Source organism: Lissotriton vulgaris, chromosome 9 (assembly GCF_964263255.1).
Source record: "Lissotriton vulgaris chromosome 9, aLisVul1.2, whole genome shotgun sequence".
Classification (NCBI taxonomy): domain Eukaryota; kingdom Metazoa; phylum Chordata; class Amphibia; order Caudata; family Salamandridae; genus Lissotriton; species Lissotriton vulgaris.
In genome coordinates, this window is record NC_141697.1 from 680,465,585 (window position 1) to 681,612,849 (window position 1,147,265).

The 1,147,265-nt window shown below is 45.8% G+C and overlaps 1 protein-coding gene across 2 annotated transcripts; it reads left to right on the top strand.

Moving 5' to 3' along the window:
- Positions 1 to 157,652: 157,652 nt before the first annotated feature.
- On the top strand, positions 157,653 to 644,490 carry PRKD2 (protein kinase D2). Of its 2 annotated transcripts, none has more exons than XM_086938402.1 (18): positions 157,653 to 158,317; positions 462,752 to 462,890; positions 482,635 to 482,766; positions 484,759 to 484,913; positions 497,764 to 497,998; positions 499,043 to 499,120; positions 500,125 to 500,269; positions 543,670 to 543,787; positions 545,545 to 545,622; positions 546,607 to 546,874; positions 549,837 to 549,889; positions 552,725 to 552,797; positions 555,227 to 555,333; positions 557,870 to 558,031; positions 563,272 to 563,370; positions 564,866 to 565,133; positions 565,232 to 565,317; positions 643,490 to 644,490. In XM_086938402.1, the coding sequence occupies exons 1-18, from the start codon at positions 158,093 to 158,095 to the stop codon at positions 643,706 to 643,708; spliced, it is 2,640 nt and encodes an 879-aa protein (XP_086794528.1). In that variant the 5' UTR covers positions 157,653 to 158,092; the 3' UTR covers positions 643,709 to 644,490. The 2 variants fall into 2 exon arrangements, with proteins under 2 accessions (XP_086794528.1, XP_086794529.1); XM_086938403.1 differs by lacking the exon at positions 157,653 to 158,317 and adding an exon at positions 393,049 to 393,145.
- Positions 644,491 to 1,147,265: the final 502,775 nt, after the last annotated feature.

The window sequence follows — 1,147,265 nt, forward strand, 5'->3', positions numbered from 1 at the left end:
TGGCATCCTGCTAATCAGGACCCCAATCTATCTGCTGTCTCCTTGAAATATTATGCCATGTACTTTGGTACACACCAGATTGGGTACTAGAGTACCCTTATAAGTCCCTAGTATATGGTACACATGTAGCCAGCGCATAGGTATCCCAAAGGCCTCCCATAGGCTTAAGCATGTATTATGCCACCCATGAGTGGCCATGCAAAATGGAACTACAGGTCTGTCAAAACAGCCTGTGTAAGATGGAGCTTGCACCTCTTACTTTAGATGTAGGTTCACAATCTCTATAGGTCACTACACTTAAAACTTATAAGTCACCCCTATAGCAGGCCTTAACAATCCTGAAGTGGTTCTTAGGCCATTATTTTAGTATATGGTGTGGTCTCCCCCTGGACCCCACTGTGTATTGTGCTACTTACAACTGTTTCTTTGCTAAGTATTGTGTGCTTTGTGTAGTAACCTCATGTAGAGGATACTAGAGAGTGTTATATAAATAAATACATATTTCTATAACTACTGTGTGGTTCTCCTTTCATTTAGTTAATACTAAAGGGGATATTATAAGGGTCGTTTGGACTGGTGCGAGGTGCCCACTTTAATTAGTGGAAAGCACATACCAGGTCAACTTCTCACAGAAGTCTCCTGCAACTTTGATATTATCGGTCTCTTCTCCCTGAATGATTCTTAGCAGCTCGTTGATTAGTTGTTTAACCCCTTAGATTTATGCCTGGGTAAGGATGTAGGTAAAGGTTTCCATTATGATCGGGCGATTGATAATAGTTAGTATAAGTCACCCCTATAGCAGGCCTTAACAATCCTGAAGTGGTTCTGAGACCCTTATTTTAGTATATGGTGTGGTCTCCCCCTGGACCCCACTGTGTATAGTGCTACTTACAACTGTTTCTTTCTATTGTGTGCTTTGTGTAGTAACCTCATGTAGAGGATACTAGAGAGTGTTCTATAAATAAATACATATTTCTATAACTACTGTGTGGTTCTCCTTTCATTTAGTTAATACTAAAGGGGATATTATAAGGGTCGCTTGGACTGGTGCGAGGTGCCCACTTTAATTAGTGGAAAGCACATACCAGGTCAACTTCTCACAGAAGTCTCCTGCAACTTTGATACTATCGGTCTCTTCTTCCTCAATGATTCTTAGCAGCTCGTTGATTAGTTGTTTAACCCCTCAGATTTATGCCTGGGTAAGGATGTAGGTAAATGTTTACAATTATGATCGGGCGATTGATAATAGTTAGTTGGGCGTTGGTAGAGTAGCCTTCAGGTGTTTGACTGGCCCTAATGTTGTGATTGATGTATAGGTAGACAAGCCTTCTTTCACGTGGCCAAAGCTGGCTTCTTTCTGGGCCAGGATGTGTTGGGAGTTGTGCCCCTGCAGATGTGTTGGTTGAAGTTGGGCTTTTTGTTCTGAGGTTCTGGTGCAGTACGGCAAACATGTTTATTTTGTGCTGTCTTGCTGTCCCAGGATTGAAATATGCAGGTGCATTTATTATTTGCTAGTCAGTATATATTGGAATGCTCGCCAGAAGGTAGGCTTTTTGGCAATCCCACCTTTTATCGTTATTACCTGATTTTGTTCTTCTTTCATTGTTATTAGTGGAGCATGTAAGCCGCTGTGAGTTGTTTCTTCAGTTTGCGTCGATGTTGCCTGAGTTGTTCTCTTTTCCATTGCTTTTAGTTTAGCAGATTGGTGAAAGAGTGGTTATTGTTGGTCAATCATGAGATAATCTGTTGATGGACTTATGGTTGCATGCCCGACAGGTAGACCGAATGTCTTGTTTTTCTTATTTCTGCCTTTCCTTCTTTGTTTAAGGTAGATTTTGTATTATTTGCGCTTGAATTACCGGTATCTCCTGTAGGTGGGGAGACTGAAGCTGCTATTGCCTCTGTGGTAAGTAATTCTTGTTAGCTAGATGCCCATGAAGAGGGGCAGCTTTTTGGGTGAGACCTTTTTGTTGGTTTGTTCTGCTTGGATGCGTCTACCATTGGTTGCTCTGTCTGAAGCTGGGTGACAACAGAGTTTCTTGCGCCAAGGTTTTGTTTTAAGTCCTTTATTAGGCCGTCTTGCATGATCAGGAAAGTGGCTATCTTATACAGTATTGGTGCACAGGTGCAGTCTGTTTGTGCAGACGCAGCTGCTTGGGCAGCAGCCTGGCCACGTTGTAGCCCATTTACGTCTGCCAGCTTGTTATTGATTCTAGATACGGAATTTGCTAAGGAATAGAGTACTATCAACTGCAGATCCATTTGGTCTGACTGGTATTGTAAGGCAGTCACTGAGTGCTGCATAGTGCTGAAAAGAGCTTCCCAGGAAGAGACTGATGTGATGTCGGACTCACGAGAAAGCCTGGAGAAAAAACCCAACCTGACAACCTGGCCACCTTCAAGAACGCCACCCGCAAACACCACCAACTGATCCGATCCACCAAGAAATCAGCATTCAACGACCAACTTGACAACAATGCCCATAACAGCAAGGAACTATTCAACATCGTCAAAGAATTTACCAAACCCACCCCTGGCACCAACGACATCACTCCCTCCCAAGAACTCTGCGACTCTCTATCCTCATTCTTCTACAACAAAATCGCCGATATACATAACAGCTTTGAAAACCAATCCGAAGACCAGTCCACCCCACCTACCTCCGAACCAAAACCGCACTCTAACAACCTGTGCGCCTGGAACCCAATCACCACCGAAGACACCATCCGCCTTATGAACTCCATCCACTCAGGATCGCCAACCGACCCATGCCCCCACCACATTTTCAACAAAGCAGACTCCATCATCGCACCCCATCTCCGCGATGTCATCAACTGTTCCTTCAACTCCGCTACCTTCCCGGAAAGCTGGAAACATGCCGAACTCAGCGCCCTTCTGAAGAAACCCACAGCAGATCCCACTGAACTTCAAGTCAAGTCAAGTCAGTGAATTTATATAGCGCGCTACATACCCTGAGGGTTTCAAGGCGCTTGAAGAAGGAAGGGGAGTTACTTGTCAAATAACCACGTTTTAAGTTGCTTTCTGAATGCAAGGTGGTTCTGAGTCAGGCGAAGGTGAGTGGGAAGTGCGTTCCAGGTTTTAGCTGCAAGGTTGGAGAAGGATCTACCTCCCATGGTGGTTTTGTTGATGCGAGGTACAGTGGCAAGGGCTTGGTTGGAGGATCGTATCTGGCGAGGGGGGGAGTAGAAGGACAGTCGTGAGTTGAGGCATTCAGGTCCGATTTCGTAGAGTGCTTTGTGTGCGTGGGTAAGGAGCCGGAAGGTAATTCTCTTATTGACGGGGAGCCAGTGGAGGTTTCTCAGGTGACCAGAGATGTGTTCTCTACGCGGGATGTCTAATACGAGCCTGGCTGAGGCGTTCTGGATGCATTGGAGTTTTTTCTGGAGTTTTGCAGTGGTACCGGCGTAGAGGGTGTTTCCGTAGTCCAGTCGGCTCGTGACCAGTGCGTGGGTGACCGTTTTTCTAGTTTCGGTGGGGATCCAGCGAAATGTTTTTTTGAGCATGCGAAGAATGTTGAAGCAAGATGAAGAAACGGCGTTGACTTGTCTGTTCATCGAGAGTGAGGAATCCAGGATGACGCCCAGGTTCCGTGCGTGGTCCGTCGGGATGGGTGCTTTTCCCAGGGCCTCTGGCCACCAAGAGTCATCCCAGGCGGAGGTGCCTAGGATGAGGACTTCTGTTTTGTCCGAGTTCAGTTTCAGACGGCTGTGCTTCATCCATTCTGCTACTTCTTTCATTCCCTCATGTAAGTTGGCTTTGGCAGTGTTAGGGTCTCTGGTGAGTGATAGGATCAGTTGAGTATCGTCGGCGTAGGAGATGATGTTGAGGCTGTGCTGGCGTGCGATGGCCGCGAGGGGGCTCATGTATACGTTGAAGAGGGTGGGGCTGAGTGAAGATCCTTGTGGGACGCCGCAGATGACTTCAGTGGCCTCTGACTTGAATGGTGGAAGGCGGACTCTTTGGGTTCTTCCGGTGAGGAACGAGGTGATCCATTCCAGTGCTTTTCCTTGGATTCCGATGTTTTTGAGGCGTTGTAAAAGAGTGCTATGGCAGACCGTGTCGAAGGCAGCGGAGAGGTCGAGGAGGATGAGGGCGACAGTGTCTCCATTGTCCAATAGAGTTCGAATGTCGTCTGTTGCTGCGATGAGTGCGGTATCAGTGCTAAATTTGGCTCGGAAGCCGGATTGTGAGGAGTCGAGGGATTTGTTGGTTTCGAGGAATGCGGCGAGCTGGTTGTTGACCGCTTTCTCGATGACTTTGGCCGGGAAAGGAAGGAGTGAGATAGGGCGGTAGTTTTTGAGTTCGGTGGGGTCAGCTGTGGGTTTTTTCAGGAGGGCGCTGAGTTCGGCATGTTTCCAGCTTTCCGGGAAGGTTGCGGAGTTGAGGGAGCAGTTGATGACGTCTCGGAGGTGCGGTGCTATGATGGAGTCTGCTTTGTTAAAGATGTGGTGAGGGCATGGGTCTGTGGGGGATCCTGAGTGGATGGAGTTCATCAGACGGATGGTGTCCTCAGTGGAGATTGTCTTCCAGTCATTGAGGATGTTCAGGGGGGGAGGGGGTCCTGCGGGGGGTTGGGTGGGTTGGTCTTCGGGTCGGTTGTCGAAGCTGTTGTGGATGTCTGCAATTTTGCTGTGGAAGAATGAGGCTAGGGAGTCGCAGAGGGCTTGAGAGGGGGTGATGTCGTTGGAGTTGGCTGAGGGGTTGGTAAATTCCTTGACGATGTTGAATAATTCCTTGCTGTTGTGGGCGTTGTTATCTAGTCGGTCCTTGAAAGCGGTTTTCTTGGCATTCCGGATCAGTTGGTGGTGTATGCGGGTGGCGTTTTTGAAGGCGTCCTTGGTGCTGGTGGTTGGGTCTTTTTTCCAGGTCTTCTCAAGGGAGCGGCAGAGTTTCTTGGATTTCTTAGGATCATCGTTGAACCAGGAGGTCTTCTTGCTGCCTAGTTTGATTTGTCGTTTTTTCAGTTTTTCCATCTCGCTCCTCCCATTCCTTGCCAAAGTCATTGAGAAAGCCGTCAACAGTCAACTCGCCGCCTTCCTCGAATCCAACAAATCCCTCGACCCTTCACAGTCCGGCTTCTGAGCCAAACACAGCACCGAAACCGCCCGCATCGCAGCAACAGACGACATTCGAACACTACTGGACAACGGAGAAACAGTTGCCCTCATCCTACTCGACCTCTCCGCAGCCTTCGACACAGTCTGTCATAGCACCCTCATACAACGCCTCAGCAACAATGGAATACAAGGGAAAGGATTGGACTGGATCATCTCGTTCCTCTCCGGAAGAACCCAGAGAGTCCGCCTCCCCCCTTTTAGATCAGAGGCCACCGAAGTCATCTGCGGCGTACCACAAGGATCATCACTCAGTCCCACCCTCTTCAACGTATAGATGAGTCCCCTCGCATCCATTGCACGCCAACACAACCTCAACATTATCTCCTACTCAGACAACACTCAGCTGATCCTATCCCTCACCAAAGACCCAAACACCGTCAAAACCAACCTACACGAAGGGATGAAAGACGTAGCCGAGTGGATGAAGAACAGCCGCCTAAAACTGAACTCGGACAAAACGGAATTCCTCATCTTAGGATCATCGCCCTCTGCCTGGGACGACTCTTGGTGGCCACCAGCCCTGGGAACCGCACCCAGACCTATGGATCACGCACGTAACCGTGGCTTCATCTTGGACTCCTCCCTCTCGATGACCAGACAAGCCAACGCCGTCTCATCATCTTGCTTCAACATCCTCCGCCTGCTCAAAAAATCTTCCGTTGGATCCCCACCGAAACAAGAAAGACGGTCACCCACGCACTGGTCACCAGCCGACTGGATTACGGAAACACCCTCTACGCCGGAACCACAGCCAAACTACAGAAAAAACTCCAACGAATCCAAAACGCCTCAGCCAGACTCATATTGGACATTCCTCGGCAAGCTCACATTTCTGACCACCTCAAAGACCTCCATTGGCTCCCCGTCAACAAGAGAATAACGTTCCGCCTCCTCACCCACGCACACAAAGCCCTCTACGACCAAGGACCCGATTGCCTCAACATGCGACTGTCCTTCTACTCCCCCTCCCGCCAACTACAATCGTCCAATCAAGCCCTCGCCGCTATTCCGCACATCCATAAATCCACCATGGGGGGAACATCCTTCTCCTACTTAGCGGCCAAAACCTGGAATTCTCTCCCCACCCACCTCCGCCTTACACAGAACCACCTCGCCTTCAGAAAGCAATAAAAACGTGGATATTCGACAAGTAAAGCACCCCCCCCCTCCCTCAAGCGCCTTGAGACCCTCTGGGTGAGTAGTGCGCTATGCAAATCTCCGAACTTGAACTTGAACTATAGAGTTGGCGATTGTCCCTCTGTCCTTGGAGCTTGGGTAAGTCAGGTTGGCTGCAGTGCCTGCACTGTTTTTTTATGTGTAGGAGGCTACCAGCTCTTCCCACTCCCTAGTTGCTAAATATGACATGCCACATTCGCTAAATTGTGTTTCTTCCTTGCGCTGTTGGGGTTTTTCCTCTGTCTGATAAATGAGAAATTTGTCTGCAGCCTGCATTGGCTACTCCAGGCTAGGCACTACTGTATCCCTTGCGGGTGAGCTGTGTAATGTAAGAGGGGTGGCTGTTGAATGGGACTGATTTCTAAGCAGTATTTGACCAGTTTGTGCTGTCCATGTTGTCCATGCGCTGGTCCGAGTGTCGGTGTGCTGTCTTCACCTTGCTTTGTGCTATCGGTGTCTTCGCCTGAGCCTTCCTCTGTGCTTAGTCCCATTGGCAAGCCTAGATGTTTCTCATTATCTTCCTTCTGGTGTTCCTCATACCTCAAAGGGGGGCCCCCCACTAGTAGGCGATTGCTGCAAAGATTTGCTCATTGGGCTTCTTCTCATCTCCATGGTCCCGCATGCTGTGCCTTCAGCTCTGTTATTTTCTTCTGGTGCTCGTTTGTCCCACTGCTGAGGTTTTAATATTTGCATTGGTCATTTGCGTGCATGTTCAGAGCGTCAGGGCAGGGGGTTGAGGTTACGGGCTGGGAGGGGGATTGCAGACCCATCGCTTCATATTGGTGGAATCGAGTACAGTACCGGGGTCTTTCAAAAATGCCAATTTGGTATAGATTTTTAGCTGGTAGGCACAGGGTCCAGGCATCTGTGCCTCTCCGTCAATGTGGATGGGTTCCTCCGTGCCTTTGATTATTGGGTGCATACCTTGTTTTGCAGCCTGCTTTGTGTTGATGTTGCTTTTGTTAGCTGTTGCAGTTGCTGGTACAGTTTTTGCTTTTATCGCTTTTGTCAATTTTGTCAATTCTCTCCTCAATAGGAGCCTTTCCCTTCTGGCTGTTATTTTTTCCCCTTGTGATAGGGCCTTTCACTTTGCCTGATATCATGGTTGTGGCTGCTTTTTTTCCCAAAGGTTTCCAATTTCCAGCTTCTGGTTTTTTGATCCTTGACAATCTTTATCCTTTATCTTCTAAGCTATGTGCTAATTGTTGTATGTGTCCTGTGTGTATCCTGTAGCCCACTCACTTGTTGCCTCTAAGGCTTCCAGCGTTTTGCGGCTCTTGCGTACAATGTACGTGTACCTGTTTGCTTCCTGCTGCTTGCTGCCTTGGCTCAGCTTCAGGACAATCGCGACCCCACTGTTCCCCCTCTGCTTCTGAGCCAGGACCCTGCAGGAAGGCCTGCTTTTTTTGTGCTACACACTCTATGGTACTTCTACTCCTACTGTGCGCCCTTCTTGTTGCAGGTGAGCAAGATGACCCCCCAAGCCAGCTAGATCCCCCAGGCACCTTTATTCTCACGGTCCCAGGTCCCAAAGGCAATGTGGGCTCAGTGCTTCACCCCCCCCCCCACTCTGACTCTAATGCTTAGCGAGTTCTGCTAGTGAAGTAGGCCCAGGATGTCCAGGATTTGCTCAGATTTTAGGTGCAAATAGGAATGTGGTCAGGCTGCAAGGAGGCAAGATGAGACAAGAGGCAGAGGTGCAGGTATAAAACTAAGAACAATGGGTGACGGCAGCTGTCAGGTCTGTAACCTGGGGCCTTGAGGCATGCGGGGAGGTGGAACAGAGACCCGAGCAGGAGCACTCAAGATCGCCACATGCCGCACCCAGCCAAGCTGGGCCGCTTCTGCAGGAGATCTGGGCTCGCCGTCTGCAGTGGTAAATATGCCGCTGCGCTCGAGACCCTTACCTTGCCTCGCTCCAATTTGGTCCTTGCTCCCAGGTGCGTGTGCAACTGGTCCGCATCTTTCTCCTTTCTCCTCCCAGCCAGCCTCAATCCTGCACTCCGATAGTTCCGCTGGCTCTGCGCTCCATGCATGGTAGAGCTCGGCAGCTTCAATTCTGCTTCCGGTTCTGCTTCTGTTATTGAGGATGGTGCTGCAGCAGGGAGCTATTTAGAAAAGGGGGTGGTGATGGACAGAGTATCTGAATTAAACAGAACACTCATACCCAGTCAACAGATCAGGGCTTGATCCATCACCGTTTTTTAGCTCACTGCACCATCCCAGCTCAGAACCTGGCTACATGCAAATTAGTCTGTCCCTGGCCCAATGCATCATGGGAACAGGGCAGACCAAACTACCAAGCCAATTCTTTTACTGGGAAGGAAACAAGCTTCCGGGGACCGGTTTCTGGCATTACAGCCGTCTTCGGCCCGGCTTGCTTGAATCCTGATGGTGCAATGAGCAAGGGACTCACATCTGAGTATACCCTTCCACGTTTATGGTGGACAAAACGATTCAGAAAAGGGGGTGGTGATGGACAGAGTATCTGAATTAAACAGAACACAGCAGAGAGCTGGCTCTTTGGTGCGTGTCAGCAGCCGGAATCAGGACAGCGTGGTGCACAAACTAAAGGCAGCAGCTGTGCAGGCGGGTGAACAGAAGCCGATACAGGCAGTGGCTTGCTCGTGCACTCAATGGACTGAAGATTAAGCTTCATATAGATGAAACAATACTGCTGGTAGTTCCAGGACACAAAAGTGTGCCATTCCATCGCTAGTTGAAAACAAACTGGAACAGTTGGAGCGCTTAGGCATGATCGAAAAAGTAACAGTTCAAACTCCATGGGTGTCACTCATCGTGATAGCCCAAACAACCCTGGGCTATAAGATTGCGTAGACATGAGGCTGCCCAACAAAACCATTCGCTACAAGCAGCACATCTCCTCAATGGTTGATGACATCGTAGCAGACCTGAATGGGCCTGCGGGTTTTCTAAGATTGCTCTGAATGCCGAATACCACCAGCCCCTGCTCGACAATGAGAGCCGATATGTCACAGCCTTCTTGAGCCATGTGGGTCTGCGCCAGTATTGGCACCTCAATTTCAAAATGTCTTTGGTTACAAAGTCTTTCAGGTTATCATTTTGGAGTCTCTTTTGGGGCTGTTGGGATTGATCAACATGAGTGATAATATCCTCATCTTCTCTAACACCTTGGAAGAGCATCATGTAGGGATAAGAACCACCCTCAATTGCCTGGCAGACTGTGGACTAACATTACATGGCCAAACGTGTTCCTTTTATACCAACGCTGTGGAATTCTTTGGTTATCATATCGCAAGTGAGGGTCTACAAGTTGACCTCAGGAAAGAAGAGGCCATCAGATAGGCAGACATCTCACAGAATGCATTTGAAGTGCGCAGCTTCCTGGGAATGGCCAACTACTGCTGATGCTTTAGCCCCAACCTGGCTACCCTGTCGGAGCCGCTGCAGGCTCTGACCAAGCATGACTGCCCATGGGAGTGAGACACCAGGGCAGTGCAGGTGTTAAGGGAGGTGAAGAGTGGGCTCTTGCATGATGTCACAATGACGTATTTCATCCCCAAGCATGGAACAGAACTGGTGATGGACGCAAGTCCAGTGGGCCTAGGTGCAGTCCTGCTCCAGGAGAAATGCAAGGGGTCTTAGTTCCCTATTGTGCAAATTAAGGGCTCACCGACGTAGAGTCCCTATATGCCCAGATTGAGCGCAAAGCCCTAGCGATCCAGTGGCCTTGCAGGCATTTCCACCTCTATCTCTGCGGGCAAAAGTTCTGCTTGGTGACCGACCACAAGCCGCTGGCCCCTTGTTTGCCAGCACTGACAGGAATGGGCCACCGCAGGTCGAGTGATGGATGGTCCAACTTCAACAGTACTCGTTCAAAGTGGTGTATCGACTTGTGGTGAACAACCTTGCAGATTACCTCGTCCGACACCCCCTCACACCTGATCAGATTTGGAGCACTGAAGTGGATGAAGGAAAGAAGGCTTTGTGAAGCTGATTGTTGAGGATGCCTGTCCACGAGCAATATCCTTAGCTGAAAGGATATTGGAAGCGATAGCAGCTGACAGGTGCATATCAAAAGCCAAAGTGGCGCTCCAGATATGACAGTGGCATAACTTCTTGGGTGTGCCTAAGAACAAGTGGCTGTAAGCCAGACCTAATGAATGTGCGACAAGCTCAGCATAAGTAAAGAAGGGCTGCTGCTGCGAGCTGCCAAATTGTGATCCTCTAAATCTATGGGCCTGACTTGTCAAACTGGCCCACTAGGGGCACCAGGGCATCACCATAACCAAAGTCCTCATTGGAGACTTTGCCTTTTTCTGTGGCCGAAACTGGAGCTGCTGTCTAGCTCATTCAAGGGGTAATAACCTTACCATTTCCTTTGCTTAAATTTAGCTCCTGCATGAAGCATTACCCCTTAGGCCGCTTTGAACCCCCGGGCAGTGCTTTCCTTCATGAGGTGTGGTCGTCCATGAGATAAATATCATCAAAGTACGAACGCATCTATAATCACTCCCCAACCTTATCCCCTATGAATTCAACATCCCACCCCTAAAAAACATTTTTACATTCTTTAATATTATATATATATATTTTTTTTTAACACTTCCCACCCTTACTCTCTATAAACCCAACATCCTGCTTCTAAGAAAAATTGGTACATTTCTTTATTATTACTTAAATAAAAAAATAAAAAATTCAAACACTCCCTACCCTTATCCCCTCCAAACCCAACATCCCGCTCCTAAAAAACATTTTTTAATTTCTTTATTAATACTTACATGTTTTATTTTAATTAAAAAAAAAAATTAAAACACTCCCCACCCTTATTCCCTATAACTCCAATGGGATGTTGGACAATTAAAGATTTCTTTAATATTACTCCCAAAAAAATGTATTTTAAAAAAGTTTTTTTAAACACTCCCCACCCTTAACCCCTATAAACTTAGCATCCCGCTCCTAAAACAATTTTTCAATAAAACATATCCAATTTATTAACAACTATTATTAAATTTACAAATATATACTATAAAAAATACACTACATCTACAAAGTCAATATTTGTTTATAACGGCATTTTCAAAATCGATATTTTTAACAACAAAATTTAATAGAGCACACTAAATCGATATTCTTGACACCGATATAGGAAGCCACAATAATTTTGACTATCAACATTAAAAACTCAATATTATGATACAATCATATTTTAAACTCAATATTATGTCTACTTACCCTGCACGATGTAGTGTCTGCGGCTTCAGTGCACACAATGGCATTGGAGTCAATGATGATGTTGTCAACAGCCGGAGGCTGCAGTGTTGTCGAGGGCGGCGAAACGGTGACCACAGCAGCAGTGTAAGCAGTGGAGTCAGTGACGGCGCTTAGGGGGCAGCGTCGGAGAGACCAACATAGCAGTGTGGACGAAGTTGGTGCGACAAGGCTGTGCAGGTAGCAGCGTCGATGTCAGCAAGAAGCACCATTATGGGTGAGACCAGGGCTTCAGTGTCATTGAGGTCGGTGCTACGCTCACTCAGCAAGCTTTGACCATGCCATCGATGCAGGCAGCAGCATTGGTGACGGCGTCTGCAATGCTTTTTTGAAGTTACAGCTCAGCAAACACCTCCATTGGCCCAGAACTGGAATTGGCACCACGTGGCAGGCTCAGGACTCCCAGCAATGGAGTTCAGGTGCTGCAGATGAAGTCTTTGATGACCTTGAGACTTCCAACAGTAGCCAAGCACACACAATCCCTTGGAGAAGCTTCACAAGCAGGATACACAGCAAAGTCCAGCAAAGTCCAGTCCTTTTCCTATCCAAAGCAGAAGCAGCAACTGCAGGCCAACCCAACAAAGCAACACACAGCAAAAGGGCAGTACTCCTACTTACAACTCTTCAGCTCTTCTCCTCAGCAGAGTCTCCTATTGATCCAAAAATGTTCTAAAAGTTTGGGGTTTTAGGTCCAATAATTATACTTATACCCCTTTTGGTCTTTGAAGTAGGCATTCTTCAAAGGATAGTCTTTGTAGTGCACAAGTTCTTGCCTTACCCTGTCTTGGCTCCAGGTACACTCTAGGGGGTTGAGACAGCATTGAGAGGCCAGACACAGCCTTAATCAGGTGTCAGTGACAACTCCTCCCAACAATCTACATCAGGAAGGCCCATTAGCCTGGTAATGGACCATCCAGATATGCAGGGCACACCTTAACTGCCTTTGTGTGACTGTTTAGAGTGAATGCACAAACAGGCCCATGTCAGTCTAAACCAGACATTGGTTCCACAGGGAGGAAGAGACACAAGATAGTAAAGCAAGAAAATGCCCACTTTCTAAAAGTAAATCGAATGGGGCACTTCTCTCCTGTGCCCGTCTGTTGCACTGCGGTTTGGGAAATCATTCCTTAGTGAAACTTGTCTTAAATAGTCACATCTTTATAACTTGGTTATGAACATTAATCCAAAATCTTAACTCATGTATCCTCCTTAATCACATCACTGCGGAGACATCATGTTTGTGCATGGAATTATTTATTCCTCATTTTCAAGTACCACACGTTGCCATTCTAGGCTTTTACGAGGGCATGTGAACATAAACATTTTTCAACAGCGTAAAAATGACATCAAAGTGCTCCCAATGCATTTCGAATTATTAAATTCTTCGTCAGGGGTTTAACTGAAAGTGAAATAAAGAAACAGTTAAGCTGACTACTCATCATTATTCATAACTAAAACTATTAACTTAAACTGCCCCTCTACCGTGCTAAACTGAAACCATTAACTGTTTGTGTTTCCCATTCCTTTCCCTCAGTGTTCAAAACCTGCTCTCTCCCAAAAATGTTTATCGGCATATGGCTCAATTTGTATAATACAATACAACTCACTCCCTGCTCGACAGTTCTCATTAAAAACCAAACCACCCTTCTCTCGAGTTTTTACCTTTTCAACGCTGCAACCGGCAGCAAGACCTCACTTCACTTCGTGCGTGGCAAAAATACTAGAAGTTTTTCCTTCAGACTCATGTCATTATTTAAAGAGAAAAGTCACACACCTGTGAGCGATCTAGCTACAAACCACCACCCCCACTCGTAGTTTGAACATGCCCTATATTGATGAACATCATCTCCCATAGTGCCCTTCTTCAATCAGAAAAATTTGCTGACATCAAATAATATAGAGTAAAATGAAATAAAACATCCCTTTTAAATCAACCAAAAACCGGAAAAAAACATATTACTGAAATGTATAATCATCAGAATTCCCCGTATGACCAGTGCCCCTCATTTGGGAAACGTTCACACCAAAATGAACTGTTCGAGTAGCAAAGTTCCATTGTCCCCTCTTTCAATTGTCAGTATAGTTCATAATTGCATTTGAATCATTCCACTTGAGGTTGTGTTGTTTTATTGTCTCCGCGATGACGTTTCCTTTATAGAGGTTTATACTTAAATCCTTGGGGTGCAAGCTCTGAGGCGATAGTTGCGAAGCAATTTTGTGTGAATTGAGCGGCTGCACTCCTTCCCTTAGACAGTTACTCTTGTGTTCCATTTTTTCAAAAAGTGGCATTTTCAAACACACAATTTAAAAACCACCTTTCCTAAAAGATGTGTTTTTAAATTCTGAAATCAGAGAGCCCACACTCCAAATCTCTAGCTATTCCCAATTGAAATTACACTTGTAAAATGTTACTAGGCAACTCCAATGATAGCCCACATGGGGAGCTAGTCCTTGCAACAGTGAAAACAGCCTACATTGGCAGTATTTCACTATCAGAACATGAAAAATACAGTATATGTCCTACCTTTCACATACACTTCACCCTGCCCATGGGGCTACCTTGGGCCTACCTCAGGGGTGCCTTACATGTAGAAAAAGGGAAGGTTTCGGTCTGGCAAGTTTTAAACTGCCATGTCGACCTGGCAAGTGCACCACAGCAGCTCAACGGGCTAAAGTCAACCCTTTTTTGCTGTACCTCCCTGTAAGCAAATAGAAGGCAGGGCAAGAGGAGGTCCCACTTATTTCTAATGGAGTTTGACAGACCCACAATCACGCCCTTCAGAGTTTGGTTGAACCTCTCAACCAACCCATTACCTTGGGGTTGGTAAGGTGTGGTGAATTTGTAATTCACTCCACACATTTACCACATGGCAGTCATGTACTTGGACATGCATTTGGTATCCTGATCAGATACCATTTCCTTGGGGAACCCAATGTGGGGAAAAATCTACATCAGTGCCCAGCTGTTGCAGTCCTCAGAGGGATATCCTCTATGTACCCGGTGGCATGGTCCACCAAGACCAGGATGAACCTGTTGCCCATGGCTGTCTTGGGGTCCTGAGGACTCTATCTGGGGCTACCTGCATACCTGACTCGCAGGGTACAAATATTTAAGAATTCCACTACAAGACTGATTCGGCGGTTATCCCTCCGGCACCATATCTTCCCTCATCCACTGGCTCCCGGTAACCAGGAGGATAGAGTTTGGGACACTTGGCATCCCCCCTCATGTGACCCTTCTGACCACATGCATAACACTAGTGGGGACTGTGAGAAGTTGGCCTGATATGTGATGTCCACTATTCTAGTGGGCAACCTGTATCAGTCCAAACAGCCCTTATGGTGATGGTTGTAAAGTCAAGCTTATAGACCAGCTATCCTAGTGGTAGCATGGACAAAGCAGTCTTAGGCTAACACTTCAGAGAGCATGTGAAGCCAGCTGTTTTACCAATACAATCCCTTGAATACCAAATGAAAGGACACTACACAAGATATATATCAAATATAGATGTATTTATTCTAAACAAATACCCTCTGAATTCTTTATGAGGTCAGAGGTCTAAGCACAATACAAGTTACTTAAATAGCATACGTTAAGTTGCACAAATACAGTTTTGGCCTGGGGGGCAAGCAAACCATATACTAAGAAAGTGGTATAAGTACCACAACAGAACTACAGACAAGGCCTAAGACCTAGGGAATTGCTGGGGCTACACTAAACAACCAGTAGTTAGGAAGTAGGAGGCCCACGGGAGGCGTGTGCAGTGTCTAAACACACACGCGGGTTCTCATAGACTTTGAATGGGAACGTAGAAGTTACGAAGTAGTAGATTTAGGACACTTCCGGTTCAGCTAGGAGAAAACCCCGTTAAAACTAGGACACTAGGATAGTCAATACCCACGGGAGCACCAGAGTATTCGAATTACCTCACCCAGGGAAGCCGGGTGCATAGGTGTCAAATCGTGTCGGGTTTCCTCGCTGTTTCCTATGGAGAGCTGCAAAGAAGTGCTGCAGGCAACCAGGAGAGAAGTGTCCGGATGGATCCAAGGGTGGATCGGAGCTGTGAAGAACCTAAAAGCAGAGGGGACAGAGTCTGGGTCACTAGCCAGTGACCAGGATGGAACCAGGACGGAACCAGGCGATGTTGGGTGCTTCAGGTGAAGAAGGTGAAGTTTGTCTCCGCAGCCACGTGGTCCAGGAGGCGTCGATGATGACCAGGAGCCGGACTCACGCTGTCCCACAAAGGAGTTGGATGTCTGCGGCGTCGGTATGTGGATTGGACCCAACAAGCCTTGGCAACCACAACCCATGCAGGAAGTGAAGATTCGCTTCAGGACAGACCAGCAAGGTCTGTGGCGCTTCTCCTTTTCAAGGAAGCTGGAGCAAGACTGGAGCAACCAGGCAAGCAAAGGAGTTTCAGGATTTCGTCTACAGAGGGCTCACTAGCCAGCCAGCTAGCAACCGGGAAGACTCATTGAGCAGGAAAATGCAGAAGGGCCCCACGCAGAAATTGTGGAGTATGGAGGGCTGGTCTTCGGTGCAGATGGTGCTCGGGTCTGGGGTGTCTCAGTCCCCAATGCATAACTTCGAGGAGGCCTCAGGAGCTGCTCTGTTAGCAAAGAGCAAGATGGCCAGGGCGTCTGGTCCCACATCTCTCGTGTCCACTACTGGTCTCAGCTTTGCTGCAGATGTGGGTCAAGATCAGAGAAGTCTGGAGTCCAGTTCCTGTTAAGCAGAGTTGTCGTGATCCTTCAGGAGCGGCAGCAAAGTAAACCGGCAATTCGCTAGTTGGTGCCTGTTTGCACAGGGAGATCACTCCTTGACCACAAGGGAGATTTCTTCAGTCGTCTATCGTGTAGAACATCGAAGGTCCAAGAGTACAGCAACAGAGTTTCTTCAAGGGTAATCTAAAGTCTCTAGACTCAGCTCCTACCTTTATACTGATTTAGGGGGCTGGATTACCTACTAGGTCCCTCCTGTGGGTAGGACCAGGAAAGGGGGTGGTTACACCCCTTTCCCTTTGTCCAGTTTCATGCCAAAGCTGGGGCTGGATTGCCCCAGCAACTGATTTGAAGCGGGCTATGCTTGGAGCACCTTGTGTGCCCTAGGCAGTGTCTCATTCTTTTCAACCCACCCTGCCCCAATACACTAAAGTCTGCCTAGGGGAGGTGCTAGCACCTCCCAAGGCAGGAAACCTATTCTCCAGGCCTCCCTCGCTGGAAGGGCTCCCAGCTGCAGGAGGTCAGACTTGTGTCTGTGGCAGCAGCATCCATTTTGTGATGCTGAGGCTTTGACTTACTTTAACCGGGTAAAGCTAAAAGTACATGTCTTCTCCTTCTAGAAGGGTGGAATACTACCCCCCACCAGGACTGGCGGGGGAGGTAGTATTCCAAAGCGTATGACACCTTACACGACACGTTTCGATAAAGCCAAACCAAAGTTAGCAATAACTGCGAGGATTATAATGCACTTAAGAGCTTATGGTATGGCTATATCATAGAACAGCTATAAGGACAGGGTTCCGAAAGCTGCAGATATGCTCAGCTCATGCTAGAGCACCACCTCACATAATACCAAGCACTCTGCCTTCAGGATTGTCATGGCCTGCCATAGGAGTGACTTATAGGTATATATTTGTCTATATATATGGTAGGTATAGGGATACTATAACTAAGCAAAGGGTGATTACAGGACCTTTCCCCAGCTGAGTGATCAGCCAGTTGTGTCAATGTGGATGGTCAGCCAGGGGTGGCATAATACATGCTGCAGCCCCTGGTAGGCCTTGGGTGCACCTATTCCCTGGGTAACTAGGGTACACTATACAGGGGCTCATAAGGTGACCTAATATCCAATTGGAGATGTACCTAAAGTACATGGAATCCATTTTACAGTGAAAGCAGAAAGCCTGGGGCCCTGATTAGCAAGATACCAGGCCAACTAAGTTGAAAACCAGCTAAACACTAGGCAAAAAGTTGGGGGTAACCATAGTCAGGTATCCACCTTCTTACACAACCCCCCCCCCCCCCAAACGAAAGGAGATAAGGCTATCCTTGACCAGTTGACCAGGTAAGCCTTTATTGCCTAAGTGGCCATATAAGGAAGTACCTGCACTAGCATGGTTACCCTGTCTCATGGTCCACTAAGCAATCCCTTACCCTAAGGGTATCATAGCGTCTCCACCATGTGTACCTGTGGTATGTTTTGGCAAAGTAAAAGGCTGGTGTTGAGATGGAGTACTGAAGTGAGGCTCCTCTAATGTAGGGCTCAGCTTCCTCCAATCACTTTCCACCATGTAGGCCTTTCTTTCCTTGACTGAGTTGCACTGTGCTCTCAGGGTCAACCTCTGGCTACCTACAGCTGGAGGCTGTGTCCCTTTTGTTGGCTCACTGGAGGGACAGGTCAGGTTTGGGGCCCTTAGGTCCCACGTTTGGCTGTGCTCACCAGAGTCCATCTGGGGGAGGTTCCTAACTAAGTGTAAGGAAGATCTCTCATGAGTTTTGGGAATTTTCACCTTGCTAGGGCTGCTCGCTTTGGTGCCCCTAATCTGCTGTTGGGGGTGTTCCTGTGGACAGGGGGCCCTTTGGGGTCCACTCGCCTCCCTGACCTCTGTCACCAGGTAGGTCGCCCCCCTAGCCACCGCGTGGTCCTCCCCGTGCTGTGTGCTGCGCTCTGACCGCTGTTGTATTTCTTTCGTTTTCCTTTGCCTTTGTAAACTTGTGCCTTTTATTTCGTCATTTTACCCCTCGTTCCCCTTTTGCCTTCTGTAATTGTTTATTATTCGTTTTTTACCGCTCGATCCCCTTTTGCCTTCTGTAATTGTTTTTATTCGTTTTTTACCCCTCGTTCCCCCTTTGCCTTCTGTGCCCTCCCGCTTCCCGCCTCGCCCTCTGCTTCCCGCCGCTGCTTCCTGCGGCCCGCCCCCCGCCGTTCCCATTCGCCACCCCGCTCCTGCCTCCCAGCTGCTCCTCCCTCCCTCAGCCCCTCATATGCAGGCCGCACGGCGAACGCACAGCCGACGCGCGCAGCAGGCGCGCCAATTGTGCGCCGAAGGTGCGCCAAAGGCAAGCCCATCTGCGCCCGTCCGCGCCTGGACCGCGCCCAGCACCATAACCCCTGGTCCTCGACGATGCCAGCCCACCCGACGGACCTACAACGCCGCCACCCTCCACGCACTCAACGCCGGCCGAAACCCAGCCTGCTACCGAGCCAACCCGAAAAGCACTCACGGACCCTCCACCTGCCAAGCCTGCCAATTCACCTGCCTCTGAACATGCACCACACCCGCCAAGCCGAGCTCCAGCAACAACCACCTCAAGTGCATCCTGCTCAACACCCGCTCCGTCCACAGGCACGCCGTCGAACTTTGGAACCTCCTCGACACAACATCACCAGACGTCGCCTTCCTCACCGAAACCTGGATGAACGCCTCCTCAGCCCCCGATATCGCCATAGCCATCCTGGAGGGCTACAAGATCAGCCGGAGGGACCGCATCAACCAAACCGGAGGAGGCATCACCATCGTCCACAGAAACAACATCCGCATCACGACCAACTCCAACAACACCCTCACCGCCGCTGAGCACCTTCACTTTCAGATACACACGACCTCAAGACCACCCTCAGAGGCACCCTCATCTACAGACCCCCGGGACCACTCACACAATTCAGCGAAGCCATCGCAGACTTCATCAGTCCGCACGCCCTCACTTCCACAGACTACATCCTCCTAGGGGACCTCAACTTCCACCTGGAGAACAACAAGGACTGCAACACCACCGCCCTGCTGGATAACCTCGCCAACCTCGGACTCAAGCAACTGGTCTACATCCCCACCCACTACGCCGGCCACACGCTCGACCCCATCTTCTCCTCCAGCAAGCACATCTCCTTCAGCCACTCAACCGGACTACACTGGACAGACCACAGCTGCGTCCACTTCAACTTCAGGAGAACCACGACCCACCACCACCCGCAACAGGTTCCCCGCAGAAGCTAGAGCAAGATCACCGCCAACCAGCTCACCACCACCCTCAGCCAGAACCCCCCCACCAACACGACGGACCCCAACGAAGCAGCCCGCAACCTCACACAGTGGCTCGCCAACTGCGCCGACGAACTCGCACCATTGAAGAATCCTCCCAGCCGACCCGACAGCAGGAAAGCCTCGTGGTTCACCAACGACCTCAAGAACTTCAAGAAAACCTGCCGCACCCTCGAGAAAGCCTGGCGCCACGACCAGAAAGCAGAACACATGACCACCCTCAAGAACGCTACCCGCAAACACCACCAGCTGATCCGCACCGCCAAGAAGACAACATTCAAAGAACGACTGGACAACAACACCCACAACAGCAAGGAACTCTTCAGCATCGTCAAAGAGCTCTCCAACCCCAGCGCCTGCAACAACGACATCACACCCTCGCAAGACCTCTGCGACTCACTCGCCTCGTTCTTCCACCGCAAGATCGCCGACATACACAACAGCTTCGGCGCGCTGACCGCGGACCCAACACCCCCCACCACCACCCTCTGCACCGGGACCCCGGTCAGCACCGAAGACACCACCCGCCTGATGAACACCATCCACTCCGGCTCCCCTACCGACCTTTGCCCACACCACATCTTCAACCAAGCCGACTCCATCATCGCACCACAACTCCGGAACATCATCAACAGCTCCTTCGCATCTGCCACCTTCCCGGAGAGTTGGAAACATGCCGAGCTGAGCGACCTCCTGAAGAAACCCACCGCGGATCCCATGGACCTCAAGAACTTCCGCCCCATCTCGCTCCTCCCCTTTCCAGCCAAAGTCATTGAGAAGACCGTCAACAGACAACTCTCCACCTTCCTCGAGACCAACGGATCCCTCAAACCCTCACAGTCCGGGTTCTGAGCAAATCACAGCACCGAGACCGCCCTCATCGCAGCCACCGACAACATCAGGTCCCTGCTCGACAACGGAGAAACTGCTGCCCTCATCCCCCTGGACCTCTCAGCAGTCTTCGACACCGTATGCCACTGCACCCTGATACAGTGCCTCAGCAACACCGGAATCCAAGGAGCGGCCCTGAAGTGGACCATCTCGTTCCTCGACAGAAGAACCCAGAGAGTCCGCCTCCCCCCGTTCCGATCCTCGGCCACCGAAGTCATCTGCGGCGTTCCGCAAGGATCCTCGCTCAGCCCCACCCTCTTCAACGTCTACATGAGCCCTCTCGCAGCCATCACATGCCAAAACAACCTCAACATCATCTCCTACACCGACGACACCCAGCTGATCCTCTCCCTCACCAACGACCTCGCCACCACCAAAGCCAACCTCCAGGAAGGAATGAAAGACGTTGCGGAATGGATGAAGATCAGCCTTCTGAAACTGAACTCAGACAAGACCGAAGTCCTCATCCTCGGACCATCTCCCTCCACCTGGGATGACTCCTGGTGGCCCCCTGCCCTGGGCACCGCACCCAGGCCAACGGACCATGCACGCAACCTGAGCTTCATCCTGGACTCCTCCCTCACGATGACCAAGCAAGTCAACGCCGTCTCGTCATCCTGCTTCAACACCCTGCGCATGCTCCGAAAGATCTTTCGATGGATCCCCACCGAAACCAGGAAGACGGTCACCCAGGCCCTCGTCACCAGTCGTCTGGACTACGGGAACACCCTCTACGCTGGAACCACAGCCAAACTCCAGAAAAGACTCCAGCGCATTCAGAACGCCTCAGCATGACTCATCCTGGGCATCCCTCACCACAGCCACATCTCTGCCCACCTGAAAGACCTGCACTGGCTCCCGTCAACAAGAGGATCACGTTCAGACTCCTCATCCACACACACAAGGCTCTCCACGACACGGGCCTGAAGTACCTCAACAGCCGACTCACATTCTACACACCCACCTGCCAGCTCCGTTCCTCCAGCCTCGCCCTCGCCTCCGTCCCACGAATTCGCAAATCCACCGTCGGAGGAAGATCCTTCTCCTACCTGGCAACCAAGACATGGAACTCCCTCCCCACTCACCTACGGCTGACCCTGGACCATCTCTCCTTCAGGAAACAACTCAAGACCTGGCTGTTCGAGCAGGTGCGACCCCCCCCCCCCTCAGCGCCTTGAGACCCTAACGGGTGAGTAGCGCGCTATACAAATTCTGTTGATTGATTGATTGATACAGCCCTGGGCTGACTGAGGCAGAGTAGAGAGGGGCAGGATACCTGCTCCAGACTGGGTCCCACCTTGGAAGGGCCCACTGACATCAGAGGCTCTGCCAGGCTTGGCCTGACTACCTCTGGGGCAGTTCCTTCACAAGGGGTAGGGTCAGTTCCCTGAGGAGGCTGACTCTCACCTAATGTCTGGGGGGAGGGAGACTTTTCTTCCTCCCCAATACTCTCTGTCTGAGTGGAGTGATCCATAGTTTCAGGCTTCACAACACTAAAATGTGTTTGAGTTTGGGTTGTGACCATCACAGCCCTACCAGCCTTTTCAGGAAGGAGCTCGGTTTATGTGTGGGCTGTGACCATCACAGCCTTGCCAACCTTTTCAGGGAAGTCTGCTTGAGCTTGGGCTGTGACCATCACAGCCCTTCCAACCTTTTCTGGAAGGCCTACCATTTTGGAATGGGTTTCTTGTTCTACCCCAGCCCAGGCTGAGATCTCTAGATCATTTCCCAGAAGACAATCTACAGGCAAGTTTGTAGATACTGTCACTCTCTTTGGGCCAGTGACACCTCTCCAGCTGAGATTTACTACTCCCATGGGATTATCTGTCTGCACTCCATCAATGTTGATCACCTGATAGGTGACCCCAGGTAAAAGTTGTCCTGAGGGGACTAGACTGTTAGTCACCATAGTGATGCTAGCTCCTGTGTCTCTGTAGGCTTCAGCTTTCTGGCCATTGATGAGGGGCTCCTGTCTGTACTTGACCAAAGGGTTGGGACAAGCAGTGAAGTTGGCAAACCCCATGCCATTTCACAGACAAGAGTAGCTATGGTAGGGGGCCTGATTAGGCCTTAGTCCACCTGAGTTCCCCAAGTAAATCCAGCCAAATTTTGGGGGCACTCCCACCACCTGGGGGATTACTACTGGTAGTAACAGGAGGTGTGGGAGTAGGTCTTGGAGGAACATTTTCCTTATTGCTGGCCCTGGGGCAACTGCTGTCAGTTTTCCAATGGCCTGGCTGTTTACAGACATGGCAATAAGGTTTCTTAACTGCAGATGACAGATTTTGGGACCCACTCCCCTCAGAGGATTTTAGGGGCCCTATAGTGGATTTGTCTTTAGATGTATCCCCACCTTTCTCTTGAGGCTTGGTAGAATATTTCTTCTGGTCACCACCCTGATTTTTAGGCCCAATCCTGGTTCTGCCCCATTTGTCTGCTCTCTTACCCAATTCTTGTGGAGGGGTCAGATCAGAGTCCACCAGGTGCTGGTGTAGAAGCTGGTTTTGACAATTTCTAAGGATCTGCTCCCTCATAATCAAATTATACAATCCTGTATAGAGTATGTACTTTGCTGCCCAGTAACTAGCCCTCCAGAGCCTTAGTAGCACAATCTACAAAATCAGTCCAGTCCTGAGTCTGTGTCCTCTGGGTATCCCTGAAGAACAACCTATATTGCTCAGTGGTTAAGCCAAACCCATCAATCAGAGCATCCTCATCACTAACTGTGAGGAGCTTATCTCTACCTTTTCTGAAAAAGGAGAGCCATAAGATTGCTGCCCACTGACTTTGGGGTACCTGCTGTACTTTGCAAGCCCTCTCCAAAGCAGTTATCCATTTGTGGATATCATCCCCATCTTTGTAGGGAGGGACACTCTTACTTAGGTTTCTATTCTCATATGACCTATCTGTATCCTTAGGGATATTGCTGCCACCAGTGGGTTCTAGCCCACTTAACTTCTGCTCTCTAGCAAAAGCAAGTCTCTTTTTGACGAGGGCAAGTTCTTGCCTCTCAATCCTCAGATTGACTTCTCTCAGTCTGGCCTGATGTTCTCTTTGCTCAGGGGAAGTCATTCTGCTGAGAGCATCTCACCCTATTGAGACTCTAGAGTGTTGAGAGTCCCTGGACAATGACCTCCTCCTCCTGTTGTCAGTGTTAAGCCTGCTTGGGGGTCTGTATGGGGCTAGGCCCACTCTAGCCCCATGTAGGCTTAGGTTGGCCTGGCTAAGTACTCCCACTTGGACCAGGTCATGATTGACATCACCATCATCAAACTCATCATCATCTTCCTCCCTCTGATTTTCCTCAGGGGTATCTTCTGTTGAGGGCTGACCCTCATCTGCATTAACTGACAAACCTGCATTAGAGGATTTCTGAGCATCATATTCTTCCATGAGCTCAATCGGGTGCTTGAGGGTAGGGTTTGAACCCTGTTTTAACCTCCTAGATGTGCACAAGTGCCTCAAATCATGGAAGGTTAGGGTATCATATCTGGAAGGTATCCTTAAAGGATCTGCATCCACTGGGAGAGAACTACCTGGTTCTGCTCTCAGAGACATGATCTAGTGAGGTGTGGTGTGCGCACCTACCTACACTAAGTGTATCTACTAAACCTCTCTAGGAGTTGTAGTCAGGGTGTGCTAGGCCCTTTAATCTACAACAGCTAGGTTCAGTAGAACTTAAGTATTTTTAAGACTTGTTTTATATGTACATTTGAGTACCTTAATGTGATCTTTCAAATGATATCTTAAGATGTATAATGGTAAAACAACAGCAAGCTCTTATCCCAACCGCTGCACACCAATGTGAGAAGTTGGCCTGATATGTGATGTCCACTATTCTAGTGGGAACCCTGTATCAGTCCAAACAACCCTTATGGTGATGGTTGTAAAGTCAACCTTATAGACCAGCTATCCTAGTGGTAGCATGGACAAAGCAGTCTTAGGCTAACACTTCAGAGAGCATGTGAAGCCAGCTGTTTTACCAATACAATCCCTTGAATACCAAATGAAAGGACACCACACAAGATATATATCAAATGTAGATGTATTTATTCTAAACACATACCCTCTGAACTCTTTATGAGGTCAGAGGTCTAAGCACAATACAAATTACCTAAATAGCATACGTTAAGTTGCACAAATACAGTTTTGGCCTAGGGGCCAAGCAAACCATATACTAAGAAAGTGGTATAAATACCACAACAGAAATACAGACATGGCCTAAGGCATAGGGAATCGCTGGGGCTACTCTAAACAACCAGTAGTTAGGAAGTAGGAGGCCCACGGGAGGCATGTGCAGTGTCTAAACACACACGCGGGTTCTCATATGCTTTGAATGGGAACGTAGAAGTTACGAAGTAGTAGATTTAGGACACTTCCGGTTCAGCAAGGAGAAAATCCTGTTAATCTAGGACACTAGGATAGTCAATACCCACGGGAGCACCGGAGTACTCGAGTTACCTCACCCAGGGAAGCCGGGTGCACAGGTGTCAAATCGTGTAGGGTTTCCTCGCTGTTTCCTATTGAGAGCTGCAAAGAAGTGCTGCAGGCAACCAGGATAGAAGTGTCCGGATGGATCCAAGGGTGGATTGGAGCTGTGAAGAACCTGAAAGCAGTGGGTACAGAGTCTGGTTCACTAGCCAGTGACCAGGATGGAACCAGGACAGAACCAGGCGATGTCGGATGCTTCAGCTGAGGAAGGTGAAGTTTGTCTCCGCAGCCACGTGGTCCAGGAGGTGTCGACGACAACCAGGAGCCGGACTCGAGCTGTCCCACAAAGGAGTTGGATGTCTGCGGCATCGGTATCCGTATTGGACCCAACAAGTCTTGGCAACCGCAACCCACGCAGGAAGTGAAGATTCGCTTCAGGACAGACCAGCAAGGTCTGTGGCGCTTCTCCTTTTCAGGGAAGCTGGAGCAAGACTGGAGCAACCAGGCAAGCTGAGGAGTTTTAGGATTTTGTCTTCAGAGGGCTCACTAGCCAGCGGGCTAGCAACCGGGAAGACGCGTCGAGCAGGAAAATGCAGAAGGGCCCCACGCAGAACTCGTGGAGTGTGGAGGGCTGGTCTTCGGTGCAGATGGTGCTCGGGTCTGGGGTGTCTCAGTCCCCAATGCACAACTTCGAGGAGGCCTCAGGAGCTGCGCTGTTAGCAAAGATCAAGAGGGCCAGGGCGTCCGGTCCCACGTCTCCCGTGTCCATCACGGGTCTCAGCTTTGCTGCAGATGTGGGTCAAGGTCAGAGAAGTCAGGGAGTCCAGTTCCTGTTAAACAGAGTTGTCGTGATCCTTCAGGAGCGGCGGCAAAGCAAACTGGCAATTCGCTAATTGGTGCCTGTTTGCACAGGGTGGCCACTCCTTGACCACAAGGGAGATTTCTTCAGTATTCTATCGTGTAGAACGTCGAAGATCCAAGAGTACAGCAACAGAGTTTCTTCAAGGGTAATCTAAAGTCTCTAGACTCAGCTCCTACCTTTATACTGATTTAGGGGGCTGGATTACCTACTAGGTCCCTCCTGTTGGTGGTACCAGGGAAGGGGGTGGTTAACCCCTTTCCCTTTGTCCAGTTTTGCGCCAGAGCTGGGGCTGGAGTGCCCCAGCAACTGGTTTGAACCGGGCTATGCATGGAGCACCTGTGTGCCCCAGGCAGTGTCTCATTCTTTTCAACCCACCCTGCCCCACTACACTAAAGCCTGTCTGGGGAGGTGCTAGCAAGGCAGGAAACCTATTGTCCAGGCCTCCCTCGCTGGAAGGGCTCCCAGCTGCAGTAGGTCAGACTTGTGTCTGTGGCAGCAGCCTCCATTTTGTGATGCTGAGGCTTTGACTTACTTTAACCGGGTAAAGCTAAAAGTGCATGTCTTCTCCCTCTAGAAGGGTGGAATACTACCCCTGCCGCCAGGACTGGCAAGGGGGTAGTATTCCAAAAGCGTATGACACCTTACACAACATGTTTCGATAAAGCCAAACCAAAGTTAGCAATAACCGCGAGGATTATAATGCACTTAAGAGTATATGGTATGGCTATATCATAAAACTGCTATAAGGACAGGGTTCCGAAAGCTGCAGATAGGCTCAGCTCATGCTAGAGCACCACCTCACGTAATACCAAGTACTCTGCCTTCAGGATTGTCAAGGCCTGCCATAGGAGTGACTTATAGGTATATATGTGTGTATATATAATGGTAGGTATAGTGATACTATATCTAAGCAAGGGGTGATTACACTACCTTGCCCCAGCTGAGGGATCAGCCAGTTGTGGCAATGTGGATGGCCAGCCAGGGGTGGCATAATACATGCTGCAGCCCCTGGTAGGCCTTGGGTGCACCTTTTCCCTGGGTACCTAGGGTACACTATATAGGGGCTCATAAGGTGACGCAATATCCAATTGGAGATGTACCTAAAGTACATGGAGTCCATTTTACAGTGAGAGCAGATAGCCTGTGGCCCTGATTAGTAGGATCCCAGGCCAACTAAGTCGAAAACAAGCTAAACACTAGGCAAAAAGTTGGGGGTAGCCATAGTCAGGTATCCACCTTCTTACAGGGACCCATCCCTGCAGGCTTCCCTGTAGCAAACCAGGGCTTTTTGTCACCTGGGGGACGGGAATCCTTACTCTGGGAACTAGATTGGGCCTTTCAGAGAACTCCCTCAATTTACCCTTGTCTCATCCACTCTTCTGCTGGGGTCCCTGTCCACCCTTGGCGGAGTCTTCCACATACAACCTCTTTTGGACCCAGGTGCTGACCAGTGGTCCGCCTCCACAGCAAGCTTCCTGGGGTCAGAAAGATTACTGTCAATCAAGTGGTAGCACAGCTCTGGAAATCGACTATTTGACAAGTGCTCCCATGCAATCAAATCATAAAGTCCTTGATAACCAGTTACCTCGCTGCCCTTCACCCACCCACCGAATGCTCTGAAGAAGGAAGCAACATAATCAACCCATTTTTGTGACTCATGCTTCTTAAAGGCCCTGAACCTTTGACTGTACATCTCTGGGGTTGACCCATACCTTCTGACTAGGACCTCTTTCATGAGGGGACACCTAATCTGATCCTCTCTGGGTGCACTTGCCAGGTCGACACAGCAGTTTCAAACTGCACTTGCAGGCACTACAGTAGCAGGCCTGAGACGTGTTTGCAGGGCTACTCATATGGGTGGCACAATCAGTACCGCAGGTCCCCTAGTAGCAATGTATTTACAGGCCCTTGGCACACTTAGTGCATTTTACTAGGGACTTACTAGTAAATCAAATATGCCTATCATGGCTAACTAATCTTAATCACAATTTACACTGGGAGCACTTGCACTGTAGCACTGATCAGAAGTGCTAAAGTGGCCAGAGTACACTAGCCAGCAACAACGAAGTCCAGCATACAATACAAAAAAACAGGGGATAAAGGCAAAAAGACCGGGGAATGCCAAGGATGCCAGGTCTAACAGCAACAACTTGCCAGTTATCAGGAGAGGAGGCGGATAGTAGGAGGAGTGCATTGGGGGCACATGTATTCACTACTATGTAACTTCAGAAGAGTTATGGAGCTGAACCTGACTTTCCTGGTATATTGAAGCAATGATGTCAAGTAGAAGCCTGGGCCTAATATAAGTACGGAACTCATCATGGACAACAAAACAGTTTTTTTCAGTTTTTATTTAGTTGAAACTTGACAGGAATTTATTCTTTCTGTTATCTGTGCTTCATTCGTGCCAACATTGAACTCTGGAACTTATATTCTTCAATAGATGGCGCTGCTCCACAATGCATGCATTTACTAAGTTAACTGCAAAATGGATTATTAATGGGAGTGATACAATTCGCTGATTGATGTGGTATGCAATAAGGCCTTTCCTGGTCCCGCCATGCTCTTAAACGAGAACCAACTCTTATGCTAATATGACACAGGATGTAGATGGGAGTAATTCTCCTTCCCTCTTACAACAATTTGAGCTCAGGAGGTAAAAACACACGTTTTCGCCAATGTATGTTCCATCTATAGCGAATGAATAGCGTGGCAGTGAGGCTTACTTCCCTTTATTTTCCTGAGGGGAGATACTGGATCAAAGGGGAGAGGAGTTGACCTAAAGGCTAGGGCGCTCGACATCAAATCTGGAGAACCGGGTTCGAGTTCAGCAGGGACACACAACATCCTGTGATTGTGGGCAAATCACTTAATCTCCCTGTGCCTAACAAAAACAAGCATTTGCAATGCAATAGGTCTCGCATTAGGAAATTTTGAGCTATTTGTATTGTAAATGACAATTTTTTTATTTCTGTGTTGGTTTTGAAAATTGCTAAATTAATAGCTTTGTCATTTACCATGCCAATAGTTATAACTTTCGTAAATGTGACACCTATGGCATTTGTAATGCAATATGTGTTGTATTTACGTGACTTAGATGTATTGCTATTACAAATAACAATGGCTTTTAATTTTTTTAAATAATTAATACTTAAATAAAAGTTATTGCAATTTATAATAGCAATAGCTTAAACTTTTGTAAATAACTTTTGTGAAGATTGTGTTAAGTGTATTTTATTGTGACGAAAATCCAAGAACAGAAGTGAAATATTAACATCTTTTTGTGACATTTGTAATAAAGTTTGAGACATTGAGAGAACATATTTGAACCAGTTGTTGTTGAATGGTTGCACAGATTGATGCTGTGGTGCCCCTGAGTGATGCTGTGGTGGTGCTGAGTGATGCTGTGGTGATGCGATGGAGTGAGTGCGATAGATAGAGTGAGTGCGATAGAGAGAGTGAGTGCGATAGATAGAGTGAGTGCGATAGATAGAGTGAGGGCGATAGATAGAGTGAGGGCGATAGATAGAGTGAGGGCGATAGATAGATAGAGTGAGGGCGATAGACAGAGTGAGGGCGATAGATAGATAGAGTGAGGATGATAGATAGGTAGAGTGAGGGCGATAGATAGAGTGAGGGCGATAGATAGATAGAGGGCGATAGATAGAGGGAGTGCGATAGATAGAGGGAGTGCGATAGATAGAGGAAGTGCGATAGATAGAGTGAGGGAGATAGATAGATAGATAGATAGATAGATAGATAGATAGATAGATAGATAGATAGATAGATAGATAGATAGATAGATAGATAGATAGATAGATAGATAGATAGATAGATTGATGGCAATAGAGTGAGTCCAATAGAGTGAGTTTGATAGATAGACAGAGTGAGGGCGATAGATAGACAGATAGGTAGAGAGAGGGTGATAGATAGAGTGAGGGCGATAGATAAATAGAGTGAGGGTGATAGAGTGAGGGCGATAGATAGATAGAGTGAGGGCGATAGATAGAGTGAGGGTGATAGATAGATAGACTGAGGGCGATAGATAGATAGATAGAGTGAAGGCGATAGATATATAGAGAGATAGAGTAAGTGCAATAAATAGATAGATTGTTGTGTGTGGGGTTGTGTGTGTGGTTGTGGGTTGTGTTTGGGGTTGTGTGTGTGGTTGTGGGGTTGAGTGTGGCTGAGTGTGGTTGAGTGTGGCTGAGTGTGGTTGTGTGCTTGTTGTTGTGTGTGTGTGTAGTTGTGTGTGTGGGTGTTCTGTGTGTGTGGGGTTGTATGTGTGTGGGGTTGTATGTGGGGGTGTTGTGTGTGGGGGGCTGTGTGTGGGGGGGTTGTGTGTGTTTGGAGTTCTGTGTGTGTGTGAGGGATTGTGTGTGGGGTTGTGTGTGTGGGGGGGGTTCTGTGTGTGGGTGCATGTGGGGTTGCGTGTGTGGAGTTGTGTGTGGGTGGGGTGTGTGTGTGGGGGTGAGTGTGTGTGTGGGTGTGTCTGTGGGGGTGGGTGTGTGTGAGGGGGTGTGGGGGGTTGTGGGGGTGTGTGTGGGGGGGGCGGTGTGTGGGAGTGTCTGGGTGTGTGGGGGGTGGGGTGGGGGGTGGGGTTGTGTGTGTGGGGTTGTGTGTGTGTGGGGTTGTGTGTGTGGGGGGGGTTGTGTGTGTGGGGTTGTGTGTGTGTGGGGTTGTGTGTGTGTGTGGGGGGTTGTGTGTGTGAGGGGTTGTGTGTGAGGGGTTGTGTATGGGGGGTTGTGTGTGTGTGGGGGGGGTTGTGTGTGTGTGGGGGTTGTGTGTGTGGGGGGGGTTGTGTGTGTGTGTGTGTGTGTGTGGGGTGGTGTGTGTGTATGGGGTTGTGTGTGTGGGGGTGGGGGTTTGGGGGTGAGTGTAGGGTGTGTGTGTGTGGGTGTGTATGTGTGGAGTTGTGTGTGGAGTGGTGTGTGTGGCTCAGCGAGACCTAAAAAAACTGTAATCTCAAGAGTTCAAGACATGCGGGAGACTAAAACAGTCAAAATTAGTCTCCATTCCGATATCATTACGGATTCTAAATGGTTATATATTAAAATGTACTGTGCAATTTTGCACCAAAACCAAATTAGAATGATAAAAGGAAGAGGCACGAATCTCATGCACAGCTTTGTATAAATCTATTGTGTCTGTTTTGCTCTTACTGGCATCTATAAATATTTGTATACGTCAGAAAGTGCTATACACTTCCAAGACCGGAATTTGCTGCTCAAAATCTGACAAAAAGCTACTGAGGTTTTTTGAGAAAAATATCCTGTAGGCTCGTCAAACGTGGACATCTTAGCGATCGGTTAAAGCTTTGCCTGCATTATGAAGCTTGAGAACCAAGTACAGAGGACTGTGTTATTGCGAGCATTCGTGCATAAAATGCAGGCACCGAACACGTTCAATTATGTACCTCTGCTGCAAGACGAGCCCTGTACTTCAAGTTTGGACCCCTCAAAAGGCGGATGAGAACCGGTTTGCGTGCTCTGTGCTGTGGAGGGGGAGGGCCATTAAAGGAAAGGGGCGGAGAGGAGCCTGTGAGAACTCGCTGCAGAGATCAAAGGAAGGGTGGGAGAGACACTGGTGAGCAAGCATATGGGGGGTCAGGGGGTGTGCAGACTGGTGAGCTGAATGCATATGTTAGTAGAGGCTGGGCGCGCACGAAGTGTCCGGTGTCAAATGAAAGCTGTGCACAATGCGCATGGTTGCAAAAGGCCCCTATAAAAAATGTTGAAAGCTTGCCCTCATTTGAAGTTGAGACAAGTCCCCAAACTAAGTTACGAACATTGTTCAACTCTACAGGCAGAATTTGAATTCTGCACAGACCTACTCTGTATAATGATTGTCCTTTCCTATTCTGTGACATCAGCTTTTCAGACTAGTTTTCTCTCCCTTTGATTTCAGTCCTCTTTTCACATGTGTATTAGTTTTTTGTTTAAACCCAAGCCCCAACTAAACAAGACATCAGCATAGATTGTACAATAAGTCCATTAACTCTTTAAAAACAAGTTCCTGTTGAACAGAGCAAATCCTAGCCACATTTATATTTGGGTCTACCCATCTGCCTGTACAATGATGTAGAAATATTGATGGCAAGTCCTCTGTGCAGCCTGTATGGGATAGCGCCAAGAGGTGGTAGCATTCTATGAATCCTCTAGAATTACTGAGAACGATAAAGCGTTAGAACATACAAGAACCCTACAATATGTGATCAAATTTAAGATTACGTGTGATTATAGCGAACAAATGTATCAGCCAGTCCTGAAGAAAGATAGAACATTTGGGAAATTTGAGGGCAGACGAAGGTGGGAGGGGAAGAGGGTCTAGAAGGAGGGCTAACACGAGAAGAGGGTCCGGGGAAAAGCCGCCGACTGTTGGGCGAGTAGGGACCGTCTGAGGGCAGGACTGGAGAGGGAGCGAGCAGCTGCTCCGGAAAGAGTGAAGTGGGGGACCCTGGGGCAAAGAAGCTGAAAGTGTCTGAACGGGGCTGCAAGATGGGGCTGAGAGGGAGGGGGTGTCTGAGGCCAGGACTGCAGGGAGGGGTGAGCCGCTTGGGACAGGCGGAAGGGGCCCCGGGACAAGGAGAGGGGCACTGACCAGAGCAAGGAGACATGCTAGAGAGGGGAGGAGAGGGAGAGACTGCAGTCAAAAGAATAACAACTGGTAGGCGATCAAAGGACAGCACGGACACCATAATGGATTAAAACAAGTGAAAACTAAATGCCAGTGGTAGCCACAGGGTGACAGTGTTTAATAAGAAAGACTGTCTCTGAGAGCGATTTTACGCTCTATGGTTTGGGAAGCGGCAAACCCAGGCAGTGTTTAATAAGAAAGACTGTCTCTGAGAGCGATTTCACGCTCTATGGTGTGGGAAGCGGCAAACCCATTCGCCCTTAAAAGTAATCCCAAACAAAACGAATATCCTACCTGAAAAAGCCTAGCTGCTGGTGGACATCGAGCGGAAGCCACGGTGGGGAGGCAGTAGTAAACAAGTCGGATGGGGGTGGGGGGTGGGGGAGCAGGGGAGTGAGCGAGTGGGAGGGAAGCGCTGGCGAAGCGGCGTGCTTCAAGACCCTGGTGGGGGGCTGTCAGCGAGTGAGTGGGAGAGAACGAGCGGCGGGGGAGCAGCTTGGGAGCGCATTACAATGAAGTCTGGTGCGAGGCGTGGGGGGTGGGGGAGGGGTAGCTGGCATATGGGGTGTGAGTGAGGCCAAGTGCGCACCTGGGGAAGCTTCACCCTTCATTAGACAACATGCATTGTGAGAAATCCGCTTGGTCAAAGAGTTGTTTCTAACCCAATAGGTTCAGAGCAATAAATTGCTCGACCTAAAAATGAAGGTGTCTTCATGTACCGCAACTGGTTCTAGTATAAAGCGCTCGATACCCAGATACCCATTACCTTTGGGTCAAGTTCGCGCTATATAAAACTCCGTAAAAATAAAAAAAACTGGACCCCTGACCCTGGGCTCTGCAGGTCTCCATGACTTTCTTTAATTAGTTACTGCTTGCCTGTCCCACTGTACCTTTCTGAGTTGTTCTCACAAAACCGCTCAAGGGTCAGAGCTATAATGACCTGCACAGATTTTTACTATTAGTAAGTGCCTATTTGGCAAGTAGTTCCTTGTGCGACACGGTCGAGGATATGACCCATATACACCCCCTGAAAGTGACTAAAAGACACTGAAACATATATCACAGAAAGTTGACCCGCACCAAGGTTTGTACACAAGTATTTGATTTATCAAATTGCTATGTTTCACAGTGATAATAGATATGCAGACAGAAACTTCCCACAAGTAAGAATTTCAAAAAGAGTTGATTGAAGATTTTTCAATTTCATTTATTCAAGTTCTCAGTTAAAATTCACAGAATTGCTTGTTGCCAACGCGTTTTGTCACATCTGTGACTTCTTCAGGGCTCAAAAGTTAATATTCGGACAGAATTTCTAGTTAGCGTCAGCCACCATATAATCTCTACGTATTTCTGGTCTGATATATTCACATTGATATGTCCGGCGTGTACCCCTCTAACCATTCAGTGCAACACAGGGAAGGTAGCTCCTGTTCTTTTTGTCGGACCTTAAACAATTAGTGTCTTGTGGCCAGCGCTCATGTGTGTATTGGTAGTTCCCCAAGCGTCCTGGACAGTGTAGCAGGGGAGTGAGTGAGTGGGAGGGAAGCGCTGGCGAAGCGGCGTACTTCAAGAGCCTGTTGGGGGACCGGCAGCGAGCGAGTGGGAGAGAACGAGCGGCGGGGAGCAGCTTGGGAGCGCATTCCAATGAAGTCTGGTGCGAGGCGTGGGGGGCGGGGGAGGGGGAGCAGGCATATGGGGTGTGAGTGAGGCCAAGTGCGCGCCTGGGGAAGCTTCACCCTTCATTAGACAACATGCATTGTGAGAAATCCGCTTGGTCAAAGAGTTGTTTCTAACCCAATAGGTTCAGAGCAATAAATTGCTCGACCTAAAAATGAAGGTGTCTTCATGTACCGCAACTGGTTCTAGTATAAAGCGCTCGATACCCAGATACCCATTACCTTTGGGTCAAGTTCGCGCTATATAAAACTCCGTAAAAATAAAAAAAACTGGACCCCCTGACCATGGGCTCTGCAGGTCTCCATGACTTTTTTTAATTAGTTACTGCTTGCCTGTCCCACTGTACCTTTCTGAGTTGTTACAGCATTCCCGAAGTCCTGTGACAAATGTTCATTCAAATACGCAGAAGAAGTGTCTTGGTGAAGGCCTAAATGATGTACAGTTTCCATTACTGTCTCCAGTGAAATGTTCGCTGATTGGTTCCATTATAAACACGTGCTTGGATGAACATGTTGAACGCAATTTAATGTCTAAATTAAGAATGTGTAGGGCATTTTTTTGCAAGTAACCAACGAGTATTGCTGAAGAGGAAGAAGCAAGGGCGTTTTTCTGGTGGGTGAGAAAGTGATACAAAAAAAGAAAAGGAATCCCTACAAAGCAGTAATGTGCATGTGTGGATGTGAATGTGTGAAAGGGAGCATCGAGCCACTTGTATGACACCCCTTAATTCAGCTACACTTGCTCTCAAGACTGTCTCATGCTGCTTCTCGTCCTTTATGACACCGCCCATGAAGATATATATCTCGGTAGAATGTGCAGATAGCACCCTCGCTTCCTGCTTCGAAGGGCGAGAGGAGCTACCAGAGGCAGCAGGAGAGGACAAGCCACTAGGCAGTGGCTGATGCCTGCTGCCGCCCTTTTAAACTAATAGTAAAAAGCACTTGTTTTAAAGTGTATGCGCTCACAGTGCCTTCCCTAAATCAGTTTTAAAACTCAATGACATCTAAACGTGGTGTGATGCACTGACATTGTCAGAAACGACCGCACCACAAAAGCAACACCTGGATCTTTTCAAAGACACATGTATGTGTGCAGGTTTATGAAAATAGTGTCAATAGTGGACTACGGGGACAACAAGCAGACACAAAACAAATAGGTTAACTAAAGAAAATTCAGCACGACAGCAGGCAACACCCAGGACCAAGGATGGCACTTACATTGCCAATCATGGTAGGCACCGAGGGCCTCATTTATGAGGCTGTACGTCACTCTTACGCCGCCGGTGCGTCACTTTTTGTGACGCACCAGTGGCGTAAAAAAATGTGCCTTGTTGCGCCATATTTACAAAGTGATGCATCTAGGTAGATGCGTCACTTTGTAAACCCCTGCGCCACATTATACCTGCGCCAGGTATAATGTATGCAAGGGGGGCGTATTGACGCAAGGAAGGGTCGTAGAAGTGACGCAGTGAAATCTATGAGATTTCATTGCGTCACTTTTAGGACGCCGTTGCATCAAAATCTTGCGCCTGCCTCACAGCAGGCGTAAGACTGACGCAGGCCCTTTCACATGGGGCTTGCCCCATGTGAAAGGACGCATTGCTGGAGTTGCGTCACTTTTGTGACACACTCCAGTAATGCGTCACTTTTGCGCTTACAGATACGTCAGAAATACTGGCGTATCTGTAACTCCTTGCAACATGATGCGTCATACATTAAATATGACGCATCAGGAATGTCGCAAGGAGTGTGCACTGAGAAGTGACGCATCGCTGCTTTCACGCAGCGATGCGTCATTTCTCATAAATGAGGCCCGAGTATCTTGGTGGAAAATGGCTAGGATGGATTGTACAATGTCAGGCTAGCAGTAAGTGGGTACTGCCAGAGTTAGAGTACTCTTAGTATGAAGGGAGTTTGCTTGTCAGCTTCTGGCCTAAGTCTATTTTGAGTAGCCGAAAGGCTCAAACAGGCAACAGGACTGTGAAAAGCAATTGCTAGCAAAATGTACACAAGCAAACGTTTTGAACCCATATCTTATTGTTCTTTTATCAGTGCACACTTATGCGTGTCGTTAAATCTTGGTGAAAACACTACAGGCTGGGATGTTGCTCTTTGCCTTACATTGAAGCTGAAAGAATTCAATGATCGACTGTATGCTGTAAAATCCACCATTTGAATCAATTAAAGAAAAACACATTCTTATTCAGGGAGAATTTCTTAAACCCTCCTTATTAAGTTCTCATTCAAGTGTAAAGTTTCTGCCTCACCACTTTTCAAATCCACCATCCGCCACCGGGGCAGCATGCAGCCTCCCCTCCACCACTAAGCCGAGCTCCCTCTGACGCTGAACGACTCGATAATGTTTAACAGCTCGAGCCGTGACCTTGTAGCCTCCGGGTCCGATCCTGCAATTTCCCAGCAGTTACAGCCTGCGAAAACCTTTTCCACATTCCAGACGCACACGGACCGGCGCCTCTGTGCTGGATGTGCGACAGGTAAGGGAAAGTGCGAGTCATGAGAGCTTCTGACCGGGCAACGCCGCCACTTCTTCCCACCTGCCAGTTTTACGCGGCAATCTGTATTCAGGAGAGAATCGCTTGAGTGTTTTTTGACCGAAAGGTTGAGCGGTTGCATGTGTTTGCCCTGCCAGTGTTGGAATTTGCATAATTTTCCGGTAAGCGATTGGGCAACCAATATTTTGCTCTTCCTCTTCCAAAATCTCCAGCCTAATTCCACCAATATTTCTTCCAAAATATGATCGGAGACTGCAATACAGCTTTTCACCTTTTGCTAGCCTCAGGGTCAAACAATACCTTCTACACATCCCACAGCGAACCCTCATTCAGCCTTGTTTTTGTGAATATTGGCCAGTTTCCAGGTCAGAACATTTCCATGGAACCTTCAAATTGGACCAGCATTTTATTGTTGCTGTCAGACCTTGAGAGCTACAGTGCATTTTTCGTTTTGCTGCGAGGGGACCCTTGGTAGTAATCTAACCTACCTACTCTGCCAGATTCTAAACCAGGGCTAATCCAATATCAAATTCCTCAGCCGGGCTGTAAACCAGGCAGAGCAGAGCTGGACTGGGAACCAAAAGCAGCCCTTGTAGATTTTGTCAGACCATTTCTGCATGCAACAAGCATGACCACTGCAAGGGGGCTACGGGAGGCGAGTCTTCTGCCTCCAAGAATATTTCGGGGGCAAAAATTGCAACTGGTGAATTTTACAACACATTTTTTATTATTGAACCTTGTCCAATCATTGAATAGATGGAGACTGGACACAGGGTTGCATAGATCAATGAATGAATAGTTGGATAGCAAGGAGTGGGTGGTCAAATCATTCAAGAATACATGACAATAAAGACGTTTAGCTATGTGGTGCAAATGTCCCAAGTCAAGGACTAAGGGGTAGGTGCCCTGGTTTTCATTTTAGCTTCTGAATTAAAGCATCACACTCCCATCAACACTACCACCACCAAAACCTATGAAACATGTATAGCTTGGATGTATTTAACACAGTGCACTTATTTGGAGCCTCAAAGAATGAAACACAGATCATTAAGCTTTGATCAAAAATGGAAGAGAGAATGAGAAACCATCTAGTGGCTGAATTCCAAAATACCTAGCATCAATCCCAGCATCCACTGGCTGCACTCTGTGATCCTATGCAATTACATTTTCACAGTGCTTCCTTTTCCTTCATCATCACCACACAAGAGCAGCTTGAACTACATCAGTTCGGGGTATCCGCTGCACAAAAACATAAGACTGTAATGTTACTCTAGCTGTAGAAACAACCTAGGCCACGTATAGGGGACAGTCGCAGCGTTTCCTCTTGGTTCACTAACAGCATCATGGTTATGTTTGTGGGGACATGAATTTTGCTAAGTCCATGGATAAAATTTGTCATATCTAAAAATCTCTCACTTCTAACAAACTGCCAATGAATGCAATGGTTACGTTGCGAAACTGAAATGCTTTGCAAAGATGATATTATAAAGACATACATACTAACTTCAGTTATGAAGAGTCTTCATCATATATGTATTGGAATTTCTAAGCCTACCCATCTCCTCCCTTGAATCCCTAAAGATCCGCACTGCTCGTGGGACACTGAACATGCTTCGAAACCATTCGCTTTGCATTGTTTATTTTTAAAACTCCAAAGCGCTTTAAGTAGGAAACATGCCCGATCACTACAACCGCCCCCCACCCTGCCTGCCCACAAGGAAAATGAAAGGGGGTGCCAGTTCAGACCTGAAGCCAGCTGTGTAACACCCCACATTCCTTAGCCTTGATCCCAGCCCTTTCATCTATGAAGTCAATATCCCACGGTTTGTGTCAGAGCCCTTAACCCAGTGCCCAATGTGGAAAAACACATGCTACAGCTGTTTGCTAGGGCTGGTTTCGTCCGATTTTGTTAGGGGGGGGGGGGGGGGGTGTTGCTGGCCCTGGTAACAAAAAGCCCCCCCAGGGGCCCAAAACCGGCCCCCACCCTGGCAGTTCACCAGGGATATGCCTGGTGCCCGCTACAGCCAGCCCGGCACTACCTAAGTGCACCCCCCCCCCCCCCATATGCCCTTTCTACCCAGTCTTTGCGCAGAGCAGAAACTGTCATGCTCTAAGTCAGGCCTGTTTTCCCCCTCCCTCTGTCAGTTTCCGAGCAAGAGCTGTAATTCCCCACTTTTCTGCATCTGGCAGGCTCTGAGCAGGGATTGTACTCCACCTCCACCCACATCACTCTGCCAGCCTCTGATCAGGGGCCATCACTTCGCCAAGCCAACTAAAATGCTGTGCGCCAGGGCAGTAACTTCACCACCCTCCTCTCCCACTGCCATCTATAATTTTGTAAAATATGCATTTATCCATTAGTTAATGAATTTATCAAAATGAACACATGCTCCTTCCTTGTGGTGGAGTCATCTACAGGCTCACTGTTCCACCATCTTCAGTCAGATTTGAAATTTGACACAGCCTTGCCTAAATATTAAGAAACCTATATTCACAACCACTTCCTGTGCACCACTTCTGTGGACAAAACTTTCCTTGTAGCCGGTGTGGCTTTGAGCACTCTGTTGACTTCATTTAGCAATGCATTGGAGAAATAAACAGACAGATCACATGCCAAGGTGGCAACCTCTTGACCCAAGCTAAACTCGACTTGTGTAGGAAGACTGTGATCAGGCCATAACATGGCCAGCACACAGTAAATAGCTGCCATTCAACAACGCTGGATGCAGTTTGCGAGGGCACATTTCACCCTTGCAACCAATGTAGTGGCCTCGAGGTGAAAGGGGATGTGAAGCAATGCTTTACACTGCAAAAAAATAATGATTCATGTCTGTTGTAGTTAAATAAGTGTATGGAAACTGATCCTTGCTAACAGTTTGATCCTTCATGAAACAGAGCTCCACCCACTTCGAAAAGTAATCGCTGAGTATCACAATTACGGGAGTAAAAATTCAAAATGGCTTACAAAAATCCCCAACGAACTTGTATTAGAGTCCTTGAGATGTGGTTGAAAAGATGAAGTAGATAAGGAAGTTCAACGGCTTGCCAGACAAAAGACATAGGGGCAAATTTACAAGCCCCTATCGCCATCACAACGTCACTCTTCACGACGTTGTGGGGGCAAAAGGGGCTTTGCCTTATTTACAAGGCAGCGTTAAGCCATTTAATGTGGCTTAACGCTGTCGTGTAAATAAGACACCCTTTTACGCTATACTTAGCGTGAAAGGGAAGGGCAGTTAGTGTTGCAGTGGCCATTCCACCGCAACACACATTGATTTACAAGAGTGGCATAAATATGGGGCAGCACCAAAATTAAGACCAGGGAAAACTTGTCTTACCCTGGCACAACAAATAGAAATGTTTAATTTCTCCTTGTTTTTGCAGTTTCCATGTGTGCTGCGTTGTGCAGCACACATGAAAACAGCAAAACACCATTGATTGTTTATGTGCAGGAAGGTGTGTCTTCCTGCACATAAACAATCTTTAAAAAAAGGGACTTTTTGCAACTTCTATGTGTGCTGCATAGAAGTTATGAAACACAATTTAAAGATTATTTATGTGCGGGAAGGGACACTTTCCTGAACATAAACAATCGTCCTCTGCAACACAGGCACCCTTGCACTATGGCGCAAGGGTGCCGGCATTGGCGCTAGGCAGGTAACTATAGCGCCAGCACAGGGGGAAATGCAGTGCTGCATCATATTGGTGTAAATATGGTGCTGCCCTGAGTTTCAGAAGTGGCGGGGAGCAGCGTTGAGCCAAGAAGGCTAACCCTATGCTCCTTAATTTCTGTTGTAAATATGCCCCATAGTGTACACAACATAACTGTCAACTACACATCCTTGTACGTGTCAGACCATCAATTCTCTTCCTAGTAACGGTCATTCTTAGATGTCCATCATGTGGTACTTGAACTAAAGCATCCCTAACATTGAAGGAAGTGACTCGATTAGGGTCACCCGCGTCAGTCACTTCCACCTCTTAGTCTTCCGAACGAATGAAAAGTTGGTCAGACAGTAGAGAATACAAACTAAGGGGCTCATTATGATGGCGGACAGACATCAGTCCGCCCGCCATTATACAGGCGGGCGCATCCTGGCCTTTTACCATTGCGGACGGTGTTGCTGGCTGCAGCACAGTCCACAATGGCGAAAAAGCATGCACAGCATTTCCCTGCACCAAGTAGCAGGCACAATGCGGTGCCTGCTACTTGGTGCAGGGAAGTGCCTAGGGGGGTACTATGGGTACCCCCAAGTGCACCACCCCCCGAGGGTGCCCGCAACGGGTCCCCAAAGCCAACCCCGACAGCCTTTCCATGGCGGTATGTTGTGTTTATGTACAAAAATATATATATTTTTGCCTTAGTTTTGTCATATTTATGTGGTTGTCATTTGATATATGTTCTTTTTTGGATGAACCATTCTTCCTTTTCCATGTACAAGCAGAATGTATACTCTGTTAAATTCTTCTGTTTCTTTATATTTGTCTGTATCTTGCTTACTTTCATCCCTGATGAAGTTCTCTCTGAGAACGAAACGCGTTGGCTGAATTGCGTTTTTCTTTGAACCATTTATGAAATTTGATCAATAAAGAACTCTTTTGAATAACTTCAGAGCAAATTCCTGGACATTTTTTGCATTTTCTGCACACACCATTCAAGCATTGCCTCAGGATCTGGAATACAGTGACACCACAGGACGGTTGATGTCTGGGTATGTGGCGTGGGACCATTACAAAATATGAAACTGGTATAGAGGTGCAGGAAGAGTAGTCCACCGTCTTTTGTCTTGCAACTCTAGCCCCATGCGGAAGAGGGGAATGGGTAAAAAAATACTGCTTCTGATTCAAGCATATCCTAGAAAATTCACTTCATGCACATGAAATCTCGCAACATGCTGAACACTGGAAAATGTGAGACAGACAGTTCACCCAAAAATAAGATTTATAGGCAGTAACACGTGCATGGTGACAATAGATTGATCTTTCTAAACACTGACCTTGCTCAAGATATGTTATAGCGTAAAGTCAATGAAGTTTGGCATGTTCCTCTGTGAGGCACTGGGAGTCAGGCATTACAGTAGAATTGTAAACAGCATTTCACTGTCTTTCTAAACAAGCATTTGGAACACAATAGGTCTCGCATTTGCGAAATATTAAGCTATTACAATGCCTTCTATTTATATGTTTTCAAAACCAACACTTAGATAAAGGTTTGTTATTTGCAATGCCAGTAGCTCAATGTCTTGCAAATGAAAGAACTATTGCATTGGAAATGCTTGTTCTGCATGTGTTTTCGGGCTGTGTGATGTTAGACGCCTGAGTCACTAAAAGCTTGAGCCTGGTCGGACTCAGGTTGAGGGTCTCATGGAACCTCAGGCCCAAAACAAGCCGAAAATGTATGGAGGAGATGTGGCCCAGTGGCTAGAGCTGCGATGTTTGAACATGGAGAATCTCTTGGAATCCCGGCATTGACTCAGCACTCTCTGAAACTGGGTAAATATTTCAAACTTCATGTGTCTAAAAAAAGATTTCATGTAGTCTGGCTGTGCTGTGAGGTTCATAATGTCCTTGGACAGGTTTGTGCTAAGAAAACTGCAAAACGAGACATCTGGCTAGAACCTCCACCCCATCTAAACTCATACATCAATAATTGAATACAAAGCATTACCATTTGATATGAAAAAGATATACAGCTAGTGAAGCTACAAACCTGGTCTCAATCCCACTTCCCTGCTTGACCAAACTGTATGGGCCCGATTCACAGAATGAACTTAAGATTCAATCCTAAACTTACTACTATTTTGGTATTCACAGAATGCACTTACTCATTTCGGTATTCACAGAATGCATTTACTCATTTCGGTATTCACAGAAAGCACTTACTCATTTCGGTATTCACAGAAGTTAGTAGTCCTAACTTTAGGACTCCTAAATGCCTTCTGTGAATACCAAAAGTCTTAAAATTAGGATTTTTCTCAGTTTAGTAGTAGTAAAGTTAGGAATCCTAACTTTAGGACTCCTAAATGCCTTCTGTGAATACTGAAAGTCTTAAAATTAGTATTTTTCTCAGTTTAGTAGTAGTAAAGTTAGGACTCCTAACTTTAGGACTCCTAAATGCCTTCTGTGAATACCGAAAGTCTTAAAATTAGGATTTTTCTCAATTTAGTAATAGTGACGTTAGGACTCCTAACTTTAGGACTCCAAAACTGAGAAAAATCCTAATTTTAAGACTTTCGGTATTCACAGAAGGCATTTAGGAGTCCTAAAGTTAGGAGTTCTAACTTTACTACTACTAAACTGAGAAAAATCCTAATTTAAAGACTTTAGGTATTTACAGAAGACATTTAGGAGTCCTAAAGTTAGGAGTCCTAACTTTACTACTACTAAACTGAGAAAAATCCTAATTTTAAGACTTTCGGTATTCACAAAAGGCATTTAGGAGTCCTAAAGTTAGGACTACTAACTTCTGTGAATACCGAAATGAGTAAGTGCCTTCTGTGAATACCGAAATGAGTAAGTGCATTCTGTGAATACCAAAATAGTAGTAAGTTTAGGATTGAGTCTTAAGTTCATTCTGTGAATCGGGCCCTGAGATCCTAAACAGGTATATTATTTCACCACGCCTCCTTTTTCTTCATCAGCACACATACGAGCACCTTCAAATACCCAAATTCAGGATGTGTACCCTAATAAACAAAACATGTTAAATAAGCTATAATGGTGCTCAGACTATAATAAAAATCTAAGTCACATATAGAGTGTAAAAGACAACTGACTTGCCTCTTAGCTCACTGGTGGTATGGTTTTAGGGGCAGAGGGGGGTGGGTTTGGATGGAAATTAATAACTCTTTAATGCATTGACATAATCTAATGTACCAGGGTGCGTTATAGAAATGCAAATTTTTGACTTTCCAAGACATTTCAACACATGATATTAGTTGCATAATTTGCACGCCAAAAGCTTTCAGGACTGCTTGTGCAGGGGCTCTTCGAGCCCAGCTCGACCCTTGGCTCAGCTCTCTTTGTTCATTTGCTGGCTGGCGCAACTCTAATCTATAGTACCCAGACCCAAGGGGTGAGGCTCTGATTGCCACTTGAAGGTGAACACCTTGCATCCCTGTTCTGGTAAGGTGACCACATGGCTGCTTGTCACTAGCACACCACTTTCCCATTCCTGATTTCCATTCATTTCATGTCACAGTGCATTCTGGGATCTGTAGTCATGATTCTTTTAAATTGATACATTTGAACCATCACACCTGTTAATTATATGTAAAAGCAAAGAGCTGGATTGCCAAAAAGGTGTCCTGGTGATCAGGAGCCCTCTGGTTATCGCCGGACAGGCTCCAGCCTGCCACCTTCATAAGGAAAATACAGCCAGGCCCTGGGGTTAGTAGGAATCTGTGAGAATTCTACAGTGTGAGCGTGACAACCAGGTCTCCTTTTTCAGCTTCACCCGGAATTTATGGACAGATGTGTGTCATTCTTTCTATACGTCACATCCTGTTTTAAGGTTTTGTTTCATCCTACAAGGCAGCTGGTTGAGTTAAATGTTCACCTCTGACATGCAAGTTGAACCACAAATTATAAATCTGAATCCCAACCAAACCCAAACCCCTCCCCCATATGCCACCCAAGATGCGACTGTGGAATACGAGTGTGGCCCACTGCTTGAGATCAGAGGTGAGGCCTGGATGATAAGGTGCAGCAGAGGAAACACCTCGGGTGAGGTGAAAGCTGTCAAGTACACCGTGCGGCTGAAATTTTGAGGCCCCGCTTTTGAGAATAGTGGATGGAGCCCAGAAATTGTGTGGCCTGACCCGGTTTGGCTGGCTCGCTGAAGACAGATTGTGTGGAGTTGCCAGGGGCGTGGACTGCCACCTGATGCAGGAGTTGTAAGCCGGGCATCATGGGAGAGCCGCGACCTCCACCATCGTCGCTGCTGGCCAGAGACTGGGGTCGTAGACTGTAGGCCACAGAAGTAACAGAGCTGCCCCCGGCTGGTGGCCACCTTGTGGTCGCACACCAATACATCCCTGCCCTGTAATTGAGCTGGGGAGGCTGGATTGACTGCTGCTGAGAGGTGCCCCAAACTGGGAGCCCCCCACACTGAAGACAGGAGGGGGCAGCGCACAGGCTACTTTAAAGTTCTGGACAGAGCCCGGGCCTTGAACACTGCCTTCAAGGGACGCGCCCTGTTGCGGATGCCGGGATCTTTTAAAGTGGCGCCTCGAGCATGTATATAGATCTGGGCCCTTCACGGTGCTACCGCTGCTAGCGACGTAAAACAGCATAATCTACTGCAGCGTGGCACCCTTTCTATTGGCTGCACTTCATGCAAGCGCCTCACTCCGAGCATCAGGGCTAATCAAGAGATTTCTCTCAAACGTGAAGCAACCTGCTTGCAGCCGCTATATGAACGGAGGCAGTGGATAGGGCAGAGCCGACGGGGGAAGAGAAACCGCGAAAGTGAAAGCGCCTCATGCTCACGCCAGTCTCCAGGGACAGGAGGTGTGCACCCGTACGCGTGCACATCTGTCCGCGCATGCCATCTCCTGTCTCCCTTCGACACAGAAAGCGGGAACAACAGAGACTCGCAAGGCAAAGCAGCGCATGCGCTGCATTCGCTACTGAGACCTAACAAGGCGAAGCAGCGCATGCACTGCCTTCACTAGTGAGACCTAAAAAGGCAGCCTTTATATTGAGTAGGCATGCTATCTGGGTGCATGTGTTAATATTTACTGACACATATGTTCATCATATTGCTTGTAGTGTTCTTTGTGCAATAAGGACTGAGCAGGACTGTGAGTGGGATTAACTCAGGACATTTGTGATAATCTTGTTACCAAACAAAAATGTTTATGTACCCAGAATTTGAACATATGATTTATAATTGTTTATCCTTATACTTTTATTTTGCAAACTGTCTAACCTATTTAGAAAATCTCGTTCATAGGTTTCAGGCCAGGTGGTATAGCATTGTGGTATGTATTCTGTCCCTACTCCTAATAAGTGGTAGAGATATTTGCATACATGTGTCATTGTAAAATAACCATTCATGTCTATGTTTATCAAGGTTTGCCACTTCCAGAGTTTCTGTCGGTACCTGTGTCCGCCCCCCTTACTGAGATTGTTAGTGCAGCCAGGGAAGAGGGATTACAAAGGTACCATACATCACTAGGTATCTAGGGAGGGGAACATCATCTGTACATAAAGGACTAATCAGAATACCGTTTGCCTCATATGATGTAGCAGCAGAACAAAAATCACTGGACAGAATGCTAGGTGGAAACCCGAAGCCTAGAATCAGAAGCAGTTTTTTTTTTACCCATTCCCCTCTTTCGTATGGGGCTAGGGTTGTCTTGACTGTGCAAGGTGGTGGAGCGGGGATTTAGCTTCACACTCCAGCTCACTCCTACAGGAATTTCAAGCTTGTATTTAACATCCTGCCCGTGTGAGATGGAGTCGCTTGACATTACATTGGCGGATTTAGTCAATATGATTGGAAATCTTCAGAAAGAAACACCAAAGCTTATCGGAACAGGAGAGTCGGAAACTGACACACAAATTCTTAAGGCAGGGCTAAAGTGACAAGCATTTGAGAGAGGACGAGCATTACTTAAAAAGTAGATCGGTTATGTCCCACTCAATCTGGCAGCTGCACATCGCGAGATCGCAACATGCACGCGATGTAGGGGTGTATGCGGAAGTCTCCCAATCATTGTTTCCTACCCTGGAGGGATGCTGGAGAAGCTTCAATGAACCTCAGGTAAGAGGTATAAGAAGTATAGCCAACAGAAATGTCCAAACTCTATTCCTGTATCAACTACAGAGGTCTAAATAAAGTGACCATAAAAGATCGGTACCCTTTACCTTTAATTTCAGATATACAGGAAGCAGTACATAGGGCTAAAATTATTTGTCAAGTTATGCTTGAGGGGCGTATCTCAGTTGATCAGGATATGTGCTGGTGACAAATGGAAAACTGCCATCAGATTCCCATTCAGACATTTTGAATATTCTGTGATGCCCTTTGGTCTATGCAATGCTTCCACTATATTCCAATGTTTCTTGAATTCCATTTTCTTTGACCTCATTCAGCAGACGATGGTGGTGTATTTGGACAATATTCTAATTCTCTCTAAAAACCCAACCAAGCATGCTGACCATGTGAATCAAGTATTACAGAGAATGAGAGAAAATAAATTGCTAGCCAAACACTAGAAATTTCTTTTCACTAAGACTTAGTTGAGTATTTAGTTTATGTTTTATCATCCAATGGCCTTGCAATGGTTAATAAAAAGGTGCAATCTATAATTGATTGACCTATTCCAACATCCTTGAAAGAAATATAGAGTTTTTAGGGAAAAGCAGATGCTTACCAATAATTAATAAAATATTTTTCTCAGCTAGTTTTACCCATCACTGATGTCCTAAAGAGGAACCAAACTTTTCACAGGTCACCAGAAGCCTTGACTGCTTTAAAAAAGTTAAAATCTGAGTTTATAAAAGCCCAATTCTGTGACAACCAGATACTACTCAACCCTTTATATTGAAAACTGATCACTTAAAACAGGTCATGGGAGCTGTCCTAATTCAACCCAATCATGTTGCCACAGAACCTCCTGTGGCATTCTTTTTCAGAAAAAATCTCTAGCGGGAAGAAATTACTCAGTGCTGGAAAAAGAACTCCTTGCCATCAAAGGAGTTCTTTTTAGAATGGAGACATGTTTTTGTACTTGGGGACCAAAGTTAAAGCTTTTACCTACTTAGGAGTGGTGTTCGACGAGAAAGGGACATGGGCACCACAAATCCAGAACAAGACCGCTGCAGTAAAAAGATCATCTGCTGCTATACTAGGGTTCGCAAAACGCCTTGGCGGTAAACCACCAGAGGCTATTTTATCCATCTACAAAGCCAAAACCCTGGCAATAGCCAGGTATGGAGCCTCTATTTGGGGTTATAAGAACACAACCCAAATTCAAAGAGCGGAGAATATGTTCCTGCGATCCGTTATGGGTCTACCTAAATCTACACCTGCTTTCTCAATCCATATGGAACTGGGGGTGGGTTATATTGAAGACATGTTGTCCCTGGCGCCATTAAGGGCATGGATTAAAACTTGGCTTAATCCAAACTTAACACTTAATCACAAGATTATTAGAGATTGTATGGGGCGGGATCGAGTGGCAGAGATTGAGTGGCTTTCATACATTAAAAAAATAGCAGGATATCTGGGCCGCCCCGACCTATATACTAACCCAGAAGGTTTAAAAAAAGAAGACATTAGTTGGGTAAAGTCTGAATATACAAAGAAAAGGGAAGCTGAAAGAGAGTCATGCGAAATTACGAAGCCAACCGTAAGGGCACATTTTTTGACTATTACATCTCTAGCTATCGAACCATATCTGGCGATAGTAAATAAACCTTTCCACCGGTGGCTTCTCACTAAATTTCGCTTCAATCAGGCTCACTTTCTGCTGGGTGAATATAGTAAGTGGTGTAAGCCCCAGGAGAACGCCCCCTGCAAGTGTGATGATTTCTCAGATCAGGATTCTTTGCATTTTCTCTTTTTTTGTCCCTTTTTTAGAAATGCTAGAGAGAAATATATCAAGCCTATACTGAAAGATCAAAGGTTTACTCAAGTCAAACCGGCTTTTCTGTTTCTACAGCTAATGGAAACACCTTTAACAATGTATGGGGTAGCAAATTTTCTTATAACGTCTATTCGGTCCAGGCGAAAAAGACTTCAATCACCGACTATTTGATTTAGCTTCCTGTAAAAGTCTGTATGCCCTGTCAGGGAAGTGCTATAAAATGATTGTATTATAGATCTGTAAATATAATTGTAAATAGATCATTTAGCAAACTCATTAGTACAATCTGTGTAAATGAACTGAAAACTTGAAGGTATCTATAGTCAGTGTAAATACGATGTAGCCGTATAAATTTCTGTACATATATCTTGATTACTATTGAAAATTTGTACATAATGTCTCTTGTTTTAACGTTTTTATATTTAAAAAAATTCTATATTCCTGTGATCAATATTGAATGTATAGCATACTTTTATGATTTTAACTTAATCGAATAAAGTGTTTTTGACTCTGACTCTGACTCTACTTGGGGACCAACACAGAGTGATTGTCCGCACTGAACTTAGAAACCACCAAGTGCTTCAACAAGCTGGGTGTCAGAACAGTCATCCAGCCCGTTGGGCCTTTTTTCCCAACAGTATGACTTCTTACTCACGTGTATTCCTGTACCTGAAAATATAGTAGCCGGCGCATGGACGTCAATTGACCACCCCCAGTTACATCACAGGAAGTGACACCATGTGAACTTTCACCTAATGTCATCCTAGGAAGTGAAGTAACATGATATTTTACTTTGATGATACCGTGAGAAGGAACATCACTGCAGTTACAAATCATGCAATACATGCAAGGTTGATAAAGGCGTTGGGTACTGCCTTTATGATCTCCCTCTTACCTACTTCTCTTTCTCATCCAGTTGTTTCTTTCTCATGTATCTGCCTCTCCATTAAAGCACCCATATCTTCCCCTCAGCTCCCTCTCAACTTGTTCCATTTCTGTTTCTGCTCTCTCCTCTTTTGCAGATGTCTGTCATCTACATATCACCTGCCAATCCTCCCTACCTCTCTCAGCAATTTGAATCTAAGATTATTATTATTATTATTATAATTGCATTTGTTGAGCGCACAGCTACCCGGAGGTTTCCCGGCGCTAGAGCAAATGGAGGATGAACCAGTGAAGAAGGCCATAGGCAAAGCAGTTACATGTTAAAAAGCCAGGTCTTAATACCTTTGCGGAATGTCATATAGCATAATTCCGAGCGCAGAAATTGGGGCATGGAGTTCCATAAAGAAGGAGCCAAAAAGGCGAACGAGCGTCCACCCATTTTGGCTCGCTTGACACGTGGGATTTGAAACTTGTTTTGGGTAGAAGATCTTAAAGTGCGGGGTGGGGCATACTGCTGGACCAAGGAAGATAGGTATTTCGGGGCTTTGTCCATTTTAATACGGTGCATAATGCAGAGGGCTTTGAACTTGATACGGCTCTCAATTCGTAGCCAGTGCAATTTGTGCAGATGGGTAGTGGCCGAAGACCTAGCAGGTAAGTTACAAATCAGGCGCACAGCCATATTCTGAACCACCTGAAGTTTCTTTAATACCTCCTTACAGGCGCCAAGCAGTAGTACGTTGCCGTAGTCCATCCGTGAGATGACAAGGGCTTGGACCACGGTTCTCAGGGTATCCACTGGAAGCATCCATGTGATTTTTCTAAGCCACCTGACGATGGTGGTGCAGGTGGCAGAGACATGTTGCTTCAGTGACAACTGGTTGTCAAGCAGAACCCCGAGATTACGGGCTGAATCTGAGGGGGTAGGTACCGGGCCCATCTGCGGAGGCCAATGTTGCGGGCCCCACAGAGATGTGTTGGGACCAAATAGGAGCAGCTCCGTTTTGTCCCCATTGAGCTTTAATTTATGTCTCTGCATCCAGTTGGCGATCTGTTCCAAACCAGACTGCAAGGAAGACGTAGGCGAATGATTCTTGGTGGAGAGTGAGTAGACGATTTGAGTGTCGTCAGCATAAGAATATATTGTGAGACCCGCCTGCTCTACCAAGAAAGCAAGCGGTCTCACATAGAGATTAAAAAAGAGGTGCTATCTCTTTATCAGCCCTCACTCTCTCTAAGGTATTGCATCACTTTCTTTGTTCTCATTCACCTATCTCGTACTATCTCTCTTAAAAAAGTCTTTCCCACCTCTCTCTCCCATTTAACCCCTTCTCTGAATTGTCATATTCATCTCTCTCCCACCTGACTCATTACTTTTACCACCTTTCTCACACCTCTCACCCCTCTGTTTCCCTTTCTGGCCTCTCTCGTTATATCATCTCCCTTGCACCAGTCACTTTACCCTACCTATTACTCATCTGCCTGCAACCTCTCTATCAACTATCTAGATTATTTCCCACCTCTCTCAGCAGTCTCTTTATATATTATTTCTCACCTGTCCATTCCCTCTCCACTCCGTTGTTTCCATTCCCTCTCCCGCACCATCTCTTTCTCTCTGAGCTCTCTCACACCAGTCTTTCTATATCGACTTTCTTACACCTGCCTCCTACTCTCCGTCTCTTTAAACTGCCTCCTACTCGCCAATCTCTTAGATGCATGCCTCTTTTTCATCATGTTCGATCTCTGCAGATTTTTTTCTGGTCCGTCTCTTTTTTAGCCGTTTTCTGACATCTGTCTCCACGCTATATCCTAATTGCACTTTTCTCATTTATGTGCCTGTCAAATCTGTCTTTCTCACTGGCTGTCAGCTTTCTCTTTTTCGCCACTCTGTCGTAAACTTCTCTCTTGTCTCTCTTTCTCCCACATCTGTCTTTCTCTATCTCTCCAACATATATCACTTTGTCTTTATTGTATATTTTTCATCTGTCTGTCACACCTCTGTCTTTCACTCTGTCAACTCTCTCTTTTTTGCCTGTCTTAAACTTCTCTCATGTCTCTTTCTCTCCCACACCTATCCGTCTCTATCTCTCCAACAAACATCTCTTCATCTTTTCATCGCTCTCAGTTGTTTCTTTATTTTTCTTTCTCTCTAGCACATGCTTCTGGATCTCACCTATCCGGGGTGACTTCTTCCTCTCTTCCGGTCCTTCTGCTGCTCCCTCGTTCCTCTCTTAGGACTTATTTTCTATCTGCTGTATTTCCCCTCTCCCCTAACATTTCCAGAGAACAGCAAGCGACATCGAGGGGTCTTTTGACGGGTCTTCTCAATCAGCAAAAATAAATGATGTTGCATTCTCCTAAATGACAAATTTGAAGAGAAAGAGGAAGTCAGCGATTTCACTATTGTGGGTGAGTGTCAAAGTACATACGGCCCTTTACGTGTATCTATATACCTGGATGATTCCCCTCTTCCTATTGTCAGTAGAAAAAGGAAATTGCAGCTAATGATGCTTTGTATATCTAAATAAAGCGATTACGTACATGTAATCAAGCATCATTAGCTGCTCCTAAGTAGGTCTAGGGTTTTCTTTTCCCCTGGATGTCCAGTGAATATTTGCGGGTGGCACCACTCTAATGCTTGTTTTTGCAAAGGGTCCATGGGAATAAACAAACCCCAATGGACATATCTAATCATCGGCTTTTTGTCCATTATGTGTGCGAGCAGTAGCTTCTGCGACTTTGCATTGCGTGGCTGTAACACTGCGTGAGTGAACTGTTCTTCTGAGTAAAAAGCCCCTAAAATCTGATCACCTGGGATTAAGAGCAGATGTTTGTTTGGTTTTTGAAGTATTTCATACACCAAATGTGAAAGAGCATCAGCTTTCCCCTGTTATCGACCGGATAGGAACTGGATATCAAAATCGTTAAAGATCTGTGTCCAATGTAACTGTCTCATAGACAAGGCAAGTGCAGACTTCAAGAACTTCAATTTTTTGTGATTAGTTTAGATGGCAACAGAATGGAGAGCAACTAACAATGTAATGATGGCACTCATCAAAGGCCTTTTTAGGTCTCATCTACAGCATTGCTTTAGCAATGCTTGTTTGGCGAGATTATAGTAAGGCTTTCAAAAGTCTACCCAAACTGCGGATTAGGTACAGTTCATGTGAGCCGGGCGCGTGCACATCGCCAGCCACATCGCATACCATTTTTCTGAGCCTCAGCATCAGACTTCAAAGGAATGCGCTCACCCGCACCAGACTTCAAAGGAATGCGTTCCCCCGCCCCCGCCCCAACAATGCTGAGAGTTTGTCTTCCACATACTGTAGCTGAGAGGGTTGAAATGTGAGCTCTGCTCTGCAGATCGCTCTCCCCTGTCTGCCCAAAATGAGCACCGGCATTATCCAACATCGCAGAATCTCTCTAGAGTTTAAAATTCACCCTGGTTCTGGTTTCATTCTTGTTTTCCTCCCCATCAACATCAAATTACTACACTTAAACAAAGGTGCCGGTACGTTCGTTGTCAGCAGTTTGTCGGCTTCAAACACTTCCCCCGTTCTCCCTGCGTGACTGCGCTGGCCTGTTGTGTTGCTAAGGGCGGGGATCCCTACTACAGCGCCTGCAGAGCAGGCACGACAGACTGCTGCAGGTTTGTTTACATCGGGTAGATGGCCCTTCTCCTTTCATCTTCATCTGAAGATAATCTGGGTCACTTGAAGGGCAGTGGGAATTAATGGGCAGGGGTTGCTCGGCTTGTATTAGCACTTTGCAGATCTAGAGCGAACCAGACCGGAAAGTATGGGAGGGTTTTACGAGAGCAGCACTTCTATCCCAGTGGCTGCTTATGGCGCTTTGCTCCTCGATTTACTTGCAGAAAAAAATGACTTCAACAAACGGCTCTCACCCTCTTTTTCCTCGATTTGTTCCCCTGTGAAATGGATCCAAAAATACTTTGGCTTAAAATGTATTCAGACATTTTTATATTCAAACATGCAGCCGTGGATTTCGAAATGAGTTGGGGGGAGGGGTGGCGCATATCTTTTTCTCTTCCAATTGCTTGTTTTTAATGTCCATGTAACTGTTACTGCATTTGTCACAACTCACTGTGAGGAGCTGAAAGTGCACTAGTGGTGGAGAAAAACGGTACATCTTGGGGCAATGCTTGGCTGCGGTGCCCTACTCGCAGTGAGGCCTCCTACTTGCAATAAGGATTACGTGGTAAGCATTTTACTGTCGTGTGTTAATTACCAGAGTGGCACTCTTATCCTTTCCAGGTGCTCATCAGTGTGAGGGAGAAAGAAAAGTAACTCAGCTGTTGTATTTCTATCTAGGGCCCTAATTCGATATTCCCGATTCATGCCCTTATTTGGTTATAACAAATAGTATCCTTATAAAGGCATAAGAATCATATCCATATTTAGTAATAGCCCATGCAGTTCAAAACACAGCAAGGCTACTCCCATAGACTCCTAGAAAGTACAACGCGTTCTTTAAACAAACCAAGCCTCCAGCAGCCCGGGAATTCCCCCTGATTTTGTTTTGATTTGCACAAGAACTCCTGGAGTCCAGAAAGAACTGTTAGTTCTTGGTGACGTCTTATGTCCAACCTTACGTAAAACCTGGCACCTTTCAGGTATAAATATACCAACGTTGCCTTAAGCAAACACATAGTGGTGTGGACCAGAGCGGCTATCTACTTATCCGAAGCCCAGCTGATGCGAGAGCCGAAGGAAGCCGCCCCTCCCTTTTGACGCGCTGGAGCAGCTGCCTTTTCTCACGCAGAGAAATCCAGCTCCGGTGTTCCCAAGTCACCCTCGCGGGTTGCTGGAAGATCGAGTCCTGAGAAGCGAGATACAAGACCTCCTTCATTCTATAACCAAGGTACGGAGCTGATTAAAACCTTAGAGAGAATTCTTGATTCCGATACTTGTCAAAAACCTAACTTAACTTAAAACTGCAACTTACTTTCTCCTTCCCACGTATTAGGCTTAGGTCAGGTACACCGGGGTAGGCGTATCTTAGAAGCACCAGTTGAGTTCGTTAGTCAATGTTTTTATGTATGTATATATTTTATCCATTTTAAAGTATCATATGGCTAAGAAACCATATCAATGCTTTTACCGTATTATTTCATAATACTACTTTTACTGTACGCACTTTACTTTATGATAAGTATTGCAATTGTGGCAATTCATTTCTCTTGCACGAGAAAGAAGACTGCTCAATAAAATAACACCTTTTATTGAAAATGCCTGTCTCTCTATTTCTCTGCACTCTGGTGAAATTAAGCATGCACGATTGACTGAGTGAAATAGCTGTCTATTGTTTTCACACGACTCTAGAGATACACTCTTTATTCTGAGGGAGCAAAGTTGTCATGTTTATGCAGTTGTCAGAAACTAACCCCTTCTTGTCTAAATCAGGACAGTTAACCCTTTCCTGAACATTCGAGAAAGTTTCTAGTGACCTCTGAGCTAGCTGGCAAAAACTAATGAAGTCTAACATAGTCAGTAGAGACCTAGATGACCTCAGTCCTACGTCTACACTGCTGTTTATGTTATTCCAATGCGCAGAGTCTATTGGGAATATAGGATCTACACTACATGGCACCCAACGTTTGGTAAGGCGATAATCTAACGCAAGACACTAGAGCAGAGGTCTTCAAACTTTTGGATGCCGAGACCCCCCTGTCAAAATTTTCCAGTGTAAGGTCCCCCTTCTGATTCGCACATTCAACAGATACTTAAATGATCACCGAAAATCATTTTGATAGCAAACCTCATAGATCACCTCTCAGCTATCTTCTCTCACCCTTCAACAGTAGCCCTCCTCTCTGCCCTCACCACTCCAAATTGCGTTTCTGCACTTCCTTCGCCACTTCACAATTCTCCTCATCCCTGACCCCTTAAATCGAATTCTCACCCTCCATTGCTGCCCTCGTCACCTCTCTTGGCTGTCTCCTCTCACCCTCTCACTCTTTCACGTCTCTCACCTTGCGTCTGCTCACTTCACTCACGTCATCCACCCCTTCTCTCCCATCCCCTCTCATACCAACATCCTGCCTCTCACTCCACACCTCTCTCCTTGCCTTCCAGTCGGCCTCGCATTGACCATCCGCATTCATAACATATTATGGTACGTGTTGTGCACCCAATATTTCTTCTGTATGTATAGGCACAGTATGTTTGGTTTTATATTTTAGCTGTTTATTCCTATTTCTTCGTTATACATCATCTTCAAAGTATTTGCCCTTATTTTTTTCTTGCTCCTTATGCAAAGTTTGAGGGGCACTTTGCAAGTTTGGGGTAAAGTAACCCTTTAATCCAGAATTGTCCTTGAGCTTTTTTGTTGCTGTGGTTCATAGGACACAATATATGCAAAAAAGCAGAATTGAAATAACAAAGTCTGGCTCCATGTTTGCCTCTGTGTGTATCCTCACGCAGCACTTTGACACTCTTCTGAGCCTTAACTGCGCTTCAAAAACTATGCAAAATAATATGAGAGGCCTTAAAATTTTGCAACCAAAATAGGCCCGAGGCTAATATACACATGCCTTATTAAAACAGCCCTTTTTACCAGGCCTACGGAATAATCTACCTTATTTTAAAAAAATGAGAGAATCTACAAGGAGGAAGAAATTATTGTGGGAAACAGTTTCAGGCAGGAAATTCTTATAGATAAGAATGTGTGTGCGGTGAAAAGTCAGGGCATGGTGGACGAGGCAGCTTACTTACAAGTTCTATAAAGCTTTGGTTGCTTTGGCAACATGGAAACAGCTTAGAGAGGCAAAGGCAGCCACGAGGAAGAAGCACGAAAAGGAAACCAGCTGAAAAAAACAGCAGCAGCAACGAGATAGACCGGGAAAGGCAACAGGACGGAGTGCAAGGAAGCGGGACAAAATAATATCGAAGCACTCCTGGGCATTCCAGTGCTGCATATTTATGGCCTCAGTTCCCGGCCCGCATTTCCTGATGTTCATCCTGCAGTCTCTCTGATTGGAGGACAGTCGTTGATGTGATGTATTCTTTTACGATGTCCTCCAATCAGAGAGCACATTGAGACACACCATTCTGAATCCAAAACGAAGAGCAAACGTTTTGGATTCTGGATCCAGGCAGTTCCATGCAGAAGTGCAACCGGGAATGCGCGACCCCCTTTTTATGTCTCCACGTCCCCCCCTGGGGGTCGCGCCCCACAGATTGAAGACCCCTGCACTAGAGTAACTCAGTCGTGCTTTTCACACAGACCCCTTTCTCCCGTAAAAACTCCAATAGACGTCTGGAGTGGGTGAAAGGTTAATATCCGCCGGAACTTAGTAGGATAAGAATCCTATGTATTAGTTTTTGGTTTAGTCAACGTTGAAGGATACAGTGTTCCAAAAAAGTGTGCACCTAATCTTTGTTTCCTTGAAACTTGCTCTGCAACAAAAACATTTTTAGTCAATAAAATGACGGAAAGTGAAGAAGAAAGAGAAAAAGAAGCATTAGCTCTGAGGTTCCGTGACGATTTGAACCCGTGTTTTCAAGTTTGTCGGAAATACATAATATTGGTATCAGCGAACCGCAAATGATCCATTTAGTATATCCTGGTGTTTACGCTACGCTACGAGCAAGAGCACTCCTTTTATAAACACATTTCTGATCTACCCACGGCATCCATCTTAGATCATGGCCGCCATTTTGTGTTTCTTGCCCTCACATATGCAATAGCCTCTGATCACTTCATTTCGATTAAGGACACGTAACCTTAGCCGGAGATTCACCTCTTTCTTGAACACGTGCACCTTAAACCAGATCACGCTGTAGCTGCATGACTCGACAAAGGCTACCTCCTCTGCCCGAGGCCAGTCCTGCCAAACTGGTCTTCGTGTCCATTGTCCTGATCATGATTAGGCGGCCGAAGCCGGTAGCCTTGCCCATTTACAACCCACAAACATCCCTTATCCCACTTTTCTATCTTCCACACCTGGCTCTGTTTCTTTCTTTCTGAATCTTTATTAGGGGGAGGTAACGAACTTTACGATGAGGCGGTCCGGGTCCTGAATGCAATATTGACAGGGAATTGTGACAAACTAGTGGGAACCCCTCTCTTCGCAATGTTTGGCCTCAGATATTATCGACGGTTCCTGTGTAACACCAAATATTTATTGTTTTAGACACAAAGGTTTTGGGAATGTATTACATGTAAAGAATTCGCCCCCAGCTTAAAATTTAGTATATAAGGAGCAACCCGCTTTGTACAAATTGAACAGGCTCCTGGTTACTGCCCGTGTGTAGTATCTGTGACTTCTGTGTCCCTGCAGTAATAAACCTTTGGTCTTTGACGCCACCATCGAGAAGCCCGTGTTTCTGTTCATTTGTGCACCAAGGCAGGTGGAACTCCGGGGTCTTTGGGTGTTGTTCCCTGACACCTCTGGACGGAACCAAAAAGTCCAGAACTCCAATTGGCGCCCAACGTGGGGCTACGTCATTCGGTACCGGTCCAAAAGCCTGAAGAGTTCGAGAAGCTTCGTGTGAAGATTCCTGAGGGAGGCGCCCCACTTCATCGATCCCGGCATATCGCAAAAGTGGCCCGAAGTTCTCTTCCACGAGGGTTTCCCGTTCAGGACGGCTGCAGTGGGCCGTTGCCTTGACCGTCGCCCTGTCTTGGACCCGAGGTGCAGTCCTTAGTACAGCGAAACGTGACGGGTTTCTCCTTGGTGACGTCTTCAGTGACTCAGTTAAGTATTTAGTGATAGCTAGCTGGTTACTTTGTGAGGATTGTTAAAATCCTTGATCGGTTCTTGGTTTGGTTTGGTTTTGTCAGGTTATCGCTGGTTGTTCTAGTTACGATAATCTATTTGGTTTAGTTTGGGTATCGATACATCAGTTCGTTTTGGTAGGCCTAAGTTCTTGGTTCAAGTGCACATATTTGTTTCGTGTTCGTTTGTTTTGTGTTCCGGACTGAAAATGGTAAGTCGGAAAATGTTGTCTTGTTTTGGTTGCAACCGTGACTCACGATTGGAGGACTCTTGTCTGGTTCCTCCGATTGGGACTCCCCTATATGATTTATATTGTAAACATGGCGTGGGTCCTATATCTTATAATGAGGTATGGGTCCGTTATTGTAAGAAGGATGGTGTCCTTAGTTGGCCACTGCATGGTAGTTTTGAACCAGAGATTCTCGACAACTTAGAAGCGAAATTGTTCAGGAAGAAAGCCCGGCCGGCAATGTTTGATTCTTTCCGTTACTGGCGAAAAGAATCCAAACAGAGAGAAATGAAAAGGTTGAAGAAAGAACAGAAAGAACAAGAAGAGTTAACTCTAGAGCAAGCGGCTAAACAGTTGCAGGCTAACGAGTGCGAGAAGGCCATAGATGTAGCCATTAGAGAGCATAATCTAGCGATTGACAAGTGCTATCCTGCCTTGCCATCGAAAATGGCTAAAATACTGGAGGATTCTGAAAACGATCCTCTGCTATCTTATCTGTTAAGGTCACCTCCACCGTATGCACAAGGTGCTACGGCTCCGCTTGTCCCGAATGTTCAATTGCCGGTTGCTGGACAACCTGGTGTTCCTGCTCCTGTCCCCCAGAATCAAGTTCCCGTACCTCCTGTGATGAATGTGAATGTTCCTACAGCTCCTCCTCTTCCTGCACTGCCAGCTTCCATACCTACCTCTGTACCTACTGCTCCAGAAACTATTTTCCTCGATACTCCTACTGTTCCGTTATCTATTCCTACCTCTACTGCGTTCTCTACGTCTGCGAGTGTGCTAACTCCACTTTCTGTTCGTCGAAGAATCACTGATTCTGTTACTAATATGCTGTCTCCTTTATATAAAACTCTAATTAAGAGTCCTACTCCTGACTCTGTTCAGAGACGTAGTCAGCTTCCAAGTACTGAGGAACGAGGAATTTTAGATTCCACGGCTCTCAGATGGATTTCGAAGAGTAGAAGATATAGTACAAGAGATGTGTTAGACACATTTATGCAATGGAAGGAACCGACGCAACGGTACGTCTTTGATGAGATGTGCTCGTTGTTACGTGAAGAAATAGAAGAAGATGATGTCGAATCAGATTTGGAAGATTTAATTAGAATTCAGAAAGAGTTCGCTGCTGGAATGATAGTGGGTGAGAATATAAAGGAAGCGATGGAACTTATTTTAAGTTTTAGGAATGATCCATCTCTTCGTTCGCCGAGAGACTTAGAAAAAGGTAAAATGAAACTAAGTTGCCAATATCCTATGAGGGAGGTTCCTCCAATCTGGCGCGAAGCAATACAACGTGATGATAATGCAGGAATTGCAGCTGCTCCAGCACAGTTTCAACGTGTGTGGATACACATTCCATGGAAGCGAGCTGAAGTGTTAGCGGTGAAACAGGCCTTGCCAGATCCACGTAAGAATCCAGCTGGATATTACAAGGAATTAACACAGACAGTTGAGGCTTGTATAATGAACCTAGCCGACATCGATATGTTGTTTGGTAACGTAGTTCCGCAACCAGTGTGGGCTAAAATTCGTAGAGAGGATCATCAAGCTGCTTTAGGTGGTGATTGCATTTATACACAACTACCACTATACATTGTTTACATTATTTACAAATTGAAAAGCACACCAATCAAATGAGCACAATTGTGAAAGACACACCAAGAAAAACAATAACATTAATCAAATAACCAAACATAGATTGTGTTTATATACAGTGAAAAAGTTCCTACAAACAAAAATACAACCAGTCCATAAGGGTATGAAACCAAGGGGCAGGCGGGAAGAGATGGAATAGTACGCCTGCCTGCCTGACAACCCTGTGGTAGCGATTTAGATTGGGTTACACAGCTAGGGTTCCAGATGGTTTTTTATTTTCACTTCCTAGGTGCACCCTTTTTGAATGGCCACAAGGTAGGTTATGTCGACGCGTTTCGAACCGGATTTGTTGACGGTTCTCTTCAGGACGGGGACTGGGAACAAAACATCTGCACGAGGCAGTGAGTATGCCTTGGTGACGGTAATTCGCCGGTGTAGAAATAATTTCTGTAATTAGCCGGTGTGGTTCTTACAAGTCTAGTTGTCCGCCAAGCGGTGCACACACGGGGTTGGGAATATTCACATAGTAGCAGTGTTTCAATTCAGGCTGAAGGGGTGACTTCTGTAGCGCGTAGCTATCAATCTCAACAATCACTTCAGAACCGATGAAGGGTACGCCTGTATCTTGACGGGAGGATTCAATCACTCGAGGTCTCTCTGGCAAGAACCACACCGGCTAATTACAGAAATTATTTCTACACCGGCGAATTACCGTCACCAAGGCATACTCACTGCCTCGTGCAGATGTTTTGTTCCCAGTCCCCGGCCTGAAGAGAACCGTCAACAAATCCGGTTCGAAACGCGTCGACATAACCTACCTTGTGGCCATTCAAAAAGGGTGCACCTAGGAAGTGAAAATAAAAAACCATCTGGAACCCTAGCTGTGTAACCCAATCTAAATCGCTACCACAGGGTTGTCAGGCAGGCAGGCGTACTATTCCATCTCTTCCCGCCTGCCCCTTGGTTTCATACCCTTATGGACTGGTTGTATTTTTGTTTGTAGGAACTTTTTCACTGTATATAAACACAATCTATGTTTGGTTATTTGATTAATGTTATTGTTTTTCTTGGTGTGTCTTTCACAATTGTGCTCATTTGATTGGTGTGCTTTTCAATTTGTAAATAATGTAAACAATGTATAGTGGTAGTTGTGTATAAATGTAAATACTGTATTCATGCACTCACTGTCGTGACAGTCTTTTGGTTCGCCCATATGTTTTGATGAATTTAAAAAACCAAAAATTAAATAAATTTGCTTTTGGTACAAAAGGCCTTGGTTACGTAGTACATTTTGACTACGTCACTGTCATTAATGAAAATAATTTTGCCTATCCAGCCATCCTTGTTCTGTTGATTATATTGTTGAGATCCGGGCTGGGTAGACGTAGGATCCACAGCCTTCGTTGTTCTACAGTTAGGTGGTGATTGGGCAGCTATCACTGCAGCAGATGGTCAACAAATAGGTGGTGCAAAACCCGAACCTCTAATTGCTAATCTTCCAGGTAGAATAATTGATCTAATGAAGACTCTGATGCCAGCATTGCGTGTAAATTGGGACAAGCTGTCAGCATGCAGGCAGAAGAAAGACGAAAGTGTCTCCGACTTCTTCACGAGGTTCGAAGAAACTTTTGTAGATCATAGTGGTCAGGACATGAGTACAGAAGGAGGGCAAAGACTGTTTGTAGATAAATTTGTGCATAATTTGTTACCTGAATTATGCAATAAATTAAAGGATTCAGAAAGTGCGTGGGCTGTATCTACGACAGCGCAAATACTTGCGACTGCACAGTACTACGAAAATAGGGATAAAGAGGAAAAGGAAAAATAAGAGAAGAAAACGAAAGATTTAAAAACTAAAGTTCTTTTGCAGCAGGCGTATCCGCCTCGCACGAATCAGACTAATACGCAGCAAGGTTCGTACCAAAGGACAGATTATGGTTCATCAAGACCTCAATATCAGTGGAATCAGTGTGCGTACTGTAAGAAAGAGGGTCACTATAAAAATGAATGTCCGATCTTAGCGCAAAATAATGCAGCAGCAGCTCAGAGAGGTCGTGGTGGTTTTGTGCAGAATTCTAGAGGACGAGGACGAGATGCTATGCCTCCACAAACGAATGATCGTCCCTCCAATCACTTTGATCAACGAAATGGACAATCTGCTCAGCAAAATAGATCTCAACAGTATCTTGTTGAGGACTATAATGAAGTAGATGAGGGTTTTCAGCAAAATGGGTACTAGGACAGCCATGGACAGAGAGAGGGAGTAGTATCGTTTCCAGTGGATCAGAGTGGGCCTTATGTCGCAGTAGCAACATCAGGTGTAGTCGAACCGTTTCTGTTGGATACTGGTGCCGCAAAAAGTTCTATCATTCATGCGAAACTCCCTGGCGCACCTTTGTCCGGCTCAACAAATGTTTCCGTAGGTTTTTCAGGCGCCCCTGTTTACAACCCGATATCTGGTCCTTTGTCTATTTCTGTTGGACCGTGCCAATTGAAAGCACCCCTGATTTTGACGACAGGTTGTAATGAAAATCTGCTTGGTTTAGATTTGTTAAAACGACTATATGCGACATTGTACTGTTCTCCGGAAGGAGTACAGCTTACATTGGGTAAAAATATCACCTCTCCGATGTACTTGTCAATGGACGCACTCCCGCCAGAGCTACATTCACTCCCTGATTCTCTTTGGGCGACTGGTCCTAATGATGTAGGTCTCCTAGAAATTCCACCGTATGTGGTAACTTTGAAAGCGAATGTAAAATTTCCAAGAATTCCCCAATATAAAATATCGAGTGAAGGTGAGCGTGCACTTTTATTGATTGTGCAAGATTTGATTAAGAAAGGTGTGGTTGAAGAAACTAGAGGAAATGTCTGTAACAGTCCTGTATTGCCGATTCTAAAACGAACTGATCCTACAAAACCTCCAGTGTACAGGTTTGTCATAGACCTTAGAGAAGTTAATAAGATTGTAGTCCCGCAGTTTCCTGTAGTGCCAGACATTACTGCCTTGTTAACATTGATTCCTGCCACAGCTACATGGTTCTCAGTTATTGACTTAAAAAATGCCTTTTTCAGCATTCCAATAGCCGAAGAAAGTAGGGATATTTTCGGCTTCTGTCTAGGAGGTCGCAGTTTCAGATTTAAACGCGCACCACAAGGCTATTGTGAAAGTCCATCCATTTACAGTCAAGCATTAAAAAGCCAGTTAGATTCTTTTGTCCTTCCTTCAGGTTCTGCCCTAGTACAGTACGTAGACGATCTTTTAGTGGCTGCCGATGACAAGGAAACTTGCAAAGCAGCTACAATTTCCTTATTGCATCATTTGTCTAATTTGAATCACAAGGTGTCTCCTTCCAAAATGCAATATTGTTGCCAAGAAGTGACCTACCTAGGTCATCTCTTGTCAAAGGAGGGAAGGAAGTTGACCCCAGAGAGAATAAAAGCAATTACACAGATGAGTGTTCCACGCACACAGAGAGAAGTACGTGCCTTCCTAGGTATTACCTCTTACTGTAGGCAGTGGATTCCAAATTTTTCTCTTTTAGCGAAACCATTGGTAGCTTTGACTGGGAAAAATGTTCCGAGTCCGGTGCCATGGTCTGATGAATGTCAAGAGAGTTTTACTGAATTACGAAAAGCATTGTGTTCAGCTCCTGTATTGGGTACACCTGACTACAGTAAACCATTCACGCTCTACGTTCACGAAAGAGAAGGTTGCGCGTTGAGTGTTCTGACACAGAAGTTTGGTGATAAACAACGCCCTTGTGCGTATTTTTCATCAACATTAGATCCGGTAGCCAGAGCGTTGCCTAGTTGTTTGAGAGCTACAGCGGCAGCTGCAGCTTCCATTCGACAATCTGCTGGTTTGGTGATGAACAATATGCTAGTGGTCATGGTTCCTCATGCTGTGGATACACTCATGAACCGAACGAAGACACAACACCTTACTAGTGCGAGATTATCTGGTTACGAGCTGACATTGTTAGCGAGCCATATTCAGATCAAAAGATGCAATGTATTGAATCCAGCAACACTGTTGCCGACTGATCAAGAGTCGAGTGATTCCGAGCCACATGATTGCTATTTCAAAACGGAGGAAGAGACAAAAGGACGCATTGATTTAAAAGATACTCCGCTATCAGATCCGGATGGTACGCTGTATGTGGACGGGTCATGTTTTAAATTGGAGAATGGTGATGTGACTGCTGCTTACGCAGTAACGACTTTGAAGACGATTGTGGAGACTGCAAGAGTGAGTCAGAATTCTGCCCAAGCTGCAGAATTAATAGCTCTAACGAGAGCGTGTGTTTTAGCTGAGGGAAAGAGAGTGAATGTGTTTACAGATAGTCAGTACGCATTTGGCGTGGCCCATAGTTTTGGCCGGTTGTGGAGAGAAAGAGGTTTCATTACGTCCCATGGGACTAAGATCCAACATGGTCAGCTAGTTAACGACTTGTTGGAATCTCTAACCTTGCCGACTGAAGTTGCGATTGTGAAGTGCAGTGCTCATAAAGCAATCACGGATGATGTTGGTCGTGGGAATGCTTTTGCTGACGAAATTGCTAAACAGACAGCTAGAGACACGATGAGCAGAATGTATGTTGCTACGTCTGCAAGATGGATTGCTGAGTCTGGAATGTGTGAGGATACTATGGAAAGTGTGAAAGAGATTCAGAAAGAAGCAACTGAGGAAGAGAAACGTGTATGGAGAGAAAGTACGGGCAAGTTGGACTCGAATGGATGTTGGATTGATTTGACAGAACAGCAGCGTTGGATGTTGCCCGATGCGTATGTGCTTGCAGTAGTGACGATGGCGCATGGAGTAGCGCATATAAGTTCTAAAGGGATATGTAAGATGTTAGCTCCAGTCTGGAAGAATGAGGGAATCAGTAAGTGTGCAGAGAGAGTGGTGAAAAATTGTATGGTGTGTTTGATGCATAATCCTGGCAAGGGAACTCCAACTCCAGCTGGTCATTTCGCTCCTCCTTCCTGCCCCTTTGAAGTGATTCAGTTAGACTTCATTCACATGGAGCGCTGCAATAATTTGAAGTATGTCCTGGTGGTAGTTTGTGCTTTTTCCAGGTGGATAGAAGCATACCCATTAAAGGACAACACTGCCCTATCTACTGCCAAAATTCTTCTCAAAGAATTTTTCCCTAGATATGGAATGCCACGGATTGTATGGTCAGATAACGGAAGTGAGTTTATAGGGAAAGTTATGCAGAGTGTGTGTGCCGGCCTAGGATTGAAACAGAAATTTCACAGTGCAAACCATCCCCAGTCTGCTGGTTTAGTCGAGGGTTACAATGGCACCCTCAAGCTGAAAATAGCCAAAATACAAGCATCCACAGGTTTAGCCTGGCCAGACGCACTTCCTTTGGCCTTGTTATCAACGAGAGCAACAGTACATTCTAGAATAGGGCTTAGTCCTTACGAGATAGTCTTTGGTCGCCCGGCAAATATCTGGGGTGTACCAAGGCCTAAAGAATTTTGCTCCATAGAATATCCTATGTTGATAGACTACCTTTACGACTTGACTGCTAAATTGAGTCTTATTCATCAACAGGTTTTCGATGCTTTGCCAAAACCTCCGGAGAGTCCAGGGCATCAGCTGAAACCAGGAGATCTGGTTGTCATCAAGAACTTCGCGAGGACGAAGAACCTTCAGCCGAGATTTGTGGGGCCTTTTCAGATCTTACTGACAACGAGGACAGCAGTTCGTGTAGCTGGCCGTAAGCACTGGATACACGCCTCTCATGTTAAGCGTGTTCCTTTGCCGCTCCCTTACGACGACTGGGTGAAAAAGGGAATTGGTGCCTCCGAATCTGAAATCACACCGAAGTTCATCTCTTTCAGCGATGCCGAATTGATTACTGACACTTCAAAACCTGACTCTCCTCCTGAAAAGACTCCTTTGAACATTGAACATTTGTCTCCAGCATCGGAAGAAACTTTGCTATCTGCGAACTTAAACTCTGCAACAGCTGCTAGTGATACACTATTTTCCGATCAGACAGTACCAGCGAAGCAGAGATACAACCTAAGAAGCCGTAAAATGGACAAATAAAGCAGGCAACTGCATATTGTGATTTTGATATATTGAACTTTTGCCTTCAGCCAGGAAGTTTACTATTGTTTATTGTTTTTAAAATTGCCTTGCCGTCTGGGTAGCCGTAGGGTCGTGGCTGTGTGCCTAGTTTGAATTTGCAGGGGTCTGACACAAGGTCGATCTTTCTGTTGGTTCTGGGAACTCCCAGGGCTGATAGAGGCATTTTCATCTACGTACACATCATCAGTGGTCGCGAGCGGATTGTAGAAGATGGAGCTTCCTGCGCTGCAACGAGAAAATGTGATTTATGTTCGCAGAAACAGACTTAATAGAATTCTTCATAGCAAATGCTTTTTGATGCAATGTGCCATTACATTTTTGATTGTTTTAGCAACATTGGTGGGTGGAATCATCTTTAGTATAAATTTGATTTTTGTGCCAGTTACTACAGTACCTCCCCTTGATCCTGCTATTTCTACTGTTTCTTCTATACACTCTTTTCACTCATTTCCGGAACATGAGCAAGCCAGACGCTCAGAGTTCACCAACAACACATTTGTACAGCTCTTACACCAACACCAACTGGTAGTTAACACTACAGACTGCTGGGTGTGTGGTTTGATACCCCACACTATGGATAAAGGTATTCCCTATCTGGTTTTGCCTTACAGCTATAATGGATCATTTCAGGCCTTCCAAACCATCTTTGCTTATGCCCTTGAAACCTATCCTCCACGTCCACCGCGTTCCACTAAATATAACTCTGCCAATAAAGCCTTAGTCCAGGGAATTATTGACATGGTCAAGGACGTCAATAATACTCCATCTTACCCTAGAGACGAATTGCGAGTATATTTAAGTTTGAATACTTCAGAGTATCGCCTTAGTTTAGGAGAAAGCAAGCGTAAAAGCTCAACTCCAATCTGGGTCGTACCTCACCGAGGTCAGGTCTGTTTGCAAGGTAACGGGAGAAATCCGAGAGCTCAGCTAGGGAGGAGTGAGTGCGTAGAGACTTACGTGTTTCCGGCTAACTCTTCCCCTGCCTTTCTTACTGCTAGGGGTACCTACTTCATTTGTCGAGACAGAGCTTATACATGGTTGCCTGCCGACTTTTCAGGATCATGTTACATTGCTCGATTGTTGCCTCCGACATACACTGCTTCATCTGATTACCACAGAACCAGAGTAGCGAGAGGTGTCTTCAGCAAGGAAGATACCGCTGGTCAGGAAGCTGGAGACTTCTTCAAAGGCTTCCTTCCGTTCTGGGGACCTATGGCTAATAGTAGAAACATACGTCAGCTAACACGGGTAGTTGAATCTACTATCACCGAAACTGCTGGTGCCCTTAGCAATCTGACAGCTGAGCTTCAGGCGGATAGGCTCATGACGTTGCAGAACCGTATGGTTCTAGACGTTATACTTGCAGATCGAGGTGGGGTATGTAGAATGATCCAATCGAGCTGCTGTGTCTTTATTCCTAATAATGCTCCAACAGTCTATGAGGCGATCTCTAAGTTGCACAAGATTTCAGACTCCATACATGTAGACAAGGGAAACTGGTCCTTCATGGAGTGGTTTTGGACTCTGATCTCAGCATGGGGATGGAAGGTTCTGATGGTCATTGGTGTCATCTTAGTATTCCTATTCTCATGTTGTCTGATTATCCAGTGTGGTCCTGCTCTGTGTAGTCTTTGTGCTGCAACTTGTCTCAGAAAACCACCTGCGTTTGGAGAAAAGACACGAGAAAGGATGATGATACAACAGCATGTCACTGACCTGATGAGCATAGAACTAGATTCTGACATAGACTGAGTAATTGCCTATGTAAGGGCAAAAGGAGGGTCTGAGGTTCCGTGACGATTTGAACCCGTGTTTTCAAGTTTGTCGGAAATACATAATATTGGTATCAGCGAACCGCAAATGATCCATTTAGTATATCCTGGTGTTTACGCTACGCTACGAGCAAGAGCACTCCTTTTATAAACACATTTCTGATCTACCCACGGCATCCATCTTAGATCATGGCCGCCATTTTGTGTTTCTTGCCCTCACATATGCAATAGCCTCTGATTACTTCATTTCGATTAAGGACACGTAACCTTAGCCGGAGATTCACCTCTTTCTTGAACACGTGCACCTTAAACCAGATCACGCTGTAGCTGCATGACTCGACAAAGGCTACCTCCTCTGCCCGAGGCCAGTCCTGCCAAACTGGTCTTCGTGTCCATTGTCCTGATCATGATTAGGTGGCCGAAGCCGGTAGCCTTGCCCATTTACAACCCACAAACATCCCTTATCCCACTTTTCTATCTTCCACACCTGGCTCTGTTTCTTTCTTTCTGAATCTTTATTAGGGGGAGGTAACGAACTTTACGATGAGGCGGTCCGGGTCCTGAATGCAATATTGACAGGGAATTGTGACAAACTAGTGGGAACCCCTCTCTTCGCAATGTTTGGCCTCAGATATTATCGACGGTTCCTGTGTAACACCAAATATTTATTGTTTTAGACACAAAGGTTTTGGGAATGTATTACATGTAAAGAATTCGCCCCCAGCTTAAAATTTAGTATATAAGGAGCAACCCGCTTTGTACAAATTGAACAGGCTCCTGGTTACTGCCCGTGTGTAGTATCTGTGACTTCTGTGTCCCTGCAGTAATAAACCTTTGGTCTTTGACGCCACCATCGAGAAGCCCGTGTTTCTGTTCATTTGTGCACCAAGGCAGGTGGAACTCCGGGGTCTTTGGGTGTTGTTCCCTGACACCTCTGGACGGAACCAAAAAGTCCAGAACTCCAAGCTCAACTCTTAGCGGATGACACAACCATCCGAGAAAATGACCCAGGTGCTATAATCATTCCGGTCAATACAAGAAGAACTACATATCTCTTAAACTCATAGAGAATGGACTATCATCAAGAGGTGGTACGGTCATATTCGTGATAGAGGCACATGAGTATCGGCAGACAGAGTTATTCTATTCATGGATACATTTTCCAGCAGCACACGCTGTGACAAAAGATTTCCACTATTACAAAATAGAGGAACCTCCCGATGTATACACTCCTTTCGAGGACGTTGAAATCCCACTAACTTACCAAGAGCACTTGCTCTGGTTTAAAGGCGCCCTAAAACATCAAAATCACATCACCAGGCACGGTCCACTAGGTAGACCAGGAGCCACGTGGCCGGTTCTAGCTAGCTACACACCGCACCCAGACATTGATAAAATGTCGGACCGGGAACTTTTAGCTCAGCTAAAACTTTTAATTAAAATACATAGACAATTGGTCCAATATGTCATGCGGACTTCAATAGTCCAACCAGCAATTAACATCCCACAACTGACCACTCATCAGGGGAATACAAACAAAATTACACCACAGAACATACAATCATGTCTTGGTAAAACACCCATAAAACCGTAACAAATTCCATTCTGGTTAGCTCAAAAAATAACTCAAATAGAGGCAGTATTTCCTAATACTACACCTCATGAAAAACACAGAATTCTGACTATCTGCCTCCCAATGGGGGTCGCACCACATGTGGAGGTCTGTGACACTTGGGGCACGGACTTTGCTTCCATCTACACAAAAACACATGGTGTTCCGTCTATGGCGGTAATACCAGATGTACTAAGACAAATTCAGAACAAATACAGTCCAGAACCCGCTTTAACTCTGGGTATGAAATTACTAAAAGACTTTAAGCAGGTCTCGGCTATATTATTAGCTAACATAAAAGGAGAAGCAGCATGTGTGGCAATCCGCCAGAAATTGAAGGAGACAGATATAACAGACCAACCCTTTGAACTTGCCAGATTCATAGAAAAATCCTATGAAGAGCTAGGAAGAGATAGTTTGGGTGGGAAACCAATACACCCCCAATTAACTGAAAATCCTAAAAAACATTTATTAAAAATAATCTAAACACTCCAAAAAAGAGCTGGGATGGAAATAAACAATCCACTCCCAAAGAAAAAAGATTCCAGTCCAGAGGAAGGTCTCCTCGGCGGAGAGAAAGATCTCCGGACCAAGGACATAAGTCTCCCCAGAGGGAGCCCTCTTAAAAAAGATACAACCTTAGAAATAGGGATAATTTGAAAAAGCCTGATAGATATCAAGATATTGATACACGTCCCTCTCGCTCTTTTCAGACTTCCTCACAGAAATCGGAAAGAAGAGGACGGTCAGAACACAAGGAAGAGCACGTCAAGTCCAAAGACAAAGAACCTGCTCATCAAAGTAAAAAATCACAATTTCCCAGAAAGAAGGTAGCAAGTATTAAAATTAAACATGCCGAGTATTCTGAGGACACAACTGAAAAAAGGAGAGTGGGCCCAGACAATGCTAGACAGCGCAGCAGAAGTGACCACAGCTCGCAAGATCCTGATGAATCTTCTGGAGACAGTGGACACGAACAAATACATTCAGGTGGAAACTGCAGACACGTGAGTTAGCGTGCCCCATAAACTATATGAAATAACATTACGTATATAGGGAGATAAAGCTAGGAAAATAAAAGGTCTCGTTTGGGAGAATCTTTCTAAAGGCTATGACATCTTGTTAGCTGAAAAAGACTGGCCACCAGAGTTTGTCAGGGAGTGCCCTCATGGCGAAGAACTGATTAGGCCTGCCTTCTCAAATCATATTCCAATTCATAAAAAATACACATTCGCAAGAAAATGGGCAGTGGCCCAAGCCCCTGCATTATACAAAAATCATGTAGGATGGGATGAGACTCTCCTCACCACAAAATCCAGTTAAAAAATCAACCCACTGCACAAAGGCAGTACCCAGTTAAACAAGAAGCTAAAACGCAAGTCAGGGAGATCTTAGATCAACTTGACTATCAAGGGGTGATTGAAACATGCACCTCATAAAATGAACAATCCTTTGTTTCCTGTCTCCAAGCCAGACGATTCATATCGTCTAGTTTTGGACTACAGACATTTAAACTACTGTGTTGTGCTCCTGCCCAACCCACACACTGCAGGAACGAGGATATGTCCAATCCGCTTCCCCGACTCACCAGCCACTCTCTGACAGGCACAGATGAGAAAGCTGCTGACTCAGAAAAGGGGGTGGAAAATTATAAGGCAACCACACCTTCCACCCATGTAACTAGGCACCAAAAGGAACACCCGCCTCCTTCTTCTGCTCCTGCATAAAGGGAAACAACAAATACACCCAACAGTTATGTTTTAGTCCCCAGTCTTACCTCTAAGGCATATATCCATGTCCAGTAAATATCATCACACACACTTACCATAAGCGTGAGCAGGATTTGCTTCAAGGAGTTGTCGAAGGAATTAGAACCTATATCCCAAGACAATGTCTCTTGGAGGAATTAGGCACTGGTCTTTAAGATTTATAAGGGTGTTTTGGCGTGGACGAGTAATTGGCCTACAGGGTAAAAAACACACCGATAGCAGCGGTATGTGCAAAAAACCCCTGTTAGCGTGGTCTGGGGATTTAGAAACAAAACTAATCCAAGGATGTGAGCCTCTTCCGCTTTATTGTGAGAGCGAAAGTAAAGAGAAATCCCAGCCGGGTTCCTCTCGCGGAACGACCCAAAACGTCACGTCCACCTAAAACGAGGTGGACGGGAAGCGCAAATGCTGCAAGGGATCGCGCTGCGGCGCGAGTGTCACTGGTTCGATCCTCGCGTCTCCGTGACAGGAGAGCGGAGTGCACCGGCGCTCTGCAAACAGGAGCCCCTGAATGCAGGTACGGATCCCAAATGCGCTTCGTCAAAAAATAAAACAATAACGAGGGCGGGACTAAAAATAAACAAGACACTGACTACCTTCTGGCTACAGGGGACCCAAACGGGGAATAGGGGGAGTACCAAAAATAAGGGATAAACCCAAAAACGAAGCACCAGGACAAGGAAATATCACAGGATACGGGACAAAAAGGCAAAAATAAGGGGAATAGGGAATTCTCTTCTTCTTTCCACGAGCCCGTGAAAAGACAGCAACCAACAACAGGAAACTCCGGAGCCAGGATGCAGGAACCCACAGGTTAGCAATAACAAGCATAGACATAAGGGTAGGACTCCTTTTTATGCTGCTGGTGTGTCATGTGATGTTACTAGACATGGTCAACGAGAGAGGACTGGGGACCTAATCCTAACATACTGCTGCAAAACTTTTGCAGTACAAAATTCACATAGTGCAGCACTAATGAACAACATCGTGCTCAAAAAATATAAAACGACATTGGATATCTCTAATGGATTCTTCTGTCAAAAAATTGCACCTGAAAGCAGGTATTTGACTGCTTTCTCAATAATGGGGTCGCAAAAACAATTTTGCTGACTCCCACAGGGATTCAAGAATAGCCCAGGATTATTCTCAGCAAGGGTAACAGAATTACTACAAATATATGATGATGATGCATTATCATATGTCGATGACATCTATCTTACAGACGATGACCTGGAGACTCACTTAAAAAGAGTACACACCATAATTCTTGGGTTCACATTTAGAGGGTTACAAATTGAACTTTAAAAAGTCAAGAATTGCCCATCTAACAGTCCTATTTTTAGGATATGAATTATCAAGTGAAGGCAAAAGCCTGGCAGACAACTTCTTAGAGAAGTGTGCAGTACACCAAGCACCAAAAACGCTGAAAAATTTACAATCAATACTAGGCTTCCTGAATTTCGGTAGAACATACATTCTAAATTATGCAGAGAGGGTTAAACCTCTCTATGAATTAATAAAACCTGATTTCAAAACAATACATTGGACTCAAAAACACACAGAAATTTTGAGATCATTACAGACAGACATGTTAACTAAAACAAAACGGCAAACACGCGAAAACGTACGCAACCTTGTAATCCGAGTCATCCCAGGAAGATGCGGATTCACATACCTGACCTCAAATGAGGGAGAAACGGTACCTATAGCTTACAAATCGCATTTGTACACTCAAGCTGAAATGAAATTTAGCTCTACAGAAAAAATTCTGACAGCGGTTCAAACTGCTGTAGCAAGAGAAAGAGCCCTAGCCCAAGGCAAGAGAATAACTGTTTATACAGCATAATCAGCCCTTGAGGCATTAACAAGTCCACGCAATCTGAATGCAGTGGCATTAGATCCAAAATGGATACAATGGTAAAATTCTCTTGCTACAGAAGACGTGAAATACTATTTTGACCCGAAAATGAAAAAACTAGATGATCTAGAATACGAACATGAATATCCTCTGCCAATCGAAATTCTGCCTCTCGAACAATATACCTGTATAATCTATATGGACAGATTTGCACATCATTACGATGTAGATAAAAAATCCTACAATGCAGCGTGCGCGATTGTTAAAGGTCGCTGGCGCTCTGGTAAATTCAAACCGATGATTACTAAAACTGAATCACTCAGAAACTGTTCAGCTCAGCGAGCTGAAATAAGATCTTTAAAGATGGCACTTGAAAATGCAGATCGCGAATTCCCCACACTAATAGTGTGCGATTCGCATTACTGCGTCAAGTCATACAACAGTGACATGCAGACATGGAGCAAGAACGGTTACAAAGATGACACAGGTGCCACAATAAAGCATAAAACGCTTTGGGAACAAGTAATTCTTTTGCAGAAAAAACTACAAAAGACTCACATGATACATACACTGAGTCATCAATGTGATGGCGTTCACGTTGCAGGGAATTCATTGGCTAACAGAGCCACAGCGGCAGTGGTTCAACCGGCTTCCGTAGCCACAAAAAAGCGTTAAAAAAACACATAGATGGGGAAACCATGCTGGCGGTAAAAGCATCGTTAAAAGGCAATTATGCAGCATTACCTCTCAACTATCTACTCAGTAATACATACATAATTGATGCAAACTCCGTTCCTTTTGCTCAAATCCCTGGAGTGGGGGATAGAGTAATTCCAAACACGAACCGGAGAGTTTTCCTGATTGAAGATGCACGCATGTGATTGGGTCTAAGGGGGGCGTGGCTAGGACGCCGATGGTGGAGGCGGCATGAGCGCTTAGCTCCGGCCGGATCCCGCCACTTATCCTGCAAAATCGGCCTGTGGTGCAGCCGTTTTCACATCTACGGGTGTCTGAACACTCGGTGATCCCACTGTCCGACGGTGGTACCTACTGAGGGACGAGAAGTGCAGCTACGGCGATTATTGCTGCGGCTACTTTCGGTAGCGGAGCGGCAAGATGGCGGCGGTGCTCGGCGACTGAGGCCGAGACGGAAGGCCCCGGGGAGTGTTGAGTTTTTGTATGCTTGCAGCGGGCCTAGAGGTGCAGACCACGGTGGGCTCGGTGACTGCGGAGCCCACGGCGGTGAGAAACCCATGTTGACTGGCTGCTGCGCACTTCGAACTTCTCATCTGAACGAGGCCTCCGAGCCCAAAATCCAATATGGCGCTGAGTTGATGGACGGCCTGAAACGAAGGGAAAGATAGTGCAAACAAGCGTGGATACAGAGAGTGCGGAGCTGATACCCGACTGGGTGATTCGCCGGATGGGCACAACGGAAAGGGCCCGGTCGGCTGCGGTTTCTATCACACGGCGGTGAAGCGGCGAGCGGCCATCTTGTGCTGTCGAGCGGAGTGAATACTTGCGTAGCGGCGGCCTAGGGTGTGGTTGGCACACCGGAGGAGTCCCTGTATTTGCTGAGAAGCAGTCGGTACGCAGAATACCGCCGAATGGTGGAGTACTGGACCCACCGCAAATTCGTGGAAGGTGCGGATCGCAGACCGCGGAAGTTGAACCTGGGTCTGAAACTCCTGCCGGCTGCTGACCTGCTCTCCCTTCTCCCCCTCTGGAGAGCGAAACAGTTGACGACTAGCTGGTAGTGGCCGATGGCCTGTTTATACCCTGGTGATAAGCTTCGCTGATATGAAGCCCAAAGGCAAAACGGAGGAGGCGGCGGCGACGGATGGTGCCAGGAGCGGTGATGCAGACGCGGAGGCCACGCCGGCGGAAAAAAGGCTGGCTGACCGTTTGGATAAAATCCTGGAAGCCATTGAAGCGACGAAAGACTCCCTACATCAGGATATATCGCAAGTAGCCACCGGACTAGGGCTCCTGAAAACGGACCATGCCAAGCTGGTGGACAGGGTCAAGGATGCTGAATCCACCATACTGGAGCTGAAACCGGCTGTGGTAACGGTGGAACGTAAGCTGGAAGATGCACTGCAAAGTTTGACGATCCTGGAAAGGAGAGCGGAGGATTCCGAAAGTCGTAATCGACGAAATAATGTAAGGGTAGTGGGTCTGCCCGAGAAAATTGAAGGAACAGACATGGTGGCGTACCTAGAGGAGTGGTTCAAGTCACGAGTAGCACCAGAGGGCCTATCATCCTTCTTTACCCTGGAAACAGCGCACAGAGTGCCGGGCAAGCCGCCCCTGCCGGGCCGCTCCCCTCGTCCTGTGGTGGCCAGGGTGCTTCATTACAAAGACCGGGACTTACTAATCCAGAATGCACGGTCGAACGGGCCCTTTAAAGTAGAGAACTGCTCGGTAACAATATTTCCGGACTATACTCAAGACATTCAGAGATGTAGAGCTTCCTACCTAGTGGTTAAAAAAGAACTCAGAGAGGAAGGAATTCAGTACTCGCTGTTATTTCCGGCAAAGTTAAGAGTCATGGTGGATGGGGTGACGCAGTTTTTCCTAACGCCGTATAAAGCTTGGTCGTGGCTCAAGACATATAGAGCGGGAACGGATCGCAGGACTCAGGGGCCCAGTGCACAATATAAACAACCGAGAATGCGTCAGTCGCAGAGGATCCGCAACAGAGGAAACGCTAAAAAAGTGTCCCAAGCCACGCAGTTAGCGGCGGACAAACAGGACGCGCTGCTGGCCGCCGCTGCAATTACTGGATCGCAGACGGAGAACTAGAATAGAGGCACGGACTCTGAAGAGGACAAGCGTCATTCGGGGCCTGAGTTTTCGGACACGGATAGTATTAAGGGCCCGGACATAACACCCAGGCTGGCTGATGACTTGTGACTCTCGCCAATACTGCAAGGGTAAATACTGTCGTCCTAGAGGAGCGCCTGCAGGGTCAGTGGGAGATCTTCATGAATATTTGGCTGCACCATAACATGTGGGGAGTGCGGGCTGGGGGTTGGGGTGCGACCCGCCTCATATCAGGCCTATGCCACCTCCCTGTAGCCCTTAAGGCGAGCTGTGGTGGTGACTACAGGGTAGTAGTGTGTGGTTGTTGTGGAGGTTTGGATGGGGACTGATAATGTGTTATTGGGTCCTGTTCTGGGGGGGAGGGGGATGGGTGTTGAGTTACAAAGTTTGGGGTTAAGGTTTATAGCTCTTGGTGTGGGCTGGCAACAATGGAGAGGGGAGAGTTCGACGTGCCTTATCAATGGGGACATTACCTGAACTGAAATGTATTACCTGGAACGTACGTGGATTGCATACTATGTCCAGACGCCATAATGCGCATGCTTATTTGGTGAGGCGGGGGATCCATATAACGTTGCTTCAAGAGACCCACCTAACTAAGCAAGAATGTACGGCATTACAGAGGAGATGGAGGGGACAAGTGTTTGGTACCACATATTCAGCGTTTTCAAGGGGGGTTCTGGTGTGGGTGAGAGCGGGGACCCCTTTCTAGGTGACAAACACTGTTGTAGATCAGGAGGGCAGGTATGTGGTGGTGAAGGGGAGATTATGGGGAAGAGAAGTGGTGCTCTGTAGTGTTTATGCCCCGAATACAGAACAGCCCCGTTTCTGGATAAATTATCTGGCTCACTGGCACATGCTCTGGCGGGTACGGTGATAATGAGAGGGGATTTCAACTCTATAACTGACGTACTGCTAGACAGATCACACCCACTACTGGTTGATTCCCTGGTCCGTAGAACAGCAAGACTAAGGGCGGACTGGCAGGAGAAATGGGGGCTACTGGATATTTGGAGAGGGCACCACCCGGACGATAGGGACTATTCCTTCTTCTCTGCACTACACGAGTTACACGTTAGGATTGACACGATCCTCTGTAGTCAGGAGTTGACTCCCTTGGCGATCCGCTCAGAGTATTTGACCAGGACGTTGTCGGATCATAACCCTCAGGTGGTGGCGTTTCAGTGGCAGCAGGAGAGAACAGCGATACCCACTTGGCGGTTGCGAACGGACACCCTGGAGGATCTGATTTTTAGCACCAGGGTACAGGAAGGGATTGATAACTATTTTGCGATGAATGAGGGTATAGCAACGTCCAGGGGGGTGGAATGGGATGCCTTCAAAGTAGTAATGAGAGGGCTCTGTATTAGCAATCATACGGGGAAGCGGAAGGTGGTGCTGGCTGATGTAGCGAAAGCAGAAGAGGGCCTGAGGGAACTGGAAGTACAAAGACCAGAGCAGCCAGGGCTGCAGGAACGATTGATGGAGGCCAAGGAGCGTGTGGCAGCGGAAACTGAGAGGTTACGCTGTTTTGATTATAGGCAGTACATGGTGAAAGTCCACGCGGAAGGGGACAAGGTGGGAACACTTCTAGCAAAATTGGCGACGCCAGTATCAGGGGGGTGTTCGGTTTTAAATATTAGAACAGACACAGGGGAAGTGTTATACTCCCAATCGGAGATCATTTCCTATTTTTTGGACTACTACACGACACTATATTGTAGTCATCTGGAGGCTGGGGAAGTAGAGATAGTGGAGTACCTGCAGGGGACCCCGCTGCCGCAGCTGGAGAAAGAAGACGCAGAGGGGTTAGGAGAGAAAATACGATTGGAGGAAGTGCGAGTGGCAATTAAGCATATGGCTAGGAACAAGACAGCAGGGGTGGATGGGCTCCCGATAGAATTTTACGCAAGATATGTGGAGGTCCTAGCTCCATGATTAGTGGAGGTCTATAATGAAGCTGCAGAGAGGGGCCACTTACCACAATCTATGAGAGAAGCACTAGTGATCCCCCTATTAAAAACTGGGAGGGAGGGTAGTGACGTAACCTCATATAGGCCATTGTCAATGTTGACAGTTGACTATAAAATATTGAGCAAAATATTGGCCACGAGACTGTTACCCCATATGACTACCTTGTTACACGTTGATCAGGCAGGGTTTATTCCAACACGGTTACCTCGATTAATGTACGTCGACTGATACAAGTGCTGGAATGTGGATTGGAGGAGGACATGTTCCCGGCTGTATTGTCAGTGGACATAGAGAAGGCATTTGACAGCTTGGAGTGGATCTACCTGGATAAAGTGTTGGAGAAGTTTGGACTTGGGGAACGATTCAGGAGATGGACGGCCATTTTATATTCATTAGCGACGGCTAGGGTGCGACTGGGGCCTGTTATCTCAGCGCAATATCCGGTGCAAAGGGGCACGAGACAGGGCTGTTCGCTCTCGCCTCTACTATTCGCACTGGCAATCGAACCTCTAGCGGCCCGTGCCAGAACAGGGGAGCCCTATGGCGGCATACTATGTAGTGGGGGACCACATCATATCTCACTATATATGGATGATCTGCTCCTATTCCTGGGAGACACGACTGTGGCACTGCAAGGATCGGTGACCTGCTGACAGACTTTGGGACACTTTCTGGCCTCAGGGTTAACTGGGGTAAGACATGTCTATTCCCTCTGAAAGCTGACATGCAGCAACCACCGCTGCCCACTGGACTGATATGGGAGAGATCATGTTTCACCTACCTGGGGGTCCAGATCTATCATGACACGGAAACCATGCTGGAAGGGAATGTTGGCCGCTGTATCAGGGCTTTGAGGGGCTGTATAGCGTTCTGGGCTACGTTGCCTCTTTCGGTGATGGGGAGAGTAGCACTGCTGAAGATGGTGGCTCTACCTCGCCTCTTATATTATTTCCGTACCCTCCCACTCTGGATACCCCCAAGGTTCTTCCGTGACCTGAGGACGCTACAATAGATTTTATATGGGGGCATGGGAGGAGACGGGTAGCGCTTGATACACTACTGAGACCAAAATTGGACGGGGGACTGGCTGTCCCCAATTTCGAACTATACTACTTAGCAGTGCAGCTACAGATCCTCACGCAGAACGTTGCGAGGGAGTTCAGGGGACCAGAGGAAGTCCGTGGGATGGGCACACAGAGGCATGTACTTTCTTACATTTTTATGCAGCAAAAGCTAGAATTAAAGGAGTTGACATCGGAAGAAAGAACTCTAAGGTTGTGTTGGAACAGGAGTCAGCGGAGGGCAGGGGTGCTCCATCCATATGCGCCTGAAATCCCCTTGGGCATGTTGACGGCGCTACCACATGGGGGGGACTGGTCGAGATTAATGGAATGGGAGGAATTGGGGCTTCAAGTGGTAGGAGACCTGTATGCTGAAGGGGAGTTGTTGTCCTTCCCGGCACTACAGGACCAATTTGGACTTCCGGATGGAAGTTTCTTGTTGCACATGGCTGTGGTATCGCCATGAAGAAATACTGGAAATCAGGGCAGTTGGAACCCAAGACCACGCTGGCCTGCCAATATGTGGTGATGGCGGCGGGAACGTTCAAGGCGGTTACCTGTCTGCAGTCGCGCTTGCTGCAGGAGGGTCTGACACCATTGGAGGCACTTAAGCAGAAGTGGGAAGAGAGTGTGGGAAAACCCATACCGGATGTGACTTGGGCCCAAATACTAAAAAGGACGTGGAAAGGGAGCAGAAATGCGCATTTCCAACAGGTGCACTTTTTTGTGTTGCACAGGGCATACCTCACTCCGGGGAAAATTAAGAAATATTTCCAAGTACAAGATGCAGCTTGCCCCCGATGTTTGGTGCCCAAGGTGGAGTTGGAGCATATGTTGTGGGACTGTCCCAAATTGGGGCGCTACTGGGCGGAGATAGGGGAACTGCTGAATGAAGCTACGGACAGACAGGTGGAGTACGACATGGCGACTTGCCTACTGCTTTGGTTCCCCATACGAGGAAGACCAAGATATCCAGTAAATTTATTGCCCTGGGACTTATGCTAGCGCAAAGGGAAATAACCTGGCACTGGAAGTCAAAGGAGGGCCCCTCTAGTAGGAGATGGGCGAGTGAGATGTGCAAATGGGCCAGTAGTGAAGGAGTGCTTAGACGTCGGCAGGTAACCCGCACAGCTAATGAAAAGTGCTTAGAGATGGCGAGAGCGTGGGAAGACTTGATACAGACATTTAAAAACAGCTTAGAAACTGAGGACGAATGAGTTTGTAGGGTTCTGCATTGCACTTCCGGGAAATACACTATATATGGAATAAGGACAAGATGATCTCAGCATTGGATCAGACCTTAAGTGGGGGGATGGGATAGGGGGTGTAGGGACGATACGCGGCTGTGAGAGGTGTTGATATGAGGGGGCGATGTGAGCAGTCACCAGGCACGGGAGAAGGGATGTCGACGTGCTGAACTGGGTCCTCCTGGGGGATCTCGGTACACCAACACATCTGGGAGATAGTTGGGAGGTTGAAGACGGAGGGAGATGTTTAGAGTTGGTGTGTGCTACGACCTGCAAGGTGACCTACAGCGTGGATTGTCCACAGTTTGGGAGTTGGGGGGGGAGGGAGATAATATTCAAAAAGCAGATATCAGATACTTGACCGAATGAAGATCCTGCTATCCCCTGTGCTGTTGCCAGGGGTGAGTGTTACCGGTCCATGCGCTGCCCAGCCTCCGGGATGTGGGCATTAAGGCTGTGTAATAATTGTTGATGGGAAGTATATGGCTGGGAGGACGGGCAGTCACATCGGTATGTACAGCTGTATCTTTTCTACTTTCTGTCTGCAATAAAAATTATTTTTAAAAAAAATGGGATTGGGTCTAAGGCACCAAGAGATATTGAAATCTCTGATAGAATTACAATCACAATACTGGTGGCCGGGAATGAGCGTAGAAATGTACAATTTTGCAATGAACCGTGAAGACTACAATAGAGATCACAGTTGTGAACCGGATCAGACACCAGCCCAGACACCACTATTAGACAGCATCAGGCTATCTATGTGCAGACGTCCGACCGGACAAATGCGGTCCCATAATTATTCGATAAACCTGCAGTAAATAAAAAAGGACTATGCAACAAAGCCATGGAACTGGTGCCTCTTGGAACCCAAATTGCAACAATTCCTGATGATACACCAATCTACAACGATGTAGCCTCAGACTGTACAAATGTAACAAAAGAGAATGCAAAGATCAATGGAAATCCGGAAGCAATCCCACCAATTGACAGAACTGCATCTGGCTATTTTATCAACTTTGATGACTTTTCCGATGATCCAAGTGAACATGGAGACAAGCCAGCAACAAAAACTTTCAAAGAAAAAATAACCGAGTTTTTTCATCAACTAAAAGAAACATATATGATTTCACCATGAACTGAATTTTGGACTGTGTTAGGTGTACTTTTCCTCCTGCTTTTGCTCATCATGGTTTTATACTTGGGTAAATTTATTGATGGAAAATATAGTACAATGGACACAGCAAGTCAGAACATCAACTTGGTCCTAAAGTCTCACAGATCCTCTCACATCGAGAAAAGAGAACTATCATCAGTGAACATCACAGCCAATCCAATACCTGGGGGTATAGCATGGGACAGAACTGAATATGAAATGTATGGCCCGATTGAGCTCTTGAAGTATCCACACCAGTTTAAGGTTTCCTTAAGTGATTTTGTGATACCAAGTTCTTTTTCTGATGATTGGGATTTTGAAAATATTAACAATATGATGTAAATGTACAAAATGTACAGGAATTTATATAGCGCAAATCACCGAGCGGTTTCTAAGCGCTTGCTTAGGGAACCCGTCCTGGTATTCCCCTGTGAGATAACCCTGGCAGGGTATCCACAAGGTGAAAGCCAGGCATCCTGCCGCGAGGGGCTGTTGTAGAGATTAAAGCAAGCATTTGCCCAGAGTCGCAGAGTGTGAACCCGTGAATCGAGTAGGCACCGGAGCGAGAATTGTCGAGTCCATGGACATTTTTTAGGACTCAAGACCCCGCCGAGCCGGGAATTGAACCCTGGTCCCGGGCTGACCTCTGCTTCCAGGTCTGCCTCCTCTAACCAGTGAGCCACACTTCTCCACCATTTAGTAATGTCAGCTAAATTGACGGAACATGATTATTTACAGGGTTCATCAAATTATGAAGAATTATACTGTTACAATTACTATGATCATCACTATTTGCATAAATCTGCACAACCTAGAAATGTGTTTAGTTATAATCAATGGGAACATTGTCCATCTCCACCAAAAGGAAAGTCGAAGACATTTTATGAGAAATTTCCATACTTCTCAGGATTTAACAATAGTGATCCAGAAACGTTTTATTTTAAAATTTTAAATAAGACAGGAATGAAAACAATGTGGACAAATACTAAACTGATTTATTCTGAAAAATTTTATGACAAAATGTCTACATTTGGTTTTGAATTTTGGAAAAATAACATTGAAACAAAAACCATCTGGGGAACAAAAAACTGGCAGGTACAAGGTCTAGAATAATTATTTAGAGCCTGCATGATCCCAGAACAAATAATATTCCTGAATGATACCATTCAACAAACTACTTGTCTTGGTTTAGCTAAGATAAAAGACTTAAATAAACCATCTATTCCGAAGCCCATACCTGATAGTAATAGTACTACGGATGTGGAAATAGACGTATCCCATATTTTTCACCAAACCAGAACAAATCCTGATTGGAAAAAATGGTTGATCTGGCCCACAGATACAAATAACTGTCAAGATAGATTCCTGAACAAAACACAGGGGTTCAAACTGACCAGGCCAGACCCAAGATATTCCCAGAGACAACATCCAGGGATAGTTACAACATACAGTGTAGGGAAATTATGCCTTGAGTGGCTACAGAAATCCACACTGACTGACATTAAGCAACACTTGACTTTACTTAAAGAAGGTGCTGACTTGCGAGATTTCATACTGGGCCCTCGCAAACAGCGTCAAAAACGTTTCATAGCGGCCGGTATATACGCTGCATACGACGAAGCTTGGAAAGTAATGCGAATTGAAACAGCAGAAAAAATACGAGAAATTGATCGTATAAATTTGGAAAAATCACATTCTGTAGTGGACAATGGGTTAACGACTCTGTCTTCCAGAATATATTCACTGGACAGTATTGTATCATCTACCTTTGATATAATAGAGCAAGACTTGCTAATGTTACAACATAGTCAGTCCCAATTGCGTTCTATTGTACAGCTAGGCTGGACGTTGCAAAACCTACGTTCAGGCTACGTACCATGGCGGCTAATTAACATAACGTCATTATTTTCTAACTTTAACCTTACTGATAAACATATCAGTTTGGCACAAAAAGGAGCAGACTATACGATTCTGAGCATTGAAAAACTTGAGAGATTACCATTGACAATGTCAGAGAGACCTGTCATTGACTGGATAATACACGGAACAATTACAATTCCGATAACAACTTTCCAGTTTAAATATTGCCAAGAATATATACCAGCAGGCCAGTATGAAAGGTTGGGTAAAGGATACATCAAATCAACCTGGGATTTACCTTACACACACAAATGTTATAGTGAAGGGAAAAAGGAGGTATTCCTTTGTGGCAATAATTGTAAAAAATCACTAAGCGGTACACTTCTGTGTCAAGGTATTAACTTGCATGGAGCCTGCGAAGGGTCTTCAAATAACCTTTCATCTCACCTGCAAGGCACTCCTGCAACACAGATAGAACCATTCTTCAGACAACTTTCCAACGGTAGCTACGTTTTAATAAATGACCACAGCTGTTGTGGAATGGTGCCAGGAGAATGCTATCTCGTAACTGTTACTTCCAGGGTCGTTTCCTGTATGCAAGTATTGTATCCAAACAGCAATCCAGACATGGAGGTGGCAATATGGCCTTATGTGAATATCTCTTCTATTCGAATTGATACTTTAAGCAGAATGAAATCTATTCTTTTACAGACAACTGTGCCACTGACCTCGTCCAAAGAAACGTATGATCTACAAGTTGCAAGGACAATGTCAGAGATACATACCCTTTTATCGACAAATTGCCCCGTGCACTTCGTAGAAATGTTAAGTCAAATTTTAAACATGTCTGATACCAGTGGCATCGCACATGTATTTAAGACAATTTTTTCGGGACTGTTAACACCATTTGAAACAGTTCTGGGCATCTTCCCGAATCTTGTCCATTCTGTCTTTGGCGCCCTACCTTTAATTTTGGGACTCGTAGCAGGAATTTTATTTTTATTCCTTCTGCTCCGATATGGCAAGCCAATCCACAAACAAGACTCCAGCAACAATGGAAGAGACGATCCTAGCAATACGCTACCGAGACTGTATCACTAAGGTCCTCGGATTAGCCCGGCTAAGAGATCTGAGTACAACTTGGTTTCTTTCATTCAGAACAATCTGGCAGGATTGCATCTTACCTGTGCTTCGATGTCTGCTTTGCGGAGAAGAATGCGCGTTGGACGTCTGTCTTACACTACCATCAGCAGTACCAATGGATATCGATACTTTGCTTTGTCCAGTAACGACTCATGCAACGTGTTGTCCCCAGCGGCTACCTATTCTGATGACAGCATTCGTTGAGACTTCACTACTACGAGTAGGTGGTGGTGAGGTACGAGAGGAAAGCAGCACCAAACAGGTAAAACCTTCTGTGAGCATTGCTGATCCAAACATCGATGATAGCAATCACGCGCAGAACTGCACAGTCACAGTATTTTCAAACTTGGTCGAACTTTCACTTGATGTTGTAGACCAATTTTTTGCAAGCCTGTCTGACATGATGTTCTCCCCTGAACAACGAGAATAACTTTTAAAAAACAACAAGCACACAGCGTTCCCTGAACTCTGAATTTGGCCTTCAGTTCTGTTAAACAAAGCAACTGAAAACATTTGGAACTATTTTTTCCTCTGAAAGCAAAATTATTTTTCTTTTAAATCAAAAATACTTACAATTTTTTCCGGCACATGGTACTTTGCTTAAAGTAGAACTATTCTTAGAGAACAGAGCTTCTATTTCTGGAGACATTAGAGACAATATTTTACCTCAGCCTCTAGCACTTGTACAGTATCGTATAAATATGTGATGGAATGGTCTTGACCTTCTTTTCTGTATACAGAGCCATTTCATGTGTATTTTTCGCAATTCATTCAGCTGATATATATATGCATTTAACTGAATGATAACCCTGCTTGAAAAACTTACAGTACAAATACTCATTTTCGTGTATAAACCATACACCATTTCAAATGCAATTATGTATTTTGGGGTGGGTTGGAAAACACACATGCATCGTATGTTTAATATTGTTATTTTTTAGTAATGATGTAGTAATGATGGACATTAATATGTGGAGTGGGTGTTGTATTTCTATCTAGGACCCTAATTTGATATTCCCGATTCATGCCCTTATTTGGTTATATAACAAATAGTATCCTTATAAAGGCATAAGAATCATATCCATATTTAGTAATAGCCCATGCAGTTCGTAACATGGCAAGGCTACTCCCATAGACTCCTAGAAAGCACAACGCGTTCTTTAAACAAACCAAGCCTCCAGCAGCCCGGGAATTCCCCCTGCTTTTGTTTTGATTTACACAAGAACTCCTGGAGTTCAGAAAGAACTTTAGTTCTTAGCGACGTCTTATGTCCAACCTTACGTCAAACTCGGCACCTTTCAGGTATAAATATACCAACGTTGCCTTAAGCAAACACGTGGTGGTGTGGAGCAGAGCGGCTATCTACTTATCCGAAGCCCAGCTGATGCGAGAGCCGAAGGAAGCCGCCCACCCTTTTGACGCGCTGGAGAAGCTGCCTTTTCTCACACCGAGAAATCCTGCTCCGGTGTTCCCAAGTCACCCTCGCGGGTTGCTGGGAGATCGAGTCCTGAGAAGCGAGATACAAGACCTCCTTCATTCTATAACCAAGGTACAGAGCTGATTAAAACCTTAGAGAGAAATCTTGATTCTGATACTTGGCAAAAACCTAACTTAACTTAAAACTGCAACTTACTTACTCCTTCCCACGTATTAGGCTTAGGTCAGGTACACCGGGGTAGGCGTATCTTAGAAGCACCAGTTGAGTTCGTTAGTCAATGTTTTTATGTATGTATATATTTTATCCATTTTAAAGTATCATATGGCTAAGAAACCATATCAATGCTTTTACAGTATTATTTCATAATACTACTTTTACTATACGCACTTTACTTTATGATAAGTATTGCAATTGTAGCAATTCATTTCTCTTGCATGAGAAAGAAGACTGCTCAATAAAATAACACCTTTTATTGAAAACGCCTGTCTTTCTATTTCTCTTTACTCTGGTGAAATTAAGCATGCACGATTGACTGAGTGAAATAGCTGTCTATTGTTTTCACACGACTCTAGAGATACACTCTTTATTCTGAGGGAGCAAAGTTGTCATGTTTATGCGGTTGTCAGAAACTAATCCCTTCTTGTCTAAATCAGGGCGGTTAACCCTTTCCTGAACATTCGAGAAAGTTTCTAGTGACCTCTGAGCTAGCTGGCAAAAACTAATTAAGTCTAACATAGTCAGTAGAGACCTAGATGACCTCAGTCCTACGTCTACACTGCTGTTTATGTTATTCCAATGCGCAGAGCCTATTGGGAATATAGGAACTACACTACACAGCCAGGCCTGGTGTACAAACGGAACTGCAAGTACCAGAATGCTCAGCAAGAACTCTAACAGTATACAAGCTAAAGGTGTGGGATCGGAGACTTCGCTCTTCTCATACCCCGCTGTTCTGAGTCACCACTGGGCACTTGTTTATTAGGACGCTGGATGCCAAACTAAATGTGCGAGTGAAATTGCTTTGAGAGAGGTTTGTGCCTAATCTATGCAGAGTAGTAGCAATGGTAATAATTCCCAAAGTCTGATGTACAGTGAAACAGTGCTCTCGGGACCGCAGAGACTACCTTTTGGATAAAGACCCTGACAACTGCATGATCCCAAATGAGAAGTTTTGCCTTGATGAAGCCCTTGCCCTGCCGGCCGTACGGGCGAAACATATGTCGGCTGTTCTTTTTCTAGCTGCACTTTTGGAATAACAATAAAAACATCATCCTTTAAAAAAGTACATCGGACTTTGGCCATTATTACCCATGTTACTAGTAGCGGGATAGATTACACAGACCTCTCTCAAAGCCCAATGTGGGTTTTGAAAGCTGTGCTACTCTCCCATTACAACAACTCGAAGCCATTTTCCCCCTCGTGCCCTGTGCGCGCACCAAAACTGTGGAGGCAATCATCACTTGTCGCACTGCATTGCCCATGACCACAGAGCTTAACGGTACCGTACTTTGATAGGGACAGAGTGCTGGGATTTTGAAATGATACATAAAATGTTAAACAAGCACTGGTAAAGCAAATTGGTCTGGCCTTGTTTCATCTATTGTGAGATGTGACAGGCTTTCTGCTTTGGTTTCCTGGTCGCCTCGAGGACCTATGTCAGTTCCTGACTAAAGTGAAGCTGGTTTGCAAAATTACTGTGTGGTGCACAAGACCATTTTTTGAGCACTCAGAATAGAGATCGCAGGTAAATCATAAATACAAAAGGGGATGATGGACGGAGCTTTTGAGCAAATCAAACACTCACCCCCAGTCAACTGATCTGGGTTTAATCCATCACCATTCTTTGGCTCACTCAGCCACCCCAGTTCAGACATGGCCATATGCAAATCTGTCTGACCTTGTGCCTCATGGGAACAGTCCAGCCCGAACTGCCAAGCCATGTCTTCCCTGGACCGGAAACAAGCATCCTGGGACTGGTTTCGGATTCATAATCCTCATCAGCCAGGCTATCTTGAATCCAGTGGCCAAGTGAGCAAGGGACTCACGTCTATGCACACCCTGCCAACTTAGGGTGAACAAAGCAATACAAAAAGGGGATGATGGACGGAGCGTTTGAGCAAATCAAACACTGACCCCCAGTCAACTGATCTGGGTTTAATCCATAACCATTCTTTAGCTCACTCCGCCACCCCAGTTCAAACATGGCCATATGCAAATCAGTCTGACCTTGTGCCTCATGGGAACAGTCCAGGCCGAACTGCCAAGCCATATCTTCCCTGGACCAGAAACAAGCATCCTGGGACCAGTTTCGGATTCATAGTCCTCATCAGCCAGGCTATCTTAAATCCAGTGGCAAAGTGAGCAAGGGACTCACGTCTGAGCATACCCTGCCAACTTAGGGCGAACAAATCGATACAAAAGGGGATGATGAACGGAGCGTTTGAGCAAATCAAACACTGACCCCCAGTCAACTGATCTGGGTTTAATCCATCACCATTCTTTAGCTCACTCCGCCACCCCAGTTCAAACATGGCCATATGCAAATCAGTCTGACCCTGTGCCTCATGGGAACAGTCCAGCCCGAACTGCCAAGCCATATCTTCCCTGGACTGGAAACAAGCATCCTGGGATCGGTTTCGGATTCATAATCCTCATCAGCCAGGCTATCTTGAATCCAGTGTCAAAGTGAGCAAGGGACTCACGTCTGAGCATACCCTGCCAACTTATGGCGAACAAAGCGATACAAAAAGGGGATGATGGACGAAGCGTTTGAGCAAATCAAACACTCACTCCCAGTCAACTGATCAGGGTTTAATCCATAACCATTCTTTAGCTCACTCCGCCACCCCAGTTAAAACATGGCCATATGCAAATCAGTCTGACCCTGTGCCTAATGGGAACAGTCCAGCCCGAACTGCCAAGTCATTCCTTCCCTGGACCGGAAACAAGCATCCTGGGACCGGTTTCGGATTCATAATTAGGGGTGGGCGGCCAGCTACGCTCCGTGCACGGAGTGTGCGTAGTGCCGCCTACTCCGCATTTTGCGGAGCGGGCGTAGCCAGGCGGCACTACGCACGCTCCGCAGACGGAGCGTAGCTGGCCGCCACCCGCCTCCCTCCCACCCTCCCTAAATACTTTCAACGAAGCGAGTAACATAATTAAAACGCACTTACCTTGCCCGCCGCTGCCCACCGCCTCCCCGGGGCTCGCTATCTGCATTCTTCCGTCTTGTTTAGTAATGCGCATGCGCGGGCGGCCGCGCATGCGCATTTTCTCGTGAGAAATGCCCATGCGCGGCCGCCCGCGCATGCGCATTACTAAACAAGACGGAAGACTGCAGATAGCGAGCCCCGGGGACGCGGCGGGCAAGGTAAGTGCGTTTTTAATTATTTCACTCGTTTCAATGAAAGTATTCAGGGAGGCGGGTGGCGGGGCTGGCAGCCAGTGGTGTTTGCGTAGTGGGGCTACGCGGAGTGCGAGGTGGGCGTAGTTTCCCGCCCACTTCGCGTAGCTCCGCGAAGCCCCACTCCGCCCAGGGTTATTCATAATCCTCATCAGCCAGGCTATTTTGAATCCAGCGGCAAAGTGAGCAAGGGACTCACGTCTGAGCATCCCCTGCAATTTATGACGAACAAAGCGATACAAAAAGGGGATGATGGACGGAGCGTTTGAGAAAATCAAACACTCACCCCCAGTCAAACGATCAACTGACATGGTTTGGTAGTTCTGTCTGGACTGTTCCCATGAGGCACAGGGTCAAGACTGATTTGCATTTGGCCATGTCTGTACTGGTGTGGCTTGGTGAGCAAAATAACGATGGATTAAACCTAGATCTGTGACTGCGGGTGAGTGTTTTGCCATTATGCAACATTCCGTCCATCATCTTGTGTAGTTTGCTGTTCACCCTATGTGGGAAGGGTATGCCCAGATGTGTGTCCTGTGCTCACTATGCCACTGGAGTCAAGCTATCCTGGCTGAAGACGGCTGATAGCCAGAAACCGGTCCTAGGATGCTTGATTCCAGTCCAGGGAAGACATGGTTTGACAGTTCGGTCTGGACTGTTCCCATGAGGCACAGGGTCAAGACTGATTTGCATATGGCCATGTCTGACTCTGAACTGGGGTGGCTTGGTGAGCAAAATAACGATGGATTAAACCCAGATCTGTGACTGGGGGTGAGTGTTTTGCGATTGTGCAACATTCCGTCCATCATCTTGCGTGTTTTGACAACTCGAGAGTCCCCATGACACTTTCATGGGTGTACCAATACAGAAATAAAAAGGTTGATGGTGGTCCACAGCCTAGGTGCAGCTCCCTACAGGGACCCAACAGGTGGCATTGGCGATTTCAAATACTGGGCAGCAGGATCGTCGAATATACTGCTATTCAGCCACTATGTAAAAGGAGGAGCACACTGTGCTCACTGACCAAGCGGAATATAACTTTCCTTCACGGCACCTGGGAGGTGTGATATTACATTTGTTTTTTATAGGAAAGTTGGTAACTTGCTGGTGGGGAATACAAAGGATCATGGATGGTACAGCTGCAAATCGAAGATCTAGAATATCATGTTTATAGTGATAATCAACTAGGCCATTTTCCAGGGATACCCTTTTCACTAACTCTGGGTGCTCGTGATCGCCACTTGCTTAAAACATAAAAAAGTAAAACTGTTTTCCTTCTCATTTACTCAACTATTACTGCACCTTCAATGAACCCATAAATGTGAAAAGAGTTTTACGCAGTATTATAACAGCAGTTGCATGTTAATGTTGATCAATATGACCTCCAGCATCTCAATTAATGACAACCACACACAACCACAGCCACACACACAATCACACACACAACCACTCACGCAACCACAACCACACAACCACACACACAGCCACAACCACACATACAACCACACACACAACCACACACACAACCACACACACACACACAACCATAAACACACACACACACACAACCACACACACAACCACATACAACCACACACACAACCACACACACACACAACCACAAGCACACACACAACCATACGCACAACCACACCACACACACAACCACACACACAACCACAAACACACAAACACACTCAACCACAACCACACACACAACCACACACAACCACACATACAACCACACACACAACCACACACACACAACCACATACAACCGCACACACACAACCACACACACACAAAACCAACAACCACACACACAACCACAACCACATATACAACCACACCGTCAGTGCACTTTTTCAACAGGCATAGACACCATCAGTCGTCAGTGCACGCTTTCATCCGGCACAAACACCACCAGCCGTCAGTGCACGCTTCCACTGGGCACACACCACCAGACGTCAGTGCACGCTTTCACCAGGCACACACACACCACCAGCTGTCAGTGCACGCTTTCACCAGGCACACACTCACCACCAGCCATCAGTGCACGCTTTCACCAGGCATACACACCACTAGCCATCAGTGCACGCTTCCATCAGGCACACACCACCAGCCGGCAGTGCATTCTTCCACCAGGCACATACACCACCAGCCACCAGTGCACAATTTCTACAGGTACACACACCACCAGCCATCAGTGCACACATCAATTGTTTTTTGTTGTTGTTTTTTTTTGATAATCAACTTTAACGCATCAATTGTTAACGCATCCACAATTAACTATTGTAGCAACCGCAGTATGGCGCACTTTACTTTTAAACATATTCATCTAAAGACAGCATGCCATCATTGCTACAAAAATAAATACAAATTTGTTTTGACCTACAATTTATAGACTTTTGTTGCAATTGGTGTTGCAATATTTAGCAATGCCAATAGCTCAAACTTAATTAATGCGGGACCTATTGCATTGCAAATGCTTGTTTTATAAAGAAAAAAATTCCTTATCCCCAACTGAGTAATTTGTTTCTGCAGGACTCAATTAATGGGATAAGAATGCAAAGCTTGTAGATTACCAGACTTGTAATCTCTTTGTGGGAACACTCCCCCCCCACTGCTACCTGAGATGCATCTGCTCCTAAAATGAAAGGTTGAGTGGGGTCTAGATGTTGTAGGATTGTAGTGCTAGTAAAGGCTGCCTTAAGATGTCAAAAACAAAAAGAACAATTGATGGACAGAATGCAGAACAATGTCATACATTCACCGCAGTACAGAGATCTGGGCTATGTGGGATAGGTATGCCCAGGCGTGGGTCCCTTGCTCACTGTGCCACTGGATTCAAGCTAGCCTGGCTAAAGAAGGGTGACTGTGAGACTGTGGGCTGGGCGGACCGGAATAACAAGCGGGGAGGCCGGATGTAGTGCGCTATGGTCAAGGATTTATTGATGGAAAGTAAACACAAAGTCCGGAATAAAGAGTTCGTAGGGAAGAATAATCCGCCAGGAAGCTCCCAGCCGGGAGGGGAATCTGGATGGTAGGTAGAAATCCTGGCTGTGGTCCGCTGCTGGGCTGTTGTCGTCAGGTTACGGCCGGTCGATGGGTCTCCTCGGAGATAAGTAAGAGAGAGTATAGGGGTTAGTCCCGTCCAGTAAGGACTACTGAGTACCACCACCGTCACCGGTAAGTGAATGGCCAGGTAATGAACGTGGGGGAAGGAGGGAAGGGTAGGTAGGGATAAGACCACTCGGCAAGCAGGAGGGGTTTGTGATGGGGGTGTTCGGGATAAGTGTGGGGACTATGAATACAGTGCTCGTGATAATACTCCTAAGTACTAAGGCTGGTGCACAGTGCTCGTGGGGGCTCTATATACAATATCTTACAGTTAGGTACAATATTTACACTAGGGAAACACGGATAAGGATAGAGTGTACTCACGTGCCCCGCCGTAACTCTCATCCGAGTTACGGCCGCTCTCCCGCCACCTCCGGAGGTCGCCACCAATCCTCCGTCCACAGGTCTTCTTCCTCGTTCTCTTCTCCGGTCTCCGCCTCCTCTCCGCTCTCCTCCTTCCTTCCGCTCTCCGTCGGGGGTTCCGCGCCGTTCGCTGTCTCCTGCCACGAGTCCGCTGGGCTGAACACTGTCTCCTCGCTCCTGCCGTCTTTTCTAGCGTCTCGGCTGACTGCAGTGGATGTACTTCCGGTTCCGGTCAGTTTGGTTTCCGGGTCGCCGGCGGGAGTTCTGCTTCCGGTATCCTGTTCTGGTTCCGGGTCTTCGGGGGTTTGCGGATCCTGTGGGCGAAGAGAGGAAGCCCGATGACAAAGGGACGACGTTCCTCCCGGGGTGGGGGTGTGGCTTCCCCGCCTACTCTGCGCTTCCGACGAGGTAGGGATCCCGGATCTTTCACATCCCCTTTCCCTAGCTGTCCTACTAGTAGGGGTGTAAGTAGTTGGAAAGCGTGAGAGGTAATCTGCATTGCCCTGGTCTAGTCCCTTTCGGTGTAGTGTCCTGAACCGAAAGGGTTGTAGGGAAAGGAACCACCTGAGTACCCGGTCGTTGTGGCCCCGGTTCCGGGCCATCCATTCCAGCGGGGCATGATCTGTATACAAGAGGAACTCCCGGCCCTCCAGATAGTATCGGAGACTGTCCACAGCCCACTTAATCGCTAGAGCCTCTTTTTCTACAACCGCATAATTTTTTTCCCGTGGGAAGAGTTTTCGGCTGAGGTACAGTATCGGTTTTTCGACCCCTCTTTCATCTTGTTGGGACAGGACAGCCCCCAAACCCTGATCGGAGGCGTCTGTTTGCAGGATAAAGGGACGGGAATAGTCAGGACTGACTAACACGGGTTCGGACAACAGGGACTGTTTAAGGAGGTCGAAGGCTTTCAGCAGTTGGGGAGAGGGTTGCTGTAACTTCTCTTCGGTTCTGGAGGTTTTTCTCAATAGGTCGGTCAAGGGGGCGGCCATGTGGGAAAAATTGGGAATAAACCTCCGGTAATACCCCAGCAACCCGAGGAAGGCTCGGAGTTCTTTCTTGGTATGAGGGAAGGGTATGGAGTGAATAGCCTGAATTTTATTGTTTTGAGGGCGAATGACCCCCTCCCCTAATAGATACCCCAGATACTTCACACTTTGTGCCGCCAAGGTGGTTTTGGCAGGGTTAATGGTAAAGCCGTGTTTACCAAGGGATTGTACTACGGCCTGCAAATGTTGTAGGTGTTGTTCCCAGCTGTCACTATGAATGACTATGTCATCTAGGTAGGCCCCGGCATAGCTGGTATGGGGTCGTAAGACCAGGTTCATGGCCCTTTGGAACGTGGCCGGGGCCCCATGGAGCCCGAAGGGCATTACTCTGAACTGGAACAAACCCTCAGGGGTTGAGAAGGCCGTTTTCGGTCTGTCCTCAGCTTTTAAAGGGATCTGCCAGTACCCTTTGCACAAGTCTAGGGTACTGATGTACTTGGCTTTGCCGATACGCTCTACCATCTCGTCTACTCGAGGAAGGGGGTATGAATCAAAGGCAGAGATCTTATTCACCTCCCTGAAATCTATACAAAAACGAGTAGAACCATCGGGTTTGGGGACGAGGACGATTGGGGAATTCCAACTGCTGCAGGACGGTTCGATTATACCCATCCTTAACATCTGGGTCGTTTCGTCCTTTATGACCACCCTTCGCGCTTCAGGGATCCGATAGGGTCTCTGTCGCACTGTTTTTCCTGCTTCAGTGTGAATGGCGTGTTCCACAATGGTGGAGTGCCCGGGCATGGAGGAAAATACTGTTTGTACAGAGGACAAGACCTGTCTAAGGTTCTGTTTGTTCTTTTCTGGGAGTTCTGGATCGATACAGCTCTCAAAGGGTAGAGAGGGATTGGTTGTCAATACAGGGAGGGGTCCCACCCATTTCTTTAATAGATTAACATGGTATATTTGGGTGACCCCTCTGGTGGCATCAATATCGAGCTCGTAGGTAACAGGAGTCACCTGTCTTACAATAGGAAAGGGGCCCTGCCATTGTCCCAACAGTTTATGGTCGGAGGAGGGTAGAAGCAACAATACCAGGTCTCCAGGGTTAAATGTACGGGCCTTGGTTCCCTTGTTGTACTGTTGTGTCTGTGAGACCTGAGCGGCTACCATATTTTGTCCCACTATTTCTCGGATTTGTGTTAAATGGGTTCGAAGATTATCCACATATTCCGGGAGGGGCCGGGTTCGGTCGGGTTCAGCTTCCCAGGCCTCGCGGGCCATGTCCAGTAGTGTCCTGGGGGCTCGGCCATACAATAATTCATAGGGGGAATACCCGGTGCTACTTTGCACCTTACAACGGATCGCAAAAAGAGCCAGAGGAAGCATCTCCTCCCACTTTTTGCTCTCAAGGCCTAATAGTTTTTTTAGCGTGGTCTTTAGGGTGGCGTTATAGCGCTCTACCAACCCATCTGTCTGGGGGTGATACGCCGAGGTTCGTATCTGTTTAATACCCAGATGGGCACAGACTTGACGCATGAGGGAGGACACAAAAGGCGTACCTTGATCTGTTAAAATCTCCCTAGGAAACCCTACTCTACTAAAGATGGAGATAAGAGCCTTGGCGATGTTTTGGGTAGTGGGCTGTTTCAACGGGACGGCCTCCGGGAACCGGGTGGCATAATCTACCAATACCAGGGCGTATCTACACCCCGTCCTAGAGGGCAACAGGGGTCCTATCAGGTCCATCCCAACTCGGGAAAAAGGCACATCAATAAGGGGAAGGGGCTGGAGCGGGACTCGAGGGGGCCGATACCGGCTGTTTTTCTGGCAGACCGGGCACTCCCTACAGTATTGCTTTATTTGACCGTGTACGCCCGGCCAGTAGAATTTTTCCAAAATAGTTTGGCCAGTCTTTTCGTCACTGAAGTGCCCACCTAGCAAGTGACTGTGGGCCAGATATAGGACTTTGTCCCGAAACAATCCTGGGATAACCAACTGGGCTGGTAGCTGTGGGCCACCTTTTCTGTATAGGAGACCATTTTTTCGAAAAAAGTAAGGACCTACGTGTAGTGGATCCTCATTATCCAGGGCGCGATTCCAGGCTTCCTGCAATACGGGGTCTTCTTGCTGGGTGGCTCGGAATTCGCGGTCCGTTTCCCAGGGATGAGCCTCGACCTGAGCCGGATAAGCGCCAGTAAAGGTCCTTTTCTCCCTCTTCTTTTGCTTCTTGGACTTCCCCGGTTTTGAGGGTGATTCGGCTGCAGGGGAATCCTGGGGAAACGGGGCCTCAGCCCACCACCTCTTTAGGGAGTCCGTAGTGTCTTTCAGGAGGTGGGGAAGACCACTGTAGTCGCTTCCTAGTATGACTTGTTCAGGAAGGTTAGGAACCAAACCGACGGTCAACATTCTACCCCCATCTGCCTGTTGTTGTACCCGCACTTGAGCTGTCGGGTAACTCCGAGTGTCTCCATGGACGCACTTGATCGCTACTGTTCCTGTTAGTGGCCCAATGGGATGGGGTAGTTCCTGGGGTCGGAGGACGCTATGTCTACATCCCGTGTCGGCCAATGCCATCATCCGGTGTCCCTCGATTCTCACGGGACATCGGAACGGCGGAGGGGTAACTTCGTTGGTAAGACATACATAATTTCGGACCATTCCAATGTCCATTGGTTCCTCTTTTTGGGGACACACCCGAGCTATGTGGCCATACCCTCCGCAGTGATAGCACTGAGGACCTGGTGGGGTAGGTCGCGGCATGACTGGGTAGGGTATCAAGGGAGTAGGATCTGGTCTTCTGGCCGCCGGTGGGGGTCTTTGGGGACGAGCGTGGCTTCCATGAGGAATCCGTGGATGTGGTTCCTCTCGGACCCGTTGTGACTCTTGGGCTCTGCTATAAGCACTGGCTATCTCCACTGCACTGTCCAAAGTCAGGCGGGCGTGTTGTCTCACCCATTTTTGGGTGGCCGGGTGTAGAGAGGCCAGATACTGTTCCAGATATATTTTTGAGAGAATCTGGTCTTTGGTGGCTGTGGTGGGTTTCAACCACCAGTTTGCCAGGTCCTGTATTCGGAATGCGAGAGCCCGTGGCGTTTCTTGGGGTCCCTCTTTGGCCTGCCTCAGACGTACCCTGTATGTTTCGTCGTCTATTCCCAGCCTCTCGAGAATACATGTTTTTATGTCCTGGTAGGGAGTCTGACCCTGGATATTGGCCTGCTGATATGCTGCCTGCAGTTCACCAGTCAAGAGGGGACCTAGATAGTGGCCCCAGCGATCTTCAGGCCATGCTGCTGCTTGAGCCAGGCGCTCGAAATTGGTAAAGAAATAATCGGGGTCTTCACCGAGACATATTTTTGGAGAACTACTGAGGGCAAGGAGGTTGTGGGTCTTGGTTGCCCCATGACTGTAGTCAGTTTTTCAAGGGCTTGATCCTGAGCGGTCCCCTGTCCCTTAAGGACGTCATGGAGTTGACCACGATCATCTTTGGCAGTTTTCAGGAAGCGTTCCATCATCTTGCCAAGCTGCTCTTGGCTCTCTGCTAGCTGTTTGACGGCGGCCTCCATGCTTCCGGCTGATCCCACTTCTGACACCACCTGTGAGACTGTGGGCTGGGCGGACCGGAATAACAAGCAGGGAGGCCGGATGTAGTGCGCTATGGTCAAGGATTTATTGATGGAAAGTAAACACAAAGTCCGGAATAAAGAGTTCGTAGGGAAGAATAATCCGCCAGGAAGCTCCCAGCCGGGAGGGGAATCTGGATGGTAGGTAGAAATCCTGGCTGTGGTCCGCTGCTGGGCTGTTGTCGTCAGGTTACGGCCGGTCGATGGGTCTCCTCGGAGATAAGTAAGAGAGAGTATAGGGGTTAGTCCCGTCCAGTAAGGACTACTGAGTACCACCACCGTCACCGGTAAGTGAATGGCCAGGTAATGAACGTGGGGGAAGGAGGGAAGGGTAGGTAGGGATAAGACCACTCGGCAAGCAGGAGGGGTTTGTGATGGGGGTGTTCGGGATAAGTGTGGGGACTATGAATACAGTGCTCGTGATAATACTCCTAAGTACTAAGGCTGGTGCAGAGTGCTCGTGGGGGCTCTATATACAATATCTTACAGTTAGGTACAATATTTACACTAGGGAAACACGGATAAGGATAGAGTGTACTCACGTGCCCCGCCGTAACTCTCATCCGAGTTACGGCCGCTCTCCCGCCACCTCCGGAGGTCGCCACCAATCCTCCGTCCACAGGTCTTCTTCCTCGTTCTCTTCTCCGGTCTCCGCCTCCTCTCCGCTCTCCTCCTTCCTTCCGCTCTCCGTCGGGGGTTCCGCGCCGTTCGCTGTCTCCTGCCACGAGTCCGCTGGGCTGAACACTGTCTCCTCGCTCCTGCCGTCTTTTCTAGCGTCTCGGCTGACTGCAGTGGATGTACTTCCGGTTCCGGTCAGTTTGGTTTCCGGGTCGCCGGCGGGAGTTCTGCTTCCGGTATCCTGTTCTGGTTCCGGGTCTTCGGGGGTTTGCGGATCCTGTGGGCGAAGAGAGGAAGCCCGATGACAAAGGGACGACGTTCCTCCCGGGGTGGGGGTGTGGCTTCCCCGCCTACTCTGCGCTTCCGACGAGGTAGGGATCCCGGATCTTTCACAGTGACATACTCTGAAACCGGTCCTAGGATGCTTGTTTCCGGTTCAGGGAGCACCTGGTTTGGCAGTTCGGTCTGGACTGTTCCCATGAGGCACAGGGTCAAGACTGATTTGCATATGGCTGAGTCTAAACTGGGGTGGCATGGTGAGCAAAAGAACAATGGATTTAACCCAGATCTCTTGACTGGGGGTGAATATATAATTCATTCAGCATTCCATCCATCATTTGTTTGCGTAGCACTTGAGCTGTCAAAAAGCCTTTTCTGCTTCCTCAGTCCACTGGAACTTCATACCCTTACATAGCAAGCAAGTAATGGGAGAAGCTAAAGTAGAAACATATTCAACGAAGCTAAGAATAAAAGTTAGCAAATCACAGAAAGATCTATATTTCCTACACTGACTGGGGAGATTTAAACTGGGCAACAGCCACAACTTTTTGTGGGTCTAGGCTAATGTCCTGAGCTGATAACACATACTCCAAGAAGGAATAGCAGGGACATGGAAATCATACTTTTCTAACTTTACAAACAACGTATTTTCCTTCAGTCTTTCCAAAATAGCTATAACATGTTTTTCGTGTTCAATAACAGACGAGGAGTAGATCAAGATTTCATCGATATAAGCAATGTCACACATGTCCAGATATTCCCTCAAAAACCTAATTTATAAAGAACTGAATGGTAGCTGGGGTATTACTGAGGCCGAAGGGCATAACCATGTATTCATATAGCACAAATTTGGTACGAAAATAGGGTTTCCACTTGGTATGTCCTATTAAGTCAAATTTGGTGAAAATGTTGGCACTTTTAACTAGGCAGAGCAGTGAATGTATCTGAGGCAGGGGGGTAACAATTTTTTATTCTAACATTGTTGAGGACTCTAAAGTCAATGCAAGGACCAAGACCACCCTCCTTCTTGGGTACGAAAAACAAAGGCAAAGAGGCTGGAGAACGTGAAGTTCTAATAAACCTTATGCAGAGCAATCCGTCAAGATATTCATGGAGATACACATTTTCTTTCTCCATCAAAGCATATATCCTGCTGCAAGGAATTTGAGCCCCAGGCACCATGTCGATCCGACAATCATAGGGTCGGTGAGGAGGAAGGGCAGTAACTTATGTTCTATCGAATACTTCTGCAAGTTTGTGATAACATGAGGGTAACTTTGGAGTTGTAATTTCCACTGTAGCCATAACGTCCTTTTGAGCCTCATTCTTCTGCCTATAATGTTTAGCACAGAGATCAGATTGGAAGGTAATGGCTTGTTTAACCAAATCAATATCTGGTTTGTGTTTTGGGAGCCAAGGAATGCCTAGTATTGCCTGGAACAGAGAAGCTTGAATTAAATCAAATTGCACCATTCCCTTGTGGGAATCTTGAATGGTTAAACAAAGATCCATTGTAGAATGGGTGACATGACCTGACTAATTGGTACTTCCATCAATATTTTTTACTTTATCTATGATATCTTTAGGCAAGGTGGAAATACCCAAGTGTTTGGCAATGATAAACCCATAAAGGCAATGATAAACCCATAAAGTTTGCGGTAGCACCGGAATAAATCATGCGGTGAACAGTAGAATGTTCCTCCTATGATATGTGAGTGTTATTAAAAAAATGCTGAGGAGTATGTAAAGAAGTGTTTTGTGCCAAGGTTTTCAAGACTATGAGACCAGAAATACCCAAACCACTTGTTTTAACAGGCTTTGAGGATGTTACTTTCCCGACTCACTTCTTTTCATTGCACAGTCAGGTAGGAAATTACCCTTTTTCCTCAATAAAACGAAGTTTCATATCACAACGTCTTTGACGTTCTTCTTCACTTAAGGGTCTACGTACACTACCTATTTGCATATGCTTTGGTTCGTCTGGAGTCTTCTCTTTTTCTGGTTTTCTTTCCTTGGATATGTATACCCTAGCATAAGAGTGCCCTCTATCGCTACACCTTTCATTGAATCTATGATCCAGTTTCACTACTAGGTAATTTAAGTCACTGCAGAATTCAGGAGGATCTAATACTTGGGTCAAAAGGTCCTTCAGCTCATCTCTTTGTCCCTTATAAAACAGAACTGCCTTTGGTATCTGGCCATCCTGCTTCTGCGACTAGTCGCTTGAAGTTACAAATATATGTCATAAGATCTTTGCCACCTTGCCGTGAATTTAGTAACTCTGAATCTACTGATTGCATAAAAGAATGACGATCAAATAATATTTTTAGCTCAGATTGAAAGAGTTGCAATTATACAGCAAAGGAACGTTAAGTTCCCCAAAGGGAATGGACCAGGTGGTTGAAGGTGTCCCCTAAATTGAATAACACAAAAGCTACCTTTGACTGATCTGTAAGAAAGCATGCATATGAAATGCAGTTAACATTGGTTTATGAACGTAGCAAATTCACATGATCCCCAGTGAACCTTTCGGTGTTGCCAATGGAATCAAAGGAGGAGTAGTAACATGTATAGCAGGATCCCCCACACTTGTCCCTGCTCCTGGAGTAGTAGATGTGGACAACTTTCCACTCCATGCCCCCAAACTGGTTCCTGGTACTGGATTAGTGGTTCCCATGCTTTGTAATATGTCTCCTTTTCTAAGTTGCAAATCATGTGTGCAAAATCTTTTAAGGTGATACTTTGTGCTTCCATATCGCTCAGGCAGACATTCGACGTGGGCTTGGCGTTCTGTGAGAATCTCACCTTATTTTCCATAGGAGCAATAGGAAACCACAATGCTAGCTCCCAACTTCTCCCTTGACTTAGGCAGCGCAGCTATAGTCAAAGCCAACACTGATCAACAGGGAAGAGGAAAGGGAAGAGAAAGAACAAGTGTCCCACGAAGATTGTGCTGAGATGCAAGTGTCTACCCTGGGCTATTCAAGACTCCTCCTAAAAGATAAAATAGAAGAGCGATAGGTGTGATTAGAACATGTACTCTCTATAGAAGGTCATACCTCAGATATTACTGTTCTGGTCATAGGAAGGCTCATACTATTGACTAGAAATTAAGACAAAAAAGAAAGGAAGAAAAGGAAAATCAATACATTTCTACATGTTTTTTCTTTTCTAGTCAGAAAGCAACAGTCAAAATTATCAAAAATATTGAGTCTTAAAAATATTGTACAGAAAACAATGTTGAACTTATTTCTATCCTTTAGAAAAAAGCAAACCCATTAATTATGCTTTTTGTCCATAGCTTTAGTCATCAGAAGCTAGAATTCATAATATGGAATAACCTTGACAAGATGGAACTTAAGATAAGTACTGTTCAAAATCACTTTAAAATAAGAGATCTCACAAGCACGTTACCCCCAGCTGTTTTTTACTGAGCGTTGATGCTTTAATGGTGGTGCCCTCCTTTTGTATTACAGGAGTTCCATAAATGCAGGAGCAGGGGCAGCCGTAGAAGTATCAGACGAAAAATGGATGAGAGGATTCTCTACACAAGACGCAGCCGGGGATGCCGAAGCAAGCAGGAGGCTGCAGGCTAGATCAACTAGAACGCCAAGCAGCTTCCTGTCCGCTGGCATCCGAATTTATTAGGTGTGCTCCGCTCCTGTCAATCGTGGAAGGGAAAACAGTGTCTGAGGTTCTGATATTATGTATTTGTTTATAAAACGCTTGCTGACTAATTTGAGGCATCTGTTTCAATTCACCTGTTCCCTGCTGGAGACTGTCTTCCGATTGGCAGGCAGCATTCTACACATATATATGACGGACTATAAATACATTGTTTAAAGTGCGGCTTTTTACTTGGCTTCATCAGTCCATCTAAAGAGAGCTGTGTCGCGCAGCAGTACTGCCAGTGCATCCTGAGCTCCACCACCTGTGACAAGAGTAACTTGGGCACTGTTGTCTAGGGGCTTGCAATCTCTCTTGGATCCTGTTAATTTGAAATGAGTTTCTATAATCTGGAACCCTGAAACCTGGTAGTTCAGCTGGCACTGCTACCCCTCCTTCGCCTTGACTACGACATCTTTCTCTCAGTGCCGCTCAAAGAGCCATCTACTTTGACTCATTATATGAACCTCAGGTTAGTGCATTAACCATCAACCTCTCATTTTTGTTGTTTCCTTTACTTAAGATCACCCTTACAGTTAGAATTTAAAAGAGGGGGTTTTAGCAGAAGAAAGAGAAAAAAGACTTCCAAGTGGACTCGAATTTCTTTCAGTTGTTCTTGTCTGATATTTTCTCAAGGACTCACAACCAAAAACATCTCCAAATTAACTTTTCTTGATAAAGAGCAATTATTCACCTAAGTCCAGTCTTACCTTATGGGAAGTAGAAGGGTAAACTCTACGGTGTTCTCTGCAAGTGGCGTTAGGGATTGGGGAGGTAAGGCACAAATAACTGAAGAGGGGTGGGTAGTGGCAAGAAAAGCCTCCTCAAGCTGATTGTAAAGAGTTAATGTATGGTTTCCTAAAGTAACTGTATTTTTTGTCACATATTATGTTTTCTGGCAGAAGGAATGGACCTTACCACTAGAGCATGAAGGTTCATGCTCAAAATGATTAACACACACTTGTAATTCTTTTGCCAGGAGCTCCAGGTACACCACAAGCATCTCTCTCTTTCTCTCTCTCCCTGCCTTTCGCCTTCCCCCGGGGTCAGTCCTTTGTGGTCAGTCAGCTCTTCCGATACTAAGGATTAACCTCAGGAGGAAATGGTGGATGATATTTCCTTCCACAGAAGTCCTGGGAATTCAGGTGAGTATGAAGACTTATATTAGACATACTGTTATTAATTGGGTGAATTTGAAAGAGGTTGGAATTTGAAACCATGAGCTTGGAAGTAAGACTGTGGGTGTTTATCCTGCAATACTAAGAAAGAATCTGAAGGAGGCAAGAGGCAAGAGGGAGCTTCAGATTAAAGTTCATTAGAGCAAGAGAGAAAAACATAACTTTGGATAAGACCGCCTCCATATCATCCCCTCCTCCTGTAGCGCCAACACACCAGGAGCCAGTGACGGGAAGACCAAGAGAGGGTGTATCTGAGAGTTGTGGTGTACCACTGTACCAAGGGCACCAGAAGTAGAAGTACTTCCTGTTTTATCAGGTTCATCTAATAATGCAACCATATCTCCTACTGTTTGTTATGGCTCGAAAGGGGAGCCCGCATGGTAACTTGTTGAACGCTGCCATGATCAAAGAAACCGATCGTTCAGGCCACATGCAGGACATCTGTGTTGAACCCACAACCTACCTGCATGCTTATGAAAGACACTGCTGGTGGTGGGAGTCCCGGGATGTTACAGTGAGTGAAGTGCCGATTCCCCAATGGTATCCGCGTGTGGAAACAAAACGCAACGTCATCAAGTCATGAATCGGGAATGATTAAAAGATATTTCTGGGTTCACCTCCATTGAGATTTTTCCTTCAGTTTCAAAGATACAGAGTTTTGAGGAGTTGCGGAGCGGTGATTCAGAAGTGGTGCAGTGCGGTGAGGTAGTAGCCGTTCTGTTTCTGCTTGCCCCTTTGTTGGAGTTTACCTTCATTTTTGACCAGTATCTTTAATAAGAACTCCCTGGTGTTTTGGGTGCCTTGTTGTTTTTCTTTTCCTCCTGGCTGGATTTTTATGGGGATGTGAACTAAGCAGTAGCTATCTGGAACATTCCATTACCAGGCATGAATTATTCTTGGAGGGAGTACTTGGAAGACTATGGTATACTCTACTTAGAATAACATGCTCATCTGTATTTTCTTTAGCAACCTTTTGCCAGACTCATTGAAATAGTGTTTTGTCACAGGAGTGACAAGTATCTTTGTCACTTTATGTGTTCGTTTTACTCTGGATGTGACTGAATCCACATTGGTACAGAAAGGCAAATTGATTTCTGTACAGAACAATGCTATTGACTCAATACACTCCTTTCTATGTTGCTCACACCTCATAAGTATTCTTTCTCGTTTGCCATATTTAACAGGGGTGTTCTGAGGTATATCTAGTGGAATCTCCCCCTGTGAAGTGTGGCAGTCCTTTTGTTTTGGTGAGTACATAACTTATAGAAGGACGCAATTTAAGGCATAGTATGTGTATAGGATCCACTGGAAAATACTCTTCTTTCTTTGCAGTGCTTCTATGACAGCGCAACAGTATTCAGGACGGAATAATCCATTCCTTGTGTTCCATATTGGTACAGACCATTCTTATTTTGCTTTACATGTAAAGGTTAAGCAAAATCATTAATATAAAACAAACCTTGTATAGGTATCCTCTTAAGGTGTTTTGCTTTGATTTTCCAGGTCTCCTTCTCTGCTGTCTCCATCCTTTCCTTCCGACGCTTGGTCACCTAAAGCTTCTGCGCTATTATAGCATTTCAGAATTCAGGCTATCAAGGGGTGGACCCACTTGAGCCACAAATTGACCCTAGGATTCAGAAGGTCGCTCTCTGATACAGTTATCCCTGTTACAGTCGTAGAATCGCAATCTCTCCAGAGAGAAACAGTGCCCAAAGAAATGAACATATTGTAATTAAAGACAGAATTCAAGCAGAAGCTGAGGGGTATGAATGGCATAGAGAAACTGAATAAATATAATGAGGCTTATTTGGGATATTTAAGCAAAGAATTTACTAAGCAGGCCTGCAAAGCGCATGCGTAATTAGAAAGCCTGGCTGAAGAGTATGAGATTGAATTAAATATTTATAAAAAATTGCAAAAGAACTCAAGAATGTTAATGAGTGATGAACAGATAAAAGAAACAAGTTCACCATGTTTGAGAGTACACGTAAAGAAATCAGTAAATTGAAAAACGAATTGAGATAACTAAAGAAGTTCAAGAATTGATAAGGAAGGAAAGAAGGGGTTGAGGTGAAAAGAAAAAGTCAACAGTTGAAGCTTAGAAGGAAACTATTGGAAGTATGTCAGGGACTAGAGTGATTACCAAACTTTCTTTGAAAAAAGTGCAAAGGGGAACATATGTGCAATATGCCTTGGAGCTGATCTGATGATCTTTCATTTACAAAACATTGAAAGCTTCAAAGCTTAGATAAGAGCCTGATAAGTAGTAAACAGAAGTAGAAAGTGTCATAACAGTTTCAAAGGTGCTGCAGGAAGATTTGACTACATTGTTAGATTTTGTGCTTCCCAAAGACCTGTGGATGGAAGGGGAAATGGTTGTGAATTAGCCAAAAGGAGAATTGGCAAGGGTCGTCCCAAATAACAGTACATGCTCTGAAAGTTAAGGACAAATACAGAGCAGTAATTGAGCATTTGAAATTCACAGTTCCAAGAAGAGAGGTGAAGAGGTGAATTGCTCTTAAATTATACGAACCCAAGAGCAAAGGGATCAGTGCATGCCTATTATGAGAGGCTAATGTAAATCTATAGAAAGTACAGGAGAGTTGAAGATCCAGCTTATATAAACTTTAGCAGATTAATTTCTGTGTTTGTGCTTAGATTACACCAGGGACTTAGTTCTCAGATACAGCAGAATGCGATGTGTTGGCAGACAAAGTCCCTCAACGAGATATTGAAGTATGCACAGTACTGCTGTGACAACATATGATGCAAAGCAAAGAAAGATCAAGGAGACATACATGTTGGCACAAACAAAATTGCCTCAGAGGAGTGGGCTGAGAGGTCTTTTTTTTATTCAGGTTTTGATTATATTTCCAGTTCTGGTGCAAATATGGGTATGCAAGTAGATGGTGTTCACGGTGATATTTTCTATGCACAAACAGGAAATTTTGTTTTTCAAGGAGGTAAAGGGTTTTTTTGATAATTCTTATGTTAATTTAAGCATTAGCGGTCTGATAAGGAACACACCGAGCCAATATTGGTCATTCAAACCAAGGGCATAATCTGATAGAGTACTGAACAATGCTTAGATCAATTCTCAGTTTGAAAACATGAATGGGATGTCTCAGAATGGGGTGTAACAGTAAACAGCCCCAGCACAACTGACCCCTGTGCCATACACGAAGACTAAGAGGCCCCATAATGCAAAAGTGCCCCAAGCCCCAGTGATCAAGCAAAGCATTCAAAAGAAGGGATTTATTTTTCAGTCAAACCTTAGATTTCAACAGAAAGATTATTTGCACAATTTTCTGCACACCAGATTGAGTGGCAATTCAGACTCAAGACATTAAATTAAAATCACCAAGAATAACATGACTGTTTCTTCCCTGTTTTTTTAAGTTTGAAAAGCTTTATTAAGTAGAACAAAACAATGTAAAACATCAGTACAACAGCACAAAGTAATAAGAAGCAGGAGTTCAAATAATTATGAAGAATATTGTGCCAACATAACAAGAAAAGCCCCAAAAGGGGAAATCACTATACAAATGAAAAAGTGTTTTTATAACTTTTCATTTTGTAGGGGGAAGAAAGAGAGAAAGGAGGAAAGAGAAAAGGGAGAAGGGGAAAAGAGGGGGAGCAGCAATAAATAAGAAATGGTAAACAGAGTAGAGAAGTGAAAAACAATAAAAGTACATTATAATAATAATAACAGTAATATTAATAATAACAACAACAAGTGATCATGAGGCACTTTTAGATAAAAATTCTGTTAAAGGGGGCCAAAGTAAATCATATTTAATCAACATGGGAATAGAAGAAGCGCATGCACGATCTAATCTGTGATGATGGCAGAGTAAATTCCACCAAGCATTATATACCACATTTTTGGTATCTTTCCAGTTAGTTGTTATGATTTGAAAGGCAATAGCAATGCAAAGGTTAATGAATTTTCGAGTTTGAAGTGGGACATCCCAAACTGGGGCCAAACCACCCAGAAATACAGAAGAAATAACAAAGGGAACATTAGTGGATAAAATCTTATTAAGTGTAGACCAAATGTGGGACCACATAAGTTGAACTTTAGGGAAAAGAAAGAACATGTGAAACAAATCACCAGAAATGCATGAACAAGACCAACACTTCATAGTATCTAACAATTTAAATTTGAACAGGTCACAGGGAGTATAAAATAATCTATTATAGAAAAAGTAGAGGGTTTGTGTGGTACTAGCGGACCGAGAGGTAGAATGAAGTTTGGACCAAATAGAATCCCAGGTAAGTGAAGGAAAAGTTTGATTGAGGTCCGATTCCCAGGTAAGTTCGAGGTTAGTTTTAGGCCTATCAGTAGGTGAGGGAGAAAATAATCTATAAATAGCAGAGGCCTTAAGGGGAGTATGAAATGTTGGTGGAGAGGCAAGGAGGGGAGGTGAAGAGGGGGAAGGGATGTTCTGCAGGATAGTAATGGCTAGATTGGGGAGAAGTTCGTGAAAATGTGCACAGTATTTGTTAGAGATACCAAAAGAGTCACGGAGTGCTGGAAAGGTTAATAAGAAATTATTAGAAATGAGTTGCCTATAAGTGAAAATTCCTTTGTCGATCCATTCCTTCCAAAAGAGCGTGCCATTGCGTAGTTTAAGAGATTTATTATACCAAAGTGGGGTATCCACATGAAGAGTAGAGGGTAAAGAGAATGAGCGGAAAAGGGCAAGTGTTAAAGCTTTGGAGTGCTTAAAGATAGGTGAAAGCAGCTTTGGGGGTGGTTGAGTGAGATTGGAGGCAATAAGAAAGGAGAAGGGGTGAAGTTGAGCCAATTCCAGAGAGCTCCAAGCCGTAATAGGAGGAGAAGAGGATTCGAGAAGAAATGGCCAAATTTGCTTGAGGGAAAAAGCAGAGTGAAAGCGTGAGATGTTGGGGAAGTTAACACCACCAAGATGTTTAGGTTGTTGAAGACGGAGGAGAGAGACTCTAGCCTAACGTTTATTCCACAGGAATTTGGAAAAAAGACTATTTAATTTAATTTAATTTAGGTTTTTGTAGAGCACATAGTCACCCTCGAGTATCCCAGCGCTGAACCTCGTATTCCTACAGGGGGGGGCAAGGGAAACTTCAAGTAGATCAAGGAAAAAGGAGGGTTTTGAGGGACTTCCTAAATTTTAGGAGGTTAGGTTCTGCTTTTGATAGACTTAAAGAAGAAATGGGGGAGAGAGATAGGAAGCATGGAAAGACAGAAGTTCACAATAGGGAGGAGCATCATTTTGATAGTGGAAAGACGACCCCACCAAGAGAGGAAAAGAGGGGACCAGCGTTCTATAAGGGAAGAGAGATTTTTAAGTATATCAGAGTGATTAATTCTGATAGTTTCTCTAATGGTATTATCATATAAAACACCAAGACATTTATTAGAACCAGAATTCCATTGGAAACCGGAGCCCTGAAACATGTGAGGAGGACTTCTGTTTTGTCAATATTTAATTTGTAACCAGAAATTGAGGAATAATCATGTAGTAAAGAAAAGAAAGCAGGAAGGGCAACAGCAGGGTTGGAAATGTAAAGCAGAATATCGTCTGCATAAGCAGTAAACTTAATTTCCACATCTTTGTAAATAAAGCCAGAATAAGAAGGGGATTGTCGAATTTTCTCAAGGAAAGGTTCGAGTTTCTTCCCTGTTTTGACAAAGGAATACATACCTCCTCAATTTAAAATGTACAGTAAGGGTTAAAGTTTGTGATTTTATAGGAATAGACATCAAACTGATAAAAGATGCTGAGCCAGTGAAAATAAAGTTAAAACTAGATGCAGTTTATCCCTGAAGCCCCAATATAATTTTACTCCGGAGGCAGTGTTAGGAATGAGGCCAGTGATTGAACACATGATAGACCGGGCCATTTTAAAGGGATCATTGCACTTAAAAATAAATTGCGAATAATACAGGACCTTCAACCAAATTATAATCCCATGTTGTCTTGTGGTACCAAATCTTTCTGTAATTATTTTACAAATTCCATAAGATGTGCAATGGTTCACAGTCAGCCTTGAACGAATCCTTTCTTACCACTTCACTAAATCAGTACAGTAAGTTTTTTGTGGGTGATTTACATTTTTTAACAGAATTTTGGTTATACAGAGAGCCCTTTGAATTTTAATCTGATATTGAAGAAAAATTGCTTTGATTTTCCAGGTCTCCTTCTCTGCTGTCTCCATCCTTTCCTTCCCACGCTTGATCACCTAAAGCTTCTGCGCTATTATAGCATTTCAGAATTGAGGCTATCAAGGGGTGGACCCACTTGAGCCACAAACTGACCCTAGGATTCAGAAGGCCGCTCTCTGATACAGTTATCCCTGTTACAGTCGTAGAATCGCAGTCTCTCCAGAGAGAAACAGTGCCCAAAGAAATGAACATATTGTCATTAAATACAGAATTCAAGCAGAAGCTGAAGGGTATGAATGACATAGAGAAACTGAATAAATATAATGAGGCTAATTTGGGATATTTGAGCAAAGAATTTACTAAGCAGGCCTGCAAAGCGCATGCGTAATTAGAAAGCCTGGCTGAAGAGTATGAGATTGAATTAAATATATATAAAAAATTGCAAAAGAACTCAAGAATGTTAATGAGTGTTGAACAGATAAAAGAAACAAGTTCACCATGTTTGAAAGTGCACGTAAAGGAATCAGTAAATTGAACAAACGAATAGAGATAACTAAAGAAGTTCAAGAATTGATAAAGAAGGAAAGAAGGGGTTGAGGTGAAAAGAAAAAGTCAGCAGTTGAAGCTCAGAAGAAAACTAGTGGAAGTATGTCAGGGACTAGAGTGATTACCAAACTCTCTCTGAAAAAAGTGCAAAGGGGAACATATGTGCAATATGCCTTGGAGTTGATCTGATGATCTTTCATTTACAAAACATTGAAAGCTTTAAAGCTTAGATAAGAGCCCGATATAAGACCTCGTATCCCAAAAGCACTACCGGGACCATGATGCATCAGTAAGGGGGTTGGAAAGTGTGCTGTCCCATACTTCCTGGTGATTGGTCAACTGATAGGAAGGAGGTTCTTAAGCCTCCTGAGAGGAAATGGCGACGCTTGGCTTTCCTTTCCCTACCTTGGTTTGTGCAGTTCTGGATTCCGTGTTTCCCTGTTTGCGAGCGCTGTAACTCTCTGCTGCCGCCTAGTCAAGCTTTGTCCTTTACAGCCGAGGCTACCCCGTTGGTGTCTGATTCTTGTGAGCTCCTGTTATACGTGAGTAGCAACCTGCTGCCTTCCCGTGTGAAGTTCCCCAACACTTCCTCTGTGTGCCGGGAATCCCTGTGCCCTGTGATTTCCCTATCTTGGGCCTGATTACAGTGCATCGCGCCGCCATTCCTTTACAAGCCGCGTAGCACTTTATCCTCATTTAATCAAATGAACCTCGCATTCCCGTGGAGTAACGGGTGTACACGTTTCCTTTTTTTATTTCAAGTTTGGTGAAAACTTATTTGCCAGCAAGCTCTTCTCGTCTTTTTAGCGAGACCAGTACGCTGCCACAACTGGAGACACCAAAAGCTCAAAGCGCAGGTGGGACAGTTTACAACGCGCTGCTGCATTTCGCTGCCACGCCTGGTATGTGGGACAGTTTTAAAACACAGAGCTTCTGCAAACCTATTTAAGGAATAAACAACACGAACATTTGCGTCTATTAAGAAGAAGCACATTTGGAAATCTTGAAGATATAGGAAGGATTTCTCAAAGCCTTTGCTCTCTCGAACTTTTCAGAGTTATTTCCTTTATGGATTAAATTTTGGAAGGACTGGACCTTCCCTGCTGTTGGGGAAAAGTATCTCGAAGCATTTTTGTTACGAGACCAAGGCATTCAGTTTCCAGTCTTTTTATGACTCTGGTAAGTGTGGGATAGCACACTGTAAGGGGTGGATTACAAAGAAAGTAGTATACATATACAACTCCTTGCTAAATAACCTCCGTGTCTGTGTTCTGTTCTATCCCCATTCCAGTTATTGAACGCCTCTCCTGCCTGAGTCTAGCCACCCTTCCTGCCTGAGACTCTCCCGCTGTGGACATATGGACCTTGGTCTCTTCATTTTCTGGAGTTGTTATTTCCTCACTGTTGTGTTCTTTGTAACACAGAGAGGGAAACACCTTTGGGAAACTAGAGGCATTGGCTTCGCTCCTGGGGTTATTGGATTACTGCCTGGACACTCTAAACGCCCGACAGAAAGCCAAGCCCACGTTTAAACGTACCCCTCGAGCGAAGTAGAACTATGGATGTGACCCTAACAGACGATTCCACTGACAGCACCATGAGAGAATTAGCGGCCGCTGTAGTTAATTTACATTTACAACAAGGGGTGGTGAGGGACAGAGTCTCTGAATTAAGCAGAAAGCTCTCACCCAGTCAAGAGATCAGGGCTAGATCCAACACCGTTTTTTAGCTCACTGCACCATCCCAGTTTCAGAACCTGGCTGTATGCAAATTAGTCTGTTCCTGTCCCAGTGCATGATGGGAACAGGGCAAACCAAACTACAAAAGCCAATTCTTACACTGGGAAGGAAGCAAGCTCCCGGGGACCGGTTTCTGGCATTACAGCCGTCTTCGGCCCGGTTTGCTTGAATCCTGATGGTGCAATGAGCAAGGGTCTCACATCTGAGAATACCCTTCCACGCTTAGGGTGGACAAAAATATTTACAATAAGGGGTGGTGAGGGACAGAGTCTCTGAATTAAGCAGAAAGCTCTCACCCAGTCAAGAGATCAGGGCTAGATCCAACACCGTTTTTTAGCTCACTGCACCATCCCAGTTTCAGAACCTGGCTGTATGCAAATTAGTCTGTTCCTGTCCCAGTGCATGATGGGAACAGGGCAAACCAAACTACAAAAGCCAATTCTTACACTGGGAAGGAAACAAGCTCCCGGGGACCGGTTTCTGGCATTACAGCCGTCTTCGGCCCGGTTTGCTTGAATCCTGATGGTGCAATGAGCAAGGGTCTCACATCTGAGAATACCCTTCCACGCTTAGGGTGGACAAAAATATTTACAACAAGGGGTGGTGAGGGACAGAGTCTCTGAATTAAGCAGAAATCGTTTTTGGCCACTATAGGTGTGGCAGGGTATACTCAGACATGAGTCCCTTTCTCACTGCACCATCAGGATTCAAGCAAACCGGGCCGAAGAAGGCTGAAATGCCAGAAACCGGTCCCCGGTAGCTTGTCTCCTTTCTGGTGAAGAATTGGCTTGGTAGTTTAGTCTGCCCTGTTCCGATGATGCACTGGGCCAGGGACAGACTGATTTACATATAGCCAGGTTCTGAGCTGGGATGGTGCAGTGAGATAAATAACGGTGATGGATCAAGCCCTGATCTTTGGACTGGGTAAGAGTGGTCTGCTTAATTCAGACACTCTGTTCATCACCACCCCCTTTTCTGAATCGTTTTTGGCCACTATAGGTGTGGCAGGGTATACTCAGACATGAGTCCCTTTCTCACTGCACCATCAGGATTCAAGCAAGCCGGGCCGAAGAAGGCTGAAATGCCAGAAACCGGTCCCCGGTAGCTTGTCTCCTTTCTGGTGAAGAATTGGCTTGGTAGTTTAGTCTGCCCTGTTCCCATGATGCACTGGGCCAGGGATAGACTGATTTACATATAGCCAGGTTCTGAGCTGGGATGGTGCAGTGAGATAAATAACGGTGATGGATCAAGCCCTGATCTTTGGACTGGGTAAGAGTGGTCTGCTTAATTCAGACACTCTGTTCATCACCATCCCCTTTTCTGAATCGTAGTTAATTTACAGACAGAGTTAAAACTAGTCAAGGTAGAAAGTCAACGCCTAATCTCAGAGATATCAGTTCTTAGAACACAGAGACCTATAGAGGGTAAAGAAACAGAAACAACCCCTAGATTTAAACGTACGTACATACAACTTGCTCACTTTCAGGTCCCTTCGGCGAACACTTCATCTGCTTCTACTGAAGCGGTTTCTTCTCCAGTCAATGTCACTGTAGTCACTCCATCTCAGACTCCGCTAGCTATGCCAGAACGTTTCAATGGTGATAGTCATAAATACGCAGTATTTATGAATCAATGCCACTTACAATTTCTGTGTAGGGCTGCTTCATTTCCAGACGACGCAGCCAAAGTGGCCTTCATCATCTTCATCTCCTACCTCAGTGGTAACGCCGTGTTGTGGGCCGTAACCCTAGTCGAAAATGACGACCCCATTTTGTATAACTTGACGTTATTCAAAGAAAAGATGTGAAGTTTATTTGTTAGGCATTCATATATGCAAGCTAGCGACAACAAATTATTGAGTCTTAAACAGGGATCCAAAGATCTCTTGTCTTATATTACAACCTTTAACAGGCTGGTTACAGAAACAAAATGGCCTGAGGAAAAAAGGACGTCCCTGTTCTATAGGGGCCTAAAGGATGATCTCAAAGACATTTTGTCCCAGATTGTGGACCCCCCAGAAGAGTGTTCTGCTTTTATGGATATGGTGATTAAACTAGATCACCGGCTAAACGAGAGAAAAGGAGAAAAGACCAAAGGTGAATACACCAGACTTTTCGTAAATAGAAGCGAAAAGAAAGAGCCCCGAGATAATAGTGAGCCTATGCAAATTGGTGAGATTAGAGGTCCCTTGACTACTGAAGAAAAGGAGAAACGGAGGAGGCTGAACTTATGTTTATACTGTGGTAAAGGGGGACACTTTGCTAAAGAATGTCCTGTAAAACCTAAGCCCTCTTCACCGGATACCATCAGTAAAGTTAGTCGAGTTCTACCTTCGGAAAACTAATGGATTTAGGGAGCAAGGAGGTCGCCCCTCCAAGTCAGGTTGCCATAATGACCTCTCAACATTTGGCTAATACCTGGGCCCCCGTACCCAAGCCATTCTCTATCAACACAGTCTTCCTGTTGCCATCACAACTATGACATACCATGACAGTTCTATTAGACTCAGGTGCCACAGGAAATTCCCTGGACATAAAAGTAGCCAAATCTTTGGGACTAGAATTTATTCCTAAGAAACATCCAGAGAAGGTTCGAGCTGTGAATGGATCTGAATTATCCTCTGGACTGATATTATACCACACCCCTGATATCATCCTTTTGTGTGACAACGGACATGCAGAAACCATATCATTTGATCTCATTGATACCCCTGCCTGCTTTTGGGGCTATATTGCGGGTCCCATGGCTCCAAAGACATAATCCACTTATTGATTGGGTGACCAGAACTGTTACGTTAAGGTCTCCATATTGCCTAACCCATTGTTATCGAGATATCACACACTGGCATACACCTGTGTATTGCGCTCTGTCTACAATTGATGGTGCTCCCCTTCCAGAGGAGTATCAACAATATGCGAACGTGTTTGATGAGGTGAAAGCTGTGGCTTTACCACCCCACAGATCCTACGACTGTAGGATAGATTTGATACCTGGGGCAGCTGGAAGGAGGCCTTGGAGCCTGCCTTGACTATCGCTCCCTAAATAAAGGGACAATCAAGAAGAAGTACCCTCTTCCGCTCATCTCTAACCTTTTGGATCAAGTGAGTAAAGCCACCATATTTACGAAACTTGACTTGAGAGGGGCTTACCACTTGATCCGAATCAGGCAAGGAGATGAATGGAAGACGGCCTTCCGTACCAAATTTGGTCTATATGAATATTGCGTAATGCCTGTCGGCTTGTGCAACGGGCCTGCCGCCTTTCAATTCTTCATCAATGAAATCCTAAGAGAATATCTGGATGTCTTTGTGATTGTCTACATCGATGATATTTTAATCTACTCCCAGAACATGGCAGAACACGTAAAGCATGTTAGTTTGATATTGAAGAGATTGCAAGACAATCACTGTTTTGCTAAATTGGATAAGAGCATCTTTCATACCCAGAGGGTAGCATTCCTTGGGTTCATAATATCTCCTGAGGGTATCCATATGGATCCAGCCAAGGTATCAGCCATTACTCAGTAGAGTAGTCCCACCTCTGTGAAAGAAGTGCAATCTTTCTTAGGATTCACTAACTTTTACAGGAGGTTTATCAACCATTTCTCTGATCTTATCACCCCTATCACTAGACTCTTTAAAAAGGGAGTAGACTTCAATTGGGAACCGGAAGCTGAGAAAGCTTTCCAAACATTGAAAGACAGATTCACCTCGGCCCCCATAGTCAAGCATGTGGATGAAACACAACCATATTACGTGGAGGCTGATGCCTCCCAATATGCAGTTGGTGGAATCTTATCCCAGCTAGAACCTAACAGTGGCATTTTACACCCAGTGGCTTATTTCTCCAAGACCTTGTCCCAGGCGGAACGAAATTACACCATAGGAGAAAGAGAGCTACTTGCCATAAAACTCGCCTTTCAGGAATGGCGCCATTATTTGTTAGGCTCCCCACACACCATCACAATTTATTCAGATCACCGCAACTTACAGTATTTCAGAACCGCCAAAGCCTTAACCCCTAGGCAAATGCGATGGGTCTCATTCTTTGGAGAGTACGATTTCCAAATACATTTTCGTCCTGGGGTCAGGCAAGGTAAAGCAGATGCCTTGTCCCGTCTTGGCAAAGAACACAAATGGTCCTTAGAAACACCTACTGGCATTATCCCTGCAGAGCGTATCATTGCGGTAGGGGATCAATCTATAGATCCGAAAACATTTCTCACTCATTTGGAACAGGTATACTCTACCTTAGATCAAGAAGATTGGTTGAAAGACCCTTCCAATACAATCGTTGATGACCTCTTTTTCATAATAATAAATTGTGCCTTCCTACACAGGAAGCACAGAACATAATTACCGAATGGTGTCATGCCCTACCTTTAGCAGGTCACCCTGGAGAAGAAAATACAGGATTGACATGCCAGAGATGGTTCTGGTGGAAAGGCATGACAAAAGACATTGCAGTATATGTACACGCTTTCCCTACCTGTGCCAGACAGAAGTCTTTACATTGCGTTCCTGCTGGTCTTCTCCACCCATTACCATTACCGAATAGTTCTTGGTCTTCCATTAGTATGGATTTTATCACTGATATTCCGTTGACCCGAGGGTACACCACTGTATTAATAGTAGTGGATTTATTATCCAAGATGGCTCACTTCATCCCTCTAAAAAAGATTCCTACCGCTTTAGAACTCACAGAAGCCTTCATTCAGAACATTGTGCGACTACATGGATTGCCTTTTGTTATCATATCCGACAGAGGCCCCCAATTTATCTCTAAATTCTGGCAGAATCTATGTAAAGCCCTCCACATGGACCATCGTTTATCATCATCATATCACCCCCAAACAGACGGGCAGACAGAAAGGACCAATCAGACATTAGAACAATTCTTGAGATGTCTGATTACTACTGTGACAGGAGATTGGGTTCAGTCCTTACCCTTGGCAGAGTTCGCCTATAATAATGCTACCCACTCTTCATCCAAGATTTCCCCCTTCTATTTTACCTCTGGATACCATCCAAAATGTCTACCCTTAGAAATTCCTCATTCCTTATCACACACACCTGCTGTAGCTGAACACAATGCACATCTTGTAAAGATTTGGGAGCAAGCACGTCAAAACTTGATAGAGGCCAAAGAAAACATGAAAACACTGGCCGACAGACATAGACGGCCTGCCCCTGTTTACGCTATCGGTGACCTTGTTTGGTTAGCCTCTAACAATCTCAAGTTGGAAGGGCCACGTAAATTACAACCCAGATACTTAGGTCCTTTCCCAGTGTCCAAGATTGTCAATCCTGTCACCATCAAATTAGACTTGCCTCCAGAAATGCAAATTCATCCTGTCTTTCACACTTCCTTGCTAAAACCATATCAAACTCCCTCTTGTCAAGAACCCCCACCTCCCCACATTACTGTAGATGGTAATCTAGAATATGAAGTTAGACGTATCCTAGATTCTAGAAGAGTGAGAGGTAGATTACAGTATCTCATAGATTGGGTTAGCTATCCCCCAGAGGATAGGTCATGGGAGCCTGCAGAACAGGTATTTATTGATCAGGAGGTTCCGCGCATTACACCCCTCTAAACCACGACCTGTGAGGAGAACTTTAGGGGGGGGGAACTGTTAGACCTTGTATCCCAAAAGCACTACCAGGACCATGATGCATCAGTAAGGGGGTTGGAAAGTGTGTTGCCCCATACTTCTTGGCGATTGGTCAACTGATAGGAAGGAGGTTCTTAAGCCTCCTGAGAGGAAATGGCGACGCGTGGCTTTCCTTTCCCTACCAAAAGCACTACCAGGACCATGATGCATCAGTAAGGGGGTTGGAAAGTGTGTTGCCCCATACTTCCTGGCGATTGGTCAACTGATAGGAAGGAGGTTCTTAAGCCTCCTGAGAGGAAATGGCGACGCTTGGCTTTCCTTTCCCTACCTTGGTTTGTGCAGTTCTGGATTCCGTTTTTCCCTGTTTGCGAGCGCTGTAACTCTCTGCTGCCGCCTAGTCAGCTTTGCCCTTTACAGCCGAGGCTACCCCGTTGGTGTCTGATTCTTGTGAGCTCCTGTTATACGTGAGTAGCAGCCTGCTGCCTTCCCGTGTGAAGTTCCCCAACACTTCCTCTGTGTGCCGGGAATCCCTGTGCCCTGTGATTTCCCTATCTTGGACCTGATTACAGTGCATTGCGCCGCCATTCCTTTACAAGCCGCGTAGCACTTTATCCTCATTTATTCAAATGAACCTCGCGTTCCTGTGGAATAACGGGTGTACGCGTTTCCTTTTTTTTATTTCAAGTTTGGTGAAAACTTTATTGCCAGCAAGCTCTTCTCGTCTTTTTAGCGAGACCATTACGCTGCCACGACTGGAGACACCAAAAGCTCAAAGCGCAGGTGGGACAGTTTACAAGGCATTCAGTTTTCAGTCTTTTTATGACTCTGGTAAGTGTGGGATAGCACACTGTAAGGGGTGGATTACAAAGAAAGTAGTATGCATATACAACTCCTTGCTAAATAACCTCCATGTCTGTGTTCTGTTCTATCCCCATTGCAGTTATTGAACGCCTCTCCGGCCTGAGTCTAACCACCCATCCTGCCTGAGACTCTCCCGTGGCGGACATTGGTCCTTGGTCTCTTAATTTTCTGGAGTTGTTATTTCCTCACTGTTGTGTTCTTTGTAACACAGAGAGGGAAACACCTTTGGGAAACGCTGAGGCATTGGCTTCGCTCCTGGGGTTATTGGATTACTGCCTGGACACTCTAAGCGCCCGACACCCGATAAGTAGTAAACAGAAGTAAAAAGAGTCATAACAGTTTCAAAGGTGCTGCGGGAAGATTTGACTATATTGTTAGATTTTGTGCTTCCCAAAGACCTGTTGATGGAAGGGAAAATGGTTGTGAATTAGCCAAAAGGAGAATTGGCAAGGGTTGTCCCAAATAACAGTACATGCTCTGAAAGTTAAGGACAAATACAGAGCAGCAATTGAGCATTTGAAATTCACGGTTCCAAGGAGAGAGGTGAAGAGGTGAATTGATCCTAAATTATACGGACAACCCAAGAGCCAAAGGGTTCAGTGCATACCTATCATGAGAGGCTAATGCAAATCTATAGAAAGTACAGCAGAGTTGAAGAGCCAGCTTATATAAACTTTAGCAGATTAATTTCTGTGTTTGTGCTTAGTTTACACCAGGGACTTAGTTCTCAAATACAGCAGAATGTGATGTGTTGGCAGACAAACTGCCTCAACAAGATATTGAAGTATGTTCAGTACTGCTGTGACAACATATGATGATACTCCGGCTCCCCTACTGACCCCTGCCCACACCACATCTTCAACAAAGCTGACACCTCATCGCACCCCAACTCCGGACCATCATCAACAGCTCCTTTGCATCCGCCACCTTCCCGGAGAGCTGGAAACATGCCGCGCTGAGCGCCCTCCTCAAGAAACCCACCGCGGACCCCACGGACCTCAAGAACTTCCGCCCCATCTCGCTCCTCCCCTTTCCAGCCAAAGTCATCGAGAAGACCGTCAACAGACAACTCTCCACCTTCCTCGAGACCAACGGATCCCTCCACCCCTCACAGTCCGGCTTCCGAGCAAACCACAGCACCGAGACCGCCCTCATCGCAGCCACCGACGACATCAGGTCCCTGCTCGACAACGGGGAAACGGCTGCCCTCATCCTCCTGGACCTCTCAGCAGCTTTCAACACCGTCTGCTACCGCACCCATGTACAGTGCCTCAGCAACACCGGAATCCAAGGAGCGGCCCTGGAGTGGATCATCTCATTCCTCGCCGGAAGAACCCAGAGTCCGCCTCCCCCGTTACGCTCCGCTCCGCGGCCACCGAAGTCATCTGCTGCGTCCCGCAAGGATCCTCACTCAGCCCCACCCTCTTCAACATCTACATGAGCCCTCTCGCAGCCATCGCCCGACAACACAACCTCAACATAATCTCCTACGCCGACGAAACCCAGCTGATCCTCTCCCTCACCAACGACCCTGCCACCGCCAAAGCCAACCTCCAGGAAGGAATGAGAGACATCGCAGAATGGATAAAGATCAGCCGTCTGAAACTGAACTCAGACAAGACGGAAGTCCTCATCCTCGCACCATCTCCCTCCACCTGGGACGACTCCTGGTGGCCCCCTGCCCTGGGCAGCGCACCTAAACCAACGGACCACGCACGCAACCTGGGCTTCATCCTGGACTCTTCCCTCACGATGACCAAGCAAGTGAACGCCGTCTCATCATTCTGCTTCAACACCCTGCGCATGCTCCGAAAGATCTTCCGATGGATCCCCACTGAAACCAGGAAGATGGGCACCCAGGCCCTGGTCATCAGCCGTCTGGACTACGGGAACGCCATCTATGCTGGAACCACAGCCAAACTCCAGAAAAGACTCCAGTGCATTCAGAACGCCTCAGCATGACTCATCCTGGACATCCCTCACAGCAGCCACATCTCCGGCCTCCTGAAAGACCTGCACTGGCTCCCCGTCAACAAGAGGATCACGTTCAGACTCCTCACCCACGCACACAAGGCTCTCCACAACACGGGCCCGAAGTACCTCAACAGCTGCCTCACATTCTACACACCCACCTGCCAGCTCCGATCCGCCAGGCTCGCCCTCGCCACCGTCCCACGATTTCAGAAATCCACTGTTGGAGGAAGATCCTTCTCCTACCTGTCAGCCAAGACATGGAACTCCCTCCCCTCTCACCTACGGCTGACCCTGGATTATCTCTCCTTCAGGAAACATCTCAAGACCTGGCTGTTCGAGCAGTAGCCACCCCCCCCCCCCCCCCCCCCCCCTCAGCGCCTTGAGACCCTTACGGGTGAGTAGCGCGCTTTACAAATCCTGTGATTGATTGATTGAAAGCAAAGAAAGATCAAGGAGACATACATGTTGACACAAACAAAATTGCCTCAGAGGAGTGGGCTGAGAGGTCTTTTTTTTATTCAGGTTTTGATTATCTTTCCAGTCTGGTGCAAATATTGGTTTGCAAGTAGATGGTGTTCACAGTGGTATTTTCTATGCACAAACAGGAAATGTTGTTTTTCAAGGAGGTAAAGGGTTTTTTGAGAATTCTTATGTTAATTTAAGCATTAGCGCTCTAATAAGGAACACACTGAGCCATTATTGGTCATTCAAACCAAGGGCATAATCTGATAGAGTACTGAACAATGCTTAGATCAATTCTCAGTTTGAAAACATGAATGGGATGTCTCAGAATGGGGTGTAACAGTAAATAGCCCCAGCACAACTGACCCCTGTGCCATACACGAATAATAGGAGGCCCCATAATACAAAAGTGCCCCAAGCCCCAGTGATCCAGCAAAGCATGCAAAAGAAGGGATTTATTTTTCAGTCAAACCTTAGATTTCATCAGAAAGATTATTTGCACAATTTTCTGCACACCAGATTGAGTGGCAATTCAGACTCAAGACATTAAATTAAAATCACCAAGAATCAAATGACTGTTTCTCCCCTGTTTTTGCAAAGGAATGCATACCTCCTGAATTTAAAATGTACAGTAAGGGTTAAAGTTTGTGATTTTATAGGAATAGACATTGAACTGATAAAAGATGCTGAGCCAGTGAAAATAAAGGTAAAACTAGATGCAGTTTATCCCTGAAGCCCCAATATAATGTTACTCCGGAGGCAGTGTTAGGAATGAGGCCAATAGTTGAACACATGATAGACCATGCCATTTTAAAGGGATCATTGCACTTTAAAATAAATTGCGAATAATACAGGACCTTTAACCAACTTATAATCCCATATTGTCTTGTGGTACCAGATCCTTCTATACTTATTTTCCAAATTCCATAAGATGTGGAATGGTTCACAGTCAGCCTTGAACAAATCCTTTCTTACCACTTCCCTAAATCAGGACAGTACATTTTTGGGGGGTGATTTACATTTTTTAACAGAATTTTGGTTTTGTGCAGGGTTCCTTAAGGGTATTTTGAAAGCTCTTTGAATTTTAATCTGATATTGAAGAAAAATCTGGAGAACTTACATCTGGCCAGTAAATCAATGTTGGCAGAATAAATTGAAGACCTACTGGTGGCATCCAAAACAAAAGAGAGCTGAACTTAGACACAATTGCTTTATTAAATCATCTCACAGAGAATGGACACAAGGTGTCTTCAAATAATCTACAGTACTGTCAGAAAGAAGTCATCTATTTGGGACACCACATTGGATAGGGAGTGAGAAAGATTTGTAATGAGAGCATCTCTACAATCCTTAGAATGCAGTCACCCACTACACACAGGGCAACAAGGATTTTCCTGGGAATCGTTGGCTACTATCAACAGTGGACTCCTAACTTTGTCCTAGTGGAAAAGCCTTTATCGAGGCTTACTCACAATGATGTGAGTGTTCTGGTTTCCTGGTATGACAAATGCATGAGTGGCTTACTAGAACTCAGAGACACACTTGGAGTGTATCAACATTAGGAATGCCAGACTATGAAAATGATTTCTTCTTCTTCTGTCACAAATGTGATGGGTGTGCATTGTTTGTCTATTTTGGCCCAGACCCATGGAGTAGGGAAACTGCACGTGGCCTACTTTTCAGCTACACTGGATCCAGTGACTGCAACACTTCCCGGTTGCAGAATTAACTCACAATTGTCTGTGTGGGGATCCAGCAGAGTGAAGGGATTGTGACTGGTTACACTGTTACTGTGGTGGCTCCATACTGGGTTGAGATTTCCTGACTCATAGTCAAACTCTCCATTTAGCAAACAGCCGTTTGTCAAAATATGAACAAATTATTTTTGTTGCAGAAAACATTTCCACTAGAAGATGTAATGTTCTGAATCCCGCAACAATTTTGCCAATTCCAGGTCATGATAATGAGGAAGAGAATTTTCGTTTTAAAAAACTTTTTATTTATTTTCTAGCCAAACAGTAGCTGTGCACTGAGCGTGGCACACATACGCAACAGCACCATAATACAATATAGGGAAATCAGTTTGTGGAACTATCCACATTCAGAAGTCACCTTAACCACATACAGTATTATAGCTAGGCATCCCCCTATCATTCATGATCACACAGTAAAAATGGACACAACATGAAATCTCAAATTCCTGTCATTCTCACTAGGCCTGTCAATACATGGCTCCAGTTGGACTCCCTGCACTCAACTCATTCCCTGCAGACTTTTAAATGTTTCTGATGGCAGTCGGATGGTCAAGCCCCAAGGAAGAGAATTTTGATCATGATTTTGTGGAAGTCACAGATTTATGCACAAGCTAAGAGCAGATATACTGGATGTACAACTTGAAATGGCCAATATGATGTCGTTTGTAGATGGCTCTTGTCTGGGACATTTATACGGAACTCTGAAAGCAGCATATGCAGTTTGCACCACTTCTGGTATTGTGGAAGCATCCTACTTGAGCAATGTAAACTCAGCATAACTAGCCAAATTGATTGCATTAACAAGAACATGCACTGTGGCTGATGATTTGAGTGTGACAATCCACATTGACAGCCAGTACGGTTTGGGCATGATTAATGATTTTGGCCAGTTATGGTGACAAAGATGTTTTAGGACTACCTTTGGTTCTCTTATACGCAATGAGGAGTGCATTCTAAATCTTCTTGAAACACTACTGTTAGCTAAAGAAATTTCTGGTGTGAAATGCGCTGCACACAAGAGTGGCGATGACAGGGTGTGCAATCGATATGCTGATCAGGGCGGCAAAATATTGTGTCTGAGTATTGCTCAATCAATCTAGGTGAAACATAAAAAATTGACAGTGACAATGTAACCAGTATGTTGTTGACAACAGTCCAAACATTCAGTAAGCTCAGAGAACTCCAACACAAAGTATCCATGAATAAGAAAGAGAAGTGGGTAAGAGCGGTCTGCATCAAAGGCCCTGGGACACATTTTAAGAATAATATCATGGCGTTACTCTGTGTAAATGAATTATAGCTATAACCTGCACACCTTCTATTCAATAACACACTAATCTTATAATGCACAAATTTAACACGTGTAATCAATGTGTCCTACCTTGTAATCCTGATGATAAAGGAAATGGGCAACCCAAACTACCCTTGAGGGCCCGGGTAAAATATGAGGAATGGATAAATGTGCCTTCAAGGGATTTATTTAGTTAAATAGTTAGATTATCTTATGGTAGTATTTGTAAGCAAGATTAGCTATATGCTTGCTGGTTAATTTCTTTCAGGAAACTTAGGGGTCCATTAGGATGGCGGGTGGTGGCACCACCAAGGTGCTGGCGGGGCGGAAAAACGCCTTTTTCCGCCCGTGAGCTGCGGAACTCACGTCCGCCATATTAGTATAGCAAAACATAGGTCATTTCCCGTCTACCGCGGAACGACACACACTGCCATCAAAGTGCGCCCGCCACCGCGGCGGTGGGAGCCAATGGAGACTGGCCGCCGTGCTGAATGACGTCCGTCCCGCTCCACAAATTAGGATGGCCCAAACAGGCAGACGCACCGCAGCGGAGACACCGCCCAACCAGAGACGGCGGAAACTCGATAGCGGAGCGCCATAGCACAGAGCCAGTGGTCACCACCCGGTCATGAACGCCATGGACCCAGCCCTATATATGCATCCGGTCATGTACCTGCTCCTGCACTACCATCAACTGGCCCGCCACGGACGACGCCGCAGGTACGCAAATACACACATACAACACACAACTCACGGGCTGACACAGGGTCCAAGTCCACCATAGACACCCTGCTGGGGGTCACAACACATCCACAAGGGCACCCCTACATCACCCACCTGCCAACAAGTCCCCCCTCTGCATCCGGGACACACATCGACCGCAAACTAGCAGCAACATCCCGCTCCCGGTCAGGTCACCGCAGCGGTCAACACATGCGCATAATGCAGAAGGCAGGGCCACTACAAGACATGGGCAGGGCACAGAGACCACAGGGACACACCACCCCCAACCACACATCAACTCACACCAGCAAGTCACAGGCCAGGTGCCCATCCTGTGCACCCCAATGCACACCAACAAGCACAGCAACAAGCAAGCACAATACACAACCGGCACCACACAACAGACAACCAGGGATACAGCCACTGCATGAGTGGCTGACGAGGAACACACAGCACCAGTGCCACACACACTCAAGGCTGACAATACTTCCCAGCACATACACACACCCTGGGTGTATCCACAAACAGAAAACAAACACAGGGTAGCCTGAACAGAAGCCTGACCAAAACTACACACAAAAACCACAAGACCCCCCCTCCCAACAGAAGCAGACATACCCTGCCAGCCAAACTGTGGAAAGGCAATGTGAGTACAAACACAACATGAGTGCACAACATCATCACTCACGACCTAAACACACACACAACATAACACAAATCACACAAAATTGCACCTGCACAGAACTACACTGCCACATCAAAGAACCCACAGATGCACATGAAAGCACAAATCAACAAACAGCACAGGACATCAGGGGAGGCACATCAGGCAATGCCAAGCCCACATACCCACAGCACTGTATGTACAACAAGCAGTGTGTCAAGCACAACAGCTACACACAGACATGACTGACACAACCTCAACACACACACCACAAATCAGCACAGCCAACACACAGACATGCAATACTACAACAACAGGGCGCACCACTCTGGGATACAAGGGCACAACCAGCTACACCAGAGCACTGGGCAGCACACACAGCTCAAGTGCACAAGGGCAATCCACACTGATGAATAGCACAAGAAGATCACACGTAAACCAATGTAGGCATGTCCAGTGTGGAACAGCACTCTTGGCCCAAAAACTGCACCACAAGGCACAGTATCACAAATGAAGGGATGGGGAGGCACATACATATGTAAACAAAGGGGACAGCTGACATCAAAATCAACTGACTTGCATGTCAGCAGTAGACATGTGAGGTGTGTACCATACACAAATAGAGGGAATGCAGACCCACAATGGCTAGGCACAAGTGGCACACATAGGGGATGGCATCACACCCCACACCATGCCATACAGGAGGAGAAAAGGCGCCATGTACCCGCAGTGCAAGAGAAAGTCACACACAATGCCAATGGGAAGCAGCAGGACCACACAGTCCACACAAACACACACAACACACATTGATGATCAAACAAACACAACACTGATGTGCAAGTCACACACTTTGTACACTCATAAGTGACCAAAACAATAAGGAGGAGTCACACAGAACGGCATGGACACACCATCACACAGCACAGTGCACAACAGACAACTCACACAAGTGCATACAATCATTTACACAGGGCAGGACAATCCCAACAACAGGCACACAACTCCTGGCTGACATGTGCGGCTATCACAATCCAGGGGCACACACACATCCACACCCACTACAAAGTCACACCCTTCACACTGCACACATCCACACCACCCAAGAGCACACATCTCATGTAGGCCAGGGGACCAGGACTAAGGGCCAACACAGGATGACCATACACGTACACAGCTGGGCACATATACAGGAATAACACACATACATCATGACAGTACCCAGCCTGCATGCAAACCTGTGCACAGCATCACACCCTGTGCTGGCAGTCTACCCCAACCTGACATGGCAACAACGCAGCCAACTATAGGAAACCACTACAAGTAGAACTGCATGACAGGTAAAAGAGCCAACACAGAAAACACAAGTATCAGTGTCTGAAAGGACTGAAGACCCTGTCACCCCTGTTTAAAAATGTGATGCGGCCAAAAAGCTTGGCAAAGTTGAAGTGACACATAGAGCATGGGGCACAGGCAACCAAATGCACACACAAAAAGAACTTTAATCAGCAATTACACTGACAAAACACACAACAGTAGTAACTGTCTTTATTCACATATTGCACAGATGTGACAGTAGAACAACTGTACACAAGAGCAATGTACAAAATGCTGATCAAATGCAAGATATCCTGCACAGCAAACTACAAACAGGAAGGCCAGTGTCCATGGCATAGGAGAGACTCCAACACAGCAGAGCAACAGGGCCAGCGGGCATGGCACAGGGGAGACTCCAACACAGCAGAGCAGCAGGGCCAGTGGGTTTGGCACAGTTGAGAGTACATCACAGCAGAGCAACAGGGCCAGTGTCCATGGCACAGTTGAGAGTACAACACAGCAGAGCAACAAGGCCAGTGTCCATGGCACAGGGGAGATTCCAACACAGGACATGAGAAGCTGCACAGGCAAGGGGAGAGCAGCAGTGAACGACAAGGCCAGAGGCCTGGGAGAAGTACAGAGTCAGGACCTGAGAAGCTGCACAGGCAAGGGGAGAGCAGCAGTGAACGACAAGGCCAGTGACCAGGCAGAAGTGCAGAGTCAGGACATGAGAAGCTGCACAGAGAGTGTGTTTGACTGTAACCTTCCATGGCCAGTATCACACCCAGGTAGCAAACAATTGTAAGGACTAGCACAGCTGTATGAGAGACAGGTGTGTGAGGGGGACTGCCACTCACATTTGGCTGTCAGGTGGACTTGGAGCTGGCTGTGTGTCAGGGTCAGCATGAACACTTGACTGGGGGGGACAGAGAAGCCGGTGATGTAGGGCTATCAGTCGTTTGGCAAGCGGGAGGGTGCTGTTTGGACCAGGTGGTATAGTGGCACGTGGAGGTGGAGTCATGCAGACCTCTGACACTGTGTGGGTGGGAGAGGTTGGAGGGGCGCCCTTCCACTTTTTGGGAATACAAAATGGTTTCCCTGTCTTGGGGTTAATGGGAACTGGTGATGACACAACAGGTGCACACACCAACTGTCCCGCATCAGGTTCAGACACTGGTACTCCCTCTGGTGATGTGCTGGATCCAGCAGAACGCTTTGTCTGGCTACGCCTCTGGACCACCTTCCCCTACTTGCCAGGTGTCCCACCTACAGTGCCCTCTTTGCCAGGGGTGGCCCCTACAGTGCCCTCCTTAGCCTCTTTGCCAGGTATCCATCCTACAGTGCCCTCCTTTGCCACTTTGCCTGGGGTGGCCCCTACAGTGCCCTCCTCCACCTACTTCACTGGGCTTGGAATTGGAGTTGATGTGGTGGGTGGATGTGGGTCTGTGCCCTTCCTAGGTGTACCCTTGTTATACAACACCTCCTCAGTGGGCACAGACACTGTATGCCTAGCTCTGCATGAAGTTCAAGGGACAGAAGAGTCCTTTGCTGGTGATGCCACAGAGGTTTGTGAGGCTGATGTCAGCCTCATTGCTTTTTCGGCCTTGCTCTTCCCTGACGGGCTCTTGTCTTTGCATTCTGGGCTGGCTCTGCTCTTCTATGGGAATGGGGTCTGTGGGCTGGACTGCTTGGGTTGTGTCTGCTTTGTGCTCCTTGTGCTGTATCCTGTCTATGACGCATGCAAAGCGTGGTCACTGTCCTCTGATGTGGCCACTGACTGAGGGGTGAACAAAGGCACCTGAGCAGGAATGGGAGCATGTGCTTGTTGAAGGGCAGACGTTACTGCGGATGACAAAGCTTGGACTGTACGGTGGAGCCCACCCACGTCAGAGTGTATGCCCTCCATGTAGGCAACCGCCTGCCCTAATTTCTTGTCATGGTCGCGGAAGGCATTGAGCAGGGCGGTCTGGCCCACACAAAGCTGGTGCAGGAGCTCTACACACTCTGCACTGAGGGCTGCAGGGGGGACAGGTGCAGGGTCAGAGGTGCCAGGTGTGAATGTAACTCGTCCCCTCTTACTGACACGGACACAGCCAGCACCAGAGGAAGTGGATGGGAGGCTGGGCACTGGCCGTTGAGTGGTAGATGATGTAGCAGACTCCTCATCCCCTGTGCCTGACAACATGGATGCATCACCACTCGCATCAGATGATGTAGTACTCTGTGTCTCAGCCACAGATTCATCCTGCATACTCCTGTCCCTTTCAGATGTGCTGGTGAGCTCTGTGTCACTGGCCTCCGGTGCAGCTGTAGTGCTACTCTCGCCACCACTGGTTTCAGGCTTCCGTTCCTCCATGCGCACGGCGGTTCTGCATGAGAGAGAGATGCAGGGTTGTATAAAGGATATCATCAGGACAAAGTAAAACAAACAATGCATACAGGGGATGCCCAAATCAACATGCTGACCACCACACCCTGCATAAACATTGCAGCAACACACTACATACAGCACAACAGTGCCTGCCAAACTGAATAGCTGCCATGACAGAGCCTTGTTGAGGCCACACAGCACTACACCTTGCCCGTGGATGAAGTGTACCACACACAACTTGCCATGCCCACACCTATCATGTCCCAACACTCATTGGCACTGACAGGCCTTCAGGGAGCCTGAGGGGAAGAACACACACACCTATTAGGAAATGACAGTCCACAATTCCAAGTAGGCCATACCAAGCACCATGTGGTACTCTGGGGCACCTTGTTGTCAGACGTGTGACCCTCAACAATCATGGTGCATGCGAAGTAGGAATACATGAACTCACACTCAGATAGTGGACCCTTCTGTTCACCCCCTAATAGATTTCCCCCACTATCCCAATGCAGAATGACCATGTGTATTCAAACATGCCTGGCTATGATAAAGCACAGCAGGGATGATCCGCCTTGTAACGGCTGTTTGGCACAATGCCTGACACTAGCACACTTCCCTGCAGCCACTCACATGACACATCACAGCACCACCCCACGAACATCACATGGTTCACCGCTGCCACAGGCTCTGTACACATGAATCCGCTCCCAGGCAAAGTCACCCTCCCCAAATACTCACCTCTGCCTTGCTGGCCATGCTCCTTCAGACGTGCATCCAACTCCAGATTAGTCACTGCCAATATGTGGACCATCAGTGGTGTTAAGTTACGCCGTGCCAGACGCCCAGTGTGCGGTTGCAGCCCCAAGGTAATCTCAGGCACGTTCTTTGCCAGCCGGCTGATGTCGTCCCACATCTTGTGGCAGTGGGTGCGTCATCTGTTGGATACCCCCAGAGCTCGTACCTTTGCAGCAATGGCCCTCCACACGGCCTTACGCTGGTGTACCTTGAGCTGCAGGTATGGGAGAAAAGTAGGGTAAATGACCAGTTACACAGTGTCATGTACCAACATCTATCAAAACAGTAGCAATACACAGACTCAGGACCAATTGTAATCCCCCTAATTCCCAAACTGGGGGACACCTCCCAAGGGCACTCTGCATGGCCAGATTGATATCATAGCATGCATACATGAGGGCGTAGAGGTCACATGCTAATCACAAACACATGCAGGATGACTGCACTGAACCCCCTCAGTGTGTCGCACACATCACCACTCCCATGCATGTGTGACACCCCCCCTCCCCTACAGCAGCCTCAATGTTAACTTACCACTACATTAGGGCCACCATACAGCCTTGGGTACTGCGCCATCACCTCGTCCACTAGCACCTCCAGCTCCTCACTTGTGAATGGACTTCTCAGATCTTGCCATCCCTGTGGACATGTAACACCTGTGGTTGAAGTGAGTGGTGAGGAGTCCCAGGCAGCAGGCACTTCAGGCAGCAGCAGGAGAGGGTCCCAGGCAGCAGGCTCTGTGAGCAGTGGAAATGTGGGGATCACTCCCACAGATTTATAGCCCCCTGGGCACGTTTGTGAGGAGCAAAGCTGCAGTAATTGGTTGTGCAGGACTGCCTCATTCGAAAGCATCCAATGACCGGCTCTCAGTGGCGGAGCACGCCTTCCGCGATTTTCAAACCTGCATCATGCCACCGCAAACATCGCTCCCATTGGCTGTAGGCAATGCTCCATGGCGGTGATGCACCGCAGGGGCCTGGGGTGAGCTACCGTGATGGTGCATCGATCAAAAGCATCCACCTCCAGCAATCATGTCTCCTTCAGCCACACTACGGATCTCCCCTGGACTGACCACAGCTGCGTTCACTTCACCTACAACAAGCCAAAACCCACCAACCACCTCCAACCAACTCTGCAAAGAAACTGGAACAAAATCACCACGGACCAGATCTCCGCATCGCTCCTTCTTAACACCCCAGCCCACTCTTCTAACGTAAACGAAGCCGCCACCAACCTGACCCTATGGTTATCCAACACCGCCGACACCTTAGCACCACTGAAGAAACGTCAAAGCAAACCTGGCAGCAAAAAGGCCTCATGGTTCAACGATGATCTTAAGAAGTCCAAGAAACTCTGCCGCTCCCTTGAAAAGGCCTGGAAAAAAGACCCAACCACTAGCACCAAGGACGCCTTCAAAAACGCCACCCGCACTCACCACCAACTAATCCGAAAGGCCAAGAAAACAGCATTCAAGGATCGACTTGACAACAACGCCCACAACAGCAAGGAACTTTTCAACATCGTCAAGGAATTTTCCAATCCCTCAGCCAACTCCAACGACATCACCCCCTCTCAAGCCCTCTGCGACTCCCTAGCCTCATTCTTCCACAACAAGATTGCAGACATCCACAACAGCTTCGACAACCAACCCGGAAACCAACCCACCCTACCATTTGCTGAAAATTCTCCCCCCGTGAACATCCTTAACGACTGGAACCCAATCTCAATTGAGGACACAATCCGCCTGATGAATTCCATCCACTCAGGATCCCCCACAGACCCATGTCCTCACCACATCTTCAACAAAGCAGACTCCGTCATAGCACCGCACCTCCGAGACGTCATCAACTGCTCCTTCAACTCCGCCACCTTCCCAGAAGACTGGAAGCACGCTGAACTCACCGCCCTCCTGAAAAAACCCACAGCGGATCCCACCGAACTCAAGAATTACCGCCCCATCTCGCTCCTTCCATTCCCGGCCAAAGTCATCGAGAAAGCTGTCAACAACCAACTCGCCGCCTTCCTCGAAGCCAACAAATCCCTCGACCCCTCACAATCTGGCTTCCGAGCAAAACACAGCACTGAGACCGCCCTCATCGCAGCAACAGACGACATTCGAACTCTATTGGACAATGGAGACACAGTCGCCCTCATCCTCCTCGACCTCTCTGCAGCTTTCGACACAGTCTGCCACAGCACCCTTTTACAACGCCTCAATAACATCGGAATCCAAGGAAAAGCACTTGATTGGATCACCTCGTTCCTCACCGGAAGAACCCAGAGAGTCCGCCTCCCACCATTCAAGTCCGAGGCCACTGAAGTCATTTGTGGCGTACCACAAGGATCCTCACTCAGCCCCACCCTCTTCAACGTATACATGAGCCTCCTCGCGGCCATCGCACGCCAACACAACCTCAACATCATCTCTTACGCAGATGACACTCAACTAATCCTTTCCCTCACCAATGACCCCAGCACCGCCAAAACTAACCTACACGAAGGAATGAAAGAAGTTGCCGAATGGATGAAACAAAGCCGTCTGAAACTGAACTCAGACAAAACAGAAGTCCTCATCTTAGGTACATCCCCCTCTGCATGGGACGACTCTTGGTGGCCGGAAGCCCTCGGAAAAGCACCCATCCCGACAGACCACGCACGGAACCTAGGCGTCATCCTTGATTCTTCACTCTCAATGAACAAACAAGTCAGCGCCGTATCCTCTTCCTGCTTCAACATTCTTCGCATGCTCAGAAAAACATTTCGCTGGATCCCCACCGAAACAAGGAAAACTGTCACCCATGCTCTGGTCACGAGCCGCCTGGACTACGGAAACACCCTCTACGCAGGCACTACCGCTAAACTCCAGAAGAAACTCCAACGAATCCAAAACGCCTCAGCCAGGATCATATTAGACATCCCACGCAACGAACACATCTCTGGTCACCTTAAAGACCTCCACTGGCTACCCGTCAATAAGAGGATCTCTTTCCGACTGCTAACCCACGTACACAAATCACTCTACAACATCGGTCCAGAATGCCTCAACTCACGACTATCATTCTACACCCCCTCCCGCCAACTACGTTCTTCCAGCCAAGCCCTCGCCACTGTACCTCGCATCAACAAGACCACCATGGGAGGCAGATCCTTCTCATACCTGGCTGCTAAAACATGGAACTCACTCCCCGCTTACCTTTGCCTTACCCAGAATCACCTAGCATTCAGAAAGCAACTTAAAACGTGGATATTTGACAAATAATCCCCCTCCCCTTTCTAAGCGCCTTGAGACCCTCTGGGTATGTAGTGCGCTATATAAATTCTCTGACTTGACTTGACTTGACAATGACCGGCTCCACGGTGGCGGAGCATGCCTTCCACGATTTTCAAACCTGCATCATGCCACCGCAAACATCGCTCCCATTGGCTGTAGGCAATGCTCCATGGCGGTGATGCACCGCAGGGGCCCGGGATGCGATACTGCGATGGTGCATCGTTCAAAAGCATCCAATGACCGGCTCCGCGGTGGCAGAGCAACCCTTCCGCGATTTTCAAACCTGCATCATGCCACCGCAAACATCGCTCCCATTGGCTGTAGGCAATGCTCCATGGCGGTGTCGCACCGCAGGGGCCAGGCGGTAGCAACCGCCATTTGTGTTTCGCAGCATGCCCACCACCGGCAACCCATGCTTCCATGCCAATGTATACTGCACTTGTGTAGGGGGGGTGCTTGTGTCACACCGCTGTGGACAGGCGGTAGCTACCGCCATTTGTGTGGCGGAGCATGCCCACCGCCGGCAACCCATGCCTCCATGCCAATGTCTACCGCGATTGTGCAGGGGGTGGTGCTTGTGTCACACCACTGTGGACAGGCGGTAGCTACTGCAAATTTGGTCACATGCAACGCCAAATTCCATCGTGAAATCTGCATCAGTATACAGCAGCAACATGTTTAATGGCACATCATTGTGCACACAATGCCATTCATTGATTTAATGCACAGGTGGTCGCACGATATGTGTGACGCACATTGGTCTGTTGTCCCTGCAATGTCACTGATGCATTTGATGGTTGATGATGCCTGACAGTATTAAGGTGTTGTCAATGATGTGTGACAAATCGATGTGTCGTGGGTCAGTGCTGACCTTGGCAAGGCTTGTCTCACTGTATGGTGTTGTTTCATACTTGTGCTACCATATCAGCCGATTCACACAAGTGTACCATCTACTGTGATCATTGGGCTCTTGATGTGTGCCAGCTTCACATGATGCATTGAGGGGTGACAAGTACAGCAGATGTGTGTGAGGCATTCATGGTCATCTTACACACTTTTCTTGATGGTACGGTATGAGGCATGCACATGTGGAATGTGGTGTTCAGAAACTGTGCATTTACATTTACATTCTGTTTTGTTTGCGGCACCTGTGTATTGTAAATGGATTGGTGTGTTCTCTGTGTGTCTCAAATTTAAACATATTTGACCTTGTGTGCCACGCATCTCTCATGGAATTTTAAGGATTTGCGTGACATGCTTAATGGTATGTGCTGAGTCCACCTCATGATGGTTGTCATTGACATGTGTCCATGTACATCTCAACTAGGAGGAGGCCAAATCTCATACGTCACCTGACAGTGCTGGGGTACATGGAGGATATAGCGATCATCCAAAAATTCCGCCTCGACAGAGCGACCATGAAGACCCTTAGTGATCTGTTGGAGCCCTACCTACAACCTCGTCGCCACTACCCAACAGCCTTCACACCCACATAAAAAGTTATGGCAGCCCTCCATTTTTTTGCAACTGGTTCCTTTCAGGATACCGTTGCCGGCGCTGCAGGGATGTCGCAACCCATGTTCAGCATGGTGCTGAGGAATGTTCTTGCAGCCATGATGAGATATAAGGATCAATACATACATTTCCCCAGGGGAGCAGAATTGCCCAGTGTGAAGGGTGACTTCTATGCCCTTGGGCACATCCCCCATGTTGTTGGTGCCATCGATTGCATCCATGTCGGTCTGGTCCCACCACAGGCCATAAGCACATTTTTAGGAATCGCAATCATTATCACTAACTAAATAAACAGGTGGTGTGCCTTGCGGACATGACCATTTCACATGTGTGTGCAAGATTCCCCGGCTCAGCCCATGATACATACGTCATGAGGAACAGCATGGTGCCCCGGATGATGACGAACCTGCATCCCGATCGTGCTTGGATTGTGGGTGAGTATACCTAGTGATATGGCGTGATGTGTGTTTGTGACCTGCTGCCCTCTGCCTTTGCAACATTGCAATGTGTGTTTGTCATTCCTAGATGACTCTGCATATCCCAGTCGTCCATGGCTGCTGAGCCCACTAAGGAATCCCAGGACCCCGGCAGACGTCAGGTACAATGAGGCCCATGGCAGAACCCAACGTGTAATTGAGCGGACTTTTGGCCTACTCAAGTCAAGATTCCGCTGCCTTGACAGGACTGGAGGTGCACTGGCATACTCGCCTGGGAAGGTGTGCAAGATCGTTGTGGCATGCTGTATGCTGCACAACATGTCCATTCACAAGGGGATTCCCCTGCTCCTGGATGACGGAGAGGAACCAAGGCCCCCGCCTGTTCAAGGACCTGAGTCCAGTGATGAGTACAGTGGAGAGGAGGAAGGAGTTGACATATGTCAACAGATCATCAACCGCTACTTCACTTGAAGGTGTGTGAAGATGTACGACTTGTACATTGTCTGTTGTGGTTGTTGTGAAGGGCTATGGGCGGATGGAACAGACAGGCACATGTTGAGTCACCTGTGTGTAGGAAAGGTGACATTGACATTGCATATCTGGACGTTTGCAGGACTCTATTGGTTGACACCTGCTGCACATTGTCTTGTATGCCTGTAGATTCATGTGTATGTTTTGTGTAGTGTTATGTCTGTGATGCCACAATGTCACCAGTGACTGTTGTTCTGTTGTGTCTCCCTAGGTGCTTCACAATAATCCAGCCCTACATACTGTACATCATTTGGACACATCATCGACATTTTCTAAACTGTAAATATTGCCCTAAAACAATACAGCACAAAATCTGGTGCATCAGGTATTTTATTTGCAAAGTGGACATGTGAGGGGTACGGGAATATTTACATGAAGGTGGTGAAGGAGCAGTGAGATGACAGTCATGGTAGATGAGATGCAAGAGTAGACACCACATGGAAGTGGTGACCCAGTCCAACAGATAAGTGCCATTGCCAAGGCAGTGTGGGGATGGACAGTCCAAACATTCAATGCAGTGGAGAAGAGGGTTGCCATCAGGGCTGGCTCCGTGACTGGCGTGTGGCTGGCGCTTTGCCTCCGGAGACTCCCAGGCTCTTCTTTGGACGCCTCCTTGATCTTTTTGGCGGGGGAGGGCCTGCTGAATGGCCAGCGGCGTCTGAGGACTCACCCCTCTCTGTTGGCGCAGGGGAGGATGGTGCACTGTCATCCTGCAGCACAACAGAAGGGGGCGGAGGTGTTGGTTGTGACGCAGGCCTGTCCCTCAGCAACGCCACTTGCTGGGGTATGAGGTCCACCATTTGACCAATTCGTGTGTCAATGGACTTCATCAGCAGGATGAGCTCACGTAATAGTTAGTCTGACCGGCCACTTTGTCCCTGGACCTGTTCATATGCACCGATGACTCTGGTGAAGTGGTCCAGGGATGGTGTGCCAACCTCCTGAGGTCTGGGAGGGGACCCTGGGCCTGCCACCTGCCCTGCTGCCACAGACCTGTTGCCTCACCACGGTGGGTCCTCAGACACTCTTCCTGCCCTCCACAGTTGGTGGTGTGTCCTGGTCGTCCCCTGGGACAGGGATGGTGCTGGTGGTGGTGGCCGAGGTGGCAGCGGTGGCGGCACAGGTCGTGACTGCAGGGGTCTGCTGTGCTGTTGTTGCTGCAGCAGACGTGGTGGTGGGGAGGATAGGGGCCTGGGACCGGTTGGGCCTTGGCACACCAGATGGGCTGGCCTGGAGCTCATCGTCCAAACTGTCCTGGGAGTCAACATCCGAGTGTCCATGTACCGGGGGTGGAGACTGGGACTGCTGGTCGTTGTTGTCCTCAGCAGCAAGATCTTCATTACCTGTGGATTAGATGGGGAATGGTCAGTGTTGAGCAATGTGCAAGTATTCTGTTAGTTGCATGTCATCTGCTGTCTGTACACTACACAATTGAGACAACTTTAGTATTATTGTTAAATGCAATATTGGCTGTTATTACATGGTACAGGGAAACATCAAATAATCATACATGTCCTGTATCGATGCATTGCATGCAATTGGTGCTGTGTGTAGTGTTGCAGGTCTCAAAACCACAATCAGCCAGACCTGTGACGACGGCTACCTACCTGTTAGGTGAGGGTGAACAGTGCAATGACTGACACATGTTCCTGGGTGGGGGAGGCCTCCATGCTGCTGGAGTGTGGGACAGGGGGCATGGTGGGAGTCGTGATAAAGGCCTCCCACACCCAAACAGTCCTCCCAGTGAAGATGGCTGCCTACCTGTTAGGTGAGGTTGAACAGTGCAATGGTGGACACATGCTCCTGGGTGGGGGAGGCCTCCATCCTGCTCAGGTGTGGGACAAGGTGCTTGGTGGGAGTGATAGTGAAGTACCGAAAAAAATATTTACCACCTCTAAATTAGAGTTATATTCACAACCAATCCCATTCCCATTACCAATAATCAGTCGGTTGGCAGTGCAGAAGGTTAAATCGTTTATTAGAACAAACAAACTCTGCCAGTTGAGCTCCTTGCGACCTAACCCCACGAGGTCCGCCAAGAAGACTGCTGGCACATTATCAGAACATCACATATATACAGTTACATTCTCGAAACCGTTACCCAAGATGGAAAAATACAAGTTGGTACAGGTTGGTGCAGGGGGAAAGACCATATATGGGAGTCAAAGCGCTCTTGGTTTAGCTCATCCTAGATTAGCAAAGTCGTACGGGTGACTCCCTTCTGCTAACTCCGAGACAGTCCGCCCCGCACCCTTCCCGGAATGTGCCTATCGGGCCTCCTCCTGCTACCTATAACCTTGACAGGCCTAACGTGCTGAGGCAGCAGTATTGCAACAGTTGGGCTATTTCACAGGAGAACGACTTCGGTGAAGGAAATGAATGGAGTCTGCTAATGCAGGGCTTCGAGTGAGGCCACAAAATGGCGTCGGTCAAGTCAAGCAAGTGTAAAATGTGCAAAGCAGTGTATGTTAGAACTCTAGATTACTGCAATTCGGGTTTATGCTAGTGTTTGCGTACTTGCGGTAAGTAATTTAGATACATCATGCTAATTCTAAAACATCGATTATATGCTTCGCATAACCGGAAATCAATTCTGGTTCCTCAAACCCTCCTTTTAGCGTGATGTAGCTAAAGAAAAAGGCGGGTATTAATCTCTGAAAACCTCCTCATCAATGGCCATAAATTCATGAATCTCTTGTAGCATCTGAATCTTAGCGGGAACTGGGGCAGGGACGCACAGGGCCGTCACTCTGGACGCACAATAGGAGCAACAAGCTGGACCACATTGTATCAGGACGCAACAGGTGAAAATGACACCGGCTGCTCCACCCAAAATGAACAACAATTTCCATCCCCAGGTGGACAGGAGCCCCCAGAACCAGCCGGACAGCGACCAGGACCCATTGTCGGTATGCATTTCGGCCGCTATGCGATGCAGCTTTTGAATGGCCAAATGAACAGTGGGGGCGGAGTCTAGAATATATACACAGCAGGAGCTGCCAATCACTCGGCATGCTCTGCCTCGATCGGCCAAGATAACGTCTAAAACCATACGGTTTTGGAGCGCAACGAGCCTGGTCGCCTGAAGCTCAACCGTAATATTGGCCAAGATATCAGTAGTGATGTTAATGACATTTTCTACTATTCTGGACAACCTTCTTATTTCTCTGCTATTAAATATAGGTCCCCAGAATGGGACCAGGCCTTTGCTAAAATCCGTGAACTGCTGCAAGGAGGTGTCGGTTTGATCGACTTCTGTTGCAATGAGCTGTCTGCGTTGCCTAATGGGTACTGCTCTCGTTGAGTGTAGTTGGTGTGTTTTATGGTAGTCAGACGGTGCTATGTACACAGGCGCGTACAGGAAAGACAGATAGCAGTACCCAGCCCAACCACGGGGTAACCAGGTGTATGCATTTTCCCCGCACACGAAATACACATTGGGTGGCGTCAACAATGGTGGACTGCTAGGTATCTTCATACGATATGTATAATTGCAAATACTGTCACCAACCTGTACATGCCCCATCCCCTGTACACAGAAATCGGAGGAAGTATTTAAATTGGGAATGGGTACAATGCGTTCGCTTGTAACATTTTGATCAACAAAAAGCTGGAAATATTGGGAAGCATTAAAATAGTTAAAATCATAGAGTTCATCCTGCAACCAGGTACTGTTCCTAACCTCCATGTACCTATTCATACACGCCTGGGGGTCTAACGATCCCCGTCCCCCATTACCTTGTGGATCAAATCCCTGATGCTTCTCGATATATGCTAAAATCATATCATAATCTTTCGCGGTGTAATGTTTGTGATTTTCTATATAATGATTGTACATGGCGGAAAACATTTTGAACCATGCTTCACAACTTCCCAAATAGGACAGTGGTAGTGAGAGGAACAGATCATGATTGTGCACAACAGAAGGCAGAAGCCCCCAAACCCAGCAGTCGGTGGTGTTGGTAGTACTGTGCGTCTGATGAAGCATTTCTACAAATACATTTTTCGCATAGGTCTGGCGATGTCGTTCTTTGTGGGGTGCTAAGGTATACATCAAATGCTCAGGCGGTGCAACAGTAGAGGGTAAAATTGTTTGCAAAGGGTATTTATGCTCTAGATATACGAATAAGCCCATGAAAATAGCTATTATAACAGTTATAACCAATACAAAGGCTACCTTGACCCTCGTGGTCCAGGTTGAGAACATTGGTTCATAGAATGGTACGTATCGAGGTGCAATGGGAAATTCTTCTTCAAGTACAATACGACCAAAAGAGTACATTCCTAGCTAAAAGTCCAAAAAATAACCTCGGGCCTAGCAGTCCGTCCTGCCAGAGGGTTTGTCTCCCTGTGTCCGTCAGAGTCTCACAGGAAGACTCCTATCGTTCATCTCAAGAAAACAAAGAATTGTGGTCTGAATGATCCCGTTGTACAACCTGGCCGTTCACAGGAATTAGTCCTTCTTTCTGAACAGAGCACAGTGATCAAAGTTCCAGCTCTCAACGGGTTCAGTCCAGTGTCTCGCTCAGTACCTCAGACCTGCAAGCTAGCAAACCCTGTCTATTCAATGAGTCTTTCCTTATCTCCTAGTGGTGGGGTCTGAGGCACCGTGATGGCTTCCCGGCCGCAGGTTGTATCGCACATGACCCGGAACTTCCTGATCAGAAAATAGCACTGCAGGTATCTCTTTCTCATTAGAGCTTTCGCTTGCTGAGGTACTCAAAACAGGATTTAAAGCAATTGCAGATTCAGCAGAGACTGGTTCACCCGATCTCGTCACTCCCTCCTCTTGCCTTTGTTCGGTCTCGCAGGCGTCGGAGAAGGGTAAGAATGCAGCAGCTCTCTCAGTTTCCTGTGTCAGAATTCCCCCTGGACGTCGCTGATCATATGGAAGTGGAAGCGGCAGCTTCTTCAGATGGGAGACATGTATCCAATGCTTTCTCCCATCCACTTTGACAGCCGTTCGGGTGGCGAGTAAGATCTGTTGTGGCTCAGACCACCTCGGAGCCAGGCTGGTGTCTCGTTCAAACTTCTTCACCAAAACCCACTGGCCGGGTTGTAGTCGATGTCCGGGGCCCTCTGGCAGAGGCTGCAGTACAGATGCTACCTGCTGGTGAATAGAACGGAGATCTTTAGTCAGGGTATACAGGTAATCATTCAACATAGGATATTCTATATCAGAAAAGGATCGTGGTCTGGGTACCCCCCATATATTAACGGACCGGCCGAATGTGATCTCATAAGGAGAAAGGCCAGAGCGAGAATGTGGGGTAACCCGTAGTGACATGAGGGCCAAGGGCAAGGTGTCAGGCCATTTTAACCCTGTGCTTTCCTGAATCTTGGCCATCTTGAGCTTTAGAATCCCATTGTATTTTTCCACGAGCCCCGCTGATTGTGGGTGTCGGGCTGCGTGGAATTTCTGTTTTATTTGTAAACCATCACTAATATGCTTAACAAGGGCCCCATGGAAATGTCCCCCATTGTCTGACCAGATCAAGCGGGGCAAACCGAATCGTGGCACAAATTCCTTGAGAAGGGCCTTTGCTGTGGCCAGAGCAGTATTCTCCTTGGTAGGGTAGGCCTCAACACATTTGCTAAAAGCACAAACTACCACCAAAACGTATTTCAAATTATTAACACGCTCCATGTGGATGTAATCCATCTGCAGCACTTCAAAAGGTAACGTTGGAGGTGCAAAGTTCCCACTCAGGACATTTTCTCCCTTCCCCGGATTGTGTTGCAAACAGACCATGCAGTATTGGACCAACCGGACAGCCGTCCTTTGTATATTAGGGTTATTCCATACTGGGTCGAGGAGTCCACAAATACTTTTTGCTCCTACGTGGGCAGGGCCGTGAGCCATAGTTACAACGGCCTGTACTAATGCATTGGGTAGTAACCACCTCTGTTTTTCTGTCAGATCAACCCAACAATTGTTCTCGTCCAGTCTCCCTACTTCCTTTTCCCATTTCTCTAATTCTGCAGGGGTGGCTTCCTTCTGTAATTCTCTCACACTCTTCATAGTATTACCAAACAATTCAGATTCCTCCACCCATCTTGCGGAGGACGTCACAAACATAGCTGACATTGGGGATTGAGCTGTCTGTTTGGCCACCTGATCTGCGAAAGCATTCCCTTCCCCCACTTCGTCCACTATTGCCTTGTGTGCACTACATTTGATGATGGCTAATTTCTTGGGCAGAGTGAGGGCATCTAACAACCGTAATACCAGGGGGCCGTTCTGTATTTTCTGACCATGGGAAGTAAGGAAACCCAACTCCCTCCACAGCCGCCCAAAACTATGGGCCACGCCGAAGGCGTATTGGCTGTCTGTATAGATGTTAACTTCGAGTCCTTCACTCAATTCACAGGCTCGTAGTAAAGCCATTAGTTCAGCGGCTTGGGCTGACCGGTGGGGTACTCGAAATGTTTCAACTACTGTCTTCAAAGTCGTAATTGCATATGCAGCTGTTGTTGTTCCATCTGCTAATTTAAAACAGGACCCATCCACATATAACTCCTCCTGAGGGTCAGATAGAGGAATGTCGGTAAGGTCAATTCTTCCTTTTGTTTCTTCCTCGGTACGGTAAATGCAATCATGTGTATCATTGGTAGTTTCACTCGGAGGGAGTGGTAGCAGTGTAGCTGGATTTAGTGTTGCACATCGTGTGATCGTGATGTGTGGTGCAAACAATGTCAATTCATACCCAGTGAGGCGTGCACTTGTGAGATGCTGTGTTTTTGTTTTATTTAGCAATTTGTCCACAGCATGCAGCACCATCACTGTCAGATTGGAATTTAGAACGAGTCCTTCCGACTGCCGGATGGCCGCCGCAACAGCTGCTGTCGCCCTCAGACAGCTAGGAAGAGCTCTGGCGACATTATCCAATGTGGCTGACAAATAAGCGCAAGGTCTTTGCTTACCACCAAATTCCTGCGTTAACACTGAGAGTGAGCAACCGTCGTCCTCATGCATGTATAGTACAAAAGGTTTACGGTAGTCAGGAGTGCCCAAGACAGGAGCAGAACATAAAGCAGTTTTTAAAGAGTCGAAAGAGTGCTGACATTCATCCGTCCAGGGAAGGGGTTCATGCACGTCCTTAGTAGTCAGATGCATCAGAGGTTTAGCGAGCAGTGAAAAGTTAGGTATCCATTGGCGACAGTAAGAAGTGATGCCAAGAAAAGCACGAACTTCGCGCTGCGTGCAAGGAACAGATATATTAGAGATGGTAGTAATACGCTCAGGGGTTAGTCGCCTACCCTCCTTCGACAGTAGATGACCTAGGTAGGTTACCTCCTGTCGACAGTATTGGAACTTAGACAAGGACACCTTATTTCCCTTTTCTGCCAAATGGTGTAACAATTTAACAGTGGCAGCCTTGCAGCCTTCCTCTGTGTCCGAAGCAATTAACAGGTCATCCAGATATTGCAACAGTACGTTGCCTTCTGGCAAGGCCAGGTCATCCAACAGAGCCTTAAGGGCTTGGCTATATATGCTCGGACTTTCAGTATAGCCTTGAGGTGCACGACAGAAGCAGAAACTTCGGCCAGATAACGAGAATCCGAAGATCTGCCTGCTATCGGGATGGATAGGGATACTGAAGAAAGCATTCTTCAGATCTATGACCGAAAAATACTGGGCAGTTGGTGGAATCATCGTGAGGATCGTGGTGATGTCCGTCACCACAGGATACTGTGGCACAGCAATATTATTAACGGCTCTAAGATCAATCACAAAACGGTAAGCATTACCATGTCCCTTTGTACCAGAATCAGAATTCTTTTTCAAAATCGGGAGAATCGGGCTATTACAATCATTAGCAGCAGTTTCTTCCACCACCCCTTTGTCAATGAGATCTTGAATAATGGACAGCAGAGCCCGTTCACCAGCTGGTGCAATTTTATACTGCGGGATGCGTGGTAATTTTGCGCCAGTTTTCAATGTAATATGAACCGGGGGAATATCCAACTTACCCACGTCCGCATCCCTGGTTGCTCATAAGGTCGCAGGAATGCCATCAAACTCAGGGGGAAGAGGTTTGTTTTTAGCAAAACATTGTTTCATGCAGTCAACGTAGGGTTGTATCGTTAAATAAACCCCATCAGCGGAGCAATGTATTGTGGCATTCAATTTTTTCAGCATATCCATACCCAGCAAATTCTCCCCACAATGTGAAGTTAGCAGAAAAGGTGTGTCAACAGTGGCAGGACCAATTGTGAAGAGGAGAGGTTTTGAGATGGGACTGACAACCGGGACTCCCGATAATCCCACGGAAACATTATTTTGCCCGGACAGAGCCGCCCCTGGAACCAATGATCGAGCAACTGAACTATTCATTGCTCCCGTGTCAATTAGGAAATTCTCAGAAGTCCCCATCAATTCCCCTTTTACATAAGGTCCCTGTTGATTGACCAGAATCGACACTTGGCCCCTACTCTGTCCCTGGCTGTCCTATGCGTGGACATACGAATCCTGATCCTCAAACGCGTAATCCTCATGATAATATTGCTTGCCTTGGTGACCATCGAAATGATTTCGTTCAGACTTGCCTGATCCTTCCTCTCTGCGCATATCACTCCGATCGGGGCCGCCTCGTCCTCGTCCCCACCCTCGGACTGCACCGTTCTGGGCAAGCAACAACGGACACTGCGCTTTCCAATGTCCTTCCTCTCTACAATATGACATTGGTTTAACCCTACCGTTGGAGCCCTGCCCATGCCTCGGCCTGCGCCCGCCCCTCTGGACATGGGCCCTCTGGCCCCTCTCCTCCCTCCTTGTCCTCGGACAACTTGCTGAAGCAGCACCCGAGTTTTGAGGTATTTGGCCTTTTTCTCTACCTTATCCTTACTTTCATTTTCTCTATGTTCGTAATACTGAGCCATACTCAGAATCACGGAAGGGGTGGAGGTAGTCCAGGTACTTTCTGCAGCCTGTAACCGCGCAGAAATTTCTGGGGCTAAATTCGTAACAAACATGTTCACGAACAACCTAGTTCCACCCTCCGTGGCCAAATCTTGCCCACTAAAGTCAATGAAGACTCCTTGGAATCTGGTAAAGAAGTCAGATACACTTTCATCCTTTTTCTGCCTACACGCTGTCAGTTTATCCCAGTCAACCTTTCGTGGAGGTATTAAGGTGTGCATATATGTTATTATTTTTGCCGGCAGAGACGTTATTTAATTTCTAGGCTTATCTCCTGGTTTACAATCTCGGTCCCAACCTCTCAAGTCTTCCCAGGTCCCCCCTAGTTCAGCATGATCAGCGTCGTGTACCTGCCGCCATATATCAACGGGAACTAGTAACCCGAAGAATAACTCGACATCTGCCAGGGACATTACGGCCGAGGCCGCAACCTCGGTCAGTTCCTTAAAGTAGGCAGTGGGATTCTTACGGGGGTCAGGTATTTGGGATTTTAGAGCAAGAACTTCGCTTCTTTTCCACGGAGTGTATACCCATTGCTCTTGAAACCGGGCATCCACCCAAGCCCGTATTACCTGCTGGGCATTGTCGCGTTCTTCGGGAATTTCGGGATGGTAAATAGGGTGTACCTCTCGCATGGGATGTTGAGAAGTCCACATGGGACTCTTTATAAACATCCTGCCTCGATATTTAACCAATGTGTCTACGTTCTTATATACCTCCTGTGGATCCATGTTGAATTTATGGGTCCAATCTCGGATGTTATATAGTATCTGAGGGGCACTTCCGTTGTCGAAGCTGACTTCCCAAGCTCCTATAAGGGATTCGGACATTTGGAACAACACGTGTTGCTGCATCACCGGCTGTAGATCCTTAAGAGTGCTCCATATGTCGGCTACAGTATATATATTGTTCCACATCCATTTGGCGGCCTGATCTGCTAATGCTTCCTTTTCGCCATACTCCACAGATGACCTAGTAAATAGTCTTTTACCGTCCAAATCTCCCGGTCCCCCTTTTGGTGTCTGTCCCGATTCTCCGGGTGTTGTGCTGGCTGATTGGGAGGTCCATACGGGGCTCGGGACACTTAACAGTGCATGAGGTGGTTCCAGGGTACGCCTTGGATCAGGGATGAGGGTGGCCAGGTCTCTCACTGAGGTAGATGGGGCACTGACATTCCCCTGAAGGGTGAGAGACCCGCGTTCCTCCGGTGCGGAGGCTTGGGGCGCAGCCACCACTTGAACGGGTACCGCAGGGTATATTCGCTGTGGAGCATACGGTGGGGGAGGTCTTTTATCTAACAGATCCTCTATCTCATCTTCGGTCTCATTGCGTGTTACATAACTCTTATCCACTTACAACCTAAGCTGGGTATCCGCGTACTCAATATTTTTCTCTGTCTTATTTTTGTCATGTGCAATGGCTTTTTGAGTTACAGTTTGCCCTTGCTGTATTTTTAGGAGTTTCTCTGACCGAATGCGTCTCCTCTTTGCTTCTTTCTGCCATTTGTTAAGGGTGTCAAACATAGCCTGTCTACTGCGCTTACCAAAGAGACGCTCTTGTAAAGACTGAATCTTTTTCTCGTCAAAAGACCCAGTTTTCGGCCATTGTAGTTCCACATTATCTTAGGTGTACTTATTTTATTTATTTATTTTTATTTTTAGAGTTTTCTATAGCGCGAACTTGAACCGATTAGGTTATCAGAGCGCTTTACATAGTACCAGTTCCGTTACATGTTATCACAGCACTTTACATAGAATCCGTTACGTTACACGTTTCAGGAACTTGAACCGATTAGGTTATCAAAGTGCTTTACATAGCACCAGTTCCGTTACATGTTATCAAGGCACTTTACATAGAATCAGTTACGTTACACATTTCAGGAACACATTTCTTTTTGTTCTAGTGAATAGGGTTATCTCTTCACTCGGGGGAAGGGATACACCTGGCTATATTCCAACAGTCACACAGGCGATTCGTCGTTAAAGCTATAATTCTAAACACAGGGAGGGGATACACATGGATACAATCTAAAAATCACATAGGATACTAGTCGTTAGAGTTATCTTCTATCTACACATGAGGGATGTGACTGGAAACACTCTAAGGGTCACATAGGGGTGGTAGAGAGTACAAAGGTCCACTGCACACACTAGTGATAAGAGTCCACTACATACACATAGGAAGGGATATGACTGGTTAAACTCTAAGAGACGCATAGGGTGGTATAGTGGTGCGTTCGTGTCCCTGGAGCCTGTGTCCGCCGGTCATAGGAAGCGTGTCCCCAAGGGCGCCATCTTGGAGTCAGGCACCGTTGGCGCGAAACAGCGTGGTCAGCAAGGGGGGGGGGGCACATCTCTGCCCTCGGGCCCAGGCCCGTCTGTGGCGGAGAAAGGATGTATGGCCCCCGGAGCAGGTAAGTGGGATGGTTTCAAGGCGGCGCCGTCGTCAGCAGGAGGCGCCGCCGTCAATCACCGGCCCTTTACTGGTGTGCCCCTGGAATGACCGCAGAGTCTCGGCGGGTGGCAGCGGGTGGCAGCGGGGGACGCGGTAGGAGCCCTACATACCGCTCGGGTGATCAGCGCCTGTCAGACTCGCCCCCGGTCTCCGCTCCTCGACCTTGTTGTTTAGCCTGGGCTGGTAACGGGCGGCCGCCATGTTGGGTCCCAGGCAGGGATCGGGAGCAGTCAACCAACGCCGCTCCACAGGCACCAGCAGCGATCGGGGTAGCCCTGCAGGTGTCCCACACCTTCCGCTTCAGTTAGGAGGCGTGTGCATCCTAAGGACGCTGGGCTGCAGGGTGGACACGGAGCTTCAGTTCCAGGCGCATTTGAGAGCACATTGTGGCCGCCATGTTAGAGTCAGGCATTTAAGGATGTACAGCGCCTCAGACTCAACCGCCTCTAAGGACCCTGAGCGCGCTTCGCAGGGCTCACCTCATGGATCCTCAAGGTTAAGGAGTGTCAGTAGCAGCGATGTTACTCAGAGGGGTCGGGCTGTCTCTTCACGGGCGGGCTCCGGCCGCCATCTTGTCCCTCGCTGGATTGTTGAGGTCAGGCAATGAGAAAGCACAGCGCCGCAGAGACCACTGCCACCAGAAACCCCGAGCACGCTTTGCGGGGCTCACCGCTGCGTTCCTCAAGGTGCCGGTGTGTTCCAAGCATCTGTGGAGGCCACGCTGATCAGAGGGGTCAAGCCGTCTCTCGTCGAAGGGTGGACTCCGGCCGCCATCTTAGCCCTCGCTGGATTTTCTTCCCGGACTTCGCATCAGAGTAAGGCCAGTGCAGACGCTCCGAGAGAGCAAAATACATCCCACCGGAGCCTCACAACATCCGACGCCGGTAGGTTCTTTTACCGACGATTCTGCCTCCAGGGGGCCGCCGAAAATTGCCCTGATAAAGCGCGTGGACCGGGAGCCGAGATGAATCCCGACTCCCGGCCACGCCTCCTATTAAAAAGAAGGGGATCCATCCCGTGCTTGCAATACATATCATGGCTGGGTGTTCCCTCTGGAGGGGCGGGCTGGCTTTCGTCCAACCTCGTGCTCCCTCGGTGAACGCAGCCAAAGCATAATTTACTAAAGCACAGCATTGCCCTTTTCTACCTAATTTGAGCTGAAAAGAAATCAAGGATTATTGTTTATCGATGATCATTAATCATATCACTCTCATACACATGGCCACGTTTTCATTCAAAGTCACTCTTTCATTGCAAAACAAACCTTCAATTTGACATGAAAACGAAAACACAGATATTTTTAAACGTAAAAACAAAAACACAGATATTTGCAAACAAGAGGTTGAGCCCGTCGACTCCCACGTGTGGAGAACCCTTTTTTCAAATATTCAAAGCTGCAAAACGTCTTCTTACAACAGTCTTGTCCTTAGACTGCCTAGAGATAGCTACACAGGTTTCAAAACCACAGACCGACCTACAGGCCATCCGACAGCATTCATGGTTCACCTCCCGAACTATGCTGGCTAAGCCCGCTTTTTCAAGCGCCGCTCCAGATCTGTCCGGGTGCTACCCAATCTCAACTGCCGGCGTTCCTGAGAGCAGTCCGACCGAGTGAGAACCGCAATTCCCACAAAGGCGTCTAGTCTCTATCTCCAGTTATCCCTTACAAACCAAACCAGAGGCATCTGCACGTGCAATTTCAATGTTGCCCCGTCAGACCCCTATTTCCAAAGTTCTCCGTGACCACAGGTCACCAAATGCCAAGTACCAAGTCCAAAATTGCAAAAACGTTATCCAATACAAAACGAGACAAGACACTCACCTGGTGCACGCAGGTCAGATTGTACGTTCTTCACTGCCAACTCCTGCTAAGGCCAACGTGGCTGGTTCTCGGGTTACACCCGAAGGACTCCGGCGTGGGGCCACTAGCAGCTGGGGTTCTTGGGATTGGGAGAGCGGAGCAAACCCCGAATTCTCTTTGGTCTATTCTTCAACCCCCCGATCAAGATCACCCCTTTCAATGTCCCGCTTCTCATCTGATTACAGAGGGACGACCCCAACGCGGAGTCCCGGCGGAGTCGCCAACTGAAGTACCGAAAAAATATTTACCACCTCCCAATTAGAGTTATATTCACAACCAATCCCATTCTCATTACCAATAATCAGTTGGTTGGCAGTGCAGAAGGTCCAATCATTTATTAGAACAAATAAACTCTGCCAGAGGAGCTCCTTGCAACCTAACCCCACGAGGTCCGCCAAGAAGACTGCTGGCACATTATCAGAACATCACATATATGCATTTACATTCTCGAAACCGTTACCCAAGATGGAAAAATACAAGTTGGTACAGGTTGGTGCAGGGGGAAAGACCATATATGGGAGACAAAGCGCTCTTGGTTTAGCTCATCCTAGATTAGCAAGGTCGTACGGGTGACTCCCTTCTGCTAACTCCGAGACAGTCTGCCCGCACCCCTCCCGGAATGTGCCTATCGGGCCTCCTCCTGCTACCTATAACCTTGACAGGCCTAACGAGCTGAGGCAGCAGTATTGCAACAGTTGGGCTATTTCACAGGAGAACGACTTCGGTGAAGGAAATGAATGGAGTCTGCTAATGCATGGCTTCGAGTGAGGCCACAAAATGGCGTCGATCAAGTCAAGCAAGTGTAAAATGTGCAAAGCAGTGTATGTTAGAACTCTAGATTACTGCAATTCGGGTTTATGCTAGTGTTTGCGTACTTGCGGTCAGTAATTTAGATACATCATGCTAATTCTAAAACATCGATTATATGCTTTGCATAACCCGAAATCAATTCCGGTTCCTCAAAAGTGCATGCCTCCCTCCCCCAAACAGGACTCCCAGTGAAGATGGGTAGCTACTTGTTAGGTGAGGGTGAACAGTGCAATGGCTGACACATTCCTGGGTGGGGGAGGCCTCCATCCTGCTCAGGTGTGGGACAAGGTGCATGGTGGGAGTGATAGTGCAGGCCTCTCTCCCCCAAACAGGTGTTCCAGTGAAGATGGCAGGTAGGTGAGAGTGAACAGTGCAATGGCTGACACATGCTCCTGGGTGGGGGAGGTCTCCATGCTGCTGGAGTGTGGGACAAGGGACATGGTGGGAGTGATAGTGCAGGTCTCCCTCCCCTAAACAGGCCTCCCAGTGAAGACGGCTAGCTACTTGTTAGGTGAGGGTGAACAGTGCAATGGCTGACACATGCTCCTGGGTGGGGGAGGCCTCCATGCTGCTCAGGTGTGGGACAGGGGGCATGGTGGGAATGATAGTGCAGGCCTCCCACTCCAAAACAAGCCTCCCAGTGAAGATGGCTGCCTACCTGTTAGGTGAGGGTGAACAGTGCAATGGTGTTTGAGTTGTGTAAGGAAGTACTTATCAGTGTGTTGGTTGCCATTGGTTTGTACTTACCAGCCTCCGTTCCCCCGGCTACTCCTGTGAGACTCTCAGGATGCAGTATGGCAAGCACCTTCTCCTCCCATGGTGTGAATGTTTTCTGTTTGATGGGAGGGCCACTGCCAGTCTGGTTCGACAGCTCCCAGTTCTTGCTCCTCTTCTCCTTGACATCCCTCTTGAGATCATGCCCCCGTTTCATGATCTTCTTCTTGGATCGCGGGGTGGTCCCTACTGCATTGACCCTTTGGACTATCCTTTCCAACATTTGTGTCCTTGTGGCTAATGGTGTCTGTTGGACCAGGCTACCAAACAGTTGTGGTTCCACTCTCACTATCTCATTGACCATGACTGTCAACTCACCCTCTGTGAATTTTGGCATTTTCTGTGCTGCCATGGTGGTTGGTGTTTGCAGTGTTTGTGGGTGCAGGGGTGTGTGTGGTGGGTGTGGTGTTGAGGTGTGAGGTGTGTTGTGTGCTGGGGGATTGTTGGTGCTGGTGTGATGGTGGTGTTGGTGGTGTGTGTGTTGTGTTGTTTTGCCTCTCCTGTCAGATGTGGTGTTTGCCCTTCTCTTCTGGAGTGTTGCATAGGATTGTGGTCAGTAAAGGGGCTGTTTTTATACTCAGCTGTGTGGGTGTGTCCAAATGGGCTTTTGCTGTGAGGTGTATTGTGGGTGTTTTCCTAGGAATTTTATTTTATTTTTTTGCATTTCTTTTATCATTGGTATGTATTTTGTGTATTTGTGGGGCAAGGCTACTTTGATTTGTGTACAGTTAGGCATCGTTGCAGTGTTTTGGCTTCGTCCGCCATGTTTTTCATGTACCGTCCACTGCGGTGGCTATGCTGCAGCTCTTCCGCTGGCTCTCCCATTCACTGCAGTGTGCGACCGCGGCGGTCGGAAACAGCGGTCGTACCGCGGGACCAACGGGGAAATTCTAATTTCCTGTGCGGTGTCTCCGCTTTGCTTGCGGCGGGGTGTATCTTTTCCACTGCGTTTCCGACTGCAGCGGTCGGTTTTTGGACGTCACCGCCCGCGTCGGGCGGTTTTTGTTAGCCCGCTACCGCCGCAGTCGGTCTTTTTTGGCAGTTGATCCTAATTTGACCGCCGGTTTATCCGCGGTCCGGGCGTACGGTTGTTTTCCGCCTCCATGGCGGTCGGGGTGATTTTCCGCCCGCTATCCTAATGGGGCCCTTAGTTCTTAATGCAATTTCTTCAAACGGGTAAAACACTGTTTAAGACGAAACAATCATACAGGATATATATGAAAAAGGTGTACAAAGCAAACAGAAACGGGTGTATATATGAAAATATTCTCTTTTTATATTGAAACATTTTTTGACTTTTTTTGTTGAGTTTTTTAAAGGGTACTTATGTACAATACATGCAACGAGGCAAGAAGGTTATTATTCAGCACTTGTAGGCCTTCACTGTGACAATTTCTAACAATATTTTTGCGAAATAAACCACAAATAAATATCAAGGAAAAAAGTGCGTAGGTTGACGTTTAGGTCTCTAGTTTTGCATTAATGAGACCATATTCAGGACTGAATAGTATAAAAGTTGTATACCCCTAAAATCAGTCGGACCAGCTTGTCTTTATGTCTTTGAAATTGTGAAGCTGTAAATGAGCTAATCTTAGTAGCGCCAGAGACAGTGTGTTGACGTTTTATGGCGTATCGATAAAAACTGTCTCAAACTGGAGGAAGATCTCACGCTTGAGAGTCGTGACAATCCAAGTTGTCTTATTTAAGCCATACGGTGTTTATCGGAAGACATCAGCATAAAGCAAATCAAGGTGGCACTACAAGTTGTTATTATAGTGGGGTGCCGTACATAAGGACTAGATCAGTTCTGGTTATTCTTCGGTATCGCGAGTGGTAGCCGGAGATATCGTAGCGCAGAGAGATTCCGATACAAAATGTTGATGTGTACAGATCCTGGCACATGTGATGAGGTGCAGTACTCAAGCCCTTATGGTGCTCTACAATACAATAAATCTGTATTCATTATAAACAAAATTAGTGTAATTAATTTCCTTTTTCACATCAAAAATCAATAATATGTTGCTACCAAAGTCATTCAAATGGTAGATCAAAACAGAGAGTGAATATATAGTACAAAAAAAACAGTATTACATAAGCAAATAGAGTTTAGTCAATCCAGCATTGATTATACATATCATTTATTCCACAAAGTGTGGTCAGTGTCGCTGTTCCCAATGCTTTTTGGGCAACAGTTCTTCAGGGGAACGCTATACATATAAATAAAGTAACGTTTAGAGTCATAAAAGAATGTCAAATACATCTGAGAGCTTTTTGAGACAAAGACCCAATTCCAAAGCAAAAGTTGTATTCAAGCTGTTGCCTGAAAGCCGATAATATCATCAATGTATCGAAGATATAAAAGCAGGTTCTCTGTCCAGAGTTTGTTCTTGTAGATAAAGGTATCTTCATATTTAGCCATAAAAATATTTGCGTAAGCAGGCGCCCCGGTAAAACTCAACGAAGTCCCCGTGCGTTGTAAAATGTACCGGTCTTTCCAAGAGAAGTAGCTATAGTACAAATTGAACTGCAAGAGTTCCAGTAAAAAGATGTTGTGGGATTGTTCATAGTCACTTTGAGGTAGCATTCATTCAACTGCCTCTACTCCTTCAGAGTGGGGAATAGACGTGTACAGTGCCACAAAGTCGATGGTGCATAGCCACGTGTTCTCATCAATCGTTTTTTGTAATTCAATCAATTTATTAAGACAATCAGTAGAATCCTGAACATATGATGTCCTGGGAACACGTAAAGTAGTTTTGAAATAAAGGTATTGTTCAATTTAAGTAGATGCCGAATCAATTCTTTGTCTTTATTTTTCTCAAAAATGTAGTAAGTCTCAAAATTATTTTGAGATATACTACATTGTGTTCATATTACCCTTTGTATCTTTCCCCGCCCTTAGGAAGTCGCTGGATTATTTCCATTGGCGACGAAACATGTGTTGGCTGGTTTTCTCTTGCTCACTTTTGAGAAAAATAAAGACAAAGAATTGATTTACCTGAGATGAACATTAACATTCCTATTGGCATCTACTAGAATTGAACTATACTTTTATTTCAATACTACTTTACGTATGCACACCCTACCCATGTCTCGACACCACCTTGACCACCCTCAAAGCTATCCCACCCTTTTCCATGCTCATGGCCGTCCTGACTTAAAAAATATCCATGGGACACAAACCAATTGCCTACTACAGTGGGCTGCTGAATCTTGTCATGAAAGTTCACTACCCATGTGAGCAAGCACCAGCTACAGGAGCATTTGGGGTCCAGAAATGCATCACAATTGTCACTGTATGTAGAGCATGCAGTATTTGCTATTTTTTAAAGAGGCAAGAGCACCCTCACAACTCCGAAGGCATCAGGGTACGAAGTAATACTTTCAGTACCATAATTGCAAGTGGTTCGCTGTCACACAGTTAATCCAGCAACATTCTATGCACATCCAGTTACTGACGAAGAACAAGTACATAACTGTGATAATTACATACCAGATGAAGAAAGTAAGGTGGGAGAGGACCCTATCCCAGGGAGCATGTTGCTCTTTGCTGATGGGTCCCCTTTCATAAATCAGGAAACTTGGATTAGAAATTGAGGGAAACAGTTGTAAGAATTTAACAGCAGGGAACATATGATACATTACAAATCATTAGTCAGATGCCACAACCTTCTCGTTTTCAGCAAAGGTGGCAGAATTAGTGGCTATGGGATTAGAGAACCATTTATTCAGGTTCAGCATGCGTCACCACCACTGTACATTGTAGCATACACACATGGGAATGAAGCCATTTCTTAAGTCCGATGGATCCCCTGTGCTGCATAAAAATTATTGGCACAGGTAATGCAAGCTCTAACTCTTCCATCTAAAGTAGCAGAGATGAAGTGTGCAGTGCACACCAATCGGCAAGACGTTACCTCTAGGGATACTGCTCTGGCAGATGGGCAGCAAAAGAGGCAGCTAAAGCATCCCCAAATCCATATGATGGAAACACACATGGTATGATGACATACAGACAACAGGATGCAAAGGAATTACCGCCCCTATACAAAGAGACAACAAATGTACATTTTCATGAATTTCAAGAACAAGCACTACCTCATGAAAGGCAGCTGTAGGAACAGAGAGGCTGCAATCGGTCACCAACAGATTTCATTTACAGGCAAGAGAGCACGGGCAAGCCAGTAATGCCACAAGCTCTGTTGCCACAGCTCTAGAGAAATGACATCTCCCAGCACCCACTGTAAAAGAGTATCTGCTTGCTACATTACAGGCAAATTGGTTTATTCCACAACTATCTGAAATGATCCCTATGTACATTACAGAATGCACAGTATGTCAACAGTATAGCCCCAAGCCGACCTTAAAAGTGACCACCTCACCAATACCACATCCAGTAGATCCATTTAAAAGTCTACACTTAGATTGTGACGACATTATAAAAATATGTAACAATTATAGTTATCTCATAGTAATTGTTTGTCATTTTTAAGAAGGATTGAGGCAGGACCCTGTGTACATAATGATGCTAAAGAGGCAGCCATTTCTCTGATGAGAGGCGATACCTAGGTGGGGCACGGCAGAACCAATCCGCTCCGATAATGGGCCCCACTTTGACAACGCAGTATTTAAACACATTTGCACTGCCCTGGGAATAAAACCCAAACTGTCATTTGTTTATCACCCCCAAAGTAATAGTACTGAGGAGCTCCTGACTAGCCTTCTCAAGAATAAAATGAGCAAACCATGTGCTACCCTGCAAGAGAAATGGGTGCACCACGTATCACTGTCTTTGTACTCCCTCAGAAATCAGACAGGAAGTTATCACCATTTAATGCCACATCAAATAGTGACAGGGCGTCCAATGCCCACCACTTTAATGATAGTCTGGCAAAAGACAGATGTCCATAACACAGCTGAGTTTTAGGGGATGAAATGAGTTGGTACTTGTCTGAGTTAATGAAGTCTGCCAAGTTCATCTCTCAACAGGTATTGCGTAAGGAGACGACCACTTCAGTCAAGCAGACTAGTTCGATAGCCTTTGGTCAAAAGGTTTAGGTTTGGAACTTTGTGCGCAAATGCCACAACAAAATGTATGACGGCCCCTTCTAAGTGACAATGAGTAACCCCCATGCAGTGAAAGGGGATGGCAGGAAACCATGGATCCACATGACAAATGTGCGACTGAACACTCAGAAACTTCCACAGACAGAAGGGGAACAAGAAAGGGGAAGAGAGACACATATGTAACAATGTCTCCCCTCAAATCGTGAGTGAAGTATTTAGTCGACTTTAGTAGCAGACAGTTATATATTGCCTTTATTTTCTTTGTATGTCTTCTTATGCTGGTAGCTACTTTGAAGTGTTATTTTACATCATGTATGGGAGTATGTCAAAATATCACATGCTTGCAGAGAGCAGTACCCGAGCAGAAAAATGTATTCATGCTGGCTTATTAGATAATATGTGGTATTGGCATATGACACAAATAGGTAAGCAGACTTCTACCACCTCTTGCTTTGTTTTTTAATTGATTCCACATGCCACCGACTCAGATAGTTTACACTAGTCCAAAGAGGTGCCTCTGAATATTACCATGCGTCTGTTACACCTTTTCCTTTGTAGAATACTAGCGCAGATGCAACCACTGGAGGTCAAACAGGGAACATTCCTAGTAAACACCATGCAATATGAGAAAGAGTTAGCAGATGTAATGAACATTCTAACAGACTGCAAACAGCTACTAGTAAAGTTAGATGCAATGGCCAAGACAGGGATTATTGGGTACAAGGATGAAATTTGGACAGCTGTAATATTGCTGCACCGATTTTTAGGGGTATCCAGACCTACACTTTTCAGCAAGAATTACTATGCCACACACCGGCCCCAATATTGTCAAGAAAGGCCTTATTTCCGAGTAAAAGGATCGGTGTACGTTCATGGTCATTGGCACCACGGTGCTACATTTGGGTGTAAGGAGCTTTCTCTATGGAAGAGAAACCAGACTGACAATAGCACATGAAAGAACTGTCAGGCAGTGTGGGATAAGAACATATTTAGATTAACTATGGTGGAAACACCTCCGACTCTTCGAGCAGGGTGACAATCGGCTAACGAAGTGCTCAGAAACACTACGTATCAAAGCGTCCTCAGACCGTACCAAAGACAATTCAAAATCGGTCCTCAGACCGTACCATGGACAAACCAAAATGGTACCATACCCACAAAGAACCAACGCAAACTCACCTGGTGCACACAGGTCAAACAAATGTATTCTCCACTGTCCGACTCTTTGGACCAAACGGTCAGATCCAAGGGTTTCTCTGTTCAGGACCCCAGTCAGGATGATCGCTGGACGAGGCACTGATCGGTCAGACAGACGGGGCAGCTGCGAGTTCAAGACTCTCTCTCCTGCAGGGATCCCTGGTCCGCCCGTCTGACCCGACGTGGCCCCGACCTCCTCACCGGTCCGCGGGCGAGGTTGGGTCACCCGATGGAGTACCTGGTCGGGTGCCACCTGAATGAAGTGACCAGATTTGGGTCACCCGGGTCACTCGCGACCACCTCTCAGCCTTCCATACAAATGAAGAGTCGGTTAGACAGTAGAGAATACAAACCAAAGATATTTAATTCAGGTACAGTCGAGTGGAGTCTGGTCTGACCAGCCTCCTTGGATTGCTGCAGAGGGACTGACTTTAGCAAGCATGGCTATACATAATGTACAATTCAAAACCAATAAAGAATCGCCCAGACTGGAAATCTCCAGTTGGTAGCTGGTGAACAAAGGAGATAAAGAAGGATGGGTTTAGGTCCTGAGTCCAGGTACATGCTATCTCAGCGCCAAGGTCACTCTGCCTGTGCCTGCCGCTCTAAGGGTGGGAGCAGGCCTATCTACCGGGAAAGGTATGTACTGGCAAAACCAGTGTATTCTTTAGCACAGTGAAGCTCAACCTTGGAGAAACAAAAAAATCTATTGCAGCTGCTTTAGGCTGGGACAGGCAGACAGAGAGTGAGACAGAAGAAAGTTTCGTACATGGCTCAAAATGGCGGCGGAATATGAAATGGTACCGCAAATGCTAACTTAAGACATACAATAAATGGGAACTTCAGCTAAAACATTTCTATTCCAACACAGCTATTGCATCCGATGATCGGGTGATTGGGTTTCCATCCTGTGTCTCTTTTCCTTGTTTCCTCTACCACTCTTTTCAGCTGTCTTCTCCCATCCCCCCCCCCCCCTCCTGGGATGTAACTAAAAGAAGGGAGGTATGTAGAGAGCCACCCCTACTTTGTATCCTCGCACCACCCCTTGTGACCGGGCTCGGTCCGAAGGTACAAATTAGCGGGCCACGGTTGCACATGACCACTGGCTGAAATAGCAAGCAGAGTGTGGTGTCCCCCTATCCAGCAGCACGCTTGCGAAGGTCTTCTGTGCAACAGGCCCTGCGCGCCACACTTCCATGACACTTTATTCCACTCTATGCTCCTCAAATCTATGCCCCTCCCCTTCACTCCTCCACACTTCGCCATTCCACTCTACAACATTATCCTCTAGGCGCTAACTTTTAGTCATGCTGAACAGCAGCCACGCTTGTGTACAACATGGCTAAAACACAATGGCAAGGCCAATAGCTCTTGCATAGGCGAGACCTATTGGCTTTGCCAATGCTTGTCCCAGGTTGGCTTACCTTCAATCTGGCCATTTATACTCACGAACCCAGTGGGCAGCGGAGCGCCATGAAGATAGGCAGGGAGTCATACATTTGCTATACAATGAAGCTGGACGAGCGGCTATGTCTGCATATTTCACATAGCTCTCCGTCACCGCGGCATGCACATTAACACACGTAGCAGGACAACCGGCTGGCAAACAGGCTTGCTAGCGTCCTGATGATCATATATATCGTCTCCAACAACCGGGTGTGTTCAGAGCCATGAGAGTTAGAACTACGCGTCGATCTTGCGGGAATTTCTTACTCTTTGAGCTACATCATCGGTCTCACAGCGGTTTGTATGGAAACGATCACAGGGGATACTTTTCCAACTTTCCTTACTTTCTCTGAACTTCTCCACCCTGAAATTCAAGGGAGGGCGGGGCCATCAGAGCCCTTGGCCTGCATTGGTCGGCAAAGCTGCCAGTCAACACACTTCCTGCTCTCTGGCAGACCTGTCGCTCTGGTGGAGAGCTGTGAGGAAGAGGGTAGTGGGGAGAAACTCTGTAGCACTTAGGCTTCCAATACTGGCAGACAGAGCTTCCTGTAGGACCCTGTGTGTTTCTGGTCTACAGTGAGCTCCTTCCACGTCTCCACATTTAAGACCTGGCTCAGGGACGGAACAGGAAACACCAACAAGACGGATTCGGAACTTTTACCTATTTATTTGGAACTTTGCTGGAGCCACACCCAGGACTGGGCTCTAGGGGGGTGTGTTTGCCTCCCCACCCCATGTGAGGTGCCACTCGCCGTGGCCCGCTAGAGGGCCTATGTGAGGAACGGAGCCCTCTGCCTGGACGGCCTGCGGGGGCGATGAATTCGCTGCCCTCCTCCCCCGCCAGCCCCAGCCTCCCGGCGCCCGGCCTGGCGATGCCCGCTCCCGGCCTGGAACCCGGGCCTTCGCCGCTGCCCCTGCTACCCTACCCGGGCGTCTCCTTCACCATCCAAATCGGCCTGACCCGGGAGTTTGTCCTGCTGCCACCCTCCTCCGACCTGGCGCACGTCAAGCAGCTGGCCTGCTCCATCGTGGACCAGAAGGTAAGGGGCCGGCGGCCTCACTTCCTGTTTACTGTCTGCTCAGCCCTGGGAGCCGGGGGCCCCCAGAGTGACCGCTACCGCACCCCTGAAGGCGGCGGGCTTATTGCACCCACCAGTGCTTCTTGGTGGAGTTTACTGGGCCAAGTGTTTACTTTTGCCGAGACTCGGGGGAGGCGGGGAGGTCTTTTATCTGCAAGCAGGGAGGACTTTTTCTATACCCTGTGCGGCGCTGGGGTAGAAAAGTTTTGCACACAGACCTGCTTTAAAACATTCTTTTTTTAAAGCAGAACCAATCTCCGGGGAAGGAAAAAGGGCTACTGCTGAAGCCTACAGGATTTCCACTTTTTTCGCCAAGAAAATTACCCGCCATTTGTTCAAGTTTTGGGATTCTGGAATGACCTGGAGCTAGTTTTTGAATTGGCTTTTATGTGGAATTCTCTCTTTTTTTATCACAGCGTTATTCCAATAATTGTATAATCTAATAATAATTTTGACGTGGTAGTTGTTTAGCTCCTACAATATATTTCAGGATTTTTTTAAATTCTGGGTACGTTTACATTTAGACATATTTGATTTTGATGTCTTTTCCTAGTGTTTTTACCAGTAATAACCTAAAGATACCTGCCATTTTGGTAAAATACTTGCCAGTTAGTAATCGCTTCCTGCCAGGCTGCTGAAACTTACATCGCTCAGATGTGAGTGGTCCATGTAAGGCCGGGATGCAGGTCTGTACTGCAAACCTGAAATTGTGTTCTACCTAGCGTTTGTTTACCAATGCTGGCCTACACATCTTAACATGCTGTTTATATTACATGACAGAGCCACATAGCAGAAACATTACTGCGCTCTGAGCAGCAGTGTTTACACGTGTTTTTGCTGCAGACATGTATCTAACCTCAGGAGCCTGCTGAGTAGGCTCTATGGCACTTAATGCAACCGGACTTTCTCTCAACGGGAGAGGGCTGGCTGAGCTTCGCACCAGGCCACGTGAAAAACACCTATATTTCGACTGCTGGCACTCCCCTTGCCCTCAGGCTGAAAGGACCCTACCGCCAGCCAAACACACCCAGAAATAGAGGTTAAGCGGTGGATTGTTTTTCTGAATGGGATAAAAAGCGAATTCCAAAATTGTGCGCCCGCGCAGAACGTGCGCTGTTGCTTTCTGTTGCGCGTGTGAGCCGAGGCTTCAGGCGATGTTGTTAAGTACATCCTGCCTCAGTTTGGACATTTTGAGTGTGTTGGGAATAGAAAAGAGGGGGACCGGGGATAGAAAGGACGAGGGCCCAGGTGCCTTCGGATCCTGATATAGCAGTAGTGTTCGGGATTTACATACAGCCGTGAGGGGCTTGCAGTACAACAAATCAGAGTTGCTTTAGACAGATGGGGAGATGCACACTGAGCTGAAGGTCACGCTTTCCTACTAGCGCATGTCTGGGAAGGTTGCAACTGGTTTTACTACGTGCTTTACATAGAGGCTGTATGAAACTGGCATGGCAATAGTGCCTCAGATCCAGGGGGTAGGAACATAGCGTGACAGCGGTTTTATACTTGTAGCGTAACTGGTAAATTGGCACAGGAATTATGCTTCACTTAGTGTTTGTTTCAATTGATACCACAGCTGTGCTGTAGTTCCTTTGTGTGTGAACTGGCACGAAATTGGTACTTTTTTAGCTGGGGACCAGCACAGGACCTAGTAAGGCAATGTGTGCTGTCTGTTTTAGGGCAATGTGTACATAAGCATCCTGACAGCAGTGTGTATCCTGCTGTGCTGTCTGAGGCTGGAAGATCATCAGCCAGTCATCTGAGGGCGAGAATTATCAGTACTGGACATCGATCCCTGAGCAACAGCCATAGCAACGCGAAAAACGAGCTATATTATTACAGCTATAATAGATGTGGTAGGTCACACACTGTAACATTTGAGTACCACTCAAGTATACGCTGAAAGTACCCTGGTCTGATAATTGTATTCTTGCCTATATATTCAGCTGTGATAGTATTTTAGTTTCAAACACACGCATTTTGATTTGCTAATAACAGGCACATGGACGATGATTAGTATTATGTCCTCCACAGAATTTTAAAGTGGTATTTTCTGGCCTAGGATTTTCCTTGTATTTTTTGTCCAATGGGACACTGTGACAATCACTTATTTTGCTCTGGAGCAGATATTTGCCTGCTGAGCATCCGTTTTTTTGTACCAGGCTTTCAACTTCTTTTGTTATCATATGCATTATTTTCAGCTGCTAAGCAATTTATCAGGACTTTTGTGGTCTACTTGTAAATATGGCTATTTCTAAATAGTGCCCTTGACCTACCTGTAAAAGCTATAATTTCTTGCGAGTTTATTGGAAAAATCGTGCCTTAAAATGCATAATTTTCATACTTTTTCCCTTCGATTTCTGTTGGTAGGTAATATCAGCTGCTCTGCTTCAACTGTAATTTCCATGCGGTGTTTTTCACTTGTGAAGCAAAATGCTGCAGGACTGATCTGATTTTTGGCACAGCTGCGTATGATTCCCAGTTTACCCCCAAAAGTCGTGCCAGCCTTTACTGCCCCCAGAGGCAGGTGACTGTTACCTCACAATGAGAGTTGGCAAGAGACTTTAACTGCAGCCAGTACTAATTCAGTGTAAGATGTAGAAATCACCAGGGTGTTGCATGTGCATATAGAGCACCCAAATCTGACATTTGGTTTGTTGCTGCACCCAAGGAACATTTACAACACCCAGAGATGTATCCAAGATATTTAAATATTGGAATGTGGAGTTCGTAGTAAGGGCATAGAGTGGGAAAGGACCAATAGGGACTTCTGGCTACTCTATGCCTGTTATTCACCATTCCAATGTTTGTCCTGTAGTTGTTTTTTTGCTAATTTAGAACATTCCACCCTCTGAGTGGCCTGGTCTGATAGCACTATAGCCCACCTGGCTGGAGATATGTTTGTTGTTCGATGCCCTGTCCCGTAGTAGACCTTTGCCTACGGCTTGAGCCTATAACTTGGAGAGGGTATTTAACAACCAGTATACACACAATACCAAGAGAATTGTGGCGTGTTTTTAGCTGGGTGGCTTATAACCTGTCCCAACATAACACAGAACATATTCAAATTACAGTATCCAATCAGTCCATAATCTGTATGCTGGTAACCCTCATGTCCTATATAATAGAATTGCCAACAGTGACCACCTATTGGTCACACTTGCTGTTTTAGTCCGTAGAGAGGTTCATCATGTTTACATGACACCAAACCCGGTCATAGCTCTTAGTTCTTTAAAATATGAAACATTGAGAATATTTTGACTCCTTGTATTGATGAGTGGTTCCTTTTAGTGTTGCCTGCTGTAACTGTACCAATAATGCCGACAGAAACAAAAAATAGTCCTTGGCGTCCTTTTCTGAAACCCATCATAAAGTAATGAGATATTATGATTTAGAGCAACACCAACCACTGAAGACGTTTTTAAGAAGTATAAAACAATATTCCTCTAACAAATGTGAGTCCACATTTAATTTTGCGAAGATGACAGAGCTTGTCCGGGTTTTCTACACCGGTGTCGCCCATGACTGAAAAGCCACAGCTATTCATTGTGAGCTTGAAAATATTGATGATAAACTGTTAAGGCTGGCTACTTTTGTTATTAGGAAGAATCAACAGTCCAATAGGCCACACGAGAGATAACCTAGAAGAGACCCACACTCTGGCCCCTATATCATTTCACTTAATCAATTATTGTTTGAGGAATAAGAAATACAGTTTTTAGTCACACGCCTTGAAAAATTCCCATTGGGTACTAAACACATGTCTGTTGATGATCATGTACGTGTTTGGAGGCGTGTAAATATAATAAAGACGATTAAAACATATCACATGACCTTAGGCTTATGGACTGACTTTTCTGTTTATTTGTCTTAAGTGTTATTTAAAACAGTTGTTGGGAGTGCTTCCATATATTGTGTTCTTATTTAGTGGTTTGTTATGCTTTGGATTAACACCATCATTGGTAGCACCAGTCTTTGAACAAGTATTCTTTCAGTAGAATTTCAACCCTGACTATTTGAGTACTGTGCAACATATTTAGTTATTGTCTCAGCTACCTATCTGTATTTAGCATATATGATTTAAGAAGTACTTCATCTCAGTAGGGTCAAAGGCAGGACAGGTGGTAAACATACCTGATCTGCCTTCAGTAAACTGTGTCTGGGACAAGATGAGCCCATGTCCCTGCCCATTTAAATGGGATGTTTTAGCATACTGTGTGCCAATTAACAACAGTGGAGGGGAGCGTAGAGGCTGGCACTGTCTTGGTTGATGTTTACACCAGACTTTTGGGACTTCACTGATCCCTGGCATTACCCGTGTAGCTTCACAGGGTGTGTCTCCTGAATACTGACTACATAATATCATGGGACACTAAAATTGTGGAAAATATATTGAAAGGTAAGTATGTATGGATTTTCTATACCTAACTCCACACACGTGCCTAGATGGTATATATCATTAAGGTACATTGAGGTGGAGGTAAGAATTGTAAATATCCGCAGTCAGTCAAAAAATACTTTATTTCGGCTGTACAGCCATAACAGCACAGTACGTATTGCAATCCATAAAATAAATAAAACATTACACATATAGGGTAATCGAAAATGAGTGTTCAAGACAGCAATACATGAATAAAAGAAGTATATTACAACTTTACTATAGTATTAAATGTCACTACATAACTACCCAAACCTCGAAAAGTTGGCATAAAGTACAATCAATGAAGATCTGGTCTCCTACTTTAGAATTGTAAAACTTTGAAGACCAATATCAATACATTTTACATGTTGTATTACACTATGTTTTTTTTCCATTTAAAAAAAAAAATAGAAAATAACTTAAACCAAAAAACAATAAAATCGCAATGCCTAGACAGACAAAAAAAAAGGAAACCAAAGATATCATCACTATTCTCTAGGTAAAAGCAAGGGATAGTAGTAAGATTAATTAGAGGGCGCCAGCAGACCATGCCTAACTCTTTCCTGTTAAGGATTCCTCTACGTATACACCACATTGCAAACAGAAATTTCGAGGCAGCGACTGCAAATAACGGAAGTGTTTCATATTTGAGTAGCCTTAAAACCTCAATATATTTTCTAAGCCCCAGATTTCTACATAGTTGTAGAGCCCACTTAGATCTAGACGTGTGATATGCAGGACAGAAAAGCATTACATGGAGTTCTGTTTCTTCAGAGGCGGAGCAGCCAGGACAAGCTGCTTTGGCTGCGCTCTTCCATTTATTCGTAAAAGCACGAGCGGAAGCGAACCGTGCCTAAATTGTCGAAACTGTTTTTTTGCCATGAACTGTTGAATACTGTCCAATGTCAGTTCTAATTTATACTGCTGCTTGGCACCAAGAAACCGTGAGGTCAAGCAGCATATGTTCGTTCTCCTGGTCAGTAGGGGTAATTTATATGCTTTAAAAGCAAGGACAAGGGACTTTTTAGAAATACTAGAACAGGTCTCTTCCGGTGTTGTCCACATACTTGCCCATCCCATAGAAAGGCAGACCCTCCCAACATAAGACAGCCATGGAAGGTTGGTGGCCCCCAATATGGACATAACATCCCTCAGTTCCTCCCTGTAATTAACCAACTTAGGCGTACTCCAAATAAGACACCAGGAGAGGAGGGGACGTGAGGCAATTAAGTAAACAATAGAACCGTTACCTAAATCCATCCTAAGTGGGGTTAGGGGGTGTGCTTTTTGGAAGGCACAACAACTGCCTGATGAATATATTCTCAGTCACCATTAGGATCTGAGATGGACAGTGACCCCAAAGTTCAGCTCCATATAACGAGGCTCCCCTCGCTTGGGTGGTTATAAATTTCAGCCGGGGGACCAAACACCTTTTGGGAGCAGTTTCTATAAACTTTCAAAATACCTCCCATTGACTGTGTGAGTTTCAAGTTGGCCTTCGTTATTTGGGTCGCCCAGTCCATCTTATCATTCAATGCGATGCCCAGATAATCGAAAATGGGCACTCTATCTAGGGACCTACCGTCCATTTGGGGATGTGGACAATTAGTGGTTTTAGCATGGATGATCATGTATTTAGTTTTTCGGACATTTATCACCAAATTCCTATTCCTGCAGAATAAACTAAACCATCCAATACACCCTGCATACCCATTGATGATTTTGACAGGAGCAGCGTGTCGTCAGCTAACATTAAGGCTGGTATTTTCCTATTTGCCAACCTTGGTGAATCTATATCCTACACAGCTAATAAGGTTTCTATTAAGCCATTTAAAAAGAGGGAAAAGAGAGTTGGCGCTAACACACATCCCTGTCTCACTCCTTTCTCCACAGGAAAGGGGGCAGTCAACTCTCCTTTCTTGCCATATCTTACCCTTGCGTAAGTACCTTCACGTAAACCCTTCAAAAGCTGACAAAGGTAGACTGGCACCCCCGTATCGTGAAGGAGTCCCCATATCTGATCACGATGGACCATATCAAAGGCGGACTTAAGGTCCACAAAGGTTAGATAAAGGCTACCCTCATCCAAAGTTACTGTTTTCCAGTAGATTAATTGCAATCTAAAAATGTGATCTATGGTCGAGGTTTAGACCTAAATCCTGCTTGTAGAGGATATGTACTTCCTTTTGTGCACTTACCTGTCGATATTTTGTTCTTAATATTAGTATGACACGATTTTCTTGACTCTGTGTTTAAGAGGACAATCGTTCATGGGAGTGTTCGGTGCTGGGTTCTACTTGGGCTGAGGCATAAGTGCCTCAAGCTCTGCTTCAGTGGTCGCAGTGCCTCTTCCTGCGCCCTGCAAGGCTGTTGGTACTTCATTGCACCCATAATGGCGATTTCAAGATTTGTCAGGGCCCTTGTAATTTGTATTTTAAATGGGCACTTGCGCATAGACGCAGTCCCAGGTAGGCCTCGCCCACTTGACCAATTTCTCTTGCATATTCAGTGCCACCTGGCTCATAATTACAGGAAGGCACGCTTATTGTTTAAGGCAGCCCGGAACACACAATAAAGGTTTGTCAACCATTGGGAAACTGTTGTTGAAGAATTGGCCCAGGTGGCAAGTCATGTGCAGAGAGGGCACCGTGTCTCCTTCATGCTTCAGCGGTCCGGTGTAGCATGAAGTCTAATGAGCTTTATTTGCATTTCAAAATGTTTCTGATTCTCAGAATAGCAGCGCATAGTTCAGGCACAGCAGATTTTTTTTTATTTTTTAAATAGTTTGAGTTCTGCAGCCGGTAGTACTGTGGGCCACCAGAGGTTGCTATATAAAGATGCTATTGTGCCAAAACTGACTGGTGCAGCCATAGTCAACGTTCAGGACAACACTGCTTTTATAAACCCAACTTTTCAGCAGCTTGTTAATGTCTTGCTGCACATTTCAGGACACGCCCATGTTTCCAAGTGAGACGTGGAGGGGGGGTTCCTGGACTCTTCATCATCGAAGCGGATGCTAGGGCGTTAAAGTTGTTAGCTTTCCATTTTATGCTTGAGCCTACAAGTCTTAACATGCAAAGGTCTCCTGGTTGAAGGTCCCTCGCATTGTAATGTATTGTAAGTACACAGCGCTTACTACCCCTGTTAAGACGAGGCACCACTCTGTTTATTCAAGCGGTAATTATTAATATGACATGATAATATCATATTGTTGGTTAGTGTGGTGCTCTCAGACACCATTTCATGCATTTGGTCCTGTTTTTTGTAGTGGAGTACATTAATAGGAGTTGGGTGGAGTCATTTGTGGTGGCTAAGTGAGTTCACACAAATGGTTGAGACTAGAGGTGATTAGGTATTGTTTGGTTGCAGGGATATGGTTTCAAGGAATGCGAGGTTGTGCTCCGTGAAATTTGTGGTCAGTTCTGCAACTGAGTTGCATGGGATGGAGCCACTGGCTGCTACTAGGGTTTGCCTTTAGGATATTACTTGAGGATTGTGAAACTAAGAGACAAACTACAGCTAATAACCCCCCACAGCCTCCCAACGGATCCTGCATCTACTACTAGTAATGTAGGATTGTTTGTTAACTAAAGTGGTTTTCTAGAGGCTATTGATCTGCTCTCTCATGGTTGTTTTATATAGCGCTTGTGCAACATAACGCAGCTTTTGGTGCTGCTGCTGAAGAGTACCACATTGGTTTCTTGATGAGCTTTTTAGGTTTTGACTAGCCAATGCGTACGAAGTACACATGTGCTAGAAAAAACCTAATGAGAATAGTATATGGGGCTTGGAATCCGCCCGTCTTCTATTGGCTAGCTCCCTAAATGGAGGCTAGCCATTGGAAGACAGGCCTGTCCGTCAATGCCGGACCAGATTCGGGGGGGTTCCCGAGATTTTTTGGCTTTTGGCTACGTCAGCCGAAAGCCTGTCCTCGGGAACGCCCCCGAATCTGGTTCTCCCTTGAACCCATGGCTAGTGGCTTCATAAGGCGTGACGTGATGCAAGCAGCCTCAGGGCGCCGTCTGGTGCCGATAAGAGGGTGGAGGGAATGGGAAGCGCTTCAGGCTTGAAGGCTGAACATCGTGGCGCTACTCGCCTCTACCTGTCAAATTCCCCTCTTCCCTCTCTTCATCTTACCTGCGCCCTTCCCCCCTCCACTGTTGTGCAGCTCGTCTTTGCCAGCTTTAGTTACACAAGTACCACACATGCTCACGGCCTATGTGTGCCAGAACAACTGAAAGCGCCGGGAAGCTGTGCCAGTGTCAGAGTGTGCGCTACAGAAACGCCAGCTGGCAATAGCAGTGTGAGGCCTTCCAAGGGTGGCTGCGCCTTACCACGAGGAGACCCGTGTGTGCTGGGAACACGTCCGGATCCGTGACTAACTCTGTCCCAGCCCTACTGGCTTTGTCACAGGCACTGTCGCCTGTCCAGAAGTGTGGCAGGCCAGTCAAGTCACTAGAGAGGATGTCGTGTAAAGAAAGCTCGCTAGAAGCTCGAATTTGGGGACTTGTGGTTTTATTTAACCAGTGTAAAACCAGGACTACAAATACCAGAATTCTAAGAGAACCCCCGGGAGAGGACTCACTGGAACTGGAAGCTTTGCAGCTGTGTCTAGGGTGTTGCAGCTCATGATGAGGCAGTTATTGATGGCCCCACTGGAATGTCCGGGGGGAGGGGGGCGAGTCGGTGACCCCGCCCCCGGGCCCCCAGCAGCGGTGACTCGGTGGGAACGGAGCGGCCAAGGTTGGCCCGGCCCAGGGGACCCCTCGTGGAATCCGGACCGAAAACATAGCCCGGATTCCTGGGAATCCGCCGGGCTGAGAGGGGCAGAGCAGGCGGGCCTCCCCGGGGAGCAGAGGGAAGGGCTGGGGCCGGCACAGCTTGGGCGAGTGAGGGGTGACTGACTGCCCGAGTGAGTGAGGTTACATGAGGTAGGCTGTGCAGGGCACCTCTTGCCACCCCTCACCCACCATGACCCACTGGCCCCAGGCATTGCTTGCACCCGGGGTGGGCGAGTCAGAGCACTCCTGGGCGAGCCAGCCTGAGCCGAGCCCGGGCACCGGTCTGGCTCTAGAAGCCGAAGGCCGAGCCGAGCCGCAAAACAGCAGCAAAGGCAGCAGCGGTTACTTTTGTAACAGGTGCGCAAATAAGACACGTTCCTTAACACGTAGAAAATTAATGTTTATTTAATGACCACTTGTGTTTCACCGACAGTTGCCCTAGTATAAGTTTCAGGCAGGGTGTCTGTCCCACCCTCAAACACACGCTTCATGTACGTGTTAACAATAATACACATTAAAGTCACACAGCGCACCTTTCCGCTCGCCCCTGATGCAGTGTTACCACTTTGTTTCTGCACAGCCTCTGTAGCCGTAGCGAGCCCATTTTCACCAGTTTATCTGCTTTGTTTTATTAGTGTTCCCATGGTGGTGGTATGGAGTGTGTGTTTCTGTAGTATTCCCTCGCGTCAGCAATTTTTTCTCTTCGTTGCAGCAGAGTTCTTACTGTGTTTTGGGCACTGTTCCTTCCTTGTTTCATCAGTGTTCTCACTGGGTTTTGGCACTGTTCCTTCCTTGTTTCAGCTGTGTTCTTACTGGGTTTTGGCACTGTTCCTTCCTTGTTTCAGCAGTGTATAATATGGATTTGCATTTTCCTTGTTTTCGATTTGTTGGAACAAAGAGACATAAAGGGAGGGAGGGAAAAGAGGGGAAAATATATTTTTCATTATATTTTTTTTCTCTCTTTTTTCTCTTTCAATCTACCTCCATTTTTGCTCTAATCTTATTTGCTGGATAAGTAATTTATTTTGTCCCCTCGCTTTTGGCTTGTGATGTTAGGTAAGTGGCCCTGTAGGGAGCTGGAAGAAGGCAAAGATCCGAAGCGAGAGATGAGGGTCCTACAGGGGGGAACCAGCAGGACAAATAAGAGGTCTGTTCGGGACTGGGAGGGGCAGATGAAAGGCCCGTCAGGGATTGGGAGGGACAGATGAGAGACCTTCAGCAAATGGGAGGCTAGAAATCGACCCAAAGGAGTAGATGAGAAACCAATAAGAATCAATAGAGCAGCGAGCATTTTAACAGCAAAGCTAACAAAGTTTAGATTGACATGTATGAGCCCTAACTAATTCTCAGCGTTTGAAGTCATCAAGGCTGCATTTTGCTGAATTCTTAGCTTCCAAATTCTGCTTGGTAGTTAAGTTAAGGAAATATTATAAACCAAATAGATGGCATGTGTTCCCTTCAGTTAGTGCTGCCTTTTTAGCCAACAGCCCATTCTTGCAATGTATAAGCATTAAACTACAAATCTCAGAATGCAGTTGTTGGATAAAAAAGCTGTAATGGTTTAAGGATCCAGGACGGCTCTGCTAGAAAAGAGGAAAAAGGCATGCATGCCCCAATTCCCAATTCAAACTGGAGACTCATATTTTTTTGCCAGAAACAGGCTTCATTTTAGCATGCAATTGCTTAGAATTCCCACCATCCCATTCTTAACGGAAATTCATTTGAACCAATTTTTTTCCAAATCTCCTTCATAGCCACTCCCAGCCTAGCCACTCCCAGCCTGCCCTCTCCCAGCCTGCCCTCTCCCAGCCTGCCCTCTCCCAGCCTGCCCTCTCCCAGCCTGCCCTCTCCCAGCCTGCCCTCTCGCGGCCTGCCCACTCCCAGCCTGTTCGTTCCCAGCCTGTTCGTTCCCAGCCTGTTCGTTCCCAGCCTGTTCGTTCCCAGCCTGTTCTCTCCCAGCCTGTTCTCTCCCAGCCTGTTCTCTCCCAGCCTGCCTTCTCCCAGCCTGTCCCCTCCCTGCCCTTTCCCAGCCTGTCCTCTCCCAGCCTGTCCTCTCCCAGCCTGTCCTCTCCCAGCCTGTCCACTTCCAGCCTGCCCTTTCACAGCCTGTCCACTTCCAGCCTGCCCTCTCCCAACCTGCCCTCTCACAGCCTGTCCTCTCCCTGCCCTCTCACAGCCTGTCCTCTCCCTGCCTGTTGTCGTGTCCCGGCGGCAGCAAGCAGGAGCGTGCACTGCGTCCCCGAAGTAACAGCTCTAAAGCAAGCAAGAAGTACGCCCCCCTCCCACCAATCCCTGTTAGGTAGTGGAAACTGTCCAAATTGGGGTGCAGACAGCCCCTCTCACCTTTCGGCCTGGTACCACTGCACCAGCTGCACTACTTCCCTACTGACCGTTCTCCACTTCAGCCCAGTCTAAATTACAATTCATGCTTGTGACCCTTTTGCCTGCTTGTGCCTCCGTGTGCCCCTGTTGCCTGCTTGTGCCTCCGTGTGCCCCTGTTGCCTGCTTGTGCCTCCGTGTGCCCCTGTTGCCTGCTTGTGCCTCCGTGTGCCCCTGTTGCCTGCTTGTGCCTCCGTGTGCCCCTGTTGCCTGCTTGTGCCTCCGTGTGCCCCTGTTGCCTGCTTGTGCCTCCGTGTGCCCCTGTTGCCTGCTTGTGCCTCAGTTTTCGTGCCCCTGTTGCCTGCTTGTGCATCCGTTTTCATGCCCCTGTTGCCTGCTTGTGCCTCTGTGTGCCCCTGTTGCCTGCTTGTGCCTCTGTGTGCCCCTGTTGCCTGCTTGTGCCTCCGTGTGCCCCTGTTGCCCACTTGTGCTGTGTGGGTGTGTGTGTGGAGGGCTCTGTGTAGCTGTGTGTGTGGGAAGCTTTGTGTGGCTGTGTGTGTGGGGGGCTGTGTGGGTGTGTGTGTGGGGGGGCTCTGTGTGGGTGTGTGTGTGGGGGGCTCTGTGTGTGTTTGTGTGTGTCATTTGCAAGAGATAAAGCTAGTGGCATTGTAAATGGCAATACCATTTATTTATGTTAAAAAACATAAATAAAAATAATGTCAAGAGCAATGCCAATAGCTCTAACTTTAACAAAGGCAAAGCCATTGCATTGTAAATGCTTGTTCTCCGTTGTTCGTAGCTCACCTGGACTCTTGTCATAAGGGAATTGTTTAGCCAGTGTGCTTTTTTTGCTGTGGACTGACAGAAATTCACTAGCTACTGCAAAATCGTACTTGTTCATAGTGGCGGAGTTTTAGGATAAGAGGAGAGGTGGCTTTTCGAGAACGTACATTGAGTGGTCCACAGCGGCTCTGTTGTCCAGATGCACAGAAACACATTTTTGTTGGTTTTAGTGCATAATATTTACATATTTTCACGAGGATAGATGAACTCGGTCCGTGAAAGGGAGTTTGTGTGATGCGCTAGGAACCAGCTTGTACTGCAAAGGGCTGGTGAAACTTGGCCTCAGCATCCTGGGTGGGCAACAAATCTTCTTCTAGGGTAGCAGGTCTTAACCTTTTCTCTTCTGTGGACCTCACTGAATCATTAATGGAAGCCGGGGTTCCCCCACCTAAGTAATCATTTTAATTCGAACTTCAAAATAGTACAAAAGAACACAGAAACAAATAAAAGCAAACCATTATTTAAATTACAATTTCGTTTCTTTAAATCTGAAGAAAAAAATATTGGGTCTTTTCAATATTTGGTTATGTTTGCAAAAGATAAATTGACATGGTAGACTATAGGATATCAGTTTGTTCCCCCTCCTAATGCGGTGCACCCAGCACTTCATTTGAGGCCCCCAGTAGTCCATATTAGATTGTGTTTGCTGGACTTGGGCTGCTCCCACAAATCAACCTGAAGAAACTAAGTTAATGTTTAGCCTCAAATGCCTTATTCCTTCATATTTACTGTTTGTAAAAAATAATAATTTTTACATTTTTAACTTTTTATAGTTACATACATTATTAAACTGCTAAAATTATGTAATATTTTAAAAAAGATTCGGACACCCAGGGTACCGTGGACCAGAGTTTAAGAATTTCTGCTCTGTAGTCTCTGCAGAGAATAATGTTTTTGTGGTATTAAATGTTTTTATTAGGTTTCGCCTGGCGTCGGAGCTCCTAGCTCCGCCCAGGAGAAATCTTATGTCCCTACAGTGTAGGGTTTAGCCCCGCCCTCTGTTCCATTGGCTAGCTCCATAAATGGAGGCTAGCCATTGGAACAGAGATCTGTCCGTCATGGCCGGACCAGATTTGTGGGCGTTCCTGCATTTTTTTCCCTCTCCACCCTTTTCGCATCATCATCTAGGCAGTGAGCGGGGTTTATTATTTTTTTTGTCCATTTCGTTTGGTCATTCTGCGGCCGACCTCCACTAGAGGAAGTGCAGGTCCAGGTGAGTGCTGGCCGTTCCGCCCCCCCCCCCCTCCCGCTGTCCGTGTGCCTCCCCGCCCCCCTCCCGCTGTCCCTGTGCCTTCCCGCCCCCCCCTCCCGCTGTCCATGTCTTTCCCGCCCCCCCTCCCGCTGTCCGTGCCTTTCCTGGTTGGTTTTGATAATCTGGTCACCCTAACAATGGGCCCTCTTCACTTATATTTTTTTAAACAAATTAAGCACTGCATTTTATTATTTTAATGTTAAGGGGTATTGATGCAGCACGAACAGTAAGTAGTGTGGACCACACAGTAGAACTGAACTGCACTAATGCTCTCCTGTCCGTAGCGCTCTCTGTATTCGCCTACTAATGCTCTCTATTGACCGTAGAAAGCGCTCTGTCTATTCGCCTGCTCGGGCGATCGCGTGCAGTCCTTCCTCTGTGTTCAGTGTTTCTCTCGCCGCTCTGTTGTTATGACAATACAGTCGTAAATCCGCCATTTTGCGCTTCATTGCGACAGGCGAAGAGGCATGAGCGGAGCTGAGAGCGGGCTTACGGCAGCTGCAGGAACCGACCCCTGTTTGCGGTGCGGAGGGTGAGAGTGCCCCGCGCACGCCGTGTTACTAAGGCTCCGGTTAGATGAGGGGATGGGAAATGGTGGAAAACCGGGCCTTGGAGTAGAAATGTTTTGGTGTACAGTGGCCAGCAGGATGTGTGTCTTGTGGAAGTGGGTGGAGCAGGGCTGCCCTCTTAAAGTAACAGCTGTGAAGTTTACCGGGGAACCGGAGAAGCCCTTCAATCCAGCTTTATCCTTAATTTCTACTAGTAGTTTGCTTCTCGTATAATGACTTTCACACTGCAATTAAAATAAAATCAGATTGGGCGAGCCGCTCCCAGACTGACAAATATGTGCCCCGTCCTCTCTCTGTCCCTCCTTCAATCACAGGCCAAATCATGGATTTGGTTTAGGAAGATAATTGTTTCCACAAGACTGACCCTGCTGAACCGCCCCATCTAAGAGAATTTTTGGCATCAATAATGACTGATACCCGTATCTCCTTCTTTGTATAATTTCATTACCATCTGCTCAGTCTGTTTTCAACAAAGTTACTCAACCATAACCCTTGCAGATGGGATGATCTCGGCACTTGCACGCGATCAGTCTGAAATATTGTTATTGGGTATCCATTCTTTTGAAGTGCAGAGGGAAAAAGTATAGCATTCCTTGGTCTAAACAGTATCGATCCGTTGAAACGATGTAAAGAAGTGTGGTTATTGATTCGGCATGTTGAATGAATTCCGGAGCCACAATGAGTTAATGTTGTTTCTGAAGTAGATACCAGTTAGTTTATGCATTGCAGTTTTTACGTTCTTTCTATAAGTGCTTGTTCCTGAAGTGCTGTCATTGCTAACCTCTCACGCTGCCCTCTCTCTGAAGTTGGTGGTTCTCTTACATTGTATTTTACCTATGGTACTTGACCGTTTTCCTATGCCACTTCTAGTTTAGTGGGACAGATCAGGCTTATCAGGCATTGTGTAGTGTTGCTAGGGCTATTCCGTGATTACGATCTTCAAAGGTTTTTTAAACACCAATTAAATTGCAATGCAATTGGTCTCACATTTGCGAAAGTTAGAGCTTTTGGGGTTGTAAATGGCAATGTGTGGTTTTTTTTTGCAATGGACTGAACATTTAGAAAATCGCTATGAAAAAAGGAACCTTCTGAAAAAAAGAGGTTGCATAGGTTTCTAACTAATGGTAGCCCTTTGGGCGTGGGGAGGCTATTAAAAGCTGCAATTTGCAACCAGTTTTTTCTGCTTAACAGAAATAGTAGAATATATTTATGGACGGAAAGGTGGTAAGCATAGGGTGGCATGCTAATGTTCAGCACCACAGAGAGGAGCACTGGCATATAATAACAAGCATTTACAATGCAACGGTTTCGCCTTTGGAAAAGTTTGAGCTATTGGCATTGTGAATGACAAACTTTTTATTTATGTGTTGGTTTTGAAAACAGATAAATAAATGGCATTGTCATTTACAATGGCAATAGCTCTAACTTTTCCAAAGGCGAAACCATTGCATTGTAAATGCTTGTTTTATTTTATGGGAGTTGCGAATGGTAATGGATGACATGTTTGTCAAAACAGAAAAGTTTATCTAAAGAGCCTCTTTACCAATGCATCTTGGGTGGCTGTTTCCTGTAGATAGTGTACGGTGAGTCCCTCTCGCACTTCCTCTGTGCTTTTCACAGCAGATCACATCTTGCCCATCTACAGAGCCCTTTTTAGGTCTCTCCTACGCAGCGCGGTTGCGCTGCATACGCAAAAATACCTTTTGCGATCGCTTTGGCTTTTCAGCCAAACACGTGCACGCGTTCCATTGCCTTCAATGGCAACGCGTGGCGATTTACTTGCGGGGGCACGCGGCGCCATATGGGAGCAATTATCGCTCCTGGCGCTGCACGCTCCCGCATGTAAAACGCTTTCACTCGCCCCCTCCTATCGCCCCTCCCCCTGCTGCCTCCTTTCTGCGCGATGAACGCGCTTGTTAATTAATGCCGATTCTGAGTCACGGAAGGACGAGGCACGCTTAAAGCTCTGCTCACAATAGTTATTATGTTATTCTTCCTGACTCCTTCCAACATTGCTTCCCGACACATCACCTAAACAAAACAAGCGTTCAGCGTGGAACACTTCTAGCTTCTGCCTCCCTGAAGTCAGTCTCACCACGCTCCTCCTTCAAAGGCATGAGTTGTCCTTGCACCCAATCAGAATGCTAGGTACCCAGACATGTGGCAACCTCGCGCCTGGGCGCCTGCACCAAGGCCACATGGCTATGTTAACATGGCTGATGCAGCACCGGTGGCACGCCTCTGACCTGTGCTTGCAGAAGTGGCTGTGAGCATACCTGTGATGAGGGACTCGGTGAGGCACAGCACCAAGATTTTGCTTGCTTCATGCCTGGCACTACGGCTGTGTTGAGCTCGGCGCGCGCCCATGCATGGCCATGTGCGTTCAGGGCTAAAGCAGGTAGCCTTGCGGGTGCCGCATGCTCTGGACCATGCCTCCACTATGAGCGCCGCCGTTCCAGCCCACACCCACTCTGAGCTCCAGACACCTGGGGTTCCAGCCGCCCCGCCCCAAGGTGCTCCTTGTTTCCCTGTGTGCACTGCTTCACTCTCTCTGTCAGCTCGATGGGTCCCCTTATAAGTGCACTGGCTGCAGCAGTCCCCGTCCCCCAACCTGGAGCAGCTCTGGTCACCAGGATGACAACCATGGCCGGCGCCACTCAGCAACCCAAGGTCACCAATTCCCCCAGGATGCCTGCACCGCAGACCTTGTCAACCAAAGTTCCACCTACGTTCCAGCCAACTTTCAGATCCCACCAGGTGAGTCCAGCGCCTACGTTTTAACTTTGCATGTCGCATCTGTCATTCAGAGACTCTATTATGAAGTTTGCTTAATTGCGGAAGTAGTTGATACCTAGAGATGGTTTTGAAGTTATTGCATTCCCACTGTAGCATTCCCTGTTAGACAGAAAATTCCCAGCACTTCTTGTACTTTTCGTGCCTCTCCGCGAAGTCGACTTGTAACCTGGGTCTTCTGATGGTGACTGCTATTTAATTTGATTTTCTTTATTCTTTGGAGATGCAAGAAGTGTTTCATTGGCCTCCAGTGTATTAACTTGTTAACATATCATGCGCTTATCTCCGATTACTGCCCACCTGAGTTACCTCTCTATATCAGTTTTTAAAAAGCTTTTCAGTGTTATAAATGATGCTCATCTCACAACATGTAGTATGTTTACTTGGGGCCTTTCAGTGTAGTGGTGAAAGTCTTTCATTGAAATCTAGGGTTTCTGGTAATTCCTTGTTTATACTCTTAGATCAGTCATACCAACAAAGTGGTGAGGAAAGTGCGATATCTTCTAAATCTACGGTGCTTCTTTGTTGATCGTTGTTACATTAGAATTTTGAACTTACCTGTACCGTATTTTTCGGTACTTAAAATTAAATCTTCAAATTCGAAGGTTCTCCAGGTAAGCCCAACGCAGAATAACAAATGATGTGGCTAATTGGCAGCCACTACTCAATCTTCTACTCTTTTTGAAAAAATATCCTTTAATGTTATTACACATCCTATTGGTACTACAAATAAAAGTGCATATAGGTTCTTCTGTTACTCGGACAGTTGCTCCCCAATATCCTTCCATCGAATTATAAAACATGCTGTCACTACCTCCTGGACTTTGACATCTCCACGGCATTATCATCTTTGCCACCAAGTTCACATACCTTCCCCAACATCCTCATTAATGAAACTGATGTTTGCATCCTCAAACTGTCTTCAGTTATAACATTCTGACGAAGTTAGCTCTTTACAACTTTGTCCAAATCCACATCACAGAATAGACACACTATCTTGAAGAAGAAGCTTTAATGAGATTCTAAATGTATTAGAGAGCTGTTTTATCTGAGACCTACAGAAGAGAACCAGTGATGGCTTGAAAGCCCAGTCCAAGCAAAGCAGTTGCATGTTGAGGGTGCAAAGCACCAGTTACGTGATTGATTCTTGGTTTTGGTTAAGCTGTATGGTTGCAGTAGTGTATTGCACAGCTTACTGCAGGAGCCACTTTAGTGTTCTGAATCAGTTATTGTACTAGAATGTGTTACGTGTAGTGGAAAACAACAACTATGCTCACAATTAACAAAGTTTCCCAAGAAATTATTCAAAATAGGAATGTGGCAAAGGGGTGGTTATGAAAGAAAAGCTTTAGTTGTGGCTACACTGCAGTTAGCTTCAGCGCCATACCGTTATTACCTGCTCAGCACCAACCTTATCATTTGTATCTGTTACATAATCACTCATGCTTACAATTGTATACCACCAAAACTAAAAAACTTGTTTTAACATTATTGCCATGACAAACAAAAAATGGGTAAAGAGGCTGACATCACTGCCAGTCGCCCTAGACATTATCTTAATTTACAGCTTACTCAAAATTGTAATGCTGCATTGCAACACCAGCATTATATTTACTACCACCTTTGACTTGGACATAGATGTTTTATTTTCATAGTATTGCCTTCCTTTCTACTTTACAGACAATGCACTGTTTTGAGATTTTCTTTGACATTACCAATTAATATAAAAGTTAGGCAGGTGTTAGCACCTCACTCATCATTTTACATTGATATCGCCAATGCATTCTAATTGACACCACCATAATCCATTAAATTGACTAACGCTGCTGTTCCTTTGACATCTATATGGTTGTTATTGATGTTTGATTGTGCAGCATGTGTTATGGAGTTAATGTCCCTGTTTGCTCAGTCATGGAAAATAGCCCTGTCATCTATTATGGATTTCAAAGTTTTGGGAAGCTTTAGCAAGAATGCAATGCTCGCTAAAGTTTCGTCTTGGCTGGTTGTTGGCTTTCCTTTGAAGTTATGCTGAGCACAGAATTTAAATACAATTATATGTCAGGCATCTGATTTTTTTGTTGTTGGCCTCCTGATAGAGATTTAAACCAAAATGGGCAGTGGAGTTTTCAGGATTTTGAATAGTTTCTTGTTTGAAGATATTACTCTCTCCTGCGCACCCCACTCCTGTACTAAGGTTACGAGTGACTTGGCATTCGCCTTTCAGAGGTTCTTGCATCCACCCAAGCCTGGCTGGGCACTGGTGCGTCCCAGCCTGGCACACACCGGGTGATGATCTCTGCACTTCCTTCTATACCCCAGCTCACTACTGTTTGCAGTCTGTCACTCACCTCCCTGGCACTCGCCTGCACCCCTCAGGCCTGGCAGTCACTCCTCACACCTGGCACTCACCCATCTCCCTCTCTGGCACTCCGCATTGACTCTCCGTGACACTCAACTGTCACCTCCCTCACACTCACCTTCGACCCTCCTGGTACTCATCCTCCCCTCCCTGGCACATAAGCTTCACCTCCCTGACACTCACCCATGTTCCTCCTGGCATTCACTACTCGCCCCCTTGGCACTCACCCTTCCCCTCCCTGGCACTCATCTTTGATTGACCCTCCTGACTCTTACATCTCACCTCCATGGCACTCAACCTTCATCTCACTGGCACTCACCCTTCATCCCCCTGACCTGGCACTCAACCTTCACCTCCGTGGCACTAGCCCTTCGCCCCCTTGCCTGGCAGCAACCCCTCACCCCATGCCCTCATACTTTCCCTTCTCGGCACTCCCCTTTCCCCTCCCTGACACTCACCCTTGACGTTCCTGACTCTTAAACGTCTCATCTCCCTGTCACTCACTCCTCACCTCTCTGGCACTCGCCCTTCACCTCCATGGCCTGACAGTCACCATTGTCCCTCCTGGCATCACTTTTCACCTCCCTGCCACTCACCCTTGACCCTCCTGGCACTAGGCCGGTTTCCACCAAGAACAAAAAATAACAAGCATTGGCATAGCCAATAGGTCTCGCCTTTGGGACCTTTATAAGTGTTTAGCCACGCAACAGTTGATGTTGTTGCACCAAGGATATTGTGCTGCATAACTAAATACTTAGAAGGTCCCAAAAGCGAGACCTATTGGCTATGCCAATGCTTGTTAGGTTTAGCCAGGGCAGCGCATGCGCTGCTCTGCAAGGCGTGCTGTTTTCGAATATGGACTGAAAGCTCGCCCACTCTCCACCCATATTTTTCATTGGCTTGTTTCATTGTCCATTGTCCTTTGTAAATGCTGGCTTCTGATTTGTTAATAGGTTTGTTAGTCCCTCCTTAGTACCGACTTCTCTTCATTTGTAACCTCCCATGAGGACTGGCCCTTTTACTTCTGTTGTTACACGGTATGTCTTATTTAGTCTGTAAGCACTATTTTCCTTAATTACTTTCTTCCTACTGCAGGCACATCATGCTTACCTGCAACATTCAGTGCGCTATGCGCTCTTTTTACTTTTTAAGCAGCCTGGGACAAGGGCGACCACTTCTTTGAAATTAAATAGTTCTCACGTTTACAAGAGTTTGAGATAATGCCATTGTAAATGACAGTGCCTTTTTAGGTCGAGGGACCGTTAAGCTGCGAAGCAGCTTCCGGTCCGGAGAATTGATGTTATTTAGTAGGGCTTCAGAACCCGCCTCCCTGCTCTGTCTCTCCACCATTGGCTGGCTTCCTAAACGGAGGCCAGCCATTGGAGGAGAGAGCCGTCCCTCTAAAGAAGCCCCGTCTTTTTCGGATTTGGGGGCGTAAGTTTTGCTGTTCTTTAGACAGTGACGTCGTCCGTCACTCAGCACAGCAAAACACGGCCCCAAATCCGAAAAATGCCGTAAGCTTTGTGGCCGACATTGTTGCCCAGCCGGCGCCGAGTAAGGTGATGCTGCCGCTTTCCACCCACACTAGAGCCGCTTCCTCTGCTCTGACGCGGACACGGGCAGTCAGGTAAGTTTTCTTTTTTTAATGTATTTTTTAACCCTCCCCGCGCCAGTCCCGTCCCCCTGCGCGAGTCTTGTCCCCCCCTGCGGTTTGTAAGAAAAGTTCGCCCATTTAAGGCTTGTTTGTTATTTCCCAGAGTTTTGCGCACTTGCAACCAGGAAAAACATTTATTCCTGCATCAGGTGTAAGCTTGGTCATGCGATACTGGGTTGGGGAAAATTGGGTGGGGGTTCATTTGTGCTTCTACTGCTCCGGTAAGAGAGGGTTCAGCATACCGGTGCTCTCGGATCACCCGAGCCCTGGTTTGGTATGGCCGCGCACTAGGCAGCGTGTTGTTCTTAGCAGGGGTAGAGGCCGCCAGCATCCAGACACTCCGGTTTTACAGAATGGGAGCATGTCCTACTGGTGTTGTGATCCAGAAAAAACATCGCTGGGGCCAGCTGACACAATATTTTTCAAAAGATGGAAAAGTATACTTCCAGCCCCAAATCGCGACACGAGCAGTCCTTGCAGCCGCTCTCAATAATGTTTCTGTTCAAACGTTCGTAGTGTAATATGTGCATCGAAGCTCTGGGCCGCCCTGGTCCCTGCAAAACCGCATCTGTCTGAGCAGGGCGAGATGCACCTATCCGGGTGCCCAAAGTTCCTCCGCTGTTGCCAGGGCACTGGGAACTAGAATATGGAAAAACTATATTATTTCCAGACAGATCAGCTCCTCAGAAAGGCTGATATGCCTGGTGCAGAGAGACACTTGTCAAACAGTCTTAGAATGAAACTCACCCATCCCTATTGACCTTTTCTGCGACGCTGAGCTGTCCGGACAAAACACACACACTCAGGCACAGACATGATATACACACTCACGTTCTCTCCCTAGGTCTCTCTCTTTGAATGAGTACGCCAATGTGGAAATGGATTTGCGATGATGTGAGGCCCCTAGTGCCATATATCAGCATTCGTTACTGTATGCTTGCGGCTCACTGCACGTTTGTTGTAAGTGCAGAGAACCTCCAGGATAAACGTGCTCTCAGGAAAGTTACAAACAACAGGCAACATCTTCCCACCTCATGGCCATATAAAATGATCAAAAGTCTTACATGCAACAACCACCGCGTTTTAAGAAATGTGATTGTATAACCAAACAGGATTGCATAGAACTGCAGCTGCCTGATGTTTGTTTTCTTTCTCTAATTGCCAGCACTAACTTTTCCTTATAAAATGTTCCATGGCTGCACAGAACCATGACGGCAACATGAACATTCAACACTCACGCTTTAGCATTTTAAAGTTTACTTGCTAATTTTTGATATTTATGCAGTTTTGTATTGACATACCTGTTCTTTTAAAACATGGATACAATCCTGAAGTGGAAAAACAACTGTCAAAGGAGGGTCTAGGGGACTATATTTACCGACCTATCAAGCTCATACCCCTCATGAACTATGCTACAACAACAAGAAAACTTGAAGGTCTAGAAAGTTGAGAAAAAGAAGTGGCCACAAGGAAGTATCACACACCACTATCACGACTAACGGTGAAGGACCATCAGATGTAAAGAAGTCCTATCAGCCCACCCATATGGCGGAACGTCGTCATCTAGGACCTTATCAGCAGGTTCTTATATGGCCAAGCCCAAAGGTCATTGCTTGGTCCCAGTAGATCCTGATGCTGAAAGAAAATGTGTCCTCACCGAGAGTGGTACTGATAGGGTGCAGTGCTCAGAAAGATAAGTGACAGTGATTAAAATGACGGTCAGGGTAGAAAAATATGTTTATTGGGATCTACCAAGACGCCAGGTAAAAAAGTGTGATGTCAGTGTAAAAATATCACTGTACAGTAAGCATATACGATCTAGGCCAACATGTTTCTGCCGTTATGGTATTAGTTTACCGGCATTCTTCAGGGCCAGGCTGGATTATTAGCTACTGCAACATCCACCATAGTTAGTGTGGAAAAGTAATAACTGAATCAAAAAAATAACATGGTTACAAAAAATGGAATGGTGTGGCTAGATGAACCACCCTACCGTGTCCTCGTAAATAACCGTGTAACGAGGAATCCTTTCCGGCAAACATCAAAAAAAGACAATGTGTGACAACAATGGAACAACTTACTTTTAAACAGATGTGTGAACACAAATTGTTGCATTCATTTACTCAGTGGGCCAGCCAATTTCATGACGGCCAAATTGTAACCAGTGTATTGTAAATAATCACATGCAGATAATCTGTGTACAATTAAAAGTAATAAATCTAACATGCACTTACCCAGCTTTGTGTGGGAAGTAAGCCTCACCTCACCTGGCAACGGCTCGGATAAAAGAGGCCCCGCTCTATTAGACATATGGAGAAGGACAATTTCAGAACATGATGGCTGTCACTATCTCAATATGTGCTTAGATACAAAAAACAGAAATACTTGGTTGTTCAAAGAAAGCCCATGAGGTCAAAAAGCACGATGCGCTGCACTGAGAGGGCTGCATTCCATTAGGGATATTCTGTTTACATCATATTCCCAATTTACAGGGTTCAAAATTAGAATTCGGAATTATGAAAGCACTTTTAGAGTCTAAGAATCGACCCTAGCAAGTAATTGTAGTGTTGTAATCTAAAGTCGACTAAAAGGCTCCAAAGCTGCGCCCAGGTTCAATGAGCTAACATGGGTAGTATTGCAAAAAGAGACTAGGGCGGCTGGCGGGTACAGATCGAAAGCCGGTTCCTAGCGTCCTTACCTGTCAGTCGGTGCCTCCAGGAGTATGCCTGAACCGAAGGGGAGGTGCCGACGGACGGACGGAACCGCGTATTTATACCCCCGCTAATTGAAATGGCATTAGCAAATTACAAACCCCTGTGAAAACGAGGCGCGGCACTGGACGACTCGATTCTGGGCATGCGCGCATGTATCTCTGCTACATCATGCCGCGAGGCTGTTGTCACTGCCTCGCTCATGTGCAGACCGCTAAATAATTCGTGGCGGAGGTTGGTCCTTCCTCCGGGACGTCCAATCGAGGTGCGGCACGGGCCAGCTCAATTCTGGGCATGCGCGCTGGTCTGAACGCTACATCATGCCAAGGGCAGGTGTCACAGCCTCGCGCATGCACCAACTGGTATGGTACTGTGTCTGAACTGCTACCACGGTGGAGTAGTTAACGGATGTCACGGGAGTTAACCCTGTTGTGCTGGATGTTAAGATATATGTATTTTGCGCATTTGCAGGTGGAACGATATTATCGCGGAACACTGCTTGCGTGTATACTAATATAATTGTGTTATAAATGTTCTCACACGTTAAAAATGGCAAAGTGGATCTTGCCACTGACCTGCTAACACTGCAAAATAACATATCTACTTTACATGCACAAAGATTCGAAAATTATTATGAAGGAATATGTGAAATGAAAACCAGCGAGGGTACTTATCATATGTGGGTTTCAACACTATTGTACTGGCCCTTAGTGGTGTATGTTGTTCATAGGACACAAAACCCCGTGGTACAATTGTAATACAAGTCCTCATGTAACGCAGCTAGTTTACTAGGGTGTGAAAAGGTACGTGTCTAATGATATAGCACGTATCCTAAACTGGAAAATCCTACTGGGTGAGCTGTATCTGATACTATAACTGAGTTTATCAGCTTTCAGATAGACACCCAAGGTATGTTATCATTCAACCCCTGAACATCCGTCCTGAGTTTAAAAATCCAACGTTGTTCCCTGATGAACAAAAAACGTGACACATCAGTTACGTGCGGGGGAATGAACGGTTGTTCCAGCACTACCCATTTGAGTTCATCTGCTTTGTGTTTGAGCTCCAAAAAGTGATTCGTTAAGCGAGTAGATTGTTTGTTGCACCGAATGGTGCTTTTGTGCTCGCTTATACGGAGCTTAATCTTCCTGGTAATATGTCCGATGTACACCAGCTTGCACGGGCATGTGATCATATAGATTAGTTTTTCTGAATTACAATTGGTGTGGTTATTTAGGCGCCAAGGTCTGTTGGTCCCTATATCTATTGTCAGGGTTTTACATGTCTGTGAACAGACAGCGCACCCTCCACATGGATAATGACCACGTACCGGTTCTGTATTCCAAAGGGTATTAATGACTTCTTTTTGATGGTATCTTGGCCTAGTGTGGACAAGATTGTCTCTGATGCTAGGGCCTCTTTTAAAGGCAAACAGAGGACGTGGAACATCTCCCGACGCTGTATTCAGTATTTTCCAGTGTCTAAGGACAATTTTCTTCACACCATTGGAAAGGGTATTAAAAGTGTGTACCATGGTCATACGATCTGTAGATGTTTGTCTGCTCTTGGGTTCAATAAGCTCTTCTCGGTTGTTGTTAGACGCTCTTTTACAGGCACGTCTAACCAGATGGTTCAGATAATGTTGTTCCCTTAGCTGTATCGACAATTCTTTAGCATGTTGTTGAAATAAGGTCTTGGAGGAACAATTTCTTCTGACTCTTAAGAATTCTCCTACCGGTAAGTTATCCCGGAGTGCCTGGGGGTGGAAACTATGATAGGACAGCAAGGAATTGCATGACATCGGTTTCCGGTAAAGTTCACTTTGTAGGCCTCCTGTTCCTGGGAAAATCAGGATATCTAGAAATGGAAGTTTCTCTTTGCTCGATTCCATAGTGAAGTTAAGATATTGATTTTGTGAGTTGAGCCAATTGTGGAACGACTCTGCGTCATTGGTGGAACCTCTCCAGATGACTAACACGTCATCAATATATCTTCTCCACAGCAACACCTGATGGAGAAAAGGGTTGCTGTGGTGAAGGACGTGATCTTGCTCGAATTGATGCATGTATAAATTGGCAAGGCTCGGGGCAAAAACCCTCCCCATAGAGGTACCAGAGACCTGTAAAAAGAGTTCGTCCTCATATTGGAAAAAGTTTTCCATCATGGCCAACCTGGCACATTCCATGATGAACCCTACCGGGGTGATGGTGTTCAATTGTCTTGATTCAAGGAGACTTCTGATACAGTCCAGTGTCTCTTGCTGTGGGATGCATGTGTATAAAGACTCGACGTCAAAACTGACCAAGAGGTCAGTCGTGACGTCGAATTCCACTTCTGCCAATAATCTCAGAACATCACCAGTATCTTGCAAATATGTTGGAGTTTCTGATACAATTGGTTTCAGGAAAAAATCCACAAACGTGGACAGAGGCTCCAAAAGTGAGCCTATTCCCGAAATAATGGGACGTCCTGGTGGTGGCCTTTTTTCTTTATGTACCTTGGGTAGGTAGTAAAAGTAAGGTGTTACAGGATGAGTCGTGATCAAGTATCTCGCCTCTTGGGGCGTGATCCAGCCTTCACCTGATGCTGCTTCAATAAGGATTTTAATTTCATGTGCAATCCTGGTGGTAGGGTCCTCAGTGCATTAATTCCAGCCAGTTACCTTATCTAAAAAGATAATTCACCTTTTGAAAGTATTTATTTGGCTAATGGATTAAATGTTACTAACCACCCAGTGGTGACCTCAAAGTTCTATCGGAGAAGATACGCGAAATAACAGATAATTCATCAAAATGGATGTGTTGTCTTAAATAGCACCACCTACGCTGTAATTAAATTTCCAATTAAACCTATTATTGTGCTAAATATGTGAGTGTCTGGTCATCTGGAACATATACCTTGACACAGAACTCCTAACAAAAGGTAGGTTATTGCTAAACTCCCCCACTCTCCGTACGTTCGTCCTTTCTCACCCTTATGTTATTTATTCTGTATCTTCTACCTCATTACTCTTCACTGGACACCTCTTCCTCATCCCTCTTGGTCCTTCACTTTCCCTCAGTCCTTTCATGCAGCATTCTTCAGCCATAGCTTCTCCTCCACTTCTCTTCAGCCTTTCTTCTTCCCCCTTCAGCGCTTCTCTCCCCTTCTCCTCAGCTCTGACTCTTCTTCCTTCAGTCCTTATTCCTACTCTTATTTGCTTTCATGTTTGCAAGTTGAGGCGTGGGGTTGACATGTCGCGCCCAGTGGCGTAGGTCTCAATAATGTTCCGGGCGCAGTCGCACCGGGTCCGGAGTTGTGAGGAACCCACTTCACCACACTTATGTATGGCTGTCTTTCACTACCAAACCGAGTGACCCAATTGCTTGTGTTCCATTAAGACCCGGGGCACAATTGCCACGTAACTGTTATCGCCCTTCTCGGTTTTTACTTTCTTTGAAAACAAACCCTCGACCCAAGAATAACCAAATAGTGAAAATGCCCTCCAAACTGTTTTACATGATCTCCTTATTAAAAGTCCTGAATGTTGCTGAATGCAACAAATAACCTGATATAACGTGTACTTCTAGGTGCTATACGGAACAAGAAACACTATTTCCAGATTTTATTGATTTCAGTTAACCAATCAGTAAATAATTTTAGGCCTAGTTGTTCCTTTGGGGTCGAACAGGTTGTGAACGCATCGCAGCAGCTGTCAGTAGCGAGCGTGTAACTCGCCGAGCAGTTCTCCATATATATCGTGTTACAATTGTCCAGGGACTTGGAAATGCGCCTGGACCCGTGGCTCGGATAAGTAGTTGTGCAAACCCATATATGGGGCATCAGTGTCTGTGCCAGCTGAGAGGTAAGAGTCAAACAGTTTCCGAGGGGCTGTGAAAGCAGGATGATGAAAGGCCGAATGGTCCATGTCAGATTTGGAAGCTGTGCCCTGCACCCCTCGAAGCCTGCAGTCGGGCTGGGGGTGGGGGTGGGGATGCCTGCCTGGGCCATGGGAATGAGCATAGGCGGTCGCGCGCTTCTGGCCCCTGCACTCCTCTTTCTATTAATCCTCGGGAGATGGCACTATAAACTAATACCATCAAAACATGATCGCGACTTATGAGAAACAATTAAGTAGCAGAAGCAGCGCCTCTGATTCGTTTGGGGACAGTGCGGCTATCAGCGCTTCTGGGTTTCGTTCTGTGACAAGAAGTAGGCGTTGCATATCTTGAAACACTGTTCCTGCAACATTACTGAAATGTTTAGCATTGCACTATTTGATATCCGCGTATTTACTCATTTAATCCCATCAAGCATATTTGTTGTTTGCTCATGTTATATTCAAATTGATGGCATTGTCCCTTCATTGCTGCACTCTCTGCTCAACCCCGCCCCCCATCCAGGCTGCAGCCCTCACTCCTCCACTGCACCATCACTCACTGCTGCACTCTCTCCTCAGCCTCTTACGGTACCGTCCTTCACTGATGCACTCTCCTCAGCCTCTCACTACACAATCCCTTCACTCTCTCCTCAGCTCCACTATACCGTCCCTTCGAACTCTCTCTCACTACCTCACTCTCTCTCTCACTACCTCACTCTCTCTTTCACTTATTCACTCTCTCTCTCACTACCTCACACACTACTACACTATCTCTCATTCACTCTCTCTCTCTACCTCTATCTCTACCTCACTACTCAACTCTCTTTCTCACAGCATCACAGTATCACTACCACAGTAACTATCTCTCTAACACACTACTTCACAACTTCACTCTCTCTATCTCACTACCTCACTCTCTCTACATCACTACCTCACTCTATCTATTACTATCTCACTCTCACTGCCTCACTATATCACAACACGCTCTCTCAAAAATTCACTACAACACTCTCTCACTACCTCACAACTTCACTCTCTATCTCACTACCTCACACTCTCTCTATATACTACCTCACTCCATTTCTATCTCACTATCTCTCTCACTATATCACACACACTCTCTCTAAAGTTCACTACATCACTCTCTCACTACCCCACAACTTCACTCTCTCTCTCACTACTTCACTCTCTCTATCTCACTACCGCACTCTCTCTCTCTCAAATACACTAACTCACTTTCACTCTCTCATACACTACCTCACTGCCTCTCTAGCTCACTACTTCACATCGCTCTGTTTCTATCTCAATACAGCACAACAACTCGCACCCTCACTACCTCATTCTTTCACTACCTCACTCTCTCGATCTCTCACTACCTCACTCTATATCTACTTCACTCTCCCACAAAACAAAAATAACTAAAATATATCTATAAAACTATCTCACTCTCTCTCTCGCTAACTCTCTCCATAACATCACTCTATTTCGATATCACTCTCACTATCTAACTATAACACAAGTCACTCACTCAAAAAATAACTACAACACTCTCTCGCTGACTCGCTCTCTATCTCACTAGCTCACAAGTTCACTCTCTCTCTCCAACTCACTACGTCACTCTCTATCTCACTAACTCTCTCTCTTTCTATCTCACTAAGTCACTTTCACTCTCTCTTACACTACCTCAATCTTTCTCTATCTCACTACGTCACAACATCACTCATTGTTTCTATCTCACTACCACCAAAAGTCACTCCATCACTAACTCACTCTTTCACTACCTCACTCTGTCTCACTACCTCACTCTCTCTCTCTTTCTATCTCACTAAGTCACTTTCACTCTCTTTCACTACCTCTCTCTCTCTCTCTCACCACCTCACAAACTCACTCACTGTTTCTATCTCACTACCTCAGAACATCCCTCTACCTCACTCTTTCACTGCCTCACTTTCTCTGTCTCTCACTACCTCACTCTCTATCTACCTATCTCTCACTACATAACTCTCTACTCCACTCTATCTCACTACCTCACTCTCTCACTACCTCACTCTCTAGCTCACAACCTCACAACGTCACTCTCTTTCTCTAACTCACTACCTCAATCACTCTCTATCTCACTACCTCACCCTTTCTATCTCACTAACTCACTTTCTCTCTCTTTCACTAACTCTTTCTCTATCTCACTACATCACAACATCACTCTATGCTTATATCTCACTACCTCACAACATCCCTCTCCCTAGGACCCTCATCGCTATTTACCCCCATGACTTATTGCTATTGCATTGTAAATGCTTGTTTATGTTCATTATCAAAACAGTTAATAAAAGGCATTGTCATTTACAATGCCAATAGCTTGGACTCCCGCAAATGCTAGACCTGTTGCATTGCAAATGCTTGTTAGTTCAGGTTAGATATCACTGCTTTCACCTCACCACATGTGATCAAGAGAAAAGCATTAAAGAAACACTACGGAGTGGGGCATTTGCTCCATCTACGTGTTGATCTTCCTCCTTACTGGAATTGATTGGGTAAAAAATGGTGTGCTTCTGCTTAAAAAGAGTGCTTGTGTTGCACAGATTATGCGCTGTACTGTAGCCCGTAGTTGGTTATGGTCATAAGCCAATCATTAAAGCTGTAGATTTAATTTTGTGTATTGGTTAAAGTTATAGGGAACTCGGAGGGGGGAGGAAGAGGTAGTGCTGCGTGGCACCGAGGTGGGCACGTCCTCCTCTTGCGAAAGTAACTGTAATCAAAAGGGTCCACCTCGAAGAGGGTTAGTGTGTATCCTGTTGACTTTGAAGTACACACACTTGGTTAAAATACCCCTCACACACCAAAAGGGCCCTTGGTGTCATGCTTCATCATCGGAGTCTTCCCGCCCGGCTGCCGGACGGGGCAGTGCTGCGACAAGCGACTACGCTGGAGCACCTTTTTAATTGTGGGTGCTATGTGAGTGAATTGGAGTGAGTGTCAGTGGGGTCAGGGGTGATAGAGAAGTGATGTTAAAAAAAATACCTGGCCTAGTGATAGAAAAAACTATTTAATAAGCACTGGCTGGTATTATTAAAAAAGTGTTGTCGGAAAGGGTAAGCGGGTTTATGGGCTTACTTTCCTGTGCGGGTCAACATGTTTCGGGGCGCCATGCCCCTTCGTCAGGACTGGGGTAAGAGATCCCCCTGTCACTCACTAATGTGTCGCCACAGTAGGGTGTATGTACAAAAAGGTGTATAAAAGATCAATGTGTATGGATATATAATTTATATTTTAATACACATCCCTTGCTAAATAATAAGATACTCCTGTAGTATGCCTGAAAAGACAAGAGTACAATATTATTAATGCGCGGATCCCAAAGCGCTATTTCCTAAAATACCTGTAAGAAAAAGGGACAGACATACATGTAGCAGTAGTTTCGCCCTAGGGAACCCAGGGAGGGATCCATAGTTTTTACATTGATAATCACACACACAAACTAAACTCGCACATTATATACATGTATAATACAGAAGGTTCAACTGGATAGTCTGTACTTATTCTCCAATATATACTTATTATGGTGAGGAACAGTGCCTCATGAACCAACACTAGATCGAAGGGTATTTTAGGGTCCAACTGCAGGTGGGACAAAAATAAAACAGAAAAGCATATGTAGAGGGTTTTGGTCCTAGTATTCTGATGGTAAGTATCTTGTGACATCCCATATGCCACTGTCTACTAGTCCTTCTTTTCAGTCTATGCCGTACTTACTCAACCCCCAGCCTCGTTGTGCTTCCTCCTCCGTCCGTGGCTTCCGTGGTAGTGAGGATGGAGGTAGGGGCGGGTGTTTAAATAGCTGCAGTAATTGGTAAATTAGGGTTGGTCTAATTGCTAAGGGGTTGATGATTCCGGACACCTGTGCCCGAAAAATGGAGTGCCGAGGTCTGGTTACTGCGGTGGCCATTGTAAGCTGGTCACCGAAAGTGGTTCGACATGGGCAAAGAGGGTGGGTTCCAAAGTGCCCCGTAATTTTATTGCCATGTAAATCATTGTTTTGAAATTAGGGTGTCAGAAGTGGTTCGGGAGATCGATATTCTAAATGGGTGCCCCGCTATCTAGGGCGGAGGAGTGTTTCTGGGCCGCGCATGCGTGGTAGCAGAATGACGAACTGAGCATGCACGGAGGAGTGGGTAGGACTCCGCGCATGCGCGAGCCGCCGGTACCACCAGGGTTGCGGGGCGAAGTGTACTCGCTCTAAGCAACCCTCGGTACTGAAACTACGCAGCTAAACATCCTGATGCAAGTAATGCACAGGGTGTGGAGCGGAGTGAGAGAAAAAATATTAAAAACAGAAGGTTGATCCTAATTTATGCTAGGGTGATATAGCAATGTTGAAAGGTAGCAGTTTTAGGTCTCGCCTGTCAATGCGCATGCGCATTGAGCTTGCGAGACTATGGGGGCTTAAACAGACTTTAACCAACTTGCGATTCCATGGCGATTCCTTGCAGTGCCCGTCAAATTGAAGCTCAATGCGCAAGCGCATTGACATTAAAGGCGCGTGCACATGAAAGCGACAAGGCTCCCTCCCACGGCTATCCCCACCCCCAGCTGCCAGCACCTCCCCTCTCTCTCCCCGCACACAGCCAGGCTCGCATTTCTCCCCCCCCCTCCCCAGCCGCCAGCACCTCCCCTCTCTCTCCCTGCAGTTTCACGGCCGTGTCTCGTCTTAAACCCTTAAACCTGCACAACTCATTTTTTTGACCACTGAAACAGACTATTTCTTAAACAAAATTCACCAGCCTTCGCCATCTGTTCCCCAGCCGCCAGCACCTCCCCTCTCTCCCCGGGCACAGCCAGGCTCGCAATTCTCCTCCCCCTCCCCAGACGCCAGCACCTCCCCTCTCTCTCCCTGCACACAGCCAGGCTCGCATTTCTACTCCCCCCCTCCCCAGCCGCCAGCACCTCCCCTCTCTCTCCCTGCAGTTTCACGGCCGTGTCTCGTCTTAAACCCGCATTTGAAATCTTCGTATTGAATACTAAAAGATGTTGGAAGCCTCATGTTCTTAAAAGAATTTGGAATAACTAACACACATTAATTAGCCTTGTACCGAAAACAATAAATACACTACCCTAGATGTGTGCTAGTGAACGGCAGCGTTCCAATGCTGGTGAGCCCAACAAAATCAAAATAAAATGGCAGCCCTCTATCTGTTTCGTGTGCCTTGATGGGGTGGGGGGCTGAGGGGGCTTTCAATGCGGCTTCCCTTTGCAGGCTCAGTTTGAAGCCCTGGTCTTAACTATGCAGCCTGCAACTTGCAAAACTCCACGACTCCAAGCGAGCATGCACAACTCAATTCGCCAGCCTTCGCCATCTGTTCCCCAGCCCCCAGCCGCAAGCACCTCCTCTCTCTCTCTCCACGCACACAGCCAGGATCGCATTTCTCCTCCCCCTCCCCAGACGCCTTCACACACTCTCACAACCTCACACACCCTCACACCCTCAATCACACTCACACCCTCACACACCATCATTTACCAACACATCCTCACCCACAACCTCAACACCCTCAGCCTCAATCACCCTCACACCCTCACACACCATCATTTACCAACACATCCTCACCCACAACCTCAACACCCTCATCATCAATCACCTTCACACCATCACACACCATCAATCAACATTACCCCCTCACCCTCACACACCCTCACTCACAGTCACACACTCAACCTTCAAACTTGCACACCCTCACTCACCTTCACACCCTCACAACACTCACCCTCACTCACCCTGAAACTCTCACCCTCACTCACCCACACCTGTCACACACTCTCACACCCCATTAGCTTCACCCCCTCATGTTCACACACCCTCACCCCTTCACCCTCACACACCCTCACCCCTTCACCCTCACAACCCTCACTCATACTCACTCCGTCACCCTCACTCACCCTCACACACCATCACACCCCCCCACACCCCCTGACCCTCACATCCACTCACACTTACACCGTCCAAGTCCACCCCCCATTAGCCTCACCGCCTCATGTTCACACACCCTCACCCCTTCACCCTCACACACCCTCACCCCTTCACCCTCACAACCCTCACTCATACTCACACCGTCACCCTCACTCACCCTCACACCCCCTGACCCTCACATCCACTCACCCTCACACTCACACCGTCCAAGTCCACCTCACACCCTCACTCATACTCACACCGTCACACTCACTCACCCTCACACACCATCACACCCCCTGACCCTCACATCCACTCACACTCACACCGTCCAAGTCCACCCTCACAACCCTCACACCCTCACACCCTCACTCATACTCACACCGTCACCGTCACAAACCATCACACACCCTCACAACCCCTGACCCTACATCCACTCACACTCACACCGTCCAACTCCACCCTCCAACTTCACCCTACAGCAACACCCTACAACTCCACCCGCCAATATGACTGCGCATCTATGGTAATGCAAGCAAAGCTTTTGCTGTGCGAATTGATGTGTACCTTACAAAAAAAAAAAACTCTTTACTTGGATAATATAAAAAAAGTTTATGATGTGTTTATTTTTGGATTCAGCGCTAACAACATCATCAATCAACATTACATAGGTCTCTATTAGCTTCTGAAACAACGCTTCACATTAATACATTTGAAGTGTCCAATATTCACAGAGAAAAAAAGAACACTTATAGGCATCATCACAACAACTCACACTCACACCCACCCTCACCCTCACACACCCTCACTCATCCTCACCCTCCCTCACCCTCAACACCCACACCCTCACACACCCTCACCCCCTCACCCTCACACACCATCACTCAACATCACCCCCTCACCCTCACACCCCCTCACACACCCTCACCCACCCTCACCCAGTCACACACTCAACCTTCAAACTCGCACACCCTCACTCACCTTCACACACTCACACCCTTACAACACTCACCCTCACTCACCCTCAAACTCTCACCCACACCTATCTTCACACACACTCACACCCCATTACCCTCACCCCCTCATCTTCAGACACCCTCACCCCCACAACCCTCACACCCTCACTCATACTCACACAGTCACCCTCACTCACCCTTACACACCATCACACACCCTCACACCCCCTGACCCTCACATCCACTCACCCTCACACTCACACCATCCAAGTCCACCCTTCAACTTCACCCTACAACACCACCCTACATCTCCACCCTCCAACTACTAATCCACCCTCCAACTCCAAACGTAAATAGCATTAGGCAACATTTAATTCAATAACTAAACATCGGATTACACACTTGTAGGTATTAAAAAATGAAAACGTAATGCATCGCGAGGACAGTGCACCAATTAATACATAAAAATGCCGAAAAGGATTGTAAAATATAACATTTTTTAAGAAAAACAATAAATCCAAACAAAATAGGGAAACATCTGAATACACAGCGAGTAATAGACGAATTTAAAAGGGGACAAAGACATCTAAAGGACACAAATTCACAACATAACGCAGTTACTAAAGTAGGGGAAAATAAATAAACCATTAAACAATGGCGGGAAGAATCCAGAAAACAAAGAAAGTGCGTAATCACAAGAGCACGAGACCTCACATCCGAATTGCAATTCTTCCAGAAATACAATAAAGTATTCCACTCAAACTACATAACAAAAACAATACAATTTTTAAAGGTGGCTTCATAATTATACTTTGCCACAATTAATACGTATCTGTAGTCGAAAATTTAAAAGGACGTAAACATTGTCTCTAATGAGCAAACACAGACAAAATGACTGCACATCTATGTTAATGCAAGCCAAGCTTTTGCAGTGCGAATTGATGTGTACCTTACAAAAAAATGTTAACTTTGTACATGCATAATATAAAAAAAGTTACTGATGTGTTTGTTTTTTGATTCAGCGTTAACAACAGCATCAATCAACGTTACATAGGTCTCGATTAGCTTCTGAAACAAAGATTCACAACATTAATACATTTGAAGTGTACAATATTCACGGAGAAAAAATGATCACTAAGTCCACCCTCCAACTACACCCTATAACTACAATACCACCCTACAACTCTACCCTACAACTACAACTCCACCCTCCAACTCCACACATAAAGAGCATTAGGCAACATTTACCCTCAGCCCCTCATCCTCACACACACACTCACAAATTCACACCCTCACTCGTACTAAAACAGTCACCCTCAATCACTCTCACACACCATCACACCCCCAAACCCTCACATCCACTCACCCTCACACTCACACCGTCCACGTCCACCCTCCAACTACACCCTATAAATACAATACCACCCTACAACTCCACCCTCCAACTCCACACATAAATAGCGTTCGGCAACATTTATTTTAATACGTAAAAATCGGATTACACACTTGTAGCTATTCAAAAATTAAAACTTAATGCAACGCAAGGACAGTGCAGCAATTAATACACAAAAATGAAGAAAGGGATTGTAAAATAAAACATTTGTTTCACAAAGATCATAAATGCACTCAAAAAAGGCAAACATCTGAATACACAGCAAATAATACAACAATTTAAAAGTGGACAAAGAGAGCTAAAGGAAACAAATTCACAACATAAAGCACTTACTAAAGTAAGGGAAAATAAACCATTAAACAATGCCAGAAAAAATCAAAAACACAAAGTGCGTAATCACAAAAGCACGAGACTTCACAGCCTAATTGCAATTCTTCCAAAAATACAACAAAGTATTCCACTCAAAGTAACAAAAGAAATCTAAACAATGCATTTAAGTATTCAAAAAAATAAAGAAAATAAACTGCATACATAAATATACTCGAAACGAAATAGCCCTTCGAAGTTCAAAAAACAGTTCATGTACGTCAAATAACAAACACCAGCTAAAAAAACATGAAATTAGAGTGGTCGCTAACATATACATTACATATCAACGTTACAAAATGATTTAAATTTTCTTTAAATAAAAAAGTAACAAATAGTACAATCGCTAACAAAAAATTTCACTATTTCGATAAATACACTTGTAAACATTAATTAATTTATACATACTATAGATACTACATTAAACTAGATAAAAAATAACTTAGAAATTAAATCTTACCTGTCAAACGATGCAGCAACAGCACACGAACAAGCACACGCCTTCCGCGCACCACGATTCTCGATCTTCTGGGGAATTCCACCGTCGACGTAAGCAAATCGGAACGCTACGTCAAAAACGTAGCTCCAAATTGCTACAAATAAATGTCAATCAAAAGTAATCAGTCACAACACAAAAAAGAAACTAGAACGCTGACGTGGGTAGCGTCAAGGTGACGCATTGCGTCGGCCATTTTAACATTATTACATTTAATACCGGAGTCCACAGACACAAAACACACACATAACACTACACATATTAAAAAACACACACACACAGTTTTATTACATAAAAACATACACATAAGGCAGGACAATTCAAAAGGGAAGCTCTATCACTAAACATACACACCCTCATACCCTCACCCTCACACCCCTAACTCTCACACATCTTCACACACCCTCAATCACCCTCACACAACATCACCCTCACACACCGTCACTCACCCACAACCTCACACCCCCTCCCTCACACACCCTCACCATCACACGCCCTCAGCCTCAAATCCACTCACTCACCCTCACACACACTCACACCCCCTCACCCTCACATACCCTCGCTCCCCTCACACCCATCACATCCCTCTCACACGCACTACACCTCACACCCTCACCCTCACACACTCACCCCCCTCACCCTCGCACCCTCTCACCATCAACACCCCTCACCCTCACACACACTCACCCTCACACACCGTCACACACCGTCCCACACCCACACCCTCACACCCTCTCACTCACTCGCCCTCACTCACTCACCCTCACTCACTCACCCTCACTCACTCACCCTCACACACCCTCACACACTCTCACCCTCACACACCGTGACACACCCTCTGCCTAACACCCCCTCTCTCACCCTCACTCACCCTCACACACCCTCACCCTCACACACCGTCACACACCCTAAGCCTCACACCCCCTCACTCACCCTCACCCCCACACACACACCCCCTCACCCTCACACCCCCTCACCCTCACACACCCTCGCTCCCCTCACACCCCTCACAACACTCTCACCCTCACTACACCTCACACACTCAGCCTCACACCCCATCACTCACCCTCACACACCCTCACACCCCCTCACCCTCACACACCCTCGCTCCCCTCACAACACTCTCACCCTCACTACACCTCACACCCTCACCCTCACACACACTCACCCACCCTCAGCCTCGCAACCTCTCACCATCAACACCCCTCACCCATCCTTACCTCCATCTCCTCACCCTCATTCACCCTCACACACCCTCACACACCGTCACACACCCTCACACCGTCACACACCCACACACCCACACACTCACACTCCCTCACTCACCATCATACACCCTCACTCACCCTCACACACCCTCACCCCCACACACCATCACACACACTCAGCCTCACACCCCCTCACTCACCCTCACACACACACTCACCATCACACACACTCACACCCCCTCACCCTCACACCCCTCACCCTCACACCCCTCACGCTCACACCCCTCACCCTCACCCTCACACCCCTCACCCTCACCCTCACACCCCTCACCATCAGATGGGTGTGCGATGGGAGGACGCTCAGCTTGCAGGGCTGTGCTTCTCTCCCCTGCTGCACTCTCCTCCTCTCTAGAGATGTGGCATAACAACAAGAGCTGCCATCAAAGTCACGTAAATACAAAACATGTTGCATTCCAAATGCTATAGGTGTCACATTTACAAAAGTTAAAACTATTGGCGTTGTGAATGACAAAGCTATCAATTTAGATATTTCAAAAATCAACACAAAAAAAATCATTTACAAGACCAATAGCTCCTAATTTTATAATGCGAGACCTATTGCATTTCCAATGCTTGTTTAGATGTGAAGCAATGCTTTTGCAGATAAAGATGAGGACAGCTGAATAGGCACTTATAATCTCATAATACAGTTTTTAAATATGCTGCAATTATTTACCAGACACAGATGGTGACAGCTGATTGGGTATATGTCATATAGTCTCCCAATACAGTTTTAAAAAAAATTATAAGCAGCAATTCTTTACCAAACATAGACAGTGACAGCTGATTAAGCAACTATCATTTTATAATGAAACCTCGTGATACTGGTCAAGAATTTAGATGGGACCAAGGTATATCATCGTTTAGGCCGGTATGATGTGTACCTAGCCGATGCACCCAATGTTGTTCCTTTGTTAGTAAGTTCTTGTCATTCTTGAAGACTTCGATGACTGTCCATTTCAGATCATGAATGCTGTGACCCTTTGTAACAATGTGTCGCCATTTCAGTCGTGTTTTTTTTGCAGCGCACATTGCTGCGGTGTTCATTCATGCAAATTTTCACCGGTCTACTGGTCATCCCTATATATTCTTTATTGCAGGGACAGGTGATTAGATAGACCATGTTGCGACTGTTACAATTCGTAAAAGCGCGTTGTTCCTATGTGGTTTGATTGGAGAATGTGATAGTGCGGCTTTTTTGCCTGTATTGACAAGACGCGCATGAGCCACATGGGTGATGGCCTCCTATTTCAGTTAGTCTGGTAGGGGCGTTGGACTCCATGTTTCTAGGCCTTGTGTGGACCAGTATATCTTTCAGATTCTTGCCTCTTCTGTGGTTTGAGTTAGTGTTATATGTTGTAACACAAATGGGTCTTGGGTCAGGCTCTTTGTACCAGTTTCTTCTAGTAGGGCCTCTCTGTTATTGTTGCGGGCTCGCTTTTGGCCCTTCTTGATAATGGCCTTTGGATAGTTTCTGTCAAGTAATTTGCACTCCAGATCTGCTGCTTGGGTCTTAAAATCTCTGATGTTGCTGCAATTGCGTCGCAATCGGAGGAATTGCCCATAAGGTAGATTCTCGCGTAGGTGTCGAGGATGAAAGCTGTCAAAAAGTAACAGGCTATTTTTAGCTGTGGGTTTAAAATGTGTACTAGTCTCCAGTTTCCCATCAACCGGGTAGATGTTCAGATCAAGGAACACAAGGTTCTCTTTGGAAACCGTGTGAGTGAATTTTAGGAACTGATCTTGTTGGTTAAGCCATCCCATAAATAGGTTGACTGAGTCCTGATCACCCCTTCAGATTACTAGCACATCGTCAATGTACCTCTTCCACATTACTATATGGTTACTGTAGGGATTCTGGTTGCTGAGGATCTTGGACGTTTCCAGGTGGTGTACGTACAGACCTGCCAGACTAGGGGCACAGGTGCTGCCCATGCTCGTGCCATGTTTCTGTAGATAGTAAGTGTTCTCGTACTGAAAGTAGTTTTTCCTTCAGTGTGAGAGAGATGCACTCAAGTACCACCTGTCTTGGAGTATGAAATTGCCAGGGGGTGGAGAAGAGAACTTCCTCTATTATCTCCAAAGTTTCTTTGTGGGAGAGGCTCATTAACCGAAAAGGTTGTACGGAAGTTAATTGCTTGTCGCTATACCTTGATGTCTTGTGCCCCCCAGTGGAGAAGTGTGGCTCAGGGGTTAGAGGCGGCAGACCCGGAAGCTGAGATCGGCCCTGGACCAGGGTTCAATTCACCGCCTCGGTGGGTCTTGGGCTCAAAAAATTCCACGGACTCGATAATTCTCGCTCCGGTGCCTTCTCAACTCATGAGTTCACACTCTGCAACTCTGGGCAATAGCTTGCTTAATCTCCACAACGGCCCCTCGCGGCGGGATGCCTGGCTTTCACCTTGTGGATACCCTGCCGGGGTTATCTCACAGGGGAATACCAGGACGGGTTCCCTAAGCAAGTGCGCTATATAAGCTCAAATACATTTACATTTACATGAGGGCTACCACTTTCCCATTACTGGTGAGGCTTCGATTTTTAAAGCGAATTGGATAACCTGAAATGTGGCGCTTTAAGCCACTACAGCCCATCAACATATTAATGACCTGGGGTGGTGGAGAAAAGATGCCAAACATGTCAACGGCACATTCATGTGAGTGGAACGTAAGTGGCTGTGCTTGAAATGTAAATGGATGTGAAAAAGTACATCCGGGTTCTGATACTTTGTTGTTAGTTGCAAAAGTAAAGCACTTGGTGGCCTCTAGCAGTAATACTGTGTGAGGGTAAATGTCGATCCTGTCCATTACTGGGTAGCATTGGAACAGATATTGACAAATGTAAACAACAAATAGTATACTGTATTTCAGAGTTTTTTTTTGTTTTTGTTTTTTACTCGAAGGGCCAAACTTAGTAGAAATTCATACGTGATGTGCTTCTTAAGGGTTATGTTACAGCCATGTAAATGGCGCATTGGAGGAGCACCAATGGGCTCTATGTGGAGTCTAATCTGCATACCTCTTTCCTATGAATGCTTTCACTGTGAAGTCAGTCCAAAGCACAAGGTCTCTAGAAGTCACAACTTGACATTTAACATCAGTCTTTGAATACACACACATGTAACGCGGTAAGAACAAGATTTAAAGGCCTATTTACAGAAAGGGAGCTCTCGGATGAATACTTGTAAACAAGGTTTTAACGTGGGAGGGAGGAAGTGATGAACCGTTCGAGCCTAAGCCAGCAAATGAAAAGCAAGAAAACCTGAGTTACAAACCAGAAAGCCAATGGTAAGCAACGGCCAGATTGCATTCCCAGGTCAACTTTCCGAAACTCCCCAAGGTGTCTTTCACATACCACACAGCTGCGCCGTCTGGTATGTTTGACCGAAGAAGGGGCAGTGGCTCCTCCCACATGATGATCTCCTTTACAAGCATTTGTTTGAAAAATGGTTTTGTTAGCCTACCTAAGGAATAGTTCCTTTGCTTTATAACTTAAAGGGACATTATTAACATAGACCTCAGGTCAAATTCTGTGGACAGGGGCTTCTCTTGGTGTAATTCCAGGACCAGTACAATAGGAATGGATTTCTAATTTTGAACTGACATACTATAGGGTGGCTTTTACATTAAACTGCCATAAATAGTGACTTTACATTGTGATCTCGCTGACATATGCAGCAGAAAGGGCTTCAGTGCACCGGTCCCTTTTTAGGGTCGAGCCTGCGGGAGCATGCGCTAGTGCGTGCTTCTTGTATACATAAAAGGGCTTGGAGCCTGCCCGTTCCTTACCATTTGATGACTAGCATGTCCCTCTTTCTTTACAGCCTGGTAATTTGTTGTGGCAGGCCTAACACCATTTCTGTTCCTCTCTGTGGAGCAGGGAGCAAGCACTGATTGATTCAAATTTATCAGTGCCTGTCTGCTGCTCCCGACTTGTTTGAGGTATTTTGTTTTGTTCTGTTTAACTTTTAATGCCCTGCAAACAGAAGCTGTGTGACTGGCAAAAAAACGTGCCCAGCAGTACAAACAAAATAGCAAAGATGTATTTTCTATACTTAACTTTCATTTATTTTGCCAAGACTTCTTGTCTCACTTTGCACTCCTGTTTTTGCTCGTGGGAATATTTTAATGCAAAGCGGCATTATTTCTTTCTTATGTGTAATTCCTGAAATGATGCTTTAACACCTAATCGTGCAGTACACCCCATTCCACCCAACTCCAATTCACCCCACCCCACTTCAATCCTCCCCACTGAATCCAGACCAATCCAATTCACCCTACATCAGCCCACCCCAATCTGCCCCACTCCAATTTGCCCCACTCCATTCCAAAACAATGTGTCCCATTCCAATCCAAAAACATTCTGCCACTCTGCAAAACACTTTGCCCCACTCCAATTCACCCCACTGCAATCCATCTCATCCCAAGCACTCCACCTCATCCCAAGCCACCCACACATCCCAATTCACCTCACTCCTATCTGCCATAATCCAGTCCACCCACACCAATCCAGCACCACCCTATCTACCCCAGTCCAGTCCACCTCACCCCAATCCACCCCACCCCAATCCACCCACTCCCGTCCTAATCTAATCCCTCAATCCAAACCAGTCTGCCCCCTCCAACTTGCCCGACTCCTCCCCACTCCAATCCACCTCACCCAACCCAAACCCAAATCCAATCCACCCCAACCCAGCCAAATCCAATTCACCTCACCCCAATCCAATCCACCCCACCTCAATTCAATTCATCCCACTCCAATCTAAAACACCCCACCTAGTACTCCAAATTATAATGCACGCCACTCCACTCCAATCCACGCCACTCTACCCCAATCCAAACCACCCCAGTTCAGTTCACTCCCGTCAGTCCAATCCTCCCCACTCCAATTCACCCAACCCGCTCTAATCCACCACACTCCAAACCACCCCATTCTGGCCCAATCCAATCAGTCCCCTCCACTCCTCTTTAATTCACCCCACACCAAATCACCCTACTCTAATCCAATCCATTCAACCTCACCCCATTTAATCCACCCCACCCCACTCCAATTCAATCCACCCACTCTACCCCAATCCAATTCACCCCATTACCTCAATCCACTGCACTATACCCTGGGGCGCTCCACCCTATGGCACTCGATTCTACGGGACTGCAATCTAATACTCTCTACTCCACTCTACTGCCCCCCTACTCCACTCTACTCCAACAAATCCAGTCTACAACACTCTACTCCACCCACCCACTCCACTCTAGGACACTGTACGCCACTAACTTTTAGCCATGCTGAACAGCAGCCACATTTGTGAACAACATAGCAAAAACACATTGCCAAAGCCAATACGTCTTTTATAGGCGGTACCTATTGGCTTTGCCAATGCATGTTTTTTGATCTGACCTAAGTGAACACATGGTATTTTAGAGGGAGGTATTGTATTCATGTCAAAGTACTCCTTGGGTGTACCTAAAATATTTGATGTTTTTATCGAACAGTGACCACATATTCATATTTATGTTCAGGTTAAAGCAAATAGGCTTATTTTACTGATTGTTAAATGCGGTGACAAAGGTGCTGATGGTGAAAAGGTTTGTGTTGCAATAGGCCCCCATAGGAACACTGCTGTTTTTTACGGTTAGAGCCTATTGGCGAGAGCAAATAGTTACCGTCTACCACACTGATAACAGGAGCAGACCATATACACGAAGTTGTTTGCCCCTTTGCTATTTCTTTAGGGTAAATGATGTGCATCCTGTGATTTTTGCGAGGTCACTTTAGGAAGGGTTTCAATTTGCAATTCCAGTTAAATTTTTGTAAAAATGTGTACTTCTTTTGCATGCAATTTAGTTGTGTGTTTATTGCAGGGTTTTTTTTTTTTTTAAGTATTGGCTGGACATTATTATTTTTTTTTCTTTTTTCTTGGCACGATGTTGAGTTTTTTTCCCTAGCCTCCCCACCCGCCATGTCAGCATCAGACTGTTTGTCTCATTAACACGGAGGTTCAAGTGCTAAAATGAGTACTTGGTCCGCTGTTTGAGAGACCCAAGCCCCAGGATAGAAAACCTGAGTCAATTACCACTATGACTGCTTCAGGACATTTCAAACCAGATTACTGAAATACAATAGGAGGGGGTGAGCACCTTGTCAAAAACATAGGAAGGAGTTTCTATTGTGTACTCAATGTAGTTGCCGACACGGATTAATACAGTAGAAAGTGGTTCTATAATATGACTTGCAAGGCTTTTCACATTGTGACCTCTGACAAATACAATAGAATCGGGTATGATTGTGAACCCTGACAAATGCAACAAAGTGGTTTTGCATGGTGAACTCTCAGGCAAATACAGTACGAATGGGTTTTATATCATAACTCCAGGACGAACTCCACAGGAAATGGCTTTATATTTTAACTCTGACAAATAAAGTAGGAATGGGAGTTACATTGTGAACTGTTTGACTAGAGGTGGGTGAGCAAACAAATTATCAGGGAGAGCGAAGCCAGAGCTGGGCTAAGGGTTCACTCTGGCTCTAAAAGCTCCTGCACAAGGCTTGAAAGTATTTGGTTTGTAAATCATTCAACAAAGATTGTTTAAAAATATTATAAGGTGTTTTCAAAATTCAAAAAAGCGTATTTTTTTTAACACACATAAGAGCTTCACCTTAGTACATAAGACTATTTGTGAAATATTTATTACACGGGAGTGCTTTTTCAACATATACTGAGAAATTCCTGCCACTGCCTTGATGACAATGCTAATAGTTTACTAAGAGCTAAGCTAGAGGAATTTTTTGGCCTAGATTGTTATTTTTGATGGAGCAACACTATAGTCCATAAAATCAAATACAAAAGGTGTTTGTACAGTAATCAATCAATCAGGGTTTTGTAGGGTGCACTACTCACCCGTGAGGGCCTCGATGCGCTGGGGGTGGGGGGCTGGGTGGGAGGAGCTCCTTTGGGGTCATTCGAAGAGCCAGGTCTTGAGGTCCTTTCTAAATTGGTGTAGTGTCGGGCTTCGTCAAAGGTAGAGGGGGGGTTTGTTCCAGGTCTTGGCTACGAAGTAGCAGGAGGACAATCAATCAAATCAGCAAGCATCCTGCACTCATGCATGTAGAGGTACTCCTGTGATAATGAACATCAGGCTCAGCGAAATAAAGTATTTGCCCAGGATTGCATAGTTTGGCCAAGGAGGGAAGGTGAGACTGATCCCAGATTTTCTAGTTTTACATTGTGCAATTCAGCCAATAGATGGGTATCCCTTTTTGACATAAAAAGTTAATGGACTGCCTTTAATTGTTAGTCTATGAGATTAGAGCATGTGTAATAGGTGGAGTCCACGTTTTTTGGGTGGTAATTTTACATAGCGCAAACACTGCCCAAGGATATAAGATGTTTCACAACAGACTATGTTCCGCATTTTTCTTTCTACAAGGAGATTTACGGGATCCAAAGGATACTGAGTAGAGGCCCAGATTCAACAGTTATTCACAATGTTACTTGGTTAGCATCTGCAGCCACTGAGCCTCTTATGATAGCTTGACCCGCTTTGCGCTTGCGGTTCCAAGAGGACCTCGAGCTGAGACCTATCCACTAGTCTGGCTTGAGCTTTTAGTGATTGGACTAACTCTATCTCTGACCAATACAATAGGAGTGGGTTTAATACATATGTCACTTTCTTGGTCTGGCTCAAAAAATGCTTAATATTTACAGAGGTAGATTTAAGATTCATGTTCATCTATACTTCCTAAAATGTTTGAGTGTTTTAGTCCGAGACTACCTGGTCATGTTCGATTATTTGTTTTCATTCTAAAAACACACAGGTGCTTTATTGATTACTAAATGTGCTGGTAAATATAATAGCCCTCTTATTTTATATTTTGAACAACACAAAATAATCTGTAGGCTTAACCTTTGTGGAAAATGAAAGGTTTTCAGTATGCCCAAATAGGGACAATGCTAGTTCTTGTCATTAAAGCCTGCTGGTGCATACGTTGCCGTAAATGTACCTCACAGATATCAGGAGGAGAATGCCTTTTACAGGGTTAGTTGCTCTCTGTGATATTTCTTTAGGGTACTTGATGTCCACCCTGGTTAAGCTGCTGCCAAATAAAGGATGTGTTCAAATTATAATTCCACATGAAATCTTTTGAATATTTGTCCTATTGAGTACAATATTTATTTGTGTGTGAATTAAAGTTGAACATTGGTTTATTGTTTGTAAGTTGCTTTTCGTGTTGCTCAGTTTTGAGTTTCTAGCCTAGAGCACATCCTTAAGTTCACCTTTTACTACTCCTCCTCAGAACCGTGAAAGTCATGTTTTACCCCTGAGAACTCTCATCCTTAGATCTGGACATCTGTTTGGCAGTCACTGGCTATATGAACACCCATTGCCCCTGTTACCATGACTAAAATAATTTTGTTACTATATATGTTGATCTTAACTTCTTCCTGCACGTTGACAAGATTGCTAGTAAGGGTTAAACTGTGTGTTGTAGAGATTAAGAAAAATTCACCCTTGCCTCTGAGTTGAATGGAGAAACTCGTACTCTTCAGATTTTAGGAATGGCGTTTTGCTTGGTTTACCTGGACATTTTACTGTAGTCTTTGGATTGTACATAATGCAGCTGCCCTGTCTGTTACTTAACTTACCTCACTGCGCCTCTGTTAAGTGAAAGTTCCCCTTCCTCCAAAGGTTACCAGTGAATAAACGGATCTCGTTTAAGATCCTTTGCATGGTGCACTCAGCACTTGGGTGTTTCTCGACTCTCATTCCTATGTGCCTTGTCACACGCTCCTTTTCTCTTCTCAAGAATCTTGGTTGTGCTCGTGTTCCATCACGCCAGAGCAGACAGGTGCTCATTCTTGGTTCTCGCTGCTATTCCCAGAACCTTGAAGGGAAAAAGAGTCTTCCCATTTGCAGCTCATTTAAAGACAGACCTATTAGCATTGCCAATAATTGTTGGGTCTTGGCGAGAGATTGCTTTAGCTGTTTCCCAATGTTTCCAAACATATCATATTTAAAATACATATTATGTATTTTTATTTATTTATTTACTAACGTGTAAAAGCTCGAAACCCATCGGGCTTTATGTTGTAAAAATGTCAAACTACAATACATAATTGGCATTACACAAGATTACATAAAAAGACAACAAACCTAGCACAATTTAGTATAAATAATACTAATTAGAATTATTTACAGACACACCCACTCTTTGTCTGTCTTCTAGAGCACGTGCGCTTGCTCATGCTCTCTCACTCTCTATAGCTCTCTCAATACCGCTCGATCTCTATATTTTATTTATTATATTATTTCCCCAATGGAGACGCTGCACTCCCAGAGGCTTTAGCATCTTCCTTTCTTCAAATAGCAGCTTTTCCAGGCCCCGCAACGCGTTTTTACAGCTGACTTTTTCAAGTTTTTGTTAAAGGTATTTCCTCTGCTAATATTCATTCACAGGCATTATGGGATAGGCATTTCCAGCACAGTGCTAGATTAAATCTTTACAATTTATTTTCATTTCAGTCCTGTCTAAAATTGCCATTCTAAACTACTCTAACATGCTACTGGCCTTCTGTACCCTTTCTTCAAAAATAATGAGCCGCATCGGTGCCTTCAGATGCAAGGGAAATCAACTCCCCATATTGCTTTGAGGAGCTCGTCCCATGGAGATAAAGTTGCGCTGGGCACTTGTGAAGTTTTCTGAAGCCAGGCTTCTTGTTCGTCTCCCAGTGTATAGTACATGTGCTGGAGATTGGTATCTCCACGCCAACTTTCCAATCTCGTTTTGCGATCCTCATTTCCACACTTGATGCAGCCGCTCCAAAAACATCCTGGTCTGATACCTCCAACGGTGTATCGGCAGTGAGAGTGTGCCGCTTTTTGTCCATTTTGATGAAAAATAATATATATATCTACTAGCCAGCACCAGTATGTAGTTATAGCTATGACCTAGTTTCCATAGGAAATGCATTTTTTGACTTGCCTATAACTTTGGCGTCGTTTGACCAATCTGCAGGAAAGTTTCCAAAATAAGTGTCAAAGTAGGTTCCCTGTGTTATGGACCGTTTGGGGGTGATCCGTGCAGTGGGGACCGAGAAGTAGGGGTGCATAATGAGGGTGCATTTGTAATGTTAATTTCCATAGGAACACATTTTCGAACCTACAGCCGAACTGCTGGGCGGAATTACTCCAGATTTGGCAGAAAGGTAGATATTACGCAGTGTGCTTTTTGTTATTTGCTGCAAATCCATTGAGTAGTTTATGAAAAAGTAATTCTGAATAATATAGGGAAATACCTGGCCACAGATATTTCATCCATCGAGAACGGTACCCGGGCTGAAAATGTCTGTCAAAGGTAACATAAGGGGTCAGAGTGGAGGTACTCTGACCCCATGTTTGAGAAATGTGAGCGTTAGTGACACCTGTCATGTGTCCAAAATATATATTTTTTAAACATGTGCAATATTCGTGACAATGCTGCGACTGCCAACGCGACCCCCCTGTGTACTGTTGTGACGTCTTCACGAATATTGTGTATGTATGTATGTGTGTGTATATGTATATGTATATATATATATATATATATATATATATATATATATATATATATAATATATCCAAAAGCACTCTTCTTCCAAGTATTCACAGCCGGAATAAAAAGAGCACGGACCGCAGGATTCTTATTAAATACCGGTTTGTTTATTCAGGTTCTTTTCACAGACAAACGGCATCCATATATATATATTTGTACACACTCGCTGGTCACCATCACAGACTCATGTATACACTCTCAAGTTCACTCAGACACTTATGCAACCATTCACATCCCCACTCACACACTTATGCTTCTAGTCACATATCCAGTCATATACTTATCCACCCACTCACATCCCCATTGTGGTACTCATGCACCCACTTACAGACTCACTCTGAGAGTCACACACCCATGTACAGACCCACTCAGATGATACGCGCCCACTTACAGTACCGCTCAAGCACTCCTGTATGTACTCACAGACCCACTGAGACACACACACACCCACCCACTGATGGACCCAGAGAGACACTCATACACCCACTCACAGATCCACTCACTCATCCACCCACTCACAGACTAACTCGAATACTCGCCTTCCCAGTCACAGACCCACTCAGACACTCATGCATGCACCCATTCATTCACCTACTCTGAGACTTATGCTCTCATTCACAGACCCAGAGAGACACTCATGCACCCAATCAGAGATCCATGCACCCACTCACAGACCCACTCAGACACCCACTTAGACACTCATGCATCCACTTGCAGATCCAGTCAGACAGTCATATATTTACTTACAAATGCACTCATGCACCTACTCACAGATCAACTGAGTGACTCATTCAACCAATCACAGACCCATTGTGGCACTGATGCACCCACTCATAGATGCACCGAGACAGTCACGCAGTCCTTTACAGAACCATTGATAGACTGATGCACTGTCTCAGAGATGCACTCAAATACTTGTACAATGAATGAGAGACTTACTGATACAGTGATGCATGCAGTCACAGATTCCACTGAAAGAGTTATAGACTGTGTTATAGAGATATTAAGGGAGGTAAAAATGCTATTATAGAGTCATTTAGATAGTAATGTCTTTAGTGTGTTTTGCTATAATCCATTTTGCAGTTATAGGTTTTGAATTAGGTGGTGGCTAAAATTCACTTAAAAAAACCAAAGATTACGAGGATGTTATAGTTAGGAATGCAAATTTGCCTAGCCTTAGTGCTGGTAAGTTCCAGTTCTATTAAGGACTCGGAGGCGAGCATTATACCATTCTTTCATCGCTTTATTCTCTACAGCAGCAAGAAAAAATATAACACAACTACTTTTCCCATGAACATTTGGGGGAAAGAATAAAGTCAAACATGAGTCCTATTACAGTGTCCATGTACAGGTGTCTCCCATCAGGCTCCACTGTACTTGTCTCCTCCTCTTTCTTCGCGCGAAGCCAGAACATCCGTCCACTCACGCATCTTGTTTAGAATTATCTGCTCCTGCAAAAGAACACACCATCAGATCCATCCTATATCAATAGAACGTCAGCTGTAAAACAGGAAGAGCAGTACACCGCAGAGCCATAAGCGCACATTCGAAAAAGAACATAAACGCTTAACTTACATTGCATACGGGGAGGGTACACTTCCATGAAGTCACTGGGGGGGATAATCCTCGCCTCCGAGTCCTTAATAGAATTGAAACTTACCAGCACTAAGGCTAGGCAAATTCACATTCAATGTCAGGACCGGAGGCTTCGGATTATGCCAGTTCAAAGCTTATCGACCACCAATCTGGCCACATCAATAACTGGCTTGAAATAGAACCTCTTAAACGTGGAGTCCGAGGACCAATCGGCCGCTCTCATCAGATCCTCCAACCGAGCCCCAAGGGCAAAAGCTTTAGACGCCATGGCACCTCGCGTAGAGTGAGCCCCAAACTGTTTAGTATCAATCCCCGCCTCCTGCATTATCCAACGCACCCAACGGGCGATCGTCGGTGAAGTAACTGCCTTATACGGTTTACGCAGGGCAATGAGCAGCTGTCGCTCGCCCGGAGGGCGAGTATCTTCTGTCATATCCTCATAAGCACGGAGGCACTGCACTACGCACAGCTTAGGGGAGTCCTGAAAAGCCGGGTACGAAATGACCCTAGTATGCGTTTTGGTCCGTCTGTTGACGGTAAAGGAAACGCCTTCAGGAGAAAAAACCCTGGCCGTTATATCCAAAGCTCGCACGTCCGAGACACGCCTGCAGGACACCAGGCACAACAACATGGCCAACAGCCGTCAACTCCTTTCGCGTTAAAAACCTGTTTGGTTGCCAGGAAAGGAACAAATTCAGCACCCTGTTCACATCCCACAGGGCGGAATACCGAGGTTCCGGCGGCAAGGCAAGCCGTATACCCCGTAAGAGCCTACAGACTAAGGGGTGTTCACCAACCGGGGACCCTTGAACCAGGTCGTGCCCCGCAGACACCGCCGACCGGAACGTATTGATTGATCGATAGGCCAGGCCCTGATCAGACAGTTCCGCCAGGAAATTCAAGACACGCAGTACAGGTGCCCCCACGGGATCCAAACCCCGTCGCACACACCAACGGCTCCACCGGAGCCAAGCCGATCTGTAGCGTTTGGTCGTGCTGTCGGCCCAAGCCTTGGAGAGCAAGTCTTCTGCCGTTCTCGAAAGGCCAGGCAACGTCCAGCGTCGCCGGAGAGCCTCCACGCCATCAGGCGCAACGAGCCCTCCAGGACTAACCTGTGGGGCGCTCCCTCCAGATTCAGTAGAATGTGGGGAGACTGGGGGAGTAGGGAGACTGGGGGAGTAGGATCGGAGAATCCCAAGAAAGTTCCAGAAGAACCGGAAACCAAACTTGCGACCTCCACCACGGAGTGATCATCACCACCTGTGCCGACTGGCGGCGTAACAATGCTGACACCCGCGTTATCATTGAGAACGGTGGAAACGCATAGCCCTGTATTCCCGACCAGTCCTGGAGGAACGCATCCGTCGCCTCCGCCAGAGGGTCGGGCGCCAGCTGAAATACCGCGGGAGCTGGTGGTCCAAGCGGGACGCGAACAGGTCCACCGAAAACGGGCCCCAAAGGTCCGAGAGCTCCGCAAACAGGGTAGGGTCCAGCTTCCAAACGCTGGCGTCCAGAATATTCCTCGAGTGCCAATCAGCCACCTCGTTCTGACGACCCGGCAAATACTCTGCCGTAACCGACACCTGGCGGTCTAGACAAAAGTGTCAGAAATCCCTGGCCAGGTCCGTTAACATTTTGGACCTGGTGCCGCCCAGGTGGTTGATATAACGGACTGTCGACACGTTGTCCATCCTCAGAAGGACGCAGGACTGCACTCTGTCTTTGGTCCAACATTGCACTGCGAAGGAGCCCGCTAGCAACTCCAAGCAGTTGATATGCAAGGACTGTTCGAGAGCAGACCAGGCGCCGCCCGTGGAGAAATCTCCGCACCGCGCCCCCCAGCCGGAACGGCTGGCTTCCGACTCTATCACTATATCTGGGGCGGAACCGAAAAACGCACGGCCATTCCAGGCCTCCATGTGCGTAAGCCAACACTGCATTTCGTCCCTCACGTCCTCCGACAAAGGAATCAGTTGAGAGTACGTCAGGCCCCTCCGCAGGTGGTACGCCTTCAACCGCTGCATGGCACGGTAATGAAGGGGCCCCGGGAAGATAGCCTGGATCGAAGAGGACAACAGACCCACTAGCCTCGCCAGGTGGCGCAAGGAAATCATCTGCTTCGCTAGGGTTTGTCGCAACTCGTGTCTGATCCGCGCCATCTTCCTGGCCGGCAGGCTCAAGGTGACCGCCACCGAGTCTATGGTGAAACCGAGGAATGTAGCGCATTGCATGGGAACCAAGAGAGACTTCTTCTCGTTGATCACGAACCCCAGGCCTTGCAAAAGGTTGACCGCAGACTGCAACTGTGACCGCAGTCTCTCGGGGTACTGATCCATGAGCAGCATGTCGTCTAGGTAGACTATCATCCTGACCCCCTGAGCCCCAAAGGCCTCCACCACCGGCCGCAACACCTTTGTGAAGCACCACGGAGCTGAGGAGAGCTCGAAAGGAAGAGTAGTAAACTCGTAAACCTGGTCGTCCCACCTGAATTGGAGGAAACGCCGATGAGGCGGAAAAATGGGAATCGTCAGATAAGCGTCTTTCAAGTCCAGCCTGACCATCCAGTCGGACTGTCGCAAGACGTCGCGCAGCAGATGTATCCCTTCCATTTTGAAATGCCGATACACCAACCACTCGTTGAACTCCTTCAGATTGATCACGGGGCGACTGCCCCCGTCGACCTTGTCTACCAAGAAAAGATTGCTTATAAAACCTGAGGGGTGTTCGCAAGCGCAACAAATCGCCCCTTTTTGGAGGAGGGCAGCGACCTCTTCGCTCACCAAAGCCGCATCGCGCTGGGAAAAGGTAATGGGGCGAGGACGCTGTAGCTGACACGGACGGCCATGGAACTCCATCTGGAAGCCCTGAACCGTCTGCAGCACCCAAGCATCGCTGGTAAGGGAGGCCCATGCAGGAAGAAACTGCGCCAAGCGCCCCCCCCACTTTCAAACTCGCGGAAGGCAGAACACTCACCTCGGCCACCGCCTTGCTGTTGGCCACGCTGACCACCACGACCTCCGAACTGTTGCCCTCTCGTGGGGTAGAAATTATTGAACTTGGCCCTGTCCTGGTACTGGCGACGTCCGGAGCCTTGACCTCGATCCGAGCTGGTGCCCCGGCCGATCGAGCGGGCCCTGCCTCGTCCGGCCTTATCGAAAACCCGGGGCGCAAAAACCTTTTTGATATTGGACTGGGCACGATCCAGGGACGTGAAGGTCGCCACGAACTTCCCCAGTTCCTTGATGAACGGGTCACCAAACAAGCCCCCCTGGGCTACAGCACCCGCCTCCGACGAGGCGAGGTCGCCCAGCTTGGGATCCACCTTGATCAACAGGGAGCGCCTCCGCTCCGTCGATAGGGCGCAGTTGGCGTTGCCAAGGAAAATAATGGCCCTCTGGGCCCAGTTGGAAAGGACCTCAGGGGAAATCGCGTCACCCGACACCTTGGCTTCCTCAGCCATATCCAGGATCTTGGTAAGGGGCCCAACAGCATCCAGAAGCTTGTCCTGGCAAGTGCGCCAGGACCTGTTGATACCCTTCCGTGGGTCCTTGATAAATTTCTGCAGGAAGGTCGCCATCTTCGGATCGATGTCCGGGGTCATGGCCACCTTGCCATCCAACGACGACCGGGGACACTCCGCGCGCAGGCAGCTCCTAGCATCCTTGTACACCGGCTTCCGTAGCCTATTAGCGACGTACTGGGCCACCTTGTCGCACGGGACCCACTCTGAGGAACGGGGGTGGACGATATCGTCCGGGTCCAGCATGTCCGACGGACCTGCGGAGGATGAGGGCTGAGAAGGGAGCCACGACCTGGAAGAACAGGCCTCCTCCTCCGAGTCCGGGGAGTCGTCGTCGTCGCGCTGCGGGTCCGGAGACATCGCAGGTGGAGAAAGCGGCGGAGCCTCCGAAGGAAGAGGGGCAGGAGCTTGTGCGTCCTCCAGGGCCTTGAAGGCACTCTTCACCCTTGTAAAAGCCCCGAATCAACCCCCTCAGTGCAAGGCTTCTTGGGAGGAGGCGGGGTAGGGGACCAATCAGGCCCGGAGGCCGGGACCGGCGCCGGAAGCAAGGTGGCAAACTTGGCATAGGCCTCGTCCAGGCGCGCCGAAAGACGTTGTTCCAGAGGGACCATAGCTTGGTCGACCGCGCGGTAGATGGAATCGTCGACTGCCTGGTAAAAGTCATCGTCCAACGGGACATAGTTCAGAGGGTCCTCCTCCGGATAATTGTCCGCGTTCCCCTGCATAGCGAGTTAAATTAGGCTCTAGCAACGGGAACGGCAGGCAAGACAATGACCCTCCTCAGGGCGCTCTATAGTCTGGGGAGTCCCAGCGATATGGGTGGCCAGAGGCACACAATGAACGGGCAGAGCCCTGGGAACGCTGCAGCCCACAGAGTCTCGGGCGCCTCCCGGCAAAGCGGTCCCACAGCACACTTACGACCCCGTAGGGTGTTCGCCAAAAGTACAACCCAAAGGGCGTTCAGACGCAAGGGAAAACCTAATTGCGACCCCGCAGGGTGTCAGAGCCGGGAGGCAAGGCACGGGTCCGCCGGTGACAGGAGCGCGCCAGAACACTCTAGAAGCTTCTGGGAGCGCCCCTTCAGCAAACGAGACACCGGCCCCTGGTGGCCGCGCCACCACACCGCACACTACTGGGCAAAGATCGCGTAAGGAGCGCACTAGGCGTCCCGCGACCAATCAAGGTAATCTGTGGAGAAAAAACAGAAACCCGACACCCGGCCCAAAGGCCTAGGGCACCACACAGAAACCCAAAACCCAGGAGAGCAGGAAAAAACCAACTTAACTTGCTGCGAGCAGCGAAGAAAGAGGAGGAGACAAGTACAGTGGAGCATGATGGGAGACACCTGTACATGGACACTGTAATAGGACTCATGTTTGACTTTATTCTTTCCCCCAAATGTTCATGGGATAAGTAGTAGTGTTATATTTTTTCTTGCTGCTGTAGAGAATAAAGCGATGAAAGAATGGCAGAATCCGAAGCCTCCGGTCCTGACCTAGAATTAGCATTTAAAAAACCTTAGACATTCGCAGAAAAAGCCATTGGTTACAGGGATGTTCTAGTTAGGCTGACATTTCACTCGTACAAAACCAGAAAAATTCAGCAGTTATAGTTATCTGAGCCAACTAGAACTCATGCCCCCGCAATGCACTGCTTATGACCTTACATATGACATCACTCATGACATGGTCAGTGACATCACTGATGACATCTGAAAAGACATCACTGACGCATCATCCAGTGATTGTAAGTGTTTTTGAAGAGTTACTGAGTGTTGAACATATATACCAAGGTAACTCGCTGTGGAAGTGCGTATAGGGAAAATGTGAGCCTAATTATAACGTCCCTGTATCCTTTGGTTTTTTCAAAATATATCTATTTATATATCTATCAATCCCTTCTTCATCCTGTGGTCTGATCAAGTGTCATTCACATTTTTGCTTTCACCCATCCCTTCTTCGGCAAGTGAGTCAGCCCCACTTAGTCCATATCTCTGTTTAATGTGAGAGGTGGTATTTTGCTTGCACACATCTGATTTAAAAAATAATTCTCTTTAGTTCCAGGTCTGGTTAGCCAATCTCTTTTTTAAGAACATTTTTTTTTTGTTCCTCATCTCAACCATGGCTGGCCCATCTGTACCGTGGGCTCGAAAAAGTGTGACTTGGAAGACCAACATGCTGTCTCAGTGCAGGACGGGTAGGGGTCAATCGTTAAGAAGAAGGAGCGCCAAGACCCTACAGCTAGGTTGGCTTCACCATAAGTCACAGCCCCTTTTGTACTCTTGAGATGGCACTTGCGGTTAGCAAAATTACACCACTGCCTATACCACAAATTGGCCTTAAATATGAAGGACAGACGTGAATAAGCGAAAGGAGTACGACATGGCTTCGTAATCATTGGAACTGGGGAGAAAAAACAAACAAAAAAAAAACCCAGTTTCTACTTATTGAGACCAATCGAGTTTCAGCCAAAAAGCTCTTTTTTCTGGTTTGCCTCCTCCTGGATAGATCCAGTTTCGATATAGAAAGCATGGAGGAACTCCAGTCTTGTAGCGTCGGGGGAGAGGCCTCTTTCCAACGTTTTCAAATCTCACGTCGAGCCACCAAAATTGAGTAGAACAAGAGGTTATTATTTGCACTACGTTTTTTGTCTTTTACTCCAAAAATTACCCAGCCTAGATCTATATTCACAGTGGTGCCTGTAGAAGATGTTAGTTTGTTGCTTATTGATTGCCAATAAGATGTTAGATGTGGGCAATCGTGAAATCTATGTGCATCAGAGGCTTCAACTTGTCCACGCCGAGGGCAGGCTACTGGTGTTCCGGGTGAAAATTTGGACAACCTCTGAGGAGAATAATAAGCCCTGTGAAGGGTAAAAAAGTGGTTTCTTCGCAGCCACGCTGGTTTAACAATGTCCCATAGCACAGTAAAGGATATCTCCCATAATTCATTCAGGTTTGTTATCGGCAATAGAAGACCCCAAAGATGATCTGGAAGGTGGAATATTCTGTCTATTTCCTCTAAGATTAAGTTATAGAAATGGGAAACCTCTTTGGTTTTTAGGGCATTGTCGAGTAGGGAAGATTCTAGTTGACTGTTACCACCCAGTGGTCGTATTGGTCGGCGAGTGGGGTCAGATTTTTGTGCTATCGCCCAATTAGAGATCTGGAGAAATTTGAGTCTTGATAGGTTGGAGCCTACCTTACTCACTAGATGTTCCCAGGAGAGCATTTCCCCTTCAAAAAAGAGATCTCCCCAAGCTAAAATCCCAGCTTCTTTTAGCGGGCTTATCAATGCATCTTTAGTCCATTCAGGTGGAGCCGGAAGATCCCATATAGGAGAACCGTTAGAATAGTTGCCTATTTTGGTAATGGTTCTAAGGTTATACCAGGTTCTTGCTTGGCCCTGCAGTATCTTCAACGTAATCTTCTTAAAAAATTTTGGATCTCCAAACTTGAATAAAAATCCCGTTTGATTTAAACCTTCACATTTTAGTAGTGTTGAGAACATAAGGCCTATGCCCTGATCAGTTGGAGTTTTGAATAAGATTCGGGCATGTGCCAGCTGAAATGCCCAGGCATAGATTTGAATATCAGGGCCAGCCAAACCCCCCTTCTCCCTACGACGCCTTAGTTTATTCCAAGAGATTCTTGCTGTCTTGTTCCTCCATATAAATGAAGTGAAGTCACTTTGCATCTTTGCTATCATTTTCTTCTCAAAATAAAGTGGTAAACTATTGAAAATAAAGGTCAACTTAGGTAAAATGGACATCTTAACCAAATTTGATTGGCCCAAGAGCGTCAATGGAAGATATCTCCAAGAGTTCATTAAGTTCCTGCAGTCTTTGGCTACCTGAGTAAAATTTATGTGGGCGATCTGGTTGATATCTTTTAAAATTTTAATACCTAAATATCTCATACTGTCACAGGGTTGTACTGGAAGTGTCGTATTAGTGCTGTTCCATGCGATTTACCTCAGTTTTTGTGGCGTTAATTTCATAGCCGGAAATTTTACCGAATTGTTGTGCCAAATTAATTACTGTTGGAAATGCTGTGTTGATATCAGATGTTAAGATCATGAGATCATCAGCGTATAGAGATACTTTTTTTTCCCCAATCTCTGTGACTAAATGGAGCGATGTTAATTTCTTCACGGATCAATTGGGCGAATGGCTCCATATAGATATCAAAAAGTAGGGGCGAGAGCGGGCAACCCTGCCAGGTGCCTCTTGTGATAGTAAAAGGTTCCGACAGCCCACCGTTAACCAAGACCGAGGCTGAAGGTTCATGGTATAATAGTTCCACCGCTCTACGAAAAGCTCGGCCCACCCCGAATTTTTCCAAGGCCCCCGACAGGTATTTCCAATTGACCCTGTCGAAGGCCTTGGCAGCGTCTAAGGTAAGAATGGCCAAGGGCAGTGATGAATTAGTTGCCATGTCAATTGCACCTATTAGGTCGTAAATTAACTCGTAGAGTTGGCGAACCCTAACGAAACCCTTTTGGTTAGGATGTAAGATTAAGGGAGCTACCTGTCCCATTTGTTTGGCTAGTATAGACGCAAAGATCTTATAGTCAGAGTTGAGGACTGAAATTGGGCGATATGAGCCACAGGCCGTAGCTAGTTTGCCTGGTTTCAAGATTAGTGTAATGGAAGCTTTGCTCCATGATAGAGGGGGGTAGTCGCCTTCAACCAGTATTGGGTTAAATAACTTGGTGAGAAAAGGGGCGATATCGGCTCCAATATGTTTATAGATCTCTACCAGAAGACCATCCGGGCCTGCCGCCTTCCCAGGTTTACTGTTTAATATGGCTGATGTTACCTCCTCTAACATAATTGGGTGGTCTAATAGGGTCGCCTGTTCTTTAGAGAGTGTCGGTAGGGTGATTTTGTTAAGCCAGTTTTCTACATCAATATGGGTGATATTATTGTCCTCCCTATAGATAGCCTGGAAAAAATCTTTAAAAGCTGACCTTATTTCTGGGTCTGAAGATGCTCTACCAGAATCTGTTATTATAGAGGCAATATTATTACGTGTTTGGTCTGTTCTAGACTTCCAGGCTAATAGTTTGCCTGCCCCTTCACCGAATTCAAAGTTAGCTAGTTTACTAGTTTCCCACCTCTGCAGGATACGCTGATTTAGTAAAGAAGCCATTTGTCCTTTAAGTTTCGTAAGCTCCTCCTGTTTTGTCTGTATAGCGTAGTCAGAACAGTTGACTGAGTTTTCTAAATATGATTGAGCTTTTAGTATATTGGCCTCTATCAGTGTAACCTCTTGAATGTATTGTTTCTTACGATATGAAGTTTTATTCTTGACAATCCCTCTCAAAGAGCATTTAAATGCATCCCATACTAAACTGGATGACGCCGAGCCAATGTTGGTTTTAAAAAATTCTTGTGTCTCAACCTTAACATAGTCCAGATCCTCAGGGGATGTAAGAAAGGATCTGTCAATTGTCATAGACCTCGTCGTGTTTTGGGACTGTAGTTCAAGGTCTAAAATTACTGCCGAATGGTCGGACAGGTGTGATGGTAAATAAGTTATATCCCTTACTGACTTTTCCAAGCAATTGTTTACCAATATGAAATCGATCCTTGATCTATGTCGATATTTATAGTTTCTAAAAGAGAAGCCGGATTTCAAGCCTGACCTTACCCTCCAAATATCAATAAATCCGTACTGATGCATATTTTTAATTAGAAGATCTCTAGATTTACAATGTAACTGTTGTCTGGTAGAAGTAGACTTGTCCAACTTCGGATCAAGCACAATGTTAAAATCACCCGCTATTATCATAGGTTCTGGAAAATGTAACAGCTCGGAGGACAACGTGGCCAGGACAGATGGGTCATCACAATTAGGCCCATAATAGCCTACCAGTGTAATGCTATACCCCCCAATCATAACAGTCGCGATTGCCCATCTATCATGAGGATCGACCTTTTGTTTCAAGAGTTTTGTAGTGATGGTTTTTTAAATAGCATGACAGCCCCTCTAGTATTAACTGTCTGAGAAGTAGAGACTGTTAAGTCTATCCATCTATTCTTTTTTACCAAGTCTAAAATTTCAGCTTCAACCAGGTGTGTCTCCTGGAGGATAATGACATGGGCACCAGAATCCCGAATATATTGTACTATTGTGTTGGCTCTAGGTTTGGTGCACAGGCCATTAACATTCCAGGAGAGAATCTTAATGGTGCTCATACTTGGCATGTCTACTGATATTTTCTGAGAGTCCTGCCGATACATTCCCCTTAATATTGCTAAAATAAGCTAAACTCGCCCATTTTTTATTTATGTAATTATCGATCGCCATTTTAGAAATGAGAAACATTTTATTTTTTATTCCCTTAACCCCTTCCCTCGTGATCACCTCCCCCCCACCCCTCAGGAACCCTAGATTATCCAACCGGAAGGGATCCGGTTTGTGATACCCCTGATGCTCTGTCTAGGCTCAGGCGGGACGTTCTTAATTTAGGGTAATGGAGGACCTGATATAACTAATATGTTTAACTCAAATGGAACCTACAGTGAAGATATAATTAAGTAACTTAAAGTGGTTTCTATACGTGGTTTTAAAAAAAAAAAATTCCATACACTAGTGCTCTTTATTGATTTAATATGTGGAAAATATATATATATATATATAATTTCACAACAGGTTTTCCCCGGTCCCGGGGATGGGTGGAGTTGCAGTAAAAACGGTAATCAATCGCTTACTTTGGTGAAAGTTCCATATTTATTTCATAAATCCATTGGGGGGTCAAAAAACAACCAACGGTGAGCTCCACGCACAAAACTGACCGTGATCAAGACAGCGGACGCTGTCGAAACGCGTTGGTTGTTTTTTGTTTTTTGACCCCCCAATGGATTTATGAAATAAATATGGAACTTTCACCAAAGTAAGCGATTGATTGCCGTTTTTTCTGCGACTCCACCCATCCCCGGGACTGGGAAAAACCTGTTGTGAATTGTCAGCGGTTGGCTCAACCGCAGGAGTAACGTGACCAAGGGAAAGTAGCGCCTAACGAAGAGGAAGGGAGCCAAGCAGTGGATATATATATATATCCCCCCCCCCCCCCTTTCATCCCCTTTCTTTTTTCTTTTTTCTTTTTTCCTTTCCTTCCTCACATTTTTCCTTTGTTTTTTAGTAAAGCATTTCGTGGTAATAGAGTGATAATAAAGTAATCACCTTTACCCTTTCCCTTTTTTCTCTTCTTTTCTAAGTTGAACTGTTAGGTTTAACTTATGTTTACCTTCTATTAAACAGGATCATGTTGGGCTAGGATTTTTGTAATCTCACTTATGAGTAAACTCTATGAAATTGATTTTATAGAAGCAGCTATAAAAGCAGCTGAAGTTACTTTTTGGAGGTACCTAAACTTAACAAACGTTCATCTGCTGCTTGAACAGTGCGAACGTTGTACATTTTGTTGTTTAGCATAATCTTGTGAGCTGCAGGGAAACTCAACTGGACGGATGCTCCTAGATTTCTGAACGCCTCCATTCTCTGACCCAACTCCCATTGTCTATCCAGGGTCGCCCGCGACAAGTCAGACCGGACTTGGAAAGAGAAACCTTCACCTGTCAAGGATTTTTGCTTTAGGTTTAAAGTATTTTATTCAGCGTGACACATCCAAACAAGTATACAGCAGTATAAGATCGGCAAATGAAAAAGAGCAAAAGTCTGGCATGACACAACATTTTAGTACACACGTCCCCCCGCCACCCCAACGTCCCATTGCCCCACCCAACCCCCACCCACCCCACCCACTGTCCAGTGCGCTACTAACATGCAGCCTATCACCCAAGGCTCTAGGTAATTGGGGAGGAGGGTCTCATCCCGCTCACTGATCGGGCGCTAGCGGGATCGTAAGCCGCAGGAGGCGGAGGTATCTCAGACAGGTGAGTTCCCTGAACTCCGTGAGCAGCAGAGAGTGGAATGGTTGCCACAGTTCATTAAATTGCGTTATATCCCCAGCCACCACCAAAGACAATTTCTCCATACCCAACACGTGCCAAAGTCTATGGAGCCAGCCCGTAATCGTAGGCGTTGTGTCTGTACGCCAGTATATCAAGATATTCTGAACTGCAGAGCCGAGTGCAATGGCGATCTGCCTGCCTCTTCTGGACTTGAGGGGATACATTAGATCATTTGGGAGTCCTAGCAGGGTATATGCCGGGAAGCGCGGGAGCTCTATGCCGAAATGAGAATCAATTTCATCCAGCACTTCCTTCCAGTAACCAGTTAAGAGAGGACAGTCCCATAGAATGTGCGTGAGCGTACCCCGTTGTCTGCACCCCCTCCAGCAAGTGTCTGTCTTACTATGGTCGAACTCCTGGATCCGCTCAGGCGTATAATACCAATAAGTGGACACTTTAGTAAAAGTATCAGTGAGGCCCATGTGATATGCTGAGTGGCGCGCCCTATAAGATTTGTGGTCCCAGTCCTTGGGGCTCAGTGTCCTCCCAAGTTCCCGTTCCCATCTAACCCTCCCTGGATTGTGAAAGTGTGTTGAGGGTAATTGCAAGAACTTATACAAGTCCGAGATTAGTTTCGAGTCCGATGTACAGGACAACAGCCATCTCTCGCACGGTGAGAGCATCCTATCCGCCACATCCCTCACCTGTGGCTGAAGAGCCCAATGCCGGACCTGCATATAACAGTGTCTCTCCGTTTCGGGGAGTGAGAATTCCAGCCGAAATTGTGTGAACGGGATGACACCCTCGGGGCCATACAGGTGACATAATGCTCTGCATCCTGCCTGCCGCCAATGTGTGAAGGCTCCTTTCTCCATTCCGGGGGTGAAGGCAGGATTATCCACTAGCGGCGAGAGTGGCGAAGGAAATGAGGTGAGGTCATACCTAAGGTAGGTCGCATCCCAGACCCGCAAAGGTACCCTAGTAATGAGAGGCGTAGAGATTCTTAGGCCAGTGGGTCCGGTGTAGGAACGGTATCTCCTGCAGAAGCCGCCCGCCACCGCTTGGTCCTGGAAAAGCCAATGCTTATCCGACTCCCACCTGCACCATTCGACCAAATATCTCAATTGCGTCGCCTGAAAGTATTTACGGAAGTCTGGAATACCTAGACCTCCAGCGTCAGGAGACAAAAGGGAGAGGGTCCTGCGTAACCTAGGCTTTTTCCCTTGCCAAATGAAACGGGACACGTCCGACTGCAACTGCTGTATCCACCCCTTCGGCGGCAGAAGCGGCAGGGCCCTGAATAAGCAGAGCACTTGCGGCAAAATCGTCATCTTGACGGCAGCAATCCTACCCAACCAGGAGAGGATGCCACGATTCCAGCGGCCTAGCTCGTTCATGATCTTGGCTCCCAAGGCTAAGTAGTTGGCTGAGACCATGGCTGGCAATGTAGGGGCAATCTGAATCCCTAAATATGGTATCGCCTCTGAGGACCAAAGTAACGGGAACTTGTTCTGCAAATAAGCCTTGGTATCAGGCGCCAGGGAGATATCCAAAGCCACTGACTTCCCCATATTCACCTTGAAGCCCGAGACCGTGCCGAACGCTGCCAGTTCTTCCATACAGGCCGGAAGTGATGTCCGGGGTGTAGCCAATGTGAAGATGACATCATCAGTGTAGAGACTGACCGCATGGGTAAATCCACCCATCCATATCCCCTCTACTGCCGGTCGCGTCCGCACCCTTTGAGCGAGCGGCTCCATGTAGAGAGCAAAGAGCAAGGGCGAAAGTGGACAGCCTTGCCTGGTGCCTCTCTCGATGGGGAAGGCTGCAGAGGTGTGGCCGTTAACCCGGACCACTGCTGAGGGCTCCTTATAGCAGTTGAGGATCATAGTGCGAAACCGTTCTCCAATACCCGCCTTCACCAGTACTTGTTCCAAGAAGGGCCAATGCACGCGATCAAACACCTTCTCTGCGTCAACCGTGAGCATCATCCTCTCAGCCGGAATCCGGGAAGCCTTTTCCAGCAGGTGGACCACCCGTTTTGTATTATCCACAGTCTGCCGTCCCGGAACAAAACCCGCCTGTTCCGGGTAGATGGAGCGCCAGACGGCTGGCCAAAATCCCAGTATAGAGTTTCAGGTCGACATTCAAGAGAGATATCGGCCTGTAAGATCCAGTGTTTAGGATCTTTCCCCGGTTTGGGGATGACCGTGACGGAAGCCCTCAGGAGATCAGGCGGGATGGCTCCAGGTAAGGATTTTTGTTTTAAAGCTAAGTTTAAGATATGATCCTTGAGTTGAAACGTCTGAAAATTCACTAATATCTTGCGGGGCTTTGTACGGTGCGGATTGCGCCTGAATGGGTCCCTGTGAATCCGCTGAATGTCCAGATTAAGCTCCTCCTCTGTGTGTTTTAGGTTTAAGGTTTTAATTAGGAGTTGGATAATGTATGCCTTCAATATTGGTACTTTCATTTGCTTCTGCTACATTCAGAATGCGGATATTACACCGCCTCAAATTATTTTCCAAGTGTTCTATTCTTTCCGCCAGTGCAGTATCTTCTCTTTTAAGCTTCAGTATCTCCTCCTTGGCGTTGTCAAGTTCTATAGACATTACTGCTGTTGTCTCTTCTAAGACTCCCGTCCTTGAGTATAACCCATCAATCTTACTGTCTAGTGATTCACAGTAGGACCTTATCTCTCTTTGAATTTTAGAGGACTCCTCAAATCCACGTTTGATGTCAACTGTCAAGTTTGTAATCATAGATAATATTGTAGAGAGGTCTGAAGGTCTGAAGGAGGAGTAGAGACAACGACTTCTGGTAGTGATAGCTCTTCGGAACTGAGAGATTGGGAAAACTGACCTAGTTGCTGAACGGTGCCCTGTGTGCTCTGAGCGTTCTGATCCGAGGTTGGAAGAACTTCAGTCCCTTGAGGTTGATTATCTGGTTCTGATGCTTGATTCTCACTTATTTCAGAGGTGTTACAACTATCAGGGTCTGCCTGTCCTGTGTCGCTCATGTTGGCTTTTGTCACATTATCGCCTTTAGAGACTGTGAGGTTTTCTAGTTCAGGAGCTAACTGTATGCCATCCGTAATAGGAGAGACAAAAACCGAGACAGTGGTCATATTTCCAGCTAATGTTGAACTTAAGATTGCCCCAGAAGAGGTCCCACTAGAGAAATTGTCGGACTGTGCAAGGCTCAAGACCTGGGGAATTGCCTTAAAGTAGGAGCGCAAAGAAGGTGTTATCTTTGTGCCCGGGTCTAACACTGATTTTTTTAGTTTGGACCTCTTAGATCGTTTGGGCTTAGCTTCTACTGAGAGGTATGAAGAGGACTTGGGAAGCGCAGGTTTTAAAGCACCACTAATACCAGTAATCCTGGTGGATACCTCAGCATTATTGTCTTGAACCTCCTGCTCGGATACCTGGGAAGTCTCCAGTACTAGGGTAGAGTTAGATTTTTCTGGAATTAACCTCCCTTGTTTGTTTAATACGCTGCCTACTTTAGCTGTTTTCCTGCCCCTACGGCCTTTTCTAGATATTATTGGGGTCAAATTGGTTACTAATTTAGAATAAGTAGTAGCTCTGCTCCTGCGAGAATATAGATTATTAATGGGAGTAGTAATCTGCTCTGCACTCGTTGCGTTTATTTCACCCTCGAGTCCAAAGTTAGCTTGTACCACAATCCCAGTCTCAAGCTGCTGAGCAACCACCTCCACCTCCACCTCCCCTGCTCTTTGTGACCCCTTCACCTCGTTCGTTGGGAGAAATTGTCTCACACAGCCTCCAGTCTCAATGTGCGGCGGTAAAACCTGTGTTGAGGAGTTTTCAAAGGTATCCTCGTCTCACCCGCCTCTGCTGTTTGCTGCTTTTCTCTGACCGGTCCTGTAGATGGAGCGTCCCTTCGAAGAGAGCGAACCCGCCTTTCTCGGCGGTACTCCAGGGCGGCTCGGTTCCACCTCCAAGGGGCCGACGTGGAGGCAATCAGCGAGTGTAAGGCTGACTGGGTCGGAAATGCGTGTGCTAACGCCGAATGGGAACGTGAGCATAACACTCCCCCACCGAGCCCGAACATAGAGGGTTTTAAGACACTGACCGCTAACTCCGTATAGAGATGAAAAACTGCGAAATTATCGCTAAAGCACCGCAGCAATAGTTCCCGCTTCATCCAAAAAACAAAAATCTCTTAGGTTTAGCCCTCATCGGAGAGATTTCGGTTGGAAACGCCCGCTTGAGCTAGAGCAGGGTATTGCGGCCGCTAGCCTGCAGCCGCCATGTTCCTGGTTAGCCAATTTAAGCAGAGATTGGTTAGCCAATCTCTGCTTAAATGTCATGTTTTGTTTTTTACTTATTTTTACACTGGGTCATTTTTAGATTTTGCAAATATATGCATGCCACCTTTACACAGTAGTATTATAACTTCTAAATATGTAATGCTGCCTGCGTATGTGTGGATAAAAACATAAATTATGTTTCAGTCTTGTAAATGCTAAATCTGTTGGCTTTGCCAACGTTTGCTTTTGAACCCAAATTCTAAGAGCCTGCAGCCATGAGATTTTAGACGTTTTGGGTTTCAAGGTAAATATTGAAATAGAGTTTTTTCTGTGGCATGTTCAGAATTCATTTATCTGAAGTGAGAGCATGAATTTGAGGTGTTGCATTCAGTATGTTTTATTTGGTACATCTAATTGTTTTTGAATAACAATGACATTTGTTTAAGAAGTGTTGGAGCAGCATTCACGGCCGCAAGGTATGTTGAAGTTCTCAGTATTTTCCTTTATTTATGTTTGTTCTTTGCTTAAATAGAGATCATGGACTTTTAAAACCTCCGTGATAAGCAGGACAACTGCTTCACTGTATACTACCTTTCTTATCTGAGACACTTAACTTTAAAAAAATATATATTGCAGTCTCAAATGCAAGCAGTTTGTATCCTTGCTTTATTCAATATTTTTTTTAAGTAGGCTTTGTGCTCCATTAAAGGAGATTTTTGAAAGTGTAACACCCACACGCACTTACTCAGCGACTCTGAAAGTATTTTATGATGGAGTTATTTTTATAGTGTACAGTCTGCCATTAATACGGCCCTTGCATCGTAAACCAAGTGTGGGTAACTTTCAACCCTTTATGATGATTTCACCGCCGACCACCATCTGACTTTGCCTTTTAAATCTGTATCAGCATTAGTGGATTTGTGGTTCTTTTACTGCTTCCGGTAAGAGTATCTTAGTCATTGATGCATGTAAGAGATTTCTTTTTAGATAAGTGTGGCCAGTAGTCTTCTGAAATCGACCTGCTGCATCCCGGGTTATTTTAGAGCACTGAGTGGTTGTTATGTCTGTCTGTCTTAGTGGGTGTCTGGATTGCCACACTAGCCTTACATGCCCTCCAGCTCCATTGCTGTTTTTCCTGTACTTGGGGTTGGTGTGGTGGGGGTGCAGAAAGTTCAAATGGTCACATGTCATACATGTGTAGTTCACTCTGTCCCGTTTCTTTCAAACTAGTATGCTTTATTTTGTAATGTCAAGAGCAATACTATACATGTCAACAGTTAAAGATCTAAGACCGAACTGTCCACACCTCTGGGGACTGTATGTCAAAAAAATATTGTTCTGTCAGAATAGGGGGGCGGTGGAGAGGAATAACTGGGTTCACCCTCCTCAATAGTACAACATGAAAAAAAAAAGGAACCCGGTAGGATGAAAGGTTAGAGATAGACAAACCCTCCACATTGAGAGAAAAACACTCTTTTTAACACCCCTCACCCATAAGGGTTGCCCCTTGGTGGCATGCTTCATCATTGGGTTTCTTCCCAATCCGCTGTGGGTCGAGGCGTGCTTCAACCAGACAAAATACGCGGACGCAATTTTTGGTATTGTCTATGATAAAGACGGTTGTGTGAGAGTGGAGTGGAGTAGAGTGAAGATGCTATTTAAGTTTCAAAATAACTAACTAGTAGGTCGCCCTGCTTTATTCCTGCTTCTATTCTAGTTGGTATGATTAAAATCACAGGGAAAAAAGGAAAGAAATAGGTGTCAATGAGTCTATTACTTTCTGGTCAACATGTTTCAAGCCTTGCCCCTATTGGCTCTTTGTCAGGACCAAGGAACCTAGTTCCTATTGGTACCACTCCTCAAAGTTCCTCTTAGTGACACATTGTCTTGTTTGCCATGCAGAATCACACAACATTCATACAAAATTAATCTCAGGTTTAACGTCACTGTGTGTATTGTAGATGCTGTGCTAGTGCATCATGATCATGCCGGAGAAGGGGGACTTGTAGTCACACCTTCTTCAAGGCCGCCCTCGGCCACTGCACCTAAATCATGACGCATTTCTGAACTTTGTGTGAATATATATATATATATATATATATATATATATATATCAGCTCCAGTATTCCGCCTTAGGGAAATGTTAGCACTCTTCCAGACAGGTGCAGCTAGTATGGCGGTGGATCCATACACAATATCAGCGCTCCTGTTTCATGAAAGAAACATGCTGCACTTTAGCCATGGAGACAGGAGAGCAACGATCTGGTATCCCCCACGAATATTGCCGGACTCTAGATCCCAGACTACATCACGGGAAAGGATATCTGCTCCGAGGAATTAGTCCTCTTTAGATGCTTATTTGCCTTATCCAATGAAATTGAACTTACCTGTTGAAAGCGATATCATGACAGGCTGTGCTGATTTGAAGCAAGCAGAGGAAGGCAGCACGCCGAAATGCATCCTTGTCATTAAAGCATCTTGTTAAGGGGTCCCGTGAGAAGGATACCTTTCAAAACGCGTCAGGCGGCAGGATTGGCTGTCAATTGTTAGCAGTGAACAGAAGGCCACTCATACCCGTTAATAAAGGCTTACCACCTTATGCCGGTGTTGGAGTGCTGCTCAACATGTTGGTAACTTTGGAGCTATAAAATCCATATCATATATATATATATATATATATATATATATATATATATATATATATATATATATATATATATATATATATATATATACACACATCTATATCTATATCTTTTAAATCCTTCACTGGTTTTGGTTGCTGTCTTTGGCTAAACAAACTAAATGTATTAAAGTGCACTTTACTCTAAAAATTACCATAAAGTGTTTTCCCGTTTTACAATGGTGGCCACTGCTCCATTTGGAGGTGCAGAAATGTTGGGCAGTCCTATTTTGATATCTACGTCTGGCATATCGGAGACCATGCTGCTTACTGCCGCTGCCCTGGGTGGGTGGGGTCTGTGCTACTGCTGAGCTATTGGGTTTTCTCACCTGGACTCTGATGGTGCCTGCAGAGTCTCATGCGGGGCAAGACTGTGATCATAAATGGTGGCAACAGCAGTATCGATAAAGCTACTGCTACTGAGCTTGCGTGTGGTCTTGGCCTGCAGTGACAGGCAATGGGCGATATAGGTGGGTCAAGAAAAGCAGCGGGTAGAGCGTTGCTGAGCTTGGGGAGATAGTCAACCGACATCGAGATCTGGCCTCTGAGCTCTGCTTTGTTTCTGTCATGGGGTGATCCAGGTGATTCATTCACCCGCACAGTCTTTTTTTTTTTTGCCCACCCTCCTCCTGTGCACCCATACGCACCCATGCTCCTCCCTCATCACCAACAGTGTGTTTCTACTGGTGTTCCAGAAAGAATCCACACAAAGTCATGCATTGATTTAAGTTTGCATTCATGCACAATATTTGCTCCACGTACTTCTTTTCAGGGTCTCTCTTGGTACAGATGTACTGGCTTACAGCATTCGTTTCACATTTTCCTTTGTCACAGTGAGTGCTATGGAGGTAATACAAGTATCACTTTTTGTGATTAGATGCCATAAATGAGACTTTCTGGAATTTAATGTATGTTAAGAAAGAACTCTGTGCCTTGAGCTGCTGTGCATGCCATTTTCCAAAATCTAATATTGATGATGGTTCCAGTGCCCATTTCTAACATTGGATGTCTCCGGTTTTGGATGTTACTCTGTGTTAGGGTATTGTTACATGGTACTTTCTAAAAAATGGATTTCTTCTGGTGTTATAACTTCCACTGACTGGCGCTGTTTCTTGTAATGTTACAAGCGCCCTTTTCTGGCTTTTAGTTTCTCAATATTAAAATGCCATTTTCGGACAGTTGGGGAGCAAGTGCCATGTGATGTTACAGGTACACGTTTCTAGCAGTGGAAGATGTTGGGTGCTATGCTTTCAAATTACTGACGACGAGTATCTGGGGTTATTACAAGTGGTACTATTTGGCTGTGAATGCTTTGGGGTGTTTAAAGGTCTATCTGCTGACAATGAGTGGCTGGGATATATTACCTGCCCTACTTATTGACAGTTGATGTTATGTTATTGGGACCGCCCGCCACAAGGGCGGGGGTCCTGTGGGTGGTATTGGGATACGCCCGCCACTGTGGTGGGCACCTCCTGCATTTTTAGCATTGTGGCGGGCGGTGCTCTCAGCACCGCCCGCCACAATGCTAAAAATGCACGTATGCATTTGCATAAACAAAGCGGCAGGCACCGCGCGGTGCCTGCCACTTCGTTTTTGCAAATGCAGGAGGGGTACCACAGGTACCCCCCGTGTGCACCCCCACCTCTCCTTCACTCTGGAGGCCCACAGGGGGCCCCCAAAGTGAAGACCGCATGCCTTTCTGTGAAAAAGCCCATGTTAATATGGCTGGCGGTGTCTATTCGACACCGCCACCATATTGGACCTTTTCCGCCCCGATCGCAAGGCAACCGGGGCGGAAAAGCGGCAGACAGTCTTTCCGTCCGCCGCGGATTGCCCCCGCTAGGCTGGCGGTAGCTACCGCCAACCTGGCTGGGGCAATCCGCCCGCCATCCTAATGGGCCCCTTAGTGTCTGATGCTACAAGTACCACCTGCCTCAAAATTCATTAGTTAATCAGACCATTTGCAGATGGCTGCTACTTATAAAGTGTACAGTCTGCAGCCTTGGTGTGGCCCTTCAATCCCTGGTGGCACAGCACACAGGGTAATGTGCTGCATGGCTAAAACATTTATAAGTTCCCAAAGGCGAGACCTATTGGCTATGCCAGTGCTTGTTTCCCTTCAGCTCATTAAGATATTTTTTCTTTTTTTGTTTTATATAGAGGAAACTCGACCCTGTACGAGAACACTTTACATGAGCACAAGTTGCGTCACTGATGGACACATTTATTTTGTTAGGCACAGGGAGAGTAGGTGATTTGCAAAGAAACACAGGGTGTTGAGCTTCCCTGCCAAGACTCGAACATGGTTGCCCAGCTTCGAGGTTGACTGCTCTAGCCATTGGGCCACACACTCTCCAACATCTGTGATCTTTTTACTTACAGGAGGTCAATGCCCCGAAAAATAAAGGAAAACCAAAATGTCTTAGAGACCCAAAAGGACACAAATGCACATGGATAAGTGCACACAGTTCTGCACATGGTGAGGGATTTAAATGTGTTGGCTGATGGCAAAGAATCGGTTCATCTCGCCACTTCATTTAAGATTTCCAATGGATCCTGTATGATTCAGTACTATGGGACCTGTGAAGATGGCCCCGACAAAGCACATGAAGATACTCTGCTCAATAAACATTGTTCAACTGATTTTGCAACTGGTCACTATCAAGCACATTTTCTGTTGCAGCTGTAGTGAACGTAAAACTGATTCTGGTAGTGTACACATACATGAAGGGTTGGGAGATGCATGCAGAACACCCATAACTGTATTATTAGGTTGAGCCTGTGCAGCGCATGCGCTGCTCTGCGAGGCATGCTGTAGTCTAGTATAGAGTTGAAGCTCCGCCCACTCTGCCCATTTTTTTCATTAGCTTATGTCATTGTCATTGGTATATGCTGGCTTCTGATTCTTTGATAGGCGTGTTAGTCCCTCTTTAGTACGGCCTTGTCTTCATTAGTAATCTCCCTTGAGGACTAGCCCTTTCACTTCAATTGTTAAACGGTATGTCTTATTTAGTCTGCAAGCACTATTTTCTTTATCAAGTTTCTTCTACTGCAAGCACAACCTGCTTTCCTGCAGCATTCAGTGTGCCATGGGTGCTTTCACTTTCCAAGCAGCCTAGGACAATGGCGGCTGCTTCTTTGAAATGAAGTAGGTCTCCTATTTACAAAAAGTTTGATCTATTGGAATTGTAAATGACAATACCTTTTATTTATGTGTTAATCATCAAAAACGATAAATAAAAGGCATTGTCATTTATAATTCCAATAGCTTAAACTCTTGCAAATGAGAAACCTATATCATTGTTAATGCTTGTTTTTTGATGTGCTGGAGTGTTTTGTGCTTTAGTAAAGTTGACTTGAGGAAAAGATAGTGAAGGCTTTTTTTCTCTTTTCTACCACTGACAAGGGCACCTGGAGAGTGTCTGTGTGCTGCAGAAAGTTCAGACCAAACAGGAGCTGCAAGCCTATTTTGGATAGACTAACCAAACATTGAGCACATCACAGGGACCCGATTTGGAGAGAACAGAAGTTTTTAAAACCCCCTTCATTGATTTAGCACGAGGTCTGCGCTGACTGGAAAGCATTCCCTGTGTGCATTCAAGATGTTTACCTTGCGTTCTAGTTTAGGAGAGTATCGCTTCTTCTTAGTGTCAAATACAGTAGGTCTCTCAGAGTTGAGGCTACAGACGTAAGCGCAATCTCGAGGTTGTTTGAGTAAGGCCTGCGGCCCCTACGTCTTAAAACATGCCCTGATGATCCCTCCAACTTTTGCATGTGTCCCCTCCAATACGCATCCTCTGCAGCCATAGAGTTTTTGAGTACACTTCTACTTTAGGTCCTTATGGATGTAAACACTCTGGTCAGCAGGTGCAGCAAGATGGGTGCTCCCAGAGAAGCTTAGGAGAAGACCTCCATGTCAGCCCTCAGCAGACAGACTTCCATACAGGGAGGGGAAGGAATGGTGTGGGTTAGTAGTTCAGCTAATGGTGTGCCAATAGTGTGCTCTGCCTCTTAGGACCTTCGCAGGAACAGAATCCTTACTCGCACTAAATGATTACAACATTTAGTGAAGGATGTTATTGACTTTGCTTTGCAGATGTCCACTTTTCTGCAAAGTCAGCTTATTTTGATAAAGGAATTCTGTTAAGAAAGCTGGGTGAAATGTACTATAGGTAGATGAATTCTGTCCACCAGATAGTGTCATTAAAGGGAAGTAAAGTAAAAGTCTTATATAAAAGCATTAGTCATTTTATTTCTGTGTTTCAGACAGCAGGTAATGCTTACTTGTAAAGGAACTAACTAGGTAGACAATTAAAAAAAACGTGGGTTCACATTTGCTGCGGAAGTACAGAGATATTTTTAGAAACTATTGAGAATTTATAATTCTCGATTTGCTATAGACATCATTTAAATGTTAAAGGTGTGCTTACTGGGGAAAATGGCAGATTCACAAGTTTTAGCTATGATTCTGCTGTGGCTTTCCAAAAGATTTTCAGTGTGTGCATAGAATGGTAAAGGTTGCAGTTTAACTTGGGGTCACATGGAAAAGGATGTAGAATAGCAAGTGTGTGTCATCAGAGTGAGGAGACCTAGATTTCAACGCCAAACTCCTCACTATGGGAAATTGTGTGTTTCTGCGCAAAACTGTTTTCCCCTCTGGCTCTGTCTGCTCATATCGCAAAATGTCGAAGTGTTTAGAGACAATTAATTTTGTAGTTTCGGGTATACAAGAAAACGTATTAACTCCTCCCCTAAAGGCCCGTTTAGAATGTGCCTTGAGGAAATTTGCATTCCACTGGGAATGGTATGGGTTTTATGTGTAGTGGATATATACTTTCCCATATATTATTTTGAAGAAATCCCCACACCAGAGAGCCATCCTTTCACACAGTGACATTGAGGGAAAGCATCTCATCATAGGCAGTGCCTTCACAGCGGTGGCGAACCCCTGGACCAAAGGAGGCGGAGCCTAAAATCAGCTTCCCTCGCATCGCCATCCTTGCGTACAGGTGTTATACATTTGAGCATCAAACCCTATAAAAATTGGGTTATTCCTCTTATTCATAGCATTCTCTAGTGTTTAGGATGTTATCCCGCTGAAGTTCACTTCACACCTCACTTGACCCGCATACATCCCGTCTTGGCCCAGAAACCTGCCTTGTCATTGCCCGTAAGTCGGCCGCCTGTGACCTCGTCCGTGCCCCGGTGGCAGGTCATGTCGGGGTGCGTGTGCGCTTAACAAGCTCAGCCACATACTGTAAGCGATCCTCCCTCTGGCAGTGCAGGGCAGCGAGCCCCGGGCGGACAACTCCCAGCGTGACACAGCGGGCGTCGGGCCCTGCGCACAGTTCATACTGTTCAACCAGTCCCCGTCTCTCAGGAGTACTTGCTGGCTTTTCAGCTCGCACGAGTGTTTGGCGGGCCTTGTTCTCAGCTGTGTACTCTGTTTCGCGCTCTCTGAGGCGCACAGCATGCTGCTTGTTCTGCAAGAGGCGAGCGCGCCTTCTGGTCTCCGGGCTTGGCAGCAAAGCAACAAATGACGTCTCTTTGCGTCGTACACAGGGAGACCCTGTGAGCCCGTGGCGAGTGGAAGAGAAACCGGTTGGGCAGGGAGGGGATTCTGGGGCTTGCAGAGAGCTGTAGACGAAAGCAACCAGAATGTCAGTCAGAACTAGTAGGCTCGAGACCCTCAATTCATTCATCGACCCTTTATCTGAGGTGCGTCGAACACGCACGTCAATTAGGGTAGCCACCCTTCTGCATTTCATCAAGGACATTGTTTCCACTCCATGACTTTTGCGTGGTAGCTTAGTGCATCCTGGGCATTGTAGTACTGATGTGCTTCATTTGAACCAATTAAACTGACACACCTGTTAGCAATTATATTTTGGTTAGAAATCCTGGGCTGGAGTTTGAAGCCTTGGTTACATGGAGTTAGATGATCAATGTACACGCCATTCACAGACTGAGCTGTCGCAGGGAAGCTATGGGAGGAGATCCTTAAAGCACAGGTTGAGGCGGAAAAAGGTGTCTGGGAGATGGTGTCAGGATGGCTTGACTCAGTGCACAATCTATCGAGTCTCACCCCATGGCCTCTGAGGTCCGGGGCTTCTCCTGACCCCCGCAGTGCATGACGGTATTTGTGTCTCGTTTTAGTACTTAAACGGATCCATTCGAAGAGGTGTAGCTTCAGGGCCTGAAATCCACCAAGTCCTGTAGGGGAGTCCAAGTCTTAACTTGGGAAACGTGCAAAGGTCTTTTATTTTCAAGCCTAAGCCCCCATTCCCTCTGAATAGTGGGCTTTTTCGAGAGAGTGGGTTCATCACCCTTATCTGAATTTTAAGGGTCAGTTTAATCTACATGTGAATGCAAGGAACAGAATCCTGCTTTAGAGAGAACAGTTAATTTCAACAGGAGCTTTTTGAGCTGTGGAGCGCAAGAGAGTCAACTGCTGCACTAAGGTCTTCTGCTGCTGCCCTGGTTCCGAAATAGTTTGAAGACTTTCCCTCATGTCAATCAATCAAACCATTTGTAGAGCGCGCTACTCACCTGTGAGGGTCTCAAGGCGCTGAGGAGGGAGGGGGGTGCTACTGCTACTCGAAGAGCCAGGTCTTGAGGTGTTTCCTGAAGGAGAGATGGTCCTGGGTGGTTCGTAGGTGTGCGGGGAGGGAGTTCCAAGATTTGGACGCCAGGTAGGAGAACGATCTTCCTCCAGCGGTGGTTCTGCGGATCCGTGGGACGGTGGCGAGGGCAAGGCTGGTGGAGCGGAGCTGGCGGGTGGGCGTGTAGAATGAGAGGCGGCTGTTGACGTATTCAGGGCCCGTTCCGTGGAGTGCTTTGTGTGCGTGGGTGAGGAGCCTGAATGTGATCCTTTTGGTGACAGGGAGCCAGTGCAGGTTTCTCAGGTGAGCGGATATGTGGCTGTGTCGAGGGATGTCTGGGATGAGTCGTGCGGAGGCGTTCTGTATGCGTTGTAGTCATTTCTGAAGTTTGGCGGTGGTTCCTGCGTATTGGGTGTTTCCGTAGTCCAGTCGGCTTGTGATGAGGGCCTGGGTGACCATCTTTCTGGTTTCTGTGGGGATCCACCGGAAGATTTTACGGAGCATGCGTAGGGTGTTGAAGCATGATGACGAGACGGCGTTGACTTGTTTGGTCATCGTGAAGAAGGGGTCCAGGATGAATCCCAGGTTGCGTGCGTGATCCGAGGGTGTCGGTGCGGTACCTAGCAGTAACCCCTACACTGGCAGTACTGCGGTACCTAGCAGTAACCCCTACACTGGCAGACCTTTCTTTTGCATCACAGAAAGCTGATGCTGTTTGATGAATCACGCATAGGAGTCTGATAAATATATTAGGTATAACTTTGCCTGTTTGATGTGCTTAGATGGTCTGGTTAATTGCAATGTGCCATGTCTGTGTGAATACCTTGTTCGCTTTTCCTTACAGATGAGCTCTTTCTTACCCCTGTCTCTGCCCTCACATGCATCTTGGTGACTGAAGCATCCTGTTGGCACACTGAGTTCTGTGATCCATGTGTCCTTTCCTGTACATCCTCTGCATCGATTGGCTAACTCTATACGTATTTGAACTCTCCTTCTGGGGTATCTGCCCTTGTGTCCGGTTAAAGGGTGAATAGATGAAGGGCATTTTCTGTACCCTCTTACGTGGGAGGGCCTGTTACGGCCAGCTCCATAATCAGTACCGGCATAGGGGGTAGAACTCATGCTCCTATCACACCAACTCCCTTCTAACCTGCCTCTCAACCACACTGTAAAACCTTCCCTCTTGGTCGCCTCCCTCATTTCTTCATGATCGACTCTCTGATCTGTTGTAGTGGTGCCAGGTTGATTTATCTTGGGCTGCTGTAACTCCACTTCCTCTCGGCCCTCCTTCCCCATACCTGGCTTTCTCTACTCCTGTTCCTCTTCAGAAATCACAGTTCGAGGCATGTGGGCTGCTGAATTCATATCTGTGCATAGATCGCCGCCTAGTGTTGGGTCCGGATGATTGCACATTGTTGTCCTGGAAGAGTCTTCGAAGTATCACGAGATAGATGGCTCCTCCCGTGGACTACAGTGCGCATGGGCATCCTCTCCATCTTCAGATTGTTTTTTTCCGCCATTGGGTTCGGATGTACTTTCTTGGCTCAAGTTCGGAATCGATATAAACACTTTTTGCAAGGCCAAAAGGCCTTTGGGGCGTTGGTATTGTCTCTCTCTCGGTGCCTAGTGGTTGATCCAGTTCTTCAAACAGGACGTCGAAGGCCATTTGCCTTTTTCGACACCAAAGGCCTCAACAACGATAGACTATGGAACGGAGCCCGTTCAAGAGATGTCCCGTCTGCAACTCCAAATACCCTCAAATTGATGTGCACCCAGTGTGCAATAAATGCCTATCTCCGGACCACGGACGAGGCCAGCTGCATGGCCTGTTCAAAGTTCCGGTCAAAGAAGACGCTTCGGCTTCGACGTGCCGCACGACAGTCGGCGCAGAAAACGGCACCCAACCCGGAGAACATCTTCGAGGCCGATGACAATGAGGGCGTCTATGAAGAGGATCCTGATCAGCAGTCGGACCCTGCGTCGGAGCATGACTCTAACTACGATGTGGACGAAGAAGAAGACTACGTCCATGAGGAAGACGTCCTCGTGGTAGGAGACGACGCAGAGGCCATCGAAACCGTCGATGACTACTCGAGCGATGAGCAAGGCCCACCCGCAGTCGCGGGGCCCAATACTGACACTCTACTCTCTACGGCTCAGGTCGAGGCATCGCCGAAAGGCCTTAGCCAAGATCTTAATCCATATTCTATAGCCCTGCGTCAAAGCCCGGCTAAGAATACTTCTACGGAGCCATCGGTCGATCATCCAATCTCAGCGGTGAAATCGAAACCGACAGATGCTAAATCGAAACCGAAACTGCTAAAGACAGTCCTCGGATCGACGGCCTCGGATTCGTCGGCTCCGATCAAATCTAAGAGTGTTATCGACCCTTCGGGGTCACAAGGGGGTGTCTGCCCGAAGACCGGGGCGCCGAAGCCTGTCTCTACGGTCAAGCACGTCGCATTGGCGCCGTCGACGTCCAAACATGGCGACACTGGCAAAGGACTCAAGGCTAAAAAGACTTTTGATCCGAAGCTTACAGCCTCTAACCCAATATTGAGCAAGGCCTTCGAGTCGAAGAGCAAACCCGACCCGAAAGAGCATGTCGCGTCGAAGCAAAAGAGCGTGCCTGCTGCGCACCGAGAGCTCGAGTCGACGCAAGGCCGCAAGCATGCTAGTGATCAGACGAAGTCGGTCGGATCTAAGACAGCGCCACCCTCGAAGAAGGTCATTCGTCTCCAATGCTTACGCCACCAATTAAATATGGACTGCCCCCGACTGCTCGACCCAAAGCGCTCGAGCCACAGAAGAGCACCGACACGTCCAAAAAGGTGTCAGTAGTTTCGAGGACTCAGTCCATTGAGGAGGATGTGGTGTTCCAAGCGCCCTCCAATGACAATCAGTCAAAGCTGTTCATCGACTCGGATTCTGGCAGACTCACCATTTACAAACGGAAGATCATTCCAGAGAATCCTTTGGAGTCATACAAAATCCCTCTCAAAAGGAAAAGGGATTCTGCTACCTCACCTGTTCTTTTTGAACCTTTGAAGTCCTATGGACAAGACTATGCCTATTCTCCCACATGCACCAATGAGGATGTGGGGGAGGGATACAATGAGGATGAATTTACTTATCCTGCTGAAACCGATCAGGAGGAACCTCAACCCTGGACTGACCTTGTTGACCCTGGTGAGCCACACACCACGCCTGACACTCAGCCCTATGCCGTCAAGACCTCGCCTACTGAAGATACTGCTGCGTTTAACGCATTGATTGAAAGGGCAGCCAATAACAATGACGTGGAAATGCACGCTTACCCAGTGGAGGAGGACTTTTTGTTTGATACTTTCTCAACTTCAGAAAGATCAGTAAAGACATTACCTATGCTAAAGGGTGTCCTTAACCACATCGCTGCTGTGGTTATTTTTCCCCTGTGCTGAAAATTGCCAATTTGCTGGTGTCATGACGAGCTCAGCTCGTCATCAGCACAGCTCAACTGTGCCTCATGACGAGCTGAGCTCGTCATGAGCATGGAAGGGGTTAAACACGCTACTGACATTTTCAAGGAGACCACAAGGGCAAGGGTTGTAAACCCAAGGATTGAAAGGAAATACCGGCCTACGCCTGTGGACCCTATGTACATCAAGGGCCAGCTCCCATTGGACTCCCTAGTGGTGGCTAATGCTCGCAAGAGAGCGAACTCTCAAACAAGTGGTGATGCTCCTCCTCCGGACAAAGAATCCAAAATCTTAGAAGCTTCTGGCAAACGAGTAGCGGCTCAAGCGGCTAATATTTGGAGGATCTCAAATACACAGGCCCTATTAGCCAGATATGATGGGGCTCACTACGACACGTTAGAGCAGCTACTACAACACCTGCCTGATGCTTATAAGGAGGGAGCAGAAATGCTGATACAGGAGGGAAAGTGGATTTCCAATGCATCCATCAAGTGTGCGCTCGATGCAGCAGACACAGCAGCTAGGGCCATCAACATGAGTGTAATGCTTAGACGGCATGCCTTGCTCCACATCTCTGGTCTTAAGCCAGAGATCCAAACAACTTTACTCAATCAGCTGGTTAACCCTGACTTTCTCTTTGGCCCGGATGTAGACACGACCCTTGAAAAGATTAAAAAAGACACTGAGACAGCAAAATCCATGGGGGCTCTGCAGTCACAACAGTTCAGGGGCGGTTCCTTTCTTCGCTCCGGTAACAGGGGAGCCTCTAGAGGTCAAGCATCAGAGCAAGCCCAATACAACAAAGGGAGCACGCAGGCCACCTATAACAAGAACAATATGGGTGGATATCATGGGAACAGCACCAAAGGCAGAGGAATTGGAAATAATAATGCCAGATCCTCCGCCACCAGTAAACAGTGACGCCTTGTCACTGCCCCCAGTCCATATAACACCGGTCGGGAAAAGACTTCAGCAGTTCCTGCCAGTCTGGGAAAGCATTACCACAGACAGGTGGGTGAGACAACTTATCCAATACGGCTATTGTCTGGAACTAACCTCCACTCCACCCAACATACCCCCAAGGCACCGTCCTATGTCCTCAGAGCACATGCACTTATTGCAGCAAGAAGTAATCTGCATGCTGCAAAAAGGGGCCATAGAACTCGTGCCTTTAGAACAGCAGGGTACAGGGGTGTACTCACTGTACTTCTTAATCCCAAAGAAGGACGGGTCTCTCAAGCCCAGTCTAGACCTCAGACCCCTGAACCAGTACATCTTGTCAGAACATTTTCACATGCTGACTTTACAGCAAGTTCTACCATTGCTCAGTCAGGGGGACTTCCTAGCAACCCTAGACCTAAAGGATGCATATTTCCACATTCCCATCCACCCAGGACAAAGGAAATATCTCAGGTTCACCATAAACAACCAGCGTTACCAGTTCAAGGTCCTGCCTTTCGGGGTCACTACTGCCCCCAGGGTGTTCACCAAGTGCTTAGCAACAGTGGCTGCGCACCTTCGGAGACAACACACCCATGTCTATCCTTATCTGGACGACTGGCTTATCCAAGCAAAGTCAGCCCAGCAATGTGCCAGCCACATGTCCCGCACGATTCACCTCCTACACCGTCTAGGATTTTCACTGAATTACCCAAAATCACACCTTCAACCCGCACATGTACAACAGTACCTAGGTGCGACAATAAACACTCTGACAGCAACAGCGCAGCCAAACTCTGCCAGAGTCAACAGCATGCGCTTGCAAATTCAGAAAATCAGGCCCCAACACTTACTCCCAGCGCAGGTATTTATGCAGCTGATGGGTATGATGGCCTCCTGCATCTTCATAGTCCCGCACGCAAGGCTACACTTGCGTCCGCTTCAGGAGTGCTTGGCACGACAGTGGGACCAGGCTCATGGACATCTGAAAGACCTAGTGTTGGTGACCGGTCGTGCATACAACTCTCTGCATTGGTGGAACACACAAAACCTTTGCAACAGACAACCGTTCCAAGAGCCTGTACCACAGATAGTGCTGACGACGGACGCATCTCTCCAGGGCTGGGGAGCGCATGTCCTCCATTATACAGTGCAGGGACTATGGACGACGCAGCAGCAAAAGATGCATATCAACCTTTTGGAGCTGATGGCAATCTTCATGGCGATGAAGGCGTTCAAATTGTTTTTGTGCAACAAAGTTGTGCTGATCCGGATGGACAACTTGACTGCCATGTATTACATCCAGAAGCAGAGAGGCACACACTCTCCACAATTGTCTCATCTAGCCCAAAGCATGTGGAAGTGGGCAATTCAGAGAAACATGTTCCTCATGGCGGAACATCTCCCAGGCAAGGACAACCAGATGCCGGACCTGCTCAGCAGGCACAGCCATCAAATGCACGAGTGGGTGATACACCCCTCGGTGCTCCAACCATATTTCCAGCAGTGGGGTCATCCAGAGATAGACCTATTTGCCACAAAGGAAAACGCAAAATGCCAAACCTTCGCCACCAGGTTCCCACACCGCAGTCTCAGGGCAATGCGATATGGATGAACTGGTAAGGCAGATTTGCGTACGCTTTTCCTCCAGAACCGCTCATACCGCTAGTGGCACGCAAACTGCGGCAGCACTCCATGACGCTCATCCTGGTTGCACCAACGTGGGCAGGCCAGGCCTGGTACATCACGTTCCTAGAACTTTCAGTGGTGCCTCACCAACGGCTGCGCCTCACTCCCAGCCTCCTCACTCAGAGCCATGGAGACATTCAGCACCCAGATCTGCAACAGTTGAGCCTTGCAATATGGCTCCTGAGGTCATAGAGTTTGGCTACCTCAACTTGCCCCCTGACTGTATGAACATCATCAAGGAGGCAAGAAGACCTACGACCAGGGCATGCTATGCGGCCAAATGGAAGCGATTTGTCATTTACTGTTCCAATAATGACATAAATCCGCTAGATGCGTCCACGCAAAACATCATATGTTATTTGTTGCATCTATACAGATGCAATCTGGCATATAGTTCCATCAGGATACATTTGGTTGCCACGGCAGCTTTTCTTCAAAACAGACAGCATCTTTCTCTTTTCAGGGTGCCAGCCATTAAAGCTTTTATGGAAGGACTCAAAAGAGTGATTCCTCCCAGACACCCTCCTTCACCTGTCTGGAATCTGAACATAGTTCTCACCAGACTAATGGGACCACCCTTTGAACCTCTTCACTCTTGTGAGATACAGTTTCTGACATGGAAAGTGGCTTTTCTAGTAGCAATCACATCGCTAAGAAGAGTTAGTGAGCTTTAAGCCCTAACTATTCAAGAACCTTTTCATACAGATTCATGCTAAGAGGGTAGTGCTACGTACCAACCCTAAATTCATGCCTAAGGTGGTGTCGCAGTTCCACATTAATCGAACCATAGAACTGCCCGTTTTCTTCCCAAATCCAGATTCAGTGGCAGACCGAGCACTGCACACATTAGATGTTAAAAGAGCTCTCCTGTATTACATAGACAGGAAAAAAGATTTCAGGAAAACGAAACAACTGTTTGTTGCCTTCTCTCCACAACACAAAGGCAACCCCATTTGCAAATCGGGTATAGCCAGATGGATAGTTAAGTGCATACAGATATGTTATCAAAAGGCTAAACGCACATTAACAGTTCCCCCCAAGAGCGCATTCCACACGCAAGTTAGGGGCATCCATGGCTTTCCTAGGTAACATTCCCCTAGAGGATATATGTAGAGCAGCCACATGGACCACCATACATACATTTACCAAACACTACTGCGTAGATGTACACTCCAAACAGCAAGCTGCTGTAGGACAGGCTGCTCTCAAAACTCTTTTTCAGACTGCTGCAGCTGGCACGGGCAACCAAAGCGAAGGAGGTAACTGCTATTTATTCTATGCACAGATATGAATTCGGGCTTCCCACATGCCTCGAACGGAATATGCTACCTACCAGTATGCATCTGTTCTTGGCATGTAGGGCTGCTGACCTTCATATCGCCCGCCCTCCTCCCCGGTGCCTGTCGCAGCTGTAGCACTCAGAATCATTCTCAGGCATGGTCATCACTTGCTGTATTACACTCCATCTCTGCCACAATGTCGATAAACAATCTGAAGATGGAGAGGAGGCCCATGCGCACTGTAGTCCAAGGGAGGAGCCACCTATCTCGTGATACTTCGAAGACTCTTCCAGGACAACAATGTGCAATCATCCGGACCCAACACTTGGCAGCGATCTATGCACAGATATGAATGTCAGCAGCCCTACATGCCAAGAACAGATGCATACTGGTAAGTAGCATATTCCTTCTTACACACTCTGCTCTTGTCGCTGACTACATTGAGTTCCCTGGATTTCCTACCTGAGCAGCAGCTTTCTCAATACAAACGAAGTTTCTCTACTCAAGTGGTCGCGTCTGCCCGTGATGAGAAATCTCGCAAGGAGGTGGCTTTTCCTTACTTGCACTCGCCAATTTGACATTGGTGAACGCGAACGAGGAAAAAATCCACCCCACTCCGTTACGCAGAGCAAAGTTTTCGGAATTCAGTGTGCTCAATTGAGTGCGGAAGACTTAACGAATGAGGCTGAGATTAAGGCCCAGGCCTACTTCAGGTGTGCCTTTGGTGCTCCCATATAGACTTTTGTTCTAAGCTTTGTAATTTCATTCCCTGCAAGTAGAACGGCCGCTGCCTTGGTTGCTTCTCAGTGGACTCCACACGTAACTCCCTAACAGCTTCACATTTCTTCCAGTTTGCTGGCCCTTTTTTTTGTTCCTTGATGGCCCTCATGCGCTAGGTTGCTTAACAGTGCCACCCATTGGCTTGACCCTCTCCCATCCTGGATGGGCTCCATAAGTTACTTCCGTGGTGGTTTAACAGCACCCCTCTTGGTTGGACTTTTTTGAGATTACTGGGTTGGCTCCATATACACGAGTGGCCCCACTGCTTCGTGAGACTGTCCACCCATCACCATGGTAAGTACCAGCATGCACAACGGCTTTTATTCTCACACTCTCTGCAACACTCCATGCTTATGGGCAGTGAAAGACAACGCTCTGGGCTTGAAAAATGCTCTGCAAATGGTTCCTAGGTGCCTGAAGAAAATCATAGTGTGCAAGCTTACCATGGGTCTGAAGCTCTACCTAAGTAATACAAATGGGCCACCCAGAAACTGTTGTGTGCCTTGTTATCGGTAGGAAAGTTTCACACCATACCTTTGAGGAGAATGTTTTATACTAGGCTGAATTTCGTCCACAAGGATGTTTAGTGCTGGAGGGCAAAACTAATTAATAAAATCCTCTATTAGCATTTTGGCCTGGCCCATTACAGCCGCAGTAGCAACCGTCTGCACGAAGATTCTGGATAGAAGCCACAACCGTAAATTGCATTAAACGTGTCACACAGCAGTGAACCCAGCTGTGGTCCTACTTTAAAACAAACAAAAAAAACAGTTTGTACTTGATTTAAAGAACAAACACAGTTAGAAAGCACAGCTGCTAAATAATTTTCATTTAAGTAACGAATCCAGGACTGTTGGTTAATGTGCCTGCTGCAGCAATCTATGTGCACTCACGAATAGACAGGTCGTGAATGTGACTCCGGTTTTTATGGTTCCTTAGCAGCAGTATTAGAACCGTGGAAGTGGTTTTATGCCACTGGTTGTTTGTAGTGCTTTGTAACTGGCAACACTGACCGGAAGTACGATATTGAAAACAAGTCCATTATTATTTACATGGTCTGCTGTCCACATATATCTTGTGGTACATTTCTCATGGTTGAAAATAACTGTAACGAACTTATATATACATAAATATACACATGCCACTTTTTATAGTTATTAGTAGCAGGCATTACCCTCTAGCTATGAACCAATATTTGCACAGAAGCAGCAATTTTGACATGATTTGATATACACAGGTGTCTTGTGATGTAATATATTTTTTTCCCTTACATAAATGTATCTGTTTATAACAGGAGGCATAGTCCAAAGTACAATAACGGGAACAGCTCTTTTCCATACTGTGCGAAGTATAGTCAGTCATTCTTGAGTTGCGAGTGTAGTTGTCTTGAGGGGAAGAGCCAGCTCCTCCATCTAAGTAAAATGTATCTCTTTCTCAAGTACAGTGGGAGCTGATTAACTAAAAATCACAGGCATAGTGAAAGGGACTTCACATGCTATTAGCTACTTATGACATAACTGGAAATTGCATAACCTGATTCTAGTGACATACGAGGAAGTGATCATATCTTGGTGAATACCAAATTCTGCCATACCAGTAAAGTTAATAACCTAACAAAAACGTTTCATGTAAGTACTTAAAGACTATTTACTGTTACCAGCTGCGCCATCTAGGGTGAAGCTACGCTTCTCCTGTGATATGCCAGGGACACCAACATGAACAGTTAGCAGTAATCTCATATGCTCAGGCAGTCTAAAATGCCCGAGTACGTTATGTGGCAAGGGACGTTTTGTCATGCTGCCTTCAGATGAGTTCTGGGGAATAGGTTCTAGACTAGAAGGACACCCCACCTTTCTTCCCACCGGCAGGTTCTGTGCACCGGGTTGCACTGGTTGATAGAAAGGGGAAGGTGTCAACACACAGATACCTATACTTAAATACTAGAAGGTTTTCAGCAGTCGCCTGACCGGAATGCTCCAATGCTGAAATAAGGTAGTCCAAATCTTGTCCACTAACTTGTGTTACTGCGGGGTGCAATCAAACGATTCTCAGTGCCTTAAAATAATTGAGTTTGCAAGAATCAATACACCAGGGGAAAACGGAACACCCCCAAAAAAACAGGAAAAAAAAACAATTAACTCAACCCTTGGATCCAGAAATCCATTGAAGCTAGGCCAGAGACTTACCTAATGTTAAGACCTGATGTACCTTTGAGGCTGGGCATCATATTGAGTCACAGATAAGATCCAGAGTATACTAAAAGGAGGTAAACCAGAAGTTAGCTATCACTTCAGAGTAATGTAGCACTGGAGGAACAAAAATAATCGCATTCCCAAAAATGCAGCACTACAAGCACCAAACCTGGCAGCACTATCCCAACCCATTGAAGGCTAAACTGTTGTAGAGCTAGGCATTGATTAGTCAACCTGTAGGTACAGTCCAAGTCTTGTGATGGAACAGTGTGCTTAAAAGATTTGCGTTTGTAGGTGTTCGTCCTAGAAGTACGCACTTCCATGTTAATGAAGCTCTATTGCCACCAAGCCGTCGCCCCAATGCACATCAGTGCACACCAGCCATAACGGGGAACAGCTATTACAACGTGGGTTTTACCACGTGTTGCTTTTGTTATGTTATGTTAATTTCGATTTATATAGCGCCAAATCACCGACCGGTCTCTTAGCGCTTGCTTTGGGAACCCCGTCCTGGCTTTCCCTGCGAGAACCCCTACTGGGCATCCCCAAGGTGAAGACCAGGCATCCCATCATGGTGGGGCCGTAGTGGAGATTAAGCAAGCTATTGCCCAGAGTTGCAGAGTGTGAACCCATGATTCAAGTAGGCACCGAGGCGAGAATTATCGGGTCCGTGGACATTTGAGCTCAGGACCCTGCTGTGTCGCGAATTGAACCCTGGTCCCGGGTCTGACCTCTGCATCAGGGTCTACCTCCTCTAACCAGCGAGCCACACTTCTCCACTTTTCTCCACTACTCCACTTTTACATCGCATGCGTTACAACGCATGTGATGTTACAACCACGCATACCATTACATCACATGCGCTTTTACAACGCATGCGATGTAATGTGTAATAGCGGCGGGGCGGCTATCCAAGTTGTTGTGAGGAAACTTAGGCTGTTTCCTCACAACGACGTGAACCAAGCAGGAAGGAGGAAGCAGGTTCCGACGGCGACGCTGGAGAGGAGAGAGGTAAGGGGCGTTTGCGCATGGAGTGGGGGTTACTTTTGTAGTGTTTAGGGTAGTGTTAAATTAGTGTGGTAATGTTTGTGTAGTGTGTGTTTTTTTTAAAAAAAGCGTTTTAGTGTGTTATAGTATTGTCGTGTTTGTTTAGTGTATTGGGAAGGGTAGTGTAGGAGTGTATGTAGTGTAGTGAATTAGGTTTTAGGGTAGTGTAGTTTGTTTAGTGTAGTGTATTAGGGTTGTATAGTAGTGTTTATGTAGTGTAGTGATTTCGGCTTTAGGGTAGTGTTTGTTTAGTGTAGTGCATTAGGGTTTAGGGTAATGTAGTAGTTTTTATGTAGTGGAGTGATTTAGGTTTTAGGGTAGTGTAGTGTTGTAGTGTTTGTTTAGTGTGGTGTATTAGGGTTTAAGGTAGTGTAGTAGTGTTTATGTAGTGTGCTGATTTAGGTTTTAGGGTAGAGTAGTAGTGTTTGTGTAGTGATTTAGGTTTTACAGTAGTGTTTGTGTAGTGTAGTGGTTTAGTGCTTAGGGTAGTGTAGTGGTTTAGGTTTTAGGGTAGTGTAGTGTTTGTTTAGTGTAGTCTATTAGGGTTTAAGGTAGTGTAGTAGTGTTTATGTAGTGGAGTGATTTAGGTTTTAGGGTAGAGTAGTAGTGTTTGTGTAGTGTAGTGATTTAGGTTTTAGGGTAGTGTTGTAGTGTTGTTGGGGTAGAGGTAGTGTAGGTTTGGGAGTAGTGTGTTGTGTAGGTGTAGGGGTAGGGATTTTACTTACCTTGCAAACTTTTACTGCGAGTATGGCTTTACCATGCATGCCTTTGCGTTGTAATGGCATGCGTGGTAAAGGCATACTCGTTGTAAAAGTATGCGATCATAATGGTATGCTATCTCATTGACATCTAGTAGTAATACCCGCGTTCCAATGGCACGTGTGGTATGCTGCTGCTAATACTTACATAACATAAATAGTGTTATTCCATTACGTAGGGGCATCCCGTTTACCATTGCATTTTTATGGCTTGGCTTGACAGCACAGCTGTCGCCAGAAAATTCTGTGAACCTCACTAGAGAGGGGCTGAGGCTCCCCACCCCCCCACACACATGTTGGGAGGCAGGAGTACATGATTTGATTGGGCAAAAGTTGTTTGCTGCTACAAAAAGTGCTTGCCCATCATACAGCTATGATCATTTTGTTTATTTATGCAGCTGCATTAACTTGAAATTTTAGGGGATCACATATGTCACCAATGCTGTTAAAATTTCTTAAATAACTAGATAATTGACGTTGTTTAGGTGGAGCCTAGCAGCAGTGCGCAAGCACTGCTTGCTCTGCGAGACTGCTGTAGAGTATGGGAGAGAACTCGCGCCCACTCTCCTCCCATATTTTTCATTGGCTTATTTCATTGTCTTTCGTAAATGCTACCTTTGGATTGGTTAGTATGCTTGTTAGTCCCTCCTTAGTACGCTCTTGTCTTTATAACCTCCCATGGCTACTGGCCCCTTTACTTCGGTTGTTACATGGGACCTGTTATTTAGTCTCTAAGCACTATTTACTTTATTGAGTTTCTCCTACTGCAGGCAGGACATGTGCTGCTTCAGCTGAAACTGCTTGTGTTTTTTTAAGCAGCACGGCCTCCACTATAACACAGGCGCCTGCTTTCAATCACTTTAACCCAGCATTATATTGTGTCTTTTTCAACCCTCAAGTTAAATGGATTTAGAAATGATTAGCGAATTAAGTCATGTGAATTCTAGGTAGCACATAATGGTGTGCTAATGGGCTGAAGCTGAGAACAGCACATCTGTGTTACATGTCATCTGCACTAAGCCACCTGATGGGTTGTTTTCAAAGCCACCTGATGGGTTGTTTTCAAAGCCACCTGATGGGTTGTTTTCAAAGCCACCTGATGCGTTGTTTTCAAAGCCTGTTATATAATAATAATAATACCACCACTACCAATACCACCACCACCACTACCAATACCACTACCAATACTACCACCACTACCAATACTACCACCACTACTACCAATACCACCACCACCACCAATACCACCACCACCACCACCATTACCACCACCACCTCCAATACCAGCACCAATACTACCACCAATACCCCCACCATTACCATCACCACCGCCATCAATTCCACCACCAATACCACCACCACCACCACTACTAATGCCACCACTACTAATGCCACCACTAATACCACCACAGCCACCAGTACCGCCACCGCCACCGCCACCACCACCACCACCACCACCACCAATACCAATACTATAACCACCAATACCACCACCACCACCACCAATACCAATACTATCACCACCACCAATACCACCACCACCAATACCAATACTATCACCACCACCAATACCACCACCACCAATACCAATACCAATACTATCACAACCAATATCACCACCACCACCACCACCAGCACCACCAATACCAATATCACCACCACCAATACCACCACCAATACTAATACCACCACCAATACCAATACTAATACCACCACCAATACCACCACCTCAGCGCCTCTCGCTCTATAGTAATAGCAGGGGCACTGTACGAGGTAGGAGCTGCAGCCGAGACCATCCCTCCCTCCCTCCCTCCCTCTATGCCCGCCATAAAGCACATCCCGCCCTCCACCAGGAGGTGAAGCCTGGGCCCTACTACAGTGGGAGGGTTTTTTATTGGGGCAGCAATAGCAATGACATTATGCAATGCCACACTGCACACTCAAATCACAGAAAGGGAAGGAAACTAGCCCCCCCCCCCTTCCTCCTGAGACGCGACAGTGTAATAACAGAGCGAAAGGTGTTGGAGCGCTTTGTTAGTGTATATATATATATATATATATATATATATATATCTCGGATCGTATATACCTCTCACTTTGCACTTTGCGTCTGTGTAATTTACAACACTTGCACATCTTCTTCACTGCACTATTTATTACTACTTTGAAGATGTTGCATGCCCGTCTCTTCCGCTGATATTTACAATCTAACAAGCGGTCGAGAAGGCCCTTTATTGCAATCCAAAGGTCTCGCATTTGCAAGAGTTTAAGCTAATAATCTTGTAAATGACAATGCCTTTTATTTATGTTTTAAAATCCCAAACATAAATAAAAGGCATTGTCATTGATCTCAAACTTGCGTGAGTGTGAGACCTATTGCATTGCAAATGCTTGTTTTTTCTGGCAGCAGCATAGATGTGATGAGGGCAGCCATTGCCTCACATGTATGTTAAGGTCTGGTCAACAGTTCTTTGCTATCACAAATACGTATCAATTCCCATGCTATTTCGAGGTAATATATTCCTTCATAGTACCGAACAACGTATCCTTAAAGCTAGCCAATTGCCAATGCTTGTTCTTTTATCACCTTAACATGCCACTGTTTGTCTTTTACCCTGTGATTTTGTAACTTGTCAGACGTGCCTTCAAATTCTAAATCGCTATTGTAACATTACGTTTATGTAATGCACTCTGTTGATCTCGTGATATGAAACAACTGATTGCTAAATAACTAGCTATTCTGACATCTAACTGGATTGTTTCTGAATCAATTTTAGTTCTCGCTGGAGACAGCACATATGCTGTTGTTTCAGAGACATTTTTGTTACCTTATGAGGTACTTGGAACCTGCCCATTGCTTATCACTAGTTGGTCTCATTGACACTCCCATTTCTTGCTTCTCTTTGCTCAGTACATGCTGGCTACACTTTCTCTTGTTGTGTTTGTCCCTCCCCTGAAGCATGACCCAAGTACTGCTTCCTGGCTGCGCCCAGTGTCCTTCCACTTCTTGTGCACTTTAGGAGGGACTTTTTTCTTCTTGCTGCAATCCATAGGAGTGCATGTGTCTTTAAGCCGGCCCCTACGCTCCCCCTCCTTGTTATTGTTGCTTGCCCCGTTGGTTGTTTCTTGCCCCGTTGGTTGTTTCTTGCCCCGTTGGTTGTTTCTTGCCCCGTTGGTTGTTTCTTGCCCCGTTGGTTGTTGCTTGCCTCGTTGGTTGTTGCTTGCCTCGTTGCCCTGGCTCGTTGTCATGGCTTGCCCTGTTGTCGTGGCTTACCCGTTGTTAGCCATGTTGTACTGCAGCGTGTCGGCTGTGCAGCTTGGTAGAAATTAAAGAAAAAATAGTGTTATGACACAGCCAGGGCCGAGTATGGCATAGCAGTTTTTTTCCTTAACGTGCAGCTATGTTTAACAGCAGCTGCGGATACAACTTAGCTCATTCCTGCACGTTTATTTTGTATCCCACTCCAAAAACGTAGTGACTCTCTTTATCTGCGTTGTGTAATTGATCTCGTTCTCAGAGGCATGCAGAGTATCTCGTTATCTGAGATTTACCTTGCATCTCATTGTCTGAGGTGTACAACACGCCTCCTAGGCTCTGAGGTGTAAAAATGTATGTAATTCATGGGAGTGTATATGTATATTCTATTTTGTGCTCTGAGCAGCACACTCGTTGCATTCTGAAAAGCTTTTCGGAATTTGCTTCTGTGAGATTTACAATGTGCTTACATGCTGCCTCTTGTTATCCGAGGTGGGCGTGCCTCCAGTTCGGAAAATAAAATGCCCTCAAACCGAAATATCTTAAAGCTACATTTCTTGGGGCTGACTCGGATGTATACTTTGGACACCAGATAAAAGAGTAGTGTGCCCTAGCAACACAATATTTTACATCATGTTGCTGTCCTCCTAAAGAAGTGACAACAGCGAGTGCTCCTGGATCTGCTGCAGACTGCTTCCATTAATTAATCTTGGTAAGATGACCTCGGGAAAATCACAATTTTTTTTTCGAAATGAAGTGCCGATTAACATTACTTTTGCAGAACAACTATTGAAATTTGTGGCAGCATCAATTTCAGAATTCCACAGCAACCCCTCCTCCCCCGTACCCCTACTTTCAACGCCTCTGGTCTGGTGGGCAGGTTTTTACTTTTGATTTCTCTTATATGACCACAAATATTGCCTGCAGCAAACTCAAATGCATGCAGTCGTCCATACCTTGCAAGACACTTATACAGCAAGTCTTTGCAAGTTTTAAACTGTCCTGATTTGCAAACGGCAAGAGACTATTTTCTGTCCTACTCCGACGCTGCTACATAGATCCTTTCTAGAACTTAGTTGTGGATTTCTGCGGGTGTTGTGAATCAGAGTGGAGTGGGTTGGATTAGAGTGGAGTGGATTGGAGTGGGCTGTGTTGTGGTGGAATATATTAGAGTGGAGTGTTGTGGCGTGGAGAGAAGGACAAACAAATGCACACACAAGGGGTCTTCCTTGTAGAATTACTGTCCAGTACAAATCTCCTGGAACTTTGCCCCCAAAAGCACATGGTACAAAAATAATGAATGTGACCTTGTGTAATGTGACTTGTGCTGATGTAAAGCGCTCCGGTCGAGTTTGTGCTATTGAGAAAAAAAAATAATAATCAATTACAGCATGTACCTAGTCCATGCGCCACACATGGAAACTGATGCATGTGGTGCTTGCGATTTAGGCGGCAGTTGATCAGAGTGAAAATGATGCCGAAGTATGGTAAAAAATTTGGCGAGCTAAAAGCCTCTTTTTAAGGTTGTTTTTTTTTTTTTTAGATACAACAGGTCCCTAAGCGTCGCCAGCGCATGCATCTGCCTGCAGGTTCGACCTACTTTTTAGGTTTCGCTGGGGGACGGAGCTGGAAGCTCCGCCTCCAGAGAAATCTCTTGATTTCAGTATAGTGACTCTGGAATACGCCTCCCTGTCCCATTGGCTAGCTCCATAAATGGAGGCTAGCCATTGGAACAGAGAGGCGTCAGTCATGGCCGGACCAGATTCGGGGGCGTTCCCGAGAATCTTTGGCTTTTGGCTACGTCATGATACGTCAGCCAAAAGCCGGGAACGCCCCCGAATCTGGTCCGGCCGGGCCGTGCTTGCTGCTGTCCTGGGCATCGTGAGTGTTTTTCCCCGGCACGTTTCCCGCCTCCCTCCCGCCGTTCGTGTCCTCTCCCGCCCCCCTCCCGCCCCCTGTGTCCTCTCCCGCCGTCCGTTCCTCTCCCGCCCCCCCCCCCGTGTCCTCGTAGGTGCTTGTTTTTTGCTTACGAGATTCTCCATAAGCAGAGAAGCAATTTTGAGCGCTGACGGGCTATTTCATATAACAAGGAGGGCACACAATAATGTGACTTCTGCGTTAAAAAGAGCATGTGACGTAAAATGTAACTTTTAATTTCAACGGACGTAGCTTCATGATAAGTAATAAAATACACATATTTATACAAAACATATTGTTTGCACTCAGTTATTATTAGAATCGGTTACACTATTCTTTTATATTTACATGCATTTCGCAATTATGCCTGAATAAGAGCAGGTATTTTCCCCGAAACGACTGTATTGTAAACCTTTCTAAGATGGCCGCTTACATTACGTCCGTCCAAGGTTGCCCATGTCAAGACCTAGTTCTGACATGACGGTGTCGAACTTCTCAACCCTGTTTCGCTTTCTTTAAAGTTTTGGAGCTCGTTTATCCTTGAAATATGGGCGGTTTCGCTGTAGAAGACCCAAGCTCAAGCACCAGAGAGACTATAAGATACATTATCTGATTTTTCTTTCGGCATGCATTCAGGCAACCTGCAGGGCAACTCCGGAACTTCCCTGTAAGACCCGTGGGGTCCTCGAGTTTTCCCTTTCCGCCGGATTCGCCATCTTCCAGGTAACGCGGTGCGAGATGGTGCTCCGCTAATTTTAGTAATTTAACTGAAAACTGCTACATTAGTAAACTGTGCTCGCAGGAAAACTTGAGGGAGATTATCCGACTTCCTGTAGATGGTAGTATTTCTGTGCCTCGCGTGTATTGGGACGCACAACGGTAGGTTCCCGGGGTTTAGAGATGGTCACTTGCTGCCTATCGGGGTTAATCTTAGTTTATACGTGTTGCAGTTAGGATCCGGATCAGTAATAAAGTCAATTTCTACTCCATCACGCCCTTTTTCCTGCTGAACATGTTTCTTGTGTTTTCTAATAGACTTAAGGTCGTGTCTCGTGAACCGGCCAACGCATAGGGAAGCCACCGGACGAATTTGCTGAATGGCTCAGCAAAGACCTGTTTGTGATTATCTCCCGCTTGTCATATTTATGTGTCCGCATTCCTTAAACACTTAACACGTGTTGTGAAAACGTGGTGTGTAATGGTATTTCTAATTAGTTAAGTCACAATTTCTAGACTACCACTAGCCGTCGGATGGGTATTATACCGGTTACTGAATGGTTGTTTTCTTAAAAGTGTGGTCTTATATCTGCAATATTCTAACACCTCCCTTAACAACCCACCGATCATTTCGTAATTCCATCTTTCACCCCCATGGTACCTACTTAGAGATGTTTGATTCCATGGACTCGCGTGCTCCCACAAACTTCCAAGGTGGACGTGTCCTTTTTTTTAAATGCACGCCTCAATATTTAAGGTGAGATTATGCTTCTCTACCTACCTACCTACCCTTTGTTATCTCTTGAACACCACCGTACATCAGTTGTCTGTTTTAATAATGAATTAACATCTCACCAGCAGGTGGCCAAGGAAAACCCCTATATCTCGTTCTTGTTTCTAACTTTCCAGACTCGCTATAGGCCCTAATGTTCAGTCTGTGTTGGCCCCGTTCTTATAAAAATCACTTTACTTTCTTCATAGTTGTAGGACTCGATTACGTTGACAACATACCCTGAAGAAATGTGTAATAGTATGGCTTGGAAATTCCAGCGTTGTCTTGTTTGTTATATTGTGTCTATAAATAAGCAAGCTTCAACACTACCTTGCCTTTAATCCATGTAATAAATATTATCCCTGCAGTCTCCCCAAGCTAGCACCCTGACTTTCAAAAGATAACTCCCTTAATGAATTCTTTCTATCTCACATTATTGACTTGGCTCTACTCCAGCACAACATATCATTCGATTATTATTATTCGATTATTTTGCTTGGGTATGGTGGGGTGTGAGTTAATTGACAGCATATTTATTTATTTGTGGTATTTGTAGAGCGCAGCATTCATCCCAGGGGATATCAAGGCGCTAAATGAGAAAGGGCTGCTGAGGTTGAGCAGGGGGGGTTATTATTTGGGGAAGAGATGTGTTTTGAGTTTTTGCCGGAATGAAAGAAGGTTCACAGTGTGTCTCAGATCCATCGGTAGTTCATTCCATCGTTTGGCCGCCAAATGCGAGAAGGCTCGTCCTCCTGTTCTTGTTTTGTAGATACGCTTGGGTTTTGCTAGGGCTGAGTTAATGGATCTTAAGTTCCTGTTTGGAATGTAAAATTCGATTTTCCCTTGCAGGATTGTAGGGCCAGTTTTATGGAGGGCTTTGTGCGCATGACAAAGTAGTTTAAATGTGGCGCGCTGGCGCATCGGCAGCCAATGGAGTTGTTTTAGACATGCCGATGCAGAGTCTCGTTTGCCTTTGTTGCATACCAGCTTGGCAGCCTGGTTTTGCAGGACCTGAAGGCGGGAGAACAACTGCTCGTTCATTCCTTCGAATAGAGCATTGCCATAATCCAGGCGGCTGACTAGGAGGGCCTGGGTGATCGTACGACGACAGTCAAGTGGGATCCATGTGAAGATCTTAGCGAGGAGTTTCAGGATTGCAAATCCCTTACCCCAAAGTGTGCGCACGTGGTCCTTCATGGATAGTGCGTCATCCATCATGATGCCCAGATTCCTGGCATATTGTTTCGGGGCGGGGGCTGTTCCCAGAGCCGGTGGCCACCAAGAATCATTCCACGATAGTTTAGCTCCTCCGAACAATAAGATTTCGGATTTTCCGGCATTGAGCTTGAGGCAGTGGTTACGCATCCAGTCCGCCATTTCGGAGAGGCAGCTGTGGAGTTTATTTTTAGTTGTTTCTAATTTTTCGGATCTTTCATCCAAGGTCACCATCAGCTGCGTGTCGTCGGCGTATGAGCAAATGCCGATGCCCCACTTTCTTCCGATGTCGGCCAGGGATGATACGTAGGCATTAAAGAGGGTGGGGCTTAGGGAAGCCCCTTGTGGGACTCCACAGCCGATGGGGCGGGGTTCTGAATGGAATTGGCCCATATGCACTGCTTGGGTGCGGTTGCACAGGAAGGATTCAATCCATTGCAAATCTGTGTCTTGTATACCTTTGCACCGGAGAATGTTCAGTAGGCATTTGTGCGACACTGTGTCGAACGCTGCCGACAGGTCCAACAGTATCAGAGCCACCGAACCCCCTTGGTCAGTGATACATCTGACACTGTCCGACACTGCCAGCAGCGTAGCCTCGGTGCTAATGTACATCCTTGATAGAATAAATAAAGGGTAGAAGGCTGGTAAAGAGCAAATATTCAGATGTTCCTGTGTGGCGTTTCCAACAGTCCTTTGGTTATTTAATGCCTGTGCAGTAAATGTGTATGCTATTGGAATTAGGTGATATTTGCTGCTGAGGATAATTTTCGATCTTTCCAATCCCCAGAATTAATGGCAAATGTACTTTGTCAGCCGCATGAAAAACAAGCATTTACAATGCAACGGTTTTGCCTTTGGAAAACTTAAAGCTATTGGCAATGTAAATGACAATGCCATTTATTTATCTGTTTTCAAAACCAACACATAAATACAAATGTTGTAATTTACAATGCCAATAGCTCAAACTTTTCCAAAGGCGAAACCGTTGCATTGTAAATGCTTGTTTTTTTTTAGATTCAGTAGGTCACCAAGCAACTGCAGCCCATGCACGCTGCCTGCAGGCACGACCTAAAAAGTGCCTTACCAACCAGACTCTGTTAGATAACTGTGCCTCACAGGGTACCTACTTATCATCTGTGGTGCACTCCTCCTCGTAAATACCACAGTCCATTTGTTCATGTTTTATGATTGCCACCCTTTAAGCTTGGTAATCACTCTTGTTTGACACCGGGCTGCCCTGAAAAGTGTGATGCACACATTTGTAATATTGCTGCACTTCTTGAGAGAATGTTTTTGCAAAAGTAAACCTTTTCTACCTACGGCGTTTATCCTATTGGGATTTCTGCAGAGAGGTGGATTTGATCCCAAATGCAGCTACATTTCAAGTATTGAAGACTCGTTACTTATTTTTCACTGAGGCACTCATTTCTTTTTAGTTGGAAGGGGAATGCTTAGCCAATATGTCTTGGTCTGAGGATGACCACAAATGTGGTATTTTGTGCAGTCAAATGCAGGGACTGGGCAAGTATTGCGGTCTATCCGGGGTGCTTTTGACTGCTATAATTTTACAATAAGTAAGAATCTTTCTGTGGGCTTGGACAGAACTAACATTAAGCCCGAAGAGAGGCTGATTTGGTTAGCCATTTTTTGTTGGACTTCTTTTATAGCCCCATGCATTAAAATCAAGTAGATGAACTTGTGTGTGTCTTCTGTTGATGCAGCTAAAAGTGGACAACATTTTCAGCTATATTTTTGGTTTCCCCTTTATCAGAATGTGTATGAGTTCTGATTCGGACTGTGGAATCTGTCGGCTCTTCAAACTGATTAGTTTTACTGTGGTTTGATAATTATATTGAACACACCCAACAATCTTTTTTTTTTCGTTGCAATGCTTGTTATTTCGTCTTAGACGTTAGGTAACACAGATTACACAACCATATAGTTTCTTAGTTATTTTGGGGTTAATGTGTTTTTCTTACTACCATGGCGACCTCCTCGCTAAATAGAATACCTTCCAAATATTGTTAGTGTTTTCATGAGGTTATATTTTGAAGGAGTATTTGCTATTCTTTTAAGGTTTATCACACAGTAGAAAAGAAGATCTCCACCAGTTTGTCTTGAGGGAGGCGACCTGCGTGCACGGGTGTGCCGAGTTATCCATTCCTGATACTTGGCTGACTCCACCGTTCTCGAGTGACTGTATTGCTGTCAGTGATTTGTTCCAGTAGTTTTCTGATTGTAATCAATCCGTATCATTGTTTGTGAATTCTGATGTTTTTAGCTATTCAGCAACTAGAATGGTTCCAATAAACAGCATTTTATGTAATGCATTTCACACAGTATTTTTCTCCATTGCAATTTGTGAACGGAACCGCCTTTTACAATAAATTAATTCAACAAGTATAATCTATCAAAAATGTCTTGCGCGTGAGGAGTTTGTGGTGCTGAATAGATGTAGTTGGTGATGCTAAAACATTTCAATATTCTTTGATATCTCAGACATTGTTTTTTCAAGTGGAATGGTGAATCCTATGGTGTTGCCCCGAATCCTATGGTGTTGCCCCGAATCCTATGGTGTTGCCCGGAACGCGCTATGAGACTTGACTTAACAGCTTTGTGCTTGATTAATATAGTGCTAATTCAACAGTCTGTTCAGTATTTTGCTGATATGCCTATTTTGTTGAGTTCAACCAACACATTCTCCAGAGCTATAGACTTTAACCAGTTGTGGGAACAAAGGGAGTGTAGGGCGGCCCAAACGTGCATGAGCCACGCTGGTCATTCCCATGCGCACAGGGCATTAATTTGTGGGCAGGGAGGGGAGTGGGACAGGTTAAAGCCTGTACATACCCTTGAGTTTGCGGGTGCACATGTAGCCACATAAAGCTGTCTGTGTCATTAGTGTTATGCCATGCTTCGGCCTTTGAAAAACATAATCCAGAGTAACGACCACAGCCCAGGAAAGACGGAGGCTTGCAAGGTGTTACATAAAACAATGTCCCACATGCACCAGTGCATGAGTGAGAAGAATCGAAGCATCCCAATGATCTGTTTAAACCATGAAGTATCCCTTTTCCTTCAAAAAGATAAGAGATTGGCAAGTGGTAAGGTGACCAGACATGCCAGATTAGCCTAGACAGTCTGATTGTCAAGGTCTGTCCTGTCATCCTAACACTTTTAAAAAAATAATAATACTCGCCTTGGTTTTGAAAGCGGGCCGGTGAGTGTGTATATTGGGCTGTATTTCGATCCTTGCAGAAGTCTGTTGGGGGACCTAACTATCTCCCACTTTTAAAACTGATAAAAGCAAAATTATTGCCAAGTATAACATACGATTGTGAAGCACTGTGCGGAAAAGCCTCTACAACCATAAATAATGCTTTGACCAAAACTTTCAAGTTACTTTTCCAGCTCCCAAAACAATGCATCGCCTGCCCAAATTAGGCTAGAATTTGGGCTATGTAACCAGCTTGTTGCTAGTAGAGGCCAATTCATAACGTGTGGAAAATAATAAAAATAGACAACACGAACCAAATGTGTCACCTGTTAGGCAAGAAATACAAATAAAGGAGAAATTTCAATTTCAGAAGTGTTTACAAGTTGCCTTAGATGATGAATACTCAGCACATGCTATGTGGGATATACCTATAACGACAGAATCTTTCAAAAAAGTCAATCGATAAAATAAAAAAACAACTATCGATCCAGAAAGATTAAGAATCCATCACAAAAATATTGCATTCATGGATACTCATGAACTGTACTCATGAACAAGTACAAAATGGCCAATCCACAAACCTACTTAGAAATTACTTACATAAAACAAAAAAAATAGTTTTTTAAAAGCATGATTTGACTTTCTTCCAGGATAATCTCACGCAGTGCCATGGCTGCACACAACAGAACTGATGCCTTGTCGACTTTGCAAAAAAAGGAGAAGTAAATATTATTTTAAAAAATTGTATATGCCCAGAGTTGAAGGAAAAAAGAAGAGCAACACTTAAGTAGCATTTTAACACTTGCGGAATTCGGTCTTGTAGACAAGCACTTACAAGATGTCTTAAATCAGCTGACGTGGGTTTGAACTCTGCTTTTGCTTAATTTATGTTAATGATATAAAAGAAATTGGATTCCGATGATTTGACGTCAGCAATACTGCAGTGAACTATCATTAAGGATTACAACTGGGATATGTTTAATAGTGGAATTGAAAAATAAAATTTGCACTATCCAGATATCGGTAAAAAAGAAAAATTACAATTAATAAGTGAAATTTTATCAGAGATGGGACGCTTTGCAGCCTTATTAAACTGTGGAATTTCCAACCCAAATAATGAATAACAAATGTTTACTCTCAAATGCGCATTTTTTAATATGATTTTATATAATCAAACAATAGAAATGTGTGGAATAAAGTGTGTATATTTGTGTCTTGCATACTCACTTGTCGACTAGCCATCTAATCTCATCAAGGACTAATGCTCAGTTGCTTAAATAGTCACTGACCGCTGCTTCGTCTCACTCATACAGCACGGCAAAATGTGTTGAGGTGGAACAGGCATTTGTGCAGCCCACTATCCAAGGCCAGAATCTCCAGCAGCATGCCCTTGGAACTAGTCCTAGCATGGGGGAGGAGTGTTACATTTTCAGTACAAACGCACTTACTTTTTGATCTATTTATTATCATTGTTAAGTGTGGAGGGGGCCTTGTCGCACTAGAGGTCAAGCCTCAATGCGGTCAGGATGTCCCTCGCCAACCTCAACAATGGATACATGGGGTTTCATTTATGAAGTAGGTAAAACCCCACTGAAGCGGCTTCATGACTACATGAGAGATGCTTTTCTGTATCAAGTACTTATTACCTACAATCTTTGAGGCAGTAAACTGTGTTTTTCTTCATGTCGGTTTTGCTGTACTGTGGTGATAAACTGGCATATAGGCTTTTTACTGCTTGTCTATTTGTACAGTTGTTCCAAATAAGCCGGTTATTGGGCAAAAGTAATTGTATTTAGATCTTAAATCAATACCCTTTCAGGCTAAGAGAGCTGCATAAATCATGCAAAAAGGGACGCTGAGAACTCTGGGTAGTTTCCAAGTTTTGGTGGAGAGCAGCTCCTGTATAGAGCTCCCTACAACACCACCAACACATTGTTACCCCAAATGTCTGTTTTTCAAGTAAAGTTTTTAAACATTGGATTAGTGCAGTGCCATCCACGCTGAGCTAGAAAGAGGCAAAGCCTTTTACCATTTTCACAGCAAAGTCTTTAAGCATAGGATTAGCTAGTGCCATTCATGCAGAGCTGAAAAATAGCAAGAGCCTTTTACCACTCGAGGCACAGTATAGGAGATCTTGAGGGTGTCCTGACATGCAGAGTGCACCTGTTCAAGACACAAGAATCCAGACTAGTGCAAGTCTTTCTCCAGCATTGGGAGATTGGAATTGCAGAGGCCGCCGCACCCACCCGCAGGGTGGGGGAGGCTCGAGGGCCGGCGCCATAACCCACGCGGTGCCAACAGGGGGAGATGGAACTGGTCCTGGGCGCCCCGAAGCGGCCAGGACCAGCGGAAACGGGGTGCGCACCAGCCACCCCGACAGGAAGTGACCTTGGCGCCCATGGGGGGCGACCAATGGCCAACCTTGCTACCTTTGAACCCCCCAATCAAAGGGGGTTCACCTGAAGCCCGTAGGGGGCTCAAGGGGATTTAAACACCGCCGCTCCCCAACCAGAAGCACAACGTCTTCGAAGGAGCTGGGAGAGCGGCGCGACAACGACATCGTTTGAAGAAGACCGACTGCGGCAGGAGGCGGCGAAGGACGGCCGAAGCAGAAGGACGACCACACAGAGCGGCGCGCCGGTCAAGTTCTCCACCCAGCTCCCCGGGAATCCGAAGCGACGGAGGAAGACGACGAGCTCGGCGGCCTGGCCAAGCTCCAGCTCGGTAAGCAACTGTCCGGTTTGGAGCGCGCAGTGAGCCGCTTTCATCGGACGGACAGCACACACGGGTAAGGAAGTTCAAAGGCGGGTCCGGAATTCCTTCCGACCCAGCGGCGCAGATCAGCCCGCAGAAAACAGACCTAGGCCTTGGGGACAACATGGCGGAAGATCAGCCTGGAGACATGGCGGAAGTGCTGAAGAAAATCCGCGAGATATCGGCAGTACACGGCGACGAATGGCTCCAGCCCCATTTGGCCAAAGGGAAGGAGAATAGGCCGGACGGCCAGGCAGAGGAGGAAGCAGGCCCGTCAGCACCCAAGAAGCCTAAGACCACGCCGAGGAAGAAGACGTACAAGAGGAATCCCCCAAGGAAAGTGCGCCAGAAGCTCCCGCCGCTGAGGTCGGACGACAGCAAGAAGGGTGAGACGAACGGCGGAACGGTTAATGGTGAGCATATTAGTACCATTGTAAAAGAATGTTTGAAATCGCTCGCTCCGACGTTACTGAACAGCTCGGGGCAGGGGGCGGCGGGGCCCAGGGAACAACGCACTGACGAGACAGGGGGCTTAACGTGGCACATGATGGATCCGGGGTGGGCCCGGCAGTCAAGGGTGCAGGAGCAGGTGGGCCTATCCCCGCAGGGGGATCAGGTTTCCCCATTACCCGGGTGGGGGTACAATACTGGGTCCGGGAGCCCGGGGTCGGGGGGGCTAGGCAGAGACATGTACGCCAGACCATCCCCCGGCCCTGCCTCCTTGACGACGAAAGCCACGGGGCTGGCGTGCCTTATTCCTCTCGCAGTAAAAGAGAGGATATGGCGCAAGGAGTTCATCGATATATTCTCGCTCCTAGAAATACAGCTAGAGGGCCTCGACCTGACCACATGTGACAGGAGAGAGGATGGAAAAAGGGAGAGGCGAGGGGCTAGAAAGGAGCGGAACTTCGAGAATTGGCTAGACGCTTTCAGGATCATGGCGTGCATCATAGTAGAGAGGTTCCCCCATTGCGCAGCTGACCTATGGCTGTATGAGGCTAACATACATTCTGCGCAGAGGCAATTCCCCGGGGATGCATGGTTGGAATATGATAAGGGTTTCAGGTTAAAGATGCAGAGGCACCCAGAGATGGAGTGGAACGAGGAGGACGTTTCAGGCTTTATTCATAAAATGCTCGCTGCCAAAGAAGTGAGAGCCTGGACGGGGAAATACGACCAGTCCTTTCGGAGTTCGTCCCACAAGGGGAAGAACAGAAATTACCAGAAGCATTCCTCTGGGCGGTCCAGCTCCCCCCCCGCGACCAAGGCCATATGCTGGAGATACGATGCGGGGGACTGTTCATGGGGCTCCTCGTGCAAATTCCAACATGCATGCTCAAGCTGCGGGGGAAAACACGCTGCAGCGACATGCAAAGGCTCCAAGCGGGAAGCAAAGAGCGAAAAGAAAGAGAAACACAAGAAGCACTAGCCCGAAGGCCAGTGGGGGCAGGACACTAGTAAACGTTCAACAGTGCCAGCTGGCTAGGTCCCCCGTTAATACACAACAGCTGCGCATTTTGGCAAACAGGTACCCAAACAAAACAGACGCCAGGACGCTAGTAGAGGGTTTTGAAAAAGGCTTCATTATCCCGTTTCAAGGCCCACTGCCATTAACGGGAGCGAATAACTTCCAATCAGCGAGGCAGCATCCCCGGGTGGTGAGCGCGAAGGTAGAAAAGGAGAAGAGCCTGGGTAGAATCGAGGGCCCCCTCCCTCAGGAATTGTGCGAAGGAATAGTCATCTCCCCACTAGGAGTAGTTCCAAAAAAGGAAAAGGGCCAATTCAGGCTGATACACCACTTGTCATACCCTGAGGGGGGGTCTGTAAATGATGGCATCGACCAGGAAGCATGCTCTGTGGGTTACGCGTCGGTGGACGACGCGATCGCACTAGTCAAAGCGGCAGGGAGGGGGGCCCTCATGGCCAAGGCGGACATCGAATCTGCCTTTCGCTTACTACCGGTACATCCGACCAGCTTCCACCTACTCGGTTTCCAATGGGATGGGGGCGTGTACGTCGACAAAGCCATGCCCATGGGATGTGCCATATCTTGCGCCTATTTTGAACAATTCGCTACCTTTCTGGAATGGGCCCTCCACGACAGGCATCAGGGGGGCGGGAAGCTGCACTACCTGGACGATTTCCTGTTCACAGGACCGGCGGGAGCCCCGACGTGCGCCAGTACATTGGCGGCGTTCGAGGACCTGACCGAAACACTTGGAGTCCCCTTAGCGAAGGAGAAGACGACAGGCCCAACGACTAGACTGACGTTCTTGGGCATTGAGCTGGACTCCACGGCGGGGACCGCCAGGCTCCCCCCGGAGAAAGTGCAGGATTTCAGGGAAGAAATAGCCAAACTACGGGGCCGGCGCAAAGCCACCCTCAGGGATATCCAGGGGGTGATAGGCAGGCTGAACTTTGCGGCGAGGGTCATCCCGCCCGCCAGGGTCTTTTCAAGGCGCCTCACTGCGCTAACGGCTGGCGTCACCCACAAGCACCACCACATCCGGTTGAGCACGGGTGTAAGGCAGGACCTACAGGTATGGGACGAATTCCTGCAGGATTTCAATGGCGTGCTGATATGGAAAGAGGGTTGGGTAACAGCGGATCAGCTATCCCTATACACAGACGCAGCCGGGAGCCTGGGATTTGGGGCAGTCCTGGGGACCAGATGGTGTGCCAGCCAGTGGCCAGACAGGTGGCATGCGCAGGGGCTCACAAAAAACATCACGTTCCTCGAACTATTCCCAATAGTAGTGGCTCTGACGGTATGGAAAAAAGAGATAAGGAACCTAAAGCTCACCCTGTGGTCGGATAACTTGGGGGTAGTGCAGGCCATTAACAGAGGCGCAGCAAGATGCCCGGGCATGTTGAGGCTAATGCGAGAGTTGGTTAAATTGCAGCTCGAGGGGAACCTGGAGCTGAAGGCTCGACACGTGCCGGGGACAGAGAACACGGTCGCCGATGCGCTATCCCGGTCCCAGATGACACGGTTCAAACAACTGCTGCCCGGTGCGGACGAGGTGATGACCCCCTTTCCACCATACCTGTGGGACCTGGGGGGGTTGACTTGTCCAGATTAATAGGGCACTCGCTCACCTCTGAGGCACACAGGAGATACAGGAAATACGCGGCCACAGTAGTAAGAATCGGGGGCATAGAGTCACTGGAAGACAAAGCGAAAGTGCGCACAGCGGTGGAGAAATTCGTACAATGGGCATTCGACGCTAAGAAAACAAGGTCCTGGGCACAGGCGCACCTGGCCGCCATAGCATACTTTGCCAGGCTCCACACAGGCGAGGACCCCACGGCAACTGTCTACCTGAAAGCAGCCATGAAAGGCTGGCGAAAAATTGAGGGGACCAAGAAGGACGCCAGACGCCCCATTGATTATGACAAGCTGGGTCAGTTACTTAGCGCCCTAACCAGCATCATTGCAGACAGGTATGAGCGGCTACTCTTTGGGGCCGCGTTCACCACGGCTTTCTTTGGGGCATTTCGGGTAAGCGAAATAGTGGCCCCCAACAAGGCAGGCCCGGCGCAGCGCTGCTTACAGGCAAGGGACATCAAGCCGATGGCAAAAGCTGTGGAGCTCACGCTCAGGCAATCCAAAACGGATAGGGCCGGGAAAGGGGCGACGATTCGCCTACATTGTATTCCAGAGGTGGGGCGCTGCGCAGTGTGCTGGCTGTATCAATGCATGGCGGTTCGCCCGGCGGGGGATGGCCCCCTCTTTGTACACCAAGACGGAAGGAACTTGAGCAGGTTCCAGTTCACGGCCGTAATGCGCCAGGGCCTCAATAAGGCGGGGCTCCAGGCAACATCATTTGCCCCGCACTCCTTCAGGATCGGGGCGGCGACCTCGGCATCGCAGTATGGCATGCCAGAGGACAGGATACAGGCCGTGGGCAGATGGCGGTCCAGGGCCTACAAGTCTTACATACGCCCGCATCTCATATAAAAAAAAAAAAAAAAAAAAGGAAAAGGAGAAGCAGAAAGGGGAGAGGGGTAGTGGGGGGGGGGGGGGAGCAGCCACCTTGGGATGCCGTACGGCAGGGTTTCTTGCCCCCTTCCTCGTCCACACCCGGTGCGCAGAAAGCCACCTTAACGGAGCATTTTCTCTCGGCAGGAGGACGCCCACAACTGGTATGGGTCGGAGGACACTCATTCGTATCCAGAATGGAGTCCTGGTGGAGGCGAGTGGGGCACAAGGAAAACAGACCCAAGGCGACATACATCCGCTGGATCGGACGGCCCGGCATGAGATGGGAGCAGCTGCTACCGACCCTGGACGGCCTCATGGCAGACTCAGCGTGGCTGCCGGATGTGCTGATCATACATCTAGGAGGGAACGACCTAACGCGGTTGGGCCGCAAGGCGGTGGGCCAAGCCATCCAGAAGGACATCGCCAAAGCGGCGGCATGGCTGGGGACCACGACAGTGGTGTGGTCTGAGATGATCAGCAGGAGGCACTGGAGGGGTGCCGACTCCAACAAAGCGGTGGATAACGCGAGGCGCAAGTTAAATATCGCCATGCACAAGTTTTGCTCGACCAACGGCCTGGAATCAATCCGGCACGGCCTCATCCACCCAGGCCGCCCAGAGCTATATGGACAAGATGGGGTGCATCTGTCCGACAAGGGAATGGAGGTGTTCTGGGGCAACTTGTGGGGGGCAATGACGCTCGCGGGTTGTTGTTAAAAAAAAAAAAAAAAAAAAAAAAAAGGAGCAAAAGAAGGGGGAAGGTAGGTAGCCACGAACCAAGGGGCAGGGGGGGAGCCGCAGAAAGACGTGAGCCTCCCTGCGGCGTGGCGGAAATCCTACAATCGTTGGCTAACCAAACACACCGGTGGGCGGTGTGTAGGAGGAGGGCCACTCACTTTTCAATGCCGCACGGCAGGGTGACGTGGCCGCACAAAGGAGGGGAGGAAAAGACGGAGACGGCACTCGCGGCCCAGACCCGGCCGGACGGCAGGGCGCAAATGGTAGCGAGCTGAGGACCTAACTCCACGCAAAGAAGCTCCCCTCCATGACACCCAAAAAGGGGGTGTGGCCAACCAACTACCGGAACACCAAGAAAATGATTAAGAACTGGTTGTACACAAGTGCCATTTACGAACTGAGGGGTGCACGAGAGACAGACACCTGTACCAGGGGAAGGTGTCATAAACTGTAATGTGATGTGCATGATTTATGGTTAAAGTTCGCAAATGAAGATTGTACAACCAGTATGTTATTAATATGTTATTAATATTGCTATTAATAATCATTATTGATATTAATAAATCTGCGGCCAACAATGACCATCACCAAGAACTGAGATTGTTGGCTGACATTATTTGTTAAGAGTGTTTTGAGGACAGGGAGGATGTATGCAGATGCCGACCGGCAAGTAAGTATAGACGGTTGACCCACTGAGTAGGCACATGCGAGGGTTATTGCAGAGGCCGCCGCACCCACCCGCAGGGTGGGGGAGGCTCGAGGGCCGGCGCCATAACCCACGCGGTGCCAACAGGGGGAGATGGAACTGGTCCTGGGCGCCCCGAAGCGGCCAGGACCAGCGGAAACGGGGTGCGCACCAGCCACCCCGACAGGAAGTGACCTTGTGACCTTGGCGCCCATGGGGGGCGACCAATGGCCAACCTTGCTACCTTTGAACCCCCCAATCAAAGGGGGTTCACCTGAAGCCCGTAGGGGGCTCAAGGGGATTTAAACACCGCTGCTCCCCAACCAGAAGCACAACGTCTTCGAAGGAGCTGGGAGAGCGGCGCGACAACGACATCGTTTGAAGCCCACCCACCCACACCTGAGGAACAGCAGAGTCGCAGTGCTGGACAGTGGGGAAGGCGTTGGCGGAAATCCTACAATCGTTGGCTAACCAAACACACCGGTGGGCGGTGTGTAGGAGGAGGGCCACTCACTTTTCAATGCCGCACGGCAGGGTGACGTGGCCGCACAAAGGAGGGGAGGAAAAGACGGAGACGGCACTCGCGGCCCAGACCCGGCCGGACGGCAGGGCGCAAATGGTAGCGAGCTGGGGACCTAACTCCACGCAAAGAAGCTCCCCTCCATGACACCCAAAAAGGGGGTGTGGCCAACCAACTACCGGAACACCAAGAAAATGATTAAGAACTGGTTGTACACAAGTGCCATTTACGAACTGAGGGGTGCACGAGAGACAGACACCTGTACCAGGGGAAGGTGTCATAAACTGTAATGTGATGTGCATGATTTATGGTTAAAGTTCGCAAATGAAGATTGTACAACCAGTATGTTATTAATATGTTATTAATATTGCTATTAATAATCATTATTGATATTAATAAATCTGCGGCCAACAATGACCATCACCAAGAACTGAGATTGTTGGCTGACATTATTTGTTAAGAGTGTTTTGAGGACAGGGAGGATGTATGCAGATGCCGACCGGCAAGTAAGTATAGACGGTTGACCCACTGAGTAGGCACATGCGAGGGTTATGTTTCTGGTAGATTCCTCCCTGTTGCAGTCGTACTACGTCTAGCGAGTGAGGGGCTTCTCCATGCATCTCACCCTATCATGAGGATCCCACAAAGCACTTGAAAGCTTGAGTTTTAGTTTACCTATGAAGAAAACGACTTTTGTTTGGTAGAGAAAAGCCATCGGGGTAGAGTCCGCATTACATTCCCACTTCCCTTTTCGCTCAAAACACGAGTAAAAAGGCTTGCTATTCCAGAATGTCTACCATGCTCCAAAAATTGCTTTTATTGCCTAGTAGCCAGCAACCAGCATGAAGCGCTTCAGAACATGCACAGGTGCTGTCTGTGTGCCTTTCCTACAAGGATATCCAAGGCTCTAAATACCACTTCACTTCATTAGAGTGAAATGTCAGCAATATTATAAGCTGAATATGAGATTCTTACAATGTACTGGTGGAGACCAATCTCACTAGCTGAACTGTTCAAAACACCACAACATAAACACTAGAAAATGGTACCTAGAATTCAATAGCAAGCCACCAAGAATCTAAGTTATTTGATAACAAGGAACCCTCAGACATTGCTGAGGATGATTTAGCACAATGGACGTGCAGATTTTGTAATAGGAAGTGGTGTAGCTGGGTTATTACTCAGGAAACTGAGAGTGCCTGGTGGTAAAACCCATAGTGCAGCATCCAACCCTAACTGCACCACACAGAAAACTAGAAAACGCTGATTCGAAGCATTATTTTCACAACTCCATAGGATGGCAAGTTGGCAGCTACAATGTGCTTCAAAAAGACAATATTCTGTATTTACTCATTATTTAGACCTTAGTAATATTATTAATTCTTGAGTTTTTATCATGCCGTGTGTCTCCACGCGGTTACTTAAGAATGATAGAATAAGTGTTCATGTCTACGGGATAGTTGAAGCCCCTGTTTATTCAACAATGGGGCATGGTAGGGCCACTGACAAATGGCGCATGAAATTACTGGCAACCTGGAGTAAACAAGCTTTGGAAATGCCAGTAGATCTCGCTTTTGCGAGAGTTAGCTATTGGCATAAATTACAATGTCTTTTACCTAAGTGTTATGGAGTGAAATGGATGTGTGTGGAATGGAATTATGTGGATTCGGATAGTTAGCTGTGGAATTGTGTGTGCAGTGGAATTATGTGAATAGTAATTATGTGGTATAGAGTACTGTAGTTATGTGGATTTGTATTTTGTGGAGTGTTATGTAGTGGAGTTTAATTATGTGGTGTGGTGTTGAATTTTGTGTAATTGTATGGACTGTATGCATGTGTTGTGCTGTGTAATTCTGATGAGTTGAATTATGTAGTGTGTTGGTGAATTATGTGGCGTGGAATGGAAATGTGTGGAGTTTAATTGTGTGGTATGGAATTGCGTTGAGTGAAATTATGCAGATTGGAATTATGTGGCATTATGTGGAGTGTATTTGTGGATTGTTTCTATGTGGCATGGAGCGGAGTAGAAATATGTGGAGTTACATTTTTTGGTTTGCAATTATGTGGCATGGATTGGAATGATGTGGAGTGGAAGTGTGTGTAGTTTAATTGTGTGGTGTGTAATTAGGAGATGTTTAAATGTGTTGTGTGTAGTGGAATTAAGCACCATGGATTTGTGTGTTGTGGCACTTAATTGTGTGGTGTTGTGTTGAATTATGTGGAGTTCAATTTTTGTCTATTTACTGCATTGCTGAGGGAGCAGCCTTCGTGGTACGCCAGATTATGATGTTTCTCTTTTCTGTTCTCTCATACCCACCTGAAGTTGGATAAACAAGTGTGAATGGCATCCAGACACTGTTTCTGCCTCCCTATATAAGTGATCCTGTTCGTTACAAGTGAAAAAAATAGTCAATTTACTTTTTGTTGAAGAATGATACTGCATGATAGAATGTTTACAGCAGCTTCATTGAAAGTGCTGTGTACCAAAGGATTGTTTTTAAAACTATTGTATTTTATTAATGAGAAAGCGAGAAGTTAAACATGTATTACCTGGACTTGCGCTAATTCTGCATCAGATATGCTTAACATCTGTACCGTGAGCTTATCCCCAAGTGAAACAAACTGGCAACAAATCAGACATTGGGCAATCCTTATTGCATTATAGCTTAACTCAGTAGGGACCACCAATAACAACCTTTTTATATATCCTCTATCATGACCTTCTTTCATCTTCTGGGTTGCCCCCATTGTCTGTCGATGAGCGTCAACTGGGCATTTCGATTTTGCGACTAATTCTGAGGTGTCCTGTGTTTTTGCCGCAGTGTGTGCCATTAGATACTATCATGACTAATAGAGTATGCAAGGAGGTTAATGTAGGACACCCCCAGAACCAAGCTACAGAGGTGTTGGGTAGAACTGGATGGAAGGTGTCAGGACTGGAAATAGTTCCTGCAGTAGAGATGCATCAAAGCGCTGAGAAAGCCATGGACTGTTGGTGAGAAGGGAGCAGGGCCCGGAGTTTCGAATGGATGGAGCCAAATGAGGAGGATCAACAGTGGAGGGGGAAGGAAGGACATTTGCTTAAAGCTCCCCCACCAATGCACATGGAATGGGAGGGATGGACAGAAAGTGGGTGGCAAGTAAAACTCCGGTTTCTACCAGACCTGGAGACTGGCTAACCAGCAGCACTCTTCCTACAATAGGTCCTTCTTTACGGGTTGAAGTGCTAGAGTCTGCTATGAATTAGGGAATCACCAGGAGCGAGAAGTACCGGGGAATGGATGTTAAGTATATTCGTTTGCATTTGCATTAAGTTATTGGCACATGCAGGTGTATGAAGCCGGCCTTCATTGCCTCTTTCATTAGCTTGCGGCACCCTTCTTTCTGTGTACACAGCCTAAATATCTGAAGGTAATAATGAATATCTTGTTTTGGGGCTGTAAGCTGCTCAGATGCTTCTTTTTTGCAGCGGAGGAGCTGGATTAGTGAGGCGGGTTGATTGTCTTGTGTCACTGCTTGTAAAGGAGTGTTCAACTTAATGTTGGAACTTGGGGTTGAGTAAGAGGTCTCAAATGTTTCCACTGTGGATGAAGTAAAGTTTGGTTGCAAATCAATTTGCCTGGCTGAACTCTTATCACCTATTAATTCATGTATCCTGAAAGAGGCTTTGACCCCCTCACAGTAGTCAACTGCTGTAACTTTGAAGCGGATATCGCTGATGCTATTGTAAATGCGTGGCGCTTTGAACCCTTGGGAGACTTGACTGAGAGTCTGTTTTTCCCGAAACTTCCATGTAAAGAGTGCTGCTTCAGCAAAATAAAGTTGTGTCCCTTCAAAGTTGCTCAACCCCCCCCCCATCTCCCCACTCCTTCTAGCACCTCTGGTAAACTACGTGGAGGCAATGCGGTTAGTAACTAAGTGCTGGAAAGCAGCTGCAGTACACTTTGTCCCTGCTCTCGCCTCCTTCATATGCCTCTTACAGCCCCTTTTGTTCCAGCTATGGACAGATAAAGTTTGACATGCTATCAACAAGCAGTGTAATGTGAATCGAGCACCCCAGTTTTAGGGTGTGTTGCCGACTGCAATGGTTTCCATAGATCCTTGCTCTGCGGCCATGCATGGTGGAATCAGCCGCCATGAGTCTCTGTGCGCAGTTCTGATGTAGACTGCGCTGTGCGCTGTCCTGTACTGCTGCTTTCCAAGTGGACCAAGCCCTCTAATCGTTGACCTCCCCCCCCCCCCCACACACACACCCCCCACCAATACAGAGAATGAAGGGAGCTCTAACAAAACAAACAAGAAAATACAACGGCAAAATAAATAATTAAACTGACCTCCTATAACCTAATACAGTACTCCATTCATTCATTTCATTCATAAAACGTTAGCCAGTTGAAAAAAACCAGCCATGAAAGTACATAAGTAATAACCTATGTATATAGATATATTAAAATATCCCAATATCTTTATGAGTAAAAAAAAATATTTTGTACAATACATAAAAACATAGTAATATCATTCAGTCGCTACCCTATTGCATTATGCATTCCTTCACAGTAGAAAACATACAAAAGGTTCACTTGGTGTCACCTTGAATTTCATAACTACATTATATAATCTAATATTCTGTGTAACAAACATCGATTTTGATAAGAACGCCTGCAATTCAGGTGACATCTACGAAACAGTAAAAAGTGCATAGTGCTTTGTTTTCTTGACTATTGTGTAATTATTTTTCTTATGTTAATGCCACCCAGTATAACAAGCATTTACAATGCAATGGTTTCGCCTTTGGAAAAGTTAGTTATTGGCATTGTATATGCCAAAATTTGTATTTATGTTTTTGTTTCGAAAACAGATAAGTAAATGGCATTGTCATTTACATTGCCATTACCTTTTTTTTGCAGTCACTTGGCACTCTCTAGCACTCCCTAGTACTCTTTATGCACTCTGCATTTCATATGCACTCCCTGTGCACTCTGCACTCCCTATGCAGCACTCTGTATGCACTCTGTACTCTATATGCACCCTGCACGCTCCACTTCCTTTGCACTCCCTATGCACTCTGCACTTTTTATGCAGCACTCTGTATGCACTGTGCACTTTGTATGCACTCCACACTTCCTATGCACTCTGCACTCCCTATGCACTCTGCACTTATCATGCACTCCCTATGCACTCCCTATGCAGCACTTTGCATAGAGAGTGCAGAGTGCATAGGGAGTGCATAGAGAGTGCAGAGTGCCTAAAGAGTGCAGAGTGCACTCCTTATGCACTCTGCACTCCCTATGCACTCTGCACTCCCTATGCACTCTGCACTCCCTATGCACTCTGCACTCCCTATGCACTCTGTATGCATTCTGCATTACCTATGCACTGTGCACTGTCTATGCACTGTGCACTCTGCACTTCTTATGCACTCTGCACTCCCTATGCACTCTCTGCATTCCTTATGCACTCTGCACTTCCTATGCACTCTGCACTCTCTATGCACTCTGCACTCCCTATGTACTCTCTCTGCACTTTGCACTGTCTATGCACTCCCTATGCACTCTGCATTACCTATGCACTCTCTATGCACTTTGCACTCCTTATGCACTCTTTATACATTCTGCACTTTTTATGCACTCTCTCTCTGCACTCTCTATGCACTCTGCACTCCTTATGCACTCTGCACTGTGTATGCACTCCCTATGCACTCTGCATTCCCTATGCACTCTGCACTTTGTATACATTCCCTATGCACTTTGTATGCACTCTTTATGCACTCTCTCTGGACTCTGCATTCCCTATGTACTCTGCACTGCCTATGCACTTTGCACCCTCTATGCACTCTGCACGCACTCTGCACGCACTCTGCACTCTATGCACTCTGCACTCCCCCTGCTCTATGCACTCCCTACTCTGCACTCCCCTTGTTAAAGTTTGAGCTTTTTATAAATGGTGTTTTGTATCTTCATTGAATTATGTGTAAAACGTTGATGTGTTTTACTTTACACAGAAATCTGGAGTGCATTTATAATGCAATTATTTGCAGAGAGAGGGAAGGGATGAAAGAGGCCAGGAGTAAGAAAGCTCAAAAGGAAGCGAGTGCAGGATAGAGAGGGAGGGCAGGAGGGAAGGAATAGACGCAGGAGAGAGGGAGGGCATAAAGGAGTGTGAGGGCATGAGGGAAGGTAGGAAAGTGTGAGAAAGGCAGAAAGGAGAGGGCGGCAGGTAGAGGGAGGGCGGAAAGGAGAAGGAGGGCTAGAGGATGAGAGAGAGGGAGAGTGGGCAGGAGAGGGTAAAGAAAGCACACGGGCAACAGAGGGTGGGCAGAAGAGGGTAGGGAGAGCACGTGGACAACGGAGGGTGGGCAGGAGATGGAGGGGAGAGCACATGGACAACGAAGGGTGGGCAGGAGAGGGTAAAGAAAGCACACTGGCAACAGGGTGGGCAGAAGAGGGCAGGGAGAGCACAAGGACAACGGAGGGTGGGCAGGGGAGGGTAAAGAAAGCACACTGGCAACAGAGGGTAAGGAGAGCACATGGACAACGGAGGGTGGGCAGGAGATGAAGGGGAGAGCACATGGACAACGAAGGGTGGGCAGGAGAGGGTAAAGAAAGCACACTGGCAACAGGGTGGGCAGAAGAGGGCAGGGAGAGCACAAGGACAACGGAGGGTGGGCAGGGGAGGGTAAAGAAAGCACACTGGCAACAGAGGGTGGGCAGGAGAGGGTAAGGAGAGCACATGGACAACGAAGGGTGGGCAGGAGAGGGTAAAGAAAGCACACTGGCAACAGAGGGTTGGCATGAGAGGGTAGGGAGAGCACATGGACAACGGAGGGTGGGCAGGAGAGGGTAAAGAAAGCACACGGGCAACAGAGGGTTGGCATGAGAGGGCGGGGAGAGCACACGGAAAATGGAGGGTGGGCAGGAGAGGGTAGGGAGAGCACAGGTCAACAGAGGGTGGGCAGGAGAGGGTATGGAGAGCACATGGACAACGGAGGGTGGGCAGGAGAGGGTAAAGAAAGCACACGGGCAATAGAGGGTGGTCAGGAGAGAGTGGGGAGAGCACACGGACATCGGAGGGTGGGCAGGAGAGGGTAAAGAAGCACACGTCAACAGAGGGTGGGCAGGAGAGGGTGGGGAGAGCACACGGACATCGGAGGGTGGGCAGGAGAGGGTAAAGAAAGCACACAGGCAATAGAGGGTGGGCAGGAGAGGGTGGGGAGAGCACACGGACATCGGAGGGTGGGCAGGAGAGGGTAAAGAAAGCACACGGGCAATAGAGGGTGGGCAGAGCACACGTCAACAAAGGGTAGGCAGGAGAGGGTATGGAGAGCACATGGACAATGGAGGGTGGGCAGGAGAGGGTAGGGAGAGCACACTGACAACGAAGGATGGGTAGGAGATACTGGGTCAAGCGAAATGACAAAGGATGAAAGGCAGGAACAGAATGAGTGAGAAACACAGAGGGGGAGAAGTACACAAGGGAGCCAGCTGGAGGAAACACGCACTCTCATAAAGTGGTGCTTAAATTAAAAGAAAAAAGTACCACCTGAAATAGTGAGCCGTGGATGGACAGCAGTGCGTCCATAACGCTAAAGAAGAAAAAAAAAAAAGAAATAAAGTAGAGGGAGGAAAACCTACCGAAGCTAAGAATTCCAAGCAAGCAAAGGAGAGTGACAATGAACCGAAGTAGAAATGGGCGGGCGCTAAGTCCACTGTAAAGTACCAAAACGTCTGGCAACAGACAGAGGTGAGACATAATAAAAATAAAATGATGTACACAGTGAGCTTTGGATCCAGTCAGAGGAGTATTGGTCACTCACCTCCTGGTACAGGAAAGCGAGGGGGGGGGGGCGGGAACGGGGCACAGGACAGCGAGGGGGGGAGGGCGGGAACGAGGCACAGGACAGCGAGGGGGGGGAGGGCGGGAACGGGGCACAGGACAGCGAGGGGGGGGCGGGAACAGCACACGGTGTTCAATTATTCTCCTGGCGATGTGATTACTGCCAAAAGAGTCCACTTCAACATAAGAAATTCAAGGCATAGTGCATTTAATCAAAAGTTTGCTAATCCTCTTAATAGCACCATGCCCTGCTCCCAATTAGATAAAAGGCATACAGAAGAAACCATTTAAACCTTTGCGTTTTCAGTGGCAATGTAAACCGAGTGCATTCCAGATGATTTCTTGTTAACTGCAGTCAGATAGTAAGCCTAAACTTGTTCTAAATAGTATGGCAACCACGTGCTTGGGCGATACAAGTCTGAATGCAACCCCCTGGGCACCAAAAACAAACAAGCAACGGAGAGTGAAAGGGGAGGGGGGGGGGGTGGAACGGACAGCGGGAGGGGGCGGGAACGGGGCACAGGACAGCGAGGGGGGGGAGGGCGGGAACGGGGCACAGGACAGCGAGGGAGGGGGAGGGCGGGAACGGGGCACAGGACAGCGAGGGGGGGGGAGGGCCACGTCAACCGTGCTGAAGGCCAACGTTCACAACCAGAAAAACACACCCTAGTAAAACCATAGGTTGAAAACCAGTCCGGTCGCAGAGTCCATTTCCGTTTAATGAGGTATGAAAGGAACCCGGTCCTCTCCAGATGTTTTCCGGCAGTACATCAATAACAACCTGGCCAGGGGAGGATGTAAAGCAACACACAAAAAACCCATGACAAGGGAAGCACAAACCACGTCACAGGAACATTTGACCCGGCTTTGGTGACGAAAGAAACTATTATTTTCTAAACTGGTTACAAAGCGGACACGCTCACACCTTCCTGTGCCTAAAACACACATTTAAGGAGGCTAGCAGCCCTTTTAGCAAGTTTAAATCACTTTGCAACAGTGATGGGCAGAATTGTGGGAGACAGCACAGAAAACATCACAACCTCAGTGCCCACAATTATACATAATCCTACAAGTAACTGGTGCTGACCGTCAAGAAATGTGGTGAGACGACTCGAGCTGGCATAGGGAGTCCAACTTGTGAGGAGTTCTGCTCTGGACACCGTCTGCGGCCGCTCGGAGAACACAGGCGTCAGGGGGCCCTGGCTGGCGAAACCGAAACTGTAGCCGCGGGCGGTGGTGAGCGCTGCTGCCGTGACGCAAGTCACGCAAGGTGGAGGAAAGTAGCGGTTCGGGCCGGTGGGCTCCCCCTATGGTGCCGAAGAAACGCATGCAATTCAGGGCAGATGCTGGTCCCGGCTGAGGAGGCTGCGGCTCGGTGTGTGGGCGCAGAGAGACTCGCATGGAGCCGGTGGGAACCCTGAGCGCGACTACACAGTAAGCGGTAAGGTCGTGTGTGCAACAAGGAGTCCGTAGGCCCCCCATCAAGTTTTTGAACTGCCGGTTGCGTGGGGCATCGGACGCGGCAGGAGAGAGAGCGGTCAGGGTGTCGGGAGCGTCAGGGGTGAGGAGACTTCTGGCGCGTACACCCCGTGAACAGCAGGGCTGAGCGGCGCTTACCGGAGTGCGGCACAAGCAGTGCTGGGGGGGCCGCTCTCTTATCCCGGGACTGCCTATGGGCATTGAGATGCGCTGCAGGGCTGAGCGGCGCTTACCGGAGTGCGGCACAAGCAGTGCTGGGGGGGCCGCTCTCTTATCCCGGGAACGCCTATGGGCATTGAGATGCGCTGCCGTTTTTGAATCTCCTCGAGAAGAGGCGTGATTGCGGCGGTATTCAGAGGAGCGTCTTTCCGGGTCCGATTTCGTTTGTCAATATACACTTTACAGACAGAGAAAGACAGGCTCACGGAGAGCGGGAGGGGGACGGCGGGAGGAGGGACACAGAGTAAGGCAGGACAGCAGCAAGCACGGCCCGGCCAGACCAGATTCGGGGGCGTTCCCGGCTTTTGGCTGACGTATCATGACGTAGCCAAAAGCCAAAGATTCTCGAGAACGCCCCCGAATCTGGTCCGGCCATGACGGACGCCTCTCTGTTCCAATGGCTAGCCTCCATTTATGGAGCTAGCCAATGGGACAGGGGGGCGTATTCCAGAGTCACTACTGAAATCAAGAGATTTCTCTGGAGGCGGAGCTTACAGCTCCGTCCCCCAGCGAAACCTAAAAAGGGCAACTTTATAACACACTGAAGGTTTGCTCAGTGTCACCAAAAATTTCATAGCTGCTTTATGTGAACTAATATTCTGAGAAACAGAGGTTTGAGATAAAACGGACCTACAATTCTGATCAAATTTACAGAACAAAAAAAAGTGCAATGTGCTTTGCTTACATTGGCCATCACAAGGGCAAACAACCGTATCAAGCCGGAGGCTTTATGTTCCAAAAGGCAACTGGATGGTGCACAATGACACATCTCAATCTTACCAGCATATATCATTGCTGCATATGTCACATGTAGTAAGTATTTATATCCCCCCCCCTCCCTCCTCCAGGTGCAAGGACTTTAAAAAGCCTCAAGATTATTTTTAGGTCTCGCCTGAGCCAGCGCATGTGCTGATCTGGCAGGACATTTAGTAGCTGCTTTTAAAAGTGCTACCTTGCCGGCCACCAGCTTGCTGTTACGCGCACAAGCGCGCGCAACGTGCACAGCTGCCATCTAGCTTTCTACAGTGCGTGAATCCCCTCCCCTACCACTCCCTCCTCGTCCGCTTCAGCGTGTGGATGTTCTCCTTTGATCCCTAGATTTCCCTTTCTCAGTCTCGCCCTCTCCCTGCCTTTTACAACTGCGGCCGCACCACTGTGCCCGCCCCCACTCCTCCCACTCCCTCCTCATCAGCTTCAGCACGCGCTTGTTTAAATGAAGTACTCCCGTAATGTTAGCCCTGTACATTTATATTATAACGCTATAGGAGGTTCACGCCGTCCGTGAATACGTCTTTCAATAAGGATAAAACACCTACCACCATCCTCCAATGGTGTTTTGTCTGACTGATATGTCCGCCTCTGAGACTCCTGCCTGAAGTACACGCTACCGCATGAAGTAATTTCATTGGTATTTGTGGCGTTTACGTACTTGCGTCCACACAAGCAAGACTGGACAAGAGTGGCGGGGTCTTTGCTTTAGTGAGCCGTCAGCGTACTACGCCTGATAGAAAAGGAAGTGTCTCGACAACTACGTGTCCATTCCAAGCAGAGCCCGTAATCTGCGCAGTACAGGTCGCTGTCTGGGGCCGAGTCGCCAATACCTAAGGTGAGTGCGCCTCATCTTCACCCTCTTTACCTGCAGGTGTTTGGCTTCATACACTCAACTTTACCGTTGTGTTTACTTTAGTAGTATGAAACTACCTTAATTTTCTACCTGAGTTCAGGTGTCTTTGCTCGTTTCAGTGAACTTGGTCAAGCAGCCCATGTATGTTGGTGTGGTCTGGAGTTGTACTTTACAGTTGGTGTACCAGATTTGATAATATAACGGTTTCTGCCTGTGTTAAAATTATATTTTGGCTGGAGGCCGATCATCTGACCTAAATCATAGTGTCACACTGAGCACATTTAGAAACTAAAAGTGAACGTTATAATGTTGTAAATGTAACCTGCAAACACATTTTATCCCTAGTATACCTGCCTCCCTTAGCGTGTTCTTTCTTATATACCCTAACAAGGCAAGCTTCATATTAAACCCTGGCCTCTTATCTATACATGCTTCCAACATCAACACAAACGTTTGTTGAATGGATTTGTGCTGACTTGTCAGTGCTGTAATACCTGCTGTAAGAAAGAGCATGGCAAATTCCATAGCCGGTCTAAGAATGAAGAAACAACGTTGACTGCCCAGTGTGCATAGGAGTTGGGGTTACCAGATTTTCGGAACGATAAACCTGGACGGGCACAGAATGGAAACGAGCATTGGCATAGCCAATAGGTCTCGCCTTTGGGACCTTATGTGTTTAGCCATGCAACAGTTTATATTGTTGCAACCAAGGATATTGTGCTGCTTTACCAAATACTTATAAGGTCCCAAAACCGAGACCTATTGGCTATGCCAATGCTTGTTTGCTATTGTCTAGCACACGCTTATCCAGTATATATTGTAAAAAGATGTCCCGTATCGTCCTCTTAGTTAGTAATATAACCTTGATCGGGTCTGACCAAATGGAGAGATTAAACAACCTACTAATGGAAGAATTAATTTAAGAAAGCCAAGGAATACTAGTTCTGGTGAAGCTGGATTCTTCTTTTGCCCATTGTGAAAATCATTATAACAAAGGTCTGACCACAAAAAGATAATCTACATTATGCAGGCCATCCTCATGGTGTAAAATCGTATTTGAAACCGAAGAAGGTAGGCCTAAAAGCCATTTTAAAAATCTATTTTCTTCTGTTTGCAGAGCAGAACCCTTAGCGTGACCCAAAAGGCCTGCCCCGTAGGAGGCAGTAGTCAGTCCTTTTGCTTAATATGTTGCAATCATTTCCATAATAGGGCGACTACCCAGTTGGAGGAAAACTTTAAAATCCCCTGAGACCCTACTCATTTTGGCTCGGGTATTCAATGCATGTTGTGTCCATGAACCATTACTCACAAATAAAATACCTAAATAGCAAAAAGAATTTACTAAAACAATTGGGGTATTGTCAATAAAAAAAGTTCTACATGGCTTCCGCCTTGGGCCACAGACCATGGTAAATGTTTTAGATTTATTAATTGCCATTTTCGTGGAGGCCATGAATTCACCAAAAGGCACTCATCAGTCTCTGCTGGCCTACTGGTGTTCTCGCTAGGCATACTGCGTCATCGGCATATGGTGGTTTGGTATAGGGTATCCCGCAGCCTGAGGGACATCGACCTGCAGAGACGGTAATTGGGTATCCACCCCATTAAGTAAGAGAGAAAATAACAATGAGGCTACCACACAGCCCTGACTAATTCCACGCCCCACTTTAAATCTTGTTGTTCATTACCCTTGGAGGCCAAAACAAACTTGACTACATACATTTTCTTAGAGGCGGGAAAGAAACCCAATGATAGGTGCACCTAGGGAAATCCGTATTGACTACATCGAAGGCGCTTCTTAAATTGGCAAAGCATTGATATAGAGTGCCCACCATCACCCTATTATATTTACCGATTAATAGCTTCAAATTAACACATTGTTTATCTTCCTAAAGCCAAACTGTATAGCGGTCAAAATAGATTGCTCACGTGCCCATTCCTCCCGCCTTGTCAAAAGGACTCTACTCATTACTTTTATTTAGGAGTCCAAGAGAGCAATAAGGCAATATTTTTTAGGATCTACTTTATCCCCTTTTTATATATAGGTACATTAGTAGCTGTTCCCCAGGAGGATGGAATCATGTCTACCATGGGTACATTAAATACCCTAGTTAAAATACGCCCCCAGAGTTTAAAGACAGATTTAAATAAGTCTACCGGTACCCCATCTGGTCCGTGGGCACATAATCCAATTGTTATGTCGTTCCTACAAATCTATATAGGGTCTGCGCATTTAGACAACATAAACTAAGGGATTGGTGTCCAGGCTGATTCCAAACACTGAACACAAAGGGACCAAGTTTGTGATCCTGTGTGGGCAGCACAGCCATGAAACTGAATTAATCCAATCAATTAAATACTATATTCTGTTTTATACTCTTCTTCAATTTTTTACTCCATTTCCTTTTCATCATTTTTCACTCTTAACAGTCAGTGTGATTTTATTAGAGATGAGAATTAGAAGCCTCTCTTTTGCCCGTCCAGCTTTAGATGCTATTGCTTCCAGAAAATGTGAAGAAAACCCTTCTACTTATACAGGGCTCTTACACCAGGTTTCTTGCATACATATAATATCAAAGCCAGATAAAATATTAGTCCAGTCAGTGTTCCCTATTTTATTCGTAAGCTCGTTCACATTCCACGTAGCGAACTGTAGGCTGCCCTCAAAATACTTGCTGATTGGAGCGATGGTATGTTGGCTACTGGGATTAGATTGCTAGAATTTGTGTTATCAGTACTAGGTACCACCAATCAATAATCCGTCATCGAATAAGGAACACAGTCAATAACATTGGAGGCCATATTAGACTCCTGACCCCTAAATGCACCTCCTCTACAGTAATTCACAGAGCCCCCTACATACTATCTACTGCAACTAAGTCAGTAATTATCTTCTAGAGTGCTTAATACCGGATATCTATTTGACATATCTAAATCGGGGCAATAGGGTGTGGGGGGCTCAGTGTCTGCAAGTTTTGTGCACCAACATGGAAATGGGTAGGACTCTGGAGGTGGCGATAGAACCCCCCCAGTGGGAGTAAGGCCATGTTTCGAACAGCCAATGATGGTAGTAGCACTGCCTTTGCATGAATATCTCCAGCTGTCCTAAGATTTCAGAAACTATTAACTATACAATCTTCTTCAAAACTTTTCTTTATATGGACCAATCCTTTTCACTCTCCTTGTGAATAGAATTTGGTGTGCTCTAACAAGTGAAAATTAGAACTTAGCCTTAAGCCAATGGACAACCTTGTTCTTCAGGCATTTGGAGGTCTCCCTAACCCCTGCTTACAGCGAGGGAACATTAACCAAAACTGCCACGTAGGGGCAACAAGCAGGGGGGAGATTGATAGCTTCTAGCTCTTGAGCGGGTATGTGTTTATGGAGAGGATATTTGTTTATTTGGTTTGGATGATTTGGCTCACAACAGGTATCAGTGTGGGGGTCGCATTTATTCATCAGGGTCTGGCTAGAGACAGTACATAAACCTGGTTGGTCCACAACCTCCACAAAGGGGGCTGATTTTTTAACAACATATAACAACCTAGGTTTTAATGGCTGCGACTCCTCGACCCTTACAATGTGCGTATTGGATCATGTCTTACAACAAGAAGTAATATTTTCCATTTCTCCCTCCAGCCTTTCCAGTTTCTTTTTAAGGGGCAATAACCATTTACAATAACTTAATTCATCCCAGAACTGTATCCAAGAAGGTTTGTCCATATCGTTAGTGTGGTCAGCAATCCCCTGAAGAACTAGTAAATCAGGAGAGTTCAAATTTGCAGTTAAATTATTCTGAGACTTTATTTTGCGTTTTGATGCAGGTAGATATACTGGATCCATGGAAGCCTGACATTGTGGTGACGAAGATACCACCACTTAAGGGGCAGTAGATAGTTGGTAAACAGGGATACCCTCCCAACCCTCAGTGGAGCCAGTGTTTAGGCACTCCTATTCTTTAGGCAAGCCAAGATCTAGCTCCGCAGTACGTGCCACAAATTCTTCTGTCCTATTTAGCCTGGGTGCACTCAATGACAGGCGCGGCTCAGCCAAATCTATCTCTTTTGTTATGTCTCTCACGGTACATGCTAAAAGGGAGTCTATAGTAGCCCGCTTAGGGATGGTACTTGGTTCTAAAGATATTTTACTACCTCCATCCTTACGTTTCGCCATATTGCTACTGAGTGCTAGATCTCCAAGACACCTATGAATGTGGGCAGCTCTTGCACACAGTAAGTCCCTTACTGTCTCACTGGCTTAATCAGTATTTGACAGCAATAGTTTCCTTCCAGCAAGCATATACCAGCGGTGTCTTCGCAGGGGTCACCAGTCAAACAAAGAGGGTAGGCCGAGCCCAGCCTCAGTTGGCCGCAAACGGATCCTGTCTTGGCCCCCCGGCCTCGCCTGGGCATGTCCCGCACTTTGGGAGCCCATGTGCTAAAGATAAGCGCCTCCTGGCACGTACGGTGCTACTTGTGAGAGCAGAGCAGTCTGGGGCATGTAGTGCTTGCTCCCAGCTCTTCGTCCCCGTTGATGCTGTATTTCTGCGCCGGTACTTATGTAAAGCACTCCGGTGCCCTCGTCCAGATTTTGCACTATATTAAAAAAGCTATGCAAGTGGGGTGAAGGAGGCGCTGGAGCAGACTCTCTGAAAAACTATGCACTCTTATGAAGTGCTACACTGGAAAGTTAACAAAAGTAAAGCAAAAGAATGGCGCGCACCCTCCCAAAGCGGCCGCAATGGTGGAATAAAATGAAACACAGCATCTGTGAAGCTTGTGCCTGGATTTAGCGGGAAGGGCTAGTTCACAATTTCAACCCCAATTGCATAAATTAAAAGAACATCGTGTGAAATGTGGCTTCTGTGAGCCATGTGCCGCGCTGGTACAACATAAGACAAAACACAACAAACACTGAGCGAAGTGCTCGAATACATTGAAGCGCAACAGCCGTGAATCAGGTGGCACGCTAAATGGGAAGAGCTTTGTCTGAATGCAAAATAAATCCCAAACACATGAAATTCAATTAAACAAGTGGAAGAGGACAAGAAGTCCTGCGGCGATACTCCATGGGAGTTAACAATTGTGAATAAAGGTGGGCCAAACATGAAACATTAATCACTTGTAAGCAACGTTTTCTAAAGGACACTAACATAAGCCAGTCTATTGCTGTGGGTGGGCTGTAAGCCCCCAGAGTGAATACAGCATCTCTAGAAGACAGCGCATGCACACTGCCTAGATGCGAAATCCAAAGGATAACATTTGGACGCTGCTCTTGCATAAAATAGTTGACATGTCCGATGTGAACAGCTCATTCCTTTCATTTTTTCCTGTCCATTCTAGTTCTTGCATTTTTGTTTTTCTTATTTTAAGTACAGAACTACAGGTATTGTAACCTGTAGAATACAGCGAGGACAACCCGCATTTCAAGTTAAACAGGATTATCTGACAAGTCTATAGAAATTAGTCTCTGTGCAGGTGTTTTCATTTTTTAGTTGGAAAGGTGCTATACTTGCGAGCTATAATAGGACTTTGAGCTCATGGTATAGTATTTTACTTAGTGCTGGTATGGGGAGTCCACTGTCTGTACCAAAGAACCTGGAGCACTGACATGCAGGGCTCACAGTAATTCGAGCAGCTGTGATAGGGCAGTGCCAGCTAGTTTGTGTGTTTTACACTAATTCTTGAAGAAAGCCAACAACCTTTAAATACAGTATGTGATGCTACAAAGGAGGAGGAGGTGTCATGGAGGGGCAGGCCACCCACAAGGGGCGGGGCTTTTTATCAGTAGCACTGCCTGAGGAGCAACACACTGTCCACAACACACACACAGGTATCTGGGGCCATCTTCCGTTACCTACAGACAGATGCTGTGACAGTGAACGCAGAGCCTTCGTATCTGAGCTAGAAGCCTCATCTGTGTAATGGTTTCCAGCTCACTTTTATGATGACTCTTTTTCATACTGGATGGGCGTGTGAAGGGTGACCATACCTTCCGCGTGACACTTCCCGCGTGAGTTGGCACGCCAGTAGATGAACCCTCCCAATTCCATGGTGGTAACCAGTGTGCCCATGGTTGGTGCTTAATGAATATGGAAGGGTGCTGCACTCAATACACATGAATCATGAATGTTATTCCGGTATGTGTGCTGTACTGGATTAGTGCCTGCAAAACTACGTAAAATGAATGTATATGGCCTGGTGTTGTGAGTCACCAGGACTCCAGTACGCACTACTTCAATGTAATTATTTGACGATAGTACATTCAATCTTATTCAAACAAACAATAATAAAGCAATCATCCTGTTCATTATTCAATCGATAAATTCAATTTTCACAGGAATATAAGCAAATTACATAGTTCATACAACTCAAATCATAACAATTAATCAACACCCAATGCATTTCGGGGCCGATGCCCCTTCGTCAGGGGTCTATATTCAGAAAAAGAAGAAAAGAAAAGAAGAAGAAATCTCATTACTTTTGATGTAGGAACACCTAGATGCTTGAATACTAGGTTAGTGCATAAAATAGTTGACATGTCCGATGTGAACAGCTCATTCCTTTCATTTTTTCCTGTCCATTCTAGTTCTTGCATTTTTGTTTTTCTTATTTTAAGTACAGAACTACAGGTATTGTAACCTGTAGAATACAGCGAGGACAACCCGCATTTCAAGTTAAACAGTGTGCCCATGGTTGGTGCTTAGTCATTCCTTGAAATGGAAATATATAAGTGTAAGTACTCACGGTTCAGAGGAGAAGCACATGAGGGAAAGAGCTAAAAACCACATGCACTCTCAGGGAAAAGGAAAAGAAAATAACTCCAAAAAAGTGTGCAGTGAAGGATACAGGCGAGCCAACTGGAAGGATGTTAATGATGCTATACTCCAGGGGAGGGACAAAGACAGAAAGAGTAAGGGAAGACTGAATAAGAAGCTAGCAGATGAGTGGCAATAAAGTTGAAACAATGAACGGGCTCCGAGCTCACTGTAAGTTCTTGATGTAGCACACAAAAAGACATTTACAAACGGTCATCAGAGCCATATGGTGGGTGAGACCTCACCATGAGAACCGCTTCAAAACCTTAGGAAATGCGCTATCTCTTTAAATCATGTTGTTTACAGTGAGTGGGCTACAGACTGCCCACAGGGATGCCATTTGTTCACTGCAACGTCATTCTGATATCCTTTGTTCCCAATTGTCGTGGCATGCATCCGTCATGGCTCTTTTTGTGTTTGGCCCTCCCCTAGAGCAGGAACCAAGTACTTGTGTCCATCCACTGCTCTGGTTGTTGAAGCTACTTTTTAAAATTGTTTAAGCACTCCATACGAGTGCTTATGTTTTCACTGCCTCATTTCCCTTTCCCACCTGCCTCCTGTCCGTGTTGCTTTTCCCCCCCTCCTAATCCCATCATGTTTGCTTCTTTTCTGTCTCACCCTCATGTCTGTTTCTTCTTTACCTCCCCCACCGCCACCCTTTAATTGTGTTTAAACATTGCATAGGTGCTTGCTACTTCGGTTCCGTTGCCACTGACTTTGTATTCCATGTCGCTTCCCCCTACCCCGCACCTTTCACACCCTCTTTCTCAATCGCTGTTATTATTTCCCCTTCGCCCTTGGAGAACAGAAAAGGGAAAAGATGCAATGTTTTCCAGGCAGAACGTGAACTACAGCAAAATCCAACAAAGTACATACAGCCCTAAACTGGAATGATTTTGAAAACTAGGGCCCACTTCCCTTGAACTCGTCACTGCCTACTGGCAACTTTCAAACATATCGCTGGTGTGACTAAGAGACAAAAAGGTGGAAGTACGACAATTAGAGCCAATGGAATTATGAGAATGCGAATTAACCCTTTCTCGATATTGCAGGTATGGACTAGTAAGAAATTAAGCTGATTTGCAGTGAAACACAATTTGTCAATATTGCAGTTGTTCAGTGCAAAGACAAAAAATGATAGAAAAGGAATAATTTTATTAACAAAATACAGACATTTAAAACAGCTGCCAAGCATCTGAAACTAGATAGTTTGGGTTTTCTACGTGTACCTGCAATGGGATAAATATATTCCGTCTGGAAAAGTATTTTTTTTTCACTTTTCCAACAAATTGCCTACTCTGCTATTAATAATGGAGAGGAACATGCGCTTAATTGCAATAGTGCCTCTGCTTCCTCGTGGCACTGCTGCCCCTCGCATTACTGCTCCTCCATCTTCATGGCACTGCTCCTTCCCTTTCCTCAGTGTGCCACAGCGCCACTTCATCGCATCGCACTTCACCCCACTGCAATCTACCCTACTCCATCCCACTTAAATTTGCCCCAATCTACCCTACTCCAATCTACCTCATCTACCCACCCCATCTACCCAACACCCATCTAACCCACTCAATCCACCCCATTTTACCCCACTACAATATAACTAACTACAGTCAACCCCTCTCCAATCTATCCAAATCTGTCCTACTCCAATCTACCACACCCCAATCTGCCACACTCCAATCTGCCCTATTCAATGTACCCCAATCTACCCCACCACAATCTACCCCAAACTGCACACATTTTGCGCAAATCTATACCTTCTCATTGTGCATTTAAATTGTCTCCTGAGGCGGAAAGCCGGGGGTTAGGCTAGCGCTTTGATAAAAACGAATCTAATTGTTTTTACTACTGTGTGTTTCACAGGAAGATTTCACAGGAAGATTTGATTTCCTTTTTAAAACGCTGTGTGTATGTTTCACAGGAAGATTTGATTTCCTTTTTAAAACGCTGTGTGTGTGTTTCACTGGAAGTTTTGATTTCCTCCTAAAACGCTGCACTCACCCACGCTCCTGCACCTTCTCGATTCCTGGTCCTTGCACAGCGATTTACAGCTGATGCTTCGAACTCAGGGACGGAAGCCATCTTGGGGAGAACAAAGGGCAGCGCTCTAGTCTTGCGACGCCTCCCGCCCTCCTAAGGTACAAAAGTAGCCTCCTACTCTGCGCACATTATCTCATTGTGCATTTAAATTGTCCCCTGAGGCGGAAAGCCGGGGGTTCGGCTAGCGCTTTGATAAAAACGAAGCGAATTGTTTTTACTACTGTGTGTTTCACAGGAAGATTTCACAGGAAGATTTGATTTCCTTTTTAAAACGCTGTGTGTATGTTTCACAGGAAGATTTGATTTCCTTTTTAAAACGCTGTGTGTGTGTTTCACTGGAAGATTTGATTTCCTCCTAAAACGCTGCACTCACCCGCGCTCCTGCACCTACTCGATCCCTGGTCCTTGCACAGCGATTTACAGCTGATGCTTCGAACTCAGGGACGGAAGCCATCTTGGGGAGAACAAAGGGCAGCGCTCTAGTCTTGCGACGCATCCCACCCTCCTCCACCACTATATGAAGGCCAACGCCTCCCGTCAGCGCAGCGGGCGTGCCGGCGGCGCACCAAAGGCAAGCCCGTCTGCGCCCGTCCGCGCCAAAGACGCGACGGGCGCAGGACACTCTGGACCTTCACTCCCCCCCCCCCCCCCCCCTTCTGTATCAGGCAAGCAACCATCATACTTTCAATAATACAAATTCGAGTGCCTGTACCATGAATATGACTACGATTGAGGGACCTTTCTCTTGTAAACGTTGCAAGTGGACCTCCCTCGAGCCCCCAGTTGAGATTACAGTCCCGTCTACCACCACGTATACCGACATTTTAACTTTTAAAGGTGAACTGATAAATGCACGTTCCATGGGTGCCCAAAGTCAAGACATTAATGACCTTATTCTGGAGCAAGATCTGGACTGCCTTCTCATAACTGAGACATGGCTTACAAACAGCAGTAACCCAGACTTAGCAATAGCCCTACCAGACGGCTATACTATTGTTAGGCAGGATAGAACGAAGGGGAGAGGAGGAGGTCTTGCTCTGGTGCTGAGAAATCACATAAAATGTCATACCTTTAACTTAGACCATCTGCAGGGCTCAGAGGGGATTGGGTTCTCCATCAAATTAAATGACACCACCTCCTTTTCAGGAGGGCTAATTTACCGCCCACCAGGATCCGCAACTAAGTTCTTAGAATCCCTGAGCGACTCCCTAGGGCAGCTCCTCCTCTGTTACCCTCACTTCACACTTCTGGGAGATTTCAATTTACATTTGGAATCTAAAACAGACACCCAGGTGCTTAGTTTCCACCAAATCCTGGAGATTTTCAATTTACAGCCAAAAGAGACAACTAAACAGACACATCAAGGAGGCCATATCCTGGATGGGGTATGCACAAATTTTCCCCTTTTGAACGTCCACACACCCATTCCACAAATTTGAACAGATCATAGCCTGATACCCTTTAACACCAAAATAACCCGCCCCCCTAACTCATCGAAATTGGATCAACAGGCAGTAAATAGTATAAACTGGACCAAGGTCGAAGATAGCTTTAAACTCCGACCCAAAAAGAAGAAAGATGAATGCCCCCTGGTTCACACCAGAACTAGCAGTGCTCCACTTATCGTGTAAGAAAGGTGAACGCAATTGGCGTAAAACCTACGATCCTGCCCATAGAATTCTTTATGTACAACAGAGGAAAACATATCTAGCCTCTATCAAAATCGCTAAGAAGGATTACTACACTAATGCTATAAGGGAAGCAAAACAAAAACAAAAAACATTATTTTCCATCGTAAAGACCTTTACGCATCCAAAAACCTTACAGCCGGAAATTCCACCCTCCTTAGAGCTTTGCAATCAAATTGCAGACTTCTTTGTGGAAAAGATTGACCTTATACAAAAAGACTTCCCAATTCCTAAAGCCGACCAGCCCCCGACCCCCTTTCACCAATGAGCAAATGCAATTGATAATCTTAACACCTTCACACCAGTATCACTTGCCCTCACCACGGAAGTAATTCTTGCCTGCAAATCAGGTGCCCCTTCTGATTCGTGCCCCCCACGAATTCTCCATCAGGCAATCGAAGTAGTCAATCCTTTGATAAACAAGATTGTAAATACCTCTCTTAATACATGCATAGTCCCTCGCCAATGGAAACCGGCAGTCTTAAAACCACTGATGAAGAAACCCAACAAACCCCCCACCGAGCTGGCCAATTTACGCCCATTATCACTTCTCCCAGTTCTGGGCAAAATTACAGAACAGATGGTACATAAAGAACTAAAAAGATTTGTGGAGATCAACAATATCCTGCATCCTCAACAATCGGGTTTTAGACCTAGTCATTCCACAGAATCAGCCCTGATTGAACTTACTGACTGCATAAAAATCTTGCAGGACCAAGGAAAGAACGCCGTTCTAATCCTATTAGACCTCACAGCGGCGTTCGACACCATCTCCCATACAATACTGATAGGGAGACTTAGAGATATCGGAATCTCAGGGGTAGTATTGTCATGGATTATCTCTTTTTTGACGGAGAGATCACAAACAATCGCTTTAGGCCCTTTCCTTTCCAAGGAAAAAAGGGTTTTGTCAGGAGTTCCTCAGGGCTCTATTCTGAGCCCACTCCTGTTCAATATTTACATGGTTCCTCTCATCTCCCTCATTGAATCATACGGTATACTTGTAACATCGTATGCCGATGATACTCAGCTTATTGTTCCTCTGGAGAAGAACTCTACCAATGCTGAACAAAACCTTAAGAACTGTTTGAAGGATGTGTTTCTCTGGATGGATAAAAACCATCTTAAATGCAATGTCAGTAAAACAGAGATTCTTCCTATGGGAAAGTCCCAACACTTCTGTCCCAGTAAATGGTGGCCCGAAGACTCTCCCGCTCCCCCACAAATTGTGGCATCAGCAAGAAACCTAGGGGTCTTATTCGACACCGAGCTTTCATTTGACCAACACGTGAGGAATGTCGCTGAAAGTTGCTTTAGCATCACCAAAACCTTAAAGAAATTCTTTGACTTCCTGCCCATCGACTCACGAAAAGCTGTCACTGTAGCCCTAATCCTCGCACGCTTGGATTACTACAATGGCCTGATGGCTGGCGTCAAGAAAACCACACTAAAAAAACTCCAAAGTGTACAACACGCGGCGGCCAGACTGGTCCTCAAATTACCAAGAAGATCCTCAGCGTCAGCTGCCTTAAAAACCTTACATTGGCTGCCCCACCACAAGAGGATCTTATTTAAAATCTTGATTGTTGCCTTTCGAGCTTTCAATGGCACCGGCCCAAAGTATCTCATTAAGCGTTTTCCCCATTACAATCCAACTAGGAGATTACGATCAGCAGGAGAAAACCTCATTAAACTGACCAAATTCAACCTCAAAACTAAGGGGGGCAAGACCCTAACCTTCTTATCTTCCAAGGCCTGGAATGCAATGCTCAAACACCTTAAATTGCTTACTCGGGAAAACCAGTTTAGGAAACATCTGAAAACCTTGATCTTCAATCTTCGAGACGAGTACGTACTGACAGCCATTTGACTCTGAACCCACAATTGTATGCACTTTGCTTTATTAGCGCCAGGATGCTCCTTCCGGAGCGATAGTTGCGCTCTACAAATAACCAATACGAATACAAATACCGCCCCAATCGATCCCCGCCCTGATCTGACTACCCCAGTCTTTAACTCACCCTAATCTAACCCACCCCAATCTACACCACCCCAAACTACCCCACTCCAGTCTACCCCACCAAAATCGAACTCGCCTCAATCTACCACATCCCAATTGACCCCACCCAATCTATCCTTATCCCACTCCAGTCTACCCCACTCCAATCTCCCATCCATACCCCATTCCAAACTACCTATCTCTAATCTGTCCCAATCTATCCCAGTCCAGTCTATCCTGCTTCTATCTACCCCTCTCCAGTCCAGTCTACCCCATTTCAATTTACCCCAATCTACGCCAATCAAATCTACTCCATTCTATACCACTCCAATCTACCCATCTCCAGTCTACCACATCACAATCTACAGCTTCTCCAATTTACCCCACCTAACCCACTCCAGTATACACCCATCTACCCCATTCCAATTTATCTCACTCCAATCTACCCCACTCCACCACAATTTACCCCACACTAACCAATCTACCAGTCTGCCCCACTTCTATGTACCTCATTCTACCCCACACCAATCCATCCCAATTTACAACACTCCAATCTACCCCACTCCAATTTACCCCTCCCTGCTCCAGTCCAATCTACCCCATGTACCCCACTCCAACCTTCTCTAATCCACCCCAATCAAATCTACCCGATTTCTCACCTCAATCTACCCCACTCCAATATTCTTTCAGTTTACCCCCAATCTACACCATTTCAATCAATCCACCCAATCTATTCCATTCCAATCTACCCCACCTCCATCTACCCAACCCTGTCTACCCCACACCATTCTACAACACTCAATCTACCCTACCATATCTATCCCACCCCAATCTACCTGAATCTACCCCACCACAATCTACCCCAATCTAACTCTCACCAATCTACCCTACCCCAATCTACCCCACTACAATACACTCCAATCTATCCATCTACCCCACTACAATCCTCCCCACTGCAACCATCCCCAATCTACCCCACTCCAATTTAACCCACTGCAATCTATCCCACTCCAATTTAGCCCTTCCATCTACCTCACTCCAACCTACTCCAGTCCTACACAATCTACTCCACTTAACTTTATCCCAACTGACCCCACTCCAATGTACCCACCCCGATCTTCAGTCTACCTCACCCAACCTACCCTAATTTATCCCACACATCCTACCCCCTCCAGTTTGCAGCCTACCCCACTCCAATCCACCACACTCCAATATGCCCAAATGTACCTCCCTCTACCCATTGCAATTTACTTTACGACACTACCCCACTCAAATCTACCCCAATAAAACCCACTCCAATCTACTCCTGTCTACCCCACCCACCCTCATAATCTGCCCCACGTCAATATACCCACCCCAATTTACTCCACCCCAACCTGCCCCACCCCAATCTGCCCCAACTACGTTTACGCCAACCCAGTCTATTCCAACCCAGTCAACCTATCTCCAATCTGCCCCAATATACCCCACTCCAATCTACTCCTGTCTACCTCACTAAATCTACCACACCCAACCTCATACTCTACCCCATTCCAATATACCACCCCAATTTACTCCACCCCAACCTGCCCCAAACTACCCCACCCCAATCTGCCACAACCTAGCCTACGCCAACCCAGTCAACCCCTCTCCACTACACTCCAATCTACCCACCTCAGTCTGTTCAGTCCACTCCCTCCTCGCCACTCACTTTTCGCCATGCTAAACAGAAGCCACACTCGTGTTCTACATGGCTAAATCACATTGCCAAAGCCAATATCTCGATAGGCGAGACCTATCAGCTTTGCAAGTGCTTGTTTGCACTTGCAGTTTGCAGTTGTTTGCAGTTAATCACTTCAGCGCCATGTATGCGTGCACATGAAAGCAATTGAATGAATGAAAGTTTCATGGTCAATGACTTAAAATCACTACATGAAGCAACAAACACGGCATTTCCTGGGTACAAATATAAATTATTCTAAAAACGTATTTTACAATGTCGACATTAATTCTTAAAGCAATCGAAAACGGAGAGGGCTTAACAAAACGGTGATTGTAACATTCACATTTGAATGCAGTCCCGCTTCAAGCCCGCCTCCATGGTCGCCTTGATTTTTAATGTAGCCGAAAGGTTGCAGATCATTTGTTTTACCCGATGCTCCCAGACTTGCAAGTCTTACATTTATAATTTCCTGCCTATATGCTACATCAGTTTAGCACCATATAAGTGCGCACTTGTGTGTGTCGTGTCCATGCACCAGTAATCTGCACAAATCTGTAATAGGGCAGGGCCCTTTCCTGTTTTTGAATACATGTACCCATATTTTTCGAGGTTAACGCCTGCATTTCGAGAGCGCGAACACTGCACATTGGCTGTACCGAGGAGGCGGACGAAGTGCAGAGTGCTGTACAGAAATGCAGATGCGTTTCCGAAGATCACGTGTCTTTCCGGTAGTGTTGTTTACTGTTTGTAACTAGAGCTTTTTTACCAATTTGGGCACTTGCCTTCTAAAGAATTGCACTCTGCTTCAGGTAGGTGTACGAGGCAACTGGGACTATGGGCTCTTTTTAGGGTCCATGGTGTTCTTGTGACTCAGTCTAGGCGTTAGGGGAGGGAGGGAGTGAGAGTGGAGTGTTCGTGTATTTTCTATGGAGAAGAATTCATGAATGTAGAGTGCTGTTCTAAGCTCGTGAGTTCCAGCTAAAGGGTGCCTCTGCACTGTGTTGGATGTGTGTTTACTGTTCTGGCCAAAGTGGAAGGATTTCTTACTAATATGGAAATCAGATATATGATATCCGGGCTTTGTGCTATATTTTTTCCGTGTTATTTGTATATCTTTCTGAGTGTTTGATGTCTATTATGTAGAACCGTACCAATGTGTGTACAGTGACTACTAAGCATGGGCGAATTTTGCGAATTCGAAATTCGCGAATTTGCGAATTCGCGATCCGCAAAATTTGCAAATTTGCGGATTTTTTGGGGGCGTGTTCGCGGGGCGCTTTGCGTGTTCGTGAGGCGCTTTGCGTGTTCGCTGTTTTTTTTTTGCGAGACTGCTCCTTGTTGTGCCCTTCTGTTCTCTGCCCCACTCGTTTTTGTGCCATTCTGCCCTCTGCCCCACTCGTTTTTGTGCCATTCTGCCTTCTGCCCCACTCGTTTTTGTGCCATTCTGCCCTCTGCCCCTCTCCTGTTTTATTTTAGAATGGCGCTGGCAAGCTGCCAGCGCCATTCTAAAATAGTTACTAAGTTAGCTTCATCAGGAAGCACTAATAGATAAAATAAAGCAGGTGCTCGAATTCAGTTAAACTCGAGCACCTGCTTCTATTAGTGCTTCCTGTTGAAGCTAACTTAGTAACTATTTTAGAATGGCGCTGGCAGCTTGCCGGCGCCATTCTAAAATAGATAAAAGCTTGAAGCTTGAACTTTTGCCCCCCGGATCCGTTCCGCTCGCGGATTCGCGGATTTTCGGCAAATTCACAGGCGTTCGCGGATTGCGAATTTGCCGAAAATCTGCAAAATCCACGAGCGGAACGGATTTTGTGCCCATGCTTAGTGACTACTCAGTAGCAGACACATTATCAGAAATGTACACTCCCATGCGTAGCTCTATGACGTTTGCACAGTTGTGTGTGTTTACCATGCTGTGTGCTGTTAAGTATTTAATACACAACAATGTGAAACATGAAAAATGTGGGTGGTGTTGGATGGGTGTGAGGATGTTGTCTTATGTATTGAATTGAATGTTGTGAGAGAAAGTAGGTAGTGAGTGCAATAATGCCCACCTATTTGGTATAGCTGTTGGGTGCATTATATGTGTTCTCTCTTCAGATGTAGGGTATAGGTTTATTCTTTCCCTCTTTCATCTCTTTACATGAGAATATGTCACTCTCCCATCCTAGGGCTTGGGCAGCAGCTCCTGCTATCTCAGCCTGGTTGGAGCAGCACACTTTTCCTTCTATCCAGGCATTGGTATCGAAGTCTTGTCTTTCACCACCCTTCTCTGACACCCCTTTCTATGCACCTCCACTCCACCCCACTCTCCTCTATGCCGCTAACGTTTAGCCATGCTGAACAGGAGCCACACTGATCTACACCATGGCTTAAACACATTGCTATAACTCTTGCATGTGTGAGAGCTATTGACCTTGCCAAGGTTTGTCATCAGAATGTGGCTCTTTACACATTAAGAACATGAATGTCTTTACTAGGTTGGCAGACTGTTGTGTATTTGTTTTGCAAGTGGGAATTGGTAGGCATTACACACTTCTTTTAGGATGTAGAGGGAGCGAGCAAAAATGGACCCTAGGTTTTGTGCTTAGTGTTAACTTTATTGCTGAAGGAAAGCTATGCTCATTCCTCTAAAGGCACCGCATGTCATGCACAAGGATTATAACATAACGGATGCAGCAAGGGACATATATAGACTCACGGACATGCAAAGTGAGATCTCTACTCCAAGCAGAGGATGATACGAGCCTCTCAATTTTGCAGCCACTGGCTTTGATAAAGCACATACTGGGGTTTGTTGCGATGCATGCTTTTGACACGCTGAATGTGCAAAATCACCACAGAACAAAAGCCCTATTCTTTGTAGGGGAAACACAAAAGGGAGAAAAACACTTTGAAAGATGGATATGGAAAGAAGCAGATTCAGTCCCTGCAGCAGCTTGTCACACCATTGAGAAGTCCATCTTAATACTTATCACAACTTCTATAACAATGCAGTTGGAGAGGGGCAGTTGAAAGGAATGCTTACCAGCTCTTAAATGACCGAATAGAAATCGTTGATTCATTCAGCGTAATGTCTTTTTTTTGCCACCAAGCACTTAACAGCCAGTAGACTGACAAAAAAACGACTCAGGAAATGTCAGAAACATTCGGCCTTTATTCGGTGCAAATAGAACTGTTGGTTCAATGTAATGAAATCTAGTGTGAACAAATATGAAAGTTCATAGCTCAATGAAAAGAAGGTCTTGATTATTGAAATAGTAGTATGTCATTGGAGGCGCAAGATAAACCCTACTACCAAGTTAAGGTGCCTAACAAGCAACTTCAGTAAGCCCCACCTGCACAGTAGTCTGTAAGCAGCTGGCTATGGTTTTGTAACCGCACTCAAGTATTTACTTATAAAGTTGTATATAGCGCAAACAAGATCCCGAAGGATATCAGAGCACTTTACAATACAGTGGTAGAGAGGACAACATGAAATAAACATAGTAATTGAGAAAAGGAGAAAAAAAAACAAAAAACTAAAACAGTAAACAAAGGAACAAATATAAGGTATTGAGAAAAAATGGTTGTAGAAACATCTGTTTCATTTCCATGTATCAGCCCCTTCCCTAATTACCAAAAATACAGTACAAAAGGTTGAGAATCCATAATTAGGTACTTTGTAACGCGACAAAAAAGGCCATCCTTCCATCCTTTTTCAACTGTGGGCTGAATCTCTTTTTCTGTCCATCTGTTCACAGTTGTTCTTAATCACAGTAAAGCGTTGTAAATGGCCATAACACGTGTTTTTATTTGTGTATACATTTGACGCAGGCAGCCTACTAAATAGCCAGTAGGTGCTTAGAAGAATGTAGGGTCTAAATGTAGTGGTTGTGAGATTTGCATAATTGAGGACCCCCATTCAGAGATCCTTCGTATACCTAGACCTTTTAGGTAGGGGGAGCCACAAGTTATAAAGAACACCTCAAATCTCAGGACCGGAAGATTTCCAGGATAGCACAGGTGGTCTAGTACCCAAAGTAAAGAACATCACAATGGACTACTTATTAAAACTACGTTGGTGCCCTGAGGATAGGAAATGTTGTGCCTTGATCTGTGTTAGAAGCCTCTGGCGAGCTAGTCGGTTTGTAGCGCTTAATATTCGGGCTGTTCCTTCACCACTTGAAATGCCCGAGTTGGGAAATATGTGCTCCTCAGGGGCTTCCTTGCTTCCACTGGCCCCTCTGCTGCCTTTGCTTGTCAAATCCAACATTGTTAACCTAGAAGCGCAGTAGGTGCTTTAAGTACCTCAGGTCTGTGAGGGAACCAATCAGATGTTCCAAGGTCAGTATCACACACAAAAACCATTTCCCAGTGTAGCTGCATAACCTAAAACACAGATTTTTAAAAAATATTTTTCATTTTGTCCGACAAAACATATTAGTCTACACAAGACAGTGAGATACATGGGGACCGTCAGAGTAGCAATCAATAAGGAATTCTACCGCGCTGGAGTGACTGGTGACATAGTAAGTATCAATAAGGCACAGTACGAGAGGACCAGCATAGTGTCTGTCAGTCACTGCCTTAGTTTGCTGCTCATCTTTGTATTCACTTTCAGGTGTGCATTGATGGGAGATTTATATATTTATAGTGTTCTGGCTAGCCCTGCTCGCTCACCCAGATCTTTTCCCACTTCTTTGGACATCCTCGAATCAGGTAGATTGTGTACTCTGCTTGCCTGCACCAGCCACGGTGCCAGTCTACCACTCTAGGCACGGTTGGGGATACCCAATAACGTGCAGTGTGCCGATTTACCTCTGCTGCCACTAGAGCAAGCCATAACTTTGTATGTTTAGGCCATGTTTCATCACCCAGGATCAACAGCAGGAGCCATTTCGGCTCTACCGGGACCATTGCCCCAACAATCTCCAACATAATGTTTCTTACTGCCTTCCAATATTCCTGTATTTTGTGCACTCCCATAGCAAATGGTAGTAGGTACCCTCTTTTCTGCACCCTCTCTGATATAGTGCATTACTTACCCGATTTAATCTATATAGTTCTGGGGTCGTTTATTCTGTGGAATACTTTTAGTTGAATCAGGCGGAATAGAGATCTTATGGCTACTTCTCTGGGGCCCTGCATGGCTTCTACCCACTCCTCTTCTTCGATAAGGCCTACGTCCGTTTCCCATGCTGCCTTCAGTGGCCCAGGGGGTCGGGGTATTATTTACTATTTTCCTATATATGAGCCAAATTGCATTTTCATCCAGGGGTTCCATTAATAAATGGTCTTTCAGGGTCAATACTTCCGCCAGTTCCTCCCCCTCCTGAATATAGTTCCTAATTGCGTGTCCCAGCTGTAAATATCTCAGCCATTCATCTTTCCCCTTCTCATATTCCCTTTGTAGGGTATCGAACGTAACATAGACCCGCCCTCTCCAGACATCACCCAGGGACTTCAATCTAATAGGCTCCAATTTACTAGTGCTACATAATACCTTTACTTTGAGTTTATCACCGTCCCAAAGCGGGGTCACTGGCGTTAACTTATCGTCCCAACCTAGGTATTTTATGGCTGCTATCCATGCTCTTATCACTGATTTCGTGTGAATCAGAAGGCTAAGCTCTGCCTTCCTGTTATAGAGCAAAGGTAGGTGGCGTTTGGCTCCCATGGGCGCCCTGTCAACTCTATATGCTGGTTACCCTCGGTCTCTGAACGTCCACCCATTCACTTTGACTAGTTTGGAGGCCCAGTAGTACAGTTTAACATCTGGTACCACCAGCCCCGTCATAAACACCTCTCTGCAATTTACGCATGGCGATGCGGGGTTCTCCTCCACCCCAGATCAGGGTTCTTAGTTCGGCCACATGTTTTTGGAAGAAGGGTAGCGGGACCTGATAAGGTGTATTCTGTAAGACATGTAGGGTAGTGTCATCATCTTGAACAGGGCCGCTCGGCCCATCAAAGTAAGTGGAAGCATCAAATGCTTATTTGTTTGATTACTTGTGAACGTAGACACCCTGAAATACATGGGTAAAACACATGTTTTTCTCATCCAAACCTGCATAATACTGTAGCCTATGTAGTCTGTAACCAAGTATAATGCCTATTGCCAGTATATTGTGACTTTGATAAATTCAACTGTGGGCATCCTGATCAGTTACTATGCTGAATGACCCTGTAGCCTGTTCAGCTAATGGAGGAAAAATTACATTTCGGTTGGGGTAGAATGCAGTATTTCTTATTTTCTTAATATAATATCGGGGAAATATTGATTTTTAGAATGTCATTTGATTTCTACCAAGTATATGTGTATTATTTTTTTGTATTGATTTTCCTTAGGGTTAAAGAGAGGAAATGTACATTGACAGAGGATACATTGCATAGCTCTGTGCAGGAGGGTTTTTCTGAGGGCATGGTGGAAAAGCATTGTAAAGGAAATTGGCAAGCTATTGTGGTGCTTATGCTGGATGTTGAGGTTGTAGAGCGGTAAAATATCTTAATAATCTAGGACCTGTGAAGGGGTAAAATGAGGAGACCTAAAGCAAAACAATGGCTTTGGAGGGCGAACATGTAAAAATGTGACTGACCAGGGCAGATATGAGAGGGTGGGTAGTGTGCCAATTTCGGTATGTTACTGTTACATCGCAGTTTTTACATCGGAATGCTGTTACAACGCAGCTATTACAACGCTGGTTCCATTACATCGGATGCTATTACAACACAGGATATTACATAGCAGATGCTATTACAATGCATACCATTACATCGTAAGTATTGGTAAGTATATAATTTTTTTTATTGTATTTAATATTATATAATTAATTTAACTATTATTAATTATAAATAAATATATTTATTTATGTTTTTTAATATTATAAATTAAATATATTAATTTAAGTAATTTTTATAATAAGTATGAGCTATAGGAGTATATGTTTTGGGGTACTGAGGTATATGTTTTGGGGTGTTTGGTTATTTTTAGGTTTTAGGGCAGGGTTTGGGTTTTGGGGTACAGGGGTATTTTTAGGTTTTAGGGCTGGGTTTGGGTTTTGGGGTACAGGGGTATTTTTAGATTTTAGGGCTGGGTTTGGGTTTTGGGGTACAGGGGTATTTTTAGGTTTTAGGGCTGGGTTTGGGTTTTGGGGTACAGGGGTATTTTTAGATTTTAGGGCTGGGTTTGGGTTTTGGGGTACAGGGGTATTTTTAGGTTTTAGGGCTGGGTTTGGGTTTTGGGGTACTGGGGTATTTTTAGGTTTTAGGGTTGGGTTTGGGTTTTGGGGTACAGGGGTGTTTTTAGGTTTTAGGGTTGGGTTTTGGGGTACAGGGGTATTTTTAGGTTTTAGGGCTGGGTTTGGGTTTTGGGGTACAGGGGTATTTTTAGGTTTTAGGGCTGGGTTTGGGTTTTGGGGTACAGGGGTATTTTTAGGTTTTAGGGCAGGGTTTGGGTTTTGGGGTACAGGGGTGTTTTTAGGTTTTAGGGCTGGGTTTGGGTTTTGGGGTACAGGGGTGTTTTTAGGTTTCAGGGCAGGGTTTGGGTTTTGGGGTACAGGGGTGTTTTTAGGTTTTAGGGTTTGGGTTTTGGGGTAAATGTATAGAATGTAAATGTATAGGCATTTATATAGCGCACTACTTACCCGTAGGGTCCCAAGGCGCTTCGACCGCTGCGAAACCCTTCCTGGCTTCCCTGAGAGATGGTCCCTTAATGGGTATCTCCAGGGTGAGACCAGGCATCCCCGGCGGTCTGGTGGGGCCGTTAGTGAAGATGAGGCAAGCTAATGCCCAGAGTTGCCGAGTGTGATCGCTGATCAGAGTGGGCACCGAGGCGAGAGAATTATCGAGTCCGCTGACCCTGGTCCAGAAACCTGCCGCGCCGGGAATCGAACCCTGGTCTCGGGCCGTCCTCTGCTCTCGGGTCTGCCGCCTGTGTTTTTAGGTTTCAGGGCAGGGTTTGGGTTTTGGGGTACAGGGGTGTTTTTAGGTTTCAGGGCAGGGTTTGGGTTTTGGGGTACAGGGGTGTTTTTAGGTTTCAGGGCAGGGTTTGGGTTTTGGGGTACAGGGGTATTTTTAGGTTTTAGGGCTGGGTTTGGGTTTTGGGGTACAGGGGTATTTTAGGGTTCAGGGGTAGGTTTGTGTTTAGGGCTAATTAAATTATATTTACCATTTATAAATTAATTAAAATATATTTATTAAATTAAATTAATTATATTATATTTATATTTTTTTATTTAAATTAATTAAATAAATTATTTTAATTAATTTAATTACAATGTTAAAAATATTTAAAGTAAATTAATTTCATTATATTAATTAAATAAAATTAATTACAATTTTTATTAAAATTAAATAAATAGATTTTAATTTATTAAATTAATTACTATTTTAAAATGTATTTTAATTAAATTAATAAAATAAAATTAATTAAATTAACTTAATTACATTTTTAAAAACAAGGTATACTTACCTATACTTACGATGTAATGCCATGCGTTGTAATAGCATCCGATGTAATGGATCCTGCGTTGTAAAAATTCCGATGTAACGGAATGCGTTGTAAAAAAACGCGTTGTAGTGACACCAATCCGCCAATTTCTGGGCATGTGAACTTGCAGATGGAAGATAACATATATAGAGATGGAAATATGAGAGCTTATGAATAGGAATATCAATGGGCCAAATAACAAAAAAGTAATATTTAGTATGTTTACATGATTGGAAAGATTTCACTATTTTAAACAAATTGGGTATAAAGATGCAGGTATCATTTTTAGTTATGTAAACCGAAGAGCTAAAAAATGTTAAACTCTATATCATAAAGACCATGATCCATTATGTGATGTATTTACAAATTATGATTACTACAGGACATACTGGAATGTAATAATAGAGCCTGATTATGTATAAAGAGTACCTTTTATTTACTGTGCCGATTGATCTGGTGAAATATCAAACATAAGAAGGAATTCATAGTCATGTTTCCTATACTTTACACTTTACATATAACAAAGTGCATATTCTGTGATATATGACCTACCAAGCTTGGTCAGATAAGAGTGTGCAGCACTTTAAAGGTATACTTTATAAGGTGGGCCAAAAAAGCTACTTGGTCAAGCAGATGTTCTAGTCCTGGTAAAAATAGACCTATACAAAATTGAATAACCTACATTTCTGGGTTATTCAAGGATGTTCAAACATTTTTAAAGTTCAAGGGTGCAGGGCTTTTAGGTGAGTAGACCCAAAAGATGGTTGCATCCCTAATTTATTTAGGTTTCTCCTACCAAGGAGCACAAGCTGTCCGGTTACGAAAGACCTATTGTGACTTACCAAAACCTTTTAGCTGGCTTATAGCCTACTCATTGCATACTGCATTGCAAGGCTTTCTTGTCACTCATTGGCCTGCTTCTTGTTTGGTGGTTTTCCTACCCCTTTCTTCTGTTGGTCACTCTGCTGGATCATAGCCTCTTTACCATCCTATTAATTGGATGGCTTGTATCCTTCTGCTTGCATGTAGGGAACTACTTCTTTGTTTCAGTACTCCCCAAGACTGCATGTCTCACTCTGTCATATACTGCTTTCCTCCCTCAAATGCCTGCTGCCCCCATGCACAGTCAGTGTTGCTCTCTCCCCTTTGTGCTGCTTTCTCTCCCTTTTGTGCTGCTTTCCCTCTTTTGTGCTGCTCTCTACACCCTGTTCTGTGTTGCTCTTTCCCTCATGTGCTGCTCTACCTCTTGTCTACTGCCCGCACTCTGTTGCTCTCTTTCTCTCTCATGCTCTCCATCTCTCGATCTCTCTCGCGCTTCTCCCCGACCCTTGTGCTCTGGTTAACTCTTTCCCTTGTGTAGTGTTCTCGATCTTCTGCTTCTTCTCCTCTCCTCCTTTGTTACCCTCTCCTTCGTGATGCTTTGCCCCCTCTTTCTCCAACCTGACTTTATTTTTATCAGCCTCCTCTTTCACCCCACCTGTTCCTCCGATTCTCCCCACTACTCGCAGGCATGTCATTTTTTTAGGGATTCTCGAGCCCCTTTTTCCGGAGAGCTCAGCAGCCGCCATTTGCTGCCAGGCACTCCACTACCAAAGAAGTACTTTCTTGCACCTGTCAGGTCTTTCTTTTTTTTAACCTAAATGGCTTTTCCAGTGCTTATTAGCTTATGGGTTTGTGCCATGTCTGGAAGGGCTGGCCTCTGCAGTTCACTCTCCTCTTTATTTATTGTCATAAGCCCTGGGGAAAGAGGACTATTATCGTTTTTCATGGCCTGGCAATACATGGCTTTAGCTGTCTGGAAACACCTCTTGTCCCAAAATGAACACTAGAAAAACATTAATATGCATAGCGTTCAGACAGGCACTCGCTATAGCCATTGGCTTGTTGGGGTGACTCCATCTGCCACAGGTTGACTTGTGTCATTCACAGTTTCGATCCACCTACCACATATTACAGATGTTAACATTTTTCTGCATAGATTTTGAATTGGTGACTAGATCATACAATTTCGCATTTTTACAATTGACACCAGTGTTGCCACTCATTTACACGCTTTGCAATGAGGAGAAGCCACGAGCAAGATCATATTGTCGGGCAGTGCAGCTAGCTCTTGAATTTCCCATTCCCTCGGGGGCTGTAGAAGTAGTGACAGTAGTGTCATCAGGCAGGTGTTTAGCCCAAAAAGAGAATAGACTACCATTGTTTAAAATGTTGGAAATATGAAGACTATTAAATTGTGAGGTTAGTACATTATTATAAGTGAATGTGAGAACGTGGCTGCTGTGTTACGCGAGGGACATACCGTCACACTTATGTTATGCTGTTTGGGCCATTTCTTGTTTCTTTCCCCAGAGTTATATGGGGCATCTGCAGCGAGAGCTGTTCAGGAGAGGCTATCCTTGTACCCCACTCTCAATAGCAATTGTAGACAGTTTGGAGGGTTTTATAATGGAATAATACATGTTTTTAATATTTAAAATGGCTGCTGTCGCTATTGTAGATAAACCACCATGTGTTGTCAAATGTGTTTTCTTATTTAGAAGTGCGAACTTTTCAAGGGCGAACAAGGATACCTGCTTTCCCAGTAACCCTGCACATAGCACTAGCTAGCTCCCTTCTTATCCATCCATATGCTCCCATCAGCAGGGAAGGCAGGACCTTTATGAATGGTATATATCCTTACTCCATAATTCTCCTGCATTGGTTACCTTTTTTGGGTAGTCCATGTTTAGGTTTAGACTACATCTTATTTGTGTGATTGTCCTGTTTTATGACTTTAACCAGCTTTGGTATAGAGGACCTCACATCCCTTGTCACTGCATATGAACACCATGCACCAACAGGGATTTTATAAGACTTAGCAAATAATACGGTTGATCGAAAGATGACATTTTGAGTACCTGTTACCAACGTGATTAAGAATTTTCTGTATGATTTCAATCCTGTTGGGACTCTCCTAATAATTATTTTGGAAATGTTTGTTTTATGTTCGAGATATGTACAAAAACATTGTTTAGGATTTTATTTGAAGAACTTCAGTGTTACTAAATGTTGGATTTGCCTCTACATCAGTCAGGGGAAAATCAAAATGTGTGGTAACGTTTAGATGGCCACCATTCTGTGGCCAAAAAGGACTTGCGATTTGAATGTTTTTTGTTGTTAGTTAAAAGAAATGATCAAATAGTGAATACTTATGTTTAAAAACTTCAAAACAAGGATAAGCACCAGGTTTAGACTATTCAATTATTTATGAGTGAAGATGATATTAGAGAGATATAAATGCATGACTTACCATGGACTTTCAAACCATCATGGTCTAATATTCTTCCTAGATTATTGATACTGTGTACAGATAGTTTTGGAAATGGGTGTCAAAGAAATGCTTGCTTACTGCTACACAATATGCTCCTTTGAACCCGGCGCTCTTTCCCTAAACTTTCAGTTAAATGAGCCTCCGTGTTATAGTTTAAGCCTCATACACTTTTTAAAGCAGGATTCTCTTGTTCAAATACTAGTGGATCAGTTTGTTTTGTCCTTCAAGAAGCTTTGTGGAAAGTGTTTATTTGACATGTCTTCATCCAACCCGCTGAAAGACTCTCCGCTACGTCCTGGAGGCAAGATGGCCGCAGACAGACCGTAGGAGGCAGCAGCTCCAGACCACTCTCCCGTAGTCAAAGGCTGGGAACACGGTTTGGATGAGGAGAATTGAGGAGAATCGAGTGATATGCTGCACTTTATATGACGAAATCAAGCAGCAGTAGCTAAAGAGTGCTGAAGTGTTACACAGCGGGATGCTAAAGGATTTGATCAACTGGCTTGATTCAGCGGAGTGGCCTTTTACACGTACGCTTGTCAGTTTCGAGAGAGAGCCATATACCTTCTGGCAGACAGTTGGAACAGCGATTGAAGAGGCGCTCCAGCGATTCCAGAATACTTGGCGCACTGGGAAGCGACTCATGGCTCCGAAAGTAATGAAGGGAGCTAAGGATATGGCGGGAAGAGAGGACGAGGATCTACAAACAAGCGATACTGAGATTCCAGCAGTAAATCTCAGAGCGAAGGCGCGACACAGAGCCCAATTGCGGAGAGAGGCTGCCAGGATTCGCGAAGAAGAGAAACTGACTGCAACGGAAAAGAGAAAACAGGACAAAGACAGAAAAGAGGAAAAAAAAGAAATAACTGGAAAAGGGCTTACAAAGAACATGGATGCCGGTTCTGAGTCTTCGAGGGAAGCTACCCTGCGGCAACCAACACTGTTTGAGTCATTCCCGGTGCTAAGAGCTGAGAATGCGTCCGTGAATGCTGCCGGATCGAATGACTGTGAGGGGTCAGCTGGCGTTACAGAGCAGCTGTCCTCATTGAAAGATGTAACCGAGGCTGAGTTCTTAGAGGCTGAGTTGGATCCGGAGGGTGACGTCAGCGAGACGAGGAGTGTGGCACAATCTGGGGCTGCAGCTGCGGTGAGTCAGAGGGAAGGGAGTCAGAGTCAGAGGGAAGAACGGCATGACACGGCGGGAATTAGCAGCGGCTTACGGAGGGGGTCAATGGCAGGCAAGGAGGCAGCCCTGGAACTCGAGAATGGAGCAGTTGCTTTAGAGCGTGGGGAAGACTGCAATAGAAAGGAGTTTCCGGAGGTGGTGGCAGATCTGGAGCATATGGCTGAGATAATAAAGACTAATACAATGCTTGGAGGCGCAAGAGATGAAATGGGGGAAACGGATCCACACAACAATGACTCCGTGAGAGAAGCCTCCTTAGAGGCCGAGCCTCAGCCTACAGTATTAACACTTGAGAATCAAGCCCAGACGGGTAAGGAGCAAGAGAGGGGGAGTCAAGTGATTGAGAGCACCTCGATAGCTGAAATGATACAGCAACCTCCTGGTAATAAGGAAACAATAGGTAGGCCCACCTTAATTAACTCAGGAGATAACCTCGCAGATAACTCAGCAGATAAAATGAGTAAGGTTAAAAATGGCATCAACGATAATATTTCTGAGGGAGTTCCAAATAGCTCTCAAGCAATGATTGAGGGGGCGGATAAGGGGGGTGCTGACAATAGGAATGTTTACCTGCCTGCAGCTACTGGCTCACCTAATGATGACTGTTTTTTTACTGGGAATGATGAGGACAAGGAAGATAATGAGGAGGAGGACGAGATCGAAGAGTCAGATCCAAGTCATAACTTATCTACTGACTTAGATGATACCTCCGAGCCACTTTCAGTGGGTGATGATGTATCACAGATAGATACTTCAGAGCTAGACACTGACTCTGAGTCAGAACACAATACTGTATTAAAACGAAATCAAGTGAGTAAGCCTAGCAGAACCAAGGGAAGGACCCGTAGAAGAGCAAAGAAACGGGGGAGCATAACACAGTCAGGTGTGGCTAAAAAACTGGATTGGGATTATGCAGCCACCTCACAACTGTACCAGGAGGGCGCGGCTGGTGGTTCTGTACAACCAAATAAATCGCAGGCCCAGGCTCAGACAGGAGAAAGACTATGCAGCAAGTTTTGATTTCCTGTTTTCAACCCTAAAGCAGATTCAGGGGGAGGCTCGGCGGGAGAGTCAAAGAGCTAAACACGCAAATAAGAAAATACAAGGGACTCTACGTAAGGTTGATAAAATGTACGCGGAAATGTCTGGGAGACTGGTGGAAGTGGAGGAGAGGACAGGCAAAGTAGAGGATGAAGTCGTAAAGCTGCAGGAGTATAGAGACGAGCAAGAAAAGATCTCATCAGATGTTTTGTGGAAGCTCGAAGATTTCGAGAATAGACAGAGGTGCAATAATATAAGACTGCTCGGTATTGAGGAAGGGAAGGAGGGGGCGGATGTACGTGCCTTTGTTGTAGAGTTGCTAAAAGGGGCTTTCCCGGAGATGGATAAGTGGGATTGGGATAAGGAGGTGCAGCGGGCACACCGGTTTCCTTTGACGCAAAGAAAAAACACAGGCTCTAAATCAAGGGCCATACTAGTGTACGTGGGAAATATTTTGCTAAGAGAGGAAGTAATCAGAAAGGCAAAGCCAGTGGCCAAACGTACATATAAAGACATAACTTTTTTTGCTCGCCCAGACTTCTGCCACACTACTGTGAAGAGAAGGTGGCGTATGAGGCAATTAATAACACCCTTCCAAAATGTGGGATGTGAGGTTTACCTGATGTTCCCCTGCCGACTCAAAGTTGGCTTTAATGGCCAGTTTAGGTTTTTTTTCTCTGAAATAGTGGCACAGGAATACTTGACTTACCTAAAAGAAGGGAAGGCACAAAGAGATGAGAAAGCGCAAAATGACAGGGCTGCAGCTATAAGGCAAACCGCTTATGTGACACAAAAAGAAAAATGAAATGAAAGAAGTCAGAGTATGTGAGGGAGGGTGCAGCATGGATAACCCTGGCGATGCAGGATCAAGAAAAGGATATTGAGATTTTGGGAGAGTGGGAGGGGAGAGGCTTCCTGGGGGCTCGGCTGTCAGACATAGGTCACTATTGACCTGTTTGCCAGTAGGGATGGGAGGGGTAGGAGGGAGGGTAGGGGTCGGGGGGGCTACAGGGCACGGTACAGCAGCAAACGGCAGAACCACTCACAGAAGTAGAAGTGGGAGAAAGAGGAGACAAGATAAGATATTTGGGGCTGAAAGGAAGGAAAGGTTTATTTGGTGAGGGGCACAGATGTGAGAAAACGGGAAATAATGAAAAAATAAGTAAATTGTGTAAACACAGGAGTATATATGGCAGCAAAACAAAGAATTACTTATGGGGACTAGATAGGTAACATGGAACGTGTGCGGTTTAAACGATGCTCAGAAAAGGTTAAAGGCTGCAGTGTTATTAAGGCAAATGAACGTGGATTTTATTTTTTTACAGGAAACACATGTTATGACTTTGCAAGAATTTTATTTGAAACAATTGGGTTTTCAGGTATTAGCAAGCTCACAGCAAAGCGTTAAAAAAAGGGGTGTAGCTATACTATCCAGGAATAAAAATTTGCTTCTGAGAAAAAAGGCACAAGATCAATGGGGGAGATGGGCAATGGTTGAGTGTATGATAGATGGGGAGTGGACTACGCTGGTAAATGTATATGGGTCAACCGAAGATGACCTGGAGATCTTCCAATTTTTAGATGTGGAATTAGCTACTTGGGCATCCAGAATTATCATGGCAGGGGATTTGAATATCACAGTGCTGATGGTCTGGGCTTAGGCTCATTTGGTAAATATTCAGGTAGAAAGAGACGTGTATGTCGAGCCCTACAGGGATTAGTTGTAAATAACGCTCTATCCGATGTCTGGGGGAAAAGAAGGGTAGGAAATAAGGGTTTTACATATTATTCTGCCCCACATAAAATCTGTGTAAGATTGGATTATTTTTTTGTTTCAAATACACTCTTATCGGAATCAAGGATAGAAAGACTCTCACGGATTTTAAGTGATCATAATCCCCTAATTCTTACAATAACAAAGCCAGCAAATACCAGACAACAAAGAGTGTGGACTTTTGAAAGAGGGCTATTGCAGGAGGATAAATATGTGAATCACATGAAAATATGGATTAAAGAATTTTTCGAGAGTAATAGAGATAGTTCTACTGTAGGGGTAGTGTGGGATGCCTTTAAAGCGGGGGTCCGGGGAGAGACCCTGAGCTTTAATTCTTATAAGCGAAAACAGGAGCAGATGAGGAATATGGAACTTGCAAAGGCAGTACTTAAGGCTGAAGAGAAGCTAGAGGAGGGTATTATGAGCGGAACCCCATTAGATAATGTAATGCTGGAACTCCTAAAAGTGAAAGGGGATGCTGAGGGAGACATCGTCAGGCTGCAAAACTATATATAACAAAAAGAGAGAAATGTCACGAATTTAGTGAAACAGTGGGTAGAACCTTGGCTGTACGAACAAGGCAGCAAGAAGCGTTCGGTACTGTGAGGGAGATTAGGGATACCTCTGGTAGGATTTATACAGAATCGGAGGCAATAAGGGAAGTCTTCAGAAACTTTTATAAGAAATTATATGAGGAACCAATAAGGGGTGATGTCAGTAAAATTAGAGATTATTTACAGGAAATTCCGGTGGTCAGGTTCACGGACGAGGAGGCAGAAAACTTGGAAGAGGTTTTCCAGGGGGAAGAAATAAAAAACGCTATCTCGAACCTCCCCTCTGGAAAAGCTGCAGGCCCGGACCAGATTCCAATAGAATTTTACAAAATATTCTGGGATATCTTAGAAGTTGATATAATCAGGACAATGCAACAGGCGCAAATAGGTAAATCTATACCTGGGTCATGGGGGGGGCTGAAATAGTGATCATTTAAAAAAAAAAGGGAAGCCTCTGGAAGAACCTGGGTCATATAGGCCCATTACATTGATGAACACGGACACTAAAGTCTTCTCTAAAGTATTAGCAACAAGATATGCTAAGATAATAGATAGGGTGGTGAGCAAGAACCAGCATGGCTTTATACCTGGAAGGGGCACCACCCATCATACGCGCAAGGTAATAACTTTATTCGATGCTGCAGCAGTCTCAGGGGACCCGATGGCGATCATGTTACTAGATGCGGAAAAAGCATTCGACCGGGTCTCCTGGGACTATCTGTGGCATACCATGGAAAGATCAGGGGTTAAAATTTTTTTTATCAAAGCAATCCAGGCATTATATGTAGACCCAGTGGCCTCTGTACGAGTGAATGCGGGGACTACAACACAATTTCGGATAAGGAGAGGTACGAGGCAAGGTTGCCCCTGCTCCCCATTGCTATTTGCTATGTATATGGACCCATTGATTCGAAGAATAGAGACTTGCGATCTAATAAAATCACTACCTACACGAATTGGTCACTGTAAAATATTAGCGTACGCCAATGACGTTGCAGTAATTACACCAGCTCCAACAGAGGCTATTATCCAAGTGGAAATCGAAGCTTCGAGGTTTGGAGAAATCTCGGGCTATAAACTTAACACCACCAAGACTCAGATAATTAAAAATCATTATACTACCTGTGCAGATAGTCGAGTTACTCAAGCAGGAATATATCTGGGAGTGACTATATCGGCTGATTTAGATTGTTTAGTGGAAAAGAATATAATACCCTTAATTAATAAAACACGGAAGGACTTGGATAGATTAGATAACTTACACCTATCAATCGTGGGGCGGACGAACGTAGTAAAGATGTTGGTCTTACCTAAGTTTCTTTATTTTTTTAGAGCAATACCATTATTATTTGAGGCTAAGTTGTTTAAAAAGATTGAAGATTTGATTAACAGATTTATATGGGCTAAGGGGAAAACCAGGAGGGCACTCAGGTTTATGACACTTCCACAGGAGAGGTGAGGTGGGCACTGCCAGATTTAAAGTTTTATTATTGGGCAGCAGCTCTGCAAAATATGGTTGGCTTGGTGGGGGGGGGGGGGCAGAATTTGAAGGATGGAATGAGTTGGGATCATTGGCAATTTATGGCTGGCTATTGGGGCCAGAAGCGGAGAATGTATTCTCAAGATATACTGAACCTAGCTACTTCAAAAGGACACGGTTTAAAACGCTCCTGGCAGCTCATACTGTCTGGAAAGCCTTTACTAAAAGATTTGGGCTGGGGCGGTATAATTCATACACCAGACTGAAAGGAAACCCAAATCTTCCGGAGGAAGTTGTTGCTGGTCCTATACTTGCAGAATGGGAAAACAAAGGAGTCAGAAGGATAGGAGACATTCTGGGACAGCAAGGGGTTTACCAGTTCTCTGAACTACAGGCCAAGTACGCACTAGACAAAAGACAATTCTTTAAGTATTTACAAATAAGGAGTTTTCTATATAACAACAAGCATTTACAATGCAATAGGTCTCGCAATGACATTATTTTGAGCTATTGACATTGTAAATGGCAATGTCTTAAAAAAAAAAATTAAAGGCATTGTTATTTACAATACCAAAAGCAACACCTATTGCATTGCGCGGGTTTCCGTTAAGATGGCGCCACATTGATTAAAGTAAAAAAATTACAATGCCTTTTACTTATGTTTTAAAAACCAAAACATAAAAAAGGCATTGCAATTTACAATGCCAATCGCGCAAACTCGAGTAAATGCAAGACCTATTGCATTGCAAATGCTTGTTTTAAAAACATTTGTACTGAACATTTAATCTGAAGAGTGGTTGCTGTATGCAGTACTTCAATAAAGTTAGATATCTTCTACCACTTTTAGTATCCCCACCCCAAAAAAATTAACAGCTTCCCTCCCCATCCCCACAGGTGGAAAATGAAAGACACAAGCACAATATAATATGCAACAGAGACACCTAGACACTAGTCTTGAAGCAACTGTGCCCAAGTCCAGATTCACATGTGCAGTCAAAAACTGGCAAGTCATTTCCCCGTTATTTGTGTCCAGGTACAAGAGAAGAGAGTGCTAAACTGTGAGGAATGTATCTCCATGTTTACCTACCTCAACAACAAAGCTCAGCTCTGATGACTCATCTTTAAAATGGGCGTACATCTAGTGTGCTCGCATACATCTAGCGCGCTCGCACAAATGTTGAGTCCACTAGAGAAAAACACACAGACTGCTAACCAGAACAAGTCCCAGAATCCGCCGTTATTACCTAAATATCCGTAACTGGCTCAATGGGCCTCGCGTGGCTTCTTAGTAGTTCCTACAGCTTTTCCTACCGCTGCCGTATAGCTGCACCTACGACTGCCTCTGTGGCCCCTACAGCTTCTTCTACTGTACCACTACAGCTTCCCCTACTACTGCCTTCTCTGCCACGGATTAAGTGGTGTGAAGTCTGCGATCAAGTGGCAGTGAGCGACTCTTGTTATTGCCAAACGTGGCACCCCGCCGTGAGGGGGGAGGGGGGGGGAGGCACAATGAATGAATGAAGATCGAAAGGACGGAGAGAGAACGGATACAAAAATAAAGAACGAATCTACTAACATATGTGCGAATGGGCGAGTGACGACTGGAGTAAAAATTCATGAATGCACGAACGAAGGGAAAACGTTCAACTCAATGAAAGAAGAAACGGAAAAATAAGAGCACAAGTGAAAGAAAGAAAACCCCAGATTAAATGAATAAATAAAGATGAGAACAAACCTACGCCAAAAGTTTACCTTAATAGCTAACACACATAAAATACATGCTGGACAAACAAACACACAATCAATGAATGGACAACGGAAATGCAAAGGAATTAAGCTATTGAACGAAGAAATTACAAAACAAACTTCTTATAAAGAAACGAACAAACTGAAACAGAATGGAGGAGTAAGCAAAGTCGCAATCTGTGAACTATGGCTCATGAATCTATAACATGTTACAAGTAGTAAGGCGTTCATTGGACCTGCAAGGCGCGAACGAATAAAACAGCCTTAACGACTTGAAGCAGAAACAAATAAAGGAGTGAACGAACAAAAGAATGCGATTAAAAAATAAACAAACACATACAGCGGACCGGGGCGTCTCTAGGCGCTGCTACCCTGACCCTCGAGTTTCTTCAAGTTCCCGCCGGGCCGCCGCGCTGCCTGCGACGACCCGGAAGCGGTTGGGCAGCCGGCCAATCGCAGCGCGGCCCCAACCGGAAGTCCCGCCCCCATCGCGGCGCGAGAGAGAAGCCACTGTCCGAGGAGCCCCGAGGGCTCCTGATCGAGTCCCGGTCCCGAGATGGGGGACCGGGTGAAAAGCGGCCGGGCGCATGAAGAAGGCGGGGCTCTCATGTGGTGAGAGTGCCCCGCAAAGCGCAACCGCCGCCCGAGAGGCACGCCGAGCACCGCCAGAACATGTGAGTGTGTTGCGGAGGAGGAGGGGTGAGTGGAGGTGGGGTGTGCGAGTGTGTCTGTTGTAGTGTGTCTGTGCGTGCGTCTGTCTGCGCGTGTGTCTGTTAAAGGGGGGGTGCGTGTGTGTGTATGCAGTGTGTGTATGTGCGCATGCGTGCGGGAGCCTTTGTGTGAATGCGAATATCAGGCACGGCAATGCGACGTGCGCGCTCACGAGCTACAATCTCCAGGAGGACAAGCTCGTCACAGTCTGCAGTCCACATTCCCCGGAAAGCGACAACATTAGTTGTCTCCCTAGACAGCAAAGCTTCGCTTTGCTTACGTCTAGGCGAGACCTAAAAAAGGTTGCCCATCAGGATTTAGCAAAAATTCAATCATGGAAGTGATTCAAGCAGGGGAGGATTGTACCATAAAAAGATTCTATGCTGAACTAGTGATTTCAAAGGAGGAGGATATGGAAAAATGGGCAAATAAATGGAAATGCAGTTTGGATGTTAGCGAGGAAAGTTTCTACATGTCTTTAGAAATGGGGTATACACTGCTGTGCTCAGCGCCTCTCCAGGCACAACACTATAAAACTATATACCATCTTTACCACACGCCTGCAAAGATAGCTCAATGGGGTGGCACAGTAGGAATCACCTGTTTTAGATGTGGAAACTCAGATGCAGACTTAATACATGTATTTGCAACATGTCCTCACCTGCAGTTGCTCAAAAAAGACATTGAGGGCTTCATAAATCGAGTATTAGGAACAGATACTCCCCTAACCCCCTCAATAATTCTTTTGGGAGTAAAGGAGGAGGAGGGGCAACAGCAGAGCGGGGGCAGTCTTTTTTATTTTTAGCTATGTCAGTTATGAGACTTTGCATTGCATCTGTATGGCTGGTCCCTTTGCCACCATCATTCCATCAGTGGTTGGCTAAATTATTAACAATATATAATTTGGAGATTGAGATTTATGCAAGGAAGGGGAAAAAGGGAAGGAAAACTGGTAAACAGATTTGGGACCCTATTACTCGTTGGAAAGAAGAGAGTAGGGATTGAAAGGCTTGGATAATATATATGCTTAATGTGTATTGGATTGTTTAATTTAAGTTTGTTTTTGATGTCTTGCCTAGCTGGTTGGATATTTTGTAATTCTGTTTGGACTTTAAATTATTTCACTTCTTTACCCTTTATCTCTAAATGCTTGGTATGTTTTTGTTACATGAAATATATTGCCGTGCCCTGTATGTAAAATTGGGTAAAACTCGTTCAATAAAAAGATTTAAAAAAAAAAAAAAAAAAAGACTCTCAGCTACACAGTGATACCTTAAACTGGAATTAAATACATTGGTTGTAGAATGTATTGTGATAAGACAGCTTTTTTCCAAATGTTGTGATGGAGAGATGCAAGTTTGACAGGTTAGCAGTGAGTTATTAAAAGAAGTGCTGTGGTCATTTCCTCTGTCGATAAATATAGATGTATGTAGTGGTATTTTGCCCAACTGTACAGTGGACATAATTTGACATCTGTTCCTTGGAAGTGTATAAGGTTTTGAGATGGCATTAGTAAAGTAGACATTAAAAGTAACATTATGAGAGACCGATTGGGTTGCTCATTCCCAATGGAGTGTAAGGCCAAAAACACTCATTTATTTTACTAATGCAATCTCGTTTCAGAGATTGACTGTCACTGACTCTGACCCTCTATTATTCAATCTCCTTTTCACTGCTGTTGACCTTGCCTCTGCTGTTTTGGTTTCCTGTTCTGAAAAAAAATGGTTCTCTTTTCCAGCACTACCCTGATTTCAGAAAAAAAGCCAGTTAATGCCCACACCAGGTGCCCCATTGTTTGTCTGGGACAAGAAGCCTAAGAGACCTGTTTTTAGGTCTCGGCCTGGCGTGAGCAGCGCATACACTACTCTCGCCATGACGAGTGCCTTTTGAATTCAATACGAATCCCAGGCGTGCACGCAGAGAGACCGACAGTAGATGTGCACGCGGGGATTGGATGCTTTACTGGCGGCGTGATACTCTGGGAACTTTTTTTTCCGCCGCCAGTAAAGCCAGTTCCCGCTGCACATCTTCTGTCCCACCGCATGCATGCATTGTGCCTGTGTATCTATAGGTACAGTGCCTGAGGGGCTCCTATGCTAAGGTTAGGCAGCGCCTTTGGGAAAGGAACTTCCGATATACCCTTCAGTTCCAAACAATGCTCAGTGTAATAGATGGAGAACAAAAAATGCCATATTTTCACTACACTTGAGGATGTATAGACTTGGTTACGTGCTAAGGGCTTGGCTCAACTGACCGAAGATGATCCGGACGCAAACGCCTAGCTGACACCTCGCTGTAACGTCGGACTCGATAATCGACTACTTTTCGACCCTCCAAAGCCCAGGCTGTAGATGGGAGGGCTAGGGTGCTACAGGTAGCCTTTCAGCATAATGCAAATCCGTACGCAGTACTGAAGATTGAAAGCCTTTTGGTGTCAGGCTTTGACACGGTTTGTCCTTGTCAGCTTCTCTCTTCTTATGGGCACGTGTGTCTCTACCGGAATCCACACTTGGGCAAGGGGGTGAAGTCCGAGACAACCAGAAGGTTTTAGAGGACAGGTTTTTGGTGAGGAAACAAACAAAAGATCGGCGTTCTCATCCCAGCGTTCTCATCCCGGCGACCCCACTTCACAAAACCATGTGATTTTATGCACTTCAATTGATCTCTCTGAGTCTCGTTTACTTATTATGGCTAATTTATGAGTGCTTGGAAATATTCTACTCTAGTGGAAAGTTCCATAGCAAAAAAAAAAAAAAATTGTATTGTGTGCTACGTTTGTTATCAGGCCTGCTGCAGGATTCTTTGTGCAGATTTAGCAGCCTCCAGCCCATCCACAAATTACTGAGGAGAGTTTTCCTGTATCCCAGGAGACTGGTCGGCGGAGACGCCTCCAAAATGTCCAATTCGTCATCTCAAGAAGAAAAGGGGCAGTTCCAAGCCTTTGAAGTCAGCCATTTGAAAAGATTCCATTTGTGTGGCAAAGGGGGTAAACAGAGATATTGTATTCCTGCAATAGCCCAGCAACAAGGCCTATGAGCAAGGACTTAAGGGCTAGAGTGGCCTATTAGGAATCTGGGAGCATTTCAAGCAGACCAGAGCCTGAGAAAGACAAGCTGGCCTGGAGCACAGTCAGTGGCATACCAGATGTGTTTTTCAGAAGCAGTGATGTGCTATGTGGCTTACCTCTCTGGTGTTCTATTATTTTTTCTGTCCCTGGTACCTGCCAAGTAATTAAGCCGTACGAGGCCTGACCACTTTCAGTGTGTATTAACATCCCGGCAACTTATCTTTCATCACCAAGGCATACCAGGCCTTCATATATCGGAACCTGTAATGTGACTGACACTTTCTCAGGCCGAGGCAGTGACATGACAAGTCACTGACTCTTCCACAGTACACAGGCCATTTTATCATCTGTCATCGACATGTAATGCGACTCACTCTTCCCCGGCCCTACTTGGTCTTCAGATGTAGCAAGCTCTCCTGAAATTGGTTCTTTCCTTGACCCAAAAGGCATTTTAGACACAGTGGCCTCTACCCATGTATGAACCATGTAACACCACTAGCTCGAAGCAATATAGTCAGCGTCTTCATGTGTAAAGTTTTTGAATTTGGGCTGCAAACACCCTCACAGACGTGTTGTTCTTCCACATTTAAGAAAACAAATCAGCAGTACACCCCCGAAGAATGACTCTGGCACAGCAAATAAGGTAGTGATAACCAATGTGGCTGGGAACAATTTTCTGACAAGGGTTGCTGGCCTGGGGCATCAGCTCACTAAAATGATAGGGGTTCTAAAACGTTTGGGTTTTACTAAACAAGCCTGTGCAGCAAATAAGCAAAAAACTTTATGTGGGATGCATGAGTTCTTGGGAATGAAGACGGTGGTAGTCTTAGGCATTTGTTAGTGAAAATGTGGTTTAACGCTGCATTATAATGCAGCATACCTAAGCAAATGAATCCCTTGTGACAATTTGCATCAAACATTGAGCTATTTAAAATAGATTTAAAATAGACCAAATCAGAGTGGTTTTAGCCATGCATAGTGATAAGGGTCAAATAAATGTGTGTTGATTTATTTTCTCACTGCAGTTTGAAACCTGCCTGCCACCACACTCCAGGATTAAAGACCCAAATGCATACGAGCCACATTTTTAATATTTGCCAACTTTAAAAAAAGCTATTTTTTGCAGTGGTGCCTCATTTTTTTTTAACTCTGTATGGGAGAAAGACGTATAAAGTCATAGTCAAACAGGAAGTACAACAAACCCAGCAGGAGGTATGCTGTATCTTCAGTGGCCCATCAACGTTGTGTGTATGTATGTCAAACTAATGAGAACTTGTACAGATCCCGTTTCCCTCCCCCTCATTCCACCCCATCCCTCTCCTGGTCAGTCCCATGCCAACTTCTCAATGGTTGCAGGGAGTCAACATATGGTCACCCCCAAAGGATACGATGAACAGGGCGAAATCACAGTGTCTCTAGACTACGGGGCCAGATGACAGATAGTAGCTGAGCGCCCTGCTTATTACTGAGATGCGGTAGCTTGTGTAGGAGATAGATCCAGTGCTTCAAGTTCAATTAACATGGCCTCCCAATCTAATGAGATATGTTGCTTTCTCAGCCCTCTCTCTTCTTCCCTTCGAAGAGCTGCACCCTCCGCCTTCCCCCATTGAAGCATGTCGGTCTGCCAAACAGTAACTGCTGGACATCTGGACGACTTTCACCTCATAGTGAGCACCCTGACCGCCAAAATGAGTACTAGGTCTAAAAAATTTAGTCTCACCTTCTGGACCTTTGAGCGCCTTCGAAGTCCCATAAGGCAGGTTAGGGCCTCGTCTGGACCCGGGAGTTATGTCACCGTGGCCAAGGAGGTGAGTGTAATTGCTGCATGTGCCCGTACTCCAGTGTATAGCCAGCGTACCAAATGCCCTCCAGGTCCCATATAATATAGAAGGTGAACCAAGGTATGTTGTGGGGGTTCCGCCGTCTGTGGGGCCCATGTGGTTTGGATATAGTGTGTCACAGTGGCGTGTATAAGATACAGGCGCAGTGGTGCTCCAGTGGCCTGCACTAAAGAGTCATGATCCATCATAGTGCCATCACCAAATAAAACTCCTACCTCCTCTATCCCATTGTCAGTCCATGCCTGAGTTCTAGTCCGCGTGAGTCTCCTCTGTGATGTAGGAATGCCCAGTAATGGGATGTTTGTGGTGTATGGGGGCACCGTTGACTTGTATGAAAGGGCCCTTCTCCAGCAGAATAAAGTAGTCCGTAATAGGTGGGTGACAGTCCGAGTGAATCTTGGCCCTTGGCAAGAGCAAGGTGTGCAGTTCACCTTGATCCAGCCTCTGCGGCGTGAACCCAATTTCATGTAAATTTCTCCCTGCAGTCCAGTAGGATAGCCACTGAAGCTGATTGGCATAATAGTAACCTCAGAAGTCCGGGACTCCCAAGCCGCCACTCTGTGTCGCCATCTGTAGCTTTCGGAGGCTTATCCGTCTCCCTCCTGCACCCCAGATGAGATTAGTCAGTATGATGTTGAGAGTATTGAAAATAGGTTGTGGGAGTACCACGTGCAGATTCACGAAGTAGTATAATAGGCGAGGCAGCATCAGAATTTTTGAGATGGCGATCCGCCCCATTACTGATATGGGTAAGGAAGACCAGAACCCCACACTTGCACGGAGCCCCGTTATCGCCCCCATGATTTTGCCCTCTATTTGGTTCTCTTGCGCTCTATATACGTATATACCTAGGTATTTAAAGGTAGTGGGGGTCACTGGCAAGGTATAAGTGCCGAATTGTAGGTCGGGTATGTGTGGCGCTTCTTGGAAGAAATAGCCAGTTGATTTCTCCGGATTTATGGCCAGTCCCGACAAGCGTTCAAAGGTAGCGAATACCCCTGGGATAGGGGCATTGTCAGCAGTCAGATCCTGAAGATACAAGAGTATGTCATCCGCATAAATTGATATGAGGTGATGTACCCCGTCAATGGTTATGTCCAGCTGGTCCGCTGATCTCCGAAGAGCCAAAGCCAGGGGCTCTAACGCCAGCACAAATAGCAGGGGAGACCGAGGGCACCTCTGCCTCGTGCCTCTATAAACGTTATATTGGTCAGAGATATGGCAGCCAGTACAGGCCCTGGCCGTTGGGGACTTGTATAGTAAGCGGACCCATTTAAGGTATGTGTCCGGAAACCCGAACTGTTGCAACGTCGCGAACATGAAGTCCCAGGATAGGGAGTTGAACGCCTGTCTAAGGTCTAGGTCAATGCAGCCTGCGTGACGGTAAGCTCTCGGGGGGCCGACATTATGGAATGTAGTCATCTGGTATTCAGAGAGGTGCTGCGATTTGGGAGGAAGCCTCACTGATCGTTGTGAATAAGCACATTAAGGTGTGGCTGTATTCCATTGGCGAGGGCCTTGCTTAGGATTTTGTTTTCGGTGGCTAACAAAGAGAGGGGTCTGTAATTGGACATCTCTAAACCGTCCCGTCCCGGTTTGGTTATAGACGTGACCAGCGCCTGTGCATGGTGGATTCTGGCAAACGGCCCGTCTCCAGAGCCGTCTTATAAACGGTCTCCAGTGTAGGCACCAAGGACTCCGCAAACGTAAGATAGAATTCAACAGGGAGCCCGTCCATTCCGGGCGTCTTATTACGGTTTAGGCCTTTAATCGCAGCATGGATTTCCTATTGGGTAATGGGGCCGTCAATATCCTTCTGCACATCCTCCGGCAGTACTGGTAAGGGGAGGTCTCGAAAGAAGTCAGTAATCATTGAACCGTTCACTGGGGCAGGGCATGCATATAGTGTCTGCAAGTGACTATGGAAGGCAGCGTTTATTTAAGCTTGTGTGTGGACTACATGCCCTCCCACGGTGCGAATGCTGGATATGATTGGTGGATCAGGCCTGTCTCTGACTATGCGGGCAAGCAGTGTACCCGGTCTATCCGCCTCCGTGTGTTTACGTTGGAGGAACGCTCTGTAATCTATGGTCCGCAGCGTCTCCATTGTCTCCACATGATCTATGTGGGTGGATTGTAAGGCCCCCCGTTTGTCAGGGTCTGAGACCGCCTCCCTTTCCAAAACGTGTAATCTGCGCTCAATGTCCTGTAATCGTTGGTGTGTCTCCTGTCTGGCCCTCACTAGTTGTCCGACATCGCCCCTCTCACCACTACCTTCAAAGCATCCCATTCAATCAAATGGGAGGACGCTGTATTCCAGTTTTCGGCCAGGTAGTTAGTAATAGTGTTGGGTAGAGTCGTGCGACAGGGGGCATCCTCAAGCAATTGTGGGTGTAGCTTCCAGGTGGGCACTGGAGAGGGTACTATCCCCCAGTGGAGTGTGCGCTCTAGAGGGTTATGGTCGGAAAAGGTCTTAGCCAGGTATGTAGAGCCGTGGACCTTTGTAATAATAAAGCTCGAACAGAGGAACCTATCAATTCTGGTATGGAGGCTGTGCTCCTGGGAGTAGAGGAATATTCCCTGTGGGTTGGATAAAGGCATCGCCACGCGTCGGAGAGTGTCCATCCGCTTGCCCATGCAGTAAATTGGTCCGCGAGCTTACCAGCAGTCATGCCGTGTGGGGGATGTGTGATCTGTCCAACCTAGTGTCCAGTACCGCATTCCAATCCCCTCCCAACACCCAGGGGATCCTGTCTCAGTCCGCAAGGCCACACCCAGCTTACTCAGGAATCTATCTTGTTCAAAGTTAGGGGCATAAACACTCCCAAGGATCACCAGGGAGCTGTCGAGAGTGCCTTCACCAGTATATATCGTCCCTGCTCATCCACCCGGCGCTCAAGTTCAACAAATGGGGCCCGTGACTCACCCAGATAGTCGCCCCCCTAGTGAAGGCTGAGTAGTTAATGGAATAGATATGTCTCCCCCCCCCCCCCCCCCATTTTTTGCGTTTCTGAATCCGTCAGGTGGGACTCCTGAAGGAATGCCACCTGTATCTTACGTCGGAGGAGTAATGCATGTATGCAGTGTCTTTTCTGGATTTGTCTTAGGCCCCGTACGTTCCATGTGAGCAGATTGTATGACCCTATTGTGTTAGCAGTCCCTGTCATGTTCCTGTGTGGGAGTGGATCTCATTTCTAAGTGGAGCCAACAGAGCAGAGCCGACCAGGAGTCCCCTTCCCTCAACAAATTTAACAGAACTCTGCACAATGCCTAAACTACGCTGGGCCCAACAATGGTGTACAAATGGTACAGAAGAAATAACGGTGCATACGCTAATAGGGAGGTAGCTAACCTTATATCTGAACATAATTCCAGAAAGGTCTGTGACCTAATGGCTCAACGGTACCCTGTCTCCCGGGGGGGAAGTGTACATCGGGGTTGCAGGGGGATATCACTTACCTGGTCAATTACAACAGTAGACACTATAGGACTCCCCATAGGTAATACATATCCTAAATATCACATATCGCTGTAAGTAGAGCTAGAAAACATATGATTAGAGCTGCATACATCACCATCAGTACAGAGGAGTATACCAGCTCACACAATGAGCTATACTAGTGAAAGGATACAGTAGTCTCTTTGGTGACTGGTTCGTGCCCATTGCAAGGGCAGGAACGGCAGTAGCAGCGTTAAGTGTTCGTGACCCAATCGCCCCATTCAATTGTCAATCAGGTCATTGGCTGCTCTCGGTTTGACGGTTGGAAAGAGGATCACACTATGCTTTGAATCCGAATGCAGAGTACTGTCCTGAGTCCGTAGTGATCTTGTTCGAATCGTCGCGGAAGGAGCCGGCCACTGCAAGCGCTCCCTCTTAGTCCAGTCTTCTGTACTCTGGAGGGCCCGAACCTCTCTTGCTCCGGTTGGTGTTCTGAGTCCGTTGAGAGGACCGCCTTGGAAGCACGCTGAATCCTGCGAGGAGACATCCGGGTGGTTCGCCTGACTAGAGCCAGTACCCATCACCTCCATCCATTCCTCAGCGTCTGCCGGGCTTTAGAAAAAGTGAGTCTTCTTGTCGTGCATCACCTTCAGTCGGGCAGGATATAGTAGGGCGTATTTGAGTTGTGTGGTCTGTAGTTTCTTCTTCACAGCCTGGTAGGAGGATCTCTGTCCCTGCACCAACACTGTATAGTCCGGATATAAAGATATGCAATGGTTTTCATACTGGATGAGCCCCTTTTCTCTAGCCTTCTGCAATAAGTCGCTTTCCCTATAGTTGAGGATTTTTACAATCAGAGGGCGGGGCGGTGCTCCCAGTCTGGGCTGTCCTGTCTGGATTCTATGTACCCTTTCCACGCAAAAGTATGGAGAGAGTCCCTCCGGCGCCACATGCTCCCTGAACCACGTTTCCATAAAGTCAGCCGCTCTGCCTCCCTCGCATCGTTCCGGCAGTCCAATAACGCAGACATTATTGCGTCTATTTCTACCCTCCGCATCCTCCACCCAATCCATGAGCGTAGTCACTTGCTGTTAGAGTTGTTGCAAGGAGGAAGAGTGTTCCGCCACTGTAGGGGTGATGTCTGCGATAGATTGTCCATGTTCTTTCACCGTGTCCACAAGCTTGGCATGGTCCGCCTTCAGCAGAGTCAATCCCAAGGTGAGCGGGCCCATCTGCAGTTCCATCGCCGCCCTGGAATCCCGGATCTCCTGCAGAATGAGGTCTAATTTGTCCGAAGTCCCCTCTGTACAACCAAGTAGGTCATTCCCATGCGAGGGGGGCCGACTAGCCTGGCCCATCATGGTGGAAGGAGGGTCAGGCCCTTGTTGTCTGTCCATTGTCTTCACCCGGTTCCTGCCCATTGCCCAAAGTCGGTACTAGACGACGCGTCAGGCCGTCCTTGCGGACCGCAGCAGAAGGACGCCTGCCAGTTCACAAGTAGTTTGAGGGGAGCAGCCATGTAACCCGGGTGGGCCGCAATGAGGGACCAAGGCAGGTCTGGAGAGTGTGGCGCAAGCGGGCAGTAACACTCTGGGACGTGGGAAGGTGTAATGCTCTGTGTGAGGCTATAGGCCATCGTCCTCACTTTCCCCTCTCGCCGCAGGGGCAGCTCACCTCATCTGCGCATTTTTTAGCTGGTGCTGCACGAATTCTCAGGGACTGGTTGGCATCTCCTCAGTTTCTGCCCCCAGTGGTGCGGTCCCCAGTGCATCCACCCCTCGAGGGGTGGGGGGGGGGGGGGGTACACGGGGTGCGAGGAAGACACCGGCTGGCCAGCACAGGGGCCCCCAGTGAAAGATCCATCTGGGGCGGGTCTCGCAATACAGGCCAGCCAGGCAGTTGCGTCCTAGGCGGGATCCACTCCGCCGCAAGCTTCGGCCGCCCCGCAGTACCGGTGCAGATTATGGACCCCCAGTGTCCGGCAGCGCCACCGCCGCCGCACCAGCGGCCGCACTATCTCGCAAATCCAGGAAGACTCACATGGGGCAGCGCGGGACCGCCCGGCCTTCCGGCTCGCCGCGTCAGGCCCTGGCGATAACAGTACTCCGCTGTAGGCTGTGTGCCTCTCACTGGCAGGCCATCCTGCCTCTGGGTAACACAGCTTCGCCAGACAGACCTCCCAGGCCCCCAGCCGGGGACCTGCACCCCCGGGGGGCGGCTGTGCGGGCGGGGATCCAACGGGAAGTTTCCTTGTCTCCCCGTCCGCAGAGTGGACCCGGGTCACAGCGCCACACGCCGGCCTCCGATCTACGGCAGCACCCGGTCTCCGTTAGTGGTGAGTAGCGAGCAGGCCCCAGATCATGCTGGCCATCTAGGGCATCCCTCGGCGCCGCAAAGTTACAAACGTCAGCTAGGATCTCCATCCTGTTGCACCAGTCACTCCAGAGTAGTTACAGCTGTGTAGGCAGCGTTTGGAGAGAGATTCCCCCGGGAGGTTCCGGAGCTCTATCGAACCACAGCCGCCATCATAGACTGCTAGTCACGCCTCTGCAGTGGTGCCTTTCATATACCTCTTACATTCGTTGTTCGTAGTACCTGCTCACAAGAGTGACACACGTTTGTTGCCACATAGTGCAAACGTAGATATACCTAACAAGCAAATGGGTAGTGATTTATTGAAAGTTTGTCCTCTGTGCTGTTTTTATAATCATTGACTTTTCACTGCATTGGAAGAAACAATTAATGCTTCATACAATGAAGACTGATTGAAAGGCTGCATTGTTCCTGTTATCCTTCTACTCTGCCTCCAGGTCACGAGTTCTGCAGCCTCTCTTGCATCCCTAGTTCCAACGCCTCAGATTAATTACACTAGGTGTGAACGCAGTAAGGCAGGCCTACTGCTGCATAGTTGGTCATTGCAATTAAGTTGTCACCACCACTCTTCGGGCATGTGTGGCATAAGGAATAGCTTACAATGGTAATGGACTTTATTCCAAAGCATCTAGCCATAAACTCCCACATGCACAGTAATTGTGTTGTTTGTTTTTAGTGATATTCTGTGTATGTTTGACTTTTCCGGCTACTACTGATTCAGTGGTTGAAATATATTCTTTTCAGGCAGATTGTTTGTGAAATTAGTTTGTGGTCTGTCTTCAGTTTCGTCTGAACAATTGTCCATTTTTGCACAAGTCCTGTGCCGTTCTCTGTAGCATTCCTCTGCACTGTGTTGGCAGCTCCAGAAGGAATGGGAATGGAAACCAAAATGGTGTGCCAACTCAGGGCAAGTCCACTTGATTTCATTAAATGACCGTGGATTGGAAAGGTCTGAGCAGTCCAGCCCAGCAGAAGAGATACTTTACAGAGGTTTAGCAAAGAGTTGCACGTGTGCACGTTACACAGATCAGGGGTGCTAATGTAGGGCCAGATCCATGCCAATTTTTCAAGCTATCCACATAAGATACATTTACAGACATGTTTTTTCTTCTTATTGGAAATCCTTTACTGAGTCAATGGTCATCTTGATAAAAACAGTCATTGATCCAGACCTATTGGTCCTATGTTGGACACCCATGTTAAAGTGTATTATGCATATAATTATGCAGGAATGTGGCATTTGATTAGCATGAACCAAGCCAAAAGTCGGCAGAGTTCTGCACAGGGCCACAGAGAATGATACAGTCAATGCTTCTCTGAGCTGAAGACAGTTACTGTATAGGGGTGCACGTTCGACTCCTCCCTATATTTGGACAGGTTTAGGGTATGCATTACAACCTTAAATGCATTTTTGAAGATGGTGTGTTGCCTTGCTTTTTAGGTGTCGGCTGGCGTTGGCAGCGCGCACGCGCATGTGCTGCTAACGCCATGCAAGGGCTTCTTAGAATCAATACGGTTCCAGAAGTCGCGTCGCTGCTCCGCCTGCAATTTTGATTTGTGCACAATGTTTTTTGTCATGGATTATGCAAAACACAGTGTAATGATTGCACCGGAGGCAATCATTACACTGAGGGTTGCCATCCTGTCTGCTTTTGGACCCGCCAACCGGGATTGGATCGTTTACTTGTGGAGGGACACGGACTCCTTCAAGCTTTCGTTTTCGGGACCGCTAGCACTATATTTTTTATAATAGAGCCGATAGTAAGGAACATTGCTACCCGGGCCAGAGCTGCTTCCTTAAAACAGTGTACGTTGCACGAGGACAACCGGCAGCACGCATCACTGTTTTGCATCCCAAGGACACGGGGACTCTGAACCGAGATAATCAGCTGAGGATTCGAAATGTGGCTGAGGTCAGCTAGAGGACAACACATTGTGAAATAGGATCAGGTTTATTTAAAGAGGAGGGTGACATCCCTAAAAATGGAATGCCTTTGCCAATAGACACAAGGAACCAGGATGAAAGGGTCCACAGCCCTCCTTCACCTTAGCCCCACCCGACCATCACCCCTTCCCTGCTCTCAGACCACCTTCCACAGTACACGTTATGCAGGGCGTATCGCTGGGATCTGAGAATTAGCATTATTTTACACAACGTGGCGCCTGGGAGGCCCTGGTTCTGGTACACCAGCAAGGGGATACTGGGCAGCATCTTTTGTGGGGTATGTGATTAACTTACCACTTGGGTTACTGCTAGGGATGGTAGTAAGTATGAGACTTACATTCAGTAACACGCAGTCATTGTCCCGGAACACCAAAACAGGGCAGTCAAATGTAGGTTTGCCAGGAACAGGTAGGGCATAGCAACATCCGGTGATGCGAGTAATTTCCCTGCAAAGTAAGATGCTACAATCAAAATACATTTGCAGTTTAAGCGCATTTTTTTCACCTGTTTTCTTGTTCTTTCCAGAACTTGGTGTGCATTGTAATGGAATTCTGTTCAGTCCCCTACAATGTAAGTGATCTAGGGCTTGGGTAGTTGGGGGCTTGTCTCGAAGTACCACCAGCATCTCAGTGGCGTCCCGCTCAAGCGTCAATTAAAATCCTTTCTTGATACTCTCAGCACCCGTAGGTGATTGTGGGGAACAGCTCAACAGTTATCTTGCGGGGAGCCGGAGTCCTTCGCATCCAGAGCCGCTTTCCGGTCTCCGTTCTTCACTCTGTACAATGTTCTCAATGCACACCCGTGCAGGTACAAGTTGATTCAACGCACATACTGAGCTGTGGCCCCGCATTCAGAAAAAGCAGTGTGTAACATTCAGGGCTGTGTGCCTTCAAGTGCCCATTCTTTCAAACATATTACTAGTGCATTATCATTAATCTAGTTGCCAGGTTGCGACTTCATTTGAGCACTATTCTGACGTTGCATTTTACATTTACATATTAAGAAGCCCTTCAGAGGAGCATAGCTGTGTTCATTATGTGTTCGGCACAGATTAAACTTTCCACGTGCAATGCCACCATCAATCCCCGGAAATCCACAGATTCAGTAACCACCGAGCTGTGGGTGAACTCACACACAGGAGCATGGGCCACTGGCACAACAAAAAACTCACATACAAGTGTGTCCTTCACTGGACTTAGAAGAATGTCAAACACGGTCAGAATACTGCTCTAAAGATCACATTCTGAAACCGCATCAGACATCGAAGTTCAAGTTTAACCCTATTACTGCTGGGCTAAAGTCACCATCTTCACAGCTTTCAGGTAAATGCAAAGCTGAATTTAAAAAACACTGTTTATTTACCACAGTTTTGGCATTTGTCAAAGTAGCAGCACTTTTTTCCTGCTGTCAACCTACTTCCAGTTTGCTGTAGAAACCAGTGTGAAACCCATAGGTGATCTAGAAAAGCTATAGGTTTCTAAAAGAAGCATTAAAATGCAATAGGTCTCGCCTTTCATTAAGTTAAAGCTATTTGCTTTGCTATACACCACCATTAGCAAAGCAAATGGCTTTACCTTAATCAAAGGTGAGACCTATTGCATTTTCAATGCTTGTTTGTGACTGTTCTCTCCCCCCAAATTGCATGAGAAGCTCTGCAGATTACACACTCAAGCCATAAAAGCTATCCTAATATGTAGAGTAAGTACTGACACCCTGTGGTCATAAAAGCTACCTAATACATGGAATAAGTACTGACACCCTGTGGTCGTAAACAAGGCACTTTAAAATAACAACTGTATATTCTGCTTATTTGTAAAAAGCAGGGATATGCAAAATATGTGGACGGCTGGTGTTAGGGTAGTTTTTTTGTTGTTTTTTGTTTACATTGAAGTGCAGTTAACCATTTCCTGTTGCCTGCAAAGTTGATGTGCTACCCATCCTAAGATTTAAATTATACTCTAGTCGAGGACAAAGGACGTGTATGACCTTTGATGGTTATTTCTCCTTGACAAGATGGGTGGTGTTTCACAATGAAAGTGTGATTGACGGATTGATCAGCATACATTGAGGAGTCAATGGGTGGATATCATTCAGCACTAAGTGCTTGGTTGAAGAGTAAATGACAGTTTTGTGGCTGAGTACTGATTAGTTACTCTTCAACTAAGGGTAGTTCATGTTGCATTTAGTTGCAAAGTAATTGGCAATTGTCACTTCGTTGAAAGTGGTAGTTAAGCGTCCTCAGTAAATGGTTTGTTGCTAATTGTACTTAGTTGAAAGTAGTTGATAGTTGGCTTCAGGAAGCGTGTTGTTGCTAATTATATCTCATTTAAAAGTAGTTTATAAACTTTCCTCTCGAGAAAAGTACTTTATGTGCTCCTCCTTGTCTAAATAGTTGATATTTGTTCTTGTTCTGAAATTAATTGGTAGTTGCCCTCAAAACGTAGGTCATGTTTTCCTCTGTACACTTTTAGTTTTGTCTTAATGTCTTGTTTTGCAAAGAAGAGAGTATTGATAGATCACATTTGAAACTTGTTCATTTCATTAAGGCTTGCTAATTGGTTTTACTCAGTTGAAGGTTAGTGGTGTATCTTCTCAGATTCATTTTTTTTAATCCAACCCAGTGTACTCAATAATAAAGGAAGTACCCGGGTTTACACTGACTCTATTTTACATGAGTATCTGGACCTCGCTTATGATGAGAAAACAATTATTCCGATCTCCCTCTTCAAATGAGGTCGAGATCACAAAGTCAGTATCATCTTAACATGGTTGGGCGAACTGGCCAATGATGAGGCATGCCACAGAAGAGTAGGTGAGGACTTTCCGTCCAAATCTTTTTCTTTTTTTGATAGTGGTCTTTATAAAGCGCATTATTTTATTGAAGTAATTATTTTAGGAATACAGGTCTTTCTGTACATGGTGCAATTGTTTTTTTTGCATATATATATATATATATATATATATATATATATATATATATATATATATATATATTTTCTTTTATATATTATATATTTGTATTAAGCTTTTGCAACATATCCCAATCAACCAATGTGTGTAATGCCAGCAGGCTTAACTCCGTGTCTGAACAGCAGTATTCTCAGTATTCTGTGAACATAGATGTACATTTAGTGGCAATAACAGCATCAACATACCCATGAACAAATGCACCACCATAGAAGGGGCCAGGAGCCCTCAGGAGTGAAATGTACATAATATAGAAGTCAATCAATATCGCCCCTTCTGAGCATGCCCCCATGCACATTTCCCAGATTCTACCACCCACATGAGGGGGAATAGCAATGAGGTAGAGAGAATTAGAGGCCACTAGAGGCACAATCTAGGGCCTCCAGTGTCTAAAACCGGCACAGAGCCGCCAGAAGGGGAACCATCTAAGCACCCAGCCCTTCGAACCATTTGCGGACAAGTTAACAAGATGGATTTACGTGCAGGTAATATTGGTACCTTCCTAACCCCGAGCTTTTTCTTGGAGTATCACCTCCCTTTCGCAGTCTGTCCACTTCGTCAACTCTCACCACCAGGGGTGTATATCAGGACCCCGGACAGACTTCCTCACATTGTCAGTTGCCTGTGGCTAGGACCAAAGCCAGATCTAAGAACCAGTCTGTAGCCTTCCTAGCTGACGATCGTTCATGGATGCCAGGCAAGCATAGTTGAGGACCCAGAGGAAATTCTTTATCCCTGGCCCCTCTAACCACCTAGAGGACCGTTACCCAATAGGGCAGTAAGAGCAGTCAAGACCAGAGCATGTGGAAATAATCTGCATCCTGAATGCCTCACCAGGGGCACTCCGAGGTCATGGCCGGGAACATAGCATGTATGCTTGGGTGAGTCAAATAGGCCCAATTAAGGTACAATAATTAAATGAGTTTGAAGCAGGCATTTCTAGATACTATAGAGCTAAATTCTAATATCTTCAAGAGTTGTCCGAGATAGGCATCCCCAGGTCCTCCCTCTCAACGTAACCAGAGGGATGTGAGAATGGGTTGCACCCCTCCGACAAAGCCCTATAAAGTAATATGACCGCTTTACTTTATACCCATAAGAAGAAAGTTATGACGCAGGCATTCGTGCTCTGGAGGTTCTGCAACACCGGTACTCCACTATTCCCATATCTTGCGTGTCATAGGTCTTCCGGAGAGCCGAAAAAGGTCACAATTCACCCCCACAAAAAGATTACACAGCACATCAATCCCCACCACTGTCTATTCACAAACACCTGACCAACTTCCTGTAGCCCCGCGTGACCGCAATGCCAAATCACGAAAAGAGGAAGTTCCAGTTATACGGGTTCGGCGTCAAAGTCTGCCGTAGGCATAAGCTGACACATCATTTCCATTCCAAATCTGGATGTTCGAGGTCCATACTCTGGAAACCGGTGTCGGCAATCCTTGGAAGGAGAGCCACACTCAACAGTTCCTACACCGTTCCACAGAGAGGCTCACCCACGAACCACCCACTGAAGCTGCAATGATAAGTAATACAATTCCAAATCTGGTGCAGCTAGGCCCCCCTCTGCCACAGGCAGACGCAACTTCCAGAGGGCTACACGACGATACAAGCACCCCAATAAAGAGAAAGTAGCAATCCATCCAGCTTGTAAAATAATTTTTGGGGCAACTCCAACGGGAGTGCTGCAAACAAATTAAGAAGATGCAGCAATATAATCATTGTGGAACCGGCTACACAGCCACTCACTGATAAAGGTCATTTAGTCCGGAAGGCAACAGAGTGACACACTCACCCGGAGTTCCCCTCATACAATACCACGAACTGTAAACGATCACTCCAAGGTAGCCACCTGTATTAAGCTCCCCTCTCAGTGTTGGACCGAGGGGATAGGATTGCACTCGGGGACATCACCCTCAAAGGATAAAAACAACTTGTCCCAGTTGACCTCAAGTCGTGAGTGAGCCTCTAAGTCTGATAATGCTGCTACCGCCTCCAGGAGGTAGATGTTCCTCCCCCTGAGTAACAGTAAAAAGTCATCCACAGACAGAGAGAGGTAAGTACCGTCTGATGCTATGCTCAGGTCCTGGTAGTGTAGGTCCCAATGAACCGTTCATCCAAAAGGCTCTATAGCTAATGCAAATAACAGAGGGGATGGGGGCTGTTGGGAATGTATTTTTGTTGATTCGAGCTGTCACGAGCGTTCAGGCATGTCTGGCTGCTCGTGACAAGCTCGTGTTGATGCTACCATTTGTTATGATTTGAAGCATCTAGAATGTTATCGGTTGTACTGCATCTGTTGTACTGGCATTACAAGATTTAACCTTAAGACGTGAGCACCTAATAAACTCCGTCTCCGAATTCAACTTTCTTCGTGTCCTTCCTTGACTTTCCTACACTGGCGACGAGCGGGAGCTGCATTACCTGCGTCTAAAGACTATTGGATTGTTTTTTTTTTCTATCTTTATTTTTATCTTTATCCTGAATTTATTGGAAAATTGCCAGCGCTATCAGAACAGCGTTGGATTATTGCTGTTTAAAGGGAAGCAGAAGGACCGTTGGATTGTTGCTGTTTAGAGGGAAGCAGAAGGACCATCGTTCGTCTAAAGAACCTAAAATTCAGCATTACTTACTTGTTTACCGTGGTGGCATCTTTAGAATCGTTTCTCGTAGGGGTCCGCGCATACAATTCGGAACTGCGCAATCCTACGCTACGCTTTTGTCATCGCGCGACTTCAAGCCAACGTGACGTCTTGGGTCATCGCGCATGAGTGTCATCACGCAACGTTGCTAGGCAACCTATTGCCGGCTTTTCTTCGCGCAAAACGGGAACCATTGCACTAAATTGATCGTCTCCTTCTTTAAAGTACTGTGGAGATCCTTCTACCCTCAGTTATCGGACAACTGGAAATTCAACCAAAGATAACCATAAGCAAAATTTAAAATAACTCTAAGTTGTTTTTTTTTTCTTTAAGTGTGTTAGACGATTTTGGTCACAATTTTATTCGCATCTTACACATATTTATGATTTAAAGTGCATTGTGTGTTTTTAAGTACTTATATATATTTCAATAATAATTATAATAGTTTGTAAATAATTAAGTTTACATGTCTGGCATTGTACCACCTCCCTCATTTTTGTCAGCACCTGGAGAGCCACCCATGGCTTGGGAGATTTGAGAACCTGTTTTTTTGGCTTATGTTGATGTATTGGAAGAAGGGGATTGTGAACCAGAAAGGAAATTGTCCTTGTTAAAACATTGTTTAGGCGGCATTGCTTTGAAAGAATTTAAAACTTTACCTGTTCTAGTGAATCCAGGAAATATAAATGTATATGAATATGCTTCACAACAGTTATGTTTAAGATATGGGAAAAAGAAGAACGTTGTCATGGAGAGGTTTATATTTTACTCTCGGAAACAACGTGCTGATGAACCTGTTGAGGATTTTGTATCAGCTTTAAGATCGTTGGCTGTAACATGTGATTTCGAACATATCTCTTATGAGCAAGTATTAAGGGACCAGATCTTGATGAGAACTAATAACAAAAAAGTGCAAGAACGTCTTTGGACAACCTCTGATATGTCTCTCAATAATGCTATAGACATTGCAAAGTCTATAGAACACTCAGAGAAGTTTGTTAAAGAGATCAGGGGTAATGATAAGAGTGATGTTTTCAGTGTATCTGAAGACAGAGATAAGTTTAAGAAGAGTTTTTCGCAGAAGAATGAGTCTTTTTCAAGGAGCGATAACAAATATAAGAATCAGAAATATGACAAGAGAACTTCTAAACTATTGTGTTTTAGGTGTGGAAGTGATGGACATTTAGCAGATTGTAAGAATTGCCCTGCTCTAGGCAAAACTTGTTCAAAGTGCTATAAAAAAGGTCATTTTACAAAGTATTGTAAATCTACACCAGGGAAGATGAATTGTGTACATGAATGCTGTGAAGAGTTTCAATCAGATGATGAAGAAACCTTTCAAGTTAACACCGTTATCAATGTTTGTGAGGATGGAGATTGCACACAATTTCCATCTTGTATTGTAACCATTGATAATGTGAGTTTGGAAATTTTTGTAGACTCGTGTGCTTGGTACACTTTAATTTCCTTAAATGTCTTTAAGGATAAATTTCCGAATAAGAGTCTAATTGATTCTGATGTTTCCCCTGGTGGTTATACGGGTCACAGAATTGACCTAATTGGCTATTTCATAGCAGACATACAATTTTCTGAGCGGCACATATCAGGAAAAATTTATGTGTCAAGATCTGGTCTGTCACTTTTGATTTGGCCACACCAATATCAATTGGGGATGAAAATTGATCCCAGGGCTGATCCTCCTGTGTATGTGGTGCAACCCTTGAGTGTATCTAGTGTCACTGGGGACAGTTCTCTACTTATTGAGAATTTACGCCAATCCTTTCCCACCGTATTCAGTGGTACCTTGGGTCGGTATAAGGGTTTTGAACATGTCATCAAATTAAATGAGAATGCCATTCCTGTAAGACATAGAGTAAGGAATGTTCCCTTATCCTATAGAGTTAAACTTAAGGATATGCTAAAAGATTTATGTGAGAAGAACATTATTGAACCTGTTGAGTCGTCACCCTGGGTTTCTCCGATTGTTATTTCGATTAAGTCCAATGGTGAACTTAGGCTATGCATTGACCTTCGCAGTGTCAATAGTGCTATTTGGGTTGATTCGCACCCTTTACCAAACCTCCATGAGATGGTGTCGACATTGGCTGGTGCACAAGTTTTTTCCTGTGTGGACCTAGCCAGTGCTTACCACCAAGTTGTACTTGCTGAGGAGTCCAAAAATATCACTGCCTTTATCACACCTGAAGGGTTATACAGGTTTTGTCGTATGCCCTTTGGACTGGCAAGTGCAGCCTCCGTGTTCCAGAGGCTAATGAGAGATACCCTGGAAGGTTTGAGTGGTGCCATAGCATTCCAGGATGACATTTTAGTGCATGGGAAGGATGACTATGAGCATGACAATAATCTAAGGTGTGTGATCGCTGCGTTAGCGCAGAAGGGTCTTACACTTCGCCTTGATAAATGCAAATTTAGGCAAAAGGAGGTAGAATATCTTGGACATACTATTAGTGGAATGGGAATCAAGCCAAAGAAGAATCATGTTAAGAGCATTGTGGATGCTCCTGTGCCTACGTCAAAAGAGCAACTTGTGGCTTTTTTAGGTCTCATCGAGTTTTACGCTAAGTTTATCCCAAATTTCTCAGTAAAAGTTGATCCGTTCAGATGTCTTTTGAAGAAAAACGCAAAGTTTGTTTGGACTGATGAAATGACACAAGCTTTCCAATCCTTAAAAATGTTTATTGTGAATGCTCCTTGCCTAAAACCTTTTGTCATTGGCGTGAAATGCATCATCATGGTGGACGCCAGTTCCTCCGGTTTAGGTGGAGTACTCTTGCAGAAAGATTGTGAGAAAGAATGGGTTGTGGCCTACGCATCTAGGGCCTTACGTGATGCTGAAAAGAATTACTCCGTTATAGAAAGGGAGTTACTGGCATGTGTTTGGGGTGCTGAACATTTCAGACCTTTTTTGTGGGGCACTAAATTTTTGATAAAAACCGATCATAAGCCATTGGTGTACCTCATGGCTCCAGGTGGAGGAAGGACTATGTCGGCACGCCTTGCAAGGTTAGCTTCTAGGTTGCAGTCTTTTCAATATACAATTGAATATGTTCAAGGGAAGGCGAATGTTCATGCGGATTGCATGTCCAGATTGATTTCCGATTGTGATGTTTCGGGAGTTGTGCATGAAGAGGAGTGTGAGGTTGCTTTCAATTTTAAAGATGTCAATGCTGTGTGTAGCGAACGATTTTCTTTGCAAGAGGATGTCTGGATGGAAGAGATGAATAAAGATTTGGAGTTAAGCAGTGTTAAGAAGTACCTTATACAGGGTTGGCCTGAACAGAGGAAGTTGTCTGGAAACATGATGGGTTTCTTCAAGGTTCAAGAGGAACTTGCTGTGGAAAATGGTTTGATTCTTCGTGGCGATAAGATTGTCCCACCTTTTCAACTTAGGAATTCTCTTCTTGAAATTGCGCATGAAGGACATTTGGGGATTTCTTTTACCAGAAGGCGTTTGAAGGAGTCTTTCTGGTGGCCAGGTATTGACTCGTGTGTAGAGCATTTTGTGCGAAAGTGTACCCAGTGTTCTAACAGCGATAAATCAGCAGTCGCTTTACGTCCTGAGCCATGTCCCATTGACTTGCCTTTAGGTCCCTGGCGGAAATTGGGGTTAGACATCATTGGGCCTTTCAGTTGTTTACCAAAGCAGGAGGCTTTTGGCATTGTACTCATAGACTATTTTTCTAAATGGCCTGAGGTCAAAATGGTTAGGGAAGTTACTTCGAGTCAAGTTATAGAATTTTTAGATGAGACTTTTTGCAGGGAAGGGATTCCCCAGGAAATTGTGACTGACAACGGTCCACAGTTTGTGAGTAAGGAGATAGAACTTTTCTTTGCTAAATGTGGTATTGTCCATAGGAAGATTGCAGTTTTCCATCCTGAAGCGAATGGTCAGGTTGAACGCTTCAACCGTGTGGTCAAAGAGGCCATACAGCTTTCTATTAAAGGTAATCTAAATTGGAGGAATGCTTTGCAATCCATGTTGTTGGCTTATAGAACTTCTCCCAATTCTGTGACTTTGGTCACTCCTTTTGAGCTTCTGAGAGGGCGGAAGCCCAGCACCAAGTTAGTTCCTTGGTGGCTAAAAAAAAATTTTGCTGGGTTTGAAAACTGTTCTAAAGTTGATTTTGAAGCTGTTCTACACAGGGTTCAGTCATATAAGGAAAGGATGAAACGTGATATGGTCAAAAGGATTGGTTCTACGTCTAGTCGTTCTATCAAAGTGGGCGATCTCGTTCGCATTAAAAAGAAAGAGGGTGTGAGTAAGGGTTTTCCTGTTTGGTCAAATCCCAAGAAGGTCATTGAAGTTTTTAGAAATGCGGTCAGGCTTGATGGTGGTTCTGTCTGGAACTTGAGCAGGGTTTCTTTGTTTAATGGGCCTTGTCAATCGGTGGAAGATTCGGACAGCAATGTGTTTTATGATGTTGGAAGAATGAGTGATAATGGCGAATGTCCTCAAGCTGTGTGTGATTCTAACAACACTAGAGCTTTACGCTCACATCGCTTACCTGTTAGGTTTAATGATTTTGTGATGAATTGATCTTGTTTTTTTTTTTTTTTGTGTTTTTCTTTTAAGGGGGGAAGGTGTGTTGGGAATGTATTCTTGTTGATTCGAGCTGTCACGAGCGTTCAGGCATGTCTGGCTGCTCGTGACAAGCTCGTGTTGATGCTACCATTTGTTATGATTTGAAGCATCTAGAATGTTATCGGTTGTACTGCATCTGTTGTACTGGCATTACAAGATTTAACCTTAAGACGTGAGCACCTAATAAACTCCGTCTCCGAATTCAACTTTCTTCGTGTCCTTCCTTGACTTTCCTACAGGGGCAACCCTGCCAAGTACCGTGTTCCACCCCAAAGGCCTTCGAAATCAAAGTACCAGTATGGGGTTTGGCTAGGGTGGGGGTAGGGGGGTGGTCAGTGTAAAGAAGCTGCATCCAATTGGCAAAACCAAACCCCTGCCAAGCATAGTATCATATAGAAACTCGCATTGGAGTGATCCGAATGCTTTCCTAATGTTCATTGAAATAACCAGTGCCTCGTGGGACTTGCTTCAGACTGTCAAAGGGCAGGAGCAATTGCTGGATGTTGGGCATAGTGCAATGCATAGGAATGAAACCTGTCTGTCAGGATGGACTAGAGACCACATATGTAGAAGTAAACGAGATGCCAACATTTTGCTCAGGTTCTTATAATCTACGTTGAACATAGCTAGGGGCGGTAAGAGTCAGGAAGTAGAGGGTCCTTATCCTTCTTAAATAGGGACACAACAGCGCCTCTCGCAGTGAAGGTGGATGCTGACCACGCCATTGGGAATCCTAAAAAAGTGCCACTAGTCTACCAACAAGTTCCATGCAAAGGCCACATAAAACTATATTGGAAACCCATCTAGCCAGGCACCTTACTTCTCGCCATTTCCTTCATCACTCCCCGTACCTCCTGTTCAGTGATATCTGCACCCAGGTGATCGGCCATCACCAACTCAAGGGACACTGGAGAAGCATCGGAAATATAGTTCAAAGCATTTCCCCCTCACTACTTGTCACCCCAGAGGAGTACAGTTCACAATACTGCTGCAGGAACACCTAATTGAACTTCTCCAGTGTGAAGACATCACGCCAGAGGGACCACGTAATTAAAGTATAGAGTGACCGCTCCCGATATCTCACAAAAGCCATGCCAGCATTCTGCCTGACTTATCCTGCTCTGCATGGCCCCTAGCCACATAAGCCTTATAATCAAAGCGGCGAAGGCACTCCAGTAGCTCAAACTGCCTCTCCCACTACTCCAACAGGCACCTTCTACCACCCAGAGTCTCTTCCAGCCCACCCGGAAGCCTATTTAACACTGCCTCATGCAGTTGAATATCCAAGAGTAGCTGAGTGCGAACCCCCACTCAGCTAGATGCAATACCCCTGAATCACCACCTTCATAGCCTCCCATTCTATCCCTACCAATGGGGCTGCACCATGGTTATAATTCCAGTAATGAGAGATGTGCTCCCCCAATAAGACTCGGAAGGCTTGATCATCCAAGAGTGCCAAATCAAAACCCCAGGTAGGCACGCTAGGCCTAGATGAGGACCATTAAAATGTGACCAGCACAGAAGCATGATCAGAATATGTTTTTGCTAAGTACTCCAGCCTCACCACTCTGCCATAGAGTGCCCTTCACGTGCAGTGCCTGTCAAGGCGAACCTCAAGATCATACAGTCCAGAGCGGTAGGAATGCACATGAGCCTCCGAGTGACGAACCCGCCAACAATCTATCAAATCCCACTGTCCAGACGCCACATGGGCCGCCGATGCCAGCCTGCTCCGGGTGCACAACATGGTGGGTGAGACTGATCCAGACTTAAATCCTCAACACAGTCTCCCCCCACCATTCTCCCACTAGGTGAGCATAAGTGAGAGCAAGGGTGTCATGCTGGTAAGAAACGATGACTGATCCACGTTTGGTGGGTAAATATTTAAGAGGACAACATCCCTGCCATTCAGGCACCCAACTACTAAGACATACCATCCCTCAGGGTCTATAACCACCCTGTGCAAGTAAAAAGGGACCCCAAATGTAATCCAAGTAACAGAACCCTGTGAAAAGGCAGAATAAGAAGTAGCATAGAGGTGGCCCCACCAGCACCCCCGAATGGTGCGACCCTCAATCTCCATGAGGCGGGTCTCCTGGAGGAGCGAAACATGTACTCCCCATCGATTCAAGTAGGACAGCACATTATAACGCTTAGCGGGAGAAGAGAAGCCCAGCACATTCCACGTAAGCGACTATATTTGTGTAGCCATTGGTATCGAGCCAGGAGGGTAAGGGAACACCCAGAGACCCCCCCCAGCAGCTGATCCTCACACAACCAGAAGGTCACCACTGTATACCAAACACACAGCGCCACAGCCTCATGCATACTACTGCCATCAAACAAACAAATACACAACAAAACACAAATCTCTACCCTAACAGTTCCCCAACATCCCCCAAGGACTAAGATATAAAACCATCCTGAACAACACCACACACAGGCCTCAGCTAGGAGCCAACTAAAGGCCAACGAGATCCATAGAGGAAGAATACACTGGGGAGGGAACCACCAGCAAGAGGTGGAGAACCAACAATCTATGAAGACAACAGTACAATAGAAGATGTCCCCTGGACTCTCTCCCCCTCCCTCTCCCCCTCCTTGCACGGACCCCCACAAAATCCCTCCAACCAGTCAGGTTGGAGTAAAGAAAGCAAACATTAATAAACGGCCATAGAACCAAAACACCTCATACCACTGTATATAAACAAGACAAAACACCCATGAAGAGCCCAGTGGGGTTCAAACCAACTCGTCCATAGACCCCTGAGTGACTCCGGGCACTTTGTTTGCCTGGATTTCGCCGTGGGCTGTTCCCTGTACCTGTGGTGTTTCTCTTCTGCCGCAGCTCCTCGCCGGACCCGCTCCGCGGGTCCCGCTTCGCGGTGTGGAGAGAGGCGCCCTGAGCATAGCGGGGCTCTGTTATTGGACACCGGACTCTGGACTTTGGCAGGCAAGTACAGGGCTGCGAGCGGACCCGCAGGGACTCTAACTTCCAGGAGCCCCTGCGTGAGGTCAAGCCACAACACCTGGGTCGCTCTCCCTGACTGCCCCGCCCCCCGCCCTAGCACTTGAAAGCAGCCTCTTTCCTGATCGACGTGGGCTACCTTGTTTGCCTGGATTTCGCCGTGGGCTGTTCCCTGTACCTGTGGTGTTTCTCTTCTGCCGCAGCTCCTCACCGGACCCGCTCTGCGGTGTGGAGAGAGGCGCCCTGAGCATAGCGGGGCTCTGTTATTGGACACCGGACTCTGGACTTTGGCAGGCAAGTACAGGGCTGCGAGCGGACCTGCAGGGACTTTAACTTCCAGGAGCCCCTGCGTGAGGTCAAGCCACAACACCTGGGTCGCTCTCCCTGACTGCCCCGCCCCCTGCCCCACCTCCTCCTCTTTTATTATTGCACTAGGACCCGCTGCGCGGGAGCGCGCGGGAGGGCGCCGGGAGAAGCCCGGGACAAGCCCGGGACAAGGGCGGGACCGTCTAAGGCCGTCCTAGGCCGGGCTGGGCCCACCCTCTTGGTTTTGTCTTCTGACACTTGGTCCACGCAAGGGATGGAGGGCTCCATAGTCTTTATTAAACCCTAGACGCCATGCCGTCCCCGGCAAGGGAAAGCACCCCCATGAAGCAGGGGGGAGCTTAAAATAAGACCTTAGAGAATTACTTTCCTCGGGCTGGGGGGGATGGGGATAAGGAGATCACCCTAAACCGGCTGAGGGCGGAGCGGAGACGCTCTATAGACAGCCTGAAAAATAGACCCCTTGGAGAATATCCCACCACTCCTAGTGAAGCGTTGACCCCAATAGATGTCCCAATTCTGCTGAGGGATTGTACAAAAACCCCCCTAGCGTCACCCACGAGTTTAACCCTAGGGAGCAGCATAAGCCCAAGCAGGGTGACGATTAATCTAATTTCTCAACCTCCCCCAGCCCCGAAACCTAGAAAAGCTAAACCTAAGCCAACTGCAGCACAAGGAGTATTTGGGCCCCCCCCAAATAAACGCAGGAGGAAGACGAGGTGTGCCCAGGGAGAAAATAAACCCAAAGCCCCTCACTCCGAGTTTGGGAAGTCATCTAAACCCCCCATACCGACTGTGACAACAGTGGATGAGTCACATCCTAAACCTGCTGCACAGGACGGTTTGGCCCCAGTCCTGATTAAAGATACAGCTAATCCCGCTGTTAATGCCCCCCTTTCTCTCGCCCCGCTAGGCAACTTGGAATTTCTGCTCAGGTCACTATTGTTACCAATAAGTGAAAGCATTAAAAAGGTGGAAATTAGATTAACCATCCTGGAGGCTACATTAAGTAGCATGAAAATCCCGGCCATTTCTCAAGGAAGGCCCCCTGAGCTCATCGCCACTCTAACAGCCCCTAAACAGCCTCCAAAAAGCGCTATGAGTTCAGCCCCGACACAGGCTGTGATTGCGGCTGCCCCACCACAATCCCAGATTAATAACCCTGCCCCAACGAAGTCATCTAATCCTATTCGGCCTACCCCCCCGGTAATCTCTGCTCCCCCAGCACAGCCTATAGCTAGTGCCGCACCAACACCACTAATGAAACTTCCCCCCAGGCCACGTAGACCTAACTTACCACCAGAGGCAAATGACTTCACTGTAGTCATGGCGGGCGTTCCCCCGCTGGGGGCGGGTGAAGCTGAGGACTTTTGTGCCCTAAAAAGCAGAGTAATTAAGTGGCTAAATCTGAATAGACCCTTACCAGTACATCTAAATAACGAAATTTTAATGGTTAGAAGGGTTCCATGGGTGGGGAGAACACTCAAATCCATTATAGGGGATTGCATATTGGTGAGCTTCAGGGACGCTGGAACGGTCTCCCACATATGTCAGGGAAAGAATAGATTGCAGGTGTCAACCATTCAAACCCTTCATGTGTCTTTCTTCTTTCCCCCTACCCCTGCCCCTGTACACACGCTTCAAACCTATGATACCTGGGAAAGGGTTGGTCGGAGGGGCGATCGTCACGAATTTAACCCCAGGCCAACATTCAGCCACCCAGAGCCAACCTCTTAACACATTTAATAGGTTTCACTGTTTGGATGGCCTAGAAGGGGTAGATTGACAAATGGATAATGGTGCTCGGGGAGAAGGGGGTAAATGTGTCTCGAAAGAAGAGTCGGAGGCGCACAGCCCTGTGGTAAAGAAAATGCCATCGAGTTGTGGCTTGACGCCTGTGCTGGATGAACCTAGGGCTGTAGATATTGGATGTATAGAAGAGGGTCATGGGCCGGTTACGGAAAAGTCAGGGTGTGAGTTACAAAGGGGGCATCATGGGGGAGTGGAGCAGGGGGCGGAGGCAATGAGAATTATCTCATGGAACATAGCTGGTCTAGCTGGAAAATTTAATAACATAGAGTGGCTTGACTATATTGGGAAATTTCATGTAATCTGTCTGCAGGAGACTTGGGCATCGGAGAATAACTTCCACTTACAAGGGTATAAGTGTTTCTTTGTACCCGCCCAAAAATCAAGATCTGGGAGAGCTATGGGAGAATTATCTATTTACATAGACCTGGGCCTTCCAGGCAGCTGCTCTTGCCTAGACTGGAACTCCCATAGGATTCAGGCAGTTAGGTTCTCCGTGAAGGGGCTTAGATTTGTAGCTTTTAATATCTACAACAATGAGACAGCGGGAACCCACACCCCTCTTGCTGCTGAATTGGACCACAGGTTGGGTCAGGAAATAACGGGCCAAAATAAGGGGCAGTCATATGCACTGTTGGTTATGGGAGACTATAATTGTCATCTGTGCCCGGCACTGGTTCAAACAAATACAGACTGGTCCCAATGCCCCATGGAGAAGGGGCCGCACTTTTCCCATACGCCGACAGGGTTAGCCTTCAGTACGCTCCGGCTCAAGTATGACCTTGAGCATACTATCAACATGATGGGGACGCAGGAGGATGGCACACTCCCACCCACATTTAGGGGGAAGAGGAAGCTCATCCTTTATAGACTATATCCTGGTCCCAAGATCCCTGATAAACAAGATAACTAGTGCAGGGATTGAATGGAGTGGTTTCAGTGACCATAACCCCCTTGTCTTGGAGTTGTTGTACAGGGTGGGCCCAAGAAATAGTGTCCAAGGCACAACCACTGAGAAGGCAACAGATCAAGGCAGGAGACTAAAGTGGTCCAAAATAGACGGGGAAAAGTTTTACAAGGACCTGGTGGACACCGGCAAACTTGCCATCAATGACTGTCTAGATATAGAAGTTCACGGATTGAGGCTTCTGGAGGCATTCGACCAGATTGCCAATCTGATCGATGGTCTACTAAAGACTAGTGTGCCCTTAAAGAACCACGGGATTCCTCGATGGTTCGATAAGGACTGCTCCAAAGCTTTGAGGGAGTTGAAAAGCTGCCTTAAATCTAAACCAAGGGTCCCCCATAAAGTGAAGGAGTGCAGGGAAAATTATAAAAAAGAGACTAAGAGGAGGAAACTTGTCTTGCAGGCAGAAGCGTGGGCAGATCTAAGAGAAGCAGGGGAAAGAAAGGATCTAGCGGGTTTCTGGAGGATTATCAATAACCCTACTTTCCAGGAAAAAGACACCCCGGAGATAGGGGCTAATATCCTCCCAGAACAGTGGGTTACGCACTACAGGAGTCTGTATAACCATGAGCCTGGCACTACTGTAGAGTTACCGGCTATTCCAACTCAGGCCCCACCGGTTGAATTCACCATTAAGGAGATCACTGCAGGGATTGAGGGTCTGACTAAAAATAAAGCCCCGGGGCCCGACGGAATACCCCCAGATCTGTTTTTGAGTAGCATTGAACTTTGGGCCCCTTTAATGACAAGGGTCATTAACACTGCTATTACCTGCGGCCTACCTCCGTCCTGGTCCAAAGCGGTAATTGTGCCGATTTTTAAGAAGGGAAACAGGGACGACCCCAAGTGCTACCGCCCGATTTCCCTGATCGATGTGTCAGCAAAACTCTTGGGAAGGGCAATTCTCAATAGACTGTCCGAGTGGACCGAAGAAAATAACATCTTCTCGGACACTCAATATGGATTTAGGACAGGGAGGTCTACTAGTGACCAATGCCTGAACCTTTACATGCTGACTGCCAAATATACCATGGCTAGTGATGAATCCATTTACATGGGTTTCATGGATTTGGCAGCTGCATTTGATCACGTCAATAGGGAGAAACTGTGGGGCATGATGTTTAGTATGGGGATAGAGAGTGGCCTAATTAATATATTGAGCGAATTGCACAGCGACACCACGGCTAAGGTCCGTTGCAATAGGGAGGGGGGACTGACTGATTCTTTTCCCTGTATGAGTGGGGTCCGACAAGGCTGCATCCTCGCCCCTTTTCTGTTTTCCCTTTACATTAATAATTTGGAGCAGTTCCTGTTAGGTTTAAAGGTAGATTGCCCAAGGGTCGGGTTGCGTCATATTCCTGTTCTGCTTTACGCAGATGACGCGGTGCTGATTGCACGTACACCCAGGAGTTTACAAATCTTGATCGATGGAATCGTCAAGTTCATGGGTGCCCTGGACCTCTTTGTTAACTTGGGTAAATCCTATGTGCTTCTGGCGGGGAAAAAATCTACCTCCAAATTTACTTACACAATAGGGAATCACATTATAGAAGAGGTCAAAACGTTCCCCTATCTTGGTGTAAAATTTGATGGTGCCTTACAGTTTGATTCCTTGGTGGAGGAGCGTTGTGGCAAAATGATCGCATCTAACGGGGCAATAGCTAGCTATGGCAGGAGGCTAGGAAGATGGTCCCCGGAACAGGTGATGATCCTGTACAGTTCCGTATCATGCTCCAAAGTAATCTATGGGGCAGAAGTATGGGGCTTTGTCAACACCACAAGAATCCAACGGGAAGAAAACAAATATTTGAAATCTATCCTGAGGGTACCCCAAAGCACTGCTGGATTGATTGCCCACAGGGAGCTAGGGATGCTATATATAGAAGACCTGGTAAAACTGAGGCCCATAGTATCCTGGTTAAAAATCTGGGTCAATCCCGATGCGTCACTCAGTAGAGAAATCTTATCTGAATGTTTGGCAAGGGACAAATGTATGCGTATCCCCTGGCTCCATTATGTGAAGAACAGCCTAGAGGAACTAGGCATTGGGAACCTCTTTACTAACCCTGCAACTATTGTAGCCCAGAGTAAGCTGCAAGTAGGGAAAATTTTTCTAGAGCGGAAAAACCTAAGCAGAGCTGAGGCGGAAGGGTGTAAAAAGACAGTGAGGGCCCATAATTTAGTGAAGAGCGTGGAGGGTATGGAGCCATACTTGTACCTCATGTATAACGCACAGGACAGGTTCTTGATGTGCTGTTTCAGGCTGAACTTACTCCCATTTATGTTGGCATCACCAGCAGGATTTGCTACACCAATTGAGCAGAAGGGGCCCTGCGGCTGCGACAACAGGTCTCCGCAGGACTCCCTTCACTTTGTCCTACTCTGCCCCTTGTATTCAATGCCCAGGCGGAGATTTCTTGTAAACCTCTTAAAAAAAAACAAATTGGTTCACGCTAGGGAGGCACTAGTATTTTTACAGAAAGCTTCGGACCCCTTAACATTGTGCAGTATTATGAATTTTATTAAGGTAGCGGTCCGTTTAAGGCTCACCAGGGGAGAAGAATGAAATGTTTCTAGTTTTATCTCTTTAAGTGTCATACACTGTTTTACTGTTTGTAATCTATGCATTGTTTATACTTTGTACAAAGGATCTTGGAAATGTTTAATAACTTTTTACTGTGTATATATGTGTGTGCTTTTATGGTGTTTTTTAAATACCAAATAAAGATTCTTTGACTGACTGACTGACTCCGGGCAGAATGTCTTTGGGTCCAGGAGTAGTAGAATCCCCAGTATCCGAAGCAGAGGAACAGCACTCTGGAGATGGGGGGGGGGGGGGGGGTTTCAAGATGGCGCAAGATGACGCCTGAGAAGGAACAGACCTTGCTACTGACCTCTGCCCTCACCTGTCCTGGCCCTTAGTTCCCACCCTGTTTACCTGTGAATTTTCCATCTTCATTTGAGATCTAGCTATTTTGTCTGATGCCCGATGGAAGTACCTGGTTTAGCTATAGGGGAGACAGGTCGGGGATTCCCTCCTTGGACGTCACCTACCCAGTCGGTCGTTAGCCAGACTTCCTTTCGTCTCTCCTGTCGTCTCTTCCAGCATCCTCCCTCTATTTATGTCTCTCCTTCTCTTCTCTCTCAATGTATTGAGACTAAACTATTTTGTCTGATGCATGATGGAGCTACCTCGTTTAGCTATAGGGGGGATGGGCCGTGGACTCCCTCCTTGGTCGTCACCTACCCATTAGGCCTTTAGACAGACTTCATTTCGTATCTCCTTGTTGTCTCTTCCCCTAGCCTCCCATTCTCACCTTCTCTGTCCCCTCCCCTCTACGCTCCACTTATTTTGCCCTCCATGCTCTTTAAATGTTTTTCCCATTGAGACCTAGCTATTTGGCCAAAGCCCGGTGGAGCTACCTGATAGCTATAGAGGAGATGGGTTTTGGGACTTCCCCCTCGACTGTCACCTACCCAGCCGGACTTTGGGCAGACTTTCCTTCGTCTTTCTGCCGTATCTCCCTCCCACCCCTTTATCCCCCCCCCCTTCCCCTCTACACTTCGCTTATCTCGTTTTCTATGCTCTTATAATTGTTTGTCTAGCAACTGATGTAAATTGGAACTGATGTAATCTTGTAATTTTTTGGAACCTCATATAAAGCTCTCTGATAGCGCCGGGTCTAGCCAGCGCTAAATACAACTCTTAAAATAAAAATAAATAAATCCCATAGTGGCAGCAATCTCAACTGCTCTTGACTGTTCCAGTGCCACCTGCTTCTTAGAAGGGCATGTCGCCCTTTGCTGGAGAGAACGTTGGCGCCTAGGGCACAAAGAGTAGTTAGGCCCACACGTCTAAAGTTGCATTGTGATCTTATCATAAGAGTTCAATCCAGTCCTGTGCTGCAGAATGATCCATGAAGAAATGCACTTTGTCCGCAGTTGAACAGGGAAGAGCAAGGAATAAGGCAGTCTCACGCCACACCACTTCTTTTTTTTACTGTCATGAAAGATGCCCTCTGCGTTTGAACCTGGAGAGTAAAGGAAACCTCTTAGCATTTTCCATCACAAATGGGCCCTGTGCAGGGAGGGGCCTGCTACAGTAGGTCACGCAGCGGAGCCACAGGACGAGGTTCATGTGCTGGCACCCTGTGCGCATGTTCCATGGCATAGAAGTTGGAGAGACTGTCTGCGGCTACAACCTCCTGGATCTCATGGAACGCCAACAGTGAGTCTGCCTCAGCATACTCAGGTAGCCTCCCAATGCGGCTGTTATTACTGCTGACCCATCCTTCCTGGTCATCCAAAGAGAGCCGAAAGGTGCCAATTCTGTGCCTCAAGGGCCGAGATGCGATGTTCTGCTGACTGAACCACTGGCGTCTGGATCTACACAGTGGTCCCCAGGGCAGTGACCTTTTCAGAGACCGTCCACAAATCCGGACATGGAAGACACAGCTTGACAGAAAGGGAGTCCATTTTGCTCTCCAGTTGTTCCCCAGAATCCTCAGTGGCGGCTAGTATATCAAACTTGTCATACAAGTATTCCCTATCTCTGCTGCCAGTGCCCAGCTTGATCCCGTGCAGGGGGGCTGTTGCAGCTGTGTCGTCCTTAGATCGTGGGTCCGCCCCATAATAACACAGTAGAGGGCGGGAGGTCCCCAGGAAACCCCGAAACAGATCCACTAAAAAAAAAACACCAATTCCCCTACTGGAATAAAGGTTGAAAAATCTGCAGGAGACTAGGGCTCCGGAATGGAGTGCAGGAGACCCTAAACCAAAAAATATTCAGATGTATATGATATTAGTATATACTTTCGTGACAAAACAAACAATGATCATTCTAACTTAGGAAATTACACACTCCAGCATGGTTTTCACTCCTTCCATCAGACAGTGACCCCTCCTCAGCTGCAAGTTAGTGAGAATGCGATAAACAAAATCTGTTTCTTAACATGAAACCTTTGTGTTCTCTGCTGTGTGTATGTGTATGTATATATCCTTACATTAAAAGTAGTTCTTGCATCTGAGGCTCGTTCTTCACACTGTTAGTATTGCATGTAGTTCAGTGTTCTCACTGGATATGTTTATGTACGTTTGAGCCCTTCCATCAGAACCAGGGTGTGATGTCAGTTTTGGCCTCATTACAGGTCTAAGCAGTTGATCATTTAGGTCATAGTCACTGCTTGTTGACTGCAGGCTATACTTACATGAGTGATTAACTCCTGCCAACCACACCCCTTGCCGTTGTTTAACTGTCTTCTAGTGACCTCTGTGGAAATTCAACTCTTCCCTTTCAACTTCAGTTACGAGTTTAGCATTATTAGACCTCCCTTTCCACCTCGGAGTTCAAATATTTATTTGGTGGTATTATCCCAAAATCACATGGGTATGGCCAGTTGCTTAGCAACACCAGCCATCCTTTAAGGCAGTGTTGGAACACCCCACCCAACATGCCCCAGGTTTTAGCTGTTCTACGTTTGATGGTTTCTGACAATGCCATTGTGTGACCAAGATGCTTCCATGAATGTGTTGGGTGCCCCTAAAATCCCTGTCAGTGCTAAGGGTAGAGACCAGCAAAGTCCTGCTTTGGTGGAACACCACACATCCCAATCAAGCAAAGATTTTTATGAATGGTACTTGAGGCCCACCAGGCCGAAATTACCCAACCAGAGCAGAGAGGGATCCATTTGTGTACTCCTTCTCTTCCGATTTACAACCCACCAGAATAATGCAGAATTTTTCTGTAAAGAGAATTGTTCAATCTTGTTCTGTTGTGGGCACTCTTCTGAATGTTTGCTGTGCCAGGTGTAGGTCTCGCCTACCAGACAACTTTTAGCTGTCAGATTGACCAGTCATGAACCATAGCAAAAACCCACAGTGAGCTTCGAGCCCGCCCATTAATTAACATTGGTTGAATTTATTGTCACTGCCATTTGCATGCCCCTTTTTGATGGCTTTCTTCTTGTTTTCATCCATGCCCTGAATTATATCCTCTTTACCATACTTTTGATTGGCTGACTTGTATCCTTTCACTGTTTACATTGAGAGAGCTTTTTTTTTCATGAAGTACCCTGAAAGACATGAGCTATTAAATATTGTCAATAGCATACAATCTGGCTCTCCCTGCGACGCGTGCCCACCTGCACGTTGTAAGGGAGTCATGGAGAGCACGTTAATTGACCATATTAGCCATATGGTAAAACTGTCCTTTCAGGAAAGCCACGTGCTTGACGCGTGGAAAACAGCTCAGGTGATTTCTTTGAAAAAGAAACCCAATGTCCCTATCTCTCAACACCAAAATCTCCGCCCCATTTCCCTTCTTCCCTTTTGTTCAAAAATCATAGAAAAGGTAGTTAACAGGCAGCTCATGGAATATCTTGAGGAGGAAGCCTTCCTCCATCCCTCACAATCGGGATTCAGAACTGGCTATTCCACCGAATCAGCTGTTCTTTATTCCACTGAGTGCCTTAGACAGATAGTGGATGAAGGTGAGACAGCAGCGTTGGTTTTATTAGATCTGAGTGCAGCTTTTGACACCGTGCTGCACACAACGCTGCTGTAACCAGGGGCAGAGTCAGCACAGGGACTGAAAGCTGGTCCTCGTGGCAAAGACCACTCCTAGCGACTCTTCACTCCTGTAGAAGCCTCTAAGAACGCCTATTAAGGTGGCTGTATAAGAAATTCCATAATAGCTATAGGAACATACACAAGTTGTGTAAGTACCTTCTGTGTATGTATTTTTGTCTTTTCGTCCTGACGAAAGCTCTACAGACCCGGCTGGGCTCATAGAGCTGAAACATGTTGACGCATCCATATATATATAGATATATGGTAATCTAGTTGCCCGATTACATATATATCGAATTTTTTAACAACAGTGCCAACCTTTTTATTAAAAATTCTTTTTTAGTGACACTGTTTTTTATATTTTTCCCTTTCCTATTATTTCTGGACACTTCTATCTGGACCAGAGGTAGCCTCGGGTGAGGCAGGCATACCGCACGTTATTTGACTACCCTATGAATATGCCATGACGCCTGACGGGGCGGATAAAAGATACACCGCATCGATTAAATCAGGCTGTCTATGAGGGTTTTCAAAGACTAACCGAAGGTTTAGTAGACACCAGTGTCCATTCCCTTTTGATTAATTCAGAGCACGTTAATTGACCATATTAGCCATATGGTAAAACTGTCCTTTCTGGAAAGCCACGTGCTTGACGCGTGGAAAACAGCTCAGGTGATTCCTTTGAAAAAGAAACCCAATGTCCCCATCTCTCAACTCCAAAATCTCCGCCCCATTTCCCTTCTTCCCTTTTGTTCAAAAATCATAGAAAAGGTAGTTAACAGGCAGCTCATGGAATATCTTGAGGAGGAAGCCCTCCTCCATCCCTCACAATCGTGATTCAGAACTGGCTATTCCACAGAATCAGCTGTTCTTTATTCCACTGAATGCCTTAGACAGATAGTGGATGAAGGTGAGACAGCAGCATTGGTTTTATTAGATCTGAGTGCAGCTTTTGACACCGTGCTGCACACAACGCTGCTGTCTCGTCTTTCTGAGATAGGAGTGGTAGGATCAGCTCAGGCATGGCTACGATCCTTCTTGGCCAACAGAAGTTTTCAGATGCACTGCCCACCCTTTAAATCTCCCCTCCGGAAAGTGAGCCACGGGGTTCCCCAAGGCTCAAGCTTGAGCCCTACCTTGTTTAATATCTATATGGAACCCCTGGCTCACGTAGTGGAGACATTTGGGGTGGACATTGTTAGCTATGCTGACGACACCCAACTGATGTTTAAGCTTACGCAAGACCACAGAGAAGATGCCACTAATTTTTCCAACTGTACATCATCAGTGGCATCATGGATGAATGATAACTGCCTGCGCCTTAATGGCGAAAAGACTGAACTGCTGGTGGTAGGGAAAGCAGCATCAGCATGGTCTCATATGTGGTGGCCCACTGAATTTGGCAGTCCTCCCATTCCTGTGGATTTGGTAAGAAACCTTGGCGTAATGCTGGACTCAGACCTCTCTTACAAGGCCCATGTCAGCAAGGTGACTGGTAGATGCTTTGGCATATTGAGGGTTCTTCGTAAGGTACTAGATCTCCTCCCTATGAGCGCCAGAAAAACTATTGTTCATGCCCTAGTGACTCCGCACCTTGATTATGGGAACGTTCTGCTGATAGGGCTGAGTAAGAAAGGCCTCCACCAACTTCAGTGTGTTCAGAATGCCGCCGCACGCCTTGTGCTCGGACTTTCGCGAAGAGCTTCTGGGAAGACCGCTCTGGCCAAGCTCCACTGGCTCCCTGTAAGGGAGCGGATCAAATTTAAAGCTCTTTGTTTTGCACACCGCATTGCCCAGGGCAAGGGCCCAGATTACTTAAAGAATCTTCTCACTGTACATCGCCCCATTCGGAATGTAAGATCGTCCGGTGTGATGTTGCTTAAACCTCCCTGTGTCATCAGGGCCAGAATGGGTGGCCGTTCTTTTAGGTACCTAGCATCTAAACAGTGGAACAAACTCCCGCTCCATCTCCGAATGGAACCCTCCGAATCTAGATTCCGGGGGAAACTCAAAACATTTCTGTTTCCTATCACGTAATCCTTTCCTTCCCCTTGGCTTGTTTATCATCTGCCTACTGAAATCTAGCAGCAGTTAGCGCGGGGACACACAGTTTTGTGTAGCCAGGCGCTCTACAAATGGCTTATTATTATTATTATTATTATTATTATTATTATTATTATTATTAGAATGTGTGTGTGTGTGTGTGTGTTTGTTTACGTGTGTTCATGTGTTTACTTTGCCCATAATAGTCCCTCTGGTTCCTTCCCCACTCCTTGCAGTAATATAGATTTTTTGTATTTGTTTCCAGAGAATGGCTGTTGACATTTGCTGCTGGGCCTCCACGTTCCGATATATTCTTTGGCAGACCTCCATTGGTACCGCTCTCCTTTGATTCCCCACTTCCTGATTATTTCTACCACGCCCCACCTGCTCTCTTTTGCTTCCACCACCCTCCCATCCGCTCCACGCTGGTTCAAGCACCCCTCTGCTTCCATCACCCCTAGTGAGAGCTCCCTGTTGCTACCCCCACTCCACCGCAATCGTTCCCTTCCTCCCTCCCACCCCTTGTTGATTCCCCATCCCTCCCACCCATGTTGTTTTGTGTCGTTTCCCCCACCCTCCCACATCTGTTGCTCCTCCCATCCCGCCCCTGTTGCGTCCCCCCTCCTGACCTTGTTGCTCCCCCTAATCCCCCCCCCTGTTCCTTACCCCAATCCCCCCCCCTGTTCCTTACCCCAATCCCCCACCCCTGTTCCTTACCCCAATCCCCTACTCCTGTTGCTGTTCCCAACCCCATGGTTGTTTTCTGAAATACACCACCCCTGGTGCTTTGTGAAATCTCCGTTGCACCTGCATTCCTTCCCCACCTTTGCAGTTCCTTAAATACATTTGTTTATTATATTTTTTAACAGGGACTGGAAGCTGCCATTTGCCTCTGTTCCCTCCTCAGTGCAAAAAGCGTATTTATGAAACTGATTTTTAAAAATTATTATTTACTGATCCAAGTGACATCCATCATCTTAGATAGCTATATATTTTTTTAAACGAATGGAATGGCTCCCATGTCATTCCAGAGGTGTGCTCATATGTCTTCGGGCATGTGCGCATATCCAGAATGATGCGAACATTGCTTAGACTCGTCTGCTTTCAAAAGCTGTATCATCAAGCCTTTTCCTTTTTAGGTCTCGGTACTATCCGGTTCGTCAGAACCGGAAGTAGCGAGATCTTATCTTTCTTAGAGGGGCTCTTCATCCTGCCTCTAATTTTGGCTCTCTCCCATTGGCTGGCTTCCTAAATGGAGGCCAGCCATTGGAGGAGAGAGCCGTCACTCCAAATAGGCTCCGTCCTTTTCGGATTTGGAGGTGTGTTTGGCGTTCTTCTTTCCACTTTTTAGCCATGCCCACCGAACACACCCCCAAATCCGAAAAAAACTCGGAGCTTTTTTCCGCCATTTTGCAAAATCGACGTGCTCATCGGCACGTGTGTGGAGGTGGTTGTGAGCCCGTGAACGTCCTCAGGGCCAAACCGACACCTTGCCGGGACCTGCGACTGCTAAACTTGCCCTGCCGACCTTGGGCGCCTTTCCCCGATCTGCCGCACTTCACCGCCGCGACCTGGGCCCCTGAAATTGACCTAGCAGCTGTTTTCCCCGCTCTGAGATCGCAGAGCCGAAGACGAAGGGGCCGCGACCCGATTGGCCGTTTCTCGGCGGAGCCGCGCTCTAATTGGCCGCTGCTGTGGGCCTGTCCTCAAGAGCCGCGCTCTCATTGGCCGAATCTCCCCGCGTCATCAGGGCCTGGCTCGGGAGCCGCGCTGCGAGTGGCTGACTCCTGGGAACCATCGATGTCGTCACCCGGGCTCGCCTGAGAGCTGCGCACTGATTGGTGCAGCGCTCGAGCCTTGTTTATTTAACTCAATAGGTAATACAGTTAGAATCCCATCTGCATTCCGATCTGGCAAGGCGCGAGGACGGGCAGGCAATTAGCAGCCGGACTAGAATTCTTGTTTTCATTGTTTGCTAACACAAACACACAACTGTTTCCCACATCGTGACCCGTGGTGGTACAGTTGTAGAAACAATTTTTTCTTGTTTACTTGATAAGACTAAGAAACATAGACTAAGATTAAAGCGCTGTAGTAGCAGAAAGCCGGTATCTGGGTTAAGGCTTGTCTGTCTACCCTTTCGTACAGGTACATTAACGAGAATGCAAGCATATTCATCCACGTTCGATAAACCGACGCTGATCACGGAGAGCATACTCCTCCCCGCGCCCCGCTGCAGGCGCGCACCCCTCCTTAACTCTGACTTCTGCATTTATTATACTTCAGATGGAGCTTGCACATAATTCCCTCCTTGTTTAACTCCTCGTGCCTGAAAGCTTTGCAGCCTTTCTGACTCTTGGAAATTGTTTTAGCTTCTCCTTCTCGAATGTTTTCATTTAATTTACGGATTTCTTGTCTGCGTAGTGTGATACTCAGCAGTGTTCTGTATTCTAATTATTCAATCCGACCTTTAAAACGTGCATTCGTTTAACTACGAATTGTAATGTAAAAAATATGGCAGTTATATCAACAGAACCGTTACAATCCAAGTACAGGGGCTTCAGTGAGCGCCAAGCGCACAATGGCACAGCTGGCGGCTGGCAGGGAGCCAAGGCCCAGGCAAAGCTCCATTGCTATGTCCAGGTGGTCAGGCTGGCGAGAAATGGAGGGGGGGGGTAGACCACTCTGGCAGTGGGAAAGAAAGTAAGAGGGGAGCCATTGAGTGACATAAAGAGATTAGGAGGCAGACTGGCAGAGAGAGCGACAGCTGATAATAGAAAACACTCTCCATAGTAGTAATCCTTGACATACAAGGACAAATATGAATGCTGTTGTTCTCGAATTAAGATCAACGCTCTCATCAGCGTAGGAGCGGGAGCCGCTTTATGACCTTTGTGCCTAAGCTTGCATTAGAGAAAACTAAAAGTTTGCGGGGCATTGTATGGAAATTGCTGTTTAAGAAATCTGTAGTATGCAGGCCAGGAGCTGATTCAACTCTGTGCAGCGTGGTACACTGTCTGTGTCTGGGAAAGAAGCAACAGGATTGTTTTTTAGGACTCGTAAATTCGATTTTTTGTCAGGTTGTCGTCGGGGAAATTATACGAGTGGCTTTGCCCCGAGGCCTTGGTGAAATTTAGCAGAATTTTTCGTTGTTGGGCAGCACTAAAGTCCCTACTCTCCATGTTCTGAATTGCGTTTTATTTTTTTCTGAGTAGATTTTAAGAGCAGTGATGCTCAACTGTATTCATGTTTTACAGCCCTGTTTATTGCCGCTATCACCCTTCATATGTGTAAAAAAAAAAAATTAAGACGCAGAGTAAGTTACAAGCTCATAAACACGTTACCCCTTTGTCCCACCTGTATGCAGCCCTTAGTTTGTCTGTATGTATCTATGTATTTGTTTTGTAAGACTCTTCCTTGAAAAAATAACCTCCTTGTATTGCCGGCGGGAAGGCTTGTGCTAAATAAAGCCACATAGTAGCATTCCTTTTTTTAATAACCCATTTTTTTACTTTTCCAGAAACTATACTGACGCAGTTGGGTGTAAAACATGCCCTAACGTATCACGAACTAAGTTACAAACACAATTAGTCCATAACTGCATTCCTATATTTATGAAGTATTTTGTAAATTGAAAGTGGTTGCTCTGCTGTTTACATACAACTCTGTACGGTAGTCTGATGCACTCTGGGTCCCGGTTTGTGATTTTTAAAAATTACTACTTTAAATGTATATTTATTTATTTATAGAGTGCAACTAATACCGTAAGGCGTCTAGGCGCTTTTAGGGTATTTAGTGAGACTAGGCTCATGTTGCACGTGAATTGCTCCAAAAAGTGTCAATTTTCTTCCCCGGATTCCCCATCGCCCTTTAAAGACCCCGTGCAACTGGGCTATGGAGCAGCAGTCCTTTTCAGCAATCAGGTTTGTCCGGGCGACTTCATGCTCGCTCCCATGGCACAATATGATCCGTGGCGATAAAAATCACCCCGCAAACAGATATTTCTTTTGCACCGCCCTCGTTCTTCCAACAACCCCCTCCCCACCCCATTCGCTCTGCCTGGTAATAAGGTGGCTGTTGAAAAGAAATCAAGACAGACAGGCATTTTAACCGAGCAGATGAGAGCTGTCCTCAGCCCCTCTTCCCCATATAAATTCTTTGTATGTGGTCAAGAAGATGTTGACGAGTGAAGGTCCTGTCGATGGCAGGGAAGCAGGAGAGAAAGGCAGGCAGAGCCTCGAAGCAGAGGGCTGCTGCTGGCAGTGCAGCCTGCTGGGCCGGGTAAATCTGTGTTATCAGGCTGCATGTACAATGTCATTTTCCTGACGCCCTCACCCTCTGTGTATTTAGCCTCCATTTTCTTCAGTAAGTGTTACTACCACATGTTTCTTGTGCTTGCTCCCCTGCCTCCTGGTTGTGCTTGCTCTCCTGCCCCCTGGCTGTGCTTGCTCACCTGCCCCTGCCCCCTCGTTGCTTGTGTTTGCTCTCCTGCCCCCTCGTTCGTTGTGCTTGCTCTTCTGCCCCTGCCCCCTGTGTGTGGGTGCTAATGCAATAGGTCTTGCATATGCAAACGATTAAGCTATTGGCAATGTAAATGACAATGCCATTTTATTTATGATTTAAAAAAAAATGTCATGAGCAATGCCAATAGCTCTACCTTTAATAATGCCAAGACCATTGCATTGTAAATGCTTGTTCCTGTTTGTGCAGCATCTGGAAAAAAAGCAATTACAAAGCCTAAAGGTCAACAAGGCGAGTCCTATTTGCATTGCCGATGCTTCTTTTGTACAGTAGTTGGGTATAGAGGTCACCAATGTGGTTCTTCAGTTACATGGCGGATGTGTGTTTGAAGCTTTGCTGGAAAGGATGTTTAACAATTTGAGGTACAGAATGGAACGGCAGAGTTAAAGTTAAGCTACTTCATATATTTGTACTAAAGGTGTGCTAATTTTTGGCACATTATTTCTGTATACTTCTTGAAAACATGCACAAAAAAATTAAACTTACGAAAGAAAAATTAATAGAAAAGGTTTTACAGAACATTTTTTTCTTGCTACAGAAATAAAAAGCGCCATAACATATATCGATTTTGTTGGAGCAAAATACGTTTAGCCCATTAGCGTTTATTTCCGCTTATTTCACTCTTCACTTCAGGCTCCGCAAATTCACTTTTTCTGCAAGATATTTTTTTGCCATTGTACAAGCATGTGTTCCTGGAAATTATTGACTTGCAATTGGTTTGATTATCGGTGTGCTTGTTACTAATGCCTAAAATAGCTGAGATCTTCTACACTGAATCTCATTCGGCTAGTAAACCGGATTTAGGAGCTCATTCGGAGTGACAGTGTTCCTGTTGGAATCCTTCATGCAAAAATACCAGGTATATCATGCTACTGCTCGGATTTTGTTAATGCAAAACTGGAATTCCGGGACCTTATCAGAATGTAATTCCTCCAGACTTGACATGAAGGATGTCAGTGGAAAACGATGCAGAATGAGTACAAGTCATAATAGTGTAATATTTTTTAGTTAATTTTTCTTTCGTAAGTTTAAAATGTTTTTTTTTACATGTTTTCAAAAAGTATACAGAAATAATGTGCCACAAATTAGCACACCTTTAGTACAAATATATAAAGTATATTGGGAGGCTGCTTGTAGGAGGGCTTTAGCATAAGACAAACTGCTCATCATAAGATTCCACCACGCCAACATTGAACGTTATTTTGAGAGACAGAAAGTTTATGAATTTCCAGCGACAGATCTCGGTCAGTCCCTATTTACACACTTTTGCCTGCTCCACAGGTATTCCATGTGCTCTGTCAGTACACCCCTGGAAGTGCAAAATGAAATCTGATTTCAGGAATCATCCCGATAACTCTGGTGTCACCCACAGCAGCCGAGATCTCTTTGTAGAATACTAAGTGATTAGGCCTTATCGACTGGCTGTCTTGTTGTAACACATCACTTCAACCTATTTGTTTTAACACCAACGTTTTACACTACTATTGTGGTATAATGTTACACCCAATTGTCCTGTTTACATTCGATATTGTGTATCTTTGTATTGTGGAGCACTAATTAAATGTGCCTCCTAACGCTTCAAGATGAGGGGGTTGAGTATTGCTTGTTACTGCTCACATATGAAGGCAAATCTCTCTTCCCCTTTTATCCTTCTCACTCCAAATAACTAACTAATATCCACCACTGAAATTACTACATATTTCACCATATTAATTAACCACTAATCCTTTATGGGCTTCGTGAAGAGCGTGCATCAACACCCCATCAGGGTTAACAAGCACTATTTAAATACAAACCTTTTTCCTCCTCTATCATTCCAAATCCAAATAACTGACTAACCTATCCACCACTTAAAATGTACTTGCATGTTTCACTATACTCTATACTCATTCAACACTAATCCTCTATGGGTCCTGGTGTAGCGTGCTACTCGCTGAAAAAGCGCTTTGACGCCTCGTCGGGGGTAGTAAGCGCTATATAAATGTAATTACAATACAATACAATATCAGACCAGAGGTTTTCATACTGGGGACGTGGGATCTTTACTTCTCTCAGAGGCAGGGGATGGCAGACACTGACCAAGAAGAGCATCAGGCTGCAAACTGTACGGTGTGTTTAGGGAAAAATTACAAATTGGGCATGAACTTCTCTGTAATTGGTCCTTCCGGATCATCTTTTGGTATTTGGTCATGGTAGGGGTGGTAGGTGTTAAGGATGGGGTTCTAATTAAGCATCTAAATGCGCTCCTCTAAACCCCCATTACTTATAAAAGAGCCCACTGTGGATACTTTATACTTTAGCGGGACTGGCTATCTGTAGCATGTTGGCAATCATGTGTTTGTTTACATTTTATAAGGGATAACTGAATATAACTGCAGTGATTCTTTTGATAAGTATATTTAGAGCTGCTAATTGTTATGTTATGTTATGTTATTAATTTTTTATATAGCGCACGGATGCCGCAGCTAAGAGGCGTCCCGGCGCTAGGAGATCTGAATAACACAACACATATGAGAAGGCAAAGGCAAGAAGACAGACTAGACTGTGGAAAAGAGGAAGGTCTTCAAGGTCTTCCTAAAAAGAAACAGGTCTGGGATTGAACGGAGTGGAGCTGGAAGAGAGTTCCAGAGGGCAGCCGCCAGCACTGAGAACGAGCGACCACCCATTCTAGCCCGTTTAAAACGGGGCACTGTGGCGAGGTTCAATCCAGCAGAGCGAAGAGCTCTAGCAGGAACATAGTGCAGAATAGTCTGTGAAAGAATAGGGGGAGAGGCTAGTTTAAGAATTTTAAAAGTTAAGCAGAGGGCTTTAAACTTAACTCTTTGCTCAATCGGAAGCCAATGGAGATTCCGGATAGTTTGGCGAGCTGAGACAAATTTCGGGAGGCCGACAAGCATCCTAGCGGCCGCATTCTGGACCCTCTGAAGACGGGACAGTTCGGCCTGATTTAAACCCAAGAACAGAGAGTTGGCATAGTCCAGTCTGGTAAGAACCAGAGCCTGGACCATAATCTGTCTTGTCTCCGCATCAAAAAATTTAAAGATGGGTCTCAGACAATGCAAAGTACCAAAACATACGCCAGCCACGCGTTTGGTATGGGAGATAAATGAAAGCTTGTCATCAAACCACACCCCGAGGTTTCTGACTTCACTCACAGGGGTAGGGACAGGGCCAAGATCAGTAGGCCACCATTGATCTCCCCATAGGCCACTTTCCTTACCAAAAATAATGACCTCGGTCTTAGAGGCATTAAGTTGAAGCCGGTTGTTCGCCATCCAGCCAGAAACAGCTTTTAACGCTGACTGGAAGGTGGGGGCGTCCATGTTGGAGTCGCCGTTTAGTGCCACCGCCAGCTGCGTGTCATCGGCGTATGACACTAAGGAAAGACCAAAACTGTGGGCTACCTCCGCCAGAGGCTGAACATATAAATTGTAATTGTATAGAATAATTGTAAAAAAAAATGTTTTTCTGGGTGCCCCTGTTTTAGTTTACATGAGGGGGGAGCAGCATAAAAAAGTTTGAAGGCACTGCAGTAGACAGAATTTTTCTCGCACCACAACCCTTGGACATGAGCTACTTTTTGTTATCACGAGGTTTTCAGGAACACTCAGCAGTAAACGGAGCATGTCAGTCCAGCTGGTTCTGATATCTCTATAAATCTCGGCTCTGTCAGAAACTTTTAGACCCTTCCAGCACTCTACCTGCAAAATGGCACAACAATGATATAGTCGGCAATGAGTTGCTGTATAAACTACAGAGCCTTATCTGCACACAACCATACCTCAGAGCCGAGGAACGGGGTGCTCTCACTAAGGTTGCCCCAGATGCTGCAGCACCTCCCAAATCTGGGGGCAGGTCAGAAAGATAACTGAAAACAATGAGGCCTTTCAATCAGTTTTCCTTTCTTGTAGTATTATCTGTTTGTTCCAATCATTTAAGTGAGCTGACGCCCCTGGCCAGCACCTCATTCATAAAATTGTACCAGCACCACTACGAGAGAACATTGTAGAGCAGCACCTCCCGGCCTTAAGTGCACAGATGATGATACCCCAGTTAGTACCAACTAACATCTTAATTGGGGCAGAGGACAATGGCTCCACTGCGTGAACTGAAATGAAGTGCAGTTGCTTGGTACACGGTACACCCCAAAAATCCTTTACACGACTAGATGCAGGATATCCATATCACTGGATGAATAAGAACCGTTGATAACAAAACGACACATAGTGCTATATTGACTGACCAAATAAAGTGACCTCACACCCTTGACTCTGGTTTAGGGGTATATAAGAATAGTCGTACCAGCACAAATTGCACGACCCCCCGCCACCTCCCAGCGTGAAGTGAAAGTCTTTCTGTTGAGGGCTGCCAATCAGGCTACTCTTAACTTTCAAGCCTTTTCGTGATTAAATGACAGAGATCTTGTATATTAATTTGGGAATGTGTTTAACTATGTATTATGAGGAATTATACATACAGATCTATAATAAGGTTCCTTCTTGTCAACTTGAAGGCCTGTGACTTGGTAGAGGTTCTACATTATTATGATGAACTTCTCGCTCACAAATTAGTTGATATTCTGACTGTGTGTTTGATGCACGTTTTCAGAAGTCTAGAAGTCTCCACTTAACCCTTATATGAAGTGCCCCTGTGCACTGGGAAGAAAAAAGTGGCTGACTCTATAAACAAGGCCACTGGAATTACGCGGCAAGGGAGGACCAAATTATGTGGCAAAGTAGACTAAATTATGTGGCAAGAAAAGCCGAATGATGCAGCATAATTACTACAGCACATTTTGTGATACTACTTAATTATTTTCTCTTTTACACGCAAAAACTATCTGAGCAATTTTTTTTATCTCAGTACAAGCTAGCCCCACAAATACAGCAATAACCTACAGAAATGTGTCCAATTGGCAATTTTGAAAGCCCTTCCGCTGTGTGACAACATGCTTTGCTGAGTTTTTAGAAACTTTTGATCCGTTTGAGTTATAACAGTATTTTTGGGGTGTAAAATCTGCAGATTATGCAGCACATGATGTATCCTGTGGCACATGCAGCGAGTCCATAAATATGTCGAAACTGCTGCGACCGGAAAATCACATTATTCCAGTGGCCCGGCCTATAAACAGAAAAAAAAACCTGAAAATGTGTTTGGAAATTACAAGTTTCTAGAGTTTGTGTTTGACGTTTGATGATGATACTCGGGGCAGGCATGCCACGCATGGACCCCTAAGGGTCTATCCTAATATTCAAGGGTTTGTAAATGTGTTCCAGTGCAGGATCGCGGAATTTCCAGACAAGTTTAGGTTTGTTTTCTCAAACGCTGACATCTTCAGTTGCCATGGCTAAGAAAGGAAAGGGTGTTAAACTTGGCGCAGAGCATGGACGGAGTCCTACCGGCCAGTTTGAGCGGTCCTGAATTGTGGAGTTGGTCGGATTTGTCCAGCAGGTGGCTTGGAGAATTTTGAGCCTCGTATAACTTCGTTCCACTAAAACACTGAGAAATCAGTTCAGCCTGTCAGGCAATTTCTGACTTTCTGTGGCAAATTCTTCTGCATTTCGTGTGAGATCTTCCACCAGCTAATATTTTTCAGTAATTGCTTTGAGTCGCATGTTGTGTTTTTATTTGTCTCTCGGCTCGTTATGCTTTTTACAAATGTCCTTTGTAGAGATGTGTTCCCGTTTTACAGCCCAAGTTGAGACCGCTTCCATGGGTGTAGAGATTGGCAATGGCAAAGCCACTGAAAACTCGAGCCTGAAGCCTTGCACGGACTCGGCTCGAGGTCCTGCTGGAATCAGAGCTTCTAACGAGCCGAGCCTTCATGTGACTTCTGCCTGTCAACCCTCACCTAACCCTCACACACAGAGGTAAAGTAAAAACCAATCATTAGCATTAAAGTAACCGTGCTAGACACGTAGATACTCACGTAGTTACTGATTTGCACAAAGTGAAATCAGATAACATGGTCCAATCGAGGCTTCCCCTCTTAGTAAAGTTGTATGATCTTAAGTAGTGTAGTTTTTCACTGATTCTCCTTTTTCTTTAATATTGCATTTGAAGGAACATTCAAAATACCTGACTTCAGAATATCAGCTGTAAAAAATCCCATTGAGGGTGATTTAATGGTCTATGATTCTCTATCTGCAAGAATATGGACTTCATTCTGGGTTCTCATGGCAATTGTGTTGTTTCTTAATTCACTAATAGCAGTGTCACCGGAGTGGGGCAGAATGGTTCTAAGTTCATGTTTAAAACTATCACTTTTAATAAGTACTTTTCAGCCTAGTGCTATAATGTGATGTATTAATTTCGAAGTTTTCATATGTTAAAGAAATACACTTTTTTGAATTTTGAAGATACTTTATCATATTTTATGTGAGTTTTTTTGCATGATTTAAATAGCAAACATTTTCAGGACTTGGCTAGCAAGACCCTTGGCTTGAATCTGGCTTGGTTTTCACTGTCAATTTGTTGCCCTGTTCACCTTTGCTGCTATAACCCCCTCTGACCGTATTACGCAAAATGCCCTGGCAGTACAACTATCATATACATAGGGAATATAGCTGATTGCGCATCTTCTTCTGTATTGCGGTTCTCATGGGCACAAAATGAGCACCCGCAATATATATTTTTTTTAATTTCAAAAGTTTTTTTATTGGTTGTTTCAGCATAGACATAAAAAAAAAAGTAGATCCGTTAGCATAATTTGAGTCATACATTTACAAATCAGAATGACTGTACGCTGCAATATATCATAGTAAATGTCAGTACAAAAGTACATGGCTGGCATCTAGCCTAGAACAGTAAAGCCCGTAACTTATATTCAATAACAATTTAGCAACAGACATTGTAATTCAGCAGCATTTTACTCAATCATTTAAGGACAACTTTCTTCGATAATTAATAGTGCAATGAAGGTAATCGGGGAGAATATGTTGGTGGATCGTGGACGGTGTGAGGGCCATTCTAAGGTGGCTTATGTGACGTGAAGTACTTATCAAGAGTCGACCATAGTTTTCTCGTGGGAGGGCGCCACGGTGTCTGAAGGAGTGCAATATTGTCTGCTCCACGTAAACTGATTATCCAGTTCAGCCACCCTGCGTAATTGGCCTTGCTGGTATCTTTCCAGTTGCTGAGGACTGTCTTAACCGCTGCCGAGAGGAGAAGGTCAAGTAATGCTCTATCATCTGCTTCAAGGGATGGGTCCTGGGTGAACCCGAAAACTAGGTAAGGGAGCTCTTTTACCGGTGAGATGTGGAAAAGCTTTGAGATAAATTCAAATATCTCCCCCCAGAATTGTGCCACGCAGTCGCATTCTAAGATTATGTGTGACAAATCACCTTCCGCGCGTTTGCAATTCCAGCAAAAGGCATCAGGGGTGAGGTTGTGTGCAAATAATCGCGCTGGGGTCCAGAAGGCCTTATGTAAGAGCCAGTATTTTGTCTGTGACAGTGTAGGGCTGATTTTGTGTCTCGTGCAAGATATCCATGTGTTGGTCCAGTCTGAGTCCGTGATTGGCCTGGATGAAAGGTTATTCCAGAATTGTGTAATTGGGGCAATAAGGCCAGATTGTTGGGGACGGCTGAGTCTATAGAGAAAGGAAACCTGGTGTCCTAGTCGGTTTAGTCTGGCAAGGTATGACGGGAGCGAGGGTGCTGTCGGGGAGAGTTTGGTTTTGGACAGAGCCGTTTTTACGTTTAGGAAGTTATAGAATTCAATTGGTGCCAGATCGTATTTGGTTTGTAGGTCACTGAACGGGATAGGGTCTGCCCCAGCGTACAGCTGGTATGGGAACAGTATGCCTTTTTCGATCCATGTTTCATTGTGCATGGGTTTACCCTTGTACATAATGTTACGGTTGTCCCAAAGGGATTCCCATCGTGAGCCCCGAATGGTGTTTTCTAGGATTTTATCAAATTTCAGGAGAGCTGATTTTGTGTTATGAAATATTGATCTAGAGTGGGGCAGGTTGTTTAGGTTAGATGAAAGAGCCGCGCTAGGGGAGATACCGTCTAGAATTTCCTCCTCAATTTCTAGCCACACAGGAGTATAGTCAGGTGAGGGAGCGAGCCAGTGGGCTCCTTGTTTGGCTAGTCTGGCAAATTGACCCCACCCGCGGATTTGTCTAAGCGAAGTTTTTTTATGCTGATTCTTGCCCTTTTCCCCTTCCATAGGAAATTTGAGATAGCCATGTCTAATTTGTGATAGAAGTCAGATGTGAGGGTTAGTGGGAGCATAGACATGAGGTAATTAACTAGAGGTGAAATCATCATCTTGATGGTCTCCACCCTGCCCCACCAAGTAATGAAACGGGGGGACCACCCCTCTAGTTGGGTCTTGATTTTATTTAAAGTGATTTTTTCATTTCGATGGAGGGTCTCCATGAGGGAGTCACCAAATTCGATACCCAGGTATTTCACAAACTCTGGTTGCCAACATAACCCTGAGTCCCCTATCACCTCTTTGGTGGTTAAAATATTGAGTGGTTTGACCTCAGATTTATCCCGGTTGAGTTTGTATCCTGAATGGGTAGAGTAGTTATCTATGGTGGTCATTAGTGCAGTGATGGAAGATTCAGGTGATTCCGTTACAATCAGGATATCGTCCGCATAGGCGGCAAGTTTGACGCACTTATCTCCGAATTTCACACCTTTGATGTTTTCATTTTTTTTTATATGAGCAATTAGGGGTTCCATTGCCAAGAGGAAAAGTGAGGGGGAGAGGGGGCAGCCCTGTCTTGTCCCTTGTTCCAAGGGAAAGGGGTCCGACAATGAACCATTTATAGCAATGCGTGCAGAAGGCGAATGGTATAGGGCCATAACCAGATCAGTGAATGATTCTCCCAAGTTAAAGGCGGACATGCAGCTCTTGAGGAAATACCAGGAGACTCTGTCGAACGCCTTCTCTGCGTCGAGGGTAATGGCTACGGCCGGGGCTGTGAGTATTTTGGCTTTTTCAATGACGTGACAGAGGATCCTCGTATTATCGTTAGACATGCGCTGTTTCATGAAGCCAACTTGTGATGTGCTAATTAGCTTAGGGAGCTGTAAATTTAGACGTGTGGCGAGGATCTTCGCGTAAATTTTGCAATCCAAGTTAATTAGGGAGATTGGCCTGTAGTTTTTGGTTAGCAGAGGGTCTTTACCATCTTTAGGTACGACTATGATGGTAGCTTCACTCATTGAATTGGTAATACTTTTTGTTACGTTAAAGGATTGGAATAGTTTTAGGAGAGTCGGGCTCAGGGAGTTTGTGAGTTCTTTATAGAAGCTGGCTGAGAACCCGTCAGGGCCCGGCGCTTTCTTACATTTAAGCGATTTAATGGACGCTGATACTTCCTGTAGGGTAATCGGATAGTTCAGTGTGACCTTGTCATCATCGTTGAGTTTAGGAAGACCCAGTGAGGTTAGGTATCTGTTACACTCTTCCGAGTCAAAGTCTAGATTATTTTTGTACAAGTCTTGGTAAAAGGATTTAAATGTATTGAGAATTAGGTTCTGCTTTGTTTGGATGACATTGTTGTTATCTTTAACTGAGGCGATGTTGAATTGCTTATTTTTATGTTTTAGATATGACGCTAAGATCTTTCCAGCTTTGTTGCCCTCACATGTTCTTAGAGCCTTAAACTTATTGACCCAGACCCCCGCCCTTCTACTGAGTATCGAGTTGTATTCATATTTGAGTTTGGTGAGGTCTTTTAAAATCATCGAGTTCTGGAGATCTGCCATATGGGCGGTTTACAGCTTTTTGATGTTACCCTCCAGAGTGGACAAGTCCTTGTTTAATTTTTTGTTAGCTTGAGCCCGAATGCCTATTATTACTCCTCTCAAAGTGGCTTTTAGTGCCTCCCAAACGTTTGCTATGTCTGCGTCAGGGGTGTCGTTAAGATTGAGGTAGTCTAAGATGGCATCCTCTATCTTTCGTTTGTTTTCCGGCTCAGTAAATATTTTGTCATTGAATCTCCATCTTTTAGGGGGGAGAATGGAACTGGAGCCCACTAGTTTGGTCTGTATGCTTGAGTGGTCGGAAATTAGTTTAGGGGCAATACTGGTTTCTTCGATGAGGTGAGTGAAGGGGCTATTAATGAGGATATAATCTATCCTCGAGTAGGAATTGTGAGGAGGCGAGTAGAAGGTGTAATCTCGGCCGTCAGGGTGTTGGAGTCTCCATGAGTCGTACAAGTTGAATCTGGAGCATAGGCGGCGGGCGTAAACTAGTATGCGAACGTGTAGGGTGGTAGGTGCAACTCGAGTGGCGATCGATGATTGGGTCTAGTGGCAGGTTGAAATCACCCCCCATAATTAGTAGTTCTCCCTGGGGTATGCAATCCAGGGTCGGGGTGAGTGAATCCCAAAACTCTGGATCGTCATTGTTGGGGCCATAAACGTTCAAGACATGGATATGATCTTCGTTTCTTTGAAGGTGTGCCATGACGAATCGGCCGTTATTATCGTGAGAGTGTGAAACTACGGAGATGTTGGATTTCTTAGCTATTAGGGTAAGAACCCCCCTCTTTTTGCTAACTGCTGGAGAGCAAAGATTGTGAGATATCCAATGTTGGCTTATAAAGTCAGCGTCGTCTTTTGACAGTTTAGTCTCCTGCAGTAGTAGGATGTCACCCTTGGATTTGGCCAGATACTCCATGACTTTTCTCCTTTTGACCGGATGATTGAGCCCTTTAACATTGAGGGAAACAATATTAAGGCCTTCCGAGATAGATGTATTACGAGTCATTGTCTACTACGGTGTCGCTCTTGGTCAGGCGTTATATTGTTGAAGAGTCGGTTAGAAGGAGGTGGGTGTGTGTTGAGTATGAATGAGTAAGCTGCATTACTGCTTCTGAACTGTCTCGCGTGTATTGCTGTTACAGTGGTGTCGATTGAACAGGCGTATTTCGGGTTTGTGGTGAACATGGTACTGTAGACTATTACTGTGGATAGACTAGAAGCGCGATAGATTGGGTCCCTGTGTCCTTTTGCAGACATATAGTTGAGAAAAAGCATCAACCTCAGATAAAAAAAGCATGCTGAAACAAACCAGATTTTTTTCTTCCCCTTCCCCCCCTTACCCCTTCCCCCCTCTCTCTCTTTCCCTCCCCCCTCCCACCTCCCCTCTCACAAGAACTTGGGAACTGCGGCGGCATTGCCATCCATCTGCGGCACAGGAAGGGATTAGAATGGTGGGTGTAACAGGGAACAGGTAACTAACAATATACAATAGCTGTATGTAGTAAGCAGTATACAGTAGTGTTCGAGACACTGATAAGTCGTGTGGTCATGAAACTTAACTAAGTATTGAAGTTTTAAGGACATACTCAATAAGAGTAATAAGGAAAAGGTACCTGAACATGACTAGTTAGACACGCATACTATGTAAATTTATATGTTTGAAATTTGTGTTCTCAAATGGTATGCGCAATCAAAAGAGAAGATGATATGAGGTGACTTTCTACAGGTATCCATATAGTCTCTGAGAATCACTGAGACCTTGGCATGTTCATGGTGTCAAAGGTGATGGAGCAGAGCACACACCCTGATCTCGGATTAAGGAGCACAAAGCGAATTTCATTATAAAACATTATAAACACTCAATAGAGATATTAGTGGATGTGCAGGTGACCTCGGTATGAGCACTGAGCGGTCTTACCTGACGGAGTCAATCAGACCAATTCAAAGCATCAACAGAAACTGAAGCGGAAGAGGCAGCCGGGTGGTCAGCTGCTCAAGGGTGAGGACTATTTTGACTTACTATCAACTGTAAAAGATACTGAACGATGTGAACACTATGAACTTCAAGTTAGAGGCTAGAGATTGTACTGTTAGAGTCATCCATGACCAGAGCCCGAGTTTATATTTTCCTGCGAGTTGGTCTTCCGTTTGTTTGAAGAGCCGTTGGACAAGTCCATACTCTGCGTTGGAGAATCTCCGATGAATTGTGCCAGTGCGTTGGGGTCCGTGAAGAATTTCGATTTGCCCTGTATGGTGATTCTGAATTTCGCCGGACCAACAAAGGAGTACTGAATGCCTTTCGATCTAAGTTTTTCTCTCAGGGCCAGGAAGCCTTTCCGGACTTCGAGTGTGTCCTTCGAGTAGTCCTGGGTGAAAGTTATATTATGGCCCTCCCAAGTGATTTTGTGATTGCGTCTTGCGAATTGAAGTATAGCTTCCGTATGCTGGTACCTCAGTGGTTTGCACATCAGTGGACGCGGGCCTCTGTAGCCGTGAGGAATGTAGCTGGGGACTCTGTGGGCTCTGTCGAGTTCAAACTCGTGGTGGAAGGAGATCCCTGTTATCTTCGGGATCCAAGCTTCTAGAAAGTCTACGCAATATTTTAAGGGGTAATTTTATCATTTGCATGGATGATTGGCTACATGCAGATAAGGAAATGCGTTAGCATTACCACATTGACTAGTGCTGTCACTCACTGCACCCACTTGTGAAGGGATTCCGGCCCCCTCCTCAAAGAGCTAGTGCACTGCACTAGAGGTTTAGAAAAGCAGGCTTATGTTTCAGTGCTCCACTCTCACAAGGCAAACCTAAGTTTGTGTCTGCACGGGGACAGCATGTTTTTTCCTGCATCATCGGATGCTGTCTTCCGTTCCTCACAGTGTGTACTTAATGAAGTGCTGGGCAGTCTAGGACAGTGAACACAATATGTAATTCAGCTCCAGAAGCCATACTATATAGAATACTGAAGCATCAACAATGCCCATTTTTGACCTCAGGGCCACTTTGTTATTAAGTAAGGGGGCTGATATGCTTGCACAGCTTCTTCTGTGATCTGGAGTGTGCCATACAAAATGTACAAGCAGGGGCGGCTCTAGGCTCATGGCGGCCCTGTGCAGGTGCACAGCTTGCACATGCCTAAGGCCGCCCCTGGTACACGTATGCAGGGCCGGACTGGGAACAGCGGCCAGCCCTGGCAGATTGCTGCTGGAGCGGGCCTGGGAGCAGGTGCTCGCAAGAAGCACCGCTCCTGCTTTTGTTACAGGGGCCGATATTGCAGCACTGCTGCAAAACCTGCCCCCAGTGACAAAACTGGGCCCCATGGGCACAAAACCGGACCACCACCTCTCCGGCCCACCGGGGAAATGCTCTGTGCCCACTACGGCCAGTCCGGCCCTGCACATATGTGATACTAAGGGGGGCACTGTTGCATTTTATGTGATTGTGGCCCCATGCAGATCTATGAATGCCTTCGACCATGCGCCAGTGCTTTATTATAGACTTGGGCAAGGGGCTGCAAGCCATCGGGCTCATACAGATTATGTGCTGTATATGAAATGGCAAAGTCAGTATGCGCCCTGGAGGGTCCCTTCAGGAAGCATTGGTTTTCTGTGGACCCCTCGGGCAACCCCCTGCAGGCCTTTGCTGTCACACATTACACCCATCTGAAGAGAATCGATTCCTGCTCTTAAAAGTGATGCGGGGTCTGCTGTCTGTGAAAGAGGGCCACCGTTTTAAATCACAACTTTGTCTTGACTGGCCCACACTGTACATACCTGCACAGTCAAGAGTTTACGCCTACACCGGGAAAGTGCCCTTTTCCTGTAATCGGGTGCACAGACCCATTCTTTGTCAGGCATACCCAATTGAGTATGCCCTGTTGAAATGCAGCCCCTGAGTTGTCAGAGGCCTGAGCTCCATCCGTTTTTAAAATTGCAAAATATGTGCTTTTTCCAAGCATTGTTTGTTAGCAGCTGGTAAGAGCCATATGTTGCCCCAGTGCCCGTTGGGTGAAAAAATGTGGGAAGAATTATTTTAGGCACTGAATATTGCGATTATACTATTTAACCCTCTAATGTATGAATATATGCAATTAAAATGAAAGCCTGTTTGTCCCAGTGAATACAATACAAAATATTACAATGCATTTGTAATTACCCAGCTACCTCTGAGGAGGCGTCCTAGCACTAGCGGAAATATCACGTACAGGAAACGTAGCAGAAAAGACTCTAAACGACGTCGAGGCAGGAGTCAGTGTATGGTTTTTAAGCTCTTTCTCACTAAGTTTTGGACGGGCTTCTTCTCAAGCCAAGATGAAGAGCATTCCACAGCTCCCAGGCCAGGTAAACAAATGATTTACCTCCTCTTCTGGCCTTTTGGATGTGTGGGCGTTGGAAGAGTTTGTTTGTTGGATCTCAACGATCTCTTTTGGACTTAAGGCCTAAGATGAATGCCTTAAACTGGATCCTTTTATTCACTGGAAACCAGTGTAGATGACGTAAATGTCCTGACACTGCTGTCTAGGGGGGATTCTTGAGAATTAGCCGGGCAGCAGCGTTTTGAATGATTGGAAGTTGCTGAAAAAAGAAAAAGTGGGAGCCCTAGGTACAAGCTGTTGGTGTAATCTAGCCTGGAGGTGAACAAGGCATGAACTATCTTCTTGCGAAACTCCACAGGGATAAGATGCAACATCCTTCTTAAGGACCTAAGATTTCAGAAGCAGGTGGCTGATGCCTTGGTTTGGGACTAAAATGTAAAGCCTGAGTCAAATCTCACCCCAAGATTTCTTACCACGGGTGTTGGAATCGGGGGGAGGGGGAAGGGGGGGGGGGATGACCCATTTCTGAAGGCCACCAAAAGCTGGGTTCGGAGAAATTTCAGTCTTATCTGACTTAAGCTTTGATCAGCTTGCATTCATCCCCTTAACTGATTTGAGACGGAGTTTGAGGGAGCCCAGGGTAGTGGGTGCTTCTTCCTGAAAGGCCAGGAGTAGTCTGGTATCATCCGCATAGGATACAACTTTCACTCCCATGACTCTGCTAATTTCTCAAGTGGCTCCAGGTATAGTAGTGGTAGTAAAATATGTATTGCCTGATTAATTAAAACCTTGACAATATAGAACGTTTTGAAAGAACGTTAAAAAGTAGTTAGTTCATTATAGTGCCATATGACATGTAGAAATAAAAAATAGGACAAGTGGTTTAAAATTAATTATAGTTGTCTTGATGACAATGTGATGCTTAAAGTCGATTGCAAATAAGCAAAAGTACACAGAGTTTTGGGACGGATAGATCTTTGTGGAGCCATGTAACCGTCACATTCTTATGGTATCAGAGAATAAAATACATAATTTAAAATCGGCAATCGTGTCATAAAGATCATGTAACTGTTTAAAATCGGTTGCAAATAAGCCAGGGTGCAGGGTGCATTTTGTTAATCGGCAGTCATCACTGCGCTTAGTTTTTTCTTTTTTTTTCTTTTTGAAGGTCCTGCACAGCCTTTAAGTATTTGCCTATTTTTGCCAGTTCCGAAGGGACCATGGTGGTAAAAATCCATGTCTTAGCGTCCCCGCAAGTCCTTAAGCCATAGGTTACTAACAGGAGCTTTAGTAGTGCCTGCCTAAAGTGAAGTAGCTACAGGCAGCAGTAGAGTAAATGTGAAAAGGTTTCAAGTTCATAGCCACACAGCCTGCACTTCACAATATTGGAGAGGAGCGACCAGTTTGGGTTGAAGGCTTTGATTTGTAGTGTCATTATCATCGTAACCAAGATTTGAGTGACGCAGGCTTTCCCAGTTGAACTACTAAGATACGGCTGTGGCTTTAGGCCGACTCAGTATTCATTGTCATACGAAGTTGCCAGGGCTTTCGAGAATGGAATGGGCTTGATATTTTCCACATCAGCAAATTTTGGGAGAAGTTTTTTTTGGTTCTTTCGTTATACTTTTCATTGCTGTATGCAAGAGCGATGGAGAATTTAGTGCGGTTAAGTCAATTTGAAGGGCGTCTGTTGATGCCATTTAAATATGTGCACCAAGAACTGCTTTTAAATATATTTTGAAGGACAAGCTTCAATGTACCAGGCATGGTCTTAATGCATCTGTGAATATATTTTAGGAGAAAGCCCATGTTGGTCCATTTCAGGGCCTCTAGGCCAAATTCGAATCTCACCAGCGTTCCCCTAGTGTAATGTGGCAGTGTAGGAAGGTACCTCCTGACTATGGTTGCCCCCAACTTTTTGCCCTGTGTTTTAGCTGGTTTTGGACATAGTCGACCTGGGACCCTGCCAATCAGGACCCCAGGCCTACTGCTCTCTCTGTAAAATGGATTCCATGTACCCTAGGTGCATTTACCAATTGGTACTGGGCCACCTTATCAGACCCTGTAACTCAGGGCATAGGTGTACCCAGGGCTGCCAGGGGCTGCAGCATGTATCATGCCACCCCTGGCTGGCCTCTTAAATTTGACACAACTGGCTGCATGACAGCTGGGGCAAAGTCGTGTAATCACCCTTTGCTGTAGGTGTAGTATACCTATACCTAACCCTAAAATGGACACACAGATTCCTATCAGTCACTCCTATGGCAGCCCTTGACAATCCTGAAGGCAGAGTGCTTGGAATCATGTGAGATGGTGCTCTGGCATGAGCTGAGCCTGTCTGCAGCTTGCGGAACCAAGTCCTAATAGCTGTTCCATGATATCGCATACCATATACTCTTAAGTGCATTATAATCCTCGCGGTTAAATGCTAACTTTGGTATTGCTTTATCAAAACATGTCGAGTAAGGTGTCATACGAATTGGAATACTAACCCCTCGCCAATTCTGGCGACGGGGTTAGCATTCCACCCTTCTAGAGGGACACGACATGTATGTAACTGTGAACCCCGGTTAAAGTTAACTGAAGCCTCAGCTCCACAAAATGGAAGCTGCCACCACAGACACGAGTCTGACCTCCTGCTGCTGGGAGTCCTTCCAGCGAGGGAGGCCTGGACAAAGGGTTTCCTGTCCGGGGCGGTGCTAGCACCGTCCCAGACATGGTTTTGTGTATCCTGGGTAGGCAGGGCTTTTCAGGAAGGTGACTGCTGAGTGGCACCCCGGTGCTCACTACGCATAGGCCGGTCAGAACCAGTTCCAGGGGCACACCAGCCCCTGGCCTGGGGAAAGTCCGGCATGGCAGAGGGGTGTAACCACCCCCCTCCTAGTCTCACCCATAGGCAGGACCTAGTCACCGGGTCAGCCCCCTTTTTTAGTATAAAGATGGGAGCGGGCCCCCTGTTCAAATTAGATCATCTTTGGAATCAAGACACGACTTTCTACGAAAGGACATCAAGATTTCTTCTTCAAGATTCTCCCTTGTGGCTAAGGAGTAGTCACCCTGCATCCGCAGGCACCATCCTAAGAACACTGCGGTCTGCTGCAAGTCCTTCATCACGAATCCGACGACCCAGCTCGACGAGACTCGGCTTCCCTGGCACCTCTGACCTCTACTCACCTCTACAGCAAAGCTGAGAACCGTGAGTGCGACGAGACCTCGGGGGACCGACGATCGCCAAGACTGCACGACTTCTTTGTAACAAGCCCACCGAGTCTTCCACTGGTGAGTGCTTTGGGGTCCGAGAAGCCCCAACCCTGAGCAGCTCCAGCACCGAAGATCAGCCCTCCAGCATCTCCACGATCTGCGTGGGGCCCTTCTGCTTTTGCGTGCTCACCGCGCTGTGTGGCTACTAGCCGGCTGGCTTGTGGCCTTCTTCACGACGCCCGACGACATCACTGCTGCTGGTCTGGTTGCTCCAGACTGGCCCTTGCTTCCTTCTTCAAGAGAGGCACCCCGGACCCTCCTGGTCCACTCCAGACGCCATTTTAGGTCCACCGCGTGGGCTTGAATTTGCCAAGGCTTTGTTGCCCAATCCTGGGTCCAGCGACGCCGACAGCTTCATCCATCGTGGGACAGATCGCTCCTCCATCCTGGTCGCCGACAACGCCTCCTGGTCCGTGAGATCTGCGGTCACAGCGTCACCCACTCACCTTGTCGAGGTGGCTACCATCCGGTGCCCTCCTGGTGCCCACTGACTACTGGCTAGTAGTCTCGAACTTGGTCCCCTCTGCTTTCAGGTGTCATCTTCCATCGATCCAGGCTTGGATCCACCGAACTTTCTTCACTGGTCGCCTGCCAGCAACTTCTTTCTTCCAGGCTCCTGGTCCGGCAACGAGGATTCCCGACGTCTTTTGAGTCCTATGCAGCTGCAGCCCCTGGGCTAGGTAACTTCGGCATTTCGGTGCCCCAGCATAGCCTCACTATCCAAGAGTCAGGATCCACTTTCGTTTTCTCCCTACCAGGTCGGGTTCGCCCGAGAACACTAACTTTGCAATTTCTAGCTACCATAGACTTTGTCCCGCATCTCGCGTGAGAGTGCACACACTGCACCCGAGTCCCCTGGGTCTCCTAGAAGTAATCTAACGATTCTATAGTCAAGTCCTAGCGATTCCAAAGCCTATTAGTACTGTACTTACCTGCTAGTAATTTCGCATTCCACTTTCTGAGTATATGGTTTTCCGTGCCCCTCGGGCATTTGTATATACTGTGCTAACTTAAGTATTTTTGTAAGAGTTTTGGTTTGTGCTTAGTACCCTGTCCTCATAAAGAGCACAGGGCTGTTGTGATTCTTAATAAATAACTGTTTATTTTCATAACACTTGTGTGGTGTCCTTTCACTGGGTGTTCAAGGGGTATATGTGTGGTATAACAGCTGGCTTAACACGCCCTCTCGAGTCTTTAGCCTTAGACTGCTCGTATCCACGCTACTAGGATAGCTGGTCTATAAGGTTGGCTTACAACCAATCATCAATAAGGGTTGCTGGACTGATACATAGTGTTCACTAGAATAGTGAGCACTGCATATCAGGCCACCTTCTCACAGGCAGCCTAAACACTTTTATAGACTTTTAGATGTAATTTTTCCATGTTTTTGATGAGTAGTCGTGCAGTGCAGTGCCGCCGGGCTGTCAGCCCGCCCAAGTGGGGGCAGGGGTTTGACGGCCACTTGCCAGAGGCGGAAGAGCGGCGCTACGCTGACACGGGCACAGTTCGCGCCTTTCCTCACGGGCACGGCCTGGCGTGCGCCACTGTCCTGCGGGACTGCCCGCGGTCATGGCGGTGCATCGCCTGTGAGGCGGTTGAGGCTTTGGATACATGTCCTCTCCGCATATTGATGCACAAATTACTTTTGCTAGAGCATTCTGTTAGAGATGTGAGTTAGAATCCCGGATATGGTTTCTCTGCTTACACTTTGTAAGGTGCGTTAAAACCAAACCCTTTATCGAATTACAAGACACATCAAACAACTAGGTGGTACTGCAGCAACGGAGCCAATTGTTAAAACATACAAATCGCAGCGATCTTGCAAATTTGAGCAAATGAATGGATCAAGTCTATACCTAGCCTCAGATTTAAAGAAAAATGTGCGCAGAGCTGCTTTCGAATAGGCAAAATAGTTTCTACCGGCTCTTACATGCCTTGTTCGCATGACTAGAACTCATGAGTCGTTAATATTATTGTCGCACACATCGACTACAAATTTGAGATACCCGTACTTTTAACACATTCGAACAAATCTACAGAGTGTTAGCGAGTCCCAAACTATGAGGTAGGGATAGGTCGGGAGTCTGCGTATTACGTGGAGTGGTCTACAGTAGTGTTTTCAGGGCAGTTGTAACCTGTTGAAGGCGGCTTTGAAATTGTTGGAAGACTTGCATCTTCTTGGCATTGATTGAAAGGAAGCGGATAGGTGAAGCTCATGCAATGTGACACGGACAGATAGTGACCAGCAACTGCAATGTGTACACGGTCTGGGGGTAGCAGCCCTGCATCTCTTGGTAGTTGTCATCAGTTGACGTTTTGCGTGACCTCCACACACTGGTGGATTTGCTCAGCTCCCAGGGTTGAATTGAGAGCGTTCCATAGTTTCTATTCCGAAGGTGCTGCTGCCTGCATTTGCCCATTTTGTCCTGGCTGTCTGAGTCGTTACGTGCTGCCACACAGAACAACCTGGTGAGTACGTAGCAATGGTAAGAAACGGTTTCTCATATACTCCGGATCCTGCTTCATGCAGCCAAGCGTATGAGGCAACGGGCCTTTGTTTGATACAGTACTCCACCGGAAGCTAATGCACTGCTTTTACTGTGGGTTCATTATGTCCGTATTCAGGGCTTAGTTAGTAAAGACAAGCACTGGCGTTGCCAATAGGTCTCGCAGTAGGAAAGTTGGAGCTATTGGTTTTGTAAATGACAAAGCCCTTTATGTATTTAAAATGATAACCAAAGTGAAAGGCATTGTTGTTTGCAATTGTAATGGCTCCAACTTTCGTACTGCGAGACCTATTGGCAACGTGAGTGGTTTTTCGTGTGTGAGTGGCGTTGTGTGTGTGAGTGGCGTTGCGTGTGTGAGTGGCGTTGCGTGTGTGAGTGGCGTTGCGTGTGTGAGTGGCGTTGCGTGTGTGAGTGGCCTTGCGTGGTTGATTGGCCTTGCGTGGTTGATTGGCCTTGCGTGGTTGAGTGGCCTTGCGTGGTTGAGTGGCGTTGCGTGGTTGAGTGGCGTTGCGTGGTTGAGTGGCGTTGCGTGGTTGAGTGGCGTTGCGTGGTTGAGTGGCGTTGCGTGGTTGAGTGGCGTTGCGTGGTTGAGTGGCGTTGCGTGGTTGAGTGGCGTTGCGTGGTTGAGTGGCGTTGCGTGGTTGAGTGGCGTTGCGTGGTTGAGTGGCGTTGCGTGGTTGAGTGGCGTTGCGTGGTTGAGTGGCGTTGCGTGGTTGAGTGGCGTTGCGTGGTTGAGTGGCGTTGCGTGGTTGAGTGGCGTTGCGTGGTTGAGTGGCGTTGCGTGGTTGAGTGGCGTTGCGTGGTTGAGTGGCGTTGCGTGGTTGAGTGGCGTTGCGTGGTTGAGTGGCGTTGCGTGGTTGAGTGGCGTTGCGTGGTTGAGTGGCGTTGCATGTGTGAGTGGCGCTGCATGTGTGAGTGGCGCTGCATGTGTGAGTGGCGCTGCATGTGTGAGTGGCGCTGCATGTGTGAGTGGCGCTGCATGTGTGAGTGGCGCTGCATGTGTGAGTGGCTGCAAGTACAGAAGGACCAGCTTTGCTTGTTTAAAACTCAGAGGCAAAAGAAGAGGACATATGTACCTATGAAATATGCTCTCCCACTTCAGGCAGATGAGTGTAATGTGTAAAGCGTCTTGTGGAGCAACCATGTCACATGAGCAGATCGGAGTCTGAGAATGGCAGCCAAAGCAAATACAAACAAGAGGAATGACTGTGAGGTGTGAATGACTTTGATGTGTGAAGCACATCAAAGGGCTTCTCCTCCCCTAATTAGGTGAGGAGAAGCTGAAAGTATGGCCGGCCTGTGGCCGGCCATGAATAATTGGGGGAGGAGAAGCCCTTTGATGTGCTGGGCTGGCTGGCCCTGAATGCTCGTGCATGTTATCACGTGGTTCACGTGAACAGCATGAAAACCGAGGGGCTGAAAGCCCTTTGGTTTGAAGAGAAAATAGCCGACTTGAATTCTCCCCATTTCCCATTCCTGCGGAATGGTAAAGGCGAGACCTAAAAAAGGACATCTATCAATAATCCTGTTTTGCATTCCTTAAATGGTGAATATCGGGTAATCGCAGTTTTTGTAAATCCTAACATTGCAACCTCAAAGCCTTTCGTACATGTTGAAAGGCTAATTTTATTTGCAAACAGGCGCAATTACTGCTTCACAGCATTGGGAACGCCAATTTGTTTGATACATGTGGAGCAGAGTGCCTGTGCCCACACATTTGCTCGGATGCCGGCGACTGGCACTATCAAAATGCCAGGGGGTCGAATGGCAAGACTGCATAGTTATGATTTCACTTTATCCCTCTATCATAACTACCGGACACTCCCTGTACCTTTGATTTTACTCCTGCAGGTTCTTTTCATACCTGCATTCCTTCTTTGTCACTGTTTTACAGTTTTCTCCTCCTCTTCTGTTCCCCTTTTGTGTTTTTCAGTTCGAGCCTGGTGCAGCGCACAAGCGTCGCATAGAGATGACCTTGTGGAATTGATCTGTATTGTTTGAAAAACTTGTGTGAAATATGAAAGTCCTTTGAGTGGTGGATAGGTTGGTGAGTTCTTTGGTTTCAGGGGGACAGCGGAAGGCTAGTAGCGGGACAAGAAGGTTTGCATTTATGTAGCGCAAGTACAGTCTGTTTTAGCACGAGTGCCATGCAAGACCTAATTGAAAGGCAACCCTTGGTAACTTTGGTGCTACACGGTGTTCTAGTGAGCAGGGCGGAGTTGCACTTCGCGCCTCCGTTTCAGTGAAATATGTTAAATCTGGGCCCAGGTTACTGGTCTTGCGCTTTGTGTTGGAATCCCAAGCTCTAAATTATATACATACTTTTCTCTAAAGTTTACATAGTGCTCATCTTTTCTATGCAAAGGGGCAGTGCGGAGTACCACGCTGATGTCTTCTGTTGAACCATTTTATTAGTAGGAAAGACTGGGGCAAGTGCAAAAATTTGTAAAAGTGACGGTTTTCACAGTTGAAGTCCTAGAGGGAACAACCTGACAAAATATCTGCAAATGCACTTGTGAATACGGCGAACAAAAATGAACGTTTCAATGGGCCGCGGGCATTTCGAGTCGCGCGTGGGTAAGAGGTACGTTCTTCCATTTTATTAGTGGGGAACAAGGAGGCAAGCTCTTAAACTTTATAAAAGTGACAATTTTCACAGTTGAAGCCCTAGAGTGCAACACCTTACAAGATATCTGAAAATGCACTGGTGGATACGGCGAACAAAATTAACGTTTCAATGTGCCGCGGGCGCTTCAAGTCGCGCGGGGGTGAGAGGTACGTTCTTTGCAGTGGGCTTTTTCCTGGCGGACAGGCTCTGGGGGTGAGGCACTGTGTGGAGGACTTCTTTCTGGGCGCCAGAGAGGAAGCACGGTCCCTTGTCGGTGTGGGCATTCTCCGTAGTGAGCTCGACTCCGTGGTCAGGGAGCACGCCCGCCGGAGAACAGGGGGGTCGCAACGCGCGGCGGGGTCTGACGCCGAACGGTGCCGCGGCCTTGTCGGGGGCTGCAGGATAGGGTAGGTGACGGGGGGGGGTTGGGCACTGCGGCAGGGGCTTCTTCCGGGCAGACGGGCGCAGGTGTGGGACACGCATCCGGAGGGCTTCTCTCTGGTGGGACGGCCTGCTTCGGCGTACTGCCTTCAGGCGCTGGGCGGCTTCTCGGGCCTGGTTGACAAGGGGGGCCCTGGGCGCCAGAGAGGGGGCACGGCCCCGTTTTAGTGCGGCATACCTGTTGGGAGCTCGATTCCGCAGCCAGGAAGCACGCCCCGGGGGTGACGTCGACTGAGGGCATGGCCCTATGCATGGGTGACGGAGGGCATGGCCCTATGCATTGGCGACGGAGGGCATGGCCCTATGCATTGGTGACGGAGGGCATGGCCCTATACATTGGTGTCGGAGGGCATGGCCCTATACCTTGGTGACGGAGGGCAGGGCCCTATACGTCGGTGACGGAGGGCATGGCCCTGTACGTCTGTGCGGAGGGCATGGCGCTATATGTTGGTGACGGAGGGCATGGCCCTAGAACTTGGTGACGGAGGGCATGGCCCTAGACATTGCGGACGGAGGGCATGGCCCTATACGTTGGTGACGGAGGGCATGGTCCAAAAACCTGGTGGCGGAGGGCATGGCCCTATACGGGGGGACGGAGAGCATGACCCTATACGTTGGGACGGAGGGCATGGCCCTGTGGTTAAGGGGGAGGACCGGTCGGCGGTTCGAAGACATGGACCGGACAGCAAGGGGCTTGAGGGGTGGTCCTGCCAACTGGGTCATGCGGCACGTCCCGGGTTAAGGGAGGGGGAGTCCTAGGGGGGGGGGGGTCGAGGACCGTTAGCACGTCCCTCGAGTGGCGGTTCTTCCTAATATATGGGGGAAGAGCAGGAGAACTGTTTGGATTATCGGGGGGTAGGTCAAGCACAATAAAGTATTTAGCCAGGTGGAGAGGCAAATTGACGTTATGCTAATTGTTACTGTTTGTGGATTGTGGGAATCAGTTAGGGGAGGGGGTGGGGGTGAGGCAGGAAATTACATATTCATGAGGTTTAGATTGTGCGGCGCAGGCCAAGGATGTTATTGTGTAGAATGCACCTGCTTCCAATAAAGCTGCCTTTATCACACTTACATTGAGTCCCGGGTCGGTGCTTTCTCTCCCCCCCCCCCCCCCCCCCCCCCCCTTTCGCCAATGGGCCCCAAAGGCGATGGCATCTGATAATGTGGCCCCAAGCACTTTTCATATTGGGGTTGAAGTAGGGCTTTCAATGGAGGCGTTCAGTTGGCAAAGTCTGGTGATAATTAGTGTGGCCTTATCTGTAAGGTGACACGTGTGTTTTGTATCCACTGTTTGCTCAAAGTCAAGTGCCCAGGTAGTTTTACGATTTTGCTCCTGTTGTTTATAAGGGACCAGTGACGATTTATTTGCTTGCAGATCCTTCCAAATTATATCGCCTTTGTTTGTGAAGTTTTATAATCATTTTGTTTGTCTTACTGTATGTATGAAGGGCGTTAAGTGCTCTCTGGATCCCTATGTTCGAATTATCAAAAAGAACTACGTCGTCCCCATATTGTATTATCATATTCTTGGTTGTTCCTATTTTTGGGGGAATTAGATAGGTGTGGTTTAGTGCAGAAGACATGTCTGCCATGTATAAGTTAAAAAACATTGGGCTAGCACGTATCCTTGTTTTAGACCTTCGTTGGTATTGATCTTTTTTCTTAGAACAGTGTCCGATAGCTTAACCCTCAGCCAGGTTGATGAATAGAGTGAGATAGTAGCGTTAAGCAGGTTGCTTGGAATGCCCCATGCCTGGAGTTTTCTCCATAGGATACCACTATCCACCAGGTCAAAGACTTACGAATAGTCAGCAAAGCATGCTTAGGAAGCTTGTGATTTCTGGGTGTTTGCCTGGTGGATGAGTTAAGAAACGGTAATTATTTTGTCCAGTGTTAAGGAATTTTATTGAAATCCTGTTTGGTAAAATGGGATTATTGCATTTGTTTTTGCCCAAAACTCCAGATGTTTTAAAATAGCTGAAGTGTATATCTTGGCTTCTAAGGGTCTTAACCACATGGCTGCTAGGCGTTTTCCCGTCCTGCGCTAAAAAAACAAAAATCCCATGAATCATGACGAGCTGGCCTTGTCATCCGCGCACGGCAGGTAAGCGCCATGACGAGCCCAGCTCGTCATTAGCTTCGAAGGGGTTAAAAGCCAATTGGAAGGATTCTGTTTGTTGCCCTTTTTAGGTTTTGCCTGGCGAAAGCTGCGCTCTGCGCAGCATTTTCGCGCAGGCGAAAACCTAATGAGTATAGTAGGGGAGACAGGAACGGCCCCCGTCTTCCATTGGCTAGCTCCATAAATGGAAGCTAGCCATTGGAAGACGGGCTGTCCGTCAATGCCGGACCAGATTCGGGGGCGTTCCCGAGAATTTTTGGCTTTTGGCTACGTCACGCTACGTCAGCCAAAAGCCGGGAACACCCCCGAATCTGGTCCGCCATTGACGGCACGGCCGAGATGTCCAGGTGAGTGCTCTGTTTGTCATGTACCGCCCTCCCGCACACATCAGTACAATACCACGCACGCCTCGTAGTGCGCCTTCAAACCAGCCTCATCCGAGGCACTGAGCGGGATCTAGACTGCTTAGCGGTGTATTCTTCTAAATGAAACGCACCTGGAAAAGGAATCGACCCTACTCTGAAGTAGCCAGTGCCTCGTTGCTTGTTCATTTGTGAGATAATACCCAGTAACTGGCATGTCGACACTCTCGCTGGGGAGACGGGACCTGCCCGGCAGGCTGCCACGGCCAGTGCCACTGAGCGGCACATTAGCCGGGAAAGCTCCGCGTGACGTCACAATACAGGGGTTCTGTCGGCAGCCAGCCAGAGGCAAGCTGGGCTGTGGATAAACTCCAGCGCCGGCCGGGGAGCCTCAGTCACAGCTGCAGCATTAGCGCCAACACTTGATGCTCATCACAGCGCTGCTGCCGTATAGCGCTCCGAGGCAGCGCAGCACTACATAGGATCGGCACATCAGCTGAAGCACAGACAGCTTGTTGTAGTTCCTCTGAGTGACGAGAATGTACAATAGTGGTTTAATTTTGAGGTACTCTGTTGATTTATATTTGTTTTTCCTGGGGAATTTATTCCGTGAATCCGTTGTCTTGACACAATGGGTATGCTAAGACTAATGTTGCTGGGTGACAATCGTAACACTGACCCGTAATACGTACACTATTCTAAGAGATACCCCTATTTTCCGTTGATTTAATTAGTGCCTAAATTCAAGGTTGATTGTTTAATTAAATTCAGCGAGTGCCAGGATGTAAAGCAATTAGTCACAAACATGTTCATTCCTGGTCTTGTATTTGAACAACTGTGGCCCATCGGTCGCTGTGGTGCTTGCAAAGATAGTTCACTGGTGCCCCTTTGCAGCAACAGAAGCCCAGTGCTTTTATGTTTAATAAACCTGGCTGTACTCTCTGCTAACAAATTGGCCACTAAGGCTGATCACACCCATGTAGCACTGAGCAGAAGTCTCCATTTTACGAAAAGATTCACTCACTTCATGCAGCCGCTCCGTTGGGGTGAGTGCAAGTGGTTGTCTACGTTTCCGTTCAGCTGTCTGGTTGTGCTCGAATTCGGCGCAGCTTCAGTGCATCACATTCTCCCTCCTGGCTGGCCAATTGGGATAATTTCGCCCAGTGGCATAGCTTCCTTTACTGGCAGGAAAGTGAGCGCTCTCTTTGCTCACTTTCGCCACTTTGGGTGCCCATGATCTACTCCCGACCAGGTTGCATACCGCCTCCCTCTCTTATACTGCAATTTATGTTGTTTCAGCCAGTACGAGGTGTGGAATATGCATTAATTTCTTCACTTTATTAAATCACCAGCCTTTAAAGAACATAATAAAGAAAAAACAACACAGACTACATATTCCATGAACATAGGGGGGTAAGCAGGTCTTTAAGTGGGCCAGGTCTTACCGGTTCTGAGCACCAGCAACCTGTGCCCTCAGGTCTTTACCCCTGTGCCCTCAGGTCTTTACCCCTGTGCCCTCAGGTCTTTACCCCTGTGCCCTCAGGTCTTTACCCCTGTGCCCTCAGGTCTTTACCCCTGTGCCCTCAGGTCTTTACACCTGTGCCCTCAGCTCTTTACCCCTGTGCCCTCAGCTATTTACCCCTGTGCCCTCAGCTCCCACCCCTGTGCCCTCAGCTCCCACCCCTGTGCCCTCAGCTCCCACCCCTGTGCCCTCAGCTCCCACCCCTGTGCCCTCAGCTCCCACCCCTGTGCCCTCAGCTCCCACCCCTGTGCCCTCAGCTCCCACCCCTGTGCCCTCAGCTCCCACCCCTGTGCCCTCAGCTCCCACCCCTGTGCCCTCAGCTCCCACCCCTGTGCCCTCAGCTCTCAACCCTGTGCCCTCACCCCTCTGCCCTCCGCTCTCACCCCTCTGCCCTCCGCTCTCACCCCTCTGCCCTCCGCTCTCACCCCTCTGCCCTCCGCTCTCACCCCTCTGCCCTCCGCTCTCACCCCTCTGCCCTCAGCTCTCACCCCTCTGCCCTCAGCTCTCACCCCTCTGCCCTCAACTCACACCCCTCTGCCCTCAGCTCTCACTCTGCCCTCAGCTCACACCCCTCTGCCCTCACCCGTGCCCTCAGCTCTGACACCTGTGCCCTGTGACCCTCACCAGTGACCATGGCTAGCCAAAAAAAATGTTGTAATTTACAATGCCAATCGCTCTAACTTTTTCAAAGGCGAGACCCCACCCCCGCTCTTCTTCGTTGTTGGTGTCCGTTACCCCCCACCCCTGCTCTTCCTGGTTGTTTTGGTGTCCATCCCCCCACCCCCGCTCTTCCTAGTTGTGCTCGTGTCCGTCCCCACCCACACTCTTCCTGGTTGTGCTGCTGTCCATCAACCCCCACCCCCGCTCTTCCTAGTTGTGCTGTGTCCGTCCCCCCCACCCGCTCTTCCTGGTTGTGCTGCTGTCCGTCCCCCCATCCCCGCTCTTCCTGGTTGTGCTGGTGTCCGTCCCCCCCTTCGCCCTTCCTGGTTGTGCTGGTGTCCGCCCACCCCTGCTCTTCCTGGTTGTGCTGGTGTCCGTCCCCCACCCGCTGTTCTTCGTTGTGCAGTTGTCCGTGTGAATGACTCTGTGGGTGGCTCAGTGTGTGTGTGTTTGTGCTCTGTGTGTGTGTTTGTGCTCTGTGTGTGTGTGCAAATGCAATAGGTCTCGCATTTGTGAGAGATTAAGCTATTAGCATTGTAAATGACAATGCCATTTATTTATCTGTTTTCAAAACCAACACATAAATACAAAATTTGTCATTTACAATGCCAATAGCTCTAACTTTTACAAAGGTGAAACCGTCGCATTGTATACAGAAAAAATGAGTCATATTTAGAGGGGTCGGAGTGGGACGCAGTGGGTGGATGGATGCATGATGGATGGATGTATGCATGATGCATGGATGCATGGATGCATGGATGTATGGGTGGATGCATGGATGGGTTGTTGGTTGGATGGGTTGGTGGATTGCATAAATTGTTGAGTGCTTGGCTGTATATATGCATCTATCCATCCACCCATCTATCTATCCATACACCCATCCATGCATGCACCCATCCATGCATCCACCAACTCATCCATGCAAGCATTACAAGAAGAGCCCGCAGCTCTCCTTTGTCTCTCCTCGCCACCCCTTCCCTGAGCCCGCAGCTCTCCTACGTCTCTCCTCGCCCCCTTCCCTGAGCCCGCAGCTCTCCTTCGTCTCTCCTCGCCCCCCCTTCCCTGTGCCCTGCTATTGTAAATGACAATGCCATTCATTTATGTTAAAAAAAACATGAATACAAATAATGTCAAGAGCAATGCCAATAGCTCTAACTTTAACAAAGGCAAAACCATTGCATTGTAAATGTTTGTTGAAAATTGGATGCAATATTGAGCCTCTCCAGCTGTCGGGGACTTTGGGTTGAAACCTGAACGCAAAAGTCAGGAGAGTGTTGCCGACCACAATACTTGATCGTCTTTGAACATTTGCGTTGGAAGCCCATTTAGGCAAGGTACACCTGGTGCTCTTGTTTTGCGTATAACGTCTTTGATGTTAATCATAAACATTAAGTCACCTTCCTTTGGGTCATCCATGAGATTTAAGGTTTCTGGTAAGGGAGCACTCAGGTGCTCGGCTGTGTACAGGTTTTTTACATACAGGGTCCATGTGGGTTCGTCGATGACTTTGCTTCTGGTGACATTTTGACATGTTCTGGTTTTGATATGACTCCATAAGTTGGCTTGATTGTGTTTACTCATAAGTGTAAAAATAAACGTGTCTCCGTGCTGTGAAACCCCTCTGGCCTCTGATTGCTTTCTTGGAAGTGATGTTTCGTCATATATTGCCGCGCCAGCCAGGGACGCGGAAACAGATGGCCCTGCGGCATAAAGAGACCCGGACTATTATCTGGCACCACGTTGCTTGTCAGCGTTTGTTACTCGGGGTACTGAGAAGTCCGGAGACCACCGGCTGCGAAAAACAAGGACTGGAGAATGGAGGTATTTTACTTCCTGTAGGGGTTTCTATTGTTGTAATGACGGCCCCCATGCCACTGTGGTCCTACTTCGCAGTCCGTTGCAGCGGCACAAGGGGACACTGTGTGGCGATTGTGGATGTTTGGATCCTACATTGGAGACTCTTGCACCACCTACCTGCGAAGAGACAGTGAGCCCACACCGATGTGTTTTCCTTGCTCCCCATGCCGCCGACCTGGAGACATAGCCATGATGTATTCTGGGAGTTGCAGTTGGGACATTCATGCAACGAGCAACAGGTGTGCTGAAACATTTGGGGAGGGGCATTTAGGGCACGCTTACATACAGCAGCAGTATTGGGTTGACAGGAAGCAGGACTCCATGCAGTACAGGGCGCTGAAGAAGGCTCAAAGCCGAAATGCATTCGCCGCTACTGTTTTGGTCCATAATAAACGTGTCTCCGTGTGACGTTTCGTTTTATTTATATATATATATATATATATATATATATATATATATATATATATATATCCTTTTCCCACTGCTGTATATATATATCCTTTTCCCACTGCTGTGTATATATATATCCTTTTCCCACTGCTGATTTTTTTACAGACAATATCAATTGCTTTTGTTGTTTTCTGGCACCCCTCAGTTCTTGTTGCAGAACGGTTTTTGTATGAGGATTATGGGTCTTGTGACATGCTTTCATCATTTTATGGATTTGCCCTGAACTGATCAAGATAGATTGGTTGTTGTTGGAAGTTCATTGCAAATGGCGCCCACGACCTGTAGAATTGGCTAGTGATTTGTAGATAACCCCTACTTATAGGTTCCCAAAGGGGTGGTAAATATTCAATGCTTTGGACTGGAGGGACTGCCCTATAGTAACTTCCCATACTTTTATTTTCTACAAACAGACCCAGCCCCACTTTTTACTCCGAATTAGGAATGTAGTTTCATCGTGGAGAGAGTTGCCCAGCGACTTATGGCTTTCATGTTTTGCTCAACTGGGGTTAAAAGTTGTGAGGTGTGGAAGATGGTCACTCTCATGTAAAGAGAGTAATTCAAAGCTTTCCAGGTATATATTTAAAAGGGTGGGACTAAAAGCCGAGCCCTGTGAAAGGTGGAAGAAAAATGACCTGGGAACGTCCACTGATAAAGGATTTCAACAATAGCAGGACTTGGTATCTAAATCTGATACTTTAAGTCTCTCTTAAGGAAAATAGCGTGAGAGAACGTATCAAATGCCAGGGAAAGGTCAAGAAGCATTACCATAACCGTAGAGCTTGAGTCCAAATTTACTTCAATATATTCGGATTCTTCAAGAAGGGCAGTCTCCGTGCTGTAGCCTGCACGAAATCCCGATTGGGAGTAGTGGAGCAGATGATTAGACTCAAGAAAATGTGATTTCTGCCTGTTTACATTTTCTTAAGTAATTTAGCAACTGTGGGATGAAGTGATATTAGTCTAAAGTTGCTAAGAATCTTAAGAGTCCACCAATGGCTTCTTAAGGAAAGGGAGCAGCAGACCTTGTTTCCAGATGGCAGAATCTAGCGCCATGTCTAGGGAGCCAATTAAGCAGTTTGTTCAAAGTCAAAATCCCCTTTGGGGGAGCACGTTTTAACATAGCTGCGGAGCAGGGATCCGTGGGGGGCAGGGGTAGACTTGTAACTTGCGAGTTCAGCTGCTGATTCCTCCAGAGTCATGGTTACAAATCTAGAATGTGATGGACCGGAGTCAGTAGCGGCCCATCCCCTGCCAAAGTGGGGGGCTGGGCCATTGGAGGGATGTGGGGAAGGAGGGGGTAGGGAGGGTTTGGGTACAAAAAAATATATATGTATCTATATTTATGTATTTACTTTAACACTGCTGCCATTGCCCGCGTATTGGCTCTTCCTGCTTTTGGGGCTAAGTGCAGGCTCCCAGACTGCAGCCAATTCTGAAGCTGTTCTCGCTAGAGATCAGCTTTAGGATTGGCCTGTGCGTCAGCAACTTGTGCTCCCAGGTAGACTGGGAGCCTGTGCCTGCTCTCTCTAACCCCAGCAACGCAGTTGAGGTAGGAGAGAGCTCCACTTCGCATGAGAGGTTTGGCCTTCCTGAGACGGCTTGCCAAACACCTCATGTGCTGTGAAGGGAGTGCCCACCACTCCCCCACCAGCAGTGTCATCCCCTTGGACCCGCCTCCAAGACTCGTCAGAGTCCTGGGGGGCGGGTCCATGGAATTTAAATAAAACGATAATAAAAATGTTTGAAAGCCTGCTTTATTATCGTTTTATGTACTGGTTGTGGCAGGGGAGGTGGCGCTCCTCCGCACAAATAGAGCTGCCCCGCTGACTGGAATAGGAGTTGGATGTAGCTCCTGGAATAATGCGACTCTGTCGGAAATTGATCATAGAGGGCTTGGATTTGGGGGGGGGGGGGGGGGAAGTCGATGGAAGAAGAGAGGGTGTTTCTTGTTGCATATAGAGAGTGAAAAGAGTTGAGCATTTTAAACAACTCTGGGTTTGTTTGCTGCCCCAGAGATGGTCAAGGCAATAAAGGTTATTCGGACCGTCTGAAGAGCTGCATGGTATTTTTTAGGTGTCTCGTAGAGAGAGACCTAATGCCGTCCATCCACAAAGCTGACTTTTGCGATCCGGATTTTCGGAAGTGCACGCCTCGTGCACGAGCTTCTGCCTATCAGCCTTTTACTGACTGGCTCTTCAAAGGCTCTGCTCCCCGCCTCCCGCCTGCACTTCATGGCCGCTAGCCTTCTGTCCCTTAATCTCCCCGTGACTCCCCCCCCCTCACGTCTCCCACTGGCCCCCACCATTTGCTCACTCGCTCGCACATCAAAGGCTTTCACACATCAAAGGCTTTTTCTCACTTGTTTTTATTTCGGCCCTCTCCTCGCTGCAGCCACAGCGCTGCTTACACTTTATTTCATCTCCCCCTGCCTTCCACCAACACCCTCTCCCGCCCGGAGTGTGCATCTCATGGTGAAATAGCCGCAGGCGTGTCCAGTTGATTGTGTAAAGGTTGCCAGCTACATGCTACAGCTAAGTAAATTACCTATTAAATAAAAGAACTGCTCTTAAGCATGTTTATTTTTCTACCACCCTTTCCTCGCCAGGGAGCTGCTTCCAATTCACTTCATCTTCCTGTGCCTTCCCCCACCACCACCTCCCACCCCAGAGTATGCACACATTACTTTTATTTTATTTGGCAGCATTCCTAACTCCCAATCCTGCACGGCACTAATTCTCATCCACCAAGTCTAAAATACATTCTTTATTATAAGCAGCACGCGCTCTCCGTTGCAGTCCTTTCCCCTTGTTGTGCTTTGCGACCTTTTCCGTTTGTCCGGGAATCGCAAATACGGGTTGGTCAAAGATTGTTCACACCATAGGGTCTTTCAAATTATAGACGGCTAGGTCAACTTGGTTAAACATAGTGTACAACACATAGCCTTTCAACTCGATGCCACGCCGCACCTCTGACTGACTCTGCCCCAGCCCCTCCTTACAATGCAAGTGGCATCCACAGTGGCTCATCGCCTACAAAACTCCTCGGGTACCTTCCCAGTGGACAAGCATCGAAGCCAGTACCGCAGGATCCTGGCAGAGAACCCCTCCACTCCTTCCTCTGGCCGGATCTAAGATTTCTAAGATTGAAAAAGGTAAGTATAGAAAAGAAGCTGCCCACGTCCATACCCGCATCACCCGCCCCCACTCCTCTCTCGCGCCATCCTTCTTAACCAACCCTCCCTTCACATGCTTGCCTATCCGTCCCCATAACCCCTCCCCCCGACCTAATGTCAATTTTACCGTCCAAATTCACCTTCACTTTACCACTATGGCTCTCTTCTCGGTACCCCTCACCCAGCCCATCTCACTGTGTTCACTATGTCTCTCCCCCTCCCCACCCCCCCACACACAAACCCTTCCTGCACACATTTAAATCTCCCATCACCCTTGGGAGAAGCCGGCATCCTGCTTGGCTCCGAGCTAGCAGGCGGCCATAAGCTAATATGAGACATGTAGTAAATGTGACATTTTTATCTTAAATTCAAGTAAACCAAAATAACTTTCCTGGAATGTGCTGTGTTTTGAAACGTCTTGCCCCTTACACCTGGCATGCACACATAACTGTGCCCCGGAGACAGTACGCTCAAGGCACTATTTGTTTAATCCTTTCTAACTAACCCCCTTCCCCCTCCCCACCCCCGGAGAAGGGAACTACAAATATTCTAACTTCTCAACAGCCCTGCCCCCACCCCACCTCAGTGTCTGCCTGACTTGCCATTCTACGAGAAATCTCACCAGCCCCGATGAAAGTCCATCCTAGCCCGACCAATCACCTCAGTTCTGATCGGTAGCATGCAGCACTGCCATCACAGGGAACCACAGGCCACCACCAAGGCCCCTCAGCCTTGGACTGCAGTGTTGGCAGACTGATACAACTGAGACCTCACACAGCTCCGTTAATGTATATTTCATAGCGGAAAACAGCAAAACAGAAATTATACACGGGCTGCACATATGTTCTCAACCTTCAATTGATGCATGGATGGGTAATGGATGTGTAGGTGGATAATGCAGGTTCAGGGGTGGTTAAATGAATGCACAAATGATTAAATCAGTGATTAACAGGATGGTTTAATGAATACTTGGTTGTTGGTGCATGGACGGATACCTGGATTGTTCAAAGGATGTACATGCGTCTACCCAAGTGTTTCAATGCTCAGCTGCAACCCTCCCCAAGCCCAGATATCTGACTAGATACCGATTCCAAAGCAGCAGTGTAGACAGGTAAGCCTGTAGACAGTGTTGTCTGGAGGGCTGGGAAAGGGGTGGTCCTATGTCGGCCTGCCTTACAGAGGCACCAGCCACTCACCTCTTCAGCTCCTGCCAAACACTTATGCCTTCACTCTACCGCCCTCACTCTACCACTCTACCACCCTCACTCTACCACTCAACCCCCCCTCACTCTACCACTCAACCCCCCCTCACGCCCTCACTCTACCACTCTACCGCCCTCACTCTACCACTTTACCGCCCTCACACCCTCACTCTACCGCACTCACTCTACCACTCTACTGGCCTCACGCCCTCACTCTACCACTCTACCGCCCTAATGCCCTCACTCTACCGCCCTCACTCTACCACCCTCACGCCCTCACTCTACCGCCCTCACTCTACCACTCTACCGCCCTCACTCTCCCACACTCACGCCCTCACTCTACCACTCTACTACTCTACTGCCCTCACTCTACCACCCTCGCTCTACCACTCTATCGCTCTCACTCTACCACTCTTCCGCCCTCACTCTACCCCCCTCACTCTACCACTCTTCCGCCCTCACTCTACCACTCTACCGCCCTCACTCTACCACCTTCACGCCATCACTCTACCGCCCTCACTCTACCACTTTACCGCCCTCACTCTATCGCCCTCTATCTATCTATCTATCTATCTTGTTATCTATCGCCCTCACTCTATCTATTGCCCTCACTCTATCTATCTGTCTATCTCCCTCACTCTGTCTATCTATCTATCGCCCTCACTCTGTCTATCTATCGCCCTCACTCTGTCTGTCTATCTATCTATCGCCCTCACTCTGTCTGTTATCTATCTATCGCCCTCACTCTGTTTATCTATCTATCGCCGTCACTCTATTTATCTATCTATCGCTGTCACTCTATTTATCTATCTATCGCCCTCACTCTATCTTTCGCCCTCTATCTATCGCACCACCACAGCATCATTCAGGGGCACCACAGCATCACTCAGGGGCACCACAACATCACTATGTGCTACCACAGCATCACTGAACGCCACAGCATCACTCGTCGCCACCACAACATCTCTCGTCGCCACCACAGCTTCAATCGGTGCAACCATTCAACAACAACTGGTTCAAATATGTTCTCTCAATGTTTCAAGCTTTATTACAAATGTCACAAAGAGACGTTAATATTTCACTTCTGTTCTTGGATTCTCGTCACAATAAAATACACTGAACATAATCTTCACAAAAGGTATTTACAAAAGTTTAAGCTATTGCCAATGTAAATTACAATAACTTTTATTAAAGTATTAATTATTTAAAAAAATTAAAACACGATGCATCCTGCTCTTAAGTCCCCTGTCCCATGAATTGATCAAAAGTACAGAATAGGGGAAAGACTTCACTCATCAAGAAAGTAGAAAGTGTTTTAAAAATAAACTGCACTACTGATTTAAAATATGGACCAAATTATATTTCCTTCAGGCCATTGGGTTTACGGATTGTAATGAAAGGACCTTAACAAAACATTCTGATACATTTATTCTCTGCCATGGTATGCAACTGCATTGTCAGGCGGCTCTTGCGAAAGCAACAGCTACTTGCCAGCCCCTCTCCTTCGAACCCGCACCACTTTAGTAGTCCTCCTTATAATCGCTCGGACTTTATGCTTCTGATGATGTGATCTCTGTAACAGGACACAGCACTCGAGATAAAGCCTCACTAGTGATCCAGCTTGGATAACAAACTCTTAATGCCCGCTCATTATAACTGAGTATGCATCCCAGCAGCATTCTTTAAGTATCAAGAGCAATAGGTTCCTGGATGACTACGGTGGGCTGGTTCAGGATTTGGGTGTGCCAAGGACCTGAGAACCTATGTACTCATGGAACTGCACAGAAAGTGTATAATGAACATGCAAACAAATACTGATGGTGCATCAGGCTACATAGGTGGATAAGCCTTGCTCATGTGTCCACTTTCTTTGTGTTATGTCATCTGTGGACATGGCAGAGCACTTCTTTACCTGCCTGCTCACGCTACACAAAAGTTAAACAGGTTGGGTTGTGCCCTTACAGTTGTCACTGGTACACCCCTACTTTATGCGCCCCATCTGCAGACAACAGACCGAAAGTCAACAGAGGGGATGGCAAATTCTTTAGAATGCAGATTTGTTATTCAGTTTGGAATGAGCAGATTTTACGGAGCAGAATTGCTGCTGTTTAGGAATGTATGGGATCTAGCTTCAAGATTGTTCCGCGCAAAGGCACAAGGGATGGAAAAGCGAGTTTGTAAGCATTCCTCTATAGATTAAAAATTAGCTTTGAGGTACACAGGGTGTAGGAATAGTCATCTAAATTGCTTCAGTGCTATCTCCTTTTGATTATCTTTTTTGTTGCTGATCATAACAGATTAGTCTTCTTTGCAAAGACATTAGATGATTGAAGATGCATGCCGAATAGGTTCCTCTATATTATCTTGCCAGTCTCCTTGGTTCGCCTTTTCCAGAAGATTGACTATATCTAATTAAATGAGTGAGTACTCAATGTGCTGCTTCCCTAGGCACTGGTCTAGCTCCCTCTCGATTCCTAATTCTGAAGGAGTGCCCTGACCCGACCCTACAAGTATAGTGTGTCATTTAAAGGCCCAGAAAACCTTTTATCCTTTTGGTGCTAACTGTTTAGTCCCGAAAGAATTCTGGCAGTCATTCTGCTTTCTTGCTCATATGGATTCTGTATAATTGGCAGCACAGATTTTCTAGACATCTCAAAGTGCCAAGGGACGCACAAGTGCCTGCGGCCCCTTCTGTAATACCAAAATGCCCGGAGGCGGGCAAAGCGGGCAAAAAATGCCCGTTTCACCCCGGGGCACCTTGTGTAGTACAGCGTCAGACAAGCAATGCTTGCTTTAAAATATTTAATTAAAACATTTCATTTCACAGAAATTGTCCCTGCTCGTTTTGATTCTTGAATAGGTGCTGTTTAATTTAATCCCCCAAGGTGAAATGCTGTCTGGCATGCCCGAGCTTTTCCGTACCATTGACGAGGCCTGAAAGTCCTAGAAGTGCATGTGTAGTGCTTACAAAACAGGACTCTATTGGGTAAATGTTTTCTCTTGCGTGTAAAACAACTCCTGTATGTTGCCATTTTCTGTGCAAGCAAACCTTCTAGGGGCAGGGAGTGGTTTTCATATAGTCTACACCAGTTGTTCTGTTCTATTTAGTACTTTCTCACAATTTCCCCTCCTCATCGCCTGTAGATTTCTGTTCTACTTGCATAATCTTTGAGGCACCACTTGGGAAACACATAATTGCCAGGGATACTGCGGAATTAATTTAGCACTTCAGGTTTAGAGTCTGTGTCCAGCTACATGCTGAGACCTGAGTTCAGTGCTCTCTAGGTATTTGTACTGGGTGTCATTTGGTATGAATGATTTCCAGCATGAATCGTTTTATATTCATGTAATTTGCCTGCCTCCTTTGATCTGAGGTGACTGTAGTGTTTATCTCTCCCCTGCTTCCACCCTCTGCAGATATTCCGGTTATGCCTCCTGTGAAGGAAACAGGGAAGTCCTTCGAGGTTTTCTGCATTTTAAGTATTCCATTAGACTGAATGAATGACTTTGCCCTGCAGTAGCGGATCAGTCCAGGTGTGTCCTCTTTGGAGGCTGAGATTCTACTCAAAGACTGGTCTGCATGAACACTTTCCCTTTCTGTGATCGCATCCTTTCAAGTGTCCTTTGGATCCACCATTGAAAGACACTCCGCTGCTCATACAAGGAATACTCGATGAAGTAATAAGTCATTTCTTAATAGTATGTATAACAGTAACTTCAAATGGCCAATCATCTCGAGTCCAACGTTTATATCTTGATCTGAGCTCCTCTATTTCTCAAAGGAGGAATGTGCCGCTAGAAAGCGTCCTACACCACTATAAAGTCCCTTATAACTGCTAAATTATTTTCCTTGAACACTCGTACAGGCCCAGACATCATCCTAGAGTGTTTACACCAATGTTTCAGGACCCCGGTTTTAGAGATGACTATAGGTACAATGCATGCTATCTGAACGCAGGCACCCTTTCTCTAAGAGCTTCACATGTCATTAACAGGCTTCTGTTTCTCTACTTCTTCCCCCGTAGTATTGCATGCCATTGCGTGTGCCCTCATCCATTTATCTACCTTTTGAGCTGGTCTCCAACTTCCATCTTGACACCTTTGATGTGGATACACAAGTCTCCCTGTTTGCTATTCCTATTTTCTTACTTTGCCTCTTTACTACCTTTTGCATGCCAAACACTGCCCATGCTCTTTCAATCCTATTGCTCTTTTCTGGGATCATTGATTCCACAAAGGCAATCTTTTTTTCTCCTTAACCTTCTATCCCTTGCCATCTTTGATTTTATTTCACTTACCCCTACCCTCTGTACATAGGAACCTATGAGAAAACAGCAAAATGGCCCAGATTAATAAAGAACGTGATTTGATTACACTAAAAAGGTGGTTAAGGCATGCCAGAATAAGGAATTAACAGCTATTGGGGAAAGGCTCGTGAATCTGATCTGATGGCCTTTCAGAGAGGCAAGGACATACGAAGGACATAGGAGGAGCATACAGTAAGAGTGAAGGAGTTCCAGGAGCAAGAAGGGACAGAGAATGAAAGGGAGGGGGGGGGGGGGAGCGGAGGGGGTGGGGTTCAAGTGTAAGCTGAGAGGCAAAATGAGGAGGTCGAGAAGGAATATAGAGTTGGACAGGACAGGAAAAGATAGTTGAGGAGGCAGCCCATGGACACATTTACAGACGAGGCATAGAAAGGGTAATTGGAGACTAAAATTTAAACATTTAAAACAGAAAGGTATTCGGCAAAGATGACGTTGAATTCTGTCAGTGTGGGAACCCTTGAAAATAATGTGAACGGATTTAAAAGGAGCAAGTGAAAAAGCAAAGAGTGCAACAAGCAAGGGAGAGCAACAGTCACAAGAAGAGTTGGGTGGCCTGCAGTGTCGGGGTGCTAGAATGTTGCGAAGATTATACCGTTGAAATGACAGGAGCAAGAAACAATGGAAGCCTACAGAAAGAATGAAAGGCTAGAATGAAACATGCACAAGGCGAAAGAGAGAGAGAGGTAAAGGGGAAAGTGGTTAGAAGGGCAGAATGGGGTGATGTTTCAAGGATGAAAATAATTCGATTTTCAGAGGAACTGAGATGTAGTGTGCAAGAGGACATACATGATTTTAAAGGCAGCAAGCAGGTGGAGATGGTGTCATAAAGTGTAAGAGTAAAAAGAGAAGAAAGGCTGGGAATTCCTGTCGTAAAGAAGATCTGGTAAATCGAGGGAAGTGGTATTCTCTGATAAGATCGAAAGGTAAAGAGTCGATAACTAAAGATTCCTGGGGCTCGCAGAATTAAAATGAAAAAGAGGCGAAGAAAATAAGCCAAGAAACAGATTATGTACAATCAGAGAAATGGGGTAAGAACAATAAAGAGCAGTGCCAGAATTACCAAGAGAAGATCAAATACAGAGCAAGATACTGATCAGTTTTTTGTTGTAACTTATTCTAACCCTTCACCTCAACGCTTTTTGTATTTAGGTCTTGCCTACAGCGCGCATGCACGGTCAGTTAAAGCTATTGTAATAAAAAAAAAACTTAAAAACTGGTTTAGAGCCCATTAATTACTTATAATTATCATTGTTTTGCTTCCACTTCACTCCGGCTTCCTTGTTTTACTGGTCACGCCTCCTGCTTCCTGCCAGCTACTCACCACATCCTGTAGTCTTCTCCAGGCTTCTGTCCATACCGTGTAGCATGGACCCAGCACAGTGTCCTTCACCTGGCTGCGTGCTGCTCCAGGTACCTTTTTTTTTTGTCTTTCTTTAGTTTTGACCATACACTCTTATAGAGTTCACAGCACTATATAGTCTCCCTCCCACTCAGCTGTCCATTCCCCCACCCCACTGCCGACTGTTTACCCACCACCACCCCTACTGTCCGTTTCCATGCCCCTCTACCCCATTGTCTGTATCCTCCCTGCTGTCTGTTTTGCCCCCCACGACCCTGCTGTCCGTTTTGCCCCTTGCAGTCCATTTTGCTTCCACCCACCCTCCTCCTTCATGTTCCTTAACTCCACCCTGGTGCTGTTTTTACTCTTGTACAGCAGCATGAGTTACAGTGCATATGTCTTAAATGGAAAAAAAACTATATGAGGCGGTTATCGCTGGCCACGTCATAGCTGCCTCTTCTTTTTATTTATTTATTTTTAACTTTAAGCCAAGTTGCACAGCAGCTTCGGCGCAACATGTCTAAAACCAATAGATCTCTCAAAGCCCAGACCTATTGGCTTTGCCAATGCTTCTTTTACTCTATCTCCTCTCTACCGGTCTTTCCCTGCTTACATTTCTGCTGCTACAATCAACCCGGTATTTCCTCTTTCAGCCTGCTCAATGCCTCCAGTGTGTAATCTTGTGACCTTTATGCCAAGTATCAATTTTTAATTATTATTCAAAAGAAAAATCTGATTGTGGGAAACGGAAGTGAGAAAACAGAAGTTTGAAGTTGTAACCCATTCAAAAAGGCGAACAACCGAAAAGTTACTGCTTTAATAACACATTACCCTTATTTTTGTCAGAAAGTTTAACTAATGGGGACAATGAAGAAAATGTGTCGCTGTAAAAGCAAAGAATCCTAAGACAATTATCCTATCTTTCATGGTACATATTCCATTGACCTTATCAAGCTTTAATCGGAGTTCTGGGTGCCCCTTTTACTTAACTTTTTAAATAATTTAACAAATACCTTTATTCCCAGCACATGGTCTACCAGCATTATCGTTCTGATTTTTTAAAAAAGGGACCGTACAACCCTAGCTGTTACGGACCGATCTCCCTGATACACTTGAGATTTTTGGGAGGATCCTGTTTAACAAAATCAGGTCTTGGGCCGAGGCGGAACACATTTTAAATAAGTGCCAGCTAGGTTTTAGAAGTAAATTGGCCCCTATGCAGATATTTGTTAAACTGCAGGAGTATAGTTTTGCGCTGTTCCTTGTTTTTAATTAGGAAGAGGTCTTGGTAGAATAAAGTTGGAATGAGATTCTCTATCCTATTTTAACTTTTCACACACTTCCCCTTTTTTTTGCACTGCACCTACCCGTCTGATCAGATTCTTATGATTGTTCCTTCTGTTGGCATGTGTAAACCATGTGTCCACAGATGGTACCACCTTGTCTCAATGATCTAGAGACACTGTACCTAGGACGGACGACCACATGAGAATATTGATCATACATGATATTGATGGGAATCCAACACGGGTGTTTATTTTGCTAACACAGGGGCAACCATCTTCTGGATGACGCCTTGAGCTGGTACTCTTACTAATCTGAGACCATAGCTCCTTTCCTGATACATGATTCAGAAGTTAGACCCATAGGTTTTCTAGGTTGATCGGATTCTGGTATACGGGGGACACAACCTATGCTAGGTCTTTAAATATCCCTCAGGCCCTCCCCAATATTGTGTTTATAACTGTGGAACAGTGCCTAAATCTTAATCTGATTGTCGGTAAATACACTATAGCTTGGAAATCTTCCATTTACTTGGCTTTTATGGACCTCACCTCAGCCTATGACTGTGTCAACAGGTCATGCTTGTGGTCGGTCCTTTGAAAATATGGGTTGGATGAGGTTTTAGTTAATTTTCTAGCTTATTTGCTCAGGGACTTGAAGGCCCGGGGAGGATCGGCAAGGACGGGGAGCTTTCAGGGGACATTAATATTGGTAGAGGGGTCAGGCATGGGTGCGTACTGGCCCCTCCTATTTATTTTATACATTAATGATTTACATAACGTACTGTCCGAACTTACCAATGACGTCCCGATAATCAGTGGTAACACACTCCCCACCCTGCTGTATGCAGATGATGCAGTCCTAACGGGCCGCACACCGAGCGCACTTTAGTTAGGCGCTTTGTAGATTTTATGTCTGGTTTAGATCTTTGCACTAATTTTAAAACATAGTTTATAGTGACCTGTGGCCCTAAAAAGCACCCTATCAACTTAATTACCTCAAGATCTGAACGCTTGTTACCCATTTGCACCTTCCCATATTTGGGGCTAGTATTTTCAGGCAATGGCTCTTGGGCAGCCCATGTGGCTCATAGTAGGAGTACATTTCTAAAGGCCACCAACTCAATTGTGTGCCTTCCGTAACCTAAAATAACTGAGGTAGTGTTATCTATAACTAAAAATTTTAAAACACAGTGCATCCCCACCGCAACATACGGTGCTGATGTTTGGGGCTTTACAAAATGCAGTAGTGTTCAGGGAGAGGAAAATAGATTCTGTAGGAAACTTCCGGGGGCCCCAATTTCCTCCTCACATTTTGTTTGCCAAAAGGAATTAAAACAGTTTTATATTGAAGACTATATTAGGGTTCGTCCCGCCGTATTCTGGCTAAAAGTTTGGCAAAACCTGGCAGCGACCTTAACGAGAGACATAATAGCTGATTGCCTTAAATGTGATAAGGGCGGGGACATACCTTGGCTTGCCGCTGTTAGAAAAAGGTTGACCAGCGTGAATCTCAAACTTATCTATTTAAATCCAAGTAATTTGGAGGGTATAATTAAAAAGACCCTCCAGGAGGCCCTATGTGAACAAAACAGCAATACAAGATTTGCAACAGAACTCTCGAAATGGTCAGTTGCAAGGTATATGTCGTTGGTGGACATTAATTGCCCCCCCCATCACATTTGCCATCCAGCTACCTCTTAAAGAACATAAGGCTCTGGGAGAGAAGTTTGCTCTTCCACCTTAGGGCTGGAACCTTGAAATATTTTACTTTGCTTCCCTATAGGCTTTAATATAAATCTTGAGCAAACTCCCTGCCCTTGTGACAACCGCAGCATTCAATCAATGCTACATATTGCATTCTTCTGCAATTTTTATCAAAAATACACCAAACAATTCTTGACCCCTTTCTTTAAGGCAACTGCCATCATTAAATATAGAATAGCTTACATGGACATTTTTAAGCTGAAGAGTGATGATTTGATTTTTTGTGTAATTCTTTTTTTAAATTGGCATTCCGTCCACATGTCTCTAGAAGCACTCCATAACATATCTGATTGCATTTAATTACATCATGTTGCTATTCGACTTGAGTTATAAACTCTTATTTTGGATGGTGTTCTGTAAGAAACTGTTGCTCTGCATACTATGTTCCTCTTTTTACAGCTCACATTTGATTGCACTTTATTATACTATGCTGCTATGTGTCCACATCTGATTGCACTTTATTATATTATGCTGCTACCTGCTAAGGGCAACTTTGCCACTGCTTATTATGAAGTTGCTGCTTTGTATATTAGGCCCTCTTTTTAATATATGGATTTTTGTTGTTGTCTTTTGATACATACTACAAGCCCCTATTTGCCCACTGAAGTTATTTTGACCTGTGCTTTTACGGATATTTTATTTCCGAATAAAGATTAATTGAATTGTATATCACGAAATATTTCAGAACATTTTTAAATTATGTACCACCTGAACACTGTTTAAAATTAGTTTTCAATTGGATGTGTTAAATGAATGGCCACTAAAATTATGAAAACTATCTCCTTTGGGGTTATTTGTACTAAATGATCACCAGCATTCTGCTGCCACATAGGGGTGCAGTGAGGTAAACGTTTTCTAATTGATGTAAATCTCTGGTACTGCAGTGCAAAGGCTGTTTTATTTATTTGTGTACTGCTTTCAAACCACCCGACATGTTGCCTTGTGGCCATTTCGAAGCACCTGAAAGTCTAATCATGTTGGATACTTGAAAGTTTAATCATGTTGGATACTTTGACCTCTGGCTGAAGCGGAGGAGGCAAGATGGCGTCAGAGTGAGAAGTCGCATCGATCTTGCTCTGAGGACCTGATAGCAATTTTAGATGGCTGAAGGCTGGTGCTTGGTGCTTGGTTTGAGAGCTGAGTAATACCCCCGAATAAACACGAACAACCTGAACAACTAGCAGAAAAAAAAAAAATTCTTACCGGAGACTCGGCGGCGCCGCGGGTGAGAGGTGGATCGCTGGAGCGCTGTGGCGGTAGCCGAGCAGTTGAGGGCCAGACACCGCATCGGACCTGAAAGATGAGCGCACCGGGTGGATCTCAAGCAGCGGTGAGTAGCAGTGAGCAGCGGTGAGTAGCAGTGAGTAGCAGTGAGCAGCGGTGTGCGGTCTGCGAGGTGCGAGGCGCTTGAAGCGCGGATGGTTCCTCCCGACTTCTCTTTCCCCTGATGTTTTGGTCTCCCGGCCCTCCGGTCCTCGTGTTTGGTGGAGTGGTGGAGCTCTGCACGGCGGCGTGGCTCTGCCTCTGTGCCCACTGTGAGATACTGTTGTGCCGCTTCGACCGTTTCTGGCTTCTATCTGCGCTGCACTGTGCGCTGTGCTTGCTGTCCCTCCACTTAGACTAGACTTAGACGGTGGCTCAGTGAAAACATGCAAGGCTTCATCAGAGCACTGCCTGCCGGTTGCTGATAGGGAGATAGCCACGCCCCCAGTACACAGGGCCTAGGGAACGTCAACAATTTGCCTAAAAACTTCTATCTCACAGGGGGCTGTGGAGCAAGGCACCTTTTCCTTCTTTAGGGGGAGAAAGAGAACCTGATTGTCTACATGTGCACACTCCAAATAATCATCTCAAGGAAATCTGGGAGGGGCAGCAAGCACAAGGAGAATCCTCACATAAAAATATTTAAAAATAAGCAAAACGAGCATAGACTGCTGCAAAAGTTAATACAGCCTGAGCAGAGAGTAAACCCACACAGGATCACGATAAAGCTTAACTTTAAGGGAAGACAAGAGTGGGATTATACTGATTCAGGTATTCTCAACCTCAAGGATTTTGTTGGAGCTTCTACAGCGGCAACAGCACCACAGACTCAAACTCAAGCACAAATAGTGCAGACAGCACAGAAAATGTCTGAAACAAACTCGAGCAAATCTGCGAGCAAGGTGCTTTCAGAGGATGAAGCTAATAAAATGATCGAGGTAAATGAGGCAAATGAGGCGACCAAAGTAGCAGCAAAAAACGCGACGACAGTGGATCATGAAAGTGGCCTAAAACAACCGATAAGCCACCAACTAAAAAATAATGACTCCACTAGAAGACCAGAAACTAGAGGATTGAAGGCACAAGAAGTTAAAGAGGCCAAAAATGGAAAGGAAGGTATGGAGGGCACTACTACTGGCAAAGCAAAATATAAAAACAATTTGGAGAAAAGTAAAAGTCAAAGCAAAAATGCCATGAAAAATGCTGAGAAGGGGAAGGAGCAAGATGGTGAAAGGGGAAAACAGAAGAAACAAGAGCAGCTAAATGAATGCAACCCCCGAAGAAGAAAAATCCTATGACCAAGCCGATGAAAAGATGGAACTTCTGCTTAAAAAAGCCAAAAGAGTGCAAACTATTAAAAGCTTGAAGGCCGCAGCAAAGCTAACGGGTTTGTGTGATGAAACACAACCAAGGATATCTAACATATTTACGCCGCTCTCAAAGGAATCCTTGAAGGAAGGCGATAAGGGAGACGATAGTAGCAGTATTATCAACAATAATGGAAAGCTAAAGGACGTAATGAAGAATAAGATACCCAGTGATGGAATAAATCCAGCTAGCACAGGTGCAGAAATGGCGGAAATGGCTACAGATCTGATTGATCAAGAACGGGACTATGTATACGCTAACGGACAAATCCTAGCTGGAGATAAAGATTTAGAAGCTGGGGGCGAAGAATTGTCAGAGGAATCTAATTCTGAAATCTAAAAAACTGGCGTTCCAATCTCGAGCGAAATTGAAAGTGAAATTGGAGGCACAAGTGCGGTTAGCGAGGACAAAAACTCACCAACCGCCAATCTGGAAGCAACCGATATAAAGAACAATAACGAACCGGGTCGAGACTCGGCATCTAAAAAGAAAATGGAGAAGAAGAAATCCAAATTTAGAAAATCTCACAAACCATTAGATGACGAAACAACGGATCAGGGGAGCAACCAGGACCAAGCAAAGAAAAAATCTAGACCCCTCCGGAAAAGTCTGACTCCTATATTTAAAGGAGACACAGAACTTAAAAACCCTAAAAATGGGGTAGCCGAAATGAGCAAGGGAAAACAACATCATCATGATACCGAAAAACTAGGAGGCTCTGTAGAACCATCATTGAGCGAGGTCCTGAGGACCATAAAGGATTTTCATTCGGATACTAAAAACGATAGTCAAAGGAATCACAACGCTATTCAGCAACTCCAAGGCGCTATCCAGAAGGTAGATAATACCTGGACGGAGATAGTGGATAGAATGGCTTTGGTGGAGAGCCGCACAGAAAATCTAGAAGCAGATGTCATTAAACTGCAAGGTAGAGAAAAGTCTCAAACTGCTATCATCGAAGACCTAATGATAAAGGTGGAGGACCTTGAGAATCGGGGAAGAATAAATAACCTCCGCTTCTTGGGAATTGCAGAAGGGGCAGAGGGAAGTGATGCCAAGGGATATATTGTCAACCTTTTGAAATCTTCCATGCCTGAACTTTCAAAATGGGAATTGGAACGAGAAGTTCATCGTGCTCATCACTTTCCTCTGACACTCCCTAAGAGACCTATAAAAGAAAATCAGTACCCAAGAGCTATTCTGGTCTGCTTCGGAAACTTTCTTTTATGAGAAGCAATTTACGACCTGGCTAGACCAACGAGCAGAAAAGAATATCAAGGAAAGAAGTTCTTTGTCCGCCCGGATTTTGCCCACGCAACGGTTGAACGCCGATGGAGGCTGAGACAGCTCTTTGCCCCATTTGAGAAGATTGGAGCAACCGTCTATCTGCTAAATCCAGCACGCTTAAGAGTACTCTACAAAGGAACATCAAGGAACTTTACAAGCGAGATCCAAGCTGAAGCTTACCTGCATGAACTCTCTGAACTAAGAAAATAGGAGAGGGAAAGTTAACCAGCAGAACCGTTATATGGTTAAAGACTTTTTGCTATCTCAGGCGATCAAGCAAGCGGTGATGCTCGGATCACTCGGTCGCCCACACCTGGGGCCCCTCGGTCCCAGGATGCCTCACAGATTGGCGGGGGGAGGGAGGCGCGAGAGGGGGGGGAGAGGGAAAGGGAGGAGGAAGGGTGGGTGAGAAGAAGGCAAAAAATGGAAAAAGGAGGGAATGGTGCAGAATAGGTAATGGTCAAAGGAAGACAGCAAGGAAAAAGATTTCTGAAAGGATTTTCGTTATAGGTTGTTACACTCAATTTGATGACACACATTAATATTTGTACAATGAATGTGGGGGGATTAAACGATTGGAGGAAAAGACAGAAATTAGCATACATGGTAAAACATAATAGAATAGATCTTCTCTGTCTACAAGAGACCCACCTCCCTTGGTCTAAGAGAAATTTGCTTTCCATAAATGGATTTGAATTATTAGCCTGTACAACTCAAACATCAACTATTAGGGGGGGTCGCCATTCTAGGAAGGAAAAGTCTAGGGAAAGCGAGGAAAGTGAAAGTAGATAGTAATGGAAGATGGGTGAATATTGAGATGGAATTGGGTCTAACTATCTGTACGGTATATGGCTCTAATGAGGACGACCCTGAAATGTACAATTTTCTAGAAACAGAGCTTGCAAATTGGCCCTCTCCTCTGGTTTTCACAGGAGACTTAAATATCTCATCTGAATGGGGGACAGGCATATCTTATCAGGGGAGAAAACCTAGAGTTTTTAAGGCGGTTCAAGCTATGTTAGCTTCTCATGGGCTCCAGGATTTATGGAGAGCTAAAGAACCCTTAAATTCAGGTTATACTTACTTTTCTAATCCAGCCCAGAGATATTCAAGATTGGATTACTTTTTGATCTCTTTTTTAGAATCTGAAAAAGTTAAAATATGTAGACTCCCAAGGGTCATTTCAGATCACAACCCTCTGTTTCTAAACTACGTTATGGGAGGGTTCGAACAATCTAAGACAAACTGGACTTTTGAAAGAAGGCTGTTGGCAGATAGCAGATTTGTTGACCATTTGAATATATGGGCTGGTGAATTTTTTGCGGCAAATAGATACAGCACATCTCGGAACGAGGTCTGGGAGGCTTTTAAAGCCGCTTTGAGAGGAGAAACAATCAGCTGTGCCGCCAGGCTTAGAAGAGAAGATAGGAGCGAAGTAGAGAAATTAATGGATAAATTGGTTGAGGCGGAAGAACAACATATAAAGGATATTGCTTCAGGTAGTAATAGTGAAGCTAGTCGGGGTGTTCTGCCGGCAGTAAAAGCGGCATTGCAGAAGGAGGTTACACAGAAAGCAATAGGGGAGTATCAGTCCTTAAGGGCTAAGAGGTACGAAACAGGTGAGCAAGCTGGCACAGCACTTGCTCTTCGGATTACACAGGAAAAATCAAAGAATGCGATTGTATGTATAGAAGAGGAAGGGATAACATATACAGAGATAAAGGACATTCTGTCGGTGTTTAAAAAATACTATCAGAAATTATATGAGGAGGATCCTTTTAATAATGATCAGGAAGAAGGATGTATTGACAATGGACCTTGTTTGGATGATTTAACAAGAACAGCCCTTGATAAGGATATTACGTTTGAGGAAGTTTTATCTGCCCTGCGAGAGTTAGTGCCAGGGAAAGCACCTGGCCCTGATGGTCTCCCTTCGGAGGTATACAAAGCAATGGAAAAAGATCGTTCCTCTTTTAGTAGATCTATTTAACGGGATACTGTATTCGGGGGTGGTCCCCGACTCGTGGAAAGAAACTAATGTTATAGTCTTTCATAAGAAAGGTAAACCAGCTGAGAAACCGTGGTCATATCTGCCTATATCCTTAATAAATGCCGATACTAAACTATACTCAAGGATCTGGGCGAAGAGGTTGGGCAGGATCGTAGGCGGTCTCGTCTCTCCATGGCAACATGGTTTTGTTCCTGGGCGTGGTACGACAGATCATACCTGCAGAGCAATAACTCTGTTTGATGCCCAGGAAGCCGTGGGGGGGGGGGAGATGGCTATGATCCTGCTCGACGCAGAAAAAGCTTTTGATCGGGTGGGGTGGAGCTTCCTCTGGAGCATTTTGGCCGGGAGAGGTCTTGGTCCGAATATCATCAGGGCTATCAAAGCTATGTATATAGATCCAGTGGCAACAATTACGGTTATGGGGAAGAAATCAGATAAATTTAAGATAAGTAGAGGGACACAGCAGGGCTGCCCCTGCTCCTCCATACTATTCTCTCTGTACATTGACCCTCTTATTCAGAAAATTTTAGAGTGCCCTAGAATATCTCCAGTGATCTATAATGGCTACGAAAATAAGATCTTAGCCTACGCTGATGACCTGGCGGTTATCACAACAAACCCGCAGCAGGCACTCCCAGAATTGGTACAGATGGCTAAAGTTTTCGGTCTAGGCTCTGGATATCTTCTGAATGAATCCAAAACCCAGATAATTTGCTCTAGGAACATATCAAGACCCGATCTAAGGTATGTTGATTCTGCTACATATTTAGGGGTAAAGATTAATGCTTTAGTGGATAAGATAGTGGAAGAGAATTACCCCCCCCCCTTATTAAATCCATAGAGATAAAACTGAAAAGGATGGATGTTCTTCATCTTTCTCTGGTTGGGAGGGTAAATGTCTTAAAAATGGTGATGTTTCCAAGGGTGCTGTATCTATTTAGAGCCATTCCCCTATATATTGAGGAGAAAATTCTGAAGAAATTAGAGTCTTCCTTTGAGGTTCATATGGCTGTATGGTAAGGTTAGACGATCAACGACCCTTCTGTCCCTTCCGTGGGAAAGGGGTGGGATGGCACTTCCGAACCTGAGACTGTATCACTGGTCTTGTCTCCTGATCGAGACGTCAATTCTGTTTCAATGTGACACTGGCGCGACTAATATAGACAATCAGGGTCCCCCTCCAATCTTCAAGCTACTGATGGGGGGGGAAAGCCACTGGTCTACTGTTGACGGAACTGGAATATAGGTTCTATAGGAAGGCGATTTAAGACCTTACTGGGGGGCATGGAAACTATGGAAATCAATCTTAAAATTCTTTCATGTCCCTAAAATTAACCCTTCTCTTCTTTTGGAAAATTCGAGCCTTTTTCCTCAGTTAAGTAATGATGGGAACCTACAAATCTGGAAGGGCTTAGGGGTTAAGACTATTGGAGACCTAATGGTAGGAGACAAGATAAGTGGGTTTGAGGACATGCAAAGGAGATATGGGCTCCCTCTAAATCAGTGGCTTATATATGGCCAAATCTCAGGTATCATACAGGCTTTTAGGCCAAAACTTAAACCCCTTGTAGACTTCCCTGTGGTTGAGGGCATTGGAAGAAGATGTAGGAAGATAAGAGGTTTATAATATGCTGGCGTCCAGATTACAGGATGATGTAGGAAAAGTAGAAAGTGACTGGGCAATCAAATTGGGAAACCCGGATGTAGATCTGGACCTAGCATTATGGTTAAATAAAAAGATCTTTCGGGCGTCCAACTTACGGGCGCAACATTTTAAAACAGTTTTTAATCTGTATCATACACCGGCCAAACTATTTGCCTGGGGTGTTAGGAATGATGATTGCTGCCAGAGATGCAATAAGGGGCAAGCAGACTTATTACCTATGTTTTTTACTTGTGAGCGACTGGCCCCTGTCCTGGATGGAATAACAACATTTTGGGAGGGGTTGCTAGGTCATAAGATTGATCTATACCCAACACTGATGTTATTTGGCTCAGATTCTAAACTGGTTTTAACAGAGGATGAGGCTGCTTTGGTTTTTATGTCGGTCGCTGTGCTTAGAATCTTAATCTCGGCCGGATGGAAGGATGTTACAGCCCCCTCTTATCAGATGTGGGTCTCCCAGATTTTTGGGTATTTATAATATTGAGTCTTGTCTCTATGAATTTAAAGGTGTTAAAAAAATGAGAAATGGGAGGACGATTATGGGCACCGATTAAGAAAAGGCTGGAGGACAGAATAAGAACTTGAAATGTACTGTATTGTGATATTTATTGATAGATCTTCTGTATCATTTTTATCCCCACGTCAAATAATGTGTTTTTAGCTGCTTATATACGAGTGATCATGTAATTGTATCAGATGTTCTTATACCTTGCTTGTGGCTAATTATGTATTTTCTCATTGCACCATGAACTCCAATAAAATAAAAAAATAAAAAATAAAAAAGACCTCTGGCTGAAGCTGAAATGGTCCAGGGGGCTGCCTTGGAGGTGTGTTGCATCTGGTCTTGCCTGACCTGGTTTGTGGCTCTTTCCCCAGTTTATGGCACCTGGTGGCCCCTTGAAGTAGTGAGTGGTTGGAATATGTCTGGGTGGTTGTTAGATGTGTATTAAGTAGGTGCATCTGCAAAACTGTATTAAAGGGTGACCAGTTGGTATGCTTCCTGAAGATTGGTTCAGAATGTTTCAGAGTTGTGATCCAAGCACTTCGACTTTTTTAAGATTAGTTTTAGTTGGAAAATCGCCTACAATTTGTCAGTTTTTAGGTTGCACCGTGTGGTTTAACAAGGGGCTAGTTGCCATCCGTATGAAGGAAGAGAGTTACTTCAAAGACTCTAGATGATGCCTATGGTTTTTAATTTACTTACGAATTTGCCAATAGGTCTGTTTAGAGCCAGGGTGTTGATTGCTCAGTTTACTTTGTAACATAGTATAATAATACATGAGGCTCTACTGGGTTTGATTCAGTGTTTTCTCTTGAGTGAACGGGTGGGATAATGAGTTGCAAATTGGTAGTGATCATGATATCTGTGATGTTCTGTGCCAAGAAGAGTTGTTTAACAAAGCCCTAAGGTATTCCAGTTTCTGTGTTGGAGTGGGAAAGCCATGAGAAAGGAGCAAGTTCTATCTTGGCACTCCTGTCACCAGGACCTGGGGTTTTGTTGCTAAGGCATAGCTAATTATTGTTTCACCTGAAAACTCATTCTATTTTTTTCTAGGCTGTATGGAAGAATTTAATAGTGTTGCCAAGAACCGCGTGAAACAGTGTTTTATTTCAAAACTGCTTATTTGCACAATTTATTTGCATTCCACTACTTTGAAGAGCATGTCTACCCAAGTGCTGTATTGTAGAATATGGGCATTTATGCACTTTCCTACTGCTGGGAGGAACCACAATGTTTTTATTTGTTGAGTAATTGTCTACTTTGTTAGCTGTGCTTAGTTGGTAGAGTGTATTTTCAGTGCATTACATGATAAAGCAAAACATTAGAATATTTATGCCGGGGTGTTAATTAAAAAAACATGATTAAGAATGCTTTGAATGGAGAATGGGGGGAGGAGCCAAGCCTGCCTCCGAAATGGCCGCATAGCCGCTCGGCTCCGTGAGCCCTCTCTCCCTGCATGCCCATCCTGTTGTTCGTTCTGGCCAAAAAAGGCATAATTGGATACTAGAAGGTGAGCGTTAACTTACCACCTGCTCCTGAGATTCCTGCATGCTGTGAAACCGGAGAATTCCCCACCCATTGCACAGCGGCCCGTGCAGTGACGAAGCCGGGGTGTCGATTGCAACAGGCAGCCGGAGGCGATCGCAACCACAGCGGCCGCCCCTGGTGGTGTGGAGTCGGTCGGAGGGTGCCGTTGTCTTGGACTGCCGCTGAAGGCAGCATCAGCCAGGTCCCTTGTCGAAGAGCCTTGGGGGCCCTGTGGGGCATACTGGAGTCGAGGGGGGTGCGTGGCTCCTGGCCCCCCTCTTCGGACTACGTGCCCGGACGTAACCAAGGATCGCCCCCGAGACAGGCGGGCAGCCCCCAGGGAGCGGTAGGGTCTTTTGTTTAGCCTTTTGGTGGCTCTCCCTGGGGAACCCGCCTCATAACTTTGTGTTCCGGGCGTACATTTAGCGGCGCCCTGGGCTGGGGCCGGTCCTCGCTGTGTGGTGCAGAGGTACGGGGCCGAACTGTCGAAGATGGCGGGTGACACCCCTCAACATGGTCCATGTCCCGATCGGATGGCTGCTGTAAACATGGGGATGGGATGCTGGCGGCGCACAATGGAGCCCCCAAAGATGTCCTGGCCGCCTTAACGGATCTACGTGAGTCCCTGATCTGTAACGTCAGGGGCCTGGATCGAAAAATGGCCGCCATTGCTGCTTCGCCGCCCTGTGAGGACGCAGTCTGATTTCAATGGAGTGCCTCTGGGCCCGTTTCTACTTCCTTGGGGAGGACTTTGGCCCCGCCTGGATTCTGGGAATTGCCCAGAGACCTGGTTGCTTTGCCCCCCTGGACAGTGCGGATGCACACATGAATGCTTCTTGGGGACATGAATGCTTCTTGGGGACACATGCCTAACCTGAGCCTGGGGACGCACTGCTGCTCTTCTACTCGGGTAGCCTCAATAACACCGCGGCACTCGCCGGACAGTGATATTTCCTCTTCATGGATGGTACTACTGTGCTTGGGCTTTGTGACACCTGAGGGCGTGATACTTCTGCCCTTGGACTTTAGTTGCATACAACTGGATGGACTCGAGTTGCTACCCCCTTTTTTGGTATTACTTGGGACTGCTTCGCTTGGATCCTTCAGATCCTTCAAAAAGTACTGTAATTTGCTTGACAAGGGATCATTGGCTGGCTCCGTTGTTAGACAAGGCCAGGGGTGATGCACTTTAGATTTCGGCGGCCCTCACGTTAACTGACGGTGCTTTGGGTGTGGTGGTACTGGGGTTGTATTTTTGATGTGCTTGATACTTGACGCTCTCCGCGATCCTCCATTTTGCTTTTGGACTTTCTCTATGTGTAGGGGTGATGGGTGGGGCCGGGTGGCGACTATGAGGGCCCTCCTCCATCCATACTCTTTGTTTCCTCTCTTCTTTCTAAATTTCGGGTTCTATTAGGACGACAGGCACGCGGCTGGGGGGGGTAGGCCTTGGTCTTCCGCTGGTGTGCAGGGTGGGGGTAGGGGGGTGGGGTTTGTCCGTTTTTTGTTTCCATGGCCCTTTAGTCTACGTCTTTTTCTATAGTGTTGTCTCGTTCGTGGTTCCTGTGACGTGTATTGCTTTGAGGGGTGGGGTTGGTGATTGCTCTCCATCGAATTTGTGCCAATGTATCTCCTGATTTGTGTGCCGTATCCCCACTACTTCGTTGGTATTTATGTTAATTGTGGATATCCTGATTTGCGTACTGTGCTGTAGGACCACGTGTGATTGTATGGCACTTCTTCAGTTCCCTATATTAAAAATTAACCTCTATAATCCTGACTTCGGACCTGACCGAATGCCCATATGTTGTCTCCTGATATATAAATCGCTCCGGCTTTTGAATTGCTCTGATTCTTCGTATTGACTGCTACATTTTTACCTTGTTTCGCGGCCGGCCGTGAAGGTTGTAGGCCTGTACCTGTAATTGATTGCAAGACGAATAAAGGTTCACAAAAAAAAAAAAGAAAACAGTTAGAGAATGATTAATCAACAGTGTTTTAATATATTATCAGCTACATACTGATATGTTTTAAAAATTGGCAAACTTTATTGAATGGTTTACATGTGCTTTTATTATGTAATATTGTTAAGGTTTTAACTAAATAAACAATAAACTTACTATTGAAGAAAAAAAAAGAATGCTTTGAATGCTGCATGTTCAGTCTAATAGCATGAACGATTTTATATGATCTGTTTTGAGCCTATTTTACAACAAATACATTTTTATTTTGGAAGGTCAGTAGTTTCTAGGGAGGTGAGACCACCTCGACAAAGGAGAAAAACATTTAGGGTTGCAAAGACAAGGTGATCCATTTTTGGCAAGGAAAGGGGTTGTCCCAGGATAATTCCAAGGAGGGCATTAAGCCGATCGCCTTGGGGATACAGAGAGTTATTTTTGCACACTAACATTTGGCGTGATGCAGCATGCATGTTGGCAATTGGATCATGACGTTGGGAGAGTTATAGGCTGATTTCCTAATTATATTTTCAAGTACGAGTGTCAAACGATTGCTTTGGGATTTGTGTTGAACATACACCATCCTGTTTGGTGGCTGTGTAGGGAGGCAGAAGTGTTTTGAAGGAGGGTGGAGAATGTATGGTTGTCGAGTGGTCAAAGAAGTACTCTGGAAGAACAGCAAGTAAACTGTGAGGTCTGCAGAAATGAAGTAGAACATGCTTTGTCAAGTTTTCCTCCCATTGTGATGCAGGGCAGATATTAGGGCGGTACCATTGACTGTCAGTTTCATTTGAGTAAATAATGAGCATTCAGACAATTAGAGATTGCATTTTAAACCACAAAGTTTAAAAACAAACTGCCTAGGCATTATTAGGTGCTCATGCAGGAGCACACACTACACTTAGATTTCAAATCGTATTGCTTTTAGGAAGAGATTTAGATCTCAATGGAAACACTGACCCTGTTTTTTCATTCTAACTTGGGAACCTTCATTGTTTTACGAATGTATTAACAATAAGAACATTTTGTAAACTTGCTCAATACACCTTTTTATAGCAAACACCTTTAGATGCATCTCTAGAACAGGACAGTGGTCTATGCAATTTATAAATACCTCATTTTTATGACCGTTTGTTTCCATGCTTTTAGTTTATCCCTAGACAGCGCATGTGCTGTCCCTGCGAGACTTTTGTTTGCATACAGTGAACTCACAGTCCGCCCATAACTTACTATTTGTTAGCTTTGGCATCACTCTTATTTCCTTCGTTCCAGTTTGACATGGCATGTGGGTGTCATGTCCTCTTCTGGTGTTAGGCTCTCCCCTGGAGGATGGACCGAGCACTTTCGTCCATCCACTGCTCCCTTTTTTGGAGCTACTTTTTTCTTTGTATTCAAGCACTCCATATGAGTGTTTTTGTTTTCAGTTCGTCTTCCGTATCTCCGTCCCTGTTGCTCCTATTCCCTCCCACCCCCTACCCTGTACTGTGCATCACTGCACTCTACTCTGCACCACTTTGCGCCACTGCAATCTACACCACTGCACTTTATTCCACTCTACGCCACTGATCGCTATGCCACTACGCTACTCCTCTGCACTCTGTGCCACTCTACTCTATGCCACTGCACTCTACGTCACTTCAATTTGTACCACACCAATCTTCTCTAGGCTAATATTCTCTGCACCACTCTACGCTACTCCTCTACTTTCTGTGCCACTCTACTCTGCCACTTTACTCTGAACCGCGGCTCTCTATGCCGCTCTAATCTACTCTGCATCGCTCTACGCCAGTCCACTCTGCCCCACTGCATTCCACTCTGCCCCACTGTACTCCACTTTGCCCCACTGCACATTACACTGCACCACTTCAATTTACTCTGCACCACTGTACTCTACAGTACTCTACGCCACTGCACTCTACTCCACTCTGCCCCACTGTACTCTACATCACTCTGCTCCCCTGCACTCTACACCACTCTACTTTCCACCTCTGCTCTCCACACTACAGCACACTGCAATCTACGCTGCACCCCTCTGCTCTATGCCACTGCACTATACCACTCTGCTCTGCACCACTTTGCTCTATGCAATAGCACTCCACGCTGCATCACTCTATACCACTGCACTCTACGGCACTACTCTGCACCACTGTACTCTATACTACTTCACTTTATACCACTGCACTCTACTCTGCATAACTCTACTTGATTGCATTCTGCGCAACTGCACTCTACCCCACTCTGCACCACTATACTCTGTCACTGCATTCTGCTCTACTGCACTCTAGGCCTCTCTACTCTGCACCACTATACTGTGCGCCACTGAACTCTACGCCACTCTACACCACTCTACTCTACGGATAGAAACGATTGGCCAGGTATGGGCAGCTAGTAACAGCTCTTGCGCAGCGTGGTGAGCGCGTTCTGTTTTTAAAATGCCCGTTTTGTACTTTTGTTCGTTTATTTTATTTTTCCCCTGATTTTAATAGGCAGTACTCCTGGGGCTCACCCCTTACCTGCACTGTAATTGTTAAGAACACCGTCGCTTGTGCGGGCCCGGTTTCGGGGTTGTGGAGGGTTTCTTTTTACTTCCTAGTGGGCGCCATCTTGAGAAGGGCTTTGATGCTCTTCCAGCGCCATCTTGGGTGTACCGAGGGTCGTTTTGCTCCCCACCTGGAGGGACTATTTAAACCAGTCCTCCGAGCGCAGCGGGTCAGTCTCCGCTTTTCCGGAGTCTTGCCAGAGTCCTGCCCATCTGCGCCAATCAGCGTCTCGGCAGCTGACGGAGCTGGACGGTGGGGTGCCTATTTTTGTATTTGCTTGTAGTACTTCTGTGTTATCTCACAGATATGTTTTGCTATATTTCGGCAGACTTACTTGCCTTACGCCCCCCTAGTGGCCAATGTCATTCTTTCTTTCCTGGCAGCCGGGGCTTAAGAAAAGGTTGTCAGACTTGCGGTTGGCGTCTTCCAAAGTCTATCGGAACTGCGCTGGACAATATTCCGGCCCCTTATCAATGTCTTCTTCTTAATACTAGATCTTTGACCTGTCACTCCTTGATATCTGGAATTTATTACAGAATTCCGATATATCATGCCTATTTCTTACTGAGACCTGGCTGAGTGCCTGCTCTGCACCTGATTTAGCCAATGCCATCCCTCCGGAATACAACATCTTTAGGAGGGATAGAATATCAGGCAGAGGGGGAAGTGTAGCTCTTGTGGTAAATAAAAACATTCCCTGCTCAACCTACCCGGTAGAGAATATTCAGGGATGTGAAGCCTTGGGTTTCACCCTTCAGCTCTCCCCCCTCCAGGCTTGTACCGGGATTCTCCTGTATAGAGCCCCGGGACTTGCAGGGCCGTTCTTTGATGAACTACAAGTAGCTCTCTCAGTCCCTTGTCTCAGATCTGAGCATTGTATTCTTCTTGGGGATCTCAATGTTCACATGGATAATACAGTGGACCTCGATGCAATGAAACTCGGTGACATCACAGTTCCATTAGGATTGTCTCCGTTTCTACAGAAACCGACGCACAATAAAGGCCATACTCTAGACCAGATTTTTTCAACAAAATCTATTACGATAACGTCTATACAACCAGTATTATGGTCTGATCATTTTTTTATCTCCTTTTTTGTGCCTGCCACTGCTCTTACTCGGGTGAGAGAATCAATAGAGACCACGCGAACTTCGCGCCCTTTCCATCTGCTTTCGGTGAATATGTTATCTGAGGCCCTTACCACCTTTCCATGTCCTCTTTTGGGCAATTTGGAAGAGAATCTAGTCTCTTTCAGAATTGGCTGACAGCCAGACTTCAGACCTTAATCCCCGAAAAAAAGCTTAAATCAGGCGAACGTAGAGCGTCGGCCCCATGGTTCACTCCCCAGCTAAGGGAGCAGCCGCAGGGTTGTAAAAGGGCTGAGAGAGTTTGGAGACGGACCTATGATGTGACTGAGAAATTGAAATTTCGAGCAATAACTAAAGCCTACCACCAGTCAATCTGGAATGAAAAAAAGGCCTATTTTGAGCGTCGAATTGATGAGGCTGAAAATGGCTGTAAAGAAATTTTTAAAGTTGTTCTGGATTTCACCTCTCCAGCTATCTGTACACCATCTCATACTCATTCAGAAGTATGGATAAAACAGCTTGCAACTTTCTTCACCAGTAAAATCACAACCATTCAAGCCTCTCTTTCCCACCCTAGCTCTCGGTCGGTCGTGGGTCCCTCATCCCCCCCTTCATTTAGGGAGGGTCTAGGCCCTTCTCTTTTACAATTTCCACATCTATGCCTTGACACTTCTCTCGAGCTTTTGTCAAGCTTGAAATCTGGTTCTCCACTTGATCCGTGCCCGGCTAAACATCTGGGGAAGGTGGCACCCGCTTTAAATGCCTTGCTGAACCCCCTTCTGAATTCTTCGCTGTCAACGGGAGTGGTCCCGCAGGCATTGAAACATGCTCTGATCCTGCCATTGATCAAGAAGCCTACCTTGGACCCCCTCATCCATGCCAACTATAGGCCTATTTCCCTTCTCCCTGCCCTGGCGAAAGTGGCCGAGAAATTTGCACATCGGACGATTTCCAATTTCATCTAAGGAAACGACCTGTTGCATGACACGCAATCTGGGTTCCGTGCAAATTTCAGCACGGAGTCGGCTTTTCTCGAGGTCACGGATGCCATCAGGGAAGTGATCGACTCTGGAGGAAGGGCCATGTTGGTAATGTTAGATCTGTCGGCGGCCTTCGACACCGTCCCTCATGATCGCCTCCTTGTAAGACTCTGGGAGAGCGGCATTCGCGGAACGGTGTGGAATTGGCTTAAATCTTTTCTGGCCGGCCGCCGGCAAACAATCTGGGCCCCCCTTTCTCCGCTGATATGGCTCCACTAGAGGTAGGGGTACCGCAGGGTTCCATTCTTAGCCCCATGCTATTTAACATCTTTATAGCCCCTCTGGCGGTAGTCGCGGAGTCTTTTGGCAGCCCAGATCGTATCTTACGCCAATGACACCCAGCTCCTGTTCACTTGTGATAGGGGCGGGTCATTTGACGGCGTACAGATCAGGGATTGCCTTGGTGCGGTTTTTGAGTGGTTAAGGTGTAATGGATTAAAGTGCAATTCCGATAAGTCGGAGCTGCTCTTTTTTGGTTGCACCTGTGAACCAGACTGGAAAGCTTGGTGGCCACAAGATCTGTTTCCACCTGACAACGTGTCTCTCAAGGCTAAAAATTTGGGAGTGATTGTGGACAGTGAATTGTCCTTTGGGCCACATGTTTCGTGCCTCTCAGGTAAATGCTTTGGCATTTTACGGATGCTGAAGAAGTTTCTTCCTCTAGTGTCTTTCCAGCATAGGAAGATTATTGTTCAGGCCTTGATCGGATCTCGACTGGACTACGCAAACGCCCTTTTCTTGGGTCTACCAAAATATCTTTTGACCCGTTTGCAAGTGGTCCAGAACTCGGCAGCCCGTGCTATTTACGGGCTCCCGAGAAGAGCAGGTGCCACGGCTTTACTGAATTCTTTACACTGGCTACCGATCGCTAAAAGAATTCTTTTTAAGTGCATGACTTTTGCCTTCAAAGCTTTACAAGGATCTGGCAATAAGTACATAAGGAAACGTCTCTCCCGATATGTACCCAGCAGGTCTTTGAGATCATCTTGTCTATCCAAAATGACTGTCCCGGCTATCAGGCGTGCAAGGATGGGAGGTCGATCTTTCCGCTACCTAGCCCCGAAGGAGTGGAATGAACTACCACTTTCTCTCAGACAGGCTCCCAGTCTCCTTGTTTTTAGAAAAGAGCTTAAAACGTGGCTTTTTACTAAATAAACTTGATCCTTCTCTTCTGTCTGCTTTTTAGTTGTTATGTCTTGTTTTGCCTGCCGATATTCTTCATCAAAGCGCCGGGATGTTCCTCGGAGTAGCCGAGCGCTATAGAAGAAATAAATTAACATAACATAAAATAACTCTACGCCATTCTTCCCTGTTGAAAATTGGCAGTGATCATGATATTTGTTATATTCTGTGCGAACAAGAGGTCTTTGTTAAACTAGGCTCTAACATATTCCACCTTCTGTTTTGGAGTGGGAAAGCCATGGGAAAGGAGAAAGTTCTGTCTTGGCATACCTGTAACCCATGCACTCTATGCCACTCTACTCTTGTCGTGAGTTCCCTATAGAGCCCACTGTAGTTTCTCCCCTATGTTAGCCTAACTGCACATGTTGTAGGCCGGTTTTAGCTTTTCACACGTTACAAAATAACATGCTTGTTTTTGTGCCATACTGTTATTTGAGAACTAGGCGCACATGTTTTGTTGTGTAGCTGTTCTCCCGGGATTCAGTCTGAACATTTTATACAGGGTCAGACAACATCGTGCCCTGTTTTTTTAGGTCGAGCGTAGCGATGGACCTCGTGTATACTTTAGTATACAAATATGCGGACACGAGTCGGACGCGCGCATTTTCCGCCTCGGATTTGGCCTTGTGAGCGCGCTTTATGACTGCGCGCCTTAGGAGACACGCGCTGTGAACACGCGCGTCTCTTCTCGCACTTTCACTTTCACAGTGCGTGTCTCCTACAGCGCGCGGTCACAGCCATTGTCTGCAATGGGTTTAGTAAGCTCGCCAGCAATGCGTCTGAGGGGACACGAGGTGGACGAAAGAAGTCGGGGCCCGCTGCAGCAGCTCGAGGCACCCCAGCGCCAGCTCGACATAGGCTTGACAACACTATCCGCAAAGGAGGCACCGCAAGAGGCGACGCAGCAGCAGCGTGGACTGGAGGCACGTCATGGGCAAGTGCGGCTAGTTCCATTTTGCGGTTGTCAAACAGCTGTCAAATTAAGGACTGGTTTCCAAGATTCGATTACACTTGATGTCTTTCTTTGTGTGGCAGCTATGTAGCCTAATGTGGGAATAATAATTAACCCCTGGCCACGTCGTCTTCCGCTGGCTTTTTTCCGAGTGCTGCTCCATGCCCCGCGATGATTATTCACAAGGTAGGTAGGCCTGCTGCACGCGACCTCAAGGTATGTGGTTGCTGCTCGTCCATGTAACTGCAGTCAGACACATAACACACTGCGGTGGGCCAGGGTCGGTGTATGGTTGTCACCGGAGCACTGGCGCCTCTTCGCTGAACTCTCACCACGTGGCGCATTATCATTCAGGGTGTTTTGTTTGAAGTTGTTGCCAGTGCTCTAAATGGGCAGGTACTATCCGAGTATCTGCACGTCCTTAATTTGAAAGGGAGATTCATACCTGCAAACTTATTTTACTCGAACACAATCTGCCAAGCCTGGGCTGCAAGTACATGGAATTTAAAGTAGTGATTCTAACGGGGAAAAAAAGCCTAACTCTTATAGAGGAAAGTTGCAATCCGCTGGTATGGGATTCGAACCTGTGACCTTGATTCTCTCACCCACAGTACAGGCGACAAGCATTGGCTCCTGCATAGTGGCAATTTGCACTATAATTGAGTGTAGGCTTCAGCAACAGGACTTGAAAAGCAGATACTCCGCCCATCTGCAAACCGCACCGTCTGCTCTGCGCACCTGACCTCTAACAGCGGCCAAAGGTATGACGACAACCAGGAGCATGCACAGTCTTCAGAATGCCTCAGTGAGAATGTTCCCATGTCTCGCAGCTGCAACCCACCCACAGCACTTAAGAGCCGGCCAATTGACACGCATAGAATGGGTACTTTATAAAACTAGTTTGTATGTAGTGCTTCATTCTGCGCTTCTCCTTTCTAACCGCTGTAAATAACAGGCGTAACAATAAGCCCTTTCAGCAGTGCTAGCTCAGAACAGACAGTGGGGTCTCTAGATGTGAGTTTTAGGGGGGAAGGAGCACACAAGGGGCCACAGATAAAAAAAAATGCACATATATATATATATATACATTACTTTTCATTAAGTAGACTATCAATTAAACATTATTATAGTCCGCACAAGGGGCAAGGTCTTCGGATTGTCTCAGTCTGTCCCATTGTTGTCTTCACATCACTCTCTTCTGCAGTCTCTTTGTTAGACATTTACACTCCTTTTCTCCTCATATCTTTTTGAAATACTCAATCTGCATATCTCACGCTGTCTTTCTCTCCAGCACCTTCTTTTTACATTCACTTTCACATACTTCCTCCCATCTCCTGCACTTCACCAACCCCCCCACGCACAACATACCCGCTCACCTACACGCACTGTATTTTCTTTAACTTTCACCCTGTCAGTATTTTGACAGCTGTGTTCATCCTTCACACGCTTTTGCACGTAATCCAAATTATTATTGGCACGCCAGGACATTGCTCTGTGTGCTCCGCGGAGAGGCCAAGGTTTGGATGAGCATGCGTTCAAAGCCCCTTTATATCACAGTGACAGGCACTGTGACAAAATTCACACTGCATTCTGACAGGACTCCACAACTAACAGTCGTGGCTCACCCACAACATCAACCCACACACCTCCATAGAAGCAACTCGTTTCACACTAGGCACTATATATGAGTAATACGTTGCATGAAAAACTACGGAAACACATCATCCCGAGAAAAGCAAATACTCTTAGAGATTGCAAGAGTAATTAAAACATGAAACTTAACAATACAGTAGCCTGCCATTTAGACCCCCAGGATGCCATGTGTGCAGGATTTTACCGACACTTTTGCGTTTTTATGTCAAAGCCAGGAAGAAAATTGAAGGAAACCAGCCAAAGGTAGTATTTTCCCCATTCGAAAATAAAACTTTAAAATGCAAATACAAACAAATCCCTTCAAAAGTTTTTGAGAGTTACGGCACCTAGTCACCAATGATTATCAAAGTAAATAGAGGCAGCATTTCAATGTTTAAAAAGTACAGAGGATTTTACAGAGTTCAATATTCAAGTATAAGTTCCCTTTCTATCCAGGATTTCAAAACATGTGGAAAATGCACGTGTGGTTCCCAGGGAGGAAACGGTGGCCACTGCGGCGCAGGGGGACCTTAACCTTTTTTTTTGGGGGGGGGGGGGAGATTTGGGGTCTAGTACTCCGGGGGGAGCCTTTTAAGCTCAAGGCGAATGCATATTTTTGATATATGGGAAAATCAGTGACTCCATCACATTCGGGAGGGGGGGGGGGGTATCATTTTGTGTTACAATGCAGATGCTTCCCTGAGAAAGGTGCCAATCCTAACTCCAAGAAGCATTTTAGTTTTCGGCGGGCGCTGAAAGCAGAGGTCTCAGGGTGACAGCTCGAGAGACAGAGGGCGCAGTAGCACTCATCATGATGATAATGTGGTATTTGCTTAGTGCCAACTTGTCATGCATTTCGTCTTCGATGCACCGTATACAGAAGCTGCTATTGTAAACAATGAAATAATTGAGACCTCTCTCCGATGTGAAGTGTATGCCCCTAGGCGCTAGCGTCCTCCACCTGAGAGTCTTAAGGCCATCCGTGGCACTCAAGGCGGCAGTCGATTGGGCGTGGGTGTGTGGGTAACTCCAAGGCTGATATGCCCCCCCCCCCAGCCCTCTCACTCTCTCCCCTCTCCCCCCCCCCCCCCCGCCCCCCTTTCCATCTTGTCGATAAATGGCAGCGTTGTACATTTCCAGCACACATGATAAATCATGTAATTAGATCTGGCTGCTATGGCATCAGGCAGCGGTCACCCGTCCGTTCAGGTGTTTATATGTTGTGAGCTAAACATTACTTGTAAACCCTTTTCATATGGGTTTTAAAAGGTGAACAATACTTATCCGTGCTGAAGTAAAAGATATAATAAGCATTTGCAATGCAATAGATCTCGCATTACTAAATGGTTGAGCTATTGGCGTTGCATTATTATTAGGAATGCCAATAGCTCAAACTTTAACAATGCGAGACCAATTGCATTGCAAATGCTTTTTAGGGCGAGCTGGAGTTGGGCATGCGTAGCATGCGGTCAGCTCGCCAACTATTGTTTTCAGAGTCCTGGGAATCTGAGACAAGGTTCAGACACGCGCCGATTGCACCTCGTGGACGTGCACGGCCGGCACATATCCTATCCTATCTCAGATTCCCAGGAAGTCAGCCATGCAGTCGCGCGCGCACACATACACACAGCCACACACACACACACACACACACACACACGCAGGCACACTCACACACAAACTGCATACACACACACACTCCCCCCCCCCCCCCCCCCCCTCCTCCCCCCCACCCTTACCTCACCGGGCTCTTTTCTTGCTGGAATCCCTGTTTTCTTGTGGGCTCCTTCTGCCCGGCTCCCGATGGATGGATGGATGGATGGGCGGGCGGGCGCGACACGGCCAGGGGCTCCTGTGCCTTCCATCGCCTCTTGTACGCCATCAGCAAGCAGAGCCGGAGAAGCGGCCAAGAGCACTCTGCGCCTGCGCAGAAGTGCGTGCGACCGCCTGACGTCACTTAGAGGCTGAACATTACGGTAGGCAGACGCGGGCGGCAGGGTCCCTCTGACCAGATTCAGATCATCTTTCACCGCCGCTCCTGTCCAAAGAATCGGATCGCGCCGCGCGCCTCGTGAGCAGTTCCTTTGCAATGCAGGGGGAGTCTGCTGTTCACGAGACACGCAGCACTGATAAGCAGGCTGATTAGTTCTATACATTACGGACATTAATACTGGTCTGCTGTCAGAGTAGCAGCGTGCGTCATTTTTTTAACTTTTATGATAAACAAGTGTTTTTTTAAAAAGTTTCAAGTAGTACCATATCCGAGTAATTAATGCCATGCTAATACTTTAATTTCTTTAACAAGCAAGCATGGGCACTTTAGAGATTCACATGCCTGGCGTCTGAGTACAGCACTGAACCGTGTACGTTGAAAGTAGTTTCGTATGATGAGTTTTCCGCATACCTCATGGGCACGAAACCTTCTGTTTGTAAAATGACCTAATGATGTCAACATTTTGCAAGACTACTTTAATCCATGCGAGTGAATCATTGACTTCGTCATGGGGTAGACGGTGTTTGCGGATGTTTCTATTGAATTTATCTAAATACATTAGTAGGAGTGAGAGTTAATATACGCTGTTACGGTACGTTCAAGACTGAAGGAGTGTGATGGTTAGTAGCTGTGTTACCGTAGTTGGCAGCACTGACAGTGGCAATGGCCAATGCATGCGGAAGTGAGCAGAGTCAATTAAGCTGCATTCATATAGGAATACGTTTTAAGTGCTACGTGGCTGTCTTCATTCTCTCGTGTACCCCCCTTTACTCCTCTCCTTTACTTCTCTCCTTTGCTTGTGTCCCTAGATCCTTATTCTCACTCTCCAGTTCTCTTTTTTGCCTATCTCTCACTATTCCTCTTTCTCTCTCTCTCTTCCCTTTCTCCCCGTCTCCTTTCTTTTGTTGTTCTCACTTCTTTGCATTGCTTTCTTCCCCGCTCTCCAAGCTTCTTTTGCAGTCCTTCTTTCTGCTTCTTCATGCCTCTTTCTGCATTGATGTCAAGTGCTCCCTGACAGTTGAGACACATGCAGACAGTCCTGTTTTCTTTAACCCAATAGAACATGTTTTTAAAGGCCTATTCCTGCAACGTAAAATACAAAACTTCAAAGTGCTAGAATGAGTCTGAAGGTGTGAGGGCGTGGCTTGGATGCCGAGGAGGTAGGCAGCGTGAGCTCGGAGCTCCGCGCCCGATCCTGAAAAATATCCTGAATATCTGGTCGGACCCCGACGAAACTGATATAATCCGATACTGGAAGGTGCCACGGAGGGTCCGGCGCCGACGGCGGTCGACTCGAGACCGTTCCCAGCCCGGTATTCGATTCTGAAAGTTGGACTCAGGCGTGAAGTCATCGAGCTAAGATGGCGGCGGTGGCATGAGGCACGGAGACGACTGAGTCGCAGGCCCGGAGCCACTTTAAAGGCTGCTACTCCGATAAGAGGTGTAGGCGGACGCATCTGATCCCTCTCGGGGTTCTGGGGCGGACCTTTCGCGCGCCGCCGGCTGTGGATGAGATCCGGACCCTTGGTAGTGGCGGCGACAACGTGGCGACAACCCAGTGACGATGACCCCGGCTCTCTGAGTACGACTGGCGCCAGACGACTCGACGGTCTGTCGGAAACCCTGATCCCGAGTGGCGGCTTTGGCACCAGAGTCTAGAGTGGTGCTCAAGGAGTGGAACACAGCGGGCCTTTCCCACTACTGTTACAGGGGGACTTTCCTAGGGGCGAGGCCTTGCGAAGTGCGGAGCGGGAGCAGAGGCAGCTTTGGAGGCCACCACTCGTGCAGGCCCAGATGGGGAAGCCGAAAGGGAAGGGGGATGGTGCGACCGACCCCGAAGCCACAGAAGGAGCGGATCGAGACCAGTCGGCGCTGCAGCGTATGCAGGACCGTATCCTGGAGGCCATCGCCACCACAAAGGACGCCTTGCAGCAGGATATAGCCCAGGTGGCGACGGGCTTGGGACTCCTGAAAGCTGACCACGATAAGCTTAAGGACAGGGTGAAGTCCGTGGAAATCACGGTACAGGAATTGGCCCCGGCCCATGCAGCGGTGAAGGCGCAGATGGCGGATGTGATGGATCGATTGAAGGTGCTGGAACGGAGGGCCGAGGACGCGGAAAACCGGAATAGGCGCAACAACGTACGCCTCGTAGGCCTGCCGGAAAAAATCGAAGGAGACGATATGGTGGGCTATCTCGACAACTGGTTACGAACTGAGGTGGCACCAGAGGGATTGTCCCCCTTCTTCTCCCTTGAGCGAGCACATAGGGTTCCGGCGCGTCCGCCGGCCCCGGGCCTCCCGCCTCGCCCACTGGTGTTCAAGTTGCTCCATTATAGGGACAGAGACTGGTTATTGCAGAGAGCCAGGGAGGCAGGACCCTTTCAGGTGGACAACAACAGGGTCACTATGTTCCCAGACTATACGTTTGAGACGCAGAGGCTCAGGGCTAATTTCTTGTCCCTTAAGCGGGAGCTCCGTGATGAAGGCATCAGGTACTCCCTGCTATTCCCGGCGAAGCTGAGAGTGGTGGTGGATGAACAGACACTCTTCTTTACGTCCTCGGCGGACGCCTGGGCCTGGTGGGACACTTACAAAGCGGGAACAGATGGCGCCAAGGCCAGGGAGGAGGAGGCTAAGGTGGCACAACCGATCAGGAAATCTCAACGGATCAGGAAGAACCGCAGTCGGACCGGCAGGCCTTTGGTGTCGCAGACGGAGACGGAGAGGCTGGCGGCCCTACAAGCAGTGGCGAACTTGTCCAAAAATACCAGGAGCCAGTCCGGAAAGGGTACGGAATCGGAGGACCCGGGCACGGGCTCGGAGACGGGACTTTCGGAATTTGGTGGAGCCCGAGGCCCTATTGTGACGCCGCAGACTTCGGAGGAGATCCTTGAGGCGTGTTAACTTGGACTAGTGGAGCGGACTCGCTGGTTGGACACCGGGGCGTTGGGCCCGAGGCAACGGAACACTGTTACATGAGGTTTCGGGGCGCTATGATGTGGGGATTGTGGGGTGGAGTATGCGGGACTGATTTGCTTTCACGAACCTTTCGCATCGAGCCGCGCCCTACTGGCCCTTAAGGTCATCGCAGTGGAGACTGCGAACATTACTGCCTTTCTTTGAGGGGTGGTTGGGAGTGTTGGTTTGGATGGGGGTACTTCCAATTGCGGGGGGGCCTGTCCTGGGGGGGTGGGAATTGAGAGCAGTTGGGGTTGCTCTGGGTGTTGTTGTTGGAGGGGGGGGTTTGGTTTCCTGTTTGGAGAGGGTGGGGGGGTCAGTCCGTGGTCGAGGAGCGTGCAAGGTCAATGATTTCTATTGTTCGGTCTGAATGGGCGAAGGGGAATGGCTAGTACCGGGGCATTGAAATGTGTGTCCTGGAATGTGCGGGGTATGCAGTCCATGACACGTAGGCATAAAGTTCAGGCATACCTCAAGCGTAGGGGAGTGCACATTGCGTTCCTGCAAGAAACACATCTTAACAAGCAGGAAGGGATTGTGCTACAGAGGCGATGGAGGGGGCAGTTGTTCAATACGACGTTCTCAGCATTTGCAAGGGGGGCGCTAATTTGGATACGAGCAGGGGTTCCCTTCCAGGTTACTAAAACATTGGTGGACCCTGAGGGCAGATATGTGGCGGTGGAGGGGAGGCTAAGAGGCAGGGTAGTGTCTCTCTGCAGTGTGTACGCTCCCAATGTGGATCTGTCCGCATTTTTGTCCGTACTGTCGGGTAAACTGGCGGGCTATTTGGCGGGGCCGGTGCTCCTGGGGGGGGATTTCAATTCGGTGGAGGATGTAGTTTTGGATAGGTCCCATCCCCCACTGCGCGCGTCCCCAGTGCATAGGGTGGCCAAGCGCAGGCGGGAGTGGCAGGAGAGTTGGGCCCTCACGGATGCATGGAGGGCGTTACACCCCACTACTAGGGACTACTCCTTTCACTCGCAGTTGCATGATCTACATGTTAGACTGGACGCGTTTTTGTGTTCATCATATGTACTTTCTGCGGTGGGGGGAGCGGAATATTTGGCCCGGACGATGTCGGACCACAACCCTTTGTTGTTATCCCTGAACTGGATGGTGGCCGTTAATTGCGTACCAACATGGCGCCTGCAACCCGATACCCTGGATGACTTGTTGTTCAGGGAGGCCCTTGGAGACTGTATAGAGTGTTATTTTGAGGAGAACAGTGGCTCGGCCTCCACGAGGGCGGTGGAGTGGGATGCGTTTAAGGTGGTGGTGCGAGGGCACTGTATTGGACACACGGCTGGGGCTCGCAAGACTTTGTTGGGTGATTTGGATAAGGCTGAGACGCGGTTGAGGGAGCTGGAGATGGGTCGCCCGAATCACCCTGAGTTGCAGGAGGGGCTTAGTGGAGCCAGGGAGGGGCTGGCAGTGGAACTGGAACGGCTGCACAGCTTTGATCATAAAGCATACATGACGAGGGCGCATGCGGAAGGCGATAAGGCGGGGTCTATGCTGGCGTGGCTTGCCAACCCAGTCAGGAGGGGTATGCCGATCATGATGATCCAGGAGACGGGGGAGGAGCCCTGCCATACCCAACCCGGGATACTGAATAAGTTTCGGGCGTATTATGAGAGTCTCTATGAGAGTGGAGAAACTGGGGGGATGGATGAGCTGGGCGATTTCTTGGACGGTCTACAACTGCCGAGGGTGGAAGACACAGAGGCAGAGGAGCTGGGTCGGCCCATTACGATCGGGGAGATAGGGTGTGCAGTAAAGCAAATGGCCAGAAATAAGACCCCGGGTCTCGACGGACTCCCGATCGAGTTTTATAGTAAATACCTGGAGTACCTTGCTCCCAGGCTGCGAGAAGTCTACAACGAGGCACAATCGAGGGGTCGGCTCCCGGGCTCCATGTGTGAAGCCATCATGATCCCGCTCTTAAAACCGGGCAGAGAGGGGGCGGCGCTATCCTCCTACCGTCCTTTGTCCATGCTGACAACGGACTACAAGATCCTGAGTAAAATTCTTGCCAACAGGCTGCTAGTGCACATGACTGGCCTTGTTAATAAGGACCAGTGCGGTTTTATCCCGACGCGCAACACCGCCCACAATATCCGAAGGCTTACGAGATTGATGGGGGCAGACTGGCCGGGCGCCGTCTCTCCATTTGTTCTCTCTATTGACATAGAGAAGGCCTTCGACAGTCTTGAATGGGGGTACTTGTATGAGGTGATGCGGCGCTTCGGGCTGGGGGACGGTTACATAAACTGGACCAAGGTCCTGTACACTGACGCGGTTGCGAGAGTCCGGGTGGGCACTCTGATCTCGAGGCAATACCCTGTCCGGCGAGGCACTAGGCAGGGGTGCTCCCTATCTCCTCTCTTGTTTGCCCTGGCGATGGAACCCTTCGCTGTGGAGTCCAGGTCGAGCCGCCACTATGCCGGATTATCGTATAGGGGCAGGCCACATCTCATTTCTTTATACGCAGATGATCTGCTGATGTTTTTGGCTAACGCGGGCCCAGAGCTTTCGGGGGCAAGACGGCTGTTGGAGCGGTTCGGCCGGTTATCAGGCCTGAGGGTCAACTGGCCTAAGTCCTGCTTATTCCCCCTGCGGTCAGGAGAACCGTGCCCACTCACGGCGCAGGAACTCCGTTGGGAACCGCGCTGTCTGCATTATCTGGGAGTTTATATCTATCACACTCCGGCGGATCTGCTGGAAGGTAACATCACCCGTTGTATTAATGCTCTGCGTGGGAGCATGGATTTCTGGTCTACACTGCCGCTATCCCTGGCTGGTCGGATCTCCCTGCTTAAGATGGTGGCCCTGTCCAGGCTGTTGTATTATTTTAGGACGCTCCCGGTGTGGATCCCAAGCTCTATTTTTCGGCGCCTGAGATCTCTGGTCATAGCGTTCTTATGGGGCAGGGGGAGGAGGCGCATAGCGCTAGACACTCTGCTACGCCCCAAGGATGAAGGAGGTTTGGCGGTGCCTGATTTTGAAGGGTATTATCTGGCGGGGCAGCTGCAGATCTTCACCCAGGAGGTCGCGAGAGTGTATAGGGGCCCTGAGGAAGCGAGAGCAGAAGGTACCCCACGACACGTGCTGGCATACATCACTCTGCACCAGAAGCTCCTGGTTGGGGACCTGACGGTTGAGGAGCAGACGTTCCGACTCTGCTGGAACCGGGCACGCAAGCGAGCGGGGGTCCGCCTTATGTACGCTCCTGAAATCCCGTTGGGGATGGTTACGGCCCTCCCTCACGGAGGGGACTGGTCGCGCTTACTGGGGTGGGAGGAGGCGGGGATACACATGCTGGGCGACTTATATGAGGATGGGGTACTGCTGCCGTTTCAGGAATTGCAGGAGCGGTTCGACCTACCGAGGGGCGACTACTTGTTGCACGCGGCAGTCAGGGGCGCCATGCAGGCTCACTGGGGGGAAGGACTGCAGGAACCGGGCGCCTCTATGGCATGTCAATACACGATGATGGCAGCAGGGACCTTTAAGGCCGTCACCTGCTTGTACTCCAGGATGCTGCGGGAGACCCTGCAGCCTCTAGCGGCTCTGAAGGCCAAATGGGAGCTGGACCTCCAATTGGAGATCCCTGATACGACCTGGAGCCAGTTGCTGAGGCGAGTACGGAAAAGCTCGAGAAACGCCAGGTTTCAGTTAATCCATTTTTACATCATTCACAGGGCATACCTCACGCCGGGGAAAATACGACAATATTTTGGGGTGGAACAAGCTGCTTGCCCCAGGTGCAATACGGTTGGGGCAGACTTGGGTCACATGTTGTGGGACTGCCCATCCCTAGGGGACTACTGGCAGGAAATTGGGAAGACCCTCAACAGTGCAACAGACAGGGACATTCAGTACACGAAAGCAGTGGGGCTCCTCCATTGGTTTCCACACACGCCTAGAAATAAGGCTACCAGCAAATTTATAGACTTAGGGCTAATTCTAGCTAAGCGGGAGATAACGAGAAATTGGAAATCGAGAACAGGGCCCACTTATAAAAGATGGTATGGGGAATGCCTGCGGTGGGCGGCGTGTGAGAGCACCTTGAGGTACCAGGTGGCCTGGAGAACGAATGATGAGAAGGCTATGGAGAGGGCGACTGCGTGGGAAATGATGGTGCAGGCGCTCCGAGAAACAGCTGACGAGGAGCGGGAGGACGTGGAGGAACTGGATACGGCTAACCCTGTCACCTTACCGGGGGACACACCTTAGTGAAAGTATGTACTTCCTACGCCACAACAGACGTTCTTTCGGCAGTGATTTAGCACAGCGCGACCACGGGGGGTGAAGGAAGCTGGAATTGGCGGGCTGTTGGGGATCGAAATTGTGGGGTGGGGGAGGGGTGGAAATCACAAAAGCAACCCAGCATTTTTCTTGGTACTACTAGTGTCAGACAATGTAAGGTATTACAAGGACTACTAATGGACGGAGGCCGAGCTGCGCCTAATGAGGGAGCGGGCCCCCCGGAATGGAGAACAATAGACAATGTCATTTCTTGTTTTAGGTGGATTTATGATTTTGGATCTAATGTCTGTACATTTATATTGGTGATGCAATAAAAATGATGTTAAAAAAAAAAAAAAATGAGTCTGAAGGTGTCACATAGCACTCCTTTGTTTTGTGAGCTATTATAAAATTTACAAGCATGCCTAATACAGATATTAGTTGTATTTATATAGCGCCATCAGTGGATATATGGCACTAGGCAGGTCTATTGTATGCCCCTCTCTTGTTGAGATAATGCTCAAGTTTACTTTGAGTTATATTGGAGCATGTCTTTCTGAAAGAATGTGCACACTATTATATACAATCTAAGGCATGTAAATACAACACATATCGCATTACAAATACTATAGGTGTCACATTTGCGATACTTACAACTATTGGCATTGTAAATGACAAAGCTATTAATTTTACTATTTTCAAAACCAACACATAAATAAAATATTTGTCATTTACAATACCAATAGCTCAAACTTTCCTAATGCGAGACCTATTGCATTGCAAATGCTTGTTCTCTTTGGTCGGACACTAACCCCTAGAGATATTAGAGAGATCCAGCTGCTGTTTTCAAACAAGGCAATTCCAATCGTATAAGCCTAGACTTTTTGTTTTGAAAATTGAAAGGTCCTGAGAGGAGAGAGCTGCGCTATCCGAGATGTAGACCAGCTGAATGCCAGGTATAGAGTATGGCACAAATCCAGAGCTCTTTGATTGAATTGTTATTGCATTTATATAGTGCTTACTTCCCCTGACGAGGCGTCTTTAAGCGCTTGATATATCCCTGTGCTGTCATAGTGAGGGTAGGCTTAGGCAGAATTGTCGATCGCTATGACAGGACCTTTTATTGTGTATAGTTTATGGATCATGCCAGTCACATTGCGGACTTGCATATGTTTTCTAATTGCAACACAGTTGCTTCATGAGCACGATAGTTTCATTAAATAATGTAAGCTTTCTTCGTTTTTCTTCTCTGTTTATTGTAGACATGTATGCGTGAGAGAACAAAAGGTGATGACCCGTTACCGTGATCCCTGAGAGGGTTCAGAGTGTTGTTACCTTTCTTTAAAATGGATCGCCAGGGAAACAGGACGCACAATCAGTGCGGGCCCCATGCTGGTCGGCTGAGTGCGAGACCCTGGGCAGCTGCCCATGCCTAGCGCCGGCCCTGCTAATGTGGTATGATGCCTTTGTCCCTACATACTGATGTTCGGTGATCCCAAGCATAGTTCATAGAATCCCTGCAACACTCTATTCTGCTGCACTCTACTCCACTGCACTACCCCCAGTGCACTATACCACCTATACTCTGCACAGCTCTGTGCCACCAAACTTTAGTCTACGCCACTGACCTTTACTCTGCGCCACTGACCTTTACTCTGCGCCACTGACCTTCACTCTGCGCCACTGACCTTCACTCTGCGCCACTGACCTTCACTCTGCGCCACTGACCTTCACTCTGCGCCACTGACCTTCACTCTGCGCCACTGACCTTCACTCTGCGCCACTGACCTTCACTCTGCGCCACTGACCTTCACTCTGCGCCACTGACCTTCACTCTGCGCCACTGACCTTCACTCTGCGCCACTGACCTTCACTCTGCGCCACTGACCTTCACTCTGCGCCACTGACCTTCACTCTGCGCCACTGCACTCTACTCTGACACTCCGCTTTCCTCTATTTCATTCCAATCTATGCCATACTACTCCAAACAGTGCCACGCCACTCCACTTCACACAGTGCCACTCCACACAATGCCACCCCACACATTTTGCCACTCTACTCCACTCCACACAATATCACGTCGCTCTGCCCCACATCACTTTACACAACTACAAGCCACTGTACTCCACTCCACTCCACTCTATATCACACAATGCTACTGTACTCCACAGCACTCTATACCACTCTACGCCACACTACCCTACCCCACCCCACCCCACGCTCCGCCTCCCCCCCCCCCCACCCTACCCGACCCCTCGCTACCCCTCCCACCCCTCTCTTGTCTATCCCACTCCAGTCTACACCACTTTACTGTATTCAACTCCATTCTATTCCAATCCATTCTATGCCAATCCACCCTTTGCGAATGCACTCTACACCACTCTGCTTTACGCACTCCACTCTAGACCAGGTCCACTCTACACCTCCACTCCACTTTACTCTACTGTATGCCACTCCATTCTACGGCATTCCACACCACTCCATGCTGCGGAACAACACAGCCAAAAGACATTGGCAAGCCAATAGCTCTTATGTAGGCAAAACATACTGGCTTTGCCGATGCTTGTTAGAAAAAGTCACCATTTCTGAATAGGTAATTCTGCCAGAGTAGTAAACCAGTTGCCCAATTCATGCTGGCCGTTGAGCCTCCTTTGCACAAGAAGGACTACGGCAGGATGTAGTTTTTTTGTGCAACTACAAAAAGGTTAAGCAGTCATAAGAGATATAATGAATATACCTAACAACAAATTCCGAAAAGGTAAAGTAGAAACATTTTAATCTTGAAATATTTCATGCAGACCATATACTGTATTTTAAATTATTAACATTGCCTTAATTTAAACCACTGGTTAGAATTTGTCTTAGGTCCAGGACTTGGTGTTTGCATTAGTCTTAAATCCACTTACTGAGCTGATGTTAGTAGAGCTAAAGGAAGGGTGGTTGTAAGGCAAATGATGTTTCAGAAATCAGAAGTCATTTTCGAGATTGTAGTCAAAAACTATTTTGTATTTTTTAGGTGTACAACATTTTCATAATTGTTTTTTAGGTTTTACTCTTTTGGCATTATGTTCAAGAACCATACACATGCCATAGTGTCCACTACTGGAATACCCCTGCATTTGCTTTTCCAAACAAATCAGCTCAGCATCGTGTGACTCTGGGCAATAGCTCACTTAATCTCACCGATGGCCCCCAGCACCTTGAAATCCTTATGGGGGTGATATGTCATCGCTTTTATAAAAAGCGGCACTTAAGCATCCCTAAGCCTGTCACTAAACTAGAGTGATGTTTTCAACGCACTTGGACATCGAGATTTAAATTCACCTCTTGATATTGGTGTATTTGAAATGTACACCTTCCATAAAATATCTTTGTCTTTTGGTTATCCAAAACATTGTATTAGGGATTTTGTAGAGGGGTGTCTTATTCTAAAAAAACATTTTGGGATGCGGCTTCCAAGTAGTTTAGATTTGCACTTCATCAGATTATTATTTATGGGACTACAGTGTTCATGGCATGGAGTGAAAACCATTCAAGATGTTCACAGACTACTAGTTGATGACAGCACTTTCAGATGTTCATGTAGAGTTTGCTTACTATTTGCAATTGGACCTTTAGTCTGCCATTTGTTAAGTTTGTACACAATTCTTTCGAAAGTGGCAGCGACTTCTTCATCATGAACACCGATGATCAGTTGACCATTTCTCTTGTGTCCATGTCATTACCAGACTCGAGGCGGTCTGAATTTGACTCCATTAACTCTGAAGACTCAAGTGATCAAAGTGATGAACTGTTCTTCAAGATCATCACTTCATACATTCTTAAACCGAATTGTAAATAGTCTAGACCGTACATTCGTGTTGGGAGACCTTCATATTCAAGACCTTAGTGCCTAAACTATTTTTTTGAAAGTAATCTGCCTAGACCATCTGCAACGGGACGCTGTGGTAAAGATATGCATCAACATTGGAGAGGTAGCGACCGTTGGCCGTCAGCAGCACTTAAGGGGTTATTGAAGGAATGTTTTGAGACCTACTGAGAGTAAGAGTCACAAGATGATTCAGTTCGACTGGTTCGAAGGTATTGGCCCTTATAGTGCCTTGGAAGAACATCAGGTTGTATCACCATTTGGCTGGGATATTCACCTACTGATGATGTTACCATAGTATCCTAAATTGTTTACTTCACCTGAAGCTGTTGTATTGTAAAACAACTTTACAGAGCATCTTACCTGGGTCTTACTCACACTGGCTGCTCTGTGATGTTTGTCATTATGGAATCCTCAGTGTGTCGATGGGCCTTCTGCACCAGTTTTTGTGATGGACACCAAGTGTCACCCTCAGGTGGTAGTTTAGTGTCATTGTTTGGTGAACGATTGTGCTCTGCAGATTAAAACTGTTCATCCGTACATGGCTATATAGTAGAACAAGCATTTACAATGCAAAAGGTCTAGCAATGACATTGTTTTGAGCTATTGGCATTGAAAAAGTTATTTTTTTTTCCCCTTTGTGAACTATTAATCAAGTAATGGCCTTGTAAATGACAATGTCTTTTAACCCCTGTTGACCCTGGCATACAGACATACATAGAAACCCCACTACAAACAGGCACACATGCATGCACACGCTGAGAAACACACGCACCCCGCGAAACAGACATACTAATGCATAAAGGCACCCTGGTGCACCGAAGCACGTGCATGACTTTTCTAACCATTTGCAACAGAAAACTGGTATATTTGTTCATTAACCTCTTGCCTGCGCTGAACGTTCCGCGCTAGTGCGGAACATTCTATTGCGCGGGCGGGGCCGCTACGTTCAACGGACGTGTGCAGCACTACCGAAGTAGTGCACGCGACGTCCGCTGAACGTCAGCAGCTGCGATGGGGTTAATACAACATTGCGCGCGTGACATGCACTGCACGATTTCAAGCAGAAAGTGCACTTTACTAATCATAGTATTCTAGCCCCCACCGGATGGCAACGCTGTTTCTAGCTGGCTGCCCCTTCCAGGGGGGAGTAAGTTCACTGCGCAGCTCTGCAGTTTGCCCCCCCCCCCCGCCCCCACGTAACATAAAGCTTCTTTTATTCTCTAATAACTCTGGCGTCAACTAAGATAATAGCACGCGATGAATCACAGCGCCTGTGGAAAGCAGACACTAACGTGTGCTTTTAAAGCGTTACTAGAAAGCAGCAAAGGAGGGAAAGTGCACATACAGCAGGAGAGAACTAAAAAGGGAATTGGTGTACTATAGATAGTGACGCTATTTTCTGATAGTATATCCTCACTATATTGCATGCGTTACACTGCAGGATAAAAAAAGTCGCATTCTGTAAGTCAACCTAATAAGAACATGTATTGCAAGGTAAGTCTAGGTACACTTTAAAGACCTGGAGGTCATAATAGTAATTATACTTACCACAGCAATGTAGTGCATGTCACACATTACGGACTGATTATGTAGCACAACCTTTTCCTCCTCCCGTCAGAATGTGAATCAACAAGGAGCTGCCCTGCTGCCGTGTTCTGAATGGCTTGTATGTCGATTGTGGACCTGGATTTTAACTCCAGTCTCGGGTACACCATTGAGAACCGTGTCATCCTCTGCAAATCACTTGATTTCACTGTTCCCAAAGCTGTAACTGTGTGTAAATGTCCTTCTGCACTTCAAAGTTGGAAAACCCCAATTGCTGTACACAATCCTGAATGGCTCTGTTGTTACTTGGCTTGGTAGTGTATTACAAATACAGTACTTGATTACAGTGACACCTATTTTCTGTAAACGAGTAGACACTAAAAACATACACTTTTTGTAATGTCCCTTGTTGCAATTTCAAAGCAGAAGTGAGGCAAAGAAGAAAACAGAGTAATGAGCCGCTGCTGACTGGGGCGTGTCCTGCCTGATATGAAGGTGCAGCATTTCACCCTTGCACAGCGAGGCGTGTTCATGGCCGGCCTTTCCTCAGACAGTGTCCCAGGTGACACTACATTTGGAGCCTCTCCCAATCTTCCTGAGGCAATGCATCCCCCTTCCTCATTTGGGGAGGGTGTGGGAGGGGTTTACAGGTGACGTCCTAGCTGAATACACAGATGTGCATGTTGCTCCCTCACTGAAAACCTCTATTCAGTGCTAAACTGGAGGTGAGAGTCCCCGGGAGGGGTGAGGGACAAGGGAGAGTGGTAATCGGAGAGAGGCTAGGAAAATTAAAGAACGAGCAGATTACAGCACCCCGTTCTCTAGTCCACTAATGCCCTCCAATGTTTATTACACAAACAACTGCTGTCTCCTGTGCTGTCTTCTTCTACGCCCCACCCCCCCACTACTATTTTATGATTTATGGCGTTCTCGCCTGTATGACAACCCAGGGGGTCCTTGCGTTCAGAGTTTTGAGAATTCTATGGTACGCGCGAGTGCTGACGTTCTGAGCGAGATGCCAGAAGCATAGCCCCCTCCACTCCAGTATCCTAGAAACCACAACCCCCACAAAATAACAGTTTGGGAGGAAACCGGAAGTCCGTCTAATAGCGCTTTGCATTGTGAAGGCAGTGGCGCCACCCGCTCTCAGCACCGGAGGCATGCATTTTAACTGTATGATGCTGGTGCATTAGTGTTCGTCTTTGATCTCTTATCTTTATGGGCCATGTGTTTCTAATTAGCGTGGAGGTGCGCACTGCCCCCAACCTCTCAAAGGAAAAAAATCTTGCAGATCACAAGATTACACAAGATTTTTTTTCCTTTGAGAGGTCGGGGGCAGTGCACTCCTCCACGCTAATTGGAAAACATGGCCCCATAAAGATAAGAAAGTGCTTCACGAAAGCCGTGAAGCAGACTAGTCTGTCCGAATGGGCCGTCTGAAAAGGCGTAAGGGCAGCAACTACAAAACCCTATTTCCAATTACAGGCAACCGTTTAGCATAAACCAAGCCAATGGAAATGAGGGGCTCGGCTTCAAGCCCCCTTCTCAAATCTACTCTCTTACAATATCTCTTGGCCATAGGGCAGTGCTTTGTGCTGCAATGCCAGGCAAGACCTAAAAAATCAGTTGAGTGGTCAGTCTGGTACAAAAGTCTGTATTGTACCACCTCTTCCACTTAGTACTGCTAACCTAACAGCACATTTTCCTGGATCTGACAGAGGGTTGTGGAGTAAACCCATTTGTTTAGTTCCACAGAGACAAATATTAAGAAGCAGTGGTTGCACTAGGAGAAGTGAAGATTACTTTTAATCATGGCATCCATGCAGCATTAGTTGCTAGCCAAATGCATCAATAACCCTTACTTGCGATTCCTGGTAGAGAACTTTGGGTTTTTATGTCTGGAGGACAAACCTTCATTAATATTGTTACCCAATTTGCTGCACCGGCTAACTAAACAGTACAAAGGAGAACACCAGAGATCGATGTCTCTGAAGCAATGAGAGCTTTCAACCAATTAAAACATTTGTGTACTTCACAGCAACCAAAGCAAAGTTTTTCTAAGCACATCTTGGCAAACCTGCCAAAAGTCACCTTTTCACCATCAGGGGCTATATGTAGGCAGCAGTACATTCTCTTCCTGAAGGAGAGATCTCTTCCAGAAGTAACTCTGCCTTTTCTGATGAGAATAAGAGTTACCTGTGCATGCTACTTGAAAAGTAGGCACCAGAAGGAAACATCCTCAATGGAATTTAAGCCGTTCAATGCTAGTTCTTTTGATTGAACTATTTCTCTGTACTAATTTATTCATGTTAGTGACTCCCTGTTTGGAGAAGCAGAGCTTCAGGGGGATCTTCAGGTTTATCTTAACTACAGGAACTGCCCGTTTAAAGTTATACTTGGGGGCGACAGTCTTTACCTTTATGACAAGAGCTTTAATCATATTCATTGCTTTGGTTCTAGACTAACGGAATTCTTATCTGTGAATAATGCATTCCAAGGGCTGAACAGGAGTCCTGGTTTCTTTAGGCCACGTATGTTGTTCAGTGGCGGCTGGTGACATTTGAAAGTGGTGAGGCGGAAACAGATATTCATACTGCACCGTAGCGAGCGAGCGAGCGTAGCGAGCGAGCCCGAACCCCCTAAGGAGTGTTCGGGGGGAATTCCCCCCGAGAAAATTTTGAAAAAATAGTGGAAAAATGGTGCATTTCCAAGCAAATCTGAGAAAGCAGGAAGGTTAATAAAGCAATTGTGAAAGGGCAGGGATTACATTATTAAAGAGCTGCCATATGACATACTAGGTAGCTGCTTATTCAGTACAACAACAGAGCTTCATCACAGACTTCAAGATACAATGCTGAGAACCTCACAGATTGTTTTTATTTAAGCTGCAAACAACAAAACAAACAACTTTTTTGATTTAAACTGCAAAGAACAAAAGAACCAACTAAACAGGTCACAAACTATCACCATTCAACAGTATGCAGTGACGAGATTCTTTACACAGTTACAGAGGCCATTATATAGTCTATTTTGGTGTTCTATAATCACATGAGTTGTTATACGAACACCACAACCTTTTATGATGTCACACCAGATTTAAAACAGCGACCTACCCTTTATACATTTTGAGAGGAGGTTGGACATTCGGGCAACATTATACAATGACTGGTACTATAGCAGTGGAAAGTAGGTCTTGTGGACGGTCACTGTCTGGGTGTAGTGCAGGTTTCACATTGCCAGTCATCGCTGTCGACTGGAAGAGCAGGTCTAGCTGGGCTTTCACTTTGGAAATCATCACAGGTGCAGAGCTTTCGCATGAACAGGCCCGGTTACAGTCATGCAAAGCCCAACTTCAGGATGTTCACCTTATTTCATAGGAGGGACCCTTATTGATGCACGATTATGGTCCAGGAAGGACCTAGGGAGCACGTCTTGGGGATTGTCTTTTATAGATGGCAATACACAATCACGTAAAAGTCACGTGCTAAGTATCATTTATGTATCAACGTTCGTACCTCAGCTTTGGCTAGAAAATATACAGTCGTGCAAGTTAGGAAAAAAGTTGTCTTGCATATTTGTGAACCGTACTAATTTAGTCGGGAGCAACTGATTATTCTGCATTACATCAATCAAGTTGAGTGCTTTGTGACTTTTTCAAAGTGTCTCAATTACTATAAAGGGGCAGCACACTGCTCTGTTTTAATGTATAGATAGAGCTACTGGTGTGGAATTGGAAAGACTCAGGTTCAGTCTGTTCTCAGTATTGCGTTCACAGATCAGATTGAAGTGGGTTTTTATTAGAAAATGGGTCTGCTACAATAACTAACATTTTAACATAATGAAACACATTATGTCAGACATGAAAATGACAAAAACAACATCTATGTTAAGGGCCAATGAAACTGCATGTAACTTATTGTATCCAATATGTCTTGTTCTTCTGATTAGCTGTAAAGTAAAATGTTTGATATTTCCGACGGTGTGAACATTTTTGAATTCACACAATGGAAAGAAGTGTTGCTATCTATATTTTATAGATGCCCGATTTAGCCCAAATATAGCGCGAGGGAGCATCGAAGCGCTTTACACAGAACATTTGTATTGCCACCAGATTAACTCAAACAGAATGTTTTACATAGAACAAAATAAGGTGCGAGTCTGGGTGAAAAGATGATGCTCTTGAGAATACACAGTTGAGACAGAACTGGAAAACACCGTTAATTTGAAATCACCCAACGTCACAATGGCTTCAATGGGCATCTTTGGCAGGATAATGAGTGTACTGGGTAAGGCGGACTTTCACAGATTTACGAGTCTCTACAAACAGGCTGTGCAGCTCACTAGCACACAAATCGTGTACTTGTGTCTTCCCTTCTATCAGTACTCCTGACTTGGTTCGCAGTATCATACCGCAAGACAGGGAAGTGGCTGAAGGAGGGAACTAAACGGCGTGGCCTGGCATTCCGACCACAGTTTTTCACTTCTTAAGTCTCTCTTGCCTCAATAGATTCGAGGCCGTGCCCGTGGCTAGCAAGATTAAATTCCCGGCCCCTGACGTCCTAAACTGTTTTTCACTTTGTGGATCTGCATCAGTGCTTTTAGGGAAGTGCATGTTTTAGTTGGTTAAAATCGCATATTCTTTCCCATCATTAGCGGGCAGTTACTTTGAAGGGTGTCGTTGCCCTTCACAGTAGTAGGTATGACTGCCTGCATTTTTGCACGACGACCAGAAATTAAAGTCTATATTTCTCACATCTTGGCTTGAGCAATGGCCAAACCAGCCCAAAATAACAAAAGTTATTTACAAAAGTTAAAGCTATTGCCATTATAAATTACAATAGCTTTTATTTAAGTATTAATTATTTAAAAAAAAATAAAAGCCATTGTTATTTGTAACATCAATACATCTTAGTCACGTAAATAATACACATATTGCATTACAAATGCTATAGGTGTCACATTTGAGAAAGTTAAAACTATTGGCATTGTAAATGACAAAGCTATTAATTTCGCTATTTTCCAAACCAACACATCAATGAAAAATGTGTCATTCACAATACCAATAGCTCAAACTTTCCTAATGCGAGACCTATTGCATTGCAAATGCTTGTTGTTAGGACTTATTAATACCTCTGCACAGACACAGTGGACTGTTACTGCTTGAGACACTAGGCTGTCCATAGGCCTGCACTGCGACAACGTCGAGCACAAGTGACAACCGCATGACACTGTTACCAAAGACCAATTTACTCCTCGGGAAACTATTTTACAATACGGTGTCCTCACACGGGAATTGCACCACGCACAAAATTATACAAAGACGTCTCCAATGCGGTGCAAACAGATCTTTCCCAGAGTTTTATCACACTGAGGGTTACAAAAAGAAGATATCATAGTGAATAACCAATAGATTTGAGAATAACACACAGAGGAGTTAAAAGCAGTTTGATAAAATAAGAGGCAAACAAGTGCAAACCGGAAAATTTTGGAACATTGTTATTACAGCAGTTGGCAACCAACAGGAGCTTGTTTATCAGCAACAAATAACTGAAAAACGTAATCGAAAAGAATTGCCCCTTGGAGTTCATTATCATGTTTCATTGATCCGGCGGGAGCAAAAATTGAATAATAACTCACAATGGTAGGTGTGAAGTAAAGCGCCCACCCTCTGTGTATCCTTAATTGGTGTTAAAGGGCTGACGCCCTGAATAAACATGTTTGATTGTAGCAAAAGGCCCACCACCTTGTGCATTTGAGTATTTTCAATGTGCGCATGCATCCACACCACAGGTACTAGAGGCTGATATTAATCACAGCAAGACTCATAGTGCAAGGCCCAGCATGCTGAGCCTCTGATTGAAAGCCACCCTTGACACCAAGCCACTTAATATCACTGTATTCATAGGAACTCCCTGCGCACCTTTATCTCCAACGCAGACTCTTACATCAAATTCGCTTCACCTAACAGCAAAAGATGTATGGAAATGTATCAGAGTGCCGGCCCGCACTGTGATGTGAAATACACACCTCAGCTGCAGCAATCTTAACAAACACTGCGAGAGATGTCACACTGCTCCGGTTGTAATGTGAGGAAAATGTCACATAATAATGAGATATTAATTCCAGTGACACTAAAATTATGGTATTTCGTGGAATCGAAAATGAAACCTTCGCTTATGTACGGTCACACGGGCCTCACTTCTAGCCGCGCTGTCCTTTGCATTTTTTTTTATATCATATGAAAAAAATGCAAAGGACAGCGCGGCTAGAAGTCTTCCCTATATTGATGCGATGGCTGAAGGCAGAAGCCTCGGGCTAATTCCAGGCAGCTGCTCAGCTCTATTTACGGGCCTCACTTCTAGCCGCGCTGTCCTTTGCATTTTTTTTAATGTCATATAAAAAAAATGCAAAGGACAGCGCGGCTAGAAGTGAGGCCCATGATGATATGGCCGCGCAAACTCGTCCCTAATGTTTTAGAGCGCTTCGGCTTCCATGTGTGTGTGTGTGGGGGGGGGGGGCAATACAATGCCTGCAGCAGTCGAGGTGGCTCATCTGAGAGGTTAGAGAGACTCAGACTGGCTGCGGCTGGGAGGTGGGTAGATGGGCGCATAGAATAAAGGTCCAAGACTCCAAGAGGCTTGGAGTTACAGTACCTCATGTGTGTTTGGGTATCACGGTTAATGCGCAGTGTGACTAGAATTCATTTTGCCAATCTAATAATTCTTTCTTTGAATACAGACTACAGAGAACATGCAGTAATTTAGGAAAAGAGAAGAACATAACATCATTAGCTAAGCTCACCATGCACAGACCGACCATTAATTATGTGACTACTACACCGACCGTAAAGTTAAACAGGCAGGGCTGCGGCTGGGAGGTGGGCAGATGGGCGCAGGCACACACCAAGAAGCAGAAGCCTCGGGCTAACAGAGGCACAAAGAGAGATGAGCTTTCTATACCTGGCGTATCAACAACCACACTATGCAGTGATCAGTGGAAATACAAAAGGCTGGCTCACCTAAAAGATCCTTTCCACACTGAAAAGGAGACTTCAGTCTCACCCTTCACCGCCACCATCTTCCAAGTGACGGCACTACAGGAAGACTAATCCACAGCTCCTCTCAGCAAAAGGGCTTCAGTGAATTTCTGAAGGTGCCTTGTCTCCACCCTCCAGCTTTAGGAATGTCAGCAAAACACTTACACTGTCTGTGAAAACAATCTCACCTCCATCTTGTGTACCGGAGCAGATTTGGGGCTTTCAGAATGGAATCCAGAGGCATCCATTACATCGGCACACTTGTGTAGATATTGCATGTACCAAACAAGACACAACATAAACACACACAGCATATATTTGGAATGTTAGCAGAAGGGTTAGGATTAGTGCACTGAAGCAGAACTTCACATTGGTGGGGCCTCCACTCCACAACACAGATAAAAAGGTCTGATCATGACTATGCATTCAACAAATACAGTATGCTGTGCCGTCGATCTACATGCTTAACCCGTGGCAGGCTGGTAGTCCACTATCAGGACAAAGAGGCCATGCTTGACATGTCCCTCCAGGTCACAGGACAGGTCCACGACCTCCATCACGTCCGGGGACAGCATAGGCCTTTATGCACTAGATTACCACAAGGCTAGGGCCAAAATTAAATAATCTCTGGGAACCCAGCTACTCACAGTTGAGTTTTCAAGATAGGCAACCTGACATACCTCACAGGGGACATTCGAGTCCCAATAACATGTTCAGGCAATATTATGTTTTCCTAAATTAATATTGCTTCCTGTATGGTCTTTCCACTATGTAGTTGTAAATCTGGTGTTTTGTGGATTCTAAACAAGTGCACATGTGTGTCTTAATGTATAGTCACTGGTCTAAACAAACATTATTTTTATGCACACATGCGGTAATAGCTGCTCTGCAGCCTGTAAACGGTAAACAATGTGGAGAGCTGCTGAGTGGCATGTAAACCTGATGAGGGGCCTGTAAGTCACAAGCTACAGTCCCTCTACACGAGTTCAGAACAGAAAGGATCAGCCAACCGCAATACCTGAAGTGGTAGTACCCAAGGACAGCTTGGTTCCTTGGCAACACACTAAAAATGCCTTCACACCCCTGACCCTGGCTGTCTGCAGGACACACCTGAAATAATTCCCACTCACCCGTGTCAGTCTTCCTCCTTTGCCTTCCCACTGCTTAACCACAATTCTAGCAGCACAGCTCAGTTCACCAGAAAACAAAACATGAAAGCAATTACAATTATTCACCTTTAACCTTCCTAACCATAGAATAATTCATCAATGCTGAAAACTCTTGCCTTTGGGATAAGTCTGTCTGCTTGTGCCTAGCTACCTAGGTGTGAGCAGGGGTTATCTTGAGTGTATATCCCCCTTACCCTGACTAGAAGCAACGGTCCCAATTTGGACAAAGGTACCTACCCCAGCCAAGTAGAGAACCCATTTCTAACAATAAAGTAACATGTTATAAATCGAAATATTCATGTGCGGCAAAAGGATCTAACACTGCTATGAACAATTTGGCCTTAGTAGCTAGCCCGCCACATAACTCAACCCTAGGGAGGAATCTAGGGGTAAACATGGACTCCAATCTTTCAATCATAATCAGATTGGGTTTGTCCAATGGGTCAAAACTACAAAATGTGTCACTTCTTTGTCTCATATTGGCTATGAAGATGGCTCTACCCACATTGCCTGAATTTCTTTGCCTGCACCACTTTCGGGAAGTGTTAGCCCCCCTTCCCTGACACCCCCCCCCCAACGGTTGGGTCTTGTTGCTCTCCTAACCTGAGCACAGGTATCTTGCAGAGCTGCCAAGTTTTCCGGGTCCATTTGTGTTGTGCTGCTCCAGTCCACGTTTTTTCCTGGAATTCTAGGACTTGTAGTCTTGTTCATTTCATTATAAAACAGGAATACACGTCCCATAATTCAGAGGAAAAAATCTGGACTGGCGCGGCACATCACACAATGACCGCAGAAACTTGGCAGCTAAGACTAAGACTCCCAGGGAAAGTAAAAGCACCCCGGAGCAACACACAGTAAAGATTGTACTAGAAATTTGCACAAGCTAGACCCCATTACGAGCCTGGTGAAGAATGAGAGCTCCTGCTATGAATGATGTACCGTCCACGAGGGGAGACCCATCTATCAGCAGGGACGCAACAACTGCACCCGGGTGCGATTGATTCGAAGTTATCTCACTGTGACCAATGAAGAGTGGCCCTCATTGGGCTCTCTTGGTAAAGTTCATAATAAATTGTAGCGTATGACCCCCCCCTATGTGAGTGACTTCGCACATGCTTGTATGGATGTGTGTGTGTGCAAGTTATGACAGCCTTAGGGCCGCGCCTTCCCAGCAGCAGAATCCTGTGGAATGAACACCTGTGACGTGCCATGCAATCCACTGTGACGTCACTAGGTCGAGGCCAGCACCAGCAGGGGAATCCTGTGGATAGAACACCTGTGAGGCGCCAGGCCCTTCGCTGTGATGTCAAGAGGTCCAGCCTAGCACCAGCAGGGGAATCCTGTGGATGGAACACCTGTGAGGTGCCAGGCCCTTCACTGTGATGTCACGAGATCCAGCCTAGCACCAGCAGGGGAATCCTGTGGATGGAACACCTGTGACGTGCTAGGCCCTGCACTGTGATGTCACGAGGTTCAGGCCAGCACCAGCAGGGGAATCCTGTGGATGGAACACCTGTGAGGTGCCAGGCCCTCCACTGTGACGTCAGGAGGCCCAGCCTAGCACCATCAGGGGAATCCTGTGGATGGAACACCTGTGACGTGCCAGGCCCTGCACTGTGATGTCACGAGGTTCAGGCCAGCACCAGCAGGGGAATCCTGTGGATGGAACACATGTGACGTGCCAGTCCCTCCACTGTGATGTCACAAGGTCGAGGCTAAGTGCAGAGGGGAGGCTTCCGCCTCAGCAGAGACAAGGAGAGGCCACTGTGGGGGGAGAAGGTCGGGCAAGATTAGATAGATCGTCTTTGAGGCTCGTCGCAGGATCCTTTTGTGATTAAATAGATGTTTTTTTTAGGTGATTGAATTAAAACCGTTCCTCGCCTGCTCTCCCCCCCTTACACTGCAACACCTGTCATCGCCCATAAACCGGTGAAACATGATGACAGGTTGAAGTTTTCTATTGTGACGTGTCTGTGGTATACAATGCTGGTAACCAGGCAGCCACGGCATTGCACTCATGAGCACCGGTCGGAGAGGACCACTGATGGCGGCTGGAGCCGAGGCCCCCCGAGAGAGAGAGACCGAGGGGGCCGGGGCCTCACAGGCTCCAAAAAGAAATGGGTGGGGCTGGGTGAAAGGGACGAGGTGACTCAGTATAGAAACCAAATGAAAACTGAACTTGAAACTGAAATGAAACCAAACTTTAAACCGACTTGATAATGGCTTGATACTGACTGACTTGATACTGACTTGATACTGGCTTGAAACTTCCCTTCCCTTTTCCTTTCCCGTTTTTCCTTCTCTACCTTACATTCTATCTCTCCTCTCATATCCCCTTCTCCCCCTTTCTTTTAAGTTCCCTTTTTCTCCATCACTCTTTAGTACTCTCCCCTTCTGTCAATCCCCTCCCCTTCCCATTCAATTCATTCCGTCCCATCCTGCACTCTATTCCACCTCAGCCAGTTAGATCACGGGCCTCACTTCTATCGCGCGCACAGGGTGATTCTGAGTGATCAAGACAAGCCTTTATCTTATTCGTCCCCTCCCCCTCCCGACGTGCTTAATTACAAATGTAAAAATAGTATAGTGTATTAGACACACACACATAAAATCATCACACACGTAAATTATTGGTTGGTGGCAGCATAACTTACGTGAGGGGGACGCGGTCTCGTCGATGTCAACTGTCACACTCAGTTTCAGGCAGGCGGTCCAGTGGCAGACACCAGTGCGCTGATACACACACACGTCCGGTCACAACTCACGTCAGTTTGGCCAATCACTGGTGACATTGCCTTACAGCAGCCAACACCATGCGCGGCGCCATCCAGCTGGAGTAGCCAATCCTGGCGCGGCGTTAGCAGCGCCACTGCGCCAGGATTGGCTAAAGAGCAGACTGATATCTGCCCATTTTTACACCAGGGGCCCCAGCTCCATGCCTATGTCCAACATTACTGTAGAGGGGAGGGGAGGGGGGGGGGGTTCTCAAAAGTGCGCATGCACGGGCCAGTCGAAACCTCGACCACTCCGGCCTTTTGCATGCGCACAGATCTGCTGTGCTGCCTGCTGCCTGCCTGTCACTCTGACACAGCCCCGCCCCCCACGCCACTGGCCCATTTCCCTAATGTAGTCCCGATCCTGTTGGGCTTTTCCGGGGCCTGAGTGCGCTCTTGTTCCACTTTTAATTTTGTACAGTGCAAATACTTTTTTTATTCAGTGCGGTCGGTCGGCGGTTGTCCAGGCTAGTGGGGCAACGCCCCAACGCCCCTAATGGACGCACCGCCACTGAAATTTGTTTCTTTCACATGTAGTTCCTGATTTCGGTATGAATTTAACTGTTGCTCCATCCTTTTTGCAGCAGTGGTATTTGCTTTGTTTTTATGTGATCAGTCGTTTCGGTGCCTGCTGGGCCGCTTCATCCCTAATGAAGCCACGGTAGAGTACACAACAGGCTGGTCAGGTGCCTGTTGATGTGCCTGGCCAGTCTCAACAGACATGCACGGTGTGTTAGTTGAATTTGAGAAGAGACCTTTCTAGGTGAGCAGACTGAGAGGTGCTTTATTGAGAATCAGGAACAGGTTTATTATACATTTAATACTTTTGGTCAAACGTGAGATGTATGAAGAGTGGCAGAAGGTTTGTTTTCATACTTGCAATTTTTCAGATCATCAAGACATTACAAAGGAAGCATGCTGATGAGGGACAAAAGTATGTTTGTGGCAGCTAATCTGCCCTCATTGTCCAAAACAAAGCTTTCTGTAGTCCTTTGTGCAGAAAAGAAGTGTTCTTCAGATCTTGATATAATAAGGTGTGTTAGCTGTGTATGGACACCTAGGCTGCTGGAAGTTCCTATATGTATACAAGTTCGAAAATGTGCGGCATGTGTACGGAAAGCGTCCTGCTGAAATTAACACATTTAAAAACTATTTTGGGCCTACTAGAAGGCTCGGGTGATACCTTCGGCATGTACCTTGGTGAATTCACATGGGTCTTGTAACCCCATCCCTAATATTCTGCACGGAGTGTTTATCTGCTGAGTAGCTGTTCTGGGCGTCCACTATTCAATCCAGGAAAACCCTGCTTGGACCCCCAGTATTTTTTTAGAACTACACTACAGCTCTGGACTTTGTAAATGAGATTGAACAATTCTCATTTATAAATGTAGGGTACTTAATATTTTTTTGCGCGCTATTCCACACACCATAGTATAGTATTGGATAGCTAGGAAGAACATCAACCATTGCCCCTCCCATGCTTATTTGTTATAAGCAAGTAAATACCGCTCTACACTCCCTCAATTAGTACTCTACCCAGTGATCCTTTTGCTGGCTTCTAAAACCCTGTGCTCAGTGGTACCCTCACTCTGCTCGCCCCTACCACTCCCTCTTTATCCCTACCACCCTCTGCTTGTCTCTACCATACTCCACTCATTTCTTCCAGCATATCCCTATCACCCTCCTACTGGTCACTACCACCCTCAGTGTTCTTGCCGTGCTCTAATTAACCCTACCTTCCTCTTCACATTCCTACTTTCCTCTGCTCCTCACTATCATCCTCTGCTCATCCTTAGCTCTTAGTGGAGGATTAAGCACCCAAACGTCGAAGGAAGGAATGTTTGAATTAAATCTACCAACTGGCAATCACTTGGGTTAGCATTCCAACCCATCATTCTTTTTCCCATCATGCTACCTCAGTTTGGACCCAGCCATATGCAACTCATTCTTGACCCTGTTCCAGGAGGATCAGTTAAGCTTGAACTGTCAGGCCAGGTCCTCCCTGAACCATAACACAAGCAATCTAAGACAAGCTTCGCTTTTATTGGGGCTCTAAAGCTTGGTTCCAGTGGCACAGTGAGCATGGGACCCACACCTGGGCATATCCTTGCCACTTGGGGCCGAATATCGAACACACAAAAGGCGATGGGAGGAATGCTTGCAATTAGTTTAACCTCTAGCAAGCGTTGAGAAGCATTGCAACCTATTGTCATGCCCACTGTGCCACCTTTGTTTGAAGCCAGCCATATGCAAATCGGTCTTGATTCTGCTCCAATAGGAACAATCCAGTCCGAACTGTGAGGCCAGATGCTCCCAGAACCATTACACAAGCAAGCAAAGACCATATATATGAATGTAGGCATGCTAGTGAGTTTTCTTTGTGTTGTTGAATCAAACACTCTCATTGCTGAATTATGAACAAATTTGTTATTGTTTTCTCCAGTTGCTCTCTTTTTTAATTCCTCTCATTTTCCCGCTTACTTTTCATTGTTCCGTGGCTTCCTTATGCTTTCTATCAAATGCTTGGCTCTACCACTGAAACTTTTCCTTCACTGCACTGCACTCACCTTCACTTACTCTGACATTATTTCCCCCTTATTGAATTCCCTACCTTTTCTTCCCTCATCTGTTAATCTCTCTCCACTCTCTCGTGATCTCTATCCATCTTCACATATAATCATGTGTCTCATCTCTTACTCCCCTCTCGCACAATTTTTTGTTGTTGTGCATTACGCTTTTAAATGTTTTCTATTCATTCTCCTTAACTGGCTTTAACACCCTATTCCCTTTACCCAATTTCTATTCCTAATGTATCTTCCCCTCTTTTATTCTAATTTTGCCAATTTCATTCTAGTTTGTTTCTCCTATTTTTATTCCTTTTTAGGTCGAGCTGGAGTAAGCATCTGTAGGATGCAGTCCAAGTTCGACAACTATAGGTTCGAGGCATATGGGCTGCAGATGGTACATTATGAATAGATCGCCATCTGGTGTTGTGCTCGGATGATTGCACTTTGTTTTTCTCTTGGAGAGTCTTTTGTATCTTGGTGACTCCTCCCTTGGTTGGTAGTGCGCATGGGCATCGGCTCCATCCTTAGATTGTTTTTTTCCACCATCGGGTTCGGATGAAGATCGAGACGCTCCAGATCAACTTCAGAAGAAAGTGATTTTTCGGCGCGTATTCCCTTTCCAATTCGACGGTATTGTTATCGAACGCGTTCATTTCCATTCCGACGCGTTACAAATTCAAAATAGAAGAGAAAAACTTGGATCTACGTCGAAGAACAGGAGGCCTTTCTCGACGCAGTCAAGCCCGGAGTCCATGGAAAGGACTCCATTCAAAAAATGTCCAACGTGTGGTGCTAAGTTCCCACACAAGGACCTACACGAGGTGTGCAACCTCTGTCTATCGCCTGAACACGAATCCAGGGACTGCGAAGCCTGTGCAGCATTCTCCTCCAAGCTAACGATTAGAAATCGTCGAGCTCGAAGACACGAGGTTTCCAGAATGCAGGCGGAAGCGATCCCGGAGCTGTTCGTAGACGAACAAATCGAGGAAGAAGAGGACCAGTCGGGGTCGGAAGGGGACCAGTCGGAGGTTGAAGAACTCATCGAGCAACAAACCGTGAGTGACGACGTCCCCTTACCGAAAAACCGACCCCGTGCGGTAACGACCCCGCCCTCGGGCCCGGTCAAACCGCTGAAAAAAGTTTCCGACGCCCCGCCCTCGGGCCTGGCAACGAAACCGAAACTGAAACCGAAACACTCGGACTCCCACCATGTCGGATCCGAGAAAAGGGCGACATCGACTTCGGCACCGAGGCTACATACAAAGGAGAGCTCGTATCGAAACATTCCATGTCGAAACATAAATATGACTTTTCGCCCAAGATACACTCGATACCAAGAAAGTCGGAATCGAGCAGACATTCGGTGTCGAAAACAACAAGATCTGACGATCGAAAACAAAAGCACCTCTCGGAACCAGGACCCTCGGTACCGATTCAGGAGCAACAGACAGATCCCAAACAAAAGATCTTGTTTATTGATCCACAAACTGGGAAAGTGGTCACGAAGAAGAGAAAGAGTGAACAGTCAGAAGATAAACCTCTTCCTTCAAAAAAGAGAACAATGGGGACGAATATAACTCCTCCTGCTTCTCCTCGTCCTAGAGTCACACCCTCTTCTCCTATTCCTCACAATAGGCCAAATATTCCTACACCTTCCACACCAAGACCAGCTACACCTCAGTCAGATGTAGACAGTGATCTAGGGGAGGGAGAACCTCAAGGGGATGACGAAACTATCCCAGATGAGGAGGACCCATGGGAAAATTATGATGTAGGGTCAGATGAGGACAACGACCCAGAGCTATATCCCTCAAAGCCTTCACCACCTGATGATAACACAGGTTTTGTGCAGCTCATTAACACCTTAGCTGCGTGTAAACATCCCTCCCCAGTGCTGCGCTGTCCATTGGAACCAGTGCTGAATGGACGTCCAATGGTCGTGCGCAGCACTGGGGAGGTAGCGCTGCCGACGACCGTTGGCCGTCAGCAGCACTTAAGGGGTTAATAGGGCAGCAAAATATCACAAACTAGATATGCATACAGAACCTCAAATAGAGGATTTCTTGTTAGAGACTCTACCTAATGCACCGAGAACATCAGGTACTCTTCCTATGTTGAAGGGTCTTCTTAGTCACACAGAGGAAATATTCGAAAACCCAGTGAGAGCCAGGGTGTTAAACCCAAGAATCGATAAAAAATACAAAGCGGCACCAAAGGACCCAATATTTATTAGAGGGCATGTACCTCTAGACTCGCTGGTGGTCTCAAACGCTCGTAAAAGAGCAAACTCATTATCTACAGGAGAGGCTCCTCCACCAGATAAAGAGTCGAAGTTAATCGATGCATCAGGCAAAAGAGTAGCATCACAGGCAGCGAATAGCTGGCGTATAGCCAATACACAAGCACTACTCGCACGTTACGACAGGGCACATTACGATGAGTTAGAAAAACTTCTCACACATCTCCCAAAAGAACATCAGAAGAAGGCAGATCAATTAATACAGGAAGGTAAAATAATACCCAATACTTCCATTAAGTGTGCATTAGACGCAGCAGACACTGCAGCAAGGTCTATTAACACTAGTGTCATGCTAAGAAGGCATGCATGGCTTAGAATCTCAGGATTCAAACAAGAAGTACAAACAGCCCTACTGAACAAACCATTTGATCAGAAGACATTGTTTGGTTCAAGCACAGACGAGACATTAGAAAAAATGAAGAAAGATACGGAAACGGCTAAGTCAATGGGAGCATTGCAACAGCCAACACACAGAGGTTCCTTTCGTAGATCCACCTATAGAGGGGGCTCAAAGAACACAGGAACGAATCAGCAATCCACATCTTTCACACCAACATCACCCAGAGGTAATTCAAGAGGCAGTTACAGAGGTAACAACAATAAGGGTAGAGGCCGCGGAAATAATAACAACCGCAACGCCTCAACACCAAAACAGTGACTTCATAGAACTCCCCCCAGACCACATAACACCGGTCGGGGGACGTCTATCACAGTTCCTACCTGTCTGGGAAAACATCACGTCAGACAAGTGGGTGAGACAAATTATCCAACATGGTTATTGCCTAGAACTCACAGCTACCCCACCAAACATCCCCCCCAAACAGCGTCCAATGAGTCAAGATCATCTGACATTGTTAAGAGAAGAAGTTCTAGCACTTCTACAAAAGCATGCAATAGAGAAGGTCCCAAAAGATCAACAAGGAACAGGAGTATACTCTCTATACTTCCTGATCCCCAAAAAGGACGGGTCCCTAAGACCAATATTAGACATCAGACCTCTCAATGCTTACATACATTCGGAGCACTTCCACATGGTCACGCTCCAACAAGTACTCCCTTTACTGAAGAAAGGGGACTTTCTTTCTACACTGGATCTAAAAGACGCTTACTTTCATATCCCAATTCACGAAGCCCACAGAAAATACCTAAGGTTTGTGTTAGAAGGACAACACTATCAGTTCAAAGTCCTTCCGTTCGGTGTCACAACAGCACCGAGAGTTTTCACAAAATGCCTAGCTGTGGTGGCAGCACACCTAAGAAGACAACAAATACATGTCTTCCCATACTTGGACGATTGGCTAATAAAGGCCAAGTCAAAGGAAGAATGTCTTCACAACACACAGAAGACAATTCAATTGCTGCACCACCTAGGGTTCACGGTGAACTACAAAAAATCACACCTGCAACCAAACCAGATTCAGCAATACCTGGGGGCTACAGTAGACACAGAAAAGGCAATAGCATACCCCAACCCAATCAGAGTACAGACAATGGTCGGGTTAATACAAAGATTTCAACCACAACACTCACTACCAGCACGAGTGTTTATGCAACTATTAGGCATGATGTCCTCCTGCATACTGCTAATACCACATGCCAGACTACAAATGCGCCCACTACAAGAGTGTCTAGCGACACAGTGGAATCAGGCTCAAGGTCAGATTACAGATCTGGTGTTGGTAAACGACCGGACGTATCGCTCTCTGAAGTGGTGGAACACAGAAAACATTTCCAAGGGACGGTCGTTCCTAGAGCCAATTCCACAAGTGATAATAACAGCGGACGCATCGCTCTCCGGATGGGGAGCGCATATGGACAGATACACAGTACAGGGGAAGTGGAGTGTGCAGCAAAAGAAACTGCACATCAACTACCTAGAGCTATTAGCAATATTTCTAGCACTAAAAGCTTTCCAAATGCAAATAACGAATAGTTTCTTACCTGTCGGTGTAGTTTTGCAGCTTGATGATCTTTCTGGATTCACTATGCTGTGCATATTCCGCGGTCTTGTGGTTGGGTCCGGATTCGTAGTCTTTTCTCTCTTTTTTTTTTTTTTTTTTGTGGCCCAGGTGGGCGTCGGCGTCACCCTTCCTTGGGTGTATTTCCGGTGACGTCGGCATGCTTCCTGCGGAAGCTCCCATCCCTGGGCGCCATCTTCGGATTCTTTTTTTCGTGTTTCCTTCGTTTCCGAAGTGATGGCAATGTTCTATGTAGGTGATTTTTCCTTAACCGCCTTGTATGTAAAATCCATTTTATCTCTTCATCTTCTTTTTTTTTTTTTTTGACCACCCCTTTTCTCTCCAGCCTCATCTTTCTGGCGGAGGTGGGTGGGTTCGCTAGTGAATCCAGAAAGATCATCAAGCTGCAAAACTACACCGACAGGTAAGAAACTATTCGTTTTGCAGCGTGAATCTTTCTGGATTCACTATGCTGTGCATAGATTTTGTAGCGGTTTCTCATTTCCGTGGCGGCTGGGTGGAAGATGAGTTCTGGTGTCTGAATATGTGCTGGAGCACCTTTTGTCCGACTTGCGCTTCCTTGTTCATCTGCACATCCACGCAGTAGTGTTTTGTGAACGTGTGCACTGAAGCCCATGTTGCCGCCAGGCATATGTCTTGTATGGGCGTGTTAGCCAAGAAGGCTATTGTGGCCCCCTTCTTCCTAGTGGAGTGTGCACGCACTCCCTCGTCTAGTTCCTGTCCTGCCCTGTTGTGGCAGAGCTGAATCGTCTGTGCTATCCATCGTGCAATAGTGTTCTTCGTTACTGCTTTGCCCATGTAACTGTTGGCGAATGACACAAAGAACTGCTTCGTTTTTCTGTGCTCCTTTGTCCTTTCAATGTAATGCATGACCGCCCTTCTGGCGTCTAAGGTGTGCAGAGCTCGCTCAGCGCTATTGGTTGGTTTTTGGAAAAAACTCGGTATCTGTATGGACTGGTTCATGTGGAACCTGGAGACCACCTTCGGCATGAAGTGTGGGTCCGTCCTCATCACAACCCTATCACTATGTATTTGTATGTAGGGTTCCTGTAGCGTCAGCGCTTGTAGTTCGCTTACCCTGCGTAATGACGTTATAGCAACTAGGAATGCTGTTTTCATGGTTAGCATCTTTAAGGAGGCCCTGTGCAGTGGTTCAAAGGGCTCCTTCATGAGTTCCGTGAGAACTACGTTCAAGTTCCATGCTGGTGGTGGCACCCGCTTGGGCGGTGCGATCCTCTTCGCTCCTTCCAGGAACCTCTTGACAACCTGGGATGTGAAGAAGCTCCTGCCCATCTCACCCCTTGTGTAGGCTACTATAGCCGCTAAGTGAACCCTCAAGGAGGATGAACTGAGTTTTTTGTCCAGCAAGTGTGTCAGGTATCGCAGCACTGTGGAGTCTTTCTTCATTTTCTTGTGAAGTTGTTCACGTTTGCACCACATCGTGTATCTTTTCCATTTTGCGACATAGCACCGCCGTGTGCTCGGCCTCCGTGCCTCCCGAAGGACCCTGAGGGTGCTCTCTGGCAGTCTCAAATGTGCAAACTCTATGTCCTCAGGAGCCATGCTACTAGGCTCATGGTCTCTGGCTCTGGGTGCAGCACCTCTCCGTTCTGCATGGAGAGCAGGTCCTTTCTTCTGCCGAATCTGTGGGGTGCACTCTGTGACATCTCCATGATCTGCGAGTACCATGTCTGCCTCGCCCACTGTGGCGCGACCAGTATCAGGGTCATCTTGCTCGCTCTGCACTTGCTCAGTACTCGGTGTATCAGTGGTATCGGGGGAAAAGCGTAGGCAAATGTCCCGGACCAATCTATCCATAGGGCATTCCCAAGGGACCCCTTTTCGGGTAGTCTGGATGCGAAGTACTGGCATTTCGCATTCTGGCGTGTTGCAAACAGGTCCACTGATGGCGTTCCCCACCTGTTGAATAACCACCTCGTTTCCTGAGCATTGAGCTCCCACTCGTGGGATGCCGATGTCTGTCTGCTCAGCCAGTCTGCCTGAATGTTCTCCTTCCCTGGTAGGTGTATGGCTAGCAGGTCTATCTGTAGAGGGATGGCCCATCTCCATATCTCCTGTGCCAGTGTTGAAAGCGTTGTTGACTGTGTTCCACCCTGCTTGTTGATGTAGAACATCGCCGTGGTGTTGTCTGTCTGCAGTAACACCCTTTGCTTGTACAGTCTTGTCTGGAAGGCTTTCAGTGCAAGGAAGATTGTCTTCAATTCTAGGTAATTGATATGCTTTGTCGCATCTGCTGGCGTCCACAGTCCTCTCACTTTGAGCTCCTCCATGTGAGCGCCCCATCCCTTCAGGGATGCGTCTGTGGTGATGGTCACTGTCGGAGTTGGGGGTGTTAGAGGCTTTCCCCTTGTTAGGTTCTCCATGGTCCACCATGTCATCTCCCTTTGCACTGCGTGCGTCACCACCACAAGATCCTCCCAACTGCCTGACGCCTGTGACCACTGTTCCTGGAGCCATTCCTGCATGGGTCTCATGTGTAGCCGCACATTCGGCACCAGGTGGATGCATGATGCCATCATCCCCATGATCTTGCTCGCCGTCCTCGCTGTCCGAGCTTGCCCCTTCCGGTAGAGGCGAGTTTCCTTGACCAGCGCCCTTGCTCTCTTCTCGCTGGGGAACACCTTGGCCTGCACGGTGTTGATCACTGCCCCCAGGAAGGTCTTCACTTGCTCCGGTTCCATTGACGATTTTTCCCAATGGACGGAGAACCCCAGGTTTATGAGCGTGCTCGTCACTGTCTGTGCGTGGTGTTTGCACCTTTGGTACGAACTCGCCTTCACCAACCAGTCGTCTAGATAAGGGTATACGTGTATCCCCTGTCTTCGTAGGTGTGCAGCAACTGCTGCGAGGCACTTCGTGAATACCCTTGGTGCTGATTTGAGTCCGAAGGCCAGCGTTGTGAACTGGTAGTGGCCTCCCCCGATTGTGAACCTGAGCATATGTTTGTGCTTTTTGTTCATCGGTATGTGCAAGTAGGCGTCCTTGAGGTCTATCGTGACCATGAAGTCTCCGACCTGCAGTTGCGGTAGCACCTCCTGCAGGGAGGTCATTTTGAATTTCTGTGTTCTTATGAATTTGTTGAGGAACCTCAGGTCTAGGATGGGCCTCATCTTGTCGTCTACCTTTGGTACCAGGAAGTACGTCGAGTAGACTCCCTTGTTCCTTTCCTTGAATGGGACTCGCTCTATGGCCTGCTTTTGCAGAAGTTCCTTTACTTCTTCCTGAAGCCTCGCCAGCTGGTCTCCTGCTGGCGGTCTTCCCCTTGGTTTCCTGCTTGTTGGCCTTTTCTCCAATTCCAGGCAATACCCGAATTGGATGATGTTTAGGATCCATTCGTCTGATGTGATTTCTCTCCATTCCTGGAGGTAAAATTGCAATCTTCCTCCCACAGGTGTCATGTGGTCGTAGGTGTTTTGATTGTCCCGACCCCTTGGTACGTGGTGCCCCCCCGGGTCCTTTCTGTGGCTGGGCACCCAGAGTTCTGTGGAGTCACTTCGAGGAGGGCTGCTGCCCCCCTCTCCTATTCTGGCCACGTCCGTTTCTTCCTCGAAAGGACTGACCTCTTGGTTGGTACTGCCAGGACTGTTTCTGCTGACCTTGCTGTCCCTGTGAGTCTGCCTGGTGCGTTTGCTGGAAAACCTGGTGTGATGTACCTGGTTGGTTTCCACCTCTCCCGCCGGGCCTCCGTGACGGGGTGCCTCTTCTGTTGCCTCTGAACTGCAACGCCCCCATAGACCTTGCCGTCTCATTATCTTTCTTGAGCTGGCTGAGTTTCTCGTCCACAGTTGCCCCGAAGAGCGTGTCGCCGTTGAACGGTGTGTTGAGGATACTGTGTTGCACCTCGGGTTTGAACCCTGAAATCCTGAGCCAGGCGTGTCTCCTTTCCGTGACACCCATCATCATCAGCCTGCTGGCGGTGTCTGCCCCGTCCAGGGCCGTCTTAAGGCAAGAATTTGCCGCATTTTTTCCCTCTTCGACCAACATCTCGGCCTTCTGCCTGGCCTCCTGGGGTAGGTCCTTCACCAAGTGCCCCAGGCCGTCCATGATCTGGTACATGTGCCTGTTTAGAAGAGCGTTGGAGTTAGCCATGTGCCAGTGGGTCGCAGCATTCCGTTCGATCCTTCTGCCCACCAGATCCATCCTCTTGCTCTCCTTATCCGGTGGTGGGCCCGAGGTAGTGGATACGTTGGCCCTCTTCCTAGCCGTGGCCGTGATAATGAAGTCTGCGGAGACCTCGCCTCGAATGTAGGCCGGGTCCTTCGTGGAGTGTTTGTATTTTTTCTCTGTTCTAGGGGTTACCGCCTTGCATGTTGCGGGCTCCTTGAATGCTTCTTGTCCTTGAGCCAAGACGCTCTCGAGCATTGGGAGGAACTGGCTCCTTGTCTGTGTTGGGAGCAAAGTCTCGAGCAGGAAGTCTGCTTTCTGCTTCTCCTCGTCGAGCTTTAACCTAAATGCCGCTGCGGCAGATTGTATCGCCGAATTGTATGCCCCGATGTCGTCAGGCGGCGAGGGCCTCGAGGGGTATGTGTCGACCGCCTCCTCCGGGCTCTCGGTGTCGATATCCAGGTAATCCTCCTCGATGGGGTCAGAGGTGGCCGACTCGGCGTCCAACCTACTGCCCTCCTCCTCGTCATAGCCGTAATCCTCGTAGGGATTCTCCTCATCTCCCTGGTCGTCGACCATCTCGGCGGCCGGGCCATGTCCGTCGCCGAGTTCTTCTTCCTCTTCGACCAGATCTAGCACCACGTGCTTGGTCTTGTGTGGAATTGTAAAGGTACTCATCTCTGCGTCGAAATCCTTCTTCCGCTGCAAGATGCTCGCCATCTCGGCCTCCAAACGCCGTCTTTTCTTTTCCCTTTCGGCCGCGTTCTCGGCCTCGGAACGCTCGGCCCCTCTCTTCGTCACCTGGCTCGGCGGCGAGACTCTCGGCGTCGAAGGTTTGGACGTCGAACTTGGCTTCGGGTCCTTGGACGTCGTCAAAGCTTTCGGGTCTTTCTCCCTCGACGCCGATCGGTCCCTTTCGGAGACGATCTTCGGCGCCTTCTGCTGCTCAACAGCCCGGCCCCTTTCGGAGGCGATCTTCGGAGCCTTCTGCTGTTCTACAGCTCTCGGCGCCAGGGACTCCTTCTCTGAGGATCCGCTGGGCCTGTGTGCGGTCGCGGACTGCAGATGTCGCTGCGTCGGCGCCTTCGGGGTCTGGCCCTCGTTCTTTCGAGACTCAATGTCTCTCGTGCTCTTGTGGGACGTCGAGTCTCCTACCTTATCAGGCGTCTTCTTGGAAGCTGTCGTGTTCGGCGGCAGCGTTGTCCTCTTCCTCTGAGGACATCCCCAGGTCGTACAGCGAAGGCGTCGGGGCTTTTCCTCCGAGGGTGGCGTGTGCTACCCTCTGGCTCTTCCTCACACGAAGGGTCTTCGCGGCGAAGACGGAGCAGGCGTTGCAGTCTTCGGTTCTGTGGTCCACCGGTAGGCAAAGGTTGCACACCGGGTGCTGATCTTTCTGCGCGTACTTGTGTCTGCAATTCGGGCAGAACTTGAACGGCGTGTTGTCCATCCTCGAGCGTTTCAGGCTTCCCTGACCGCGTGGACGTCGATGATCGTCGAAGTTCTCGACGTTCTCTCCTCCTTCTCTCTTCGCCAATGGTCTGCGAAGTCTTCCTTGGTCTTCTTCTTTTAATTTCTTCTCGAACTTCTCGCTTTGCAGTACTTTCTCCAAAAATGTCTGGAGCCCAACGAGAACGATCCAGACCCGACCGCGGAAAAAAGAATCTGAAGATGGCGCCCAGGGATGGGAGCTTCCGCAGGAAGCATTCCGACGTCACCGGAAATACACCCAAGGAAGGGTGACGCCGACGCCCACCTGGGCCACAAAAAAAAAAAAAAAGAGAGAAAAGACTACGAATCCGGACCCAACCACAAGACCGCGGAATATGCACAGCATAGTGAATCCAGAAAGATTCACGCTGCAAAACAGGCAAAGCAGTCCTGATCAGAACAGACAACATGACTGCAATGTATTATATTCAAAAACAGGGGGGGACACACTCTCTCCAACTGTCCAGACTAGCACAGGACATATGGAGATGGGCCATTCCTCAAAAGATCTACCTGTTAGCGGAACACCTACCAGGAGTTCAAAATCAAATAGCAGACATCCTAAGCAGACAGTCAGAACAAGTACACGAATGGGAGCTGCACGACCAAATACTACAGCCATTCTTCCAAAAATGGGGGCAACCAGAGATAGATCTGTTTGCCAATCATCAGAACGCAAAATGCAAAGAATTCGCATCCAGGTACCCACACCAAAGGTCCCAGGGCAATGCACTGTGGATAAATTGGTCCAACAAATTTGCTTACGCGTTCCCTCCTCTACCACTAATTCCATTACTGGTTCGGAAACTGCAGCAACACTCAATGACAATGATACTAGTGGCACCCACGTGGGCAAGACAGCCGTGGTTCACCACGCTGCTACAACTCTCACAAGTACCACATCAAAAGCTAAGGTTATTACCCATGCATCTTACACAGAACCATGGAGAAATAATGCACCCAGATCCCAAACAACTGAACCTAGCGATCTGGCTCCTGAGGTCATAGAGTTTGGGTATTTAGATTTACCACCAGAATGCATGGAAATCATTAAACAAGCAAGACGTCCTACCACCAGAGCATGCTATGCAGCAAAATGGAAGAGGTTTGCTATACACTGTAACAGTAAGCACATCAACCCTCTGGACGCATCCACTAAACAAATCATTTGCTATTTATTACACTTACAGCAATGTAACCTAGCATATACCTCTATCAGAGTTCATCTCGCAGCCATAGCGGCGTACCTACAAAACAGGCAACATCTGTCACTGTTTAAAGTACCAGCAATTAAAGCTTTCATGGAAGGACTCAAAAGAGTCATTCCACCAAGAAGACCACCTTCCCCAGTCTGGAATCTCAACATAGTGCTTACCAGACTAATGGGGCCACCCTTTGAACCTATGCATAGGTGTGAAATACAATTCCTCACATGGAAGGTGGCCTTCCTCATAGCTATCACGTCACTTAGAAGAGTAAGTGAACTGCAGGCTTTTACGATTCAAGAACCATTTATGCAGCTACACCAAAATAAAGTGGTTCTTAGAACAAACCCAAAATTCTTACCGTAGGTTATTTCAGCATTCCACATCAATCAGTCAGTGGAATTACCGGTTTTCTTTCCAAAACCACAAACAGTAGCTGAAAGAGCCCTACATACACTGGATGTTAGAAGGGCCATATTGTACTATATAGAAAGAACACAAACTTTCAGAAAGACAAAACAGCTATTTGTTGCGTTTTCTCCCACACATAAAGGCAATCCCATCTCCAAAGCGGGCATTGCCAGATGGATTGTAAAATGCATTCAAATATGCTACTTAAAGGCAAAGAGAACATTAACTGTTCCTCCTAGAGCTCACTCTACACGTAAACTAGGAGCATCTATGGCATTTCTGGGAAACATTCCACTAGATGACATATGCAAAGCGGCTACCTGGGTTACACCGCACACCTTCACAAAACACTATTGTGTAGATGTGCACACAACACAACAAGCTAGAGTGGGACAAGCAGTATTAAAAACATTGTTTCAGACAGTTGCAACAGACACGGGCGACCACCGCTAGGGAGAGAACTGCTGTATAGTCTATTCATAATGTACCATCTGCAGCCCATATGCCTTGAACGGAATATGCTACTTACCAGTATGCATCTGTTCTTGGCATAGAGGGCTGCAGAGTGGTACATGCCCTCCCAGCCTCCCCGGAAACCTGTGTCTGTTCCAACATTATCTTATTTAGATACACTTACATGGGCACTCTCATCTGTATTCTACTATACTACTCCATCTAACCCTACTATGGCAAAACAATCTAAGGATGGAGCCGATGCCCATGCGCACTACCAACCAAGGGAGGAGTCACCAAGATACAAAAGACTCTCCAAGAGAAAAACAAAGTGCAATCATCCGAGCCCAACACCAGATGGCGATCTATTCATAATGTACCACTCTGCAGCCCTCTATGCCAAGAACAGATGCATACTGGTAAGTAGCATATTCCTTATCAACTTCGGGAGGATTAGGGACAAGAGGGTGCCACGCGTGTTTCCTTTCGAGTTTGCTGGATTTGACCTCGTGCACGCACTTTTGTTTCTTTCAGCAGCTTTGTTAAGCTGTGAAAAGCGTGCTTTCAGTTTCGTTTCTTGATTGCAGAGCCCGATTGCTTGCGATACAAACAGTTAAATCACAGGGGCACTTTAGAAGATGCTTATCAGGCGCTGCCATGTCTGCTTTCAGTTTAGTGGCATTTCGCAGATGTTCACGCTTTTATCTCCCTTATGCCTCATCTCGAAGACAAATAAACACTCAGGACGCGTAGGGCTTAACCCTCAAATCTACTTTCGACATGGGGAGTAACTCACAGCCCCTGCTCACACAGACACAGCCAGCCCCCACCCCTCTGCATGCATGCACACACACACAGGCGCGCGCATGCACACACATACAGGCACACGGCACACAGCACACAGCCCCCCTCCCCCCTTACCTTACCGGAGTCGGGCTCGCACCATCTGCCAAGGGAGCCCCGCAGAACACTCGAGCTCCTCTACCAAGAAGCTGAGCTCTCCCCATAGGCATGGGGGCCCGCAGTCTCCCCGCTGGTCTTCACCCGGGCCCCCTCCTGAGACCCGGGACTTCATGCGGCACTTCTCTTCTTCGCGCTCGGCAAAACGAAACTGCAGAGTGGCGCGCATGCGCAGGCAGCCCCCGCCCTCCCACTCATTATCGGCTGCAGGGTGACGCTCGTTTTTTTTGTTGCTGGCTTGTTTAAAACTGCGCTTGTTTACGACTTCCCATAAACAGACGCATAATTTTCTTTATGGCATTCCTTTCTCTTGCCCGCATTATCTTCACCCTACCGCTCCCGTTTTTTTCAACACACGGATCCAACGGATTAGCTTCCCTGCATCCCCCATGCTTAGAATTGGCTTTAATGGGTGTTTCTGTTTTACATTACCCACTCTCCCCTATTCTCCACACTTCCATTCCATACAGTGTGTCGATTGCCGATCTGCCACTGATTTTGTGTATATCGGGAGGGCAGCATGACACAATGGCCCCAAGTGCGAACAGACCAATTAGATGCAGTTCATATATCGGAGATTCACGTGCAATCGTTTTGTTCAGACTGGTATACAACAGCTTTAGCACACAATTCTAGCATTCTTAAACTCAGTGGACTCCCGTTTTATAATAACGTGTCTTACAAAGCCCAGCACCAGTTAACGTAAGGCGCATGTTCAGCTTCGGGTGTCTTGGCGTTAAATTAAATACCAGACGTTTGCAATTACCCAACTCAATGCACTATGTTTGTCCGACCTCTGAAGGATAATGGTCAAGTGGACCCAGTAGGATTCAAGCCTGTCACCATGAAGCTAAACACATCGCTCCTTGCAAATTTAGAACACATTAGGTCTCTAAAGTATCGTGTGTTTTAGTATTTAGACGCACTGAAAGGTCTAACTTGCCCTCACTTATGTGTGCCTTGTCCTTTTTATTAACTAAAAAAAAACAAAAAGCACTGGCATGATTTTGTAGGCACATCTGCGTGCCTTTAAAATGACACTGCCATTCGTATCATATTTTTTTTTATAAATTCTTTAGCCATGCTACACAGCACCATGCATACTGTGCAGCATGGCTAAAACCCAGTAGCAAAACTAATAGTTCCCAAAGACAAGACTAGTTGGCTTTGCCATGGTTGTAACAAGTCAGACCAACATATAATTACACACCACACAATTACACTCTAGTGAATACAACATACACTCCACAAAATTATATGCTACATAATTCCACTGCGCTCAACGCAACATACATTCCAAATACCACTCTGTGCCACATAATTACATGCCACATAATTACACTCTACTGAATGCAACACACACTCCACACAATACCACTCAGTGCCACAATTATATGCTACATAATTACACTGCACTCAATGCAACATACATTCCAAACAATACCACTCAGTGCCACATAATGGCACGCCACACAATTACACTCTACTGAATACAACATACACTCCACATAATTATATGCTACATAATTACACTGTGCTCAACGCAACATACACTCCAAATACCACTCAGTGCCACATAATTACACGCCACATAATTACACTGCACTCAATGCAACGTACACTCCAAATACCACTCTGTGCCACATTACAAGCCACATAATTACACTGCACTCAATGCAACATACACTCTGAATACCAATCAGTGCCACATAATTACACACCACATATTTACACTGCACTCAACGCAACATACACTCCAAATACCACTGTGTCACATAATTACACTCCACATAATTACATTGCACTCAATGCAACATACACTCCAAATACCACTCAGTGCCACATAATTACACGCCACATAATTACACTCTACTGAATGCAACACACTCCACACAATACCACTCAGTGCCACAATTATATGCTACATAATTACACTGCACTCAATGCAACATACATTCCAAACAATACCACTCAGTGCCACATAATGGCACGCCACACAATTACACTCTACTGAATACAACATACACTCCACATAATTATATGCTACATAATTACACTGTGCTCAACGCAACATACACTCCAAATACCACTCAGTGCCACATAATTACACGCCACATAATTACACTGCACTCAATGCAACGTACACTCCAAATACCACTCTGTGCCACATTACAAGCCACATAATTACACTGCACTCAATGCAACATACACTCTGAATACCAATCAGTGCCACATAATTACACACCACATATTTACACTGCACTCAACGCAACATACACTCCAAATACCACTGTCACATAATTACACTCCACATAATTACATTGCACTCAATGCAACATACACTCCAAATACCACTCAGTGCCACATAATTACACGCCACATAATTACACTCTACTGAATGCAACACACTCCACACAATACCACTCAGTGCCACATAATTACATGCCACATATTTAGACTCTACTGAATACAAAATACACTCCAAACAATACCACATAATTTCATGCCACATATTTACACTCTACTAAATGCAACATACACTCCAGACAATACCACTCACTGCCACATAATTATATGCTACATACTTACAGTGCGCTTAACGTAACATACACTCCAAATACCACTCAGTGCCACATAATTACACGCCACATAACTACACTGCACTCAATGCAACATACACTCCAAACAATACCACTCAGTTCCACATAATTACATGCCACATATTTAGACTCTACTGAATACAAAATACACTCCAGACAATACCACTCAGTGTCAGATAATTATATGCTAAATAATTACACTGCGCTCAATGCAACATACACTCCAAATACCACTCAGTGTCACATAATTACACGCCACATAATTACACTGGACTTAATGCAACATACACTACGAATACCACTCGGTGCCATATATTTACACGCCAAATAATTACACTCTACTGAATACAACACACTCCACACAATACCACTCATTGCCACATAATTATGCTACATAATTACACTGCACACAATGCAACATACACTCCAAACAATACCACTCAGTACCACATAATTACATGCCACATATTTACACTCTACTAAATACAACATACACTCCAGACAATACCACTCACTGCCTCATAATTATATGCTACATTCTTACAGTGCGCTTAACGTAACATACACTCCAAATACCACTCAGTGCCACATAATTACACGCCACATTATTACATTGCACTCAATGCAACATACACTCCAAATACCACTCAGTGCCACATAATTACACGCCACATAATTACACTGCACTCAATGCAACATACACTCTAAATACCACATAATTACACGCCACATAATTATACCCTCACTCTATCTGTCTATCGCCATCACTCTCTCTCTATCTACCTATCTATCTATCTATCTATCAATCAATCAATCAATCAATCAATCAATCAGTGACACTTATATAGCGCGCTACCTACCTGTAGGGTCTCAAGGCGCTGGGGGATGGGTGCCGCTACTGCTCGAACAGCCAGGTCTTCAGCTTCTTCCTGAAGGAGAGGTGGTCTTGGGTCAGGCGCAGGTCGGTTGGGAGGGAGTTCCAGGTCTTGGCGGCCAGGTAGGAGAAGGACCTTCCTCCCGTAGTCGCTCTTCGGATGCGGGGGACGGCGGCGAGGGCGTGGTTGGCTGATCGGAGGTGGCGTTTGGGAGCGTAGAAGTTGATTCGGCTGTTGAGGTAGCTCGGGCCCTGGTCGTGTAGGGCTTTGTGTGCGTGGGTGAGGAGGCGGAAGGTGATTCTTTTGTTGACGGGGAGCCAGTGAAGGTCTCTCAGATGTCCGGTGATGTGGCTGGTTCGTGGGATGTCGAGGATGAGTCTGGCTGAGGCGTTCTGGATCCGCTGGAGTCTCTTCTGGAGCTTGGCGGTGGTACCGGCGTAGAGGGCGTTGCCGTAGTCCAGTTGGCTGGTGACGAGGGCCTGGGTGACGGTCTTCCTGGTCTCGGTGGGGATCCACCAGAAGATCTTCCTTAGCATGCGTAGGATGTTGAAGCACGCCGAGGAGACGTTGTTGACTTGCCTGGTCATGGATAGGGAGGAGTCCAGGATGAAGCCCAGGTTGCATGCATGGTCTGTCGGTTTGGGTGCGGTGCCCAGGGCGGGGGGCCACCAGGAGTCGTCCCAGGCGGAGGGTGAAGAGCCCAGGATGAGGACCTCAGTCTTGTCAGAGTTCAGTTTCAGGCGGCTGGTCGTCATCCACTCGGCTACCTCTTTCATCCCTTCGTCTATCTATCTGTCACCCTCACTCTATCTGTCGCCCTCACTCTATCTGTTGCCCTCACTCTATCTGTTGCCCTCACTCTATCTGTCGCCCTCACTCTATCTGTCGCCCTCACTCTATCTGTCGCCCTCACTCTATCTGTCGCCCTCACTCTATCTGTCGCCCTCACTCTATCTGTCGCCCTCACTCTATCTGTCGCCCTCACTCTATCTGTCGCCCTCACTCTATCTGTCGCCCTCACTCTATCTGTCGCCCTCACTCTATCTGTCGCCCTCACTCTATCTGTCGCCCTCACTCTATCTGTCGCCCTCACTCTATCTGTCGCCCTCACTCTATCTGTCGCCCTCACTCTATCTGTCGCCCTCACTCTATCTCTCGCCCTCACTCTATCTCTCGCCCTCACTCTATCTCTCGCCCTCACTCTATCTATCTATCGCCCTCACTCTATCTATCTATCGCCCTCACTCTATCTATCTATCTATCTCCCTCCCTCCCTCTATCTATCTATCGCCCTACCTCCCTCTATCTATCTATCGCCCTACCTCCCTCTATCTATCTATCGCCCTCCCTCTATTTATCGCACTCACTCTATCTATCTATTGCATCACTGCAGCATCACTCAGGGACACCACAACATCGCTATGCGCCACCATAGCATCAATATGTGCAACCATTCAACAATAACTGGTTCAAATATGTTCTCTCAATGTTTCAAGCTTTATTACAAATGTCATAAAAAGATGTTAATATTTCACTTCTGTTCCTGGATTTTCATCACAATAAAATACACTGAACATATTCTTCACAAAAGTAATTTACAAAAGTTTAGGCTATTGCCATTATAATTACAATAACTTTTATTTAAGTATTCATTATTAAAAAAATTAAAAGCCATTGTTATTAGTAATATCAATACATCTAAGTCACGTAAATACTACACATATTGCATTACAAATGCTATAGGTGTCACTGCGAAAGTTAACACTATTGGCATTGTAAATGACAAAGCTATTAATTTCGCTATTTTCAAAACCAACACATAAATATAAAATTTGTCATTTATAATACCAACAGCTCAAGATTTCCTAATGCGAGACCTATTGCATTGCAAATGCTTGTTTATTTTTGTTTATTTTGTCCTATTTTTTTTAAATCTATTTTCACTTTCTGTTCTGTTTCTTGTTCTGTCTCCTGCATCATCTGTTACGTTCTTCTCTCTTCACAAACTTACGTTCCAAACATCTCTGACCCATCCTTTTACTTCCTCTGCAGTTCCCAGAGTGTGGATTCTACGGTCTCTATGAGAAGATTCTTCTATTCAAGCATGATCCGACGTCGAATAACATCCTGCAGCTGGTGCGATCATCTGGGGACATCCAGGAGGGGGACTTGGTGGAGGTGGTACTTTCAGGTAAAACAACTAGTGTAATTGAGGTGTAGTGAAGAAAAGATCTGGATTAAGTTGGATTGAAAGTTTGGTGGACGTACTCAGCTAAGTTGGCAATGAAATTTGGTCTATCCACCACCCCACTCTTGCTTTAACTGGTGGTGAGGGACAGAAAAAAGGACATTACCCTGTTCTTCCTAAATTACTTGACCATTTTGTGTTATAGTTTAGCATGAAATGCATCCACACATCAAATTTGCCACAAGGATTCATTTAACCAAGTCACCATGAACAACCATCTCTTTCTGTTTGTGTCTGTTCGCTGATTTTTGTTTTACTGCGAATTGCACATTTTTCTGTACATTTTTAAAGTGAATGCTGCCTAATTACATCTATAAGTGAATGTGTCTCAGGGCACCCTAGAGCTTTTAGGCTTCGGGAACTTGAACAAGCAGCAAATCCGTGTCTTGGGATCTCGAAACTCAAGCAAGTGTCAATTTGTGATGTAACCCTGACTGGTTTGTCTGCTTAAGTCACGATGTGCTGCAGTATACATCACTGTAGAGATTTTGTTTGCCGAGTCTTTTGGTGCTCTGTGCACTTAAAAAGAATTCAGAGTTTACACTATTTCAGATTAAGAGGCAGTTGCCCTCAATCTTGCATGGCCACATACTTCTTAATATGTGCAAGTGATTGGAGTTGGTGGGCACTAGCACTCGTTTGCATCATCAGAGTTTGCCCCAGAGTAAGAAGGAGAGACCGAAATGAATGAGGAGGAGTATTATAAAAAATCTACAGTGTCAAGGGTAAAATGGGCCCATCAGGCCCCTAACCCCTTGGGAATACAGAACCATCATTGATCGCTTCGCCCCAGGGTAGCAGCTTGTGGGCACTAGCTCTCCTTTTTTAGGCACGAGGACTTAACTTTCATTGCCAGACTTCGATCCACACAAGAGCGAGAAGGGCAGAATAAGGAGAAAAGAGGAAGAAAATCAAGATCTCGCATTGTCAGTGGGAGAAAGCATGGATACAAAGGAGCCGAAGTGTGAGATAAAGAGGCATGGAGTGAAGGATGATGAATAAAAAACGGAGATGGAATCAAGACTAGGCAGCCGTGATACTCGTTAACTCTGCTACGAGTGTTGCCAAAAGCCAGACACCTATGAGAAACCTTTGGTCACTGCACTCTGTTTTGCAAATGAAGCCTTGAATTCTTGAATATATAAGTCAGTTTGTGCTTCTCCGCCATTCTCAGCCCAGGACCGATTCAACACTACCGAGCGGGAATACCAATGTTTGGCTAGATCTCCATTGATTGGCAAGCCCATAGCCAGGCACTGAACTCGGGGTAATATGCAGAAATTGGTGAATTGGTATAGTGCCTTAAGTAGACAGTCTTAATTTACAAAACTCGCGTATATGCAGCCGTGCTCCCTGCATCTTTCAAAGCTCATAAAGGTTAATGGTCAAGGGGACAAAGCAGATACAGCCCCATAGAAGTCATTACTTTTCTGGCATGTTTAGTACCTTGCACTAGAGTTAGGAAGAAAATAAAGACACAGATCGAGCGCTCCTATAAGAGGGCCATAAACCATCCCAGAGAGACACTGCAACAGGGTAGAGCAAAGGAGGCAACTGACACACTCACCTGTGTTACATCCTTCACATGCAGCTCGACACTCCTCAAAACTATAAACAAACACTGGGGTATAGTGAACACAGGGTACCTTAACATCCCTAATACCAGGTTTGCATTCAAACGCACGCCCAACCTCAAAGACACACTAGTACATACCAACCTAGGGCCAAGTTGCCTAGTGTCCAGAGAACGCTCTGGGACTTATTGCCTGTGGTCGGCCACTACCCTTGCGGGGGTATTTCAGTCTGCAACCAGACTAGTGTCTGTAAAGAGGTACGACTTGCTGACACATTTACTTGGCACCTCAAGAGGCACACAAACTGCAACACAGCACAATGCATATACCTTCTTACTTGTCCGTGCAACAAGAAATATATAGGTATGACCATGAGACAGGTGAAGCTGCGGATTACTGAACATAAGAGCAAAATATGAGATGCATGAAAACCACTATTAAACTGTACACACATTGTAAGGAATTCAAACACAAAGCAGATGAGACGATCTCAGGTGGTTGGTACTTGAGACTCACATGAACATCAAGAAACAAATCCTGTTCAGAATTGAACAGAGGTGGGTGCACCGTCTTGCCACAGACAGCATTGGCCTCAATGACAACATACCCTGGGTAGCCTTGGCTAATAATTAGTGTTTGGGGCTACCTTTCACTTAGTTCTGCCCGTATGACACCAGATCACTGACCTCTCGGAGTGGCCCTGGCTAGTGCACGTCACTGTTCGCTCAGACCTCATAGGTTTAGTCAGTACACTCCCTTGGCTCGGGCTTCTACTTCAGCTGATACTGCCATATCTCTGTCCAATGGATAGAACTAATTACTTTGCAGGTTAACCCTCCATGACTTTTTTGACCCCCCCTCACGCCACCTGGGGTGGACTTCGTCCTCATTTTGGTTTCAATTCAATTCAAAGATAGCTTTATTCGGTCTTTAGCAAACACCATAAAAGCGGACAATACAAAATACAGTCAAAAACACAACATTAGAAAACTTGGGTATTAAAAAGAAATCACTGCAACAAATACACTTCGTTACACTTGTCAATCAATTAATCTAGTCTTAAAAGCCATAAAATCTTTTCATAAAATACGTTTGGTACAAAAATTAATTCATTGGGTTGGTAAAACGGTTGAGGTAAATATAACATATTTATGTATTATATGGTGTTATTAGGCACAGAATAATACTCATGCAAACCCTCAGCCTTCTAATCGCTTCTCATGGTTCCTCTACATTTTATAATGAACGACAAAAATGTTATCACCACTACAATAGTAAGCTCATCTTGGAGCAAATACAATCTATGGAGGGCAGTTTTACAACTTCTCAAACCCCACAGCTTTAATAATGGTAGCAGGTGTTTTTTCCTCCCCCACTGATAATACTGGCAGAAAAGGATACAATGTATATTAGACTGGGTGGCTACTCCATCACACGGGCATTTTATCAATTTCCCAGACCAGTCATTTGGAACAGGGAACGTTATTAGCCTGAAAAAAGAATCCGTCCTCAATCGTGCTAAAAGCATTCTGTGATAACATGAAAAACTTGGCGCCAGATAAGGATAAAGGCCATGATCATGGAGGATCTGGCGATGGGCTACGATGGTAGACTTATTCCCATCTAGATAATATCTCCTCTCCTCCAAAAGACCAAGGCATGTCTCTTTTAATACTTTTTTTGACATTTGGGCACATGAGGTTGGGTTTGAAAAGAATTCTGGTTGGCCGATGGAATTCAAACATTTTTTAACATAGGCCAGCCATGGCTGCTTAGCGCCTTTAGCTTGCTGCAGGCAATCATAAATTACTTCCCTATTGAAGGTCGTGTCCTCGCATGTCCAAATCTTGTACCACAGCATGACTGGCGCTATCTTTATCAGATCACTAATATGGGATCTGTCAAGTTCATTGTGGCATATGGTAGTAGATGTGGAACGCGGGACTCCTAAAAGATACCTCAGGAAAGCATTTTCTGCCCTTTGAATTTGAGAGCTATCTGCAAGTCCCCAGATCCCCGCCCCATAGACAGCTGTAGACACACATTTTGCTGCATAAATCTTAAGTAGTGTGTCTACCGGTTTCCCTCCGAGTTCTTTAGCAAATTGCTTGACCGCCCCTATTGAGCGGGCAAAGGCCAAGTTCCGGGAGGTAATCGCTGTGGACCATGTCCCCCTATTGTTAAAAATAATACCCAAATAAGAAAAAGTTTTAGACATTGCTATCTTTGAATCATTAACAAAGGTTTTGCAATCAGGAACTTTTTTACTGGTGGTACATGACATCGTGAAAGTTTTCCCCACGTTTATTTTTAGGCCTCTAGAGCTCATGAAGGTTGCAAAGCCCATTAGTGCCTTTTGGAGTCCCCGCTGTGTGCGGGCCATGATCACCGCATCATCGGCGTATAACAATAGTGGGACTGCGAGACCATTTATCTTGGGGTAGTCCACCTCCAGATCATTCAAAAAGGTTGCTACCTCGTTGATATACAGGTTGAATAGAAATGGCGCAAGTATGCAGCCTTGGCGAACACCCTTTGCTATGGGAAATTTTCTAGTTTGCTCGCCATTTTTGCCAAATCTCACCGTGGCGCCTGCATCTCTATACAACTCCTGGATAAAACTTAAAATATTTTTATCTATCCCCATTGTGGTCAGGGTTTTCCACAGCATTCCATGATCCAAACAATCAAACGCCGAAGTTAAATCAACGAATGTTAGGAACTGATTCCCTTTTTTTGTTCCAATATATTTATTCATTATGAGGGACAGGTTTAGACCCTGCTCTATGGTTCCCAAACACGACTTAAAACCATATTGGAATTTTGAGAGTATCCCATTACTCTTGGACCAGGTTTGTAATTTGGTTAGCAACACCCTGCCTGCTACTTTCATTAGGTTATCTAACAGGGAGATGGGGCGATAACATTTTGGGTCTTGTCTGTCCCCTTTTTTAAATATTGGGATGACTATTGCTTCATTCCATGTATTGGGAAAACCTAGTTTAGTGTAAGCATTCAATACATTTGCTAGTAAGGGAGCCCAAAGATCTACGTTCCCTTTAAACAAATCAATGGGGACTCCATCAGGTCCAGGGGCCTTTAAACTAGCACTCTGGCAAATCGCTTGTTCCACGTCTACAGGGGTAAACATTACTTTTAGTGGGAAATTTCCCTGAAACGGTAGAAGAACCCTTTGCCCCGCATCCATCTCATCTTGTGGGATCGAAGCAAGTGATTCTTTCTTATAGAGGGAGGTAAAATAGTTAACCCAAACATCTTCTGATATGCCTATTTCCAGGGAGTCTGCCTTCCTATCCAAAAAGAAGGGGGTATTAATTTCTTTCCAGAACGATGTGTTGTCCTTTAGAGCGCTTGCCTTGATCAGGGCTTCCCAGGCTGCGTTTTTGAGTTCTTTCTTTCTGGTTAGAAGGGTCTGCTTATAAGCTTGTCTAGCCTCCTTAACTCGGCCGCTATCCCTAGGGACGATCTTTAAGGCCTGTAAAAGGGCTTTGTGTGCTTTTGTACAGGCTCGATTGAACCAGCCATGTAATCTCGTGTCTTCCCCTAACTTTAATTTTTTAGTTAACTTGGCATTTATTGTGGCTTTGATCCCTTCATATGCCTGTATTATTAGCTCGGGGTTGGTACTTGGTTCCAAACAGGTGGCAAATTGTCTAGATTCTTTCTGTACCAGGTCTTTCAGAAAGTTTGTGGGTTCAATTTTTGCCCATTTAATGGCGTAGCCATTTTTTCTGGCCAGCGCCACTGAACGACCATGAAGTATATTCATAGTACTTATTTTTTGGGTCCCCGATTTCCCTAGACTAAGGGAGGTGCTGATAGGAAAATGGTCGCTTATTGCTAGATCCTCCGTGTCAAAACCCCCCACCCAGCCTTGATTCCTGTTAGAGACTAAAATAAAGTCAATTACAGTGCCTGCCCCATGGCCAAAAAAAGTTGTCTGGAACGCTACGGGTGGCTGACAAAGTTCATTTGCGAAGGCCAAATCCCACTCATGCATGAGTTGATTTAACAGGTTGCCCCCTATGGAGTGTTCAAAGTGTGTAGTAGGATCCCCTTTTAAGTCAAAAATGCCACAGTTTTTTGTTTGGCTATAGGGGCATAAGTGACAATTAAAATCCCCTGCTATAAGTAAGCAGTCTGCCGCCTGCCCACCTCTCTTTAACAGTGAGTCCAACTCCGCTATTAAGGTTTTAACCTCAACTTTTGGCGCGTTGTTATAAAGGTTGATCAGGAAAAAGGAGCGCCCATTTGATTTAATAAACAGGCCTTGTAATAAGCTCCCTGCGCCTGCTTTTGGTCCGCTTGCCTCATACATACTCTGTTCTATATTACAGAGGTTAGAGGTGAAAATACACAGTCCCCCAGAGCCTCTACCTCGGTTGCCCTGAATCGAGGGAACATAAAAAGTGCTAAAACCCTCGATATGGGTCTCATCTAAGTCCCAGCACTCCTGTAGGCAGATTATGTCCTGCCTTTCCATAAAAGTTAGGAATAACTGGTCCCGCACTTTTTTAGCCAGCCCCGCAATATTCCATGATGTTATTTTTAACAAACATTTCCCCTCATTGGGTGGACTGGATTCTTCCTGACTAGTTAGTGGGACATTGCCCACGGGCAGGGCTCCAATCTCATTATGAATTTGAATCTTAATCTTATCTACTGTGCTCAGATGTGAATGCATGCTGGTGGTTTCGGTTGTGGACTCAAGTCCACTCTCCTTCAATGACTTACTAGGTTTTTCTGTTAGATGCTGGCCTGACAAATTCCCACCACCCGTGTCATGATCTGATGTAGTCTCTATCATCACGGGATTAGTGTTTTCTACCTGGGGAGAGACATCATGGATCTTAAATTGGGGGGCTAAGATTTCTGATACCCCTGTAGTGACCTTTATTGGTCAATCGACCATGTCTAAGCAGTCGTATCTGTTCCTTGTAGGAACCCCCCCCAATAATCAGGATTTGGGTTACCTCTGCTATGGTACCAGGGGCGAGAATCCCAGCCTCTGTTCCAGTGATTATTGCTGTTCCTGTTTCTACTTCTATTGGTGTACCCCACCTGTGTCCAAGGCCAGTCTTGGACTTCATCCCAACCAGTTGTATTACCATAATTGGGAATATTTAACGGTGGATAGAAGAAGGAAAGACGCTGTACGTCAACCCCCCCCCCTTTTTTCGAGCGCTGGCCAAGAAGAAATATAGTCAACCATGGCAGGATCGTCACAATTGACTATAACACAGTCACCCTGTAAGCTTTTTTCGTGTCCCCAATCCAAAACACTCTTCTGACTGAATTTATTCTGCTATGATGCGATGGCTGTATAGGTCTGTTTTGACTTAACCATTGCAGAACTTTGTTCCTTAGTGACCACGGGGCTCATCCGAGCCATCTGGCAGTTCTGACACCCCTGTTAGGACGACAGTGTACGGGGTAACCTCCGGTGGCAGATGGAACGGCCGCCTGAACCTAGTGCCCGTCCTCTGTTTCCCTGAGATTGGAGAGACTGGGTTTTTTGTGATTTATGTGAAGTCTCCTTTAGATTAGCTAGCTGAGTATTTAAAGCCACAAGGGCTGGGGTGGGTTGCGCATTATCGCTGGTGATATCGGATTGGCCCTTCCCCTCTACAATTAGGGGTTTAGGGGTATTTTGTGGGTTTGGTCTGACACTTTTAGTAGTCTGGGTGTTTACTTCTTTATCTTGTACACGGGGCTTTGGACACGCAGCTGGTAAGGTAAGTGGTTGAGCCGGTTTAGCCGGTTTACTTGGCTCTTTGGTTTTCCCCTCCCCCGTATCTAGGGTGCTCAGTGACTTCTGAGTAAATGCAGGAGTATTTAATTTAGCAAGTTGTTTTTCAATTATCCTTATACTTTTTTCCAAGGGTTTCAGATGGTATTTTAACAATTCCCCCATGCTATTTGTAAGAAAGTCATGTAGTGTCACACATGTGGTGCATGGTTTGTGTATACCACCTACAGCACCTAGTGCATCTAGGTTCCCCAGTGGCGCAATGTTCTGTGGGGGCATGTTAGGGACCACTCTATTGGTGGATGGGGGGGTTTGCAGTACTACAATATTGTTACTATTCTTATTCAGGTTGCAAGGATTCACGCAGTTAGGAGGAGCCGATGTGCTCTCCTGTATAATCAACCCCTTGCTTGACCTCTTGGATATGGCACCCTCCCTTTCCCCCGTGGAGTTAGGTTCTAATGCCATGTCTTGATTGTGTAGGAGTTGTAAGTCCGGTGTTTTTTCCAAGTCCTCCACAGAATCAGATCCTAATGACAATTGTGTTGCTGACAGGTCCACAGTATTTGGAACTGTGTGAACTAGTGCACTTGCTTGATTCAACAAGGGAGTGATCGGACCCTTGTGAATTGGAGTTTGTGCTAGAGCCAGGGGGCCCATTGACGATCTTTTTCTAGCAATCTCCAGTTCGCGTGACACCCGTCGATCTATCAATTGGATGGTATTATCGATAACTGCATTAGCCTTGTTTAAAAATAAGTCAATGGGTCCAGTTATGTCAGTAGTTTTATCTGTCTTTTTACTTCTAGTGGCTCTACTCATGATCGGACGCTATGCGTCTCAGACTACACAAGGATGATAGGGCAAAAACAGACTGGTCTCACTGTTGACTAGGATATGGGTGTAAGTCCCCGCAGTTTTTTCAGAACAAGTCTAAGAATGAATAGAAAAAACACAAATACCGTGGCCCAGTCCAGTCCTGCACAGTCTGTAACGGGCTGAAACGGGCCCGCCCTTGGCCCGGGCTTCGCCTCGCGCTTCTCCTCGCGCGCGTCCCGCGTTGCGTGTGATGCGGTTCAATTTAAGGCGAGGTTTGTGCACGGGGGCGTTACCGCCGGGGGAAGAGGCACCAGCTGGAAGAAGCAAAGGCTTCTGGTCCTCGCAGTCCCCCGGTGCAGGCAGCCAATGGAAATGGGGTCAAGCGCGCGCTGGTAGGCACTCCGTCGACCACGGAAGAGCTCCCACCAGCGGCGCGACCTCCGAGAAGTCTGGACACAGCTGGGCAAGGTTAGCACAAGAGTCGCCCTTCGTTCGGCAGCAGCAGAGAGATCCGTCAGGTATGTGTATAATTTTGGTTAATTTATGAACACATTCCACCTTCCATCTATATACCGTGCACGGACTTTCAGCCTGCACCATTCCCAGCTTCCCTCTTTTAGATAAATCAAACTGGCCCCATAATGAGAAACATAATACCTCTACCCGCCCCCGATAATATAACCCCCCGGCACACCTTTTATCCAGTTCAACTTAGCTGGGTTACTTTGTAATACTAGGTCATACACTTCAAGATGGCAACCTCTTTATAGAACCTTTACTCATATGCACACTTTGCCTCACCGTCTGTTACCACTTGACCATGTAGTCGAGACGTACGCTGTCTTGCGGGAGTTGGCGCCGTTACCACTCTGCATTTAAATAGCAACTTCCCGAACCAGTGGCTGCACGGACTCCCTGGACGTAGCACGTGTGTGGTTTACCAGCGCTCGTTCTACTAAGGACAGGTGAGTGTTTGTACGGGGTCGGAGTGTGGCGGGAGTCGCCGGTACGGTCTCAGAGTACAAGTAGCACTGCCGTGGAGCCTACACCTCTCACGGGACAGCAGAGCAGGTGGTCTTGCCTATCACTGAGTTCCCACTGTGTACCGAACTAATGCTTGCAGGGGGCACTCTCACTGTCATCGACATTGTGTGCAGCGGAGCACGGTTTGACACATGTCCTCTCTAATGGAGGGGCAGCGTCCTAAGTTGGTCCGTAGCACCCTTACCGGGTCAGTTTTTAGTGGACCTACCCTAGCCTGCTGTAACGGGCAATGTTTTGCAGACACCTTGGCGATTGTTCAGCCACTCGCAGGCTACCCTTTGGGCAGGGCACCCACGTACCCTTACCTTACTTCGCTGGGTACTGCAACATGCCTCCTGTCTCTCCCGTTTCTCACCCTTACTAAGTGGGCCACTTCTTCCCACTCTGCTGGTACCTTTCCATGGTTTCCCTTTCTCCAGGACAACCACTTTGAGGTGTCCAACGCCGGGGAGCGACAGGAGCTTGCGCTTCATAATTACCGGGTGAGACAGGTCTTACCTTATTGTCATTCACACTTCATTTGTGTTTTAAACCAGTCATTTGGCTTCCTTTTAACTTGTCCTTCCCACCTTTTTGTATTATTATAAATATAGAGCGTATAATTTACTGTCTCTTATTTTTGACGGATGAACCAGCCGTGTGAGTTACTACGTTATGACATAACTGACCACCTTTGTACTGTCTTTTTATGTCACCCCCCTCCTTTAGGTTTCAGTAGACCTTGGCGGGACTACGTACTTGCACCTTGATTTTTCAGTGGGTAGGCACACTTCCACCCACACCACTTAGTGTAGATAGTCTTTAGGTCCTGATGAAATGCACTGTATCGCTTAGAACACTTTTGTATGAAACATGTTGACCATGGATATAGAGTAGAGACTGGCTCCCCTGGACCCTTAAGCCAGAGAGCCTCCACTAGGTTTGTTTTTAGTAAGGTTGGTTACCACTTTATTAAAGTTCCACTCTGGACTACCCAACCTTTTTTAACCACTTACGCACATCTACACACACACACGTACATACTCCCCCCTTTCCCTTAGTGCCCTCACACCCACAGCACCATATGGCAGGAACAAAAGATCTCCGCTAAAGAGCCCCTTTATGGGTGTCCGTCGGGTATTGCACCGCTGACCCGACGAGGAGCGAGCCCATATTATGAAGCTTGACACCTAGCTTGCTGGGTGTGTGAGGACTCTAGTTCCAACAAGGCGGATTCCCCTCCTGTTTGTCTTTCACTCACTTTGGTTCATCTGTCTGCACCCCCCCCTCCCTCTCTTTTAACTTGGGGAACTGCCTACCCTCTTTTTTTTGGTCTACTATCTTCAGGACACGTACGCTACACCCAGTTAAACAGCCCTTTCTGTCAAGCCAATGTGCAGTAAAGTGTGTTTGGAGTGTAAATGTTCCCTGTGATCCACGTCCACCTATACCACTAGTGTATATACAAATTAGTATTAAAGTGTATTAGTGAGTACTGAATATATATAGACACACGCAGCATGTATGTTAAAGACGGGCAAACGGGACGCTCCTTGGCTACGATCTTTTAAAATGCACTTTGGCTTGGCTGTACAAGACTAAATACTTACCTCCCCACTGGGGTTTGAGAACATTTTATATTCTCACCACAAGTTCCAGCATGCATTTATCCAACGAGGGAAACTATCAAAGGTAAAAAACTGCAATATTGGATAAATTGGACTGTGTGAAGGAATTATCGTCAACTGTGAACAAGGTCTTAATAGACCGAAACGCGTCGGGTTGTTACAGCCAGAAATAAAAGGATTGCTGATGCCAGAACGTGCGTGCGGCTCTTTCTTCTCTTGGGAAGGAACTCTGTGTATGTTTGGCAGCGTGGTCTTTCTGCTAGTTGCACCACCAGCAAGAGTGCCAGGATGCTTATGACCGCTTTGAGAGGACGTTGTGAACCGACATGAAGCATCTGCACCACCGTGTATTTTCACGGTTTGTACCCATGCAGCCTTTATGTTAAAGACTGGCAAACTGGACGTTCCTTGGCTACGATCTTTTAAAATGCACTTTTGGCTTGGCTGTACAAGTCTAAATACTTACCTGCCCACTGGGTTTGGAGACCATTTTATATTTTCACCACAAGTTCCAGCATGCACTTATCCCACGAGGGGAACTGTGAAAGGTAAAAAACTGCTCTCTCTCTGTGTCTCTCTCTGTCTGTCTCTGTCTCTGTCTTCTTTGCGACCTGTGTCCAAGTATATCTTTCTTACTAAGCTCCATATTGGGTCCAAGGAAGTAATGTTGGAAATTATTCATTTCAAACGTCAAAGGCAGGCAACGTTTGTATTTGAAAAGTGGCATAAGCGTGCTGCTGCTGGTCTGGTTTTATCAAGTTAGACGGACATTGTGTGTGAACAAAGTTAGGATGCATTGAAGGGGACTACAGTTGGGAGATTGCTGCAGAACAACTAGTAATCTTTTGGTACCGCATTCATGGGACAGGCAAGTAGATGATAGTGGTGGTGATGGTAAAACATGACCATTAAGCAATGGAAGCCCTCCATTCCATCCTTGGTCTCAAACAGTCTAGATTTGTCAGCATATTTGTTCACTTACAGTATTGAGTTTTCATGGACCAGGATACCCCTTGGATCTACCGAATGGATCAAAATGCAATAATGTGCCCCAAAAACATGAGAATAATCCTTATAGTAACAAACAAATTGATAAGCAGTCTTTGTTCTCGCTTGGAATAAAATGCCCGCATTAGTTTATCTCTGGTACTGGACTTTGCGGGCCAGTTGGGAGCCAACAATCTAGTTCTAACCAATCAGTAAGTGGCACAAGAGTATCCCTTGCCGTCTCATGCTGTACCAAGTTAACAGATTCTAGGTATTCTCTTTGGATACAAGGCTTCAGTGACATTCTAGTAATTGGTGCTTCGCCCACCAAATTTGAAAGTGCTTTTGGGTAAACCTTTCGTTTTAGCAACCTCTTTCATCGTGGATAATTTAGGATTGTTAATTGACTAATTTCTGCACTGCAGTACCCTGGGCATTTTATCATTTGGTTTTGGCTCCTAGGTTGGTCAGAGAACCATTGAACTGGTATACAAAGCCATTATAAATGAGAGCTAAATAACTTAATTTGGTCTTCTTTCCTTAATTGCAGCCCCAATTGCACAAAGAAAATTAAGTTATTGAAAGTGTCCCTCAATAGATTATAAACTGAAACCAAGGAGAGGGCAGACCTCGGACATTTGGTGCTCCTGGACCTCTGCTGCTCCCTCTAGGAACTCCAATGATTACTGGTGTATGATAGAGAAAATTACTAATTCTAAAAAGCATAAAAGGCCTGTCTGAAGAACAGAAAACCCTATGTGAAAGCATTGTATTCTTCAAATATAGTTCACTTAATCACACAGACTGAGGGCTAAGCTCTCATGTCAAGGTACTTCCATCTCTTTCAATCCTGTGAAATAATAATTAATCAGACAAGCCAGATCATCAAAGAACCAGGACCCAATGGGATACCCATATCTCTTCTCAAGCAATAATTATGAGGAAGCTTTTAGGCATCATTATGCACAGCTTGCTATAATCTTGGCAAGGTGGGTGGATCTTGGTAAGACAGCATAACCATACCTTTCTACACGAAGGATCAAACTCAGAGCTAAAATACTGTAGGCAAATTGCACTATTAGTGGAGATTAGAAAGTGTGTTCTACTTCAGTTCAGGAGTACCTCCAAATATGGGTGCTAAACTAGAAAAAGTTTCAGCTGTAACAAATAAGGTTCTGCATAGTAATATATGAGAAAGAAGTTGCCTGAAAACGCCTGTCAGTTTATCTCCTTTTTCAATTTTAAAACCACTTTCCATAAAGTCAACAGAAACATGGTGTTAAACTGGCCTCTTTAGCCCCTTCCGTGCAGGGCATTTCCCCCGCTGTGCTGGGAGGGGGGTTGGGGGGGGGGCTGCTCCCCGGTGCTCATTATGAGCTCAGCTCGTCCTGAGCCATGGTGGTCGTGTGCTCATGACGAGCTGAGCTCATCATGACCACACCTGTTTCATTAGAACGCTCGCACAGCAGGGGAATTTGCTGTTGATTGTCGTCTCTCTAATTGTAAGCTAATGGTAATCATTTAAAGATAATTAAGAAGAAATCCAAGATATGAGGTGGGCTTTCCATAATCATAAATAGTAAATTGAAAATCCAATAGATTTAAAAAAATAAAAAAATAAAAAAGTTACTTATTTTGAAGCCCTCATAGTAAAAGCGACCTACCTCGCCTACAATCACTGGAATCTCTTCCTCAGTCATCATCCTTCACATAGCAATTGTACAAAAGCTATCAAGTTATTGTGTTCATACCTAATGGAAGCAATTGTCAGCTAAGCAAATGCATTATTACTAGGGGTTTTTGATACTACTGATACTCCTGATACTCCTGATGATCCAGAGCAAATCAATTTTAGAGGTATGCTTTGCATGTTTAATCTCCACAATTCCTCTAATGGACCCACCCATATAGGGGGTCCTGTGTTATATGCACAGAGAACAACCTACCTACATTAGTCCATCTCTAGCCATCTTATCATCAGACCGTTGTGCTGTTCCTTTAAATATGCAGCAATGTTCAGAAATCACACAACCAGGAGGAGTTATTCATAGACCAGCTAGAATTCCAATTATAGCAAGGTGGTCATGTGCCACTGAACGATCCTACAATTCTTCCTAATGAGTAGAATAATAATCTAACCTCAAGTTTAAATGAATTGGGAACCTTTCAAATCAGATCTCAAAATAAATCCCAAGTTAAAAATTCATGGTTTAACATGGAGCTAGCCCAAATGCGACTTACTCTTCTTGAACATGAGCCTTGATGAAAGCATAACTATTTCTCGGAGGCTAAATGTGAGTGACAAAAGTATCATTCTAATTTCAAAGTTGCAATCAAAAATACCAATACCGCCTATTATGTGCATAATTTATTTTTGCCTCCTAACATCATTACAACCATTTGTTCCATTGTTGAAGAGCCTCTGGACTATCCAGTTGTCCTGCAGGTTTCCCCATCTTCGAGTAGCTGTAATGACTTTACTTACTCAATTTTAGAGCAAAATTGATCTTATTAGTTATCAGATGATGAGGGTTTGGTACCTGATGCAAAATAGTGTCCTGCACAAGCTCGACCTAATGATCATAATAACTGTATTTGTTCTGGGAATACAAGTGTCTTTTCTCAATTCCTTTAACCGAATGCAGACCACTTAATTTCTTAACTTAAATAAACTAAACCAGCTGATTCGCAGACCGATATTTTGGCTGTTAAACTGCATAAGAATGTTATAGGCAGTGTCAGATAGATCCCCTAGCAGTAATTAACACATCTCCAAAGACTGGCATTAACCCCAGTGATGGCAATAGATACAATTTATTAAACTTTCAAAGAATCTTTCTCTCCTCCCTGTATTAGGCTTTCATTAAGCCTCCAGTACAAACGTAGTTGATATGGGTGTTCTGGTTGAACTGTGCAGTTCAACTGATAATCACCTCCCTAGAGTGCTTTTTAGATCTCGCCTGAGCCAGCACATGCGATGCTCTGGCGAGACATTTAGTGAGTGGGCTTTAAAATGCCGACCACAGCTTTTTGGGTGGCATAGAGCGTGCGGTTACGTACACAATGACAAGCAGAGGCGCCATCTGGCTTTCCTGCTTGTCATGGTACGCGCACATCGCACACCACTCGCCAGACGTGACGCTGCAGCTGCTTTCACTTTCGCGCGCTAGAAGGGACGGCATCAGCGCGCGATTTTGATCAGTTTCACTTTCACTGCCGCATCAGTTTCACGGCCACACGGCCAATGCTTGTTGCCTTTCTGAACGCTATGGCTCTGACGGCACTGAACTTTAGAATGGTGACTGCATTTGTCTCGAGACTGGTTTTTTTGTTGCGGGGCATTTCCTATGGATATGTTTCACCTTCCTAAAACCATCACAACGTGCGGCTCCGCAGGCTGACTTTTTCTGCAAGCCTTGATTTCTTTCCTTTGCTTGGAAGCTGGTTGGATTTAATGATGCTTCTCCAGTCAGCGATGTGCGATATGAAGTAGAGAGCTGAACTCTTTCCCCATTTGCAGGTGACTTTTTTGTATGCAGAAATGTTTACTGTGAAGGAATAAGACAACAGAACAACGCAATATTTCCTTAGCAAATGCCACAGAGGTCTGAATATGAAATCCGACTTCTAGCTTGCTGAGTTATTTAAAATTCTAAATGCTACGTAATGGGCTTTCCACAACCTTCTGTGGGACGGTTTCCATGGCACAGTGCCTATTTACTTGTACAACCTGTGAATTAATGTTACGTTATCAGCATTTGTGCAGCACCTTCTAGTATTGGTATGGGACGGTCGAGCTTTCTTAATCCAGTTGCCCTTGTTTTTCACAGTTCTTTGATTCCCATCCTTCGGTTGTGTGCTGGTGTGGGATCACTAGAGATCGGTTAAGTGTCTAGTTCAGCAGTGTCTCATGTTGACGTGCCCCCGATCCGCTGCCTTGCATTTTGAATACCGACCAGTTCAAGCAGCACCTTGTGTGGCAGCATCCGAAGAAGCTGCCGACAGATGGACGGCGCAAACACTGTGTGTTCAAGCTGCTCCCATCTCTTGCAGGCAGATTAGTGTACTTGCAGTGCAAACCTCATGGCTCTGCAGTTACAAATTTGCTTTCTGTCTTTACATCATAAAAATCCGAAAACATATGGTACAGCGGCGTGGCGTGGGTGCCATGTGCCAGAGAACCAGATCAGCAGAGCTGCTCTAGAGCCACAGAACGCGGTCAGCAGATCCGCTATAGAGCCACAGAACCAGGTCAGCAGAGCTGCTTTAGAGCCAGAGGACCAGGTCAACAGAGCCGCTGTAAAGCCAGAGAACCAGGTCAGCAGAGCTGCTTTCGAGCCAGAGAACCAGGTCAGCAGTCTCGGTGTAATGTATTTGCACAGGATTAATTCAAATTATGCATGCAAATATTAAAAGGTTGTATACATCCTAATTTAGGATTTCAGTTTATTTCCTACTGTCACGATAATACATATATTGTTACAGAACTTAAATCATATTCGAAGTACATGTATTTTAAACAAAATACCCTTTAGTACAAAATAATCCACCCCTTTTAGTACATTAGTGATGACCGAGTATTTTCGAGTGCTGACTTAGCTAGATTATGATGCACTCCTACATTATCTCCACATGGGATCAAGATTACACTTCTTAAGCCGCAAGCTGTTAAACATGAATATTACAGAAAATAACTCTGAGATACTTATAGGAAAGGAATCTCTTATTTTTCAGTGCCTATGTACAAATTGAAATTGAGGGGGTTATACTCTTGAAAGTCATGATTTTATTTGTGTGAATTTCTAAAGCAAACTATCACCTAGAGGTATCCTGTCGCTAAAACTTTTTTTTAAGTGAAAAATGAGAAGACAGACACCAGAAGTGCAGTGACTTTCTTTTGTTCTATCTGGGACCTATCCAGGTTTTCAGAGCTTCCGTTTAGCTGCAAATGTCAGTAATGCTTCTTTAGTTTGTTGGTAACACCTTCCAGCGTTAAGCAGCAACAACGGAGAAAGCTCTTGTCCCAACAGTCATACATTTAAAACTGTGAAACACAATTCAGTAATTGCAGTCTAAACCGATGCAGCTGACATTTCGGAGCCAAAATGCTCACTTAACAAAGCCTTATGGACTACTCTGCAAAGTGATTTAAAAATAATCAGTTGCCTTGAGGATAGCCAATGGAGAAAGGAGAGTGCAGAGGAAGCCTAATTGGTTTTTGTAAGAAATTTGGACTAATTGCACCTTTTTTACAGCTTTGCCATAGTAATGACACTCCTCGGCACACGTCGAGGGTATGTAAAAATTGTTTCAGAGTGCACAATATCAGCACAAATTGTACAAAATAATTAAGATTCTATTTTCTCCTTTAATTTTGTTGATCTTCAGACAGCCGACACATGTTTTGTCTCATGCAGGGGAAATAGTCTTGCAACTTTTTCAAGGCTGTATAGGTACAAACAGATAACAGAGAACCAGGTGAGTAAAGCTGCTTTAGAGCCAGAGAAACAGGACATTGGGGCTTATTTACAAGCCCCTTGCGCCGTTGCTGCATCACTTTTTCCCACACAAAAACTGAAGCACCGGCGGTGCAAGGGACTTGTAAATAAGCCCCATTGTGCCCATTCAAACGCAATAAAACAGTTACGTAACCTTCACACCACGGACAAGGTGAAATAAAGCACCAGTTTCTAAAGTTATTGCTCTTGGCACAGTTACTGGTAACTCAAGGTCTACTACATTTATCGTAATTTAAAACTTCAGATATCAAAATACAAAGTTATGTGAGATATTAGCCTTACACTGGCTAAACAACTGCCTCCTACTGTAGGACTCTTAGGAGTGTCTACAAATCTAAGATTGTATTTTGGGAAGTAGATGATGCACCTCATGCCTGCAACATAAAACAAGCATTTGCAATGCAATAGGGCTGGCATTACTAAATGTTTGAGCTATTGGCGTTGGAAATGATAATGCTTGTTAAAAAATATTCCAGTAGTAGCATAAGTAATGAAATAAAATCCACGTAGACCACCAGTACCACCACCAGTACCAATACCACCACCACCGCTACAACCACCACAAGTACCATAACCACCACTACAATATTACTATTACTACTCTGTTGTGGATAGTAGTAATAGTGGTAGTTATAATACTGGTGGAAAATTACTATTATAAATTACAATACCTGTTAATTTTTCAAAAGACATTGGTATTTACAATACCAGTAGCTCTAAAACTCGCAGTTGCGAAACCTATTGCAGTGTAGATGCTTGTTTGCCGAAATGAAGAATTTTTGACAGACATTTGTGATATGGGTTTATTTTTTACTGTCCCTGTAAATTTCGTTGCTAGGTTTGTGGTTTTATCAAACAAAACAAAAAAGTGATTAATTGAGAGTACAATGAATACTTCCCCAGAGTAGCCACAACTCTGAGAACTCGGCCAGAATATATTGTCTTTTTTTGTTTATAAAAAGCCTACATTCTTCATTGTCCCTTAAGGAAGCCTAATATAGTTGAGATTCCAGACCTGTTCTTTCAGGGTGTTATGGTACATGCCACTATGCACCCCGTTGACACTGCTCACGACTCTACTGAGGCTGTGTATACCTCCTTCTAGGAGCAGTCGCTTAGCTAGGGTCCTGCAGGTTCATCACCTCCTTTGTGTTTACCGAAGATGTGTCCCAGACACTACTTCTGCTTCGCTCTTTTCCCACATTTAAATACGTTTTAATAACCCGCAGTAAAAAGGTAGCAGAAAAGCACTGATGATGATTGTAAAAATGCTTTATTAATCATACAGAAAACTTTATTGGAAGAAATGTGCACAGTGACATAACAGGTTATTTCCCAGTAAAAATATTTAGCAAGTACACTACAACGTCTCAACATTGCCTTCTACAAAACGTCAAAGGCACATTAAGGAGAATTTACTGCTTTTATGAGGAATTTGGACAAAGGTGCAATGGTGAGTTGGATAAAAGGTGGGGGGGAACAGGCTATTCGGGGTTTAGAGAACGTGTTACTAGATGTTTTTGTAGATCTAAAAGAAGTGCCACCACATAGCAGGAATTTGTCTGTTGTTGCTAGGCCCAAAGTTCTATTTATTTTGTAATATTATAATTATATATAAAGTTTGAGCAGCTTGAAATAATGAACAATTCCATGGCTGTTGGCGAGGATGAGTCCCATGTTCCTGGCTTTGCAAGTTCTCTGCCATTCATTTTTACTATATACTGTATAGCAACTATGTTACTCTAATCTGATCCCTGATTGGCTTAAGAAAATCCATGTCATCTCGACCTTTCAAGATCATCTGCTAGGAATTCTCACTTCAGGGCAGACTGTCATCTGTAGAGAAGGCACAAAAACATAATGAGAAGATTAATGTTCTGTGGAACAGAAAGAAACACTTCACACACTAGAGTTAACTGCCTGCTCAGAAGGCCTGCACTATATCTTCAACTGCCTTTAACTTGCGGCCTTATTACCTTGGTTAGCCAGTGTGCCCCCTTAGAGGTTTGTATCTCACACCTACACTTAATTTAGCAATACGTCCAAGGTTCTCACTGGGATCCTTTCACTTTTATCCATGTTGGCGTGTAACAAAGAATGAAGCAATGGAGTGAGTCAGAGGGGTGAAATCTCATAATGAATGAAAAGCAGAATGTTGTGATTCTGCTTATGCAGACTGCTGTCTATATGCTAATTGACTGATTCCTATTATCCTTTTGTTTCTCCCTTTTGCTGTCTTTTCTTGTGTTCTCTCCTTTTCCCTGAGTATTCCCTTCATGATAACTGGCTCCCGTTACTTACTCTTCACCATTTTGAAATGTTTTTCTTGCCTCCTGTACACCTACATTTTTATTTTGTTCTTTACAGCTTCAGCCACTTTCGAGGATTTCCAGATTCGCCCACATGCCCTCAATGTCCACTCATATCGAGCACCAGCCTTCTGTGATCACTGCGGAGAGATGCTGTTTGGGTTGGTTAGGCAAGGCTTGAAATGTGATGGTAAGGAGGATATGAGTGTAAAATTGTGAGTGGACAAGATAGCTACAGTCAATGCAGATTTGGACAGAATGGGTCACTGGTACGATGACTCGTCCTGCATGAGAGTAGGACTGAACGACAAGTTCTAGCAAAACAAATATAGAAAGTGGCCATAGATATGTGCATGGAATGCAGAAAGAGCAGAGGATGCCTTCATAATTTTAAGGTGTGGGTAGGTGGAAGGAGTACTAGGGAATTGGACGAGGACCACTCGAAAGAGATCAGGGAGACCTGGATACCAGTGACTTAGTAACCTGATGCTCCAGGGTCAGGGGTTCAGCTGGGGGCGGTGGGGTGTGTGTTAAGATAAGAGCATTCAGACGGAACTGACCGGAGAATTGGGGTAAATCGGCAACATTTTAACTTTTTCAAATAATGCGTCCCTGTGTCACTAAGTTACAAGTATTTGCATTAGTAATGGAAAAAATAAAGATTAAAAAAAAATGTAAAGCAGATTACAAGTGCATCTAAAACAAAGTAATTGCATCTGCTGATTAAAGGCTCAGTCACCCCAGTGCGTACTGAACACAACAAAATGCAGTTTAGGGAAGCGCTCAAAGATATGACATTTGACAAGTGAAACTCCAAATAATTTAGAAAACAGATTTAACTCTGAGATCACTTGGAGAACATGAAAACTCAACTTTAAGAGTCTCTGACAAACAAATCCTAGGAGATGTTGCTAATTATAAAATAAACAAAATGCAGGAAAATCTCAAATGACTTGGCTGCCCAGTTTGCTGATGCAGACCTGATATGTATCCTTGCTGCCCAAGTGACTCAGTGCCTTTCCTAAATACTAACTGGTAGCTCAGGAACTTGGCTAACTCATTCATAAATGCATTTTTAGCTACCCCAGACTATAGCAAATGGCTGATTAAAAACCAGAAAGTTTAGTAACTACACATTTTATCACAATGATTTGGGCGCCAATAGATTAGGTAGATCTGGTAGCCACAGTTGCACAACAAATTTATCACATGAACCAACTAGGTTCTCCTCCAAGTTAACGTATGCCAAGTTCCACATGTAGGCTTTATATATACAAAATATGGGCTGTCTTGGGAGTCCAGAGATCAGTCTCGGAAGGGATTCTTTGTAGTTCTTTGTAACTTTGCAGTAGTTGATTTCTAGCTGGGTATCATTGATGGGTCACAATAGTTTTTTTTTTTAGTTCAGCAATTTAACAATGCTGGACCATTTCTGGATTCTGTTTCATAAATTGATTCCATCACTTCCAAAAGATCTAAATAAATGTACCATGCATACTATCAAATGCTACCAGCCATTTAGTGGCCATATATCAAATCCTGAGTGATTGGTCAAGTTAAAGATGTGGCTTACGGAGGATTGGCCAGGGTGAGGACTAAGAATAGTTTATAAGTCTGGAAAGGAAGTAAATCGGGAGAGACTGATTAAAAGAACCGCAACTTATATAAAGAGAAACTCACTGGTCCGATGGGGAAGTGATGTTAAGGATTGGGCTGTATTCAAATTTACAAGGATGCTAAGTGAGGTGGAGTTTTACCAGGGAGTATGGGGAGACTGGAAGTCAGCCATAACGGGAAGGGTGATTGTATGTCAGCTTGTGAGAATGAGTGGATATGCCCATGATACAAAGGGAAAGTGGGAATCGGCCAAGTTGAGGCACAAGACTAGCGATTAACCAGAATAGTAAGTAAGAATGGAAATTTGCCAGAACAAGAACTAAGACTGGATATTGGCCATGATAGAAAGAGAAAGTGTGGGTTGCCCAGGATGGGGCGAGCGACTGCATTGTTATATGAGCCTGGGCCTTGGCTGGGGTGATGATGATGAGACAGGATTTTTCTGAGTGTTCAGGGAACATGGGGATTGCTGAGGATGCAGAGTGATACTGTTTTGCTCTTTGCATTAAGAATGCAAGTTGGTTATGCAGGGTTTGATTATAAATTACAAAACGTCAAATTCCAGGATGCGGGCTGAACTACCACAAGCGATGCGCCTTTAGCATCCCCAACAATTGCAGCGGTGCCAGGAAAAGAAGACTTTCTTCGACATCTCTTGTCAACACACAGTCGCTGAGGCTTTCCACCACAGAGTCGCTCCCAATCACAGTAGAAGAGCCAGTAAGTATTATATCCAAATTTTGTTGATCCTACTGTCAGACTAAACATTCAGCCTATTTGTGTGCTGTAGAAAACATTATTCACATGTTCGGAGTCAATATGAGTTTATTGAGCTACCACTGCTCAAAGATAGTCACAAATTCATCATCACAGCATGTACATTAAAAATGCTATGGCCAATGTCAAAGCATGACTGCTTTGAGTAGTTTGCATGCTGTTCCCAATCATACTACTACTTTTGTTTGCTGTGTCACATATTGACATCAGTATTTGAAGGCACAATATTTGATAGTAGTTAGATGCTTAAATGCAGAGTCCAGACAGATTTCGGTACTGCAGGTACACATTTGTAATTCTCGGATTGCCACGTTCGCTTTTATAGTCCGGCTCTTGCAAGTGAACCATTGATTTCTTACTCCGAAAAATGCTTCCACGGAGAAAGTCATCTAGGTGTGTTGTTTCCCCAGACAAATGACATGATCAGTCCCTTTAGCTGCAGTGCTTTACATTCCTCGTTCTTCAACCTCCTGGCGTCAAATTTTACTGTTCTCCCAATCGAAGGCCCACCCAAATCAGGTGAAATTGACCAATAAGACCGTATGGTTCTCAAAAGAGTACAGATCTTTGAAAAAAGTCTGTCCTCCGCTCTAAGGAAAAAGGACATTCCACTAATCCAAGAACTGAGGAGCCTACACAAACTGGTGCAACTCAAGGCCAAGAGGGAATGGGATGAAAGGAGATGGGAAGAGCTTGGGGAATCCATCTTGCACCCAGATGCCATGCTGTTTTGGACACTTGTGTGTAAGCGTAATAATGAGAGGTCTTCACCTCTGGCTAATAACATCCCAGCCATTGAGTGGCAAGAACATTTCGGAGCCCTGTACTCAATCCTTTAATATTTTGACAATGAATCAGTAGTGCACAAACCACTTAAATTATCACATGATCCGAACTAAAACCCCCCTCCAACAACCTTTGCGCCTGAAACCCAATCACCACTGAAGACACCATCCGCCTGATGAACTCCATCCACTCAGGATCGCCAACCGACCCATGTCCCCACCACATTTTCAACAAAGCAGACTCCATTATCGCACCCCATCCTTGAGACGTCATCAACTGCTCCCTCAACTCCGCTACCTTCCCGGAAAGCTGGAAACATGCCGACCTCAGCGCCCTTCTGAAGAAACCCACAGCAGATCCCACTGAACGTAAGAACTACCGCCCCATCTCGCTCCTCCCATTCCCTGCCAAAGTCATTGAGAAAGCCGTCAACAGTCAGCTCGCCGCCTTCCTCGAATCCAACAAATCCCTTGACCCTTCACAGTCCGGCTTCCGAGCCAAACACAGCACCGAGACCGCCCTCATCGCAGCAACTGATGACATCCGAACACTACTGGACAACGAAGAAACAGCTGCCCTCATCCTACTTGACCTCTCCGCAGCCTTCGACACAGTCTGTCATAGCACCCTTCTACAACGCCTCAGTAACGTCGGAATACAAGGAAAAGCATTGGACTGGATCATCTCGTTCCTCGCTGGAAGAACACAGAGAGTCCGCCTCCCACCTTTTAGATCAGAGGCCACCAAAGTCATCTGCGGCGTACCACAAGGATCATCACTCAGTCCCACCCTCTTCAACATATACATGAGTCCCCTTGCATCCATCGCGCGCCAACACAACCTCAACATCATCTCCTACGCTGACGACACCCAGCTGATCCTCTCCCTCACTAAAGACCCAAACACCGCCTAAACCAACCTACACGAAGGGATGAAAGAAGTAGCCGAGTGGATGAAGAACAGCCGTTTAAAACTGAACTCTGACAAAACGGAAGTCCTCATCTTAGGCTCATCCCCCTCCGCCTGGGACGACTCATGGTGGCCACCGGCACTGGGAAACGCACCAATACCTACGGACCACGCACGTAACCTGGGCTTTATCCTGGACTCCTCCCTCTCGATGACCAGACAAGTCAACGCCGTCTCATCATCATGCTTCAACATCCTACGTATGCTCAAAAAAATCTTCTGCTGGATCCCCACCGAATCGAGAAAGACGGTCACCCACGCACTGGTCACAAGCCGACTGGACTACGGAAACACCCTTTACGCCGGAACCACAGCCAAACTACAGAAAAAACTTCAACGCATCCAAAACGCCTCAGCCAGACTCATACTAGACATCCCCCGCCAAGCTCACATTTCCGGCCACCTGAAAGATCTCCACTGGCTTCCTGTCAACAAGAGAATATTGTTCCGTCTCCTCACCCACGCACACAAAGTCCTCTACGACCTAGGACCCGAATGCCTCAACACGCGCCTGTCCTTTTACACCCCAACCCGCCAACTACGATCGTCCAATCAAGCCCTCGCCGCAATTCCACACATCCATAGATCCACCATGGGGGGAAGATCCTTCTCCTACTTAGCGGCCAAGACCTGGAATTCTCTCCCCACCCACCTCCGCCTTACACAGAACCACCTCTCCTTCAGAAAACAACTAAAAACTTGGATATTCGATAAGTAAATACCCCCTACCTCAAGCGCCTTGAGACCCTCTGGGTGAGTAGTGCGCTATATAAATGTTGAACTTGAACATTCTCTTTTCCCTCCAGGCGGGCTTTAGACGGAAAACCGGCACAGTCAATCAGGTCTTTCGTCTCCTTATGATCTATTGAAAGATAGTTTTGCTGGGTAAAGGGCGCTTGTGCATCGCATTTATAGACCTGAAATCTGCCTTTGATCTAGTTCCTGGGGACAATTTTTGGCGGGTGCTCAGGGACATGGGTATGCCGTTGAACATTCTCAGTCTTCTAGTCAGGCTTCATGAAGATAATTTTGCTAGGGTTAGATGGGGCAACCAGGGAGAGGTAACTGACTCCATTAGTGTACAGCATGTGGTCCGCCAATGCTGCGTTCTGACCCCAACCTTATTCTCACTTTACATCAATGGTGTTGTTAAACTCTTATAAGCCACCCCAGCGGACGCCCCCTTCCTGGCCAAGCAGAGAATTGCAACCCTTTTGTTCGCAGACAATACTTTACTCGTCTCAAAGACCCCAATGGGCTTGCAAACACTTTTTAACCAATGCAAGCTCTTTTGCAACAAGAGGGGGTTGGAAATTAATACTTACAAAACCAAGCTCATGCTACTGAATCCCCACAAGTCCTTTAAGGAAAAATTATTTTAGGCTCTACTGCACTAGAGCGAGTGAGCTCCTTTGACTACCTGGGAATTAATTTGGCGGAGGACATGGGCTGGAAGAACCATCTCGATAAGGCTTATCTTTAGTTTTTCCAGGTAACTGGAGCTCTTCGCAAGGAGCACTGTCTTTTTTACACTAAGCCTATGGCACCAGCCCTGAAACTTTATAGTTGCAAGGCCGTGTGCAGTGCTCTTTACAGAGCTGAGCCCTGGGGCATGGAAAGAGCAAGCGATTTGACAACCCAGGAGAATAAGTTTCTCAGAAACCTGACCTCTTTTCCACAAAGCGCCCCCCTTTGCCCACTTCTGCTCGATATGGGCATTAAACCTATTAGTGATCTAGCGAAGCTTCACACTCTGTTCTGACAGCAAATGCTCTCTACCCCGGAGTGGTCATCTTATGCTGCGGCCTTTAAGGAGGTCAGTGCCTTAGACAGTGCGAACAACATAGGATGGATCAACCATGTTAAAAGTATTTAGTCCTGCCTTGGCCTCTCTGGCAATAGCATTACCTGCCCTCCTACCCAGAGCAGATGGCAGATTAAGTTACTATATTGGGATTGGGTTGAGTGTAAAGCATATATAGATGGCACTCGGGGCTGATTGACTGATAAATTCAGAGACGTCAAATCAGCCGCACTCGAAAGCTATTTTGATATCATCAAAGTGCCGGCTGATAGGAAGTTGTATATCCAGTTTCGGCATGGCAGCTTGCCAGTTAATGCTTTTGCAAACTCTTGGGTGGCCCGGATAGCACAGCAGAAGGGGTGTCACTGTTGCCCTTGTCTGCATGAAACTATCAGCCATTTCTTCTTTGTCTGATAGCATACACAAAACCTAGGAGCAAATGGTTGACTCCTGTTTGCAGGCAACTTGGTACCAGAGACTCCAGTGAGCCCCTTCGCATGCTGCAATCTGATCCATCACAACATTTTGTGTGCGCCACTTCCGAAATTCTTAGGCCATTCAAGGGCAATCAGAAGGAGGGCACACAGCCCCTCGGCCTACTTCTGAGAACCGCTGTTGTATTGCCTTGCAGACCTAAGCATTTTCTGGCTACCTATCCTGACGATGTGAATCGCCATTTATTAATTTTGACCTCACTGCCATCTATTTGTTACTGTTTTCTGACTTTACTGTGATGATTTATCTTGCAAATGTCTCCTATAAATGTCTACTGCCAGTGATCGCTTTTTCTCTATAATGCACATGCACTTTAGACAAGAGATTTTGCCTGATTTGCACACTAACCGTTTTGTGGTTGGAAAGCACCTCTGATGTATGATTCACTTGTAAGATACTTTTTAAAATTTCATTGCATGTTATTTTAACCTTTTAGTGACTGTTAATTTTTAATTATATTGTCAATTCTTATCTAATGTCTGCCCTGTCTCCTTATCGACATGGGCGATGCTTTGTACCTGTGTTTCTTCTTTGGTATTTTACCGAAATAAAGCGAGTTTGACTGACTGGCTTCCACGCTAGTCAATGGTGTGCCTTCATTGTAAACACCATGAAATAGAATTTTTGATGTTTGGTGTATACATTCTCTTTCACTAGTTTATAGTAAATTAATGATACAGGATTCACAGAACCCAATTTTGTTTTCAGTGCTACACTTAATGTTCCTTAAGCTCAGTTTGAATGCATTCACCTCTGAGGAGTTTCGCCCAGCTCTCATTGATAACACTCTGTTTCAGTAAAATAAACATTTTGGGTTCACAACCTCCAGTTATTAAGCTCACTCTAGCTTTGGACATTTTGGGTGCCTGCATGTCTTCTTAGCACAGGCCCCAGTAAATTTAGAATCGTAGTGTGAAAGCTGACTGTGCAAACCATCAGTAGTTTTAAAAAAGCTATTGGGAGGTGTCTGGCATTGTTTCACTGGGAAGAAGGCACCAGTGGAGGCAGAAAAGCAGTGGTCCACCCCCAGCGTAGATCCCTTTTGTGCACTTGCAGGACACAGGAAGTTCCAACCTTCAGAAGTCAATGGCATGCCCTCAGTGCACGCCCCATAAGGGCCGGAAGGTCGCTGGAGAAATAGTGTGGGGCCTTTAATCAAAAATAATTTCTAGTAGGTCTTCTTAAGTTTCTTCCAAGTCTTAATTATGATTTTAAATGTGTCTGTTTTCGATCTTACACTTTGGGCAAGTAACCAACTTTCTTACAATTAACAATGATAACATTTTCAGTCCAGTCTCGGGTGGAGTCTCTTGGTCCCAAGCCACACCTACAGACATCTGTCACTCAGTAACTAGTACTTACCTTTTGTTGGTAATTTGGTATTCCCTCTTGGCGGATAGTAACATCCATAAATAATCATGGTGGCTTGGTTGTACAAAGAAAAGGTGGTACCTTCTAAATAAACCTTAAAAAAAAGGGAGGTTCCCCTGTCACGTATACCAGGGAGGGGGACATTCAGTCAAAGGAAATTGGAAGTCCCCCCAAGATTCTCTCAGCGATCCTAGTCTGCTACAATTACTACAGGGACTTCCAATTTGCTTTGACCTTCTAAATAAATGCATGTTACCTGAAAGGCCAGGATAGATGGTAACCTGAGTTGGATGCCTAGGCTGAGGGAGTAAAGGTGTAATCTGTGCAGCGTAGCCTCTATTGTGTTGTTATAGCGTTTGAATCTTAAGATTTAGGGCACACTTGTCCTTCCTAAGGGTGTGAAAAAAAAGTATTCATATAAATGAGATGACACATGATTAAGATTGGTCACACTGTTACTTTTTGTCAGTCAATGGTTTATTCGGTTTTTGTTGTCCTTATAAACTCCTGTCTGGAATTGCTAAGATTGTGGTAAACTTTCTATTTGCAGTCTGACTAGTACCGCACATTGTGTCCAAAGTCTAGTTTGTTCTTTTTTAAATGTGATTCTATACATGCTGATGTTCAGTGGGAGGTGTATTTATTTTCTTAGAAATTGTCCTTCTACAGTTTTGAAAACAGTTTAGCTTTTGTAATTTATTTGTTCTGGTTAAGGTGTATCGATGTAATAGTGTTAGTTTTCTTTGTGTGAATATGTAGCAGTCTGTTTTTATTATCTGAATCCTAGGCAATTAGAATGTTACTGTTTGAGTGGAGTGGTCAGTTGGCAGAGGGCTCGCAACATTGCAGGGGACTCTCCTTGGAACCTCTTAATGGTGCTATGGTCAAGAATAAAGCCAATGTGACCATTGCCTGCTTTGTCATCCAGTCTTCATTACAGAATAATTTTTCTTCAGACTTTCTGGAAAATAATAAAATGTATTGTCTTACATTAGTGTTATGTAAAAGAACGTATACTGTATCCAACCTAAAAACTGTAATTATATGGCATAGTTGTATTCGAAGCTAAATTCTGGAATTAATTGAATTAGATTGATACAAATTCTTTGAGGCAGAAAGGCATTGGATGGCTCCAAACACAACCCACTACTCTCCACCATGGAAGTAGCAGGTTAGCAATTCCACCGTGCTGAACAGCTCTTCCACTGTGGTTTGACCCAAGCCATATTAGGTTTACTTTGCAGAGCCTCTGTGTAAGATTGAGAGATATACTCAGAGTTAAGTTTCCATGAAAAAGGTTTATTGGATTAAACAGGATCCCATCCACGAAGTCAGTCTTCACAGGAGCTCAGATAGGCTTTAACTGCTCAAGCCTTAACTCATAACATAACATACTAGACAAGTACATTCTAAGACACCTAGCAACAGCAGGATGCCACACATCTCCTTTCCTTAAATAAATAATAATAAGAAAACATAAGCAAATATCTATTTAACATAGTTATGTAATTATTGTGGAGAACGAGAAACTCTTGAAGACTTCTGAACTCCAGGTGAATGATTTTGATGTGAAGAATCCCAAGTTGATGATGAAGCATTATGCCGTGAATCATTCTGTTGTGAGGGCGAAGAAGAGTTATTAAAACGATGAACAAAGTCATTTCTAACCACCACCACCACCCTGTTCAAGTTCCAAATGTGATGGTCGGCAGTTTTTATGGCATTTTTTAAAATCTTTATAACTTGAATAGGCTTCAAAAATCCCATAGAATGTTTTTTATTTGAAGGATTCTTAATAACCCAGTCACCAACTTTAACTACGGTTGTTCTCACACATTTTTTTAGATCATGATGTTCTTTCCTGGACTCAATTTTCTTAGATTCACTTGAACTCCACCCACTGTTTTCATTCTCTGTGAATAGATTAGGTAACATGTCATTGACCCAAAATGGAGTAACGAAGGTTTTGGCACATCTACCCCTAAGCAGCTCAAAAGGCGTGCGTTTGGTTATGGCATTGGGTGACAATCTGTATACTTCAATTGTTTTAAAGATTTCTTTACGCCAATCTAAACCTGCCGACTTTGCCATCCCAATGGTTTCTTTAAGGACACAGTTGAACATCTCAACCGTGCCATTGGTTTCTGGGTGGTACAGAGCTGACTTTTTGTGAACAATGCCATGTTTCAGGAGAAATGATTCCATATCTTTGGACACAAATTGAACACCATTGTCCGTGAGAATTGTATTGGGTATTCCTTCTCTAACTACATTTTTTTCTATAAACAAAATTACATGTTTTGTTTCAATTTCTCGATTAATAGCAATTTCAGGCCCCCTTGAAAAGAAATCTACAAGTACAAAAACATACCACTCTGTGCCAGAAGAAAACACAGGACCAAGGATATCAAGACCTACTTCTTTCCAGGGTGAATTAGGACGTTCTCTAATAAGCATCGGCTGAACTTTAGGTTTGGCAAACTTTTCACTTAAAACACATTCAAAACAATCTCTAACCTTCTGTTCAATCTGAATATCCATTCCCGGCCACCAATACGATGACCTCAATCTTTCCTTGGTTTTGGATACATCTAAATGTTCAACGTGTGCCAGAGAAATGAGCTCTTCTCTGATGGAAGAAGTGGGAACTAGTCTCATACCTCTAAGAAGAAAACCATCTCGTTCAGAAAGTTGGTCTTTAACATTTCTCTACATCATCACCACTTTTAGGTTTGTGTCCACCCATTAGGGATATTTTCCAGAACCTTCTTTATGTCTTCATCTCGAAATAAAGCTTCCTTCCACCTTTCTTTATCCACAAAACATTCCTCTATAGCACAGACCATTTCCTCATCCTCATCATGTTCGTCTTCTTGAAAATCATCATTCTTTGGGACAAGTCGGACAAAGAATCAGACACTTTAGTTTCCACACCAGGCAAGTATTTTACAATAAAACTATAATCTTACAATGCCACCACCCATTTGGTTATTCTGCCTGATACTGCATCAATTCCCTTGCTTTTCAAAATCTCACACAAAGGCTTGTGATCAGTTCTTATCTCAAATTGACCTCCCCATAAAAAAATTCTTACGTTTTTTAACCGACCAATAGACTGGAAGGGCTTCTCTCTCAACTACAGAGTAGCGTAACTCCGGTCCTCGTAAACTTCTAGATAAAAATAATGACATTTTCTTGATCACCATCCTTTTGTAGAAGAACCACCCCTAAGCCTTTCATGCTAGCATCTGTTATTAAGGTAGATGGTTTTTTAAGGATCAAAACTGCACAATTTGGGTGCAGAATTTAATTTCTCCTTGATCAAGCAGAATTCTCTCTCACACTCCTTGTCCCAAACAAATTCACAACCCTTCTTTAGCAAAGTTCTCATATGTACACATAGAGAGGCGAAGACAATGACCTATTTGCTATAATATTCTGCCATGCCTAAAAAACTCATTAGCTCCTCTTTGTTAGTCGGCGAGCTCATCTTCTGTATAGCAATAATCAAATTAGCCTTTGGGATGATGCCTCCTGCTGAGATAGTGTGGCCTAAGTAATCAATGGAAGTTTTCCTAAACTTACACTTTTCAATTTTTACAGTAAGCCCAGATTCACTGAGTCTAGTTAAAACATCTAAAACTCTCACATCATGTTCATTATTGTCTTTTCCAGAAATAAGTATGTCATCCTGGTAGACTCTGACACCCTCAAGCCCCTTTAAAACCTTTTCTAATGCTCTTTGGAAGGCTGACGCTGCAGATACCAGATACCTAAACGGAAAGTGCCAAAAGGAGTTATAAGCGCAGTCAAATCCTTTGAATTTTCGTCCATCTTGATCTGATGATATGCAGATCGAAAATTGATTGTACTAAACACCTTTGCCCCTTTTAACAACATCAACATGTCTGAAATCTTAGGGAGAGGGTAACTGTCTACAACCACATTCTTATTTAACTCCCTGAGGTCCACACACAAATGAAGCGAGCCATCAGCTTTCTTCGCGGCCACAACCGGAGCAAGCCATTGGGTTGCTTCCACCTACTCAATAACTCCTTCTGTCTTGAGACGTTCGAATTCATTTTTTACCTGATCTCTGACGGCTACTGGAATAGTTCGGACTTTACAACAAATAGGTTTAACATTGTTCAGCATACGTATGTGGTGGATGTAATGTTTGAGACAACCCAATTTCTCTGAAAAAACATTGGGGAATTTCCCTTTGGCCATGTCAGAAATTCCACTATCTGTGGTATCAAGAATCTTAGAAACCGACAATGGAGCAAACTTCTCTTTCAAAATTATGGGAGGAGAAGAATTTGGATCAAGCATGCCACCAAGATCCCTATGGTTAAACCAACTTAGGATACTATCTCCTTTTTGTGAAATATATATCTTTGCATTAGTTAACCTGTTCTTGTATTCTATTAAACCTAGGAAATAAGCAAATAGTTTGATAGGTTCACCTCCGTAAGCAAATGGCCTAATGTCAGGCTTATATATTTTAATTTTCCCACTTAAATTTCTCAAAAAGAAGTCTTTGGAGACTATAGTAATCTTTGCTCCAGAGTCAAAAAGAACTTTTGTGGGTTTTCCATCAACAAATATTTCGTCTATTGGACAACTTTTCTGTTCTTTACTACCTATTGCCTGAACAATGATTTGTCCACAATCAACCTCTTCTGTATCTTCCCATGTTTGATCAGGGTCGTAAAACACTTCATTAACTTTTCTCTTATAAGATTTCCCTTTACAAGCACTAGTAAAATGTCCTTTCCTCTTGCATTTGCTGCAAGTAGCTTTCCAGCCTGGGCACTGCCCGTCATTTGCAAAGTGATCCATCTTACCACAACGAAAAGATTTCACATTTGAAAAATTAAATCTGTTAGAAGTATTGAATTTGTTAGCAGTATTATCACTAGTGACAGGCTTTTTAACATCTTCATGAGACGTATATTCTTTGACTGGTGTTTTGACAATATCCACTGTAGTATTCTCTTTAGCCTCATCATTCTTTTTAATGACTTCTACACATTTTAACGAGTGCTCAATCCTTTTAGCAATGGTCATAACATCATCCAAACCCGGTTCATCTTTCTGCCATAACTCCTCTCTAACATGTTCTATACTGCAACCTAACATGAATTGATCACAAATTCTTTTGTCCAGGAGGAGGCTAACTTTCTGAGAGCAGTCACACAATTCTCAACGCTTTCATCCTTTAATTGCGTTCTATGACGAAAGTGGTATCTTTCTAAAATGGTAGAAACTTTAGGTAAATAATGCTTGTCTAATTTGGCTATACATATCTCATATTCATTCATTCAAATCACGATCTTCAAGGTCAGGAAGATGGTCAAAAACTTCCTGACTTTCCGATCCCAAACAGTGTAACAATAATGCAGTTTTTCTCATCGCACTCAATGAAGATCCACATACCCTGGCATATCTTTCAAAGACTTTATTCCATTTTATATGTGGATCCCTAGGCGAGGATGGAAAAAATGGTGGAGCTGTTACATTTTGCATAATGAGTTAGACGTTCTAAACAAAAGCTAATTCACACAAGGATAAAACCTATTCAATCTGTAAGAGAATTTTACTTTAAATTCATAAATTAAGCTAACAATAGGTTGTGATGAAATACTTCTAATTGACACAAAATTATAAATCTTGTAAAAGACTTGACATTTCAATTCAAACATTAAAGTTGTTTAGTTGAAACAGTGCTTAAAGGTAGAGTGCGTATCACTGTTGTAACACACCATGAGAGTGTGTGTGTCACTGTTGTAACATACAAAGGTCCTTTGCCAAAAGGTAAATGGATGCCTGTTTAACACTTTAATTGAAAATAGTGTGTGTCACTGCTATGACATACCGTGATGAAATAGTGTGTGTGTCACTGTTGAACAACACTACGATGAGCTAGTGTGTGTGTCACTGTTGAATTAGGCAGGAGACACACGCTGTGAACATTACATGCCGAAAAGTGTGTGTGTCACTGTAGCAGACTGTAAGTTTAAAATGAAGAATTAATAAAAAGTACCTGCGTAGCTGTTAACGAAAGTCCTGAGGTGAGTTTTCTTAAAAAAAGACACTTCGCTTCTTCCGTGATGAAATTCCCGATAAAATATGCCCAAAACCTCTGTAAAATATCCGACTCAAAATGGCGGCACGCAAACGTCAGATCCGCGCTGACGTCCCCTTTCAGACGTGCGCTTAGGTCACCTTTCAAGCGTCGCCACCAAGTATGGAAGCCTTCGAGGGACGTCGTGACTTCGCTCAATGGCTGTGACTCGTGCTGAAGTTGTTCCGCATGTCTGCGACTCTGCTCGTGTTGAGGCTTCGCTCTGTGCTTGTGACTCGCACTTGGGTTTCAGTTGAAGAACGCGCCTCACATGCGAAGGTATGGGCTCTATTATTTTTAAAAGTACACAGAAGTAACAGGGTAACCTACTTCAATAATGAGTTCAATTTGCACGGAATAATACAGTGAAAAGTGAGCGAAAAATTTCAAGATCTGGTCAAAATAAGAGTTCACTCAGATATTTTTTCTTAAAAACAAAAAACAAAATATATATATATATATATATATATATATATATATATATATATATATATGTGTGTGTGTGTTATAGGCAAACTATCAAAAGACCTGCAGAATTCACTCACAGATAAGCATAATGCCTGCTCATTGAGAAATCATATAAAAAAAACATTAAAAAAATAAATAGATTCCATGTACAGCCGGATTAATAGAAAAGTATTCTTGTATAGATTGTAAAGTGGGTTTAAAGTCCAAAGTTGAAGTAATCCTCCCGTGTAGAAAATTAAATCCCAGATTTGTATTCCCTGAGGTTATTAAAAAAAATATTTTACAGTACCTTTTCCTGGGAAATTTTCCTTTCTTTTTTTCTTTCACTTGATAAAAGAAAATATTTTGTTGAAGGAAGAGGACGTAATGTTGAGATCCTATTCTCTCATATATCCCATCCTCGTCGCCAAATGCAAGTTTGAGAGATATACTCAGAGTTAAGTTTCCATTAAAAAAGGTTTATTGGAATAAACAGGATCCCATCCACGAAGTCAATCTTCACAGCAGCTCAGACAGGCTCTTAACTGCTCAAGCCTTAACTCATAACTTAACATTCTAGGCAAGTACATTCTAAGGCACCTAGCTACAGCAGGATGCCACACTCTGTAGTTTGAGAATAGCTGGTTCCTCCTATGCACTTAGAACATTCGGGCCTCAAGTAACCTCTGAAATCCTCTGAGCATTTTTGTTGCACTTAGTAGTTGCAGAAAGGGTGTATTAAGAGAGGTGTTGTATTTGTTCTGCACTCATTCTTCCTCCTTTATTTCTCATAGCCTCCTGGTGCTCTACAGACTGGGCGCAGCATGACACTCCTTTCAGACAGCTTCTCCCGGGAGCGACGTACTAACTCCACATACATTGGACGTCCAATCGAACTAGACAAGCTGCTGATGTCAAAGGTCAAAGTACCACACACTTTCGTAATTCACTCCTACACCCGACCAACAGTCTGCCAGTATTGCAAAAAGCTGTTGAAGGGACTCTTCCGACAGGGACTCCAGTGCAAAGGTATGTTGACAGTGTGGACATGCATGGGAGGGTCAGGGTATCAAGGGTATAGGCATCCCTCAGCAGAAGAAAGAGACTGCCACAAAAAAAGGGGACTGGTTTATTGCTGAAAGGGTAGCGCCCAAGTGTAGAACTGTGAGCCATAATTCACTCTCACAGCAGATGGCACCTACATTTTGCCAGGCCAATGCGAGGTAGATCTGTTTGACTCAGACTGAGAGAAGGAATTTCGTGATGCAGCAGGTGGAATAGCTATGGCAGAGGAGGACATATGCCACCATGTGGCAGGGTTGTACTGTACATAATGGTCAGCATGTTCTAGAAGTCTCTGAAACCGCTAATTAGATTGCAAATGTTAAGGCTTAAAGCAAACTTTAGTAAGTCATGGCAGATTTAAATGTATTCGCTACTCTGTGCAAGATGGCCCTTTTTTCTGGTTAGTCCAGCTCCTCATACTGATCACAACCCACAAAGTTCTCTGAAACTCGGCATTAGCTTGAAACATCAGAAGCAGACTGGATGGTAATGCAAGACCACTAAAATTCAATATGTTTACCGCATTTTTCTGATTCTAAATTTCAGAATTATTCTGCATGCCTATTTGTGCACCTATTTGGGCTGCAAGTTCACCCTTCTATGTGGTGCTTCAGCTGTTCCGACAATGACAGAAAATGAGGGATATGTCTACTGAGTTGCTGAGGCTTTCAAGATGTTGGGAATAAACCGCGCCCATTCATGTGTGATGAAAGTTTATGAGAAAGGCTTATGAGGAAGGATCAAAGACAGGAAGCGGACACCTGGTCCCCAGCTGTTCATTCGTGTGGTTCTCTTTAGAGACACGTTTGCAGTTCAGGGTCTCGCTTGCTTAACATCCAGCAAGATCCAGATTGTTAGTTCCAAGCTGTGTAGCTTCATGGATATTGCAAACAGACAGGATATTTATACTAAATAAGCTTTCCAATATTTTACTTCTTTATTTGTGGATTTCTCTCTCTCTCTCTCTTTCCTATTAGTCCTAAAATGTCTTTACTTATTCCTTGGCAGATTGCAAGTTTAACTGTCACAAGAGATGTGCAACTAAAGTCCCCAATGACTGTCTGGGAGAGACCAGTTTCAATGGAGGTAAGTGATACATATTTATTGGGCCATCTGTAAGGCATGAATTGATGAGGTGGCAAGTCTCTCCATGGGGTAAGGTTACAATTCAGGATCCTTCAGGAGGCAGTGGGAGAGAAGTGAGACTTAGCTGAGAAAGACAATGCCCTTTTGATCTTGTGTAACAGAGAAGGAGTTGATTGATTCACATGAATGGGATTGGCAACCTTAAAGGCTTTTCGAGCACCTTTGATAGAGACTGACAATAACCCTAAGGTCATGTTGAAATCACATTTAATACACTAAGGTAACATTCTTTGCAACTCATAAAATGGATGATGGTGGTGACTTTTGAATGAGATAAATTGACAACCCTGGGGTTCCTAGAAAATTATGTGAAGGTGAGATAGTTGGGTATTAATGAGCAACATCACTCAGACCACCACAAAGTAAAACTAGAGCAATGGTTGTTTTTTGGAGTAAATTACATAGTTTGGGTATTATGGACTTCTGAGGTCAATGGAGGAGTGTTGGCTTTCAGTTGAGGTGAGACGCATTCTTGGGGCTGGTTGCAAGTGAAGGTGGAATGATGGCGATTAGTAGATATTCTTGGCAGGGTATGTTCTTAGGAAAGGTGGAAAATGTCTCTCAACTAAAGGGACAACCTTGGAGCCTGATGAGAACAGATATTTAATAGCAGATCTGTGGTACATACTTAGGGAGACACTTCTATCCCGGACTTTGATGTTCTCTCAGGCCTCCTGTGATCCGATGACCGCCTTCGGTGAGTCTTATCACAGTGTGCTGGTCTCCATACTGATCGTTGGGTCTTGCCTGATAAAAAGTACCACCAGTTAGGTGAAGGTGGGGGGGTTGAAATATGACCTGCAGTCACGTGACTCCTGAATGCCCCGATTCATGTTTGTCTTATTGAGTATAAGCACAGGCAAGTTGTTTTGCAGATTATGGTGAGTTAAATTCCGTAATCCATAACATCTGTGTGGATGACAATGATGGCTTGTCTCCTGTAGATGCGCCAATGGATGAAGGCAGTGAGTATGGTGATTCCGACAAGATGGATGACTCAGATGACTCTGGCATTATCCCAGGATCACATGCAGAAAATGAGATCCATGGCCACTCTGAGGATGCTGACGATCTCAGCAAATCTGAGAGGTAAATTTATATGCTAACACAGTATGAACCAGTGGCATTTCTTGTATCACACTTGCATGCTTTTAAGTTTTGATCTGCTCCCATATTGTAGGCTTCTCTATAAGTGACGTACCAATTACTACACACTCCTCTCCTGTAGTGGCAGGTAAGAGTGAAGGAAGCTGGAGTGTCCAGAAAATGCAAAAGCTGGAAGTGCTGTTGAATGAGGGCAGATTTTGTGAAATAAAGCTCTGTTAATGTAATCTTTTTCCCAGGGACTCAGAGGCATATTAGATAACAGTCTAGTTCTGAAATACCAAAGTTCATTAAAGGTTTTAGAGTTGGGAGATTTGCCAACAGTGCTTTGGACAGATCATGACAACTGTTAGATTTGCCAGGAGGTCATTCCATATCTTCTAAAGAATGAGGTGGTGGACCAAGAAAGGCTCATAGTATTCAGAGGCTTTGATAACTGGGCTTACTTCTCACTGGGTTGTTCAAGTCGAGCCCAATGATTGCCCTTTTTGGCATTTCCTAGACTGACCCTTACTCTCCTGAAGGAAGTATAACTTCTTGGGTCAAAATCTTAAAACAGGCTAAATTGTGAAGTACACTAAATAATGCCTGGGATAAACTCAAATAAGATACAATGAGGTTTGGAAAACCTGGAAAATAGCCCTGTTCAGTATGACTAGGCACAATAAGTGTTTTCCCCCTGGAATTGGTCAAACATTTTAGGCTAGACATCTAAAAATTTGAGTCAAAGGTTAAATACTTCATTTGTGGCTGGAAAACTGATTATTAGAGATTGTTTGTCACTAGGAATGATGTATCAGAAGGTCTTTAGAGAGTGGGAGGTGAAACTGTATATCCTAGAATCTGGAATTGTCTTGCACCCGAAATGCGACCAAATCCCTCTAAATCAGCCTTCAAGACAAGAGTTAACACACTGCTTCTTGAAAAATACATACCACTGCCAGAATCACTAATTACATTTTGTCTAGACCTAATTGGCAATAGTGGTTATAGATCTTAAATCTATTAGTGCACACCACAAAGAAAAGGTGTGTGCAATGAGCAACTGGGGACACGCCTTGCCATAGCAGACCCTCATACTCCAGATACATTTGCCCATATCAGGCCAGCCATTTTCACGGAAGAACTTATACTCTCTGTACTTTTGATAGCATTTTTGGCATGCTCACTGACCTATGTTCTATGTAAAAGCCACCACACAATGACAATTGTGTTGCTTTTTTGTACAGTGCTCTGATGCCCATAGGTCATATTAAACTTTCTTAATAAAACAAATTAAAATATGTCCCAGAACACAAGAAATGCGTTGGCAAAAATGTATCTCCAAGATTGCATCTTCTTTCTGTCATTCCTGCTCCAGGAAGAAATTGTACAGTCAGAGAAGGACCTAAATCTGCTTCTTTTTTCCAGTTCTTCCTATTCTGATTCTGGCCCTTGTGTGCACCGAGATCCCCGTGCTGTTGCCGACTCCGCAGCAGCTAGAGCCCTTTAGAGAGACTATCTTGCAACTCTTCTGGATAAATTAGGTTCCCTCTCTGCGCCTTTATGCTACATGGAGCCTCGGCGGCCCCCAGTCTATCTTCACATGTGGGGCCTTCCCCTGGTGCAGATTGTCCCTGTTGGGCTTCTGCCTCCCAGCTGGCACCAGTTTATGCTTTCGCTTGTGTGCCAGAGGCCTCGTCTGTTCCAGTTGCTCCTTTGTCGTTTTTTCAATGTAGTGGTGTTAACTCTGGAGCATGCACCTGTTTCTAATCTAGAGAACGAATATTGGTCCATGTTAGGCCCTTGTGTTAGGAGATTATCAAGGCACAGCACCCAACTTTGGATGCACCCCAGCACCTCTGAAGACCACAGTACTACTGCAAGCTTTGTTCAGATAAGATTCAGATGTTGTTAAACGCCTTCAAAATGTTCTGCGTTATAATTATTATACGCAGGTAGATAATAAACCCCCTCCTCATTACACGGATGCTGGCCTATTTGTAAGTCTACAGAATGCCAGTGGTCTGTATACTTTCCCTGAGTCAGGGTTGAACTTGCAACGAGGGCCACCTGAGGAGAAGAGTGTTTTTATGTCGTATTAGTCTGCAGAACCGCCGAAGTGCTGAACCTTCGTCTACCGAAAATCTAGACTGGGGCAAATCTATTGATTGAAATCATACATCCTGGACCTGTTACTTGGAGCCCTTGCTGGCTTTTTTGACAGAAACATTGGACTAAGCTGTATTTGTCTCCCCCCAATACGTTTTCCAGTGGCCAGCCATCCTCGGTTCGTCCCAGTTTCCTGGCTTTTTTAAACAACCTACTAGAATGCAGAGAGCTTGGTGGTGAAAGCTTGCACCAGCAAAGTGATTCCCAACAAATTCCCTACTGCAGGACAGAATGAATCAAAGTGCATTGATTCATTTGGGAAAAGTAATTTCCTCTTCCAGTTTCGCTTCAAGGTTTCTAAATGCCATCTGCTTGCTGGGACACTACACCCTTTCTTTCCATTGGTATATGTCTAGCAACATTATGCCTACCATTGCTGATGAATTCTAAAATGCTTTTGCATAGATAAAAAAAGACTGACTAGATAGCAGCTGAGTATGCATTGAAGGCCGTTCTAGACACGAACTTTGCAGTTCGTGCAGTAGGCACTGGAGCAGTGATCAGGCATTACGCCTGGAAGAGCATCACAGGATTTTCTAGGGTTGTGTAAGAATCCCCTATGGGTATGCCATTTATTGGTTCCAGGCTCCTTGGTGAAAACACCAACTCTGTTTGAAGTGCTTCAAAGACATGCCATGCCACGCCCAGCTCTTTGAGTTTGCTTTTTCTGGACTGCCAATTCCACCAGCATTACTAAATGTTTAGAGGATATTCTCGGGGTCTCAGCTGTCCCCAGAGGAAGTCAGGGCAACCTCTACAGTAGTGAGCACGCCCTTGTACAATTCAAGGGGACCTGGTAGCAGAGCAGTCCTCTTTACCTTCCCCCACTCCCTGCCAAGCTGCCGTGATTTCCTCACCATGGATATGCAGCCAGTAGGTTTTTGCCTGCTCTGGTAGCATGTATTTACCTCAGGCAAGTGAGTACTGCTAGCATTTAGCATGATTATGCTCCCCTCATTTTATTTACCATCTTCCCCTCATGTTCAACCTGTATTATTCAGACTTACAGATCTCTCCTGCCCACAAATTTCAGTCTGTGGGGACAAAGAGTGACATAAGATGTAACTCCTGATATTTAGAACTCAGACCAATATTAGTTTTCTGACTTCTGAACACCTTCCTTTGGAAAGACAAGTTCAAGATGTTGACTTGGGCCCAGGCCCTTTCTACCCTGGATTCAGGGGACTGGATGGTGTCCTTAGAGTTGCAGTACACATACTTTCTTGTATGTGTCCTGCCATCCCACAAATGCATAGGGGTCATTACACTTCCTGTTTACTTTCCTACCTTTCTGCCGAGTCTCGGTTCCTTACTTTCATTTATTTTGAAAGTTTTATATAGCGCGAACAAGATCTTTGCAGATATCAAAGAGCTTTACAGAGGAGGGGTACGAGCATGTGAGTGAATAACCATTGGGGTGGGGGAGGTATATGAGGGAGCATAGACAAACCGATACATCAGTAATGATAAAAGTACAAATAAGTGGTAGCATAAACAATCAGGTAAGTCAATATCACAAGTCATACAAAAATGCAAAGGGTTCGAACAAGTAGTACAGCTCGGTATCGAGTCTTTGAAGTTAATCCCCAGTAGTAATTCAAGTGCATTTAGCCATGAGGATAGCTTTTACTTCTTTCTTAAAAAGTATGGTAGAGGAGATGAGCCTGGTTTCAGGAGGGAGTGAGTTCCAAATCCTGGGTGCCATTCCTGAGAAAGAGCGTTTATAGGTTTTTCCTTGCGGAACCTTCTAGGCTTTAGCAAAAGATTGTTTGTGCCTCTAGTGTTTCTGAAGCTTCCAGAAATCGTCAGCTTCTGAGCGAGGTATCCAGGTGAGCTCAGGTGGACAGCCTTGTGCGTCAAGCAAGCGATTTTCAGATGTATTCTGGCTTCAAAAGGCAGCGAGTTCAGGGATTTGAAGTCAGGGGAAATGTGTGAGTGTTTTTTTGATCCAGTGACGAGTCTCACTGCGGCGTTTAGAGAAGCTCTTATGGGTGCCATGGTAGCTAGGGGGAGACCGCAGAGGGCGATGCTGCTGTATTCTATTCGAGGTATGACTAGTGATTGTACCGCAGTTACGAGGGTGTCTATGTGCCCATCCTTACAGGTCATGATGTGTTTATTCCCATAGCTCAATGAATGACTGTTAAAGGCAGACTCATTGCATCATCAGCCACGGCAGACCACCGTCCCTCTTTTGACATGCCTGGGGTTTTCATTCAGTGGGTCACCCCAGTCTCTGTGGCATTCAGGTAATGGTCCAGATGTTTCAGTGTCACTCACAGTGTGGATGGTTAGGAGGCTTCTTGGCCTCCTGGCTTCATGCATCCTGCTGGTCCCCTGTGCCCATTAGTATATGCTGGTTCTGCTGTGGAACCTCTACTTGCAGTGGGCACAGCTCTTTTTAAAGGTTATTTGTTGGCCCTTGCCACCTTCTTAATTTGCCTGACCAACCCTTATTATTTAGGTCACTGATTGGTATTGATTTTTTAAAGTGACTCACATATATGTGCCTCTTCAACCCCTGCAGTCTTTATTATGCCTCAATAGGACTTCAATTTGGTCCTCACGTCCATATACCACTTTCCTCCTAGATAAATTAGTGCTGCAAACTTGTTCTTCCTTTCATCAACTTGGGACAGTCCTTCACTCTCCCTGCATTTTCCTCTCCACCTCACCCCTCTGAGGAGGAGGTGAGGCTTAACATGTTGAACCCAAATAGAGCTCATACCTTTTCCGTTAAGTGCATTAAGGTGCACCCAGTGGACGAACAGCATTTTATTGCTGGTGCCAAGAATGGAAAGTCTGATGCGAAGTGAACCTTGTCCAGGTGAATCTTTCTGTGCATAAAGATTTACTATGCCCTGGCCTGAAAGGAACCTTATAGGGCCTCCAGGCTCACTCCACAAATGTAAAGGTTTCCACCGCAACGTGGGGAATGATTTTCTGGTGTTGGTTATCTTTCCGGCTGCTAATTGGACATTCATACCCATCTTAAAAAAATGCTGTATTATATTGATAAATCATTCTGTAGAGAAGGCCCTTTCACCTTTCACAACCTATGTTCGCCATCTTTGAGAACTTGGTGCTACATGAAAGAAAACACAATAAAAGAAAAACGATGAGAGTTTCCAAATCAAGGAACAAGGATTCCTGAGAAGCTTGACAATAGATTTCTTGATAATGTACTGAGTTACTGACAAAGTAGGGGCTCATGTAGTTATGACCACTTGTAAAAGTTGAAGAACTTGTCATAGATGAAACAGTGTACCAGAATTTAGGGGAAGAGCCCCCATTGAATTTCAGCACGATTCTAAAGGATGCTGAGATGGTGTACTGGTTTGACAGTGACACCAAACATTACTTCCTGGTGTATTATCCAGGCAACCCATGGATTTACCTTCTACCACAGCTTGACAGAAGCTTGAAAGATCCACCTTTTTGCACTAAAGTCAGCAGTTTTGACTGTTCATGAAAATGTTGGAAAGCACGTAGACCGCTTTTTACTACCTATAATACAAAATCAACTGCCTTACCTTGAAGACAACGCAGCCATGTTGTAAACTTTTGCACCTCTTGGATTTTAAACTTGCAGTGAAATGACTTTGCATACCATATATACAAGTGCCTTGTACACATCCGTCCCATACATTGCAGACTGGAAACTATTGAACGGTTTCTGATAACCCCAGATCTGAAGCCAAGTACATTTTCAAGCTGTTGACAACAGTGTACAGATGAATGCTTCCTATAACAACACTTCATTGATGGTATCTTGAATCTATGCGGAGGTTACTTTCTCATTTCCACCATGTAAAGGGATTCAGTCCTTCCCTCAACAGAAGTAAATCTCTAATTCTTTCCAGTGGTGAAAACTAGTTGGAAAATAGTTTGTGAATATTCACAAACTCTCGAGCTTGTGGGTGTTCACAAATTTCAATGGGTATCCTTGCCGAGGGATAACACTTCCCACCCAAGTGTAATATTCCACTAAAGTGGGGGTAATAGAAAACATGAGTAAGTAGATTTGCCAGTGAAATTTCACTGTTTCTGAACCCTTGTACACTTAACTTAAGACTTGTGCCATTACACATTAAGGCTGAACTTACAACCGCTAAAGGCTTTGTGGATCATCTGGTTCTATAGAGCTAACAGACTGCTCTCGAATGGGTTGCAGCTGCAGTTTAGGAAGAGATCACAATGTCAGTTGTAAAACAGGCAGAATCACACAACTTCTACAAAAGCAACACTGTAAAAAGGAACACAAAGTTCACACAGTCCGTGGGTAACTTGTGCAAGCAGTTGCATGAGCTGAGCACAGCTATTAATTTTTGAGTCACCCGACTTATTTTTTATCCTTGTTCTTGACCCAACATAAGCAAAGGGCAGGCATTGTAGAAAGGAGGTAGAAGAGAACGGTTGGAAAACAATAAAAATGCAGGAATCAAAAAATAACTATTAGTGAGACAAAGACGGAAGTGTAGGGGGTGGAAGAAAGAAAAAGAAGGTAGAATCAAGAAAAGGCCTTATTATACAACAACTATGGCATTTTAACTCCTTAGGGAAAAAAGTGTTTTTTCCTCAAAACAAAACACTGACACAGGTAAACCATTATATGTGTTGATGTGATTTTGCATGTAATACAAACGGGTTTGAAATGACAAGGGCATCTCTGGTGGCCTCAATGCATTGATGGACAACTCCTTGTAAGGTAACTAACCTTGGCATACATACTAAAACCATTTACTCCCCCAAGCTGCGAATTTACCGCAGCAGGCGAAAACCAGCATAAAAAAATCATCTTGCGCTATAGCATAAGTGCCTTTAGCCTCTTTGCCTTTGGACTGAAAAGGGTACCAAAGTTACTTATTTTTCATAATCAGTAATTATGATGAGATAACGAAGAATCCAATAATGAAGCATTGAAATGATAGAGGACCGCCCCCCCAAATATATAATAGCACATTAGCATAACCGTATATGCAAAGTACATAGAGCCCCTTCCACAGGTAACTCGTCATTGAAGGATTAGGTAGGAGTTCCTAATTAGAAACATCCATAGTGTCATTTATTGGTGCCCATGACAATTCTGGTTCATTAGATGTCTGCTATACAATGACCTCTAGTGGCTCCTGCACCACAGAACCTTTGCAATAAGAGGAAGCGGGTGATGCAGCTCACCCTGAAGAATTCATTTCATGTGCTGCTCTATTAAATTCTAATTTAAATGAGGAATCATGCAGAACACAAGCTGACCGAATTTCCACGATTATGCCTGAAATATCGCTTTTCTGGTGTGAAACTCACATGACCGTAATCAGTAATTGTAACACGTGTTGTAAATAGTTAATCATCTAAAACCTAATTATATCTCATAAGTGCAAGTGATAAGCTTAAATATATATGTTAAAAGGACAGTTCCTTCATTCAAGAGTCAAGCTATTTTTGTAAAAACAAGCTATGTCGCCCAGTCCTTCATCCCCATTAAGACTGCTGAGAAGCATGTATTCATAATCCTTGACAATCACCTTACAATTAATTGTAAAATGACAGCTTATTTTGATTGCTAAGCTATAGAAAGTTTGTTGATTGCGAACTCGTGCATAAGTAAGACAAGCAGGGACGGCGTCCGTGCTGCAACATCCTGTGATTCTGAGCCAGTCACTTATCTTATCACAGTTTGCCACCGCACACTAATACAGCGCCTCAGCAACACCGGAATCCAAGAGAAGGCACTGGAGTGCATCATCTCGTTCCTCGCCGGAAGAACCCAGAGAGTCCGCCTCCCACTGTTCCGATCCGCAGCCACCGAAGTCATCTGCGGCGTACTTCAAGGATCCTCGCTCAGCCCCACCCTCTTCAACGGCTACATGAGCCCCCTCGCGGCCATCGCACGCCAACACAACCGTAACATCATGTCCTACGCCGACGACACCCAGCTGATCCTCTCCCTCACCAACGACCCCGCCACTGCCAAAGCCAGCCTACACGAAGGAATGCAAGACGTCGCAGAGTGGATGAAGAACAGCCGCCTGAAACTGAACTCCGACAAGACGGAAGTCCTCATCCTGGGATCATCCCCCTCTGCCTGGGACGACTCCTGGTGGCCCCCTGTCCTGGGCACCACCCCCAAGCTAAAGGACCACGCACGAAACCTGGGCTTCATCCTGGACTCCTCCCTAATGACCAAACAAGTCAACGCCGTCTCGTCATCCTGTTTTAACACCCTGCGCATGCTCCGAAAGATCTTTCGTCGGATCCCCACCGAAACCAGGAAGACGGTCACCCAGGCACTTGTCACCAGCCGACTGGACTACTGGAACACCCTCTACGCGGGAACCACAGCCAAACTACAGAAAAGACTCCAGCGCATACAGAACGCCTCCGCACGACTCGTCCTGGACATCCCCCGCCACAACCACATCTCCGCCCACCTCGGAGACCTGCACTGGCTCCCCGTCAGCAAGAGGATCACGTTCAGATTCCTCACCCACGCACACAAGGCTCTCCACGACCTGGGCCCCAAGTACCTCAACAACCGCCTCACTTTCTACACGCCCACCCGCCACCTGCGATCGACCAGCCTCGCCCTCGCCACCGTACCACGCATTCGCAGAGCCACCGCCGCCGGAAGATCCTTCTCCTACCTGGCGGCGAAGACATGGAACTCCCTCCCCGTCCACCTACGGCTGACCCAGGACCATCTCTCCTTCAGGAAGCAACTCAAGACCTGGCTTTTCGAGCAGTAACGGAACCCCCCCCCCCCCCCCCCCCCCCCCCCTCCAGCGCCTTGAGACCCTAGCGGGTGAGTAGCGCGCTATATAACTTGACTGATTGATTGATCTCTCCGTGCCTAAAAAAACAAGACAAATAGAGCCAGTGCTATGGAAATGTATGTGAATTTATAGAGCGCAAATTGCTGCCCGCAGGCGTCCAAGCGCTAGAAAAATAACAGCGGTGACCTCGTAGAGTGGCTAGCTAGCAATTAGTAGGGAAGTTTGAAAAGGAATGTTTTTAACTGCTTGCGAAATGAAGAGAGGTTTGGGTCGGCTCTAAGATGCAAGGGGAGGGCATTCCAGGTTTTTGAAGCATTGTAGGCGAACGTCCTGCCGCCAGAACGTCCTGCCAGAGACCTTTTATCAACAAGTGAAGGGGACTGTGATGGTTGCAGTTTCCCCCCCAAGTATAGACTTATACTTGGGGGACTGCAACCATGACAGTCCCCTTCACTTGTTGATAAAACTTCTCGTAAAAGAGAAAGTTGTTGTCATATGTGACTATTCTGGTGTAGAAAATATGTATGTGTCCACATTTGATGAGTGTACTGTATATATTACAATGAATACATTTTACATTTATATCCAACTCTGTATTTGTTATTTTGAAGATATCTTAAAAATTTTGAGGGACAATTTAGTTATTCTATTAAAATGTCATACTGGGCAAAATTCAAAAGCCTAGACTTCTCATTTACCTTACAATATGATAAAATTAAAATGAACGTTCTTGACTTATTCATCACTCATGAACATGGCCATCTTTATACCAGCCTGTACACACAGTTAATCAGTAAATGGAGAAAAGTACCTTACTCGGGTATAACAGTAATCACCCTAGGTGTTTGCATGATAATCTCCCATTTGGGAAATTTTATATGCTTTTGTTGTAGTAGTAGTAGTAGTAAAATGGAAGATTACTTTTCAGAGGCTAAACTACTGTGTGATAAACTTGTCGGTCGAGGTTATTCATTCAGACTGCTAAAACGATCATTCAAGAGAGTATGACATGATAAACCTGAGTCTCCTTTGTGGGGAAAGAAAGGAACATTATGGATACATTTGTCAGTGCCACCATATTAGGAACAAAATCTAGCAATAATTTAAAAGTTATCTCAAAATAGGCAAATACTACATTGCCATAACTTCACCCTGGGAAAACCTGTGTTTATTTTCATAAGGACTCTTCATTTTAGGAATACATCAGTGGCAGCCTAAAGACAAGATAATATATAAACAAATGTGCTTCCCCAATGTGGAGGTGTTAGACTTGGCTGTCTCTAGTTGGCAGAGGTATACACTTCTGACAAATAGGGACTCACCTCCTCTAGTCAGGACAAGGGGATCACACACTATGATAACCCCTACTCACCCCCTCGGTAGCTTGGCAAAGCAGACAGGCTTATCTCAGAGGCTGTGCGTTAAGGATTTATGACCACATACAGTAACAAAGTGAATACACTACAAATGGACACGACACAGTAGTATTATAAAAATACGGATGTTTATATAAGGCTTAGCACAAGACCAAATAACGACAAAAATATACCACAATCTTAATAAATACTCTTGGAAGGAAAAATAATAGTTCAAGCATAGTTTCTTCTTAGCACAAAGTCTTTAGTAACAAAAGCAACTCTTCTTCTTTAGATCACAGTTCTTGGCAACAATGTAACCCACACGGGAGTCACTCGACGTCGAGGCAAAGTTAATCCAAAGGTTCGGTGTCGACCGCGAGGAGCGCTACGTCGAGCCCGGAGTCACACAGACCCCCCACAACACAGTACCTTGGAAAAACGAAGCACACATTGATCAGCGGCGTCGAGATGTCCGGCGTCGCGTCTTCGGCGTAGATCAGGCCTCGGAGTCGGGCGATCTGCAGCGGCGTCGACAGATGTCAGACAGGAGCAACGCTCACGAGGTGAAGCAGGATACGGCGTCGTTGTCGATGTCAATGAAGATGTTGTAAGAGTGAGCAGCGCTCACGGCGTCGAGAGGGCTCGAGGTCGATGCGTCGGCAGCAGCCTCGCTACTAGCGTCGATCGGGCCCAACGGCCGGCGTCGAAGATGCGGGACACGGGAGCTGCACTCACGATGTCGAGCTGGATTCGGCGGCGTCCGTCGGGATTGCTGGATTTCTTCAGAGGTGCTGAACTTTCAGGTTCCAGCAACAAGCACTTTCAGCAAATGGTGAAGTCCTTTACCCCTGTGACTTCAACAGGAGGCTGGCACTCTTCCAGCCCTTGGAGATTTCCTTGGCAAAGTTTGAGAGTTACACACTCAGTTCCTCTCTCCTGGTTCCTTGGCAAAAATAAAGAAGCAACTGCAGGATTCCCCCCAGCAAACAGCACTCTGGCAGAAGGTGTAGGCAAGTCCTTGGATCAGCAGGCTTCTTGTTCTTGGTTCAGGGTTCCTTGTCAGAATTGATCTAAAGTCTTGGTTCAGGGGTCCTTCTCTTATACCCCTTTTTGGCTTTGATCCCTTTGTCCATGCAGGGGAACTCCCCTCATCCCGGGTTTGTTGTGGGTGTAGCCACGCAGAGGCACCTGGCCTATTCACTGTGCAGGGCTGGGTCCTCAGACGCCCAGCAGGAGGTGGAGCCACCATTGTATCGGGCAGGGCTGGCTATCAGGAGCTACTCTTCCCCTACTCTCAATGCAAATGCCCCACTCACCCCACACTGACTCATTCAGAACTCTGGAGCCACCCAGCCCCTGTCACACACACACCAAACCAGCAGAAACCAGTAATAGTTAGACAAGAAAATAGCCACTTTCTAAAAGTGCTATTTTCAAACCCAGAGTCCAAAAACCATCCACCCAAACGGATGCGTTATTAAACCCTGAGTTCAGGGATACCAAACTAGACATTGCACCATGCTCCCCGAGCCAGCTAGGATTATACCATTAATAATCCCGGCAGCCCATTCTAACTTATGGAGAGCAGGCGACCTTACAATAGTGAAGAACGAATATGGCTTTAATTCACTATTAGGACATGCCAACTCCGTCAGGCTTGTCCTACCTTATGCTTACAATGCACCCTGCCCTCGGGCCTACCATAGGGGTGACTAACATGAAGTTAAGGGAAGGCTCGGGGACTGGCAAGTAGGCGTACTTGCGCAGTCCGCGTGACAGTACCAGACTGCACGTAGGTCTAGCAATGGCAGACCTTTAGACATACTTTTACTAGGCTGCTCTTGTGGGTGGCAAGCCCATGAGCAGCATTTGTATTTACAAGCCCTGGCACTCCTCGTGCGCTGGACTAGGGACTGACAGTAAACCAAATAAGCCAAACATGGAATTCAATCAATACAGTAATTTAACATAGGGAGCACTTGCACTGCGGCACCGATCAGCGGTGGCACAGTGCCCAAAGCGATATACCAGCAAAAACATCGTAAACAGAGGAGGCAAACGGGAAAAAAATGGAGGAGAGACTCAGGCCAATGATGTCAGGTCCAACAGGAGGCATAACAAGATTACAGGACATTGTACATGTGGTCAATGTTCAGTATGTACATCTACATCAAAAATGTAAATGTTTCTGGACCAATGGCAAAAAAGTTAAACTGAGACAGGTGTGAAATTGTAACACACAGAATAATGTGCATTGCATTTAATGTCCATCTTGGCTTCGGTATATTGAAAAAACACCCCAACCAATTCATAAGCATATATTAAAGTATCAAATGTATCGCATATAAAGTTTATGATGCACCACTTGTGGAACATTACATTAAAACAACCACAATGTCACTGACATAAGATGGTTGGTTATAGACTTGGTTAAAATAACAAATGGAAACTAACCTGGATACGATTCAACAAGAGAAGGTAGTAGTGTCCAAAATGGAAAAGTCCGCAACATTCATTGGAAGATATTAAATAGTCATACAAACAAGTAGAAACGCGTATATAGATAGACCAAGTCAGATTCTGTATTTGTATATACTGGGTGCTCCAGAAACTCAAAGCGCCTACTACCTGGAGGTGCTCTATCGATGTACAGGGATGTACAACCAGAAATAATGCTTTGAAATGGTGAGGTTCTAATTACAGCACTCCAAATAATTTAAATTCTTTTAGTCTTTATCTGCGTATTGCACAAATGAACATACATACTATTGTCAACAGTAGAGTTTACAAGACGACACAAAATTTAAACAGCATAAGGGCAAATTAGTAATCCAATGTAAAGTCAAGAAAAGGTCCTCTTCAGATTGTTATTTTATGTTTTCTCCTTTATTCAAATTTCTTAAAAAGACAAGTTTTCCCAGCATAAACATCGCCAACACGTGTTTCGTCTCCCACAGAGACTTCATCAAGAAGTTGCGATCCGCCAAGTTAATGTTAATGTTAATATGGATTTGTTAAGCGCTCGTACGCCCGGGGGCTTCATGGCGCTGTAGGAAGGAACGTAGCGCGTCGGTCACAGTAGAAATGAGGCAGCTCAGCAATGCGCCTGAGAGAAGAGCCAAGTTTTCAGGGAGTGTCTAAAACTGAGGATATTGTCGCTCAGTTTTAGTTGAAGGGGAAGAGAGTTCCAGAAGGCAGTTGCAAGATGGTCAAAACAGCTGCCTCCGAGGCGCTTCCTCTTGTAGGAAGGGACGATCAGAAGGGATTTGTGGATGGACCGGAGATTGCGGGAAGGGTTGTATCTCTTGAATAAATCTCTAATGAATAGAGGGCCAGAGTCGGGCAGAGACTTGAATAGGATGCACCCGGCTTTGAAAGCTACACGCTGCTCGGCAGGCAGCCAGTGTAGCTGTTTCAGGTTGAGTCTAACAGACTGCCTCTTAGAGAGATTCAAAAGAAGTCTGGCTGCCTGATTCTGAACCAGCTGAAGGCGCTTTAGCTCTCCAGTTTGAAGCCCAAAATAGAGGCTGTTGGAAAAATCTAATCTGGACAGGACCAGGGAGATGACGATCTGTGTAAGGGCAGCCGGAGAGAAGAAGCAGGCAATTTTCTTAATTTTCTTCAGCTGGAAAAAGCTAGATGACACAACTGCTCCTACCTGTTTTTTTAGGGAGAGGTCCTCGCTGATAAAGATTCCCAAGCTCTTAACCGAGGATGACTTGGATGGAGGGGCTCCCATGCTAGAAGGCCAAAAGCTGGGGTTCCAACTAAGTGCACTCTGTCCAGGCAAGACCAGTTCGGTCTTGCCTGGGTTAAGCTTCAAATGATTGCAGTTCATCCAGCTCAGAATATGGGACATGGTGTTTTGGAATTCTACCACTGAGTCCTTGGTGTTTAAAGGGAAGATGAGCTGCAAATCATCTGCATAGTTGAAGATGGTAACTTTCGCTTTCCTAAGAGAGTACAGAAGAGGGCGTAGGTACAGGTTAAAAAGCAAAGGTGACAAAGAAGAGCCCTGAGGTACTCCACAGATGGTGGGAATAGTAGGGGCAGTGAAGGAACCCAGTCTGACAGATTGAGTACGGCCAGTGATAAATGAGCGGATCCAACTCAGCGCAGGGCCCCTGAGACCTGCCTGCTCGACACGGTCGACCAAGATGGTGTAGTCGACCGTGTCGAACGCAGCTGAGAGGTCCAGTAACACCAGAGCCTGGTGGATCCCCTCATCCGCGTTCCGCCTCAAAGTGTTCTGCACCGAAAGAATGACTGCTTCAGTGGAATGACAAGGGCGGAAGCCAGCCTGGTTAGGTGCGAGATATTCTGATTCTTCCAGAAATTTGGAAATGCTGTCACAAACATAAGCCTCCAGTAGTTTGGCACAGTAAGGCAGCAAGGATATGGGCCTGTAGTTAAGCGGATCTAGCGGATTGGCTCCTGCTTTTTTTATCAGGGGAATAGGGAGGGCCTTTTTAAAATTGTCTGGGACTTTACCCTGTGCGAGCGATCCATTCAGCATAGAAAGTATGCCCGCAGGAATGCTGGTTCCCACTTCTTTCAGAATGTGAGGGGGGCAAATGTCATCAGGGGAACCTGATTTAACCTTGGCGAGGAGTTTAGATAAAATGGCACTATCAATAGGGGGAAAAAATTCCAGGGACGCAGAGTTGTGAAAGATGTCAGCCAGAAGGAGGGGGGACTGAGTGATGGGGATACTTTGTTTATGGTGCAGATTTTATCAAAGAAAAAGGAGTTTAACGAGTTGCAGAGCTCCTGAGTGGGGACCACCGGGAGAGAAGTTCTATCGCTGCCGCTAAGATTTTCCACGATGTTAAACAGTTCTCTTGATTTATTGTGGGCATTAAGGATTTTTTTCGAGAAATAGTCTGTTTTATGTTTCTGGATGAGTTTTTGATAGTCCTTTCGGGCCTTGCAATAGTTGGCTCTGTCTTGTTCTGAGTACGCTATTCGCCACTTTCGCTCCATTTGACGGACTTCAAGTTTCAAAGTTTTCAGAAGAGGTGTAAACCACCTGTGCGTGTCATTGGGGCGAGAGCGGGGAAAATTGGTGCAGGGGGCGTGTGCATCAGCTGCCTGAAGTAGCCACCTAGAAAAGGCTTCTTCAATCTCTTCAATATCCTGATCTAATGGGGGAAGGGAAGTAGTTAAGGTGTCAATAAAAGCGGGGATGTTGACATTCTTCCATATTCTGGTTTTTCCTCCTTTCAGAGAAGGGGGCTTCCTACTTTTTTCGGTAGTCATGGTAAAGTTGATCAAGAAGTGATCCGACCAGATGCAGGGCGTGATGGAATTGATAGCCAGGGAGATGTTCTGAGACCAGATTTGATCAAGGCTATGCCCTTTTTCATGGGTTGGGAGATGTATCTGTTGGGTAAGGTTCATGTCTAGAAGGGTCTCTTTCAATGCAGCTGCTTGAGTGTCCAGCCAAAGGTTGAGATCGCCCAGCAGCACGATTTTTTTGTGAGAGATTATTAGAGGGGCAAGCTGTTCTGCTAAAGATGCCGCAAAAGTGGGCACGTTTTGAGGGGGACGGTAGATGAGGATCATAAGTAGTGATCCACTATTGTTGTCCATTTTAAAAATCAAGTTATCTGATCCTATGAGGTCAAGGGACGGTAAAAGAGACTTTATGGGAGTTGCGAATAATCGCAGCAACCCCTCCGCCCCTTTTGTCAGCAGGTCTGTCAACATGCAGAATGTAATAGTTAGAGGGAACTGCTGCTAAAATGTCGGGCAAAGAGTCTGCATTAAGCCAAGTCTCTGTGAGGAGTAAGATATCCGCCAAGTGGCAGAAGTACTTCTGCGGGCGACAAAGCGTGTTACGAGTGCTGCTGCCACTTGGCGGGTTGCAACGTATTATGGTTGCGAACGCGGACTTCCTAAATTCTTCAGGGAGTCCGGTCAATCTACTTGCTCACTGTTGAAACATTTAATTCTACTTTATGGGATTTCTCCAACACCCCTGGACTCTGACTGTATTAACTTACATTTACTTTCGCCTATGATGATACTTTTTGTTGAGACAATTACACCGACCTACATGCTGATGTGAATACAGCCGTGTATCCTTACCCAATTTTCTATCTTTAGGGTATCCCACTATTAACACCTAACTTTGTGTCCTCATTTCATGAGCGTATTACCGAACATCTACCTACTATTATCTATGCCTTGATGAAGTCTCTGTTGGAGACGAAACACGTGTTGGTGATGTTTATGCTGGGAAAACTTGTCTTTTTATGTAATTTGAATAAAGGAGAAAACCTAAAATAACGCTATCTGAAGAGGACCTTTTCTTGACTCTACATTGGATTACTAATTTGCCCTTATGCTGTTTAAATTTTGTGTTGTCTTGTAAACTCTACTGTTGACAATAGTATGTATGTTCATTTGTGCAATACGCAGATAAAGACTAAAAGAATTTAAATTATTTGGAGTGCTGTAATTAGAACCTCACCTTTTCAAAGCATAACCTGGATACGATACTAGTATGGAAAGAGAATCGTTGTACATGGTGTGCAGAAGCTGTACATCATGGTTATAATGTAGCAGTTCAATGGTTGTTCTATAATTACTCTAGACTGTTACTTTCCAGTAGCCACTGAGTTAGCTTATTTTTGAATGTACAGAACCTTGAAATTGAAGAGTGCATGGCTCTTTTCTGCATTAGTCATAGTGAGTATGGTTGCAGGTAACCCACCTGTAAAACTCACAAGGCTGATAATAAGATTGGGCCTAACTTTAAATGTGGTAGAAATATAAGACTGCATGACTCTTTTCTACATTAGTTGTTTTATAAACCGGATTGTAGAGATGTTGTGGGTTCACCCAGTGGTGACAATTCACGGTGAGCATTTTTCCCAATTGCTTTTCGTATATCATGGTGCACAGCTATAGGGTATTGGAGATCTTGTCATGGATCTATTGACCCCTTCAGAATAAATGTAATACTCCACAAGTATCTTGGTATTTTAGTGACAACTAATAATGTTGATGCCCAGTTTTGAATGTCCTATTTTTCGCATTGGGAACTTAAACATTTTTAAGGAAGCCTGTTGTCTTGAAGATGGTCTCAAGTAGGCTGTCTATTATTACTCTGCACCATTTTCATTGAAATATAATTTAAAGTGCGAGCAGATACTTCTGTTCAGACATACACATTTTTAACCACACTATCTTATTTTTGTGTGTAGTATAATGTTGTTTATCTGTAATTGTGTCTATGTACGTCTGTTTAAAAAATGTATATATATCTTTTTGAATATATAGAACATTAATACACATTCATTATTGTGGCGAACTTCATTTCTCTGGGCTGATATTATGACCATAAGTTTGTTTTATTGAGGGGTATTCCTTTGGATGCGTTTGTTTTATGATCTTGAAACGTTGACCAATCTTGCAATTTGAATTGGACTTCAAGAGCACTTGCAAAAAACAACCCTTGTATGTATGTGTATATTATTTCTAAAAAACGAAACCCCTGTTTGCACACCATACATATAAGAACTTAAAATAATTTGTGTGTTTAAACAAATGGAAAATCAAAGAAGAACACACGTCAAAAGACAATAAACTAATTGGGATTATACCTTGTCACTACTGTGCATACTGGTGCTGTAATAAAGTAAACAGACATTTTAAAAAAATCCATACACCGAAGAAATACAAGGTTGCAGACACGTTTACATGTTAGCTACCAACTATATGCATGCTTTGTGGGAAAATACGTTGGAAAATGCGAACATAAAATAAAAATGCAATATAAAACAAGAGTGTAAAACAACTCTGAAAAGTCCCCTGTAGGCCAACATTTCTGTGAAGCTAGTAATAACATAGGCAAGTTGCATTTCCAAGTCACAAAACAAGTTCTTACAAAATGTGACAGACAATAACAGAATTTTAGAGATGCAGAGAATAACAATATGGAGCAGAAATCTATTTAGTTTGCAACCCAAGCATCTCAACAATTGCATTAACCTTTAGTGTTTTTTAAAATGTTGCTTTACAATATTGTTTCTCTGGTTTTATGGAATGAGCAGTGCTTACCTAAGATACACAGTTGGTGCATTTGTATTTTTTTCATTACCTCATAACAGGCACACACAATGATGACGTATTCACCCCCTTGTTCTAACTGTCCGGAATTCAGACTTTCTTATCTGGAGGTGAGACATGTGCCACACTTTCTTGGTTGTGTGCCGCAACACGGTTCAGTTGACACGTAGCTTAGGATCTCACATTAGCCTTGCCTTCACACTTAGTCAGTTACATTACACGCGGTAACTCTAACCCAACCAAACGTTATTCAATTTTGATTGTTAAATTTACCCGATAAATGCTTTCCAAACTTGAAGGAAGCACAGAAACATTGCTGTGGTATGCTGACAAAGGTAACTATTCTGTTTTAGGGTGTCATCACAATGAGTGTCAAACACAATATACAAATGAAAGGGTGATCAATACCTGATAATCTTTAAACTGCATTCTTACTATGCTTTAATCTGTGTACATTTTCTCAATTTACACGATGAGAATAGTAAACCAGTTTTCTATTTTCCAGTTATTAAAACCTCCTTACAAAAAGGTAGAAAGGCCTATCCACCACACAGAGCCTAATTTGGATTCCATGGCAGGGTACGAAGCCCAAGTAAGCTAATATTGCATTTGTTTGAACCAGTACATAAGCATACATTAAGGCATCTTAGCTGATTGGTAGGGCTGCCTCCCTCCATACAGTAGATCTCCATACTGAGTCTTTGGAAAAGGACTTCCTTTTTGAAACCCTTTCCTCCACTCACTACTCCACCTAGTACCTGCTCAGGGGCATGCTCCCCCACCCCTGATATTTTCAGGCTCCCATACATGCCAGGATCATCACTACCAGGGAGGAAGAGAAAATGCATCCCCTACTGTCCACTATACATACGGGAGCAGCTCTGCCAGACTTGGTGGTGATTAGTACTGCCCATAAGATGGATAACTCCCACTCTACTGGTGAGGCCGCTCCACTAGGCAAGGAGAGTAAACGCATTGATGCAGAGGGCAAAAGAGTAATTGCACAATCGTCCAACCACTGGCGGACTCCCCATTCTGTCATCTTCCTCTCTAGGTATGACCATGCCCATTAGGATGAGATGGAGGTGCTCCTCCAACATCTCCCAGATGAACACAAAAAGTGGAGTTACAAGCTCATTACGCAGGGGAAGCAGATCTCTAAACCTACCACATGCTGCACCCCAGGTGCTGTGGACACAGCTATGAGGGTAATTCACTCCAGTGTCCTTCTGTACAGGCATGTCTGGCTCTGTGTCTCCGGCTTTAAGCCGAACATTCAGCAAAATATACTCAACTTGCCGTTCGATGGTCAACATCTGTTCAGCCCGCAAGTTGACCAGATCCTGGAAAAATCATAAAGGATATGGAGAAATTTAAGGCTATGGACACTCTTCAAACTCTGGTTAATCGCTGCTCCTTTCACTGCACCCTTCTGTGGAAGCTCGAAGTCCAACTCCCCAGATGCCTCCATGGCCTACCAGCATCCACAAACCCAGCAGTCCTCTCCAAAGGGGTTTTTCAGAAGTTCCTATAGGGGTAACAACTCCAGAGGTAAGAGTGGCTCTCCCAAAAAAGCTACCCCACCTCAAACATCTGACTTACCTCTCCTCTCCCCAACCACATAACACTTGTCGGGTTCAAAGGTTCTCTCCCTCTTGGTGGAACTTCATCTCTGACCACTGGGTATTGGATATTATCCACCATGGTTATTGTCTAGAGCTCACTGCCACACCTCCCAGCATTCCATCACTTAAACACAAACTCTCCTCACAACACCAAAGGCTACTAAGGAAAGAGGTTCAAGACACCTTCTCAAAGAGGCCATACAACCTGTCCCCATCAAGGCAACGTTGTGGCTACTCTCGACCTGAGGATGCCTATTTCCACATTCGAATCCATCTGGCACATTGCAGACACCTCAGGTTTTTTGTCAGAGAACAGCAGTACCAATTCAAGGTGCTCTCCTTCTGAGTCACCACTGCTTCCAGGGTGTTAACTGAGTTCCTTATGGTAGTGGCCGCTCACATGCACAGGCAGGTCGTCCACATCTTCCTCTATCTGGATGACTGGCTCATCAAGAGTGCCATTCAACAGAAATGCAGCAAAAACACACAGATCACCATCAATCTGCTTCAAGAACTAGGTCTTACTATCAACGTCACAAAATCCCACCTCTAGAGATCTAGCCCTACTTGGGGGCAGTTTTAAACTCTGAGGTTGGCATGGCCTATCCAGATGCTGCAAGGAAACAGTCTTTTTGCACACTAGTCAAGTCAAGTCATAGCATTTATATAGCGCACTACGTACCCAGAGGGTTTCAAGGCGCTCTTTTCCAACCAGACCGACAAGCCATGGTCAGGACAGTCCTGCACCTCCTCGGCATGGTGGCCTCCGTTATTGCCATAGTATACCATGCCAGATTACATATGGTTTTGTTGCAGGAGTGCTTTACACACCAGTGGTCTTAAGCGATGGGTCATTGGTATAATCTAGTGTTGATCGGCTGTTGCACTTGACACACTCTGCAGTAGTGGAACATCAACAACCTATTGCAGAGATGGTCTTCTCTCAACCCAGTTCCGCAAAGGACTATTACAATTTATTTATTTATTTTGAAGCTTATAAAGCGCACAGCTACCCCCAACGGGAGTGTCCCGGCGCTGCGGACAACATGCCACAAGAGGGATCAAATGCAGCTAAAGATTGGAAAACAGCCAGGTTTTCAGTTTACTCTGGTACAGCAGTTCCGATGTAATGAGCCGAAGGCCCAGTGGTAGGCTGTTCCAGAGTTTTGCAGTCACCACAGCAAAGGCTTTACCTCCCGTTCTAGAACGGCGAAAGCGAGCGGTGCAGATAAGGCTGAGATGATTGGATCTGAGAGCTCGGGTAGAGTGGGCAGGTTTAAGCCTATTTCTCAGGTATACCGGGCCAAGGCCATTAAGGGCCCTGAAGGTAAAGACCAACGCTTTGAATTGAAAGCGACAAGTCACTGGCAGCCAGTGTAGCTTCACCAGGTACGGAGTGATAGAATGGCGATAAGGGATGTTACAAATCAGCCTGGCAGCAGCATTCTGCACAATCTGCAGCCGCTTGATCAGGTAAGCTGGAGCTCCTACGTACAAACTGTTAGAATAATCAATATGAGAAGTGATTAAGGCATGTAACAGTCGTATGAGAATTAAGGGAGAGAAAAGGGAACATTTTCCTGATCATGCAGAGTTTACCAAAACAGGCTGTGGTGACTTTGTTAATTTGGGTTTTGCAAGAGAAAACGTTGTCGAATTGGAAACCCAGATTACGAGCTGCTTGAACTGGAACCGGTGGAGGGTTTAACTCCGAAGGGCACCATAGTATAGGGGGAAGTGGAGAACTTTGATTGAAGAATAAGATCTGTCTTAGGGCTTGATTAGGATCGCGGTTTTCCCGCATCCTCCGGGCCGGCGGAAGCCACCGCCGGCCTGGAGGATGCGGGAAAACCGCTGCGGAGGCACAGAAGACCCACCGCCAAATTAGGATGGCGGTGGGTCTCAAAATCCATCCGCTGCTTTTCCGCCGCAGTCGCCTTCCGACCGCGGCGGAAAAGCTCTAACATGGCTGGCGTTGTCTGTCAGACACCGCCAGCCATATTAGGATAGCGGAAAACATATGCTTTTCCACGGTGGCTTTTCCGCCGTGGAAAAGCATACGGAGATTGCCTTCGGGGGCCCTTGGTGACGGGGGGTGGGGGGTTCACATGGGGGGTACCTATGGTACCCCCCTGCATTTGCGTGGACAAAGCGGCAGGCACCGCGCAGTGCTTGCTGCTTTGTGCACGCAAATGCCGTGCATGCTTTTTAGGTCTCGCCTAGACGAAAGCAAAAGCGAAGCTTTTGCTGTCTAGGGCGAGACAACTTATGTAATCACTTTTGGGGGAATGTGGACAGCAGACTGTTACGCGCTTCTCCTGCCGGAGATTTGACCTCGTGTCCGCGCTTTGGCGCCTTGGCTGCTTGTTGTGCTTGTGCGCGTGTCAGTTTCGCTTTCATTTATGTGCCATCAAAGTGGCTGGCGTCAACAACGCGGAAAAGGCTTGTTTTTATTCTACACAGACACGTATACAGTTACGGCAGGGACACGCCAATTTAAAAGTGCCTTGAATTACTGGATGTTACGAATAACGTAAGAATGATGGTACACACAATGCACGCGGTAAACAGCCCTTCTATATGGGCTATGGCGCTCTACATAAACATGCGATATTAGGCAGCGTCAGTACAGGGGTTAACAAATCTACATACTCATTTCCAGAGAACAGTCGGGGCTGATTGTTTCCTTTCAAGGCAGCAAAATTGGACCTCCGGTCGCGGCAAATTGCTCAGCCCTCCTGCCCTCTAGCTCCCACCAGGAGATGGGATGCCGTGAAATGTCTCGAGGTGCTTCAGTGCCCCCCCTCCCACACACACACACTTCCTGCATACATTCCGCGGGTTAAACACCCAAGGAAACTGCGGTACTCAACTCAAGCTCCCACCAGGAGATGAGATGCTGTGAAATCTCTCGAGTACCTTCGATGCCCGTCCAAACATCCCCCCCCTCCACACACACTTTATGCATTTAGTCCGCAGGTTAAACACCCCAGGAAACTGCGGTACTCAACCTCCCACAAGGATAAGATGCAGTTAAATATCTCGAGGTCCTTCGATGCCCGTTCAACACACAACCCCACCCCACCCCCCCCACTCACACCACACCACACCACACCACACCACACACACACATGCACACACACGCAGGCACCCAGACGCAGGCACACGCATACAGGCAACCCCCTCTCCCCTCCTTTCTCTTACCTAACCGGGCTTCGGGCTTCTCGGGAGCCTCGCAGAGCACTCGAGCTGCTCTGCCATGCCTGCAAGATGCGGGGCTCTCCCCTTAGGCTTGGGGGTCCCCAGTCTCCCCGCTGGTCTTCATCCGGGCCCCCTCCGGGGTCCCGGGACTTCAGGTACGGCACTTCGCTGTCGCTCCGGGGCCGGGCTCGCGCTCCGACCTCAAAACGAAACTTAAAAATGTTGCGCATGCGCAGGCAGCCCCCGCCCTCCCACTCCTCCCAGCCCGGATACTAAGCTTGTTTGCATTTGACATGTGACTGTATGACTCCTTTAGGTCTAATGTATAGGACAGCTGAATGCGTAATGCTAAATTTTTTCTATGAACTTTGCTTTTTGGGGCGTTCATCCAAAGGACGTTGATTTTAAACTAAGTCCTTCTTTGCATTATGGTTAATTGAAGCCTGGCCTGTAGTAGTGCTTTCACCACTGCCCTGCATTTTCTCTGTTTTTTTGTATTTTCCCAGTGGATAAGAACTGGTGCGAAGGGCACACAAATGACGTTTTAGCAAGTATGATACCCATGGCAATGTTCACCCTTACTATCTAACAAACTCATTATCAGCTAAGTCTTGGTGTCAAATAAGTACTTTACATTCAAAGTTACTTGCAGCTCCTATTGTCGCTGCTCGTGTTAGGTAGAACATTCAAAGATTGGTACTTTCAATGAGAATTGCCCTACAGATCACCTACTGCCTCGTGTACCACAACCAGTGGCAAAGTGGCATATGTGGGGCCTGCGTGTGACCTCATGGTCACAGGATCATGTCCCGGTGGGCTTACTCAGCCTTTCATCCTTCTAAGGTCAGAAAAACGAGTACCAATGAGTTGTTTAACAATGAGCACCTGCTATTCAGTGCCAAAGTGCCCCCGGGTGAACGTGCTCTTTACAAGTACACGTGACGTGGTATGTTTGTTATGTTAGTCCACACACGCAGGGCACTGCCACTTACAGACCCTGCAGCCCTCACTGCATGCAGCCCCCCCACATTGCACCCCCGCCCTCCGAACCGGGCATGCGGCAGAGGGCACCACCGCCCAGGGTGTGGCGTAACTACAGCAGCGCCATAGTGCACCCTCACTGCTACCAGGGAGAGTGAACATTCACACCCAACACAGCCCACTCACCCCCCCCTCCACTCAGAACAGTGACACACAATCTGTGGCGCAGAGCCCTGCACAGCTGGCACCGCATCATTCTGCCTCCCGCAGGGCCTGGCTGTCCGGGGCTTTGTTAGCACCAGAACAGCAGCGGTGGGACCAGTTACCCCTGGGAAACACCGGGCGGTGGGAGTCACGGTAAATTGAGCAGGAGTGCCCTCTATAGGACAGCGGGGTGAACTGCCCGCACCTGGTATTAACAACAGACCAGTTACCGCCAGTGGGACCAGTTACCGCACGGAAACACTGGGGAGTGTAAGTCACAGCAACTACGCGCGGTACAGTATACAACACATATCTGAAAATGTTTTTTAAGATATTTGCATGATACATAATAAAATATTACTAAAAATGTTAATAATAAAAATGTATTGCTAAAGAATTATAGTTAATTACCACCCCACCTTTTATCCCTACAAATAAAACAACTCACACTAAACGTATACATTAAACAAACATTTGCAATGCGATAGATCTCACATTTACGCAAGTTTAAGCTATTGGTCTTAAAAATAACAATGCATTTTATTTAGGTTTTAAAAACGGAAGCAAAAATAAAAGGCATTGTCATTTGCAATGTCAATAGCTCAAACTCACATAAATGCGAGACCTATTGCATTGCAAATGCTTGTTTAACATTGCCGCGGGTGCAGCTTGAAGCTGCACCCGCCGCAATGTTAAAGATTGAGGATGTGACCGCCACCCTGGCGGTCACATCCTAATCTGCACCGAGGGACCTCCGCAGCCCCTGCGGACGGTCCCTCCTACTCTATGGTGGCGGACGGACTCAGGTCAGTCCGCCATCATAATCGGCCCCTATGTTTGAGATTGTTGGTAGTCATCCAAGAGGAGATGTTAATAAGGCAGCGTCGAAAGTTGGTCAAGCTGCCGTCAGAGTGATCTCTAAAGGAGAACACAAGCCGAGTGTCATCAGCATAAGAGATCACTCTGACCCCCCAGGATTCAACCACTTCCGCCAGGGGAGTGAGGTAGATATTAAACAAGCATTGGAAATGCAATAGGTCTCGCACCATTAGAGTTAGTGCTTTTAGAATTGTTTATGGGTTTTTTTTGTAAATGTTTAGCATTTTTGTTTCCTGTAGCCAATGCTAAAGAATTACAAATAAAAAAAGCCATAAACATTTCTTAAAGCTCTAACTGAAATGGTCTGAGACCTATTGCACTGTGTGAGGGTGAGGGGTTGAGGGTGAGTGAGGGTGAGGGTGAGGGTGGGTGAGGGTGAGGGGTTGAGGGTGAGTGAGGGTGAGGGGTTGAGGGTGAGTGAGAGTGAGGGTGAGTGAGGGTGAGGGTGAGTGAGGGTGAGGGGTTGAGGTTGAGGGTGAGGTGTTGAGGGTGAGTGAGGGTGAGGGTGAGTGAGGTGTTGAGGGTGAGTGAGGGTGAGGGTGAGGGGTTGAGGGTGGGTGAGGGGTTGAGGGTGAAGGTTTGAGGGTGAGGGTGGGTGAGGGGTTGAGGGAGGGTGAGTGTGGGTGAGTGAGGGTGAGGATGAGGGTGAGGGTGAGTGAGGGTGAGGAGTTGAGGGTGAGTGAGGGTGAGGGTGAGTGAGGGTGAGGGTGAGGCTGAGGTGTTGAGGGTGAGTGAGGGTGAGTGAGAGGTTGAGGGTGAAGGGTTGCCAATAGGTCTCGCAGTAGGAAAGTTGGAGCTATTACAATTGCAAATAGCAATGCCTTTTATTTTTGTTTTAATTTTAAAAACATAAAGGGCTTTGTCATTTACAAAACCAATAGCTCCAACTTTCCTACTGCGAGACCTATTGGCAACACCAGTGCTTGTTTTTTTTTTAGTCAAAGCAACACACGCTCTTGCGTACATGCAGGCACACCACCCAAGAGCATCTGACATCTCTGAGAAAATATGTAAGTACATTCATATTCTGTTCACAGTATGTTATGGTCAGGCATGTCTGAGGACATCTTAGGGCCAGGCATATGAAAGAACATGCATATGTTAAGGTCATGCATAAATCTGAGAGTGTTCAGAATAAAAGACAACCTGTCTTCACGATCTTGGGACATCTACTGGGCACGTGACCTTCCTCATCGCCTCAACCCTCTGGATAGGGGCTAAATACAAACATCTAAGAATTAAGCAAGTGCAGGTCATGTTCATATGGTGCATAAAAGGGATGTCACATGGAGTGTGGCCTTAAGGCTGTGAAGTAACTGCTCTCATAGAACCAACATGTGTGCACATATAATAATGGGCGTTTTCAGGGTGTGGCAGAGGGGTCCCTCGGGCATTGTTCTAGGACCTCATAATTTCCACTATTTAATTAAAAAATGTACGATCTCGAATTCACACGCACACAAATTAACACATTCCGCTTGCAGGGTGTTGAATTTGTGATAACTTAGGGATTGTGAGCGCATCCTGAGATGTATGACTTTTGCTTGAAATAAGATTACACACTGTCCTATTTTCACACAATGGTAGGCACTGGCTTTGGTTTGCTTCACTTTGATGAATGCCGATCTGAACGCAGTGATACAGAGCGAGTTGCCCAGGATCACACAACTGAGGCAGTTCCTCAGAAGACTGCCTCTGCAGCAAACCCCCTGACCGACACAGCGTAGATCTTGTTGCAGTGACAAACAGAGCTCTACAGACACGTCCCTGTATATCTGGCGCAGCGCAGTGCTGTGAATTAGATTACACAAAACGGAGGGGTGTGCGCGTGATTGGGACAGTAAAAAATACAAGTGCTTTTAAATGACATATTTACATGAAACATAAAATGAGTATCACTGCGGCGGGTAACAGTAAACCTCGGTTATTCAGCGCCAAGAAGCTCCAGAGGTGAACGTGCAATTAGCAAACATGCATGTTACATTCACGTTTACATGCACGAGCAAATGAGGCGATCTGCCAAAAATGTAAAGATTTTTGTTGAACCTCGGTAGTCAGGAGTAAAACCAGCATCATCTCCCAGTCCCGCCACGTTCCTGCCCCCAAGCAAACCTCTTGCTGTAGCAGTAGCGCCACTCCAAGAGACCTAAGAGCAATGCAGGCAGAATGAGAGAAGACTGCCACATATCGGAAATGTAAGATTATAAAGGGACCGCGGAGCCGAATGGGAGATTTGACATGGCGTGCAAGCCATCTATTTCACTAGACGGCAGTGTAAGCGCCTCTGTCATCTGCAAACACCCCGCCCCCCCAACAATCCCCTTTACAATCAAAGAAACCTAACAGTCTCTGTGAAGTCTGAGAGTGAGTCAGGGACGCATCACAGCATCACGGGCCATGAGAGACGGAACGCAGGGGTAAAATCTGCACGGAGCAGAGGCAGGGGAGAGGGGTGACAGGGCAGCATGTGACGGATGAGGGGCCCGCTAGCAGGGTAAGGCAGATGGAAAAGGAAGGAGAGAGGGGTGGAATAAAAAGGAAAAGAAAAAATGAGAAAGAAAGAAGCAGAGATGAATAACAATTGAGAACTAAAATAGAAAGAAACAAAAGGAAGGAAAGAAATAAAGAAGGAATGTGAAGAAAGGAACAAAGAAGGATGAAAATCGGTGATGTGGGGGAGGAGAGGAAAGAAAAAATAACAAAAGAAAAATAAAGAAGGAATGTGAAGAAAGGAACAAAGAAGGAAGAAAATCGGTGATGTGGGAGAGGAATGGAAAGAAAAAAATAATGAAAGGATAAAAGTGATAAGACGGAGGGAAGGCAGAGAAGGGGAGGGGGGAGGAGAAATGCGACACCGTGTGAAGCAGCAGGGGCCTTTGAAGTGAAGCTAAGCTTCACTTCAAAGGTGTGGGAGGAGTGCTGCTACGGCCTGGGGGAAGCTGGCTGGGGAGGGGGAGGAGAAATGCAAGTTTAGGGCCCAAAAGCGGGTGCCTGTGGCCACGACTCGCAATCTGCAATTGCTCGAAATAACCAAATCAGTACTGAAGAATACATCTATTTTCTGCCCTTTTGAAGCTCAACAAAGTGCAAAGTAAACAAAGTTACCGGCACTACACAGAACATCGGAACCCCTCGCGGCTGTCAGTCATAAATCAGACACTTATGCTATTAATAGGACAAGGGAACTGTGGCAGATGTCATATGTGTGCAAAATAGCATATGGAGGTAGTCGCGTCCCGTACGTAGTCATAGCAGTCGGTACAACCATTCGTGTGGAATACAGCCGTACGTGCATGACCGTGTGTGGTCAACCTCAGTGCATGACGCATAGGCACTGACAGACGCGGAGGGTCGCACTTACATATCTAGTGACATTGGACATCACGCACCATAAAGCTCTACCGGCAGAAATGGATGGCTGTATCTATACTACTGACCGTGGGATATTTCCTATGGATGCATCTGCGGCGATTGTCGGTTTGCAGATCCACCGCATGTCACCGCGCGCTCAGATTCTCCCACACAGCCGTCACAAAGCACAATATTTCCACGCACTTGCTTTGGAGAGCCATCCATGCACGCACCAAAAAAAGCACCCCAGCGTTATTAAGCGACGTTGCAGTTAGTTTGCCAGACGTGCTCATGGCATGTTACATGATGTAAGTCTCGCTTCAAATGATTGACGTCGTGTTTGATAACAGATATTGCCCATGCCTACCAGTGTTTTGACGCGTTGTGTAACATCGCTCATGGGGACAGACATTATGCCGTGTTTGCATTGATAACAAGGACTTATTGCATGCACCCTTTGAGCGATAATTGCAATGGGCATACACGCGTGTTGTACGTCGCTAGGAAAAGGCGCACCCATTACAAATATCGTTTTGCTATAACTTGACTATAATTTTTGTATGCAATGTGACAAAGCCCACAGCGCTGTGCGTGATGATATGCTGGGTTATTGCTTGCCCCCGTTGTCTGTAGTATCCGAGGCATCCTATGTAATACTGATCATATTACACAGAGGGTCATAAAGTTATAGATTGTGTATGGCATTGTTCGTTGTGCCCTCATGGTGCGTCGTTGTGCGCTGGGGGGAGGGGGGAGGAGAAATGCGACGCGACATGGCAGGCAGGGGAGGGGGCGGAGCGGGGGTGTGGGAGGAGTGCGGGAACAGACGGCGAGGGGAGGAGAGTAGGAGGAGGAGAGTAGGGGAGGCACGGCCTAGCGGCCGTGCAATCAAGAAGTGAGGGGGCGGGAGAGTAGGCAAGGCAGGCGGCTGGGGGCATGTGCACGCGCTTTTAAGCTCAATGCGCATGCGCATTGAGCTTAAAAGTCACGGGCACTGCAAGGAATCGCCACGATTCCTTGCAAGTTGGACAAAGAGTGGATAAGCCCCCATAGTCTCGCTTGCTCGATGCGCATGGGCATCGACAGGCGAGACCTAAAAACAGAGGGCTAAGTGCGGAGCCCTGCTCTTCGGAGACAAAAGGCCGGAGAAAGACCTGCTGAGATCTACCTGTCAAAAGATCTGACCCAGGCCAGAGGGGTACCCCCCAATACCGATATTGCACAATCGATCCAATAGGATGTCATGAGAAACGGTATTGAAAGCCGCGGACAGGTCAAGGATGACAAACATGGCCTCCTCGCCGGCATCCACGCACTGCCGAATGGACTCGGACACCTCAAGCAGTGCAGACTCTGTGCTAAAGCCTGGTCTAAAACCAAACTTGGAGTCATGAAGGAGTTGTTTGGATTCAAGGATAATCTGCAAATTGCACCTGCACCACTTTCTCAAGGATTTTAGCTGGCTTCGGGAGGAGCGATATAGGCAGATAGTTGCTGAACAGTGACTGGTCAGCATCTGCCTTCTTAAGGATTGAAATCAGCATAGCCTGCTTCCATGCGGAGGGGAACTGACCTGAGAGTAGTGAGGTATTCCAAATAGAAAGAAGCGGGCTGATCACCAGGGGGGCAAGGCTGCCTAACACCTGTGCTGGGGCCGGGTCAGATTTGCACCGGCGTAACCGAGTCAGAGCAGACTCCATGGTTAGATTTTTAAATGAGACAAACGTCTCCTCTTGAACGGCTTTAGGGTCAGGCGGAGGAGGAGCACAGTCCTGATTGAATGTGGACGAGATGTTAATGATTTTATCATGAAAAAAGTCAGAGAGACCATTATAAAGGGTCTGACTAGGGGCAATCGGGCAGGCCAAAGCTGGGGTGGTTAGAAAATTCCTTAATGAGGTCTTTGATGAATTTTCAGCAGCCTTGATTTTCTCTACAAAATATTCCCTCATGGTGGCGCGCTTAAGTTTGTGGAAATTCTTTAGAGCAGATCTATAGATCGTTTTAGCTGCAGAGTCATACGTCAGTCGGCAGTCACTTTCCAATTTATTACATCTGCTCCTTTCCTCACGCCAAGCCAGAGAGAACCAATGTGCAGACGGCTTTGATCTTAAAGAAGCTAGCGGTAGCATTGGAGCAATAAGATCAACTGAGGAGGAAAGACAGGTGTTGAACTTTGAAACGTCTGATATTTGGAGGGCTGCCCTATCAGTTTAGTAAAGATGGGTTCTAAGGCATTACAAGTAACCTTGTACCATTTTCTACCAAGGTCCCTGACTTTTGATTGAGAGCCGGGTGGCTGTAGCGCGGTCAGCTCAAATGGGATCAGGTAGTGATCAGACCAAGTGAGAGGTAAAGAGGGAAGAATAGTTAGGCCAGAGTGATTAGAGAATAGGAGATCCAGAGTGTGGCCTGCTAAATGTGTAGAGCCCTGTACCAGCTGAGTCAGGTTCAGGCCGAGCATAGACTCCAAAAAATTACTAGCCCGTGTGCATGTAGCTACATCTACGTGGAGACTAAAGTCTCCCAAGACAGTGAAGTGGGGATGCTTTAGTGAAAGGTCCGCAATCGTGGAATCCTCCCTTATGGTATGGTGTGCCCGCTTACAGGATCTGACTGGCCAAGATCAGTTGCAACCCAGCCCCCAGGGTCTCCTCATCAATTATATGGAACTACTAGCTGCTCCTCTTGCGTTGAAAGCTTTACTTCCCCACCTGATTGGTAAAGAAGTTCTCATCAAGACTGACAACTTGACAACCATGTTTTATCTTCAAAAGCAAGTGGGCACCCAATCTCTTCTCTTCTCCTCTCTCACCTAGTCCAGAGCATTTGGTGGTGAGCTCTCAGACACAAGAGCCATCTGCTAGTCCTGTACCTTTTGGGAGTGAACAACAAGTTTGTCGACCTCCTCAGCAGGATGCGTCAACAAGTCCACGAATGGGAACTCCACCTGCATGTCCTCCTCCAGTACTTCCACCAATGGGCCTTCCTTGAGATAGACCTATTAGCCACAGCAGAAATCGTCAAATGCCCAGGCTTCGCCACCAAGTTACCCCACTCACAGTCCAGGGTCAGTGCACTATGGAGGAATTGGTGAGGGATATTGGTCTACGCTTTTCCTTCTCTCCTACTACTCCCTTTTGTGGTTTGGAGCCTTTGGTAAACGTCTTACAATCATTCTGTTGGCTTCCACCTGGGCGAGCCAACTCTGGTTCATGACTCCTCTCGAACTCTGTGGGTCCGCACCAGAGGCTCCCCAACAGGCTGGACCTTTTCAACCACAACCATGGAGAAATCTGGCACACTGATTCCAAGTCGCTGAGTCTTGCGATCTGGCTCCTGAGGTCCTCGAGTTTGGGTACCATAATCTTCTACCTGAATGCATGAACATTCACAAGGAAGCACACCAGCCTACCACCTGTGCCTGTTATGCTGCCAGTTGGAAGAGATTTGTGTACTACTGTCACTCTAACCACATTGGCCCTCTGGCAGCCAAACTGCAGGATATTGCTTGCTACCTACTTCACTTGCAGGTGTTGGGTTTGGCCTTCTCTTCTAAATGGCTACAGCTAGCTGCTGTGGCTGCCTATCTTATGAACAAGCAACACAATTCACTCTTAAGAATTCCAGTTATTAAAGCTTTCATGTAAGATCTTAAGAGGGTCAATCCTCCATTCCTGGTCCTTCAGTTGCTATCTGGGAAGGTGATGTTTTTAGTTGACATCACTACACTCAAACGTGTCAGTGAGCTTCAGGCACTAACCTTTGAAGAACCTTTTTGTCCTCCACACCAACCCCAAATTCCTCCATAAGATGGTCTCTCAGTTTCTTCTTAACCACTCAATTGAACTCTCTGTTCTTTCCCCACAAAGGTATCCGGTCACGGTGCTGGCTTTCCATACTTTGGATGTTAAACAAGTCCTCACGTACTACATTGACAGGTCTAAACCTTTTAGAAACACAACCGCTCTTTGTTGCTTTCTACAAAGAAAGGGATGTCCTTATCCAAATCCGGTATTGCAAGATAGATAGCAAAGTGCACCCAGACTTGCTATTATAAAGTTTAGAGGACTCACAAAAAAAGGAGCCTCAATGACTTTCCTGGGAAGCATTCCAATAGCTGACTTATGCAAAGCAGCTACCTGGTATTCACTGCACTCCTTTTCCAGACATTACTGTGTGGATCTAATACCTGCTAACAAACCAACGTTGGACAGGCAATACTTCATACACTTTTTAAGTCTATTGCAACACCCGTAGGCTAGCCACCGCTTTACAGTCAATGCACAGCATGTGTATCTACAGCCACACATGCCTCGAACAGAAAATGTTACTTACCCAGTATACATCTGTTCATGGCATGGAGCGCTGTAGATTCACATGCGCCCACCTTCCTCCCTGACTGTGGAAGTTGCAGTAATCTTTCCATTCAACTTTACTGTTTTTACATGGACAGCACTCTACACATCACTTAATTTTTACAATGCATTCTCACTTGCTGTGTGGGAAAACATTCTAACAGTGGAGTCGATGACCAGTGCATTATTACCAGCAAGAGGAGTCACCACACTATCGTGTGACTCGAAAGAGTTCTTTGAAGAAAAACAACTTGCACACATCCGCGCCCAACAGTGGGTTGCAGGATAATGCATAGAATGTGAATCTGTTGCATTACATGCCACAACCAGATGTTTACTGGATAAGTAACATTATCATTTTGTGGTATCAATCACTTTATTACACAGTGAGAGACCAGCACTGACAGTTGAATAGCCTTTTTTTACATGTATATTATAGCTGTGCCTTCATGAGAGCGATGATGTACTCCAAAATTGGTTTCCAATGTTGATATCAATCAAACCATCCAACCTCGGGTAGAAATAAAACTAATTACGTCTGCCACCCTCCTTTTTCATGACCCTGCAGAGAGCTCACTGGGTTTGACTGAATCTCACCACCAGGATATTCCTGGTAGTGATGAATAAAAAGAAAAGTGGAAAAAAGAAATTTGACCCCACTGAATGGTTAGGAGGTCCTTACTTTCCCAGGCTGTTGGTGGAAGGTTTATGCCGACAAAGTAAACTTTATTCTATTGGGTGGCAGACTGTGAATTTGGTGGGTATGGTAGTCCCTTCTCTGTTGCAAAGAAGTATCCTGTCCACCAAACTATGACCCTTAGTCACTGTCCTGTCAATACTGGCAGAGACTAAGGTCCAGATGTAGGTGGGTAAATGTTGATCGGTAACGTCAAAATTCGGTAGATTTCAGCATTACTGACCGGTATTTAGCCATTCCTAATGAAGGTTAGGAATCGGTAAATAAGGAATCGGTAAATACAGATTCCTTAATACCGATTCCTTATTGCTCTTGCTTTTAAGGAATCGGTAATACCGATTCCTTAAATGCAATATAGGAAGCACATTGAAGAGTGCTTTTGAGCCTTAAGAAATCGGTAATTACCACCAACTTCAAGTTGGTTGTAATGACCGAATTCCCTTAAAAAAGCACTTTTTTTTGCCCTTAGGGCATGTATGTGCGCCACATGTGCACACATGCACATTTCAGGGGTGCAACAGGTTGTCCTTTGGTTACCCTGGCACCCTTGAAATACCTCCCGGTAGTACCGATTCGCTAATACTGAATGTCATCACATTCATTCCTATGGGCCTCCAAACCCTTAGAAATGAATGGGTAGGCATTCCTTATTACCGAATCTCAATTACCCATTCGGTAATAAGGAATATTAAGGATTCAGTATTTTTTACCGGATCTTTACCTACATAGGAAATTCTGATTTCTTAATAGCGAATCGGTAAAATTCGCTATTAGGAAATCGGTATTTCTCATTTACCTACATCTGGCCCTTATTCTCCAGTTTCGTATCCACATGGTTCTTTTAATGAATGCCTCTATCCCATGAGTACTTGAATTTTTTTTATCAAGGGCCAAAAAGTTTGGTCTGTGGTATGACTGAGGGTTGAATTGATGCCAGCAGGGTGGCGGGAGGGGGGACTGTAAGGTAGGTGTAGGGGAAGTGAATCATGTATATCTAGTGGCTGAAATGCACAATGTGAAACCAGAGAACTTGGGATCAATCCCAGCTTCCCCACATAACCAAATTGTGTGATCGTAGGCAATTGTGTTATTTCTCTTTGCTTCCCTTATTTCATTATCATATATAAGAGGACCTTGAAATACAGACTTCAGGATGTGCGCGATATGAACCATTCTTCTGTGTTGGGTTTAATAAATTATAATGTTGTCCATGCGTAATCACAACCCAGGCCACCCAAAAGTGCAGCTCTAGTTTCTTCCCTCTTATTAGGTCTCGTGACCTACAATGCGCGAAAGCGCATTGAGGGAACGAGAATTCAAGTGGCCAAAATCATCGTCAAACCACGGGCTTTTAGCCGCGGTTTTCTTTAAGTTCACGTGAATCACGTGATTAAACATGCAGCGCATCGGCAGCATTTCTCCTGCACAAGGCTCGCAAAAGGCTCTCCTCCCACCCCACATCAAAGGCATCGATCACCCTCCCACAGGCTTCCCCAGCGCTGCCCCGCCCCCTGCTTCACAGCCAGGCCATCTGTTCCCTGCCAGACCTCTCACACCTCCGTCACAGCATGCCTGTGTACTTCAAAGGCTTATCACTTCACACGGCCGCAGGCCGTGCAAGCAGAGCACTTCAGTTGGTGCGCAGCCCCCCTCCCAGCACTGCCTTGTTACTCTCGGCAGCCGTGAGTCCCTAAACACTTTTTATATTTAATTAGCAGCAGCAGCATTTCTCCTGCGCCAGGCCACATCAAATGCTCTGTGCCACTTTCACCCACACAGCACCACTCACACCCACGCAACGCCACTCACACCCACGCAAGCCCACTATCACCCACGCAACACCACACTCACCCACGCAACACCACACTCACCCACGCAACACCACACTCACCCAAGCAACACCACTCACCCAAGCAACACCACTCACCCACACAACGCAACTCATCCACGCAACCCCACTCATCCACGCAACCCCACTCATCCACGCAACCCCACTCATCCACGCAACCCCACTCATCCACGCAACCCCACTCATCCACGCAACCCCACTCATCCACGCAACCCCACTCATCCACGCAACCCCACTCATCCACGCAACCCACTCATCCACGCAACCCACTCATCCACGCAACCCCACTCATCCACGCAACCCCACTCATCCACGCAACCCCACTCATCCACGCAACCCCACTCATCCACGCAACCCCACTCACCCACGCAACGCCACTCACCCACGCAACGCCACTCACCCACGCAACGCCACTCACCCACGCAACGCCACTCACCCACGCAACGCCACTCACCCACGCAACGCCACTCACCCACGCAACGCCACTCACCCACGCAACGCCACTCACCCACGCAACCCACTCATCCACGCAACCCCACTCATCCACGCAACCCCACTCATCCACGCAACCCCACTCATCCACGCAACCCCACTCATCCACGCAACCCCACTCATCCACGCAACCCCACTCATCCACGCAACCCCACTCACCCACGCAACGCCACTCACCCACGCAACGCCACTCACCCACGCAACGCCACTCACCCACGCAACGCCACTCACCCACGCAACGCCACTCACCCACGCAACGCCACTCACCCACGCAACGCCACTCACACACGCAACGCCACTCACACATGCAACGCCACTCACACATGCAACGCCACTCACACATGCAACGCCACTCACCCACGCAACGCCACTCACCCACGCAACGCCACTCACCCACGCAACGCCACTCACCCACGCAACGCCACTCACCCACGCAACGCCACTCACCCACGCAACGCCACTCACCCACGCAACGCCACTCACCCACGCAACGCCACTCACCCACGCAACGCCACTCACCCACGCAACGCCACTCACCCACGCAAGCCCACTATCACCCACGCAAGCCCACTATCACCCACGCAAGCCCACTATCACCCACGCAAGCCCACTATCACCCACGCAAGCCCACTCATCCACGCAACGCCACTCCTCCACGCAACGCCACTCCTCCACGCAACGCCACTCCTCCACGCAACGCCACTCCTCCACGCAACGCCACTCCTCCACGCAACGCCACTCCTCCACGCAACGCCACTCATCCATGCAACGCCACTCACCCACGCAACGCCACTCACCCACGCAACGCCACTCACCCACGCAACGCCACTCACCCACGCAACGCCACTCACCCACGCAACGCCACTCACACATGCAACGCCACTCACACATGCAACGCCACTCACACATGCAACGCCACTCACACATGCAACGCCACTCACACATGCAACGCCACTCACACATGCAACGCCACTCACACATGCAACGCCACTCACCCACGCAACGCCACTCACCCACGCAACGCCACTCACCCACGCAACGCCACTCACCCACGCAACGCCACTCACCCACGCAACGCCACTCACCCACGCAACGCCACTCACCCACGCAACGCCACTCACCCACGCAACGCCACTCACCCACGCAACGCCACTCACCCACGCAACGCCACTCGCCCACGCAAGCCCACTATCACCCACGCAAGCCCACTATCACCCACGCAAGCCCACTATCACCCACGCAAGCCCACTGTCACCCACGCAAGCCCACTCATCCACGCAACGCCACTCCTCCACGCAACGCCACTCCTCCACGCAACGCCACTCCTCCACGCAACGCCACTCCTCCACGCAACGCCACTCCTCCACGCAACGCCACTCCTCCACGCAACGCCACTCATCCACGCAACGCCACTCACGCATGCAACGCCACTCACGCATGCAACGCCACTCACGCATGCAACGCCACTCACGCATGCAACGCCACTCACGCATGCAACGCCACTCACGCATGCAACGCCACTCACGCATGCAACGCCACTCACGCATGCAACGCCACTCACGCATGCAACGCCACTCACCCACGCAACGCCACTCACCCACGCAACGCCACTCACCCACGCAACGCCACTCACCCACGCAACGCCACTCACCCACGCAACGCCACTCACCCACGCAACGCCACTCACCCACGCAACGCCACTCACCCACGCAACGCCACTCACCCACGCAACGCCACTCACCCACGCAACGCCACTCACCCACGCAACGCCACTCACCCACGCAACGCCACTCACCCACGCAAGCCCACTATCACCCACGCAAGCCCACTATCACCCACGCAAGCCCACTATCACCCACGCAAGCCCACTATCACCCACGCAAGCCCACTATCACCCACGCAAGCCCACTATCACCCACGCAAGCCCACTATCACCCACGCAAGCCCACTATCACCCACGCAAGCCCACTATCACCCACGCAAGCCCACTATCACCCACGCAACGCCACTCCTCCACGCAACGCCACTCCTCCACGCAACGCCACTCCTCCACGCAACGCCACTCCTCCACGCAACGCCACTCCTCCACGCAACGCCACTCCTCCACGCAACGCCACTCCTCCACGCAACGCCACTCCTCCACGCAACGCCACTCCTCCACGCAACGCCACTCCTCCACGCAACGCCACTCCTCCACGCAACGCCACTCCTCCACGCAACGCCACTCCTCCACGCAACGCCACTCCTCCACGCAACGCCACTCCTCCACGCAACGCCACTCCTCCACGCAACGCCACTCCTCCACGCAACGCCACTCCTCCACGCAACGCCACTCCTCCACGCAACGCCACTCACCCACGCAACGCCACTCACCCACGCAACGCCACTCACCCACGCAACGCCACTCACCCACGCAACGCCACTCACCCACGCAACGCCACTCACCCACGCAACGCCACTCACCCACGCAACGCCACTCACCCACGCAACGCCACTCACCCACGCAACGCCACTCACCCACGCAACGCCACTCACCCACGCAACGCCACTCACCCACGCAACGCCACTCACCCACGCAACGCCACTCACCCACGCAACGCCACTCACCCACGCAACGCCACTCACCCACGCAACGCCACTCACCCACGCAACGCCACTCACCCACGCAACGCCACTCACCCACGCAACGCCACTCCCACCCGCAACGCCACTCCCACCCGCAACGCCACTCCCACCCGCAACGCCACTCCCACCCGCAACGCCACTCCCACACGCAACGCCACACTCCCACACGCAACGCCACACTCCCACACGCAACGCCACACTCCCACACGCAACGCCACACTCCCACACGCAACGCCACACTCCCACACGCAACGCCACACTCCCACACGCAACGCCACACTCCCACACGCAACGCCACACTCCCACACGCAACGCCACACTCCCACACGCAACGCCACACTCCCACACGCAACGCCACACTCCCACACGCAACGCCACACTCCCACACGCAACGCCACACTCCCACACGCAACGCCACACTCCCACACGCAACGCCACACTCCCACACGCAACGCCACACTCCCACACGCAACGCCACACTCCCACACGCAACGCCACACTCCCACACGCAACGCCACACTCCCACACGCAACGCCACACTCCCACACGCAACGCCACACTCCCACACGCAACGCCACACTCCCACACGCAACGCCACACTCCCACACGCAACGCCACACTCCCACACGCAACGCCACACTCCCACACGCAACGCCACACTCCCACACGCAACGCCACACTCCCACACGCAACGCCACACTCCCACACGCAACGCCACACTCCCCCACGCAACGCCACACTCCCCCACGCAACGCCACACTCCCCCACGCAACGCCACACTCCCCCACGCAACGCCACACTCCCCCACGCAACGCCACACTTCCCCACGCAACGCCACACTTCCCCACGCAACGCCACACTTCCCCACGCAACGCCACACTTCCCCACGCAACGCCACACTCCCACACGCAACGCCACACTCCCACACGCAACGCCACACTCCCACACGCAACGCCACACTCCCACACGCAACGCCACACTCCCACACGCAACGCCACACTCCCACACGCAACGCCACACTCCCACACGCAACGCCACACTCCCACACGCAACGCCACACTCCCACACGCAACGCCACTCACACCCACGCAACGCCACTCCTAACCCACTTAATAAAATAATCACCTAACCTTCCCAGACCATTAAAAACAGCTCCTGCAGGCACTAACACCCATGGTTTTCTGAAAATCTGGTAGAGGTAACTAAAAGAAGAAAAGAATAGTGTCCGCAGTTAGTCTTCAGTAGAAGTACTCCAACAATGGGGTTTATGGCATAAAGACACTCAAACAGAAATGCAGGTCTGTTCTCCATGAAAACCCGAGAAGAAATCTCACCATAAATAAGTACATCACATTATATCAGCTAAAGTTTAGTTGACACTCCCACATGACTTCTTCCTTGGTAAATTGCTGTAGCTCTGGCACGACTGGATACTTTCACCACCTTCATCGATAAGTTGTAATCTTCTCTCATCCTTGATCATTCCTCTCCTCTCCCATGAGAACTCCTCTCCTCCTTCAGCCGACGACTACTTCCCATACCATGCTATCAAATAAGAAAGAACTCCTTTATTCTAACTAATGAGGCTTGTCCACACTTGCAGTGGAAACGAAATGAGAGAAAACATTCCACAGTGAAGGCTAAACACAGGCAAACGTGAAATTGCAAGGCGAGATTGCACTGAAACTTAACGTTAGGCCAGAATGAAATGGCACATGAAGTAAAACCAAAATACACGTAAGCCCAAGGGCGCCTCCTCCGTAATGGCAAAGAAGTGTCTCCCCTCAACCCAGCGCTAGCCAATGATAAATAAAATCTATGGCATTATCATTTTATTTATGTCTGAGCCGCACAATGAAAATTGGGCGGTGAGGGCTGGTCATGCCATGGCGTAGTAGTAGTGTGCACTTATAAGTGTCCATGTTGTTTTGGCCTGCCGTCTTAGGCCGGCCAAACTGACATGCGCACTTATGTTTCTCCAACCCAGCTGTGTTGCACAGCCGAGTTGGAGAAATAACACAGGCTCCAATGCACTGTCTGAGGAGCAAACAAGGCAGCTTAGACCAATCCATGGATTTGGTGGGGAGCCTGTGCCTCGAGGTCCCATACCTTTCAGGCCCAACGAGTGGAGCAGCGAGGCAGCCGGAAGCGGAGTGGCAGGTAAGTCTTTTTATTTTTATATAATTTCTCTCACTCCCCACGGCCACCCTACCACTTTAGATCGGTGGCGGCTGCCATTGGTTAGGCCTCAAACAATGGCTAACTTTAGAATGAGCTATAGGTTACAACTATGTGTACAAAGTGCAAATAAACCATAAATGACATTTAATAACACATGACTAATGTAAAAACTAATATTGAGTTGCACCTGAATCTCCTAAACATTAGTTTGCACATTTCGTTTTATTAGTTTCACTGTAAATCATCTATAAATTTCCGCTATTCGTTCATAAAATAGTACATACAATGTCTCTATTAATCACATCTTAAACACTAATTTTATAAGCCACATCTGTTACAGGTGGATCATTTTATATATGCGATACCCCATCTTTACCTTTTTATTAGAACATTGGAGTGCTGGAAGCTCCATTGAAAACAATGGAGTGCTCCGGGCTTATAATTGCTGGTATAAGCCCGGAGCTCCAACATTCCTATGTTTCTTTGTACACAGCTCTGGCTGTAACAAAGGGTTCAGGGAGCCTGAGGGGATTTGAATCCCCTTGCTCTCCCTGAAGGCTTTGTTTAATTTGTTAGGACATTCTGCCCTCTAGTGGCAGAATGTTCCAATAGCCTTATTGCCCTTCGACTATTAAAGTCCCGCTGCTTTGTTAAAGTCCCTCGCCTTCAGCTCGGGCCTTTAATGCTGGAGCGGGCCTTTAATATCTGGTATAGCCCGCTACTACGGGCTATAAGGCTATAGTATATTAATCACACAAAACACGTTAGAGTGCTGACTACTCATATATATGATGCACTCCAACTTGTATCTCAGATGGGATCAAACTAACACTTCCTCGCAAACGTTGTTGCCTTGCCTTCAGACCAATTAATCAGATCACTCCCCCAGTCGTAGGCACATTGCTGTCCATCTTACATGTTGTAAGAGACTTCAACGCAGATATATGACTAACTTGAGGTACCAAATTGCAGAACAACTTTTTCCCAGAATTTCTACTTCACTAATTCTACTACCACTGCCCGAAACTTCCTTCCTCTCGACCAGACAAAGAAGCCAACGTGTCTTTGCTTCAAGGAATACTTAAAGTCTCACATTTTGTGACCGTTTCTTTTCTAATATCTCCTGTGTTATAATGGATGTACAAAGTTAGCCCTGCTATTGTTGCTTTCATATTTTATAAAGTTGTCACCATTGTATGTGCCTCTGGTTTCTATTTGTTAGTGTTTGTTTATTGTATTGTGAAACTTAGTTACAATTAATGTACACTGTTACCTTGCAATCGTCATGCACTATGGAAGACTGTTAAAAAAAGGCTTTGACAGGCAAGCTGTTCAATTTCAAGGCTTGAGCACTATCAACAAGGATTTAGAAAGCTTCTTTATTTTACATTGTAAATTCATCTCTTAATTGATATTTGAACAGCAACAACATGGTCCAAGATACACACTTTATTGTGTGGGTATTGCGATCAGAAAAGAAACTCTGCATAGATGTATAAAACGTTTTGTCATGTTTGAGGAACCAAGTGAAATTTGTAGTTTGGTTTCTGATCTTTGCATTAAGATTTTCAAGGCAGAATTGAATTCTGTATAATCTGTTAATACATTTAGTTTTTTGGTTTATTCTTCAAACTCTCAATAGTGTTCAATTAAATATTTAAACAAAAATAAACCTCTCTTCTTCTGCTGTCTGTCATTCCTTCCTCCTTTGTGCCCAGAGATCTCTGTAGCTACGAATTTATATAATTGCTTATTGTATTGAAAGACTGCAAACTGTTTTTGTCCAAAAGCTAATTGGCACTATAAAGGTGACATTTTATGTGATGCTCATCTGACCACATTAGAGCAAGCAGGGGGAGGCTTGGCATACAAAAACAGGGAAGGGCACACGAACAACTGGCTGTCAGAAGAAACGATTGGAGAGACTGGTAACGGTTAGTAACAGAGACTAGTGATAAGGTTTGCAGTCATAAGCAGTGGATGTTAGGGAGACAGTGACAGGCGGTAGGTGTAGGCGTTGCAGGACAGGTTGGGGACAAGACTAACACATCGACAGGGGAGTTAGGAAAATGCATCTGGTGGCAAGAGTGTGAAATTGGATCCTGCCACTTTCAATCGTGGATGGCAGGCAAGGCAAAAGAAAATGATAGAGGCAAGTAAAGATAGCAAAGATTCAGGTGCTTAGCAACAGCCAGATGGTAGTGTAGGTATCAGCAAGGAGGTGAGGTGGATGGCAGGGAGGAAAGATTGGTATATGGGTTGGTATTATCAAAGGAGGTGGTATAAAGTGGACAGGCACAGGTGGCAGCAGGTAGAGGGGCTGAGATACCAGAAGCAATGTTTAAAGCATGTAGGCGCTATGCAGTGTCCTGTAGAAGAGTTGAACATTAGGGAGAACCCTCTAATAGGAACTAGGATTTCGGTATTAACATATTGGGTTAAATAAGGGGAAGGAGTACCCTTTGAATGAGACCGCTTACTGACTGATGCTGTTCTGTGGAGACTGAAGGAAACAGTCAGTGAGCATTGCAGAGTATCCAGGTCCCTTGTGTTTTCTCTGACTTGCTTGTCTCTGCCTTTGCAGCACCATGGCATACATTCCGTTGATGAGGGTTGTCCAGTCCGTACGACACACTACTCGAAAGTCCAGCACAACACTCAAGGAAGGCTGGATGGTGCACTACAGCAACAAGGACACTCTGGTGAGACATAGGGTCCTGCGTTAGCAGAAGAATTTGCAAAGAAAATAATAAGAGTTAAAAATAGATTGGTTGTGCAGGCTATAGGAGCTGTCGGTCTCCCAGCACTCTAGAAGGCGTTTTCTTATGGTACATTGGCGGTCCTCAGGATATGCCTTACCTTACTGTCCCAGCCACAACCCGTTAAATTGCTATTGGCGGTTTGTAGCCACATTCATCAAGCCTGTCACAAAGCTATTTAAACACATGAAGCATCAGTCACTGGCCAAGTTAACAGCTCATCATGAACGTCCCTCCTTGTCCGTGTTCCAATAGGGATATTATGCGGCCTTCCTCTACATTGTTGAGAGTTTTGCACACTTTGCGAGCCTCTTGAGCACCTCCAGATATATGCAAGGTTTTTATTTAGCAAGTATCAAGATATAAAGTAGGTATTGCTGGATGACACACTAAGTAGAAATACAATGTCTTGGCATGCAAGCAAGGCTTGTTTGCAAATGTAAAGGTTCTTTTTGTTGCTCTCCATTTTGATATGCAGTGAAAGTGGTTACTTTTAGGCAAAATGTTCCTTGTAGAGGATGGTATCCAGCGTCCTTCTTAAAGTGGGACTGCTAAGACAAGTTGAATAATTTGGAGCTCTGTACACATTTTCTGGGTTACCTCAGGTCCTCGATACTTGTAACAGCAGTAATGGGACCCCAGACTCAACAGGTCGCTCGTTGGACAGCTCTTGTGACTTTGAGCCAATGGCAAATTGGTTGGAGCTTCTGGGCCTGTAGGTAGAGGTGGTCGAGCCACTGGAAGCTCGAGCCTGAAGCCTGGCTCTGGTTTAGCTCGAGGTACTGTTGGAACCTCGAGAACATACCAAGCGAGCTTTCATGCAGCTTCTTTATGCCAGCCACCCTCTACCCACGGGGTGGTATTACGGCCAGAACTGTCATCCAGTTGAAGTCTCTGTGTCCGTTAAACTTTGTGTTTCTAGCAAATTCCTTAATCGCCTCATGCCTATAAAAAAATTAATGTGACTTTTGCGTAATTTAATTAACGCTTCAGTAAAGCATTCAACTCCCTTCGAATCCAGTTCAAGCTCAATAAGAACTTTTTTTAAAATGCACTGAGATGTAAAAATAGCCCTATCATAAAAAAATAGATACCCATTTCCTGGCTGATTTGTACAAAATGAAACCTGGATAAATCACGTCTTCTCTGCTAAAATTGTCTGATCTAAGGCAAAAAAATGTTTTTACCAAAACCCTTTTATTCATTAACATATATGAAAGTGTTTTCAAGTATGTGAGTTCAGAATACCAGTTGTACAAAAACCTATTGTGCTTGATTTAATAGACTGTAATGTTGCTCTATAATATTCTGGGTCACGTACAGTGTTTTCATGACTGTTGTCTTGCCTCTTAGCGCACAAATGTCTCAAGCTTAAAAACTTTTAATAAGTACTTTTCGTTGCATTGCTATAGTGTGATTTATTAATGTTAAAGTTTCACATGTTAAGGAAATACACATTCTTGAATTTTGACGCAACTTTGTCATATTTTACGTGATATTAGTTGTATGACTTACATAGCAAACATTTTCAGGGCTCAGTTTGTGGAGGGATTCTAAGATCCGAGCCAGACCCTTGCCTCGGCTCAGCTGTCCCTGTAAATCTGTTGGCTCACCCAACTCCACATGTTGGTGCCTGAGCCTCTTTGCCAGTGGCTATCTTTTCATAGTTAATTTTCTTTACTTTGTGTTTAATTCTTTAGCGGAAGCGGCATTACTGGAGAATGGACTGCAAGTGCATAATCCTTTTTCAAAGCAACACCACCAACCGCTACTACAAGGTATTTCCCACCTAATGACTTTTGCTTCACAGTGAAGTTCTACAAAGATAGCCATCTTGTTTATCCGTTTATGCTCCAAATAGCTGTATCTGTCTTACCTTATGTTACTGAAGTTTTGGGGCCCCTCTTTGCAAAATGTTCATTCACGCAATGTGTTTCTTTCTCTTTCATGCTCTTTCCTGCTCCTTTCGCAGAGGGATTGTCCACCAAAGGGTTTCTCCCTGCTGGACTCACAAGGGATCTGCGATCAAAGGGGTCTTTCTGTCTGATGATCTCCTCGTGTGAAGTTTCTGTGGGGGGACTTGTCTTTGCCTGTCTCTTGAGAGTTCGTCGATTACTAGGGCTGTCTTTCTTTCTCTGAACATCTCATGGTGAGAGCACCCATCATGGACTCCATACATATGCTGGTCTTCTTCATTGAGAAATAGATATTGTTAGCTTTCATGTGTTTGCCTGTTTTCGTAGCTGTTTTTTCACACACAATGTTCTGTTTTTGTTTCTATTTTTGTACCTTGTCTGTCTCTGTCCATGGTGTTCTCTGTCACTTTGTTTCTCTCACTCGCAGTTCTACCATCTTAGTTTTGTTCTCTCGTTATCTGTCTTCGATTACCTCTATCTTTCTCTCCATCTCTGTCACTCACACTCATTGTCTCTGCATGTGTGTCTTTGCTCCACTCAACGTGACTCATTTTTGCCTTTTTGCCTATTCTCCTGTTCCTAAATATCTCTCACAAGAAAGCAATTCCCCTAGATGATTCCAACCATGGTCAAAGCCCACTTCTGTTGTTCTAAAACTGTGTCTTCGTAAGAGATCTCTATTTCTGGCAGGTCTGTTTTCCAGACACGTGCCAAAGCCACATTCCACTACCTGTGTCCCTACAGCCCCACTACTTGGCACTTGCGAAAGACCATCTCCGTCCCTGGCCTTCCTACTGTCAAAACTGACTTCTCTTGTCATTGACTCTTTATTTCTGTCTTTGTCAGGCGATCCCCCTTTCCGAAATTCTGGCAGTGGAGCCAGCCATCAACTTCACTTTAGTGCCACCAGGCACAAACCCTCACTGCTTTGAGCTCTTCACTGCCAATGCCACCTTCTTTGTCGGAGAGAACCCACCCATGCCGGCAAACTTCAGTACTCAGAACAGTGGTGTTGGGCTGGAGGTTGCCCGTGCTTGGGAGAGCGCCATCCGACAAGCAATGATGCCAGTTATCCTACAGGATGCCCCCAGTGCTGGAGGCCAATCCCCTCACAGTAAGTCATTAGAGTGTTGTGGAGTGTGGTGTTTGTGGGAGACATCTAGCTTTAGGTCACTTTGTGTGCTCAATCAAGCTTTGCAGTGTCTTAACATTAAAATCTACTGTCATGTTTCCAGCAATACCATTCTTTTACACTATGAGCCATATACCAGCTAGAGCGAGATAAACCTACTGCTTTTGGTACAATGTATAATACGTTTAGAGCCCACCAAATTGTACCAGCGAGAGTAAGGTTCTAGTGAAGTTCATGATACTAGATTGAGCAGGATTATAATACTAATGGTAGTAATTGTATCCTAGTTCACTCGGCATGGTAACGGATAGTGAGAGAGAAGATATATCATCTTTGTACAAGCCAAACAAGGGACAATAATTCATTAAAGTACCATATAGACCAAAAGTAAAAAAAAATCTCTTTAATTAAAACCTGTATGTGTTTTGTGTGTTTGAAAGACGGGAAAGGGTTAGAGCTTAAAATCTGAATCTAAACATATAGGCTGTATTTCCAACTCGTGCATAGATAAATTGAATTTATTTCTCATAAATTGCTAAGATAAAATCCACAAAAGCACACACTACAAATATCATAATTATGGCTCCTGGTTTTATGGTATGTATATATATATATATATATATATATATATATATTCCCCCCCCCCCCACACATTTTCGTCTGTATTTATCCATATTAATGTTTTGCTAATTATGTCTGTATTTATCCATATTTAATTTTGGTTTTGTGTTAAAAAAAATTGAGCTGAAACTGGTTTATTTCCACATATATTTAAAGAATAAATATGTATGCTCTTTCTTAGATTCCTGACAGATTTCAACAAAATGAGCACCCACCGACGATAAATCAATACACTTATATGAAAACATGAACATTTTGCTATCAGCCTTGTTGTTTTTACTTTTTATTCCCCTTACCTCCCAATCTGCACGGTTATTGGGCTAGTAGTCATTTAGAATCATTCGAAAACAAAGTAATTTCCATTTGTATCCACATTTGAAAATAAACACAGATCGGAAAATACATTACATGTCTGTATTTATCTCTATAAGTCAGTAACAGCGGAGCCTTAATTCATCATGTCAATGACGAGATTACAATTAAAACTTCTCAGTGATTACATTAATTATCTAAAACTAAGAATGCTAATCCATTTTAGGCAAAACCTGAATGGGTTCCACTTTACAAAGGCAATAACCGAAGGAGAAGGTACTCCGTCGTAGAATACAGCTTATCTCAACAACCGTGCCTCGTTCTTGCAAATGGAAACCCAATAAATTAGTCAATGACGCAAAGGGTTGTTGGAGAAGTATTAATGAGCCATTTGCCTAAAGGTGGTTAACATAGCACCTTATATAGTAAGGGCAGAAAACATGCTAAACCGTTTCAGACCACACATTAGGCAGGTGGCTAGGCCATCACTGTTCTCAAATCTCTTCAAATTTATTGTAAAAACAACTCCCAATTTCCGAATTCCAACCCTACATTTTTTATGCAAGTAATAGCACAATTAAGAAATTACGAAACTTAAATATAGCATACACCTCCTTTGTGGAATTTTATATTTGTACACTAATGGCAGTTTAAGTCCAACTCTCTCACTAACTCCTGCGATCCCCTGTTCAGTCCTATAACAAATTAATGAGGCCGCTAAAGACTTGGGAGGTATTTGTCCCCAAACTTTGGCTCCATAAAAAGTAGCACTATCCCCGCTTACTATATGCACCTCTATGACCTCTTTAAGCACTCAGCTGCCTTGTGTTAAATTGGTTAACATTACGACCCTGAAAAAGCAGCCTATTTTTTACTATTTTTCAAAATTTGTGAAACTAGTGAAACATTGTGAGCGAGATAAAGCCTTTAATATTCCCAATGTTTTAGGACAATCAAGAGGGTTGAGAATCTTATTCGCACTCATTACTCACACTGCTACTTTAGTAGTTTTGCTTGTTAATTACCAGTTTGTTTCTATTACAATCAGTAAATGCTTGAGTTAGTTTAACTGACATTCGTGGTGACTGCTTATAACACACATCAGTTAATACATCAGTTAATCCTTGTTGAAGTAGTGTTCTTCCGTGTCCACAGTTAATAGTTTGCACACTGTGCACTACTTCACACTGCGCTGTTGCATGGCATGGGATATTGATATAGGAGTTGAAGTAGGGAAAAGTAGTATTCAGAAATCTGTTCATGCTAATTATTTGTCCCCTCTCATTGGAAAGCTATTTCTTGTTACTAAGTTTAAAAAAATGCATTTGTGTGACAGGACAATGTGTTAATGGAAGTAGTTACTAGCCTCTGACACTAGTTTGGAGGCTTGGTATCATTAATTGAGTTTCATGTGACTGATTAAGCTAGCGTGACCATGGGTACTGTTGCTAGTCCTGGGCTATAGTGTGGAAACCGAATACATTATGGGTAATCCTAGACTTGGTTTGCATCCATTTATCTAATGGATTAATGCACTTGCTTGCTCATATTTGAAGATTAACAGCCCAGGCCTGTTAACTGTGTCTGTAATTATATGGATTAAGGTGGCCACCCTCGACCAAACTACCTAACGAATCAAAGAGGGTGAAAACCTATTGTATGTTACTAGATGCAGTTTATTTGTACATATTCTGAAAGTGTTGTAAAAGTCCAATACATCTAGTTTCTTCAATTCTTATTAACCACGTCCGCATACTTAACAGGCATTCCCACTGCTTACTCTCCCAGTATAAATGAAATATTTCAAACTAGTAGACCAATGAATTCAGTGTCAAACCCAAGACATGACATAGAGACGGTCCAAGTATTGAAAGGGCCCAGAACAAGACCAGAGGGGACCCAAAGCAAAACTTTAGGGTGTTGGTGTTAGTGTTAAAAGAGAGGCTAAGGAATACAGGAGGTCAAGACCCAGCATGGGCAGTCCAGCTCACTATTTGCTTTCTCTTTCCAGGACAGGCCTCTCTGAGCATTTCTGTCTCCAACAGTCAAATCCAAGAGAATGTGGTAAGTACCTGATCCGCCCAGCACCTTGGCCAACCAAAAGAGGAGGCATTGTGCGAATATTGTATTGCATTGTAACATTTATATAGTGCTTCATGCTTCGTGTGTGGAGCTTAAGCGAATTTTAGAATGGCTATCTCGCTACATTGGGAAAGAGTGTTTGCCTGGCACAGTGTTGTATTTGTTATGAATTATGATCCTATGTGGGAAGCATTTTTGCTATTGTGTGTGAGTGTCTAGAGAGTTGGTCTCATCTTGTTGTAGTGCAAGCGCCTTGCAGTACGAGGGGGAAGAAGTACCTTTAAGAGAGAGAGGTGTGCAAATTAAAATTGTAGTTAGGACTAAAACATATAGGTAGTACACAGCGCTGAGCTAGCCATAGGGCAGCCGCTGCCTTGTGCGAGTGTATTTTAAAAAAGGGAGATAATCTAACAAGAAGATTTGGTAATCTTTACGACATTATGAATAAGACAGAGATTCTATCGGATAAGTACAATGATGCCAGTTGGGCATAAAAGGAAGATAGTGATAATAGCATTAGCCGCACACTAATTTTATAGGCATGGATACTGCCTACTGCTGTATAAATATATTTATTGAGAGCGGAAGGGAGTGGAAGAAGAATCAAGGTTCGCAGCCTGAGCAAAGACTACACAGTCTTTAACATTTCCAAATTGCACAAATCCCTTACCACGCCTCTGAAAGCTCCCAAAGGCAGACTTACCAGGTGGCCGGCCAGCCATAGTTGGGCTGTGGCTCATACCCTAGCCAGACTGCCACCCTGCACATGCGAGGATGAGAGCTGGAGCGTGTGGTAGGTTGCTGCACTGACAGCATAAGAATGAATGCTCATCCTGCCCAGTGTTACTGCTCAGTCCTCACCCATCCAAGCGTGCCTATGCCTTTTTAGGTCAAACCATCAGTCAGTGCAGGTCTCTGGTTGTAGCAGGCATATTGTGGGCCTACCAAGAACATAGAGGGGCTTGCAGCACTCCCATTGCGTACCATTGATTGGCTTTACTGTTACTCACATTTGCCTGCTTCCTATTCAGTGACATGCCTTATCCATTTTGTATCTGTTTCCTCAATGACGCATTTCCAATGTATTTGTGTCCTTTAACGCATCACTTTCAAGAAACAACTTTTTTCTTCTGTCTTAAGCACTTTACAAGGGTGCATGTTTTTTCCAGCTGTCTCCCTAGTCTGCTTCTCTTCCCTCCACCATGCTCCGTGTTGGTATTTGTCGCCCATTTGCTTTTAACCACCCACTCGTGATGCACTCACACTTGAGTGCTTTTCCCACCCAGCTCCGCGTTGGTCTCTCTTGCCATTTGCTTTTCATCTGCCCCCTCTCTCTACGTTGCTCTTTCTCTCGCCTGTTTGCTTTTCTCCAAAACCCCACGCCCTCAGTGTTGTGTCCCACCTCCTGCGCTCTCCATGTTGCTTCCCCGCCCATGTCCTCCATACTGTATCCCCCACCTGCTTTGCGTGCTGTTTCTGCCCCTGTATTGCTTCCACCTCACACATGCTTTCAAAGATGCTTTCACTTCATTTTCTTTTATTTAAATAAAGTAAAAAAGCAACATCCTCATTTTGTAGGTGTGCTGATCTGCAAAATGATGCAGCTGTCCGTATCAAAGACTTTTTTTTATTCTTCTTTTACCCTGCCTCACAGCATCAGTTAGCGCTTGATACTTGCCAGTCACAGAAAGAATTATGTGTAAAGCTTTTAAGTCTCTTAGTGGTGCCAGTAGAGTCATATTAAATAGATGCAGTCCGAAGGACACAGTAGCAGACAACAAAAGACCATAGTAAAAAGAAAGTGAGATACGTGGATTTACAGGAACAGAGCCAATCAAAGAAACGAGATCCCTAAAGAGAAAGAAAGAAATAGACTTCAGCTTGAGATACTTAGAAAGGCAGGGACACTGAGAAAAGGCAAGGAGTATAGAGGTGCTTGTAGAGAGAGACAGACCGACCTGGTGAAATTAATATGATCAACATGAACAAGTGAACGGGAAAGATGAAGACGGAGAGAAAGAAATGTTCACAGATGACAGAGAGAGGGACTAACTTTAGGGGGTGATTGGTTACACAGGTTTACAAGTAGGTAAACTGAGGAAGCACTGTGCTCACTGAGACGGCAGAGTTGTGGTGCAGCTTTCTTGGATGAAACAAAGTAAATACTTGTATGGATAGATTAGTAAGAGAGGTTGGAAAAAGGTTTACAAGGATTTTTAACAGTGATTGGAGGAAAGATTGAGAGGTTTAGCCACCGATTGTAGAAACAATATTCAGACATGCATGTGCAAGAAAGTTTGTTGTTCAGATGAGATGGACCGAAAAGGTTACCAAGGGAAAGACTGAGAACAGCGTCCACAACGCTAGTGAGAGATAGGCCAGCAGAGAATTAGCAAAGTTTACAGATAGCATGAGAATTTCTTATGAATGGCATATGAGAGCCATTCTTAACAAGAAAAAGCGAAGAGCCTACAAAAAAATAGGGAGTGTCATGAAAAGAGTAAAATCAATAACTAGAAATGCTTCCAGAGATTGGGGACTAGCATGCCTACACCGAGGTAACAGATTTGGAAATTGAGAGAACTAGTTAAGATTGAACACATAATCTCGTGGAGCTCTTGGGTAAGAGTGAGTAAAGGCATCCACATGGCTAAAATAAAGAGAAAGAGAATACAGCATGGAAGAACAGTGAGGTAAAATGGCAAACAGGAAGCCTAGGCCCAGCTGTCAAGAGAGGTGGACAGCAGTACAGAGTCCAGGGGAAGAGTCCGTGACCTTGCAGGAGTCTAAAACAGTGCATGTTCTCTTTTATTCCAGGATATTGCAACAGTCTATCAGATATTTCCAGATGAGGTGCTGGGCTCCGGACAGTTCGGGGTGGTATATGGAGGTAAGTTTGTATGTGTGTGTGGGAAGGGTGCATGGGAACTGGAAGTAGGGAAGTTATTACTTAAATACTGATGTTTCACTTGCTCTATTGCAAGTATGCAAAGGTACGTTTGTCTGAAACATTTTTTTTTATACGGTTGCAATCCAATTTACACATACACAATGCCTAACTTTTGCAGGACCAAGCTGAAGATCTGCTACAAATATTAAACCATGTCCACGTTCACTCTATTTCTCACCACAACCAGACTGAGGTTTTTTTTGCCCTCTCTTCGTGATCATTAATTCGAAATATTTGTCCTGCATCAAAAAACAGCTATGCTGAGGTTCTATGGCATTCTGACTCCTGGGGTACAAGATGTCTACTAGTTGCACTTGTAAGACTCACCAGTGTTGCTTTTGAAGTATTGCACATTTGTGTTCTGCAGTACAAACATAGCTTTCTTCTGGAAAGCCAAGTCATGATAGCCATAGGTAGGTGTTGCCCACTTTTGCTGTGGCCTTTAGGACAGTGATATAAGGGTACTAGGCACCAGCTTTGCAGCAAAGTCAATCTCTTAGGCTGCGATATAAAACTATGCCCAAAATAGTAAAGCCCGGACAACAACAAGATTCCCTAAACTTCTTGACACCAACTAGCCGAAGTAGAATTGGTAACACGTGGAATGAACATTGCAGGTGGAAACTAAATAAGCTTTCTTTGAAGTTTATAATTTTAAATAATGATGGGCCCCTTGGGGGGAAGAGATTTGACTAAATTGGATATCCACAGGTGAGTGTCGAAAATGCACCATCTTTTTTTTTTTATTCTACACCACGTAGAGATGAACTTAATGATAGAGTTGAATAAAATTTGATTTTCCTCACATATATCTTTCAGTCCTAGAATTAAAATTTACTTGAAACAGATGTGTATGAGAGCAGCTATACATGGAAAAACCATTAGAGAATCCGTGAACTCAAGGTTCAGTGTCTCCCTAGGGGTGGATTTTGAGGGTCTTTAACCAAAAGATATTGCAACTGAAAATTGACATAAGACTTTCACGAAGTCATGACGGCCACACACGACTTGTTGGGAGTCAGACTCCCTTCCAAACAGTCTTGATCGAGGGGAGACAGTCATGGGGTGTCTGGAAGTGATCCAGTAATCAAGTATTGGCCTGATGTAAATGCCAGCAGGTCGCAAATATTGGGTGTGAATTGTGCACTGACATTTTCTATTCTACCCATCATTTTGTAGTGCAGGCTATGTAATGTAGAAACCATCTGTAAAAGCCTATTTGGATAGGGTCGCAAAGCGACCTGCCTACTTAATTTCATTAGGCAATTTTACATTTTCATTGAATGGCTGAAAATGTGGGGATTGTGGCCGGCAAAGGACTCCAAACCACCAGTCTTGAATTTGCATTACCAAATGGAAAATCTTTTTATTTTTTTAGGAACAAGTGCTGCTTTAAAAAAAATAAACATGTCTTGTTTGGTAGCGCATGGGGAGTAAGTCACTGCCCTCAAGGCTGCCTTATATAATACCCAAAGGATAGCTGTCCTATGGGACTTTGGGGTGTTGATATCTAATTAATGTTTTGTAACAACATTTTTGGTCACAAAACAATGGTACCATTCTGTTTGTACTCCCAAATAGGATAGGGGCGCACTCTTGCACCCCCCCCCCCCCCCCCTCCTATTTACAATTCGTAATGTGCCTCAAAAGCCCCTTCACAGGTCGGAAAACTTTTCTGACTGGTGAAAGGAATTTGTTGGCACAAATGTCGCAGGCAGGAAATGCTGTATGCCTATTGAAACATGATTTGCGACATCCAAACATCTAACAAACATTTCACCTCCTGCACTGCACCTCATAATTAAACAACACAGCAAATGCATGTGGCGAAATGCCACAGCAGGAGGCAAGGGGGAGAGGGGGTATTGGGGTCTGTACCCTTTATAAAGAAAAAAGAAGCGGGACAAAGAAGCTTGAGGCAAGAGAGGAAGTTGTGGCAAAATGACTAGGACAGAAACCTGTGTCTAGTGTTGGTGTTTGTTCCACTAGAAAATATCAAAAAATAATTTTTATGAATCTCGGGTTGGCAACTGCTGAACACCTTTGTAAATGAGACTCTGTATGTATTGAGAGTGATCCTAATTCACCACTGAGTGGTACCCTCGTCATGCTTATATATTGGTATCTTGTAAAGAGCTTCGATGCTTGGATTTCAACCTAGATCCGTGATGTAAACATCGTTAAATATATCATTAAATCTAGATGACGTTACCTGACCTAATATTCCTATATATCCTTCGAGTAAAGAGTTTGGATTGGTCATACATGTGCCTGCTAGGAGTTGCAGGTCTTTAGGGACTCCTTAGTGTATCACTGTGCCCAGACTGAAGCATTGGTATCCGAGCACCTGCATTGTATCTATTTTTCAGGAAAACATCGAAAGACAGGCCGGGATGTGGCTGTGAAAGTGATTGACAAGTTGCGGTTTCCAACCAAGCAGGAGAGTCAGCTACGGAACGAGGTGGCCATACTGCAGGTGATAGCAAGAGGAGCATGCTATAAAAAAACTTTGTACTTTATTGTTGCTGACGGTTCTGACTGCTCATCGAAAATCTTTTATTGAAGATTTATATCCAAGTACAGTGTACGAGATCTGGGTAGATGTCCACATACAGCATCAGCCTTGTATTAATACATGGAGGATGGTAAATGGACCGCATAAAGTTCTGGCCCTCTACATAGCTTTGTTGATCACCAACTTGTGACTTTTAAAAATCTGTAATTTTTGATCTGTTTGAATACTTATGGTTCACCTTGCTGTGAGCATCGGAAACCTATTTGTAAGAGCTGGATGATGATCAAGTAACATTTGTGTCACTTCTATGCTCCTTTCAAAGCTGAGATGACTGTGCGGAAAGGAGCGTTGGCAGAAGCCAGCATAGTTTGTGTGGTGTACGCCTTAAGATGTGAATCCTTAGCTGTAGACATTCTGCAGTATAGGTTAGTATTGGCCAAGCGCTCCTTCATCCTTTAAACAAGCAGCTACTATCCCCACTTTGATTCTCTAGAAAAGTAATTTTATTTCAGAATCAAAACTGGATTGTTTTATTTTTGCCTACATTTTTACACTAGTTTGAGCATACCTCATAATTGAGCCATGTATGAAAAGGCTATGCCACTTTAATAAACTTTCCTGAATTCTGTTTGGTGTATGTCTTCCAAGTTTTTGAAACATTAGGGAAAGACCTTGTTCATCAGCGAATCATTTCCCCTTAAGTGAGTACTTCACTATAGAGGAAGCCAACAGAAGCTTCTTCCTCGAGCGAGAAATGTGTTTGCTGAATTTCCCCATGTGTCTGTCAATTTTTGCACCACCTGGATACTAAATGGGTGTTCATCACAGTGGCTGGTACTTCATTGCATATAAAGATTATAGTTTCCTCTGGTGGATAAGCTGAAATTACTTGCAACTCAAAAGTAATAAACTCTGGCATTTACGGGACAGATATCATGGTATTAAATGTACCAATCCCCCTTTCCAGTAGGGCAACCCCCTCTTTAAAACTACTGCTGGCAACATTGCTGGTTCCCTTGACTGTCATTGGTAAATTTGTCCTTATTCAGTTTTCAGTTCCAGCTGACAAAATGTCAGCTGGTCCATATTTGTAATTTCCAGTTGGTTATGTTTGGTCAATTACCTCCATACTAGCAAAAAATAGACACAACTCCCAAAGTCATTGATTTGTCTAATAGGGCTACAGCCTGCCCCTCCTTGAAGTTAAAAGGCTAGCTCGAGAAAACCACACTTGGTTCCCAGCACAGCCATGACCATCTCATATTTGGATGTTGATTATTTTAACTTGTGTGGCATATCGACACTCTGATAATATTGCGTACATGGATTCCAAATCGAAGAGGTGCTGAAGCATTTTTTCCTCTTTGTCTTTGAAAACTAAAATATGGAGAGATCACAAATCTAGATCCTAAACATTCACAGTATCTACAGTCATGACCATTTTGCTGAGGATTGGCTCTTCGCAGAATGCTGATATGAGTGAATCAGCAAGGACTTCTTAATACAATTATCCTCACTCTTAAGAGCACCCTTCCTGCAGTCTAGAACTTGAAACATTAATTTCGCTCCTAGAACTCACAATGCTCTACCTATGGAAACTAAGGGCCAGATGTACGACCATTGGCTTTTGCAACTCGCAAATTGCAAAAAATTGTGAGTCGCAATTTGCGAGTCGCAAAGCCAATGTATAACAGTGTCAGAGACACTGTTGGCGATTCCCAATGGGGTCGCAAAATGCGAGGCTCATGAATATTAATGAGCCACTCTCAATTTACGACCCCATTGGGAATGTTGGCCCTCCCAGGGAAGGTGGCCTGCTGGGTTCAGCAGACCTCCATGTCTGGGACTGCTTTTCAATAAAGCAGTTTTTTAAAAAAAAAATGCAGCCCTTTTTCCTCAAAGTAAAACGAGATGCATGAAAAAAAAGAAACATTTTCGTTTAATTTTTTAAGGGCAGGTAGTGGTTCTGGGATAACTGCCTGCCCTTAATTTTTTTTTTAAGAGACAGTCACACAGGGGACGGGGTCCCCTTCTCCTTTGCGACTCCATTACCACCCTTTGAAGAGGGCAGTAAATTGCAAGTGTTTCGCGACCACAATTGTGGTTAAAAAACGTTCATACATGGCATGTGAGTAGCTATTAGGAAGGGAACACCCCTTCCTAATAGCAAGTTGCAAAACCTATTTAGCGAGTCGCAAGTAAATTGTGACTCGCTAAATGGGCTTTGTACATGTCCCTGTAGGGTTTTGCATGCGCAAACGGGTCGCAAACCCATTTGCACATGCAAAAACGTGTCGTACATCTGGCCCTAAATTTGCTACTCCTGTTGTTGCTTACATCTCTCTCCAGAAGCTGTGTGTACCCTCTCCAGATCTTATGATGGATGCCTCTCTACCAGTTTGCATGATAAAAAGGCAATTTTTCCCATCGAGGGCGAGATGTGTAAGAGCTCACAAGAGAATGACTGCTGTTGACCAATTATGTTTACTCACTCTAGAGCCTGAGGCACGCTGGAATTGTGAACCTGGAGTGCATGTTTGAGACACCAGAGAAGGTATTTGTGGTGATGGAGAAGCTGCACGGGGACATGTTGGAGATGATTCTATCCAGTGAGCGAGGGCGTCTACCAGAAAGACTTACCAAGTACCTTATCACTCAGGTGAGACTTCTGTTGTACCTGCCTTCCTCTGAATTCCATTCTTTGTAAGCTGCTTCCCTTCGGAGCAACGCTTAGTCAGTCAACTACCCCTTTCTCACATCGGCCATGCAGGTAGCGTTGATTTGCTATTGAAAATGTACAAGCTACTGCTTTCTCTCATTGTCCACAATATTCCACCTTTCAGACCACAATTGCTTTACCTGTAAGCCACTCCTCACCCTCTCACTTGACATTTCCATTCCCTGAACGCCACTTTCTCTTCTAGTTACTATGGGTCAGATGTACTATATTATTGTTTGGCTGCAAAGCTAGCGGTTCGCAAAATCAAAGCATTTGCGAATGCACAACACTGTGTTGCAATCTGTGAATAATACTTTGCAATTGTAAAACATTGTTGACCGAATCACCTATAATGAATTGTAAAGGGATAGGTGACAGAATTGGGTGTCTCACTCTTCTTTGACAGTCTGTATTCAAACTGAGAAAGCTTTTTGACCATAATTGAATTCGCATACCATTAATAAATTTCAGAGACCCAAAAGAGGTTGGTACCACCTTCACAAAGGAAAGCCGTTGCAGAGGCACAGCATCCACCTGCTAAATAGTTGCTGTCCGTATTAAAGGAAACAGGCATAGGCTCCCTGAACCGCTCCACACAACCAAATGCTAGACACTGAAGAACAGCATGTATTTTGAAAAGCAACCCCATTCCCTTTAAGAGAAAGTGGTCATCTCAGTAATGGACAAACTGCGCGAAGGTATCGACATCAACCTTCCGCAAGCCTTGATACTTCTAGACCTGTCCGCCGCTTTTGACACGGTGGACCACTCGATCCTCCTCAACCGTGTCAGGGCGGCGGGCATAGAAGGCTTGGCCTTCTCATGGCTTGAGTCCTTTCTTATTGGGAGAACTCAAGCGGTCCGTTTGGCTGGCTTCTCTGCGGCCTCCCGCAAGGTGGAGTGTGGGGTCCCCCAGGGCTCATCACTTTCCCCTCTTTTGTTCAACCTATACATATTCCCCCTCATTTTTATGTTACAGCAGCTGGAGGTCACCGTGTTCAATTATGCGGATGACCTCCAGCAAATTTTCAACTTGTCCCACTCATCCTCATCCGCTCAGAACATCCAGTCAGTAATGACGTTCATTCAAGATTGGATGAACTGCAACCACCTCAAACTCAACCCGGACAAGACCGAGCTGGTCCTGACCGGAGGTGGTTGCAGTCCTTGGTCCCCTTCCTTCTGGCCCCCTTCCCTTGGTGCCCCTCCACTCCCTGTACCCAAAGTAAAAACCCTTGGGATTTTCCTCAACCCACTGTTCACTCACAAGTTGGTTCCGTGGTTTCCTCCTGTTTTTTTTCCCTTAGAATGATCAGGAAAGTCTCCCGCTTCTTCTCCCCCTCTGCTTTAAAAGTAATTGTGCTAGCCATGGTACTGTCTTGTATAGACTATGGCAACATAGTCTATAATGGGGCCCCTGCCTATGCGATCTATCGCCTACAACTGGTACAGAATCAGGCTGCTCGCCTGATCCATGGCCTGCCAAAACACCATCGGGCCACCCCACTGCTTAAAACATTACACTGGCTCCCTGTGAAAGAGCGTGCCCTTTTTAAACTTGGCTGCCTCACTTACCAGGCCAGATCGGGCACTGCTCCAGAATTCATTTGTTCTGCCATCAAGTCCTATCTCCCAGGCAGAGAACTTCGCTCCACTCATCTGGCCCTCCTAACCATTCCCCGTTTTAAAAAACAGAAGGCGGGTGGAGTGAGATTCGCTGTCCTGGCCCCAGCTTTCTGGAACTCCCTCCCGATTACCCTGCGCACCTCACCTTCTTACCCCCAGTTTCGGAAGGACCTCAAAACCTTCCTTTTTAAGCAAGCCTTTTTGACCTAAACTCTCTCAGCTGCTGCCGTCCACTGTTCATCACTAGCGCCATGAAACCGCTGGGTAAACGAGCGCTGTACAAATGTTTTTAAATTCAAATTAAGAGACAGGGGCTGTTTTAAAGGGGAAAATGTCACCATTAATAGAATGTGATGGCAGACATTGAGACCTGCATTTCCACTAAAATATGGTAGAAGTATAAATGAGGGTACCTCTACTGAAATAAACCCAGATTTATGACTTTTATGGGTGAATACACAGAAGATCTGTGTAGTTCTAAATTGGGTCAAGACCAATTATGGTACGTATCAACATAATACAGTAAACTGGGAACAGCAACTTTCCTGAAATTTAGATATACAAGTATATTGTGAAGAATGAAATGTGATTTGTGTTGTACCCTAGGCCAATATCTCTATAGGGTAGGGCCCAACATTTTCAAATTTGTTTCTTTTTCAGTGACGGGGAAATAGCTTCAGCCAAAATAGCGGTTCTGCCTAAATTGTTGTATCAATTATCAAATCAACCGATATGGTTGCCTTTAAAATTACTTAAAGAGTTCGCCAGTTATTTGGGGACAGAGAAGATCCAGAGTGCTCCTTAGCCAGATACAATCTCAAGTATAGAGGAAGGACTGGGAGTATTCAACTGCAAGCTTTACTACCTGGATGTACATCTCCAGTGGGTAGCTAGGTTTGCAGAAGTTGTCACAGCGGAAGTGAAATATGTAATGGTTGGCTCAATGTAGGAAGTGGTGATGGGGCAATTTTTGGGATTAAAGGTCCCCAGATTAGTAAGAATAGCATGATAATGTTGGTCATGGTTACAAACAGAAATTGGCAAATGAAGAGATTTAGAGGATTTGTGGAAGCTGCTGGCCTTTTAACAAATGGTGAAAGTCTACAAAATCTCGAAGGAGCTATTTTAGGAAAACTGGTGCATATAATACACTATCTGGCGAGCTAACAGAACAGAGCCTGCAACAGGCCAGTTGACAGTTCCTAATGCATACAGGTTTGAAAGATTGGCAGTGACTCACATTTATAGTGCCTTACTAAGGGCAGTTAATTGATTTACGAAACAGTTAGTTACATGGTAAACAGCAAAATAACTACCGACGATTGGGATATGATTCAGCAAAGTACACCCAAAATCTCTAAAAATGCCAATTTAACTCCTGCAAATAAATGTTTACGTACAATATACTATGCTCTCTGTTTTATAGCAGCATCTTAATGTCCAAGATGTTCTGAGCCAGGTCCAGATGTTATACACACGAGTTTGAAATGCAGTTGTACAACATAGTACCAGCTTGTCAGTCAGAACATCTTTATTCGGATACAATCGTAACCATAAAAGCACAATATATATTAAACATTACAGTAATTACAAATATAAAATACGATAGACATATATCCTAAAAAAGATAAAATATTAATATATGTATATCAGAAAGTGGCTAGTGCGTGGGCAGTCGACAAACAATGGATACAATTAATAAAATGGAGCAGTTAGCAAATTTCATGGGGGTCAGGAAACCAGCATTGACCTACGGGCCCTTATAGCCCTTATAAGAAAAGTGCCTGTGCGAAAAGTCAAATCAACATTGTCGAAGTCTATCATGTGACGATATGCTTGCTCCAGGCTAATTGGTCTACGCTTGTTAAAGTATGGGTAAAGCAGCTGTTTCGAGTATATACAGTAATATTTACAAAGAAATATAAAGTGCATGGTGGTTTGCTCACTCTGATCGTCACACGGACACAAAATTTGATTTCCATTTTTGTTAAAGTCTAATGGGAAGCAAAGTGCGAATCGAATTGTACCTGCCCTGAATCGCAACAGGACACTCCTTTCCCAGCGACTCATTGGGAGGGTCAGATACAGGTGAAGCGGAAGGTTATACTGTTCTATGGCCAGGTAGTTGTACACCATGGTTTTCCTGGACTCCACCACTAACCGCTCGTTATTATAAAGTTCATAAACTGCGTCCCGAATTTCCTTTTTTGGGACTGATACGACCAGAGTGGGATCCAGGAAAAGACTTTCTCTATTTATACTACGCAAACTAGAAGTGACACTGCTTAGCCGTGGAATTTCGAGGCCTTTGTCACACTGGAGACAAACCTTTATAATCTGTTGTGTCAGAGGTGCTGCCTCGTTCTTCCACACTGAGACCCACATAAGTGCCGGGCGTGCTCGAATAAAATCAATTATAAAGTCAATGTTAAGCTCCTTGTGACATATGTATTGGGGAGTAGAGATAGGAATGCACAGCAATTTCCCGCAGAACCTGTTCTCTTCTAGCTGGATTGCTGAACAATTAGAAATTCCCCAAATCTCTGCGCCGTATGTTGCCACTGGGGCACATTGTAATTTATATATTTTCTGAATTGCTCCGAGGGCACCCGTGGTCTTAGGGCGAGGTAAACTTAAAATAGAATTGGAGGCCTTTGAGAACTTGCTCCTGGCATGAGCAATATGCTCGCTCCAGGAGCCGTTCGTAGCCAAGGCCAACCCTAAATAAACAAAAGATTTTAAAGAGGTCAGTTTTTGACCATCTATTGTTAAGGATCCCATGTCAGCTTGTGATTGTTGAAATAGATGAGAATGTGGTAGACAGAACAATAGAAATTAAACAGGAACTGTGTTTCTGAGGTTTAATGCCATAGCCCAGATAGTGAAAATCTAGCAACAAATTGATTGATTTGCTATGAGATATAAAACCATGGCCCGGTAACCTTCAGGGGCTCCAGGTGAGAAATATAACATTTCGGGGAAAAACAAGGATAAAAGGGGATTAGACAGTGTACTTGCCAGAACATCTTGTTAGCTCATTTAACCCAGGGCATCTTGAACATACGTTCATGCCAGCAAAGGTACACCTCAGAATGCTTTACCATCCAGGACATAGCTCTGAGCATCTTATCATTAGCTGTTGTGAGCTAATTTTTCCTCACCAGAGAGCCTGGAAACTAAGACAGCTTGTTAACTTACAAGTAAAAGCCTGATACGTTTACCTTTTCTTTTATGGCTCGAAATTACTCCATAACTCCAAATGGGAATTTTCAACCTGGAGCATCCTACCTGAAAATGTTTTGCTCAAAGTGACACATTAGCTCATGTAGAGGCTTCTTTTCCCCAGAGACAATGCTTTCCTCCTGCTAACACTTGAAGTATTTCAGCGATTTGCTCTTATAGCCCTTATTGTTCCACTTGCATGTTATCCGCCTGTCTAATGTCTTACTGAAGAGATACAGCAGAGCCCTTTTCCCCACTTTTGTAGAGGAGTCCGAGAGAGTGATGCTACAGCCTCTAAAATCCCTTTCCATTATGTTTTTTTTCTTGCGCAGATTCTGGTCGCTCTTCGCCATCTGCACTTCAAGAACATTGTTCACTGTGACCTGAAACCGGAAAATGTGCTGCTAGCCTCTGCTGATCCATTTCCACAGGTGACTGAATCCTTATTTCCCATCTTATGGTCCCAAAGGTTAGACCTTGGATAAGCAATACCCTCTGATTGAGCTGTCTCATGACTAAGGATACATCTTTGACTGCTCTTAAACCATTCTTAAGTGTTGCTGGAAAAGAATTTGTCTGCTACATTTAAAAGTGATAGTATAGATGCCATGTGAAAGATATACATCTTCATGAAATATGCAAACCAGCCCTAATGTTAAGTGTTGAAATCATCTTCAACATCCACCATACCCTCTCCAGTCGGATCTTTGGTCCTTTTTGACCAGTATCACTCACATACAAGACGTGAGACAGCGGTTGGTTTGTGATCTTTTATTTAATAATAATTTGTTTGTGCTTTATATCATTTTGCTGTAGCTTTAAAGCTTTGTACTTTCATCCTTAACTAGACAAAGCAAACTGAATTTTCTATTCTTTGTTCTCCTTACTTTTTTCTGTATGTGCGTGCATGGACTTAGAAAGATAGCACAGTTTCTCCCCCACACCTGTTCTACAGTGCAAGGCCAGGTAAATGTACAAGCAAACCATTCAACTACTGGATCCATATATTAAAACTAACTTCAGAGTTGGTAGAGACAACCTTTTTAGTCACCAATTGGGCTCACTTTTACTGTAAGTCTAAGTGCTCAATACATCAAAAAGATGGATATTACGGAGTACATGTACCACACCAGAAGAAAGTAAAATGCAGTGTGAACACAAGATCAGTGGCCAGATGTATTGATACACTGGTAGCAAACACTGGTACCAATATTTGTGCTACCACTACCTTTGTACTAATACATCGGTTCTTAAACATCCAAATCAGAGTGGGCCGCATTCCAACCTATCACATTAATACTCATGAGGTAGGTTACAAATTGCAACTCACACTGATAGGAGACAAACAGACAAACAGAGGTGTGGTGCCTCTAAGGGTCAGAAGACCATCATATCTGTGGTTGTTTCAAGAAACAAAAAGCTTATGTTTTTTAAATTGAAAGGCAACCCATTTCCCTTAAAGGAAACAGGTCTGCATTTCAAAAAGAAATCTAACCTTTTTTTTAAATAAAAAAAAAGGTTTCACTGAGAATTGTCAGTGGTGCTGCGGACTCCTGCATACTCTTCCTGAAACTGTTTTTTTAAATTTACAAAGAGACCCTTTCCAATTTGAGAATTGAGTTACCACCCCAACTTGGGTGTCACAAAACTTTCCAATGGTGTTGTTCATTTTGAAACCAATAATACATTGCATACCCATGTAGTATTTGGCAAGGAAGCCCACAACATGCCTCTTCCAAATACTGAATCGGTATCCAATCACAGTATCATTTTAGCACTCAGCAAAATTTGAATTCCTTCTAAAATGGGTTTTGTACATTCAAAAATAATTTTTTTGTGATGGCCCCAGTTCAGCATTATCTTAGTTACCCCTCATTGGTTTTCATTTGGTAACCTTCTCCCTCGTGTTGTATATATGTGCACTAGGTTAAGCTATGTGATTTTGGCTTTGCTCGGATCATTGGTGAGAAATCCTTTCGGAGATCGGTGGTTGGAACTCCGGCATACTTGGCACCAGAAGTGCTGCTGAACCAGGGCTACAACCGGTCACTGGACATGTGGTCTGTGGGTGTGATCATGTATGTGAGCTTGAGCGGCACTTTCCCCTTCAACGAGGATGAGGATATTAATGAGCAAATCCAGAATGCTGCTTTCATGTACCCCGCAAGCCCATGGCGGCAGATTTCAGCTGGAGGTGAGTTGTAGTGAAAAATGCATAGGGAAGGCAGGCTGCAAAGTATGAGGACACCCATGATCATCTGCAAGATCTAACCCAATCCTTCTCTCCTGCAGCCATTGACCTAATCAATAACCTGCTCCAGGTGAAGATGAGGAAGCGGTATAGTGTTGATAAGTCCCTCAGCCACACCTGGCTACAGGTAAGCAGAAGGATACAGTCCTGGAGTTATAGGCGTTCATACAGTTCATTGCTAACAGCAGGTACTACTGGTAATCATTTGTGATTTGAGTGCATGAGTATTTGACTAATACAAGTCACGTGCCAGTTTTTCCTTACAGTTTAGAGACAGGGAATGATTTATACAGGTAGATTGAAAAGACCGTGCAAGAAGCGGAGAATCACAAAATGCAAGTCAGGGAAATCAGAGAATAGTTTATGCTTAAGGAATGTCATGTTGCAAGTGGGGAACATCCAGCAGGCAGGGAACACACAACGCCTCTTTGCCCCCTACTTTCACAGACGTTTTAGATGGTTCTCTGCGCTTTCTTAATTCCGGGCCACATGTCCACAACAGGCTTTTCTCACTCCGTACATCTATTATGGGATTATGAAACTGAGGTGGCAGTGAGCACAGGACCAGGTCTGAGGATACACGTCACACTTAGGGCATCAAAAAACAAATAGAGTTGAAGCAATGCTTGAATTAATCTTAGCCACTGGCGATCACTGAGGACACATCTCAATCCATCGTTTCTTGCCCACCATGCCACCAAAGTTTGGGCCCAGCTATATGCAAATCAGCCTTGAACCTGCTCCTCATGGGAATAGTCTTTTCCGAACTGTCAGGCCAGGCACTTCCTGAACCAGAACATAAGCAACCTAGAACTGGTTTCCCCCTTATTATTGTTTCAGCTTGATTTCAGTGGGACAGTGAGCATGGGACCCAATTCTGGGCATATCCATCTACACGTAGGGCATTCCAATCCTAGCGGGTAAAAACACAAAACTAATGCTGCCTTGTTCACCGGAAGGTAATTGCTAGGGAATCCATTTTGTTAGTAAGCTGTGCATAAGCTAATATATCCAGGTGGTAGGAAATAACCTAATACAGAGTGCAGAACATCTCTTGATTCAGGTTCAGAGCAGAGAATCAAAGAACCAGGCAGACCGCATCTAGGTAGAACTTCCACATGGGTAACAGCTCCTTGTAATTGTTTCCTGAATAAATTGAGGTAATCATGAGGTCTTCTCTTCTTCAGTGAGTGTCTGCACACCAGGGAGTATTGTTTAGAGTGTTGTGATTGTACATGATCTAGTCCTATTCTATCAAAGCTGAATTCCACTTGGAGCTAGTATCACAATGCCTGGCAACATGGAAAGCCTGGTTGAAAGAAGTGATCGAAAACCATGAATTTTTATATGAGACAAGATGGCAGGTATTTCCCTCTGTTTAATTTCTTACTTTCAACTAGTAAAGATCGGAGGGATATTGCCAGCTCATATAGCAGAGACAGGCAGTGAGGTTAGAGGCATCTTTTCATACGTTTTCACACAATGGAGAGTGAGAGAAAATCAGTTGCAATCTCCTGTTTTACGATCTTTTTTTTTTGTAAACTTTATTTTTAAAATTTTGTGATATAACAGCTACATATTAACACCCCCCCCCCCCCCCCAAATATGGCATCATAAAAACACACATATACCAATCGACAGCCTCATTATGGCACTTTTTGGGCATAGGTTACACTTATATATACTGAGATCCATGAGGAAGATTCAATTGACAATTAACTGAATAATTATGCTGTATCGTGAGGGAATAACCAGGGCCCGCACCAATCACTACTTCAAACACCACTCAAGAGTCCCCACCTTCCTCCCCCTCAGACCCCGATCCCTGTGTTGAAAAAAGGTCGCCATTAGACCCCTCGGAATCACTGTGTGAAGACTTCTCTCCCTCTGTTAACCCTGAGATGCACATGGCTTTTCAAGCGAGCAAGTCCTCCTGCAATTTCCCATCCCTCCGTGTACTCTGCATATGCGTTTCCTCCGCTAGGGTCCATTCCTGAAATCCTTAAGCCATGCAGGGATCTCTGGGGCTCTCGTTATAGCTACTCTGCGCCTGGCTAGCACTAGCATCAGCTGCAACAATTTATAAGAGAGTTTCCACTTTCTAGGTCTAGGGACTAACGCCAGTATGCAATGTAAAGGTGTCAGCGTAATCTGGAGGCCTGTAGTAGTCTTCATGTGTTCTACCACGCTCGCCCAAAAGCGCCCTAGGAAAGGGCAGTCCCAGGCTAAGTGTAAGAAGCCCGCTCCTGCCGTGCCACATCTGGGGCAACTGTCCCCTCTACTCTCCGAGTAGCGACTCAGCCAGGCCGGAGTGAGATAGGTTCGATGCAGGTAATTAAAATGTATTAGTTTAATACATGCATTACATGATACCTGTTGTGTCAAAGCTCCTATGCGTTTACGCTGCCCCTGGTCTAGGGGCGAACCTATATCAGCCTCCCAAGCCGCCCAGACCGGAGGGACTGGCGGGGCGGAGTCTCATCTCATGGCTGCGTAGAGCAGGGAAACCAGCCGACGTCCCTGGCTGCTCGTCAAAAGAATATGTAAGGTGCGAGTCATTGGGGCCTTGTCTGGGCACTGAGGCCAAACCGTCCGAACTATATCACGCAATCCCTGGTAATGTGTAAATATTTTCCCCCTCTAAGGCCAAAGGTTTCCTCAGCCTGTTTGTATGTCCGAAAGGTGTCCGGGGTACAAGTCGGCCAGGACCTCACAGCCCCCCCTCCCTCCATGCACTAAAGGACACAAGCCGTTCCAACTCTATCATGGGTGCCAAAATCCATACCGGGAGTTCCCATGTGAAAGGGCGCCGACCGTAGGACTCTTTCTATGAAGCACTGCCAAACAGCTGCTGTGTGCTGTACATGGTAGGGCAACGTATCCTGTGCCTCCCCTCCCCTGCATGATTGCCACCTGTAACTCCTGGACCGTCGCTCTACCGGCCAGCGGTCGTGTCTCCCACCCATCTGCATAGGCAAACCATCTGGCAGCCGGTTGCAGCTGCGCCGCATTGTGGTACAGATCGAAACGTGGGGCTCCTCATAGGATCTCACAACAGTTTGGAGAGCCACCCTGCTGCGCCGACCCGCCATCAACAAGGATGTGAGCAGCGTCTTCAGGGTCCGGAAAATCCTAGGGGGGAGAGGACAGAGCGTATTTTGAAGGGCATAAAGTGTCCTGGGCAGCATCACCATCTTAGCTACGGCCAGGCAGCCCATCAGAGACAACGGCAGGGTGTTCCAAAAGGCCTCAGATCGCTGTAAAGCACCCGAGCAATATTGCGTGCCAATAATTAAGTCTCTGTAGAAGCCACTTGGATACCCAAGTAACAAAAGGCCTCCCGTTCCCAGCGCAGGCCCAAGTCCGGCAAGTCCTCCAGGGGCACCGATTCAAAACCCGACGACGGAAAAATCAGGGACTTGCTGCGGTTAAGCCGTAATCCCGACGCCTCGCCAAACCGGTCCCGGTGTTGCAGTAACATCGGAAGTGCCTCTCCAGGGGCACGTCCGCATACAGAGATATAACGTTGCAAGTGTCTCCCACCTGGATGCCCCACTGTGACCTCTCAGAGCGAATTCTTAAGGTGAATGGCTCTATGGCCAGGTCAAAAAGGAGCGGCGAGAGGGGGCACCCCTGTCGTGTGCCCCGTTCCAACAGCCATTCCTCTGATCTCGCGGCGCCCAGGTGTACCCTCGACCGAGGGGAGCTATATAGGATATGAATCCATCGGCAAAAATTAGGACCCAGGCCCATTGCCCGTAGAACCTCCTGCAAATACCCCCAATCAACTGTATCAAACGCTTTAGCGAGGTCGAGGGAAACCAGAACCGTCTGTTCCTTGCTAGCCTGCACTTCATGTTTTATGTGATTCAAGCGCCGCAAGTTCATAGCGGTATGGCGCCCTGGAATAAACCCACATTGGTCTGGGTGTACCAAATGCTCCATATGACAAGCCAACCGGGTAGCTAACAATTTGGTCCAAATTTTTACATCCTTATTAATCATAGTGATCTGGTGATACGAGGACGGATCCTGCCTATCCCCACCCGGGTTGAGGATCATACAAATTTCCCCTTGCAACACGCTCTGCAGGAGAGATCCGTTCTCGAATGCCTCTGAAAAGACTCGTAATAGAAGACAAGATAGATTGTCCCCGAACTCCTGATAGAATTCCGGTGGAAATCCATCACTCCCAGGTGATTTAGCACGGGGCAGACTGACCAAGGCCGCTTGTATCTCGGTTAGCATCAGGGCACCCTCAAGGTCTTCCCGGTCCGACTCAGAAAGGGACGGCAGGGTCAATTCCTGTAAATAATGAATGTAAGTGGCTTCCGAGACACCGGGATCGCGATATAGACTCGTTGTAAGTGGGACTGGAGAACTCTTAAGATATCCCGTTCCGAATGGACTATGTCCCCATTGAGGTCCCTCCGGGCCACTATGCGCTCAGGAGTTTGTTCCTTCCTAAGGATCCAAGCTAGGAGGCGACCCGACTTGTCTCCCTCCCTATGCAATCATTGCCTATATTGGCCCAGGGTGTATTTATCGAGCCGATTGAGGATATCATGGAGCTGCGTTCGGGCAATGTGCTCCTCCTCCACTGCAGGGCGTCCGGGTCCACCGGGGTCTGGGCATGCAAAAGCTTCTCCTCCGCCTTCTGGAGGTCCTGGAAGAGCTGCCTCCGGACTCCGTACGTGAGTCCCATACAGGCCCACCTCACCACCGCCTTCAGGGCCTCCCACTTAGTGGCCAGGGAGACATCTCCTATCTCCCAATTAAGTTCCACATAGTTTTCAAGGGTCGTTGCCACTTGGGCCCGCCCTACCTGATCCCGGAGGATATCCACCAGAAGCCTCCAAGACCTCTGGCGGCTAAACGCGGCTCCCCATTGCACCGAGCAGGCGACTGGAGAGTGATCCGAAAGGAACCTAGCCTGGTGGGTAATCTCAATGGACATGTCCTGCCCCTTATTCACCACCAACACCCTATCTAGGCGACTGTAGGCATTGTGCGTGGAGGAAAAACAGGTATAGAATTTCTGCATCAGATTCTTCTGGCGTCAAATATCCACCGCCCCTATGTTATCCATGACTTCCCTGTGCCGCGCAGTCATGCGGGGTTTGGTGCCCGTGCGGGCGGAGACCTATCAAGAAGTGGGTCAACAACACAATCAAAGTCCCCGAACCAAAGGACCGCGACCTCCAGATCTTGAACCAGGACGTCCTGAATATTTTGGAAGAAGACCGGATCATCTGTATTAGGTGTATAAGTGTTCAATATGACGATGTCCCTACCATCTAACTTCGCCCTAAGCAGCAGGTATCTGCCGTGTATGTCCGCTTCCACGTATTGAATAGAAAACAGAACCCCAGGTGCAACCCAAACCAAAACCCCCCCCGGCATAAGTAGAAAAGGACGAGTGGAACAGCTGGCCCGCCACTTTTTCCCTAACCTCTGCTCTCCATCTACCAAATGGGGATCCTGGAGGCACGCGATCGACACTCAATGTCTACGGAGAAAAGAATGAACCCTATACCTTTTCGTGCACGTGGTTACATTCCAGCTCTTAAACTTGTACCCCATGTTTGATCATGTAGGCTACCCCCCCCCCCCCCATGCTCTGTACGTAGTGTAGGTCCCAGCCAGTGCCCTATATGCCATACATGTGATGCCTAAACCATTCCCCTTCATCAAACCTTTCCAACTCCCCCCCGACCCCCCTCCCGCGAGCAATATATGTGCAACAACAACACTTGCAAATATGCCCTTCCCATGCTGGTGCCAGGACGTACACAGCCACCCCATTGCCCAACCGGGCTAAACCTCCCACAAATGGAAAAACGAAGGAATAAGACACTCGATAATTGAGAATCTTGGCAATGAGGGCTAGCGGGGGTGCGCCGGGCCTCGGCGGCGGGATCAACACCCTATGGGCCCTCTCAATGACAAAGACCTCTGACAACCCCCGCGGGCACAGTGTTGTACGAATCCAGTGTTCCAGAAAGCGCTCCGCATTACCAGCTTCTGTCCGCTCCGGAATACCAAGGGCCCTGATATTACTGCTGCGTGCCCTCCCTTCCGCATACTCTGCTCTCCGCTCCAAAGCCCATGTTAGAGCCGTAAGTTGTGAGACTGTCTTTTTTAGGGACGCCCCCTCTCCTTGAGTTGCTCAAAGTTCCCCTCCGCATCCGTTACCTTATCTGCCACCTTCCGTAGGTCAATCCGCAGTAAATTCACATCAATAGACACTGTTTCTATCTGTCGCTCCAGGGCCGAGTGTGATCCCTGGATCACATTCAGCAGCTCGGACTGGGAGGGCTCGTCAGGCGCCCCAGCTCCCTCGTCCTGCCCCGTCTGGCGTGTGATTCTCTGTGAGGGGAGCCGCTGGGTGGTATACTGCGTTATGGTGTTAGGCTGCGAGGCACGCGACATCCTATCCTTACACATAGCTTAGCCTCTCGCAGAAACGAGTCCGGCTCTCCGATAGGCGATGGAGTTCCCAATGGACACCCTGAAGGGCCCCACTTATCACCAGTAGACCTCCGGCAACCAATGCGTAGTCTCTCCGTGCACGGGCTGCGGTGCCCCACCGTCTCGACAGCTCCCAGCCTCGTAGGCCCTACGCAGTGCCCCTCCAGGTCTGTCCCGGAAAGTAGCCTAACTCGGGCGGGCCCGACCTCCGGCAGGGCCGATAGCGCCACTCACTACCACACGCCAACTCACCACCTCACCCTCCTCCGGTGGCAGATGGGTCACCAGGTCTGAATCACTGCAGGAGAACGGCTCACGCAGGTATGCCCCAACAGCAGTGTGGTACTTCAGCCTCAGGCCTCTGGCTCCAGGGGCAGCCTCGCTGGTCTTCAGCAATGCAGGACGCGCTCCAGGGACAGGCATCAGTGGGCAGAACCCCCACCTTGAACTCGCTCCATCAGGCCTCTCAGGGCCACCACCACCCCTCAAGGCTCCCGGGGCTCATGCCACCGCGAATTTCTCTCCAGGATCACGCCCCCCTCACTTCAGTGGCCGGGGGACCCAGGCAGAGATCTACTCTGGCCTCCAACTCGATCTCCAAGGGTCTCCGCCTCACCTAGCTTCTTCAGGTTTGGCTGCCTCCTCGGGACACGACGGATCCAGGAGAGCCCCGATGGCAGAGGGCACCTCCCATGTCAGCCCACCTCCGATGGCTCCAGCTGCGCCGGCCGCCTCCTCTGCCCCAGCGCGCCAAACTCCTCACGGTCAGTGGCTCCGCCGGTGGAACTCCCGTGTGAGGGCCCCAGGTAGCAGCGGGCCCTCTCCCTGCAAGAGCTTCTCAATCGAATTGGGGCCCGATGGCCGTGGGCCCCGGAGGCCCAGACCCCACCTCTCCGCAGATCCCGGCCCAACGATGTTCCAACCCCGCCTCCACACACTCGGGTCAGCGCGGGTTCCTCAACAAGTCTCCATGGCGGGGGCAGCACTCTGGCCCGATCGGGAGGGCTTCCACAGCAGCGGGTGCCTCCCCAGCCAGATCCTGCCCAAGAGGGTGGCACAGGAGGCCCAGCTAAGGCGAGCCCAGTCCCCCGGCGGAGCGCCAGCCGGCGCGATGATTATTCCCGGCGGCTCCGCAGAAGCAGATGACCACCCCGCCGTCTCTCCCAGGATAAGACCCCCGGATGTCAGCGGGTCCCAGCCCTGCAGCGGTGGGATCGCGGTGCGGGGGCAGCAGTGTCCGTGGACGCCATAGTCTCAGTGCGGTCTCCACCCACGGAAGTAGGCCTCAAGCCCCTGCCTCTCGTGGCTCCAGCTCCGCCTCCGCAGCTCCCGGGCCAATATCTCCACCTTCTCCACCGGCTCCAACTCCGGGATTTCGGCAGGTGTGGGACGAAGGTAAGCGGGACGCTCGTGTCCCCACCACGCAAACACTAAGCACGAAAAGGATCAGTTATACAGGATTTCGTAGAGGGCCCGCCGGGAGCTGAGGGAGCCTACGTCCTGTCGGCCATGTTGCTTGGCCACGCCCGATCCCTGTTTTACAATCTTATCAAATAACAAGCAACTGCTGCTCTTAAGAATTCTCCTCTGGAATTCAGTTTTTTTGCACTCTGTCAGAATGTGGTAAACTCCCTCTGCCTTATCTTGTGGGATAAGGGTATCCAAAGATATTGAAGTAGATGTCCCACTCACTTATCGTGACATGCTTCATCATTGGCGCCTATCCTCACCCAGGTAAGATGATACTACCGGGGCGGACTCAACCATAGATGGAATTGGAGTTCTTAGATAAAGCACTACTGGATAAGCAGGGATCCAGATGAGTGATGAACTCTCCTTAAGTAATCGCTTTTCTCGCCGCACCCCCCCCTCCACTTTTTCAAGACGAGACTAGCGTTGCAGTGCATGCGCTGCTCGCTTTGCGATGCATGCTGTGGTAGGGTATGTTTTAGAAGTGGTGTGGAAGCCCCGCCCGTATTTTTAAGTGGCCTGCGTAATTGTCCATGGTAAATACTGGCTTCCCATTGATAATGAGGCTTCTAAGTCCCTCCTTGTTACTGCCCTGTCTCCTTATGTGACCGCCCTTCAGGACTGGATTTTTTACTTGCAGCGTTATACTGTCTCCTTCATTTAGTCAGTAAGCACTATTTTATTTTCATTCTGCTTTGGCAAAGGCGACAGCTTGTTTTATAAAGTGCATACGGCAGCCGCGCAACTTTATTATCGCGTGCGCCGCCAAAATGCTTTTCTTTTAATATGTATATGTTTTTATAAAGTGCGGCATGCCAAGCTTTGTATTCATGCAAAAACAACAGTTGATGGACAGAATGCAGAACAATGTCATACATTCACCCCAGTACAGAGAACTGGGCATTGTGTCCATCAATTGTTGTTTTTGCATTTGTCACCCCGAGTGGATTGGGTATGCTCAGACGTGAGTCCCATGCTCTCCACACCACTGGAGTCAAGCTATCCTGGCTGACGGCTGATAGCCAGAAACCGGTCCTAGGATGCTTGATTCCGGTCCAGGAAAGACATGGCTTGGCAGTTCGGGCTGGACTGTTCCCATGAGGCACAGGGTCAAGGCTGATTTGTATATAGCCATGTCTGAACTGGGGTGGTGTGGAGTGCAAAAAAACGATGGATTTAGGCCCAGATCTCTGTACTGGGGTGAATGTATGACATTGTTATGCATTCTGTCCATCAACTGTTGTTTAAGCTTTGAATTCATGGTAGCCTCACACTTCTCTTCCACTTCGGCGTTCGACACGGCTCTTCCCTTCTGCTCCGGCCTCGACTAAGACAGAGGTGGGGACAGCGAGACATACAAAATTGTTCTCGCTGCCAATTCAACCGAAAAAAAAAAAACATTTGCAATGGCCACCTAGCGACCCATGATTCGCTTTCAGCAACCATGTGACCAATATTTACAACGTTGCTGGGAGCGATGCCGCTGACATTGGGTGAAAATGTGGAGGGCTGCAAGCGGCATAAGCAGCGGCAAACCGGGCTGCTAGAGGCAGCCGCATGGCAAGGACGGCACACGGGCACAGCGGCAGCCTGGGGTGCCAATACTTCGCCTGCCTTCCACACTCTGCCGAGCCAGGTGCGCTATGCCTCTGGGCTGCTTCCCTCTTGACTAATCAGAGCTTAAACATTTATTTAAGTTGAGTCGCTTGTTTATATTGCATGGTAGGTAAGAAAACTATTTGATTTAACTTAACATTTCTAACATAGTATGGACGGGAAACAATTGTTGGCATGTGTTTTTCTCGCATATGTATCCAGGCATTAATTATTAAATGCTTTCGGTGTTGTATGAATGCTTGCCATGTCTTTGAAGATTTCATCAAGCTTCTATTCCAACCGGCGTGCCCTCCCTTTAATAAGATAGCGCACCTGCTGACACGCTGTTAAACTCAAAGGGTAGCTGTCAGGCCCCATAGCTCCAATTAAGATGGATAGTGTTGTGACTCAACAAAACGTGCACGTTCTTTCGATGTCTTCTGCAGTGACAGATAGCTTCCCGTTATCGCAGCCTTAGCAAGACAGGGATATTTATTTCAGTGTTTTCAAAAACACTATGCAAGCTGTTTAGAATGCCTACATCCTTTGCTCAGTTAAGTCATTCACCAATTGGTTACCTTCCAAGCTGCAGTCACTTATTTTATGCAGTTTTAGCAATTTGTAATTCAGAACCATTTTCAGAACCATTTTAAACAAGCATTCTCAATGCAATAGGTCTCGCATTTATGCGAGTTTAAGCTATTGGCATTGTAAATTACAATGAGTTTTATTTAGGTTTCAAAAACCAAAACATAAATAAAAAGCATTTTCATTTACAATGCCAATAGCTCAGACTTGCGTAAAGGCAAGACCTATTGCATTGCAAATGCTTGTTTTTGGTCTGTTGCTGAGCGTCAGCTGTTTCTGCCAATTGGTGCTTAGTCCAGCCTTCTACTGACATCAGATTCTCGTCCTGAAAGCCTCTGGGTGTGTTCGCCATCTTCAGATTCTTTTTTTTAGGTCTCGGTACTATCCGGTTCGTCAGAACCGGAAGTAGCGAGATCTTATGTTTCTTAGAGGGGCTCTTCATATCGCCTCTAATTTTGGCTTTCTCCCATTGGCTGGCTTCCTAAATGGAGGCCAGCCATTGGAGGAGAGAGCCTTCACTTCAAATAGGCTCCGTCTTTTTCGGATTTGGATCTGTGTTCGGTGTTCTTCTTTCCACTTTTTGGCCATGCCTACTTTTGAGCACCGAACACGCCCCCAAATCCGAAAAAAAACAGAAGCTTGTGTCCGCCATTTTCTATCCTTCGCAGTGAAGGTAAGCCCGTGTTTGTTTCCCTCTGTGCCTTCTTCCCCTTGTCTGTTTCCCGCCCCCCTCCCTCTCCGTGTATTTGAGCGCCTCGGCTGCTTCTCCTTGGCTTCGCCGGGGTGGATCCTCTTAGCATGCCATCCCTGTGTGTGTGTCCCCCCCCCTCCCTCCGCCGCAGCTCTCCTCCGTCGTGCTCTGCCTTCAGCCTCGCAACCCTTCCCTCCTCCGTCGCGCTCTCGCCTCCCCCCCTCCCCTCCCTCCGCCGCAGCTCTCCTCGCATGAAGCTCTGCAAAGATGGCTGACTTCCTGCCCACCCGTTCTGTGCTCTCCGTCTGCTTTCCACACTGTGTGCTTAATACCCGCGAAGCCGAGCAGCAGCGAAAGTCGCGGGAGATCGATAAGAGCCTTTCACGGGAGAAGACCCATGTCAAGCGGCTTGTGAAGATCCTGCTGTTGGGTGCGGGCGAAAGCGGCAAATCCACCTTCCTCAAGCAAATGCGCATTATTCATGGGCAGGATTTTGACATACGGGCAAAGGAGGAGTTCAGGGCGACCATCTACAGCAACGTCATTAAGGGTGAGGCTACAGCGGGCTCTTTTGGGGGGTTACCTGGGTCAGGGGACAAGGGGGCGGGACACACCCACGGCTCGAGAGTACTTAAGCCAAGTCAAGACTTTAATGCGAACTTATGAGCCAACTTCATCGAGTACTGGGGGGTATACTTGTGCACAGACAGTACTGGGTGGGCACACCCCAGCTCATCGGAGACAATGGTGCTTTGTAGGCTCTGAGTTGATTGAGGGCCCCCATAACATTTAGATGTTATAGGAGTGAGGGTCTGGATTCGCATGTGCGAGACTGTCCCTAATAAAGTAGGAAACGTAATTGTTTATCAGTGCTACATGGATATGACCCAGAGGTCTACGAGTAGGTAAGATGAGGTCAGACTCGGAAGCTATGTTGGGAGTTCTGAACTAAAAGAGCGCAGAGTAAGAAATGGAAACTAATGAAAGTTAGGGAGTACAGGGGATAGTCGTAGCATAACGATCGTAGACCATTAAAGTTTATGGTTATTGAGGGTGTTCATCAGAAATGGGCGCCTGAAAAGTGAGTCGGATGAACACAAGGCAACAAGAGCAGTAAACTGTAGGCAAACGTTGAGGGAGTATCTGAGCCACATTGACTCAAGGTGTGAAGTAAAGGATTAGGAGTAGAGGTGTCATCATTTTGTTGGATAGCTAACTGTTAAGAGGAAGAGTAGCCGGACGCATGTTAGGATTGCGGGTCACTGTTTGATGTAGAACGTCCCGGCTTCCCTGTACGCCATTGCCGGGTGGTGAAGGGTTACCCGTAGAATGAACAGATGCATAACGCTCATGGATTCCAACCACTGCAAAGACTATAGGTTAGTCGTCTTGATTGTAGGGAGAGCTGCGGTTACTTAGCGAAGATCACACCATGGAGGGGCAGAGGCCAACGCGCTAAAGACGGACAGAAAACACAAGTCGAAGGGCGCAAGCAATCCTGTGCGAGTTCAGCTGTTTGAACTTTAGTGCGCTCAACTTAATGATGGGGCGCAACTCTTTTTAAGTCAAAGCTGTACAGTAGGGGCGTGGCACGGTGCTTGGTCCTGAAGACAAACTGTCTTGCAGGTCTTAAGGCTGTTGGGGAACGATTTCTTTGGACGGTGCTCCAAGCACAAGTGTTATTTGGGTGTTTGATCAATTAACTAGGTTTGTCTGGTCCCTTTAGTCCTGGCACTTACTGATGCCGTATGAGTAAAGGTTAAAACTTTGCGATGTGAAACCAAACGGAAGGTATGAGACCTTCAGTGATTTGTATAAAATGTTTGAGGGCGACTTTAAATATTCTTACGATTGATGTGGAGGAGAGTAGTGCTAACTATTTACCTGTGAATGGCGTCGGATCCTTTGGAGTACACAAGAGCAAAAACACTCCATTTGGTATCGAAAGTGACATACTGAAAGCTCAACCAGTTCTCTTGAAACCACTGCTTTGGCCTCGGTACAGAAGGCTTTATTTATACTCTCCGCGTATGGTCCCATTTTTTCTCCGTCCAACTGGTATTCGCTTAACTGTTTACAGTGCTAGAATTGGGAGCCTGTCTGCTTTTCTATAACTGTCGCATTTTTAAAATTGATTTTCTTTGTTTGACATTCAGTGGATTATACTGTTCGTTTATCGAGATCGACGTATTTCCAGTTGTATGAAAACAGTTACCAACTTTTTCAATAAAAAAAATGGAGTGCCATTTTTTAATACTTTGTATTACCTATTAAAACAGTGAAATTGTGAAAACAAGTAAACAGTTGCACATTTTTTACCCAACCAGAAGCGCGACGCCCACCCCGCTGCGACCCACCATGCTCTTGTCCGAGCTGAACCCACCTCCTCCCCTCCTCTGTCCCGTCTCTCCCCTCAATTGCCTCCAGCCCCTCCACCCACTCTCCTTTGTTCTCGTGGCTACACCTGCCCCTCCCTCGCAAAATTGTATCGTATTGTCTTTGTTTGCCCCCCCCCACCCCCCCTCCCCCGGGCCCTCCTGCCCACACTCCGTTGTCTGTGTGCTTTGCCCCTGCCAAAAAATTGAATTTGTCCATGTGCTTGGCCCTAGCCCCACCAGCTCACCCTCCGTTGTCCATGTGCTTGCCCCCAGCCCTTCTTGCCCACCATACGTTGTCCGTGTGCTCACCCATCCCCTCTCGCCTATTCTCCTTACTCTCTGCATCCTTCTCTGACGTCCTCCATCCCCCATGTTGCTTCAGGAGCACACACCTAAAAATAAAAAGTGCTATGGCATGGCCAGTGCTAAAGCACTTTTGGGGGAAAAAGCATTGGTACTGGCTGCATCATAGCGCTTTTATTTTTATTACTTTTAGGCATGCTGCACTGTAGCTTCGCTGCTATACAGCATGGTTAACAAACATTTCCAAAGCCAGTAGCTCTCTTAAGCCAGACCTAGTGGCTTTGACAATGCTTGTTGCTTATGTCAGTCAGCCAGTCCAGGTGCATTGCTTGAATTATACTCCTGCCCAAGTCTACCACTTTACTGGTAGTACTGCTTCTTGACGTGGCATTACTTTAAAGTCTACCCAATGTGTGACTACTCCTGTAGTTCCTGTGTATGGTTTTATTTGTTGCGTCCCTTGCATGGCTTTACTTGTAGCCCTGCCGCAGTGCATAACTGAGCTGCTTGTTCTGTGCGCAGGACATGATTGTATGTGTAGTCCTACGTCATTGTTTGGCTTTACTAGTCATTCTGGCTTGTGTACATTGCTTTAATTGCTGTCTTGTCCAACCCTATTGTTTTATTCAGAAATCGAAAGCCCTTTTATCCGTCACTGTCCTGAATTCCCCATTTTTTCAGAAGGGACAATACAAAGACTTGCCTATCTCCTTTTCATAATATAGGAAACAGGAATTTCTGTTTGATTTGAATCGTATGTTCGGAGCATGTGCCGCTGTTTATCACATTCTGTGCACACTCAGCATTGGGATTGGATGCTGGAAGTTGTTTTTCTTCGAAGAAAGAATTTTTGTTTCATGTTGGGATGTGCATCTTCAGCTGTGTGACCGCTGCGCTACGGCAAAAAGCTCTTGCCACCGACAGATACAAAATATCAAACTTTTGAAATGAGATCCCTATAATATCATACTTTCACAGCCTAACTCCCTGATGATCCTGTGGCCAGGATATATACATGAATGACTCGTGGTGAAAACACCATTTAAACTTTGCCTTCATGCAGCTGTGTATTTATATGTTTAGAACAGAATTGTGTCTGTAACCACTGTCTGCTTAGGGACCACAATGAGAGCTTCTGTTCATTGTCCAAAGTTTCAGGTCGAAAAAGATGATTCATTACTGAAAGGATAGAGGGGGGCACATTACTACATGCAGCAACAGCACCTTGTCAAGTCTCTATCTGTTGCAGTCACCAAGAAAGTCAAAGTGCTTGAGTCTGACAGTGGAGTGGGTCCATCTGTCCGCTTGGTAGCCTTAATCATAGAAAGAGGACATCAATGTGTCTGCCACTCTGACGCCTATTGCAGTTGTGCTGCTGCATATTAGAGGGCTCCTAATCAGGGGCTCCCTCCGCACTCCCCTCCTCCCTGTTCAAAGGCGTACAATTGATGGGGCACTATGCTTTTCCTTTTCGACTCTCAGAGGAGGTCAGAGAGTATTAGTGTTCATGTCTTTGAAGAAACTTCTGGGTAATAGGCTGGATAGTGCTGAGAAGTGATTAAGCAATCTAGGCAATTCTAACATTTTAGCTATAGTCACTCTGCCCATAGGTGATAGCGCAAAAGGTTCTCGAAACTGCTATATTTAGCAGGCTCGGCACTGGTGCTCATTTTCAGGTTGTGCAGCGTATGCTGAACGCGTTAGCAGGCCTGTGTTTGGCGGCGCTCTATCTCTGTAAGAGCGAGTCTGTGCAGGTAGCTCTTTTACAATGACTGTGTAGATAACTTTGTGTGACTAACTTTGTGTGGGTGGCTCTGTGTAGGTGTAAATGCAATAGGTCCTACATTTGCAAACTAAAATTGTATTAACATTGTAAATGACAATGCCATTTATTTAAGGATTAAGCTATTGCCTATGTAAATAACAAGGCCATTTCTTAATGGAAACAAAAATAATAAAAAGCTATGCCAATAGCTCTACCTTTGCTATTGCCGAGACCATTGCATTGTAAATGCTTGTCTGTCCTTGGGGTCTAGAAGCGTGGCTGAGGCTCGCCAAGCATCAAAAGAAAGAAAGTGTCAGCTCGTCGAGGGGAAATTCGAGGTTCCAGGGGAAAGAAACCCTGCAAGAGCAAGACAGGCGGAGTTTCGTTGGGAAATCAGCAGATTTCCACTGAAAAACACCAGTGTAGGTGGATCACATGGATGGTCATGGAGCAGATATTTTTCCGCCCGCATTGACCAGACGAATAATACCACAAAATAAGTATTTTCAATAGTGCAAAGTTTTGTGGCGCCCTGTGCCCAGGTCTGCTCTGACCTGGTTTAATGTTCTTGCCAAGTTTTTTCGGGACAAGATCCAGACCATCCAGGCGGCTTTTTCCGGTGGCTTCATGTAACCTACAGCTCTCTTGGTTTCCACTGTGTCCCCACCTGGCCCTATTCCTAATTTACAGGCATTCTCCCCAGCAGAGCTGCCATGTACCCTTAAAATTCGTAGTGGTCTGAAATCTGTCTCGCCCACTGATTCATGCTCAGCTAGGCTTTTAGCCCTATCCGCTGACACCATTAATTCAGCTGTCAACAATATCGGCAATATGTCCCTCTTGGAGGGCCGGGTGCCGGCCACCTGGAAACAGGCTAAGATTATCCCTCTTTTACAAAAGCCCTCATTAGATGCCCTGTCCCTGGGAAATTATCGTCCAATCTCCCTTCTGCCTAGTCTGGCCAATGTGTGTGAAAAGGTAGTCACGAAACAGCTCACGGACAATGTGGAAGGCTCTGGTTAGCTGCATCCAGCGCAGTCTGACTTTTGAGCCACCTATAGTACAGATTCTGCGCTGGTGGAGGTGTCGGAGGCAATCCAGGAGTGTCTGGACGCCAGCGGGAGGGCAGCTTTGAATATGCTGGACCTCTCGGCGGCGTTCAATACTGTGCCTCACTCCCTACTCCTTGCTCGCCTTTTGGAGATTGGTATTTCTGGATCGGCCTTAAGCTGGCTTACCTCCTTCCTGGCGGACCGGTCACAGCAGGGTTGGCTTCCACCTTGCACCTCTTCTCCCCAACCAGTAGCTACTGGTGTCCCGCAGGGCTCCTCCCTAAGCCCCCTCCTCTTTAACATTTATGTTACTCCACTGATATATCTAGCGGAGGAACTTGGGGCTAGGGTGATTGCCTATGCGGATGACACTCAGCTTTTGTGTACTTGGGAGGAGGTCGATGCTGAGGTTTCCTCTGCCCAACATACTCTACTTCTACTTGAAATACTAGGTATTTCGCTAGCTGGCTCAGGCCGAGCTGAAATGCAATGAAGAGAAATCTGAAATGGGAAATTTCCTTCCAATTTCAGAGAGCTATTATGGCCCTCAGGTTTTCCTCTGCTGTGCTTGTTTGGTGCTGCCACTAAAAACCTGGGTGTTTGGTTTGAGGAAAACTTGCCACCCAGATCAAGAAGCTGGCGGGGTCCTGCTTTGGGATCTTAAAATCTTTGAGGAAGTTCCTCCCTCTTCTCCTAATGGCAGCTAGGGAAACCATGGTTTGGGCTTTGTTTTTGTCTAGCCTGGACTACTTGAATGCCCTGTATGCAGGGACCCCCAGCTATTTGTTGAATAAGCTCCATGTGGTGCAGAACTTGGCGGACCGCCTGCTACTGCATCTTCCCTGGCAGAGCAGCGTGCGCCTCCATCTGCGTGCCCTGCATTGGCTCCCTTTGGAGGTGCGGATCAAATTTAAGGTCTTGTTGATTGCCTATAATAGCCTTTACGGCCGGGGACCCAGCTACCTGCAAAAGAGGTTCTCTTTTTATGTGTCGACAAGACAGTTGTGTTCCTCTTCTCAATTATTGGTCCAGATTCCACGCTTCTTTCAGCAAAGGCTTGGTGGTTGCTCCCTTGTTCGAAAAGCGGCCCTAGGTTGGAATACACTGCCTTTGGCTATTCGCAGTGTTCAAGATTCCTGTACTTTTAAGAAAAAGTTGAAAACCTTTCTGTTTTAAGCTTCGATATATGATCCCCTCAGGTTTCGCGCCGGGACACTCTTGAAGTAGCCGAGCACACTACAAATGCATATAACAATTACAATAACAATGGAGAGAAGGCCTCAGAATGCAGGGAGGGGGTTGTTCTGAAGGAGATGGAAAACATACCTTTCTGATTCTGTCCGGAGTTCCCTCACAAGTTTGCCCAGAGAGACGACCATCAGGAGTCTAATCTCTGTCTCTCGAAAAACCACAACACATAGAGTTGGCAGGCTTGTGCAGAGTTTAAATTCAAAAGGCTGAGAGCACGGGGGAATCGCAGGCAGGCATACTATGCTACGCAGGGACAGTAAGCCACTCCATCATGGAGAGCCATTGGGCTGTCAAGTGAGGAGGAGGACAACATCGCTGATGGAGCTGAGGGGAAATTTGCAGGGGTCGACAAAGATTTGATCGATGTCGAACATGAATGCAAAGTGCAGAGAGCGCCCAGCTTGCACTTGCCTGTGGGCCTAAGTGCCTGCTTTTTCCAGCCTGATTGTGATACCGCTGCTGCCTGGGTTTTCCGTCCCAGGTTTTTCCACTCAATGTTAGTCTCGCCAACAAAAGCCCCGTCCATCCTAGGACCTACTAAATGCAGGCCGCAGTGTGGCCGTTTCAAGCTGCGCCCGTCCGCTCCTGGCACCCATCGCCACAACCAATGTTCCCCTGCAGATAGACCATCGCTGAGCTCTACACCCTGGACTCCGCAATTAACACTGCTACCACACCAACCCACGCTCCACAGTAGGATCTTCTACCTGCACCCACTCCCACCTCATCTGACAAGACACGCCTACCGATCAGCTCCACCCTATACACATCACTTGAACAAAAACACCCTCTCAAATGTGCCCTTCTCAACATACGCTCACTATGCAATCACACCACTGAGATTTAGGACCTCAAACCCACCCTCTCACCCGACATCCTCTTCCTCTATGAGAACTTGCTCAACTCCATTTCCATGCCTGATATTTCCATGCAATACCTGAAGGATATGAGTTCACCCGCTGCGACTGCATCAACAAGCCTGGCTTAGGGATCACCATTATACACAAGGAACTCATCCAATGCACCACCAGAAATGACATCACACCAGTCATGAAACACCTCAACGTCCGACTTCAAACAGACCGAAAAACCACTATCAGGGGCTCCCTTGCCTACTGTCCTCTAGGACAGCCTTCTGCAGCTATATGGCAAACTTCATCCCCCCCAACCCCTCCCCGCCATAGACTTCAACAAAAATATTTCCTCGGCGACCTCAACTTCCATCACGATGCCCACAATGACTTAAACACCACTAGCATCCTTGACAGCATGAACAGCATCAGACTCACCCAACTCCTCCTTGACCCCACTCACAATGCAGGCCAAATGCTAGACCCCAATATTCCTCTCCAGCGACCCCACTGTGGGGTCAGGTACAGTCACACCACAGAACTCACCTAGACCGACCACTCCATCGCCCACTTCAACATTACCAGCTCACTGCTGACCCAACCCCCCAGCCTGTCCAATGCCCCCACCCCACCAGAGCTGAAGAAAAGCCTCAAAGGACACATGGATTAAGGCCCTCAACACCACCTTCCCATCTCTTTCAGCAACCTAGAATAGAACGTCAAACGACAACAGTTGAATCAGCAACTGTGCCAACACCGTAGCTCCCATCAGCAACAACACCCACATAAGATTTACCGAGCAGGCTAGCTGGTACACTTAAGACCTCAAACCCGCTAAACAACACTGTAAAAACTGTAAAGGAGATGGCGGACCAGTAAGAACACGCCTAATAAGACTGCTTACAAGACAGCTCTCTACCCCTGCCACAGACTGAGGAACAAGAGATCTTCTATGAAGAAGAGGACCCAGAGTCACGTGACTCGTTCCTTGATGATTGATGCAGAAGTCATTGAAGAGCAATGGCAGCACCTTGAGGCATTCTCCGCAAAGGAGGGAATAGACACATACCCTTAAAGGCCTTCACCCCTGGATGAGATTGCCATGTAAAACCTAGTGGTTAAGTGAGCAGCAGAATGATATGTGATCCAATTAAAGGAAGAAAAATCACAGGCCAGTTTCCTGCATGAGGCTGTCTTGCCCTCACAAAGCAAAAGCCTGTACCTGCCAGTACTCTCTTGCATCATAGACCAGGGTAGAGAAGCCTTTAGGGAACCAGCAACCTGCAGGTTAGTGACGCCCATGGTGGAGAAAATATATAAACATTCCTCAAAAGATCTGGCTTACGAACACGGCAACACAGTGGCATCTCTATTATTGTGGCCACCGCCAGGAAAAGGGCAACTGTACCAACTTTGTCAGGACCAGCACCGGATAAGGAAAGTAAAAGAATGGATACGGCAAGCTAGAATTCGAAAGAGGGTCCGCCACACAATAAGAATCACACATTCAAACATCTTACTGAACAGAAAGGCCAATGAATCGGAGAGGATGGGAAAATTGTTGAGGCACCTACCACAACAATAGCAGAAGAGGGCAACCGCCCTAGTGGACATTGCAAATACGTTCTTGAAATCAGCACTGAATGCCAACGGCATGGCGAGCAGGCATCTGGTGGCAGAGACGACGTTGGGAAGACACTTGGCTTGGTGTGTCGGGCTTCAGGGTCGTATTCAAGGTCAACATCATAAATATGCGTTTCAATTCAAAACAGCTGTTTGGCAGAACAGTGGATGACACCCTGAAGCAGTTGGAAAAGGATGATGATACATCAAAATCAATGGGAGCCCTAAAATTTAGAGGGCAAAAGAGAAAGGGAGCGACTCCCACTAGGAAACTGACAGGAAGGAGGAGTTTCCAGGCCGCAACAACACACCAGCTTTTACAACAGGGTAGTCAGACACAAGCAACAACACAGCAATGGCAATGCCAACTTTCAGACAGGCAGCCCTTTTGCGGACGGGCAAGGGGCAGAGGCCAACAGTCCAGAAAGGCGGCTCCACAAACAAGTAACTTACAAAGCAAGGGCCCACACCCAACATCTGTAGGGGGAAGAATTAGGAGTCTTCTTCAAGAACACATACCCCCCCCCCACCCATCAAAACAGAGATCAAAGAAAACAACCCATATGAAGGTGGAAAACGAATTCCTCCGCCGAGAAGTGAGAGAGCTGTTACCAAAACATGGATGCGACTATTATCAGACTGCTGCTTCCTAAACAAGTTCATAAAGGCACAAATTCAAGATAACATTGCAAGAAGTCTTCTCACTACTTCGAGAGGCGGATTACATGTCAAACAAAGATATCAAAGATGTCTACTTGCACATACTAATGAATCGCAGACACAAGAAATGTCTATTCTTCGTGGTAGAGAAAACACACTACCAGTTGAAAGTACTACCACCCATAGTAAAGTCAGCACCCAGGGTCTTCACAAAATGCTTACCAGGCGTTTGCAGCACACTTAAGGAGTAAATAAATACGCATGTGTCCATACTTGGATGAATGGCTGGTAAAGACAAGTTCCTTCAACAAATGCAGAAGCACCATTAAAGCAGTAATGGAGTCACTACTCAGACTTGGTTTCTCCATAAACATAGAAAAGTTGTTGGCTGTACCAGAATGAGAGAAGATCTTCCTGGGCATGAGAGTCAATACAACACAGGCTAAACCTTTCCCCTGTGAAACTAGGGTATGTGCAATACTGGAGGAAGAATGGTGCTACCAGAAGGGTCAATCTCTGACAGTGAGAAAGTTTGGGATGATGGCCATCTGCACACCACTAATCCCTCTTTCAAGAACTACACTTGAGACAGATCCAAGGCTTAATCCAGAGCCAATGGTGACAGGTGACAAGGAGTTGGGAGGATCTACTGGGTGTCTCGCAGTATAGGAGGAAGTGGCTTGGTGGATTAGAGAAAAAATAGCCATAGAAAGGCCTTTCATGTTGCAAACGCCGACAGTGACCCTCCCCACTGACGCTTCTCACATGGTATGAGGAGCACACATGGGGAAGCCTCAACATCAGAGGAGATGGAAAGCCAAAAGAAGTGATGCATCACACAAATATACTGGAGCTAAAAACAATGTTTCAAGCCTTAAAAGTCTTTACGAAACAATTGTGAGGAAAATTGATACAAGTTCAGACAGACAATACAACAATAATGTTCTTCCTAAACAAGTAGAGAGGAACAAAGTCCTTTACCCTATTGAAACTAGCACAAGAAACATGGAAGTGGGACATCCAAATTCTGATAACATTAGCAGCAATTCATCTACCAGGAGTAGACAATATGGAGGCAGACTAACTCAGCAGACAAGCCTCCACCTCACATTAGTGGGAACTGAATCAAACTGATAATCTGGTCAAGGAAATCTGCACACAGTTTTCCCCCGATCATACTTTTGCCATTAGTGATCAACAAGGGAAAGCAATCGGTGATGATACTAATACTCATTGTCCCCCAGTGGACAAAACAAACCTGGTTCTCAGAACTGATAGAGATTGCACACATCATCATACTGAGATTGCCAGCATCACCGAACTTGCTTTCCATGCAAGGGGGAGAGTCCTCTTCCCAGAACCATACACCAAGTGTAGTGGCATGGCTCCTGAGAGCAGTTGGGACTTCCAGGGATAGCTATGGAAGTCCTCAAAGAAGTGAAAAGGTCCACAATATAAAAATGTTAGCCATACACAAGGTAGTGCCAGAAATCAGGTCTTTTTCAGGACAGGACACAAGAGACCGCAGTCATCAGATACCTCACACACCTGCAAGACAATGGCCTAACCTACGATTTGCCACGGCTACATCGGGTGGCGATAGTGGCCTACATAAGGGCAGACATTGGAAAAAGCTTCTTTGCTACACCAGTAATCAAACCGTTCCTAAAAAGGGTCAAGAGGATGGCCACACAAATGAGCGCAGCAACGCCCATGTGGATCCAAAATGTGGTGCTTAGCCAACTAATGAAGGAACTTTTGAGGCAGATCAACCTTAAAATTTATCACAGAAAAACAGAGTTCCAAATTGCAATTACAACCATTCGCAGGGTAAGCGAACTGTGAACACTCACTAATCAGGAACCATACTTGCATAAATACAGAAGGACAGGGAAGTCATGAGGACCAACCTACGCTTCCTGCCAAAGGTAGTATTACACTTCCACATAAACCAAACAATCCACTTACGAAGCTGTTGTCAGGACCCAAATACTCAAGCTGAAAGAGCACTACATACACTGGACGCCTACAGTGAGATAATATACTACCCGGAGAGAACAAAACCAATCAGTAAGATAATACAATTCCTTGTATCATTCACAGACCATAACAAATGCAAACCTGTTACCAAGAACACCATATAGCAAGATCGCTAGCCCAGATAATTTAAATGTGTCACAAAAAGGTGGTATACAGCTAGAGACTAAACCAAGAGCACACTCATCAAGGAAAAAAGGAGCCACCTTAGCTTTGCTCACTAAGGTCTCTCTGAGCGACATATCCATGGAAGACACATGGTCGTCAGCCCACATGTTCACAAAACACTACTACATCGACGACAAAGTGAACAGAGACACAGGTGGGGTAGAGAGTACTGAGGAATGTATTTGCAAGATCAACCTCCTCTCCAGCACAACCACCACAATAAAGAAACCACTATGCAATCGATACAGAGCATATAAATTCAGAAAAGATTTACCCTGCAAACGGCAAAACAAAATGGTTACTTACCAGTAGGAGTAGTTTTGCAGTGTGAAAAAATCTGGAATCACATGTGACCCATCACCTCCCCACAAGATATGGGGAGACAACGTAAACAAGAGCTTAAATAAAATACAAGTCAAGAGGAAGTGTGCGTAACATTAAAATGAACAGACAATCGGCAGTAAAAAGAATCTGAAGATGGCGACCACACGCTTCCGGGATGGCCATCTGACATCAGGAGGAGTGTAAAGAGTTGACGCCTAACAACAACAAAAAATGGGAAAAGAGACTACTACAAGAGAAGAGTTCTGGACCTAACCACTAGATGGTGGAATAATGCACAGAATGTGAATGCAGAAAATTAAATTCTTCAAGCTGCAAAATTACTTCTACCAGTAAGTAACCATTTCATATAGAGCCAAATGGATCAGGCATGGTATATATTTTTTAAAGGCCCACTATGCCGCTCAGGTGTAGCAGACCTCTTTCTCTTAATATAGGTTCCTTTATGCACATGCTCTTAACACATGCCTATCTTACATGTAGATAGATACTGTGTGTGGAGAAGATGGTAGGCATGAGAGGTGGAGCAACATCCAGTTTGGGGACACTGTGATGCCTGACTGTATCTCACAGCTGCCTCTGTTCTCATTATCCTAGCCACCTGGACATGACCTGAATTGCTCGGGCCCAAGTTTCTAAGGATTGCTGTGAGGCAGGAGCTGCGCAGAGGTTGGTAAACCGATGTGGAATAGCACAGAAAAGCACAAGTGTATATTGGGAGCCGGAGGCACTTACGCAGGTCAGTGAAACTCTGGAGGTCGGAATTGATGTGGAGAGTGGCAGTCATAGTGAACAGTGGTCACTGAGGATTACAGTTTGGTGGAAACTAGCTGAGGAACACAATGAAAGTTTGAGGAACAAACATAGGAAGAGGAGCACCAACATTAATGAGTAGCCCCAGATGGTATTGAGGGCCTTGGATGGGGGGGGGCCCTTTGGAACACTGGAGCTTGATTGGTATAGTAGTCTACAACCGTGTGCATCTGCAAACCTCTGGTGATGGGAATGTGACAGAATTGAGCTTTGGAACTAGTGACCTTGCTAGGGCAGTGACCAAGATGATCCTAACTCTGTAAACCATAAATTGGGGTTTCATTTGCCCATCCACGAGTATTTTACAGAACAAGGTGATGGCAGAAGGCAACCTGCCCTACACTCTACCGTGCTCCCAACATATTGCAGCACTTGTAGTTCTCATGTAAACTCCAGCTTTGCATTGGCTTTGTTTCACATCACCCATACTAGTGAATTACAGATATATTACAGTTGTTTCACGTCCACCTCTATTATAAATACTGCAAGTTCACATTGTTGTAACACATATTTTTTATTGACATTTGACAAATACTCAAGTCAAAATAAACACTGAGAGACAATGTACAAACTATAAGATAATACAGCATTTAAGGTTTAATTTTTGGTTTCTCAGTAGTCTATCTGCTTCCACATCCCCACTTAGCAGCTGTAGTTTCCCCTACTGTGTCCTAGGTCTTTCCATTTTACATGTGCTCCATCGAGGAGACCGGCTGGGCGAACATGATCTGGGAATATGTTCCTTGGGTATCTGGGTGCAATCACCTACAAATGTGGCAAGGTTTTCCGGGTGCAATATCTAAATGCATTTTGTCCTTTTGTGGGTCTGGGATGTGACCACCATGCCAAAGTAAAATACATCACCATACCTTAATCTAACTCTAACTACCATCTTGGGCTGGTGGTTTACTCTGATTAGACTATAGGGGGGATTTTCCGTGGGTCTGTCACAGCGGCGGTGGCATTTGTGTCCACACCATGCCTGCCATTGGAGACCAATAGCCCGGACATCCCACTCGGCCTGGACACCCTGCACAAAGTTTCAGTTTCTGTGTCAGGGCTAGGTCGTCACACCTGTCCCATCTCGCCAGTTGTCTTTTTGGTACCCAGCGGCCGAAGGCAACTTCCATTCTCCTACCACCCCGACCACAAGTTAGCTTTCAGTCTCCTGCGAACCTCTTTTGCTTCCTCCTTTAGCAGCACCCTCTCTTCAGTGCAGGCCCACATGGTAACATCTCTGACCCAGGGCTCTGCTTTATGCATACAGTAGATTTCCAGGCCATTTCTATGCACCTCTTTGCCAGTAATGGTGCTAAGTCAATGAACCTGTTCCTGACCTTCTTGGGAGGAGGTCTAGGAAAGGCACCCCAAGAGACACACCTCAAGGGTATTCTTAAGCATTTGGTCCAGGTTCACATTAAGTTTTGCCAGTTTTTCTCTCAAAACACCTGAAGCCTGGCACAACCTCATGTCATGTGTCTGAAGGCTGTGTCCAGCGTCGCACAGTGGGGGCTTCTCCTGGGGTCACCCACTTGGGTGATCTTGTGCAGTGTCATGTCCATCCTGTTCAGGCAGTGTTATTTAATCTACTTGCTTGAGGCGCATGTTGCAGGACGCCTTCTGTGGTTATGCCAGCACTCTTCCCCCCCCCCCCCCCCCCCCCACCCTTCCCCTCTCAACCCAACCCCCATCGGCGTCCAACAGGTCTCGCTCCAGCTCTGCTTTCCAGCATGCCCTAAGGGCATCCAGGGATTTCATGGCCATGGCGTTGAGCCCAAAGCAAACACAAGGAGATGATGGACAGAGCGCTGAGACTTTTCAGACACTCACCCACTGTGACAGATCTGGGGTGAATCCATCATCGTTCTTTCGCTCACCTTGCCAACTCGGACTCAGCCATATGCAAATCAGTCTTGACCCCGTGCCTCATGGGAACAGTCCAGCCTGAACTGCCAAGCCAGATCCTCCCTGGACCGGAAACCAGCACCCTGGGACTGGTTTCCGGGTAACACCCCTCACCAGCCTGGCTAGCTTGAATCCAGTGGCAAAGTGAGCAAGGGACCCACGTCTGGGCATACCCTGCCAACTTATGGCGAACAAAGCAAACACAAGTCGATGATAGACTGAGCGCTGAAACTTTTCAGACAACCCAGTCACAGAACTGGGTTGAATCCATCATCGTTCGATAGCTCACTTTGCCACCCCAGTTCATGGCATTGAGCCCCACTTCATCAGGTGGTTACCTGAACCCATCATCAGCAATAATTGGAGAACGCTGTGGGTTTTCGTTTCCCTTCCCCAAAGCCCCACAGGTTGCAAATGTACGTGCGAATGCCTCTTAAGTGAGGAAGTGGCTCCTGGCAGGCCCATCTGTTCCGAAAAATCTTGCAGGGGGATAAGGGTGCCCATATGGTTGCAATCGCTCGCCGCCACCATCCCCATTACTGTCCAAGTACTCATCTGCACTACTGTAAAAAAAGGTGACTGGGTCTCCGTGTGGTATTCCCAGCAGTGGGAGCTTGGAGGCATAAAGAAATGCTCCCCCCCACCCCACCGCCTTACGTGGTACAGGCAGCAGCTCACTGCTGTGGACAGGCGGAGACTTGGCCGAGGGACCTTCAGTTCAGGTCTGAGCAGCGTGGCTAGCAGCATCCCTCGTTTGGTGAAGAACATATTGGCTCAAGTTCCCCCAGCCCAGCCCAGCCCTGTCCAGCCGCCTGGTGATCCACTGGATTTCCACCACTGTGAAATACAACTCGAAAGTCGGGACTTCTCGTCTACCCTAAAGTGGAGGATGGGGGAGGGTGTCGAGTGCAACCCGTGGCGGCCTCTGTCCCAGGTTAGTTCCCTCAGGACAGCGGCAAGTTGCCAGAATCAAGTTACTAGAACCCTCACTGGGAGGTTTGCAAAGTAGTTGAGCAGCCGCTGGACCATGACCATCTCAGAAAGGAAGATGGTCATCGCCATTATGGCAACGCCATTATGGGCAGCCTGAGAGATCTACAAAAGGGGACACAGGACTTGAGCGACCTCATCGCCCAGCCCATCCCACGTTTCCCTTGCGCAGGTCTTCTGCCTCGTGGAAGATCTGAATGCATAGGTATTTAAAGGTGCGTGGTGCCCAAATATGCTGCATGCTCACACTTAATATCTGGATTCAACCTTCCACCCGAGTCAAGTCCTTCAAATGAACCCTCCCCTGAGAACTCTTCATGTCTCTTAAGTACTCCTATACAGTCTAATACTATGTTGGGCTCTTAAATAATTGTAGTTGGGCACTCCTAATACTGTTTACTAAATATTGGTGCTGATCCAGCGCCCCTACAGAAAATCTGTCTCAATAACACTACCCAACACCATGATACTCACCATTAATCATAAACACTTTTAAAGGCCCATAAATAACTGAGACAAATATTGGGCAACTGAATCATGTGACCTAATTAATATGAACTATTCACAAACTATTTACATATTATATACAATTGCAGTTTATCATTTTAATTATCATGGAAATACAACGGAAACATTTATTAAGTCACTTAGGTAATGGATCAACTGATGGTAATTAGACTAAGAATAAACAAGACCAGCTTGTCATTTCAAAATCTATTTTATTAATTTTATTTTCAATCAAAGAGCTTTCTTAGGATTAGAAATCTTTTTATTAGCAATTTTGAAAGCATCATTTAATCAAAGTAAAGGCACATTAGACTGACATTTCAAAACGGATCAACTTGCAAAGAATTAAAGCAGCAAAGGTCTCATTCCCTAAATTCTATTTCCCTGACTAAATTCATTAGAACCTAAAGGAAAAGTCATTCGTTCTGCTATCCTTACGTGAGTCAAAAGTCCGACAGCACTTCACGCCCTTCAGGAATCGGGAACGAGCAACCAGCCCTCCTCCCAAGGGGTCAGGTTTTATACCTTTTCTCTATCTAAAACTTACTAATTCACACTAAAAGAATACTTTTCTCCGTCATTCAGCATTTCTATTGGCTGACAGCCGTCAGTCCATATGAGATCATAACCTTTTTAATCCAAAATTGTGCCTTTCTAAAACGTCTTTGTCCACAGGCGACATTAGCTTCCGAGGATTTTGCAACATCTTATTAAATAATAGTTTGCTGCTTCCTCAGCTTGGCTGTTCTGCCGCTTCCTGTCCTTGAGGTTATTCAACTCAGAGCACATCTTGCACAGTTCCATTTATTTATTTACTGACGGATATCATTGTGGCAAAACTTTTCCACACTTTCTTAGCTGTGCTGGGCTCTTCACGACAGGATTCCAAACACCCTTTTAAAAGCTAGGTCTCAGGCCTCTTTCTCGAAAACTAGTATGCAAAGAAACACAAAACATTAATTAATTCGAGTAATGAAGATTATTCTGTTACCCACCCCCTTGCTAAATATTAACCCATTAGTTTATTTTATCTAGCTTTAAGCACATGAATGCAGCATTATAAAAACCTTCTTCTTATAGGCCTCCAGGATTCTCAACGAGCCTTTGCCACATATAAGATATGACATAGACAAAAGCACATTTAAAATAAGCACATGCCATTAATTAATCAGCCGCAATTAATGTTGACAAAACAAATAGACAAAGTTAGTTCATTATTTTTCAACTTACTTGCAAGTGCAACAAAGAGCACATAATGTTAAACCCATATGTCGTGGATGCATCTTAATCTAAGTTGATTAGTATATTTTCGTGCATAAACTCATTAATATGATTAATTATTATGGAACTTTAACTTCACGAGTCAAAAACATAATTTATGTCTGAAACTCGCTTAATCAACTCCCTCATCTGGTGATTTCAAAATCACCAAACAATACCCAAAATGTTATGAAAATTTTACTTTTGAAGACAACATGTTTTGACACTCTCTGTGTTAGTACTTCTAAACTCCTGTCTCAGCAGTTTGTCTACAGCTCTCATATTGTGCTCTACGAAACTCTTCCAATTCTATTTCCTTTTCCTGTTCTTTTCTGAGTTTATAAATCCTTTTCTTTTCCCTCACATGCTTCTTTCTCCTGTGTATCATGCAACTGATTTTTAACAAAGGTGTCACTATGACTATGATTATTACAGGATAAAGTATTTTGCCAATGATTGAACTGCCAATCTCTCGAAACCATTTTCCAATTGCTGCAAATCTTTTGCTTAAACGTTCCGTAAAATTGTCATCTTCCAGGGGTTCTATTTCAGAATGAAATTCAGTGATTTTTTTAATAAGCTTTTCTATATTCTGGCTCTTATCTGGAATATATGTACAGCAATGCTGAACATGTAAAATCCCACAAACTCCTCCTTTTGCTAGCAGAATGTCTAATGCAAGACGGTTCTGCATTACCATGCTTCTCGTGGCAACAAGTTTGGTGTTAACTAATTGGAAACCACTTGCGGTGTCTGTGGACAGTCTATCTACAATTGTGGAAACTTTTCTGATTTTAACTGCATTCAGGGTTACTCCCACCCTAGGAATTATTGCACCAAATATGTCACCCATGATTTCTGAAAAACTTTCCCTCCTGTACCTATTCAAGTGTTTGCCAATTTCAAATGAACCTTCTGCATTTCTGTCCACATGAAAATTATTTGGAAAAACCAAACCAAGATAGCACGTTCCATACCAATGGTCTGGGAGGCTAAAGTAAGCTTTGTTCCCACAAACAAAATAAATTCCAGGAAAAATTGGGTCTTTGCCACCTTTAAATCCCCATCCTCCTATGATACGATAGGTATCTTCACATTGACTTGCACCCACAAAGAAATTATCATATAAGGTATTGTCTCTCCTAATACAGAATTTTCCACTAACAGGTTCATCTATGTGAATAGCAGTGTATCCATTTCTACCATGAGCTTTTCATCCTCTAACTGCCAAAATTTGGATTTGGTTTGTTTCAGCATCTCATTTCTCTTATAAATCGCCCTTCTCTCCTCAACCAAATTTAGAAAAGACTTTTCTTCAGCTCTCATTTTGCAGGTTAAATTGTTTTTAAAAGCGTACTCATAGGTGAGTTCATTAGTTACTAAAAAGAATTCCCTCATCTGCTTAGCAGGTTTAACTTTGTTCAAGCTATTTACAACTTTCAAATTAGCAAAAATGTCATCATAATCGGAGTAATAGTACTCCAGACGACCTGTTCGATAGAACAAACTAGCTATAACACTGCATGTAATGCCATAAGTAAGGGGCAGCATGTTCTATTTAACCCCCTCTGAAACAGAAGCAGGAAGCTTCACACAGACATAACAGTCCTTCACATCCATAACTTTTACATATTCTGACAATAATCTTGAGAAAGAATTAGTAGAAAAATCACCAACAGATCTATCTTGGTGGATCTCTGGTTTGTGCTCAATAACTCTATTAGTTTTGCCTGCTACATCATGAACAGCTTGTTTAGTTACAGGGTTACTAGTCATGTTAGCTTTATAATCTTCTTTATCAATCCCAAAAGGAAAGATGACTGCCAAAATCAACCAAACCAAAATTAATAGAATCACACAAATAGAAGACATTTTACAGCATCTTCTAAAAATAGCACACCTTGAATTGTCCGTATTAGGCATCTTTTTTTTCTTTTTTTTTTTTACAAGAGCTTTTACTTAAATCAAAACAAAAATTTTAAACAAAAATTAAAAATACTTTTAATATACACCTCCCCATTTTTAATTTTTTTAAAAAAAACTTGTAACCTTCTAACAGCTTTTCTTCGACCTTGCGTCTTACTCAATGTGTTTTTCCAGCTAACACAATTTCTTCGACCTTGTATCACCTAACACAATTTCTTCAGCCTTATGCCAAAAGTAAACCTCAACTTAAAAGAAAACAACTTTAATCATTGTCACTGGATTCTTCTAAATCCTCCTGACTACTGCTACTGATTTCCACCACTGGTGGAATTATTATACAAGTCCACTCAGGGAACTTATACTATTGGTTTGGCTTTAATGGTCTTTTTCCCCTACTGCTTATCACTTCAATTTTCTTTCCTGCTTGATTTTTCTTATCAGAGTCACCTTTTTGACTTGATATCTCATTAACCTGCTCTTTTGACTTGTTCACCAATTTGAATTTTAAAATTTCTTTTGGCCAATTATCTCATTTTCTTATGCATTTCTTCTTTGCCTCTGTTTCGTTACATTCAATTTTCCAAGTTCTTTTTCTGAGTTTTCTTATTTGAGAATCTTCATCACTCTCATCTGAATCCGTCTCAGAGACTTCAAATTTATATTTAGGATCTTCTTTACTCAGCAGTTTCACTCCATTAGGAACATCATCCTTGTAGCTGGTACTTGGTAATTCGTCTTCTTCTTCTTCTGGAATTACTTCTAACTTCCCAGTTTCAAAATTCTTGTTCCTGCTTTCAGAGCTTTCAATCTGATTTTCAATACTCTCCTGATTTTGATTCTCTTCTGACTCAGATTCTTTTTCTGCTTCTTTTTCTAGCAGATCTTCATCATTTTCAGAATCTAGAATCACAATCTCTAGATCTTTTCCATTCAATGCTTGATCCACATCTGAATCTTCCAGATGTCGACCCTCTTGTCGATCTTCAGAATCTGGATTCTCTTCAGGTTCTTCTTCAAAGTCTGAATCAGTTGTCGTGTCACTATCCTCATCAGGATTATCAGGAGGTGGTACACGAATGGTGTGACTTGCATGCACCCACCTTTTCAAACCTTTGCATTTAACTGCATTTTTTGTGACTAATATCACCTGTCTTGCTTTTTACCACCTGGGTACTAAACAGTTTCTTCTCCGGTGTACTTTTGTTCTCACCCAGTCTCCTGGCAACAGATCATGAGCTTGCTCCTTTTCTTTTGAAATCACATCAGTTCCCACCTGATGGAATACATCAGACAAGTTCTTGCAATATTCCATAATTGCACTTTCATTATTGCTAAGAACTTTTCCAACTGGTACAAATGCTTGTCTCATTACTCTGCCCATAAGAATGTCATGATCAGGAATGCAAAATTGATCAAGAGATTGATTGATGCCATTCAATTACCAGAAAAAATTGCTGTTGTAAAATGCGCTGCACATAAAAAGGGCGATGTCTTTTTATCTGGTGTACTTCTCAAAGACATTAGAACAAGTGGAAGTGCATCTGTCCACTTCATTCCAGTGGTTAGGCACATTTTTGCAATTCTATTTTTTATTGTGCCATTAATTTGCTCAACAACACCTGTTGCTTCTGGTCTGTATGCACAGTGTAGCTTCTGCTTAATGTTCAGGGCTTCACAAATCATTTGTAACCATCTGTTTTCAAAATGTGTGCCACAATCACTTTCAACTGTGAGCGGAAATCCATACCTAGGTATGATTTCTCTCAAAAGCAATTTTACCACAGTAACTGAGTCATTGTGACGTGTTGGGAATGGTCCACCCACCTTGAAAACAGACAGGCACTAGAACGTATCTCGATCTATTGTGGGGTGGCATGTCAATGAAATCCATTTGCAACCTGGTAAAAGGACCACCCTCCCGTCCTATGGTTCCCATGCTCACAACTGTTTTCCTGTTTGGATTAATTTGTTGGCAGATCAAACATCTCTGGCAAAGTGACTCAGCAATAATCCTAAATTTAGGATTAAACCATGTTTGCCTAAACCACCTGATCATAGAGTCTCTTCCTAAATGTCCTGGACCATGGTACATCCGTGCCATGTCAGCAATCATGCAATTTGGCATTACAGGTCTGTCATCTTTGTAAACCCAAACCTCATCTTCTTCCCGCTGTCTGCAACTTGCTTTTAGCCATGTGTCTTTTTCCTCATCATCTGCCTCATCTTGTAGATCTTTTACTCCTTGCCATGTCTCAACTACAGATATTAGCATGAATGAGTTCAAAACATGATCATTGTCTTTTTCTCGATTAATTGAAAAATTGTTTTTCGCACAGTATCGTGCAATCTCATCTGCAAAGGAATTACCTTTAGTAATATAGTCCTCGCCCTTTTTATGTGCAGCGCATTTTACAACAGCAATTTTTTCTGGTAATTGAATGGCATCAATCAATCTCTTGATCAATTTTGCATTCCTGATCGGTGTTCCCGCAGAAGTCAAATAACCTCTTTGAGACCAAAGCTGGCCATAGTGATGGACTACGCCATATCCATACTGACTTTCAGTCACTATGGTAATCTTTTTTCCTTTTGCTCTTCCACATGCACGAATTAAAGCAATTAATTATGCCACTTGAGCTGAACGAATTCCCTCAAGAGAGGAACCCTCAACTACTACTGCAACTGTACAGACAGAGTAAGCTGCTCTCAGAATGCCCTCATCTGTTCTTAAGCAGGAGCCATCAACAAAGTAAACAAAATCTGATTCTGGTAAGGGTACATCTTTTATGTCTTTCCTAGGTTTAGTGCAGTAATCTAAAACATCCAAGCACTCGTGGTCAACATCAGTCTCATTTTTTATTTCAGTAATAGCACCATCAAGCAATAATGTGGAAGGATTTAAATTCACACATCTTGCAATTGAGACATTATCTGATCCCAGAATAACTTGTTCATATTTTGTCAACCTGTTACTCGTTAGATGTTGTGTCTTGCTTCTGGTAAGAAGAATTTCAACTAAATGTGGTACATACACTTTTACAGTAAACCCCATTATGATTCCTTCACTCTGCTCAAGGCTTACACTTGTTGCAGCCACTGCTTTTAAGCAACCTGGCAATGCTTTTGCAACAGGATCAAGAACAGCTGAGAAATAAGCTATTGGCTTTCTCAGTTTTCCATGTCTCTGAATCAGAACTGATAATGCACAACCTTCCCTTTCACTGCAGTACAACTCAAATTCTTTGTCATAATCCGTCATTCCCAATGCTGGAGCTTCACATAAACTCTTTTTTAACTGCTCAAAAGCCTCTAACTCAGTTTTTGTTAAGGTAATCGGGTCTTTTATGTCTGCTTTTGTCAGTCTTTGTAGTGGTTTTGCAATTACTGAAAATCCACTAATCCATTGGCGACAATAACCTACCATTCCTAGAAACATTCTGACTTGTCTCTGTGTTGTTGGAGGTTGTATTGCTCGAATCATTTTTATTTTCTCAACTGTCACTTGTCTGATTCCCTTTGCAATCCTGTGACCAAGATATTTTACTTCTTGTTTGCAAAACTGTAATTTTGCTGGTGACACTTTATGTCCCTCATCTGCCAAACGATTCAAAAGCGTAACAGTGTCTGTTACACAATTGTCTCGTGTTTTTGCAGCCACTAGAAGATCATCAATGTACTGGACCAATGTTAATTTTCCAGGCAAATCTAGATCTTCCAAAGATTTCTTTAACAACTGATTAAAAATAGATGGACTCTCAGTATACCCTTGAGGAATACGACACCATGCTAAGATGCGATCTTGAAATCTGAACGCAAACATTTGTTGGCTCTCTGGATGCAGTGGAACTGTAAAGAAAGCATTACATAGGTCTATGACCGTGTACCATTCTGCATCATGCGGAATCTGATATAGAATTACCGCTGGGTTTGGTACAACTGGGCAACATGGAACAACTATTTGATTAACCTTTCTCAGGTCCTGAACTATTCTGTAAGTTCCGTTTGGCTTTTTGATCCCCATAATCGGTGAATTACATGGGCTGCTCTCAATTTCTCTTAAAACACCTTGTTTTATAAATTTCTCAATCACAGGAATGACACCTTCAATAGTTTCAGCTTTCATTTTATACTGAGGAGTATTTGGGAAATCTACTCCTTGTTTTACAGTAATTTGCACTGGGTCTACATGTTTCATTAAACCCATTTCATCTCCAGTTAAATCCCAGATTTTTGCATTAACTGTCTCTTTCAGTTCTTCAGGTAAATTATTTTTATCAAAAGCAGGAAATAGTTTATTTTCTTCTTCAACCATTAGCATTGTTAGCTTGTACAGACCATCTTCTTCTAAAGTTTGCAGCTCAATACCATCCGGTGAGCAATATATTTTGCAATTCATCATGCACAAAATGTCCCTCCCTAACAGGTTTACAGGGCTGCTGTTACATACTACAAATTTGTGTTTATCTTTAAAATTACCTATCTCAATTTTAACTGGTTCTGTTAAATCTGTTTTATTATGTTGATTTGTTACACCAACTACTTGGATGGACTCACCAGAGAGAGGAAGGTTTTCTATTTCCACTGATCTAACAGTAGAACGGGTAGCACCAGTGTCCACAAGAAAAGTGATTTCTACATCATTCACTTTACCATTAATAAATGGACCGGACTGATCTACCTCAAGAGTGGCTCCAAGCACACACTCTTCTTCCTCTCTCAGGCACCGTCATGAGTAATACTCTGAATCATTCCCTTCATTTTCTTTTAACCAAAATTGTTGAGAAACATTTGACACATTCACTCTTGGCGATCTGTTTACATGTTCACCTCCGCAGAATCCTGTCTCAGGACTGTACCTTTGCCCATTCACACAGTTTGGAAGTAGAGGTTGTGGAATCTGGTTCTGCTGATTCACTAACTGTCGCTGTAGCTGTTGTTGCTGACGTATTTCATTTAACTGTTGCTGCTGATTTATCTCATTCTGCATCTGTGGATTTAATGATGTATTTTTTAAATTTCTGGGCGGATTCTTACATTCACGTTTCCAGTGTCCAATTTCGCCACAATTAAAACATGGGAGCTTTTGCTTGAGCTCTTCAATATTTACATTAAATTTTGGCTTGTTAAAATTTCCTTTAAATTTGCCTTGATTCTGGTGAACATTTTTATTTTCTACGGTCGCTATTTGCTGTTCAGCTACTTTCACCTGTGCCCACATTGCTTTTTCCTTAAGCTTTTTCTGCTTGGCATTTATCTCGTCACTGCAGTATTTTGCCTTTCTCAGAATGTCGTCGACTGTTAATGATTGCCATCCGACAATTCCATTTCTAATCATTTCACCAATTTTCAGGTCTCAAGCCATAAACACACCTGTATATGTAATGGCTCATGTCTTTCTCACTTAATTTTTCATAGCCACTGTATTGTTTAAATACCAGCAGTAATCTTTCATAAAATGAATGTTCTGACTCTTTTGGTTCTTGGTTTGTTCTGTCAATTTTAACCCAATCTACTTCTATTGGAGCAATTTTGTTTTTGAACCACACAATTACTTTGTCATATAAATCCATGACATCTGCTGAAGGAGCACCTGTTATTTTATCTCGAGCTGGTTCTTCTTTGGGCCAACTTGCAGAAATTTTACATTCTGTCCAAAGATCTGATGGGACAACAATGTCAAAGAATCCATCAAGATCAATCCACAGAAATTTCGAAACCTTAATGAATCAGTCTACCTGTCGATACCATTCTACTGGCTTTTCTCTCAGCCGAGGAAAATCATTTGTAAACAGTAAAATGTCCTGTCTTGTCCAAGGGACATAAACATACCCTCCGCCAGCTATTTCTCTCATAGGAAACTCATTTGCAACTTCCCCTCTTTCTCTCTTTTCTTCTTCTCTTTTCTTTGTCCATTTCACTCTCCATTTACTTAATTCACCTAATCTTTTTAGAAACACAATTAATTCTTTTATATGAGTTATCCTACCTGTGGTGTTCAAGCTTTCAATATCTTTTTCAGAAAAATCCACTCTGTAATGCTTTTGCAATTGTTTCTGTCTAGTCAAATCTATTTCTAGTTCAGAAGCCACTTCCTCTAATTGATCATACTTGTTTTTGTTTTCCATTGTATGCTTTTGCATATAAACAGTAATTCATCATCCTGATACTGCTTTAAACTGTCAGTTCCAATTATGCCAATAATTAATTCTTCCAAATCTGGCTTCAATTTTGCAACATCAAGTTGTTTAAATTCAGGGACTTGTGGGGTCTGTGGAGTCTGGGTTAAATCTGTTTTATTCATGCTCTTTTCTGGAGATCCAGAATCAGATCCTGCAACAGATGGTGTCGGATCATTTGACAACCTTTGATTAAAAGTTAAATCTGGCATTGTTTTTTCTCGATGTATTTCTGATAAATCTGAATAAAATGTTTCAGCTACTTTCTGAATTTTCGTATTAAATGGAACAGTCCGAGCTGAGTGTCTATTTTCTCTTTGGTCAAAAACCGGTACAACAGGACCAATTGTTACTGGTACTGTTACTGCTTCCATCCCTTTAGTTAATTGGTGTATTAATTCCTCTTTTGCTCTTAAATATTCCGAAACTTCTGGTATATTCCCAAGTCTCTCTGTTCTTTTTACATTCCTCGGGAATTCATTTCTCTGTTCTGGAATCTCAGGATAATTTCTGTTTACTCTTGGAGTACTAGAATTACTTCTTGTCCCCTACTCTTTCAGGTCATCTTAAAAATCTAGGTGAATTTTCATCAAATTCTCTGGGAGGTGCACTTGGAGAAGTTCCTGAAGAAACTCTCGGGGTAGTCTGTGAACAATCTGGTTGATAGGGTGGCGGGTTACAATTTGTAGTATAAATTTCTTCTAAAACTGCATCATCTAATTCTTCATCAATATTATTTTTCTTTCGGGTATTCTTTTGACCTGGTGTTTCAGTAATCATCACTCTTACTGGGTACAAACCATCACACATGTCTGCTTTTCTCCAACGACTTACTCTATCTTCATGAGTTTCCCTATTAATGTCTAATTTTGGCCCTCTTGTTATACCTCTGGTTTCTCGTTCAAGTTCAAACATTTCAACCTCCCATTCAAATAAAGCCTCAAATTGAGTAGGTCTAGGCTTTGGCACAAGAGCCCTTATTTTTTCTCTCAAGTATTTCAAAACTTTAATATTAAATGACCCATCTTCCGGCCATGCTAATACACCATCATCTTTGGTATATTGCATCAAATTTTCAAACCAAAGTACAGTATGATAACCATATTCACCTTCCATATATCCTGCGGGTGTTTTGTACTTGTGAAGTAATTTTCCACCACGCGTTTCAATTTTCTTATTGGGGCTGAATATATTTTTCAATTTCTGAAACCATGTAGACTTCTTTTCTACTTTCCCGTACTAATAACTCATGTTTTAACACTATTCTGCTTAATTTGAAAAAGATCGTAAGTATTTCTTGTCGTTCCGCTACTCTAGCAATCCGTGCGCGAAACTCACCAACAAGCCAATCCGGTTAAGCCACGTCACTACCTTACTCAACCAATGGAAGTACTGTTTTTAGAAAGGACCAATCAGCCATCAGCTCGTTTTGGTCACGTGAACCAACCAGTGCGCTTGCTGTGACGTATGTTAACCAATCACAGCGCGAACCTTGTGACGTATACTGCCCCTGCAGCTTCGCTGTCTCTGCTCCGTAAACTCACCCCTCCTTTACAAAATATTTTCACACCGCCATTTTAACAATTTTTTCGATGAAATTCAATTAGTAACTACAGAAAAACAAACCATTTGTCTGTTTCAAAAAAATAAAGTGATAGTTTGTTCAATCATTTGAGTATTCTTTCTCGTGAAATAGACAACGCTATTCTCATAAAATCATTTATACACATTCAAACAGAAAACCCTAACCATGTATACATGAAATCTTTGGTAGGACTTTAACCTGCCAATAGAAAATCCTCATTCGCCAGTAAGAATAGACGACGCCTCCTTACCCTTCACTCAAGCTTGGATAAATCCTATTACTCTTTTCACAGCGAGTTTTAAAACAGGCTCTTAGTCCCTATACTCAAAGCTACGATTTCATAGGCAATCTTCACTATACATTTTACCTAACACGCCTAAAATCCCTAAACTTGTGCTGTACGTCCACAACACTAGTGATATGTCAATACCACTATTTAGAAACAGAACAAATGCACTGTGTAACTTCACCTGTTACACTACTCTTTTGCCGGCAACCAGGAATTTTCACACTGCTGGAAAAAAACTTTCGACTACATATAACAAAAGAACAAACTTAACATGTTTTAGACATGAATCCTATGTAACTACCATGTAGCATGTCTGTTACCATAGTAACCGTAACTCTGCTACCAGAAAATTGATCCAGCGCCCCTACAGAAAATCTGTCTCAATAACACTACCCAACACCATGATACTCACCATTAATCATAAACACTTTTTAAGGCCCATAAATAACTGAGACAAATATTGGGCAACTGAATCATGTGACCTAATTAATCGGAACTATTCACAAACTATTTACATATATACAATTGCAGTTTATCATTTTAATTATCATGGAAATATAACGGAAACATTTATTAAGTCACTTAGGTAATGGATCAACTGATGGTAACTAAACTAAAAATAAACAAGACCAGCTTGTCGTTTCAAAATCTATTTTATTAATTTTATTTTCAACCAAAGAGCATTCTTAGAATTAGAAATCTTTTTATTAGCAATTTTGAAAGCATCATTTAATCAAAGTGAAGGCACAATAGACTGACATTTCAAAACGGATCAACTTGCAAAGAATTAAAGCAGCAAAGGTCTCATTCCCTAAATTCTATTTCCCCGACTAAACTCATTAGAACCTAAAGGAAAAGTCATTAGTTCTGCTATCCTTACGTGAGACAAAGGTCCGACAGCACTTCACGCCCTTCAGGAATCGGGAACGAGCAACCAGCCCTCCTCCCAAGGGGTCAGGTTTTATACCTTTTCTCTATCTAAAACTTACTAATTCACACTAAAAGAATACTTTTCCTCCGTCATTCAGCATTTCTATTGGCTGACAGCCGTCAGTCCATATGAGATCATAACCTTTTCATTCCAAAATTGTGCCTTTCTAAAACGTCTTTGTACTTTGTCCACAGGCGACATTAGCTTCCGAGGATTTTGCAACATCTTATTAAATAATAGTTCGCTGCTTACTCAGCTTAGCTGTTCTGCCGCTTCCTGTCCTTGGGGTTATTCAACTCAGAGCACATCTTGCACAGTTCCATTTATTTATTTACTGACCGATATCATTGTGGCAAAACTTTCAACGCTTTCTTAGCTGTGCTGGGCTCTTCACGACAGGATTCTAAACACCCTTTTAAAAGCTAGGTCTCAGGCCTCTTTCTCGAAAACTAGTATGCAAAGAAACACAAAACATTAATTAATTTGAGTAATGAAGATTATTCTGTTACCCACCCCCATGCTAAATATTAACCCATTAGTTTGTTATCTAGCTTTAAGCACATGAATGCAGCATTATAAAAACCTTCTTCTTACAGGCCTCCAGGATTCTCAACGAGCCTTTGCCACATATAAGATATGACATAGACAAAAGCACATTTAAAATAAGCACATGCCATTAAATAATCAGCCGCAATTAATGTTGACAAAACAAATAGACAAAGTTAGTTCATTATTTTTCAACGTACTTGCAAGTGCAACAAAGAGCACATAATGTTAAACCCATATGTCGTGGATGCCTCTTAATCTAAGTTGATTAATATATTTTCGTGCATAAACTCATTAATATGATTAATTATTATGGAAGTTTAACTTCACGAGTCAAAAACATAATTTATTTCTGAAACTCGCTTCATCAGTGCTTCTTTTCTCTTACTCATTCTTTCCACTCTTATGCTTACATTTGCTAGAAAAAATAGCTTTTATACGAATTTTTATTTGAATCGCTCTGTAAATGTAAAAACTGACTGAACAAAAACATGCCTGACTGAAGTCAAGAAAAACATGTGTTTGAATCAAATGTTTCTTTCAAAGATATCAAGCCAAAGTGTTTAATGTCATCTGCCATTCTTATGGCAATGTCTATCGACTTTGATCTCAAAGTTTTGGTTTCTAAATATTCTTCACCTTCTTCAGGATATAAGCATGTGGTTTTGAAATCACTTAGAATATTATTCCAATCTTCACTTTGTACAGTTTTCGGTACAATTGATTTGTCTCCATTTTCCTCAAGTTTTATTTGACATTAACTTATACCTATCATTTTTTGTTTCTGTAAAAATTGTTTTTATCTAAGTTGACTGTTTAAAGAATATTCACTTCTGCAGGATGGAGAAGAGGGCTGATCAGGTCAGGGTGTTTCAGCGGGGCTGGCGAGACAACTAAGTCTACAGCGAACTAACATTGCATTCCACCTTCCACAGAGGCTATGTTAGGGAAACCCAGTCCCTCTAAACCCATTTGCACACACGTGCACATATATCGCTTGAAGGGCAGGAGTGGATGTATATATGAAATGAAACAAAGTGAGAGGTACCCCTTAAAAGATTCAAGGGAAGTAGGGTTAAACAACCAATACTGAGAAGAAGTTCCCTTGAATGAGATATTCAATAAAACAACTTAATTAACAAATCAATTAGGACAATAAAGTTAAGAAAATTGTACACAATTTATTAATATTACAAAATATATTAAAAAACACAAGTGGGCAAGAGCGCCACTGTACACAAATAAAAACAAATAAATTGGAGGAAAAATTGTTAAAACTGTTTTTTGACATACATGGAGATCAAAATCGACCAGCAATATTGATACGAGGAAAGGGGAACAGACAACAGTACGACATCCAATTGTTACAGTACTAGGTGTACATTAGAACTCAATGTGATAACCATGTGCTGTGCACAGTTTTTATATTGTATCAACACCGGTATCCGAGTCTAGGAATTGTACTTGGGAATTGCGTTGATGCGTTTCGGTGGTTGAAATAGTTTTGGACCACCTTTATCAAGACTCTATCTTTTGTCTGTCATGTATCTGGGGTTAAGAACGATCACCCTTTAAATTCTTGTTTGGATAGACTCCCTGTACGTTCAGTTGTGGAAATGTGCGCTTAAGGATAAGTGAGTTGACATCATTTTTCCTTCACACTTTTGTGTGTCTGACTTCGGTTTAAAAGTCGTGCAGATAAACGTGGTGCGCTTGGCGATACTGCTAGTTAAAGAGCGTCTTTTTCTGTTTAAAAGAAGTGGAAACCAGGGGCGCTTTCGTCTTGTCCTCCCGGCGAAAAACAATTGTTTCCCTATTCGGCCGAAGAGAACTGCCTGCTTCTCTGGTTTCAGTCCGTTCTTGAGCAAAAGAAGGGGGTTCCCCGTGGGTAACCGACTGATATAGGCAGGCCAAAGGGGGGGAAAAACAACTGTCAATAGAACGAGAGGACACCCTGCCTTTTGGTATAAGGGCCCTAACAAGAGGGTCCCATATTGATACAGAAAGGGGTGATTAGCCTGGGAGTTTGCACTGCGCACTACACACACAAGGTCAACCAGAACAACTCAACAAGGTATATTCAAAATATATTATTTTATTTTCTTTAGATATATTTTTTTCATTTTTAGAATAAAGATATCAAAAACATATAAAAATGGAGCAGTGCTTTCAATCTACATGATACAGTGGGAACATAATAAGGACAAAACCTGATATAGGAACAATAAGACAAACAAAGGAAAATTATGTCACATTCAACCCTGCCCAGTACCAGCCATACTTCAGACACACTGTCTTATATACATTCTCTCACTCTACTTTATACCCTATCATACAGCTTTCATTCTTCCATTCATTCTTCAGTCCTGGCGTATGCAACACATAGATGACCAATATGTTGCAAGGATCGGGATGTTCTTCCAGGCAGGTGACTTTAATACGGGTCCTGATGTAGTTAGGACAAAAAACCGTATTCCTGGAAATACAAGCCGACGCGCGTTTCGGTGACAGGCCAATGAGGCCACACCTTCGTCAGGGCTAGAGGCAGTACACTGGGCGAAACATAGGTATAAAATCTGTGGGGTTCCGTCGACTAAGCCTGTCTCCCGTACTTGGTCGACAGGCTTAGTCGACGGAACCCCACTGGAAAAAGACGATCCTCACTTTGAAGGATTCACGACTACCCATCGTCTTCCACAATAATAGGTCGAGTTGAGGAGTCGGCGGAACCCCACTTAAAATGACGTGCGCCCACGTTGAAGGAACTCGAGTAACCAGTCACGCCCGATAGTGAAGAGCACAATATAGAAGTGCGCGCAGGCTCTCCCGATTTTTGAATACCGAACCTGCTAAGCCACCAGCACCTGATCTGGTAGTTGGGGGAGAACGCCATTCGAATAGTGATCTATCTAGGGAGCAAGTAAAAGAAATGTTTTAACGTCCTATGCCCGTATATCGAGTTTATCCCCGCCATTTGTCTGGATGAAGTGACCAAAAGAGATCATAGCTTTGAAGGTCAGTAAAAGGAAAAACAGAAGCTCTAACCTCCAAGTAAAGCACGCTACTTCTGATACCTATGATCCATTGTAACAGAATAATATACAGATTTTATACCTATGTTTCGCCCAGTGTACTGCCTCTAGCCCTGACGAAGGTGTGGCCTCATTGGCCTGTCACCGAAACGCGCGTCGGCTTGTATTTCCAGGAATACGGTTTTTTGTCCTAACTACATCAGGACCCGTATTAAAGTCACCTGCCTGGAAGAACATCCCGATCCTTGCAACATATTGGTCATCTATGTGTTGCATACGCCAGGACTGAAGAATGAATGGAAGAATGAAAGCTGTATGATAGGGTATAAAGTAGAGTGAGAGAATGTATATAAGACAGTGTGTCTGAAGTATGGCTGGTACTGGGCAGGGTTGAATGTGACATAATTTTCCTTTGTTTGTCTTATTGTTCCTATATCAGGTTTTGTCCTTATTATGTTCCCACTGTATCATGTAGATTGAAAGCACTGCTCCATTTTTATATGTTTTTGATATCTTTATTCTAAAAATGAAAAAAATATATCTAAAGAAAATAAAATAATATATTTTGAATATACCTTGTTGAGTTGTTCTGGTTGACCTTGTGTGTGTAGTGCGCAGTGCAAACTCCCAGGCTAATCACCCCTTTCTGTATCAATATGGGACCCTCTTGTTAGGGCCCTTATACCAAAAGGCAGGGTGTCCTCTCTTGTTCTATTGACAGTTCAGTCCGTTCTTGGCCCCAGATACACGACAGACAAAAGATAGTCTTGATAAAGGTGGTCCAAAACTATTTCAACCACCGAAACGCGTCGACGCAATTCCCAAGTACAATTCCTAGACACGGATACCTGTGTTGATACAATATAAAAACTGTGCACAGCACATGGTTATCACATTGAGTTCGAATGTACACCTAGTACTGTAACAATTGGATGTCGTACTGTTGTCTGTTCCCCTTTCCTCGTATCAATATTGCTGGTCGATTTTGATCTCCATGTATGTCAAAAAACAGTTTTAACAATTTTTCCTCCAATTTATTTGTTTTTATTTGTGTACAGTGGCGCTCTTGCCCACTTGTGTTTTTTAATATATTTTGTAATATTAATAAATTGTGTACAATTTTCTTAACTTTATTGTCCTAATTGATTTGTTAATTAAGTTGTTTTATTGAATATCTCATTCAAGGGAACTTCTTCTCAGTATTGTATATATGAAATGCCACTCATTACAGACTATGCTTTTACCAAGAAGGGCAAGTTGGCAGCTTCCCTGCCTTGTAACAGCTAAAAAGACTGCACCCCTATAACTAGCAGTTCGCTCTGCCACCACTGCAGATGAGTCATGACTTGAACATGGGCATCATAATCATCCATACTGAAAGGAGGTGCACTTTGGAGAAACCTCCCTCTCCAGTGCAATGAAGCAGTCTGCTAGGGCTGGTGCAGTCTCATAACGTAGCGCAGCACCTGCCAGAAAACTTGTGATGAGAGCTTCCAGAGATAAAAATTGTGTTGTGTGGGACAGCAGTGATCACATTAATAATAAGGTGACAAAGGATTAGTTTGTAGGGGGCTTGTTACTCGCTCTCTTTGATATCAGTGCTGCAGCTGGTGTCTCGAGGATGGCAGCAGCTCTCTGGGTGATGGCTCTAGAACTGGATAAGGGTCAAAAACCGAACGCAGGACCCCAAAGGTGATCTTGGAGTTGGGGTACTATGCCACTTTGGCATCTGAAAAAGTACTGGCACTCAAGGTGAGGCATTGAGAACCAGACTCAATACTCCAACTGTGCGTCAAGCCTTAGGATCTGGACACACTACACACTATGTGGCATCTGCAGAACCAAGGACAGTACTCCAGAGGTGAGGCTTTTCAAGGGACTTTCTAATGATTTTATAGTCTCTCTGTTTACATTGCAAAGTATCTTTAGCCCCCCCTGATACCTTGTTACATTTTGACCCACTTTGAGGTTAATCAGTATGTAGGAAGGTGGATACCTGACTATGGTTACCCCAGATTTCTTGCCTAGTGTTTAGCTGGTTTTCGACTTAGTTGGCCTGGGATCCTGCTAATCAGGACCCCAGGCTATCTGCTCTCTCTGTAAAATGGACTCCATGTACCCTAGGTACATCTCCAATTGGATATTGGGTCACCTTATCAACCCCTGTACAGTGTACTATAGGTACCCAGGGCATAGGTGCACCCAAGGCTTACCAGGGGCTGCAGCATGTATTATGCCACCCCTGGCTGGCCATCCAAACTGACACAACTGGCTGATCACTCAACTGGGGCAAGGTGGTGTAATCACCCCTTGGTTAGATATAGTATACCTATACCTAAACCTAGATCTGGACACATATACACCTACAAGTCACTCCTATGGCAGGCCTTAACAATCCTGGAGGCAGAGTGCTTGGTTTTATGTGAGATGGTCCTCTAGCATGAGCTGAGCCTGTCTGCAGCTTTCGGAACCAAGTCCCTTAGCTGTTCTGGGATATTGCCATACCATATACTCTTAAGTGCATTATAATCCTCACGGTTACTTGCTAACTTTGGTTTGGCTTTATCGAAACATGTCGTGTAAGGTGTCATGCGCTTTGGAATACTACCCCCTCACCAGTTCTGGCGACGGGGGTAGCATTCCACCCTTCTAGAGGGCGAAGACATGTTACTTTGCTTAAACGTGGTTAAATCTAACCTGAGCCTCAGCATCACAAAATGGATGCTGCTGCCACAGACAAAAGTATGGCCTCCTGCTGCTGACCGAAACTCCGGCAGGGGAGGCCTGGACAAATGGTATCCTGTCACAGGGAGGTGTTGCACCACCCCAGACAGGAGATAGTGGATTGGGGCAGGGAGGGCTGAATGAAACTAGACACTGCCTGGGCCACACAAGGTGTCCCATTCAAAGTCCAGTTCAAACCGGTGCTGGGGCTCTCCAGCCCCAGCTCTGGCACGAAATTGGACAAAGGGAAAGGGGTGTAACCACCCCCTTCCTGGGTCCCACCCATAGGAGGGACCTAGCAGTTGATCCAGCCCCTTTATTTGGAATAAAGGTAGGAGCTGTGCCAATGCACATCAGATCATCCTGACTGAAACTTTGAAATGAAACTCTGGACCCTTCGACATCCTACTCAACGTAGAAGACTGAAGAATCTCCCTTGTGGTCAAGGAGTGGCCACCCTGTGCAAGCAGGCACCATCAGCGCATCAAGACTTTCTTTGCTGTTGCTCCCGCCGGAGCTCGAACGACAGAGACCGACAAGACCTGGACTCCCAGACTTCCAACAGCCCGATCCACAGTCCTAGCAAAGCATAGACCCGTGGAGGCGACGAGAGACGTGGGACCGGCCATCTTGAAAAGTCGACAAAGTGCTTCCAGCGCAGCTCCAGAGGCACCCTCGATGTTGTGCTTTGGGGTTTGAGAAGCCCCAGACCGTAGCAGCCTGTGACTTCTATTCGAGTACCGACACCGCCGACAGCAAGAGCCTTCGTGGGACAGCTCGTGTTCACCAGCTGGTCATCCTCGATCCTTCCTGGTCCATGTGGCAGCGGAGACAAACTACTCGACAGCACCTGCTCGCAACCCGACATTGCCTGGTTCCGTCCCAGTTCCATCCTGGTCACTGGCTAGTGACCTAGATTCTGTCCCCTCTGCTTTCAGGTACTCTACATCTTCGATCCACCCTTGGATCCAACCAGACTCTTCTCTCCTGGTCGCCTGCAGCATCCTCATCTAAAGGCTCCATAGAACTTCACGACGAAACCCGACACACTTTGGCACCTATGCACCCGCTTCCTGTGGGTGAGGTAACAATATAACTCCGGTGCTCCTGTAGTGGTTTACACCTCTAGTGTCCTAGTTTTAAGTGGCTAAGTTCTAGTCCAGTCAGAAGACTCCGAAACCTATAACTTTCTTATTTTTACGCACCATTGACTTGTATGGTAAATGCGGTTGCCTATAGACACTGCACCCGCATCCTGTGGGCCTCCTATGTCCTAACCTTCGTCAGTCCAGTGTAGGCCCAGCGATGCCCTAGGCCTGTTCATTGTTCTTGACATGGTACTTATACCACTTTCTTAATATATGGTTTGAGTGGCCACCCGGCCTATCCATAATTGTGCAGCTTATTGTATGTTATACTGTGTTCTTTGTTTAACACTTGTGCTCCTGTGCTCATAAAGAGTATAGGGGATTATTCTAGAAATAAATGCATATATTTTGTAATATATAACTTGTGTGGTGTCCTTTCATTTGGTATTTTAAAGGATTGCAAATGGTAAAACAGCTGGCTTCACATGCCCTCTTGAGTTTAGCCTAAGACTGCTTTTGTCCATGCTACCACTAGGATAACTGGTCTATAAGGTTGGCTTGCAACCAATCACCTTAAGGGCCGTTTGGAATGGTACAAGGTGCTCACTAGAATAGTGAACATCATATACCAGGCCAACTTCTCGCACAGTATGAGAACTTAAGATGTGCATAGTGCAAGAGAAGCTTGCATTGCTGCTGCTTTTGGTACAATTTAGTGTGTGTGTGTGTGTGTGTGTGTGTGTGTGTGTGTGTGTGTGCGCGTGCAAAGCTTGCACTCTCCAAACCTGTGCTCCTTCTGTTTCGTTTGCGAGATAGTTAGTGAAATGTGCATTGCATGCTGTGTCCGGCTGGCTGTGTTAATTTTCTAATTTTACAAAAGCTAGAACACATGTTTGCAGCCAGGGTTTTCAGGATTCTAACCCCAGTAGCTGACACTAACTTTATTTCCCCGAAGCTCAGGAAGACCTTTTTCTTCTATGGCTATAAAAGCAAAGCAAAAAGGAATTTTTCTACGATCAATCACACCAAACATGCCAGCAGTGCAGCCTTTTTAGGTCTCGCCTGTCGATGCGCATGCGCATCGAGCAAGCGAGAGTATTGGGACTTATCCACTCTTTATCCACTGCAAGGAATCGTGGCGATTCCTTGCAGTGCCCGTGACTTTTAAGCTCAATGCGCATGCGCATTGAGCTTAAAAGCGCGTGCACGTCCGTCTTGGTTTACCCGCTCCGCCCCCTCCCCTTCCCGCCGTGTCGCATTTCTCCTCCCCCCTCCCCTCTCTTCCCTCCGTCTTGTTTGTTATTTTACCCGCTCCGCCCCCTCCCCTTCCCGCCGTGTCGCATTTCTCCTCCCCCCTCTCTTCCCTCCGTCTTGTTTGTTATTTTACCCGCTCCGCCCCCTCCCCTTCCCGCCGTGTCGCATTTCTCCTCCCCCTCCCCTCTCTTCCCTCCGTCTTGTTTGGGGAGAGACTTCCTTGTGTGCTTCAGACTTTCCTCCATGCCGTTCTGTTTGGCCATTGCTCGCCAACACCCGCAGCAGTGGCATAGGCTCGCCTCCTGTACCGTATATGGCTGTGCTGCTTTAAGGCTCGCTGCTGGCGTCTGCTGTGATTTGCAGTGCACAAATGTAAATCCTGGGAATTGGAAACGACACTTCTCATCCTTCTGAGGTTAGTAAACCGAGAACTATAATTGAACTTCTTAAAGTAACACCACTTAATAATAGTGCTTACAAACGCAGAAATGTGGTGAGGAGAGCTATATAACATTGCACCATTATTATTTCTAGTCTTTTATAAACATACTCTCCTCCCCACATTCAAGAGTATACAGGTTTCGTTTTTCGCCTCTCTTTATAAGATTTCTGACACTGAGCCGTTCGCCGTCATGTTAGCTCTACTCTGTTTCTTTATTTTTGAAGTTAGTTAATTTAGTTTAATAAGTTAACTATCAATAATCAATACGAAGCAATAGGTGGATTTAAAAATATGCTGTTCTAGAAATATATTGTTTACCTTATTTAACATTGACTAGTCTATGTAAGGGGCCACACGTTGGCAGTGACTCCCAATGGTCCCCTTCCTTCAGCAACACCTCATTGGGGCACCTTTGATTAAAAAAAAAAAAATACATAAATAAAAATATCCTGTCCTATTATCGTACCGCGCCTCCTCTGTGCCCAAGAGTGGTGGCATGTCCCATTCCCGCGCCTCCTCTGTGCCCCTTTATCTTGTCACTTTCCAAGAGTGGCGTCATGTCCCATATTCACGAGAAGCTGCAAAGTGGAGTGCGTTAGCAGCTCAGTTTTCTGCAGTGTGAAGCAGTCCTTTCACATAGAAAAGAAAGGGAAAGCTATGTTTTTTTCTTCTATAGGATGATCACAATAGAGAGAAATTAATTAAAAGCAGATTTTACTTTAACCAAATCCCACCTGGGAAAATTAGATTACAGCATTTCAATTAAAAAATGGACTAACCATCTTTAAGAGGCGTGTGCATGAGCACGCCAATAGCTCTGCTCTACAATTCCTTTATTTGGAATAAATATAAAAAAACGCATTGCCTTTATATTTTTCATGCAGCCCCAGTTTTGGTGAATTAGCTTACGCTGTTTTGATGAGGTGTTTTGGCAAGTTTCTGCTGTTCCAGACGTGGCTACAGGAGCTCTCCAGCCAGCGGTGATGTGTTGTGTATATGGGATGTAACATGGTACTCTGAACTCCGATTACTCGTGTCTCTTAGGGGCCCAATAGGTTTAGGGGAAAGCAAGGTCGCTGCTCTGTATCCAGCTTCAGCCTAGATCTAAAAATGAATGCTTGAGAAGGTTAATCTTTGTTACAGTGACTTCTTGCTTCTCGCAAAGGAATGCCGATGATCTTAAGCCATTGAAGGTTGTAGGTGATGCCTCCACAGGTCTCAAGACAACCACTATAGAAATGGGCTCCTTTTCGGGTTCTGTAGATGTGCAGGTGCTGCTGAGCTCAAGTACCTGCACCGGGAGAAAGCATTACTTCAAGTGGAAGGGTACCGGCGTTCCGCCATTACAAAAAAAAAAAAAATGTGCATTAATAATCGTGATTAAAATGTCTTTTTGCACACAAATTATGCTGCCTCCTCCCTCTTCATCTCCCTCTCAAGCCCCCTCCCACCTCCCTCCCTGGCACTGTTTGAGTGAACATCCTGAAAATCTTGTGTGGCAATAGCCCTTGAACTCCGACATAAAATAAATAAAAAAATCAATAAAATTGAAAACAATAGACTCTAAAGTTGAATAACTGTCGAAAAGCTGAGAATAATATCCAAATCTCTGGGACCGGTATAGAGTGCTGCTTGATTGAACAATACCCTCCTCCCTCCCTTTCCTAACTCATCAATTAATAGAAAAGAAGCACTTTGGCCTCACTCACTCACCCTCACTCACCCTCAACCCCTCCCCCTCGACCCCTCCCCCTCAACCCCTCACCCTCACCCTCACTCACCCTCACTCACCCTCAACCCCTCCCCCTCAAACCCTCACTCACCCTCAACCCCTCACCCTCAAACCCTCACTCACCCTCAACCCCTCACCCTCACCCTCACTCACCCTCACCCTCACTCACCCTCAACACCTCACTCACCCTCACCCTCACTCACCCTCACCCTCACTCACCCTCAACACCTCACCCTCAACCTCACCCTCACTCACCCTCACTCACCCTCACTCACCCTCACTCACCCTCACTCACCCTCACCCACCCTCACTCACCCTCACTCACCACCCCTCACCCTCACTCACCCTCACCCACCCTCACCCTCACTCACCCTCACTCACACTCACTCACCCTCACTCACACTCACCCTCACCCTCACACAGTGCAATAGTTCTCAGACCATTTCAGTTAGAGCTTTTAGAAATGTTTATGGCTTTTTTTATTTGTAATACTTTAGCATTGGCTACAGGAAACAAAAATGCTAAACATTTACAAAAAAAACCCATAAACAATTCTAAAAGCACTAACTCTAATGGTGCGAGACCTATTGCATTTCCAATGCTTGTTAAAGGGGTGACTTAATGAAAGAAGCACACTGCAGCCGAACTAAGCTTCCCTAGGGCCAAAGGTTTTCTAGAACAAAGATTATTTTTTACTCTGATTCTAACTTTGAGATACATCAAACCAAGATGTTGGGAGGGGGAATCTGCTGTCCATTCAGTACATTGATGCTGGCTTTTACATGGATTGAGTTGGGCCTAGAGCCTCCCTTATAGTCCTACAAAGAGGAGAGTGCATCATTAATGAAGGTCATCCACTAGCTGCAGGGATTCTATAATTACCTGTTCTTTCAGAGGAATCTAAAGTCAATTTGCTTATGGGAATCCTTCAGCCTAACCTGTCTACTTCTGATCCCCTTTTACCTTTCATCGATGCTCTTTTAAACCCTATTGTGTCAGCTTGGGCTAAATCTTCTTTGGCCCCAGCTCTTAGCCACCATATGTCCAAGTATCATAGACAAACTCTGTGGGAATCTAAGTTCCTAATGCAGCACCCATCACTCGATCGTTTGGTCTTGTGAGCTTCCTCTTTCGAGCCTAATCCTAATGACTTTCCTTCCACTCCCCGTACAGGGAGGGGAAGCAGATTGAATGCATCGGAAAGAAAAGCTCTTTCTGTTTAGCATTACACTCTGTGAATGCTTCTGGACTACTACTTCTATATTGTTTGTGACATGAAGCAAGAAGATCGATCGGCTTTTCCAGAGGGCCTGAACTCTCTTTTGGCAGACAGTTCAGAATGTCAGGATGCAGCCAAGGCGATCTAGTGCTCTGGCCTAAACTTCCCAGATTCTCTTGCTTGTGCTATGGGAACTGGTGTTCTACCTCACAGACATGCGTGGATGCACTCTATGGAGTTCTCTGGTATCGTCCAGATTTTAATTATGGGTTGCCTTTGGATGGCATTTGGCTATTTGTTGAGAAGTCTGATTCTGCCATGGTAAATTTTGAGTAGTATTGCTAAGATACTCTTGCAATGCCTGGCTTCCCTGACGTGACAGTTTCACCAATAATATCAGATGCTTCTAGGGTATTCTGGAGACATTTCCTTCCCAGTGACAGGTGCGATTGTCCATTCAGCAGCCCGCCCGAACTTTTGGGCCTTCAGAGGCGGCAGCACTGCAAGATGTAAGGGGCAGCAGCACCAATTACTTCCCTCTTCCTCTCCTGGCACCGCAACCAAAACATTTGTGTGCCATTGTGTGAACTCAAGCACCCACTGGGGTGCAGAATCCGCCATTTTCTCAATTTGTGGCTTTTGATTACTTCAGAATGATGGGTTCCACAAATTACTCCACTTCCCTTTTCACAGCACTTCTGTTCTTACTGCGATCTTCGGGGACGATGCCCAGAATCTCTCCTGAGAGATGTTGTCTCTGCATCCTCGAAGGTGCATTTAAGCTGAAACAAGGATATTGTTCCTGGCTCCCAAGGAGAGCAGAGTCTATGACCGATTATAGCTTTTAGGGTATTGATCTTGTTTCTGGGAAGGAGGATTTCAGAATGTTGTCCCTTGCGCCCAAGCTGCTGCCCTGAGCCCACAAGGATAAGCTTGTGTCCCTTGACTTGTAGGATGCATACATACATACATGTACTGGTTGCGAAGTCTACAAGAAAGAACTACATTTTAGTGGTGTAATCCACTTACCATTTTATGGTCCTTTCCTTGGAAGCAGCTCCCCACCCAGGACACCACAGCCACCACAAATTCTATCCACTCAGGAGTCCCCATGGACCCCTGCACCCATCACTTCTTCGGGAGCAAGGAAATCAGTAGAGAACTCGCCTCTATTCTCAGCAAATGCATCACCATGGCCACCTTCCCCGACGTATGAAAGCACAGAGAGGCCAGACTCCTCTTCAAAAAGCCTTTTTCCGACTTCAGCAAACTCAAAAACTACCGCCCCATTTCTCTGCTCTTCTGTCCTGCCAAAGTCCTAGAGAAGGCAGTTAATAGCCAACTCACAGAACATCTGGAATGAAAAAGCCTGCTGGACACCTCTCAGTTCAGCTTCTGCATCGACCACACACCTGAAATCGCCCTGATTGCTGACACCGACGATATCAGAATCCTCCTTGACCGAGGTGAAACTGTGGCCCTGATCCTCCTCGACCTCTCAGCAGCGTTCAACACCGTATCCCAACACACACTCATCAAGAGACTCCATCACTTCGAGATCCAAGGAGATGCCCTCAAATGGATCAAATCATTCCGCGCAGGATGAACTCAAGGAATCTGACTACCACGCTTCACCTCGGAAACCAAGAGCACCATCTGCAGCGTCCCTCAAGTGTCATCACTCAGCCCCACCCTTTTCAACACTTACATGACACTCCTAGCCTACATCGTCAGAACCCATGGCCTCAACATTATATCCTACGCAGATGACACTCAGCTCATCCTCACTCTCTGAAAACCCCACAACCACTAAGACCAACTTCTACAACTGCATCACTAGTGTTGCCGGCTGGATGAATACCAACTTCAGGAAGCTCAACACAGACAAAAAAAAGTGCTGATCTTTGGGACAACATCTCCGTGGAACAACACCTGGCGGTTTTCCAAACTCTAACCCACATCGACAGACCAGCCTGCAACCTTGGCATCATCCCTGACAGCAAACTCACCATGAAATGCCAGATAAAAGCAGTTTCCTTGGCCTTGTTCCACACCCTACACTTGCGGAGTAAGATCTTCAGATGGCTCCCCCCCCCAACACCAGGAAAAACACACTCAAGCCCTAGTTACCAGAGAGCTGGATTACGGCAACACTCTCGAAGTAGGAATCACCACCCAACTCTTGAAAAGACTCCAGACAACCCAGAATGCAGCCGCTACACTCTCCTGGTCTCCCCAAAAGGATTCCCATCACCCCCCACTTCAGCAACCTCCACTGGCTTCCTATCCAGAAAAGATGTCACTTAAAAATACTGAGACACCCCTACAATGCCCTCTACAACCAGCATACATCAACAACCGCCTAAACTTCTACCAACCCCCCAGACACCTATGCTCACACTCTCCGCATCTGCTGAAGCTACAGTGGAGGAAGAGCCTTCTAACTTGCTGCCAAGTCCTGGACGTCATCCCCCTACACCACTGAACAGCATCCTCCCTGCAAAAATTCAGAAAGGGACTCAAGACATGGCTTTTCGACTGAGCCCAGTAAGAACCTAGTGCCAGGATAGTCATGGGTGATTAGCCGCGCTCACAAATCCAGATTGGTTGGTTGCTTGATTGGTATTGGCCTTTCAGGTCTTTATAAAGGTTGTTTTATTAGTTGTGCCTCACCCTTACAAGTCTGGGATACATGTGTTCCCGCCTTATCTTCATTACAGTCTGTTGAAGGCTGGCTTGCCGCTGCTAGGTTTGGACCACCTGCTGCATGATATCGCTGATGTTCAGCCTGAGGTTCTCCATCAACTTGTCTAGCCTCATGGTCAGTTTTCACACAGGTATTCCCCTCATGGAGGTCATCTTGTATATGGACCCAGTGAAGGCTTTTTCCCAGACATACCAGGCCATGATCCCAGAGTTTCAAGCGAAAGCTGTTCTAGAGTTAACTGTTTTTTGCTGCTCTGCCTATTCGCCTCAGACATCCTGTTAACACATTTCTATTTGTAGCATATGTGGTTTCTCCAGTAGAACTTGCATTTTCAATGGGCCAAGCACTGGGGCTAGCGTTTAGACAAGTCTGCATCTTCAAGGAAACTTCTTGGGCTGTGTGTTGTTGGGTGAGACCAAAATCTATCTTGCAGCAGAAGTTTATGCCTTCCTTCACAAATTATTAAAATGGCAACGGTTCCTTGTCTCATTATTGGGGAACACCAGAGTGATGGAGAAAGGGGGTGGTTCAGGATGAGGGACATCTGAACTACGTAGAGATTCAGTCTTCCATGCAGCAACAATTTCCAATAAATGTCTTTCACCTGCATGCTGTGTAGTCTCTGAAATTGTTTAAGTTATCAGTCATGGGCTACTTATGTCAGGCACACAGTAAAAACACGACTGCCATATAGTACTGCATCAAGCAAGGTGGCAGAGGCGTGGCTTGGGCGCCGATGGCGATGGTCGCCTGAGAGCTCGGCTCCGGGACTGAGCCCGGATTTATCCTGTAAATCGGTGGCTGCGGGGCACCCCAGACCCCGCACTCGGCTGAGCGGACCGACGGAGACCTGCCGGGGCCCTTGGTGGAGCTCAGACGAGGGTTGTTCCGGAGCGCAACCGAAGTTTGCGGAGTCGCGGAGTGCGTCCCAACATGGCGCCCGGACTTCTTTGTCCCCCAGGCCGGACCCACTGACTTGGAGGAGCGTAGCGAGCGGCGATTTGCGCCCGACTTCGCCATCCCCGACTGCTCTGTGCACCGGCTGTCTATTAGATCGGATCTCTCACGACGACTTTGCACTCGGCTGGGTGGCCGGGCGGGTGCCCACGTTGTAGGGGACCCCGGGAGCGGACGCCCTGTGCTCTGGGCGGTGGCCCGTCTCGCGACTCCGCACCTAGCTACATCTTCCCGACCAGCCCATTTCCATGGGAGGCGCGACACCTTGGCGCTACACATCGTCCAGTGGAGTTGGGGACCCTCACCCTGGATCCCTAGCGGGCGAGCGGGCTTGCCTGGCACGACGACGGCTGTCTCCGCCCCCTCATCGGTGCCCTCGGACGCCGTGGCGGTGGCGTGAGTCGAAGCGGAGAAGTCCCCACAGGCCCTGGAGACGGAGATCTCCTGTATTCGATCTGAGGACCAGGAGCCGGGAGGGTCGTGGTCGACACCTGCGCCCGGAGACGCCTACTCCGGGACTTTCACGGAGTGCCCCCGGCGACATGGGGAAACCTAGGGGAGCCAAGGGGCCCACCCCGACCGCCTCGGACTCGGAAGCCCAGGACAAAGAAGAGCTTGGGGACCCAAAGAGTTCTGATGGCGCGCCGATGCAACGGCAGTTTGACCGCGTCCTAGAGGCGATAACGACTACGAGATCGGCCCTCCAACAAGACATTGCCCAGGTGGCGACGAGCCTTGGTCTCCTCAGAGCGGACCATGGCAAACTTTCGGACCGGGTCAAAGAAGTGGAGGGCTCGGTGAAGACCTTGGAGCCGGCGCAGCGAACCTTGGCTGCGACGATGAAGGATGCCCTGTCCCGAATTGCGTCCCTGGAGCAGAGGGCGGAGGATGCGGAAGGCCGCAACAGGCGGAACAACATTCGTGTCGTGGGCCTCCCGGAAAAAATCGAAGATGGCGATATGGTGACATACTTGGAGGCCTGGCTCCGCGACACGGTGGCTCCGGAGGGGCTATCCTCCTTCTACACTCTGGAGCGTGCCCACAGGGTCCCGGCGCGGCCGCCGCAACAGGGACGCCCCCCGAGGCCGGTGGTGGCGCGTTTATTACATTTTCGGGACAGGGATTTAATCCTCAACGCCGCCAGGCGTGATGGTCCATTCAAAGTAGCGAACAGTCAGGTGAACATCTTTCCGGATTACACCTACGAGACTCAACGCAAGCGTTTCTCCTTCCTGGCGGTCAAGCGCGAGCTCAGGAGCGAGGGCATCCAGTACTCACTTCTCTACCCTGCGAGGCTCCGCATCATATTAGACGACAAAACTCAGTTCTTCGACACCCCGGAGGATGTCTGTGCCTGGCTCGAGCTATATAGGGCGGGGAAAGATGGTTTCGGCTCCTCGTCCCAACAGGCAGATGAGCCGGAACAGAGGCGGCGATCCAGGAGGATCAGGAATCGCCGTGGCCGCACGGGTGGGCCCTCCACTGCAGAGACATCATCGGAGCGGAGGGGAGTGCTGGAAGTGTTGTCGGAGTTATCGGGTGCCCGGGACGAAGCCATCGAGGAGGAGGAACACCCGGGTGAAGAGGTGGCACCATCGGACTCGGAGGACTCAGTAACTGATAGTGCCCATACTCCGGTGATCACACCGAAATCGGTGGAGGACCTTTTGGATGGACAAGGGTAACGGGGTTTGCTGCCTTCTTTTGGGTGGGGGCCCGGCAGGGGGGAGGCGGTTGCCGTCTATAAGTTGCTGACAACGAGGGGGGGGGGGGGGCCCTGCTTCTGCCCCGGGAGAGGTTGTCGACACTGTTTAGGGCTTGCAGTGGTCCTGGTGGCCTAAGCGTCGCGGGCCCACTGCCTCCGCCCAGCCCGCACCTGGCCCTTAAGGCCTTCCCACGGTGGCGACCGTGGGATTAGTTGGGGTTATTGGGTTGCTGGAAGGCGAGGTTTGGATGGGATCTGGATGGCATAGTTTGGGTCCTGTTCTGGGGCGGGTGGGTGAGGGTTTGGTTCGTTCTTGGGTGGTTTAGTTTTGGTTGGGGGAAATGGCCGCCATCAGCGCTGGGAAGAATGATGTTTTTCTATTGTGGGGACCCGGATGGGGAGACTGTGCGAGAACATTATGGGACAATGGCTGATGTTGCTAATTTGAAATGTGTCACTTGGAACGTAAGGGGGCTTCATACTATGTCCAGGCGCCACAAGGTCCACGCTTACTTAGTGCGTAGGGGAGTGCAAATGGCGCTGCTGAAGGAAACTCATCTGAACAAGGCGGAAGGGGCGGCGCTACAGCGTAGATGGCGGGGGCAGGTCTTCTCCACCTCGTACTCCGCTTATGCCAGAGGGGCGCTAATATGGATCAGGGCGGGGGTCCCCTTCCAGGTCACGAAAACAGTGGTAGATCCAGAGGGGCGTTACGTGGCCATCTCGGGAACACTGGGAGGGAGGGACTTGAACGTTTGCTGTGTGTATGCTCCTAACGTGGACAAGACTGCCTTCCTTTCCAGGTTATCGGGCTCGTTGGCCCACTTCTTCTCCGGGCCCCTTCTGCTTGGCGGAGACTTCAATTCCGTAGAGAACGTAGACATTGATCGCTCGCATCCACCGCTTCCGGATTCTCCGGTTCGTCGCACAGCTAAGGGTCGCCAGGATTGGCAGACTCGCTGGGGTTTGACGGACATCTGGAGAGCGCATCACCCCGCAGCTCGGGATTATTCATATTTTTCGAGCCTTCATGAGCTACATGTCAGACTCGATGGCTTTCTGGGGTCGCCCGAACTGGTCTCGGCGGCGCTCCGATCCGAGTACTTATCCAGGACCATCTCGGACCATAACCCCCTCCTGCTGGACCTTCGCTGGTTCCCCGGGAGGCCGGCGGTGCCCACCTGGAAGCTGCAACCCGAGACCCTTGAGGACAGTGTTTTCAGGGCGGACCTGGGGGACAAGGTGGTGGAATTTTTTGCGTCCAACGGCGGCACCGCGAGTACCAGAGCGTTAGAGTGGGATGCTTTTAAAGTAGTGGTGAGGGGTTATTGTATCTCTAAAAAGGTGGGCATGAGGCGGGTTATCCTGGCTGACTTAGATGCAGCGGATCGGAAACTCCGCGAGCTTGAACTTCGGCGCCCCGGGCACCCGGAATTGCAAGTACCAACGGCGGAGGCGAGGGAAAAGGTGGCGGCAGAGGTCGAACCGCTCCGCTGTTTTGACTATAAGGCCTACACGGTCCGATCCATTGCAGAGGGGGACAGATCGAGCGCGTTGTTGGCGTGGTTGGCGAACCCTACGCGCCAATCCCAATCGACGACGAGTATGCGACAGGCGGACGGCGCCGAGGTGCACACCCAACCCGAGATTCTTAGCTGCTTCCGGCATTATTACGAATGTCTATACCGTAGTCGCTCCACTCGAGACCCTGACCGACTTGAGGATTATTTACGTCCACTGGAGCTCTGCACGGTGGAGCAGGAGGTGGCGAAAGCCCTGGGATCCGACATTGAGTTGGGAGAGATCCGTGGGGCCATCAAACGGATGGCGAGAAACAAGACCCCGGGCCTAGATGGCCTGCCGGTAGAGTTTTATGCAGCTTACGCTGACCTCCTAGCCCCTCGGCTATTGGTGGTCTACAGGGAGGCGAGGAGGCTGGGGCGACTCCCGAGCTCGATGTGTGAGGCGTTGGTGGTTCCTCTCCTGAAGCCAGGCCGCGACTCATCCGACCCGGGGTCTTACCGTCCTCTATCGATGCTGACGGTGGACTATAAAATATTGAGCAGCATCCTGGCCTTGAGGCTGCTGGGACACATGAGTTCCCTAGTACATGTGGACCAAGCTGGTTTCATCCCACGACGGAACACGACTATGAATATCCGCAGGTTGTTCCGTTTGCTAGGGGAACCTTTTGTGGATGCCCCATCCCCGGTTGTCCTATCGGTGGATTTAGAGAAGGCTTTTGATAGCCTGGAGTGGGACTACCTCTGCGCGGTACTGCGGAGATTCGGCCTCGGAGAGGGCTTTATCAGGTGGACCACGGTTCTATATGCCTCCGCGTCGGCCAGGGTCCGGGCGGGACCGCTGATCTCCTCGCAGTATCCGGTAGAACGAGGCACGCGGCAGGGGTGTTCGCTGTCCCCACTTCTCTTTGCGCTGGCGGTGGAGCCACTCGCGCTGCATCTCCGATCGGGAGCCCATTATACGGGCTTGTGGACACCTGCGGGCCCGCATTATGTTTCACTGTATGCGGATGACCTGTTGCTCTTCCTGGAGGACCCGATCGACGCTTTACGTGGAGCGGCGGAGGCGCTTACGGAGTTCGGGGAGGTCTCGGGGCTCCGTGTGAATTGGCCCAAGACCTGTCTTTTTCCGGTGCGCAGGGGCACTCCTGCCCCTGCTCTAAGTAGGGAGATTAGATGGGAACCCGACTGCTTTAAGTACCTTGGGGTGTTTGTATATCACGACCAACCTGACCTCCTAGATGGGAACATTGCCCGCAGCATTCGGGTACTCCGAGGCTGCATGGCCTTTTGGGCCACGCTGCCGCTTTCGGTGGCGGGACGGATCGCCCTGCTTAAAATGGTGGCGCTTCCTCGGCTATTGTACTATTTCCGGACTCTACCGATCTGGGTCCCACCGGCCACGTTTCAACTGCTACGCTCCATGGTGGTCGGATTCCTCTGGGGATCGGGCCGCCGGCGGGTGGCCCTCAAGACCCTGATGAGACCGAAAGACGAGGGGGGGCTCGCGGTGCCGGACTTTGAAAAGTACTATCTGGCGGCACAGCTCCAGACCTTCACCCAGGAGGTCGCCAGGGAATTCCGGGGCCCGGAGGATGGGAGGGGAACGGGCATGGCCAGGCATGTTCTATCCTTTATAGCGCTGCGACAGCGACTGGCCCTTCGGGACCTGTCGATGGAGGAGCGGACTATCCGCCTGTGTTGGAACCGGGCCCACGCCCGGGGCCAATTGAAGATCCCGTACGCGCCTGAAATACCGTTGGGGATGTTGACGGCCCTCCCCCACGGCGGGGATTGGTCGCGCTTGGCGGCCTGGGAGGATGCCGGCTTACAGCTGGTTGGGGATTTATACGAGGACGGAGCGCTCTTATCCTTTCAAGATCTTATTGACCGCTTCGAGATCCCCCGTGGTGACTTTCTGCTACACTCGGCCATTACGAGAGCGATCCAGGCCCACTGGAAGAACGGGCAGGAGGAACCCCCCTTATCTCAGGTGTGTCAGTATGTGATGATGTCGGCGGGCACGGTGAAGGCGGTCACTTGCCTCTACGGCAGGTTGATCAACGAAGGGTTAGCCCCTCTCACCACTCTCAGACATCGCTGGGAGGAGGACATTGGTAGGGAGATCCCAGAGACGACTTGGTCCCAGTTGGTGAGACGAGCCTGGAAGGGCACTCGCAACGCCCGTTTCCAGCTGGTGCACTATTACGTTCTCCATAGAGCGTACCTAACTCCGGTGAAAATCCGGGGATATTTTGCCACGAATTCGGCGGCATGCCCTAGGTGTCCGGCGCCGGAAGCGGACCTCCTACATATGTTATGGGCCTGTCCAGGTCTGTCTTCTTATTGGCGGGAAGTGGAGACGACCCTGGAGGAGGTGACGGGGAGAGCCTTGTCATTCGATGCGGCGGTGGGGCTCCTGCACTGGTTCCCCCATACCCCCAGAAATAAAATTTCTAGTAAATTTATCGACCTAGGGCTCCTCCTGGCTAAGCGAGAGGTGACCAGGAACTGGAAGGCGCGGGTTGGTCCGACAGGCAGCAGATGGCACAGTGAGCTTTTGAAATGGGCGGCGGGGGAGAGCGCGCTGAGGTATCAACTAGCTTGGAGGCAGCGCAGTGAGAAGGCGCAGGAGGCCGCGTTGGAGTGGGAAATGTTGGTTCAGGCCCTCAGGGATTATTGTGCCCCCAGCGACTCGGAAAGTGAAGAAGCGACTAGCCCCGAGTCCCAGTAAACGATTGTACTGATGGTCCTATTGCTTTCCCCGTGGGTCCCAAGGCAGTTCCTATATAGGTGGCTCCCTAGCGCTGGTGGTGGGGTGGGGTGGGGTTTCTTTGCTTAGAATTTTGTGGGTGGGGGTTTTCTTTCCTTTCTTTTGGGTTTATAGGCTTGTTTAGAAAAGCAGATGACGGACAGTGTATTATCCGGACCAGCTCAAGCATCCTACGGACCCCCCTCTATTTTTTCGCCGCCCGACCCCAGGGTTGTGGGCCGGATGGCTGTGTTTGGGATTGAAGGTGGGGGGCCAAGGGGTTTTCTACTGTTGATACTGCCTATAATACAAAGCTGGTCGATACTGTAACGATTTACTAATTCCTGCAATAAAAATATATTTAAAAAAAAAAAAAAAAAAAAATCAAGCAAGGTGGCATGGGCTTGTCCATTCTTTGTGGTGTTGTTGAGGTGGTAGCATTGGCTGGTGCTCAACAAGATCTTACTGTTGCCAGGTCATCTAACAGGCTCCCTTCATATCATGGTGAGTGAGTTCAGTAGGTGTCATTCTAATGACCATACATGGGGCCGCCACCTGGAGGGAGCTCATGTGGATCCTTTTCACTACCTTCAAAAACACATTTTCCCCACATTTAAACTCAGCCTGGCGCTCTTTTTTGCAAGATCTCATGACTGCACCTACCGCATACAGTCTACGAATGCTCTCCGATGTCAGCGGCAGTGATGATCTCTGCAAAACCGAAATAAAAGGCTTAAGAATTGTTCATACTTGAAGCGTGCCGTCAAAGCTTTTTAATCACACACCCAAACACTACTTTTTAGTGAGCAAAAAAGTAAAAAAAAGAAAAGACACTTGGGTTACTTTCTGTGCTCGGAGACAGCCTAGAGTTTTATTTGTTTTTTTTCTAAATATTAGCTTTTATCAGAACAGCTTACCAAACATTGCAATCATAATATCATATTTGATATCCGTCGCATATGCTCTAGTACAGTAAATCTGGCAACAGTTGACACAATGCCATTATAGAGTTCCAACACAGAGCCGCTCTGCTACCAAGGGCTAGTCTTCAGCCGATATCGACAGGAGATATGTTGTAAACGGTGACCACATATTTTTGGGTCTGAATGCTACCAGCAGATCTTTTGCATACTAGTCTAGTTGGTCTCTACAGTACGCGATCTCAACCAACCATTGGTCAAGTTTGGAGCCACTTTTTTCCCCAAGTGCAAAGACTGCCTCCTTTTTGCCATCAATAAAGTTTTTGCCACCAGTTTACAATTAGATGGTTGTAGATATTTTACAAGACCTAGCAGACAATTGTGTAGAGTGCAGTACCCCCATTCCATTACCATATCAGACCAGGCCTGGGTCACTCATGTCCAAAAATTATGGATTCGTTCGTATGACCAAGCCAAGTGTATGGAGTCCCCATCTTCGGCGCCACAACGGACACATTGGGCATCCGTGCACAGACCATATCTGTACAATTGAAGTGGAGTGTACTAGATCTGCTGCAGGTACTGAAAATGTATTGTTTTTAAATTGCAATTAGCTGTGAGTCGGCCTGTAAGTGAGCCACAAAACTCCTAGTTCTCCTGACTCCTCGGTTAATCTTGCGGAGCATTCCACTTATCTAGTGGTTTGACCTGACCAGCAGGTACATCCTTTTGTGCAGCATTTTACAACCTTGTTGTTAGTCTTTTCTTTTGCATGAGCTGCAGGTGAACAATGTCCCCAATATGGGCGGTGCATCTGCAAATTGTGGATATAGTGCTTTCAGAACTTCCCGTAGTTGGTGATAAATGAACACCAACAGTGGAGTGCAACGTTGTGTTAGTGAGAGAGCATACAGCGAATGAACCTCCCCTCTGGGTTCACGTCCCCAGACCTGCCTCCGACAACATGGAAAGCACTCTAGGTTCCTGAGAGACCCAGGTGGCCGTGTGGTGCAATAATGGCAGTGCCGGTGCATGCAACAGAGATGCCCCAACCCTGGCGCTCAACTCCCGTAAGGCTTTTGTGATGCTGTGCATTGTGTTGATTACTGGTCTAGGGACATTCACCCATATATGCAGTAAGATGGCCTTAAGAGGTATCTGATGCACATTGACGCGTTCTATTGCTAGGTGTGGTAAATATGTAATGGGGAAGTACCAATAGTGTGCAAATAGGTATTATAGGTGTGTCTGGAGCGCCAAATCCTCCCTGATTGTAGGGCCTTGTTAAGTGTGTCCCAGCTACATCTGGGCTACTTTACTGCCGAGACTAGCATTATCAGACAGGATCTAAGACTGCTGAAAAATGCTTACGTTAAAATGACAGGGATATCTGATAGAGACTACTAGCCACAGATTCCTTAACATAGAATTATCCCCAGGCGTGAGGCTGGACCTGGAAAACTTTCTTGCCCAGCATCTCTGCGCGCGGCGCCAGGGGGGTGGTACCACGCGACTCCGCCCCGACGTCCTCCACAGGCGTGACGACGGCGACATCACATAAGCCCCACCCCGGCGCACTGATGTCAGATTTCTTCTTTTCCGCATGCAACGCGGACCCGGATCGTGTTCCTGGCCTGTTTCAGGCCCCTTTTTACACATTTTTCTAGGGAACAGTGTGCGAATGCCTTCGGGCTTCAAGACGTGCTCATCTTGCGCGCGCCAGATGTCGGCGACGGATCCTCACCCCATCTGAATGTGGTGTTTGAGGGAGCACCACGACTCTACAGACTGTGAGGCGTGTCAGAAAATGAAACCGAAGGTTCAGCGGGAGCGTCGGATGAAACTCCTTTCGGCACGCATCACCAGGTCAGCGTGTCACCGCGTCTGTCTCCCGCGGACAGCTTCAAGAACCGCCGTCTCCGACATCGTCCTTCTCCCAGGCTGCAAGAGAGTTGCTCACCTGTTAGTAAGTGTCGCAGTTTGTCCCCGAGGGCTGGTCCTTGGCATGCTGGGGGCTTGGGTTCTCCTTGGGTTGTGCGGCCCCACACGTTACCACCCTATCCGCCGTTTCCCGGCGTGGGGGCGACTAGTGCCCAGATAGAGGCCTATGCGGCGGCCTTGCAGGCCTCGTTGGCTTCTCCTTCTCTTCCTGGGACGTCTGTGGATCCCTTACAGCGTGCGGGGACTTCTGCAGCGTCGCCTCCGGCACCGACCGGTTCGGCTCCAGGTTCGGAGAATGTGATGCTGTCGGGGTGCAGCCCTTCGGGGTTCCCTCCTTCGGACCACGCGCCTCTGCCTCACCGCAAACCCCGGGGGGGTCCCTGTGATGTCGCGGGAGGTTGCCCGGGCTCGGGGCGTGTCCTCTAGTCCCCCTCGGTCCTCTGGGCAGGCGGCGGCCTAGGCCGAGGTGGTGCCACTCAGGCGCCGGCAGCTGCTTGCCCTGGCGGGCCTCAGGGTTAGGCTAGGGGCCAGGGCGTGTCCCCGAGCCCCCCTCGTCCTTCCACGCAGGCGGCTGCCTTGTCGGAGGTCGAGTCGACACCTTTTCGGTGGCGTTCCTTAGCCGCTTCGGCTACGTACCAGCCTCGGTCTCCTGCGACGCATGTTGTGGCCGAGTTCGTTCCAGCGTCTCTGGCTCCGGTCGACGTTGACCTGCCGCCGGTCGCAGACTCTACGGCACCAGGCCGGCGTCTGGTCGTTGATTCGTCTACATCCGCCCCCTCTTCTCCAGAGGTTCGGCGGTTGTTGGTTCCATCTTTTCCTGAGACGGGTCGCCGCGTCGTGGCTTTTCACCCGGCGTCGTGTAGGGACGGCTCTTCGCCGTCGCTGCGGTCGCAGTCTACGCCGGAGGCGCCTCAGACTCCCCATTCCTCAGTCCCCCTTCCCGGACTTGGCCTTTCCTTCCTCCGGTTGGACTGGGGGTGACGGCTGCCTTAACTTGCAGACGTCGCCCCCAGAGGAACTGCTTCCCCCACCGCGGGGCCCTACAGAGGCGAGTGCTGCCTTTGCTCAATTTGTTTCCACGGCTGCGGGAATCTTGCACATGGGTGATCCAGCAGCCCATTTCCCAACAGATTATCTTCTGGAGGTCCTCCATTGGGGTTCTGGTGGTCGGGAGCTGCTTCTTACCTTTGAGGCTTCGCTCCACACTTCTCTTTTGGCTGCTTGGGGATGGCCTGCCACGTGGGACCCGGTGCCCCAACAACTTCTGCACCGCCACCGTTCTGCGCCGCATGATCCTGTCTTTCCCTCCACCATTCTTCCAGGGGGCCTCTTTTACAGACTGCCTTTCCTCTCCTGCCATTGGTGTTGTCTACAATAGTGTATAAAACAAGGACCCCTGAGGAAAGAACAAAGTGTACTCCTAGGTCAGGGATAAATCATATAGGTAAACAACAACCTAGGCCGACAAAATACTTGTCACATAGATATAACAGGTGCAAGGGACCATTATCAAATTGAGGTAAAAACAAAATTTATTGGCAAAATACATAAAAAATTCATAAAATATTTAAAAATAATTACAATGAGACACACATTTAATAAAAATAGTTCAGAGAACTATGGCCCACATGCATCATCCCGAGATTTTGCGAGTTCTAAAGTGCGAAAAATAGCGATTCGCATTTTAGAATTCGCAAAACAGGATGCATGATTATTTTCGGTAAATTTATGCTATTCGGTAAAAATTGCAAATTTTACCGAATCGCATAAATTACCGAAATACAATTTGCGAATTCGTTATTCCCATTGGTTCCTATATAGGAAGCAATGGGAAGGCATTAGCAAATTGCGATTTTCACTTTGAAAATCGCAATTTGTTAATGCATTTCATGGGTGCAGGGGGGGTCCAAAGGACCCCCCCATGCACCCCTGAAATGTATTTTTCGCATCATGTTTCACACACACATGTCTTAAGGACATGTGTGTCCGTAACATGAATGTTGAAAAAAATGCATTTTCAGCGGTTTAAACACTTTTTGCAAATTTACCGAGTGGTTCATCTACTCGGTAAATTTGACCCCCTAATTGCGATTTCGCAATTTTAAAAGTAATCATGCATTGCTTTTAAGAAATCGCAAATTTGCGATTTCTTAAAAGCAATCGCAATTTTAGAAATCGCAAAAATGTTGCGATTTCTAAAATTGCTTGATGCATCCAAAAAGCATTTTTGGAATCGCAAACGGCCGATTTTAAGGAATCGCACCGTTTGCGACTCCAAAAATGCTTGATGCATGTGGGCCTAAAAGTAAATACAAAGCATAAGAGACAATCACTATAAGTTGTGAATCTCGACGCCCGTTTCGGCGACCAGCGCTTTCTTCAGGACAATTTACTGTGTGGCTTGTCCTGAAGAAGGCGCTGGTCGCCGAAACACCCGTCAAGATTCACTACTTCTGTGCCACGAACATTTCTTCTGTATCTTGGTTCTTGTTTTTTAATTGTGTTTTATTTATAGTGATTGTCTCTTATGCTTTGTATTTAGTTATAGTTCTCTGAACTATTTTTATTAAATGTGTGTCTTATTGTAATTATTTTGAAATACTTTATGAATTTTTGATGTATTTTGCCAAAATTTTTTGTTTTTACCTCAATTTTATAATGGTCCCTTGCACCTGTTATATCTATGTGACAAGTATTTTGTCTGCCTAGGTTGTTGTTTACCTATATTGGTGTTGTCTACTCCATCATGGGAGGCCTGCTAGTTAGATTTCTGGGGGCGCAATATCTTCGCCTCCACCAGTGCGACTTTGCGGGCCCTTAACACTTTTTGTGTATTGGCTAGGGCCACTTCTTGCTTGTGGGATTTGGCGGAGACCCTTTTGTCTGCCAATTCTCAGGGTGGTGCCTGTGTTGATCTGCAACACCATGTGTTGGATGGCCAGGAGCTGGTGGCATTTATTCTTCACTCTGCTCTGTACAATTCGGAGGTGCTTGGTCGTACCATGGACTTTTAGTGGCCCTTGGTCGACATGCCTGGCTATGGGATAGTGTGTTCCCGGAGAACGTTAGGGAACAGCTGGTGGACCTTCCCTTTTATGGCACTCTTTTGTTCCACGCCCCTGCGGACTCTGCCATTCAGAAGTTTCTTGCGGGGCTTCGTCGTCCTCCTCCTTCTCCCCCTTCTCCCCCACAGTCACCTGTAAGGCAGTCTAGGTTTTGGGAGGTGTTCTCCCGTTGAGTTCTGGGGTCTTGTAGTGAGTAGCCCCGGTTGTGTGTTGTGTGTGGTTGATGTGCCTTCAGGTCCTTTTGTTAGGACTTTTGTGCTGTTGGCAGCTGGCCGGCCCTTTTTTGATTTGTGGTTTTGGCTGTTGGTAAGCCGTGTTGGCCCTGAGATTAGGCCCTCTGTGTATTCTTGTTGGGTGATTGGCAAGCCATCTACGGTTCCTCCGCAAGTCTTTCTCTTTGTCCTGTGCTGCGGAAACTTTTTCCTAAGAGGGTTCCCATGTTCTTGGGATGTAACATGCCCTATGTGAGGTAATGGTAGCTATGATATAACTCTTTCATGTGCTGGGGAGGTGTGGTCGTCCTTCGGGCCTCTGCTCTCAGTGGCGTCACGGTATGTCGCAGGTGCGATCCTCTTGCTGACTGTTTTGGTGTGGCTTGCATTGTGCTCTGGTCTGTCTTTCTCCTGGATCACTGTGTCGCTAGCCTACTCTGGCCTGCTGTCTGCAGCCTTGCGTTGTAGTTCTGCCGGGTTCCTTCATAGGTCCGTGTGTGCCGGCCCCTCCCTTGGGGCATGTCCCGGCCCTTCTTGGCCTTCCTGGCCTCTAACTTCGGCTGGGGTTTGGCTTGTCCTGGGTGCACCGTTCCGTGGTGTTGTCTATTGCTGACTGTGCATGCTGGTGCAGGCCTGTTGTTCTTCTACGCCATTGTGCCTTTCCCTTCCGTCTGCACTTTTAGTGGTGCAGCCATCGCTGTCTTTTCCGCTGCTTGAGGCTGGAGTGTGTTCGGCTTTTCTTCAAGTGGGCCTGCCTCCAGTTCTACCTCTCCTCCCTAGGGGTTGAGGTGGTTCTTGTGTTCCTTGGGGCTCTTCGGGCGCTGTCTCTCCCTGCAAGGTGTTGGGCAGTTCCCCCTTGGTGAGGCCTAGGGTATCATGGCCTTCCCTTCTTGTCCCTGAGACATGTCCCCTGCTGAGGCCCTGTGTGTCTCTTGTTGGGGAGGCTCTCTCGCAGGCCCCTCCTCCCTTTTGGGTATGGCTAGGGTATCTATTCTACGTTAAGGAATCTGCGTCTAGTAGTCCCTATCAGATGTACAAGTTACTTACATTCGGTAACAATGTATCTGGTAGAGCCGATTCTAGCCGCAGATTTCTTCACGACCCACCCTTCTTCCCCGTTCTGCGAGGACCCTCTGCTTGGGTTTCAGAAGTCGCCTGGGTGCCTTGTCTTCTGTGGGTGTCTTCTTCGTTTTGTTCCGGTCAGGCCTCCCTCCAGCGTTGGGGCCTACTTTTGCTCTTCCCTCTATTAGAGTTTCTGATCCTCTCCTGGTCTTCTTCGTTGGGGGTTCTTTTACCTTCCCTTGGCCTCCTGTTCCTTTCAGATGGCACTGTAGTCTGTGAATGGATTACCAGTCCTTGACCTACTCCTTCTTTCAGGAGGTGTGGCCATCCGTGGCAGTATAGACTGGGGATGGATTACTGTTGCTCCTCTGTTCCGGGCTTGTGGCCCTTCCCCTTCAGGTTGTAGTTGCAGACTCTTTCTCTCTCTCTCTCTCTCTTTTTCTGTCACTGCGCTTTCACATGCTTGTGCCTCCAGGATGGCTCTCGCCTTGGTTTGCAAGGTGGTTCCATGGAGTGGTGTTTTGCGCTTTTCTTGCTATGGTTTCGCTGCTCTTGCCTTCTGGTGCTTTACTGCTGCGTGGTGCCTTTGCCTTGGCTTGCACAAGTTGTTCCTCAGAGTGGTGCTCTGCTCCTTTCCTGCTATGGCCTGCTGTTGTCGCCTTCTGGTGCATTGGTGCCACCTGGTGGTGTTTCTCACCTTTTATTTCTCTCTATTTTGTCTCTCTGGTTTTTTCGCACACTGTTCCCATGCTCTCCTCAGTTTTGTTGTGATGGCTCCGCGTTGGCGTGGAAAAGTTCTCCGAAGCAAACTGACGATCCAGGTCCGTGTCACATGCGGAAAAGAAGAAATCTGGCACCAGCGTGCCGGGGTGGGGCTTATGTGACTTCGCTGACGTCACGCCTGTGGAGGACGTCTGGGCAGAGTCGCATGGTACCCCCCTCCGGCGCGCAGAGATGCTGGGCAAGAAAGTTTTCCGGGTCCAGTCTCACGCCTGGGATAATTCTACGTTAAGGAATCTGCGGCTAGAATCGTCAATACCAGATACATCGTTACTGAAGGTAAGTAACTTGTACATTAATCAATAGATATAGGAACCGCGACAGGACCACCAGTTCATGACCACCATTCTGTTAACCAATGACAAAGGGAGGCTTAGCCAGCGGGCCACCTGATCATCCAAATTGGAGATCACCTGTCCATAGCTCTATCTGATGACGATTTTGGGATTCCTATGTATCCACACTCCTAGGTATTTGACCGTTCTGTGCACCAATCAAGGGGGGAGTCAAATGGGTGAGGTTTGGTGCATTGCATCAGAGGGAATATGGTTGATGTGTCACAATTTATGCTCATGACAGAGTATCTCTTGTATCAAATATATTCACATATGAGGGGTGCTAGTTGTGTATCTGGGTTAGGGCTGTACATAATCATGTCGTCCAAGTAAAGGGAGATGGCAAGGGGGGGTGGTGGCTAAATCTCAGTGCTGCTTCTGCAGGTCTCTGCCATATTTTGCCAGGTTTTAGTGCAATAACAAATTATAGTGTTACAATGGACATCCCTGCTGTGTTCTCCACATATCTTTATATGAAACAGTTAGTTATAGATTCCTTACCTTAGAATATCCTCATGCGTCAGACTGGATCCAGAAAGTTTTTCGTCAGCAGTACCCCTGCACATCGGTAGGTGGTGTTGGTCGACTCTGCGCGTGTTGTGGTCGCCGGGATGACATTGCAGATGTTACTTAGACACCGCCCTCGCGTGCTGACGTCAGTTCTTTCTTTTTGCGCACCAGCGAGTTCAGATCTGGAGAGAAAGGTACCCCCAGTCATTTTTTGACTGAGTTTTTGCAACTTTTCTCGACTTGATTTTTGAGTCTTCATCGACTCCTGGGGCTCGAGGTATGCCTGGTTTCAAGGCCTGCAGTTCCTGTACTTGACTGATGTCGGTAACGGATCCGCATCACGTGTGCCTCTACTGCCTGGAGCGCGACCAGGACCCCAAGTCATGCTCCGACTGCCGAACCATGGCCCGAAGTCTTTGTGGGAGCGCTCCCGAAAGTTCCTCGAGGCCCGGCAGTCTGCTCCACGTCGCTCAAGGTCCCGGTTGCGAGGGAGGTCGCGGGACCGATCGGGGAGCCATCACCACCACTTGTTGTCTAAGTCTTCACACTCTGGGTCAGGTAAGTCCAGCACAAGAAGAAGTCGAAGCAGCATTGTCGCTCTTCAACTTCCCCTCGTCCGTTGGCCGACACAACACAGGGTGCGGGTGGTTCCCCTCCTGCTGCTCCGCATGGGGAGTCTTCACGATTGACTCCGGCCTTCCCGGGACCAGAAGTGACCCCTGCCAAGCTTCGTAAATTTTACGAAGAGTGGCATGCCATCTTTGGGGAGCCCAACTCCGCCTGGTTTCCTTCAGGCCCCATGGACTTGGCTGGGGGCCATAGGAATTCGACACTGGTGGCTTAGGCACCACAGGGCCTCCTTGGATTCAGGCCCATGATCCGGATCGCCGCCCATGAAGTATTAGACTCAATCCTTTAGGGTGGAGACTCCACACTGGTTCCGTACTGGGGACCAGCAGCATACGTCAATAGGTCATCCTCGAATAGAGGGGAGACCGCCAGCCCCACTAGGGGGCACCACATTTTATCAAGGTCCTGAAGAAGTGCCGCCCGACTGTTGGGCCTGAATGGCATGACACATGTGGACCATGCATTTATAGCTCTATCCTGGTACCCAGGGACCACAAGATACCACTGTTTCTACCTAGTCCAGGCACCCATATTTAATTACATTTATTTCTTACGGGTTCCGGTGCCTATTTTAAGTAACTGTCTGGACACCACTATCCACTACTCATATGGCCCACGTGCACCCACCAAATACGGCATCCTCCAATATAAAGAACTCCACCAAAGTAGCTACCAGGCCCGTCAGACATAGCAATGCCGGTCTGACAAGGAGCGCCCTATGATGAAGCATGACACCCTAACAGGTGTGTAACAGCATCACAATCTGAAAATCAGATCTCCCAGTGACACATAATCCGACCAGATAGCACCTACTAGTGCAGGGGTCTCCAAACCGGTCCTGGAGGGCTGGATCCATGCCAGATTTTTGGGAAATCCCTATTGAGATACATGTAGTAATTTAAAAAATCTGGCATGGATCCGGCCCTCCAGGTCAGCGTTTCTATCTTTTGTCAATAGATTGCAGGCTCTGCTGCATGGCTAGGAGTGTAGTCTCGAGAGGTGTGGCGTCCTGTGGCTGTAGCTCCTGGTCAGAGTCTGAGAGCGCCTGGTAATGCAGCCTAAAGGCATGCCTAGACTATAATGTGAGGTGGGACTGTTGTCTATCGGTTTTCCTCATTCCATTCAGTACTTGCATCACTGTTTGACCCCGTGGGGGGGCGAGGGGGAGGGGGGGGAGACCAGGAATGAATCAAGTTCCTTGAAAATTCTCCTACTAGGCTCGGAATGCCACAGCGACCCAGAGAGGCTGGTTAGTCTGTGTCTCCTCTCGTTGCCAGGTGGGTCGTTGGCGAATGAAACTAAGCACAGGGCAACTCAGGCCGCACCCAGGACCAGTCAAGCTCTCTGCATTATTTAACAGTGAGTTCTCTCTGCCCTTTGCAGTATATTCCTCAAACAAGGGCGCCCAGGGCCACCTCAGCAATCACTAGTACATCTGTTGTGCCATAGCACAGTTCCCCTCGCTTTAGTGCAGGCCCCACCCACCCCATCTGTTGCCACAGGCCATCCAGCCCACTTCAGACAAGCAACGGACAAATGCATATCAATGCGGGCCTATTAGCACCCAACCAGCCTGCATCAGGATTCAGGCACACTTCCTCTTGCACAGCTAGGCAGCCTCCATGTGGGCCAGCTCACCCAGTGTTCAGCTTCTTCCCAGGCTTCCACACCACCTGGATTCAGCCGAGTGTTTCCCAGCCATGCTGCATTCATCGATCCTGGACCGGGCCTCTTCTTCAGTCCGGTGTTCAGCAGGTTCCGGTGTGCAGTAAACCACCACAAATGCTGCCTTGTTGCTCTCCGGATTGGCCCCGCTCTCTGCCGCGGTCAGGTGAGTCCCACACCCAAAAGAGGGCCAGTGTAGACCGGGGCAGTCTAGCGCCCTGGTCGTCGCAGCGCATGTCAAGCCAACTGCTCTCCACTGTAGGCATGACACAGGGGTCCACAGCCACATTCTCTACATGGCTTGTGACGCCCCCAGTGCCCGATGCCTGCTGTCAGGGAGGCAGCGCTGCAAGACCATGCAAAGGCAGGGGTACACCTTCCGGCCCACCAGCTCCGCTCACCGATCCGCCTTCGGTACCACATTGCCATCTTGCACAAGGTCCTTGATGCTCCTTTGTGTTAGGTCGTGTGCACGGGCCGGGCAGTCTCATACGGTGCCACTTTCAGCCCGACTGCAGGCCATCCGCTTTACTCACATCATGCCCCTATTTCAAAGTGTGGATGGCAAACTATTGAGCAGATAATTGTCCCCAGCGGGAAGAGCTGAACTAAGGTGCCGCCATCTTGCCATGGGCTCTCTGATATCCCTCCAGAGATGGCCTAGTGTTAAAGCTTTGACCTCTGTTCTCTGCTATGATTCAGTGTATGCAGTTTGAGACCCACAGGAAGGGCTCTGTTTCTTAATTACATTTTTGTCTGTGTAATTTAACACAGCAATCACCCAAAGCACACAAGGTGTTGAATTGTTTTTGAAAAAGATTGTTGCACATGTTTTCCTCCACTCCTTTTTTAATGCTGTAGGGGGGCCTCAACTTGGTGTTGACTTTCTGCGATGTGCACCTTTTTAGCCACTTCCTTAGTGCACTCTTTAATTCCTTATGTTGAAAACGTTGTTCCTTGTTTTGATCGCTTCCGTGCCCTGTTTTAGCAAGCTTCAGGCTCTGTCATTTCATCTGCTATATGTAACCTTCCCAGACAAGCTGGCTCTTAAAGCATGAGCCTCCTTACTCCGAAAGTAACGTCACACTTTTACATGGGGCAATCCATTACATTTGCATTCTTTTCTTCTCTGAATCCTTCTAAGAAGGAGGAATTATTGCATAAGTTGGAGCCTTGGCATGCTCCTAGTTTCTGTATTGATAGGACATAGGGCCACTGACTTAATGATCAGTTGTTTATTGGATTTGACTGAGCAAAGAAGGGCAAGGCAGGCCAGAGGCTGACCTTGTTTTACAGATTGTCATTTGTATCAATCTCAGATATACCCTAGCCAAAAAAGGATCCTCCTTAGGGTGTCGGGGCTCATTCTTCCAGAATGAAGGTTGCGACTAGAGATGTGTCTAGTACCGGTCCGGTTTTGCTCATCTCTATGGGCACTAGATAGGCTTTTTTCCAAGCACTACTTGGGAGAGTCACTTTGCCTGCTCAGTCCTGCAGGACTTCCTTTTGTAGCCCACTACTCAGTCTTACCTTCTAGTTCAAGGGACTACTTTGGTATTGTACGAAGAGGGAGCATTATGTGGTGATGCTGGTTAGGCTTCACTGTGCAATACTCACAGACCCCAAAGATGGTCCTTGGATTCACAATAATAAATCTTTTGCTCAGCCCGGTAAGTGTGGGCAAGAGCAATGAGGCACATGTGTTGAGCATTTTAGAGGATCATCATGGGTGATAAGTAATTGACACAATTCAATAGAAATCCGACATCAATTTATAAAAATAAAGTGTATTTTATATCAATTTAGACACCGAAATGAACGTGATCAGAAACATATAACCAGAGTTATGGATTTTAGGAGGAAAGATTAATCACAGCAATTCAGTTTTGTCGAACTTTTGCATTGCGATCAATGGGAAAAAGTGGTGGTGACAATCGGTCACTTGCAGGTCGAGTTGCGTGGAACCCAAGGAGGGTAAAGGTGATGTGGGTCCCAGGACCAAGCCACAATAGTCAGTTAAACTTTACCTGGCCAGTGGAGCCTGAGTGAAGGGTTTCTCTGTCTGCCCCTGGTGCTGAACGGGATCCACGGGAAAGCTGCTTTTTTACGCTCACACAGTGCTGCGGGGACCAAGCTGCAAAAAACACAACAAAGGGGTCACTGATGATGTTGGACAAAAGTCCGATGGAGTTCCCTCTAGGTGCATCATAGAGTGCAGGGGTCAGTTGCCGGACTGGCGATCAGTAAACCTTTGCAGTGATAAGCACAACAGATGGTTACTTTAACATTCGGTGATCCCAGGGAACACTGTAGCTGCCTGAAACTTTGTGGATGGCATGACTACCCTACCCACAATGCGCTAGACCATCTGGATTTGGGCGATTCCTGGGAGAGCCAAATGGCCAACGATTCATTCGGATCTTGAGCGTTGCTTTACATGCAGTTTGAGGAGACTAGTGCCACTAATCCAGGGGAGTCTGAGGGTGCTTTAGGCTCTCACAAGGGTCCCTCTGTTTGGGGAAACTGAGATTTAGCCTAAGACGAGTCTCGATCAGGCAGTTCCAAGAGTGTTTTCACAAGTGCAGAGTATCCCTCTTTTGTTTTGTGCAAGTCCTGTTGTCGCAGGCACGGGCCTCTTCTTTGCCTCTTTGATGCAAGTTGATTTGGAACTGAGTTCCTGGTGTCAGGAGTAGCCCTTAAATCTTAGATTTAAGGGTGTGGGTGCAAATGGCCAATAGGCTACTTGCCCAGCATCTAATCAATCCCTGAGGTGACCACATCCAGGGAGTGTAGGTTACCTTTTCTACCCAGAACCCACAATTTCTACCACTGTAAACATGGCCCAAGTCTTTCTTAACTCTACAGATGAGGCAGACCACCATAGAGGTGTGGTTAGCCTTCTGAGAGTGTGCCCCTCCTAATTTCCCCTCTGTCTGGCAACAAATGGCCTTGGGCGGGAGAGTTGTTTCCTGCTTTGGGGGGCAGCCCTAATTCATATCAGTTCTGGTGTCGCCTTTGAAGCACATTGCCTAGATGTGACACTTCACTTGCCATCTTGGGAGGGAGTTGTGACCTCCTTCCTGCTCAAACCTTTATTCCTGACTCCTGGGAATGATCACACTGCCTGGCAGGAGCTCAGAATGCTGTCTTGGCAGCAGCAACCACGACCTGTCAGCTAGAGTACTGGAAAGGCTGTGGCAACCAGGTGGGCAACCTCGAAGGTAGCCACCTGGGTGCATGCCTCATCATCCTCAACACAAGATTCATGTCGGGGGTTATGAGGCACATTGTTTCATACCAAACATGACAATTTAGGCGGTACCATAATGGACCTGCCAACCTAGAGCTTGCCTGGTGCCAGCCCATGTTATCCCATGGACATTCTATCACTCTTAGTGTCTAATGGCAAAGGCCACTATGGGGATATATAAGCTTGCACTTGCATGTCCACACCTTTAATATAATGCACCCCGCCTCCGTAGACTAGCATATATTAAAATAGTGCATTGACTTTGCCACACATGGTGAGTTCAAGCAGTTTACACTGTCCCAGCAGTCTGCAATGGCAGATATGCGGTCAGTAGTTTACTTGGGTCACTTGGGGTGGCACAAACAGTGCTGCAAATCCTGGGGACCCCTTTACTCCTCATTCCCTCAGTACCACTGGCCCCATATACTAGGGACTTAAAGGGGTAAAGTCCTTGTCAGTTAGGGTTGCCTATTTATACATACCCATTTTATGGAGAGAGCACTGGCACTGGGGCCTGGACAGCAGGCTCCAGTGCACTTTCAGAGTCATAACAGCATTGGATCAAAATGTTGGGGGAGGGGTGGGGGGTGTTTTAAAAGGGCGCTTTCCTACAGGTACTGATTTAAAAGGAATGAAATCTGCAGGTAAAAGCAGCCATCAGAAGAATGATTTACTACTTCTGTAACACTCTGGTGGATAGTCTATCTGTCGATTCCTGCATCCACCAAACAACCCTTGCCACCAAGTTGTGAGCCGTTGATGGTAATTAATCATTAATGAGGACCCAAATTACATTTTACTCACTGCCAGTTTCACGTCAGTTATGTCAGAAGAACTACCATCATGTGCAAGCGTGGCAATCATTGATGGCTCTGTACCGTCATGTCTGGCATGCAACTGAGTTTCAATGGACCCAGAGGAGCCACCCACTGGCACTTAGAAACTAAGGAAGCTTATCTGGATCCCGTCTCGTGACTAGTATGATTCAAAAAGTTAAGAAATCTATGGCTAGACAGAGCCTTACCAAAAGCAAGTAACTTATTCATTTTGAGGATTCTGATGACACCATAGGCTCTGACACCAAAGTACAAACAGTTGTACATGTCAGCAAATATCTGAGATGGCAATATAGAACATATTACAAATGTTGTCCGTTATGTATTTTCTGTATTGCATGTTTATTTTCAAGATGTTTTAGTGAAACAGCCCATTTTATTACTAATGGGAAAAGGTTTATTGAAATACTTTACTAATGTTTATTGGCATATTGTACTATTGTTTATTGAAATCCTGGACTACTACTTGTTCGAGGCAAGAAGAAAGCGAACTATGTAATTTTGCTGTTAAAATAATAGGATTTTGAAAAAAATAAACAGGCATGGCTTTAATGCAGAGCCCATTCTGTCTGTAGAAATAAGATGTTTTGTAAGCTGCTGCCTGGTAGGCAAGTCAAGCAGTGAGCACTGATTGCAGTTACAATGTTCAGGTTTTGCTTAGCTATCATGAAGGGATATCTGAATAAATAGGCAGTGGTGAAGCTCTGAGGAGGAGTCTGGGGCAGCCATTACCTAAATGACCTGTAATGTCAAATTCAGGCCTCATTTAATAAACCACTGCTCTTTTTGTGCATAAATACATACATATACACAATAGCGAATCTTAGGCGTGATCAGGTTTTAATGATGAGTTTGTTGGCATGTCACATTCTGAGGTTTCTGCCAATAGTCCAATGGCTGAAAGGTCCAGTACAATCCTTCAGTGGGGAGTTTAAAGTTACAAACGGTTCCTTGAAGAACTCTGCACTCTGCTGTGCAACATGGTTTTGAATTGGACACCGAGAGCCAGCCATTATTAATTCACACCGAGCTGGTCTTTAACCTTGGCTTCTGTCTAAGGGGAGTCAGAAGGTAAGCCTGGCTCTTACTTTTGGCTAAACCAGTCTTTTATTTACTCAAGCCTTTTCGATTTCTTTCTCCGCCCATGACTGAATCCAAATCGTTTGGGCATTTCAGAGAGGTTGGGGTTTACATCTGGCCTTTAGAAACACTCCCTTGTTTGGGTTGATTAATGTTGCCCTGACTTTTCTACTTCCATTTTTTTCTTCTTCAAATATTTAACATTAGTGCAACCAATTTGTGTCCAACCCTCACTTTTATTGTAAGATCACTACAGAGAATGGAATTTAGCAGCAGGGACCAGGAAAGCAATTGAATGAAGTGACTTGACTTCCAAGTCACAATAATACTTTTTTGATAGACCAGTGGTTGCCAGCCGAGTAAGATATGCTACTAGTGTTTAATATCGGGGCCACTAGCCCAAGGCAGTGATTTCCTTTAAATTACTAGTGTTTACCTGACACAATGGGTACGGGGTTACATTAAGGAATTATTTGCCAAAAGTGAAAACGTGAAGGCAGCAACTATGACTTACTCCATTTTATGTTGAGTTGCTCACGTTCTTACCTTAAGTTAGTTGCAGTGGAAAATCCCAAAATTAAACTTCAATAAATTCGCAGAAGCACCTTAGACTGCTTAACACTATGATGCAATGCAGCAAGCTCTGTTGATCAGTCTGATCTTGTTTCTGCCAAGTCCTCATCGCTTTCTGTCTCCAACTACAGGATTATCAGACTTGGCTGGATCTACGGGAATTGGAAGGGAAGATTGGCCAACGATACATCACTCATGAGAGCGACGATGCCCGGTGGGAGCAGTTTGCTGTGGACCACACGCTGGAGTATCCCGCCCACCTGAGAGCTCAGCCCATGCAGGGACAGGACGATCTGGACCAGGAGGATCAAGAGATGCAGGGGCTGACTGAACGTGTCAGCATCCTTTGATGGATGTCAGACTTTGCTTTTGGGGAGGTGCTGCCACTTGGGACAGCCATTGTGACTATGCTTATCTGACTGTGGCTTTGGCACCACCCTGCTGCACACATTCATTGCATATTGGGGATTTCTGTAAAGAAAGCCATCGGGCATACTCTCCCTTATGTACTTTGTTGCATCTGACAAAATCATCGTGCAGAGAATTGGATTTTTTCTGTGAAACGTATGTGCCCACTTTACTGTGCACTTACCTAATATTGTGACACATGCCCCCCCAAATATGGTGTTTGTTCCTGAGATTGTGACCTGTGCTTTCCATGCACTTTGTCCTTGGAGTCCTTCCTTACATTCCCACCCATCCGGTTACTCGTTGAGGAGGCCCTTGCAGAAGGAGTGGGACATTTCCAGACCCTTCCTATCATTTTCAATAGGAGGTATTATTCCTGCCCCTCTGCTGGCCTTAGTCTGCATTTAATTCTTCCTTCTCTTCCTCGATGCATGGAGCAGGGCAAAGGGAATGTTAAGACGCACTCCGCTATCTCCCTCCTTGTACAGAGCTCCTTGTCTGTTCAGTGTCCCTGCACCGGAGAGAGATGTTACAGAGGAGTTTATGGGTTTTCAAAGCTAGAATTTTAAAGAATCTCTCTGGATGCTTTGCTTTTCCACAGTTCTGTAGGACTGATGTTACTGCTACTACCAGCAGCATCTGGGTGGGGGAACAACCCACAACTCTGAAATGTATGCTAAGCTGTTGTAAAAGACCATATGGCAATAAACCCATGTACTCTGTGCACCAAGTGTCTGTTATATGGGGGGCAGTGGGAGACATTATGGAAATGCCCCAGTCCACAGCCAGCAGAAGGGGGTTTTATGTTTATTTAACCTTTGAAATGACCTTTCGGACACCTCTAGACTTGTTGCACTAGAGAAGAAGGATTGAGGTCTGTAAGCATAAGTTCCAGAGATGCACCACATTTACAATTGCAAAGATTGAATTTTTTTTCCACAGTTTGTTTATTTATGATTCGGAAGTCCAGTGAGTTCCACATAAAAATATATGAAAAAGAAAGAAATTTACAGTGTATCATATCATAATAATCTTAATAACAGAATAAAATACAATTGGGGATGTAACCATTATAGTTTCACTATACAAGTGAGGGTTAAAAGTAGACATGACTCCATATAATCATACAACCTAATGTATAAAGTGCAGGTACGAATATATTAAAACCTTTCACCAACCGATTTTGAAACTGTGCAAAACTGCATAATACTTTGTCCTTTTTTAATATTCAAAAATCAGCCTTTATACAATTCAAGAGTCTAAGAATTCATGTACAATATTGATTAAATATGCTACACAGTAGAAACCATCTTTGCCTATCAAAACTAAGCATATTGTGGGGGACGGCCAAATAGCACTTGAGTTTATATCCTGCCCTAGGTTCCAGTTTATAGTGTACAAAGTAAGCTACCCATCAGGGATCGTATTTAGCATACCAAATCTAAATACAACATTATACACGTCTCTAAAAATAAATGTAAAAAATGTGCACAACCTTATTCAGATGTGCGGGGCTAATAGACCATTCCGAGCCTCCTCCACTGTAGTAATGTTGTTTTTAAAAAAAAAAACAGGTCTTAATAAACGATGTTATAGAGTTTGTAATAAGGGACAAACAAAGAGTACATGATTTAAATCTTGCACCCAATTTCCACATAGATTACAAAGTCTATTCTCCCTGGATAATCCCTCCCAGGCCCCTGTAATAATTCGTCCAAAGAGCAAATTCATCCTTAACCGTAAAAAGGTTCTACGCACTCCACAGGGGACGTTCGATACAACATACTGTTGGGGTTTTTCCCTGAACATTAAGATATTTCTCTTGCGACTGACTTCATAAATATTTTTTTTAATGAAAAGTTTCAATACGCATTTTGGTTGAGAACATGTACCATTACACCCAATTTCTAATTAGTCTAAAGCGTGCTCATAATTTTTAAAAACAACACTTTTCTCTTTCAAACTGATTAACATTTTGGGCCAGATGTAGGTAATCCATTTTTACCCACTCATACCGAATCGGTATTTAAAAATCGGAAAACAGGATGTAGGTAAAAATTCGGAAAAATTACCAATTCGGTATCACTCGGAAAATGAAATCGGTATTTACCGAATCTGTATTTTCCGAATCTGTAAATTCTGAATCGGTAATACCCATTCATTCCTATGGTCCCCCTTGCCCATAGGAATGAATAGGAATTACCGAATCGGTATTTACCGAATCGGTAAAATACCAAATCGGTAATATGAAAAAGAACCCATGTGAGCCTGTGAACCAATCAGGAACACCTACCACACCCCACAACATAGCTACAGAGGATCCAAATAATCAGATGCAACCACCCCTCCCCAGTACTTGGGAGTGGCCACACCCATGCAGGTGCAGAGCAACTGAACTGTTTGCAGAGCAGGAGGAAACCAAGAGGAGCAGGCATCCCTGAGCATACCTGACCACCAGAATGGAGTCCCAGGATGGCCAGAAGGATGCAGCAGAGCAAAGGAGGAAAATAAAATTCAGCCCAGCAGAACTGCAGGTGCTTGTTGAAGAGGTGGTCAAGCACCACACCCAAAATTTTGGTTAACAGTCTCTGCATGTTGCAGAGTCTGTGAAACGTAATACATGGCTTGACATCCAGACAAAGGTCAATGCCATTGGGGTGACGCACAGGGAGATTGATGACCTCAAGAAAAGATGGTACGGTCTGCGTATCATCGCAAAGAAAAAACTTGCTGCACAAAGAAAGGAAGCTGGAGCCACAGGTGGAGGAAAAAACAAAGCACCAAGACTAACAGACCTTGAGGAGCTGGTGGAATCCACCCTGGAGCCAGAAAGCAGCCATGGAATTGGGGACGCTGATAGCTCTGCAAAAGCAGAAAAGAAGCAAGGTAAGATGCATGGACAGTAATCCCCACCCATTTCCCTGTCCCCCTTCCCCACTGTGTGTGTAAGCATAACACTCCAGAACAGGTTTTACTGATGTCCAGCAATGCATCATGGGAGACGTAGTTATAGGTACATACATTCAATGCAGTCACCATAGAATTCAGCAAGGCATGCCACACAGTACTTCGAGAAGCTGATGTAGACTAGGCAATTGTGTGATAGAAATTTAATTCAATCATGACACACAGGTGAACGACACCACTGACCCAATGTCCATATCTGTCCACAGGAGAGTCCTCACGCAGTACAGCTCCAGAAAGGGAGGAGAGGGCACCAACAACTAAGAGGAGGGAAAAGAAGAAAGAAAGAGCAGGTCACAGCGCTGTTGAGAGACAACACCACAGCGCAGGAAGCCACAACACCTGAGCGACCCACAACACCACAGCCTCAGTCACCTCTGTTGTTTGGGACACCAGAGTTGGGACCAGCAGCACTTTCCCCAACACCAACAACACAGTCTTCTGTGCAGGCAAAGCCAAGGAGGCTTCATGTGCCCACTCGGAGGATCCTGCAAACCTCAGATGAGGAGGGTGAAATACAAAATAATCCACCTGTGGCTGACGAGGCCAGGCAGCAGAGTACTGCAGGCACTGTGCGGGCCAGTGTCCTTGGCCGAAGAGCATGGGAGAGAGGTGAAGGCCAGGAAGGAGAGGGGGTCTGTAGTGGACTAGAGGCCACCATGGTAAAGGTGCAGCGACTGCAGGCGAAGGCAATGTTGGCAGTGCACAGGCAGGTGCGCAGTATCAATTGCAAAATATCCAACATTGACCATGGAATTGGCAACATGGCTGTGAGCATGCAGTCAATTGCAAAGGGGATGACGGACATCACACAGTACATGAGTGTTCTCTGTGACAAATTGGATAGAGACCACTCAGAGCGGCGCAGGGAGCGCCAGTGTATGCGGCAGCCGTCTAATGCCCTGAACCGCTTTGCCACATCAACCTAACTGCTGTGCCGGCGTTCTGTCACCATGCAGGATGCAATTGTGCACTGCTGCACATATTTGTCAAGGGGGATGGGGAGAGTCACCTCTGCCATGGAGCAGATGCTCACAAACCAGGCAGGCACTGCTGGAGACACAGGTGTCGATGAAACTGAAGAGTCCACCAGCAGGAGTGGCTCCAGCACTCCTGTCCCTGAGATACGTAGGAGCAGCAGGCGCCAAATTTCAGTCCCAGGCACCACCGGAGGTGTTGAGACCAAGCCAGGTGCATTCCTCACTGTAGTGCGTGGGCGCAAACATTGAAAAGGGCCTCAAGTCACAGGACAGGTCACAGTGAGGAGAACTGCGACCACCCAGTCATGGACACAGACATTGTAGGACCATGGTGTTGAATCCTTAACATGCTGTAGTGACAATTAAACTACATACTTCACATACTACGCCTGTCTGTGTCTCCTTACTTACTTAGAAATATCGATGTGTGATCTCTGCCCGTCTCAATCTCCCATCTGTTGCTGCAGCTCCTGTTGCATGGGGCTCTGCCTGTTCTTGGTCATCATCAATATCCTCGTGATGTGTGAGCTCCACCTCTGTGCCTTCCTTGGTGGCAAGATTGTGCAGCATGGCACAGGTCGCTACCATCTTGCAGCACAGGATGGGAGTATACTGGCGTGCATCTCCACTCTTTTGAAGGCAGCGGAACTTGCTCTTGAGGCGTCCAAATGTGCGCTCCACTACGTTGCGAGTCGACCTGTGAGCCACATTATAACGCCTCTCACTCCTGGTAGTTGGATTGAGGCAGGGTGTGAGCACAAAGGACCGCAGGGCATATGCACTATCGTCTAGGTTGAAATGAAAAGTCCATTAGTTACATACTCATGATACATTCATCTGCTATTACTATCCGGGTGTGTCACAGTTATTTACCTAGCAGGTATCCGTCCAAAAACTCTCCAGCAACAAGGCGTGTGTATATCCCACTGTTCTGGAATATGTACGAGTTGTTGGTACTCCCAGGGAATTTAGCCACAATGTCTGTAATGATGTTGCCAGCTTTGCATATCACCTGCACATTGATGGAGTGCGTTGACTTACGGTACCTGTATATGTGTTCAGTGGCTGCAGGTGGACAGAGTGGAATGTGGGTGCCATCTATGCAGCTTACAACGTGAGGGAAGTGTGCCAGTTGATACAAATCAGTTTTGGTCTTGGCAAGTTCCGCAGGTGTGTCAGGGAACCGAATGTAATGATGCATTCTCTGCATCATGGCCTCAAGGAAGTTTCAGAAAAAGCGGGACCGGCAGCTCTGGGACACACCACCAACTGCAGCTATCACACTCTGGTAGCTCCCAGAGGCAAGCAGGTGTAGGCTACACAGCACCTGCACATGGGGTGGGATGGCGTGCGCCCTTGGTGTTGGGTGATTTAGGTGTGGGTGGAGGTCCCCAATCAAGTCCAGGATGGATCCGGGGTGTAGCCTGTACCTCTGCAGTATCTCTCGCTCAGTCAGTTGGAAGAGCGTTATCCTCTGCCTGTAGACCTGCTCCTCCCTTCTCCATACCCTCTCTCCTGCTGCCTGTAGCCATCTTGCTATGACGTAGAATGCCGCCATTCTGGTTGCAATGTTGCATTTTGGGACCTTCTTTTATGGCCTGCACCTGGTTACCACCTGCTTTCAATCCATGGTTAATACCGACTCTTAAATACCGAATTTCATGGAATTCGGTATTTTTTGGCTTTCCTACATCTCGATGGACATTTTTATGGCTTGGCCTACATCCCACGAAGTGGGTGTGGCCTAAGAGTCCTTTTCTTAGGACTTCGAAAATCTAAACTACAAATTCCAGAGAAGTGCGTGATTTTTGCTCGTTATTTATGGCAGCTGCATGGCAATTGGCCCTCGCATGGCTGTGTTTTTACAAGCCAGCACGCAATAGGCCATAGGCTGTAGAGTTGCTCCGCTTCCTGCATATTCCGTGCGGACACGAGCACCAGAAGGGCCTATACCAGCTGTCGGGAGCCGCGGTAATTGAAGACAGATTCTGGGCGCACGTTTCTTTTTTTTGTAATCCATTTCACGGAGACAAGATATGCTGGCGTCATTGGCTGCGGGAGGATGAGCCCCTACCCATCTCCTTTCTTGGCTCTGTAATGCGGTGATGATGTAGCGGCAGCCCCGGACCCTTCCCCCCTCCTCCTCCTACTGTTCCCTTCCTTCTTCCACATCCTCCTTGCACATATCCGTGCACTGCTGTCTCCTGCTGAAGTGTCTGCCGCTCGGCGCGCATGCGCGTCCCCCGGCTCCATCCACACATACACACTCCAGCCGGCACTGCTGGCAACATGGCTGCAGCCGGGCGCCTCCTCTGCCTCCTGGCCACCCTGCTCTGCAGCTGGCCCTGCCTGGCAAGAAGAAGGACTCCGTGGACCGGAGGTTCTCGGACCTGAAGCGCTGCGTGGTCGCGGAGTGCAGCAGTAAGTGCCTTCCCCCTGAGAGATGAGTGAGGGAGGGCTGGGGCAGCAGGAACCATTGAGCATCTCTCGCCTCTATTGGGCTTGGTCGGTGAGTTCAAGCCAAAGCCCAAACTTCCTCCCTAGAACAGATTTGTATGGAAAATAAAAACGATTGAGCTGTTTGGATTTCCTACAACTGTTAAATGCGTCGCAAACACACTGGTGCCACAACTGCCAACTTTGTATATAAGTGAAAGTGCTGAAAACGTGTTGCTGAAAGGAAAGGAAGGCTCGTGGCAGAGAACACCCGTCCGTGCACTTTCCCGAGCAGTGCCCCTCTTGCCCCAGCCTGGTCGGGTGGCATTCCTCCTCGTTATCAGATCCGGAGTTTGCACGCGAGTGGTGCACGACGGGACGGTACTGCACTGCACTGCCTTTGTTTACTATAGACCCATCATCGGCGCAGCACGAGAAGGGCAGAAACCTGCTGTGAGCGTGGCTTTTATGGATTATATGAGGGCAGTGCTGCCTTCCCCAAAACAGTCCCAGAGGTTTCTATTTTATTCAACCTCCCGCCCGGGAATATTTTGCTGAAAGTTAATAATCCACTGTAGCAGGGTTTCCGTTCTCCCACAGAACTGTGCACAGAGATCTAGAACCTGGGTGAGTTAGGGTGACCCAAAACTCACCTTTGTTTCAGAAATCCCCTTACCAAGCTAGCTACAGTGTCTCATCGGTAGTAATAGCTTCCCAATGACTTAGACAATCCAGAACATGAACTTAAGGTACCTCGGGTATCGTGGAACACATGAACACTCTTTCGTTATATAATCATTACAAACCGAAACTGGGAGGCAAAGAACACACGTGCAAGTTTGAAATGTTTATTTTTCAATGCAAAGTTCTCAAACGCAGTATCTTGTATAATATCAACATACATATTATAAAAATCAGAGTTAGCAGCATAGTCACTAATCCATAATAAGCAAAAGGTGATAGCATGTTATGATGCAAAAATCTATAGAATTCTGTATCACCTATATTTCGCGCACCCTATTTAGCATATTATATTATATCTAAGAAGGTCTCATTTGGGTTCTAGCAGGGCGGGCCCATACCTCTAATTCTCAGTTAGGAGTAGATCACATCAACAGCTACCAGCTCTCTGCATGCGAAGCATCAAGTGTGTTGATTCATTCCCTGTAACTCTATCTTAAACCCGCGTAGAGCCCAATGTTGGCAGCAACATTATTTGTGTTATGTCTAATGTAGTGCGAGGATCAGGCCTTCAGCAACCTTGTGTTAGGTTATTCTTAGAGGGTGCAGTTTTCAGTGTGCAGACATTTGTACTAAGTGTACCAAGCACGACTGATATCAGAGCAATAACCTATTATTTTCAAATAAATCACATCTTCCGTCTAGGTTGAACGCTACCATAACAATTAGGTGTCGTGTGCAAACTGAAGCCGAAAGAAAATATGCGTTTAAACATTTAATAAACTCATGCTAACTTAACACAATATATAGAAATGTAGTAACCATATGACACCACCTGAAATTTTTTTGATTAAAATGATGGAATCGCGCTTTGCCGGTGAAGTGCAGCCTTGAGAGGAACGTGGAAGACAAAGTAATACGGTGATACATAAACACACAGACCTCGAGGCGGGGATAGCACACTCCACCGGAACACACTCTATTTATGAAGTGCTTACTGCTTAGTACTTTCTTGCAGGGAGTCTCTGACTGTTTATATTGTCATTCAGGCGTGGACAGTGACCGCTACACCAGGAGGCCTGTGGTGTGTCTGTGTGTGATGCCTTTTTAGGGGAGGCGCGACCCAAAACACTCTTAATTTGGCTTTTCAGTAGTCTGAGTAGGAGGAACCGTGAATGGACGTGCATGCGTTTGTTGACATGTGGGAAGCATCCGCCCCATAGACCCATCACCCTTAGGCTGGGTGTAATACCGTGTAATCGTGTAAAGAAAACATAGCAACCTTTCAGATTACCATATGTTAACATTCTCCGGTGTAGTTTCTTCTTGAAGCAAGCGCTGGTTGCATGATCATGGCTAGGTGTCGATTAGTGTGCATGGGGTCAGTGGTCGAATCCTACACATAGGTTAGGGTACGTGCATGTGTATATTGTGAGTGCAGAGTCGGAGTGCAGAGTGAGTGCAGAGTGAGTGCTGCAGTTTGAGTGAGTGCAGAGTGTGTGCGGAGTAAGAGTGAGTGCTGCAGAGTGAGTGAGTGCTGCAGAGTGTGAGTGAGTGCTGCAGAGTGTGAGTGAGTGCTGCAGAGTGTGAGTGAGTGCTGCAGAGTGTGAGTGAGTGCTGCAGAGTGTGAGTGCTGCAGAGTGTGAGTGAGTGCTGCAGAGTGTGAGTGTGTGCTGCAGAGTGTGAGTGAGTGCTGCAGAGTGTGAGTGAGTGCTGCAGAGTGTGAGTGAGTGCTGCAGAGTGTGAGTGAGTGCTGCAGAGTGTGAGTGAGTGCTGCAGAGTGTGAGTGAGTGCTGCAGAGTGTGAGTGAGTGCTGCAGAGTGTGAGTGAGTGCTGCAGAGTGATTGCAGAGTGTGAGTGAGTGCTGCAGAGTGTGAGTAGAGTGTGAGTGCAGGGTGCGTGCTGCAGAGTGTGAGTGAGTGCTGCAGAGTGTGAGTGAGTGCTGCAGAGTGTGAGTGAGTGCTGCAGAGTGTGAGTGAGTGCTGCAGAGTGTGAGTGAGTGCTGCAGAGTGTGAGTGAGTGCTGTGCTGCGTGAGTGAGTGCTGCGTGAGTGAGTGCTGCGTGAGTGCGCGCAGAGTGAGTGCGCACGCGCAGAGTGAGTGCGCGCAGAGTGAGTGCGCGCAGAGTGAGTGCGCGCAGAGTGCGTGCGCGCGCTGCAGAGTGTGAGTGCGTGCGCAGGATAGGACCACACACATAAGACCACCACACACTCACCACCACCACCACACACTCACCACCACCACCACACACTCACCACCACCACCACACACTCACCACCACCACCACACACTCACCACCACACACCACCAGCCGTCACTGCACACTTTCACCGGGCACAAACACCGCCATCCGTCAGTGCACGCTTTCACCGGGCACAAACACCATCAGCTGTCAGTGCAGGCATCCACCAGGCACACAACACCAGACATCAGTGCATGCTTTCACCAGGCACACACACCTCCAGCCGTCTGTGCACACTTTTACCAGGCACACACACCCCCAGCCATCAGTGCACGCTTCCACCAAGCACACACACCACCAGCCATCCGTACACAATTTCTACAGGCACACACACCACCAGCGCACACATCAATTGTTAACGCATCCACGATTAACTATTGTAGCAATCGCAGTATGGTGCACTTTACTTTTAAACCTATTCATCTGAAGCGGAGCATGTCACCATTGCTACAATTCCAATCCAACCCACATAATTCCACTACACACCACATGCATACACTCCATAACAAATGGCTAAAAGACATTGCCATTTACAATGCCATTAGCTCTAACTCAAATAAATCTGAGACCTATTGCATTTCTAATGCTTGTTTTCCATTTCTTGTTTACCGTTTCGGTAAATAAGAACTCGGTAAATACCGATTCAGTAAATACCGATTCGGTAGATTACCGACTCTTATTTACCGATTCGGGAAATTTTTGCCTCCTACATCTCAAATTCCAAATATTGGTCGGTAACGGACGAAATTACCGTATTTCATCCGTTACCGACCGGTATTTGGCTACCTACATCTGGCCCTTTGTGTCTTAGCGCAGCCCGAATAGTACTTGCATAATTTTCAAATAAAACATTTCCCCACCTTAAACATGCTGTCATGGCAAACATGTAAGTCAAGAGAAGCCCACATTCAAGCCGAAGGACCGCTATACTTGCGGCACAATTCAAATTGCAAATTTGGCGCTAAATGTGCCCTTCCACCTTTTCAAATAAATCACACTGCTGTGCATCTACCGATTCACATGCAAAGCTCAATGATGTTGGGATTTAGATTTTGTAGACAGATAAAATATGTGCAAAGTATCTTTCCCCACAGCATTTATATAACCTACTAAGTGCCGAGGCCTTGGATATAGCTTTACTTTTGCACTTGTCAATGTGATCATTACTGGAGCATTTACTCGAAAAAATTCTTCCCAGATACGAGTACTGCTTCACAACGTCAAGTTAATTTTTTTTTGTAAAATTTTTATTTTGCAAATAACAGGAAGGAAAAAAACCCACAAATAAGCCGCACCGGGGTGCCATACATGCTCCCACACAGTGGTAAAAGAAGCAAATTAAGACGGTGGTAATGCTACAACGCAAAGAGAAAGTTCAGTCAATTAGTCCAAGCACCTGTAGGAAAAAAAAGGCCATAAGAAAAAGCCACATAGGAGCGGAGTCTCGCGAAATCAAATTGTCCCATCAAGCAGGTCTTCGAGCTATACAAAAATCACATAAATGCACCATCCGATGAAAATAGGCACCTCGTCTGCAACACAGGAAGGAAGAGAAAATACAACTCCCCAGCCCACCCCCCTCCCCCCCCCCCCCATGACGGCGACACATACATACCACATTCATTCAGCAGGCACACTAAATTTGGAAGAGGTGTAAGGATCTCAATGATGCTGGGCAAACTGCTGAAGGTAGGCCAGTAGATAGGAAGGTTACCAAGGGGCCCCACACGTGCTTAAAGTTCTTGTAGTTACAGAGGAAGATGTCCGCCATTCTTTCCAGGCTCAGAAGCCTCCAGAGCCTCGCGTGCCAAAGGGAAATCGCCGGTGCCTCCTTCCGTTTCCAAGCCGCCGCCAGCGTGAGCTTGGCTGCTCCCAAGCACAGCCATAGAATCTTTTTATCCGCGCGCGTCTGGTGCTCAAGACCGGGGTCCCGCAGGCCCATGAGCACAAAGGCCAAAGAGTCCTCAATAGGATATCGCAGGATATCCTTGATTTGGGAAAGAATTTCATCCCAGTATGGCCTGATTACTGGGCAGTCCCACCAAATGTGGCGGAAGTCCCCCAGAAGGCCACACCCCCTCCAGCACTTATCCGAGGCAGCCGGGTAGATACGGTGGAGCCGAGTCGGAACCATATACCACTGTGTGAGAGTCTTCAAATGAGCCTCCCGTAAGTGGATCGAGTGATTGAATTGGTTCATATCACTCCACAGCGCCGACCATTCGGCGTCGGTGACATCCCTTCCCACCATCTCCTCCCATTGCTCCATATAACGTGGCCGAGGTGATAATTCAGATTGAAGCAGCAACTGATATAGGAAGGAGATGGCTCCCTTCATGGTGGATGTCCTCAGCAGAAATGCCTCAAATTTCGATGGAGGCCTCGTGGCTGCCTCCAGCACTCCTGGCGATGTGGCCCAATGTAGCAATTGGACATGCCTATACCTATCAGTTTGCGGCACCTGGTAGTCCCGCACGCAGTTAGCAAAGGTCAAAGGATCAGAGCCATGAAACAAGTGAAGCAGCGCCCTGCACCCACCCTCCCTCCATGCGTCAAAGGGTCCCTCGGCGAGCGCCGGTGGGAAGGCAGGGTTGAAATGCAATGGTGTGAAAGGAGATGGGAAGGTTGTCCATCGCTCATCGCCAGCCAAGGTGTCCCATACCTTCAGCGTAGTGCCTGTGGGGGTACTGATGTAAGCATTCAAGGGGCGGTCTTTCTTCGGCTTCCAGGCTAAATCCCAGATGGACCGACCCGCCACGCTCCGGTCCATATGCAGCCAGTGTTTGTCTGAGAGCTGCTGCGACCATTCCACCATGACCCTCAGTTGGGCAGCCTTATAATAGAGGCGCAGGTCCGGGAGACCAACCCCACCCTCCGATCGAGGTCGGTGCATAACTGTAAAGGACAGACGGGCTCGGCCCCCTTGCCAGATAAATTTCAATATCAGCGTTTTGAGTTGCCGGAAGTAGGCGCTACCCAGCGGAATAGGCAATGCCTGGAACAGGTACAAATATTTGGGGAGAAGGACCATTTTAATCGCATGCACCCTGCCTAACCAGGACAAGAATTTAGGTTTCCACCTCTCCAATTCTGCCCGGGTCTTCGCCAGGAGGGGCGGGAAGTTGGCCGCGAACAGCTTACCCACTGTCTGAGTCAGGTGGACTCCCAGATAGACAATCGAACCTGAAGCCCAAGCCAATGGCGTCAACGCCCGCACTTGAGCAACATCAGCTTGCGATAAAGTCAGATTCAAAATGTAAGACTTGCCATAATTTACTTTAAATCCAGCCACACCCTCAAATTCAAGCAAAATTTCCCGAACACAGGGCAAGGAACCAGCCGGGTCCGTCACCGAGAGCAGGACGTCGTCCGCGAAGAGCGAGATTTTATGTTGCTCTCCCATGAACGGTATGCCCTTCACGCCTTCGTGTTCCCTCACCGCCATCACCAGAGGCTCAATACTGAGCGCGAATAGCAAGGGAGAGAGGGGACACCCCTGTCTGGTGCCCCACGAGTGTGGGAAGAAGGCCGAAAGGTGGCCATTCACTGCCACCCTCGAACGTGGGCTGCAAAAGTTCGCCTGTACCATAGTGATGAATTTATCAGAGAAGCCGAAGGCTCGCAGCGTATTAAACAGAAAGCCCCAATCCATGCGGTCGAAGGCTTTCTCCGCGTCCAGACCCACCAACACAGCCGGTATGCAGAACCTGTCCGCTTTTTCGATGAGGTGAACCCCTCTACGGGTATTATCGTGGGTCTGGCGACCTTTAATAAAGCCAGACTGGTCAGGGTGTATAATCGCCGGCAGCAGATCTTGCAGGCGGCCCGCCAGAATCGCCGAGTATAGCTTTGCGTCAATGTTAAGCAAGGCTATGGGACGAAACTAAGCACAATGCTCCGGGTCCTTCCCTGGTTTCGGCAAAACCGTAATCACCGCCTCAGCCAGGGTCCCCGTGTTCATTCTGGACGTCGCCATATCATTAAAGAGAGCACCCAGAAAGTCACACAGCTCGGTAGCATACGTCTTGTAGAAGACCGCAGTGTAACCATCCGGACCCGGGGCCTTGTGCAATTTCAAATTTTTGATGGTGGAGAGAACCTATTCTCTAGAGATTGGTGCCTCCAATAGATCGTTCCATTCTCTAGATACTCTGGGTAACGGCAAACGTCGTAGGAACTCCCGCTGTGTTTCCGCATCCAGGGCGTCGCCCGTATACAACTCGGCGTAAAAGCGTCCAAAAATGTCCGCCTTCGCTCCATCCCGGTGTTGCAATACACCTGCGGTATCTCTGATCCCTCCTATGTATTCCCGCTCCCTCCTATCCCGCAATTGCCGCGCCAAGTGTCTACCAACCTTGTTACCGCAAGAATACGATTGTCGCCCCAGTCGCAAAAGCGTAAGCTCGGCCCTATTGGCATAGTGCGCCTTTAATTTGCCCCTCACTGCCGTCAACGGGCGGAGAGTCACCCTCGAGGGGTTGAGTTTGTGAGCTCGTTCGAGCTCGACCACCTCAGCCTCCAGTGCCTCACGTTCCTTTCTCCGCAGGGCGTTAATCTGCGAATTGAGACCCAGGACGTGCCCCTGATCGTAGCCTTAAACGCGTCCCACGTGGTCGACAGTGAGGTGTCCGACGGGGGATTAAGGTCAAAGAATTCTCTGATAGTGAGTCGCAATGCTTGATTAGACACATCGTCCCTGATTACCGACGCCGGGAAATACCACTTCCGATGCGACGCATCAGGTGGTGACCAACGAAGGTTAAGCACCAAGAGACTGTGGTCCGAAACAGAGATTGGAAGAATGGCGGCATCCATCACGTCCCCGCGTAGGGACTGGCTAAGGAAAATGAAATCCAAACGGGAGTAGGAATGATGCACGTGGGAGAAAAATGTGTAATCCTTCATGGTAGGGTGGAAAAATCGCCAGCCATCAACTAGTCCCAGCTCCCCCACCCCTTGCTGTGTCGAAGCAGAAAACACTCCCGTACCCGCCCTATGGCCCCCTGAGCTGTCCAAATCCTTGTCCCACACCAGATTAAAATCCCCCAACAGGAACAAGTGACCCTCTGCAAAGTCCCCAACCTTCACCAACAGATCCTGCAAATACTTATTCTGACCAACGTTGGGCAGATACACCACCACAAACGTGCACAGTCGACCTTGTATAAGCCCTTTGACCATCAACCAACGGCCCTCCTTATCGTGACGGACCTCCACAGGTTGAAATTGCAGCGCAGCTCGGAAAAGGAGTGCCACCTCCCTGTGTTTCGTAGCGGCGGAAGACCTATAAATAATGGGATAGGCCTTATGGCGGAGCCGCATCTCATCTTTCCGTGCCAGGTGGGTTTCTTGCAACCCCACAATGTCAAGGTGATGGTCCACTACATATTTCCAAACCCTCTGCCTCTTCTGTGGCGAATTCATACCCTTAACATTCCATGTCCCTATGCTAATCGGCATTACAGAGACGAACCCAGTGAATCGCTAATGTCACTCCAATTGTCCCCTTCCCCACAACTAGGCCACTCCCGACACAAGGGACGTCCAACACTCGCCAGCCAACCACTACAATGTTATCTACAATGCCATTTTGCACATACACCCGCAGCCATTCATCCAACAGCCCCCCTTTCCCACCGTCATGGGACCCCTCCCAACACCCCAAACTCCCCAACTCCCACCCCTTCCCTAGTCGAAACACAACCAAAAACAAGAGCAAAAGTGTGAAAGCAAAGACAGTACTCATAGTGTCCAGAAGACCGGAGTCCGCAAGGGGCCTTCCTTTCAGGAAGCAGGACGGGGGGACTAATACCCTATCCCCCATGGCCACAGTCGAGGGTGTCTCCTCCAAGAGTACATTCATACCCCCAGACCAGAAGGCCAGAACTCCTCCGGCGCCGATCCATCAGCAAGATAGAGGTCACGCCGCTCCGGAGCTTTGCTGGGTATCAGCCAATGTAGCCGAAGCCACCGATGCCACAGCGTTGCCCCGCTCCTGCAGGCTGGTAGTGAGGTCCGGTCAACGCCGATCAGGGGAAGCGCCCACCCTATGCCAGGAAGAGGAGCGGTGGCGCCTCCGAGACGGAGAAGTAGCTGTTTCCTGCGAAGGCGGCACATCCTCCAGGCCCAGAAGGTCCTTTGCCACCTGGAGCGTGCGAATTTGTGCGAGACGATTCTGCCACCGAAAGATGATCCGAAATGGATGCCCCCAGGAATAAGCGATGCCCCGCTCTCTCAGAAAGGCAGTCACTGGGCGGAACTCCCTTCTTTTCCGCAGGGTGGAGGCCGCTAGATCTTGGTACAGTTGAGGGCGGTGGTCCCTGAATTGCAATGACGTGATTGCCCGGGCCTTGTGGAGGATTCTCTCTTTCACCTGAAAGTCATGGACACATACAAGAATATCGGGAGGGGCCCCCACCCCGCGCCTGGGCAGCCCCACTCTATGCACTCTGTCCATTCGAATTTCCCGTGTATCCTCCTTGTCCAGTATCTGGAGGAACAGGTCTTGGACATATCCACGCAGGTCTCCTGCCTCACCATCCCAGGGCACAGCCCGGATACAAATGTTATTCCTGCGTGAACGGTTTTCCAAATCCTCCGTGTGCATCTGTAAGTCCAGGTTCTGCTCGGTGAGGCGAATGATATCCTGCTGCAGCAAGTGTACGTCGTTGGCCATACTTAGATCATGGTCCTCCAGGGTCGCCACCCTCTCGCCTATACGTCTACATCCCTCCGCACCTCTCGTAGATCAGAGGCCAATTGCGCGCGGAGCTCGGAGATGTCCTCCTTAATGGAGGCAAAGAGTTCAGTCATAAAAGCCTTCGTCACCGGCGCTTCATCGTCCGATTGCTTCGAAGATCCACTAGCTCCAGGGGATGCCGGCTGCTGGGAAGATTTCGAAGTGCCATCCTTCCCCAGGCGCCCCTTGCGCTGCGCGTTAGACATGGCGGCAAGCAGCACTCCACCCAAGCGCCACGTGGCTAAACAAGATGGCGGGCCTTGTCGCTCGAGCCAGACTAGAACGGAGGCCTGCGGTCTCAATGGCCAAGCCTCGAACTATAGGCCGTAGCACCCCTGAAATGACGCTCACAGCTTACACAGCAGCTCGTTCCTTAGGCGCCACAGGCGAACAGGGCAAAGCTCAAGCCAGCGGGCGACCAAAAATCCAATGGCGGCCATGCAGGAATGTCGTCGCTATCCCGTAGGTCGCTTCCTTCTCACACGCGGATCCGGCCTCACCGGAGCCCGCCGATCTGGTACCGCTCACCACCACCAGTCTCGGCCAGGGTTACAGCCACCGCCCAGGCTCACCGCCGCCGGCGTTCAGATGTCTCGGGCCACCTCTCTGCGACTACCACCGGTCGCTGTTAAGTCTCTTCCGCCAAGCCTCGTGGGTCCGCTGCACCTCACAAGCTAGGGGACTCCAAGCCACCCTTTTAGCAAGATCATCCGCTTCGCCGATTCAACGCGACTCTCCACCTTCCGCCAGCTCCGGAGTCTCCAGGCGGGTTCTCAGGAGCTCCGCCCTCCTCCTACACCGGCCGCCAACACCCAAGAGAGGCCGGGGTTGCGCAGGCCGCGGAGTTCAGTCAGTCTCGTGGACGATCTTGGAGTCTCTTCGCCCCTCTGACGGCACCAAACCTCTCCGCCACGCCAGGGAGACTTCCACACCACTTTTGAAGCGAAGTCGCTCCCTCAAGACCGTGCTATTAGATGCTTTGTCGGATCAGCGCCGGAGCGGCTCGAAAAGGCGTCTTACTCCGCCGCCATCTTGGCCACGCCCCGTCAAGTTTATTTTTACCTAAAAACGAATGAATATTTTTTCTTACCCTACATCCCCAAGACCTGAAAAACATGATTTTTCTTTTTAAAACCTGTATTTTTAAACAGTTATCAGAGTAATTATCTAGCTCATTCAGTCACCTTTGGTGTTAAATCCAGTAGGATAGCGTTGTCCGCATAAAGCAGACAACTCAATCCCATCGGGCCTAATTTTGGCGAGTCACCTTTCAAGTCAAGAAAATTTGTATTGCGCACAAATCACATCTGGGGAGTTTCATGGCGCTTCCCAACGATGCTTGGCAGATTAGTGATGTACAGGAAAAGAGGAGAATGGCTAGTAGGCACCCTTGCTTCAACCCATTGTGAATTACCACTGTTCGAGGCATGTGGGCTGCTGAATTCATATCTGTGCATAGATCGCCGCCTAGTGTTGGGTCCGGAAGATTGCACCTTGTTTTCCTGGAAGAGTCTTCGAAGTATCATGAGATAGGTGACTCCTCCCCTGGACTACAGTGTGCATGGGCATCTTCTCTGTCCTCAGATTGTTTTTTCCGGCCATTGGGTTCAGATGTTATTCCTATACTCCAACTTCGGAATCGAAACAAAACTTTTCTAAAGGCCTAAAGGCCTTTGACTTAGACAGTATTGTTCTCGCTCGGTACTTCTTGACTCAATCAAGCTTTCCATCTTGAACCGGTCGTCGACGCGGGCCGTTGGGCCTTTTCGACGCCACGTGGGCCTGCTGTCGATGGAAAGGAGCCGTTCAAAAGGTGCCCACAATGCCACTCCAAGTCCCCACATACTGACAAGCACTCAGTATGCAACAAGTGCCTTTCTCCAGACCATAGGGAAGAAACGTGCCCAGCCTCTGCCCAATGCCGATCGAAGAAAACCATACGGATTTGACGGGCCGCTAGGCAGGAGATGCAGCAACAGGCACCGGAACGGGACAACCTCTTCGATGACCAAGAACTTCCAGAAGCTCCAGATTCGGACCTAGAGATCGTCACCGTCGAGGACTACTCGGACCCCGACGACGAGATCCCCCTGGGGCAAATCGTGAGTACACTGCCCCGACACCGATTACCCCGTTACCGAAGGCTCCGGTCGAGGCATCGCCAAAAGGCCATAGCCAAGATCCAAGAAAACATTCGACAGCCCGCCGTCCGGCTCGGCTCAGAAACCTAAGCCTTCAGAGACCCCAGGGCCAAGTAACGTGATCCCAAAGAAGGTTCCAGAGCCCAAAAAGGTCGTCGACCCGAAGGGCGTCAACCCGAAGAAGGCCGTACAGCCTAAAGGTGTTGACCCAAAGAAAACCGTCGACCCAAAGAAGGCCGTACAGCCTAAAGGCGTCAACTCAAAGAAAACCGTTGACACGAAGAAGGCTGTCGAGCTGAAGGGCACCGACCCTAAAGAGGCTGTCGAGCCAAAGAAGGACACCGACCCGAAGGGCGCCGACCCAAAGAAGGCCGTCGACCCAAAAAAGCCAGCTGTGCTGAAAGTCGCCGAACCGAAGAAGGTCACCGACGGAAAGGGTGCCGTATCGAAGCCTGTCATCCGGCCGGATGAAGCTATCGAAACAAAAACAAGCGCTCCGAAAACACCAGTCGATCCCAAAAAAGCCATCTACTCGGCAAAGGACAGTCAACCTAAAAAAAACTGTCTAGCACAAGAAACGTGTCAAACGAAGGACCCGGTCGACCCAAAATCACTTGTCGACCCAAAGAAAGGGCCCGAGCCGAAAAAGAGCAATAAGGCACCAAAAGTCATAGAAACAGAAGGTGTTATCGACCCAAAGCCAAAAAATGTCAAAGACACAACCAAGGACAGTGGAGGAAGAACTCTTCCATCCAGATTCATCAGATGACCAAGCAAAAATATATATTAATCCTGAGACTGGTAAAGTCACAATCCTGCACAGGAAGAAGAGGCCACTGGACACAAACTCTCTATTCCCTCTTCCACTAAAGAAGGACTTTGGTACTTCTCCCTCTAGACCATTCAATCCTTTCTATCCCACTATGCCTACTACACCTTTTGCTCCTTACTCTCCTTTTCACTATGGGGACAATGAGGGAAACACAGGGGAGGATCCACAGCATGATAAAAGGTAAAAGGGTAGCATCACAGACCTCTAATTCATGGAGAATTGCAAATACACAAGCTCTGCTAGCTCGTTACGACAAGGCGCACTATGACCAGCTTGAAAGCTTAATACAACACCTGCCTGAGCCCTTTAAAGCCCAAGCTAATGACCTCATACAGGTGGGAAAATTTATTACAAACGCCTCCATCAAATGTGCGCTTGACGCAGCTGACACCGGAGCCAGGCCTAATAACACTAGCGTTTTACTACGACGACATGCATGGCTGTGTATTTCGGGCTTTAAGAACGAGGTGCAGTCCACCATTCTTAACCAGCCAGTCAATCAAGACTTCCTTTTTGGCCCCCAGTCAACACCATTTTAGATAAAATAAAGAAAGACACAAAAACTGCTAAATCAATGGGTGCATTGCAGTTTCAGCAACACAGAGGTTCCTTTTGACGCTTCTCATACAGAGCAGTTACACGAGGCAATACTTCACAGACCTCATCTTCATACAAAGGCAACACACAAGGTTCCTTTAACAAAAACTCCAACAGAGGAGGTTATAGGGGCAACAATAACAAGGGAAGAGGACGTGGAAGCAATAACACCAGAGCCTCCACTGCCACAAAACAGTGATTTTCATCACGCTACCTCCAGACCACCTAACACCGGTCGGAGGAAGACTCCAACAATTCCTACCTGTCTGGAACGCAATTACCACGGACGGGTGGGTGAGACAAATTATCCAGTATGGTTATTGCCTAGAACTCACTTCTACCACACCAAACATACCACCCAGACACCGTCCTATGGCCAAAGAACACATCAGCCTGCTACAACAAGAGGTGAAATGCATGCTGGAAAAGGGGTCCCTAGAGCCAGTCCCTTTCCAACACCAAGGGACAGGGGTATACTCCCTATACTTCCTTATTCACAAGAAGGACGGTTCCCTCAGACCAATATTGGACCTCAGACCCCTAAATCAATACATACTGTCGGAGCACTTCCATATGATCACACTACAGCAAGTGCTCCTGTTGCTACAGCAAGGAGACTTCCTGGCAACATTGGACCTCAAGGAAGCGTATTTTCACATTCCCATCCATACAGCGCACAGGAAATATCTCAGGTTCACAATAGAAGGTCAACACTACCAATTCAAGGTTCTCCCCTTCGGGGTGACCACTGCTCCAAGAGTGTTTACAAAATGCTTAGCCACACTAGCTGCACATCTCAGGAGGCAACACATCCATGTGTTCCCGTGCCTAGACGATTGGCCCATACAAGCAAAATCGTACTAATAGTGTGCAAAAGACACATCTCAAACACTCCAGCTGCTACACAGCCTAGGGTTTTCAATAAACTACCCAAAATCGCATCTACAACCATCCCACATACAACAATATCAGGAAGCGACTATAGATACCTCAATGGCAAAGGCATACCCAAACTCAGCGAGGATAGCCAGCATGTAGATGCTCATTCGCAAATTTCTGCCACAACACTCTCTTCCAGCTCGAGTCTTCATGCAGCTCATAGGCATGATGGCCTCCTGCATATTCATTGTCCCCCATGGCAGACTTCAAATGTGTCCATTGCAAGAATGCCTAGCACGGCAGTGGAACCAGGCTCAAGGACAACTAAAAGACCTAGTGTTGGTAGACAGTCGCACTCGCAACTCTCTGCAGTGGTGGAACCCACAAAACCTTTCCAAGGGGCGACTGTTCCAAGAGCCGGTTCCACAACTAGTACTAACAGCGGGCACATCACTGACAGGCTGGGGAGCCCACCTCCTTCACTACACAGTAAAAGGGCTCTGAACAAACAAACAAAATAAACTGCATATCAACCAACTAGAGTTGCTAGCGATATTCCTAGCCCTGAAAGCATTCCAAAAATACTTGTACAGCAAGACTGTGTTGATCCGGACGGACAACATGACAGCAATGTACTATAATCCAGAAACAGGGAGGAACACACTCTCCACAACTGTCCCACTTAGCACAGAGCAAATGGAAGTGGGAAATTCCAAAACATATCTTTCTCCTAGCAGAACACCTCCCAGGGAAAGACAATCGGATTGCAGACCTGCTCATCAGCACAGCCAGCAACTACACAAATGGGAGATTCACCCCCAAGTTCTCCAACCATTCTTCAGGCAGTGGGGGCACCCAGAGATAGACCTGTTTGCTACAAACGAAAACTCAAAATGCCAGTACTTTGCCGCCAGGTTCCCACATCCGTTGTCACAAGCAATGCGATATGGATGAACTGGTCAGGCAGATTTTTGTACACTTTTCCCCCAGCACCACTGATTCCTCTGGTGGCACGCAAACTGCGGCAACAGTCACTCACACTGATCCTAGTTGCTCCCACATGGGCGAGACAGCCATGGTACACAACGTTCCCGGAACTTTCAGTAGTTCCTCATCAAAGGCTGCGCCTCGCACCCCATCTTCTTACTCAGAACCATGGAGAAATCAGACACCCAGATCCCAATCAGATGAACATAGCGATCTGGCTCCTGAAGTCTTAGAATTTAGATACCTTAACTTGCCTCCAGACTGTATGAACATCATTAAAGAGGCAAGGCGACCTACTACAAGAGCATGAGATGCAGCTAAATGGAAGAGATGTGTTATGTAGTGCAACAATAACCATATCAACCCTTTAGACGCTTCCATACAGAACATTATATGTTACCTGCTGCATCTTCAAAGATGCAACCTAACATACTCTTCCATAAGACTACACCTAGCGGCTATAGCACCATACCTTCAAAACAGGCAACCCATTTCACTGTTTAGAGTACCAGCAATAAAAGCTTTTATGGAGGGTCTTAAAAGAGTGATCCCTGCAAGACACCCACCTTCCCCAGTCTGGAATCTAAATATAGTACTTACCCGACTTATGGGACCTCCTTTCGAACCTCTACACTCATGCGAACTGCAATTCTTAACGTGGAAGGTGGCATTCTTAATTGCCATTACCTCACTCAGGCGAGTTACAAGCACTAACCATTCAGGAACCCTTCATGCAAGTACATGCTAACAGGGTGGTTCTTAGAACAAACCCTAGGTTTATGCCAAAGGTCATATCCAACTTCCATATTAATCAATCAATAGAACTGCCAGTGTTCTTCCAAAATCCACAGTCAGTAGCTGAAAGAGCCCTACACACACTGGATGTGAAGAGAGCTCTGCTTTATTATGTGGACAGAACAAAATCATTTAGGAAAACAAAGCAATTATTTGTTGCTTTTTCACCACAACATAAAGGAAATCCAATATCAAAGTCCGGAATAGCCAGATGGATCGTTAAATGCATTCAAATATGCTATCAAAAGGCTAAACGCACTTTAACTGTCCCCCCAAGAGCACACTCTAAGCGAAAAATGGGGGCATCCATGGCTTTCCTGGGGAATATTCCTCTTGAAGACATATGTAGAGCAGCCACATGGACTACCATACACACCTTCACAAAACACTACTGTGTAGACATGCAAGCAAAGCTGCAAGCTGCTGTAGGCCAGGCTGTCCTCAAAACTCTTTTTCAAACTGCTGCTGCTGGCACAGGTAACTACCGCTAGAGGAGATACTGCTATTCAGTCTATGCACAGATATGAATTCAGCAGCCCACATGCCTCGAACGGAATATGCTACTTGCCAGTATGCATCTGTTCTTGGCATGTAGGGCTGCTGACATTCATATCGCCCGCCCTCCTCCCTGGTGTCTGTGGCAGCTGCAGCATTATCTTTTGCATGGCCATCTCTTACTTTACTATCTCCATCTCTGCCACAATGGCAAAAAAACAATCTGAGGATGGAGAAGATGCCCATGCGCACTGTAGTCCAGGGGAGGAGTCACCTATTTCGTGATACTTCGAAGACTCTTCCAGGACAACAAGGTGCAATCATCCAGACCCAACACTAGGCGGCGATCTATGCACAGATATGAATGTCATCAGCCCTACATGCCAAGAACAGATGCATACTGGTAAGTAGCATATTCCTTACTTGGCAGGCCCTTGTTACCTCCTATCAACACATGTGTCCATGTAGAGGAATGTAGTGCTATGATCAATCTTAAGAAATGCCCCGGGTTCCCCATTCCGGCCAGTTTTCTCCACAGCGTCCCCTGGTCAACCTGGTCGAAGTCTCTAATAAAAGAGAGAGGGACCCAATACCAAAGGGATGGGGTACCAGCAAGTGACTTTATGTCAAAAAGAAATTCCCTGTGGGCACCTTAATGTAAGCACCAATTCATACAGACCAAATAGACATCAATTATTCAAACATAAAGACCTATCACTCGGAGCAATGCAGTAAGTAACACAAATTCTGTAAGAACAAATTAATTCAGTATGCACAGTTTATTCATATATTTAAGAACAATTTAAAAAACACATTAAAAAAGTATATAAAACATAGGGAACACAGACCATATACAGAGGAACAAATCATATACGTTAATTCATCCAATCCTTTTCCTAAAGCTAAGAAGGGAGGTACAAATAAGGTATATTCAGCAACAATCACAATACTCCTTGGTCAATGTGTATTGTAATTCTCCCTTAGTTTCTCAACGCGTTTCGACGGAAAGTTAACAAATAGCCGCCTTCATCAGGAAAATATTATTAGCTGTCTTCCCAAAATTTCTGAAATTTAAGATAAAATATGCCTTAGATTCAAAACAGACTATGACATAATCTAATAATACTGTACATAAAGCTGAAACCAGCTGAAAAAACAGAATCAATGCCACACAGCTATTGCTCCAAAAAAGACATACATCAAATATACATTTCAAACAATGACCTATAGCATTACATCAACATAATTCATACAGACCGTCTAAGAGTTATATATGTGCAAAAACTTTTTGCCCAAGGTCCACAAAAATGGATCCTATTCATATTTGTCAATGTGGACCTACTCGTCATAGTTGTGTACACCTGCCACTGATAGTTATGCATAGCATGGTCACGTGATTATTACACTTTATATTCATAAAAAATTTTCATGTGATTTATAAAAAGAGATCAGATCAACCACCTCCATACACAGGTGTATTTCAGTTTTCAATTTCAAACATTTCATTTATATATACATTTCCTACAAGTCAAACAGGCATATTAGGCTATTGATCCGTATGATTCAATATGGTTCATACTGGCTAGTGAATATAACCAAGAACAAACAAACAGCTTCTTGGAATCACAATATAGGTGCCGGTAGATCGAAGGCCATGGAAAAATCTATGACGGCAACATATAAGCCCATTCCCCTACCTATTGGATATTTGTCCATCAAGGTTTCCAAGACAGAGATGTTATCCATAGTGCCACTATGCTCACGGAATCCTGCTTGTTCTACGGGAACTAGATGATTACCAAAAGCCCAGTCCTGGAGGTGACGGAGTATGCTTTTGGCAAACAGTGTTCCGGTTGTATCCTGTAAGGAAATCTGCCTAAAGCTGGCAGGGGAAGTCTTGGGACCTTTTTTTATATAGTGGAACCACAATATTTCTTCTCCCAGAGGATGGAATAATTCCATCAGCATAGCAGTAGGGAAAACACTGGGTAAAGGAGATGAGCCCATGCTGGGCTATCTTGTTTAATGATTGTTATTGGGAGATCATCCGGGCCCATCAAACCAGCGTACCTTGCCCCTTTAATAAAACTCTCTATTTCCTTACATGAAGGAGGGCCATAGATATTCACCAGGGACGGCTCAGGCATTGGCTCCAAATTAAAACTGTTCCGAGTATTTAGTGCATATAGCTTTGAAATATATTGGGTCCATTCTGCATCAGATATTAAAATGGCTTCTGCCTTTGTTCTACTATGACAGAATTTGGCAATAAGGGCCTAATATTTACTTTAGTCACTCTCAATTTGATCCATTTTGAATCCTACTCCCTCCTACGTTCGGAAGCCTTAAGTCTGGTTCTTGCCCGCCATAACCTATTAGTTTTCCTTTACCTGGACAATGATGCCTTTTTTTACCTTCTACGATGTAACCATGGGTGGTAAATGCCATTGTGTAGTTTTTTTATTCCACATGATCCAAATTGTGCCAAGCACTTCTCATACCAGCTAATGGAATTTTCCTGATCAGGACCAGAGCTCACATTTTTAACATATCTCCCTAAACAGGTCAGATTTTTATTCAACCAAAAGGTACGTCCGTTTGTTCTATTGTGTAATAGTTTCATTTCTCGAATTCCAATGATCAAGCATCTTAACTTCCAGATTAGCATACACTGATAAGATACTGTGGTCACTCAATTGCGTCCTCAATATCTTAAACTGAGTACATGCTCCAAAGAATTGATATGATACAATCATATAATCAATTAGTTACTTCCCGGGCAGCATAGAAAGTAAGGGAGGCCGGGGAGTCATCTGGAAATCTCTAATTTAATATAACTAAGTTATCGGTTCTCAAACAGTCCAAGAGACTCAACCCTCTCCCATCCGATCGAATATGAGCTGGCAATACTATTTCAGAAATAAACCATACATCTTCCAATTCTCGGTTAGTTAATGCCATTGAATAACAATTTGATATTTTGGCATTAAAATCACCTACCACAATTATCAATGTGCAATCTTAAGAAACACTGATTCTATGCACACAAAAAAAGATGGAGTCGACAAGAGAATCGGACGCCCTACTGGGTGGAATGTATAAGTTTACCAGTAAGAAGGTCAAGTGCTGACCTTGTATTACATTATCTGAGCTCGGTTTTGAACACATACATAGTTTAGATGGGTGAATAAAAACCAACGGATTCCAGTTAATACTGTTACTAAGCAGGATGGCTAAACCCTCAATTGCATGAACTTTTACCGAGGGTTTTGCTGCACAACAGAAGACAAAGAAATGTCCAAATCTTAAATCTCCATGTTTCCTAAAGGCAGCTTATCCATAGATAAGTCATTAGCGAACTTAATGTAAAATTTGGGTTTCCTACGCCTGCCACATTCCAGGACAGGATCTTTCACCAGGGCCTACCTCTGCAACATGGGGAGTTTATTTCCTTTAGAGGCATTCAATGATCAAGCTACCCAACTCCACTCTGCCAATTGAGCTTTCCCACTAGAATACTAATCACTCTTTTCCCTGTGGTACTACCACCCGAGATTGTGATAGTCTCTTTCAAGTTTGCGGACCCCCTACTATTCGTTTTGACTCTGCATAAGTCCTGGTGATCTCTTCAAGGAGAATCAGCCTGAGCAGCTACTGCCCCCGTTTGCAAAAATACGTCAATCCCATTTTTCCTAAAGTGATTGACATTCGCCAAGACTAAGATTGAAATAATCTCAGAGCTAAACGTAACTACGGAGATCGGGAGCCTATTTCGATGCTCCAATAAAACCTGTTCAATATCTCCTCTTGTTATTCACTTCAAGTCCTGTTTCAGATAGTAACTGCTGTTGGCAACTTCTATTAAGTGGGCACAGTTCTTTGTCAAACAAGGAAGCAAATATCAGGGTATTAGCTACTTGTCCTGATTTACACGCTACTAGTGTCTTATCGCTATACTTTTGTTCTACCCCTTGGTCCACTATCTCTGCAGGAGGTGAAGAAGAATAGGAAAAAGAGGAATATCCCCCCCCCCCCACCCCACTTCATGTGACTTTTCTTGATTATGCACTAACCGTCCATGGAGAGTCTCTGTGTGGGAAAGATTTGAGGGAGAACTAGCCACCATCTGCCCTGTTTCCCACGAGGCATTTGTTTTTATTCCCATGTTCTCCTTAACATCCTGGTCCGACCCTGGTTTTTTAATCTCCCATTCAGCTCCCAATCCTCCCCCTTCATTATAGCATACAATCCTTAAATCCTTATACCTCTCTTGTCATAACCCCCCCATATATGCGTATCTCTCATAGTTGAGGAGGAAGGAAGAGGATTTTCATCTGGGCAGTCCAATTCCTGACCACCATAGGGCCCGACAGCCTGGGATTCTTTCTTTTTTGGGACTGAATAGCATTATCCAGTTGTTCTGGGGCCTCAGAGAACCTCAATTACTTTGGTTTGCGTTTTGTAATACACCAATATTTTTTTTTCTTTACCTTCCAAGCTTTTACCCCTTATCAGAAAGAGAGGCACCCTCCCCATGCGATCAAGGACTGTTTCAACCTTAGACTGTTTTATAAAAGATGGAACAGTTATATTGGCTGGTTCGCCCGAACTACTAGAGTTTCCTTTTTTTTTTAAATTCGATAGATAGAAGAGGAATTCTTAGGTGCTGGGCCCTTTATATTTTCACTTACAGCACCGGGCGGAAAATTATCCACGGGCGACTGACTTAGGGGGACAGTACAACACATATTATTTAATGCTTTAAAATCCCAAACCCACCCATTTGAGGGAGATCCCCAGTCTCCTACAAATCCCACTTGGACTCCCATTTCCCCTACCACAGTGTTAGTCTGCGTAGCCTGGGTATTCAAATTAATACCCTTTTCTGACTGTCCTACGGGGTACCAGTAGAAGTGGGAAGCTGCACACCCACCAAGACCAGGGACTGTACATCCAACACATGATCAGAGTTTACAGTACATTTTTTTTAACTAGGTGAAAATTGATGAGAGAATCCTCTCTAAGGCACTTAATATATCAGAACTGTCCCTCCCTCCCTTGTTCACATTTATATCTCATTCTAATTTCCAGCCTCATTCATTAGTTGCCATATATCATGTGGCCCTTTACTTAGTGACGCCTCAGAATTCGATAGCTCCAATGAGCGAGAGAGAAAAAAGCTTGAAGGAGTTCTGCTATATAAAGTTGGCATTCATGGGCACCTAGTTGGACAGTCCACTTAGAGTCTTACAGCTGATTCTTGGGCAGTTGGTGATTTTAAGTTGGTCTCCATTACTTGATTGGGATTGACTTCACTCTCTGAGTGAAGTCAAACCCATTTTTGACTTTATCACATTTACATTCAGATATAACCATCAAGCTCAATTACAGCAAAAACGCAGATTCAAATAGCGGCTTCTTACCAGCATCTTTTACTTCAAACATAACCTTAGCATCTTCCATGTCGATTTTCATGTCTTCAGCCAATATGTTTGATGGGCGTTGTTCACTGGGGTTGATAAACTGAGTTAAAACAGAGGGGTCACCAGGGTCAGCTTACTCTAATACAGAACTAACGACTGTGAGATTGCCATATCCGTGCCAAACGTGTCCATATTAACCTCTCCAGGGGATACTTTCCCTTCGTTAGTCCGTAATATTTTGCTGCTCAATCCTTTGGTGAACCTAGCAAATACCGTTGGATGAAATTTCAAAGGGACAGGTGGATTTGGAGCTTCTTTCACTTGATGGTTTTAAATAATTTAGGTGGACTAGAGCAATGAGATGTATTTCCAATCAAACCAGAGATGGGCTCTTATCCTGGCCATGTAGATGCAATTAGCCTACCAGCCTACCAGATCTTAAGCATCTAGCGGGCATCTTCCTTCTATACAGACTACTCTTAATCTAAGTCTCACTCCATTGACGCTAAAAATGTGGATCAACAGCGATGGCTGTAGCTGGAACTATAAAAGCAATAATAAATTACTGGGTCCAGGCCTAAATTATAGTGGAGTGCTAAGGTTCTTGGCAGTGGTAGGCAGTGGGACGATGGACCATGCGGTAGCCTACCCACAAGCCGCACCCAGTCCTAGCTAGGCCGTTTCCGCTGGAGCCTGGGCTCGTACACTGTGCGCAGTGTCTACCCCCGCCACGCTTGGCCCCCCGCTCATTGCTTTACCTCACTTCCTCCTGCTAATCCTTGGAAGAACTGAGACTAACTATCTCCAGCTGCGTGGGCTCCGGGCTCCTATGGCATTGCCTGAATGCCAAACAGACCCACTCTCCGCAAAAGAGGTAGCATTACTGCGTTACTTCTTTCCCACACCAAGGAGGGAGGAAGATGGCTTCTGAGTAGGGGCAGGAGCAGTAACTCTGGCAGCAGGCTTACGAAGAGGCCCAGCAGCAGAACGGGAAGAATGGCGACACAGCTAGGCCAGCAGCAAAACACGAAGAACCAAATCAAACAACAAAAGAAAAGACACCAACCTGCACCACCTTGGCAATCTCTCTACATCCATCCGTGTCAGGTTTTGTGCGAGTGTGAAGTCACCTCTCCTGTCTCCGCGGCTGCCTGGGTCTATGCAGCAAAGCAGAGGAGCAGGTGAACAGTTGCAACAGAAAGGCTAGGTCAAAAACAGCATGGAGAGAGGGGGAGAACGTATTCCTCTTGTTAGGTTGAGCGGGGCACACTGGGAACGCCCACAGCCCATAAGCCGTGCCAGGCTCCAGCCAGCCGCCTCCATAGGACCACCCGAGGGGCACACACTCTACAGCGGCCCTCTTAAGCTATCCGAGCTGCTGCCCCTTCTCTGCCCGGTGCAGCACTCAATTTTGGCAGTACTTGCCTTGCTCCCCTGCTGGCGATGGTACAAAACTTCACTGGGGATTGCCTGGGGATGCAACTGCGGCGACCCAGCATGCTTCCTCCGTGACCCTGGCAGCTCAGCGTGGCTCGCCCGCAGCACGACTTTGCTTTTCCACTTCCGGGTCTGCTTCCTCTTGCGCACACGTACCAGGAAACAAAGAGGTTATTGTCCAGATTCTTTTTTCCACAAAATGCCATAGTCTGTCTAAATATTCTCTTTATTGTCTTTTTCGTAAAATTGCTTCATATATACACGGTAGAGCCTGCTAACCCATTTTGTACAAATACAAATGGACTTCTTCAGAGGCCAACAATAGTGGAGAATTATATTGGATAATCCGCTCTCATAGCAACAGCCTGTTAATTGCATATGCTTCAACTGCCATTTCAGATGCAAGTCTTCCTGAAATGTTCCATCAAAGTATTATAGAACTAAATCATTCCCTAATCAATTATCCATGTGCGTCCTTTATTTTATAAGCTAATGGAAGAGAAAGGTCTGGGGTCTTTTGACATAACCGTGTTGATTATAGGACTGGAATTGTGGGTACTTCAGATGAGGGTTGTTGTGCATAGCCTAGGCTAAGATGTATTTTGAGTTTGCTGTGTCAATTTCTGAACTTATTACAGGTATCGTTTTCATGAAGTATATTGATCTTGAAGGTCTACTCATAAATGGACTTGACTGCTGCTTTTGTTAGAAAGGCCGCCACATGAATTGTAAGCTGTAGGTGCAGTGATGGGGTTACCTGTACTTGATTTTGTTGCTACTCAAAGCTTCTTGCTAGGTTTTGTTTATGATGGCAGTGGTATATCGGAAAGGGGGAGCACTGAGTGCATTTATTTGATGGCAGTTGGGAAACCCACCAAGAAGGGGGAAGCACCGTCATAAGTACAGAGAATATGGGGCAGTGGATTTGAGCAGTATGAGATTCTGTCATAGACACACAGAAGTGATTGCTTTTAAAATTATGAAGTTTAATTTATTTTCTCCCAATATTCTTCAGGAGCAACGGAGCAGTAGGCATCTAGTGATTAGCAGACAAAAAGCAACAACAGCATTGCCTCTCAAGAAGGGGATGGATTAATCCCAATATCATCTACCTTCCTCATGCCTGCCTGCATCGGCTTGCCACACATTACCTCCAAATTCCTGCCTAACTCCACGTGATTCTCCTATCAGTCTTCTGTTCCACAGCATTCAGTTCCATCAGTGATAAATGTTCATCGCTCTGAGAGTTATGTTACATCTAAATGCTAGGTAAACGTAACTTTTTTTAAATCATAATTTGTTTTACATCAATACTTTGGAGATTTGAGTGTTGCCTTAGACTACAGGTGGTTCATTGTAATTTTCAAGTAAATTAAGTGGTTCAACGTTGCATATTAAGGTTCATTGATCCATAATACAATTCCCAGTTTCCTCCCTCACGGCACAGAATATTGTCTTCTGACATGAAACCTTAGAAATCAGCCCTCAGTAACAATTTCTCCTGTCTCCATCATTCTTTAGATCTCCATTATGAGAGTCTTCTTTCCTCCCTTCCCACCTCCTAATCATACGTCCTGCATTCTCCCATAGTCTCCACAACCACTCATCTACACCCACTCGCTTATCAACCACTACATCAGTAGCATCAAGGCTCTTCAGTACTCACTTTTTGATAATTGACAGGAAGCAGCTTCTTCAAGTAGCAGCCACTCCACAGTAGTAGTGCCAACTCTTCAACAGCAATGGGTCTAGAGAGCTTTGGCACGCTGGATTCAACATCAGAAGTTTTGATGTGGCATATGTGAGTCCTACTGTTGACCCAGAATATCTCTTCTCATGCCTTTGACCAGCAACGTCTGCCTGCTATGACTGTTCATGTTGAACTCCGAGGATGTGTTTTTTACCATCCTGTCTTGCTCTACACTAACTTTTGCTTGCCATCTAGTTGTTGTGTGGCTGGATGTTTTTCTTTGTAAAAAAACATTTTCCTAGACCATAGTCTGAGCCAGTATACATAATTATATCGTTATCAAGCCCACCGTACCCCAGAGCATGAGCACTATCAATATATTATTTTCTCCGCAAGCACAGTGGCTATTGAAAAAAGGCAGTTTTCTACTTCGACAAGGACACCTTATGGCAAATGAGAAGTATCAGAAGTAAAAAAAAAAAAATTTACATCATTGCCACACATTCGTCGAACTACGTTGGTACCAACCGGCAGGGAGCGGACGTTGTAGGTGAACTGGCAAGGTGGTCCTTCTTATGATTGTGTGACTACGAAGGCCACCACCCCTCCTTCTGACCAAACATGTGGTACCCCCTTTAATCGAGGGCACATGATGAGTCACGCATGAGATCATCCTAGGTAGGACTCACTTAGGTACACCTTAGGTGGACTCCCCTTCTCTATATGATAGGGATATATGGGCTACTTGTTTTGATTGATGTGGGGATCTGACAGCCCTGACAAATGCCCCAGACCTACTTGGTTGTTTGTGTGGGCAGAAACGTGTTGGCCTATTCAGAGCTGGATCAGGGACATAATTCTCTTTAGGGTCCATTGTCTTCGATTTTAGCGTACCCCATGTCATCCCTAATAAAGGTGATAACTGAGGAACCTGAAGGCACTTTTAATTTAACTGGATCCCGCTCTGTCCTGTAAGTTTTATGTAAGAACTCCCTCTTACCGCCAAGAAGTCTTTGCGGAGGTTGAGTGTGCCCGGTAGTACCATCTTACCAGGGTGGGGAGAGGATGCCTAAGATGAAGCATGACACAATAGTGTGTGTGTGTAAAATGTAAAAATGTAAATTGATACTTGTATAGCGCACTACTCACCCACAAGGGTCTCAAGGCGCTTGTACGAATACCGCTGTGGAACCCATCCTGGCTTTCCCTGGGAGGCGTCCACTCCTGGGCACCGCCAAGGAGTGGACGCCTCCCAGGAAACAGGCTCAGGTAATCCCCATTTTTAAAAAACCTGCTCTAGACCCTAAAAAATCTGAAAATTATCGTCCCATTTCCCTCCTCCCGTGGGCTGCTAAACTGACTGAGGCCCATGTCAACACCATCTTAGCTAACCATCTCCATTCTGCGAATATTTTAGATCCCTCGCAGAATGGCTTCAGGCCCGGTCACAGCACCGAGACTGCGCTCCTGTATATGGCTGAACATCTTCGCATGTTGGTGGATTCTGGTCACACGGCAGCACTGGTGCTCCTTGATCTAAGTGCCGCCTTCGACACTGTCTCCCACGACATTTTACTCCAACGTCTGGTTGAGGCCGGGGTGGACAATCTGGCTCTTGAATGGTTCAGATCTTTTTTTATCTGATCGCTCCTTCAGGGTCACCACCCCCCCTTTCGAATCTAAACCACATGTGATTGCCCAGGGAGTTCCTCAGGGATCGGCTCTCAGCCCCACTTTATTCAACCTTTATGTTCAACCGCTAGCTGCTGTCGCCATGCGTGGGAACCTATCCATCGTGTCCTACGCAGACGACACTCAGCTGGCGGTCTCAATTAGTGGGCTTCCGATCTTGAGGCAGCCAAGTTCCGTGAGGGACTCATATCCGTGGCCCACTGGATGAATGATAATTTCCTGCAATTGAACGCCAAGAAAACCGAGGTGCTCATTGTGGGGAAACAAATTCATCTGTGGGGCGATAACTGGTGGCCGCATGAGCTTGGTCCTACTCCTACTACCGTCACTGAAGTTAAAAACCTTGGGGTTTGGTTTGACTCCCAACTGAGCTTTTCTATCCACACTAAAAAGATTGCTGCATCGTGTTTTGGGATCTTGCGTCAGCTCCGATCCACCTTTAAATTCTTCGACGCTCCCACCCGACAACTCATCGTGCAAGCCATGATTCTGTCTAAACTAGATTATGCTAGTTCTCTTTTTCTCTGAGTCAATCAGGCTGAACTCTCCCGTCTCCAACGTGTCCAGAACGCTGCCGCCAGGGCTCTGGTTGGCCTACCCAAATTTTGCTCAGCCAGAAAAACCATTCATAATCTCCATTGGCTTCCGGTGGCACAGAGAATAAAGTTTAAATCTCTTACTCTGACGTTCAAAATCCTCAAACACTCATCCCCTCAGATTCTGGAGCATCTCATCTCTCCCTAAGTCCCAGCACGCTCTCTGAGGTCCTCCATTCTCCACCTAGCCATAGTGCCTCGTTTTAAAAGATCCAGGATTGGCGGCCGCTCCTTCCGAGTTCTTGCCGCCAAACTATGGAATTCCCTGCCTGCCCACATACGTGCAATCGATGGGCTCCTTGCTTTCAGGAAGGCTGTCAAAACCTTTCTCTTTCCTCTAGCTCCTTAGTTTTGCTGTGTTGTGTTTTTTCTCTCACTCTTGTTCGGTTTTTCTGTTCTGTACTAGCGCCAGGATGCCCCTTTGCTGGGGCATCTGCGTGCTCTATAAATCCGGATAACATAACATAACATAACAGGTGGAGGCCAGGCATCCTTAGCGTTGTCAGGGCCGTTGTGGAGATTAAGCAAGCTATTGCCCAGAGTTGCAGAGGGGGACTCCATGATTGGAATAGGCACTGAGGCGAGAATTATCAGGTCCGTGGGATTTTGAGCCCAAGACCCGCCGAGGCAGGGAATTGAACCCTGGTCCCGGGCTAGACCTCTGCATCAGGGTCTGCTGCTCTAATCATTGAGCCACACTTCTCCATTAAGGATGACCGCCTAGACCTCCTTACATTTTCCCAGGCCTTACTATATTTGGATCTCCTTTACAAAACTCCACAAACTCTGCCCCCAGCATGGAATTCTTTGCCCACCCCTAGTTATGTGGCATTCAAGGATTGTTTACAAGATTTACTTTTGTGGAGTTTTTGTTGGCCATTCCAACCCACTGTAAGCACCAGATTATTTCAAGCATACATTGATACAGATTGACTTTTTACAATGGAGATGTGCACTTGCTGATGATCTGCCTAGCCATCAAAACAGTGTTATCCTACATTCAATTCTTGCTTCTGTCAAAAGCATATATATTCTGGAAGAGACTTCTAACCGCAGGGTCTTTATCATAGATTATTTCCCAGGTATCAGACTTGATCTAAAATATCTTGAACAGTAGGTGGCGCTGATGGCTCCACATTGACAGTGCCGGAGGTGATGTGTGCAGTGCCTATGTAGGCTTTGTTGTGGTAAACCTGCTTTTTGGGGGATGTCCAAACCAGCCTCCTGGATATGTCCTTTGATGGCATTCACTTGTTCAGTGCCAAGGTGTGGAGCACTGGATCGCCTTAAAGACCTCTAGTTCACGACTTCACTTTGGGTCTGTCCACTGCCCCCAACACCTGCACTCTTTCTTTCGCCCCTTCCTTGGCTATGGTACGAGGTTTCTGTCTTGTTCGTAATACCAGTCCTGCCAGCTGGCTTCCCAGCCTTTTCGTGGTTGTGGTCGAGATACCCACGGAACTCGTGGACACCAGGAACACTGTGCAGCCCAGTCCTCTACCGCACCAGTTACAGCACCCTTCAACATGTTTAGTGTGCCTTCAAAGATGCACCACCATGTGGTAGAAGGCTGGATCCGGCAATTATTATCATTGTGGCAGTCTGTTACCTCAGACGAGGGAGAGCTGCAGGTTGTTTGGCAGGTTTATGCTTTTCCATTCCTAGGAACTACGCCTCCTGTGTTCCCATCTGTACAATGGCTGCCGGAGGACCACCCGTCTTTGTTACATGAGTAGATGCAGGCTCTTGGCCAAAGGAGCAATCGAGAGGATGCAGATGTCAGAAGTATGACATGGTTGCTAGTTCCGCAACTTTTAGGTGCCAAAAAAGACAGAAGTCTCCACTGTATTCTAGACCCTTGCCCTGTCAACGCTTTCCTGAGGAAGGATAGATTTAAAATGCTCACCCTCCGTGGGTCCATCTACTCTCGACCATGGAGACCTGGATGGTAGCATTGGATATGCAGAATACTTACTTTCATTTCTACATCTTACAGGTCCATAGATGTTATCTATCATTCACGGTGGGTCAGGGGCATTTCCGGGTCACTGAGCTCCCCTTTGGTGTCACCAGTGCCCCTCCATGTCCACAAAAGTAATGGTAGCGGCCACTGATCATCTTCAAAGGTTTGGCGTCCTAGTCTTCCTGTACCTCGTTGACTGGCTGCTGAAGGCACGGTTGCTGCAGACTATGGCGATCATACTACCTTCGTTAGGGTTCACTATCAAGTGCCGAAGTCACACCTGACTCCTTTTCAGATGCTACCTTTCATCGTAGCCATCTCGACACTATACAGTTTCCTGCCTACCCTCCATCGTGGAGAGTCAAGGACATTCAGTGAGACTGAATTTGAGGCTGCAGGTGCCGATGGCCTCTTGCTGGTGAAACACAGCAGATGGCATACGCGTGCTCTTTAGTGGGATTTGAAGTCCCAGTGGGCACAACACCAGTGTAATGTCTCTGATTGTGTTCAGATTACGAAGGACACTACAAGAGATCTGCAGTGATGATTGCTGATCCTGCCTTTTGGTCAACAGCAGTCTCCCTCTCCTTTCTCCTCTCAGAGTTGACAGCGATGACTGATGCTTCGCTTCTGGGATGTGGTGGCCAAAAGGGAGTGGTGAAGATCATAAGTCGTTGGTCTTCAGTGGAGACCTGGCTCACAGCAACACGTTGTAATTGTGGCCATGTGCTTGAATTTGAAAATCTTCTTACCATTCATCGAAGGGGGGCTGGTTCAGGTGTTCTCTGACAACACTGCAATGTGGTACTGCAACAAATGGGGTGGTGTAGGTAGTGGACCCTGTGCAAAGAGGCCCTGAACCTTTAGTTGTGGCTGGAACATCAGGACATCTTCCTTCTCGCAGTTGTGGCAGGATCTTTTGGGGCTTGTTTTCCAGACATGCATGTTGACTCACTTCATGAGAAACTATATTAGGTGCTACTGTTTGCCTTTTCATTGACCTTGCAAGGCCTAGCCCTGGGCACTGTTAGCACATTCCATGCATCAGACGGCCAGGAGCTGTCTGACGCCACGGTGCTCATGTGCGTTGGGCTGCTCCCGGGCTTCCGCTCACATGGCACTGAAAATTCCTCTGGTGAAGGCACCATAGGGATTTTGTTTCAACCAAACAGCCTCAGGAGCTGGAGAAGAGCTTCCCCAACTCACAAGGCTGTTTCTGATTGAAATGACGAGCAGCACACACAGCACGCTGACATCATTTCGCTGATATGGCGGAAATGAGCCAATCGGCTTGTTTCGGTTTCGCTGCCTACGTGCTCTTGGGGCCATCTCAGCCCCGAGCACGTAGGCAGAGGGGAGAGGTATAGTTGGAAAGGGGAGAATCTACCCTTTCCAATGGTACCCCTTCCTAGTGGATCCCTGCTCGGGTATGCTGCAGAAGTGTGATCCCCTAGCAGGGATCCACCACAAGACACCAGGGAGGCAATAGGGGTGATGGCTGCCCAAAATGGAAATGCCAATGCCCCAACCCCCAAAAATGCCAGTCTTTCTACCCCCCTGGGAGGCAGATGAGACAATAGTCCCTTATCTGACCCCGAGGGGCAGAATGACCACTAGGCACCAGGGATTATGTTTTTTTATTATACATAGAGATGGGAGCTGGCCAGAATAGGCATGCCCCCACCCCCCCAATAAACTTTATCCACAGTCTTCCTGCTTCCCCCTGGAGGCAGATGGGGGCAATAATCCCTGACAACCCCCCCCCCCCTCCCCTCCCGGAGGGGCAGAAAGCCCACTGAGAACAAGGGATTATGGTTTTTTTATACATAGGGTGTAGGGGCTATCCAGAATGGGCATGCTAATGCCCCCACCCCCAAAATAAATTTGACATTATTCTTGCCCCAGGGAGGCAGAGAACAGCAATAGCCCCTTATCTGCCAAACCCCCCCCAGGCATAGAGTGCACTAGGCACAAGGAATATGTTTATGTGCATGTCATGGAAAAGCCCCATAGGCAATGGTCGCGCCCCAATTTTTTTAGGCATATATTTTGGCAGTTTCAGTGACATTTTTAGTCTTATCTGACCCCCAAAGGTGGCAGAAACACACTAGAAACCTAGGGGTGTGTGGGGGGTGTGGTTTGTGTGTATCCGTAAGTACGTACATATGTACTGGACTTTGGCTGATGGTCTGCCTGTACTGACCTTTGGCTGCCAGCGTGTGTGGATGGCACTTGCTTGGTGGTGTGCACGGACTGACTCTTGGCTGGTGGTGTGGCGTGGATGGATCCCAGTGTTTTCTTACCCAGAGCCCCCTGCAAACCTAAAATGTACTTACAAAATCATGTTTGCTGCAGATTCTGGGTAAGAAAAGGTTGGGGGATCAATGTAAGCCAAACCTCCCTTGACTCCCCTTGGTGTTTTGTTTTTTAATATGTCTGGGATTTTTCGGTACACCTAGATGTCTGCAAGCCTGGGACCAAAAACACAGGTGTCTACCTATCTATCACAAAAACAACCTGGTTTTTCAAGGGGATCACCATTGTTTTTGGTCCTGGGCTCTGCGGCCATATAGGGAAACCTGCCAAACACAAACATTTCTGAAAAGTAGACACCTGAGGGAGTCTAAGGAGGTTGGCTTGCATTGATCACATAACATTGTGATACCCAGAATCCCCGGCAAACCTTAAATTTAGCTGATATAATCAAATTGTTCCTACATTTTTGTGTAGGAAATCTGTGAGATCACTGGACCCACACAAATTTCATACCACCCAGCGTTCCCCCAGGTCTTCTGATAAAGATGCTACCACACTTGCATGGGTGGGTTGAGTGCCTGCCACAGGTAAGGACCTAAAATGTATTGTGGAGACATCAGAATTATCTATCACAAAACGACCCGGTCTTGCAAGGGATTCACCTTCGTTTTTGGTCTCAGGCTTGGCAGCCATCTAGGGAAACCTACCAAACCCAGACAATTCTGAAAACTAGACACTCTGAGGTGTCCAGGGAGGTATGGCTTGCATGGATTCCCCAATGTTTTTCTACCCAGAATCCCCTGCAAACCTCAGATTTAGCTAAAGAAATCTAATTTTCCTCACATTTCTGTCTGGCATAACCGTGCTGGCACAAAGGCCCTACCACTCAGCGTGCCCCTCAGTCTCCCAAGTGAAATGATGCCTCACTTGTGTGGCTGGGCCAAGGGCCTGCGATTGGGAAGGGCCAAAAACATAGGATATGAGGGGATAGCACAGCTACCTCTAAGTGCTATTTTCTTTATATATACGTTTTTAAGATAACTCTGCATTGGACAACCACACAAATGAGGTATCATTTTCATTAGGAGACCAAAGGGGATGCTGGGTGGTTGGACATTTGTGCCGGTACAGTGATGCCACACAGAAATGGAAGGACATTTTTGTTAGCTAAATTTAAGGTTTGCAGGGGATTAGGTTAGGAAAATTTTGGGGTAATCCACATAAAGCATACCTCCTTGGACTCCCCCGAGTGTTTAGTTTTCAGGAATGTCTGGGTTAGGTAGGTTTCCCCTGATAGCCGCTTAGCCAGGTACCAAAAATGCAGGTGACTCCCTTGCAAAGCCAGGTCGTTTTGCGATAGGTAATTTTGATTTCGCCACAATACATTTTGGGCCCATTCCTGCTGCTGGTACTTGGCCAACCCACACAAGTGAGGCACCATTTTTATCGGGAGCCTTTGGGGAAAGCTGGGTGATAGGAAATTTGTGTCAGCCTGGTTGTCCCATAGCTTTCCCACACAGAAATGTGACAAGCATTAGATTTTGTTTTAGCTAAATTTGAGGTTTACTGGGGATTCTGGGTAGGAAAAAGTTGGGTATCCACGTAAACCATACCTCACTGGCCTCCCCCGGGTATTCATTTTCAGAAATATCTAGGTTAGGTAGGTTTTCCTAGATGGCCGCCAAGCCCGGAACCAAAAACGCAGGAGCGCCCCCCTCAAAACCAGGTTGTTTTGTGATAGATCATTTTGATGTCTCCTCAATATATTATGGGTCCTTCCCTGCCATATGTACTTGGCCCACCCACACAAATGAGGCTCTATTTTTATCTGGAGATTTGGGGGAATGCTGGGTGCATGGAAGTTTGGGGCTCTCCGCAGATTCTAGAACTTTACATCACAGAAATGTGAGGAAAATGTTATTTTTTGGGGGACAAAGTTTGAAGTTTGCAAGGGGTTCTGGGTAACAGAACCTAGTGAGAGTCACACAAGTCACCTCATCCTGGATTCCCCTGGGTGTCTAGTTTTCAAAAATGTAGAGGTTTGCTAGGTATCCCTACTTGCCGGCTGAGCTAGGGTCCAAAATCTACAGCTAGGCACATTGCGAAAAAAGGGTCAGCATTCACTTGAAAAATGTGGTGTCCCCACGTTGCGTTTTTGGCGGTTTCCAGTCATAGGCTCTGGGTACCCACAATTTTGGAGATGTGCAAATAACTACTGCAGCTAAATTCTATATTTTGATCCCTTTTGGGAAATACATAGATGTCCCTGATACCTAAATTTCACTAAATTTTACATTTTACCATATGAATTGCTATATACCTGGTACATAATGAAAAACCATAGCAAGGCGCAGCTCAGTTATTGGCTCTGGGTGCCTTAGGTTCTTGGTGAACCTACAAGTCCTACATATCACTGCAACCAGAAGGGTCGAGCGGACGTAATGATATATTGCTTTAAAAAATCTGCCATACTTCGAAGAAGTTACAGGTGAAAACGCTGGCACAAATAGCTGTATTTTTTTCAACTCCATTTCATTTTTTTTTAATTCAACAGTTTTTTTTTCAGGAAAACCTTGAAGGATCTACACAAATGACCCCTTGAATTCAGAAGTGTATCTACTTTTCAGAAATGTATAGCTTTCTGGGATCCATTATTGGTTTCACTCCCATTTCTAACGCTAACTGGAAGGAGGTTAAAAACACAAAAAATAGGAAAAATAGGCTATGTCCCAGTAAAATGCCAAAACTGAGTAGATTTTTGTTTTCTGACAAAAGTTTGTCTGTTCCTGAAAGCTGGGAAAATGGTGATTTTAGCACTGCAAACCTTTTGTTGATACCATTTGCAGGGAAAAAACCTGAAACTTTCTTCTGCAGCACTTTTTCCATTACTCCCCAAACAATAGCTGTATTTTGGCTAATTTCTCTGTCCCCTCCAGGGGAATCCACAAACCCTGGGTACCGTTGGAATCCTTAAGATGTTGGAAGAAAAGGATGAAAATTTAGTGTGGATACCTTATGTGGACAAAACGTTACAGGGGCCTAAGCACAAACTACCCGAAATAGCCCAAACAAATCTTAGCACACGGGGGAAAAGGTTTAGCAGCGAAGGGGTTAAGGTGTATTTGGTGGCTATTTCGGCCTTTCTGCAGTTGCCGGATCAGCCTCTCTTATTTGTCACCTATTGTGACTCATTTCTTTGAAACTTTGTAGCACAGGCTTCCGCCTTCCCCTTTTATTATGCATTGTGCAGTGGGATTTTAATCTGGTCTTCATCTGTCTGAAGTATTCTCCATTTGAACCCATGCATAGCTGTCCTCTCAGGCTTCTGACTCTTAAGACAGTCTTCTTGGTTGCCATTACATTGGCATGGAGGGTGAGCAAACTTCAGGCCTTTTCCATTCACTCACCCTATACCACCTTCTACCCAGACAAACTGGTTCTTCGAACTCATGCCTGCTTTCTTCAAAAGGTGGAGATTCCATTTCATGTTGGTCAGACTATTGACATTCTTTGCTCTCCCCTCACCCATTTGAGGGGCAGGAGAGACTCCATCACTTGGATCCAAAAAGATCCCTTAGCTTTTATATTGATCGCTCTAAAGAACATTGGCTGGGCGATCAGCTTTTCTTTCAATTCCCTGGAGCAAAGCAGTGCAGAAGAGGACCATCTCCGATGCATTTTCCTCTGCTTTAAAATCTGTTGTAGGTGCAATAGATATGGGTTACTAGTTCCCTACGTATCACCTAAAATGGTTTAATCATCTCTTGGACCCTCCCAATAATAATGGGAATCAACGGGTAAGGTGCCAGAGAATTTTAGACGCTTGCATCTTGGATCCCACATTCCACTACCACAACAAAATTATACTCTCAGGGAGCCCACTCACCCCTAGTATTTCTTTCTGGTGAGTGTGGCTGGCCAATGATGAAGCATGACACCCAAGGTGATGTGTGAGTACATCCTATACATTTTTTGAGGAATCCCTGGGCAATACATGTAGTGACACTTACAGGGTAGTAGGTTTGATCGTACGAGATGGGGCAAATATCCCAGGGAGGCAACCATTGATATTTTGGTCTAGCCTGTCGTATGGTAATAGATTGTGGGTAGAGAGGATGCAGACGACACAGCCCAAGATTCAGGCTCTCGATTCCCAGACCCACCTAGGATCATATTGTTTATGCTATTTTAGGAAGCCCTTCATGGACTAATTCTGCAAGTTTGTTTTGGGAGCCACTTATCATTAGCTTTACCTTTAGAGTCGAAGTCAGAACTGCTCTTATTTGCTAGTTTTTTTTCCAAGTCTTGGAGATTCAGCAATAGATAAACACATGAATCAGTTACAATACAAATGGTTCAGCACCAGTTTACATTAATATATATCTCCTTTTAAGTTCAAGATAAAGCAGCACAAAAACGTATTACTTTTTGACAGTAATAACGTAAATGTTATGTCGGTGTGTACAAATGTCATGAAAAAATCAAAGACTGTGATGAATTGTAGTACGAAACATGTTTTTATTCATTTCATCTTAAAAAAAACAGTAGCCTACTGTTTTTTAAGAAGAAATGAATAAAGAATATTTTAGTGGGGATCCCTCAGGAGATTCACCCTGTTAATGTTGCCTATCTCCCCCTTTATCTGCATCAGTTTTGAATTGAGGAAGTGTTACAGCAGCAACCACCCTTCAGGTTTTCACCATTATTTTTACAGCTAATTCTTCCCCACCGTTCCAGAAGTGTGAGTTCCTTTGATTTTTTTGCCCATCATATTCAGTATGTTCCCGGGTGGTAACGTATCCTATAGAAGGACCTCTTTTCCACAAAACTGTTTAGCTTTAGCCAATTTGTTTTTTTAATCCGTTTAAAAGCCAGTGGGGAGGGTCTACATTGTAACCATGTACAGAATTTGAAACTAAATGTGGGAACTCATGGATCTGTCTTTTGTAAGGCTAATAAGAGGGCAAGAATCTCAGTTACTTGTGCAGTCGAATCAGCTAGTGTGTCTGTGAATCAGTAGAGCCCTGCACTGCAGCGCCAGTTGTGGAATATTTTTGATTAATATCAACCAAAGGCTGCTCATAGCCGTCCATGTAGAACACTCTTGTACTCTTATATGGGTAGTATGTGGGGGACACGTGGTATTTACCTGTTGATGTTGTAAAAATTCCTGTGCTCTAATTGTGGGATCATACTCAAATAATACATATCATATGAATTCCAAGTCTAGGCCTTTTTCAACCAGCACAAAGGAATTTGGAATGATGGCTTTAGTTGCTGCCTCTAGGATGGGTACAGGAGAAAACACTATTGTACATGTGCAAAAGTACGCTTTTTCAAAAGGGACATAAGCACAGGCATGAAAATGTTTTTACCTGGAGATAACACCTTCGCCTCGGTGGTAATTCCCCGACGGCGCGGTTGGCCGCGGTGCTCGCGATGAGCCCAGCTCGTCATGAGTCACAGTAGAGCTGTGCTCATGACTAGCTGGGCCCGTCACAACCCCACCCACTGATTACTTTTTCCCGCACAGGCGGGGTATCAATTGCGCGTGGCCGTGCCGCGGCGGTTATGACGACGCCAGCTTCACTGTGCCTCCTAACAAGCTGGGCTCGTCATGAGCATGGAAGGGGTTTTTAATTAATCAGCAATTAAATATAAATAAAATTTGTAGACTATGGGGTTTATTTGTCCCTCATTGTATAATACAATTGTGTTGCTTAAAGTGTTAGGAACAACTCTAATGACTACTGTTTGGTGTATGCAAATATTTATGGGCATATTTACAAGCCCCTATCACCACCACAACGTCACTTTCAGTGACGTGCTGACAATAGGAGCTTAACCTTATTTACAAGGCAGTGTTACGCCACTTAATGTCGCTTAACGCTACCTTGTAAATAAGGCACCCTTTCACGCTATACTTGGCGTGAAAGGGGAGGGCAATGGGTGTTACGGTGGGCTTTCCACTTCAACACCCATTGATTCTGACACTGTCTCCTATTTACAAAGGAGGCGTAAATAGAAGACAAACAAAACAGGTGATGGAACGAATGTGGATCAATGTCACACATTCACCCCAGTCAAAAGATCTGGGCCCAAATCCATCGTTTTTTTGCACTCCACACCACCCTGGGTTAGACAATGGCGATATGCAAATCAGCTCTGGCCCTGTGCCCCATGGGAACAGTCCAGTCCGAACTACAAAAGCCATGTCCTTCCCAGAACGGAATCAAGCATCCGAGGACCGGACCGGTTTCGAGGTAACACCTCTCATCAGCCCGGCTAGCTTGACTCCAGTGGTGTGGAGTGCCTGGGACCCATGTCTGAGCATCCCCAGCGCACTTATGGCGGTATTGCAAACAAAACAGGTGATGGACCGAATGTGGATCAATGTCACACATTCACCCCAGTCAAAAGATCTGGGCCCAAATCCATCGTTTTTTTGCACTCCACACCACCCTGGGTTAGACAATGGCGATATGCAAATCAGCTCTGACCCTGTGCCCCATGGGAACAGTCCAGTCCGAACTACAAAAGCCATGTCCTTCCCAGAACGGAATCAAGCATCCGAGGACCGGACCGGTTTCGAGGTAACACCTCTCATCAGCCCGGCTAGCTTGACTCCAGTGGTGTGGAGTTCCTGGGACCCACGTCTGAGCATCCCCAGTGCACTTATGGCGGTATTGCAAACAAAACAGGTGATGGACCGAATGTGGATCAATGTCACACATTCACCCCAGTCAAAAGATCTGGGCCCAAATCCATCGTTTTTTTGCCCTAAGTGCGCTGGGGATGCCCAGACGTGGGTCCCAGGCACTCCACACCACTTGGAGTCAAGCTAGCCGGGCTGATGAGAGGTGTTACCTCGAAACCGGTCCGGTCCTCGGATGCTTGATTCCGCTCTGGGAAGGACATGGCTTTTGTAGTTCGGACTGGACTGTTCCCATGGGGCACAGGGTCAGAGCTGATTTGCATATCGCCATTGTCTAACCCAGGGTGGTGTGAAGTGCAAAAAAACGATGGATTTGGGCCCAGATCTTTGGACTGGGGTGAGTGTGTGACATTGATCCACATTCGGTCCATCACCTGTTGTGTAAATAGAAGACAGCGCCACAATTAGGACCAGGAAAACCTGGTCCTAAACAGGCGAAACGAGGAGAAATGCTTTATTTCTCCTCGTTTTTGCGATTTCCATGTGCGCTATTCTAGGTCTGCTGCATTATGCAGCACACATAAGTTACAAAGCATCATTTAAAGATTGTTTATGTGCAGGAAGGGAGATCTTCCTGCACATAAACAATCTTCCCCTCAACACAGACACCCTTGCACATGGGTGCGAGGACGCAAGGGTGCCTGCGTTGCCACTAGGCTGCTAAATTTAGCGCCAGTGCAGTGGCAAACGTAGGGCTGCTCCGTATTGGTGTAAATCCGGTGCAGTCCTGCGTTTCCAAACTGGCAGAGTGCGGCAATAAGCCAGGAAGGCAAACACTGCACTTTGTTACTTTGTTGTAAATATGCCCCTTAGTTTCCTCCTTGCTTATACCCCAGGTAAGACAAGCTGTATGTAGATCTCTTCAATTTGGTTCAGAAAAGGCGGACATCATTAAATCATCTAAAAGCTTCATTCACTCAGCATAATGTTCTAGATATGCCTTTCCAAATTTCAAACACGCCATTAGTTCTTGCAGTTTCTGTAATGTGTTTTTAGTTGCAAGGTAACACGTTTCTTTAATACATTTGGTGCCAGTACTTTACTTTTACTGGATGGTTTATATCCTTAAAGGATTACACTAATGAAAGCAATCTTTGATTTATTGAAATGTATTTTATCTTTGTGTCAGACTAAGATAGTCACTGTTCTGGCCATCCCTCCTAAATATTCACTTAAGTCACTGTCAGTGAAATATGTGTAATCAGTGTGTGATATGTCCTTGGGTTTATCCTGTGGGATTTTTATTTTTCTTACTGAAAATAACACTATTTTTATAACTTTGTGGTAATCTTGTGCATGCGTACTGAACTCAGTCGGGTACTGTAATTAATTTGCTATATTCTGACAAAAGAAACGATCTGTAATGTTAGGAGTTTTTTGTATTTATTTTAAAAAAAGATCACTCTAGGACTGTGACCATGCAGCACTGCAGGTCTCTACCTGTGTGAGAGTTCAAAATACTATAATCTATTTCCAGACATGTGGGTTGTATGGTATAACCACCGGAGAAAGGTTAGAATTGACTGTTGGGTGATAAGGTGCTATCACTCCCTGATATTACAGTTCTGTTACAAGTGTTTCTATATTACACTTATGCTCTGGCATCAATGGGTATTCACTCCAAATAGAAATTGCACATTGCACAGTTCAGCCACTTTTTCAACGTATGTTGAGGATTTGACAGGCAAATACTTAAGGTTACTCAGCCTATGGTGGTAAATGTTTAAGGCAATTCACGTTCTTAATCGTGGCAGCATGGCAGCAAGACACTTGCATAAGGCTATTATTGCTGCATCCCCAAAATTGTTGTTAAGAGCAATAGAGGCGACTATATCAGAAAGCTCATCAATTTCATATCTAAATTAAAAGCAGCAGCAGCCCCATGTTCACTTTGTATTTCTTTTAGATTATGATGGTGTATACATAATAGAGTATATGCTAGCAAATATACTTCCAAATGTACCACATTCTTCAAAATGCAGTACCTTTCCCAGGGAATGGTGCATAATTAATATCCTGTGTTTGTCGTGGGGCATGGTATGAGAATAGACTGCAGCAAATTAATTACTTTGTCAGCATTCCAAAATGGTATTTCATGTCGCTTTGTTTGCACATTTCACATTAGTGCATTTATATTCTGTGGACTTATTTTCTGTGTAGCGGAAGAGCATGTGAGACAACTGCAGCCTCAACATGTATATGCACCCACGTTTGTTATCAATTATGTCCTTGATGCAGTTACATGAACTGCCCTGCTCTCCTTCTGGCATCCGAAGCTTCTCACTCTCTCATGCAGGGGACAATCATTTTATATTTTTAAAGGCAATATTTTGAAGAAAGTTACACTCGTGATTTGTGTTGTACGAAGAAAAGCATGGCACTTACATATTCGCATGAAGGTAAATACGCCTTTCTCTAAGCATCTAACTTTCAAATGTATATGTGAACTAGAATCATACTAGCAGAATATTGAATACATGTAGCACACCTTGTTACACAGTTCAGAAAACTTTATTCGGTTATATTTCATAACCATAAAATTACATAAAATCACATTAAAATTTAACAGTCATCAAACATCAGTTAACAATCAATTTAGGAAAAGTGAAAAAAGATAAACAATCTATACAGAATATTTATACACAAGCAAAAGTCATTATCATCGTCTTACACAGATAAAATACACTTTTAAGAAACGCCACCACGGAAGAAACGGTAAAAATATCTTCAAGGGTCTGTATGGCCAGAAATGCAGGACGACACTGTCTCAAATTCATATATTTTAAAATTGGCATAATCCATCTCTTTCTAGATATCACGTAAAATCTACAAAAAAATAAGATCTGAATGTCCGATTGATCAGAGACATTGTTGCAAGGGCATATACACAGAACCGTGGACCAGTCATTTGCAGCTGGGAAGCTCAGTAATCTAAACAATATTCCAAATCTAAATCTTGTCAATAAGAACCTTTCAAGTTCATTCATTTGCAAGTTTAAATAAGGCTGAATAGTCCCTCCTTTAGTAATCATTTGATGGGAAATCACAGTCTTTTTTACCATTTCAACTGATTCTCTTTGATTCACCATAAAGTCTAGGCACAATTGTTTAAGTGTCTTCCTAGTAATGTTGAACATGGTTTCTGGCTCATCAAAATACTCCGGGTGCTTGATGTTATTAAAAACAGTTTTTATGTAGCGTAACCATTTTATCCTTTTGGCCCCGTCCAACTTTAACACATCTCCCAAGATAAGTCGGTTTAAATGGCATCTCTCAGTAGTCCACACCCGATGCCAAAGAAGCAACGGTTGAATTTTAATTAGGTCTTCCAAAAAATAGATACCCTGTTCTGTGTGGCAGTTATAGTTTGACGTGCTCGATGGGAGTGACAGTAGAAATCGTAAGAAATTATTTTCACTTATTTGCAAACTGTTAACATTTAGATTTCCCCAAATACCAGCCCCATATAGTGCTACTGAGACACAGCTGCTCTTATAAATATATAACAGCTCTTTGGCTTTTTGCACATCTTTTTGCTAAAGGACTTGAGGGCCATTATGGCTTTGGAGAATAGTAAATTCCTGGCCTGTATTGCCCTGTTCCAGTTCCCAGTATGATCAAAAAGAATCCCCAAAATACGAAAAAGTTGGGTATGCTGTAGTGGGGTTGATCCAATAAACATTGTTTTCTTCTTTTGTCGAACAGTTCCCCCACAATTCATCACAAATGTGTTGGTACAGTTAATTTGAAGTTCGAGTTTGTCCATAAAACCACTTAAAGATGAAATCATGGCCTGCATAGCTAAGGGGGTTCTGGCCATAAGCACCGTATCATCTGCATAAATAAGTGCAGGTAACCGGTGGGTCATGGCACTTGGCATGTCATTACATTCCTTTAGGAGTGAGTCCTCTAAGTTGTTAATGTAAATAGAAAATAAAAATGGGGCAAGGACGCACCCCTGCCTCACGCCCCTTCCCACTCTAAATTCCCTTGTGCACTCACCATTTAAGCCAAATCTGACCATTGCACCAGCCCCATTGTATAGTTCTCTTAAAAAGCTGATGATATTAGCTTCTACTCCCAGACTAGTTAGGATTATCCATAATTTGCCGTGGTTTACAAAATCAAATGCTGAAGTGAGGTCTAAGAATGTTAGAGTCTACCTCCCTTAGCCGAGGTATATTTCTCAATCAGGATTGACAGATTAAGTACTTGCTCAGTTGTGCCAACTCCTTCTCGGAACCCATATTGGAGATCTCTTATAATATGGTGTTCCTCTGCCCATTTCTGGAGTCTGTCTAAAATGACTCTCCCAATAATTTTTATGGTAGTCAAGTAGTGATATGGGCCGATAACAGGCACAGCTGGATCTATCTCCTTTTTTAAATATCGGAATAATGATCGATTTATACCATGTATCAAGTAATCCTTTGGAACAGGTGGCATTAAAGATCCTGGTAAGTATCGGAGCCCAAAGATCGATGTTCTTTTTAAAGATGTCTACTGGGACACCGTCGGGCCCTGGTGCCTTGCCCCAAAGACTAGACTTGATACCCTTAATTACCTCATCAAGTTTGAAGTTAAGTTGATAGCCTTCTACATATTTCTCCTTAACCATAGGTTCTTTTATAAAGTCGATGGTGGATACTGCTGTTTTGTGATCTTCACCCAATCTTCCTCACTTACGGCTATCTCCATACGGGCCTTTGAACTATCTTTAAAGAAAGGAGCATTGAATGCTTTCCAAAAAGCAGTCATGTCTTTTAGTTCTGAGGCTTCCAAAATGGCAGACCATGCTTTATTTTTTAAAAACTCCTTTTGAGTTTTAAGTGCTGTTTTGTACTCCTTACGTAAAACCCTTATCAGGGATTGATTTCTCACTTGCTGCTGCAGGGCCAATTTTAGCAATTTGTGAGCTTTGTTACACAGCAATAAGCATTAAAGCAGATGAACTAATTGATAGTTGACAATGGATAATCTCTCCGACTGTGCAGGGCCTTGCTTTTTTTCTGCTGGGTCATCAGTTAGTCATTGGTTACTATCAACCAGAAGGTAGTGCGACCACCCTCTCCTTTAAAACGAGAGGTCAGTAACACCTAGTAGGTTTGTCGTCTTGTAGTGTAGTTCCTATATTCCCGATAGACTCTGCGCATTGGAATAATATATCCTATAGATTTGACGTAGGACTTCAGTCAATAGGTCTCTATCGAATATACTAAACTTGATTGTGTGTGTGGCAGCTAGCTCAGAGGTCACTAGAAAGTTTCTTGAATTCGCAAGAAGGGATTAGTTTGAAACAATAGATAACTAGTTCACTCAGTCAATCGTGCATGCTTCGATTCTACAGAGTTGCAGAGAAATAGAGAGACAGGCGTTTTCAATAAAAAAGTTTATTGAACAGTCTTATTTCTCATGCAAGAGAGGTGAACTGCTACAATCGTTGAACAGAATGCAAAGTATAATGGGTACAGCGTAAACAGAAATATAAAATAATACTGTACATACATAAATAACATGGACTAAAATACTCAACTGGTGCTTCTAAAATACGCCTACCCCAATGTACCTAACCTAGTTCTAGTACCAGTGAACAAGTAAGTATTGTTTAGCATAAGTTTTAGTTCTTGCCAAGAATCTACCAAAGATTTCTCTAGGTTCTAATCCGTCCATTCCTTGTTAGAATGAAGGAGGTCTGGTATCTCTTTCTTGGAACTCGATTTCCCAACACCCCGCAAGGGGAGTCAGAAACACTGGAGATGGATTCTCGGCAGAGAAGGGCAGCTTCCTGATCAGTGCGTCAACTGGAGAGTCGGTTTCCTTCGGCACTTGCTGTAGCGAGCTGCGTCGGGCAAGTAGGTCGTCGAACTGCTCTGAACCACCGTACCTTGCTATAGCAAGTGAAGGTATATTTATACCTTGAAGGTGTTTGGGAATGCCATGTGTTATGTAAAGTTGGGCATATGAACGTCATGAATGAACCCCTGGGGAATAGGTGTTCATTGTAAAGTAGCAGAGTTCTTAGAGAAATCAATCTTCAAGCAAGGGGAAGTCCCTAATGGCTTAAGCTGGTTTTCCAAGAAATCATGTGACGTTTGGAGAACGGATGGAAGTAGCCATGCCTGTATTTGGGTAGCATGGGCTATGCCTAAATAAGGGCTTGATTTCTATGCCTATATAAGGGCAACGTGAATTGCACCTATATAAGGGCATGGATCGGGAAAATTCAATCGGAACCTAAAACGCCATACAACACGCACTCCACTTTCTTATGTATGACTACTACTAAGTTCTAAACATGTTAAACATATCTAAACATGATGTGTTAAAACCCCTCCCAAAATACATAAAAATGCAATGGTACTGGTTGTACACGAAAAGAGCATTTGTGCTCTATGCATTTAAAAGCAGTGTTTCATCCTAAGCATATATGTGACATTTGTAAATGCTGTCTGTATGATTCACGAAAATACATTTATGAAATGGCTCGTAAATACAGAAGAAAAAGGGCCGAAAAAATTTCATGTCAGAATACATAAACTGTTTGAATGTGGACAAGGTCAAATAATGTCTCTGGAAGTTTTTAAAGAATTCTAGTTCTCTATGAATAATTCTACTTTAAGCAGATTACTTTTTGCCAAAAAATGAAAAAATACAAATTTGGGAAAAAGCTAATCATAGAAAAAAAGAGTCTCAAAGTTAGAACTTTGTTTTGAAAAATGAAGGTCGAATTCAGAGTCTCTCAGAACACTGTGTGCCAAATCAAAAGTCAGTGTTATTGTTTGGAGAAAACATCAAATCTTCTAAGTCTGTAAAGAATTTGTCTACCATTGTAGGTGAAAGTTGGATTACCTCGTTAAGAAGATGTGTGCCTGTTTCCTCTCGTACCTCAGTGTAAGCATGTTGCATCTGTGAGATCTCAATGAATGCCGTCATCAAAATTGGTAGCCGCTAGGGACAACACAGTGCATGGGTCGTAACTGGTTCAAGCAAAGTTACAACATCAGTTGGCATGACTGATGGGAGTGTGAGACAGGTGTCTAACACACATTCTTCTCCGCATAGCAGGCAGCGTAGAATAGGTAAGATGCAATCTTACCAAATTGGTCTGAATGACAGAAACCATGTGGTATTTAATTCTCTTAAACGAGTTAATCCCAAAATGTGGACGATGCACTCATGACACTTCGTCCCAGTAGAGTTGTCTCCACCGTGACCTGGGTATCGGCTGTGGATTGGCTTGCCAAATTGAAGCAGTAGGAGCAAAAATAGTATCCCTGATGCGAGTCTCAAAATGAGAGGCAATCCGCCAAACACAGAGTGCACAAAGTTTGGAAATATTCCTAAAACTGCTTCAAAGGGTGGTAACAGTCCAGAAAAAAACTGTCTTAAATACATGTACAAAACCACTCGTATCAGACATGTTTAAGATAAGACTTAACATTTCTGAGAAATGTATAGGGCAAATTGTAGTTAAGAGGGGCATGCATCTCTGCAGAAGTCCTTGCGACTTGCAGATCATAGGTCTCTTCGGCCAGGTCAGTGGCACAGTTTTCTGTAAAAGAATGGCTTTCATTCTGCTTAAAGTATCAATTTGTTTAGAAGAGATGTTCAGTGAAGGCCATAACAGCGACTCCCGGTCTGTCTTGGTTTTAGGAAACAATACTTGCATACAGCAAGTGACCCTAGATGACACAGTTAAGAGATAGGGTAAACTAGGCAACATGCTACAGCAGCTGTGATCGTTCAACATGAGATAACTTCCATTTGAAAGTTGTCCAAAAAGTGGATCAATCACTGAAGCCAGAGAACCTTGCAGGTGCCAGGATAATTTGGTAGAGAAACCATCACAGACCCCATGTAAATCAATACCCTGACAAAGGAGAGATCTGCTAAGTGCGTTTTCACAATTTTTTCCACTAAGAAACACTTCTTTCCCCAACTCCAACATCTGTGTGTGTATGGTAATTCCCAGGTTGTCTTGATGTGTTCTTTACCCAACCTGTCATATGTGCCTGCTGGTATATGTTTAAGGCAATATTGAAAATGGAAAATTGTTCCGTGTATAATCCATTCAATGGCTGTTTTTTCAGTGACTGTAACTGGCAATCTTTCCAGTTTTTCAATGCTCAGCACCGTATAGTCTACTCCCCTCTGTGCCAGTTTGATCTGTTTATCAGTGAGATTGAATTCTGAAAACAGTGACGTAGTATTGATTAAACGCCAAGGCACATAGCCTGAACGAAGGTTTCGTAACGTCCAGCCGAATAGCATGATAGAAAGTAAATGCGACTGACCATGTTGCAGCATGTCCAAGTCCTCTTTCATTATGTCTATGGCAGAGGATACTATGCTGTCCAAAGAATATATCTTGGACGACAGAGTCGTTGACCCATTGTCAACTACAGAAATACGTCAAATTTCTCATATTCGTTCTGCAGTCTCTGCTTGCGTAATCTTCCATGGTTCATTATAAGCAGCATAGATACCGGCATATATAAAACGTTTATGACACAGTTTAGTAGGTCCTTGCAAGAAGTCCCTTAGATCCAGCGCCATCTTTAAGTAAAGATAAGTGTTGTTTTACATCCTTTAGTGTAGATCTATGTAGCCACTCATGGCACAGTTTCCCTACACTGTATTTTGTTACTATTCCTGAATGCTGTCTCTGAACATATCTTGGATCTGGCCTAGTGAATGTGAACCCTTTTGTCTTATTCAGAAATCTATCTTGACAGTTGTTTGTGTCTATGGGCCAGATTAACCATGTGTTCCAATCAGGATCTGTTCTGTTGTGACAAATAATAGTATGTACGTCGACCTCCCCCTCTGGAGTGTTACTGTTATCAGGTGTAGGTGTAGGTATGGACGGATTGTTTAGGTCTTTTATCTTGGCTAACCCAAGACAAGATGTCTGTTGGACAGTGTCATTCAAAAACATAATTTGCTCTGGGATGATGCAGGCTCTAAATAAGGCTTCTAATCCCTGCACTGCCAGTCTTTTGTGCCCCAGACAATTTTTGTCCCAATGTTGTCTTTCTAAAAGTCGAAACCTAGTGAAGACAGCTGAGCATAAAAGGCTGCAGAATACATTTGTTTGATATTTGTCTACATACTCTTTATTCCGGTCTTTATTTCTAAAGTAAAATGATTCTGGGTTGGGAGTATTAAAACCTGAAAAGTATGTAAATGTTCCAAAAAATGTTTTTGAGCTACCCTTTAGTGGCGTAGGACAATGTTCCCATTGGTTATACATCTGTACGTTTCTAGGATTTGCAGATTTGTCCAAGAAATGATGACCATAGTGATTATAACAATACATTTGTTCATAATCTGATGAACCTTCTAAATATTCATGCTTTGTATATTTTGCAGACATCTCTAAATCTGACATCATATTATTAACAGTCGCGAAGTCCCAATCATCAGAAAAAGTACTAGATGAAACAGTCATTCACAGAAATTTTGAACTGGTATGGAATCTTCAACAGCTGTGCCGGGCCAAAAATGTCATAGTCAGTTATGTCCCAAGCTATACCACTAGGTATAGGAAAGGTTGTGATGTTCACTGATGACAAGTCTCTTTGTTCACGATGAGGTGATTTGTGTGGCTTGAGGAGTACGTTTATGTTCTTACTTGCTGTGTCCTTTTTAACATATCTTCCATTTATCAGCATTCCCAAAGCTATTACCAGAGTCAACCAAAGTAGAAGAAAAAGCACACCCAACACAATCCAAAGTTCAATCCATGGTGAAACCAGATAAGTCTTTTCCAGGTGACGAAAAAGGTCTGTTGTTTGTTCTTTGAAAGTTCTTTTTACTGGCGTTGTTCCAGGTTCGCTGGGATCCTCGGAAAAATTATCAAAGTTAATGAAATAGCCAGAGGCAGTTCTGTCAATTGTAGGGATTGCATCAGTATTATTTGAAATCGCTGGAACCACTTGATCACTTGTTACTTCATTGTAGACAGGTGTTTCTTGACAAACTGTTATTTAGGTTTCAAGAGGTACAAGTTCCATAGCTTTATTGCATAGTCCTTCATTTCGCTCTGCAGATTCTTCAAATTCTTCAAAGGTGATGAGTCTCTCACTTTTTTCCTCTTGGATAGTAGCCAGATTAGGGCTTCTGCTACGTTGGCGGAGTACATTTGGCCTACTGCTTATGATCAGCCACATGATGTGGTTTGACCAGGTCGATGGACACGAACCTGTTCTCCTTTTTACCAGCAAGGGGCAGCAGTAATACTTGTTCTTGATCCGTGGATTGCTAGGACAGGTACCGGTTGTCTATAAGAAGGCCCAAATTCCTTGTTGTCCGTGATCTTTTCTCTGACTAGATCCCCAATCTTTGGGATCCAGACAGGCCTTGCTGGGACGGTCTGTTTTTCTTCAGTGGTGGTTGGCTTCAGGAACACATTACTTTGTTTCATTCTTAGTTCATTTAAGTCCTGTAAAACAGCCAAACGGTCTTTGATATCAAAGGGTTTTTGGTCTACCACTGAAGTCTGACAATCGAGATCTGATATTAACATTCTGGTCCCAAAAAGGACTTCATATGGAGTGATACCCCCTTGAGAACTTCTTGGCAGATTATTAAGACTACGTTGGACACTTATTAGATGATTGACCCACCCAAGCCTTATACCCTCGCAGTTCTAGATTGCTTTATGTCCTGATTTTTTCTCTCTGCTACCAAATTTCCCTCAGGATGGAATAGACTAGAGTACCGCAATGCAATGCCCAATTTGGCCATGGCCTCCTTGTAAGCTCGAAAGCTAAACGAAGGACCCTGGTCAGAATGTAGTGTGCCGACTGCGTATGTGCCGATAAAGACTCGCAAATCTTTTATAACAGTTTGAGTGTCAGCCGAGCGCTGAGGCCACATCCAAATAAACCTTGAACACGAATCCACTGCGACCATGATATATTTATAGTTCCAATCAATGTTCCCTCTAATTTTTTTCTCTGTGTGCGGCAGTAAAAAGTCTCTGTGCGCTGTAGCCAAGTTTATGTGCGCCAGGAACCCGACTGCGCATGTGGGTGCAGCAACAAATATCAGTGCAGATTGTGTGAGTATTCATGTTAATCACAGCACCAGTCATGCGCTGCAATGAACATGAATACTTTCTCAGAGGCACACAATATGCCTCGCACACAGCCGGCCTTAGCGATGCTGGCGCCCTGTGTGACAACATTTGTTGATGCCCCCCAATGACCACCTCCACCAGTGATTCCCTCACTATTACCCTTTAACAGTGCTGCTCAAGTCTCCATTACCCTCTCTCTGAGATGCACTTAATTTGTTTTATAGCACCACTCATACCAGTGTAGGGTGTACTTTACATTGCACACATTGCTGGAGGCAAGGAACTTTACAGCTGGTTCTTTTGAAACAATAATATACCTGGGTCCGTTCGCTCTTCCCTGCAGCGAGTCACAGGCGTGAAGTAAGTCCGTTGACACCACGGCTGGATCATCAAAGCACATCATGCTTGTAGCCAGGGTTTTAAGTGGGATGACAAAACTGGGGGGCACTCAGGGGCGTGGCCAATGTAATTAAGGGAGTAGCTTAAAACACTTAAGTTAAAAATCTGTACTTAGCATAGTGTGATGCCCCACTGGTATTATGCTGCTCAATCAGTGGTTTCTCAAGGAGCCTAGTATCACATGCCATCACCCAGGACTTTAAGTGGGATGAAAAAACTGGGGGGGTCTCTCAAAGAGGCGTGGCCAATGTAATTAAAGATGTGGCTTAAAAGCACAGTGAGCTTAAAATCTGTGCTTAGCATAGTGTGACGCCGACAGGTATTTTTGCTGCTTTTGTCATTGCTTCCAGATATATAACAAGTAAAATTACACCTACATCAAGCCTGGACTATTGGCTTTGTCAGTGGTTGTTAGTTGCATAAGATAAATAGGCAAAAACTATGGCTTTGTTGTATAAACATTGAAAATGGTTCAAGTCTGACATGATGAGAACTATATGATGAAAGAACTATAACGAGTCTTTGAGTTACATCAAAGGCAGTAAAGGGTGGCACTGCTGCAGAGTTTTAATTTTTTTAAATTCTGAGGCTGATGGCAAAAACCGTCAGGACCCAGCCCACTTAAAGCCCTCCCGTCACCACAGGTGAAGTGCTTTACATGGGATGCAGCAAGATACATTAGTTTCAGTGAAACAGAGAAGTGTGGAGCTCAGAGAGAAGTGGCCGGAGGGAACCAACTGAAAAGGAAGGAAGCATGCTGTGGCATGTGTATACAACACAACAGTTCTTTACACACCGAATCAAATGAAATGTGTTCACATACACATATCAATTCCATCCCAGGAGGCTTGATGAAGGAAGGAAGGATTACTAACAACCTATCCTGCAAAGCGCAGTTTGAAAATTTAGCCTTCTGTTGATGTTTTATAATGTCAGAGTTCCCCGAAAGTAGTGTCACTGATGAGGCACAAAAAACGTCTGAACCAGAGGTTGCTGTCCTTGCGTTGTCCTGTTTTGTCCAGCCATGTTGCGCTAAGATCTTGTCCCAGGAATTCTTTTCACACACAATTTGCTCCGCTCTATTAACAAAAGAAAGGCAGGAAGTCTAGAACCACAACGTGCGCTTTCACAATCACCTGAAAGCACACGTCCTGCTTGTAGACTTGCTGCCTTTCATTTGTTAATAGAGCACAGCTGTGGGGCAGATTGTGTGTCTTTGTGAAAGTAATCATGTTAATTGCAATGCATTATCGGGCGCTGCGATTAACATGAATACTTTTACAAAGTCAGACAATGTCCCCCACGGCCAGCGCCCTTTTTAACAAAAGAAATGCAGCAAGTGCAGGAGACACTTGCTGTTGAACCTTTCTGCCGCTGTGCGCATTTCAAACGCCACACTGCGTGCTCAAGGTGAGAGGGGTGCGAGGGCATCCAGGCATGCAGGTTACAGGGAACAGTGGTTACCATCCCTCTGTAAGGGACCGCAGTGGTCCAGGTAAATGCAAGCTAATGGTTTATCTGAAATTAACAGGGGTGTCTGCGCAGGATGTTTCACTGTGGAGACTTTCATCTTTTGGCAGATTTCACTTTCCAAAACATAGTTTCTGGTTTGTTTCCTCATACGCAGCCACCAGTATCTCTGTTTTAATAATGACACTGTGGCGGAAACACCTGCGTGTGCAGAGGCAAGCCCTTCATGTGCTGCTAAGATTAGTCCTAATCTATGTTCCATGTTTGGTATTACTCCATCCCCACCTCCAACGATTCGAGCAAACGGAACATTTTTTGCATCAGTTATGTACGAGTATTTGAGTGGAAACCCTTTAGGTAATGTTTTACCACTGTCTTTGCTTGAAGCATTTACAGCTAGCATTATTTCGCCGTCTATTTTCGTTTTTGAACGAGTGATTGCAGCTACGGAAGCCATTTGCACAGCTGCCTTTGCGGCTTCATCCGACAATTAATTCCCTGCAACGTGAACGCCATCACATTGATGACTCAGTGTATGTATCACGTAAGCGTTTTGTAGTCCTTGACGTAACTGAACTACTTGTTCCCAAAGCAGTTTATGCTTGATCGTGCCACCTTTTGCATCTTTGTAGCCGTTTTGAATCCAGCTCTGCAAGTATTCATTGTAAGATTGAGCACAATAATACGAATCGCACATATGAGAGTGGGGAATTCGCGGTCTGTATTCTCAAGCGCCATCTTGAATGCTTATAGTTCAGCTCGCTGAGCTGTACAATCTCCTAGAGATTGTTTTAGTGACCATTGGTCGGAATTTGCCATTGCGCCAACAACCTTTAACGTTCGAAAAGGCAGCACTTTCGGCTTGCTTACCCACCGTAGCGGGTTGAGCTGATCCGTCAGTATAAATGATACATTCATACTGCTCTAGAGGCAGAATTTCAGTAGGCCAAGGACATTCTTGTTCATATTGTAGAAATGCTTGTGTTTTCAAATATGGGTCAAAAACATATTCAACGTCTGTTGTAGCAAGAGAATTAACCCATTGTATCCATCTCGGATGTAAAGCTTTAGCATTTGGAATGCTCGCTTTCGTCACTGCTTCTAAGGCAGGTACTGGTGTAACGACCATAATGCGTTTACCCTGTGCGAGGGCTCTCGCTTTTGCTACTGCAGTTGGAACCGTTGTCAGAATTTTTTATGTCGAAGTAAATTTCATTTCTGCTTGTGTGTACAAGTGTGATTTGTATGGTATAGGTACTTTTTCACCTTCATTAAAAGTTAAGTACGTGAATCCGCATTGTCCTGGAATGATTCGGATCACTAAGTTGCGTACGTTTACGCGTGTTTGCAAATGTTTTGTTGCTAACATGTCTGTAATGAACGCAAAATTTCGAACTGTTTTTGAGTCCAATTAACTGTTTTGAAATCAGGTTTGATTAATTCGTAGAGAGGTTTAACCCTTTCTGCGTAGTTTAGAATGTATGTTCTTCCGAAGTTCAGGAAACCTAGAATTGAATAGTTTTTCAGTGTTTTTGGATGTTGGAGCAGCGCGCATTTCTCTAGAAAGTTTGCTGCCAGGCTTTTGCCTTCACTTGAAATTTCATATCCTAGAAAGAGGACTTTGAGGTGGGCAATTCTTGATTTTTTTTTATTGAATTTATACCCTTTAGAGGCAAATCCCAATATAATTGTATTCACCCTGTTCAATTGCCTATCCAAGTCATCATCTGTTAGATAGATGTCATCTACGTATGATAATGCTTCATCATCATACGTTTGTAGTAACTCTGTTAATCTCGCTGAAAATAACCCCGGACTATTCTTGAATCCCTGAGGGAGATGACCGAATTGCCGCAGTGTCCCCATAATTGAGAAAGCGGTCAAATACCTACTTTCTGTTGCAATGTTTTGACAGAGGAAACCGTTAGAAATATCTAATGTGGTTTTATATTTTTTGCGCACAATGTTATTCATTAATGCTGCACTGTGTGCATTTTGTACTGCAAATGTTTTGCTACAAGAGTTTAAAGGTCTGTAATCCAATACTAGACAATATGTATTATCTGGTTTGGAAACAGGAAACAAAGGATTGTTCATGGACGAGGTGCATGTTTCAGTCACCCCTTGGTATTCAAGTTGATCTAAGATCTCCCTGACCTGTCTTTTAGCTTCTTGCTTAACTGGGTACTGCTGTTGTGCAGTTCAATTCAATTCAATTAAGCTTTATTCGATTTTAAGTTGCAAAAATCATAAAAGCATACAATGAACCATTGCTTTACAATCTAAAAATATACTTTAAGTTAAAAAAAACAGTACAGTATTTACAATTTAAAAGGAGAAACAGAGGTGTCACTCCAGAAAGTGCATTGTGCATGACGAGACATTTGAAGAGAAGATGTGTTGGATAAGTAAACCTTCAAACGTTAGGACATTATTATGCAATTAAAAAACATTTGTTTGGACAACTTTCCATTTTAAAAAATGGTTATAGAAGACTTTTTTCTTTGCAACTTGCAATCTCCTAATTGGGACACTATTCGACAACCAGAATAGATAAAACTTACGAGTTTATAACATAAAGGAGCGGGTGACAGCCCTTTGTATTAGGAAATTACAATGATCAGCTAGGTGAGCAAATTCAATCTAGGTTCTTTCGTTGACTAACAATGCACTTCAAAAAATTAACTATTATGATGACCAATCGTTCTGTAATGTTTTTATCTAGGAACCTGAATCAATATTACCATTTTATGCCCTTACACGGCTATAATCAATAAATATCCCTATAATGGCATAAGAAACAGATCCATATTTCAGTAAATCGCCCTTGCAGCCCAAGGCACGGCAAAAGCTACTTCCTTAGATTCCTAGAAAGCACAACGAGTTCTTTCAACACACCAAACCTCCAGCAACCTGGGAAATCCTCGCTTGCTTTGTTTTGATTCGTAATAGAACTCCTGCGAGCACTGTAAGAACGGCCAGTTCTTAGTGACATCTTTATTGACGTGTTATGTCCAAACCTTACGTCCAACTCTGCATCTTTCAGGTATAAATATACCAATGTTGCCTTAAGCAAACACACAGTGGTGGTTCAGGAGCAGAGCAGCTAATCTACTTGCGGAGAGCCCAGCAGACGCGGAGAGCCCAAGGACGCTGCCCCTCCTCTTTGAGCGCTGAGAAAGACGCTGTCTTTTCTCCTGCCGAGAAAATCCAGCTCCGGCGTTTCCAGCCTACCCTTGCGGGAGACTGGGATATCGAGTCCTGAGAGAGAGATACCAGACCTCCTACATTCTATTCCCAAGGTACAGTGCTGACTAAACCCTTAGAGAGAATTCTTGAGTCAGATTCTTGGCAAAAACCTACTTAACTTAAACTGCTACTTACTTACTCCTTCCCACGTATTAGGCTTAGGCCAGGTACACCGGGGTAGGCGTATTTTAGAAGCACCAGTTGAGCATGTTAGCCTATGTATATATGTATATATATTTTATCCATTTTAAAGTGTCTTATGGCTAAGAAACCATATCAATGCTTTTACAGTATTATTTCATAATACTCCTTTTACTGTACGTACTTTACTTTACATTAAGTATTGCAATTGTGGCAATTCATTTCTCTTGCATGAGAAGGAAGACTGCTCAATAAATAATACCTTTTATTGAAAACGCCCGTCTCTCTATTCTCTGCACTCTGGTGAAACTAAGAATGCACATCTGACTGAGTGAAATGGCTGTCTATTGTTTTCACACAACTCTAGAGATTGACTCTTATTCTGAGGGAGCAAAGTTGTCATGTTTATGCGGTTGTCGGAAGCTGAATCCCTTCTTGTCTGAGCCAGGGAAGCTGATCCCTTCCTATTCAGTTAAGAACGTTTCCAGTGACCTCTGGGCTAGCTGGCGCAAACCTAAATTAAGTCTAACATAGTCAGTAAAGACCTAGAGGACCTCAGTCCTACGTCTACACTGCTGTTTGTTATTCCAATGCGCAGGGCCTATAGGGAAAATAGGAACTACACTACATGGCGCCTAACGTTTGGTAAGGCGATAAAACTAACGCAAGACGTTAGAGTAACTCAGTTGTGCTTTTTCACGCAGACCCTTTTTCCCGTAAATACTCCAAAAAACGTCTGGAGTGGGTGAAAGGTTAAAATCCGCCGAATCTTAGTAGGAAGAGATTCCTATGTAGAGTTTTTGGTTTAGTCAACGTTGAAGGATACAGTGTTCCAAAATATTGTGCACCTAATCTTTTGTCTCCTTGAAACTTGATCTGCAACAAAAAAACTTTTCTGCCAGTAAAAATGCCAGAGAGTGAAGACGAAAGGGAGGCAGCTAGATTAGCAGCCCAACTAATGGAGGATGACACGAGTCTCCTACAGAATGACCGGAATGCTATCCTCATTCCGGTCAACATAAGAAAAACTATAACTTTAAAACTTATAGAAAAACGGACTGACATCACGAGGTGGTACAGCCATTTTCGTGATAGAGGCACACGAATATCGGCAGACAGAGGTATTCTATTCATGGATAAACTTTCCAGCGGCAAACGCTACATCACACGAATTCCACTATTACAAAATAGAGGAACCTCCGGATGAATACACTCCTTTCGAGGATGTGGAAATCCCACTAAATTACCAAGAGCACCTGCTCTGGTTTAAAGACGCCCTAAAACATAATGATCACATCACCAGGCTCGGTCCACTAGGTAGACCAGGAGCAACGTGGCCGGTTCTAGCCAGCTACACACCACATCCTGACATTGATAAAATGTCAGACAAAGAACTTTTAGCCCAGCTAAAATTACTAATTAAAATTCACAGACAGTTAGTCCAATATGTAAAGCGGACTGCAACTGTCCAACCAGCTGTAAACATTCCACAGCTGCCCCCTCATCAGGGGAACACAAATAAAATTACACCACAGAACATACAATCATGTCTGGGAAAAACACCTGCAAAACGGGAACAAATTCCATTTTGGCTAGCACAGAAAATAACTCAAATAGAGGCAGTATTCCCGAATACTACCCCTATTGAGAAACACAGAATTCTGACTATCTGCCTTCCAATGGGGGTCGCACCACATGTGGAGGACTGTGACGCTTGGGGCACAGTCTGCTTCCATTTACACAAAAACACATGGTGTTCCATCTCTGGCGGTTTATACCAGATGTGCTAAGACAGATTCAAAATGAATACGGTCCAGAACCTGCTTTAACTCTTGGTATGAAATTACTGAAAGACTTCAAGCAGGTCTCGGCTATATTATTAGCCAACATAAAAGGAGAAGCAGCATCTGTGGCGATCCGCCAAAAATTGGAAGAAACAGATATAACAGACCAATCAATTGAACTTGCCAGAATCATAGAAAAATCCTATGAAGAACTAGGTAGAGATAGTTTGGGTGGAAAACCGGTAAAACCCCAACTACTTGAAAATCCTGAAAAGATATTTATTCAAAATAATCTAAACACTCCAAAAAAGAGCTGAGATGGAAGTAAACAATCCACTCCCAAAGACAAAAGTTTCCAGTCCAGAGGAAGGTCTCCTCAGCGGAGAGAAAAAGCTCCGAGCCGAGAACACCAGTCTCCCCAAAGGGAGCCCTCTGAAAAAAGATACAACCTTAGAAATAGGGATAATTTGAAAAAGCCTGATAGATATCAAGATATTGATACACGTCCCTCTCGATCTTTTTCGCAGAAATTGGAAAGAAGAGGATGGTCAGAACACAGGGAAGAGCACGTCAAGTCCAAAGACAAGGAACCTGCTCAAAGTAAAAAATTACAATTTCCAAAAAAGAAGGTAGCCAGTATTAAAATAATCGAACATGCCGAGGATACTGAGGACACAGCTGAAAAACGGGAGTGGGCACAGACTATGCTAGACAGCGCAGCAGAAATCACCATAGCTCGCAAGATCCTGATGAATCATCTGGAGACAGTGGACACGAATGTATCATTCAAGTGGAAACTGCAGACACCAGAGTTAGCGAACCTCATAAAATATACGAAATAACATTGCGTATAGAGGGAGATAAGACTAAGAAGGTAAGGGGTCTGTTTTGGGATAACCTCTCAAAAGGCTATGACATCCTGTTAGCCGAGAAAGATTGGCCACCAGAGTTTGTCAGGGAGTGCGCTCATGTGAAGAAATGATTATGCCTGCCTTCTCAAATCATATTCCAATACATAGAAAATATATATATGCCATAAAATGGGCAGTAGCTCAAGCACCTGCATTATATAAGAATCATGTAGGATGGGATGAGGACTCTCCTCCTCACAAAATCCAGTTAAAAAGTCAGCCAACTGCACAAAGGCAGTACCCAATTAACCAAGAAGCTAAAAAACAGGTCAGGGAGATCTTAGATCAACTTGAATACCAAGGGGTGATTGAAACATGCACCTCTCAAATGAACAATCCTTTGTTTCCGGTCTCCAAACCAGACGATTCATATCGTCTAGTCTTGGACTACAGACACCTTAACTCATGTTGCAAGACATTTGCGGTACAAAATTTGCACAGTGCGGCACTAATGAATAACATAGTTCGCAAAAAATACAAAACAACATTAGACATTTCTAATGGATTCTTTTGTCAAAATATTGCACCAGAAAGCAGGTATCTAACCTCTTAAGTGCTTCGAACGTTCGGCGGCCGACGGCACCACTACCTCAGCAGTGCTGCCATCGGCCATTGAACGTTCAAACCTCATAGCTGCAATGGAACGTCCAGCACTGGAGCTGGACGTTCCATAGCCGTTATGAGGTTAACCGCTTTCTCAATAATGGGGTCACAGAAAATTTCTGTCGACTCCCACAGGGATTCAAGAATAACCCAGGATTATTCTCAGCAAGAGTAACAGAGTTACTACAAATGTTTGATGATGAGGCATTATCCTATGTCGATGACATCTATCTCACAGATGATGACCTGGATACTCATTTGAAAAGATTGAACACCATAATACTTGGGTTCGCAGCAGAGGGTTACAAATTCAACTTTAAAAAGTCACGAATTGCCCATCTAACTGTCCTATTTTTAGGAAACAAATTATCAAGTGAAGGCAAAAACCTAGCAGACAACTTCTTACAGAAGTGCGCTGTACTCCAAGCACCAAAAACGCTGAAGAACTTACAATCGATACTAGGCTTCCTGAATTTCGGAAGAACTTACATTCTAAATTATGCAGAGAGGGTTAATCCTCTCTACGAATTAATAAAACCTGATTTCAAACCAATAAATTGGACTCAAAAACACACAGAAATTTTGAGATCACTGCAAACAGACATGTTAGCTAAAACAAAATTAGAAACATGCGACAATACACGCAATCTTGTAATCCGAGTCATCCCAGGAAGATGCAGATTCACGTACCTGACCTCTAATGAGGGAGAAACGGTACCAATAGCTTACAAATCACACTTGTACACAAAAGCAAAAAAAACATTCAGTCTTACAGAAAATACTGTGAAGGTGGTTCAGACGGCTATAGCAAAAGAAAGAGCCCTAGCCCAAGGCAAAAGAATAACTGTTTTTACAGCCGAATCAGCCTTTGAGGCATTATTCAGCCCAGTTAATCTAAAAACGGTGGCACTGGATCCAAAATGGATACAGTGGAAAAATTATCTTGCTGCAGAAGACGTGACATACTATTTTGTCCCGAACATGAAAAAACGGAATGATTTGAAATATGAAGAATATCCTCTGCAAATCGAAATTCTGCCTCTCCAACAAAACTCTTGTATAATCTATACGGACAGATTTGTACAGCATTACAATATAGATGATAAATCCTACAATGCAGCCTGCGCGATTGTTAAAGGTCGCTGGCTCTGCGGTAAATTCAGACCGAAAATAACAAAAACTAAATCACTAAGAAACTGTTCGGCTCAGTGAGCTGAAATCAGATCTTTAAAGATGGCGCTTGAAAATGCCGATCGTGAATTCCCGACACTAATTGTGTGCGATTCGCATTTCTGCGTCAAATCTTACAATAATGATTTGCAGAACTGGGTTCAAAACGATTACAAAGATGACACAGGTGCCACAATCAAGCATAAAATGCTTTGGGAACAAGTAGTTCTTTTACAGAAAGAACTACAAAAGACTCACGTGATACACACTCTGAGTCATCAACGTGATGGTGTTCACTTTGCAGGGAATTCATTGGCAAATACAGCCACAGCGGAAGCAACTAAACCGGCTTCCGTAGCCACAAAAAAGCATTCAGAAAAATACATAGACGGGGAAACCATGCAGCGGTAAAAACGTCTTCAAAAGGCAACTGTGCAGCACTACCCGTGAACTATCCACTCAATTATACATACGTAATTGACGCAAACTCCGTTCCTTTTGCTCAGATCCCTGGAGTGGGGGATAGGGTAATTCCAAACATGAACCGGAGAATCTTATTAATAGCAGACGCACACATGGGTGAAGGTCCCAGGCACAAACAGATGAAGGAATCTCAGACAGAATTACAATCAGAATACTGGTGGCCGGGGATGAGCCTGCAACATTATAAATTTGCAAAAATCTGTCCAGACTGCAACAGAGATCGCAGTAACGAGCCAACCGGAGTATTGCCATGGCCATTTCTGTAGTTAGCATAAGGCTATTTAAACGTAAAATCCAGCGTCCCATTAATTTCTCTTAAGACTAGATTCACTTAAAAATGTGGCCCCAGCGCTCGGCTGACGCTAGAACTGTTATAAAAGATTTGCGAGTCTTTATCGGCACATACGCAATTGCCATGCTACATTCTGACCAGGGTCCTGCTTTTAGCTTTTGAGCTTATAAGGAGGCCATGACCAGCATGGGCATTGGGTTGCGGTACTCTTGTCCCTTCCATCCTGAGGGAAACGGGATTGTGGAAAGAAAAAAACGAGACATAAAGCAATCTATAACGGCAAAGGTACTAGGTTCGGGTGATGGGTGGGTCCAGCATTTAATAAGTGTCCAACGTAGTCTTAACAATCTGCCAAGAAATTCTCTAAAAGGTTTCAGCCCGTACGAACTATTGTTCGGAACTAGAATGTATATTCAGGATTTAGATAGTCAGACTTCAGTGGTAGAAGATAAGAAAAAATGCTTTGACATCAAAGATCGTTTGACTGTTTTACAGGACTTAAATGAAACAAGAAAAGCCCTGAGCAACATAAAATTAAAACAGCAGCCAACAACCACTGAAGACACACCACCTGTCCCAGCAAGACCTGTCTGGATTCCAAAGATTGGGGATCTGGTCAGAGAGAAGATAGCGGTGAAGAAGGAATTTGGGCCTTCTTACAGAAAAGCAGTACCTGTCTTAGCAGTCAACGGAACGAGATCAGTTGTACTACCGCCGCTTGCTGGTAAAAAAGGAGAACCGAGTTGTATCAATCGACCTGGTAAAACCACAATCATGTGGCCAATAATAAGTAGTAGGCCCAGTGGACTCCCAAGAAATAGCAGAATACCAAAATTTGCTACAATCCAAGAGGTTCAAACTGAGAGACTAATCACATTTGATAAACCTGCAGTGAATACAAAAGGACTATGCAACAATGCCATGGAACTTGTGCCTCTTGAAACCCAAATTGAAACAGTTCATCAAGAAACACCAGTCTACAACAATGTAGCCTCAGACTGTGCTAATGAAAGACAAATTGAAAAAGCAATCCCAACAATTGACAGAACTGCATCTGGCTGCTTCATAAATTTCGATAACTTTTCTGAAGATCAAAGCGACCCTGAAGTAACGCCAGCAACAAAAACTTTTAAAGACAAAGCAACAGAACTCTTTCATCAACTCAAAGAAACCTATCTTATTTCTCCATGGATAGACTTTTGGATTGTGTTATTTGTACTTTTCCTCCTGCTTTGGCTCATCATGGTACTTTGTTTGGGAAAATTCATTGAGGGAAAATACAGTACAATGGACACAGCAAGTCAGAACATCAACTTGGTCCTAAAGCCACACAAGTCATCTCACATCGAGAAAAGAGAACTGTCATCAGTGAATGTCACAGCCATTCCAATACCCGGCGGGGTAGTTTGGGACAAAACGGATTACGAAATCTATGGCCCGGTTAAACTCTTGAAATATCCTCATCAGTTTAAGGTTTCATTAAGTGACTTTGTAAAACCTAGTACATTCTCTGATGATTGGGACTTTGAAAGCATGAATAATATGATGTCAGATTTAGTAATGTCAGCAAAATTTACAGAACATGATTATTTGCAGGGTTCATCGAACTATGAACAGATGTATTGCTATAACCACTATGCACACCACTACTTGCATAAATCTGCTCAACCTAGAAATGTTTTTAAATATAATCAATGGGAACATTGTGCAACTCCACCTAAAAGCAGTTAAAAAAAGCTATGATAAATTCCCATACTTCTCAGGGTTTAACACAAGTGATGCAGAAACATTTTTTTTTACAAACTGTTAGATAAAACAGGGACAAAAACCATGCTGACAAATACTAAATTGATTTATTCAGAAACACTTTATGAAAAAATGATTACATTTGGTTTTGATTTCTGGAAAAACAACATTGAAACAAAAACCATCTGGGGTACAAAAGAATGGCAGGTACAAGGCCTAGAAACATTATTTTGAGCCTGCATGATCCCAGAACAAATAATGTTCCTGAATGACACCATTCAACAAACTACCTGTTTTGGCCTAGCCATGATCAAAGACTTAAACAAACCGTCTATTCCAAATCCAATGCCTGATAATACAACCACAGATATTGAGAGACGTATCCCAAATTTTACATCAAAATAGAACACATCCTGATTGGAAAAAGTGGTTAATCTGGCCAACAGACACAAATAAATGTCAAGATAGATTCCTGAACAAAATACAGGGGTTACAAATGACCAGACCAGACCCTAGACACTCCCAGAGGCAACATCCAGGGATAGTAACAACATACAGTGTAGGGAAACTATGCCTTGAATGGCTACAAACATCCACACTGGCAGAAATTAAGCAACACTTGACTTTACTTAAAGAAAGTGCTGACTTGCGCGATTTCATAATGGGAACAAGCAAACAGCATCAAAAACGTTTCATAGCGGCCAGTATATACGCTGCGTACAACGAAGCATGGAAAGGGACTCAAATTGAGACAGCAGAGAAAATACGAGAAATTGATAGTATTAATTTGGAAAAATCACTTTCTGTTGTGGACAATGGGTTAATGACTCTGTCCTCCAGAATATATTCACTGGACAGTATTGTATCATCTGCTATAGATATAATAGATCAGGACTTGCTAATGTTACAACATGGTCAGTCCCAATTACATTCTATTGTACAGCTAGGCTGGACGTTGCAAAACCTGCGTTCAAGCTATGTGCCATGGCGTTTAATCAACACAACGTCATTGTTCTCTATCTTTATTCTTACTGATAAACAAATCAGTTTGGCACAGAAAGGAGCAGACTATACGATTCTGAGCATTGAAAAACTTGAGAGATTACCATTGACAATGTCAGAAAGACCTGTCATTGAATGGATAATACACGGAATAATCACAATTCCGATAACCACTTTCCAATTTAAAAAATGCCAAGAGTATATACCAGCAGGCCAGTATGAAAGGTTGGGTAAAGGCTACATTAAGTCATCATGGAAATTACCTTATACACATACATGTTATAGTGACAAAAACCAGAATGTATTTCTTAGTGGTAATAATTGTAAACGATCACTAAGCGGTATACTTCTGTGCCAAGGTATTAATTTACATGGGGCCTGTGAGGGGACTTCAAATAACCTTTCATGCCACCAGCACGGCACACCTGCAACACAAATAGAGCCATTCTTTAGACAACTTTCTAACGGGAGTTACGTTCTAATAACGGACCACAGCTGTTGTAGCATAGTGCCAGGGAAAGCATATCTCGTAAGCGTTAGTTCCATGGTCACTTGCTGTATGCAAGCATTGTAGCCAAACGTCCCTACTGATACCGAGGCGACGATTTGGCCTCCGTTGAATATCTATTCTATACGAATTGATGCTTTAAGCAGAATGAAGTCTGTGCTTTTACAGACAACAGTGCCTACTTCGTCATCGAAAGAAATGTATGATCTTCAAGTTGCAAGGACAACGGCAGAGATACATACACTTTTATCAACTAATTGCCCCGTGCATTTCGTAGAAATGCTAAGCCAAATCCTAAATATGTCAGATGCCAGTGGTATCGCACATGTATTTAAGACAATTTTTACGGGACTGTTAACACCCTTCGAAGCAGTCCTGGGCATCTTTCCCAATTTTGTCCATTCGGTCTTTGGCGGCCTACCACTACTTTTGGGACTCGTAGCAGGAATTTTATTTTTGATCTTTCTGCTCCGATATGGCAAGCCAAAACACAGACATGACTACAGCAACAATGGAAGAAACGATCCTAGCAATACGCTACCAGGACCGCATAACTAAAGTCCTTGGATTAGCCCGGCTAAGAGATCTGAATATGACCTGGTTTCTTTAATTCAGACCTATATGGCAGAACTGCATCTTACCTGTGCTTCAATGTATGCTATGCGGAGAAGAATGCGTGTTGGACACCTGTCTTACACTACAATCAGCAGTACCAATGGATATCGATACTTTGCTAAGTCCTGTAATGGCTCATGCATCGTGTTGTCCCCAGCGGTTACCAATCCTGATGACGGCATTCGTTGAAACTTCACCACTACGATTAGGTGGGAGTGAAGCAAGAAATGAGAGCAACATCACCCAGGTACGACCTTCTGTGAGCATTGCTGATCCAGACACCGATGATAGCAATCATTCTCACGACTGCCCAGTTACAGCATTAACATCCTTGGTCGAACTTTCACCTGAAGCTGTAGACTGTTTTTTTGCACATCTATCTGAAGTAATGTTCTCCCCTGAACCAAAAGAATAACTTTTAAGCAAACCGGCACACAGCGTTCCCCTGAACTCTGAATTCGGCTTTGATAAACAAATGCTACTGAAAACATTTGGAACTATTTTTTCCCCTGAAAACGAAATTATTTTTTCCAAATTCCAAAATATTTACCTTTTTTTTGGCACGTGTACTCTGCTTACAGTAGAACTATTCATAAAGAACAGAGCTTCTATTTTTTGTAATTCTAGAGACAAAATATTACCTCAGCCTCTAGCACACTTACAAGTAATTTCATTTATATGTGATGAAACAGTCTTGACCTTCTTTTCTGTAATTAAGAGACATTTCATGTGTAATTTTCGCAAATCGTTCAGCTAAATATATATGCATTTTTTGAATGAGTACACTGCTTAAAAACATACAGTACCTATAATCTTTCGTGCATTTCACATACACCATTTCGAATGCAAGATGTATTTTGGGGTGGGTTGGAATACACACGCATCTTTATTGCTTAGTTTTAGTAATTGATGGACATTAAATCGTGGAGTGGGTGTAGTTTTTATCTAGGAACTTGAATCAATATTACCATGTTATGCCCTTCCACAGCTATAATCAATAGATATCTCTATAATGGCATAAGAAACAGATCCATATTTCAGTAAATCGCCCTTGCAGCCCAAGGCACGGCAAAAGCTACTTCCTTAGATTCCTAGAAAGCACAACGAGTTCTTTCAGCACACCAAACCTCCAGCAACCTGGGAAATCCCCGCTTGCTTTGTTTTGATTTGTAATAGAACTCCTGCGAGCACCGTAAGAACGGCCAGTTCTTAGTGACATCTTTATTGACGTCTTATGTCCAAACCTTACGTCAAACTCGGCACCTTTCAGGTATAAATATACCAACGTTGCCTTAAGCAAACACATGGTGGTGGTTCTGGAGCAGAGCAGTTAATCTACTTGCCGAGAGCCCAGCAGACGCGGAGAGCCCACCGACGCTGCCCCTCCTCTTTGACGCGCTGGGAAAGACGCTGTCTTTTCTCCTGTCGAGAAAATCCAGCTCCGGCGTTTCCAGCCTACCCTTGCGGGTGACTGGGATATCGAGTCCTGAGAGAGAGATACCAGACCTCCTACATTCTATTCCCAAGGTACAGTGCTGACTAAACCCTTAGAGAGGATTCTTGAGTCAGATTCTTGGCAAAAACCTACTTAACTTAAACTGCTACTTACTTACTCCTTCCCACGTATTAGGCTTAGGTCAGGTACACCGGGGTAGGCGTATTTTAGAAGCACCAATTGAGCACGTTAGCCTATTTATATATGTATATATATTTTATCCATTTTAAAGGGTCTTATGGCTAAGAAACCATATCAACGCTTTTACAGTATTATTTCATAATACTACTTTTACTGTACGTACTTTACTTTACATTAAGTATTGCAATTGTGGCAATTCATTTCTCTTGCATGAGAAGAAAGACTGCTCAATAAATAATACCTTTTATTGAAAACGCCTGTCTCTCTATTCTCTGCACTCCGGTGAAACTAAGAATGCACATCTGACTGAGTGAAATAGCTGTCTATTGTTTTCACACAACTTTAGAGATTGACTCTTATTCTGAGGGAGCAAAGTTGTCATGTTTATGCGGTTGTCGGAAGCTGAATCCCTTCTTGTCTGAGCCTGGGAAGCTGATCCCTTCCTATTCAGTCAAGAAAGTTTCCAGTGACCTCTGAGCTAGCTGGCGCAAACCTAAATTAAGTCTAACATAGTCAGTAGAGACCTAGATGACCTCAGTCCTACGTCTACACTGCTGTTTGTTATTCCAATGCGCAGGGCCTATAGGGAAAATAGGAACTACACTACAGTTCGCCGTCCAGGGCTGTAGGAAAAGAAGTGCTGGGCGACAGGTTCTATGTCCTGATTGCTTTAACAATGGGATAATCCATTTTTTTCTAAAATTGTTATGGAACTTGCAAAAAAGGATGGTATGCAGGGTAGACTGAGTAGAGGTGTCATCACATGGCGAGGGCGAGAGGTCTTTTGCCCAGTTATTTCAAGTTGGGAACGCAACCAGTCTATGAAAAAGGTTCAGCCTAAACCTAACCAGAAGAAAACTTTTGTAGCTGGTGGTGTTATAGGTAAGGTAAGGCTGAATGATGGCTGTTGTTTGGGTCATCAAGCTGTGCATGACTGATGGTTTCGTGATCTCGCTCATCAGTCGCAGTTCTTCGAGGTGTGCAAGGCATTTCGCCTGTAGAACCTTCCTTGGAACCTCGCGAATTAGGGGGGGATCATGATAAAATTTTTCCCAGCCTAGATCATGGAAGAACCTTTTCACATACGACAGCCACCTGGATTTATGGGCATTCTCCATAGCTATACAGTCGGAAATTATTGTCTGTGTAAGGGTTGCTTTTTCCGACGTCCAAATTCGGCGCCACAGTAAAAGAGGTTCAATCTTTACTATGTCCATCATGTGTGAGAGTCCCAGCTCCATATGACAAGAAAAAGTGCTCGTGCTCTTAGGGAGTGAGAGAAGGTACCTCAAAAATGTATTTTCTATCCTCTGGATACTATCTGTGGCAGTGAAACCCCAGACACCAGCCCCGTACAGTGCCACAGAGAGAAATTTAGCTTTATAAATCTTGACAAGTTCTGAGGGGGCTCTCTTACCCAGCTTCCTTGAGAAGCTAACGAGGGCTGTGGTGGTTCTTATAAAAAGGAGTTTCCTAGTTTCTATAGCCGGTTTCCAGGATAGTTTATGATCTATCATTATGCCCAGGTAAAGGTATTTTTGGGTGGACGCTAGTTTTTCCTGCTTCAAATAGATGTCCCTCATTTTACCTTTGTGACCTGTGCCTGCCCTCATAACAAAGATTTTACTAATGTTGATATTGAGGTCCAGGCCAGCCATAAATGTGGAGTATCCATTCGGGGCCTTTTGGAGTTCAACGGGGGTACGGGCTAGTATCACAGCGTCCTCTGCGTAGAGTAACGCGGGAATTGGGCGGTTGTTCACTGTTGGAAGGTCCTGGCACCCCTTCATCATCTCCCTCTCCAATCCGTTAGTGTATAATGTGAAGAGTAAGGGGGACAGGACACATCCTTGCCTAACCCCTTTCTCTACCGCAAACTCCGCTGTTAACTCTCCTCCCAGCCCGAAACGCACCCTGGCCATCGCGTTTGAATAGAGTTCCTCAGGAACTTGACCAGGTTCGGTGGTACCCCCATCTCCGTCAAGAGTGACCAAAGTTTGGTATGGGACACACAATCGAACGCGGATGATAGATCCACGTATACCAAATAGAGATCTTCTTTTTTGATATTAACGTACTTATCTATCAGAAGTGACAAGTTTAAGGCCTGATCAATAGTTCCCAGTCCCTCTCAAAACCCGTACTGGAGGTCTGAAATAATCCTGCCATAGACCGCCCAATCCTGTAGACACTCAAGAATAACTCGACCCGCCACTTAACCGAGAGAGTCTAGTAGGGAGATTGGATGATAGCAGGTTACCAACCCCCGGTCCCCTTTTTTAAAAATTGGGACCAGTATTGATTTGGACCATGACTGCATTAGGCCTATAGCACATGATGCATTCAGGACCCTAGTTAGGAGGGAGGTCCAAAGGTCCATCTGGGCTTTAAAAAGATCAATTGGTAAACCGTCTGGGCCCGGTGCCTTCCCACTTTTACTTGCTCTCAGAGCGAGATCAACCTGATCTAGTGAAAACTCTAAATCGATGGGGTAAGGGGTATCTATGTGATCTCCAGAGTTGGGTTCCTGTATGACAACAACCTCTGTGTCAATCGCAAAGATCCTAGTAAAATGCTGGACCCAGTCCTTTTCATCTATTGCCACCTCAAGTTTTGGGGAGTTAGCGTTATCGACTAAAAAAGGGGACTTGACCAGTAGCCAAAATGCTGTTCTATTTTTGTGAGTGCAACTTTCATGAAGTTGTTCCCAGAGATTTTGCTTTAGGTCAGTTTTCCTGTCCTTTAGTGCGGAATTATATATTTTCCTTAACCTTGTTATCTCATGAGGGATCCTAACTGATTTCCTTAGAGCAGATTTTAGGTTTGAGTAAGCAGCCATACACTCATGGTTAAACCAACCCTTCCTTTTCTTCGTTTTATGTTTAATCTCCACCCAAAGGGCTTCATTTATGGCGTTTATGACCACGCCAAAGTTTAAGATAACTTCTAGGTCTGGTGTGTCTGGTGCTAGACATTTCTAAATGGAGGAATAAGCCTTTAATATCACTGATTTAGTGATTGCTATGGGATCTACTTTTCCCCACTTTAATGCGTATCCGTTTAACCTGTTAAGTGACATGTTGTTTTGTGCCAGGATGGTACCAAAACTGCTTTTAGGGTTATGGGACAGGGGCAAAGTGATTCTGAGTGGATAATGGTCACACAGTGCGATTGCATGTGTGGTAAATATTATATCTGTTGTCCTCTCTTCATTGGAAACGAGGATGTAATCTATGGTGGTTTGAAGCCCTCTCCCATGAAAAGTGGGGTCCATTAATGTGGGAGCGTTAGCCAATTTGTTTGCTGGTACCAAGCCCAGTTCAAACATAATTTCGTTGAGGGACCTACCTAGAGTTGAGTGTCTAAAGTGTGGGATAGGATTACCTCTCTAGTCTTCAATACCACAGATATTATGGTTGTTGACTACACTTGGTCCTAAATTAACCCCCCCTCCCCCCCCCCAAATAATTATTACCTCTTTGGCTGTCTTTCTTGTTTTGGATGTTAATAGAGAACGGATTAGGCATACCAGAGTCACAGCGTCTCCTTCAGGTAGATTATTATAAAAGTTGACTATGAGAAAGGTGTCCCTTTTACTTAAAGTTATAGTAAGAACCTGAAAGTTGGCCTCCAATTTAATGGTAATTATTTCAATTATTTGTACTAAATTTGAGATGTAAATAGTTAGTCCTCCCTTTGCTCGACCCAATGTCGAAGGTTGGGCAGGTGAAAAATAGGTTTTATACCCTTCTATATGAATCTCATCGAGCAGCCAGGTCTCCTGGAAACACAAGATTTCAAACTTGTGGATAAAACCATTCCATACATCATTTGTAGGCTTTGAACGTTGGCCTGCTATGTTCCAGAATAAGGCTGTAATATGGGGTTTACTTCCAATTTTGGTGCGTCCCGTCTTGCCTATTGTGCTTTTAATACTTGGTATTGAATTTGTGTCCACTAGTGGCCCGGGGGGAGGGTGCGCCCAGCTTATCTCAGTGTCCTTATCCAGGGACTCTGAGCCTACAACCTGGACCTGCGTAGGATTGAGATGAATTTCAGAAAGGTTGGGACTTAAATTTGGGTCATTGGTCATAGATGTTTCTCTTTGCATTCCGTCTACAATCCCCTTTGCTGTGCTCGAGGAACTGAGACAGTCCACTCCCTCCATTCCAGAGAGAGTTGGTACTGATGTCGGGGTGGAGCCCGGAAGTTCGTAGTGTTTGTCAGCAGGGGTCGAGGATAAAAGTAAGTCAAATCGTGTGGTATTATGCCACTGCTTCCCCTTTCTGAGAACCAATCAGTGAGGTATGTAACTGCCCTGTGATCTCTAAAATTAATGATAATAATATCGCCTTGAGTTTCTTTTGGTCTATGACCCACCCATGGAAGTCGCCGTACGTGTAGGATTTCCCCATTTATGTTTGGAGGGAGCGGTCTATTCTGTCGTAACCAATATACAACTTGGTTTTTTAGCTGATAATAGTCCTTTCTTTTCCCATTCTCTAGTCTGGGACTCCTGTGAGTACTACCACGAATGGCTGTGCTTCTGGTGGCAAATTTATTTGTGGCCTCTTGGACTTGTTTACCCCATCAAGATGATCACAGGCAGGAGGGTTCAGGGGATTTCCTGGAGCATGGAATTGCCCTCCCACCTGTGCCTCCTTTATCCTTGTTTCAATGTTTTCTTTCGGTCTAGATGTTTTGGGAGATGGGGGTTTATTGGGCTGTGGCTTAGTTATCTTATTAGTATTTGATTCCTTATGTTCAGTTAATTTTATAGGTGGTACAGTGGTTAAGAGTGCCGTAGTAGTCTCTGAAAAGTCCTTGATTAACCCTGTGTTTTTTTCGATTGCTAGCTCCATGGTTCCCAATTGCTGCGCTATTCTCTTCATTCTCTCAATGAGAGTGAGTAAAAGTGATTTAAGTAGATGTTCGATGTTTCCCAATAAGTCGATAGTAGGAGTTTCTTTTGTTATGTGTTGTTCAGATGTTACTATGCTAGGTGTTGTAGTTATATTATTTAATAGGCCTTTAGCAGGTTTGCCTTGATTGTTTTGGTTGTTTTGGGGTCTGCTCCCCCCCTTTCTTCTTCTTTTTGACGGAGGTCCCTGGGCTCTTCTGACATTCTTGGGCAGCTGATGCTCTTTTCGGCCGGTCTCTACTATGGGTAGAGACTTCTCTACTGGCGCTTCCACCTCGATTAACGAGCTGGAATGCGAGGGTGAAACGCCAGTATTTTGCTCGCTGTGTGTGTTAATTGCGAGTGTTCTGTCTTGCAGGAGTAGTGGGATGCTATCATCACTAGATGTATCATGGCCCACGCTGTCTGTTTGTTTACTGGTGTGTGGTGAGATAGCTAGTTGTATTGAGCCCAGTGATGAGCGCTTGTTCTTAAGATGTTCGGCGGTCAAGCATCGCTCAGCTAAAACAATTTCCTTTTCTAACACTGAGGTGGCCCTAGTAATAAAGTTATCTAATGTTCCTCTAATTGATCCTCCCAGTGTAGAAGATCTTCCTTTAGACAGACGCGATGCCATGAGAAGCAGCGCTCAGGAGTTCAAGGCTAATCAGTTAATGCCGCTTAATAGATGATATCAAGTTGGAAAAGCGGCTAGTGCAAAAGTTACAGGTAATACCAAAGTCAATGATGGAAATATGATGGCTTACTTGATGTAGTCCCAACCAGTCCCGACCATCAAAGTAAAGAGCCGGGGCCCGGCCCAGCCTCTTCTGGCCCTGGACGGCCACAGACGGCTCGCCCTCTGCCCGGGCTCAGCCCGGCGACCATCCACGCATGTCTCGTGACGCGGGACAAGCGCAGGATCTTTAAGCGCCTCCGGGCGTGGGTGTGCAGCTGGTGGGCGGGGCAGTCCCGCACAGTGCTCTGGTCAATGTGGTCCCCCCGCACTGCGGCTGCTAAGTTGGTAGGTCGCGGCGGCGGGGGGGACAGTCAGGCAATGGCACACTCACGGCGCGGGGAACAGCGGGACAAAGAAGCAAGGTTCCTCCTGTCAACCAGGGACTTTCAGGTCAGCGTCAGGAATTCAATTGTGCAGATTTCTCCCGCTCCCCCGGCCAAGCGCAGGATCTTTAAGCGCCTCCGGGTGCGGAAGTGCGGCTGGTGGGCAGGGCTGTCCTGCACAGTGCTCTGGTCAATGTGGTCCCCCGCACTGCGGCCGCTAAGTTGGTAGGTCGCGGCGGCAGGGGGGACAGTCAGGCAATGGCGCACTCACGGCGTGGGGAAAAGTGGGACCAAGAAGCAAGTTCCTCCTGTCAACCAGGGACTTTCAGGTCAGCGTCAGGAATTCAATTGTGCAGAGTTCTCCTGCTCCACCGGCCAAACGCTGTTGTGCAGTTATTAACTGGATTTTATGGTGAGGAGAACTCTCATCCCATCCTTCATGATTTTTATATAATGCAGGAGCCTAGGCTACTGCCCATTTCCTGGCATAGGTATATTTTAAATGAATTGGAATGTGGTTGGAGAAAGCTGGCATAATGATGTCTTCGCCATGTGGGCACTCCCTGACAAATTGTGGTGGCCAGTCTTGTTCAGCTAGAAGAATGTCATAACCTTTAGAAAGCCGATCCCAAAAGAGTGCTCTCACTTTTCTTGGTATGTCTCCCTCTATCCAGAGTGTTATTTCATATAACCTATGTGGACAACTAACCCGGGTATCTGCAGTCCACTTGAATGAATTCATTTAAGTCCACTGTCTCCAGATGATCCTTCAAGTTCTTTCGAGCTATGGTGACTTCTGCTGCACTGCTGTCCCACATTGTCTGAGCCCATTCCCCATTCTTGAGTTGTTTCCTCAAGATCCTCGGCATGTCTGATTTTTAGACCTGCTACTTTCTTTTGGGTGAATTGAGTTTTCTTGTTTTTCTGAACGTTTTGATCGTCTTTGGACTTCACGCCTTCCTCCTTGTTTTCTGACTATCCTCTTCTTTCGGATTTCTGTGAGGAAGTCAGAAAGTGTAGTGTAGTTCCTATTTTCCCAATAGGCTCTGCGCATTGGAATAACATACACTATAGTTTAGTCGTAGGACTGAGGTCGACTAGGTCTCTATTAAATATGTTAGACTTAATTTAGGTTTGCCAGCTAGCTCAGAGGTCTCTAGAAACTCTCTCGAATGAACAGGGAGGAGTGAACTTCCCTGATTAGACAAGAAGGGATTCAGCTTCTGACAACCGCATAAACTTGACAACTTTGCTCCCCCAGAATAAGGAGTATATCTCCAGAATCGTGTGAAAACAATAGATAGCTATTTCACTCAGTCAATCGTGCATACTTAGTTTCACCAGGGTGCAGAGAAATAGAGAGACGGGCGCTTTCAATAAAAGGTGTTATTTATTGAGCAGTCTTCTTTCTCATGCAAGAGAAATGAATTGCCACAATTGCAATACTTATCATAAAGTAAAGTGCGTACAGTAAAAGGAGTATTATGAAATAATACTGTTAAAGCATTGATATGGTTTCTGAGCCATATGATACTTAAAAGGTATAAGATATATACAGTTACATACAATGATAAAAGTTTGACTAAACGTACTCAACTGGTGCTTCTAAATACGCCTACCCCGATGGACCTAACCTAAGCCAAATACGTGGGAAGGAGTAAATGAGCTGCAGTTTAAGTTAAGTTAGTTTTTGCCAAGAATCTGACTCAAGAATTCTCTAAGGATTCTTGAGTCAGATTCTTGGCAAAAACTAACCTTGATTTTAGAAGGAAGGAGGTCTTGTATCTCGCTCTCAGGACTCGATCTTCCAGTAACCCGCAAGGGTGACTGGAAACACTGGAGCTGGATTTTCTCGGCAGGAGAAAAAGACCGAGTCTTTCTCAGTGCGTCAAATGGGAGGGACGGCTTCCTTCGGCACTCGCATCAGCTGGGCTTCGGATAAGTAGATAGCCGCTCTGCTCCGCACCACCGTGTGTTGCTTAAGGCAAACGCTGGTATATTTATACCTGGAAGCTGCCGTGTTTGACGTAAGGTTGGACATAAGACGTCAATAAAAGATGTCACTAAGAACTGGCCGTTCTTTCAGTGCTCGCAGGAGTTCTAGGACAAATAAAAACAAAAGCATGGGGAATTCCCAGGTTGCTGGAGGTTTGGCTTGTTAAAAGAACTCGTTGTACTTTCTAGGAGTCTAAGGAAGTAGCCTTGCTGTATTTGGTTTTCATAGGCTATTACTAAATATGGATTTGATTCTTATGCCTTCATAAGGGTATGATTTGTTATAACCACATAAGGGCATAAATCGGGATTATTTAAGTAGGGTCCTAGATATGATCACAACAAAAGGTACGAGTATCAGTATCTTGCCACCTATCAGGTTTTCTCAAATTATCCCTATTCCTGAGGTTATACCTCCTTTCAGAGGGCTCCTTTTGAGCAGACCTACCTCTGGATTGAGAACGCTTCTCTTTAGAAGTTTGTTTGATGTTCTCCAACTTCTTTTTAGAAGTAGTAGGACTGTTTTTACTAAAGACCTTTAACTATGTAATTCTACTAAATTCTGTATATTACTTAGTAATTCATCGTCTGACATTGCTTCAATGCCAGGGTCATGTCTGTAGTTGGCTAAAGCTAGCCCTGTTGCTACTGGTCTACCTAGTGGACCGAGCCTGGGAATGTGATTTATATGTTTTAGGGCGCCCTTAAACTGGAGCGCATGCTCTTGGTCTGTTAGTGGAATTTCAATATCCTCAAAATGAATGTATTCCTCTGGTGGTTCATCTTCTTTGTAGAAGTGAAACACTTTTGTTACTGGATTTGCTTCAGGGAAGACTATCCATGAATAGAATACCTTTGTCTGATGATATTCATGTGCCTCTATCACAAAAACTACCCTTCCACCTCTTGCTGATAGGCCATTTCTAATTAGTTTTATAGTGATGGTTTCTTTAAATTTTCTGAAATGCTTATAGCATCCTTGTCGGTTTCTTGGAAACCTGAAATGTTTAAAGCTTGTACGGCGTCGTCGCCGGTAGCTTCATTTGTCCCGGGATTGTTATCCCCATTTAGGGACATTTTTTGCTGACGAAAAGTTTGCAGAGCAAGTTTCAAGGAAACAAAGATAAGGTGCACAATATTTTGTAACACTGTACCCTTCAACGTTGAACAAACCAGAAAGCTAATACATACTATTTTCGTCCTATCCAGCTATGGCAGATATTATCCCTTTACCCACTCCAGACGTCTGTTGGAGTTTTACGAAAAAGGGGTCTCTGAGAAAAGCACAACTGAGTTACTTTAGTATCTAGCGTTAAATTAGTGCCTTACCAAACGTTGGGGGCCATGTAGTGTAGTTCCTATATTCCCAATAGGCTCTACGCATTGGAATCATATATCCTATAGATTTGATGCAGGACTTCAGTCAATAGTTCTCTATCGAATATATACTAAACTTAGTTGTGTGTGTGCCAGCTAGCTCAGAGGTCACTAGAAACTTTCTCGAATTCACAAGAAGGGATTTGTTTCTGACAACCACATAAACATGACAACTTTGTTTCCCAAGAATAAAAATATATCTCTCAGAGTCGTGGAAACAATAGATAACTAGTTCACATAGTCAATTGTGCATGCTTCGTTTCTACAGAGTTGCAGAGAAATAGAGAGACGGACGTTTTCAATAAAAGGTTTCTTGAACAGTCTTCTTTCTCATGCGAGAGAGGTGAACTGCTACAATCGTTAGACAGAATACAAAGTATAATGCGTACAGCGTAAACAGTAATATGAAATAATACTGTAAGAGCATTGTATGGTTATTAAAACATATAAAAGTACATACTTAAATAACATAGACTAAAATACTCAACTGGTGCTTCTAAAATACGCCTACCCCAATGTAACCTAGGTCTAGTACCAGGGAAGAAGTAAGTATTGTTTAGCATAAGTTTTAGTTCTTGCCAAGAATCTACCAAAGGTTTCACTAGGTTCTAATCAGCTCCATACCTAGTTAGGAAGAAGGAAGTCTAGTATCTCTTTCTCGGGACTCGATTTCCCAACACCCCGCAAAGGGAATCGGAAACACTGGAGCTGAATTCTCGGCAGAGAAGGGCAACCTTCTCATCAGTGCGTCAACTGGTGAGTCTGCTTACTTCGGCACTTGCTGTAGCGAGCTGCATCGGGCAGGTAGGTCATCGAACTGCTCCAAACCACAGTACATAGCAAGTGAAGGTATAGTTATATCTTGAAGGTGTTTAGGAATGCCATGTTTGACGTAAAGTCGGACATATGAACGTCATGAATGAACCCCTGAGGAAAAGTTATTCATTGGAAAGTAACTGAGTTCTTGGAGAAATCAATATTCAAGCAAGGGGAAGTCCCTAATGCTTACGCTGGTTTTCCATGAAATCGTTGTGACATTTGGTGAACGGATGCAAGTAGCCATGCCTGTATTTGGGTAGCAGGGGTATGCCTAAATAAGGACTTGATTTCTATGCCTATATAAGGGCAACATGAATTGTACCTATATAAGGGCATGAATTCGGAAAATTCAATGGGAACCTAAATCGCCATACAACAGTCTACCGCTAGGCGGGCGGCATCTTTTGGGTCCTACCTTGATTGCCTAAGTCTCTTGAAACAGAGTAACGGTAATGACATCCTACTTTTTTAGTTTACTGGGGTCAGAGGCGGATGAGGATTTAAAAAAGAAAAAAAGAATGCACAGTGCCAAGCCTCTGACCTTTTATGTTAGATAACTGAATTTTCAACTAATCATTAATGCTGTAGCTAAAAGCGCCAACGACACATTAATGCTGTAGATAAAAGCGCCAACCACAACTCCGCCTACTCACGTCAATCAAACCTTCAATCCTCAGACAATTTGTTCAGACACTAGCCATCTCCGAACTTGATGATAGGAAATATATTTTCATCTACTTTCCATTCAGATTTGCATCATGAACAAGATTCAGAATTAGAATACACCAAACTATATGGAAAAAGAAGCTTGTCGGAGCCGGGGGTGGTAGGAAGCTCAGTAGTTCCAGCGCCCTCCACCCTTGTCACACTAATTCCTATGTGTTGACTTGATCATTATCATTATCTCCTATGGTATGCATCAACAGCTTCAGAGACATCTGACAAGACTCTTCATTCTGGAATTCAGAAGCAGGCAGGTGAACCATATGCTCCTGCAACACCCTAACAGGGAACAGTATATGCAGGTGACTTGGATACGTTGGGCATCTACAGTGATCAGCCTCCTGCATTGGATTCCATGTCTTCCTTTGCTTCTATTTGCACACTTTGTCTGTCAGTGCCATTTCAGTCTTTCTATGTAATGCCCACCCACTTGCCTCTCCCACTCCTGTCTCTCTACTACATGCTCACTTAAAGACAACCTACTTTTCTCCAACCTAACAATAGTCACATACTGAAGACTTCAAAACCCTTGTGCTATAAAGAATCTCTCTGTCTGTAAGATAACTGTCCTCTCACAAGCTAAGGATAGTAGCAAGCAGTCTTCTTTCCCCTTATAAGGCCACCCAGAGTTACACAAGGGGGTTACATCTAGCTCCCACATGCATATGGCTCTTAAACGTTGCCTGTTCATTATATGTATTTGAGCCCTCTCTGGACATTGTTAAAAACTGTTTGTTCTGGCATACTGTAAAACAGTGGTCTTCAAACCTTAAAATGTTGCGCAACCCCCTGCAAAATTATTTCTTAACACCACTCGCCCTCCAAAAATATCAAACTTATTTTCTCACAGTTGTTCTATAATATATTAAAAACAAGGAGCAAGTAAAGGATTTTCTGGGGCTTGAGAGCACACACTCCAACAAAATATAAACCAAACTGGTTTTGATTAGTGCTTGCCAGTTTCATAGGCTAGATATAGGAAAGGTAAAAACACAGCTTGCAAGTCACATTAAAGGGTAGGGAAATACATTATTGTCTAAAACCAGAATTGTAGCTTGTGTTTCTTTATTCCTGTTTTTTTACACTAAAGACTGTATGTGAAATTGAAATTGTAAGCAAAGAAGCCAAAGAAGTGCAGCAGACTCGTGTAATTATCTGTGGCCTTGGCTCGCTTGCCTGTGCTCTTTTATCTCTGGTGGTGTATTCCAATACCAGTGTGGTGCTTGATGTACTTACATCAGTTTTTGGGCTTTTTGACTGTGGTATCTCTAGACGTGCAGTTTGTGAATAGCAGTGGGCGTACGTGTGTGTGTGTGTCTTTTTTGCATACCCCAGCCTAAACCGACCTTGGTCCCCCTTAAACCACTCTCAGTTAAGTGTAATTACTATTAATTTATCAACCGCTCTCCCACTCCTTCCGACATGTACTACTGAACTGTCCTCCTCTGCACACGGCACAAAGATTTCCTCCTAGAAAAGAGAGGCTGAGATCTGTGGATGTACATTTGTAAGTTGCCTTTTGTAGCACATGGGTAGTTCTAATAACTGTACTACAAAGTGCAGTTTTTTTTACTGGGCCCCAACATTTTTGTTGCACTTTGGATATTAATCTATGTGTGCAACAGAAAGGATCCTCATCACCTTAATTAACACTATTAACATTTTCAAGATGTATAGACTGTCTTTAATGTAGTGGTTGGTGTATGTTAGGGAAAATAAGATTCATGGATTCAGTGTAATTCTGATCAATGTTTATTTATAATGAAGTTTAAAAAGACATGTTGACTATATATTAGAAATTGAAACAGAATGTATTTGCCTTAGTATATGTAGCATAGTTGTCGTGAACCCTCGCTCTAGGATGAATTATTGATGGGTCTCTTTTTACAGCTCCGCAGACAAAGGCTAATAACTAACGAAAAAGGGATGGCTGATTGGATGATTGAGTGAGTGAAAGCACTGATGGATAGGTGTGTAAGTGAAAGGGTGGTTGGGTGGTTGAATGGATGAGTGAATGAGTGAAAAGATGGGTGTATCGATGAGTGAAAGAATGAATGGATGAATGAAATGGGAGTGGATGGATAGATAAAAGTGTGGAGGGATGGATAAGTGAATGGATGGATGAATGAATGGAAGGGAGGGTAGATGGGTCGATGAAAGGGTGAATGGATGAGTGAAAGGGTGGATGGATAAAGTGAGGGTGGATAGATGGGTGAAATGAAAGCATAGATGTGTGGAATGAAAGGATAGATGGATGAGCAAAAGGATGAATGGATGGATGAGTGAAAGGATTAATGCTGGGAGCTTGTGAACCCCTAACTTAGAAGCTACGGTGGGGGACATTTTTGATGGGCCTCTTCTGTCTGCAGCTTGTGAGACAAGGGGGAAGAGAGTGAGTAAAAGGATGGATGTGAGAGTGAAAGGGTGGATGGATGGGTAAGTGAAAGGATGGGTAGATGGATGGATGAACGACTTAAAGGATAGAAGGATGGATGAGTGAAAGGGAGGGTGGATGGATTATTTGATGGATGGGACGAGTGAAAGAGAGGATGGATCGAATGAAAAGGTGGATGGATGAGCGAAAGGGTGGATGGATGAGTGAAATGATGGATGAATTAAAGTGGATGGATGAGTGAAAGGGTGGATGGAAGGATGAAAGGGTGGATGGATAAGTGAAAACGTATGAGTGAAAGGAAGGTGGATGAAAGGGTGGATGGATATGTTAAATGGAGGACAGATGGATGGAGTGAAAGGATGGACGGGTGAATGAAAGCATGCATGGATGGATGGATGAGTGAGTGAGTGGATGGATGTTTGAGTGAAAGGATAAATGGATGGATGGATGATTGAAAGGATAAATGATGGATGAGTGGTTGATTGAAAGGATAAGTGAAAGGATGGGTCATTGGATCGCTGAGTGAAACGGTGGATGGATGAGTGAAAGGGAGGACAGATGGATGAGTGAAAGGGTGAATGGAGAGATGGGTGAGTCAATGGGTGGATGGATGGATGAATAGATGTATAGATGGATGATTAGGCTTGGATATGAATGTGTAAGTTTGGATGTGTATGGGTGGATGGACATAATGGTGAAAGACTCAATCAATCAATCAATCATCGCATTTATATAGCGCACTACTCACCCAGAGGGTCTCAAGGCGCTGGGGGAGGGGGGGGGTCCACTACTGCGCGAACAGCCAGGTCTTGAGTTGCTTCCTGAAGGCGAGGTGGTCCTGGGTCAGGCGGAGGTGGGTGGGGAGGGAGTTCCATGTCTTGGCGGCGAGGTAGGAGAAGGACCGTCCCCCTGTGGTGGCTCTTCGGATCCGGCGGCGAGGGCGTGGCTGGTCGATCGAAGCTGGCGTTTGGGAGCGTAGAAGTTGAGGCGGCTGTTGAGGTATCCTGGGCCTTGGTTGTGTAGGGCTTTGTGTGCGTGGGTGAGGAGACGGAAGGTGATTCTCTTGTTGACCGGGAGCCAGTGCAGGTCTCTCAGGTGTCCGGAGATGTGGCTGCGACGGGGGATGTCCAGGATGAGTCGTGCTGAGGCGTTCTGGATCCGCTGGAGTCTCTTCTGGAGTTTGGCGGTGGTTCCGGCGTAGAGGGAGTTGCCGTAGTCCAGACGGCTGGTGATGAGGGCCTGGGTGACCGTCTTCCTGGTCTCGGTGGGGATCCACCGGAAGATCTTACGTAGCATGCGCAGGATGTTGAAGCACGACGAGGAGACGGCGTTGACTTGTCTGGTCATGGAGAGGGAGGAGTCCAGGATGAAGCCCAGGTTGCGTGCGTGGTCTGTTGGTTTGGGTGCGCTGCCTAGGGCGGGGGGCCACCGGGAGTCGTCCCAAGCGGCGGGTGAGGATCCCAGGATGAGGACTTCCGTCTTGTCCGAGTTCAGTTTCAGGCGGCTGTTCTTCATCCATTCGGCTACCTCTTTCATCCCTTCGTGAAGGTTGGCTCTGGCGGTGGCGGGGTCATTGGTAAGGGAGAGGATCAGCTGGGTGTCGTCGGCGTAGGAGATGATGTTGAGGTTGTGCTGGCGTGCGATGTCTGCGAGGGGGCTCATGTAGACGTTGAAGAGGGTTGGACTGAGCGAGGAGCCTTGAGGAACGCCGCAGATGACTTCGGTGGCTTCAGATCTGAACGGAGGGAGGTGGACTCTCTGTGTCCTTCCGGCGAGGAAGGAGATGATCCACTCCAGTGCCTTCTCCTGGACTCCGACGCTGCTGAGGCGTTGTACTAGGGTACGGTGGCAGACAGTGTCGAAGGCAGCGGAGAGGTCGAGGAGGATGAGGGCCGCTGTTTCTCCGTTGTCGAGCAGCGCTCGGATGTCATCGGTGGCTGCGATCAGGGCGGTCTCGGTGCTGTGGTTGGCCCGGAAGCCAGACTGTGAGGGGTCGAGGGATCCGTTCGTCTCGAGGAAGGCGGCCAGCTGCTTGTTGATGGTCTTCTCGATGACTTTTGCAGGAAACGGGAGCATCGATATGGGGCGGTAGTTCTTGAGGTCGGTGGGGTCGGCCGATGGTTTCTTAAGTAGGGCGCTGAGTTCGGCGTGCTTCCAGCTCTCTTTGAAGGTAGCGGTGTCGAAGGAGTTGTTGATGATGTCCCGCAGGTGGGGTGCGATGACAGCGTCGGCCTTGTTGAAGACGTGATGGGGCTGAATGATAGATGAAAGATTAAATAATTGATAGACTATAAATGTGAATTTTGTTATATTAGTAGGTGGATGGAAGGATGAATGGATAGATTCTAGGATGGAACAGACAAGTGAGCTCTTCTGGGGAGGGTTGTGATGACTTGCTTTGTTTGCTTGGTGCCATAAGAGTTTTGGTTCGAAGTGGGGTATTTTAATTTTCTGACTACTGAGATTGACAAAACGTAAGTATATGGATTACTAAGATTTCATTTGTGTTTCAGTATCAGGAATGGCAAGTTCAGTTGAAATCTCAGAGGCTGAAGTATATGGATATTGTGAAGTTATATAATTTGCTAAAGCTGTGGTAAAGAACTCCATGTAGAGATATGTACTAAAATTATGTCTTGTTATTATATGTGCACTGTGAACCAGCAGTCATCCGCACTTGAGATTATGCCATCAATCAGAAGAATGCTGATATTTAGTGTGTCTATCCCTCTCTCTCATACTATTCCCCTAGCAACCAGTCAGCTCCCAACCCACATAATGCCATTGTGTATGCTTGGAAGTGGATATAGAGTGCTCCTGTTAGATCCGGAATCCATTTTAGTGCATTCTGACTTGACTGGTGCTAAGTCTTGCCTGGTGTTTTATTTCCACATTATCATACCCTGCAGTAAAGTGGACCTATGCCATGTGTGACCCCCTCCAGTAAGATCTTGCAAATGCACTCTGAGCAGTGTTGGACCTTGGGCCCAGCCGAACATGCATCTCCAGTATGAAGTCCTTCTAGCAGCATTATAGGTAAAAGGATGAAACCATCACATGTTAACATCTTATTTCAGTGCAACCGATGTGGCCACGCAATAATCCACTTGGCAACCTAATCTGAGTTTAGCAGGGTTTAATTATACATTTTGAAATACATCAAAGTAGAAAAATCTAAAAATGATCATATAAAAGTGCAGAAAGACCAAATATCCTGAAGAGATTTAGCCTATATAATACAAAGCAGATGACTAACTCCATGATTTTGATGCAGACGACCAGGAGAAAGAATTGAGTATTACATTTCATCAGATGATGCTCCAAAGTAAGCATAAGCAAGCTATCTCGCCCCCTACACTGCCTTAAAAAGGCAACCCTAAGCTAAGAAGCATTTGATAAGGGTGAAATCACAGAGGTGTCAGCTGCCAGAGTCTTCTGTGGAAGCCACTCCAAACATGGGTCAAGTAGAATAAAGCTACACAAGCAGACGCATAGGTCTGCTTCCAGTGAAACCTTAAGATGACTCTCCTGTCTCTCACTTTGTTCAGCATAAAAGATCAATTACGTCGGAGTAGAAAATCCCACGTGATCTTTGTTGGTGAATTTCCATAACTCGAGTACAACTGGATACTTTCACCACCTTTCTCACATGTTGTAACTTTGCTCGTTCTTGGTCATTCCTCTCCATTCTCATGAGAACTCACCTCCTTGCTCGTTACCGCGCTTCTCCTTGCCAACCTCGTCTTCTCATACCTTGCTATCTAAAGAAAACAAAGTCCTCCTATGCTAACTAATGAGGCTTTCTCTCGTCATACCTGCTTTGTTAAACTCGAAACGTGAGCATAGACTAAACTATTTCCTGAGGCCCACTCCAGACTACCTCAATAGCGCAGAGCGTTATAGAATATGTGCAGTTATTACATGCACAATAAATGCAGCTCATTAATACATGTAAAATTGTAAAGAATTACGAAGATGTCATTCTAAATGAACCTGCAAGAAATACATTCTTGTCACCCATATAAATGTTTAACGGTGGACAAAAGAGGATGAAACGCTCGTGACCCTATGATGAAGCATGTCACCTGCGGGTGAGTGAGGGTTCTTATCCTAAAAGAGGTCTCCTCCCTTGAATAGGGCGTACTCTGTGCACATTACCTTCACTACACCACATCCGGGAACTTCCCTGCCCCTTTCTCGTCATTTTGAGACATACTCATAGTGAGTTCACCTTCAAACTCGGAGTAGTATATTCTCCCCCTCAGGGCCTCTCCCCTGGATTCCTAGTGTATATAAACATTAGGTTACACACATTCAATTTTGATAACCTCACAATGGAACACATTTATGTTAACTTAGCCTGTCAGATTAATATGTAAGTGTCACAGAAACCCTCATGAATCATGTTCTATACACAAGTATGTAATGTGGAATACTCCAAATATACAATACTCCACTCAGCAACATAAATTACACAGAATATATTTGAGTGCTGACTACTTATGAATATGATGCCTTCCTACAATATCTCAGATGGGGTCAAGATTACACTTCTCCAATCCCACCCTCTGATGGTGAATCAAGCCATCTCAAAATCTCTCATCATATCTCTTGATTTTAACAGATTAACCAATTTAAACTTTTGTACTGGTAATTGCCGTTCTCTTGAACTCCTCCAAATACTTCATCTCATTATAATATTAGTTTGGTATCCTATTTAACTCGAAGTAATCTTTTTTCCATGACATTCCTTTCTGCTCCTTGTATTTCTGTACACCTTCACACACACAATCGGGATTACTGCACAGAGTGCAATATTCAACAACGGTCTCAAACTTGAACCCACTATACTGATGCAGCGTCTATTTACCAGCTTGGGTTACTCATAAACTACCATACTCACCTGGGCCCCCAATCACTCATAAATAAGCTGATAATTACCGCTGGCAATCTTGAATTATTTTACCCTTATAATGTATTCACTTTTACCATAACTTACCAAACTTCATCACCTAATTTCTAAATTTCCTCTGGTCAATTGGATCAGGTTGTTAGCAGAATAGGTAGAAACAACATTTACTTTTATTTGAGTATTCACAGACTCAGGAGAGTTTTAAAACCTTTATCCATGCTTACATTTTGTGAGTCAAACTCCAATACATGTCAAACACCAACTTCATGTGAAGTACTGAAAAACTAAATAACCTATGAAGCTATACTTACCAATAGCCCACCATTACCAATTACCAATAATCAGTCAGTTGGCAGTGAGGAAAGTTCAATCATTTATTATACAAATCACTTCGAAGTGGAGCCTCTCTAAACCTCACCCCTCAAGGCTCGCAGAGAAGACTGCCTTACATAATCGGGAGACAACATATATACTGTTACAGTCTTAAGTCTTTACCCTAGAAAGGAAAAATACAAGTTGGTGCAGGTGGTTCATAGGAAAGACCATATATGGCACACAAAGCAGATTCAGAATAGCTCTATTCATTATAGCAAGGTCAAAGAAGTTGACTCCCTTCTGCCTAACGCTTGGGAGGACTCGCATAGCACCTCCAGGAATGTGCTTATCAGGCTCGCACCCATTTGCAACCTTGAAGGTTTCAACGCAGAGAAGAAGCAACCCATCTTCAGCTGCCTCTCTATAACTCAAAGCCAGGGATTTTGCTTATTTGACAGAAAGTCATGTGTTCCTGTCCTGAAGTCAAACTAAGGCCACAAAATGGAGTCGGCTCTTCTACTGACTAACCATCATGGAATACACGCGAATAATGTGCATTTTCCCATGCAAAGCTAACTAATCAATATACTTATTATACGGACAAACTACTATATAGCTACATCATGCTAACAAAATATATATATATATATATATATATATATATATATATATATATATATATATATACACACACATACACGTACAGGCCTATAATAAGGGGGAAATTCGGACCTTCATCCTTCACATGAAAAATAGGATCAAGTAAAGTACACATATAGAAACGTAGTAAAATCTGATAGAGTTGGTACCTGGAAAGGGTGGAAAAGGAAAACAGTACAAGGCATACCACCATACCACACAGATTTATACTTGCGTAGAATGGTGTGAAGACCAACCCCTGGCCAAAGGCTGGAAAAGAGACTCCCGAATAGTCAGGAACCAACAGTTCAGGACAGGTTCAGGACAGGACAGGTGACCTCTTCTAAGTGCAACACCAGCTTTGCACCCCTCTCTAGTACTATTCTCTGTGATCCTTCTCCCTTCCGGATGGACCGATTCTTCTCCTTCCACAATCTCTCCGACTCTTCCCCTCGATTCGTCTCTGAGTGCTCGAGCAGCGTCTCTGACCTCCGTGTCATCCACCGTCTTCTGCTTCAATGATGGGTCGGTGACAGGTCAGTGACAAGTCTGACATCTAAACTGACTGAGCCTACCTTAGTAATACTATTCTGAGTGTATGTACCACCACCCAATGTTTCAATATTCGTGTATTCCTGACTTCCAATTGGACAATGGGATGGGGAGAGGTCATCACACCATTCTAATGTAATGTCATTCTCTTAGGCTTTATTGTTCATGTTCCCTCCCCTTAATTTCAATTTCCCATGCTTTGATTCCACCCGTATTTGATATAATTTCATCTACATAGTATATAACATTTCTTTCAGTTTCTTCCCCTCTTCGGATCAAGAGGTGATGTTCCCAGGCATGTGAATAGGATAAAGGCACCCCCCTAGAAAACAAATGATTTATAGGTCAGGGAAAGGGGGAAAGAAAAACCAAAAATATCTATTATAATCACTCTGGACCTCTATTTCTCTTCATAAAGCTTATGATAAGCTTATGCTGAGGGAGCAAAAAACTGCTCTACTACACAACAAAGTTGTTTCTTATTTTTGTTTTCCACATTTAATTTCTTTTTTTCGTTTTGTTTAAGTTTTCGACATGTTATATTTCAATTTTTTACAAAGTGTGTTATATTTTATATATAACCTTATAAACAAGACAAGAAAAATTATATGGACATCAGTCAATTATTACAAATAGCACTAAAAAATAATTTTCAAAAGACACAATCTATACAAAAAATGTACGTAAAGTACACTATCATTTACAGGTCTAAGCTAATTAGGAAGTCCAACATTTACGGTCCCCCACACTCATTCATACCTCTTCACACTAAACCACCATATCTCTTACACTCCATACATTCATTCTACACACCCCACCTCAGAATTACATACACAGGTGACTTCCTAGGGGTGAGCGACTCCACCCTCTAATGCTGTATTGTGAGCTAAGGTGTTCCACTCAAACTGGTCAACGCATGTTTCGATGGCCTGTATTATTTTTCATACCATCTTCTTCAGGACCTGTTACTTCTGGAATTTGTAACGGGTTGGATGAAGGGGGATAACAATGGTGCTAATACTGTCAGCCGACTTATATTCAGGTACATGTGGGTATATCAGCCCTGAGGGTTTTCAAATGGCGCTGCTCACGTGCTGAATGTGGACGCTGCAATTATCGTTGCAAATCAGGGCTACTATTTAGCGTCTTTTAGAGGATATGTTCGAAGATGCTATATGTCAGACGCTATGGGGAACCATCTTTTAGATTTCCGTCTGGTTCGATAAATGTGTTGCTCCTACAGATGGTTATTCAATTTTCATTATTTTTAAAGGGCTGCTGAGCGAATCATCCGTAATATCCTTACAGTCCGGCACTACTTGTATTTCTATTCTCGTAGCGTAACTTTCATCGACACTCGTGGACAAGTCCGTGTGATTTGCCGCGGACATCACGACTTATATATGTTAACACGCCGCCACTAGTAGAACCGCCGCCGTTCCCAGGCGTGTGTTCTGCTTCATACTGTATTTGGCAAGCTTTCAATTTCATGGCTCGCAGTTTGACATGGTCCCATACGCGTGCGCATCATTTCCAAAATGAAGATTTCAGACACCCTCCAGGCCCAAATAGGAAGTAATAATAAAGTCAAAGAAAAACGTATTAGAATAGGAAAATAAATGAATGCACTGTATACCACGTATTCGTTCTCTATTCCCTTTATTTTATTTTAACTATAGCATTAGCAGTTTAGTAGAACATGGAAGATTTAGTTTTAGCATATGCATTAGCATGTGAGAGTCAAGCGGCCATCTTAAGTACTACTGCGCAGCTGCAAAGAATTCCCACCAAGCGAAAGATGTCATACTACGTAGATGCAGTAGACGCATGCGCAGAAGATTCCCTTATTTTCGGCAGCCATATTAAGTCTCTCAGGTTACTGGTTAGTAAAGCACATTTAAAAGCTTCCCCTAGATGAAGTATATGTCATGTAGTGCAATTATTAGTACAAAACATGTTGGTTACATTATTACATGTTATTCAAGAGGATTGAATCCGAGCAAGTTTCTTTACGTATGAAACCTTGCTCCATCAATACCACAACCCAAACCTGCAAACCATCTACCTAAAGCACTAAATCCATGTCCAAAGAGTCCCAAACACCTCCTGCTGCCAATCCACTTACTTCATTGTGTAAGTCAGTAATATTCTTTATGAACTTCTACAAGTCTTTACTTTTGTCTGTAATGTAAGTACAACATGGTTGGACTTTTAAAATCCGACCGACTCCGCCTTCCTTTGTGAGCAGAATGTGTAATGCAAGACGGTACTGCAAAACCATAGACTTAATGGAAACCCTCCCATTATTCACAAGTAACAACGATCCATCTTTATTAGGAGACAGCTTATCAACTACAGTGGAAAATGTTCTCATCTTAATATCAATCAGTACCACTCCTACTCCTGGAATTATTGCTCAAAAAAAATATCTGACTATTTCTCCAGCTGTGGCACCTTGTTTGGACCTAGGTTTCTCCTACCACACAAGATGATCAAAATTCTCCACGATAGATCTTTGGAAACACTACTCCTACATAACATGTGCCATACCATTTATTTGGCAACTTAAAATAAGCATTCTTCCCACAAATAAAAAAAACTTCAGGAATCATAGGCTCTGTTCCATCCCGAAGATCCTCGAACCTCAAAAGTATGATCAGACTCACTTTGTCCTACTGGAATGGTATCATATTCATTCTTATAATTGTGTATGCATAATTTACCTTGGTGTTGCCAATCTAATGTCAATGCACCAGTGTTCCCTGGAGCTTGATAATCTACCTCTTCCTGCAATCAACTTGTAACATGAACACCTTTAGCTGCATTAATCTTCACTGCTCTATATCTATCTTTTACCTACTCTAAGAATTTAGTTCCAATGTTAGTAAGGAAACGGGTCAAATTATATTTATGGGCTAAAATCAGTTTCTAGTGTTTTTATAGGGGCAAAATAACTGCTAACAATTTTGGCATTCTGAGCATAGGAATATCTGTTCTAATATTTGACCAGCAGGACTTCTGAAAAGACTAAATCATAATTAGAATAATAATACTGAAAATTACTCTGACCATAGAAAATGCTCAAAAGTAAACTACGTGTAATGCCATATGTCACTGGTATGTAATTCCCTCAGCCACTGAAGAAGGTAACTGCATGCAAACATTACAGTCCCTTGCTTCCATCATATTGACATACCCATAACGCAGATTGGTGTAAGTGTTTAATATAAAATCTCCTCTAGATAAATCAGTATGTAAATTGTGCCTTTCTAATGAATATAACCTTTCACCTCATTTGTGTGATGGTTGCTGTACAAACGTAATTCTTTTTCTTTCGACCTTTGTTGGACTCAAAATTGCTCCTACAATTAGCACTTTAAGCCCCTCGCTAATATTGTTAATATCGTGCCTATTATATACCCATGTCTACAACTATTATTGTTTGTTTCCATGCCTCATGGATTCAGATCAACTGGGTAGAGAAATAGCAGCAACAGAATCTTCTCTGTCAGTCTCCATCTGTGCGAATTGCAAAACAGTGTTTAATTGCACTGAACTTTATTAACAATATATACTCCCTAACCGTACTCGGTGTTCTTCTAAATGTTGAGACTAATTTTATTCTTCTTCCACTCAGTCATAGGCATTCTTCTTTAAGCACTCAACAAAGTTCATCCATCATCTCTAATAATGTGTGGGCCAAGTTCATTATTAAGCATCTCCAATAGCATTATCTGTAATCCATTAACAAGCACAGGACACTCTTCAGGATTCAGATAGGGAAAGTCAGTCTCAGTTAGCAGTACATTTCTCAAAGCACTCACTCTCGTCGTGTAAGGAAGTGCAAATGTAAAGAGATCATTTAAATCAAGTTTCGGAAGGAATTTTACCATTATTGCAGAATGTCTAGAAGTCCTCTTGTTGTCATTAGTAGTGAGATAACTCCACTCAAGAGAAGAGTACCTCCGACAAGGCATGCTCGGTATTTTCTGCGATTTGATCCTTCATTTTTGTGTCCACTCTACTCTGATTCACCAGATTCCTCAGATATGAGTGCAAGAGATCTTTCAGAGGATAACTTCTACCTTTTCCCCTCTTTATTTTCCAACAAGCTTTCTTCCAACACCGCTCTTGATACTACAGCACTAGTTCCTTCTTTGGGGTTAGAATCTGTTTCGTTAACCAGCACAGCATCAGCTGCTTCAAGTTCTGATTCAGCTTCATATTCGTAAAGATCCCCCTCAGATCGTTCAAGTGCTGCCTCAGGCTCTTTCTGGTCCCCTACATCTTGGCTGACCTCTTCCTGTGACCTTTGGACCACTGTTGGCATCTCTTCTGGGAGGGATGCTGTTTCTCATTCAAGGGAACACAAGACTGAAGGACTGTGGGATGCATGCACCTAATTTGGAAGACCATCACATTTCACAGCAGTTGTAGCAACCAAATTCACTTGGTATGGACCATGCCAACAAGGCTCAAGACAGTTCTTCCGCACATGCTTCTTCACTACAACCCATTCATCAGGACTAAAGTTGTGGCACTGCTCCTGATGTGGCGGTGTTGTTGCCACTTTGACCTGGTGAGACACAAAGCCAACCATGTCAGCCAACCCCTTACAGTAATCGAGTACCAAATCGTCTGTGATGGTAACAAGCATATTTGCAGGTGCAGCAGGCAACTGCATAGCCCTCCACATGGTTATCTCATAAGGCGGCAGTCTTGTTCTTCGATCTGAGACACTGCGAAGACTCATCAGCACCAGGGACAAAGCATCGGGCCATTTCAGAGATATCAAAGCGCACACTTTAGTCTAGATTTCAAGGTGTTATTGACTTGTTCCACGATACCTGAAGCTTCTGTCCGATAACTTCAATGCAATCTTTGTTTCACTTGTAACTCTGCAAATCGCATTCTCAGGACGTCATTATTAAAATGAGGTACTCTGTCTGACTCCAAAGAGGTTGGGAATCAGAATCTTGGAATGAGTTCCCACAATAACAGCTTTGCTACCATGAGGCTATCACATCTTCTAGTCTGGTAGGCTTCCACCCAACGTGAAAAGATGCACACCACTACTAAGATGTACCTCAATCCATTGCACACTGGCATCTCAACAAAATCCAGTTGCATTCTGTTGAAAGACCTCCAGATCTACCTATATGACTCAATGTAACAGCAGTTCACTTTCCCACATTCATTTGCTGACAAACCACCCATAAATAGCACAATGCCTGAGCCATCATTTGAAACTTTGGGTTAAACCAAGTCTGCCTCAACAACCTCACCATGACACCTCTTTCTACATGCATCAATCATGATAGTACCTCGTCATCGGTGGCAGCAAACTATTAGGCAGTACTGGTCTTCCATTTCCTGAAACCCAAATGTCATCATCTCGTTTTACACATCCTGCTCTGATCCAACCTTCCTGTTCCTCCTCAGTAACTTCCTTGTGCAACCTCTTCATTTCCTACCATGTATCAGCAATTGTCATCAAAATACTGAAGTTGATTTAATCTGTTCGCTTATTTGTGTATTTACCGTTGAAAGTACAAAAGTTTAGTACACAGTAACTGGCAACTTTGTCAGTGTAACAATTTCCTATTGTCACAAAATCTTTTCCTTCACAATGAGCAGAGCACTTAACTATAGCGACTTGTGCTGGCATCTGCAGGGCTTCTAACAGTTTTCTCCTTTGCCGATCAGGGACCCTGACGAGGTCATAAATCCCCTCTGAGACCATAAATGTCAGAAGTTGTGAACTACACCGAACACATACGGGTTATGTGTGAATATTGTCATTTTTAGCTGATCTGAAACTCAGCATGCTCTGGTAAGGGCAATCAGCTCTGCCACATGGGCGGAGAATACTAATTGAAGCCAGGCAGTTTCCACCTCTCCCGTAACAGCACAGACCGCATAAGCTGCCTTCAGGTTACCCTCCTTGTCCCTGAGACAAGAGCCATATACAAACAGAGTGTAATCAGATTCAGACAATGGCTCGTCAGAAATATCGGGACAGGGATTCGTGCATAGTTAAGGGACATGAGACAGTCATGCTCATCCACATCACAATCAAGTAAAAGTAACAGAGTAGCAGGGTTCAGTACTGAACATCTTTTTAGGGTAATATTTTCGACAGCTGGAATTGTCTGTTCATTCTTTGTGAGTGTACTGTTAGTTAGGTGCTGAGTATGAGTTTGTGTCAACAATATCTCAATAGAGTGGGGAACGTAGACAGACAGAATGACCCATTGCAATGCTTTCACATCACTCAATGCTGACATCTGTTGCAGCAATGGATTTGAGATATCCAGGCAGTGCAGATGCTACTGTACCCAGAGCAGCTGAGAAATAGGCAACTGGTCTACGGGCACCTCCATGATTGTGTGTTAGTACTGAGAGTGCACAACCTTCTTGTTCACTACAAAAGAGCAATAACTCTTTGTTGTAATATGGCATTCCTAATGCAGGAGTGCAACAAAGGCTTTCTCTTAGCTCCTGGAATGAGTTCAAGCAGACATTGTCCCAAGACACTAGATCGGACAAGCCTTTGAGTGTCAGCCTCAGTAGAGGCTTGACCATTAGGGAAAAGTTGAGTATCCATTGGCAACAGTAGCCAACTATTTCAACATCATGACTTCTTTCTGAATGTGAGGCGGATTCATTTGCATGATCGACAAGATTCTTTCTTGTGACACCTTTCTTGCACCCTTCACAATGTGATGTCCTAAGTATAGAAACTCTATCATAATGTACTGCCATGTGCTTGTGGGATACTTTGTCCATTCACAGCCAAATGGTTCATCAGAACAATTGTATCCCTTTTAGAGGCATCGCGAGTGTTTAATGCAACTAGGTCTTCGATGAACTGTACTGGGACAGAATTACATGGCTTTACGAGGAACTCCATATTCTTTTTTTAATATCTAGTTAAAAATGTATGGGCTCTCCGTATACCCTTGTGGGACACTGGTGTCTCCGCTGCCTTAGCTATGCTTCATACTCTGCCAGAGCGCAATCAGAGGGGGATATATCTGGCTAGCTATTGGCTTGATTGGCCAGCAGGGTCACTAAGCTACCACATGTGGACACAATTTGTGGCTCTGACAGTGCTCTCCTCCATTTGCAACAAACGCTTCACAAAGCCTTCACCACTTACTAAATGGACCTCCACAATCCATTACCGGAGGCCCCTATCTTAGACCTCATGACCTTCTTGAAGCTTGTACTCCTCCCCAGACTCTCCCCAGTCGCACAGGGGGACCTAGAGACTCCTTTCACTGTACAAATAGATGAAGGCGACAATAAGGGATCTGCCTGCAAGTAAATCCGCAGGGATGGATAGCCTTTTGGCTGGATTTTACAAGACATTCCAGGGTGTGTTGGCCCCCACATTGGTTCGATTGGGCGATATGGGGCAAGAGTCCGGGAGCCACTCTCCAGGAGGCATTTTGGTGTGCTTGTTAAAGCTGGAAAAGATTGCCTGGACATTACCTCTTAGCGACGCTTAGTCAATTGAACTTGGACCATAAAGTACTAGAACAGCGCATCCAGCAGTTACTTCCGTACCTGGTCCATAGGGAATACAACAGATTAATTACAGGCAGGAAATCTCTCTGAATATTCGTTGGATGTATTGTGTCATGGAGGCAATCCAGGGCAAATGCTCAATGTCACCAATGTTTTTTAAAACCTTTTTTAATGGTAAAGTCATTATAAGTCACAATTCTAAAAATGCCAATTTTAGAAAGTTACACCAAACAACAGGGGTCTGGCTCAGTAAGGCTGAGTCTCCAAAAAATACTACCAAATAAACAATGCCAAAACGGACTACTCCTTTTTAAATTTGATTCATTCATGTCCGCTTTACTCAATAAGAGTGGTCACCATTCATTTTTTAACTCTATATACAAACATCATCCAAAATATTGTTGTTGTTGCACACAAAAAATCACATACAAAATTTGTTCACAAACGATGTTCCCTCCCACCAACATAAATCTCAACAGAACAGTGGATATGTACACAATTTAAACAAAACAAATGAAACAACAGAAATATTACAATACAAATTATCAGTACACATTAATTACAACCCAAAAAGAGAGCTTAAAATTAATCTCATATATAATTTTTAAATGACACTTCAAACTAAATTCAGCAGCTTTCATGTAAATGGACAAGGTTCCTCTGATGGAGCATAATTTTGAAACCCAGGTTATGATTTTTTTCAAATGAACCATTAACAATTTGTTTCCCTGGATTATAATGGCACTCTTATGTCACACAAAATGTATACAACGTAGGCGCACAAATGATGATCAATACGTTTCGAACCCTTAGAAGTGTCTTTAGCAGGGTTCTCCTCAGGACATGGGCTGTAATCCCCTTCTCACAAAGCTTGCAAAATAGGTGTCACTCAGCTGATTAGATTCTTTTTTGATGGCTGCTGGGACTGACAAAGATCCTTCTCGGCGCATCCTCCAAACATACACTCAGTGCGTATAGACAGTATGACACCCGCCGAAAATCGAGTGAGCCATAATCAACGCTGAGGCACGACGGTATTGAATACAAATGAAATTATCCTACTGTGTAGCCGGCCCACGTTCCATCGTGGTCGGCCTCACCTTGTGACTTTGTCCCTGTCTTGCGCAACCAGATAACTACAGTTGACGCTTTGTGTTTTTAAGCACTATTTGTTTTACCTGAACCTTTAAAATTACATATCTCTGGTACCACTAATTGGATTTTTGTTGTTTTAATGTCAAATCATTTATTAAAATGTACTCTAGTTTTCTAAATTATTGAATGATTTTTCTTGTGTTGTGTTTTCACTTTATTGCTGTTTAAGTGTTGCATAAATACTTCACACATTGCTCTTAATTAAGCCTAACTGCTTTTGTGCCCAGTTTCCAGAGGGTTAAGCACAGATTAACTAAGTGGTTCACCCTGACAAGGATTGAGGATATTGCTTGAGAAGGGTTCTCAACCTCCTTCAACCAACAACTCAATTTCTCCCAAACTCCACAATAAAGAATGGGAACATATGCTGGCATATCCGCAGAGAGTGTCAGGGGATGCCTGTATGAAACTGAACCAATTCTACATCCTACATAGAGCTTACCTTTCTCCTAAGCAGCTTGCCCCCATGTTCCCAGGCTGCATGGACACATGCACCAGGTGCAGGATCTCCGGAGCTGACCTGGATACAAGTTGACAGTATGTATCCAGTTGCTCACATACTTGGTAGGGAATGGCACTGTCCCAATTTTATCTGGTTATGGGGACGACAGGCATGTTTTCCTAGGAGGCATTGGCCTTGGGTATCTACAAGAGGCCACGCAAGCATAAGACTGCGGGATGCCTCTTAGATCTCATCCTTATTGCAGTCAAATAAGCAATCCCGATGCACTGGAAGCTCCCGTCTCCACTCCCAACCAAGCCCGGAACTTTGGTCAGACACTGTCTCTCGCTGGGTGAAGGCTGAGTCGGTGGCATTACATCTGGAGAATGCCTGAGGGCTACGCTGACAACCAATGGCCCAGAGAGTTGCTGCTCTCTGGACTGGTTGATTGACCCACCCTTAGAGTCCAAATCGGATCCCGCTTAGGCTCCCCCCTAGTCTCAGCCCACCCTGCTGATGCTCCCCCAGCGTTTCCTCTTGGCCTAGTAAACTCTTTCATTGGAGTGAATGCTTTTGGACTACACAGGGCTTTAAGTGGGCCAAGTGCTGCTGGTGCTCTGCACTGGCAGTTCTAAAAAGCATGTGCTGAGGCGGGTCTCTATTGGGCTCTCCATTTTTGCCCTCACCCTCTGGGTGAAAAAGAAATCTTAACCCTGTAGCAGTGCCACCCTTCACTGACATTGATGAGACTCGTTGTAGGTCTTTCATAGTATCATTATATCAGAACTGAAGAATTTTCAATATTATATACGACAAAGGCATAGTCGTTGCTTATTTATCTTATGTAACTAACAATCATTCACAAAGCCAATAGTCCTGGCTTGTTTTAGGTGTATTGTTACTTGTTGTATTATATATCTGGATGCAATGACAGTGAGTGGGCTAAAGAACGGTGATGGATTAAACCCAGATCTCTTGACTGGGTGAGAGTGTTTGATTAATACAGATGCTCCGTCCATCACCACCCCCTTTAGTACCGCTTTTGGCCACCATAAGTGTGGCAGGGTATGCTAAAACGCGAGTCCCTTGCTCACTTTGCCACTGGATTTAAGCAAGCCGGGCTGAAGACGGCTGGAATGCCAGAAACCGGTCCTTGGAAGCTTGTTTCCGATCAAGGGAAGACCTGGCTTGGCAGTTCGGGCTGGACTGTTCCCATAAGGCACAGGGTCAGACTGATTTGCAGATAGCCATGTCTGAACTGGGGTGGCAGAGTGGGCTAAAGAACGGTGATGGATTAAACCCAGATCTCTTGACTGGGTGAGAGTGTTTGATTAATTCAGATGCTCCGTCCATCACCACCCCTTTTGTACCGCTTAAATGAATGGGCCACGCCCCTTCGAGTGTCCTCTTCCAGTTTTTGTTATCCCACTTAAAGCACTAGGACTACACTCTACTGAAGTAAATAAATAAATAAATTTCTTTATTCGGTTTTTGTCAATTATAAAACCATAAAAGCAGCAATATGAAATTTACAGCATTAAAAACAATCCATACAGAAGAAAAATTTCCTTTTAAAGATTCCTTCGATGTCTAATAATACATTTTAAAAAGTTCAATACATGATAGCAGGTGCGCTCAGAGTCTAACATCTGCAGAAGGATCATGGCCGGGCGGCATTGTCTAAGGCCCCAGTCTTTTAGTAATGGGAATAGCCAGGTTCTCCTGTGGGGATGGTAGTATTTACAAAACAGTATCGTATGCATACATGTTTGAACAGAAGTCTCATCACAGGGGCATGCAGACAGTTTTGGTTCCCAAGTGTTCGTTTGCGGGAAAGCGACAAGTCTGTGAAACAGGTTGAGTCTGAGTCTAGTTAAGAGCATCCTCTCATATGAGTTAATTTCCAATGCAAGATAAGACTGGAGTTGTAGCGATAACTGTACCATGTTTGCGTGTTGTACAGATTGTTTGTTTGAGTGCAGGATAATTCTGAGTGACTCAAGATGGCTCATTGCTTTCAATTTCAGCTCTTTCTTGCTTATCTCGGTCAAAGATGGTGGACTGAAGTAGAATCTTTCTAAACCCATGTCCGTAAAAAATCGCTTCACGTAGGTAAGCCAGGCTATTCTGTGCGCATTATCAAGGGCCATTGAATCCTCTATGATGGCTTTAGTCAACATGTTCTTATCAGTGAGCCATATGCGCCTCCAGAGTAGCAATGGCTGTACTTTTATTAGGTCCTCAATATAGGGGATTCCCAGTTCCATGTGACATGCATATGTGGATGAACACTTGAGGGCGGATAAGAGGAATCTGGTGAATGAGTTCTCTGCTGTTTGTAGAGATGCGGCATCGATATGTCCCCAAACGCCAGCCCCATATAGGGCAGTGGATAGGCATTTTGCGGAATAGATTTGTAACATCTCCACTGGGGATCTCATTCCGAGTCTTTGTGAAAAACTAATCAAAGCAGAGTTAGCTCTGCTAAAAAGGTGCCTTCTCGACTCAATGGCAGCTTTCCATTTTAGTTTCTCGTCGATCATTATGCCCAGGTAGAGATATTGTGGCGTTCTCTCAAGATTTTGGTTGTTGAGGGTGATCTTCTTTATCCGTTTACTCCCTCCACCGGCCACCATTAAAAACGTTTTTTTCACGTTTATATGTAAGTCCAGTGCGCCCATGAAATCAGCGTATTTGTTTAAGGATTTCTGTAGTTCTATGGGGGTGCGAGCCAGAATTACCGCATCATCCGCGTAGAGCAATGCCGGGATCATGCGTTGGTTTATTCTTGGGAGGTCCTGCGCCCCTCTCAGCATCCTCTCTTCCAACCCGTTTGTATACAGGGAGAAGAGGAAAGGGGCTAGGACGCACCCCTGCCTGACTCCTCGCTCTACCTTGAATGACGAAGTGAGCTCACCCTTTGTCCCGTAGCGCACTCTCGCAGTGGCATTCGTATATAATTCCCTTAGAAAGTCCAATAGTGGAGGATCCACCCCCATGTTTCGCAAAAGAGTCCATAGCTTTGAGTGTGATACGCAGTCAAAAGCAGAGGACAAGTCCACGTACACCATGTACATTGTCCCCTGCTTTGCGTGGATGTACTTGGACACAATTAGACTTAGATTAAGGGCCTGTTCGACGGTTCCGAACCCTTCTGTGAAACCAAATTGAAGGTCCGATAAAATGTTACGGTCGTCAGCCCATTGTTGCAGTTGTTCCAGGATTACTCTGCCGACTACTTTTCCTGTGGAATCTAATAGAGAGATCGGTGGCTAACATTTAACGTCTTGTCGGTCCCCCTTTTTAAAGATGGGGACCATAATGGAGTTGGACCAAGACTCCATTAAACCCAATCTCGCTGTTGCAGAACATACTCTGGTGAGTATAGGGGCCCACAGATCCGGATGTTGTTTGAAGAGATCCACAGGGACCCCGTCTGGTCCTGGAGCTTTGCCCCCTTTGCTTAGATTTAGTGCTTGCATTACCTCAAGGATATCAAACTGAATGTTTATTGGAAAGTCGACAGGAGGATGGGAATGAGTTGTTTCTTTATTGGAAAATGTTAATTTGAATATATGGGAGAAGTGTTGTACCCATGTTTCCTCTTCTATCGCTACGTCAATTTGAGGTCTACTGGAGTCAGAAAGAAAAGGGGTTTTCACACTCCGCCAGAAAGACTCACTGTTTTTTGTGAGTGAGCTTTTATGTAAATCATTCCATAAGGATAGTTTTAGCTCCTGTTTTCTTTGTTTCCTGACTATTTTGTAGTGATGTCTTAGGTGTTTAATCAGTTGTATGTCTCTTTTTGGTTGCCTGAGAGCCTCTTTTAATTTGATTAGAGAGCTCGTACATTCGTGATTGAACCAGCCTGGGATTGTTGGATTATTTCGGTTATTTGATTTATTTTCCCTGGTCAGCATTAGTTTGGTTTTATCCAAAATGATCTTGAAGTTTTGAAGGATGGTGTTGTCATCAGACTCCAGGTCTAAGCAGTTTATTATGTTAGGATATAGAGTCTTTATTATACTACTGCTTAGTTGGGTTGGATCCATCTTGCCCCATTTCACTGTGAAACCATTTGGTCTGCCCACTTCTATCTGATTTTGAGAAAGAGTGTGTGCAATTAGGGTTGTCCGTGTTGGGTGATCTAGTAGATCCAGATCCACTCTAAGTGCGGAATGATCACTTAGGTTGTTTGCCAATAGGGTAAAGTCCGTAGTTAGCTGTCTCAGCCCATCCGTTGTTAGGATATAGTCTACAGTGGTCTCGTGTCCCCGCCCTAGATATGTGGGGTAGAGAGTATTATCATCCGGATTTTGCTTGTTTATTAGTGACAATTCCAGGTCTGTGAGGAGATTGTTCATCGCTTCCCTTTTACCATCGTGTGAAAAATGGGCAAGGGGGTTGTCGTGCTCGTCCACTATCCCACAGTTAAGATTGTTCAGATGTGGGCAGGGATGGATATTAAAATCTCCTCCCCATAATAAGTGAACAGTTGCCTTTCTACTATATGTTCTGGTATATCTAGAGATTTTTTTCCTGGATTGTCTGAAGAGTTTTGATGAAGTTTTCTTCTTCTAGGTTGTTGTAGAAGGTTACTAGGATGACAATAGCATCTTTGCCAACTGAGAAGGATATTAGTTGGAAGTTTGGAGAGTGTTCGATTTTGAGGAGTTTGAGGCTAGGAATTGTGTTAGCTATGTAGGTGATCAAACCCCCCTTGGGCCTACCCGCAATACTAGGAATGGCTGGGGAAAAAAGGGTTTTGTAGCCTGCGATATGTAGCTCTTTTACTGCCCATGTTTCCTGGAGGCATATTATATTTCCATCCTAGAGGAATTGAGCTGCTGAGCCATCTTCTATCTTGGGACGAAGTCCCGCTATATTCCAGTAAATGATAGACAAAGATCGTTGCCTGTTGTCTTGTCTTATGATCATTTTCCTTTCCGGGACACTAGATAGAATATTTGGGTTGTCATTGGTAGATTCTGGTGGTGGTCAATCGACCATCTCCAGGCTACTGTATCGGTTCATTGTTGGTATACCTGACCAGTTTTCCCAGTACGGTGTTTCTCCATATCTAGGTCTAAAGGGCCGCTGTGGTGGGGCACCCCATTGTTCCCATTCTCTTCTTCTATTGCGGGGACCCATTACCTGCCATGGGGCTTCCTGTTGGTAGTAATTTGGGTCGGCCGACCACCATGAGGGGTCTGGTCCGTTCTGCTGTGGGGGGATTTTGGTTCTAGCATTCGTAAAGTCCCAGGGCTGTGGAACTGCTTTACGCCACAAATTATCTTGTTCATTAAAGTGGCTGTTATAATGCTTTTTACGATAAAAGAAGGAGAGGCTCTTTGTGTCTATTCCTCCACTTGGATTATGTTGTTCCCAGGAGCATATGTACTCGACAACCTTGGGGTCCTCGAAGGTGATGACAATACAGTCACCCTGTATTAGTTTTTTAGTGTGTCCCACCCAGGGGGTCCTCACGGCTGTTGCTATCCTACTTGTCCAGTTAGGGGGAGAAGGGTGGTTCGTGTTTAGCCAATATTGGACCTTATTTTTTAGGGACCAGTTAGGCTCTGTTGTCTCCCCTGTTAATTCTGGTACACCTGTCATTACGACCACGTATGGGGATGCTTCCGGTGGCAAATGCATGTAAGTTCTGCCATCGTTAACTCCTCTAGTGGTACCTTTATTAACTGTGGAGTTTGGTTTGCTCTGGGGAGGGTCAGTAACAGCTGGTGTTTTTGGGGCTGGCGTGTTTACTTTTATTGTGTTAGTGGCTGTGGCTTTTGGGAGTGTGTCAGCGTTAGTAGTTGGTACTATTGTTACCGAGGGTGGTTTGCCTACTACAGAGTCTTTTGCTGCAGGTTATGGTTTTGTTACAGGACGGGTTTGTGTAACTTTTTTGCTTTGTAGGGAGGGTGCAGATTGATTATTTGTTCCCTTTTTTTGGGGTTCAGAAGTTAGGTTATGTTGTAGGGATTTAGTAATTTTTAGCATTTGGGTTTCTATATTTATTAATCTCATTTCAAGAGGTTGAAATAGAGTTTTTAATACTGAGGTAATTTTGTTTACTAGATCAAAAGAATCTGATTCATTGCTGTGGGAGATGATAACAGGTGAACCTATGACCGTAGTATTTATATTGTTATTAGGGGAAGAATGGTGTACTAGAACCTGATGATTAGTAGGGTCCGCCACTCTAGGTGACGAGCAAGCCAAGTTAGGGGGCGTAATTAGATCAGTTGTCTCAGCTATTTCGATCCCATTAACTAGATCTCCTTTCCCTTTATCCTTCCTTTTCTTTACAGCCCCCTCCCTCCTCCCTCTTGCCTGTCTTACTTCTTCTGGCGTTTGCTCGTGTAGAAGTTCAGGTGTTTTTTCTAAGTCTGAGTTGGTAAGTGAGAGGGATAGTTGAGAGGCTGAGAGATCTACGTTGTTCGGCAGGCTAAGTCTCTTATTGCCTTGTGGTGGATCGACTAGGGCGTTTTCCAACTCTGGAGTTCTTGCTGTGGCCAATGGTCCCATAGAGGATCGCCTCGCGATCGCGAGATCTGTAGATACTCTTCCCTCTATCAGGCTGATGCTTTGGTCGATAAAGGTGTTAGCCTTGGCCAAGAAGTCATCCATTGAACCTAGAAGCTGTTCTCCAATGCCTCTCTTTTTTAGTTTCTTTAATTTGTTGCTCCTGGTATTCATTTTTCTTGGGATGGTTTGGAGGGGATGATCTGATTGGAATGCAGGAGAAGAAAGTAGAGATAATCAGGGAATTGGGGCTTAGAGGGAGTGCCCGGCCCGGTCTCCCCACGGTTTCGAACGGCCACAAACGGCCCGCCCTTTGCCCGGTCTTCGCCCCGGTTTGCGTCCCGCGGTCCGCGGGGAAGGTGGAGCTAAGTAGGGAATGTTGGGGGCGGGAAGAGACACCAGCTGCGCTGTGGTCTTCAATGCGCTGTGGATGCTGGGTCTCGCAGTCCCGTCCCGGTCCCCGCAGGCGGAAATCCCTCGTCGATTGCTCCAGGAGCGGAGCACCTCCGGTGGCAGCAGGCGGCAAAACAGGCAAGTGTCAGGCAGCTAACGGCTAAGCAAACGGCACCCGGTGAGCAGGGTCCGCGAGCCGCTTTATGCCTGCGGGAGTGCTGGGGGCGGGAAGAGACACCAGCTGCGCTGTGGTCTTCAATGCGCTGTGGATGCTGGGTCTCGCAGTCCTGTCCCGGTCCCCGCAGGCGGAAATCCCTCGTCGATTGCTCCAGGAGCGGAGCACCTCCGGTGGCAGCAGGCGGCAAAACAGGCAAGTGTCAGGCAGCTAATGGGAATGGCTAAGCAAACGGCACCTGAATGGTACTGAAGTACCATTGTTTTGATGTACCTTCTCACTGCTTTACGATTTCTCCTGCATGTCTAATCGAAACTAAGTTATGCTTTGGCAGTCGTAGACTGTTCCCAGGATGGCTTACTCCCCCTTTTTTTCTCCTTCCCCAATGATCTTACAGTCTCCATCTCTTCAGTTCCGAATTCCTGTTGCTGGATGCTGGTATCTGAGAATTCAGTAAAGTTGCGGGTTAAAAATATGATCCATGCCATATGATAAATACCATGTACAGTTGATTTTATTAGCAATGTACAGCATGACCTGAGCCATTGGAATTATGCGACAGGGTTCACTAAATTATGCTGCAAGGAAAGGCAAGTTATGCGGCACAATGCAGCACATTTTGTGTAGTATTCCTTTTTTGACAATTTTACACTTGTGTTAATACCGTCTGGACATAGGTTGCATCTCATAAGTACCAGTTTAACTAACATATATAGCAATAAGCAACAGAAAGGTGATCTGTCAACCTGTTCACAGGGCCTTCCCCTATGTAGCAACACGTGTTACTGCATTTTTAGTAACTTTTGAATTGTTTATACATGTTTTTTGTTAAAAACTGCAAATTATACAGCTGCTCCTTATGTTTATGATGCGAAAACAATAAAAACATGTGTAAAGAAAAAATGTGATCTTAGTGAAAGATTGATAAATGATTTAAATTTTATCACCGAAGAACGACACTAAGGATTCACATAGTTCATGAGATGTAGAAATTCTTGATCGGGAACTGCTAGAATTAGAAAATTCCTTCACGGCACCAAAGAACTCCACAGGACCATTGTTTGCTGACAAAATACAAATCTGAGTAATACTTTCAACGTGATAAGGTAAGACTCGATCCATATGCCTTAAAACTGTCTTTGGATTTCGTTATTTCTTTCTGGTCGTTTACAGATACGTTTGGTACTGGCAAAGGGGCAGACGGAAGCCTACGAAATGATTTCACGGGCACCAAAGAAGCTACCTTATCAAAAGCAGACGTAAGCCAGGAATTAACATAATCACTGCTGAGCAGGACCGTTTCCTGGAGCACACGAGGCGAATGCTCCAGACAAGCAGCTTCCAAATACAGGCATGTCCTAAGCCCCTCTGCGTTTTCGTTCTAGGCTACAAAAACAAATGTGGTCCCCAAAAAAAGAGTTCCTCTATCCACCACCTGCACCCACCAGTACAAACCAAGCACTACAATTTGTAGTGCTTGGTTTGTTTTGGTGGTGGGTACTGGAACTCATTTTTGGGGTCCAAAATTTATATTCCATCATTATGCTTTGATCCAGAGCAAAAAAGATAAATGCTGAAAAGGAAGAAAACAAGGGCATGGAAACAGTGACAAAGGAACAAAGCAGGGATGAAAAAAGAGAAGTATAGGGCGGTGGAATCTAAACTCCCATGGTAGCTGCAACCTCTCATTCAGCTGCGCAGAAAGGTCAAAGGTTATTTAAATTATGCGGCGCTTCTGGTACTCCCCGTGGAAGTGTAAATCCATCATAGCATAAATGCCAGTATATGTTAACTGTTGAGCATTACCATGACGACATAACTCTGCACTGCCCCGGGCAGCATTAATATTCTACAAATATTTGTTTTGGCAGCTGCACTGGCAATAAAAGCTGTCCAAGCAGAGTTTAGATTAACTGGGTTTCACCGACAAAGACAGGCCTCGTGCTTTACGTAACATCAACAACAGGCCACGTTTGAAAGTAGCAGGAGGAAAAAAATGTGTCCTCGTGCCAAATGTCCCCGTTATCATGAGGAGAAACCAAACCATAGGAAGTGTTTGCACCAAAGATTCCCTCTTCCTTATATGGGGAGAAGAGCCAATTCGTATAGAAGGCACACACATGTTCTGCTTTTCCATTTCTTTAGCATATAGGAAAGGAAACCCAGGCCATTCGGAAAAGAGCGAGCACACTGAACCTTTGTCCTTCGATAATGTCATTGAAAATCTGTTCTGAAAGAAATAAGTACATGTTGGAATGCTTCCCCACCAAGCCTGATTATATCTAAAAGTTACAGGTTTTTTTTTTTTTAAATGAATGCATTTACTTACTACAAGTTAATTGCTTCCGTGTTGGTCAGTAATACATTTAGGGCCAGATGTACAACTGTTTTTACAGTCGCAAACGGGAAATCGTCCGTTTGCGACCGCAAAATTGGTCTGCCCTATGTACGCACAGTATCTGGCGAGTAGGTAACCTAATACCAACTCGCAAAATAGGATTTGCGACTCCTATTAGAAAGGGGCATGATATTGGCGTCCCTTCCTAATAGTGACTCGCACTTCCATGTAGGATGGTTTTGCGACCGCAATTGCAGTCGCAAAACACTTGCATTTTACCACCTACTTCAAGTAGGTGGTAAGCCACTCGCAAACGGGAATGGGTCCCCAAGGAACCCGTTCCCTTTTGTGAATTGATACGAAAGTATTTTTTAAGTGGACCACTGCCTGCTCTTTTTAAAAAATGAAACAGAAACGTTTCATTTTTCTTTTTAAAATGCATCCCTGCTTTTCCTTTTTTATTATTATCAAATAAAATTCTTTTGAACTTAAAAAATGCATCCTGTTTTCCTTTAAGGAAAACTGGCTGCATTTAAAAATAAAAACCTGCTTTATTTAAAAAACAGTCACAGACGTGGTGGTCTGCTAACCCCTCCAGGCCACCATCCCTGGGAGTGCTAGCCATTCCCAATAGGGTCTCAAATTGCACCTGCCTCATGAATAATATTGAGGCAGGCAATTTGCGACCCCATTAGGAATCGCAAACAGTGTCTGAGACACTGTTCTACATTACATTTTGCGAGTTGCAAATTGCTAGTCATGAAACAACATAATTTGCGACTCACAAATTGTAAGAGTCGTACATCTGGCTCTTAAACACTCATCCATCACATTGCTAATCCTTTTATAATCCATTTTGGAAATACATTGAAGCCAAACCCGTTGAGTGGATCGCAAGCGTTAAATAGGCCAATCCTTCATTAGGTATCTTCACAAAGCATTGTCACTATATATGTTTCACAACTTCTGCTTATTTTGGAATATGGTTCATTTATTCAGAATAGCTATCAAGCTACCAGAGGGATAAACATTGGTTAATTTAGTGACATTTGTGGTTCACCCTGACAAGGATTGTGTTTATTTTTTGAATGGGTCTTCTACCCCTCTCCACCAATAACCCTATATTAATAAAACAATTGTTTAGTCAGAGATTCAGTTGTAAGAAGCCAGATCCCAGCCCATTGGTTGCCCTATATGTGGAATGCAGAGAGCATTTAACGATGTTACTCTGGAACGTGCTAGCCACCATAGTGTTTTGCCGGCAGGTGTAATAAGCTCCACTCTGTTTAGGATGAGGGTTTTTCTAGCTCCAGTGTTCTGTTTTCACTGTAGTTTTCGAATCGCATTTACTGAGTCTTATCGTTTTGACCTCTGAGGATTGTTGAAGGAGTAAAGCTACAACCTATTAAACATTTACTCAGAAAAATGACATTTCAGGTAATGAAAAGATGTATTTATTGAGTTATCAGTACTTTCGAATCCAGAGATCTGGTATAATTTTTTTTTAATTTACATTTTTTCATTGAAATTAACATATGAATATGTATTCCTCGTGACGTTTTATTCTGTGACCTGCAGTGTACTGTTCCATTGAATAATGAGTGACTGTAGGCGCCTTCTGGAATAATCTCACCATATCTGTAGTGCTGCATGCTTATTGACCATGCGCTTCTGTGTTGGCACCTTAGTATCATGGAGTACACTCATCAGTGGTATTCATCGGGCTTCCAGCAACGTGTCCCATTCTACCTGTGCCAGGCCTGTAATATGATTACTTTTGAAGTAACTGCCCTAGTGGAATGCCAAATTAAAATCTGTATTTCGTGATATCTCTTTACCCTCTGCTTTATAAAAAAAATTCCCCAGTTTAAGGCAGTCCCGTCACCTCCATTGTTTTGACAAACCATACTAGAGACAAACAGGTGAGCCTCCATTGCATATGACATAGGATAATTGTTCCCTACAGAGCACTTTCCCTGTTTTTCTGACCACCTGTGCCAAGTATCATATATACGTCTTGTGGGGTGTCGCCATGCTAATAGTATATGGTCTATCAGTTGCACACCCAAGAAATAGCAGGTGTGATACTTAGTGTAGACCACTGTTCAGTATATTAAACCTGTGTCACCCAGGAGAACAGCTTCTTGTCTGAAAGTCTCTTCCCTAGGGCTGTTTGAGAGTATACCTTGCTGCCCTACATTTGTCATTGCCCATACCACACTCTACATTTCCTGATCTAGTGCCCTGATAATTATTACTTTCAGATCCACCACTATTCCGACAAAGACGTGCTGGAACCTTGGAAAAACCACCATCTTCCCGATGGCTACCTTCCTAGTACTAAATGTAATTGTATTTATATAGTTCTGACTACCCATGACCATGCATTGATGTGCTTTTTGGCAAGTAGCTTGCTACTCTGGAACCCAGAAAGGATTAGTGGTGGATTAGTATAAGGACATTTGAGGTTAATTTGTGCAGTGAACGTGCAAGTTTGTTAGTTGGATTAAGTAGGATAATGGAGGGATAAGAGTGGGAAGAGTCCTGAAAGTGTTATTTGGGAAGCCATAGAAGTAAGATGAGGTTGGGACCGTTGCAGCCCGTGGAGGGAGTTCCGTGGGGTGGAAAGGCGGGGTGGGGGAGGGGCAGGGTGGGGGGTAGTAAACACCGGAATATGGATGATTGCAGGTAAGTAAACAATTAAATGTATAAAATGAATTTCGTAGCACGCGCTGTATCGCATTTTGCAATGCAGGGCACGCAACGAAATTCGTTCTATTCATTTGATCAAGGTCGGTTTATCCGACAGAAACGCGTAATGACTTTGTAAGTGAGCAGAAATAAAATGTTCACGCCAAATCCAAGTGGAGTTCGTACCTTCTTCAGCACCGCCGCTGGGAGGTTGAGGAAGTAAATCATGTTTTGAATAAATATATATATATATAAATATATATCAACTCCCAGGTTTGCCTAGTAAAGGAGAGTCCACACAAGGAGGTAGGTATCTGCCATTTAATGACTGAAGATTGCAGCGGTACAGCAACTCTCAATGCCTCGCTCAGAATTCATCCAACCATCCGACGCGTTTCGTGCTCTTGCGGCACTTAATCATGGGCTGAAGGGTATCAGGTGAACGGCTCAGCAGTTTTCGAAGCCACCTTTGAATAGTTACAAAGTGATCCACGAAACGCGTCGGGAAGGGACCTGAAAATTTTAGCGGACTGAAGTGCTGTCCTGCCGCTGCTGTTTTGAATAAACCTATTGTTGGCAGAAAACATCTTGTGGCGCAGTTGTCTTCCACAGCAGGCATCTTCGTGTGATGTATGTAAGGCGGCCAGCCTGGGTCGCGGAAGGCAACCCGACGCTGTCAAGGCGTTCCAGTGAGTCTGTCAAACGGCAGAGTTACATTTGGCACAGGAGCCGGTTGTTCAATTCATCATACAGCGGTGCCTGGTTTCAACACATCAAGCCCCGAACCACATGGGTAATACTAAAGGTGACTATTTGGTTGGAACAGTGGGAAAATCACTTGAACAATACTGGCAGGACTACGAGAACCACAAGGCCACAGTGTTGGCCACGCCCACTGGGGCGGGTCCTTGGAATTGAAATAAGAACTGCCAATATCCTGCTCTGCTGTTCTTTCTTCAGCCTGATTCCCCTGATGAAGTGATCCACGAAAAAGCGTCTGGAAGGGACCTGAAAATTTTAGCGGACTGAAGTGCTTCCCTGTCGCTGCTGTTTTGAATAAACCTATTGTTGGCAGAAAACATCTTGTGGCGCAGTTATCTTCCACAGCAGGCATCTTCGTGTGATGTATGTATGGCGGCCAGCCTGGGTCGCGGAAGGCAACCCGGCGCTGTCATGGCGTTCCAGTGAGTCCATCAAACGGCGGAGTTACATTTGGCACAGGAGCCGGTTGTTCAATTCATCATAAAGTCGTGCCTGGTTTCAACACATCAAGCCCCGACCCACATGGGTAATACTAAAGGTGACTATTTGGTTGGTACAGTGGGCAAATCACTTGAACAATACTGGCAGGACTATGAGAACCACAAGGCTACAGTGTTGGCCACGCCCACTGGGGCGGGTCCTTGGAATTAAAATAAGAACTGCCAATATCCTGCTCTGCTGTTCTTTCTTCAGCCTCATTCCCCTGATGAAGTGATCCACGAAATGGGTCGGGAAGGGACCTGAAAGTTTTAGTGGACTGAAGTGCTGTCCTGTCGCTGCTGCTTTGAATAAACCTATTGTGGGCAGAAAACATCTTGTGGCGCAGTTGTCTTCTACAGCAGGCATCTTCGTGCGATGTATGTAAGGCGGCCAGCCTGAGTCCCGGAAGGCAACCCGATGCTGTCATGGCGTTCCGGTGAGTCCGTCAAACGACGGAGTTACATTTGGCACAGGTGCCGGTTGTTCAAATCATCATACAGCGGTGCCTGGTTTTAACACATCAAGCCCGACCCACATGGGTAATACTAAAGGTGACTATTTGGCTGGAACAGTGGGCAAATCACTTGAACAATACTGATAGGACTACAAGAACCACAAGGCCACAGTGTTGGCCACGCCCACTGGGGCGGGTCCTTGGAATTGAAATAAGAACTGCCAATATCCTGCTCTGCTGTTCTTTCTTCAGTCTGATTCCCCTGATGAAATGATCCACGAAACGCGTCGGGAAGGGACGTGAAAATTTTAGCTGACTGAAGTGCTGTCCTATCGCTGCTGTTCTGAATAAACGTATTGTTGGCAGAAAACATCTTGTGGCGCAGTTGTCTTCCACAGCAGGCATCTTCGTGTGATGTATGTATGGCGGCCAGCCTGGGTCGCGGAAGGCAACCCGACGCTGTCATGGCGTTCCAGTGAGTCCATCAAACGGCGGAGTTACATTTGGCACAGGAGCCGGTTGTTCAAATCATCATAAAGTCGTGCCTGGTTTCAACACATCAAGCCCCGACCCACATGGGTAATACTAAAGGTGACTATTTGGTTGGAACAGTGGGCAAATCACTTGAACAATACTGGCAGGACTATGAGAACCACAAGGCCACAGTGTTGGCCACGCCCACTGGGGCGGGTCCTTGCAATTGAAATAAGAACTGCAAATATCCTGCTCTGCTGTTCTTTCTTCAGCCTGATTCCCCTGATGAAGTGATCCACGAAATGGGTCGGGAAGGGACCTGAAAGTTTTAGTGGACTGAAGTGCTTTTCTGTCGCTGCTGCTTTGAATAAACCTATTGTTGGCAGAAAACATCTTGTGGCGCAGTTGTCTTCTACAGCAGGCATCTTCGTGTGATGTATGTAAGGCGGCCAGCCTGGGTCGCGGAAGGCAACCCGATGCTGTCATGGCGTTCCGGTGAGTCCGTCAAACGACGGAGTTACATTTGGCACAGGTGCCGGTTGTTCAAATCATCATACAGCGGTGCCTGGTTTTAACACATCAAGCCCGACCCACATGGGTAATACTAAAGGTGACTATTTGGCTGGAACAGTGGGCAAATCACTTGAACAATACTGATAGGACTACGAGAACCACAAGGCCACAGTGTTGGCCACGCCCACTGGGGCGGGTCCTTGGAATTGAAATAAGAACTGCCAATATCCTGCTCTGCTGTTCTTTCTTCAGTCTGATTCCCCTGATGAAGTGATCCACGAAACGCGTCGGGAAGGGACCTGAAAATTTTAGCGGACTGAAGTGCTGTCCTGTCGCTGCTGTTCTGAATAAACGTATTGTTGGCAGAAAACATCTTGTGGCGCAGTTGTCTTCCACAGCAGGCATCTTCGTGTGATGTATGTAAGGCGGCCAGCCTGGGTCGCGGAAGGCAACCCGACGCTGTCATGGCATTCCGGTGAGTCCGTCAAACGGCGGAGTTACATTTGCCCAGGAGCCGGTTGTTCAAATCATCATACAGCGGTGCCTGGTTTTAACACATCAAGCCCGACCCACATGGGTAATACTAAAGGTGACTATTTGGCTGGAACAGTGGGCAATTCACTTGAACAATACTGACAGGACTACGAGAACCACAAGGCCACAGTGTTGGCCACGCCCACTGGGGCGGGTCCTTGGAATTTAAATAAGAACTGCCAATATCCTGCTCTGCTGTTCTTTCTTCAGCCTGATCTTCTGATGAAGTGATCCACGAAATGCGTCGGGAAGGGACCTGAAAATTTTAGCGGACTGAAGTGCTGTCCTGTCGCTGCTGTTTTGAATAAACCTATTGTTGGCAGAAAGCATCTTGTGGCGCAGTTGTCTTCCACAGCAGGCATCTTCGTGTGATATATATATATATTTATTTATTTAACCTACTGGCAGTCGCCAGTAGGTAGTTATAGTTAGGACCTAGTTTCCATAGGAAATCCACAACATTCTATTTGAAATAACTTTGACGCCGGTGGACGAATCTTCGCAAGTTTCTCCAAGAAAATGGCCTGCTCAATTCCGTTCCTTCCCTGAAAGTTTGGGGGTGATTCGACAAGCGAGGGCTGAGAAAAAAGGGGGGTCCTAAACATGTTTTCCCCATGCAATTTTCCTTAGGGACTTTTAGCCAGGGCTACAGCCCGAACAGCTAAATGCAATTACACGAAATTTGGCAGAGAGGTAGAGTTCAGTTAGCAGATTGTGCTTTTTGTTAAATGGTGTAAATCCGTTCAGTAGTTTCTGAGAAAATTGCAAGTAAAATCATAACGATATCTAGAGTCGGAGTTCAGTACGCGTACTGAAATCTGTTCAATTACTAGCGCGAGCTGCATGCTGATTGGCTGTGAACTGTCTGTCAACACTCGAAACCAGGAAGTGTTGGCGGCCATCTTGTGCCTCGCTAGAACCGAGTCACAAGAAAACAGTAAAACAAATTTGAGAAATAAGGGACGGGGGTAGGGTAGAGACTTCTGACCCTATAGGCTTGCTCAGGGGGTTGTACATGGGTGTTTAGGCTCTATTTTTTATTTTCTTCCTTCTAAAGAAAAATCGCAGCGTACACGCATGTAAATACCTTCAATTACGAGCAGGAGCTGCATGCTGATTGGCTGTCAATACTCCAAACCAGGAAGTGTTGGCAGTCATGTTGTTTGTCGGGAGAGCAGAGTCACAAGAAAACAGTAAAACAAAGTTGAGAAATATGGAAAGGGGGCAGGGTAGAATCATTCTGAGCCTATAGTCTTGGTCAGGGGGTGGTACATGGATCTTTAGGCTCAATTTTTAATTTTTTAAATAAAAAATGGCGGGGTACTCGTGCAGTACTTGTACGCAGTGGAAAAGGTGAAAAAAAAAAAGTAGAAGTCAGTTTTATTCATTAGGTCCCGGGGGGCAATTTTTTGCATAATGGGGGCTTGTAAGGTGCTCGGAGCACTGGGGAACGGCACTTCTCTGGTTTTACTTTGAAGTATGCGGGGGGGGGGGGGTTATGGTCCTACTCCCCGCAGTCTCTGGGAGCTGCACCCCTCGGGTCTTTTAAAAAAAATTTTTTTGAGCTCTCTCACCATACATGTTGAGGGGAACGCCACCTTTCTGGGGCAGTGATTTGTAAAATGACCTTCCAGCTCCGGGTACCTGCATTGTCTGGAGTTTTTTATTAATGTTGGGAGGGTGGGCTTGATAATACGTCCTTGTTAATTCCCATACAAGCCTAAGTTCTGGTGTTAACATGGGCTTCTCTGGGAAATAACAAGGCCGTATTATGAAGCTCATTATCGCCGTTTTATCAGCAGTTTCCTGCCAAAAAAACGGCGATAATTTTAACACTGGTCCATGATAATATGCACCTAAGTTTACTGGTCAAAAAAAGAGCAATGGTCCATATCATCAACAAAAGGAGATACATTATCGTCCCTTTTATCGGCAGGAAACTGCCGATAAAGCAGCGATAATGGGCTTGATAATATATCCTTGTGAATTGCCATAGAAGCCCAGGTTAATACTAGAACCTGGGCTGATATGGGAATTTACATGGGCGTATTATCAAGCCCATTATCGGCGCTTTATCAGCAGTTTCTTGCAGATAAAAGCAGCAATAATGTATCGCCCTTTACTGATAATATGGCAATGACGGGCATATTATGAAGGACCGGTGTTAAAACTATCGACGTTTTATGGGCAGGCAACTGACGATAAAACGGCGAAAATGGTCTTGATAATACGCCCTTGTTAATTCTCATAGAAGCCCATGTTGTGGTGTTAACATCGGCTTCTATGGGAATTAACAAGGGCGTATTATCTAGTCCAGACGCGGCTCCTGGAGGGAGTTGCGGTGAGACAGGCAGAGCGGAGGAGGGGCAGGGTGGGGGGGTGATAAACAACGGAATCTGGATGATTGTAGGGAAGTAAACAATTAAATTAATAAAATGAATTTCGGGCCACATTATCAACAACATAAGGCTATACATTCTCGCCGCTTTTATCGTCCGGAAACTGCCGATAAAGCGGCGATAATGGTCTTGATAATATGCCCTTGTGAATTTCCATGGCAGCCCAGGTTAACACCAGAACCCTGTATTTGTGTCTCTGCAGTACGGTGTCTCCCAACGCGGATTACGACCAGTTGATGAGTCCTGTAGTGGTTCATGACGTGCTCTGTTCTGGCAGCAGGATTATAGCCTAAGCAGTGACACGTGGAATAATGGGACGTTGGAATGTTTTTGCAGCGGCGCCTGAGTTCTTGGCACGCAGTTACATTGAAGATGACCTGAGTTTTCCTCCGATGGTGATAGAGGCTCTGGTGGTTGAGGAACATGTATGTTCATTCTCACTATTGAACTGGATGGCTGAAATGTTTTCAGATGAGAACAATGACTTTCTGTTGGAGGCTGTTGCTACGTACTGTGCTTATACACCGGTGGATTAAGACTCTTTGATTTTTCTGCGTATTCTTTATTTTTTAGCTACTGCTTTCTATCAAAAAGCGAATAACTTTTTGGGGGAAATGTGAACTTGACTCTGGTTTTTAGACTTGGAGTGTGCATTTTTAAGTGGCACACGTTTATATCACGTGCTTTAATGAAGAGAGGGTTTTGTGGGGCTGAGGCTTTCACTCACACCCTGTTAAGTTAGCATGGGTTTATTAGAAGCTTACACACTATTTTTGCTTTCCTGCTCTGCTTTGCACGTGACACATACTTGTGATATTGTTCAGAGAAGGCTGAGTATTTTGTTTTATATGAGAATAATTTGGTATGTGCCTCACTAGTTTTGTGTGTATAGTGAGAGCATGGAATATCAAAGTTATCTTGAATACTGTGTCTGTTCAGAATGATCCTCGGAAGTTCGAGCCATAATACATATGTAGTTGTGTCCACCTTTGATACTTGCGCTTTTCATAATGCATTGTGGAGGCAAAGTTACACACAGTTGGAGAACATTCATAACTTCGTAGTTTGTGGAGCACTGAATGTGATGTATTACTGCTGAGTACCAGAGGTATGGGTCTGACCATGTAATCCTATGAGACTTTCTGTAGTTATAAACTAATCTGCTAAGTAGGGAGGGTGAAATGTAGGTATATTTTACATTTGTTTACCTTTAGTATTATAGGATGCTTTGTCCGTTTGTATCTTATTGAATAGTAACAATGCGGACAACCTTGTTTGTGATAATATGTTTGGTTGTATTATCTAAGGTACTGTGCATGAGATTTTGGCGTTAGAAATAAACATTTCAAAGTTGCACGTTCTTTATTTACATTTTGTATTGGACTGGTGTAAGAGTATAATGAAAGAGTGCTATTGTTATCCATATTACTTCATGTAATCTAAGTGGCATGTTCTGGGTTGTCTAGTCATTGGTGTTTTTGTTTTAGGGCAGTGGTTCCCAAACTTTTGACTCGTGAGGACCCCCCATAGAATCACCACTGGAAGCTGGGGACCCCAAGCAATTTGTAGGATTTAAATTTCAAACATTAAAACCGTAATTCGGAAAAAATTAACACATATGTGTACACAAAACAAATACTCTAATTACTAATGATTTTAGTGGCACATTTACAAGCCCCTATCACCATGGGAACATCACTTTCTGAGAGTTTTCTGTGGCAATAGGGGCTTTGCCTTATTTACAAGGTAACGTTAAGCCACTTAACGTGGCTTAACGGTCCCTTGTAAATAAGACTACCTTTGACACAATGCTTAGCGTGAAAGCGGTGGGCAGTGCGTGTTGTGGTGGGCCTTTCCTCTGTGACACCCATTGATTTTGATGCTGCCGCCTATTTACAAGAGCAGCGTAAATGGGAAGCAGGGCCAAAATTAAGGCCAGGGAAAATCTAGTCTTAACTTGGCGAAACAATGAGAAATGCTTAATTTCTCCTCGTTTTTGTAAAACGCCTTGGATTGTTTATGCTCAGGAAGGCGACCCTTTCTGCACATAAACAATCTTTTAAAAAAAAAAGACATTTTGTAACTTCCATGTGCGATGCATTAAGCAGTACGCATAGAAGTGAGAAAATGACATTTCAATATTGTTTATGTGCAGGAAGGGGGACCTTCCTGCACATAAACAACCTTCCCCTATTAAATGTAGAGCCAGTGCAGGGGAAACGCAGGGCTGCACCATATTCTTGTAAATATGGTGCAGCCATGCGTTTCTGAAGTAGTAAAGTGTGTTCTTAAGCCAAGGAGGCTGGTCTGGAGAAGCATAAACGTAGGATTCAGAACATAACACAGTGGTTAGCATTGACTTCAACAATAAAAATGTATTTCCACCCAAAGAAACCTTTTTAGAAGCATCAGGATACTGAAAGACTGAAAAAAGCATGTCACTAACTTGTACCTTGCAGTTTGCAAGCAGTTGTTTGATGACAGTTTTTTGGTCACTGTGCTAGATTACGATTGTCACTTATGAACTGCAGTGTAACAAAAGAATCTGTGTGACAAAAGCAGTAACCCCCTGACCGATGCATATCAAATACTGTTTTTTAAAATGTATGGTGCACTTCTTTGCAGTAGGCATATTAACCCTCTGTGTTACATTAGTTCAGTCACAGCTGTCACTGGACAAAACTCTCATGTCTCTCCAGCAGGGAACTCAATCACTGTTGTTATCTTCACATTTTTATTGTTCTTTGAAAACTGGTAATTAAACAAGATACTTAGCAGTGCTTTTAAAACTGCTGCCTGCGGACGCCCTGGGAATGTGTGAGGGACTCATGGGGGTCCGCAGACCACAGTTTGGGAAACACTGCTCTAGGGCGAAGAACCAATGAGTCACTGATTGCTAGTCTGGAAGGTTGTTTGTGTAGTAAGGTGGGATTTGGAACACCATAATACACTGAGGTCCTAAGTCTTTATGCACAGTTCTGTGTATGAGCAGAATTCCTGGAACAGTAGTTACAACAAAAAGGCTTGATAAAGGGCTTGCACTTTGAATATGAATATAAAATAGAAGAATAGATGATAATCACAGTTAAGGAATACAGCAATTAGATGTGTGTATGTGTGGATGATGTGTACATTGAGTGGAAGATGAGAATCTTGAAAAATTAGAGAGGTTTTAGAGATGCAAACTTTCCATTTCTTTGTAAAGGAAGTGGATGTTTAGTTTTCCAGTGCATATATATTCACTGAAAAAACCTTAGGTTTCAGGCACGTTATAGTCAGGAATTAGCATTTAAAAAATGTTAGAAATTTACTGAAAAAAAACATAGGTTTCAGCCACGTTATAATTAGGAATAGGCATTTAAAAAACCTTAGAAATTGATTGAAAAAACCATAGGTTTCACACACGTTATAGTTAGGAATTAGCATTTAAAAAACCTTAAAAATTCACTGAAAAAACCATAGGTTTCACCCATGTTATAGTTAGCTGGACATTTCTCTCATACAAAACCATTGAAATTCCCCCGTTATAGTTAGTTTAGCTAACTATAACTTGCACGCCCGCAATCCACTGCTGATGACGTCACATATTACATCACTCATGACATGGTCAGTGACATCACTCATGACATCTCAAATATATATATATATATATATATATATATATATATATATATATATATATATATATATATATATATATATATATATATATATATATATATATATATATATATATATATATATTCACTGAAAAAACCATTGTCCATTGGTTATAGACCATATATAGTTAGGAATTAGCATTTACAAAACCTTAATTTACTCGCACAAAACCATAGAAATTCGAATATATAGTTAGTTGCAATAACTATATATCGCGCACCCGCAATCCACTGCTGATGATGTCACATATTACATCATTCATGACATGGTCAGTGACATCACTGATGACATCACTGATGACAACTCAAATGACATCACTGATGACAACTCAAATGACATCACTGACAACATCACTGATGACATCAATCATGTGATAATACGATCAACCTCTTCAGACTCTAATATAACCTTAGATACACTCAGAGTAAACAGACACTCACAGACTGTCCTTCATCCATGGAGTTGCTCACACACCTAGTCAGTCATGCACTGAATCAATCACATCTCCATTTCCTCAACTATACAGTTATACACACCTTACTTATTCAAACATATACTAACACATATGTACTCTCTTATATAATGCCTGATACAAGTTTTCAATGATCCATTCAGCCACTCACACATTCACTGGCTCTTATGCACAGTAATTTATATAAGTGAACTCTCACATGTACTGTGTTTTACATATGTACTTACTTTGACATGTAGCACTGAGATATCCATTCACTCACCAATACACTCGTACTCAGTCAACCACCCATACAGCTATTTCCACATGCAGTTTTGAGCCCATAGATCTAGTGAATCAACTGTTCACACATGTATGCACAGAGTCACACACCCCCCAGCCACCCCCACACACACACACACTCACTCTCCCATACAAATACTTGGGCAACCAATCAATAACCCATATAGTTACTCATATAGCTACTGATCAACACATGCAGCAGTTCATAGAACAGATATAATGATCCACATATTAAGACAGTTTAGTCACTAACCCATGCACTCAGTGAGACACATTTAATCACTCTCTCATACAGTCAGTCATGCACCGACTAAATCCTTCATCCAGATACTTATACATCCACTCATTCTTCAATATGTAAGACATATTTTAACTTTACAGAAACATACAGTCACTGGATGATGTCATCAGTGATGTCACTGACCATGTCATGAATGATGTAATATGTGACATCATCAGCAGTGGATTGCGGGTGCGCGATATATAGTTATTGCAACTAACTATATATTCGAATTTCTATGGTTTTGTGCGAGTAAATTAAGGTTTTGTAAATGCTAATTCCTAACTATATATGGTCTATAACCAATGGTTTTTTCAGTGAATTTTCAAGGTTTTGTAAATGCTAATTCCTAACTATATATAGTCTATAACCTATGGTTTACTTTTTTCAGTGAATTTCAATGGTTTTTTAATAGCAAATATCAAAAGCTGTCAAATGTGAAGTACGTGATAGGTAAAAACATTTTCGTGTTTATGCACGCTGATGTGCTTTGAACGCTGCCCCCCCCCCACCTCCCCCCTCTCTTTTCTCTTAGGAGTACTCTCTCTTTGCAGATAGTGAAGGTTAGTTAACGCAGGCCTTTGCCCCCGTTGTAATCCGTCGTGCTTGCTGCCCTCTCTATTTGATTGATTGTTATCCAAGCATTTACTGTTTTAGAATTGGTTCTCTTTGGTTCATTCTCTATTTACAAACAAGCACAGAATCGCAATACTCTGTTTAGTCTTTGCAGATAGTGAAAAATCGTTTAAAAAAACAAAAGGAATCGAGCAAAATCAGTAGGCCACTAATGGGATCTCTTTTTGACCTCGCTAAAATAGAAACATTAAGAACAACCCCTCATGAGAAATACGAAACTAGTGAGATGAACTTAGCTCCACACCATGATGGCTGCAAGACAGCTCGGCTCCGCCACCCACCCCACCCAAAATAGCGACAAACCCTATGCAAATATTATAAATATATACAACACACCAGCAAAGTAACAGGGTAAAACATTTTATTAAATAACTATTTACATAACTATTTTAGACTTTTTGTTGCCCGATCCGGCTAGCTCAATCGATCGAGCATGAGACTCATGCACTCTGATCTCCTTGGCCTCAGTCAAGCATTAATAGTAAGATTTTCATACATGAGTGTACTTTTTGCCTTTTGGTGACTCTTCCATTCTGAACATTGTCCCACAATCCGTTTGACCTGAAACGATTACACAAATAAAACATTTGTGAGTTTTAAATTTCCGGAGAAGTATAATTCACCAATACCTTTCTCAGATCTTTTTCCATTAACAATCCCAGTTCCATCACCCGCCCAGGATATCACTACTGTTAGTTGTCATTGTTGCTTCTGTTTTAATAAAAAATGTTTTAAGGTGTTTACTGTTTTTGTTGCGATGTATATATTTATAAGTTATTAAAGTGTTATAATCCTACTAATTTTTTATCGATTATTGCTCTTTGAGATATTCCCTGTCTACAAACAGAGAAGAATTGGAATATTCTGTCTCCCTTTGCAGATAGTGAAGGATAGGTAATGCGGACTTTTGTCCCCCGTTGTAATCCGTCATGCCTGTTTCTCTCCCCACTGATTGATTGATTGGCTGGACATTTATTGTTCAAGGAATAGTTCTCTCGAGGTATTCTCTGTTTGCAAATAACGTGGAATAGAAATATTCTGTCTAGTCTTTGCAAGTAGTGAAGGGTGGGTAATGCGGACCTTTGTCCCCCGTTGTAATCTGTCATGCCCATCTACTCCCCACTGATTGAGAAACTAGTTCCACCCGGACCATTTATTAGAGGTACATCATCTGGCTCAACCGGAGAGTACCCCTAATAAAGAAGACATATGTAAAATACGAAGTAATCACTGTATCCTGTTAAACAGAAACTTTAGCATAAAATACACTTGAAAAGGAAGGGAAAGAAATCGAACAAAATCAGTAGGCCACTGATGAGTTTTTGACTTCGCTAGAAATAAGAAACATGGAAGTGGTGAAAGAAGCCAAGCTTGACGTTACGGGAGCCACGAGGTAGCTAGGCTCCGCCACCCCCCCACTGTTCCAAGCATTTCTGTCCCACCGCCCGCCACGCCCAATAACGGTAACATGAAATAGATACAAATCAGCAGATACCTACCCCCATTCCGGAAACTCCCGAAGTGCAACAGGTTCGCGGCTACGCCCATCCGGAAGACGAGGCCTTCGGCACGTGTAGGGCGGGTCCTGCTGGCAGCCTTCGGCTGGGGAGGTCATCGCCTAAGGTGGGCCTGGAGAGGAGCCGAGGCCGACGGGATCCTTCTTCTTTCTTCAATTATGGCTGCGACAACGGGGGGGGGGAATGTCTTGCACATGCCACCGCCCCCCCGCCTCTTATCGCCTAGTCCGGACATCACGGATATCAACGCCAGATGTCGGCGTGGGGTGCGCTGGGAGGGAGAGGCGGCGCGAACGAGCCTCTCCCACCCCCACAGGTGGGGGCCCCTCAGCTGCACCCCCAACGCTCCACTCACCCAACAAAAGGGTCGTCGCATAAGGAGGACCAGGAGAGGAGCCGAGGCCGACGGTATCTTCTTCTTTTTTCAATAATGGCTGCGACAACACTGGGGGGGGATGTCTTGCACATGCCACCGACCCCCCCCCCCTCCCCTCGTATCTCCTGGTCTGGCCCCGGCTTGGTATGAGCTCCCCGTTCGGTCCTGAAGCGGCGCCCTGCAGGCCACGGGGGGGGGATGTCTTGCCTCTGCCTCCGACCCCCCCCTCTTATCGCCTGGTCCGAACATCACGGATATCAACGCCAGGTGTCGGCGTGGGGTGCGCTGGGAGGGAGAGGCGGTGCGAACGAGCCTCTCCCACCCCCCAAGGTGGGGGCCCCTCAGCTGCACCCCCAACGCTCCACTCCCCCGACAAGGGTTCCTCCACTCTTGCGATGCAGCGGCGCTCCACTCACCCGACAAAAGGTGTCGTCCACTATTGCGAGGCAATGATGCTCCGCTCACCCAGCGGGGGTCTCGTCCACTGTTGCGGTGCAACGGCGCTTCTAAGTTCATCTAGAAAATGAGTCCTGCGTCCAGAAACGTTCTCCTCAACTTTGAAGATTCTATAAGAGCCACGGGGGCCATCGACCCCCGCAGACACCCCCGATGGGGAATGACTGCCTTGATCACCCACGGAACGACCACGACGTAGCCGCGGGACGTCGGCGCGCTCATGCCGGCGCCGGCCTCAGTCTTGAAATGACCAAAATCCTGCAAGACTAACAACTTGATCAGTTCCGGTGGGACACCAGTATGACCCAGTAGGAGAGATTGTTGCCTCCCACCCCACTTTGACTGATGGTTCATGTCGTCACTCTCCTCTGCTACCCTTCAACGAAAACTTTTGGACTGCCGAAAGAGGTCCCGGTCCAAACACGAGTTGGTGGAGACATTTTGACTATACTTGGACCTTCCTGACCTCACCCAAAATGGCGCCAGTACAAATGAAACTCTCAACTCCTTGTTGTGCCCCGATTGCTCAGCCTTGATATCATGAGATATGTATGCAGTTTTTAGCACATGAATTGATATGGGATAAGACTGATTATATGTTCGGACAATGAATTGATCCAGGATGGGTATTGATTATACGTTCGAACAATGAATTGACATGGGACGGGTACTGATTACACGTTCGAACAATGAATTGATATTAAGTTCTAATGCATCATTGATTACTGTATTTATTATTGAAGGTTCGAATTGTCGACACTTTTGGTACTTGCTCACAATGAATTATCGATATGATTTTGTTGCACTTGTCGCACTTTTTACTATGAAATCAACGACCACTGACTCTCTGTTATGTTTTCCACAAATAAATACCCCCCCGCCCCCCCATTTACAGTTCCAGCCTGCTCCGTGGCCGGCCCACGGGGTTGTAGGCCCGTACTTGGGCACCAACATTTTTATTAAAGGTTTTTGAAAAAGCAAACGTAGTTGTAACGCATAGATTGGTAAGTTTCGAATAAATGGGCACTGTTTCCGATTTTTTTTTTTTTTTTTTTTTTTTTAAAAAGCAGGTGAAATGAAGCAGCTCAATTAGTTAAGGGTTAAAAAGTATAGTACGCAGAAACATTGAAAATATGAATGGTCCAGGTTTGTTGTATGTGTTTTTCATTTTTGTACAGCATAAAGCAATCGATAAAGATCCTGGTATTTAGCCTCTACTTTATATGCTACCTGTATCAGGGAAGGTGTTTTAAATGCCCCTAAGCCACCCCGAAGGAATGTCACCTGGCCCCCCTAGTACGAACGAAAACGACCCCGTACCACTGTAGGTTATCTCTCTTCCTCAAAAATTACAAAAATTACTTTCTAGGACGTTTTGGACGTTGATGATTTTCATATGATCTATTTATTAAAGTAATACTCATCTCTCCGCATGAAAGTAATTTTCCACATGCTACACAAGTCAATCTCATCTGCCCAAAGTTCTTTTGCAGATTTGGGACCGTTTCCCTTGCCTCTGACTCACTTATTGCTAAGTCATTGGTGGATGTTTTTGCCGGTCGGGGGTTATCCACCAAATCTCGAAGTAGTGCTTTAGAATAATTAAGAGGGTGCCACCTCTCCATGTGCCGATGCATGGTATGATTACCATAGCTATATTTTTTTTCGGTCCCTCTCGAGAGTTTTTTTTTTGCAGATGAGGCAGGTAACGAACCTGGCATTAACTTTCTTTTCATGAGAAGGAAAAGAAAAAAATTGCCAGATAAAATTCACTTTCACATGGGACGTTCTTGGCATTTCTTTCAGAAACTTTTACATCACTGTGTCATTTCTTTGTCTATCCTGGTTAAAGCAATGTCATGTAAATAGTTGTTTAAAAAGTTTTTTATTAACGTGTTTACTTTGTTGGAGCGTTGTATATATTTATAAGTTATTAAAGTGTTATAATCCTACTACTTTGTTGGAGTACTATATATTTTTAATGTGACACATAATTGTGAAGACTTTGATGTACAAAAAGGCATCCCTGGAATCTTCCGCTTCAGGCTCGGTCCCACACACCCTTACAGTGAGAATCCCCCCCTCAATCACAATACAGGATCGTTATCAGATAGTAGGAACGCGTGTGGTGTGACGGATCTCATGAGGTGGGGGCCTTGATCTACTGTAACTCCTTTGAACAGGGGTGATTCTTTACAGTTGGGGCCATAAACTACATCCTCAGGGCTAGGTGATAGCCTGGGACCGGCCTGGACAATCAGACACAGAGGAAGAGGAGTGTCAGAGGGTGCGGTAGTGAATAGGGTGAAAGGGAGGTGTCGGACGGGCACAGGGTGTGATACTCAGGGAAGAGCAGCGCAGATGGGAGGAGGTTTATGGCCCATGCATGAGAGAGAGAGCAGGGGTGACCAGTGCGTGGGGGAGATGCTTGCGAGGGTGGGGGGCCATGCTGAGGATCGGCGGCGTGCAGAGAGTGGGTCTGGTCAAGGCATCTAAAATGGCTGCCGTGCACGACAAAAGTGTGGCATTGGAAAAAAAGCAAGATGGCGCAGACAATGTTTATCAATACGGAATAATTTATAACAATTATTTTCAACACTTCCTGATTTCCTTCGAATCGAACGTTAACAGAAGTCAAGCGGCAAAAAAAACAAAAAACGCTCATGCGCAACCGCTGGAAGACAAGTATCAACATATATGAGCCTCCTCAACCACCCTCAGAAAACATAGGGGGTCAGGATACGTCTCCCATACCCACTTATACCCAATACTCACATTGCTTTTCCTCCATCTTGTAATTTAATTAAATCGAAACACAAAATGGCGAATTCACGATTCGCTACCAGTTTGCGACCCGGTTCGCGAACCGAGAAGCGCTTCTACCGCGAAAAATCAAATTTTTTTTATTTGCCCCACGGGACCCTTTAATAACCCCAACATCATTCCTAGGGGGTCAAGAGGAGTCTACCTTGCCCCCTTTCATTAAATTCCCCCTTCGTTTTTCTCCTCCTCTTGTCTCTCGATCCTACCGAGAGACAAGATGGCGGCCGCACCGGACTGTTTAGAATGTTGACAGACACCGGAGAGCCAATCAGCTTCGCTTCGCAAAGCTCCGTTACGCGAAAAGTACGCGATCTGGAGCGCTATCCGGGACGCTGTCACAGATATATCTGTTTTTTTAAACGTTAATTTCTCAAAATCCACTGGAGCACATATATTGAGACCCAGCAAAGGCACATCGGGCTAACAGTCCCTACAATTTTGCCAAGTTTTGTGTAAATCCATTCAGCCGTTCGAGCTAAAAGTGAGGCCAAACGCTCTACGGAAAAATGAATGGGAAAAACGCGTTTTGGGACCCCCCTTTTTTCTCGGCCCCCCCTTGACGAAACCCCCCCAAATTTTCAGGGGCTGCTCAGAAACAAAATGTGCCATTTTCCTGAAAATTTCAGCCGATTCCGTCCACAAACGTCAAAGTTATTAGACACAGAATTTTCAAAAGTTCCATAGAGAAAAAATCCTAACTATATATACCTACTGGCGACCGCCAGTAGGTAATATACATACACACCAAAACTCCTCCATTGCTAACAGGAAAAGAGGCCACACTCCTGCATCCCTCCCAATTCAGTCACCATGTTTGTCCTGCACAGCACCAGGTGATATGGAATAATTGTCAGTAAAATCCAGCTCTGTGCATCTTCACCCAGGCAAGATGAACTCCAGAGTAGGAGGGACCGTCCGCAGGGGCAGCGCCGGTCCCTCCGTGCAGATTAGGATGTGACTGCCACCCTGGCGGTCACATCCTGTATATTTAACATTGCGGAGGGTGCTGCTTGAAGCAGCACACGCCGCAATGTTAAATAAACCATGTTTTCCTTTGCGTGCACGAAGCTGCAGGCACCGCGTGGTGCCTGCCGCTTCGTGCACGCAAAGGCAGGGGGGTACCAAAGGTACACCCCCACTCCCCCTTCACCCCTGGGGGCCCACAACGGGCCCCCAAAGCAAAGTCTGTATGCCTTTCCACGGCGGAAAGCCGCCGTGGAAAGGCATAGGACCGACGCCATCCTAACATGGCCGGCGGGGTCTGATAGACACCGCCAGCCATGTTAGAGCTTTTCTGCCGCGGTCGGAAGGCGAACGCAGCGGAGAAGCGGAGGGCGGAAAAAAGATTCCCCCAGCCATCCTAATCTGGCGGGGGGGTCTTTTTTCTGTCCGCAGCGGTTAATCCGCATCCTCCGGGCCGGCGTTGGCTTCCGCCGGCCCGGAGGATGCGGATTAACTGCAATCCTAATGAAGCCCATAATTCGGTGTGGAGGGGACAGACTTGTCTTGTACTGAACAGCTGCCATTACATTTTTTTATTTATTTATACAGTTTTATATAGCGCAAACTTGACCCTTAGAGGGTATCAGTGTGCTTTACATGAGAGAAAGGCAGGATATAGGTGTAAAAACAGACTTGTCACATATATGAACGAAGACTAGTAAATTTGACCTCTGTAGAGAGTAATCCATGTAGTAGTCACAATCCATACAAGAATAGTAGGGAGGTATACAGACAATAAAACAGAAGGTGTTATCAGTAAAACATAAGATGATTATCTTAGGGCAAAAGCTGTTCCTCAGAAGTGTTTTCACTTCTTTTTTGAAGGAGGCGTTATGTGAGATTAGGCCGACATTCAGCGGCAGAGAGTTCTAAATCTTGGAAACGATGCCCGAGAAGGCTCTGTAGCACATTTTCTTTTTGTGGAAAATCTGTAGTTTCAGTAGCAGGGATCTCACACTTCGTGAGGATCTGCATCCCCCCGAAAATTCTAGCTTTTATGCCAAAAATGTAGGGTATTGAGTCATGCACACAATCTTAAGTTGTATTCTTGCCTCATAAGGGAGCCAGTTCAGTGCTTTTAGACCTGATGAGTAAACAAATAATGAACAGAATGTAGCAAAATTAGAAGGCATGTGCCCTGATCTCCATGGAGATTGGCTGCTGTATATAAATATGGAACAAGAGTGTACATGTGCATGACTGGAGAGGCTGGTATATAAGAGAGCAGAACATATGAGCTAAAGCAATGTCATATACAGAACACAAAGTGCGTGTGCGGTGAAAGGCAGATCAATATTCTCAGCCCTCTTCGATAATACCCTGGACAATGACTGTGGCCTACAGCAAGGTGTGCATGGTGATACCAAGCCCACATGTAGAGGGAAACTCCCCACGGGAATGCAGTGTTCCCAAATGTTATCACGCTCCAGTGGGTGAAGCGTATACTGTACTTTGACCTCCTAAAAATGCTGTCCAAAGCACTGTCCAGACAAGGCCATGAGGTAAACAAATCGAAAAGTAAAAAAACAAATGGTAAAAAAGTGCTCATTCCCTTATCTGTGCAGCATGAGCAACCAACCGGTGTTGGCGAAGAAAGGGTAGGGGAGCCCTTCCTTTCCTCCTGTAAATGAGCAGAAATACACTGAGGTTAAAAAACATAAGAAAATGATAAAATCCAATCACCTTAACAGACTCAGAGGAGGGCCTGATGCGGAGTAGGGGCAAAGATGCAAGGTCATTAATGGAAAGTCAATGGGTAGGGAAAAGTAAGACAGCATAGAGGGTGAAAGTCACATACAACCTGCTACGCCCTCAAATACTGGGTCACATGAATGAAAGGGTAGAGGGATAAGGAAGTGCAGAATGAATACAACAGAGTAATACAAGACAAAACAGGAAGTTCGGAGCTCAGAGGATATGGGTATCCACCCAGGTCAGCCTAGTCCTGCCTCGCAAGTTCCTCATCACGATTGAACCCCCGGGATTCTTGGTCTTGAGGTCCAGTATATACTTGGATTATCTTTTCCTCAACGTCAGTGTTCTGTCACCAACCCTGGGGTTGTGGGGGATTTGATCAATGGCAAAGAAGGTGGGGAGAGAGTTGTCAGAATAGTATGCCCCCTGAAACAGTCTTGACACAGGTAGGGTCTTTGTTCTTGACGGCCCTCAAATGCTCCAGTATTCTTTTTTTGACCATTTGAGTCGTGCTCCCCACATATCTAAAGTGCCAAGGACACTCTAATATGTATATCACAAAAGAGGAATCACATGTGAGAAACTGTTTGATAGTTCTGATTTGTCCTGGCCTGGGTGAGGTGAACTTCTTGCACATAACGTTTTTTCTGAAGGCATTCCAGTGGCCACATGGGAAACAACCTTGGAGATTGTGTCCACTACACTGGTTCATTGTAGTAATGTTACTGCAGACCAACATATCCCAGAGACTGCCCCCTTCCTGTATGTGACCCTAGCTCTACCATGCACGGTTTGTACTATAATGGGATCGCTCTCGAATATGTCCTTAGAATTGTTATTAAAGGTAATAATGACTCTGGGTTCTATTGTACTGTCTTGTTCAATATCAGTATCAGGGAGATGAGAGTTTCCTCTGTCGTCACCTCTCTGGCATTGTCCATAACTTTTTTGAGAACCCATTGGATGGGTAACCTTTCTCCCTGAATCTCTCAATCAAAATCATCTGTTCCACCAAAATGGATTCCTCAGTGTTGCAGTTTATTTTTGCCCTCAGTAACTCCCCATATAAGATACTCCACTTGAGGGTATGAGGTGTTCTCCACAATCTCTATCTTGACATCAAGATATTCAACTAAGGTTCTACTCATGGTGTAAGACAGACTGAGATTGAGTGTGTTGTTGGACTTTATCAACACATTGTACTGCTTCCAACTCAGTGCAATTCCAGATAATGAACAGGTCGTCAATATATATCAACCATATCACAACCTGCTACTATTAGGGGAGGCTTTTAGGGTAATTGAAGATGCCCGCTTCCCAACACCCAAGGAAGAGGTTAGCAAAACACATTTCCATAGTAGAGATGAGGATCTGCTTGTACCATTAAACAGCAAGATGTTGTTGGAGAGTGTTAGAACTGGGATTTCTGGTTGGCTAAGGCTTGCGCCAAAGGCAGGCAGAAACCACCACTCTAGTTAGGGCAAGGGTGGAGCCCTCTAGGCTCTAGCAGAAATAAGGTGCACATGGAGCGCACTAGCGCTCTGAAAATAATCATGCCCCCAAATAATGAGGACAAACTTGTCCCCAGCACTGAGGCATCCCACGGTGGAAAACACGGGCCTCTCGGGGACTCCCTGAAGCAATCTCTGCTCCTTTGTTGGGGCCTCCTAGGCTCTGAACCAAATAGGCCCCCAGGGCGAGTGCGGGCAATAAACATGCTCACGAGGGGCAACAGGAAGAAATGTGGCCATGTTGGAGCCCTCGCGGCTCTAAAACAAATAATGCGCCATACGTTGGAGCGGCCCACTGACAGACAGGGCCGCTCGGACGTGGTACCTGACATGGGTAACCCAACACAGAACCTGCTCCCTTGGAGAGCGGGAGCTCACTATAACTCGGTCCCCCGTCCAGCCCTTACTCACGGGCTCCGGCGCGGGGTACTCTGTTCCTCATGATGCGGCGGCACTTCTCCTGCGGGACTTCCCGGGACTCCTGGGATCCCTGCACTGCCGTTTGCGGCCACGGCCGCCATTCCGAATTCACCCGGGCCCCCTCCTGGGACCCAGGGCTTCCTGCCATTGGCCGCAACCACGGGCCTTTCCCCAGAGCATGGGAGCCCCGCGGTCACACGCTGACCTCTTCCGGCTTTGGTGCAGGCCCGCCCACGTCCCGGGCGGGGCTGCCTAATTTCCGGTTCTCTGCCCGGCCGATGCGGTTATTTCTTCGAGGAAAACGAGGGGTAGGCTCCCTCGGCGTGCAAAATAAAAGTAGAAGCAGGGTGGGCACCCGCTAAGGCTCATATAAACGGGGTGGCACCCGTAATATAAATAATAAAATAAGCGGGGTGGGCACCCGCAGTGGAGCCATTTCGGGGGCAATCCCTACGCCGGAGATTTCTTCAGGGCAAGGGGCAGCTCAGCGCTACCAAGCTAAAATAAAGCACTACCAGAGGGAAAGGCAGCGCAGGGAGAACTAGGGGCATCAAAAGAAACTAAGCCAGCACTCACAAAGTGCTGGGGCAGCCCCAAAGTCTCTCCCAGGTCCAGGAAATAATTAAGCAAGTAGCAGGGTCCCAAGAGAAAGTCCATCAGGCATCCAGGGGAAGGGCAGGGCCCAGGGAGACAGCCACCTTTCTATACACACAATCTCTTTGTTTAACAGGGTGCAGGCATTGGGAGAACCAGCTACAACTGGTTCAGGGGAACTCCTGAGCACTTTGTTTTGCTCAGCCCCTCTCCCTATTCACAGGCCAGGGACATCAGACGCACCCCAGGGGGTGGAGCCAGCATCGTGGAGCAAAGGCCCAGCCCTATTCAGGTCCCAGGTGCACTCCTCCCTGCCATCAACATGCAGATCTCCCCATTCACCACCGGGCAGACCCATCTTGACTCCTGGAGCCAGGCACACCAGCCAGCTCCAGCCAATCACAAGCCAGACAGTCAATTCACATTCATCGCACAGACATGCCAACTTCTAAAAGTAAAACACACGATGATAGACGGAATATTGCACAATGGCAAAACATTCACCCCCAGTCACAGATATGGTTTTAATCCATCGTTATTTTGCTCACCAAGCCACACCAGTTCAGACATGGCCATATGCAAATCAGTCTTGACCCTGTGCCTCATGGGAACAGTCCAGCCCGAACTGCCAAGCCATGTCTTTCCTGGACCGGAATCAAGCATCCTAGGACCGGTTTCTGGCTATCAGCAGTCTTCAGCCAGGATAGCTTGACTCCAGTGGCTTAGTGAGCAAGGGACCCACGTCTGGGCATACCCTTCCCACATAGGGTGAACAGCAAAACACACAAGAAGATGGACGGAATGTTGCACAATGGCAAAACATTCACCCCCAGACACAGATCTGGGTTTAATCCATCATTATTTTGCTCACCTAGCCACCCCAGTTCGGACATGGCCATATGCAAATCAGTCTTGACCCTGTGCCTCATGGGAACAGTCCAGCCTGAACTGCCAAGCCATGTCATCCCTGGACCGGAATCAAACATCCTAGGACCGGTTTCTGGCTATCAGCAGTCTTCAGCCAGGATAGGTTGACTCCAGTGGCTTAGTGAGCAAGGGACCCACGTCTGGGCATACCCTTCCCACATAGGGTGAACAGCAAAACACACAAGATGATGGACGGAATGTTGCACAATGGCAAAACATTCACCCCCAGTCACAGATCTGGGTTTAATCCATCATTATTTTGCTCACCAAGCCACCCCAGTTCGGACATGCCTCATGGGAACAGTCCAGCCTGAACTGCCAAGCCATGTCTGTCCCGGACCGGAATCAAGCATCCTAGGACCGGTTTCTGGCTATCTGGGTGCACTGCTCCGGATGTATGGCCATTTTCCGCCAAACTTTGTGGAGGCTTTGTGGCCCTCCGATTTTCCCCGCCCACTCTCGGAGGGTGGCCCGGCAAAAAATCTGGGGGTTTAGTTCGGGGAGGATCTCAGATTCTCTGACCACATCAAGAGACTTACAGGTGTCTGTTTCGGTACACTCAAGTCACTTAGTAGATTTTTCCCTCTGCTCCCTCAGCCAGCCAAGGAAATGGTGGCTCGGGCACCTATTCTGTCCCGTTTAGAGTATGCTAATGCACTTTTTATTGGCATTCCGGGCTACTTAATGAACAAACTTCAACTGATTCATAATGCGGTGGCCAGACTCCTATTTAACATCTCTAAGAGAACCAGCATTAGGGCACGCCTCCTTGACCTCCACTGGCTGCCTGTGGCCCAGAGAGTGCAGTTTAAAGCCCTCACCTTAGCACATAGAGCCCTTCATGACTCGGGACCCTCATATATTAAGAAACCTGTGGCCTTTTATACTCCTCTGCCTCCCACCGTCTGATGACTACCCCCCACTTCTGACCCTCCAGATTGGGGGGTCAGTCACTCTCGGTCAAGGTAGCCGCTCTCTGGAATAGTCTTTCAGTCGCCCTGTGCCGCACGCAGGATCTTGGCGCATTTAAAAGACTTCTCAAAACCCACTTTTTTAATCAAGCTTTCTCTTAACTTTCCCATTTCACACGCATGAGTCCGTTTCGCGCCAGGATACTCCAGAGTAGCTGTGCGCGGTATAAGTCTCTTATAACATAACAAAACATAACATAACATGTATGGTGTGTTTAAGAGTACTCTAAGCAGTCCATTATTGTACAGCACGCTTCTTGCTAGTGACATACAGTGTTTGTGTATTTTCTGTACACGTACCTGTGAATTTGCCGTATACATAGTTCTTAACAGCAAGTTTCACACACCCACATCCATTGATGTACGGTTGTGTCTATGTGGCTACTGTATGACTTGCTACCGGTGTACACTGGGAACATTCTATGGGGACATTGTATTTAGATCTTGGTATATGGGGTGGGCAAAGCGCTACCATTCTCTCCCCATGTGTAAAGTGTACACCGTCCCTCAAGCTCGAGATGTGCAGTATTTTTTATATATCAGTGACCCGTATTCCTTGCCATCTGTTTGTAAAGTGCACTGTATCCTTTGCGCCTCATGCACTGTGCGTTTGCAGATTAGCTCTACTGTTCTCTCTCCGTGTGTAAAGTGTACACCGTCCCTCTAGCTTGTAATGTGCAGTATTCTCTATCTATGCATGATGATGCTTTCCCTGCTATCAGTTCATAACGTTTACTGTATCTGTAGGACCTCGAACACCGTGTGCTCGCGGATTACCTCTCTTGTTCTGTCTACAGGTGTAAAGTGTGTGTGTGTACACTCAATCCCAAGCTCCTGATGTACAGTTTGTGTGAGGACAGTGTACGCCCCCTCCTTAATGCACAACTTGTACTGCCAATGCAGGCACTATACTCTTAGCTCCTGGTGTAGTGTACATGTAGAAGGTTTAACACACACACACACACACACGCACACAAATATTTATCTCTTGATGGGCAGTCTAGATAGCACTGTCCTGGCTTCTTCTGTACAGTGTGTGTGTGTGTGTGTGTGTGTGTGTGTGTGTGTGTGTGTGTGTGTGTGTGTGTGTTGGTGTTCGCTCAAGGTAATAAGAATAAATTAACATCTTCGATCTCAACTTTTTTTAAAGTAATATTTGTGCCATCTTGCTTGTTCTCACTAGCTGACTTAACTGACATGGTCTGAAGCAAATCCAGATTTATATGGAGTAAGTTCTAGATATACGTATTCAATATGTAGCACTTAATTTCTGTCTGCTTCCTGGCGCTTTATGCCACCGATAACTGATGGCTGATGGCCGATTTTTGTTTCTCACAGTAATCTAAGAAAAATATTTCAACTAAAAGATAATTTGCATCTTTCTGTGGCACTGTTTAGGTCTTGCCCGAGCCAGCGCATGCGCTGCTCGCGAGACATTTAGTGTGAGCGTTTTCAAAGTGCTACCACACGCTTTTGGCTGGCCTCGAGCGTGCGGTTACGCGCACAATGACGAGCAGAGGCGCCATATGGCTTTCCTCTCTCGTCATGGTGCACGCACATCGTACACCACTCGCCAGCCTGCTTTTGCCATTGCGCGCATTCCTCGCGGCACCCTTTCCTTTCCCTGCTCTCCCAAGTGCCTCACTCCACCCCTCGCCACCACAGAGCGCGTTCAAGCAATCGCGATCACTTTTGCTTGATCGCAATCACTTTCGCTGTTATGGCCGCACGGCTGCGTCACTTTCACAGCAGCTGGCAATGCTTGTTTTAATCGCAGCTTTGAGGAAGTCGTGTTACTTCTTGAGGTGCACGAAGCAACTGATGCTTGACTAGCAGGCATGGTATCAAAGGTACGCATACGGTAACTGACAGTGTTAAGGTTCTTATAATTGTGTGTTGAAAGAGCCCTGACCTGTTGTGCTTGGCTGGGGTTGACGACACAAAGTGCCGTCGATCTCTGCGACTGGTTACGGTGTACTCTGCTTCTCATTGTCATTGGTTGGATCAAGTGTATAGGCCTCGCCCACTTTTTGTCACATCTGAGCTGTGGGCACAGGGAGGTTGAGCTAGAGTAGATTCGACAGTAGGTGTTTGACGCTCGCAAGAGTAGTTGTTATCAATCCAGTAAGTAATCGCTCATGTATTAATTGGGTATGGAACGCTGCATGCAAAAATATAGCTTGATAGAATACCGCCCTTTATCTGTGCGCATGCGCAACATGCATCTTAGCTTCTTTTAGGTGGCTCTTAAAGGGGTATTGCCCTAATACCTATGATTGGCATTCAATCTGTAGCTTCAGAGTTTTTCCCCTAACACACGAATCATTTACCCATGCAAGTATAGCATCAAAAATGATAGCCTACAAAATAAAAACCTGTTAGTTAACTGGCTGAAGGTGAAACACTTGGCTGGAGTCTACTTGTTAGCCAAGGCCAGGGTGTGGTAACTGTCAAAAGTTTATCACAGGGTCGACTTCTGTTTGAGTGCTCAAAGGAGGCACAGAAAAACCATGAACGTGTCATGCAAACTCCCATTCCTGCCCCATAATGCATATATGCCACCTTGCGTTTCGGATGAAATATCACGATTAAATTGAAAGAACTCTTTTTTTTAAATTTGCTGTCTCTGCTAAAATAAAAGTGAGCATAAAATCAAGTAAAGGCTAACTCAGTTCTGCTTATTGCATATTAATTCTCTGATGCTCACATTATGTGCTTGAGTACCTATCTAATTCATGTTTTAAATTTCTTTCCATTTTGGTACTTGTAGTTTTAGTTTATTAGATTTATGCTCAGAACTACACATACTATTATGACAGGATAACAATTGGACTGTCATTGGTCTGGGAAACGCGAATGTTAGTTGGTAAGTGTGTTATATAAAAATAAATAAATTGCCTATCTTCCACGCCCCCTTTAAATGTCTGTTCCCGGTAACCTCACAAACGAATCCCCATGTCATGCAAGTGTGCTAGCACATCAACGTAAAAAGCGGTTGCACTCGGATTTCCTCACTCAAGTTTCAAGTTTTTATTTATTTATGTTTTGGAACTCTAGATAGAGGTCCACATAAAATCTTCCAAGATCAACATTTGGTTAGTTATGAGTAATTTTACAAGAAAATACATTTAATATAAATTCAAGAAACTTTAAAAAAAATTAAAAATGATACAGCAGAATCTCTCATTTGGAGGATTATGCATAGCATCAAGAAAAGCAGAAGAGGAAATATTTAGTTTTAGACAAATAGGTCTCAACCATTTTAAACGATAGTTTTTTAGAGCCCGGCAAACAAATAGCACATGTTTAACATCTTGATTGTATTTGTAGCAGAAGTTACACTTTTCTGAAGAGCCATACCATTTTGATATCAGCACATTTAGAGGAAGAAGGTCCTGTCTCAAAAGAAACATAAAACGACGCACGCCGTGGGGGATATTCCAAGAAACGAAAGGTTGGGGTGTTCTAAGTTGATAGTGATTAATAAGAGGAGACGGACCCCTTTTGGCGATAAGGGCCTCTTTATCTAAGTCAAAGCTTAGATTCCAGGTGGCCAATTTTAGGGTCAGTTTTAGTTGATGAGTCGAGTCGATAATTTATATAGCGCGCTACATACCCAGAGGGTCTCAAGGCGCTTGAGGAAGGGTGGGGAATTACTTGTCGAATATCCAGGTTTTAAGTAGCTTTCTGAATGCTAGGTGGTTCTGAGTGAGGCGAAGGTGAATGGGAAGAGAGTTCCAGGTTTTAGCTGCCAGGTATGAGAAGGATCTTCCTCCCATGGTGGATTTGTTAATGGGAGGGACAGCAGCAAGGGCTTGTTTGGAAGAGCGTAGCTGGCGGGAGGGGGTGTAGAATGAAAGTCGTGTGTTGAGGCATTCGGGTCCAAGTTCGTAAAGTGCTTTGTGTGCGTGGGTTAGGAGGCGGAATGTTATCCTCTTATTGACGGGAAGCCAGTGAAGGTTTTTCAGGTGACCAGAAATGTGGTCTTTACGCGGGATGTCTAGTATGAGTCTGGCTGATGCATTCTGGATGCGTTGGAGTTTTTTCTGGAGTTTTGCGGTGATTCCGGCGTAAAGGGTGTTACCGTAGTCCAGGCGGCTAGTGACCAATGCGTGGGTGACCGTTTTTCTGGTTTCTGTGGGGATCCAGCGAAATGTTTTTTTGAGCATTCGAAGAATGTTGAAACAGGAGGATGAAACGGCGTTGACTTGTCTGGTCATCGAGAGTGAGGAATCCAGGATGACGCCCAGGTTACGCGCGTGGTCTGTCGGGATGGGTGCTTTTCCAAGGGCCTCTGGCCACCAAGAGTAGTCCCAGGTGGAGGGGGAGGTACCTAAGATAAGGACTTCTGTTTTGTCTGAGTTCAGTTTCAGACGGCTGTGCTTCATCCACCCAGCTACTTCTTTCATTCCTTCATGTAGGTTGGTTTTGGCGGTGTTGGGGTCTTTGGTGAGCGAGAGGATTAGTTGAGTGTCATTCGCGTAGGAGATGATGTTGAGGTTGTGTTGGCGTACGATGTCCGCGAGGGGGCTCATGTATACGTTGAAGAGGGTGGGGCTGAGTGAAGATCCTTGTGGTACGCCACAAATGACTTCAGTGGCCTCCGACTTGAATGGTGGGAGGCGGACTCTCTGGGTTCTTCCGGCAAGGAACGAGGTGATCCATTCCAGTGCTTTTCCTTGGATTCCGATGTTTCTGAGGCGTTGTAGGAGGGTGCTATGGCAGACTGTGTCGAAGGCTGCGGAGAGGTCGAGTAGGATGAGGGCAACTGTGTCTCCATTGTCTAGTAGAGTTCGAATGTCGTCTGTTGCTGCGATGAGGGCGGTCTCAGTGCTGTGTTTGGCTCGGAAGCCGGACTGTGAGGTGTCGAGGGATTTGTTGGTTTCAAGGAAGGCGGCAAGTTGGTTGTTGACAGCTTTCTCGATGACTTTGGCCGGGAATGGAAGGAGCGAGATGGGGCGGTAGTTTCTGAGTTCGGTGGGGTCCGCTGTGGGTTTTTTCAGAAGGGCGCTGAGTTCGGCGTGTTTCCTGCTTTCCGGGAAGGTGGCGGAGTTGAAGGAGCAGTTGATGACGTCTCGGAGGTGTGGTGCTATGATGGAGTTTGCTTTGTTGAAGATGTGGTGAGGGCATGGGTCTGTTGGGGATCCTGAGTGGATAGAGTTCATCAGGGGGATGGTGTCCTCAGTGGAGATTGGGTTCCAGTCATTAAGGGTGTTCAAGGGGGGTGGAGGTGCAGCCGAAGTTTGAGTGGGTTGGACTCCGGGTTGGTTGTCGAAGCTGTTGTGGATGTCTGCGATTTTGTTGTGGAAGAACGAAGCTAGGGAGTCGCAGAGGGTTTGAGATGGGGTGATGTCGTTGGAGTTGGCAGTGGGGTTGGTAAACTCTTTGACGGTGTTGAATAATTCCTTGCTGTTGTGGGCGTTGTTGTCTAGTCGGTCCTTGAATGTGGCTTTCTTGGCAGTCCGGATCAGTTGGTGGTGTATGCGGGTGGCGTTTTTGAAGGCGTCCCTTGTGCTGGTGTTTGGGTCTTTTTTCCAGGCCTTCTCAAAGGAGCGACAGAGTTTCTTGGAGTTCTTAAGATCATCGTTGAACCAGGGGGCGTTTTTGCTGCCTAGTTTGAGTTGACGTTTTTTCAAAGGTGCTAGGTTGTCGGCGCTGTTGGTTAGCCATTGAGTGAGGTTAATGGCTGCTTCGTTGGGGTTCGAAGAGTAGGCAGAGGGGTTTTGAAGCAGCGATGAGGAGATCTGGTCCATGGTGATTTTGTTCCAGTTTCTTCGCAGAGTAGGTTGAGGATTGTTGTGGGCTGTGGTCTTTTTGTAGACAAAGTGAACGCAGCTGTGGTCCATCCAATGGAGAACTGTGGTGTGACTGAAGGAGATATGTTTGCTGGAGGTGAAGATAGGGTCGAGTGTGTGACCTGCGTTGTGAGTGGGGGTGTTGACAAGTTGTTTGAGTCCGAGGTTGGCGAGATTGTCTAGAAGGGTGTTGGCGTTGCTGTCGTTGCTCTTTTCAAGGTGAAAATTGAGGTCTCCCAGTAGGATGTAGTCCTCGGAGGGGAGGGCGTGTGGGGTGATAAAGTCAGTGATGTCTTCACTGGATTGTGCCCGGGGTCCTGGTGGCCTGTAGAGGAGTGTGCCTCTGAGTGTGGTCTTGGGGTCGGTGTGGATCTGGAAGTGAAGGTGTTCGGCTCTAGCGAAGTCGACGTCTGAGCTGCTTGAGATGCGAATGGAATTCTTATGGACGATAGCGATGCCTCCTCCTGTTTGCTTGTAGCGGTCTTTTCGGATGATCTTGTAGCCTTCCGGGATGGCAATGGTGATGTCTGGGGCTGAGGAGGCGTTCATCCATGTTTCTGTTAGTAAGGCGACGTCCGGAGAGATGGTGTCTAGTAGATTCCAAAGGTCGATGGTGTGTCTGTGGACCGAGCGGGTGTTGAGCAGGATACATTTTAGGCGGTTGGTGTCAGATCTCTGTTTGGTGTTAGTGGATGAGGAGTTGGTCTTGGTGCCGTCATACTTGCATGAGTTGCATGTGAAGGGTCCATGGGTGTGTCCAGGAGCGGCTTTGGCGCAGTTGGGGAGTCGACCGGGGTTTAGGGCTAAGAGGGTGGAGGCGTCGAATGTAATGCGGGTGGGCTGGGACTTAAGGGAACCAGGGGGTCTGGCGCTGGGCGCGGTCCAGACGCCGACGGGCGTAGATGGGCTCACCTTTGGCGCACCTTCGGCGCAGCCGCAGCGCGTGGACGCTGCACTTTGAGGCATCAGCCTCAAATGAGTGGTGGGGGGGCGGAGCGTGGGAGGGGCAGCTGGGAGGCGGGATCTGGGAGGAGCCACGGGCTGCCGAGGGTAAACACAGAGCTACAATGGAGCCCGGACCCTGAATCGAAACTGGGTCACAGCCGGAGTGGGCAACACGTTTCAAGACACAGTAAAATGCACTCCTACACAAACGTCTCTTCCCTAGATTAATTAGCAGTAGTGCGCAGCAGGAGATCAAAACAGTGCAATCAGGCAGATACCGCCGAGCGCCGAGTGCAATATCGTGATAAATAATTAAATACACTGAAAAACGATACCAAAAAGTGTCAATTCATCTAGTTTCAGGAGTTTAACTGCTGATCTAAAATTCTTTACAAGAATAGAGTGTTCATTTAGGGGACCAAGAAGTTCTTTTCGGATCAGATATCTTAAGGTATCCAAATCACCCTTGGCCAAACTAAAATCCCAGCGTACTACTCCAGCTAGACCCTGGACCCATGCACTGCGTAAACCAAATTCCAGTCTAAAGGCTGCAATAGTGCATGTAGTATTAACCGTACACAGTTTCCGCAAGATTTTTCCCTCTGTGGTGTTTAAAAAGCCCCAACTCCCCATTTCAAGTAGTTCTATGCCGTATAGTAAGGTAGCTGGAATTTTTGCTCTAAAAACCTCCAAAAGATGAACAAAATGCCTCTGGCCAGTAGATCTATAGAGGGTATTAAGACCCCTTTCATGGGACATAGTCTTCTGGATGGTATTGGTTATGTGGGCTTTCTCACTTAATGAGCTGGAAACTATTTTTCCCAAGAAAGTATAGGATTGGACAACTTCCAGACGAAGGCCCCCTAAATTCCATAAAAAGTTTCCAAATGTTTGCTTTTTTCTTCCAGCCATGCACATGACTTTACTCTTAGTTACGTTTATCCTTAAGTGATGGGATTCTACAAATACGTGGAGCGCTTGTAACCGATTATTCAAACCCCTGGGGGTAAAATCCAGAATTAGTATATCGTCTGCATATAGCAGGCATACTATCGCTTTGCTCCCCAGGGACGGGGCAATACCATCACTCAAGGAAAGAGATTGGGGAAGGTATGATAGATAAAGTGAGAACAATAATGGGGCCAACAGGCACCCTTGTTTTAACCCATTGGCAGTTGGAATAGCTTGGGAGAGACCCCTTTCACCTCCCATAAGTATTCTGCACCATGTATTGGAGTGAATCTCTCAAACCAGATTTAAAAGCTCGGGAGGCATACCCAGGATCGATAGCTTTCTCCACAGCAGATAGCGATCCACCTTATCAAAAGCTGTGGAGAAGTCAATGAACGCTGCGTATAGTCTCCCTCCTCGGAGCTTGATGTACTTCTCCGATAAAACATGTAGTGCAGTCAGGTTATCTAGGGTGCTATGATTTTTTCGGAACCCCGTCTGCTCGAAGGGCAAAATATTGTTCTCATCGACCCACTTATTAATTAGTTGCAGGAGGCATTTAGAAAAAACTTTACCGACCGCATCAAGGAGGGCAATCTGTCGATAGTTTTGGGGTAAATTTCTATCGCCCTTCTTATATAAGGGTATCAATATACTACCCTTCCAGGAAGGAAGTATTACAGAGTGTAGGAAACACAGGCTAAAGACTGGAAAAAGGACCTTACTCCAGATTTCACGATTCAGTTTTAGAACTGAAATAGGGAGCTCGTCAGGGCCCATTGCTCCAGATGAGCACATGCCTTTAATGGCCAGTTCGATAGTTTTTTCCGAGGGAGGGATAAGGCTGGAGTTGATCTCTTTTTCCCTATTGGGGACTATTTCTTTATCATTTTCAGCATACAGGTTAGAAATGTATTCTACCCATTTCTGTTCTCCAATCGGGACGGGTAAGGATCTACGTCTATGACTGCAACCTTCCCCGATCAGAGACCAGAATAACCTAAGTTGGCCATTAACTACCGCCTCCCGCATTTTGATCCACACTGAATCCTCATTTTCCTTTTTTTGCTTAATTTTTAATCTTTTCCTCCTTCTTTTTAATAACGGAGTCTCTGATAACTTAAAGGCTGTGCTTCAAGTTTTGTTCTCTTGTAAGTTTGTTTATTTCTACATTAAGTAACTTCAGAGAAATGGGAAGATTTTTAATGTGAGATTTATTTGCTGGATTTTTAGCAACCAAAGTTCACCTATTCATGAAGTTACAGAAGCAAATTAGCTCAGAACCCTTCCAGTTAGGCACATCAGCAACTGCAATGTCTAAATGGTGCTTAATACCCTTAATAGCGCTAGCGTTCCAGAAACATCTTCCACTATGAGCTCCAAAATTAACCAAATTACCATTCAAGGACCATTGATCTGAGAGAGGAGGATTTAAATTTAAAGAGATACTAATTATTTTATGATCGCTGAGAGGAGTGTGGGTAACCGTAAGGTCCTTAAGGAGAATGAAAGTAGACATGTCTACTACCACATAGTCTATGATAGATTCTCCCGTGGTGGCCTTGTGCGTATAATTTGCTGGCGTGTCGGAGGGAAGCCTACCGTTCACTATGACTCCATCTATTTCATATAGTTCTTTAAGAAGTAATTTCCCTGTCTTAGTTGTTTTTAGATTCCCGGGAAAAAGAGCTTGAGGTATCTGTAAATGGTATGCGGCCTGAAAGTCAGCGGGATAAAAAATGCGGAATAATGGCTGCAAACCATCTGGAATATATGATGTCAGACCGCAGACAAACATCCCGCATACCATCATCCCGCAAATATAATACCGCAAGTACTATTAGTCCGCAAAATAAGAGAACGAGCACTTTTAAAACGAATATGCCTTTAGCACGCATGCCATTACAACGAAAAGGCATGCATGTTAAAGATATACTTGTTGTTAAAGTTCTAAAGGTAAGTAAGAGTACCCTTCCCTACCCCACCCTACACTACACTCTAATGTAGTACCCCTGCATCACCCACCCTTGACACACAGTCCTTTTCCAACATTTACACTACCCAGCACGACCCCCCAACACTACCATAAAGCACTTTACTTCCCTAAACAAACACTACAACACTACCTTAATACACTACCCCCAGCATGACCCTACACAAACACTACAATACTACCCTAAACCACTACACCCCAGCATGACCCTACACTACACAAACACTACAACACAACCCTAAACCCTAAAACACTACACCCCAGCATGACCCTAGACTACACAAACACTACAACACTACCCTAAACCCCAAAACACTACCCCCAGCATGGCCCTACACTACACAAACACTACAACACTACCCTAAACCCTAAAACACTACCCCTGCATGACCCTACACTACAACACTACCCGAAACCCTATAACACTTCCTCCAGCATGACCCTGCACTACAACACTACCCTTAACCCTAAAACACTACCCCCAGCATGATCCTACACTACACAAAAACTACAACTCTACCCTAAACCCTAAAACACTACCCCCAGCATGACCCTACTCTACACAAACAATACAACACTACCCTAAACCACTACCCCCAGCATGACCCTACACTACACAAGCACTACATCACTACCCTAAACCCTAAACACTACCCCCAGCATGACCCTACACTACAGAAACACTACACCACTACCCTAAACCCTAAAACACTACCCCCAGCATGACCCTACACTACACAAACACTACAACACTACCCTAAACCCTAAAACACCACCCCCAGCATGACCCTACACTACACAAACACTACAACACTACCCTAAACCCTAAAACACTACCCCCAGCACGACCCTACACTACGCAAACACTACAACACTACCCTAAACCCTAAAACACTACCCCCAGCATGACCCTACACCACGCAAACACTACAACACTACCCTAAACCCTAACACACTACCCCCAGCATGACCCTACACTACGCAAACACTACAACACTACCCTAAACCACTACCCCCAGCATGACCCTACACTATGCAAACACTACAACACTACCCTAAACCCTAACACACTACCCCCAGCATGACCCTACACTACACAAACACTACAACACTACTCTAAACCCTATAACACTTCCCCCAGCACGACCCTACACTAAACAACCACCACAACTCTACACTACACTAACACAACACTACACTACACAATCACTAACCCAGCACGACGAAAACATTAAACCAAACCCACTTACCTCTCTCGTCATTGTGGTTTTCACAGCGCAAATGCATTTACCATACATGCCTTTACAACGTAATTCATTGTAAAAGCATGCGTGATAAATGCACATGCGTTTTGAAAAAATGCGGGATGATGGTATGCGAGGTCAATGACCTTGAGGGAAAATGGTATGCGGCCTGAAAGTCTGCGGGATAAAAAATGCGGAATAATGGCTGCAAACCATCAGTAAGGCATTTTCTTTGTTTGTTATGAAAAGTTTCCAAACTAAAGTTAGATACTTTACAATTAAAATCACCTACTATCATTATATGAGGTGAAAGATCCTTTATCGGAAGTGATTTAATGTATGTGAAGACCCTAACTAATATTGCGTTATGACAAACATCAGGTGGAATGTAAGCGTTTATTAGTATGATTGGATTCATGTTTTGAGTTGACCGAGTCAAATAACGTGACTGCTTGGAATAAATTAATCGAATCTATAAAGTGGAAGAAATTCCAATGAATTTTGGAGGACAGAAGGCATGCTATGCCCCCTCTAGCATGACCTCTCCTAGATGGACTTGCTTTGCCCTCCAAAACTAAGTAATCCTTCCCTATTGGTAAAATCTCTATACACCATGTTTCTTGAAGGCATATAACACTAAAATCTGAGGCGAGTAAAAATGATAATTTTTCAGGGCAATTTCGTATTCCTGAAGCGTTCCAGGATACTATCCTGAGATACGGATGCGATTGCAATTTTTGAGAGGGTTTACTATCTAGGATCCCAGGCAGCCAATTCCATTGATGAGCTGCCTCTATGTGAGCACCTTGAGAGTGGACGAGAGGGGGATTAAAAAATTCGGCCTGCCGCCCATTTTTTGCAATGCTAATTTTTAAATCATCAAAATCAGCAGGTAACATCCTTTTTCCAATTCTAACAAGAGAAGACCGAGGATTACCTCTTAGTCTATTAGTTAGGGGTTGTACCAAAAAGGGCATCACATCTATCCCTTTACACTGGAAGCTTTCAGTTTTTTGGAATATAAGATTAACCACGAGCTTGGAATAAAATCTCACCCTAGTTATAGACCCTACTTCAGTGTGCATAATTTTTACTAAATCTATATCGGTGGTCTGCAACAATTTCAAACCATCTATCTCTTGGAAACATTGAAGGAGTGTGGATCTATTAAGGATAAAGTCCAAATCAAGTAGCGGAAAAAAATCTAAGATACAGGTATCAATATTATCCAAGTCAATTTTCTTAGTATGCCTGATTAATTCTATGTTCCCTCCTGCGATATTAAGGAAGGGCCTCGCGAGTAAATTAAAATTAGCTGGCTCTTGGGCAGCATGATTTATGGGTTCAACAACAGGAATTATACTAGCGGGGCCCATAGGAGGCGGCGCAGACAAACTCAGTATGGGCTGCATGGGAAGGGGGGAAGACGGGATTTGAACGGATTTAAGAGGAGAAAATGGAACAGCATCCGTAACAGGAAGAGCCGATGTCTCACACAACAATTTTTCTACCCGCAGTTCCTCAATTGGGTCATTGAATGAACTATTGAGGTTATTTTCAAAATTAATTTTCCTCCGCCTTTTCTTTGCAAATCTACGCAGCTGTTTCCTCCTTTTTCCGCCATTCTTTTTTAAGTGCGTTACTTTTCCCTTAGAGGATAACGGTAAAACCTCTTTTATTCCATCTTTAGTAGAGGGACAAAAAATAGGGAATAGCTCTTGAGATATTCCTTTCTCCGGAGCAGAGATACATTCAATATCTAAGTCATTTTCCACCGCACAGTTGTTTTCAATAACGTCTACCCTCTTTATCTTTTCTATATCTAGGGTCGGGGAATTCTCCAGTGAGTCAGTTTGGACCGATACATTGGTTCCAATTTTTTCCAATAAGGGCTGATCAATCCCTGTTAGACAAATGTCCTTCCCTTCCTTTCTGTCTAATAGAACCTTCAATATTTGAGAGACAGTGTCCAGAACGCAATCAGAACCCCCAACAAACTTTTCCAACAGAGATAGAATTGAAGTTAATAAGTGTTCAAGGCATACTAAAGTTTCTGAAACTGGGTTTTCCTGACTAATAGGCCTACTTGAATCATTATTTGTTTTATTTAGTTGGGGGCTAATGGAGATATTCAATTGGGGCATAGAAAGGAGAGTGGTATTTGAGGGGGTACCATTATAGGGTTGGAGCCCAGAAGATGTAGATAATACCGGGAATTTTCTTAGATCTAACGACTTATCGATTACATCCTCTATATATCTATTACATAAGTCCATATCTATAGCGGGGTCAGAGGCATCAATATTTTGTACCACCCCAGAGGAATTCTCCAGAGGATTTAGGGGTTCACCCGGGGTTGGTATTTTATTGTGAATCAGGGCAACAGTAGAATTAAATCTTGTAGCCGAAGGGCTATGGACAAGGGAAGAGCCAAATTTGTTTTGGGGATCAACAATTTGCTGGATTATTGTTGGGGTTTTTGATAACACTGATAAATTACCCAACTCCTCAAATGGGGTCTCTGTACAATCCACCCTCTTAGATAATAGGATAGGGGGGGATAAAGCGAAATCCCTATTTTCTACATATTGTATCGCCTTATCCCCATCTAGAGAACTATCCTTTAAAGGGGGTAACTCTATAAGATTTTTTTCTCTACCTCTATCCCATAGACTAAAAAGTTGGGATTTACCCTTTACCAGAGATGCCTGGGCATCCTTATTTCGCAAGGGGTTAGATTTAGTTTTGGAGCAAGACCTACCTACCAAGAGTCTTCCTCAATTTCTTGGCAGTCATACCTTAATGTGTTCAGGGGACTTAAACCACAGTACTGCCCACAACAGAGAGATAATATTCAGATCAAGTGGAGCAGAAGTCCGCACCGCCACAGCCTTTTCAGTCTCTGAGGGCCTCAGAGGGCCCGCCCTTTGCCCGGGCTTAGCCCGGAGCACGCCCGTGCCCGTCCCACGTACGCGGTTATGGCCTTGCCTATATACTGCGAGGGAGAGGGGGCGGGAAGAGTCGCAGGTGCGCCTGATGGCTACGGCGCTCCCCCTGCTGGGACTCGCAGTCCCGCGCCCGCTGGTGAGTCCGCTACCAAAGTCACGATATCCCCAAAGGCTACAGGAACACTCTCAGGATCAGCTCGCAGGGTTCACCTCCTTAGTAGAAACGCCAAGTGTCAATGAAGAATGCTCTCTCTCCTCACACACGGCTACGAGCGGCACCTCACTCCAAACAGTGTTGGGCAGTGCTTAGAAGTGCAGTCAGGACAACAAAAGCATTAGACTAATACTGTAGGACAAGCATTAGCTCAACCTAGATCCATGCTTTCGAGCCTCCAAATAGTCCAAATCCATTTTTTTCAGGAAATCCACAATGATTGTGTGTGAGCAAAATTGTCATATTAAGAATCGTGCTGGAGATTATTTACTTGTTGATAATTTTGAAAACCTGACTGATTTCCTCTTGAGTGTCTGAACAAGTGCAGCCCTATTTTAAGCATCATTTAAGGTAAGCTATATATATATGGCAGTAGAACATTCTCAGAATATACATTTAATTCTGTAATACGAAACCTGTTCTATTAGTTACGAGTATCTGTATTTCTTGTGATACCAGCTCCATCTTTATGCAGGCATTAATCATTGTAAATCTTTGCGAGATGAAGCCCCTCTTCCCTTGGACACTGGTCTATGCCATGTTGTTAGCTCAATTGATAAAAAACAAATTCAATACAAGTTTGAGGGAAACTGGACATGACCGTTTTGATGATAGAATTTGATTAATCGCCTAAAATATTTTACTCAAGGCCATAAATCTTTTCAAACTCATTTACACAAAAGAAAAAAATGAAGGATGAATTGCATTGGTTGAAAGCCTAATGAAAATGTTTTTGTTGGATGCAGTATTTTATCACATGGGAACAAAGACAGCACCATTGCCCAAATTGTAAAGGTAGATAATTGTTTTATCTGCAAAATAAGTCTCATAATAGTGGCACAATATTAAACCAAGTTGGTAAGTATAGCACGCCTAGGGCAAGTATTGAATTAAAAATAAAAAGGAAGGTTGGAAAGCAATACTTAGTGAGTGGTCATGATTTAGAAGAACAAAAGGATGGTGACGAAATCAAATGTGGAGCGTTCAGGAGTAAGAAAATAGATGAACTAGATCAGACATCTTTCTGCCACTGAGTTAATAATGCTGTGTTCAAGATAGTAGATGCTAGGTGCCTACAATGTCAAGCTCCCAGGGGGGACTTCTTTCACGTCTTATGGTCATGCTCTAAAATACAGGGGTACTGGTCAGATGTCTTTACGGAACTGTCCGCAGTCCTGGAGAGCCAATTACAGGTGGACCCCAAGCTGGCTCTACTGGGCATGACAATTGATGTGGATCTCCCACGCCCCCAGCTGACCTTCCTGGTACTGGCCCTAGTAGTGGCCAAGAGAGACATAGCAAAACACTGGGGGGCGCCAGAGTCACCACGTCTGGAAGACTGGAGGAGAGGGCTAGATATGTATATGGCTGCTGAAAGAGTCACTTACAAGGCAAGGGGGTGCCCCAGGAAATTTCGAGAAGTGTGGGGGAAACGGAGAAGTTATCACGGGTTGGACACCGGTCTACAGTGAGCCACTACGTTGGTTAAGAACTGGAGAACCGAGAGGTTTAAAGATGTAGACCTTGTAGATAAATATTGCGGGGGGACTGTCTTGGGGTACTGTATAAATGTGACATGTATGCTTCAAAATGGGCAAATGACTGGGGGGATGGCGGGAGTGGGGGAAGTAACTGTGTACGCTTATACGATATGACTGCACTGTAAAGGTTTGATGAAAATGCAAATAAAACGGTTAAAAATAAAAAAAAATAATGCTGTGTTCAAAGTAACTCCGAACACATTTTACGTCAAGCTTGTAAACAAATGACAGTTTTGGATGCTGCTGTACACCAAGGTGTCCTGCTCAGCACATTTGTACCAAACTTGTCTTATCTGTTTCACTGTCTAAGAAGCTCTAACCCCCTGAGTTTCCGAAGGCAAAATGTTAGAGATTGCGTTCATTCAGACTTATGACTGCCAGCTAAAGACAAATGTTGGCTGAAACGCTTCAATTATAAAATCTGCAGAGCTTGCAGATGTGAGGTGACAATGTGAGAATATGAAAATATATTCGCATTTATAGGTGCGTTTGTGCTCATTGAAAGTCTCTGTGTCTCTATTCTAATTGTTTTTGGGGGAATGTGCTTTACAGGGCATCTGACCAGCAACCTGTCTTTTCGTCCTTATTTACATTTTTATATTGAAAACCTTACGTATGTAGGTATAATGTTTACAAAAATATGTTTAGTTACATACACAAGGTTTACAATTAAAAAATGTAAATAGGAACTGAAAAGTCACGCAGCTTTTCAGATGCCCCTAAAACACATTCCTAAAAAAACAATTAGAAGAGAGACACTCAGCCTTTCAACTGGCACCATTCATTTAGCCATTGAGCAACCTGGTTGTCACTATAGAAACAAGCATTGGCAATGTTCAACATTTACATGGCCCCGCTCGCACATGTCGCCCGACAGCACGACCTCAACATAATCTCCTAAGTCGACAACACTCAACTGGTCCTCTCCCTCACCAAGGACCCCTTCACCGTCAAAGTCAACCTCCATGAAGGAATGAAGGCCGTCGCCGACTGGATGAAGATCATCCGTATGAAGCTGAACTCGGACAAGACGGAGGTCCTCATCCTCGGCACCAACCCTTCAGCCTGGGATGACTCCTGGTGGCCGACGGCACTGGGGGAAGCCCCGACGGCCACCCACCACGCACTCAACCTGGGAATCATCCTCGACTCAAAGCTCTCAATGACCAAGCAAGTCAATGCCGTCTCCTCCTCCTGCTTCAACACCCTCAGCATGCTACGTAGGATCTACAGATGGATCCCGACAGATACAAGAAAGACATTCACCCAGGCCCTTGTCAGCAGCAGACTCGACTACGGAAACATCCTCTACGCGGGAGCCCAGACCAAGCTCATCAAACAACTACAAAGCATCCAAAACGCCTTGGCACAACTGATTCTCGACGTACCACGACATGACCACATCACACCCCACTTGAGAAACCTGCACTAGCTCCCCGTCAACAAGAAGATATCCTTCAAACTCCTCAGCCACGCACACAAAGCACTCCACAAGACTGACCCAGCCTACCTCAACAGACGCCTCTCCTTCTACATCCCAACCCCCAGCCACACTCCGCCGACCTCTCACTCTCCACCGTCCTGCGCATCCAAAGAACAACCGCCGGCGGGAGATCCTTCTCCCATCTCACCCCCAAGACATGGAACGCCCTCCCACTGAGCCTACGACATACTCAAGACCTGCTGACCTTCGGGAGGATACTGAAGACCTGGCTGTTCGATCAGTAGTGCCCCCAGCGGCTTGAGACCCTCGCGGGTATGTAGTGCGCTTTACAAATGATTGATTGATTGATTGATTAGGTCTTGAGACGCCTTTGGGATCTTATAAGTGTTTAGCCATGCAACAGTTGGTGTTGTTTCACCAAGGATATTGTGCTGCATAACTAAATACTTATAAGGTCCCAAAAGCGAAACCTATTGCCTATGCCAATGCTTGTTTTAGACTTTCGATCCACAGCATTGTGCGTGACAATGTGATTTTTTCACTCCTAGGCGTTTGCCTATGTGCGTAACTGTCTTACTGTCACTTTCAGTTACACAACCACACCTTCTTTCTCCTGATGTGTAACTCCTATAGAAATCAAAGGCGGTGATTCTTGATAAGGTAAGGTAAATCTCAATATGTTTATATTTTATATGCCTTTTAGGCTGCGCCCCATACTGAGGCCTCTGCACTGAAGTATGATTTAGATAGACAAATGCTTGTCCTCACCTGAAAGGTCCCCTTTCATCCTGTAAGTCCACCCCTACTTACCCATAGCGTGCATAAAGAAGTATAATTATCTGCCATTTGCTAAAAAAATGCTCATTCATTTAGTAAAGGGAGCCTTTTCACCATCCAAACACTCACACGAGTGTTTGCATCCCCTGCCCTCCAGTCACTGCAATCCAAATAATGAACTTCCACAGTTTGGGAAGCTGGCCTCACCCTCCCATCTGGTGCCAATGCTACCCAGAGGCATTTTAAAGTCTTCCACTCTGCTCTATAATACTCTGAGTCACATCTGAGGAGGAACAAAATAATCTCTTATTCTATATGTACATTACTTCCTATGTATTTTCTCGACATATGAGTCCAGCCATTATTTCTCACTTTCAACCCTTGACCTGTGTGGTAAATTTTAATTACCTATGCGGAATTTATGCGGTAGAGTTCAATAAGAATAACTCAGTCAAAAATAAGAGACAGAATCCGTGGTAGTTGAGGTTTTAAAAAAGGGTTTATTCCTTAAAAAGGAATTGGTTATTGGTTCGAACCAGGTAGCATGTGCAAGGGAACGGATAGGACATGTACAATGATTTATTAACAGAGTATCATTTATATAGTCAATGCATTTACAATAGAGATTGATGCAGGAGGCGTAACATCTGAGAGAAACGAGATACACGAAGGTGTGTGCTAGACAACATCACTGGAAACGAAACACAGGGGGGTGGATCCCCAGAAGAATCCGGCAGTGTCAGCAGAAACATGTGGCAGAGATGCGCGCGCAGCAGTATGACGTGTGACTGACGTGAAACTGGAGGGTGAAGGGGACTTGACATTTAGCCCTACATGTGGAGACAGAAGTCTGGAGCGTCAGAACAACCTAAACCCAAATCATATCTGTATCTGGTGTATATCTTGTGTTTAAGGAACTGTATTATCTAGAAGGAAAGGTTTCTCGGGCAGAGGCTATTCTATACTGACTGCTAGTGCGTGCGTGCATATGCGACTACGTGTCTACATGAGATGTGAGGGGCCATGGGCCTACCATGGTAACGGAAGCTATGAATTACTTGCACGGAGACAGTGAGGCCGGGCCCTTTACTCTGCAGCTGGGAAGGATGTTTTCGTAAACTACTAGACATGAATGTATTTTCGAGGAGCGGAGCAGATAACTTGAAGGTTGAATACAGTCTTGGCAGGCAAGGCAGGCCGAGCTAGGCACCGCTCGCCGCACAGGGAGTGAGTCAAGGGTCAGGAAGCAGCAGACTGTAGCCTTCAGAAACAGAAGGCAGAAAGGGCTCGATGGCAGAAATCAGGGCCTAACTCGCCAGAGCTAGAAATCATGAAAGTGCACCACATAAAGACGTTGGCAAGGCACACTTAGGAACAGAATATCTGACCCATTCATGGTGGATCTGAAAGAGGACATGTTAACGTTGGACGCAAATGTATTTGCGTCTTCATAGCTGGAAGTGGAGGGAACATACATGTACTTGAAGCACGTACATGGAGCCGTTGGGGTCTACGATAGGGGACACAATTGACCATAAAATTCATATTACCTCATTCCCTCCTTGTCCCCTACGGACCCTTCATGATATATCAATCCTCATTAATCTATCAATCTGTTCATGTAACATCATTTGCTCTTCTTTCTTCTTATGGCGTTTTGAATGAGGACTTGAATGAGGAATACATGATGTGGCGCACAGGCCGCAAATCGCTGGCCCACATTGTAGACATAGGCAGCAACTGAATACTATGAGAAGGCCAATACCTAGGAAGGATAGGATTTTCCATCCCCAGGCTGATAACGTGGACCAGAACCAACCGGACCAAGTCCAGGTGCCTGGATCCTGGTGTATCAAACTTGCAATCTTGTGAAGACGGGTAATGGCTCTATATACTGATGGCGCGTTTTCTGGAATGAAAACACAGCAGCTCGACCCGATGACCTTACAGGCTCCGCCCCTATCGGCCAGAATGACGTCAAGGACGAGACGATTTTGAAGAACAACAATCCGTATAGCAGACTGCTCCTCTGTTAAGTTACTGAGGGCGGAAGTAGCTTCATTCACTACTGCTTCGAGGGTTCTGGTTAATTTTCGTATCAGTTTACTATTGGAGACAGTACCTAAGTAGGGAAAGAAACCTTTATTGAAGTCTGTGTATTGCTCCCATGCCGTTTCAGTATAGTCGACAATCGGGAGATCTCTCTGTGGTCTATTGTGTACTAGATGGGTGTCCCTATGATAATCAGGAGGGGCTAGGAAAACAGGTGGCAGAAGGAATGCAATGTAACAGGTGCCATCCCAATCTAGAGGTAAACGTATATATGCGGTATGGCCACAAACGAAGTAGGAATGACGTGAAGCTTTAAATGTAGACTTGCCCTTATCACTGAATTCGATCACAGTAGTACATTTACTATGACCCAGGTGTACTGAACCATTCTTTCTGACACATAATTCACCTTTGACTGGTAGTACGGACATAGCGGGCAAGACGGGTTTGGTTTCGGACTCGACATTCAAAATCATGAGGTTAAGTGTAAAATGACCTAATCCATATACTTCATTTTCTAGATCGGTCCCTGTCCTTTTAGGAAGACCCTCCTTGTCATGGAAACATACTTTATGCAAAACTGTGTTCAGGTTTCCCCACACCCAGTTGCCCTGGTAAACTACAGAATCAGAATCTAAGGAATTAATTAAACTAAACCATGCCCCACAGGAACCATTATGTGTGAACGGGTACGGAAAAAGAGGCAGAACTCCCTTGTATTTCTGATAGGGAGGGAGTCGGCCACATATCCAACAATTGGTAGCATTGCTGGTCTGATGGGAATGATGTAACATACTAATGAATGTGTTGTTGCGCAGCGCAAGTCGGTAGGATAACTCGTGCGGGGGCAGTTCACTGAAAGAGTGCTCGGCAGTAACATTGAAGGGAGACTGTGCATGCTTGAAAATAGGGTAGTACATATGTAAAAGCACACTTGCAGCAATAATCATAAGACTTAGAAAAAACATAATCAATAGTGTCACAATGCAGTGGCTGCGAAGGGATTTACAATATTCACGTTTCTTGAGCTGTTTCTGTCTATCTCTCTCTCTGTTGGGGTCTAGGGGATACATGTCAGAAAACACGTCTAACCGATTCACCTAGGGGAGGACTTAAACAATTAAACTGTCTGACTTGCTAGACCTTAGTTTGGATTTATACTCCTCGGACGGAGTTTTCTCTATCAGGGGAAGTTTAGAGTCACTGAAATCTGGGCAGTCCTTAGAGGGGGAGGGCTGAGAGTCTGTAACTGGAAGCAGTCCATGAAATATCTTGATGTGGCTGGAGTGGAGCCACCCTTTGCGGCCCTCGACCTTGATTGCAGTCCTCGTGGTCAGCAGGACAAGTTTCGGCCCCTGCCAACGGGGCTCCAGCGGACTCCTCCGATCAAAGTTCCTGACGAGAATAAGGTCCCCCGGAATGATCCCATGTGGCTTTACATCGGTGTTGTCGGGAAAGGCTGCAGCAACCTGTGAACGACATGATTGGAGTGCAGACATCAAGGAGGCAAGGTAATCTGTCAGCATATCACAATCAACATCGGTAATTTTTCTCGGCAAAGGCGCCCCCCACATATTCGGTAGCCTACCAAAGACCACCTCGTATGGGGATAGCCCTGTTCTGGAATGTGCGACCATTCTCATATAGAAGAGTGCGACTGGCAAAGCTACTATCCAGTCGACTCCTTTCTCCCTACAGATTTTGGCAAGACGAATTTTCAGAGTCTGATTATGGCATTCCACGAGGCCTGCTGCCTCGGGATGTCGGACACAATGAAACTTCCATTGGTAGCCGAGCAGGAGAGATACTTGCTTCATTAACTCGGACGAGAATGGCTGACCGTTATCGGAGTATACGACGCGGGGCAAACCATATCTGGGGAAGAATTCACGAACCAACTGTTTGGCAGTGGTCGGAGCAGTGTAATCTGGGACTGGATATGCTTCTGTCCAACGGGAAAGTGCACATACAACTACGAGGACATATTTGAATCCTCGACAACGTTCCATCTGGATATAATCCATCTGGAGGACTTCAAAAGGGTGATCGGGAGGATGAAATCCACCTTGCTCTACGGGAATGCTTTTACCTGGGTTGAACTGACAACAAATCATGCAAGTACGCACTTTCTGTTTGGCTGCTGCTCGTAAATGTTTATTGAACCAGATATTTTGAATACTGTCTAACATGGCCTTTTCTCCTAAATGTGCAGGACTATGTACTGTGTTAATGATTACTTGGACCATAGAGTCGGGGAGAAACCATGTAGATTTTCCCTTCGTCATCCATCCTTGATCTGTCTGGACCCCTCCTAGTTCAGTCCATTTCTTGATTTCGTCTGGTGTAGCATGTGTCTGTATATCAATTACATCTAGGGCGGGATCCTTAACTGTCATGCAATGTGTCGGTGTCGCGACTATGGTCTTTGTCAGATCAGTAGTGTGAGTCTGATTCTGAGCTGTATGTTTTGCGGTTCGGTCTGCCAGGTCGTTACCCTGAGAAATTGTATCTGTAACCTTTGTATGTGACTTGCACTTCATAATGGATATAGCTGTAGGCAGATGTATTGCATCTAACAGAGTTTGAATGAGGGAACCGTGCTGAATTTTGGCACTGTGAGAAGTCAAAAAACCTCTCTCTCGCCAGAGGACACCGAAGTTGTGTACGACTCCGAATGCATAACGTGAATCTGTGTATATGTTAACTCTCTTGTTCTTTGCTTGGATACAGGCTTGGGTCAGAGCGATGAGCTCTGCTGCTTGAGCTGACAGGGTGTCAATACAATTCGTTTCTATTACTTCAGTTTCTGTCGTGACTGCATAAGCTGCCACTAAGTCTCCTGTGTTTGTTCTCATGCATGAACCATCCACATAGAGTGTCAGGTCTGGATCTGGTAATGCGGTGTCTGTCAAGTCTTGTCTGGGTTTCGTCGTAATGGTAATAACTTCAATACAATCATGTGCCAATGGGTCTGTCTCATTTAATGGCAAAAGTGTAGCAGGGTTCAATGTGTTGCAGCGTCTGATTTCTATGTGTGGCTGAAACAATGTTAATTCATAACCTGTCAGTCGTGCTATAGTCAAGTGTTGAGTCTGTGTTCGGTTTAAAAGAACTTCCACGGAGTGTGGAACTTGTACTGTCAATTGGTGTCCTAACACTATGGAATCACTTTGTCTGATTGCTAGAGCTGTTGCTGCTACTGATTTCAAGCACGCAGGCAGAGCCTGGGCTACTGGATCCAATGTACTAGAAAAATAAGCACACGGTTTGTGTGAACCTGCTTGATCCTGAGTGAGTACTGACAATGCAGTACCTTCACGTTCTGTGACAAAAAGTGTAAAAGGCTTGCTGTAACATGGTGTCGCTAGAACTGGTGCTTGGCATAAGGCTTTCTTTAAGTCGTCAAAAGCTTGTGTATGTTCCTGAGTCCAAGGAAGGACAGTCGAAGACGCTGCCTCCTGTGTTGTCAACTGTATGAGTGGCTTTGCTAGAAATGCATACTGAGGGATCCATTGTCTGCAGTAAGAAGTGAGGCATATAAAAGCTCGTACCTCCTTTTGTGTCTTGGGTGGTAACATGTTTGCAATTAACTGGATGCGGTCGGGTGTTAGCTGTCTCCCCCATTTGGACAGCAAGTGCCCAAGGTACACCACTTGCTGAACACAGAATTGCAGCTTCGAAGGGGACACCTTGTGCCCCTTGTCAGCCAGGAAATGCAAAACTGTCAGTGATGCTAGTTCACATTCAGGTTCACTTCGGGCGGTGATCAACAGATCATCGACGTACTGTAACAGGGCAGTTTTGTCAGGCATGTGTATACTGTCAAGTTGTCTTTTCAGTGCTTGGCTGTAGATGCTGGGGCTTTCTGTGAATCCTTGAGGTGCGCGTGCAAATTTGAAGCTTCGTCCATTTAAACAGAATCCGAAAAGGTATTGGTTTTCCGGGTCAATGGAGACACTAAAGAAGGCGTTCTTCAGGTCAATTACAGTAAAGAACGCTGCCTCGGAATCAATGGCAGTCAATAGAGACGAGATATCTGGAACCACGGGATATTGTGGCACAATGCATTTATTTAATTCGCGCAAATCGATAACTAATCGATAAACAGGAGGTGCATTTGGATCAGTGAGTTTAAGAATTGGAATGATGGGGGAGTTACATAAATTCGAGTCGGTTTCTACAACCACTCCTTGTGCAATGAGCTCGTCAATGATTTTCAGTAAAGCCGCTACAGCATCTGGGGGTAACTTGTATTGTCGGATTCGAGGTAAAACTACTCCTGGTCTGAGTGTGACTCGATATGGTGTAATGTGCATACAACCTACATCAGTGGGGCCTTGTGCCCATAAATGTGCAGGAACATTCTGTAATCTGGGATCTATATCTCTCAACACATAGTGACCTTTAAAGTCACGTAAAAACAGTCTTACTCCTTCCGGAGAACAGCAAATGACAGCTCCTAGAGCTTTCAATGTCTTTATACCTTACAAGTTTTCTGGACATGATTTCGTTAGTAATAGATCTGTAGTACGTGTCAATGGACCAACTGCAAGGGGAAGTGGTTGTGATACTTCATTAATAATAGGCTTTCCTGAAAATCCAAGGGAAACATTCTGTGAGCCTGAGAGGGGTGCCCCTGGAACCTCGTCGTGACTTATAGTTGTCCTGCTTGCCCCTGTATCAATCAGAAACTTTCGGTCTTTCCCTAATACCTGACTGTGTACATAAGGACCCTCTTGATCTACAGGAACCTCAATAAGAGGCAAGCCAACTTCCCTCTCTAGGCTGTTTCATGTGTATCGCTGATAATCGGGGTAATCCGTCTGTGCATACTGGTACATCTGCTGGGTTGCATGTTGTGTTGCGGCAATCGGTTGTGGTTGTGGTACCGCTACTGTCTGTTGTGAGGCTTGCATAGGCTGGATATTCTGTGGTACTTGTTGTTGGACCTGGTCCTGTCTAGGTGGACGCGGTCTCTCTTTAGTTTTACCAGTAAGTATATTATGTTTCAAAACTGCACAATCGTTTATATAGTGACCTGGCTGTTTACAATAATTGCATGTCCCCTTAACAGGAGCTGCTGGATTATTGGACTGTCTGGAACTGGCTGGAACTGACTGAGCAACTAACATTTTCATCTTCGTGTCTTTCATACGTCTTTGTTCGTGATCATGTTCTTCTCTAATTCTGTTCTGGTGGTACTGTAACATTTGTAACATTTGTGAAGGCGTATTTGCTTGCCATGTGCTCTCGACTTTCAGAACACGATTCTTAACCTGGGGCAGAGAATTTTCGACCAATTTAGATACAAAAAGATGTGGATATGATTCGCTACTTGGTTTCAGGCCACTATTAATAACAAAACATTTCTCAAATCGGGAATAAAAATCACTAGTGTCTTCATCGGGTTTCTGTTTGCAGGCTGAGATTGCATCCCAGTCTTCCTTTTTCGTACTAACAGACGTGGCAATACTTGTACTAACAATCCTGGTAATGCTTTAGTTTTCTCCCCGAGCCCTAGACCTGGGGTTCTGGTGTTTTCTTCGTTCTCTAATACAGCCCAATCAATCTTGGCCTCTCCCACCTCCCATTCTTTTTCCTTGAGTTTCTCGTAAATACCAGCAGGCAATAATACTTTCAATATTTTCATGATTTCGGGATAGGTATAATCACCCATGAGTAGCATGTCTTTTATTTCACGGTGGAAACCTGCTGGATCTTTGTCATGGCTGGGCACTAATTTCTTCATTTCTAACAGTTCCATTTTAGTTATAGGTGTGTACACAAACACACGTCTAAAGGTATTATCATCATTCTTGACTGGATGTACTTCTCGCAAGGGATTCTGTCTGTCTATGTAATACATTTTTCTTTCTGGAGGTGGAGCTGGATCAAACTGTGGACACAGGAAAGCACTATATCTGTGCCGTTGTTCTAGAATTATTTTAATTAAATCGGTACCTAAACCTCTCCATCTATTCATGAGTAGCTCTATTAATATATCAGGTAGGGGGCCTGGATCAGAATGTTGGTTTTTATACAATATAAGGAGATGCTGAATCATGTATATTCCGGCTAATTTCTGTTCGTCAAGGGAGAGATTTAAAAAGGTCTGTGCTAATGCGTCATCATTATATTTATCAGAACTGTCAGCCCATTGGACTGCTGATCTGGCTAATTCTTGTTCATCCATGGAATCGAGTACATGGTACCCCATTCGTTCTTGAAGTATTTTATCGGTAGCCTGAAATAGGTGTTCAGGAGTCTTTGGATTTGACATGGCAGCTTGAAAAAGTCTCTTACTTTCTGGGCGTACCGGACGCATTGAATTATTAAAGGGTCTTCCCTTACCTACATATGCAATCATTTCTCTAGCTGGTAATTGTGATTGTCCTGTAGTCACTTCTAGTTGTTCCTCCTCCTCCTCCGAGCATTCACTCTTGTCTGCATCTCTTTCTCTTTCAGGCTGTCTCCTTTCATGTATCTGTTCTACTGCTTTTCGGATCCTTCGGTACATATTTTCTATACTACTCTGTTTATCATGTTTTCCGTCTGCTATATTCTGACCCCATTTAGTCAGTGCTTTCATGTCTTCCTGGTCTACACCAGGCCTATCTTGTTCTCTTATCAAGCAGTTTATAAAGAAACGTAATATCATTTTTTGAGTGTCAACTTTCTGGTATGCCATGGCCTCGCTTATACTTTCAGGACCTTCCCCCGTTTGGACAAACGATATATTCTGTCTAGATGATCAATCATTCCAGGTAGTATCATTAAATAATTTGTAACTCGTCGTAGACGTACTGATGATAACATCATTCTGTCGTCTTTACCGGGTACTGGATCATATCTACAATCTGTAAGAGGCTCTTTAAGTATGTCGCAATTCGCTGATTGAGGTGTACGTTGCTGTGCTAAATCCCTATAAGTCAATCGATGTGCTTGTGGCGGGGTCTGAAAACCTCCTGTGGCACCTCCTGAGGTGCCAGGTCCAAAAGGATTTGTTGGGTGAATGGCAGGGAGAATAGGCGCGGGAAGGAGTGGAGGAACAGGTGGAAGATGTGGAACGGGAGGAGGAGTATGTTGTTGCAGAGGTGGGGGTAGATTATCTCGAGGTAGAGTGCCGTCAGCCGGTGGTGTGCGTGGCGGCGAAGTATTAACATATTCGGGGGCTACATCGTCTAAATAGGAGGAAAGGAAAACGTCCTTTGTGTTCTTGTGACGTACTTTAATCGGGACCAATGGAGGGGGCAGATCTTTTGGCATTTCCGGAGTGGCCTTAGGTAAACCCTCGGCCAGAAGAGGATACATACCATTCATAAGAGTGTTTCGTTGTCTGTCCACTTGTTCTGCTTTTACTCGTATCCCCTCCTCAACTAATACATTTTCACGGGCTTTGTCTGAATCCTCTCTACTTTTCTCTGCTTTTCTGAGTGCTTTTTCTGCGCGTCTATGCGATTCTTTCCGCCATAGTTCAATGGCATCTTTCTGTGACTGCCTGGCTTTCTTTTTCCATAATGCTTCTTCTACTCTCATGATGCAATCGGCATCCCATGTCCCTGCAGCGGGCCATCTCTGATTCTCTGCTAAATCTTTGGTGTAATCCACCCATAAATCGAGATATAATACGGCATCTAGGCCATGTTTGTGGTACATAAAGTACCCTGGAGTGTCCCTGGGTGGAATGGGAACAGCTTCCTCTAGAATCCCTTTTCTAGTTCCTATCTGTCTTAGTCTAGAGAATAGCGGCATGTTTCAGCCGTACTACTTGGTACTTGATACTTACTTGGATTTGAACACAATTAATACAATGAACACAGTAATGCAGATCGAACAATCATTCATACCACGACATAAAAACACATTTAAGCATTTCGAAAACGAACAACAATGATTAAAATGAAACTAGCTACCTCCATACTTGATATACTGCTAAACAGTACAGATACACCGCTAAACAGTGCAGACCGTGGCTGTGTACCCAACTCACCGGGAAGCACGGAACAGAAGGCCTTGGAAACTCGATACTGGACTGGACCCTGGACTGGACTCGACTGGACTGGACTCGCGACGTAGGTACTTCGGAACTTCGGAACTTCGGAACTGGTGGGCCTCTGAATACCTCGGACTCTGCTCTCTCAGCTAGGCTCTGGTCGGGATCCTCCGCACTCCTCACCGCCTCGTCTGGGTGTCGATCGCAGCCTCAGTCACCTCCGTTGGCCTGAGGGAGATATAGGAAATCCTGCGGGTACGCGTAGTTGTCCGTCAGCGCTGTGGCAGGGGACCGGGCCTGCAACGCACCTCCGGCGCGTGGGGTGGGGGAGGGGTCCCTATTCGGGCGCCAATTATGTGGTAAATTTTAATTACCTATGCGGAATTTATGCGGTAGAGTTCAATAAGAATAACTCAGTGAAAAATAAGAGACAGAATCCGTGGTAGTTGAGGTTTTAAAAAGGGGTTTATTCCTTAAAAAGGAATTGGTTATTGGTTCGAACCAGGTAGCATGTGCAAGGGAACGGATAGGACATGTACAATGATTTATTAACAGAGTATCATTTATATAGTCAATGCATTTACAATAGAGATTGATGCAGGAGGCGTAACATCTGAGAGAAACGAGATAAGAACACGTGTTCGTAACAGAAGGCGTGTACAAGGGTGTACACGAAGGTGTGTGCTAGACAACATCACTGGAAACGTAACACAGGGGGGTGGATCCCCAGAAGAATCCGGCAGTGTCAGCAGAAACATGTGGCAGAGATGCGCGCGCAGCAGTATGACGTGTGACTGACGTGAAACTGGAGGGTGAAGGGGACTTGACATTTAGCCCTACATGTGGAGACAGAAGTCTGGAGTGTCAGAACAACCTAAACCCAAATCATATCTGTATCTGGTGTATATCTTGTGTTTAAGGAACTGTATTATCTAGAAGGAAAGGTTTCTCGGGCAGAGGCTATTCTATACTGACTGCTAGTGCGTGCGTGCATATGCGACTACGTGTCTACATGAGATGTGAGGGGCCATGGGCCTACCATGGTAACGGAAGCTATGAATTACTTGCACGGAGACAGTGAGGCCGGGCCCTTTACTCTGCAGCTGGGAAGGATGTTTTCGTAAACTACTAAACAGGAATGTATTTTCGAGGAGCGGAGCAGATAACTTGAAGGTTGAATACAGTCTTGGCAGGCAAGGCAGGCCGAGCTAGGCACCGCTCGCCGCGCAGGGAGTGAGTCAAGGGTCAGGAAGCAGCAGACTGTAGCCTTCAGAAACAGAAGGCAGAAAGGGCTCGATGGCAGAAATCAGGGCCTAACTCGCCAGAGCTAGAAATCATGAAAGTGCACCACATAAAGACGTTGGCAAGGCACACTTAGGAACAGAATATCTGACCCATTCATGGTGGATCTGAAAGAGGACATGTTAACGTTGGACGCAAATGTATTTGCGTCTTCATAGCTGGAAGTGGAGGGAACATACATGTACTTGAAGCACGTACATGGAGCCGTTGGGGTCTACGATAGGGGACACAATTGACCATAAAATTCATATTACCTCACCTGATCAACTGAGTTTGCTGGATGGTGGTCTAGCAGTAGACTAGCATCGGAGAGATGGCTTACATTGACTCTAGTACCAATTAAAAAGACCCAATATAGCAAAAGCTTCACAAGTAAATAATATTGTTTTCTTTCTACATACTCGCATGTTGTCTCTAAAAATATTAACTACATTCCTTAAATCTGGCATTAAAAACACTGTCCTTGGGGAGGAGCCAAGATGGCGACCTGATCGGACGCGCAGCCTTCGGCTCCGCCGGCCCCGGAATCCCGCACCACAATCCTGACTGCTCCGCTCGCCAGTTTTCGCCTCAAAAGGTGCGGGTAACGGAGCTGCTGCCACCGGTGTTCCGCCGACCTCTCCACTCGCCCGGACTCGAAAGTTGCGGACCGATTTGCCTTGACCCGGGATCCAGATTGCTCCGCGGCGCACCCGGACCCCACGTCCACTACACAGCCGATCCGCTGCGGGGGTGGTGTGACTGGACGGCGCTTCCTTGCAGGAGCGCGGTCTTGGCGCTACCTGCCACTCGTGAACATTGTGCACGCTCCGGGCTGAGTGGTGGCGGGGGGAAGAGGTGTCTGCCCGGCGAGTCCTTTGTTCTCGGCCGCCATGTTTTGTTCCGCTCACCTCGTCCCTCTGGCCGATGGCGGCTAGCCCCTGCCGGGCACTGTCTGCCTCATCAAGTAACTGCTGGCCCACAGGCTCTACCCCAGATCGGGCGGAATATCGCTAGCCCGGGGACTTCTCCTGCTGCACCCCCTTGTCCCGCGAATTCCCCCCCTTCCCCCTTCACAGCATCTTGTTGGGGAGAAGACAAGATGGCAATGCCGGCGGCTCGCCACGGTGTGGAAACCTACACACTCTCCCCAAGAAACAGCGAGCACATCGATTCGAAGGGGGCCGGAGCACACTCTTCCCATGGGCGTGCAAGAACGGGGACACTACAGCCTGACTTCACCCTCGTGGACGTGATGGCAGCCCTGGGTGAGTTGAGATCAGCAGTGAAGAGCACCTGTAACGCGCTGGGGGCACGACTCGATGCTTGCGCCCAAGCTTTCAGCCAGGAGCAGGGAAATGGTCTCCCACAAAGCTCCGGACTGGAGCTGCTACAGTCTGATGTCACAACAATGCCTCGAAGGGATACAGTGGATGCTACAGTAACTGTCGCAGTGGAGGGTAGCGGATTGTTGCCACTTGATAGTTCAGTCGTCGCTACAGTGTTTCCCCCTTGCTCCGAGCTCAACTGGGTGCAACTGTCTGAGGCGGTGAAGAATCGGCTACCAGCGGTCTGCCCTCCTGTTTTGTCACCAGCATTCTTGCCACGGACTTGGAGTGCCCTGATTTGTGACTTTTGCGGCTTGAACACGCCAGAGAGGACTCATACCGAGGGAAAATCCTTTCCTAGGAGCGGACGCCATTCCTTCTTTGTCTACGCACCGCCCCCCTCCTCAGGGCGGCCATTTTCTCTCGTCTTCCTGGACCGCACTGGACTACCACGTAGAAGGGGTGAGAGGCCGAGTCCCAGAACGGGCCAGGGCTAGGAGACTTTCTTTGGTTTGCTAGCCGGGCGGGTGGGTGGAGGCAAGGTGGACTTTGACTTAGGCCTGATTTTTACGGACTGTTCATTGACTCTCCCTGATTGATCTATTATTGTTGCTTTGCTTGATATTGCTATTGGGGCGGGAAATGCTTATTGGGCCGGCGGAGTCCGCATGCATGTATGATTGCTCCTCCTCCCGGTTCTTCTCTTGTGGGAGTCCAGGGATGGATTTCTGTTCCTACTCCCTATATCACTGGATTTATTTTACTTTACTTTCCTCTTTGCTTTCTCTTCTTCCTCTTTTCTCTTCTCTTGCTATATTTTGGGTTTATGGGGCGACAATCACTCTGCTAGGGGGGGGGGGGCAGGCCATAGCCTCTGCATGTGTGTAGGGTGGGGGGTTACCTTTTGGTTTGAGTTTTTTTCTATGGTGCCTTTCTTTGTTCTTTTATGTTTTTTCCTTCTTCCATGGTCCGTGTTAGGCATATTGGGGGTTGGGTGGCGGCGCAGATATTTAGGGGTTGTTGAGACAGCTTTCTGGTGCTATGACTACTTTGTGACCCTCCTCTGGTCGGGACTTGCATGTTGTGCTTCGAACTGCTAGGACCTGCTGTTATTTGTCAAGTCCCACCTACATGGACCTCGTTCTTCATCTTTTAATTGTTTATGTATGGAGTACAACGACCTGATCTTAATAGTTGCACAAAAAAAATTTAAAATTAACCTATATTGCTCCTGCGCCTAGGTATCGCGGCGCTTCTTGACCTGTACTTTGCATTGCACCTATTGCTACGCTGCATTACCTTGACACCGTATAGCATGCACTAGTGCTACATGAGAGTTCGTGGCCGGCCGGATGGTTGTGGGCCCGTATTTGTACTGTTTTTGTGCACAATAAAGGTTTTCAAAAATTTTTTTAAAAAAAAAACACTGTCCTTTAAATAAAACTTTTATTTGTCGCCTCTTCTTTTTTTTATTCTATATTCATATGTCCCTTTCCTTCTTTTCCATCCCCTGCGTGCCTCCTCTCTCAGGGCACAACCTACTCTGACGCATATATGACCTAATCTGACACATATAAAACCTACTCTTACGCATGCACGTTTGACTTTTCTTTATTTGAGCAAATTTACCACAACACATTTACAAGATTACAATCTCTCCTCCTTTTGCTGAATGTCATACCTATGCAACCTAACAATATCTAATCTCCTCTAACTCATGTATTAATCCCACCAGCCAAGTGCTTGAGCCCCCCCCCCCCCCCCAGTGATGGGAACCAGCCACTATTACTTTAGTCCACAATAAAAAACTGAAATAACTGCATGGAATTGTTTGCTTTGACCGCACAAGAAAAATCCCAATAACTAACAGTAACCAATCACACTGAACTAACCATTAACTTTGGATTCCGGAGCAGCGTGCTGCCTGGCGTGAAGCACTTCAGTGCCTTGTCAGGGGTAGGAGGTGCTATATAAATGACATTATAATTAAAATTACTATTAGCACAACAAAAACAAGCAGGCCAATGAATTCTCTTAAGTCCCCCTTGTCACCAAGAGGATTTTAAAATTTATTTTTATCTGCTTTTTCAAAAAATATATTTGTTATTTTTCTGTGTTTGATACACTACGTGGCACTAGCTTGCCAAATAGCATTTACTGGCACTGTCTCTCAGTTGAGAAAGTGTGGTAAACGTTTGATAACATGCTTTCCTTTAACTTGAATAAATACTTGGTAACACTTAGTGATTAGTTTTTGATAATGGGCGTTAATTTGCAGAACTATTTAGCTATAGCAAAATAGCTCCTACTGAAGACTACTTGAAGAGCACTTATTTGTGATGCTTAAGAACACAACCTCCGCTCTCGGGCGACTGTCTGTAGTATGCACAGTGTCAGTATACTACTATTACAGGCAATGGCGTAACATAGGCCCACAGCTCCGCGCGGTGTGGGGGGGGGGGAAAGCTCCATGGGCCCCCTCAGCACAGTACCCTGACCTGAGAGCTCCTGATTGAGTCCAGGGGGGGGCTCATGTTTCCTTAGATCAATCAATCATTTGTAGAGCGTACTACTCACCCTTAAGGGTCTCAATGTGCTGGGGGGCGGTGGTGCTGCTACTGCTCGAATAGCCAAGTTTTGAGGAGTCTCCTGAAGGCCAGTAGGTCCTGGGTCTGTCGCAAGCGGATGGGGAGGGTGTTTCAGGTTTTTGAGGCAAGGTGGGAGAATGATCTGCTGGCGGCGGTTGCTCGTCAGATACGGGGGACGGTGGCGAGGGAGAGGTCAGCGGAGCGAAGCTGGCGGTTCGGGGTGTAGAAGGTGAGTCGTTCGTTCAAGTACGCTGGTCCGGTGTTGTGGAGTGCTTTGTGAGCGTGGGTGAGGAGCTTGAAGGTGATCCTCTTGTTGACGGGGAGCCAGTGCAGGTCTTTCAGATGGGCTGTGATGTGGCTGTGGCGGGGGATGTCGAGGATGGGGCATGCAGAGGCGTTCTTTATGAGTTGTAGTTGTTTCTGGAGTTTGGCTGAGGTTCCTGCATAGAGAGTGTTGCTGTAGTCGAGCCTGCGGCTGACGAGGGCCTGGGTGACTGTCCTTCTGGTTCTGGTAGGGATCCATCTGTAGATTTTGTGGAGCATGCAGAGGGTGTTTAAGCAGGAGGAGGGGACAGCGTATCACTGATTACAGATCATGCAAGAGCCCTTCTTTTGGTCTGGAGCAGAGCTGAACTTGCAATTGGATTGTTTCCAAACCCTAAGGAGACATATTACTAATCTTGCCAGCGTAGTAGTCAGAAAAACAAAACACAGTCACTTTGAACTTTACAAGAAATGACTCTGAGCAAGGGAAAGAGGGGACCAAGCTTGTATTCATTCTGAGAGTTGTTCGCAGGAGGAATTGAAATTATGAATCTTTATTTCCCATGTCAAAATCATTCTGTCATGTGCAAGGTTGTTCTATTTGTTGCTTGTTGGGGAATACGGGTGCTCTGCCGTCCACCGGTGGAGAATTTTTCCTGTGCAAGACAAAGGACAGATCGTACTAAACAGTTTTGCACCCACAAAGCCTACGGTGCACAATATTGAGGCTTTGCAAGTCCAAAACTCAGTCATAATTAAATAATGGTACAATATGAGTCGCAAATGGATCAGCAAACTGTGACTCCTTGCAATTAGTAAGGAAAAGGCTGCATGAAAAGGGCATCCTACCCACCTAGCAATTCGCTAGGATAGGTGGCAATGGCTTGTGACTACATTCGTGGTCGTAAAAAAAGAGAAAATATACCGACTACTCAAAGGAAGTTCATTTGCAGATAGGAATCTTTCCCTTTAAGAATGTGAGCTGCTGGCATCAGGTGGGGTAGACTAGGTCCGGGTGCCTGTTGCATGCTTCCCCGGTGTCCAGTCACATCATGCCCATTCTTTATTTTGATTGCAAACACAGCATGTTCTGAATGCAAACACATTAAGGAGGTCTGCTGTCCCACACTGGCCTGCAACACTTCACAGCCATTCAGTAGCATCTGCAGAGGGAATCCTGCCTCATCATATGACTGGACAGGATTCCTGTGAATCCGTCTGAATGGGCATTTTGAGCTATAATATGTTAGTATCTCTGTTTCACGCAAGGATACCTATTGGTTATATCTCAGCTGATCATGCAATAGTCGATCAATCCCAATATGCCAATGGACACTGTGCTGTAAAACTATGGGACTCATTTACGAGATTTTGGTGCAGGGCACCGGTTCGAGGAATCTTGCAGCGCTGCACTGCCCTGTGTCAAAAGAAACGGGCAGGAATGCACCATATTGATGAAATATAACACATTCTTATCCTTTTCCCCTGCGCTGACACACACTCGCTGGCATGCACCAATGCAGGCACCCTTGCGTCATGGTGCAAGGATGTCTGCGTTGTAGGGGTGATAGTTGTTGTGCAGGAAGGGACACCTTCCTGCTCAAAAACAATCACGAGCGGTGTATGCATCCCACATATAAAGAGGAAAAAACAAGTGCCAATAAGGATATTTCTCGTCATTGCCCCTCCCTAATAGCATCCCTGAGGTGGCATTAGAATCTGACGCATTCCCATGTTTGATTCCTCGTAAATCTGGGAGTGCTTCATGATTCCAAGGGTGTTGCGTGGGAACACCTCCAGCAACACCCAAGGAGCTCCCCTTTCACACAGTGTTCTGCGTGAAATAGGCACATATTTACAAGGCCATGAAAAGCCACGCAAAGTGACTTTGCATGGCCTTGCACATATGCTGCGTCACATTTCACACCGTAGCGCCAAAAATGCGCCACTCCAGAGGTGCAAAAGTGCAGCTAGAGGCCTAGTAAATGAGGACCCCAGTGCTTTTGCATCCTGAGCTTTAGCACCACATTGTGGCTGCTGTGTACCTGTGCAGACTGGCAGGAAAGATGGAAGAAGATGACGGACTGTGATGTCATATGTGGTTGGCTTAAAGTGTGCTTGATCGCTTCTGTTTCTTGAATGGCCAACGAACACTGAGTGCTTGAATTGGATCCGCCTGTGACTGGGCTGAGAGGCTGCCTGTCTGTGGTAGGACTGGTTTGTATAAGTGTTTGGAGTGTGTAAAAGTAAGGCTCTTGTTTTAGGATTATAAATGGGAGGGTCAACCTTTTGGTTTTAAGTGAGAGGTAAAGTGAACTTCTCAGCCTGTGACAGTCCCCTATTACAACTCTTTTTGATTGACGCTTTAACTTCAGGTAAGGTGTTTTGTTGAAGTCATATAGTTTATACTTCTGTCATAGGTCTTAAAAGATTATGCGGTGTTTGGGTTATTTGCATTTTTTAGTTCTCCTTGTTAGGGAGCACCCTGCCATTTACTTTTATCTGCCCAAGTCCATGCAGTACCTTAGCAAGAGCTGAATGTGAGGAAGGCTAAGCTCCCCCTCATGAGCCACTAGGGGATATAAGCAGTGCCATGTAACATGTGAGATATGACTTGGTGTGGAGTACGTCCTCTCAGAGGGAAGACGTGTGTTGTGCCTCCTTTGACCCCAGAAAGTCTTTGTGATGGTGTGGCTTCCTGTTTGAATTTGTCCATTTCTGTTCAGATGTGCTGATGTTTCCACAAAGTCATGGCTGACAATACTCTTCCCATATTGCTTCTGGGTGCAATGTCCTCCAGCAGGTACAAGGAAAAATGCAGAGGTCCTGTACCCAAGACCCAAGAGCTTAGAGGAACCTCTCTGAAGAGAAATAGTTAAATAAAGTGGATGATACTTGGAAGCTGTTTTACAGTGTGCTCTTTTGCGTTCAAAATGGTGAATACCAAATTGGTTCATGTAAATTTCTATGAGGGTACTATGCTGGCCATCCGCTTTTAGGAATAACTATCCTTTTCACGTGAGAGTTTATCCAATAGCCTGTTTCAACATGTTTTGGAGTCCTTCCCCATTGATGTCGGGCAATGTTGCTTCAGCTCACCACTGATAGGTATCTTCTTAATTTAAGAACGACTTAGGCATGATATGGTCTAGAGGACTATGGATCATCCACAAACATGTTAGTCATAGCATTTGGTGAACAATTTTTAGTTATGCAGTTTGTTCTACCACAGCACTATTGACCCATAAACCAGCTATCACTGTCATGCAATAATCCGTGTCAGTCTTGACCTGTGGTGCCAGTCTGCCTTTCCTTACTCATGTATGATGTGCTGATAAGCAATTTATTATACCTTTTTGTTGGACTTGGCCCTTTTTGCAGGGTCATCCTTAACATTTTTGCCTTTCTCATAGCCTTTTTTCTGACATGGTGTTGGTGGTTTTAGGATTCTGGGCACTTTAACACTGCTTTTCAGTGTAAAGTGCATGCGCTCTCTGTGTTAAATATGGTAAGATTGGTCTACACCTGTTTGGCCTATTTAATTTACCTCTCAGTCCCTTGTAAAGTGGTATCTCATATACCCAGGGCTGGTAAATTAAATGCTACTGGTGGGCTTGCAGCGCTGATTGTACCACCCACCAAAGTAGCCTTTCAAACCTATCTCAGGCCTCTGCTATTGCAGGGCCTGTGAGTGCAGTGTTGCTGCCGCTGTGACGTGCAACCTAAAGTGCGTGCCATGTCTGTGACCCCCCTTTTACTGCATGCCAGTCACCCCTAAAGTAGGCCCTAGCTAGCCCTATGGGTTGGGTGCATTGTAGGTAAAAGGTTGGACATGTACCTTAAGTGTGCGACATGTCCTGATAGTGAAAAACAGCCATTTTGGCTTCTCGCTACTGGGAGGCTGCCCCCCCATAGGAATGCACTGGGAATTCCCTGATAAGTGTTTCAGTGGTAATTCCTAATATGAGAGGAGCAGCATTGTCAAGTTTAGTATATTTGGAATGGTAATAATAAATGCTGCACAATGGTGTGCACAGATTTATTATAACTATTTTAGAAATGCCACTTTTAGAAGTTTGCATTTCTGTTTGCTATGTGTCTGCCTGCCTGATGTGAATTGCATGCCTGCTTTTGAGTGACGGGGCCCGGTGAGGCTCCAGGAGGGGCAGGTGAGTCAAGTCAAGTCAATGATCTTTATTTTGATTTTAAAAAACCCATAAAAGATTGCATTTGATTCACATACTTCACAATAAAACGTTATGTTATAACATTTCGAAGGGCATTCCGCCAGACAGATACGCAGTTATTGGGGATCAATGTCCCAATGCAAGACCTTTATTAGACATTAAAAAGAAAAATAAATATAGATAAAATCCTATCGTTAAATACATTTGGTGATAAAATGGCATTGAGAAGCATTTAATTTCAGACAAGTTCATCTTTTATAAATTAACAGTTCTAATCTATTAATAAGTCTATTAAAAATATACACATTTCATAGCATGCACCTTATCTGATACATAATAGAGCATGATCCCTCTAGTGCAAAACCAACAAGGCATAAACCTAAATATAGATTCCAAATGTACTTAAAAAGCACCCACAAAACTTCTGGGGTTTTAGCCCTACTCTCTTTCTTATTACGTTTATGCCAAACAGGTATCTACTAACACTAAAAACCACAACTTGTGTCATATCTGATTACAATATTCTTTCTGCCTCATGGCAGGATCTAGTACCCAGAAGCTGACAAATGGATTTGATCCATTTCCTCCTACAATGTGTGTACGTTGGGCAGAAGAATAATAGATGCAGTTCATTTTCTTTTGCAACTGTATGGCATATAACACAACATCCCCCCATTTACATCCACATCGCTACGGACCCATTTTACTGTATTTGCATTTATCTGCAAACCACCGTAGCGAAGTTTCAAATATAGAGATTTAGCCAACTGTGTCTGTATTTCGTCCAAAAAAGACTCAAAGTTCCAATTTGGTTTCATTAAGAGGAACCGTGTCGATAATGTGCCTAATTTTGAACAATGGGACAGTGTGTCTTGGTTAAAAGCGCAGAAGGGCCAAGATGGCGGAGTGAGAGGACGCTTCTTCTCGCGGTTCCGCGATCCGACTAGGCCCAAGCCTTGAAATATAGCTTCTTCTCCCCCCGCTGGCGTTCAACAACGCTGGAGGGAGTGGTGTAACCCAGAGCGAAGACTTTGGCCGGGATCTAGCCTCGGATTGACCTTGGGGCAGCCCGCCGGATGGCATCGGAGGTCGGGACCGGAAGACGGAGGAACAGAGGCCGGCCGCCGAGAAACGAAAGTCGGCGACACGACCGGCTGCACACCGCACTCATCCTTGGCCCGGGGTAAACCAATGGAGAACATAAGACTCAGCAGCGCTCGAACTGTCTGGAAGGCAGCTTGCGACCCAGCGAGCGGATCCACGCTGGGGGAGACGCTGCAGGGCAGTATTTGAGGCCGCGGCTTCGGCCTAGACGGCCGGAAGCTCGCTGGAGGAGACCCGAAGCCGACGGAGACAAAGTCCGGAGCTCAGCCCTCGATCCTGAGAGCCAGATCCCCCCTGGAACCCTCCCGGGCTAAGAGACAGAAAAAGATACAACGGGGACCCCGTACGACCTGGGGGACTCAGGAAGTGAGGACCAACCCACGCTGGCCGGCCGGCGACTGCTACACCCGAGACACCGGAACGCGGCTGTCCAGAGTAGTTACCGAGAGGGACGGCCCGAGAGGTGTCGGGACGGACCAGTGGGCCTAGCGGCGCTGACCGCGACCGGCGCCTACCGAGGCCTAGCAGTGACGACGAGCACAACGGCAGCACCGGGGATCGCGGTTGGAGCTCACCAGCGAAGTCCCTATCGGAGGCCCTCCGTGGCGAATCGAGCCCACCTACTCGAGAGTTTTGTCACAAGACGGAGAACTCAGAGGTGTTGACCGCGTCCGGAGACCAGCGGGGCCCAGCAGGAAAGACGAGCAGTGCGGCCATACTTGGAGTCGCGGCTGCGGCCTCATGGCGGAGGCACTGGTGGCGAGTCTCCTGAGAGGGCCGTTGGTATCTGGCGAGGACTTCTCAGTGGATCCCGGAAGACGTCTGGAGAGCCAGAAGTAGCGGATCGAGTGGACCGCGGGATCTGGCCCGCAGCCATTCCAAGATGGCGACCAACAGGGGTAGCAAAAAAGGGGACCGCACTCTCCCGGAGATGCTCAGCAGGACCCAACAAAGAGGAGACAGTGGATAACCGTCACCGAGCTCCACCGGAGGATGGCAGACCACATGCGGAGGGGAGCCACCAGTCACTAGATCCTTCCTGGAACCTCTATTCAGCACCCTCAGGGATGATTTTCAAACGCTGAAGCAGGAAGTGGCGGGTGAGGTACGGGAAGTGCGCAGAGAAGTGGACAGCTTGGGAGAGCGAGTGGCCACGGTGGAGAGCACAAACCACCGCCTTGACGAGGACATTATACAGCTGCAACAGGATGTGTTGCGCCTGCGGGACCAGCATCTGGATCTCCAGACACATAACGAAGACCTTGAAAACAGGTCTCGATGAAATAACATTCGGGTCCGGGGAATTCCTTCTACAGAAGAAGGCACGGATGTGGCCGGCTACTTACGAGTCCTGTTCCGGGAGATCTTGGGCGAACCAGCGGAGTTTCCCATCCGGATTGACAGATCGCACAGGGTGGGACCACCGAGGCGTGCATCGGCACCACCACGGGACATTTTGGCCTTTCTCCCTGACTTCCCACTGAAAGAGCGCATTTTGGCCGAGGCACGAAGCAACCATCCTTCACCTTTTGCGGTCATTCTGTTGCTCTGTATCAGGATCTGTCCGTTATCACCCTGCAGAAGCGTAAAACATTTAAGATAGCGACTGATTTTTTGAGAGAGCACGAAACGTCCTATGCCTGGGGACACCCCTTCCGCCTTATTTTTAAGTGGAATGGCACGATGCACCAACTACAATCACTGCAGGAGACATGCGAGGTTCTGGGAATCACCGCAGAGGAGGAAGAAACGGCTACGCCAAGCCAGAGACGCGGCCCTAGAAACAGTTCGCAGAGGGTATCGAGGAGAAGAGCCCCTGCCACCCCCACGAGACCAGACTCACCCACCATTAGAGCCAGCATGGCGAATGCCATTTCCGAGGTGGCCAGAGACACGGCTTCCAATGGTGATGTCCCGATGACAGCATAGAAACGCTCTGGGGGGAGAACATCACAGCCTTACTGATATTGCAGGTTTGGGGTCCTGGGAGGGGGGGGCGTGGGGAGGAGTAAGTGACCGGACGTCCACTCAAGTAATTCACCACAGACTTGTCCACTTGGGACATGACTGGGACTAAAAGTTGTTGGAGTTCCAGGGGGGTGCAGAAGGGAAGGAAGGGAGGGGGTGGGAAGGGGCTGGTTGTTTGCGGGAGGGGGTTGTTGTGGGGAATGTGGGGGAGGGGGGAGTACAGGGAAGGGTAGTTCAGGAGAAGTTCAGGGGGAGTTGGGGGGAGAGGGGGGGGACCGTCTAGTGCTTTTGATGCATTTCCACTGGCCTGACAGAGCTCCTGCATACTACATACCTCAGAGCCGCCCCGCCTGGGCTATGATTCAGTGCTTACGCTACGTTTGTACCCACACCGATGGCAGCCCTTAAGGTCATCACCCTTAATGTGAAGAGGTTGAATAACCCAGTCAAGAGGAGGGCGGTCCTGCCTTTGTTAGAAAAGACACAAGCAGATATCTGTCTCTTGCAAGAGACCCACTTACTAGCCCGTGATTGCCATAGGATGCGATCTCACAAATTCCCAACACAATTTTTCTCCTCCAACACTACCAAGACAGATGGGGTTGCAATCCTAGTGTCCAGAACATTTAAAGGGGAGGTTTTACATAAATTTGCAGAACAAAAAGGGAGACTCCTAGCATATAGAGTTAAGTCGGGAGGGCTGGTGTTTACCATTGGGTCGATATACAGCCCCAACGAACATCAAGAGCGATTTCTCAACTCGGCCTTGGTGGATATTACCGCCACCTCAGACAGGCACATTATAATAGGAGGAGACCTGAATATGGTCTTCGACTCGTCATTAGACAGATGAGTGCAGAGGCACCCGCAGACGGGGGAGATTTCACAGGCGGGAAAGTCCCAATTGGAGGAACTGGATCTCCACGACCTCTGGCGCCGCCGCCATCCCACCGACAGAGACTACTCCTATTACTCACATGCACATAAGACATATGCGAGACTGGACCACCTCTTGGTTACAGGGCCAGTCTGTGACCTAGCCACAGCCTCTGAAATGGGCGTTCTCTCCTTATCAGACCATGTGCCTGTCGCAGGCACATTTCGCCTGCCACCGGTGTCCTCTTCACGCGGAGTCTGGCGCCTCAGGGATACTCTTCTGCATGAAAAAACAGTTGTGAAACACATAATGGACTCGGTCCGAGATTACCAGACGCACAATGATAATGCCGACACCTCCCTGGTGACGCAGTGGGCAGCATTGAAGGCAGTGCTCCGGGGGGAATTTATAGCAATATCGTCAGCGGAGAACAGAGAGCGGCAACGTAAGCGAGACGAACTCACGCACAAAGTACGTGAGCTGGAACAGGTACATCATCGAACGGGAGCCCCGAGAATCTGGAGGCAGCTCAAGGCAGCGAGGAAACTCCTGTCAGCCCTGGATACGGATAGAGCGGAGTATGTGGTGTTACGTTTGAAACATGCGGCAGGCTTCTAGCGAATAAACTCCGAGTGGCGCATCAACGGCATTTAGTGAAGGAGCTGTCGGTCTCTGACGGAGAGACAGCTACAGAGGATAGCCGGATAGCGGAGGTTTTCCGTCAATACTACGCAGAACTATACGCCAGCGAACCCCCGTCGGCACACGCGGAGGCAGATTATCTGGACTCGGTTGACCTCCCCTCTCTCACTCCGGAGCAGGCGGAGCACCTAGACAGGGACATTCGGGTTGAGGAGGTGATTGCTGCCATCTCTAAACTCAAACACGGAAAGGCTCCGGGCCCAGACGGTTATACATCACTCTTCTATAAAATCTTCTGCTCCACGCTATCGCCTATCCTCACCCGCCTCTTTAATTCATTCTCCGCTCCTGGAGCCATCCCACCGGATCTACTCCGGTCAACCGTATCGGTCATCCCCAAGCCAGGGAAAGACCGGACTCACTGCAGCTCATACAGACCGATCTCTCTTTTGAACATTGATCTCAAGCTGTACACGGGGATCCTGGCGGCTCGGCTGGCACTTTATCTGCCGGGACTGGTGGACCCGGATCAGGCGGGATTTGTCCCCGGGAGACAGACGGTCGACAATACCAAAAGAGTGGTTCATGTCCTGGAGAAGGCCTCCCGGATTCCCGGAGAGAGAATGTTGTTAGCGGTAGACGCGGAGAAAGCATTGGACCGGGTACATTGGCCTTATTTAGAGCGGGTCCTGGCGAAGGTGGGACAAGGGGAGAAATTCCGCACCTTAGTATTCAACTGCTACAGATTTCCATCTGCGGTGGTACGGGTGAATGGCTGCAGCTCACAGAGGTTTGCAATAGTGAGAATTACCAGGCAGGGGTGCCCATTATCCCCGTTGCTCTTCGCACTATATATGGAGCCTCTTGCCCAAAGGATACGCCAAAACCCGAACGCGAAGGGAATACGGATGGGGAGATATACCCACACAATTAGCCTCTACGCAGATGATATATTACTGACACTAGCCGATCCAGGGAGGGCTCTCCCAGCATGCGTCGCAGAGTTAGAGGCTTTTGCGACTGTCGCAGGATTCAAAATGAATATGGGGAAGTCGGCGGCCCTCGACGTGTCATTGACCGCTGCCACGCGAACCGAACTACAGAACCTCTTTCCTATGCACTGGTCTCGGGACCTGGTGCCTTATTTGGGCATCCTATTGGCACCCACCTTGCCCGCTATGGTAACCGCCAACTATGCTGCCCTAGGAAAGAAAATTAAGGAAGAACTCGGGCGCTGGAGCAGAGGCACATCTTTCTTGGCTAGGCAGGATAGCCGCGGTTAAGATGACGATCCTACCACAGGTTCTGTACCTGTTCCGGGCTCTGCCGCTCCAACCCCCAAAAGGGTGGATCCAGCAGACTCAAGCGAACCTTGCTTGTTTCATATGGCAGGGCCGCAAACCCAGGCTGAAGAGGGCCTTATCCACGCTAGCCCCTGAAACAGGGGGACTAGGTATACCGGATTTACGAAAGTATTTCCAGGCTGCACAATTGAGATATCTTGTGGAGTGGAGCAGATGGGAGTCAGATAAACACTGGCTCTTCCATAACCAGGCAGTAGCGGGCCGGCCTCTACAGGAGGTCCCCTTTTTGCGTAGGACTCATCGTCCCCCTAATCTGTACGCGTCTTTCCCCACGCGAGCCAGATGAAGGTATGGGATGCCACTAATATTGTGCATGATCTCACCACATTCCCCTCGCCGTTCATGCCATTGGTTGAGAACCCGGATTTTAATCCGGGGATGGAACAGGGAGCCTTTACGCACTGGAGGAGTGCGGGCTGCAGGACGCTGTTCCATATGTATACTCCAGAAGGTGTTATCCCATTTCAGGATTTCAGGCGAGACTATCAACTGCCTGAAACGGAGAGAATGCGGTATATGCAAGTACGACATTGGGCGCTGCAGCTGCAGGTGCGTGAATCAGCAGACCGGAGGCTCCTACCTTATGAGAAGTGGCTTGTGACACGCACTTCAGATAAGAAATTAATCTCGGAACTCTACAAATGTTTGCAGCCTCCTCCCTCTCATCTTTATAATCCGGGCAGGGAGCGTTGGGAACGGAATTTGGGGAGAACATTGAGTCACACAGAGTGGGACCAGATTTCATATCGAGCCCGACATTCCGCATACCACACGGGACTAACAGAAACGTTCACTAAGGTATCCACCTACTGGTACTACACACCAGAAAGATTACATGAAATGAATCGTAACATTGAGAACACATGCTGGCGGGCTTGTGGACAGATAGACACACTTACACATGTTCTGTGGGACTGCCCCTTGCTGTGCCCCTACTGGAAAGAAGTCTTGGACGAGATTGATACACACTTTGACGTTGAACTGCCACGCTTCCCTGCGTATGTACTGTTGGGCTTACCCAACCGGCTGATGTACCCTCTAAAGTCCCGTAGTGGCAGGCAGATTGCAATAACACTGGGCTCAGCAGTTCAAAACATCCTCATACACTGGCGCACCACCACACTCTCCTCCACCACGGGTTGGCTGCATAGATTATGGCATGTTCTGGGCATGGAGAAGTTATTGCTTACGGTGGCGGGAGAGGTGGAGCAGTTTAATGATCTGTGGCAGCCGTTTCACTCACTCCTGGATATGGAATTTAAAGAGATCACATGTCCCCGATACCTCCGATTGTTGAGATTAACACAACCTGCTGATCAATGAGTCCCAGAATGGTACTAGCTGAGAGGGAAAGGCGGCGTATGAGGGGTGGCGGCGTATGAGGGGTGGAGCGGGAGGGCTGTTCGAGCAGTAGCAGCACCCCCCCCCCCCCAAGCGCCTTGAGACCCTCCGGGTAAGTAGTGCGCTCTATAAATGTCTTTGATTGATTGATTGATTGATTGAGGGCGACCTTAGCACTGGACGGGGAGGGGTCCGAGGGGGTGGGAGTGGAGGGGGGGTTCAGAAGGGGGGTTGTTTATTTTTGTGTTATTGTCGCAGCATACGCACCAGGCGCTGAACCCGGATGGGCATTCAAATTGAAGAGACTTTGCGCGCTGGATGCGCTCCTACATGGCTGTACTATGGCACTGACTTCTTGCGACAACTGTTTTCTAATTTTGTAAATGTCTCAATAAAATGCTTTAAACCTAAAAGCGCAGAAGGTTTGCTTCAACAGTTTTTTTTAACCCATAGAGAATCCCGAAGGATCATCCCAAAAATGCTTGAGTCCGAGTTTATAAAATCAGTCACTGACATGTTTAACCAGGGCAACCCAGTACCATTTTTGAGTCTAAGGATTTCCTCTAGCCCTTCCCTGTTATGAACAAGTTTGTCTGTATACCACAGGCGTACCCAAAACAGTAGTGGCGGTAAGACTGCCTGTTGGTCGGTGCAGCGTATATTTGGGTCCATTACTACTGGCAGGAGATACTGCTTTGGACAAACTATTGTCATGTTTTCATTATTGGCAGTCAATTTTGAGTAGTATAGTTTAACTTTTTTCCAACTGTGGTCTCCAATTCATTTTAGTGTCCAGTGTAATACCTAAGTAGTTAAAATTTAGCACATATTCTATCTTATTGTTGACCTTCCCTGGTTTTACTGCATTTATTGCTACCATTGTTTCCTCCAAGCTAAAGTGTAGTGAGGCACTGCTTAAAGAAGTTTCATAGTCTTGTAGGCTGTACTCCATATCTTTAATAGAGAATGAATAGTCGGCAAAAGTGGGTTACCCAAGTGTTTGCATCTAGAAAAAGATCCTTGTTACATTTCCCCTTTTTGTTACCTTTAGAATTCAAACGCTAAAAGGTTGATAGGTCATTTGTTTTGGCTGCAACAAATAACTCATTCCAGATGTTATCTTCCCAGCTTTTTTTTGCTTGGGTTAGTAACCTCTTGTAATGGGTCCTTTTTTCCCTTAGGATCACTATCATATGGATGTAGGTGGGCAAATACCGGTCGGTAACATCCGAAAATCGGTAAATTTCCCGTTGAAGGACTGGGCTAATTTAAGGCCCAGCGGTGCCAGGGGACAACACCTGAAACCTTCGTGGGTATACCTGTTCCGGCGTACAAATCACAGAGACACGGGACACTTCCTTCGGCGTCAAAGATCAGCGTTTAATTACTGCAGGGACACAGAAATCGCTAGAAGTACAACAGAGTGTATGTTCAGAGAGTCTGCTTCGAATTGCAAAAGTGGATCGCTCCTTTTATACACATTTTCGTCATTGCACAACATAATGAACAAAAGGTTACAACTCAGTTCCCACAGTAAACTTCAAAAAGATCGCTTTCATGTTTTCAGAAGCCCGGAACATAATTACAGTTACATGTCGGTTCCCAACTGTAAAAGTACGCTATCTCACCATTAAGCACATTCCATTCTAGTCATAAACGAGCTAAGAGAAGGGACAGGAACAGGTGCAAGGAAAACAAAGACAGACAACAGATTGAAAAGAGTGTAGGGGCAATATCGGAAGCGTGATCACAGGATCAAAGGATTGGAGCCTAGCGTATGCAAGGCTGAAACAATAGACCGGCACGGCGAGATGAGCCTCGAGCGGAGCCATCTGCCTTTGCCGTGTCATTCCCCTAGTCATAAAGACACACTCAAAGGAATATGCATCTTCCACAAGAGCTTGGGAATCCCAGGGTCATCGAGCGGACATTGTCCGTTCGCCGGCTACGTGAGGACAAGAAACAAAATGGATGCCGTATCTAAAATGGAACCCGAAGGTTCAGATGGAGAAACCCGTAAATAAGACGAACCCTTCCAAGTAGTGTAGCGAAAACACGTACACCTACTAAACTCATCATTTGCGGTTCGTAGATACCAAACTCATCCATATCCGAACAAGCCCAAAACGTCATTACGATTCTCACGGAACCTCAGACGCTCCTTTTGCCCTCATGTAGGCAAGCACTAGTCGACATCAGAATCAATATCGATATTCATCAGATCGTTTAGATGTTGCTGGAACATTATTCTATCCATCAATGTCTCTCTGGTAACAGATGGCCTTCTTATACACGTTGTAGCACAAAGGCCACATAAGGCTGGACCACACTGTACACAAAGACAACAAGTGAATAGAAACGTCACAACAACCCCTACAATCATCAGAATCTTCCAACCCCAAGTCGACATCAGACCCCAAAACCATCCTAGAAGCGTCCAATCACCTTCGTCCACGTGTATGGACTCGGAGATTTTATGCAACTTCGAGATGGCTAGATAAACAGTTGGAGCATTATCAGGTATGAAAATACAGCAGCTCAAATGGATCACCTTGCACACACCACTTCTATCTGCTCAGTACAAGCACTCTTCCCAAGCTGAGCTCTCGGATTTCGGCCAAGACCTTGCAGACAGAAATGACCAAAGTGGGGTACGATCCAGATCGGAGACGAGCTCTTAAGCTGTCTACCACCCACTGAAATACTGTACTCGGCCTCACTCAGATCCTTGTAGGTTCGCACCTCTTCCTCTGGAATAAGCGATGTATCAAAAATATCTCTATCCAGATCAGCAATCGCTATCGCCAAAGACTTGTGGTACGGACCAGAACCAAGGTCTGCGGAGCGTGGCTCTCGACGGGGGAAGGAATTTAGTGCACTACGGAACATGGTTTGGAATGCTTGAGCTGACCCCTGGGAGCTGTAGGGAAGAACTAAATACGGAATACCCTTATCCATGGTATGTGGCATTAACCCACACACCCAACAGTTGGTAGTGTTCATCACCAACTGATGCTGATGCAAAAGTTGGACAAAGGAATTGTTCATAAATTCCGCACGTCTGACCTGTTCATGTTGGGGCAGAAGATGAAAGGAATGTGGAGAAATAGTGGGAACGAAAACAGAATTCAGATCATGAGAGGGGGAAATAGGTGAAGTGGAAGGCAATAGCGACTGAATCCCAAAATACACTCCACCCACCAATAACATAGACACAGTCAGGAACAACATGAAAATCTGAAACAAAAAACATTTCGTTCGTAAAATCTTATGCAATCTAGATCTTTGCGCCGACATCCTCTCTATTTCTGACAGCTTAGAGAACTCCATCCTCTAACGACCGTCCGTAACGTTCTTGACGCACCTGGTTCTGAGTAGCGATTATCAATTCCCAGGAGTTCCCAGAAACCGACAAAAGTAACCGACCTAGTGTCAGAAACCTGCTAAACAGAAGTAGGTACCCGCACGGCCCTACGGCCAACCCAGATGGTAGGTTTAATCAATTAAGCATTCAATTCAATATAAGTCTTCTAGCTGCACAGAAAAGGAACACACGTGATATGTAAAACAAAATTAAAGAACTCAAAATCAGGAAAAAATACAAATGTCCATAATGTTCATAGCAACAGGTAGGGGGTAATGTAAATTCAAAAACAAAAGGGAATTTTTTTATTAGTCCTTAATCACGCAATCGAAGAAAATATCGACATCTTCCAGGTCGAGTTTGCTCTTCAAACAACGGTTCAGATGGCAAAACAGAGTTCGATTGTTCAGGTGGCAGTTCAGAACTTGAATTCTCCAATGCTGAAGACGAAGGTACAGTTTCAGATGATTCAACAAGTGTATCTGACTGAGCTGGATCGTTCTCTACAGGTTGAGCATCACTAAATGGCACATAGTTTGAAATTACATTGGTCTCAGTCGGGGCAAACCCTTTCCGTATCCAATTTTCTGCTGGCAATGGGAGCGGGACTCTCTTTGTGTGGGTGGCATGCACCCAGTGCTTTCTGGCGTCCAGCCGTACTGCAGTCCTCGTTGCCAACAAGACTTGGTAGGGTCCCACGAACCTTGGCTCGAGATTTCATTTTCTCCCAAAATTGCGGATTAACACCCACTCGCCAGGTTGGAGCCGATGTCCAGGTCCCTCTGTTTGTGCCGGTAGAGCTTCAAAAACCTGTTGATGAATCAAACTCAATTTAGCAGTCAGATCGTAAAGATAGTCAATCAACTTTGGATATTCAATTCTACTAAATTCCTTAGGCCTCGGAACTCCCCAAACGTTCGCAGGACGGCCGAACACAATCTCATATGGGCTAAGCCCTACTCGAGAGTGCACAGTCACCCTGGTCGATAAGAGAGCTAGAGGCAATGCATCAGGCCATGATAAACCAGCCGTTGCTTGGATTTTGGCAAGTTTCAGTTTCAGAGTACCACTGTACCCTTCCACCAAACCCGCCGATTGAGGATGGTTAGCACTATGAAATTTTTGACGAATACCCAAACCTGCACACACACTCTTCATCACACTTCCCACAAACTCACTACCATTATCCGACCATACGATCTGTGGCATGCCATACCTGGGGAAATATTCCTTGAGTAGAACTTTTGCTGTGGACAGGGCAGTATTATCCTTAAGAGGGTAGGCCTCAATCCATCTGGAGAACGCACAAACCACAACCAATACATATTTCAGATTATTACATCTCTCCATATGGATGAAGTCCAACTGGATAACTTCAAAGGGGCATGTAGGAGGAGCAAAATGACCAGGTGGAGTGGGGGTGCCCTTGCCAGGATTATGCATCAAACATACCATACAGTTCTTGACCACTCTCTCAGCACACTTAGCAATCCCATCATTCTTCCATACAGGAGACAACAATTTACATATACCTTTTGCACTGATATGTGACATGCCGTGGGCCATAGTGACAACGGCAAGCACATACGCATCCGGTAACATCCATCTCTGATACTCTGACAAATCAACCCAACATCCATTCATGTCTAACTTCCCCGTGCTTTCTTTCCACTTAGTCTTTTCAGTTTTGGTGGCCTCATTCTGAATCGCTTTCAGAATGTGTCCTCACACATACCAGTCTCCGTCGGCCATCTCTCTGAACTCGTAACATACATTCGATTTGTCAGATTCTTGGCCGTTTCCTTAGCAATCTCGTCTGCAAACACGTTACCACGACCAACATCATCTGTAACCTTTCGATGTGCGCTGCATTTAATGATTGCCACTTGCTTAGGCAATGTAAGTGCATCCAAAAGATCGTTCACGAGCTGTCCGTGTAGGATCTTCGTGCCATGCGACGTCATGAATCCTCTCTCTCTCCACAATCGACAAAAACTATGCGCTACGCCAAATGCATACTGACTGTCAGTAAACACATTCACTCGCTTTCCTTTAGACAAAACACACGCTCTCGTTAAAGCAATCAACTCTGGCGCTGAATTCTGACTCAATCTCACAGTTTCAACAACCGTACTCAACGTCACTACAGCATACGCAGTCGTCACATCACCATTCGGCAACTTGAAGCATGAACCATCAACGTACAAAGTACCACCGGAATCTACCAATGGAGTGTTTGTCAGGTCAACACGACCCTTTGTCTCTTCTTCAGTTCTTAAGTAACAGTCATGTGGTGCTACATCACCTGATTCCATATTAATTGGCAACAATGTCGCTGGATTCAACACGTTACAACGTTTTATCTGTATATGACTTGCCAAAAGTGTCAACTCATAACCGGACAACCTTGCGCTCGTCAAGTATTGAGTCTTCGTTCGATTCAAGAGAGTGTCAACTGCATGCGGAACCATCACTGTAAGCATATTATCCATGACCAGACCTGCGGACTGTCGAATGGACACCGCAGCTGCAGGTGTCGCTCTCAGACAACTCGGCAACGCTCTAGCTGCTGGGTCTAAAGTCGAGGAAAAATATGCACATGTTATGTTATGTTATGTTATATTGACTTTTTGAGCGCACAGCTGCCCCAGCGAAGGGGCGTCCCGGCGCTATATCTGGAAAGAACATAACAAACAAAGCAGAACACAGAAGGAAGCTAATAAGGCAGGGGGAAAAGATACGTTTTCACAGCTTTCCTAAAGGCAAAAAGATTATCTAAGGAACGGATGTGAGCAGGAAGTGCATTCCATAGTTTGGAGGCCATCACCATGAACGATCGACCACCCAATCTGCATTTATGGAATCGGGGAACCAGTGCCAAATTTTGGCCAGCAGAACGCAGGCTAGAGTGTAGGGAGTCAAAAGATGCTGAAGGATGGCAGGGGTGTCAGATTTCAAGATTTTGAAGGCAAAACATAGCGCCTTGAATTCGATACGTCTGATGATTGGCAGCCAATGAAGTTTGGAAATTGTGTTACGGGCTGAACAGAAATGCGGGAGGCCCACGAGGGCTCTAGCTGCCGCATTCTGGACCCGTTGGAATCGCAGGACTTCCGCCTGATTAGCACCTAAAAGTAATGCACTGGCATAGTCAAGTCTGGATAATACGCTCGCTTGAACCACCATCTGGCGGGTGGGGGTTCAAGCGAGCGTATTATCCAGACTTGACTATGCCAGTGCATTACTTTTAGGTGCTAATCAGGCGGAAGTCCTGCGATGGACGCTGTTTGCCGCCAAATTGTTGCGTCAAAACACTTAACGCACAACCTTCTCTCTCGTGAAAATATAGTGTAAACGGCTTACTGTAATCAGGAGTACCTAACACAGGAGCCGAACACAACGCATCACGCAATTCAGAAAAACTTTTCTGGCAATCTTCAGTCCATGGCAAAGGAGTCGGAACATCCTTGCACGTGAGAGCTAACAATGGCTTCGCTAACAATGAAAAGTTTGGAATCCATTGTCTGCAGTATGACGTGATACCTAGAAAGGCACGTACATCTCTCTGAGTTGTTGGAACAGTCATTCGAGCGATCGCTGCAATTCTTTCTGGGGTCAACCTTCTTCCCTCCTTTGACAATAAGTGACCTAAATAGATTACTTCTTGACAACAATACTGTAGCTTAGAAGGCGATACCTTGTGATGTAAGTCACATAAATGCTTTAACAACGATACCGTGGCAGTTTTACAAACTTGCTCAGTATCGGCAGCCACTAACAGATCATCAACATATTGAATCAAAGCCGCACCCACAGGTAACACAAATGCATCAAGTTGACTCTTAAGGGCTTGACTGTAGATCGATAGACTCTCACAGTAGCCCTGTGGTGCGCGTTTAAACCTAAAACTGCGACTACCTAATGAGAAGCCGAATAGGTCTCTGCTTTCCTCAGCAATCGGAATGCTAAAGAAAGCATTCTTTAGGTCGATCACTGAAAACCAGGAGGCAGAGGCTGGAATCAGGGTCACCAAAGCTGTAATGTCAGGCACCACTGGAAACTGTGGAATCACGATTTTATTCACTTCTCTCAGATCAATTACAAAACGGTACACAGGAGGCTTGGATGGGTCAGTTCGTTTCAAAATAGGTAACACAGGACTATTACACACATTTCCCCGAGTTTCTTCAATAACATCATTTTCGATCAAGTCATAAATGATCGCTAATAGCGCTCGCTCACCATCAAGAGAGTTACGATATTGGGGAATACGTGGTAGTCTCACATGTGATTTTAATTGGACTACATAAGGTGGTATGTCCAGTAGGCCCACATCATTGGGACCTGTTGCCCATAAAGACTCAGGAAGGGAACTCAATTCTGGTGGGAGCTTATCAGTAGACAAGTACATAGGAGAGATCACTCTCTGACCTAATGTAAGCTCCACTCCTGTAGGAGAGCAATACAAAGTCGCATATAATCGCTTCAACAAATCCAGACCCAAGAGATTCTCACCACAACCAGTAGTTAAAATCAAAGGAGCCTCTAGCTCACGTGGCCCGATCGTAAGGAACAAAGGGCTAGAAACAGGATTGCTAACCGGGGCGCCAGAGAATCCAACAGAAACATTCGTTAAGCCAGACAAAGGTGCGCCAGGAAGTTTCGAATGCATGATGGAACTTTTTGCTGCACCAGTGTCCAACAGAAAAGGCTCAACTACGCCCGATGTGGCAACTGTGACGTAAGGCCCTCTCTGATCAACCGGAACTGATACTACTCCCTCTCTTTGTCTATGACTGTCCTAGTAATTGTTGTCTGCACCAATTTCATGCTCAACATAATAGTCATCCACATGATACTGCGCAGATCTACCAGACGATGTATTTCGCTGATCAAAACAATTGTTCGCGTCCGATGAAGGAGCAGAACGCTCATTTTGATTTTGAGAGGTACCACGACCTCTACCTCGAGAGGCTTGCTGATGACCACCACGACCTCCTCGAACCGAAACACCATTCGTTCGGTCACGTAAAACAGGGCAATTAAACTTTAAATGGCCCTCACCCCTACAATATGCACACTGATTATACCCAAGCATAGATCTGGATGCAAAGGAGTCAGAGCGCGACTGCATCCTAGAAGACTGCGCTTGCGGTCGATACTGCACATGCTGCTGTTGCGAGTCATTCTGATTCGAGCGTGGAGGATACGCTTGCTGCAATAAGACCTTAGTTTTTAGCTCCTTCGTTTTCTTGTCTGCACGATCATTCTCCTCTTTTTCTCTATTCTCATAATATTGAGCCGTTGCTAATATTTGAGCTGTGTTTGAAACAGCCCATGCACTTTCAGAATTTTTCAATTTGTTGCATAACTCAGGCAACAGATTGAGCACGAACTTATCGACCAACAATCGCTGACCTCCCTCAGTGCTCATATCCTGACCACTATGATCGATAAATGCCTCCTCAAACCTAGTAAAGAAATCGGAGACACTCTCGTCTTTCTTTTGTTTGCAAGCAGACAATTTATCCCAATTCACCCTCATCGCTGGCATAAGGGTTTTCATGAGCATAATGATTCTTTGGGGCAGATCCGTAATTAACTGTTCAGGCTTAGCCCCACCAACTTGCCGTCCGTCGGCCGCTACAAGTGCAGCCCAATCACCACCTAACTCGGCTGCATGATTCTCTTGACGAATTTTCGCCCAAATCGGTTGCGGTACGACATTACCAAACAACATGTCGATATCAGCAAGGTTCATAATAGAAGCATCCACGTGTTGGGATAACTCCTTGTAATAACCTGCTGGATTCTTCCGGGGGTCAGGCAAAGATTGTTTCACCTGCAAGACTTCTGATCGCTTCCATGGGAGGTGTATCCAAACTCTCTGGAAGTGTGGCAAAATCGCAGGATTAGCAGCAGCATCACCTGGCATCCACACTGGGAGAACCTCTCGCATGGGATACTGACCAGATTTCGTTTTCGGATCATCGGAGTTGTCGTCAAACGACACTCGTGAAGGCACTGTGGACCTAAAAGCTAACAAACGCTCTAATGCACGCCGTACATCTCCACCTACAATCATACCGTTCGAAAACTGACTCTGAAGTTCAGTCAAATCGGGCCGTACGATATCTAGCTCATCATTATCCCACTCTTCTCTCAATGATTTGCACATCTCTTCAAACACGAATCTCTGTGTGGGCTCATTAAACTGAGAGAACGTATCGAAAACTATGCGCGAAGTCTGCTTAGCAGGGTGTCTAATCCACCTGCGCGCCATAGTTACTAATGTCTCACTCTCCCTTCCACCAGGGATTTGACTTCGTCTCTGGGAGATTTCAGAGACATCGGATTCAAATAACGATCCTAAAAGTGGAGAATAGAGAGTAGCAACAGAATGAGGTATACGGTTACGAACAGAAGGAGAAGAGGAAAGAAGAACAGGAGCAACAATATTAGGAGTAAACGTAGGAGCAGTAGGAAGAAGAGGTGGTAAAGAAGCATGGCCCACTTGAGGAACAAGGGGATTCGGAGGAACAGGGCCAACTACAGGCTGACCAGCAGCCGCCGGAACAACAGGCGGAAGAACAGGAGGAACTATAGGGGCTATAATACCCTGTACATAAGGAGGTGGTGACTTTAGTAAATAAGATAACAAAGGATCCTCTTTCGATGCTTCTTCCTTCTTATCAGAACTCGACGGTAAAGCCGGATAACATTTATCCACCGCCATGCTATGCTGTCTAATAGAAACTTCCTTTTCCTTCTCTGCCTTGTCTCGCTGATGCTGTTCTGCACCTTGCATCATCGAAATTATACCCTCTTTCTTATTTTTCTTAGCCTGCTTGATTTCTTTCTGTCTGGCCTCTTTGCGCCATAACCGAAAGGAATCAAACATTGCTGGCCTAGCTTTCTTTTTAAACAATTTTGTTTCGAGATTATCTAAAATCTCAGTTTCAAAGCTACTATGGGGTGGCCAACTAAGGACACCATCTTTCCTCGTATAACGGATCCAAAATTCATTATATACAATGGGGCCCACTCCATGTCGACTATAGAGCTCATAAATCGGAGTTCCGACTGGAAGTATCGGACATGAGTCCTCCAACCGGGAATCCGTGTTGCAACATTTAAGGAAACCAAACAAAATACTACGGCCAGGCATCGTGCACACTATTTTTTTATTTAAATTTGTTTTTATTGTTGCAGTAAAGCATATCAGTACAGAATAAACAGTCCGCCGACGTGGCCTCAACATTCAGCCACGAACAGCTATGTGTGCAACGTTTTCTCATTTTATAAAACTGGTACACATAAGCATGACTTCGGTTAATCAGTGCATTATGATCGTGTAAAGGTGCCTGCAGGTTGGTAGGCGATGGGACGGTATCGCCGTGGGGGCGATGAATAAGAACAGACGGGTACTTTCCTGCCGTAACAGCGCAGGATCTGGGTCTGTACTGTGCACATAACAGTGTTACCAGTGAACAGAGGGGTAACGAAACTGTGGGAGGGAAGCATGTAGGCGCTAGCAGGGTCCAAGCAGGGAGATATTGGCGGCGGGTGTCGAGGGGGGGGGGGGACCCACGGGTGGCCAGACATACGGGAGGTCGCTCAGGATGTAGGGGGTTTATCGGGATTCGACCCTGGGGTGGCTCACATCAGGTGAAGGCTACCGGTCTTCTCGGGTGAGGGGAGGGGAAGGGTCAGGCGGGTCTCCTGCCTGCGTGGACTGTCGGAAGCTGTGAAGGAGCATGGCCCATTCCATGGAGATGGGGAATTTGCGCGCGCCCCTGGCTTCTTCTTCCCTTAAGGCGTCTTCCTCCGCCGCCGCCCATTTACTAACTGCCCCCTTCCATTGTGCTATGGGGGGGCCCTCTGGGGATCGCCAGCGCATGGTTATACATCTATTGGCCAGCAGGAGCGCTAAGGACACGAAGCGTCTATGCACCGGTTCTTGCTTAGAGATGTGGAGGATGCCTAGTGCACTGGACTCCCAGGTGGCTAGTGTAGTGAGACCCGTGAGTTCCAGTAGTGTGTTGTGTACTGCCTGCCAGAAAGGTTGAAGGTTGGGACAGTCCCAAAACATGTGACGGAAATTGGCAGCCGGGGAACAGCATCTGGGGCATAGGAACGGTGTGGAGGGGTAGAACTTCTGTAGTCGCGCTGGGGTGAGATATGCCCTGTGTAATATATAGTATTGAATGTTTTTGAAGCGGGCGTTCCTAGAGACGCGTTTAGGGGCCTCCAGCGCTTTAGTCCACTCCGAGTCGTGCAGAGCGCGGCCTATGTCCTCTTCCCAAGTGGCTCGTAGGGTCGTCAGGGGAGCGTATGAGAGTTCCCAGATGGATTTATATAGCCATGTGACCAGGTGGCGACCCACCCCCATATGCAGGATAGCATGTATTACTGGATGCGAGTCTGGCTCGCCATTTTGGAGATTGAAATGGGGTCGGTATCCGTCGAGCAGTTGCCTATATCTAAGGAATTGGCCCGGGAGAGCCCGTATTCTGCGATCAAGTGGTCCAGCGGTTTCAGCTGACCCTCCTCGAAGAGCGATTCCAGGTCTGTGATGCCACAGTGGGACCAGTCGGCGAGCAGTGGAGCTGTGAAGTAGGAATCCTGCCTGGGGCTGCCTATTAATGGTAGCAATGGAGAGTATGGGGGTCTACCGGGGGACAGCCGGTGAACCCGCAGCATGCATCGGCGCGCTATCGTCACATGGAGGGGGTATGTGCGCCGTGGCTTGGTGCCCGGGAGGAGTAGACGAGTGAGCTCCGGAGCCGTGATTCTGCCAGTAGGGGTAACTGTCTCCTGAGGGTAACGGTCCGCCGTCCAGTAGGACAGCCACTGGAGCTGTGCCGCGAGGAAATATGCCTCGAAGGATGGTGCTCCAAGTCCCGCCTGCGCCGTGGGGAGTTGAAGAGTTTTCAAGGCGACCCTGTGGCGGCCTGCTCCCCAGATGAGAGTTCCTAAGAGGGAATCTACGTCACGAAAGAAGGATCTGGGCGGTATCACCGGCAGGTTTGTGAAATGGTAGAGGAGCCGGGGGAGCATCACCATTTTAGCAAGGGCTATCCGCCCTATCGGGGCCAGCGGTAGTTTATTCCAGAAGGCGACCGTCGGGCGCAGACTAGCTAGTACCTTGCAGTGGTTGCCTTCAAAGATGTCTGCCGGAGTATGGTATAAGCGGACGCCGAGGTACCGGGGAGCTTCCGCGGACCATGAGAGCTTATGTGGTCCGAGTTCGATGTCTCGGGGGGGTAGGTCCGGGTGTAGAGGGTAAACTGTGGACTTGTCCCAGTTGACAGGCATCGTGCACACTAACCGTGTTTCAAACTTCAAGGGTTATCGAATTACGATATCCTCGCAAAAATACGAGACCCTCGGTTTTTGGCAATTGCAATTGTCAAAGAAAAACCCAAAAGAGAGAACCAACAACTAAGGACCACAAATGCAATGGAACCATGCAACCAACCAAGTTTCAACAACAACAACCAAGTTTCAAAGTACAAAGCAAATGTCGCAAAAAGGAACCAAAGAATTAACTTAAGGACTGGGAGCGACCCACAAATACTTAACTGAAAGAACAATGGTGTCACCAGGAAGGCCCGTCTACCGTCTCGCCATACAAAGGACTACGCCAGGCGCCAAAACAGGTCGACAGTCAGGGCATCAGTCCGTCGCAGCCGTCAGGAAGCGGGAATCTTTGCGGGAAAAGTCTTTGGACCACTTATTTCGACAACAGGATCGATGAAGCGGGGTGCACCTTCCCTCGGAGATTTCACACGAAGTTCCTCACGATCGTCAGGCTTTGGACCGGTACCGCATGATGTCGCCCCACGTTGGGCGCCAACTGAAGGACTGGGCCAATTTAAGGCTCAGCGGGACAACACCTGAAACCTTCGTGGGTATACCTGTTCCGGCGTACAAATCACAGAGACACGGGACACTTCCTTCGGCGTCAAAGATCAGCGTTTATTTACTGCAGGGACACAGAAATCGCTAGAAGTACAACAGAGTGTATGTTCAGAGAGTCTGCTTCGAATTGCAAAAGTGGATCGCTCCTTTTATACACATTTTCGTCATTGCACAACATAATGAACAAAAGGTTACAACTCAGTTCCCACAGTAAACTTCAAAAGGATCGCTTTCATGTTTTCAGAAGCCCGGAACATAATTACAGTTACATGTCGGTTCCCAACTGTAAAAGTACGCTATCCCACCATTAAGCACATTCCATTCTAGTCATAAACGAGCTAAGAGAAGGGACAGGAACAGGTGCAAGGAAAACAAAGACAGACAACAGATTGAAAAGAGTGTAGGGGCAATATCGGAAGCGTGATCACAGGATCAAAGGATTCGAGCCTAGCGTATGCAAGGCTAAAACAATAGACCGGCACGGCAAGATGAGCCTCGAGCGGAGCCATCTGCCTTTGCCGTGTCATTCCCCTAGTCATAAAGACACACTCAAAGGAATATGCATCTTCCACAAGAGCTTGGGAATCCCAGGGTCATCGAGCGGACATTGTCCGTTCGCCGGCTACGTGAGGGCAAGAAACAAAATGGATGCCGTATCTAAAATGGAACCGAAGGTTCAGATGGAGAAACCCGTAAATAAGACGAACCCTTCCAAGTATTGTAGCGAAAACACGTAGACCTACTAAACTCAACATTTGCGGTTCGTAGATACCAAACTCATCCATATCCGAACAAGCCCAAAACGTCATTACGATTCTCACGGAACCTCACCGTTACCGACCGGTATTTAGCCCTTTGCGATGTAGGAGGCTGGATTTAAGGATTCGGTAATTTACGAATCCTTAATTTAAGGAATTGGTAAATTACCAAATCCTTAAATCTTATGTAGGGAGCACTCACATGAGTGCATTTTTGGTTTGAGGATTCATTATTTACCACCAACTACAAGTTAGTGGTAAATAACGAATACCTTTAAAAAAGCAATTTTGTGCTTTTTTAAAAGTGCCATGTGGTAGACATACTTGCCCTCAGGGCATGTATGTGCGCCACATGTTCACACATTCACGATTCAGGGGTGCAACAGGGTATCAATGTGACACCCTGCCACCCTTGAATATGCTCCCCCTATTACCGATTCAGTATTTACCAAATTGGTAATAGTGAATGTCTTCCCATTCATTCCTATGGCCAACAGGCCCATAGGAATGAATGGGAAGGTATTCCTTACTACTGATTCGGTAAATACCGAATCAGTAATAACAAATATTACTGAATCAGTAAAATTTACAGATTTTTTACTTACATTCTATTAACCGATTCTTAAATACCGAATCGGTAAAATTCGGTATTTAGGAATCGGTAAATAGAAATTACCTACATCTAGCCCAATGTCTTTGACCTTCGTTGCCTAGATCAGATCCTTTTTTGCGTCACGGCATTCTTATTATACCATGGATTATCCAATGTAGCTACCTCTGTTTCCCTTTTTTTGCATTCTTTAGGAATCTAGCTTAGTATAGGCCTTAAGTCTCCTACCAGTCTATGGTGTATAATTGGATTCTCTGTTATAGGTAGGTCTATGTACGGGGAAACTATTTCAACATAGGTGTCATAAATCTTTTTAACAGTCATTTTGTTTCCCTCTATCGAAGGCCATCTAAGAGCTCCACGATTCTTTGTTAATAGTGGCTCAATTGCACTACTGCTAGAGTCACCAGCCCTCAGGGTACTTAACTGGAAGAGGTGGGCAGTGAGTGTCCGACATAAGGGGTAGTGATCACTCTCAGTTCTGTCCTCGATTACTAAATCACATACCATTGGCCGCAAGGGAATAGATACCAGTATATAATCTATGCAGCTTTTGGAATTACCCCTAGTAAATGTGTGGGAATTTGGGCTGTCAGAAGGCAATTGTCCGTTACAGGCACGTAAACCGTGACCTGAAACCAATCTTAATAGCTGCACAACAGCAGATGGGCAGGATACTACTGGGCTACTGTCCAATAAGGGGATATTATTGGCCATATCCTCTTCCTCGAAAATATTATCAAACCCAACCACAGGTTTGAATTTGCGATTTAAGTCACCCCCCCAAAACTATCAAAGCACTTTGGTTAACTGTGGTTAAAAATTGTCTAGATATTCAATAACTTCAGATTCCTTACTTGCTAAGTTCGGTGTACAATATATATTTAAAATGTAGACTTCCTTTTTGTCAGGTGCTAAAAAACCTTATTTCCAAAATATCCTGGCAGGGGGAATCTATTTGCTTAATATTAACACCTAGAGTAATTTTTAATCAAATAGCAAGACCTCCCGAGGGCCTCCCTCTAACTGAAGAAAAAGGAGCAACCCTAACAGTTTTAAAGCCTACCTTGTAGGGACTTTCCAAGGCCCATGTTTCTTGGAGTAATATTATTTTGCTTAGTTCAATATATTTCTGCCATACTACATCCCCTTGATTTCTCTTAATCCCTGCAATGTTCCAAAAAATTAGTTTTATCTCAATTTTACATCCTCCCATGTTTTGTTCCTGATCTATTCCTTCAACTTCATTTCCTGGTCTTGGCAATTCCTCCCAGTCATTCGCGAAATTACAAGTAAAATTATTATTTATGGTATCCCCTCACTACCCATCTCAACATCTACATCATTCACATCCGCCATACATGTTGATAGTCCATCAGGATTGCTATACATTGTATCCTACTGCCTATTATTCAGGTTACCTATCTGATCCCTTTGACAGGTATTCATACTTGATTCTCCTACCCCCCTTTCTAAAATGCTAAAAGCAATTCCTGCAGCTACCTTGTCAGTGGTTTTTCCCATTTTATGGTCATTTACGGAATACATAGGTTCCAAGACATAAGAATAGGTAGCTGGTATCCTTCCCAATTGGACTATGGGTAGTTGTCAGTCTTGAGAATCGAGGTCTGACAATGCCTGAAACCTGTTAAATGTTGTAACTGGTATAGGTCTGCTAGTTAGGTTCCCGGCTGACGGTTTATAAAAATATCCTAGGGGGAGTGCACTAATCCCAGTGTTAGGAGTAGAGGTTGTGTCACGGTGATGTAAGAGATAACGAACCAACTGTGGCCTATGAAAATTAACCACAATACACTCACCCCTTACACTCTTTGTAGATTGTCCTAGCCACCCTACTCTACGAACCATTAAAATGTCTTTGATATCCGACGGATGGAAGCTCTTTTGTTTCGTCAACCATTTCAAGGTTTTATTCCGTAGATCATTTCAATTTTCTCTCTGGCCTGCCCTTAATGGAGGAACACCAGCCAAAATTAAAACATAAGGACACTAAACCACCGGGGGAAGACGTAATACCTCTGTGTTAGGGTTCGAAGAATCATTAATTACCTTGCTCCCAGGTTCTTAATAGGGGCACTCACACTGCCTCCTGTGTCTAAGGGTTTCATACAACAATTTTGTGGGCCGTGTGGACCTAACACATTCAAACCATTGGGTACCTCTTCCAAGCTACCTCCCCCACTATTGGAAGTGGGGTTGATGAGGTGGTTTCTCTTGGATTTCCCATCATGTACTAATGATGGGCAACTATCCACCATTGTCCTTAAGTCTTCCTTTTCTATTCTACTTGGTTGCGGACCCACTTTGTTGCAACATAAGTTTTTTTATAGCGGTACCTAGAAGAGTAATTTTATCCTAGAGTAGAACAAAGTTTTTTTCGACCAAGTCACAGACTTGGTCGAAATACTACTCCCAATGCTGGATCATTCGGTCTTACATCAGACTCAGTCATAACATTCTTGGTATTAGCAGCACTCGGCGCATGTGAGGGCGTAACCATGTCAGTTTGTTTTCCAACTGAAATGCGTTTTGAAGGGTTGAAGGGAAGGAAATAGCATTATGGGCAGTATTGACCCAATCAGTTGCTTGAGACCCCTTGCCACCATTTATTTTTCTTGTCCCGACCCCCGCTTTCTTTTTTCTGGCAAAGCTTTCACCTTTCGGGCTACCCCATTTTTGGGTTTAAAGCATTTTATTAAAACATAAAAAAACATGGGGAAGGGAAGTAGGAGGTCAAGTTTACATACAGTGCAAAAAGAGACATGTTGCAGCAATTCTGGCGGAAAGTGGGGAGGTCGGTAGTCCCGGAGGGGAAAAGAGGCATATGCTACAAGGCAATAAGGTAGTGCGAAAAACCCTCCAAAAGTCCCCAACCTCCCAATCAAAGATAAGCATGAGTAGCGTCCCGCAACACAGCGAAAACAACACAGTCCCTCTAAGCCCCCCGTCCCCAGAAAAGAAAAAAGAAGAAAACAATACCCCAACATCCCCGTCCAATAGCCCGTTGTAGAAACATTCACCCCAAGCCGCCTACCCCCAACCCCCAGTCCCCCTGATCCCATCCCTCTTAATCCGCTGGAGCCTCCGGCGGCGTCAGCCTAAGAAGGCGCAGGTACCTCGGACATGTGAGCTCGCGAAATTCCGTGGACAGCAGTGCCAAGAAAGGGTGCCAGAGCTCCTCGAACTGGTCTACATTTCCAGCCACAGTGAGCGACATCTTCTCCATACCCAGTACTTGCCAGAGTCTATGTAACCAGCCAGTGATAGAGGGGGCAGTGGGGGTGCGCCAGTGTACAAGGATATTTTGAACCGCTGAGCCTAGCGCAATAGCAATCTGCCTACCCCTGCGGGACTTCAGCGGGTACATCAAGTCGTTGGGAAGGCCTAGCAGGACGTATGCTGGGAAGCGCGGGAGCTCCACCTCAAAGTGCCTGTCCACCTCATCTAAGACCTCCTTCCAATAAGCAGACAGCACCGGGCACCCCCAGAGAATGTGCGATAGAGTACCCTCCTGTCCGCAGCCCCGCCAGCAACCCTTGTCGGTGAGTTTGTGCATCTCGTAGAGCCTCTCCGGGGTGTAATACCAGTAGGTGGACACCTTGGTGAAGGTCTCCGTCAGCTCAGTGTGATACGCAGAGTGCCTCGCCCGATATGCGATCTTGTCCCACTCCTTGTGGCTCAGGGTTCTGCCCAGCTCCCTGTGCCAACGCTCCCTCCCCGGGTTGTGGTAATGAAACGGCGGGGGTTGGAGAAATTTATACAGATCGGTGATAAGCTTGGCATCCGAGGTCCGAGTCACCAGCCACCGCTCGTAAGGTGTGATTTGACGGGCTGCGACGTCGCGCACTTGGGGCTGGAGAGCCCAGTGACGGACCTGCATATAACGCAGTCTGTCCACCTCCGTCAGACCAAATTCCTGTCGGAGTTGTTGGAAAGGGAGCACGCCCTCTGGCCCGTAAATCTGAAAGAGCACCCTGCAACCCGCACTCACCCAGTGAGAAAAAGCTCCCGGTTCTAGGCCCGGAGTAAAGTCTGGGTTACCAACTATGGGTGTAAATGGTGATGGGAAAGTGGTTAGTTCGCGGAGCTCACAAATCGCGTCCCACACTCGCAGTGGGACCTGGGTGACAAAGGAGGCGTAGAGATTAGCCGGGCGATGTGCGCGCCGCAGGAATGGAACCTCTTGAAGGGTGCGACCTGCAACCGCCTGGTCTTGAAAGAGCCAGTGCTTGTCCGACTCCCACCTGCTCCATTCCACCAAATACCGGAGTTGCGCCGCTTGAAAATACTTCCGGAGGTCCGGAACACCGAGACCCCCCGCCTCCGGGGCAAGCGTGGAAAGAACCCGCTTCATCCGAGGCTTGCGGCCCTGCCAAACGAAACGGGAGATGTCAGCCTGCGCTTGCTGTATCCAACCCACAGGGGGCTGGAGAGGTAGAGCGCGAAAAAGATACAAGATCTGAGGCAGTACCGTCATCTTCACTGCTGCGATACGACCCAGCCACGAGAGCAGGCCCTTGCCCCATCGGCCGAGTTCCTCCTTAATCTTCTTGCTAAGGGAAGAATAGTTGGCTTTGACCATTTCAGGCAGCGAAGGTGCAAGCAGGATCCCCAGGTACGGCACCGTGGAAGAGGACCACTGCATAGGGAAAAGACGCTGGAGGTCTCGCCTGGTGTCCGCGGAGAGCGACACATCCAGGGCAGCCGATTTGGACATGTTCATTTTAAAGCCGGCCACGCGTGCAAAGGCGTTCAGTTCCTGGACACAAGCAGGGAGCGACCGCCTGGGGTCATCCAGGGTCAGCAGGACATCGTCCACATATAGGCTGACAGTATGGGTGTACTGACCCATCTTAACCCCAATAGCGTCCGGATTGTCGCGGATCCTCTGGGCGAACGGCTCCATATAGAGGGCGAACAAGAGCGGTGAGAGGGGGCAGCCCTGTCTCGTACCACGCTCAATGGCAAAACTACTAGAGCTGTGTCCGTTGACTCGCACCGATGCTGACGGTCTCTTATAACAATTGAAGACCATGGTGCGGAACTTCTCGCCGATCCCCAGTTTCCCGAGAACCAGCTCAAGGTACGGCCAATGAACCCTATCAAAGGCCTTCTCCGCATCGACCGACGGTAACATCCGTTCCCCCGGGACGCGTGAGGCCTTTTCTAACACGTGCGTCACCCTCTTGGTGTTGTCGACTGTCTGCCTACCGGGCACAAACCCAGCCTGGTCCGCCTCCACCAGGCCCGGTAGGTGCAGGCCAAGCCTGGCCGCCAGGATCCCCGTGTAGAGCTTAAGGTCCACATTCAGAAGCGAAATAGGCCGATATGAACCGCACAGGGTCCGATCCTTCCCGGGCTTCGGAATAACCAACACCGTCGCGGAAAGGAGGTCCGGCGGGATAGCCCCCGGCTCAGAGAAGGAGTTGAACAGGCGAGCCAGGATAGGCGCCACAGTGGAGCAGAAGGTCTTGTAGAACAAGGCCGTGTAGCCATCCGGGCCTGGGGCCTTACCGTGCTTCAATCGTGCAATAGCGGAGATGACTTCCTCCACATGGATGTCCCTCTCTAGGTGGTCCGCCTGGGTGGGCTCCAGAGCCGGGAGGGTCATAGACTCCAGATAGGCCTCAGCTTCTCCCGGTGGGGAGGGTTCTGCGGCGTATAGCGCCTCGTAAAAGCTACGGAAGGAATCCGCCACGTCCGCGTCACCGGTAACCGGAACCCCACCTACACCCACTAGCTCCTTCACCACATTGCGTTGCTGCGCAGCTCTGAGCCGATGGGCCAGGAGCTTACCGCATCTGTCCCCGCCCGTATAAAAGGCATGCTTCAGACGCAACGCTGCGTATTCCGCCCGATCTAGATCCAGCGCAGAGAGGAGTTTCCTCGCCGCTTTCAGCTGCCTCCAAACTCGAGGAGCTCCCGTTCGGCGGTGAACCTGCTCAAGTTCCCTGACTTGCGCCGTCAGTTCGTCCCTCTTACATTGCCGCTCTCTGTTCTCCGCCGAGGAAATGGAGATAAATTCCCCCCTGAGGACCGCCTTCAAGGCTGCCCACTGCGTCGCTAGAGACGTGTCGGAGTTGCTGTTGTGGACCAGATACTCCTGAATCACCACCGACTTCTTATGTAGAAGAGTATCCCGAAGCCGCCACATCCCTCTGGAGGGGGGGCTGCCGGCCAAGCAAAGACTCCGGACACTGGTGCATGATCGGACAGGGATAAAACCCCGATGTCTGCTGCCGTGGCGGCCGAGCGAAGCGGTCCGCTCACCAAGAGATAGTCCAACCGCGAATAAGTGCGGTGCGCATGGGAGAAGTATGAATAGTCCCGATCGGTGGGGTGCATAGTGCGCCAGAGGTCATGCAGATCCATCTCTGCAATCCGGTCCTGCACCGCTCGGGAAAGCTCCCCCGTCTGCGGGAAGCGTTGGGCAGACCTATCCATAGCTGAGTCGAAGACCATATTTAGGTCTCCCCCCAAGACAACATGGCGATCGGGCGAGGCAGTGACGTTCACCAACACTGATTCCAGGAAACGATCCTGGTGGTCATTCGGGCTGTAAACGGAGCCAACCGTGAAGGCGATACCCCCAAGCCGCATGCGATACACTAAGAGCCTCCCCTTCTGCTCGGCATATTTGTACAATACCTCGCCCCTGAAGGAGCTGGCTAAAAGAATGGCTACACCCGCAGTCTTGGTCGCCGCCGAAGAGAAGAATTGGGTGGGGAACTTGGCGGAGCGCAGCCTGTGACAATCTTTGGAAAGTAAATGAGTTTCCTGCAAAAGGCAAATGTCCGCTTGCGTCCCCTCTAGCAGGGAAAGGATCGCCCTACGCTTCACAGGGTTGTTCAGACCCTTAACATTAAGGGTCACCACCTTCAAGGACGGCATCGCTCCCAGGGGATCGAAGCGCTATGCAGCAAGCGAGGGATCAGGGGAGGGGGCGCGCGGGGCAGGAGCGCAGGGAAGGCCAGGACCGGCCTCACGTGTGTTTGGGCATTGTCAGACGGGACCCCACCAACAACAAAACAACTCTTACAGCCTCCCAAAACCAACCCATGGCAACTAGCCAAAACCACAAACAAATAAAAACACCCCATTGTCTCAGTCCAGCCCAGACGGGCAAGTCTGTAGAAAACAATCAAGTGGACGTTCAGCCACTCACCTCCAACCGTTCCCTCCCAACCCCCAGCCCCAACCCAGCATCGTAGAAGCTAAGCATCTCTCCCCCCGGAGTGAAATCAGGCCGTCAAGGCCACGCTGTCGGAGGCAGGCAAGTTCCTGGCCGCCGTTCTCAGGGCTTCCTCCATATCTGCCCTGATGGTAGGGGAATCAGGGCGACTCACAGTCGCTGACGATCTTCTCCTCGTCGATCTCCTCCGATTCCGTCTCTCCGAGCGCCTCCACGTGGGCGTCGCTCCGTCCTCCTCCGTGGCCGTGAGTCCCAACACCCCACAGATGTCCTGGAGGGAGCGCAGCTGGTGTAGCACTCCGTTCCATCGAAAGATGAGGCGGAAGGGGTGACCCCAGGAGTAGGGCGTCTCGTGCTCCCGCAGAAAGTCTGTAGCAATCCGGAAGGACCTGCGCTTCTGCAGCGTGATGGCGGTCAGGTCCTGATAGAGCGCCACAGGCCGCTCTCTGAAAGTGAAAGGCTGCTTCCTGCGGGCCTCCGCCATGATGCGCTCCTTCAAGGGGAAATCAGGCAGGAACGCCAGGATGTCCGGTGGGGGTGCTGAAGACTGGCGCTGTCGGCCCACTCTGTGCGCTCTGTCTATGCGGATCGGGAATTCTGCGTCCTCTCCCAGAATCTCCCGGAACAAGTCCTGTAGATAGGCCACCAGGTCCGTCCCCTCGTCCGCTGATGGGACACCCCGCACCCGGATGTTGTTCCGTCTGGACCTGTTCTCGAAGTCTTCAGAGTGGGCCTGGAGCTCGGCACACTGCTCTCGGAGACGGAGAACGTCCTGCTGGAGATGGACTATCTCCTCGTCACGGCGCTGGGCCGCCATTTTCACCGTGTCAACACGCTCACCAAGGCCCTCCACCTCCTTGCGCACTTCTCGCACCTCGCTGGCCACCTCCTTCTTCAGCGTTTGGAAGTCGTCCTTGAGGGAGCTAAATAAGTCCTCCATAAAGGACCTCGTGACCGGTGGTTCGCCGCCGGTTGCATCTCCCGAGGCCCGGGAGGATCCCGGTGACGGCTGCGTCCTGTCCCTTAGCTGCTGGGCCCTGCTGAGCATGTCCGGCAGAGTACGATCGCCCCTTCTCGAGCCTCCTCTCCCAGTCATCGTGGCCACTGCAATGGGCAAGGTTCAGGGCCGGCCGCTGTAGATGCGTTCAGTCGCCTGCGGGCACCAGATGTGAGACCCCGCCGAGGACAAGGGTGCTGCGTCACAAGCGACAAAATGGCGGCTCTGGCCGGGGCGAGACAATCGTTGTACCGACCAAGGTGGCAATCAGGGGGGCCAAAGTCAGGGCCTTTCAGAAGCGCACCCCTTGGGCGATCAGGACATGAGCCAATGCGAAAGTGGGCACCTGCCCGCCAAAGGCACGGGTGGAGGTCGCCAGCTCCAGCTCCTCAGGGAGAAGATGGCGGCAGGGCGGGGCCCAACAGAGCGGCCGGTGCTGGCGAGACCGTCGGCGACCTCCGGGGCACAATAAGCAAGGAAAGTCCACAGCCAATGTCTCACAGTTCCGCCAGTGGATTCGCCCAGGTCGGCCGCCGTTTAGATGCCTCCGTCCCTCTCCGCCAGGTCCGGGGCCCACGCCGTGCCATGCACCGTTGTCGGTAGCGAGGGGCCAAAGTGCCAAAGTGCCAGCTAAGGTCCAGGGCCTGTTGCGCGTCGGTGATACCGGTCACGTAGGCTTCGGCCAGGGAGTGCTGTTATTCTCCGGAGCACGTCGGGACCGAACACTCGGGATCACCAGCTTTCAGCACCAGGCCCAGCCGAGGCGCCTGGACAGCACTGCAATATGCTCCGCCTCCCAGGCTCTCCTCCGTGCTCCGAACTTTAAGCAAGCTTTCGGGGTACTTCCCCCGGGGCGATAGGAGTCAAAGTAGTATCAATAGGTGCGCCAGGAACTCCGACACATTCCTCTCACCCGCAAAGCAGCCGCGGGGGGAGAGAAGCGCTGAAATCGGGGCTCGAGCTGAGCCGGGCCGGAGGAGCTACGGGAGGAAGCGTCCGCTCACCCCGCCATCTTGGCCACGCCCCCCCTACCCCATTTTTAAAGGCCCTTGTCCTAGTAGCTCTACCAGACACTACTGGGGAGTTTGGAAGCATTACGAAAGGAGGAGGGGAAGGGGTGAGTGGAACATTTGTGATGGTGTTGGGCAGACATTCTTGGGCAGAGTCCCCCGTTGTAAATGTGGGGGTACCTGCTGTTAAATGTCTCTGAAGGATGGACGGGTCCAGGGAGAGGCGTCGTTCAGTTAGTTCTATTTCTTGTGTTAAAAGTGACTCCGCCCTAACCAGAGAAGCAACTAACGTACCTGCAACTCCCTTATGTTTTTCCATTCTAAGGTGACTTTATAGATTGACAAACCAAAAAGTTCTCTGTATGGCTACACAGTACGTTTATACTTCAGTAGGTTGCAGAGTCAGTGGTTTGGAATCCAAAGTTTCAAGGAGGTGGCCCAGCCCAGTCTCTTACGGCTCAGATGGGCCCGCCCTTGGACCGGGCACGCCCGCGCGTGTCCCAGGCACGCCCACGCGTGTCCCACGCTGCTGGTGCCCTGGCCCCCTCTTAAGCGCCTTCTGGCACGTGCAACGCAGTACGCGGCGTGCACACCGCAAGGGATGATGGGGGATGTAGTCCCCGATTCGCCGGCTCAGCGGCAGCATCAATTTGGCCCAGCAGCGGTCAAGGTGAAGTCCTCAGCAATGGTGGTGAGTGGTTATATGGCCAAGCCAACGGACAAAATAACGGGCCCCCATGCTGCGGGAGCCCTGGCCCGCTCTTAAGCGCCTCCTGCGCGTGCAGCGCAGTACGCGGCATGCGCGCCGCAAGGGATGATGAGGATGTAGTCCCAGATTCGCCGGCACAGCGGCAGCAGCAATTTGGCCCAGCAGTGGTCACGGTGAAGTCCTCATCAATGGTGGTGAGTGGTGATATGTCCAAACCAACAGACAAAATGACGGGTAGGTGGGTCAGCACTAGGTTGAATGGGACATCTGCATTCGGAGTAGTGGGAGGAGAAGTCTCCGGTCCTTGAATAGGTCTGTGCCTAGCCTGTATAATGCTGGCTCCATCCCCATGGTGTGTCTGATGATGAGCCCCCACCTGGCAAAGGGGAAGAGGAGCCTGGTAAACAGAGTGCTCCAATTCCCACCCTGGACCAGTTTTGGCTGGTTTCCCCAAGCCTAGTGCCAGGGCAGACAAAGCAAAGATGCTGTATAAATATAGGGGCTGTGACCCCATGAAGGTTGTGCTTTTTGGTGCTGTTCCTATACTGCTGGGGCCCAGGAGGAACCGCCACAAGGACTTGCCTCCTTGCTGGAGGGCCCTGTGTGCTGGCCTCCCTCGGCCCAGCTATGCCCCTTGGATCTTTTCTTTTGAAGTCCAGGACCTAGCGCCTCTTGGAGTGCTTCTATTTTTACTCTGCAGCCCTGGGATGCGACCTCGAGATTCCCCTAGACAGCATGGGGAGAGGGAACCCACCCTGCATTTTGCTGATCAAAGCGGGAGCCCACCCCGCTTGCCAGCTTATTTAGCGGGTGCCCACCCCGCTTTATGCATATTCTTAACAGCGGGTGCCCACCCCGCTTTTCTGCCACTTTTTGAACGGGTGCCCAACCCGCTTTCAGTGTTACTTATAGCAGGTGCCCAACTCGCATTGCGGCCGAAGAGGAGAAGCCGCCGGCGAAAACTGGAAGTCAGGTGCGTCCGCCTGACTGTGGGCGGGGCCTTGCCTGAACAAGTCGGAGGTGAGGCGGAAGTGTTTCCGGTCCGAGCGGGGCTCCTGTGAGCTGGTGGGAGCCCCGGTGCCCAAAGTAGAAGCTGAAGGCAGGCGGGAGCCCACCCCGCCTTCGTGGGTGCTGCAGAGTGAGGGACCAGCAACAAGAGAAGCAGGGAGGTCCCGGTAAGCGCAGGCTTGCCGAGGCACATTGTCGGTGCCTGGAACATGCGCAGCAGAGAGCCCGGTGAGTGGGGCTACCCTGAAGTAATGTTGGTGCCTCCGGTGGCACCCCTTTGTCCTTTGCCTGCACGGAGCCCCAGTGAATGAGGCCGGGGTGCATAATCTATTGAGGAGTCCCGGAGTGGGACTGCAGTGGCACAATTAGTGCCAGGGCCGCATTTATCTTAATAGCTGCGCCGCCATAGCGAGCAGCTGCAACGTGGGGCACATTGTTTTCAGGGCTCCAGTTGGGGCCCAGAGGGCTCAGTGAGTACCAGTGCGTACATTGGGCTAATTTGTTACAAATACCCAGTGCGGGCTCAGAAGGCACAATGGTGCCAGCACCATTTTTCCCCTCGGGCACAGTGAGTGCTATTGCCTACATTTATTTCCACAGCTGCACCGCCAGTTAGCGGCAGCTGCAACATGGGGCACATTTGTTTTGCGAAGTCCCAATGGGGACCCAGGAGACACAGTGGTGCCAGCGCTATCATTTCTTCTGGGGCATTTTTATTCATTTGAGGAGAAAGGAGTTAGGTACCTTCCTGCCCCAGCGCAGTGCACGCCCTTTGATGTTGCTGCATTGGCAGCCAAGCCCTGACATTTTGGACATAGGGCATTCGAGACCCAGAGAGAAGGCCAGTTGGGTAGGGGTCATTGTTAGGTTGGTAGGGTGCCAGGCCCTAATGTGATTTATGGAGTGCCTATGATAAATGTGATTTGTGCACCATGATTTGTGCCTCTAATGTGATTTAAGCTTATGAGGTTATTGCATACTGTGTGTACACTGGTGCTGCTTATTGTCAAATGCGATTTATACTTATAAGGTTGACGCATAATGTGTTGTACGCCTATGTGATGCTGATTGCATAATGTGATTTATGTTGCAGGATATAATGCTGAGTACAGTATTTTGCCAGTAATTACTGGTTGTGTTCTACCTTTACTATTTGTGCTTTGTGATGGTTCTGATAGTGGCCCAATTGGCCCTGTCATGTGTATATAATCCCCTGTAAATATTGTCTAGTACCAGTTGGCACAAGGTATATTGTGGGATTACTATTCTAATGTGTTTTGGATAATACAAAGGATATTTTTATATATACCCTTTTGTGGAGTTATTTTTGTGGTGTGCCTAGTGTTTTGCTGCTGTGTGTGTGTTGCACAAACGCTTTACACATTGCCTCTGGGATAAGCCTGACTGCTCGTGCCAACCTACCAAGCAAATGAGCATGGGTTATCTTCAGTGTGTAACTTCCTTGCCCTGACTAGAGTGGCTGTTTCTGCCTGGCTTTAGTGCAAAGCCTTAGCCAACCAGAAATCCCATTTCTAACACTTCTTGTAACACAACTTTGAAATTATTGATAACCTCAAAAAGTCAATGATTTCTTTGATATGTACTTTCTTTTGTTTGGGTTCCACTAATTTCGCACCCTAAAGATGAGCCTGGTGGCATTTTATGTAGGCTTCAGCTTCAAGCTCATAGAAGCCCTACAAATATTCAATGGAACAACACCTCAAGGTAAAAATGCAAAACCCAATTAACAATGTACTCAAGACCGCAGAATCCAAAGGGAAGATTGGGAGTTGTATCCTGGACCAAAAGTGTACCAAAAGTACTTTCTCTGGCAGGCTTCTCTGGGGACTTCAAAGATGATAACAACACTGCTGTGGATTCGGCCGAATGCACGACTGAGTGGGGACTGAGGATTTAGTTCATCTTTTGCTTTCATTGTTTGCGAATAGTAACAGTCCGAGGGTTTAGGTTTTGGCAGAACTGTGTCTCTGATATCTGCAATTTCCAGACGGGGCTTCCTAATAGGGATTAGATTTTTCACTGAGCACCAGTCTGAGGTTTTTAGTTTTCCTGTCCGATTTTTGAAAGCTTATCATCCTCTGGTGACTCCTACCCTCGATGAAACAACAAACAAGCATTTGCAATACAATCGGTCTCACCTTTGGGACCTTATATGTATTTAGCTATGCAGCACATTAGCCTGGGTGCTGAAACATCTACTGTTCTTTAACATGGAGGGAAGGTAAGCACCAAACTGCGTGACATGCCAGGTATGGAAACAGATGGAGAGAAATATTGCCTTTCAGTGGGAAATGGTATAGCCCAAAGCTCTGTTTTTAATATAAAAATCAATATAAGATTTAAAAGAAATATTATTGTCTATGGGTGCTTATGGAAGAAAATTTCTAAGGACCTGAATCTAGACAATGCTAAAGTGATTCTGGTATTTTAGTGACCTCTGCTGATCGTTTTCTATCAAGAAAGTTAAATGGAGGCAGTTGCCAGAAAAATTAAAAAAAAATAAAGTCCCTCAACAGAAAACAAGCCAGGTATTTTACTTACCTCTACTGGTTGTTTTCTATCAAGACAGTTAAATAGAGGCAGTTGAACAAGCAGAAAGCAATTCTGATATTTTACTGACCTCTACTGGTCGTTTTCAATCAAGATAGTTAAATAGAAGTGGTTGAACAGAAAAAAAGTCCTTAAGCGGAAGCAGACAAGTCCTAGGGCTGATCTCCAGAGCTCACAAAGTACATATACATATAAGTATATACCAAAGTATTTTTCAACAATAAGAGAGGCAGGGTCAGGGTTAGTCGCCATCATCCACAGGAACACCATCCGTCTCACGACCAGCACCGACAACACCCTGACCAGCGCCGAACACCTGCATTTCCAGATCCACACCAACCCGAACACCACCCTCAGAGGCACCCTGATCTACCGACCCCCTGGACCACGCACGCAATTCAGCGAGGACATCGCCGACTTCGTCAGCCCGCATGCCCTCCCCTCCGCTGACTACATCCTCCTGGGAGACCTCAACTTCCATCTGGAGAACAACAACGACCGCAACACCAGCACCCTGCTCGCCAACCTCGCCAACCTGGGACTCAAGCAACTGGTGTCCACCCCCACCCACCTCGCCGGACACACACTCGACGCCGTCTTCTCATCCAGCACAGACATCGACTTCAGCCACGCCACAGAGCTTCAATGGACGGACCACAGCTGCGTCCACTTCACTTTCAAGAGAACGACGACCCACCATCACCAGCAACAGGCCGCCCGCAGAAGCTGGAACAAGATCACAGCAGACCAGCTCGCCACCTCCCTGTGCCAGCACCCTCCTGCCAGCTCAGCGAACCCCAACCAGGCCGCCGACAACCTCACGAAGTGGATCAGCAACTGCGCGGACGAACTCGCCCCGCTGAGGACCCCGCCTAGCAGACCCGGCAGCAAGAAGGCCCCATGGTTCACCGACGAACTCAAGAGCTCCAAGAAGAACTGCCGAGCCCTCGAGAAAGTCTGGAAAAGGGAACCAACACCGGACAACAGGACCTCCTACAAACTTGCCACCCGGAAACACCACCAGCTGATCCGCGCCGCCAAGATAACAGCATTCAAGGACCGGTTGGACAACAACGCACACAACTGCAAGGAACTCTTCAACATCGTGAAAGAGCTTTCCAACCCCAGCGCAGGAAACAACGACGTCACCCCATCGCAAGACCTCTGCAACTCCCTCGCTTCATACTTCCACAACAAGATCACGGACATACACAGCAGCTTCAACAACCAACCAACGCACACCATGACCGAACAACCACCCCCCACCACCACCCTCCACGCCTGGACCCCGATCAGCACCGAAGACACCATCCGCACGATTAACTCCATCCACTCCGGATCACCGACCGACCCCTGCCCTCACCACGTCTTCAACAAGGCCGACGCTGTCATCGCACCCCACCTGCGAGACATCATCAACACATCCTTCGACACCACCATCTTCCCTGAGAGCTGGAAACACGCCGAACTCAGCGCTCTACTCAAGAAACCAACAGCGGACCCCACCGACCTCAAGAATTACCGCCCCATCTCGCTTCTCCCGTTTCCAGCCAAAGTCATCGAGAAGACCGTCAACAAGCAGATGGCCGCCTTCCTCGAGACGAACGGATCCCTCGACCCCTCACAGTCCGGCTTCCGAGCCAAACACAGCACCGAGACCGCCCTCATCGCCGCCACCGATGACATCCGAGCCCTAATGGACAATGGAGAAACAGCGGCCCTCATCCTCCTAGACCTCTCCGCGGCATTCGACACGGTCTGCCACCGCACCCTAGTACGGCGCCTCAGCAACATCGGAATCCAGGACAAGGCGCTGGAATGGATCATCTCCTTCCTCGACGGAAGAACACAGAGAGTCCGCCTACCACCGTACAAGTCAGAGGCCTCCGAAGTCATCTGCGGCGTCCCCCAAGGATCATCTCTGAGCCCCACCCTCTTCAACGTCTACATGAGCCCCCTCGCGGCCATCGTACGCAAACACAACCTCAGCATAATCTCCTACGCCGACGACACCCAGCTGATCCTCTCCCTGACCAACGACCCCGCCGCCGCCAGAGCCAACCTGCACGAGGGGATGAAAGAGGTAGCTGAGTGGATGACGACCAGCCGCCTGAAACTGAACTCGGACAAGACGGAGGTCCTCATCCTGGGCTCCTCACCCTCCGCCTGGGACGACTCCTGGTGGCCTCCCGCCCTGGGCACCGCACCCAAACCGACAGACCATGCACGAAACCTGGGCTTCATCCTGGACTCCTCCCTCTCCATGACCAGGCAAGTCAACAACGTCTCCTCGGCATGCTTCAACATCCTACGCATGCTACGGAAGATCTTCTGGTGGATCCCCACAGAGACCAGGAAGACCGTCACCCAGGCCCTCGTCACTAGCCGACTGGACTACAGCAACGCCCTCTACGCCGGTACCACCGCCAAGCTCCAGAAGAGACTCCAGCGGATCCAAAACGCCTCAGCCAGACTCATCCTCGACATCCCACGAACCAGCCACATCTCCGGACATCTGAGAGACCTTCACTGGCTCCCCGTCAACAAGAGAATCACCTTCCGCCTCCTCACCCACGCACACAAAGCCCTACACGACCAAGGCCCGAGCTACCTCAACAGCCGAGTCAACTTCTACGCTCCCAAACGCCACCTCCGATCAGCCAACCACGCCCTCGCCGCCGTCCCCCGCATCCGAAGAGCGACTACAGGAGGAAGGTCCTTCTCCTACCTGGCCGCCAAGACCTGAAACTCCCTCCCGACCGACCTGCGCCTGACCCAAGACCACCTCTCCTTCAGGAAGAAGCTGAAGACCTGGCTGTTCGAGCAGTAGCGGCACCCCCCCCCAGCGCCTTGAGACCCTACGGGTATGTAGCGCGCTTTATAAGTGTCACTGATTGATTGATTGATTGACTCTTCTTCCCCTTATAAATAGAATTCAGCAACAGAAGAGTGACTGGTTGTGCAAACCAGAAGGGGCCAGTGAAAGGGCTTATGGTTGCATGGTTGCGACCAAAGTGATCAAAAAGAGAAGAAAGTGTGAGACTTGTGGGAAAACCCCCCTTTTTTTTTTTAAAGAACCCTCACTCACCAACCTGGTTGGTGACATGCTTCATCATCTGGTTCCCACCGGGAAGACCGAATGTCTCCCCGGCGTGCTGCGACACCTGTTTACAGTGAAGCTGGGTTTTTTTGGTTGTGAAGTGATATAGTGGTGATTTAAAAGAAAGCAGACTGTTTCCGAACATAATTTTAATAAACGACCAGTATGCGTTCGTTAAAAACAAGTGGGACGGACACAGGTTGGTTGTAAAATTGAACCAATTATATCCTAAATGTGGAAATAGGCCAACATGTTTCTGCTCATGTATGTTAATTTAGATGAGCTTTCGTCAGGACCAACCAGAAGGTCCCCGGGCGGTATACACACACTAAAGTGTATCCTAACCTCGGGGATGTGTGTGTTTGCTGGATAAAACTCACAGTTTTACCCAGACGCTCCTGGGATTTCCAAGCGCCATAACCTGCGAAGAGAGAAAAAAAGGAAATACAAACATAAATTACATCAACGTTTGCAAACAACGGCCGCTTATCAAGGTGCCGGGTTAAGTTCCACCTGCAACCTTTTAATAGTGGTAGTGTATCAAACAAGGACCCCCTGAGCAAAACATGTATTGCACTCCTTGGTCAGGGATAAATCATATGTGTAAAAAGCAACCTAGGCAGGCTAAATGCTTGTCAGAAAAACAATGTAAAGGCAAAGACCATTCTCAAAAAATCCAATAATATTAATATTTATTGGCAAATAAATAATTCATATGAAACAGTTAAAAACAGTTATTTAATAAAATTAAAAGGTAAAACTAGTCCAAAAGGACTATACAACAAATATCATCTGGTACATTCAATATACACAAAGACTAGTAAAAAAATGGGTTACAAGGTATACAGAGAGAAATATACGTAACACATAAATAGATAATTTTGACGTGCTTGTCGGCGACCAGCGCCTTCTTCAGGACAAACCTAAATAATAATAGACATAAATCCAACATTACACAAACATAGATAAAAACATTGTTATGTCAACACATAGCAAAACTTCTTCACTTGACATATACTCTGTTCTAAACAAAGGAATAATACATCATCCTAACATAGAATTGGTCAAAGGCCCATGAAAAGACAAGTCTAAGTCATCAATAAACATCAGTCATTAATACAACATCGAATTTGATGCTAAGTTTCTGTACTCATTTGTCTTAAACTTACTAGAAATGAGAAGGATGTTCACGGGAAAAAATTGACATAGATGCAAAAGGACAAATAAAATAGATAATATCGGAGAGCTCATTTCAAAATGCACATCCGAGTTTCACAGAAGATGGTAAAAAATGGCAATATTCCATTTAATGATATTAGCTATTGTTATAAACTAGTTACCTGTTTATAGATACTGCAACCTAGGTATAGGCACCATTCACTTACTTTGTATGTTGAAATAAAAAGTCAACACTTCTTTTTATTCAAATTCAGGATTGCAAATACACGCCGCTAATTTCTGATTGACGTACAGATTCCCAATTCCGTATCCGTTGATAAAAAGGGCAAAGCGCTATGAATTTCTAGAATTATTGCAACGGCATAATAACAGCGTAATAACTATGGCTATCTTAATAGTTAGTTCTAGATATACCTCTTGCATTTTGCATATATATAAAAAAAGTCTATTGCTGTCAGACATGATACAGCGGTCCCATTTTTGATGCTTAATAGAGACAAATAATCAGTGGCGGCTGGTGACATTTTAAAGTGGTAGGGCGGAAACGTTTGGGATGAGCACCCTATAGCGAGTGAGCCCAGGAAAGGGGGGGGGGTCTCCCCCGGGAAACTTTGGGGAAAAAAGAGAGGGCAATGGCTAATTTTCAAGCAAATTTGTCACCAGGCGGGCCCTGTGTTTTTGTTGTTAGTTTATGTCCTGGCAAATGGCTTGAATTTTACTGCTTACATTTGTCTGCGCCTGAGGTCAGAAAACCAGTGAGTTTATTATGTAGGCTGCATGCAAGCCATTTGGCAGGTCATAAAGACAGCAGACAGGGCTGAGGCCAGGGCTCATGACGAGTCAGATGGAATGACAGGGCAGCTCAATTCCACAGTGAAAAACTATGAAACAGCTTGCAGTGGCCCTTCTCTCTCGTGTGTAAATCACATTTTTCACAATAATAGTACTAAGCCAGCTCTCTGGAGGTCAGAGTGCTGTGCAATGAGTTTAAACGAGTGGTTACTTCAGCCAATACATAACCCTTCCTTATTCCGCAGAACAATTGGTTTCACAATCACGGGCACAACAAGTTTATGAAGGAACACACAAGACAAATTCCAATGCGCACATTAAAAAACTATGAGAAATGTCTGTTTCTGCAGAGTTAAATGGCGCTAATTCGCACGGAATACATTGAAGCATTTTACATGACCCCCAGCTACCTTACAAACAGGAAAGGTCACATTTTTGTTTGTTAGGCTCCAGGATTAGGTGATTTGCGCAGATTCACAGGATGTAGTGAAACGTCGAGAGTGAGACTCAACCCAGGTACCCCACCCATTTTTGAAGTTGGGAGCTCTGGCCCTTAGGCTCCATTCTCTCCACTTATTTGGACTTTGACTGTACCAATTCCTATAATCCCCACACGCGACCTAAGCACATAAGGTAGTAGAATCATATTACTTCAAAGCACAGCTGGCTGCTGTTACAAAATCAACATTATGGCACTTGGACCTCATAAAAAGTTAGAGCCACATTTTCCACGTTGTATTTTTAACATGCATCATGTATGCACATTTCACATCAAGAGAGTATCTAACATATTTTTAGCGAACAGCCAGTTTTTGAATGGGGAATACCTCTCTGAAAAAATATAGTTATGTATGGTGTATTTAGCACGTTTTAGATTACTTCAGAAACCGCCTCTGACAGTACTTCAAACTGGGTAATGGACAATCATTCAACTTCTAGGAACAAATAATCAGCTTAGTGTTCTGAGACACGCAGCATCCACATGCATAGCGCTGAACAACAGGGCAAACCCCTTGGAGGTTTGTACATATTTTACACCTCTTACAGAACCAGTGTGTGCACAAACATTAAATTATAGTCGAACAGCTCAATCTTCACTAACCACATGCAATCACCGTGGACCAAAATGACTGCAGTCAATAAAAAACACCAAATCTCATAGAAGGGAGCCAGAACTGGAAAGCGCTGCGAGGTCAAACAAATGGCAGAAGTGTGCTATAAAAATGATGGCAACGTATCAACTGCCCGCTCGCCGTGCAGAGTTGGACAATGAACAAACACAGACAAGACCTTAGTGATTTCAGTGACAACCCCCACTGACACATTCAAAGGAGCTGCTTAAGGAACCGGTACCTGCTGAGAGAGGATTCCAATGGCATTTACAAGAACAATTACACAATCTCTACTAATTACGCCAAACACCGGAAGAGGTTCTTTCATGCAGTCGGAGGCAATTTCTCCTCCCAGTGAGAGAACTCCCTCTTGCTGACATCCGAGGAAATCATTAATCCTCCCCGGTCCGGCCTTGAGAGATACGGGTCCAAACCTTGGAACGTATCTTGATTTCCGGGCCCGTGCACCCTCTCTGGCCTTCCAGACTGCACAGACGGTGAACCATCCATAAATTACCCCTGGAAATTTCGGCTGCTTTCATCAAGGAGATTAGAGAACTAGTCAGTTTCCGTACGCCACTGCGCCTGCCTAGTAACTTCCAAAGGGGCCACTAACTCTATTAAACCAAACCACCAATACAGCAAGACAGTTGTCCATCATTAATCCTGTGTCCTAAAAGCTCCATAATTGTTACACAAACGTTTGAAGCTTTAAAATCGAGTGTCTCGCACTCCCTCCCCGCCTGGCGCATGAACACTCTCTAAAGTGCACATTCAAAGCGCCGGGTATTATTTCCTGGGAAATCTCACATAATGTGAGATTTCCCAGGAAATAATACCCAGCGCTTTGAATGTGCACTTTAGAGAGGGCTGAGCAAAATGCCCATGTTAACGTTAAGTCAAACTTAACTTACCTTAGGCTCCGCTTCCCGCCTTCAAGTCCTGACTGCTGCGGCGCCGTCCAGTTTGAAATTCCCATGGTGCTCAACTCGTCGTGACGCAGCAGGAAGGCTGCAGGCAGCCTCCCTCCCCTCCCCTCCACCACAGCACAGCGCTGTGATAGGTTCGGCCGGCTGCCCCCTACTGACGTCATTTCTCTCTGTATGCTGCAGCACAGCAGCATACAGAGAGCAGGGAGAGTGGGAGGGGTTACGCGAGGGCAGGGGGGAGCGGCTTGCCTACTGTGTAAATACTGTCTGTTTGGGTAGCCTCTCAGGCTGCCCAAACAGACAGTATTACCAACAGTGGGCAAGCCGCTCCCCCCTGCCCTCGAGTAACACCGCCCACACAGAAACTTCCGCGTTTTCGCCGTGCGAGAAGGCAAGGCAGAAACAAATGGTAGTTATTATCATTGGTAATAACTACCTTTGTTTGCCTTCTCGAACGGCGAGAAAACAGGGGGGGGCGGCGCCCAAACGCCCCCATGGAGCAGCCGCCGCTGCAAATAATGTCATTTTCCACCGACAAGAACGAATATATTTACCAGATTTCTTATTATTCGTAAGGTTGCATCGTCGGGATTGCAACAATGGCCGTGACCGGAAACCAGAGTCTGTAAACGGCATTAAAATAGAAACAATGTCACGAGAACTCATTTTGGTATCAAAATGTCCTCCGTCGCTGATGTAGTTGAACATTATACCTACCTAAAGGGAACTGATGTTCCTTTTATTATGATATGGGACCCAAACGGTAAATAGTATCGGTAATGATGGACAGTTAAGGAGACACTGCTCTTATAGAGTCGACGATTGGTGCATCGATCTAAAAGGGAATAGTAATCCGGATATGTTACTTGATCGAAGCAGCAAACATAATCGTTTAGCTAACATTCGGTAATGGTCACGTATATTACCTGACAGGAACGGGTTGTTGCCGAATTTGATCAACGTTTAAATGTACACCGTCCTGTCCTAATGATAGAAAGGGGAATGCATTTATCCAGTGTTCTGAGAGGGAGTACAGATAAGAATTCAAAACACTCTTTACTTCGCAGTAACTGCACTCCCTAAAAATTACCGGATAGCTACACCCTTTCAGTTCACAATAAATGGTGAGCGAAACCTAAAATACTCATTTTCAACAAAACATCGATCTAAGGGAATTGTTGTTAATTAACCATTCCGCACAATTAAGGCGCCAAAGTAGGTCGTCTAAGTAAGTACGATGAAGTGCCCGTCTATTACCTGGTTGAAAAAGTAGTTAGAGGTTGCCGCGGCGCTGCGTCTTAAAGATTAAGTCTCGCGGTGCTGTCACAGAGATAGAAAACGGAAATATCATTGTAAAAATAACTGATATATACCCAAACGGACAATTTACTTCAAGGATACTTAGTAACAAAGCCTGATCATTGTAAAGACAGCAGATTATCTACAATGTATCAAAGCGCAAAATAAGACGAAACTGCGCAAGATTATATTATCATTGTCGAAAACGGCAAATCCTCAAACAATGTATTGGATCATAGGTAAAATCGAGCTGCGCAAAATAAAAATCGCATGCTAGGTGGTAGATACTTAATTTTTAAATAAAGAACGACCCCCAGCTATGCATACCTGCAACAAGGATATGAGAGGCAACAACGCGGAAGCAGAGCGTGCGACAAACGGCCTCACGTCTGATCGGGTGGCAATGCGGTATCAGACAATGCTGAGAACCACTCCTTTTTAAATGCACGCCTTCAACAAATTGCGGCTCTCGGATTCTGAGCACGTGACAATCCGCATTTTCTCGATAGCGATCTAATCATAGAACTAGAAATAGGAATCACTGTGGAAATAGTTCTAAGCTGTCGTAGGTAGGTATACAATATTATGGGCGGCTATCCATGATCAAAATGAATATTTTGAACAATGTCAGCTACTCTCGCTTAAATAACAATGTGTTAGTGAGCCGAAAAATAGTTTCAGTGTCAGACGGAATGCATATGCAAGGCGCATTCCGGCCAGGATGCTCCTTCGCTGGAGTCGCTGTGCGCATAATAAATTGTTATAACATAACATAACATAACATAACATAACATAACTGTATACACGTCAAGGAAGGCATTATGTGTAATGCTCAAGATGTGAATTCGATCGAACAGGAGTCAAAGTATATGACCTGCTAAGATGTTCATATCCAAAACCTATACTACAGATTTCACATAAGGATCTAAAATCACATAAGTACAAAGAACAAAAAGATTTTTAATTGGAATCACAGCTAACAGTCAGGGATCTATTATTATACAATGGCATTCTCCCATGGAATTTCACTGTTGAGCCCATGTCTGAAGGTATCCAGTGAAAAAATCCAAAACACTTCGCGTTTTTTTTTTATCTGCTCACCACCTTTGGTATCAGGCATATTGATTTTCTCCAATATGCGCCATTTAAATTCTTCGGGACCATGACTGAAATCTAAAAAATGCTTCACCATTGGTGAGGATAATTTCTTTGTTTTGATAGCAGAATGGTGCTCGGTCAGACGCACTTGGACAGACCGTGACGTTTCACCGACATATCCCAAGGAACAGGGACACGGGATGAAATAAACAACATTAGCAGTCTTGCAGTTCCACATGTTCGTGGCAGGTGCAATATATCCATTGTGAACAAGTGTCTCACCTTCCAGGATATTACTACAGGATTTACACATTGAACATTTAAAAGTGCCTTTGATGGTTTGGCTGGTATCATTAAATCGATTAATGACATTTTTTACCATCTTCTGTGAAACTCGGATGTGCATTTTGAAATGATCTCTCCGATATTATCTATTTTATTTGTCCTTTTGCATCTATGTCAATTTTTTCCCGTGAACATCCTTCTCATTTCTAGTAAGTTTGAGACAAATGAGTACAAAAACTTAGCATCAAATTCGATGTTGTATTAATGACTGATGTTTATTGACGACTTAGACTTGTCTTTAAATGGGCCTTTGACCAATTCTATGTTAGGATGATGTATTATTCCTTTGTTTAGAACAGAGTATATGTCAAGTGAAGAATTTTTGCTATGTGTTGACATAACAATGTTTTTATCTATTTTTGTGTAATGTTGGATTTATGTCTATTATTATTTAGGTTACCCTGTGTCTTGTCCTGAAGAAGGCGCTGGTCGCCGAAACGCGTGTCGAAATTAATAATGTGCCACGTATATTTCTCTCTGTATACCTCGTAACCCTTTTTTTTACTAGTCTTTGTATATATTGAATGTACCAGATGATATTTGTTGTATAGTCCTTTTGGACTAGTGTTACTTTTTCATTTTATTAAATAATTGTTTTAACTGTTTCAGATGAATTTTTGCTTTGCCAATAAATATTAATATTATTGCATTTTTTTAGCATGGTCTTTGCCTTTACATTGTTTTTCTGACAAGCATTTAGCCTGCCTAGGTTGCTGTTTACACATACCTTTTAACAGTGGGTCACACTTATGTCTCACACAGTTAACACCCAATGGTGCCTTCTATTTGAAATGTCCCTGACGTATCAATTCTTAGTGATGTGCCATTTGCCAGGAGTATTTTGTGTCATGCATGTTTCAGAGATACATGCGTTTGTGAAATGCATTCGGCAAGTTTTTAAAACTAAGGCTCAATTAGGCGGCGTGATTCGTATTTAGTCTTGCACCTTGGAACTATTAGCCTGTTTTGTTAGTGCTTAACCCTGAAAACTCCAAAAGTTTCTCCACATGCTAATAAGGAAAGTGGCCACCGGAGCATGGAAGAACCTTGTAACAGAAAATATCTTTAGGCACATCATCCTTCAAGTTTTAAATGTGATTAGCTGTAGAGATATTAATGTTTGAATAGCCTTCTTGAATGGAGGTCTATGAACACCTTAGATTCTTACAGCAAAGGATATAGACCGAAGAATTGCTCACCATCCAGGACGTCCACCGTTGGTCTTGAGGAGTATGTGGGATGTTGCTCTTGTGAACATGAAACTGTTTCTTTCTTGCACATATTATATTCTTTTCCAAGAGCTGCACAGTTTTCAAAGGATAGTTTTGTGTTTGAAAGGATGGCATTGATTCTGGGAACTCTGGATAAAGGTTTCTGGAGTTATGTTTCTCTTGGGCGTTTACCACAATTGTCGTTTTGTAACACACATTTAATAAACATTCAATTACCTTCTTGTACAGAACCTTCCTGGCGGCAAAATGTTGAATCCTAAGACGAAGGAAATCAAGACATCATCCTGGTTCTGATACTTGGATTGAAATCATTACCTTGTTTTCAGAAGCATGCATGTGTGGAAGGATGGGTTGTTTGTATGAGTGTAATGTGGTATGGAGTTGAAGCACCTTTTTTGAAGTTTATTCATGAACCATTACTAGTACAAGCTGTCAATGGTCCTCTGCTGCCTCCACCCCAGTTTCGTCCCTGATTTTATTGTTTCCTTCTCCCGTTGATAGATTTTGTCTTTTTAGCCCTGCTGTGGATACACTTCTCTGACTAAAATCTACAAGCAAGCAAGAGACACCTGTTTCCAAATCAGCCGTGTGTCAGCCAGCACGTGGGGATGAGAGGACTGTGGCAATTATTTCACATTAGCATCATAGAGAACAAAGTCATGAGTTTGTATTAATGTCATTTTTTTCAGTATTAATGTGCTAATGTGCGTGTGTGTATGTGAGATTTGAAGTTCAATAACGCACAATTTTTTATTTTTGTATTTTTTTAAAGCACAATTTTTGGTGGTCATCAGTGTAAAGCCTTTAAGATTAGCTGTTGCTTTTTAGACATATTGTGGCATATTTACAAAGAAGTGATGGAGCGCGGTGCTAGCCTTCTTTGGCTTAACAATGAATGAGGTGGTCTGCACACCATATTTCTTAGTATATTCGATTGAGTCCAAATTTATTTAAACTACTTTGTCCTTTGCGTGCAAACTGGATTGTGCCTCGCCATCATGCACTTTACGTAAGCATAAACTGTGGGGAGCGCGAAAATCACGCTCCACTCCAAGATGCACTGCATCTATAGGATACTAGATCCAAATTATATTAATCCATTTGTCCATGTTAAGTGTTAATCCATATTTTAACCAAAATGTTTTGTCTTATTTTCATCTTTACTTTCACTTTTATCCACATATGCAACAAATTGCATTTTAGGAAACTTTGCGTATCAACATGTGCCAATCCAGGCTTCCTCGTAAATACGAATCCAACACAACAAGTAGTTCTGAGCAGCGTCTTTATTCGTAGCCCAATGCATTTCGGGCAATTTTTTGCCCTTCGTCTGGGGTAACTGAAAATTAACAATTGCAAAAAAGTCCATTAGTATTGATAACCTCACCTCAATTTAAATTAATGCATGTATCATATCTTGACAAAAACGAATCATTTTTCATAATACAATTACAAAAACATGACACCAATTGAGTTTGCAAGTTCACTACCTTCACTGACTGAGATAAATTCCTTTCTTCAAAAAACACAATTAAAACCGGAGTGAATTTAATTGCCGATGTTCCATGCAAAGCTCTATCTTTCGCTCGTGCATTTTTATTCAAACAGAAATGTTACAGGGTGCTGTTGCCTTAAACTGTTTCGCAAAGAGCATTAAACTATCCCTATTTCTTGCTGTTGACATATTCACATGTTCAGTAAAAGCCGAATGCTTTTTGCATCATTACGCGCTTAAATAGTTTATCTATCTCACTTCTATCACTGCGCCAAACATACCTGCTCTCATGTTCTTCTCCTCCCTAAGCAGGAATGAATTCAAGCTTTATTGTCGAGCTCCCACACTAGCGTTTTAACCGTTAAACTAATAAAACTCCACCCCTCACGTGCTGCCAATAAAAAGTGTGTTTGAAACACCGTATGTTTCTTGCAAACTACCATTCCCAGAATACATCTCTTCCTCTCAATGAAAGTATGCACATCCAAATCATGAACCAATACTAATTTGATGTGTACATCAAGTGACCCAGTCTTCAGGACTCCATTTGTTTGACCTTTCAAGCAACCTCCTTTAATTCACACTGCCAGGAACTCCCTGTTAATTAATATGTGGCATTTTCTTCACGATCAGTTCTTTCATTTACAACATTTTTGTCCTCGGGTGCAAGACCAGCAAATGGCAATATATATAAACAATGAATGAGGTGGTCTGCACACCATATTTCTTAGTATATTCGATTGAGTCCAAATTTATTTAAACTACTTTGTGCTTTGCGTGCAAACTGGATTGTGCAGTACATCTTGGAGTGGAGCCTGATTTTCGCGCTCCCCACAGTTTATGCTTACGTAAAGTGCATGATGGCGAGGCACAATCCAGTTTGCACGCAAAGGACAAAGTAGTTTAAATAAAGTTGGACTCAATCGAATATACTAAGAAATATGGTGTGCAGACCACCTCATTCATTGTTTATATATATTGCCATTTGCTGGTCTTGCACCCGAGGACAAAAATGTTGTAAATGAAAGAACTGATCGTGAGGAAAATGCCACATATTAATTAACAGGGAGTTCCTGGCAGTGTGAATTAAAGTAGGTTGCTTGAAAGGTCAAACAAATGGAGTCCTGAAGACTGTGTCACTTGATGTACACATCAAATTAGTATTGGTTCATGATTTGGATGTGCATACTTTCATTGAGAGGAAGAGATGTATTCTGGGAATGGTAGTTTGCAAGAAACATAGGGTCTTTCAAACACACTTTTTATTGGCAGCACGTGAGGGGTGGAGCTTTATTAGTTTAACGGTTAAAACGCTAATGTGAGAGCTCGACAATGAAGCTTGAATTCATTCCTGCTTAGGGAGGAGAAGAACATGAGAGCAGGTATGTTTGGCGCAGTGATAGAAGTGAGATAGATAAACTATTTAAGCGCGTAATGATGCAAAAAGCATTCGGCTTTTACTGAACATGTGAATATGTCAACAGCAAGAAATAGGGATAGTTTAATGCTCTTTGCGAAACAGTTTAAGGCAACAGCACCCTGTAACATTTCTGTTTGAATAAAAATGCACGAGCGAAAGATAGAGCTTTGCATGGAACATCGGCAATTAAATTCACTCCGGTTTTAATTGTGTTTTTTGAAGAAAGGAATTTATTTCAGTCAGTGAAGGTAGTGAACTTGCAAACTCAATTGGTGTCATGTTTTTGTAATTGTATTATGAAAAATGATTCGTTTTTGTCAAGATATGATACATGCAGGGCTGGCCCTGAAAGCGGATTTTAACTTTCGGATGGATGATCCGTCAGACCCTGCTGCCATTAAACTTTCTGAGGCTATGGCCCCGTTGGGACTGATCCCTCATTTGCAGGGGCCTACGCACGAGAAGGGGCATACTCTTGACCAGGTATTCTCGTCGTCCCCTCTTGAGGTGATTGAGATTATCCCGGTCCTATGGTCAGACCACTTGCTTGCCAAATTTACGATCAAAGGCACAGTTAAACCGGTTGCTGCTGTGGCACAGCAGCAGGGTCGAGTCCATAGGGCATATCATCGAGTGACCCCAGAGATGCTGGCCCAGGCTGCTGTGGATCATCCATGCTCCCTCTCAGGCGATCTGGACAGGGATCTGGAGACCTTGCAAGCTTGGCTTATAGACAGGCTAAATGATCTTGCCCCGGAATTGACACCCCGCCTGACACCGAAACGGGTCTCTGCGCCTTGGTTTACCGCAGCACTGTCGGCTACGTGGCAGCAGTGTAAGGTGGCCGAAAGAGCCTGGCGGGCACAATACGATACTGTAGCCAAGCTGACCTATAAGACGGTGGTCAAGGCCTATCACCGGGACATTCGCCTGAAAAAAAAAGCATATCTGGCTGGGAGAATAGAAGCTGCTTCTAACTCCTGTAAGGAGATTTTCTCCATTGTGAGAGAATTTAATTCCCCACGGTCTAACACCTCGGACGAAAAGCCATCTGGCTCCTGGGCTTCGGACCTTGCTGATTTCTTTACGAGCAAGATCCAACTTATACAGGATTCTTTTCCATCGCCTGTGTCTACGGGCCTGATCAATCCTGAGGCCATCTTGTCCCCGCGGGCTTCGTCAGGTTTGACGCTGGGTGTGTTTCCTCCGATCTCTGCCCCTGACTCTCTAGCTTTAATGGGCAATCTCAAATCGGGCTCGCCGCTCGACCCATGCCCGCTAAATTTTTGGCGAAAGTTGCGGAGGTGATCAATCTGCTGGCGAACCCGCTGCTGAATCTCTCGTTGAGTCAGGGAGTGGTCCCGCAAGCCTGGAAGCAGGCGATGGTGATTCCGCTGCTTAAGAAGCCAGGCCTTGATCCGAAGGCCCCGGGCAACTATAGGCCTATTTCTCTGCTGCCGGCTCTCACGAAGATTGTGGAAAAGCACGTTCAGGTGGTGCTCTCCAATTTTCTTGAGACCGATGAGATCCTGCACGCCACCCAGTCGGGTTTTCGTCCCCATCTCAGCACAGAGACTGCGCTTCTTGAGGTCTCAGAAACCATTAAAGGGGTTCTGGACTCTGGGGGCAAAGCCATGCTGGTGATGCTGGACTTGTCGGCGGCTTTCGACACCGTCCCCCATGATGGCCTTCTCGTAAGACTCCATGAGATAGGTCTGCGGGGGACGGTGCTCGGTTGGTTTTCCTCCTTTCTAGCTGGCCGCCGGCAAACGGTCTGGGCCTCGCCAGATTCCGCCGTGATGCCGCCTCTGGGAGTCGGGGTCCCACAGGGCTCTATTCTGAGCCCGACCCTATTCTTTTTTTTTTTTTTTTTTTTTTTTTTGGTGTAAGAATTTTATTGCACTTTTTTATCACATACAAGACAAATCGATAATCACCTATAGTGCGTTTGCCTACAACCGCAACGGGCCGGCGTCAAGCAACCATGGTTGTCAGCAACCGTTCTAGATGTACACAGCCCATCAGCCGACATCCAGCGGACCGGCGGCGTGTTATCAGATAGAATCCAGTTGTGCGTCAGTGCTATGCTCACTGCCTGATACATCAATAAACTTACGTTTTCACAGTTTTTTTTGTCCTTTTAACTGAAACTTAACTGTACGTTCCCCAACTTGTAGTTCTCCCCCTGCATCCTTCCCTCTGCATCACAGCATCCTCCCTCCTATGTGTCAGTACTGTACAATTGTTTGTCCTGTGTTGTCACTATCAGACGTTCATTCACACAACTTCCGTTTCTGAATCTGACGTGCCATGCTCGAGCAAATAGGCACGTAAGTACCCCCAGTAGTCTTTGGGCCTAGAGCCGATTGGCAGTTCCTCGTCATATGTGTTGAGCGTGTCCCGGCAATACACCATGTCTTCTATCCAGCGTTTCACCTATGGTGTTCTCTTACTATTCCAGTGGATTGACACCCTTCTCTTAGCTAACAGGAGTGCAACTGCACAGAATTTACGCTTCAAGGCTCTCAGGTGTGGAGTTATACCCAACAGATAGATCTTTGCTTCGCACGGCATGATAACCCCTAGCATTTCGTTCAAAACCCGTATGACTTGTTCCCAATACCCCGCCACTTTTCGACAGTGCCACGCTAGATGCATGAAGTCAGCATCTGCTTGTTTACACCTGCAACAGTTTGAATCTTCCCGTAGGCCATGCTTGTATAGTCTCTGAGGTGTGTGGTAAACCTGATGTAAATATTTGTAATGTATAATTTTCAAATTCCCGTTAGGTGTCAGCATACCCGTAAGCATGCATGCGGAATCCCATTCTACTTCTGTCAGGGGTTCTGCTAGCCCAGCGTTCCACCTGTCCCTGGCCTTGTGTGTGTTGTTCCCCACCGCCCCCTGTGTACTTGTATATAGCTTGGACACCATGTGAGATGCTTTGGGTGTAGTTAAGAGTAGTCGTAGGGGTTCAAGGGTAGGCGGCTCTTCTGGATACGTCGGGTAGTGTTCTCGTATTGCTCTCTGTAGCCTATAGTAGTTGAAATTGAACAGTGGAGATGGGTTTGTGATGTAATGTAGCTTATCAAGTGTCTGGAATTCGCCATCTTTGTACAGGTCCCCCAATGTGTCTATTCCGGCCCGCCAGAACGGATCCATGCCAACCTTCTCCTGCGTTACCGAGAGGGCTGGGTGATGAGCTAGTGGGAGTGTGGGTGCGTACAGTGGCAGGCAGTTTGCCTCCTTGCCCAATAGTCTCCATGCCTCTGTGGTCGCGTTAACTGTGTTAATATCACGATCGTGTAGCCTGGTGCGTTTATGCGTGAGTATATTGGCCAAAGGGATCGGGTCAGTGTCGCCCGCCTCCACCGCCACATGTGTCAGGAAGGGCACTTCATGGTACCAGAAGTGTGCGTATTGCGCCTGAGCGCATAGGTAATATAGGTAGAAGTCTGGTACCTTGAACCCCCCCCTAGCATCTTATCTTATCTTATCTTATGCGGAATTTGTTAAGCGCACGGTCACCCAGGGGTTTCATGGCGCTGAAGAAACAGATGGTAGATGGTAAATGAGGAGACAGATGGAACAGTGCTCTAGCCGTGCGCTTGTTTGAATAGCCAGCATACGGCAATGTCATGGTGCGCAGGTCCATCCTCGCCTGCTTGCCCGCCCATAGCAAATTAAGGACTAGCGTCTTGATATTGCGGAAGACAGCAGCGGGAGGTTTTATTGGGATGTTGTTAAATAAATATAGAAATTTCGGTAAAAGTACCATTTTTACTATTGCTGCCCTGTCCGCCAATGAAAGTGGAAGTCTGTTCCATTTCTTTATTTTGTCTTCCAGGGTTGCGATCGTCCGCCCGTAGTTCGTCCTAATGACCACTTCAGGGTCTCTGTGAAACCATATTCCCAGATATTTTGTGGGTTCCTCCTGCCACTCCAACGGATAGTCCAGTTTAGTCGGCTGCGTGCTGTCTGTTAGTGCCAGCACCAGGGATTTATCCCAGTTTATCTGTAAGCCGGCTTGGTGACCGAATTTTATATACTCCCTCAGGAGCGGATTTAGGTGTTGTTCCGGGTGTTTAACATACAGCACCATGTCATCCGCGTACAGTGAGATATTTATTGGTCGGGAAGGCATTTGAATCGCTGAGTGATGATAGTGTTGCCGGATTTTGCAGGCTAGAGGCTCCAGCACTAAAGCGAAAAGCATCGGTGATAGCGGGCACCCTTGCCGAGTACCTCTGCAGATTTGTATGTGTTCTGATATGTATCTGTTCACTCTGATGCGTGCCGTCAAGTTTGTGTAGAGCATCGCTATCCATCCCTGAAATATCCATGGGAATCCCATGCGCACCAGAACTGCATGGATAAATGGCCAGCCGATAGTGTCGAACGCTTTAGCAGCGTCTAGTAGCACTGCCACAGCCTTCGTTTCCGGAGCTAGATAATGCGCTAAAGCGAACAGTGTGCGGGTGTTGTGTGTGGTGGCCCTGTCTGGGATAAATCCCGACTGATCAGGTCTGATCAACATCGGCATAAGTGGCTTTAGCCTGTCTGCAAGCAGACTAGCTATGATTTTGGTGTCTACATTTAACAACGACAAAGGACGGTATGAATCGCATTTATCTACGTCTTTGCCTGGTTTTAGCAATGTGATGAGCAAGGCTTCCCTTAAAGACGCCGGCAGTGTCTGGGCCTCATGCGCCGTCCCGTACATCTGTACTAAGTGTGGGGCGAGTAGGTCAGCGTATGCCTTATAAAATTCTGCCACAAAGCCATCCGGCCCCGGTGCTTTGTTGTTAGGTAAGCGCCTAATGGTGTCTGTGACTTCCTCTATGGTGATAGGGCGTTCTAGGTATTTCCTATGTCCATCAGCTAACCACGCCATCTCGATATCCTCCATGTATTTCAATAATTCAGCCTGTGATGGCGAGGGGTGTGCCTTGTATAGTGTGCCATATGTGTTCATAAATTCTCGCAGTATACCCTTGGTGTCCGTGACCACCTCCCCGGAGCTAGTAGTTATGGATGTGATATTTTGCGGTGTTTTGCCTGAGCATATCTTTGCGGCCAGCTCCCTGCCAGGTCTACCTCCTTCTCCATATCGTCTCGCAGTAGCTCGTTTAGTCACATATTGTAGCTCGTCAGTCGCAAATTTAGCATGTTCCGACAATAGCGTCTGGATATCCCCCAAAATTTTGGCGTCTCCCGTCTGTGTGTATGACTGTTCCAGCGTGTGAATGGCCTGTTCACGCGTGTGTAGTTGATGTCTGATGTCTTTGAGGATGCCTGAGGCTGTACTGAGACAGACACCCCGGATTGTAGCCTTGAAGGCCTCCCATAGCAAACCTGGGTCTTCCGTGGTTGGGCCGTTAAGATCGAAGTAATCCCCTATCGCCTTATGTATTGTGGTGGCGTATACTGGGTCTCTCAATGCAGTTGCGTTAAATCGCCAGGTGAAGGGTGGTGGGTCGTAGTGCGGGATATCTACTTCCAAAAGTACCGGACTGTGGTCCGATAGTGTATGTGGCAAGTGTACAACATCTATCACCCATGAGAGTACGTCTTGTGTGCCCAGCCAGTAATCTATCCTGGACCAACTGTTGTTTGCCGCGTTTATGTGTGTCGCTGTCGCCACCCCTGGGTTAAGAGCCCTCCACAAATCTACCATATGTAGGTCCTCCATGGCGTCTCGCACTATTGTCCTAGCATTGCCATGTTGTTCCGAAGTGTGTGCTGCTCTATCTAGAGCGTCCTGCATCGTGACATTGAAATCCCCTCCCCATATTACGTGAGGCGCCTGCATGTTCGTGATGGTGTGCCATACCTTGCTAAAAAACCCTGGGTCATCCACATTAGGGCCATATGTATTCACCAATAGAATCTGTTGCCTTCTAAGCCTGCCAGCTAGTATCACGCTCCGCCCAGCTGTGTCTCTGTGTATGTCGGGAATTTCAAAGCCCGTACCCTTCCTGATCAAGATGCTCACTCCCCTTGAATATGTTGAGTAGCTAGAGTGAATTACAGTTTCAGCCCATCTTGCCCCCAGTGTGGAGGTGCCGTCTCGTTCTAAGTGCGTTTCCTGCAAGAAAACAATGTTAATTCGCAATCTATCAAAATATGCAAACAATCGCCTAATCTTTTTCGGGTTGCCCAGTCCCCTCACATTCCAAGTGAGAAATTTCAGCGTATTGCTACGTGACATGTGTATGCATTGGGTGATGAACTATCCATTTCAGACGTTTAGTCTGCTTTGCATATCGTGTGTGCATAGTGCTATACCTTACACCATTTGAACGTGACAACGGCATTTGCTGATTACAAACATTATATACATGACAGTACATGACTAAGGAGTTCGCCATGCTTCTCAGACACAGAGGTTGCAGTCGGTTAGGTTCTGAGTTACCCGCCCTCCCCCCACCCACTGTAGCGCCCAAACTTTGCCAAAGCCATCCCTGAGTTAACTTTAACAGTAACTTCTGCGTCCAACATAGTTCGGGGTACACCCTCCTGGGGGTATCACCAGGTTCACACATCTCCATCCACATAGTGGATGTGGACAGTCGCAAGCGTGTGTTTTAGTGAATAACTTGCGTGTGATTTCCTCCAACCCCTTCCACCCAAGCAACATAGTTAGTATCGCTGTAATGCCATAAGTCTAGTACACCAGACTCCCCCTCGTCTCAAGTTCCATCGTATAGGTGGGGTGGCGCCATGCAATGTATTTAGTCTCTCTCGCTAGGTGAACAGCTGATCAACAGGGCCGGTCGGGGAGGCAGCTACTTGCCCGCTGCCCCCCACTCCAGTAGCAGGCCCCCATGTCCCTCCCCGCTCACACCAGCATTTCATATACTTACAACTCGAACAGCACTTTCGCGGCATCGCAGACGCAGGGTCAGTACTCACAGTAAGTTCGTAAGTGCCTTTCCAGTCCAGTTGCGGCCACCATGGTCCATGTGAGTGTCCGCAGGCAACAGCGTCCATAGATAGCTGTATCTTGTTAACGAAGTTCATAGATCTGTCCGGCCTGATGGTGTTCAGCCTCGCTCATTCCACGTCACTTGTTGGTTCATTCCGGTCTTGTTGTTTTCTCCGCTTCCCTTGTTGCTTGACATATTCCTGTGCCGCCTGTACCGTTTGTAGTATGATAGGTTTCCTGCCGGTGATGACTTTGAGTTTCGCCGGATATAACATGGCGTATTCCAGACCAAGTTCTCTTAGCTTCTTTTTAACAGGAGCGAATTCTTTCCGGGCCTGTTGCACCGCCATGGTGTGGTCTGGGTAGAACTCTAGTGTGTTCCCTTGATGAGTAATTTTCCCCAGCTCTCTGGCCAGTCTCAGGATCGTGTCTCTGTCCCTGTAATTAAGCATGCGGGCAATGACCATGCGCGGGGCAGCTCCGGGTTTCGGCACAGGCGCCAGCGACCGATGTGCACGTTCCACTAGGAACACTTGAGACAGTTTTTCGGCTCCGAAGATTTCTCTCAACAGGGCTTCTATATAGGTCTCCATTTTCCCTGTGTTTGTGGATTCTGGCAGGCCCGAAATCCGAACGTTGTTCCGCCTGGACCTAGCTTCCTGGTCCTCCACCCTGGCTCGCAGACTTTCCACTGTTTTTTCTAGGCCCCCGCAGGTCTTGGTTGTGGTCTTCTGCTCATCTTCAAGCCTTGAGATTCGCTGTTCTGCCTCCGTGAGGCGCCCGTCGTGCTGTTCAATTTTCGCCGCCATGTTGTCGACCCTCTGCACCACGTTATCGAGCTTTCCGTTCATCTCTTGCAGACTCTGCTGTATCGCCCTCAGTACCGACTCCATGCCTGTGCCTTCCGGTGTCTCTTGGCCCCCGTCCGCTTCTGGGTCTGTCGCGTTGTTCTTGCCCTGGTTCCGCTTTTCGAACTGGAGCTTTGTTTGATTCCGGTCTGGCTTCCCCATTTCGGGGTGCTGTTTGGATGTGTGCTGTTCGGCCGTTTTGGGGCTGCTGCCCGATGTCGCACTGGCTGTAGAGACGGTGCGAAGCGTTGTCACCGCAGCTCCCCCTCTTGCTGCTCGTGTAGTCATCGGCCGGCTACCGAGAGCTCAGGTGCAGTCCGGTCCTTTATGGGGTCCCTCTCGTCAGGAGCAGCGGGTGTTGCCGTTCGCTGGTCTACTTAGGCACATCAGGGGCAGCGGTCCACACCCTCACATCCCGCTGTGGGGGGGGTGGTCCCTGTACAGTTGGCGGAGTTGGCGCTATGTCAAGGGCCGCGTGTGCAGATAGCCGGCGCCGTCGTGTGCGATTTATCTGGCTTGCGCACCTTCGGATCTGGTCTAAGCGCTGCTCCCCTCGTCTCCCCATGCGTGAAGCCAGCTACCAGTGCGCCGTGCATTGGCCGATGTGTGGCACAGTCAACAGAAAATGCCGGGATCCTCCCACCGCTGCCAGTCTACAGCGTTACCTGTCTCTGATAGTCCACGAAGGGGGTCTGTCCAGCGGGAACGTCGGCCGCTGCCGCGAGCCCTGTGCGTTTCACGGGCGCCGCCATCTTGCCCTCAGTGGAACGCACGCCGATTGTCCGTGGCTTTCTGTCCCGGGGTCACACATGGGCCCCGCAAAGCCCTAGATGGTGGTTAATAACCACTTACCAAGCAGTGCCGGGTGTGTTCATGTGCCCAACTGCGCTGGGTGCCTCGTAAAACGCTGTATCGCCGAGCATCAGGAGCGGCCATTTTGCGACACCGCAGCGAGGTCTCCGGGAGTCGGGCTGGATCTTTCATTCCCCGCGTGGTAAGCCGCTGTTCTGTGCGCGGTGATGTCGGCCTTACATTACGATGTCCATATCTACAATTGTTGCCGCTTTTGGTGGGGATCCAAGGGGTTAAAGGCCACTAGGTGCGCGACCGTCAGGCGGAGCTGACACGCTAGCCAGCCATTCCGCAGTGCGCCCTCTAGCGCCCCCCGAGCCCGACCCTATTCAACATTTTTATGACCCCGCTGGCGGCGTTGGCGGAGTCGTATGGGGCCCAGATCGTATCCTACGCTGACGACACCCAGCTCCTCTTCTCGTGTAAGAGAGGAGGAGACTTTGACGGGGAGAGTATCCGGGATTGCCTTGGGGCTGTTTTCCAATGGTTCCAACTGAACAGCCTCAAGTGCAATTCCGATAAGTCCGAGGTACTCTTCTTTGGGTGTGACACAGAGCCAGACTGGCAGGCCTGGTGGCCTATCAACATGTTTCCTCCATCTTGTTCTTCCCAAATCGCCAAGAACCTGGGGGTCAAGATGGATAAGGGGCTAACGTTGAAATCCCAGATCCTCGGGGTGTCGGGCACCTGCTTCGGCATCCTTAGGATGTTGCGGAGGTTCCTTCCCCTGCTGTCTGAGGAGCATAGGAAATTGACAGTGCAGGCTCTGATTGGGTCCAGGTTAGATTATTCTAACATTCTTTACCTGGGCCTGCCAGAGTATTTGCGGCAGCGGCTCCAAGTGGTGCAGAACGCTGCCGCGAGAGCAATTTTTGGTTTAAATAGACGGGCCAGTGCAGCGGGCCTGTTGAAAACCTTGCATTGGCTTCCAATCCGGAAACGGATCGCCTTTAAGGCTCTGACTCTGGCCTATAAGGCCCTCCACGCGGTGGGAGCAAAGTATCTTCAAAAGAGACTGGCCTTCTATCAACCGACTCGCTCTTTGAGGTCGGAATCCCTGTTTCTGGCGGTCGTCCCGCGTGTGAAGAGAGCTCGCCTGGGAGGCCGCTCTTTTGGACTACTGGCGCCACAGTTGTGGAATTCTCTGCCGCTCACTCTGCGGGGAGCTACCAGCCTACTTGCCTTTAGAAAAGGCCTTAAAACCTGGCTGTTTACCCAGTAGCCCGTCTCTCCTGTATGTGCTCGTTCGGCCTTCTGTCCTTTTCTTTTTTAAAGGTGTTATGTTATTGTGTTGCAGCCCTCCTTTTCCAAAAAGCGCCGGGACACTCTTTTTGAGTAGCCGTGCGCTATACAAAAGAATAAATAACATAACAACATAAAATAACATGCATTAATTTAAATTGAGGTGAGGTTATCAATACTAATGGACTTTTTTGCAATTGTTAATTTTCAGTTACCCCAGACGAAGGGCAAAAAATTGCCCGAAATGCATTGGGTTACGAATAAAGACGCTGCTCAGAACTACTTGTTGTGTTGGATTCGTATTTACAAGGAAGCCTGGATTGGCACATGTTGATACGCAAAGTTTCCTAAAACGCAATTTGTTGCATATGTGGATAAAAGTGAAAGTAAAGATGAAAATAAGACAAAACATTTTGGTTAAAATATGGATTAACACTTAACATGGACAAATGGATTAATATAAGTTGGATCTAGTATCCTATAGATGCAGTGCATCTTGGAGTGGAGCGTGATTTTCGCGCTCCCCACAGTTTATGCTTACGTAAAGTGCATGATGGCGAGGCACAATCCAGTTTGCACGCAAAGGACAAAGTAGTTTATATAAATTTGGACTCAATCGAATATACTAAGAAATATGGTGTGCAGACCACCGCATTCATTGTTTATATATATTGCCATTTGCTGGTCTTGCACCCGAGGACAAAAATGTTGTAAATGAAAGAACTGATCGTGAGGAAAATGCCACATATTAATTAACAGCTAGTTCCTGGCAGTGTGAATTAAAGGAGGTTGCTTGGAAGGTCAAACAAATGGAGTCCTGAAGACTGTGTCACTTGATGTACACATCAAATTAGTATTGGTTCATGATTTGGATGTGCATACTTTCATTGAGAGGAAGAGATGTATTCTGGGAATGGTAGTTTGCAAGAAACATAGGGTGTTTCAAACACACTTTTTATTGGCAGCACGTGAGGGGTGGAGCTTTATTAGTTTAACGGTTAAAACGCTAGTGTGAGAGCTCGACAATGAAGCTTGAATTCATTCCTGCTTAGGGAGGAGAAGAACATGAGAGCAGGTATGTTTGGCGCAGTGATAGAAGTGAGATAGATAAACTATTTAAGCGCGTAATGATGCAAAAAGCATTCGGCTTTTACTGAACATGTGAATATGTCAACAGCAAGTAATAGGGATAGTTTAATGCTCTCTGCGAAACAGTTTAAGGCAACAGCACCCTGTAACATTTCTGTTTGAATAAAAATGCACGAGCGAAAGATAGAGCTTTGCATGGAACATCGGCAATTAAATTCACTCCGGTTTTAATTGTGTTTTTTGAAGAAAGGAATTTATCTCAGTCAGTGAAGGTAGTGAACTTGCAAACTCAATTGGTGTCATGTTTTTGTAATTGTATTATGAAAAATGATTCGTTTTTGTCAAGATATGATAATGCATTAATTTAAATTGAGGTGAGGTTATCAATACTAATGGACTTTTTTGCAATTGTTAATTTTCAGTTACTCCAGACGAAGGGCAAAAAATTGCCCGAAATGCATTGGGTTACGAATAAAGGCGCTGCTCAGAACTACTTGTTGTGTTGGATTCGTATTTACAAGGAAGCCTGGATTGGCACATGTTGATACGCAAAGTTTCCTAAAACACAATTTGTTGCATATGTGGATAAAAGTGAAAGTAAAGATGAAAATAAGACAAAACATTTTGGCTAAAATATGGATTAACACTTAACATGGACAAATGGATTAATATAAATTGGATCTAGTATCCTATAGATGCAGTGCATCTTGGAGTGGAGCGTGATTTTCGCGCTCCCCACAGTTTATTCTTTGGCTTAACGCCACACTCCGCCGCTTCTGACACGCAGGGCTGCACTGTATTTACAGCAATACAGTGCAGCCATGCGTTTCCTCCTGCACTAGTGTTAATTTAAGCTGCCTAGCGCCAACGCAGGCACCATACACCATAGTGCTAGGATGCCTATGTTGTGGGGAATGATGGTTTATGTGCTGGAAGGTGTCCCTTCCTGCACGTAAACAATCTTAAATGGCGATTTGTAACTTCTATATGTGCTGCACAAGTTGCAATTCATCATTTTTAAAACAATCATTTATATGCAGGAAGGGACCCTTTCCTGTACATAAACAATCATGCATGGTGTTTTGCTGTTTTTATGTGTGCTGCACAATGCAGCACAAATGAAAACAGCAAACACGAGGAAAAATGAAGCATTTCTCCTCATCGCTCCCTATTTTTTGCGCCGCTCTTGCAAATATGGGGCAGTGTCAAAATAAATAGCTGTTGTGGCAGAACGCCCACCACAACCCCCATTGCCCACCCTGTTCACGCTAAGTATAGCGTGAAAGGGTGCCTTATTTACAAAGTAGCATTAAGCCACATTTAGTGGCTTAACGTTGCCTTGTAAATAAGGTGAAGCCTATATCGCCACCACAGTATAAAAAAGTGATGTTCTGATGGCGATGGGGGCTTGTAAATATGCCTCAGTTTATCCCAAATGAAGAAAAAATCTAAGAAAGCCTTAAGTAAACGCGTCAAGGTCTGGTGCACACAAGCAAATTTGAAATGTGGGATGCAGCACCTGAATGAACTTTCCAGTACAACTGAAGCAACGCTTCTGTTTTCAAACAGAGAATGACGCACCCAACACAGCTGAAGTGATGCGTTCCTGTAGACAGACAGTGTCACTCCAATTTTGCGGTCTCTTCAAGCAGGCTGTCAGGAGTTGTTACGTTGAGGAGCGTGATGATTGTTCCCTTGAATGAAAAATGTTCTCCTCTCATGTTCAAGGCATGGTGAAGCTAAACAATTCTTTACAAATTTCAAATGCAGCAGTGATAAGTTCATAGGGCCTAATTTATGAGGCCTTATGCTGATGTTGCGTCACATTTTAGGTGATGCTGCGGCGGCGTAAACAATGCTCCACACTGTGCCATATTTCCAAAGGGATGCATCTAGGTAGATGTGTCACTTTGTAAACCCCTGCTCCACATTATACCTACGTCAGGTATATGGTATGCAGGGTTGGCGTTCCCCCATAAAAAAGGCTTGTAGAAGTAGCGCAGTTAAATCTATGAGATTTCACTGCGCTACTTCTACGAGTTCACTGCATCAAATCTGATGCAGACCCTTTTACATGGGACTCGCTCATGTGTATTGACACATTGCTGGAGTTGCGTCTGTTTTGCAACACACTCCAGCAATGTGTCATTACTGTACCACCAGATACATTAGGATTCCTGATACATCTGGTCAATCCGGTTAATCCTTGCAACATGGAGCGCCCTACTGTAAATACGGCGCATCCATGGTGTCGCAATGAGGGTGCACTGAAAAGTGTTCCATCGCTGTTTTAAACCAGCAATGCAACACTTTTCATACATGATGCCCTCAGTTGCTTCTTCTGGTCTAAAGGGCTTTGCTGCTATTTGGGTGACACTCCTCGCTTCAACGAAAGTCCACATATTTTATTTTATTTAGTTTATTTTAAAAGTTTCATAGAGCGCCAACATGAGCCCTGGGGGTATCATAGCACTTTACAATTTAGCAATCATGAAAGGTACAGGAAGTAGTAACAATAAGCCAACAAATTAAAATACAATCATAATAGTCAAATAGTAAACACGGGTGAGGAGAGCGTGTCCTAGAGTGCCTGGGAACGACGGGGGTTACATGGCAGAAATTTGTTTATCAGTAGCACTTTACTTCCTTTTGAAAGATGCCGTTGAGGGATTCAGTCTGATGTCACGGGGCAGGATATTTAAGATTCTCGTGGCAATACCCGCGAAAGCTTGATTGTAAGTATTCTTTTTATGGAATTTCTGTGGCTTCATCAGTAAGGTGCTGGCACTTCTAGAGGATCTAGAGCCACCAGAGAGCTTAAGTTTTTGTGTACAATATATTGGGGTGTTGAAGTGTAATTGATCTCAAACTCGGATACATGGTTTTGGGCACCTGATTTATTTATTTTATTTATTTATTTAAAGTTTTATATAGCGCGAACAAGATCTTTGCAGATATCAGAGCGCTTTACAGAAACAGTAGGTAGGATAAACAAGACTCTTAAATCAATATGAGATTCCGTAGACAGTGAGTTGCAAAAATAGGGTATCAATCATACAAGAGTATACAGAGTAATAACAATCAAGAAACAATAATATGGAAACAGTACAATGTCTAAACGGATAAGATTATAGCACCCCAGAGGGTGAATACACACAATGTTGAAGGCAGAGCAGTAGTCAGTAGTGGGTGCATTGCAGGTTATTGAGGCACTCAAGTCCTAGTGTACAAAGGTAAGTATTCAGACAGCCGATAATGAGGGAGCCAAATTCTGTCATTGTTCCAGTATCAATAGTGTTCAGGTGTATTTAGCCATAAGGATGGCCTTCACCTCTTTCTTGAAGAGTATAGTGGACTGGATAAGCCTGGTTTCTGGCGGGAGTGCATTCCAGATCCTAGGTGCCATTCCAGAGAAGGAGCGTTTGTATGTTTTTTCCTTCCGGAATCTCCGTGGTTTCAGGAGGAGAGTGTTTGTGCTTCTGTTGGATCTTGAGCCTGCTGATATGGTCAGCTTATGAGAGAGGTAGTTGGGTGTCTTGTGGTGTACGGCCGAGTGTGTCATACAGGCAATTTTCAACTGAATTCTGGCTTCAATAGGCAGCCAGTTCAGGGCTTTTAAGTCAGGGGATATATGCGAGTGTTTTCTTGAGCCGGTGATGAGTCTCGCGGCCGCGTTCAGGGAGGCTCTTAGGGGAGCCGTTGTTGTCAGGGGGAGCCAGCTGAGAGCCACAATTCCGTAGTCTATGCGAGGAATGACTAAGGCTTGTACCACAGTTTGGAAGTCCTTGGGTGGTAGGAAGGGTTTGAGTTTTCTCAGCGTGTTGATTTGGAAGTTGGCTCCTTTAGTTGCTATGCTAATATGCTGCTGCATGTCGAGATTGCAGTCCAGTGTGATGCCAAGGGATTTCGCTGAGTCCACGATGGTGGGTTGGACATTGAGTTCGGTTAGATGATTGAGCCAGGTTTGGGTGATGGCCTTTTTCGCAGAAGGAGAGATCAGAAGGAACTCAGTTTTCAGAGCATTTAGTTTGAGGTGATTGTCGGGCAGCCAAGCTTGGGTGTTTCTTAGTGTGGCATTCAACAGTTTGATGTCTTCAGGGGATTGAAGCTTGAGGTAGAGCTGAGTGTCATCGGCGTACATATGGAAATGTACCTTAGAGGATTGAAGCAAGGTGGTGAGTGGTTCCATGACGAGGTTGAACAACGTGGGGGATAGGGAGGAACCTTGCGGAACGCCCAGTGTTACTGGCACAGGCGAGGACAGTGCGTTGTTGATCTTGAACCTCTGAGAACGGTTGTGCAGAAAGGACGTGAACCATTTGAGAACCGTCCCGATATGCCCATTCTGGTATTTAGGAGCTCCAGTAGATTCTCGTGTTTGACCGTATCAAATGCTGAAGAGAGGTCAAGAAGGATGAGGAGGCAAGACTCATTGTGATCAAGGATTTGGAGGGCATCATCTATTATGTGTGTCATGGCCGTTTCCGTGCTATGCTTTGCTCTGAATCCGGATTGGTGAGAGTTGAGGAGGTCAAACTGCTCAATGTGTTTTGTCAGTTGGAGTTGTACGCATTTTTCTAACAGTTTTGCTAGAGTGGTGATATTGGTGATAGGACGATAGTTGTTTAGGTCGGCCGGGTCAGCTGTGGGTTTCTTGAGTATAGGCGTGACTTGCCCAATCTTGAGGGAATCTGGGATGAGCCCTTGTTGCAGGGAACAGTTGATGATTTTAGTCCAGAGTGGGAGGAACAGGGGGGTGAGGACTTTAACAGCATTGGCAGGTAGGGGATCTGTGTGATGATTGGCGGGTTTCAAGGTGACCAGCAGCTTGTGGATTGATTCTTCGGAATAGGTGTCGAAGGACGTCCATGAAGCGTTGTTTTTAGCATGAGTGTTAGTTATGCATATGGAGCCGGCGAATCGACTTACATCCTTGATGAGATCGCTTCTTATAGTGTCGTTCTTTTGCTTGAAGAAAGCAGAGACGTCTTCGCAACTTGGGATAGCCTTTGTTAAGTTGTTGGGTTGTGGAGGTTGCGTTTTGGTTTGGGTTTTGACTAACTCGAACAGTTTTTTTGGTCGGTTTTTAGCTTGATCCAGCTGTTGGCTAAAGAATATTGATTTTGAGCGTTTGATTTTTCTGAAGTAAGCGTTTCTCTTACTCTTAAGCGTTCTAAGGTTCAGTGCTGAGGGGTCCGATCTCCACGCGCGCTCAGCTAAGCGCATCACACGTCTGTCTTCATTGAGTCTGCCATCGTACCATGGGTTCGAGTTCTTGGTGGAGACTCTCTTCAATTGCAAGGGTGCGGCTTCATTGATTATTGTAGACATGGAGTCTAGGTAGAGGTTGGTCAATGAATGCACATCAGAGACGTCCGTCGGGGGAAGAAGGAGACTGCTTGTGTGGGCAGGCAAGGACTTTGGGTTAAGGTTCTTCAGGTCCCTCTTCCAAATCTTGGTTTTGGCAGGTTGCGCCGGGTTAAGTTTGACTTTTTCGTTGATGAAGAAGGTGATGATGTGGTGGTCTGACCAGTCACATGGTTCGATTGCGACTAGTTGGGTAGAGTCTTCTTTGGCGATGATAAGGTCAATGATAGAGCCTTTTTCATGTGTCGGACCGTTGCAGATTTGGGTGAGGTCAAGCGCGTCGAGGAAAGTCTTAAGGCTCTTCACCACAGTGTCTTTCTGGTCATTCCAGTGGAGGTTGAAGTCTCCCAGGTAAATTTGATTGAGCTGTCGACCGGCGTTGGTGGATATCGTGTCCATTAGTTCTTGGGAGAAGATGAAGTTGTCACCGGGTGGGTGGTAGATAACATGAAGGGAGCACACAGGTTTGCCCTCACTAGTAATCTCAAGGCAGATGAGTTCGCAGGCGGAGAGGGAGGGGGAGGGGCCTTCAGTGACAGCTAGGTTGCTCCTGTAGATGCATGCGATTCCCCCGCCCGTCTTGCCATTCCTGTCGAGTCTAATAATGCGAGAGTTGGGGGGGGAACAGTATGTCTATTGTAGGTGTGGATGTTTCAGTTAACCACGTTTCAGTCAGAATGGCTAGATCAATGCCCCTTGATAAGATGAGCTCCGCGATGCCAGAGGAGTGTCTCCGGGTCGATCTGCAGTTGAGCAGGATACACTTTAGTCTAGGGGTGAGGAGGGTGGGAGAATGTTCTAAGTAGAGGGGGATATTTTTGAGATTACAAGGGACAGAACTTCTGTCGCTCAGTGTGGGTGGCCTGAGGGGATTTGTGAGAATCGTGGGTATGGGGAGGTGTGTTGTGGGTGAGCGTTTTGTGGGACCTGGGCCATAGGAGCAGAGTAGATTGTGTAAGTCTCGGCCCGAAAGGGTGTTTAGGGTGCGACGGGGACGGCCGGTGGCCTTGCGATCAGGGATAGAGGGCCAGCGCGGGGAGAGCAGGGTGGAACAGTTTGAGGGGCGAATGGAGTCCTTGTTGGGCGGGGAAGTGTAGGGTAGTGGGTGCCTGGGGTGTGTGAGAAGAAGTTCTTTGATGTTGTGGAGCTCTTCCTTGACTTGTAGGAGGGTGGAGATGATCATGTCCAGTGTTGGATTGGGGATGGAATTGGAAGTGAGAGCAGTGGGTGAGTGTTTGAGTCGGGTAATGGGGTGGAAACTGGATCGAATGTGACGGGATGTGCGCGTGATGGAGCAGGGCTCTGCGGTCCGAGTAGGTGGGGTAGCGTTCGAAGGATGAGAGAGTTTGTGAACCGGGGTTGGGGATGAGGACAGGGGGCGGTTGATAGCGTGAGTGGTGGCGCTTGTGGTAGGCGGTGTGGGTGAGTTGAGGGATGAATGTAGACTGGAGAGGGAAGGAGTGACAATAGGGGGGTGAGGGCTAAGAATGGGAGGGGATAAAGGATAAGGGGGTTATGTTGAGGGAGGTGGAGTGTTCCGTGAGTCTGGCCGATGGGGTGGGGTAGTGGGGAGTGAGAGTGGGGGGGGAGAGAGGGTGAGGGTTGGTCATGTCGCGGGACGCGGGAGGTATGCTCAAGGTGGTGGAGGTTGGTTCTGCGAGACTTGTGTGAGGAGTGGGGTGGGGAATAAGGAAGGTGGGGGTATTGGTGATGTGTGAAAGGAGATGATAATCGCCAATGCATGAGGGGTGTGGGGAAGTGAGATCGGATGGGTGATCGATTACAGCAGCATCTGCGACGTTCGCGGAGGTTGTGTGGTGGGGGGTGAGGAGGGTGGGGATAACGGGAGTGCGCAAAGGGGGTGATCTTCGCTAGTGCATGGGGGAATTTGGGGGATATGAACGGGTGGTATGCAATGGGAAGTATGATCAGGAGGGTGACTGATTACCTTCATTTCTACAGAGTCCCTGGTACAACCCACAGCACAGTCATATTATTGATCTTTTAAAATATCTGTGTGCTGCTTTACTTCTATGGTTTTATATTATGGTCCAAACACAGCTAGACCCTGGATTGGACTAGTGGGGTAAGACTGACTTAACTAGGAGCTGTCTGGGAACTAGTGCTTATTTATTTATTGTGAGTTTTATATAGCGCAACATAGACCAGAAGGTATCAGAGCACTTTACAGAACAAGCACAACAATAACAGCCTTTTGGTTGCAAGTGGTGGTCGTTTTTGGGACTGGGACACCTTTTTCATCATGAAAGTTTGATCCAGAACTAGAGAAATGAAGGGAGAAACAGAGACGAAAATGTGGAGGTGAAAGGTAAGGAAACTTTGACAAAGGAGAAAGCAGGGATGAGAAGAACAAGTTACCTTCCGTAACGGTCTTTCTGGTAGAGACTCTATCTAGCTGCAGATAACTCACCTTGATATTCCCCAGGCATCAGACTGGATCTGGCAACTGTTCAGCAGTTCTTCTGCGCATTGGTTGGTGCTGATGTGCGACTCCGCACCAATGTAATTCCACTCAGGAAATGACGTGTGGAGCCTTTACAAGTGCCATTCCTGCACGCTGATGTTAGTTGCTTTCAAGACTGTCTGCGCCCTCCGACGCAGAGCCCCAAAAGCAAGATTGACACGGGCAGTGTGCAGATTCTTAGACTAGGAATTGTATTACTCATTACACTCCAATCACAGAATAGGGAGGATGGGAGCGTTGGTGAGGAATCTGCAGCTAGATAGACTCTGTTCCAGAATGAGCATTACCAAAGGTAAGTGACCTTTTCTTTTAAAAGAGACTTCATGCAAAAGATTCCTTACCTTTTGAATAGATAACAAAGGAGCAACTAATTGGAGGTGGGCTGTGACTGGCTCAGATTAAAAAGTCCTGTAGAACTGAGTGGGCAAAATGCCCTTATCGGTGGACCTGACTGTCCAGATTGTAGTGCTTTGGGAACTTATAGAGCAATGCCCGCGTAGCTGCCTGGAAAATGTCTAGGACAGGCACCCTGCATGCTAACACAGTGGTAGAAGGTTTGACCCTGGTAAAATGTGCACACAGTCCTTCCAGAGGCTGCTTTTTATCAAATGCATAGCAGATCTTAATGCAGATCGTGATCCAGTGGGAAATGGTTCTCTTCTGCCCAGCCTTCCTTTTTTTCGTTGCAGTGAACTCCACAAAGAGCTGATCATCCTCCCAGTGGTCTTTGGTACTATCTATGTAGAATCTCAGTGGTATCTTGGGGTCCAAGACATGGAGCCTCGCACCCTCCTTAGAGTAGGGAGGTGGAGCATAAAACACTGTCAGAGTGATGGTTTGGCAAACATGGAACTGCATCACAAAGTTTGACAGAAACTTGTTCAAGTCTGCAGAATCAGTTTCTCTGGGAAGAAGGTAGTGTACAGTAGGGTGACACAGAGGGCTTGAAGCTCACTCACATGCTGCACCAATGTTATGCTGACAAGGAATACTGTCTTGAGGGAAAGGAGACATAAGGGACTGCTGTGAAGCTGCTCAAATGGAGTGTGCTTTAGGAAGGTGAGGATGAAGGTAAGGTCCCACTGTGGCATGACGAAGGGAGAGGGAGGAACCAAATGTAACCCCTTCAAAAAATCTCATGACAACATAAGACTTGAACAAAGAGGGCGGATTCAGAAACTGTAAAAAAAAGGTGAAAGTGTCATAAGTTACCCCTTAGGCGGTCCCAAATCTAGGCCTTGCCGAGCTAGAGACAACAAAACAAAGAATACAATGCCAGTTTACTTGGTGTGAAGGGGATCACTCTCTCGAGTACCACACCAAGCTGCAGATTTGTTCCAAAGATAGGCATATACACTTTTAGTCAAGGGCCACCTGGCTGCCAAGATGCACAACGCAGCACACATAGAAACAGCAAAAACGGGGAGAAATAAAGCATTTCTCCTCGTTTCATCATGTTAAGACCAGGTTTTCCCTGGTCTTAGTTTTGGTGCTGCCTCCTATTTATGCCACCCTTGTAAATAGAGGTCAGCGTCAAAATCAATGGGTGTTGCGGTGGAACGCCCACCACAACACCCATTGTCTACCCCTTTCAGGCTAGGTATAGCGTGAAAGGGAGCCTTATTTACACGGTGGTGTAAAGCCACATTAAGTGGATTAACGCCACCTTGTAAATAAGGCGAAGACCCTATTGCCACAGGAACGTCACTATAAGTGACGTCCCTGTGGTATAGGGGCTTGTAAATATGCCCATTAGTTTGCCAGGATGAGGGATGATGAAGCAGCGATGATGTTTTTCTGCCTACTGGAAACAAACCCTGATATTCTTTGTCTGTCTTGGTTCTGTGAGACTACCACAAGCAACCCACACACACTGCACAGTAACTGATGTAGGTTTATCACAGACTGCAGAGAAACCCCTAAGGAAAAAAAAACCTCAAACTTGAGTCACAACTGAGTTCTCCAAAATGTGTCTTAAAATAGTACCCATTCATTTTATTCCCATTGCACATGCCAAGTTACTTCATGTGAACTGTCTATAGAATACTAATGAAGTCAACTCAGCTGTTTATGAATGTGGGCATATTTACAAGCCCTCAACGCCACCGGAGTGTGAATTTTTTTTTGACGCTCTGCTGGCTCAGCGCTATTTTCCATATTTACAAGGTGGCGCAAAGCCACTTTGTGTGGCTTAAAAACACCTTGTAAATATGCCCCTTTCTGCCTCAGTCCTCTGAGGTGAAGGGGCGGGCAATGGGTTTGCTGTGGGTGTTCCATTGCAACACCCAATGCTTTTTTACGCTGCCCCAGATTTATGGGCAAGGCAGTGCCAAAAATCTATCACCGTGGAATACCAGGTGTTAGAATGGCACAGCAAGGAGAAATTATCAATTTTCCTTGTTTTTTGCTCTTTCCTGTGTGCTGCATTCTGCAGCACGTAGAAGGTGCACATCACCATTATTGAGGGAAACCTTCCTGCACATAAGCAACCGTCCCATGGTGGCAGCGTGCCTGCGCTGACGCTATTTTATTATATTTTTTTTTCTGACCTGCAGACTGCCAGTGAGCAGAGTCCTAGGGCAAGGCATGGCCACCCTTTGACTCCAGCAGGGAGGATGAGTGGTAGGCACTGTAACTGCGCATGTCAGTTTGGCCGGCCATTTTAGGATGGCCAAACCGACACACACACTTAGCATTTCTCCAATCCAAGCTGTGTTGCACAGCCGGGTGGAGAATACACAGGCTCCCAGGCCGTGTCTTAATGGTAAACTAGGCCGCTCAGACCAAGCCCAGCGCTTCTCTCATGCTGGGTGATAGTATTCCCAGCATGGGAGCAGCGTCGGGATTAGCATCTCTGAGCCTGTGAAGTGTGCACTAACCGGTGGGAGTAGAGGATCGAGAGAGGAGCAGGGCGGCGGCCACAGCGGCAGGTAAGTACTATTTTATTATTTTGTTTTTTTGTCTGGTTTTTATTTTTTTATTTCCGCTGCGCTACCCCACCACTTCGCATTCCAAGCAGCCACCACTGGCAAACTGAAAAATTAAAGCTATCTGATACTCTGGTAGACCTAAGTTTTATAACACCCTTAATTGGTAATTTTTCACACTAATCCCTTTTCCGGCTTCTAAGTCATTCTAACGTTATAAAGGTATTCATAAACCTGAAATAGGTATGTTTTAACACTTCCCACCTCTTCTTCAAAAACAGATCTGCAGCAGTGCACTGTAAACACTTCTGAACAACACAATGCTCTATGTAACAAGTCTGGCTTACTCCTTCGCTCAAATTTCCCCCAAACTGCATGAATACTCTTCTCTGGCTGAACTTCCTACATGGTAATTTGTTTTCATGGGTACTCTGCACTCTTCCCCTCCTACCTCTGGCAGGAAATCAACTCAGTGAAAACTGGATCATTTTCCCATGGGTGCAATAATTTTTAGGTCTCACCTGAGATAAGGCTTGTGCTGTTGCCTGCAAGAAAGTCTGTTTTCTTACAAGGTGCTTATGCCTGCCCATTGCCTACCATTGGTTGGCTTCATCATTGCTCCCATTTCCTTGCTTCTCTTTGGTCAGTGCGTGTCAGCTTCATTCCCTCTTTGTGTGTTTGATCATCCCCTGGAGTATGGCCCAAGTACTGCTTCCTTTCTGTGTCCAGATTCCTTTCACTGCTCGCACACTTACAGAGGTATGTTTTATTTGCATTTCATTCCAATAGGTCTCCATAACAGTGCATGTGCTTGTAGGCTGTCTTCCTCACATCCATCTACCTCTGCCCCACTCCCTCCCCTCTCTGTGTAGTTGTTGGGCCCCTCCCACCTTGATTTCCATTACAAGTGATGACATCACAAGGGTGGAGTTCAACTCTGGCTGGCACTAGAACATTCTGCACAAGAGAACCCATACCTACACACATTTTATAGATAAAAAAACATTGAGCACCCTGGTGAAATTTACTCCCAGTTCAGAAAATAATAGAAATGTCGCTTTGAATCGAAATTTGCCTAGCTTAGTAACAGTAAGTTTTAACTGAGGTTGATCACGGACCTTATGCCTCCGTCCGTTTTCTCCACTAGGAAGATGTTGCTGAGGAAACCGTAGGGGTGCCGCGTTGATCGACAAATGGCCCCTTTGCGCAGCAGTGCCAAGACTTCTTCGTCGATCAACCGCGCATCTGCCCGGGAAAAACTTATAGGGCGTGGAGCCCTTAGTTGGCAGGGCCGATCGTAAAATTCTATAGGGAAACCGTGCACAGTTTGAAGAACCCATGCGTCCGCTGTAATTGCTGCCCAAACTTCTGGAAAAACCGCTAGCCAGACCCCAATCTGCACCTGGTCTGCAGGGATCACACTAACCATGGGAATTATTGCCTCCGGCATCGTTCCTGAAACCGCCGCGCCCTCTGAAGCGTTGGCCTATGGTCGGGTAAAAATTGTTGTAGTTGGCCGTGGTGTTGAACTGGCCTCTGCCGAAGCCTTGCCCTTTTTTGGGTAGATTCTGACCACCACGGCCGGTCGCGAGGCCCCTACCGTGACCGGCCCCTCGGGAAAAACGTTGCTGAAACACCCTTTTAATACTGGACTGGGCCTTGTCCAAGGAGGTGAAAGTTGAAACAAATTTTCCCAGCTCTTTGATGAAAGGGGCCCCGAATAGGTCTCCTTGCGCTACTGCTCTCGCCTCGCAAGAGGCCAAATTCCCCAACTTGGGATCCAGTTTAATCAGAAGGGAGCGACAACGCTCCGTCGAGCAGGCGCAGTTGGCGTTCCCTAAAAATATGACCACCCTCTGCGCCCGATTCGACAGTACCTCTGGGGATATGGGGGAGCCCGATACCTTTGCTTCCTCAGCCATATCTAAAATCTTTGTAATAGGGCCTATTGCGTCTAACATCTTGTCCTGGCATGAGCGCCAGGAACGGTCAATCCCCTTACGGGGTTCTTTGACAAACTTTGAAATGAACGTGGCCATTTTGCCATCCAGCTCTAGCGTCATGGCGACTTTCCCCTCCAGAGTAGGACATGGACACTCTCCCCTCAGAAAACTCCGTGCCTCCTTCTCCAAGGGTTTGCGGAGGCGCCCCGCCACAAACTTCGCGACTTTGTCCCCAGGAGTCCAAGCAGCCGACCTCGGGTGAATGGTTTTGTCCGGGTCCCGCATGCCTGAACTATCCTGTGGTAACTCGCCCGTGGAGCTGGATGGCCTCCAAGAACGCACCAACTCCTCATCGTCGTCTCTGGCTGCAGGGGAGATCCCTCTAGGGGAGGAAGGGGCTGTCCCTATGGCACTGAAGGTCCCGGGGTCGGGAGCGGCGCAGGGGTAGGGTCGGTCACCTTAGCCAGAAAAGCTTCCCGTAGGCGCTCGAATGCATCCCTGTCTACACCCTGCGCTCCCCCGGAGCCCCCGTCCCTACAAACTTTCTTAGGCATGGGTGGATCCCCCTCTAAGGGCACTGGGTTAACTCCAGGAGTCCCTAACTGCGCTTGCGCCAGCTTCGCACACTCTTCCACTATGCGAGCGGAGAGTCTGTCCTCCATGGGACCCACTATCTCCTGCACACATCTGTAAATTGAGCTGTCTACAGCCTCATAAAACTCATCATCACATAAATATTGATGAGTTTCCTCTTCTTCTGCATTGTATCCCTCTGCCATAAATGGCTACCCACTGGCTATTGGCTTAAGGCAGGCTGAGGGTCGCACTGGTAACCGCAGTACTAGAGTATGGGCCAGCCGGAGTCTAGCAATAATATCTGGGCTGGTGGAACCAGGATTTTGCTGAGGCAGCACCCGCCTCTAAGCGCGCCGACCCGCTCCAAGAGACCGGGTCCAGGCCGCCTCCCTGCGCGCTTTTTAAATGAGGGCAAAGTCTCCGGAAAATTACCGGTGTATAAATGCGGTAAAAACTGCTGCTGGTGCCACTTTACTGCCCGTAGGCATTCACGCAGTAGGATCGCCCGATTCAGACCCCGTCGGGGCGTTGAAAGTGTGTGCAATACAGCCCTGAACGGTCGTAGAAGGTGAGGTGGCAGGCGAGGCTTCGGCACGGCTCCTTCTCCTCAGCGCGGTCCCGTCAGCGAGAGGAAAACTGCGCTGAGGAGAACGAGAGCCGACTGCTCCCTCTAGCGGCCAAATGAGCGCCGCTGCAACAACGGGGACATCACGTGAGGGGCGAAAGCGTCCTCGCGATAAAAAATGGCTCTGCTGGTATATAAGAAGTAACGCACAATAACAAAGCAACGCAGAGTCCCCAAAATGACAATAGCATATCAAGAGATATCATGCACAAGAATTAATAACGAAATACATGCAAAAAAAAACACAAAGACCAAACTAAGTGAGAGCATTTGAAGAAAGGAACTTAACTGGCTGCGAAGCAGCGAAGAAAGAGGAAGGTGGCTCATGATGGACGCCCTACCTTCATATTATGGACACTATGAAAGGACTAATATTATGTGGTTATCCATGGACTGATGGGATATGTAGTTTTTCTGATGTATTTTGTCTGATGTAATGTTCTTAATCCCTGTGTTTTGGGATATAGGGACATTTTTGGAGTTAAGTGCTTTTCTGGGCTGCTGTGAGTTTTGGTTGTAATAAACAGCGAAGAAGGAAAAGCATAATCTGAAGCATCCAGTCCCGACATAGAATCCTGCTCGCACTAAATAACACCAGAACAGTGTACAAACATCACTTCTGCTAAGCAGTCATGACTTTTTTTTTTAATTCTATTTATTGAAGAAAAGAAAAAATAAAGCAAGGCATCAACAGAATACAAAAGTGAATAGACTGTACGAGGGCAGTGCGACATTTCAGTAGACATTACAATGAGCAACGCACTGATGGGGGAGGAGAAGAGGGTGCAGCAGTAACATGACAGCAATCAAGAACAATAGGGGTCAGGGGGAAAGCGGGACATCAAGAACTGCAGTCCCTGGTGGTACACATATGTCCCCTCGATATCGATTCCAGGGACCCCAAACCTTATGCCATTTTCGGGGGCGACCCGAGCCAAATATACAGTTTTTTCCCTGAACATGCACCAATCCATGTTTTCCATCCACACCTCAAGAGTAGGAGGCCTCTGGGACCCCCACAACTGTGCAATGTTCCGTTTAGCAATCATGGCCCCTAGAGTCACCCACTGGGTCTGTGCCACATTATGATCCGTGGGCTCCCAAACATTCAACAGGCAGCGCCTGGCCTCTGGCAAGAGAGCCACACCTGTAACCTCCTGCATCACCTTGTGTATCCTATTCCAATAGTCAGTGACTTCCCGACACTCCCGGGTGATGTGGAGGAACGTCCCCAGCTGTCCACAACCCCGTTGACACAGACCCTCCTCGGATAAACCCATCCGGACCAGACGTGGAACCGTGACATAGACCCTATGCAATACCTTGAGCTGAACTAATCTGAGTTGTGCCGGAATCGCGACCTCCTTCGGTGAGGAGATCGCCGATTGCCAATTGCCAGTCTTCATCATCAAGCTCAAGGCCGTCACGGGTCCACTGATCTCGTGATTGCGACAGAAGGTCCGCCCTGTGGTTAATCAGTTTTTATACACCAGGGAGATGGTACTATCTGGGATATGGCCATCCAACACACGGTCCTCCAACGGGGTAGATTCCGGTATTTCCTCCCCTTCCGGGAAGACTGACATTAGTGCATGACGGACCTGAGCATAACGGAAGTACTCCGCCCCTCTCAGTTCAAACTCAGTCTTCAAGGCCACAAACTATTTCAATTGTCCCTTAACCCAGAGGTCTCCCACCTTGGAGATACCAATGAGATCCCACTTGTCGAACCCCTTAGTGTTCCACAATTTACCAAACCTATCGGAGCCGAAAAGCGGGGTCGCCAAGGTCAAACGATCCTTCCACCTTAACGAACTAGTAGCATTTTGCCAGATCCGAACAGCCGTTCTCGTCGGCCCCGTCAGAGTCTTTACCACCGATTTAGAATATAACGCTCTGTAATAATTGCCACCGGGAAATAGCCACTTATCCGTGGTGAAACCAGGATTTAACTCGGGGCCATACACACTGTGGTTGATGGCACCTAACTGCGACACCCAATAATATTTTTTAATGGCGGGGAGAGCAATGCCCCCATCGTACCACAGGAGCGTTAACTTGGCCAGCGCAATACGAGGTTTGCCATTCCACAACAAATTCCTTTGCAGACCCTCAACTACACGAAAGTAACTAGCTGGAACAATATCAAGTGTGTTCTGAAGGGCATATAGAAAACGAGGTAGAGACATCATCTTGAAAAGAGCCGCTCGCCCGAGCAGTGACAGCGGGAGCTTCCGCCAGCCCGCAACATCTCGCTTCAACCGACTCAAAGGAGGGAGAAGGTTCTTTTCATATCGAACCACGGGGTCTATCGAAACATAGATCCTGAGATATTTGAACCCCTCTTGCGCTATCTGGATGGGGCAGTTACGCGGTAGGATCGGAGCATCACCACAAAGAACATAAAGATAGAATTTCGCCCAGTTGAAACCAAGCCAGAGTTTCTACCGAAGGAAGCCAAAACATCACATAGTACTATCAAAGACTTCCTGGGAGAAGTCCAGTAAAGCAAGATGTCATCCGCATATAATGAGATGCGATCTTCGAACTGCGAGACCAATGAATACCCCTCATTGAGGGCTCCCAACGGATCCAAGCTGCGAGAGGCTTTAGGGCCAAAGCGAACAAAAGAAGAGACAGTGGGCAACCCTGGCGAGTACCCCGCCCAAGACAAAATGGCGCTGAGACGCGTCCATTAACCACTATCTGGGCGAGAGGGTCCGCATAGAGAAGCCGCACCCAGCTAATGAAATCCGACCCAAAGCCAAATTTAGCCAACACCGCCCACAAATACGGCCATTCCACAGTATCGAACGCCATAGTGGCATTCAACGACGCCAAAATGGACAGCTCATGCAGCGTCGCAGCCCTCGTGAGAGCCCCGTGCAGACGCCTAAGGTTCAACGCCGCATTCCTGTGCGGGATAAAACCAGACTGATCCGAATGGACCAGCTCACTAACGACCTTGATCAGTCTATTTGCCAGCAGCTTGGCCAGAATTTTAGGTTCGACATTTAACAGTGAAATTGGTCGATACGAAGCACACTTATTCCTTGGTTTCCCTTCCTTATGTATTACCACTATCGATGCCAACCGCTGATCGTGGGGGAGGAGACCACGATTTCGGGACTCCAGGGACATGTCTCTTAAATATGGAGCAATCTTGTCCGGACGAAGCTTGTAAAGCTCAATTGGGAGACCGTTGAGACCCATCGCTTTACCAGAGTGTAGGGAACGCATAGCTAACGCTACCTCATTCGCAGTGATTTTACAGTCCATGAGGTCTCGGTCTGCCTCAGAAAGGCTCTGGAGTGCAATATCTTGCAACAGCAAGCAAGAGTCCTCCTCCGGCCTATTCGACACGGAAGAGTACACAGTGTGAAAATGATCGGCGAAGCATGCCACTATCTCTTGCGGGTCAGTGATCGGAACCCCACTCTCCATCTCGATTTTAGGCACCACACGACTAGCTCTATGTTTCCTATCCAACCGTGCAATTAATTTGCCCGCCTTGTCCCCAACATCATAGAGACGCCCCTGCTGTTCCCAACTAAGAGCCTTCGCACCATCCGTTACCAACCTTCTATATTCCAGCTGTTTCAATTGCAGGACATGCAGTCTAGAGTGGGTCACCTCTTGTTCTAGTTCCGGTTCCAAATCTGCTATCTCCGTCTCTACCCTTACCACATCCTCCTTCTTCTTAACTCCAGCAATTAACGAGAGAGCTTGACCCCTAAGGACAGTCTTGAAAGCCTCCCACAGCAATATCGGGGAAAAAACCGAACCCTCATTCTCCCGGAAATAACGATCAAAAGCCTTTACAAGCTCACTGCGAGTCTTAGGATTTTGAAGATACCAAGGGTTAATAGGGGCTATCCTTCCCCCAGAGCCCGGCGCCAATTCAAACCGAAGCCACAGCGGGGAGTGATCAGAGATACCCCGAGCCATATGCCTGACCTCCGCAACATAGGACGCATGTGCAGCTGGCACCAAAACATAATCAATTCTAGAGAGACTGCCATGGGTGCCCGAATGAAATGTATACTGACCCTGAGAAGAGTGAAGCGGTCTCCAGCAGTCCACCAGGCCTATTGTGTCAATGAAGTCAGGCAGCCAGCCATGAGCCCCCCTGAGATCCCTAGGTGGATGTCTATCCAGCATGCCAGAAACCACTGCATTAAAATCACCACCTAGAATCAAAAACCCCCAGAGAGATTGAGTAGAACCCGTCCCAGGTCAGCCAAGGTTGTAGACTGCAGGCCAGGTGGAACATAAATAGACACCAAGCAAAGCGTGCGGCCCTCCCACCGTTCCGACGCAGCCACATAGCGCCCCCTTTCATCAAGGACCGTAGAGTCAACCTCAAGCGGGAGAGAGTTCTTAATAAGGATTCCAACCCCTCGGGACCCGGAAGAGAACCCAGCGTGTGCCACAAGACGATATCCCTTCCTGTTCATGGCATGACATGTATTTCCTACCAAGTGGGTCTCCTGAAGTAGAACAACATCAGGGGAATGTCATTTTAAAAGTTGCAATACCACCCCGCGTTTAATCTTGTCCCCCAACCTGTTAACATTCCAGCTCATCAACCTCAACCCCCTACCCCCATCATGAAATAGAAAGAAGACCCAACCCCCATCTGAGTCCAGCACCTCAATGAAAATTCCTTGCAATATAGCACCTTACGACCAACACCCCCCCACCACCCCCCCAAACAACCCGTTGCAAAACCCACCACCCTGCACCCCTGCTTACTACTATAGAGCCACCCCAACTCACAGTGTGCCTGTCGCCCCCACATCTAAACTAAGCTACAAGAAGTAAAGCTGAGGAGGAGATAGACCCACCGATACCCCCGCAACCCCTGTTCCATCTGCAATTAACCATACATCAAAACTCGAACCAGTACAATAGTAAACCCCCTAGTGTCCCCAGAAACCAGACAGATGGTGCTCATTCCTGCTCCATAGTTCCTCCCTCCGCTCCGCCAGATTGTCTCTCTGGTTCTTGTTGGGCCGGCAGAGTGTCCAACCAGTCGGCCACCACCTTGGGCTTATCAAAGAAGTAGACCCGTTCGTCATACTCGATCCTCAACTTGGCCAGGAAAAGCATGGCATATTTGAGACCCATATCAAGAAGTCTCCTCTTTACCCCCAGAAAACTTAGCCTCTGTTTTTGGACCGACTGTGCGAAATCCGGGTAGACACTGATTGATGAGTTCTCGAATTTCAAGGGCCCACCCACTCGAGAGGCCTGGAGCATAGCATCCCTGTCCCGATAGTTGAATATCCGCGCTATCATAGGCCTCGGCGGGGCACCCACTTTCGGTCTACCGCCTGGGACCCTGTGCGCTCGCTCCACAGTAAAACCTTGCTCAGTCCCTTGGGCGCTAGCTTTTTGACGATAAGGTCCTCAACAAAGAGGTCAGCCGCTTGACCTTCCGCCTTTTCCGTAACTCCAATTATACGAACATTATTCTGCCGGGCCCTCCCTTCAAAATCCTCCAGGCAACGGACAACAATGTCATTCGAGGCCTTCAGGTTACGGACCTCAGTCTGCAGGTCGACGACGTCATCCGTTAAACTCGATGTCTTTATTTCCAACGATTTGACCTTTTCATTAGTCTTTGTAAGGTCTGTGTGAATCAAATTCATATTGATCGCCACTGTATCCAATTTATGGGCAAGGGTCTCCATTTGCTTCCCAAGGGAAGACCTGATACCATTGATGGCGGCCATCATGTCCTGTAAAGGCGGTTCAGTTACCGGAGCTGATGAGTCTTTCGCCTCCACCAGCGACCTACCCGGTCCACTGGGCGACCCCTTAACCTGGGCATACCGGTCCATGACATTGGTTTGAGTATATCCACCCGTCTGGTGGCTTTCGACTTCTGCTTGTTCCCCTCTGGTTTGCTCGCCATTTCAGGAAAATCCCCAGTTGCTGTCCAAATCAAGAGCGGGGGAAGTCCAGCAAGCAGTATACAAGAACTAACTGCTAGGGAAGTCGACCAATGTGACTTATCCGCTTGGAGTCCAGAAAGCGAAAGTGCAAAATGGCCCTCGGGCAAAGCACTAAAATTATCCAAAAAAAGGACGGCTCACACTAAAAGCCAAAGTTGTTCAGTACGCTTAAGCACCAACAGGGGTACAAGCTTTTGCTTCAATGAGGCGTCCCCAGGCCCGGGGTCCAAACCAAGTACCAAAAACGAAAGTGAAAGTGAAGCCAGACTGGCCACCTCCGCGATCTTAGGCCGATGTTGTTCAATTACACCCCAGGCACCATGCCAACCCAAGTGCCGGGCATCCAAGAGACAAAGGCGGCAAACTTTCCAGCACCACAACTCCCGCCTCCGGGGTCCGCAATCGGGATACAAATTTCAGCTTTCACTTCTCCCGTGGTTCATCTGCACGAAGATTTGACAGCAAACATTATAAATGACAGGATATATTCGGGAGGTTACGAGGGTCTCGGGAGCCCTGTGCTCATGCGGCCATCTTGGTTGCGCGCGAAGCTCCTCCTCCTAAGCAGTCATTACTAAACAAGCTTTTGAATTACGAACTTCATAGGTACTGAAGAATAACAATTAATGTAATTTAATATTTAAAGTTTACTGCAAAAAGTCCCTGTCACTCTCTTGGATGCTAGGCCCTTTTCTGTTGCATCACTTATGCTCTATATAAACTTCAGTTCATTTCTTTATAAATGAAAATGTAGCCACATCATGTTCTTTTTAAAGCAGAAGCTATTGTTTGTGGACATGCCAATGTGGATTACCTTTATTCTGTTTTGATAGATATTTTTAATTTCATTTAAATAGCCAAACAAACATTATTAAAAAATACTAAAGCATGACTGGTCTCTGAAAATCTATAAGACAGGAAAAAAAAGAGGGGACAGCAGTCCATAACCCCATACCTTTCTATTAGAGAAGCATAAGGCTCCTGGCATGCCTGGCAAGTCTTTCCATCAGCCCTAAAGATTGTCTTGAGACTGGTTTGGCTTTACCTCCACTGGCTTAGGAACAGTGGCATGAGGCACTAAAGAAAGCAAGGAAAATGAGCCCCTATAAGCTATGTGTAGGTTATGAAATACCATCATGATAGGAGAGCAGTGGGCCCCAAATGCCCCTGGACCCCAGGGCCACTGCACCGGGTGCATTATTGATAGCTATGTCCCTGTATACTTTTGCTTCTCTTGTACCTGGTACCAGGTCTCAAGTCATAGATGGAACTCAAGGACTAAATGTGGCCAGTATGTATCCATCCTCAGCAGACACAGTCTATTGGACACTGAATATCAGACACTACATTGTGGTGCAGTAAATCGAGAGCTATTACCTGAACATAAGTACATCAGGAGTATCATTACATCCGTGGTTAGTTAGGACCGGGTTTCCATGGGGAAAAGCATTTTTGGTTGCCTTATAACTTGGTGGCATTTGATTTTCCCCAAAAAATCTCATCCACCCATTTCCTGCCTGGAAGTTTCAGGGTGATACGTCAAGCAAGGACCGAGAAAATTGGGGGTCCCAAAATACGTTTTCCACATTCATTTTTCCATAGGAAAATTGATTAGCAATACTGCAAAAGCTCCTGAAAGGATTTACACCAAATTGACAGAAAGCTAGATCTTTTTCTAGGAAGCATGCTTTTTGTGATTTTGTGTAAATCTGTGCAGGAGTTTTTGAGCAATTAAGGCTCAAAAACATTGTATATTTCACATTGCAGAGATTCCGCTGAGCCAAAAGAACTGATTGGCTGCCACCACATCAACAACAATGTGGCTGGAGCCATATTAGGATTCAGGACTAATTCATGAATCCTGTAGAACAAGTGAAAAAAAATATTAGGGGTTAGGGTAAGGATACTCTGCCCCCCTAGGACAGGTGAGGGCGGTTCCTGCCCAATCGCCAGCGCACTTAAGTATTTAGGGAAGGAGGGCATGTGGCCCCTATCCCAGGCCAATTACGCACACCTAAGCTCTTGAGTACAGGTTAATGGAGTGATGTCAACTCTCTTCTCCCTTTCAAGAGGCACACAACAGGGGTGCCCCCTGTCACCCCTGATCGTCGCATTAAGTATTGAACCCTTTGCAATGTCCATTAGAAATAATTTGGCGATACAAGGGATTCCCTTTGGGGGAGAAGACCACAAAATGTAGCCTTTTGCGGACAATGTACTTCTCTCACTCGCAGATCTGCCCCGATCCCTACCAGCACTAGAAATAGAACTATCTAAGGTAGTAGCCGGCTTTAAGACTAATCTAGATAAGTCCTATGTTCTTAACCTCACTTTGCCAGCCGCTGAAGCATGGACCCTCTAGGCTCAGACCCCCCTACAGTGGACTAGCCATTCTCTCCAGTACTTGGGAATTCACTTAGCCCCACGGGTGGAGGGACTTTCCAAAGCCAACTTTCCGGCGGCCCTCCATCAAATTGAAAAAGATCTTCAACAGTGGAAGACCCTATTCATCTCTTGGCTTGGTTGCATTCATGCGATTAAACTATTTCAAGCTCTACCTATTGACTTGGATGCCACCTTTCTCCCTAAAATTAAATCGTTATTCACACAGTTCATATGGCAATGGGGACGGGCTCGTCTATCCTTTAATATTCTGCGGCGCCCTAGAGCTAAGGGAGGAGTGGTGTTACCAGACATTGGGCTGTATTACAAAGTGACCCAACTGGAATTTGTAACAGAATGGTTTTGAAAATAATCAGGGAAACACTGGCTCCATAAGGATAGGGGAGTGGCAGCGAGGACAATATGGGACCTAATTTAGAAGGCCAACAAAGACCGCCCCACAAACGCGTACATTAGCACCCCCACCCGTACCATCCTGAGGATTTGGGATTCTGTGTCGGGGTGAGGGGTGGACCACGTTCCCCTCCCCGTACACCCGATCCATTTTAACCCAGCCTTTCCGCCAGCTCTCCATGAAGGCTCATTTGATGCCTGGAGAGGAGGAGGCTGCCTCATACTCGATCGACTGTTCCACTGAGGGATGAAAATCCGTTTCTTCCCCTTTCCCTGTATCTGTAGACATAGTTATATAGTTGTTAGCATAATGTACCTATATACTCCCTGATATATGTCATATATGTGTATCGTTTTATATACTTCCTTATAATCTAACACAAGAAATGTTACTGACGATATACCTATTTTGAATAGTACCTCAGCATTTTGTGTAAAGGGAGCAGGACATGTCCCGGTAGGAGAAAGTGTGTGTAATTACACTTATCGCTTAAAAACCTTTAGCAGCCCCCCATTTTTGACTCCCCCAAATGTCTATTTTGTGTGTGGAGAAAATGCATATACATTGGTCCTGTGTGGATGGTCAGGACGCTGTTATTTGTCCTTCTTGTATCCACCAGTATATATAGCCCCATCCAATTCTTATTTTTAGGAAGTGGCACCACCAAGCCTTTTTTAGGTCGAGCCCTGAGCCAGGGTGCAAGCGCTGCTCTGGGGTTGATCTGGGGTAGTTGAGTACAGGAGAGAAGCCACGCCCACTCCCCTGCCCATCTTTTTCATTGCCTTGTGTCTTTGTCCTTTACTAAATGCTGGCTTCCATTGGTTTATAGGGGATCACTGACACAATATCAACAACCAAAATATAGAATACACAAAATATTGGCGTCAAAATATCAACTACAATAATATCGAATCATAATATGTATTTAAAAAAATACAAAAATATCTAGTACAAAATATCGTACATAACAAATATCGTAACACACAATATTGATTCTATAAATAATGTAAAAAATAATATTGTTAAACAGAAAAACAAATCCAAACTAACAAAAATATCGAAAGCAAAAATATAGATAACACCATTATCGATTTTTTGACAACATCGAGTATGTAAAAATAGGCAAATAAAATATAGCTCTAACAAAACAAATTATTTTTGCATTATAATACATTTCAAAACAATTAAATAACATAAAATAATACCTTACTAATCCATATACATATAAAATTAAACTGTCACACAGAAAAAAGTGATTTTCTTTGAAAAAAACGGTTCACAATTATAATACTTGCAGAATATAGGACATAAAACAATGTAAAAAAAAATTTAAAGAGAAAAACTAAAATACATTTTTTTCACACTAATTAATTACCAACTAGCATTTCCCTTATATGAAAACAAACAGCCAAAAAAATAAAAAAAATACAAAACAACTAATGAAATGCTCACATTTCACAGTAAACCAATAAAATGAAGTAACTAATTAAATAAACATTATTAAACAATGAAATGTTTGCATCTATTTTAAACGTCGAACTCAAACAAAAGAAGAAGGTGAAACTCCGCCCAACTGTTTCCTGAAAGAATAATTCTTCAAGAAATAAATATTGCAGAACTACCCAAAGTAAGTTAAACTTTTCTTAAAATATAACAAAAGTAGTAGTTTAGAAGTAAAATTATTTATAACATCAGTTTAGTAACCTTAATTTTATTACCTTCATATTACCTTCATATTTCCGCTGCAGACATCTCCTAAACACAGCAAAATACTTTCGACATCTTTCCCAGTGAAATATAAATCAATGTAAGTATATTTAAAATTTCTATGACACACCTACAACAATGATTAAACTAAAATCTCTAATACATATTTTATTTGTTTTCTATCTCCTCTACAGAAAACTTGAAAAGCATCCAAAATGTACTTCTTCAGACTAAACAACTCCACAAATTCAAAAAGTAAGTATACATTTTTCAATTATTAAAAAACCCTGGGGGGGCGTGGCTAGCAGCCGATGATGGCGGCAGCAACCTAGAGAGGCTCCCGTAGCAAGGCGGCTTCCCGCAACAATCCGCATGCCAATCCGCGCACTACTCAGTCCGAAGAGGGTGTACTGGGTGCGGTGACCGAGCGGCACCGGCGCAGAAAATTTGGGAGTGCCTGGACCCCGATTTCGGGGCGAAACTTCATCTCCGTCCCTTGGGCGAGACGGGCCTGGTGACACGAGGCGAGCATCGGTGTCAAGTGAATCCTGAGGCCGGGCGGAAGTTCATCCTCCCCGGCGCAACCATCCGGAAGTAGCCGACGACGCCATCGCCCGACACCTTTGGCTGGCGATCCTTCCCCACCGGCTGCTCTACCCCTCCCGTGGAATACACGGTGACGCTGGGCATCTGTGCCCCTTGGCTGCGCTCGACGTGGACCGGAGGTCCTGCACGGCACCAGACGCCATTTTGCTGAACTGGCCGAGGCCGCCAAAGCTCCGCGGCGGCCGGCGACACTTGCATAGTACCAGCGGACGTTGGCATCCCACCAGTACTGAACCCCCCCTGCATTCCCTTTTTCCCCCCCGTGGACAGCGACGGACCTCCGGCCCGTTCCAGCTTGGACTTTGTCTCACTGGACAGCAATGGCGGGGAAGGGACAGCGGCAGAATGCTGCTCAAGCGAAGCTCGGGAAATATGCCTATGAGGGCCAGTCGGCCACACAATCTGAGCAGCGCAAATCATTGGGGAAGGGTTCTGACAATGATGGCGCAAAAAAGGCCACGCTGGACGACGTGCTACGGACACTGGAGCAGGTGCAGGCCACGGTGGGTTCGACCGCGGCGGAGGTTACCCTGATCAGAGCCGACCTCCAGAAAATGAGCGAAAGGGTGAAGCAGGTGGAGGTTGTGACCAAATCTTTGATAGAAGACGTTTCGGACCTGCAGGTGGCAATGGAGAGGCTGCAGGCGGACAATAAACTTTTGAAAAGTAAGCTGGACGACCAGGAGGGGCGTTCCAGACGCAACAACGTCCGTATTTTAGGGGTCCCGGAGTCTGAAACAAAGGGGGCCATGGACCTATATGTTGAAGACCTTATAAAGACCAAACTGGCCCCGAAGGGACTATCAAACTTCTTCACAGTAGAACGGGCCCATCGGGTCCCGGGCGGGACGCCCACCCCGGGTGCAGCTCCGCGCCCCATCCTGGCGAGACTCTTCAACTTTCGAGACCGCGATGCAGTCCTCCAGGCCGCTAGGGTGGCACCGCCCATCCAAATCCAGAATTCAAGGATTTCATTTTTCCCCGACTACACGGCGGAGGTCACCCGCAAGAGGAGGACTTTCCTCGAAGTTAAAAAGTCGCTTCGCGACCAAGAACTGCCGTACTCCATGCTGTTTCCGGCCCGGCTACGAGTGGTAGCGGATAAGAAGGTCTGGTTTTTCGATTCAGCAGAGAATGCCAGGGAATGGCTGGATGGCTGGCGCACAGTGGACCGCACCTCTAACCGTCGACGCAACAGATCGGGGGGGACGAGCCGGCGGGGCTCCCGCTCCCCATCCAGGACCAGCGAGAATGGATCACCACCACAAGACCAATTGGGAGCGGCTGGCGGCAAATGACAATACCACAAGGGACTATCGAGTTACTCCTGAACTCTACTCCCACTGATTCTCTACTGAGCCGTTAATGGACACTGGCCCGGACGCCCGAGGGCTGCAAAGGGACCGCCTGCTTTGGGGGACACTCTCCCCCGACGTGCAAGTACTCTGTTTCAGCTATGGGTTAAGCGCTCTGCTAAGTTGGGGTGGCGGGCAGTTTTGAGTCCGTTTGGCAGGGAGGCAGGGTGGGGGGTGTTGGGGGGGGGGACTTGTTTGGTTTTACGGGAAATTCATGCTATCGTCTGAACAATGTAGAATGTACTGTGCTGTTTACTGGAACGATGTTGGGAGGGTGGGCCATGTGCTGCGGGTTCAGGCCCCTGAGTTTCGATGGTGGTGGGTGAGCGGCGTAACGTGATGCAGGCGGGTGAGACGCGATTGGGCGGCTCCTCCCTCAAGCTTCTGGCATGGAACGTGCGTGGATTGGGTGATAAAGTGAAGCGAGGCCTTGTTCTGTCCGAGGTCAAGCGACATAAACCTGACCTCATACTCCTTCAAGAGACCCATCTAATGGGTACTGCCACCAAGGCCCTGGACAGGCGGGGGTACTCAATGTTGGCCCACTCCGAATTCTCCACTGGGTCCCGGGGCACGGGTATCCTGCTTAGAAAATCCTCAACTTTTATCACCATTTGCACAAAAACCGACTCACAGGGCTGTTTTGCGGCAGTGAGTGGTCAATGGGAGGGGCGCCCCCTGACAATAGTATCAGTGTAAATCCCGCCGTCCTTACACTCTGTGATGCTGCCTGCCCTGGGCGACTTCCTATTGTCCCTCCCCGAGGGTGACACCTTGTTGGGCGGGGACTTTAATTCCCCTGCCGACCCACTACTCGACAGGTTCCCCGCACCCGCTCTCCCCGGGGGTCCCTCCAGATTCCAAAGGTTCCTTGAGGCGTTGGGGCTGGTAGACATATGGCGGCACGTCCACCCTACATTACGACAGTACACCTTCCATTCCACCGTCCACAATAGCCTGTCCCGCATTGAACACTTTCTGGCGCTTGGGGATGGTTTGCAGCGCGTAGAAGAGGTGCTCATTCACCCAAGGGGCATTTCGGATCACTCCCCACTGACTCTCACCATTACTTCACAAACACGCTCACGCCACCGCGTCTTCCCGATGCATGCCTCATATCTTAAGGTGCCGAAGGTCCGGAAAGCACTGCAGACCGCCACAACACATTACTTTATGGAGAACGAGCCTACCGCAGCCTCGGCTGAGGTGCTATGGGAGGCCTATAAGACTGTCCTGAGGGGGCAAGCCATTAGCTCCATAACCTCGTATAGGCGAGAACAGGCGGCGGACCACTCGGCGCTCGAGATACGACTGCGCGACGCAACCGCAGCCCATGAAACGGACCCCACTGACGACACACTGCATGCGCTCACGCTGGCCCAGCGTCTCTATACAGACCATGCTCGACACATTGCCCAAGGTCACATCACTGACACACAAAACCGAGTGTATGATTTGGGGGACAAAGCAGGGAAAATGCTGGCCTGGCTAGACAAAAGAGGCGGGAGTGCCAAGGGGATCCAACAGGTCAGGGATGTCCTGGGGAACATTCACACGGACCCAGCTCGGATAGTAGAAGAGCTGGCTGCCCACTTCGAGAAAGTCTACACACCGGAGCGGGACGTCACGGCCATTGCGGCCCAAAGCGCACTGTATGATCTGCCCATCCCGGCGCTGTTGCCCGAGGCGGCGGCTGAGCTTGAGACGCCTTTCACTGCTGACGAACTGCGGATCGCCATTGGGGCCCTGCATACGGGCAAGGCGCTCGGACCAAACGGCATTCCAATTGAATGGTTCCAAGACCGCACTGCTGTTATTAGCCCATACCTGCTTCGAATGTATGAGGAGTGCCGTACGGCGGGGGTACTCCCGTTAGACCAACGAACGGCCACGATAGTGGCTATCCCTAAGCCTGGCAAACCTCCGGAGGACTGCTCCTCATACCGCCCTATATCCTTACTCAACGCAGAAAGTAAAATCCTGGCGAAACTGCTGGCAAATCGTCTCCTGCCCCACCTCTCTGATCTAATTCACCCAGACCAGTCCGGGTTCATGCCCCACAGGAACACCTCACTTAATCTACGACGGGTGCATGGGGTGTTGGCCAAAACGGATGAACTCGACGAACCAGCGGCCATCTTGGCCCTAGATGCCAAGATGGCCTTTGACATGGTTGAATGGGCTTATCTCTTCGAGGTTCTCCAGTACATGGGTTTCGGCCCTGTTTTCGTATCCTGGATTAAACTGCTGTACACTATGCCGGTAGCGCATGTGGTGGCGAATGGCCACATTTCGCGCTCCTTTCCGCTCAAACGCGGCACTCGGCAGGGCTGCCCTCTTTCCCCCCTACTATTTGCACTGTCGCTAGAGCCCTTGGCAATCCGCATTAGGACCACCCCCTTGCTCAAGGGGATTCAATGGAGGGAGGGCTGGGAGGACCGCATTTCGCTCTACGCGGATGATATGCTTGTATACCTGACGGACCCTGACCATGGCATCCCGGCTCTTTTAAGTATCTGCAATGCCCACGGGGAGGTGTCGGGCTACACAATTAATTGGACTAAATCTGAACTATACACCCTGGCGGGCGGCCCACCCGCGGTTGGCTCTGACTGCCCCTTGCGGTTGGCCGGCACGTCCTTTAGATATCTTGGTGTTCATGTTACGAGTGACCCGACGGAATTTGAAAAGTTGAACTTGGAGCCGCCGCTGGACCGCCTCAGGCGAGATGCGAGCTTCTGGGCAGGATTACCGCTAACGATGCTGGGAAAAGCAGCCCTCTTTAAGATGAAATCCCTGCCCCGCTTTCTGTATATTCTGGACAACACCCCCTTTGCAGTGCCCCCCAGGTACTTCAAAAGGGTGGCGGCAGTGGTCACTAGTCTACTATGGCACAATCGCCCGGCACGGATAGCTCACGCCAAGCTCTGTAAAGGTTGGTACGAGGGTGGCATCGCACTCCCTAACCTTCAACTTTATTATTGGGCGGCTCAGCTTGGACCGATTAATCAATGGCTGCATGCATCACAATCGGACCCTGCATTCCAGGCGGATCGGGCCCAGCTAGGGGCGGGTACCCTGCTGGCCCCGCTCTATGACAAGCGTAAACTCAGGTTGTTGAGGGGGCCCACTAAGATCACAGTTTCCGTCTGGCACGCAGCCACCGCTGCGCTAGGCTGGAAAGATACTATCACTAAGCTCACCCCGCTTTGGGATTCACGTGCTCTGGGCAACCTTCGGACCAGCAAGGGGTTCTCCCGCTGGGATGACATAGGCATCTCAACAGTGGGAGACATGTGGGACCATGGGGCTGTCATCACGTTCGACCGCCTGAAGGAACTCTACGAAATGGGACCACATGAAACCTATCGGTATGTTCAAGTGCGTCATGCTCTGCTGGCAGTTATTCCGGTGGGGTCAACTCTCCCAGAGTCGTCCCCGCTAGAGGATCGCCTCCTAACTGACTATATGGTGGAGAAGGCCACCTCCCTTACCTACCGGAAACTCCTGAATAATTCCCCAGACCCGCTAGTGCCTCTTAAGGGAAAATGGGAGCAGGACGTGGGGGAGATGGATGAACACGAATGGAACGAGGCACTGGCATCCCCTAAAGAGGCGGGCATATCCTCTAGAATGAGACTCATCCAACTCAAGGTTCTGCACAGGACATACTACACCAGGACATTGCTTCATCACATACAGCGAGCCCCTGACCCCTTCTGCTTGCACGGCTGCGGGGAGGAGGGCACACTACTCCATACACTCTGGGACTGCTCCCTCATACAAACATATTGGTGTCAGGTCATGCGCACCGTCTCACAAGTCCTAGAGGTCTCCGTGCTTCCAGAACCACGTCGCTGTCTTCTTAATGTGTGGGAACCAACTGACCTGTCCCGACATGGTCGCCTCTGGGTGACGATTGGTATGATGATGGCGAAGAGGGACATCGCGCAGCGCTGGGGGGTGGCAGATCTGCCGAAGGCCTCCCAATGGTGTGTGAATATGGATAGGACCATGGTCACGGAGCGGGCGGTGTATTTATCCAGGGGGTGCCCGGCCAAGTGGAACAAAGTTTGGTCCCCGTGGAATGTTTACCGGGGTGAGATTTGTGAGCCACTCCCTGAAGGGGACACACTGGAGTCGGATGAGGACGAGTGAATGAGAAGGGAGGGCATGATGGTGGGTGGAGGGGCTGCACTGGGTGGGGGCGATATAACGGAATGGGGCAATTGCTACGGTATTTACCAAAATGTGAAAAGCGCAACTTGAATGGACTCAGAGGCACATTTCCACCTGAATGGCATTCAGTTTCCTGTGTCGATGGCAACGTGATTTCCCGAAGTTTGAATGTTTTTCTTTTTTTAGGTACTAAACAAAAAACGAAAACCTCATAATTTGGCAAGGACCATTCGCAACTCCTTCTTCACAATTTCCTTTTGGTGCTTTATCCTCAAGTCCTCACGACAGCATGTACTGTGTTACTGCATATTTATTGCTTATACGCTATGTTAGCGGCCGGCCCGGTTGGGTTGTAGGCGACGTGCTGTGTACTAATCTGTGAAGACTCAATAAAGGTTTTCACAAAAAAAAAAACAACAAAAAAAAAAAAACCTAAAATACTAACTCCAAAATAGCTTTTCCTCTAAAAACTCTATCAAAAATAAACAAAAGAATACAATTACCGGCACTTCTTTATCTTCTGTCCATGACTAACATTCGCACTATGTTCTGCATGGGAAATTATTTGGCAGGAGCATCACACATTAAATCCAGCCACAATACATTAGCCAGCATTTAATGACTGTTTACTCCCCACGGCCCACATTGACAATTTGCTTGGCGTTTTGCTCTTTTGCACAAACCCCCTTATTAATTGTTTATATTGATTGTAACTGTATAAACTCTTGAAAATGTTTTCTACCATTTCTAAAAAACCAATGTATTTGAAGATATCCTTGTAAATGTATTATTGCATTTTAACATGTATGAATTGTATGTCTTTTTATGATTTTACCAAAAATCGAATAAAAGTATTTTGACTGACTGACTGAATACAATTACTAAATGTTTTTTTCTCTCACCAACAGAAAATACATCATCAAAATACAAGTAAAAGCTTGAAATAATCTCCTGGACATTCCAAATTACATCAAAATAAACATTGTAAGTATAATCACTAAAATCTACATGCATTTAAAATATATATAACGTTTCTCATATTTAAAATGATTTTTTCTAATCTCTCCTAGCATAAATAAGAAAAACATGACTGAAGGTGCTGAATTTGTAATGTCTCAAAAAAATAAGATGTTATTATGTTATATGGGGTATGTCTATACACAAGAAAAGCAAAGTGGACTCAAAGTTCTTTGGAAGTGTAGCAAATACTACTCAAACAAATGCTATGGTAGAGCTATTACTGAAGAAACTACAGTTCTTTCTGTAAAAGAACATAATCACCCCCCCCCTCCCAATATAACAGCGATTGAGGTCAGAGATGCTCTAGAAAGCCTTAAAGAAGCAAGTACTAATACTGATAAACCTACCACTCAAATACTAAAAGAGGAATTATTAAATGTACCTCAACATGCTTCTGGACAATTACCTTCAATAGATTCTTTGAAAAGAACTATTGCCAGACAAAAGCAAGCAACTACACCTACTCTACCTAACCCTAAAACCTTTGAAGAAGTAGTTATTCCACCAGAATTAAGCATAACCCACAATAATAAACAATTTCTTCTTTTTGACAACAAATGCCCTAATAACAGAATAATTATGTTTGCTACTGCAAACAATTTAATTCAATTACAGCAATGTCACAGCTGGATGATGGATGGAACTTTTAAAACCTGTCTAAAACCATTTTACCAGCTGTTCACAGTGCATGAATTGTACCAACATTCTAACATACCATTTATCCACTTCCTATTACCAAATAAACAACAAACTACTTATATAGATATACTAACTCAAATAAAACAAGAAACCAATAATTATTTCCCACAAAAAATAATTATTGATTTCGAATTGGCAATGATAAATGCTATCCTAAAAACATTTCCACACACAGCCATCCAGCGTTGCTGTTATCATTTTAACCAGAGTCTGTGGAGACATCTCCAAAAATCAATACTAAAGTGTACAATATGCTACAGATAGCACTTTTGCCTACCAGGTTAAAAAAATAATAGCACTAGCATATGTACCTATGACCGACGTAGCAGAAACCTACAGTATTCTAATAGGCAGCACCTACTACAAAAGGAATGAAGACAAATAAGCACCACTCCTAGGGGCCCCTTAGGATCATGGGCAGATCGCCACCGCCCGCATGGTGGTGGGGATCCGCCCGTGATCCTATCCCGCCACCCAATTTTCCCCGCCATATTACTATAGCGGGGGGACCGATGCGGACGGAAAGACCGTCCGCAGCTTTCTCACCTGGTCAACGGATCCATATTACTATGCAGGCGGGGACATGTCTTTGCCGCTACGGAAAGGCATGCGGTGTTAGATATTGGTCTGGGGGTTGGGGGTGCACATGGGGGGTACCTATTGTACCCCCCAGCAGTTTCATGCAGTTCCATACACAACATGGCTGGCACCGTGCACAACATGCCTTACTGGCATTGTGGCGGGCGGTGCTGAGTGCACTGCCCACCACAATGACAGAAATGCAGGCTAATTGCCCCCACGGGACCCCCACCCGTATGGCAGGTGGTACGGTTTCACGATAGGTAATAATGACCCCCTAGATTACTTTGAGGACACATGGGTGGGAAGACTGCACTGAACCAAAGTTCAACATTCCTTGGTGGAATGTATACCTAAGTGCACTAAACAAAGAAGCCAAAACTAATAATAGTAGTGAAGGATGGCATAGTGCCTTCCAAGCAACTACAAGTAGAGGGAAACCTACCCTACAAAAACGAATCCAATCTATACAGAAAGAACAAAGCTATCAAGAGTTGCGCATGGAACAATCTGTAACTCAAATTGCTCCTAAATTAACCAAACAAACTACACAAATGTTTCAACTACTACAAAGTCAGGTTATCCTATACCCATCAACAAGAGGCCTAGACTATCAATCTCTAATAGCCAAACGCATCCTATAAATTACCTATCCACAAGTAAAAATAAACAGTAATGTACAAAATAATCAGCTAATAAACATAAATAAATATTATATTTTTAGAAATGATCTATATGGTCATACATATTTTATTTAATAAACTAAATATATATGTACAATTAGAAAATATTTATCAAATATAATATACTTCACATCCAATTATAACAACACTTCCCACCCAAATAATATTAAAGAAATAAACTTACAATTCATGTAGCAGTAGAAGATGTAGTCCAATAAAGCAATAATCTTTACATTGGACTGGTAATCCACGGTATTTGTAAAACATGCCCAAAAAAAAAATTAAAAAATGCAATATCTCCAATAAAAATAGATCCACGATAAATCCAATATATATCGAAACCCTCAAAAACCTGAATACATGAAAAAATAGTAAAAAAGCGCTCCAGGAAATCCCGGAAAAAAAGTGTGATAACTTTATTAATTAAAGCAACATATACACACATTTATTTAAAAAAAGCGTCTTCCTCTTCACACAAAAAATGAAAGAAAGTGTAAAAATATTAGTTAAATCAACTAATGCACACTTTTCTTGAAAAACAAAACGCAAAAAGATTTCAAAAAGTAAATAATCAATCCAGGAAATCACAAAAAATTAAAGAAAGTGTAACAATATTAGTTGAATCAACTAATGCACACTTTTCTTTAAAAAAACAAAACGCATTCTTCTCCCGAACGTAACGGCGATTAACAGGAACCTGCAAAAAATATCGAAAACATACCCACCCACACAAAAATACCAATAACATTCATTAAATAGAATAACATCAGTTTAAAACATAAAAACAACACATATTTAATAACATAGTGAACTATATACATTAGACCTAAAACACAAACTCACGACACCTCCATAAAACATTACTAACACCTAAAATACACCAAAAACACGAATAGATAACAGAAAGTACACTACAAACCTCCTAGCTACACTTAAACATAAGTATTTTCTAATATATAGGGTGGCCATTAGGATGGCGGGCGGATTGCCCCCCACCAGGCTGGCGGTAGCCACCGCCGGCCTGGCGGGTGCAATCCGCACGCCATCCTCACATAAATGACCCCCCACCATATTAGTATGGCGGGGGGACTGCGGCAGATGGAAAGACCGTCCGCCGATTTTCCGCCCCGGTCGCCTTGCGGCCAGGGGGGAAAAGGTTTAATATGGTGGCGGTGTCTATTAGACAACGCCAGTCATATTACCATGGGCTTAGTTAGATGCAGCCACGGAAAGGCATGCAGTCTTCACTTTGGGGGCCCCCTGCGGGCCCTCAGAGTGAAGGAGAGGTGGGGGGTGCACACAGGGCGTACCTGTGGTACCCTGCTGCATTTGCATTAACAAATCGGAAGGCACCGCGCGTTGCCTGCTGCTTTGTTAATGCAAATGCATTTGTGCATTGTTAGCATTGTGGCGGGCGGTGCTGAGAGCAACGCCCTCCACAATGCTAACAATGCAGGATGCACCCGCCACAGTGGGGGGCGCATCCTAATATCCCCCACGGGTCCCCTGCTCTTATGGTGGGTGGTCCCAATACCCGATAGGATGGCGGGCGGACTAAGTCCTCCCACCATCCCAATGACCCCCGAAATACTTAAAATTCACCTTACCTTGCTCAACGCGACGTAGCTTCCAACCGCGAGCTTCTCCAGTCCTGAATGAAGCAAAATAACATTATGCAGTTAGAAAATAGTCCCAGTTAAATAAAAATGGCTTACATAAAAGGAGAAAAAATGAAAAACATGGATTATACTTAACTGTAAATGTTACAAATATTTTTCTATATTTTAAAACTTAGGGGCACATTAGTATGTCCACCCGCCATCCCGTCGGACAGAGGGACCACCCGCCATAAGGGCGGGGGTCATGTGCCTGCCATTAGGATGCGCCTGCCACAGTGGCGGGCGCATCCTGTATCCCTAACATTGTGGTGGGCGGTGCACTCAGCACCGCCTCTCACAATGTCAGGGAGGCATGTTGTGCACTTCCATGCACAGCATGGCAGGCACCGCGTGGTGCCTGCCATGTTGTGCATGGAACTGCAGGGGGTACCATAGGCACCCCCCACTCCCCTGGAGTCCTTGGGTGCCCGCAACAGGCCCCCCTAGCAGACTCTGTATGCCTCCACGCACCCTCCACGCACATTGTAATTTGGCTGGCGGTGTCTGAAAGACACCGCCACCATATTGCAGCCTTTCCCCCCCGGTCGCAAGTCGACCAGGATGGAAATGCAGCCGACGGTCTTTCCGTCCGCTGTGGACCCCCAGCCAGAATAATATGGCGGGGGGTCTTTTCAACACAGATGGCGGGCTGATTGCCCCTGCCGGGCCGGTGGTGACCACCGCCGGCCCGGTGGGGGCAATCCACCCGCCATCCTAATGGGGCCCTTACTGTGTAATTAATTATCCTTTGTAAATTAATAATAATAATGAATTACCAATTCATATTAATTATTATTATTAATGCATATTTTTTCTTTATACAAAAATTATACAAAATACATATGCAAGCATTTAAAAATTGTAAAAAAACTTAAAAGTTTACAAAAATATTTTTATACAATAAAACAATGTAATGATTAATAATATTAATATATTTTATATATTAATATTAAGAATTAAATGTTTAGATGCCATAACAATATTTTTTTCTCAAACTGTTAATTATTGTGAATAAAAATATCATACTGTAGCAACATTTTTCTGATGTGAAATATACTGTACATATTTATAATAAAAAATAAGAATGCATTCAAAGAATGTAATATTTGATTTGAGAAACTGTTATGAAATTTAAATAAATATACATGTTTTTTTTTACTATTCATTCGTGAAACTTTATTTCGGCTGTTGCAGCCATAAAAGCACATACACAATAACAACCTCATAAAATTCATATAGAAGAGTACAATGTCAAAAAGGAGACTCTGTAACAAAGTGGTACCAACATACAAAACAGCAGTATTCACCCATTGGAAAGCAAGCATATTGAAGTTCTATAAGAAAAAAATTGATATTCATCACTATGGGAAATGTAATCGATTAAAAACAATCATTCAAAATATAATTTAAACTAAAAATGCTAAAAAAAAAAACGGTTCACAGCCAATGCTTTTATAAAAACCAGGATCACTATAATAGTTAATTAGGAGTGGGTATGCTAATTCTCACATCAATTTTTCGACAAGTACCTACGATTACAACCTAGGTTTGTGCAAAAGCCCGGATCACAATAATAATCAAAAAGGAGCGGGTATTGCTAATTTTCATATATGTGTTTCAACAGATACCTTCACTTAGACCACATAGCAAATAGGAATTTGGAAATTGCAACAACAAAAACCGGGTTGGTATCAAATTTTAAGATCCTGTAGAATTCTTTATAGTTTCTGATACCCAGGTTTCTACAGAGTTGAATAACCCATTTTGACCTGACCCACTTATATGCCAAGCAGAAGAACAACACATGAGTTTCAGATTCTTCCTCAACTAGGCACCCCGGACAGAGAGAGGTGGTAGCGCCCGCCCACTTGTTCGTTAACGCATGGAACGGGAGCGTCCCATATCTAAATTGCAAAAACTATTTCTTTGCTGTTGGTGGTTGTATAGAATCCAATACCAGCTCCATTTTATAATGGTGTTTTATGTCCAGGAACCCATAAGTTAAACTAGAAGGATTAGCTGTCTGTAAAATACATTACAGTTTATAGTCCTTCAATGCACTTGCCAAAGATTTTTTAGAGATAGCTAAGCATGACTCCTCCGGTGCCGACCATAGGTTCTCCCTCCCTAACGCACGAAATGAATCCCTTACAAAGGAGAGCCATGGGATATATGTTTTTTTAATCATTTTAAATACTTATGTTATTTAAAATTATAATGTTATCAAATATTGTTTAGCTTAAACTTCAACATTGAATGAATGAATGAATGAATGAATGAATGAATGAATTTGGGATTTGTATAGCGCATGGCTGCCCGGAAGCGTCCCAGCGCTGTGATTGTAGACCAACAACTGAGGGTAGAGGCTGAGGGGGAAGAGAAAAGGTTAGTGTGGGAAAAGGTGAGTTTTGAGAAGCTTTCGGAATTTCATATGATTAGGTTCAGACCGGAGTTGGATTGGGAGAGAGTTCCAGAGGGTTGCGGCGACCACCGAGAAACGGCGTCCACCAGTACGAGCTCTTTTAGTTCGGTGGACCTTGGCCAGGTTGCCTTGTGCTGACCGTAAGGGTCTGTTCGGGGTGTATGGGTAGAGCATAGATTTCAGCATTGGGGGTCCTTGGTTTTGCATAGCTCTATGGGTGGTACAAAGGGACTTGAATTTGACCCTTTCGCGTATCGGCAACCAGTGCAGTGTCTTAAGGGCAGGTTTGGCTGAAACTCTACAGGGGGTGCCAGTGAGTATCCTTGCGATTCAGAAAAGGGGGTGGTGATGAACAGTGTGTCTGAATTAAGCAGACCACTCTTACCCAGTCCAAAGATCAGGGCTTGACCCATCACCGTTATTTATCTCACTGCACCATCCCAGCTCAGAACCTGGCTATATGCAAATCAGTCTGTCCCTGGCCCAGTGCATCATGGGAACAGGGCAGACTAAACTACCAAGCCAATTCTTCACCAGAAAGGAGACAAGCTACCGGGGACCGGTTTCTGGCATTTCAGCCATCTTCGGCCCGGCTTGCTTGAATCCTGATGGTGCAGTGAGAAAGGGACTCATGTCTGAGTATACCCTGCCACACAGTATAGTGGCCAAAAACGATTCAGAAAAGGGGGTGGTGATGAACAGAGTGAGTATCCTTGCAGCGGCATTTTGTGTTCGCTGCAGGACGTTGAGCGTGGCTTCAGGGGCACCCAAAAAAAGGGCATTGCAATAGTCCAATCTTGAAAATTTTAGACCTTGCATAAGCATTTTCTGGGAGGTTGCGGGAAGTAGTGGAAGAATCTTCCTGGTAGATCGAAGTAGACCAACACAGGTGCCAGCTGTTTTTTTGGCTTGTGTTGTCATGGAAAGATTCTGTTCCAGCCAGAAGCCTAGACTTTTGATTTCAGTTTTAGGCTGGGGGATGGGTCCTAGGCATGAAGGCCACATAGTAGTGGGGAGGGATGGTGGTTGGTGTCCCAAGAGCATAAGCTCGGTTTTTGACCCATTGAGCTTGAGCCTTGAGTTAGACATCCAGGCATGTATACCTTCTAGGCAGTCATGAAGGTTTTTGATTTTTTCTTCCTCGAGTGAAAATGATACGATCATTTGGGTGTCATCAGCGTAGGTGGCGGCTTTTATCCCAAATGGGGAGACCACATCCTCCAGGGGGGCCATATATGTATTAAACAGTGTAGGGCTCAGTGAAGAGCCCTGGGGGACCCCACACTGGAGGGAAAGGATATCTGATCGGACGTTCCCTTCACAAACCTGGAAGGTACGGTTTTCTAAGAAGGAGGAGAGCCAACATAGTGCCGTGCTTCTCACTCCTAGTTCAGATAGTCGCTGTATTAGGATCTTGTGGTCCACCGTATCAAATGCAGCGCTTAGATCCAGGAGGATCAGTAAGACCGATCCCCCTGAATCCAAGATGCATCTAGCCTCCTCTACCACTTTCAGGAGGGCTGTTTCGGTCCCCTGGCCTGGTCGGAAGCCTGTTTGTGAGGGTCGAAGAAGATTATTGGATTCGAGGAAGGCTGACAATTGCTGGTTAACTGCCTTCTCTGCGATTTTGCTCAGGCCAGGCAGGAGAGAGATCGGTCGAAGGTTGGATAGGTCTGATGGGTCATGTCCTGGTTTTTTCTGTAATGCCTTGACCATGGCATGCTTCCAGCTGGGGGGAACCACTCCTTGGCCCAGCGAGGTATTAATAAGGTTAGTGGCCAGGTGGGATATGGTAGGTCCGACTTGTTTTAAGATTTGAATAGGAGCAGGGTCGTTGGGGGAGCCGCTTTTCAGGTCTGATAGGGCTTTCAGAAAGTCATCGTTAGACAGTTGGTTAAAGCGGTCGAGGGTGGGTCTTGGGGTAGGGGGGAGGGGGGCAGCAGGGGGATTGCTGTCTGATTTGGCCGGGAGTGACTGCAGAATGTTGGTAATCTTGCTTTGGAAGAAGCCCGCTATTTGGTTGCATCTGCCAACTGAGGGTTGTTGAAAGGAGGGGGGGGTGGGTATTATGCGCAGTTCTTTGACTATTTTGTAAGTCTCTCGGGATGAGCTAGATGCAGCTTTGATTTTTTTGTCAAAGAATGAGGCTTGGGCTGCTTTCCGTGCTGCTTTATAGATCCTCATTGCAGTTCTATACTCTTCCTTGATAAGGGGGTCCCAGTTTTTTCTCCACTTTCTCTCGTATATTTTACAAATTTTTCGTAGGTTCCTGAGTTCTTGTGAGAACCAAGGCGACTTAAAGGAGTTATTTTTCTTTTTTAGATCTTGTTTCGGGGCGATAATGTCCAGAGTGGACGTGAGCCAGCTAGTAAAGTTTTTATCTGCATTAACCGGGTCAGGAAGTGGCAGGGGAGCGGAGCGAATTAGCTCCTGAGTCCAATGCTCAAATGATATTTTAGACCATATTCTATCGTATTCTCTGGGAATTGGTGTGTGGGCCTTTTTTACTTGGATTTGCCAGATAAATGGGAGGAGAAAACGGTCAGTCCAGGGGAGAGGGATCGCAGGTCGAACCTCAGTTTTGGGGAGATTGGTGAAGAGAGGGTCCAAAAGATGACCTTTGATGTGCGTAGCCTCTGAATTGATTAAATGAATATCGAGTGCTTTTAATTGTGAGGTGAGGTCCACAGCCGTTTTGTCTGTGTTGTCCTCGAAATGTAAATTTAAATCACCTAGCACGATGAAGTTAGGGAACGAGATGCAGGAGGAAGTAGTGGACTCAAGCAATGAGTTAACAAAATTTCCTGGGCTGCCGGGTGGGCGATATATCAGAGTGCCCGTAAGTGATTTGTTAGGGGTTATCTGAAGAGAGAAATGGGTGCTTTCGCAATCCTCTATTTCTCCTTCTTGTAACCTACATACAAAGGAGTTTTTGTGGACAATTGCTAGTCCTCCTCCTATTCCCTTCTTTCTGTTTTGAAATTGTATAAGGTAGTCCTGGGGGAGCATGTTAACAATGTCCGCTTCGGAGTGAGATGTTAACCAGGTTTCCGTGAGGAATAGAATATCTAGTTTTGAGTCTTCGATCAGCATTTTGATCTCTGTGGCATGTTTAGGGGCTGATCTGCAATTCAGCAGAGCTAGGCTGATACCATTGGAGGACTGGTGGGTGGGTATCTCTGCAGACTCCTCATGGGGCTTAGGAGATGGTAAGGCTCCAGGGGAGGGAGTTGCCGTGCTGAATTGAAGGAGGTAGTCACGTGAGTGTCTGATCCGGGGGCTGTGAAAAACGGGCATAGTGGATGGCCCTGTGCCCGGCCTGGCCCGGACGGGCCCAGACGGGCTTGCCTTGGTCGCGCCTTCGGCGCGCAAAGGCGCGCCCGCTGCGCTCGTCCGCTGCGCTTGCGTGGAAAGCACATTCGGGGAGAGAGAAAGTGGGCGTGGCCTGACGTGTGGGCGTGGCCTAGTGTTCGAAGCGATGGCGGCCCTGGGAACTTGCCCCCGGTGCAGCGCTCGATCCGCTGACAGTGGGAAGCCTGGGGAGGTACTCAAGACAGAGGAGAGCTCTGTTTAAGCTGAAAGTGCTTTTAAAAGTAGCTAAACACAATTATTACAGTTTTAAAAAAACGAGTGAACAAGCCTCCGGCTTCCGCCTCAGAGGTAAACAATCCTAATGAAGGCGCTTTCAATCAGCGCTTCTTATAGGTCCAGAAAGTGGGCGTGGCCTGACGTGTGGGCGTGGCCTCGCGTTCAAAGCGATGGCGGTCCTGGGAACTTGCCCCCGGTGCAGCGCTCGATCCGCTGACAGTGGGAAGCCTGGGGAGGTACTCAAGACAGAGGAGAGCTCTGTTTAAGCTGAAAGTGCTTTTAAAAGTAGCTAAACACAATTATTACAGTTTTAAAAAAAAATAAATGAATATGTTCATATTTTCTGTATTTTTACTAATGTATAATCCAAACTGTAAATAAAAAAAGTTGAAACTATTCCTCTCTACTTACTTCTACAAAAAAAATGTTGTTTAAAAAAATGTGTTTTTATTTACATATGTATGTATTAATATATAATATTTTACTTACATGATTTTAATCTACAAGTATAATTTTAATACATAAATAAAAAATTATATTTTTCTCACTAAACTATATAATACACTTAAGTAATATAATACAAGTACATAATAATTACACATAATAAAAATGTATATTATTCTATATATTGTAAGTACACATATTAAATTATTTATACAAATACTAATATACATTTTTTAATACAAAATAAATAACATGAACACATTATTAAAATATTATTAAAGTTAATAATAACTTTTACAATATGCTGTACATAAATATATTTCATTTTTTATTTCCAAAAGACTTAACTATAAATAACAAAAGATAGTTAACACTAACCATATATAATTTACTATTCCCAATCCAGTTAAGTTAAAGTCAGGGAAGGTGCTGGACACTGACCACATATAATTTGCTATTCCCACTCCAGTTAGGTAAAAATCAGGGAAGGTGCAAGACACTGACCATATATAATTTACTATTTTACTCCAGTTAGGTGAAAGACAGGGAAGGGGCTGGACACTGACCATATACAATTTACTATTCCAACTCCAGTTGGGTGAAAGTCAGGGAAGGTGCTAGACACAGACTGTATATAATTTACTATTCCCAGTCCAGTTGAGTGATAATCAGGGAAGGTGCTGGACACTGACCATATATAATTTACTATTCCCACTCCAGTTGGGTGAAAGTCACGGAAGGTGCTGGACACTGACCATATATAATTTACAATTCCAACTCCAGTTAGGTGAAAGTCAGGGAAGGGGCTGGACACTGACCATATACAATTTACTATTCCAACTCCAGTTGGGTGAAAGTCAGGGAAGGTGCTAGACACAGACTGTATATAATTTACTATTCCCAGTCCAGTTGAGTGATAATCAGGGAAGGTGCTGGACACTGACCATATATAATTTAATATTCCCACTCCAGTTAGGTGAAAGTCAGGGAAGGTGCTGGACACTGACCATATATAATTTACTATTCCCACTCCAGTTGGGTAAAAGTCAGGGAAAGTGCTGGACACTGACCATATATAATTTTCTATTCCAACTCCAGTTAGGTGAAAGTCAGGGAAGGTGGTGGACACTGACCATATATAATTTACTATTCCCACTCCAGTTGGGTGAAAGTGAGGGAAGGTGCTGGACACTGACCATATATAATGTAGTATTCCCACTCCAGTTGGGTGAAAGTGAGGGAAGGTGCTGGACACTGACCATATATAATTTACTATTCCCACTCCAGTTAGGTGAAAGTCAGGGAAGGTGCTAGACATTGACCACATATAAATTACTATTCCCACTCCACTTAGGTGAAAGTCAGGGAAGGTGCTGGACACTGACCATATATAATTTACTATTTACACTCCAGTTAAATTAAAGTCAGGGAAGATGCAGGACACTAAACAGCATATGTAGTTGAAATCAATGTACATTTTGTTTTAATTTTACATTTTTTTAAAAATAATTTCTTAATATACATTTTACAAAACACCCTACATTAATGCCTAATAACCCAACAACCCACTCCTAAGAAATTAATAAAAAACCCAAATTTAAATTAAAAATTCTAATTAAACATCCAATTTATCTAAGTTAGTGGAGGAAAACCTTACTCCGTTAATTAGAAAGGCTAAACAAGATCTAAATAAATTGGATAATTTACATCTTACAATAATTGGACGCTGCAATGTAATTAAGATGATGTTTTTTCCCAAAATGTTATATTTCTTTCTATCTATTCCATTAATATTTCATAATAACTGGTTTAAGGATATTGACATGGTCTGTAATCGATTTATATGGGCAAAAGGCAAAACTCGGAGGTCCATAAGAAAGATGGCACTATCAAAGGAAAAGGGAGGTTTAGCAGTTCCAGATTTTAAAGGATATTATTTAGCAGCATCTTTACAGTATCTTAGAGGACTTCTAGGGGGGAATACTAACGATAGATGGCGGGATGGATTTGGTATACCAGATATATATGATTTATTAGTTAGAGACTCCAATAAAGGATTACTTACATTTAAAGAATTTAACTACTATAAAAGAACAAAGTTTAAGGTGTTTGCAGCAGCCAAATCGGAATGGTCTATGGTTCGGAAAAAAATCAAGCTGGGACGGATGAGTTTCTATACACCTTTATATAAAAATGAGCTACTCCCTGCAGTGTTTCTTGATCAAGTCATGAAAAGATGGGATAGTGCTGGGGTTTGTATTATAGGAGACATTATAGATGATCTGGGTATAATTTCATTTGAAAGGGCTTGTCAAATATATAAGTTAGATCGTAGAGACTTTTTCAAATACCTACAGATCAGATCAGTAATACAAAGGAAACTGCCCAGGGGAGATAATTTTGAAAGAGAAGATTTGATGGAATATATTCAAAAAGAGAAGGGCTGCTCAATCTCACAATTGTACGGGGCGTTGAGTGAATGCAAAGAAGACGAAGGATAAAAAAGTTTGCTAAATGGAGGACGAAGTTAAACTTAGTGGGAAACGAGGGGGAAAAATCGCTGCAGTTTGCTAATTGTAGTCTTAAAGTTGCTAATTTACAAGCGCAATGCTACAAAACCTTCCATGAATTATATCATACGCCACATAAAAAAGCACAATGGGGGGCAATTAGTGGAATATTTTGTCCCAGATGTCAAAGTACACAAGCCAATACTATCCATATGTTTTCAGCATGTCCAAAATTAAATCCTTTTAAAAAGGCGATCGAAATATTTTTTAGGGACGAATTAAGGATATCGATTGACTTAACAAACAAGATTGATTTTGGGTGTAGGGAGAGATGGGCAGGATATCTCCTATCAGGAATTTTTATATATTGCAATGGCTATATCCCGTCTTTGTTTAGCAACTCTGTGGACGGATCCTAAACCCCCTGTCATTTAACCAATGGCTTACAAGAATGCTGTCAATGTATACATTGGAGAAATCATTGTATGAAAAAAAAAGTCGTAAAGCGATGCAATTAGGTAAACAGATCTGAGCACCGGTAGAGCATTGGAAATTAAGAATAGAGGGGTAATCTATTTTATAATATTAGTTTATAACATTATAATAATTCTCACTTTTTTTGTTTCTTGTTTTTATGAACTTTAGCTCATTTGTGTAAAGACTTATATGACCTGTGAAATGTTTTTTTTTGTCTTGTTCATAATGATGCACAGCTGCTAAAAGAAATGTATATTTGGAATGAAATAATTGATAGTAATCATGTGGTGCTGTACTTCCTGATGATGAATAATAAAAAAAAAAAAAAAAAAAACAATTTACATTTTTTTTAATTGTACATTTTTTTTTATAATTTCTTAATATACATTTTACAAAACACCCTACATTATTGCCTAATGACCCAACATCCCATGATAAAAAATCCAAATTTAAATTAAAAATTCCAATTAAACAGATTAAAATTTAACTTGAAAAATTCAAAACTTTAACAAATTAGAAATACAAATTTTAAATTTAGTGCACAAATTAATAGAAATATTTATCAAAGAATCCTAACCCTTACCCCCAACTAACACAACATCACACTCCTAAAACATAACTACAAATTCAAAAATTAAACTAAAATTTCACATTATATAATTTAAAAATTACAAAAATATTTTCTAAATTGTAAACCATTAGAAATGTTACTTTCTACATTTAATGCAACATTAAATACTAATATTTTTAAAACACTCCCCGCCCTTATCTCCTAATAGCCCACACCCCATCCTAAAAAAATAACTATGAATTCCAAAATTAAAATAACATTTCAAAATATAAAAATTTTAAATTAGAAAAATAATTTCAAAATTTTAAAGAATTAGAAATTAAAATGTAAAAATGTAATACAAATTAAAAAAAAATATTTTTAAAACACGCCCCATCCTTATCCCATAATAACCGAACATCCCACTCCTAAAAAATAACTATCAATTCCAAAATTAAAATAACATTTCTAAATAAAAAAATTACAAATTAGAAAAATAATTTCTACATTTTAAAGAATTAGAAATTAAAATTTAAAAATGTAATAAAATTTTTTAAAATATTATTTTTAAAACACCCCCACCCTTATCCCCTAATAACCCAACATCCCACTCCTAAAAAATAACTAAACATTCCAAAATTAAAATAAACATTTGAAATTAGAAAAATAATTTCTAAATTTGAAAGAATTAGAAATTAAAATTTATAAAATTAAAGCAAATTGAAAAACAAATATTTTTAAATAACTCCCCACCCTCATCACCTAATAACCCAACTTTCCCACTCCTAAAACATATCTTAAAATACATTTTTAGGGAACATTATTACATATATTGATGCAATTAATATCATTATAAATTAATAATCAAAAATAACTAATTTGATATTTACAAAATCGATATTTTAAACATTCTATATATTATTTTTCAATATTTTTAACAACACTAAAAAATTTATATTATATATAAACGATATTACCAAATCAATATTATATACTTTGATATTTATAACTTTACAAAAAAAACAATATTTATTATATTGATTTTCTATGATTCGATATTATGGTAATATCGATATTTTTTACTTCGATATTACTGACATTCGATGTAATAAAAATTCAATATTATGTCCATTTACCGTTTATAGGTCTGTTATTCCCTCCCTATGACGGCCATGTCATCATTTGTATCCTTACATGGCTACTGGACCATTTACTTCTAGTACTATTTTCTATGTGCCTTCTCGCCACCCCCTCTCAGCACTCCCGTTGTACGTGCCCCCTACCTTCGCCCGGCCGTCCTCCTGCAATTCAATAGGTCTTGCGTAAATGCGAGTCCTATTTCATTGCAAAGGCTTGTTTTATGTTGAGGAGACTATAGGGAGACCAGCAGCCTCCCAGCAACATTAGAAAATAAGCATTGGCATACCCAATAGATCTCGCCTTTAGGACCATATGTGTTTAGCCAGAACTTTTGCTATGTTGTAGAGCATTGTTTGCATCATGTTGAAAAGTTATAATAAAAAGTGTTAAGCATTTTTGTTACGAAAGAGGGTGTATGAGGGAGCAGGAGAAAGGTCACGCAAGTACAGGAAAGAGAGAGAATGAAGGGTAAAGACATTGAGGGGAAGGGAGTAAGAGTCTTCATAATAAAAGTGTGTGTTTGTTTTGACAAGATGATAGCCATGGTGAGAAAAGGCAGAAAAGCTGTGACTTTGGGTCACAGACAGACCACAGGGCAAAGGACCAGTCGGAAATACCCAATGAGTTTAGTGATAATCATATGTTTACGATTCCTATGTTTTTTTCAGATGCAAATGTACTTTATTCTTCACACCCAGTAGTTTGTTAGGATCAAATGGAAATCAAAATTACATATAGAAAGAAAAGAGGGTAGCCACTGCATAATCACCCCGCTGTGAGCGTAAAGAACCAATCACCTTTAAGTACAGAAACTATTGTGCAAATAAGACCAAAAATGAGGAAAACCGGGCACAAGATCCAACCAGAGAGAATAGACCTAATCCCAACCATTCAGTCCTGAGAAACAGCAATAACGAATCGTGGAATCAATGGAGGCTGATCCTCTAAGACTTTACAATGTCACAACCAGTGATCATATTCATAGAAAATATTCGTCAATCTGCAATCCTTATTAATGTTGAGAATATATACATCGGAATTAACATGCAAAGGCGTGGCATTTACACCAATGAACCAATAACAAGCCAGCATTTCTAAATGACACAGATATTGGCAATTGGTGGGTGTGCCAAACCCCAAAGAACAGATATAACAGATCGATCAAAGCTCGACCTAAAAAGGAAGGTTTGTGCCTTGAAAAAAGTTAATTTTACCAGGTCAAACTGGCAGTTTAAAACTAACCTACAGGCTGTCAGCCCTGAGACATGTTTTAAAGTGCTCAGTTAGTTGGTGGCACAACAAAGGCTGTAGGCCCTCCAGTAGCATATAATTTCAATTTCAGATTCTGTATACATGTATTGCCATATACTAGGGAAGTACCAGTAAATTAAATGTGCCAATCAGGTGTAGGACCACTTTACTGTGCTTCAGGGAGAGAGCACAAGCACTTTAGCACTGGTTAGCAGTGATAAAACAAACAGAGTCCTAAAGCCATTAGAAATGAATTCTACAACCAGTGGGAGTGAAAGCAAAAGGTTTGGGGGTATGCCATGCCAATCATGTCATGTCTAAGAGTAGTCAACAATGCCAGCTAGATGGCACACATTTGAAGTAGGAACAGGACAGGCAGCAAGTGTGTTGGGCCACCAGTTTGAGGTTTAGATTACCACACATTAGGACAACGGTCTTGTCTATGTTACGTTTGAATGAGAAGGCATTCATACAGCTCACTGCCAAGAACAGGTGCATTTTAAACTATTCCTGATGAATCACATGATGATCCCCTCATCTTAGGTTGATTTATGTATCACACACAGATATGTAAGACCTAGAACGATAAGATGCAATAAAAGTGGCAAGTGTTGTTGTTAAAGAGCAGTGGGCAGTTAGAAGAGCCATGCGTCACACTACAATTTATGGTTTTGTAAGTGGAGCAGACATTTGCCAATGTAACCGATTGTCAGGGCCTCTACAAAAAAAAAGAAAGCAACTCTGGGCTGTGCCCTTTACCCTGCATTAGTGAGTCTGTCCAGAAGGATGACATGAGAAATCATATCAAACCATATCCAAAGCTGTAGATAAATTCAGTCCGATCAGGGCAGCCAAGCTTTCCAAATCTACAATCATCCTGATATCATTGCTGACAGCAATCATTTATGAGACTCACAGTGGTACAATTAGGCAATAAAGAAGGCAGCCATCAAAAATTAACATTAACTGGTGGTCTTAAAGGAAAAAAAGCAGGGTACAATATAGCATCTTGCATTTTATCACTCCAGAAAGTGAGGTTCTGTGTGATACTCTTATGATTTTTGTGTTCTACAAAAACAGGATGACACCTAACGCCGGCTGGATAATTCAGATGTAAAAGATGACAAATACCAGGAATATGGAAAGCACTGGTAGTCTATCAGAGAAGTCTTAGGGGAGTGGCATGATGTAATATGGGGGCCGACTGCAAAATGTGAAGCGGGGTCCTTGAGCTTGTCAAATCCACAGATATTCGTTGGTCTTGGATGGAATTGGGCCCTCTGAAGGGTTAGGGCACCCCTGAAGGATTGGAGTCCACCTGCACTGCAGGGGGCCTCTGTTACCCCCTGTCTTAGGGTACAATAGAATTTTTGGGATGCTGACCACCCCATAGGCTCAGGTCCCTGGTGCTGATGTATCAAAGTATTTTACCCATTCTATGTCGACAAGGTACAATATTTCTCCATTGGTATATGTGTTCTTGCAATCTTAGCAAAGTAACCTGTGCTGCTGCTTCAGCCTGCAGCAGTGTGGTTGGATGAATATATGGTCTCACGAGAGGAGCAGCTCGAAGTTCACCGTGGATTGCCACCTTCAATTAAACATGATGACACGCTTAACAAGCTGAATGCCTCGATGGATTTAGAGAGAGGCGGCTTATTACCAAATAAGCTTAGCCTACTGGACGTATTTTATGGTTATTAACTTAAAGGGATTAGTGTCCACAGCTCTTAATGTCAGGTTTTACCCTACAGAAAGCTACCAGGTGCGGGGGAAGCAGGGGTGTATGAGGCCATGCAGCCCTCGGATGCAGAGCCCCGGTCTCAGTGACAGCCCCTGCAAGTATTTGCCCGCTGCAGAGGGCTCCCCTCTGGCCCTGCTCCCCTCCGGTGAGCAGGCTGCAGGACTTCTGCAGCAGGTGCCATGGAGCTGGGCACTAATGGAACGCGCCTAATTCCAGGCTGGGGGCGGCTAATAACTTCTCTATAGCTGAAGGCTTTAGTTTAGTACAACCTAGGTCTCTGGCTCGCACCTACCCCGAGCACTGTCAGCCCCGCCCCCTTCAAACAGCAGCCATGCTACCCTTTGGAGGTATGTCCCAGGGTTGCGGGCTGCCTATTGGATGAAGGAGGTGGAGGCCGACTACCCCAGCGTCGGACGTTGCCGCCTCAGAAGACGACGCTGTCCGCGGTGCAGGCGTCTATGAATTGTGGGTAGGGGTGTGGGGGATACACTTGCTCCCAGGAAAGTTGCACTTTGACCTGAGGAGCGTGGGGAGGGGGTGGAGGTAGAGGGGTATGGGGGCAACACATAGCAATGACAAGCCTGACCACGCACCCTGCAAGTAGCAACAGCGCTAGGGAGGGTCCTTCCACGTCCGTTTCTATGAAAATTATTGGGCAATATCTGAGGAGGTTCAAGGCGTTGTGTTCGTGGATTCCCCAAACCTGGAACTTTAATTACAGCTGTTCTGTTCTTTGGCTCTAAAACCCAAAAAATCCTCCCAGTTTTTAATCAAGAAAATTATAGAGCAGAGTGCTCATATTGTGCAGGGAAACGTTACAAAGACAAGCCCGGATGTGGTGCACGAGCAAGCACGCTTGTGACCCCATGGTGAAAGTGAAAGCACTGCGTTTGCCCATCTGTGTCCAATTAACGCGACCTCGATACGCGGCATGATAATTGGAAACGTATTGCGCTCATGCTCGCTCCCCCGGACCCTAGGCCACAGAACAGAGAAGGCGGGACATACACCCCTCTTGGGCCAATTGCGTGCTGTCTTTTTTAGAAAGACAGCATGCAAAGCCCAATAGCAAGTGGTAAATTCCAAGCACACGCACGAGCATGTGTTTGGAATTATATATGCACATGCTTTATGTATCTGATGATGTACTGTAATTAAGAAGGCTATAAACTCAATTGAAAGTATGATCAGAGAGTTTATGGAAACAGATCTCTGAATAATGTTCGAATTGTGGACAACGTCTTGAATGTTGTTGAAACGCAAAGGAAACTAATGCAACAATGAGATTTCATGGGATCATGTATGCACAGAAAGGATTGAGAGCATAAAAAATGATTAAGAGTGAAGATCCTGTGTTGGTTATTTTGGTGCTAAATGTCACACTACGTAATGTATGTTTTTAAGGTTTTGGACACAGCTAATGGAAGAATAAAAAACTTGTTGCATTTGTCTGGGGGGGTGAGTGGTGACGTATGGTATTCTGCAATGGAGATGGAGGCATTTGAATATTGTTGATCATTCAATTTAATGCTAAGCTGATTTCAGACAAGAATTACCAAAGGTATCAACTCTTGATGATGAAGAGTGTAAGGACAGGGAATAATCCAGCAGTGTGACCACTGGACAAGGCAAAGGAATAGGAAGTGTGATTATACTAGGAACACTCATTAATATAGGTTTTCTGAAATTGTATAATTATACAAAGGCGTCTTAACTCGATAAAGAATAAAAGTCGTTCATGTGATGGTGTCGCCAGTTGCGCAATGCATTTTCTTTCAATTTCCACAGTCTTCACTCGACTTCCAAGTTTGATACAAATTGTATTATGTCTGTTACATAAGTGAGGGTTCTCATGAGATTCCTCTTACCTAAGCTAAGGATGCTCTTTAAACTCATTGTGTAGACAAAAGCTACATTTATTTATTTATTTATTTATTTATTTATTTATTTTTAATATTTATAAAGCGCTGCATATACCCGTGGGCGTCAAGGCGCTAAAACCAATATCAACTAAGGAAATGTGAGGGGGTAAAATGAATGGATCAGATGAGAAGGAATGGAAGAAGAAATTACTGAGAGAACAGCCAGGTTTTCAAGAGTTACATTACAACAAAGGGAGAGGTAGGGAGATTCAAGGACACTCTCTCAGTCCCTGGTTAAATCTACGTAAACAAAAACAGAGAGGTCAGGTCAGTCTCAGAACTGCCACAAAGACGGAGCAAGATAGAGAAAAGTCACACACTCACTCTGGGTGAGTTAGAAGGCCCTCACACACCGACCTAGTCAGTGTCATGCTTCATCACTGGGCCCCACCAAAGAGGCCGAGTGCCTCTTTGGTGTGCTGCGACGCCAGAAAGACTGCGGAGCTGGTTGTGTGAAAAGGGCGTGATGTGAGGGTAACTACAATTAAAAGTGCCTAAGAGGGTATCGATAAAAAATTATTTTAATGAGTGATCCCTAAGACACAAGTGAAGAGTATTTATGTGTCTGAATTTACATGCCAAGGTTTTAGGATTGGTTAAATTCAGAGAAATACAATAAGTCAGTCAACCTGTTTCTGCCATACGGTTGGTTTCAATTTACCAAGGCATTCGTCAGGACTATACCCCGGCGGTATGAACTCGTAAATCGTCCACCCTGACCTGGGGGCGTGAAAGTGAAAAAATAAAAATAGTGAAAAGTGCTTGAAAAATTAGAAGAGCAAGTCGCTCATTCCAAAAAATGCTCCAAAATCTGGAGTATCTCAGCACCTGTAGAGTGAAAATACACATACAGACACAAAGAGACATACATACAATTAATATGCGCCAATGCGATTGATCATAGTGCTCCAAAGTTTGTAGCAAACAATGGTGTACCCAAAGTAGACACTATTTTTAGCACCATCCAATTAGCCCTGTGGGGATGATAGCGTTAACTCTGGGAAGTGAAGTGCTAAAGGTGTTTTATTAAAAACTACAACTGTAGATATGGGGTTAAAAACACAATGTAAATACTCCTTATGGAGGGATCAATGGACCAAAGGTCTCTGACCCCCTAAGATGGTAACTTGGGTGATATCTCACTTTAAAACAAGGCACTACTTGCACCATGGGTCTCGGGAGTGGGGTTGGAGCGCACCTGGCACATCCTTTAAAGAAAGAGGGTTTGTTGTAAATGCTCAGAAAGCAGGTTGTACTTAGCTCGTTATTGCGGGAAGCCAATAGTCCTGTGTCCGGAGTGCACTCACGCCCTCAACGCTCGCAGCCCACTTTGAACCTTCGTATCACCTCAAAACCGGACCCCGACGATGGGGAGCGGGGCCGGTAACTGAGTATAAATGTGTTGTTGCTGCCGATCGCGTTGTTCCGGGTGGGCGTGGCCTGCCAAACCGAGGCTTGGAACACACCCGCCCAGACTGCAGAGGCGCGGCCAGTTACCAAAACGAGGTTTGGAAACAGGAGCCAATGGGGAGCCTAGCCGGCGTCTATGCCGGTGAATAGCTTAGTGGAATATCATGCGTTTTTAAGGCTGAGTTGTGTGAAAGATTGGTAATGTGGTACAGACAACTGGGACATTTGCAAAAGAATTTGCCAAAGGTGTTACCTGGCAAATGGGAAATATAAACACAGTAGGGGTATTCCTGCTTATTTGCAGGGAGTGAAAAAGAGAGAGATTTGGCAGTACAATAATTACTGGAATGGGATATTGTTACAGAAGGGCACAGAGAAAGCATACGCACGTGCATTCAAATTGTTAGGGACATGCTACTTGGATTTATCATGTTAATTATAAGTTCCAAGATATTTTTCAGGAAAGCACAGTGTTCCATGGGATGTCCTCATTGAGGCCATTTGTGTTAGTGCCTAGACGATACACCCAGCGCTGCTCTTTTTCGAAGAGTCTGTTTGTTATATTTCGTGTGCCGTTGATTGCTTCAATTACGGTCCACCTCATGTCATTAGTTGTGTGGTTATTGTCCAAGAAATGAAGGCTTAGCTTAGTTGTTGCTTTTTTGCACCTTACATTGCTCCGATGTTCGCAAATGCGCTGTTTAATCTTGCGTGTGGTCATGCCAACATAGCGGAGCTGGCAGGGATAGGTGATTAGGTAGACCACATTCATTGAGTTGCAGTTAGTGTGTTCTCTCTGAGTCCACACCTTCCCTGCTTCCAGTGACAGTGTTTTTGTTGCTTCTGTTAAATGGCAGACGCTGCTGTCAGAGCAGGGGTAATGCCCGGTGATTTTTGGCAAACCCCATGCTGCAGTCACTGTAGGCATGATGTTTGGTGGTTTTTCCTTTGGGCGGGTGTGGACCATTGCGTCTCGCAAACTCCGTCCTTTTTTAAAAGAAAAAAGGGGTTTCTCCCAATTTTCTTTGCAAGATGTCAAAATGTTCCAATGCTTGTTTATACTTTTTTTCATCAGATTGGAAAGGCTGCTATATGTGGTTACACATGTGAGAGGTATTGAATCAGGGTTGTTCATCTTTTCTACCAAGAGTGCCTCTCTTGGCTGATTTCTTGCTCTTTTAAATCCCTTATTCAGGATAGGTGCTGGGTAGCCTCTGTCTCTTAGTTTTTCTGTGAGGTTTAAGGACTGATCTTTGAAGTCTGAAAGAGTGCTACAATTCCTCCTTAGTCTCAGATATTGCCCATAAGGAAGGTTCTCCTTTAGAGGGCGAGGGTGAAAGCTACTAAATTCAAGGAGGTTGTTTTTAGCTGTAGGTTTGTTGTGAGTTCTGGTTGTTAGTCCAGTCCCATTCAACGAGATGACCACATCCAGGAAGACAATATCTGTTCTGCTTATGGTGTTAGTGAACCTTAGATTGTGGTCTAGGGTATTTATCCATATCAAAAAGGTCTCTAGGTCACTATGGCTGCCTGTCCAGAGGAGCAGGATATCGTCTATATAGCGCTTCCATAGAAGCGCTGATGACGAAAAAACTGCGTTTGGTGGCAGAATGTGTTTGGCCTCAAAATCAGCTACATAAAGCCCGGCCACACTAGGGGCAAATGTACTGCCCATAGATGTCCCTGAGCACTGAAGGAATAGCTTGTCTTTGAATGAAAAAACGTTCTCTTTTAACGCTATAATGGCACATTCAATGATAAAGTTCTTGGGTGTCTGGTAATCCCATACAATGGAGTCTAGTGATTTACCCAGGACTTCGATGGTATCGTCCTGTGGAATGCTCGTGAGGAGGCTTTCTACATCGAGAGTCACTTCTCTGGGAACGTGATCTCTGCTAGTAGTCATAGTAGGCTCTTAGTATCTTTTAGGTAGGTAGGAGTTGATTGTACTAGAGGTTTTAAGAAATAGTCACAAAACTGTGACAGGGGCTCCAAGAGAGAGCCAATCCCTGAGACGATGGGACGTCCGGGGGGTGGCAATCGGTTTTTTATGCATCTTGGGCAACGTATAGAAGTAAGGTATGACATTACTTGTGTTGTTCAAAAAATCTGCTTCATTTTTTGACAGGTGACCTTGCTCCTCTGCCCGTCTCACCAAAGTCGTGATCCTGTCAGTGAGTTCAGCAGTAGGGTCTGATGTGAGTGGGGTATAGTTTCTGATGTCCCCAAGTAAGTCATTGCAGGTTTTTTCGTAGTCTCTTGTGTTTTGAATGACAATGCCTCCACCTTTGTCTGCAGGCTTTATAGTTATTGAGGTGTCATTCTGCAGTTGATGTAGTGCTTGGTATTCAGCAGTGCTAAAGTTCCCAAAAGTCTTAGGGTTCTGGCAGGCTTCCAGATCTTTGAATACAGCCACCATATCCCTTTATGGGCTGGAACCCAGGCTTTATGCCCCCTGCTAACTTCCACAATCAATACAGACAGCCTTTTTTAGAGAGCGGCCGGAGAGGCCAAGGCAAAAGGAGAGGCAACAACAGAGTATCCTGGGAAGAGGACGACTCTGTAGCGAATCACACCCGCAGCAACCAACAGCCAGGAACGAGCGGAACATGAGCTTAGTGACCAATTTATCAGAAAGGACATTAACCCCCATAGAAACTCAAGTACTCGAAAAGGGCTTAGGTTTTGTACCAACAGCGAGACCTGACAAGTTCAAGCTGCACTGCGAACTTGCTGGCTTTTTTCGCAAATTGAAATTGAAAGCGTTTTTCGAAGGCAAAGTAGATCCAATGGAAGCAATCAGGAAAGGTGACACGGGACTAAGACCTAGTTCCACTTTCATCCCTCCTCCATACACAATACCTGCTGCCATCACCGCCTTTGAGCAGGCTGTATTTAAAGATCTGGAAGCCTGCCAGAACCCTAAGACTTTTGGGAACTTTAGCACTGCTGAATACCAAGCACTACATCAACTGCAGAATGACACCTCAATAACTATAAAGCCTGCAGACAAAGGTGGAGGCATTGTCATTCAAAACACAAGAGACTACGAAAAAACCTGCAATGACTTACTTGGGGACATCAGAAACTATACCCCACTCACATCAGACCCTACTGCTGAACTCACTAACAGGATCACGACTTTGGTGAGCCGGGCAGAGGAGCAAGGTCACCTGTCAAAAAATGAAGCAGATTTTTTGAAAAACACAAGTAATGTCATACCTTACTTCTATACGTTGCCCAAGATGCATAAAAACCGATTGCCACCCCCCGGACGTCCCATCGTCTCAGGGATTGGCTCTCTCTTGGAGCCCCTGTCGCAGTTTTGTGACTATTTCTTAAAACCTCTAGTACAATCAACTCCTACCTACCTAAAAGATACTAAGAGCCTACTACGACTACTAGCAGAGATCACGTTCCCAGAGAACTCAGTCATCCTAGTGACTCTCGATGTAGAAAGCCTCTACACGAGCATTCCTGGGTAAATCACTAGACTCCATCGTATGGGATTACCAGACACCCAAGAACTTTATCATTGAATGTGCACTATAGCGTTAAAAGAGAACTTTTTTTCATTCAAAGACAAGCTATTCCTCCAGTGCTCAGGGACATCTATGGGCAGTACATTTGCCCCTAGTGTGGCCGGGCTTTATGTAGCTGATTTTGAGGCCAAACACATTCTGCCACCAAATGCAGTTTTTTCGTCGTCAGTGCTTCTATGGAAGCGCTATATAGACGATATCCTGCTCCTCTGGACAGGCAGCCATAGTGACCTAGAGACCTTTTTGATATGGATAAATACCCTAGACCATAATCTAAGGTTCACTAACACCATAAGCAGAACAGATATTGTCTTCCTGGATGTGGTCATCTCGTTGAATGGGACTGGACTAACAACCAGAACTCACAACAAACCTACAGCTAAAAACAACCTCCTTGAATTTAGTAGCTTTCACCCTCGCCCTCTAAAGGAGAACCTTCCTTACCGGCAATATCTGAGACTAAGGAGGAATTGTAGCACTCTTTCAGACTTCAAAGATCAGTCCTTAAACCTCACAGAAAAACTAAGAGACAGAGGCTATCCAGCACCTATCCTGAATAAGGGATTTAAAAGAGCAAGAAATCAGCCAAGAGAGGCACTCTTGGAAGAAAAGATGAACAACCCTGATTCACTACCTCTCACATGTGTAACCACATATAGCAGCCTTTCCAATCTGATGAAAAAAAGTATAAACAAGCATTGGAACATTTTGACATCTTGCAAAGAAAATTGGGAGAAACCCCTTTTTTTTTTAAAAAAGGACGGAGTTTGCGAGACGCACTGGTCCACACCCGCCCAAAGGAAAAACCACCAAACATCATGCCTACAGTGACTGCAGCATGGGGTTTGCCAAAAATCACCGGGCATTACCCCTGCTCTGACAGCAGCGTCTGCCATTTAACAGAAGCAACAAAAACACTGTCACTGGAAGCAGGGAAGGTGTGGACTCAGAGAGAACACACTAACTGCAACTCAATGAATGTGGTCTATCCAATCACCTGTCCCTGCCAGCTCCGCTATGTTGGCATGACCACACGCAAGATTAAACAGCGCATTTGCGAACATCGGAGCATTGTAAGGTGCAAAAAAGCAACAACTAAGCTAAGCCGTCATTTCTTGGACAATAACCACACAACTAATGACATGAGGTGGACCGTAATTGAAGCAATCAACGGCACACGAAATATAATAAACAGATTCTTCGAAAAAGAGCAGCGCTGGGTGTATCGTCTAGGCACTAACACAAACGGCCTCAACGACGACATCCCATGGAACACTGTGCTTTCCTGAAAAATATCTTGGAACTTATAATTAACATGATAAATCCAAGTAGCATGTCCCTAACAATTTGAATGCACGTGCGTATGCTTTCTCTGTGCCCTTCTGTAACAATATCCCATTCCAGTAATTATTGTACTGCCAAATCTCTCTCTTTTTCACTCCCTGCAAATAAGCAGGAATACCCCTACTGTGTTTATATTTCCCATTTGCCAGGTAACACCTTTGGCAAATTCTTTTGCAAATGTCCCAGTTGTCTGTACCACATTACCAATCTTTCACACAACTCAGCCTTACAAACGCATGATATTCCACTAAGCTATTCACCGGCATAGACGCCGGCTAGGCTCCCCATTGGCTCCTGTTTCCAAACCTCGTTTTTGTAACTGGCCGCGCCTCTGCAGTCTGGGCGGGTGTGTTCCAAGCCTCGGTTTGGCAGGACATGCCCACCCGGAACAACGCGATCGGCAGCAACAACACACTTATACTCAGTTACCGGCCCCGCTCCCCATCGTCGGGGTCCGGTTTTGAGGTGATACGAAGGTTCAAAGTGGGCTGCGAGCGTTGAGAGCGTGAGTGCACTCCGGACACAGGACTATTGGCTTCCCGCAATAACGAGCTAAGTACTGTTGCGTGTTTATCTAGGTTCCTGATCGATACTGTGACCTTATGCCCCTATTCGGCTATAAATCCATTTATTCCCTATATTGGCATAACCGCTCAAGTGCGATATTCAGAAAGTCATCTCTGGCCTCACACGAACAGAGCCACATTCCAGAATAGTTCTCTGCCACTTCCTTTGCAACCAATTAGTGCAATGACAGAGCAGAAGTCACTATCTGATATTCCTAGATTAACACTCCGAGTTCTTCAACAAGATAAAAACTCAGCAAACCTGGAAATCCCTGCTTGCTGTGTTTTGATTAGTAATGGAACTCTAATGAGCAACTGATAGCTATCACTTCCTAGTGACATCTTTAATTGACGTCTTATGTCCAGCAAACTTGCGTCAAACCAGGCACCTGTCAGGTATAAATACTACCAACGTTGCCTTAAGCAATTGCTGGTGTCCCATTGCTGTTGTATGCTGTATGCAGTACGCTGATGCTGCTGCTGTCCCTTTGGTGGTGAAGCCACTGATACCATTATCGCTGCTAAAGCGCGAACGATGGTGTGGTGAGCTTAGGAGCTGAACAGCCGTCCCTCTGCGAAGAGCCCAGCAGATGCCAAGCTGCCCGCGGACGCTGTCCCCCCTCCTCCTCCTCGACGCGCTGAACAGAGCTCCAGCGTTTCTAGTCTGCCCTCGCGGGTGACTGGGATACCGAGTTCCTCCTGAAGGAGATACCAGACCTCCATCATTCTATTCAGAGGTATGGTGTTGACTAAACCCTTAGATGAGAATTCTTGAAGCAAACCTTGGCAATACCAACTTAACTTAAAGCTACTTACTTACTCCCCTTCCACGTGTTAGGCTTAGGTCAGGCACACTGGGGTAGGCTTAGTTAGAAGCACCAGTTGAGTATTTTAGCCTAATGTATATATGACTGTATATATGTTTTATTACTTTTAAACCATTGTATGGCTAAGAAACCATATCAATGCTTTTACAGTATTATTTCGCAATACTTATCTTACTGTACGTACTTTTTATAATAACAAATCTTGCAATTGTGGCAATACATTTCTCTTGTACAAGAAGAAAGACTGTTCAATAAATGTTAACCCTTTATTGACAAACGCCCGTCTCTCTAGTCTCTACATATCGTGAAAGTACACTGCACTAATCTGACTGAGTGAAATACCTGTCTATTGTTTCACACGACCCTAGAGATTGACTCTTGATCTGAGGAGCAAAGTTGTCATGTTGTACGGTTGTTGGAAAGCTGAATCCCTTCTTGTCTGTGCCAGGGAAGCTGATCACTTCCTATACAGAGAAGAATGTTTCCAGTGACCTCTGAGCTAGTTGGTAACAAACCCAATTAAGTTTAGCATGGTCAGTAGAGGCCTGGAAGATCCGCACTTCTACGTCGATACTACTGTTTATGTTATTCCAATGCGCAGGGCCTAGTGGGAAACTAGGAACTAATCTACATGGCGCCCAACGTTTGGTAAGGCGATAAACTAACGCAAGACGTTAGAGTAACTACCATAAAGCCACCATATCCCTTTATGGGCTGGAACCCAGGCTTTATGCCCCCTGCTAACTTCCACAATCAATACAGACAGCCTTTTTTAGAGAGCGGCCGGAGAGGCCAAGGCAAAAGGAGAGGCAACAACAGAGTATCCTGAGAAGAGGACGACTCTGTAGCGAATCACACCCGCAGCAACCAACAGCCGGGAACGAGCGGAACATGAGCTTAGTGACCAATTTATCAGAAAGGACATTAACCCCCATAGAAACTCAAGTACTCGAAAAGGGCTTAGGTTTTGTACCAACAGCGAGACCTGACAAGTTCAAGCTGCACTGCGAACTTGCTGGCTTTTTTCGCAAATTGAAATTGAAAGCGTTTTCAAAGGCAAAGTAGATCCAATGGAAGCAATCAGGAAAGGTGAAACGGGACTAAGACCTAGTTCCACTTTCACCCCTCCTCCATACACAATACCTGCTGCCATCACCGCCTTTGAGCAGGCTGTATTTAAAGATCTGGAAGCCTGCCAGAACCCTAAGACTTTTGGGAACTTTAGCACTGCTGAATACCAAGCACTACATCAACTGCAGAATGACACCTCAATAACTATAAAGCCTGCAGACAAAGGTGGAGGCATTGTCATTCAAAACACAAGAGACTACGAAAAAACCTGCAATGACTTACTTGGGGACATCAGAAACTATACCCCACTCACATCAGACCCTACTGCTGAACTCACTAACAGGATCACGACTTTGGTGAGCCGGGCAGAGGAGCAAGGTCACCTGTCAAAAAATGAAGCAGATTTTTTAAAAAACACAAGTAATGTCATACCTTACTTCTATACGTTGCCCAAGATGCATAAAAACTGATTGCCACCCCCCGGACGTCCCATCGTCTCAGGGATTGGCTCTCTCTTGGAGCCCCTGTCGCAGTTTTGTGACTATTTCTTAAAACCTCTAGTACAATCAACTCCTACCTACCTAAAAGATACTAAGAGCCTACTACGACTACTAGCAGAGATCACGTTCCCAGAGAACTCAGTCATCCTAGTGACTCTCGATGTAGAAAGCCTCTACACGAGCATTCCTGGGTAAATCACTAGACTCCATCGTATGGGATTACCAGACACCCAAGAACTTTATCATTGAATGTGCACTATAGCGTTAAAAGAGAACTTTTTTTCATTCAAAGACAAGCTATTCCTCCAGTGCTCAGGGACATCTATGGGCAGTACATTTGCCCCTAGTGTGGCCGGGCTTTATGTAGCTGATTTTGAGGCCAAACACATTCTGCCACCAAATGCAGTTTTTTCGTCGTCAGTGCTTCTATGGAAGCGCTATATAGATGATATCCTGCTCCTCTGGACAGGCAGCCATAGTGACCTAGAGACCTTTTTGATATGGATAAATACCCTAGACCATAATCTAAGGTTCACTAACACCATAAGCAGAACAGATATTGTCTTCCTGGATGTGGTCATCTCGTTGAATGGGACTGGACTAACAACCAGAACTCACAACAAACCTACAGCTAAAAACAACCTCCTTGAATTTAGTAGCTTTCACCCTCGCCCTCTAAAGGAGAACCTTCCTTACCGGCAATATCTGAGACTAAGGAGGAATTGTAGCACTCTTTCAGACTTCAAAGATCAGTCCTTAAACCTCACAGAAAAACTAAGAGACAGAGGCTATCCAGCACCTATCCTGAATAAGGGATTTAAAAGAGCAAGAAATCAGCCAAGAGAGGCACTCTTGGAAGAAAAGATGAACAACCCTGATTCACTACCTCTCACATGTGTAACCACATATAGCAGCCTTTCCAATCTGATGAAAAAAAGTATAAACAAGCATTGGAACATTTTGACATCTTGCAAAGAAAATTGGGAGAACCCCCTTTTTTTTTTAAAAAAGGACGGAGTTTGCGAGACGCACTGGTCCACACCCGCCCAAAGGAAAAACCACCAAACATCATGCCTACAGTGACTGCAGCATGGGGTTTGCCAAAAATCACCGGGCATTACCCCTGCTCTGACAGCAGCGTCTGCCATTTAACAGAAGCAACAAAAACACTGTCACTGGAAGCAGGGAAGGTGTGGACTCAGAGAGAACACACTAACTGCAACTCAATGAATGTGGTCTATCCAATCACTTGTCCCTGCCAGCTCCGCTATGTTGGCATGACCACACGCAAGATTAAACAGCGCATTTGCGAACATCGGAGCATTGTAAGGTGCAAAAAAGCAACAACTAAGCTAAGCCGTCATTTCTTGGACAATAACCACACAACTAATGACATGAGGTGGACCGTAATTGAAGCAATCAACGGCATACGAAATATAACAAACAGACTCTTCGAAAAAGAGCAGAGCTGGGTGTATCGTCTAGGCACTAACACAAATGGCCTCAATGAGGACATCCCATGGAACACTGTGCTTTCCTGAAAAATATTGGAACTTATAATTAACATGATAAATCCAAGTAGCATGTCCCTAACAATTTGAATGCACGTGCGTATGCTTTCTCTGTGCCCTTCTGTAACAATATCCCATTCCAGTAATTATTGTACTGCCAAATCTCTCTCTTTTTCACTCCCTGCAAATAAGCAGGAATACCCCTACTGTGTTTATATTTCCCATTTGCCAGGTAACACCTTTGGCAAATTCTTTTGCAAATGTCCCAGTTGTCTGTACCACATTACCAATCTTTCACACAACTCAGCCTTACAAACGCATGATATTCCACTAAGCTATTCACCGGCATAGACGCCGGCTAGGCTCCCCATTGGCTCCTGTTTCCAAACCTCGTTTTGGTAACTGGCCGCGCCTCTGCAGTCTGGGCGGGTGTGTTCCAAGCCTCGGTTTGGCAGGACATGCCCACCCGGAACAACGCGATCGGCAGTAACAACACACTTATACTCAGTTACCGGCCCCGCTCCCCATCGTCGGGGTCCGGTTTTGAGGTGATACGAAGGTTCAAAGTGGGCTGCGAGCGTTGAGGGCGTGAGTGCACTCCGGACACAGGACTATTGGCTTCCTGCAATAACGAGCTAAGTACTGTTGCGTGTTTATCTAGGTTCCTGATCGATACTGTGACCTTATGCCCCTATTCGGCTATAAATCCATTTATTCCCTATATTGGCATAACCGCTCAAGTGCGATATTCAGAAAGTCATCTCTGGCCTCACACGAACAGAGCCACATTCCAGAATAGTTCTCTGCCACTTCCTTTGCAACCAATTAGTGCAATGACAGAGCAGAAGTCACTATCTGATATTCCTAGATTAACACTCCGAGTTCTTCAACAAGATAAAAACTCAGCAAACCTGGAAATCCCTGCTTGCTGTGTTTTGATTAGTAATGGAACTGTAATGAGCAACTGATAGCTATCACTTCCTAGTGACATCTTTAATTGACGTCTTATGTCCAGCAAACTTGCGTCAAACCAGGCACCTGTCAGGTATAAATACTACCAACGTTGCCTTAAGCAATTGCTGGTGTCCCATTGCTGTTGTATGCTGTATGCAGTACGCTGATGCTGCTGCTGTCCCTTTGGTGGTGAAGCCACTGATACCATTATCGCTGCTAAAGCGCGAACGATGGTGTGGTGAGCTTAGGAGCTGAACAGCCGTCCCTCTGCGAAGAGCCCAGCAGATGCCAAGCTGCCCGCGGACGCTGTCCCCCCTCCTCCTCCTCGACGCGCTGAACAGAGCTCCAGCGTTTCTAGTCTGCCCTCGCGGGTGACTGGGATACCGAGTTCCTCCTGAAGGAGATACCAGACCTCCATCATTCTATTCAGAGGTATGGTGTTGACTAAACCCTTAGATGAGAATTCTTGAAGCAAACCTTGGCAATACCAACTTAACTTAAAGCTACTTACTTACTCCCCTTCCACGTGTTAGGCTTAGGTCAGGCACACTGGGGTAGGCTTAGTTAGAAGCACCAGTTGAGTATTTTAGCCTAATGTATATATGACTGTATATATGTTTTATTACTTTTAAACCATTGTATGGCTAAGAAACCATATCAATGCTTTTACAGTATTATTTCGCAATACTTATCTTACTGTACGTACTTTTTATATTAACAAATCTTGCAATTGTGGCAATACATTTCTCTTGTACAAGAAGAAAGACTGTTCAATAAATGTTAACCCTTTATTGACAAACGCCCGTCTCTCTAGTCTCTACATATCGTGAAAGTAAACTGCACTAATCTGACTGAGTGAAATACCTGTCTATTGTTTCACACGACCCTAAAGATTGACTCTTGATCTGAGGAGCAAAGTTGTCATGTTGCACGGTTGTTGGAAAGCTGAATCCCTTCTTGTCTGTGCCAGGGAAGCTGATCACTTCCTATACAGAGAAGAAAGTTTCCAGTGACCTCTGAGCTAGTTGGTAACAAACCCAATTAAGTTTAGCATAGTCAGTAGAGGCCTGGAAGATCCGCACTTCTACGTCGATACTACTGTTTATGTTATTCCAATGCGCAGGGCCTAGTGGGAAACTAGGAACTACACTACATGGCGCCCAACGTTTGGTAAGGCGATAAACTAACGCAAGACGTTAGAGTAACTCAGTCGTGCATATTTCACACAGACCCCTTTCTCCCGTAAATACTCCAATAGACGTCTGGAGTGGGTGAAAGGTTAAAATCCGCCCGACCTTAGTAGGAAGAGATTCCTATGTAAAGCTCTGGTTTATTCAACGTTGAAGGATACAGTGTTCCAAAATATTGTGCACCTAATCTTTGTCTCCTTGGAGACCTACTCTGCAAAGCCTGCATTTATAAAATGACAGACAGTGAAGAAGAAAGGGAAGCAGTTAGACTGGCAACCCTACTAATAGAGGAAGACTCGAGTCTCCTACAGACAGACCCGGATGCTATTATCATCCCGGTCCACTTAAGAAAATCTATAACTTTAAAACTTATAGAAAACGGACTGACACCTCAAGGTGGTACAGTAATTTTCGTGATAGAGGCTCACGAGTATCGGCAGACAGAGGTATTCTATTCATGGATAAACTTTCCAGCGGCAAACGCTACAACAAAAGAGTTTCACTATTACAAAATAGAGGAACCTCCGGAAGAGTACGCTCCTTTCGAGGAGATTGAAATTCCACTTAAATTTCAAGAGCACCTGCTCTGGTTTAATGGCGCCCTAAAACACAATGATCACATTACCAGGCTCGGTCCACTAGGTAGACCAGGAGCAACGTGGCCGGTTCTAGCCAGCTAAACACCACATCCGGACATTGTAAAAATATCAAAGGAAGAGCTGTTAGTACAGCTAAAAACACTAATAAAATACATAGGCAATTAGTCCAATATGTAATGCGGACTGCAACAGTCCAGCCAGCTGTTAATGTACCACAGCTGACCCCTCATCAGGGGAACACTAATAAAATTACACCACAGAACATATAGTCATGTCTTGGTAAAACACCCGTAAAACGGGAACAAATTCCTTTCTGGTTAGCACAGAAAATCACTCAAATAGAGGCAGTATTTCCTGATACTACCCCTATAGAGAAACACAGAATCTTGACAATCTGCCTTCCTATGAGGACTGCGAAACTTGGGGTACAGTCTTTGCTTCCATTTACACAAAAACACACGAAGTTCCGTCTATGGCGGTAATACCAGAAGTGCTAAAACAGATTCAAAATAAATACGGTCCAGAGCCCGCTTTAAATTTTGGTATGAAATTACTGAAAGACTTCAAGCAGGTCTCGGCTATATTATTAGCCAACATAAAAGGAGAAGCAGCATCTGTGGCGATCCGCCAGAAGTTGAAGGAAACGGATATAAAAGATCCTGTTGAGCTTGCCAAAATCATAGAGAAATGCTATGAAGAATTAGGTAGAGACAGCTTGGGTGGGAAACCGGTAAAGCCCCAACTGCTCGAAAATCCTGAAAAATTATTTATTAAAAATAATTTAAACACTCCTAAAAAGAGCTGGGATGGAAATAAACAATCCACTCCCAAGGAAAAAGTTTTCCAGTCCAGAGGAAGGTCTCAGCGACGGAGGGAAAGAACTCCGACTCGAGAACGCCAGTCTCCCCAGAGGGAGCCCTCTGAGAAAAGATATAACCTTAGAAATAGGGATAATCTGAAAAAACCTGATAGATATCAAAGTATTGATACACGTCCCTCTCGATCTTTTCCACAGAATTCGGAAAGAAGAGGACGGTCAGACCCAGGAGAGCACACCAAGTCCAAAGACAAGGAACCTGCTCAGAGTAAAAAATCTCAATTTCAGAAAAAGAAGGTAGCCAGTATTAGAGTAATCAGCCATGCCGAGGATACTGAGGACACAGTTGAAAAACGGGGAGTGGGCATTGACAATGTTGGACAGTGCAGCAGAAATCAGTATAGCGCGCAAGATCTTGATGAGTCATCTGGAGACAGTGGACACGAATGAATACATTCAGGTTGAAACTGCCGACACCAGACTTAGCGAGCCCCATAAAATATATGAAATAACATTGCGTATAGAGGGTGATAAGACTAGGAAAATAAGAGGACTATTTTGGGATAAGCTCTCAAAAGGCTATGATATTCTGTTAGCTGAAAAAGATTGGCCCCCAGAGTTTGTCAGGGAGTGCCCTCATGGCAAAGAAGTGATTATGCCTGCCTTCTCGAATCACATTCCGATTCACAAAAAATATACATATGCAAGGAAATGGGCAGTGGCCCAGGCACCTGCATTATATAAAAATCATGTAGGATGGGATGAGGACTCAACTCCTCACAAAATCCAATTAAAAAGTGAACCAACTGCCCAACGGCAGTATCCCATTAAGCAAGAAGCTAAAAAACAAGTCAGGGAGATCTTAGATCAACTTGAATACCAGGGGGTGATTGAGACATGCACCTCTCAAATGAACAATCCTTTGTTTCCTGTCTCCAAGCCAGACAATTCATATCGTCTAGTTTTGGACTACAGACACCTTAATACGTGTTGTAAAACTTTTGCAGTACAAAACTCGCATAGTGCAGCCCTAATGAATAACATAGTTAGGAAAAAATATAAAACGACATTAGACCTATCTAATGGTTTCTTTTGTCAAAACATTGCACCGGAAAGCAGATATTTGACCGCTTTCTCTGCATTTGGGTCGCAGAAAAATTCTGTCGACTCCCACAGGGGTTCAAGAACAGCCCAGGACTATTCTCAGCTAGAGTAACAGACTTACTACAAATCTATGATGATGAGGCATTATCTTACGTAGATGATATCTATCTCACAGACGACGACTTGGATACTCACTTGGAAAGAGTGAACACCATTATACTTGGGTTCGCAGCAGAGGGTTACAAATTCAACTTTAAAAAGTACTATTTTTAGGGTACGAATTATCAAGTGAAGGGAAAAGCCTAGCGGACAACTTCTTAGAGAAGTGCGCTGTACTCCAAGCTCCAAAAACCCTGAAGAATTTACAATCCATTCTAGGTTTTCTGAATTTCGGAAGAACTTACATACTAAATTACGCAGAGAGGGTTAAACCTCTCTACGAACTAATTAAACCTGATTTTAAACAAATCAATTGGACTAAAAAACACACAGAAATTTTGAGATCACTGCAAACAGACATGTTAACAAAAACAAAATTAGATACACGTGACAATACACGCGATCTTGTAATCCGAGTCATCCCAGGAAGATGCGGGTTCCCATACCTGACCTCTAATGAGGAAGAAAAGGTACCAATTTCAGTTAAATCTCACTTGTACACACAAGCAGGAAAAACATTCAGTCACACAAAAAGAACTGTGAAAGCAGTTCAAATTGCATTAGCAAATGAACGAGAACTAGCACACGACAAAAGGATTAATATCCTCACAGCGGAATCCGCCTTCGAGGCGCTATTCAGCTCAGTAAACCAGTGTCACTGGATCCGAAATGGATACAGTGTGTAGATTCTCTAGGAGCGGAAGACGTAAAATACTATTTCGCCCCACAATTTGAAGAACTGAATGATTTAGAATATGAAGAAGAATATCCTCTGCCAATCGAAATTCTGCCTCTCCCAATATATGCCTGTATAATCTATACAGATAGATTTGTACAGCATTTCAACGTAGAGAGAAAATCCTACGATGCAGCATGTGCGATCATTAAAGGTCGTTGGCTGTGCTGTAAATTCAGACCGAAAGTAACAAAAACCGAATCTGTAAGAAACTGTTCGGTTCAGAGAACTGAAATCAGATGTTTAAAGATGGCGCTCGAAAATGCAGAACGTGAATTCCCGACACTTATCGTGTGCGATTCTCATTTTTGGTCCAACTCTTACAATAATAAATTGCAGAGGTGGATTGAAAACGACTACAAAGATGACACAGGTGCCACAATAAAGCATAAATTGCTCTGGAAACGGGTAGCTCTTTTACACAAAGAACTACAAAAGACTCACGTGGTACACGCACAGAGTCTTCAACGTGATTGCGTTCACGTTGCAGGGAATTCATTGGCTAATACAGCCACAGCGGAAGCAACTAAACCGGCTTCCATAGCCACAATAAAGCGTACAGATAAATACATAGACGGGGAAACCATGCTGGCAGTAAAAACGACCGTAAAAGGCGACTGTGCAGCACTACCCGTGAACTATCCACTCAATTATGCATACGTAATCGATGCAAACTCCGTTCCTTTTGCTCGAATCCCTGGAGTGGGGGACAGAGTAATTCCAAACAGGAGCAGGAGGGGCTTCCTCTTACTGGAAGCACACATGGGGTTGGGTCTGAGACACCAAACAATCAAGGTTTCTCTGAAAGAATTACAATCAGAGTACTGGTGGCCAGGAATGAGCATAGATATTCAATATCTTGCTCAAAATTGTGAAAACTGCAACAGAGATCGCAGTAATGAACAGGCCAGTGTAGTTTCAGGATCCCTGCTAGACAGCATAAGGCAGTCTATCTGCGCAATCAAAGAAGAGAAGCGCGTCCCATTGTACACAGTTAAGGCTAAACACACTTAAAAATGTGGCCTCCTGCACTCGGTTGATGCCTAGAACTGTTATAAGAGAGGTCTGCGAGTCCATATCGGCATATACGCAATTACCACGTTCCATTCTGACCAGGGTCCTGCTTTCAGCTCTCGAGCCTATAAGGAGGCCATGGCCAGTATGGGAATTGGGTTGCGGTATTCTTGTCCGTCGCACCCCGAAGGGAATAGTGTGGTTGAAAGAAAAAAACGGGACATAAAGCGATCTATAACAGCGAAGGTATTAGGTTCAGGCGCTGGGTGGGGCAAACATTTAATAAGTGTCCAGACTAATCTTAATAACTTGCCAAGAAATTCTCTAAAAGGTTTCAGCCCATACGAACTATTGTTCGGAATTAGAATGAACATTCAGGACTTCGATAGTCAGATGTCAGTGGTACAAGAAAAAACAACAGACTTTGACATCAAAGATCGCTTGGCTGTTTTACAGGAACTGAATGAAACAAGAAAATCCTTAAGCAACATAAAGTTAAAGCAACAGCCAGATACCACTGACGAGGCACCACAAGCAACAGCCCCAGCAAGGCCTGTCTGGATTCCAAAGATTGGGGATCTAGTCAGAGAAAAGATCGCGGTTAAGAAGGAATTTGGGCCTTCTTACAGAAAAGCAGTACCTGTCTTGGCAGTCACCGGAACAAGATCAGTTGTACTACCGCCCCTTGCTGGTAAAAAGGAGAACAGAGTTGTGTCCATCGACCTGGTAAAACCACAAGCATGTGGCCTATAATCAACAGTAGGCCCAGTGGACTCCCAAGAAATAACAGAATACTCAAACTTACAACAATCCAAGAGGTTCAAACTGAAAGACTAATCACATTCGATCAGCCTGCAGTGCACAATGAAGGACTATGCAATAATGCCATGGAACTCGTGCCTCTTGAGACACAGATTGAAACAGTTCATCAAGAAACACCAGTCTACACTAATGTGGCATCAGAAAATGCTACCGAAAGACAGATTGAAAGAACAATCCCATCAATTGACAGAACTGCCTCTGGTTATTTCATCAACTTCGACAACTTCTCTGAAGATCAAAATGACCCCGAAGTGATGCCAGAAACAAAAAAGACTTTTAAAGAAAAAGCAACGGAACTCTTTCATCAACTAAAGGAAATCTACCTTGTTTCCCCTTGGTTAGAGTTCTGGTTCGGTCTAGGTGTGTTTTTCCTCCTGCTTTGGCTCATCATGGTACTTTGTTTCGGAAAATTCATTGAGGGAAAATATATTACAATGGACACAGCAAGTCAGAACATCAACCTAGTCCTGAAACCACACAGGTCATCCCATGTGAAGAAAAGAGAACTGTCAACAGTAAATGTCACAGCAATTCCAATACCTGGTGGGGTAGTATGGGAGAAAACTGACTATGAGATATATGGTCCGGTCGAAATCCTGAAGTATCCTCATCAACTGAAGGTTTCCTTAAGTGACTTTGTAACACCTAGTACATTCTCTGATGATTGGGACTTTAACAGTATTGATGACATGATGTCTGATTTAGTAATGTCAGCAAGATTCACAGATCATGATTATTTACAAGGTTCATCTAGTTATGAGCAGTTATTTTGCTACACACATTATGGTGATCATTACTTGCATAAATCTGCACAGCCTAGAAATGTTTTTATGTATAATCAATGGGAAATTGTGCTACACCACCTAAAAGCAGTTCTAAAGCATTTTTTGAGAAATTCAAATACTTCTCAGGGTTTAACACCAGTAATGCAGAAACGTTTTATTACGAAAACAATGCTGACAAATTCTAAATTGATATATTCAGACGCATTTTATGACAAAATGATGACATTTGGTTTTGATTATTGGAAAAATAACATTGAAACGAAAACAATTTGGGGTACAAAAGATTGGCAGGTACAAGGCCTAGAAGCACTATTCAGAACCTGCATGATACCAGAACAAATGATGTTTTTAAATGACACAATACACACAACATCCTGTCTTGGCCTAGCTAAGATCAAAGACCTTAAAACACCGTCTATTCCAAAGCCAATACCTGAAAATACAACTGCAGATATTGAGTTAGACGTGTCACAAATTTTACATTTTAACAGAACACATCCTGATTGGAAAAAGTGGTTAATCTGTCCTACTGACACAAACAGCTGTCAAGATAGATTCCTGAATAAAACACAGGGGTTAAAAATGACCTGACTAGACCCGAGATACTCCCAGAGACAACATCCAGGGATAATAACAACATACAGTGTAGGGAAACTCTGCCTTGAATGGCTAACATCATCCACACTGGCTGAAATTAAGCAACACTTGTCTTTACTAAAAGATGGTGCTGATTTGTGCAATTTCATTCTTGGACCACGCAAACAGCGTCAAAAGCGTTTCATAGCGACCAGTATCTATGCTGCGTACAACGAGGCTTGGAAAGTCAAACAAATTGAAACAGCTGAAAAAATACGAGAAATTGATCGTATTCATTTGGAAAAATCACTTTCTGTAGTAGACAATGGGTTAATGACTCTGTCTTCCAGAATATATTCATTGGACAATATTGTATCCTCTGCCTTTGATGTGATAGATAGAGACTTGCTAATGTTACAACATGGCCAATCTCAATTACGTTCTATTATACAATTGGGCGGGACGCTGCAAAATCTTCGTTCAGGCTATGTGCCTTGGCGTTTAATCAACACAACGTCATTATTTTCCATTTTTAACCTTACTGATAAACAGATCAGTTTGGCACAGAAAGGAGCAGACTATACAATCCTGAGCATCGAAAAACTTGAGAGATTACCATTGACAATGTCAGAGAGTCCTGTCATTGAATGGATAATACACGGAATTATCACTATTCCGATAACAACTTTCCGATTTAAAAAGTGCCTTGAATACATACCTACTGGCCAGTATGAACAATTGGGTAAAGGATATGTAAAATCAGAAAGGAAATTACCATACACACATTCTTGCTATAGTGACAGCAACAAAAATGTATTTCTTAGTGGTGACAACTGTAAACATTCACTAAGCGGTATACTTTTGTGTCAGGGTATTAATTTACACGGAGCATGTGATGGAAATTCTAACAACCTTTCATGCCACCAGCTTGTCACACCTGCAACTCAGATAGAGCCCTTCTTTATGCAACTTGCAAACAGGAGTTACATTCTTAGAACGGATCACAGATGTTGTGGCCTTGTGCCAGGGAAAAGTTATCTAGTAAGCGTAACATCCATGGTCAAATGCTGTATGCAGACACAGTGACTCCCATCTGGCCTCGTCTGAATCTCTATTCTATACGAATTGATACTTTAGGCAAAATGAAGTCTGTGCTTTTACAGACAACAATGCCTATAACGTCATCAAAAGAGACGTATGATCTTCTAGTTGCAAGGACAGCTACTGAAGTTCATGAACTTTTATCAACAAATTGCCCCGTGCATTTCGTAGAAATGCTCAGCCAACTCCTTAACATGTCTAGTGCCACAAGCATCCCAGGCATATTTAAGACGGTTTTTACGGGACTGCTAACACCTTTCCAGGCAATTTTGGGAATCGTTCCTAATTTGGTACACTCTGTTTTTGGCGGCATACCATTATTTTTGGGACTTGTAGCAGGGATTTTATTTTTGACCGTCCTGCTTCGTTATGGCAAGCCGAAACTCAGACATAGCTCCCATGGGAATGGAAGAGACAATCCTAGCAATGCGCTACCGGGACAGGATAACTAACGTCCTCAGATTGGCCAGGCTGAGAGATCTAAACATGACCTGGTTCCGTTCATTCAGACCTATATGGCAGAACTGTATCTTACCGGTACTTCGATGTATGCTATGCGGAGATGAATGCTTGTTGGACATCTGTCTTTCACTTCCATCAGCAGTACCAATGGACGTCGATACTTTGCTCAGTCCAATAACGGCTCACGCATTGTGTTGTCCCCAGCGGCTACCAATCCTGATGACGGCATTCGTTGAGACTCCTGTACTACGACTAGGTGGTAACAGTGGAGCGAGTGACAAAAGCAACATCACCCAGGTACGACCATCTGTGAGCATTGCTGATCCCGACTTTGATGACAGCAATCATTCTCACACCTGCCAAGTTACAGCGCTATCGAATTTGGTTGAACTGTCACCTGATTTTGTAGACCAATTCTTTGAGAGCCTGTCTGATACGATGTTCTCACCCGTACAGAAACAATAACTTTGGAGAAGCTTTCCGACACACAGCGTTCCCATGAACTCTGAATTTGGCCTTCAGTTTTGATCAACAAAAACTGCTAAAAGCGTTGGAACTCTATTTTCCCGTTCAAGCATTAATTCTTTTGAATTGGACATTTTTTAATATTGACCTTTTTTGGCACGAACAATTCTTTGCTTAAGGTAAAAACTATTCTTAGAGAACAGAAGCTTCAAACTTCTATTTCTAAACACATCTAGAGACATAACAAACTTACATCAGCCTCTAGCACATTTATTGCAATGCATTTATATGTGATGATTTATCTCGCCCTTCTTCTGTTTCAGAGATATTTCATGTGTAATTCTTTTTGCATAATCGTTCATTGATTTCATATGCAATAATTTTTGAATGATTTCTATGCTTCAAAAACGTACAGTACCTAAATTTCACGTATTACAATATACGCCTATTTCGAATGCATTTATGTATTTTGGGGTGGGCAATGTTACACATGCATCTAATTGCTCTAGTTTTAGTAATTTGATGGACATGAAAACGTGGAGTGGGTGTTGCGTGTTTATCTAGGTTCCTGATCGATACTGTGACCTTATGCCCCTATTCGGCTATAAATCCATTTATTCCCTATATTGGCATAACCGCTCAAGTGCGATATTCAGAAAGTCATCTCTGGCCTCACACGAACAGAGCCACATTCCAGAATAGTTCTCTGATACTTCCTTTGCAACCAATTAGTGCAATGACAGAGCAGAAGTCACTATCTGATATTCCTAGATTAACACTCCGAGTTCTTCAACAAGATAAAAACTCAGCAAACCTGGAAATCCCCACTTGCTGTGTTTTGATTAGTAATGGAACTCTAATGAGCAACTGATAGCTATCACTTCCTAGTGACATCTTTAATTGACGTCTTATGTCCAGCAAACTTGCGTCAAACCAGGCACCTGTCAGGTATAAATACTACCAACGTTGCCTTAAGCAATTGCTGGTGTCCCATTGCTGTTGTATGCTGTATGCAGTACGCTGATGCTGCTGCTGTCCCTTTGGTGGTGAAGCCACTGATACCATTATCGCTGCTAAAGCGCGAACGATGTGAGGTTCCGTGACAATTGTAAGTGGTGTTTTCGACTCATACGAATATGGTCGAGTTTGGTATCTATGAACCGCAAATGACGAATTTAGTAATTGTGCGCAGTTTCGCTGTGCTAACTTAAACCGTTAGTTTGTTATGTGGGTTTTTCATCTGTACCCACGGGTTCCATCTTAGATACGGCATCCATTTTGTCTCTTGCCCTCAAGTAGCCAGCGAACGGACGTTGTCCGCTTCGCGACCCTGGGACTCCCAAGATATTTGCGGAAGACACATGTTCTTTGTAAGTGTCTTTATGACGAGGGGGATGATACTGTAAGGCAGATGGCCCCGCTCGAGGCTCATCTTTTTTTTTTTTTGTCCTCATTTGCGCATGAAATGTATAAGGAAATGCAGCGGAGAACTTTAGGACTTCCACTTTTGTTCCTTCACTCTTATTCTTTACTTTACCGATTACTTAGAGTATCCCTTTGGTGGATCTGTCATATTTTGTCCTCCTTGTCCTTTACCATATTCAATAATTCATAGCGGAGGGGGTGAGAGCTAGCCATCATGGCCACTCGGCGGGGAATTATTCCCGTCTGAATTATTGTCACCGCATTAATCATTGGACTTATTAAGGTGTTGTCAGATTACCCTTAAATATTACTCGAACAGTGATTTTCCCAAATTTCCCAGAAGTTAAACCTTTTGGAGGGTTTTCCCTTCCTGTCGAGTTTATGAGTTGTTATAATGGAGTTTAGCCAGCCCTCAGGTAAAGGTGGTACTGTTTTAATCCAATTCAGGCATATCTCTCTTCTAGCAAGAAGTATCAAAACAAATAACAAATTTTCTTGTTTTCTAGTTAACCTCACGTTACTTACATTAAATTCGGTACATATCCCAAAAATAATTAAAGTTGTACTCACTTTTAGGTTTGTTCCCAATATCCGACATAGAGTGTTACCTACTTCCAGCCAGAAGAGATCCAATTGCGGGCATCTATGAAACATGTGTATATCGTCTGCATTTTCAAGCCCACACTTAGGGCAGGATTTTGTGCTTGCTCCTTTGAATTTAGACAATTTTTTAGGTGTCCAGTATGCCCTATGCAGTGTGAACAAGTGATTTCTCTTTAGACGTGCTGGTTTAATAAAAGTCCAACATTTTTCCCATGATTTCTGCCATAAGTTTTCAAGTTCCGGCTCTGTGATGTTTTTACTCCAAATAGATTCCGATATTGAGGTATTCTCGTCTCCTGCAGCGATTATAGCCCAGTACCATTTTGAAATTTCCTTTTTTATTGGGGAGATTTTGATAATCTCTTTCTCTATTTCCATATTTCCTGTTTTTTTCTCCGTCAGAGAACCTGCCCAGCTTGTGAGTTGGTAATATTTAAATTTTGACAAAGTTCCGTTAGTTATTTCTGTAAGTTGTTCCCAGGGCATTATAGAGTTCTTTGTCATCGAGGCTCATCTTGCCGTGCCGGTTTATTGTCTCAGCCGTGCATCTCATTAGGCACGTCCCTTTGATGCCTGTATCTCGTGTTTCCCGATACCTCCCTTTTACACCCTTTCTGATCTCCCCACTGTCTCCATCTTCCTCTGCACCTGTCTTTGTTCCTATTTCGATCTGTTTTACTGTCGATTGGAATGCACTAATGTTGGGAAGATGGGTTTTTACAGTTGGGAACCGCCAAATGTTTCCGTACTTATGTTCCGGACCTTGTGTGTATCAAAGTGACCAAAGCGACCCCTCTGGGGGATAATTGTGGGAACCGGGTTGTAAACCTTTGTGTATCATGTTGTCCTATGGGTAAATTCTGTATAAAAGGAGCGATCCACAGAACCAATTTGAAGCAGTCTCCCCAAGTTGCACGTGTTGTACTTGTCGTGACTTCTGTGTTCCCTGCAGTAATTAAACCTTGAATCTTTGACGCCGAAGGAAGTGTCCCGTGTCTCTGTCATTCGTACGCCGGAGCAGGTAACCCACGAAGGTTTCAGGTGTTGTCCCCTGGCACCGCTGGGTCTTAAAGAACCCAGTCCTTCAGTTGGCGCCCAACGTGGGGCTGCATCAGTGGTACCGGTCCAAGCCCGACGATCGTGAGGAACTTCGTGTGAAATCTCCGAGGGAAGGTGCACTCCGCTTCATCGATCCTGTTGTCGAAACAAGTGGCCCGAAGACTTTTCCCGCGAAGATTCCCGCCTCCTGACGGCTGCGACGGACTGCTGCCCTGACTGTAGACCTGTTTTGGCGCCTGGCGTAGACCTTGGTATAGCGAGACGATTGACGGGCCTTCCTGGTGACGCCATCGATCTTTGAGTTAAGTATTTGTGGGTCGCTCCCAGAGTCCTTAGTTGTTGACACTTTAGCGAGTGTTTTTGTTGTTGACGCTGTGTGAGTGTTTTTGTCGGTGACACTTTGCTAGCGTACTTTGTTGTGTTATTTGACGACTGCAGCCGCCAAAAACCGAGGGTTTTTGCTTCTTGCTGGGACTTGGTAAAACCCGTAACCCTTGAAGTTTGTGAAACTCGGCTAGTGTGCAAGATGCCTGGTCGTAGTACTTTGTTTAGTTGTTTCAGACCTTGTGGTGCGGATTCCCGACTGGAGGACTCGTGTCCGATACCTCCGGTTGGAACTCCGACTTATGAACTGTACAGTAAACATGGGCTAGGCCCGATTACCTTTAACGATTATTGGATTCGTTATACAAAGAAGGATGGTGTCCTTAGTTGGCCACCTCATGGTAGTTTTGAGACCCCGATTTTAGATAACCTAGAGGCTAAATTGTTTGAGAAAAAGTCAAGGACGGCCATGTTTGATGCCTTTTGGTTGTGGCGTAAAGAAGCCCGACAGAAAGAAATCAGACAGACTAAACGAAATCAGAGAGATGGTGTTGCTGCCATTGTAAAGAAAGCAGAGCAATTTCAGCATGATAAGGAGGTTAAGGAAAAGGAAGTGTTTGATAGATTACAGCGTATGACCATAGATAAGTGCTATCCTACTTTGCCTACGGAGTCGGAAAGGAAGGAAGAAGCAGTTGAGGATCCTTTAATGTCCTATCTTATGAAATCGCCACCTCCGTATGTACAGGGGGTCGCAGCTCCTGTGATTCCCCCTGTACCTGTTCCTGCACCTATTCTCCCTTTGCCTGTTCCTCAACCTGCACCCGTTCTTCCGACTGTTCCTGCTCCTTTGCCTGTTGCTATCCCTACTGCTCCCCCGCTTCCACATACTCCCGCTCCCGCTACTGCTCCTGCTTTATTAACTCCTGCTGTTGCTTCTGTTTCTACTCCTTCACTTGTTAGTCCTGTGTCCTATACTTCTCCCTCTACTCGTAGTCGTAATTCTCCTCTTGCGGCTAGTTTCTTTCATTCGCTTGGACCTGTTCTTAGGTCCGCTGGTTCTGATGGTCCTCAGAGACGTAGTCAGCTTCCTGGTAACAGGGAACGCGCTTCACTATACAATATGGCGATGGGTTGGATGACGCATCCACTTAGAAATCCACCGCGTATTGTACTCGACACGTTCTGTCAATTTAATATACCAACCCAAAGATTCGTGTTCGAGGAAATGTGTAAGGTTCTTCGCGATCAGATATCGGCCGACGCACCTGACGAGGTGCTGACCGCTTTGTCTGATTTGCAACTTCAGTTCTCGAGTGGACTGATAGTGGATACCAATGTTCGACGTGCTGTCGAACGGCTGCTATCCTTTCGTCCCACTCCTATACCTCAAGCCTTGTTTGTTGAGGATATTGAAAGACAGCCAGATGAGTCTGGTCAATTTCCTATGCGTGAAGTTCCACCAGTGTGGATGCCAGGTAATCCTAACGCTGCTCCGCCGATCTTGCCGTTCTTTCATTTATTTATTTTTTTTAAATGTATTTATTTATTTTTTTAATTTCTAAAGCGCGCAAATGCCTTACGGCGTTTCAGAGGGTATGGATACATCTCCCATGGAAACGCTCAGAAGTGTTGCAGGTGAAGCAATCATTGCCTGACCCTCGCAAAAATCCTGCAGGGTATTATAAAGAATTATCGCAGCTCGTAGACGCTACGATAATGAATCTTGCCGATATCGACATGTTGTTCGGCAATGTCGTGCCTCAACCGGTATGGGCTAAGATTCGTCAGGAAAATCATCCGAATGAATTAGGTGGTGCTTGGGCTGCCATAGTAGCGGCGGATGCCCGACAGACTGGTGGTGCTAAACCCAACCAGCTGGTTGCTGATCTTCCTCAAAGAATAATAACGTTAATGAAAACTCTTATGCCAGCTATGAGGGTGAATTGGGACAAATTGTCAGCTTGTAAACAGAAAAAGGACGAGAGTGTCTCCGACTTCTTTACGAGATTCGAGGAGGCATTCATCGGCCATAGTGGCCAGGATATGAGCACGGAGGGTGGTCAACGGTTATTCGTGGATAAATTTGTTTCAAACTTATTGCCCGATTTGAGCAATAAATTAAAGAATTCAGAAAGTGCGTGGGCCGTTTCTACCTCGGCTCAAATATTGGCTACGGCACAATACTATGAGAATAGAGAGAAAGAAGAGAGTGACCGTGCTGATAAAAAGACGAAAGAACTCAAAACTAAAGTGTTGTTGCAGCAAGCCTATCCTCCACGTTCGAATCAGAATACTTCGCAACAAAATCGATCGCAGCCGCAATCGAACCGATCACAAACTCGTAATGACTCCTCTTCCCAAAGATCTTCATTAGGATACAATCAATGTGCCTATTGTCGACAGGAGGGTCATATCAAATTCAATTGTCCTGTTCTAAACGAACGTAATAGTGGTAATTCGTTTAGAGGAGGTCGTGGTGGTTCACAGCAGGCACCACGTGGTAGAGGTCGTGGTGCTCAGAATGATCGTTCAGATAACTCATCAAATTCCGATAATTGTTTTGATCAACGTGGATCATCGCAAGGACGATCTGCGCAGTACAATGTAGACGATTATTACGTCGATCAGGGAACTGACGACAGTAATTACTAGGACAGCCGAAGACAAGGAGAGGGAGTAGTATCAGTTCCGGTTGATCAGAGAGGGCCTTACGTCGCAGTTGCTACATCGGGCGTCGTTGAGCCTTTTCTGTTGGACACTGGTGCAGCGAAAAGTTCCATCAAGCATTCGAAACTCCCTGGCGCACCTTTGTCTGGCTTAACAAATATTTCCGTTGGATTCTCTGGCGCCCCCGTTAGCAATCCAGTTTCTCGCCCTTTGCCCCTTACAATTGGGCCTCGTGAACTAGAAGCTCCGTTGATTTTGACTACTGGTTGTGGTGAAAATCTTTTGGGCCTGGATTTGCTTAAACGTTTGTATGCAACTTTGTATTGTTCTCCTGCGGGTGTAAAGCTTACGCTGGGAGAGAGGGTTGTCTCTCCCATGTACTTGTCTCTCGATAAGCTTCCACCGGAATTGAGTTCTCTTCCTGCATCGTTGTGGGCAACAGGTCCCAATGATGTGGGCCTGCTTGACATCTCCCCTTATGTTGTTCAATTGAAATCTAATGTGCGATTGCCACGTATTCCCCAATATCGTATCTCTCTTGATGGTGAAAGAGCATTGTTAGCGATCATCTATGATTTGATCGAGAAAGACGTTATTGAGGAAACACGGGGAAACGTGTGCAACAGCCCTGTACTGCCCATTCTAAAAAGTACTGATCCTTCGAAACCACCTGTTTACCGTTTTGTTATCGATTTACGGGAGGTGAATAAAATTGTGATTCCTCAGTTCCCCGTTGTGCCTGACATCACGGCGCTACTGACTCTGATTCCAGCTTCTGCATCTTGGTTTTCGGTGATTGACTTGAAGAATGCGTTCTTCAGCATTCCCATTGCAGAAGAGAGTAGAGACCTTTTCGGTTTCTCTCTTGGTGGACGTAGCTTCCGGTTTAAACGCGCTCCTCAGGGCTACTGTGAAAGTCCATCGATTTACAGTCAAGCCTTGAAGGGTCAACTGGATGCGTTTAAGTTGCCGGCTGGTGCGGCCTTAATCCAATACGTCGATGACCTATTGGTGGCTGCAGATACCCAGGACATTTGCAAAATTACTACGGTGTCGTTGCTGCAACATCTCTGTGAGTTAAATCACAAGGTGTCACCTTCTAAGCTCCAATATTGTTGTCAAGAAGTAACCTATCTAGGTCACTTATTGTCAAAGGAGGGAAGACGGTTGACCCCAGAGAGAATTGCAGCAATTGCGCGAATGGCTGTGCCAACAACCCAAAGAGATGTGCGTGCCTTTCTAGGTATCACGTCATACTGCAGGCAATGGATTCCAAATTTTTCATTACTAGCGAAACCATTGATAGCTCTTACGTGCAAGGATGTTTCAACTCCTTTACCATGGACGGGAGAATGTCAGAAAAGTTTTTCTGAATTACGTGATTCATTGTGTTCGGCTCCTGTGTTAGGTACTCCTGACTATAGCAAGCCGTTTACATTATATGTTCACGAGAGGGAAGGTTGTGCGTTGAGTGTCTTAACGCAACCTTTTGGTGGTAAGCAACGTCCATGTGCATATTTTTTTTCTCGACCTTGGACCCGGTAGCTAGAGCATTGCCGAGTTGTTTACGAGCAACGGCGGCAGCCGCGGTCTCCATCCGACAATCAGCAAGATTGGTCATGGATAATATGCTTACGGTGATGGTTCCGCATGCAGTTGACACTCTTTTGAATCGTACGAAAACTCTGCACTTGACGAGTGCGAGGTTGTCTGGGTACGAGTTGACGCTGTTGGCAAGCCACATTCAAATAAAACGTTGTAATGTTCTGAACCCGGCAACTTTGTTACCAATTAGCTCAGAGTCAGATTAAATAACAGAACACGATTGTTATTTGAGGACAGAGGAGGAAACAAAAGGTCGAGTGGACCTTAAAAACACCCCATTGGAAGACCCAGATGGAACACTGTATGTGGATGGTTCATGTTTCAAGTTGCCGAATGGCGATGTGACTACTGCTTATGCTGTTGTAACGTTGAATACTGTTGTTGAGACTGCGAGAGTAAATCAGAATTCTGCCCAAGCCGCAGAGCTGATCGCTCTCACTAGAGCGTGTGTGTTAGCGAAAGGGAAACGTGTGAATGTGTTTACCGACACCCAATATGCCTTTGGCGTCGCACATAGTTTTGGACGGTTGTGGAGAGAGAGAGGTTTTCTAACATCGCATGGTACGAAGATTCAGCATGGCCAGCTTGTGAATGATCTTTTGGATGCACTTACGTTGCCTAAGCAAGTGGCTATTGTCAAATGTAGTGCGCATCGTAAGGTGACGGATGATGTTGGTCGTGGTAATGCTTTTGCGGATGAGACTGCTAAGGAGACTGCACGGAACCTTAGCACTCGAATGTATGTGACGAGTTCGGTTAGGTGGCCTACAGAATCGAGTATGTGTGAGGACACTATCGAGAGTGTGAAAGCAATTCAGAATGAGGCCACCGAGACTGAAAAGACGAAGTGGAAAGAAAGTACAGGAAAGTTGGATGCGAATGGTTGTTGGATTGACTTATCGGATCAGAAAAGATGGATGTTGCCTGATGCGTATGTGCTAGCTGTTGTGACTATGGCGCATGGTTTAGCACATATTAGTGCGAAAGGTATTTGTAAATTGCTGTCTCCTTTGTGGAAGAATGATGGTATTACGAAATGTGCTGAACGCTTGGTTAAGAATTGTATGGTGTGTATGTTGTACAATCCTGGTAAGGGAACCCCAACTCCTCCTGGCAGTTTTGCTCCCCCTTCATGTCCCTTTGAGGTGATTCAATTGGACTTCATCCATATGGAGCGATGCAATAACCTGAAATACGTTTTAGTTGTGGTTTGCGCATTCTCCCGATGGATTGAGGCCTATCCTCTCAAAGACAATACTGCTTTGTCCACTGCGAAAATCCTACTGAAGGAATACTTTCCTCGGTATGGAATGCCTAGAGTTGTGTGGTCAGATAACGGAAGTGAGTTTGTGGGGAGTGTGATGAAGAGTGTGTGTAAGGGCCTTGGAATTAATCAGAAATTCCATAGCGCCAATCATCCCCAGTCAGCTGGTTTGGTTGAAGGGTATAACGGCACCCTTAAACTAAAGCTAGCAAAGATTCAGGCTACGACTGGTCTCTCGTGGCCTGACGCTTTACCCTTAGCATTACTGTCGACTAGGGCGACTGTACACTCCCGAGTAGGGCTTAGCCCCTACGAAATAGTGTTCGGTCGTCCTGCGAATGTTTGGGGGGTTCCTAGGCCAGGTGCGTTCTGTGATCTTGAGTATCCAATGTTGATCGATTATCTTCATGACTTGACTGCTAAACTAAGGTTAATTAACCAACAGGTTCACGAAGCATTGCCGACGCAGACGGAGGGTCCAGGCCACCAGCTCCAGCCCGGAGATTGGGTGGTAACGCGAAACTTTTCGCGCAAGAACAATTTGGACCCCAGGTTCACTGGACCCTACCAGGTCCTCCTTGCCACGAGAACTGCAGTTCGTCTTGAGGGACGGAAGAATTGGGTGCACGCCACCCACACCAAAAAGGTCCCTATTCCGTTGCCGGCAGACTCGTGGGTGAGGAGAGGCATTGCATCAACTGAAACCGAAGGATTGCCGGCGTTTGTACCTTTCAGTGACGCACAACCTGTCGGAGAATCCTCAGTGCAGCAAAAAGACACTGTTGAACATTTGTCATCAAAAGACTCAAGACCAGAACATTCAACTGATCAACAGAACGCTGTCTCTTCAACGGATCCTTTGTTTGACGAACAGACACGTCCTGGGAAAACCAGATACTTTTTGCGATCCAGCACTAAAGACTGATAAAAGATCCTGTTCTGTCCCTTGACAATTGCACTATCCCGTTTTCCACGATCAGTTTGAACACTCATATCACTGTAATTATTTTTGTATATATTCATTGAGTTCCATTCCTTACACTTTTTTCTTCCACAGCTGAGAAACATTGTGTTTGCATGCATATATATGTGAAATAAAGACCGTAGGGCCGCGCGCGTACTTCCTTCTGGTTAGTAGGTCTTGACACTAGGTTAAAGACCGTCGGTTCCTGGGAACTCCTAGGGATTGACTATTGCTACACAGAACGAAGTGCGTCAAGAAACGTTGCGGACGGTCGTAGGGGATGGCATTTTCGAAGCTGATGGACTTGGAAGAAGCTCAAGCGCAAAGATTCAAGCTGCAGCAACTCAGTCGTACCAAATGTTTTATGTTCCAAATATTCGTATTGTTTTTGACTGTTTCTGTATTATTGGCGGGTGGGGTGTATTACACGATGTCTTACTTCTTACCTTCTGCCATACCTACTCCTACCCCTGACCTTAAACTCACCTCCACTGTTTCTCCTCATTCTTTTCATATCTTACCTGAACACGAGCAGGCTAGACGTGCAGAATTCCGCAATAATTCCTTTATTCAGCTCCTTCATCAGCATCAGTTAGTGGTTAACACTACTAATTGTTGGGTGTGTGGGTTGATGCCGCACACTACGGATAAGGGAATTCCATATCTGGTGTTACCGTATAGTTCCCAAGGGTCTGCTCGAGCATTTCAAACAATGTTTCGAAGCGCACTGGGTTTCCACCCCATTCGAGAACCACGTTCCCCCTACTCTGGTCCTACCTCGTATCAGAAACCTTTGTCTATAGCAATTGAAGACTTAGATAGCGATATCTATGATCCCTCGCTTATTCCTGAAGAAGAGGTACAAGCCTATAGGGTCCTAAGTAGAGGCGAATATAGTGTGTTCACTAGTGAAAAACAGCTTAAAAGCTCGCCTCCGATATGGGTCGTACCCCACATTGGTAATTTTTGTCTAATAGGTCGTGGTCGAAGATCGAAAGCCCGACTTGGAGAGAGTGCTTGCACTGAAAATTACATTCTGCCGATGGTCTCGTCCCCTGTGTTTTTGGCTGCCAAGGGTACATACTTTATCTGTCATGATCGTGCGTATGCATGGTTGCCCTCTGACTTCATGGGCTCATGTTTTATCGCAAACTTGTTGCCCCCGACGTTTACTGTAGATGCAGATTATCACAAGACTAGAGTTGTGAGAGGCGTAATTAGCGAAGAGGATACTGCCGGTCAAGAGGCAGGAGACTTCTTCAAGGGTTTCCTCCCGTTTTGGGGACCTATGGTTAATAGTAGGAACCTGAGACAGTTGACTCGAGTGGTAGAATCGACAGCTAATATTACTGCCAGTGCCCTTGGTAATATCACCACAGAACTCCAGGCGGATAGACTTATGACGTTACAAAACCGTATGGTTTTAGACGTGATCTTAGCAGATTGAGGTGGGGTATGTAAGGTGATCCATTCGAGCTGCTGTATTTTCATTCCTGATAATGCTCCGACTGTCTATCAAGCCATCTCGAAGTTGCATAAGATCTCCGAATCCATACACGTGGATGTAGGGGATTGGACGCTACTTGGATGGTTTTGGGGCCTGATGTCGACTTGGGGTTGGAAGATTCTGATGATCATCGGAGTCGTTGTGGCGTTCCTGTTCACGTGTTGCCTTTGTGTGCAGTGCGGTCCTGCCTTATGTGGCCTCTGTGCTACAACGTGTATGAGACAGCCACCTGTTACCAAGGGGACTCGGTTGGACAGAGCTATGCTACAGCAACATCTAGATGGTCTGATGAATATCGAGTATGATTCCGACTAGTGCTTGCCTACATGAGGGCAAAAGGAGCGTCTGAGGTTCCGTGACAATTGTAAGTGGTGTTTTCGACTCATACGAATATGGTCGAGTTTGGTATCTATGAACCGCAAATGACGAATTTAGTAATTGTGCGCAGTTTCGCTGTGCTAACTTAAACCGTTAGTTTGCTATGTGGGTTTTTCATCTGTACCCACGGGTTCCATCTTAGATACGGCATCCATTTTGTCTCTTGCCCTCAAGTAGCCAGCGAACGGACGTTGTCCGCTTCGCGACCCTGGGACTCCCAAGATATTTGCGGAAGACACATGTTCTTTGTAAGTGTCTTTATGACGAGGGGGATGATACTGTAAGGCAGATGGCCCCGCTCGAGGCTCATCTTGCCGTGCCGGTTTATTGTCTCAGCCGTGCATCTCATTAGGCACGTCCCTTTGATGCCTGTATCTCGTGTTTCCCGATACCTCCCTTTTACACCCTTTCTGATCTCCCCACTGTCTCCATCTTCCTCTGCACCTGTCTTTGTTCCTATTTCGATCTGTTTTACTGTCGATTGGAATGCACTAATGTTGGGAAGATGGGTTTTTACAGTTGGGAACCGCCAAATGTTTCCGTACTTATGTTCCGGACCTTGTGTGTATCAAAGTGACCAAAGCGACCCCTCTGGGGGATAATTGTGGGAACCGGGTTGTAAACCTTTGTGTATCATGTTGTCCTATGGGTAAATTCTGTATAAAAGGAGCGATCCACAGAACCAATTTGAAGCAGTCTCCCCAAGTTGCATGTGTTGTACTTGTCGTGACTTCTGTGTTCCCTGCAGTAAATAAACCTTGAATCTTTGACGCCGAAGGAAGTGTCCCGTGTCTCTGTCATTCGTACGCCGGAGCAGGTAACCCACGAAGGTTTCAGGTGTTGTCCCCTGGCACCGCTGGGTCTTAAAGAACCCAGTCCTTCAGATGGTGTGGTGAGCTTAGGAGCTGAACAGCCGTCCCTCTGCGAAGAGCCCAGCAGATGCCAAGCTGCCCGCGGACGCTGTCCCTCCCCTCCTCCTCCTCGACGCGCTGAACAGAGCTCCAGCGTTTCTAGTCTGCCCTCGCGGGTGACTGGGATACCGAGTTCCTCCTGAAGGAGATACCAGACCTCCATCATTCTATTCAGAGGTATGGTGTTGACTAAACCCTTAGATGAGAATTCTTGAAGCAAACCTTGGCAAAACCAACTTAACTTAAAGCTACTTACTTACTCCCCTTCCACGTGTTAGGCTTAGTTCAGGCACACTGGGGTAGGCTTAGTTAGAAGCACCAGTTGAGTATTTTAGCCTAATGTATATATGACTGTATATATGTTTTATTACTTTTAAACCATTGTATGGCTAAGAAACCATATCAATGCTTTTACAGTATTATTTCGCAATACTTATCTTACTGTACGTACTTTTTATAATAACAAGTCTTGCAATTGTGGCAATATATTTCTCTTGTACGAGAAGAAAGACTGTTCAATAAATGTTAACCCTTTATTGACAAACGCCCGTCTCTCTAGTCTCTACATATCGTGAAAGTAAACTGCACTAATCTGACTGAGTGAAATACCTGTCTATTGTTTCACACGACCCTAGAGATTGACTCTTGATCTGAGGAGCAAAGTTGTCATGTTGCACGGTTGATGGAAAGCTGAATCCCTTCTTGTCTGTGCCAGGGAAGCTGATCACTTCCTATACAGAGAAGAAAGTTTCCAGTGACCTCTGAGCTAGTTGGTAACAAACCCAATTAAGTTTAGCATAGTCAGTAGAGGCCTGGAAGATCCGCACTTCTACGTCGATACTACTGTTTATGTTATTCCAATGCGCAGGGCCTAGTGGGAAACTAGGAACTACACTACAGTACAACCTGCTTTCTGAGCATTTACAACAAAACCTCTTTCTTTACAGGATGTGCCAGGTGCGCTCCAACCCCCCTCCCGAGACCCATGGTGCAAGTAGCGCCTTGTTTTAAAGTGAGATATCACACAAGTTACCATCTTAGGGGGTCACAGACCTTTGGTCCATTGATCCCTCCATAAGGAGTATTTACATCGTGTTTTTAAACCCAGATCTACAGTTGTAGTTTTTAATAAAACACCTTTAGCACTTCACGTCCCAGAGTTAACGCTATCATCCCCACAGGGCTACTTGGATGGTGCTAAAAATAGCGTCTACTTTGGGTACACCATTGTTTGCCACAAACTATGGAGCACTATGATCAATCGCATTGGCGCATATTAATTGTATGTATGTCTCTTTGTGTCTGTATGTGTATTTTCACTCTACAGGTGCTGAGAAACTCCAGATTTTGGAGCATTTTTTGGAATGAGCGACTTGCTCTTCTAATTTTTCAAGCACTTTTCACTATTTTTATTTTTTCACTTTCACGCCCCCAGGTCAGGGTGGACGATTAGAGAGTCCATACCGCCGGGGTATAGTCCTGACGAATGCCTTGGTAAATTGAAACCACCCGTATGGCAGAAACATGTTGACTGACTTATTGTATTTCTCTGAATTTAACCAATCCTAAAACCTTGGAATGTAAATTTAGACACATAAATACTCTTCACTTGTGTCTTAGGGATCACTCATTAAAATAATTTGTTATCGATACCCTCTTAGGCACTTTTAATTGTAGTTACCCTCACGTCACACCCTTTTCACACAACCAGCTCCGCAGTCTTTCTGGCGTCGCAGCACACCAAAGAGGCACTCGGCCTCTTTGGTGGGGCCCAGTGATGAAGCATGACACTGACTAGGTCGGTGTGTGAGGGCCCTCTAACTAACCCAGAGTGAGTGTGTGACTTTTCTCTATCTTGCTCCGACTTTGTGGCAGTTCTGAGACTGACCTGACCTCTCTGTTTTTGTTTACGTAGACAAAAGCTAGTCAGCAACAGAGAGACACGTATATATTTTATTCGGAAGCAATATTTTACAAAAGTTTATGTCACCATTTATTCTATACAAATCTTCTAAGCTCATAGTATTCTATTGCAATGATTAACATTGGGTGAAAAGTTAAGCAAACATCTTAGAGTCAGCACATTTCTAAAATAACATCAGTGCTAAGCAGACACACAGTACAGCTCCACTATGAGCAAAGGTTGAAAGAAAGGCCTTTGGGCCTTGTTACTGTTCAGGATTCAGTATAGCTGCCTGGTACATATTTTTTTGAAAAACACACATTTATTAAGGAGCCATTTTAAAGACATCCTAAATTATTACATTAACAAATAAAATACATTACACAGTTTATTGATTAACATTCTATCAAAGTGCATTCATTTATCTGTATTATTTTCTAACATGGCAACATTTCAACAGCATTTTGATCATCTGATTTCAGACTAGGAGGACATTCGGTAGTTGAGGTTGTGGGTAAGGATGTGAAAGAATTGGCTTGTTTGTGTTTGTCTTTTGGGGTGTAAGAGTGAAGAAGATTGTTTAATATAGCAGTGTGGCCATTATGCACATATTTGAGTGAAATTATTTAACAGCTTCACTGGCAATAAGTGCAGAAGATGTGTTAGATTTGTGTAGTCAGGGAGCAATAATGTTAAGGTAAGAGAGAAAGGTTTTTATAAAGCTTGAATGAAGATGAAATTTTCAGTATTAGTATGATTAGGTTTTAGACAAGAGCAGTGGTGAGGGCAAGAAGAAAATGTTTTTAAGATTTCAGGACTTTGATATTTTTTCCAGCTGCACATCTGGGATAGCACTTTATTTATTAAAGATCAGGGCCAGTAAGGATCCAGGGTAAAGTGCTTGCAACTTCATAGTTCACAAAGGGAAGTGTGAGTCTAATGTTAAGTGTAGAGTGTTGTGAGGTTACTGAAGGAGTTGGGATCAGGTGAAATAATGAGATTATTGTGCATTGTGTTGTGGTAATCAGGGGTGTCGGGAGACGGGTGATTTAGGTGACTACTGGGTGGAGGTACTGTGAGGAACAAGTGGATAAGGATGTGGTCAAAGGAGGATAAGCACAGGGAGATTTGAGAGTTGTTGATGTGCTGAGGGATTTGTATGAAGTCAAGAGGCTTGCAGTTTGAATTGAATGGAATATGTAATGTTTAGCTTAGGGTCAACACGAAGTTGTGAGAAGAGTGTGTTTTATTTGTTGTTCTTTAGTTGAGTACAGTTTCCAAATATAACCAGTGGCAAAGGGGTTTAGTTGATCTCAGATGTTGTTCTAGATTCTTGAAAGTCTGGGTGGATGGCAGGTGACAATATGTGCCTAAAATGGGACAATGATGCTAATGGTCAGTTGTTCAAGTTTTACCAAGTTGATGTATGGACAGGTAGCTTTCAATGATTTGTTTAGAAGAAGGCCTACTGTGTAGCCTGTTACGTATGATTGAGGTGAGTGTGTGAAGGGCTGGTAATGTTGAATTTTTCTTATGTTGATTGTATGCCTTGAGTTAGATGCTGTGCAATAGTTCTGGTTATACTAGTGTGGGGTGAATAAGAGGGCTAGAGGTATTGCACAAATAGTGGCCAGTGTGATCCTGATGTAAATGTTCTAGTATAAATATTTATCAAAATTGGTGGCTGCAGGAGTTTCTGAAGTGAACAGATATGGAATTTTGAAGGACAGTGATTGTAAGGGATGAAGAAGACATGTTGGATGACTCTGGAGAGATTGAAAATTTGTTGGTTTTGTCAAGTTATAGCAAGGACAAGGATTGGGCTTTCGTAAGTTTCCAGGTATTGAGGGGTACAGATTTGATTCCAGCACTGCACTTGGGATTGTAGCTTGGCATTTAGAGATTGGACTGCAAAAAGGATCCAGTGCTCTGCGTGTGGTGCTGGAGGGTTAAAGGTTCTGAGATGCAAGTGTGGATCTAAGAGTGAGGGAAATGTATTTCTGAGGTCATAGAAGGTGTTGGGACTCAGCGAAGTAGAGAGCGTTGTGCACTGTGGTACAGCAAGCAGGGATAAGGTACAAGATTTTATCTCTAAAGATGGATGAGTTGACACTCAGTGAATCATTGTGGAAATAGTGTAACTGGTATGTGCATGCAGGCATGATCAACGGGATGTGGACACTGACGGCCAGAAGTAGCCTCTGTGTCCAGAGGTCAGTATGAGGTTGTTGTGTTGTGAGTGGAGCGTGTGTAAATATTAATGAGTATCTGGTCAGCATGAAGTAGAGAGGAGATTGTATTCTGTATGTGTGTGTTTGTATAGCTGTTATAAACCCAAACCCCAAGAATGTTCAGAGGGACCAGAGTGTGAAGGTGATCTAAAATGTGGGTAAATAGCAGGCATATGAAATGGGGTAGTGACAGTGTCAATCAGTTAGTCAAGTGTTAGTGAGTTATTCTTTTGGCGTATGGTTGTGAAAGTTGTCAGTGATGTTGTCACACAAAGGCTTAGTTAGCCAACTTTAAATGATGATTGATGGAAATAGTTGAAATTTGCATGGTGAGTCACTAATACAGTGTGTATTCAGAATTCTAGGCTTGACATTGACTTGCGAGAGGTACTGGACTTATGCTGGTCCTAAACTTTGAGGGGCGCACTAAGCGAAATCCTCATGTTGACAGCTGGACTACTGTCCTGGTCAGGTACTTCAACGTGTGGCACAGTGATGGCAGCGTTAGTGTTCTGCTGGTCACTGTGATCTTGGGTCGTAGCACCCAGATCCTATGCACTTAAGCATGTGCGTGTATGCTAGTGTGGTGGTGTGCAGTGTATGAATGAACAGAGTGGCACAGGTTTGAAACCCTTGACTGTTCATATACACAACATGGCTATGAGTATGCTTTGCCAGTGGAAATGTTTTGCTGAAATTCCCGAGACTGGAGGAAGGGAACCCAGACACTAAAGTGGGAAAAGTTGAGACAAGCCTCCCCCTTATAAATCTAGTTAGGTCCTTTCTGATACAGAGAGCTGCTTATGGAACAGTCATTTGATGGACGGTAGGGTTGTGGAACTGCAGTTAGTTCTAGTTCACAAACACTCTAATTTCAACCTAAATAAAACCTTTTCCAATATTTTGTCGCATTGGTCTTGGAGGCCTTCTGTCTACAAGCCTTAAAAACATGCTAAACATTCTAAAGGTATATATTTGGTTTGGTAATCATGCATCAGGCTTCCTCAGTTGACAATAGTTATATTTTGTATTTCAGAAATGTAAGATCATCTCCCCTGAAGCACAGTTCGTCCTAAATGCATTGGTAGTTGATTGGCAACAAAGGAGGTATCTTATGTCGTTTTGAGATAATGTAATATACTTGGAAAACAGTTAGTTAAAAAGATTTGTTAATAGTTGCACCATAAATAAAGCATTGGATGAACTTGGATGAACTTGGATGAACTTGGATGAACTTGGATTCACAGATGAATAATTGAAATTGGGCGTTGCCTATCTCATACAATGCAATCTGGGACTATAATTGCTTGCCACTTAGTGCATTTGTCCTGCAGTATCTGGTCTCAGGTTGTGAAAGTTCCTTTGACGGTGAACAGCATATTCTCTCTCCTCCTGATTTCAGATGTAGCTGTTTATAGTGAAGGTGCAGACTGTTCACACCTCCTCTGTGCATCTGTTGTGGGTGCCTCAGCCTCGAGCTAATCCCACTGTAAGGAGCATCACTCAAGACAAAGGTTTAGGGAGCGATTTATATTATGGATGATGACCCGTAAATCTCTAGAAACTTGCAAGACAAAAGTTCCACGACAGGCTGTTTTTTGAACAGTCTGTCATGGTATGGGTGATCCTGGGGCAATGCAGCTGAATAATCATTGAAAAGCAACATAGACTCCAAAATCTAAAACCTAGCTGTGCTCATGACCAGTGCGAAGCTGGGTGTTGTCCAAACCGCATGAGTAGAAAGACTGTACATTTGGGTTGTGTAGGTTTCCCATGTTCAGTGTTAGGCTCAGAATTTCTTTTACTCCACAAGTGACATGGGAGTCTCCAGGTGTGCCCCAGATTGAGGCAACAGAGTGCCTCCATGATTCTACAGAAACCGAAAGGCATGTAAATGTGTTTGGTGCTTAATTTCCTCAAAGAAATCTTCCTCCATAAAATGATGGAAGTAGTTAATGGAAACAAAATAAAGTATTGACCTTACATCCAGCACCTACAGGGCATGGGGGACTCTGTGCCTGAACTAAATTAGGAGTCTGCCAAGTGAGCACTCTGCCTGCCTGCCTGGACTCAACAATTCCATGGAAAACTATGTGAACATTGTAGGAAAGGGCCCCTTTTTGCAAGGCTACCCCCTAACATTTTGCCAGATACATGTTGCCAACGTGTGCCCTGGGTCTCTGCCAATCAGACTTTCTTTCCCAATACTGTACCTTTTTCTCCACAATTGGCAAGCCCCTGGGACACATGCAAGTCCCTTGTAAAAGGCACCTCTGGTACCACAGGTCTTGTGACCAGAGAGGGCCTCTGGGGGCTGCAGCATGTATGATGCCAACTTCGGAGACCCCCTCACCATAACACCCATAACCTGCCATGGCAGGCTGCGTGTTTTGGTGCAGACCAAACTGAAGAGTCGAGATGGCATATATCCCTGTGTGCCATGCCCAACTGCAGTTAGTTCTAGTTCACAAACACTCTAATTTCAACCTAAATAAAACCTTTTCCAATATTTTGTCGCATTGGTCTTGGAGGCCTTCTGTCTACAAGCCTTAAAAACATGCTAAACATTCTAAAGGTATGTATTTGGTTTGGTAATCATGCATCAGGCTTCCTCAGTTGACAATAGTTATATTTTGTATTTCAGAAATGTAAGATCATCTCCCCTGAAGCACAGTTCGTCCTAAATGCATTGGTAGTTGATTGGCAACAAAGGAGGTATCTTATGTTGTTTTGAGATAATGTAATATACTTGGAAAACAGTTAGTTAAAAAGATTTGTTAATAGTTGCACCATAAATAAAGCATTGGATGAACTTGGATGAACTTGGATTCACAGATGAATAATTGAAATTGGGCGTTGCCTATCTCATACAATGCAATCTGTGGCATGGGCAAGACACCCCTCTAGCAAGTCGAACAGCCATAGAGGCAGGGTGCACCGTACCACAGGGGAGGGCAGAGCTGCATGAAAATTATGCCCCTACTGTGTCCGTGCCATTCACAGACATTGTAAGTACAGCAAAGCCATTTTGAGCACATGGGCTGGAAGTTTGTCAGCAGAAACTCCACAGCTCCATGATGACTTTACTGAAGACTTAGACGTTTGGAACCAAACTTCTCAGCACTTTAGACCCAATCTGATGCCAGTGATGCATTTAATGTAAAATGCACTCAGTGGGCATCTAAGAGATGCCCGCTGGAAAACGTACATCCCTGGAGTGGTTCCTGAATGGCTACCCGCCATCTGCCACCTCTCGGGGGTCCTGATAGAAAGCACATCCTGGGCAGAGGTGTCATGCCTCCTCCTCCAGGAGGGGCAGGTTCCATGTACGGGATGCTTTAAACGCTTGCTGCCTTTGTTAGCTAGCCCCAAGCCTCTGCTGGTATCAGGAGTTGGCTCCTGTCGGATCTGACCCCTCTTGGGCCGGGAAGAAAAATCGGTGGAGAAACCTACAGAGAAAGGGAGGTGTGCCCACCTTTGCCAACCCCAATCCTCAGGTGAGGGAGGCGAAGTAAAGCATATATCTCAGTCCCCTCCATCTTTTAACACCCCTAAATCTAGGTATTTAGGGGCACCCCTGAACCTAAATCCTTGGATATGAAAACCTAAGAAGAAGAACCAAAGAGCTGTGCTGCAGTGAAGATGACGACAACAACGGCTGTGACCCCATCCCTACCAGCCTGTCTTCTGCTTCAGAGAACCTGTGTGCTGAAACCAGTGAGTCCTGCAGCTAAGCAGCTTCCAAGAACCCTGGATACCTGCCCTGCCTTTGAAAAAGACTCGTCTTCCGTGGACACGAATTGTCCAACAAAGAAACTCCAACTTCAAGAACATCCGATCCAGGCGGATCCGCGTCCCAGCACACTCTGCACCAAATGCCCACGGCCCGATTTTTAGTGGCTCACCTATCCTGTGAAGTCTCCCTAGCAATCCTGACTTCATCTGTATCAGTGGCTGACCTATGCAGGAACAGATCTCCCCCTTGATGGCTGCAGCCTGACTACGACTGGAACCAGTTGCGAAACCCAAATACTAAAAGGAACCCCTGCATCTTCCGCCCCTGACTTTATGGAACCCAGCTAATGGTGTCCCCCAGATATCCAACTTACCTGCATACCTGCAGGTCGCCTTCATCCAGCCTCCTGGTCCAAGCCTGCAGCCTCTTTCTGAAAACGACGCCCTCCGTTGGAGCAATAGTTGCCCGACACTGATTTGAACTCTACACCCAGCCACACCTCTGCCGCTGGTGTTGTAGCTTTGGTGCTCCTTTGTAGCACCCTGTGCTCACTTTAATCCCTGGAAATTTGCCCTAAGACCGTGGGTACCTACCTGCAAACCCTGACTCTTTGAAGTACCCACAGGCTCTATTGAATAACATTGTACACAGCGACCTCTGCATCCGACCGAACTAGTGCCACTGTTGGTACAGTACCTACCTGGTCTTGAACCTTACCCTGTGTTGTCCTAAACCCCCAAAGCCTGGGGAAGTAAGTTGCGTACTTACCTGCAAACTGTTTAACATTGTGCATACCTACCTTCAAACTGTGCCTCTTCGAGGTACCCCCCGGCTCCATTGGATAACATTAGGCCCAGTGACCTCTACACGCAGCCGCACAAGGGCCGCTGCTAGTTCAGTACCTACCTGGTCTTAAACCTTGCCTTGGGTTGTCCTAAACCCCCGAAGCCTGGGGAAGTAAGTTGAGTACTTACCTGCAAACTGTTTAACATTGTTTTTCTCAATAGATTTGCATTGTAGTTCTATCTATTGCCTTGAACTGTCAAACCTTATCACTGCAAAAGCATACAACTGTACTTGATTGACATCTACAGAAAACAGTCCTAATATGATAAAGTATATAACTGCATTTACCAAACATTACTGCATTCTTGAAAAGTATTCCTACTTTTAAACCACTGTGAAACTTACATGCGCTAAGTGATTTTTGATTCTAGAAATAAAACAACAACGTTTTGCACAACCTAATGGTCTGAATTCAGTCTTTGAGTGCCCCTCTTTGCATGGTTACCCATTGCCTTTTTGCCAGATTCATGATGCCAACTTGACTGTGCCCAGGGTACCTGCCAATCGGGCTTACAGGGCCTATGTTCTTTCCCAAAACAAACCTTTGCCTCCACAATTGGCACACCTCTGGCCACATCAAGAACCTTGTAATGGTATCCCAGGTACCAGGTGCCTTGTGACCACAGAGGGCCTCGGGGGGCATGCCACCCTTGGAGACCCCTCATCTTAACACCTACACACTGCCACTGCAGGCTACGTGTTTTGGTGCAGACCAAACTAAAGAGTTGACAAGGCCCACATCCCTGTGTGCAGTGTCCACCCACACTGCCTGCAGCATGGGTAAGTCACCCCTCTTGAAGGCAATACAGCCTTAAAGGCAGGTACACCATACCAAAGGTGAGGGCATAGCAGCTGAATGAGCAATATGCCCCTACAGTGTCTGTGCCATTTACTGACATTGTAAGTGCAGTGAATCCATTTTGAGTACATAGGCTGAGAGTTTTTCAGAACGAACTCCCCAGATCCATGGTGGCTTTACTGAAGACTGAGAAGTTTGATACTAAACTTCTCAGCACATCAAACCCACATGGATGCCAGGGTTGGATTTAATGTAAAATGCATTCATATAGCTTCTTAGAGATGCCCCCTTGTAAACAACAAGCCCCTTGCGTGGTTCCTGAATGGCTACCCACCATCTACCACTTCTAGACAGGTTTTTGGCCCCTGTGTAGAGAGCCTCTGTTCTCTGGGTCCTGAAACAAAGCACATCCTGGGAAAAGGTGTTGTGCCTGCTCCACCAGGATGGACAGGATCCACAAAGGGAAGCTTTGAACAGCTGCCTTTGTTAGCTTCCCCTGCTGCTATCAGCAACTGTCTCCTGTTGATACCAAACTTCTCAGCACATTAAACCCACACTGATGCCAGTGTGGGATTAATGTAAAATGCACTCATAGGGCTTCTTAGAGAAGCCCCCTGGAAAACGACAAGCCCCTTGCATGGTTCCTGAATGGCTACCCACCATCTACACCTCTAGACAGGTTTTTGGCTCCTGTATAGAGAGCCTCTGTTCTCTGGGTCCTGAAACAAAGCACTTCCTGGGCAAAGGTGTCATGCCTACTCCCCCAGGATGGGCAGGATCCATGAAGGGGAAGCTTACAAGACCAGCTACCTTTGTTAGCTAACCCAGTTGCTATCAGAAACTGGCTCTTGAACAAAGGGTCCCCCCAACAGCAACAAGAACCAGATGAGAAAACCCCGCCACCAAAAGGCAATCCTGCATCATCCGTCCCGACTTTGGAGAGCCCAGCTGACTGTGCCCAGGTGTCCCCCAGCTATCCAACTTACCTTCCCAGTCGTTGATCCCCTTCTTACAGCTTCATGGTCTAAGACTGCAGCCTCTTTCCGAAACTGACGACCTCCAGTGGAAAAAAGTGGGCGTCAGACGCTGATTTGCACCCTGCAACCAACTGCCCTGTCCCACTGGTGGTGCAGCTTTGGTGCTGCATTGTGACCCCTCCCTGTGCTCACTTCAACCCCAAAGGCATTTGCCATAAGACCGGGGTACCTACCTGCAATTCATGCCTCTTCGAGGTACCCCAAAGGCTCTATTGGATAACATTGTGCCCAGTTACCTCTGTATCCACCTACATGGTCTTGAACCGTGCCCTGTGTTGTCCTAAACCCCCAAAGCCTGGGGAAGTAAGTTCAGTACTTACCAGCAAACTGTTTAACATTGTTTTCCTCTGTAGGATTGCATTGTAGTTTTATCTATTGCACTGAACTGTCTAACCTTATCACTGCAAAAGCATACAACTGTACTTGATTGACATCTAAGGAAAACATTCTTAATACTGTAAAGTATATACCTGCATTTACAAACCATTAGTGCATTCTTGAAAAGTGTCAATACTTTTACACCACTGTGACACTTACCTGCACTAAGTGCTTCTTGATTCTAGAAATAAAATAACAAAGTAACAATGTTTTCTACAACCTAATGGTCTGAATTCTGTCTTTGAGTGCCCCTTTTTGCATGGTAATCCTTACCTTTTTGCCAGATACATGATGCCAACTTGACTGAACGTGCCCTGGATCCCTGCCAATCAGGCTTACCGGGCCTATATTCTTTCCCAAAACTGTACCTTTGAATCCACAACTGGTACACCTCTGGGTCACATGCAAGTCCCTTGTAAATGGTACCCCTGGAAACTTACATGCGCTAAGTGATTTTTGATTCTAGAAATAAAACAACAACGTTTTGCACAACCTAATGGTCTGAATTCAGTCTTTGAGTGCCCCTCTTTGCATGGTTACCCCCTTACCTTTTTGCCAGATACATGATGCCAACTTGACTGTGCCCTGGGTTCCTCCCAATTGGGCTTACAGGGCCTATGTTCTTTCACAAAACAGTACCTTTGTCTCCACAATTGGCACACCTCTCGTCCACATGCAAGTACCTTGTAAACAGTACCCCAAGTACCAAGTGGCTTGTGACCAGAGAGGGCATCTGAGGGCATGCCACCCTGGGAGACACCTCATTTTAACACCCACACACTGCCACTGCAGGCTGCGTGTTTTGGTGCAGACCAAACTAAAGAGTTAACATGGCCTACATCCCTGTGTTCAGTGCCCACCTATACTGCCTACAGCATGGGTAAGTCACCCCTTTTGCAGGCATTACAGCCCTAAAGGCAGGTACACCATACCCCAGGTGAGGGCATAGCTGCATGAGCAATATGCCCCTACAATGTCTGTGCCATTCACAGACATTGTAAGTGCAGTGAAGCCATTTTGAGTACGTGGGCTGAGAGTTTGTCAGAACGAACTCCACAGCTCCATGGTGTCTTTACTTAAGATTGAGAAGTTTGATACTAAACTTCTCAGCACATCAAACCCACATGGATGCCAGGGTTGGATTTAATGTAAAATGCATTCATATAGCTTCTTAGAGATGCCCCCTTGTAAACAACAAGCCCCTTGCGTGGTTCCTGAATGGCTACCCACCATCTACCACCTCTAGACAGGTTTTTGGCCCCTGTGTAGAGAGCCTCTGTTCTCTGGGTCCTGAAACAAAGCACATCCTGGGAAAAGGTGTTGTGCCTGCTCCACCAGGATGGACAGGATCCACAAAGGGAAGCTTTGAACAGCTGCCTTTGTTAGCTTCCCCTGCTGCTATCAGCAACTGGCTCCTGTTCGAATGGCCCCCTGACCGCAACAAGAACCAGATGAGAAAACTCCAACATTAAAAGGTACCCCTGCATCCTCCGTCCTCATATTTGGAGAGCCAGCTGATGGTGCCCAGGTGTCCCCTAGCAATCCAACTTACCTGCCCAGTCATTATTCGCCTTCTTGCAGCTTCATGGTCCAAGGCTGCAGCCTCTTTCCCAATTCGACGACCTCCATTGGAGAACACTGGGTGTCAGTTGCTGATTTGCACCGTGAACCCGACTGCTAGGTGCCATGGTGGTGTAGCTTTGGTGCTGCATTGTGGCCCCTCCCTGTGCCCACTTCATCCCCCAGGGCATTTGCCCTAAGACTGTGGGTACCTATCTGCAAACCGTGCCTCTTCGAGGTACCCCCAGGCTTTATAGGATAACATTGTGCCCAGTGACCTCTGCATCCGACCGCCATAGTGCAGCTGGTGGTGCAGTACCTACCTCGTCTTCAACCTTGCCTGTGATGTCCTAAACCCCCAAAGCCTGGGAAAGTAAGTTTAGTACAAACTTTACCATTGTTTGCCTCCATTGAATTGCATTGTAGTTCTATCTATTGCACTAAACTGTCTAATATTATCCCTGCAAAAGCATACAACTGTACTTAATTGACTTCTACAGAAAACATTCTTCTTACTGTAAAGTACATAACTGAATTTACAAAACATTACTGCATTCTTGAAAAGTATTGCTACTTTAAACCACTGTGAAACTTACCTGCGTAAAGTGATTCTTGGTTCTAGAAATAAAATAACAAAGGAACAATGTTTTCTACAACCTAATGGTCTGAATTCAGCCTTTGAGTGCCCCTTTTTGTATGGTTACCCCTTACCTTTTTGCCAGATACATGATGCTATCTTGACTGAGTGTGCCTTGAGTCCCTGCCAATCAGGCTTACAGGGCCTATGCTTTTTCTCAAAACTGTACCTTTATCTCCACAATTGGCACACCTCTGGGCCACATGCAGGTCCGTTGTAAATGGTACCCCTGGTCCCAAGGGCCTTGTGACCAGAGAGGTCCCTCTGTGGGCATGCCACCCTCGGACACCCCCTCACCTTAACACCCACATACTGCCATTGCAGGCTGCATGTTTGGTGCAGACCAAACTAAACAGTTGACATGGCCCACATCTCTGTGTTCAATGTCCACCCACACTGCCTGCAGCATGGGTAAGTCATCCCTCTAGCAGGCATTACAGCCCTAAAGGCAGGTACACCATACAAATGGTGAGGGCATAGCTGCATGAGCAATAGGGGAGAGGAGTTGGCCTAACGGCTAGGGCGGTTGACTTTGAATCTGGGGAACCGGGTTCAAGTCTCCGCAATAACGCTGAACATCCTGTTATTCTGGGCTTATCACGTAATCTCCCTGTGCCTAACAAAATGAATGTGTCCTCGTGTAATGCAACTGGTACTATGTAAAGCGCTCCGATACCCAAAACCTGGTCAAGTTCACGCTATATAAAACTCTGTGAAAAAAAATAGTTCAGCTACAGTGTCTGTGCCATTCACAGACATTGTAAGTGCAGTGAAGCCATTTTGAGTACATGGGCTTGGAGAGTGTCAGCACGAACTTCACAGCTCTATGGTGGCTTTACTGAAGACTGAGAAGTTTGGTACCAAACTTCACAGCACATTAAACCCACACTGATGCCAGTGTTGGATTTAATATAAAATGCACTCAGGGGGCATCTTAGAGATTCCCCCTGAAAAATGACCATCCCTGCAGAGGTTTCTGAATGGCTACCCTTCATCTGCCTGCCACCTCTCTGGGTCCTGAAACAAAGCACATCCTGTGCAGAGGTGTCATTCCTCCTCCCCCAGGTTGGGAAAGTTCCACAAACTGGAAGCTTCAAAGGCTTGCTTCCTTTGTAAGCTAGCCAAAGCCTCTGCTGCTGTCAGGAGCTGGCTCCCACCGTTTATGACCCCCACTTTGGGCAGGAGAATTGGTGGGAAAACCTAGAGAGAAAGGGAGGTGTGCCCACCTTTACGAGGGGTGGGGAGGCGAAGTGAAACACACATCTCAGTCCCCTCCATGTTGAAGATGAGAGGACTCCCCCAATGAGGACGAGACATATGCCCCTCCCACTGGAGAGTGGCATAACGGGGTGTAGACACCCCCAGGGAGGGGACCCATTACTCCCAACCAGCATCTCTCTGTAAGGCTCCTAAATCTAGGTATTCAGGGGAACCCTTGAACCTTAATCCTTAGATACGACAACCTAAGATGAAGAAGGACCGAAGAGTAGTGCTGCAGAGATGACGACGACAACAACTGCTTTGGCCACTTCCCCGCCAGCCTGTCCTCTGCTTCAGAGAACCTGCAAGCTGAGGCCAGTGAGTCCTGCAGCTAAGCAGCCTCCAAGAGACCTGCCCTGCCTTTGAAAAATAATCTTGTCTTCCGAGGACACGTATTGTCCAACAAAGAAACTCTAGCTTCAAGGAATCCGGATTCAGGCGGGTCAGTTTCCCCAGCACACTCTCCAACCGACGCCCCCGGCCCGAGTTTGACTGACTCACCTATCCTGTGAAGTCTCCCCGGCGATCCTGACCTAGTCTGCATCAGTGGCTGACCTATCCAGGACTCCATAGCCCCCTCGACGTCTGCAGCCTGACTGTGACTGAAACCAGTTGAGAAGCCCCAACACCAAAAGACACCTCTGCATCCTCCGCCCCCTCACTTTAGGCAGCCCAGCTGATGGTGTCCCCCACCTATCCTACTTACCTGCCCAACCGTTGGTCTCTTTCATCCAGTCTCCTGGTCCAAGCCTGCAGCCTCTTTCCGAAAACGACGAACTCCGTTGGAAAGTATAAGGTGCCCAACACTGATTTGCATTGCACCCTAGACACGAACACCCCTGTGCCGCTGTTGGTGTAGCTTAGTTGTTGTTTTGTGGCCACCCTGTGCTCACTTCAGCCCCGGGGCATTCGCTCTTAGACCATGGGTACCTACCTTCAAACTATGCCACTTCGAGGTGCCCCCTGGCTCCATTGGATAACCTTGGGCCCAGTGACATCTGCCCTCTGGCCCCAGGCCACTCGTGTTGCAGTACCTACCTGGTCTTAAACCTAGCCTTGTGTTGTCCTAAACCCCGAAGCCTGGGGAAGTAAGTTTAGGTAATTACTTGCAAACTGTTTAACATTGTTTTCCTCCATAGATTTGCATTGTAGTTCTATCTATTGCATTGAACTGTCAAACCTTTCATTGCAAAAGCATACAAGTGTACTTGATTGACATCTACTGAAGACATTCTTAATACTGTAAAGTATATAACTGCATTTACAAAACATTACTGCATTCTTCAAAAGTATTGCTACTTTTAAACCACTGTGAAACTTACCTGCAGTAAATGATTCTTAGTTCGAGAAATAAAACAACAAAGTAACAACTTTTTGTACAACCTATTGGTCTGGATTCAGTCTTTGACTGTGAGACATACTTTTTTGTCTGGGAGTGTACAATAAATGCTTAACACCACCCTCTGATAAGTCTAGCTGCTCAGCCCAGTTATCATTAAATTGATAGTAAGGTATTATCTACTTTAACCTCTGCCATACCTTTGGGGATTCACTGGACTCTGTGCACACTATGCCTCTTTTTGGTACAGTATATACAAAGCCAGCTTCCTACAAACATCCACACCCAAATTACAAAATGCAAGTGCAAGCCAAAGCCTTTCGCGCCCTCGCATTCTAAAGACATTCCTGACGATATACAATCCATATGATACAGGTATGAAAAACAGAACTCCTGAGGAGCTCTTGATAGTGAAGGTCCTCAGTGCAACATGCAGACAGGTCATCACATAAGCCTAAGTACAGTACTATACCATCACCATCAATGAATCCACCAAAAGAAGCAGAGCGTTCTTCAAGACAATCAAGAACTGCATCCCTCCTGCCAGATTCACCTATTTCTCACTCCACAGAAAAGTGCAATGCCAGGAACCTCTTCTTCAGTAAAACAAATGCAGAAGATCCGAGAAAAACAATGACGCCCCTAAACCTACTTCATCTCATGAAGGACCTGGCCTGGTAGTTCAAGGTGGACGGTTTCCATTGAAGCAGGTTCAGAACAGATTTTCATATGGCTAGGTCCAAACTAAGATGGCATGGTGTGCAAAATAATGGATTGGGAGGCAGCCTATGTAATTACTAGTGGCTGAGATTAATTCAAGCATTCTATCCATCACAGTTTTCTATACTTTAGTGTTGTCCTAAATACTGTGGGCATACAAAAAGATGAATAGCTGGCTAACTGTTCAGTAGTTGAAATGGGCTGTCCCACTGCCCTGTGTTGTATTTCTCTGGAAGGTGGAAGTAAAATGTGAATGGCACAAAAACTAATCAGTAGCTGAAGTAGGCTGACACTGCTGCCCAAGCAGGAGGCACCTGACTAGCCCTGAGGCAGTAGCAGACACAAACAACCATGGACAAAAACAATAGCTCTTGCCTATGTGTGGCAGCTGTTCAGCATGGCAAAAAGTTAGTGGCATGGCATAGAGTGGCATAGGGAAGAGTGGCGTAGAGGACAGTGGCATGGAGTAGCGTAGAGTAGTGTAGAGTAGAGTGGCATGGAGTAGAGCGATGTAGAGTAGAGTGCAGTGCCTTAGAGTGGAGTGACGTTAAGTAGAGTGGAGTGGTGTGGCATAGAGTAGAGTGGGGGTAGACTGAAGTGGTAGAGTATAGTGGCATAAATTGGAGTGGAGTTGAATGAATGACGTGTTGTGGAGTGGCATAGAGTGGGGTGGTTAAAGTGGAGTAGAGTTGAGCGGAGAGGTGCAGAGTAGAGTGGCATAGACTTGTGTAGAGTTAAATGGAGTGGTGTGCAGTAGAGTGGCATAGAATAGAGTGGAGTTCTGTAGAGTAGGAGGACGTACAGTTGGGTGAAGTAGAGTAGGATTGCATGCAGTGGCACACAGTGAAGTGGAGTAGAGTGGAATGGAATGGTGTAGAGTGGCATGGTGTAGAATGGAGTGGCATAGAGTGGCATGGAGAAGACTGGAATAGGGTAGAGAAGTGGTGTCGAGTGGGGTAGAGGGGTAAAGAGTGGTATGGTGTACAGTAGAGTGGCACGGAGTGGAGTGGTATAGAGTGCGGTATAATTCAATTGTATGGAGTGGCGTAGAGTGGAGTGACATAGAGTAATACAATTGTGGGTGTAAGTAACTCAAACAAGAGACCAAAATTAAAATGAGTGCAAAGGTATGAGGCATAAAAGGGATGAATATCTTAAAGGCAATGATGATAGGTGTACGGTGGCAGCATGCATTATAAGGGTATAATCTGTTGTTAGTGTGGAATTTTGCATTGTAACAGCTTAAACCAAACCACATAGAATAGCAAAGGATGAGCTAATAGTAGAGATTTGGGGTAAGAAAGTTCGACTTATAAGGCAGTACATTTGGAATGGGTTGGTGTTTTCTTGGGGGAGAGAATACAGTTCTAGTTTTCAACCTAAATCTGTTCAGGCTAAGTTGATTTCAGTTAATCAAATTCTGGAAATATGCACTTTGACTTGACTTGACGTGATTGTTCAATACTGTTTAGACGTTCTGATTTTCCATTGTTGATCAGTTCCTTGTTTCTTGGCTGTTGCACCAGCACTATGCTCTTCCTTCTAGGCACATTATGGTTTGATGGACTGTACCTCTCTCTTTTGCTGCTTTTGAGATCTTCTTGTTTTGAGCCTAACAGCTTACAGAATTTCTGCTGGCAATGGGCACTTGCCGAATTCTAGCTGCTCTTTAAGATACTGCACAAGGCCCCCTTCATCTTAGCTCATCACTACCCACAACAACCAGGATTCCTAGGATCTATAGACTTCATTCTCTCGACTGTTCTCCAACACTTCAGCTTCATTCTTGATGCTGTAGATAAGTCGCAAGTAGCACACTCATGGACACATATGAAAACCTCTGGAGCAAGTGTCCTTTTTTTCACAGAGCTCAGTATGAAACCCCACGAAGAAGACATCAAATGCTGCACATTCGGTGTTACGTAAAATGGACATTTACACCTTTGTCCTGAAATCTGTCAAGATAAGGGTAAACCATAAGGTAGTCCATGAGATTAATATATTCATGTTTTACAAGATGGGATCACAGCTCCAGCGTTTCTGCAGGGGAGAAAAGAAAAACAAATGTCAGCAGTTGATTGGATTCTTCACACAAGAGATTACTATGGAAGTTATAAGGAACAGATTGTCTAGTCTTTGTTTCATGGTGTGCTTAAATCTTATTTTTGAGAAACATTTTGGATGGAGGGGACGGATGGGACACCCTCTCATGCACACATACACAGAACAATGAAAGCAATGTATTCACTCACATGCACACACAGACACACACACAAACACATTCGTATTCATTAACAACACTCTTCACCAAACATTCATTCATACATACATACACGCACGCACGCACCAAACAGTTTAAAACTAAAACAAACACCTGCAGCCAGCTCTGCCTTTGAGGTTCCAGAAGGCTTGGGACTGCTGCCTTCCCTCATTAAGGTCAGCCAGTGAGGGAAGACAGCAGTCCCATCGTCATCACAGAGTGGGATGGGGTCAGTGAGACTGCTGACCCCACCCTTCTCTGTGATGAAGTGTCACCGATTGACACCAGTAGCGGCCGGTGGTGGGAGGGCTGCGGGGCGGGGTGGAGAAGGGTGGGGGGGGTAGTAAACTATGGAATACGGCCCAAAGGAGGTAAGTAAACAAATAAATCAATAAAACAAATTTCGTTGGGCGCGCTGCGTAGCTTTTGGCAATGCAGCATGTGCAAAGAATTTTTTAAAATGTATTTATTTGTTTACTTACCTCTGTTTGGCCGTATGCTGTAGTTTACTATCCCCACCAAGCTCCTCCCCTGCCCCACCCTGCAGCACTCCGACCACCGGCCACTACTTATTGACTCTCAACCCTGGTTGCTTTGGTTCTTAAAACTGAAGCTCCCAGGTGCGAGGCAATCAGTGACACTACCCTCCTTCATTGAGGGGAGGGCCTCAGGGACTTTTACTAAGCTGAGGACGTCAGACCCACAGGAGCTGTGACTTCCTCAGCCCAGCAGAGTTCCGTTCAGGCAGCCAGGAGCCAGCGCTAAATGTGCATGTCTGGCTCCTGGAAACTTGAACTGAAAGTGATTAGTGTCTGTCAGGTGCCTTTGTACAGCCTGACAGACACTGTTCATAAGGGGCGAAAGGAGCAGGGGCATGGCCCCTCAGCTCCAATGGACCTTTCACTCCCCATTTTAAACTGGATAAGATGAGGTCAAATAAACAAATATATGGACAGACATACATTCACCACCATTTTAAGCATAGGATTAGCTCAGTTGATTTCGATGCGAAATTAGAAAAATGGCTAAAGGGATTATTTAGAGTTTGGTGGATGTGAGGGAGCTACCAAAAAATGATGAATGTTCTGTGTGCACTATTAAGAGAGCATATCCAAGATTTAAACTCTAACTAGTATTGACAGTAATCCACCAGTTATTTGCAGATGTCCCACATCGACCAAGTATTGCATAACCACCAAAGTATTTTGCCATTTTTCGCCAGTATTTAAACACTCAATAATCTATGGGGCGTATTAACTAGCCCATATCGCCACAGAAACTTCACTTTTAGTGATGTTCCTGTGGCTATATCGGCTTCGTCTTAGTTACAAGGCACCTTTAAGCCACTTAAAGTGTCTTAATGCTGTCTTGTAAATAAGGCCCCCTTTCACGCTATACTTAGCTTGAAAGGGGTGGGCAATAGGTGTTGTGGTTGGGGTTCCACTGCAACACCCACTGGTTTTGAAGCTGCACCATATTTAAAAGGGCAGCATAAATATGGGGCAGCACCAAAATTAAACCAGGGAAAACCTGGTCTTAAACAGACGCAAACGAGGCGAAATGTTTCATTTCTCCTAGTTTTTGCTGTTTCTGTGTGTGCTGCATTGTGCAGCACACATAGAAACAGCAAAAGACCACAGATTCTTTATGTGCAGAAAGGTGCCCCCTCCTGCACATAAACAATCAATTAAAAAATGTGACGTTTTGCAACTTCTATGTGTGCTGCATTAAGCAGCACACATAGAAGTTTCAAAATGCCATTTCAGATTGCTTATGTGCAGGAAGGGAACCTTCATGTGCAGGAAGGGACACCTCCTGCCCTTAAACAGTCTTTTCCCACAACGCAGGCACCCTTGCACTATTGGTGCAAGGATGTCTGCGTTGGCACTAGGCAGCAAAAATTAGCACTAGCGCACGGGGAAATGCAGGGCTGCGCTGTATCCTTGTAACTGCGGTGCAGCCCACTGTTTTGGAAGAGGTGGTGCACAGCGTTAAGCCACTTCCTAGTAAATAGGACTGAAAGTGTCAAATATAAATGTAATAAATTATAGAGTGTTTATTAAATACATTTACTATATCCTAATGTAATAATTAGGTACATTTACAAATTAAATAATTTCTCATTTCCTAAATGTTTTTATATATTTTTTTTGTTTTAAACGAGCATTTGCTTATACATTAAAACAGCAACCTATCTTTCAACCAACTTTTCACAAAGAAGATGGAGACGGCTGAATATAGTGTGGAGCTACTATAATTATAAACCACTTTCATTGACCCAATGATGATTGGTTCAATTACTTTTGCACTATTCGAAAATTCTTGCTCTGTTTGTAGTTGATATCCTTGGGAAACATTCTTGTTTGTAGGGGCCCTGTATCATCTTTAAGACCTGCTACATCAACTACAAATCTGTTAAAAAAGGCGGATTGTCATACCTAGCAGAAAACAGTCCATCTTTGGTGGTCACTGCAATACCAGAAGCCAAGGCATTGAGAGGCTCGAACCTGGGAGAAGAAAAATAATTTTACCTTATCCAATCGAGGCTCAGGGATAAAGAACACACACAATTTTACCAGACAACCCTTCATCCTCCCAAAGTAGCTTTTCCATCCTTTTTCTCAAATGGCGGTTCCGCATGGAAACAAAAACTCCAAAAACATAATTTGCAGAGAGATAAACTCCATAATATGGATTGGCTTAATCTCGACCCTACTTAAATATCTCCCTGCATACATTTCAATTAATATTTAACCTCGGAATAGGAAATGACGTGCAAATGCGGGCTTGCCACGCCCAAAATCTACACTTTCCCCCCATTACAATCTGTTTTGCCTGACCACCGAAAGTGCAGCAATTTCACACTACACGATTTTGAGATTAGGCTCAAACAGTGCTTATGCACAATATAGGATGTAACCCAAACTTCTAATGATAATGGAGAAGTGGAATTGTTGCAAAATTGGGCTCAAGTGAGGTTTGGGTAAATTAAGGTTTGGGACAAATGAAGTGTTTTGAAGTAAGGAACTTGGGTGTGGAAGTTTGGCAAATAATGGAGGAAGGAGTGTGCAAAATGGGAGACAAATTGAAGTGGGTGGCAGTAAGAAGGAATTTTTTTAAATTCGTTTTTTTATAGCGCGAACCAGACCCGAAGATATCAGGTATCAGAGCCCTTTACATGAGCACCGGTTTCATTACAGATTAACACATTCATTTTTGTTAGACACGGGGAGATTAAGTGATTTGCCCAGAATCACAGGATGGTGAGCGTCATTGCTGAGACGGGAACCCGGTGCCCCAGCTACGAGGTCGACCACTCTAGCCGTAAGGCTACATCATCTTGAAATGGGGTACGAGTAATAGGGGTGATGGGCGTAATGTAGGGGAGTAGAATTAAACGGACTGGGCAGGGCTTTAAGTGGGATGAAAAAACTGGGGGTCTCTCAAAGGGGCGTGGTCCGTGTAATTAGGGGTGTGGCTTTAAATCACTTACGCAAAAAATCTGTGCTTAGCATAGTGTGCTGCCCGACTTGTATTTTGCTGTTTCTGTCATTGCATCCAGATATTTGATACAAGTAATATCATACCTACATTAAGTAAGGGATATTGGCGTTGTCAATTGTTATTACTTGCAGAAGATAAATAAGCTGCAACTATGACTTGTATGTAATATTGACAAAGCTTCCAATTAAATCCCTGGTGACCCTACCACAATGTTGCTGCTCCTGAGTTTCAGAAGGAGAAGGGAAATCCAGAAAGTAAATGACTCTTAAAGGATTTCCCTTCCCCCACAACGCTCACCTGGCATGACATCATGCTGTTACTTCTCTACTACTGAGAAGTGAGCAGTGTGAGCTGAGCACATCCCTGTGCCTGCTGTTTCGAAACAGGTCTCTATCAGGCTTTGTTTTGCAAACAGCTGTCACTGCAGTCTGGGGAAAAAACGGACTGCCTGTGTCAGGGCTCAAAACAGAGCCCGATAGAGACCCGTTTCGAGGCCCCCTTAAAAAAACTGCCGGTGCTCAGACCCCTTGAGACCCGGCCCACTTAAAGCCCTGGGACTGGGTATAAGGGAGGGACTGAAATATGATATGGGCAGCATGTGTGACAAGTTGAGGTGATTGAAGGAAACAAAAGTAAGGTATGGTGATTGACGAGAGTAAGGTATGGGAGTCGGGGGAGGTATAAATTGGGACAAGGAAAGCAGATTTGTAATAAGGCGGGATTGGAAATGGACAGATTAGGGGAGGATTGAAAAGATAGGAAGAAAACAAGTGGGTTGGCCGATTTTGTGTATAGAAGGCCTCATTTTTCTTAACACAAACTTTATTGCATTTTTTCTTAACACATGTATACTTACATTTGTCTCTAAGCAATAGTGATATCTAATTCTACAAGTATAGGCTAGCTCTGGGATTCTAGATTATATAGTTACCATTTTTTTGTCACATCTCGTACATTGGTGCGCATATTTCTATACCCATTGTCAGTCGTACAGCTTGTGTTGTCTTCCTGCATGGGGTATAGAAGGCCTCACGAAGTGGGTACGTAGGGTGGATTTGCCTAAAACGATTTAGAGGGGGTATAGGTGTGAAGATATTTCGAAAACTGGGGTTAATGTGGATTATCAAATCGGGTTTCAAGTCTGTTTTGAGCGTTATTTATTCACTGACTCACCTTCTCTCTTTGTGGCAGGCAGCGTAAGCCTCTCCTCTTCCGTTGAGGGAGTCCGTGTAATTCAGCCATGGACCCCGTCTTCTCGTTGGTCTCTGGCTCCAGCAGAGGTTGTCTCGTGACCATGTCAGGTTCTTCAGTGCGACGGCTCCCTAGTAACTGACCCTTATATACCACGAATATGTCACAATGTGTTCCTCGTCACAATTGGGAAAGACCATGTGCCTCGAGGCTGAGGGGGTGGAATGGGAAATCACCGCAGCAATTGTGTTTCCCAAGTAATCTATCAACCTGTTTAATTCATTTAACCAGTAGCGTGGACAGTTTGTTGTGTAGTCTCTGAGGGGATTGCTGATTTTACGATGTTCTTTCCTTGCTTCTGCTCCAGCGCAGTTGTCCCCGTAAGTTGTTTTCATGTTCCACGCGCCTTGTGACAACATAGTGCAGAAGGTGTGATGTCATCAGGGGTTTATGCTGATGCTATGGAGATATGCAAAATCCATAAAAGGGTTAGGATTTTGCCTGCTCTGAGATCACCTCATTAGTGTATTACTGTACTTTGCCCCCAGTCTCTACGACAATTTAGTAAACATTCTGAAGGGGAATGTGTGTGTGTAGGGGGGGGACGCCATAGGTCACCTTTCATTTTCCACATATGCTCGGAAACCTCTTTTTCTGGATCGTGGTTAGACTTCGCATTATATTATTTACTTACATTTTTCATCTATGTATTTATTTGGTGCAATTTAAAAACATAATATTCACTCTGCGCATCCCAAGAAAGGAATAAAAGAATATGACTGAATAAACAATGACCCCCCGAACCACGTTTAAGAGAGATGAAACGCTTATGGAAGGCCTTTTTTAAACCAGTAGGAGATTTTTTTATTGTTTATACCCAATTTAAGGCGTTCCATTTGATTTCTCCAGGCATGTACATTACAATACGACCAACAGCAGTGACCAAGAACTGAATGTGACTTCCGTTTCAGAGTCAGCAGTCAGTCTTATTTAAAAAGGAAAGGCAAAGGATTTAAAGGCAGCAATATTGAATGCCCACAAAATAAAAACGTCGTGTGGCAAGAAAGGTGCATTTTTAACAGATTAGCAGACTGCAGTGATCTTTGAAATTTTCGTTAAATATACCCATAACTTGAACTAGTCAGTATTTATGTATTTTTGCAGTGACATATGTACGAAAGGCCTTGTCAACAGAGGGTGCATGAACTAATATTTCAAGGAAATATGTTAGAACGTCGCTTATTTTCGTAATATCTAATTGCGTGGATGTTTTTCTACTTAGTGGAGCACTCACACCTGTGTGGTTAATTCCAGTCATTCAGCCCAGCCCAGTCTTAAATGTCTTCTTCGTTGCATGGGAGATAATATAGCTTGCCTTTCTGTCAAGACCCACTGCATCAATTACAAATAAATTACAGGAGGCATACCTACAGGGCTCAAGTCCTAAAAAAAGAAGCGGGGGGACTAACCTAGTTAGGCAGCATGCAAGTGACATCACGGCTCGCGACATCACACATGGCACCACAGGAATTGACATCATAGAAAGTGGCATCACAAGCCACGACTTTACAGGAAGTAGCATCACAAGAAGTAGAAGTGACATCAGATCTAAAGCCCTCACATATACGTTTAGCAGGTCTATCATTTGTAAGTTTGAGGGCATTGAGAGGATATAGCACAGTGAGTTATGGAAGATGATATGTAACTTCTACACCTTGCAATCCCTCAGTTTAATGTAACACATCCTGTACATTTATTTACAAACATATAATTTATTGTACATGTAATATGCACATTTTGATGTAAAGACATCTGACAATCTGCATTGGAATGAGTAGGGCTGTACAAGACAAACAAACGGTCTCGCCTTTGGGACCTTATATGTATTTAGCTATGCAGCACCTTAGCCTGGGTGCTGAAACATCTACTGTTCTTCAACATGTATACAGCCTGCTTCTCTCATGACAGATCATGTCGGCTACCTGTTATCAATATAAGCAGGAACCCAGCAAGTACAATCTAAATAATTAAAAAAATACTGAAAGTGAACATGGTCTCCATTCCTCTCCATCAAACTTAAGAAGACTCCTTATGTAGATATAATAGGATATTCTAGAATGCCCTGCAGAGTGTTTCTGAATAACCTGAAAAAGGAAATCGGTTGCCTTGTGATACCTGAAAATGTGACACCTTATTAAACCTTGTTGCTTTAAACCATGTTGGTGTAAATGTACCAAATGCAAGGGTTAAGCTGACCTAATTAAATCGCGGCCTTAATCTCTTACTAAAAAAGAAAGACTAAACTAACATGCATCCTTTGTTTTGTTTACAAAATGATCTCACTATTCAAAGCAAGCACTAAGAGACACTGAGAATGAAATCTGGTGTCCAAAGAAAGATATGAGACACAAGTGAAAAAATTGGGAACCGTTAGCCTTGAGAGGGTTTCTACCTTCATATATTTGGGGGTAACACTCCAGGAAAACCTCTCATGGGACTGCCAGAGAGCCAGATCGAGGGTAAAACTGTCCCAGCTATCGGGTGCAATTCTGAAGGTGGCAAACACTTCCACCTTTAAGCCTTTAAGCCCGGCCCTGGAAACATATAGGTCTCAAGCAAAGGCAGCAGCCATGTACGGCAGTGAGTTATGTGGCCATAAAGCAGGGAAAGATTTGGCAGGAGTGGAAAACAGTTTCCTAAGACGCCTACTTGGTCTCCCGCAAGGCACGCCACTTCTGCCCTTAAGACTAGACATGGGCCTTCCCTCTATTGCTGAAGAGCTTGTGTCAAAGCCCGTGAAGTTCTGGCACCGGCTATGGTCCACTGACGAACTGCACCATTACAGACAGGACCTTATTCATGTAATGAGCCTGAACGGCAACAGTAAAATCCCCTGGCTCGCTTTCGTCAAGAACGAATTGCTCAGTATGAACCTGTCAGACCTATGGGACGATCCAGCTCAAGATTGCAAAAGAATTACCCGCAAAACCCTGACCCAAATGTACAAGAATAAGAGCCTGTCACTTATGGTAAATGCTCACAATAGTGGCACCCTGACTGCACGTTTTATGGAATCCAAAAATTCTTATGTCTTTGAACCCTTCGTGGATTTTATCTTTCCTGTACTGGCGAGGAAATTGTTCGTGCAATGGAGGTTCGGCACACTCCCTACTAAAACATTCACTTGCAAATGAACCAAAGGGGGTGACAAACTGTGCCCATGCTGCAACACCCATGAGGAAGATGACCTTCATATAATGTTTGTATGCCATGCCTACCACAGACCCAGGAAACACTGGATAGCACCGCTCTGCAGAAACCTGTTGTTCAGGAAGTATCTACAGGCATACAGGGTTATGAAAACCAGCACTCTGGGCCACATTGTGTTTGCGGTATCTAAATTCTTAATGGCAGCATGGATAATCAGAAAGAAAATAGCCTTCTGAATCATGGTACTGCCCTGCACCCTCTATTCCTCGCTGGTCCAGTAGAGACTCTTTTATATGTATTTAATATTGTATTTTAAATGTATGTATTGTATTTTTATTGCATCTTTTATGGCCTATATGGCCGAAATAAAGAATTTTTGGAATTGGAATTGGATACCTGAAAATGTGACACCTTATTAAACCTTGTTGCTTTAAACCATGTTTGTGTAAATGTACCCAATGCAAGGGTTAAGCTGACCTAATTAAATTGCGGCCTTAATCTCTTACTAAAAAAGAAAGACTAAACTAACATGCATCCTTTGTTTTGTTTACAAAATGATCTCACTAATCAAAGCAAGCACTAAGAGACACTGAGAATGAATTCTGGTGTCCAAAGAAAGATATGAGACACAAGTGAAAATAATGCAAAGTTTTCTGAAACACGTCACGTAGTGATGGATTTCAGAATCAGGTTCACTGCCCGCTGAGGCTGTTTTGCCTGATATTTACCTGATGGTATTATTCACAAGACTGATATCAAAATTACAAAAACTGCATGTAATAATCACCAGCTTTGCCTGGGATTAAATGTAATAGTATTTCCTGTTCTGGTCACTTGGCAACTAAAATAAAGACAAAAGAGTAGCAGGCGTTGTACTGTGGGAACCCATTTGGGAAAATAAGTGAAACGCACCTGCTGCTCGAAATGCTTTGCATTCCACGCGTGAAGTGAATGTAGTTAGGTGCCATGGTATGTGCACATATATACAGCATGGCATGCATCTGTAGATGCAATGTGCACAGATGAAATAACAGTAAAAAGCAGAAATGCAACTTATTTAAAAAGAAAGGTGTGGCAGTAAGGCTTCGTCTTAGTTACAAGTCATCTTTAAGCCACTTAAAGTGTCTTAATGCTGTCTTGTAAATAAGGCCCCCTTTCACGCTATACTTAGCTTGAAAAGGGTGGGCAATAGGTGTTGTGGTTGGGGTTCCACTGCAACACCCACTGGTTTTGAAGCTGCACCATATTTAAAAGGGCAGCATAAATATGGGGCAGCACCAAAATTAAGACCAGGGAAAACCTGGTCTTAAACAGACGCAAACGAGGCGAAATGTTTCATTTCTCCTAGTTTTTGCTGTTTCTGTGTGTGCTGCATTGTGCAGCACACATAGAAACAGCAAAAGACCACAGATTCTTTATGTGCAGAAAGGTGCCCCCTCCTGCACATAAACAATCAATTAAAAAATGTGACGTTTTGCAACTTCTATGTGTGCTGCATTAAGCAGCACACATTCCTGCCCTTAAACAGTCTTTTCCCACAACGCAGGCACCCTTGCACTATTGGTGCAAGGATGTCTACGTTGGCACTAGGCAGCAAAAATTAGCACTAGCGCATGGGGAAATGCAGGGCTGCGCATTACCCTTGTAACTACACTGCAGCCCACTGTTTTGGAAGAGGTGGAGCACAGCGTTAAGCCACTTCCTAGTAAATAGGACTGAAAGTGTCAAATATAAATGTAATAAATTATAGAGTGTTTATTAAATACATTTACTATATCCTAATGTAATAATTAGGTACATTTACAAATTAAATAATTTCTCATTTCCTAAATGTTTTTATATATTTTTTTTGTTTTAAACGAGCATTTGCTTATACATTAAAACAGCAACCTATCTTTCAACCAACTTTTCACAAAGAAGATGGAGACGGCTGAATATAGTGTGGAGCTACTTTAATTATAAACCACTTTCATTGACCCAATGATGATTGGTTCAATTACTTTTGCACTATTCGAAAATTCTTGCTCTGTTTGTAGTTGATATCCTTGGGAAACATTCTTGTTTGTAGGGGCCCTGTATCATCTTTAAGACCTGCTACATCAACTACAAATCTGTTAAAAAAGGCGGATTGTCATACCTAGCAGAAAACAGTCCATCTTTGGTGGTCACTGCAATACCAGAAGCCAAGGCATTGAGAGGCTCGAACCTGGGAGAAGAAAAATAATTTTACCTTATCCAATCGAGGCTCAGGGATAAAGAACACACACAATTTTACCAGACAACCCTTCATCCTCCCAAAGTAGCTTTTCCATCCTTTTTCTCAAATGGTGGTTCCGCATAGAAACAAAAACTCCAAAAACATAATTTGCAGAGAGGTAAACTCCATAACATGGATTGGCTTAATCTCGACCCTACTTAAATATCTCCCTGCAAAAATTTCAATTAATATTTAATCTCAGAATAGGAAATGACGTGCATATGCGGGCTTGCCACGCCCAAAATCTGCACTTTTCCCCCATTAAAATCTGTTTTGCCTGACCACCGAAAGTGCAGCAATTTCACACTACTCCGAGTTTGAGATTAGGCTCAAACAGTGCTTATGCGCAATATAGGATGTAACCCAAACTTCTAATGATAATGGAGAAGTGGAATTGTTGGAAAATTGGGCTCAAGTGAGGTTTGGCTAAATTAAGGTTTGGGACAAGTGAAGTGTTTTGAAGTAAGGAACTTGGGTGTGGAAGTTTGGCAAATAATGGAGGAAGGAGTGTGCAAAATGGGAGACAAATTGAACTGGGTGGCAGTCAGAAGGATTTTTTTTTTTAATACTTTTTTTATAGCACGAACCAGACCCGAAGATATCAGGTATCAGAGCCCTTTACATGAGCATCGGTTTCATTACAGATTAACACATTCATTTTTGTTAGACACGGGGAGATTAAGTGATTTGCTCAGAATCACAGGATGGTGAGCGTCATTGCTGAGACGGGAACCCGGTGCCCCAGCTACGAGGTTGACCGCTCTAGCCGTAAGTCTACATCCTCTTGAAATGGGGTACGAGTAATAGGGGTGATGGGCGTAATGTAGAGGAGTAGAATTAAACAGACTGGGTTTAAGGGAGGGACTGAAATATGATATGGGCAGCATGTGTGACAAGTTGAGGTGATTGAAGGTAACAAGAGTAAAGTATGGTGATTGACGAGAGTAAGGTATGGGAGTCGGGGGAGGTATATATTGGAACAAGGAAAGCAGATTTGTAATAAGGCAGGATTTGGAAATGGACAGATTAGGGGAGGATTGAAAAGATAGGAAGAAAATAAGTGGCTTGGCAGATTTTGTGTATAAAAGGCCTCATTTTTCTTAACACAAACTTTATTGCATTTTTTCTTAACACATGTATACTTACATTTGTCTCTAAGCAATAGTGATATCTAATTCTACAAGTATAGGCTAACACCGGGATTCTAGATTATATAGTTACCATTTTTTGTCACATCTCGTACATTGGTGCGCATATTCCTATCCCCATTGTCAGTCGTACAGCTTGTGTTGTCTTCCTGCATGGGGCATAGAGATCCTCACGAAGTGGGTAAGTAGGGTGGATTTGCCTAAAACGATTTAGAGGGGGTATAGGTGTGAAGATATTTCGAAAACTGGGGTTAAAGTGGATTATCAAATCGGGTTTCAAGTCTGTTTTGAGCGTTATTTATTCACTGACTCACCTTCTCTCTTTGTGGCAGGCAGCGTAAGCCTCTCCTCTTCCGTTGAGGGAGTCCGTGTAATTCAGCCATGGACTCGCCTTCTCGTTGGTCTCTGGCCCCAGGAGAGGTTAGCTCGTTATCTTGTCAGGTTCTTCAGTGCGACGGCTCCCTAGTAACTGACCCTTATATACCAAGAATATGTCACAATCTGTTCCTCATCACAATTGGGAAAGACCATGTGCCTCGAGGCTGAGGGGGTGGAATGGGAAATCACCGCAGCGATTGTGTTTTCCAAGTAATCTGTCTACCTGTTTAATTCATTTAACCAGTAGCGTGGACAGTTTGTTGTGCAGTCTCTGAGGGGATTGCTGATTTTACGATGTTCTTTCCTTGCTTCTGCTCCAGCGCAGTTGTCCCCGTTCGAGTACGTTGTTTTCATGTTCCACGCGCCCTGTGACATCATAGTGCAGATGGTGCGATGTCATCAGGGGTTTATGCTGATGCTATGGAGATATGCAAAATCCATAAAAGGGTTAGGATTTTGCCTGCTCTGAGATCACTTCATCGGTGTATTGCTGTACTTTCCCCCCAGTCTCTACGACAATTTAGTAAACATTCTGAAGGGGAATGTGTGTGTGTGTGTGGGGGTGGGTTGCCACAGGTCACCTTTCATTTTCCATGTATGCTCGGAAACCTCTTTTTCTGGATCGCGGTTATATTATTTACTTACATTTTTCATCTATGTATTTATTTGGTGCAATTTAAAAACATAATATTCACTCTGCGCATCCCAAGAAAGGAATAAGAGAATATGACTGAATAAACAATGACCCCCCGAACCACGTTTAAGAGAGATGAAACGCTTATGGAAGGCCTTTTTTAAACCAGTAGGAGATTTTTTTATTGTTTATACCCAATTTAAGGCGTTCCATTTGATTTCTCCAGGCATGTACATTACAATACGACCAACAGCAGTGACCAAGAACTGAATGTGACTTCCGTTTCAGAGTCAGCAGTCAGTCTTATTTAAAAAGGAAAGGCAAAGGATTTAAAGGCAGCAATATTGAATGCCCACAAAATAAAAACGTCGTGTGGCAAGAAAGGTGCATTTTTAACAGATTAGCAGACTGCAGTGATCTTTGAAATTTTCGTTAAATATACCCATAACTTGAACTAGTCAGTATTTATGTATTTTTGCAGTGACATATGTACGAAAGGCCTTGTCAACAGAGGGTGCATGAACTAATATTTCAAGGAAATATGTTAGAACGTCGCTTATTTTCGTAATATCTAATTGCGTGGATGTTTTTCTACTTAGTGGAGCACTCACACCTGTGTGGTTAATTCCAGTCATTCAGCCCAGCCCAGTCTTAAATGTCTTCTTCGTTGCATGGGAGATAATATAGCTTGCCTTTCTGTCAAGACCCACTGCATCAATTACAAATAAATTACAGGAGGCATACCTACAGGGCTCAAGTCCTAAAAAAAGAAGCGGGGGGACTAACCTAGTTAGGCAGCATGCAAGTGACATCACGGCTCGCGACATCACACATGGCACCACAGGAATTGACATCATAGAAAGTGGCATCACAAGCCACGACTTTACAGGAAGTAGCATCACAAGAAGTAGAAGTGACATCAGATCTAAAGCCCTCACATATACGTTTAGCAGGTCTATCATTTGTAAGTTTGAGGGCGTTGAGAGGATATAGCACAGTGAGTTATGGAAGATGATATGTAACTTCTACACCTTGCAATCCCTCAGTTTAATGTAACACATCCTGTACATTTATTTACAAACATATAATTTATTGTACATGTAATATGCACATTTTGATGTAAAGACATCTGACAATCTGCATTGGAATGAGTAGGGCTGTACAAGACAAACAAACGGTCTCGCCTTTGGGACCTTATATGTATTTAGCTATGCAGCACCTTAGCCTGGGTGCTGAAACATCTACTGTTCTTCAACATGTATACAGCCTGCTTCTCTCATGACAGATCATGTCGGCTACCTGTTATCAATATAAGCAGGAACCCAGCAAGTACAATCTAAATAATTAAAAAAATACTGAAAGTGAACATGGTCTCCATTCCTCTCCATCAAACTTAAGAAGACTCCTTATGTAGATATAATAGGATATTCTAGAATGCCCTGCAGAGTGTTTCTGAATAACCTGAAAAAGGAAATCGGTTGCCTTGTGATACCTGAAAATGTGACACCTTATTAAACCTTGTTGCTTTAAACCATGTTGGTGTAAATGTACCAAATGCAAGGGTTAAGCTGACCTAATTAAATCGCGGCCTTAATCTCTTACTAAAAAAGAAAGACTAAACTAACATGCATCCTTTGTTTTGTTTACAAAATGATCTCACTATTCAAAGCAAGCACTAAGAGACACTGAGAATGAATTCTGGTGTCCAAAGAAAGATATGAGACACAAGTGAAAAAATTGGGAACCGTTAGCCTTGAGAGGGTTTCTACCTTCATATATTTGGGGGTAACACTCCAGGAAAACCTCTCATGGGACTGCCAGAGAGCCAGATCGAGGGTAAAACTGTCCCAGCTATCGGGTGCAATTCTGAAGGTGGCAAACACTTCCACCTTTAAGCCTTTAAGCCCGGCCCTGGAAACATATAGGTCTCAAGCAAAGGCAGCAGCCATGTACGGCAGTGAGTTATGTGGCCATAAAGCAGGGAAAGATTTGGCAGGAGTGGAAAACAGTTTCCTAAGACGCATACTTGGTCTCCCGCAAGGCACGCCACTTCTGCCCTTAAGACTAGACATGGGCCTTCCCTCTATTGCTGAAGAGCTTGTGTCAAAGCCCGTGAAGTTCTGGCACCGGCTATGGTCCACTGACGAACTGCACCATTACAGACAGGACCTTATTCATGTAATGAGCCTGAACGGCAACAGTAAAATCCCCTGGCTCGCTTTCGTCAAGAACGAATTGCTCAGTATGAACCTGTCAGACCTATGGGACGATCCAGCTCAAGATTGCAAAAGAATTACTCGCAAAACCCTGACCCAAATGTACAAGAATAAGAGCCTGTCACTTATGGTAAATGCTCACAATAGTGGCACCCTGACTGCACGTTTTATGGAATCCAAAAATTCTTATGTCTTTGAACCCTTCGTGGATTTTATCTTTCCTGTACTGGCGAGGAAATTGTTCGTGCAATGGAGGTTCGGCACACTCCCTACTAAAACATTCACTTGCAAATGAACCAAAGGGGGTGACAAACTGTGCCCATGCTGCAACACCCATGAGGAAGATGACCTTCATATAATGTTTGTATGCCATGCCTACCACAGACCCAGGAAACACTGGATAGCACCGCTCTGCAGAAACCTGTTGTTCAGGAAGTATCTACAGGCATACAGGGTTATGAAAACCAGCACTCTGGGCCACATTGTGTTTGCGGTATCTAAATTCTTAATGGCAGCATGGATAATCAGAAAGAAAATAGCCTTCTGAATCATGGTACTGCCCTGCACCCTCTATTCCTCGCTGGTCCAGTAGAGTCTCTTTTATATGTATTTAATATTGTATTTTAAATGTATGTATTGTATTTTTATTGCATCTTTTATGGCCTATATGGCCGAAATAAAGAATTTTTGGAATTGGAATTGGATACCTGAAAATGTGACACCTTATTAAACCTTGTTGCTTTAATCCATGTTTGTGTAAATGTACCCAATGCAAGGGTTAAGCTGACCTAATTAAATCGCGGCCTTAATCTCTTACTAAAAAAGAAAGACTAAACTAACATGCATCCTTTGTTTTGTTTACAAAATGATCTCACTATTCAAAGCAAGCACTAAGAGACACTGAGAATGAAATCTGGTGTCCAAAGAAAGATATGAGACACAAGTGAAAATAATGCAAAGTTTTCTGAAACACGTCACGTAGTGATGGATTTCAGAATCAGGTTCACTGCCAGCTGAGGCTGTTTTGCCTGATGTTTACCTGATGGTATTATTCACAAGACTGATTTCAAAATTACAAAAACTGCATGTAATAATCACCAATTTTGCCTGGGATTAAATGTAATAGTATTTCCTGTTCTGGTCACTTGGCAACTTAAATAAAGACAAAAGAGTAGCAGGCATTGTACTGTGGGAACCCATATGGGAAAATAAATGAAATGCACCTGCTGCTCGAAATGCTTTGCATTCCACGCGTGAAGTCAATATAGTTAGGTGCCATGGTATGTGTACATATATACAGCATGGCATGCATCTGTAGATGCAATGTGCCCAGATGAAATAACAGTAAAAAGCGGAAATGCAACTTATTTAAAAAGAAAGGTGTGGCGGTATGCTGGGTGAAATAAATAATGAAATACCGCTTAGTTATATCTATTAGGTGAATGAATTGTTATATCATCTGTGCGCATTGCATCTGATGGAGCAAGGATTCGCACGTAAAGTGACTTGCTTGAATTCAGTCCTCTTAACATAACGTCAATACTCTAGCCAATATGTTTGTCCTATTAATATTGCATTTTACAACACATTGGGTATCTAGAAGAAGCTTACATATGCGCTTTTACTAATGTTAATTCACTTGCATTAATATGGCCGCTGCTACGCAGGATTTCTTACTGCGCATGCGTCTGTCATACTTATGTGACATGACGTCTTTCTCGGCTTGGAGGGAAACTTTTGCTTCTGCGCACTAGAACTAAGATGGCTGCTCTGTGTTACAGCATGCATGACGCTTGCACTGCTGCTTTTGCTAAGCTGTTCGTTCTGCTTAACACTAACGCAATAGTTAAATATAAAGTCATGGGAATAGAATAGAGATAAGTGGCATACAGTGCATTTATTTAGTCTTGTTCTAAAATTGTTTCTTTTCTATTCTTTCATTTAATCACGCTTCTGAGCCTGAAAGGTACCCGATGGATACTTCATTTTGAAACCCACAGCACTCCATATTGAAACTTTTGAGCCTGCGCACCAGAATCTGAAAATTATCGAGTCATGGCATTTTTTTAAAAAATTTTTTTTTTGCGTAAGACCTTTATTAACATAAAGCAGAATACACAGCATGAGCCTACAACCCTGAGGCCGGCTCGCCACTTCACCATGTTAGATCAGTACAATCATAGATAAATATGTAGAGCCACATGTTGACGGTAGATAGAACCATACGGTATTCTCCAGTCAGGGCACGCATTGTACAATCGACATGAGTCTTACATTTTGTAATTTTATCAACGGAACTCTAACTTCCCCAACTTAAGACCTCTCATTGCTCTCATTTACATCCTATACAGTGAGCTAAGCAGTGTTCCATAATGTCCTCCAAGTAGTCTTCAGGGGCCATAACCTCACGGCAGTCATTCACCTCGCAGCGTCACCCGTACATCAACTAATCCTCCCCATTCTCCTGTAAGGAATTCAGATAGTCCGTCAAAAAGCACCACACATCCTTAGGCCTAGATTTAACAGGCAAGTCCTCCTCATACGTTTGTAGTTTATCCCTACAAGTAGACATGCTATGCATCCACACCTTTGCAGTCGGTACCTTACGGCTGTGCCAGCATTGTGCCACCTGTCTTTTGGCTAACAGGAGTGCGATAGCACAGAATTTGCGCTTCAGCGCTCTGAATTGGGGTATAATACCGAGCAGGCAGATCTGTGGCGTGCAGTGCACCTCGTCTTCCAACATGACCGATAACGCGGCAGTGACCTCCTCCCAGTAACTCGCTACACGCTCACATTTCCATGCTAAATGTACAAAGTCCGCCCCATCCCTGTTGCAGCGCTTACATTTGTCTTCCTCTTGAAGCCCGTATCTGCGCATTTTCACCGGTGTGTAATAGCTTTGGTGGATGAACTTGAAATGGATAATCCTCAGATTCCCGTTTGGTGTCAGTATCTGTGTCAGTGCGCATGAACTGTACCATTCTACCTCTGTCAGTGGGGCATCCAGTAGTGCATCCCATCTTTCCTTGGCTTTAAGTGTGTGGCCTGCTATGTCCGATTGTGCAGCAGTGTAAAGTTTGGATACCAAGTGAGACAGATCACTCGTGGTGATCAACATTTGTAGTGGCGCTAGTGTTTCCGGCTCCTCCGGGAATGAAGGGTAATGTCCTTTTAATGCCCTTGTCAATCTGTAATATGTGAAGCGGAACATAAGAGTCTGATTTTGTATATAATCCAAATTATCAAGTTCTATAAACGTGCCTCCCTGAAATACGTCGCTCATTTTGTCGATCCCAGCTCTGGACAGTAGCGACATCCCCACTTTCTCGCTAGTGACTGATAGAGCCTGATGGTGCTGTAGTGGCATGTTCGGTGCATATAATGGGGTCTTGTGGGCCAATTGTCCTAGTTTATTCCATGCCTTGATCGTGGTGTCTACCGTGTTGATGTCTTTGGAATGGAGCGGGGGTCTAGTGTGTGACCATATCGCCGACAGGGGGACTGGATGGGCATCTCCCTCCTCAATGGCCACGTGTGTGACGTAGGGGACCTCATGGTACCAGTACGCTGCGTACTGTGCCTGGGCACAGAGGTAATATAGGAGAAAATCGGGCACCCCGAAACCGCCCTTTGCTACCGGGAGCGTTAGGGTCTGTAGTTCAATGCGAGCCTGTTTACCCGCCCAGATCAAGGTTAGTACTAGTGATTTTATGCGCCTAAAGACCTCCCGTGTTGGCGTGATGGGAATGTTGTTAAAGAGATATAACAACTTAGGCAAGATGTTCATTTTGACGATCGCTATTCGATCAGCTATGGATAATGGCAGGTGTATCCAGCGACGGACTTTATCTTCCAGTTTGGTGATTACCACTCCATAATTCGCACGCATGACTTCGTCTGGGTCCCTATGGAACATGACTCCTAGGTAGCGTATCGGGTCCTGCTGCCACTCTAGTGGATAATCTAGTGCAAAGGAATCAGTGAATCGGTGAGGGGTATTAGTGAGGACTTGGACCAGTTTATCGCCAACCCCGAGTGGCCCCCAAATCGGATGTACTCCCTGAGGAGCGGGTTTAGATGTGTTTCTGGATCGCGAACATAAAGCAACATGTCGTCCGCGTAGAGTGATATGTGCAGTGGTCTGGACACAAATTGCAACGCCGATTCCCTGTAATTTTGACGCACTATGCACGCCAGTGGCTCCAACGCCAGTGCGAAGAGCAGGGGTGACAGGGGGCAACCCTGTCTTGTTCCCCGACCAATGTCAAATGGGGCCGAAACGTACCCATTTATCCGGACCCTAGCACACGGTTTGGTATACAACAAGGAAATCCACTGAACAAATCTTTTAGGAAAACCCATCCTATTAAGGACGGTCAACATGTAACGCCATTCGATTGAATCAAACGCTTTGGCGGCGTCGAGTAGTACAGCCACAGCTTTAACCGAGGGTTTTAGATAGTGCGCCAGAGCAAACAGGGACCTTGTGTTATGTGAGGTGGATCTTGTGGGGACGAACCCCGCTTGGTCCGGGAGCACTAGGCGAGTCATCAGGGGGGACAATCTGACAGCTAGCAACTTTGCAAGTATTTTTGAGTCCACATTTATTAGGGATAGGGGCCTGTAGGAGTCGCAATTGTCCGGGTCTTTGGCCGGTTTGAGGAGTGCAATGATCATAGCTTCCCGCAGAGTGGGGGGGAGCAGCGAACCCTCAAAGGAGGTGCCGTACATGTCCACCAAATATGGGGCAATGATATCCACAAATTTCTTGTAAAATTCGGACGTGTATCTATCCGGGCCTGGCGCCTTACCATTTGGGAGCGATGCGATCACTTCAGTGACCTCTTCTACCGTGATCGGCCGAGCCAGATATTCCCGATGGGCATCTGACAGCCAGCCAATCGCCACATCATGGAGGAATTCGTAAGTTTCCTCCGCTGTAGCTGTTGGTTGAGATTGGTATAGTGTGCTGTAAGAGTCTGCAAAACATTTGACTATGTCTGCCGAGTGCGTTTGAACTACACCCGCCCCTGATTTGACCCGAAGGATAGCCGAATGCCCCCGCCCTTCACAAATTTTCCGCGCCAGTACACGCCCTGGCCTGCCCCCTTCTCCAAAAGCCCTGGCTGTATGTTTGCGATCTAGATATTTGATTTCTGACGCCAGGAAGTCGGCATGTTCTGTGTGTAAGTCTCGCAGTTGGGGTAATAACAGTATGTCCTGTGTGTTTTCATATTGCAGTTCAAGATCCCTCATCCGACTTTCGCAGCGGCGGATCTGGCTCCTGATGTCTTTGAGTACACCTATGGTGGTGCTAATGCAGACGCCCCTTATCGTGGCCTTAAAGGCTTCCCAGAGTAGACATGGGTCGTCCGTAGTTTGAGAGTTATTAGCGAAGAAGTCCTTGATCGCCTTAGTCAGGGTGTCGACATATATAGGGTCCGTGAGGGCCTGGGAATTAAATCGCCAGTGAAAGGGGGGGGGGGTGTGTAGTGCGGAATGTCCAGCTGTAATAGAACCGGATTATGGTCCGACAATGTGCGTGGGAGCACCTTTACCGTACGTGCCCATAGTGCAACATCCCTGGACCCTAGCCAGTAGTCCAGTCTGGACCAACTATTGTGTGATGCTGTGATGTGGGTAGCGCCAGGATCGTCAGTGTGTTGTAGTCTCCAGATATCTGCTAACGCTAGATCGCTCATCATGTGGTCTATCATAAGCCTCGCCTGCTTGTGTTGTTCCACTGATTGGGAAGACCGGTCCAGCCCGTCCCGCAGTGTTACGTTTCAGTCCCCCCCACATAAAATGTGTGTGCCAGTGTGGTTCTGCAAGTGTCCCCAGATTTCCCGATAAAAGTCAGGTGCATCAATGTTCGGGCCATATATGTTGAGGAGTGTTATGTGTTGCCCCCTAAGCTTGCCTGACACTAGCACATATCTGCCAGCTGGGTCTTGCGTCACATGTCTCTCTTCGAAGTGTACCCCTTTCTTGACCAAGATGAGCACCCCCCGGGAATAGGAAGAATATGAGGCTCTGTAGGACGATCCCGCCCATTTCGACCCCAATGTAGCGTGAGTATGCGGTGCCAGGTGCGATTCCTGCAGGAATGCAATGTCAATATTCCATCTGGTGAGACTGGCAAACACTTGCCTGATTTTCTGTGGGCGTGAGAACCCCTGTATATTCCACGTAAGGACGTTTAGTCCGTTCCTGCTATCAGTTCTAGAGCCTGGCGTACCCATTTGATACAGTACCATTCATTCCTAAACACGCAAGCAGTCCGCCCCCATCCCGACCCCATCCAGCTCCATGATCACCACCTGCACACACAAGCCCCAGCAGGGCCAACATGTAGAATGTACTGGTTTGCAATACCTTCGGCCTTAGTAAACATTTAAGCATCCCCCCTCCCCAGGTCCCACCCACTTCAGCAACCCCAACCTGCCGAAGCCTCACCCTCACAGAGCACAACTCCCTCAACAGTGTAACCAACAACTTGGTGCTCATAGCAAAACTTGCGTAGGGTTGTACCCTCATGGAGGACCGCTAGTGGCACAGCACTTCACCCGACATACAGGTGCAGGCGACATTAACTTGAATCAAACTAAAACGCAAAATTGTGTCCATTAATCCACAAGCCCACATTCCCATTATCACCCCTTCGCTGGGTGCAGGCAGTGAAGCAGACCTAAAGAAAACATAGCCCCATTCCGCAATGCACAGACGCGTGGGGAAGGGGTCATTCCCATTCAATGCAGCGTATCTCTTTCCCCGCACTTAATAATTGTCCGGCCACACCCAATCTGGACCTCAGCAGCCTGTGCTGTCAAGACACCTCCAGTAGTTCACATCTCGTAATGTGGGACGGAGCACGACGTCCACTGTTCTGCGACCCTCTAGGTTGTCCCCCTTCCAGTTCTGAGGGCTTGCGAGCACAGAGTACACAAAAAGACCCGACCCAGTGCCCTCATGAGCGGCAGGAGCGGTCGCAACATGGCCGTGGTTTCTGAAATCCCATGAGGAAGGCCTGGTAGCTTAGTACAGACATGAGTGCTTGCGATAGGTCAGGGCAGGATAGGGCTACAGTCACAGTTATTTCAGCCGCTCCCCACCCTTTCACCGCCCAATGCACAAATCAAAAATAAAACGCCAGCAGCTCACCTCAAGTAGTTTCTCATCAACAAACCTTGCATAGACAGCCGAAAGTGGCAGTGTAGCAGTACCTTGCGGTAATTTGTGCAGAAGTCTCTACCGCTGTGTGAAGTGTGAGTGTTCTAGGCGCCTCAGTCTGAGTCTCTGTTCTGGTCTCGTCTGGCTTCCGACCTCGTCTCTTGCTGTATTTTCTTGACAAGTTCGAGGGCCGCCTTAGGTGTTGTCAGCACTATCGTCTGCTCCTTCCACACCACACGCAGCCGGGCAGGATACAACATGGAATACCCAACGTTTAATTCTCGCAGCTTGGCCTTCACCGCGGTGTATTCTCTACGTGCTTGCTGAACAGCGACCGTGTGATCGGGGTAGAATTCCAGAGTGTTGCCCTGGTGAGTGATTTGGCCCTTCTCCCTTGCAAGCCTGAGGATCACGTCTCTGTCCCTGTAATTTAGGATCCTCGCCACTATCGGTCGGGGCGTAGCACCTGGTGGTGGTTTGGGGCCTAGCGATCTATGGGCTCGTTCCACAATGAAGATCTGCGATAAGGCTTCCGCTCCAAAGATATCCCTACAGAGCCCTTCGACATACTGTTCCATGCGGCCTGTGTTGGTGGATTCTGGCAGGCCTGCTATTCGCACGTTATTGCGCCTCGAGCGCGCTTCCAAATCCTCCTCCTTTGCTTTTATTACCTCCAGGATGCGCTCCATTCCCGCGCATTTTGAGGTGGACGTGCGCGCCTCATCTTCGACCGCCAAGATCCTGGTTTCGGCTTCATCCAGTCGTTCGCCGTGCTTTTCTTGTCGGGCAGCCATGCCATCCATCCTGCACGTTAGATTGTCCAACTTCCCGTTGATGTCCTGTAGATTTGATTGAATCGCCAGCAGGATCTTCTCCATGTTGGTAGACGGCGGCGAGACCGAAGACCCGCCGGCCTCCGTTGCGTCATCCACTGGCTTAGTCCCCCTCCTATTATCAAAGGAGAGTTTTGGCTGCTGTTTGTCTGGCTTGCCCATGGTGGCAGGCGGTGAAAGCACCTTACTCAACTGGGGTCTAGTCGCCCTCGTTACTCTGGTCGACGTCGCCGTGTTTCCGTATTGTTGGTAGTCAGCAGATGCACTCGATGGCTAGGTCGTTCCCAAGGTGGCTCCCTCTGGTTGTAGTACTCCAGCAGGACTATGGAAGCGACGTGCACTGGCCAGTGCCGCAGCGTTGAGAGACGAGGGAGATGGTTGCTTACGTGCCTGTGTGGATAGGGCACCTCGCTGTTAGTCCATCCGGAGCCTCTGCCTCTTGTTCGTATGGTTCCTCGCCCCCGATGCCTGTTCGCTCCCTAGTCCCCTGCGTCTTGATCTCCGAGTCGGCGGGCGTCAGAAGGCCTCCAATATGCTGTGCCCAGATGTTATGCGCGCGGTAGTGTGCCCAGTCCCACTACCCGCCGGTCCGCTGTTAGAGCACCTCGTTATACGAGCAGGGGCCCGCCTGCGTTAGTCCGCCGAAATCGCCGTACCGGGAGGGGGTGCCGCCATCTTGTCAGGCAAACCGGTCGATGTGGAAGCGGACACCGCCGCTAGTGCACAGGCCTGCAGCGGTGTGGACGTGCTCCCTGGCCCTGGCGGTCCGTGAGCAAGGATGGGCGCTGATGTTGGGTTAAGCGGTCTGTCTGCTACCAGTCGTGCGTTGCTCGCGACATACCTCCGGTCGGCCGCCGGCCATTTTGTCAGGCAGTCCGGTGCGGGTTACAGCGACCTCGGTCTTTCTCCGCGATGCAGGGGAAGCGGCCGCCTCCGTAAACATCCAACTGTGCTCCACAACTTCCTGCACCTGATCGTGGTCGCGTAGGGTGGGTTGGTGGGGTTTTAGTGGCAATGAATCACATCGTGTGATATCGCCCGGCGGAGCTGCAGTTCAGGCAGCCATTCCGCTGTGCGCCCCCTAGCGCCTCCCCGAGTCATGGCATTGAATGAGTGCGAGGGACAGTCTTGACCAAGATGCGCCTGGGAACTTCAACTCCTGACCCCTGTGAAGGAAGCTTAACTAAAATATGGACTACATTGTAATCATTATTGATACATTCACTGCCTGGTGTAATAAAACATACACGGGAAAAATAAATTGATGGGCAGGAGCGCAAATATTAATATTCATTCTAAAAATCTCATTTTGGTATGGTGTGATGACCTCTCCTCATTCTTTTGTCCAATCAAAATTGGGGATCCTTACACTTGCAACATTGGGGGGTGGTACACTGCCTTGGAAAATGGTATAACTAGAGTAGGCTTAGCTAGTTAATTTCTCCGACTTGTTCGAATAGCTGACCTATCACTGACCCAACGCACTCAATAGGTGATCGGGAGCAGAGGTGCTGGCAGATCCCTCTGTCAGAAGATTCTAAACCCAGATCGGGGTTTGAGAGCTGAAGTGCTGGCGAAGCACTTTGTTGGAGAAATCGATAATTCTTACCGGGTTCTGAATGTTAGCTGCAGAGAGGGAGTAACGCAGGCGTTGCAAATTTAACTGCCGGTGCTGGTCTTTGTCTTTGGTGGTCCTGTCCTGATCCAATTTGGCTTTACCTGTTCTGATTCTGATCTACACCTGCTTGTCTTTATGGTGCCTGCACTTTCGAGGTTCTGTCCTTTAAATTGACCCGTGGCCAGGGTTAGTTCTTCACACCATTCTAGGTAAATATTCAATGTGGGTATGTCATTGTATGTTTCCTTCTCTCTTCCCACACTCTTATCAAATGCGCAAAGACTGCTTTATAAAAACTCTGCATATTTTCATTCTAATCGTTATTTTCCTAATTGCGAATGTTCTATTATTCAATGCTTGGATTATGACATTTTAAAATTTTTAGATAAAGAATTTAAACCTTTCTTGAGTTGTGGTTATTTTATGAGTGCAAATGTTATTATTCTACCTATTATTCTAACTCCTTTGATCCCTTAGGACTTTAGGTACCGATGAGGAGGATTGGTAAGTCAATGGTATAGGTCCTAAATGAAATTTATAAATCACTGATTACAGTAAGTGCACAGGATACCTGATTAAATCTCATCATATGTTATTTATGGACCCAGGTGAGTATGGTAATCTCAGTCGGGTGACCTGCGCTCTCTATCAGAATTTCATTTGGTAGCAGCAGTATGGTTAGGGTTTAGTTAAGCTAGGTAGTTAGTTGTAGTTAGTGAAAATATTTTTGCATATTTGAATTTGTATTAACCAAAAATTGTTCGTACCTGTTATATGTTTTGTCTGGAATCCCCGGGGGCAGAATAGCGGGTGGTAAATAGAAGCCACACTGCAGTGAGGTCACTTACCTGTAGGAAATAAGTGCATGGTTAGGTAAAACCAGAAGCACTATTTAGGGATTTTCTGTGTGAACATGTGAATAAATGATAGCAAAGAGTTCGCTAGCAACATTTTTTGTGTGATATCACCTAGAAAGGGTCACACGGAAGGAGTAGCAGGTTCGTCTGAGCTTAATTCATAGCAAAAGGGTTCGCTGGTGAAACTTTGGCCTTAGTATATCCCAGAAGGGATAAGTCTAAAGAAGTAACAGGTTCTCTAATGCTTGAGTGAAGGGTAGACGGAAGGAATCTACTCGTAGTTTATGAAGAGTAAACAGAAGGGATTTACTCGTAGTGAGTGAAATTTATCTTTCCTTTGAATTAGTCACTCAGGTGTAGTGGCAAATGTTTTTACGTTGTTGAATAATAAAATCTGCATTAAAAGTGAAAGAAATTAAGTTTTCGTATTACCTTGCAAAGGAGGGAGTCAGTTACGGAGCTGCACTGACATCACTCAGATCCGCGCTGGTATTGGTTGAGACAGCGGCGTGTAGCGGAGGTAATAATTGTAAAGGAGGGGTGAGTACAGGAGGTGAGAACTAGTCTCACGAGAAAAGCCTTGCAATTATAAGTTTGGATTTATTTGAATTCTAAATTTTGATTGGTCATTGAAAAATAAAAGACGTGCTGGTATTGGAAATAATTTTGTAAACAAATTGAGTTATCCTGAAGATTTGCGTTTAAATTATATGTGGCACATAGGTCCGATTGTAGGAGGTAACCCCGATAGGAAATATCTAGGGTTTGCGCAAGAACAGTAAGACATATAAGAGGAAGATCTTATATCATGTACGGAGAGAAAAGAAAAATGTCATTCATTCAAAAAATTAACAATTATTTCAAGAAAGATCAAGTAATTAAGACAAGAGAAGGAATTATTATTCCACCACCAAATACGCCCGCATCGTACATAGTGGGTGAAAGGGGCTATCACACTTGTGTGTGGTTAGAGAATTGGATGGAGTACACAAAAGATGATGGGACATCTAGCATTTCCAGAAAATGGTATGTTTAATGGCAGAGTTTTGTACAATTTGAGAACTTGCATGAATGTATTAGATCCTAGACCTAGATTAACTCAGTACAAGGCATTGGAGGAATGGGAAACTGAGGCTTTTGAGCGAGACAGACCCAGAAGTAACAGGAATTGGAGTAAGTTTTATCCCTGATTCCAAAAGAGACAAGAGACAAACAAATGAAACAATGGAGACAGTCTATGTTAGTGGAAGGGTTATATCCTGTATTAAATCGCAAAAGAGTACAAAGTTCCCCCGGGGAAAAGAACAACTAAGAGGTATGTGTGTGTATGGGAGTAGAGAAGAAGCAGGGAACAGGGTGTTCCCTTGTTAGAACTAGAAGACCTCACACACCCAGAAAACTAGGTGTCATGCTTCATCATTGGTCTCCTGCTCCTCGTAAGATTGGCGCTGCAATGTCCGACGGGCGCCGTAGGCGCTCTTTGTTGGAGTTCTTTTGTTCTAGCCAATGGTTGAGTGCGTGAGAGGGGTCTGGACGAAGGTGTAGTCGTGAGGGAATAGTGAGATTAAAAGAAGTTGGGTCAGTCCACAAGGGTCTTTATTCACGTGGCTGACTCCCTTAGTTAAAAGGGGTGGGAGGGGAGATAGGGACTGTGAGGGGCACAGTGGACTAACTCAACCCTCTAAATCTAGTCGACATGTTTCTTGTCCAACTGGCAATTCTTCAGGACTTGACAGTGCTTGGTACTACACAGTGAAAAAACACAATAAAATAAAGGAGAGAGATACAACCTCACTGGGTCAATCAGGGGGCAGACCAAGTGGTCCTGCTCTAGCGGGGAGACCTAAAAGAAATGTGTAGAAGTAAGCCGGGTGCATTGACAGTGGCATTATCTCAACAACAATAGGTCACCACAGTACTCCGTAGAACACACATACACAGAACATTAAAAAGGGATGTATCAAAAGATACATTAAATGGGCAACTCAAAGTAGTTTGTCCATAGCCAAAACAATATGGTGTAACAATAATAAGAACATTTATCAAATGAATGAAGAAGCTATCACAAGATAACGAATGATGGGGCAAGTTCTTACCCTAGGAGTATCATTAGTGGGCCCCGCAGTCTGTTCCCGTGGGGCTGCTCGTTAAGGTAAGGTACCTGTAAGAAAGAGACATACACATGCACACAGATAGTGTACTGGGTATCAGTTTAAAGTTTGGGAAGGGGGGGAGGAGAATATAAGAGGCCTAGGTGTCAAAAAGGCCAGTAGTGAGACTGTTAGAGACGAACATGCCTCTTGGTTACATGGCCAGAAACGGCTCGTTGTTGTTCCCGCCTCCACCTCCAAGGCAGTGCCGAGTGTAGTCATGCCTCAGAGAAATCCCACCTGGATGGCGTGCATGGAGCCCCCCATCATACCGATAGGTGGGCAATCAGGGGAATAGAGCAAGCCTACTCTGCATATAGAAGAACGTACCGTCATCACCCACATGAGATAATGAGGCCATGGCTGATCGAATTCCTAGTTCTCCATGCAATCCCCCGCAGTCCGACCCATGGCAATCAAGGGGAGCCAAATCTCACACAGACCATTAAATTCAGATTTAGTATCCGTGAGGGCATGGGGTAACCCGAAAGAGGCCCTTGAGGCCGGTGGTTAGGGTGTCACCAACGAGACTCGTAAGAGAGCCGCAACCCAACAATGGCATTCTCGGGCATACAACCGACGCACCGCTTACTTGTAGTGCGAGCAGCCTGGGTACGAAAACCTACCCCCACGCAAGGCGCCCCGTCGGTAGCGCGGAACAGCTGGTGCCGGTGTATCAAAACAACCGGGATTAAATAGGATGTCCCGCACTTCCGCATAGAGAACCCCGCTGGTGTGCGTGGTCCTCGGCACTCCTGTCTGCGCACGTGCGGGCCCGGTGGACGCGTGTCATGGGAGGCTACCGATGTTGAAGGTTAAAAATGCGGTGGCCATCTTAACAGGGGGTGGTATACAAGGAAAAGAGTACCCACCTCGAAGTGCATAGGAATATTGCCCTCAAATAATGTCGAGCTGATCATGGTGTGAACCCAGTGGCCCTTTTCTAATAATTACAGGGTAAATGGGAGAAGGTGTTATCGATTACGAAAAATAAGCGTATCGTGGGAGGCTACCGATATTATTTGGTGACAATGTGTGGTAGCCAGTATGGCATGGGGGTAGTCTAGACAGACACAGAAGTACCCATCCTGGAGTGCATAAGGACACTGCACCCAAATTATGTCGAGAGTATCAGTGCGTGACCCCAGTATCCCTTGGTAGTAATTAAAGGGGAGATGGGAGATGATGTCATCGTTAAGAATCGAAAGTTGCAATCCAGGTCAGGGTTGGATCGCCATGGCAATTTGCTATTCATATTTGATAGTGAATGGTGGACCTTGTTCAGATCGAGGGAAAACAGGGCAAGGTTATGACATGTATGCCAGTGAATGGTAGTTTCAGAAACACAAGGGGGTTCATCTAGCAAGTGATGCCCACGGGACAGAATCATTCAGACCCAGTGTGTCCAACTAAAGGCGATGTATCCATCGCTGTTCAATTCTGAACAGGGCTTGTTGTGTTATAGATGGGTGAGACTCAAGTACTAGCCACTTAACATTGTCAGCTTGGTGGCCATGTAGGGCATAATGTTCATAGAGTCTTGTATGGGTTTTTGAGCAACGAATGTTGCTCTTATGTTCCATGATTCTTAGTTTGACTTGCCTCATAGTCATGCCAATGTAGTTTTTTCCACAAGGGCAGGTCAGTAAGTAAATACATCTGGGACTGTTACAGTTTGTATGTTTATTCATGTGCCAGGTAAAGGTGTCTGATAATTTAATGTCTTTGCATTGTACTGTCTGTTGGCATACAACACAGCCCCCGCAAGGATAGTGACCCACTACTGTTGAAAGCCTCCACAGGGTACTCTGGCCAGTGGTAGTTTGTTTCTTGGGGCGTGTGTGAATGAGAGCATCTTTAAGATTGGCTGTGCGTTTGAAGGCAAAGCGGGGCGCGGGATGTCAAGACCCCCTGTGTTCAGTAACCCCCAGAGTTTGTTCACAGTTTTTTTCAAGAATGCTGAATTCTTTGTAAAGCAAGTGACACAGGTGATCACGTCATCAGGTTCTTTGTGACGTGTCTCCAATAAGGCCTCTCTGGGGTTATTGAGGGCTCTTTTGCGTGAGTTGTGAATCAGTCTTGTGGGATACCCTCTATCCTGTAGTTTGTGTTGGAGCAGGGCAGACTCTTTTTTGTAATCGGAAGTGGCAGTGCAGTTTCTGCGAATCCTCAGGAACTGACCAAAGGGCAAGTTTTCCCGTAAGGCTCTGGAATGGTGGCTTTCAAAAAGGAGTAGACTATTCCTGTCCGTCTCTTTGCGATATAGGGAGGTGCTCAGTCCTTCTTGGTCCAGGCAAATAGTTAAATCTAAGATTGGTATCGTGGTATCAGAGATTGTGCCTGTAAATCTGAGGAATGGGTTTTGATGGTTGATCCACGTACAGAAGGCGTCGCAACTCTCCCGGTCCCCTCGCCATAGAACCAGTATATCATCGATATACCTGCGCCAGAGTGTAATGTTCTGGATGAAGGGGTTATGTGCTGAGTGGATACATTGGTCTTCGAAGGTTGCCATGTAGATGCAGGCTAGGCTAGGAGCAAAAGTCTAACCTATTGAAGTCCCCTGGATCTGGTGGAATAGTTGGGACCCATATTGGAAGAAGTTCTCAGTTAATGCTATACTAGCACAAGTCATAATGAAGGAAATGGGTGTGGGTGAGTTCCAATCTTCCATCCGGAGAGTGGTCTCAACTGCTTCCAAGGTGGCCTGCTGGGGAATGTTTGTGTAGAGCGCCTCCACATCCAAAGTTAGGAGGAGGTCGACGCTCTCTCCCCTCGATGGACTCAATAAGGCGGAGCACATCCCTGGTGCCTTGGAGAAAGGATTGTATCTTTTTTACAACAGGTTGCAGGAACACATCACAAAATTTGGACAGGGGCTCCAGCAGTGAGCCGATGCCGGAAACTATTGGTCTCCCTGGTACAGGGGTGGTACCCTTATGAATTTTTGGTAGGGTATAAAAATAAGGAATAACAGGGTCCTTAGTGAGTAGAAAGTCAGCCTCATTTTTAGAGATCCATTCATTGGTCTCTCCTTTCATAACCAGGCTGGTGATAGTGGTAGTAAGTCTTGGGGTGGGATCAGAGGCCAGTGGTCTCTAATGGCTTGTATTTGCAAGTTGACGTTTGCATTCAGTATCGTAGTCTATGGTATTTTGGATTACAGTGGCTCCCCCTTTATCAGCCTGTTTGATGACAATGGAGGTATCGTTCCCTAGAGTCTGTACAGCTTGTCTTTCGGCATTGGTGAGGTTTTTAAAGGTATTTGTACTGGGTTTATTCTCCAAAGCCTTGAGGACTGCCCTCTCAAAGACCAGTGTTTCGGGTGGAACCATGCCATCAGTTGGGGTAAATGTGGAAGGTTTTCGCAATCCAGTATCTATTGCATCGTTCTCCAATCTTTCACCGAAGAAGGAACGTAGGCGTATTTTTCTGAAGAGTTGCTTAACCTCACACATTTCGTTGAAGCTGTCTAGGATTGGGGTGGGGACAAAGCCCAAACCCTTTTCAAGGACCTCCGTCTCAGTAGGGGTAAGGGATCTCGTGGAGAGATTGACTATCAAACTCTCCTCCCTCTGGTTGTGCTCCTTGTTTCCACTGACGTTGATGCGGTTGGTTGGTCTTGGAATTGTACCCCTTTCTAATTTCCCCGCTTTCGCCCTCTTCCTCTGCCCCAACCTCTGTTGTGAAAAGGAGGGTTCATGGGAAAGAACTGTGGTGGTGGTCCCTGGGGATAGAAGGGGTATTGCCACGGTGGTATCATTTGTGGTGGTCCCTGGAATATTTGACCCTGATTGAAACCTTGGTTCCACTTAGACCGGTGCTGATTGCGTTTGTTGTTAGAGGAGTTCCCTCCACTGGAATCACTGCTGGATGAGCCCCTGCGGTTACCAAACTCTGAACTCTCATCAGACGAGTAGCCATTTTTCTTATTAGTGTAACCCTCCTTGAGCTAAGGGTATATCTTCTCCTTATCGAACTTGGCCACATCTTTTTGGAGTTTGGTCATTTTTTGTTTAAGTAAGAATTCTTGATTTTCGGAACTCTCCTGGTTGATTTCCGCCACTTTGGTAGTAAAGGGGGTCTTAGTTAAAGTACCTCTGATGGCTGTCTCTATGGCTGTGATTTTGACTAATAGTGCATCTGCCAATCTCTTGGCTGTTTTAACGATTAGAAACAGTAAGTCCTTCGTGCACTTCCATGACACTTGACACCAATCTCCCTTGAACTGGCTATTTTCAAGAAAGAGTCTTGGTATGATGTTAACCAGAAGCCCCTGTGGGGCTAGGTTGGCCCTTAAATATTCCGTCATCATGATACCATGGACAGTGATCCTGAGCCATTCTTTCTTCATTATAGTCAATGTGGCCCAATCATCATTGGTAGAGTTGGAGGCAGTGGCACCTCCAGTCCCAAAGGGTGGGAGTGCCGATCTTAATGCCTCTGCTATAGCCTCCTCATCGAAGCTCAGGCCTGGGACGTCTTCCATACTGGGAAGATCGCTCCTGGCTAGTATACAGTCACTCCTGAGCTAAACAAGGTAGAAAAATTATTATAGGGGAGCCCTAGAGGGACCGAGGTATGGTTCCAGGGACCCGATGGTCCTGATAGTGAATTGTCACTGCAGGTAGCCTAGAAGGTTCCGTGGGACAAACCCACGCCCGAAATTCAATACAAAAGTGGGAACCACCTGTGGACAATGTTTAACCGGGTCCAGTGTACCTGTCCAGTCAACTAAATCGCAAAAGAGTACCAAGTTACCCCGGGGAAAAGAACAACTAAGAGGTATGTGTGTGTATGGGAGTAGAGAAGAAGCAGGGAAAAGGGTGTTCGCTTGTTAGAACTAGAAGACCTCACACACCCAGAAAACTAGGTGTCATGCTTCATCATTGGTCTCCTGCTCCTCGTCAGACTGGCGCTGCAATGTCCGACGGGCGCTGTAGGCGCTCTTTGTTGGAGTTCTTTTGTTCCAGCCAATGGATGAGTGCGTGAGAGGGGTCTGGACGAAGGTGTAGTCGTGAGGGAATAGTGAGATTAAAAGAAGGTGGGTCAGTCCACAAGGGTCTTTATTCATGCGGCTGACTCCCTTAGGGAGTGGGAGGGGAGATAGGGACTGTGAGGGGCACAGTGGACTAACTCAACCCTCTAAATAGGTCGACATGTTTCTTGCCCAACTGGCAATTCTTCAGGACCTCGGGTGCTTGGTACCACACAATGAAAAAACACAATAAAATAAAGGAGAGAGATACAACCTCACTGGGTCAATCGGGGGGCAGACCAAGTGGTCCTGCTCTAGCGGGGAGACCTAAAAGCCCACTACTGATCCTGAAAAAAGATTCTAATCGTAGCTACAGTTACTTGAATTTCCTTCCATAGACTAACATTGACTGGTTTCACATGGACATTTTTCTAAGTGTGGAGTTTTGGAAGTTAAAAAAATTCCTGTAAAACACGACGCACTACGAATCCCGATTTACTTACCTGTTATCGCGAGAGACGTCAGTGCTGCATCTTTGAGCCCAGGACGGACCCTGAAAAGTAAATGTAACCATACTTACAGTAACTTGAATTTCCTTCCATAGGCTAACATTGACATGTTTTATTCGGAAATTCTTCAAGTGTGGAGTTTTGGAACTTTAAAAAATTCCTCTAAAATAAGCGAACAACTAATTCCTATTTACTCACCTGTTATCAAGAGAGACCTCAGTGCTGCATCTTTCAGCCCACTACTGATCCTGTAAAGTAATTCTAATCGTAGTTATAGTAACTTGAATTTCCTTCCATAGGTAACATTGACTGGTTTCACTTGGAATTTTTTCTAAGTGTGGAGTTTTGGAACTTAAAAAAATTCCTCTAAAATCAGCCGAAGTACGAATTCCGATTTACTCACCTGTTATCAGGAGAGACCTCATTGCTGCATCTTTTAGCCCACTACTGATCCTGAAAAGTAAATTTAACTGTACTTACCAGTAACTTGAATTTTCTTCCATATGATATCATTGCCTGCTATATAAAATATAAATAAATTAAAAAAAAATATATAAAAAAATAAATATCACAATTTCAATATTTTTAAAAACATTTATTTTTTAATTTATATAAAAAATATGTAATGTAAATAAAAAAATAAAATATCTAAAAATAAATAATTTAAAATAATGTAGTGAATCACTATAAAAAAATATAACAAATAATACATTTAAAAATTATCATTTACAAAACTTTTGAAATTCACTGAAAAAACCATAGGTTTCAGCCACGTTATAGTTCAAAATTAGCATTTAAAAAACCTTAGAAATTCACTGAAAAAACCATAGGTTTCACCTGCATTATAGTTAAAAATTAGCATTTAAAAAACCTTAGAAATTCACTGAAAAAACCATACGTTTCACACAAGTTATAGTTAAAAATTAGCATTTAAAAAACCTTAGAAATTCACTAAAAAACCATAGGTTTCACACATGTTGTAGTTAGCTGGACATTTCACTCATACAAAACCATTGAAATTTCCCCGTTATAGTTAACAATAACTTGCGCGCCCGCACTCCACTGCTGATGACTTCACATATTGCATCACTCATGATATGGTCCATGACATCACTCATGACATCACTGATTACATCCCCCCCTCACCCCAAGCTATTTCCAGCCCCGTGGACCTCATTCCCCGGGCCGAAGTGTCAAAGGTGGGTGTCCAGAGCACCATTACTTTTACTGGTGCTCTGGGGCATGGGGTCCCCAGGGCCTTACAAAGCTAGGGGAGGGAGCCCTGGCAGCCCCCTTCTCTTTAATTAAACTAAACATCCCTGGGGGATGGGGTCCCTAGGACCTAACTGGGCCCAGGGACGGGAGAAGGTACCCCCACCCATTTCATTTTAACAAAAAGGCATGGGGGCTCATCCTCAGGGCCTAAAAAAAGTTTCAAGGTGGAGTGCTGCCTGGCCCCCATACCCTTTAACTCAAATAACCGACCCTGGTGATGGGGTTCCTAGGGCCTAACAAGGTTCGGGTAGGAGGGCCACACACCCCCTCCCATTAAAAAAAATACCCTGGGGTATGGGTCCCCCAGGGTCTAACAAGTCTTGGGGAGTGGGGCGATGCAGCCCCCTCCACTTTAATTGTAGTGGTGGCCATGGGGTCCCCAGGGGCTAACAAGGCTCGGGCAGGGGGATGCACAGGCTTCCCTCGCCTGTATTTTAGGTAGTGGCCCTGGAGATGGGATCAGCGGGGACTAACAATGCTCGTGGAGGGGGGCCACATGTCCCCACCCCTTTCATTTAAAATAAAGACCTGGGTTCTGGTTCCCAGGGCCTAAAAAGATGGTCAGGGAGTAGGGCCACCCAGGCCCCTCTCCACTTTACTTAAAAAAATCGGCCTGGGTTATGGGACCCCCAGGGTCTAACAAGTCTTGGGGAGGGGAGCTATTCGCCCCCTCCACTTTAATTGTATCATGGCCTTGGGGTCCCCAGTGGCTAACAAGGCTTAGGCAGGGGGGCTTCATGGGCTCCCTCCCCTTTAATTTTAAAATAAGGGCACTGGAGGATGGGTCCCTAGGGCCTAACAAAGCTCAGGGAGCGGGGTTGTGTTGCCCCTCTGCTGTTTGTTTTGAGTAGTGGCCCTGGGCGATGGGGGCTCCCAGTGCCTAATAAAGCTTGGGAAAGAGGGCCACATGCCCCCCTCCCCTTTCATAAGAAAAAGGCCCTGGGGGATGGGGTCCCCAAGACCCAAAAATGCTCATGGAGGGGGCCACACAGCTTCCTCTCCTTTAGTTAAAAAAACAGCCCTGATGGATCGAGTATCAAGGGCCTAATGAGGCTTGGGGAGTTGAAGCCATGTGGCCCCCTCCCCTTTAGTTACAAAAAAACAGCCCAGGGGATAAGGGTCCCCACTGCCTAATAAAACTCTGGGAAGTGGCCACATAGCCCCCTTAATCTAAGTAGTAGCCTAAGAAGGCTTGGGCAGGGGAGGCACAAGACCCTATCCCCATTATTACACATAGCCCCTGGGGATGGAGTCCTCAGAGCCTAATAAGGCTTGGGGAGGGGGGCATGTGGACCACTCCCTGGAAAACACATAAGGTCCTGTTGCCAACCTCTCATCACACACGGCCTTCGGCTTTATGTATGGTAATATATCATTTATTTACATTAAAAAGAACCAGAAATTAACTGAAAAACAAAGCCTAAGTTAACATTATAGTTAGGTATGATAAAAAGATCTGATTTTGTTTTAAAAAATGTGATATTCACTGTAAAAAACAAAGGTTAAAGTGACGTTTGAGTTAGGTGAATATGTCAGTGACAACATTAATGTTTGGAACACAACAAAAGTCACAGAAATTCACAATTTATAGACATTAGTAGAGCTAACTGTAACTTGCGCCCCAGCCATGCACCGCTTATGACCTTGCAAATGACATCCCTCATGACATGTTTGACGGCATCATTTATGACATCACTGATGAAATCTCAAATCACATACTTGATGACATCACTGATGACATCATCCAAGCTTCTTTTGTACACTTTGATTTATAAGTGGGTATAGCATTAGAGCTATGAAAGTTAGTGGAAAATAGTTCAGAATTATATGAAGCATCATTAGTGCTATCGTACATACAAACCCCATAGGTAAAGCAAGCTCGTGTTTTATACAACATTGACCATATACCATACAATTCATGGGTAGCCAAGTTCATGTTGTCTATAAATCACACAAGAAAGAATATCCAATTCTGTACATGGTATTCAATCTGTGTACATCGGTGTAGGGAAAAGCAGGTTCCTTCAGACACTGAAGAGCTGTTACATAACGAATGCCCTACTATAGACAGTCTTTACCTGTATCAACCCCTCACAGTCACTGAACCTACATTGAGAAAAGAAGTCAATATAAGTAGAAAAGTGGGTACACTGCTTACTCTATGGAGAAAGTTTACCCTGTACCACGTTTGCAGATAGTCAAGCTCTCAAGCGAAATACACCACAGAGTATTAAAAAGTATCTACTAAGAACATTGTACACTCTATACAAAATGTGGTCAAAGAACTACTAGTCACTTAAAATAACCAAGGTCTGAAGGTGCTAAAGATCATACTTAGTACAGCCTTCATACAGTGGTGAAAACTTTACAGATAACCTATCTTCTGAAGCAAACAAGCACATGTACATGGGTTAGTACCTGCTGCACACCGTTTTCTATGTTATGGAGAAGCTGTCATGCTGCAACAATTTTGACTAATTGCTCAAGAATGCTTGCAATACTTAGTATATAGAAAGTATAATCTTTGCCCTGCTGGAGACTTTTCCTGCACTACCAAAAACACTTGTGTGGAACATTATAAACACAAGTTGTCAATTGTCACCTGCACACAGAGTTACTCTTCAATACAAAAATGTATAATGTGTTACAGACCTATGGTGCATTGGGAGCAAATGCATTTTATAAACACTTATAACAATTAGCAAGACACAGGCTCTACAAAAATAGGTAGAAAAGTAGTATGGTACTTAACCACAACTATGTAAACTAGAAAACAAACTATCACAATCATTGGATGATGATGTCAGTGATGTCATTTGAGATGTCATCAGTGATGTCATAAATTATGTCACAGAACATGTCATGATTTATATACTATGCGAGATCATAAGCAGTGCATGGTGGAGCTGTAAGTTTTATCTAGCTCTACTAACTATCACGAGTGGGTTTCTGTTTTTTGTTGTTGTTCAAAACGTTAATGTTGTCACTCATATATTCACCTAGTTATGACATTACTCTAAGCGTTATAAATATATATATATATGTCAAACCTGTTGCTCATCATATAATAGTGTTTTTCATGTACACAGTGCACATATTGAGCTGACATCTATTAACTTTTTGGGCTTTCTGTAGTGTTGCTGTACTTTAAAAGGTGTTAGTGCGCTTAACAAATAATTGGTGGGAAAACAGTAAAAGATCAATTGTTAAGTGACAACACAGTGATAATAAAACAGGTTAAAAGTAGCAAAACAGGAACAGTCAATTTAAATAGAGTAAGAACAAGAGAGTTTTCAACAACTTTCTGAAAACGATCAAATCGGTTTGTGTTCTAAGTGATCATGGAAAGTTAGTTTTACCTTTCAGACTGGTCGCTGCACAATGTTTTGGTTCACTCATAGTAGCATCGACCAGGGTTGTGGTGGGCAATTCGTAATGATGTTTAAAAACAGCTTATTCCATATGGGACCTGGCATGGAAACCTAGGGTAGGTCGATCTCCGAGCGCATACCTAGCGGTGCATACGAAAACTGTGCTGGAGATTTGTGACAGGATAGTAGTCCGTAAGGGCCTTACAATCTTCCCCCGCCCCATACCCCTATCTAGAGGAATCCAAGTTTACCCCCGGCACATCGGACGGGGGCTTTCCGTAAGTGGCCTCAAGGCAACTGTAGGGTGCTCACAGATCTGTTTGATGGGGGCTCCCTCAAGACTTTTGCGGACTGCAGGGAGGAATTTAGGGTGCCGTTAGCAGCCGGACTGCAATATGCCCAACTGCTAATGGACGATACCTACCACGCGGCCACGCGCGCTTTTACTCCGTTTGAGCAATTAGCGCGCTCCTTTACGGAGACGAAGGGGCTGATCTCCAAAATCTATCGGATCCTGCAGCACCCGCGCAATCCACCTTCCCTGCCATATCAACAACGCTGGCACTTCCTCTCGGGCGTAGACGTCACCCCGGCACAGTGGTCCAGATTGTGGAGTGACATACCCCGGATTTATCGCAGTATTTCACAACAGGAGAATGCCTACAAAATGATGACCCAGTGGTACTACACGCCGCAGCGGCTACATAGAATGTTTCCAAACTCTTCCCCTGTGTGTTGGAGGTGCAGGTCTGCGACTGTGGATTTCTTGCACATATGGTGGACCTGTCCCATGCTGACTCTCTTTTGGAAGGAGGTTCTGAGTCACATTAGGAGGGTGCTGGGGTTTCCTCTGCCTGAGGCCACTTGTACGATACTACTGGGTATCAAAGCTGCAGGATTGAAGGCCCTCACTCGGAGCGACTGGGCGCTGGCGCTTCAAATGCTGGGAGCGGCCCGGCTGCTCATTGCTTTGTACTGGAAGAAGGTAGAAGCCCCGCCCATTGCTGCGTGGTTTGTACATCTCTGGCACGTCATGACAATGGAGCTTCTCACAGCCGGGATACAGGCCCAACATGTGCGCTACAAAGTGGTGTGGCAACCCCTGGTGAAATATCTATGCACCACAGAACAGGCGCGCCACATGCCCCCTAAGCTGCGGGCGCTGCGATTAATGGAGGATGCTGTAGTTCCCCCTGACCCCGGTAGACTGCTGGCATGAGGTTTGGATATGTGAGGCCTTGAGCATTAGTAGCGAAGTCGATTGCCCTGACGAATGACACAGTGCCCCTTCATCCCCCTTCTCGGCCCTCACCCCGGGCACCCAGTGGCTCTTTTTTCCTTTTGTCTACACCTTCCTCTACTCCTACTGTCTTCTCTACCTTGCTGTCCCCTTTTCTGTCATTCTGCTGAAGTATTGACCATCTTGGTCTTATAGTTCTACCTCTGGGTTTAATGGTTACAGATGTTCCGAACTTTGAACTATCTTGTGCAGTGATTTCACAGGCCCTGTTGACTGAATGTGACGCGACCGGCCCTTGTGGGTTGTAGGTAAACCGCTGTGTATATCTCTGAGCTTGTGTACTGGCAACGGTTTTCCATTTTTTATGATGTAACGCGCCGGCCCTGTTGGGTTGTAGGCTTACCGCTGTGTGCAACTCACTTCACTGCAACCCCCTGTTATGGGGACGAAATAAAAAGATTTGACAACAAAAAAAAAAAGCAGCTTATTTTATAATCTGCAAATGCAATGATAAAACTTACTAAAGTGACACACAAGTATTCAATAAATAGCATTTTTACGTGTATTGTTTCAAAACATTCAATAGACTTAGAGTGAGAACTGGGTCAGCAGCCCCATGCTCATTATGGCATACTTTTGTTCACTATCGCACTTCCCTGCTCCTGATGTATTGTCCTGCTTCCCTTTTCTTGTGCTTGTCCGACCTAGGAGTTTTTTGGTTTACAAATATTTTGATTAGATAGTATATCCTTCCATTGATTATGTCAAATTTTACTTTGCAGTGCATGGGAGGAGACATTTTCTCCCCTTCTCCTTGTCCAGCCTCCAACCCTTACTACTCTATTACTCCCTACTTGCATTATCTTACCCCTGCAGACTATTTATTTCCTTTTTTAGGTTGAAGCCTGCGTTGCAGCACATGCGCTGTCACAGGTGAGAGTTCTTGTTAGCAAGAAGGGGCATGAAACCACGCCCATTCTTCCATTGGCCGGCCTCGCCAAACGGAGGCCTGCCACTGGACAAAGCCGTGTTCGGATGATTTGTCCGGCTGTGATCCCGCCACTCGAGGACTGGGTGACGTGACTTACGGTGTCGCAAGCGTATTTTCTAAAATATCGCCATGGCAACCATGAGTCAGGTCACCATTCCGGGAGGGGCGGGATTCATTATTGCGTTTCCGGCTATTTTTATTATTTTTTTTCGCATTTTTGCAGTCATTCCTGCGTGTTCCTCTGCGGTGGAGGAGGTGGGGGAGAGGCAGTGCTGGTTGCTATTGTGAGAAATCGTCTTGATATACTGGAGCTCTGCATGCATGTTTTACCTGTGTAATAATATACCATTACCAGTACACGCTGAAGTGCAAAGTCGGCACTATGTCCATTCTCACTCCAGTTTCAATAAAAGCAAAGCACTGCGCCACTTCGATACTACACACATGGACCACGACCTCCGCCCACTTTACCGTCAAATTGCTGTGATATTACATACGGGGTGGCAGAGAGAAGGTGCTTTTGAGTGCACAGATGATAGACAGAGGGGGGCATAGTGTGTGAGCACAAGTGGAGAGAGGCTAGAGAGACGGGGAAGATTGTGGCTGTGTAGCTGTATAAAGAAAAACAAGACAAATGGAAAAAAGAGTGAGGGGAGTAACGGGGAGAAATAGAGAATGCAAGCCAGAAAGAGACCGAAAATATACATGGAAGGAGAAATACAGCAATAAAGTGAGAGAATGCCCAAAGACACACCCCAAATGGGGATAGTTAACATTATGGAGGCACAAGATGGTGGACGAACCGGCAGGTGATTCCCCTACTTTGGACCAAGCCTGCCATCTTATCCCACATAGAGCTTGCAAGGGGGAGGGGGGTGTCCCTCGGCCAGAGATGTCGATAGGCCTAGCCAGAGGGCCACACCGGTAAAAGGCGCAGCTAAGCAGACATCGGACTCTTTGCGTCCAGCCCTGCTTGCCGCAAAGACCATTGCCTCTGCACACCCTGAGACCAGGGGCGGCCTTAGGCATGTGCAAGCTGTGCACCTGCACAGGGCCACCAAACCCCAGGGGCCACCACGCCAGGCCTGAGGCACATATAAATGGTGCACGGGCCCTGGATGGGGCCCCTGAGGCTCTTAAAAATGGTGTGGGGCCCTACCGGGCCCCAGAGGCTCTTAAGAAATGGTGCGGGCCCTGGCCGGGGCCCCTGAGGCTCTTAAGAAAAGGTGCGGGGGCCCCGGCCGGGGCCTCTACCTACGCTCCCTGCCCAGGGCCACCATGAGCCTAGAGCCGCCCCTGCTGAGACCCGCAGTTTAGAAGCTACTGCATGGCGGGGAATCTCTTCTTTGCTCGTCCACCCATCCCCGAAGTTAGTAGACTCAATTTGGTGTACGTTTTTCATGTTATGTTATGTCAGGTTCCTTCTGTCATAGGTATAACGTTGTTGCAAGCTACAGTCGTCTTTAACTCTCTGTTTCTGCTCCAGGTAGATCCTATGTTTGGTATATTATCATAATTTGTTATGTTATACTTTTTGTCATATTAAGGCGAGGTGAGTTAGTTCATGGTTGGTGGGGAAAATTAAGATCCCCTTTGCATCACAGACGAAGTTAGTTACAGAGGAAACAATTGTCTTGTAGACCTCAAAGGGGGTGCTTTCCTCCATTGTTAAGGATTCTGCAATTTTGCAGGAGTTGGACCAGTTGCTTTCTTGGTCCGTTACCACACATTTCAGTTGTGCACAGTTGGTGCTTCGGAACAGTGCCTTTTGGGGATGTTTTTGGGATGGGGCTGTGCCAGGGGACCATGGACACGTTACCCAGAGTAGCTTTCCAGCAGGTGTAAGGGGTGCCCCAGGTAAGGTTGCTCTGGGGTGAGCAGGCCTCCTGCACTACTATAAACAGCAAGGATTCCTGTAAGAACAGTTGTGCTCCTATCGCCCGAAGTAGATCCCCCAGAGAGGTTAGGAAAGTCTGAGGTATTGGGTGCAGAGTTGAAGGGTAAACCGTGAGTTCACAGAATTATTTTTGATGCACAGGATAGTATAGGAGTTGTATTGCGGGGAAAAAAGACGACTCACTCCAAAGGCCACTCTAGAAAATTTTGAGACTCTTACAGAACAAGATTTCATAAGAACAGCTCTTAACACAACATCAGGATCCCTGCTGGACCCTTTACCTCACAAAATAGTAAAGGAGTTCGGGGATGAACTCTTTCCAGTGTTGCAACAGCTCTGCAATCAATCTCTCAACACAGGCATTGTACCAAAAAACTGGAAACTGGCGGTTGTCACCCCCTACTAAAGAAGCCTAATCTAGATCCGAACTGCCCAAAAAACTACCGACCTATATCGCTACTGCCATATCCTATAAAGATCATAGAGCGGTGGGTCAGAAGATCACTAGCCCTCTTCCTGGAAACTAACAACATCCTGGAAGAGGAGCAATTCGGTTTCAGACCAGCTCATGGAACCGAGTTAGCCTTGCTGACAGTTCTGGATGACCTACGAATGAGGGCGGACAGGGGAGAGTCAGCAATTCTAATTCTGTTGAACCTGTCCGCCGCATTCGATACGGTGAGTCATGACATCCTGCTGACAAGACTGAAGAACATCGGAGTTGGGGGAGCTATGCTCGACTGGTTTCACTCCTACCTGATGGACAGATGGCAGGCAGTAGCTATCCCTCCATACCAGTCAGAGTTTGTTAAAGTTCCACACGGGGTCCCACAGGGGTCTGCAATCAGTCCGATACTCTTCAACATATATATGCAACCCCTGATGGGCATCATCAAGGCTCACGGCATTAGCGTGATCAACTATGCGGATGACACGCAGCTGATGATTTCTCTTGATGGTGCCCATGCAGACTCACTTGAGACCATCCACTCCTGTATGTTGGAAATGACATTCTGGCTAAATCAGAACTCACTACAATTTAATAGTGACAAGACTGAAATAATGCACTGCACAGTAGGCAGAATTACCAGAAGCCTACCCACAGATTTCTGGCCCCTGGAACCAGGGGAGTCTTTAACCCCAGTGAAATCAGTGAGGAACGTCGGAGTCAGTTTTAATGACAGTCTGAGTTTAGAAACCAATGTCAATAAGCAGGTGAGTAGCTGCTTTGTTTTAATGCGTGGACTGCGAAAGATGCTACCCCTTTTACCAACACAGGTCAGGGCCACCATAGTTAGAAGTACCATTTTCAGCGGCCTGGATTACTGTAACGCTCTGCTACTGGAATCTCCGGCCTATCTGATTTCCAGACTTCAGAGCATCCAGGCGGCTGCGGCAAAATTGGCACTCTCCCGAGAGCGAAGATCTTCCACTACCCTCGCTCTGGCCGACTTACACTGGCTGCCGATACATCAGAGGATCTGTTTCAAATACCTATGCATTGTCTTTAAGGCAGTGCACGGGATGGGCCCTCGACCACTTCAAAACAAATTTAAATGGTATAAGCCCACACGGTCCCTCCGATCCTCATCCTCCAGTCTTATAAGTATACCCAGGATTAAGAAAGTCACTTATGGTGGCAGAGCCTTCAGCATAGCTGCAGCTCATCTGTGGAATAAACTACCTATCGACATCAGGAAAACAGAGGAACTGATGGCCTTTCGAAAAAAAGTGAAAACATGGCTCTTCCCTAAAATTTAATCACCAGAATCCAATGTTATCCTTCTACCTCTGATGCACAGTGTTTTTCAGCAATATGTACACAGCGCCAGGATGCCCGTAGGATTGCAGAGCACTCTACAAATACTATAAATAAATAAAATATATGAGAGTATTATACGGTGATGATGTGAATTTGTATTTGTTTACTTCATAAATACGGCTTCAGATTTCTATATCTCTAACCAAACTACAACGTTTGGTCTCAGGCTGTCATTCAGAACGGGTGGGAGCTGTTTGTAAGGGGTGGTGATAGGAGGAGGCAATCTAGTGGACAAGGAGTGCAGCAGAGAAAGCCAGCAAGATTATATATGTGCACGTGACTGAATCCACTAGGCCTCATGAAAGTTGTATTACAGTTGTGAGGAATTCGTCTATTTTGCTTTACTTGAATTTTGTGAGATTTCATTGGTTCAAAATCAATTTCCTGAATTGTGAACCATTGCTTTGAGTAGGAAATGCCTTTCAAGAACAGTGAAATCACCAATGTGACACATTTTGTCCTGCCTAGTGATAGTAGCTCACATTCGTTTTCAGACATCAATTCTTTTAAATTTAAAGTGTAGTGTCGTTAGTACTAAAGTATTTATGACTCCCACTGACTACTCAAAAAGTGTACAGAAATTATTTATTCATGAACTAAAAATTGTAATCGCCAAAGTTTCAAAATGTAGCTTGACGAAACTGCCTGGCAAATTTGAGGAAAAACAACTGCTTCTAAAATTGCGCTTCCGTACACACACCCGTGTGGAAACCTGTTTGAAATGGTGGTCGGGGACAACCATCATTGCTTGGTGTCCTGACCCAGAACAAGCTCCTTCCTGCTGGACGGCTCACACCACCCTCAAACAGCCATCTAGGAGGAGGCAACCACAAGTCTTAGACCTATCCCCGTACCCTGTAGACCATAAGAATTGCAACTGGAGGGTCCTGTGATATATCCCGCTCTCTCTGGCATGAGAGAGAGAGGCTAATAACTTCGCCCTCAAGCTGGGAAAGTTATGCAAGTCATTACTCTTCTATATAAATTATTTTGCAAAGTTCAAAATTGCACAAATGTAATCCCCCTCATACGATCAAAATAAACACACAAAAACATCCCTATCCAGTCAAATGATAAAAGGTCGGGACAGGCAAGTTGAGCTAGCTTTTGGTGCGACAAACGCAGTCATGTAAAGCAGGACTCCGGGGTATGCAATAGGTCTCGCCTTTAATTAAGTCAAAGCCATTTGCTTTGCTATACAATACTATTAGCAAAGCAAAAGGCTTTAACTTAATCAAAGGCGAGACCTATTGCATTTTCAATGCTTGTTATTATTTGTTTTTACTTTTTCGCTACCCTCTACACTATTTGCAGGTGCCATTTTGAAATGGTTTTCTGACCATTCTAAGATGTCCACCCAATCTATGAATAGGATTTCTTTTATGTCATTAATTCCATAAAAAATGGCTGCCGTGGATGCACATACATTCAAGGTGGCCCTCTTTCAAAGGAATTTGTTAAAACACAATAAAATGCATTGAGAGATGGCTATCCTGGATGTGCACTTGTCTGTAGTGGATGCTTTTAATGCAATTTATGTATTACAGACTTGTTCCAAAATGGCTGTCACAGATGCACACACATGTGCGTCAGTCTAAGACAATCTAGAGCATTGGCAAAGCGACAGAATTTCGCGGACTAGTGCTAGTGGCTTTTCCCGTGCTTGTTTTAGTTTGAAAGAGTCTTTATTTGGCTTTGTCTTTTACAAGATATTTATTGTATTATTTCCTTGTCAAGATTTGTGATGGCTCTGGCTTGGCTTAGACTCAGCACTCCCCATAAAGTAGCTGGCTTGTCTGTCTCTACCTACAATCAGAAGTGGACAGTATTCCTGATATAATGAGCTCCACAAAGTTCCATTTCTCAATGTCACTTTTCAGAATAGGATTAAGATTACGTGTAATAAAACACAGACTTCCTGGCCCTTGTGTTCAATCTTTGCCATATACAGTAACACCATAAAACGTGACAGCAAAGCATTGTGCCTCATCGTATAACATTTTATTTATGCTTGCAGTATCCATTGTCTCTAAGAGATAAGTGGTCATGATACTTTTACTAGCATGCACGTATTTTAGGTTTACTTCAGAGGTGTATTGTTACTTTAGTCTCATTTTATTTGTATTCAGTGTCCTTGCACTGTGGCATGGCGAGGGCATAATGTGCCCTATGAGGAAAAGGGAAATGTCCCTCCCAACTTGTTTGGGTAGTAACAAACACAAACGTGTAATTAACGTTCAGTGGGTCCCTCCCGCCTCTGTGCTCCACCTGCTGCACCAATGATAGCGAGGCCTCTGTCTCTGCATGCCAGATTCGTCCAATCCTTAGGGATCAGAGGAATGGGGCAGCTGGATTGTTGACACCTCCACAGCATTCTGCCACTCAGCCTGCATGAGGGAAACATCCTTAACAACGCGGGCATTACTCCGCGCTGTTATTACGACGCTGCCTTTACAACGCAAGCCGTTACGACGACTTGCGCTGGAGGGCGCTATTGGATAGGGAATAGTTAATTTTCTATTCCAACACCTTCCCTACCGTAACGTAGGCTGGAGTTGGAATAGAAAATCAAACTATTCCACTATCCGGCCCTTACAGAGCAAGTCGTTGTAACGACTTGCGTTGTAAAAACAGCGTTATAACGGCACGCGGTGTAAAAGCCTGCGTAGTAATGCCGTACATCCCTGCAGGAGCATCTGGGCCCTGGAACAGAAAAGGAAACCTGCACTACTGCCTAGGGCATGGGCGAGCTGGGCCCAGGTCTGGGGAGCCAACATTCAGATCGGCGCAGCAGGGAGGTGCCTGACTTAATATAGTACAAACTGCAGCTTGTTTATCCCTCTTGGTCTCAATCAGTCCCGTTAAAGACTTTGTAATCAGCCCTTCACGTACCTCAATGTAATTGTTGGCACCCCATCAACCCCCTGCCCTCCTCCCATCTTCCTAACGAGTCCTGCCATCACAACTCACTCCCTCAAAAAACGGCAAAGGTTCTTTACACCCAGGGCACAGTGCCGGTCAATCTGATTTAGGGCCTGCCCCGCACTACCTCTTTTTGTCCAGTTGGCACCAACACGGTATGGAGTAGTTGGGAGGAGGGGGGTGCTGGCATGCGCTGTAGGGTTCTGGGTCCAAGGTCCACATGCAGACATAGGAATGGTGTAGACACATAGTTGGGGTATATACTTCTGGCCCAGGGCATGTGCACCTGGCTCCTTTTATTGGCAGGTGCCATGTCTCTCGTGATGCCTGTGCTGGATGGGTGTGGTCTGTGTGGGATACCAGCTCTTAAGGGAGTGGCTGGTCAAAATACTAGTCTGCGTCCAGCAGGACTCTACATGTGTAGGAGGTGCATGACTGACATCGAGAAATCAGGATATCTACAATGGTTGGTGCAGAGTGGCAGAATTCTTTAAGTCAGCATAGAAAAGTAAATCAGGATCAGTGAGACTTCTCGAACTCTTCTAGCTTGCTCTCTATCGCACACGCTTGTTCCTATCTCTTCCTTTTTTTCTCCTCTGCTCACTTTCTTCCTCTCCCCCCACTTTTTTCTCTCTTTCACCCTCACTTTCTGTAGTTCCCTCTCCATCTTAATCCCACGGTTTCTTTTGCCTCCCTTTTTTTCTCTCCCCCTCATCGCCTACATCTCGTTTTCACCCTCTCACCCTTTATTCTGTCCCACTAACATTCCTACATGTTTTTGTTCCTTCAAAAGTCTCTACTCATCGGTGATGCATGATTCGTCAAAGGCACCGTGGTTCAGTCGAAGAGCCAGGTCTTGAGGTCCTTCCTGAATTGAGACAGTAGTGGGTATTGCCTGAAGTGGAGAGGCAAGGTTTTCCAGGTCTTTGCTGCGAGGTAGGAGAAGGATCTTCCTCCAGCCGTAGTCTGGCAGACATGAAGGATGGTGGCGAGGGCCAGTTGGGCGTAGCAGAGGTCTCTGGTGGGTGGGTGGAATGCGAGGCAGTGGTTGAGGTATGCAGGTCCTGCGTCATGTAGGGATTTGTAGGCGTGTGTGAGGAGCTTGAAGGTGATTCTTTTGTTGGCTGGGAGCCAGTGGAGGTCTCTCAGGTGGCCGGTGATTTGGCTGCTGCAGGGGATGTTGAGGACGAGTTTGGCGGAGGCCATCTGAATGTTCTGCAGTTTCTTGAGGAGTTTCTGGGTGATCTGTAAAATGTGCCTGTTTGTGCTACATTAAGGGTCTAAAAAGAAAACTTAACCGGGCCTCTATTTGAAATGTGGCAAGCAAATAAAGCAATTAAAGTTTTACCAATTTTAAATTAAAAGTGTTTTCAATAAATAATCAATCAATAAATAAATTAGCCTTAATTTCTAAGTTGTGCTAAAAGTAAACATAAGGGGGAAAGCTAGGGCACCACCTGAGGGTCTTCTCTGGTGCTGATGTGCCACATCGTGCTGGGCTGCTTCACAGAGACACTGCAGCACAGCTGGAGAGTCTTTAAAACTACTGTAAAACTGTTAACATTTATTACCCTGGTGATGTAACAGGAGAGGGTCCTTGGAAATGTTAACAGTAGAGGTCCCTTGGACAAGTAACAGAAGGGGATCCTTGGAAATGTACCAGGAGAGGGCTCTTGGAAAAGTAACATGAGAGGGACCTTGGAAAAGTAATAGGAGAGGGTCTTTGGAAAAGCAAACTTGCACTCTATTTGAATCTAGTCTACACCCTCATCAACCCTCTCCCGAAACCAGGATATTTATCAGTTTTAATCAAAAGTGTCGGTACGTTGGGATGGACCATGAAAAACTGAGACAGACCATGAAAAGGTGAGTGTGTCTGGGGAACTCTGTGATGTTTGGTCACCCTACTTATCACCAGCACCTTGGGGAAAGGGTCTTGTGATCACCTAATGAAAAGTCAGTTCAGCCTTCCATTGCTGGACGCCTTAAACTATCATGCCTATCTTTGGTCAGTTATGGCGTGTGTCATGTGTGTGATGCATGTTGTGTTCATGTGTTACATGGTATCTAGAGAAAGCCCAACTCCAGTGATCATGCAAAACTCCTCTTATCTTAATAAATGGTTTCGTCTGGCAGATTACTAGTTAGCTTGCTGTTAATTAAGCAAAAAGAATCCCCCAAATCGACCATTATCCATAAAGCAACTTTTCTCAAAAGCACTGGCGGTTGGATGGTCTTATTGTATCAGCCCTAAAAACTTTTATTATGCATTATACTTTCAACAATCTTCATTTTAAGTCAATCATGTTCCAAACTTTCTTCCCATCACCCAAGTGCTTCCACCATACTGTTGTGTTATTTAAATTACAATTAAGTATACGTTTTTTACAATGAGTAAAACGTTTGATAGACTATATTTTCTAATCTTTACATGTCCTATAAAGTATAATCACTTTTGTAAGCCCGCATTCGAGGTCAGTGTTACCAATCCATTGCAGATTGAGTCGCTACAGGGTTTAATCAATATTGTCTATCTGTTTCAACCTCAACAAACAGGGAAACAAATGACTGGGGTCTTCATCAGGACCTGTATCCTCTTGGACAATTTATCTGACGTTTGTTGTAATCTGGAAGTCAGTGGGCATATGTATGCATCCAGTGTATGGTGGATCTATCATGCGGTGGATTTGCTTGCTCACACTGTCTAGTGGCAAACTGCTGTCACCCCTCGATAGAGTGGCTTTTCTTCCAGCGTTACTTGTAATTTTTTTCTGTGCTAGCTCAGTTGAGTACAGCTGCCTCTTTCTGGCTCGTTTGTGCCGGATAATTTTAATGCATTTGTGGGAACCGTGCCTTCACTGGCTTAATGGAGCCAGCAGTACCAGGGTGCAATCCTCTGACTTATAGCCGTCTGGGAACGTAGCAAGCTTACCAGTAATACCTGTGTAAGGAGAGCTCACCCTAAACATATTTTGTGAAATGGAAGTAAAATGTACATTTTTAAAGCACAGAATTGTTTTTTGTTACCTTCTATATTATAACATACAGATGTATGATGCAAAATACACACAGAAAATGCTGTCCATAATTAGGGGTAGATTAGGATTGTGGTTTTCCCACATCCTCCGGGCCGGCGGAAGCCACCGCCGGCCCAGAGGATGTGGGAAAACCGCTGCTGAGCCACAAAAGACCCACCGCCATATTAGGATGGCGGTGGGTCTTGAAATCTGTCCGCAGCTTTTCCGCCGCGGTCGCCTTCCGACCACGGCGGAAAAGCATTAACATGGCTGGCGGTGTCTATCAGACACCGCCAGCATTACTATGATGGAGTAAAAAGTATGCTTTTGCACAGCGGCTTTTCCGCCGTGGAAAAGCATACGGACCTTCACTTGCGGGCCCCCTGGGTGAAGGGGGAGTGGGGGGTGCACATGGGGGGTACTTATGGTACCCCCCTGCATTTGTGTGAACAAAGCGGCAGGCACCGCGCGGTGCCTGCCGCTTTGTGCACGCAAATGCCGAGCATGCATTTTTAACATTGCGGCGGGTGCAGCTTGAAGCTGCACCCGCCGCAATGTTAATATTAGAGGATGTGACCGCCACCCTGGCGGTCACATCCTAATCTGCACGGAGGGACCGCCACAGCCCCTGCGGACGGTCCCTCCTACTCTATGGTGGCGGACGGACTCAGGTCCGTCCGCCATCATAATCGGCCCCTAAATATCTAAATAATTAAATGTATCCTATCTGATAGGGAAGCAGATGAAGGGTGATGTAAAGGTCCAATTGTAGCTTTGCACTAGCTCTGCATTACAACATATACATTCTGCAAGATTAATCAAATATCCACCATTGCATTCAGTGACCAACAAGTCCAGTTGATAGTGGCTTATGCACTTTATCATTAATGATGTAATTTCCAGCTTGAACATCCTGGGGAACACTTAGAAGGACTACTAACACAAGCCGTAGTTGATGAAATTGTATCTGTTCTATGGATGCTGGAGCAGGCACTTTCCCAACATTTGAATGTAACGAAGGGTGTACATCTCTATACAAAATCTCTACACAATAGAGAACGTCCTCTCATTTTAGAGGGCTCACTCCCAAGGCTGCCATGGCCGCCGTCATATTACATCTCTTAAGTCTCTGTAACAAGATCCTAACTAGATAAATGTGGAAGCAGAAAGCTCATACCGTTTTTGACTTTTTAAAATATTTATCTTAGATTTGTATTTATATTATGGAGTTTTGTAGACACGGAAGGCTCTTTTTCTCTTCCTTAAAATCCACTTGCCAGAGATGGCCCATTCTCTTCGGTAATCCGAGCCATTTGCAAAATCTTTTTTTGCATACTGCTTAATTTTATTTCCCACAATTTACTTGGGCACCGAATTTAAAAGACCAAAGGATGTCCTTATATATTAATTTGTATAGACTTTATAAACTTCAAGTTGTGTGTTTACACTAGATGTCAAAAGTGAAAATGTCACAGCTGGATAAAACGTTTGCCTTAAATACCATTATTAATAACTTCAAAGTTCAATTAGTGCATTTCAGAACTAATTGAAGCCGAAGAATATCTATATCCACAATGGTTTATTTCACTTAGGTTGATGCAAACTTTACAATAATGTGCTCTATCGAAAGTTATTCTTAAGTAGCTCCACAAATTTTCCATAAAAAAGCAACTATTTTTCCGTGGATGGATTCTTACCAAGACATGTCGTTTTGGTCTTGCACTTCGCTTGCTGTGAGCTGAATTTTTTGGGAAGGCTAATTTGCTCCAAATATTATTATTCTCTATGGAAGCATATTGAGGATTTTACTTTCGTTATATGCACGTTGGATAATTAATTTTGCTATTAATGGGCTTGCGGTGAGGTAATCTTTGAACTGTGTTTATTTTGCTTGACTCTATTTTCGGTTATTATTCTCTGATTTTACTTATTTTGTGTCCTTTTCTATTTTTGGTTGCAATATTGTGTTAGAGGGACATGATCACATTGTTTCCAAATATATCACTTAATGGATCTGGGAAGGAAAAATCTGTGACAAATAGGGTGAGGCTACACCATTGTAACCCTGTGGGCTTTGTCTTGGTGAAGCGGTTGAAATAGTGGAGTAGGATGAGGCCCCACTATTGAAAGCCATGTGGTTCCCCTATTCTAAATAGGGGCGGGCGGTAAACTCCACTCCTCTGGCAGAGTTTGCAGTGTTTTGCCCACTCGGAGTGCTGAGTTTGGCATAAACTCAGCCACCTGTCGCATGGTGGAGTTTTTCTGTGTGCGGCTCGCCAACACTAAGGGGCAGATATACAAGCCCCTAGCGCCACTTTTTCGTCACTTTCCCCATGTTAAAAATGACACAAAAGTGGCGCAAGGGCCTTGAAAATAAGCACCTAAGTTGGCGAGTGAGAGAGAGAAAAAGTGTGCAATAGACTGCCTCGCGGTGAATTTTCTCAATGCGGCAATGACTGTTTGGCCGGCTCTCTCGGGCCTCCCAAAACAGTCATGCACACTACCCTGTTCTCCATGCAGGCTGCATTACAGCCTGCATGGAGATCAAGCCCTCAGACCAATCACAAAGCTGCATTGAAGTGTGGAGTGTATTAGATTCAAGTTCAGTGGGGTAGATTGGAATGTGGTAGAGTGGAGTGGGGTATATCGGGTGAACTGGAGTGTGGTGGATTGGAGTGGGGTAGATTGTAGTGGAGTGAGGTAGATTACAGTGGAGAGAAGTTGGATAGATTGCAGTGAAGTTTGGAATGGGGTGAGGTAAATTGGAATGGAGTGATGTAAATTGGACTGGGTAGACTGGAGTGAAGTAGAATGGAGTGAGGTAGAGCAGAGTTGGGTGGAGTGGAATGAGGTATATTGGGGTAGATTCGAGCAGAGTGGGGTAGATTTGAGTGTGTAGTAGGGTGGAGAGGGGTAGATTGGTGTGAAGTGGGTAGTTTGCAGTGGAGTGGGATAGATTGTATCATATAGTGGAGTGGATTGGGGTGGAGTGGAGTGGGGTAGATTGGGTCAGAGTGGGGTAGATCGAATTGAGGTAGATTGGAGTGGTGTGGGGTACATTGGGGTGGGTGGAGTGGGGGTGGGTAAATTGGGGTGTGGTAGATTGGAGTGGGGTAGATTGTAACTAAGTGGAGTGGGGTGTGGTAGATTGGGGTACATTTGTGTGGCGAGGGATAGATTGGAGTGGACTGGGGTAGATTGATGTGAGGTAGAGTAGAGTGGGGCAGATTGGCATGGAATGGAAGGGCATAGAGTGGAGGGGCGTGTTGTGTCATGAAGTAAGTGGCATAGATTGGAGTGGTGTGGAGTCAAGTGGTGTGTTGCAGAATGTCTTCGAGTGGAGGGGCATGGAGTAGAGTGGCAGAGAATGGAGTCGAGTGGTATAGAGTGGAAGGACTAGCAGGCACATGCATCAATATTGCATTTTGCGATTCCTTAATTGCGAAAAATCAGGAATCACAATTAAGGAATTGCAAACTGCAATGCATCAAGAAATCGCTATAAAAATAGCGATTTCTTAAAACTCCTTAATTGCGACTCTCTAATTGAGAATCGCAATTAAGGAATACTTCCCCATCCATTCCTATGGGCCTAGAGGCCCATACGAATGAATGGACAGACATTCTTAATTTGCAATTCACCATTAAAAATTTGCAAATTAAGAATGCATTTTCAAGGGTGCAGGGGTGTCCAAAGGACACCCTGTTGCACCCCTGAAATCTGCTTAGGAGTACATTTTGCACACTCACGCCCCAAGGGCATGTGTGTGTGTAAAATGGAACTTTGAAAAATGCACTTTAGTGCATTTTTCAAAGTTTTCGCAAATTACCATGAAGGTCAACTTCATGGTAATTTGCTCCCTTTATTTGCGAATTCGCAAATTTTTTAAGTTTGATGCATTGCATTTAAGGAATCTCAATTTGAGATTCCTTAAATGCAATCGCAATTTAAGAAATCGCAATTTTGCGATTTCTTAAATTGTGAAAATAACAAAAATGTTAATGCATCCCAAAAATGGGAATTGCATTCGCAAACGGCCAAATTTTGCGATTCGCACCGTTTGCGAATGCAATTTCCTTTGATGCATGTGGCTGATAGAGTGAAGTAGAGTGGCATAGTGTGGAGTATGCATAGTGTGGTAGCACACTGCCATTAGAGACAACACATTTTCAATGTAAATGACCATTACATTTGAAGAGAAATATGGTTTTACTGAACACAAACAATAGATAATCTGTGCAATTGTCATCAACTAGTGTATTGATATGTTTTGATAGTATTCAAACATTAGTTTCCCCCACACTTCAGAATTACAAAATAAATGGATTTTAGATTAAATCGTTCATAAAGATCGCTCGATCTGTGAACTGAATGTGCACCTACGGGAGTCCCCAAGCCACATGACTAAAAAACATGTGCTGAATAACCAGCACTTCTCAGTTTTCATCCTTTTAGTACCTGCACCTTTTCTTGCAAAAGGAGAGTACCGGTACCCATAAAGTTGAAACAGGGTCAGGTACAGATATTGTGGGAGGGGGTTACAATGAATGGGATGTCAGAGCAAAGCCTCTCTGTGCTTCTCTTTGTCAGCTGAATCCCTGTGCTAGGCCCCGACTGAGCCACAGCCAAAATATGCATCAGAAGCTTTCGTAACTGGCAGGGTGGTTCACTGATTAGGGAATTTTAGCTTGTGCATCACACAAACAGCACAAGGGCCAATCAAACCCTACACTGTTAATCACACTGTATGATGTGGGGAGTGCTGTCTTCATCATCATTCGGCAGGCAGCCTATTCTCATAGTTCATGTTATTTTATGGAGAGTGTGTCCTGTGTGCTGAGTTCTATGTGCATGTGTGAGTTTGTCTGTCTATGTGAGTGTCAGTGAGATAGAAAGTGTGTGCTCACGGTTTCTTGTCTAGTTTCCAACCCTGCTAAAAAGATGAGAAAGGCCCAGATGTTCAGCCTTGTAGCTAGTATTAGTAGCCATCATTCCAGGGATCTCACGCACATGATTTCTGCTGGTAGCGTATGGCCGCCATCTGCAGGATCTTGCCGCTGATGGTCACTGTCTTCAGGACCAATGTAAAAAGATCAGGTGTCCCAGTCCTTAAACAGTCCAGGAGGTAGATGTGGGTAGCTAAGGAGTCCGGAAAGGATTGGGAGAAGAAGCAGAAGAGGCACTTTAAATCCTTGAACATTGCAGTCCAAAGTTCAAGGCCCGGTCTAACACTTGACTCGTCACCATGAGCACCATGCCAGCAAGGTGCGAGATCAGAGCTCACACAGAGCCCTCCATGTTTAATTTCCGAGTCTGCCATTGGTTCTCTGTGTGACCCAAGCAGAGCCATTCACTTAAGCCCAACCCTAGCTCCCTGACCATCTATATGTGCCTGACTGAGCCTTTAATTCTGGGGGTAACGTGAGCAGTGTCCACTAACTACCCTGGTTGTCCACCTGCTGAATCTCTGACTGTTTGACTGAGGAAACCCACTCTTTATGACTCACCACTTTCAAAGATGCCCAGTGGTCACCGATGCACTCCTTGAAAATCTGATCCCATTCAAGCCCCCGATCTTCACCCTGCTTTAAGCCCAACCCTAGCCCCGCCCCTAACCCCACTGCAAACTCTGCCCTTATCACCAAGCCCACTCAATTCGGTGAGTACCTGCACTTTTCTTTTCTCAATTAAAGCACTGTGTGTAAGACGACCACTGGTGCCGGATGAGCACCTCTATAGAGCAGACTTGCAAGAGAGTTCAAGTTTTTAGAGGGCCTGCCTCTGTGTAGTAGTGCTTGCCATGTAATGCTGCTTCTTCAGTGAAGAATGCAAAAACAACAGTTGATGGACAGAATGCAGAACAATGTCATACATTCACCCCAGTACAGAGACTGATTTGCATATGGCTGGGTCTAAACTGGGATGGCATGGTGATAAAAAAATGATGGATTTAACCCAGATCTCTTGACTGGGGTGTGAATGTATGATTTATTCAGCATTCCGTCCATCATTTGTTTGCGTAGCACTTTTCGCCCTAAGTGGGATGGGTATGCCCAGACGTGGGTCCCTTGCTCACTGTGCCACTGGATTCAAGCGAGCATGGCTGATGAAGTGTAATACCCAGAAACTGGTCCCAGGATACTTGTTTCCAGTCCAGGGAGGACCTGGCTTGGCAGTTTGGTCTGGACTGTTCCCATGAGGCACAGAGTCAAGACTGATTTGCATATGGCTGGGTCTCAACAGGGGTGGCAAAGTGAGCAAAAGAACGATGGATTTAACCCAGATCTCTTGACTGGGGTGAATGTATTATTTATTCAGCATTTCGTCCATCAATTGTTTGCGGAGCGCTTCTCCAGTGAAGAGCTGCTGCTTTTGGCCTGTGACAGTCTCGGTGTAATGAAGCCATTCTTGTCAGAGAATGAGACTCTCCAAAAGAGTGGTTCCTGCTAGAGGGGATGAGACAACATAGCAAGGCAGCTATTTCCAGGGGATCTGATTGTCAGAAGGAGCTGCTACATGCAAAGGAAAAGCAGTGCTTAGTTTCTAAAAGAATGATTGCGGTGCCCAAAGCTCTGCCCAGAAGTCCACGGCTGGCACAATTAAATGTCAGCAAGCCCATTATCAAGGATTGGGCTGTGTAGTCTTGATTCCACCTCATGCCTCTTTAATCCACTACCAGACACTCCCTGCCCTTTTACATCACTCGTACAGATCCTGCGTTCTCCCATTGTAACGAGTTTTCCTTCTTTCTTTTCCTCGTCTTTCACCTCTAATTGTTTTCCCTCTTTTGTGCTTGGAAAAAGGTCTGATGCAGAAAACCAAGTGCAGGTGGGACCACCGGCTTAAATTAAGCACTGAAGAATATTTGCCTTTGCAATGGTGAACGCGTCTATTGTAAGGCATTCACCTGTTAGTGGAAAACAGACAGTAGAGTCCCAAGCATTGGCATAGGCAATAGGTCTCGCTTTTGGGACCTTATACGTATTTAGTTATGCAACACAATATCCTTGGTGCAACAGCATTAACTGTTGCATCGTTAAACACCTATAACGCCCCAAAGGCGAGACGTATTGGCTATGCCAATGTTTTTTTTTTTTAAAGGAGAAGCAGTGCTATCAGGCTCCGGCTGCCACTTAGAGGTAGAGAGAGCGGTGTGTATAGAGAGAGAGAGAGTGGTGTGTGTAGAGAGAGAGAGAGGTGTGTAGAGAGGGGTGGGTAGAGAGAGAGGGGTGTAGATAGGGGTGTAGAGAGAGGGGTGTAGAGAAGTAGAGAGAGGTAGAGAGAGTAGAGAGGCAGAGAGAGGTAGAGAGACAGAGAGAGAGCGGTAGAGAGAGGTAGAGAGGGAGAGGTAGCGAGGGAGGTAGAGAGGTAGAGAGAGAGGTAGAGAGGTAGAGAGAGAGAGAGGTAGAGAGAGAGGTAGAGAGAGAGAAAGAGAGAGAGAGAGAGGTAGAGAGGTAGAGAGACAGAGGTAGAGAAAGAGGTAGAGAGAGAGGTAGAGAGAGGGGTATAGGGGTAGAGAGAGAGAGGTAGAGAGGTAGAGAGGGGTAGAGAGGCAGAGAGCAGTAGAGAGGTAGAGAGAGAGATGTAGATGGAGGAAGAGAGGGAGCGAGAGCGATAGAGAGAGAGAGGACGGAGGAAGAGAGAGAGAGAGGTAGAGAGAGAGAGAGGTAGAAACAGAGGGTGGAGAAAAAGAGAGAGAAGGTGGAGGAAGCACGAGTGTGTACGGGTCCAGGAAATGGTGTACGGTCTCACCCAGAGATAGGAAGTACGTAAAAATTAAGGGTGCCAGGGGTGAGCCACCCAGGTAGTTGCTCGGAGGATTCACTACGGGATAGTGGATTCTACATGTAAAGAAGCGCCATGTGAAAATCACTGCATGTAGAAATCGTTTCACAACAAGTAGGTCCACTAATGATTGAGGAAGTGAAATCAATATGCGTTAATTTTGGGCCATAAAGAAAGAAGAATTAAAATTCACCATATCAAGCTCAATGCACGTAAATATGAGCCACTGTAAAAGAGGAAAAGCCAAATAAGCATCAAGAATGTGCCATTATGTAGAGAATAGGCTCACAGTAAGTAGCTCAACAAAATTCTATTAGCCATGCAACAGTTTAATGTTTTGCAGTTGCCAAAAGTCCGCCCATCTGCTCCCTCTCCCAGGGCTGGTTTGTTCCTCGGTCAAGCCCACGGCACAACCTCCCGGAAGACACCACTAACACCTAAACTTCCCTAATTAAGGCCCTGCAGACAAGAGGAGTGGTACGGGTATTGAAAAGGGAAACGAAGATAAGAGGGAAAGAAAGGGGTGGACGAAAAGGAAGCCCGTTAAAGGGGAGCGGAGAACAGAGATGAGGGGGAGAAGAAAGGGAAAGGTGGAAAAACAAATGCGACCGGAGAAGAGTTAAAGCAGGGTGGAGTGGACCCCATGAGAAGTAATTGTAGAAACACAAAATAAACAGGCTTCAAGGTACCCCAACTGTTGCTGCACATGCTTCCTCACTCCACAGGCTTTAGAAGATTTCAGCAGAGAGGCTTAAGGCAGCCAGCTGTCTTGGCAACCTCTTTTTGCAAGGAGGTACTGAGACTGAAAATTGTGCCCATAGTCTTGTTTTTCCGTCTCATTTTTGTAATAGAAGAGTTTACCAGACCACAGCCCAAGTCTCATCACACACATCCTGCAGTTCCAAAATGCGTTCACAGAGTCTTTTTTTAGTTTTTTCATATGTATTACCGCTTATCTTCCTGTCAACTACTTTAAAACATCTAACACATGACTTTTTGGGAGGAAATGGCTGCTTGGCAGGCTGTATACAATGATGTATAGATCTTTGGGTGTGGTTTGGTAGAGAAACAGTTCTAGAAGTGAGTAGCACATATTTGAAAAGGCACAAAACACCCATAAAAGCCATATAGCATACCGAATGCACCAACATCATTGTCATGGCCCCGAAAGGTACGTGTTTCTTTATCTACCTAAATGGGAAGCTTCAGAAATATGAAAATCGTATTACTGATTTTGAATGTGTAAAATATATCAGGACAACAATAATGTAAAACCAAAACATGAAAATCTGAGTCGAATCGAAAAGTATGCGGAAAAATCAAGTCAAAAGACTGCGACCCACACAAAAACAAGATATCCAACATAACTTACTTCCAAAATAATGTTTTCAACTGTTTCCAGTTCTTCATAACTATTGGTATATGGAAGTGTTTGAAGGATAAACCGATGGAGAATATACCAAATACGAGCTGCTTGTAGTTTATATACTGTAAACACATGGGTTTTGTTCTGGCTAATGCCCCCCAACCCTCCTTCTCTGGCCACAACCTGGCATGATTAAAACAACCCATCTCAGAGCTATTAATCAAACACTGAGCGTCCAGTGAGTGCTCTCAGAAGCAGCACCCACATGGCGTGGAGGCTAAATTTAGCAATCCTTGGACCTTTCAGCGGTCAGAAGAGGCACAAAGTGCAACCCACACATGTCAAACACGAAACCTGGTCAGGCTTCCTGAAGAGGCCAAACGGCCTGGCCTGTGGGAACGAATGACAGCACCACGTGTTACACAGCCACAAGCTGCGTGCATTATTGGGAAGGGGCAGTAAAGCCAGCGTTACATCGAATGTCTCTCATTAAGGTTCATATCATACAGTGTGGGCATATTTCCAGAGATTTTACCGCCTTTCTCTCCGTTACTGTCCAGATTCAAAAAGTTTGGATGTCGCCAAGTGGACCAGAATTGTCTGCCTCAGACAGACAGGGCAAGTGGCAGGTTTTTGTCAACTATTACCTCTACAGAGGTAGCAGTGGTTAAACGCTGATGCACATACACAACATGTGCCATGTTATTTATATACTCTTCTGTCTTTGAATAACAACGGAGGATGCTCCGACCAGCAAAAAAAAATGTGGTTTGAATTGTTGACAGCTCAGTAACCTGTTTGAAGTATGTAGCTAATGGAAGAACACCTGTCAGAATGTTACTTGTTTTAGAAAGATTCGTTTATTACATATTTCGTCCGTTCATGGGACTTTTCAAAGCTGTGAGGTTTAATAACATTCTATATAAATAGATACGGAATCTTTACAAATTACGAAACGATATCAAAATAAACAAGCAGCACTGAATAGCGCTGTAATGTCACTGTATCTAATGCTGTATGGTGCTCTGTAAAACACGTTAGCACTACCTGCTGTATTTTATGCAGTACTGCCCCAGAAATGTTCTGCCAACTGCAATGTATCTCCGTCACATAAACAAAGGCAATAAAAACAGGCATTTAAGGGTGCCTGCAATGCGCTTGAGTGATGCGCATAATGAGGAAGAGATAGGAAGCAAGATGGCGGCTGCGCGCGTGCACGCGCTCGTAACAGCAAGCCTTAGGCCACAAGCAAAAGCTTGTGGTCGCATTTCTAAAGCCCCCGCTCACTAAATTACTCAAGCCCCCGCTCACTAAATTTCTCGCCAGACCTGCACATGCGCTGGCTCAGGCGAGACCTAAAAAAGACTCCTCTCGGAGGCAGGAGATTGTTAAACGATTGGATGCCTCCTGCAGGGGACAGGAGTCTCAGTAATGCTGGCAGTTGTCAGGGGTGAGGGCTTGCGGGGGCAGCTTCTACTAGAACATTACTCTTTATAAGGACGCCGGGGACCAATAAGTCTCATTGTTACAGAGCAGACACGCATAGAGGACCAGCGTATCATTGTTGCAAAGAAAAAGAGAAACTCAGGGAACTAGAGGTGTGGTGTGTCTCATTCCAGCCAACAGGTATACACAATGAATGAGAAGGGCACTTTGGAATGAAGCAGTCAATGAAGGAACTGGAGTGTTCTAGCCACCAAAGCAGCCTCATACATAGAATAAGATGATCGTTCTCGTAGATCAGAGCACAAAGGCAAACAGCGCCTCGTCTTCTGAGAACACGAGAGGCATTCACATGCGGAAGGGTGTTGTATTCCCAAAACTCCAGACATACAAACATAAAACAAACTAACTTCGCTGCGGCACAGGGAATGGGAAAATTCACTCTCACAACGAAGAAACACTCATAGGATACGTGTACATCGTGTAAGTAAAAAAGCAGAAAAACACAATGAACAGAGCAAAGCTAAACCATGGGAAGTGGGAACCACAGCATTTCACTGTCACTGAGAAGAGACACCTAGGGGGAACAGTAGCAGTTCATTTACTGCAGATACAAGAACGTTCAACTAGAGGGCGCGTTATAAGAAAAATGCCCCATTGCCATACAGCAACAAACAGACATTGTATACCTACAAAAGAAGACAAACACGAGGAACGGAGCAAAGATAAACCATGGGAAGGGGGAACCACAGCATTTCACTGTCACTGAGATGAGACACCTGGGGGGAACAGTAGCAGTTCATTTACTGCAGATACAAGAAAGTTCAACTAGAGGACGTGTTATTAGAGAAATGCCCCATTGCCAGACAGCAACAAACAGACATTGTATACCTACAAAAGAAGACAAACACGAGGAACGGAGCAAAGATAAACCATGGGAAGGGGGAACCACAGCATTTCACTGTCACTGAGATGAGACACCTGGGGGGAACAGTAGCAGTTCATTTACTGCAGATACAAGAAAGTTCAACTAGAGGGCGTGTTATTAGAGAAATGCCCCATTGCCATACAGCAACAAACAGACATTGTATACCTACAAAAGAAGACAAACACAAGGAACGGAGCAAAGATAAACCATGGGAAGGGGGAACCACAGCATTTCACTGTCACTGAGATGAGACACCTGGGGGGAACAGTAGCAGTTCATTCACTGCAGATACAAGAACGTTCAACTAGAGGGCGCGTTATTAGAGAAATGCCCCATTGCCATACAGCAACAAACAGACATTGTATACCTACAAAAGAAGACAAACACAAGGAACGGAGCAAAGATAAACCATGGGAAGGGGGAACCACAGCATTTCACTGTCACTGAGATGAGACACCTGGGGGGAACAGTAGCAGTTCATTTACTGCAGATAAAAGAAAGTTCAACTAGAGGGCGTGTTATTAGAGAAATGCCCCATTGCCAGACAGCAACAAACAGACGTATACCTAAAAAAAGAAGACAAACACAAGGACCAGAGCAAAGATAAACCAAGGGAAGTGGGAACCACATGCAGTTCAGTTAAAGTTAGCAGAGTGTAACAGTACTATGCAAACACAGCACCCCTCTCAACAAGTTCCGAAACACACAGGCCCACTGCCTATGGGTAGCAGAGAAATGTACTGATACCATTAAAGTTTGACTGTCACCTAGAAAAGACACCTTGGGGGAACAGTAGCAGTTCATTCACTCAGTGCAGATAAAAGCATGTTCAACTATAGGGCGCATTATCAGAGAAATGTCCCATTGTCATACCGCAACAAACAGAAGGGGAACACTATCTCACTCTAATTCATCCAAAACAGAACATCTCATGCCTCACAGCGCCGACACTCAAGGAGAATGTGTGTCTTATTCTAAACAGGCAGCGATGCCGCCACCCCTGCAACAGCCTGTGATTCTGGGCAAGTCACTTATCTCTCTGTGCCTAAAAATAAATCTGTCATCCGCATGTTACATGATGTGCTATTTAAAGATTATGTTACAGCCTCATAAATAGAGCTTAGAAGTGCCACCAGTGGGCTCCATGCAGAGAGTAATCTGCAAACCTCTTTCTTATAAATGCTCTCACTTTGAAGTCAGCTGAAAACAGAGTAACCAGTTCCCTGGAAGACCCAGCTTGACATTTGACCATGTTCTTTGAATGCCCAGCAAATGTGATGAGATGAGAACAAGATTTACAGGCCTGTTCAAGGAAAAAGAGCTCTCATAAGGATACTGGATAATAAGGCTTGGTCAACAGGAGGGGCGAAGTTAACCTGCAGCACTTAAAGCAAATTACGCCAGCAAATGGAAAGCAAGAATATGTGAGTTACAAACCTCAAATCGAATGGTAAGCAACAGGCGGAATGCATTCCCAGATCAACTTTCTGGAGCTCCCCAAAATATCTCTAGCAAATGCAGAAAGCTGCTACCTAAAAACCAGGAATGTAACGCCCCTTTATTCAGTGAACTCAAACAACTTTCCCTAGCAAGAGTTCTGGCTCCCCACTGGACACCTGTCAATGGAAAATTCTCAGAATTACTAAACAAGCAGGAGCATCTCATGTGCAGGTGCTAAATGGTAGGGTCCCTGGGGAGTTTAAACATATCATTGTACATCCATTATTGAAAACACCTTCCTTTGATGCAACTGCCCTCACCAATTTCAGGCTAATTTTGCTCAATGGCGGCTGGTGAGTTCTGAAAGTGATAGAATCTAAATATGGATCTCGGGTTGGAGGAAGCCAGCTCCTGTTGGTTTTTGAAAATTATTTGAAAAAAATTAGGTAAAACTGAGAATTTTGTAACGCAATTTTCTTGAAAATTTGCTAAACTTTCAGAGATTTTATAGGGGTACTGAATAAATATTCCAGCGTTTTCTTGGTGCGGCAGAGAAGCATTACGTTTAGAAGGGGGCATAATATTGAATTACTTTTTTTTTTTTGCACAATTTCACTTGAAACTGGATTGAAAAGCTAAAGGGAAATAGTTAACAAAAATGGCATTTCTGATGGGCAATTTTTTTATGTATTCAATAAGTGTTTTTAATTGTAAAGAACAGAAGTATAAGACTTCACTCAAAGAAGTAACCTACAGAAGGCAGTTCCAAAGTTGCTTAACTTTGCCGCTTCTGAAAGGTTTTTGAGATCTAGAAATGACATGCCCCTAAACTGCAGGGGCAGTTCCTATTCTAGAGCTAGGGTCGCTGCACCCCTATATTTGCGGCCCCTAACCTCTAATTGTGGCCCCACCATGGCCAATGTAATAGAGTAATTTATAAATAAATTCTGGCCGCGTGGGTCACCTTTTCATCTGCGGCCAGTTCCATAAAGTTAAGTTCCTGAGTGAGTGAGGGAGGTGGGTGGGGTGGGGCTTCAAATACATGGGCACAGTAAACATGATTGACAGCCCCTGACTCACCCAAGTGCGCATGTCGGGCTGGCCGCAGAAAGGCAGCCGTTCAACTCAACATGTGCACTTGAGACATTTCTCATTTATTCAATGAGTGCGCCTGGGGACTCGCAGCTGCAGCCTCCTAGCCTCCTAATGAGGGCTAGCTTTGTCTGCTCAAGCCAGTCGTGGCACTGCTCTCATGCTGTGTTGAGCAGGAGAGCAGTGTCTGGATTGGCTTAAGTGATGCTGTTTGTAGGCCTCTCTGGTACACACACTGCAGTGCTTAATTTGTAAAATATTAAGTGCCAACGCACTGACAATGAGGCCACTGCAGTTTGAACCAACCATCGCCCTTGTCATCGCTGCCAAAACAACTACTAACCATCTATCTCACATGTTAATGTGACAGTTCAGATTGTTCCAGGTCCCCAAAGCTAAAAGAATGGGAGGCAGGTATTATCAAATTTAATGTATATTGTATTACTACACAGCGCTTCTTCTGCTCATCTCTAAATTAGATGAGCAGCGCCACCATGTGGTAGACTGTTGTAAGTATGGTGTTGACAATAAGATTCCGGCGCTGAGCACTGAAAACCAATTAAGTGCTGGTGCTTAGCACCGGAAAGCCCTAGCTCAAATTAGGTAGTGCGGGGTGGTAGGTTTCTTTAAGGCCCCCAGAGCTCATGACCAATCACTGTATGTCTTTAATATGAAGTCATGCAGTAATTTGCCCTCTCTTCTGTTACCGTGCTGGAGTCTCCAACTTCCTGTCATTTGCCTGAGGAAGCAAAGAGGTGGAAGAAGGCAGTTAAAACAAGTGGTGAGGTATATTATTCCTCCTTCTGATTTTCTCACTCATTACCTCTTTGACTGACTCTAACTTGCACGTGCCACGCTCAGGCCTGGGCCTGGCCTCATTGCAAGCCCGCAAGACAGCACTTGAAGATGTTCCGCAGCAGTGTAAAACCAAAAGTAAATTAAAAATATATCCAAAATAAAAGTGAGTTCAGTCTGTGACTGTGAGTTGTGTGTGTGTTTTTACTCTGTGCTTGTTGTGATGGTGCCACTGGCAATAATTTTCCTTAGAGATGTCTTTGTTTTTTCATGTTATTTAATTGTTATCGTTCACATGTGGAAATTAATTGTTGCCCCAAGTTGAGTTGATTCGACTTACTGAAGTAGGGGGGCGCGCGCCTCTCGCCATTCACGTTTCTTGCTTGGTTCCCCGTGCTTCTCGGCCTGTATGTGGCGTCGTGTGCTGCATGCCTCTTCCAATTCTTTGTTGGGTGTGTTGTAATGCCAATGTAAGATCTGGCTGCTCTTGTCAGCATCCCCGATTGGGCTGATGAGCTAATATTCCCCCCGTGAAAGCGGTTTGGTGGCCGATGTTGCCCCAAGGACACCCCAGCTGTGAGCCACTGTATACAAATTCAGAAGTGATCATTTATAGCTCACAGTCTTCCTAACTAGGTTGTGAGAGATTGCTAAAGTTAATATCTCAAAACATTAAATGACCCAAAGCACAGGGTACCCCTTTTACCAGTTTGCATCCTATTTTTATTTATGCACCTCACAATGGGGGACTACCCTTATGGCCTATCTCGTAACTGAAGGTGCACTAGCCACTACAATGTGCTGTTTGATGCATAATTTGAATGAAATAGGGCAAAACATAACCACAGGTTGTGAAATGTGACACCTGTGTGTTCTTTTCCTAGTTCAGGAGGCACACAGTTGAAATCAGAGACATTCCTCATCCACTTGTTGGGCCCCGGAAGAACGAGGTGAAGGGGATCTGACACTCCAGTGTCTCGTGGTTATTCATAGCTATATGCTGGGAAACACTGCCCCCCCCCCCCCCCAAGAACTGTGGTGGCGGCAAGGCTAGAATGTATCCCTAAACTGCTAATAACAGTCTGGCAGAGAATTCTCAGGGTGTCCGGATGCCGATCACAAAGGGGTTGCATTTTGCCTGAGCAAACTGTGCATTATTACTATATCATTTGCAATAGTGTGTGCGGTGAACACAAAGTGCACATATCATGGATTCCGAGAAAATGGCCACGCCCCTAAAAGATGAGAGTCGAAATGAAAATGGATAACAACTAATTTTAACTGTTCTTTTTTTATATAACTGATGCACAATTTTAGCAATGTGTCCTGATGCAATGGATTTAAGCAACTATGCCAATAAAATAAAACGGAAACTATATCTATGTAATTTGCAATTGTGTGTGTGTGGAGAACAGAAAGTCCACCCATGGAGTCTGAGCACGCGTGAATGGAAAGGACAGGCATATAACACGTTTTTCCCAATTCGTGGATTTCCTGAATTTGCAAACAGTGCATCTATGCAATTTGCAAGCGTTTGTTTTTTTCTGCGGAAAATAGTGGATAGAAACACTCGCAAAAAGAGGGCAGACGGTAATCTCACTATGGACACAAACGTCAGTTTGCACCGATCATAGAATTTGCAGCCCCATCGGATTAGGAAACATGAGTTCACAGGCCTTGTTAAAGACAATTATTATTAACAAACACCCATACCAGCAAAACAGCCACTAAAGCATAAAGGTAAGCGTTTGCTAACACACTCAAACAGCTCTCTCAGAGAAACACACAACCACTTGCACACAACTACTCAATCACACGACATACCATAACACGTGTATTTGGTTTTTGTAAAACGCACGTGACTATATGAAACTGCACCAAATCACTTCAGGCAAAGTGTTGCACATATGCACCCGATGCATGTGTCGCAAAGCGCTCTGAGGATGAAGTAAACATTATTTAAATACACGCTTGAAACCTGATAAACTTCCAGCCTCTGTCTGAAGATATAGACAAATATATTTTTTTAGCAATACTTCTCAAAAAACAGGGAGGTCTCCTTTTGGGTCCAATCAGGGACAAGGAGTAGTGATCCGAAACGCTGAGTCGACAACCTTGTAACAATTATTTTAAATGTTCTTCATGTGAATTGTCACATTTTTAACTGGTCCTAATTGTCCCAATACAATGACAGAATCACGAGACGTACCAGTACAACATAAGTGCAACAAGATGGAAAATGTGCCTAAAATAGAAAATTAAACCTTCAATTCCCATGAGTGATTGAATGGGTGAGTGAGTAAGTGAATGGGGGATGGGTCAACGGAAGGTGTGCGAAGATGATAGATTGAATTGGAGATTGAGTGAATCGGGCGTTGAGACAATGGATTTGAGAAAACTGGCAAAACAGTACAGGAGAGGAGCACATTTTAATTAAGCGGAAACTGGCATAGCAGCATTTTTATACAGGGGTGTAGCCTACATGTTGGGGGCTGCACTATTGCCTCCAGCCATCATTTCAAAGATAGAAAGTGTCTTTAGTCAATGTTTCACGTTGGAACACACTGGAGCCATCTTCAAGGTTTTCTTTGTAGTTTGTAAACTCTTTTCAGCCACTTTTAGCTCTGCAGGTTAAATGGGCACAGTTTACTACTTGAACCTCCTTAAATCTTGCAGCATTTGCATGACAGATACTGCTTATCTCAACCTGGCATTTTCAAGTGTCCCGCAGATACTTTATCCTTATGTGTGGTGGCACGGTATTGCTCGCTATGTTATCCTTGAAATACTAAGTGGCTGTGCTGTGAGAACCCCAGTGGTGGCTCCTCCACTAAGGCGAAGGAGCGTCGCCCTACTGCTTTTTTGCAGTGAAACAATGGGAAAACAAAATGATAAGAACTGACTTTATTATCTTTTATTTTCTCTTACTTCCACAGCTTTCGTGAGTGGGCGGGGCAGGGGAGGAGTGGTAGGACCCTCCTAAGTGTGCAATGACTGCTTGGTTAGCCTTTACGGGCTGCCCAACACAGTTGTGCTCACTTCGCATGTCTGTCATGCAGGCTGCATTTCAGCCAATGTGGAGAACATGCCCAGGCCCCCAGACAGCATCTGAGCGGCAAAACAGGGTGCTCAGACCAATCAAAACGCTGCTAAGGCAGCGTTGTGATTGACTGACTGGGAGCTTGGGTGTGCTTCCTGTTGAGGCCAAGCAAGGGAGGACTACAAAGGAGAGACGCGGCGAGGAGGCGACAAGAAGGTAAGTTTTTATTCTTTTGTTTTTCTATACTAGCTTTCCCCCGCAGCTACCCCTTTATGCCTCTGCCCCCTATCTCCAATCCATGCTGGCCACCGCTGGAGATGCCTGGCCACATGTGCACTCATGGATGAATGGAAAGTGTCCTTTCATCTGGAAGGAAGCCAGAGTGAAGGGATGTCTCACCCACTAAGAACATATCTCCTCACACAAAAATACACTTTACCACCAAACCACTTGTCGACAGCCTTACAACAAACACAGGCAAGCACCCCCGATCAAAAAATGTATACTAGTCATTGATAATGTTCACCACGCAGTCTTGCAGAACACACATTACCTAATAAGAGGTTTATTTGAAGAACTGGAATTAAATTTATATAATGGCAGCCTTCGGAAGAGTGCTCATTAATCCTATATAGGTCATCATCTGCATAATAACTGCACTCACAATTGCTTTATTAACCTTCTTTCTTTCTCAAATTTGTTTGAAAATGCACCACTTGCCCACTCTTTTTTCAACATTTTCTTGGGGAGAGAAACCCCCCACGATTCCCCCCTATGCCAGTCGGGCTCGCTTGCTACGATCGCTCACCAGAGGGCACTCATCCAGAACTTTTACACCTCACCACTTTCAAATGTCACCAGCTGCCACTGCCAAGTTGTTAATGGACCTACTGCAAGATCTGGTTCACGCTGCTAGTCACAGATTACTTTGTTGTGGGTCAGCTCAGCATTAATGTCACAGGTAAGTAAACTGGTCAACTTGTAACCTGCAGGTAACAAGTTCTAGTCCCAAAGTCCCAATAGGAGAGCTCACACACATAGCTTGCGTCAGAGATGTATGGGTAACAATCCCAGCATAGGTTTGAATCCTCATAGGGCTCTACGCAGCCTTCCACCCATCTAAGGTCGATAAAGGGGGTCCATATAAATATAATCATACTAACAACTATTCTTTGAATTGGAAGTTGGGACTCAAGCACAGATGCCAATGGGCCATTTTTCATGTGAGAGAGGTTTAGCCATAAACCGTATTAGTCAAGAACATATGTATTCTGGGACTTGATGTTTCACTATATACATTGCAAGTATGGGCTCAAAAAGTTGGAATGCAGAGCATGTTTGGTTAAAAGACTTAACTGGCTGAAGATCTCACACACAACATAAGGAAGGAAAGAAACAAAAAATGAAGGGTCGCAAGGTGTGATTTACATGGGCAGGTGCTGTAACTGAGTACATGCACTTCATTCATTTGACACGAGAGAGTACCAGCACTTCTCATTAATTTGAATGGGAGAGTATCAACACCTCTCCTTAATTTGAATGGGAGAGTACTGGCAACTTTCATTCAGTTAAATGGGAGAGTACCAGCACTTCTCATTAATTTGAATGGGGGAGTACCAGCACCTCTAATTGATTTGAATGGGAGAGCTGCTCAGCTTTCATTCATTCGAATGGGAGAGTACCAGCCCCTCTCATAAATGTGAATGGGAGAGTACCATTTGAATGGGAGAGTATCAGCACCTCTCAGTAATTTGAATGGGAGAGTACTGGAACCTTCCGTTAATTTGAATCGGAGAGTACTGGCAACTTTCATTCATTTGAATGGGGGAGTACCTTTTGAATAAGAGAGTACCGGCACCTCTCATTAGTTTGAATGGGAGTGTAGCGGAACTTATCATTAATTTGGCTGGGACAGTACCGGCACCTCTTATTAATTTGAAAGGGAGAGTAACTGCACCTTTTATTAATTTCAAAGAGAGAGTACTGGCACCTCATGAATTTGAATGTGAGAGTACCATTTGAATGGGGGAGTAGCAACACCTCTCATTGAGGCGCCTCCTCCACTAAGGTGGAGGAGCGTCACCCCACTGCTTCTCGCAGTGCGAGAAGCAGAAACATTAAATGGTAATAACTTTCCGTTGTTACCATTTTAGGTTTGGTTGCGGGTAGGTGGGTGGACGGGGTTGCTCTGAGAGCAGGGGAGGAGTGGTGTGCCTGTCCACTCCAGAGTGCACAGACTGTTAGGTTGGCCCTCTGGGGTGGCCCAAACCACTCATGTGCACTCTGCCTTTTCTCAAAGTTGGCTGCATGCAGCCTACATGGAAAAAATGGCCTCCCCATTAGCCCCTGGCTGGTCAGCGTCCTGATTATTCACAACGCTGCTTGAGCAGCATTGTGATTGGCTTAGGGGAGGGAGGGAGCCTGGCTGCCTGCTTCTGCTTCCTGTTCCTGGACAGCAGGAGGGCTGAGAAGAAACGAGACCCGGGCCCCGGCCATCGAAAAGGTAAGTTTAATTATCTATATATTTTTGTTTTAATTAAATGACCCCCTTCAGCGCATGACCCCCCTGCATGACCCCATGCCCCTCCACCCGCGAGCCTTGACTACCTCACATTAATTTGAATGGGAGAGAACCGGTACCTTTCATTCATTTGAATGAGAGAGTACTGATACCTCTCATTAATTTGAATGGAAGAGTACCATCTAAATGAGAGAGTACCAGCACCTCTTATTAGTTTGAATGGGAGTGTGGTGGCACTTTTCATTAATTTGAATGGGAGAGCCCAAGCACCTCTTATTAATTTGAATGGGAGAGTACCAGCACCTTTCGTTAATTTGAATGGGAGAGTACCTGCACTTCTCATAAATTTGAATGGGAAAGCACCAGCACCTCTTATTAATTTGAATGGGAGTGTACCAGCACCTTTCATTAATTTGAATGGGAGAGTACCAGCACGTCTCATAAATGTGAATGGGAGAGCACCAGCACCTCCTATTAATTGGAGTGGGAGAGTACCAGCACCTTCCGTTAATTTGAATCGGAGAGTACTGGCAACTTTCATTAATTTGAATGGGGGAGTACCTTTTGAATAAGAGAGTACCGGCACCTCTCATTAGTTTGAATGGGAGTGTAGCGGCACTTATTATTAATTTGGCTGGGACAGTACCGGCACCTCTTATTAATTTGAAAGGGAGAGTAATGGCACCTTTTATTCATTTCAAAGAGAGAGTACTGGCACCTCATGAATTTGAATGTGAGAGTACCATTTGAATAGGTTGGCCCTCTGGGGTGGCCCAAACCACTCATGTGCACTCTGTCTTTTCTCAAAGTAGGCTGCATGCAGCCTACATGGAGAAAATGGCCTCCCCATTAGCCCCTGGCTGGTCAGTGTCCTGATTAATCACAACGCTGCTTGAGCAGCATTGTGATTGGCTTAGGGGAGGGAGGGAGCCTGGCTGCCTGCTTCTGCTTCCTGTTCCTGGACAGTAGGAGGGCTGAGAAGAATCGAGACCCGGGCCCCGCCCATCGGAAAGTTAAGTTTAATTATCTATATATTTTTGTTTTAATTAAATGACCCCCTTCACCGCATGACCCCCCTCCATGACCCCATGCCCCTCCACCCGCGAGCCTTGACTACCTCGCATTAATTTGAATGGGAGAGAACCGGTACCTTTCATTCATTTGAATGAGAGAGTACTGATACCTCTCATTAATTTGAATGGAAGAGTACCATCTAAATGAGAGAGTACCAGCACCTCCTATTAGTTTGAATGGGAGTGTGGTGGCACTTTTCATTAATTTGAATGGGAGAGCCCAAGCACCTCTTATTAATTTGAATGGGAGAGTACCAGCACCTTTCGTTAATTTGAATGGGAGAGTAACTGCACTTCTCATAAATTTGAATGGGAGAGCACCAGCACCTCTTATTAATTTGAATGGGAGAGTACCAGCACCTTTCATTAATTTGAATGGGAGAGTACCAGCATGTCTCATAAATGTGAATGGGAGAGCACCAGCACCTCTTATTAATTGGAATGGGAGAGTACCAGCACCTCTTATTAATTTGAATAGAAGAGTACTAGCACCTTTCATTAATTTGAATGGGAGAGTGCCAGCACTTCTCATAAATTTGAATGGGAGAGTACCATTTGAATGGGAGAGTACCAGTATCTTCCATTAATTTGAATGCGAGAGTACCATCTAAATAAGAGAGTACTGGCACCTCTCATTAGTTTCAATAGTAGTGTAACAACACTTATCATTAATTTGAATGGGAGAGTACTGACACATTTCATTCATTTGAATGAGAGAGTATCAGCACCTCTCATAAATTTAAATGGGAGAGTACAATTTGAATGGGAGAGTACCAGCACCTTCCATTAATTTGAATGGGAGAGTACTAGCAAATTTCATTCATATGAATGGGAGTGCACCATTTGAATAAGAGAGTACCAGCATCTCATATTGATTTGAGTGGGAGAGTACCAGCACCTTTCATTTATTTGAATGGGAGAGTACCAGCACCTCTCATAAATTTGAATGGGAGAGTACAATTTGAATGGGAGAGTATCATCACCTTCCATTAATTTGAATGGGAGAGTACCAGCAAGTTTCCTTAATTTGAATGGGAGAGTACCGTGTGAATAAGAGAGTACTGGCATCTCCCATTAGTTTGAATGGGAGTGTAGCGGAACTTCTCATTCATTTGAATGGGAGAGTACTGGTACTTCTTACTGATTTAAATGGGAGAGTACTGGCACCTTTTATTTATTTGAATGAGAAAGTACCAGCTCCTCTCATAAATTTGAATTGGAGAGTACCAGCAACTTTCATTCATTTTAATGAGAGAGTACTGATACCTGTCATTAATTTGAATGAGGGAGTACAATCTAAATAAGAGAGGACCGGCACCTCTCATTAGTTTGAATGGGAGTGTAGCGGCCCTTCTCATTAATTTGAATGGGAGAGTACCAGTACTTCTTATTAATTTTACTGGGAGAGTGCCGGCGCCTTTTATTCATTTGAATGAGAGTACTGATACCTCTCATTAATTTGAATGGTAGAGTACCATCTAAATAAGGGAGTACCAGCACCTCTCATTAGTTTGAATGGGAGCGTAGCGACACTTGTCATTAATTTGGAAGAGTACCTCTTAATAATTTGAATAGGAGAGTACTGGCGCCTTTCATTCATTTGAATGGGAGAGTACCAGCACCTCTCGTTGATTTGAATGGGAGAGTACCAGTACCGCTCATTAATTTGAACGAGAGAGTACCTGGCACCTCTCGTTGATCTGAATGGGAGAGTACCAGTGCCTTTCATTAATTTGAATGGGAGAGTACTCGTACCTCTCATTCATTTGAATGGGAGAGTACCGGCATCTTTCATTAATTTGAATGGGAGAGTACTTGTACGTCTCATTCATTTGAATTGGAGAGTACCGGCACCTTTCATTCATTTAAGCGGGAGAGTACCAGCACCTCTCGTTGATCTGAATGGGAAAGTACCAGCACCTCTCATTAATTTGAACGGGAGAGTACCATAAAGCTCTCTTTGATCTGAATGGGAAAGTACCGGCACCTCTCGTTGATCTGAATGGGAGAGTACTGGCACCTCTCATTGATCTAAATGGGAGAGTGCCGGCACCTTTCATAAATTAGAATGGGAGAGTACCGGCACCACTCATTCATTTGAATGCGAGAGTACCGGCACCTCTCATTAGTTTGAACGGGAGAGTACCGGCAACTCTCGTTGATCTAAATGAGAGAGTACTGGCACCTCTCGTTGATCTGAATGGGAAAGTACCAGCACCTCTCATTAATTTGAACGGGAGAGTACCGTAAAGCTCTCTTTGATCTGAATGGGAAAGTACCGGCACCTCTCGTTGATCTGAATGGGAGAGTACTGGCACCTCTCATTGATCTGAATGGGAGAGTGCCGGCACCTCTCATAAATTAGAATGGGAGAGTACCGGCACCTCTCATTCATTTGAATGCGAGAGTACCGGCACCTCTCATTCATTTGAATGGGAGAGTACCGGCACCTCTCATTAGTTTGAACGGGAGAGTACCGGCACCTCTCGTTGATCTGAATGGGAGAGTATCGGCATCTCTGATTAGCAAACAGGTAGTTTAGAGTCATGAGCACATACATTTCTTTATTTTCATCTGAAGCACCAGGGGGAGAGAGAGAATGATGCCAGGGTTACACAGGTAAGGAAGGAAGGAAGAAACAGAGGACGAACGTTTGAGAAAGAAAGAAAAACGGAACCAGGAAATTGAATCAAGAAAAAAGAGAGGAAATGAACGGAGGAAGAGGTAAAGAGGGTATGTGATATAGAGACGAAGAGAGAGAAATTAGTTCAATTTCGGTAAAAACGAATATGCACAGCGTATTGGCTCGTTATGAGACATTAACATGGTGTTAAAGAGCTAGTTCATCCTTTTTTCTACGCCTGTGCTGTGTTTCAGGATGTGGATGGATAGGTGCAAGCCACCTGTGATGGGATGTTTATTTAGTGGGAATGTTTCAACTCGGTCAAGCATTCGGTGCTCAGTGAAGGCTTTCGCAGTGCGGGGAGGGAATTGTAACGCCGTGCCGTTAGATGGCGCTATTCTACGCTTCAGGCGGTCCCAAGCTCTCCGGGAGGCGGTGAAACCAGCAGTGTGTCTGTGGCAGGACACGCCCGTTGGCTGGAGAAGCTGGGGCCCGGTTGTGGTCGGCCCCTGGGTGAGCCTTCTCTGCGATGAGCTGGTGGATGGGGCGAGTGATTCATTTCCCTGGAAAAAACTTGTGGTCGCCAGACACTGAACGGGGCGTTGCAGGAACACATTAAAACAGTGCTCCCATGTGTGGCACCTTAAGGGAGCAGGGCCTGTCCACCTCTCACCTCACTAACATCAGCTCAAGTTATTCGTTCAGGGGCTGGGTTTAATCACTCGCGCTGCCAGTGCCACATCATTTCAGTCAGCAGAACTGTGGGGTTTGTGTGTGTTGAAGATCTTTGAAGCAGCTGCCGAGACCGCTGGCTCTCCGCTCTCATACGAAACTCCTGACTCTTTTTACGTGAAACGGCGTTCTACATAGACCATGGGATGGCTATACGAAAGCATTTCCCCAGAGGCCACACAGTTAGGCCTGTGCTGTGGGAGAGTGCAGCATTGATGCTAGCAGGGAGGCGTTTTTTTTGTTTTTGTTTTGAGGGGGGGGGGGGGGGGGGGGGGGGTCGGCGTTAAGGGGAGTATAGGAGAAGCCAGTCAGTCAGTCAGTCAAGTAATCTTTATTTCGGTCAAAGACCTTAAAAGATGCAAAAATACATATAACACTCAATATAAAAGCATCACAACACAGATATCAATAAGATAAAAGTACACAGATTACTTTCCATAAAAGCTACAAAGAGGTTTAAAAAGATAAAAAGGATATATATACAGGTTAAAATGTATACGTAGTCAGATCAAAGGCATTACATAACCAGGACAGGATTATTGCACAGTAACCAGGCCTGGGAGATACATTAGACACAGGACTAATTCTTAATGTATAGCCAGCGCCTTCTCCACAAGGTGTTTAGGAAACGAGAAACATAAAAATACAACTGGTTGGGAAGTGTCATATTTTAAAATCCTAAGTGCCTGTTGGTATTGCTTTTTCCCCATATTTCTACAAAGTTGGATAAGCCAACGTTGTCGGATTTTCTTATAAGATGGACAGAAAAAGAAGACATGGGCCACAGACTCCTCCTTTGCCCCACACGCAGGGCATTCGAGTAGTTTGTTATCTGACCATTTGTGCGAGAAAGCCCTGAGAGGCAGTGTGCCATGCCTGAGTTGGGTGTAGAGTTTCCTAGCTTGGCTTGGTACAATCTCATCCAAGAAAGGCTCAAGCTTGTACTCATCTTTGAGAGTCGGAAAGTCTAGAGTTATGGGACCCAACGCAGAGTTGGTGGTAACAACCTGCAGTTGTTTCTTACGATGGAGTTTCACCAGGTCTGCTCGAGACATCTTCAAGCACGCCGTCTCAGGCTCACTCCAGAGATCCGGAAGTCCCAGCCTCTTACTCTCCTTTCTTATGTGGGCAAACCATTGAATTTTGGCTGCTCCGGGGAGTTTCATGAGTTCCTTAACTTCCTCTCTGAAATACCTAAATTCAGGAGCTACCCATAGTCTGCGCCAATATACCAGGGGGCGGAGACTGATTACTTCATCTATGGATCTAATATCGAGGTCCATTCTTATTGGGATAAGGGGAGTGCTGGCTGGAAGGGAAAGCAGAGATCTCAGCAAACAATTTTCCGCCTTAAGGATATCTTCTGGTCAGCAATGTCCCCACAGTTCTGCCCCGTATAAGATGGCTCCTCTGGCTTGTGCTTTGTAAATTTCCAAGACAGAAGTGACCGGTTTATCTGAGGATTCCCGGGGCAGTTTTAAAACACCCCCTGTCAACTGCACCAACCTAAGTTTGGCCTTAGCTAACTGCGGTCCCCACTCCATGTTATCACTAAGGGTGATGCCCAGATACTCGAATACAGTGAATCTATCCAGTACAATGCCATTTAAGGAGGGATTAGCACAAATGGTCTTTGGAGGGTTACAGACCATATACTTTGTTTTTGAGATATTTATCTCCAACCCCCTTTTCTGGCAAAAGCTGGTAAAGCTGTCTAGAGCACGCTGAATTCCCATCGGGGATTTAGACAGGAGAAGAGTGTCGTCAGCAAACATGAGTGCCACTGCCTGGTCTCCACGTATCTTGGGTGCATCAATATCTTTGACCCTTTTAAGATGGACAATCAGGGCGTTAACAAAGAGACAGAAGAGGGTGGGCGCCAGGATGCATCCCTGTCTCACACCTCTGTTGACCAGAGACCTAGGGGTCAAGGTACCCCTCTTACCACTTCTGACCTGCGCAAAATTGTTGGAGTGGAGTCTCTTAAGAATATTAACACCTTGGCTGCTAGGTGTTTTCCCCTCCTATGCTGACTTTTTGTCATTTCCATCATTTCATGACGAGCTCAGCTCGTCATGAGCACAGCTCAACCGTGCATCATGACGAGCTGAGCTCGTCATGAGCATCGAAAGGGTTAAGGAGATAAGTTGGAATTCCCATATCCGCCAGGACCTCCCACAGAATATCCCGGGGTACCAGATCGAATGCTGTTTTGAGGTCAACGAAAATTAAATAGAGACTGCCACCCTCTATTTTAACCGTTTTCCAATATAATAATTGCAATCGTAAAAGTTGGTCAACAGTGGATATTTTTTCCCTAAATCCAGCTTGGTAGGGACTCAATATATCCACTTCCTGCATCCAGTTCTGGAGGCGGTCAAGAATAATCCGTGCAAACAGTTTTTGGCTCACATCGATCAGACTGATCAGGCGGTAGTTTACAGGGTTTAATGGGCAGCCTTTCTTAAATATTGGGTCTATTTCTGCCCCCAACCAAGTTTCCGGTATAGGGGAGTCCTGCAATATGGCATTAGAGACCAAGGAGAGATAAGCAGTCCAAATCTCAGGTTGGTCTTTATAAAGGTCCCCGGGAATTTTATCAATTGCAGGGGCTTTGCCTGTTGGTAATCTTTTTATCGCACCCTCGACCTCCAGCAGTGTGATCTTTGTGTCTAGGACTAGGTTGTGGGTGGTCGATACAGAGTCAGCTTCTGAACAAGATTGTATATCCTTGGGAGTGTTCTGGGGGGCCTCTTGATTTGCGAGGGAGCCTATTTCCATTGAGTATAGCGTCCCGAAGTGCTCCATCCATCTCTCAGGTGCGATATTCGGCTCGTCTGCGATGTAACCATAAATACTGCCTGTTCTCACAATTGCCCAAAACTCCCGCATATTCCTATTGCCAAGGGCACTTTTTATGTTGTCCCACCTGCTATTTTCCCATTGCTGTTTAACGTCTGCAATGGCCTTTTTATATTCCTGCCTCCTCAATTTAACTAGACTCCCAAAAGGATCTTTAATTGACTCAATGGGAAGAGTCATCGCTTTTTACAGTTATCATTAAACCATGACTGGGTCTTCTGGGTCGTCCTTTGCCTTTCTACTACCGGGTTAAGTATGTCAGCCAATGCAGCCAACAGCCCCGGTGTAGTTTTGCAACTTTATGTGCCACCACTTCTTGTCCCAGTTCAATACAGCAACTAATCTCCATAAAGGTCGCACTGACAAGTGACTATAAGGCACTCATTTTATCTAGGGATTGTTTAACCACCGGCCATTTAAGCCTTCTCCTATTATTTGAGAGATTCAATTCGCTGTTCTGGGTTGATTTGCTCCCATCAGAGATGCCAGTATCGGGTAGTCTCAAGTTTAAGACCAGAGCGTTATGGTCACTGTCATAACGGGGAATAATCTCGAAATCAGTGACCCTAGGCCATGATTTTGTCTCGACTAGGATGTAATCTATCCAAGATGTTTGGCCAGTACAATTAAACATGGCCTTGCCCTCACACTCGGACTGCGTTCAGCCATTACAAGCTCTCATTGAGTGGGCCATAGTTATCGAATTGAGTTGGACAGCCAGTGGTGAACAAGCCTTTATTGGAGCAATTTGGAGCTCAGGTATGGACCATTGCTCGTCTTCTTCTGTATTAAAAGAATTGCCAATGCCAGGTAGGGGCTCATATTGGCAATTGAAGTCCCCAGCAATGATCAGTTGACTATTTCCAGAAACTGTGGGAATAAAGGTATCGAGCAAGGCCAGTGTTATAGATTCTTTCCCAAGGCTGACAGGGCGGGAATATACGTTAACAAAGGTTACCCTAAGATTGGTCGGGAACTTAAGTGTGACATATAGCAGATCTACAGATGGAGTGGGCACTTGTGTCATCGTGCAGCCCAGGTGTGATGCTACCAATATAGATAGGCCCCCATAGGGTCTGCCCCTTTCCCCCATTGTTGCCAGATGGTTGAATGAAGCAAAACCTAGTCTTAGTGTTTCCTCCCTGGCCCATGTCTCCTGAAACAGGCATATATCGTACTGATCTATGAAAGACCCCCAATCGGGGCAGGCAATTTTATTGTTTAGATTTGCCACGTTCCAGGACAGTATTCTAATTTTATCCAAAGAATCAATGGAAACATGGGCTAGAGGGTTAGGAATAAATATAAGGGAACCGCCAGATTCATATAACCGCTTATGTAGAGGGGAATCCTGATTCCGTGACTCCATACCCGCCCCCATAGCGTCTATAGTCTGTCCCTGAGTTGCATCGGATACGGTCACAGAAGCCTGCATTCCAGATTTGTTATTAATAAAAGCTTCCGGACCTCTCAGTCAGTCTACGCCCTCTAAGGGGGCGTACTCATTGGCCACCGGGATATTGAATATGGATGGGACATTAGTGGGCACCAAATAAGGATCCATGCGCCAACTAGCACAGTCGGGAGGTAGACTGGGGAGGTAGACTTCGCTAGTCTTTAAATTAATAATCACACAGTCCCCCGGGATTGTTTTTTTAGTGGGACCAATCCAAGCCACCCTGCGCACCATCAAAATCTCAGCAGCCCTGGTATATGGAAAATGCTTGTGTCTGGCCAACCAAAACAGTATCTTATTTCTAAGATCTAGTTGTGACTCATTTATGTTGTCTTTAAGTGCGGGAATACCTGCCAAGATAACAACGTAAGGTGCTGCCGCTGGAGGTAAGTTGATGGTAGGGAGGGGCGATCTTGCTATTTCCCTATGTATGGGGAGTTCTTCCCTATTTCCACTCATGGTTGTGGTATACACCTGTTACAACGCAACTTTTACAACTACCTACTATTACAACGCAACTTTTACAACGCATACCATTACAACGCATTGCGCTGGGGGGCGCTCTAGGATAGGGAATAAGTTTAATTTACTATCCAACACCTTCCCTAGTGTCCACGGGGACTGGAGTTGGAATAGTAAATTATACTTACCACTATCCAGCACCTCTAAGCGCTATGCGTTGTAATGGTATGCGTTGTAATGGTCGCGTTGTAATGGTAGGTAGTTGTAATGGTATGCGTTGTAACGTGGTACATCCCATGGTTGTATTCACCATGTACCCATTGTAAGTTAGATTTGCCCCCATTCGCTGGGTTTGCCCTGGATCCTCCCTCCTTACTTTGGGGTGGGACTCTGCCAGGGCTTGCCCAGCCAGTTGGGGGATAACCTTGTCTACCTTATCAATAATGGAGGATGCATCTTTAGGGTTTATTGGAATGAGGGCTGTGGCAATTTCTGTGCATTGGTGGATTGACTGAGCCCCGGTAGGAATCTGGTGGATCTCAGCCCTAGCTTGCCGCCTGGGTAATAGATTTGTATTGTAGCTCAGTTGCTTACTAGCTTGTATTTTGCCTGCGCTAGCCACTACATTTTGTACATGGGTGTAGAGAGGGGAAATCTCTTCCTTTACAATGGCCCTGCATTGGGTAAGAAGATCTGATAATAGTGCATGGGCCCACGGTGGATAAAGTTGTGGCGCCAAAGGCGCATTATTACTGCCATAGGAATTCTCTAGGCTAGGACCATTAGAATTGACCTCCCCATTGCCCTCTCCTGCCTTTTTCCCCTTGAGTCCCCTTGATTTGCCCTGTTTTAGTTTCTCATCTCTCTTTGGAATTTTGGATATTTTGACAGGAACAGGGGTAGGTTCTAAATAAGAAGAGGATATTGTCGCTGAGTCACACAAGGGGAGACTTTCAGTTACAGATGAATCACAGGGGTTTACAGAGTTCATTGAAATTGTCGTTGACAGGGGAGGAAAGTCAGGGGTAACAGATAGACGTATTTCCGTAAGTTCAATTTCCGTAGTGACTACCCCGATCGCCTTTTGCAACATTAGGTCAATAGCTGTGGGCATAGTTACTGAGGGAGTATCTGGGTTGTTACGGGACCCTCTTGCTGTACATGCACCCTTCCTGTGGATTCGCACAGGAGCATTGGTTGAAGGCATCATGCAAGCAGTTCTGTTACCTTAGTCCCAGGTACAGGAATCAAGGGGGGTGGCCCAGCCCAGCCACTGCCTGCCCCTGACGGCCACAGAGGGCCCGCCCTTGTCCCGGGCTTCTCCCGGCACGACCCGCGCGCGATCCCGCGACGCGGAGGCTATCCTCGCTTTTTAGCACCACCGGGCGCGGTGTAGGCGGTGGCGGCTTCCGCCGCAAAGGCTCCTGGAAGTAGTAGTCCCCTCGGTCCTCGCTGCGCTGGTGGGAAAGTGCAGCAGCGGGAGGGAGACCAGCAGCAGGACAGCGGGACACAGATAACCACTCCGCAGTTCAGGTATACCCCCAAATTGAATTCACAGATCCCCGCTACACCGGGGCTCTCCTCGCTTTTTAGCGCCTCCGGGCGCGGTGTAGGCGGTGGCGGCTTCCGCCGCAAAGGCTCCTGGAAGTAGTAGTCCCCTTGCTCCTCGCTGCGCTGGTGGGAAAGTGCAGCAGCGGGAGGGAGACCAGCAGCGGGACAGCGGGACACAGACAACCACTCCGCAGTTCAGGTATGCCCCCAAATTGAATTCACAGGAGAAGCAAACCATCTACATCTAGTGTCTAATTTCACAGCCAGGGGATTTTTAATCTTTTTTACATTCACGTATTTAGGTCCCTACACTTTTATCACTTATCACTGCCCTACACCACACATAGCCTATCGTCATTTACATCAGTGCTCCTGCGTAGCTCGTAGGTCGTAGCACGCCCGTCCCGTAGAGGGACGGGAAGACCCCTATGATGAAGCATGACACTAAGGGATTCTTAGTGTGTGAGGGGTATTTTAAAAGCACATAGTGCTCCTTCTCCGCCACCCGCAAAGAGAGCCGGTCCCACTTCCCTCCACTATAAATTTGATAATAGACATAAAAATAATTCGCTCACTTCACATTGATAGAATCCCATTGTTTTTTCATATCTTATTGGAGGGTGATTCTATCACCACTACCTCTACACTTCCTCTATTGTTTTTTGGCTCTGGCCATTACACCACATCTTTCCCCTCTCATATGGTTTCATGGTTCTGTTTTAGGCGGTGCTAACAGGAGAAAAAGACAGGTAGAAGCTGCCTCCTGCTAAGAGCACCGGCATTAATATTATTTTAATTAACCACTCATGTTACACCAAGCGACAAGGGAGTTCTCTGTAAGCCGGGATGCTTCCCCTCCCCCTTTTCCACACAACTTTGAAGTCCTGCGGTGTCTATTAGGGACGGTATGGATGTCTCCCTGGCGTGCAGACACACAGACCAACATTGGTTGCTGATTGCAGTCATTAGCACTCATAAGCAAAGAGCAGAACATTATGCCTGTCGCTTAATATTAGGCCCTTCACTTAAGTAGAAAGCTGATTTCAATTTTTTTTTGAAGTAGGACGTTAGCATGACCTTTTGATTTGATTAAAATGATATATATATATATGTAGTGTCCGCCGAAACGCGTCTGGTTGTTTTTTGAATAAATTCCTTTGATTTTCAAACCAGCCCACGGTGCCTGTTATCAAAGATTGCAGAACCAGGATTGTGTGTATATATATATATATATATATATATATATATATATATATATATATATATATATATATATATATATATATATATATATATATATATATATATATATATATATATATATATATATATATATATATATATATATATATACTTGCTGGATTTTTGAGGAAGCCTACTTCATTTGTTGGCACGTAGTGTCATTTACGTTTTCTTTCGTCCAATAAGCATTCAGCAATAGGTAATGCGTCAGCTCACTTAAGCCACTAGCTAATTTCACAGTGAGTGACGCACTCTACTTTTCATAGGGTGCACATCCACATGTAAAATAGATCTCTTCAGTGCCAGTGACTGCTATGGCAATGTGTGCTTTTTGAGACAAAAATATTTTTGTTTATAGCAAATTTTGTTTGGTCATGTGGCAAGTGCCTAGCAGCTTCCACAACAATAACGTTTTACAAAACAAAGCAATAATCAACAAAGCCAAAAGGCTGGTAACTAACGGCAGATATAATGGCTTAGCCAATGCTTGTTTTTTTATGTGGGGCTACTTTTAAACAGGTAGGAGGGGCTCCAATGCCCTCTATGAATGAGCCCAAACTAATTTCACTGAATCCATATTTATCAAAACTTTAAAGAAAGCTGTGATACTGCAATTACAATGTATATTCGAAAGCTATAATCTGCTACAATCAGCAAAAGCTGGCTTTAGACTCCAGGTGAGGACAGAATCAGTCAGTGTATCAGCGAAAGATAATCTTAGGATGCTAGCCAATAGCGGTCAAGATTGAATATAGATCTTACTATATCTCTGCACAGCCTTTGTCGCTGTTGATCACATCCTAATCATTAACCTCATGATCAGGCTAACACCAAAGACAAAGCCCTTGAACAGCTACTCTCGTTCATGTCAGTCAGAACACAACCAGTCCAAATTAAAATCATCAGAGCCTTCAAGACAATTGAGTAGACGGTACCACAATGGTCTCAATTATCAGTTTTAATTTTTTATTGCTTTATTTCAACAAGTAGGTCGAATTATAACAAATACATGTGTGGGAGCAACATCAAATACATATTCTACTGAACTGGCAGTGTACTGGTAATACATAATCAATTTTCTTTCCATTGTTACCATGAGTCTTCTTATCAAGAGAGTCAGACTGGGACAAAAAATAGGCCTAGACACCGAAATAAAAGTGACCCACATTAGTGAAATAGAAAGCAAACAATGTGGCCCATGTTTGCAAATTGGGTCAGTTTTGGACTTCTAAAGATAAATGGTATTTTTTTACAAGGTATGGGAGACTTCTTGGATTTGAGCTTGTTGCAGACAATTTTTGTTTCATATCAGGAAAATCAACAGCAAAAAACGTCCCAGCAGACTATAAAACAGGCCCACAACAGCCCAAAAAAATCCCTGACAATTTTCTTACTCGCCTGTTCCCAAATTTGCACCATCAGTGTCACCAGGTACGGGATCTCTGAACTCTCCTGTCTTGGAATTAAGAGCGCATTCTGAAAGTCAGATTCCAGGAAACATCCTTTGAGTGGTGTTATTTCTGGGTTGGGAGAGTTGTCTAGAGAGAGTGGTAAGTACTACAATTGGGATGCCAGATAATAGCATTTAAAGGCTGGGAGAAGTAGTTCCTCTAGCTCATATAAAAGCGTGAGTGTAGTCAGCTTACTTCTAGAGTGGTTCCCCCGTGATTGTGAAATGAGTATGCTGTCAATTGTTTTAAAATATAGGTAGGCAGTAGATACCTTGCTTCTTTAAATGGCAAGCCATGGAGCCAGGTAATTTTAGATAATGTTAATTAGAGACAGTAGCAAATGTTATCAAATGGAGGGGAGTGGTCTATTCTCTTTAGTACCCTGCCAATAGTTAGATCAATCTCTTCTTTACTTCATTGGTTTGTGTGTATTCCTAAATACTTTAAAGATCTGGGTAGCCAAGACATCGCTAAGTCTGGGAGATGTTTTCTCACTTTTTGTGACATGGCACTTTTGGGAAATAAATAATCCAGACTATGTCCAATTTATCTTTAATTCAAAAAGATTTCTGAACTCATCTAATATTTGGCGCATTTGTGGGTCTAATGTTTCTGGGTCCTTCATAAAGACAACAGTCATCTGCATACAGTGACACTATATGAGTGATATATTGTAATCTGGTGCCCTTGTCCACCATTTCCGTTCTTAGCCAGTTGTTCCATGGTAAGGGAAAACCGCAGGGATGATAATGGGCACTGCTGCCTTGTGCCTCTCCTCAGTTAAGGTTTTCCCAAGATCACATCCCCTGTCTTAACTCTTGCCTCAGAGCAGGTATGTGAAAACATTGTTCCAGTGCATTATATATGGGCCAAAGATTCATTTCTTTCAGTACTCTGTCTATGAACGCCTATTCCACCGTGCCAAATGCTTTCTTTTATATTGATGGGTGCCACAGCAAAGTCTTGGTCATCCACCTTCAGGTAGTTCTCCACACGCGTTAACTAACTTGGATTATATAATGTATTTCTGTGTTATGTGGAATAAACCCTGAGTGGTCTTCATGTGCCAGTTGGGAGTAACTCTCAAAATCCTATAGGCCATCAGTTTGCTAAAGATGTAGTATCTGCGTTGATCATGGAAAGGTGATGGCAGGGCAACATCTCTTTGGGATCTTTTCCAGCTGCTGGGAGTACCACTATTAGGCCTTCCTTTTCCAGACAAGCAGACACTTAGATAATGCTTTTCTATTACCTGTAGCTATTTATTCAGAGTTGATTGGTACCAGTTTACAAAATTTAGGCAGTGGCCCAAGTGTGCCTTGAGTTTTCCTATTTTGCATTTTCCCAAGAGCTTCTTTCAATGGTAGCCTTTTATAGGTAGGTCTAGCTCATCTTGAATATCCTGGGAAGGGTTTGAGAGCTTTGCTCTATTAAAATACTCTTTAACTCTTTCTTCATTCAGTGGTTCTCTTCGTATACATATTTTTTTATGTGCTTCCAAATAGGTTTTATTTATGACTTCTTGTGTTATGCGTGTCAGACCATCTTCATCTGTCACTATCAATATACTACCTTTATTTATTTCCCTTTGGAGGAGCTATCCTAGACTGACTAAGATCCTGCTAGTCACGACCCCAATCCATCTGCGTTCGCCCTTAAATTGCAATATATGTACTTTAGATAAACTCCAGATTGGATACTGAGGTATCAGTCCCTTGTATATGGTACCCCATGTACCCAGGGTATAGGTACCCCAGAGGCCTCCCATAGGCTGCAAGATGTATTATGCTACCCCTGAGAGGGCATCCAAAATGACACGACAGGCCTGCTACTGCATACTGTGTAAGATGGTGCTTGCACCACTTAATGAGATATAGGTTCACTATATCTATCTAATTCACTATACCTAAATACCTATCAGTCACCCCTATGGCAGGGCTTATCAATCCTAAAGGCAGGGTGCTGGGCTTTATGTGAGAGGGTGCCCCTGGATGAGCAGAGCCCCTCGGCAGCCTTCGGAGACGATTCTCCGGGGTTGTCTGTGATGCAGCCAGACATATATGTTTAAGTGCATTGTAACCTCGCGGTAAATTCTAACTTTAAAATGGCTACTTAGAAACATGTCGTGTTTGGTGTTAAATACCTTGAGATCATTCCCCCACATCAGTAACTGGTGTGGGAGGTATGATTCCACCCTTCTAGAACCACTACTGTGGGTCACCGGTCTGCTCGGTATCAGATTTCTTGACCTGGGCAGCTCAAAATGGATGCTGCCAGCCACAGACACGATTCTGCTCTCCTGCTGCTGAGCCGAGCTCGAGCAGAGGAAGGCATGACAATAGGCATCCTGTCACAGGGAGGTGTAACCACCTCCCAGACAGGATTTAGTGTATTGGGGCTGGCAGGGTGCTCTCTCTGAGTGTCAGAAAGTTTGCAATGGGGGCACATTTGGTGTCCCTGTTCATAGTCCAGCTCAATCCAGTTCTGGGAGCCATTGGCTCCTGCTCTGGTGCGAAATCGGACAAAGGACATGGGTGTAGCCACCCCTCTGTCCTGCCCATTCCATAGGAGGGTCCAGAGAATCCCTCCAACCCCTTCCCATGGGTATAAAGTGGGTTACCTGACTACAGGACTTTAGATTTTACCTGGAAAATATTCTGCTAATAAGAAACCAAGTACTTTGACTGCATGCACAATGCTGGATGACTGAAGAATCTCCCTTGAAGTAAAGGAGATTCTCCCCTGCAAAAGCTGGTACATAAACGCATCTGACCGGTTTGCTTCTCCCAAGGTTCTGAGCACTCCGAAGATTTTAGCAACACAGGAGATGAGTTCCTGAAGGTCCATGAGGTGAATCTGCCCTCTCAGCGATTCTGAGACCAGTATCCCTCGTGGAGACCATGCAACCCGAACCTCTGTTCACCACGTACATTTGCAGTTGCATTTGCTTGTCAACGATTCCCGAGCTTATGCATTGGACTCCATGTAGTCCTGACCTCGAGCAGTATTGCCACTAAATATTTCCAGCCTCCACTCACCAAGTGTCCTCTGGGCTGGTACTTTGCAAACTTGCTTGAGGTCTCCTCACGATTCCTGGTCCATTGGCCTGTGGGTCCTGACAAGCCTCACCTTGGTAGTTCTTGGGCTTACCTGGTTGCTCCAGACATGCCCTGACTCTCCATTGCTTGGAGAGTCCCCTGTACCTTGCTGGTCCACTTCGTAACCTGTTTTCTCTGACCACGTGGGGTGCATTTGCCAAGGCTTGTTGGTTCTCCAGCCGGACATCAACCCCCTCAGCTCTCGGCATCCTATGTGGGACAGCTCACCTCCAGATCCTGGTTGTTTTTGACATCTCCTGGTCCCCGTGGCTGCAGAGTCAAGCAACCCTTCTTTGCACCTGAAGCACCCGACATCGGTGGGCATTCGACTACCGAGCCCCATGTCACCTGAAGTGACCCAGACTCTCTCCCCTTTGCTTTCAGGTTCCTCTCACCTAGAATCCAGGCTTGTAGTTTTCAATGGAGAGCTGCTGCCAGGATGTCGAAGAGTGTCCATCAGACACTCTTCGCCATCCAGGCAGCAACTCTCCATTGAAAACGACGAAGGTTTCCAACACCATTTGACCCCTGTGCATTCGGCTCCTCTGGAATAGGTAACACAGGTACCTTGGTACTCACTGGTGGGCTGTCCTTAGAACCTCCTATGTTCCAAAGGGTTTGTTTGAAGTCCTCGTAGAAGTGTCCTTAAACTGTAAATTTGCATCTGCAACTTACCCATAGAGCTGTACAGATCACCCGGTCGTGTTTCCTCACTGCACCAGTCCTGCGTGGGCTCCCTGTGTCACTCCTCTGGGTGGTCCCTTGGGCCCTCAGCGATACTACGTGCTCTAGGCACTGTGTCTAGTCATGTCGTTGTTGTTATACCATTTGCTTAGTATATGGATTGGTTTCCCCGTGGAGCCCGCTGTGTATTGCGCTATTTACGAATGTTCTATTGATTCGGTATTGTGTACTTTGTGCCCTAGTCTCACATAGAGACTAGTAGAGAGTGTTATATTAATAAGTGCATATATTTTTATATAACTACTGTGTGGTTCTCCTTTCATTTAGTCATTTAGGAGGTGATACTCTAGTAAAACAAGCTGCTTTACATTCCTTCAAGATTAAGCCTGAAGGCTGCTCTCCATAGCTAACGCTAGTATAGCTTTCAATAAGGTTATCTTTGACCTCACATATCATAAGGGTCATGTGGACTGGTACAGGGTTCCACTTTAATTAGTGGACGGCATATACCAGGCCCCCTTCTCACAACTTTGCCAAACCATTGTATGTCTCTCCCAGAGACCTTTTTTGTGTCTAACAGTTCCTAGTTTTCGTCTGGTGAATGCTGTACTTGGCTTTTATCTTTCATCATATTCTGCAATTTCTTTCTAAAGTTGTACCCCTCAGTCCAACTAGTTTGCTGAGAGCAGCTCCTTGGAGCACTTCCTTCATTGCCTCTCACTCAATAGCTAATGTGTTTGTCATCCACAGTTAGTTTTAAAAGTAATCAGATAAAATGTTTTAAATTGTCACGACAAATTCTGTATCATGGGTGCTTCAGGTCTCATTGACATGCAGTCATTCTAACTTACGTTCTTGCCTGTATGTCATCATCAATGGGGTGTGGTCTGCAAAGTTTCTGCTCATGTAGTCTACATCCATACATTCCACATATAGTTTCTGGCTAATAAAAAGATAATTGAGTCTACATTCAGAGCCAAGGTGGCAGGGATGAGTAGAAGAAGTAGACCATGTCATCTAGTTGTGGGCCACACATCTATCATATATAATTGTTTCATAATGTCCCTCAGTGTAACATAAGTATATTTTAGGGGACATTTGTCTTGGGGGCTGTCTATACTTCATGGAGGACAGAACCCAGTTGAAATCACCCGTTCACATCTTTGGACCCTTTCGTAAGATTAAATCTCTCATGCTAGTGATAGATGGAATTTCCTCTATTGGGAGGTATAAACGTTCAGCATATTCATTTCAATTCCATTTAATGTTCCACTAATCACAACATAACTACCCTTGGTGCCTTACTGCATATTTGCTATCTCCATTTATCAGCACTCTTCTTGAGTTGGATTAGTAAGTGGCTGAATAAAGATGTCCTTTCCCCTTAGCTGCCAACATTGAGGCCTTGAATAGGAGTTTTTGACTGAACAGTGGCTCAGCTGTGCAGACCGCTGCACCACCGCTCCGCCAAAGCTTGCGCCGCCTGCCCACCAGATTGCGACTTTTTCACAGTCTAACAAGCAGTCGGCGTGGCGGTCAAATGGCGGTGCCTCTTTTAAATACGCCAGTGCCATTAAAAATAGGCACCGCAATGGGACCATACTACTAGGTTCCTGCACGGCATGGACTCAAAAGTCCATTCCGTGCAGAAACCTATGTGCATGCAAACAGGGGGGCATATGTTATGCCCCCCCAGTGTGCATCCACATATGTTTGAGGCACAGGGGGGTCCTGTAGGGTGCATTTGGTTTCCTCTATGCCAGGATTTTCATGGTGGGGGAACTGCCATGAAAAACCTGGTGCAGAGTAAACTCATAATATACTTGGAGGGACCGTGCCAGACCTGCAGACTCGCAATAGGGCCCTGTCTGTTGTGGGGTTCAACGGGTCTCTTGTATAAACCATATCCTAACACTTAGCAGTTTTATGAAGGAAAGGATTCTTTGTCATTTTGTCTAGTTGTCTGCTCATTTACATTCCATGTGATCAACTTGATTGAGTCCATGTCATTGATCTGTCCAGAGACACCAAATTAACTTTTGTTGATCACTCTACTATTTTATTCTGATTAATCATACTTATCCATCTCTGCTTGACACAGAGCACCCTTCGCCATGTAATTACCTATAATTAAACTACCGTCCCATGCTTTAGTTCCCACAGTTGGATTTTTCTGGAAAACATACTCTTCATTAGCAATTTGGGTGCATACCTTTGCATATATATCTAGAGTTTTGCTTATGTACCAAGTTACCTCAGCTCTAGCATTTCTCGGTATAACATTTACACTATGGTTATTGGTCTACTCTATGCTCCCAATAACCAATACATCCTCAACATAAAAAATCATCAATGATACCATTATCATCAATTTTACCAGCCCAGTGGAAGATCTGAGCTCTTGTTGGCATCCCACTACTATAACTTGCACATTGGAAGCCTGTGTGGCATCCAACAAAGCTTCACCATCAAGGCCTGGAGGACAGCTTTGCTCTTGTAATGTTGCTTACTAGCCCTATGGAGTGTCTTCATCACCATCAACTTTATATGTAGTTACTTTGGCTTCTTGCATCTGTGAATATTATTATTGATCTTTGTGGTCTCTGATTGCAGGTGTATCTGTTGTGCCTTAGTCCACACTCAACTTTACTACTGAGCTGATCATTATTCCTGCCCCCAAGCCAAATTTTGTCCTACAATGCCATCTTCATCTTCTCTATACATGAGTATCTAGAGAGTGTCCAGAAATGTGTGTGGAAAGCTACAAGTAGTAACTTTACATTTGTAAATTTAGCACGACCCTTTCCACGTTTTGGAGTAAATTTATACTTAGAAATGGTGAATTGTCAAAAGTAGTAAATTTACTCAAAGTGTAAGAGTAAGTTTATATGTGTAGATTTACTCATATGCAAATGTTCCTTTCTGAATAGGCCCCTCAGACTGAAAGGGCGTTGTCACCCTTAAAGAAACACATTCTTTTCTCCAAACCACACTCTTCTCCAACCCAAGTTGCGTGCTTTGCATATACATACATTTATTCACTTTTGTTTATTTCACTGTGTGGTCACTAGGGGGCTTGAGGACCGCTTTCACTCTACTTTTGAGTAGATTTGATTTTTCATCTGCATTTTTTTTTTTAATCATTAAAATAATCTGCTTTCCCATTGGTCTAAACATGAATTGCCTTTGTGATAAATTCACTTAAATCTATACATGCATGTTACAAAATTGGCCTGCAGAGAACTATTGTTTCTCTTCTATGCATTGATCCGGGATCCTATTAGGAATTCTGGTTGCCCTTGCTCTTATTACTAGCGCTTCAAGCCATGATATGTGTACCTATGATGTGGACAGTTCCAACTATCATTCACAAGCAAAGAAAGCAGCTGTGGTGCAACCATGTCTTTTTTAAAATCCAAACACTCTTTCAGCTCAAAATGAGTCAAAATTTGGTCCAGATTCAGATGAGAGAACCAGGAGACTGGACCAAGCTCAAATAGCAGAGACAGGTCACTGGACTAGGTTTAGACACAAGAAGGACCAGATGGTACCACATTCGGACAGGAGAAAAAGACAAGGAGGATAATGGACCAGGATCAGCCAGGAAAGGCAGGAGACGTGTTAGACGTAAACAGAAGCAGAAGACTATTGCAGGTCCAGATATGAGCAGGAACCCAGACCAGATTTAGGTAAGTAAAGGACGAGACAGGACCAGGTTGAAACAGAAGAAACAGGAGTATGGACCAAGTTCGGATAAGAAGGGACACTGAACCAGGTTCAGATAAGAGATGCACAATAACCATGAGCATGGGTACACACTGATTGCTAGTGTGGGGAACTGAGTAACATGGGGGCATGTTGGCAGATTGTAAAAGAATGTGAAAGCCAGCAAAGATATGGGTGGAGCAATACATGAGTTGGATCCAACATCTAGCCGAGAGTTATAAGGTCCAGGTAGAACAAGCAGAAGCCCAAAACAACTTTAGACTAGACGAGTCTGACCCTAATTCAGACAGAGAGATGCACAATAGTTAAGTACTTGGATGCCTACTTATTGTAGGTTTATGTCATTTTATGTGCGTTTTTACAGTGCACAGATATCCACAAGGATATCCAGGCATTTTTCAGGTGATGGAGGCTAGCCTTGAGGAGAACTACTTGAACAGCCAGGTTTTCAGCTTCTTGCGGAATGCGAGAAAAGATGAGGAGGCTCTAATATGGTGTGGAGGTCATTCCATGCTTTAGGATTTTTGTAAGAGAAGGTACAACTTCCTGATCTGCATTTGTTAATGCATGAGATGTGTGCTAGGGTGAACAACCTTTACAACGCAACTTTTACAACGCACTACCATTACAGCAAAACTTTTACAACGCAAGTGTATTTACAACGCCTGCTTTTACAACGCATGCTTTTACAACGCAAGTACCTTTACAACGCAAGTACCTTTACAATGTAAGTATTATGTTTCTTTTTCTTTTTTTGTATTTTTATTATTTAAAATATTATATTATATTGTAGTTGTTATTTATTTATTGTTGTAATAATATTTTTATTTTTTGAATTAGAATTATTCATTTGAGTATTTAGAAATAATAATTTAGTATTATTATTTTAAAAAGACTATTCATTTTTACTTTTTATAGATTATATTAAAAATTGTTGTAAAAATATTTTTATTTATAGAAGTTGATTTATTAATTTTATTTATAGAAGTTGATTTATTAATTTGAGTTTTTAGTAATAATACTTTAGTATTATTTTTATATTAAGAGTAGTCATTTTTTCTATTTACATATTATTTTTAAAAAATGGAAATAATACTCTACTCTAGTATTAAAATAAAAAAGTTATTGATACATTTTATTTAAAAAGTTTATAAATATTTACTGGTGTATTTTAAAATACATCAATTAAAATAAAGAACTTTTATGAAGTTTATTTATAGAATTTTTCAAAAATATAAATTGAAAATATACTTTTAATTTTAGAAATATTACTTTTGAATTTATAATTTATAATTATTTTTAATATTGCTATATTAATATTGCCATATAAAATGATTTTTTTAATATAAATGTTTTTAGAGTTAGTAAATATAAATAACTTTAAATTTAAAAAAAAGATAAAAATGTAATTTATATTTGAATTTAAAAAATGTTTTTTAAATAAATTATTAAAAATTTAAAATTATTAAATGAAAAAAGTATTCAAATATTTAGAAAAAACACTTAAAAAAATTAAATTCAAATTAGAAAACTATTTTAAATATTTTGAGGAATAAAAAGATAAGTGAAAATGTATTTTTATTATGCTTTGGTTACTTTATTAATATTTGAATTAAAAAAAAATTAAGAAAAAAATATTAATAAATATTTTAGGTAAAATTATATATATGTATAATTTTTACATATTTATTTAGTTGTTACATAATTTAATATTACATTTTTTTTAAAAGTTCCCACGGTTTTGCATTGATTCCAATGGGAACAATTGTCCTTCATTTATTTCTATAGTTGAAGCTGGTCATCCCGCGGAAAAGAAAAGGAAGGTGTCAAAGAAGAAGAAAGGGGATGGTTAGAAAGTAAAAGGAATAAGGATGAAGGTAAGGATTAAATATCATTAATTTACAAGTAAATAAATCTAAAGAAGATGTTATGCTTAATTAAATACATAAATAAAAAAAAGATAAGTTTCATTTTTGGATTTTTTTATTAAAAAAATATATAAAAATAGCATTTTTTATTTTGATTTTTTAACATATTTAAATTTTTTTAAATGTAATATACTATGTATAAACAATTAATATTTAATTCAATAAATTATATTATTAAATAGTCCTTTTTCAATCTTTGCAGCTTTCTATGACGTATGCACGTAAACGTAAACGTAAGCGGCCATTTTGAAGAGCATCAATGCAGGAAGCAGCTGGAAGCTGATCTACGTCCAGGTAGGAAACATTTCTAACTTTAAATAAACATGTTTAGCTTAAAAAAGAATACATACATTGTAAAGAAAGGATAAGGAGAGGTTGCAGTTTTAGAATGTTATGTCAAACTTGTTTAACAACATGTCGCCGATCGTGTTACTAGTGTATGCCTATGTCGGGTCGCAAAAAGTAAAGGAGAAAATTAAATAGGGAATAGGATTTGTTGCAAAAAAATTAAAACATAATGGGGGTCATTACGATATCGGGCGGATTGCCTCCGCCAGGCTTGCGGTGGCCACCGCATGCCTGGCGGAGGCAATCCGCCCGATTTTGTCTTTCCGTTTCCCCCCGCCATATTAGTATGGCTTGGGGGACCGGAGCGGTCAAAAACACCGCCCGTTACTTTTCCGCTCCGGCCGCCTTGCGGCCGGGGCGGAAAAGGAATAATATAGTGGCGGTGTCTATCAGACACCGCCAGTCATATTATGATGGGGTTTTCAGCAAGCCCTTCTGTGGCGGCAATGCCGCCACGGAAAGGCAGGCGGTCTTCACTCTGGGGGCCCCCTGCGGGCCCCCAGAGTGAAGGTGGGTGGGGGGGTGCACACGGGGAGTACCTGTGGTACCCCCCTGCATTTGCATATTGAAAGCGGCAGGCACCGCGCGGTGCCTGCCGCTTTCATTATGCAAATGCGTGCATTTACTTTTGACATTGTGGCAGGCGGTGCAGTGAGCACCGCCCGCCACAGTGTTAAATGGAGGATTGCGCCTGCCACTGTGGCGGGCACATCCTAATTGCACCCCCGGGACCCCCGCCCTTATGGCGGGCGGTCCCGATTCACGATGGGATGACGGGCGGGCAAAGTCCGCCCGTCATCCTAATGAGGCCCATAATGTTTTATGATTGTTTTGCATTACGATTTTGTTTAAGAAAATGTGAAATTGTAAATACATTTTTTATATAAATTCTATCAGCTTCCTTTCATCTATAAATTTGTTAAATGTGGTTATTACATTAATTAAAAATGCTTCTTTAATTTTTTACTGTTATTTTGGTTAGGAACATTCTATCGAGTAATAATTTTGTTTGTATGCATTGTTTTTTAAAAGTGTTATGGATGACAAAGTTTCGAGTATGTTAAGGTAGGAGGGTTTCATTGTTTATTTTCACTTGGTTGGTCAGTAGGTTATAAAAAATTCTTTCGGCTGCCAAAAAATTTTTAGCAGATGTTTAGGTTTGGTGAATATGTTTTCTTTGGTGGCTTATTTCGTTTGGAATTTTTTTTTAAAATGGTGGGTTATTTCTGCATCAAATTTGTCAATAGCTAGGGTTGTATAGTTAGAAAATGTTCTGGTAGGAGGTAGAAAATATTTTAGGATGTTATTATAGTAGTGTCATATTTTGAAAATATTTATTTATTGCATCAATATGTAATGCAATAGAGTTAGATTTCATTTTTCAAAGTGATCATATTGATCATTCTGGAGTCTGAAAATATTTTATTTTTCAATACAGTAGAATTATTGTTAATTATGGCAGTTTTTTATTTCAAACAATGCATTTGATTTCCAAATAAAATTAAAAGGATGTTTTTAAAACATATCGGCTTAGATATTTTATGATTTTAAAGAAAATTAAGTTTCCTAAATTATTATGTGCTTCTAACCAAAATCATGTTGTAAATTATATGGATATTTAAAGAAGCATTATAAAAATATTACAATAGAAGAAAGATTAGTACATAATAGTTTTTATTAAAAAATGCATTTTTTTTTAAAAACAAATATGCTTTAAGATGTTAGCAAACTCGGAATGGTTTTTCAAAGTTTGGAAAAAATGTAACTCATTTTTTTTTGCATTTCACTTTGGAATTTTTGGGGTTATTCCATTTTGCAAAAAAAAGGATTACTTATGGCAAGAAAAAGGAGGAAAAAAATGCAACAAAAACAAGGCTGACCCGACTAATATTTTTAGAAAATGTTTTTAAAATATTTTTGCCAATTGTAATTAGTGTTGGATTAAATTTAGGGCAAAGCAGGAAAGTAAGGTGAATTATTTTATTTAGAAACTTAGAATGTTAGCCACATTTTCGAGGTAGTCTAAAGCCACGCACAACGAAACTGTTGCATAATACCCAATAGTCTCTCAGACATCTCCTTTGTTTTTTTTGTAACTCGTGGGTTTAGACTACCACTTTATGTTTGGGAAAGTCTCATGTCTTAGAAACTTTGCTGCTTCTTCAAAGTTTCCAAAAATGAGTAGAAATTAGGGTGAGGTTTTCCAATTGTATGGTTGAAGGAGTTATGCCATCCCTCAATGGCATTATTTGTTTTAGCTTCTCCCTCTAAACAGCTCGTGTAACAGTTCCACCACTCCACATGAAAACGTGGCTTCCTCCTGTGACCCGATCTGCTTAGGTGCCCAATCCATGTGTCTTCAAAATAATTTAGGATGGGTGCCAATTTGTCTTCATTTTCATTGTAATAATCAGATTCAGTAATGGCAGTGTAGTACTCGTCTACACTTTCGGGAGGAACAAAACAAAGTGCTGTTAATTTTTTTTATTCAACTTGGAGTTTGCTATCTGTGGAGTATTCTGCAACCAGGGATGTTTTCTGTAATTTACGCCAGAATGCCTGGGAAAAATGGAAAAAACACCCCTGAATTTGGGTATCCGTGTACGTTTTACTGATAACATTGATCATGCTCAATTCAAAATCTACTATTATTTTCCTAGGAAACTATACACTAAGGGGATCACATTATGGTTAATTTTAGCGTGTATAGTGTAAATTTGCATGAAAGGATGGGATGTACTTTTAAAAGTCCCATCCATCATCCAAATTTCACTATTTTCTAACTTTACAAGGTTGTGGGGAGTACTAAAAATTAGAATACGTTTTTGAGGGTTTTCGTTGTCATGGAGAAGGAAGGGTTCATCAGCAAAAGAAATAGTTAGTTCATGTGGAATTATAATGTCAGAAAAGGTATGAGGTGTTGTGGTTTGGGTGTTACTTGCCTGCTTTTGTCTTTGAATAATTCGCCTCAAATTAGGAATTATAGGCATATTACTAGCAACATGAGAGGGGACATGTTGTGCAACCTCTCTTAAAATGGATCCTGTTGAATCATTGGAGGTGCTTGCTAGTTCTTTCATCTCGTTTAAGGTTTCCCTAACATCAATCTCCATTGCAGAGGCAGAGTGGTTGTGATCAGTAGTTTTGATAATGATATCATCATGGGTAACTGCTCTGCCGCTGCAATTGGATGAGTAGTATTGCACACACCTCCAATGATTTCTAGGAAAACCTATCCTTTCTTTACAATATATGTATCCTGCATGCTTGAGTAATTTGTTTCTTTTTCTGCATTTTATGTAGGAAGCTGTTTCCTGAGTAGACATTATCTTCATTTAGTCCATTATTATTCAACATCTATGTGACACCACTTGCCATGGTAGTTAGATAATTTGGGCTGGAAGTTCTGTCGTACGCTGACGACACCCAAATAATGTTTTCCCTTACGCAGCGTGTGAAGGATCAGCTCTGAACTTCAGGAACTGAATGGAAGCTGTGTCGCAGTGGATGGTACAAAACGTCCTGAAGCTAAATGGGGAGAAAACGGAGATGTTGATATTTGGGGGTAGTCCGGATATCTGGTCAAATGACTGGTGGACTGCCTCTCTTGGAGACTGCCCTCCTCCCCGTCAGTTTGCTAAGAACCTAGGGGTGTTGATAGCGATTACTCTTTCCTTCGACCATCAGGTCAGTATGACTGTCTCCACCTGCTGTGGTATTATCAGGGTTCTTAGAAAAATTGCCCATTATCTCTCCTCTGATGACCGGAAACAGGCCACAGTGGAATTAGTTTCCTCAAGACTGGACTCCTGCAATGCTCTTTATGTGGGCATTAACAAAAGCCTTATACACCGTCTCCAGATGGTCCAGAACGCGGCTGTAAAGATGGTCCTAAATCTACCTAGACTGACCTCAGCTACAGCAGCCTGGAGAAGCCTATACTGGCTTCCCATTGAGCCCAGGATCTCTTTTAAAATTCTTTGTTTGCCCATGGGGCTCTCCACGGTACAGGTGCTGAGGGTCTTAGGTCACTTATCCTTCTCTATTCTCCTAGTCGATCCCTCCGTTCCTATAATAAAAATCTTCTTGAGGTCCCTAGGTTTGTAAGAGCCAAGTGGGGAGGTAGAGCATTCTGTACGGTGGTACCCAGGTTATGGAACTCCCTCTCCCCTGAACTTCGAGGGCAACCTTCACCCGCTCTGTTCCGTAAAGCATTGAAAACCTGGCTTTTTTCTGAGGTATATCTGTAAATGCTCTCATTGGTGTTTATACATTACATGACCAGCTTAGGCCCTTGATACCCTTGGGCTAAGTTGCGTGATATAAGATTCCCTTGATTCATTCATTCATTCACTCCTGCTCCACAGCTAGCTGTAGAGATACACTGGGAGTTTTAAACAGAAGCAAAAGGAGCCAAATTTTTGAACCCTCGGGCCAGGGGAGGCTCAAGAGCACACCTGCCGCCTTTGATGTATTTAAATTACTGGCTGAGATGTGGAACCCCCATGAACCTGATCTATCAAACACTACGCCTAATTAAGGAAAGCTATGCACACTGTCTAGGAACTTTCGCCCCATGCTATGTGAAGCGCCCTATGTCTACGCGGCGATCCGGAAGCAGGCAGTTGTGCGAGATCTCTCCCTCCGAACAGTTGTGTTCTTGGGACACCACCCTGCAGGGCGCCATGTCGAGTTTACATCTAGAATAAACTCGTTTTTATTTCCCGTGTTGTTGGGATCCCCTCCACACGTGGTGATTCAATTGGAATCTCGTGTGATCAGTCATTTGGTACTCTGGCCGAACTACGGTTTGACCAACATCAGGTCTGGTAGCGACATACGTCCTGAAGAAGACCGGGGTGACCTCTTAGGCGCAGTAAGTCGGTCGAAACATGTTCACATAAGCGGTATTAGGAGGGTTGTTTTGAGAACTTTAATTTTCTCTTGGAAACATTACCCATCCTTCTTTTTCTTTTTAATCCTGGTTGTGGAACCTATTAATAAAGATGTGTTTGGTATCCTCAAACCAGTTTTAAAGCACTTCCCCTTTAACTGCACTTGTTGTACACCAGTTCTAGTCACAGGGTGACATTCACTGATCACTTTTTTGTTGTTTATACATATACATGTTGTTTGGTTTTGTATTGTGTCCTGTGGTCCTTTATGTTCATCCCCTCCCTTATGGTCCGCCCAGAGTGTGGCTACACCTGGGCGTATTGTAAGCAGACCCGATGATGAAGCATGTCACGCGCTTCGGTGTGTGAGTGAGGGCAGTATTTTCAAAACAGTTATATTTCTTCTGTTTTGTGGTGTTTTATAGTTGTTTTGAGTCTCTCCACCCCTCCATGTGTGTATGATACCAGCACCACAGACCATGATATGCCATTTACTGAACTTTGTGATCAAATCCAGATTTGCCATAAATGCAGCGAAAGGGTCCACCAACCTGCGGAGTAGGATAGGAGTGCAGGCCTTAAGAACCGTGTCGCAACTTCAGCTTGTTCTTTAGGATACCTTTCAAGCACTCCGTCATGTTATGTTATGTTATTTGGACTTTTATAGCGCGCGATTACCCTTGGGTGTCCTGGCATCATATCGAAGACGGAGGTGATGAGCACAACGCAGTCTCTGTGTGATGGAGGTGATGAGCACAACGCAGTCTCTGTGTGACGGAGGAGATGAGCACAACGCAGTTTCTGTATGATGGAGGTGATGAACACACAACACAGTCTCTGTGTGATGGAGGTGATAAACACAACGCAGTCTCTGTGTTATGGAGGTGATGAACACAACACAGTCTTGGTCTGATGGAGGTGATAAGCACAATCCATTCTCTGTGTGATGGAGGTGATGAACACAACGCAGTCTCTGTGTGATGGAGGTGATGAACACAATGCAGTCTCTCTGTGATGGAGGTGATGAACACAATGCAGGCTTGATGTGATGGAGGTGATGAGCACAATCTATTCTCTGCGTGATGGAGGTGATGAACACAACACAGTCTTGGTGTGATGGAGGTGATGAGCACAATCTATTCTCTGCGTGATGGAGGTGATGAACACAACACAGTCTTGGTGTGATGGAGGTGATCAGCACAATCCATTCTATGTGTGATGGAGGTGATGAGCACAACGCAGTCTCTGTGTGATGGAGGTGATGATCACAATGCAGTCTCTGTATGATGGAGGTGATGAGGACAACACAATCTCTGTGTGATGGAGGTGATGAGCGCAATGCAGTTTCTGTGTGATGGCGGTGATGAGCACAATGCAGTTTCAGTGTGATTTCCACAGCATTGCACATTAGCTTCATGATTTTCTTTTTAGCATGTCTGCTCTGATCACTTTGTTTGTACATTTGTTCCCCTTACTGCGGGATCGGATCTGTAACCAACAGTTTTGTCACAGTCACCTGCACGTTGGATAGACCTCCATCCATTTCGAGAACACGCCAAACTCTCTCACTACGACTCCACATACTCCAAAGGGTGACATCTGTATAAAGTCAATCCGCAACCCTCAAAAATAGTCCATAAGATAAAGGGAAATGACTCATAATCACAGTTCCTTTCCCACACGGCTATTCTGACGAACCAGAAACTGTGAGCAATAGTCTTGGGCAAATTTTTTAAAGTATTTGTTCGACCAGATTTTTTTTAACTGGCTGTCTTTAAGTTTTGCTACCATTCGTGATCTCAAAGAACTAGGCAGCTCAACTCTGCCTTCTAGATTCACCTTCATTCTTCTTGCAACTCTTTCACTCCCATTTCTGCATCTCCTCCTGTCCTTCACCTTCCTGAATGATCCTTACCTCTTCCATTGTAAGTGTATCAGTATGTACCTTTCATACTTCTCTATACTAAGTTTGTATCTAGATATTTTGAATCTGAGTCAAAAATTAATCATTCAGTGATACAATTTCGAGTTCAGACCAGTTGCATTTGCTACTGGCCAACAATAATATAACAATGAAAATGATAACATTAGTCCTCAGGTTCAATCTTAAACATCTGGGCATGGCGTTGGGGGACGTGTGTGGAGGGGGTTGGGGAGCAATGGGGAACAGGCTGGTAGTCTATGCGGGCATGTGCGGATGGAATGCAGGCACTAGTGTTGTGGTTCACCGATATGCATTTGGACTTAGCGCTTGATCTCAGGGACAACTTTGGGATTTTAGGGACCCTAGGTCAAATATATTTTGGGGCACCTCTTTGGAACATCTTTGAATGTATGATCCGATTTTAGCCCTTTCATGATCTTGCAGCCAGGTCGCTGACAGTGCATAGGAACACTGTCCAAATTCTAAATGTGTTTCCATCAATATTTAGAGATAATGAAGTGTGTTTTCAATATTGTAACACAGCAACAGCTCACTAATATTACTGAAAATAATCTTTGTGTAACACTCCCATTTCTCATATATGAGGTTCTGTTTTGATCTAAAAGAAACTTTTTTTATGATTGATGCATGAAAAATGCTCATTTCTCTGCAAACTGTCTGTAATAGACTCTCAAAATCACCCACATTAAAAAATTAATTAATAGAAAACAGTATTTAAAACAATCTCTTGAAAAATGATACAAATTCATCAGGGCAAGCCTCTGCAGAATAGAGCTGGCTCTTTCAGGGGGCCCCCTGAAAGGCTGGGGCCCTGGGCCAGAACACACTTAAAACGTTTCTGCTGAGTCGATCCAAATCATGCACTCACTTACAGCACCCTTTGAGAAGGGGATTTGTGGGTGTAGGGAAAGTGCCCCTTTTTGCATGGTTGTACCCCACTTTGTGCCTGATGTTGATGCTCTTTGACTAAGTGTGCCCTGTGTTTTTGTCACCAAGGTACCCAGGGCTTATGTTCTTTCCCTAAATCTGTACTGTTACACACTAAAACTGGCAACTCTCTTGCGTGTGAGTCCCTTGTAAAAGATACCAAGGGCACTGTGACCAGGGAACTCTCTTGCTTGTGAGTCCCTTGTAAAAGATACCAAGGGCACCAAGGTACCAAGGGTACCAAGGGCACTGTGACCAGGGAAGTCCTCAAAGGGCTGCAGCACATATTGTGCCACCCTAGAGGCCCTGTACCCTGACACACACACATTGCCATTGCAGGCAGCATGTTTTGGTGCAGAGCAAAGTGAAGAGTCGACATGGCATACATCCATGTGTGCCTGCCTACAACCCACTGCCTATGGCATAGGTCAGCCACCCCTCTAGCTGGGTACACTATACTGGTGAGGGTACAGGTGCATTGTACCCCTACAATGACTAAATGCATTCTTAGACATTGTAAGTGCAGAAAAAACATAAAGAGTATATGGTCTGGGAGTCTGTCATTACAAACTCCACAGCTCTATAATGTCTTTATTGAAAACTGGGAAGTTTGATATCAAACTTCTCAGCACATTAAACCCATACTGATGCCAGTGTGGAATGTAATGAAAAATGCCCTCAGAGGGTATCTTAGTGATGCCCCCTGAAAAATAATCTGACTCTAGTGTCTTGGCTGACTGGCTGCTCGCCAGCTGCCACCCCAGACATGTTTCTGGACCCCTGGTGAAAGCCTCCCACTCTCTGGGTCTTGAAACAAAGCACAGCCTGGGCAGAGGTGCCAAGCCTCCTCCCCCAGGATGGGGAGGGCCCACAAATGGGAGGCTTCAAAAGCTTGCCGCCTTTATGAGCTGCCACAGCCATTTTCTGCTCCCAGCACCTGCCTTTCACCGTTTCTGACCCCCTCTTTGGGCGGGAAAATCAGTGGGAAAACCAAGATAAGAGGAGAGGTGTGCCCACCTTTGCCAACCACACCCATCAGGTGGGGGAGGCGAGGTGAAGCACAACTCCTAGTCCCCGCCATCTTGAAGATGAGGGACCCAACCAACCAGAGTGAGGCATATGCCCCTCTCCCACTGGAGGTTCCCCCAAATGCAAACCGAGCCGGTAAGAAAAACCTGATGCCAAAAGACACCCCTGTACCTGACGCCACACGGCCTTGTGTTGCCCAACCGGCGGCGTCCTGGCATCCCATGACATTCCAACTTGCCTCCCCAACCAGTATTCACCGGCAAAAGATCTTCGTGCCTGAGCCTGCAATGTTTGTTTAAACTGCAGCATCTCCATTGAAAGTAACAGGGCACCCGACGCCAAAACAGCACCATGCACCGGCTGCCCTAGTGCCTCTGTGGGTGCAACTTGGGTGCTAATTTGAACCCACCTTTGCTCTGAGCTTAAGTCCACGATCTTTGCTCCCTCAACTATGTGGCCTGCTCGTGAGCAGCCACCGGCCGGAGGCCCCCTATAACCCACTGGATAACATTGGAGCTCAGCACTCTCCACCCTGACGTCCTAATGCCGCTGAGTGTGCCTTTGGAGCGCATCCCTGACCCTGGGAGAACACCGGTCTAACCCCAGAAAACCAACTCCCAAAACTGAGTATTTACCTGTAAAGAGATAACTTCATTTCCTCCTGTAGGATTGCATTGACTGCTTTTCTGTGAAAAATGTTTTAAGCGTGGAGTTAAAAAATTGTATGAAACCTTAAGAAACGATATACTTACAAATACTGATTTACTTACCATTTATTTAGGAAATGGCCCAGTGTGATATCTAGGCATATCACACTGAGTAGAAAAAGTAACTTGAAAAGTAATCAATAAGTAATCTTACCGTAACTGCAATGTAACTCAAAAGTAATTTCAACTGTTTCTGAATAATTGTCTTCCCTGTATCCAAACCAATTTCATACAACTGCATTCAACTGTATTATTACTGTAAAGTATTATTCCACTTACCTGCACCAGGCCTGGCTTGGTTCTAGAAATAAAATACAACTAAATTATATTTTTATACAAAATAAATTGGTCAGAGTTCAGTTTTTGGGTATGTGAAAACATATCTTGCCTGAGTGTGTACAATAAATGCTTAGCACTACCCTCCAATAAAGCCTTAATTGCTCGCCCACACTCCCATAAATAGAGAGTAAGGTATTATCTACTTTAGCCTCTGCCTCCCTTTGGGGATCCACTGGACTCTGTGCATATACCTTACTTTGGTATAGTATATACAGAGCCAGCTTCCTACATTGGTGAATCAGCGGTGTGGTCTACAACTTTGCTTTTGTTGAATTGACTTTGTCATTAGCTGATCACACAACAGAACAAAATTTTCTTTAGAATTCAGAATTTTTTTAATTGACAGATTTTTCCAAATTACTAAAGGTCCTGTTAGGGCCTTGTTTAAGTCCCTTTAGAATTAAAAAAAATAAAAACTCACCACAGTTAGGGGTAAGAGGATTTAAATTCTTTTTGTAGAATGTCTCTCAACAAGAACCCACCTATTAGTGAAAATATAACCAATGACATAGAGTCATGGTTGAGGAGCTCGACCTCACCCCTTATCTCCACTTAAATTGTATGGAGTAAAGGTCTTTATATAAACTTAAAAACATTACTATGGGGTCCTATCCCTCCAAACAAAGGTTCCAGTAGCTGTTGGTAGGGTATGCTAAGGACCACCCCTCTGAGCAAGGTGCAGACCTCTCAGATGGGGAAGAGGATGGAGGGGATGAGGATAACTTCCAATTCCCCTCACTACCTAGGTAGAACCGAGTCCCTGTGCCCCTGACTACAAGAATACTACTCACAGCACCTAGATCCCACACAGGTGAGTCAGGAGCTTCTGAGTCCAATGATGACAGCCTCAGTGAGGAGACCAACATCTTAGTGAAGATGACCAAAAGATTAGACATAGAGACTACACTCATGACTTGGCTCTAGAAAAAGAAAGCGTTATTGCCCGCTTCTGCCTCTCGGGGCGGGGGGGGGGGGGGCAGAAAGACTCTGAAATTGTGCGGGGTTGGGGGAATTGGCATGCTCATCTTGGGCAGCCCCCACCCCTAAATACAATTTAAAAGAATAATCCCTGGCTTCTAGTGGGTATATTCTGTCCTCAGGGGGCAGCAAGACTAAATATCCCAAAAAACGAATGGGTGGAAGCAAAGGCCCTTGCCCAAGGGGCCGCTCCGCCCCCTCCCTGGTGTCCAGTGAGTGGATCCCTGCATCGCTCCCCTTTCCAATAATACCTCTCCTGTTTTTCTATGTGCCGTGGTGGTGGGGGGCAGAGATAGCTCCCTGAGCATGTAGAAAATGAAACTGAAATGAGCATATAGGCTCATTTCAGTTACGGTTTCAGAGAAATGACATCAGCACGACAAGCGCTCTCATTGTCATTTCTCTGAAACATGCCAAACTGCCTTGGGAGCAGGGGAAGCCCCTCCCCAGCTCTGAGGCTGTTTATGAGTTAAAGAAATCCCCCTGGTGCCCGCACCAGAGGGGTTTCCTCTGCCATGTGTGCAGCCGGCTGGGGACCGTCCGACGCACATGAGCACTGGTGCGTCGGACGTCTCCCGGCCATCCAACGCACCAAAGGGTCTAATACTGGCCACAGGGAACAATAAAATGTATATTTAGTCATACAAAAACACTAGAAATGTGTTTAGACACATAACTCGAGCCAATTCTCTGACTGTTTTTTTATCTGTTCAAATTCTAATGTTCTATTCTACTTAAGTGTAAGTAAGGGCCTATTTTCTTTTGAACTAACAGCTCTGACTAGACATTAAGTATCATGTGTTATTTGTGTCATAATGCCAAGAGCTTTCTCATGTCGATATACCTTTTTTAAGCAAACCTTGTCATCTCTGCTACGGCTGGAGTATCAAGACTGCTAACAGAAAGGGGTTGGTTTCCAAATTGTAGTGCCTCACTACATGAGGCCGTAGGCCATCAGTGGTTAAAGGCAACACCCATGTATATGAACTTATTGAATGAGAAGTGTGAGGCCTTTCCTGGGTCCTGTGGCAGCCAGGGTTCCCTTAGCTAAGGACCCTCACTGCCCCATGAGCCAGAACAAAGACTACACACCTTTCATTCAATGAGTGCACACTCTGCTTCAGTGACCTCTCCAAACACATCCTAAACCTACCGATTTGTATGTAATTGTTTTGGGCTACTCCACTTCGCGTAGGTCTGGCTTTTCGAGGGCAGAACAATCCACCTCCAATGCAAGAAGCTAGTAGCAGAAGCTTTCCAGAGATTAGATCCGAGTTTCTTCAGAAACAGAGTGCTCTGTGATCTTTGGGCAGCTCCAAATACAGGCAAACAGGGATCTCCCAACAGCTTCTACTGCAGCAGAGAAGGCAACTGTTCAGTGCAGTATGGGTAGTACAGATGCTCACCATTGAAGCTATGGCGTGCATTGTTGCTAAGACAGAGTATTTGGGCCCCTTTTCCTTTCTCCCTGCTAGGGAACTTTCGAGGTGCCTGAGGAATAAAGGGAGTTAGGATCTATTAAAATGTAAATATTATGGTGTAACCCAATTGGCCACATAGTAAAACTCTGTATCGGAAGATGGAATTAAGTATGAATTTATTACACATTCAAAGCCAGACTGTTATAAACAAGTCTCAGAAATATATTGTAACAATACAAGATTACTACAGGCAGGCTAAAACAATGAATTTATTTTTGCCTCAACAACATAAAACATGCAAGAAATTCAGTGATCACAATGCAGAATATTAAAAAAGGGGTTATTGATCTCCTTATCTATATCTACTCTGAATACAACTAGATGAGGAAAGCCGAATGATATCCATTCAAGGGAAAATGTGTCAGCGTAGCAGAAGAATATTGTATAGCATGAAGCCCCACAACAGAGATGTCACAAAGTGTTCTGACCTCCCTAAATCTAACTACACTTGAAACTCTTTTCCTTTGGTCTACATGTCAGTACATCCTTTGATTCCTCCCATATCCAAATTCTGTAAAATAGTAGTCCTCCCTTGTTCATTAATGCTTCTCCTCCTTGCCAAAAGATGCTCCCTTCGTGCCTCACTATCTTTCTCACACAAATTGCTTTTTTCTATTCATAAGCTCACACAACTGCACCTGCAAAGGAGAGGAAAACATTGCATGTAAAGCAAACATTCACATTGAAGTTTAAACATTAAGAAATCCAAATGCATAAGGGCTTTTGGTCAAGTTAACGTAGCAAGCATCTCAATACATGTTTAAATGCATGACTACAGATACATATACTGTTATATTATAGATGTAGAGATCTATTCAAATGGATACATTTTCAGCAATGAAGTAAATGCAGAGTATTATTCAAATAGGTACGTAAATATATAAGAATTAGCAATATTATTCAAACCACTCAAACATAGATATATAACTGCAATTCGATGGTACTGCAAGGAAAACGTTACTATGCACACTCATAAATGTCGAGATTACACAGTAAATGCATCTTCTGTATCTGTATTTGTTCAGGTGCACTACATTATGCTAATATTGTTACATCACAAGAGTACATGAGGCTATGTGTAAATCTATATGTAGCCTATTCAGACAAAAAGGTGGAGCCAAAATTGCGATGCTCCACTGTAGTAGACACATCAGACTCCAGCAGCCCTGGAGAAGCTGCAGAGCTCATGAGGTAGAGAGATGAGATCCAAACCGATTCATGGCACGGCTCGTCTCACTGCCTCTCAAGCTCCTTGGCTACTCAAGGGCAACTGATGGCTATTGCACTACCCCTTGGCCATTTATTAATGGGACTCTTAATCTACCCTGTAGGAGCTTCTGTCTGCCATCCCATGCTGCATGCAACTGACATTGAAGTGTCTACTAGATTCTTACAACAGCCAATGGCTAAAGAGAGCTGAAATTGTATCCCTTTAATACATATTTATTGTATAGGATCTGTGAAACTGTTGAAACTGTCTCTACTCAAAACTCCACAAAGGACTAGTTTCTATGTAATGGCATTTGTTCTTGAGTTCCAGCCTCTATTACCAATGCCCAATTTTCATTCCAAAACCATACATTTTAGATTATTCCATGCATGTCCAGTAGATGGTATGCTTGGTAGGCATTGCCAGTGACAACCTATGGAGATGTCTTAATGAGGATTGAAATGAGTGCCAGCAGATATGTAGGGTTTCATTTGCCCATGGCTTACATTTGGATATTTGGCTGTTTATTCTCAGCAGTTGCCCTTCTCTCATAACCTTGCATTTCTGAAGAAGCGACCACTCAACAAAACCAACATTGTTATACCTGTAGCAATCCTTAGTAAAGGATACAAATTGATGGACAACAGTCAGTACGTGGACTTTGTTTAGGAGTCTCCGGAGGTTGCAGCTGTGACCCCTGGCTGGCCCCTTGTGACCCCTTACACTGCCTACCTTTATTAACTTGGGACTCCACCCTCCCTGCCTTCTGTCATCGTTTATTACACTAATAGATACCAATATACTATTGGTTTACTAACACAATGGAGGACCAGGAACTGGAATGGGTCCTTCACTAGCACATAAGGTAAATAAAATAAAATACTATTCAATTTAGGCTGTGTCTCGGGTGATGGTGTGTTTGTGTTAGAGAGAGTGTCAGACATAGTGCATGATGGTGTGCATGTGTGTAAGAAATTGGGTTATTTTTCAGGAGGGGTGAGAACCCCACTCAAATATAAAAACAAGCCTTGTTAGGGTGAATTTCAAGTCACTAAATAAATCTGTGCTTAACCCTTTGGTAGCTTCGAACAAAAACAGTCAGGATTAAATTAGAGGCAATATGTAAATATTTATGAAACACTCAAATAATAATAAAGTGAAAATCAAACACAAGAAAGTAAATAAAGTGACACCATAATGACAACAATCCAATAAGTAGAACCGAAATTAAGAATTTTTAAAGTTTCAAGTAAAAATGGTGCCAAGAATGACGAAGAGATCCACGCAAGCCACACCACCTCGGTCTAACCCAGGTGCCTTGTTTTCAGAAATATCTAGGGCAGGTAGGTTTTCCTGGGTGCCGACCAAGCCCTGGACTAAATACCGCAGCTACCTACATCACCAGGACTGGTCAATTTGCAAGGCAAAATCATGATTTTTCCTTGTCTCTAGGGTGCCTAGGGAGCCTTTCCTTTCACGGGAGATAGTACAGTCACACAAGTGGAATACTCTTGTTATCAGGAGAAGTGTAGGAACACTGTGTGGTAGGAAATTTGTGGATCCCTGCAGATTCCATTACTTTTGTCTGCTTTCAGTTTTGTTTTGCTGTGAAACATCACTGCTCACAGCGTGCTGCGCAGTACAGCAAAACAAAAAATAACTCTCGACTCATTTGCTTTGCATCCCAATTTTAATTTTGGAAAATAAAATTATTCTGGTGTTTTTACCAGAAACATTTTCTTTTCCAGTACTGTGGATCACCCTTTGAAGTCCACCACACTGTGAAGGTAGTGTGGTGGACCTCAATAGGTTGTCATCTGCCCTCAAATAGTTTCAGCCCATCAAATCCATGCACCCTAATGTCCTGTCCAATAAGAATTCACAAAAAGCTGTAGAGATATGATGGCCACTGTGCACAAATGTATTTGTTCAATGATAGTAAGGGACTTCTTCAGTTCCAGGAGGCACGTAGGATAGTAAGCTTCTGGGACTGGGGAACAGTGAAAAGCACAGTGGTTTAAGAAAGGTGGTGGGTGCTGCTAATGACCATGCACTGCCAAGAGGACATTTCAGTTGCCATACATGGTCTATGGATAGAGGGCTAGGGAGAACATACAAATATTGAGAAGTACAAAGAACATAGAAGAGAAGATAGAGCAAAGAGGTTCTATAAAAGGAGAGAAAATTGAGAGAAAGAAAGGAGATAAAAATAGTAAAAGCAAGACGTAGAGAGCAGGAATGGCAGGAATGGGAAGATAGATGCAGCAGAAAACAGAAAGGGGTAGTGAGGAAAAGGTCAAGAGAGGCAGTAGGGACAGAGATTCGGAAATGAAAAGAGACTAGAAAAAGTAAGAGAGCCAAAAGGAGCAAAATAAGGGCTAGATACACATGGATAAAGGGTGGTTGGAGATTTTAAGTGGGATTTAGTGTTTGTCATGTTTTGGCCAATACCCCTGGCCCAATGTGATTTCAATGCACCATTTTCTAAGAGCTATCTTAGTGTAAGATCAAACTATCACCTTGTATGGTGGTCTTTAAAATCTTAATAAGGTTCAACGATTGTTACTTGGTACAATTGTGTTTTTCAATTTCCTTAACAAAGGCACTCCCTTGTTATTTTTTGCTATATAATCTTGGTGAGAATTGCTGAAGCCTTCTCTTTTAATACATATCTGCCATGTGTTCATTTGCTGGTATAGTTGCCGGAAAGTATAACCTGCTTGCTCAGAAGTCCAAGTTCTCTTAAGGAGGTGATTTTGGGTTTCTGGTGTACATTTAAATACAGCGGTATCTTACCTGTTTCATAATATGAAGCTTGACTTTTATCTGCAGTAATGCCTAACAATCCCTCTGTAAGTAAATAGTTTTAGTTTTAAATGGCAAACTTCCCTGCTTTCTGCATTCACCACTCAGAAAAGTGCATGCCTGCCCATGGAATGTTAGCCATATATAGCGTGACACTTTAAGGATTCTACTGCATGTGAGAGAGGGGAAAATGTCCATATCTGGAAGTTGAGGACTCTGGAGGATCTAAATTGGAGGTACCATTTGAACAGCATCAAAGAGAGAGGTTATCACAGAGAAGGATCCTAGATGCAAACCATGAAACCAAAACTCAGAACCTTAGAAGCAATGCTGTTACTTGCCCATCTACTGCTTCTCTATATTGGAGATGAGCTAGTGTCCTCAGCCAGGCCACAGGCATCCAATGGACCCATCATGGGCTCACACAATAACCTATCCTTTACCATGCCTACCTGTCATTCTGGTGGCTGTCTAATAAAGGTCTACTTTTGCACACCACCTTTTGCACAACCTGCCTGTAACTATGAGCAGTGCATGCCAATGTCGGAGCCTGCTTCAAGTCCATGCTGTTTTGACTGGTGGTTTAGATCAAATGTAATAGGAGTATGCATCTTTTGTGATAGTTGAATTCATTGTGGGGCGCTCCAACTTTCCTTGTAAAATGACATATAAGTTCTATATAGTTTTTAAGTTCAGAGTAAAATTTATTGAAAATAAAAAGGTGTCAATACAGTAATACAATAATATTGAAGAGGAGCAAAATAAGTTGGTGTATCATTGCAGGCATAATCAAATAAAATAACAAAGATAAAAATACAATAAATATATACAGCAGTTGAAAATCAAGTTAAAGCAAATATTTAGAAGGAAAATTGAAAAGGAGTAGTAAAGCTGTCATACATAAGAATGGTTAGGAACAAGTAGGTCAATCAGGGAGGTTTGGAAACTTCTTGTTGGGGTGGTAACAAATGAAACGATTTCTTAGCAGAAGCATTGAGGTACATTGATATAGGAAGCCACAAAACAGTGCGCTTCATCGCCAATTGAGGAGGAAAAACGAAGGCAGTGTCTAATCTATGATTGTGACAGACATTATACCACCATGCTTTAATCGATATCTTCGTAAAATCTTTCCAATTAGCAGTAGTTTGTTGGAATGCAACTGCTATCAGTAAATCAATAATCTGTACATCAAAAGTAACCTGGTCCCAGCACGGAGAGAGGCTGCCAAGAAAAATATGAGTAAAAGTAAAGGGGATTTGGGTGTGGAAGATATCGTTAATTTGGGACCAAATTCGCTTCCAGAAGTCCTGAATAATAGTGCAAGAAAAGAGCATGTGGAACAAAGTAGCAGCAGGAGTAGAACAAGACCAACAGAGATCAGGGACAGGGGGGAATCTGGTATGAAGCAGAAACGGTGTAAAAAGGAGTCTATTATAGATGAAAAACAGAGTTTGGGTGAGATTGGCAGCTCTGGAGGATTTGCGAAGTTTTATCCACAGCTTGTCCCAGAGCGAAATGGGCCAAGAAGTAGCAAAGTCACTTTCCCATTGCTCTTCTACTTTAGATTTTGGACGAGGAAGAGAGTTGGAGCGCAGGAAAGCATAGATAAGGGAAGCTTTGGAGTGGGAGGTCAGGAAAGAGTGGAGTAGTGAGGTAGGAGTAGGAGATGCAGAGAGGTTAGGAGAGTGCAGAAACTGGGCATAGATAGGTAGGATGGATTCTTTCAATAAGAGATATTTACATGCAAAGGAAGCAGGTAAATCAAAGGAAAGACGCAACAAGTGAAAAGATAGAAAAGTGGATTGAGAGAAAAGTTGAGAAATCCAAATCAAACCTCTCTGTCGCCAGGACTTCCAATAGAAAGGCCTGCCTTTAATAAGGACATTGGCATTATGCCATATAGTGGAGGATAAAAAATCAGCAACAGAGGAGGGGGCGGGTGGGGGAGAGGATAGGAGTAACTTAGAAGTGAATTTATGTATGGGAAGAGATGATAATTGTGGTTTGCGAGTAAAAGAAAGAAATTCAGCAAAAGTAAAGGGTGAAATGGAAAGACGTTCCACATTGACCCAGAGGGGACAGGGTTCTTCGGGGTCTTGTAGCCAAAAGGAGGCCTGGCGTAAAAGAAAAGCTTTATGATAAGTAGGAAAATCAGGAAAATTGACACCTCCTTCCGATTTAGGTTGTGTTAATCGGCGAAGAGACATTCGAGGCTTTTTGCCAGACCAGAGAAAAGAAGTAAGAATAGAATGAATTTTTCTGAAGAACATCGTGGGAATAGAGACAGGAATGTTAAAGATGGTATACAAAACAATAGGGGATAGCATCATTTTAATAGTATCGAGGCGTCCCCACCAAGAGAGATAAAGTGGGTGCCACTTGGTTGTGAGATCAGTTAATTTCTGGATACATTTATTGAGACATAGGGAAACTGTATCTTTGATGGAGGAAGTAACATGTAAACCTAGATACTTGATGTGAGAGGAGCTCCAGGTGAAATTGGATGTAGCAAAATCAGGTTTGAAAGTAAATTTAGTGAGGGGTAAAATTTCGCATTTGTCATTATTTAGTTTGTATCCAGAAATCAGCGAGTATGCATGAACCTCAGAAAGAAAAGCAGGAATAGAAACAGCGGGGTTGGAAATAAAGAGCAAAATGTCATCAGCATAAGCAGCAAGCTTAACGTGAGACTGTGAAAAGTGGAAGCCGTGAATATCAGGGTTCTGTCGAAGCTTGGATAGGAAGGGTTCCAGGGCTAAGTTAAAGAGGAAGGGAGATAAAGGGCAACCTTGTCGGACACCTCTGCCTAGGTCAAAGAAAGAGGAAACCAGACCATTTGCACAGACCGCTGCTCTAGGATTGGAATAAAAAAAAGAAATTAAGGACAAAAATTTGGGACCAAAGCCAAACTATTTAAGGGCAGAAAAAAGATAGGTCCATTCAACCCTATCGAATGCTTTTTCTGCATCCAAGGCAATAGCTGCTAGGGAGTCTGAAAAGCGTGGAGATTTGGATAAAACATTAAATAAAAGCCTAGTATTATCAATAATAAAACAACCTTTAACAAAACCAGATTGCTCAGGACCAAGTAAATCAGGTAAAAAGGAATCCAATCGGGCTGCGAGAGATTTGGCATAGATTTTATAATCAATGTTGACAAGGGAAATTGGTCTATAATTCTTACAATATCTAGAATCTTTGCCTTCCTTGGGAATAATGCAGATATGAGCGTCAGCAAAGGTACCCGAAGAACCACCCAGGGTTACAAAGGAGTCAATAAGAGAATGCAACTTGGGAATGAGCAATGCGGAAAAAAGGCGATAAAACTCAACGGTGAAACCATCAGGTCCCGGAGCCTTATCTTTTTTGAGGGAGTTTAGAGCAGATAGTAATTCCTTCTGAGAGACATCCAATTCCAAAGGGGTTAAATCAATAGGAAAATGGTCTGGTTTACGAATGGAAGAGAAGAAATCAGAGAGTGATTGGGGAGTAGGATGGGTTTCGGAGGAGTATAGGGTTGAATAAAAATGAGAGAATTCATCCAGAATATCAGCATCTTTGTGTCGAGGGGTATAATTTTTGTCAAACACAGATTCAATATTGAGCTTGTTGTGCTTAATTTTTAAATAATTAGCCAAAATTTTCCCCGCTTTATTTTTCCCCCCACAGAATTTAGAGCTAGATTTCAACAAATAGAGAGAAGCGTTTTCTGTAGATTTCTTATTAAATTTCAATTTAGCATCAATAAGTGCTGTCAAGCTTTCCCTGGAGTGAGAGGTATAGTAGGTGTGCTACAAACTCTTGATTTTGTGGAGTAGGTCATTGTTATGCTTGCGTGCATCTCTCCGCTTTGCAGACACAAAGCGAATGATGAAATCTCTAGCTGCGGCCTTGAAAGCATCCCAAATGACGTGGGTCGGAAGAGAGGGAGTGTCATTAAAAAGAAAGTATTCATTAAAAAAGTCAATAAAAGAGGTGGTAAATTTGGGATCTAAAAGTAGGGAATTATTAAAACGCCATCTCTTCAGTCCATTAATCTTAGGTAGGATGTCAATATCAATATGGACAGGAGCGTGATCAGATAAAAGAATGGGGCCAATTTCAGCATGAATGAGAGATTGTGCCAGGTGATGGGATACAAAAATATAATCAATACGTGATTGGGAATGATGGGAAGGGGAATAAAAGGTGAATTATTTGGCTGTCGGGTTACATAAGCGCCATGCATCAATGAGTTTATGTTGTGAAATAGCATGGGTAAAAGGTTTATGAGGCTTATTTGGGATAAAAGAGGTCTTAGAGTTTCGGTCAATAAAAGGGTCAAGAGGTTGATTACAGTCTCCCGCTAAAATAAAGTGATCGTCTACGTGACTGGAAATGTGAGTAGCCATCTCACGCCAAAAAGTTGGATGACCACCAGTGGGAGCATAAATGTTAAAAAGGGAGAGTGGAACACCCCTCAGGGAAAGCTTGACAAATGACCATCTACCATCAGGGTCACATTCATTTTCTAAAACAGAATAAGTAAGAGATTTACGAATAAGAATAGCAACTCCATTTCGCTTACCATCTCCAGGTGCAAAGTAAACCTCTCCCACCCAGCCCCTTCTAAGCTTAACAGACTCTGCTTCAGTTAAGTGAGTTTCTTGTAAAAAGCGAACTCTACATTTAATTTAGCAATGTGAGAAAGAATTCGCTGTCTCTTAATTGGAGAATTCAGACCTTTAACGTTCCATGAAATAATACGCACTGACATTATGAAAACATGAAAAAGGGGAAACTACTGCAATAAAGACACATAATGATACAATGAAACATACATGAGAAGAAAGGGTGAAGAAGTAACAAAGGAGTTAAAGGAAAGAAGAATTGGATAAAGCAAGGTGGAAGAAGGAACATCAAAAATGACACCTCAAAGAGTAGAAAGAGAGAATAAAGGAGAAGGAAAGAAGAGTCGAGGACAGGGTAAGAAATGAACATGTTGATAAGGAAAGGAAATATACTTACGAGTAGGGAAAATGAGGAGGTACAAACAGGAGGGTGAAGCAGACGAGTACGACTGGGGGGGGGGGGGGGGGGGGGTAGAGCCAACTGGAGGAGACAAGGCGGCCAAGGCAGGCGAGCCAACCGCCCGGCTGGGGAAATATGAAGCATGAGGGAAAATCTGTGAAAAGAGAAGGAAATTATTAGGGAAAGAAAGAAAGCATACAATTAAATGGACAATGCGAAGGACATATCAAGAGAGGTAGGTTATGCAAAAAGGGAAGAAGACAGTAAACAAATTAAATAGCAAGAGCAACCTGAAAAGAGGAAAAGGAATCACAACGTAGATAACTGTAAGAATGGTAATAAACCAATGCAAGAACTCATGCATATAATACTGGACTGTGAATGGTAAGTAGTAACATTAGTCTCATAAATCAAGGAGGAAATGCTGAAGAGGTAGAAGAAGTATCCATGGTCGAAGCGTGGCAGGAGTTGAGGAAGCTCTGGAGTTGCACAGGATCCTCGTAGGTCGTGGTCTTGTTATTATAAGTGACCCGGAAGAGACAAGAATGGAAAAGACCATACCGGGCACCAATGGAGCGAAGTGCAGGTCTCATATCCAAAACGCTTTGCGACGGTTGGCCGTAGCCCTAGCATAATCCTGTGCAAAAAACAAGGTGGACCCAGACCAGGTAAGACGAGGAGCGGCTCTGGCTGCAGAAAGAACTTTCAGAAGGTCGGTGTATTGTAGGAAATACATAATGACACCTCTTGGCTTTGTTGAAGGAGAAGTAGACGTTGGGGCTCGGCCAAGCCTATGAGCCCTTTGAATGTTAAGTTCAGTGTCCTCCGGAAGATGTCAAAGTTTTGGAAGAAAAGACTTGAAAAAGGCTATAGGGTCATTCCCTTCGCGATTCTCCGCAAGGCCGTAGATTCGTAGGTTATTGCGCCTATTCCTGTTCTCAAGGTCCTCAACCTGCTTTTGAAGAGAAGAAATCTGAGAGTGCATGTGCACAGTTTTAGCAGAGGATTCCTGAAGCGAGGTTACAGTATGCTCCACTGATGTGACCCGCGCCTCCATTTGGGCCCAGTTATCATTTAAGACTTGTAATTTAGCATTGGTTTCTTCCATGTAAGGGCGGAGTGCCCTTATCTCCTCTAATAACAAGTCAATAGAAGCAGACGGAGTGGAAGCAGAAGCAGTTGGCGAGGGTGGGTCTTTTTTCAGTCGTTTAACTGTGTTCTTCCCGTTGGAAGGCGGAAGAGGTTCCATGGCTGGTTTCGACATAAGAGCAGGAAATTCCTGAGAGGATTCTAGGTGGGCCAGTGCCGAAAAAACCTTCGAATTTTTGATGAAGGTGCGCTTTGAGGTTTTGTCGACGCAGTTCGCTGTAAGTTTGCCCATCAGGGTGAAAAGCTACATCCGAGGCAGCAGTAGGTGACCAAAAAAGAAAGAGCCTCTTCACCATCCAGTAATAGCAAGCACCAATGTGAAACAGAGGCGGATCTCAACAGTAATAGTGAGTTAAAAAGTCAAATTGATGGAGTCACAATGGATATATAGAACAAAAAGAGCTTTTTCAAGAGAAAGGGCTGCCAAAGTCAGGAAAAAAGGAAGGCATCTGTACAAGAATGCATTCTTCCAAACAATGATAACCAATGGGTTGACGACTTTCAATGTGTAGACTTAGAATGGCCATTAACTGCTAATACAGCAAATACTGTTGAAAGAAACTGCCACAATAGGTTAGAGGCAATTGCTGTGTAAAAAGGAGGCAGAAAAAACGTTGCTGCGCAGACAAAATTGTAATTGGGAAGCCTGAAAGCAGCAAAGCAACAAAATGGCCATTTGCGCACATAGAGAAAAAAACGATGAAGAGAAATGCCACTTGAAAGCGATATTGGCCGTTTTCATATAGCGAACAGTCAATTGGTTGTTAAATGAAGTCCACCGTGAGAGAGGAGAATGATAACAGGCATAGGCGCGAGAATTGCAAAGAGCGCCGGTTGTGATTCCATGAGGAGCGCTGCGTGAAGAGTGGTGACAAGATGGCGGCCGCGGCCGTCACAAAGCCGCGAAGGTACAGCGTTACCTGAGAAAAGCCGAAAATGAGCTCACAGACTCATAATGAGGACCGCATTATAATCTGGGCATACTCCGACAGCAGAATCCGGAGCTCGGCGAGGCAAAGTCCAACTCGGTCCGCTGTTTCCCCCCAGCCGCAGCGGAGCGCTCACGCCGACACCGCCATCTCCGTCGGGCGCTAAGCCACGCCCAGTTCTATATAGTTTTCACCATTGTTGCAACCCTAAAATGTTTAAATCCCACTATTTGGCACTCATTTTCCCAAAATATCCTGATGTATATGCTCCAAGCTCATTGAGATATTTTAAATAAGCGGGGAGTTAAATTAAGACATTACTTATGAAGGTGAGTGGAATTAGGAAACTCCACACTTTATGACACAGATGAAGTTTCCTAACTTTATGTGAGGTAAATGTTATCCTTTTGAGCCTTTCAGGTAAGATAATTTCCTGATGCAAAATGTCCCAGGCAGGTCATCTTACAGCGGAAAAATGGCAAGTGTTGAGGCTTGACATTCACCAACAGAGGTAAGAGGTGTGGGAGGGAGTGTTCTGACATGATGTTAGCTTTTTTTTTTAAAGAACTTCATAAGCTGTGCATTTCACAAAGCTTAAACAATATCGAAAATGCACAAAGCTGCGAGTCAGCCTCCTTTAAAACTTTACACCCCTTTACTTGAAATCCTATCTAAGTTGGAGTGTGGAACGTTGATTGAGTGTGCTTTAACCTCTTAAGCGCTGCGCCCGTCCAGCGGCCGACGGCACCACTACCTCGGGAGTGCTGCCGTCGGCCGTTGGACGTTCCAACTGCACCTGCGCAATGGAACGTTCAGCACTGGAGCTGGATGTTCCAAAGCAGCTAAGGTGTTAATATGTACATTAAAAGAAATCCACATATTCCTCAATATAGCATCACACCGTGTGCACCGTAAATATCAAAACCAGAATATTGATGGACAGAATATTGAATTAAAAATATAGGCGATTAAGTATAGATCTTCTATACCTTAGTCCAGATAAATGTACCTACACCATATATATATATATATATATATATATATATATATATATATATATATATCACTTCACGATTTGCCTCCAAAGATGAAACCACTCCCAGCGTGTTAACTCCGTTTAATTCAAGGATTGCACAAGCCAGGCAGAGCGCACAAATGTCAGCCAAACGCGTTTCGGGCGAGAACCGCCCTTGATCACTGGCAGGAAATAGCAGCAGAGCAGTTCAGGAAGCACATTAAGTATCCCGCCCATAGGGGCGTGTGCCTCAAGGGATTCTGGTACATGAAGTCCGCTCTTTAAGTAAGACCATATGTGGGCGCCATTATTCCCCAAATGTTAAATGTTCCCAAGTGGGTATGTGCCCTGCAGCCCGGCTTGCATGTTATCCTCCTTGAACTGGACACGATGTACCTCACGTGCTTCTCGGTATCCTGCACGGAGGTCCTGCATAGGTTCGCAGTGGGGCCTCATCGCGGCCAGGCACAGCCGCTGTACATCACTTCACGATTTGCCTCCAAAGATGAAACCACTCCCAGCGTGTTAACTCCGTTTAATTCAAGGATTGCACAAGCCAGGCAGAGCGCACAAATGTCAGCCAAACGCGTTTCGGGCGAGAACCGCCCTTGATCACTGGCAGGAAATAGCAGCAGAGCAGTTCAGGAAGCACATTAAGTATCCCGCCCATAGGGGCGTGTGCCTCAAGGGATTCTGGTACATGAAGTCCGCTCTTTAAGTAAGACCATATGTGGGCGCCATTATTCCCCAAATGTTAAATGTTCCCAAGTGGGTATGTGCCCTGCAGCCCGGCTTGCATGTTATCCTCCTTGAACTGGACACGATGTACCTCACGTGCTTCTCGGTATCCTGCACGGAGGTCCTGCATAGGTTCGCAGTGGGGCCTCATCGCGGCCAGGCACAGCCGCTGTACATCACTTCACGATTTGCCTCCAAAGATGAAACCACTCCCAGCGTGTTAACTCCGTTTAATTCAAGGATTGCACAAGCCAGGCAGAGCGCACAAATGTCAGCCAAACGCGTTTCGGGCGAGAACCGCCCTTGATCACTGGCAGGAAATAGCAGCAGAGCAGTTCAGGAAGCACATTAAGTATCCCGCCCATAGGGGCGTGTGCCTCAAGGGATTCTGGTACATGAAGTCCGCTCTTTAAGTAAGACCATATGTGGGCGCCATTATTCCCCAAATGTTAAATGTTCCCAAGTGGGTATGTGCCCTGCAGCCCGGCTTGCATGTTATCCTCCTTGAACTGGACACGATGTACCTCACGTGCTTCTCGGTATCCTGCACGGAGGTCCTGCATAGGTTCGCAGTGGGGCCTCATCGCGGCCAGGCACAGCCGCTGTACATCACTTCACGATTTGCCTCCAAAGATGAAACCACTCCCAGCGTGTTAACTCCGTTTAATTCAAGGATTGCACAAGCCAGGCAGAGCGCACAAATGTCAGCCAAACGCGTTTCGGGCGAGAACCGCCCTTGATCACTGGCAGGAAATAGCAGCAGAGCAGTTCAGGAAGCACATTAAGTATCCCGCCCATAGGGGCGTGTGCCTCAAGGGATTCTGGTACATGAAGTCCGCTCTTTAAGTAAGACCATATGTGGGCGCCATTATTCCCCAAATGTTAAATGTTCCCAAGTGGGTATGTGCCCTGCAGCCCGGCTTGCATGTTATCCTCCTTGAACTGGACACGATGTACCTCACGTGCTTCTCGGTATCCTGCACGGAGGTCCTGCATAGGTTCGCAGTGGGGCCTCATCGCGGCCAGGCACAGCCGCTGTACATCACTTCACGATTTGCCTCCAAAGATGAAACCACTCCCAGCGTGTTAACTCCGTTTAATTCAAGGATTGCACAAGCCAGGCAGAGCGCACAAATGTCAGCCAAACGCGTTTCGGGCGAGAACCGCCCTTGATCACTGGCAGGAAATAGCAGCAGAGCAGTTCAGGAAGCACATTAAGTATCCCGCCCATAGGGGCGTGTGCCTCAAGGGATTCTGGTACATGAAGTCCGCTCTTTAAGTAAGACCATATGTGGGCGCCATTATTCCCCAAATGTTAAATGTTCCCAAGTGGGTATGTGCCCTGCAGCCCGGCTTGCATGTTATCCTCCTTGAACTGGACACGATGTACCTCACGTGCTTCTCGGTATCCTGCACGGAGGTCCTGCATCTTTGGAGGCAAATCGTGAAGTGATGTACAGCGGCTGTGCCTGGCCGCGATGAGGCCCCACTGCCAACCTATGCAGGACCTCCGTGCAGGATACCGAGAAGCACGTGAGGTACATCGTGTCCAGTTCAAGGAGGATAACATGCAAGCCGGGCTGCAGGGCACATACCCACTTGGGAACATTTAACATTTGGGGAATAATGGCGCCCACATATGGTCTTACTTAAAGAGCGGACTTCATGTACCAGAATCCCTTGAGGCACACGCCCCTATGGGCGGGATACTTAATGTGCTTCCTGAACTGCTCTGCTGCTATTTCCTGCCAGTGATCAAGGGCGGTTCTCGCCCGAAACGCGTTTGGCTGACATTTGTGCGCTCTGCCTGGCTTGTGCAATCCTTGAATTAAACGGAGTTAACACGCTGGGAGTGGTTTCATCTTTGGAGGCAAATCGTGAAGTGATGTACAGCGGCTGTGCCTGGCCGCGATGAGGCCCCACTGCGAACCTATGCAGGACCTCCGTGCAGGATACCGAGAAGCACGTGAGGTACATCGTGTCCAGTTCAAGGAGGATAACATGCAAGCCGGGCTGCAGGGCACATACCCACTTGGGAACATTTAACATTTGGGGAATAATGGCGCCCACATATGGTCTTACTTAAAGAGCGGACTTCATGTACCAGAATCCCTTGAGGCACACGCCCCTATGGGCGGGATACTTAATGTGCTTCCTGAACTGCTCTGCTGCTATTTCCTGCCAGTGATCAAGGGCGGTTCTCGCCCGAAACGCGTTTGGCTGACATTTGTGCGCTCTGCCTGGCTTGTGCAATCCTTGAATTAAACGGAGTTAACACGCTGGGAGTGGTTTCATCTTTGGAGGCAAATCGTGAAGTGATGTACAGCGGCTGTGCCTGGCCGCGATGAGGCCCCACTGCGAACCTATGCAGGACCTCCGTGCAGGATACCGAGAAGCACGTGAGGTACATCGTGTCCAGTTCAAGGAGGATAACATGCAAGCCGGGCTGCAGGGCACATACCCACTTGGGAACATTTAACATTTGGGGAATAATGGCGCCCACATATGGTCTTACTTAAAGAGCGGACTTCATGTACCAGAATCCCTTGAGGCACACGCCCCTATGGGCGGGATACTTAATGTGCTTCCTGAACTGCTCTGCTGCTATTTCCTGCCAGTGATCAAGGGCGGTTCTCGCCCGAAACGCGTTTGGCTGACATTTGTGCGCTCTGCCTGGCTTGTGCAATCCTTGAATTAAACGGAGTTAACACGCTGGGAGTGGTTTCATCTTTGGAGGCAAATCGTGAAGTGATATATATATATATATATATATATATATATATATATATATATATATATATATATATATATATATACATATATATACATCTGATGTCACATATCAACTTGCCTTATGGTTGTAATTATAAGACCGCTTTGCCATAGAATTTTAAACCTGCATTTAAGCAGTTAGTAATATGGTGCTTTCTATTTATTGTAAATTAACCTGAGAAAGACGTAGATCCATGTGATAGTCTTTCCTTCATGTTTATTAATCATGTGACCTGCTAACCATGCAGTGTAGGGGGGTGTGTACATTTCATGTTTGAAAAAACGCATAAAACCACAACGGTCGCGATATTTGCTGAATGTGATCAAGGGCTCCTGAAGCCCGAAACGCGTCATTGCAGGCTGGAGAAGAAACACAAATAAAATCTGTATCTTGCTTGACTTGCTGTGGTGGTTTGAGTTCCTTCCTCGCCGCACGCCGGAAGTGGTGGGAATTGTTTGGTGTTTATCGTTACGGAGGTCGGTTGCTTCTGTCTCCAGACCACCTCCCTACAAGCTGGAAGCCGCTTTTCAACCGCATTTGTGCAGGATCCGTGGTGGAATTGGTACAGCGGCTTCTCCCTGATTCCAGAAATTGCCGTAAAGAATGAACCAGCGTCGATACGTATTCGACCGAGTCGGAGGGCTCGCCAGAAGACTGCGTACGCCGGTGAGTGGGGGCATAGTGGAAATATCAGGAAGGGAGTTACAACAAGCAGGCATAGACAAGGAACAGAATTGACTGCTGTCATTTTGAACGAACACTTGAAGCGTTTCGTAATACAGCCTGCCATGTCAGCGATGGCAGAACAGAAGAGAGAAAGGGAGTTGGCGGCAGAAAGCATGTTTTCTATTCAACCAGCGGGGGCGCGCAACACGTTACAGCAGCCAGTCCCAGAGCCTGATAAAGACAATGATGCAATGGTTCTCCTAAAACTTTTCGATACAAAATCCAAACTCGAAATTACAAAATGGTGTGAAAACAAATCTCTTTCTGAATATAGTAAGGTGGGGCGTGTTCCTCGTGGGCTGAGGATTCTGTTGGCCCCGAGCTTTGATAGACCGAATCCGGAAATGCTCCGTGAGTGGGGAGAGAGCAATTTGCAAGCGTCCATGAACTTGGTTCAAATTGTATGCAAGTATGCTAAAATAGATCGCGTAGAGATCTTGAAAGAACTGGAAGAAATTACAGCCAAAATTGAAAAACTACCCCCAACGAAATATATCAACAAAACCAAAGCGGATATTGCAGAAAGACTTAAAAAACACGAGGACAAAATCAAGACGAGAAAGGCCCATAAGTTCGCTAGGGATCGGGCAGACTACGAAAACGGTCAGATTTTTACGTTTTCCAGAAAGTATGATTTGGCTAAGCGGAAACAATATTGTGAAAAAACCTCGACCACCAGAAATGTAGAACAAGTTGATAGTACCAATGAAGACCTATCCAATGATACAGTGTCAGTGATCAGTGGTTCAAGCATTTCCAGTGCATCAGGGGAAACTATCTCTCAAAACCGTCCAATCCTTAACATGAGTGAGGAGCTCGATTTTTTAGTCGAGGAGAGACTGAAGACACTGCGTCCCAGGACACAAAAAAAGCAAGACGCAAATTCAGAAATAAGCGCAGGAGAGAACAGCGCAAAAGGCTCAAAAACCGCAACAAAAAAGAAAACATTCTGGAGAAAGAAGAAACGCAATTAGATAATACTGTCATCAACTTAACGGATGTAGTTCTAACCAAGGCAGAACAACAACTTTTGTCATTAGGTCTGAACTTTTGCCCTGGAGAAAATTTTGACTAAGCACGTACCAGAATTGATGTTTTCTGTTTTATACGAAAACTCAAACTTATAAAACATTTCGCATTAAAAGCAGACAAAAATCAAAATCACGTGTCTGAGAATGTTGTGCATGATTGTGAGGACATTCCATTTTTACAGGCTACAGATGTTGAGGGGGTAGTAACCATGCATGATCTCCTTGAGGAAGAGGGGCCTAACAACAGTCAACCTCTTGATCCCATCGATATTTCTACCCAAGACAGATTGCGAAAAATTGACTTTGTCCAACAAGGGGCGGGTTTGAGTCCTTTTAGGAATAAATCTAAATTTGTACCCGTGATGCCGAAAGACTCTATTGACACCTACCATGATATGGTTATAAGAGATCTTAAACAATTGAATGTTAGCACTAAAAAGAATAAGTATCATCGAGGTGCTACATTTAGGAGAATTGCATACAACAAATTGGTCACGAAACTTGGTGATAATTGCAATATCGTGATAAAAAAATCCGATAAAGGGGGTAATCTTGTGTTATGGCCTAAAAAACAGTACATAGCTGAAGCTGAAAAACAACTAGGCAATACACAATGCTACCAAAAAGCCACTTCCAAAGAGTATGATAATGCTAGACTATCTGTGCAAAAAATGATAGCCCAATGGAGAAGGGAAGACCTGCTTTCCAATGAGGAGAGTAAATTTCTATTCAAAGAACATCCGGTCCTACCTGTTTTGTATCTTATTCCTAAGATACACAAGCAGGTGGTACCTGTACCTGGCAGACCAATTATTTCCGCCATAGATAGTGCTAGCGAAAATATCGGTCAATACATCGACCATTTCTTACAGGATTTGGTTAAAAAACTACCAAGTTATGTAAAAGATACTGGTGATTTTCTCACTAAAATCAAACATGTGGATTGGTCTGATGATTTATGTCTAATGACCTTAGACATAGAATCCTTGTATACCAGCATCAATCATACGCAAGGATTAGCTGCAGTTAGATATTTTCTAGCCACTAGACCCATTGAAATGTATGCGCATAACAAAGTGATTGTAGAGCTAATTGATTGGTGCCTACATAACAATTTTTTTCCTGTTTAATAACACCTTATATAAACAGAGGAGGGGAGTTGCTATGGGGGCCTGCTTTTCCCCCAGCTATGCGTGTTTACACGTAGGCTGGTGGGAGGAGCAGGTCCTTAAGCATGAATACAGGCACCTGTGGTTTAAATTATGTGGGAAGCACAAATCTACAGGTGCATGTCAGGATCCTACAGCATCTGAGGGCCATTCTCCATAATGATGCTGCCTATCCCGTGGCTAGGCATTTTGCCAAATGCCACAATAAAGACATTAATTGCCTTTCTTATTTTGTTATCGCTGCAGTACCAAAATCTAAACGCGGCGGCAACAGAGAGAGAAAGCTTAGACAGCTGTAAACAAAATTTATATTGGAGTTAGACAGCAAGTGGCCCAGGGGTCTTAATAATTCGGAAGATATGTACACATATCTATAGAAAACTATTGTGTCTCATAAGATCTTTGTGTAAAACGACTTTCTCTGTTTTTATTAAAATCACTTTGTTTACACACAGCACAATAAGCAGCTATTTTTGCATCTAGCTCTTAGCCCAGTTACATATTAATACATTCTCTCTGCCATGACAGTTCCCATGACTCTCTCCTGTCCCTGAAACAGTCTATACTAACTTTGTACAAAACATAACATATATTATATGACTTCATTCCAGATGTAACATATACACTGGCAAAATGTGACTGAAATAATGAATTCTATGAAATTATATGTTTATGTGTATATAGTAATGTATAGCTATAGATTTTTAATTGACCAGTTGTGTTATCATTAATTGCACGTTGAACACTTTTTATTTATTTTCCTTTTTTGCACTATCAGCACAAGCAGCACTTTATGTAAAAAAATTGTTGGTAATTTGACATGGTTTAACAGCACTCACATTATTCTTAATTTTGAATACATGATTACAGGATGTAATTTACGTATGGCATATGTTAGTTGGTCTAAGTGATATTCCCTCGAGGCTATATAAATGACCCATGGTGGGTAACAATTTTATAAATGGATTTAACCTGTTATTTTACATCTAATGTCACATATCAACTTGCCTTATGGTTGTAATTATAAGACCGCTTTGCCATAGAATTTTAAACCTGCATTTAAGCAGTTAGTAATATGGTGCTTTCTATTTATTGTAAATTAACCTGAGAAAGACGTAGATCCATGTGATAGTCTTTCCTTCATGTTTATTAATCATGTGACCTGCTAACCATGCAGTGTAGGGGGGTGTGTACATTTCATGTTTGAAAAAAACGCATAAAACCACAACGGTCGCGATATTTGCTGAATGTGATCAAGGGCTCCTGAAGCCCGAAACGCGTCGTTGCAGGCTGGAGAAGAAACGCAAATAAAATCTGTATCTTGCCTGACTTGCTGTGGTGGTTTGAGTTCCTTCCTCGCCGCACGCCGGAAGTGGTGGGAATTGTTTGGTATATATGTATATATATATATATATATATATATATATATATATATATATATATATATATATATATATATATATATATATATATATATATATATATATGTGTGTGTGTGTAAGATATGTATATATATGTGCAAGATATGTAGATGTGGAGTTAGGAATAGTAAATCGATACTTCCCTGTATGCACTTGCATTTTGATATTTACCGGTGAAGGTCCACTAGTAGTGTTTAATTTACAAGCCCTGAGTATATGGTATACCACTCTACAAGGGACTTATCCATTAATTAAATATGCCAACCAGGTGTAGGCCAATTTTACCATGTTTTGGAGAGGGAGCATATGCACTTTCGCACGGGTTAGCAGTTAAAGTACACAAAGTCCTAAGGCCAACTAAAATTAATTCAGCAAAAATAAGAGTGAGTGCGAAATGTTATCGGGTGACCATGCAGAGAAGACCAGGGCCAGTTCCAACAATGTGGGCATAACTACACTTGTTTTTTTTTTATCTCTTTTTTAATCTCCCAATTATTTAGCAATTAATTGGTTGCATTATTCACTAGGTGAACTATTAAATCTTGACAGTTTGTAGTATGAATAATTTGGGGTCCTGGTACTGTTTTGTGGCACCATATTCTCTATAGATTAATACATCATTTTTCATTATTTTCGGATAATGCAAAGAGAAACAAGTATGTTCCTTAATATATCATGTGATCTCTCTAATACAGTAGTATCTAAAATATATATTTATCTGTGCTGTATTGTTATAGTTGTAACTACAGAAATGTCAGTATATCATGTCATCAGGTTTAAAGTCATTAGATATCACTACCTCAGAATATTCAAGAGTATATGATGCCACTTCCTGTGTTCTCATTGAGGTAAAAAGACGTGTGGTGTCACTTAAGTGACCCGCTATGTGATATAGCTTTTGAGTGCATGCAATCACCTTGCCTTCTTCAATCACTTCATGAATCCCTGTCACAGCAAAGACCACAGTGCAACGTATATCATGAATACTGAATGGAAAATACTTCTTCTAACTCTCACAAAGATCAGGATATCCACTGTCTTAATCAGATTGATCCTCATCATCAACGCCCACTGTATTCATCATTTTTCCTCTTCTCTCTGGTACATGCAAAGGCGGTCTGGGCTCTTCTTAGTGTGAGAAGTTAGCCTGGCATATTATGTCCACTAGTTCTAGTGGGCACCTTGCACCAGTCTAATCGGCCCTTATTGATCGTGGTTGATGGTGGTTGTAAAGTCAACCTTATAGAAAGCTATCCTAGTGGTAGCATGGACCAGCAGTCATCAGGCTAAGACTTCAGAGAGCACATTAAGCAAGTTGTTTTACCATTTATAATCCCTTGAGTACCAAATGAAAGTACACCACACAAGGTATATATCAAATATATATGTATTTACTCTAAACACAACCCCTCTGCACTCTTTATGATGTCAGAGGTAAAAGTACAATACAAGAAACTTAATTAGCATACGATAAGTTGCACAGTATACGTTTTGCCCTAGGGGCCTCACAAACCATATACTAAAATAGTGGTATAAGAACCACGTCTGAGATAGAAAGCAGGCCTAGGGCCTGTGGAATCACTGGGGCTTCTAGGAACAACCAAGGGTTAGGAAGTAGGAGGCCCACGAAAGACGAGTGCAGTGTCTAAACACAGCCGCGGGTTACCATTGGCTTTCTATGGGAAACAAACAAGTTACAATTTTACAATTTAAGGATACATCCGGATGGACTATGATGGAACCCTTTTAGACTTAGACACTAGCAGGGCCAATACCCTCGAGACTACCAGAGTACTTGTGTTACCTCACCCATGGAAGCCGGGTGCATAGGTGTCTTTTGATGTCGGGTTTTGTCGTCGATTTCAATGGAGAGCTGCAAAGAAGCGCAGCATGCGTCCAGAGGAAAAGTGTCCAGGTGGATCCAAGGATGGATGGAAGATCTGAAGAACCTGAAAGCTGAAGGGACTGAGTCTAGGTCACTTGCCAGTGACCAGAATGGCGATGTAAAGCTGCCAGCCAATGTCGGGTGATTTCAGGTGAAAAGGTGAAGTTTGTCTCTTCAGCCACAAGGTTCAGGAGGTGTCGACGATGACCAGGAGCTGGATACGAGCTGTCCCACAAAGGATATAGGTGACTGCGGTGTCGGTATCCGGATTAGACCAAACAAGCCTTGGCAAACGCAACCCACACAGGATGTCAAGGTTGGCTTTGTTGCAGACCAGCAAGGTCTGTGGCACTTCTCCTTTGTAGAGAAGCTGGAGCAAGCAGGCAAGCAAGGTAGATTTAAAAGTATGTCTTCAGGGGGCTCCCTAGCCAACGGATTAGGAACTAGGAAGACGCGTCAAGCTGAAATGCAAAAGCGGGGCCCACGGGACACTCGTGGAGTGTGGGCCTCTGAGCTTCAGTGCTAATGGTGCCAGGGGCTGGGACTTCAAATACCCCAATGCACAACTTCGGAAAATCTCGGGAAGTTGATGCAGGTACCAAAATACAGGATATCCAGGAGTTCTAGTCCCCGTCTCTCCTGACCGCCACAGTTCTCAGCTTTGCTGTGAGCAAAGGTCGGCATCAGAGACGTCTGGAAGTCCATGACTGAAGAACCGAGTTTTAGAACCCAGCGGCGCCAGGGATAATGCCAGATGTCTTCGAGTTCCCCTGCCTTGGCAAACAGAGACACTGGACACTTCTTGATGACATCAAAGACCAAATTTATTGGCTGCAACCAGGAACAGAGGTCTACGAAGCACAGCGCGGGTGGTTCGCTAGAGACTGCACAAATTCATAGAGCGGAGCATCGTCTTTTATGCTAAAAATCACATTCCTGGCTAGCATCAATTACATACAAACTGACCAATAGAAAGGTGACATTTCAAACATATCGCACAGCGACAATCCCACTTTCCGTTGTCCAGCCCACCAGAAATGACCAAGCAAAAACCAACATTCCTGTTCGAACAGGCCGGACAAACCCATCGTAAAGACCTCAACCCAAATCAATAATTAAGCCATAAAGGAAGGAACAGAAGCAGATGAGAAGCAAGATAGAAGGGTGTGTGCATGTACCATAAACTCAGCAATGTCCTGCTCTTTGATCTCTATCTGACCAGCTGCTTAACAAGGAACTGGCTCAACGAGGTCAGCCTCGAGCAAGGGAGTCAGTTCGGCCAGGTCACACAGAAGTCAGCTAAGGTGTACGTGTCCCAAAGACTCGTTCGGCCGTAGTAATCGGCCTATGTGAGGGCAACCACACAAAATGGCTGCCGTACACAAAATGGAACCCGAAGGTTCGAACGAAATCCATCAATACGTAGTGTTCTCATTGATCGATTATGACGACAACACTCGTTGGTTTGAACTGGGAAATGCATGGAGCACCTAGTGTGCCCCAGGCAGTGTCTGGAAAGCATTCACTGATTACAGCCCTCCCTGCCCCAATACACAAAAGCCTGTCTGGGGAGGTGCCAGCACCTCCCTGGAAAGGAAACCTGTTGTCCAGGCCTCCCCTGCTGGAGTTTCATCCAGCAGGAGGGGAGACTCTTGTCTGTGGCAGCAGCATCCATTTTGTGATGCTGAGTCTCTGTTTAACTTTAACCGGGTTTACCAGTAACTACATGTCTTCTCCCGCTAGAAGGGTAGAATGCTACCCCCGCCGCCAGGACTGGTGGGGGGGGGGGGGGGGTAGTAATCCAAAGTGTTTGACACCTTACACAACATGTTTTGATAAAGCCAAACCAAAGTTAGCATTAACCGCGAGGATTATAATGCACTTAAATGTATATGGTATGGCTATATCATAGAACAGCTATAAGGAGATGGTTCTGAAAGCTTCAGAGGGGCTCAGCTCATGCTAGGGCACCCTCTCACATAAAACCAAGCACTCTGCCTCCAGGATTGTCAAGGGCTGCCATAGGAGTGACTTATAGGTGTATATGTGTCTATATATGTATATAGATATAGGTATACTATATCTAAGTAAGGAGTGATTACGCCACCTTACCAAGGCTGCAAGAACAGACCTGTGGTGTCAGTTTGGAAGCCAAACCACGGGTGGCACAATACATGCTGCAGCCTCTGGTAGGCCTAGGGTGCACCTATGTCCTGGGTACCTAGGGTACATTATACAGGGGATCACAAGGGTGACCCAGTAACCAATCTGGCATGTACCTAAAGTACATGGTATCAATTTAGAGAGAGGACAGCTAGGCTGTGGGCCTGATTAGCAGGGTTAAAGTAAAAAAATCAGAGAATCATAGCAAAAAGTTGGGGTAACCATCGGAAGCAGACCCTACTCTCCTACACTCAGCTCATTCCATATTCTGCCTACTGCCCAACTGGCTCCTCTTGATGTGATAAAATAACCCAGTGAGCTCTCTATGGTCCATAAATATGCAGTATGTTTTCACAGTTGTTCTCCCTTAAAATATTTTTAGACAGAGACTTCCCATGATGTGTAATCTAACAAAGTTTGCAAATGTTATAAAGTTAAAATATTTGTACCCAGTGAGTAAGTGAAAAGCAGTAAAACCGATCAACTTATCCAACTGGTGTCTAAATTGTCGCAATTTTTGTACTAAGTGGCTTATGGCTGCGCGTGTAGCAGAGAAATTTCACTATTTACCAGGTCAATGCTTAGACCATAAAGAATGTCTAATGATTAACTGACACCAGGCAAATAGTGAAATGGGTCTATTTATTTTATTGCCAGGCAATTCAGATTGTCTGCTATTGATCCAGCTATCTTGTTGCCTGTCGCCAAATGGTACATAAGCTCTGCTATTTTGCATGCAAAAAGTGAAGTTTCAATGCTATTTTCGTGGCCTCCGGCCGCCAAACTGAAATTGTGGCCTGATGTGCTAAGACAGGGATCTATAAAATTTTCAGTACAATGCCCATATTGTATATTTTACAAATATTCATGGACTGAAAAAAAACAGTTTTATAAATGAATGAATAAAATGTTAATGATTTAAAATACGTTTTACTTGGATCTTTTTTGTAATCAGCATCATATGATTCAGAACAAAAGGGAAATGTGACAATTACCACAAAACGATACCGTGCTTAAACTGAGAAACGATACATACTCTGTAAAAATGTAAATTATTAGCAAATGCTCTGACAAAATAAACAATTATCTAACTGTAGATAAGAAAAGCAGGCTATTCATTTTTTTTAATTCATAGTAAATTTACATGAAATGAGGATTTGCCAAATTTTGTAGCACACAATCAGAAAAAAAACACACTCCAAGAAAGAACTTCAGTAAAACAAAGCAAATAAATTCAAAATAAATTGAGCCATTAAAAAAGGTCGAACAAAAATAAATTATTTCTGCAAACTTTTACACAGTCATGGCAACTGGAGTTTTCAATCATTAACAACAAAACAGGACGCACAAGATTAATGGGAATTATGGATCTGATTTTGTAATTTCAAAATATCATTAAATCAAGGCTTTAAGCTTGAAGAGCCAGTTATTAGTATGTTCATCAGATAAATTTGATTGAAATTTGGACTTGACATACCTCATTGTTTAAAAGATGTGTTCACGCTGTTGGATCCCACCCAGCCCACACACTGCAGGAACGAGGTATCTTCCAATCCACTTCCCCGACTCACCAGCCACTCATGAGATGTCAACTATGAGTGTACCAATGACCCAGGAAAGGGGGTGGAGTATGAGGAGACACCAAGTCTTCCACCACTGTAGATTGAAGAGGTCACTGCTCCCGCCTCCACGCTTCCGCACCTGAACAAACAAGAAAAATACACTTCACAATCACATACCTTTCCCAGATATCTCAACATCAGTGACCATGTCCTGCTAAAACAATCACGTTGCTTACCAGTTGATAGTGCAGGCTTGGTGTCGTGGAGATTTCAGTCAACAAAAGTTTCGCACCCAAGATATATTCTCTTGGAGTTCAAGTAGCTGACTGTTTCTAAACAGGGTGTCCCTCTTAAAGTTTCGTTATCAGGGGAAAACATGTCTCTTTCTTGACATGGACAAAAAAAACCTTCACGCTAAAAACACTACGCGTGAAAACCTGCACTTGGAATGGGAATTTTGAGTGTTCCGATAGCAAGTTGGCTATTCCTACACTCGGGATCGCGGAATGACCTAAACCGTCACTTCCGCGAGTAACGATGTGGAGCGGTGTATTCCGAAGACGCGCAACACAAAGGTAAGCGCTGATACAACCACCACGTCTCCTCCGCACCTCGTTACTCACAAACAATAAGGGACAGGGTTGCCAGACGGGAGGGAAAAACAGGAGCTCCTAGAATCCCCCAGCCCAACAAAAACGGGAAATATAAAAAGCACAGGAAATGGACAAAAACGGGGGAAAGAGACCCTATCTCACTAACTCACTAAACAGGGAAAACGTGGGAAGGGAAAAGGATATCAAAAGCCCAAGACTCGCACTCTGAAGAAGAAGGGGGACAAAACAGTTCTCACGAGCCTGTGAGAACAAGCGAAGCAAATCCAGGTAACACAGGAACCAGCATCCAGGAACCCACACATTAGCAATAACAAGCAAAGACAGTAAGGTAGGACTGACTTATATCCTGTAACTGGTAGGTCATGCGATAACAGTTCATGGTCACTGAAAGAGGACTGGACCCGATTCCTAACAGTACCCCCACCAATGATCCTCCCCACCGGGTGGGGTTTCAGGGGATGTTGTCTATGGAACAACCTGACTAAGCGAGGCGCATGCACCCCCCCCCCCCCCAGCCGGCTCCCACATCCTATTCTCAGGGGTTGATATCCCTTCCAATCCACCAGATAATATAGGTGGCCCCTCCTACGTCTGGAATCAAGAATAGCCTGGACCTCGAACTCTTCCTGTCCATCGACCACCAAAGGAGCGGGAGGGGGCAGCACCTGATCAGAAGGGACAAAGGGTTTCAACAGCGATGTGTGGAATACGGGATGGACTTTATAATCCTGCGGCAACTGGACCTTCATGGCCACCGGATTGATCACCTGTACCACCGCAAAATGGGCCCACAAACCGAGGTTGCAATTTACGGGACCCCTGCAGTCTCAGATTGGGAGACGCTAGCCAAACCCGGTCACCCACCCGATAACAGGGGGCAGGGACCCGATGCCGATCTGCCTGCAATTTCATATCCGCCTTAGCTTCCTGCAACCGCACCCTTGCCACTTCCCAGATGTCACTCAACCTCTTACACACGTCATCAATGGCTGGCACATGCCCAGTGGGTTGGATAGCTAACGCTCTAGGATGGTATCCCAGTGAACAGTAAAAAGGAGTCATGCCCAATGCGGAGTGCAGGCTATTATTGTAGGCAAATACCGCTATTGGAAGGGCTGTCACCCAGTCACATGACTGGGACGAAATCAGGCACCTCAGGTACTGTTCCATAGTCTGGTTGGTGCGTTCGGTCTGACCATCGGACTGATGATGATACGCCGATGACAGCCGTATTTCCGTCTTAATCACCAAACAAAGCTCCGTCCAAAAATGGGACACGAACTGAGCCCCCCTGTCAGATATAACTACAGATGGTAAGCCGTGTATCCTCACAACCGAGGTCATAAACACCAATGCCATCTCCTTTGCTGTAGGGATCTTAGCTAGCGGGATGAAATGTGCCATTTTCATAAATAAATCTACCACCACTAGAATGGCGGTAGATACTGACACGGATGGAAGGTCAGTAACGAAATCCATACTGATGGTATGCCAAGGAGTAGGAGGGACCTCTAAGGTCTGGAAAAGACCAGAGGGCTTAAAGTGTGAAGGCTTACTAATGGCACAAACAGGGCAAGCGGTCACGTAATTCTGGATATCTCTCGCCAATGACTCCCACCAGAACCATCTTAAACATAACTCCTTCTTCTTCCGCATCCCAGGATGTGCCACCAATGCAGAGGAATGACACCACTCCAGAACCATCTCTCTCAAAACAGGTGGAACAAACAACCGGCTCTCATGGTACAACAACCCATCCTGAGATACCACCTGGGGTAATGCTAGCCAAGGAGCCAAATCCGTCTGTTGTAAGCGCTCTTTCACGAGAGAAGGGAAGTCATCAGCTGTTACGACTCCAATGATCCTTTCACCATCGATCATCGGTCTATCTTCCTTCGAGGGACTCGCTTCTCTCAGATCAACATGGATCCGGGAAAGAGCGTCAGATTTGATCTGCTGTGCAGCAGGCCTGTATGTAATAACAAAGTCATATTCATTAAAGAATAGGACCCACCGCATCTGACGCAGAGTCAAAGCCCGGGCAGACCGAAAAAACTCCAGGTTTTTGTGGTCGGTATAGATCCTAATTGTATGCCGGGCGCCCCATAAGTAATGGCGCCATTCCTCGAAGGACAGCTTCACAGCCAATAATTCCCTCTCCGCCACAGTATAGTTGCGTTCCGCCGGAAGCAAGGTCTTAGAAAAAAAGGCAATGGGGTGCATATGGTCGGTACCCTCCTCCCGTTGGGATAACACCCCACCCACCGCACACGATGAAGCATCCATTTCGACAAAGAACGGCAGGGCAGGATCAGGATGCGTCAACACAGGTGCTGACGTGAATTTCCGGAGTAACAACTGGAAAGCGTCCTGAGCCTCAATAGACCAAACGAAGGGAACCCCCTTTTGCAACAGACGGGTCATGGGTGCCACTACATCAGAAAAATGAGAAATGAAACACCGATAAAAGTTGGCGAACCCCAAAAGCACCTGAATGTACTGTAGATGGTATGGGCCAGGTCACAATCGCCTGTATCTTTTTCGGGTCCATTCGGATACCATCTGCAGAGATAATGAACCCCAAGAACTCCACCACAGGGGTGCTGAGCTGACACTTTTCTAGTTTGGCATACAGATGATGTTCCTGTAATTTCCGTAGCACTTGTGTCACATGTTCATGATGTTCAGCACCGGTCTCTGAAAATACGAGAATGTCATCCAGATAGACGATGACAGTTCTATCCAGGTATTCACTAAGGACCTCATTGATGAAGAACTGGAATACCGCTGGCGCATTGCATAAGCCAAACGGCATTACACAGTATTCAAACAAACCATGTTTGGTCTTGAAAGCCATCTTCCACTCATCCCCGGGTCGAACACGGATGAGATGGTAAGCGCCCCGCAAATCTTGGTAAACACCGTGGCTTTGCGGAGCTGGTCCTATAACACGGGGATAAGTGGAAGAGGGTACTTGTTCTTCACCGTGGCCTTATTTAAGGTCCTATAGTCCACACAGGCCCTCAACGTCCCCTCCTTCTTCGGGATGAAGAAAATCACAGATGACACGGGCGAACAGGAGGGACGGATAAAACCCAGCTTCAACATCTCGTCCAGATATTCCTTCAGATGCAGCTCTTCGGGTTCTGATAGTGCATATATGCGACTGCATGGCAAAGGAATACCGGGCACCAAATCAATCCTATAATCGAACGACCAGTGCGGGGGAAGACCCTGAGCCTGTCCTTTATCAAACACATCTCTGAAAGTGGAATACTGCAGTGGAACAGAGCTCACCTCTGCCACCGCACATGACAAAGGAGTGATCCGTTCATTGGCCTCTCTGTAGCAATGTCTCAAACAAAAGACGGAATCCAGTGTCACCAAACGCTGCACCCAATCGATCTTGGGATTGTGTTCCTGCAGCCAAGGAACCCCCAACACCAAACCGAAAGAAGGGGCATCAATTAAGTCAAAAACCACAGATTAGGTATGCCCATTGTCGCACAGTAACCATAAAGGAACGGTTTGGCGGGTGATACACCCTGATGTTAGTTCAGTCCCATCTATGGCTCTCACCGGCTCTGGTTATTCCTTGTAGTGACAGGGAATCCCCAGTTTATCCTCCAAGGAAATATCAATGAAGTTTCCGGTGGCATCGGAATCCAACAACACAGACACCAGCACTCGATTGTGCCCAGAAAGCAAAAGATGGGCCGTAATAATAAAATGCCTGGTTGCCAGATCTATTGCCCCCAGTACATCATACTGTCCCCTCAGCTCCTCCTCCCTTTTTCTTTTCCTCAGGAGTCAAGGGCCCTCTTACTCCTCCTATCTCCATAGGTTCAGGTGCTGTCTTAGGCTCCCCAAGTGGTTTAACTTCAGGTTTCATATAGCTACCCCTGGATATCTGGAAACGGTGATGGTCCCCACGCCTCACCGATAGTCGATGGTTTAGCTTCACCACCAGGTCTATGAACGCAGCCCAGTTATCGGGTGGATCCACCACCTGTGATACCACGTCCTTAAGTTCCTCACAAAGACCCTGATAGAACAGGGAGTTCCGCTTCTCCATCGGCCAATGAGTCTCGGACACCAACCGATTAAACAAGGCTATGTATGTTAAGAGATCCTGTCTGCCCTGCCGTAGTTTCAAAAGCTCCGTATCGCTCGCTTGCATGAAAGCATGCTTAGCGAACAATCCCCGCATCAACTCCTTGAAAACCGTATAATTGTACAGCACTCGGTCATCGCTCTCCACCAAGGGAATAGCCCACTGAGCAGCGGTGCCAGCCAGATATGAGATAGTGAAAGCGACTTTGGCAGAGTCATCGGGAAAGGCACCACGCTTACACATAAAATGTAATTGGCACTGGTTCATAAACATCCCAAACTTCTCACTGTCCCCAGTAAACCTCTCAGGGGGAGCCAAAGGAACAGGAACAGGGGATGTCACGGCAACCGCTATAGGAGCCCCTCTCCCACTGGTACTCTGTCCCGCCCCTCCTCCATACTGGAATGTTGCAGGCTGTATAACAGGACCAAGCCCCCTAGTTTGTGTCTGTTCTCTAGCCCTCACGGCCCCCAGTTCCTGTCTTAAGCCTACATTTTCCTGACGTAGGTCTTGTACCTGAAGCTGTAAAGCTGTTAAAGCCCCCATCACGTCCTGCATGGTAGGGACATCAGTGCCCCCACCCGGGAGAACCCCTGTATCCACATCCATACCCGTCCGGGCAGTGTGCTATTTCGTGGGCTTGTTATTCTGTTGGATTCCACCCAGCCCACACACTGCAGGAACGAGGTATGTTCCTAATCCACTTCCCCGACTCACCAGCCACTCACGAGATGTCAACTATGAGTGTACCAATGACCCAGGAAAGGGGGGTGGAGTATGAGACACCAAGTCTTCCACCCCTGTAGATTGAAGAGGTCACTGCTCCCGCCTCCACGCTTCCGCACCTGAACAAACAAGAAAAATACACTTCACAATCACGTACCTTTCCCAGATATCTCAACATCAGTGACCATGTCCTGCTAAAACAAACACGTTGCTTACCAGTTGATAGTTCAGACTTGGTGTCGTGGAGATTTCAGTCAACAAAAGTTTCGCACCCAAGATATATTCTCTTGGAGTTCAAGTAGCTGACTGTTTTAAACAGGATGTCCCTCTTAAAGTTTCGTTATCAGGGGAAAAACATGTCTCTTTCTTGACATGGACAAAAAAACCCCTTCACGCTAAAAATACTACGCGTGAAAACCGGCACTTGGAATGGGAATTTTGAGTGTTCCGATTGTCAGGATGTAAGTCCAGCGCGCCTGCCTAACTACATTTCCCAGCAAGATGTGGCTTTGAACTACTGTTCCCAGCATGCTCGGCGGAACAGGATATCCCTGGGCGGAGCCTTACGTTCAGTGCTCGTGATTCTGTGAGGCGGAGGTAGCAGCTGCTCTTCTGCTCCCGGTGTTTCCAGGCTACTGGGGAATCCTATTGATGTTCAACTCGGGCCAACGTTTCCGGTAACTTTGTTAACGCGCAGTTCGCGCGTACATTTCTGCTGCATAGATTTTGGCGCTCTCCACGCTTTTGGAGCAACGCTGTTTGTTTTGTTCTGTCTCTCGCGGCTGCGAGGGGGAGAAGCCTACGTTCCGGTTGTCTGTGGATTCACGCTGGCTAGCGCGTTCTTCATGCAGATCGGTTTTAGTGCTTACTACTCAAGTGGAGTGACTTTGCCTGTTTATACTTTGCTTCGCGGCTGTGAGGAAGTTAAGCAAAGGGAATTACTGTGTCTATTGACGGGTGCCAGGAGAGGGTCTTCTGGAGGGCGCCGGTACCCGTTGTCTTGGAGGTGCAAGTGGCGGAGTGCAGGGGGGGAGTCGGACCTCCGCACTGCCGTCACGAAGCTGAGGGTACTATATTTGATTTGAGGAATTAAATACCAAAGCGGATGACAGTAGTGAAGGAACTACGTCATGCCGTGTTTGGGTTGCCTTGTTTGTGTTTAAGGACCTGAAGGATACTATGCACTGACAATTACCATAGGAGGTACTCATTACAGCGTTAATGCGCAGGCGTGATACTTAGTCCTGGCGCAATAACATTTTCTTTGGATCTATTCTTCAAAGCCTTTTTTGTACTATGGGGTATGTTGCTATCAACAAAGAAGGCTTTTATTTTTGAAGTATTACTGCTTGTTGGTAATACGTTCTTTTGTGTTGTGCAGGAAGGAAGGAAGACGGGAGAGACAGCACTAGGGTGTTTTTTGGGCACGTTTGCTACAGGTGAATTTAGGGGTTATTAGACTAGTGAGAATTACTGAGAGTAGGGTTAAGTATTGTATTAACCTTTGTATTTTTGTCTTACAGTTTCTTTATCCCCGCTGCCCCTTTCCTCCTCCTCTTTATTCTTTCTGTTTTTTTTCCCCTTTTGGGGTTTTTCCCTCGCCGTATCGTCTGAACACCCAGTGTTTATACTTCAGGGTGTTCGGAGGGTCCGGAGGTGGAGCATTGTTGCTGCAGGCGGATCCCGTGGAGCGTGGACTTGACAGAATCACGAGCCCAAGAATTTCGCTCTGCCTGATCCGTTTGTAGCAACAATGGCGTCTATGGAGGATGTGTTACATGCTTTGGTCCTGGTACAACAGGAATTGGCCTCCTCCAAGGCAGAGACCACTGCCTTGCGGGAAAAGGTGGAACGTCTGAGTAGTAATCCGTTTAACGCTTCTGCTTCATCCTCTAATGTCCAGGTCACTGTGCCTCCACCCATTCCGTTGGCTACACCTGTACGGTTCTAAGGGGACCCCCGTAAGGTACACGTGCTTATGACACAAATCCTCATGCATTTCTCATGTAAGCCTTCATCGTTCCCCACCAATCATTCTAGGGTGGCTTTTTTGATTTCGTATTTGGTGGGGGATGCGGAGGATTGGGTGGTACCTTTATTAAAAAGAGACGATGCTATCCTGACTGATTGGGCAGCATTCAAAAATGAATTTGAGAGGGTTTTTGACCGACGAGCTACTACATTCAGTGCTGACAGAGAGTTGTTGACATTGAGACAAGGGAGGGGAGAACTAATAACGTATCTTACTGCTTTTAATAGACTTGTGGCAGAAGCAGAATGGCCCGAGGAGAAAAGATTATCCTTATTTTATCAAGGGTTACATGATGACTTGAAAGATGTAGTGGCTCAGGTGGATCCACAACCTACTTCATTTGTGGATATTGTCAATTTGGTGTTACGGCTGGACAGCCGTCTCACAGACAGGGGGAGTAATAGGAGAAGATGGGAAAGAGGAGCCTACAGTGGGGAAAGGAACCCTCAGAAGGCCTCTGGGGCCACTGACAACCTTCCAGAACCAATGGAGATAGGAGCACTCAGAGCTCCTTTGTCAAGAGAAGAGAGGGAAGCCAGAAGAGTACAGGGCCTATGCATGTACTGTGGGAAGAAGGGGCATTACGTCCGGGAATGTCCATCTAAACCCAAGTCTTCGGGTAATGTCAGTAGGTTTAAAAAGGTTGCGGTCTCTAATACAGTACAGGAAAGAGAGCAGAAGGAAGACAACAAGACTAGTGTAGAAGGGAGACATGAGTGGAAACTCACGTCTCTGTCCTCTATGGGTACTGAAGAGACAGAGTCACATTTGGTGGTGGTCATGACACTAGAGTATGACCTAGAAAGACGTCAGGTGACGGTAATGCTAGATTCTGGAGCGACTGGTAACTTCGTGGATGAAGGATTGGTGAGACGTCTAGCTTTACCTCGTGTCTCTAGGGAGATACCTGAGGACGTGCTGGCAGTTGACAGGCAGCCTTTAACATCAGGTCAGATTACTGGAAGAACAGGCGAGTTGGGGTTGTCAGTGGTGACACAAGGATATGTGCATTCTGAAGTTTTATCACTAAACATCATTGACGCACCTCAGTATGAAATTATTTTGGGGATGCCTTGGTTACATAAACACAATCCTGTGGTCGATTGGCAGTCTAAAACGTTTCAGTTTGTATCTGAGTATTGTAAAGATCATGTAACTCCATGTGTGTCTGCCAATGTAACAGCGTTAGCCACCCCGTTTTTGGTAGCTACAGCTGCGGAAAAGGATGTCCAACTACCAGCCGAATACTTGGCTTATAGTGATGTATTTAGTGAGACAAAGGCAGAAACTCTACCCCCACACCGGGAATATGACTGTCGTATTGATTTGGTGGATGGGGCTACGATACCATCTTGTAGAGTGTATGCTTTGTCCGTACCCGAGACCAATCATTTGAGAGAATACATAGAGCATTATTCTCGCTTGGGGTTCATACGACCGTCCCGCTCACCCGCAGCTTCCCCTCTTTTCTTTATAGCGAAGGCCAATGGCGACTTAAGAGCGTGTGTGGACTATCGCGTCCTGAATCGAAACACCATTCGTAACCGTTACCCTCTTCCACTCATCTCAGTTCTGCTCGATCAGGTGAGAGAGGCCGTGATTTATACCCGTCTGGACCTACGGGGGGCGTATCACCTGGTCAGAGTAAGAGAGGGGGATGAGTGGAAGACGGCGTTCAAGACGCGATTTGGTTTATATGAGTACTTGGTGATGCCTTTTGGGCTTTGTAATGCTCCTGCAGCATTTCAGTATTTTATAAACGATGTTCTGAAAGAATGTATGGACCACTTTGTCGTGATGTATATTGACGACATCTTGATATACTCACAGGATGTATCACGTCATACTAAACATGTTTGCACAGTCTTGGACAAAATAAGGGAGCACCACTTATACGTAAAACTGAGTAAATGTGAATTTGGGGTGCGAGAGGTGGAATTTCTGGGTGTGATCCTCAGTCCTAACGGTTTACAAATGTCCGAGAGGAAGGTACAGGCGGTGAAGGATTGGCCATCCCCTAAGAACGTGAAGGAGGTGCAGAGTTTCTTGGGGTTCGCCAATTATTACCGTAGGTTTATATTGCATTTTTCCCAGACAGCGGTCCCCATCACTAGGCTCTTAAGAAAAGGGAAGTCTTTTGTGTGGACAAGTGAGGCTGAGGAGGCGTTTAGAGCTCTGAAAGATGCTTTCATCACAGCCCCGGTGTTGGCACATCCTGTTTTGGAACATCCTTTTATAGTTGAGGCAGATGCTTCAGATGAAGCCATAGGGGCAGTTCTGTCTCAGACAGATGTACACTCAGGTCAGCTCCATCCGGTTGCTTACCTGTCGAAGAAGTTGATCTCGGCTGAGGTCAACTATTCAATTGCGGAGAAAGAACTCTTGGCGATTAAAAAGGCTTTCCAAGAGTGGAGACCTTATCTGTGGGGGGCTTGTCAGGCAGTGACAGTTTATACCGATCACCGGAACCTCCAGTACATGTCCTCTGCTAGACATCTGACGCAAAGGCAAATGCGGTGGATGCTGTTCTTTTCCGAGTACAACTTTGTGTTAACCTTTCGTCCTGGCTCGGAGAACAGGAAGGCGGATGCTCTTTCCAGACAGGAAATCCCTCTAAAACAGCGTGAGGAGGAACAATCCATCATTCCTGCCACCAAAGTGGTGTGTGCGATCAGGGCTGAGAAATTTTTGGATGACATCAAGGGCTCCAGGTCTATGGATTCCTGGGTTCGTTGGGCAACTGCCAAATCAGGTAGGAAGATAAGACAGGGTCTACCTTTCCAAGGGGATTGCTTGTTTCTGCCCAATGAGGAGATTAGAAGGAAAGCATTCAGTTGGTGTCATGAAGCCCCAGCGGCTGGACATCCGGGTATTACAAAGACCGTGGAACTGCTTAGGAGGCATTTCTGGTGGGAGTCTTTGGTCAAGGACACTACTCAATGGGTTGGTAAATGTGACACATGTGCCAGAGCGAAGGGGGAAACTTCTAAAAAGAAAGGATTGTTGATGCCTATGCCCACGCCTGATCGTCCATGGTTGAACATAAGTCTGGACTTCATTACGGGTCTCCCACCTGACAAGGGAAACACAGCTGTGTTGGTGGTGGTGGACAACCTGACGAAGATGGGACATTTCGTGCCGTGTGTGAACCTTCCCACAGCTAGTCAAACAGCTCAGTTACTGGCCTCTCAAATCATTCGTTTGCATAGCATTCCCAGAGTCATTGTGTCTGATAGGGGGCCACAGTTCATCGCTCGCTTTTGGCGTATGTGGTGCAGTGCTTTGGGCATAGAGGCAGTGTTATCTACTAGCTTCCATCCCCAAACAGATGGCCAGACAGAACGTCTGAATCAAACATTAAAGAAGTATTTGCGCTGTTACTCTAAAGAAGCACATGAGTCATGGGTGGACTTACTGTGGATGGCGGAGATGGCATATAACAATGCTTGGCACAGTTCCATAGGCATGTCACCGTTCAGGGCCAATTATGGTTATGATGTTCACACCTTGCTAATCCATATACCTGATGATTTGGTTAACACGCCATCTGTGAGGGAGCATGTTCTGACATTAAGGAGGGTGCAGAAAGCGGTACAAAAACATCTGTTGAGGGCAAAAGAGGTGTACAAAAGTTGGGAAGATAGGCACCGAACACCTGGCCCTCTGTTCAATGTAGGGGACAAGGTGTGGCTTTCAACCAAGTACATTCGTTTCAAGATGAGGAGTATCTTCCATCCGCGATTTATTGGGCCATACCCTGTTGTGCGACGCATCAACCCTGTCGCATACAAACTTAAATTGCCCAACACATTGAGAATCCATCCGGTGTTCCATGTACAATTGCTAAAGAAAGCCCTCACGTCCCGCAGAACTGCATCTCCTGTTGTTGCTAGTGACGGGAATCTGGAGTACGAGGTGAGGTCTATCCGTGATTCCAAATATAGCAAAGGGGTGCTTTGGTATCTGGTCTCATGGAAGGGTTACGGTGCCGATGGAAGATTCATGGGAACCGGTACATCACGTCCATGCTCCTAGGGCTGTGAGATCCTTCCATGATAGATTCCCTGCGAAGCCTTGGCCTAGGAGGCGCTTGGGAGGAGGGCGTACTGTCAGGATGTAAGTCCAGCGCGCCTGCCTAACTACATTTCCCAGCAAGATGTGGCTTTGAACTACTGTTCCCAGCATGCCCGGCGGAACAGGATATCCCTGGGCGGAGCCTTACGTTCAGTGCTCGTGATTCTGTGAGGCGGAGGTAGCAGCTGCTCTTCTGCTCCCGGTGTTTCCAGGCTACTGGGGAATCCTATTGATGTTCAACTCGGGCCAACGTTTCCGGTAACTTTGTTAACGCGCAGTTCGCGCGTACATTTCTGCTGCATAGATTTTGGCGCTCTCCGCGCTTTTGGAGCAACGCTGTTTGTTTTGTTCTGTCCCTCGTGGCTGCGAGGGGGAGAAGCCTACGTTCCGGTTGTCTGTGGATTCGCGCTGGCTAGCGCGTTCTTCATGCAGATCGGTTTTAGTGCTTACTACTCAAGTGGAGTGACTTTGCCTGTTTATACTTTGCCTCGCTGCTGTGAGGAAGTTAAGCAAAGGGAATTACTGTGTCTATTGACGGGTGCCAGGAGAGGGTCTTCTGGAGGGCGCCGGTACCCGTTGTCTTGGAGGTGCAAGTGGCAGAGTGCAGGGGGGGAGTCGGACCTCCGCACTGCCGTCACGAACCTGAGGGTACTATATTGGATTTGAGGAATTAAATACCAAAGCGGATGACAGTAGTGAAGGAACTACGTCATGCCGTGTTTGGGTTGCCTTGTTTGTGTTTAAGGACCTGAAGGATACTATGCACTGACTATTACCATAGGAGGTACTCATTACAGCGTTAATGCGCAGGCGTGATACTTAGTCCTGGCGCAATTAACATTTTCTTTGGATCTATTCTTCAAAGCCTTTTTTGTACTATGGGGTATGTTGCTATCAACAAAGAAGGCTTTTATTTTTGAAGTATTACTGCTTGTTGGTAATACGTTCTTTTGTGTTGTGCAGGAAGGAAGGAAGACAGGAGAGACAGCACTAGGGTGTTTTTGGGCACGTTTGCTACAGGTGAATTTAGGGGTTATTAGACTAGTGAGAATTACTGAGAGTAGGGTTAAGTATTGTATTAACCTTTGTATTTTTGTCTTACAGTTTCTTTATCCCTGCTGCCCCTTTCCTCCTCCTCTTTATTCTGTCTGGGTTTTTTCCCCTTTTGGGGTTTTTCCCTCGCCGTATCGTCTGAACACCCTGTGTTTATACTTCAGGGTGTTCGGAGGGTCCGGAGGTGGAGCATTGTTGCTGCAGGCGGATCCCGTGGAGCGTGGACTTGACACCGATAGCAAATTGGCTATTCCTACACTCGGGATCGCGGAATGACCTAAACCGTCACTTCCGCGAGTAACGATGTGGAGCGGTGTATTCCGAAGACGCGCAACACAAAGGTAAGCGCTGATACAACCACCGCGTCTCCTCCGCACCTCGTTACTCACAAACAATAAGGGACAGGGTTGCCAGACGGGAGGGAAAAACAGGAGCCCCTAGAATCCCCCAGCCCAACAAAAACGGGAAATATAAAAAGCACGGAAATAGACAAATACGGGGGAAAGAGACCTTATCTCACTAACTCACTAAACAGGGAAAACGAGGGAAGGGAAAAGGATATCAAAAGCCCAAGACTCGCACTCCGAAGAAGAAGGGGGACAAAACAGTTCTCATGAGCCCGTGAGAACAAGCGAAGCAAATCCAGGTAACACAGGAACCAGCATCCAGGAACCCACACATTAGCAATAACAAGCAATGACAGTAAGGTAGGACTGACTTATATCCTGTAACTGGTAGGTCATGTGATAACAGTTCATGGTCACTGAAAGAGGACTGGACCCGATTCCTAACACACACAAGTATGTTGTACCGAAAACTGACACAAATCCACAAGCAAATCGCTTCAAATTTGGAAAAATGCTCAAGCTGCAAAAATGTATAAAATTGGGTCAGATTTCCTTCTTTATACTTGCCTTTCAGGAAGACTTCTAAATGGAGATCAATAATTTCGAACTGAAGCTAATTTGGGAGTGTTTCAACACTGCAGTCAAATGGATTTTGAAACAGCTTTATTTCATCTGTTTTTCCATCACGGTCAAAAAATTGTTCCTGAAATTGTTTTTGCAAGTCCTTAATGATTTCTGATGCAAATGAAGGAGGAACGTCTTCTTTACTTTCATCAATACATTTTTCAAAACATGGGAAATAAACCAAATTATGAACTTTCACCTGTCCTTCAAATAGCATCAGTTTTGTTCTGAATGCCTTGACCTGTGCAAATAGATCACAAATTAAATTGGTTTCACCGTGCAACCTCAAATTGTATTAATTCATATGGCCTGTCAAGTCTGCAAAAATGAGAGTAGTAGGACTCGCACAGCCTGATTAATCTGATGTACTCTAGTGTATATGGTCTGTTGCGTGCTACAGTGGAATCGCTGTCTGGTCCACACAGCGTACAAAATGACAAGACTATTACAAAGCTACCCCAGCATGGGGGAAGGCTCCTCTGTGCACTGCTTGTCAAAGACTGAAGAAGTCTTGTTCACATTTGTCGAACAATAACGTTTTTTTTTTAATTCAAAGGGTTTTGCTTTTGAAGTCTTTTTTATTCATCAACTCATTATTTTCATGGTTGTTTTCATAAAGTTCATATCATCATTGTAAGTAACATCGCGGTTTCTTTGTCATAAATACATGAATGATCCCTGTTTTCTATTCCCAATGCATTTCGGGCGCTGAGGTGGCCCTTCGTCAGGGAATCGCTCTACAAGTAAAGAAAGCGTATGTGTCCATTAGTATATCTGTCTAACATTATTGGTATGTGCTATTGGTGTTAAATATGTGATAAATGCATGCGCTAATATCATGCTCTGTGTTAAAGCTCCTGATGGCGAAAGTGCCGTCTTAACGTCTGCAGTAAACAATCAGTGATGAGTATCAGCGGACTCTCTGGCAACCAGTGGTGCCATTAAGAACATCGGTGGAGGTTAAAGCGTTGGTGTCTTAAACCATTAATCTGCGCGTGTTCTCTTACTTCATGCTGTGTGTCTAGTGCTCGACCTCAAATCAATGTGTGCACGCGTCTTTAAGAGCCGCAATTGTTGGCCCCCTCAATATTATGCTTGCATTACAATAACAGGGTTCACTCACATGGACCGTAGTCTAGTCTGTCCGTGAACCTGATAAAATATGGACGCGGGAACAAACCATTAGGGAACAATTAAGATAGTGGGTTGATTCGCATAACGTGTCCTCATGTGAGGTACTTAATGATAAGCGAAGAAACTCCGCAGGGTTCTCAGGGCTTCCGCGTATTCCGCAACGTGGCTGGAGCTAGCGTGTTTGGGGCGTGGTGTTAATGCCGGCCTGTTGATGGTGCAAACACTGAAAACGGACTTAAACCCTATATCCATGTGGGGGTCGCCATCTTAGAGTGGTGAAATTGCGAGTGAACTAGGTAGTGAATGAAAGATACTCTGTGTGTCAAACTTGCTAGGTGTATAGAAACATGGGGTGCAATGCAAAGACGTAAACAAGACAACTCATGATGAAAGCACATCAGTTATAACAATAATATGCTCATGATGTATGAATAATAATACATATTATTAAATGCAAGATAAACATGGAAAGTTCTCAACATGTGCACTTATAAATTACAGATAACATAGGAATTCCATCCTATCGTTCAACCCGTTTGGTTGCATCATCGCCATGTAACGGATCCAGTAGTTCTCTCTTTTCAAAAGAGTGTTTTTGTTGTCTCTGGTAGGTTTGATCTGTTCCAAAATAAGGAACTTTACCTGTGCCACATTGTGATGTTTCACAAGAAAGTGCGCTGCTACGGTGGACTTGATGTTTTTGGTCCGTATATTGCTTTTGTGCTCGAGTATTCGCACTCGTATTTTCCTTTCTGTATGGCCTACGTAGCCACACGGGCATTTCAGCATGTATATGACATTTGATGAATTACATGTGGGATTCACCTTCAACTTGATTTTATTGCCTTTCATGGGATGGTTGGTGTAGTTCCCTGGTATGAAGTTATGACAATTGCTACAATTGCAGCATGGCATGAGTCCCTTGTATGTCACTGAGGGATGTTGATCACTAGGTCTCGTAAGAATCTCTTTTAGGTTGCGTCCTCTGGTGTAGGCAAAGATCGGCTGCTGGGCGAACGCGACTTGAAAATCGGGTTCAGTGCTTAAAAGTGACCAATGTTTAGATATGATTTTCCTGAATTTGTTGCTGATGGTGGTGTATTTGGATACCACCACCATTTTTTTTTTTTTTTTTTTTTGAAATATATTTTTATTGCAGGAATTAGCAAAATGTTACATATACGACCAGCATTATAAAGCCAATAAAATCAATGAACTGCATCCCACCTACCCCCCGCAGCATGTTTTCATATACAATCATTCAGTCCACAGCCCAAAGGTTAGGCGACAAAATCTAGTGGGGGCTCAGCAGGAAAGCAAAGCTGGTCCGGATAATCCGCTGTCCGTCATCTGCTTTTCTAAACAAGCCCATAAAACCCAAAAGAAAATCCCTCCCACAAAACACTAAATTCCAAAGTAAACCCTCCCCAACCCAACCCCGCCATCAGTGTATGGTAGCAGCCGCAGTAGGATTCATGAGAGGACCCAAGAGGAGAGTATCAGAAACAGAAATCGCAATCGCCTATTGGGACTCGGGGCGCGCCGCACTCTCGCTATCAGAGTCGCTGGGGGCGCAATAGTCCCTGAGGGCCTGCACTAGTGTCTCCCATTCTAGCGCTGCCTCCTGTGCCTTTTCGTTATGTTGTCTCCCGGCTAGTTGGTATCTCAGCGTACTTTCTCCCGCCGCCCACCTCAAGAGTTCGCTGGGCCACCTGCTCCCAGTCGGACCAGCTCGTGCCTTCCAGTTCCTGGTCACCTCTCGTTTAGCCAGGAGAAGCCCCAAATCAATAAATTTACTGGAAATTTTGTTTTTGGGGGTATGTGGAAACCAATGCAAGAGTCCCACGCCGCATCGACCGATAGGGGTCTCCCCGTCACCTCCGTCAGGGTCTTCCCCACTTCCACCCAGTAGGAGGACAATCCCGGGCAGGCCCACAACATATGGAGGAGGTCTGCCTCTGGCGCCGGGCATCTGGGGCAGGTCGCCGAGCCCGTGGCGAAGTACTGTTGGATTTTCGCCGGGGTCAGGTATGCCCGATGGAGTACATAATAGTGGACCAACTGAAAACGGGCGTGGCGCGTCCCCTTCCAAGCCTGTCGCACGAGTTGAGACCAGGTCGTTTCCGGGATCTCCTTGCCTATGTCTGCCTCCCAACGGGCTCTCAAGGTCGTAAGGGGGGTCAGCCCTTCATTGATCAGTCTACCGTAGAGGCAAGTGACCGCCTTCACCGTGCCCGCAGACATCATGACGTATTGGCACACTGGAGACGTAGGAGGTTCCTCCTGTCCGCCTTTCCAGTGCGCCTGGATCGCTCGGACCAGGGCCGAGTGCAATAGGAAGTCCCCGCGGGGAATCCCGAAGCGGTCAATGAGCTCCTGAAAGGGCAAGAGCACCCCAGCCTCATAAAGATCCCCCACCAACTGCAGCCCCGCGTCCTCCCAGTCTGCCAACCGTGACCAATCACCGCGATGGGGCAAGGCCGTCAACATCCCTAAAGGTATTTCAGGCGCATACGGTATACGCAATTGGCCCCGGGCGTGGGCTCGGTTCCAACACAGGCGAATGGTCTTCTCCTCCAGCGTCAGGTCTTGCAAGGCCAAACGTTGGCGTAGAGCTATGAAGGATAGAACATGCCTGGCCATCCCCATACCTCTCCTGGAATTCCCTGGCAATCTCCTGGGTGAGGGTCTGGAGCTGCGCCGCCAGATAGTATTTCTCAAAGTCCGGCACCGCGAGCCCACCCTCGGTTTTCGGCCTCATCAGGGTTTTAAGGGCCACCCTTCGGCGGCCCGAGCCCCAGAGGAATCCGACTATCATTGACCGTAGGAGCCTAAATGTGGCCGGCGGGATCCAAACCGGTAGCGCCCGGAAATAATACAGCAACCGGGGAAGAGCCACCATTTTGAGGAGAGCGACCCGCCCCGCCATCGAAAGCGGTAGCGTAGCCCAGAAGTCCATATTACCCCGTAGCGCTCGACTGCATCTGGCAATGTTTCCGTCCAGGAGGTCAGATGGTTCATGATAAATATACACTCCCAGGTACCTGAAGCAGTCAGGTTCCCATCTAATCTCTCTATTGAGGACTGGGCTAGGGGTGCCTCTGCGAACCGGGAAAAGGCATGTCTTAGCCCAATTCACCCGGAGGCCCGAGACCTCCCCAAACGCAGTGAGCGCCGTCGCAGCTCCATGTAGGGCTACAACTGGGTCCTCAAGGAAGAGCAACAGGTCGTCGGCATATAACGAGATGTAGTGCGGGCCCGAAGGTGTCCAGAAGCCATTGTAATGAGCCCCCGATCGGAGTAGCAGTGCGAGAGGCTCCACCGCCAGCGCGAAGAGAAGTGGGGATAACGAGCAGCCCTGTCTCGTGCCTCTTTCCACCGGGTACTGTGAGGAAATTAACGGACCCGCCCGAACCCTGGCCGATACGGAGGTATACAAGACTGCGGTCCATCTGATGAAACCCTCGCCGAGGCCGAACCGCCGCAACACAGTGTGCAGGTAGTCCCATTCCAGGCTATCAAATGCCTTCTCTAAATCTACCGATAGGACCACCGGGCACGGAGCATCCACGAGCGGTTCACCCAGCAAGCGGAACAACCTACGGATGTTCATGGTCGTGTTGCGCTTGGGGATGAACCCAGCCTGGTCTTCATGTACCAGGGAGCTCATGTGGCCCAGCAGTCTCGAGGCCAAGATGCTGCTCAGAATCTTATAATCGACCGTCAGCATCGATAAGGGACGGTAGGACGCCGGATCGGCCGAGTCCCGTCCCGGCTTGAGGAGGGGAACCACCAGGGCCTCGCGCATCGAGCCGGGGAGTCGGCCAAGCCTCTTCGCCTCCCTATATACGATCACCAGTCTCGGAGCTAGGAGGTCGGCATAGGCCGCGTAAAATTCCACAGGAAGACCGTCTAGACCCGGGGTCTTATTCCGCGCCATCTTTTTAATGGCGCTGCGGATCTCCCCCAGTTCAATATCGGACCCCAGGGCTTTCGCCACGTCAGGCTCCACCGCTGGGAGCTCCAGGGGCCTCAGATAGTCCTCGAGAAGGTCAGGGTCTGTGGCAGCACGACTGCGGTATAGCTGATCGTAGTAGTGCCGGTAGCAGCTTAGAATCTCCGGTTGAGTGTGCACCATGGTCCCGTCCGCCATGCGCATGGACGTCGTCAGTGAGGTCTGGCGCGTAGGGTTAGCCAGCCATGCCAGCAATGCGCTCGATCTATCCCCTTCTGCGAGGGACCGAACCATATAGGCCTTGTAGTCGAAGCAGCGCAGCCGCTCGACCTCTGCCGCCACCGCCTCCTTCGCCTCTGCCGTGCGTCCCTGAAGTTCAGGGTGCCCGGGGCGGCGGAGTTCCAACTCACGAAGCCTCCGATCAGCCACGTCTAAGTCATCGAGGATAACCCGCCTCATACCTACCTTCTTGGTGATGCAATAACCCCTCACCACCACCTTAAAAGCGTCCCATTCCAGCGCTCTCGAGCTCGCAGTGCCCCTGTTGGACGCGAAATACTCCTCGATCTTCTCTCCTAAGTCCGCTTTGAATACAGTGTCCTCGAGGATCTCAGGACCTAACTTCCAGGTGGGCACCGCCGGCGCCCCCGGAAACCAGCGAAGGGCCAGCAGGAGGGGGTTATGGTCCGAGATGGTCCTAGTCAAGTATTCGGAACGGATCGCCGCTGAAACCAGTTCAGTCGAGCCAAGAAACCCGTCCAACCTAACGTGCAACTCGTGTAGGCCCGAAAAGTAAGAGTAGTCTCTAGCGTCGGGGTGTTGCGCTCTCCAAATATCCGTCAGACCCCAACGTATCTGCCAGTCCCTACGACCTTTAGCCACACGATTGACCGGAGAGTCAGGGAGGGGCGGATGCGAGCGATCGGTCTCCACATCCACTACCGAATTGAAATCCCCACCGAGCAGGAGGGGCCCTGTGAAAAAGTGGGCCAACGAGCCCGATAACCTAGAAAGGAAGGCAATCTGGTCCATGTTAGGTGCGTATACACAGCAAACGTTCAGGTCCCTCCCCCCCAGAGTGCCCGAGATGGCCACGTAGTGCCCCTCTGGATCTACCACTGAGTTTGTGACCTGGAAGGGAACCCCAGCTCTAATCCAAATTAGCGCCCCCCTGGCATACGCGGAGTACGACGTGTAGAAGACCTGCCCCCTCCACCTACGCTGTAGCGCCGCCCCTTCTGCCTTGTTCAGATGGGTCTCCTGCAGCAGCGCCATTTGTATTCCCCTACGCACTAAATAAGCATGGACTTTGTGCCGCCTAGACATGGTATGAAGCCCCCGCACGTTCTAAGTAATACATTTCACATTAGCAACGTCAGCCATTGTCCCATACTGTTTGTGCAAAGTCTCCCCATCTGGGTCCCAACAAAGAGCGAACAACAATCAACCCAGCACTGATGGCGGCCATGTCCCCCAACCAAAACTCAACAACTCTTATTCTAACCAAACCCCTGCCCACCCTCCCCAGAACAGGACCCAAATAGCTCCATCTAGTTCCCATCCAAACCATGCCCTCAGAAAACCCTTCGTCCCCAACTAATCCTACGGTCGCCACCGTAGGAAGGCCTTAAGGGCCAGGTGCGGGCTGGGTGGTGGCAGTGGGCCCTCGATGCCCTGGCTACCAGGACTAAAGCAAGCCCAAAACCGTATCGGAAACCCTCGGGGCAAAAGCAAGGCACCCCACCCCCCGCTTTTCCAGAGATCATGCTGAACCAACGGCTCCCGCCACCCCCGCTACGGGCCCCCACCCAAAAGGATGCAGCTCACCCCGTCAACCCTGTCCATCCAGAAGGTCCTCAACCGATTTCGGCGTGACCACCGGTGTGCTGATGCTATCTGTCACCGAGTCCTCCGAGTCCGTCGATGCCCCCTCGTCACCAGGGTTCTCTTCTTCTGCGATGGTGTCATCTCGTGAACCAGACAGTGCAGACAACACCTCTAGTACTCCCTTCCGCTCCGTCGATGTCTCCGCAGTTGAAGGGCCGCCCGACCGGCCCCGGCGACTCCGTATCCTCTTAGATCGCCGTCGCTGTCCCGGCTCCACCGCTGGCTGAGATGCGGAGGCGAAACCATCTTTCCCAGCTCTATAGAGTTCAAGCCAGTTACAGACATCCTCCGGGGTATCAAAAAATTGAGTCTTGTCATCGACAATGATGCGGAGCTTTGCAGGAAATAGGAGCGAGTATTGGATGCCCTCGCTCCGGAGCTCGCGCTTGACCGCCAAGAATGAAAACCGCCTGCGTTGGGTTTCATAGGTGTAGTGGGGCCATTATGCCTAGCGGCATTGAGGATGAGGTCCCTGTCGCGAAAATGTAGTAGGCGCGCCACCACCGGACGCGGTGCACGGCCCTGTTGCGGTGGCCTTGCTGGGACTCTATGAGCTCGTTCAAGGGTGTAGAAAGAGGATTGAAGGACTGGGTTCTTTAAGACCCAGCGGTGCCAGGGGACAACACCTGAAACCTTCGTGGGTAACCTGCTCCGGCGTACGAATGACAGAGACACGGGACACTTCCTTCGGCGTCAAAGATTCAAGGTTTATTTACTGCAGGGAACACAGAAGTCACGACAAGTACAACACGTGCAACTTGGGGAGACTGCTTCAAATTGGTTCTGTGGATCGCTCCTTTTATACAGAATTTACCCATAGGACAACATGATACACAAAGGTTTACAACCCGGTTCCCACAATTATCCCCCAGAGGGGTCGCTTTGGTCACTTTGATAGACACAAGGTCCGGAACATAAGTGCGGAAACGTTTGGCGGTTCCCAACTGTAAAAACCCATCTTCCCAACATTAGTGCATTCCAATCGGCAGTAAAACAGATCGAAATAGGAACAAAGACAGGTGCAGAGGAAGATGGAGACAGTGGGGAGATCGGAAAGGGTGTAAAAGGGGAGGTATCGGGAAACACGAGATACAGGCATCAAAGGGACGTGCCTAATGAGATGCACGGCTGAGACAATAAACCGGCACGGCAAGATGAGCCTCGAGCGGGGCCATCTGCCTTACAGTATCATCCCCCTTGTCATAAAGACACTTACAAAGAACATGTGTCTTCCGCAAATATCTTGGGAGTCCCAGGGTCGCGAAGCGGACAACGTCTGTTCGCTGGCTACTTGAGGGCAAGAGACAAAATGGATGCCGTATCTAAGATGGAACCCGTGGGTACAGATGAAAAACCCACATAGCAAACGAACGGTTTAAGTTAGCACAGCGAAACTGCGCACACTTACTGAACTCGTCATTTGCGGTTCATAGATACCAGACTTGACCATATTCGTGCGAGTCGAAAACACCGCTTACAATTGTCACGGAACCTCAGACGCTCCTTTTGCCCTCATGTAGGCAAGCACTAGTCGGAATCATATTCGATATTCATCAGACCATCGAGATGTTGCTGTAGCATAGCTCTGTCCAACCGAGTCCCCTTGGTAACAGGTGGCTGTCTCATACACGTTGTAGCACAGAGGCCACATAAGGCAGGACCGCACTGCACACAAAGGCAACACGTGAACAGGAACGCCACAACGACTCCGATGATCATCAGAATCTTCCAACCCCAAGTCGACATCAGGCCCCAAAACCATCCAAGTAGCGTCCAATCCCCTACATCCACGTGTATGGATTCGGAGATTTTATGCAACTTCGAGATGGCTTGATAGACAGTCGGAGCATTATCAGGAATGAAAATACAGCAGCTCGAATGGATCACCTTACATAACCCACCTCGATCTGCTAAGATCACGTCTAAAACCATACGGTTTTGTAACGTCATAAGTCTATCCGCCTGGAGTTCAGTGGTGATATTACCAAGGGCCCTGGCAGTAATATTAGCTGTCGATTCTACCACTCGAGTCAACTGTCTCAGGTTCCTACTATTAACCATAGGTCCCCAAAACGGGAGGAAACCCTTGAAAAAGTCTCCTGCCTCTTGACCGGCAGTATCCTCTTCGCTAATTACGCCTCTCACAACTCTAGTCTTGTGATAATCTGCATCTACAGTAAACGTCGGAGGCAACAAGTTTGCGATAAAACATGAGCCCATGAAGTCAGAGGGCAACCATGCATACGCACGATCATGACAGATAAAGTATGTACCCTTGGCAGCCAAAAACACAGGGGACGAGACCATCGGCAGAATGTAATTTTCAGTGCAAGCACTCTCTCCAAGTCGGGCTTTCGATCTTCGGCCACGACCTATTAGACAAAAATTACCAATGTGGGGTACGACCCATATCGGAGGCGAGCTTTTAAGCTGTTTTTCACTAGTGAACACACTATATTCGCCTCTACTTAGGACCCTATAGGCTTGTACCTCTTCTTCAGGAATAAGCGAGGGATCATAGATATCGCTATCTAAGTCTTCAATTGCTATAGACAAAGGTTTCTGATACGAGGTAGGACCAGAGTAGGGGGAATGTGGTTCTCGAATGGGGTGGAAACCCAGTGCGCTTCGAAACATTGTTTGAAATGCTCGAGCAGACCCTTGGGAACTATACGGTAACACCAGATATGGAATTCCCTTATCCGTAGTGTGTGGCATCAACCCACACACCCAACAATTAGTAGTGTTAACCACTAACTGATGCTGGTGAAGGAGCTGAATAAAGGAATTATTGCGGAATTCTGCACGTCTAGCCTGCTCGTGTTCAGGTAAGATATGAAAAGAATGAGGAGAAACAGTGGAGGTGAGTTTAGGGTCAGGGGTAGGAGTAGGTATGGCAGAAGGTAAGAAGTAAGACATCGTGTAATACACCCCACCCGCCAATAATGCAGAAACAGTCAAAAACAATACGAATATTTGGAACATAAAACATTTGGTACGACTGAGTTGCTGCAGCTTGAATCTTTGCGCTTGAGCTCCTTCCAAGTCCGTCAGCTTCGAAAATGCCATCCCCTACGACCGTCCGCAATGTTTCTTGACGCACTTTGTTCTGTGTAGCAATAGTCAATCCCTAGGAGTTCCCAGGAACCGACGGTCTTTAACCTAGCGTCAAGACCTACTAACCAGAAGGAAGTACGCGCGCGGCCCTACGGTCTTTATTTCACAAATATATATATATGCGAAAACAATGTTTCTCAGCTGTGGAAGCAAAAAGTGTAAGGAATGGAACTCAATGAATATATACAAAAATAATTACAGTGATATGAGTGTTCAAACTGATCGTGGAAAACGGGATAATGCAATTGTCAAGGGACAGAACAGGATCTTTTATTAGTCTTTAGTGCTGGATCGCAAAAAGTATCGGGTTTTCCCAGGACGTGTCTGTTCGTCAAACAAAGGATCCGTTGAAGAGACAGCGTTCTGTTGATCAGTTGAATGTTCTGGTCTTGAGTCTTTTGATGACAAATGTTCAACAGTGTCTTTTTGCTGCACTGAGGATTCTCCGACAGGTTGTGCGTCACTGAAAGGTACAAACGCCGGCAATCCTTCGGTTTCAGTTGATGCAATGCCTCTCCTCACCCACGAGTCTGCCGGCAACGGAATAGGGACCTTTTTGGTGTGGGTGGCGTGCACCCAATTCTTCCGTCCCTCGAGACGAACTGCAGTTCTCGTGGCAAGGAGGACCTGGTAGGGTCCAGTGAACCTGGGATCCAAATTGTTCTTGCGCGAAAAGTTTCGCGTTACCACCCAATCTCCGGGCTGGAGCTGGTGGCCTGGACCCTCCGTCTGCGTCGGCAATGCTTCGTGAACCTGTTGGTGAATTAACCTCAGTTTAGCAGTCAAGTCATGAAGATAATCGATCAACATTGGATACTCAAGATCACAGAACACACCTGGCCTAGGAACCCCCCAAACATTCGCAGGACGACCGAACACTATTTCGTAGGGGCTAAGCCCTACTCGGGAGTGTACAGTCGCCCTAGTCGACAGTAATGCTAAAGGTAAAGCGTCAGGCCACGAGAGACCAGTCGTAGCCTGAATCTTTGCTAGCTTTAGTTTAAGGGTGCCGTTATACCCTTCAACCAAACCAGCTGACTGGGGATGATTGGCGCTATGGAATTTCTGATTAATTCCAAGGCCCTTACACACACTCTTCATCACACTCCCCACAAACTCACTTCCGTTATCTGACCACACAACTCTAGGCATTCCGTACCGAGGAAAGTATTCCTTCAGTAGGATTTTCGCAGTGGACAAAGCAGTATTGTCTTTGAGAGGATAGGCCTCGATCCATCGGGAGAATGCGCAAACCACAACTAAAACGTATTTCAGGTTATTGCATCGCTCCATATGGATGAAGTCCAGTTGGATCACCTCAAAGGGACATGAAGGGGGAGCAAAACTGCCAGGAGGAGTTGGGGTTCCCTTACCAGGATTGTACAACATACACACCATACAATTCTTAACCAAGCGTTCAGCACATTTCGTAATACCATCATTCTTCCACACAGGAGACAGCAACTTACAAATACCTTTCGCACTAATATGTGCTAACCCATGCGCCATAGTCACAACAGCTAGCACATACGCATCAGGCAACATCCATCTTTTCTGGTCCGATAAATCAATCCAACAACCACTTGCATCCAACTTTCCCGTACTTTCTTTCCACTTCGTCTTTTCAGTCTCGGTGGCCTCATTCTGAATTGCTTTCACACTCTCGATAGTGTCCTCACACATACTCGATTCTGTAGGCCACCTAACCGAACTCGTCACATACATTCGAGTGCTAAGGTTCCGTGCAGTCTCCTTAGCAGTCTCATCCGCAAAAGCATTACCACGACCAACATCATCCGTCACCTTACGATGCGCACTACATTTGACAATCGCCACTTGCTTAGGCAACGTAAGTGCATCCAAAAGATCATTCACAAGCTGGCCATGCTGAATCTTCGTACCATGCGATGTTAGAAAACCTCTCTCTCTCCACAACCGTCCAAAACTATGTGCGACGCCAAAGGCATATTGGCTGTCGGTAAACACATTCACACGTTTCCCTTTCGCTAACACACACGCTCTAGTGAGAGCGATCAGCTCTGCGGCTTGGGCAGAATTCTGATTTAATCTCGCAGTCTCAACAACAGTATTCAATGTTACAACAGCATAAGCAGTAGTCACATCGCCATTCGGCAACTTGAAACATGAACCATCCACATACAGTGTTCCATCTGGGTCTTCCAATGGGGTGTTTTTAAGGTCCACTCGACCTTTTGTTTCCTCCTCTGTCCTCAAATAACAATCATGTTCTGTTATTTCATCTGACTCTGAGCTAATTGGTAACAAAGTTGCCGGGTTCAGAACATTACAACGTTTTATTTGAATGTGGCTTGCCAACAGCGTCAACTCGTACCCAGACAACCTCGCACTCGTCAAGTGCTGAGTTTTCGTACGATTCAAAAGAGTGTCAACTGCATGCCGAACCATCACCGTAAGCATATTATCCATGACCAATCCTGCTGATTGTCGGATGGAGACCGCGGCTGCCGCCGTTGCTCGTAAACAACTCGGCAATGCTCTAGCTACCGGGTCCAAGGTCGAGGAAAAATATGCACATGGACGTTGCTTACCACCAAAAGGTTGCGTTAAGACACTCAACGCACAACCTTCCCTCTCGTGAACATATAATGTAAACGGCTTGCTATAGTCAGGAGTACCTAACACAGGAGCCGAACACAATGAATCACGCAATTCAGAAAAACTTTTCTGACATTCTTCCGTCCATGGTAAAGGAGTCGAAACATCCTTGCACGTAAGAGCTACCAATGGTTTCGCTAGCAATGAAAAATTTGGAATCCATTGCCTGCAGTATGACGTGATACCTAGAAAGGCACGCACATCTCTTTGGGTTGTTGGCACAGCCATTCGCGCAATTGCTGCAATTCTCTCAGGGGTCAACCGCCTTCCCTCCTTTGACAATAAGTGACCTAGATAGGTTACTTCTTGACAACAATATTGGAGTTTAGAAGGTGACACCTTGTGATTTAACTCGCAGAGATGTTGCAGCAACGACACCGTAGCAATTTTGCAAATGTCCTGAGTATCTGCAGCTACCAATAAGTCATCGACATATTGGATCAAGGCCGCACCAGCCGGCAACCTAAACGCATCCAGTTGACCCTTCAAGGCTTGACTGTAAATCGATGGACTCTCACAGTAGCCCTGAGGAGCGCGTTTGAACCGGAAGCTGCGTCCACCAAGAGAGAAACCGAAAAGGTCTCTACTCTCTTCTGCAATGGGAATGCTGAAGAACGCATTCTTCAAATCAATCACCGAAAACCAAGATGCAGAAGCTGGAATCAGAGTCAGTAGTGCTGTGATGTCAGGCACAACGGGGAACTGAGGAATCACAATTTTATTCACCTCCCGTAAATCGATAACAAAACGATAAACAGGTGGTTTCGAAGGATCAGTACGTTTTAGAATGGGCAGTACAGGGCTGTTACACACGTTTCCCCGTGTTTCCTCAATAACGTCTTTCTCGATCAAATCATAGATGATCGCTAACAATGCTCGTTCACCATCAAGAGAGATACGATATTGGGGAATACGTGGCAATCGCACATTAGATTTCAACTGAACAACATAAGGGGAGATGTCAAGCAGGCCCACATCATTGGGACCTGTTGCCCACAAAGATGCAGGAAGAGAACTCAATTCCGGTGGAAGCTTATCGAGAGACAAGTACATGGGAGAGACAACCCTCTCTCCCAGCGTAAGCTTTACACCCGCAGGAGAACAATACAAAGTTGCATACAAACGTTTAAGCAAATCCAGACCCAAGAGATTTTCACCACAACCCGTGGTTAAAATCAACGGAGCTTCTAGCTCACGAGGCCCAATTGTAAGGGGCAAAGGGCGAGAAACTGGATTGCTAACGGGGGCGCCAGAGAATCCAACGGAAACATTTGTTAAGCCAGACAAAGGTGCGCCAGGGAGTTTCGAATGGTTTATGGAACTTTTCGCTGCACCAGTGTCCAACAGAAAAGGCTCAACGACGCCCGATGTAGCAACTGCGACGTAAGGCCCTCTCTGATCAACCGGAACTGATACTACTCCCTCTCCTTGTCTTCGTCTGTCCTAGTAATTACTGTCGTCAGTTCCCTGATCGACGTAATAATCGTCTACATTGTATTGCGCAGATCGTCCTTGGGATGATCCACGTTGATCAAAACAATTATCGGAATTTGATGAGTTATCTGAACGATCATTCTGAGCACCACGACCTCTACCACGTGGTGCCTGCTGTGAACCACCACGACCTCCTCTAGATGAATTACCACTATTACGTTCGTTCAGAACAGGACAATTGAATTTGATATGTCCCTCCTGTCTGCAATAAGCACATTGATTGTATCCTAATGACGATCTTTGGAAAGAGGAATCATTACGAGTTTGTGATCGGTTCGATTGCGGCTGCGATCTATTTTGTTGTGGAGCATTCTGATTCGAACGAGGGGGATAGGCCTGCTGTAACAACACTTTAGTTTTGAGTTCTTTCGTCTTTTTATCAGCACGGTCACTCTCTTCTTTCTCTCTATTCTCATAATACTGTGCCGTAGCCAATATTTGAGCCGAGGTAGAAACGGCCCACGCACTTTCTGAATTTTTCAATTTATTGCTCAAATCGGGCAATAAGTTTGAAACAAATTTGTCTACGAACAACCTTTGACCACCCTCAGTGCTCAAATCCTGACCACTATGATCAATGAATGCCTCCTCAAACCTCGTAAAGAAGTCGGAGTCACTCTCGTCCTTTTTCTGTTTACAAGCTGACAATTTGTCCCAATTCACCCTCAGAGCTGGCATAAGAGTTTTCATTAACGTTATTATTCTTTGAGGAAGATCAGCAACCAGCTGGTCGGGTTTAGCACCACCAGTCTGTCGGGCATCCGCCGCTACTATGGCAGCCCAAGCACCACCTAATTCATTCGGATAGTTTTCCTGACGAATCTTAGCCCATACCGGCTGCGGTACGACATTGCCAAACAGCATGTCAATATCGGCAAGATTCATTATCGTAGCGTCTACAAGCTGCGATAATTCTTTATAATACCCTGCAGGATTTTTGCGAGGGTCAGGCAAGGATTGCTTCACCTGCAACACTTCTGAGCGTTTCCATGGGAGATGTATCCATACTCTCTGGAAATGTGGCAAGATCGGAGGTTGAGCATTAGCGTCGCCTGGCATCCACACTGGTGGAACTTCTCGCATAGGAAATTGACCAGACTCATCTGGCTGTCTTTCAACATCTTCAACAAAGAGGGCTTGGGGTATAGGAGTGGGACGGAAAGATAGCAACCGTTCAACAGCACGTCGAACATTGGTATCCACTATCAGTCCAGTCGAGAACTGAAGCTGTAGATCAGACAAAGCGGTCAGCACCTCGTCAGGTGCGTCGGCCGATATCTGATCGCGAAGGACCTTACACATTTCCTCGAACACAAATCTCTGGGTTGGTATATTAAATTGACAAAACGTGTCGAGTACAATACGGGGTGGATTTCGAAGGGGATGTGTCATCCAACCCATCGCCATATTGTATAGTGAAGCGCGTTCCCTGTTACCAGGAAGCTGACTACGTCTCTGAGGACCATCAGAACCAGCGGACCCAAGAACAGGTCCGAGCGAATGAAAGAAACTAGCCGCAAGAGGAGAATTACGACTACGAGTAGAGGGAGAAGTATAAGACACAGAACTAACAAGTGAAGGAGTAGAAACAGAAGCAAAGCAGGAGTTAACAGAGCAGGAGCAGTAGCGGGAGCAGGAGTATGTGGAAGCGGAGGGGCAGTAGGGATAGCAACAGGCAAAGGAGCAGGAACAGTCGGAAGAACGGGTGCAGGTTGAGGAACAGGTACAGGGAGAATAGGTACAGGAACAGGTATAGGGGGAATCACAGGAGCTGCGACACCCTGTACATACGGAGGTGGTGATTTCATAAGATAGGACATTAAAGGATCCTCAACTGCTTCTTCCTTCCTTTCCGACTCCGTAGGCAAATTAGGATAGCACTTATCTATGGTCATACGCTGTAATCTATCAAACACTTCCTTTTCCTTAACCTCCTTATCATGCTGAAATTGCTCTGCTTTCTTTACAATGGCAGCAACACTATCTCTCTGATTTCGTTTAGTCTGTCTGATTTCTTTCTGTCGGGCTTCTTTACGCCCCAACCGAAAAGCATCAAACATGGCTGGCCTTGACTTTTTCTCGAACAATTTAGCCTCTAGGTTATCTAAAATCGGGGTCTCAAAGCTACCATGAGGTGGCCAACTAAGGACACCATCCTTCTTTGTATAGCGAATCCAGTAATCGTTAAAGGTAATCGGGCCTAGCCCATGTTTACTGTACAGTTCATAAGTCGGAGTTCCAGCCGGAGGTATCGGACACGAGTCCTCCAGTCGGGAATCCGCACCACAAGGTCTGAAACAACTAAACAAAGTACTACGACCAGGCATCTTGCACACTAGCCGAGTTTCAAAAACTTCAAGGGTTACGGGATTTACCAAGTCCCAGCAAAGAGCAAAAACCCTCGGTTTTTGGCGGCTGCAGTCGTCAAATAGCACAACAAAGTACGCTAGCAAAGTGTCACCGACAAAAACACTCACACAGCGTCAACAACAAAAACACTCGCTAAAAGTGTCAACAACCAAGGACTCTGGGAGCGACCCACAAATACTTAACTCAAAGATCGATGGCGTCACCAGGAAGGCCCGTCAGTCGTCTCGCTCTACCAAGGTCTACGCCAGGCGCCAAAACAGGTCTACAGTCAGGGCAGCAGTCCGTCGCAGCCGTCAGGAGGCGGGAATCTTCGCGGGAAAAGTCTTCGGGCCACTTATTTCGACAACAGGATCGATGAAGCGGAGTGCACCTTCCCTCGGAGATTTCACACGAAGTTCCTCACGATCGTCGGGCTTGGACCGGTACCACTGATGCAGCCCCACGTTGGGCGCCAACTGAAGGACTGGGTTCTTTAAGACCCAGCGGTGCCAGGGGACAACACCTGAAACCTTCGTGGGTAACCTGCTCCGGCGTACGAATGACAGAGACACGGGACACTTCCTTCTGCGTCAAAGATTCAAGGTTTATTTACTGCAGGGAACACAGAAGTCACGACAAGTACAACACGTGCAACTTGGGGAGACTGCTTCAAATTGGTTCTGTGGATCGCTCCTTTTATACAGAATTTACCCATAGGACAACATGATACACAAAGGTTTACAACCCGGTTCCCACAATTATCCCCCAGAGGGGTCGCTTTGGTCACTTTGATAGACACAAGGTCCGGAACATAAGTGCGGAAACGTTTGGCGGTTCCCAACTGTAAAAACCCATCTTCCCAACATTAGTGCATTCCAATCGGCAGTAAAACAGATCGAAATAGGAACAAAGACAGGTGCAGAGGAAGATGGAGACAGTGGGGAGATCGGAAAGGGTGTAAAAGGGGAGGTATCGGGAAACACGAGATACAGGCATCAAAGGGACGTGCCTAATGAGATGCACGGCTGAGACAATAAACCGGCACGGCAAGATGAGCCTCGAGCGGGGCCATCTGCCTTACAGTATCATCCCCCTTGTCATAAAGACACTTACAAAGAACATGTGTCTTCCGCAAATATCTTGGGAGTCCCAGGGTCGCGAAGCGGACAACGTCCGTTCGCTGGCTACTTGAGGGCAAGAGACAAAATGGATGCCGTATCTAAGATGGAACCCGTGGGTACAGATGAAAAACCCACATAGCAAACGAACGGTTTAAGTTAGCACAGCGAAACTGCGCACACTTACTGAACTCGTCATTTGCGGTTCATAGATACCAGACTTGACCATATTCGTGCGAGTCGAAAACACCGCTTACAATTGTCACAGAACCTCAGGATAAGCCCTCCGGGGCCACCGTGTCTCGGAGCCAGGCTTCCAAGTAGGCCACCATGTCGCCATCTTCGATCTTCTCCGGCAGGCCTACCACTCGGATGTTGTTGCGCCTGTTACGGCCTTCCGCATCCTCCGCTCGTTGCTCCAGGGCAGAAATCCGGGATAGGGCATCTTTCATTGTCGCGGCCAAGGATCGCTGCGCCGGCTCCAAGGTTTTCACCGAGCCTTCAACTTCTTTGACCCTGTCCGACAGCTTGCCGTGATCCGCCCTAAGGAGGCCCAGGCTCGTCGCCACCTGGGCAATGTCCTGCTGAAGGGCCGAGCGTGTGGTCGCAATCGCCTCCAGGACGCGGTCAAACTGTTGCTGCAACGGCGCACCACCAGCACTTCCCGGGTCTCCATGGCCCTCCTTGTCCGGGGTCTCCGAGTCAGAGGCGGCCGGGGTAGTCCCCTTGGCCCCTCTCGGCTTCCCCATGTCGCGGGAAGCGCACAGTGTGGACTCAGGTAAAGGCGCCACCGAGTGCGGGCGTCGGCTATAACTCTCCCGATTGCTGGCCCTCAGGTTGAGGGCTGGTGATCCTCTTCTCCAGGGCCAGGTGGACCTCCACAGTTTCGGCTCGCGCCACCACCGTGTCGTCGGAGAGCACTGAGGAGGAGGCGGAGACACTCGGCGCCAGGCCGGGCAGGCCCGTCTGGTTAACGAGGACCCGGAGCGAGGGCCACCCACACCACCAGAGACTTTGTGGCGCCAGGGGGTTGTGCTTCCCATGGGATCGGGTCGATCGGGGGATGCAGCCAAGTGCTGCGTCGGGGGTCGGCACCACCGTCAGGACCTCCAGACGTCCGTGTGCCGGGGTTCACTATGGTAGGGGCATCCGACCACCCAGGCGTAATCACCAATGCCAGGGTCTCATCAGATCAAAGTCCAGGTCCTCACTTTCCAGGAAGACAAAAGAGCGGAGGGCACGCTGTAACCGGCGACGTTCCTCCAGTCTAATGGTCCCGTCCGAGGGGACAAAGGGGTCCGGGCGCCATGTTGGGTCGCTCTCCTCGGGACCACAAACTTCGAGTTTCGGGCGGATCACCACCCGTCCAGGCTGCGCCAGGCGCCTCAGTAGGGTCCAGTCGGGCCGAACAACGATTTGCGGGGGCTAGGGTGCCCCGCGGCCTCCGATTAACAGGATAATCCCGGGCTCAGTCCCGGAGCCGAGCTCTCAGGCGACCATCGCCATCGGCGCCCAAGCCACGCCCCGATACCACCACCATGCGTGTATTTTCTGCTTTGGGTTTTACTTGAAGCAAATCTTTGCGATTGATCTTCTCACATCGTGCTGCCGCTTTGTCTAATGTCTCTTGTGGATAGCCATGATCCTTGAATCTCTCAAGTGTGTTTTTCAACTCTTGTTGGCTGTCCTTGTGGGAGGACACAATACGCCTAACCCTTAGCAGTTGCAAGTAGGGTAGGTTTAGTTTAAGGCCTGGTCGGTGGAAACTGTTGAAGTGTAGAATCGAATTGTGATCCGTAGGTTTGCAAAAAATTGTGGTTGATACTTTGCCATCTTGTCTATGGATTTCTACATCCAGAAAGTGAATACTGTTGTTATCGTAGTTCCGTGGTGAATTGGATTTGATCGGTGATGTTGTTCCAGCGCTCAAGTAACTTGTGAAGGTTTATACTTGTGCCTGACCACAGTATAAAAATGTCATCTATAAATCTGAGGTATAATTTACCATGTGTTTGCCAGGCTGGGTCATTCAGGATGTGCGTCTCCTCAAACATCTTCATGAATAAATTGGCATAGGATGGTGCTGCGCAATTACCCATAGAAATCCCACATAGTTGGTTAAACCAGTTGTCTTTGACTCTAAAGTAAATATGATACAAGGTGAATATCATAAGTTCCATCAATAGTACTTGTAAATCAGTATCCAATGTAGATCCGTTGAGTGCCTTTTCTACAGCTTCTAAACCCATGTCATGGGGTATCGAAGTGTACAACGAGCAAAATAATGAGTTGATGAATAAAAAAGACTTCAAAAGCAAAACCCTTTGAATTTAAAAAAAACGTTATTGTTCGACAAATGTGAACAAGACTTCTTCAGTCTTTTACAAGCAGTGCACAGAGGAGCCTTCCCCCATGCTGGGGTAGCTTTGTAATAGTCAAGTCTGCGAAAATGCCAATTTTCAGAGCCAGTCAGTGTCAACGATGAGCTAATGTGTTGTTTATTGTGTGAACTGGATAATATGGAGTATACTGGTTCCCAGAGAACTCTGTTGTGATATAGGTTAATTTTGGTGGAAACTTGATAGTAAGAAGTGGAAACTTTCAGTTGTTTAAAATTGTGCTTCATAGGTTAGTTTACCCAAAACCTGCCCTGACTTCACAAAGAGGAAAACCTTTTCTCAACAGCGTTGTGATTGGTCAGGAGGCTACCCAGCCAGGAGCTTATGGGGAGGCCATGCAGCCTGCATGGAGAAGGGCAGAGTGTGCAAGACTGGTTTGGGCAGCCCCAGGGGGCCGACAAAACAGTCTTTGCGCACTCTGGAATGGGCAGGCACACCACTCCTCCCCTGCCCGCCCGCCGGCAAATAAACATAAAATGGCAATAACTGAAAGTTATTCCCATTTTATGTTTCTGCTTTTTGCACTGCGAGAAAGCAGTGGGGCAACGGTCCTCCGCCCTAGTGGAGGAGCCGCCCTTATATTTGAATGCTGCTTTTGCTTCTAGCTTAATTACGGTCAATTGGGTGAAGTAAAACGCCACTAGCAGGGACTCGGACTATCTAAATCACCAAGATGGTTTGAGAGTGGGAGGTACATTTGACCCTACACACTTCACATGAACACGATGTGAGACCCTGGAAGTCTATCTCAGACATGGCAGGCGTAGGGGCAAACTTTCCAGCTGCATCTATTAACACATACACACAGCTGTGGCATAACCCAAATCTTCGCCCTCTTTTTAGGGTTGCATATGTAGGGAATTGGCATAAGTCTCCTCTGCAAACTTCGTGGACGTTTTACTTTGTCATTTGCAGTGTTATATAAAAAATAAATCCCAGGCATATTTTTTGAGTACAGTTGAGGCACTATTTCGTAAATGTTTCTGTTAGTGAATTTAATATTACTCATAATGAGGAGCTGATGACTCTTATTAACTCGCCTATTATGGTGCAATACGACAATTATATTATCGACTGCTTCTCAGTGAAAAAGAAGACATCCTCGCGTTTTTGGGTATCAACTAGTCAAAAGCTA

Bases quoted from the DNA above. Each gene is read 5' to 3' on its own strand.
- PRKD2 (XM_086938402.1), top strand. From the start codon at position 158,093: ATGAATTCGCTGCCCTCCTCCCCCGCCAGCCCCAGCCTCCCGGCGCCC. The intron at 546,875-549,836 runs GTAAGTCATTAG...TTCTCTTTCCAG, and splicing joins TGGAGGCCAATCCCCTCACA to GACAGGCCTCTCTGAGCATT. The intron at 555,334-557,869 runs GTGATAGCAAGA...TACTCACTCTAG, and splicing joins ACGAGGTGGCCATACTGCAG to AGCCTGAGGCACGCTGGAAT.